This window comes from Eschrichtius robustus, chromosome 8, assembly GCF_028021215.1.
Source record: "Eschrichtius robustus isolate mEscRob2 chromosome 8, mEscRob2.pri, whole genome shotgun sequence".
In the NCBI taxonomy this organism is placed as follows: Eukaryota; Metazoa; Chordata; class Mammalia; order Artiodactyla; family Eschrichtiidae; genus Eschrichtius; species Eschrichtius robustus.
Window position 1 is genome coordinate 101,538,015 of NC_090831.1, and position 1,153,433 is coordinate 102,691,447.

Here is a 1,153,433-nt window from a genome sequence, read left to right on the forward strand (position 1 = left end):
GCAACTAGGCCCATGAGCCACAATTGCTGAACCTGTGCATCTGGAGCCTGTGCTCCGCAACAACAGAGGCCGCGATAGTGAAAGGCCCGCGCACCGTGATGAAGAGTGGCCCCTGCTTGCCGCAACTAGAGAAAGCCCTCGCACAGAAACGAAGACCCAACACAGCCAAAAATAAATAAATAAATAAATAAAATTTAAAAAAAAAAAAAAACTGCTTTGTTTTTTTTTTTTTTTAAAAAAGAAATGAATAGTCAGCCCACAGATTGGGGAAAATATTCACAGTATATGCTTAAAAAAGAACTCATGGCTGCAATATATTTTTTAATAACTACTACAAAACAACAATAAAAGGAAAAACAACCCTATTTTTTAATGGGCAAAAGACTTGAACAGACACTTAATGAGAGAAAATATAGGTATAGCTGATATCATATGTAAAGATGCTCAAAATCATTAATCATTAGGAAAATGCAAATTAAAACCACAATGGGGTACCATTTCACACCTGTTAGAGTGGCTAAAAGTCAAAAAGTATGCCAGTACCAAATAAGGATGTGGAGCAATTGATCCTCCCATTTGGTGCCAGTGGGAGTGAAAAATTAGTATAACCTCCTTGGAGAATTGTTTGCAAAGTTTCCTAAAAGAGGTATAGACCATCTGGACATCCCTTGTGACATAACATTGGCCGCGATACCAGTGTTATTGTGCTAATTGAAACAGATGAGCAAAAGAAGCTAGTATGTTGAAGCCTTTGGTAAAGTACCTGTGTTCCAGAGGGTTTAAAATAAACCTGATGAAGACTCAGAAGTCAACCACATCAGTAAAAAACTTTTCAGAATTTTAATGGTCTGAGGTATGCCAGGATTATCACATATTAGGTTCTGGAGACAGCACATCTCACACTTGCAAATACTGCTCCAACACACTTACTGAGTGACATGGAAGGTTGACAGATTTTAATGAGATCCAGAGAAGTAAAGAGCTCTGGGGCAGGATTAGGCTGTGGGGCAAGCAGCCCTGTCACTTGGGCTGTGTAAACCAGCAGACCCTATGATATTAAAGGAATCTGTGTTGCAAAAGATGTTGCGTGGATTTATGGCAAGTTCCTGTAGGAGAATCATAACATTAGACAAGTAAGGTTCTGGAGTAAGACCATGGCATCTGCAGCAGAGAATTAGCCATAATAAGATGGAAGTGGTACATTGGAGATCGGTCCTGAGCAAGACAAAGAGGCACAGTAAGCTGCATGAGCCCAGACTCCAGTGACATACGTTAGTATTGCAATGATGCCTCCTGCTCAGCTCACACCCGAAGGGAGTGCTACCTTGGGCCCAGAGGACAGAGGTGAAAAAAGGCCAAGCTGCATTCACAGGTGAGTTGGCTCAGTATATATATATGTGCAAGACAAAAATTGGCTGCAGTTTCACTCTTTCCTCACTCAGAGGGAGAGGAGGTGTCTGAAAGATAATAGTGACAGGAAAATCCTCCCCAAAGGCAGTCTTGGATGTGGGCTACCCCTGGGGAAGGGGTGTTCAAAGGCTTAGCCCCCTCGCCTCGGTTCGGGACACGTCTGAAGAATTATCCCAGCTTCATAGCACACTGTGCGGTCGGGTCAGGCTTCTCTGAGACTGCACTACAGCCCAACTTCTCCCTCTGCCCAGTCCTGCTTCCCTCAAGTCTTTATAGAGGTTATGCCCAAAAACACATCTCAATTATCTCCAATTCAGCCTGTTTCCCAGGAAACCCAACTTGCAAACAATGAATAAAAAGAACCAGTGAAATAAATCAGGATTAACATCTCTACATTTAGAAAGTTTGTGGGAGGCATGGAGGGATGTTATTTCTGCTTGGAAATTCAAGTTATCAATTTTGATACTTGTTTTTTTAGTTCTCTTATTTCTGATGGTGGAGACATACACCTTGGCTAGAGCTATACCAGAATATAGACTTGGACTGCCACACCACTACCTGAAAGCAGAGGGCGCTTTTGCCTGGAACATGTGAGAACAAATTAGTTTCTCGCTACTTTTCTGCAGCAAGGGGAGTGTAGCTCCCAACAGGCTAATGCTTGCTGGTGGAATCGAGAGTTCTCTAGAGCTCTATCTATCTATATATAAATATATATAAAGGCAAGGTGGGTAATTAATGTCCAGTACTGGGGGAAAAGACACATACTACAGTATAGGAACAGCCATGTTTGGAGTATGTTACTCAAAGGGCAAAATATGTATCTCTTTCCTCCTTTCCTTTGTCACATTTTTTTTTATTGGACATCAGGTGCACAGAACTGCACTAACCATAATCCTAAATTCAGAACAGGCTTCCATCATCTATATATAAAAGGCTCTCTTTTATTTGTTTGTTGTTCATTTGTTGGTTCGAATAACATAATAAACAATTGTGAAATCACCATCCAAGAGAAAATTTAAACGATGACAATATGATCCTCCTTGGGATCCAAACAGTCCTCCTTGGGTGAGGATGTCATGTGACAATAACATTCACGTGAGAGCCTCACCCACCCTATCCCCCTGCCTCTCACCTTGGAACTTGAGTTCATGTTGTCTTGCTTTCCTTTTGATATAATTGTATTACACTTAACTCTATTTCATAATAGCATATACTTTTGTTTGGTCGTTTTTAAATTTATAAAAAAGGGTCTCTTAATCCAATTTTACTGTATTATATTTCACAATGAAAAGGATTATTTAAAGGTATCATGCAAGATGTAATCTCTGGAGACTTTTCATTCAAAATTATATTCCTAAAATTTGCCCATATTATCATAGGTAGCTATGTTCATTCATTTTGTTTACTGAATTTTTTCTGTCTTAAAGATCCATTTCTGGAAATTCATCTATAGACATCACCTTTTTTTCTTATCTTTTCCTTAAAAAAACATTAAAACATTTTTTTCTTTATTTCCTCTCTCCTCTTCCACAACATCCTCATTTACTTTACTGTGTATCTCATACATGCCTTGCTTCTTCTTTTTCCAACATAGTTTCAAGGAACCCTGGTATCTCTTGTTTAGTTTCAGGAAGAGGGGTGTTTGTTTTCCTAGAAAACCAGAACAGAGAAATTCAAAATGCCTTTAATATAATGCCACATTTGAATACCCCCTGTGCCTACACATCAACCTTGTTCTTGTGGGTCCCTTAAGCCTACCTGAGGCCTTACACCAGTTGAGCTGTTTGTAAAGACTCATTTGGTTGGGCATAAAGAAATCTCCTGCGGTATTGAAAAAACATCCCTCATAGAATAAAGGACCGAGCTGTTGGGCATAATGAAAATCAAGTATTAAATCTAAGCCATACAGGCACTTCACACACCTGGAACAACAGCCTGATGGTTTGGAGAGACAATGGCAGAAAATGAATCTCACGTGTATTCCAGATGGTTCTGAAGGCTCACAGACAAAAAGCGTTCATTCTACCCCCTTTTCAGAGCAACTCCAATGAAAATGTCCTCCTACTCTCAGCTAAATTCGAAAAGTTAAGTGGTTAAATAAATGCCTGAGATGTGACAGGTTATCCTTATCCTCCCAACTTGCATATGAACGTGAAGTCGTCTTGCAAGAAGAAATGACAAACACCCAAACGACTGTGATCACACTGCCTTCTTCCTAGTGGACATGGTGACCAACAGAACGTACAGATCACCACACTGAGATGACTACAGATGAGAGTTTAACACATGCTGAGACCCACAGCGCGGGACAGGCCAGGGTGGGGACAGAGATCCCTCGCTCTGAGGAGTAGCAGCAGTGGATGGTGCAGCCACATTGCTGCAGAGACAGAAAGAACGCAGTTCCACCATTCACAACAGCTTTTAAAAGAGCAAATATTTTCTATTCATTCTAAAGAAAATTATGTTTGTGAGACTAGAAAATTGTGTGGATGCACATTCTCCAACCTGGTAATTATCTCCGATCCATTTCAATAAGCAAAGGTTTGGGGGAATTATTCACATCTGAATCATTTTCACTGCTTTTTATTTGCAGAGTAGATTGGAACTCTATGAATACGAGACCTTCAACTCCTATTAACATTTTTGCGTACAACTGAGGCTCTCCGGAAATGAAAAGACAAACATCAGTACATCAATAAAAGAAAACATTATTTTATTTCACCTTGGGCTCAGCCACCCACTGCCTAGCTTCTCTCCATCCTTGGAAATTTTTCTTTTGAGCTGACCCAGCTGGAATGCAGACAGGCGGTGAGGAGGTGGGAGTGGGCATTGCAGCTGAAGGGAGCTGCTTGAGCAAAGGTGAGACTTCACGCAAAGGGAGAAGATGAAGTGACTCTTTTGGTTGGATTGAAGGGTTCACGTGGGAAAGTGGTTGTAGAGGAGGCACTTTGTGGAGGAATTTTAATGTCTGGATAATTGGAAGCCGCAGAGGCCACTGGGGTGAGTGTGTGTGTGTGTGGGTGTGTGTGTGTGTGTGTGTGTGGGTGTGTAGGGAATGGGTGCTATCCAAGGACTTCGGCTAATAAGGGATAGCCATAAGTGGCAATAGACCATTAGAGCACCGTAATGAAGACGGAAGGACTTGTGTCAGACCTACCACAGCTAAAATATTGGCTTGGCTTCTTCCTAACTCTGCCACCTTGGGCAAGTTACTTATCTGAGGCCAAGGTACCGCCTCTCCAAAAGGGGGGTGATATTAACAATTCCTAATTCATGTGGTGGTTGAGAGGGTTAAACAGAATCATCTCTATAAAGTACTGGACACATTGTAAGATGAAGTATAAATATTAGACATTATCATTGTTATCATCTTCAGTATTATCATTATTATTTCAGGAAAATTAATTCTCTATATGAGATGAGTAGAAATATCCATCCACTACTGCGCATGGCTCTGACCGAAAGAACCTCATTTTCAGCAATACTATAAAGCAACTAAGATAGAGGCTGTTTTCATTTTGAACAGCCTTTAAAAATCTACATTTCTTGGAACAAGCCGTTATAAATTCCTTATTTAAAATATCCTTAGGGCAAAGTGAATTTTACCTCTTTAAATTGCAAAGAATAAACAAAGGTGGACTTCAACTTAACTTTCTCTGTAAATTTTTGTGGGGAAAACTTGGCCCAAGTCTAGCAAAAAGAAATAACTTACATGTTAAAGGCAAGTCCGTGCAGAGAACATACAGGAATGGCTGCATCAGCCAGGGAATCACCTCCCTCAGGGAGGAGCAGGGGAGCTACAGATTGTAGCAGATGGGGATTATGTTTTCTTTGTTTGGCTTTAAGGGTGTGAGGCACAAGAACACGATGGAGTTACTCAATTGCAGAATTAGGCAATTCCATACCCACCTACTGCCTCCAGTTTTCTTTTTATTAAAGGAATGAGGAAATTCAAAGGAACAGCCATGATTATTTTCTAAATAGGCGACTTAAAAGTCAAGATTTTTGTTACCTATTTAAGTGGGTGGCTGTGTGAGGTAGAGGAAAGCTTACTGACATAAGGATGGGGTAAGTGAGATCAGATTCCACCTCCTAATTTAGGGACACTATGCACTACCTCATTTATAAGAAAAGGAAAGGGTTTGAATTAGATGGTCCAAAGGTTTCTCCCAGTTCTCAAATTCTGATTCTACATTAGCCACGTTTTACATAGCAGTGTCTCCTAACTCCTCCAGACCAGATATGACCTTTCCCTGCCTTAAAAACCTGTAAGATTTCCCCCTCTTTTAGAATACTTGCTGTGCTCCACCTTGGATTATAGTTAAGGGTGTACCTGTTTATTTCCTCCTAATTGACTATAACATCCTTTAAGGCAGGAGACATTTTTATTCGTATTTGCATAATCCAAAAATGGATAGAAAGAATTATACACCACAGCCAAGAGGGACTTATTCCGAGTATCTAAGGCTAATTCAACATTCAAAAATCAATTAATGGGGCTTCCCTGGTGGTGCAGTGGTTAAGAATTCACCTGCCAATGCAGGGGACACAGGTTCGAGCCCTGGTCCGGGAAGATCCCACATGCCGCGGAGCAACTAAGCCCGTGCGCCACAACTACTGAGCCTGGGCTCTAGAGCCCGCGAGTCACAACTACTGAAGCCCGCGCGCCGAAAGCCCGTGCTCCACAAAAGAAGCCACTGCAATGAGAAGCCCGTGCACCACAACAAAGAGCAGCCCCTGCCTGCCGCAACTAGAGAAAGCCCACGTGCAGCAATGAAGACCCAACGCAGTCAAAACTAAAATAAATTTTAAAATAAATAAATAAAATTTTAAAAATCAATTAATGTAATCCACCATATCAATAGCCTAAAAGAGAAAAATCATATGATCATAACAATTAATGCAGAAGGAGCATTTGACAGTATCCAACTCTCATCAGTGATTAAAAACTCTCAGCGAACTAGGAACAAAGGAGAGCTTCCTAAACTTGACAAGTACTATCTTCAATAAATCTATAGCTAACATCAAGCTTAACGGTGAGCAACTGCATGCTTTACCCATAAAATTGGGATCAAGGCAAGGATGTTCTGTTTTACCACATTGTTCTTCAACATTGTTCTAGAAGTTCTAGCTAATGCACGAAGACAAGAAAAAGAAATAAAAAGGCATACAGATTGGGACTTCCCTGGTGTCGCAGTGGTAAGAATCTGCCTGCCAATGCAGGGGACACAGGTTCCAGCCTTGGTCCAGGAAGATCCCACATTCCACGGAGCAACTAAGCCCGTGTGCCACAGCTACTGAAGCCTGCGCGCCTAGACCCCATGCTCCGCAACAAGAGAAGCCACCACAATGAGAAGCCTGTGTACTGCAACGAAGAGTAGCCCCTGCTCGCCACAACTAGAGAAAGCCCGTGCACAGCAATGAAGACCCAACGCAGCCAAAAATAAATAAAATAAAATAAAATTTTTTTAAAGGCATACAGATCAGAAAAGAAGACATAACTCTACCTTTAGTGACAGATGGCATGATTTTTTTAATATAGAATTCACCCGAAAATCTACAAAGAACTTCTGGAACTAAAAGGCTGATATAGCAAGGTGGCAGGATACAAGGTCAATGAGCAAAAGGAAAAAAATTTTTATATACCAGTAATGAACAATTGTAACCTGAATTTTTTTTTTTTTTTTTTTTTGTGGCCGCACCATGCAGCCTGCATGGTCTTAGTCCCCCGACCAGGGATCGAACCTACAGTGGAAGTGTGGAGTCTTAACCACTGGACCGCCAGGGAAGTCCCCTGTAATCTGAATTTTTTTAATGTTATTTACAATAACACCAAAATATATACTTTGGCATATATCTAGCATAATTTATATAGAATATATGTGGAAAACTATAAAACATTGATGAAAGAAATCTAAATAAGTGGAGAGATAGTTTGTGTCCAAAGCCTGAAAACCAGTAAATGTTTGCCAGGGGCTCAAGGGAAAAGGGGGTTGCATACATGAGGCACAGGAGATTCTGGGGGGTAGTGAAATAATTCTGCATGGTACTATAATGGTGGATATATGATACCATGCATTTGTCAAAACCATGTAAGTTTATAGCACAAGGAGTAAACCTTAATGTGTGCAAATTTTAAAATGTCACTCAGAAGATCTTGGAATCCCAGGAAGGAAAGCAGACTGTCAGGAGGATCTAACTGTATTACAAATATATGATACAACATCAACCTCACTGAATGGGGTGGGATGGGATACAAAATGCTAACTTAAGTAATGTTGGAAATAAGTGGACATGGTATGACACAAGAACTGTACACAGGCACTGTACTCCAGCTGATGAAACCTTTTCCCATGAGTGTACAGGTTACCAATTCAGAACCCACTATACATGAACAAATAAACAAATGGAAAGTGGATGGTGGGAACCAGATTTCTCACTGTTGGAGTGAGAAATTATAGATAAGAAAGAAGGGAGGGCTAGAAAGATCCATGCTGATTTTGACTCAAATTAGAGACATCAATATGAACTCATGTTTAGCTTAATATAAATACTTATAGAAATATTTATAAGTACATATATATACACCAGTTAGTATACACACACCTATCCCTGCTCTGACAGCTTAGAGGGCCTAGAAGCAATGACAGCTTAGTAGCAAAGAGCACATCTAGTGCCTAGATCTTGATTTCTTTTTTTAAAATTTCTTTTGATGTGGACCGTTTTTAAAGTCTTTACTGAATTTGTTACAATATTGCTTCTGGTTTATGTTTTGGTTTTTTGGCCGCGAGGCATGTGGGGTCTTAACTCCCTGACCAGGGATCAAACCCACACACCGGGCACTGGAAGGCGAAGTCTTAACCACTGGACCGCCAGGGAAGTCCCCTAGATCTTGATTTCTTATAGCATTCTCCAAAAAAAAGAATGAGAGATCCTTAGGAAAATGGTTGATTCCAGGACTAGGGCAAGAAATGTATAGGGTGAGCCTAGAACATCTTGCAGTGCCAGCATGTGAGGAAGTACTCAAACACTCACATATACACGTACACACACACACTGACAATGCTGGGATTATGTGTCAAAGGGACACAGGAGCCAACTGAAAGAGCTCTCAATGGCCGAAGCTGGAACAATTTGAGCAAAACAATAAAGTAGTATTTTATTATAACTCAAAGTATAAAATAAACATCCATCAGTCCATACTGATATACATAAATGATAAAATAAATAAACGAATGGGGAAAAAAATCTCTCGTGCAGAAAAATTCCAAATAATTTATGCAGACACTTTGCCTTAAGGGAGGTAGAACTACCCCGCTGAGATTGAAACCAGGCGTATATATAGTGGCATAAATCCACTCAGTTTTGTGGTTTTCTCCAGCAGCACTTTAGCAAACTGTGTAATAAGAGAGAAAACAGGTATATGAATTGATTCAAGGTTGAGGCTTGAAGCCGGGGCGCAGTAGAAATAGAAGGAGACTAGGAAGCTGGAAATGCGGGCAAGCGGGTGGCTGACGTCATGCACGGTAAAGTGCAGTCTAACTAGGGAGGGAGGCGAGGCTGTGAGAATGGCAATGACCTGGATGAAGAAGAAGGAGGTCTCCGAGAAGCATATTGAAGAGCAGCTGGCGATGGAATTGAGGAATGGCTTGAAAGATGACGATGACTTTGTGTAAGTGCAAAATTGACCAGGGAGACTTGCATTTTGACTATGGCAGGGGGTGAGGCGTGACAGGACAGCAGGATTGAATGGTCTTAAGGCTAAGATTTTAAGCAGGCCTGAAAGAAGCCTTGAGGGGTGTCACCCTCTGTACTCCCCTTATCCTGGACCCCCACAAAGCACGTTGTGTCTGTTGTTTAGTGTCACAAATAAACGGATGGTGAGAGACTACTTGGCTGCTTTTGAAAGGTTGAAATTGGAAACTTCCTATTGTTCATCCACCTCTGAGGAACCGGCTCTTTCTCAAAAGCATTGGCGATGTCCTTCATTGACTATGAGTCTGAGCTTCTTTTTCCCCCAGCTTTGTTGAGGTATGATTGACAAATAAAATTATATACATTTAGGCTGTACAACGTGATGTTTTGATAAACGTATACATCGTGAAATGATCTCCACAATCAAGCTAATCCACATATCCATCACCTTATGTAGTTACTGTTTTTGTGTGTGGTGAGAACACTTGAGATCTACTCACTTAGCAAATTTCAAGCATGTGATACATTATTATTAGCTATAATCATCATGCTATACGTTATGTCTGCAGAACTTATTCACCTCATAACTGAAAGTTTGTACCCTTTGACCAACATTTCCCTTTTCCACCCACTTTATAGCCCTTGGTAACCACCATTCTCCTCTCTGTTACTATGAGTTCAACTTTTTTTTTAGATTCCACATATAAATGATACTACACAGTATTTGTCGTTCCTTGACTGTCTTATTTCACTTAGCATATTGTCCTCCAGTTTCATCCATGCTGTTGCAAATGACAGAATTTCCTTCTTTTAGGGCTGAGTAATATTGCATTCTGTGATATAAATATATATATATAAAATCTTCTTTATCCATTCATTCATTGATGGACACTTAGATTGTTTCCATATCTTGGCTATTGTGAATAATGTGGCAATGAACATAGGAGTGCAAATATTTTTTTGAGATAGTAATTGCATTTCCTTTAGATATATACCCAGAAGTGGGATTGCTGGATCATATGGTAGTTCTGTTTTTAATTTTTTGAGGAACCCCTGTACTGGTGTGTTATCATGTTTGTCTTCGTGTTGAAGAGGCTTAGAGAACACCAGTGTGGAGATTATGGAACCAATGAAAGAGAATGCGGTGGACGTTTTAGGTGTAATTATTTCACCTTTGACCCGTTGGAGAAAGATCTTAAGAATGACAAAAAAAAATTGTTTGAATCTTCCAGAATGTGGGGGTAAGGAGTTCAGAAGTCCCGCTCCGCAGCAAAACGACAGTTTAACTGGTAAAATAAGGATTTGTTTTCCCTCCCTCATACGGTAATAATTGTTACAATTTGCAAGAACAGCCTCTCCACCCCCACCCCCACCCCCGCCGCCCAAACTAACAGTATAATCAATTTTCTGTCCTGCTTGGCTATATATTTACAACCAGTTTATCTTGGAAATTTCATCAATGAGTAAAGTTACATGGCTCAACGTTATATGTTACAGGATAGCTTGAGATTTTTTTTTTTTTTTTTTTTGAGATGAGTATTTGGTTACAACTGCCTTAAAATTTCTGCAGGCTAAATTCATTGCAGGCCTGTCCTATAACATAGAAAATTCGATTTGACGATTCACTGCAGGTAAGAGCAGAGTCGATATTAATGTCTTACAGGACTCCTGGCCCTGTATAAAGGTATCCCTTGGGCCTCGTCTATGGTATTGTGGTGTAGCAATCTATTCCAGCACATTACCTAGCCTAATTCCTCAATTTTCATAATAGGATTTTCTAAATTTTATTTATTTTATTTATTTTTATTTTTGGCTGTGTTGGGTCTTCGCTGCTGCGCGCAGGAATTTCTCCAGTTCTGGCGAGCGCGGACCACTCCTCGCTGCAGTACGCGGGCCTCTCATTGCAGTGGCCTCTTCTGTTGTGGAGCATGGGTTCTAGGCGCACGGGCTTCAGCAGTTGTGGCATGCGGGCCCAGTAGCTATGGCCCATGGGCTCTAGAGCGCAGGCTCAGCAGCTGTGGCGCACGGGCCTAGTCGCTCCATGGCATGTGGGATCTTCCTGGACCAGGGCTCGAACCCGTGTCCCCTGCATTGACAGGCAGACTCCCAACCACTGCGCCACCAGGGAAGCCCCATAATAGGATTTTAATCCTATCTTCCATCTCTATTGATTTTTAAAACATTGTTCATTGATTTAGTTAGCAATATACATTACAGGTTCTATTACCTTGATTCACTGATGCTCAAAGTTTTTAAAATCTCCATTAGGGGAAACACAACATTCATGAAAAAGTACCTGAAATACAGTCTAACTATACCTGCAGAATCTCTATGTTTAGAAAAAACTGGAGAATTACATTCCTGAGTCAAACTGCTAGGCCCCTCAGTTGTACTTAGACATTTTGCCAATAGCCCAGGCTGAGCAAAGCTATACAAAACAATTTTCAAGAGTTTAGTGCTTACTATAAAGACATTTTTGAGGATGAAATTCACTGCATCCTCTCAATGTCTTCTCTCTAGGAAGACCTACCTGTGGAAATTGCTACCGTGTCTCACTACCAGCATAGTTATATTTCTTCCCAGCAAATCTTTTTATAGGTACAGTCAATCACACCACTGATGATTTCTCCCTTTTCATGCTTGCTTTTTGAAAGCGTACAACAAAATTGGTGTCTCAGTGCCAGTAAACCAACAAGATCCGGCAGCACCGTTCCATGCGCTAAACCTAATCCAGGCTTGATTTTGTCTTTCCTGCCTTCTCATTTGTTAATTTAAACTTTATTTTCTCATTATATGTATGTATGTATTTCAGTAATCTGTTTTAAATTCTTCCTGGAACAAAGAGAGTAATTTCTAATGTCCCTAAAGGAACCTTTCTTGGAATGTGCTTGCTGCTAAATTAAATGAAACTTCAGGGCATTTCAGGTAGCCAAGTAGAAAAAAACATTGTGTTTCATCACAAGGGTCCTCCTTTAAATGCTACTCTTCAACCTACTTTACCAGCCTGTATAGAATGTCGTTGTGAGGGAAGAAAAGATCTTTTGCAACTCATTTTTGAAGGCTTTTTGATGAGCCTTGAATCCCTAATCTGGGGAAGCTCAGGCGGATGAGTGGAGTAAACATCCAAACACCATTCTCTGAGAGGCCAACGTGGTATTTCTGGCCAGGACTCATTGTTCTGAGCTATCAGCACTAGGACCCATGGCTGTGACGGAGTCACGTGTCCAGTGCAGTGGTGCTTGTGGCAGCATCCTAGGCAGGACCTTGGCTATGCCTTGCCTCCCTTTGCTTCTTAGTTCAGTTCAAATCTCTGTAACCCAAATTGTGAGCAATTGGGTCTGTGAGCCAAATAATTCCCACTCAATAAATTCCTTTTCTTTTCAGATCCACAGATCCAGTTTTGTGGGTTGTTTCTACAAATCTTGAATAGTACATAGGACCGCTCTCGTTTTCTTTTTCTTTAAAAAATTTTTTTTTTGGAGTACAGTTGATTTACAATGTTGTGTTAGTTTCAGGTATACAGCAAAGTGAATCAGTTATACATATACATATTTATAGCGACACTTTTTTAGATTCTTTTCCATATAGGCCAGTATAGAGTATTGAGTAGACTTTCCTGTGCTTTACACATATACCATAGATCCTTACTAGTTACCTATTCTATATATAGTAGTGTGTATACACTCAATACACCCAATCTCTCAGTTTATCCCTCCTCCACCTTACCTCCTGGTAACCATTAAGTTTGTTTTCTAAATCTGTGCCTCCTGTTTTGTAATTAAGTTCACCTGTACCCTTTTTTTAGATTCCACGTATAAGCAATATCATACAATATTTGTCTTTCTCTGTCTGACTTACTTCACTCAGTATGACGATCTCTAGGTCCATCCATGTTGCTGCAAATGGCATTATTTTGTTCTTTTTTATGGCTAAGTAATATTCCATTGTATATATGTACCACATCTTCTTTATTCATTCCTCTGTTGCACTCTCATTTTCTTAAGGAGAGAGGCTGACACTCTGGAATTCTGGGAGGCCCCACTTTCTAATTCAGAAAGTAAATATGATAATGCTGTCAGGCAGGTGGTCCCAGACTTGAGATAAGCTCTGACAAAGGAGGGAAAAACAAAGGGCAGAATTTATTTTGTCTTAGAAGATGCTGAAGAACACAAATGCCATATCTCCTTTTTTATTTTTTAGGATGTTCTTAGCTCCAAATAACAGAAATCATGACTCAAAATGGCTTAAACAATGGGAGTATCTTGGGCAGATTCAGGCATTATGAGACCTGAAGGCTAATACAATCTTTGAGGCTCTCTTCATGCAAAAGAATGCAAAATTACAAATTTAATACTGCTCTCCAGGTCTTAGAAAGTCCTATACAGGAGAAACACCCTGATTTTTAAGCTTTGTGTTAAAATGATTTATACCTCCCATCACTAGAAGTCTAGAAGTAAATTTGTAATAGGTAATTAATTCAGCAGTTTGATGATATCACTAAAGATGTAGGTTCCTTACAGATTTATGCTGTACCATCTTCAGCATATCCTTTTCAAGTTATCTCTCCTCATGGTTACAAGGTGGTTACTAAAGTTCTAGGCAACAAATAAAAACACTAAGATATCCAAAAGATGATGATGGTCATTGTAATAAGGCAAGGGAAAAGAAATAAAAGTCATAAGGATGGAAAGGAAGAAGAAAAACTGTTTTTATTTGCAGATAACATGATTATTTACTTAGAAAATTAAGGAATCTACTAAACAACTACACAAACTAATAAATTTAGCAAGGTCACAGCATATGAGGTGAATGTACTTCACTGTGTTTTTATAAACTAGAAGTAAACGATTAGAAAATTAAATTTAAATATAATTCAATCTACAGTAGGATCAAAAAATATTTAGGAATAAATTCAACAAAATATGTGTTAGACCTCTACACAGAAAACTATAAAACATGTCTCAGAGAAATTAAAGAATGTCTAAATAAATGAAGAGATAAATCATATTCATGGAGTAGAAGACGATATTGCTACTATGTCAACTCTCACTAAGTTTATTCAGCACAATTATAATCATAATTCCAGGAGGATTTTGTATCAAACACGACAAGCTGATTCTCAAATGTGTATAGAAATCCAAACTGTCTAAAATATTGAAAGCAATCTTTGAAAAGTAATAATAAAGATGTACTATAAAGCTATAGTAATCAAGATACTATTAGATACTATTAGAATAAAGATAGACGTATAAACTAATGAAACAGCATACCAACTCCAGAAATAGATCCTCAGCTATATGGCTACTATATTCTCAACAAAGGCACCAAAGAAATCCAATGAGAAAAATAATAGTATTTTGACGAATAGTTATGGGAAAACTGGATATGTATATGGAAAAGAAATGATTCTCAACCCTTACTTCATATCATAGTCCAAAATTAAATCAAAATAGATTATGGACCTAAACACAATAGCTAAAACAATAATAATTTTAAAGGAAAACAGGAGAAATTCTTAGTGACTTTGGAGTAATAGTAAGTTTCCTACAGAGAATGAATAAAAGAAAAAGATTAATAAATTAAATTTCATCAAAATTAAAACTGCTTATCCAAAGCCACTATTAAGAAAATGTGTATGGAAGCTTCAGACTGGGAGAAAATATTTGCAAAATATATTTCTGATAAAGAACTGGTATGTAGGTTGTGTAAATAATTCCTACAAATTAATGATATAAAGAAGAGCACCTCAATTAAATAAATAGGTAAAATATTTCAATAAATACTTCACAGAAAAGAATGTATGAAATGCTAATAAGCACATGAAAAAGTGCTCAACATTATTAGTCATCAAGGAAATGAAATACCTCTGTATACCCACCACAATGCCAAATTTGGAGTAACAGAGACTTGCATATATTTTTTTGGAGAGTGTAGTGTATTACAACCACCCAGGAAAACTTTCTTATAAAATTAAACATACACTTTCCCTCTAACCCAACAATCCTACCTCTAGGTGGTTACTCAAGAGAAATAAAGACAAGTTTCCACAAAAAGACTTGTATAAAATGTTCATAGCAGCTTTACTAAAAATAGTCGAAAACTGGAAAAATCTCAGATGTCCATTCATAGATGAATGCACAGCTCTGATATATTCATATAATGAAATACTACCACGTAATTAAAAAGGAAGAAACTACTGATGCATGCAAGGACATGAATGAATCTCAAAAACCCTATGCTGGGGCTTCCCTGGTGGCGCAGTGGTTGAGAATCTGCCTGCCGATGCAGGGGACACGGATTCGAGCCCTGGTCTGGGAAGATCCCACATGCCGCGGAGCAACTAGGCCCGTGAGCCACAACTACTGAGCCTGCGCCCCGCAACAGGAGAGGCCACGACAGTGAGAGGACCACGCACCGCGATGAAGAGTGGCCCCTGCTTGCCACAACTAGAGAAAGCCCTAGCACAGAAACAAAGACCCAACATAGCAATCAATCAATCAATCAATCAATCAATCTTTAAAAAAAATGATTATGAGGAAACCATTTTTCATGAACAATAGTAATAAAAAATAATAGATGATATTTATTTTTTTTAAAAAAACCCTATGCTGAATGCAAAGAGTCCTACACAAAGGAGTACACAGATGTATGATTCTATTTATATAAAAGTCTAGAATAGGTAAAATTAATCTATGATAGAAAAAAAAACCAGAACAGTTGTAGCCTCTTGGGGGAAGAGGTAGGGTTGACTTAGACGGGGAATGAGGGAAATTTCTGGAATGATGGCAATGTATGTTGATAGGGATTTGGGTTACACGAGTGTATGCATTTATCACTTAAGATTTTTACATCTCATTTGAAAATTTTACTTCAAAAGAAAAAATTATAAACATATAATGACCTCTAGTTAATATTACATGTCTGAATTATAGTGAGAAGGGTAGGGATGTCTATAATTTACTTTGAAGTGCATTAAGAAATAAGATGGATTGATGGAATTATAGATGGATAGATATGTGATAAACCAAATACAGCAAAATATTAGTAGTGGAATCTTGGTGATACACATATGTGTTTACTGCAAAAATCCTTTATCTTTGCTAAACATTGTCTCATAATAAAAAGCTGGTGGAAGAGGCCCAGAAAAAAAAAATTGTTTTATTCTTCTGAGTCTCTTTTTATGAGCAATGAAGCCTTTCCCCAAATAATACTCAGAAGAATTTCCCTCATTTCTCATTGGCAGGAAGAGTGAGTGGTATGTTAGAGCTGGCTCATTGTGGCTTGCAAGAGTCAATTGTTAAATTTTCAGGAATTTTGTGAACCAGTTGATGTCACGTTGGAGCTTGAATTCACAAGAGAGGGAGTATTCACACCAGAGAAATTGTTGAATGCTCCAAATCAGGACTTTTTTTTAAAAAAGAGCCAGTTGTTAGATATTTACCAATACACCACTGCCCACTCTCAACAAACCTCTGACATAGAAAACAAAACACAATGATAGGCATAAATTAAGGAAAATACATCTGAGTTACAAGTCAGAATGCGAACACCTGAACCAAATTAGGTCTCTTCCAACATGGAAGAAAGGAAAATGACTAATAGATAGGCTAGTAACAGTCTGGAACACAATTACAGGGACTCACAATTCAAAAGAGTATATAGTACTGTTTTGGTTCAAAAGGATACACAGTAAAATCTCTCCTCCCACATCCCTCCATTTTTCCCGCCCTTCCAGTCAGCCAGTTCTCTGACTGGGTAACCAAAATTACCTGTTTCTTCCACATCCTGCCAGGAAGATTACATGCATATACGAGCAGAAGGCATATTTCTCCTCACAGTGATAGTATACTGCTACACTGCTTTAAAACCTTGTTGTTGGTTTTTTTTTTTTTAACTTTGTAAAATTCTACCCACGTTCTAAAGCCCTTTCTCATTTTTTGGTGATTGCATGGTTTCTATTATATGAATATAATGCAATGAATTTAACCTAGCCCTAGACATGGATATACAGGTTGTTTCCAGTCTTTATTATTACAAATTATGCTGAAATAAATTACAGAGTAAGTATTTCCCACATATGAGATCAATTCCTAGGAGTAGAATTGCGGTGTCAAAGGGGATTTGCAACCCGTAATTTGAATGATATTGCTAAATTGCCCTCCACTGATATTGTATCAATTTAAAACACCACCAGCAATGACTGAGTGCCTGTTCCCGCAAAACCTCACCATCAAAATGTGCTAAATCTTTGCTAATCAGATAGGTGAAAATTGCTTCATTGAAGTTTCGATCTACAATTCTCTTAACACAAGTGAGGTTGAACATCTGATGTTTAACAAACATTTGTACTTTCTTTTTTAAGAACTATTTCTATAAACATTTGTAAGGTGCATCCTTTTCATAACAAATGTGTAAGGAACTCTTCTCATACAGTAAGGATATTTGCACTATGTTTTTTAAGTTGCAAATATTTTCCCCAGTTTGTCATTTTTCTTTTGACTTTGCTTAGTTTTTTTTAGATATGCATGATTTTTTTCATTTTTATGAGGTTGGTTTATCGACATCTATTTAATGTATTCTAGTTTTGTTGCCATACTTAGAAGGTTATCCTTGTTATGTATTAAAAAATATGCCATAATTTCTTCTATGACTTTTATGGTTCCACACTTTTCATCTAAATTTTTGACCTTTTGCAATTTACGTTGGTTAAGGTAGGCAGTATGAACCGTATTTGTTTTTCTCAATGAGTACTCAGCTGCCCCAGTTCTGTTTAATGCTATGATTTATCATTTTTCTAAAAAAACAGCATGATCTAATTCATTAGTTATCTTGTTTTTCTGTTACTTAATTCTTTAATGATCAATTTTATCATTTCTATATTTTCTTCTGCTTCCCTAAACATTTTTTGTTCTTTCTCTAACTTCATGAGTTAAGTGCTTAATACATTTCTCTTCATTCTTTCCAGATTATTACTATAAATATTTAAGGACATGAATTTTCCTCTGATTTAGATGTATCCTAAAGGTTCTAAAATGTAGTCTAATTTTTTTATTAAATTTAATCAGATAAAAAATAATAGCTATAAATTCTATTAGGAATCATCACACAACAAACATATGTATACCCACCGGCTAGTTTAATAAAAAGACTACAACTATTAACATCAAAGCCTCCTGTGTACCCTTCAATCTCATTGGCTTATTTCCTGCTTATAGGTAACCACTATTCTAAAATTTTTTCTTCATTTATTGGTCATATTGATATATTTTAAACTTTTTAATGGATTCACATAGTGTGCGTTCTTCAATGACCTGCATTTTTACTCAAATTATGTTCCTGAGATTTATCTATGATTTTGCATATAACAGTAATCCATTTATTTTCACTGCTATATACTATTACATTGTATAAGTATACCACAATTTATTATTTTCCCGTTAATAGACATTTGAGTTTTCCCAGGTTTTTATAATTATAACAGTGTTATTATGAAATCTTGTACCCTGGTACCTATATGTCTCTGGTAACTGTGTGTGAGAGACTCTCTAAGTTATGTAGCTAATAGAGGAATTTCTAGCTGATAGAAATAGTGTATGTATAGACAAATCACTAGGTAATGCCAACATGTTTTCGAAAGTGATTTCTAAAGTTATTACAGATTCCTTTACTACCAAGAGGGTATAGATGTCTTGGATGCTTTATGTATTCACCACCTTTGCTATTGTAAGAATTTTAATTTGTCCAATTGGTTGGGTATGAAAGTGGATCTCACTGTGGTGATATTTTGTATTTTGATGATTACTAAGAAGGTTAAGCATCTTTTTACATGTATATGGGCAGTTTGATTTCCTTCTCTGTAATTCCTTATCAAGTTTTTACCTGTTTTTCAAATAGTTTTGTTTTGTCATTTCTTTTTGTTTTATAGATTTCTTTATATATATTGGATGTATGTGGGATAACACAAATTATATGTGTTGAATGTTTTAGCTATTCTAGGCATTGTAAATACCTTCTGTATACTCACTGTATACTTAGTAGCTCCATTTTCTTACTGTAAAATTTCTTAGTCTGAAAAATTCATGTAGTATGAAAGTAAATGAGGAATTTAGAGAATCCATAGACGCAAGTGCTGGCAAAAACACTGTGTACAAGAAAGACAAATCGATACAGATTAAGTGCCCTACGTACGAACGAGTTCTGATCTGAGAGCATGTTTGTAAGTCCAATTTGTTCATAAATCCAACAAAGTTAGCCTAGGTACCCAACTAACACAATCAGCTATATACCACTGCTTTTATGCTTGCTTCCGGACATCCTGGGCTTGAAATATAGATACTGTACTACTGTACCCTATACAGTACTGTACAGTAAAGTACACAAAAGCACAACCACTTGTAGAGGATGCACACACGTGACAATGTACGTGACAATGTACAGCCAGACACGTGAACTAACTTATGTGATTGGACATGCGAACGCACGTTTGCAACTTTGAAAGTTTGAAACGTGAAGGTTCGTATGTAGGGGACTTACTGTACAGAATATATATCTCTTCCAGCAAAGACAACATGATGTCCTCCATGCGGAAGGAGTCCAATGTAATCAGCGTATCACCAGCTGGTCACCTTGTCCCATAGTACCATGCCAGAGGCTCTGCATTAGATTCTAGTATTGGCTAGGAGGTCATTCATCCATGAAAACCACATCAGTCTTAGTGAAAGGGAAATCTATTGATCCCACGCATAACACTCTGTTTTCCATGATAGAATGATAGAATGTGAATTCCAGGAAGATAAAAAAATATGGGTGTTAATTCCTATTGCATACCCTGCACCTAAGCTGGCGCCTTGCACTTTGAATGAATCAATGAAATAATGAATGAATACTGAGTTTTAGTTCTGGTTTTCTTGGGACTTGGAGTGACTATACAATGATGAGGTAATCTCTCCCTTTTAAGTATTGCCTTTCAATTAACCCATGCATATATATGTTTCTTCTCACTATCTGAAATATCCTAACCAATATAAATTTTCAATTGTCTTTTATCCTCAACATTTTGCTTCTCAAGAGAGTAACAGGTTCACTGATTCTCTTCCTTTACATTCGTTTACATAAACTGAAAATTATTTAATTGTTTCATTGTAGAATTATTTAATTCTACAAAAGGTTTAAAGCTCTATATTGTAATGGGATTAGTCCTGGAATCAAACTAAAAAGAACAGTATAAACAATGCAATTAATGCTTTATGGTGATAGGATTATGAATGTTTAGGGGGGAAATGTTTTCTGATATGATACAACTTACTGTAAAATATTTTTAAGTGAAAATTTAAATTGAATCCAAGTATTCAGAATGTATAATATAATCTTGTTTACCATCACCCAGTTTCAACAATGATTAATTCATGGCCAATTTTATTGATCTGTACTTACACCCCTTCCCTTCTCCTGTATTATTTTTAAGCAAATTCCAGGTATCTTATAACTTCACCCTTAAATAGTTGAATACATAGCTCTAAAAGAACTATTTTTTAACAAAATCACAATGCTTTTTTCATATCTTAAAAAGTAAACATAATTCCTTAATTTTATTAAACACCTAGTCAGTGTTCAAATTTCCAGTAGTCTCAGATGTCATAAATGACTTTCATTTTTATAGTTTATTTTATTGACTTGGGATTGAGATAAGATTTACATGTAGCAATTGATTATTAATGGCAACTGTTTTTAGCAACTGTTAAAATAAATAGCTGTGTTAAAAACATAGCAACTGTCTTTAAAATCTCTTTTAACTGGTAGGTTTTCTTGTTCTGCTGTCCTGGTCCCCTTCCTCCTCTCTTTCCCTCCCCCTGCCCACTCCCCCTCCACTCTCTTCTCTTTTTCTAGCTCTCCCTCTGCCACTCTCCCTTACTACTGTTTGTTGAAGAAACTGGGTTGTTTGTTCCACAGAGGTTTGTTCCAAACTTTGGTTTTAGCTGAAATTTTTAAAAATGCAAATCTTATTCAGAAATTTGTGTAAACAATTTACAGGTGTAGAATGTTTCACCAACTCCAGATTTGGTTCACATTTAACTGAAAGATTACCTTTCTATGGTGAGCTATCAAAAGACATTACTATATTTGTTACTATGATTCAAGGGCTCCGCATTGGTCTGAACTTTTAGATTTCTCACACGTAAAAAGTGTATATTATTGTTATCAAGAAGAAGAGAGTTAAATCAAACTGAAGATCTGTTCTTCATGTGAGTATAGATTTCTAGCTCCAGTTAGGAACTGGTACGTGATGCTTTCTCTCCCCACTCCCACACCTTTGTACCCATGAGCAACATTTGTTTGACAGCAAAATATTAGCCCTGGAGACTTGTACTGACAGAATTTTATTTCATCTTTATTTAGTAACTTGATCTCCATATGACCAATAGCAACATGACTTCATTTGACACCAATATCACCTCGAACTTGAACAGAAAATGTACACAGTTATTTGTGATAACTTTGTACCCATTCAAGTGCATGATGGATTTTGACTTTTCTTCAAAGTTCATTATGGGCAACATGTCACAATACAAGCAGAAATAATATAATAGCAGAGGTAGATTTTCCTATCAGGGTCATTTAAACACCAAGCTTCCTCTTCTCTATTGCCTGGAGTGAGTAACCTATCCTGGTTTGAACTGCCAATTGCTTCAACACCAAGAGAATACAAATGACCAGTGTGTAGATTAATATAGCTTTGTTTTTAGTTAGTCTGCCTGGAGCTGGAATGGACATATGCACTGACTTCTAGAAACAATGAAATTTATAATAAGGTATCTTATTATACTTATAAATATGATTTATTTTTTGGTTTTTAATTAACCTAATGGAAACATATAATTTCTTGTGTGAAAGTAATATGTGTTTCTGGCAAAAACATAGCAAAAAGGCAATGTTTTTCAGGGCCAGGCAACAACTTCATACTCTTACCCACTGAGATTTAGGTTTGTCTTTAATTTTTATACTTTTAAAAATGTACTGTTTGGTAACAGTAAGTCATGATCATGATCGCTTAAAATCATAAACTTTATGTGTAATAAAGGTTCTACCCATTAAAAGTGTTTATAAAGTGACCAAAAAAATTTCTGTAAGAAATAAACCCTAATTTTGAATTTGAGATCATTTGTATTTTATATTGTCTATTTGGGGGTGAATATTTTGCAAAGACAAAACATCCCATTACAGTCATAATTTAACCACTGCTTTGAGCTGTCACCAAATCTAACAAAATTATGATGCCTGACATTGTTACCTGCCACTAACATAAGGGGCATCTATCAAACAGTGTGCACAGTTCTGGGACTCATGATTCCATTGCACCTTGTGGGTTCATTTTTTCCACATTTGGAAAGGAGCAAAGTTCTATGAGAGGCTCACTAAGCTTCAGACTTCATGAACAAGTAACTGCTTTGATGAGGCCCCTAAAAATGCTTTCATTTACTATTGAAAAATTGACACTTCACTCCTAATCTTGCATGATAATAACTTGTTCTCAAACTAAATTTTTTTAAAGTCGAACATATTATATCCTTTGGGAGGAGACTATTAGAAATCAGAATTTGGGATCTGGGTTAAAATAAAATCCGCAGGGATTAACTACTTATGTTATTAATTCCATTCTATATTCTGATTTCCAACACTGAACAAAACACAAGGCCCCAGGGCAATAACTTTCTAAAACTGGTTCCTGCAGTCTGATAGGCCACCTTCCTCTGTACCAAAAGTTAACTCCAACAGACAGCTGGAGATAAAACATTTCCCTCTGCAGATGATCTGAACACTGGCCACTCTTCCTTCCTAAACATGAGAGAATTTGCTGGCTAACTTCAAGTAAAGAGAAGGTGTATGGGGATGAGCCAATTTGCTATTCATACCATTGGGGTGCCTGTTTCATGAATGAACATAAACATTTATATAAGCACACACAAATACAAACATACAGGTTAGATAGTGAAGGGGCACCTTTCCACATTTGTTGGAGGTGGGAGAATTGTAAGGTCTTCCACTGACTATTAGCTAAGTGTCCCTCTTCCTCAATTTTTAACACCCCCCTCCCAGTCACCGCCACTCCAACTAATCTCTAAGCTCATCCTATCTTTAAGGAGATTCTCCTTGATGTTTAGTGAGCTCTAACAGCTTTGTCATAAATCAAAGTCCATCGATAATTCACCTCCTGACAAGTAGTTCTCCTGAGTGCTTACTTTAGAGGATTTCCTTTTGGCTTCTCCTACTTAATCACCACTACTTCAGGCTACTCAAACCTGTGACCAGACAGACAACTGTTTCCTTTGCCTGCCTTCTCTGGAACTGTTGCCCCATCCCAAATCAGACCTGCGCAAAGTCATTCCAGATTACAATAACAGGTCCCCTATGTGCTCCCACCTCCCCCAACAGGCCAATTCTATCCTTCCATAGCAGACTTCTTGTTCAATATGTCAAAGCACACTGGCAGAGGCTAAAAGGTGGGAGTACCACATATAAGTACTTCCTAACTGTAAGTATTTTATGGCTTAGTAATTTTCCTCAACAATGTTCATTTTCTTTTCCACCAGTGAAATTGTGTCACCTTGAAAGTCTGGGAGAATTACATCCTGGGGTTTTGAGAATAAGTTCAAGTACTTACGGAGAATAAATTCAAGAGACAAAAGCCATTTTCTGCCCTTTATAGTTACCCCTGACCTCATTCTGTTTACTCAAAGAGAACAAACGCTTTCAAGATCCGACTAAGTCACCTCGAAAAGGTGGCCACCCATAAGCTACCAGCCATTGCCGCCAGGCTCCCTGGGGCACAGGCAGCTGTGAGGGAATTCGACAAGCACCTGGAACGGGATTTTTCCACTTGGCTGTGATATTCAGGAGAAATGGCACTTCTGCCAGCCTCGAAGATTCAGAATTCACCCAACTATGGAATTTCAAAACTATCTCCTTCTGAAGTCAAATCTAACACGGATCTAGTCTCAGCAAAGGATAAGGTGGGGTATGGGGAAGTCAGGAAAACAGAAAGGTAGGGATTCGATCTACTGATTGCTGGATTGGGACTTAAAAGTCCCAGTGCCCGAGGGCTTGCGTCCTGGGGCAAGAGCTGGGAAGTCTGGACCCGACGCCTGCGCGTGGAATCAGGAATTCCCTGTTCTCGGGACCCCTCCGGGCCAGCTCCGTGCCCAGGATCTTGGGGTCCCCCAACCCGAGAGTGGCCGCGGTGGAACTTGGCTCGGATGTCCCGTGGGGCCCGCTCACCCGCTCGTCCGCGGTCGCCTCACCCAGGGTGTCTATCACCTCTCGGACTCGGGCCGCCGAGGAGGCCCTCGGGTCGTCGGCTCTCGGCGCCCGGAGTGGTCAATCCTTCCCCCACCTGGAAATGCCGGCTCTGGTTGCCAAGGAAATCGCCGCCTCGCCCCGGCGGTGCCCCCTACCCATCTCCCCTTCGTCCCGCCTGTCGCCTCCTGTCTCCGCATTTCCTTGAGCGCCCCCCCAAGACGTACAAAAGTGAGGCAGGAGAGCAAATTTAAACGCGTTCCCCACGCCTCTCTTGCGACCGTCGAGGCGCTCGGAGAGCCGGCGAGGCCGCCCCGGAGCGGGGCGGGGGTGGGGTGGGGTGGGGTGGGGGAGAGGGGATCCCGCGCCCGCCGTGCGGATCCGCGGTGGATTCTCCGCAGCGGCCAGGCCCGGCGGGAGCTCGAGGCCGAGGGAGGGGCCGAGACGCACCCCCGAGGCAGGCGGGGCTGCGGGGACCCCTGCGGCCCACTCCCCCCAGCCTCTCTCCCCGGATGTGGCCCCGCTGCAGCAGGGTGGCTGGGCTGGGCTGGGAGCTTGTCTGGCAGCTTCTACTGAGCAGCTAATAGTATAACAACCCGGCTTTGATAAATCTGAACTAATTACCCCTCTTAATTAAAGTCTTTAGCAGTTGTTTCACTGTTTTGGCAAGAAAACAGGAGAGACTTGCAGTTAGAAAACACCAGAGCCCGAGCTCACAGCGGAGATGCTGATTAACACTTGAAGCATTTCAAGGACCTGGCACCCGCCACGGTTTGGTTTTCATCCATTTTTCCTCCTTGAATGGAAGTATATTCGTCTATAAACATATACACACACACATAAAAACATGCAGGCTCCCTTTGCCAGCTATGTACAAGTCAGTGTGTGCCTTCAGGATGCGAACAGTAAGACCCCCGTCTACATGATATCATTGTAACGTGTGTGTGGGGACGTAGATTACACACAGCTCCTATAGATATGTTGTTCCCACTTAACTTTGCACTGCAAATATGTCAGATGGTCCAGGACAAAGACGTGCTTCTGTTAGAAAGCTCCACATCTTCTGTCTCTGAACTTATCGAATTTCATTACTTTACCAAAGTTGTAACTATTTGGAGAGACTATTATTTGCTCTTGGTGAATTTTTCAGATGAAACATTGGGTGATACTAACCCAGGGTTGAACTTTTTAAAAAGGAAGAAAGAAGGCTGAGGGGGTCAGAATCAGTGATCCCTAGCTGAATAATATGAACAGAGCCCTGAAGGTTGTTGATTAAATAAGCATGTTCCAAGGATTTATTTCCAACAGTCAATGAATCAATTTTCACGTGCAAGAATCAAAACCAAAATTCAAATTTATCCATAATGAACCATCCTTATCTAATGTGTATGTGTTTGTATGTGAGTGTGTGCTGATGAATGTGGAATGTGCCTTAACAGGCACACATATCTATGCGTGTATATATAACATACACACAGAATTGGGGTTTTTTGTTTTTGTTTTTTTTAACCTCAGGGAAAGAGGAAATGGTAATAAACAATCGGCAGGCATCTTGAGACCACAGAATCAACACAATGGAAATATATACAATAATAAAATTAAAATGGTGCAGCATTCCCGGGTAGGATAATACAGATCTCAATAAATACAGCAGATATTTGTTTTTAAAAAACAAAACAAAACAAACACGATCTCTCCACCCGAGATGAAAAGTCTTTGCAAATTAAAAAAAAAAAATCAGAAAACAAACTCCCAAATTTTCTCATAATTGTTAGTGCCTACATAGAATATAATACACAAAACCATTTAGCAGGTGCATGCAAGAGGCGAAAGGCCAGGGAATGCAGAGGCTTCTGGTTGGCGCTAATGTGTAAGGACCAACATGCCCTGGGTTCTACAGGTGAGCTTGGGTAGAGAGGTCCAGCTCTATTCCGCCGCTGTCTCAGTAGTGGGGACCCCGGCTGGGGCTAGGAAGGGACTTCGGCCTTGATCACTGGTGGCCCGGGGGGAACCCAGGCTGCAGGGGCCCAGGGAGCGGCGGCAGCGGCGGCAGCGGCGCGGGCGAAGGCTGCTGCAGAGGGGGGGACGGGTCCGCTCCCGGCTCCACAGCAGAGGTGCGGGGCATCCCCAGGCCGCTGTCGTGCAGCTTGCGGACGTGCTTCTTGAGGTCAAAGTTCCTGCAGAAGCCCTTGCCGCACGTGGGGCAGGTGAAGGGCTTCTTGTCATTGTGGGTGTGCATGTGGAAGGTGAGGTTGTAAATCTGGTGGAAAGCCTTGTTGCAGATATTGCACTTGAACTGCTTCTCCCCGCTGTGGGTCAACTTGTGGTTTTTGTAATTCCCTGAAACAGACAAATGACAGGGACGTGGATCTGAAAAGAGAGGTTGGAACGGGAGGAGCAGACGATTGAAGGACAACGAGTCGAGAGAATAGGGGCCACAGCTCGGAGGGCCGGTGCAGTTCTATGCTGCCCCCCTGCACTTCGCTCCCCAAATTTATTTTTAAACATCAACAGTGAGGTCGTTCCCTCCACGTTTTAATACAACAGTTATTAATCCAATTCTATAAAAACGAGAACAAGCGGTTAAAGAGAAATGCCCCCTCTGTATATGAGCCATACCTTTCTCTAGTACTCATCGCACTTGAGGGTAGGAGGTTGGAATGGCAACACATGCGCTGGTAACTAGCTGCACTTAACATATCGTTTTCTGAACTACCCCCCAAAGTTGAGGGCTTTCGGTAAGACTACTGTGAAAGACAACAACTCCTGGGTTCTATACCTTTTTGATGAAATCCTTTGCCACAGAATTCACACACAAATGGTTTGTAGCCTGCGTGTATTCGGGTATGCGTGTTTAAAGTAGAACTTCTATTAAATGCTTTGCCACACTGGTTACATTTATGAGGTTTTTCCTAAGCGGAAAGGAGAAAAAGCAGAGAAGTTATTTTGCTATTCAGTGGAGTCTTAAAAACTCAAAAACACTGTAATGCTCTCCCTCATGCTTTTAAGCAGAACAAAGGCAAACAATACCTGGCATTTCCCCCTCTTCCAGATGGCACATTTTAAACAAACCTTACGCTACAGAGTAAGAGTTTATCGGCCATTTAAAAAAAAACAAACCGTTCGGAAATAAACCAGGTGAAATTGAGACAGCCGAACACACCTGGGTGTGAATGATCTTGTGCCTGCACAGGGTGCTGGCTTGCCGGAAGCCCTTTCCACAAACTTTGCAAACGAAGGGTCTGGCTCCTGTGTGCACTGGCATGTGACGGGTTAAGTTATAGTGCGCGTTAAAGACCTTAAACACAAGTACAACAGGTTAGCTCAACAAGCACTTGGAGATCAAACCAGGCAGAGGGAGGGGAGGGAGGTGATAACGTTATAACAAGTGTATACAAATAATTACAAAATAAAATCAAATGTGGAAAGAAGGAAGGGAGGAAGGGAGGGAGGAAGGGAGGAAGGGAGGAAGGAAGGAAGGAAGGAAGGGAGGAAGGAAGGAAGGAAGGGAGGAAGGGAGGAAGGGAGGGAGGGAGGAAGGAAGGGAGGAAGGAAGAGAGGAAGGGAGGGAGGAAGGAAAGGGAGGGAGGAAGGGAGGAAGGAAGGAAGGAAGGGAGGAAGGGAAGAAGGAAGGAAGGAAGGAAGGAAGGAAGGAAGGAAGGAAGGAAGGCCACCCCCCACCCCTTACACAGTACTTGCCTTTCCACACACTTCGCAAGTGAAAACTTTGGGCTTGGTATGAGGAGCGCCTCGGCTGAAGTCAGAGGTTTTGAACGCTATTTTTTCCGACAGGAGCTGGGCGCTTTCTTTCATGTAATGCTGCAGCTGAGCCTGGGACAAGTCTTTGAAAGCTACTCCCGAGGGGTACTTCTCCACCGCCGGGACCACCAGTTTATTCCTTTCGGCTAAGTACGTTTTTGGCTGCGGGTGCAAAGGGGAACTGAGGAAGTAGGAGGCCACCGGGTGGATGTTAACGCCGGCCGCCGGGTGGCACGGGCCGTCGCCTCGATTCAGGTAGCACAGGGCTCCCATGGCGTGGAAGGAAGAATGGTTGACCACCCGCGGCCTTACCAGCTTGTACTGCTGCAGCGGGAGCGCGTCGCGGGCCAGGTCGCCCTTGAGACTCAGCGCGCAGTTGAGCAGGTCGCTGCAGCTGAACGCGGGCGCCGCGGGCGCTTCCGCAGGCGCAGCCGGAGCCTCCAGACTCGCCTTCCGCGGCTCCGAGCCCGTCATTCCCGCCTTGGGGCTCGTGTCGTACGCCACGGGCACGAAGGGGATCATGCAGGGGATCGACGAGTTAAGATGCAGAGAGTGCTTGGGGTCCCCCTTGGGCACGGCTCCCTGCAGGAAGTGGGGGACGGGCAGGGCTTTGGGCTCGGGGGTGCGTGCCATGATTCTTTCGATGGAGAAAGCCAAGGGTTTGGAGGTGTTCATCATGCTGCCCCGGGCCGGAGCGGTCGCTAACATTTTGGCAGTCGCGTCGTGGCAGCTACTGTCCATGTCTGAGTCTCCAGCGTCCGTCAGCCGGGGCCGGGCTGCGCCGTCGTTGCCTTGTTCCCTGCTTGTCACAGACCTGCGGAGAAGGGGACGGGCACCATCACCACCGGCAGCCTCCTCCTCCTCCTCCCCAGAATCACCAGCCGAACCTGCCTGCCCAGCCCAATGGACTCCTGCCAGCCCATCGCAGAGTTCTTGGCGCACCAATGACTCGGGGACAATCACTACTTATTTCTATCAATAGAAAGTGTTGTGTCAATAACGCAGCCAAGATCTCGCCAATCGTTAACTTCCAAGAGGAGAAGGTAAACTAGATAATTGCTCAATTCGCTTCCAACACTCAACAGGAAAACTTTTTTTTTTTTTTTTTTTTCCTCTGCAGTCAGTGACTACTTTTCATTGGTGAGTGAGGTTCCCCCGCCCAGAAGAGGCGGGGGCGCTCTCCGAGGCGCGGCGGACCGTCGCCTCCGCGCACACACTCGCCGGTGGACACTTCGCTACCCTCCGCGCCCCCCCCCCCCTTTGCTTTTTCCTGTCTTTTTAACTCTCAATCTGCTTAACCGGGCTTTAGAGGCCAAGCAAATCTGAGATCAATTTTCTCGTTTAGCTCTAAATGACATCATCTAAAATCATTGTACAAGGGCTAAATAAGGAAACAGACTCGAATTCAGGGGCAAACACCAGGCTATATTTATCAAACGCCAGGCTCTAGAAAGCCGTGGCCAGGAAGCCTCCGGCAGGAGAAATCCGAGCCTTCCCGGCATGGTTCCGCCGGGCCCGAGGTGGGCCCGGGTCGGAGCCCCGCTGCCTCCTCCGCAGTCCTCTTTCTTCTAGGGCCTGGGGCTGAGGGCTCCTGGAATCCCGGAGTCTCCGTGGCCTGAACCAAGTCTGGACCATTTGGAAGACGCCAGCAGGTAACTGGCCTCCCCGCAAAGCCCCTGAGAATTAAAGGCCTTGGGAGGCTTGTTTTGTGTTTGTGGTTTTGTAAGCGCGATGCCGTGACCTAAGCTTGGGAAAGACACGCTCCGTCCACAAAGTTGAGGAGGAATTGCAAGGAATAAGCGGGTGTCACACCAAAAGAAACCTCGGCTAGGGCTAGACACCCTCCCCCACACCCACCAAACACACACGCGCGCTTTTTGGCGTTTCCATTGAGAGCCCGGAAAGAGAGTCTTTCTTTCAGTACTTGCGCTCAGCTAGAGCTCTCTCGGAGCATTTAAAATCCTGAATGTTAGGCAGAGAAGGGAAGCAACCTACTGATTCCCTCCCCCATCCTCCCGACTGCTGGTGTCCGCACGCCTCCTCAAAGCAGCGCGGGCGGCAGCCAGGGTGTGTGCGCGCTCGGGGGCGACGAGCACCGCGAGCTGCCTGCACGCCTGTCGCGGCCTCAGCCGCGCTTTCGCCGCCCAGAGAGCGCGCGGAGACTAGGACCCGCAACGCCCCCCATCAAGGCGCCCTCCGGGTCTGGTGCCTGGGCCAAAACTCCCGGGTTGGAGCTGTAGAGAGAAAGGAATGTTCCCAGAAGGCTCCGGTGGCAGCGACTCCGGCAGCGCGGGTTCACATAGCTTAGGCGGGCGCCGCCCGGAGCGCGCCGCGAGCAGCAGCGCGCACCGTCCTCGCCGCTCCGCTTGGCAAGCCTGCAATCGTGCGGAGCTTAGCCCTGGGGCCAGGTGTGCTAGCGCCGGGCGTGCCCTAGCCGCTACACCGGGAGGACGCGGTAGCCGGGAGACCGCGCCAGGAGGCAGAGGAAGAGCATAGAGATGCCAGCTCCGGGCCTTGCGGCCTGCCCGCCCCTGTGAGTGGCCGCCTGCAGCAGCCCAGGGTGCCATCTACCTGGTGAGTTACCCCGAGTGGGTGCTTGTAGAACGGGTGGTGACGGGCGCCAGACATCGGGCCAAGCGGGTGTGGGCGTCCTCTTCCAGCAGGAGCGGTGGAAACGGTCGGCAGTGGGAGGCTGGATGCAAGCGGACTAGAAACCCTGGGATTGTTGAGCCGCTGACCAAATTACACACCAGATGCAAAGCTGGACCCCAAACGGAGGAAATCGACCTCAAAATAGTCCCTCTTCCCTACCCCATTGCCCAGCACAGGCCAGGGACCACTCTTTCTGGCTTTTCCTGGGGGGTCTGCCCCGCCCCCGCCCGGCGGGCCAAGAAGGGTGGAAACCGAGAGAGTCTGGGCTGGGAGCGCGCCCGATGCCCTACCGCGAAGCAGAGCAGCCGGATGGGTGGCGAGGAAACCCAATTGCTGGGGAAATGGGGGAGGAGGCGCGAGTCCGCTTGGAAGTTGAAGGCAGCCAAAGGGCCAGGTGGGGGAAAGGTCCGGTTGCGACCGGCCTCAGCAACCAAGCCTGCAAGTGCCTGGTTTCAGGTCTCGAGGTGGCGTCGGGCTTGGAGGACAGATGCAGCGGTAGAGAAGTGCAGAATGAGGCGAGCGCAGAGCGCGGGGCCCGGGTCCAGGAAGAGGCGCCACACCCCCAGCGGCGCTTTGGGGCGGTTTGAGGCCCAGGCGCAGTCGCCCAGGGTGCTCCCAGGCTGGAAATTTTCTTTCCGTTTGCTGCTGGGGCCGCAGAACCTGTCTCCTCTTCTCCCCTGCTCAGACAAAGAGCGCCGGACAGCTTTGCTAGGGGAAAGTGGGGGCGGGTCCCGCCACAGATGGGTCGCGGTTAAGACTTTAATTGCTGCCTTTTGGGGGCGGATCAGGTTTCCTTTCCTACCTGCCGCTTCCCAGCATCGAAGAATTCCCCTCCTGCTGCCCTCCTCCGAGGCAGGGCCAGGTTTAAAGGAAAAAGCAAAGAAGCACGAAACTGCCCGACTCTGGAAAGCTTTGCAGCGCCCAGCTGACATGTACAACTCACCCGCTTCCGGAGCGTTACCTGCCTTCTTGACTGCCACCAGTTTGTTTTACGTTCGTCGCGTGTCCCTCCCTCCTCTTCCCCTCCCCCACTTCCTCCTCCTTAACGGCAAAAGAGCCTTGGTTTGACCTCGGTAAATTTCTCCTTCGTTGGACAGTGAACTAAAAAGGAAAATTATTGGCTAAGGGGTATACGTGTTTTGTATGGCTAATATTTCAGTAGTTTGCTTTCCACTGGTCTTTTTGGGATTTGCCTTTTTGACAAGTGTTGTTTGAAAGTATAGTGTCATTTGAGTAACACAAATATCGCAAAGTAGCAATTATACCCTTCCTTTACTAGTGCCGAGCTTCCTAATCCTAAAGACTGAAGAGGTTCTTTATAAATCCAGGTCTTGTTATTCCAACGTTTGTTGATGAGTGTTTTCCATTTAAAACCTAACCTATATGTTAATTTTTAAAAATCTCTATTAAGTAAGGATTGTCTTAAACAAAATGCACAATGTATTCAGCAAAGTCTTCCATTTTATTAACAAATCTATCCAGTACTTTGGGTTTTTTCCAAATACATTTGAAAAATAACAACAACAAAAATAACACCAATGAAAGCAGAGCTTATCTGACAAATTTACAAGCTTCTAAAACAGTTCAACACTTTAAAATTATTTATTAAAAGAATGCAAAGGAGACTTTTTGTTTTGTTAATGGCAAAATAGAAACTCAGTTATAGTTTCTTTGGATTTTCTTGGAGAATCCTATAATCCCCCCTTTTTCTCATCAGAGCTGATGATTAAGTTCCCTCCCCTTCCCAGCCTTGGAAAGCCAGTATTCATTTGCTCTACTACTTTAAATCCTTGGGGAAGGTGAGTTTTAATGTTTGGTTTATCCTGCATGAGATGTCCTAAGGGAAGCAGAAAAACCTTTGGTACAAAGAGACCAGGAAAGAAACTCTGAGTTAAGACTTTCTGAGAAAATAAGAAAGAAGTTCTACTCCGCTAAAGTAATTTAAAGTTCTCTTTTTCCTGGGGAACCTGATTTTGATCTCAATGCTTCCTAAACTATGTTCTTGGTATTTTTCAAGAACTTGCATAATTTTCACATGCTTTTGATTTACATCCCTGTCATAAGGAAATGAAGTTTCTGGTCATGATTATTGCAGTCTGCAATAAAAGACAATATAATAGAACCATCAATTGCCAAATAATCCACAATTTTTAATCTCTTCTCTTTAATGTCATCAAATACTGTTGACTATTTTAAAAATAAAAAATGGACTGGGAATTATTCAGCCTTCTGCCAAGTGCACTAATTCATCCCTGGTCACGCTTTTAAGGTTTTCAGGCCTTTCCAACAACATCTACCACCCCGGCCTCTTTTTCAAAAGCAACAATCCAGCTTTCCTTTTGCTTCTTATTAACTACTGCAAGTTAAAAAAAGGGAGAGAAGATTATTATTATGATGAGCCCCCTTTCCCAGGCATTCAGATTCATCCACACTTTTTCCTATTTAATAAATAGCACCAAGGGCAACGTACCTTCCTTCTAGAGGAGGAAAAACATTCCTAAATTCTTCTACAGTTTTGCTCAGTCTTTATCTCCGACTGGTCTTTTGTTATTTCTTGTGTGTGATGGAGGCGGGTGATGGACTAGGACACAAATAGGAAGGGTCTGCAAGGTTCAAGGAAAGAGTCTTGTTGAGTTCCTCTGATTAATTACTGAATACACAGTGAGAACTAACTTTCCAGTACATTAACAAATACGTGGGCCACAAGTTCATATTTAAGGCTACTGCTTTTGCTTTTAGTTAGCTAGCAAATAAAGAATTCTTGCTAATTTCATATAGCGCGTGAAAGGCAGTAAGTATCACAGGCTAGGACTATAGGAGGCATCAGTTAACTCGCAGAGCCCTCTTTTCTTTGGGGGTAGGAGAGGTGGGAATATGGCTTGTTTATCTCTAGGTCTTTGTTGTTACTATTTCTTTCATACTAGGATTTCCCTTAAACCTAGTGAAATTATTCTCCTCAAAACAGCATTTGCATATTAAGTCAGTTTGTGAAAGTAAATGAAGAGCCCCAAAGGTGAGAGCTGGTAATGAGCTGGCAGGCATTACAGACTCCGATCACCTGCCCTGGGTTTGTTTCTGCCCCTCCACTAATGCTGGGCTTTTTCTCACCCGTTCCCACAGGCCTGTGAGATGTTTTCCCTCCAGACTGCCAGGCTCCGACTCAGGGCTGGATTTGACGGAAAAAGAAGTCTATAAACAAGCAACCCAATTTCTCCAAGTTATTCGAGGAGCTGCCCAGAAGTCAAGCGACAAAACCCAGCAAAGTTTTGCTTGCAAGTTACAACGGTGTTATTGGAACCCGGGAAGTAGACAATTAGAAGAGGGTGCCCCAAGTATGCTCTCTTGCCCTGCACTGATAGCTCGTCATGCAATTGGCCGATAAGCATTTTGCCGCAGTCCCCAGATAGTTTTTTCAAAGTCATTTTGTGGTCAAAATAAAAACTATATTTAACACAGCGCTGCTCTTTCCTTGATACTACCCACGAGATTTAGAGCGGTTTTAATGTTATTTTCAAACTTTCTTATCTCTCACACGAAATAAAAGTCGACAGTGGCCATTCAAATAACACAGAGCAAAGAATGAGCTTAGAGAAATGGAGAGGCAATCGAGGTAAATCAAAACCTTTGGGCGAGAAATCTCTGACAGCCGTTTATAAATTCAGTTACCTCCCGGACCCCGGCCGTCGCAGCGCCCCGCGCCGACCCTCTGCCTCGGCCGCCTGGGCCTCCATCACAGCGGCGGCCTCGGCGCCCCCTGCCCTGGCCTCCGAGGGAGACTGCGTCCGGCCGTCGGCGTGGGAGCTGGGGCGCCCTCCTCACTCCCGAAGCGCTGGCCCGCGCTGAGCCAGGTGACAGAAGCCCGAAGTGAAACAGAAAAGCTGACCCACTCTCCCCGGCCGGGCTCTCTACTCATTGGCTCTTGCTCCCGAGTCCCAAACAGGAAAAATGACGTTGGCAAGGCCTAGGGCGACCAGGCTCCGTGCGGTGGCCTTGGAGGGGCCCGGGGGGCGATGGCTCCTGGCGCCTGGAGGGGACTGGGACCTGGGGCGCCCCTCGGCTAGCCCGACCTTCCCTTCCCGCCCGCCGCGCGGTGCGGTGCGCGTCCAGCTGGGCTCCGGGCCCCGGCGAGGCCTCCGGGGTGCCGGGTCCGCCAGCATCCCGCGGTCGCCGACCCGGTCCCTCTGACCTCGGGCCTCGGGGACCGCCACCGACCCCGCGGGCTCCGCGGCCCCTTCGGGGCTCGATCGCGCTCCTCCTCCTCCACGCGCACCCCCGCGGCTCCCTCTCCCTCCCCTCCCCTAGGCCGCGAGAAAGGGGGGAGTCTCCAGAATCCCCAAAGAGTTTCGGGAGGGGGGAGGGGCTGCCGGATCGGGTTTAACGACCCAGTAACAGATGGCAGAGAACTTCTGTTTGAAAAGTTTTTGAACAGAACACTCGCTAATAGACTTGCTTTGACGACTCAGAGCGTAACTGAAGGCTCATTTAATCTAGATGTCAGGTGAAAGAAAACAGGCCTGACGCTGTGGCACGCCCAAGAAGGAACTAGAGCATCTTTTTGACTAGTTTTGCCTGTCATTTTGAGGTTCCCAGCAAACACTTTCTTAAGCCAATTTTAAATGGGGGCGAAGGGGGTGCACCCCTGTGTTCTCCCCAAACCTGTCACGTCCATTCCCGTACCGTATGTTCGTGCCCACTCCTCACCCCCCAACCCAGCGAATCCTCTCAGAGCCGTTTCGCTTGTCCTTACAATTAGTTGGTGTCTTCTGAAGGTCCTGGGGAATGAGAGAGAGTTTTCTAACTAGATTCTCCTGTTTTAAGACATTTTCCTTCTACCTTCGCCTCTCGGCCCATCCTCCAATTTGTCCTTTTATTCGGGTTCCTGAGCTCTCCCTGTCAATCCCTTTTTTCCCCCCTTCAAAGGAGGAGATGGGACGGCTGTCCCCGGAGCACAATGCCCCCGCGGCCACCTCCAGCAGGCCTCCCCAGTCCCGAAGGGGGGGAATCGCTCAGCCACTGGCCGGCCCCTTTTTCTCAGGGGGGCTGGACGCTCTTCTGCGATTCCCCCCCCGCCTCCCTCCCTAAGGCCTCTCTCGGACCAGATCCTACAGGCGTTGACCCTGTTTCAAGAGTTGAGCTGTAACATCCACGCCGAGGAGATCCCAAGATGAGGCTTGATCCGTCGTTAAGGAATCTGACTTTTACAGTGTTAGGTTAAATCATTGCCTTCTTTGAAGTAATTGGGAAGTCATTTTTCTTTTTCTCTTCCCACCGTCTCCTCTTTAAGTTCAGTTGATTCTTTGAATTTCACCAGCAGTGGGTCTGCTGCCCTCAGAGTTTCCCATCAGTCTCACAGAGGAAGAGGGTGCTAGAAACACCGCGAAGCTAAGCGGCCCGAGTCCGTGTGAACACTGACTACAGGGGAACAGCGTCCGGCGGCCCGCGGTGACCTCCAGGGCCGGCCGCCTGATGTCACGAACGCTGCCCCCGCCGCGGCTCCCGGGGCCCGGGTTGGCGGCTCTGTTTCCCTGCCGACCCGCGGGGTGGAGGGTGGGAAGGAAAGCTGGGTCCGGGGGAAAAAAGCGCGAGGAAGAAACGAGGCTGTGAATCATTCAAAGACTGAATGGGGTCGGTTCCAGTTGCAAGTGGAGGAGGGGGGGACCCTCCTCGATCTAACCCTGTGATTCACAGCTTTTCAGAAATTTACATAATACAAGGGCGTGGATGTAAACCTAAAGGACAAAAATATGAATTCGACAGCACATGTTCCATTATTCGCACCATGGGCCTGGATATGTTCCCGGCGTTGGCATAGTAGCTGATTCCCCGAGCTTTTTACTCATGACGGAGAGTAACTGAACTTTCACAACAGTGTTGAAAGGAGAGGCAGAGAGGGAGGAAAAAAAGGGAGAGAGACAGAGAAATTGGCTTTAGTGACTCTGATTTAGATTTCTTACTGACGGCAAAAGAGTTTTAAAAATTGAGAGCATATGCTGTGTTCAAAAGGCAGTGGGCATGATGGTAATTGGGGTCCCTCACTTTCCAAAGGATCTGTTCCCCTTTGATTTGGCTAACATGGACCTTTGATTTGAAAAGCAAATTCATTACCCTTTAATATTAATAGGACATTCCAATTCATTATTTCCCTAGATAAGTGAAGGCCACAACATCTACTGAGAGGCCCTGCTGTCAACTGGGGTCCAGCTGGCCAACTCAGATGTAAGATCAAAAAGTAAGACGTGGCAGCTACAAAATACACGTGATTGCTGTCTTGCCTTTTGGACTAGTATTTTTGTTTTGTTTTGTTCCTTCTGCATTTGAACTCAGATACCACTAATAAATTCAAATTCTGGAGCCCTGCTGGAGCCATTTTCTTAATGATTCCCTGTGGAACACCGGGCATGGGGAAATCCAAGGGCAAGGTTTGTGGGATCCCAGCGTCCTCTTATTTTAGCAGGAAGGCTGCAGCAGTGCAGGTGCCCTTGGTCTCGTGCTGTGCCTCGGCCAAGTGCATCTGGCATCCAGTCCATCTGCGGGTGAGCAGTGGAGCCCTCCCCTCTTGCTTAGTGGCGGACGTGGTGGTCACTGGAGATCGGAAAGAGGAAACGCCTTTCTTCTCCCATCTCTGCCTTTCTGCATCTTACTGCTATTCCAGCCTCCCTCTTCTCTCCAAAACCTATGTGCAAAATTGGCCATATTCTCTCTCATTCAGTCCAACCCATCAGTAGTTTGCAGTTATTTTAACTTAATTTCTAGAGCTTTTCGTTAAACCTGTATGGGCAGGAACTTAAGAGGAGAAATCATCTACTTTTTCAAGTATGCAGTGAATTCTGCCTTCACTAACCACTCCCCCCCTGCAATTGCTGCCCCATAAAGGGTAAATAATAATTCTCTTTTCTCCTCTTTGTCCCCTTCTATCCTTTTAAAACTTGTTTCTTCAATTATCCATTGAAGTTGAGAACATTTCCTCAGTTCTAAGAAACTTCTTTTTCATTAAGTACTCCTACCACCGATGTGTCCCAGGAATTTTGAGGGCTGAAATAAATGATGCCAGTTTCCTGTCCTGCTTTAGCCTTCTAGCCAGGGAGTGCCAGCCTGGGGAGGGCCACCCAGCCAGTGGACTCCTTGTTAACCCGAACGGATGGTGGCAGTTCCCCTTTGCCTTGTTTTTCTGTAAAATGGGACTAAATCAAAGCCCACTTCATTCTTGGGAGGCTTTGAGATTGAAAGGAGATTTAAAAATAAAACTACTTTACATGTGAAAAGCTATCCATCACCTTGTTAAAAACTTAAGCTATAAAATTTTCCCAAATATTTTTCAGACAACTGTATTTAAAAACAACGCTTCTGCTCAGTGATTTGCTTTCTGGTTATATACATGGAAATGTTAAAATACAGATTAAAAAATCACATTTGCTAAATTATTTTTCACAACCTTGAGGACTTCCCTTATCCTTGGGGGCCTGCTCTCCCACGTCCAGTCTTGAGTTCCCCAGGGGACAATTTCTTCTGTAGATTTGTGAATTACCCTTTCACAAAAGCTTTTCAAAAATCCCAATTTGATTAAAGCTTCTCTTTCGAAGCTGTTATTTCTAAAATTAATCAACTTCCTGATAGACTATCATGATTATATGAAAGAACACACCAAGCAATCACCCAATGTAACAAAAAACTGGGCAGTTTGAATGAGTGACAGTGAATGAGCGTCTTCAATATAGCAACTTTGTGGTGTGTTTAAAAAAATTATTACCCAGCTTTGGGGTATGTGTGTAGGTCAGGGACACCTAACAAAAGCCCTCCCCTGACACAATCTGCTGCTATCCTGGCATTTCCATATTTCACTTTCTACGTTTTGAAATCCAGTCCTATTGGGTTCTGACCTTTTACTAATGTAACCCTCTTTAATGAAACTTTTTCTACCTCCCTAGCAAAATCTCCTTCCAAGGTTACAATTAGTTTTGCTTCCTTGGCATTTTAAGGAAGTACCCTAAACAACAAACTTCAGCATTTAAAGTTTTCTTTCTGTCAATCACACCCAAGAGAGGTGTTACCAGTTGGGTGTCAGGAAGGAGGCAGTGTTAAAAGGCAAACCAGAATTGACTTAAAGTAGAAAAAGAAATAATTTGACACACCACTTTCAATTTTTGCAAAGGTACATATTATGTGTAGGAGCTCCATAAACAAGCCTGTGCCAGGGGCCAGGAAAGAGTATCTACTCTGCCTGATGGTTCTTGTTTGAAATCAACTCTTCACTTCCTCTCAGACCAGAGAACCACTGATCCTAGGGATGGACCACGTGAAAGGAGATTTAAGACAACTCTAGACTATGCTTATTGGCTGATTTATTTACTTATTAAAAATAAATTTATTTATTTTGGCTGCCTTGGGTTTTCGTTGTTGCGCGCGGGCTTTCTCTAGTTGCGGTGAGCGGGGGCTACGCTTCGTTGCGGTGCGCGGGCTTCTCATTGCAGTGGCTTCTCTTGCTGCCGGAGCACGGGCTCTAGGCACGTGGGCTTCAGAAGTTGTGGCACACGGGCTTCAGTAGTTGTGGCTCGAGGGCTCTAGAGCGCAGGCTCAGTAGTTGTGGCCCACGGGCTTAGTTGCTCCCCGTGTCCCCTGCATTGGCAGGCGGATTCTTAACCACTGCACCACCAGGGAAGCCCTGATTTATTTTTTTTAATCGCACTGCAAATAAGCACACAAATACAGCCACCCGCAGTGTAAAGTTGCAAAGTAGGGGAGATTAAAGGCAACGTGGCATTCCGGAGTGGGAGGGTCGGCGTGGGGCATGAAATCCTGTTTCTTAGGTCTGGAACTCAGGAAGCTGCAAGCAGGCTATCTTAAATGAATGATGGGGATGGGGAACATCTCTCCAGTTAAAAAAAGCAGCTCTAGTCCTGGCACAAAGCAGGGCGCGATATCTTTCCCTTTGGTGAGTGATCAGTTTCTCCCTCCTCAAGGCCACCGCGTGCCTGGCCCCGGCACCACCTGGGCTCGCACCTCCCTCGCCACGGACATCCCGGCTTGTGACCCTGGGCGCGCCCTCGGCCCCGCGCTGAGTCTCTACGCTATTGGCGTTTCCCTGACGGCTTCGAAGGGAGGTCAGTTCAACACTCCGGAGCACGGAGCGTGCTAGCTGTCGTCCTCAGAGCCTGCCGTTTTTTACTCTGTTGCCACGGCTGAGGTCACCTTGGGGCGCGCCGGGGCGGCCTTCGGTCTCCTCTGCCTCACTCCCGGGGCTGCTTCGCATTTTCCCGTGCCGTGTTGCGCATCTCTGGGCTGAGACGCAGGACGCCATTTAAGGCCTCCTTAAATCTGGGAAAACACTAATGAACACCAGTTTGCCCTTGAAATTCTCTTGAACTCAACCTACTGGGCACAGGCAGAGGCCTGGGATTCCTCGCTTGTGGTCCGACACCCCCCCCCCCCGCCCCGATCATAACCTTCCGGTTTCGGAGGCCCTGACCGACGAACAATATCCTCATGTGGACCCAAAGACACGTCTCCAGCCGCCTCCCCTCCTAACTGCAGCTCCAGGGGCTGCTCTCGGAATACTGGCCCTTTTGGGAAACCGTCGACTTGCCCCTCCCGGTCTCCTCTCCTCCCACTAGGCTGGCTGTATAAATAACCCTGAAACTGGACAGTTCTAGCCAGTCCACGGACACGCCAGGGACGGAGCCGAAGATCTGCCGAGATGACTGTGACCCTGTGCCAACCCGGCGAGAACTGGGCGGTGCGAGTGGTGGTGTATGTTGGCAGGGGCAGGCCTCCCACAATGTCTTCCGAATCCACCCCTACATGAAGAAAGAGTCAACAATGGCCACAACTTATACGCATTACCTTCGTTATTGAGCGCCCGCTTCACAGAGAGGTTACCTAACTTGCCCAAGGACGCAGAGCTCGGACGCGGGGAAGACGTGTAGCCGTTGGTCCTCAAACCCAGGCTTTCCTGGCTCTAAGGCCCTGGCTCCTTACGGTTTCCCAAGCTGTGTCACGTGCACACGTTTCTGGGTAGATCTTTAAATCGGGGTCTTTTTCAACTTGGGAAACACATCGAATTCTTGTCTTACTTCCTTTCTCTCGGCTGTACACACTCACAGTCGAGTGCCTCCTTCTCCCTTAAAACGATCACGTATTGCGCCTGGATAGAGGCTGTGGCTGACCGTCACCGTGACTTCTAGAACCCAGGCTCAGAGCTTTGCGCTCACAGCCTTGCACTCGCCTCTGGCCCCTTAAAGTATCAAACTTCAACGTTACAGAGAAGGGCAGTTGAAGGCACATCTGCCCCGCATCTACCAGCCCACGCGGCGGGAGGCGGAGAGGGGTGGGGAGGAAACCTCGCCCTGGGCTCCCGGGGTTGGGGTGAAGCGCTCTGGAGCCGTCGCTGCTGCGGGGTCGCAACTGCTCTTTGCCTCTGGCCTGCTGCCCAGGCCCCTGGGCTTGACTCCATCCGCAGCTAAATTCCGGGGCCAAACGAGCCGCCGGCCTTTCCCTAAGGTTCCTGCGGGTCCAGCGATCTGGACTTGAAGGGAAAAGGAGACCCACGGCCACGGCGTCTCCCTGCACAGTACCGGGGAGGGGATGGGGACTCAGTGTAAAGGCGGGATGAGCCCGATCTTCCCGAATCCCCCCCAAACGAGGCCCCGGAATTCCGCACAAACCCCGCGGGGCTGGGACGGGTGGAGGGCTGCGGGCGGGGCCGGGGTTGCGGTGAAGGGCGAGCGCGGAGCGCGCGGGGCCCGACTCGGTCGCTCTCCGGCCGCGTAGCTGCCCCGCCAGCGGCGCGTGAACAACTCTCGGGGAACATCGATTTGTCACCTCCCTTTAGGGACCCGGACCGGGAAATTTCCATTTTCTGTGTTGGGAGTAAGAAATGAAAGCGATCGAGCTCTTGCTCTAATTTCTTCCATCGGTCCTTCTACCAAAGGCGTGGCGGGAGGGGCTCGGAAGACCCCGGGCTTTCGCGGGGTGGCTCGGGGCGCGCCCCTCTCGGGAGGCCGCCGCGCGGCAGCGGGGAGGGGTTTCGCGGTCCAGGAATGGCGACGGCGGAGGGGCCGCTTTCCCACCAAGGGCACCTTCCCGGAGCTCACGGACCCCCTCACCCACGATCGCCGCAGGACCAGGCCGGCTGTGACCCTGTGGGCGCGGGGGGAGCCCCGAGACACTTTGCATGGGCGCTTACTGCAAAAGTAGCAGGAAATCCTTTCTCCAGAGCGAGGGACAATGAACAAGAACTAAGGGGAATTCAAGTGGAAAAATCCGTGAATACAAGAACGACCCACAGCTGGAGCTGGGAGGTTTACGTTAAGCTCAGTGTGGTTCTTTCCCTTTACGGGAAAAAGGCATTATTATTATTTTTCTCCAACAAGAGCTTGGAGAAAATTTCCCTCTAGGTGTGTTCTTTAACAAACTCATTCCGGCTGGACATTAGACTGTATTAGTTATTTTCTCCTGCAACATTCACCAAACTGGCCAAAGAATGCGTTTTTTTTTTTTGTCTTTCCCCTTCCCCAAGACCGTTTAGGAGAGTAGAGCTATTTCTTTGAAGTTAAAAATGATTTTCCTTTCAAAAATTGTACATTTGTTAGGTTTTCAATTACATTCTTTTTAAAAAGTTTTTGTTTTGTTTTGTCTTGTTTTAAAGAACACTTGGTGTCCTTTAATAGACAGATGCTTGGGCATTCACTCTCACAGCTATACATACCGATGAACAATTATGAAGTCATTTCAAGCAATCTGCAGTTATGTTGAAGAGCATTTCTGGGCAAAAGCCCTAAACTAACTTTTCATTCTTTTTCAGGGTGACTTTATAAATTTCTCTCCATACACCCCTCTGTGGCTCAAAGGTTAGTCCACACCGTCCTAAAAAAGCTGTGAGCATCTCCACTACCTGCCCTTGATTGCTACTGTCCTCTCCCTGCAAGCCACTGGAGGCTGGAGTGGGGGTGGAAGGTTTTAGAAATCTGGGTGTCCAAGGCAAGCAGCAGAGAATACCCAAATCTGGAGAGAAGCTACAAGAGGCTGACCAGCAAAGAGGGCCAGTGGGCAGGTTAAATAGGTCAGGTCAGCAGGGAGACCCTGCTGGCCCCAAATACTTTCCCCTGTAACACACACTTTCCCCTTTATTTCCAAATTCTATCAGCCAGATATTTCCTTTAAAAAAAAAAAATATATATATAGATGGCTAGGGGTTATATATGGCTAATCAGTTATTCATACCTTAGGACAAGATAGGCCAGTTACTCTGAGATAAGCTGTATCAAAGAAATAGACATTCGGTATAAAGGAAAAGAAGGGTGGGTAAGTTCCAAGTAGAGAGCAATTTGAGCTGTGCAGAGCCCGCTTGGGGAGGGTACCATTGGGGATTTGAGGGTAGCCTGACTAGACACCTGAGGGCTTGAGAAAGGATAGTATTGGCATGAGGGTGGAGAAGAAAGGGAAGGACAAGCATTCCAAGACAAACTGCCTTTCAACAATACTGAGCTGGTAGAGTGGGTCTCTAATCCAGGAAAGGAGAAGAAATTTCCATTCATGTTTATCTTGTAGCTCAGGGTCTCTTACCCCTAGGACCCAGAATTGAGCCCAAACAATATTATATAATAACTGTGGATTAAATAGGTTTTTGTGGGCTAGTCTAGGTCAGGCACCAGAATAAATTTGGAGGGCCAAGAAGTTGTTTCACTTCCAAAGCTTCAGAACTTATGTTTACACAAATTCAGGGGTACCTTCACTTATTCTGCATTAACTCACTTCATTTAAAAACTACTTATGAATGAATGCTGGCATATTTTTGAAAAAAATACAAGACTTAAAATTCAAAGATAAATTACAATTTAAAATTGTAGCCAGAAAATACTTTGGGGGAAGAAAAACTGTTAATATGTCAATTGCTAGTTAACATTACTAGCATTTCTAGTATTACTCATTATTAACACTAATTGCTAATGTTAACTAATAATACACAATCTATGAGTATGTAGTCAACATCAGCTTTGCTATGGAAATATGCTCTCATATTTAACTAGTTCTTTTAACAAGTGTGAGTGCCTACTAGATGGAAAGTAGTGTTAATATCTTTTACTCATTTGACTGTAAACAAACACAATAAAAACACAGAGCCAAATTGTTGAGATGGTTATAATACTGCAAACATATTTTACTGTATTTAATTTATACAAGTCTAATAAGTACATAAGTGGTTAGGACCAAGTGGACTTTTATTGCCTGCAAGCTGTTACACTTAGTAGTAGGAGAATATGGTATTTTGACGACAGCACACTTACTACCCCACACTTTGGGATTTTTTATACTTGAAGGAAAAAATGTTCAGAATGGAACAAGACACAAGCCCATTGGATAATCTAGTCTATATTTGGGTTTGGCGATCCTTTAAGCCCAGGAAGACCAATTCAGAGTACTAAGAACCAAGGTTAAAGTTTTAACACACATCACAACAATGATAAATTAACTAGGAAACAAACCTTGCACGTAAATGATAAACTGTCAAGTACACACCATTTTAACAAGGGTACGTACAATAGAGCCGGCACAATGATGAAAAGTGGCTTATTCTCACAACGTTGTATCATGAGAAATACATATTTCACTTCACACAAGCGACATGACTTTGATGTAATTACAGAAAAAAAAGTCGAATCTTCTTTAAAAAAAAAAAAAGTTCATGTTCCAATCACAGTGCCAAAGATCATTTTAGATCAAGCTACACAAAAAAGGCTGATCTTCTTCAAAAAAATACTTGGCATTTTCTCTTTTAACTCTGCTTCAGGTTAACTTTTTAAAATGTAGAGTGAAATACAAGCATTTATATTTGGTCCAAACAATCAATGTCATTACAAGGACAGGTACAAAATAAACAATGTCAAGGTCCTCCTTCCTTCTGCAGAGCTGCATTTTATTAGCCTTCTTCTTCTTCATCACTGTCTTTCATCGTGATGCCCTGAAGTCCTCCTCCTTCCGAAACAGAAGCTGTAGCCTCCTCTACTGTTAAACGTCTGTGCAGGGTGTCATAGGTCTTACTGTTCAGGGTGACTTCCAACACACCCTGCAATCGGAAGTCCCTATAGGTTTTCTGGAGGAAGGAGAGAGAATTTGCTTAGATCCCTTACGGATTATATGTCTGGATGTATTTGTGTATGTCTAAATGTATATATACTCAGTTGGCATTTCAGAAATGATCTTGGACAATTCACTAATGGATTCGGATTGTAGCTGCCCAGGCCAGTCATCCTGTTGGTGTAGGTTCTGGGGAGCAAATGAAATGAGAGACTTTTGATAGTGCTATTCAAACTAGAATCACTCTGAGTAGATCAAAATGTTGTGACTGTCAGATGACAAATGAGCTTTTTTTCCCCCAAATATTACTAATTCCACAGAATTTACTATTTGAATAACCTGTAACAAAGGTAAAATGATATGTACTTATGTACATTTTCAATATGAAGGAATTCTTAGTTTTTCAATTGAAGAGCCATTATTTTAGTATTGAAAAATACGTTGCATTTTATAAAATGCATTAAGTTTTTGGGGGAGGTGTGTGGAGGGAAGAGGATTAATCCTATTAACACTAAAACAAGTTTGCATTTTCAGCGTTTGTGAATTATGAAGTTTATTTATATGCACACTGGGTAAAAATTTATGTACACCTAAATGTCTGTATGAATTTTGCCCTTCTGAAATTGCCTTGGAATGTGAAGTGTTAAATTCTGGCGTTAAACTTCCATTGATGGGCTAATAAATCATATTTACTTTTTTTGGTGTGAAACAGTAAATTATTGTTTGGTGTATTATGTGTCAAAAATAGAGCAAATATCATGTTATTGTTTATATAGTGATTCTTAAAAACAACAAGAACAACAAAACTCTGATTTCCGTGGCTCTTAAGATATGTAACCTATAAAACTTTCCTTATTTTATTTTTCTCCTGAAGTGAGACTTTCTTCACACATGAGTTTTTGATGACTAAACAAGGCTGGTATTTTATTATTGATTTTTAAAGTTGTAGAAAAAGTCTAGAGTTAGTTCAATGGGGAAACAAAGCACAAATGAAGATAGCTCATTCTGTAGAGGCACTTCTAAGGCCATTAAAATGCTAAACATCTTTAAAGATTTTTTTTTTTAACTGTCCTATGTTAGATTTAGAATACTAAACAGCCAGATGTCAATGGACTGGCCCAAAGTATCAATACATATCAATGTGCTGCTTTTTTGTTCTAAATGATTGCTAACAGTCACTTTTTTGGGGGTTTGCACTTAACAGATGAAAAAAGTCAAATAAAAAAAGGAATGTTGTACTTCCCAGCCCAAAATTACAACTCCAATAGCTGAAAATTAACATTAAGGGATGCCTGATTTCACTCAACACAGTTAGAAGGAAAATATAATATTCAAACAGCTCAGCTGAAGGTGCTTATTCACCTGAGGTAGGAAGTGCTGATGGATGGCATCTTAATCCCCTGGATATACACACCTGGTCTACAAACAGACTTCTGGGAAGGAACAGAACCATTACAAGGTAGTGGTGCCATTGGTGTTTTCACATTTTATCTTCCCGTCTTATATCATCTGACTTATGCCCTATGGTACCATTCAAGTTTCAGAAGTGATATTCACTTGTTATAAATAAAATGCATAAATAAAGTCCACCTCATGTCCAAAAAATAAACTGAATGGTGAGGAACACTATACTGTATCTGAGGTCAGTATCTCAACAGCAAGAAAAATTTAGTGTTTTATTCCTTAAATGACCCAAACTATTTAAATTTGATTATTTATTTATTTATTTATTTATTTATTTATTTATTTATCTATCTATTTATGGCTGCGTTGGGTCTTGGTGCTACGTGTGGGCTTTCTCTAGTTACGGTGAACGGGGGCTACTCTTTGTTGCAGTGTACGGGCTTCTCGTTGCGGTGGCTTCTCTCGTTGTGGAGCACAGGCTCTAGGCACACAGGCTTCTGTAGTTGTGGCACGTGGGCTCAGTAGTTGTGGCGCATGGGCTTAGTTGCTCCGCGGCATGTGAGATCTTCCCGGACCAGGGCTTGAACCCGTGTACCATGCACTGGCAGGCGGATTCTTAACCACTGTGTCACCAGGGTAGTCCTTTTAATTTGATTTTAATATTTTGTATTAAGACACATAAATCCCACCATCCTCATATTCTCTTTCTAAACCATTAAAGCTTATTATTACTAAGGTGATACTTTCACACCAAAACATATGGTAACTTGCATCAGAACCCATGAAGTAACTCTGTAAGGTAAATTTTGTCTGGAAAAATCTGGTAACTAGTATGCATGGTATTACTACCATAGAGGTTTCTGTTCAAGCCTCTAACACTCTGACAGTTAGATTAAAAATATATCAAGCACCCAAAATATTCATCTACAGATAATACATCTGAAATAAAGTATTAGTGTTCCACTGACAATTATATACCAGGTTTGTGAGTCCCACTTTCTTATTTTATTGGAATGACTTTCCTTAGACTTAGCTTAAGTATCAGTAAGTTGGCCAGGACAGAGTTGTATTGTGGATTTGCAGCCTTAAAGGCTTTCTAATTTGTATAAACTTAAGACTCTGCTGCCTTACTTTATTAGTAAGCGATAAGCAGTTAGGGGCACTGCAGGGCAGGTACCCTTGCGATCTCTCTCTTTCTCTCTTTTTAGAATTCATAACATGTTACTGACACTTAGAGATCCTCTGTGGCTGCCAAGAAGGTCTGCTGGGCTCTTAAGACAAGTGCCTGCCGCAGGGTGCTGCTCACTTGTCGTCTTTTCTCCTAGTAAAAGAGGCAGCTCATTTATGTCAACCGCTTTTAAATGTCAAATGGCCTCTAGGGAGAACAGAAATCCAGCAGCCATTTTGATTATTTGAGGATTCTATTTTTCCCTTCCCCAAATAAACCATTCTGATGTTTAAACTTTGTTAATTTCTTAGTCCTAAATCTTGTGTGAAAATCTTACTGCAATTTGTCTCTTCTTAGTGAGCAACGTCAATGAACCAACTGGCGTCTGAGTGTCTTTGTGGGGCAAAGTTGGCTATCGTATCCATCTTGATGGCATCTGGGTCTCCGTGGGCACAGAAGAATGACAATGCTTCGAAGGACTAGGCTGCCGGGGTCCAGTGGCTCTCGGCTCGGCTCCCGAGTAGAATGCGCTACTCTGCTGTGACAGGCAGGTCCAGTCTAAGTGATGTGGATGGAAGGAAAGCCTACTCGGGGCCTGCACAATTCTATACATGTGCCGTTTAATAGCTGCTTAAATTCACTGGAAAATGAACATTATAAGCATGGCCATATAGGCTCTGAAGAGTGATGAATCTATGTATGAAATTGGTTAAAGTCTGTTTATATTCAAAGTAGAAAAAAACCAATCAGAACACTGAAATTAATTCATCCTAATTTTCATCATGAAAATAATCACTTTTAATTATTAAATAAAGCCCTATGAGTTGATTAAATGTACCAGCCCAAGAAAGTATTGGCTGAGTTTGGGGACCTGCTTGCGACAAACAAAACATGGAAAGTCAAACATATACATGAAATTTAATTTCCTATTTATCAATCTTGACTGTTGGTAGCCATAATGAAGACTATATTAAAATAAGATAAACTGACTGGCTTAGAATACAATGGAAATGTCACCCTATAATTAACAAAATTATTAATCATTTTTTCTGCTAAAATAGTCACTGGTGCTTGAACTGTTATGACTGTGAATACGAGAAGAGGAATAACTTTGAAATAAACAGATGATGGGCTAATAAAAAATGGAGATTCGTATTCTAAAAACAAAGAAAGAGCTTACCAATCTATCAGCTAATACCAATCAGCCGAGTATGTAATTTCTGACATCCTGAACACAGTAGACATTAGCTTGAAAATATGGCTGATCCTAAGGGGAACAAGCTAATCCCAATATCAGTCACAGTATAGACTGCAATCTTAACATGTACACATATTTAGAAGGTAAACACAGATTATTCTGATTCTCTTTTACGAAAAACAAACTTCAGTTGAAAGCTAGCCAAGTGACATTTATAGAAACAAGGAAGAAACCATGGAGGAACTAAAGCAAACATGAACGTATCATAATGTGTTTTCAGTTTCTGTGTAAAATAAATAACACCTGGTAAAAAGTGTTCTAGATCAAAGGTAGTCTGTCGATTGAAATGTCGTGTTTTAGTGTGTTAAAATTAGTGGGTGACTAATTTTACTTGTTATTTATGGCTAATCATGATTGTTATTACTGTGACATTATAGGTCTGGTTCTATGTTCCAGTAGATTTGCCGATTTCTGACTTTAGAACAGAACTTTCCTCTTGGTGGATCTTTCTATAACCTATGTGTCTGTGGCACAAAAGAATTCATATTCTAACGAGACTGCAGGAACCAAGAGAATGGTGGAAAATATTTTAATGTGGATAAAACTTTTAATGATGTGACACAGTGGTTCTTCTCAACCTTTATCTCTATCAGAATCCTCTGGAGGGCTTGTTCATGTACAGATGGCCAGGCCCCACTCTCAGACGCTCTGACTTAGTGAGTCTGGTGTGGAGCCGAAGAATTTGCATGTCTAACAAGTTCCCAGGTGATGCTGATAATGTTATATCAGGAATGACATTGTGAGAACCACTGTGTATGTGTGTGTGAGTACATATACACACATACCCACAAATACACACATATACATATATATGTACGTGCAAATATACATATACACATATATAGGCACACACACATATATATAAATACATAAATGGTATACATATACCATTTGATAAATGGTGCTAGAATGGAAGTAAAAGTCACTTATTTAAAGGAACAGCTGATTCACAAGAGCTTAGAGTTATGTTTTTTGCCATAATGTAGAATTTGTCTCAATTTTAAGAAAGTTATACCTGTGGTAAATTTTGAATTTCCACTGGAATTTATAAGGTGTGAAAAATCATGTTGAATAATATATTACTTTAAAGCCCCTACTCACTCAATATAACATGCACGTGATTACATTTTCTCTTGAAAAGCAGAAGTCAAAATGGCCTCATTGAACTGATATAACATCTGTTAGTGGTTATGCATGGTCCCCGACACTCATACTGATCAGCTCTTACACATAAGAAGGGGCATGCTTCCGAAAGAATTCAGGCAGTGACAATGTTTTACTTTCATATCAGGATATAACAAAATAAAGGAGACTCTCCTTATCCTAGGGGCAAATATAATTCAAAAGTCCTCATAATAATATATGAATAAATATGAAGGAAATATATTAGGAGAAAACATTTCTATACCTCAGACAATTAATACAAAATTACTGTGGACCTACTACATTCAGGTAAATGTGCTAGGGGCTTTATGTATATATTATCTTCAAATATGATTACTTGATAACAAAATACTTTTAATTTATTAATGTAAAAATGATATTTATGTTTATTTAGTAATCTAACTGAAAATGGAATAAACAGCAGCACATCATTGCTGAAAGTGATGTTTTTAAAGTACGTACATCCACTCAGGTATATTAAGTACGATTTTCTTATATGTCAATATCTTGCCATTATTCTTTATAGCTTGCTGGGCAATTCACATCTAAACACATTTTGTTTACCTTCACAATCTTGATTAGTGTCTTCAGTTGGTAAATATGAAGCTGAAGGTCTAATCTATCAGCCAACCACACACAAATGACTTTCATGGAACTGCTGTACCATTGCTGGAAAGAAGGATGGGGGCGGGGGGAGGAAAACAGAAAAGAAAACAACCTCTGCAGTATTCATTTAACAGATTCGGTAATGAGGGGGTAATGAAACACTCTGAAATGACCATAGATCAGCACTTGAAGTCAATAATGCTATAATTTCCTGTTAACAGAATTGTATGTTTTGCTAGAAAATCTGCTAACTTGACCTAGGCTGTTCTTTACACGAATTAACATTACAGTCTTTTAGCTGTAACAGATTCATGGGAACCAGTGTTTTTGCATTTGCAGCCTAGCGGCCTGCTTTGTAATTTGTAGGTAACAATGGGTACTAAATACATGTTATGGAACTGAATGGACTGCCAAGCAGCAGGAAGAAAACAGGTAAATTATTTTCAAAGGGAAATTTCCCATTAGCCTGTACGTTATGTAAAAATCAGAGTAGATGCCATCATGCACGTAGGCAATACCCAGAAATAGCATTTTAAAGGAGTGATGGCAAAAAACATCCACAGCTTACTAACCTCTAATCCCCAGTCACACCTTTACCTACTATCAGTTGTTAAGTATTTGCCAAGATGGTCTAAAACCACCTAAAATACAGATTTCAGATCTTAGGAAGGAACATTATCAGGATGAAATTCTTGTGTCTTATAAGAATCACAAAAACAGATGTCAGTTGACCAAATTATAAAAGAAAACAATCTGTTTCATTTTGCAAGTGCTTTTGGAAGGTTCGTATTTTCTCTCTGTTTATTACAACTTTCTTGGTGGGAAAATTGAAATTCTTCTCTAATGTACTTTCCTGCTCCTATATAATGCCTGTGAGTATAGTAAAAGAAGAAATTTTGTTCCTATTTTCAAAAAAGGGCAATCTGCCATTAGTGATGGCATTTTAAGGGATTCAGTACTTACACGCCAGAGCCAGGTTTAGGTAATACTGTAAGAAAATAATGTAATAATGCTACTCATTCAGATAACTGTGAGAAATATCAATGTCCACGCAGCATTTAGGAAATGACAAAAGTTTTTGAAAGAGAAGGTATTTTGTGCCTTGCTTGTGTACACACAGTGACACTACAGATCACATATGTATGTGCATATGTTCTTAGGTATTCAAACACAGAAAAAAATCTTAAAAGATATTTTTCTTCCATAATAAAGCAGTAAATACAAATTTCTAAAAGAAATCTCAAGTAATTCAAGTAAGTCTGAAATTCACCTGGACTTGTATTTACTAACATTGTTCTAATAAAATTTAGTATAAGGAATGGTAGTTTAAGCATAATATAAAAATGAATTAGTTTAACATTTCATCAGACTTATTTCTATTAATTTGTTGGCATATTGGACACACAGGCATAAAATGAGATAAGCTAATGAAAATGAATAACTGATTTACGGAATACTGTGATACTGAATGGATGAATGAACATTCACGTTTTTAAAATGTGAGATGGGCTATGGTTGTTTAAAAAAAATATTATTCATGTAGCCAGTTTTGCTTTTTCCTAATGATTACTTTCCTAATTTTCAGGACATGTAAAAGTATCAGAAATAAGTTTTATAAAATGAGATACTCCTAAATTCTTAAAAAATAAACTGCTAAAAAATTCAGTACTTCAGCTGACATAGTAAATCTTAATAGATTAGTATCTGATATTTAAATTCTATACTTCCTTATTTCAAGTTATAACCTCAACTACTTGAGTTCCATTTTAATCCAGGTAAACACTCATAGGTATTGGTGATATTGAATATGAGTATACTGAATTAACACCCTCACTCCCAGCCTACCCTCCAAGTAACTTGAAAACTAAAATGTAGTCATAATGGTTATGACTCTTAAATTATAGTGCTTCTGCAAGGAATAATTTTTTTTTTAGTTGGGGGGACAAAATACGACATATTGTACAAAGTTTGTAACATACAAGTTAATCGGGCTGTTAGACTGTAAAGTTACTATATATATGGGAAGTTGCATGAATCTGAGGTAAATGAAAATACTTTCTTAAAATTACTCCATATGAATCTTATGTTCTTAAAAAATCCTTAGGTAATTTAAAATTAATGTAACTTCATTTTTCCATTACATATGAGTGATACTTATGATTAAGTGATAATTGAAAGGACATCTAACATAACACAGAAATTTATTATTAATATAACTTCTTTAACACAATGCCAAAATTATAATTTTAAAGAATAATTTGGGAATAAAATGATCTAAAGTTAACTATAAAAACAGAGAAAAAGAACTAATGTTAATAAAATGCTTAAGCTACTTCATTATCATCTTACTTTAAAGGCAAACAAATTATTCTACAAGGAACATTCTATAAGAAAAATTATTCCATCTGCTAATCATGCATATTTTTTGGTTCCAAAGTCAAAGCATTTTGAAGAATTTCAGCTAAATCAAGCAAATGATGAAGAGAAATCAACAGCTTAGCTTAGAGTTTATGTTGCTATGAAGAATAAGCTAACAAACAAAAAACCTTACTAGGACTGCTTCTTTCTTATATATGGTCACACACCACACACACACACACACACACACACACACACACACACACACACACACACACACACACACACACACACACACACACACACACACACACACACACACACACACACACACACACACACACACACACACACACACACACACACACACACACACACCAAACAGCCAAAACCACCAAACAGAAATCACTAGCATTTTCCTATTTCTGGTGCTGGAATGGATATGTTCTTCTTCTGGGTGGAGGACCATAGATTCCATTTTTTTCATCTTGAGAAAAAAGTCAAAGGTAAGTTAGCGTCATTCCCCCCACCCCACCAAACCAAAGCAAACCAAACCACCCTCCAAAGCAAAGAAAAAAAAATGTGAAAGGGGTGAATGTGCAGTGAAGTGTGACTGTTAGAAAATGTGCTTTCATTTTGGAAAAGTTAATTTTATAAAGCAACTTGTTTGACTATTCACTTTTCCTTTCAGGGGATGACAACGAAGGGGCGCTGGAGCTTGCACTCAAGTCGTGGGTATGGCACTACTGCTTTATTCCCTGCTTGGTCTACTTAAGAATAAAGCAGTTAGTGTATATTCTACACTTTTTCTCTCCATCAATCCATGCCAGCAGCCTACCACTTTAACAAAATATATGTTGTTTTTTTTTTCTTTTTTGTGGTTCATTCAACTCCTGTAAGGGCATGCCTTACTCACTTCATTTTCTTGAGATATCTCTTTTAAAGCAAAAAGAAAAGAAAAGGAAAGGCTAGGGTTGACTCTGTGAGACCCCTGTATTTATTCACACTTATTGTGCATGACTGTAGACTGGTAAATCATATTAGCAGCCCGTCTCCCCATCAAGCTGCTACTTGCTTTCCAGCCCTGGGAAGGTTCAACAAATCAACAGGAGCACGGAAAACAGAACATCAGTCTAATCTAGTGTTTAAGGTGAAGTTTTCAAACCCAATCTAAGAAGATCTTTAGAGCAAGCAACAAGCTGAAGGGCTCAGAAGGTGGTATTGACAATGAAAGAGTGTTGAAATATTGAGAAGCGCAGCACTTGTGCATTTTTAATAACAAGAGGGTCAACAAGGACACAGCTCCCTCAGTGCCAGGAGTTGCCACTGACTATGGAAATTGCCACACCAGGGCTATAAACGATTGCAGTTCATCAGCTTTCTTAAACAGTTCATCAGCTTTCTTAAACACCCTGAACCCCCTCAGTGGACCTTTAGTCTTGAATTAACAAACGAAAGCAATGAAAGAGGGTGCATTCTGAATGGCTGGCATTGATCCCCAACTGTGTCAGCACTGCTACAGGCCCTGAAAAACTCTCTCCATTGTCAATAGAAATTGACAAACCTCCTCTCCTAAATAGTGCAGCTGAGCCGGGCGGGATCCACGCAGCTGTAAAGGGCTCTGCTCTCGGGGCCTGGGAGCACTAACAATGGAACAAGCATGAGCTCTTTGTCAGGCCCAGACTCGGCAATTTTCTAACAAGGATTAAAGTTGTTTCTCGGCAGTGCTGGTGAAAAGAGATTTAGCAACATACCGTGCTTTCTTCATGCAAGTTAAAGAGAAGTAGTTAAGGAATTTCATTATTCTGTTGACTAGTGGAAATACAAAACAAATATATTAAATATGCACGGCTCCCTTTGCTGCCTAATTTATAACATTTTGAGGAGGATTCAGTTAAATATAACACTCATTGCCTGGAAACAGGCGCTTCGCCTTTATTTTGGAAGTTTTATTTTTTAAAAAGTCCAGCTGCTTGCCACCTGGAATGAGGTCTCAATACATACTAATGCACAATGTCTTTCAGACCTTCTGGGGCTGATATTCCTAAATCTGAATCACAGGACCACATATAGGGTTCATATATTGCGGCTGCTTCAAGCAAATGATTTCTGTCAGAATGTGGCTTCTGATGATGATGGCAGGGTAAAAATAGTTGCTTTGCTGGGGAACAAATCTGTGATATATTTTCTGCTTAAGTGTTCAGCTTTTTATTGATTATGAACTTGGTACAACTAGCTGATATATTTTCATTCTTCTCCAGCTACGCTCGTCTCAATGGGTGAACAACGAGAAGAAAAAAAAAAACAACAACAAACCCAACACTTTTTAGTGCCCCCAGATATGAAATGGCTACGTTTCCACAGTATGTGTGCATTTCTTCATTTATTTCAAGAGAAGCTGATAGTTTTACCGGAGTCAAGTCACCGTGTTGAAATGAAATACCATCTAGAAAAATCTCATCTTAGGAAATATGTGCCTTTTAAATGTTAAGTTGAATTGGATAAAAGAATAATAGTTTTGAAAAGCTTGATAAATATAAAGCATCCTTTAGGATCATTTCGTGGCTTTAGAGGGCAACAAATTATTTAGAAATGTTAATGCCCTACAGTTTCACCAGTACATTAAAAAGTAAATAGAAATGTTTCTTTATACATGGAGTGTTCCTTTTGTCAATAGTACATCTGTTTAATATAACTAAATTCGTGGTCACTTCCCATTTCTAGGCATTAAAATGCGGATCTATATTAACAGTACATTTGATATAATAATACCAACATTTCCACCCTCTATTCAAGGTAACCCACTGAAATGATTATATTTGGTTCCACAAAACAGACGCTCAAAACACAAGCATTTTGAAAGTTTTAAGTGTGAATTTTGTGTTGGCTTGGAATAGGATTAAAGGCTATATTTAAGGAAAACTGAAACCAGTCTATTAGGTTAAGAATACGGGAAGTGTTCAACCCAACCTACATCTATCAACCAGCTAGCCCCGGAGGCACGCAGGAAGAGGGAAACAGAGACTTGCATCTGGACATGGAGGCTGAGGGCTGGCCGTGAACACACCAGAGAATAACATCGACACAGAAGCTGCAGGGGCCGCAGTGCCGACCCCTGTGATGCGACTATTTGCTCGACTGAGCCTGTCACTCGCTTTCTCTATGCCTCAGTTTTCTCATCTGTGATATGAAGGACAGATTATATGAACTAGCTTTAAAATAAGATTTTTATGCTCTCCAGAAATACTATGAGATTAGATTTGACTGTCAAAGGAAGGGGCATGATTAGAAGCAATATAGCTTGTGATTCTCCTAAAAGAAGGGAAAAGCCAAATTGTTTTTTTTTAATGCTACTTAAATATAGCTTTTTTTCATCCAAATATTCAAGCCTAGGATTCCAGAAGTTTCTATTACCTGTTATTTTGTTTTAAATTGATTCATTTTGGCCTTTAAATGAAGTACAGACATATTATAAAAATGAAACAATAAAGTATAATGAGGAATAAATGAAACTTATTAAGAACTGTGAAGTATTCTTATGATTTTATAACAAACAGTTATATACAATATATTATATTATATATTATATAATAATAATACTCTGATTATAAAGGCATCTGATGTTTTTAAAAAATCCTCCATGGGAAGTTCAAGTGCATCAGTTAAATTTTCATTTGATTCTTAAAACAACCTTGATGAAGTGGTTATTATTCCTATTTTGCATGGAAACTGAGCTCACGTAGGTAGAAAACTGAGTTTAGATTAAGCAATTTACTTAAGTTTATATAAGTGGCAAGGTTAAGATTCATCTTATATCTATGCTCCAGAGTCCGTGCTCATGACGACTAGGTTATTCCATTTCCTTCTATGAAACAGTCTGTTCCATCAATGAAGTCTCTGATTTTTTAAGAGTAGTTTGATGCTTGTAGCAAACAACTAAGAAAACAACTCTACCATTCCTGGTGGTTCCTGATAGTTATCATAACACAGGATTGTGAAGTAATACAGGAGATGCTTGTTGTTTCAAAGAAGTCCATCATATTTTCTTGCAAGTTACTGTAATCTGCATTTCCAAAGGTATTTGTACACCTGATAATGTAATTACATAATGTAATCAATTTTTGGAAGAACCACACTCTGTTAGGGTAACCAACCAAATGGTTCTTGTGCTATGCATTTCCCATGTGTTTCCTTCTTAAGTTGTTTTAAAGTGCCATATACCCTAATGCTTAGGAATACTGGGAAGAATTTTTTTTTCACTGCAACAAAACAAAGCAATGTGGAAAGAAGATCCTTAGTTCATTCATGAGGGGACTCGATCTATATGTGCAGTTTTCCTCATCATCTTTTTTTAAAATACAGAACAAAGAATAACTTGATTCATGCCTTTTTCCCTCCATATTCAATAAACTCACATTCAGGGAGATTTTCATTTCTTATCTCTATGAGGAAGTCTGCAAAGGAGAGTTCATGAGCACCATGATGTCTGTTAAGAAAGGGAAAATGTAAAAAGTACTAACATGGGAGGTTTGGCATATAGTAGGTACCTAATAAATGCTTGTTGAATGCTGAAAAATCTTTCCTGCTCTTGAAGTTCAGTACTTTTTTTTTCCCATTTCTTTTCTTTTAAAAAATGCATGAATATAATAACCAAGACACTTCCAAGATGCATTCGATCCTCTTCAGGTATAAAATAGGATAAGTTACATAACAGGGTAAGTTCCACAAATTGGGGGTTGCAAAAGCTCTTTTCCACTCACTACTATTTCATTAACCCCAAATTTCCTTCCTTCCAAAATATCCTGAAAGTAATATTATTAAACTAGCCTACCTATTCTCACACTAGACAAAGAACATTAAAATCAATACTATTCTTCATATTCATTATCATCAAGTAGGCAAGTGCCTTTGTAAATTTATTCTGTGGTTCTTTCCCTGGTGCTAAAAAGATTAGTGATTACAAAGTGAAAATTTCAGATCATCAGTTGTTCCCCCTCTCGCCTACTTATTGACAAATGATGGAACGCATACTGGTTTGGCTAATCTTTTGACTAATCAATGGTTTGGTTGAACTCAGTGGTCAACCCAGTTATAATGGTGTGTGCACCAGTTTGGGGTGCAGACATAGACTATGAATGATTTATTTGGGCATATGACCTGTTCATCTGGTTTAATGACTCATCTTAAGTACTATATATAAAAGTTTGGTCGATATTGCATTTAAATCAATAATGTAGGATCTGGATAAAAATAAATTAGACTATTAAATGGTAAAAGTTTGAGATAAAACCTAGGTCTGAGAATTAATGGTTAGCAAGTCTTTCTGCTTCAGTTTCCTCATAAAAAATAGGGAACAATTATTCTGAAGTCCCTTTTCCAGAGTGTTGTAAGGACTGGGATAAATAGCTACCTTCCGGTCTCTGACTCATGGTGCACTCCCACAGGACCTGAATGACCTGCTGATCTGCTAGATGTTGGGTTTCTCTATATCTATGGTTTTTGGGCATGCCAATCCCTCTGTCTGGACTTTTATTCCCATGTACGTTTCATTGGCCAGATTCACGTTGACCTTTAAGACTCAGTTCAACTATCATTTCTGCTATGAAGCCAACACTATCTCTTACCAGGTAGACTTAGATGCTCCTGTATTTCCTGCTCCTAGAACTCTGTACAGGTGTCTATAAAAATACTGCACAATGTGCCCTATGTCTGCCTCACCAGGCTGTGAGTATCCATAAGGCAGAAACCAAGTCTTTTTATTGATATCTTGAGCCCTTAGCAGAATGTCTGGCACATGACATGCATTACAAATTTGTTGAAGGACTGAATGCTTTTAAATATTTGGAAATATAAACTGTTACGTATATAATAGTGGCAGGGCAGCTTTTCAACAGAAAAAAGATAAAAGAATATCAGAGCCAGAGGGACTGTTGACTTGAATTACATGTTTCATTAATAGCAAAATAATTTAATGCATGCTAAAGTTGTAGACATCATCAAAAAGTAAACAACTGCATCTGGCTAAAGAAATTTAACATAGAACTGAAAATGTGACAGTCTAACTTCGTTTTAAGTGATGAATTAAGTAAAGGAGAAAGTACTGTAAACTAACAAAGCCCCATGTCTATGTACATATATGAGTGTCCACATATATACTCTTATACACAAAGATATGATAACATTATGTGCTCAGAGGTTGATGTGCTCAGCTCCTGGACTGGCCCTCAAGAGTCTGTCATGCATGCAGTGAGCTGCCCCTCCAGCATATGCTCAGGGGTGTTGGTAGCTATTCCTGGGGGGTATCTGAGGCTGTGGGGCATCTCTGGTGTAGGGCTGGCAGCGCTGCCTGTGCATTTACGCCAAGAAGTGACATGTCCTGGGTGCTTTCAATGCTTGTTGGTTTTGTGAGAGGTGTTAAAAAAAAAAAGGGAGAAACATCATTGGTGTGGCACTATTGACTTGAGTCTGAGGCAACATGAGAGCTCTCCTGGGAGCTGGTATAAGCCTGGCTTTTGAGCAAAGAACCCATGAAGGGTAGAGGGGGAGAGCGTGCCCTTGTTGTACTGTCACGGCATTTGATATTGCAGGCACTAGAGCTAGGTACAACCCTTGCATTGGCCCTAAATTCTGGCAAGTTTCCAATCATCCACTTGCAACAGAGAGAAATAAATAAACGTCATATTTAGATAATCACTATCATCTATTTTGAAAGGGTACTAAATTTTAATTCTCCATAGTACATGCATTTGGAGAAAATCTATTAATGTCTATTCAATAGATGAAAATATGAAACATTTTAATGTAGAAATTAACAACTTTTTCAGAAGACCCACTTGGCCGTAAGAATGTAAGCTCCCTTAGGGCAGGAACTTGGTGTATCTTATCTAACATTGTATTCTCAGCCTCTAGCAGTGTGTGGCCTCTAGAAAATAAATACTGGTTGTATGAATAAATAATAAGAGGGGTTTTGATTTCCTATTTTAATTAAAATCCTACCGAGTCATTGTGACAGAGATACCCAACTATGTGGGAGAAAACTAATGCCTAACCTTTTTTTTTTCTTTTTTTGGCCGCACAGCATGTGGGATCTTAGTTTCCCAACTAGGGATTGAACCAGTGCCCCCTGCAGTGGAAGTGCAGAGTCTTAACCACTGGACCATCAGGGAAATCCCAAGGCCTAACCTTTTAATCCCAACATTCACCACCATTCCTTGCACATCCTATTTGAAGGATGAATTGGATTTGTTTTCTAGATCTTATGCATCCAAAACGTCAAATGAATGATCATCTTACATCAATAAACATATACATTTTTATCTGTATAATATAGGCAGTAAGTAAGAGGAAAGTCAACAAGAAATATGGGGAGTATATGGGACCAAATTTATAAGGATCAGTAGAGCAAAAGTATGGGAAAGTTATCCATGAGAATGCATAAATAGGAATATGCCTTGAAAAAAATCTTGTTCAGCCACATTCAAATACTGCATCCTATTCCTGACTCTAAACCCTAAGCATGACCGAGAACATTTTGAGAAGTTTCAAAGGACAGCCACAAAGATGATTAAAGGGCTAGAAAAGGGGCCTATGAAGAGAAGTTTAGCAAATAGGGATTATTTATCCTGGAGTAGACAAGTATGACAGGCGCCTTAATAACAGTCTTTATATATAGGAAGGATTATTCCCTAGAGATGCTGGCTACCTGCTTTTTGTTCTCCACTGAGAGGAAAAAGGGAAATGGGTTTTAAAAACAGCATGAAGAATTTTGGTGACATAGGGGTTAGAACTTGCTTCATTTCAAACAAAACATTTTGCCCATATTAAGAGAGCAAAATTTAGATGGTCTCTTAATTAGGGCTGGGCTGCGATCAAGAAATTGAGGGCTCTCTGGAGTTTAGGTATTTATAAGTACCTGTGAAAATTGTTCTTTTATAGAGCTTCCTTTCAATGCATTCAATAAACACATGGTTTTGCCACAATGATGTTGGTTTACTACAATAGTCGTTTCCTTACATGGATTTTTTTTTTTTTTTTGGTTGGACGTAGTCAATAGTGGCAATCTGGCTGCCACTGCTGTGCCCACTTGTGAATGGCACTGACCATGTAGATGGGGCTGCATGGAAAGCTTGCAGAGGGAGTGTCTGACAGAGGAGGAGTTCAAAAGGCTACCACAGAAAATGGCTTTAAAACCATGTGTCATTTGCTTATGAAGTTAGGTTTGAAGAGAAGAACGGTAGCTATCATTTCCATGAAAACATCACACTGGTCAACTGAAAGAGATGCTGGTCTCAGGGGAGTCCTGGGTATTTTCATTAATAAGTCACTGGTTGCCAGATGCAGTGCAAGCATGCAAACCACCGAGGAAAAGCCAGGCTCTGTGTGGAGAAGTCAGAGTTTTCAGACCCTATTACATGTGACGGCAGCATGAAATCAATACTAAATAACTTTTGAAATGCTCAACATGTTGCTTGTAATTATTTCAACTATCTTTGATAAAATCAGGAGGGAGAATATTCTAATTTCTTCCATGACTATTAAGTCACTGTTACCGGCTTGGGTGAATGAAAGCAAATGCATATTTATGCGTTCAGTGTTAAGAAAAATTTCTTGATGAAAATGCAAGTTTTGACATTTTCCATTCATCAGAGAGAGTTTTACCATTGCTAAGAGATTTTAGGTGATCAACCACAATTTTTTTTTTTTCCTATTCAAACAAAAACCTCAGATCAGTTCACACGTGAGTTTTTTTTTTTTGTTTTTTTTTAAATTCTGAGCACAATTAAAGGTGAGTTAAGGCTCTGGTGGAAATCTAAAGAGCATCAGCAAATCTGAGCACTGCTCAGCTTTTGAATTGCTTTTCTACTTCTCAGTTCTTTTAAATGGTTTTCTATGGCAGGAACATTTTTCTTAATTAGTCACAGCTAATTAGTGTTTGGGCGTAGACAAGTAATCAGAAATGTCAGAGCTGCAAGGCTACATCTCCCTAATCCTTTGATAATAATTTAGCCTCCTGGGAGGGCCCCAAGCTGCGGTAAGTAGTGACTGACAATAAGGCAAAATTAGGTGGGCAGCAGACCATTAGGATAGAAAAATAAAAAGCACTACCCGATCCCGCTGAGCACCATCAGGCAACTAACTGCACTGCCAGATGAGGTGCCTGTTTAAGCCTGTGTTGTTAATTAGCTGATTCTACCAGACCTGCCACATATGTCCAGGTGCCTCACGCAAAGACGCGTATTTCTGGGCAAGTGCCAAATGACAATTGCATCCCGTGATCACATTTCAAGAATCTAAGGAAGAAGTCCACATATTTCTGGAAGATCCTCTTGAATTATTAAAGAAATAAGATCAACAAGCTACAATACATTTTCTTGTTGAGTCTCTTTTAGGCAATTAGGCACGCATATCTCAAGTTTCTTAGGTCTTAATTCACCAACAGCTTAGATTCAAATGAGGGCCTTTGGCCGCAGAGCCGCGTCTGGACTTGCCAAAGCTATTTTGGCACACACCATACATCAAAAGTAGATCCTTTCATAAATCCTCACACCTACAAATGATAACATGAAAATAAGGATTATTAACCAAAATGAACGAGACAGCTGTAATTTGAGAGCAGAGGTTTTGAAGAGAAACAAACTTTGAGGGGGAAAAAAGAAAACAGCTAAGGAGCAAGCTCTGTATGGCATTTATTAAGGCAGACATGACCATATACAGAACAAGTCTGACTACAACTGTCTTAAAAGACGTCAAACAACTTCAATGGGAGTCCGCATACCGTGGGTAAAACAAAGCTGGAATATATATAATGAAAATAAAAAACACCACCTGGAAAACAATGTGTTAAAGCAGCTAAATAAGACATTGTTCAAATGTAGGAGATATGAGATGCTGGTCCTATAACACAAGTAAGCAACAGATAGTTAAACTTCTTATCTACCTTTAGTGCACAGTGTGGCCCAGGGTACACGACCTAACAGTGGGTAGAAATAAATGATCTCAAATAGTCTCAAGTACATCACTGAGCTTCTATCATCCATCTTTTCTAGTGATGGAAAAGGAAAATAATGGAATGACATGAGAGTGATGGTAACATTTAATTTTGAGTGTTGATAGGGAAATCATGATTGGGCATAATGTGCCAAAGTTAATGCTTTATATTTGACTTCTTTTTACATAGGGACAAAACCAAAAAGAAAATACTCTGTAACGGGAATCTATACTGATTTAGGCAGGTATATAACAACTTGCTCGTCATTTGAAAGTGAAAGATCATTGAAAAGAGGAAAAGTGTTATTTTTAAATCGACATTCACATATAAGAGAATATATCTATAATATCATGGAATGATAAGAAATGCAAGAAGGCAAAGAAGTCTTCTTAATGGATCTTAACGGGTTCCAGACTGCATTTCTAATAATGAGGTTGATGACATACACAAAGAAATTCATCCAAGGAATATGACTGAAAAAGTAGATTGTCAGTTCTAAATATATCCTACTATCTAGCAGCCGTTCTTACCCATGTCCTATTGATCTCATGTATTCTTGGGAAACCAACATGGTAAATTTAATTTTTAAATAAGTTAAGAATAGTAGTGTCAATCTTACTGAGGATGAATAAATTCTCAAATCAAAAATTTGGGCATTGGTGTGAAACGGTAAACTCAAAAATTCTGAGCATTTTCCCCTTTTCTTATTTGGGAGTCCAGAGACAAACAAGAGCATAGAAGTGCAAAATTAGTTTTATTTTGAAAAGCATGTTCACTTGCAATAGCTGCATTTTTTTTTCTTACCATATCTTAAAATGGCTACTGAACTCACTGACATAGTTTAGGTCGATTTTACTTAAAATGTTTAATTTAGAGTTTCTTTACTGAAAAGAATTCTTTTCAAGGAAAGTCCTAAGAAATTAATCCTTCATAAAACACTATTCAGATGAGTATCACTGATTATCATTTAAAGAATTACTTTTAATTTTAGAAGACATCACAACATGACTTAAAAAAAATCTCATTGAGATGAAACTCCTCAACAATTAGATATTTAATCAGTTTATAACACAAGAGAATGTTTAATCTGCATGATTTACCAATTAAATACCGCACCCTGATGTGTCTTCAGCAACACGAGAGCTAAATCGAAATTGTTTCAAAGGGACACAAGACGGGCAATGCCCTGTAAATGCACAAAGGTTTAGAGAGGTAGGTAGGTTGAGTGTCTCTCCTGGACAGCAGGATGCACTTCAGTCGACCCCTACGGGCCTCAGCATTGTAATATTCTTGGACATTAGGAAGTGACCACAGAGGATGCTCTCGTGGCGATTACCGTGGTGTCAGTTTTGATTTCTGAAACAACACCACTTTCCGACCCAGAGATCCAAAGCTCTCAGGGAAGTTGCCCAGCCTCTCTCCTGACCCATGGGCACTTGGGGCTCTCACTGTGTTTGCTGAAACTTGAGAGCGTGGGAAGAAACATCATAGTAGGCATTAAAAATGGAACTTAAGAATTAGAAAATCATTGCCATGCTTTTATATTGGGATCAGACAAGTTGTAGATGGTTTTGATTTGATAAAATTTTTTAAACAGCTACTGACAATGATGTTTTATACACTGGGGTAAGGGAGATGGCCTGCAAAGCAGAACACCTTCTTTTGGTGAATCCATATTCTCTTCTGCTACAGAACTTCCTTTAGATTTCTCTTACCCAGATAAGACACATTTTTTTTTTTTAAATTGAAAAAGTAGATTTAACATGTATATTTTTTTCCTTTGGCTAAATTCAAAACATAATGGTAATAAGTGTGTATAATTTTTTCTTTTTTTAAATTTAAGTATAGTTGCTATACAATATTATATAAGTTACAGATATACAATATAGTGATTCACAATATTTAAAGGTTATACTCCATTTATAGTTATAAAATATTGGCTATATTCCCCATGTTGTACAATATAAGCTACAAAAATATGTTGTGCAACGCAGGGACTATTTATATTAACATATAGATTTTAAACAGCTTGTGTACCACCAATGACCACTTGATAGGCAAAGACAGCCTCTGTTTAAGATATTCTGGTCACTCAGAAAGACTTAACATGAATACAGAATATATGAGTTCCAACCATTTTTCTAAATGTAGGGTTCAGAACCATGGTGGTAGCTGTACAGAATGTCAAATGACAGTCTTTATATAGAATCTATTTTCTACTTATCTACTGTAATTGCTACTGCTTATTGCTTTCACCTGGCCATCACAAAAAAACTTAAGAATTGATTGCTACTCCGGGGTGCAAGACTCAGCATGCAACCAACCCAGTAACTTTTGGCGCCACTGCTAAAATTAAAACTAATTTAATTTGTTGGTTTATAATCTGGAAGGGATTTCAGAAACCATCTGGAGTTCTAGACTAGCTTCTTCAGTTTATATGTACTACCTATACTGAGTCTCAAACAGGTGACATAACTTCTTGAAGCTCACTCATCCAGTTGATGGCAGAACAGTGGCTGGAACTGAGGTTTCTGGATTCCTGGTCTAGTCCTCTTCCTACAAACACTGTTTTACCACTTCAAATTTTGTAAGTCTGAAGTATGGTAGACATAACGTGGACTTTGAAACTAGAGAGACACAATTTCAAAGTCCGATTTAGAACTTCACAAGTCCTTTATTGTCTCTGGGTGGGAGATTCCTTAACCTGAAAATAAGGCTGAAATGGGGGTGATGGCATCTACCCAGAAGGTTAGAAATGATATAGGTCAAGTATCTAGCACATTTCCTGGTACATGGAGGTGCCCTGCGAATAGTAGCGGTGACAGGTAAGGCTATTATAATTATTTTGACACTTTGAAAAGATTAGGGATGTACCTTAATCAAACTTAGTACCTTCCATTAAACAGGGGATCGGCCATCATTTACTTACACTTTTTCAAAATTATTTCTGTTTTAAGCAGAAAGTGTTTTACAAGTTTAACCACTTATGGAGTAAAGCAGAATGTCTTGATATTTATCCTAATATTAACTGTTTTGATCTTCAAATGATACTTTTAGTTTTAATATTTCAAGATTTGATGTAAACGTCTAAGATTATCCTACCTATGGTCTTTCAGATAATACAGATTTTAGTCATCCCCCTCTTTAACACACTGAAGAAATAAAAAAACTTCCATAGGGGCTAGAACAATAATCATAGCAGTGAAGGATGCTCAGGAAGCAGAGTCATGGTGTATGGCTGGGTGGGGTGCTGCACATGGACAAGAAGGTACCATTCTCCTTTGCAGGTGCATCCCCAAAACAATGGACGCAAATCCAGGGCAATGGTCATTTTTTTGACCTTAGTCCCTGGTACAATTATTTAAACAGAACCCTAAGGTATTTAGCCACAAATATCAGGAACTAGTAAGATGCGTAATTGATCAAAAAGTTTCTGAGGCCAGGAACACCACAAGTAATTAATTACTACTCTCAGGGCCAGTTTCACAGAATTTTCAGCAGTCTTTTTCACGCGTGAGGCATCATGCGGGAAAAAATTCATTAGTAAAACACATGCGTTCTTTTTTAAAGTGTTGGTGGCAGGATGGGTGTTTTGCAGAATAATTGTTTCATATAGAAATACTGCTATGTGTTCTAGAACGAAGAGAACTTCATCTGGATAAAAAGCATATCTTTTGTAAGGAGTTAAGCTCTCATAATTCATGACCAGAAACTGCAGGCCCTGTACTCTCGTCTGGGTGGGTTAAAACCACTAAGTATTGACTCACTGCAGTGAGTGTGCACGCGTCTGCACGCAGGCGTGTGAGTGTGTGTGTACACATTTTCTTCTGCATCTGAAGGTGGGAGGCTCCATTTCCTTACTTACTGAGGAAGCGAATTGGAAGAGCAAAAGTTTGTCATGATGCCTGAATAAAACTGTTCAGTCTTTTATCTGTAATAGACTAAGGTTGCTAACAGGATTTATAGGGTCATTACTTTCAACTGTTTCTGACACCTAACAATATTATTTTAAGCTCCAGCCAAGTGGATTTCCAATAATTATATAACGTCTCTCAGTAATGATCTGTTGCTTAAGATACACATTCTACTTTACCTTTCAACACATACTTGATAACCTCTCATTTATTAACTGTAATTGAGGCAAATTCAGTCTTGGCTAATTAGGGGCTCTCGGTACCCCTTCATATGTTATTCTTGGTGACATATCAATAGAATTACAGTTTACTTTTTATTTTTAATTACAGTAATAAAAATGTGCAACTTAAAAATATTAGAATGTTTAAGGACATTATAACTATTTTACAAATAACAAGTCCAATGTTCTACTGGGGATACACAGAATGACAAAACCTTCACAACCAAAACAGAATGGTTGCTTGTCAAGGGTTCCTTTTAGAAGCAAACTCACAGCCATGTCTGATGCTTAGGCGTTGAAAGTATATACCTATCACCAGGACAATCAAACTACCACATCATTTTAATGTTGGCCTCCTGGCATCCACTTTAGTTAGCTCCGTTTGTTATTGCTGCCATACAAAAAGTCTTCAAAAGAAGTTTGGTGAATGAAGGGGAGTTTAAGTAGGAAATATCTTTATGAAGAAAGAAATTCTGGGACTTCCTTGGTGGTGCAGTGGTTAAGAATCCGCCTGCCAATGCAGGGGACACAGGTTCAAGCCCTGGTCCAGGAAGATCCCACATGCCGCGGAGCAACTAAGCCCGTGCACCACAACTACTGAGCCTGCGCTCTAGAGCCCGCAAGCCACAACTACTGAGCTCACGTGCAACAACTACTGAAGCCCGCACGCCTAGAGCTCGTGCTCCGCAACAAAGGCCACCGCAATGAGAAGCCTGCACCCTGCAATGAAGAGTAGCCCCAGGTCACCGCAACTAGAGAAAGCCCGCGCGCAGCAACGAAGACCCAACGCAGACAAAAATAAATAAATAAGTAAATAAATTTATAAAAAAAGAAAAGAAAAGAAATTCTACCTCTGTTACAATCGGATGGCAAGCTTTGTAGTAAATAGGTCGCCCAGACAAAAAATTGAAGATGTTAAGAAACACACACACACACACACACACACACACACACACACACACACACACACGGTGGCCTATTTCCAGAATGACTCTACCATTTTTTCACCACAGAAGATGTGCTTTAGCTATACCAAGAAGAAACATAATGGGAATAACATCAACTCAACTTTTCTGTTCAACATTTTTGAAAATTACCACATAAGCAAAAAAAGTAAAAGAGAATTTGGAAGTGAAACATATGCTTGTAAATTCAGAGCAATACCAAGTGGAAGCAGAAGTTGCTAATATGGTTTCAGTATTTTGTAAAGGAGCCAGCTGGATGGGTGATAATTTTTCTACCCCTGCAGGGCATCAAAGCTTTTAGGAAATCATTCTTTTCACACATATTAACACTTAGCTTATTAAAACAGATGATACTTTTATTGTAAAACAGCCTGGGTAGAGGCTAGAAACATAAAATATGAAAGATAAGGCTCATTTTGACCACCCAATCTGACAAACAGCAAACACTGACATGACAGACCATGGTGGAGATGATGACGTAGCAGGACCTTCTGTAACTGCCACAGCTGAAGTGTCACCATGAAGCCCGTGAATTGCTGTTATGAAAACATTTGCAGTAACTTGCATAATTAAATGAAACTGCCAGAAAAGTATTTCTAAAATGCAGAGAAGATGTACATAAATAAATACAGTTCAAAGCAAATATTACATTTCAGAATCAGCACTGGTAGTGAATTATGCAAAGTTATGTCACAATCAAAGTACCATTTCCTTTGAACTGACTGCTGAATAATTACAAATGAGTGACAACATTGTTGTTGAAATGGACTGCTCTCTTAGTCTCTTTTACAGGTACTCGGTGAATGAAACTTGCGGATCAGGGCATCTAAAACCACAACCTCCCTGTTCTAGGAGCTGCCATGCCTCAGTGAAGACCTTCATGAGACCACAGCAGTATTCTATCTGTTAGCAAACATCAGTACTGGAAAGCAAGATGAAAATGCACACTAACAGTACAGTGGCAGATATCTGCCTTTATTGCAGCTTATTTCTTTGTTTAAATGAAGAATATTATATTGACTTAAGAAAAACTTTTATAGTAGGGGCCAAATCCATTACCGTCTGATTCTGTTTATGGACTGCTGCAAAGGCAAGTGACGTAAACTATACACAACGGTAAACCGGATATCATCTTGCTTGCTAAAATTAACCTTAAAAGGATTTTGAGACTATTACTCTAATAGTGACAGTTTTCAAGTATAGAAAAAAGCCAGTTAAGGCTTCTGTCAGCAGTCAAAGAAATAAAATGATCAACTATATTAGCTGCGTAGAAGAAAAAGAAATAAAAAAAGAGAGTCTGCTTTGCAGACATACCATCAAAGTGTAACTTTTTCCTTCACAGTGCATCTACAAAGCCAGCATGATTTGCAAGGGTAGTTACTTACATCAAACAACTTTTCTATATACATTTCCTCATTGACCTTTTCTCGAAGAATATCCTGGTTTTGCCGAACAAACATAATATAGGTGTCTGCCAGATCCATTCCTGGTTTCTGTTGTGAGGAAAAAGCACAGGGAATAAAACAATATCAGGCCTTGATTGTGAAAATGTTATTTAATCACCATCCTAGAGAATCGTTCCTTCTGTCATTTCAAAAGTTACAGTAGAAAAATATGCTTAAGATCAAATCAACAATGGACACCTTCAAATTCCATAATTAAAGTAAATAAAAGTTTATTATTGAGGTCTATAACTTGAGGTCGTAGTTACTCATCATTATTAAGACGATTAGAAATATGTGGTTGTAAGCTAGTAGATACTCTTTTTTTTTTTTTTAATGGCTACCTTGCTAGGTCAATATGCCAAGCAGTATAAATGAATACATTTTTCAAAAAAATTCCCACATGCAATAATCATTTCCTAATTGCAAGTTCAATTTACTTTTCATCATTTCTGGCTGGTTTATCCATATATATTTTTTTAAATGTTAGCTTTCCTTGGTTTGCCTTCCTCAACTACTATGGGTGGTCAAGGAATAAAAAATAAATTTTCTTATTAGGAAGATATTGAACAAAAAACATTTAATGCATTACAAAGTGAAATGCAAATCAAAATTTTGTGGGTTATCCATTGCTTCTACTCATCCATATTTATCAGTACTACCTCAAGGATTTATATTATTTTAGAAATGCAATAAGAATATTGATGAACTAGTCTCCTATGAAGAGCCAAAGGTGTGGATTAGATAACTTTCCAAAGTTACTCAACATTTGGTGTCTTCTAATATTAGACAAAATAAGGCAGTTAATAGAATTCCTCCTTGCTACAGAGTCTACAGAATCAGCACCAGGGAGGGACAAAAACCTGAATGGCTCCTAAAGAGTTTTCCTTCTAAATTTATCTTTAGTTCTCCTTTTAGTTTCACATAGCTGGAGTAGATGATCTGTATACTCTATACCTGGGGTTGATTCACAGTCTGTACTGAGTAATTCATTTAATTAGAATAGGACAACAATAACGATGAAATGGTAGAACTGATGCCCGAATAAGTCAATGCCAGTCATGCATAATTTCGTATCTATAGGATGCACTTATAAACTCCATCAATGGATTCTTTGTAAAAGTAAATAATGTAAGGAAACCAGGTGAAAGAGGATATGAATCATTTAACTATTACTACTGCAGGAAAGACAAGATATACATCTGAGAGATGCTAGGACAGTAGTAGTGCCTTTTCCTTAAATGAAGGACAAAGTTCTTATCACTTCTTTTTTCGGGAGGGCATTATATTTTATGTATTGATACAATGATAAAACTGCCCATCTCTTAACAAGTGCACAGTATAGACATTGGGCATATCTCATTGATAAAAATTAATTTGATTTTTTGGTAACAAAGTCATTTCTGGGCAATGAAAATCACAGAAAGTTCTTATATATTTATCTCTTATATTTAGCCTAAAGGGAAATTTATACCACATGGACTGAAGGATCCTTTCAAACATAACCTTGATATAACAAAATTCGTGACTAGCTATAATCCGAAACAACTATTTATATAAATGTCTTCACTGATCTTTCCTTCCAGAGCATCCATACACAATGTAGGAAATATATTCCAAACTTAATGGAGACAACTTACCAAATTCATGCCTTCACTATTTTTCTACATAATTCTCATAAGCAATGATTGAAAGTTTAAATAATTACAAGGATACTCAAGAGAAGCCTAGGTTATTTTCTTTTTTGGGGGCGAGGGGTGTTATACGTAAGTTTTTCCAGTGAAAAGGCAGGGTAATTTGTACAAGATTACTAACTACTATTAACAGTTGAAGACAACTAGCCCATGAGATAAGGATTTCTCTCCATGCCTCTCAAATTTGTCAAGACACTGAAAGTGAGAACATTCAGAAAGGATACTGCCGCAGAATGAAAATGACAGGAGAACGACTTCCTATACATGATAACAAGTCAGCTCCACATCTGAGTTTCAGTCAGGTGCCTAGAAACAAAATGCTGTGACATATAGAATACCAAGGCAGCTGGGCACCGCCCAGAGGAACTGAGAGTTAAGAATCAACACATGAGAGGCTTGCCTCCTCCACCATTTTTCCCCACCGCTACCCCATTTTTATCTCTGCCTTTCAAAAGAAGAGTACGCTTAGAAGTTTAAACTAATCAATCACTTGACCCATCAGACTCACTGGAAACTGAGTTACAGCCAGGAGAAATGGAGAATGATGGCTTTAAACACTTGCCACAGACCCGAAGGTAATTTTTTTTCCGTTTCCTTGATCACTTTTAAGATAACATTAGACATCATGAAACACTGTCCAGGAAGAATTTATCTTTTGCCATCTAAAACTAACAAATACTTTACAGTTTAAGCCTAAAAGAAAACTCAGTGCTATTCCCTTTGGCAGACCCAAGGGATATAATACTGAAATCTGTACGCTGAGACAGTTCTACGGCTCTCTAAGAAAATCACAACCCTGGTTGAGGGTGTGAAGTAAAGCTCAATTAAAAGTTTATTTCAACAAATTAAGTGTTGTCTTTTTCTTTTTGTTTTTTTCTTTTTGAAATTACATTTTCTCCCCTTTGGCAAATTAAGATCCACTTGCCTAGAAAACAAAACCTACAATTCTTACATTCCTCATTAGCATTATTTCTTCCTTTATCTTTGAGCTGTTTACATATTCTTGAAACTGTGACATACGGGAATTTCACACCTAGTGAATATATTTTCATGTAGCTTGTGGCATGAGACTATAATCATTAAAAGAATATACACAAGTAAGAATAACTGCAACAGCTGGTGACATTTACCAATTAGAACTATAGTTCTTTAAAACACTTTATCCTTCCTTTGGTGTATGAAGGGTAATTATCTCTGACAAATTGCTGAAAAAGATGTAATTTTCCTTTTAAACAGTTTCTACTTACAGTACAAATGTGTTTGGATAGAAGACATTATCGCTGGTTCAGTGCTCCTTTGTGCAAAGACTGTTTTATGGCAGTAAAATCTACATATTTTGGAAGTCACTGCGTCTCATTCCATATTACATGTTATCTTATTAGGAAATAAAGTTTAGTTAAAAAAGCAAAAAACTGAACACACTCAGTTAAGTTTTTGTTTGCTGGTGTGTAAATGAAAAGCATGCATGTGACTACATCACCAGGTAGAATATTGCTACACATTCTGGTGCAAGTGGGTGTCTCCAACCTTATCAGGGGAGCAGCCTGTTAAACTTCAACAACTGTAGATCTGGGTGAATTTTTATCAAGGATATTTTGTTCTGGAGAGCTACATTTAGAAATCTTTTCTATATTTGTAATTATAGTTTTCTTAATGAACAAGAAAATAACAGTTAAAAACCACATAGCGAGCACATTATGTATTAAATACCACTAAGAGAGTAAATGTTGTTTTTCATTCTCCCATTTAAAACTTTGAGATCATGCAGACGTAGAGAATGGGATTGAGGATACGGGGTGGGGGGAAGGGTAAGCTGGGACGAAGTGAGAGAGTGGCATGGACATATATACACTACCAAATGTAAAACAGGTAGCTAGTGGGAAGCAGCCGCATAGCACAGGGAGATCAGCTCGGTGCTTTGTGACCACCTAGAGGGGTGGGATAGGGAGGGTGGGAGGGAGACACGAGAGGGAGGGGATATGGGGATATATGTATACGTATAGCTGATTCACTTTGTTATACAGCAGAAACTAACACACCATTGTAAAGCAGTTATACTCCAATAAAAATGTTAAAAAAAAAAAAACAACTTTGAGATCCTCAGTTCACCAGTCACTAACTTCTCCATCTTGTTTCTTAGGGTAGTAATCTCTATATCAAAATAAGGCTTCCTGGATTACTTCTAATTCGATTCAGAAAAGAACAGAACTTGGCTAACGAAGTTATAGTAAAAGGATACAAATATCTAAAAACATTCCCCCATGAGCCTAAAGAAATCAATAAATATGGACGGGAATGGAGTATGGTAAGGTGAGTTCCTCTGACTTTGGCTGCATAATAGAATACACCAGCGAGGGAATGAGTTTAAGTAAGGATGCAGACTCCAGCAAATTTTTTTCGAGCGCTAATCACTGGTTAACCCAGTGAGATGAAAATGCCGTTTAAAAAAGAAAAGAAAAGAAAAAAATTCCCTGTTAATTATACGCTGCAAATGCTCTTACTTCCTGCTGCTACACCTAATCCCACAGGTGCAAGTCTTCACTTTCCCCATTCATGGGTGGGTGGGTGCAATGCTGCAGACATTTTTCACAGCTACAGATTTAGATACAGAAGAAGCCGTTTAACCTTCCACGGGAGGTTAACAATACACTATGCAAACACTGTCATGGTGTCTATTTAACAAGGAGACAAATTTTTAAATATACTATTCCAGTCTCAAAGATTAATAGAAGCTACAGTTTAATTGACTTAATTTGAAAGCGCACTTCTCATAACCTAGAAAAGCTTGCTTTGAAGAAACAATCAGGAGTGGAACTGTGATATCATTATTTATGACAATCTGCATGCTTCGTAAATGAAATACCTGCACCTGGTCATTATTACCATTTGAAAAAAATGGATCTTGTAAGATTTAAAACACTAGTATGTCTCTTCAATCTGCAATTGTGATAGGAACAGTATTAATTTCAACTCTGGCATTTCAGATTCAGGAAGAGTCTATGATTGATCATCAGGGAACACAGGACAAAATTCTACAAACACACAACTTTCCAGGTACTGTTACCAACAACATATTTTTTCTTTTATTGTTTAATATATTCCTTATTACTTTGGCATTTATGCAGCAATTTCTATATTTTTTATTTGAGTGAAAATGTTCTTAAAATTAAGCTCAAAAGCATTTGGAGCAGTTTAAGTAAGACATAAGTTCTCAAGTATTTAAGATAGAAGAAGGTTTTGAGTACAGCTATGATGATTATGTTGTAAAAAATATATACCTTATATACCTATTTATTTACTAAATTTCCTACAAAGTAGAATATTTATATTGTATCCACATAGAAAAGCAAAAGGAAATGAACAGAACTAAAGACTTCAAATTAGATTTATTCTAACTTAAATATTATATAAGCCCAGGAAGAGGACTAATTCATAAAAAAGGGGAAAGGGGGGAAGAAATTTAAACAATGAAAAAGTCACAAGAATATAAAAATTTCAAGATTTTCTAATAATGGTTTATCTAACAATGGTTTGTCATTGTTTTAAAACAATGAACAAAAAAAATTCTCACTGTTCTTTAGAAAAACTCCCAACTATTATTGCAAGGCAGTGGCCACAGTCACCTTTCCCTTTGTTAAATGTAGCACTATTCAAAATTCCATTAATTTACACTGTTATGCATTTTGACTCCAAATTAGGATGCAGAAAATTCTGAATGAAAGATAATGGCATCCACATCCATTTGAAAAATATCTTTCAGACTTGGAGCATGTAACATATGTGTTTTAAGTATGTAATTTCACTCAGTCCCACATTCTAAGGGAGAAGGTTCTATGACTCCAGAGTTCTTACCCTGGATACTTCTGTCTGCTCCCTGTAAGCACAGTCAATAAAAAGCATATTCCTACCACAATGCTATCAGAATATCTTATATCAGAATCTGCTATAATTAATGCTCCTATAATTTATGTAGTCATTTTGTTTTCATTCTGAAAATTCACACAAATGCTTCATACTATTCCTTCTAAATAGTGACATAATGTGTTCATCGATTTAAGCATCAGTATGTTCAAACATTTTTGTTGTATCACTGGGGAAAACCTTCCAAAGAGGAGGTTATTTTAAATATTAAAAGGGACACTGAATAATAGTTTAAAATAATAGCCTGAAATACTCAAGGAAAAGAGGCAGGTTGATTTTCAACTGAGATTTATGGGCCTGATTTTCATCTTACTATGGCTTTCCCATTTGAGACCATGAGCATATAGTATCTCTCTTGCTACCTCTGATCTATAAAAATCACTAACGTCTCAGAGTTTTGAGGAATAGCTGCTGATACAGGAGCATCAGACAAGGAAAGTGCTAACATGTATGTCACACACTAGCTTTATACTGTTATTTTCAGGAGTAATAATTATGATGATGATGAAGGTATTAAATCTCCCAGTTTACAATACTGTTCAGTAACCTTTCCCTCATCTATCTACAGTTGCTACAATGTTAACTATAGAAACTACACTGAGGACTTGAAGAAGTGCAATTAAAATGTTGTGGGTATTATTTCATTTAGCTTTTAAAATTTAGATTGACTGGGATTGAGTTACTCAGTCCCAATTTGGAACCTTTCAGATTTTGGCTTAAAGGAGACCTGAGGATGTTAGAAGGTCAGGGTCCAGAGGCAGTTCATGGATTTACCTTCTATGAGAAGACCCAGACAGACAAAAACCCAAAGAAATAAAGATGAGAGAAGCAAAGTACTCTTCTAGGAAGCACAAAAGGCAACCTCCCCTGCTCCTGTAATGGTGAGACTCTCAATCTGGTCCTGGTGTGAATATGTCCCAGTGGGCAGGCACTCCGTTCCCCACGTTCTGCCTGGCTCTCATTCTGACGTAAAGCACTGAGTATTCAGGTGGCCTCATCTAAGTAATAAACAATATCAAAACAAAGGAAGGAGGGAAAACACCACTGTTACTGAACTGACTGGCTGTACTTTTAAAAGTCACCATTGACATATGCAAGGTGCTTGATATTCTAAAATAAAAGGAAAATAAATGAAAAGCAATCTAATATTTTTTACACTGTGGAAAACAAATGGTTTTTCTTTTGGAAAATGGTCACGTTCTGAAGCAGGGGGTGGAAACTGCAGAGCAATGATGGGGGCAGGGAGCAATTCCAGGGAGAAGCAATAACAATCCCATTCATATTAATAGTGCTTTACATTTACAAAGCACTTTCACGTTAATATGCTCATCGAATCCTCATAAGAACCTAGTGAAGGAGACAGCACAGTGATTACACCATTATCCTCATTGCATAGGTGGGAAAAGGGAAGCCCATGGGTCAGATTGCCAGTAGGGGGCAAAGGTGGAACTTGAACTGAGATCCTGGACTGTACACCAAGCCTGCACAGTATAGAGCTAAATTCAAGCCACATTGTGGGGAGCTGGAAGGTTAGAAATCTGTGCAAGTGTCATAACAAAGAGAGAACATTTGAGAGAATTAGTAATGAAGGCAAGAGAAAGATAAGCCCTCTCCATCTTCTCAGGGCAGACAACCAGGATCAGACACCAGCACTAAGCAGCCAATCAGTGGGGAGTTTCCGTGTTCTTGGTCACAGTAACCCTTATTGTGTCCTCCAGGTCTCTTTAGCTGTGTCCCCTCACTGTCTAGCACAGAGATCACATGCAATGTGTGTAATAATGTTAACAGGACAACTTTCAATAGGCATTGTTACACATACACACCCACAGCAAAATGCCCTGTAACTTATACGAGCTATAGAACAAAATTTCAGAATCCGGGTTGGAAAGTGCTTTTAAATGTCCTTTTAAATGGTAAATGTCATGTGGTCTTATTTCCTACGTAATGCAGAATCTCCAGTACCACCTCTGGCAAACAGTGGAGTAACTACTACTAGGGCATATCACCCTTGTAAAGAATTTTAATTTCTTTTGTTTTTTCTTAATACCCTGATTTCAGTTGTCTCCCACTAGTTTTTAGTCACTGATCCTAGTTCTATCCTCTTGATTGATACAGACTGAGGCTTCTTTAAATGGGAACTCCAGGTATTAAACAGGACACTCTTGTCTCTTAGGGTTTTCCTCTCTCAAGGATAATATTCCAATTTCCCTTTTTTTCTTTATAAGCCATTATTTCCAGATCCCCTTAACTATGCTGGCTGCTCTCTTCAAAAGGAGGTAAAGTAAAAAGTATATGTCGTTTTTAAAAGACTACAGATGGATTTTCCCACAACAACACAGATGTGAACAAGATAGTATAGAGCAGAATGATTATTTTTTAGCATCTGGACACTAGATTTATTATAATCAGTAATAATGTATGATGACAACTAACACTTATTGATCACTAATTTCATTCCAGGAATCCTGAAAAGTGCTTAACATATTTACAACAAGCCTAGAAGTGGTATAATTCTATCTCCATTTGATAAAGTAATTGATGTCCACACGGGTACATGCCTATGTCCAAACTCATCTAATTATGGACATTAAATATATGCAGTTTTAAATATATCAATTATACCTCAATAAAGCTGTAAAAAAAAAAAAAAAGAAACTGATGCCCAAGGTCATACAGATACTGAGTAAAAGTGATGGAGCAAGGGTTCAAACCCAAGCAGTCTGGCTCCTGAGTTTGGGTTTGTAACTTCTCTGTTGTGCTACCTCGTGTTTTTTGTTTGTTTGTTTTTTTAAGCAGCTACTTTACATTATGGTCTCACTTAATTTTTCATACAACTTTTTAACATATATTGCTATCATCTATATCCTCTGTACCTTATAGGGAGGCAATATTTTTTGGGGGTGGTTAGTTTTAATATTCTACTTTAAATCTACTGAATTTTTGGTTTGGGCCTAGTGTTCACGTCTGTAAAGCTAAAGTGAATGTTTTCATGCTGGTCCTACATCTGCTATAGCCATTCTCCCTTCCCCTCTCTCAGGTCTGAGTTCCCTTCACCTAAGTTACTGTTGAGCAGGGGGAACAGATTCACCCCCTCGAGGTCTTGCTTTTCTTGTATGTCTAAGGGTTTTGCCACCATGAACATTCCAAGGTTCTATGATGGAGCCTTGAACTGTGCAACTACAACAGGAACTCCTCTGCAGAATAGGGTTGTTTAACCAAGAAAAAATCTACCAAACCATCCGAAGGTCACAGTTTATCACCTTGATTAGAAAGATATCACGGGGGTGGCGAGAGGGCGGCTACTAGCTTCTTTGCTAAGAAGCAGGAGATAATGAAATTCACTTCTGTTCAGGAACATACTGATGATTTTTCTCTTATGTATGATATTTTTTCTTTCATGAAGAAGTGTCATGAAAGTACAGATTACAAAGATACATAAGACTATGCTCATAACATATTATATTTAAATGACTTGATTTGAATCATTTTCTGTTATTGACTCTTTTTTTAAACATCTTTATTGGAGCATAATTGCTTTACAATGGTGTGTTAGTTTCTGCTGTATAACAAAGTAAATCAGCTATACATATATATATATCCCCATATCTCTTCCCTCTTGCGTCTCCCTCCCACCCTCCCTATCCCACCCCTCTAGGTGGACACAAAGCACCCAGCTGATCACCCTGTGCTATGCAGCTGCTTCCCACTAGCTATCTATTTTACATTTGGTAGTGTATATACGTCCATGCCACTCTCCCACTTCGTCCCAGCTTACCCTTCCCCCTCCCCGTGTCCTCAAATCCATTCTCTATGTCTGCGTCTTCATTCCTGTCCTGCCCCTAGGTTCTTCAGAACCATTTTTTTGTTTTTTAGACTCCATATATATGTGTTAGCATACGGTATTTGCTTTTCTCTTTCTGACTTACTTCACTCTGTATGACGGACTCTAGGTCCATCCACCTCACTACAAATAACTCAATTTCATTTCTTTTTATGGCTGAGTCATATTCCATTGTATATATGTGCCACATCTTCTTTATCCATTCATCTGTCGATGGACACTTAGGTTGCTTCCATGTCCTGGCTATTGTAAATAGTACTGCAATGAACATTGTGGTACATGACTCTTTTTGAATTATGGTTTTCTCAGGGTATATGCCCAGTAGTAGGATTGCTGGGTCGTATGGTAGTTCTATTTTTAGCTTTTTAAGGAACCTCCGTACTGTTCTGCATAGTGGCTGTATCAATTTACATTCCCACCAACAGTGCAAGAGGGTTCCCTCTTCTCCACACCCTCTCCAGCATTTATTGTTTGTAGATTTTTTGATGATGGCCATTCTGACCGGTGTGAGGTGATACCTCATTGTGGTTTTGATTTGCATTTCTCTAATGATTAGTGATGTTGAGCATCCTTTCATGTGTTTGTTGGCAATCTGTATATCTTCTTTGGAGAAATGTCTATTTAGGTCTTCTGCCCATTTTTGGATTGGGTTGTTTGTTTTTTTGATATTGAGCTGCATGAGCTGCTTGTATATTTTGGAGATTAATCCTTTGTCGGTTGCTTCATTTGCAAATATTTTCTCCCATTTGTCATTGACTCTTATACATCTTCAGCTGTGCTATAATTATATGGAATATCTGACAATCAAGTATGTACTGGGATCATGAATTCCTCCTTCTCTTTTGTGTTAGGAATGCCACTTGATATCATAGATAATTTTATATTCCTAACACTTCATTTCATAAAATGTATTTTTTATTTTTTGCTTTTTCAAAATTTCAAAAATGAGATTATTTGCTAGATGATATTGTTTGTTTCTCTAAAGAATTTTTTTCTAGCTCTTTACCTTACTATCATCTTCTAAGTGACATTTATGGGCTCTGTTGTTTCTTGGATGGAATAGGACAGAGATCTAGAATTCACAGAATGATAGAATATCACAGTTAGAGGGACTAATGCAGTTTATATAACTTATTCATCCATTTTATAGATAACTAAACTGAGGCCACTGAAGTGAAGTAATGCTCAGGGTCATACAGTTAATCCAAGGGCATAGAGCAGCATAAGAGGAATTAAACCTCAGGTATTAAATCCTAGTCCACTGCCTTTTAATTTTTTTTAATTTTAGAATAATTTAAGATTTACAGAAAAATTGTGAAGATTGTATGGAGAATTCCCATTTACTCCCTACCAAATTTCCCCTATTATTAATATCTTATATTACTATGGTATATTTGTTACAATTAATGAACAAATAATGATACATTATGAACTAAAGTCTATACTTTATTCATATTTCTTTAGTTTTTACCTAATGTCCTTCTTGTGTTCCATGATCCTGTCCAGAAGACCTCATTACATTTAATTAGTCATTATGTCTCCTTAACCTCCTCCTGTCAATTTCTAAGACTTTCCTTCTTTTTGATGATCTTGACAATTTGAGTACCGGTCAGATATTCTGTAGACTGTCCCTTTACTGGGATGTGTCTGTTGTTTTCCCCCTGATTAGACTGGAGTTATAGGCTTCTGGAAGGAGACCACAGAATATTTATCAAGAGTAAATATTATCTATATAATTTATCACTGTTGATGTTGACCTCAATAAACTCGCTGAGGTAATATTGTCAGGTTTCTCCCCGATAAATCCATTCTCCTCACCCTCCTTTTCATACTGTGCTCTTTGGAAGGTAGTCGCTATGCACAGCCTTAAGGAGTAGGGAGTTACACTGTCTCCTTGGAAGTAAAGTATCTACATTACTTATTTGGAATTCTTCTGCTTGGGAGATCTATCTTTTCCATTTCTTTTTTTTCTGGCAGTGCCGCATGTAGGATCTTAGTTCCCTGACTAGGGATCGAAACTGCCGCCTGCATTGGAAGCACCGAGTCTTAACCACTGGACCACCGGGGAAGTCCTTCCCCCATTTATTTATTCAGTCAATCATTTACCTATGTCAGTATGGACTAACAGATATATATTTTATACTTTGTGTTATAAGCTAATACTACCTAATTTATTTGGTAGTAAGTTGCTCAACTTACTCTAGCTCAGGCCATTGGGAGCTCTCTCAGGGGTCTCCTGGGTCCCTTTAACATATCTCCTATCATTGTGGGTTTTTCTTGCTAAACACTTCCTTACTTTCTCTCACACATATATAAGATGCTCCAGGCTCATCTTGTGTTTCCTGCCCCAGGCCTAGTGTCAGCCATTTCTTCAAGGAATCTTGGTTCATTTTACTGGAGATTACAGACCACAATCTGGGCACTAGGTGTGCATGTAGCTACTGGGATATCACTGCTTCTAGGCTCTCTCAGCTAACAAACCAAGGAAATATATGGGTATATACTAGCCCACGCATATACATATACCTAAAACTATTTCTAGATGCAACCAGCTCTATCTATATTAAGCTAGAGACAAGTTCACATTGATGGCTCCAACTCCAATCCATTACCACAGGGATAATTCTAGCCTCTTCCTCTTGTTTGTCTTCAACATCTCACTCCATGAGAAACTTGGCTGCCACCAATCACCATCCTTTACTTAATTGTTCAATTCCATTATACATGTAGAGTGGTTTCTGAATTGTACAACAAGAGTACAATGCTTATGTACAGTTCCTTTTCCTTTATTTTTACAGATGCCACTCATTTCAAAAGTGACTCAGATCAGCACTTTTTTCCTTCATCTTTTTTTAGTGAGGTTATTCCATACATTTGCAATAGAGTTTAGATTATTTTATCACAGTCTCCATCCTAGGATCCCACGACATCCTAATTGATTTAAAAAATTTTATCATATATTCAGGTTCAATTTTTGTGCTATAAAGTTAGGACTTGACAAAAGCATAGTGTTTTATATCTATCATTACAGTATTACATGGAATAGTCTCACTGCTCCAAAAAGTTCCCTTGGCTTCACCTATTCAAGTCTCCCTGACCTTGAACTTATGGTAACCATTAATCTGTTTGTAATCTTTATACAGTTTATTTATAGTTTTTTATATGTAGTTTTCCCTTTTAGAATGTGATATAAATGATATCATACAGTATGTAGCCTTCTCAGACTGGCTTCTTTCACTTAGCAATATGCCTTTAAGATTCATCTATGTCTTCGTGTCGCCTGATAGCTAATTTTTCTTCTTCTTCTTTTTTTTTTTTTTGCTGACTAGTACTCCAATTGTATGGATATACCACTGTTTATGCCTTCACTGACTGAAAGACATTTTGGTTGCTTCCAATTCTTGAATATGAATAAAGTTGCTATGAACACTTGCGTGCAGGTTTTGGTTGTGGACATATGTTTTCAAATCAGTTGGATAAATACCTAGGAGTGCAATTGGCGGGTTGCTAAAGACTATATTTAGCTTTGTAAGAAACTGTGAAATGGTCTTCCAAAATGGCTGTACCATTTTGTATTTCCACCAGCAATGAATGAGAGTCCCTATTGCTCTGCATCCTTGTCAACATTTTGCTACTGTCAGTTTTTAAATTTTAGCCATGCTAATAGGTGTGTACTAGTATCTTATTGTTTTAATTTTCATTTCTCTAATGACAAATGATGTTGAGCATCTTTTCATTTGCCTATTTGATACCTGTATGTCTTCACTGCAGTGTTTGTTCTGATCTTTGGCCCATTTTTTAATTGGGCTGTTTGTTTTCTTATTGTTGAGTATTAAGAGTTCTTCGTACATTTTAGATACAAGTCCTTGACCAAATATATGTCTGTGGCTTGTCTTTTCATTCCCTTAACAGTGCAGAGCAGTCAATTATTAAGTCCAACTTACAATGCTTTTCTTTCATGTATGCTTTTGGTGTTGTATCTAAAAACTTATCACCAAACTTAAGGGCATAAATATTTTCTCTATGTTTTCTTCTAGAAGTTTTATATTGTAGTTTGCATTTTACAGGTAGGTTTTTGATCAGTTTTGAGCTAATTTCTGTGAAAGGTGAGCCAGTGTTGTTGTTTTTTTTTCTCATAAGGTTCTCCTTAAAAGACTGCTTCAAAGAGGTAACTTGCTGGAGTTTTAGCATAAAAAAACAAACAGACAAAAAAAAACAGTAAAAGCCAACAGCACCTCATAGCTTTTGAAGTTAATGTTTACAGACATCAATAATAGAGGTGTAATGTCTGGATCTAAGGGAGAAACTCTTCCTATAGCAATCTGCCATGGCCAGACCATATCGATGGTTTAGTATGCTTTGCTCTGGGTGGCAACTTGATTTAATAGTGAAATTGGTAAGCTGGAATTCATCTAGAGAGTGATTGGTATGATAAAGAGTCTGGGTACAATTGTTACAGCTGTTTTCATGATATGTCTATTTCCCTATCTATTTTATTCCTAGACACTGAACAGCTTGTGGGCAGGACATATATATTTTCATCATACATACCCAGAGTCTAGCACTTAGTATGTGTTAAATAAGTATTTAATTAGTGAATTCAGTGAAGAAGTTAAGGATGTTTAATATAGAAAATAAGAATTCCTCAGACAATATATCCCTTTGAATAGCCACCATATCTCTTGGGAAGAGGATGTATGATAATTATCAACAAATATTTGAAGGGCTATCATGCAGAAAAGGGATTAGAACCAAGACAGAATTCACAGAGGTACAGAATTTCAACTCATTATACATAATAGGAGGCTGTCTTATGGTGAGCCTGCAATCACTGAAAAAATTAAAAGAGCTTGACTGAATCTTTGTGAGGGATATCAGGAGAGGGGGCTTCTGCATTGAGAAGGAGACTGAATGAACCACCTTCTGTGTCTTTCAATGCTGAAGCTCTATGGGCTCTAACAGATCTAGTACACAGTCAAATTAAGAATTTCAAAAGCTCTAAGAACAGAAATAATTATGGTGTCCTATTCAAAATTAAAAACAAAAATTTGTAATTCAAAATTAAAAACAAAAATCTATATTATAAAGTATTTGTTAGGAATTCCAATAAAGTTCATGTGTTCCCATGAGTACTTGCCTTTTCCTTTTTTATACAGCAAGTATAAACTATTCCCCCTTAATTCTCCCTTTCACTCTTTCATGCTGTTCCTTTGCAGGACCATACACATGTGATTATTTCTGCTTATTGCCCAGTACTGACTTTCTGATTCTAGGTACAAGACAAGGAGTATGCCAAGACTTCTTTTGGAATCATCTGTAAAACTAAAAACAAACAAACAAACAAAAAACTACTCTGAAGAAACCCCAGGCAAAGGCAGGAAAGTCCACGGCCTTTTCATTTAAAATGTTCATTTATAATAACTATAGCAGCAATAAATCTGGAGACTGTCTAGTCCATAGTATAAAATGCAGTTATGCATTTCAAAAATAAGAGCCACCTACAACTGATATACAAAGCTTGCCAGCTCTCAAACCACTAACATTCATAATGATGATCTAGAGATGGTGATGCTATTCAAGTACAGCCTTAATCAAAGATGAGATGACATATTCCATTTAGTTTTAAATTTTAAGTTTTTTCCCATTGTGCTCTAATTCTTTGAAAATTGATACACGTGCCAAAACACATGATTAAACAGAACATCTTAGGCCTTGATCATATATACGTGATAACAGAATTTAAAGCAAAAGTTAATTTGTTAATGACTACCAACTTACAACTGCTGTACTAACTTGATTATATTTATCATATGAATTTTTTTCATTGTAGCTAAGTAAGTTTCATACTTTCCTCTCATGGTATCTTAATTGTTGGACAAATTTACAGGTCATGCATTATTTCCCAATAATTCTGTGAAAAACCAAATGTTTAACTAAGTGAATATTGATTTATTTATAACACTTTTGTATTCAGAAAACTAGTTCTTTGATTCAACTGGTTCATCTTCATTGTTACTTTAACTCCTATAAGAAACCTGTTAGAGCTTTCATGGAAAGGGAAGGAGAGTGAACCTTTTCCTATAAGTAATGTGAGTCATTTTCTCCCCCATCCTACAGCTGCCACTGAGCTGATATGTTCTCATGATGAATTGACCTCCCCAAGTTACAACGGAAAAGGTACACTGAAATAACCTTGCCAGGCCTTGTTATGAGGGTTAGTGCTTGCTTAAGAAAAATAAACTGCTCCCTGAGGGAATGATACTGGATTAAAGATTTGAAATAAACCCGTGGTGAACCATAATTATTTTTTTTAAAGACTTATTTATAATTTTACAAAGCAGATAAAAAAATACTTACTGGAACATCAACATATTTTGCGGCTGCTTTCACCTTAAGTGGAAAAGAGATAATTATGAGAATTATTTTCTTAACTGTTTGATAAGTACTGTGACAGCAGTCAAAAGACAGCAGAGGAGAACTCATTCAAAATACTCACAGTGAATGACAGAATGGATGAAAAGAAAGTGCCTTCGTCATATCTTGACAGCTTAGACAACACCCCTTCCAACACTGAAACAAACTAGAATACAGTTTATAGTGAGTATTTAGGATAGTACTGGGCATACAAACAAATAACGGGGCAAACAATTCTTGGACCAACTTCTCCCATGGCACAAAAATCTGAAATGTATAAACTGACACAATGACAAAATCTCATTTTGAAGATGAACTCTAAGGTCCTTTTACATTGCTGGAAAAAATACACACATTTTTTAAGATAAAAGAGCAACGTGTAATAGGAGTCTGGTTACTACGTGTGAGATAACTTAAACCATTAGTTAATAACTTTAAATCCCTGTGACTCTTCCTTAATATAATTTTCGACTCCAAAATAGATATTTATAAGTCCTCATCACAAGAAAAAATGTTGTAACTATGTATGGGGATGGACTTATTTTGGTGATCACTTTGCAATTTATAGAGATATCAAAGCATTATTGTATACCTGCAACTAACATAATGTTGTATGCCAATGACACCTCAATAAAAAAAATATAGAGATGTTTCGAGGCAACCATGGTCAAGCTTCATCAAATTCCTTTCTATCATATATCACTCGACCATTCCCCAACTTTTTCTATCTACAGAAGAGGTTGAGTGACAAAGAACAGATAATGAAAAGGTGTAACATTTGGGGCCCTTGTAACATTGAAATGAAATACGATACATCAGCTAATGAGTATTCACCAAGCAGTTCCAATTGGGACATGTAAGGATCATCCCTGCTTTCAGAAGCTTACAACGTAGTTGGGGAGCTCAAACAGGTACACACACTGCAGAGTACAATGAAAAGAGCACCAGATTGAGAATATAAATCCTGATTCTGTCACTGACTGACTGCTATGTGGGCTCCAGCCAACCAAGTGCACCGGTTCCCCCATCAGTCAATGGTGTGTTTGCGTTGGCGGGACGGGTATGGAATTAAAATTGTCTTAAGAGCTTTACATTTCTAAAATTTTATATTTCTATGAAATGAGAGTTAAGACATATATACTGTAATGTAATTAAAAATGTGGAGAATTTTATTTCATTGAGCAGAAACATTAAGATCTGGCATGAAGATAAATAAGAGATATTAATAAGGATCTACTGCCCTACATCTTTCCTCTTTCCTACATCTTTCCTCTTTAGAAGCAAAATAATATGCACTATTGACAAATTATACCTTCCCAAAGGGAAAATACTGACAAGGTTTTTTAAATACAAAAAGGGAAATTAATGAAGGCTGGTTTTTGTTCACATAGCAGCTTCTTCAAGAAAGTGATAATAGTTCTAGGGACACAGCTTATTGGTCTCTGGTGAGCAGAGAACTCACTGAGAGTGCACAGGAGATAATCTTTTCTCTATGGCTGGTCAATTACTGCAAAATAGTTTATGCAAAAGAAACAAAAACTTCCCTACAGGCTTCTGCATCACATCATTTGCGACATGATGTAAGAACACAGAAACAAATTCATGTGAACTGCTGACTAAAATTTTATTTTTAAAGAATGAGAACTATGTATGGTTGGTTAGTTATCCTAGGGGATACAAACAGCAAAAAACATACAATTACAAATTGCTCACAACTAAAAGTCAATTTAGCACTTTCCTCCTGCCCGTTAAGATTTCTTACCAATCACAGCTGGCTAACTCAACTTGTTGTGGTTGGCAAAGACCCAGAAGACCTATACTCCAGGGCTATGACCAGGGGAAGGGAATTCCAAACTTAATGGCCCTCTGCGGAAAATGCCTCATCTCTTGTAACTCAAATCTTGAAAGCCAGTGTGTGATGGGTGATCTCATTTGCCACGAGGAGAGCGACAATTGCTATGGGTACCAGACAATGTGAACCACTGAAGGCTCTAGCATAGCACCTGGTTCTTGGTGCCTTCAAGTGAGTATTTGTTTACACAGGTGAGTGATGCTGAGGGACTAGGCAAAGTAGAAGCAGACCCTGTGGATGGATTTAGAAGATCTTAGCTCGAGTTGAAGCTCTGCCACTCTCTGGCTGTGAGACAACAGTCTGGACATTCAGCTTCTCTAGCTTCAGTGTACTCATCAGTAAAACGGGGAAAATGTCACTGCCTTGCCCACAATAAGGATGGTGTGAAAATCAGCAGAGATGATTTAGGTGAAGGGACTGTGAAAATGGCAACACACTAAGAGATGTAAAGAATGAATATTATTGGTATGATGAGCTAAATCACTAGCCATTATATGTCTAAAAACCTACACGTTAAGTCACAAGTTAACGGGGGTAGCCTTGGGATTGTTTAGTGATAAGGAGAAATAATGCATTTGGTTACCAGCGAATGGGTCTAATTCAATGAAGTGATATCTATGGAGGCAGGATAGAGTTGATGCTGTAAGTCAGAAGACCCATGTCGGAATCCCATCTGTTTCAAGGTCATGCGGCTGACAGTAGAGGAGGGAGGCTTTGGACACAGGTGGTCTGGCTCCAAAGCCCGTTTTCTTTGCCATCACACTACAGAGTTGTAAGCATTAAATGACATGACATAACTAATGTGCCTGGCATATAATAAGTGCTCAATAAATGCTATTTTGTTCTTCTTATTAGGCACCTAATATGGGAAATACAAAAAAAAATATGAGTCTTAGACCCTTCCCTCCAGGAATGCACAAACTAGTAGGAGAGACAGACATGTACACAGTTGGTCACGACACAAGGCAGGAAGTGATGAGGGACAAACAGTGTAACTGAAACTGACTTCCGTTGGAGGATATGGGGTAAGCCTCATTTGCATGGTGGCACAGGAGCTGAGCAGCAGGAGAGCAGAAACAGAGTGGCTAAAACAACATGTGGGGAAGCCCATTAGCCGATGACCTTAGGGCAGAAGTTTCCCCACTGTGGCATCTGACAGCCTGTCTGGCTCGTCTTCTCTTTAGAGTGTGAAGCAGCACCAGGTTATATCCCACTACGTCCAGTGTGTGCACCGCTGGTCTGCTGCATGCATGTCACAGCATTCTTGGCCTCCATTTTAACAACAGTGCAGAGCCTCTCCCTGGGATCCTCCCTACCCCAAATGGTCCCTAGGGAGGCCCAATACAGCAGGGACTCTTAGTGCTTACATGGCAGTGAGCAGCGACTGCATCTCTGGGACCAACCACGTGAGCTATCCAGTTTCCGCAGGAAGGTTTTCTTTGTAAGATTTCTGCCAAGTCACACGTGGTGGAAGAGCTAACTTAAAACCCAAAATCTATTAACAAGATTGACTAATAATGATGTAGTTTCCATCTGGCTTTTAATTGTATAAAACAGCAAGATTCCAAAGAAATCCATTGAAATGCTGGGTTTAGTTGCTGTGTCTTTAACTGCTTCCTGTGAACTTTCTCTGTACAGCTCAGGGAGTATATAAATACTTACAGGCTTGCCTTGCGCTCTCTGTTCTCCTGAGGGTGTCAGGTTGGAATGAAACCCTGTAATCTCTTTGTTTCCCTGCTTTTTATTGCGAATGTCATTTACTGGGTTTGTTTGAATAATATTTAGCGCCCAAAGTCTGTCTGGGTCATTACCAACTTTGCCTCATTATGTACACTCTCAGGGAAATGAAAGATGAAGGTACATTGAAATGACTGATAGAATGAAACATGAAGTATGTGCCACAAGGCATGTTGGTTTAAATTTCCTGCTGGATTTTAACAGGGTATAGGATTCATTTTCCTACATGTATGGAAAGTAGAACAACAAATTCTGAGAAGTGATAGGAACAATTCAGCTGTAGATTGGTGGGTTCAAAACACGCAGTTCTTACTTTTTTCAACTGTGAAATTTCAGGAAGTAAACAAGGAATATTTGCATCATTTACACTGCAAGTTATTAAATCTTCCACAGAAAAAAGATGCATCCATAAACAAGACTAATCATGAAAAACTAGGTGTATTTTGGAGGGGGGGGGGGAGGATAAATAGGGCTGGAGATATCTATCAGATGTTTTATTTTTGTTTGGTACAATCAGGACTGACTAGTATTGTTAAAAATCCACCTGGGACCAGAATGTCATGGATTGGAAGAAAGCAGGTTTCCTTCCCTGAACTGGAATGTTAATGTTATGATACAACGGAATATAATCCTTGTTTCTCCCACTGTGAATCCACGTCCTCTTTGAACCTTTGTTCCAAATGACTCCAGATTATCCACATCGGTATTGAGGATGGACAGGATCTGACAGCATGTATTTATACAACATGCCTTGTTCTGCACAGTATCTCAGACAACTTCCGAAACAGCACACCTAGCCCGGATGTTGGTGAAGTCTCCACATTTCTCTCATTGCTCCTTTCTCCCTTGTCTCCCAAACAGACTGAACTATGTTAGTTTGTATTTCTTTTCTTCTAATGACTTCTAACAACGGTGCATGTTATTCCTTTCAAGCACATTCTTGGGTTTGAACACTTGTCTTCTGAATACATTGTCTTGATCCAAACAAGTAAATTTAACCAAGTTAACTTAATCAGACTGAATTGGTGGTGGTGGAGGAGATATTTTCATTGCATCATCTAGACAGTCAGGTCAGATTTGTCCTCTGTCCCTCTTAAGAGAAATTCAGGGGAAAATATTCTAGGTTATTAAAAAGAATAGGTGTTGTGTGTATGTGTATGTATTTACACCTACATACCTATATATCTATATATGTACTTAGTGGAAAAGTATATACTCTTTCCTAAATCCCTTTGTGCAATAATTGAGAATTCAGGAAGTTGAATATACTGCTATGGTCTTTTAATTCATACCCAGAATTTACTGAGCCCCTGTTACTGCAGTGCACCGTGAGAGTGATCACTTTCTCACTCTTTGCTCTGTTGACCATTTCCTCCAACCAGTTCTTTCCCACAGCCTTCCCAGTGTTTCTTTAGCATCCTTATGTTACACACAATGAATTCCACTCTCATCTACCTGACTCACAGCTGTCCCACATGATTGCCTGCCCAAGCTGGTCCCACAGTGTGTATGCCTGCATGTAACAAATATCGAAGGAAATATCCACAGAGCCTGGACATATAAAGGGGACATGAGAAGACTGGGCAGTGAAGCTCCCATTCTTTTCCTCTCTGATCTTGCTGAGTTCTGTGTGCTGCTGTGCAAAGATGACAGGCTTAGGGCTACAGGGTCAAGTCCTGGCCCCTCCGCCAGCCACTGTAAAACCGTGGGCCTTTGTTTCCTCATCTGTGAACAAGGAGAGTGGACTCTGGGTGGATCAGGCCTGCCTTGGGAGATGGGGCTACACAGGTAGGCTCTGGCCTGCTTCCCCTCCTCAATCAGAACAGCTTTGCTTCCACCAGTGTTGTATCTGGGGTGCTACCTAAGATATATTTGAAGACATTAAATATATCTCATAAACATCATAAAAGTATATAGAAATATGTCTTATGAACATTACAGAAATGTTTGAAAAGTCTCTGCTAGACAATCTCAGGGTTCTCTTCCAACTCTAGCATCGTGTGTGCTATGGGACTTCAGAGCCTGGGGAGAAAAGATGAGGGTCCCTGGAAGCCTCCATACACAAACATATATAAGGATCTTTCCTTTATTTATTTATTTTTTGATGTGGACCATTTTTAAAGTCCTTATTGAATTTGTTACAATATTGCTTCTGTTTCATATTTTGGTTTTTTGGCCACAAGGCATGTGGGATCTTAGTTCCCCGACCAGGGATCGAACCCAAACCCCCTTCACTGGAAGGCGAAGTCTTAACCACTGGACCTCCAGGGAAGTCCTCAGAATTTTTGCTTTAGACTGAGAAAAGGCTGTAGGTTTTCTTCTCATCCAGTATGCCCGCTTTTTTTAATGCAGAAACTGAGTCATGCAAGGAGACCCAGCTGGTAACATGAAGAAACAGGAATGGAGTCCAGTTCTCCTGAACCTCCCCCAGTTTATCTGACTGAATTAATTCTAATATAAGGCAGCAATAAATATAGCATTTCTTGTATCCTTTCCTTGGCAAGAGTTAATGTTCTTGCCTTCATTTTTTTTTCTTGGTAAAAATTATCTGAGTCCTTTTCTGGCTAGAAGCTTCTTTTTTGTTTTTGTTTTTGCTTTCTTTAAAATGGTTTTTATTTCTTCCATTTCATTTCTCCATGTCTTCCACAGGAGTTCCACTTATAACATACATGCCTGAGAACAACAGCCACTGATAGAATCATTTTCAATGGCTGAAATCTTATAATCCCATTGGTATTTTGATCCCATATCCTTCCTGTGAACTCCAGCCCCAAATACCTAAATATATGAACGTCCCCTTGCTACCTCCTCCTTCAGGTATCTCAGAGGCAGCTCAATTCCCCCATGTCCAATACTGACATGGGTCATTCCCTCCAAATCTGTCCCTCTTCCAGGGCACCCTGCATCACTGAATGGCACAACATCCATCTCCTGCTGCAGGCTATAAACCTAGAAGTAATTGTCAACGTTTTCCCTTCTCTCCCCATTACTAACGCCTTGTCTTAGTCTGCTCAGGCTGCTATAACAGAATGCCATAGACTGGGTGGCTTATAAACCACAGTAACTTCTCATACTCTGGAGGCTGAGAAGGCCATAGTCAAGGTGCTGGCAGATTTAATGTCTGGTGAGGACCCAACTGCTGGTTCATAGATGATATCTTCTGGCTGTATTTTCACATGGCAGAAGGGACTAGGGAGCTCTGTGGGGTGTTATTTATAACAAAGTGAATCAGCTATATGTATACATATATCCTCATACCCCTTCCCTCTTGTGTCTCCCTCCCACCCTCCCTATCCCACCCCTCTAGGTGATCACAAAGCACTGAGCTGATCTCCTTGTGCTATGGGGTTGCTTCCCAATAGCTATCTATTTTACATTTGGTAGTGTATATATGTCCATGCTACTCTCTCACTTTGTCCCAGATTACCCTTCCTCTTCCCCGTGTCCTCAAGTCCTTTCTCTACGTCTGCATCTTTATTCCGGTCCTGTCCCTAGGTTCTTCAGAACGTTTTTTTTTTAGATTCCATATATATGTGTTAGCATACGGTATTTGCTTTTCTCTTTCTGACTTACTTCACTCTGTATGACAGACTCTAGGTCCATCCACCTCACTACAAATAACTTAATTTCATTTCTTTTCATGGCTGAGTAATTTTCCATTGTATATATGTGCCACATCTCCTTTATCCATTCATCTGTTGATGGACACTTAGGTTGCTTCCATGTCCTGGCTATTGTAAATAGAACTGCAATGAATATTTTGGTACATGACCCTTTTTGAATTATGGTTTTCTCAGGGTATATGCCCAGTAGTGGGATTGCTGAGTCGTCTGGTAGTTCTATTTTTAGTTTTTTAAGGAACCTCCATACTGTTCTCCATAGTGGCTGTATCAATTTACATTCCCACCAACAGTGCAAGAGGGTTCCCTTTTCTCCACACCCTCTCCAGCATTTATTGTTTGTAGATTTTTTGATGATGGCCATTCTGACCAGTGTGAGGTGATACCTCATTGTAGTTTTGATTTGCATTTCTCTAATGATTAGTGATGTTGAGTGTCCTTTCATGTGTTTGTTGGTAATCTGTATATCTTCTTTGGAGAAACGTCTATTTAGGTCTTCTGCCCATTTTTGGATTGGTTTTTTTTTTTTTTTTTTGATGTTGAGCTGCATGAGCTGTTTGTATGTTTTGGAGATTAATCCTTTGTCAGTTGCTTCGTTTGAAAATATTTTCTCCCACTCTGAGGGTTGTCTTTTCATCTTCTTTAGGGTTTCCTTTGCTGTGCAAAAGCTTTTAAGTTTCATTAGATTCCATTTGTTTATTTTTGTTTTTATTTTCATTTCTGTAGGAGGTGGGTCAAAAAGGATCTTGCTGTGATTTATGTCATAGAGTGTTCTTCCTATGTTTTCCTCTAAGAGTTTTATGCTTTCTGGCCTTACGTTTAGGTCTTTAATCCATTTTGAGTTTATTTTTGTATACGGTGTTAGGGAGTGTTCTAATTTCATTCTTTTACATGTAGCTGTTCAGTTTTCCCAGCACCATTTATTGAAGAGGCTGTCTTTTCTCCATTGTATATTCTTGCCTCCTTTATCAAAGATAAGGTGACCATATGTGCGTGGGTTTACCTCTGGGCTTTCTATCCTGTTCCATTGATCTATATTTCTGTTTTTGTGCCAGTACCATACTGTCTTGATGACTGTAGCTTTGTAGTATAGTCTGAAGTCAGGGAGCATGATTCCTCCAGCTCCGTTTTTCTTTCTCAAGATTGTTTTGGCTATTTGGGGTCTTTTGCGTTTCCATACAAATTGTGAAATTTTTTGTTCTAGTTCTATGAAAAATGCCATTGGTAGTTTGATAGGGATTGCATTGACTCTGTAGATTGCTGTGGGTAGTAGAGTCATTTTCACAATGTTGATTCTTCTGATCCAAGAACATGGTATATCTCTCCATCTGTCTGTATCATCTTTAATTTCTTTCATCAGTGTCTTATAGTTTTCTGCATACAGGTCTTTTGTCTCCTTAGGTAGGTTTATTTCTAGGTATTTTGTTCTTTGAGTTGCAATGGTAAATGGGAGTGTTTCCATAATTTCTCTTTCAGATTTTTCATCATTAGTGTATAGGAATGCAAGAGATTTCTGGGCTTTAATTTTGCATCCTGCTACTTTACCAAATTCATTGATTAGCTCTAGTAGTTTTCTGGTAGCATCTTTAGGATTCTCTATGTATAGTATCATGTCATCTGCAAACAGTGACAGTTTTACTTCTTCTTTTCCGATTTGGATTCCTTTTATTTCTTTGTCTTCTCTGATTGCTGTGGCTAAAACTTCCAACACTATGTTGAATAACAGCGGTAAGAGTGGGCAACCTTGTCTTGTTCCTGATCTTAGTGGAGATGGTTTCAGTTTTTCACCATTGAGAATGATGTTGGCTGTGGGTTTGTCATATATGGCCTTTATTATGTTGAGGTAAGTTCCCTCTATGCCTACTTTCTTGATGGTTTTTATCATAAATTGGTGTTGAATTTTGTTGAAAGCTTTTTCTGCATCTGTTGAGATGATCATATGGTTTTTATCCTTCAGTTTGTTAATATGGTGTATCACATTGATTGATTTGCGTATATTGAAGAATCCTTGCATTCCTGGGATAAACCTCACTTGATCATGGTGTATGGTCCTTTTAACGTGCTTTTGGATTCTGTTTGCTAGTATTTTGTAGTGGATTTTTGCATCTAAGTTCATCAGTGATATTGGCCTGCAGTTTTCTTTTCTTGTGACATCTTTGTCTGGTTTTGGTATCAGGGTGATGGTGGCTTCGTAGAATGAGTTTGGGAGTGTTCCTCCCTCTGCTATATTTTGGAAGAGTTTGAGAAGGATAGGTGTAAGCTCTTCTCTAAATGTTTGATAGAATTCGCCTGGGAAGCCATCTGGTCCTGGGCTTTGGTTTGTTGGAAGATTTTTAATCGCAGTATCAATTTCGGTACTTGTGATCAGTCTGCTTATATTTTCTATTTCTTCCTGGTTCAGTCTCAGAAGGTTGTGTTTTTCTAAGAATTGTCCATTTCTTCCAGGTTGTCCATTTTATTGGCATATAGTTGCTTGTTATAATATCTCATGATCCTTTGTATTTCTGCAGTGTCAGTTGTTACTTCTCCTTTTTCATTTCTAATTCTGGTGATTTGTATCTTCCCCCTTTTTTTTCTTGATGAGTCTGGCTAATGGTTTATCAATTTTGTTTATCTTCTCAAAGAACCAGCTTTTACTTTTACTGATCTTTGCTATTGTTTCCTTCATTTCTTTTTCATTTATTTCTGATCTGCTCTTTATGATTTCTTTCCTTCTGCTAACTTTGGTTTTTTTTGTTCTTCTTTCTCTAATTGCTTTAGATGTAAGGTTAGGTTGTTTATTTGACATTTTTCTTTTTTCTTGAGGTAGGATTGTTTTGCTATAAACTTCCCTCCTGGAACTGCTTTTGCTGCATCCCATAGGTTCTGGGTCGTCGTATTTTCATTGTCATTTGTTTCTAGGTACTTCTTGATTTCCTCTCTGATTTCTTCAGTGATCTCTTGGTTATTTTGTAGCATATTGTTTAGCCTCCATGTATTTGTATTTTTCCAGTTTTTTTTCTGTAATTGATATCTAGTCTCATAGCATTGTGGTCGGAAAAGATACTTGATACGATTTCAAGTTTCTTAAATTTACCAAGGCTTGATTTGTGACCCAAGATATGATCTATCCTGGAGAATGTTCCATGAGCACTTGAGACGAAAGTGTATTCTGCTGTTTTTGGAAGGAATGCCCTATAAATATCAATTAAGTCCATCTGGTTTAATGTGTCATTTAAAGCTTGTGTTTCCTTATTCATTTTCATTTTGGATGATCTGTCCATTGGTGAAAGTGGGGTGTTAAAGTCCCCTACTATGACTGTGTTACTGTCAATTTCCCCTTTTACGGTTGTTATCATTTGCCTTATGTATTGAGGTGCTCCTATGTTGGGTGCATAAATATTTACAATTGCTATATCTTCTTCTTGGATTGATCCCTTGATCATTATGTAGTGTCCGTCTTTGTCTCTTGTAATAGTCTTTATTTTAAAGTCTATTTTGTCTGATATGAGAATTGCTACTCCAGCTTTCTTTTGATTTCCATTTGCACGGAATATCTTTTTCCATCCCCTCACTTTCAGTCTGTATGTGTCCCTAGGTCTGAAGTGGGTCTGCTGTAGACAGCATATATATGGGTCTTGTTTTGGTATCCATTCAGCCAGTCTATGTCTTTTGGTTGGAGCATTTAATCCATTTGTATTTAAAGTAATTATTGACATGTATGTTCCTATTACCATTTTCTTAATTGTTTTGGATTTGTTTTAGTAGGTCTTTTCCTTCTCTTGTGTTTCCTGCCTAGAGAAGTTCCTTTAGCTTTTGTTGTAAAGCTGGTTTGGTGATGCTGAATTCTCTTAGCTTTTGCTTGTCTGTAGAGGTTTTAATTTCTCCATCAAATCTGAATGAGATCCTTGCTGGGTAGAGTGATCTTGGTTATAGGCTTTTCCTTTTCATCACTTCAAATATATCCTGCCACTCCCTTCTGGCTTGCAGAGTTTCTGCTGAATGATTAGCTGTTAACCTTATGGGATTCCCTTGTATGTTATTTGTTTTTCCCTTGCTGCTTTTAATATTTTCTTTGTATTTAATTTTTGATAGTTTGATTAATATGTGTCTTGGCATGTTTCTCCTTGGATTTATCCTGTATGGGACTCTCTGTGCTTCCTGGACTTGATTGACTATTTCCTTTCCCATATTAGGGAAGTCTTCAACTATAATCTCTTCAAATATTTTCTCAGTCCCTTTCTTTTTCTCTTCTTCTTCTGGGACCCCTATAATTCGAATGTTGGTGCGTTTAATGTTGTCCCAGAGGTCTTTGAGACTGTCCTCAATTCTTTTCATTCTTTAATCTTTAGTCTGCTCTGCAGTAGTTATTTCCACTATTTTATCTTCCAGGTCACTTATCCGTTCTTCTGTCTCAGTTATTCTGCTACTGATTCCTTGTAGAGAATTTTTAATTTCATTTTTTGTGTTGTTCATCATTGTTTGTTTGCTCTTTAGTTCTTCTAGGTCCTTGTTAAATATTTCTTGTATTTTCTCCATTCTATTTCCAAGATTTTGGATCATCTTTACTATCACTACTCTGAATTCTTTTTCCGGTAGACCGCCTATTTTCTCTTCATTTGTTTGGCCTGGTGGGTTTTTACCTTGCTCCTTCATCTACTGCATATTTCTCTGTCTTCTCATTTTGCTTAACTTACTGTGTTTGGGGTCTCCTTTTCGCAGGCTGCAGGTTCATAATTCCCGTTGCTTTTGGTGTCTGTCCCCAGTGGGTAAGGTTGGTTCAGTGGGTTGTGTAGGCTTCGTGGTGGAGGGGACTGATGCCTGTGTTCTGGTGGATGAAGTTGGATCTTGTCTTTCTGGTGGGCAGGACCATGTCTGGTGGTGTGTTTTGGGGTATCTGTGAACTTATTATGATTTTAGGCAGTAAATCTGCTAATGGGTGGGACTGTGTTCCTGTCTTGCTAGTTGTTTGGCATGGGGTGTCCAGCACTGGAGCTTGCTGGTCGTTGAGTGGAGCTGGGTCTTAGCATTGAGACGGAGATCTCTGGGAGCGCTATTGCTGATTGATATTATGTGGGGCTGGGAGGTCTCTGGTGGTCCAATGTCCTGAACTCGGCTCTCCCACCTCAGAGGCTCAGGCCTGACACCTGGCTGGAGCACGAAGACCCTGTCAGCCACACAGCTCCTGTTGCTTGAGGATCCACATTTCTTCTGGAAAGGATATAAATCTGGCACTCTCACTTCAGGCCTAGCCCATCCACCTTTTTTCTCTTTGTGCTTAGTCTGTTTCACTTGCTCATAATGGGCCCCATGCAGAGGCCTTGCCCCTGGCCTTCAGATCAGAGCTCCAGGTGAAATGGCTGAGACGACAGCTCAGCTCGGGATGTGCACTGAAGCTCCTCACAGGACACTCAACTCCTGTGGGGTGTTTTTTATAAGGCCACTAATCCCATTTATGATGGCTCTAACCTCATGACCTTATCACCTCCCAAAGGTCCCACCACCAAATACCATCACATTAGGGATTAGGTTTCAACATATGAATTTTGGGGGGACACAATCATTCAGTCTATGGCACCCTGCCCATTGTATTATCTTAAATGTCTTTGGACTAGTCCAACAGAGACCAATGTTACAGCCTCCTTACTACTCCCTCTCAATCTGTTTGCTGTGGGCAATCAAATGAATTGTCTTACAATGCAAATATGATTAACTCTATACCCCTAGTCCCTGCCTCTCCAACCCTTCAGTGACTTCTCATTGCTCTAATGATGAAGACATTAAACTCCTCAGGCCTGTAGTTGGGCTTTTAACCATGATTCCATACTACCTCTCAGGTACAGAGTTCAAAATCATCAGCATATAGTTAAACCAGAAATATGAAAGTCACAGATATATATGGAATGAGTTCAAAAAAGACTAAAGATGGAAATCCAAGAATCCCACCATTTAGCTGCTAGGTGGAGAGAGAACATAAAGATGGAAAGCCAAGATCTTTTCTAGGCATGGGAAATGTGTGTGCAGGTGGGACACATCCTGTTGAGTGTTACATGTGATTAAGAGCCCTGGATCATTCTCAAAATATTTGTGAAGACATGTGGATAAAAGGAGGATGCAGAAGTAGAACTGAAGAGAAGAGATGAAAAGAATGTAGCAAACATATTTCTCAATATGCACAGAAGAATTAAAATATGGGCAGAAACATTTGGGATACAATACAAGGAATTCACTATTTTATGCATCTACTTTATATTGAATTAATTAATATGCTATAAAAATGTCTAGGACACAGCTCTTAGAATTTGCCAGAATAAAGACAGTTAATGTAGAAGTTACATATTTTAATTTTTAGTCTTTTGCTTTTTACTGATTTCCTGGAGATCTGGAATCAGCAAGTGCATTGGATTAGGAATCTGAAACTCAAAGGTTTGAATCCCAACTCTTGCACTTATTAGGTGTGTGACTCTGATCAGTTTACTATACTACTTTGAAGATTACATTCCTCTCTGTGAAATAGGGTAAGTCCACCCATTCAATAGGTGCTATGTAGTTTGAATTAAATAACATATGTACAGTGGCTGCTTCACAGTAGGTACTCCATAAATACCTCCTTTAAAAAAATCATTTCTTCTTTGGTGAAGACAAATGGGAACATACTATCTAAGGGGTTGTCTTGTTTTTAAATATACTGAAGTTTTAAGGTAGTTTGCATGTCCATCTAAGTGGAGGGTCATCAGAGCAGTGGTTCTCCAAGTCTGGCGCAGGAACTCCTACATCAAAATCCCCATGGTGACTGGTTAAACATGCACGTTCCTGCCCTTCTTCCAAAACTTCTGGAAAGCAGGGCTAAGGCATCTGTATTTTAAAAAGCTCTCAGGCAATTTTTTGGCGTGCTAACATTTAAGGATTGTACTACAGAATCCTATTCATCTTTGCTTAATGAAATAAAATGCACCATTTATTGTCATCTTCAATGGAAGCTTAAGACGGTTGTCAAAACTATCAAATTGGGGCTTCCCTGGTGGCGCAGTGGTTGAGGGTCTGCCTGCCAATGCAGGGGACATGGGTTCGAGCCCTGGTCTGGGAGGATCCCGCATGCTGCGGAGCAACTGGGCCCGTGAGCCGCAATTGCTGAGCCTGCGCGTCTGGAGCCTGTGCTCCACAACAAGAGAGGCCGCGATAGTGAGAGGCCCACGCACCGCGATGAAGAGTGGCCCCCGCTTGCCGCAGCTGGAGAGGGCCCTCACACAGAAACGAGGACCCAACACAGCCATAAATAAAAAAAAAAAAAAAAAAAAAACAAACCCAAACTATCAAATTAATTTATTTTATACTTTTCAACTAAAGATTATTAAAAAGTGCCATTTGACTGCAGGAGAAAGGATCCAGAGAGAAAAACTATAATCTAGACCTGATTTCTAAATATAATAGCTAGTTACATTAGGCTATATAAGTTAAAATTAATTACAATTAAGTAAAATCAAAATTTCAATTCCTCAGTTGCACTAGCCACATCTCAAGTGTTCCACAACCACATGTGGCTACTAGTTACCATACTGGATGGTGAAGGATAGACATTTCTATCATCACAGAGAGTTCTATTTCATAGTGCTGATCTCTAGGACACCACTTCCCAGTTTGACTCAAATATACTATTTTTTCAATTAACCAGATGCATTTGATATAGAAAAATTTAAGTTTTTTACTTTGCCAGAAACAAATGCAGAAATGATGTATAGACCTTCCTGCCTTTTCTGCAACCCTTCCTCCCCTTCGCCCCAAACCAAAACTAGTTGTAGCCTTTTTGCCTTGTTGCCTATTTAACCCTTTATCAACTGCATGCTTGCAATTTAGTGGCTCTCTTTATGCACCCTTCTCACAAAAGACAACTTCCACAGGAGAGCTGTGCTGATGGGGAGGCTCTACCCGGATAAAATTTCCCTGGATGGCTCGCCGACAATAAAGGTGCAGGGTTAACTATGTCTGTTCTGCGGGCTGTAAGCTGCTGGGCTGGGCTCCTGGAGGGCGGGAATCTCATGGTTCCTCCTGTAGGAGCTTCATTCTCCAGTGATCCACCTCTTTGTCTACCTCCCAGATGGTTTTCCTGTTAACCCTTCCCCTTTCCCCCTGCTGGTGAATTTGTGTTGTAAGTGTAGGTGTTCAGTGCTGGGGTAGAAGCTGGGGGGCAAGAACAAACTGGGGAGGTGGTGCAGTTCTAAAATCCCCTCTCTTTGTGACATTTTTTCTACCTCAAGACCTGCTACCAGAGAATTAGGAAGCACAAAACAATTTGAACCCCACCACCCCCGAATCAACTATAATCCCACCACCCAGATAAAAGCTCTGTTGGTACTGTGGTGTTTATTTGTCTTTTCTCTATGTGATGACAATTCAGATCATAGTTTACATTTCTAAATATTCAGCTTTTTTCCCACTTACCACTATATTATGAAATTTTCCTTTAACGTTATAGTCTTTGAAAGCAAACTTTCTTAATATAGATGTCCCATAATTTACTTTACCATTGCCCTCATGTTAAAGTTGATTCCAATATTTTTCATTAGAAATAATGTGACATCTATCAATGTATATAAATTTTGTGCATCTCTCTGAGTAGTAAGAAAAAAAAAACGCAGAAAGAATTTTAGGTGAATGGGTATTAATGTACTTGATATAGTTCCAAACTATCTTCTAGAAAGGTTGTAGCCATTTATACTCCCATAAATAGAAAATGTGAGTGTCCCACTTCACCTTTTCTAAAACTGGGTGATAGCTTAAAAACATCTATGCTAATTTGCTATAAAAATATTATATAAATTTTAGTTTTATTGGTATTCCTTAAACTATTGAGGCTTAACAGTTTTCATGCTTATTGGGCATCTGTTTTTTTCTTTTCTAAACAACATGTCCTTTGTCTGTTTATTGAATTGAGGGTGGCTTTTCCTTTCCTTTTTGTACATTCTTCCAATTGTTTTATGAAGCCTGGTCTAGGGCTCTTTGATCCAGCATCCGCTCTTATGAAAGTGCCTCTTTGGGAGAAATCCATCCTCTCTCCTTACCCTCTTTCAGCTCCCCGTGCTCTCCGGTTGTTCATCTCTTTTCCTATCAGACCCTGATCTCCAATGTCATCTATGGCAGTCTGTTCCACCTTAGCGGGATTTTAAATCACCTAATCATTCAATGGAACACTCACTTATACTTCATCTCTACTTATACAACTAAAGGCCATAGCTTTTGTCAAAGATATCTGAAGCCTCAAATAGGAAATCGTGGGAGACCTCTGGGAGTGGAGAACCTCAGACACCACTCTGCCAGCCTTCTCTGTCCGCCTGTGAGACCAGTCCTAGAGTCCCAGTGCTGTCACCACAAAAAAATAGGCTAAATTCAAGAACTGATGACGATTCAACTCATCCCTGGAGGCAAACAATAAGAGAACATGAATGAGAAAGAATAAGGTATTACTGGAAGATAGAGTTATTTTTAGAAGGACAACAATTGCAAGAAAAGCCAAAATTAATTATAAATGAAAAACCAAAAGTTACTGGCCAAGTGTTCATAATTTGCTCATAACTTTTCTTAAAATTTGAACTTTTCTTGCACCTGTCTTTAAAGCTATTTCTCAATTAGGTATTTAGAAACCTAAGACAGATATTTCTAAAAATTCTCAGTTGAAAATTATTTAATTTGATTTAAAAAGGTAAATAAAAAATACCTTACCTTTGAAACTAGAAGTGAAATGACTTCTTTTACAGTGTTGTCAATCAAGTCATCTATTTTCGAATGGTACTGCTGCTAGATATTAAAAGACAATGATGCATTAGTTGATGTGGACACAAAACTTTTGTCATAAGTCATAAATGTTTTAAAGCTACTAGTTATGACATATCAGATTTATACAAAATGACCATTTTGCACATTAGAAGAACAAAACCTTGAAAACGATCCACCCAATCAACAGTTTTTACATTGTGGGGTTTGAAAATTTTCCCATGTGCTCTGTCGAGTTAAGCAGCTAATGGGGTTATTATATAGATGAATTGAGTTCTTATTCTTATTCAGGCGGAGGAATGTGAAGGATACTTTTTGTCTTCTCCTCTATAATTAAGGTGGCCGTGTATTTTTCTAAAGGGTTGGTTTAGCTGGAGAAGCAAAAAGACTGGAAAAAGATTTAATTAATACAGCATTTCATGTCTGACAACTCTCATTCATAAGTTATTTTAAATGTGCTCTAGAAATAAAATGAGCTCCCAGTTGTTCACACTGAAAGGACCTTTTTGTCAGCACAGGGAGCCGCAGTTTACACAATTCTTACAATATGCTCAAGCAAGGGCAAAATTAAAATTTCATCAACAAAGGTGAGAGATGGTAACAAATTAATAGGCCATAAAAGGTATAATGAAACGGCACTCACTCCCCATAGTTTTATTACTGCTTCCTCTGAAAAAGACGTCTTTAAGTAAATGCAAAAAAGATGTATTTAAAATAAACCTGAAAGACTCTTTTTTTGCTTTCTTTAGAGAATACTAGAGAGTTCCCTTCTTAAGCTAGCAGGAGCTTCGAGCTTTGACAGCGTGTGAAGGCACACTTCACAGAGAATGTGACTTGTAAAGACTAACCCTATCTTGATGGTTCAAGGCTTCTTGGAACAGCTAACATAATGCATAGAGTAAAAGTACTCAGGTCAGTATAAACATTAGACCAACTTAACAGCTGCTGGGTGAATGGTTTCCAAAGATGTAAGTTTTTGAAAGCTATTTTTTCTTCTGAAAACATGTCTCAAAGTTTCCACACAGAACAAAACATCAACTTAGGTCTGCGTTGGAATACGCAGGAATGAGGTCTCCCCACAGGCTCTGACAGTTACAAGCCATCATTTACCTGCACAAATAATGAAGAAAGGAAGCATAATTTTGGAGCATGTGAATTATTTTCTTTTCCTGCTTGTGTGTGTGTATGCATGTGTGTGTATGCATGTGTGTGTTGACAAGTGGTCTAAAATTAAGCACACATATATGAACAAGGAAATTTCTAGGCATGCATTCCACTCAGTGAAACAAAATACTAAGCGTCCATCTCACGTAAAGCCTTACTGATCCTCAAATTTGCACTCCCCAAAGGACAAACAGAACGGAAACCTAGATGGGGGACTTATACTGCTGTAGTACTGACACTTTTGCTTTCAGAACAGCTTGAAGAGAAGGAAAAGGGAAGAAAACAAAGAAAAGCAAGGTAAAAGAGGAAGAGCCTGAAAAACCTGGCTGGTCGTTGAGATGTCCAGGAAGCCCCCCCCACCCAGATACAGGTACAAAATCATCACTCCCCCTGGCCCCCACCAGCTGAAACTGTTCCAATGACTCGGCAGTGGAGGAGCTTATGCAAATGAGCTCAGCAGCTCTCCCTCCGTGCACACTCTCTTTTCAAATCCTTCTCTCTCCAAATTCGCGTCTGTGTAGCAGGAGGAGCTAAAATTGCAGACTGAGGCTCCTCTTTGGGGTAGAATAAGAAAGGGATACAGGAGATGGGTTTCAAGCTTCTCTCACCCCTCTTACATGGAAAGGGCTACAGAACATTCAGGGGTTGAGGCGCCTGAACCTCCAAACAGTTCCATCTTCTTAAATATGCCTTATCCTCCATGTTTATCTCCCTTTGCCATAAACTTTATTTTTAACTCAAAAATAATGAAATGCCATCAGAAGGCTATTGGATATAAAATAGTAGAGCTTATGTATGTTAAACTTTTGGATTGGACCGATTTTGGCAATTCTTAAAGTCAAGAGTTGAGCCACTAAAGAGGCCATTTATATCCTTTTTATCGAAAAGCAGGGAAAGCCACAGATTCTAGGAGCCATCAAATTCTCCTATAATACACACCTTTTGACTGCTGTTTTCTTTCATATCTAATCTAGCCAAAAGCAGAGATGGAGGGAAGGAGAGAGAGAGAGAGAAAGTCAAAAAGGAAGAAAGAAAATATACTGTACATCTTAAATGTGTTACCCAGGGGGCAAACCCAAAGAGTATAAGGGTTGCTAGTTTTTTTAATATGAGATTTTGCTACTGTAAATTTATCTGATTAGCTCTGACTTGCACTAATTTTAAATCTGAAAGCTGTTGGGAACTTCCAGAGTCTGCTCTAGCTGCACAGTTGGTAGAGGTGGTCTAGGAGCACTGTGGGTGGAAATGGGGAGGTGGCCTGAGAATTCATAGTTTACATACATATTCTGCAAAGAGAATAGTCCAGAAATGCCACATATAGATAATAGATAATTAGCTAGAAAAAGTTATTCATTAGGAGATCCAGATAGCTTCCAAAGACAAATACAAATGCACACAAAGACATCAAAACAGGTAAGAACAGAATTTATCTGGAGACATTTACATTTCCTAAGCTAAAATTGATAGGTTTTTCATTTAGATTAGCAGACCAAATTTTTGTTAAAAACTTGCAAACTTTTTCTCGGCAAACATAAAAGCCTATAAATAAAATTCCTAACAGGATATTTCAAGTTGGATCAATGATTCTACAGACCAGGGTTTTGGTAATTTCCAGACCATTCTTAGACTAATTCTCCCCACATCTGCCCTCAAAAGTAAACCGTTGGTGCCTTGCTTCTCCAGTAGATGACTCCGAACTTAGATTAAGATGACCGTTGAGGAATTTTTACTTCATGGAGTCCAGGGAATTCAGATCAGGTACAGGTCTGAAATCCTTGCCCCCCTATATGTGGGTAAATATTCTCATTTCACCTGACTGTTCTCATGAGGAAACACGCAAGAAACGAAGACTAATCAAATGCCAGTGCAATCCAGCATTCTTAAAATATTTTGGTCCTTCTGTTGTATTGGATTGTTCTGGCAACGGAAGTATTTTACTGCAATTGAGAACAAATCCCACATAAGTAGGGGCCCCCGAGTAGCTCCATTAATGTGCTTTCATCTTCAATGGATGGACCATGAGGTACAGTGGTTCTGAGAGCATATGACTGCCTAAGGCCCACGCAGTCATCTGCTTTTCTGCAGGAATGGATAACGAGGATTTCTAAACACAGGTGGTTTTCTGATCCCCACATCTGTCCCTGAGGGCCTGGCCTGAGACTGCTGACTCATTACACACAGCTGTCACAAGAGCAGATCATTCACTCACTAATCACTCCATTAAATGCTGTTCTGGGCTGTGGCCCAGAGTGCTTGCATCATTGAGTGCCACGTAAGAAAAAAGAATCATAATTTAGGAGCCCAGAAGAGGCTTCACTGTGGGTAAGGAGTTGGGAAGGTTTTATCCCAGCAATGATGATATAACAAATTTACTAGAGACACTGTGGAGAGGTAATTCCCTTAAATTTAGAAAAAAAAAAATATCTGCTAGGTTTACCAGTGTGGTATATATTTTTATAAGGTTCCAAATTGTGTAATAATCTAGTTTTTTCAAAAACTTTATTTGTTGCTTGCTATACAGTGGGGTCCATTGGCTCACCTCTGCATGTAATGTATTCACCACTTTGCAATAATTCCAAAACTTGTCTCAAACACGTACAGGGAGGAAAAGCCTGTGCAATTATGTGCATATATTTCCTGGAGATTAAAAGCAAAGTATAAAATACTTCTTTTGCATTGAAATTCTTGTTTACCACTTTTCAGGGTTGCTAATGAGTTTTACACCTGCACATTTTGAACTATATTAATTGTGTGAAAGTTGTGGGAAACTAATCATCTCTGGTGAGAAGGTACAGGTGCAGACATAATGCACAATAGCAGATTACTCTTCAAAACCATCCACCTATTAATGTAAAGAATCATTTGACAATGCAACAATGTTTTGTCATTTGTGCCTGTTTTTCTTTCAGAGTCCTAGAGTGAGTTGTTTCTTACAGAGGAGGTTTTTTTTTTTTTTTTAATGGGGGTAATATTTTTAAAGCAGTGACAAAAAAAATCAGTCTGCTCATTCAACAAATATTTATTACGTGCCTATCAGTATCAGGTACTGCAGTGTATGTAAAAGTAAGAACAAAAGGATAAATTCAGTATTAATGGAAGAGGCAAGATGATTCTATCAACCTGATGAGAAATGGATGTGTGTATAAAGAGACCTAAGGCAATATTCCCAAGCAGACAATCAAAGGCTTACATCTGGCTATAGAAAACCAAGAGAAGGTGGTTATGAGCCATTGATAGGCAAGCCAGCTGCCTACTCATTCAGGTAATTAGAGATAATAAATCACATCATAAGAGATCAGAGAATAATTACTGAACACTCTATAACACATATCAGCTACTTAATGTGTCTGTATGGTTGTATGCTGTGGTATTAGAAACACATCTTTTCCCCCTGAATTGCTCAAAGAATGAAAGATGTGTACATACACATAAGTTATGGCCAAATAGCTAATGTTTATCTCTGGGTTAAAAAGTATGAAATTCACAAATAGTGGGCCTTCTCATTCTCTTAGCAGTTACTTAAGCCTTTCTGCTTGGATGAGAATTGTTAGCCCAGTGAAGAGCTGGTTCTCAATTTGATTCCCAGGTGTCAACTGTAAGACGTGTAAGATTTAACATATTTGTGCAGCACAAAAGCACTTGACCTATTAAAAAATATTTATTTATTTATTTAGTCAATCCTGTAGGTATAAAAGGTTTTCTTTTTTTTAAAAATTTTAGATTTTATTGTCTCATTAGATGTAATTTTTTGATAAGAACATGATTAAGATATAGTTCTTTTTTTTTTTTTTTTAAAGATGACTGGTTTGATCAAGAAACAAAGTGGTTCAGTAACTTGTGTTCACTGAATACCTGAACACTACAGAACAATGAACTTTGGGTGCATTAAAAATCAGTGAGAAATCCATAATCTGTGAATCCTTCTGGAGAAGGATTTTTTTTAATTTTTACTGGAGTATAGCTGCTTTACAATACTGTGTCAGTTTATACTGTATAGCAAAGTGAATCAGCTATATGTATACATATACCCCCACTTTTTTGGATTTCCTTCTTATTTAAGTTATTAGTTATCTATTTTCCTTCTCATTTAGGTCATTAGTTACCTATTTTATACATAGTATCAATAGTGTATATACATCAATCCCAATCTCCCAATTCATCCCACCACCACCGCCCCCCGCTTCCCCCTTGGTATCCATACATTTGTTCCCTATGTCTGTGTCTCTATTTCTGCTTTGTAAATAAGATCGTCTATAACCATTTTTTCAGATTCCACATATATGTGTTAATATATGATATTTGTTTTTCTCTTTCTGACTTACTTCACTCTGTGTGACTGTCTCTAGGTCCATCCATGTCTCTACAAATGACCCAATTTTGTTCCTTTTTATGGCTGAGTAATATTCCATTGTATATATGTACCACATCTTCTTTATCCATTCCTCTGTTGATGGACATTTAGGTTGCTTCCATGTCCTGGCTACTGTAAACAGCGCTGCAATGAACACTGGGGTACATGACTCTTTTTGAATTACGGTTTTCCCTGGGTATATGCCCACTAGTGGGATTGCTGGGTCATATGGTAGTTCTATTTTTAGTTTTTTTAAGGAACCTCCCTACTGTTCTCCATAGTAGTTGTATCAATTTACATTCCCACCAACAATGCATGAGGGTTCCCTTTTCTCCACACCCTCTCCAGCATTTATTGTTTGTAGATTTTTTGATGATGGCCATTCTGACTGGTGTGAGGTGATACCTCATTGTAGTTTTGATTTGCATTTCTCTAATGACTAGTGATGTTGAGCATTTTTTCATATGTTTGTTGGCAATCTGTATGTCTTCTTTGGAGAAATGTCTATTTAGGTCTTCTGCCCATATTTTGATTGGGTTGTTTGTTTTTTAGATATTGAGCTGCATGAGCTGTTTGTATATTTTGGAGAGTAATCCTTTGTCAGTTGCTTCATTTGCAAATATTTTCTCCCATACTGAGGGTTGTCTTTTCATCTTGTTTATGGTTTCCTTTGCTGTGCAAAAGCTTTTAAGTTTCATTAGGTCTCATTTGTTTATTTCTAAAAGGTTTTCAAACTGTGTTCCTCCTGAGGTTCTGGGTAGTACCTCAAGAAAACCTTGTGTCAGGGAGGAAGAAGGCTCCTGACACAGGCCTGCCTCTTCCCTGCCTCTGATGATGGTTACATCCCACACCATGAGTGGGAGGAAAGGCTGTTATCATGGTGGGCATGTCCCTCACTGAAATCCACATCTGGGTTCTTCTGTATGAAGTGACCTTAAGAGTTGCCTCCTGGCCCTCAAATTTAGAGGTTACCCTCATATATGCTATATGTCATCTAAAGCCCCAAACTCTAAATTCTTCTAGTATTAATGAAAGTATATACTACAGATATATGCATCTTGAAAATGTTAACAAACACTCTGCTTCTGAATTTATTTAGAATTTAAAGGAGGGTGAATTCATTTGGTTTTAAATAATCTTATCCTTAAAAGTTTAAAAGTAGTTTGTTGATTCTGCAGCTTAACAGGGAAGAAACATTCCCCTTGACACTATTTAAGGTATAAGTATCTACATGTGTTTTACTGAGTCATTGGGTATTGCTATGTAGTGTTATACACAGAAACCAAAAACCTGAAAATGGAATTAATTATATTATTTTAATTTGAAAAGATGAAAATAAAAAATGTACACATACAAAAATATTAATGAAAATGTGCTTTTTTTAAAAAAAAGAAACTTACCCACTGACTACCAAACTGGATCATGCCATGGGGGGAAAATAAAAGACGATGAAGGAGAACATAAGGGAAAAATAAAGAAATGATGAAAAAGTAATTACCATGGGAAAAGATGCAATAAAATGTCAACTTAAACAGATAATCTAAGAAAAAGAGATCCATTTCACCCAGTCACCACTCTCAACAAAAATAAATCATGGGGTAAAATAAACTGTATTTCTGAGTATAGAATCAAACAAAATAGAAATCAAATTGAAACAATGGGGTATTTATTGAAAAAAGCAAAGCCTAATCCTTAAGTACATTTCTACTTGATCTTTAAAAGAAATGGAAACTTTTGTGTAAAAAAAATATATCATGCGCTATTTTCTGTGGCCTGTTTTTTGTAAGCAAACTCTGGATACTCTATATTTGTATAAACAAAGTAAGTAGCTTTCTAGCTTTCTCATTTGCTTGTGAAAAGCAAGGTTTATGTAAATACACAACACCTAAGCCGTTAAAAGGTATATCTGAAATTCAATGGCCACTTGTAAAATTTTGGGCAGTCTTTATACTAAAAAGAAGAAATTGACAAGAGCAAAGGATAAAGGGGCATTCCATTATTATAGTAAAGATCAGGGACTTCCCTGGTGGCACAGTGGTTAAGAGTCTGCCTGCTGATGCAGGGGACACAGGTTCGAGCCCTGGCCCGGGAAGATCCCACGTGCCACGGATCAACTAAGCCCGTGTGCCACAGCTGCTAAGCCTGCACTCTAGAGCCCGCGAGCCACAACTACTGAGCCCATGTGCCACAACTACTGAGCCCACGTGCCACAATTACTGAAGCCCACGTGCCTAGAGCCCATGCTCCGCAGCAGGAGAAGCCACCACAATGGGAAGCCCATGCACCACAATGAAGAGTAGTCCCTGCTCGCCGCAACTAGAGAAAGCCCGCGCGCAGCAACGAAAACCCAATGCAGCCAAAAAAATAAATTAAATAAAAAATAAATAAATTAAAAAAAAAAAAAAAGATCAAACACTTGTATGGGGGAACTTGGTCTTTTTAATCTAGTCAAGTGAGAGACTTCTGGAAACAGCATCCTCCTCCACCAGGGCACCCAGTGCTGCATTTCCACACGGGACATTCAGTCCACTTACCTCCTGTCCTCCATCCAGGGCACAGAGTTTGGTGCTTTGCTTTTTGGCATCAACTAATACATTAAACATTGTACACACAGAGGCTGGGATGCGCAAGTCAGTTGTTTTGCTTGCCTTCTGCAGCTTGAGTTCGAATGCAGTTCTTGTTCTATTCATTAAAACAAGAATTCAGAGTAAGAAATTCTGACATATGTCCCACCTGTTTTGTAAAAGCGAAATCAAAACTACAAGATGCTAATTTAAAACATGCAAATATGGGGTGTGGCATTGCCTGGGAGCTAGGAGGTAGGATGCTCTTCTTTTCAGGTGTCTTGTACAAAAGATCAGACTGTGGTATTTTATATTAAACATAGCTTTTTCAGTTGCTCAGACAATATTTCTACCCAAATGAAGCTATTTGTTACATCTAGTGTGTACTTTTAATGGAAAAACTTCATAGTTGCGCTTAACTGTCTGAATGAACATCCAAGTAGAAAAATCACCTGCTTCTCTATGTTAAAGTAGAACAAATCCTCTGTGTGAGTGTTTACCACATTAAAAAAAGGACAAGTCTAGAAAACACTAAAACACCATAATCAGTGTGCAATGGAGAATGTGTAATTCTTTTATGTCATTTAGTTTCTCTTTCAAATACCTGAAGTTGCATTTAGGTTTTTTAAAGAAACTGCATAACAGGTAGTTTGGAAATGGTTTTGCTAAAGTATCCAAAGAATATCCATAGATTTGATACATCAGAATCACAGATGACGAACATGATTTTTTTTAAACATTAAATAATCTAATTCATGGCCTTGCTTTACAAAGCCATTATACGTTATTCTAAAGACAGGATTTTTCTCGCTTTAAAGAATTCAGGATTATTCAATTGCTCCAACCAGAAGTTGTTATTCCCGTATGCTGCCCTCACTGTTCTTGCACATATTGTGAACAAGGGCAGTGGGGAAAACAATGCTAATTAGGATGCAATGCTGATTTTGTAAAAAGTATTAAAGAAAAGGAAAGCACATGTGGAAGAATCCAAAGCCTCGTAACTTATTTCTGGTTAAGTTCTGAAAGAATGTAAATAGATACTTGGAACTCATCCGATGTGGATAGAGAATACCAGAAAGACAGAACAACTGATGGCAATGATCGTCCACGGAGTTTGCCGTGTCATTTCACAGCACACAGACACAGTAAGTAATGCATAAAGTGCTTAACAGATCTCCTCCGCATGTCTCAGGAAGTATTGCTTTGCGAATTTAAAGCACAGTATTCCCAGAGAGATAATAAGTACAACAGAAAGGATTAATACAGTATAGGTGCTACTGATGAGGGTAATGGTTAGGAGACCCGAGAAAAAGTAGCAGGCCAATTTTATCAATTACATGGGTCCCCAGAATTCAGGTCAAAGGACCTAATGTCCTTGAAATTTTGGAAAAGTGGTACATGTTGAAACCTTCCTTGTGACAATTGTACAGCAGATACTTGGTGAAAAGTGGTATTTTGGGAGTTGGCAGAGTAAGCAGCAACTTGAAAATACATGTCTACCTTTTGACACAGGCCTCTATCATATCACTGGCCATTAGTTTAAGTCTTTGCTCTAAGTGATGGGCAAATTCTTGTTCTGGCCAGTGAAGATCAAACACAAACATTTGCAGTGCGTCAAGTTTCCAAAAAAGGTCTTCTGATGTTGCTGAGCCATTGCTAGAAGAAAAAGGAAAAATGAAGAACATTGTGAACTTCCACTGTTAGCTGCGTGGGTCACCAATACATTGTTTCTTCTTTTCTGTATCACTTGCCATCAATACATTGTTTCTTCTTTTCTGTATCACTTGCCATCAGTGAAAAAATACTACGTAAGACCCCTAGTGATCAATATTTTCTTTGTTCAACCTTCTAATTTTCCCCTTTCACTTCTTCTTAATGAATAAGGCAAGGCAAGGAGAACAAAATAGAAATATAGTAGTAGAGTTTCATTAAAAAGGGGTAAAATGAATAATGATTCTTTACTAAGGAAATCAAATTATATACATAGGAACAAACATGTTAAATTGTTCTTTACCAATCTCTAGGATAAAGATAAAATACACATTTCCTCCTAGAAATTCAGAAAAGTATGTTTTATGCAAGAAAATTCATATGACAGCAACTAGCAGCTTTATTTAACTCATGCATATGCGTCTCTGTCATCATGATGGCTTCTGTGTATCTATAGGTATGTAGCCTTCAGGGCCTTAAATTTCTCAGTTTCAGGTAAAGGTGAAACAGGTACTGGGAATGAAGTAACAGGCTGGGTAGGGAAGCAAATCTTACTTTTACTTTGAAATGCTTTGTGCCTTTTCCCGTTCATAATCAAACCTAACTTAGTACCAGGTACGGTCTAACAGAGAAAAGATATTCAAGGTGCTCTCAAGTGGGAGCACCATTATATATTTCAGGTCCTTCCATCTATCTAACCATGGAGCCGAGGCCTGCTATGCATTCACTACTATGGTAACGTTACTCTAGGGACCATATTTTCACACCATGCGAGAAGGTAATTTGTGTCAGAGTATATCATATTTGAGTAAAGGATAATATTATTACTTTTCATTAAGTAAGTATACAGCCTAATAGGAAAATAGATGATTTGAAAATAAAATATTCCTATGTATACTGAAACTTAATTGTAAAAGAGAACAAAAGAAGAAGAAAAAAACAAAAACTGCTGTATGATTCATTTCTGCTTAGCTTTCCAACATTTTAACATATACTAACCTAAAATTTATATTTTAGGTTTGTAAAAGAAAAATATTAAAATGAAATAAACTAACTTATCACAAGGGCATGGTGGAAAAATTTTATAAAAAAGAAAATTCTTTTAAATAACCACATTGTTTAGCTAAATATATCTTAATTAGCCAGCGTAAAAACAATCACCTCCTGCTCTGGCTAATTAAAAGCTTATTTCTGCCCCGCAGCGCCCAGCATCTTCGCTCCATCACCAATCTACTGTGCTTCCCTCCTCCCGTTTTGCCAGTAATTCCTCATGATCTCCTCGTCTAGCCAAGATGTCCTCAGAGTTAAATTCTCAAGGGAATGATCACAGCAAAGCAGTGAACATTACCCATAGCACTTCCCTCGTTTAATATCTCCAAACCTTAATATTCAGTGCCCCAAATGTATCATTAAACAAAAGAACCAGACATACCATGCTGACATTGCTGTAAAAAATGTTTGAGAAAACACTATAGTCAATTCTCCATTTTGCCATTTATATAATAAAAAGTAAGAGAAAAAAATCCTGAAGCAAAATCCTCCTGTACATCTGTAGTGTACAATTTAGTAGATAGAGGAACTATGTTTTAAGAGTAATTGAATATAATTGTCAAAGAAGCAAATCTACTTCTTATAATTTTTTACAACAAAACAACAGCAACAAAAGCCACCATTAAAACAAACCCCCAAATAGTAAAGGTAGAATTCTATTAAAAATGGACTTTCTCATCATATGTGACAATTAAACCTTTATAGAGAATATGGATATATGTTTTTTCTGTTCTTTGATGTTATGGTAAGATTCTGAATGAAACATGTGCTTATTAATTGGGAATGTAATTAAGATAACAAGAGTTTGTTATAATTAAATAGATGAAAAAATGTAAATAGGTTTTCTCTCAAGCTGGCATATATAACCTGCAATTTATTCAGAGCTTTTTCATTTTAAAATTATTTCTAATCAGTGACCTATCCCTAAAAGTATTAGTAACAGATTCAAGAATTCAAATGTGAAAAATGGAGTCTGAGATAATTTTCTCATAATGCCAGCAGTAAACTCACCTGACTGGCATTCACTTCTAGAGTGAAAAAACCCAGAATGAAGATTTTATATACAGCGAGGGATTTGGAGGAGCACCTCTTAAGGTGATTTATACATTAGTATGTAGAGATGTATCTTCAGACTCATGGATAGTTTAGTATTATTTCTCTTTACTTTATCAGTAGTTGTATTTTTAACTCCTTGTATATGTGAAATGGGATTTTTTTCTTGCTATTTAATGCTTTATAAGAAAAGTTTAAAAAAACTTTGCAATGACATCAGAACATTATCAGTAATTCTGGCCACCTTGACACAAAGCCTAGTGTTGATAACCTTGGTAGGTAAAGATAATGGTAACTAACTTGTAAAACATATTTTTTTATTTGCCCAGAATGATGAAAGTAGAAGCACTTTATTTACAAAGTCACAATTTTTTATAAAGACAGGACATTCCTGTCCTGAGACAGGTTATTTTTAAAAAGGGGCTCCTAATAAAGAGATTTAGGGCTCACATATATCTCAAAGCTAATAGAGTAATTACAAAAAAACCCCCACTAAATTTCACAAGGCAGTGCCCAAAATAGTGTTCTTCATTAAAATCAAGGATGTTAAACAGATGGGAAATGAGGAAGAAGAGGAGTTAAATTAGAAAACCATGTAAAGAAGTACAAAAAAAAAATCGTAAACTTAGAAAGGTTCACTACACTTCCTAGATAACTGAGGACACACAGACACCACTTGTAAAGCCCAAACCATTTGCTTGTAAGAAAAAGATTCACATGTAACCTAATATCTTAATAATTATTATGAGTATAGTGTTGATGTTTAATTTGGAGAAAAACTGCCAAACTATTTTGCAAGTTATCATTCTCTTCCTTGGTCTTTGTTTCTCTCTTTTTTTTGATTATATGCAGATGAGACTGGGAATAGATTTGACACGTGGTGATGGGATAGGTTTTGGATGTTGGACAAGTTTTTAATCAGTATATTCTCTGGAAGCAAAATATATTAATAATCGGAGTGAGAGCTTTGGAGTCAAGCAAACCTGGGTTCAAATCTTGTCTTTGTCATTTGCTTACTGTGAGACACTGGTAAGTTTTGCCTTTTGACTTCTTTGTGACTTAGTTTCCTTAACTGTAAAATAGGGAAAGTGACATTTACCTCACAGGGTTGTTACAAAGCTTAACCGAGATAAAGAATTTGGCACTTTATACAACAAATTCTCTATAAATGGTAGGTAATTTTCTTCTTATAATTATTATTCTTTCTAGCTGACTTCATGAGAGACCTTCTGCAAAGCATGGGCTGTTATTGAGTTCATTTGATTGCTGTGAGGCTCATACTTTTGAAAACCATACAGTTATGAGTAATATTGATGATTGAGGATAATGTAATAATAATTATAGTAATAACATCATAATGTAGAATAGGAGTGGTTATCACCTATCGAGACCCTACGCTGTGCCAGGCACATTTCACAGTTTTTTAAAAAATCCTCACAAAAAACGTCTTTAAGTTAGGTGTCATAACCATTCTAGAGTTGAGGAAACTGAGGCAAAGGAAGACTTAACGATGAATAAGCTAGGATCTAAATGTGGGGCTGATCGATTTCAAAGCCCATGTCCTTTTCACTTGAATGACTCTTGGTTACTGAATCTGCAATAGGTAGGCTCATCACAATGTGGAGTTAATAAATATGGTTTGTAATGATATAAAGATTACTTAAAAATAACAAGGTGCATCAAATGATATATGAAAGGACAAAAGAAGAACTTGCTGGTACTGAGAAACAAAGGACAACCCGTTCTCTGCAACCTGCATTATTGTTTCTTTAAAGGTGAGACTAAGATTAAAGCAGAAAAAGATTATGTTCTTGAAACTGTTCTTACAAAGGTTTTTCTACATATACAAGATAAATCAAGTGGCAGTAACAAAGCTGGAGCCAACTAAGGATTCTGGACATACATACCTACCGTTAACCACACTGCTTGTCTGAATATGGAGAACTCTGGTCATACCACTTAGACTAGAGTCTACAACCTGGGTCACAAAATGACCCTTGCCCCACAGATTACATATGAATGACATCAAACCAGTGAGTTTTTTAAAAAATCTATATTATTGATCATTGATATGCTAAGCTTAGCTTAATAGCTTCAAAAACTCAAAACAAATAAAACCAAACATAGTATTCCTTAACCAATGATGATAAATGCCATGCAATCTAAACACATCTGCACAGATTACAGCCCAGGCCATGCACCAGCTAACACACCACCAGGAAATAAGTGAGGGATACACACGTGGACTCATATAAAGAAGCCATCCACGAAGGAGTAGAAAAGCTAGGAATCTGTGGAAGATTAAGAGGCAGACTTGGAACTTTTGGAAGAGCTACATTGGGAAGACTGTTGGCGATATTCCTGTAAAGAAACAAACAACGTGGGAAGGGACCACCATAAGCAATAACTACAGATGGCCACGTGTAAAGTCATAAGGTCAGGACAGAAGAGACAGGGGCTCTGTGGACACTAGGCAAGATACCTACTTGACAGGCTGCCATGTCTCTTGCTCAAAACCTCTGTGAATTGACTGGGCGATGGAGGACTCCATGAGATCCACGTAGCGGACAACCAAGGGCACAAAGATTCCTTGTAAGTGTTTATGAAATTTTCCATTACATAGAAGTGCTGAAATAGTCAAGCAGAAACAGTGTTTGTCAGAGGGATAATATCAGGCATTTGGAAAATATGGACGAAAAACTTTTCTGGAAAGAGTCTGACACAGAACCAATAAAATACAGAGGTCTGGCTCCTCATATTGGATATCGTGCCATGAAAATTGATCAAGAATTACAATTGACCTCCTATATATGGCTGTCAAAACCACAGATAGATTATATCTCTATAAAATGTTCCTGCCAGGTGGTATGGTTTTATTTTCTAAGAGATTTAGCACACGAGGCATTTGACCACTTGCTGGAGATTCAAGGGAGCTGCCGAATTCCCTGAAGGTCTTGACATGTGTAAATGCAGCAATTAAACAGAGTTAGAATACCTGTGGTATGCTGTGTATCACAGAAGAGCTAAACCTGTTCAATTCTAAGAGAGAAGTTTGATTGCTTCTAAGAGATACACTAGTTTAATTCAGCAGGAGGGTGACTGGCCTTGGGAATGTTTATTCTGCTTCATGAACTTTTTAGTTATTTGTGGATTTTCTTCTTAAGCATTTACTTTTTCACATGGGTATTTAAAAAGTCAGCATATCACATGCATTTTTTAGTTGCACATTAGTCTTCACTGAATTGTGATATAGGACATCCAAGCTGAAGCCGTTGCAGAAGTCTAAGAATTTGCACTACTAGGACAGGACTGCTGGACAAGATGCACTTACCTCCACTAAAAGATGGCTGCTTTCTATGCACAGGTCATAGTTTTATTAGAACACAGGTCAGTGCTGTAGACTGAATGTGTCTCTCCCAAATTCATATGTTGAAATCCTAACTCCCAGTATGATGGTATTAGGAGATGGGATCTTTGGGAGGTGATCAAGTCTAGGGCAGAGCCCTCAAGAACAGGATTAGGATCCTTATCAGAGACCCCAGAGACATTCCCTTGACCCTTTCACCCTGTGAAGATACAGTGAGAAGATGGTTGTCTGTGACCCAGGAAATCTAGCTCTCCCCAGACACTGAATCTGCTAGTGCTTTGATCTTAGACTTCCCAGCCTCCAGAACTGTAAGAAATAAACTTCTGTTATTTATAAGCCGCACAGTCTATGGTATTCTATTGTTGTAGCCCGAACTAACACAGTATGTGCCTAAGTTGCACCATGAAAGGATAGAGAATCTTTAGGAAAATACTAAGTAATGCTAAGTAACTGTCAACAAAGAATTTGTAATTTTTTAGATGATGGTACATATTTCTCAAGCGAACATCCTAAACCCAGTTGCGATTTCCTTTAATAACCTTCAAAGTGAAAACGTGTTCATTTAAAAATATACTCTGTGGTTAGGAAAGGTATTTCTTAAGAGATGGTATTTTAATTGAGCCGAAATGATAGGGGAGCCCTCTGTGGAAGATTTAGAGGGAAGGTTTCCAGGTATAGGGGACGGCTAGCACCAATGTTTTAAGAAAGGAATGAGTTGGTGTGTTTCTAGAAAAATGAGAAAGCCAATGTGGCAGAAGTTGAGTGAGGGAGGGGGAAGAATAGTCCAAGGTGATGTCTAGATGGTAGGACATTGTGAAAAGGATGGATTTTACTGGGGCAATGGGACACATTATTATTTTTATTATTACTAAGAGAGGAGTGACTTGATATGGTCTCTCTGGCTACTGTGTGGAAATAGAGTACGTGGTGAAGGGTGAAAGCAGAGAAGGAGGGTAGTACTCAGTTCTTTTCTGCAACAGACCAGCTAAAAGATGATGATGGTGGTGGTGGTGGTGGTGGTGGCCTGGATGAGAACGGCCGAGGTGGGAGATGGGGAAAAGCCTCTCAGTAATCCCATTCACTTTTCCTTTTTCCCAGCATGATGAATATGGTTAACAATAGCATACTACATACTTGAACATGGTCAAGAGATTAGATCTCAAATGTTCTTACCACTGCCCCCCAAAAATAATTGTAGGCATGTGAAGTGAAGGATCTGTCAACTAACCTTATTGCATTAAACTTTGATATACATAAATATATCAAATCACTACAGTGCACACCTTGAACTTACACAATGTTATATGTCAATTATATCTCAACACTTCTATGGATTTGAATAGTTGTATATGCTCATAGTTACTAAATTTAATTACCAGCACACTTTAATAGTACTGTCTTCATAAAATATTCAGCTAAGTATGCCAATTTCCACATAATCTTCCTCAAAACCTAAATAGTGTTTTAAAACTTGGGCAAAGAATGTGACACTCATCATGGTGGCACGAATATGAAAATGCTCACTATATATTACTTTAATTTAGTGATTCTAAAATTTGTCAGAGGCTGGAAAACTACAGACACATGAAAGTGGAGTAGGGAGTTATTCTAAGTACAGAAGGAAATACAATACTTTTTTTTTCTATCTCTGATATATTTTAGCATTTTTTTGTAGTAAAATAATCTTTTCTGGCTTATCTATATGCTAAAAGATTTCCCATTAAAGTGAGAATGATCATCATATTTAATGATAAATGTCTTATTGAGGAGACTAATATTATCTTAATGATGTTTTCATTAGCACGAAAGGAGCTTTATTTATTCCTAGAGATTCAGTCATAAAGCTAGAAGGTACTACAGATCATGTAATTCAGTTCCTTTTACCAAATGTCACTTAAATAGGGATACTAAACATTAAGGATGAAGTACTTTTACTCATCTAAATCATTGTGGTACCCAAACTGAACTTATTGGATCTCTACTTCAGAACCTTCCTCCATCTCCTCCTCCTCCTCATGAGCATTTTTGGAGTGTCAAACACTGTACTAAGTCCTTTATGTGCATTCTCATTTAATCATCAGAAAAACCCTGTGAGGGAAGCACTATTATTTTTTTCAATCTTATCAACAAGGAAATTGAGGCACAGATAATTTAGGACACTTGGCCAAGTCATTTAGTCATTAGACAGTAGAACAAGGATTTGATACCAGAGCCCCCTCTTAACTTCCATAGATTATAATACTATCCTCCTTCAATTTTAGTTACTGTAAGCTATTATCTGTCTATCTATTCATTCATACATCTGTTCCACCTACCATCATCACATTAGCAACTTTTAAGACGTAGACTTTTAAGACGTAGAAACGTAGCAAACTCTTCTAGATTAAAAAAAAAAAAAGTCTTGCAAATGACAAACACGCTACACCATATCTTAGATGAATTATATGTTTTTGGAATTAGAATTTTTAAAAACTCAGTTACAACATGAAGAAGTGAAAAGGTTACCAAAACGATTATATTCAATGAACTGAAAAGTAAACTAAACTCAGGGAACATGATTCCTCCAGCTCTGCTCTTTCTCAAGATTATTTTGGACATTTGGGGTCTTTCAGCAATTTCACTCCTGTGTATATATCCAAAAAAACAAGAACACTAATTCAAAAAGATACATGCACCCCAATGTTCATAGCAGCATTATTTACAATTGCCAAGATACGGAAGCAACCTAAGTGTCCATCAACAGATGAATGGAGAAAGAAGATGTGGTATACGTATACAATGGGATACTACTCAGCCATCAAAAAAAGAAAGAAAAGAAATTTTACCATCTGCAGTAACATGGATGGACTTGGAAGGCATTATGCTAAGGGAGATAAGTCAGACAGAGAAAGACAAATACTGTATAATATCACTTATATGTGGAATATAAAAAATATAATAAACCAGTGAATAAAACAAAAAAGAGCCAGTGGGAAGGGGGAAGGGGACTAAGGGGTATAAACTATTAGGTATAAAATAAGCTCCAAGGATATACTGTACAACACAAGGAATATAGCCAATATTTTACAATAACTATAAATGGAGTATAACCTTTACAAATTGTGAATCACTATATTGTACACCTGTAACTTATATAATATTATACATCAACTATATTTCAATAAAAAAGCGAACTAACACTGTGAAAATATTCAATGTGCTTATAATACGCATTGAAAGCTGGATAATTTTACATTGCTATACAGCTAGACTGTGTGCCTAAGCCTTAATTTATACGGCTTACTAATAAAAAGTATAAAGAACCTTAGGCTCTGCATCTTGATAGGTACTGTTACATACTGTCATTATTTTTAAGTACACCAAAGCCAAAACACATGCTAATGTTAACAAATCATTACCTCTGCAAATGAGCATTCTACCTGAGCAGTTCAAATGCTACTTTATTATACATTTAGAGATTAGGTATGTTGGCTATTAAGCCGTACTTACTTTCTTAAGATGAAGACGCACATAAGGAGAATCACACTCAGTTATTATTAAATGTTATAATGATTCTAAGACTAAGTAGCAGTTGACTCAAATGTATTTCTAGCAAGAGCTCTCTTTTTTGATATCCTTGATAAGCACTGAATTCATTACCTTGTTAAATAAGCCTACTTCTCTTCTCCTATTCTCATCCTAGGAGTGAAAATAGAGATTGTCCACCTGATCATTATACCAGCAACCTGGAAGTTGTGCCAGAGGTCTTTCCTTCACTTCCTACCTCCAATCAGTAGTCAAAACCTGCATATTTTATATCCTTATTATCTTCATAACACTTCTCATCCCTCTCTTCATCACCACTGCTGTTGTCTTAGTCCCAGCCTTCTCGTCTCCTGCCTTGGCTAATGCAATAATCTCCTAACTGGTCTTAGGCTCCTAATTTTCCTTCTGCCCATTCATCTTCTTAAAATCTCAAGCAGAGGGTCTTGCTAAAATGTAAAACAAATAATGTACCTCCTAAAGATTATAATTCTTTAATGGATCCTCAAGAAAAACTTCAAAAGCCTTAGCATGGAATGAAAGCCATCTATGAGATGTCTTTTTTTTTTTTTTTTAAAGATTCATTTATTATTTATTTATTTATTTTTGGCTGTGTCGGGTCAGTTGTGGCATACGGGATCTTCATTGAGGCATGCAGGATCTTTCGTTGCGGCGTGCAGGTTTTCTCTTCTCTAGTTGTGGCGCACAGGCTCCAGGGTGCGTGGGCTCTGTAGTTGTGGCGTGTGGGTTCCAGAGCGTGTGGGTTCTGTAGTTTGCAGCACGCAGGCTCTAGCTGAGGCACGCGAGCTCAGTAGTTGTGGCGCGCGGGCTTAGTTGCCCCGTAGCATGTGGGATCTTAGTTCCCTGACCAGGGATCAAACCCACGTCCCCTGCATTGTAAGGTGGATTCTTTACCACTGGACCACCAGGGAAGTCCCTATGAGGTGTCTTAATATGACCTCTCTGGCTCATTTCGTTTGCCTGACCCCCCTACTTCCTGTGGTCCAGCCATAATGATTTTCATGGTTCAGTTCAAGTATACACTTTCCCCTCCAAGTCTTCCTTGAAATGCTTCATTCTGCTGTCCCTTTCCCTAATTACTGGTTTCCCATGTTTATTCTCCACCCTGCACAGGTTTCTACTGTAGCCCATGTTATACTTCTGTACTCATTGACATATCTCTTTCTTCCTATGAGGGTGCAAGGTCCTTGGAGAAGGGACTATGTCTGTATTCTTAGTATCCAACAAAGTCCCTGGCTCAGAGCAAGTGTTCAAACGTTTGTTGAATGAATGACTGCCTGTATACACTATTAAGATTACTACATAGTTACTACATTATTATTCTGTATAAGAACGTTTGAGGCCTGTGTATCTCTTCATATTTTATATAAAATGTATAGTACTAAATATTTTTATGAGAAATCCTATTTTTAGACCCATATGTCCAAGATCATACTGCTGAAAATTCTACTGGATATGAATGTTGTCTATTTTATGTCTCTTATTTTATTATTATTATTATTCTTTCAGCCATGCTGGGTTTCGTGGCTTGTGGGATCTTAGTTCCCTGACCAGGGATCAAATCAGGGTCCCGTCAGTGAAAGCCCAGAATCCTAACCACTGGATCACCAGGGAATTCTATGTCTCTTATTTTAATGAATGTACCAAAGGGAGGATTTTCTCTGTTCAGTCATGACTTGATAGCAAACTATTACATCCTCCAGAAATAGGAGAAAATGGAGATTTCCTGTATTTCCTAAGAATGGTCACAAATGTTGAATTCTGGCCAAAAGTTTGCTTACGATTCAGCAGAGTTTTCCTTTTCATTAAAATAAATCAAATTATAAACCCATGTTCAAAAGTTTTAGAAAGTTGGCAATTGGTAGTATTTCTTTGGTAATTAGATTCAGGAAAGGCGAGGAAGGATGGAGGGAGAGATGGTATGGAGGGGAGAAAGAGGAAGAGGAAAAATGAGAAGAAATGAAGAGAAAATACACATAGAAAGGGAAAGAAAGAAAAGAGAGAATCCGGTTTCAAAAGGCAAGACTCCTGGAATAAAGACGACACTATACTTGTGTATGTAAATTATGCTCCTTTTCTCAGTTGCCCATATGCCAGTTTGCATCCCATTCCTATCAGACACTGTCAAAAGCCATCTTAATATGTAGCCCCAGGCATCAGAATGAGTGCTTCTATCTTCTCCATATGGTTTAATAAGGATAGATTAGGATTTGGGGCTGCCACCTGTCCAAATCAAGCCTTTACAAGGCTCCCATTGCAACAGCTCATTGGAAGAGGCAAGTAAGTTCTCAATGTGGCCTCATCCAAGAACGCTTCTGACATTATACCAGAGGTGTGGAAGTAGAAAGAACTGCTCAGGAGGAGTCTCAAATAGTGGTTACGAGAACATAAGTGGAGGACTAGCATCTACTTGGTTGATAAAAATATTTTTTTCCAAAAGATTCTATTTTATGTCTCCAAATATCACCTTGTCAGAAAATAGTGAAGCATCAATGACATCAAGCCCAACAGTACAATTAGAAATGGCAAAAAGAAAGCAAGAGGCTTAAATAAAAGGTAAACTAGGGGTGCAGATGTACCCAGTTATTTTGAGCATCCCAATAATTAATAAATTAGTGTTGATTATTTACAGACCCAAAAGAGTCTTACATTTACAAAAGTACTTGTCATAGGCTTTTAAAAGTAAGATTTCAACACAGAATTTAAACTACAATCCAATTAATAACGATTACTGAGACAATAACCACTGGATAAATTAAGGATAAGCAGATAAAAGAGTTCACATACTGTGTTTAGGGTAAAAATACGCTGTTGACTCCTGAGACCATATAATCCAATTTTATATCGTGCCTTCCTCCTTCTAATTAGTCAGCATTAGTGGATTACTAGGAAGAATGAATTTCCCCCCTAAAATTCTAATTCTAATTAGGCATTTCAGAAAGGAATGAGTAATTTATGACCAGCAAAAAAACACAAAAAATACCCAAACACAAGAACCACAATAAAAACAATAGATTTTGCCACAAAACAACAATTATTCAAGGGACTACAAACTGTATCAATCCTTAACAATGCAAGCACCATGGACTAAGATATAAAATTAACAGGTCACTCTCTATGTTGACAAATACATATAATGGGATCCCCAGCACAGGAAATATGACTACGGCCTTCAGGAGAAAAGCCCGGAGGACTGCAGCCTAGAACAGCGTTATGTAAAAAGAAAACACACACACACAAACCAAACCAAGCTTCCTCCCCACTCAGATCTAGGAATAGCGCCCAGCCAAGAATCTGGCACATTAAGCAGGCACTCAATAAATATCTGTTTATTGAATAAATCCACCCCCTAAAGGAAACTCTGAGAGCATCCTGCTGAGGTTTAAGTAAAATAGAAGACTCTTCAGGTTTTATTCTCCTTTTAACTAAAAATTTGATAAGCAATTTTACATAGTTTGGTAATATTTAATTTATACTATACTGGAATGATAACCTCCTAAAACCACACCCAACTCTTCCTTTCCTCTCAGGGCACTTGTTAAAAAATACCTACCTACCTATCTATCTATCTATCTATCTATCTATCTATCTATCTATCTATCTACCTATCTATCTATCTATCTAGAGATAGGAGGTAACAAGGAATGAGAGCACTGATGTTATAATGTTTATTATTTGGGGGGCAACAAATCCAAATCAAACAAAACCAAGTTTAAAACTATAATTAAAAATGTCATAGCACACAGTACACATAACTGAATTACAGTTTTACAATCTGTTGCATTATAGTTAGTACTGCATATATGCCCATATCCTCCACTAGATTATATGCTTTTCAAGGGCAGGAATTGTTTTTTACCCATGTATCTGTAAGGTGACTGGGATTTGGTAAATTGTAGGCATTCAGCCCCCATTTCTTGCAGAATTAATTCAGGAAAAAATCAATATAAACATTAAGCAAGGCTTAAGGCAAAAATAAGCGAAGTCTCGTGGTCTAGCAATTCTCATGCTGGATTTTATGAGACTAGTATTAAAGCCAAATGGAAAAGTCTGTAATTTTACTCCAGTTAATACAACCTTCTGATCTTTGGGGTTATGCCCCACAATACCGTCCCGGTAATGGAAACAATTGAGTACGGCTGTAACATGATCAATAGCCCTCAAGTGCGGGGTTCCTGATGTTCGTGGCCTTCAGGAGTTAAAGATGTTTCTGCAAATCTACAGTGAAGAACACTGTTAGAGCATTTTAGATTATTTTCTCTAAGGCACTAATTTCTAAGAAAATATACAGATTAAAATTTTAAAATGTCTACATGTAGTAAAAAGATACTAGAGCAGTACTGCAGCATTCAATTTAAAAAAAAGCTAGTGACTCCTTGCTTTTTCATTTCTTTTACTATATTAGTCGGTAAAACAAGTTCTGACACACAATTTCGAATTCAATCAGCTCTTGAGATTGGAGTTAAATACATTTTCGAGTTTTAGTGGTCATTTCATCATTTGTAAAAGAGCTATAAAACTAACCTGGCACACAGCTCTGCTATAATCTAGAAGTCATATCCTTTCTGCATTATTCCTAGTGGATGTATATACAGATATAACTGTAAACACCAATTTGTGAATTTCAGATGTACAGCTCATTTAAGCTCTTGAGGTAGAATGACACGCAGGTGCCAGCCCTCCATATTTCAAAGCCTGAAAATTAACCTAATATACAATATGGTGACCTAACAGTTCTTCATTTGAAAGAAATCTGAAAAATAATCTCTGATACAGCCGAAGTGTGAGAATAACCCAGCAGGATTTCCACCTCTTCATTTCTTAATGAGTTTTTTGATAATGAGAGGTGACTTTGCCAGTCACTCTGGGCTCTATTATGGCTAATTTGACTCCACTTCACTCTCCTTGTTAATTATTAACACTAGCCTTTTTATCCTCATGAGACCACATTCCAATTTTTCTTTTTTCGATTTTTATGAGCCCATCTTTATGAAGGTGAAAGTCTTGGAGAATAGGTTTTCACTTAGTGTAGAGCCTGAACAATTATTATTCGTTTAGGTAGAGACGCTGTGACATTGATTATATAAGCACGGGTGTTCTTCAGGATGGCTTTAATGTGCTAGCAATGTGAAAAGGCTGTTAATTAAAGAAGAAGCACCGTGGCATTTTTCAGCTGGGAATCAGTTCCCAACAGAATGGTCATTTGCCACTTGCTAGCATATCCACAGATTAAAAGGTGACTAGCTCCAAGAGTTTGCCTTTCGGTAGTACTGAAAGAGATGATTTGTGCCATTTGTAGATGGCTTTCATTTGTCAGAAGCAGTCACTTGCCATACGGATTATTGACAGGACAGGACAATTGTGGAAAATAGCACGCAAGGGTAGAATCTATTTGTACCAGCTTCATACTCATTCAGGATCATTCAACTATCATGCTAATTGCTTCATTATGAAAACATTTATTTTCCCTAATTTTAATACATCTGCTTTTCAAAACTGTTTCCTGAGATACCATTTAAAGTGATTACCCGTCTAATTAAGACTTGAGTTGTGGGGAGTGGATTAGGATGTATGGAGGAAGGGTGGAGAGGTAAGCGGGAGTTCAGTCTTTTTTGGACAGAAATGAGGGAGCCGGAGTTTGTTTTCTTCATCAGTCCTTCTCTGGGAGTCAATGGGTGAGTCTGTGAGGGGCGGGAGACTGGGGACAGTTGCTAAAATTGTGGTGCAGCTGGTACTCTTCCCTCGAGGAAAACCACATTTCATCTCCAAGGATCCTTAAGGCTAAGACTTTCCCTAATCACGCCCAACTGTAAGGAAACACACCTACCCCAGACACAGTTCTTTTTTCCCTCCTTAAAATAGCAACCGAATTCACTGTCTTGAATCTCTTTCCTCCTCTAATTAGTTCAGTCCCTGGAAATCTCGTCATGGATGTTTTTTAAGGTACATGCTAAGACAATACTTTATCTGGTCCTTTCTGCACCCTTTAACCAACCTGCTTCCTTTGCCCCCATAATTCAAGGCCCTTATAAACATTTCATGAGGTAAAAATAAAAGTTCAAGGAATCTCCTATCTTCTTTAAAAATATTATCTTACTTTATAAATGCTCCCAGAATCTGCATTTGTGACTGTAGACTGCGGTGGGCTGGAGACCAAGTGTTCAGGCTCCAACTTGCCGCTGCCTTGGTTTCCTGCCAGCAAGCCCCAGCCCAGGCACCTCGCCTCCTAGGGGTTTAGTTTATTCAGCTGGAAAATGAAGACGTTTGTCTAAGATCCTCTCCGCTCCCCTAAAGATAAACACTTATTTTTAAATATCAAAGCATAAATATTTTAACAAAATAAAGATGGTAAACATCCAGCAGGAACATCTAAATTGTTCATTAAAAAAAAAACCCCAAAACAACTCAGCTATAAAGTTTTCAAGGCACAAATAAAGCACAAATTCTAACTAATATTTCTGTTACAGACGTGTTAGTAATTTTTATTTTGGAAAAGCAGACATAAATATGTGACATTATTAGTAATAAATCACAACCATTTAAAATCTCTATATAAGTAGTGGTATGCCACGTGTGGGGTAAGAGTAAGCACTGTTATCCAGCAAATTATCTCCCTTAACAAGACTGGACATTTTGGAGCAATCTGTTCCTATTTTACCCCTGGCTAGTTAAGGTTTAAATTAATTAGAATTTGGACTATACCTCTAGTTGGGTCAATACGGTAAAAACTGTCAGGCCATGGCAGTGATGTAAGAATCTTTCTTTGGGAGGTGGTGGTAAAAGGACAGAAGTTTTATGGTTTCCTATAAGCTTTCCAAAAGGACAATTTGGGGGCAGCTATAGGTTGACATTTAACATTTGAATTGAATTCACTAAATCACCATCTGAATATTTCAGGAATTTAATGAAATAAACATAATTATTAACAATATTCTTCATTATTATCATGGGTGATATTAATAGCAAAAAAAAATTATGTCTTACCAACTACTGAGATATTACTAAGTGGTCTTGGCTTTGGATAGTAACTTGTGAGTTTGAGTTGAAAGTTACTGCATTCTATTTCAATTCCCCAGATCACACCGTTCTCCCAGTACCAAAAGGAAATTACGGCACTGGAGAACTTTTCTATTTACCTCACTACATAGGGGAGCTGTTTTTCTCTGAAATAATTGATGTTTTCTAAAATATGTTAATCACTGCAAAATCAAAGCCTAGATCTAGACTTACCCCCCCAAATTGATAACATTCAAAAGAAATCATTAATCAATGCTTCTGTGTGATTGAGTAATGTATACCAAAATGACATAACACAATACACAATACCATTTTTATAAAAATGGTTTAAAACAGGAGAGGAATGTGATATTCTTTTGAATTAAATATTTGGCTAAAAATCACATTTCTGTTATTCTCTTTTTAGTGTTCTTTTTGATATGACTCACAAAATTACACTTGAATGTAAGAGCTCTTCTTAAAAATAAATTTTAAAAGATGTTAATTCATTGGCATTATAGTAGAGGTTCCCCAAGAAAATTTCTAAGAAATCTACAGCATATTTATTTTCTTTATAAATAAATTCTAATATATTGAATAAGTTAAATGATTCATCATCTTTACTATTTCACTGAGAATATTAATAAGTACCTTCATCTTTGAACAAACCCCCAAATAAATCTAAATATGGTCAATTCTGGAGTTTTCATGCAAGTGGAGAAGAGCAATGTTAGAAATAATCCTATGTTTATTTATTCTCATTTAGGGACTAAATGTATAATATTGTACATGTATTTATTTTTGGCTGTAAGTTTATTGATATATATTTGTCATAAGAAAATATTAAACCTCATTTGTAATTTCTTAGCAGAAAAAAAAATGATGATAAGAGACTGGGAAAGAAGAAGGTCATTTGAGGTCTGCTAGCTGGCAGGAGGGAACCAAACTGGAATGTAAAAGCTGTCTGAGGACAATTTGCAGAATAAACGATTCACATACGGATAACTGTGGGTATAGCAACTCCTGAGAGCAGACATTGTTGTTGAACCTGAACTAGGAATTGTAGCTTAGTTCTTTGGCTTTTTAATAAGACCTTTTGGAAATGAAATTGGATAAGAGAATGAATAAGAAGGCTAAAAAAATCAAGACTGAAATTGTAACTGATTAATATCTATAATATTTATTTAGCATTCATTATACATGAGCTATTACCTTCTTTAATCCTCACGACCAATACACTGTAGGTACTATTATTTCTTTCTTTTATAGATGAAGAACCTAAAGTTTACCGAGGTTAGGCTATTGTCAAAGGTCAAGTAGTGAGCAGCAGAGACAGATGTGAATCTGTCTGGCACCAAAGCCCATGTTATTAATTAGTATAATATGATGCCTCTCTCTCTTACATACTTAGTATAACATGTTATTAATTAGTATAACAAAGGTTCTTACCCTGGTGTCCCAAATCCAGATGTCCATGGGCAGTCCAATATTACACACAATTTCATATCTATGTAGCTGTTTTTTCCCAGTAAAACAGTTATAGTTTTATCATAGACTCAAAGGGATGAATAACCAAAGGAAGGTAAGGAATGATGAACAAAATCAAGAGAGTAATTTTTAAGAAAACAAAGATAAATGTCAAGAAAAAAGATTTAAATTTAAACCTGGAAACACAGAGTAGTGATATCCTGCAAAGAGAGAAGCAAAGAGATCTGGAGTTTTAAAAGACAGCAAGTGTGAACTGTATCACCAGTGTGACTAAGCTCCTGGGAGAGAGGGCAGCCGTGGGCTGCAGGAAGATAGGGCAGAAGGCAGGCAGCTCTCCTTGGGGCCTGGGTTACCCAGGTAACATTGTGGGCACTGTGTACTTCTTAGCACCACACTCCAGAGCAATATTGAAAACTGGAGTGAGACCTTCTTAGAGGAAGGTGATAAAAATGGTGATGGGCATGAAAACGCTATCACATGAGAAAGAGTTAAATGACTGGGAATAATGGCTGGGAGAAGAACTTATGCAACAAAAGAAGGCCATTCCATGGATCAGGCAGAACAAGTCAGAACCAGAGGTTAGAAAGAGGTAGAGTTCAACCTGGTTTATATTGAGAGTAGTGTAATACAGTAGGGAATTAGTGACCCCAAGACCACTGCAAGTGTTGAAGCAAAAGGCTGTCAGTAGAAACCAAACCTGAGTTGAAGGGAAACTTCAAAAAGAATCATCAAAGGAAAGGCCCACAGGAATCTGTATGCTAAGAAATGCCTCCAAAAATCCTGACGAAAAACTAGGTTTATACTGGCTGCTAGAAGACCATGTACCAGAATAATTATAAAAGTTATTACTGCATTGGAAAAAAATATCTCAACAGAGAACCTTTACATTCTCTTCAATTTCTAAATACTGAGAGAGCAAGCAATACCGCAGGGCAATATTCCTATCATCTGTAGAACCGAATCTCTTCAGGCAAACAATATTAGCACAGTGTGTATTAGTAGAAGCCTTAACATGGCATGATGTCTAGAATAATAAGTTTCTAAGTAACATGGCATGATGTCTAGAATAATAAGTTTCTAAGGTGTCTCTCAGAGATCTTAAACTCTCAGGTACTTTAGAAATGTTAACCTTTGAAGATTTTCTGATTCACAGGTACACTGAGAAGGTGCCTATGTAGTCAGTGCCTGATGAAGCAGGAGGGTAGGAATGAGAGCAACTTTAGAGGCCAGTGGAGCAATGTGAGAGTGTTGCTGGTCTCGCCCAGACCCGGGTGGGATATACCTGGGGAGACTGAGCAAATGTTGACATTACCCGTGTTGATTCTTGTGGGGTGACTGCTAGAGCTCCGTAAATCCAGACTCACACACACAAAGTTCTCCCCTCCTCCCCATTTCTACACTAAAGAAAATGCAAGTGCTTACCGTCATTTCTGAGGAAATTATTAAGCAGTTGGAAAAGAGGAAAACTGTCCCAGGAGTCTTGTGGTTGTGCTTCCAGTGCGGTATCCATATCCACTGTGAATAAAGCCCAGAATTTCTCTGCATGCTCTGCCAATAAATCAGGCCACCAGGCAAACGCCTGTAAACAAATAAAGAAATAATGTAAACATACATTACCTGTTAGAAACATACACAAATACTGTAAAAATATGTCATTAAAAGTGAAATTGTAGGACATGATTGTAGAGTATGATACCAAATGTTTTAATATTTCTAGTCACAGAAAAAAGAATTGGAAATAAATACACCAAAACATTCATAGTAGTTATGTATAAATTATGAGATACAAGGAATTTTTGTTTTGTTTTACGTATTTTTCAAATGTTCTAAATCAAAAATGTGTTTTAAAAAATAAAGCAATAAATGTCATTTTACATTTTACTTCTACATTAGATTTCATATTTTATTTATCAATGCCAAATTTGTTTACTATTTAAATACACATATCTACACAATTATTTCCCATTTAAAAAAGATTACATTTTATTTGTAGTACTTTTTTATGAATCTAAGGTCTAAAGCTAAAACGCATTTTCATAGAGAGGGATTTCCTGACCCTCCAGTGTAAATTATGTCCTCTAGATAGTCTCTCTGCTACCAAGTATTTTCATTTCACAGGACTTAGTACTGTGTATATGACCACACATACAAATATTTTAATGTCCGCCTCTTAAATTAGACTGTAAACCCCACAGGGGCAAGGCTGTGTATGTCCTGTTTATTACTTTATATTCAGCTAGGCATTTTTTAATGCCATTTAGTTAGTAACAATAATCACTTTAAAAAATCTCTGCTGTTTAGATGGGTGAAAAGAGTATTTACTTTTTAGGAGGTTCTCAAAAATAATGTGGCCTGCCATGTAACCTGGCAGCAGGCCCACCAGCCAGCCCGCCTATGGATCCTACCAACCAGACCACCTGGAATATCTGGCTGGGCTGACTGGTGAAGGCTTTCCCTGCTGAAGTCAGTCTGTAAAGAAAGGAAGAAGAGACAGTTTCTTCAAATGCACAACACCAATGTAAGATTACCAGATCATGAAGCATCTAGAAATAGGACACCAAACAAAAGAACAAAATAAAGCTCCCACAGACAATCCCAAAGAAATGGAGATCTATAAATTGCCTAAAAACATTCAAAAATTCTTTTAAAGAAGTTCAGTGAGCTACAAGAGAACAAAGACAGACAACTAAATGAAATCAGGAAAATAATATATGAAAAAAATGAGAAGTTCAACAAACAGAACCATAAAATGAACCAAATAAATATTCTGGAGCTGAAGAACACAATAACCAAAAAATTTAAAGGACAGCTTCAACAGTAGACTTGATCAAGTGGAAGAAAGAATCAATGAACTTGAAAAGAAGTAATTTGAAATTATCTAGTCAGAGGAACAAAAAGAAAGAATGAAAAGGAGTGAAGAAAGCCTATGAGATTTGTGGTACATCTTCAAGTGAACCAATTTGATATGTATTATCAAATACATATTTCTGGAGTTCCAGAAAGAGAAGAGAAAGAGAAAGGGTCAGGAAATTTATTTAAAGAAATAATGGCTGAAAACTTCCCAAATCTGAAAGAAATGGACATACAGATTGATGAAGCCCAAAATATCCCAAATGGGTTGACCAAAAGAGGTCTACTCTGAGACACATTATAACTAAAATGTCAAAAATTAAAGACAGAGAGAGGATTTTGAAAGCAGCAAGAGAAAAGTGACTCATCATATACAAGAATAAGGCTATTTGCAGATTTCTCAGTAGAAACCTTAGAGGGTTGGAGGGAGTGGTAAGATATATTCAAAGAGCTAAAGAAAAAACTGCCAACCAAGAATACTATACACAGCAAAACTGTCCTTTAAAAATGAAGGCAAGATAAAGACTTTCCCGGACAAACTAAAAGTGAGGAAGTTTGTCACCACTAGACTTGCCTTACAAAAAGTGTGAAAGAAAATTCAAGTTGAAACAAAAGGATGCTAAATGCAACACAAATGTATACGAAAGTATAAATCTCACTGGTAAAGGTAAATATGTAGACAAATAATACTGTAATGCTGTAATGGTGGTGCATAAATAACTTTTAATGCTAGTATAAAATCTAAAAGAGAAAAGTAGTAATAATAACTTTAACCACAAAAATTTGTTACTGGATATATAGAACAGAAGAGGTAAAATTTGACATGAATAACATAAAGTATGTGTAGGAAGTCCAAGTGCAGGGTTTTGTATGTGATTGGAGTTATAAGTTTAAAATAGATGGTTAAAAGCTCTGAAGTCCAGTTGAGAGGTCAGCTTTACCTATCAGTAATTAATTTAAATGTAAATGGATTAAAATCTTCAATCAAAAGACACAGAGTGGCTGAATGGGTAAAACAACAAGATACAACTATATGCTTGCTATCTATGAGAAACTCATTTTAGATTTAAGGATACACATAGGCTGAAAGTGAAGGGGTAGAAAAAGATATTCCATGCAAATGATAACCAAAAGTGAGCAGGGGTGTCTATACTTATATCAAACAAACTACAGTATATGTTAAAAACTGCCAAAAGAAATAAAGAAGGTTATTACATAATGGGAAAGGGTCAATTCACCAGGAAGCTAGGACAATTATAAATATATAAGCATCCAAACATCAGAGCACCTAAACATGTAATCCAAACATTGACTCTGTAGGGAGAAATAGATGGCAACACAATTACAATAGGAGACTTCAATACTGTACTTTGAATAATGGAGAGATCACCCAGACAGGAAATTAGGAAACAGCAGACTTGAACAACACCAAATGGGCCAAACAGACACATACAGATCATTCCATACAACAGCAGTAGACTATACATTCTTCTCAAGTACTCATGAAACATTCTCTTGGAAAGATCACATGCTAGGTCACAAAAACAGTTTTACAAATTTAAGAAGATTGAAATCATCCCCAGTATCTTTTCCAACAACAGTAGAAAAAAGCTTGAAATGAATAACAAAAGAAAAAGAGAAAAAATCACAAAAACATGGAGACTAAACAAGATACTCTTGAACAAACATCGGATCAAAGATGAAAGCAAAAAGAAAGTAGAAAATATCTTGAGACAAACAAAAAACATAACGTACCAAAAGTTATGGGATGCAGTGAAAGCAGTACTAAGAAGGAAGTTTATAGCAATGAACACCTACATTAAAAAAGAAAAAAAAAAATCTCAAATAAACAATATAACATTACACCTCAAAGAACCAGAAAAAGAAGAACTAAGCTCAAAGTTAGAAAAAGAAAGGCAATAATAAAGGTTAGAGTATAAATAAGTGAAACAGAAAGTAGAAAAACAATAGAAAAAATCAAGGAAACTAAGAGCTGTTTTTTAGAAAAGATGAAAAAACTTTAGTTAGATTAAAAAGAAAAAAAACAAAGAAGACTCAAATAAATAAAATCATTTAAATGGAAGGGAGACATTTCAACTGATGCCACAGGAAAGAAAAAAGAATCGTAAGAGGGGCTTCCCTGGTGGCACAGTGGTTGAGAATCTGCCTGCCAATGCAGGGGACACGGGTTCGGGCCCTGGTCTGGGAAGATCCCACATGCCACGGAGCAACTAGGCCCGTGAGCCACAACTACTGAGCCTGCATGTCTGGAGCCTGTGCTCCGCAACAAGAGAGGCCGCGACAGTGAGAGGCCAGCGCACTGCGATGAAGAGTGGCCCCCGCTTGCCGCAACTGGAGAAAGCCCTTGCACAGAAACGAAGACCCAACACACAGCCAAAAAAATAATAATAAATAAATAAATTTTTAAAAAAAAGAATCATAAGAGACTATAATGAACAATTATACATCAACAAATTAGACAACCTAGAAGAAAAGGATAAATTCCTAGAAACATATAATCTATCAAGACTGAATCAAGAAGAAACAGAAAACTTGAACAAACCAAAAACAAGTAAGGAATTTGAATCAGTAATCAACAACCTCCAAAGAAGAAAAGCCTAGGAACAGATAGCATTACAGGTTAATTCTATCAAACGTTTAAAGAAGAATTAAAACCAAGTCTTCTTAAACTCTTTCAAATAATAGAAGGGGGAACATTTCTCAACTCGTTTTATGAGGAGAGTATCACCCTGATATCTAAGGCAGAAAAAGACACCATACGCAAAGAAAAATATAGGCCAATATCCTTGATAAACATGGATGCGAAAATTATCAACAAAATACTAGCACATCAATTTCAACAGCATATTAAAAGGACCACACACTGTGACCAAGTGGGATTTATCCCTGGGATGTAAAGTTGGTTCAACACACACAAATCAGTCAATGTGATACACCAAATTAACAGAGAGAAGGATAAAAATCACATGATCGATCATCTCAGTAGATGCAGAAAAAAATTTGACAAAATTCAACATCCTTTTATGATAAAAATTCTTACAAATTAGGTATAGAAGGAACTTACCTCAACACAACAAAGGCCATATGTGAGAAGCCCACAGCTAACATCATATTCAGTGCTGAAAAACTGAAAACTTTCCCTTTAAAATCCAGAATATAGCAAGGATGCCCCCTCTCATCACTTTTTTTTCAACACGGTAATGGAAATCCTTGCCAGAGCAATCAGGCAAGAAAAGGAAATAAATGGTATGCAAAGTGGAAGGGTAAAATTATCTTTGCAGATAATGTGATCTTGTATGTAGAAAAACCTAAATATTCTATAAAAATTGTTGGAACTAATGGACAAATTCAGCAAAGATGCAGGATATAAAATCAACATACAAAAATCAGTTGCATTTCTACACACAAACAATCTGAAAAAGAAACAATCTCATTTACAATAGTATTAAAAAGAGTAAAAATTCTTAGAAGTAAACTTAACCAAACAGCTGAAAGACTTGTAAACTGTAAATATAAAACACTGATGAAAGAAATTAAAGTAGTCACAAATAAATGGAAAGATATCCGGTGTCATGGATTGGAAGAATTCATATTGTTAAAATGTCCATACTACTCAAAACAATCTTACAGATTCAACACAAATCCTATCAAAATTCCACTGAACTTTTTTTATAGGAATAGAAAAAACAATCCTAAAACTCATATGGAACCACGAAAGATCCCAGATAGCTAAAGTAATCTTAAGAAGAACAAAGCTGAAGGCATCACACTTTCTGATATCAAAATATGTATATTCTAAGCTGTGGTAATTAAATCAATCTGGCACTGGCATCAAAACAGACACCTAGACTAATGAAACAGAATAGTGATCCCAGAAATAAACCCACACATATATGGTCAACTAATCTTCAACAAGGGTGACAAGAATATACAACGAGGAAAGGACAGTCCCTTCAATAAATGGTGCTGGGAAAACTGGATATCCACAAGCAAAAGAATTAAACTGGACCCTTGTTTTACACCATATACAAAAATCAACTCAAAACGCATTAAATATTTAAACTTAAGACATGAAACTGTGAAACTCCTGGGAGAAAATACAGAGAGAAAGCTTCTTAACTTTGCCTTGGCAACGATTTCTTAGATATGACACCAAAAGCACAGACAACATAAGCAAAAACAGGCAAATCATCAAACTAAAAAGCTAATGCACAGTAAAGAAAACAATCAACAAAGGAATGGGAGAAAATATTTGTAAGCCATATACTGGATAAAGGGTTAGTATCCAAAATATATAATACACTCCTAAAACTCAAAGCAAAAAAAGAAATAACCTGATTAAAAGATGGACATGTGACCAAACAGACATTTCTCCAAAGAAGACTAACAAATGGCCAACAGGTATATGAAAAGGTCCTCAACATCACTAATCATCATTTGATTTTCAAATGCAAATCAAAACCACAATGAGATATCACCTCACACCTGTCAGAATGGCTATTATTAAAAAAAAACAAAACAAAAGGTGAGTTTTGTTGAGGATGTAGAGGAGAGAACCCTTGTACACTGTTGGTAGGAATGTAAATTGGTGCAGTCACTATGGAAAACAGTTGAAGGTTCCTCAAAAAATTAAAAATAGAACTATCATATGACCCATCAATCCCACTTCTGGGTATATATCTAAAGGAATTGAAATAAGGATCTCAAAGAGATACATATTCTACCATGGTCAATGCAGTATTAGTCACAATAGCTAAGACACAGAAGCAACCTAAATGTCCACAAATGAATGAATGGAAAATAAAATATGATATTTATATACAATGGGATATTTTTCAGCCTGAAAAAAGAAGGGGATCATGCCATTTGTGGCAACATGGTTGAACCTGGAGGATATTATGTTAAGTATAATAAGCCAGACACAGAAGGACAAATACTGTATGATCCCACTTATATGAGGAATCTAAAATAGTCAATTTCATAGAAGCAGAGAGTAGAATGGCTGGGGAAAGAGGGAAAAAGGGAGGTATTAGTGAAAGGGTACAAAGATTCAGTTATAGAAGATGAACACATCCTAGAGGTCTACATACACTGCAGTGCCTATGGTTAACAACACTGTATTGTATGCTTAACATTTTGCTTAGAGGGTATATCTTATGTTAAGTGTTCTTATCACACTCAAAAAAATAATGTGGACTTCTCTGGCTATTGTATCTCAGTTTTGTTTTAATTTGCATTTGTCTAATTTTGATGAGTTTAACATTTTACATATGTTTTAGGGCTCTCTTTATACTGTTTTTAGTGAAATGTCTCTCAGGTCTTTTCCCCCTTATTTTCATTTAATTTTGATAAGCGTTATAATTTTGTAACCAAATAACTACAAAGTACACACATTTCTGTGATACAGATGTTTTTGTTATTCTTCCAATTAGAAGTAACTTCTAATAAATGTTTAATCATACTATATACTCAGAGAAGTCCATATTTACTTTCAAGAACTTTCTAAGAACATGTGAGATTTGTGGTTGCACAACTCCATTCAATTCCCTCCAGTGTAAATTAGATTATAACAAAAAGAGTCAAACCACAAACCAAAAAAAGGTGGATTATAAAATATTGACATATTGAGTATTTTCTTAAAAACTTCTGTCACAATAATAATGTTCAATATGTTTATAAAAAACATTACCGTGTAACTAATTAGCAAATGGAAACTGAAGAAAACACTGGCTGAAAAAAAAGAGTGGTCTAGTACAAATCACAGACTACAGAGGTAGGAACATTTTTAATGGTTGGCTCAAAGCATATAACTTCGACTTTGCTGTATAAACATCTGAATGTGAAAACCTGCTGGAAGTGGTATGTTCTTTGTAAACCAAGCTATTGCTCTTTGAAAATATTATATTTGAACACTTTTTGTTTAAATTTCTACTAGAATGGGTATATGACAATAATATAAAAGGAAAAAAATAAAATAGCATACGCAATTTCATTGCATATACCTTGCTCCTGTCTTTTAGAGCTGGGTTGGTGACATAGATAAGAAGAATCCGAGATTCCTCCCTCTGAGTAGAGCAGGATAGAAATGCTAATGAAAATGCAGCACCGCAAAGAGAGATATTTTCAAAGTCTCACTTCCAGTTCACAACCAATACCTTTGCGAAAGGTTAAAATTAAGACAGTAACAGCCACGTTAGGTCAAGATTGTATCAAGACTCTGAGAAAAATTTCCAAAGCTCTTTTTAAAGTTTACTTGGAAGACAGAGTCGCAGTAGGGGAATGGAACACGATGGAAGATAATTTTCTTTAAAAAAAAAACAGCTTCAGGTTGGCGAGACTTTGCTATCAACTGGAAATTTTCGTTATGTTTTGCAGAAGTATATATTTATGTTTCAAATTGTATCTCTGATGATGTTATTCCTAATGAACGTAAGCCAACCTGTGACGAATGCTTATTGTTCTAATGATGACCAGAGAAAGCTTTAAGGAACCACTGTCTTTGAAAAGGAAAAGCAAGGGTTGCAGGTTGTTGCCTTGAGAACACAGGGTCAGTTCTCTCACCTGTCCCCTCCTGCTTTTTGCCATCCCTCTGGGTGGCAGTCCTCGCACCCCGGGTTGGTAGTAAGAGGAGAGGCTATATAATTTCCTTCCTGGAGCGCCACTTCCTGGGAGGCGCTCCACGGCATGAGGGGCTCCACCAGGGAGGAGAAAACCCTTCTCAGAAACACACCCATCTGTAGGGCACCAATCAAAAGTCACGATTATCTAGGTTAGAGTGATCTTGGCTCTAAAGCTAAGCCACTAATTAGTGTAAATGAGACAGCACAGGCAGAAGGCAATGTTTAACTTGATTAAGAGGGAAATACAAAACAAAACTTGATTGTAATCCTTTAGCCATACTATTTCTATCAAAGTTCTAACAATAAATAAATCTTGTACAGTGAGAACAATATTTGTGGCAGGCTGACAATACTTTGAAAGCCGTGTCTGTTTACTCAGAGTAGTTGAAAATAGTGGCAGGTAAGACTATCCCTGAAACTGGAAGCAGAGTTCTGAGCTTTTGAACTTGGTGAGATTTAAGTGATCGTGGGCAAATCAGTTCTCTGGCTGGATTTCCATTTCCTCATCTGCAAACTGGTAATAACAATACTTGTACCAGCCTCCTCCAGGGCTGTTTGGAAAAGTCAAGGAATATGAAAATCTCTTGCTGTACAAAAGTAAAAAAACGAATCATTATCAGTAACATAAAAATGAGTCAAAATTCACACAAATCTTATAATGTGACTTTAGATATTTTAAAAATAATGATATCCAACATGAATGGAGTAGTTTCTACGTGCCAAGTACAGTAAGTCCCCTACATACAAATGAGTTCTGTTGCAAGAGTGCATTCGTAAGTCCAATTTGTTTGCTAAGTCCAACAAAGTTAGCCTAGGTACCCAACTAACACAATCGGCTATATTGTACTGTACTGTAATAGGTTTATAATACTTTTCACACAAATAATACATAAAAAACAAATAAACAAAAAATAAACATTTTTAATCTTACAGTACAGTACCTTGAAAAGTACAGTAGTACAGCACAACAGCTGGCATACAGGAGCTGGCATCAAGTGAACAGGCAAGCAGAGTTAGTGACTGGAGGAGGGAATGGAGATGGGAGATGGTAGAGCTGAAGGGTCATCAGCAATAGGAGACGGAGAGCAACCTGCAATTTCACTCACGCCTGACGCTGATGGCACAGGTTCTGGTTCCTTGCTGGATCCAATTCTATCTACCCTCTTGAAAAAAAGATCCAGTGATGTCTGGGTAGTAGCTCGCTTTTTCTCGTCATAGATGACATGGTAGCACTGGATTGCATTCTGAACGGCTGCTGCAACCTTCGTGTACTGTTCTACATTCAGGTCCCGTGCCTCAAAAACTAACAGTGCCTCTTCAAATAAAGAAAATGCCCTTGCCATTTCCTGCATCGTGAATCTCTTCATTCTTGAGTTACTTCTTCCTCTTGTCTCTCTTCGTCCTTTCTCTGGGCCTCCAATTCCATCAGGTCTTTATTAGTAAGCTCCTTGTGCTGCACAGCAAGGAGGTCGGTGAAGTTGTCCTCTTGTAGATCTAGCTTGAAATAAAGATACTGTACTACTGTACTCTATACAGTTGTGTACAGTAAAGTACACAAAAGCACAACCACCTGTAGAGGATGCACGCACGTGACAATGTACACCAGACAGGTGAACTAACTTAGGTGACTGGACATGAGAACGTATGTTCGCATCTTTGAAAGTTAGCAACTTGAAGGTTCATATGTAGGGGGTTTACTGTACTATTCGAGAGGCTTTTTATACATTATCTTACTTATTCCTTTCAGGTAGATGGTATAATTATCCTTATCTTATAGGTTAGCAAACTCAGAGATTAAAGAAGTTGCCCAAAGTCATAAAGTTGGTAGGTAACAGGGCAATAATTTGAATCCAGGTCAGCTGGAGTGTAGAGACCAAGCTCTTACACATACAGCCTCTTCTTAATTAACTATACATGGCACAGGGCCTGTCTGTCTGTCGGTCTAGTTTTGCAGATCAGACCAATGTTAATGTCCTCTGATTTTTTTCTTGCCAGAGCATCTTTTAATGGTCTGATTTCTTTATATCTCTTCGGATTTCTTTGAGGTCTTAGGCTTCTGATTACTTTCACCCTCAAAATATAGCAAACATTTCATAATTTAAAACACCACAAAAAATATGGCTGCATAAATGAGCAAAAATTGCGCGTCTGATTTTGGAATGTATTACGTGCTTTTTTCCCCCCAAGAAAAGATCAGCTTGCAATCCTGTATTTTGTAGATGATCCTAAAAGCCCTGGAGACGGTCCAGTGTCTAGGGTATCACCACAACCCCCAGCATACACATAGAGCAACATAATGCTAAGAGGTCATATTCTAGAAATATTTAAGTGCTTTTGAGGAGCCAGCAGAACGGACTAAACTAAACTGGGTGACACCTAAACTACTGCCAAACGAATCATAAGTTTTCTGCACTCTTGATTCACGAAAATCTTTCCCAACTGTGTTCATAGATGAATATAAATATTGAAATAACCAAGTGAGATGAAGAACTGAAAATGCTTCAAAACATGTTGGGGTAAAGTGCTACTCTTAATATTATACATTTATAAGTCAGTGAGTGACTAACAAACATTTCTGGTAGGATATTTTTGCCGATGCAGTTTCGTTTGAGAGTCACTGCTGCAAATTGAATTCTGCCCCTGTAGCTTAGTTGTATGAAAGCCACTTACTGGTCATCTTCTTCCAAAAAGAGGAACATTTGTTGGACCACAGGCTAACCTAACCCTAAACCCGTCCTAAAAAAAAAAAATGTCGATTTATCTCACTGGCTATCCAGATATAAATACTATGCAATTAAGATGAACTCAACTGTTGAGATGAGTGCAATTTAGTTAGTAGTAGATAGTAAACAGATCTTGTCTATGATCAAGTTTTGTATAACTACACTTTAAGATGGTCCTTAGATGTGCATGGTAGTAGAGAGGAATAAGGATATGAGGAAGTAAACACAATGGAAAAAAATTTAAAAATCAAACATCCATTCTCTTTATGTTAGAACCCATCCAGATGCATAATCTGGTCCACACACCGATGTTCATGTGAATGACCACACGCACAAATATGTGTGTCCATACTGAACTCCTCTCCCTGCCCTGACTCTGCTGCTGGAGCAGCCTGGGACCCAGCCAGCTGCAGGGCAGGATGCATCAACCATTTACAGTGAACCGAGAGCTAAGTTGCAAATACCGAATTACCGCCAGACATCCCCCTGGCCTACAGTGTCACTGATATGGTGGACAATATCATATTTAACATATCTTAGGGACCTTCAATTAAGATTCTGCTGCAACAATAAATCACAAAGTAACAACCTGAGCTGTGCTCATATCGATCATGTTGCCTCTCTCTCTGCCCCTTCACTGAGGGATATTTCCAGCCCTCCATCCCCAGAGCAGAGTCCCAAGACATGCCAGGAGAAGAGCCTGACAGAACAGAAGGGACATTTCCAGGCTTGCACCGTCATCCTCCTCTCTGCATTTATATCCCTGCTACGATGCTCAGTGTCAAACCTGCCGGCAGAACTAGGACAAGGCACCCCTACCTGCCATTCTACTGAAACCAAGCAATAACAGTGTGGTTCCCTGGAAAGTGTGGAGTCTGGAGTTGGCCTGCGTCTTCACGCCGTCACTGACCAGTTGTGCACCTGGCAAGCCTTCTTAGCAGGAAAGCGGTGCGTGTGTCTGGAGGGGGTGCGCTGGTGAGAGCCTAAGGCTTTCTAGTCAGCATCTGGGACTTGCCGCCTTTGTCAGAGTGAGCGGCCTTGGATGGACAGCTGTCGGATCAGTTTGTCTAAATTTCTGGTCAGACACAGTCTCATCACGGGAATGTGGAAGACGTCCTTCAAGATTTTCTGGAAAGGAGCTTAAACTGTCTTTCTCAAAAGAAAACACAGAAATTCGGAAGAGAAGCCTGAGGGGAGAGGTGGAGAGGCCTTCAGAGAGAAGGGAGGACTGTCTTATAAGCAAGTTACTGTCAAAGATCTGAAGGACGTGAAACCTGCTTAACTGAGAAATTGCTGAAGGACAGAAACAACCTCTTGGCCTTGTGAAGTGAACCGCCCCTGCGGAGGGAAGGAGAAGGGAAACGAGAGGTGCTGACACACGGCCACTTGAAGGTCTCTGAGGCAGACGCATTAACCTTCACCAAGGGAGCCGGGCCGGGTCCTCTTTTGTGCAGTCAAGTCTAGCCTGGACATTCAGCAAAATCAAGATCAGTGTACAATGCAGTCCATCAATTCACTGTGGAAATGACTTTGGAATCAGATCAATTCACCCCCTAATATTGTTCAAAGGCAAAGCTAGATCTCCTGGTTAAAAAAAGAAAAAGGCCAAAAAAACACTAGGAGATAAAACCAAAACCAAACTGACAAAATCCTCTCAGCTGGCCTGTACTTAGATGGCCAGCAATAATTATGCATGCAATTACTAATAAGACACATTCACGGAAACAGTACAACAAAGAGTTGCCCATTTAAAGAAATACAGTCTTTGATTCCAAGGAGAGGGACTAAGGTGGCTTTAAAAGTGTAACAAGAGTGTGTTCTATCTTATCTTCACATAAAAGAGTTATTCCATGCTAGAAAAATGGTGAAAACAATTTTACTCACCTCTCTTCCCTGAAGAACCCCAAGAATTTGGAAGCATTGTGGAATGAAGACATGTCATAGTGTTACAAAGCATTTTAAAAAGAGGTCATCATAACACTTCTATATTTTGGCATATAGTTGAGTTACATTTATGAGTTTTGATTATCCCTGTTCAAAAAAGTCAACTGTATTTTTGTGGATTAGAAAATAAGTAATATTTACATTTTAATTGTGTTTGGATACACTGTACTTTAACAAGCATGTAGTGGTTGCAGGGAGTATATAATGCTAATTACATTTAAAAGACAGGAGAGTTATTATTTTCCTTATTAGTGCAGGAAAATTAAATGTAATTTTTGTGAAATGTATAGGAATATTAGATGTACCTGTTTAGATGAAATTGGATACCCAATCAGAAATTTTTTTTTAATTCAAAAAGGTCTAATACTCTGATGATAATGCCTTTTAACAAAAGACAAAAGACAACACATACATACATTTTATCATATAATCATTTTCATTGTAACACAGCGGTAGTATTAGCCTAGAAAAGCTCCTCCTGGGAATTCACTTCAAATTATTGAAGCAGCTGTTTCTTCAGTTTAAAATAAAATATCCATAACAAGTTCACACATGACAGATGCAAGGTAAAAGCTAGATTCCACAGTCTGAGCTAAAAGCAGATGTTTTGAATGATCATATTTATAACCAGATACAATAAATCTTAGTTATCTATAGCAAGGTTTCATGAATATTCTTTTCTGAGAATTTGCTTAAAACGTACTTCCTGTAGTTTCTTATATTTTTGAGAATAAGGCTTCATTAAATATAAATATTCTATAAATTCTTCTGTATCTGGTCTTTTTCATACTTACTCATTTCACGTGCTTCCTCAAGAATAAAAGCACTGTTAGGGCACTGAAATTTATTACATTTATTTAATCCTACACATTTTCCCTACCTGATTCAGTCAGAAGACTCTTGTTTTTTAAAATAAACTCATGGCTATTAGAAAGAATGACACTTTTAAGTCTCAGAATAAGCAGTTTGCCTGATGAAATACCATTCTATATTTTTAGTGAATGTCAGTATATAATTAGCACTAGAACTTTAAAAAATCTATTAGAAATGAAGGTTTAGTGAAAATTTAAAGAAAAGTTTGACGGTAAAAGTGAAAGACTGGAGTTATCAATCATACAGTTCTGAACGTCTTCTATTCAATTTTGGTGTCCTATAGTTTATCACTACGTTTCCTTTTGAACATTGATTAACTTACATTTCTAAACTAAAGCAATCAGGGCACAGGGGGAAAAGCAAGTGATCTGGCATCACAAGATGGGGGTTCGTGTTCCAGCTCTGCTTCTTAACTAGTTGTACACCTTAGGCAGATCCCATAAGTTCTCCCATGTTCCTCACAGGAAGACAGTTGTCAGGAACAGATACTAAATTATATACATATACAATTCCTTTGTAACATATAGGAGTTGTATTTCCAGGAGATGCACACATGTTCTCAGTTTTCTGTAGATAAATGGCCAGATGTGTATCAAAAGCCACTTCTTCAGTGCTGCTCCCACTATGGTAAAGCATAATGTGACGCTTTATGTGACAGTTAAAACAAGCCAAAAACAAAAAACAAAAAAAACAAGCCATCACCTCTGCATGATGCTCTTCATTCTGCTGTAAGACTTCTATGCAGAGCTCTGCTAGATGAAGAACCTCTTCCAGCTTCCTAGCAGGAGTCGCCTGGTTCATGGTCTCTGCATTAAAAACAAATCATAATAATGTTACCTTGAAAATAAAAAGCCAAGCAGATTCTAAGATGTTAATGATGAGACCAGGGTGTTGAAATAGAATGAGAAAGCATATTTTTGAGAAATAAGAGAGACAAGAAATACAAATGAATACAGTCTTAAAAAAAAAAATCAGTTCACCAGATTGCAGAAAATATTTCACCCACAAAGCAATCATGGGAAACTGCAAGTGCTTTGCCATTTAACATATTAGAACTAACAGGTGCATCAGCACATGAGATGCTCAACTTCTGCAACAAACAAGTTATAATTCTCCTCAAGGTCAGAAATACAAAGAAAGGCAGATACGACAGTCTTTTCCTTCTCTCTGTATTGTATTATCAATACAATACCATTCTCACCAGATGAGTCATTCCTGGCATTAGCGAAAGGCAGGCTTTTCTGTTGCTATTTAAATTTCCAGCCTGAAATGTCTAAGGTTCATGTTGATCTTAAATGGAAAAAGTACAAAGTCACCTAAAACAACTCAGACAGGCTGCAATTAACTGATTTCCTCCCCTCCAACTGGGGAGGGGTGAAGAGCCATTCTTTGAAGCTGAAGGTTCTCTCAGCATTACAGCAAACTGGTATAAAAAGGCCAGGCCACAATGAGATTAAGTGCAGCTGAAATCCAGCAACAGAGAAGGCAAAGCAGTTGATTTCAGAGATAAAACGAACTGGCAAAAATTAGAGGTGCCCCGTGTAATGAAACTGTTTCAAAAATGTGAGGAATAGAGTTTCCAGTAAGGATACTAAAGATAAACATTTCTGGACTCTCTCTTTGCCCCTGTATGGAGATCGTAAGGAAGAGAAATAAAGTGTTCAGATAAAGAGCTTTTTCTGTGGAACCTAAGGAGTTTTTTTTTTTTTTGGCAGGGGCGGGGCAAGAGATCTATTCCCTCTACATCTCCTTATAACTTCAGCCTTAACTTTGGAAGACTTCCATTTGCTCTTAATTTGTTCCCAAGGGACATACAATGATTCAATGAAACAGCCTATGATTGGTGCTTGTTCATTAAACACTTTTTATAAGCTCACTATGGGTCACAGTGTGATGCACGTGGGGTTTCCCATCCTCCAACCCTGATACACATCCTCCCAAACTCCCCTGCAGGATTAAAGCCACTGCTCATCTGTCACGGATCAAAGAGTAGGATGATTCTTCAGGAAAACAGTCCGCTAAACACAACAGAGTTGAGTGTGCCTACAATAATCTTAGCTGTGGGAAGTAGGAGGAAGTAGACATGTCCCTGCTCTTAAACCACTCAGACTCCAAAAATCACTACTGCTGGGATCCTTAGACATCCACTACCCAAACTCCCCTCTGTTTCATGATCACTTCAACATCCTCAAACGAGGGTGAAGTCAAGGAGGCTTGTGACTTTGCACGACAGTCTGCTCCACTTGGGGGCAGCTCTCGCTATTGCAGTGAGGAAACTTCAAAGTTTGGAAACAGTGTAAAGCAAACAGAGGGGAGGCAGGGGATGTTAGGAGAGACTGCTGAGAGCAGGTGTATTTAGGGGGGATATCAGTGGGAAGATAAGCAGAACCTGAAGCAGGTCCTAAAGGAGAAGCAAATGACCTGGGTAAGAGGAGGAAGGGTTTCTAGAGATGCTTGCATGTCAGAGATGTGGTGCATTTCAGAGGAAGGTGATGATGAAGGTGGCTACAAATGTCACCATTTATTGAGAGCCAATTACGTGTCAGACCCGGCACCAGGCACTTCCCACGTGTCATCACACTAATTTTCCTAACAGCTTTAAGCCGTTTGGTTATTTATTCATATAAGTCGTAGATGAGGAAACAAGCTTGGAGAGATGAAATGCAACAGCTAACACGTGGTAAAGGTGAGACCTGACTTGGTATGGGCTCTTAGCATCTCTACCCTGCACTTGCCTGGCTGGAGTAAAAAAGTTCTGGGAAATGATGGGTGAGGAGCCTGAGGTTGGATCGTGGCAGGCTTTAAGTAAGAAAATAAATAGACTCAGTAACTATATCCTATCTAGTAACCTGGAGCAACTGTTTCTTTGCCGGGCTTCAGAATAAATTAATTTTGGGAAAACGTATTTGTGGTTGTGCAGTACAAGGAAGGACTGGTGGGGACAAGTTCTAGTGTATGGAGAACTATGGGAAGACGGTAATGGGAACAGAAAAGAAGAGAAAGGTAGAAGGGACGCTTTGAAGAAAGGATTTGCAAGCTTTTGTGAGTAACTAGAAATTGCAGGTCAGAGAGGACAATGACCTTAAGGTTTGGAGATTGCATGGCTCAAAGAATGAAGATGCGTGGTTGATGAAACTACCAAATGGGTCTTCGATGGGCCACCCCACCTAATTACCATGTACATAAAATTTAAAGTAAGCAAATTATTCTAAACTAAAAGGAAAGTGGCGCATTGTAAAATCTGCATGCACAGGGAGTTAGGATATCTGGATCCTTTGCCTGGAAAACTCCTAGTCATCATTCAAGACACAGCTTTAATGCTACCTTAAATGTAGGACCTTCTCCAAGTTCTGGGGCTGGGTGAGTCGCTCCTCCCTCTGGGTTCCCCTATTACCAGCTCATGAGCTGTTACTAGACTAGGCGCAGATCAGTCAGAAACTGGGTCTCATGATCTTGTGCTCTCACTATCTTGAATAGGCTTTGGACCATGACAGGTACTTCATGAATGTTTACTGAGAATGTGGTAGTATAATCTTTGGGAAAGGGCATGTTAAAAATAGAATCAATACCCAAATTATTTCATTTCACTTTGTGTGGGATTGCAAATAGCTCTTCTGTCACTCACAAACCAAGGGTGGACGAGACAGCAAGTCCACCAATGAAATGCAGCTGTAGTCCAAGGACACTGCTCAAATAATTGATGAAAGCTGTGTTCTTAAATTATTAGAGATTTTTGGGGAAGAGTTTTCAAAATAATTTTTAATTCTCAAGAGTGTATCACTTATATTCTTTAATTTTTCCATCTTTAGATTTTTTGGGTTTTGTTTTTTTTTTGGCTGCATTGGGTCTTTGTTGCTGTGCATGGGCTTTCTCTAGTTGTGGCGAGCGGGAGCTACTCTTCATTGCGGTGGCTTCTCTTGTTGCGGAGCACGGGCTCTAGGAGCAGGGGCTTCAGTAGTTGTGGCACACGGGCTTAGTTGTTGCGGCTCGTGGGCTCTAGAGTGCAGGCTCAGTAGTTGTGGAGCACGAACTTAGTTGCTCCATGGCATGTGGGATCTTCCCAGACCAGGGATTGAACCCGTGTCCTCTGCATTGGCAGGCGGATTGTTAACCACTGCGCCACCAGGGAAATCCCCCCATCTTTAGATTGAGGGTGTTGAATTAAGTTGAGGATTCTTAACCCTAGGGGTTAGGAATAGGTTTTAGGGAGTCCTTGAACCCCTTAAAATTATCGGCTAATTTTTGTGTATAGAGGCATTTTTTGGGGAGTGAAGAATCATAACTTTCAGATTCTCAAAGTAGTCCATGAGCCAAACAAATGGTAAGAATCACTGAACCATATATGCTCTAAGATTCCTTCTAGCTAACAGAGTCTATGCTTCCTATACATTTTGGGCTTTACCTATATTGGATTTTATCATTTCAACTTCATGAGGAAAGGGAAAGGCAACAAAATGTAATTGTTTTGATCACAGAAGAAAAACTTATTTTTCCTACATACTTTAGTACATTATTTACTGTACCCCTAAAACCATTTTGAAAGTTAGGGAATCAGGAGCCCCATTTCCAGATTAGGGAAAAGTGTCTTGGAGAGAGGTTAAAACAGTGATAATACAGTGACTTGAATTCTTTTCCATTTTCATGTTCTCTGAATAGGATTAACATACACACACATACGCACACTCAACTGAATATATATGTTCAATGTAAACTTCTGAAATAGCTGAAAGTTTGAGTTTATAAAGTCACCATATCCTTAGCCACAAGTAGGCAATAATGGGAAAGAATCAAGGAAGCAACCTGAAAACTTACTTCTGTTTATGTGTGAATATATCAAGTCCAGCATTTACATTTGACACTCTCTTAAGGAAAAACTCACAGAGTACCCTGTGCTCTACTGAAACTTAAAAACAGTCTGAAACACTTTATTCTTTCTAGATTAAATTTACTGAGAGGATCAAAACTTTGTACTTGAACATAATGACCACTCTAATACTTTAAATAAACAGCATTTTTATCAAGTACACTATGTATGCCATCTCTGGCTGCCACTCATTTGACTACAGCCAAGAAGTTTAATGCATTTTGTAGCTAGAACTCTACTAGATAACAAGGTTATCAATAGCTCCATTAAAATTCTGAGCACTGTGAATATTTGAGAATTCCCCCTTAAAATGTCCACTTTCCCTCTTTTTGCAACATTTCTACAGCGTTACAGATGCCTCTATATTCTTCAAGCTTCACGCCAAGTTGCTGATAGTTGGTAACACATTTCAAATAGTGGCATTTAAAACAAATATACCCAAAGTAGCAAGGTTTCTTGATGAATTTCAATGTATTGCTCTTGGCTACGATATTTCTTCATTCTGGAACACTTTTACTTTTCTATGGCAACACTTCTTGGCTCCTCAAAGCAATTCCTTTTAATTATGCTCATCTGTACATTTAAGAAGAGATCTCACTGGAAAAAAAAGTCGGAGGTGGGGAGATGTAAGAAGACAGCCTGACCATTGTGTGTTAGCAGGCTTTAACTCTGCTCCCCTGCTTCAAAGAGGGTGCATACTCTCAGCATTCTCTCCTTGGCTGCCTCCTTTCCTGCCACTGCCTGTCACATTGGATACACAATGATGCTCATTGTGAAGGTTGTAAGGGTATATGGGGAGAAGACCAGTAAAATCATTTCAGTCCATTTTTCTCCATATAAGATACATATAAATTTGAAACGTATTTGACCTTAACTTCTAACAGACTGATTGCATCTGTACTTGCAGCTAAACAAGGACTAGAATACAAGATGGTGTTGGGTTGAAGGGCTATGGCAATAATCCCACTGCAATACTGCCTTGTCTACTCTCCTCTGCATCTAGGTCATGATAACAGCTAGAGTGCACCAACATATAATTCCTATATATGCGCTAAGCTTTTTTTTCTTTTAACATCTTTATTGGAGTATAATTGCTTTACAATGGTGTGTTAGTTTCTGCTTTATAACAAAGTGAGTCAGCATTACATATACATACATCCCCATATCTCCTCCCTTGTGCTAAGATTTCTGGCTGGTTCTTCAACATCCCCAGATTTTGTGGCCCTGAATTTGATTCAACAAACATATATTGCATGTAAGATATTGTACTAATAACTGAGGGGATAAAATGATGAACAAAACAGTATTTCTGCCTTCAAACAATTTATGTATCTCTTTCCCTAACCAGTTTATAAAGTAGAGGATAGAGCTGCATCCCATGCATTTTTGGTCAATATGAGGAAGTTCTATAATAAAGCTCTGATAAAGAGTGAATTAAATGCATTCAATATGCAAGAAAAGAGTTACTAGCTTGCAAGAAATAGGATCAAAGATATATCAAAAAGAGGGCTTTAAATTGCTCATGTGTAATATATGGAGTTCTTCAGAATCAAATTATCCTTTTAGTGGGTGGGTGTTTGAGTTCAGGAACATTAGATCAGAGAAAGCAGCAGTCTGACATTGAAGTTTCCCATCTTTTTCCTCCTCCCATCTGAAGAAAAAGAACTCCCTCCCTCTAAAGGACAAAAATCAGATGAATGGGGAGAAAGCCCTGACATTCAGGAGGTAACTGAGGTAAAAAACTTGTATGCCTGAAGAAAAGACTCTGGGGAGATCTGCAGGTCCTGGGGGAAAAAAGAAAAATAAAGAAGAGGAAAGAGGGGGAGAAAATGGGGAAATGACTACTTTCTAGAGAAAGGAGTTAAAGGAAGGCCTACAGTTTGGAAAGAGTAAGGAGATCAGCAACATGGAAGCATCTACATGGGACACTGTGGAGACCCAAGTAGTGAGGCTTTGCCTTGTGAGGTTTAACTAAACAAGGAAGTTGGGCCAAGGGTACAACACCTGAGTTCTTCTACCTGAAACCCTAAAGGTCATTCAGTAGCAAGGACCGTCAGCACCCTCTCTGTGGACTGCTGTCAGAAAAACTTATCTACCCACAGACCCCAATGAGAAAGGTGGAATGGACCCCTCTATTCCCTTGTGCCCCTTCTCCATCAAAATAGATGGTGACTGCTCCCACCATCCACCTCACCCTCTTACAAAAACATAGGGCAATACCACATTACGCACACACCTTGCACACTACTATGGGCACATACATGATTTGTACCAATTAGAGAGATCAGAAATGGTTCCATCTGAGCTGCCACCTCCATCTTAAATGCTTTTTTCCATTCATACACCCCCTTAGGCCAGCCCAGCTGGCTCAGGGAATTTCTACTGGCTCCCTAGTCTGTCCTAATTTAAACCTTAATTCTTGTCAGTGTTCTCCCTCTTCGCATGATCCAGACTGAGGACTCAGCAGGAAAGTGTAAATTTTATTGAGATTTTCTGACCCATCCTTTAGCTCCAGGCATAGCAATCTGTGGTGAGTGATACAGTACCAGAGTCTAGTACAGCTAGGCCCTGTGGAGTCCTACCCCTGCCAGATCTCAATACTCATGGGCCTTTTCAACCCAAGAGGGAAGGAGGGCAGGAGATCAAACACTTTCCCATTAAACAAAACGACCCCTCCCCCTCCCACCTGTCTGCCACTTTTAGAGCTTGTGACTAGATTAGATGATTCCGGGTGGGGGGGTGGGGGGGAATCTCCCTCGACGTAGTCCCCTAGAGGGAACAGTATATAACTTGCTGGCTAAGAAGACCACCTCAGAATTCAGGAGAGAGGTGGTATCTAAATCTAAACCCCACTTCTCCAACCTGACCTATACTTGCCCAGTATCTGACACCCCAAGACTTGGTACTGTCAACTGATGCAAAAGGATGGTGTATCACTGACTCTCTCTTGGCTTGTCTGACTGCAACCTATTACGGTTCTATGAGTGCCAGGCATAATACATCACTCTAATCAATGAATGGGGTATTTTCAGTATAGGTCTGTAGTTCGCAACTTCATCATGCACCAGAATCACACGGAGGGCCTGTTAAAACACAGATTGACAGCACTACCCCTAGAGTTTCTAGATTCAGAAGGTCTCGCGTGGGGTCAAAGAACTTGCAGTTCCCAGGAGATGCTGATGGTGCTGGTTTGGGCAATGCACTTTGAGAACTACCAGTGTTTATGAAAAACAAAGATGACCTGCTTAACCTTCAGATTATTTCCTCCTTTACCTACCCGAAATCAAGCTATATCTTTACATAAACTTCATTTTAGGAAAAAGGTGACTTTTGTGTAGAATCGGAACACATCTTCAGTAATGTTATCCCAGATAGGATGAGGTACATATTTGGACAGTCCTTAGATGAATGAAAATAATCTACGATGTTACGGCCTGCCTACGGATGTTTAAAATCCATGAGAATACCAATGGCCACAGATGTTTGAAAACAATAGGTCTGTGGCCTCCTAATTCCAAGGCTCCCTTTGGGGCCAACTTGTTTAATGACCCTGTCATTTAAACCAACAGTTGCAGTTAATATCTCCTTGGAATTAACCATGCTAATGATACAGTGCTTTCGAATAACTGTCCTGCAGTCACAGTCACATTAGCTGCTTTACCTGGATTATCTTTCACATCAGTAAGTTCGTTTTTAAGGAAATGGTCAGCTACAGAGCAAAGGAGAATTGGACACTGGACCAGAGGCAATGGCAATGGCAGTCAAACTGCATGCAAACTGAGCAATCTCCATAAGCCAACAGCCCGTGGTGATCCATGAGTGACAGGCCATACGAAGTCAGATACCGCTGGAGGTAAATGGCAGTGACACTTTGTGAACCTTCCTTGAGGAGGAATAGGGAGGCATTGTCTCCTCTTAAGATCTTGAAGGCATGATGGTGATGGAATTACAGAGAGAGGATTATTAGGGTACACACACACAATTTAATATTATTTGGTTTAACATTTGTCACAGGCTTTTATAATTATGTGACTTATAGGAGTGGAGAAATAGGGGGGTTCCCTGGTGGCCTTATGGTTAGGATTCTGGGCTTTCACTGCCATGGCCCGGGTTCAATCCCTGGTCGGGGAACTGAGATGTCGTGCAGTGCGGCCAAAAAAGAAAAAAAAAAAAAAGATTGGAAAAACAGACACCTTTGTTTGAGTTTTATTAAAGTTTTAATTTAGTCCTTTTAGCTGTTGAGATTCTAGCTCTCCTTAAATCTGTGAAACCAGAAGATCTAAGATCTAAGATCTCACAGGAAGAAAATATCTGCATCTGACTGCAGAGCCTATGAAGGCTTGAAAGAGAAAAAAATTTTTACATGCATATTTACTTTGCTCTGGTTAGCTCTGGCTAGAACTATGTGGTAGGATTCTAATGACAGCAGAAATTTTCTTCCACTGGCAGTTTTCTCAGTTAGTTGCATAACAGGGGCTTTTCTAAAGACTGGTCTTTAGCCATGATAGCTGTATCTGTATTTCACATACACAGATTACATTCAGCAGCTGAAACTGAGAAATGGTCCCTTCCCTGGTTTATTGCTCTTCATATATATATATACACCGTATTTACTTCTCCCCAATATAATTCAGATTCAGAAATTGAAAACCATCAGAATAATCTCAATTATGCTATGCCAATACTAAATTATCATATAATTAAAGCCTATAGCGTCTTAAATTTCATGCCTAGACCTTCTTGTCTTCTAATTACATTTACCTGAAACAAGCAGCCTTTCCATGGTCGTTTGTTACATTCCCACATAAAGGGAATACCTTCACACCTCCACACTTATACTTCTGCCCCTTATACTCTTTTCTCCATTCTCAAGGAGAAAGTCTGCCTGTGAACAGTGTGGGTTAGGCAAGCAGAATCCAGTGAGGCAATGGGGGTGAAGACGGTTTGTTCAGGAGTGAGCAATGGTTAAGGTGAAAGGCACTCCAGAGGCTTGCCAGCTGGGAAGCAAGCTGAAGGAGAAGAGATGAGAAGTTTCCCAGACACAGCAACCCCACAGTATGAAAGAGATAATCTGAAGATTTGTAGCCTTGGGTGCTAGGAAATTAGTCAAAAGATCTTGACGTCTGTACGTATGTCTTTGTTTCCTTTGACACATAATCAAGATCTGTTAGGGCAGCCAGCTCATGCATTAATGGTGATAAAGTATTTGATGCCAAGATTTGGAGAAAGTCTCCTAGCTGGACAAGTGTAAAGACCAAGTGTAGAGAGTAGGGTTGGGCTTGGTGACATCCTGAGTATTTCTATGGTTGGTTTTAACATCGTGGGTCTGCCTGCCACCGTGAACGTGTGTGTATGCACTGATGATGCCTCAGGGATATTTTATAGGTTTCCCTTTTGAAAAAAATCTGGCATTACAAATTCTTCAATTAGGTCTTTAAGTTGAGTGCTTGAAGCTCTATGTCCACTTCGCTGTGGTCTACAAGAAATCTCCCTAATTTCCCAAACTAGTCATCTGTCTAGGCTTTGAGTACTTACAAACTCTGTTGAGAAATAAAGAGGTGAAATCTGTCAGTTTGCATTACTCTCGTTTTGTCCAAGTGAAAAGACTTTTTAATACATCTAAACTACTCGGATTAACAAGGTGCTGCAGGAGCCACACTGCTGCATGTCACTTGGTTACCTGTTGACATGTGTTAGTAAATAAATAAGAGGGTCATCAATCAGTTGGTTTCAAACCCTGGATTTAGAGAATGATAAATTCTACAGAATTGCTCATGAAAGGAGGAAAGCTTGCTATTTCAAGGCTGCATTTATCTGTAAATCACATTCCATATAAAAGTAAAAATAAAACAAAAACACAAAAAATACATGACACACTGTCAAGTGAGCTGAATAACCTGACATCATTTCTGAGACCTTTTAGGGAACAGGTGTTGAACACTTGTAATGAGATTTCCATGCATCTTCAGAGGAAGGAGATAAGATTCTAGCAAGAGCTGTTCAGAGTGTTACAGATCATGGCCGAGGGAATAGTTCTCAGTAAGGAACAAACTGAAAGAGATATTACATAAACGTTTGGTTTTCTCAGGAGGTGCTTATGTTCTAAGAATTTTTACAGAAGGCAAATGTTCACCCAAGAGAAGCTTTTGGAAGAATATAATTTTTCCAGATCCTGAGGAATCTGGGATATACTTAATTAAGTACTCCTGATACATTATCTTGTGCATTTACCTCATTATTTTACATCTTCTTCTGAAACTTTGAGAGTCAATGTGGTTCATGGAGCTTTCATTTCAGAGTGTGAAGTATTTTTTTCAAGCATAGATGGTTGGTTGACAGTTCTATGTAGAAAATGAAGTAAGTAAATTGGAAACTTAGAAAACTGAGGATGTGAAAAGGTAAAAATATTAGTTTAAGATAGTTACAATAAAGAGTAATGATGCATTTATAGCGATAGATGTTTTCTTCAATACTTTAAGGTCTCTCTGGAGACCACGTTTTTATCAGACAGGGCTTCAGTTTATCTTCATCCATTTAGTGAGCCCTTCTTTCTAACATCTCTGAAACAGCCCATTCTTCCATACTGATTTGTGGTCCCACTTTATTCTCGATGAAGCATATCAGTCTCCCATTTATACATGACTCTGTCTCTACATTCCTCTTCTGAGTATCGGCCTGATCCTGGGCTTTGGTGATGGTTTTGTAATTTGTCTTAGTATCTGGCAAGGCAAGTCTCCATACTGTTTTATTTTTTCCTTAAGGTGATACAGTTTTCCAGTATCCTTTATTCTTTTCCTTAAATTTTGAAATAACTTTATCAAATTAAAAAAAAAAAACCCTGGAATTCTGATGGACATTGCAGTGATTTTATAGATTAATTTGGGGGGAGAGTTTATATATTATTAAGTCATCTCTCTTAAGGGCATGAACTGTCTCTACATCTATTTACATCACTCTCTGTGATCTTTATTTGAATTTCAAAATTTTTTTTATAGAGGTCTAGGAAGTTTTGTATAATCTGGCTAAGTTAACTCCTGGATGCCTTATAATTTGGTGGTTACTATGAAAGGTACCTTATCTATCTATTTATCTATCTATCTATCTATCTATCTGTCTATCTAGTTGAATGATGGTGCAGAATAGTGTTTCTGAGTGTGGTCCATGGACCACTGTGGATCCCTAAGACCTTTTGGGGGCCTGCATAGTCAAAAGTACTTTCATAATAAAATGTTTTGCCTTTTAAATTCTGTTGACATTTACAGTAATGATGCAAAAGCAATAGTGAGTAAAACTGTTACCTCAGCATGAATCAGGGTTATGGTGCTAAATTATACTCATCACGTATTCTTTATCACCATTCACTCAAGAAAAACAGCTAGTTTTACATAAGAATGTCCTTGAGGAAAGAGTAAAAAATTATTAATTTCATTGAATCTCTACGCTTGAGTATACATTTTAAAAAGTATCATCTGTGACAAAATGAGAAGTTTGCATAAAGCACTTTTGTGTACTGAAATACGATGACTATCTCGAGGAAAATTGTTCGTGTGATTGTTTGAGTCCAGGGCTGAGCTAATTGCTTTTTGTTTTCTTTCACAGAGAACCATTCGACTACTGACAAAGTATGGTTATTCAGACTTGGAAATTTGGTAGACACTTTCTGAAAAATGAAGTAAACCTCTCACTTTAAGGAAACAATAGATAGTATTTGTTGCCAATGATAAAATGGGAGCTTTTAAGGAAAAGTAGAATTTTAGAAAACTTGTATCTGTCAGGAGCTTGACAGCTTCCTAATACTTTAAGACTCTTCTGATGAGTCGGGGTGATATTCACAAGGGTGATTTTTTGATATTACATAATATTTGTTAACATTAAGAAGATCGCAATTCACTGCATATTTTTCAAATAATCAATACATAATGTTAAAAATTATGCATGGTGAAAGATCTATTCAAAATACATGATAAACCAGTGGAATTTAATGTAATAGCATGAAAAGTTCATTGATGTGCTTTCAGACTTCACATTTCAATTAAACTGTAACAAACTTCCACTTGCTGAGTTTTGGTGTAATATCAAAGAAGAAAACCCACAATTATCTGAAAAGTTTTCTAAAATATTCCTCCCTTTTCAACTACATATAAGCCCAGATTTGTTTTTCGTGTCTTAACCAAAATAATATATTGCAATAGACTGAATGAAGAAGCAGGTATGAGAATCTAGCTGTTTTCTTTTAGGGAAGCCATTAAAGAGATGTACGAAAAGGTAAAACACTGTATACTTCTCACTACATAGTTTTTTCTTTGTTTTGGAAATTTTTTCTTTTCATAAAAATGTTTTATGTTGACAAGTAATGGGTTTATATTTATTTTTAAACAATAACATTTTATAAATTTATTTCTAGTATGGTAAATATTGGTAGATATAACCTACATAAACAAAAGCTCTTTGGGATCTGTGTTAATTTTTAAGAGTGTGATGGGTCCTGAAACTAAAAACTTTGAGGACCTCTGGTGCAGAGAAAGGCTATTGATTTCAACAGGTTGACTTTACAACCTTGCTGAACTTTTGTATCTAATAGGCTCTATCTAGATCCTGTAGAATATTCTAGGGAGATGATCATTTCATCTGCAAACAATGATGGTTTTATCTCCTCTCTTTCCATTCTTTTGATTCACCTTTTTTTCATTCCTTTTATGTAGAGTCTGAGACTCTCAGTACTGTGAAAAATGAAAGTGTATGTACTTGTCTTGTTCCTAATCCTAGAGAATGCCTTTAAACTTTCTTCATTAAATATTCACTGTAGGTCTTTTCCTATATGGATTTTATAAAGCTAAGGAAGTCTATCTAGGCTAACAGTCTATTTTTTTTTTTATGGCTAAGTGTTAAACCGTTTCACCCTTTTAAAAATATCTATTGCGATCATGTGATCTTTAAGTTTTTTAGTTTTTTGATGTTGAATCACTTTTATATTCTTGGAACAAACCCCACTGATTTTGATATATTATTTTACAAATACACTGTTGGATTTTGTGAGCTAATATCATATCTAGGAATTTTGCATATATGCTTAAATGAAATGGACCTATAATAATTCTTTTTTAAAAATTTATTTATTTTTGGCTGCGTTGGGTCTTCGTTGCTGCACGCGGGCTTTCTCTAGTTGTGGCGAGTGGGGGCTACGCTTCGCTGCGGCACACAGGCTTTTCACTGCCGTGGCTTCTCTTGTTGCAGAGCACGGGCTCTAGGCGCGTGGGCTTCAGCAGTGTGGCACACAGGCTCAGTAGTTGTGGCTTGCGGGATTAGTTGCTCTGTGGCATGTGGGATTTTCCCGGACCAGGGCTTGAATCCATGTCCCCTGCATTGGCAGGTGGATTCTTAACCACTGTGCCACCAGGGAAGCCCTATTTCTCTCTTATTCTATTGTCTTTATCAGGTTTGGGAATCAAGATTATACTTGCTTCATGAAATGAACTCCCCTCACTTCCCATTTTATTGAACCTATTTTGGATAGGAATTATTTGTTCCTTAAAACTTTGGTAGAATTTACCTCCTAAAACAACTGGGTTTAGGAATTTGGGGATGGGAGATCTTTGACAACTATTTCAATTTCTTTAAAATTTATTGGCCTATTTGAGTTTTGTTTTTTGTGCTGACTTTACCAATACGCAGTTTTTTGAGACTTTCAATTTTGTATTGGTTCACAATACTCTTCTACTATTTTGTTTTGTGTCTCTAGTTACTTTTTCTCTTTCATGCTATATTTATCTGCATCTTTTTCTTAACCAGTCTGATGGAAGTCTGTCTTACTCTATTTCAATTCTCCATATCACTTAGCTTTCCTTTTGTATTGTCTACTTATTTCTCCTTTCCTGCAGCCCCCATTCTGATCTCCTAGGTCACTAACAAGTTCTTCCGCTATATTCATCCTGTATCCTGTTTTTCTTACAACCATATTATTTTCATACCCAATCTTTCCACTTGGTTTTTCATGACTTCTTGTCCCTGCATCAAGAAGGGACAAGCTAGCGTCTTCCTGTATCACCTTGAGAGTATTATGCTCAATTTAAATTCTTGCTCCATCAGTTCCAGGTGGTACATACCACCTATCGTCTTTACTAAGAGCTGCACTCCTTAGGAGTCTAGTAATTTTAGTTTGAGAGCTCACGATCATTTGGAGGTACAGAGAACGGGATGATGGGCAGGCTTGTGTCCTTTGCAGGGACTTCAAAAAGACAGAAGCTTAAGCTTTGGAGCAGAGAGTTCCAGGCAACACAGAACCAACACCGATAATTTCCTTTTCCTACTAAGTCATTAGGCAACTCCTGTGGACAGGGATTCACCATTAATTTGTTAGATTCAAAGCAACAGCACTTGGTCAACAGTCCTGTAATTCACCAGGCTACAGGGTTTGGAGGTAGAGGAGTGAAGGGATGAGCGGGAGTGGCTCAGCCCTTTCCTGTTTTCATCAACATCTCACTGCAGCACAGGTGAGGCCCTGTTTTGATAATACCACAGACACTGACCACCTGACCTACTGCTACCAATTCCAATGACAAAAGATAAGGAGTTGGACATCTCAAGGCAATGTAGTGGGCAGGCAGGAGCAGAATTTAAAAGTTTTCCTCCCTTCCGCTCTCCTTCTGACCAGCCATGCTCCAGGCTAGTGTAACTAACTCCCCACCAGACAGACTGGTGAGATTGGAAGCCAAACTTCTTTGGGCAAAGTGGAGTGAAGGTGAGTAAAACGAAGGTGAGAGTATAGCCTGCTTTTTGGATGGCAGCTGAAAGGAGGCGTAGAGCTCAGGATAAGGCATTATTTAGGGAGATACCATGATTATAAATGGAAGGGAAATATGTAAAAGAAGACAGAGGTACAAGCCACAGGAGAAAGAGGAGATATATAATGGATTAAAATACATCCGGAAAGAGGTAAGTGGAATTGGGGTCAATATGATAGGTGCACAAGTTGGCCTTGAAGGGGAAGATACCTCATCCCCTGATGATGCAGAAGAGAAGACACAGGTGAGTATAGATAACAGGAAGTTTGCAAGTACAGAGCTGGAAAGCTGAGGTTTACTATGCACTTTACAAGATCGAAAGGAAGTGTCTGCCCTTAAATAACCTTTAACTTAGGTGTCATTTAAACTTAAGATCAAGTTCCTATTATAGCCTGATCCGGAAAGAGAACATTGTTCAAGATTGAATCAAGTTTTCATTTTTTTATATGTGGAATTAGCTACGACTGTCTCTGATTGAGCTTGTCCTTATCTATTGTAATTCACACTCAAAATAGAATGAAATAAAAATGGAGAGAAAGGATGGATGACTCATTGACAAAGAGACTGTGGATCAAGGAAAAGTTCTGCTCATTTGGGTCACAAAAGACCTCATGGCATTACAAATCATTCGGCACTGGTAATATTAACCCCAATATAAGGGACAGAAGGCCAAAAGCAGAGGGCAGCAGGACAGAAGGCCAACAGTTGTTTTAGACAGAGTAACACATACTAACGCTTTCCAGAATTAAACGAAGATCAATCAGGAAGGATGTTAGAGGAATGCAGACCCAGAACTAATTTTAGAGGAGAGAGACCTAAGTGTCCTTAAATGTCTCCATGCTTTGGAGTTGACAGAACCCTCGTCCTTTGGTCACTAAAGCTGTGGGTAAACAGTGGGTGCAGAGGTCCCAGGAATGTTGAAAGCACTGCCATCGGGCTGCCACTGGTGTACAAGGGTGCACCTCGTCTCTTCATTTGACTATTCATTTAGTTGGTTAGTGACCTGAGTTATGCCGAGAGCTACTGAGCAACTGCACCACACTCTTGTCCTCTGTCCTAAGCTGAGAGAAGGTACACACAGAGCTTGAAAGCTCTGTCAGACATAAGCAAATCACGCCTTTACTTGCCTCTTCTAATCAATAATCCCTGCAACTCCTGCTTGTTATGTTTCCAAACCAGCTTTGGATACATGGGGATGAAGCTGTCAACATTGTCATGAGCTGACTAATTGACATGAACACAAATTATATAGCGCGGGGTTCTTATCTTGAGGGGCTAGCGAGTTGGTGGGAGAGAAGTTGGGGCAAACGTACTAGAAATCCTCATTCTTACAGATCAGATGTGGAAATGGCCAAAGTGAATTCTTATTACTTACGTAGTACTTAAAAGAGAATATGGTTTTAATACTTTCTTGCACATACATTATATAGAATAAGGCTAATGGTGTGGCAAGGAGATGTGAAAGACATCTTATTCAATATATTGACAAGAACATGCTGATAAAAATAGTTTAAAATTAGCATTTCAATTGTATCATACTCGGTGATAGAATCAAAGTAATTTATGGTTATCAGAAAACAATGATCTTCTTAGGTAATTTAAATAGTTCATTGACCCTCTGAAAAATACTCACAGCTTTTCTTTGTATATAGTGCAAAAATAAATTTTACTTTGATCCTATCCAGGTAATCACAGATGCTAAATCAGTGTAGCTCAAGGAATGAGTTTTTACTGTATATACACATATCGCCTTACAAACTAAAAAAAAAAAAAAATTTACAGATTTATATGATTTTCTCAAATATTTTAAATAAAAAGACAATAGGTCATTCTCTTTGTTTTAGAGCCAGAAATCGTATCTATCAATTTCTCCCTAAATCATCGGGTGAAATCATCAGAAGCAGAAATGGTCACAGAGGTTTTACGTTCAGGCCTAAGTCCCAGAGTCCAAGCCACACTGTCCAAATAGGCTGGACAGAAATTCTTCAATTCTTTAATTTTGTTTTATCATTTTTAAGGTGAGGGCCCTGTTTCCTTTAGTATACAAATTACCTCCTGCAAAGTGTTGTCAGTGCTTACGGGAGTGCAAAATTTCAGGTCTATTACTTAGCTATTGTAGCCTGAATTTCATGGTAACATATAATACTCAAAAAATTTAAGAATCAAATTTATAAGGAAACTCAAAAAACTTTTATGAGAGTACACTGCTAAGTTATCCTAGAAATATTAATATGAAATTATTCATTAACAAGAAGAATTTTCATCAACTGTGCAGTTTATATACTCATTTCTGTGCACACACATGTTCTTCAGTAGAACAGATTTCACTTACTTATTATTTATCGCTACACTCTGACAATGAAGTGCTAAATTAAAATGCCACCCAGATGGCAAACACATCCTAATGACGTAAGGATGGCCACAGTGCAACTTCTCCACTCAAAGAAAGCAAGCAGCGCGGCCCTCTGGGAAAGCATCTCTGTCCTGTTCAACTGAGACTTTGAAAATGAAAGCACTGGGGGTTAGACCTGGGAACCTGGCAACCAGAGGGCCCAGAGAGATCATCACTGCACAAAGCCTCTGCCTGTTCATTCCATGCTACCTTTTGTTTAGGGCACCTCCACGTTTTGAGATTCACAAGAAGCTTAGGTACCAAATTTACGTAAAAGATCTCAGGTCAAGGCAAGCTCTAAGGAGTGGTCTCCCTCCTCTTTTATCGTAAGTCACAATATGTTATGTAGTTTTCAGGAGAAGACAGGGACTGTTATTAGATGTTTTATAGTTGTTCTTGTCCATAAAAAATTCTGTGAATTAAAGAATGGGTTCTTCTTTAAAAGTAACAGCTAATTTGCATCAACAAGGTATGTGATTTAAGAAAAACACAATGAGAAAAATAAAGTTTCAGTATCATTTTGAACCTTGGATTATAAATAAAAATGATCTTGGGGCTTCCCTGGTGGCACAGTGGTTGAGAATCTGCCTGCCGATGCAGGGGACACGGGTTCGAACCCTGGTCTGGTAAGATCCCACATGCCGCGGAGCAACTGGGCCCGTGAGCCACAACTACTGAGCCTGCGCGTCTGGAGCCTGTGCTCCGCAACAAGAGAGGCCGCGATAGTGAGAGGCCCACGCACCACGATGAAGAGTGGCCCCTGCTCGCCGCAACTAGAGAAAGCCCTCGCACAGAAACGAAGACCCAACACAGCTAAAAATAATAAAAAATAAATAAATAAATTTATTAAAAAAAAAAATAATAGATTAAATCTTAAAAAAAAAAATGATCTTACTATTACATAAAAAGTTAGGGATAAAATTAAACCAAAGAAGAAAACTAGCTGATTTCACAACAGTGTAAATCTCAAACTTTTCTTAAAATTAAAAAAAACAATCGCTTTCTAGAGGTTTCAAGTTCTTAAAATGGACTATCTGTTCTCATAAAACACATGCAAGTAATTCCCAAGAAGGAAAGAAGGCATTTAGAGAGAGGTCATCTGTTTCATTTCATCTATTGCAGAGCTGTAACATTCCTTTATTCTGCAAATTTGTGCTGCCAATGGAGAATCTGAAGAATTCCCAAGGAGGGACAAGAACTTCGAGTCAAACTGAGCAACGCGCTGCATTATAGAAACAACTGAAACAGGTTAGATTATTAACTATGATCAATACAGCTGCCGTCTGTAACTTCTGGCTTCTGTGATCCAGAGTTAGTGCCTCCTCACTCCCACCCTCCACCATTATAAAGGGCATGAAATTCTGGTTTAATTTTTCCAACCTTGTTATTTTTTTAGCGGTCAGGGTTTGCTCTATATTGTTAATTGTTCAGTGATTGGTTTGAATGATCTATTGCAAGCCAGCCTCCCAGCTTACAGATATTCTCTCTGCTGTGAACAGCCTGCTCACTCTTTGGGCCATTAACTCAATCGTTTATTCAATAAAGTATTTATCAAGTTACACCGCACCAGGCACTTTTCTTGGCACTGGAGATACAGCAGTTTTGAAATACATAAGCCCTGCCCTTGTGGGGCTAACATTGTAGGACAATAGTTGGATGAAAGAACTATCTTATGTGTCAGATCAAATGGGCTATGGAGAAGAATAAAGCAGGGAAAGGGAAGAGACATGCGGGGTGGGGGAGGCTGCACATTTTAATCACGTTCAACACCTGACACTTAACATGTGTCCGGGAAAATAAAGAGCGTCAGTTTCTGGAGTTCAGCTCTTAGCCTTCCAACCAGACACCTCTGTTGTCCAATTCAGCAGCCACTAGCCACATGTGGTGGATGAGTATTTGAAATGGGGCTACTTCTAATGGAGATGTGCTGCGAGAGGGAGATGCCCACTGGATTTCAAAGACATAGGAAAAAAATAATGTAAAACATCTCAATAGTTGTGTATACTGAATACATTTTAAAATGATGATATTTTGGGTATATTGGGTTAAATAAGCTATATGCACAACATTAATTTCACCTATTTCTTTTTACCTCTTTAATGTGACTACAATTTTTTTTTAAGTTACATATATGGCTTTCATCATATTTCTATGTGCAGCACTGTTCCAGACTCCTTTTTAAATGTCCGTGAATTTTAACTGAGTGCAAATTGAACTATGCAAGCTTGCCAAGAATGGGGAGGAAGGAACATATAGGAAAATAAGAAGATATCTTAATAGGTAGACAGTGGGTTCCAATCTCCCACTTACTAGCTATGTGACCAGAGACTGGCTGGTAGATAATAACCTCTCTGCTTCGGTTTACTAAAAAAGGAATAATAATAGTAGTATTTACTGTAAAGGCTTGTTGTAGAGAATAAACAGATACATGTAAAGTGCTTAGAATAGTGACTGGCATGTAAGTGTTTGCTCCTATTATTAAATAAATATTATTTTTGGAAAAAGAGACCCTACCAATATTAACCCTTGGCTTTTGTGATGTGTATGAGGGGTTTATCAGAAAATGCCACGACTTTGGATCAGACAGCCTTGGAGGCAGGGCAGCCAGGGGGAGAGCATGGAGAGGCCTCTGGGGTCTGAGGAACATGGGTGCGAATCTCAGGTCTGCTGAATTTTTTTTTTTAATTAATTAATTAATTTATTTATTTATTTTTGGCTGTGTTGGGTCTTCGTTTCTGTGCGAGGGCTTTCTCTAGTTGTGGCAAGTGGGGGCCACTCTTCATCGTGGTGCGCGGGCCTCTCACTGTCGCGGCCTCTCTTGTTGCGGAGCACAGGCTCCAGACACGCAGGCTCAGTAATTGTGGCTCACGGGCCTAGTTGCTCCGCGGCATGTGGGATCTTCCCAGACCAGGGCTCGAACCCGTGTCCCCTGCATTGGCAGGCAGATTCTCAACCACTGTGCCACCAGGGAAGCCCAGGTCTGCTCAATTTTAATAGCAGCACAACCTTGTGCCAGTTACCGCCTTTTTCTGAAGTCTTAGTTACCTCTTCTGTAAAATATCTGTTTTGAAGAGCTGTTTAAGGAACTACTGAAGCAGTGTAAATGAAAAACCTCTGGAGCAACAGGCAGGTCAACAGATGACAACATGATGACAAACCTTGAGCCAAATTTTACTCTTCTCTATGTGGAACAAACTAACTGAGGATGATGATTATAATGCTCAAGAGAGTACTGTTTCAAAGTCTTATCAAGCATTTAAGCTCTTACACATGCAACTGATATTCTCATTTTTACTCACTTTTAAAAGCACCTCCAAGAACATTCACTAGGTAACCCTGTTAACTGGCAACCAAATACAACTAAAGGAATATAACTACATTTCTTAAAAACCTCTCTTCTGTTACTTCAGAACAGTCTTCAATGGAGGGTAGCTTTCCCTTCGATTCGCTTAAATTACTGAGGCTATACTGATTTTTTTCTCTTTTCTATACAAGCATTTGACTTTTAAAAAGTATTTTTCCCAGAGTCTGCAGCCTAGACAGTTGAGCAATGGTACGGTGTTAAACACAAGTGAAGGGAAGACTTTCACCTGGTTGGAAGTGCTGTACACAGCAGACAGCAACTGTCACAAGCAGGGCAACTGCCTCCGCTCCATCCTCGTCATGGCGTGTGGTGACCCCTTCCTATTTCACAGGGGCAGGAACGTCGTCTCTGTAGGTTGGGGATCAGGACACCTGACTGCAGTCCCAGCTGGCTGACTTATTTACTCTATGGCAAGTGGGAAAACCACTAACAACCCTAGACTTCTTGTTTGAAAATTATATAAAAACTATTTTTACCACAGAAATGTGGGAGATAAGATGCTATACGAGGTTTTGAAAAAGTCTGTTAAAGATCATGGGACTGCTGCTATCACAGTGGGCTGTCATAAGAGGGGATGGTAATATTTTTTTCTAATTCATCTTTTCTAAAGTGCACTTCAGCGATCATTGTAGGTGTGTTCTTTCCCCTTTTCCTGGCTCTGAGTGTTTTCTTCCTGACACATTCTGAGGTCAAATACTGGAAAAGAAGTGAAGGTCAGAAAAAAGAAATAGCATCCTTAATGGAAGACTTCAGTTAAAAACAACCCAAGCAAACTTGTCTATAAGACTGCATGCAAAATTTGACTAAGATGAGAAAACTCGGATTAGAAAGGTTCATCACTTGTCTCTCACGCCACTGATTTCAAATGGAACTTAACTAATGGACCTCTTGTCTCTCTCCAACTACTAAGTACCTACTTTGTGTCATGGGCACAGTGCTGGGTGCTGGAGATACAACAGTGAACAAGTTCAGTAGAGACCCTGCCTGCAAGAGGCTGAAGCGGAGATGGACAGGATGAATACATAATGGCCCATTAATTAAATTAATTACAACTGTGAGAAGTGGCGTGCACGTGCACACACACAAAAGTAACAAAATCTTTAAAAACTCAGAGACCCAGAGAAGAACTCTTTCCTAGCAATTTCTTGAGAATGGGATTTTATAACCTCTGCTCATTCCTATGATTAACAACTTTCAAAGTTAAGAGCTGCTTACTTTTTACTTAATAGCATTTATGCATTTTTACTCTCAGGTTATCTTCCAAGAGTGATAAAAGAAAGATGGTCCTCTTTTCTAGTTGTTAAGAGTCCTTCAAATATTGGCAACAGCTTCCAAATAAGATTAGTGTACGTGGTTAAAACCTAATGCATAACATTAATACAGCCTCAGGTGTTTTGCTTTGAATTCATATCAAAAAAACATTGCTGAACTTTTGCAGAGATAAATGGCCTATATTTTCCCTACAAAGCATTAGCAACAGTTCCAATAAAATCAAAGTCTTTTCAGTATCTTAGTCAAAGTGATCTAACAGGAGCCCTGAAAAGGAAAGAGCTATTCATCCATATCAAAACACAACACCGCCACATTAGAAATAATGGCACATGCATGCACAAACATTAATTACCTGTTTCCTTTTCTGCTGGGCCTAAAACATAAGAGAAGAGAATTTAGGAGAAAAACAAACTCTACCCGTGTTACTCACTCACGTAACGTGAAAGACCAATCAAGCAAAGAAAAGTAGCCCATTTCCTATTTCTAACTTAAAGTCGACTTTGTTCTTGGTCTGAGCCCGAGCATAAAACAAAGCGCTTTATTTTTTAAGATACAAAAAAGGGGGAGAAGGGAGAAAATGAAAAGGATAAAAGTTTTTCTTATCTAATAAGTATGCATTTTATTTATTTTTGAAAAGAGACTGCTCAGCAGTCCTACCTGACTAGATTTCTAGTATCCTTTTTCTAGAATGTTCTCACACTGGACTCGAGATAAGAGAGGCGGTGACTCCAGAAAGGAAGAGGTGGGAGAGTTCCCTGCTCACTCTCCATTGGGTCCTCTTTTAGGCTTTTCTCTAACACAGACTTGTTTTTGTGTGTGATCCAGAAGAATAACTATTCCTTTCTGATCACTATTGTTAACGTGTTTATCTAGCTGATTAATGAGAGGAGCCCATGGCTGTGTACAAGTAAAAGAAAGTTCTTCATTTGTCCATATTAAAATGGATTCTACAACTAGAAAATAAATACAGAGATAAAACAAAAAATATACTGCATATCTTTTCAGTATTGTTGGATAGGTAATGGTCAAAAATAACTAAAATAGTTAAGACCAAAAGGATTCTCATAGTTTTTTGGACAGCATTCATAATATTTAGATAAAACAATATTGTGTTTACTCAGGTTGTCTACAATTTTTTTCTCTTTGCCAGATTTGGAAGGTTTTAATATGTCTATTTTTATATCAATTCTTTCAATCCGTGTTCACAATACCCAATATTCCCAAAACATGAAAATTGTTTGAAGGAGTATTCAAAATGTGAAAACCAATCTGTTTATCTTCCACTTTCCCCAAATGACCTAATATTCATTGCTTCTGCTTTAACACAACATGATATCATAATTAATGATGTTAAACTGGTATCTAAGGAGGTTTCATGTTGTTACTCTCGTGATATAATATTGGTTGCTATAGTGATGGGATGGCTTTTTTGTTAATCACTCAGGAGGCTGGTTATCACGTGCTTGTTAGAGAGCTTGATCAGATTTGGAGAGAAAAAAGGATATAACACAGCCAATTATAATCATCTTTTTCAATGTCCCAATTTTGATGAATCTATCATAGTATCAACTAATTAATAAATTTATAATTCATTAAATACAATTTTATATTAAAAATTACTAAATTTTTTCTAACAGATGATTTACTTTTTATTTTTAGAGATAAGTATTAACACTATAAACTTTTTTTCCTCCCTAAGTTAATGCTACATGTATTACACAAGCTAGTTTTATGATAATTAAAGAACCTGAGGTTATTTCTATTACTTTTAATTATATCAGTCAAAGGATTGTCAGATAAAAGCTGACTGTGTGACTTTGCCACAAATTTCAATCTATGTATTTCTAAGTTATCTTAAACCTTAAATGAATAAAATGAATAATTATCCTTAATGAATAAAACCTGAAGAAAGAGAAAAAATGCACAGTCCTCTCAAGAGATCTAATCTTACGAATGCATCAATATATTGTAAGCAATTAAAAGTTGCAGGAAATTCTATCAGTTTATTTCAGCCCTCACGATAATCAACAAGTTTCCTCTTTCTCTGAGAGATGCTACAGAACCAAAAATAAAATTAAATAATACTACACTGTTACTGATCAGGAGAGAATACACTGCCCATAGTTTAAATGTTAGACATACTTACTGTAATGTCAAAAAATACAACCCATGAAAACACGTTTTGGTTTCTTCAAAACTCAAAATAAGAACAAAGGACAACTTATGCATGAATCCTGGGTCTTTCATTCAAGCAGAGTCCCAGGAGGCATATTAAGGCAATGAATAGGAAAAAGCTCTTCAGTTCACCAGCTGAGATTTTAATGAGACATTTCCCTTTGCCACGGCACAGGTTTCTTCAAGAAAGGAAAGGACTTCTCACAGAAAATGCAGTTAATAGGCACTGTTGGCTCTCACTGCCATTTCGGCAATTGCTCACTGCACTGACCTTCTATCTTGGCATATTCTGTGAGTCTCGTGTAATTGATCAAGGCTGCTTTCTCAAGACATTTTCTGACCACTTTTTTCACCTCTTCTGCTGGTATGGGAGTGGCAATATCTTTCATTAAAACCTAGAGAGAGAAAGAGAGAGAGAGAGACGGCATAACATACTTAAAAAACAAGTACACAAATTGCCCTAGACCTATTGGTAGGAAGGGGTCCTAGGTAACACTGGGGGAGGTGATGAGTCAGCACTTCACAGCCGGGAAGTAATCTCTCCCAGTCTTGGCTCCATCTGTCTAAGCCTCATTTATGCACATCAAAACCTCCCTTGCCCAAGCCACCATTCAGTGTGACTGTCACTTTTCCTCCAGGGACCCACAACGCCACTAGAGCAGCTGTTTCAAAGGAGGATTACAGTCCTTGGGATACTTTGTAATAAAGTTTACCTTGCATATCCCTGATTTAAAAGCTTTAAATCTTTTGAGCAATATATATGAAAACATAAATTCCATTAAAATAAGCATCATTTACGCGCTTTATAAAAATCAAGACCCCTACTCTCACTAATTACACTTTAGTTATTTTGATCTGCTGGGGATGGGGGGAGCTTCTTTGTCTTAGTGAAATGAATGGAGTATCAAATGTTAAAACACAAGGAAAACTTTCTGAAATTAAAAAAAAAAAAACTGATTATTTTCTGTTGGGTTCCTAAATTGTTTTTGGATTTTTCATTTAAAAGTATTAATATTGGCAAATGGAAAATACAATTGTATCCAGAATTCAAAATATAATGTACTTAAGTACTTTTATAGTGACTCATTGATAATTTTCCTTAAAACTTTCCTAGTGATAAAACTGCTCACAGTAAGTTTTGATCATACAATTAGTCAAACGCTATTTTCCATATAATTAATGTGGCTTTCCGTGCTTTGCTTACATTCAAATTCTACAATATACAGGTATAGCAAAATCTTAACATAAATAAGACAATACTTTTGTAAGTGTTCTGACTATCCTATTAGTCTTTTACTTTGAAAGAAATACTGAAAGAACATGAAGACATCCGTTTCATGGTTTGTTACTTCATTCTATTTCGATCAGCCTCGGCACTACGGATTTTATAATCTCAAATTCATTCAATCATTCTAGCATTGGTGATCCTTGACGACATATTTTCATTTTGTCAGACAAGGTTTCCTTCTGAAAACAGCAAACTTTATCACTTAAAGATTTCCTCCCCTATCAAATTAAATTTTTCTTCATATTTTCACATTAAAAATCTTTAACACACTGATGTATATTTGGCACTTTAATTAGAACTGCACATTAGACTCTTCATTGCCAGAAAAATCCTTCTGTTTAGAGTAAAAAAATATAAGCATTAACAGGCACTATTATTTTTAAGGTGATTATTACTAAAATTTAAATTTAAGATTAATTTTACTATTAAGCTTTCCCATGGTGCCAAACTTTCAAATAATAGAAATAGCTGTTAAAATTAGAATGTCTATATCTATTACAGAGGTGAGTCTAGGGTTGAAATCATGCAATATTTCACAGTATCTAGGAGCTGGACACTTCATTTGAAGTGTGTGTGGGGAAACTAAATCCCCTTTCCTGGAGAAGCGCAGATAAAGGGCTAGCAAGTGCAAAAAGGGAGACACACAATTTGTGTTTTATGCTTCCGCCCCAAGTTCTTCCAAGACACCGTTTGTATCAAGAATTCACATGTAGATTTTATTTTTCTAAGATTTCAGTAAGTACAGAGACATGAAAATGAAGAAATAGCCCTTATCATTTCTCTTTCAATTCAGCAAGAGACATGATTAGTTACTGTAACTGGAATAAAGGTCACTGTTCATCCTGCCACCTGTCAGTACAGGGCACGAGGGCATCTCTTCTGTTACTAACTCTTCCCTGCTGGGGGGAGGATGGGAGCTCTGCCATGGAAACCAGCACATAGAGAGGCTGTACTAGGTACCCAGGATGGGATGCCGTTCCAAAAAGCAAAGCTGCCTTTGAGGAGTTTTATCTCGTTGATGATACCTTAATGGATAGGATGAAATGAAAACTCTGAAAACCTGAGTTACATGCAGCTTTTAATATTATAAAAATGCTAATGAAACAGATAATTATGACAATAATATTTCTATCACACAATTCACAGTAATCAAGGATAAGACAGGGATATATAGATAAAACCAATCTATAATCCAAAGATCTCACTTTAGTCATCAGTTCTAGCCCTCCTCTCCCAAATCCTTAAATCACTGAACAATGTCTCCCCTTTTTGCTTTTCAGAGGTGCGAATAAATAATATATTATCTGGAATTCCTTGGGCAGAAAAATCAACAAGAGCAAGTGCTTAAAGTCAACAAATCAGGACCGGAATAATCAAATCAAGAGATAGAGATGATCCCTAGATATTCTTTTTAATACAGATAAGGAATAAAACTTGTTCACATTACTTAAGCTGTTAGCTTCCAACTAGCACATGAATAGTTTTATAGACAGGTGAAAGGATACTTCCCTTTTTTTTTTTTATTGGGGTATAGTTTGGGGTAGAGTTGCTTTACAATGTCGTATTAGTTTCTGCTGTACAACGACGTGAAACAGCTATATGTATACATATATCCCCTCCCTCTTGGACCTCCCTCCCGCCCCCCTCCCTTTACACCTAATCTGCCACAAAAACAGCAGTGGAGAATAGACTTTCATTAATAAATGATTTTTAGCGTGGGTATAACACCTTATTTGCTATTTACTTTTTGTATATTTCTATAATTTCATGACTTCTATTAATCATCAATTTCTGTAATTCATGAATTCTTTCAAAGTAACACAAATTGAACTGAAATAAATTGAGATAAACTTAGAATGAAAGAAATGATATGTTTGTGAATATTAAATGTTAAACTCTTATAGGTATGAGGGATATGACAGACAGAAGTACAAATAAGTCGGGGGGATAATAAAAGACAACTGTAAAGTCTGAAAAACAGATAACTGTACTTATCTGAAATAAGGAGGGGAAAAAAAGAGGTGGGAAAAATGGATACTACCAAAAAGAAGATAACTTTAACCCTAACTCAGCATAGGATGGCAGTGGTAGGCTTCAGAAAGGCTTTGGAGAGGAAAAGCAGGATATAGAAGAATTTGAATGTAGCAAGGAAAAGTGAGGGACTGATGAAATGCAACAGACCCAGGTGATATCACACTCATGAGGAATGGGACCATCTGCCTAGTTCAACACTAAAATACACAGCCACTGAGAATGCAAATAGTACTTACAAAGTAATGTTCAAACATACCCTTTCAAGTAATGAAAGTGTAGCTTTCAGTGCACCTTCAGGTCGTCCAAAGGGAAAACAGTATCTTTAAAAAAGAAAAAAAGAAAAAAAAAAAAAAAGGAGGAACAAAAAAGTCAAACATTTAATATCCAAGACTGCTAAATAATTCCCTCTTCTATAACTTGCTGTTATTGGAGAACATTTGTAAAAAGTGGTTAAAAGGGCATCGACCCATGCAGGAAAGTTTTAAATGCTGAAATTTACCTAGTCCCATGATTTAAATGTCTTAAACAGTAAAGGTATAAACTGTGATGAAAAAGGTTCTCAAGTTTCAATGATACATGTACAAAAATACAGTAATCAAAAAGGAATCTCTAGGGTCCTATACGTAAAGAGAAACTTAAAATGCATTTCCTACTAATTTCTTGTTTAAGGTGTTGTTATTCAAGCTCTATGATAAAATGAAATGACTCCCCCCATTTCCTCCTTTATTTATGTGTGATTTAAGATGGAAACACACACTGCATACATAACTTCTAGGAGAAACAAGGTTCCGGCTCCCCCCTTGTCCTTACATTTGCCTGTCTCTGCTGGTGTCTAGCTCTCCAACCTCCCCATCCCCCCACATAAACCTTCTGCAGCTCTACTGCCCGCAGTCATTTATCCAAAGTATTTCTAGTCCCATGTATTCCTAATACACACCAACAACCGGAGGGCAGGTATTCTGAAATCAGGGTCAGAGCTGGGAGGATGAGTGGGCCCCTCACAAGTTAGCTGCCACATGGTGGTGACAGGTTTACTGCTCTTTAGAGGAGGGTCCCCCTTCAGGTCACTTTCCACTTAGAGAGTACAGAATGTCAGGGCCACTTCATCCCGCGGGTGCACCTCGCTTTGTTCAACCAGGTTCAGCAAAGCCTCCCTGACCGCTGCCTCAGCCCCAAGATCAAGTGCTACACAGGCAGCTGGGCCATCGTGGACTGCCATTTTGCTCTTAGACACCTTCAAACTAATAAATTGAAAAGTTTACTTATTTCCATGTCGTTTGCCATTATCCAAGGACTAAGTAGACATATTTTCTAAGACATAATTACAAAGAAATTCTTTTTTTCCGCACTGTAATTTGAAGAGGTCTCCCTCAAAAGCACATATAGTTTAAGCTCAAGTTCTTTTATAGGACCAAATTTTAAAGAGAAACTTTACTGGACCTGATTTTAAAGAGAAAGAGGAAGATTGATTCCTCACAAAGCAGTAGTTGAATTTATATTCGGTTTAGCTTTTAGTTTCGTGAAACTTCCATTCACGTCAGATAAATGCAAATAAGTGTCATATAAATCTAGCCACTCACATGTTTCTTCAGAGTACTGTTTACCATTTCATTTACTGTTAAAATTTTCCTTCACTTAATCTTGCCTCTATGCCTCCTCCCCCCTACTACCTCCCCCGCCCATACATAAAAAACCATGACCAATTTATTTTGATAAGAGTTTTTCCTGCACAGTGGTGCTTTTTAGAGCATTAGCAAATTAGTAAAGTAGCTTTAGTCATTCTGTATACCATAAACCTTAATCCACGTTTAAATAAAACACAAATTGGGTTCTTGTAGTCCCCTCCTCCTGCTTAAATCTTTTCAGTGTTTCTGCATAATCCACCCATTGTCTTTCCTATTTATTTCTATTAACCTATGGGTGACACATTTTATGAATGGAATGTTACTGATCCCCAGATTACATTTAGCATTTCAGGGCTCTGAGGTCCCACTGGGTATGCTCTGAATTAGCATTAGCTGCCCGTGATGTGTAAATAATTCAACACATTTACAGAGTACAAGTAATCCTGAATCAATAAAATACAGAAAATAACTACACAGAAGCTTAATTAATCTTCACAAAACAAGTTTTAAAAGAAGGGAATCATTTTGTTCTGCCTTGCAGGATAAATATTTTGGGTTTTTACCACTTTGATAGCTCTGTAATAGCTAAGCAAAGTGAAAAACACTCAATTAACAAATAAAATTCAACCAAGTTTAATACCTAATCTGAATAAATCAAAGTCAGGCTGATTTTCACTTTAGTCAACTAATTACACAGATAAATGAGCCTGCATAGACCTGTCCAGTGATTAAACTGGTTTTCTTTGCATTTTAAATTAAAATTTTAAATACAGTATCTGTTTTTATCAAAGTTGTATATGCACATAGCCTGAAAGGAAACTTTTCCTAAGGGGATTTTTATGAAAAACGTAAATCCTTTATGTCAGTTCTACCCCCATTTCCCAAGTAATTTCTCGAGAAAAAAATGTTTTTAACTTTTAACTGATTCTTTTGGCATTTAAATGTCATATCCCTAACCTACATGGTAATACTTCAAATTCTTAGTTTTCCAGTTTTAGATATTATCCTACTAACTTCCCACTATGGAAGAGAAGTTCTTAGCTTTTTTAAAAAAATAGATTTAGAGGTGTAAGTGGCAGACAGTGAACTACACATATTTAAAGTATACAATTTGATAAGTTTTGACATATGTATACACCTGTGAAACCATCACTACAATCAAGGCAATATATATATTCATGCCCCTCAAATGATTCCTCCCGACTCGTGGGGCCCAGGCAACTACTGATTTACTGTCATTTAGATTAGTTTGTATTTTCTATAATTTCATGTAAGAGGAATCATACAGTATTGAACTATTTTGGGTCTGATTTCTCTCAGCATAGCTGTTTTGATATTCTTTCATGCTATTGCAATGTATCCCTTTTCGTTTCTCAGAAGTATTCTAATACATTTTTTATCCATTCCTGTTGATGGTCATCTGACTTGTCTTCATATTTGGGCTATCATGAATAATGCTGGTATAAATATTCATATTAAAGTCTTTGTGTGGATATATGCTTCCATTTCTCTTGGGGAAATACCTAAGAGTGGAACAGTTGGGTCATACGTTAGGTGTTTAAATTTTTAAAAACTGCAAACTATTTTACAAAATGAGTTGTACCATTTTCCATTCCTATCAATCACTGTGGCTTTAGTTTATATTTCCCTAAAGAGTAATGATGTTGAGCATCTTTTCATATGCCTTTTCACCATCACATATCTTTAGTGAAATATCTGTCAAAACAACTTTTTATTGGGCTGTTTTATTTCTTATTGTTTTAAGAGTTATTTATAGGGAGTTCCCTGGTGGCCTATTGGTTAGGATTCTGGGCTTTAACTGCTGCGGCCCAGGTTCAATCCCTGGTCGGGGACCTGAGATCCTGCAAGTTATGCAGGGTGGCCAAAAAATAAATAAATAAATTTATATATTCTAGATAGAAGTCTTTTGTGGGATATGTATGGTGAAAATATTTTCTCCCATTCTGAGATTCCCTTATAATGTCTTTGGAAGATCAAAAGTTCTTAATGTTGATGAAGTTCGAGGTAATATTTTTCCATTTATGAATCACGATTTTGGTGTTTTATTTAAGCATCTGTGCTTAGTCCAAGGACACACAGGTTTTCTGTTTTCTATGTCTATCCATCTTGAGTTAAATTTTGGATCAGGTGTGAGGTATGGATCCAGGTTATTATTTTACATTTGGATATCCAATAGTTCCAGCACTACTTGTTGAATAAAGTATATTTTGCAAATTACCTGTACATTTGTTGAAAATTAATTGACCATATGTATGTGAGTCTATTACTGGACTCTCTATACTACACTACCTTGATTATTGATTTTTGAGTAGATAGCCTTGCCTTGTTTTTGACTGTAGGTGGAAAACATTCAGTCTTTCCTACCTTTCTACTATTAAGTATGATGTTAGTTGTAGGTTTTCCATGATGTCCTTAACAGGTTAAACATATGACATGTGGTAATAATAATTATTTTGATACTATTGTTTACTAATTCTATCTTCCCTGTCATTTTCACTTTTGCTTGTTTTTATTCTTTTCATTGGTCGTATTTTACTACTTCTTTGTATGCCTAGAAATTTTTGACTGGATGCTAGACATTGTTATTTTACCTTCTTGGAGGCTGAACACTTTTGTATTTCTTTAAATATTCCTGAATTGTGTTCTGGAATGCAGTTAAATTACTTGAAAATAGTTTGATTCATATGAATCTTGGTTTTAAGCCTCATTAGGAGAGACTATGACAGTGTTTATTCTAGGGCTAATTTTTTTCCACTACTGAGGCAAAACCTTCTGTATTCTACCTGATGCTCATGAATTAGGTTTCCACTCTAGATATTGAAAACTGGAATTACTCTTAGTCCTGTGTAAAAAAACCCCTGTAATCCTTTCACATAGTTCTTTGCCCAGCTTTGAATAGTTTCCTCACATCCATGCACAGATCAATACTTAGCTGAAGACTCCAGGAGGACCCTCAGCAAATATTACTTGTAGGTCTCTTTGCTCTCTCCTTTAGAACTTTGAGTTGAAAACTCTGGCTGCCTTACCCTCCATGGACTCTCAGCTCTGTCTCCTCAAGTCAGGGTGTCCACGGGGATCCACCCAGATTCCTCCTCCCTGGACCATGATCTAGAAACACTGTGCTGTCTGTAAGCTGGGGCAATTAAAGGGCTTATCCATTGTTTTCCATCTCTCAGGAATTACTGTTATTGTCTTATGTTTAATATCTTGAAAAGCATTTTTTTTCCCACATACTTTGTCTTTAAAAAATTGTTTCAGGTGGGAGGGTAAATATCATCCCATTACTCCATCTTGGACATAAGTTGCTTTTTTTTTTTAAGACCACTTTCCACCACCCTAGACATAATTTCTGTTCCTCCTACCCTTAATGCAGTTACATCACTTTTGTGGGTTAGACCGAAACTCAGTATCTACATTAATTACATAAACGTCCTAGATAACTGAAATGTATCTAATATGATTACTTTCTAGTGTCACTATTTTGTTTATAATACTTTGCTATATTTGTTTTTAATTTTTTCTTTTTATTATGTACTTAATCTAATACAATTTCAAGCTCTAACACAACTAATACAATCCAAACTCTATTCCAAGTGGGTAAAACTTCTCTCAGTATGTTAAAATATCTCAGTGTTTTGTCAATTTGATCTACTTGAAGAATTTTCTGACCTGCTCTGGTCAGAACTATTTCCTCTCTAGGCTCAATTGCCACTTTGGGGTCTCTATTAGCTACCACTATGAAGATTCCCTCCTCTCTCATGTTGATTTCCTGTTGCAGGGATCTTAACTCTCCCTCTTTGTTTTCTCCTTTGTCTTGGTAAATTGCACTCCCCAGAAAGAGAATATGGGAAGCACATCTTTTGATGTCCAGTATGCCTGAAAATATCATTATTCTACCATTACCCTTAATGGATACGTTTACTAGTGTAGAATTCTAGGTTGGAAATAATCTTTCCTCAAAATTGTGAAGTCACTGATGCATTGTTTTCTGGATATCAGTACTGTTCCTCACGTCAAAATGAAAGCTGCAGAAGAAAAGGATCTTTTTAAAAATTTTGTTCACTGCCCGACACATAGTAGGCACTCAGTAAATTACTGTAGGATACATCAGTGTTGAGAAGCCATTCTGATTCTTGATTCTTTGTATTTCAGCATCCTCCCTTTTATCTCCAAGATTGTGAAAATTCATAAAAATGCACTCTAATGAGTATCTATTTTAATCCATTGTGCTTGGTACTCAATTGGCTCTCTTAATCTGAACACTTATGTCTTTTAATTCTGGAAAATTGTTTTGAATAACTTTATTGATAATTTCCTATCTTCAACCTTAACTATTTCTGGAATTCCTATTATTTACGATGATGAAACTCCTAAGCAGATCCTTCATTTTTCCTATCTTTGTACAGTTGCCCCTTAGTATCTGTGGGGAATTGGTTCCAGGACCCCCATGGATCCTAAAATCCACCGATACTCAAGTCCCTTATATAAAATGGGGTAGTACAGTTGGCCCTGTATATCTGCAGATTCAACCAATCCAAATCGATCTGGCCAGGGATGTGAAACCCAAGGATAAGAAAGGCCAACTGAACTCCTATTTTCCTATCCCTCCCACCCTCCACCCTGAACTTTCTGGAAGATTTCATTAACTTAATCTCTCAATAGTGTGTACGTATTTGTGTCATTTGCATCAATTTCTACGAGTTCTTATTTTTTTTCCCTAAGATTTTTTCTTTTTCTTTTTTTAAGCAACATCTTGTTTTTGTTTTATGGACGCTCTATTTTCTCAAATCTCCAAGCATATTAATAACAGATTCCCACCACCCCCTCCACCATTTCCTTCTTCCCACATAATCTTTCTTTTTTCCCCAAGTTGCTTTTTTGTATTACTTGTTTGGGCTCTGTCTCCCACAGTAAATACTTTCCTCAAATATCTGATGCCTTACCTTGGCTGTCAGATCATTTTCAAAATTGCGTTATTAAAAAATTGAATGGAAGCTATATGCACCTAGGTGGGTACGTGTAGACTGTGGTCTTTGCTGAAAGGCAATCGAGCTGGGCTGTTTCGGTGGGAGTCTTTCTTTTCCACAGCTTTAGATCTTTTCTCTTGGGCTAGTCAGAGTCCCGGGGGAAGGTACTTACAATATGTATGGAAAGTGTAAGCCTGCCTGCCTGCCTGCCTGCCTGCCTGCCAGCATTTTGGGTGTCAAGTGTGTGAGTTGGAAGGAGAAGGCTGTGATTCTCAGATTTCAGAATAACCATTTATCTAATCCCCATGTTTCTATGTAATCCCGAACTCCAACTGTGCCTGATGCTTCCTCCCCTCCTCTACCTCAGCCCAGGTACCCTCTAATTTTACCCTCTCCAGGGAATAAACCAGCAGTGCTCTTCCAGGGAAGGGGAGGGGCAGCGGGCTGGCTGATGAGGTGGAAAGGAGATCTGGGGATCTAAGTGTGTCTTAAGCAGATTTACAACAAATCATCCTTTACTCTTAATTTCCAGGAGGGCTTACAACTGGCAATTCCAAACGTTTTCGAGATTGTATGACATAAATCAGATTGCTTCTCTGTACTCCCCATTGCCCGTTTATGATCCAGTTTTTCCTGGGTGGCTAAATTAGATTCCATCCATCCATCTGACTTCCACATTTTTAACTTATTTTTTCCATTTCTTCCCCTCTTACTCTTGCTGTCCTTGTGGGTTTATGTCTTCTGAAAAATACTGTTCTGTTGTTTTGGGTAGGTTCTGTGAGGAAACTGAACCAGACGTGCATTTAATCTGCTGTCTTTCACCAGAAGTTCCTCATTTATGTTTTAGTTTGCCTTATTATTTTACCTGTATCTTTGAAATCCATTTCTGAAATACAGTTGGGCCTGAATAAATAAATTTCCATACAAGAGTTATTACTAGTACTCTGGTTACTTCTTTAGTGTGAGTTGATAAGTAATTTACGTTCTTTCTAAATTTTAATGTAAGTGGCTAAGGAAGATCATTTGGTAGAATCCTTAGGAAGACCTTCATGGACAACTTAAACATTTTTCTAAATTTGCTTATATGGATACCTAAAATTTCCTGTTTTTTTTGTTTTTTTAAAAATTTATTTTATTTTTGGCTACGTTGGGTCTTTGTTGCTGTGCGCGGGCTTTTCTCTATTTGCGGCGAGTGGGGGCTACTCTTCCTTGTGGTGCGCGGGTTTCTCATTGCGGTAGCTTCTCTTGTTGCGGAGCACCGGCTCTAGGTGCCGGGGGCTTCAGTAGTTGCAGTACGTGGCTCAGTAGTTGTGGCTCGCAGCTCTAGAGCACAGGCTCCGTAGTTGTGGCGCACGGGCTTAGTTGCTCCGCGGCATGTGGGATCTTCCCGGACCAGGGCTGGAACCCGCGTCCCCTGCATTGGCAGGCGGATTCTTAACCACTGTGCCACCGGGGAAGCCCCTCCTCTGTTTTATTTTGATCCTATTTCCTCTTATCCATTTTTCTATGGACTCAGGAAAAATAAAACTGGTAAAATTTATACAAACTCTACAAATATCAAAAGGGAATATAAAAGTCAGCCTAAAATGTCTAGACCAGTTTAGTTTAGTTCTTTATAGTACCTCAAAGAAATAAAAACGAAAAAGAACTCTAGCGTACATCTTTACAGACATTATTAAGAGAAACAGAGAAACAAAACTGTAAGAGAGAGAATACTAATACAATAAATGACGTGGACAACTGTCATTCCCTGCCTCGACTGTGTAGTTGTGAGCACTGTGGGGGACAGGACCCACTGGTGGGCTGGCTCTCACCAAGCTAACTCGATCATGGTGGTCCCATGGCTTGTCAGTGACTGAGGATCTAGTACGTGGGCTTCCTCTGGCCCCTGGGTTTGGTTCAGGACTGGGCCAATGACCTATCTAGGGCAAATGAGATATGAGGGCTGGTTTGCTAGGATCTTCTAAGGAAACTTTTCATCTTAAGAGAGAATCACAGAAAGAGACAGCCTCTACTACCTTCCCTTTCAACTCCGGCATGTATGGATGTGAGGCCAAGGAATTCTGTGGTCTTGTTACCCATCTGGGGATAAAGCCATCCCATGAAGGACAATAGCCATGTGAGAATTACAAAGAAATGGAGCTACGGCTACTAAATTCAGCCTGTCTTAAAGTCCAGCCTATCTGAGACCTGCATGTAAGTGAACATATCCATTTATTTGTTTAAACCAGTTTGAGGTAGGATTTGTTACTTGCACATGAAAGCACTACTACAAATAACCATAGAGACTTATAGTTACTGATGTATATAGTCAACTGAATGATCAGCTCTGTCTCAATAATGTCAAAAACAGGAAAATTATATATTGATTTTCATTAAATGACAGACACAATAAATATAAGGGTCTCTACACAACCTAAAAGACAATACTCTTAACAGCAAATGCAGAAACATCCTCTGCAAATGTGTTTCCTAGTATGAATTTATTGGCCTTTGGGGAAGAACAGTTCTCCAATGTGAGACTGTTCCATGCATAGCATTTCTAAATCCAGCACTAAATGACTGCCCCTATGCCCAGTCATCATGACAAAGAAAATCCTCCCTCATTCACTTACCTTCAGGTGGTGGTACCAGCCCCAGATGAAAACATCAATGCAGAGAAACAGATGGATAGTATATCCTATGATAATTTTTTCCTTCAGTATCATTTTAAAATCAGAGTCTAAGCTTTTCACATTACAAATAAGGAAACTGAGGCCCAGAGCAGCCAAACTCTATTCACATGGTTAAACAACAGTGTTTTCAAACTGTTGAGGGGGAATATTAACTGAATTTATTTTTCAGTAAGTTCACATGAAATGACATACCTGCAACATGACAGATATGCTATAAGATGCAATACGCTGACACGGCAACATTTTATGGGATCTAATGATGAGACTGATAGAAAAAGGTATATTTCTGTTTTTAACCATTAGGTTCTATTAAGCTAACTATAATCAAGGGAAAACAATATTATCAAGATATTTATCCTTCACCCTGCAAATGCTTCTTAGTATCAATACTTAATTTTTTTGGCAAAGAAACTGTGCTAGAGGCACTGTGGTCCTTGTTCTCACAGAATGTAAATAAAAGGATAACCAAGGACTATATGATAGGTGACTAGGGCATAGTACAGATGATGAATGCTAAAAAGACTTCAGCTTTTCTACTCTCTGCTGGAATAAATGAAAAAGTCTCCCCTGTGAAGGTGGGGCTTGAGAGTCTCCTTGCCTGGCTATGCAGTGAGAGGGAGGAAAAGCCCCCAGAGCTGGGGGAAGAGGCTATGCAAGGCTGAGAACTGCACAGGGCTAGCAAGAGGGCCAGTGGAAAGGATACTGCAGGGGGCGGGGCCTGCTGAATGAGTAGTGCAAACTGAAGGCAGGCTGAGAAGCAGAACACAGACCTAGGAACGTGGATCATACCTTGCAGGCAACGGAGGAGAAGCTACCGATGGTGCTTGCGCAGTAGCAGAAAGACATAATAAACATTTGTAGGGGATTAGAGGGTTGAGTGAATTAAAGAAACACACACTTGTACTAATGGAGTATATACCTGAAATGGCTTATCTGATTCTCTAAAAGGGAAGACAGTCTTTCCTTTATCTCCTCAAACTTCTCTTTTTCTTCCATTGAAATAGTTCCGATTCCATCAGGCCTGGAAAAAACAAAGGAGAGTCAGTAATTTATTGTGATAGAACATTTACCTTTTTTTTTAAAGTATTTATTTATTTATTATTTATTTTGGCTGCACTGGGTCTTATTTGCGGCACACGGGATCTTTGTTGTGGTGTGCAGGATCTTTAGTTGAGGCATGCACGCGGGATCTAGTTCCCCAACTGGGGATCGAACCCGGGCGCCCTGCACTGGGAGCGTGGAGTCTTACCCACTGGACCAACAGGGAAGTCCTTTGAACATTTACTTTTATAAATTTTATATCTTTCTATTTCCCTGAAAAATCCAAATAATTAAGGAAAATGCATATTGTTTCACAGTATACATACTACTTGTGTCTACAGTGGAAATTTATTGGAGATATTTATAGCCATTTGCTTCATATTTCGACCTGGAATGAATGGAACAGAATTATTCTCTTTTAGACAGCCTTCAAGGTAAAGGATTACAATAAACATTTTTCAGATCTACAGAAAACAATGACTAGTCCTTGAGAATGGCAGTGAAAAGTGTTTTATAGTGATACCAAACATTTGACCAATTAAATATCTTGAATGGAATTATTATAAAAAATATACTGAATGTAAGCTAAAATGTCTTAACTCCTTCTCTTCCAAATAAAAATTAAGCTAATGTGAAACTGGAGATTTAATTTTAATGGTTGTAAGGAACAGACATTTTGGATTCATGCAGTGGTTTACTGCTCTATTTTTTTGTTTAAATATAAATGAAACATGAATACTTGAATAAAAACATACAGAGAAGAAAGACCATCTATGTTTCAAGATTTTTGTGCTTAACCTAATATGCCTATGAAATAAAGTATCAACTTTATAAATAAAGTAGTACCTTTAAAAGTAGCAACAGGGACTTCCCTGGTGGTGAAGTGGTTAAGAATCCGCCTGCCAATGCAGGGGACACGGGTTTGATCCCTGGTCCGGGATGATCCCACATGCCACAGAGCAACTAAGCCTGTGCACCACAACTACTGAGCCTGCGCTCAAGAGCCTGCAAGCCGCAACTACTGAAGCCCACGTGCTCTAGGGCCCACGAGTCGCAACTACTGAGCCCGTGTGCTGCAGTTACTGAAGCCTGTGTGCCTAGAGCCCCTGCTCCGCAACAAGAGAAGCCACCGCAACGAGAAGCCCGCGCACCGCGACAAAGAGGAGCCTCTGCTCGCCACAACTAGAGAAAGTCCATGTGCAGCAACGAAGACCCAACACAGCCAAAAAAAAAAAAAAAAAAAAAAGTAGCAACAAAGACTGAACAGAAGTCTTCTTTTACTAAGATTAGGATTGAAAACATAAAATATATCTAATAGGGATTCAGAATTTATTCTATATCCATTTAAGTATCTGGTAGTATAGCAGTCATCTCAAATTTTGAATGTTTGAATTTCACTGTCAAAACAGAGAAAAAGATACATTAATTTCACATTCACTTTAAATATTTATATATTTCAACAAAATGAATCTTTTGCATTTCTTAACAGCAATCATATCTTCTCAAATTAACTTATTTTTCTAAAGATTGTTTTAATTTCCAAAGATTTATCATTTGAACTTACTAATTTTTAATGTTTATGTATAAAATAGGTACAAGTGAGGATTATGAAAAAAATGGGTATTTAAAATAATTTTCCCAACAAGATTTTTATTTGCTGTTCCCACTGTTTTTTACCTAGACATCTATACGTGTGTGTGTATGCATTTTTGATGCTTGTAAACTAGTCAGTTAGGATAAAAGCAATTAATTCTAAAGTTATACCTGAATCATACTGGCTTAAAGACCTTTTATTCATATCAAAGCATCATTTTTCCCAGAAAAAAAAAAGCATCATTTAAATCTGAGAATTTTTTTCTAAAACAGAGTAAATAATTTGTTATTTCAGAAACTTGCATCCTGCTTGAATTTATGCTTTGAAAATATTACTTACAATTACATTTCATTCTGATCCATCAAAATGCAGTTTGAATGTTAACTGCAGAAAAACTAAGGGCAAAATATTTGGTCTTTCAAAATGTTTACGAAGGAAAAAAGAAAGTCTGATTTTAAATTCTAGAGCAATGAACTATGAGCTAACCCCAATGTTTCAGAATAATTTAACAATGGATTTTTTTTCACGTATTACTTCAGAGTCAATTCCTACCAAGCAAATAATAGCACAAAACCCAGACTGTAACCTAAGCATAACTATTGCCAATGATCACAAAAGGTCAATTGGATAGTTCTATATAAATCATTAATTTGGGAATTTGGGCAGACAAAAACTATAACTACATTATGCTATTGCATAGACAGCAAGACATCCCATACCACAAAGTTGCAAGTGGTCAATTCACTAAATACACCTATGCAAACTTGATGAAAAAGAGCAAAGAACTTCTCTTTATTGTTCTGAAGACTGACATGGTCCTTTGGCCTTGCACTCTGACAGATGCCACACAATTATATTTGAGTGAATTTTACTGTTTGTTTCAACTGTCAAAGGAGATTGTAATCCACAGTGACAGAGTACATTGGTGGGTCATATGAAACTTCGCTGGGGCACATTGCCTACCTGACTGAATGAGGCCAGGGGTTCAGTCGATGAAGAGCGAGAAAAGTCAGTCGGGGGGAATGTCACTCATGTCACTTTCACTGAGATAAAGACTTATACATAGTGAAGGGCTGTCACTTCACTGAGCTTATTACTAAATTACGTATACATCTGACAGGTTAAATACATTTTATATTTTGGACTTGCCCTTATTCACATATCCTTATTTTAATGTGTATACCAGACTATATTAGGTATATGAAGTGGCCTTCTATATCTAAATTATTGAGGCTAAATGGCAACTTTGCTGCAGTCAAGCCTAAAAGTAACAGCTCCTTCTAAAATTATTCTACCTAGTAAATGCAAATACTTCCGTGTCATCAATATCTTCTTGTCATGGTTGCTATTAAAACAAACACAGCAATTATCAATGTGCCTCGTACTGTTCTGTTTTATATGTATAACAACATAGGATGCCCACAGCAATCTTTTCTCTAGTCCCCAAGAGAGGAGGCTGTTGACCCTCAGGGAGGTTAGGTGACTTCCCCAAGGTCACACAGCTTCTAAGGACAGAAGCCTGGACTTGAATCTAGGTCTCTCGCATTCCAAATCAGAGGCTCTCAGTGCCCATGCCTTATTGTCTTTCCTCTGTGTTTTAACAGAAAATCAAGAACAATACGAAAAATCCCTAATAAAAAAATGGAAGCTATATTTGAGAAGCAACAATGGTGGAATGATTTTAAATACACTTCCTCACATCACACATTGTCTATGTTACTTGTATAAGGCAGAGAGCTTAAATACCAATACAGTTTAAAATACCTACCACTGAATCAGTGATTCAGTTAAAAAAGACCTTAACAAAGGAAATCCTAAAATTTGCTCTTTCGTGCATTACGACATAGGTACCTGCAGAATCCTTGAGAGATATTTCAACCAGTTACATTTGATGCACATTTGCCTAGTAGACTCAGGGTAATAGAGATTCAAAGTATAATAGTTTTATAAGCTCAGTTTATAAATTAATTTGTCAGCTATACGTTCAAAACCTATTCAGAACTTGACCACCCTTGACCACTTCTGCTGCTCCCCTGGTTCCGGTCATCATCAGCTCTTCCCCGAGTACGGCTGTAGCCTCTTTGGTCTCTCTCTCCTCCAGTCTTTTCTTTGTCAGGGTGTTGGCTACACGCTATTGTGAGCCATTTTCAAGTGTGAGTCATATCCCTGTAGTGGTAACACTCATTGTAAAAGCCAAAGCCCACTCTGATTTCCTCTGCCTCGTCATGGCAAGTCCTCCACTCTAGCCATGCTGGTCTCCTAGCTAGTCTTCAAACATAGGAAGCATGCTCTGCCTCAGGGCCTTTGCATGTGCAGCTTCCACTGCCCAGGAGTCTTTCCCTATGCACACACATGGGTTGCTCACTCACTTCCTTATCTCTACCGACATGACTCAGGATTAGCGAGGTTATCTCTAACCACCTGGTGTAAGAGTGTAATCTCCCATTTCCACAGGCCTCTTAATTACTTGCCGTTGTATATATTGCCATCGTCCAACATGTGATATATTTATTTGTTTATTGTCTGTCTCTTTGTGCTGTACTCCTAGTGCATAGAACAGTAGCTGGCATAGAGTTAATATTCAATATATAAATGCTAAAGAAATGAATTAGTGTTATATAGAATAAAAAGTATCAGTTATATACGATTATAAGGATTCATGAATTAGTAATATCACATAATATTATTATTAGTATTAATATGGCATGAATTGTTTGGAATATTTTTATTATATAACGGTAGGTAAAACAGAAAATTTTTTGAAAAGCAAGCTAGAACAGGAATTACAGTTAAGAATTCTGGGTAAAAAGCTCTCTAACAAAATATTAGCATGTATTTACACTTAGCAGAAAATTTTTAGTGTTTACCTGCCATTTTAATTATTAATGAAATGAATTGGTTTAAATCTCAAGAATAGAATTGTTTTCCTGAGATAATAAAAGCAAAAATAATAATGCCTCTTTGACATTGATAAAAAGATGATGTTAAAATGTGGTTATTTAAAATTCTAACAAAGAAGACCAGCTTTCTGATTTGAATGTTAACTGGGGTTTAACTCTATGCCTATATTATTATATTATTACATTAAAGTGGTTCCAATGGGAAGGAAGTGTATGTTCATGTACCAAGAGTTAACATTTTCATTTTTTCCTGAGGCCTGTAGTTATAGAAGTTACATGATTTTAATAAAAATAGTGTTCTGTGAAATAAGTTTAAGATATGAACAAGTTATAAAGCAGGTACACTTCTTTTAATTACAGATACCGTCAAACGAGCTATGACACAGAACTTCCTTCCGGTATTACATAATAAGCAATTGAACACCACATGCAGTTGTGTCTATGTTAATTATACTTGAAAGATTCTTAAAAAACAGGATCATACAACACAACTTTCTGCCACTGATTCATACTTGATAGACTGATCTTACATCTGCCTATGGGTCATATTCTGTTTTCACAGAAACCATCACATGTGTGCACATGTGCACAATCACGCACACAGAGAACACCTTTTTTGAAAGGCGGATTCCTCCAAAAAATAGTTCCTATACATATTAAGGCCTGTACAAATTAATTTTACTCAATTCCTCCATGAACTAAGGGATTTTATAGTTTGTGCTATTCATCAATCTGGCATATTAGGCATTTTAAAGCAAACAGAATCCTTTCTGTATAGGTGACATCTTGACATGATTACCAGTTCCTTCTGTAATGAGTACAACATAAGCTCTAAAGTGAGGGAGATGCTCTGAAAAGACAACTCCGGAACAAGAGGGATGCACAGTATTACCCATCCATTTCCTGTGATCTCTGATGGCTTTTGGGGTAGTTCAGAGAATAGTTTCCATGAAGGGAAATGATGATTCCACTGTATTTCAAGAAAGATCTGAGGAGAAGAGTACACAACTGGGTTGCAGAGTTGGGTATTTGACAAACTCCAACAAAAAAGGGTGAAACACCCCACGTATTTTTTTTTTTTTTTGAACACCACGGATCATGAGACCTTGTTGGATGTTCTTAGTGCAACAGTGAGGTCTGAGAAGGCTGACAGTAAAGAAATGGGTTTGTTTTAAAAGCACATCCGAGAGTTATTTAGTCACGGTATCTCCCTACAATTCCCACTTAAAAAGCTCTATTTAGCGCTGATGAGCATTTGTTCTATTACTCAATGAAAACTAGAACATCTTCTATGGTTATTTTCTTAATCACTTTTATCAGTGGGACAGCTGCTAGATACCCGAAGGATAAATGTGCCCTTCGCTTTATAATCTCTAGGAGTGGACATACCGCCTGGAACAGAGTGCTTGGGAAGTTTGTGGGTTGAATAAATACACCAGGAGTTAACATATAGAAAAGTCCTGTAAATTGATGAGATTTCCTTTACCTTCCCGCCTCACACTCCCTCCCTCCCCGAACTCCTCAGGTAGGTTTGCCTGTCCTGGCAGTTTGGTGGTTTGTGGTAAAAGATATTTTGCAAGCAATGAGTGGGCAAATGACAAAGTTCATGGTGCTTTTGAATTTCTTATAGGCTTCTTTTCACCTGCCCTCTCTGATGAGGAATGTATGACATCTTAGCTTCCTCCAGAGAGAGTGAGAAGGGGAGAGACACCTAGAGGGTGGTATCTCTGAATTGTCAATTCTGCCTACAGCACAGCAGGTAAAAGTCACTTTGCACTTCGTGTATTTCCCACCAATATCCATTTGTGAACAGAATAAAAAAAAAAAAAAAAAAAGAGGAAGATACAGCACACAAGAAAATAAGAAATGGTGGAAGGTAAGGGAGAAAACAATAATCTCTCATTTTTGTTCTCAAATCTATAACACCTCCTATTGTTTCAAGCAAAATGATGTATCATTTGGATGGTCATATAATATATAATCAGTGTCCTTTTACTTCCCCTGAAATTTTCAAATATCCAGAAGAAGAAATTAATTATATCCCTATACATTCATTGAAATAGAAGAAACAGATTTTCTAGGAGAAAATATCTCGGAAATGAAATTTAAAAATCATATTCTCTTTTTCCAAACCCTCCTCCCTCCTGATCCTTTCCATATTTGAATTTCCGACTGTATTCTATTTTCTTTGGAGGTTTTAGATACTTCTACAGAAAAAAAAAAAAGGCAGGAATCTGACACTATGAAGATACATGATCTTGTGACTTAGTTTTTGTGGTGAAGTAATGATGGACAGACAGGTCAAGGACAGGTATCAAGGTGTCTCATAACTGTCCTCTCCTGGAACCAACTAAAATCAATACTGCACAAAATTCTAGAAAAATAAAATATCAAGAGGATTTTAAAAATAAAGAGAATTAAGGTTGATAAGTGTTCTCTGATATAAGTATCATCTCTGCCTAATACCTAATATTATTTTTAAAAATAACTTTTTTAAAAAATTAAAGAACTATATACACATCATAATTTGGGAGGAGAATTCAGAAAAATACAAAGACAAAAGTTTTCTTAAATGCCCCAATCAGAAATAACTAGTGATACCATTTTGTAAATATAATCCAGCCTTCTTTCTATAAAGCTATACATTTATTGCACATTCTAATGTATAATTTGATTCTTTTAATGAAGTATAAACATTTTCTCACATCATTTAAATATTCTAATATATGCTTTTTAATGGAAAAATGATATTTCATTATATGGATGTAGCATGTATTTTTTAAAAAATTTATATTGGAGTATATAGCTGCTTTAGAATGTTATGTTAGTTTCTGCTGTACAGCAAGGTGAGTCAGTATACAGTATGTATACGTATACATATATCCCCTCTTTTTTGGATTTCCTTCCCATTTAGGTCACCACAGAGCACTGAGTAGAGTTCCTTGTGCTATACAGTAGGTTCTCATTAGTTAACTATTTTATACATAGTAGTGTATATATGTCAATCCCAATCTCCCAGTTCATCCCACCCCCACTTCCCCCCTTGGTATCCATATGTTTGTTCTCTACATCTGTGTCTCTATTTCTGCTTTGCAAATAAGTTCATCTGTACCACTTTTCTAGATTCCACATATAAGCGATATTATACAACATCATATAGAGTGACTCTGTGACTAACTTCACTCTGTATGACAGTCTTTAGCACCATAATATAGTAATCCAATATTCTATTAGTAGAAATTTAGACTTCTTCCATTTTTTTCCCACCATAAACACTGCTGCGATAACCAATCTTACACTAAATAGTTTTAACCCATCTCTGATTGTTTCCTTGGGATAAATTCCTGAAAGTACATTGTTAGGTTAAATGGTACTATGGATCAAACTGTATTTCCCTAAAAGTTCGTATGTTGAAGTCCCAACCCCCAATATTACTGTGTTTGGAGACAGAGCTTTTAGGAAGTACTTAAGGTGGAATGGGGTCACAGGGCTAGGACACCAATCTGATAGGATTGGTGGCTTTGTTAGAAGAGGAAGAGTGAGATCTTTTTCTCTCTCTTCTGTAAGAACACAGAGAGAAGGGAGTCATCTACAAGTTAGGAAAAGAGTCCTCCTCAAAGCCTAACCACACTGGCGCCCAGACTTCTAGTCTCCAGAACTGTTAGAAAATAAATTTCTGTTGTTTAACCCACCTAGTCTATGGTATTTTGTTATGGTAGCCTAAGACAAATGAGATGACATTTTCAGGCATTTGATACATATCACAAAACTGCTTCTTAAGAAAGCACTTACCAGCTTATACTCTGATCCACAGTGTGTGAAATTATTAATTTCCCTCTAACCTCATCAGCTGTGGTCTTTATCATTTGTTATAATCATTTTCAATTTTATATATAAAAAGGGTATTTCATTGTTTCAATTTATTAATTTCTATGTTGTAAAATGGCACAATCTTGCTGGTTACGTGGGGTCTTTCCACGGGCCATAAATCTCACTGCATTTAATTCATGAAGAACATGTAATTGTGAGATCTATTTATGAAGTGCCCCAACATGTCACCTATAAAATTTGTAAACATATGGTCCAATGTCATTCATTTACTTACTCAACAAATATTTATCGAGTACTGGCCAGGTCCTGGGGATTCAATATAAGCACAACAGAAATGACTCCTTCCCTAATAGAATTTATAATAGGGAAAGGCATAAAAAAGAAAAATTAAGACAGTAAGTGTACATTACATTTAAGAAGGGCGGAAGTACAAAGCTCTGATGTAGTTTGAATTTCAGGTAAGGATTCAGTTTGGGAATATTAAAGCTGAGATGCAATGGATGAGCAGCAGTTAACCAGGGGCCACTTGAAGCAGAGGGGTTAGGGGGAGAGTCCCAGGAGGTTCTCCTTTGAGATGCCCAAATGTTTTTCTCAAAATGCAAGTTTTATCATGTGATTTCTGCTCCTATTATAGTAGACGGATGTGATACTCCAAAAGTCCCTCTTCACTACAAAACTCCTAAACACTGAATAAATTATAGCAAATACACTGTTAAATGTTATGTTGTACTTATAAGAAAGTTAAAAAGTTCTCCCAAGAGCAAGAAAATAAAAATGAACTAGGAGCTGAAATCAAAGTAGGGGTGAATGTGAACACCAGGGCTGCCTTAGGGGCAAATGTCGATTCCAAGGAGGCTCTGTAGCTGTGTTGTTCAAGGGAATGCACCACAGGCTCAGAGACCTAATCTGCATGGGCTGCTAAACCTGAGATGCCTGCGGAAAATGGGATGCTTGAATGGGCTATACTATCAGTGAAAGGATGGGCTAGAAAATCAATATCCTTGCAAAGGAGAACAAACAAGGAAATCTGTCTGTTTGTACAACATCTATAGACTGAGTGAAAAGAGTCTTTCTTGAGAATATGCACCACTTGCCTGACCTCATTAAACTGGGTACCACCTGTGCAATCGAGGAATCTCCAAGATGGAAATTAAAACAGCTCCAGTAGCACCTCCTATCACCAAGTAAAAGCAAGTGCAAATCCTTTTGGGAAGCAAGCATTCTCAACCCTGGCCTTGTAGAATTTCCACAGATTAGTCCAAGTATACGTGCTTACTACAAAAACTGCTAGCAGAATAAGCAAACGGTTGACCATGGCAAAAACATCAGCAGAAACAATGGATATAAACACCTAGAAATTTTAGTTATTGCAATGATCAGAATACAAAATAACTAATTATAAAAGGTCTAAGGAAACAAAAGCCAAGAAAGGAATGAGAGCTACTCAGAAATGACCAAATGGATTTAAAAAAGAACCTAAGAGAATTTCTAGAACTAAAAAAATTAATAATTGAAATTAACAATTCAGTGAGTAGGTTAAAAAGCAGGTGTCATAGCTGAAGAGAGAAATGTGGAAGTAGAGCAAGGGCCAGTAAATGATAGTCCACCACCTGTCTTTGTGAATCAAACTGTATTAGAACACAGGCCACACTCATTCATTTACATACTGCCCATTTGGCTGCTTTTGCTCTACAGTAAGAGTCAAGTAGTTGTGACAGACCATATAGCCCACAAAGTCCAAGATATTTATTATGTTTACTATCTGGCCCTTTACAGAAAAAGTCTGCTGAGTCCTGAAGTAGAAGACAGAACTAAAAATATTATATAGACTGCAGCTGGAAAAATAAGTAGATAGAATATATATTAGAGACATTAAGAGATATAGAAGATAAAATGCCTAATATATGGGTAATTGGAGTTTAAGAGAGAGCAAGATTGGAGGAGAGACAATATTTAAAGAGATTACAATATTCCAGAACTGATGACAAACATGGATCTTCATATCCCAATCAAGGTAAATTCAAAGAAATTTGAACTTACCCAATATCAGCGCACATGGATCAGAAAGCCACAAAATTCCCAAACAGAATTCTTTAAAAAGAAATCCACATATTACTGAACAGTGAACCCACAAAACACAAAGGAACAAAATAATCCTAAAACTATTAAATCAAATCTCCCTCAAAAGAATGGCAATGAAGCCTTCTTAACCCAGGAAGTCAGAAGAAAATGGAGTACTGTCTTCAAGTTCTGAGAGAAAATAACGGTCAGCGTAGAATGTATAACAAGCAAAATTGTCTTTCAAAAATGTGAATGAAACAAAGAAATTCCAAAATTCGTTATCTATAGGTATTCCATTATATGGAATTCCGAAGAATATACTTTAGGAAAAAAGTAATTTCTAAATTGAAGCAAGTATTGAGTATAAAATAATAAAAATAATGTCTAATGTGTAAGATTAGAAAACAAATAAGGATACAGTTAAAATACCAGATAACATAAGCATGTAAGCCAGGAAGGGGGTGACTGGAGGGAAATGTTCTAAGGTCTCTGCACTTTTCAGAAGGAAGGGAAAATTTGCTGATTAGCATAAGATTTAAAATTTTAGTCACATACATGGTAAAGTCTCAAAAGGTGAAAAATGTAAATGAGGAGCAAAAAAGAAAATAAACTGGGTGAAACAAAAAGGAGGCAAGAAAGAAACAAAAAGCTTAGAGACATGAGCCAAAAAGAGCCCAAAATAAAATGGTAGAAATGAATTTACTTATATCAATACACATGATAATTGTAAATGGACTAAACTAATTAAAAAACAGAAATTGTTATATTGGATAATTAAATCAGAATCTAGTGTGCTATTTATAAGACACAAGAATACAGAAAGACTAAAAGTAAGAATAAACATATATCAGACAAATGCCAAAAGAAGGCTACGTTAATAACCATCTAAATAAACTTTAATGTAAAATGCATTATTAATTATGAAAAGGGTCAGTAAATCATAATAATAATTTCCATTCGCCAAGAATATTTAATAATTTTTAAACTTGAATACACCTAATAAACAGTCTCAAAATACAAAGCAAAAATTTGCAGAAGTAGAGGAAGAAACCACCACTGCAGTGGCAGCTTTCCACTCACCTTGGTCATAACCCCACAGATCAAGCAGACAAAAAACCAGTAAGAGTCTAGAACATTTGAACCACAAAACTCCTGCTTGCCCTACCAAGCTACAGAATATACATATTTTTTCAAATGACATGAAACATTTACAATATTTAACACATAACTGGACATAAAGAAGTCTCAAGTTATGAAGAATCAGTATCATACAGATTACATTCTCTGAACACAAAGAAATTAAGTTAGAAATCAATTTTCAAGAATATAACCAAAAAAAAAAATCACTTTCCTAGAAATTCTAAAATATACTTATAAACAACCCTGTGTCTAAGGAGAAATTATAATGGAAAGTTAGAATTACTTAGAGTGAATTTGAATCAAATACATTATCAAAATGCATATATGTAGCAAAAGCAGTACTGAGTGGAAATTTAACCTTAAATACGTATTTTAGAAAAGAAGAAAAGATGACTAGTAATGAGTTAAACAGCTAATTTAGGAAGGTAGAAAAAATAATCCAAGAAAGTAGAAGGATGGAATAATAAAATCAAAGACAAAATTTAATGAAATGGTTGACTACAAAAGGGGGCACACAGGGGAACTTTTAGGGTGATAGAACTAGCACTAGAGTGGTGAATATATGACTCTATGCTTTTGTCAAAACCCACAGAACTATAAGAACTGTATAGCAAAAAGAGTGAACTTTACTGTATACAAGCTTAAAGAAAAAAAAAAAAATTCTGTATCAAGTAGGACGCTGAGGGATCCCAGGATGGAATGCATATTGTGCAAGTGACTCTAACTGTATTGTATGACATAACCTCATTAAATAGAGTGGGGGAAAAAAGAAGGTGTCATATTGAACTTTGGAAAACATTTTTGATTGGAAACTCTAAGGCCAATAACTAAATGCCCTGTACACAGCGTACTCTAGTTGGCAAATTCTGAAACTGCTTTACACGTATACTGGGGTTGAACAAATAAGTAAATGGATGGGATGGTAGAAGCCAGATTTCTCACTGTTGAAGAGAGAAGTTACGAATAAGCAAGAGAGGGTGGCTAATATGAGCTTTGTGGTATTGGACTAGAGGTGGAGACATCAGTATGAACTCATGGGTTAGTATATATACATACATACATATCACCTAGCTGTGTCCACTCAGAGGGCCTGGAAGCAATGGCATCCCAATAGCAATGAGCATATCCATCATACTGATCTTGGTTTCTATATACCGTTCTCTAAGAAAAGGTATCAGGGATCTTTGGAGAAATGACTGATTCTAGGGCTGAGGCAGGGAAAAAAACAATATGAACTACAAGCATGTTTTAGTACCAGAGAGTAAGAAAGTGCTCAAAAAAACACATCAAAGGGAGTCTGTCTGAAAGAGCTCTCAACGGCTAAAGCTGGAACAATTTGAGCAACAAAACAAAGTAGTACTGGATTATAACCCAAAGTATAAAGTAACTATACATGAATCCATATTGATATAAACAAGTGGTTGACTAAATACACAGGGGACAAGAGACAAATCTTCATTGCAGAAGAATTCCCATTTACTATATGTAGCTAGTCCTCCCTCCAGGAAGTAGGGTTTAATTCCCCTCTCTTCTTGAGTATGAGTTGGACTTAGTGACCTACATCCAAAAAATAGCACATGGAGACAGCAAAACAATATCTTTACAGTGGAGAAAGCTGGCAAACACTACCTTAACTAAGTGATCAAGGTTAACATGACCAGTTATGTCTTGTAGATATCATGTGCTCCCAGAAAGGATGAGATGAGAGGGTATTTCATTTCTTCAAAGACCTGTAGCCCCAGTCTAATCGTGAAAACGTCAGAGAAACCCAAATTGAGGGACCTTTGACAAAATATTTGGCCAGTACTCCTCTAAACTGTCAAGGTCATGAAAAACAAGGAGGAGAGACTGAGAAACTGCCACAGATCAGAAGAGACTTGAGGACTGAATGTAATGTGGTATCCTGAGTTGGATCTTGGAAAAGAAAAAAGGACATTAAAAAAAAAAGAAACAACAACAACAAAAAACCCCAATGGACTGGTGAAATCCATATAAGGCCTCGTGGTTAGTTAAGAGTAATGTGCCAATATTGGTCTTCGAGTTTTGACAAATGTGCTGTAGGAATGTATGACATTATCATGAATGTAACATTAGACTAAACTGAAATACCAAAACTCTCTGTACCATCTTTGCAATTTTTCTGTATATCTAAAATTATTCTAAAATAAAAAAGGTTATTTTTTCAAAAAATTAATGAAATGGAAAACATAGAAACAACAGAGTTCAACAAAGCCAAAAATTGCTTCTTTGGAAAGACCAATAAATTTCGCAAATTTCTCATAAGATGGATTGAGGGGGAAAGAGAGAGAGAAGGTAAAAATAAACACTATTAGAATGTAAAGGGAAGATATTTATAGGCAGGAAGAAAAGTATAAAAAGAACAATTTGAATAACTTAATATCAATGCATTTGAAAAATTAGATGAAATGCACTATTTCCCAGAAAATCATAACCTGACAAAATTCACTCAGGAAATAAACGGAAAACCTGATAGTTCTTTAACTATAAAATAAACTGATGCAGTGGTGAAAAATCTTTTCACAAATAGGTCCCTAAGGCCAGATGGTTTTGTTTTCCTATTTTTTGATGTAACTTTTATTTTTTGGAATAGGAAAAATGTTTCTTTCTTTATTTATATTGATGTATAGTTGATTTATAATATTATACTAGTTCCAGGTGTACCATATAGTGATTTGATGTCTTTATGGATAATATTCCATTTAAAGTTACTATAAAATATTGGCTATATTCTTGCTGTTATACATTATATACTTATATCCTGTTTATTTTATACCTAATGGTTTGTACCTCTCCCAGATGATTTTAAAAATGGGTTACCGATAAACCTTTCGAATCTCAAACAGAACAAGTGGGAAAGCTCCCCAACCCATTTTATATGGCTACAATACCTTGGATACCAAATCCTGACAAAAACAGTATGAGAAAGAAAAATAATAGGCCAATCTTGTGCCTGTTTAGATCAACACAGATCTAAAAGTACCAAACTGACTGGCAACAGTAATGGTAAATGGTTCAGATGTATATATATAGCTTTTGGGTTTTGTTTGATTGTTTTTATGCAAAAGCATCACATACTATGTTCTTTAAAAATTTTAGTATGTCGGAAAACTACATGGAGATCCAGTGCAAGACCCCAAACTCCTTTCTACACTTTAGATGCTAAGAGGCTTAAAGGTCCCAAGCTTAAGAAAAGCTACACCAGAAAAGTAGCTCTCGCTTCTGTTCATTGTTAACTTGATCTATATTCAAAGTCATACTGAAAAATCCCTTTGCTTTATCTCTTCCTCAGTGATTTACCTTCAGTAGGCTCTTTTGTGCATTGTTTCAGAAAAAACCAGGAGTTGTTTGCTGTGCATGAATGGTGTGGAGGAAAAAGAGAGAAAATTGATTAGGTGACGTTAGTAACCGTTACCCCCAACTTGCAGCCTGGCAACTTACTTACTCTGGATGATGGGATACTTGGCTCCTGCTTCCGGCTGTGTCTATGCTGCTGCCGTTAGGCCCACAATGCTTTCCAGCAACACGAGGGGCTGGGATGGAAGGGGGGTGATCCCAGAACCTCCCCATGGCTCCTTCTAATGCTTCTGGGTGGTAGTTGGAGAGAGGCACCTATTCAATGCTTTTCCAGTCTCATCTTCCCGCTTGAGACTTGTGTAAATTGTGCTGCAATAACACCACTATCAAGTTCACCTTTGCACTGTCTTTTACAGAGCAATTCCCCAAAGCTTATTTAACTACCACACCATATGTATGGTATGGTATATTTACATGATATTTTCATCATTTACAAAGTGCTTACATAATCGTATTTGACCTATTCAGGAACCTCATCAGGCAGGCAGCATCGATGATATTACTCACAAGGAACAGGTTGGGAAACTGAGGCTCAGGACCAACTGCTCCAAATGAAAGAGCTCAAAAGAGGGGGAACCTCGGCAGGAAGACAGTTGTGCTGACTCCTAGCTCCGCGCTATTTCCAACTTAGTAAGTCTCTACCCACATCGTTCACTTTCTGTTTTTTTGCCTTATTTTAAAGAGCATAATTATCTTTAGTATTGAATTCCAGCTTGAGTAGGGGTAGATACTTCTGTTTGAAAGTTTGATTGAGGCGGATTTGGGTTGTACTATGGTTTCTGATAGCATCAAAAACGGTTCCTCAGTGTATATTTAAAAGGCCCTCGTTGGTAACTTACCTCTTCCACCTCTGCGCACGTATCACCTGGGATAAAATCTGTCAGGTTAGCCCCACCGTGTAAATTTCACCTTGCGATGACATTTTATCTGGTTGCTCCCCTGTCCCAGAAGTGAGTCTCTAGATTCACAATGGGTGTGATACCTAGACTTAATTTCTCTAAGTCATACATCAAAGACTAGAATTAAGAACTGGTAATGAAAATTCTTGATGAGCCTATTTGATGCAGTCTTCTATGATGTGACTCAAAATATGCATCCTTGTCTCCAAAATGAGAGGCAGGAAGTTGAGGCATGATTTCTGAAGTGATAGGTAAGAGGAAATGTTATGATCTCTGAAGACGGAGGTACTGTGATATGATGATTTGACTGATTCCCGTGAAGGTTGCCTATGACTCTGTGATATGATCTGGAATCCACAGAAAGTAGGGATTACTTTCCTTATAAATTATAGTCACGCTGTACTCCCTGTACCCTGTACTCGAAAGCTCGCACAGCTGAGCTGGCCTCTGCCGGGTGTGTAGCAGCTCTGAGACGGCCCCGCTAGACCGTGCAAGAGTCAGCGACCCCACTGCATCCCTTACATTAAACAGGGACATAAAAGCCATTTTGTGTTGCTGCTTGAGTTTCTCCACCCTCAGCCTGACTCACAAATCCAAGATGTCTAACCACGCACATGAACCTGGAACTTTGCCCTACAGGCATCGTCTCGGAAAGTCTCTTTTCCCCTCGCTGACGGTCCTCCGCGGCGCTAACGCCGAGTGCGGGCTGTGTTCTTCACGGCCGTACGTGGCTAGCATCCTGCACGAGTGGGTCGGTTTCTGTCCTTGACTCACTTTTGTCTTTCTTCCTCGGTCCTAGTACCAGCCAGACCTTTTCTGTTTAACTCTGTTCTTTTACTCCTGAAACACTCAGAGTGCTATTCAGAGACGCTGTGTCTGCAGGGAAGGCACACGCCTAAGCGCGCTCAGTGCCATGTGACACGATGGGCTCCTGGAAACGGTTCAGATCCAGACAGCACTGCTGTCCTTCGCGTCCATCCACAACAAAAGGCAGTCTTCTTTTCTTTTGAATTTTTGACAGAGGCGGTTCAGGTAATGAGCAAAACGACTCTTTGAGTGTGTGTCTTGACAGATGGAAAGATGATCTTAACAAGAGAATACGGCAAACACTGTAGAAAAGTCAGACTTGACATTGACAGTATTTTTAACGGAAGTCTGTATAAATATCAGATGCCACAGACAAGGATGAGAGAAGCTTATTTTCACAAGGGGAGGTTGCTAAAACCCAGAATATTCTATTAGCAAAGAAATTAAGAATATAATTACTTACACGCTGAAATATTTCCACTGAGCAACTACCTATTTTTCACGTTTTTCCTCCTCTTACAATTTACATGCTCGCGGCTGGCTGACAAAGGGAAACATACCAGAATAATGACTAATCAATACTGATAGCGTATTTTATAATTATCCAGGACCTTCACCTTAATATTTCCCCTTTTCCATATGAGAATGCCCATTTCAGAAATGTTAAGTGATTTGCCCAACATGGGCCAGCTTGCAAATTTCAGAGCCAAGATGCAAGTAGAGATCTTTTGCCTCTTTTAATTCTTTCATTGAGACAGCACGACATCTCTGAATGACATCTGTTAGACTCTAAACATTATAGGAAACATTATGCCTTTTGGGTTATCTTGGAATATTTCTACCCTAACTGAGGTTCAAATTCCCCTAAAACCTATACTCCTTCCTTTCTTTTTTTCTTCAGTTACATATGACCTAAATGCTAAATCAGAGACTGACTCAAATTTCTATTCGAAAGCACCACCCAGAGATACCTTCATAGGTATATATTTTAACCTGGAAAATGAACTTAATGTGTAATATGAAGTATAATATATGCACGAACATATAAACATACCTTACATTGTATTTTACAGTGTACCATCATAAGGAAAACAATAGTTTACAGAATAGAAGTAACTATGGCAACCCACAGGTTCAAATCAGGCTGCCTCCCAGGTGGTGGCAGCAGCTCCCAGTGGCCTCAGTAACTTTCCATTAAAATGTGTCTCAAACACATACATTTTGGGGTCATATAAGCTGAATTTTCCACTTCATGTTCTCAATTTAATATTACCTTTCTGTGTTAATGACTGAAATAATCGGATCATACAGGGCTCTCTGGGTTTGCCTGTTCCACTGTAACCTTTTCATCCTCTTGCATTTCAGAGTGCTGCCTAACACTGGGGGGCTGAGCTTTTGATATCCATTGGTCAGGAGGAATTAAGACAGTGCCCAGAGAGATACGAGACAGTGTCTACTATTGTACAACAGCCCCTCACTTTGACTATCAAAGGTTACCATCTGGTTATCCTCACGGTCCCCCGCTTGCCCTGCCACCTCACCCAACACCCCCCGCCACCCCGCCAAAGTTTGCTGAGTGTGGAGGGTTTAGCTTGGGGTAATAGGAAAAGTGACTAAACTCTGTAACATTCCCCTAATTTCCAAGGAAGGCTGAGTTCCATCATGAGGTGAAAGTCTGAAGAGATTCTGAGATTAGGATCAGTCTTATTTTATCGTAGGATGAGAAAAGGCAGCAGTGGGGACTTCAGCAAGTACTTATTCTACACCCACAATATGCAAGGCACTGTGTTAAGGTTTACAGAGGATAATAGGGGAATGAGAAGTAGTTTTTGATCTAGTGCAGTAGAAGCAGGCGTGCATGTGTGCGAGTGTGTGTGTGCATACAAGTATACATGATAAAGTTTATAACTACAGGTACAAGGTTTGTAGTGTTTGCTTGAGTTAACAGAAGTCTTCTCAGAGGAATTTTGTGATATCTGACTGTTTAAAAACTTGAAAAAAGAAACCTTACAGGGAGGATAAACAGGTTGTCTCGGGTAAAGATTATGGAGCGCAGAACACCGGGACTTCAAACGAGGTAGATAGAACATGATGATATTGGAAAAACCCGATACGTGTAATTTATTTTTAATTTATTAATGAAATGAGAGTCACCGAAGGCTTTTGCTAAGGAGTATGGTAAAAGTTAGCCTGTAATTTTGAAGGTGATTGCTAGACTAATGTGGGGAGGAAAAAGCAGTAGAGAGATGAATAAAGGTAGATAAGCATGAAAAAATAAAGGCCAGAATTACGGTAGACACAACGGAAATGCTAAAAGACAAATCTGAGGAGTACTGTAAAGACAGAATATTGACATTGGCAACAAAATGGGGCTAGGAGGTAAAAGGAAAAGATAAATGAAAGATGAATGGTCATTACTGGAAGTGATATTAATACAAATAACAAAGTCATTCATTCATTCATCAAGTATTTACTGAACACTTACCTTGTGCCTGAGTGTTACTTCTTGTCAGGCACTCTGCTAGGAGCTCAGAGAGGTACAGGAGCTCGTTTCATGAGATGATGGATTTAGTTTTAAATGTGGAGAGTTTAAGGCATCAGTAGAAGATTCAAGCTGCCAGTTGTAGATAGAGATCTGTAGCTTAGGAGAATAATTGGGTTGGAATTATCTGTATGAAGAGAGGTCACAGTTGAAGCTGTGGAAAGTGGCAAGATCACCAACACAGAATTTTTCACTGAAGTAGAAAAAAATTCTCAGAAAGAAGAGAGCGAGTTCAAGAACAGACGTGAGAAAATGCCACACTTGGGGTCTGGAGAAACACAAACTATTAGCAAAGAGACGGCCAAAAAAAAAATGAAGATAATAGAATAAAATAAAAAGAGGAGCGCTGAGATAGCTGCATCAGGGAAAATGAGCAGCATTTACAGAAGCACGGGGTCTTGGATATTCCACAGCGCCAACTTTCCCATGAGAGTAAGGAGGGTGGAGCTGGAGAAGGCAATCCATTTCAAGCAGCCTCACCGGCAAGTGAGGAGCTGGGGGCCAAACAGGGGAAATGGTGAGAGGAGTTTGGTGGGGAAGAGAAAGAGAACAGTGGAAAGGTAGCTTGACGGGATAATAATGCTTAAGACAATGTAAACTATCCCTTAACAATTTTTTGACCACTCACAAGCCAGGCACTGTTCTAAGTGCTTGATATACACGAATGCATTTAATCCCTATCACAACTTATGATCTCTGAGAGAGATACTATCTTATGTCTTTCTTACAGATGGGGAAATAGAGACAGAACTCGATGAAGAAACTTGCCCTACCTCACCTAGTTAGCAAGTATTACCGCTCTGTTATGTTGTGCGGCTAGATGAAGCTTAGGCTTGTGGGAAGAAAGGAAATATAAAGAGGGGGAGATGGAATAATGGGTGAGGCAAGGTACAAAGGGGATGAGATAAAGGGTATCTCCTTTATGGGAGGAGCCCCACCTAGCGAAGGTTCCCTGGAACAAGATTGGGAGGAGAGAGGGAGCAAGGTGGAGAGATTTTTAAGGTCAGAGATGCACAGTTGCGGGGGCCTGCATTAGGCGATATTTTGCCCTTTTGGTAAAACAAGAGGTGAGGTCACTGGCTCAGAGTGCTAAAAGGGGATACTTGTTCCTCAAGTGTGGATTACGGAAGGGGCTGGGAGGAGACCCCATTATCTATCTCGCTTTATCCATGAACACTTGTTCCACAGTGGAAAAGCAAGAATCATTAGGTATACACAAACCTGTCGCCAAACCCTACCCAGACATCCACATGCATTACGACAGAAATACAGATGACACTTAAGCTGGGCAGACCCTAATACTAGGTGGTACATAAGAACTAAAAGGCGACTTCTAATCTCATAGATTCTCTCCCTCTCTGTTTCAAGTGGCTTTAATGGCAAAAAGAAACCTAAAGTGCAGCCCACCTAAATCACCGGCATATTGATGTACGTTTTTCCTTTGTGGGTTTTTTTTTTTCCTCTTGTAAGAAGCGTTTGCTATTTAAAATCTGTTACTAGGTGATAATAGCATTTTTCTCTCTTCCCAAGTCACCCCTCCACATTTCACTGTGTGTTTGCAAGTAAAAATACCTGTTGCCATGCACATGAGAGGCGCAGAACGCAAAGCTGTAATGAAGCAGGGTTGGGTCAATGACAGCACCGTTTTCTGAATGCTCCATCAGTTCTGTAAGGTAGCAGAGGTGTCTGTAACAGCCTCTCACGCCATAACGGGCACAGTACTCATCCAGCACAAAGACTTGGCCAGGGCTAAACCACCCCTGCAAAAGGAAGAACAGAAATATATATATATATATATATATTTTTTTTTTTTTTTTCTTTTTCTGTACCAGGATTTGCTTTTCTGTAGGAACTGTTAGGCATTATAAGCAGAAGCTGCGTTACAGTGTCTTTTGACAATATTTTTTAAATTAGTAGTACGTTTCCTATTGTTTTCCAAAGAGCGAATGTCATCGATTTTGGAACTGATCTGGGCCACTGACAACGTGAAACCATCCTGTCTTTATTGCCACAGTGAGGCATGGGCAACCTGTTCTCCTCCACTGTCACTCAAAATTACTCAAATTTATTCACAGCATCTAAACTGTCAGTCACAAAGAATGACATTACAAAAAACTTCAATCTCTATATGAATCAATTAAAAAGAGAATGGTAAAGCAGACATGATAACTGAAATTGCCTAGTTTCCAAAAGCATTTTTATAAAGTGAACTAAGAGAATTTCAGTAAGTCTAGCAGTGGTAAACATGTACTATTTGGGTATTTAAATATTTGGGATATTGTTCTCATTCTATTGTCTTTCTATGACCAATACAACAAAGTTAATGTTTTACAGCAGTAGTTCCTGGTTCTCTTGAAATGAGATGTTAGGATGGGCGTGTATGTTGGCTAACAAGAGACGGCCAGGTTAGGTAGAGCTGGTTTATAAAATATTTCAGTGGATTATATGGATTAATTTAATATAAAAAAGAGAAAGAAGGGGGAATGGAGAGTTTTCAAAGGGGGCAGCATAACTGTGCAAGAGAAGGAAAGGAATAGTGAGAAATACAGAAAGATGAGACTGCAATAAAAAAATAACTAAAAAGGAAGAGGAGAAAAAAGAAAACCAGAATACTACTTACTGTGGTGATAGTATAGGCACTGTACCAGACATACTATGTATATATTTAATATTTAGAACCATCATGCATAGTAGTTACTATGACTCCATGTTACAGATACAGAAGCTAAAGTTCAGAGGTAATCAGTGAATTGCTCAAGACGACAGTGCAAATCCGCTGCTGACCATGATTTACATCCAGGGTCATCTTGCGCTCAAACACTCTTGCTAATCACACCTACCCTCTAGGTGCAGTTGAAGACACACTGTAGTGTTCTTCTCACACTTCATATGGCACATGAGGTCATCCACATAATGAAAACGACTTTTGACAGTTCAGGAACTAACCCCACAGAGTGGAATCCAAGAGGAAAGTGTTCTTATTGATGATCAGTCTATGTGTGCTTGTCCACAGAAAGATACATTAGGGTTTTGTGATGACTTGTTTTACTCTCCATGTAATTGTAAAGTCTGGGCTGGATCGGGTTTAAGCTACACAATTACATGTTGAATAATAGGTACTTAAAAAAGAGTCTATAGATGAATTAATGAACCATCAGCGTGATCATGGCAATAAATTGTTTAATTTCTTCCTGTCTACTGAAACATCTCTGATGAACTGAGAGCACATCCTGTCTAAAATCTTATTTTAAAGAGAGTGTAACTTTACTGCATGCAGCTACCATGTTCAGTAGCCAACAGACTAAGTGGTGATAGAAATAGGGATATTCCAGCTGGAGAAATTCCAGAGGAACTGCCATGAACAAAAATCCTTGGATATAAAGGTACATAACGATTTTTAGGCTATAGCTTAATGCCCACATTCTAAGGAGTCAAGCATTCCTTCTAAATGTAAATTATACTTTGTATCTCGAATTTTGGCTGGTTTAAACATAAAGCAGCAGTTTAGCTACTCGATTTAATGTCTTTTTTTTTTTTTTTTTTAAGGAAATTCAAATTATCTTTGGAGGGTTAGATGAAACTAAAGCTTTCCTCTGTTACATACAGCCCCTGTCATCGTATTATTTATTGCACTGTTTCTTTTCCCTGTCACTTAGATTGTCTTTCTAGGAACAAAAGGGAGACATGAATAGTATCACCATTAGGTGAGCAGAATTTAAACCTTAAAATGTCTGTACAGGTGTTAGTAAATCCTATCACAGAGGTTTTTTATCTTTAGTAAAGCCTTCTATTTTCATACCAGCTTCTCCGGAGGGGCTGAGAAACCACAGTTCAGAATCTGCTCGAGTCCGCTCTCCTGTCTATTGAGTGGCACAGCAGTGGTCTTCAAGTGTATAATTTTCAAATTGGGAAGCAATCGATTGGAATCCTTTATCCCTAACTCCAACTACAGTTATTAAATGAGTCAGGGATAAAAGGCCGCTTCATAACAAGTATTTCTCACTTTTAAAAATCTTTCACTCTAAGCTATAGGGGACGAGATAGACAGATTTGTACTAACCAAGCAAGAATAGGAATCGTTCAGTCTGTGATCCAAAGTCTGCCTCTGGAGTATTCTGAAAAGGAAGGCGTGGTCGAGCTTGCAGGGATTCGCAGAAATAAACTCATCCATACCATGTTTCTGAAAACGGTCTGCATCTGTAAATTCAGAAAGGCATGTACAACACATTTATTTTTCTGGTTGAATAATAGGCAAATGTGGTTTTTGAACAACACAAAATGCATGTCTCATGATAACAGATGACTACTTTCCGTTACATAAAATATGATGCCACGAATTCAGCATATAACCATAAAATGCAACATTTTTTGGAGCCTAAATAAAAATGACAGGGAAAAATCTGCCAATCATTTGGAATGAAGGAAATTCTATTCACATTCAAAGCTACTTCAAATATCCATCACAGAAATAATCTTTTTTCCCCCAATTTAAGAAAAGTTGATGCATTTGAAGTATACATTTACTGCAGCAACTGCCTGGAAAAGAACCCGGGCCTATTTATAAAAAAAAAAACCCGACAACGATGGCTAGAAGCCTGCTTTCCAAATGGCAAACTAGGGCAGAAATGAACATACTAGCTTCAGCTGGATCACTTCCAGTCTTTTTTTGTAGGGAGCTTTTAATGGGACCAACTTTAATGTAGAAATGGCAATGAATGCTCTCAGGCTTCAAGTTTAAGAGACATGAAAAAGGGAGCATCATGTTTGTGCAAATATGCAGACAAAGCACAACGTCCCAAATGGCACTTCAATCAAAGACCCGAATTTATTGTTCTTTACAGATTGCATCTTTCAACGCCTATAGACCCTGCGGGTTTATCAAAAGGCAAGCTTTTATGACTGCTTTCATTAATGGTATGTTTTGTCAACGTCTTCAATGTGAGTTATTTACTAAGGAGAGAGAGAGAGAGCCACACAGCACCCGAAAGGAGTGCTGGGTGTTACTACATTAGCTCTGTTAGAGATGTCGCGCATATTGGGCAAGCAATCAGTTATCAAGATAAAAGTGGGCTCTCCTCACAGTGGTAGAGCTGAGGCTCCACTGTTCCTTAAAATTCACGGATAGATCTCATTACTGCTCATCACAAGAAGCAGAGTCCTAAATGTAAGCTAAATGTAGTTTTTAAAAACCTATATGGTCCAACCCTAAAACTGCAAAGGAAAGGAGACAAAAGCTTATTGATTAGACCCAATTATAGAGTCAGGCTCATAATAAAACTCAATATTGATCTGCGGACATGATGCTAACATAATCAGTCACATTTAGATATTTAGCCCAGATCATATTGATCCATGTCAAGTTCAACTTTCAACCATATTTGTGGATGGAAGAACTATATAATTCAAGCTGAAGGGTCTTCAGAATCACATGTAAAAAGAAAAGATACACAAACTAATTTATACCTCACGTCAGTGACAGATATCAAGAGGTGAATGCAGCAAGCAAGCAATGAATGGCCATTCATCAATGATGTAAGGTATACAGTTATGGTTCATGGAGAAAGTAGCATATGTATTCTTCTGCATTTAGTAATTACTTATCTGAATGATTAAATACATTACATGTGGTAATTAGTGTTAGTTGCATGAACACTAAACTAAACTGCTTTTCCTGAACTGAGAAATGAGATAATTCAACTTCTCCTGTATTTTATTCTTATGTCTGATGGTCTTTTAACATAAAGTTAAGTATATGATAATGCGAAATAATATCAAATGTGGAGGAAGAATATTGACAAATGCAAGGCATACATATGATAAAATCAGAAGATTTTGTATTTTAAAGAATTTATCTTAGAATCTTCATCTCTCCATTTATTTGAGTAAAAAAAATCTTTTAGTATCACCTTTATGAAATTAAATTACTAGTTTTATAAAACATCTGCCGAATTTTATTCATTATTTCTTTCACCAGAGAAGGTTATAACAAGAAGTTAAAAATAACACCCATTAATGGTTTATGTGTTGACAAGAGGATATGTAATAAACTTCAGAGAAAAAAATCCATAATTCTCCATTTACTATAAAGGTTTGTAGAAGCAAATTCTTATTTTAAAATAATGGGTATGCAGTCTTTAAATAAGATACACAAGTTTCTGAAAAAAACTGAGTCTATAGTTCATTTCCATAATTAAATCATATTTTCAAAAATAAAGGTACCTTACGAATTATCTTCCTTATGAAATATAACTCAAAACCATATATTATTTAATGTGAGAAACCTTTCCAAATCACACACATAAATGGAAAAGTACTTTTCTAGCAAATACTATTACTGATAAAAATAATATTTATGATAGCAATTTAAGTCACAAACATAGAATGTATACTGACGGTGAAAGAACATACAGGCAAACAAACCCACTAAAATTTTTATTAAAAACAACAACGACAACCTACAATCTCTTCAGGGCTGTAAATTCTATGAAAGTGAAATGTACTTTCTATGTCATCTGATCAGCACAATTCAAAATATTTTATGTAAATAAACTTCACCATGCACTATTTTACCATCAGTTTCCATGAATTTATGAATAAATTAGAAAGGCAACAGTTTTGATCTCCCTGTGTGGGAAACCTTTCATTTTAAAATTCTCTCATGGAACAAACATATGGACACCAAGCGGGGGAAAGGGGTGGGGGTTGGTGGTGGTGGGATGAATTGGGAGATTGGGATTGACATATACACACTAATATGTATATAACAGATAACTAATAAGAACCTGCTGTATAAAAAATAAAATTCAAAAAAATAAAAAAATAAAATAGAATTCTCTCATGAACTAAAATAGGAAAATAATTATCATTAAAATAGCTAGTGTCTTATTTTTATAAAAGAATATTTTCATATAGTTTTCTCTTGGCATAACATGTCTTTATTAACTGTGAGGGTAACACAGAGTTATCATCTGGGTCAAATGGAAAACATGCTTTCAGTCAATTACATAACCAAATCCAAGGCTTGGAGACTTGCTTTAAAACTGAGTTATACTCGATCATCTTCAATTCATGTTCATCATAACACAAAATTATGGTGACGAGTCTTAAACGGAAAATTATTCATGGCACTAATCAAATGTTCAATGACAACTTAGTTCAGTTCAGTTTGTCTGCTGAAACAATATAAGGAAATCATCGAAAGAAACCAACAAGATAAGAGCTAAAACAATGTACTGTAAAACTGTCATATATTGTGATGATTAACCTGTGGACGAAGTACAGATGTTGGACATGATAAATGAGGGTACTGGTGGAGAGTTTCTATGGTAACAGTTGGATACATGCTCCAGCATCTTTAAGTAGTACTGTCACCAGGTGTGGTGAAAGTGGATGGAATAAAACCCAAATTGAGAAGGATTACTATTTGCTATAGATTTAAGAAATTATAGAGGCTTTACTCAAATGGGACCTGAAAATTTAAGTTTTTCATTAGGGTAATAGCTATTGGAATTCAAGAGAAAAGAATAATAAGCAGGTTCACGGTATCAATTTAAACAGTTAACAATGACTTGCAAATAGCTAGCAGAGAAAACCATGTGAGGTCTACTAGCAAGCTGGCAGGTCCCACTGTGGTGGGAGGGCTATTTGGTGGGCACAGCCAGCTCCTATGTGCTCAGGAACCCAAATCCCAGGAAGGGCACCTAAGTCAGAAATCAGAATGTGAGAAGGGTAAAAATTAACTGAAATGTTTCTCTTCCTTTGCAACTAATTCTAAGGATACTGCGTGCTTTTCTTTTTCTTTTCTTTCCTTTCCTTTCCTTTTCTTTCCTTCCCTTCCCTTCCCTCCCCTTCCTTCCTTTCTTTTTTTTTTTTTCTTTCTTGCTGTTCCTGGTAGTGTGAGAGATTAGGGATATAAAAGGGAAAGGGGAAGAAAAAGAGAGTTGGAGGAAGGGGCAAGAACAGGACGGCACTGTAGAAGAGGAGGCCATTTATCAGCCTTCTGAGACCACTCAGGTGCTTGGTCCCAGGCCTTGGACTCCAGTACCGAAAGGACTAAGAAGACGGTGCTGCTAGCTAAGAGCCTGTCTTCTCTGCAAAACCTTGAGCTAAACTAAGCAGCATATGAACCTCTGAAATACAATAACTTGTTTTAAAATTATCCTGTTTAGGAGTTTGCCTGTAGCTGCATTTACCACTACCCACCCCAATTAGACTTTCCTTTTAGCACCAACTCTCACTGAGCTTGAAAATTTACAGCAAGTTAAAAGCGGCACAGAGAAGTACCACTTCTCTTTTTAGAGCACCCATATAGCCCTCAATAGGAAAAGTTTAATGTTTTAAAATTTTATGCAGATTATCTTGTTGGTATGTTCACGTACATATGGTTTATGCTGAAGACCTAACAGAAAAGGTTGGTAGATATATTCATGAGGGGTCTGTTCATGCCTCCATTATTGACCCAAATAATTTCTTGGCTTGTTTTGGTTAATTGATTAAAAATGAATATATGGATTTACACATCTTACTTTCTGCAGCAAATAACAAATAAATAATACTTTTATATGATGACAATTTTAACAAACACATACAGACCTATAATCATAGGCAAAGTACACAGATATTCAACATTTATTTGAAATAATATATTCAATATAAAGTGGGACATACTTTACTGATGAAGGGTGAAATTTAACTTACTAGATCAATGAGGAGAATTAGCTTATAAAGTTAAATAAGTTTACAGTCTGATTTAAGAATTTTTTAAAAGTTTGGCTAAAATTGAAGAGAAGGTAAGTACTCTGGTTCATTTTTGACACTGATTTATTATTGAAAGTCAACTAGTACTGTGTTGTATTATATTATGTAACATACACATTATATGTGTGAGAGGAAAATGAAAAAAAAAAAAAAAAGGTGCCTGCACAGTATTTTGTTTGGGGACAGCAAAGAAGGACAGTTTAACTAAACAACGTCTATCCATCTGGCAAGAGGCATACTGAAGCAGAAAAACTCAATAGTACTCCCCCAACCTCACTCCAATTCACCCTTTTGCTTAGAATTTCTGTAGATCTTGAAAGTCAAAGAAATATGGATGTAGAACAGATACACTTATTGGATAAATCTATAAATACACACCATTATATATACTTTTTAAAAGATAATAAGGTTGTCTCCTAATAAGTTAGATTTCATAAATTTATAATTTTGTTCTGACTATCCCTAACCACTTGGTATGCCTTAAAAATGAGCTTTTCTTTTTAAAGTTATAACATAGATACTTTGTAGAAATTCAGGCAAGAGAGGCAATGAATTAGCAACCAATCCCTCCAATTAAACGCATCCACTGTAAATATTTTAGGTATCATTCTACATATATTTAAAAATCTTTTTTAATAGAGTGAAAATAGCATCACATATATAATTTAGCATTTTTCTACACTAAACATTACAGAGAATTTTTTGCATGCTGTTGTTAACACCTTCATAGCCATTTCCTTTATGCCCACATGAATGATAGATATTAGTTTGTTTCTACTTTCCTGTTGTGGCAAGAATAAACATTTCTGTTTCATAAATGGTAAAGTTAATGTAAATATTCCAGGTTTGCCTAGAAAGCAGTATCATGACACTGTAAACAAGATCATGATATTACTTTAAAAAATCCTATCATTATATGACAAACCCACAGCCAACATCATTCTCAATGGTGAAAACCTGAAACGATTTCCTCTAAAATCAGGAACAAGACAAGGATGCGCACTCTCACCACTATTATTCAACATAGTTTTGGAAGTTTTAGTCACAGCAATCAGAGAAGAAAAAGAAATAAAAGGAATACAAATCAGAAAAGAAGAAGTAAAACTGTCACTGTTTGCAGATGACATGATACTATACATAAAGAATCCTAAAGATGCTACCAGAAAACTACTAGAGCTAATCAATGAATTTGGTAAAGTTACGGGATACAAAATTAATGCACAGAAATCTCTTGCATTCCTATACACTAATGATGAAAAATCTGAAAGGGAAATTAAGGAAACACTCCCATTTACCACTGCAACAAAAAGAATAAAATACCTAGGAATAAACGTAAGGAGACAAAAGGCCTGTATGCAGAAAACTATAAGACACTGATGAAAGAAATTAAAGACAATACAAACAGATAGAGAGATATACCATGTTACTGGACTGGAAGAATCAACACTGTGAAAATGACTCTACTACCCAAAGCAATCTACAGAGTCAATGCAATCCCTATCAAACTACCAATGGCACTTTTCACAGAACTAGAACAAAAAATTTCACAATTTGTATGGAAACACAAAAGACCCCGAATAGCCAAAGCAATCTTGAGAACGAAAAACAGAGCTGGAGGAATCAGGCTCCCTGACTTCAGACTATACTACAAAGCTACAGTCATCAAGACAGTATGGTACTGGCACAAAAACAGAAATATAAATCAATGGAACAGGATAGAAAGCCCAGAGATAAACCCACGCACATATGGTCACCTTATCTTTGATAAAGGAGGCGAGAATATACAATGGAGAAAAGACAGCCTCTTCAATAAGTGGTGCTGGGGGCTTCCCTGGTGGCACAGTGGTTGAGAATGTGCCTGCCGATGCAGGGGACACAGGTTCGAGCCCTGGTCTGGGAAGATCCCACATGCCGCGGAGCAACTGGGCCTGTGAGCCACAACTACTGAGCCTGCACGTGTGGAGCTTGTGCTCCACAACAAGAGAGGCCGGACAGTGAGAGGCCCGCACACCGTGATGAAGAGTGGCCCCCGCTCGCCGCAGCTAGAGATAGCCCTTGCACATAAACGAAGACCCAACACAGCCAAAAATAAATAAATAAATAAATTTATTAAAAAAAAAAAGAAAGTGGTGCTGGGAAAACTGGACAGCTACATGTAAAAGAATGAAATTAGAACACTCCCTAACACTATATAAAAAAATAAACTCAGAATGGATTAAAGACCTAGAAGTAAGGCCAGACACTATAAAACTCTTAGAGGAAAACATAGGCAGAACAGTCTATGAAATAAATCACAGCAAGATCCTTTTTGACCCACCTCCTAGAGAAATGGAAATAGAAACAAAAATAAACAAATGGGACCTCATAAAACTTAAAAGCTTTTGCATAGCAAAGGAAACCATAAACAAGACGAAAAGACAACCCTCAGAATGGGGGAAAATATTTGCAAATGAAGCAACCGACAAAGGATTAATCTCCAAAATATACAAGCAGCTCATGCAGCTCAATATCAAAAAAACAAACAACTCAATCCAAAAATGGGCAGAAGACCTAAATAGACATTTCTCCAAAGAAGATATACAGATTGCCAACAAACACATGAAAGGATGTTCAACATCACTAATCATCAGAGAAATGCAAATCAAAACTACAATGAGGTATCACCTCACACTGGTCAGAATGGCCATCATCAAAAAATCTACAAACAACAAATGCTGGAGAGGGTATGGAGAAAAGGGAACCCTCTTGCACTGTTGGTGGGAATGTAAATTGATATAGCTGCTCTGGAGAACTGTATGAAGGTTCCTGAAAAACTAAAAATAGAACTACCATATGACCCAGCAATCCCACTACTGGGCATATAACCTGAGAAAACCATAATTCAAAAAGAGTCATGTACCACAATGTTCACTGCAGCACTATTTACAATAGCCAGGACATGGAAGCAACCTAAGTGTCCATCGACAGATGAATGGATAAAGAAGATGTAGCACATATATACAATGGAATATTCCTCAGCCATAAAAAGCAACAAAACTGAGTTATTTGTGGTGAGATGGATGGACCTAGAGTCTGTCATACAAAGTGAAGTAAGTCAGAAAGAGAAAAACAAATACTGTATGCTAACACATATATATGTGTTCTCATATATAAGGTTCTCATGAACCTAGGGGCAGGACAGGAATAAAAACACAGACATAGAGAATGGACTTGAGGACACAGGGTGGGGGAAGGGTAAGCTGGGATGAAGTGAGAGAGTGGCACGGACATATATACACTACCAAATGTAAAATCGGTAGCTAGTGGGAAGCAGCCACATAGCACAGGGAGATCAGCTCGGTGCTTTGTGACCACCTAGGGGGGTGGGATAGGGAGGGTGGGAAGGAGACACAAGAGGGAGGAGATATGGGGATATATGTATACATATAGGTGATTCACTTTGTTATACAGCAGAAACTAACACAACATTGTAAAGCAGTTATACTCTAATAAAGATGTTAAAAAAAATCCTATCATTACAAAAAATTTAATACAGTGAAGCAAAAAAGTATCATAAAAATACTTACCCTTACCAGCTATATAGGTCAGCAAAGAAATGAAAAACATATTTAAACATTTAAATAAATGTTTAGAAACATTTATTTCTAGTCATTTTAATTTTATGTTATTTTCTCAGTTTCCACTAATGACTCTAAAAGTTGTTCTTCCAAGAGATGATCAAGAAAGAGAAAAAGAAAGAATACAGAAGTCAAGGAAGGGAGGAAAATACGAAAGGCAAAACTAGTGTCTGGAGCAGTCCAGTGGCATCTCTGATAGAGGTCATGGTCAGTAGCTCATTTGGATGAGGTAGAAACACATTTTCCTTTCTTTGTTTTTTTTTTTTTTTCTTTTTTAAAGAAAGGTAAAACAGTAGGGTCTGCTCTGACAGAAAACTTTACTAACAGCCTGGAATACAAGAAAGCTCTTAACGCGACTGGAACAGTTTGGCTTTTTAGAACAAATTTAGCTTTTTTAAAACAAGTTTATCAAGGGGCTAGAAAATTCAGTTCCACTTAGCCTGATCAACACTGTTTTGACAACACATTGTTATCTAATAGAAAGGTTTTGCTAGAAAGAAATTATATGGCTATCTGAATAAACTGATTATTAGATCCTTTACTCATTAATTCTGTACCATGTAGTCATGATTTTAATGTTCTAGACCAGTGGTTCCCATCCACTTTTCTTGCCATTGTGTGTAAGATGGTTGATATCCTTTATGATATCAGCACACTCCTTGGGTATTCCTTGCACACAAGATGTAAAGAAAAAATACTGAAACACAAGTGAATGAGGGAAACATTTTCACAAAAATAATTTTCATGTCACCGTAACTCAGCAGTTCTCAAATGGGGGTAAAGCTTCCCCACCTCTTCCCCTGTCCCCTGGAACATTTGACAATGTCTAGAGATATTTTTGATCGTCAGACCTGGGGTGGGGGGGTGGGGCAGTGCGGTCGGGTGCTACCGGCATCTAGTGAGTAGGAGACAGGGATGAGGGTAAACATCCTATAATACACAGGACAGCCCTCCCCTCAACCCCTGAAACAAAGAATTATCTGGCCCAAAATGATAGTCTTGCTGAGATTGAGAAACACTGCTCTAACAAAGAAAACAATCACGCTGCTTCTGATTAAGACAGTGTCATTAAAAACAGATTAAACTTCCTCCCTGAAACAACTAAAAATTCATGTAAAAAATATTTTTAAAAATGTTCTCAAAATTTTGGACATCGTGCAACATAGGAGAGTGATTCCTAAGGGGCGGGGAAACAAATGAGATGAGCCTTTTAGTTGCCCCAGGTTAATGCCAGGAGAAACTTTCAAAGCTGTGGCTCAGGGAGGGAGAACCCAGGGAGAGCCAGTGGTCTCCCTGAGTTGAGAAGGTAGAGCTGACAGTTCAGGAAGGCCAAGGCTGCTGGAGTTTGCAGGAAAGACTACTGTTCCCTCTCGCTGCCCCATTTCATATTCAAATGAATACTGACCACCTCACGCAAGGGAGGCAACAACATGAGGATGGGGAAAGAACCACCCTAAAGGATTAGAGGGGACAATGTCCCAGACTCACACAGAGCCTGGAGCAGTGCTTGTTCCCAAAAGCCAGAAAATAAAACCTCAAATTTCACTGGTCATCAGTTGGGGTCTTTAAGAATAGTCGTGGTCCAGAACTGGGGACAACTCATCCTAGACTAGATGCTATGTGGTCCCACCCAACAAATCTTAAAAGCAAAACCTGAAAGACTCACACTTCTTTCAAGTAATTTAACCGTGTCTTAGAATAAAGCTCAAGAATATTTTTGTGGGCTTCCCTGGTGGCGCAGTGGTTGAGAATCTGCCCGCCAATGCAGGGCACACGGGTTCGAGCCCTGGTCTGGGAAGATCCCACATGCCGCGGAGCAACTAGGCCCGTGAGCCACAAATACTGAGCCTGCGCGTCTGGAGCCTGTGCTCCGCAACAAGAGAGGCCGCGATAGTGAGAGGCCCACGCACCGCGATGAAGAGTGGCCCCCGCTTGCCACAACTAGAGAAAGCCCGCGCACAGAAACAAAGACCCAACACAGCCATAAATAAACAAATAAATAAATTTAAAAAAAAAGAAAGAAAAAAGAGCCTCTTATTAAAAAAAAAAAAAAAAAAGGAATATTTTTGTGAAGAAAACTACACCAAGGCACATTATAATCAAATTGCTCAAAACCAGTGATTAAGAGAAAATCTTTAAAGCAGCTTGAGAAAAAAACCACGTTATATACAGAGGAAGAAACAAAAATGATAGCACATTTCTCATCAGGAGAAAAAAAAGCAAGTTAGCAGAGAGTGGAGAAAAGTCTTTAAAGTACTGAAAGAAAAGCATCTTTCCAAATGAAGGTAAAATAATGACATTTTCATATAGAAAAAAGCTAAAAGCTGAAAGCACTATAGAAAAGTCAAAGGAAGTCCTTTCAGAAGTGAAATATCTCTATAAGAGAATAAAGAGTGCTAGGAATGGTAACTACACGGTTGAGTATACAACATTTTCTCTTATTATTTAAATTTCTTTAAAAGGTAATTGACTGTTTAAGGCATAATAATAATAATATCAATGTATTGTGGGATTTACAACATTTGTAGAAGTAAAATGTATGACCAGAATTGTGCAGGGGCCAGGAAGGGAGATATGGAAGTATACAATTGTGAGATGCATATACTACGTATGAAGTGCCATCATCACCTGAAGATGGATCGGGATAAGTTTAAAGGTGTACACTCTGAAGCCTAAAGCACGCAGGAATCTGGAGTCGAGCTCATATTCCATCTTTATTTGGCCTAAAGTGCCTTTAAGATGTCTAAATGTAATACTAACGGGTGTCTGAAAAGAACAGAAAATAGTTATTTGCTGCATGAAAAGTATGAGAAGAGAGAAGAAAATAATGAGAGAAGAAAATAATGAATGTCAAAATGCTGCTCCCCTGGAGAAGAATCTTGAGAGTAGAAGGGTGTTGAATGAAAAGTTCCAATTTGAGCTTACAGTTAAAGACCAACTGATTTATTGTATTACAGAAGGAACCAGAGAAGTTTTAAAAAAGAGTATAACAAGTTAAAACATTTGGTTTAATGATTATTAAAGCTACGTTTGAAAATGTTTCTATCATTATTACATAATTTGTTATTAATTACTTGTAAATTAAAATGAAAAATTTAGTTCTTAATGATTTATATTAGCATTGAGAAAATGACATGAATATAAAGTTATCTAGAAAAAGAAAGTTGCCTTGATGACTTTTTTTTTTTCCGACCTACAACAGAAAATAGGCCTATTATCCTTTTGGTTTGTTAGAAACAACTCTAGAAAGTTATGGTCCATCATTTTGGTATTCTGGAATCTTAATGCCAGTTTGATTCTGCAATACTTTTCCCATTTCAACAGAACACGTAAGTTAAAATTACAGTAAGTTAAAATCAATTTTCTTTTATGCTCTTGAGATTCCCAGAGAAATCCCAGTGCTTGGCAAATTCATGACTGGAAATCATAGGCACCATTTATTCCAGGTTTGTCTGAAAAATTAGATAACTGATTCTATGACTACTAAAATGAACTATTCTTATTCAATTAGGAATCAGTTAAAGATGTAAACTATAATACTGAACAAATTTGACTCAGGCAATTTTATATCTTATTAAGGTTATTAACTGATAATCAAATTATTTTTCAACAAAACTTACAAAGCTGAGCATCTGCATGGAGAGTTCCTCCTTTAGGATTCAGCTTCTGGGCTTGAACTGCAGGAATGGGTTTATACGATTGACCTGTGGCCCTATACATGGCTTGAACCCACAATATTCTATCCTGTTCATCATCACTTGCAAACATTACAGTGTCTCCTTCTTTAACAGCATTGAAGAACATCTGACCACCCTGAAGGCCTGTGGAGGAAAAAAAAGACATTGTTAAAAACGTATACAATTGGCACAATTTTAACCTCATTCATTAAATGGTCTCAGGGAAAAGAACGGATTTGCTGTTTGAGCTCAATGCCTTGAATCATTTTTAGTTGAGGATCAAATCCACAATCCAAGAATTGAAGGAAAACAATAAGGAGAAGCTATACACTTCCATATCACTTTGGAACTTAAAATTAGCTTAGGGAACAGTTCATAACAAAGCAGCATTCTGCAAGACATGCAAACCTACCCCAAAGGAATGCATAGCAAAGTCTGATATTTCATGCCAGAGAAGAAAGTCATTATCTGCCGGCACATTCCTCATTCTATATGCAGGAGATATATATGACCAGTTGAGCAGTAAAAAAATACAGGTAAGATAAAAATGATACTTACATTGCATGGTATTTTACTTTTGCAAAATTCTTTCATAGAGAAGATATTTTGCATTTTAAGTGATTGATCAGTGAATGTGATCACTGACTTCTATTTTTAATCTATAATAATTTCTTTATCCATTCATTAGTATCTATATATTTCTTAACCTCACTTTATTAATTTCATTAATCTCCATATATTCATTCATTCATTCACTTATTCACTCACTAATCTCAAACACTGAGTGTCCAGTACTATACACAGCATTAATATATTAGGAGGGAGGGAGAGAAGTACAAGAATGTGATGTTGGGGAGAAAATTAGTAGAATATAATATACAGTCATTCATTAGCTATTTCTTTCCCTATTTCTGTCTCTTGTACCTTTTGCTTTTCAGTAAAGAAGTTTCTGAAAGCACTGTTGATATTTCTCATATAATTTCCCCGTAACGGTAACTTTCACATATTTCATCCTTGTACTGAGATAACAGAGATGATGACTTATGGCTAAAACTAAGTAGCCTCATAAAGATATAAGTCAAATCCCATCAAATCTTGTCTAGGTGTATAAATGGAATATGTACCATTCACTGAATGGAGTTTGAAGTGGAGAATAGACACAGGATATTTATGACAATTTCATGAATACATGAAAGGCAGGGAAAGTGATTCAACTAAGACTTACCTGGGTGGGGATCTGTGTAATCCACAGTGTATCCTTCAAGCTGCATTAATTCTTGTGGTTCAGACTTTTTTTCTCTATAACTGCACATAGCAAAGGTGTATTGGCTAACCTGCATGAGAAAAAAAGTTTACATATTGGTTACATTAAATTTATCTTCTAGTTTTTTCTTTATCAGAAGATTCTTTGACCAAAATAAAAAAAATAACATATGATTTGCATATAAATTATTAAATGTCCGCATTTTTTAAAACCTTGCTCAGAGATTAAGCACCTTTCGTTTATCAGCTTGCGGTTAGGCCTTTCATGCCTATGACCCAGCATTTCCCAGTTTGATGACCAGCTGGTCAAGATTCTATGAGCTATTTATTAATAGAAGAGCCATACAAAAAAAAGTAGTTGTGTTAAAAATAAGTTTGGGACCATAAAACTTCTAGAGGGAGACATAAGCAGAACACTCTGACACAAACTGCACAGATATTTTTTTTGGATCTGTTTCCTAAAGCAAAGGAAATAAAAGCAAAAATAAACAAATGGGACCTAATTAAACTTATAAGCTTTTGCACAGCAAAGGAAACCATCTACAAAATGAAAAGACAACCTACTGAATAGGAGAAAATATTTGCAAATGATATGACTGATTGACTGATAAGGGAGTAATATCCAACATATAAACAGCTCATACAACTCAATATCAAGAAAACCAAACCACCTGATTAAAAAAATGGGCAGATCTTCAATAAGTGGTGCTGGGAAAATTGGACAGGTACATGTAAAAGTATGAAATTAGAACACTCCCTGACACCATGCACAAAAATAAACTCAAAATGGATTAAAGACCTAAGTGTAAGGGCAGACACTATCAAACTCTTAGAGGAAAACATAGGCAGAACACTCTATGACATACATCACAGCAAGATTTTTTTGACCCAGCTCCCAGAGAAATGGAAATAAGAACACAAATAAACAAATGGGACCTAATGAAACTTAAAAGCTTTTGCACAGCAAAGGAAACCATAAACAAGACCAAAAGACAACCCTCAGAATGGGAGAAAATATTTGCAAATGAAGCAACTGACAAAGGATTAATCTCCAAGATTTACAAGCAGCTCATGCAGCTCAATAACAAAAAAACCAACAACCCAACCCAAAAATGGGCAGAAGACCTAAATAGACATTTCTCCAAAGAAGATATACAGATGGCCTACAGACACATGAAAGAATGCTCAACATCATTAATCATTAGAGAAATGCAAATCAAAACTACAAAGAGATATCATCTCACACTGGTCAGAATGGCCATCATCAAAAAATCTAGAAACAATAAATGCTGGAGAGGGTGTGGAGGAAAGGGAACACTCTTGCACTGTTGGTGGGAATGTAAATTGATACAGCCACTATGGAGAACAGTATGGAGGTTCCTTAAAAAACTACAAATAGAACTACCATACGACCCATCAATCCCACTACTGGGCATATGCCCTGAGAAAACCATAGGTCAAAAAGAGTCATGTACCAAAATGTTCATTGCAGCTCTATTTACAATAGCCAGGACATGGAAGCAACCTAAATGTCCATCGACAGATGAATGGATAAAGAAGACGTGGCACATATATACAATGGAATATTACTCAGCCATAAAAAGAAATGAAATGGAGGTATTTGTAATGAGGTGGATGGAGTTAGAGTCTGTCATACAGAGTGAAGTAAGTCAGAAAGAGAAAAACAAATACAGTATGCTAACACATATATACGGAATCTAAGGGAAAAAAAAAAAAAAAAAAGGGCCATGAAGAACCTAGTGGCAAGACGGGAATAAAGACACAGACCTACTAGAGAATGGACTTGAGGATATGGGGAGGGGGTGGGGTGAGATGTGACAGGGTAAGAGAGTGTCATGGACATATATACACTACGAAATGTAAAATCGATAACTAGTGGGAAGCAGCTGCATAGCACAGGGAGATCAGCTCGGTGCTTTGTGACCACCTAGAGGGGTGGGATGGGGAGGGTGGGAGGGAGGGAGATGCAAGAGGGAAGAGAAATGGGAACATATTGTATATGTATAACTGATTCACTTTGTTATAAAGCAGAAGCTAACACACCATTGTAAGGCAATTATACTTCAATAAAGATGTTTAAAAAAAAAAAAATGGGCAGAACACTTGAATAGACAGTTTTCCAAAGAGGACATGCAGATAGCCAACAGGCACATGAAAAGATGCTCAACATCGCTAATCATTAGGGAACTGCAAATCAAAACCTCAGTGAGATATCACTTCACACCTGTCAGAATGGCTATCTTCAAAATGACCACAAACAAAAATGCTGGAGAGGGTGTGGAGAAAAGGGAACCCTTGTGCACTGTTGGTGGAAATGTAAATTGGTGCAGCCGCTGTGGAGAACAGTATGGAGGTTCCTCAAAAAACTAAAAATAGAACGACCATATGACCCAGCAATTCTACTCCTGGGTATATATCTGAAAAAAAAATACACACACACAAAAACACACTAATTCAAAAAGATACATGCACCCTAATGCTCCTAGCAGCATTATCCACAATTGCCAAGGTATGGAAGCAACCTAAGTGTCCAACAACAGATGAACAGACAAAGAAGATGTGGTTTATATACACAATAGAATACTACTCAGCCATAATAAAGAATGAAAATTTGCCATTTGCAGCAATATGGATGGACTTGGAGGGCATTATGCTAAGTGAAATAAGTCAGAGAAAGACAAACACTGTATGATATCATTTACATGTGGAATCTAAAAAATACAACAAACTAATGAATATAACAAAAAAAGAAGCAGTCTCACAGATACAGAGAACAAACTAGTGGTTACCAGTGAGGAGAGAGAAGGGGGGAGGGGTAGGGGATTAAGAGGTACAAACTACTATGCATAAAATAAGCTACAAGGTTATATTGTATAACACAGGAAGATAGTCAATATTTTATAATAACTAGAAATGGAGTATAACCTTTAAAAGCTGCAAATCACTATATTGTACACCTGTAAATTACATAATATTGTACATCAACTATACTTCAATTAAAAAAAAGTTTGGGAATCATCAGGTTAAATAAAGACAAACAGGCTTCTTTTACTGCAGGTTCTTTACGGCCTTTAATATGCTCATACACATTGTGAATCTCCCAGAATGAGACGCATTATGAGCAATCTCAAACATACAATCATGGAACCGCATTTTCAAGCACACATATTTCAAGACTTAACCAAAGTAAAAAAGATCTTAATAAATGTTGGAAATTTATTGGGCCACATAACCAACCCCACAGGAAGGTCCAGGGTGAAGTTAAGGTTTTAGGCAGCCAGGGACTCAACATGGCCAAGATCTGCTGTCTCTCTGCTCTGCTTCTCTTGAGGAACTGGCTTCACGTTCTTATCGTGAAGTCTCACTGGGCTAGAACCATAGCTGCCAACAGCTCTGCTGCCACCTCTCTGATTGCCTCAGCTTAGGTGTAAGGCCGTATGTGGACCATTCACTGTGGCCAAGGGGCAAAAGTACCACCGTTAGCCCAGTCTGGGTCAAGAGCTCACATCTGTGGCAAAGACTACTGAATGCTACAATGGGCAGGCTCTTAGAAGTTCCTCCAAAACAATGAGGGGGAGGTGCTGCTCTGAGCAGGAGAAAAAGATGTCTGGTGGATTGATATCTAATTGCAAAATTTCCTACAACACAGGATTCCAGGGAAAACACTTTGCTTAATGAGAGTTCCCTTTCCCACTTTTGAACAGAAATTAAAACTAAGGAAACGTAAGCACACCTTTCAGTAGATGAAGATTACTTAAAGAGGACTCAAAAAGGAACTAATTAGGAAAGAAAAAAATAGATTACATGAACTAACACTAAAATTAAGAACGTCCCCTCATTGGGGCTTCCCTGGTGGCGCAGTGGTTGAGAATCTGCCTGCTAATGCAGGGGACACGGGTTCAAGCCCTGGTCTGGGAAGATCCCACATGCTGCGGAGCAACTGGGACCGTGAGCCACAACTACTGAGCCTGCGCATCTGGAGCCTGTGCTCTGCAACAAGAGAGGCCTGCGCACCGCGATGAAGAGTGGCCCCCGCTTGCCACAACTAGAGAAAGCCCTCGCACAGAAACGAAGACCCAACACAGCCAAAACTAAATAAATAAGTTTATTAATTAATTAAATCCATGTTAAAAAAGAAGAACGTCTCCTCATTAAAGGATACCATAAAGAAAGTAAAAAGGTGTATGCAAAATATATATTCAACAAAGAACTAAGATCAATGTGGGGTGATTTGTAGATAAGAGCAAAAACTGAGGTTACTTGGAGAAGAGGGAATTCTGCCTCAAGACAGCAGCGTTAACTCTTGCCTGAGTTTCTAGCCTGCTGGCCTTTCTGGAGAACCCGGACTGATACCAAAAGACTTATTACGGATTATGAACACTTGATCCAGCCAATTTCCTTCCAGGAACTTACCCAAGGAAACAAATAGACAAATACTCAAAGATGCATGTGCAGTGTGTTCACGGCAGCATTGCATATGAGAAAAAACTGGAAAAACCAACAGTGGTTTGATTAAATACATTATGGTATAACCACACAGTAGTATAATGCCACACAGCCACTGAAAGAAATATGACTTTTTTTTTTTTTCTGGACATGAAACTATTTCTAAGATATAACATGAAGAGCGAATTTAAAAAATGTAGAGTGTGCTTTTTTTTGGTAAACACTCTATATACATATGAATAGAAGGATGTATACGGAAACTATAAATAGTGATTATTATTGGACAGTACAATTATAGGTCATTTAAAGTTATTTTTTTCAGTGTTTAAAGTTTTTCTTCAAAGAGTATTAATTACTTTATAATGAGACTTTTTCTATTTTGGAAAAAAACCCAAAGCTTTGTTTGGGAACAGCGAGTCCAATAACTTGAGACACTTGCGGTTCTTGCTACTCTTAGATTTCCTTTTCTTTTTGCTTTCCATATCTTATAGATGGCCAATGAATTAACTTTCTCACCTGCATACGCCTAAGGCTTACAGATGAAACCCACTGGCTCCCATCGGAGCTTCAGTTTCTTTGTGTAAAAAGGTATGATTGTGGGTGTTTTTTTAGGGGGTGTTGGTAAGTGGTAAACAGTAACATTATACTTCCATTATTTATTCTAAAAAGCAACTCATTCTTACTAACTTAGTCCAAAATCCCACCATTCTTCCATAAAGTGATTTAACACAGTGTTACCTTAAAAATATTATGAAATATTTCAAGCATAAAAAACATGATAATATATTAACATGTATATACCCCCCATCCAGCTTTGTTCAATCGTAACTTCTTGTGTGTGTGTGTGTGTGTGTGTGTGTGTGTGTGTGTGTGTGTGTGTGTGTGTGTGTGTGTGTGTGTATATATATATATATATATATGCTTTAAGTCCCCACCCCCGACCCCGGCTCCTCCGGACAGAAAAAGTTAATGCCTACATATTACACCTACTCAAACCCATTTCCTTTTCTCTCTCCCCAGAGGTAATCATTATGCTGAATTTTGTGTTTATTATTTCCACTCATGCTTTAAAACTTTTATTTTACATGTATGTTCTTTTAGGTTCCTGGACCTAGTTCCAACCTGTGTGTGGGGAGAGGGTGAGGGGTGGTTTCTACACCACCACCAAACAATGCTTGGGACACCAGCTGGTTTCCCTACAATTTAACTCAATTGTGATACTATCTGCCAGGAGATAGCACCAGATTCCACAGGTGAAGGGTTCAGTCTGAAAAGTTTGCCCTCCCACTCCCCCTACTTGAGATGCCAGTTGCAAGCCTAGGTTGTTTACCTGTGCTCTGGTCAACCAGTTACAGACTGGAGGTTCCCATGACCCCCTCCTGTACTTCAGAGGCCAGCTGCAAGTCCAAGTTGTTACCTGTACTTCTGACCAACTGGCTATAGATCAGAGGTTCCCTGTGTTACCCCGCACACCCCCTCGGGTTCAATTAATTTGCTAGAGAGACTCATAAAACTCAAGAAACCCATTTACTTACTAGATCACAGGCTTATTATAAAAGAATATAACTCAGGAAAGGCCAGATGATGCATGGGGCGAGGTATGGAGAAAGAGTGAGGAGTGTCCAGGCTCTCTCCCAGCACTCCATTCTCCCCAGATCTCCACGTGTTCACCAACCTGGAAGCTCTCTTGAACCCCCTCCTTCTGGGTTTTTGAAGCTTCATTACATCGACATGATTGATTAAATCACTGATCATTGGAGATTTATTCAACCACCAACCCCTCTCCCTGCCCTAGAGGTCAGGGTGGGTGGGACTGAAAGTTCCAGGCCTCTACTCCTGTGGTTGTTTCTCCTGACAACCAGCCTAAGGTGCTTCCCAAAGTCACTGCATCAACATAACACCTTTATCACTCTCATCACTTAGGAAATTCTCAGGGTTTTAGAAGCTCTGTGTTAGAATAGGGATGATGGCCAAATATATATTTCTTTTGCTTTTAACTCATCTCCTCCTAAGTGTAGAAAATTGAGTGCTTTGCTTCTATCACCAGCTCCCATCTTATAAATCAGTGCTCATTATATGCTAATTCTACCTTATTTTAGTAATATTACTAGATATTACTATACTATTATTAATATACTAATATTAACATTTAGTCAGAAAATATTCATTATCAAATGTTATCTAGTCAATATTTATTTGCCCTTTTTTAAAAAAATTTTATTTATTTTTGGCTGTGTTGGGTCTTCGTTGCTGTCCGTGGGCTTTCTCTAGTTGCAGGGAGCAGGGGTTACTCTTCATTGTGGTGCTGGGCTTCTCACTGTGGTGGCTTCTCTTGTTGCGGAGCACGGGCTCTAGGCACGTGGGCTCAGTAGTTGTGGCACACAGGCTTAGTTGCTCCACGGCGTGTGGGATCTTCCTGGACCAGGGAAGGAATCTGTGTCCCCTGCATTGGCAGGCAGATTCTTATCCACTGCTCCACTAGGGAGGCCCTTGCCCGTGTCTTTACCCATTATTTCTTGAATTACACTCCATCATTCTGAGTTCAATCTCCTTCTTCCTTCCTTTTAGCAAAAGCTGAGTCAGTTTTTCTTTTTATTTTAAAATGTCTTTAATTCTCCCTTACTTATTAATGATGGTTTAGTTGGTTATATATAGTATTTTAGGCTAGTAATCTTTCAGCACTTTGAAGATACTATCCCATTGTCAGAAGGCTTATATATCTAAGTTGAAAAGTCTGATGGAAATCCAGTTGTGGTTCCCTTGTAGTTAATTTGCCTTTTCTCTCTGGTTTCTCTTACATGTTCTCTTTATCTTTGCTGCCCTGCAGTTGCACTGCAAAATTTCTACTTTTACATTTATCGTAGTTAGTATTTGTTGTATTTCTTATACCTGATAATGCATGACTTGTATCAATTTTAGAATCTTGTTCAGTGTTTTTTCAAAGGTTGAGTCTGTCCCATTTTTCCTGTATACTGCCTTTTCTTCCAATTCTATCAGAAGTATCTTGAAACTGTAGATTCTTTCCTCCACATCTTTTAACCTCTTTACATGTTTCATGTTTCTGCATTTCTGTATGCTGAATTCTGAGTTATTTCTTCAGATTATAACTAATACCCTATCATTAATTACATCACTTTCTCCTCAGATGTGTCTAACCTACTGTTTAACATGTCCAATAAGGGTGTAATTTCAACGACTGCTTTACATTTTTAGTTAGTAGTTGTGCATAGTCCCTTTTCAAACCTGCTTGTTCACTATTTCATAGTGTTAGGTTCTTTTCTGTTGTTGTTTTGTTCTTTTCTTATACTTTTGAACCCACTTATAAATTTCAATGCCTTAAATACAATTATTTTATAGTTTATATATGTGATATTTCTATTACTGAAATTCTTGGGGGTGCAAATAATTAGTTTATTATTCTATAATTTTAAATTACGAGCTCATATTCAGCACAGTTTTATCTGTAGATCTCTTATAAAGCCTAGGTTAAGGGATCATTTCTCCAAAAAAAAAAAAATTTTTTTTTTAATGCCAGATGCCTCAGATGTATCACCAATCCAGAAGTATTTTTTTATGTTAATTTCTTAACTTGGGTGTTTCCCTTATATTTGGAGAAATAAATTAGAACTTCAACACTTTCTGGGTCAAGGCTAACAGTTACATTCTCAGGCATCTATTTTACTCCACATTGCAAACTTAAGGCCAAACAGAAATTTACCAGAAAAAGGGCAGGCTTTTTCTAGTCTACCATTTCCCTGAAATCTAACTCTTTTAAGTTCTTTATGAGAAAGTCTCTGTTCCAAATTCCCACTTTGAGAATGCCTCAGGGTATGTCTTCTTTCTCGGAGTGAACAATAAAATCCCTAGCCCCTGACAGACCAACATCAATATCCCTTGTCCCATACCCCAGTCCCAGGGCAGCCACGACGTCAACTCACAAGCTTCACTCTTTGGTCCCTGAGGTTTTCCTTTCTTCTTACAGTTACGTATGTAAAGAGATGTGTATTATATCATATCATTTCTAGATGTTTGCCATAAAAGAATTCTTAGCATTATTTTTACGACTAGCCAACACCACCAATTTAAACCCTCTGGCTAACTCTCGATTCTAATTTTGTTTTATGGAGTTTCTGAATAGTAGGTCTAAGTTTTATATGCATGAGAGAGACTATCCGTGTCCTTTTCACCACATTCCAGGAAAAAAAAAATCCATGATGGTTAGTGTATAAAACCAAACATATGTTCAAATTTGTCTTATAATGAAAACATAATTGTTAGACACCAGAGACTATTCCAAAGTCATCATTTTGTGATCAATTATTAACAAAATAGAAATATTTATTAAGCAAATCATTCATGTTTTCCATTTCATTCTTTTGGAGAGTCTTCAAAACGTGACTAAAAGTCTCCTGACAAATCACCACAGGAACGACCTGGAACCCGCTGGGAGAGAGAAGGAAAGCACAGGAAGGTCTGCCTTCCTTGCAAGGGTTAGCAACAATCTCCAGCAATTACTAGGCTGGAGTACAAGCCACCACTGCATCTGCTACTCCAGACAGACTATCCGGCAAGACTCGCCCACTTCTATGCATTTCTTCACCTGAACTCCCAAGCAGGAAAATATCACCTTCGCCTTTAAAATCCCACTTTCCATCTATTTCTTTATCTAGTAAAACCCTACTCCCCCTTCCAAGACCCTGACAAACTTGTCCCCTTTACCTTTCTAACTGCATTTCCTGTGTGTTGTCCCCTGTTTTTGCCTCATTGGCTCCTACACTGTCTGGCATATAGTCCCTGCCTTTTAATTTCTCCATGAAATCCAACTTAATTCTATAAATATTCTACTAAGCCACACTTGAAAATGTATTCTATTTGAAAGTACAAATCACATACTTATCTTGTTAAAAAAAAAAATAACACTAATAATCCAGCAGCCCAAATTACCCAACGTGTACTCTTAAATGGATCCTCCAATACTTGGCATACAAATAATATTTGATTTTTTAAATGTCGAACACTCCACTTAAAATGTTCAGGAAATAATAAACATGAGGCCAAATTCACTCCTTCATCTAAATAGGCTGTCTCGAGCACCCATTATGTGATGGGCACACCTGTGAGGGCCACGGGGACCCAGATCTTACTCCTTCAGGATACACAGCTGTGATGATGTGACCACAGTCATAAAGCCATCAAAATGCTAAGAAAATGCAGGAAAAACAAAGCGAAACAACAGATAATATAGCAAAAAATAATATGGGAAACAACTAGTTAGGGAGTGACTATTCATATTAAAAAGAAATTCTTAACCTTCTCAAAAATATCTGGTTGATAAAAGTAAAGAGATCTTTCTATATTTTATGTATTTCTACTTAGAGAAAAAAACAAGGCCAAAATAATGGAATGTACTGTAAACTGAAAACTGATCAGAAAAAAACAGTAAGCAGTTTTAAAATTGTAATGGAACATAATAAAATGTATAATTTCACTCAAAATCCCAGATCTTACTCACATGTATCAGATACATATTATAAAATAATACATGGGATTGTACTTCTCAACATTATAGATTTACTTTTTTTAAAAAAAATTAATTAATTAATTAATTTTTTGGATGAGTTGGGTCTTCATTGCTGTGCGTGGGCTTCAGAAGTTGTGGCATGCAGGCTCAGTAGTCGTGGCGCATGGGCTTAGTTGCTCTGCAGCATGTGGGATCTTCCCAGACCAGGGCTCAAACCCGTGACCCCTGCATTGGCAGGCGGATTCTTAACCACTGCACCACCAGGGAAGTCCCTAGATTTACTTTTTGATAGTATTGTCCTAACATTCTACAAGGTATTTACTTAATCAGTAAAAATTCACCAATGGAATAAAATATTGTTACATTTGCTAGAATTACAGATTTCAATCATGTGGTGAGGATTTTTAATACTTTGGAAACTAGAGGCTGTGATACCTAGAGGACTCAAGTCTCACTAAGTGACAAATAGTTACTCTGAGAGCTAAGCTTCACTGAAAAGAAAACATATGGTTATCCTCTGAAACATACTGGTATTGAGGGATGAGGGTTATGGACCCCTGAGGTTGTGATCTCAACTCCAGAGTTCACGGATGTGGAAACTGACTTTCCTGAGGTCACCCAGAAGGAGATGGTCATCCTGAGAGTAGAACACAAGTCTCAATCCAGTAAGTACTCCTTCCGATATACCACATTCTAATTCACATTGTGAAACTTAAAAACTGTATTCCCAAATAACAAGCCAATTGCCTCTTAATTTCTAGCAAAGTTACTATTTAAGAGAGCTATAAGATATTTAGTTAGTTATCTGTAAGAATCTATAATCAAAGACTACTAAGGGTAGCGGGGAGAGAGAAAAGTGAGTTGAACAGCAAGCAAGTTGAGACATTATCTGTTTATTATTTATCTTCTCTCAGGTACATATTCAATAAATCACCATCATTTGTTTTACAGTAATGTTGACTATATCTTTAACCAATAGAAAATTATAATCCTTTCATATATTTAATACTTCTCTTAAATTTTACTTGGTCTGAATTTAATACTGTCATCCTACTTTCTCTGTGTTTTGGCCTTTTGTTTGTGGTATAGCTCACATACGGATTTTTATTTTATTTAATTTTTATTTATTTATTTATTTTTTAACATCTTTATTGGAGTATAATTGCTTTACAATGGTGTGTTAGTTTCTGCTTTATAACAAAGTGAATCAGTTATACATATACATATGTTCCCATATCTCTTCCCTCTTGCGTCTCCCTCCCTCCCACCCTCCCAGCCGCATAGCACAGGGAGATCAGCTCGGTGCTTTGTGACCACCTAGAGGGGTGGGATAGGGAGGGCGGATTTTGATTTTTATCCCACTCTGAGAATCAGTTACTAGGTCCATTTAACTCATTTATACTAAAAATTCATATATATACGTATATATCGCTGTCTTCTGTAATATGGCTACTACAATTTCCTTGGCATCCTATTTTTAATCTGTACTAGTTACTTTAAAAGTTTTCAAAGACATCACTGACCCCATCTTTTCTCTATTTACTGAAAGACAAATCATTTTTTACTGTGTCTTATAGAACTTGAAAAACGTAGCTTATTTTTATCTCTCCATTCATTAACTTTCATAAAATCTGGAGTTTAGTTTTCACATATTGTTATAATTACTTAATTACTTCATATACCTATAACGTATTTTAGGAATCATCTTTCACGTTTTTCTTTGAGTCAAAATATTTTAACAGTAATTTAGATTTAGCTATATCTTATCATTATGCTCTTTAATTCTTTTATATTTTAAGTTTGATATTTCTGAGATACTACACTCATTCACCTTTCAAATATCAGGAACTCCACTTTAAATATTTTCAGGAAGGTGAACTGTATCTTTTCTGAATCTCCACCCATACTATAATATTTTCTAGTGCTTTTATTCATGAACAACTTCTTGGATGTATACTACTTCTCAAGTCACACAATTTCCCATCAATTTTCTGTAGATATACTCTATTAAGTTCAGTAGTTGAGTGTTAAGGAAATACGAGGCAACACACACATCTTTAACTGAAAAAATATTTTGAAAGAAATGTTTAGATGAAAATCTCTTCTCACTACATTTCCTGAAATGTGGGAAGCCTGTTTATCTGCAGACTAATTTCTTTTATTTTTTATTTTTTTTAACATCCTTATTGGAGTATAATTGCTTTACAACGGTTTGTTAGTTTCTGCTGTATAACAAAGTGAATCAGCTATACATATACATATATCCCCATATTCCCTCCCTCTTGCGTCTCCCTCCCACCCTCCCTTTCCCACCCCTCTAGGTGGTCACAAAGCACAGAGCTGATCTCCCTGTGCTATGCGGTTGCTTCCCACTAGCTATCTATTTTACATTTGGTAGTGTATATATGTCCATGCCACTCTCTCACTTTGTCTCAGCTTACCCTTCCCCCTCCCCGTGTCCTCAAGTCCATTCTCTACACCTGCATCTTTATTCCTGTCCTGCCCCTAGGTTCTTCAGAACCACTTTTAGATTCCATACATATGTGTTAGCATACGGTATTTGTTTTTCTCTGACTTACTTCACTCTGTATGACAGACTCTAGGTCCATCCACCTCACTACAAATAGCTCAATTTTGTTTCTCTCTATGGCTGAGTAATATTCCACTGTATATATGCGCCACATCTTCTTTATCCATTCATCTGTCGACGGACACTTCGGTGGCTTCCATGTCCGGGCTATTGTAATTAGTGCTTCAGTGAACACTGTGGTACATGACTCTTTTTGAATAACGGTTTTCTCAGGGTATGTGCCCAGTAGTGGGATTGCTGGGTCATATGGTAACTCTATTATTATAAGGAACCTCCATACTGTTCTCCATAGTGGCTGTATCAATTTACATTCCCACCAACAGTGCAAGAGGGTTCCCTTTTCTCCACACCCTCTCCAGCATTTACTGTTTTTAGATTTTTTGATGATGGCCATTCTGACTGGTGTGAGGTGATACCTCATTGTAGTTTTGATTTGCATTTCTCTAATGATTAGTGATGTTGAGCATCCTTTCATGTGTTTGTTGGCAATCTGTATATCTTCTCTGAAGAAATGTCTATTTAGGTCTTCTGTCCATTTTTGGATTGGGTTGTTTGTTTTATTGATATTGAGCTGCATGAGCTGCTTGTATATTTTGGAGATTAATCCTTTGTCAGTTGCTTCGTTTGCAAATATTTTCCCCTACTCTGAGGGTTGTCTTTTCGTCTTGTTTTTGGTTTCCTTTGCTGTGCAAAAGCTTTTAAGTTTCATTAGATCCCATTTGTTTATTTTTGTTTTTATTTCTATTACTCAAGGAGGTGGGTCAAAAAGGATCTTGCTATGATTTATGTCATAGAGTGTTCTTTCTAGGTTTTCCTCTAAGAGTTTGATAGTGTCTGGCCTTACATTTAGGTCTTTAATCCATTCTGAGTTTATTTTTGTGTATGGTGTTAGGAAGTGTTCTAATATCATTCTTTTACATGTAGCTGTCCAGTTTTCCCAGCACCACTTATTGAAGAGGTTGTCTTTTCTCCATTGTATATTCTTGCCTCCTTTATCAAAGATAAGGTGACCATAGTGCATGGGTTTATCTCTGGGCTTTCTATCCTGTTCCATTGATCTGTATTTGTTTTTGTGCCAGTACCATAGTGTCTTGATGACTGTAGCTTTGTATATAGTCTGAAGTCAGGAAGCCTGATTCCTCCAGCTCCGTTTTTCTTTCTCAAGATTGCTTTGGCTATTCAGGGTCTTCTGTGCTTCCATTCAAATTGTGATATTTTTTGTTCTAGTTCTGTGAAAAATGCCATTGGTAGCTTGACAGGGAGTGCATTGACTCTGTAGATTGCTTTGGGTAGTAGAGTCATTTTCACAATGTTGATTCTTCCAATCCAAGAACATGGTATATCTCTCCATCTGTCTGTATCATCTTCAATTTCTTTCATCAGTGTCTTATAATTTTCTGCATAAAATTATATGCAGGAGGTCTTTTGTCTCCTTAGGTAGGTTTATTCCTAGGTATTTAATTTCTTTTAAATATCAGAAAATGTTTCCTCTTTTATAGTATTTCTTACTTTTATTGCTATTTTTGCTCTGTTTATCTGTTTTGTCCTCTTCTCTTTACACTTAGAAAAACAGATTTTTGTTATATTGGATATTTGCTTTCTTTCCTTAATATCTGCCATTGTGAGTAGTTTTCATTTCAGACTTTCAGAGCTTCTCCATTGTCTTCTACAGAACTGACTTCGTTTTATGCAGTGTTCATTCTGTACATCACTGCCTAAAACGTGGACATCAATCAGCTGCTGTTTTTAGTTTTAATGTCTTCTGATTTCTACCAGATCTCTTTTATTAATCTCAGCCAACTCATCTCATTTTTACAAACTTTTCAATAGAGTCCATGTTTCTCAAAATTTAAAACATAAAATCAATATATTTGAATTCAATACTATAGAATCTCTTCATAGGTCTCCATTAGCCCCTCCTCCACCCCTTTTAAAAAATCTATCACTGAACAAAGAGAGATTTTCCAGGTCTGCTATTTGCCAAATGATAGGAAATCCTCATTAATTCCTTGCATTCTCCCACTGGAGTACTGTCAGAATCCACCTCTTCAATCTCTAGCTTGAGAGCAGGTGGAAACGAACAGCTCTCTCCAACCCAATTTCCATCCTCTAGCAGGCATTTATGTAGTGAGGTTTTGATAGAAATTCTTCCTGTTGCAACTGTATGGTTCTTTGCACTCAGAGGCAAAACAAAGTATTTTGAAAGTTCGATGGTTTTCATATATTTTTGCTTACAGCAAAATTGTGGAAGGCCTTAATTCAGTTATAAAATGACCAAATATTAAAAGTAACTTAAGATATATCACTATATGTTCGGGGCATCTAACTCAGGAATTAAAAAAAAATTTTTGAGACACTGAGTAATACTACTGTGACAAAGGTTCTGTTTCATCTACTTATTTAGGTGAGCCAGGCTTCCCCATGCCTGCATCTTGTGAAAGTTATATAAACAAAAAAGGAATGAACGTGAAACCCTTTCTCATTATAAATAGCCATTCACAGATAAATTGGGAAGACAGCCATGTCCAGCTCATTAAGATAGGCATTTCCAATCGAATTTAACTTTAATAATTGTTCTTCAAAATCTGTCACATAAGTTTTTATAAGCTGTGTGCTACTTATAATTGCAATTATACTTCAATATAAAATAAATTTTTAATACTTAAAGTCTTTTGGTTACAGGAGTTTATATTTGTTCTTCCTTTTGACTGTTTTATTTTTCTTCAGGTGAGGTAGTTTGACTGACTTGGTTTGTTCAAACAGAGGGACAAGGGGAAATAAATCTGGGTGTTTAGGATAAAAAGAGCTAATGACAAAGATTTTTTAGGGAAAGGGGTATTTTGGCCTTCCTGTGTTATTCTTTACGTCTACTGTCTCTGTTCTCTGAATCTTATCTTTATTTTATTTGGCTTAAACAACAGAAATTTATTGTCTTGCAGTGCTGGAGGCTAGAAGTTTAACATTAAAGTGTTGGCAGGGTTGGTTCCTTCTGAGGGCTGTGAGGGTAATCTGCTCCTTGTCTCTCTCCACACTTCTCATGGGTTGTTGGCAATTTTTGGCATTCCTTGGCTTGTGGAAGCATCATCTCCATCTCTGCCTTCATCTTCACTTGGCATTCTCCTGTGTGCATATCTGCTCCCAAACTCCCTCTTTTTAATAAGGACACCAGTCATACTGGATTAGGGGCACACCCTTCTCTGGTATGACCTCATCTTAATTACACAGAACAACACTATTTTCAAATCAGGTCACATTCTGAGGTACTGGGGGTTAGGACTTCAACATAGGAGTTTTTTTTAAGTTCCAATTTTGTAGACATTTTTAATGGCAGAGAAGTGTGATAGAGCGATCAAAAAATTTTGCTGCATAATACTTATTTCCTAAGAATAAAATTCTGTTGGGGAACAGCCATGGAAGTAAGAATTCAAGGAGAAAAAGCTAATAATATACAATTTGCAATGGTTACAGGTGCATATAAAATCACAACAGTATGTAAATTCTATTGAGCATGTTTACGATTAATTTAATGGTTTTATTTTAGAATCTGCATCCATTGCAACTATTTAAATTTATGATAAAAAGTTTACAGTGATCTGTAGTTGTAAAAAAGTTAATTTAGGGCTTCCCTGGTGGTGCAGTGGTTGAGAATCTGCCTGCCAATGCAGGGGACACGGGTTCAAGCCCTGGTCTGGGAAGATCCCACATGCTGCGGAGCGACTAGGCCTGTGAGCCACAATTACTGAGCCTGAGCATCTGGAGCCTGTGCTCAGCAACAAGAGAGGCTGCGACAGTGAGAGGCCCGCGCACCGCGATGAAGAGTGGCCCCCACTTGCCACAACTAGAGAAAGCCCTCGCACAGAAACGAAGACCCAACACAGCCATGAATAAATAAATAAATAAATAATTTTTTTTAAAAAATTAATTTAAGGGACATACTAGGAGAACAGTTTGAAGACTGATGTGACTGCTCCTGCCTAACTGGTCTTTTTTTAGGAAGACACATCTGGTCCTTCCTTGATACCTTTTAGAAATGCGAGAATTAGTCTTTCATTGCTTACTAGTCAGAATGGTAAGTAACTGACTGTAGTTTCATGTACATCTACAATTTTTATTATCTGCTTCCATGTTCTTATGGGTCGTTTTTCCCCTGTTATTCATTCATTCAACAAATACTTATTGAATATCTACAGTGTATTTTTCTAGGCCTTGAGCATACAACAATGTCCCCAGCACCAGAATCAGAAAAAAAAAATTAGAAAAATAAAATCAATCTCACATAGTGAGGTGGAGAAGACTGAATTACAAATAAACAAGGAGATACCTACAACAATTTTGGGTCGTGAATTGCTTTCAAGAAAAATAAAGCAGAGTAAAGAGTATGCCATTGAAGGGAGTCTATTTTTGATAATGTGGCCAGAAAAGGGCTCTCTGAAGATAATCATATTTCAATATTGGAAGCATTTCAATCGGAAGTGAAGGGGGATAAGCCAGGTTTAACAAATGAATCTGCCATTTCATATCCAAGTCCCAGTTTCATATCCCCCTCAATTGCTTAATCTTATTCTTTCCAACTTATCTTTGACAAGACTCTGGACAAATTACTTTAAGCCCTGCATAGTTCAGTTTGATTTTCTGTAAAACAGAGACAACAATGACTCATGTTCTAAAGGGCTTTGAGAGAACTGGAGATACTGACGTAGAGCACCTAGCACAGTGCTTGCCTGTTATGCAGTGGTCTCCCAATAAATCAAATCCAACTGTCAGGGAACCATCAACCTTCTCTCTATGCTTTTGTGTCTTCCTAGAGTCAGTTCACTGTGGGTTAGAGATGCAGTTTGTTCTGTAACAGGTGTGAAGGCACCTGACTGACTTGGGGATTGACCCGATTTGGGGGCTGTATGCTTCCATGCTGGGAATGACTAAGGACTGTTGACTTTCACGCCTCAGCCTTCTGCTTTCCAGACTCACTTGGTTCTCACCCCCTTTATCTTTCTATTTCTCCCCAGTCTCATGCGTTGTTTCTTTCCATTAAGAAGACAGTGACTATGTTACTGAAGATACCTGTTGAATGAATACGTAAATAAACAAGAAACTGAGGGAGAAGAAAGATTGGAGATGCTTTTAAATGTAGTTTTAGATATTAGTCCCTCCATTTCTAATGGACATTATCTTGAATATATATTTCAATGTATATTTTAAAAAATTATTGTCTTAAAACAACAATAAAGATTAATCTCTAAAGCTCTTTATATAAATCATGTTCATGTTGTCACACATTAAACAATCCAGACTTGAGATGCATAACGCACCTAAAATGCTAAAAATGTGCTTGCTATTTAAGATCTAGCCTTAAAAACTACCCGTCAAAAGGCTACTTGTTTTTTACAGTCAGTGTAAAACGCTTACATCAATGTTGCTTTTTTCTTTATATAACTTGAAGTACAGGTTCAGTTGCTGTTTTATGCTTTAAGTATTGTATTTCTAGCTACCTTTAAATAATACAATTATCTCTTAACATGATGGATATGTTTAAGTACCAATTTCAAAATCTTTAGAGATACCAAGAAAAAAACCCAAGGCCAAAAAACCTCCAGCTTTAGAGAGATCGCCTACTTTTGAAAGTCATGGTAATTTAAATGGTATTAAATATGTATTATTTTGTACTTCTTTTAATATTTTGTTTACTCTAATATCTCAAAAGTCACCTAACAGTCCTGGAGTCTATCACAGATAATTGGGCCCAGAGTTTTAATGAAGAGTACAGATGGAAGAGTAACAAAATACCAACGACCAACAAAGCTGTCACTGACAATTAGGAAATCGGACCCAGGAGACAACTGAAAAAAGTGCAATTTGGCTTTCGAATACTCTGGCTCAGGAAGCAACTAACTACGAACACTATCCTTTTGACTCACTGGCTCCTGGTTCCGCTTCCATAAAATGATGCTGTGTTTTATGCTTTTGATTCCTCTAATGTCCCCAAGCGCCTTCACTTTTGCCCATCTCTTTTGCAAGGTCATGCTAAATCACATTCCAGAGGCAAACCCTACAATGAACCTGTAGTACAAATTCAAGTGAATCCTTCCGAATAGTGTCAACACCTTGTAGCTACTGGTTTGCTAGCCAGTATCCAGAGTGAGGGTAAACTGGAGGAGTTGCACTCTGAACAAAAAGAACTGTCAGTATCAGTTGGCACTAATAGTTAATGTACGCTGCTGAAGGATAAGCTACAGGGGCCAGGACTTTGCCATGCTCCCCATGCTTCCAGCTGAAGGCAGTCTTGCAGCCTCCGCTCTGCCCCATCTTCACATACCAGGAAGTTAGATAGAAACAGGTGGTCTGACCTATTCTGATCTAGCATTTGTTTTCATGCCTAAGCTTACTTACAAGCTTATAAACTATAATTGCAATTGAAAATCCATTCAGTGGAAAGACAGAGCAATGATAAACATTCAATATCCTTAACCCAATCCACTCTTAATAACTCCATAAAGAATGGATTTGTTGAGAATTGGGGGATATAAACAGACTTTAATCTGAGGACAGCGCTAAATCAGGTTTTGGCATCATTACCTCTGATGGGGCACCTGAGTTGCTGAGGTCCCACGAGGTACCTGCAACTGGCCTGGGAAACCTCCCATTTTATTTTCAATTGCCAACCTGTTTAACACCTGTCTGTGTCCACAAGTGTAACTGCTAACGGTGAGTTCTTACACACCACAGCATTCAGGTTTGTGTGTTGTATTCCTACCGCAGGGATCATGTTAACAGCTGGCAGCTTAGCAACTGCCACCATCTAATTTCAGTAAAGATTAAGGCTTAAAAATCCTTAGCTGGAAATGTTCTTGGCAGAGGCCAAAGGTGCTGCTAGAGTTACTTAAAAAAAAAAAAAAAAAAAAAATCCCAGAGCTTAATTTAATCAAGGAAAATGAATATATCTTCAAGATCATGATGGATTTGAAGGAAATATATATTTACTGTCTTGACCAAATGGCCTAAAAAAGATTTAGCAATCAGTGTACAAATTAGAAAGAGGAAAGGCAGTCTTTTTAAAACAATGCTCAGACTGATTCACATATACTCTTTTATTGAACAAATATTTCGGCAGTTTCTACTCACAGTAGATTATAAGAAAGAGAAGGTCCTTATTTTCATGGAGCATATATTCTAGAAGGGGTAAAGAGATAATTAAAAAATAGATATATAAGGATGACAACTTTGATTAGAGAAAAATGCTCTGAAAAATATAAAACAGGGTAATGTGACAGGGAGTCACTGTAGATTGGGTAGGTAAAAAAGACCTATTTAAGGTGACATTTGACCTGATACCTAAGTGGGTACGTAGAATAAGCCAGTCACAGGGAAAATAGAAGCAGTAGAATAAATGTTCAGAATTTCTTTAGATGCATTTAGGGGTAGCCAAGCAACAACTGAGTGGAAGAAAGGTAGGGAGACTTAATTCAAAGGCATATTTGCATAGAAATCACACTTTAGAAATAAACTCGTATTATCATATATTTGAGAGAGGGGGCTGGTGACTTGGAGGTGCTAAACTCCAGTTCTTGGCACTGCGATTAATCTGGGCGCAGGGCATTACAAGTCAACGTGCTGCTCAGTGACAGGCAGAGCCTCGTCAAAGAGGAAGCCAGAGGCCACAATATGTACAATATATAGGACCTTCTCTAGGTTAGAGTCAGAGGTTATTCTAAGTGTAATGGGAAGTCATGGAGGGATTTAGACAGAAAATTGGCAAAATCTGAGTTATGCTTCAAATAGATTATTCTGGCAATGTGAAGAATGGATTGTAAAGAGAATGGTAGAAAGTAGAAGCAGAGAGAACAGCTGGGATTCTATTGTGAAAATCCATGTGAAGATAACAGTGGTTTCAACTAGAACAGTAGCAGAGAAGATGGAAAGAATTGAATGCAAGCAGGATACTGTTCTGGCTATAGATAAAACAGTATTTTCTGATTGACATGGGGGCAATGAAAAAAGAGTCATCAAAGACGACACCACCATTTTGGTTCAAGTATGCTCAAATATAAGTCAATTTTATGTTCCATATAGAGGTTTGGGAAGGAACCCAAATTAAAGGTGAGATATTAATTTATCTTACATTTACCAAGTCTTAATTATGTGGCAGGAACACTACACATGTATGTGTAAAGATATATATGCATATGAATGCATGCATACACATAAAGATACACACATACAGCATTTTAAAGTTGAGTCTTATAAAACAAAAAAATTAAGCCCATTAAAATTTAATTCAGATAAAGGATATTGTCACAATATTGTACATTCCTCATTCATAGGGCCTTTGCTCTTTCATATAGGTATGAGCTAGCAGAGAAGAGAAATAGACATTTCTTTGCAATCTAAACATGAAAATAACAACACAAATTTTAAGGGAACACAGGGTATATGCAAAAGAGGAATTTTTGCATTGTGATCATATCCTGATCTGTATGAGATACTCCTTACCAAATTCAGCCCTACTCCCACTCTACTTTCTTTTATAGTTTTAGCTCTTGAGACATAGGTAAATGATACTTTAGAACCATTTTGAAGAGTAAATGCATTAGTTCGTTAATGCCCAAAGGCAAATTGTATAAATTAATATGGCCATTTTCTTGTTTTTGGTTCTTTTTTTTGGCTATGGAAAACTCAATTATCACAAAGCAAAAGTTATCTTAAAAATGAAACTTAAAAAAATTCTTTTCCTCTGAGATTTTGTTCCAAATAAGCTCCACAACCAAAAGAATTTTTAAGTTTCTTTCATACGTGCATTTTGAAAGATAATACATGCAACTTGACACATAATGACCATTAACTATAAAAAAAGACAAATTAAAAAAAAAAAGTTTTGGTGAGTATTTAAGCATTCATGAGTCAGCTAGAGCTTTATAAATCTTACTTCACATTATAGGTATCTATGCCTTTGGCCCAGCAATTTCATTTCTATAGGAATACTCCCACATACACCCAAAGATTATGCGTGTATATTGATTCCAGCATTATCTGTTGATTAAAAAAAAGGAACTTAAATGTCTCAAAAAGGGGAATTGTTACATAAATTATCTTAATCTACACTATGGGATCCAATTGTCCATTAAAAAGAATAAAACAGATTTTTAAATACTGACATGGTAACTTTATGATATATTTTAAAAGAAGATGTGGTACATATATACAATGGAATATTACGCAGCCATAAAAAGGAATGAAACTTGGTCATTTGTAGAGATGTGGATGGACATAGAGTCTGTCATACAGAGTGAAGTAAGTCAGAAAGAGAAAAACAAATATCGTATACTAACACATATATGTGGAATCTAGAAAAATGGTACAGATGAACCTATTTGCAGGGCAGCAATAGAGACGATGCAGATGTAGAGAACAGATGTGTGGACACAGGGGGTGGAGGGGAGGGTGGGATGAATTGGGAGATTAGGTTTGACATAAATACACTACTTTGTGTAAAACAGACAGCTAGTGGGAACTTGCAGTATAGCACAGGAAGCTCAGCTCAGTGCTCTGTGATGACCTAGGTGGGTGGGATAGGGCGTGGGGTGGGAGGGAGGGGATATATGTATATGTATAACTGATTCACTTCGTTGTACAGCAGAAACTAACACAATATTGTAAAGCAATTATACTCCAGTAAAAAAATAAGAGGATCAAAACAATTCACAAAACAAATGTATCAATATATGGAATGATTCCATTAGGGTTGGATTAGACTGAAACAAGTTTAAAAGGTCTATGTGGCTATTTGGCGGGAAGACTGGAATAAGGTGGCCATGCTGGTAGGGGTGCTGAAGAGGGCCTTTCATTTGCTGCCATAAATACTTGTGTATGGTTTGATTTTATCCTATACTGAGCATGTCTTGGGTCTGTAAATTTTAAATCAGTTTAAAACATAAAGCCACAGAGCCACTACCCTATGACCTTCTTGATTTGACAGCAGCATATTTATTCACTTTGCATTACTATAAGCAAACATCAGCTTACGTCCTAAGACTAAACCTAGACCATATAATTTCCTGCAGTAGTGGCATTCTCAGAACTGTGACAGTAGCCTGCTGCAGTGCTTCTCCAGGTGTGCTGAATATTTCAGATATCAATGGGCTGGGGCAGCCACTTCTTTAAGTTTAGAGCAGATTTTGATGGCATCTCACTAACAGAGTGGTTCTCGTATGTTTGCAGCATGTAATGATCACTCAGTGGCATGGCTGACTGTTTATATCCTGTGCCAATTCAGCTGATATGTAATTAACATTATGTCTTGATAGCCTGCTGTTGTTTGCAGCAACTTCAAGTCATGATTCTGACACATCGACAACAAGCAGTGAACACTTTGATACAGGGCCAAAACAACATAGATGTCTATCTTCTTCAGTTTCCAGTAATGTCATACGGTAAGTGGCCTTCATGAGCATGGGACTCTTTATGCCATCAGTCACTGGCCATTTCTTTAATGTAGTGACACTGTTTTGTACTTCGTGAAATGAATGATCCACAGTGATTATTCATTTATCTGTTTGTCTTCAGATCAATTGTAGTTGTGTGCATTAATTTGATCATGGCACCGTGACAGAGGAAATAAGAGCTTAGCCTCTAGAGACTGACAGAACTGGATTAATCACTTGACTCTACCACTTACTAACAGTATAATTCTGGGCAAATTATATAACCTCTTTGTACACCAATTTAATCTGTACAGTGGGGATAATACCTACCCTCAAATAAACCTTATTCTGAAGAGTAAAAGAGATAATGTAGCAAAAGTGTTTCCCATAAATGCCTGCCACATTTGCATAATAAATATTAGATTAAATATAGCAATAATTGTATTAATAGGTGAGTGCTTCAGGAATTTTTATATTACCACAGAATATGCAATATCTGGGGGCATACAGTTTTTTGAATAGGCATTAGCTGAATACGGAATTATGAAATAATTCAGTTTGGTTAAATCATAAATACAAGTATAGAATTTTAAAGCTACTGAATGGTTTATTATAATGAACTAAAACATATTAGTGTCATAAGTACTTTACGCCAATGATATCCTCCAAATGTAATACTAAAACACTGAATAAGCATAACAAACACATATAAGTTTAATACAAACACACGTAAGTTTTGGTAAGAGTTCAAACATATTCCTCAAAATCACTGTTCTTTCAGTTTGGCTTGAACCAAAATTTACCTTCATGAAAAACAAATGCAGCCTCTTAAATACGTGAAAGATCTATTTAATACTGTAACTATACTGGCTTCAGAATCTAAATGGGGTCCAAAACTAATCTTACTTAGAAGCTAAATAAACACCCCACATTGATAAGTAATTCATTTTCCCATTTTCAACTCTGATTTAAATGTTTATGTAAGAGTCTTTGAAAAGTCTCTTCACCTCAGCAGCTCTGCAAGTGTTCACTTTGAACAATGACTTTGCAGCTGACCAAACCCGACTCTCAATCAATTTTTATGAGTACAAATTCTTGGGCTGATGGCTAGATCTCCAGCTATATCACTCATATAATACACACTCACAAGTGGTGATGAGATTCACATTATCACCAGAGCACCACTGTGACGATGGCGGCAGCAGACACAGCAGGGGTATACTGTCCTCTCCGAAAATGACTCCTTCACCTTTTAATAGTGCAGCCTGCAGGTATAGATCTACGAACTATTTGCCAATAGAATGAGAGCTATCTTTAAAAATACTGATAAAACTACCTGGTTCTTCCCAATGAGTCTTTCTTGCTCAATCTCCATACATACCCATCTTGATTTTGAAGTGGGTACATTCAATTTGTCTTTCCATTACATTTGGAATTGAAAGGAAGATTCAATTGTATTTAAAACTTCAAAAAGTTGCCAGACTACTGGCATGTAAATCTCAAAACACTTGGGCATGGGATTCTTTGTGTGAGTACACGTACATACATGTATTTGTGTAAAGATACAATGCTTAAATATGACTTCAAATTTTAAGATGATACCTCAGGTAGAATAAATCCGAATTCATGATAGTTTGGTGGTGTTTTTCCTAAATTTTAATTATGGGGTATAGAGGTTTACCTCCTTTGGTTTAAACTGAATTTTGCCTTTAAAATGTTAAACATATTTTTGTTACGTGGAGAACTTTCTAGCTCTCCAAAGACATGGTTAATGTTGCTAAAAGACGTACCAATTAATGATCTCAAAAGTATTCAACTTCCTTCTTTCATTTCTAAACTCTCTTATGGGGTGATAAAGTATACGTGGTTGTTTTATAACTTGATTCTTGTGATCATATGCCAGAAAATAAGGTAAGGAGCAAAGGATTACCTTGAACTTTACCTGGCCAGGAGCATGAGGTGTCCATTTGACCTCTCAAAACTGATCTACTAAGGCCTAGTTTTCATATTAAGACAATCAGTATATAAGAAACTCTTTTAGCCTACTGTCACTTCACTGGATCTCTACACAACAAACATTCTCTGATTCATTCTTTAAAAAATAACGAATATGATCCAGCAATCACACTCCTTGGCATTTACCCAAAGGAGCTGGAAAGTTATGTCTACACAAAAACCTGCACACAAACGTGTATAGCAGCTCAATTCATAACTGCCAAAATTTGGAAGCAACCAAGATGTCCTTCAGCAGATGAATAAATAAACTGTGATTCATCCAGACAATGGAATATTATTTAGTGCTAAAAAGAAATGAGCTTTCGAGCTATGAAAAAACATGGAAAAGTCTTAAATGCAAATTCGTAAGTGAAAGAAGCTAATCTGAAAAGACTACATACTGCATGATTCCAACTCTATGACTTTCTGGAAACGGCAAAACTATGGTAAAAAGATCAAGGGTTGCCAAAGGAGGGGGGGAAGATGAATAGGCAGAACACAGAGGATTTTCAAGGCAGTGAAAATGCTTTGTATGATGTTAACAATAATGAATAGTATGTTTGTCCAAATACACAGAGGTACAACACCAAATGTGAACCCTAATAAAAACTACGGACTTTTGATGCAGATGATGTGTCAACGTAGGTTCATCCTTGGTAACAAATGTACCGCTCTGGTGAGTGATGTTGACAGTGGAGGAGGCTATGTCTGGGGACAGAGGATATATAGGAAATCTCTGTACCTTCCCTTAAATATTGTTGTGAACCTAAAACTGCTCTAAAAAAACCATAATGACTAAAAGGTATGACATGTTGAACATCTGTGGTTACTGGGTGACATTCTCATGTGCTCTCATACATATTTCCACCAGTTAAAACTCTATGCTTGCTAAGAGTCAGTAGGGTTTGCTTAGGCCAATAACATTAGCTATTGAACTTATGGGATGGGAACTTATGAGATTCTATGTAAATGAATGACATATGACTATGAAAAAGAAGCTGCACTTCCTACAGAAAAATCAGTTGAATGCTTGGAAAGCTTTGACAAAGACAAGTCACTAACACAAACTTGTCAAATTAGATGTGCGTGAGACATCTATAAGTGGAGAAAGATCTGCACTCAAACTGCCTGGTAAATGCATTTCAATTCTTGTGCCAACGTCAAGAAATTAAACCTGGAAACCAAAGAAGATGGCTTACAGGTGTGGTTTTTGGAGGAAGATCACTGAGAACTCCCAACAGGGAGCCATTTCTCAAAGCAAACGCTTGGGGTTTATATCAAAAGATTGTCAGTGTGTGTTTGCGCACATGTGTGCATCTTTTATTAAACTGGTTGACCAAATATTGGTTCTATTTACATAAGAAAAAGTCACACTTTACCCAGGGGAAAAAAAGCACTTTTGATGAAAAGGTTATACTTTTCATGAAGTTACCATGCTATTATGGCACATCAATAAAATAATTTTATCTAGCAGTTGATAGACGGCTTTATTTCTGGAAGACAGCAAATAATTTTCTTTCCTTGGAATTTCACCATGTTAATCTGATCTGGGCTATTTAAACTACTTAATGTGTGAATAGGAATCGATGAGATTTTACAGACTGTTTTGTGTTAAGGATCCCAAGAGAGCTTCCCTTTTCATAAATATTCACTGGGAACAAAACAGCTTGCATTTATCATGAAATGGAATGACTATTACTCAAAGTTATTCTTTAATGTAACTTTAACTAAATGAGTATATTCCATGAGCAAAGGTCATCCATGATTCAAAAACCAAACCAAAACAGAAAAGAGTCAACTGAAGTGTACATTCCAATAACCTGTCTACATTCAGAATCCTATCACAAACAAATCTACCAGTCAAGGTAATTTAAAGACCTGTACATGTGAATAAGTGATATATATGGTACATTTTTATAAAAATGCATGTTTCTATGTACTAAGTTTTATCCATGAACTATCAGAACAATGCAGTGACTCTCGAGGTATGCTCTTGGGATCCTGGAGCTCTTCAAGATCCTTTCAGGGACTTGTGAAGTCAAAACCATTTTTCTAACAATATTCAAACATCTTTGCCTGTTTCACACTTACTCTCTCAAGAGCGTATAGTGGAGTTTTCCAGAGGCTAAATTTCACCTGAGATTGCAACAGATTGAAGGCAGAAGCTGATGTGAAAATGCAGCTGCATTCTATTTTATTAAGCCAGAACATTAAAGAGGGGTACAATAGCATAAGATAATGCCACTCATATCACTAAAATGTTTGGCCTGAAAAATAGTTATTTTAAATAAAAAGGTTATTTGCGTTGGCATATAATGGACTTACCACTTTTATTTTAAAATGAATTAAAATATTTTTTAAATTTCTCAGTTTTAATTTCTGATACAGTGACTATTGATAGATACGACCCACAAAAAATTTGAGAATGGCTTAGAGTGATTATGTAACAGGAAAAAAATCTACTTACCTGAACAAGAACAAAGTAACGTTTTTTCCATCTTTTCCAGACCTTCTGTCCAAGGGCATACAGATATCTGGTAAGAAAAACAAGTAAAAGAATACTTTACATGAATAATGGTGTGGTTCCACGTAATCGTATTTCTTCCATAGGTATTTATTCTTGCGACAAGCCTGCTAAAGGCAAAGTTTAGTTCATTTGGAATCTGTGACAGCACGCAGCTTCTGTGTTACAAAATGACTGAACCTGTTCTAAGGCTTTTTGAAAGGGAATTGATTTATGTGGATTATCAATTGTCAGTTCTTCCCACAAATTGAGCGAAGTTGGAGTTAGAAAGGATAATCAAAGAAGCAGTAGGAATTTTATTCTTACACATATTTCTTAGGAGAGACAAAGGCTACAAATTGAGGCTATAGTACCAAATGTTTCAGCTCTCAGGTGACCGGGGCTGAGGAGTGTGGCCTGGCAGGGAGCTGGCTGCAGAGTCCAGAACCCATGGTGAAGGGTCGCTGCCCAGCTGAGTGTTCCCGAGATGTGCCTGCACCAATCTCAGTTTCCATTTCCTCAACTATCAAATGAAAGGACTGGATGTGATGATTTCTGAGGTCCCTGCCAGCTCCATAATTCGGAGATTTGCCTGACTTATGCAAGCTTCTTACTGCAAATTTTCCTAACTATGAAATTTAGATAATAATGAAGACGACACTGTATAATGTAACACAGTTTCAACCAAGGCTTTTGTTTAACTTTGCACTGCTATTAGTAACCTGAATTGAAATGATTCAAGTAGTCAATCATTGGAGAAGAGAACTTTTGTTCTTACTGAATATACAGATGTAAGCTTAAGTATCAAGGAGGAAAGAGAAGAAATTAAAAATTAATCAAGTATGAGTGTGTCATGGAGAGCTATTTAAAATTATACCACATACCTCCTACAAAAGTGGAAAACATTGTTAGAAGTTTAAAATATGACAAATAGAGAGCTAATTTTTAAATTAAAGTAAGACTTTTCAATATTTTATCACAATCCCTTTTGCTAATGTGGAGGTTTAACACTGCAGAGGTTATTCAAACTAACTTAATTTATAAACAATTCTGAGTGATTTAAAAAAAGGACTATAGCTAATAGTTTGTTTAGGGGCTTAAAGTCCTCAGACTTTCTCTCAATTTTAAAAACTGAAACCTTAGCTTGAATTTTTAGTTTCTGTCTTATGAAAATAATTCTCTTTTGTAAAACAAAACAAACATACTCTTTGCCCCCTTTTGAAAAAAATATGGGATATTAGCTAAGGTGTGCTGAAATGATGGGATTTCTTATTCACTGCTAGTGGAGTGTAACATAAGACCACCTAACTGTAGGATAACATGGCAGTATATAGAAACAGTCTCCACCTCTTCATCATGGAATTAGGGAAATAATTAGATACACACACAAAGATGTATGCGACATGGATACTTAAAACAGCGTTATTTACATTATGAAAAAGGTAACAACTTAAACGTCCAACAGTAGGTGAATGTTTAATAAATGCTGGAAAATGCATAGAAATACTATGCCACTGAAAAAATATTTTTGATAAAATAACATAAAGAAAATCTCATTGCATAATGTTATGGGAAAAGAGCAGATTCAAAACTATTGATACATAAATACTTAGTGATTTGAAATTTGTAAAAAAAAATACGAAATAGATAATCCAAAATTTTAGTAATAGTGCCTTTGAGTGGTGGGATTATGGAAGATTTGAGTTGCCTTCTTTATTCCCTGTATTTCTAAATTTTCTGAATAAAAACATACAAACAAACATGGGGTTACTAAAAGTCAACATAAATCCTAGGTTCTTGCCTGGAAAGCATCACCCAAAACTGCCCAAATTAATTATATATTTTCTTTCTCTCAGACACATCAGCTAGCTGAAGGGTTTGGCGAACTTCTATTTGGTTCTCAGAATACCCTTGATGACCTATCGTCTGCGCTTGTGGATGTAATGCGAATGCATTTAGAGTCTATCAGAAATATCTACCGCTACTGTTCTCACCTGTTCACTAGCTCCTCCTGAGGGCCCCTTGAAACCCTTTGCCCCATCTTTGCTCTAGCCTCTAATTTCTCTTCTATGGTCCCAGTGATAGGTGTTTAGTTGCTCTCTTTCTGTCTTCCCTATGTAATTTTCCTCTGCTGAAAGGCACACACCCAAGCTCCTATTACAGGGTTAACAGCAATGACCTCAGAAGCTATACACTGTGGACACGACAGATGCTCTCTGTACAAGTTCACTAGCAAGGTGTGCACCAAATAGCTGCCGAGGAGCCAAGAGGGCATCTGGAATAACCGCAGCCTGTGACCACAGGCTGGTTCTTCAACGTGTCTCACTTAGCATGCTGCTGGGCTACTAGATCAGACATAAGTGAAAGTGAATAGGGGTACACAAACCATCAACACCACAAGCAAGTGTAAGTCTTGCAGACAGTGAAGGTTCTGCATAAGGGATAATACTGTCATCTGTAACCTCATTAAAATGATGCCTCACCACATTTGGAATGAAAAGGTATGGTTTCTGTGAAGACAGAAAGCAGAGGGGTGGGTGGATTTACACGTGTATACTGAAAGATATTATTAGAATAAAAGACAATTCAAGACTGGAACCAAGGTAAGCATTTGAATGTTGGGCCTTGAGGTATTATGCACTATTGCACTAGAATTCAACAGAATATATACAGAAGAAGTCACAATTGATCAAACATTTCTAGAAAGAAATTGCTCATAAGAGTTTTAGTCTCTATATAAGAAAAAAGTTACATTCAACAAAAGTAAACATTTCTGCATAAAGGAAATGTTACAAATGCTATGTAGGAAAAATATGATAGTTCCTGCCCTTTAGTTTTCATATTAGCCAGACAAAAATTTTACATACGAAATTTCTGAACATAAATAAAAGATATCAGAAAAGATAACTATACCAAATAAGAACACATGAAACTTCAACAAATATGAGATTTTTCACTATAAGCATGAGTTCTGGAATCAGGCATCAATATCACCATCTAGCTGCTTTTTCACTGTATAAAAGCAGATTCCTGGCATAAAAGACACATTTAAAATTGAGGGGAGAATGAAGAAAAAAGATGTTCATCAATGTTGTTTAAGAGCAAAAACTCAAAAACCATCTAAGAATCAAGCAGTTAAAATGATTAGGTTGCCATTAAGAGTGAGGCCAAAAACAAAAGCCCAGGGCCAGATGGCTTCACAGGCGAATTCTATCAAACATTTAGAGAAGAGCTAACACCTATCCTTCTCAAACTCTTCCTAAATATAGCAGAGGGAGGAACACCCCCCAAACTCATTCTACGAGGCCACCATCAGCCTGATACCAAAACCAGACAAAGATGTCACAAAGAAAGAAAACTACAGGCCAATATCACTGATGAACATAGATGCAAAAATCCTCCACAAAATACTAGCAAACAGAATCCAGCAGCACATTAAAACGATCATACATCATGATCAACTGGGGTTTATCCCAGGAATGCAAGGATTCTTCAATATATGCAAATCAATCAACGTGATACACCATATTAACAAATTGAAGGAGAAGAACCATATGATCATCTCAATAGATGCAGAGAAAGCTTTTGACAAAATTCAACACCCATTTATGATAAAAAACCCTCCAGAAAGTAGGCATAGAGGGAACTTACCTCAACATAATAAAGGCCATATATGACAAACCCATAGCCAACATTGTTCTCACTGGTGAAAAACTGAAACCATTTCCACTAAGATCAGGAACAAGACAAGGTTGCCCACTCTCACCACTATTATTCAACATAGTTTTGGAAGTTTTAGCCACAGCAATCAGAGAAGAAAAAGAAATAAAAGGAATCCAAGTCGGAAAAGAAGAAGTAAAGCTGTCACTGTTTCCAGATGATATGATACTGCACATAGAGAATCCTAAAGATGCTACCAGAAAACTACCAGAGCTAATCAATGAATTTGGTAAAGTAGCAGGATACAAAATTAATGCACAGAAATCTCTGGCATTCCTATACACTAATGATGAAAAAATCTGAAAATGAAATTAAGAAAACACTCCCATTTACCACTGCAACAAAAAGAATAAAATATCTAGGAATAAACCTACCTAAGGAGACAAAAGACCTGTATGCAGAAAATTATAAGACGCTGACGAAAGAAACTAAAGATGATACAAATAGAAGGAGAGATATACCATGTTCTTGGATTGGAAGAATCAACATTGTGAAAATGACTCTACTACCCAAAGCAATCTACAGATTCAGTGCAATCCCTATCAAACTACCACTGGCATTTTTCACAGAACTAGAACAAAAAATTTCACAATTTGTATGGAAACACAAAAGACCCCGAATAGCCAAAGCAATCTTGAGAACGAAAAATGGAGCTGGAGGAATCAGGCTCTCTGACTTCGGACTATACTACAAAGCTACAGTAATCAAGACAGTATGGTACTGGCACAAAAACAGAAATATAGATCAATGGAACAGGATAGAAAGCCCAGAGATAAACCCACGCACATACGGTCACCTTATCTTTGATAAAGGAGGCGAGAATATACAGTGGAGAAAAGACAGCCTCTTCAATAAGTGGTGCTGGGAAAACTGGACAGCTACATGTAAAAGTATGAAATTAGAACACTCCCTAAAACCATACACAAAAATAAACTCAAAATGGATTAAAGACCTAAATGTAAGGCCAGACACTATAAAACTCTTAGAGGAAAACAGAGGCAGAACACTCTACGACATAAATCACAGCAAGATCCTTTTTGACCCACCTCCTAGAGAAATGGAAATAAAAACAAAAATAAACACATGGGACCTAATGAAACTTAAAAGCTTTTGCACAGCAAAGGAAACCATAAACAAGACCAAAAGACAACCCTCAGAATGGGAGAAAATATTTGCAAATGAAGCAACTGACAAAGGATTAATCTCCAAAATATACAAGCAGCTCATGCAGCTCAATATCAAAAAAACAAACAACCCAATCCAAAAATGGGCAGAAGACCTAAATAGACAGTTCTCCAAAGAAGATATACAGATTGCCAACAAACACATGAAAGGATGCTCAACATCATTAATCATTAGAGAAATGCAAATCAAAACTACAATGAGGTATCACCTCACACCAGTCAGAATGGCCATCATCAAAAAATCTAGAAACAGTAAATGCTGGAGAGGGTGTGGAGAAAAGGGAACCCTCTTGCACTGTTGGTGGGAATGTCAATTGATACAGCCACTATGGAGAACGGTATGGAGGTTCCTTAAAAAACTAAAAATAGAACTACCATACGACCCAGCAATCCCACTACTGGGCATATACCCTGAGAAAACCATAATTCAAAAAGAGTCATGTGCCAAAATGTTCATTGCAGCTCTATTTACAGTAGCCAGGACATGGAAGCAACATAAGTGTCCATCAACAGACGAATGGAAAAAGAAGATGTGGCACATATATACAATGGAATATTACTCAGCCATAAAAAGAAACAAAACTGAGTTATTTGTAGTGAGGTGGATGGACCTAGAGTTTGTCATACAGAGTGAAGTAAGTCAGAGAAAAACAAATACCGTATGCTAACACACATATATGGATTAAAAAAAAAAAAAAAGTTTTGAAGAACCTAGGGGCAAGACGGGAATAAAGACACAGACCTACTAGAGAATGGACTTGAGGACACAGGGAGGGGGAAGGGTAAGCTGGGACAAAGTGAGAGAGTGGCATGGACATACATACACTACCAAACGTAAAATAGCTAGCTAGTGGGAAGCAGCCGCATAGCACAGGGAGATCAGCTCGGTGCTTTGTGACCACCTAGAGGGGTGGGATAGGGAGGGTGGGAGGGAGGGAAACGCAAGAGGGAAGAGATATGGGGACATATGTATATGTATAACTGATTCACTCTGTTATAAAGCAGAAACTAACACACCATTGTAAAGCAATTATACTCCAATAAAGATGTTTTTTTTAAAAAAAAAAAAGAGTGAGGCCAAAAAGAATGATATGGAAAATTATAATAATATTGTTTTAAAAAAGCTGTCACATGAACTTATACTGTATGCATGGGGATAAAAATCCAGAAAGATGTATCAAAATGGGAAACCTGAAGTGAGTATCTGGCTGGTGAGATTAAAGATAAATTTTATTTTCTTCTTCATGCCTTTCTCCATTTTCACAATTTCTATCTTGAGCATGTCTTCCATTTTTTTGTTGTTGTTGTTATTTAAGTAAGGTTTACTGGTAGATTACCTAAAGTAAAATTCACCCATTTTAGGTGTATAATTGGATGAAACTTGAAATAGGAGGAATGTAACCACCACCACAATGAATTTATAGAACACTTCCACCCCCCACCCAAAGGCTCCTTCATGCCTTTTTATGATCCATCTCCTCCTCACATCCACAGCTTTGCAACCACTGATCTGATTTCTGACCTTATAGTTTTTTGTTTTCCAGGATGTCATATAAGTGGAATTATACAGTATGTAGCCTTTGGTGTCTGGCATCTTTCACTCAGTATAAAGTTTTTGAGATTCAGCTTTTGTCTGTATCAGGAGTTCATTCCTTTTTATTTCAATGTATGACTTCAATGTGTTTATCCTTTTACCAGTTGGTGGACATTTGAGTTGTTTCCACCTTTTTGGCTATCGTAAATAAAGCTGCTATAGCCATTCACATATAAGTCTTTGTGTGGGCACGTTTGCATTTCTCCTAGGTAATTATCTAGGATTGGGATTACTGAGTTACACTGAAAGTGTGTTTAACTTTACAAGAAACTGCCAAATTGTTTTCCATGGCTGTACAATTTTGCATTGTCATTAACAACGTATGAGAACTCGTCTTTTATCATTAGAAAAAAATCACTTTTATTAAGGATTTGAAGGATGTGGGCATTACAGCTCCATAAACAATATTTCTGACATGACTAAGTTGAATATCTATAGACCAAAGATGAGGATCTTTGTCACTTTATCTTGAGTACAGTGGCGAATTCCTATAAACTTTAATGGTTAAATGGGTTTTCCAGTTTTCAAAGCTATTCTCAAGTTCTGATACTTAGAGCAGTCTACGTTCTTTGTAGGTGGGTGGTCTTATCAGGGGACGATTAAAGTGTAAAGAACGTAAGGAAAAAGGATCCAAAATCATTTGAATATTTGGTTACAATCAGATAATCCATTTATTAGAAAGCATCTGTAAAAACCAAGATGCATTCTTTTGTTTTTTAATTTATCTATTTTATTTATTTTTATTTTTGACTGCGTTGGATTTTTTTTTTATTAGTCATCAATTTTATACACATCACTGTATACATGTCAATCCCAATCGCCCAATTCATCACTCAAGATGCATTCTCTCCTAACTCATCTTTATGCCTAGCACTGCTGTTGAATTCAGAGTTCCATTTTTTGTTGTTGTTGTTTTTAATGTTGAGTGTTAGGTTATAAATTATCTCTTTTATGGATAAAAATCCAATAAGTTTTTTTTAATTTCACAAAAATACACTAAAGTTACATTTAACATATTATGTTATACTAGGCAATAGATTCATTTCATTATACTTACACAGCAATGATTACTGAAAAATGAGTTATTCTACATAGAGAGACTGTATATTCATCTATAATGAATTTTTAAAGAATTTGTACACAATAGGTTGACTTCAAATAGTCATAAAATATAATTTGATCATTCTTTAATGATTTAGAAAAGGACCCTATAAACATCTTGGGGTCATTACCATGAACATCAATTATAACTGCATAGTCCTGTAAAAGGAGAAGGTACGCCTGGTAGGACCAAATCTATTTGACATACAATGGCAATAGTGATGATTAAACAAATCCTTGAGAGTTATTTACTTGTCACTTATTTCTGTTTTATAAAAATAGTTTAGAATTTAAGAAATCTATTATTAATATTATTTTCCTGCTGTCTGAACTCTGGAAAAATTCATTTTTTTAAAGCTTTATGAAATCTGATTCTACCCCATAAAGGTGTAGAGAACATCATCCAAGAAGTGCATTTGTCATCTGGGACAGACAGAGTACCTTGGCTCGTATAGTAATGTTGTTAAGGGGGTGCGGTCTGCTATGCAACTGTATTCTCCCTGAATATTTAGTAACCTGCTGAGTCATTACTAGCTTCCTCTCAATTGTAGAATTATCTCAAATTAAAAAAGTTTTTTTTAAGAGTATGTAAATTAGACCTGCCAAATACCAGGCAAACTGGGAAAACACATTTAACTGGGTTTTGTGTGACAATTTATAATGTTACCCAATAAAATAAATATTTATCACACAGCATGAGACCAACATTCTCTAATGAGTGAATTTTTGTCACCTTATTTAAAGAGGTTTTAAAGAGTAAACCAAAAGCAAGTCTTTTGTTTTAGTTTTGGTGGGGCTTTCAACATGATTCATTTTCATCAACCTACAGAATCTGATTTTAAACAAAACATGTTTTCTCACCCTTGTTAAATTATCTCAGTTACTAAGAAATGGATAGAGGGAATTCCCTGCTGGTCCAGTGGTTAGGACTCTGAGCTTCCACTGCAGGGGGCCCAGGTTCGATCGCTGGTCCGGGAACTAAGATGCAACAAGCCGGGTGGCATGGCCAAAAAAAAAACCAACAAAGAAATGGATGGAAAAGGAACACATACCAGCAGTTTTCACAGTCGTAGTCATATTACATTCTCCAGTACTCTATGTTAGAGTATGACCCTAGGAAAAAAATTCCCTAATCGGAGTTAAATTTGATTCAACATTATTTAAATGGGGACAGAAGATATATTCTATTGTATGTAACACAGTTCAAAAGCACATATTTCCAATGCTAAACTGATACTCAATATAACACTTTTTCCATCGAAATATTTCCAATACATCACAATACTCATGTAACTATAGAGTATTTTGGGTTATTTAAAAATAACTGCTCAGATACTATGTTAAAGTGTTTGCTTTCATCAATACACCCAACTTAAGTAAGGTATTAAGAAGCTGTTCCCTTTGAACAAAAAATTGCCTGCTTAACTTTAAAATCTTCTCTTCTTACATGGGATTAGGTAACAAAGAAATTAGCAGCCCTGACACAAAGCTCGGATTTAACACATAAGAGTAAAGCCTTGAAGCATTTGGTTTTATAAATCAGTATAAATACAGCAATAATCTTAAAGTATTAATCCCTCTTCTAGGGCTGTTTCTAATGGAGAGTACTATTTCACCCAAAGAAACATAGGAATCAGCTAGGGAACAAGGCACAAAACAAACTAACGTGTTATCAATGCTCCACTCACCTACGACTTTTTTTTTGGTATTATTTCTAACTATTCTTAGGTCATGCTCTATCCTCAAATATCAAAGCTAAGAGACAATGAACTTTATGAATTTTTGCTTGTATATTTAAAATATGGTATGGGCATAGCTTATGTACCAGGCTGTTAGGAAAAATGTCAAGAAAAGAGAAAAAGAAAAAAAGAGAAAAAGAAAAAAAAAAAGAGAAAATAAAAGTTTTGGTATAGCCAAACCTCAAGTCAATACAGTTACTATCAACAAGGCAAACGGGTCATTATTTTTCATCTACTACATCACATTTATATATGGTCATTAGAGAATCTCAATACTTAAAAATTATACGATCTCTATGGTCTCAACGTGATCCTTAAAAGAGTTATCTGTTAACTTAAGACGCCAACTGGAACACATACCACAGTTGCTTCTAGAAGTTTTCATTTGTGGACAAACAAAAGCAGAGTCTTAATGAAATCCATCAGAATGTTCTGTGACAACAGGAATAAAAACTCTTCTGTAGAGATATGTTGATCATTAACAACATACATTACTCTATTACCAATAAAATGGTCTCAATATATTTATTGAGTAAAATGAAGCTTGGTAAAAATAATCTTCAAGCGAAACAAAAATCAGTAAAATATGAAGCTTATTTTTGCTGAATTTTCAAGTAGATATTTACATTTCATCACATGTTCACATTGCAATGCTTGTAAAATAAAATTACTTTAAATGCTTGTCTTTTATTCAGTACCCCTTTGAGTATTTTTTTTTTAAAAAACAGATTCCCATATAACATTCTGTGATTTGCCTTCCTTTAAGCCAAAAAACCTCTGAAATTAGTTTTACTAATAAATTAAGCCATTTTCTATAAATGCTATATATTATTTGCTAATATATATAGTCAACAAAAGTTAATGAAATTTCAAGAGCTCATTTTGATTAGTTTGAAAAACTGAGATTTAACTCATCTTCATAACACAGTACATCTAAACTACAATATACCCTATATTTTTCTAGTATAGTAAAGAAACAGCTAATATTCTCTATGCCATATTTGAAATAGAAAATGGTAATATGAAATAAAGAACTCATCTATCCAAACGCTTTAAAAGCACCTTATAAAACCTTTCTAACTTGAAGATTGTTCAAAGAACACTTCAACATACACAAATTCTCCAGACATATTACTAAATATTGTAGTTTAGTTTCATTTAGAGTGGTGGCATACAGTTCTCATAGAAAGGAGAATATGATGATTTATTTGCACGGAGTCCATGGTGTGGGAGTTCATGGTTTTACTTTATGGTGAAAAATCATCACTAATGAATATTTGAAAAACATAATTGTATACAGAAACAGAATTATTCGGTGCTTGAAAAAAAAAGACTATTACTTTTGGCAGATCACTTATGACTCTAGCTTTTTATTCAAAGAAATGGAACAATCAATCTACATGTTGAATGATAAAGCCTATTCTTCTATAAGCCTTCATTTTTCAAGGAAAAATACAGAAAGAAAAAAATCAATATATAGAGTAGTTTAGTCCTGGAAAGGGCTTTCTTAAAGAGAAACCTCAGTCAAGGTTGAAAGAGCAATTAATGCAGGCTCAAAAATCTGGGCCATTCTGATAGAGTTCGGTTAACATGTGGCAGAAGTAATCATCCACTTGTGAAAATGATTTTCGGTTCATTCTCAAACACCTTTCAGACACTCATGATCCCATTTAACTGACAACAATACAGGCTATCCGTGGGCACCACTGCATTTGATGTGAAAACCAATAGGGACCAAATGCCCTCAGGCACTTTCAGTCATTCCCAGCACAGTCTGTGCTCACAGCTTCCCCGCATAAAAGGAATCTTCCTTCTTTCACTACATTCTTTCCTTTATTTAACCCCACAAGATTAAGCCTTTTTTTTTTTTTTTTGGTTTTGTTTTCAGCTATGGATGAGAAAAAGAAACTGATTCAAAACAGCAGTGTGACCTGGGCATTAAGAAACCTAGAAGTAAATACTTCCCAGTTGGCTTTTATATACTTCCTGAATTCTTATGGGAAAGAGAACAAGAGGTGAGGATGCAAGGAGAGGATCATCAACAAACAAAATCACAGAACATTTTGAAAGAAATGATGAATGAAAATGAAAAATCAGAAACTCCTATTGTTGAGTAAGAAGTTAAAATGCGTGTGCTATGTCAGCAGGAGACCTGTAACAGCAAAGGAATAAAATGTAGTTCTTCATTTTGTGTATCACATTTTGTAGAATCAGTAACATGAACTGCCTCCCCCCACCCTTTTTCTGAGAAGTCTCATCTTCTGCTAGTTTAATCTCAGCTAGATGGGAGTTAAACTTGAGCTCATATCAGCATTTTCAGATTAAGTCTAACAGTCTAAGGTATAAATGCTATCCTTTACAAACTGGCTTGCTGGGACTTCCCTGGTGGCGCAGTGGTTAAGACTCTGCACTCCCAATGTAGGGGGCCCGGGTTCAATCCCTGGTCAGGGAACTAGGTCCCACATGCATGCTGCAACTAAGAGTTCACATGCTGCAGCTAAGGAGCCCTCGAGCCTCAACTAAGACCCAGCGCAACCAAATAAATAAATAAATATTTTTAAAAAATGGCTTGCTATTCACAAACTAGAATATGAATATAGACAAACTGCCAAGATGAGAAGACCATAAAGCCCTATTCCACCCTCAGATTGAGACATCAAGATCTACAAGTGACCACTCTTAAAGGAGGTGTTCTAATATAAATGGCAATGCACTACCACCTAGAAACAAAACTGATCTGGGTCAATTATACTATAAGCAGTTCTACAAAAAGTAGTTTTAAACAGCTAAACACAAGCCAAACCATGGAACTAAATCAAACTGTACAGAGAAATCTTTTGTTATAAAGGCAGTTTTTCCTATATTTTTTGATAACTGATCATCAGTACCCTTTTATATCTCAATTAGCAGAAAAAAGTGCCCCAATACATATTTTTTAATGGTTCATGATCTTACCAATGCTGATATTTAGAAAGTTATACAAATATGTTAGGGTCTCATTCTAATATACTCTACTACAGAGTGCATATTTTGTAGGCATGGTTTCATGTTTTTCCTCAGTTTAAATGTCGTTCGAAATATAATATTACGTTTCTGCATGTGCAGAAACTTTACTGCCTTGTTAAAAGTTAAAATTAGTGAGTTTTCCAAGTTGATTACAAAATGTCTCAGAAGAGGATAAGAGGGAAAAAGTGTCACAAGACGGTACTGAGTAACCTACCCCAACCAGGCAAACTTGCTTAGACTCAAGCCTATGCCTCCATCTCCTGGGAGAAGGGTGGCGGGTAGACGCTATGAAGATGTGACTCTCTAGGGGCTATGGCACATTCCAAAGGGAAGGATGCTCTGCACCATTTAGCAAAAAACCTCTGGCACACGTGGTGATGAAAATGAAATAATTTACTTAGGCGCTCCTAGATATTTTTGTGATGCAATCCATTAAGCTTTCTTCTCCCTGAAAACGCAAATGGTTTGGAAATAAGGAAACAAAAGTTTTAGCAAAGGCTTTTATGCATGTATCATAGTACATATTATTTATAAGGTATTGGAAGGTATTGGAAATACCTTCCCTTTTGGGGCACAAAATTCCTAAAGCAATGCAAAATGGTCACACACTTTTAAACTATGTATACAGTATAGGTAATCCTGAGTTAACACAGATACTGTAGGCCTCAGTTTCCTCTTCTGTAAGTGGATATATCTGTTCTACCTGCTTCATATTTAGGCTAAATTCAAGCGAAATACGTACATGAAATGCCCATTTTATAAACTGCGCACACTCTAAAAAGAAAATCATCGAGAAGATAATTTGGGATTCAGTGTTTTCCACTGTGTGTCTCAGGACATCTGGATAGAAAGAAGTAGTACACAAAGACAGAACGGGTTTGGCAAGCAAATAAATGTGAGAGATACCGAGCTAAACAAAGCTAAGTGTTCTGTGTGTGGGGACTAGTAAGAGCCTGTAATAGACCTGGGAAATGAGACGCTGAGGAGTGAGGACAGGAGGGGGAGAACAGTGCAGGCAGCGCCTCCAAAATTACAGACTCTCTCTCACAGAAGACCATGTAGGAGTCACGCTCTCCAGCACACACTCTGGGAAGTTAGCTGGACTAGATGACTGCTAATGAATCTTTAAGCACTACAAGCAAAGGTTTTTGCATTCTGTTCAGAATTAACTAATATCCTAATCATGATTAAAAATATCCTCTTCAGGGACTTCCCTGGTGGTCCAGTGGGTAAGACTCCGCGCTTCTGATGCAGGGGCCCCGGGTTCGATCCCTGATCAGGGAACTAGATCCCGCGTGCCTGCTGCAACTAAGAAGCCTGCATGCTGCAACTAAAAAAAGAAAAAATCCCGCATGTTGCAACTAAGACCCAGCGCAGCCAAAATAAATAAGCAAACAAACAAATAAATATTTTTTAAAAATCCTCTTCACTTCTGACATTGCTTTACTTAGAAGCTATAAACATTTATATTTGAAAACAAAAGGTTTTCTGTAAAATTTGGATCATCATCGCCATGGATTATGTTTGATTCCAGAAAGGTCTCTTTTTCTATAACGTTATTCTCTGATCCTAGTTAATGAGGACATTTTTGGAGGGCTCTGAAAATTTAGAAAACAAACTGTCTACGTCCATCTTTAACTTATCTTCGTATGAGTTATTTGTAAAGGTATTTGAATTCCTCCTGACACTCAGCATTCTGCAACAGCCTTGTTTTACCTGAACGGTATCAATTGAACTTCACTTTTGTGCTTTGTGACCAATCTTAGCTGCCATCAAGGAGGACTCTGAGTTCTGGGTCAAGATTTGGACTGAGCAGTGAGATCCCCTTGCTGTCCTGCCAGCTCCGACCTTGTACCTTGGCCTCAGCGTCTCAGTCCCTGTTCCTCTGAGCTTAAGTGGTTGTTTTGATAAGCTGCCCAATACTCCAGGCTGAGGATGCAGCTTTGCTCTTGTTCTTGCTAATCTTTCTCTGACACCCTGCTCTTGAATTCTAGACTTATTAGTTGGTCACAGACATTTCCAAGACAGCTCATATCTAGAACATTCCTGTGCTGAGATCCTTTGATACTTTTCTTAGCTTTTTTTTTTTTTTTTTTTTTGACACCAAGTACTCCTTTGTACCAATACTCTGAGTTCTCGCTGCTCCCCTGGTTGTTTTTGTGTTGGCTGTCTTACCCCATCAGTCCCACATATCTTACAATTCCATCCATTTCCAACAATTTAAATTCATTTAGTTCTCGCCTCTCATGTTTCCAATTTCTTCCCATCCATCAGAGTTCAACTATCACTTTCTCAGAGAAGCCCTCCCTGACATCCCTAATGAGGTCATACGCCCTTCTTACATGTATTTGGTGAGATGTGGACATTCCTTCCACAGCCCTGCCATGGTGCATGGCATGGCACATTGGATGAATGTCTATTTCCAACACAACACAGTAAGGTCCATGAGGGTAAGGACCACATCAGTCACCACTCACCACCCTGTCTCAGCACTGTGACTTTATACAGCAGATATTCCACAAGCGTTTTTGGAATGACTGAATGGCTATTTCTAGTCTTGTCATTAGGAATGATTATAAGAACATAATGAAGAAAGTAAATCTTCAGCAAAAATTTATACAATATATACAAATGTAAAAGAAAAAGCCTTAGACAGACTTTGGATTTTCCATAAAGTTGGTATTTTCATATTTATCTAATCAAGAGTATTCAAAGTTTTAGCAGCAGAATTTTATCCTGATATTTAACTTAATATAGAAGCTCAGAACATAGAGGAAAGATGAAGTGGCTGCTGGGAAAGTAGGAACCGAGATGCAGGAGTCCAGTTCGCCTACAAGCCCATCAGTCACGAAAGGGACTCCCAGGGTTTCTGGCAAGACAGTTTGAACCACAGCTGAAAATAGCCCCAAGGTCACAGTATCACTGGGGCCTTTAAGTTAAAATGCAATAGAATATATTCTATGTCTAAAGATTTCTAACTCCCACTAATATATATATATATGTGTATATATATAATGTATGTGTGTGTGTGTGTGTGTGTATATATATATATATATATATATATATTAACTTTCATGATATACAAACATGGTTGGAGTTTTTGAGAAGGCCCAATAATTTAGTACCTCTTTTCTTTGCCTGAGTTCTGAGCAAACTGGCTAAAGACAAAGAGTTGTTAACAAGAGTTAAAAGATCACCTTATTAGTGATAACAATAATACTGAAGAATGTGGCTTATTTCTGTAAGAAGTGGGCTCCCTTATGAGGTTCAGTATTATTATCAGACATACTTTCCCCACTCCAGGGACAGACAGCGCTGGTCAGGCCACGCCTGCCCACGTGGAGATCCCGCCCCTGACAAACTCACGCAGGGAGCAGCAGCAAGCAGTTGCTTGAACAGGTGTTCCAGGGACAAATGGAGTGGAAAGGGCTGATCTCTGCATGCCCAGCCCCTGCTCTCAAGCTAACTAATCAGATGCGTCAAAAAAAAAGAAAAAAAAAGGGGGTAGAGAGAAGCCAGGAGTATTACTGTTACGGATATTCCTCCACACGGAAGCAAATACTGGGGCACAGAATAAGAGCTTTTTCCAAATAGAGATGAAAGAGTGAAAATATGAGAGACAGAGACAGAGAGAAGAATGACAGAGAAAGAGAGAGTGAGAGGGAAAACGAATGAATGATTTTAAGTCTCTTTAACTTTTAACTGCTATGTGCCTGGTGTGACTTTCACTATTTTTCACCTGTAAAATAGAAATAGCAATATTTGTTCTGATTATAACAGATAGTGTCATTACAAAAATCTAGTTAAGTGATGTGTGTAAAGGAGCCTTTGAAATTATAAAGCACAATGTAAATGAAGGCATCATCATTATCATCATCTTTATGATAGTAGTAGTAGTAGTATATACTGAAAACTATTTCAATCTAACTTTTTAAAGGACTCTTTGGAAAAGGCTGGGGAGAGTGGCAATGAATTTTTCAACTTTTCCCATTTACGAAAAAAAGACTTTTGAAGAGTGGCACAAAAATTTAAGTATACATTTTCCTACAATGAAGTATAACTATAATATCACACAAGTTACAACAAAACACCTAGTTCTTTTCATTCATCAGATGAAAGCAATATTTCTATAGAGTACATTATTATCTTTCCCAGCTACTGACTTCCTTAGGTTCTTAAGAAATTGCTACTTATCAACCTACTAAAAAACTCTAGACTGCTATGAAAAAGTACACTTCAATGTTCAGTTTCTCTCTCACATGCATCTATTTATTTGGAGGAGAATGAATAACAAAATAAAGGTAACAGTAATAAGAGGGCTATGTACAATCAGGTTGGGATTCACTGGGCTACACTTGTAAAATGTTTCTTTTTCTCCTTTAACTTAAAGCTTAAGAATTCCACTTATTTACTTACTTGCTTATTAAACTATAGACAATGCTTCTGCCTATGAATGCAGGATACAAAGAAAAATGAAATCAAGATAGTCAATAGAAAAAAAAACCTTTGACATTTAACAAAACATATTCAGAATTTCAAGTCTCAGATATTTTTGGTTAAAACTAACATTAGTGACATCTTTGATTATGCATATAGTGCTAAACATTAAAGTTTTTCTGTATTAATGTGATAAAATGTCTTGACAAGTTTGATATGTCCAAAATGAACTACCACTTCACCTTCTAACATTTTCTTACATTTTTTAAAAAAAGAAAACGTCTTGAAGATTACTTAATACTACTTAAATAATGCCACCTTTATTATCAAGTTCTCCATTCAGTAGATAAAAACACTTCGTGTTTTGGGGGGGGATGCTTGCACCATCTACTGGAGAAATATATTACTACTTTTGTCAAAGGACAACTTTAACACCATTTCCAAAGATTCTTGTGAGGTACTTCCCTCTAAAATGCAACACTGGAACAAAATCTGGTCCTTTTCTTTCTTGCATGTGTCAGTACAGGAAATCAGCACGTTTTTCCGCAAAACAACACAAATATACGTTAGTTCAAGTAAGTCAATATTCCCATCTTAATTTGACAGAGTTATTAATCCACCAGCAAAAGTAATAGATGTGGAAGAGAGAGAAACACAGGTGGAGGAATGGAGATTATACAACCATTTTACTATTTATTTAAAAAGTATACAAACACCTAATTTTAAAATGAATATAAGCAGAGGCTCTCTCCCATTTAGTCATACAGCTAGGGACAAAGACTAGAATTGTCCGATGAATTTGTATAATGTCAAGATTACTTCACAGAAAAGAACTGAAACCATTCTGAAGGTATCTCTGGATTTTTCTTAATAAATAACCACAACCATAATAATATGGAGTGTAAAAAAATCAGTACACAGATGACAATGATCTCTAAATAGCTTTTTTCCCCTCTCTCCATATGAGGGCACCACCTAAAGCAGAAGAATTTAAGATCTGTTCATTTTCAATTAAGAAGGCAGGCTATTTTTTTTCCTAGCAAAAGAAATGAGAATCTTGTTTGAAGGTCCATATCATAATTGCATCTCTGGGTGTGGGATGTGATTCAGTTGCAGGCACATATATACCTGCTTTTTAGTGGGATGCACGGATTATTAGAAAGTTAACATAAATTACACTGTAATTGTAATTGTTAAGAATCCAAATAATTTTCAATTTATGAGAGGCCCTACCCCTTCCTCTCTCTATAATTAGAGGAAATAGACAAAAAAAAAAAACCCTCACTGCAGAGACTATAAGACATATCCTGGAGTTGCTGCTCCTTAGTGATAATTGATTTATATTTACTTTGTGCATTTTAGGACGGAAGATATGCTCACCATAAACATGAACAAAAGGTAGAAAATACGATGAATAGTGAAGATAAACTACCATGGGAGTACCTATAAGTCAGAGAGAATCAGACAGATGACCAGAGGTGAATAAATGATCCTTAATCATCAAATAAAATTAAAATGTATTTATGAACTCTAAAGAGAAATACAGAATTCTAGTAAACATCAAGGCAATTTTAAACAATAAAGTCTGAAATTTAAAAAGGTTTAAATAAGTTAGACTTATTTTGCTAGCATTCAAGTTAACCTTTTGAATCAATCTGAAATTAAAAAAAATCAAAAACAAAAACCAAAAAAAGTGAGTAAAATGACAGACTATAATATTACATCAGAATATATCCTGTCATAGCACACATCCTATGTTGATATTCTTCGTATCAGGTAACTATTCACAATGCATTTCATCATTGTTTTCTTTATAACAGGTTACATTTCATTTTTTGAGATTTACTGAATTCCAGGCATTGTACTTTGTATTTTATATATATTATCTTGATTAATACTCATTAACGATCCTATTAGGTAGGTATAGTCATTGCTACAAACTACAGGAAACATACAGTTTATAACCAACTTCCGATACTTTCAACGCTATAGTAACTATATATTAAGGACCACCTTTAAGGTTTAATTAGCAACACTCACTGAACATACTTTCTGACTTTGCTACAAGATTCACTTCACAGTTGTAGTTAACTGTGAGGGAACAGGTCCCAGCTTCTACTGATATATACATAAAATGCTTCTCTTCACCTAAGGTTTAACCTCTCATATATGGAGAAGGTGGTCTTGAGCTCAGAACAGGAATATCAAGACCACTCCTTGTACCCTGGGTGAGGTACATCCTGTCCTAGTTGCTGGACTGGTTGTGAATGGGAGGGGTTTACTTACTTAAACAGGAGGCCGCTCCCTGATGCTGGGCGTTAATGTAGGAGTCTTCATTTGGAGAAAAGACTAAGAGCAAAATAGCAGGGGACCCGCATGAAATGCCATCTAACTCAGGCCAGCTTTTTGGATAGACCCCCTAGTATCCCAGGACAGTAGATAAACAGGTCAGAATCTACAGAATAATGGCAAGCTTTACTGGTAGTTTCTTATATTCTCTGTGATTACTTTCTTATATGTTCTCCCTTAGCATGAAGACTTTCAAAAGCTCTACCTTATTCTAGCTGACCAAAGAGAAATAGGAAGGGAAGTCTATCATGGGAGAGAAAGAGAATGAGATGCAGGTAGGGCATGTCTGAGGTCTAGCACAGGACGGAGGAAGGATGTGAGAGAATATCTCCAGGAAGGGAAAACTCGGTCCCACCCTCACAGTCCAGTCACCGTATTTCCAGAAGATTCTCCTACCTGACTCAAATCGTTGGAGGTTTGGAGTTGTTCTTTTAAGGGCAGAGGCATTCTCTCCCAGTAGTTTCCACTAACTCTCAGAGACAGAGGAACACACTTAGATAAGAATTTTGAAACTGTTCTCAGTTGAGCCTCAGTTTTTCTTAACTGTAAATAGAGCTAATGATTGGTTCTTAATTGCCTTAAAGGGTTATCATTAGGATCAAATGACCCAATATATATATTATATTTATATAATAAAGATACTATTAAGATGTAATACTGTTAGCAGCATTATGTTAAAATCTAGGTCATGTCTTGTTACTATCACAAGGAGTTAAATTTGAGAAATTCCATTAATTGGCTTATTTATTTACATAATATAAAACAGATGATTAAAACTGGTTTCTTTTTTGAGAGGGGGGATGAAAGTGACTAATCAACTAACTGTTGTGATTCATATGGACCCAGCTGTACAATCATGAACAAAAAAATAAATTTAGATCATTTATTGTTAATGTAGGGGAGAAAACTTTCCTGAGAAACACATTTTCACAACATTTCAAGCACATCTGAGAAGTTAATTTTTAACCTAATGATTTTTAACAGTTAGAAATTTTTAAAGTATGTCGACATTCACTTATTCTAATCCAGTGCTTCTCAAGTGTTATTAGCAAGCAACGAAATCATGCACAGAGAGCTTGTGAAAACACATTGTTGGGTCCCATGCCCTGAGTAGCTGATCCACTGCAGCTGGCCTGAGAATCTGTATTTCTAACAAGTTCTCAGGTGAGGCTGATCCTCCTGGTCCAGACAACACACGTTAACCACTGGTTAATCTATACCTATTCTGAAGCTTGAACAAAAACTTCAGCCACCTCGAGTACATATTTAAAAGGTATTTTACCTAAAAGTATATAATTAGTTAAGGTTTCCTTATAGTAGTATTAGGAACAATTTTTCTAACTGAAATAAACCTAACAACATAACATTTTTCCCTTTTCTTCTTAAATTTGATCATAGTGCCCCCAAGTGCATGAAAATGTTACTAACGGGAAAGGAAAACAATTCTCACTGGGAGGGAGTTAGGTAAATTTATCTTTGTATTTGCCAGGATACACTCAGGACAGGTTAATGGAATAAACACCCACACATACTTTGGAAAGGCTTACCACTCTTTCTCTCAGTGTTTTATCTATAAAACTCTAATGTTGGGTCAAGTAATCCCCAAATCGCTTTTAGTGCTTAAATTCTATGCTGGCGTGAAGTAAGCACAAAAACCTATTTAGAATCGAGTAGAATATAAAGAAATAACAGAGAAACCAGTATTATTCTATTCTCTTTATTCTCACCATCACATAGCTCCTCAAAGTTGTGATGGGATTGCAACAAGCATTCATTTAGGGTTTAGAAAGAAAATATCTGTACTTAAATGATCGAATATAACGCAAGGTGGTTAAATGGGCTCTGGCTAAACACTTGCCTCCCCAATGCGGCTATTTGTGCCACAACACTGGAGGAATTGTTAAGGAAGAAAATCAATCTTTCTTCCTAGGAGTAATTAATAGTATCTTTACAGCACACTCCACAGCAATTTGTATATCATTTTGTAGCACTCTAATTCATTTAAAAACTTATCAGCTGAATTATATATATATTTTTACTTCAACGGGCATATACGAAATCAATAAATTAAAGGACCTTAGTCAATGCCACAAAAGGGATACTGCGGATGGGTTAAAATTATTTCTAACATAAAACACTGGTGAAGAGGCTTGGGGCTTAAAGGCTTGATACTGACTAAATCCTTTTCTTAATTTTCTTACATGCATGTATCTCTCTGCCTACCTTCCTCCCACCTATTAGCATTTATTTATATACACGTGTATCTCCATCTCTTCTTCACTTTTCATCATTCTCAATTTCAGAAAAGTGACGTCTACTTCAAATGTATATCCACAGTCTCACATTTTCGTAAACTGCTCACATAAACTCATTCTGCCTAATGGAAGGACAGAAATTCAAAGGGTTCCAAGGAACACAGGCTTCGGTGGCAATGGTACATGCTGTAAGGCATTAGCATTAGCTAATGCATACATTTACCTCTTCGCGTTTCCCCTGGCTTCCTTAGGCCCGTGTATTTCTCGTACAAAATACCCTGAAAAGTCTCATGTTATTTCATGCCAATTAACAAACTGCTAACATGTCATGTTAATAAAAAAAGCAATTGACCTAAGTAGAAGGGCTAATTAAACGGAGTAAGATGATTAAACGATTCTCAATATGTAATCAAAAATTATGGCTGGAAGTGTTTCACAATGTTGTCTTTTTGTTTTCAAGTATCTGCCTATCTGCAAAATTCTAATCATTGTATCCATATGCAGAAAAGATCCAGTGCAGATGTTAATTTGTTGCATGATAGAAATCAGGTGTTCAATTACAAATAATGGGGTGTATGAGAGAACGTCCAAGATTTCCATTTAGCTGAACACACGCATCTCAACCGGCAAGTGATTGCAAAGCATTCATATTGGAATTAGCTACTAACATGCACCCAAGGCACATCACATTCAACTCCTTTATTATCTTCATTATATAATATTCACATCTCCAGCCCTGTGTGTTACTTAATTTGCTACCGATTTAGGAGTCTGAATATTTGGTGATCTAAATTCTATGTATTGTACCTGAATTCTTTTAAAGGGATGTTTTTGATTTTTATCTAAACTCTAGAGCACTTTAACATGAGCAATTTTGTTTCCTAATATTACATTTTAAACAATCAAAATCATCTGCTTTTGTACTAAGGTAAGTTCCTTGAACTAGCAATATTCGAAGTTTTTAACACGTAAAGCCTATTTCAACAAAGTCTTCTCAACATGGTATCTAAATGTATTTTAGCAAAGTAACCACATAGAGGGGCCAAATATATTCACTTGGCTAAAAGATTTGCTTTTTTGAATGTAATTTACAACAAAGACACAGGCTTAAAATTTACTTATTAAGATATTCACCATGCCAAGCTTATAGAGTGACACAATTCTGAGAGTATGAATAAATACCAGACTGATGCTGAATTATGTCCTAAATCAAGACCCTAATACTGAGAGTTTGCAAATTAGTTATTCAATAACTAGCAGGGCCATACCTCTAAAACCTTAATGTCAGATAATCACAGAGGAGACAATGAAAAAGATCATCTGATTAGATGGCAGAATAATAGCAGTGTACATCAATGGGGACTTCATTATTTTAAAAGAACACATGAAGGAGGTTTAAAAAAAGAAAAGTGCATTAATTTTTAATTCCTTTCATTCTCTTAAAATCACTTTCAAAATATGTGACTGTCTAAGGTTCCTTACTCATTAAGAAAATAAATAAATGCTATTTCTAAGTATGTGGCAACTAGCAAAGCCTCAACAATTATTCAAAGGTAAGAATAGTGAGGGATAATTCCTGTAACCAAGAGATGCAACACGGCGACCTGATGGGCCAAATGGGGCTGCAGATATGCTCTGAAAGCCCAGCAACACAAAAAGCGATTCTGAATTTCTTTTTGTAGGGCATATTATCTTGACTCCACTAACCCTGACTATTCTCCTCTTTCTGACCTTAAAACTTAATCATTTCACACTTTTGTTTGGCTTGCCTGGCCTATGGTGGCATTTGAGTTTTGTGAACACCTGGTGATCACTTGAGAAAGGTATTGTGTATTCTTAAGCAATGTTGTCTGACGGTTTAGAGAACAAGCTCTGGAATGAGACAAAATTGGGTTTAAATCATGGTCACTTACTAGTTATAAGACTTTGGTCAAATTCCTTAACCTCTTTATGCCTCAGTAATCTCTGTAAATTGATATAATAGTGATATCAATCATATTATACAAATGATATATAAATATATAAGTTATATAAACATATCACAGAGTTGCAAGAAATAAGAATATATCATAAAAATATAATCAACTAAGATATTTATATTCAAATAAGGTTTTTTTAATTTAATTTTTTAAGAAGAGTTTTAGGCTCACAGAAAAAATTAAAAGGTAGGTATGGAAATTTCCTTAGACTCTCTGCCTCGATACAAGCAAATTCTCCCCAATATTGACATTTTACACCAGAGTGGTATATTTGTTACAACTGATGACCCTATATTGACATATCACAATCACCCAAAGTCCATAGTTTAGGACATGGTTCACTCTTGGTATTGTTCATTATAAGTATTTGGACAAATGTGTAATGATACATATATACTAATCATTATGGCATCATGCAGAGTATTTTCACTGCCCTAAAAATCCTCTGTGTTCTGCCTATTTGTGCATTCCCTACCTCCACCTCTTGGCAACCACTGATCTTTTTATTGTCTCCATAATATTGCCTTTCCACAATGTCATATAGTTGGAATCATACAGCATGTAGCCTTTTCAGATTGACTTCTTTCACTTAAGTTTATTTAAGGCTCCTCCATGTCTTTTCATAGTTTGATATTTCTTTTTAGCACAGAATAATATTCTGTTGCTGGATGTACCACTATTTATCCACTCACCTACTGAAGGACATATTGGTTGCCTCCAAGTTTTGGTAATTATGAATAAAGCTGCTATAAACATCCATGTCCAGCTTTTGTGTAGACATAGTTTTCAACTTCTTTGGGTAAATACCAAGGGGCATGACTGCTGGATCATATGGTATGAATATGTTTATTTTTGTGAGAAATTGCTAAACTGTGTTCCAAAGTAACTGTACGATTTTGCATGCCCAACAGTAATGAATCAGAGTCCCTATTGCTCCACATCCTTCCAGCATTTGGTGTTGCCAGTGTTCCAGAATTTGGCCATTCTAGTTGGTATGTTGTAAGATAAGTTTTTAACAAACTTCCAATGACAGAAAATCCCTCTTATACAAGTTATTTTAATAAAAAGGACAAAGAAAAAAAGAAAAAATTGAGAAAAAAACTGCCCAAGAGGTTTAATGAGATTAAGATAACTTTGATTCCCCAAATTAAAACTAAATGAAAACATTAAAAGAAAAAAATTGTAGGCCAATTTCACCTATAAACAGAGATGAGAAATTTGGCAATGGAGATGAATATATGAATTACCGAAGAGAAGCCCAACTAGTTAAAAAGCAAATGGAAATTTACTCAAACTCATTAGCAGTCAGATAAACTGATGAGAATATTTAAATTTCATTTAATTTTAAATAGTTTCAATAATAAAACATTGTGTTCCATGAACATAAGGATGGTTGAACATCAGAAAACCTACCAAAGAAAATCACTATATTGATGACTTAATGGAGAAACATAATATTACCACCTTAATAGACACACAGAAAGCATTTGATAAAGGTGAACAATTTATGGTTTGATAAACAATTTAGTAAAGCTGTATATCAAGAACATAAAGTAATCATTGTGCTTAATAAAAGAAATTTTAGATATTGCAATGGTTAATTTATGCCAATTTGACTGGGCCATGGGGTGCCTAGATATTTGGTCAAACATTATTTTAGGTGTTTCTGTGAGGATATTTTTGGATGAGAGTAACATTTAAATCAGTAGACTGAATAAAGTAGACTGCCCTCCCTAATGTGGGTGGACCTCATCCAATTAGTTGCAGACCTGGCTAGAACAAAAAGCTGACCCTCCCCTGAGTAAGAGAATTCTCCTGTCTGACAGCCTTCAACCTGGAACACTGGCAATTCCTGTCTGAAACCTTCCAAACTGGGACATTGGCTCTTCCTGGCTCTACAGCAGCTTCTAGCCTTTGGACTAGAACTGGACCACTGGCTCTGTAGGTTTTGGAATTGCCAGCTTCCATAATCACAACAGCCACTCCTTATGATAAGTCTCTTAGTGCACACACACATGCGTGTGTGTGTGTGCGTCCTATTGGTTCTTTTTCTCTGGAGAACCCTAATACAGACTTAGTTATTCTAAAACTGGGAAAAGGCAAGCTTGCCTGCTGTCATTTCTAAATAACATAGCATTCAAGGCCTAGGCCCATTGTATAAGACAAGAAAAAGAGACAGTAAAGACAGCAAATTAAGAGAAAAAAACTGCCATTATTTGCAGGTGACACAATCACCTACAGAAAAAATAGAACAAAATAAATTGTTAGAATAAGAGAATTGATCAAGTCAGCTTACTACAATCAGTACTATGCTTCTGTCCCACAAAAGTAAAGGTGGAAGGATGGGTTGCCTTCCACACATTAGTGTGGGAAAACTGACTTGTTGAATAAACAAAGTTAGAGGCCCTTCTTATCACACCATTCCAAAAGGAAGCTCTATGTGGGTTAAAGACATAAAAGTATAAGATAAATCTTTAAACCTAAAAGAAGAAAATGAAGGGGATTATTTCTGTGACTTAGGAGTAAAAGATACTTTTAAAATGACTCCAAAAGCACAAATACACAGAAAGAAAATTGATGAATTTGACTACCAAGCATTTCTGTTCAACAAGGTTATCCGTCAGATAACAGATCAAGAGGGTATCTGTAACAGCTAAAACCAACAAAAGTATGTGTATATCTGATTCTTGGTTATATATGGTGGAGAAATTCTGACGTAGGCCTACAAGTGGACATAAACAAGGACAATCAAGGGGGCACTGTGTATGGTGATGGACTGGAGACAGTTCGGGTGGGTGGTCATCATAAGAGGACTGCATAGGTAAAATGTGATAAATACTATGGAATGCACATAGTATCAAGAAGCAATGACCTAGAATAATATAAGCATAATTATGTACATAGGTCTTAAATGCTTAATGTTTAATGAAAACATAAGAAGTTGAATATCTTTAGCACAAAATGTATAAACTTAAAAGACATACGCAAACAAAACATATTCTATAAGGTTACCTAACATTCAAAGATACACTGTCCAATACAGGATGGACACCTATGCAGGTAGGAGCAGAGTAAGAGATGGGACCAGGGATGAAAGGGCTAAAAAGTAAAACAGAGGAAGAGCTGGTGACAGTGTGCCATGAAATGAGGAATATGAGTATGTGAATTTCTGTGCCTCAAATTCTAGAGAAACACATAATTGTTTAAACTCTTCTCAAGTACATGTCCTTTTAGGTGAATTTATTTTAACCAGAAGTTTTTGAGATGTAATCTAGAATTTTAAGAGTCCATTGAATATGACTACATTTATAAGTTGCCATGGAGTGTTAACAGAACATGTAATTCATATAATATTGACATCATTATCTATTAAAGAAGATTTTTCCCAAATGGTGAAAAATGCTGGAACAAAAAAATGAAAAAAACATCAATACTCAAGAAAGCTGAAAACAATTTAGGAACTCAGTGTTATGACAATTTTAAAAACATACTAAGTTTTAAAGTATTATAAACTCTATCTGTTCAAGTTCCATAATCAATCCAATAAAAAATTAACTTGTACCAAATTAAAGTAACATTTAAAATTTTATGACTGTTAACCTTTCCCAACCACAGATCACTTTAACAAAGTCTGCTGTGGGTATCCTCTTGAATTTGGAACTAAATTTATATCTCAGCTCTTATAGATATTCAAACTAATTATTTCAAAATGAATGTAGAATGACACTTTAATTAGTAATGCGTCTCCTGGCAATTTAGATTCTCTTGCTTCTCTCGGCAATTAAAATGGCAAGGCATATTATTAAGGTCCCACGATTCTTCATACCTCTTCCTGACAATTACCACAAGAAACATTAAAGGCAAGATCGCAGCTATAATCCATTCAGTGAATATTCGGTAGCAGGATAAACACTTTCTCCTCCTTGCCTAGTAATTTTTCATTTCACTCATTACCCTTCAATCATTAATGCAACTTGTGCTCTGTCTCACAAAGTTCAACTTTTCATTTTACATAACCTATTAAAACCAACTGATTTTGTAGGAATGCAAGTAGTAGGGATAATTTTCATTAAGAAATAATTTTTAACACATTTATTCATGATATGACTCTAACAGTCAGAACATTAAATACATAGAGTGGTTGATGGTGGCAGAAAATATCAGTGGTGAAATATGAGACATCAAAAATTACTGTAGGGACTTCCCTGGTGGTCCAGTGGTAAAGAATCCGCCTTCCAATGCAGGGGACACGGGTTCCATCCCTGGTCGGGGAACTAAGATCCCACATGCTGCGGGGCAACTAAGCCCGCGTGCCGCAAACTACAGAGCCCGCGCCACCACAAGAGAAGAGAAAACCCGTACGCCACAACTAGAGAGAAGCCCGCGTACCAGAGCGAAGAGCCCGCGCGCTGCAAAGAGTGCCATAACGAAGATCCCGCGTGCCGCAGCGAAGACCCAATGCAGCCAAATAAATAAATATTAAACTAAATTACTGTAAATTGAATATATTAACATAACAAAGATGCATGCACAAAATTGCTGATACGGCTGGTGGGGTCAGAAAATAAAGAGAAGCACTTTTATTTTTAACTTTTAAATACTTAAGATTCTTTTCTCTCTCCAGTTCCTTTTTTTTTTTTTTTTTTTAATTTATTTATTTTTGGCTGTGTTGGGTCTTTGTTGCTGTGTGGGGGCTTTCTCTAGTTGTGGCGAGCGGGGGCTACTCTTCGTTTTGTTGCACGGGCTTCTCATTGCAGTGGCTTCTCTTGTTGCGGAGCACGGGCTCTAGACACAAAGGCTTCAGTAGCTGTGGCACGTGGGCTTCAGCAGTTGTGGCTCGCGGGCTCTAGAGCGCAGGCTCAGTAGTTGTGGCGCACGGGCTTAGTTGCTCCGTGGTATGTGGGAACTTCCCGGACCAGGGCTCGAACCCGTGTCCCCTGCATTGGCAGGCGGATTCTTAACCACTGCACCACCAGGGAGGCCCCTCCTTTATTTTCTAAAAAAATTTTATTGAAGTATGGTTGATTTACAATGTTGTGCTTATACCTAAGATTTTTTTTAAAAGTTGTTATTATGAGGTGACTTCTATGTTGATTCTCTTATAATTCCAGTTTTTTATATTAAATATATATTATTACTGTAATAGGAAAATCTCAGTCACAGGAATTATTTTTATATCATACTATATCATAAAATTAAAACACGCATTCACATGTGTGAAACTTCTGAAAATTGTAAAGCCCTATAAAATTTAAAGAATCTTTCATTAGGAACAAACATGGCACTTATTTGTAAATCATAGTTTGAATTAATTATTGTTTACGGAGAACAGCTAAAATGTACTGAACATTTATGTGCCAGGCACTTTAGTGATACTAACTCATTTAACCCTCACAGCAACCCTGTGAAACAGGTGATTACTATTCCACTTTACAAGTGAAGAACTGAGGTACAAGGCGGTTAAGAAATTTGCACCAGGAGTGCACAGTGATGGGGCTACAGCCCGGTTGTACACTCCAGCCACTGCAACAAAGCTGCACTGCTATGGTATTACGTTGTCCTTTAGTAGCTTTCATTATGCCTTAAAACATTTCATCAATTATTCACATCTTTCACTACAAACACACCTAACACTATCACTCTCTCAGATATACTTAGTCAATCTGATGGTTAAACCTTTCTATAAATTTATTCATTTTATCCAAATGGACATGTGAGTGATTTCCAGCAGTTCCCTCAAAACCAGGGGCATGGAGATGAAGTGATGAGGGTTAGCTGAGCTTCTGCTCAAGAGGAAGTTAGATTAACAAAGCACCTTTCTTGGTACATCTGTACTAGTGTGAGAAAATGTGTAACCTAGTATCAGACTGGCAGGGTTTGTTAATTAAAAAGTGGAAATAATAGGGTTGTGTTAGGAAAAGCATGTTCAGTGTATACAAACTGATCGATTTGGTTGAAGCTGGGGGTTTGTGTTGGGTATGGAAAGGAGAAAAAGTTGTAAAGACTAGATGGGGACAGGTTTTTGAAGAATTTGAATGCTAGGCTAAAAAATGTAAATCTAATCCTACAGGCAATGGGGAGGCACTAGAAGTTTTTTTAGTAGAGATATTAAATAGTATTCCTAAATTCCTGACTGCATTGGAAAACAGGTGAAACACGAAAATCAGTACAAAAGTCACTGAACAGTTTTTTGGGTTTTTTGTTGTTGTTGTTGCTGTTAGAATAGAGATTGAATTGGGGTTGGCAGAACGAATGGATTTATCTGTGGGAAAGACTGTAGAGAGAGAGGTATTAACTACAATGGGTGAAGAGGAAGTGGTTAAAGACAAATGTAAAGATCAATCTATTTTTAGTTTTTTAAGGAAACTGGCAGAAAGGATAAGGCTCCCCAATTTCACAAAGCTGGAAAGAGCTGATATTCAAATTTTCTCTGACTTTTGGTCTATTGCTATGCCCTTCTTAATCTACTGTCAAAAGAAATTTAAAAATATTTTTTTCATAAGTTCTGATGTATGAAATAAACAAAAACACTAAAAGATACTCATAGTTTTATAAAGGCAATAAACATTCCTTTTTTAAAATTATGAAAAAAGGTGTGCTTTTCCTCTGATTTAATACTAGCGTACTATCCCTCAAGGATATAAACAATTCCAGGATGAATGATTAGAAATGTTAATACTTGCAAACCCTTTGTTCTCCATTCGTCATCAACACTGGTACTAATGAACATTTAAATTGTGGTGATGATTCTTTTTATAATCAGAACACACGTCTATCTGACTAAAACAAGTTCATTTGCTATCTTCCCCATGATCATGGGCTTACAACGATTTTCAGGCATTTCAAACACAGTCTCGATGGGGAACTGTGGCTGTGATGTTAGCGCCTGTCAGCAATACCCAATCGTGCTAAACTCCAGCTCTGATCATAAAGAGAAGATTAGGAAATATTCCTCATGACCATGTGTTATTTACAGAAAGAATTACAGAATTAAGTACACTACTAGACACGTTGGGACTACTTCTGAAGAGATTCTTTTTAATCAACTCTGTATTTCCAGACACTACCTTATCCATCACTACTTCCCACCAACACTCATTTTCGTCCCTTTGGACCTCTCTCGTATGCCCCTAAGCTATTTTACTCCTCCTTTTGTTTGGGGCTTCCAAATGAGGCCAGCTTTGCTGCAACATACGTTGGTCAAATTCTTTTAGTGCTGTTGCCCTTCACTGATGCCATGTTTCATTCTTTCTAATTTATGTAATCTTCAGGTGCCTACATTTCTTGCTGATTTGGGCCATGTTTGGACCCTTTGAAATCTTTACAAATCTTGGTAGTAATCAGCCCATTCTTTTGCTTGTCCCCCTCGACTCCTCTCCCATGTAATGTATCCAAGACCCTTCCTATCTGACTGATGACCAAAGTGCTGGCTCCTTTTTGGTTTCTCTTCATTCTTCTTTGGCAGTTGTCGGGAATAATATTTTCATGAAGTATTTTTGAGCTTATGTAAATGGAGTAAAAGTGTTCACCAAACAGAATTGACAGAACAACTTCTGAAATAAATGGGACCACTTCAAATCAGGAGGTGCTGTAGGAGAAAGAAAGCGAATAACTTATTGATTCCACAAAGATAGTATGAACAAAGCTCAAGCCTAGTTCTTTTTTGCCCTTAATAAGTATGGGTTACGTGATACGTCATTCTTATATACAAACCCTGAGGTATAATGCTACCCACACAAAATGCTGCTAAAGCCTCCTCCTACATTCCAACCACATATCACAGGAACAGTCTAAATATAAATGTTTGCAGATAATAGATATTAGAAATTTACTTCCTCCATCATAGTTTAGACAAAAAGCCATTAAAAAAAAAGCATCGCTATAGAGAATAACAAAGTTTTTAGACAAGAATACATTTTTTTTTCATAATACAACCTTTAGATTTCATATAGAAATCTGTGGACTAATGAAGTTTCCTGCACTTCTTCTGGGACAATAATGTTTTGAAGCACACTCCAATAAACTTATATTACAGTGGTACCAATCAGACAGCATTATAATTTGAAGTTTATAACCAATATATCCAAACAACCAATCCAAAACTTTGAATATAAAAGATCTGTGAAAGTAAGTTCTGCATTCTCCTCTTTCTTTGGAAAAGAAAACATTCATTCATTCAACAAATATTTATTTAGCTTCTGATAAGTGGTAGGCAATTTTCTAAAAACTGGGTTTAAAAATAGCAGTGAATAAGGCAAGGTACTTATCTTACAGAAATTAGATTTGGTTGGGGAGCTAGTTAACATAACAGCAAATCACCCAAATGGAGATAACATTCTAGTTGGTGAGACAGTCTATAAGCAATAGTCACTACCTATAATATCAGGTAATAAGAGTTTAAGGAATGAAGCAGGTTAAGAGAGCTGGCAGCAAGGAAAGAAGAGCACTGTTCTATACAGGGTGGTCAAGATGAGCCTCACTGCAGAGATGGTATTTGATCTGAAAACTGGCAGAAGTGAGGCGGGGGTGGATGGGGAGTAAGAGTATTCTGTAATAACATCAGCAACTGCTACAGCCCTCTACCAGGAGCCAGCTAAGAGTGTCCAAGATGCAGCTTTAGAACTCTAATCTCAAAGACACCAATCACTCCCAGTGATTATTTTCATAAAATATCAGCATATATAATTGACTACTCAATTACCTGAATGTCTTGGGTACTATGCTAACTACAAAATAAAAGTCTTTTACTCAATAAGTATTGTATAAGCTATTCAGGCTTACCAATGCCTCCTTAAACAAAGCACATATACAACAATAATTTAAAAAAACAAAAAAAAATACCTGAGATGAAATGAAAACTAACTTATTTGGTGTATACAAATTGAGATCAACAACTTATTGAAAAGAGAACAAATTTTAATACCACAAATAGCAAGATCTGATAGACTGTTTAGACCTATGTAGGTCAAGTAATACTTGTCTAATGATTTAAGAAAATTTAAACTAGCAATTGCACTAAACATACAAAAGGCACCACACCAGTTATTTAAAATAATACACTTTGAGAGCACATGCCATTTTTAAAAGAAGTTAGACTGCACTGGACTAAAATAAAGAGAGAAATTCTATCAGATTCTTCTCACTTGCTATTGGAGAAATGATCTCCAGGTGTTCTTTCTTAGAACTTGAGCTTATTTCTTAGATAAATCATTCAAGTCAGTTGCTCAGACACAGTTGTAAGCTCTTAGGCAATACAGTTGACGCTTGAACAACGCGGAGATTGGGGTGCTGAACCTCCACTCAGTCCAAAATCCTCCTATAACTTTGGCTCTCCGTATACACGGCTCCTCTGCATCCTTGGATTCAACCAACCGCTGATGGTGTAGTACTGCAGTATTTACTACTGAAAAACATCCCAGTATAAGTGGCCATGCACAGTTCAAATCCGTGTTGTTCAAGAATCAACTGTATTTTCCTTTTTCTTCCTTTGGACATAGAGTAGACAAAATAAAGTGAGCAGCCAAACACACACACACAAAGAGAAACAAACCACCACCACCACCTACAGCCATAACAGCTGTCAAATAAAAATGTAAATTAAAGCCTAACAATTAAGCAGAAGGCCCTAATGGGGGATATAACTTTTATACTCTCAAGGAATCAGTGAGGATTTGTGCAATGCTATTTTCCCATCTGTCTTTGAGCATTTTCTTCCAAATAAAGTCAAATGATGTGATTAAAACTAGAAAAAGGTTGTATTATAGTTTAAGGAATTATAATTTTTTTAAATGTTTATTTTAATGATTGTTACTAGTTAACTGAGAATTTACTATGGAACAGGCACTGTGCTTACATGCTTTATCAGTATATCTCATTTCATGCTCAGGACAATCCAACTTCATGGTGGAGAAAAGGGAGGCTATGAGAAGTTAAGACCTGACCAAGTTTGCACAAAAAATGACAGGACTAGAATTTGAACCCAGGTCTAACTTCAAAGTCTGTGTTTTGTGTCACTCTGCACGTTGCTTCCTGTCTATGGAAATGTCCTCAAAGAGAATAATGTGGATTGAAAATCACTTAACTGTTTCCACCCTGCCCAGGAATATAAACACTTCCATCTTTCTTTCCTTAAGGGAATCCTAATTTTAGACTTAAAGAATTAAAAGATTTCAGAGCGGGAAGAAACTTAAAGATCATTTAATGAAGTTCAATATGTTGTTTAAAGATGAAGAAACCAAGGAGGCACGCGACTGTGGACTCAGTGCTACCTGAAAGCAGAGCTGGCTGGAGCCCAGGTCTCCCAGTCCAGGCCCCCTGCTGCCCAGCTGCAGCCCTCCTGAGTGCTTGAGAGGAGTAGAGCAGGGGGTCAGAAGCGGGGGGTGAAATGGAAATCATGTCTTATTTCTTAAAGTGTTTTGGTCTGTTTCATATTTTAAATATTTAATATTTTTCCGTCTTTTACTAGTATCTCAACTCAAAGATGTGCCTGCCTTAGGGTTTTATTAATAGCTAAATATATTATTACTGTGAGCTAGCCAGCCACTCCTGTAAGCACATTATACACATTAAAACATTGCTCCTCCAGACAATTCTATGAGGTAGGTTCTACCAACATTTTAATTTTGCAGATGAGGAAACTGAGGCAAAGTTATGAAAGTTTTATAACTTGCCCAAGATCTCCTAGCTACTAAGGGATGGAGCCAGAATTTGAAGGCAGGCAGTCTGGCTCCAGAGTTTACACTCCTAAACGACACTGTCCCTTTAAATATTGGAAGGGCAGGACACCTCCCAGGCTCTCCTGAAGGCATCCTCTCAAACGTCTCCCTAACAATCAGATTTCTGATAAAACAAATTTAACTGTTTTTAGTGAAAAGAAAACCTATTTCCTTTTTTTTTTTAGTTCAATAAACTGCATTCTTTCATCATAAAAGAAGTATAATGACATCACAGAAAATTTGGAAAACAAAAACAATTTCACCCATAGTTGTATTCTATTTAGTATGTCTAGTGTATATCCTCTCTGAATTTTCATATGCATTTGTTTAATACCATCAGAGTATAAACAATTCTATATTGTGTATTTTTCAAATTAATCTCATACAACAGAAGCCTGATGTTTCTAGTCAGTCGTGATACTTCCTTTCCTTGCCTTGAGAGGATTCAAATAAACCCCCAAATCTGCCATATCCCTCCATGTTGCCCTTGCTTTTACCACTTCTATTCTTCCTGAACTCTTACACCCTCTCTCTGATGACATACTATGGAATGAGTAAAATATGCACCTGGCGAGGTCAGGGAGGAAATGATTCACTGAGTTATAATTTTCCAGGGGTCTAAGGAGCCATTCAAATTTTCTAGCCCACTGTCTCCTGCAGTAATTGATGAAACTGAGGCCAAAACAGATGCAGTGACTTTCCCAAAGTCAGTGACAGAACTGGGGCCAAAATACAAGCGTCTTGGCTCTTAAACTAGTGCTTACTCTTCACACTATTATAGTACTGTCCTCCATCTATGCCACAATTCAGCTACAAGTATCAGAGACATGAACTAAAAATAAATATCTTCAAATAATGTCCAAATTTTTCTTGACCTTCCACAATGCTCAGGCCTTTAACCAGCCCAAGATTTTTGCTTTATTAACACAGTGTTACTATTTCCAAACTTCTGGATATGCACAAATGAATAAAAAGTACCACTGTGTCAAGTGTATAGTACAAAAATTTTACGGCAAGGCATCAATTAAGAAGAGGAAACCATTCCATTATAATTATGCGCATTAACTGTTCATAAAATTTTATAGTATTCCTAAATAGTTTTCACGATACTTTTTTTGAAAAGTGCTCCAAATTAATTAAGATAACCAAAGAGTATGGTCTGTGGTTTCTGAAAGAAAATAAAGAAAAAAGGAACTCATCTGCTACCCTTAATTATTTGACCTAAAGTACCTTTGTTTAAGACGCCCAAATGTGATACTGAAGGGTGTCTAAAAGCAAGAGAATAGTTATTTGATGCATAAAAAGTAGAAGAAAATAACATATGTTAAGATGTTAGCCTCCTAGAGAAAAATCCTGTGTTGAACAGAAAGCCACAGTTTGAGCTTAAAGTTACAGACAAACTAATCTGTCACAGGAGAAATCAGAGAAGTTTTGCAAAGGAGTATAACAAGTTAAAACATTTAGTTTAATAATTATTAAAGCTATGTTTGAAAATGTTTCTAACATTATAATATAATTTATTAATCACTAGTTAATTAAAATGAAAACCATAACTCTTAATGATTTATACTAGTATATATAAAATGACATGAGTATTAAGGTATTTGGAAAATTTTTATCATTCTACAATGACTAAATCAATGTTTATAAAGTACCACAGACAGACTTCTCTCCTGAAAACTGTATTCAGAAAAAGAATAAGTCATTTATTAAGAAACTAGCAAACACTTTGTCAGAAGTTTTGGCAAGGCTACAAGGAGTGGGATTTCTATGAAACTGGGGTAAGCCAGAATGAGGTAATAAATTGGGAATGCAGAGATGTCAAAACATGGTTATTTTAGATAAGGACATGCAGAAAAGTCATGCTAAAAGGTCGATTTAAAATGAGGAATCAATTTTCCTTGGGAAAAAAACCAGACTTGTTTTTTTTTTTTGGCAGGTCCAGACCCTCTAAGTAAGTGCCACTTTGACAAAAATAAGATTTTCCTCCTTTTGGTCTTCAGACTGTCCACTAAACTACTTGAAGATAATAAACCCTAAGTCATAAACAAAATAATGCAACTTTATTATATAGAGTGCAGTCATTTCACTTTAGGAGCAAATGCCACACTTGAACATTAAGAGTATGACTGAAAGTTTCCGTAGGCATCACACAGCAGACCCTGAATGCCTGGCCGGTCCTCTCTACAGGGAAGCGCACGAAACTAATAATGCAGCCAGCTTGGGGCTTATCCTGTTCTTCCTGCTGGAAGCTCACATGCTGTCTTGCCCCTGCAGCAAGCAACGGGCACAGGGCCTTTTCTACCTTTATGATGTAAATTAAGGAGTTTTATATATGATAGTTTCAAAGTATTTCAAAACATCTATTCATTCAATAAATGTTCAAACTGCCAAGCATGACTTTACACACAGAGAATTATGAGATTTATATGGTAGTGATTTGGCTAAAATTTTATCTTACTGATTTTAACTGTGAAATAATTCTTCTATAGTTATATACTCATGAAGTTTTCTTTTTCTTTCTTTCTTTTAACTATAAAAGTAATCAGCTTCACGCAGACTAGGTAGATCCCGGTCATAACGCTTCTACATATTTGTGACAATTGAATTTTCTTCTTTCTCCTTTTCAGTTGTAGATTTGTCATAATAGTCATTTGCTTTATTAGCCCCATTTTATTTTGCCTTTCTTTTGGCTGAGAAAATAACATTTGAATTAGGAAAACATGATTTAATAAAAACGACGATAGTAGTTCTGAGATTTAAGTTAATACTGCCTCTCAGCCACTAGGCTATGCTAAAGGATAGTCCATTTGTTCACGAACACTTCTGTCTTCCAGTCACCCAGAAAAGAAGGAAAATAAATTCTAAAGCTGAATGTGAATTATTTAACCACTCAAAACCTAGCTGGAAATTCATTTAACAGATTTATATAAGAGTTTATGTAATTAGTTTATATGACATACCCCCAAAGAACAAATGAACCCAAATTTTTACTAGCTAGATGTCACATAGTAATGTTTAGTTTGGCTTTGAATGAATGAGTCATCATTATGCTTATGTTATCCAAATTAAATATCTATTTTCATTTGCATGTAGTCAGTCCTATTAAAAATCTATAACGTATAGTCATGGACTGATTAATTACCAGAAGCATGAGCTTTAGATTGGTTATATTTTTCCTTCTGGTTCAAAAAAAGGTCATTTTAAAATGCAACAATTGAGGTTCAAACACCATTTACTTCATTTATTTTAGGTATTTTTTTTACATTAAATTATACCCTATCCCCTATAAATCGCTCTAAACCTTTAAGGTTCTTCAACTTAGGAATGCACGTTACTGTCATTACTTTTTCCTTAAAACTCTAAGGAGCACACTATTATCAATTTCATCTTTATTTATATTAATATCTATCCTTGTTTACACATGGTGGGAGGTACTAGGGGTTCAAACAGGTCTAAGAAACTTACAGTGTAATCAGGAACACATAAAAATACAGATAACATTAATAAAAATATTTACTTAGAGATAATATAGGGGCCATATACACATAATAAATGAATAAAGGAGAATACATGTTAAAATAGTTCACATAAGAGATATACTTGTTGCCCACATTATTAAAACAGAGAATAGGTTTTCTACGACTAAAGTCCCGAAGGATTTCTAGCTCTGAAAAGTGCTCTGAGGACAAAAATCCATAACCCTCCAATTTATTGTTTAATCCATTTGACAACTCTATCCAAAAAAGGAGTTTGCCATATTTTAAAGGTAAATTAATTTTTTAACTGTCTCTTTTTCAATTATTCATTATTCATCTGTTAATCATTCATTATAGGATGAATTATTAACAAAATATAATCCAGCCTGAAAGCAAAATGCTATTAATCTACTAATTCTATTATATCACTGCTTTGGCATATGACAGAGCACTTGGAAGAAGAAGGTTAGTTGACCTTCTCTTCTTAAATGTAATTAAGTTCAGTAAAATCCATCTATGAAGCACCACAGAAAATGATGTATAAGGTTAGGATAGTCATGTGTGTGTCAAGTCATGTTTTCCCATATACATCTAAACACAGGGGTGATATTCAAAATATCTAAAACTGTTACCACACAGGCACTGAGAAACCTAGACAGGTGCTTGTGGTCCCTGCCCAAAGTGATAAATTCCTATTATAGCAATGTTGAAATTCTGGTTGATCATTATTATTACACTCAGTAATGGTCTTACATAGCTTTTTCTGAATAACTATTAGGAAATATGATATTCTTAATTATGCTCCATAACACACCAACTAGCAGAACAACATCACAGATATTTTCAACTCTAGAATTTCTTCCTTTTACATACCATAAACTGTAGTTACCCAAATGTCTGGCAATGCCTGCTAGTATCTTCGTAAAGGCAGGTCACGATAGTTCTTGAGCTTTACAGATTAAATTCAGAGACTATGATATATTCTCTTTAGTCATCTCTTTCACCCATAGTCTTGGGCAGAAGTCAACTCCAGAACCATTCTGGGGGTCCTAATTTAGTCAAAGGTCTCTGAGGTGTGATACAAACCAATTCTCCTTCATTGCAAAGGAGTGATTAAAAAAAGCAAAAAAAAAAAAAAAATCAAGTCTTAGAAAGCAGCTGGATTGTACCACTTGCCCTGGAGCATTTTAGAGCAAGAAAATGCCAAGGATTAGAGCAAAGCTTTCTTTCCACGGGAGCTGAAGGCTTCAGAACTTGCTATGTGCCCAACTCCATATTCAATCCCGGTTCTTGGGTCAATCTGAAGGCTCTAAGGGTATTCATCACAGCGCTGCCCACGTGCAAATCAGGGGCCATCTTGGCGTTACAGTGCATAGGTTCCCATTTCCTGCTGTGCTATTCATCAAGAGACTGAGTTCAAAAGAGTGGGGAAATAACTACAATGTTTGGAACATAACGTGTTCCTTTTTATCTCCCTCTAGTTTCTACTAGTCTCTAAGCACTTTAGAGCAGTAGCCCTCTCTCTAGTCTTAAAGCACTCTCCAGCTATACCAAAATCGTCATGGTTGGCTAACAGCCCTTCCAGATCTCCTGCCTATGTATACGCCATGCCATGTGGCTGGTGGCTGGACTGCCCTTCCTCCCCACTGCCCACCTGCTGGATTCATCCCTCAAGCTTCGTCTCAAAAGTCAGTTGTCTTGTGAGACTTTCTTTGACTCCAGCTAGAATCAGGTGTTATTTCCACCCGTTCCCATTCCTCTCTTGTAGCGCTTATCACTCTGTATTATCATTATTTGTATACAAGCCTGAATCCCCGGCTAGCCAGTTCCTTCAGGCCTGGGATGGTATCTCACTGAGGCTTGCTCTGGTTGGCACAGAGGAAGTGCTCAATCCATGTCTGCTGCATAAATCAACAGCGAGCAGGTAGATGGAGGGGGGAAGAAAGAACTCTAAGTATTAAATCCCGGGAACTCCATCTGCATCATGAGTCACAGTTAGACGCTGCATTACTACATTAAAGATGCCATACTGTGGGATACCTAAATTATTGTTCCCTTTCTAAGAGCCCACCCGCTGAGGTCTTCTTCCCCCGAGTGAGACTAGTTCTGACACTGCATACACACTGCCCACCCAAACCAAGAGAGCAATATGGTCCTCAGAGTCTCATCCCAGCTGTAGGAGATACATCTGGGCTGCCTCCTGCTCAGAGCCTAACTTTGTTTTCCCTAACAGTCATCTAAAGAATCCTTATCTTGTGGACTTACCGGTTAACTCTGCCACAGTGCTAGTGACTCAGCTCCAAAGCCAGCAGAGATGGCCCTCTGTATAGGAATGCGCACAGACTGTTAGATTTGCTGCTAAACCTGGGATGAGACACTTTAGCAACTGCTTCTCTCCTTAGTAAGAAAAGTCTTCACATTCTTTCCTAGTGGGTAACATCCCTATGCTAGAATTTGGCTGTAGCAAGTCCTAAAGTATTAATCTGAGAAAGACCTGGGTTTTTAAAAACTCACTGAATTGGATTCAAGAGTTCAGACCTGTTTCCTCATCAGCTACAAGGGAAAAAGAATCTCGGAGATGGAAGTTGACTCCGACCCACAGCAATCCCCAGGGGCCAGTCCCTGCACTTCTGGTTATCCACCAACATCAGTTTCCTCCGGTAATGATCTAGTTTCTCACTCGCATATTGGAATGAACACTCACACCCCTCCCGTCAAAACTTGTACAGCCTCCTGGGTTATATCTGGACCACCATTAAACTTTAATGTTGTCTATGTAGGTTTAACTATTTCTGGGGATCTGAATTCTAGGCTTGTTTCAACTATTATTGTATTTTGAAATATATCTTACACATTATCTCCATACATCACTGTTCTTTATCAATATAAGTGATGTGCAATACCAACACAATCAAGTACCAATAGTGTGTTAGCATGCAATCAGTTATATTAACTAAATACCCATGTATTCAGCTATAAAGATGTCTACAGATTTAAAAAATTAAGTTAACCTATTACTGTAATTTGGCAGGAAAAACTCCATGTGAATGTCTGATATATTGGCTCTCAGTAAAATGACAAAAGTGATACAATGAAATCCAATAATTCAGGAGAAAAACATCTTCAAGTACACTCACCCACTATGTTTCATATGTGGTGGTTTATCCATTCGCACTGCCAATTTGATTTTTAAGTCAGAGTCCTGGCTATTTTTTGGAACGATCATTCGGTGCAACTCAGCTGACTTGGAGCTATTAGAAGTTGGGTATAATATCACCTGTAAGGGACAAAAATAACACATTTAGGTGCATAATACAGAATGTCTAAGGAGTAGAACTGAAATCTTTTCTATACATTTTCCTGCTTGAAAAGGTGGTGTCATGCCCAAATGTGTCTAATAAACCATTTCACTCCCACCACAGCAGATGGGTTTTCAATACAGACTGGTTTATTTATTTATTTTTTGACAAATATGTGTTTTCATAGTATCACATAACGAGTTTTCTTCCTGTGTCACTTCATAATGAATTAATAGCATGGTGGCTACAGTTGAATTGACAGTTGAAAAATACTTAATAGACACCGATAATTTCAAGATCACTCTAAACTCCTCAGAGCAAAGAAGTTCAGAAAGAAATATTCTTTGAAATTACAAATAGCATGCTCAAAAAGCAAAACCAATTATTTGAAGCAGCAAAATTATACCTCATGTTTTAATATTTTCATTGCAAAGCAGTGTTAAAGGAAATCAACTCAATTAGAGATGGAAAAGACTGATCGTCGCACATTTTCTGCTCTAGATCAATATCAGAGAAGGATTTTTTCCTGACTACATGTTTCCAAAACTATAAAGATGATATTATGATGACTGAAATAAAGTAATTATTTTTAATAAAACTGCTAAATTATCAAGTCGTTATTTCACAATCCCACATTCCACAGAGCCAACCCAGGAAAGAAAAGCTTACTCTTCAGATGTTACATACCATGTAGATTTAAAAAAAAAAAGTATTTTCCCCTTTTAGTCAGTCATGACACTACTTAGACACAGCCTATATTCAAGCCTTAATGAATATTTTTAAATGGGAGCACTATATTCTGAAGGATAAAATGAAGATATGAAATGCAGTACATCATATTTTAAGCCATTTCTTATTTTAAAGCAACGTGAAAAGTAAAAAAGCTTTAAGTTTCTAAGAAAATGAAAGAACTATAAACATGCTCAGGTATGATTAAACGTTTTCAAAGCACATCATGGCAACTGAATTTGACATGCTCTGTCAAAAAAAAAAAAATCTTCATTTCCATGTGTAAGTGAAAATATGCACGAAGAAATCTTCAGGCAAGGCTCTTTCTCTCTCTAGGAAAAACAACATAGTCATAGGCTCAACTTCCAAGTTGTTAAATATATCTACTATTTAGAGACTTTTCTCAAACCTATCCATAGCCAGGTTCAGTCCAGCATATCTACACACTTAAGCATATAAAGGCTCAGCCAAGAGCAGATTAAACGGCATTTGTGATATTTTCAAAAATTATGATCAGATTCTAGAAAGTTCTTTTTGACTGAGGAAATAGCCAATGGAATATTTTACAGATTCTTTCTTAAACAATAGTAAAGGAAAATAAGTTAGTAATTTCTGGCTCAAACCAGCAGACAAAGGTATATCATTTTCAACTCAGAAGGTGATTCCACAAGAAGAGTCAAAGACTAAGACAGAGCTATACATCCTCTGTAGCTCTTACTGCTATTTCCCAGCAAGTCTGAAATGCTTTTTCTATTTCTCCCTACCCCATCCTTTTTAAAAAAATTTGGCACGAACCACCTACAGACTTTATTCCTTTTTAATTCTTCTTTCTATGTTCATATGAAAATTGGTATTGTTCCAAACTCTAAATGTCATATACAGTAAGAGAATATTTAAATTAAAACTTTCGACAATTTCTCATTCTCTAAATGCCAATAATGGGTTACTGAAAAAGGTCCCAAAATAACTAATTGCAGTTTATCCCCAATTAAGGATCATCTCAGTACTGAACACTATCATTTCTGCCACATTTTAATTTTCTGATGGGTACCTCTAACTGAAGTCGGTGGAAGGATTTACTGCTTATCTCTGTTCAATTAAACATTTGAGTGCTTACTATGTGGGGACACAGAAAGATGAAAGAATATGGATGACTCCATAAGGAGCTGATAGTTTCTTCTTATCAAAGCTAAAAACTCAGATAATATCTGGTAATATCACTTCTTTCTCTTGCCCTTCTATCCCTAGGGTGTGCAGCAGTTTTCCAATACTGTTAGTCTCTGGGTTTATTCACCATCGTTTGTTTGGCTTCTCTGTTCTATCACACATGTAGCTAACTCCCCGTGTTAAATTTCCTCCATTTGAATGACCTGGAATTTTCTGTTTTTCTGGACAGACTCTAATAAAGGCGTAAACACTGCCACATGTAACAAATGAAGGCCCAGAGATATGAAATCTATTACTTCTAAAAATGGTACTGGTGAAGAAACTCTGTTAAATTGTTACCAGCTTCCCAAATTGTACAAGCAGAAAGTGATCACACCCCTTTCGATGATTCAGCCATGGATGGTAACAGACAAGGAAGAAGCATCCAAATGTGTAGAGCCCAAAGGGCCAGGGAGAATAAAGGACAAAACAATTCTTTTCAGATGCATAATAAGGGTCTAATCAAGAGACCCTGAACATTGTCAGGCAGGGTGCCTTCACAGTGCCTGCCATGCCAGCATCTCACTGTTCTCACCGGACACGTATTGCTCTGTATTTCCCACTTCACCTTTTTTCGAATGGGAAGCTTAATTGTAACTTCCCTGCCCCCTGCTCCACTGCTATATATTGGACTTGTGCTTGAGCAAGGTGGGGAGGGGAGATGGAACAGCAGGCGGTTAACACGAACCCTAGTTCATTGGGCACCAGGATGCAAAGAGCCACAGCTGGACCTGATTGAGATGCTGGACTTTGAACTGGAAGTAAGGACAGGATGAAGCTTTGGGTTGTTTCCCTTGAAGTAAATGCATTCTATGGGTAGTTGGAAGGGTAACAGAATTGTTGTTACCTTGGCTATAGGGATGAGCTATGGCAGATCATCTAACTGTTCACCAGGATTCATGCTTTCCCTAGTATAGAACTGGTGCCAAGAAGCAGCTAGCCAGCCATATTTTCTAGCTCCCCTGGCATCTAAGTAGGGGCATATGAAAGTTGTAGCTAATGGAATATGAAGAAAAGTGGTAAATCGTTTTGGGGAATGATGATCAAGATACAGAAGTGAAGAAGGTATGCCTTCTTCACTCATCTGCTAGCCAAATGCAGAGGACTCCAATGATCTAGAAAATGAGAGAGCCATAAGAGGGAAGAAACCAGAGCCCTGAATCACCACACGGAGGAAATCTACCCATCTATCAGGAACACCCATAATAAACTGTTATACAGGCACTATCGTTTTAAATTACTGAAATGTTGTCATTTGTTACAGCATTTAGCAGTATACCAACTAGTACATGAACACAGAGTTTTGCTGCATAAGACTTGCACAGGTAGTAAGTGCTTGAAGACTTTTCTTTCACGATAAGCAGATAAACCGTTCTACTTCAACAGGACTTAGTTCACGTTCAGAGAGGGATGTCTGATGTTGATGGTACAATAATTAGAATACTTAAGAGACATAACTTACTAAGGATTCTTCTTGTATTTTAGGTTCACACATAAGTTAAATCATAGCTCTGTACAAAATAGTTAGCTTCTTACAGAATTTAGCAAAGTAGCTTGTTCTTTGCTATTCATTTCTTAACTTTTCTACACGTATTTCTGCTTCTTCTAGTCTTTTAGTTTATTTTGGTCACCAACACTTTAAATGCCTTGTCATTTAGCATAACACAACACATTTTATGATTTATCTTAAATATAAAGCCAATGTATCTTCTTCATAATAAAATGTCAACATTACTTTCCATCTTCGCTAAAGTGTAATGGAAAACACAAAATGTTTTTTTCAGGCTTTGTTTAAAATTCTGTCAGATTTAATACAGAGGAAGAAAAAACTTAAAATGAAGTGTAAAAATACATATGTACATAATATCTAGAGTAATATGGGGTTCAGAAGGATCGTTCTCTTAAAATATACTTGTACAAACTGACACCCTTACATTATTTTTCTTCTATTAATATACATTAATTAAAGCCAAGCCATGTGCATCTGTACATATACTACATTATTTGAACTTTGTGGCCTATGAATTCACGACTTTCTAAATTTCTAAACTGTTTCAAAACTAAAAACCTAAAAACTGGGAGGAACAATCTAGAAGAACTGAGAGGGAGCTAGGTAGGCTCTGGGGTGAGGTAAAGAATTCACTGCCTTGTCCCATAAATCTCTCTTAGTCCAGAGGAAGAAAAAAAAAGACCACATGACTGCAGCAATTGCACTATGGTCTTTGAGTAAAATAATAGAGCTACATTTTTGGTATGAATCTAGCTCAAACATAGGTGCAATCAACAATTCTTAAAGGAATCAGGACAGACTTCATAGAGGAATCACTGCTTCATTTTGGAGTCTAAAAGAACACATAAGATTTATAAGATATTATAAGATACAATATACAAGACACAATAAAAGACACAGGGAAGGGACTGATAAAGACATGAGGCCATTGGAACTGACCCACCCTTAGAAAGTAGGCACACAATCCCGATGCTGACATTCTTACCACTACCTTTGCTTCTCAAGCCCTTCCCCAAGGGTGACTGGTCAGCTCTTTGTTCCCAGGGACCTATCCTCAGTCAGTTTCCACTGCTTGCCACCAAAGGAACTTCAACCAATACAAATGTTCATGACATTTTCTGCCATGTCAATTCTCTACCTTATCAAAAGGTAAGGGGAGAGCCCTGTGGAACAGTAACTTTTAAGGGTTAAGAAAAGGAAGAGAACTCTATAATCAAGACCAGAGGCCAAGGAGACAGAAGAAAAACGAGAAGGGTGGGATGCACTACATTCAAGGCAGAGAGTATTTCGGGGAATAGGAAGTGGCCGTCGGTGCCAAATGACACTCAAGAGGTCAAGCACGGTAAGGAAGGAAAGGCTACTGTTTGGTTTAACAACAGAGAGGTCACTAGAGATCTCAGCAAAAGAAAGTTTAGGTGAGGCCAGACTATAATGGCTTGAGGGATAAAGTCTATGAGAGGAATGGGGGAAGACATCACTTACTTCTTAAGTGAACAAGATGGGGCGAGATAAGCAAGATTGTTTTGGCTGGAAGGGAGATTGTGTACAAAGGCGGGGGTGGGGTGGGTGGTAAGGATATGGCCACGTAGACTGAAGAGGGTAAGGAAATGGGAAGGTTGTGCTGATAGGTGAGATCAGAAAGGAAGAATGGGGATAGATTGTAAAAGCATAGGTTTTGCTAAGGAGTTTGTATGTTATCCCATAACGTGTAATCGAAAGATGCTTCTAAACCAGAGAATGACATAATCAAAACGTCATACTCTTGTGTAAAGGATAATCCCTGTCTATCCAGCTCTATACATTCTGGAGAGGAGTCATGTGTAGTCAAGTGTCTTAACATCCAATTAAGAAATGAAATGGCCTTAGAAATACATCTTTAAAACAGAGTAAGAAGGGACTGAAAATGCTTTTAGCTGGAATGTTTCAATTTGTGATTTAAAAAAAAATTTTTTTTTTTTTTTTTTGGTTAACAATCAGATGTCCTTGAGGCATAGGGTATTTTAAGGAAATGTCCAAGGGATCATCACTCCAGATAACTAGAGCTATCTCTATGAGAAACCTTGACTTTTGGGGTTCAGTTGACATTTTTCGATCTTTCTCTTTCAACTGACAAATTTTACAGTTTAGCAAAGATTCATGACAACTATGTCTTGTGAACCTTTTAAGTACCTTCTTGAGAGCTTAGAACCTTGAGAAAGTATGTACAGTGAAAGGAGCAACTGAATTTACTTCATTTCAATAAATTTTTATTTAGCACATGTTAATAACTAGCATGTATTTTCTCCAATGTCAGAGCCCTGTATTTTCACTGTATGGAGAAGACGAACTGGATGACTTTTCTGAGAGAAATCTACAATACATCCTTCTTAGTCACATTTTCCAGTGTTTTAATACACCTGAGGTTGCCTAGCCTAAATTATTTCTCCTTTAATGTCACTGCTTCCTGTCCTACTTGGTTGAAACAAAGAACACCTGCTCACTTTCACCAACACAAGGCTCTCCTGTATACTGAAAGATTAGCATTAAGTCTTCTGTGAACCTTATTGTCTGTAGGCTAAATCCAGTTCCCCTTATTTTCAAAGCTGGAAAGAATCCTAGAATTTACAATACAGAACTGATCAAACTCCCAACCTCTTAAAAATGTGCCGATGGCCTGACAGAAAATTACACATTTCCTTCCTTCTGTATAGTACTTTTTTTTTGTTTTTTTAAATAAGAAAAGCCTTTAAAAAAATGAGTAAAAGAAGAAAAAGGAAAGTATTATCTGATATCTATATATTTTTTCTTGGCATTAGCTTGTTAAAAAAATAGAGGTAATAAGCTTTGTTATTTGCATGATGGGGGATGGAGAGAGTATGAAAAACAAACATCAAGGTGTGTAAATTCTTCCTAAATCTTTTCTGGCATCACTACTTAATAATGAACCACGGTATGAAGGGGCTCATGGAATGCATTTAGCAGAGTATGCTCCTTGAGGGCAAGGGCTCATAGTGATACCTAGAGTAATTCACCTGTGGCTGCTACTGTAATTTAAGCCAGTATCTAATTAAGCCATTCTTTTGTTTTTGAAATTGAAGTATAGTTGATTTACAATATTGTGTTAGGTTCAGATGTACAGCATAGTGATTCAGTATTTTTGCAGATTATATTCTATTATAGGTTATTATAAGATAATGGCTATAATTCCCTGTGCTATACAGTATATCCTTGTTGCTTATCTATTTTATATATAATAGTTGTATCTTAATCCCATACCCGTAATTTGTCCCTCCCTCCTCCCCTCTCCCCTTTGGCAAACACTGGTTTGTTTTCTACATCTGTAAGCCTGTTTCTGTTTTGCATATACATTAATTTGCATTATTCTTTTAGATTCCACATACAAGTGATATCATATAGTATTTTTCTTTTTCTGTCTGACTTATTTCACTAAGCATAATATGGTCTAGGTCCATACATGTTGCTTCACATCCTAAACTAGACACTTACCAAGTGTTTGTTGGATAGATGGGTGGATGCTTAGAGAAATTAGAAATAAAAATGCAAACCGAAAATTGATAACTTCATTGAGGTGAAAAGAGAAAAAGGCTTGCCAACTAAAGTACCGCCAAAACTTGCTAACAGAAAATGACAGTAGCAAAGGCCAGAATTGGTACGCCATTTACTTGCCGGTCTCTAAAAATTTCTGAAACTCTCATCTTTCCATTTCTGGACTGTAACGGGTGGAATAATTAGTCTCCCCAAAAATGCCAAGTCCGAATCCCCAGAACCTGTGACTATGTTACTTACCTGGCAAAGGGGAACTAAGGTAGCTGATGGAATTAAGGTCACTAATTAGTGGGCCTTAAGAAAGGGAGATTATCCAGGTGGGCCCAGTGCAATCACAAGGGTTCTCGGAGGTGGAAGAGGAAGGCAGAGGAGTGACGAAGCAAAGTGATGTGAGAAACACTGGACCAGCCATTGCTGGCTTTGGAAATGGAAGAGGACCATGCATGAGCCAAACACAGGCAGCCTCCAGAAGCTGGCAAAGGTAAAAAAAAAAAAAAAAACCTGCATTCTCCCTTTTAGGTCTTCTGGAAAGGAACACAACCCTGCCAACACCTTAATTTGAGCCCACCAAGATTCACTGTGGACTTCTGACCAGCACAACTGTAAGATAATAACTTTGTGTTGTTTTGAGCCACTAAGTTTTCGGTAATTTGTTAAAGTTGCAATAGGAAACCAATACACAGCCAATAAAAGCTGCGATTTGATTACAAAAACACTAAATTTACCTTTTAAAAAATTTCTTCTGCTACCTGTGTGATTCAAAGATTTTTACAGACAGATTTCTATCATTATCTCTGATTACTTTCAGATGTTTTTGGGTGTGATTATTTCTGTCACTTTCCTGAGGTATTCTGCTTGTATGAAATCTTTTGAAAAAACTCTCTCACCTAGTGTTAGTTAACTTAAAGTTTTCATTTTCCTTACCATAAAACAAAAGAAAAAATTGAAAAGGATTCATAATGAGACAGATTATTTTGGTTACTAGAATGAAGACCATCATGCATATATTTCTAACAAATTTCAAGTTCCATATACCCAAATGATCAAGGATTACATCTTCTATTTCAGTCTTCAAGAAAGACTTTGAAAGACATAGTCAAATTTGTCAAGATATTTTTCATGGCTCAATTAAAGATACTGGCCTTTACTAATCTTCATATATCACTTTTATTGCTTGTAAGGTCTCGATTTCATACTTCTCCTTGAGTGGAGCAATATATTCCATCACAGCTACATCTGTGTCTTTAAGACTTATCTAGACAGGAAAGCATTCTTATTCTTGATCTATTCCCCTCAGCCATAAATTATGAATAGCAGTAACCTTTATATTTCCTTACCAATAAAGTTTCTATTAGAGGACACTGCATGAGTAGCTTTATCGTGTTTCTTTTTACTAGTCTGGTTATAATAATGCCTGGCATTTATAAAGAACTTTTCAACTCAGTGCCTCAAAGTGCTTTGTGAAATTTAAACTAATTCTCACATCACCCTTAATAGAGATAGGCACTGCTCTTGTTGTGTAAATAACTTGACACTGAAGTTAAATGAATACCTAAGGGAAATTACTTCAAGATAACAATAGACACTTTCAATTTTACATACCCTCCACAACACATTCCCTTCATAATTTCACATACATTATAATAACTAATTTAGCTTTGTTCTCACTCTTTGGTTATTAAGTACTATAAGAACTCTTAGAGCCAAATCAATTTTATTTCTGTCAATCCATACATAGGATGGTAGGATGGAAAGGAGGAAGTTATGTTAATGCCTAAATTTGGATTACTTCAGCTGCAATCCTTAAACTGAAGACAATTATAGCAAAGTGTTTGGGAATTGACTAATTTACAGATAAGTGTTGGTACTTTTATGAAAAACCAACTGCCACCCTGAAGAGTGAACATGAATTATTATTCTTCATTTGAATAAGAAATCAAAGCAAGGTCTAATAATTACAACCTAACCATTTGCCAAAATGATAAGATTCATGAAAACCTTCCCAATTTGTCATTCTGTATGTATACAAACTAGTCAGAAGTCCTTTAAAGAATAGAAAAGGAAGATAGGAGAGTAGGAGGTTAAGAATTCCTGGTGTTACATTTTCACATGCTCCAAAGAACTGAATGAATTTAGAGAAATATGATAAGATGGAAGTAGTGCGGAATAAAGGTCAAGGGAGAGAGGTTCAGTGACTTGTTCATGCCCTCTTGGCTATTACGGCAGAGCCAAGACCAGAATCAACGTCTTATGGAAGCAGGTTTCAAACTTTTCAGTTTGTGATGCTCAACAACCAACTAATCTGAATGTTGGACCTTTGACCTAAAGAATTTATTTTTGACTCATACAATACATAAAATAAAAACTAGCAGGGAATAAAGGTACTTAGCTTTTCAGTATCAGTGCTAGAGACAATAAAGGTGGATATTCCTAAGAGGCTTTGTATAGCTCCCAGATGCACAGGGACTTCTTAATGCAGTGACTAAAAGAAGAAGTTAGTAATGGATGTCAGGATGTTCCAACCTGCTTCTTCTATATATTATAACTAGGAGATGGGCTGAACATCCTAGAACCTCATTCTTGCTATAGGATCCAAACCATGTATCATTCCACAATTGCTGTTTCAGCTTATCACTTGGTTAGGGAGCTCAGGTGTTCAAACAAAAGTGACTCATTCTACTGTCTACTATAACTCTGCAAAGGAGAAATGAAACTGAAACCTCAGGAGATTGTTCATTTGTTCATTCATCCTTCCAACAATAATTGGACATGTATTGCACGTCAGAAACTGTTAGACAGGTGCTATTGCTGAAATAATATGTCCTATGCCTTACCTTCAATGGGAAATGGAGATATAATATTGTAAGGCTCATAAACTACACATGAAATGTTATAATATCATTTGAAGTTAGACTAAACATAAGCAACACTTAAAATAACAGTTACCAATAATAAGCAAACAAAGAAGAAAAAAATGGAACCACAAAAAATATTCAATTAGTCTAAAAGAGGAAAAAAAAAAGGAGGAAAAAGGAAATAAAGGACATATAAGACAGAAAAAACAGCTAAATGCCAGACTTAATCATATCAATAATCATATTAAAATACAGTTTAAATACTGATTGAAAGGCAGAGATTGTCAGATTGAATAAAAAATAAACACCCAATCATATGCTGCTTCAATCAACATATTTTAAATGTAAAGAAACAAATAGATTAAAGGATGTAAAAAGATATAATATGCTAACACTAGTTAAAAGAAAGCTGGGATAGCTAACACAAAGAAGATTTTAAACCAAAGTATATTACCAGGAATAAGGAAGTCATTTCATAGTGACAAAGTGGTCAATTAATGAAGAGGAAATAGGAATCCTAAATATTTATGCACCTAATAACATATCTTCAAAATACAAGCAGCAAAAAATGATAGAATAGATCCATAATTATACTCAGGTTAATACCAGTCTCTCAAAAATTGCTTTTTAGAAAGTAGATACAAAAATCAGTAAGGATATGGAAATAACAGTAACTTGAACTATTTGGCATGTATAAAACTCTACTGAACGAAAGAATATGCAGTCTTTTAAACTGTGAATGTGGAGCATTCACAGGATAGACCCTATTAGAGGCTATAAACTAAGCCTCAATAAATTTTAAAAGGATCCAAGTCATATACAGTATATTCTCTAAGCCCAATAGACTGCAATTAGAAATTCATAACATAGAGAACTCCAAAAAAGCTCTCGCATATGTGGAAACTAACACAGTTTTAATAACCCATGGGTCAAAGAAATCAAAATAAAACTTAGAGAGTATTTTGAACAGGATGAAAATGAGAAAAAAATATAAAAAATCTGTGGGATGCCACTAAGGCAATATTTAGGGAGGGTGGCACTTAGAGCATGAAATGTCTATATTAGAAAAAACAGATTTTTATCAAATCATTGGCTTCAGCTTTAATAGAAAAAGTATCATGAATTAAACTCAAAGTAAATAGAAGAAACAATAAAGATTAGAGCCAAAATAGATTAAATAAAAATCAGCAGAAGGAACTTTATCAATTTGATGAAGGGGATCTACCAAAAACCTACAACTAATGTTATACTTAATGTTCAAAGACAATGTTTTTTCCTTAAGATCAAGAATAAGACTAGGATGTCCACTTTCACCACTTCTATTCAACACTGTATTGGACATTCTAATAAGTACAATAAGACAACCAAAATAAATAAATAAAAACATCTAGATTGGAAAGAAGTAAAATCGTCTTTATTTGTAGACAACAATATTGTCTATGGAAAAACAATCAATCTACCAAGATACCAGTAGAACTAGTAAGTGAGTTTATCAAGGTTGCAGGACGTAAGATCAATATAGAAAAGTCAATTTACATTTCAATATACTAACAATATCTAAATTAAAAAAATTAAAACTAACAAAATGATGCCATTTAAAATAGCAACAAAAATATGAAATACTCAGTGATAGATCTGGAAAAAGAAATGCAAGACCTGATCATTGAAAACTATTAAGACATCACTATGGGGAATGAAATAAGACCTAAATAAATGGAGGGATATACTGTGTTCATGGATTGGAAAACTGAACTTTGTTGATCAGCTCCCAAACTGATCTACATATTCAATGCAGATTTCTTACATATGGCACGAAAAGTACAAGCCATAAAAGAAAAAAAATTGGACTTCATCAAAATTAAAAACTTCTGCTCTTTGAAACACACTGTTAACAGAATGAAAAGACAAGCCAAATTCTGGGAGAAAAATATTTACAAATCATAAACCTGATAAAAGATGTGTAAACAATGTATTATGGTCTTTCCAAACTTAAGAATAAGAAAACAAGTAACCCAATTAAAAACTGGAAAAATGTCTGAACAGATTCTTCATCAAAGAAGAGGTACAAATGGAAAGTAAGCATGCAAAAAGATGTTAACATGATTAGTACTAGCTGTTACGGAAGTATAAATTAAAACCATAATGAAGTAACACTACACACCTATTACAAATAAGGAATTGGTACAGTGTGTACATTGAATAATCGTTCTATCTGGGACCGAGGCAGCCCTCTGTTTTTCTGAGGAAACTGAAATGTCAACTTCTGCTACTGTAATCACCCACATGGACCCATCATGGAGGATGCCTATTTATAACTTGCTCTTTTAGTGGTGAGAATGTAAGAAAATGCTTTCCTCTACCTCTACAGTGAGGATGCCAGCCAACTCCTCCGAGAAGGTCTGAGGGAGACTCACTGAGGAACAAGTGATGCACATTATCAAAGTCTCCTTTCCAAGTCAGACTCAGGATGGTAAGTCCTCTCTTCTAACATTTCACAGCATGTAATTAATGACCCGGACGTAATCAACTGCTGCTAGAAAATATATCTGGAAAGACTTTGCACCATATAGGAATGATCTCTGGCCCTTCACCTGTCTGCGGTCCCTTTCTTGTCACTGGAATGGCTTCTGAGATATGACAACAAAGGCTTGTGACAAATGGCTACATGACAGGACTAAAGAAGGAAGGAGAGCTTTTCTGTGATTTTTAGTTTCAGAAAAGGTATACCACTTGTGAGAACTACAAAAATAAAAGTCTACTCTGTTTGAGGAGGTGAATTAGACATATATGAAATGCAAATGAATTTCCATTCCATTTTGCAGCAAATGATATTAATTTGCTGGCTAAAATAGCAGTCATTGAGTACCGGCTCTTTCAATGAAATTGGACATTAAATTTTGCTTTCAAATTGAAGTAAAATGCCTATGATTATGATTTCACTAGCAGCTTCTCTAATGCTTTTTTGATTCATATGTAGATGAATCAAATTTATATAATGCTGGAAAGTTTAATCCTCAAATATAAATTTTGTCTGAGTGAAGGGAAGGCCTAAAGTGATTTGTATGCATTTAACTATATAATTATTTGTGAAAAATCAGAATTGTTAGTCAATAAAACATCTGTAGTCTATTCCTGATCTATTACTCTGTATGTTGAAATAAGTTCTGTGATGACTGCCTGTAAACCAGGCAATTAGAGACATGTTTTAAACTCTATAGGTCCTAACCAAGATGCTTGAAAGATAATAGTACATTTTAATGGAATCATCTATTGAGCAAGGTTAATTTATCTTAGTATTTAAAATGTACCTGAAATTTCCATATAATATCAATATTTACATTTGTAAAACATGCATAATGATTGTCACTCTGAATTATTAGCTATGAACATCTCCATATTAAGAAATGTTTACCAGAAGTACAGATATTGAAATATTATTTAATCAAATGAGAAAAAAGGATAACGTTCTAGCTCCACTGCACCATAAAGGAAAATAGATTCTGATTTATACACTTCTCCAACCTCAGGGAGGCCGAAGAACCAGCACCCTCCTGTGTAGACTGATGGTGTGGTACCAAGGCCACAAACTTAGAGTGTATGAATAGACAATAGGTTCTTTTTCTAACAACTGTCAGAAAGAATGTCTTTACAGCAACACTCTAAAACTAAAAAGTTATTTGGGTAGAAACTTCAAAAATCCATTTTGGGGACTTCCCTGGTGGCACAGTGGTTAAGACTCCGCCTGCCAATGTAGGGGACACGGGTTTGAGCCCTGGTCCAGGAAGATCCCACGCGCCGCGAAGCAACTAAGCCCATGCACCACAACTACTGAACCTGAGCTCTAGAGCCCACAAGCCACAACTACTGAGCCCGCGTGCCACAACTACTGAAGCCTGCGCTCCTAGAGCCCGTGCTCTGCAACAAGAGAAGCCACCGCAATGAGGAGCCGGCGCATCGCAACGAAGAGTAGCCCCCGCTCGCTGCAACTAGAGAAATCCTGCACGCAGCAACGAAGACCCAATGCAGAGAAAAAAAAAAAATCCATTTTGGACTCAAGAACACCATTTGGCAGGTTAAATAGTACCCAGGAGTACATTAATTCATTCTGAAAGACTCAATGGAAACTGCATTGCTCACAAATAGATGTCTTGTGGGATCATTTAGATTTTTATATGGCTATGTTACAAAAGCCCTGCTTTTAAATTTTTGCAGGGACAATTGATTATGATGAACTGTATAAGTTTGGGTGCTTAACTGGTCTACTACTTACCTGCTAGGACATACCCATAATAAGAAAAATTCCCTGTTCTGTCTTGAGGTATTCCCTTAGCACCCGGTGGAGGGCTGGCCACCAACTTGGATGAAAAATCTCCATATGCCACCCCCGTTTCCCTAAATAGGTATTTGCATCTGCCATCTACAAACAAAATCTGCATGCCAAGCATTTGCCAAAGAACATAACCTTTAACTGCCTAATGCCTATTTAAATTTGAGCTATCATTTCACAAAACTATGAGCTACAATAGATTTTTTTTTTTATGTGTTACTAGTTCTCAACCCTGGCTGCACCTTAGTATCAGCGATACTATTTGTGCCAGTGCCTCTCAGCCCTGTATGCACATTATCAGCTCCTGAGAAGTGCTTGAAATTCTCTTTCCTGGGCTCACCCTAAACCAACTAAAAGTGTGAGCCCAGACCTTGAGTCTTTTCAAACACTCCCCGAAGCAGTTCTTATGTGAACATCCAGTTGAGACGCACCATCACAAATGAAAGTAATAAAAGCAGCCAGACAGTACCCTAATAAGATTCAAATCACTGTATAAAAATGATATAAAATGACTATGCATGAATTGGCTTTAGCTTAAACAATATTCAGCTCCTGCTTTAAGTCATGAAATTAAATTGGTCCACACCAACACCATGATTTGTAAAACAGTCACATTACCTCATCCTATGAAACGTAGTATTTAATGATTGTTTTAGGGCATAGACTTTGGGGTCAGAAAACTGAAGTTCAGATCAGGACTCTCGCAGTTGCTAACTGAGTGGTCTTAACCTCTGCTTCTCACTCTTTAACGAAATATGGACTGTTACTGTCACCTTCAAAGAGGATTAAATGGGACATGTGAATAGTAAGCAGTAAAGCAACCAGTAAATCAATATGATGATAGAAAAGGAGAACTAGAAATGACAACACAGTTTGTATTTCAGACAAGGGGTCAGAGATCCAGAGAGTAAATGCCTCCAGATCACGCTTAATAAAAAGTCAGTGGAGTTAACCTTACTTAGTATGGCAAAACTGATCTAATAAATCCTTCAGTGAGCTGCTTGGATGAGAATTATTATGACAGACCTGTTGAAGGAAATCTCCATAATGACTGAACCTGTAGTATCTTCAGTGATTTTTACCATTTAGAATATAAATAAGAAGCTTTATCTTCTATTGTACCAGGTTACTTTTAAATGAAGTAATCACACATACATCCTTACTGAGATACATTCTAAGGACAAAAAGAACTACAAAGAAATACTGACCATTACTTGGTAAGTTCTTTGTTGGTTATGGTACTGGTACAGTATTTCTGGAACAATTTTGTATGTATTACAAGACAGAAAATAAGTGAACATATTGCTGCTGCAGGGAACCTGTAAACTCATGATTTTTAAAAGGTATATATTCCTTAACCGTAAGTGATGATACACAGAATGTTGATTTCTAAATTCCATTATCACTAAAAAGAACCAGTGCTGATTACAGGCCTGGGATAGGGAGAGTACAAGCTGAGTCGATCAACATCTCCAGCTCCAGAAAACAAAGACTGATGGTATCAAGCTTAATTAACTTCACTAATACCAGGAAAATCTACTACCATATGACTCCCGATACGATGCTACGGGAATCACAAAACATCACCTATGTAGGGTTCTTCCCAAAAATGTTTAGCTGAATCCAATCATGAGAAAACAGTAAGACAAACCCAGAAGGGAAAACATTCTACAAAATTAAACTCGTTAAAAATGTCATCATCATTGTAAGGCAATTATACTTCAATAAAGATGTTTAAAAAAAAAAAAAAAAAAAAAAAAGTCATCATCATAGACAACCCCCCCAACCCCGCCCACCCAATATATGATCCTGAATTGTATTCTGGATTGGGGGATGGGGAAGTCCAGCTTTTACAGACATGCTAGGATAATTATGGGACTCTAAATGTTGACTATATATCACATACTAATATTCATCAATATTAAATTTCCTAGGTGCAATAATGGAATTGATGTAAGAAAATGTTTGTCTCTTAGAAAATATAAGCTGAAGCATTTTGAAAAAAAAATGCTGAAAAGCCTTCTTTATTACAAATCTTTTTAAAACCAAGCTTTACATTCTGGAATAATTTTAAAAATTTACAGAAAAGTTGCAAAAATATTATTGAAAGTTCCTGTATACCCCTCAGAGTTTCCCCCATAATTAACATATGATACCATGGTACTTCTGCGAAAACCATGAAACATACATTGTTACATTACTCTTCACTAAACCCCAGACTCTATTTGGATTCCATGGGTTTTTCCATCAATGTCCTTTTTCTATTCCAAGTCCCAATCCAAGACACCACATCGCATTTAGTTGTCACATCTCCTTAGTCTCTTCTGATCTGTGTGTGACAGTTTCTCAGTCTTGTTTTTATACCTAGACAGACTAGAAAAATACTAGCCAATTATCCTGTACAGTGTCCCCCAGTCTGGTTTTGTCTGATATTTTCATCATAATTAAACTGGGTTTAAGTTGGGGTTTTCAGAAAGAATATCACAGAGGTGAAATGTGCCGTTCTCATAACATCGTATCAGGAGTACATGATAGCTATGTGGCATCAATGGCAGTGTTAATCTTCATTACTTGGTTAAGGTAGTGTTTGCAGGTTACTGTTTTTCTCTTATATTGCTTAGGTGTACATTTCTCACCACTCCTTTCAGTGCAGTTATATTGTACCTTGTAATACAACTAAGTTCATCTGTGTTAATCTGCATACATTAAAGTACATGCTTTACGATGTACAGTTCTTTTTGTTTATTGAAGTATGGTTGATTTACAATATTAAATTAGTTTCAGATGTACAGCATAGCGGTTCAGTATTTTTACAGGTTATACTCCATTAAGTTATTACAAGAAAATGGCTAAAGTTCCCTGTGCTATACAATATATCCTTCTTTTCTATTTTATATCAATACCTAGTAATTTGTATCTCTTAATCCCATACCCCTATCTTGCCCCTCCCCACTCCCCTCTCCTTGCTGGTAACCACTGGTTTGTTTCCTATGAGTTTGTTTCTGTTTTGCTATACCCGTTTGTTTTATTTTTTAGATTCCACATATGATTTCCTCTTTGAGTTCTTCATTGACCTTTTTTTTTTTTTTTTTTTTTGGCTGCACTGGGTCTTTGTTGATGTGTGCAGGCTTTCTCTAGTTGCGGTGAGCAGGGGCTAGTTTGTTGTGGTGCGCAGGCTTCTCATTGCAGTGGCTTCTCTTGTTGCTGAGCACAGGCTCTAGGCGCATGGGCTTCAACAGTTGCAGCATGCAGGCTCAGTAGTTGCGGCACGCAGGCTCTAGAGCGCAGGCTCAGTAGTTTGGCACACAGGCTTAGTTGCTCCACAGCATGTGGGATCTTCCCGGACCAGGGATCGAACCCATGTCCCCTGCCCTGGCAGGTGGATTCTTAACCACTGCACCACCGGGGAAGTCCAATCCATTGTTTTTTAACAGCATGTTGTTTAAGTCTGCACGTCTTTGTTCTTTTCTCATTTGTTTTCTATAATTGACTTCTAGTTTCATACCATTGTGGTCCACAAAAAATGCTTGATATAATTTCCATCCTCTCAAATTTGTTTAGACTTGTTTTGTGGCCTAGCATATGATCTATCCTGGAGAATGTTCCATGTGCATTTGAAAAGAATGTGTATTCTGTTTTTGGATGTAATATCCTGTAAATATCTACTATGTCCAACTGGTTTATTGTGTCATTTAAAACCACTGTTGCCTTATTTTCTGTCTGGATGATCTGTCCATTGATGTCAGTGGGGTGTTAAAGTCCCCTATCATTATTGTATTACTGTCAATGTCTCCCTTTATGTGTTAGTGTTTGCTTTGTATGTTTAGGTGCTCCTGTATTGGGTGCATATATGTTAATGAGAGTAATATTCTCCTCTTGTATCGATCACTTTATCATTATATAATGCCTTTCTTTGTGGTTTGTTAAAGACTTTGTTTTAAAGTCTATTTTGTCTGATATGACTATTGCTACCCCCGTTTTGTTTCCATTTGCATGAAATATCTCTTTCCATTCCCTCACTTTCTGTCTGCGTGTCTTCAGCTCTGAAGTGAGTCTCTTGTATTATCCAAAGAGCCACCCTATGTCTTTTGATTGGAGTACTTAGTCCATTGACATTTAAAATAGCTATTGATAGGTACCTACTTATTGCCTTTTAGTACTCGTTTTTCTGTTGTTTTTATAGCTCTTCCCTGTTCATTTCTTCTTGTTTCTTCCATTGTGGTTTGATTTTCCTTAGTAGTATGGTTGTGTTCCTTTTTCTTAGTTGGTAGGTTTTTAATTTGTGGTTACCATGAGGTTCATATATCTACTTGTTTAAACTAGTAGTCATTTTAAGTTCAAACACACTCTAAAAGAGCCACATGTTTTACTCCCCTCCTCCGCACCATTTTTAATGTCATATTTTACATTTTTACACGTATCCCTTTACAGTTTATCGTAGTTATAATTGCTTTTACAATTTTTGTCTTTTAATCTTTGTACTGGCTTATGTAAGTGGTTGATCCTCAGTCCTTACTATATATTTGCCTTTCCTAGTGGGATTTTCCTTCTCCTATAGATTCCTATCTTTCCACTTAAAGACACGTTAACATTTTTTAGGATAGGTTTAGTACTGATGAACTCCTAGTTTCTGCTTGCCTGAGAAGTTCCTTTTCTATTCTAAATGATAATCTTGCTGGGTAGAGTATCCTAGGTTACAAGTTTTTCCCTTTCAGCATATTGAATATATCATGTCACTCCCTTTTGGCCTGCAAAGTTTCTGCAGGGAAGTCAGCTGATAGCCTTATGGGGATTCCCTTGTATTTGACTCTTTTTCTCTTGCTGCATTTATAATTCTTTATCTTTTGCCATTCTAATTATGATATATCTTGGTGTGGGTCTGTTTGAGGTCATCATGTTTGGAATCCTCTGTGTTTCTAATACCTAGATATTTATTTCCTTGCTCAGGTTTGGAAAGTTTTCAGCCATAGTTTCCTCAAATACATTTTCAATCCCCTTCTCTCTTCTCCATTCTGGGACCCCTATAATGCAAGTATTGGTGGGCTTAATATTATCCCAGAGGTCTCTTATTTTTATTTTTTAAAATTTGTTTTTCTTTTTGCTGCTCTGATTGGGTGATTTCCATTATTCTGTCTTCCAGATCACTTACTCATTCTTCTGTATCACTCAGTGTGCTATTCATACCTTCTTGTGTTGTTTTTTTTTTTTTTTTTTTTTTTTAATTTCAGGTATTGAATTCATTTCTGATTGGGTCTTTCTATTTTTTAACTTGTTAAAATTTTCACTGTGTATATCTATTCTTTTCCCTAATTTAGTTAACATTTCTATTACCAATATTTTGAATTCTTTATCTGGCAAATTGTTTGTTTCAACTGCAAATTGTTGAGGCTTTTCTCTTGCTCTTTCAATTGAGAGCAATCCCTCTACCTTCTCTGCCTCTATGAATTTAGGTGAAACAGTTACCTACTGTGGTCTTGAAGGAGTATTCTTATGTGGGAGAGTCCCCATATGGACTGTGTCCAATGCCTTTGGTAGGAGAGCTGGATTTGATGAGGATGCAAGTCATATCTTTCCTCAGGGTGTTCTGGCAGCTATGACCTTGGTAGGGGGTAGGGATGGAGATGGAGGGGCTAGAGCCAGGTGTGAGGCAGGACCTCCCCTCTGCTCAGTGGCCAGCAACACACTATTGGGGGGAGTGGTCTGATCCCAAGTTGCTGGAGCAGACTCCCTGAGGGTCAGGCCTGAGCTGGCTCTATTCCCTTTAAGTATGTGTTTATCCCTCTCCCTGCACTGGGGACCCTTGCCCCAGAGGGGGTAGTGCTGAAGCAAACAGGGCCCTTGGGGGCTCTCTGCTCCTGTCTGCCTCAGACAGAAGTCCAAGCTTTCTCTGTCATGCTGCCTGTGCAGGCACCCACAATAGTTTCCCTCGCTCTGCTCAGACACAGCCTCAGGTGCAAATCCCTTTGTCCCTCACAGCTGATCACTCTCCCCAGCCTCTGCCACCCTTGCCCAGTGGTGGAGCAATACTGAAGGGCAAGGGGAACCCACATGGACTCTGGGCATGTATGGGGGTGGTGTGCTGCAGTGGAGTGGCTGCCATAGAGATCTGGGCTGCTTTTGATGGGCTGCTTAAGTAAGTGCCAACAATGGCTGCCACCACCTCACCCAGGCTCTGCCCCAGTACCTGGTAGCCTCCGTGTCCCACAGTTGAGTCCTCTCCCCAGTCACGGCTGCCCAAGATCCGGTGTCTTGGGAAACCTGGCAGCTGCTAGAGCAGACCTCTCTTCACCCTGCCTTGGGGGGCAAGCCAGTGTGCTCGTGCTGCCCACAAGCCGAGTCCAGTGTTCCCAGAGCCCTCCTGTTAGCCCTCCTGTTCCCAGAGCCTCCAACCAGCCAAGGGGGTTCATCTCCCCTGTTTAGGACCCTGGGACTGGCGTGTCTAATCTGTGGCTCTCACTGCTCATTCCCCAGGGCAGGTGTCCAGCCGCGTATTCTCCCTTTTCCTCTAAGTTCCCTTCCAGGGGCACAAGTCCCAACCTGATCGCATTTCTTCCCTTCCTACTTGATTATATATGTATCTTTCTTACAGCCTTGGTTGTATAAGAGTCCTTCTGCCAGTTTCCAGTTAGTTTTCAGTTAGAACTGTTCCACATGTAGGTGTATTTCTGATGTGTTTATCAAACACATGTGAGTTCCACATTCTCTTACTCCTCCATCTTGATTGATCTCCTCCTGGGATGTACAGTTCTATGTGTTTAGGCAAATACATACATTCATACATCCAATACCCAGTATCACACAGAAAAATTCCTTCACCTTGAAAGATCCCTGTACACCCCTTTTCAGCCAACCACTTCCCCCCTGGGTCAATCCATGGCAAACACTCATCTGTCTTCTGTTTCTATAATGTTGCCTTTTTTAGAACAAATCATACATTATGTAGTCTTTTGGGTCTGACGTCTTTCACTTGCATTTAAGTTTCATCTATGTTGTTGCATGAATTAGTAGTTCATTTCTTTTTATTGCTGAATAGTATTCCACTCTATAGATGTACCACAATTTATCCTTTACTCTGTTTAAGGACATGTTACTGCTTCCAGTTTTCTGCGATTATGAATAAAGCTGTTACAAACATTCACATGCAGGTTTTGTGTGGACAAGAACTGTATATACCCTTGGGTAAATACCTAGAAGGGCAGCTGCTGGGCTATATGGTAAGTCTAAGTTTAACTTTATAAGAAACTGGCAAGTTGTATTCCACAGTGGCTGTACAACTTTTCATTTCCGCCAGCAAAGATTCAGTTTGTTGATTTGAATCCTTGTCAGCTTTTGTTATTGTCAGTTTTCTTGTGTTCTATCCATTCAGTGTATCTTCTTGTGCTATACATCTATTTTAAAGGCTGTGTGACTTATCTTTCAAATATCACACAAAATTTTAATTAAAAAACTTCACTAAACTAAGATCCCCAGATACAAGAGTTATATCATTTTAGACTACAGAGCTCACATGATGTAAGGCCTTTTTCTTCAAATTAAAATGTTGTTACTGTTTCTAAGTATAAAAGTAGGTAAATATACAGAAAACATTACCAGTAGCTCTACCCTCCAGCGATGACCACCATTCTCTTCTAATTTTCTTCTAATTGCACACATGTGGTCAGATTATAACACATCTAAAGACCCAAAGTGTAAACCAAGAATGAGTCTGATATGTTTGAGGAACAGAAAGAAAGCCAAACATGAAGGAAGAATGATAGTAAGCAAGGAGGGTGTAATAGGAGATGAATTTGGAGAGAGATCAGTTCATGCAGAGCAGAGTTCTTCCCTGTTGGTGTGTGTCCAAATTATGAGGCGGCCTTGTTAGAACAGATGGCAGCACCCCACCCCCAAGTTTCTGTTCCAACAGATGGAGAGTTGGGCCTGAGAACCTGCATTCCTAACAATTTTCCAGGTGTTGCTTGTCCAGGGTCCCACCCTGACAACCCTTCTTGGGCGTACGACACTATGATGAGGAGTCTGATTCTTTGTTCCAAATAACTGAGAAGACAATGGATGATCTTAAGGACAGAATGATGTGATTCTGTTTTGAATTTTAAATAGATCATAGTGGCTGAGGTGTGAAAGCTGGATCAGAAGGGACGAGATGACAAATGAGAAAGCTGTAAGCTGACTATTACTAGTGAGAAATAATGATGTCTTGAATTATGGTCGAGGAAATGTTAAAGTGTGAACATACTCAGTATAAATTTAGGAAAAAGCTGACAGAACTTGCAAATAGGTTGGGTATTAGAGTCAAAGAAGAAGAAGAAAAGGGCATGCTGAGGTCACTGGCTTGACAATGGCCCCTATGGAAGACTTGATGGGGTTGCTAATCAAAAGTTCTTATTTCAAAAATATTTAGTGTGAGATATCTGTTAATACACAATTAGAAATACCAAGTAGGCAAGTTGGATATACAAATCTGAAGCTCCAAGGAAGGAAACTAATTTAAAAATTGGAAGTCATTAACCCAAAAAAAAAATTTATAATCATGAAACCTACTGAGGTCATTAGCAAAGATCAATGGATCTCAAGCAGAGGTGCTCCCAGGGGACACTTGGCAATGTCTGGAGACATTTCTTATCACCTTTGCTTAAGAGGGGACGAGACTACTGGCACATATTGACTGGTCAGGAATGCTACCAAATATCATAAAATGCACAGGAGTGCTCCTAACAACGAAGAATTATCCTACTCAGAACATCAACAGTGCTGAGGTTGAGAAACTCTTATACAGATAGAAAAATTGTCTTTCGTGTATCACAGGAACAAGGGAGCATGAGGTCTTTCTCAGATATACAACTGATTGGAAAATATACCACTCATGTACATAATTTAAAAATTGCTTTTATATATATATATATAGATATCTGTATCTATCTAGAGAGCCGAAAAATAAATTAAAAATACCTTAAATTACGTTATAGCATTAGACTTAAAATGGCTGCTATTACACAGTAAAAAATAGTTACAATAAGGAAACACGGTAAATGAATGTAATAATAATTTAAATGAGAAACCCTGATTCACAAATCCATCAGACCATATGCAGTCTCCAGGGTTCTTCTCTTAGATTATGCCACCTGTATACCTTTGTTGAATGAATAAATGCACAAATATGTAAGCACATGAATGAACGAACATTATGGTTTAGCTCTCTTAGGTATTAAGAAATACACATAACAGGGAAGCAGAAGAGGAAATCTAGCATATGAATGCAGACTCACAATTTCTGGAGTGTGGGTATCGATTCACGAAATCCCTAGAAATGAAAGAACTTCAAAGGTGTAAAGGATACAGAAAAGGAGGAAGATTTGAAATGAATAGAAATCCCAACTTTAGGGGGAAAAAAATCCAACATACACACGAATCCTAGCATCCTTTGACACCCAGTATCACACCAGCTAGCCACCATTACCAGAAATTTTCAAGTAAGACTTCTTAAGCCTTTATTTTCTGGAAAATATATATGAAAGCAGTGCTCAGGTCTGGGTAAAATAGATCCACATTACAGAAGATAACTTTATAGTCTACTCACTGGAACACATCTACCTTGTGAACAAAACCGCAGATAATCTTTCACACAGAGAGGTGTTAAGATCACAAATCTACCGTAATGTCAGAAGAAGCTGAGTATAGGTGAGAGATCCTGGATTAGAGGATAAATATATTATAGGGATGAGGAGGTGACTATAGGAAAAAAACAATTCTAGGTTAAAAGGTGTGTGGCGAAGACCTTCTCACAGGGAAAATGAGAGAGGTACAAGAGATAAATACACTTAAGAGATATTCTGTAATCAATCTGATCACAACGAACAGAAAGAGCAGATGACTTCAAATATAAAGCGGATGCTTGTAACCCATGGACAGAAATGTTTGAATCAGGGTTACCTTTCACCAAGAAAGACAAGTTGGCCTATACCATTCACTCACTGGCCACTGGAGTACGTGTGACAAGAATGACTCAGTCAGTGACTATGACCTTATGTGTTCCCCTTAAACACCCAAGGCCTATCACAATACTTTCTCCATTACAGCAATTATGTTTAGTAAATCAGAGCTGTAAGCTGGGCTCATGGGAAATTACAAATAAATTATTAACGTACGAACAGATGGTTTACACACTGCATACTGGTCCACCCTAACTCTAAATCAAGAGAAGTTAAAATTGTGCTCCCTGGGAAACACGGGGCTGACCATAACTCACCCTTCCCAGTTCTTTATCTTCAAGGGCCAGGACCCCAGTGCTTTCCGTGAAGAGTTTTACTTTGACCACAGGCCGTGGATGAGTAGTGGTAAAATCTCCTTGGGTTCCCCACCTGCAATGAAGTAACAAAGATTCTCTTTGAAATGCAGCATTAATTTTGTTTTCCATGTAGATGTGTTTCCTTAGAAGGCACATGAAGCAATGGAGAATCTTTCATGGCTCACTGAGATTTTTATCTTTGCTTTTGTTTCTGACAGATGGCACAGTCAAGAAAGAAAATAACAATAAGCTTTACAGCTTGTAATAATTATTCAGCTGTTCTAAAAATTAGCACATTAGAGTACAAAACACAGTGTGCCATAAGAATTTAGGTTAAGGTAAAGCATTAAAGAATATATATATATAACTGAATCACTATGCTGTACACCTGAAACTAACACAACACTGTAAATCAACTATACTTCAATTTAAAAAGAAAGGTAAAGCATTATAGATATAGCTATTGGAACCTATTTTATTAATTCAAACACAAATTACAACACGATTTTTATGGATGGCTAGGGAAAACTGTTAACGGTTTGAGTGTGTAAGAGGTAGTTTCTCAGAAATTATTTTTGCATGCTGAAGATTTCATACCATCTCTTCTTACAAAGTCTTCACTAGATATTTTATTTATATTTTTAAAAGTGGAGGTAATCATCTCATCCCTTACTTTATATGATTTTTTAAAGCTCCTGTCAAAAGGAAAGAAATAAGCACCAAAAAAAATAGGAGTGTTTTGCCATTAATTTCCCAGTACACTCCCCTAAGAATGAAGTAAGTCTGTCGATATCTGGCTTTTCAAATCATAACAAAATAACATGTTTCCTTGGCTTATCTTTTAATTAATAGCATCTCATCTTTACCACATACCAACTCATTCTTGTCTATTTACAAACTTAGATGGCACACACCTGATACTAAAAAATCTTATCAATGTTTCTCATAATTCTGAGATCAGACTTGATATTCAGCACAGCGTAAAGAAAATACCACTGAGAAAAACAGACATAACAGGAAGAAAAAGAGAGATTTAATGAGATAAGATTCCTGTTAAAAATCAATAACCAAATAAAAATACCAATTTCTTATTTTAAAAAAACAGTTTACCACATTCATGGCACTGTCTAAACTTTATTTTATAAACTTATTCAGAAAGCTGAAATACAGAAAACTGAGGTAAGTATACCAAAAACTAAATAATCATGATGTCTTCTCCTATCACAGCAGTTTTAATTTTTAACATTGTGATACATGTACAGTAAAAGCACAGTCCATTTCAATGACTGAAGAAACCTGCATCAAGATGCAGTTTGTTCTTTTGAAATTAAAGTCATACTTCAGAGGGAAGGGAAAGATTCATTCAGGATGGAAAGCAACTTAATTTCTATTTTAGATTTCTAGAAACTGATTAGCAAAGAATCTCTTTGCCATTTCATAGAATTAAGATGGTCTGAGATAAAGTAGAGCTAAAATAGGAATAAAAATAAAAATAGATTCAGAACCAAAATAAGGAAGGAGAGAACAATTCTTAATTTAGAGTGTGGAATCTTAAGCCTTGAATACAGTCAGGCGATCTGGATAACAACTCCGGAGTTGACGCCCATGACATACCCTTCTCTTTATTTAGTAACATGTGGTTAAATTTGGAAAAGTAACTTTTGGAGACATTTTCTTATAACTGAAATCAATGATTTTTAGTAGTCATGTAGACACAGCCTAATAGTTTTCCACAGAATTTGCTGATCTTTTAAACTAAATTCTCTTCATAAAAATTCTTTTGTGTATTAAATCAATGATATTTTGTCTCCTCTGTCAAAAATCCTTTGAAACTATTACAGTTTTATATGATTATTTGAAATTCCTAATCTACTCCAATATGCAGTTCTCCAAAGAGAAAAATATTGACTGACCCTATTAACCATCACTGAGGGACTTGGTGAGTTTTGTCTTTTACCCTCATCCTCCTGTCATTTTACCTGAAGGAAGGGAAATGTGTTACCAATTCCACTTTGTTGGATACAATAAGACAAATAACATCATACATGTAAAGAGCTGTGCTCACCCATGATTGCATGAACTTCCGGAAAACTGCCTACTAACTCAGATCCTTGACAAACAAGCATCTTCAACAACTGTTCTTGAATCTTTATTCACTGTGGTACGTCTCTCATTTACTCATTAAAACCATTTTATCGTGAACATCCTACATAAGTTGTCTAAAAGTGAGATACAATGTAAATAATAATAAAAAGAAAATCGACATTCCCACAGCTCAGGTTAAGATGAAAAATGTACCAGGACATTAGAAGAGCTCTGTTCAGGTCTGCAGTGGTCACATCTTCCTCTCGCCCCTACTCCACACTACCACCAAAGTAGCTAGGATTTTGGATTTTATGTTAATAATTCCCTAGAATTTCTTCTTAAAGGGAATATTTTCAGCATTTTACCTCTGACTGTGACCACTGCTCTAGGTTTCTTGTAACTGGTTTTTAATGGGTAAAGAAAATTGTTTTCCTAGTTCATTATATACACACGTATAAATACATCAGAACTTATGTAACATACATATATATTATTATATATGACATCACCGGTAGACCATAGACATGTCATATATACCTATATATATATATAACATCCCCTGCTCCTATAATATCATGTATATAATCTGCTTTTGGACTTTATCATTGCTACATCATAAATATGTTACATGGAGGGTCATAGATATATCACAGATAACGCTATATATCAAGGACATAGATAAATCCTAGATAGATTCTATCATCCAGAAATGGATACTCTTAACATTTTTTTAAATGTTTTCCTCCATCTATTGAGATGATTAGTCATTGCAGATTATATTAACCCATTTTCTTTTCAGAGATAATCCTAATTTCTTCTCTTTAAAAAAAAATTTTAAAGCACAGGGAATTCCCTGGCAGTTCAATGGTTAGGACTCTGCGCTCTCACTGCCCAGGGTGTGGATTCAATCCCTGGTTGGGGAACTAAGACCCCGCAAGCTGAGTGGCATGTCCAAAAAAAAAAAAAAAAAGAAAAAAAAATTAGATTTAGTACGCTAATATTATGTATCAAAATTCACGATTGAGACTGGCTTGTAGATTTACATTCTTGTATTGCCCTTGTCTGTTTTTGTTATGCTAACTTTATTTGAATTAGTTGAAAAGTGCTACAGTTCTCTGAAAGAGTTTGTAAAAAATGGGAATTATCTATTCTTGGAACTCACCTATTAAGCTGTTTGGGCCCAGTATTTCTTTGTGGAAAGATATTTACTAATGATTCTATTTCTTCACTGGTCATAGTTACAAAACTACTCAGGGTTTTCTCTTCGAGCCAATTTTGATAACTACTATTTTTCTGGAATATATTGATTTCATCTAAGTTTTTCAAAAGTATTTGTACAGAGTTGTAAAAATTCCCTTATCTTTTGAATCTACAGCATCTGTAGTTATGTCTCCTTTTCATTCCTAATATTTTTCTTTCATTTTTAACCTTGAGAGAGGTTTGTCTCGCTTATTATTCTTTTCAACTTACCATTGTTTGACTTCGATCGATGACCCTCTCTATTGCATGTTGGTTTTCTATTTCATTAAACCCTGCTCTGTTATTCCATTCTAATTTATCTTGTGTTAATTCTGCTGTTCTTTTAAAATTTTAACTTGAATGCATGGCATTAATTTTAAGCCTTTCTTTTGTTCTGGTTAAGCATATAAGGCTATAAATTTCCCTTAACCACTTTAAGTACAACATCCTATAAATTAACAATATTTTTATTAATCAGCTGTTTATAGGTGTGTTTTTAAATTTTTAAATGAAGTTCTTTTTCTTAAGCTCTACTTTTAGTGCATCATATTAGAGAATAAAACTTGCATGACAGTAATCTTTTGAAATAATTAAAACTAGCTTTATATTCTAAAATATGTATGTATGCATGTCTATGTGTGAGTTTAACTTTTCCATGAGTACTTGAAAAGTATTCTCCACTGTGGGCACAGTGCTGTATATATGGCTATAAGCTCAAGGTTGTTACTGTGTTATTTTTTTATTTTTTAACACCTTTATTGGAGTATAATTGCTTTGCAATGTTGTGTTAGTTTCCACTGTATAACAGAGTGAATCAGGTATATGTATACATACATCCTCATATCCCCTCCCTCTTGCATCTCCCTCCCACCCTCCCTATCCCACATCTCTAGGTGGTCACAAAGCACCAAGCTGATCTCCCCATGCAATGCAGCTGCTTCCCACTAGCTATATTACATTTGGTAGTGTATACATGTCAATGCTACTCTCTCACTTCATCCCAACTTACCCTTCCGCCTCCCTGGGTCCTCAAGTCCATTCTCTACATCTGCGTCTTTATTCCTGTCCTGCCCCTAGGTTCATCAGAACCTTTTTTGTTTTTTGTTTTTTTTTAGAATCCATATACATGTGATAGCATACAGTATTTTTCTGTTCCTGACTTACTTCACTCTGTATGACAGACTCTAGGTCCATCCACCTCATTACAAATAACTCAGTTTCGTTTCTTTATATGGCAGAGCAATATTCCATTCTATATATGTGCCACATCTTCTTTATCCATTCATCTGTCGATGGACACTTAGGTTGCTTCCATGTCCTGGCTATTGTAAATAGAGCTGCAATGAACACTGTGGTACATGACTTTTTGAATTATGGTTTTCTCAGGGTATATGCCCAGTAGTGGGACTGCTGGGTCATATGGTAGTTCTATTTTCAGTTTTTTAAGGAACCCCCATACTATTCTCCATAGTGACTGTATCAATTTACATTCCCACCAACAGTGCAAGAGGGTTCCCTTTTCTCCACACCCTCTCCAGCATTTATTGTTTCTAGATTTTTTGATGATGGCCATTCTGACCAGTGTGAGGTGATACCTCACTGTAGTTTTGATTTTCATTTCTCTAATGATTAGTGATGTTGAGAATCCTTTCATGTGTTTGTTGGCAATCTGTATATCTTCTTTGGAGAAATGTCTATTTAGGTCTTCTGCCCATTTTTGGATTGGGTTGTTGGTTTTTTTGATATTGAGCTGCATGAGCTGCTTGTACATTTTTGAGATTAATCTTTTGTCAGTTGCTCCGTTTGCAAATATTTTCTCCCATTCTGAGGGTTGTCTTTTCGTCTTGTTTATGGTTTCCTTTGCTGTGCAAAAGCTTTTAAGTTTCATTAGGAACCATTTGTTTATTTTTATTTCCATTTTTCTAGGAGGTGGGTCAAAACGGATCTTGCTGTGACTTATGTCATAGAGTGTTCCGCCTACGTTTTCCTCTAAGAGTTTGATAGTGTCTGGCCCTACATTTAGGTTTTTAATCCACTGTGAGCTTATTTTTGTGTATGGTGTTAGGAAGTGTTCTAATTTCATTCTTTTAAATGCAGCTGTCCAGTTTTCCCAGCACCACTTATTGAAGAGGCTGTCTTTTCTCCATTGTATGTTCTTGTCTCCTTTATCAAAGATAAGGTGGCCATATGTGTGTGGGTTTATCTCTGGGCTTTCTATCCTGTTCCATTGATCTATATTTCTGTTTTTGCGCCAGTACCATACTGTCTTGATTACTGTAGTATTTTAGTATAGTCTAAAGTCTGGTAAGCTGATTCCTACAGCTCCATTTTTCTTTCTCAAGATTGTTTTGGCTATTCGGGGACTTTTGTGTTTCCATACAAATGGCGAAATTTTTTATTCTAGTTCTGTGAAAAATGCCATTGGTAGTTTGATAGCGATTGCCTTGAATCTGTAGATTGCTTTGGGTAGTACAGGCATTTTCACAATGTTGATTCTTCCAATCCAGGAACATGGTATCCCTCTCCATCTGTTTCTATCATTTTTAATTTCTTTCATCAGTGTCTTACAGTTTTCTGCATACAGCTCTTTTTGTCTCCCTAGTTAGGTTTATTCCTAGGTATTTTATTCCTTTTGTTGCAATGGTAAATAGGAGTGTTTCCTTAATTTTGCTTTAAAATTTTTCATCATTAGTGTATAGGAATGCAAGAGATTTCTGTGCATTAATTTTTTACCCTGTTACTTTACCAAATTCATTGATTAGCTCTAGAAGTTTTCTGGTAGCATCTTTAGGATTCTCTATGTACAGTATCATCTCACCTGCAAACAGTGACAGTTTTACTTCTTTTCAGATTTGGATTTCTTTTGTTTTTCTTCTCGGATTGCTGTGGCTAAAACTTCCAAAACTATGGTGAATAATAGTGGTGAGAGTGGGCATCCTTGTCTTCTTCTTGATTTTAGAGGAAATGGTTTCAGTTTTTTACCACTGAGGACAATGTTGGCCTTAGGTTTGTTATATATGGCCTTTAGTATGTTGAGGTAAGTTCCCTCTATGCCTACTTTCTGGAGGGTTTTTATCATAAATGGGTGTTGAATTTTGTCAAAAGCTTTTTCTGCATTTACTGAAATGATCATATGGTTTTTATCCTTCAGTTTGTTAATATGGTGTATGACACTGATTGATTTGCGTATATTGAAGAATCCTTGCATTCCTGGGATAAACCCCACTTGATCATGGTGTATGATCCTTTAAATGTGCCGTTGGATTCTGTTTGCTAGTATTTTGTTGAGGATTTTTGCAACTATGTTCATCAGTGATACTGGTCTGTAGCTTTCTTTTCTTGTGAAATCTTTGTCTGGTTTTGGTATCAGGGTGATGGTGGCCTCATAGAATGAGTTTGGGAGTGTTGCTCCCTCTACTATATTTTGGAAGAGTTTGAGAAGGATAGGTGCTAGCTCTTCACTAAATGTTTGATAGAATTTGCCTGTGAAGCCATCTGGTCCTGGCCTTTTGTATGTTGGAAGACTTTTAATCACAGTTTCAATTTCAGTGCTTGTGATTGATCTGTTCGTATTTTCTATTCCTGGCTCAGTCTTGGAAGGTTGTGCTTTTCTAAGAATTTGTCCATTTCTTCCAGGTTGTCCATTTTATTGGCATATACTTGCTTGTAATAATCCCTCATGATCCTTTGTATTTCTGCAGTGTCAGTTGTTACTTCTCCTTTTCCATTTCTACTTCTGTTGGTTTGAGTCTTCTCCCTTCTTTTCTTGAAGAGTCTGGCTAGTGGTTTATCAATTTTGTTTACCTTCTCAAGAACCAGCTTTTAGTTTTATTGACCTTTGCTATTGTTTCCTTCATTTCTTTTTCATTTATTTCTGATCTGATCTTTATGAATTCTTTCTTTCTGCTAACTTTGGGGTTTTTTTTGTTCTTCTTTCTATAATTGCTTTAGGTGTAAGGTTAGGTTGTTTGAGATGTTTCTTTTTTCTTGAGGTAGGATTGTATTGGTATAAACTTCCCTCTTAGAACTGCTGTTGCTGCATTCCATAGGTTTTGGGTCATCGTGTTTTCACTGTCATTTGCTTCTAGGTTTTTTTGATTTCCTCTTTGATTTCTTCAGTGATCTCTTGGTTATATAGTAGCATATTGTGTAGCCTCCATGTGTTTGTATTTTTTACAGTTTTCTTCCTGTAATTGATATCTAGTCTCACAGCATTGTGGTCGGAAAAGATACTTGATACGATTTCAATTTTCTTAAATTTACCAAGGCTTGATTTGTGACCCAAGATATGATCTATCCTGGAGAATATTCCATGAGCACTTGAGAAGAAAGTGTATTCTGTTGTTTTTGGATGGAATGTGCTATAAATATCAATTAAGTCCATCTTGTCTAATGTGTCATTTAAAGCTTGTATTTCCTTATTTATTCTCATTTTGGATGATCTGTCCATGTGAAAGTGTGGTATTAAAGTCCCCTACTATGATTGTGTTTCTGTCCATGTGAAAGTGTGGTTTTAAAGTCCCCTACTATGATTGTGTTACTGTTGATTTCCCCTTTTATGGCTGTTAGCATTTGCCTTATGTATTGAAGTGCTCCTATGTTGGGTGCATAATTATTTACAATTATTACATCTTCTTCTTGGATTGATCCCTTGATCATTATGTAGTGTCCTTCTTTGTCTCTTGTAATAGTCTTTATTTTAAAGTCTATTTTGTCTGATGTGAGAATTGCTACTCCGGCTTTCTTTTGATTTCCATTTGCATGGAATATCTTTTCCATCCCCTCATTTTCAGTCTGTATGTGTCCCTAGGTCTGAAATGGGTCTCTTGTAGAGAGCATACATACAGTTCTTATCTTCGTATCCATTCAGCCAGTCTAGGTCTTTTGGTTGGAGCATTTAATCCATTTACATTTAAGGTAATTCTTGATATGTATGTTCCTATTACCATTTTCTGAATTGTTTTGGGTTTGTTTTTGGAGGTCTTTTCCTTCTCTTGTGTTTCCTGCCTAGAGAAATTCCTTTAGCATTTGTTGTAAAGCTGGTTTGGTGGTGCTGAATTCTCTTAACCTTTGCTTGTCTGTAAAGGCTTTAATTTCTCTGTCAAATCTGAATGAGATCCTTGCTGGGTAGAGTAATCTTGGCTGCAGGTTTTTCCCTTTCATCACTTTAAATATGTCCTGCCACTCCCTTCTGGCTTGCAGACTTTCTGCTGAAAGATCAGCTGTTAACCTTATGGGGATTCCCCTGTATGTTATTTGTTGCTTTTCCCTTGCTGCTTTTAATATTTTTTCTTTGTGTTTAATTTTTGATAGTTTGGTTAATATGTGTCTTGGCATGTTTCCCCTTGTATTTTTCCTATATGAGACTCTCTGCACTTCTTGGACTTGACTATTTCCTTTCCCATATTAGGGAAGTTTTTAACTATAATCTCTTCAAATATTTTCTCAGTCCCTTTCTTTTTCTCTTCTTCTTCTGGGACCCCTATAATTCGAACGTTGATGCATTTTTATGTTGTCCCAGAGGTCTCTGAGACTGTCCTCAATTCTTTTCATTCTTTTTTGTTTATCCTGCTCTGCAGTAGTTATTTCCACTATTTTATCTTCCAGGTCACTTACCCTTTCTTCTGCCTCAGTTATTCTGCTATTGATTCCTTCTAGAGAATTTTTAATTTCATTTATTGTGCTGTTCATCACTGTTTGTTTACTCTTTAGTTCTGCTAGGTCCCTGTTAAACATTTCTTGTACTTTCTCCATTTTATTTCCAAGATTTTGGATCATCTTTACTATCATTACTTTGAATTCTTTTTCAGGTAGACTGCCTATTTCCTCTTCATTTGGTTTGTCTGGTGGGTTTTTACCTTTCTCCTTCACCTGCTGCATATTTCTCTGTCTTCTCATTTTGCTTAACTTACTGTGTTTGGGGTCTCCTTTTCGCAGGCTGCAGGTTCATAGTTCCCGTTGTTTTTGGTGTCTGCCCCCAGTGGGTAAGTTTGGTTCAGTGGCTTGTGCAGGCTTCCTGGTGGATGGGACTGGTGCCTGTGTTCTGGTGGGCAGGGCTGCGTCTAGTGGTATGTTTTGGGGTGTCTGTGATCTTAGTATGATTTTAGGCAGCCTCTCTGCTAATGGGTGGGGTTGTGTTCCTGTCCTGCTAGTTGTTTGGCATGGGGTGTCCAGCAAGGGAGCTTGCTGGTCATTGGATGGAGCTGCGTCTTAGCATTGAGATGGAGATCTCTGAGAGATCTCTCGCCGACTGATATTATGTGGGGCAGGGAGGTCTCTGGTGGACCAGTGTCCTGAACTCAGCTCTTCCACCTCAGAGGCTCAGGCCTGACACAAGGCCGGAGCACCAAGACCCTGTTAGCCACACAGCTCAGAACAAAAGGGAGAAAAATGAAAGAAAATAATAATAATAATAAAAGAATGAAATAGAATGAAAGTATTAAAAAATAATAAAAGAAAAAGAGAGCAAGCAAACCAACAAACAAATCCACCAATGATAACAAGCACTAAAAACTATACTAAGATGAACATAAAAATCAGAAACAAGTCAGTCGCAGACAGCAATCCCCAGGTCTGCAGTTGCTCCCAAAGTCCACCTCCTCAATTTGAGATGATTCGTTGTCTATTCAGGTATTCCACAGATGCAGGGTAAATCAAGTTGACTGTGGAGATTTAATCCGCTGCTCCTGAGGCTGCTGGGAGAGATTTCCCTTTCTCTTCTGTGTTCGCACAGCTCCTGGGGTTCAGCTTTGGTTTTGGACCCTCCTCTGCGTGTAGGTCGCCCTCAGGCTTCTGTTCCTGCCCAGACAGGACAGGGTTAAAGCAGTGGCTGATTAGGGGCCTCTGGCTCACTCAGGCCAGGGGAGGGAGGGGTACAGTAGTTATAATTGGAATGCGGGGAGAGCCTGCAGCAGCAGAGGCTGGCATGACGTTCCAACAGTCTGAGGCACGCCGTGTGTTCTCCCGGGGAAGTTGTCCCTGGATCAGGGGACCCTGGCAGTGGTGGGCTGCACAGGCTCCCGGGGGGGTGTGGATAGTGACCTGTGCTTGCACACAGGCTTCTTGGTGGCTTCATCAGCAGCGTCAGTGTTCTACGCCCGTCTCTGGGGTCCAAGTTGATAGTCGTGGCTCGCGCCCATCTCTGGAACTCGTTTAGGCGGTGTTCTGCCTTCTGTGGGCAGACAGGGAAGGAATCCCCTCTCCTCATGTACCCTTGAAACAATGGTCTCTTGCCTCTTAGGCAGGTCCAGAGTTTTTCCCGGACTCCCTCCCGGCTAGCTGTGGTGTATTAGCCCCCTTCAGGCTGTGTTCACGCAGCCAACCCCAGTCCTCTCCCTGGGATCTGATCTCGGAAGCCGGAGCCTCAGCTCCCAGCCCCCGCCCTCCCCGGCGGGTGAGCAGACAAGCCTCTCGGGCTGGTGAGTGCTGGTCGGCACCGATCCTCTGTGCGGGAATCTCTCCACTTTGCCCTCTGCACCGCTGTTGCTGCGTTCTCCTCCGTGGCTCCGAAGCTCCCCGCCTCCGCCACCCGCAGTCTCCGCCGGCAAAGGGGCTTCCTAGTGTGTGGAAACTTTTCCTCCTTCACAGCTCCTCCCAGAGGTACAGGTCCCGTCCCTATTCTTTTGTCTCTGTTTTTTCTTTTTTCTTTTGCCCTACCCAGATACGTGGGGAGTTTCTTGCCTTTTGGGAAATCTGAGGTCTTCTGCCAGCGTTCAGTAGGTGTTCTGTGGGAGTTGTTCCACATATAGATGTATTTTTGATGTATTTGTGGGGATAAATGTGATCTCCACGTCTTACTCCTCCGCCATCTTGAAGGTCCCTCCTCTACTGTGCTATTTAAATCTATTTTATCCTTGATGATTTTTGGTATCCCTTATATAGCAAGGTATAAGTATTGAGGTCTCCAACCAAAACTGAAATTTTTGTCAATTTCCCTTTGTGTTTTTGTCAACTTTTGGTGTCCTTTTTGGTGACGTAAAGTGTTCAGTAGTAACCATGCCCTTTAAGTATGAACAGTTTATTATTTTTTTCACAATCCCAAGGTCATGATTACTTTTCAACCATCAGACTTTTGTAAAATTAGAGAACTAAAACTATGCTAGGAATGGTGATAAGGTACAGACAAGCTTAGAGAAGTCAGACAAGGAATCTAATCAATATATTCCAAGTAGAGACAGTAATTTATTAGAAAACAAAGAGTTAAAATTTATGGGGAATCATTAGTAATCTATAACTTGGAAGGGAATCCAGGATACCCTTTCTCCAAACCAGTATGCCAATGAAGGCAGGAAATAGATGAATATCATAGGCCTGATAGGCAATCCACAAGAGTACATTTCCCTACAAACAAGGTCCAGGAACTCTGTAGAGTATGGATTGCTAATGGCCAACTCCTGTGAAATAAGGAAAGCTTAAACAACATGCTTTCAGGCAGGGAGAAGCTGAGGCACAGGGATACTGGCAGATCCTAACTAACAGCTAGAGGTCTAAGCTTTTACGGACATTTGACAAAAATGTGCAATTTTAAAGGGTGCATGAATATAAATATGGTGACACTTAACAGTCCTTATATATTCCAACATTCTAGGATACAAGCAAACTGGCATCACCTTGATAATTTCTCCTCTGAAAAATAAGTTAAAAACATATGTACAGTTAAAAAATGTTTATGAATTCTGTAACGAATGAATTAAAAACCAAAGTCTGGGCTTCCCTGGTGGCGCAGTGGTTGAGAATCTGCCTGCCAATGCAGGGGACACGGGTTCGAGCCCTGGTCTGGGAAGATCCCACATGCCACGGAGCAACTGGGCCCGTGAGCCACAACTACTGAGCCTGCGCGTCTGGAGCCTGTGCTCCGCAACAAGAGAGGCTGCGACAGTGAGAGGCCCACGCACCGCGATGAAGAGTGGCCCCCACTCGCCGCAACTAGAGAAAGCCCTCGCACAGAAACGAAGACCCAACACAGCCAAAAATAAATAAATTAATTAATTAAATAAAATAAAATAAAATAAAGCAAATGCCCCTAGTAGAGAGAAGACCGCTAAGAGCTCAAGGTCTTAGTGTTCAAACTTCTTTAAAAAAAAAAAAAAACCAAAGTCTCCCTCCCCCTCCACCAAAAAAGTCAGGGAAGAAAGGAAAAAGATAATAGGCCTATCTTCAATATTCACCATGATATTTCCTTGTTTTCTACTTAATTGGCATGTTTAAACACTTTAAGGAATTAATACCAGTTATCATACTATTTTCTCTGTATTATGTGATGAAAGAATACACTACTCTTGCTGTCAATTTGCTTTGACTCAAAATGCATTGCCTTTTTCTACATCTATGAATGTATTATTTATGAGGATTAAGACTTCCAGTGCAAATCTTCCAATGAATAAAATATCTACAAAGCACCTGCAGGACTTCGTGGCTATGAAAACAGGGTAGTTCATATACAACTGAAATAACTGACATTAATTATGTATTTGCTAATAAATAAAGTATGCTGGAAATTTCTATCAGGAGCCAAAATATATGTTCAATTTATTCATCCAGTAAGGCTATTTCTAGGAATTTATCCTAACAAAATAATCATGTGCAATAAAAAAGTATAAGCAGGAACATATTCCCTATAGCATTAGGTATAATAGCAAAAGCAAGCAACTTAAATATCTAATATTAGGGCAAGGATTATATAAATTATATGGCACACAATGGAATATTTTGCTGCTACCTATGACAGTTATGAAGGTGATGTACAACCATGCATGATGTATTAAAAAAAGAAAAAAAAAAGAGGGGACACAAAACTGAATCAGGGCCTTTTATTCATTCAAAAAAAATTGATGAGTACCTTGTGTGTGCCAGACATATTCTAGTGTCAGCAACCAAAGTCTAGCCTCTTGAAACATATTCTAACAGAAGATTATAGACAATAAACATTTTTATTATTATATTCTGTAACATATCTCTCTCCACCCTTGCCCTGTATTCTTAACAGCTAGATACCTCCCATGGCCTCAGAGAAGTTAGAGAACTAGATTTATATTGTGATCGGAAAGAATTCTCAGAAGTTAATAGCATATTTGTTTTAAAGTATGTTGAAAACCATAAGCAGTAAAACAGTTATGTCAAAAACCATTCAAATCCCTTAACTCAAAATTCTTATTCATTGTGACCACATAATGCACCATGATTACAGAAGCTAAGAACTTAAAAGCAGTCTCAATCTATATTCCTCATTACAACCAGCAGTAACGAATTAAAGATATATGTAACTCAAAGAATTATTTCATCCATCATCTATCTCTTCATTGTTTTATCTAACCAACTATGTGACTGGTATTGGGAAAGGTAGTGGGCATTCAAAAACAATCAAGACAACAGATCCTGTACTAAGTGAACTCAGAGTAGTAGGGGAGACAGACATATAAACTCAAATATTAACAATAAACCAAATCATACAGAACTGAACAGGGCTCTAAATTGTACTTTTAAATTACTTTTGAGGTCTAGCACTTTCTCTTTATTAGTCATCTGCATTTCTGACTTGTCTTTTTATTACCATTGTCCATTTCTCTCTTAGTAGGCTTTCTATCAATTGGTGATTTTTAAAAACTCTTTGTAAGATAGACATTAACTGTTTCCATACATATGGCAAATATTGTCACACTTGGTTATTTTCTATTTAACTCATATATGACTTTTTGAAACTGGGATTCACATATATACACTACTATATATAAAACACATAATAAGGACCTACTGTATAGCACAGGGAACGCTACTCAATACTCTGTAATGGCCTATATGGGAAAAGAATCTAAAAAAGAGTGGCTATACATATATATGTATAACTTATTCACTTCGCTGTACACCTGAAACTAACACAACATTGTAAATCAACTATACTCCAATAAAAATTTTTAAAAAATAAAAAATTTAAAAAATGTATAGTTTAAAAGTATTAGGTAGCTAATTCTATCAATTTGATTTATAGTCTCTGATGTTGACATCCGACTTTAAAAGTTTCTTCTTAACCAAAGATTATATGAATATCAACCTATATTTCTTTCACACATTTCCACTGTTTAAATCTTCAAGTTGTCTGAAATTTAGTAGTGATATTAAATTTCAGTTTCACTTTTCCTTTTATCCCAATCTCATTTGGTTTAGAAGTCAAATATATTTACTATTATATAAACTTGAGTTTGGTTTTGAATTTTCTGTCCTAAATATCTATCTCCTGAGCTGTGCTATTCTGTTTTAATTATTACAGCTTCATAAGATATCTGTTAGGACCAAAAAAAATAGACATTTTCAAATTATATTTCTATTCAAGAAAAAGGGAGGTTTCCATTAACTAAAATCTGTTCTGATATTTCTTGGTGAAGACTTTTTTTTTCTTCTTCTATGTAGGTCTCACGCATTCCTTGTTGAACTCATTTCATAGTACAGTTGACCCTTGAACAATATGGGGGTTTAATCCCCATATAAATTATAGTTGACCTCTGTATCCGCAACTCCTCTCCATCTGCAGATTCAACCAACCACTTACCGTGCAGTACTGTAGGATTTACTGTTGAAAAATATCCACATGTAAGTGGACCTATGCAGTTCAAACCCATGCTGTTCAAGGGTCAATTGTATTTCTTATTTTGCAGTTCTAAGGAATCTATTTCCTTTATACTGTCTGACTATTGCTGTTATATAGGAAATTTACAAACCCTTTTTTTTCAAATGATAGTTTTGTCTTATTTCCAATCTAGTGACTGCTTTTTAAAATAAAGTCTTCACCAAATTACCTTTAATTCTATTACAAAAGTTGAGTTATTAAAATGATCAAAAATCAATGACATAATTCAAATACATCACTAATTTTATAATAAAAACATTAAATAAGGATCTAACTACAGAAGTAGAGATCAGTCTTTAAAGAATCACATATAATTCTTAAGATCTTCCATGCTGCAATTACTTAACCAAACAATCCAACTATAGATAAGTTATCATTTTCATAATTTAGGCATTTTAAGATTAAAATGATGCAACATTCATCCAACAATCTTTGCCTAAATAAAAGTTTCGGTTGATAAACATCCAAACAACAGATATTTGGTAGCACTGACTTAGATACTCTCTTGGAAGGTAGAAAACATTTCCAAGTTTTCTGCAATTGATTTCAAACAGGTCTGAGGTCTCTTTCTGCTGTCCTATAGGGAATTTGCCCAAGAAACTAGATTTGGATTCACCCAATTCATGATGAACAGTCAGGATTGTTTTGAGTTATTTTCACTTACTCATATTTGGTGACAAGGTAGTTGGGCCTTCTTCACAAGCTCCAAGGACCAAGAAGGAAGATGCTTGAGAATGGGATGCAATGAGTTCATGAGGAAGGCCTGATGCTTTGTATCCACAAGAGTTTCAAACAGTTATCATCTACAGACATGTGCCTTCTTGGGGACTGGATGCCAGGGAAATTTGCCTGGTTGACTGAGGGCAAACAGCTGTGTCTCTGCTTGTGCAGCTATCTTTATGCAGGTGAGCTCTAGCATGCTTTACTTACATAAAGAAACCTATACCCCTTGCCTGAATCTGTTGGTATATTTCTATCAGCCATTGTCCCACTCATCATGGCCATGAGTATTCTAAAATCACTCTGAAATAGATGTGTGTGTAAAATAGGTACATTAATAGGACGTATAAAATATACCAAGCAGATACAAGACCTCACTGTTACAAATACACAGGACTATATTTTTAATTGAATTATTTAAAATGGGGATTAATTTTAAAAGCATTACAAATAGCCTGATTATTAATTACATGAGTATAAATTAAATAAGAAAACACTGAAAGCGTTTTAAAAATTGTTAAGCACTGTATAAATGCTTTAAAATATAGCATTTGATTAATATGAGCAAGTAATAAGACAGTTTCATGGAAAGCTCTTTTTAAACAGAAGACATTTTTGGAAGAACAGACCTTCAAATTTAAAAAGTTCAACATTTCTAAGTCATTTCCCAGGGCCCAAGTGTTTCAGAGTTTTATCCAAAACTGATGGACTTAAGCCAAAGATTAATGGAAGAATGGTGAAGATAACTACATTTTCATGGGAATTTGGATGACTGGTGATGTCATTTACCATGGTCAAAACTATGAGAGGGGCTTATTTGAAAATTTTAACTGATTGCAATAGGCTGCTGGAAACTCAGGTCTGGACTTTTGCTAAAAAGCTGCAAATGAAGATACGGATTTGAGAATTATTAACATAGAGATGGTAGAAGCTATGACAATGAATGAGCTTGTGAAAGGTGCCCATTAAAACTCCATGATAATGGGGACCTGTATCTTACAAGTCTAGGTCCATATATGTATCCATATGCTTGTGTGTGTACCTAAGTGCATACTTATTTCTAACTTATTTCTAACAATTTAAATTGTTCCATAAGTTGTACTTACATATAACACTACGTATTCTTTATGCATCAGTACATGGATTTACACAATTTTTAAGACTTGTAAAGCATTCCCCTTGTATAGCTATGTCATCATTTATTCAACCACTCTTCTGTGAATGGATCCTAAGGTTGCTTCCAATTTTAACTATTACAAGAAATACTACAAAAATGTCTTTCTATATATTCAATTGTTTTTACAACAATATTAAAAACAAAAGATCAAGGACAGAATTCCAAGACATCTTTTGTGTTCTTAAATATTAAAGGTTTCCTAAGTAATTAAAAAGGTTGATTCATAAGAAATTTATCTATGTATTACATAAAATTTGTCACAAATAGCTATTGTAATTACAACTCCAGATTTGAAAATAATGCATTGTAATACAAAACCCAAGATTACTGGATAGAATTTCAAACTTTTATTACAAACAAACACCCCTCCCCTTCAATTTTAATAGTTAATCTGTAGAGCAGATTTAAATTTCTTCCCTTAAAAATATACTGAGTATATTTTAAAACAATTTTCTATATATTTAATGGAATTAGTTTAAGTTAGGTGATCAATAATGTTTATAAAAGTTGTCTTACTTATTGTCATAACAGTTGACATACTTTAAAAGTATTTGAAATTTCAATTTGAGATATTTAAATTGAAATGCAGAAGTTAATAACATGGCCAAGGCAATACTGTGGTAATGAATAAAATTATGATATAACTTCCTAGGCCATAAGGATAACATTTATTCAACAAATCACATTTCCATTTAAGACATCGTAGTATACTACTCTATCCTTTCAACAGAACCAAAGGAATTATTCTGCATAGCTATCTGTGAAATACAACAACCTTAATGAAATTAATGACAAGTATCACAACATTGTTCTAAAGAGTTTCATATAAAGATGGGGGGGTGGGGAAAAACAGACTGACTAAAAAAAAAAAAAATCCAAACCAGTTATCTGAGCCCTTGCCTCAATGGAGTAACAGTGGTAGTGAGACAGGGCTAAAGAGCGCAGGTCCCAGAGACAGTTTGTGGGCTCAAACACCAATTCCAATGTGCAAAGGGACTCCAGGCAAGCAACTTTGTCATAACTAAGTAACATTTCCCGCATAAAACTGTTGAGGTATAAATGAAGACAATTCGTATTAATACTCATAGTGGCACAGCACCTGTCTCACAGAAAGTGCATATAGAACGCTAACTATTACTATTATGATCCACAGTAGTATTCCTCTAGTTTCACTAAGCAAAATGATACCTACCTGGAAAAAACTGATTTGAACATTAAGATTTTAATCAGTTTCATAAAAAGGCAACATTAAAATCCAGACAATATCAGAAACTAGAGAGAGACATCAACTAATAGCAAAACACGACAAAGGAGAGAAAAAGAAACAGGAAGAGAAAGAGATGGGGGAGAAAGACAGTTAGGGGTGAAAAAGAGAAGAACAATGGAGAAAGAGGGTAGAGGGGGGAGAAAAGAAAGGAGGATTAATAAAAGACCAATCTGGAAAGGAGAGAGAGTAGTCTGGATCTTCACCCATTTTTGCACATTATCTTTAATCTTTCTTTTAAAGACAATTAACAGTCTAAATGCTGACATGATGCAAATCTTAATAGAAGAAATAAAAAATATCCTTTAAAGTAACTAAGTTTTATCACTCTAAGCTTTGGGAGGAGCTTTCAAAAACACCACACTAAAACATTTTTATTATGATGAAAAGACAATACAAAGTTATCTGTTTCTTCAACATGACAATGAAGAAATCCTGGGATGGTATCTTGCAATCTAAGGTAGAATGATATTTGGGGGTGGCTCGGGGTGGGTAATGATCACTTTCATAATGAAAGAAAAACGCTATGGGCTTCACCTTCATTCTGGCTCTTACCCTCTACTGGATGTTTCCCTTTGCCTTCAAAGAGACAGCTCCATTTTGTTGCTCTCAAGATTGGTAAAGCCTCAAGAATAATAGGACAAAATTCTCCTCTAAAGTCTACATTTCATTTATGAAGTTATTCAATGCCATTAAACTTCCATATCCAGAGTACAGAAATCATTATATTTGAACCATTTTCTTCTGAACAAGTCTAACAAGCATGTTAGCACAAAATCGGGTTTCAGAAAAGGCAGAAGATATAATCTCTCATATGCATTTTTCTTTTTCTCCTTCAGAGCAAGGTAGTTCAGAGACATTAGCTTGAAGCATCTAATTTTAAAGAGAACCATTTGTCACGTCTTGCATTACAATTTTACTTGGTCAAGAAAGCACGAAAAAGCAACTTTTTATAAGCTGGGAATCAAGATTTTTAAGAACTTACATTTAGAAAGACAGGCTAAATAATTGATATAGAAGATAAATTAATTTAACTTTAAAGCATAAAGTCCACTATACACATATAAATCCCTAGAAAAGGGTTTAAATAATAAAATGCAATGGTGTAAAAATGAGAACATACTGCATAACCACTACAGAAATTTACCAATGTATGTTCATACTGTTCTCATACCCGTAACATTGAGGCTTATGTGAGAGCATCAGTCTGATTTTTTCCTGTTTTTCTTGACATGAAAATAAAAGGTGGATGTGTTATATGAACTGGAATTAAAAAAAAAAAAAAACTTTCAAATGTCACAGAATTAATGTATTATCCTTTAAAGATAAAAAGAAATTTAAACTATACTGTTTCCAAATACTAGGTTATAATTATCACTAATCAGTACAGCATATTGTTATTAGTAAGTTGGAGTGTCCATCAGTTACTAGTACAGTTGACCCTTGAACACAGGGGTTGGGGTGCTGACCCTCTGCATAGTCGAAAATCCAAGTATAACTTATAGTCAGCCCTCCCTATACACGCATCTGTGGATTCAACCAACTCAGATGGCGTAGTACTGTAGTATTTACCAGTGAAAAAAATTCACATATAAGTGGACCCATGCAGTTCAAAACCCATGTTGTTCAAGGGTCAGCTGGTGCTTGCTTTACCAGATCTTCCAATGATTACTCTTTAATTTGATAGAATTTCAAGCAGGGGTTAATGTTCTTTGGGGCTAGACAATATGGGTGTGAAAATATTTTGCTTTATATATTTTTTAATGTGAAGGCCTTGGAATTGCTAAAGTAATACAATGTTAGTGCATCCCATTCTTAATGACTTAACATTTGAAAGCAAATGCTCCTCAGCTGTTTCTAGCTCCTCCAAAGGTAAAAGACTCTTGCTTGTGTCTTCAAGCAGCAACATCAGGTGGGGGGCAGGGGGGTTGAAAGGGAAACAGCAGACCGAATCATCTACACAGGCTGTTTTCTCCTAGAAAAATCCCTCCTGGGGTCTCCCTGCAGAAAAAACTACTTTTTATTCATTCCTAAATGACTATTTATGTGAAATAAAAAGATTTTCCAATCTGCAGAGTAGTTTGGGAACAACAGGAGAAGTCTCTGAATTATACCAACATCTCAGATTCCAGAGAGGGTAGGAGTCACCTGGGACCATCCTGAGGGGGTTAAGAAGACAGCCAAAAGCAGCAAGCACTCAACAAGAGCATGATGTATGGAGCTGAAACAATCAGATCTAAAGCACGCAAAACATAGCAGGGCCCAAACCAGCTCCAAGAGCATCAGTAGAGTACTTGTACGCCAGTCCATGGCCCGGAGGACATCACAGGAAGACTCAGGAGGAATCTGGTCAAGGAGCCGGATCTGGTAATTTTCACAGTACACAGTCACTGCTGGCACTTGGTGCTTCTAGATCCTATGAGACCTACCCTGTGTTACTCAGGAAAAGAAATCCCCATTTGCTGGGGATTTCTGATGGCCGGTGACTACTTAATTTTGTGACACTTTAGAATGTAAATACAACACAGACATGCTTTTAAAAATTAAGGACATTTAAATTGATTTTTTTGAAAAAATGTTTAATACTTATGAGACAACGGGAACTCTGTTACGGTTTTAAAGGAGTGAAAGTGATTTATGTTTCTCCATAACTTACCCAATTGGCACTTGAGGAAACATTTTAATAATGACAGTTTAATTCTTGCCTCATTTGTGCAACCTCTAGAATGATATTTAATAAGCACCTAGTATGTGACCATTGTAGGGATGAATGTTTAAAATACAAAGATGAAAGAAAACAGACTACGGCATCCAGGGACTTAGCTTGTGGGAAAGGGAGAAGCGTGAAACAAACAAATACTATATAGTACAGATTAAAGGTACATAGTGGCCTCCACATTAAGACCTAAGTCTCCCACCTACTGCATTATCCTTCTACGTTTATGATTTGTCTCAGCAACAACAGCTAGACCCCTCACTGCAACCACCGCTGTGCTCTGTACATAACAAGCATACATTACATATTCAAGAGAGAAGATGATGATGTGTAAAAAAAATAAAAAATTTGTAGCCTAAGAGGACTGTGCTTGAAAAGCTGAGTTAAATCATGTATGTCAAACTTTTTGAGGATACATTCTTCTACCTAGAAAATAGGAACAGTAGTAAGTCCTCCCTGACAAGGATTCAGAAGAATAAATGAAATCAATAAGAAAACACCTATCATAATGTCTTGAAGATTAGAAGGGCATACTAAATAAATGACTGTTCTCAATTCACCGGAGCACCCTATTCTCCTGATGTCAGGATAGAGGTCCAAGTGACCAATTCCTGACTGCTTCCTCATACCCGTTTCTCTGAAGGGAAAGCAGCCCTGAGAGTGATCGTACATTCTGTTTTCAGGCGAAAGCAGCAGCAAATACATCAAGTAGGACAGAAGACAGGTCCTGAAACACCACAGGTTTTATCCATATTAGGTGGGGATGCAGTGTTTGCTGATAGCTCTTTGACTTCTGGGAAGTCCATCAGTGCTGAATTAGCTCCAGAAAACACGGCTGATGCATGTTTTGGCTTTCTGTGCCCCTTAGTCTGTGAGAGTGAGGCACAGTTATTTTCACACAGTCATGGTACCCAATTTCAAGGTAGAAAGCACTTTGGGGAATGTTGCATCCAAGTCTAAGATACAGATATTTGGAATTCCTAGAATCCTTTTTAAATCTTTACAGGTTCCATTTGGAGGAAATTCTGAAACAAAATAAAATGAAAATTCCAGTCCTTATAGTACTTTGTAACAGTACAAAGCTGGTGCTTATCTTGGTCAGGCTAAGAACCTGATAGTCCAGGTGGAGCTTTTGTCATCAACATGTTAGTGGGAAATCTAGCCTAGAGAAGAATTTCTTAAGATTCAAAACCAGCTGGCAGGTCTCTCCCCCATTTTGGCTGGCACGTGCAGAGGGAGGCTTGGGATTTTCTGTCTTCATTTTTTGTTTTTTCCTTCATTCATTCTGCCCTTGAGCTACTATGGTTACCAATAGAGTTTTACCTTCAAATGGTGGAGATAATGGTAAAATGTAAAGAACGGCTACAGAGATGAGCTGGCCAGAATGACAGAGTCAAGAAACAGGCCAAATCAAGTAGTAGGGATGTGGTGGTACACACAGAGCACCACATGGCACTGGAAGGAATGGGCAGATGATGCAGATCTGGTGCAACCCAGAAGAGTCAACTACGGATGGGAAAATCAGAAAACGATAAACCAGGAAAAAGAGTACAGGAGAACAGGGCTAAGGTAACCTGAGAAGCATGATTAGAAAATCTGTGGTGGTCTTTATCCAGCTACAGAGCTGGAGTAACTACTTGTGAACGATTAACTAGCTTCCGGCAATGATGAGAGAAGAAGATACTGCTGTTTTACACGTGAGCTATCCTTACAAATGGTTCTTTCCCACCAAACTCCAGAATATGAAAGCAGTTCCTTTTTATTTTCCCTAGAAAAAATCCTACCACTCTGAGAAGTACTAAGCAAGCAAGTCTGTGTTTACGAACAGAAGCAAAAACTCTGAAGTACACTGAGGTTTCTACCATAGAAGATGGGAAAGGGTAAAAGAAAAAATTTAAGATAAGGAAACAAAGACACCAGAATGAAGATTAATATCCTTACCATGGCCCTCAAGGTTGGGCATACCTGGCCCTTAGCTATGCCTCAGGCCTCATGTCAACCATTGTAACCCCGGTCTATGCCCATCCAGAAGGTTCCCGCCATAGGGCAGCTGAACTTGCCTGTTCCTTCATTAGTATAGACTCCTAGTTGTCCCATGATCCTCTGCCACCATCCGATTAACTACTACTTGTCCTTCTGTTGAGAGCTCAAGGGTTACATTCTCAAAAAGACTTCCCTAGCCAACTCCATTTGCAGCACTGGACAATCCCCCAAGTAAGTAACATTACTGTGTCATATATATTTGCCTAGGATCAGATTCCTTTTCTTCAAAGCAGTTAACTCAGTTTGTAATTATGTGTTCCTGTACACATAACAGGGTGTCTCCCTGCTTTAGACTTCAAGCACCATTGGCAATAGCCATTTCTTTTTTTTTTAATTTTAACTTTTTATTTTATTTTTATTTACTAACCATTTCTGATTTTAGTCATCACTTCAAACCCAGTACCTGTGTGGCACTTAGCACAGAGCAACTCAATAACTATTTGTTGAATGAATGAATGACACCATATACTTTATTCTAACCAGTCCTCAAACGACTATGAAGCGATTCACAGCAGTTGAATGACCAAGTTTGGTTGATAGTATATTTTACTGAGCTATATAGTTGTCTCTTGGTATCTGCGGGAGATTGGCTCCAGTATCCCCCTCAGATACCAAAATCCATGCATGCTCAAGCCCCTCATATAAAATGTCATAGGTACAGTCGGCCCTGGGTATCTGGTGGGTTCCACATCCGCTGATTCTACCAAATGCGGACCGAGTGCCGTTGGCTGAAGCTGCGGATGTGGAACCCTCAGATGTGCAGGGCCAACTTACATGGAAGGAGAACTGAGATCAGGAGCTGAGTTTCTTTAATTACTGCCACATCGGACAACTGCACAAGATGCATGCACCAGAGCTTTAGATCAGACTTCCATTAATATATACAAAAAATACAGAAAACATTTCATGTTTACAGACACACAGTTGTATGGATAACGCAACCAACTCAAGGTGGGGGGATGCTGTTAAATAAGAGCAATCCTCTGAATCTGAAAGCCACTTTTGTATTTTAAAATATAACATTACGTTTAACTAAAATAATATTGCCAGTAATTTTAGTATATTTATAGTGGTTCAGAAAGATTCTCAAATAAGTGAATTTCTACGTATCAGAACTGTCACGGCTGATAAACAACACAAGTACGTTTTTTAAGTGTTTACCTGAGACTACTGTCCGTTTCTTACCCAATCTCTGTCTTAGCCAACTGTGAAGATGTGGAACTTTCTTTAGGCAAAATTTGTTAATGAGTAACATGTGTGTTTTAGGAATTTATTCAATAAACATTTCATTTAGTTTTTAAGAGCTTAAATTTATTTAAGCTCTTTTTGGTGCTTGAACGAAATGATTTTGTGGTATTTTTCCACTTGTCTTTTTGGGTACACGTTTCTTATCCTATCATCACTGCACCTGTGCCCTGCTTAAGTAGAGAATTAGTATAGAATATGTCACAAGAATTAAATGCTACCTGACTGCTTAAGTAGTAATCATAATTTTCTCTATGAGGTGAATCTGATAGAGCATTCATTCACTAAAGTCTTCCCCTGAAATAAAAATGAAATACTGAGGCAGAGTCTATTTGTACATATTATAAAACCAAATACTTAAAGATAAGAAAAGACTTTGTCTCCAATTTCCCTTTGAATACCTCACAAACACTAACTTAACCAATCTCATCCTATGTCTGATATGTTTATAACTTAAGAAGAATCACAAAACTGTGGACCATATTCCAATTTAACCAAGTAAAATACATCTGTCATGGTTTCAGTGGAAGCACACAGAACTTGTGTGTAAAGCCAGGTTTGGCTTATTCTTAACACTTTTAAAGGGAATAATATGATTTTAGAAGATGAAATATCTGGGTCCTCTGATCACCAAAATCCTATGTATTTACAAACCAGGTGGAATTTAGTTTCCTGGTTAGATATTTAATTATTTTGGAACTGCAACTTCCTTTTTCTTAATTACCTATATGCATATATTTTTAGCTGCTGCTTTGTTAATCCTTATTTACATATGCAAAAGTTAGAAGTAAACAATGTGGGTGGAAAATTTTTAAGTGAAAACAAGCACAGTTGTGTATCTGGTTAAATAAAAATATTCTACCTTTGGTACAAAGATGTCTTTTTGAAAAGTACCCATATATGCTTTAAAAAATTAGAATATTATAATAGCTTTAAAGAACTTTACAATTCCAGCTTAAATTTAAGGAGCATATTCTCCGAGAAATTCCATTTGATTTACAGAGGAGATTTTATTTATATATAACATTTTTGTCACTGCACCAACGTTCTGGATATGCAAGATGGGACGGCAGTTTTGTGTTAGTTGTAATTTGTGAAGATCTGGGCCACAGAAAGTGATTTGTACACTGTCACTCAGGAGATTGTATTTCACTGTGTAGTGGGTGGAAATTAAGGTGACAACTGGCTCCCAGTTGCTCTTAAGTCCATTCAGACTCAGGTTTAACTTTCTCATGCATGAATACTAGAAGGCTGTCAGTTTTATTTGCATGTCTTATTTTTGTTAAAAGTATCCTTCTTATGGATGAATTACTCTCACTGATGCTTAATAGAGTCAAGAGAATTTTGTTGTCAATTATTTGAGGTCAAATGCTTCATCAGATAGAGGTCAGTCACTGAGCCGGATACTGGGAACACAAGGCTGAACAAGACCTGGCCTCTGCCTTTAGGGGGCTCACAGTTTTGGGGGAGCAGCTTACAGAGGCAATTACAACACAGAGTTCCAGACTATACATAGGTGTTAAGGAAGCTGCCTTAGGCAAATGGGGGACAGGGGTTCAGGACAGCTTCACAGAGCAGAGCACCCTAAGCTGAGCCTTCAAGGAAGAAAAGTAAAAGATAGGCAGCTAGGTGCAGAATGAAAGGTAGGCAGGCCATGGGTGAGACAGACAGTGGCTCTCCCCAGGGATGGTACCTCCCCCTGTTAGGGGCACTTTAAAATGCATATGGGCAGAAGCTATGGAAGCTAACTAACCTGTGATAGAAGGGGTAGTTCCACTGATGAAAACTGCTCCCGTAAAAATGCAACAGCGCTCCTGCTTGGAAACACTGTGGCTGGCAAGACGTAAGAGGTGGGGTGGAGTGGTAAGTGGCAGTCAGGTAAATGTAGAGTCTTTCAGGCCGGACTTCATCCTGAGGGCAAAGGAAAGTTACTAAAAAATGTTGAGGGAAAGGACATAATCAGATTTGCGTTTTAGAAATTGGACTGAAGTAAAGGAAAGAACAGAGGTAGGGAGACCAAATAGAGGCTTCTGAAATAATGTTAGCAACAGCCCAAACAGAGGTGTTGCCAATGAAGATGTGGGAAGAGAGTGAGATTTGCTGGACATTACAGAAGCAGAATCAATAGGATTTAGATGTGGGGATCAGAAAGAGAAAGAAATGATTAATGCCCACATTTCTGCTTTGGCCACCGCTATAATGTAAAGGTACCACAAACTGAGACGGTAAACAGAAAGCAGGAGTCTGTTAAAGGTGAAAAAGAATTGTTTCTATTCTGAACATGTTGAATTTCAGAGTCTGCAAGATACCCAACTGAAGATATCCAGACAAGAGAAGGATATGCTGTCCAGTATTAATCTGGATAACTAAAAAGAAGACTCTAGATTGTAGAATTACTTTTAGTAACAGCTTTCTCAACTTGGAAGTTTTTTTTCTTTGTATTCTACCACAGGGGTTGGCCCATTATAAAAGTTTCTTTCAGAATGAACAATACTACACACAATATGAATTACTCACCTATTAAAGTAAGAGAGAATAAACTGTATCTGTTGCCTATCTAATAAAAGAGAGTGATTATATTCTACTGTGAAATTCTTGCTCATCCATGCCATATGGATAAATATTCCCACATCAAATTAATTATCCTCCTTGTAATATATCTTACTTTACATAAGTGGTGCTATAAAACTGTGAACAATTTTGATCACTTTATAAGAATGTGCTGTTGGAGTATTACATCTTTGGATTGCTTTTAAGAAAAGGATCATTATAAAACGGACGTACACTTTTTGTCCAGGCCATCACAAGCTACATGATGGAAAGAAAACAAAGCAAAACAACACATGCAGTAGCTAAATAAAGGAATTAGCCTCTCTGTGCGCAGAAAGAGCAGCCCTGTGGAGTCAAAGCAACAAAGCCATGCTCAGCTTGGTGTAAACAAGCTTTCTCTTTCTAAAGATGCCACCAACTGAGGGAAAATAGCAAAGGTCACTGGCTAGGTTGGGGACCTTCTCTGAAAAACTAAGCCGTGAAACATTCACAGATATGCCCAAGAAAATATTAATCATGAAAATTTAATGTAATCACTAATCTGTCTGATGATGAGGGAAACAGGTCCAGCTGTCAGTAGGTCTCATCACAAAAGTGACTAATCATATTAAGTTCATAAACCTGCTCTGAGCCTTCCAGAAATAGTTACTTCTGCAATTTTAATGGGTTTGCAGCAGAAATCAAGACCCTTACTCTAAGCCATTTACCATTCTAGTCCCACTATAAGTAGGATGTACACTTAAGCAAGGGGCTCAAATAAATACTGAGGTCCACCAAGTTCCTGCTACGACCTGAATTTGCTTGAAGCCAAACTTAGAAAAACATGTCTGTTTTGGTCCTAACTTGCCAAGGGTCTTATTTTCTAAAGAACTAACGAGTCTCTCCCCTAGAAGTTCATTCTGGAGCTTTCACCTAGAATGGAGTATTTGCAGAGAAATAACATGAGAAGGAGGTAACCTGAAACACTGCCCCTCTGTAAAATAAGTAATTGGATGAGAACATTTTGAATTTTTAGAGGGAACCTACAGGAAAAGGTGTTTGACCCTGATAGAAATGTTGACTTTCAGCTACCCGTATTATTTTAATAAAAACACAAGTTGTTACTTTAGGAACACAGTTTTTAAATATGGAAGATAAAAGGTTATGTTTCTACAACTCTAAGATTATATTCATAGTAAATAGTTTAACTTTTTTTCCCTAGACATCAATCCTATTTAACTGTAATACAGGGTACGAAAAGAAGAAAAATGCCTAAGAATTTGTCTTTGCCACTCTGGCAGAGCTATGTAAAAATTGTGATTTTTTTTCCACATGCAAATATTAAAATTTTTAAAGGTTCTTATGAGAATTTGCCAATTTCAGTATGATCCAAATGTTGCCATCTGCCAGCAAAGCTATATTATGGCAAGAAGAGGAAAATTAAACATTAGAACACAGTGAGAATTTCACAAAGTTGCTTCAGGTAAAATTTTGCTATTTTATAAGCCAAAGATATAAAATCTTTGCCAACCAAATTCATCTTGCATTTTATGTAATAAGGAAATTGGTGCCAAGATAACAAAAGTGTTACTTGTCTAAAAATTGACTGATTCTTCACTTACATTTCTTTTGCCAAACTTACTGTCACTGTGGTTTCTTTGGTCATCTTAGTCAATGAAGTCTTTTCTGAGAACAAGAGAAATTCTAGAATAGGCTTCTTTTCCCATCTTTCAAAACTCTCTTTAAATGATGTGATGTCAATATCTTTGATGCCATATTTCCAGAGCTGATAGTTTTAATTGGGAAGATGGAAAGTGCAAAACAAACAAACAAAAACGCCCTGAAATTTACATAAGACTTATTCTTTCTTTAAAACAAAAGAAAAACTCTCACATCTTCTAGATCATAGGGTTCCCATGCATAAAGAGTTCTCTTCAAATTTCAGAAAGAAGAAAAAATACCGTGAACAATGGGTCTCATTCAGCAAAAGTTACCTGATAATTGTCAATACTTTAGATTTATTTAAGTGTCCACTTCCTTCTAAACAGAAGGGCTTAGAAATTATGATTTTTAAAAATACATTAATTTTAAAATAATCAGCTTGTAAATAAACTGGTGACAAAATATCTCATAAGTAAAATTTAATAAGAGGAGTCACTGTCATGAATAAAAGTGCCTTAGCAGGGGAAAAAAATGTCATGTAGGTGGTTTAAGCAGAGATTTCTTAAGTTGACGAATCTTTAGTTAGACTATGTAGGATAAAGAGAGACTCAAAATTAGAAATGAAAGAGGGGACATTACAACTGATGTCACAGGAATAAAAAGAATCACATGAAACTACCATGAACAATTATATAGCAACAAATTGGATAACCAGATGAAATGGATAAATTCCTAGAAACATACAACTTACCAAGACCAATACATAGAGAAAAAGAAAATCTGATCAGACTTATAACTGGCAAGGAGATTGAATTAGTAATCAAAAACCTCCCAACAAAGAAAAGCCCAGAATCAGATGGATTCACTGGTGAATTACACCACAATTTTAAAGAAGAACTAATGCTAATCACTTCTCAAACTCTTCCAAAAAATTAAAGAGAACACTTTGAAGCTCATTTTAAAAGCCCAGCATTATCCAGATACCAAAGTCAGACAAAGACACTACAAGAAAAGAAACTACAGGTAAATATCCCTGATGTACACAGATACAAAAGTCCTCACAACATACCAGCAAAACAAATTCAACAGGATGTTAGAAGGATCATGCACCATGACCAAGTGTGATTTATTCCTAGGATGCAATAATGGTTTGACATATACAAATCAGTGTGACACAGCATATTAATAGAACGAAGGATAAAAATCACATAATCATTGCAACAGAGGAAGAAAAAACGTTTGACAAAATTCAACATCCTTTTATGATAAAAGATTGACTAAGTACAAAAGGAATTTACTCAATGTAATAAAGACCACATATGACAAGCAGACAGCTAATACCATACTCAATGGTGAAAAATAGAAAACTTTTCCTTTAAGATCAGAAACAAGGCAAGGCTGTCCACTCTTACCACTTTTATACAACATAGTAATGAAAATTCTAGCCAGAGCAATTAGGAAAAAAAAAATTTTTAACGCATACAAATTGGAAGGGAAGAAGTAAAATGATCCAGGTGACATTATCTTATATGTAGAAAACACTAAAGAGTACACAAAAAACTGTTATAACTAATAAATTCAATAAATCTGCAGAATACATTATCAACATACACAAAAACCAACTGCATTTCTGTACACTAACAACTACCCACAGAAGAAATTAAGAACACAGTCCCATTCACAATAGTGTCAAGAAGAACAAAATATTTAGGAATAAACTTAACCAAGGATGTGAAAGACTTACAGAATGATAATGATATAAAACTGATGAAAGAATTTAAAGACAGCACAAATAAATGGGAAGATATCCCATGGTCACGGGTTGGAGGAATCAATATTGTTAAAATGTTCATACTACCCAAAGCAATCTACAAATTCAATGCAATCCCTATCAAAATTCCAGTGGCATTTTTCTGAACAGAAATAGAAAAAAATCCTAAAATTCAAATGGAACCACAAAAGACCTTGAATAGCCAAAGCAATCTTGAGAAAGAAGAAAAAAGCTGGAGGCATCACATCTTGATTTCAAAACACATAACAAAGCTACAGTAATGAAAACAGTATGGTAGTGGCATAAAAACAGAAATATAGACCATTGGAACAGAATGGCAAGAACAAAAATAAACCCATACATACACTGTATGATCAACTGATCTTCCACAAGGGGGTCAAGAATACGTAATGCAGAAAAGGTAGTCTCTTCAACAAGTAGTGCTGGGGAAACTGGATCACATGCAAAAGAATAAAACTGGACCCTTACCTTACACTACACACAAAAATCAAGTGAAAATGGATTAAGGACTTAAATGTAAGGTCTGAATTTAAACAGCTCCTAGAAGAAAACATAGGAAGAAGTTTCATGACATTAGTCTAGGTAATGATTTATTGGATATGAGACTAAAAGTATAAGCAACAAAGCAAAAAGAGCCAACTAGGACTACATCAAACTGAAAAAGCTCCTATAAAGCAAAGGAAACAATCAACAGAGTGAAAAGGCAACCTACGGAATGGAAGAAAATATTTGCAGACAGTATATCCGATCATGCGTTAATACCCAAAACATATAAGGAACTCATACAACTCAGTAGGAAAGAAACGAAGTAACTTGATTATAAAATGGGCAAAGGACATAAAGAGCCATTTCTTGAAGGAATGTATACAAGTGGCCAACAGGTATATAAAAATTTGCTCAACATCAGTAATCATCAGGGAAATACAAATCAAAACCACAATGAGACATCACCTCACACCTGTTAGGATGGTTATCATCTAAAAAAAACCAAAAGATAACAAGTGCTGGCGAGGATGTGGAGAAATTGGAGCCCTTGGAACACTGCTGGTGGGAATAAAAAATGGTGCAGTTGCTATGGAAAACAGTATGGAGGTTCCTCAAAAAATTAAAAACAGAATTACTATATGACCCAACACAATCCCACTTCTGGGTGTGTGTGTGTGTGTGTGTGTGTGTGTGTGTGTGTGTGTGTGTGTGTGTGTGTGTGTGTGTGTGTGTGTGTGTGTGTGTGTGTGTGTGTGTGTGTGTGTGTGTGTGTGTGTGTGTGTGTGTGTGTGTGTGTGTGTGTGTGTGTGTGTGTGTGTGTGTGTGTGTGTGTGTGTGTGAAAGAACCGAAATCAGGATTTCACAGAGATATACTCCCATGTTCACTGCAGCATTATTCACAATAGTTAAGATATGGAACAACCTAAATGTATATCAGTGGATGAATGGATAAAGATGTTTTATGTATGTACAATGGAATATTATTCCACCTTAAAAAAGAATGAAATCCTGCCATATGTGGCAATATGGATGAACCTTGAAGGCATTATAAGTAAAATTAGCTAAGTCACAGAAGGACAAATAGTGCATGATTCCACTTATACGAGTTATCTAACATGGTCAAATACATAGAAACGGGGAGTAGAATGGTAGTTGCCAGGGACTGGAGGGAAGGGAAAAAGGAGTTGCTGTTCAACAGGTATACATTTTCAGTTCAGTATAAATTCTACAGATCAGCTGTATGACATTTTGCCTATAGTCAACAGTACTGTATCGGGCCCTCAAAAATTTATTAAGGGGAGAGATCTCATGTTTTTGTGTGTGTGTATTCTTACAATAAAAAATAATTTTTACTTGCAAAGAATGTCAGTCTTGATTGATCTCATTACAACTACTGCAATTATATTTCATACAGTTACCTAACTTAAAAAAACTCTATACAATAATGTATACGTACATAAACATACATATTATGGATATTACCCCAAAATCAGTTTTCCTATGAAGGAATATATAACCAGCCATTAGGATGAACGTAAAAAATAAAATACATTACTATATGTGGTATTATGTTTATATATTTATACTATGTTTATGTATTATATTACACTATGTTTAAGTAAAAAGTGCTCGTAAAAAGAGAGTGTGCTGAGATCAACCTGGGTGCAAAACCTGCACCAAGTTGAACTGGTCTTAGAACATTATTCACATTTCTTGGGCAGAGAAAGGCAAGGGGAAGCACCCTGCTCTCACGTACAGAGGCATGACCATACCGCATTTTTGACCCTGACCCTGCGTGCATCTCCCAGTCACCAAGGCCATTTGAATATTCTGATTTGCAGAAACTACCTTCTGTATTCCCTTCATTCCAGGGAGGGCCTGCAAAGGGTTGCAGGATATTTTTACCAACTGTTCTAGATTTCCCTATATCTGAAACAATCCCAGTTATATAAGTTGCATTGAATTTAGGATTATCCTTTCTTTTACTGATGCACACGTCAGTTGTAATGGGAGTCCCCAGCTGCGTTTCTATTCCACAGCTCTAGTACGGGTCACAGTTGAGTGCCCTGCACATAATGTATTAACACGGTGCCAACATGGGAGACGCGGCTGCAAAGTTACTGTCAACAATGGCAAAACACTCGGCTGCTCAGAGCTAGTGACCCTTTGACAGCTGCATTTTACCAGAGCAGATATAAATCTTCAATGACATCAACTGAGAAACAAAACCAATGTTGATAGTAAATAGATGACAACCAAAGAATGCTGTCCCTTCAAACTGACACTGGAGCATTATTCATGTTGAAAACGACCTCCTTTTGATTGAAACTAACTCTCAAATCTTAAAAAAAATGGTCATGGGGTTCTTACCAAATAAATATTGCATGACAACGAAAACACCCAAGCCAAAAATCTCAGACGGGACTCAGGAGACAAAAGCAAATTTCACTCCATAAAATGTTCTTTCATGTTGTCAGCAGCATTGAATCTTTCTTCAACTATGAGCCCCCTCCTGAAAATTCTCAACTTTAAAGCAGGGTGCTACGAGAAAAGGTTTAAAGAAAGTAGAAAATGAACACAAGATTAAAAAAATTGAAAACAAGCACAGCACACAAAGCAAAGGCTAAAACAAAAATTAGTGAGTATATGGGGAGAGGTAAAAGCAGAAGAACATGGTCGAGTGTTCCTGCATACATTATGTCAATTAATTCACAATATAATCCTTGATATAGGCACTACTGTCCCCATTTTACCAATGAGGAAACACACACATGACAACATGGGTAATCTGGGGTGAAGATGAGATTTACCCTCTGATTTGTCTCATTCTTTGGCTTCGAGCCATGTTACATATCCACTATCATCACCCTGAAATTAACATTTTAAAATCTCGAAATCTGAATTTTAAAATATCTTACTTCCTTTCCAACTTATATTTCATTTCTAATGTATTTCTTTCTATTTTTAAATATTATAAATTCTGCTTATATTCTGAAAATATGAACTTATTTTACCAACTCACACCAAATGCTATACAGATTTCATAAAATGTCTTTCCTACTTATTAATATTATCATTCTTCACATTCCTTGACTGTTCTGAGGATCCTGGAAAATCCTTTACATGTACTACTCCCACTGTCTCTTCACAGCAATGCTCTAAGTAGTGATTACTGTGCACGTGTCTCAAGAGAACATAGGTCTTTCATTGCCCCCCCACCAGGTGCTGACCTGGTCTGGGTGAAGATGTGCACTAGTGCGGATGAGCCCCAAAGATATCTCTTTGGCTGCTGGTCGGTACTCTAGATTTAAGGACAGGAGCAGCTAAGAATAAAGGCATTTCTTCTGACTGTCTGGGCTAAGCAGTCTGCATCTGAAACACAGCAACAGTAAAGTCTTTTGACCACAGGACTTGGTCTGGCTCCAAAACACTACATGTCCTAGAAAAGCGGCCTTCAACCTTTTTCTCATAAACTTCCTAAAATAATTTTGAAAAATTATGTACCCTCTTCACACATTTTTTAAATTGACATCTAGAAATTTTAAATATAAATTTAAAGAGTTGCAAAGGGTATAATTTCTGGTGTGTTGGAAACATTGACATTTAATTTGAAACAGTGATATCATTCTTAAGTGGATCCAAGGGAATTTATCATAGCAAAATGATTCCACCATCATCCATTTAAAAAAAAAAAAAACACCTGTACAACTCCTCTTTAACAGAAATTTGACACTATTTTTTGCCCTCAGCTTATACTTTGATTCTACTTACCCCTCACAAATTTAGAATTTTAGCCTACTATATTTTATGCCTGACCATGTTTTTTATATATTTTTAAAATCTGATCGTAAGGCTCAACATGGGGGGTGGAGAGTAAGAAAGAGAGAGGGAGGGAATACATATATTTCCTTCTGGAATATACCTCAACATTATAATAGTCGTATATGACAAGCCCACAGGTATCATACTCAGCAGCAAAAAACTGAAAGATTTCCTCTAAGTTCAGGAATTAGGCAAGGGTGCCAAACTTACCACTTTTATCCAACATAATAATGGAAGTCCTGGCCAAAACAACTAGGCAAGAAGAATAAAAAGCATCCAAACCCAAAGGAAAAAGTAAAATTGTCTGTTGGCACATGACATGATCTCATCAATAAATGGTGCTGGGAAAACTGGATATCCATATGCAGATGGTGTATCTTACACCACACACAAAAATCAACTAAAATGGATTAAACACTTAAACATAAGACATAAAACCATAAAACTCCTAAAAGAAAATATAGTGGAAAATCTCCCTGACATTTGTGTAGGCAATGATTTCTTGGATATGACACTAAAAGCACAAGCTACAAAAGCAAAAATATCCAAGCAGGACTACATCAAACTAGAAAGTGTCCACACAGCAAAGGAAACAATCAACAGAGTGAAAAGGCAACCTATGCGATGGGAGAAAATATTTGCAAGCTGTATCTCTGATAATGAGTTTATATCCAAAATATATAAGGAACTCATACAACTCAATAGCAAACAAACAAACAAACAAAAAACCCAATTAGAAAACAGGCAAAGGACATAGAGATTTCTCCAAAGAAGATATACAAATGGCCAACAGATATATGAAAAGATGCTCAACATCAGTAATTATCAGGGAAATGTAAATCAAAACCACAATGAGATGTCACATCACACACGTAAGGATGGCTATTATCTAAATAATAAAAGATAACAAGTGCTGGTAAGGATTTGGAAAAATTGGAACCCTGGTAACACTGTTGGTAGGAATATAAAATGGTGCAGTTGCCATGGAGAACAGTACTCAGGTTTGCCAAAAAATTAAAAGTAGATCTACCAAACCATCCAGCAATCCCCGTTCTGGGTATACACTCAGGGCCATAAAATCCTCATCTGGAAGAGACATCTGTACTCCTATGTTCATTGCAGTATTATTCGCAGTAGTCAGCATAGGGAAACAAATTAAATATCCATCTGTAGAAAGGAAATGTATATGCATACAATATAATATTACACAGCCTTACAAAAGAAGGAAGTCCTGTCATTTGCAACAGCATGGAAGTACTTGGAAGACATTACATTAAGTGAAATAAGCCAGACACAGAAAGACAAATATTGCATGATCTCACTTATATGTGGAATCTAAAACAAAAAAGTCAAACTCATAATAACAGAGTAGAATGGTGGTTACCAGAGCCTTGGGGGTGGAGGGAAAGGAAAGATACTGATCAAAGGGTACAAACTTTCCGTTAAAAAAGGCTTAAGCCTACACATATCCACGGGTGACCATAGCTTAATTCTATTGATAACATTGAGACAGTTCAGCATCAATTTTAACCCAGAATTTCATTCTTTCTGTTGTTAAGCTCTAAGAAAATAAGTAGATGGGACATTATCATAGCAATGTCTATCAATTTGTTTCCTTCCTATTTGATTGTCCCAAAATAATACAGTGATTGATAAGCAAAATCTATTTTTCCATCATTCAGCAGTTGAAAACTTGAATAAATCCTTCACCAACTTTGTTGAAAGCAGAGAAATAGAAGCCATCTAATTTACAGGAGGATTTATTACATCATTGGTAAATTGCTTTCTCAAAACTAACAGGAACATTAAAATTTTTCCTTTTGAAAGGTGATGTGGAGGTTTTTTCCACTCCAGAACGAACACAGCGTGGTTAAGACTCAAGCTGGGTTAGAGGTGTACCTTTTTTTGTAAAGTCAAGGAAGGGAGACTGAAAGTGGCTTGAGAGAGAACTTGCATTTAGCAGGTTCTTTCCTAGAAAGACGGGCTTTAGGGGAGAGTACTTATGAACTGGAGGAATCATATATCAATTCTATTAAAACTGAACTTGTGCCTGTCTAGCCCTTGGCAAGTCGTCTTGTTTACGCAGGTGGTCCCCCATCTCAGGGCAGTCAGCATAGCAAGGATCTGGAAGAGATCCTGAATCCCAGCCTCAAGTCACCACACAGAAGCAGAAGAAATGGCCCTTTAAAGTGAATAGGCTTTCCAAGGAATTTCTAGAAAAATGGGAGCTTGGGGTGTGAGAATGAGAACTAAACATCCTGTTAGTCAGGGTAGGTACTGGCTCAAGTGTCACAGCCTGACACCTACTGAGAGACTGTATTTTTTAATACTCTAAATAGTAGAGAAAAGAATTTTAATTATAGACCACCAGTGAGCCATATTACTTGTGGCTGGTGCTAGACAGGAACCAGGAGGTATAATATAGAGCCTTTGTCTTTAAGGAGCTTCCAATTTACTTGAGCCATCTGCTAAGAAAGTTAAATTCAAGCAGGAAGAGGATATGTGGGTGATATTATTAAAGCAGTAGCTCAGGGGAAGCAGAAGGAAGGCAGCTACAGGATGCATCGTTCTAGGACGGAAGGGTGTGATGTCAGAAGTTCCGGGCAGCACGAGGTGTGTCTCCAAGGAAGTGCACCAGAGAAAAGTTAAATGTGTACATTCCCCATGACAGAAGGCATTTGCTAACCAAGAGAGGCCTACAAAGAGTACCTACACACAAAGACATTTTGCCCCTTCACCTCTTCCCCTCATCCCCACCTCCACCCTACCCAAAAGTGATAGAAAGAGCATACGAGCAGGCAAAACAAGAAGCATGTGAGGAACAGACAGCAGTACCCTTTCCCCTGGGCAGGTTTCTGGGAAAGCTGGGAGGAAGGAAAGGAAAACCCTACCCTTTTGAAATGGGTAGGTTCTGACTTAAAGTGGTCTGAAATGTTAATACCTGAACATGTTATTTAATACCTGAAAATGGGCAGCAAAGCTATGGTTTCTGCCAAGATCTCTCCCAAGGGCAGGGGAGGGTGATCCTGGAGCACGTCTGAGAGCAATACCAGAAGATAAGTTAAGTCTTTTGCTACTTACACTTGGCCAAGTTTATCCCGTGCAGTAAATTGGCTACACAGATCAAATAAAATAACGATGAAAGCAACTCCAAAACACTGCTCTGGAAAAAAGTCACGGATTATAAGGGGAAGTTATTTACAAGCTGTAAATCCATCCTCGAGATGCTGATAATCATAGTTATATACACTTTCTCCCAAGCTCTCTCACTGCTGTTTTCCATTAGTGCTCTTCAGCAAGCATCTGGAATCTTAATCGATCATATTTTCCCCTCTAATTCAGATGCCACGAATTATGAGGATCCACACATCAGCTTCCTTTACTTGCAAACAAACTCTCAATGAATGTAGTTTCTGTATTTGGCCAGTGTTTGTCTCTTTAGGCCTCATTTTCTTCTGCACCAGTAGTATGAGTTTTAGAGAAATCTTATTTCTGGTGAATTTATGTAAGAGGAAGGAATCTCTTATTTTTAAAGATGGAAATGATAAAAGATGAAACTTGTGTGCTGTTTGAGTGTTTTCCTTTTGATTCATTAAAAACAGGCATACTTTTTGATAGATCATTTAAAAATGTAGTGTATTCTCTCATCAGCAAGAGTAGCTGGCTAATGAATTACACTTCAAAACTAATTCTGGCATTAGTAAATTAAAATGAAAACTACTACGTTTTTAAAAAGCACGGTTACCTTTCTATTGGTTTATTTGCAATCTGTATTTAATCTCTCTTAAACACTTGTCCTAGTAGCTTGTCATTCTGATAAGCTTTCCATTTATAGCGGCAATATTCTTTCAATAGTTTGACAGATTATTACAATTATGGTTCAGAATTTAAAGTTTCCAGAAACGGGTACTGAAGCCTGTGTTTCCCGTCATTTTCATGAGGTAGAAGAATGTTCTATCCTAAAAACCATAAATATATTTCTCTAATGATGCAACTCATCAGTTTTTCTTACTGCTCCTTGCCTTTCTGTTTTATTACTTTGAAGGGGGTGGGGTGGGGACAGAGACCAATTAACCTTCAGAGGTCTTTAATAAGACAGCATTATGGGATGAACGAGATAGAGGGTATAGCAAAACACAGTGCTGCTTCCCAGGATCTTTTTGTGTGTGTGGCAAGAACATTTAACATGCGATCTACCCTCTTCAAGAATTGTTAAGAGTATGATGCAGCATTGTTAACTATAGGTGTGATGTTGCACAGCAGCTCTCTAGAATTTAGTCATCTTGCCTGACTGAAACTTTAAGCTCCTCAAATAGCAACTCCCCATTCCCTGCTCCCCCAAGTTCCTGATTTGTTTTTAACAACGAATTTCCTTCCTTCTACTTCCCCAGAAGCAAGGTCTATCTTGGCTCTCCATAGGGTATTATTAGCTTTTATGCTTTTAGGCACTCAAAGGATGCACATCATCTGCAGGGAAAGTGCTTTAAGATCACTGCGTATCAGGAGATTGGTGGCCACTACATGACCATGACAAATCACTCCCTACCCCTTTCAGCTTCAGCTGTCGTCTCTCTGACTACCCCTCCACTTCCTTTCAGCTGGTATCGTTAAGGGTATGGGCTAAAACTGAAATAATGAAACGTCTGGAAATGGTAGAAAGCTATAAAAGTGGAGCAACAATGCTTCTGTACCTCATTCATAGAGAACAAAACTTTCCCTGGTTGACTGAGAGACTATGAAACGATGACTTACAAATTCATAAGTAATAGAATTTTCTCCACTGAAAACACCACTTGTCTACATTCCCTTCCCTATATTAAAAAATCAAAATTAAAAACAAAACTTTAATAGATGACCTCACTACCACTCTTCACAAATCAAACTTGTCTCTAAACACCACTTTTATTAGATCCCAGGTTCCATATTCTAAGTCATGTACCAACCTCACATGCTGTTTTCCACCTAATTGCCGGCAGGAAATCTGAATTACAAGAATGAAATAGGCAATGGCTAGAAATCTTGATTACATTTATAGGAAATATGGACTAAATAAGGCACTTTAATTAGTATCAGACAGAAGAATGAATTGATCTCCAATAAAGCACACACTGTTGAAGCAATAAGATTTAGAAAACGTGTCCGAGGCATAATTCACTATGATGACGGAGGAGATGAATCTCTTTCCTGTTGTGCAAGATGAGTTCAAGATAAAAGTGACCACACTGCTGAAAAGCTGCAGTTGGTCAGCATTCAGGAGATACATTTTTAAGGAAATCTGCCCCTGGGATACAATGATAAACACAAATCTTTTAATTCTTTTTAAAAGTTAACTCAATCTTCATGAAGAAACAGGTAAGATATTTTAGCCAAATTTCCTTGTGAAAAGAGTAACCAAAAGTGTATTGGAGGCTTAACTGTAATATTTTCTCTCTAACTCATAAGTATTTTAATTCATTTAAATTATCCATGTATATGTTCCCTATTATAGCATCTCTTTATGAATACATTCTGAGTTTATTAGAAATAAAATGAGACGTATTCTGTGAAAACTTTTGCTATTTTTGGAAAAAATTATTGTTAAAATAACTATTTATATAAAAATTAACTCATTTGATTGACCAAATATTTAAGTATCAGTTAAGTAAAAGACTTTGTAGAGATTATGCTAAGTGAAAAAAAAGCCGGATACAAAAGACTACATTTTGCATATCATTTATATGAAATGTTCAGAAAAAAAATTACAGAGCCAGAAGGCATACGAGTGTTTTCCTGGAACTGAGTAAGATTGCAAATGGGAATGAGGCAACTTTGTGAAATAATGTGTTTTGAAACTGAATTGTGATGATAGTGCACAAGTGTATAAATTTATTAAAAATCATCTAAATTTCAATAAAAGAATTTTATGCTATATAAACTATACCTCAGTAAAACTTTAAGAAAAGATTCTGTGAAAACATCATGGCATTGAGATTCTAAGGGCATTTGCACTCCCTCGAGAACTCACGGAGTACTAGAGTAGGGTAGTGTTTGTGATCACCACCCCCCCCCCAAATTAATATGTTGAGGCCCTAATCCCCAATGTGATGGTATTTGGAGGCGGGGCCTTTGGGAGGTAAGTGGGCTCAGATGAGGTCATGGGACTGGAGACCCATGAGAATATTGGTGTCCTTGTTATGGGATGAAGAGAAATGAGATCTGTCTCTTTACCATGTGAGGACACAGCAAGAAGGCAGCCATCTGTAGGGCAGGAAGAGGGCTCTCACCAAGAACCCAACCTAGCAGGGCTATTATGGTTCACTATGTAATTAGGATTAGTAACCAGAAAATACCCACAAAGAAAAATCCATCCCCAGATGGTTCCACTGGTAATTCTACCAAACACATAAAAAATAATTAATACCAATTCTTCATACCCTTCCAAAAAGTAGAAGAATTTTATGAGGCCAATATAAAAATCAGACAGATGCCAACAAAAAAGGGATATTACAGACCAATCTCTTATGAATACAGATTTTAAAAATCCTCAACAAAATACTAGAGAAAATAATCCAGTAACAAAAATAATTATATACATCACGGTCAAGTGGCAATTATGCCAGGAATGCAAGGTTGATTTAACACCCCTCCCCCAAAAAGCATATAATGTAATGTACCATATTGATAGAATAAAAGGCAAATACCATACGGTCATCTCAATAGATGCAGAGAAAACATTTGACAAAATCCAACACCCTTTCATGAAAAAAAAAACCCACTCAAACTAGGAATAGAGAGGAATTTCCTCAAACTGATAAGGGGCATCTATGAAAAAGGCACAGCTAATATCATGTTTAACGATGAAAGCCTATACTTTTCCTCTAAAATCAGGAATACAAGGATGTCTTTTCTTGCCACTGCTATTTCACATTGTACTGGAGGAGCTAGTCAGGGCAATTAGGCAAAAAATGAAATAAAAAGCATTCGGATTGGACAGTAAGAAATAAAACGATCACTATTTGCAAATGACATATTATATAGAAAGAAGTCTAAGAAATCCAGTAAAAAAAAAAAAAAAAAGTACTATTAGAATAAACAAGTTCAGCAAGGGTGCAGCATGTGGAATTAATATACAAAAAATCAACTGTATTTCTATACACTGGCAATGAACAATCCAAAAGTGAATTTAAAAGAACAATTCCATTAATAATGGCATCAAAAAGAATAAAATACTAGAAATAAACTTAACCAAAGAAGTAAAAAACATACTTTGAAAACTACAAAACATTGTTGAAAGAAATTAAAGATTTAGATACATGGAAAGATATCCCACGTTCCTGGGTAGGAAGACTTAATATTGTTAAGTTGGCAATACTCTCCAAACTGACCCCAGATTCAATACAATTCCTATCAGAATCCAAGCTGGTGATATTTACAAAATTTTTGCAGAAATTGACAAAGTGATCCTAAAATTCATACGGAAAACCAGAATAGCCAAAATAATCTTGAAAAAGAACATATTTGGAAGACTCACACACCTGATCTTAAAACTCAATACAAAGCAATGGTAATTAAGATAATGTGGTACTAGCATAAGGATAGACATATAGATATGTCAATGAAAGGAAATTGACAGTCCATAAATAAACCCATGTATCTATCGTCAAATGATTTTCAAAAGGGTACCAGGAACATTTAATGGACAAGGAGTAGTTTCTTCAATAAATGGTGTTGGGACAATTGGACTGTCATACACAAAAGAAGGAAGTTGCACCCTACATCATACCACGTACAAAAATTAAAATGGGTCAATCACCTAAACGTAAGAGCTGAAATTATGACAGTGTTAGGAGAAAACACGGGGGTAAATCTTTGTGACCTTGGATTTGGCACTGGATTCTTAGATATGACACCAAAAGCACAGCAACAAACAAAAACTAGGTAAACTGGACTTAAAGTTGTAAAACTTTTGTGCTTCAAAAGACAGTATCAATAAAGTGAAAAGATAATACACAGAATGGAAGAAAACATTTGCAAATCATATATATGATAAGGGTCTAGTATCTAGAATATATAAATAGTTCTTTCAACTTAACAACCAAAAGGCAAACAACTCAAATAAAAAATAGGCAAAAAACTTGAATAGACATTTCTTTCTCTAAAGAAGATATATGAATGGCTTCTACAGCATATGAAAAGATGATCAACATCATTAGTCATTAGAGAAGAGCAAATCAAAACCACGAGATATCACTTTACTCTTACTAGGATGGCTATATATTTATATATATTTTTAAAAGTCAAACAACAAGCATTGATGAGAATATGAAGAAATTTAACTCTCATACATTGCTGGTGGGAAAGTAAAATGGTGCACTGTGAAAGAGCATTTTGATGGATTATCAAAAAGCTGAACACAGAATGACCGTATCATTCAGCAATTTCACTCCTAGCTATATACCCAAAACAACTGAAAACAGGTACTCAGATGGGTATTTGTATACCAGCCTTAACTGCAGCATCATTCACAGTAGCCAAAAGGTAGAAACAACCCAAGTCTCATTAGCCTAGATGAATAAACAAAACGTGGTATATACATACAATGGAATATCATTCAGTCATAAAAAGGAATGAAGTCCTGACACATGCCACAAGATGGATGAACCTTGAAAATATGCTAAGTGAAAGAAGCCAGTCACAAAAGAGCACATACTATTGATATATATGATTCCTTTTATATGAAATGTCCCAAACAGGCAAATCCATAGAGACAGAAAGTCAATTAGTAGTTGCTTAGGGCTGAGGTGATTTGAGGCTGATACGTAAAAGGTAAAGAGTTTCTCTCTGAGGTGACAGGTATGTTCTAAAATCGATGATGGTTGCATAACACCGTGAATATACTAAAACAGCTAATGTTTAAAACCGACACCAAACCCCTCCCTTGACTCCATGTGCCTTGCTAGAAATGGTCCCAGTTTCTCTGTCTCCTCTCAAGCCTCCTCTTGAGAGGTTTTAACCTCTGAAAGGGCTGTTTATCCTCATTATTTTCACTTCACCGTGAATTAGTAAATTCTGACTGAGTACCTACTAGGTGCTAAGATATAAGATCAACAGGACAAGAGCTCTATTCAGAAGGACAGAGGAAGGGAAACAGTACAAGATACACAGATGAGGAACCCATTCATCTAAAAGTTATAAAGTGATGAGCCAGAAAATATCTGCTTAGCATTGGGTTGTCTAAAGGAAGGGGTTGTTCTCAGCAAGTGATGTTTAAGTTTCTCAATAGTAAGGATCCAGCTATAAAAAGGTAAGAGGCAGAGCAACTGCAGGCAGAGGGAAAAGCAAGTGCAATGATGAGAGAAGGCTGATAGGAACTTCATGAGGTCCAGGGAGGCGGAATAGTAACTGACCAGGGGAACAGAGAGACAAGGTGAGGTCCCAGAGGTAATGAGAGGCTGGTCAGGGGCAGACCTGTAGGGCTTTGTAAGGCAGGGTGAGAAGTTTCAGTTTGCTTCTTCTCAATCCCATAATACTCTGTGCACATCTGTCCCGTTACACTTAATTCTCTGTATACCTCCTTAGACTTTGTCTGCCCTAAAGAAAATCAAAGTTTCTCGTTCATCTCTATCTAGCCAATGCTCAGCCAGAATCTCAGAGATGGAGGTTTCCTGAATGAAGAATCCACATATTGACACCGTTATAAGGCAAAAATCCTAAGGCCTGTAAGAAATTCTAAATAAAGTTTAAATGGAAGAAAAAATGTTATCGAAAGGCAGTGCGCAAATGAAGGCCAGGCAATTTTCATTTAAATTCCCCTGGCCCACCTGGTTACTTCTACCAGAGACTGTGATGTTTCCCAAGTTTGAATCCGTTAAAAAGAACATCTTCCAGACTTAATTAAACTCAATCTCAGAATATGAAACAAAAAACTGCCAGCAAAGAACAGTTTTAGCACCTCCAGTTACTGCACGGTAGTCATTAACTGGTTCTCTAACTCAAGCCTACTCACTAAAGTATCCCAAGACACTGTCTAACATATCTACCTCAGCACCACCGCAGAGCTATAATACACAGAAATGGAAAAGCTACAGACTACATTTCTAGTAACTGAAATAGGATCAAGCACTGCCTTTTAAATAACACATGATAACAACACATGCATTCCTTACAAATGACTTACATTTAATTGCCCAATAATTAGCTTCACATTTGCATGTTGGATTTTCTGTTCGTGCTACACAGGGATTCTGCATAGCTCTAATTATAGCCTCATTACCCAGAAAGGCACACACTGATTCTAACACACAGTTGAGACAAAGCTAGCCAAATAACAGTTTCAGAGTGTAAAACCATACGATTCTTCAAAGAGATAAAGCACATGTCTTCAAGAGGGAAGAAAAACACATTTTTTTCAACTGGCTTACTGTGGCCTTGAGGCTTCGGCCTGATCTGTCTGCAGTTTTTCTCCTCCTTCCACTTCCATTGTACAGTAAACAATTCGATTGGGAGCGACTGACTTCAAACCTTGCACTTCCATTATGACAATCTAAAGATAAGAAAAACGTTTCACTGATTCGTCAAGCTGACAACACTTAGCAATAGAGACAGCGGTATGAACTACATACAATTAGGAAGACCAATTGATAAAATTATCTGGCAATATCATGGTATTTTATCTTCTTTATAATCCACCTTTATTTATGGAAGGTAAATAACATTTTGAGAAAGTCTGGTATCTGAAGACGCATCTCCTGCCAGCTATGAAAGATTAAAGTCTCTAAACAGGAGCCATAATGAAGTAAGTCAGATATAAACTCAGAGCCTTAAAAAAAATTATGGCAGGTCTGCATGAGGCAAAGCAGAATTATTAATGAAAATTCAGTGAATGTGTTAAAAGGATACAGGTTGAATTCCACATAAAGCGACTGGTAGACACTGTCACCATCACACCAATTCATTGATATCAATACATGACATCAGAAAATGTCTATATTCACTTATTTTATATGACTACTAGCATTTATAAAAGAATTTTCTTCAGAGCCACTGTTTACCTTATGAAAATATGGAAAATATAACTTGGCAATGAATATCTTACTATTAACTTGACAAGGAAAACAATTTTCCCCATCCATTAAAGGTATATACCAATTTGATGCAGTCTACTGGAAAAGGGTAGAAAGACTGATATTACCTTATATATTTGTAACTCCTGGGGGAAAGGGAAACAGTTTTCAAGTGTGCTTTTTATGTCTGTATAAAAGACTGCCAATCTTAAAATATGGTAAACTAACATTCTTACTGGATGTACACATAAAATATGACTACTACTGAATATCATTTATAATAGTTTTTTTAAATCAAAACTTGCATCATGAAGTTTCCTAAACTCTCAAAATTAATAAAATATATTCAATGACCTTTTTATACATGCACATGTATTGATCTCCTGTTGTATATGTATAAACAAGATTAATAGCATCATTCATGCCATGTAGCTACCAAAATATCCACTAAAAACATATGTGTCATTTATTGATCTTTTAATACATTATGAAAATCATTACACTCTTCATAGAGCTCTGATATGAAAGTTAAGGCAAAAAGTCTCAAAGGAACAAACCATCTTAAAAGAACTTTTCTTCCTTTCAGTTCTGGTACAACAGCTTTTTTTGTAAATACAAATGCCTACTATTTTTGTTGCATTTTTTCATAAAAACATATGGGAAACTGATCACCAAAAAATACAGGTCAAATTCAGAACCATTTTCCTCCCTCAATCAAGGCTTTTGTCATTCTGTCACACTGAAATGCATACCAACATATGAATAAAAATGAAGACAACTGACAACAGACTATGAGAATTAATAGATCATAGTAACAGTTTTCACAGTTGCTCTAATACTCAAGGAAGTTTAGGTGAAGTACTAAACATGAAACAGAATTGAGTACACAAGATAAATCTAGAAGTCTTGATGACACTGGTTCCTATATGGGAATATGACTGTTTGTCCTGCATCACTTTCTGTAGAGTGTTTAATAGCCAAAGTGCAAGAGAGAAGAAAGGAAGCATCTGCTTAACACTATTTCTGTCACCTCTACTACAAGCTACTATAAACAGGACCTCCTAAAACATACGAGTTGTGAAACAGTTTTTTGTCCTTCAAAACAATGCTCCCATCTGTGCCGGGAATGTTCTATCCTGCAGAATTGCCACTTTCAAAAGATGTAACTTCTGTTATGAATCCACACATATAAGTAAATAAAACACAGTTCTACAGATCTGACTTCCAAAAAGAATTTGAAAAGCGCAACTAGTCTCAATCATTAATGATAAAGGCGGCTAAGAATTCCATGGACCATCAACTAACCTAAGTTATCTTAGGTAACTGTTTCAACTAATTGCCGGCAAAACTTGATAATGAAACTACAGAAAATAAAACTGATCTGTGTTCTGTCTTTTCTTCCCAGGTCTCTGGATAACTGATGTAATCAGGATAAAATAGACAAAGTTATTCTAGAAGCATAGAGAAGGGAGGCATGTACAAAATATGAAGCTAGATAACACGCTTCTGAATAATGCATTGTCCGCCCACAGAGTTACATGGCACTCAGGCATGTGCAGGTTGCGGGAAAAGGCAGCTGAGCAGTATGGTGAATAGGGGGACCACACACGTACCTCCAAACACAGAGGAGGTCACAGGGTCTGCCAGCCTAAAACACTCAGTGTGAACATCAACTACATTCATGCCACTGACACCATTCCCCTTACAACAGACTCATAACTTCATGGATGAACGTTTTCCTAACCTTACTTGAATATTAAACTTTAACATACCATTGTTTGGCTTAGTGTTTTGTGAGTTAGCTTGTCTCTTGCTTTATAATTCTCTCTGAAGGCTTCACAAATGAAGAGACATAAGAGTAATCTTGTGAGGCTAACTGCTGCGTTTTGATACCATCAAAGTTCCTAATTCAATAAACAATTATCGAGTCAACTGTTTTAGGCTGTTGGCACTGTTTTAGGCTCCTGGGATACCTCAGTAAACAAGAGAGAAAAAAAAAGACTTCAACTTCCTAAAGCTTACATTCTAGTAAAGAAAGCCAGATAATGAATAATAAATATAATAAATAACTGATTTATATGTTAGGTGGTGTGGTGCAAGAAGGGAGGAGTGGGTAGAAATTTTAAAGAAATGATAAAATTTTAGCAGTGTTTCAAATCTGCACTTATTCATTTGACTCAGACTTCAGTTCCTAGAAAAACTCCTTCTCCACTGGACCAGCTCTAAGCCTGACGATGAAATGTGAAACCCTTAGAATGGATTAACTGCTTGCCCTTCAGAGTTTTCTTAGGCTGAAATCTGGTGTCTGATGAGCGAGGCTGGGATAATGGGCGAGAGGTAATTATTCAGTTTAGCTAGACTGAGGTCAGAGGCCTTGGGGCTGGAGGAGGTACCTGGTCCATTCCCTCAGGTGTCCCATAGACAAGCACTGTGTAGTCTGCCCTGAAAGAGACTTCATTTTGTTGTGAGACACAACTCCTCTTTAAAATACTGTAGGCAACATGGAACAGATCTGTACTATGCCATGATAGGAAAATATCTGCCTTATATAGACCTAGTAACAGAGGATGTCAAAACAATTGTAAAAATATGGAAGCTTCTCAGACCATGGCAAAATGAAGTTTTAACTCATTTCATCCTCCTAACACCCTTTTATTGCTAACTGAACAACCCTGTTTAAACATACTGGCAACGAAGCACAGAATAACAATTCATAGTTTCACAGAAAAACTAACTCATGAGCATAATTTTGTTTTCAAAAGGGAAAGAGAATTCATAAAAGCTAATTACTTAACAATGGTGTAAGATTTTTAAACAATAGAGAAAAGAGAAAGTGTTTTGAACTGTTTTCAGTTCTTCATGCTTATAGAGATAATGGTAAGTTTAAACATTACACCAATCATTTGCTTCCCAAATTATTTTTTATTATTAATGAATTTAAATGCCAAACTCTTGTTAGAAAAAGTTAGACTGTAATTAAATAATTGATTTTGTTTTGTACAAAACCTTAAGAAAAAAAAGAGTTGGCAGGAAACCGGACGCAGGAATGATTGGGAAATGCTACACCTGAGATACTATGTAGTTTCAAATTAAACATCCTGAGGTTATGAGGTTAAAGAGATTGAGAAGAAACCCAGGAACAAAGCCACTTGGCAAAGTTATTAGCTAATCCCTGAACTGGGTATGGAGTCAGAAGAAAATCTCCTATTTCTACCCTGACACTGAACTGAATCTATTAACCTACAAAGAAAATGTTAGCCTGGAAGGGAAGAAAGAGAGGCAGTTGTCTTATCCTCAAGCTTGAATTTCTCTTAGAGTTGAAAAAGTGGAGGAAAGAACAGAAGCAGACATTTGCTTTTTCTGCCATAAACGAAGCAAGCCAAGTGTAAGAGGTTATCAACAAAAAAAATCTAAAGCTGTACCTCCTAAGACTCCACATATTTTGCTTTGTCAACGAGCAAACTCAAACAGCAGTACTGGGACCTAGCAGAGAGAGTACATAACAATGCAAGAAAGGAGTTACAAGCTTTAATTTTTGAGAGGCTAAAAATTTAAGCTGGATATTGCGAGCATATGTGTGGGTGTTGGGTATAAACCCATATACATATACATGGATCAGCCCATATACAGAGTTTAGCAGTGAGGAAATGCCATCATGAAAAATATCCACAGGGAGCAGTAGTAGGGGTCAGTGATCAATGTCTTTGGTTTCCAGTGATTTGTATAAAAGGGATGAAACTCTGAAGTCTTGGGGAACACAATTTTAAATGCACAACATTTATTCTCGTTTCTTTTTAATGATATTTACTGTACCTGTAATGAAACGGCAAGTCCTAGAAAGGAAGAAGTCTTTACTTCTCATCATCTATAGTACCCAATACTGTACATTACAGCTGGTTTATGCGATTTGATTCTACAAAGATGATCTCGTAGTTAAAGCAGATTAAAAACAAGAATAACCAAAAGCTTGAAAGGAGTTTCCAAATTACAGAGAATTCAGTTATGTGTTTAAATCCTATTTCCACTCAAGCGTGTTTCAGTGCTTACTCTACCAATAAATTTCCACCAGCCTAGGTGGCGCCAAGAGCACTTGCCTCAAAACTTGTATTATTTTATTATTTAACCCTAACACCACTGTTATGTTTAAAGGACAATTTGTGTTAATTTGCATTCACGGTCTGATTGTCTAGCAAGTGAAGAATAATTTAACTTCTTCAAAATATATTACACTGCTTTAAATTTGAAATGTTACCACCAAGGTCAGCGGAAATGACCCTGTAGCCTCATTTACGCTGCCAGAAGCAAACACGGGATAAAGCCACTTACCTCTAAGGTGAATGACAGCACCACGTCGGACTTTGACAGCTGAATCTCATTCTCATCTCCTATGTCCAAAAAGGCAGAATTCTGTGAACGTTTTAATTTTTGTAATTTAAATTCTGGACCACCTTTCGAAACTGGAAGACTCTCCAAATTGGCCATTAGCAAATTCACTGAAGACCGCAACTCTTCTATATACATATTCTCCATCTCTTTTGCTATAAATCTGGGGAATTTTCTTTCCTTGAAAATAATTTTTAAAATAATAATGTTACACAAGTCATATTTCAATTTTATCGTAAAAGATTACATGATGTATATATACTTGACTGTCTTAGGAATTGTGATGCTCAGTATAATGCATTTACCTGATACTTCAGTCTCTAGGCTTTAAAAGCCTCAGGCTTTGGCAATTTTGATTATATTTAACTGTACCTTATCTACCTTACGGAGGATCATTATCATAAAAAATGAATAACATGATATACATTTTCAGATTAACTTTATTTTTGATATGGTATTTATTTAAGGGAAAAACCAACTCTAAAAAACATACATGTAAAAAGTTTTAGTGTATAGATGAATCTTAATTAGCCACTGATATCTTTGAAATACTTGGAATAACTGGTCTATAAGAAGAATGTTCAGTATATACTGCTCTGACTGTTAAGAAACAAACATTTTAACAGTATCTCTCTTTCATACCACAGATGTGTTAGGCATTCAAATTGAAAAACCTTCACTATTAAATAGCAGTATGGCCATACTTCTAAAATTAGTTAACTTTCATGTCATACAAATGTATCAAGATCCCTTATTGCCATAAATTCAGTTTTTTAGTAAAGGTTTAGAAAAACTTAAGTTTAAAGCCTAAGGTAAATTTATGATAAAAGCTGTACATGAAAAAGTAATAATATCAATTTAGGAGATTCAATTTTCTTCCCAAATTACATGAGTGTTGCCATTCAGTCCTCAGATCTCTGCAATCAGACTTCTGTTTCTTTCACTCAGTTAAAAGGACATTCCAAGTACTGATACTTAGATAGATATTAACAGCTATTGCCAAACTGCCCTTAGAGAAGGTTATACCCATTTACATTCCCACAAATAGCAAGTGAGGTTTCCTCACACTCTTGGCTCTTTCTTTAACCTCTGACAGCCTGGCACTTAGGTCTTCTCTCTGAAAGGTAGAGGGCATACAGCTTTATGATGGGAAATGCGATGTAATGTAATGACAGCTGTATAAAACTGGCTGGGGGATGACAGCCTAAAGCGGCCATCATTCAAATGAATGACTGCCTAAGGCTCCAGAAAAATCAATGCCTTTACTACTGTTTCCTTTGGCATCATTCAAACTGTAACCTAAGAAATCCCCATCTCCAGGGTGAATGGAATACATCCACAGTGCGTTCATCAACCTGCACCTGGTTTGACTCACTTGTACCAGTTTGTTCATGGGCTGGAAAGGAACATCTGGCACCACCTTATGAATCAGTCCCAGAGTCTTGGACCACCTGTTTTTCTTTTCCCTCAATATAATCTTGACATATTTCTTTTAAAATAATTTACATATAATCAATATTAAAATTGCATATTTATATCACAGAGTGATTAAATATCTACATCCATAATTAACTTTCCCAAGGAAGGTTCTTAAGTATCCTTTTAATATTCCTCTATAGCTTGAAGCAACATTCCCACACAGTAAGTTTGCATCCTCAGAAAAAAACACATAAGTACTCAGTTATATAATAACTTGGTTTCCTTTGGGGATGGAGGGAATAATGTTTTGGATAGTTTTTCAATACATGCAAAGAAGGAAAAAGATAAAATAAAGCATAAAAACATTTTTACATTTGTGGACTAATTTTAAAAGCTGTCATAAAAAGCATCCAAAACTCAGATATAAGGCAAAAAGGTGAGGGAATAGGTCCTTCCAACGTCATATGTGAGCAAAGGCCATCCAAGGATCATGTGGGGGAAATGTACCTAGTTCAATTTACTGTTTACATTGATTAAAGATCCTGTTTACAAGTGAAGTCACACGTTACTTTGTAGAATTTTGTCTGGTAAAGATATAAATAATGTGTGTCTGGTGACTAAGATAATCCAATGGTTATAGTTTAAATCCCTGTTGGAAATTAACCACTGTTTTTTTTTTTAACCACTTTTATATCTAATACTTGAATCTTATTTTAACTTTGCCTAAAAACACCTACTTTTCAAATGCCCCTTAGACTAGTTTTAACATCTAACTAGTTTGCTCATTAATTATACACTGAGTACAATCATTATTGTTTGTTCATTTTATATTCGTGCAACAGTCACAGTTTTGCCTTTTAGAAATATTTTAGCAAAGCAAAAGGCAAATATATCACATGTTTGAAAGTCTGGATGTACCAGTTATTTTCTCCAAATTTTTAAGGTGTTTTTTAATGGAAAACTTAGCATTAGCACGTGAAAAAAAAAATCTATTCTTACTTAGCTTTCATTAAAAACACTTCAGCCATTATCATTTTTCAAGGAGGAGATTGGCAGGAATCACCCAAATTGACTGTTTCATCAGCATTTTCAAACTTTTCAGGAAATAGACTACACTAGATTTTCTTTTTCTCTCTGGGGGAAAAAACCCCAACAACTCTCTCTTAAAGCTCTGAGGTTTGTCGATAGTATTTCATAAATTTTATTTAGCCTGCTTATGTTGCCTCTTTCTTGGAAACAAAACCAACTGTACAACGAATGTACATATTAAATTTGATCTTTTAAATTAGAACAGCATCAGAAATAGGGTTATTCTGTAGTTTACCTGTGAGTTGTTCCTATAAACCACAGTTTCAACGTTCTAATTTAGTCCTCTGTACAGCTTAGCCCATTAGCAGCCCTAACACACTATATACATTGAAAAAAATTTGCTCCATAAAATTTCCATTATTCAAATTTAGTCACTGTAAGAGTTCTTAACTTTCCAGTAGATGAAGCATGGACCAGAGTGGTAGGATGAACGTGGTGACAACTGTCAGATCGTGGAAGTACTTTGAAGACAGATAGAAATGGATTTCCTGATAAATGTGGCATGAGGAAAAAAGGAGTCAAAGATGACTCCAAGTTTCTGAGCCTGATGTACTAGAAAGATAGTACTGCCAAGAACTGGCCTACCCCGACCACTTGACTGGAAATTGTCAACACTCTCCTTCCCTCCCACATTCCTGATTCCACCTTCTCTGCTTTATTTTCTAAGTAGCAAATGATCACTTTCCATAATTCAGTTACACAGCAAGTTTATTCCTTATTGTAAGTCTCTCCCAAATAAAATGTAAGCTCCCTGAGGGCATGGCAGGAATATTTTTGTCTGGTTTTATCCTAAGAGAACTACATTTGTCTGGATGTATCCCAAGTGCCTAAAATAGTGCCTGGTTATCTTAACAGGTGCTCAAGAAATATTTATTCATTGAATTTATGAGTAGAAAAATTCAGGCTCCAAAAAGTTAAATAAGTTGCCTATATCGAGGAAACAGCAATCCTGGATCTGGCCCACAGGTCTTTCTGGCCCAGTCCACCCACATTTTTATCTACTACTACTTCCTAATTATGCCTTGGCTAAAATATTAAAGTCAATGTTTACATCCCTTGAAACAGACTTCTGCCCTGTGGTTTCAGCGTTATTGTACTGTGTTGTGAAGCGTGACAGGTGTTACTAATAGTTGACTGCCAACTATAAACTATGAATAAACCACACTTCTGGATTTATGAGATTGAAGAGGTATCAGGGCCTAAGAGAGCAAACCTAAGCTCTGGAGTCCAAAGACCAGCGTTTGAGGTCTTTTGATTTGTTAAGTAATCTTCCCTAAACCTCAGTCTCCTTGTCTATAAAATAAATTCATTATATCATCTGCCCTTGTGGGTTCATAGGATTTTTGTAGACATCTAAGACAACAAGGTCAGTAAGTTATAATTAGCCTTATATTTTATGAAGGTGGCTTAAATTTGGTGAAACTGAAGTAGAAGGCCATTAAACATGCTCTATCTGCTATGTCAATATATTTACCGAAAGGCATTATATTTTGGGGTGGTTTTTTGCTGCTGTTGTTGTTCCAATCCCAACAACTTCAATTCCTTCCTTCTCCATGCTTTTTCTTTTTCTTTTTTTTTTTCACACACACACACTGTATTTTATTTTTACAAGAGATAAATAAACTGACACCAAGCATTGTAAATGGATGACCACAACAAAAGCAACAATGATTGCAATTACCAAACACGAAACACACTCATACTATGTCATAATATTGACATTCAGTCCAGTAATCCTCCACTGTTAACGGCTCCTTTACTTTGCAGTGAAAATTGATTTGTATATTTTTTGCCTCTGAGAGTCCTTGTGGGATTTTGTTTTCTTTTTTAAATTCAAACAGAAAGTCACAAAAATTATAATCATCCTCATCAGTCACTCAGTCCCATGTAATTAATTTTTTTTTCATCTTGATCTTTTGTTAGCACTTTTATGAGTTCATCGGTTTTCCACTAGAGTTCTGAAAATGCTTATTCATTCAGTTCAGCAGTATAGTCAGTTACCAGAAAGCTGTATCCACGCTTCTTCTACTTTATCAACACTTCTGATGAAATCATCAAGGTCCCGTCAAAGAGAAGCTGCTGTTTGTGCAGCACTGACCCTGCTCCTCTCACTCAGTCCAGAGGTTACACACACACCACACATTCTCCTGCACAGACATGAACTCGGGAACACACCCAAGGCTTTCCATCCTATTCTGCAACCCTCTAGAAATTCATCTCAACTATCACATATTCAGCCAGGCCCTTGAAGAAGTTCAACTTATGACAGTGTGTACCGCTCAGGTACAATCTAAATACAAGTAGGCAACTGAGAAATGCTGATCACAGGTCCAGAGTCCTGCCCACAGTGCCGGGCACATCTCTCTGGATTCTCTCTTAGCCTCAGGGCTTCAAGAAAAGCAGTGCCTTTCCAGACACAGACAGCTTCCAACTCAGGTTAGGATTTTGGGGAATGCATTTCTCTCTCTAAAGCTTCCAAAAGCCTCAAGCTAATACTCGATTCCTAGCCTGCGAATTCCACATCTGAATCTCTAGAATGATGTAGTACCTCTCCAGAGGGTGGTAACAAGGTGTGTTGTCTTTTCACCCTCTGCCCTTGGCTTGGTTCTCACAACTTACGGTCATCTCTGTTACCCAATTTCTCTCAATTTTCTATGTATTTCTATTTATCTCCATTTCTCAACAACTTTGCTACTTTTAAATTTAATACACATTTAGATAAACACAGTACTAGTCTTAAAACTTACATATTCATAAATACATTTTTCTTTGAAAAACACATAACTTCAATAGTCAAATGCAGTATGGGATATATCTCCTTAAAGTGCTGGAAAAGTTCACTGTCTTGAGTTGGGTGATGGTTAATACAGGGTGTATACACGTTCATCAAGCTGTAAACTTAAGATCTGTGCACTTTGCTATATACATGTTATGCCTAAAGTTTTTAAAATGAAGAAAAATCCCCAATAGAGAGGATTCTTCAGAGAGACAGGGACGGAGACCAAGACAGACACAGAGGGAGGGAGGGAGAACAGGAGAGGGAGAGTCTATCAAATACTCAAATTTTTCATTTAGCAAAAGGAAAAAAATCTTATTCTCAGATCAACAGCATTATAACCTCAAGTCTATTTTAAGAGACTAAAATTTTATTTTTACCACTGAAGTAAATTAATGCATCAATTTACTAGAGAATGATTTAGACAAAGAGGCCTCAGAGTTAAAAAGAAACTCATGGCTTTTGTTTGAAATCTACTTCTGTTCACACAATGATTGTATAAATAAAAGTAAAAAAAATATTGTATTCAATATGCCCTACGAGACTCTGCACTAGAAACTTCAAATTATATTTTTCATCCATTCAAATATTAGTTGACACCACTGTGTGCCAAGCACTGTGCTAGATACTTCGGAATATACTGTATGATTTTGCAGGCACGATGGTTTTCTCTCTGATTATATTATACTTAGTGCAATATTAAAATTCTTCTAAGTCTGGCAGTTTGAGAAATTCAGGCATTGCTTTAAGAATAATCTACAGAAGTTATCACTGAATTTAAACATCTTATATAAGGATGGATATGTAAAATAGATAATATGCTCCATTTTAGATAATATGCATTCAGGTACCTGGGCTTAAGAGGTATGCATGGAGATGAGAAAGTAAAATTATTCTGGCTTTAACTATACAAAACTCTTTCAGCTCACAGAAATCTAAGTACAGAAAGCAATGCGGTACAGTATATCAAAGTTAACAATTTACCTTTGCCATTTTCTCTGCCAATTGCAAACGACCATCAAGTTCCCTTCTGATCTGGGCTGCTTGTTCATCTGCATTATCCAACTTAAAAATAAAACAGAAATCACACATACATGATTACTTAATGGCAGTGACCTACAGATTAAAGCAAAGACAAAAATGACTCCGAAAAAACTTTATAAATTCTCTCAACTACCTACTGAGAACACAGAAAGTTGTTTAATTAGATTGATAGTCTAATTAAATTTCTTGGGCACTTTTCATTGTGGTTTGCTCACAAAAAAGGTAATAAGTCTCTAAGGTTAATAGCTCAGCTTACCAAAAAATCTAATTATAATAATTCTTTGCCCAAACGGTCCACAACAAAGCTAAACCAAGAAGTCCTTGTTTCCTTGAGGATGCATTAAGCTGTCATTAAGTTTATTCAGGCCACCCTTCCGCCTTCATTAAGGTCAGTCCTAAATAGTTCAAAATAGATAAATCTCTTGTTTTGTTCTTTCAAATTCCCAAAATGCATTTCTGGATAGTGAGATACTGAATAATGCTTCATTTTTTTCCTTGCTCTTTCAAAAAATGTTTCCTTCATTTATATAAGAAGTTTTTATACGTGCTAAACTATCAAAGCACTATTTGATTGATTGCTATAACTTTCTACCATTTAAGTCTTCATATGCCCCTCATTCTAGTACCAACAGGCTCATACTGCCAAGAAATCCTTTCACAGACCAGCACCACATTAGAATTCCATTCTCTTGTTTTAAATTTGATCGAAAGCTTAGCATGCTATCCTCATTTTTAAAGATATTTCCATCTACATGGAATATTACTTTAACTTCTCCACTGACATAATCCTTAACTTTTTCTATAACTTCTTTTAACTTTTCCTCATGAGTCCTTCTATCTCCCTGTATTAGTTCATTAAGACCTCTTAAATCGAGGCAGTTCTATGAGCCATGCACAGTGTGGGCTGTACTGGGTGGGTTACAGATGTGAACAAGGCCAATGTTTCTCTTTAATTCCTTCCCCTCTCCCACTTCCCTCATTAAGAAGCCTAGACCACACAATACAACCATACTTTAGTAAAAGTCCATCTAAAAATTGGATTAGTACTGAGTACAACATTAAACACCTAGGAGAATACAGATTAACTTGTCCATTTGCTGAAGAACTACAAATTTACCATGTTACATTAAAAAAAAAATAGCCTTAATAAGAAAAATTCTGAAAAAGATGAGTAGGGGCAAAGCAGGTCAGTAGGATGGTGGTGTCAGAATGTATACGAAGGGTCAAGAAGAAAGGTAGATGCTCCAGTAAGAGGGCACCAAACGTCTGGAGGCGAGAGCAGACAGTGGTTTGGGGAATGGAATGGGGGGAGAGGGGGGAGAAGGGAAGGTTCATGAGAGATGGGGCTGGAGAGAGAGGTGGGGCTACCTTATAAGCCTACTCTTCACAGGCGAATTAGGGAGCTTGGAATTGCTTCCTATAGCACTGGGATTTCACCAAGAGGTTTGAAGCAGGACTTTGGAAAGGTCACTGTGTCTGTCTCCATCACAAACAGGGTAAGAGGGACATAAGGAAGTCTACCTGTCCATCTATATCAATCCATCTATCTGTTTGTTTGACAGATCTAAGGTCACCTTTCCAAAAAATGTTTCCAAATTTATTTTAAAACATCAAGCTTATTTAAAAACAAGTTTTTAAATAGGCAAGATTTTCTTAAACTAAATCCTTGTTGTAAAGGAGTTGCTATGTCATCTCAAAAAAAATTACATTTTAATTGATTCATATTCAAAATCAAACAGAAACAAGTCTCTCTTCACTGCGTCTGAAGTCAAAATGACTTACATTAAAAACTAACAAAATTATTAAGAAAAAAAATAGGTGATAAATGCCTATTCCAGGTAACTGAAATCAAGGTCCTAAAAACAAAAATGATGTGTAAGAACACTAACTACAATACCTCAAATACAGTAAACGTAATATGGGATATCTTCTCATTTTGCTTAAATGCTGATAAATATTTTTCCACAAAAAATAAAAATAAAATGGTTACCTGCAGTGAAGAGTTACAGTTCCACCAAGAAATAGCATTTAACATCTTAAAACCTTAAAAATTCTCCTTCATATTTCACCACAAAATATTATTTAACATCTTTAACTATTTGTATCTTCATATTAAAAGTTCTTATTTAGTTTTAAATGGAATTGTTTGAGTCACTTCTGCGGTCTGCAAGTGTTTTCTTTCTCAGAGTTTTCTACTACTTTTAAAAAATATTAATGCCTTAACTGCATTTGTCTGAAAAAATACAGACAAAGAAAAGCAGAGCATTACTGTACTAAACTGTCTGTTAATAGCAATCAGAGACTGAAATGTTACTGATGACTACAGTGTCATTTTTGTGAAACTAGAAAAGCATACTTCCAAACATGTTTAAAAAAAAAAGAGGAAAAGTTAATATAATAAAGACAAACAATAAAACATTTCTTGGTTGTCTTTGTTTTATGTAATGCTAGACAGAATTCAAGGAGGTAAATCAGCTGGTTAACTATAAGTAAGAATTTTAGTTTACCATTCCATGTGCCATATGTTTTGTTTTCTTTTGAGTATTACCAAACTCAAACACAGTTGAAAGTTTATATAATTTTTATGAATGCTTTTTTTTTTTTAAACATCTTTACTGGAGTATAATTGCTTTACAATGGTGTGTTAGTTTCTGCTTTATAACAAAGTGAATCAGCTATACATATACATACAGCCCCATATCTCCTCCCTCTTGGGTCTCCCTCCCTCCCACCCTCCCTATCCCACCCCTCTAGGTGGTCACAAAGCACCGAGCTGATCTCCCTGTGCTATGCGGCTGCTTCCCACTAGCTATCTATTTTACATTTGGTAGTGTATATATGTCCATGCCACTCTCCCACTTTATCCCAGCTTACCCTTCCCCCACCCCGTATCCTCAAGTCCATTCTCTAGTAGGTCTGTGTCTTTATTCCGTCTTGCCCCTAGGTTCTTCATAACCTTTTTTTTTTTTTTTTTTTTTTTAGATTCCACATATATGTGTTAGGATACAGTATTTCTCTTTCTGACTTACTTCACTTTGTATGACAGATTCTAGGTCCATCTACCTCACTACAAAGAACTCAATTTCGTTTCTTTTTATGGCCGAGTAATAGTCCATTGTATATATGTGCCACATCTTCTTTATCCATTCATCTGTCGATGGACACTTAGGTTGCTTCCATGTCCTGGCTATTGTAAATAGAGCTGCAATGAACATTTTGGTACATGACTCTTTTTGACCTATGGTTTTCTCAGGGTATATGCCCAGTAGTGGGATTGCTGGGTCATATGGTAGTTCTATTTGTAGTTTTTTAAGGAACCTCCATACTGTTCTCCATAGTGGCTGTATCAATTTACATTCCCACCAACAGTGCAAGAGGGTTCCCTTTTGTCCACACCCTCTCCAGCATTTACTGTTTGTAGATTTTTTTGATGATGGCCATTCTCACTGCTGTGAGATGATATCTCATTGTAGTTTTGATTTGCATTTCTCTAATGATTAATGATGTTCAGCATTCTGTCATGTGTTTGTTGGCAATCTGTATATCTTCTCTGGAGAAATGTCTATTTAGGTCTTCTGCCCATTTTTGGATTGCGTTGTTGGTTTTTCTGATATTGAGCTGCATGAGCTGCTTGTAAATTTTAGAGATTAATCCTTTGTCAGTTGCTTCATTTGCAAATATTTTCCCCCATTCTGAGGGTTGTCTTTTGGTCTTGTTTATGGTTTCCTTTGCTGTGCAAAAGCTTTTAAGTTTCATCAGGTCCCATGTGTTTATTTTTGTTTTTATTTCCATTTCTGTAGGAGGTGGGTCAAAAAGGATCTTGCTGTGATTTATGTCACAGAGTGTTCTGCCTATGTTTTCCTCTAAGAGTTTGATAGTGTCTGGCCTTGCATTTAGGTCTTTAATCCATTCTGAGTTTATTTTTGTGTATGGTGTTAGGGAGTGTTCTAATTTCATTCTTTTACATGTAGCTGTCCAGTTTTCCCAGCACCACTTATTGAAGGGGCTGTCTTTTCTCCGTTGTATATTCTTGCCTCCTTTATCAAAGATAAGGTGACCATATGTGCGTGGGTTTATCTCTGGGCTTTCTATCCTGTTCCATTGATCTGTATTTCTGTTTTTGTGCCAGTACCATATTGTCTTAATGACTGTAGCTTTGTAGTATAGTCTGAAGTCAGGGAGCCTGATTCCTCCAGCTCTGTTTTTCTTTCTCAAGACTGCTTTGGCTATTCGGGGTCTTTTGTGTGTCCATACAAATTGTGAAATTTTTTGTTCTAGTTGTGTGAAAAATGCCAGTGGTAGTTTGATAGGGATTGCATTGAATCTGTAGATTGCTTTGGGTAGTAGAGTCATTTTCACAATGTTGATTATTCCAATCCAAGAACATGGCATATCTCTCCATCTGTTTGTATCATCTTTAATTTCTTTCATCAGTGTCTTATAGTTTTCTGCATACAGGTCTTTTGTCTCCTTAGTTAGGTTTACTCCTAGATATTTTATTCTTTTTGTTGCAATGGGAAATGGGAGTGTTTTCTTAATTTCACTTTCAGATTTTTCATCATTAGTGTATAGGAATGCAAGAGATTTCTGTGCATTAATTTTGCATCCTGCTACTTTACCAAATTCATTGATTACCTCTAGTAGTTTTCTGGTAGCATCTTTAGGATTATGAATGCTTTCTTAAAGGTTGACTCCTCAATTGAGATAACTGCAGTTTCACATGCAGTTGTAAGAAATAATTGAGAGATATCCATTGTACACTGCCCAGTTCCCCTCAATGGTAACATCTTACAAAACTAGACCATCATGTACAACCAGAATACTGACTGATACAGTCATCCATCTTATTCCAATTTCCTTAGTTTTATGCACACTCATTTGTATGGATTTCTACACAATTTATTATCTGTCTAGGTTCATTCAGTCACCACAGTCAAGACACTGAACAGTTTTAACACCATATGTTGCCCTTTTATCACCACACCCACTTCCTCCACCCAATCCCCAGCTGGTTAGTTTTATACAATGTACCTCATTTTCAGAATGTTTAAAAATAAATTTAATAAGGCAAATAGATTTTCTTTTAATTTCCATTATTAAATTGGAGATGTGCTCCCATGCACGAGAGATTAACATTTATAAACACTGGATTGGGGCCACAGACCTCTTTAATCTACACATTCACTGCCTAGGTGCTTTCCTCGAAGCCCATGGCCATAAACAGCATCTATTCACTGATAACTCCCAAGTATGTATTTATAGCTCCAACCTCTCACCAGAGGGCCAGTCTGTTATTTTCAACTGCCTACCTACCACTTCAACCTGCATGAAGACAAGGCACATTGCATTTAACATGCACCAAATGCAATTTTGATTTCCATCTCCCCACCTCAATCACTCCTTCCGTGAGTAATGCCATGTCATATAAATGGCACACCCATTTACCATTTGTTCAAGCCCAAAGCCTAGGTCTTATCTTTGACCTCTCTCTTTCTTTCACAGCCCACAACCAATCCAATTAGATTTATGCGGTGAAACCCAGAATCACATAGTTGAAGGCAGACCAAATCCAGGTACTCTGAGTCCTTGGCCAAGACTCTTTTTTTGCGTGGTGTAGTGTATCTCTAGCCACTTGAAGTGCATTTCACTTTGCCAATACAGTTGTATACATCATTATGGTGAAAATAATTCTTTCTTTTCTGAAAATTTGGTTTTGCACACTACCTCCTCTCCTCCTTCCCCTCAAAAAAAAAAAAAAAAAAAAAGTAGAAAAAAGCCCAAATGGATGGTTTAATAGATGTGGGACATCAGGCTAAAATGTTGGTGATGTATCCATTTCTAGTGCCTGATTTGGGCTGTGAGATAAAGACAATGGGGATAATTTGGGGACAGTGGAGTTGGTGGTAGAGGCCAGAGACAAGTCCTCACTCCACAAGGACATCTTTTAATTTCATTTTCTTTTACTTTAAATTCCTGATTACAACACTTTATATGACAATAGATTACTTATACCTCACAGATATCCTTTCCTGGCACAGAATATTTTCCAGGTCTTTTAAAGAGGGTCATTCAACCCTGACCATAACAGATGCCCAAACGTATCTTTATTCTCTGCAATGCCTTGAGTATCTATTATACAGAACATTTTATCACTTTAATTATCAAAATATTTCAATGTCTTGACAAATATTCAGTACTTTTATTTTCCTCCTGTTCATTACACAGGGATTGCTGTTTCCAAATTCAGAATTCTCTTGGCTATGAAGTTCTTAACCTGGACTTTCAGGAGTCTGAACCATTCAAGTTGGGAGCAAAATTTGGAGAGATATGCACTTTTCTCCTTGAGGAATTGTTTGAATTTCATAGCTTACCCAAAGGGGTGGTTAACTCAAAACAGGTAAAGAACCATGGCTCTAGGAGAATCTTCTTTATAGAGGTCTCTATTCATTTCTTCTAGAAGAGGCTGTCTGGCTTTTCAAACATAAGCAATGGCAAATGGCCACCTCAGGCCTACATATCATCAACCTTACCCTTTCGAAGATTTGTTAAATTCTTCATAAAAGGACACTAAGACATAGGCTCTGAACAATGTTGACTGAATGGCCCACAATTACTTTACTAACTCTATGTTTTTCCTACACCTACTGTACAGCAAGCACTACGGAAAGCTCTTTGGTAGCTGCAGAAGTAGTGGCCTTCCAGGAGTTCACATTTCATACAGAAAACAGTAAAAACAGTATTTAGAACAGAATTGCCACCAGAAAGCTACTGATCAAGGAGTGTGGGAAGTCAGTGATGGAAGAGATGTTTTTCCTGGTTGATAATATCAGGATGAATTTGCTAAAATGGAAATATTAAAAAATGGACTTTGAGAAGTAGAGAAAATACTGATCTGATGCCGCATCTATTAGTCTTGACTTGCAAATCTCAAACCCTGGGCTCTCTGGGCCCCAGTCCTCTCAAGTTCTGTGGAAACAGTTCTGAGAAGAGAAGGTCTCAGAAATCTCCCTTTGCAGAAGTCCTTGGGAAGACCCAAAGACTTCACTGATGGCCAACTATCCTACAGGTAAGAAAATTTTAAACAGCATAAGAACAACCTTACCAAGTTTTACCCAACAGCTTCATTTTATAGCATCTGATATCATTCTTCTAATGCTTTAAAAACTACAAACATCAAATACTCAAATTCATTAAATTTGCTCATATCTTCAAGAAAAAAAAAAAGTCTTCTAAAAAGCACTTTTCATAGCACTGTTTAGCATCATTGCCCTCTATGATTAATCTATTTTCTAGAACCAGGATAATTGTCTTCACATTAATATTGTCAATCACTAAAAATGGGAATTAATAGCTGTGTTTTCCCATAATGATGCCTTTGTTTGCGCTAACCCTAGTCAATTGTGCCCTTCTTCCACTGAAAAAAAATTAGTTCTTTTCTGAGTCCCCAGTCCAATTATCTCTTTTCAAACAAATTATATTCTGTTACTTTCTTATAACATTCACCTTTATCTTTTAGTATGAAATATACAAGTAGACTAGGATTTGCACTGTTACATAAATAGTGTTTTCCCTGAGACTAATTCATTTGCTGGTTATTCTGTTTATATCATCTGTAAATCTGGTGATCTAGAGATAATACATCATGAGAAGGAATTTGCACAAACCTAACCCCAATTCCAAAAGAACACTCCACCCAACATTATAATTTTCTCATAGCCCAGTGTTCGCCTCGACAGCGCCAAATATGAATGGATTTTGCAACATAGCCTAAAAACCCTGATCAAAAGCTGTATTATTAGCAAATTCATTTACTTCATCAATAAATTTGTTGATTTTCTACCATCACTTGAATCAAATTATTTATCGTGAAGATAGAGTGCAACTCTACCCTACTGATTGTTCCTGCTCTGTTTTCTGTGCTGACCCCCCTCATTCTCTCAGCCCATAAGCACACACAGTAGGTCCTTGGCTGTTCTAGACAATGTCTGCTCTGTTGTATATGATGTCATAACATACAGTACAATATCATAACTCAGCACATAGCTCTGGCCTCTCTCCTGAGTCCCAGTTCTCTATCTCCAGTTGAAGGCAAGGTCTTTCCTTTCAGGCATCCAACAATGGCCTCAGCTAAGACTGAAGTGTCCTTTTTTACAATCCAGTCTTCTTCATGGCTGCCCTGTTTCTACACATGATTCTCACTACCCTTGATCAGGCTAACATCTTAGAAAAGGAGGAGGAGTAAAGGGCAGGGGGATGGAAGGATGGGCGGAAGTGAATGAGAATAAGTGGATATGAATGAGAAAGAATGATACCCAAACATCTCAGCTTAGTTTTCAGGTCCACCCTATTTCGTACCAATCTCACTTTTTAACCTCTTGGATACTTTCATTATTTGTACAAATTAGTTTGCTCATTATATACAAAACATATTACATTTCCCCCATCATATATCTTGTTTGTGTTTCTCCTGCCTGGGATGCTCTTCTTACCTACCTTCATTGTCCAGATCAATCTCCAAATCTTCTGAGAAGACTACCTGCCTATCTATTGGGTAACAAAGCAGGTACTATCTGATGACATATCTTTCATAGTAGTCTTCTCATTATTCAACTTCTCAGATATTTATGACCCCTACCTCGCACCGCAACATATGACCCTTGTTAGCTCACCCTACCACCCTAACAAGAGGCCTAAACCAATCCATCTCCAATGGTGGGATTCCCGTAACCAGTCCCAGTTTTAATGTAAATGCAAGGAATAATTCCACCTGTATTTGAAAGGTTTTTGGACCCTAACATCCCTCCAGACTGACCCATCTTCCATGAGGCAACCTCCCTCAAAAACAGAAACAAAAAGTCCTTCCTCCCCGCTATCTGATCATTGACAATTAGCCAGCAACTCCAAGGTAACTGAAACTCTTTTTGCAATTTCGTCAACACAAAGAGCACAAGGAAGTGAAGTGATTCCCGTATTCTCAAGGGCGACGCATTGCTTGGATGCCGTTACGTCTGAGTCAGGGAGCGCTCGGCTGCTAAAGGCAGAGCGTGTAAAGATCACTCTCACGTCTACTTGCTAAACTGTGCATAAGAAACCTGGCTCGGAAAGAGCAGTTCTGCCGCAGCTTCTCGGAGAACAGTTCTGAGAGTCTTAAAATTGCATTTCCCCAACCACACTTCCTGTTGAATACTACTTAAAAGTAGGAAAAAGATGAACGAGTTAATGAGATATAAAATTAGCCTATGTGGGGGCTTCCCTGGTGGCGCAGTGGTTGAGAGTCTGCCTGCCGATGCAGGGGACACGGGTTTGAGCCCTGGTCTGGGGGGATCCCACACGCCGCGGAGCAACTAAGCCCGTGCGCCGCAACTACTGAGCCTGCGCGTCTGGAGCCTGTGCTCCGCAGCAAGAGAGGCCGTGACAGTGAGAGGTCCACGCACTGCGATGAAGAGTGGCCCCCGCTCGCTGCAACTAGAGAAAGCCCTCGCACAGAAACCAAGACCCAACACAGCCAAAAATAAATAAATAAATAAATTTTTAAAAAAAATTAGCCTATGTGAACTGAACTAAACTATATTAAGTAATGGATCAAAATCTTCAAAAGTAAGAACGTAAGAACTTTAACCTCAAATATAAAAACCAGGGGACTTCGATAGCTTGGAGACTATGCATACATATTGCCTAAAGCGGTAGGCATAACTTCGCAAATTTTTGCACATCATGAAATTTTCCTTAGGATTCCATTTGGTATTAACATTTTATCTTCTAGACAGAAGTCATGAGCTAACATTTTCAAGCAATTATTTACTAACTATACTTCCCTCAATAAAATAATTGAATATACATTCACATTAATAACGATGAAACGGAGAGATTTTAGCACTAAGTAAAATAACACAGACACTATCAGCGACTTTAGAGGACTCTGTCAGAGCAGATTAGAACTTTAGCCTCATCAGGACTAGTAAGAGGTAAATTTATACAGCACTGTATGTCAGGAACCGTTCTAAGTGTTTGTAAACATTATTACATTTAAACCTCAGAGCAACCATATGGAAGAGTTCTTACCATCATCCCAGGTTAGTAATGAAAAATCTAAAGCACAGACAGGTTTAAACATTTTTCCAGGGTCAAGGTCACACAGTTCATACTCGGCAGGGCCAGGGTGTGAATCCTACAGTTTGACCCCAGGGTTCAACGTAACCACACCTCCCACTCCTTCACGACACCTCACCCTCAGTTTTCATCCTGTCAGTCACTTGCCATGAGTGCCCACAACAGGAAACACGTTAAATATTACTGGACAATTTACGGTAAAAGGATTTAAATATTTATCCTATGTTCAAGTTGTTACAATGCAATAAGAGAGGCATGTATGACTATCTATAATACAAAGTAGAATATCACAAGCTTTTGGGTATGCTAGGGAATTATACATTCCTCAGGGATTTCCCCCTCTCCCACAATATTTAAGAAAAATGAGTGAAGGCAGGAGCGGAGCAGAGCAGGCTTTGTGGAGGAGGAATTTCTCTTGATTCTTTAAGAATAGAGAAGGGGGATTCCAAGTTAAGAGAATAAAGTGAGACAAAATTAAAATTCAAGAAAATACAGGGTGTAGATGAGGAACAGGGAGTGCTTCGGCTCACCTGGCACAGAGGGGTGTGTAAAGAATCGTCACATGGGGAAGAATATGGGAAAGAACATAGAAAGGCAGGTGGGGGCCAAGCTGAAAGCCACAGGTGTTGAAAGCCTAGCCAAGGGCTATGAACTTCATTCTGTTGACAGAGGAGCCATATTTTTTTTTCCCTGTTCAAAGTTGGGTCATGATGAGAACAGGATGGTGCTTCAATAATATTAATCTGGCAATAAAAACATGTAGGATTAGAAGGGAGGAAGCAGGTGAAAGGTTACTCTCATGCTCCATATGAGAGGTACTGAAGTTTCCAGCTACGCGGATGGTTGTGGAAGACAAGGGCAGACACTGCAATATAATGGAGAAAGTAGCAGTACCAGATTACTGTGTGGACTGGGAAGGCAATAAACACGAATGGCTCCTGGTGATGAGTCAGAAAGCTGAACATACATAAATAGAAGCAGGTTTGAGATGAGAAAAAATAGCACTTTGAACCTGTTGAGTTTGAGAAGTTTCAGATTCAGCAGTTTGCCATGGATGTAGAGTGGAAAGAAGAGCCGACCTACGTGAGAAGGCTGAAAGACAGGGAAACTCAAAATAAGCATAGTGAATCTGTGTCTTTATCACTGCAGTATTTTTCAGTGCAACAATCCTAATAGCATCTGATTTCTCAAACAAACCAGGGCAGCAAACCTATCTATATTTTTCAAATACTATTCCTCTTGGTACCATACCATGTACATAGCGAGTGCACAAACTTCTGATGAGGCTTCGTAAAACAAGATGTCAGCCTCGTTCACCTGGAGACCTTCACATAAGAATCATGAAAACACTTTGCAAACAGGAAATGACATCATTTAAAAACATTTAACAAGAGAGGCCTTTCTACCAGTTTGTAACAAATAAGGGAAAACACTTTGCAAACAGGAAATGACATCATTTAAAAACATTTAACAAGAGAGGCCTGTCTACCAGTTTGTAACAAATAACTAGAATCATCACTGCCACCCATTACACAAGTAAAATCTTACTAAGACAATGCTCAATTGGACCTGCTCTATCTAAGGTAATTAGGGAAAATGGAAAAAAGAAATACTTTTTTCTGGTCTTAAACAAAGAGGGTTCAGGATATTATGACCCCAATAATCATCTTAAAGTGTCAAATTCACAGGATACTCTTCGTAAGCATACAGTCCTTTTTATTCAGCCCTTTCAAATTGCTTTTTTAAAAAAGTGCTTTGTAAAAAGTTGTTCTGACCACCTACCAGAAGAAATCGGGATTTGTGGGCCATACATTTCTAAAAGTCCAAAAGCAATAAACAATTAAGAACCAAGTCTGATACTGTGAGCCTGACACATAGTAAGGTAAGGGCTCAATAATTTTTTTTTAAATAAAATGATTCGATATACTAAATAGAAGGAATTTCTTGACTATATAATATTCTTCATATTAGCTGATTCCCTGAAGTTTTCCTACTAACACCACTTTCTTACTTTCTTGGTTCTTCTCTTAAGCCACTCCAATCAGGTTCACTCCCAACCACTCCATAAAGTCCTCCCTTGCCAAAGCCAACAGTTGCTTCCACTTAACAGATTCAAGGGTCACTTCGTTGTTGTGTGGCACAGGTAAACTCTCTCCTTGCAGTGTCTTCCCATGGCTTTCCTGACACCACACTTTCTGGTTTCCTCCCTCCTCGCTGGCTCTTTTGCCTTTGTGCAGCTTCTAAATCCTGGCATTCCCAGGCCTCTCTGTCATGGGCCCTTTTTCTTCTTGAGCCCCAGACTCTCCCAGTATCATTTCATTATGTCTCATGACTTAAATTAAAATACTAACTTTATCAATATGATTTCCAAATCTTTATCTCCAACCCTGACCTCTCACTGGAATTTCAGACTGGTATATTCAGCTACCACCTGCCATCACATGGACATCTAACATTCTTATTTCATCAGGTATACAACAGACCTTTTGACTCCCCCCGCCCCCTGCCACATATGCCCCTGCCCCAAAATACTGCTCCATGAGAAGAGGGACCACAATATATGGAGAGCCTTGATCAGTGGCTGACCAGAGTAGGTGCTATATTGAAAGAACACCCTCAGCAGAGATGCCCCATCAGACCACAATTAACAGAAACGCTGCATCAGATAAATGCTGGAAATGTAAATGGGAGCTAGCCATCAAAGGATACTATCTTTTCTATAAAACGTGAGTGAGAGGAATGGGTGGATGTTACTCATAGTTCTAGAGAATGCTATGTCTTAAACTACAGACTCCAGCTGATCCCTTTTTCTCTTGAATTCCTGGGCTTTCATCATGTCCCTTTTAAGGCAAGTAGGTGGTCTAGTGTTCTGACTCAGGCCAAAGCTCCCAAGCGTGGGAGCACAGAGGAATTCCGAAGCACAGTACAGGGCACGGATCCAAGAGGATGTGAAGAGACACCAGGTGAAATCCAGTAGTCTAGGAACTTCACAGGCAACACAGGAAAACAGGACCACAGTAGGGCAAGGAGCAGAGCCTCATGACTACTCAAAACATTAACATGCAGGTCCTGTTCCACTTCTTTTTTAATAATGCTGGGCCATGCCCACAGGTGGGGTGAGGCAGGGGATGGGCCACATGCAATTCATTCTTTACCACCGAGAGTGATCTTTCCAGAACCCCAACTTGTTCCTGTCATTCCTTGTCTCACAGACCAACAGTGTTCCCTCTCTCGTGAGAGTTCCAAGCTCTTCCAGCTAGCATGTGAGGCCCTTAACATTCAAGTCCTTTCCTAACTCTGTAGCCTCATCTGCTACTCCACCAAAACACACAACGAATCTCCCGTAGACTCCAAGCCATTTCATTCTCCTCGTGCCTTTGTAAGTGTTGTTTTCCTCCAGTCCGCTGAACTTCTACGCATCTTCCAAAATTCAGGAATTGTCCTTGTTAGAACCTTCATTAAAGTTCCAACAGAGGATTGAGTTTCCAGACTTCCAAATCATTTCTTCTTCTGGGCACAGAGCTAGACTGTTTCCCAGGCTCCTCTATACTTAGATATGACCATGGCATGAAGACCTCAGATGAACTGTCAGGCCAGGGGTCCTTAAGCCTCAGCATCACGTAGGAAGCTTTTAAAAAATAGACACTTAGGCCCCACATCCACAGACTGTTTCACTTAGTCTGAGGTGGGGCCCAGGTACCCAGTGGTTTTTAAAGCTCCTCAGGTCATTCTAATGTGGAGCCAGGGTGGAGCATTAAAGAAATCCACGCAAACTATCCAGTATCAAATTAAGAGACTGTCATCCACGTGCTTACATTATGCCCTATACACACCCTCAGAGACACACTGATTAATTATACCATTCATCACATTTTACTTACATACCTGTCTCCTGACCACATGCAAACACCTTGAGGGAAAGAATAAAATCTTGTCATTTTTGTATTTTCATTGCTTCACCCAGTAACTGATATTTTTAGAAGGTATTCAATAAGCATTTTTCAATGTATAAAATATATTTATCACATATATTTCATTTTAATTTTGATAGAATATTTTCATTAACAACCATGAAAAACTAAGAACAATATTCATATTATTATAGTTGGAACAGTAGATTCATATAATCTTTTATTCATTAATAGATGAAAACAGGTCATAAAGTGCATTGGCAAATACACTTTTCCCTTCCATTACTATTACAAAAATGCCTGATCTCTGAAGATTTGTGTTCTCTTATCATTAAAAAAAAAAAAAAAAAAAAAAATGTGGACATGCCGGGATAAAACCCTAATTTCTATAGGCTAGATCTAAGTAAAGAAGAAAAGTCTAAAAATAAATGCATGGAATATCTGACTGTAGCCTATATTTTTATCTGATGAGATTTGGGAGAAAGCAGAAATAAGTTAAAACATCTTTAGAAGAAACCTTACTTAGAAATATTTTTATGTAGTTCCTCTACATGTAGGCCAAAGGTAAAAAAAAAAAAAATAACGCAGAGTCAAATGAAGCAACACTGATGAAAGTTATAACTTGATTTAAGAATATAATACAGCTATAGTCACAATTATACAAACAATTTTTATGGATTAAAGACCTAAATGTAAGGCTAGACACTATAAAACTCTTAGAGGAAAACACAGGGAGAACACTCCATGACATAAATCACAGCAAGATCCTTTTTGACCCACCTCCTACAGAAATGGAAATAAAAACAAAAATAAACACATGGGACCTAATGAAACTTAAAAGTTTTTGCACAGCAAAGGAAACCATAAACAACACGAAAATACAACCCTCAGAATGGGAGAAAATATTTACAAATGAAGCAACTGACAAAGGATTCATCTCCAAAATATACAAGCAGCTCATGCAGCTCAATATCAGAAAAACAAACACCCAATCCAAAAATGGGCAGAAGACTTAAATAGACATTTCTCCAAAGAAGACATACAGATGGCCAACAAATACATTAAAGAATGCTCAACATCACTAATCACTAGAGAAATGCAAATCAAAACTACAATGAGGTATCACTTCACACCAGTCAGAATGGCCATCATCAAAAAGTCTACAAACAATAAATGCTGGAGAGGGTGTGGAGAAAAGGGAACCCTCATGTACTGTTGGTGGGAATGTAAATTGATACAGCCACTATGGAGAACAGTATGGAGGTTCCTCAAAAAACTAAAAATAGAACTACCGTACGACCTAGCAATCCCACTACTGGGCATATACCCTGAGAAAAACATAATTCAAAGAGAGACATGTACCACAATGTTCACTGCAGCACTATTTACAATAGCCAGGACATGGAAGCAACCTAAGTGTCCATCGACAGATGAATGGATAAAGAAGATGTGGCACATATATACAATGGAATATTACTCAGCCATTAAAAGAAACAAAATTGAGTTATTTGTAGTGAGGTGGATGGACCTAGAGTCTGTCATACAGAGTGAAGTAAGTCAGAAAGAGAAAAACAAATACGGTATGCTAACACTTATATATGGAATCTAAAAAAAAAAAAAAAAAAAAAAAAGGTTCTGAAGAACCTAGGGGCGGGACAGGAATAAAGACACAGACGTAGAGAATGGACTTGAGGACACAGGGAGGAGGAAGGGTAAGATGGGATGAAGTGAGAGAGTGGCATGGACATATATACACTACCAAATGTAAAATAGATAGCTAGTGGGAAGCAGCCACGTAGCACAGGGAGAGCAGCTTTGTGACCACCTAGAGGGGTGGGATAGGGAGGGTGGGATAGGGAGGGTGAGAGGGAGACACAAGAGAGAGGAGATATGGGGATATATGTATACGTATAGCCGATTCACTTTGTTATACAGCAGAAACTAACACACCAATGTACAGCAATTATAGTCCAATAAAGATATTTTTAAAAAATAAAAATTTTTAGAGAGGAAACTGATTCAATATTACTAATCAGATTCAAATTTATTTAACTGAAATCAGATTCATCAATTATATATCATGATACATTTATTTTAAAAGATAGAAGTGAATATGTATATAAATATTATAGCTAATTATTAACTCCAGAATTTCAAAAGTCAGGTATTATACGATCCAATCGGTCTTAAGGTCTTCAGTTGCTCCTTGCTGTTTCCTAAAACATTACCATTGCCATTTAATGACATTCACTTGAATACTTTCCTGAAACATTTTGAGATTTAAAATTACACTCACAGGAAAGATATACCTTGCTAACAATCATTTCCTCAGCTTTATTTTCCTGATTTGCAAGTGATTTTTGTTATCAAATGTAACTGTCTCTGTAGAATGTGCTTTTATATTTCTGCCAAAGTAGACAAATTATGTTAAAATGTATTATCAATCACATGATACTAGTTGAGAAAAAAGATGACAGCAGTGAAAGGCAGATACCAATTTTCTCTGAGCGATTCACATGTCTCTCCCTATTTTCTCTTTACACACCGTGAAAGGGGGTCTTCAGAACAGAATGCCTCATGGTTCCTGCACTTCCGGGGGAAGACTTTCACAGTGAGAGGGGCAAGAAGCACAGCAGTTGCCTCTGTTGATTTTTTAAAAATTCCTAGACCTCAAGTGCTTAATCTCCAAAGCATGAGATTTCTAGGGGAAGGGACTCATAAACCTGAACACTATACTTTTTAACCATTCATAAATATTCCTGCTTATTCCTTACAAACACACAACCAGTTCTGTAATATTACTTAACACAGTTCTTACAGTCTTCAGAATATAAGGAATTTGGTGAGGGCAGGGGGAGCGGTATTTAGAGAGGAAGGTTCCAGGTAACTTTGCTTTGACTCTTGGGTAAACATGGGTGAAACTTTCTTCAGTTAATGGAAGGAGATTATGAAAGATTAATGAAGATTGCTTTCGGCAGAAAAGATCAGGATCTAGATGGCTGTAAAATTCAGCTAATTAGTCCTCTTAAAAGGTAAAAGGAGGAGAATGACAGTGTATATGGTACTATGTATTCCACTACTCAGACTCTGGTCATTTAGGATTGTGTGTCTCTGCAATCTACAAGAGCCACACCCACATGTGCTAATGTCACCTCAAACCACAGCCCCAACCCAGCCCTCCTTATACTAGCAGCTCCCCCCAGACGCCAGGGGCTGCTTCACATCTCCGTATCAGCACATGCTCACCCCTCCCCCCCACAGAATACTTAGCATCTTCTCATCCTGGTAACCCTCTTCATGACACACCTGAAGATTACACAATGTTCCCCAATACTGCATTCGCCTCAACCTCAAGAAGGTAGAGCCAGGGACTTACCACGCCACTGTGGCATTTACAAGAGTGTTTCCTTTGAAAAAAATTAAAGCTAGCAAATTAACTAGATCTCCTTTCTATGTTACCATCTGTATTCTCTACATGATTACAGAGAATGGGTTAACGAACTGATTTAAACATAGTGTACCACGCTTTGTCATATTTTAAAATAATCTTTAAAAAACATTTCATTTCTGTTCAAGGAAAGCTGATTCATTACTGGTACCACTTAAGTAACAATATTTTATTTATTTATTTATTTTTTTTTTTTTTAATTTATTTTTTAAACATCTTTATTGAAGTATAATTGCCTTACAATGGTGTGTTAGCTTCTGCTTTATAACAAAGTGAATCAGTTATACATATACAATATGTACCCATTTCTCTTCCCTCTTGCATCTCCCTCCCTCCCACCCTCCCCATCCCACCCCTCTAGGTGGTCACAAAGCACCGAGCTGATCTCCCTGTGCTATGCGGCTGCTTCCCACTAGTTATCTATTTTACATTTGGTAGTGTATATATGTCCATGACACTCTCTCACCCTGTCACATCTCACCCCACCCCCTCCCCATATCCTCAAGTCCATTCTCTAGTAGGTCTGTGTCTTTATTCCCGTCTTGCCACTAGGTTCTTCATGGCCTTTTTTTTTTTTTTTCCCCTTAGATTCCGTATATATGTGTTAGCATACTGTATTTGTTTTTCTCTTTCTGACTTACTTCACTCTGTATGACAGACTCTAACTCCATCCACCTCATTACAAATACCTCCATTTCATTTCTTTTTATGGCTGAGTAATATTCCATTGTATATATGTGCCACGTCTTCTTTATCCATTCATCTGTCGATGGACATTTAGGTTGCTTCCATGTCCTGGCTATTGTAAATAGAGCTGCAATGAACATTTTGGTACATGACTCTTTTTGACCTATGGTTTTCTCAGGGTATATGCCCAGTAGTGGGATTGCTGGGTCGTATGGTAGTTCTATTTGTAGTTTTTTCAGGAACCTCCATATTGTTCTCCATAGTGGCTGTATCAATTGACATTCCCACCAACAGTGCAAGAGGGTTCCCTTTCCTCCACACCCTCTCCAGCATTTATTGTTTCTAGATTTTTTGATGATGGCCATTCTGACCGGTGTGAGATGATACCTCATTGTAGTTTTGATTTGCATTTCTCTAATGATTAATGATGTTGAGCATTCTTTCATGTGTCTGTAGGCCATCTGTATATCTTCCTTGGAGAAATGTCTATTTAGGTCTTCTGCCCATTTTTGGATTGGGTTGTTGGTTTTTTCGTTATTGAGCTGCATGAGCTGCTTGTAAATCTTGGAGATTAATCCTTTGTCAGTTGCTTCATTCGCAAATATTTTCTCCCATTCTGAGGGTTGTCTTTTGGTCTTGTTTATGGTTTCCTTTGCTGTGCAAAAGCTTTTAAGTTTCATTAGGTCCCATTTGTTTATTTGTGTTCTTATTTCCATTTCTCTGGGAGCTGGGTCAAAAAGAATCTTGCTGTGATGTATGTCATAGAGTGTTCTGCCTATGTTTTCCTCTAAGAGTTTGATAGTGTCTGCCCTTACACTTAGGTCTTTAATCCATTTTGAGTTTATTTTTGTGCATGGTGTCAGGGAGTGTTCTAATTTCATACTTTTACATGTACCTGTCCAATTTTCCCAGCACCACTTATTGAAGAGGCTGTCTTTTCTCCACTGTATATGCTTGCCTCCTTTATCAAAGATAAGGTGACCATATGTGTGTGGGTTTATCTCTGGGCTTTCTATCCTGTTCCATTGATCTATATTTCTGTTTTTGTGCCAGTACCAAACTGTCTTGATTACTGAAGCTTTGTAATATAGTCCGAAGTCAGGGAGCCTGATTCCCCCAGCTCCATTTTTCGTTCTCAAGATTGCTTTGGCTATTCGGGGTCTTTTGTGCTTCCATACAAATTGTGAAATTTTTTGTTCTAGTTCTGTGAAAAATGCCAGTGGTAGTTTGATAGGGATTGCATTGAATCTGTAGATTGCTTTGGGTAGTAGAGTCATTTTCACAATGTTGATTCTTCCAATCCAGGAACATGGTATATCTCTCCATCTATTTGTATCATCTTTAATTTCTTTCATCAGTGTCTTATAATTTTCTGCATACAGGTCTTTTGTCTCCTTAGGCAGGTTTATTCCTAGATATTTTATTCTTTTTGTTGCAATGGTAAACGGGAGTGTTTTCTTAATTTCACTTTCAGATTTTTCGTCATTAGTGTATAGAAATGCAAGAGATTTCTGTGCATTAATTTTGTATCCTGCTACTTTACCAAATTCATTGATTAGCTCTAGGAGTTTTCTGGTAGCATCTTTAGGATTCTCTATGTATAGTATCATGTCATCTGCAAACAGTGACAGCTTTACTTCTTCTTTTCCGATTTGGATTCCTTTTATTTCTTTGTCTTCTCTGATTGCTGTGGCTAACACTTCCAAAACTATGTTGAATAATAGTGGTGAGAGTGGGCAACCTTGTCTTGTTCCTGATCTTAGTGGAAATGGTTTCAGTTTTTCACCAGTGAGGACAATGTTGGCTGTGGGTTTGTCATATATGGCCTTTATTATGTTGAGGAAAGTTCCCTCTATGCCTACTTTCTGCAGGGCTTTTATCATAAATGGGTGTTGAATTTTGTCGAAAGCTTTCTCTGCATCTATTGAGATGATCATATGGTTTTTCTCCTTCAGTTTGTTAATATGGTGTATCACATTGATTGATTTGCGTATATTGAAGAATCCTTGCGTTCCTGGGATAAACCCCACTTGATCATGGTGTATGATCCTTTGAATGTGCTGCTGGATTCTGTTTGCTAGTATTTTGTTGAGGATTTTTGCATCCATGTTCATCAGTGATAGTGGCCTGTAGTTTTCTTTCTTTGTGACATCTTTGTCTGGTTTTGGTATCAGGGTGATGGTGGCCTCGTAGAATGAGTTTGGGAGTGTTCCTCCCTCTGCAATATTTTGGAAGAGTTTGAGAAGGATAGGTGTTAGCTCGTCTCTAAATGTTTGATAGAATTCACCTGTGAAGCCATCTGGTCCTGGGCTTTTGTTTGTTGGAAGGTTTTTAATCACAGTTTCAATTTCAGTGCTTGTGATTGGTCTGTTCATATTTTCTATTTCTTCCTGGTTCAGTCTCGGCAGTTTGTGCATTTCTAAGAATCTGTCCATTTCTTCCCGGTTGTCCATTTTATTGGCATAGAGTTGCTTGTAGTAATCTCTCATGATCTTTTGTATTTCTGCAGTGTCAGTGGTTACTTCTCCTTTTTCATTTCTAATTCTATTGATCTGAGTCTTCTCCCTTTTTCTCTTGATGAGTCTGGCTAATGGTTTATCAATTTTGTTTATCTTCTCAAAGAACCAGCTTTTAGTTTCATTGATTTTTGCTATTGTTTCCTTCATTTCTTTTTCATTTATTTCTGACCTGATCTTTATGATTTCTTTCCTTCTGCTGGCTTTGGGGTTTTTTTGTTCTTCTTTCTCTAATTGCTTCAGGTGCAAGGTTAGGTTGTTTATTCGAGATGTTTCCTGTTTCTTGAGGTAGGCTTGTATTGCTATAAACTTCCCTCTTAGCACTGCTTTTGCTGCGTCCCATAGGTTTTGGGTCGTCGTATCTCCATTGTCATTTGTTTCTAGGTATTTTTTGATTTCCCCTTTGATTTCTTCAGTAATCACTTCGTTATTAAGTAATGTATTGTGTGGCCTCCATGTGTTTGGATTTTTTACAGATCTTTTCCTGTAATTGATATCTAGTCTCATAGCGTTGCGGTCGGAAAAGATACTTGATAACGATTTCCATTTTCTTAAATTTACCAAGGCTTGATTTGTGACCCAAGATATGATCTATCCTGGAGAATGTTCCATGAGCACTTGAGAAAAATGTGTATTCTGTTGTTTTTGGGTGGAATGTCCTATAAATATCAATTAAGTCCATCTTGTTTAATGTATCATTTAAAGCTTGTGTTTCCTTATTTATTTTCATTTTGGATGATCTGTCCATTGGTGAAAGTGGGGTGTTCAAGTCCCCTACTATGATTGTGTTGCTGTCGATTTCCCCTTTTATGGCTGTTAGTATTTGCCTTATGTATTGAGGTGCTCCTATGTTGGGTGCATAAATATTTACAATTGTTATAGCTTCCTCTTGGATCGATCCCTTGATCATTATGTAGTGTCCTTCTTTGTCTCTTGTAATAGTCTTTATTTTAAAGTCTATTTTGTCTGACATGAGAATTGCTACTCCAGCTTTCTTTTGATTTCCATTTGCATGGAATATCTTTTTCCATCCCCTCACTTTCAGTCTGTATGTGTCTCTAGGTCTGAAGTGGGTCTCTTGTAGACAGCATATATATGGGTCTCGTTTTTGTATCCATTCAGCCAGCCTGTGTCTTTTGGTGGGAGCATTTAATCCATTTACATTCAAGGTAATTATCGATATGTATGTTCCTATTCCCATTTCCTTAAATGTTTTGGGTTTGTTATTGTAGGTGTTTTCCTTCTCTTGTGTTTCTTGCCTAGAGAAGTTCCTTTAGCGTTTGTTGTGAAGCTGGTTTGGTGGTGCTGAACTCTCTCAGCTTTTGCTTGTCTGTAAAGCTTTTAATTTCTCCATCGAATCTGAATGAGATCCTTGCTGGGTAGAGTAATCTTGGTTGTAGGTTTTTCTCCTTCATCACTTTAAGTATATCCTGCCACTCCCTTCTGGCTTGCAGAGTTTCTGCTGAAAGATCAGATGTTAACCTCATGGGGATTCCCTTGTGTGTTATTTGTTGTTTTTCCCTTGCTGCCTTTAATATGTTTTCCTTATATTTAATTTTTGACAGTTTGATTAATATGTGTCTTGGCGTGTTTCTCCTTGGGTTTATCCTGTATGGGACTCTCTGTGCTTCCAGGACTTGATTAACTATTTCCTTTCCCATATTAGGGAAGTTTTCAACTATAATCTCTTCAAATATTTTCTCAGTCCCTTTCTTTTTCTCTTCTTCTTCTGGGACCCCTATAATTCGAATGTTGGTGCGTTTAGTGTTGTCCCAGAGGTCTCTGAGACTGTCCTCAGTTCTTTTCATTCTTTTTCCTTTATCCTGCTCTGTAGTAGTTATTTCCACCATTTTATCTTCCAGGTCACTTATCCTTTCTTCTGCCTCAGTTATTCTGCTATTGATCCCATCTAGAGTATTTTTAATTTCATTTATTGTGTTTTTCATCATTGCTTGGTTCCTCTTTAGTTCTTCTATGTCCTTGTTAAATGTTTCTTGCATTTTGTCTATTCTATTTCCAAGATTTTGGATCATCCTTACTATCATTATTCTGAATTCTTTTTCAGGTAGACTACCTATTTCCTCTTCATTTGTTAAGTCTGGTGTGTTTTGACCCTGCTCCTTCATCTGCTGTGTGTTTTTCTGTCGTCTCATTTTGCTTATCTTACTGTGTTTGGGGTCTCCTTTTCACAGACTGCAGGTTTGTAGTTCCCGTTGTTTTTGGTATCTGTCCCCAGTGGCTAAGGTTGGTTCAGTGGGTTGTGTAGGCTTCCTGGTGGAGGGGACTGGTGCCTCTGTTCTGGTGGATGAGGCTGGATCTTGTCTTTCTGGTGGGCAGGTCCATGTCTGGTGGTGTGTTATGGGGTGTCTGTGATCCCATTATGATTTTAGGCAGCCTCTCTGCTAATGGGTGGGGCTGTGTTCCTGTCTTGCTAGTTGTTTGGCATAGGGTGTTCAGCGCTGTAGCTTGCTGGTCATTGAGCGATGCTGGGTCTTGATGTTGAGATGGAGCTCTCTGAGAGATTTTTGCCGTTTGGTATTACGTGGAGCTGGGAGGTCTCTTGTGGACCAGTGTCCTGAAGTTGGCTCTCCCACCTCAGAGGCACGGCCCTGATGCCTGGCTGGAGCACCAAGAGCCTTTCGTCCACACGGCATTTAGGGCAGTTCCTGGGGCCACATGCTGTGGAGTTACTATATGTCAACAATTCCCTCAAGTATGTTACTCATCTCAAGTTCAATTGCGTATCACCTGAGCACCTGAGCGCGGAGCCCGCTACCGCTTCGGGTGCGGCGCCGGCACAGTCCGACGGTCCCAGTGTAGTGGCGAAAGCTTCCTACTTGCGACCAATCCTGGTGTTGAAGCCGGTGCTCTGTCTGGTGCCGCACTCCCCTCCCTCCTCACGCTCGCGGCTGCTCAAGAAAGCCGGCGCGGCGGAGTTTAGGCTGCCGGCGCCTCAGCGTCGAGGACGGTGAGACGCGTGAGGCAGACGAAAGGCCAAGTAACAATATTTTAATTCAAAAATATGTGAGATAAAAATTATTCTTAAGACTATAAAACACATAGCTTTAATATCAACTAACTTCATTTCTCTAAAAGTATGATTGTATTTATTTGAAATTCACTGCATTTCCTTCAAGTTATTCTGAAATTAAACTCTCTTCTGACAGACTGGGCTTCTTTCACCCCTGTTAATTTAATATCCTGATTCAAGTAAATGATGGCTAACAATTTCAGATTCTGGTATTGTTATGTTACTCATTGTAGAATGTACAGTTTGCACTCTTTTTTTCATCTTTTTTTCTTAGTATTTTGTTCTGTGAATGTGCACCAATGCAAACACAATATTCTCAAAGCAAAGAATCCAAAATCTGACAGGCAGTTTCAATAGCACAAGAACTAATCCATGACATATGTGGGTTGTTCTCATGTTTTTCTGATAACATGTAAATAATGTTTCTTTCAATTATCCCTGGTCTCATAACTTAATTGTTATACATGCTACCTTCTAAATTAGTGCTTTTAAGAGTTTCGTAAAGGAAACTCTTAAATGCCTTAATTTTGAAATTAATAAGTTCTTGGCTCTGACTGGAAGTAATACAAACACCCATGCTTCTTCAGAAGACAGCTTCCTGTTTTTCCATTCTGGATGCTCAACCTACAGCTCTGGGACAAGGGCTACAAAACCACGTGAGGCTCCTGCCAGCTTCAGGTGGCAGCCCTGGCACTGCTCCCTCCTCATTCACGTCCTTTCCTTTCCGAGTCCCCAAGGGCTGTCTGTCCGTTGCCAACCTGCACATCTCAGCAGAGCAGCTTCCTATCCTGAGCTTCTGACCCTGAAGCAACAAAACATCTTTGAGATTTCCTAGGAGAACACTGTTGGCAAAAACAAGGGACCAGACAGGGTAAATAAATACAGAAGCAAGAATTTTACAGTTAGCAAGAGCCTCAAAGCCTTTCCTGAGACACAGGGAAAGTAGAGTAAATTCCACCAACATGTACCTGGAGCCAAGTGCCTGCAGCTTGGCTAGCTTTAAACCAAGCTGCTTCCCCGAGCCCTGCTCTACTAATTCCTCTCCTCACACCATTCCTCCCCTATAAAGGGCAGGCTATCTTCTGTGATTTCTATAGCCTTTTCTTTTTTAAACTCTGTTGAAAGACAACAAAAGAACAAAGAAGATAGACAGGTCCTCGAGGGGAAAAAAAGAACCTCAGCTATTTTTCTCAACAATCCATTTTCTTAATTTCTGTAAAATGATTCTTATTCCAAAGGAAAGCTCTTCCCTTACTTATGAGTATTTTTGTAATTTCTTTAAGTTAATCAAAAAATCTTTAAGCTTTTCTTTCAAATCTCAGAGCTGAAGAGAACTCTAGTTTCAGCTCAGATACGTAAAGAGCTTAGGAGAAGTCATGCCTCCTGTCTTCACAATAAACAGCTGGACAAGCTGAAAATCCATGACTTTTCTTCACTTATCAGAGAACTGAGCTTTCAGGGCGAACCACCAACCCAATATCTGGAGACACAGGAAAAACAGAGAGTTACTACATTTAAAGCAGAAATCAGTGGGTGCCAGAAATATAGAACCACTTATTTGACTAGTAATTTGGACAAACTACTGGAAGCTGAGGGCAGAGAGTTGGAAACTCCTGGGGTTGTAATCATAAAGGGGCTTCCACACTTTCCTGGGCTTTCTTCCAGTAACCCCACCAAGTTCTCATGGTAAGGATCCAAGAAGGTTCCCCATGTGAACCCGGCAGGAAGAGGGGAAGAGGAGCCACTGTTATACCTCCCAGAGTCTTTTCCCTAACAAAGGGGAAAAGACTTTGTTAGAAGAAAACGCTGAAACCTTATTCCAGCTGGAGGAGGAGAAGGCTGCCCTCTGCAGTCCTTTGCACCCTTCCTGTCTTGTCTATTTGAAAAAAAATAATAATAACAAAACACCCAGCAAGAACAGGAGACAAGGCTTCAAGGAAACAAATGGGGGATGCTTTAGCCAGGGAAGGAAATAAGGGATGTGGGTGAGAAGGAAAACAATACTCGGGGACAAAGGTTAGAAACACTTGTGCAAGTTACAGCCCTGAGACACAGGCCCACGGAAAGACTGAGACTTTACCAAATGGTAGAATGAACACTCCCTTCTCCCCGGCACCCTACCACAACACCAGCATCGCTCCAGAAGAACAGCTGATCGCGGTTAAAGAGCCGCAGATACAGACTCTCTGAAGAGGAATACTTAGGGAAGCCCAAAGTCAAGACAGGAGAAAAAGACAAGGACACTAGAAGAATGTGAAGCTTCTTGTGCCTGTGGCTACAACAAACATTAAACACAGCCAACCTCCCAGTCAGATTAACGTAAATCCTCACACTAAAGGCAAATATACCGCAGTTTCTCTTACCTGATACAACATGCCTGGCTCTCAACAAAAAGTTACAAAGCATGCCAAAAGGCAAAAAAAGAAAAAGGAACACAGTCTGCGGAGACAAATCATGCATCCAAAGCAGATTAAGGTGTCACACAGACGTAGTTAACTAACAAGGAATTTAAGTAACCGTTAACAATATATTAAGGGCTATGATGGAAAAAGTTGAAAACAGGCAAGAACAGATGGATAATATAAGCAGGGAGGTGGAAACTCTAAGAAAGAATCAAAGGAAATGCTAGAAATCAAAAACACTAACAGAGAGGAACAATGCCTTCGATGGGCTTATCAGTAGGCTTGCTGATTCTGAGGAAAGAATCAGGACACTTGAAGGTCAGCCGAAACTTCCCTCTCTGAAATGCAAAGAGAAAGAGAACTAAAAAGCAAACAAAAAACCAAAAAGAACATCCCAGAACTGTGGTGAGTAACATAACTAGACATAACAAATATAACTAAAATACTGGCAGGAGAAGGTGAGAATAGGATATAAGGAACGTTTGAATTAATAATGGCTGAGAATTTTCCAAATGTAATGACACACACCAACCCCTAAATTCAGGAAGCTCAGAAAATACCGAGCAGGAGAAATATCAAAAAACTCATACCCAGGCATATCATATTTGAACTGCAGAAAACTAAGCCAAGGAGAAATTATTAAAGGAAGCCAGAGGACAAAAAAACAAACAAAACACCTTACAGAGAATCGAGGATAGGAGCTTGATCAGACTACTCATCAGAAACCACACAAGCAAGAAAATGGAGTGAAATCTTCAGAATGTTAAAAGAGAAAAAAAGCTAATTCTATATCTAATGAAATTATCCTTTAAAGATAAAGAAGAAACAGAGACTTTATCAGATATACAATAACTGGGGGAGTTCATTATCAGTAGTCCTGCCTTTCAAAAAATGTTCAAAGAAGTTTTTCAGATAAGGAAAATGATGTAGGTCAGAAACTTGGATCTACATGAAGAAAGTGTCAGAGAAGGAATAAATGAAGGTGAAATTATATATATATATATATATATATATATATATATATATATATATATACACACACACACACACACATATATATCTTTTATTTTTCTTATTAATTGATCTAAAAATTATCTGTTTAAAGCAAGAGTGGTAACAATATGTTTGGTGAATAGAGCATATTATAAGTGAAATGAATGACAGAAATTTCACAAGGGATGGGAGGGAGGAATTGAGAATTCTCTATTATGGGAGAGCTGTACTACACTTGAAGCCTTATAGTGTTATTTGAAGGTAAGCTTAGATTATTTTAAAATACATATTGTAAGCCCTAGGGCAATTACTAAACACACTTTTTAAAAAGATAAGTAGTACATCAAAAGAGTATATAAAATGGAATCATATAAATGTTCAATTAAAATTAAAGAAGGCAGAAAAAGGAGGGGGAGACAAAGAACAAATGCAAAAAAGGGTCAACACTTAAAAAGACTGCAGAATGTGATCCAACTACATCACTTTATATACAAATGGTCTAAACACACCCATTAAAAGACAGAAATTGTCAGACTGGATTAAAAACAAAAACAAAAACCAGAGGTAATATGTGCTGTCTACAAGAAACCCACTTTAAACAAAGACTCAGACAGGTTAAAAATAAACAGATGGAGAAAGATACACCATGCTAACCCTAATCAAAAGAAAGCTGAAGTAGCCATATTAGTTTGAGACAAAGTAGACTTCAAAAAAAAAAAAAAAGATTATCAGGGACAAAGAGGGACTTTATATAAAGGGGTTAATTCCACAAAAAGACCTAACAATGCTAAATGCTAAATGTGTATGAACCTAACAAAGCATCAAGATACATGAGGCAAATACTGATAGAACTGAAGGTAAAAATAAATCCATTATTACAGATAGAGATTTGAACTAGAAGTATTGGGTTGGCCAAAAGGTTCTTTTGGTTTTTAAGAACTTTATTGAACAACATATTCACTGTTTTTGTTCCACTACCTTCTGCCATTTTTCAGGCAACTTCATAATTCTATCTTCCCAAAACCTTTTATCTTTTTGAGCAAAGAACTGTACCAGATGCATTTTACGGTCTTCCAGGGAAGACCGAAATAAATGGAAATTCAAAGGTGCAATGTCTGGTGAATACGGCGGATGAATCAGAACATCCCAGCCAAGGGACTCCCCTGGTGGTCCAGTGGTTAAAGACTCCGCCTTCCAATGAAGAGGGTGTGGGTTGGATCCCTGGTCGGGGAGCTAAGATCCCACATGCCTTGAAGCCAAAACACCAAAACATAAAACAGAAGTAATATTATAACAAATTCAATAAAGACTTTAAAAATGGTCCACATCAAAAAAATCTAAAAAAAAAAAAAAAAAAAAATTTTCCAGCCAAGCTGTAACAGTTTTTGCCTGGTCATCAAAGAAACATGTGGTCTTGCGTTATCCTGATGGAAGATTATGTGTTTTCTGTTGACTAATTCTGGACACTTTTCGTCGAGTGCCGCTTTCAGTTGGTCTAATTGGGAGCAGTACTTGTTGGAATTAATCGTTTGGTTTTCCGGAAGGAGCTCATAATAGAGGACTCCCTTCCAACCCCGCCATATATACAAAATCGCCTTCTTTGGATGAAGACCAGCCTTTGGTGTGGTTGGTGGTGGTTCATTTCGCTTGCCCCACGATCTCTTCCGTTCCACGTTATTGTACAGTATCCACTTCTCATCACCCGTCACAATTTGTTTTAAAAACAAAATGTTTTTGTTACGTTTAAGTAGAGACTCGCATGCGGGAATATGGTCAAGAAGGTTTTTTTCGCTTTTGTGGAACCCAAACATCAAAGCGATGAATATAACCAAGCAGGTGTAAATGATTTTTAACGTTTGATTTGGGTATTTTGAGTATGTCGGCTATCTCCCACGTGGTATAACATTGATTGTTCTCAGTTAATGTCTTGATTTGATCGCTATCAACTTCAACTGATCTACCCGACCGTGGAGCAACGTCCAGCGAGAAATCTCCAGCACGAAACTTGGCAAACCACTTTTGACACATTCAGTCAGTCACAGCACCTTCTCCATACACTCCACAAATCTTTTCTTGTGTTTTAGTTGCTTTTTTACCTTTCTTGAAATTATTAATGAAGCATAATATGCCGAAAATGTGCTTTTTTTCTTCCATCTTCAATATTAAAATGGCTACACAAAAATTCACCAATGTTGATGTTTTTTTTTTACATGCATGCTGCTATGACAGCTGTCACAATGCAATCTAACAAAAGTGTTTTGAATGAAGTTAAAGACAACTAAGCACTACTAGAGCTATCTGACAGAACACATCGAATGAACCTTTTGGCCATCCCAGTATGTTCCAAATTACAGAGGACAGAAACCAGGAGGTCAAAACCCTTGCTGTAGAAGTGGTCTTTAAACGTAAACAAAAGATGAATTTTGGTACATTTTGAGTAAATAAACATAAACCCGTAGGTCCACAGGAATTTATGTTATGACCCTGTAGCGTTCAGGATAAATTCTACTGCATTTGTAAATAACTTATTTTAGAGGTCTACCTGCTCTATTACGACTTCAGCACATAGAGAACAAATATTTTATTTAGTTAAGGTTGGTTTCCCCAACACCTAGCAAAGGTTTTGGCTTGAATACTCAGTAAGCATCTACTCAATGTCTGAATCTGAATTTCACTAATGAATTATGTTCATCAATATTTAACTATACAAGTGAGCTACTGCTCCATTGAAAATACAAAGTCCCAGTTGTGTCGCTTTTACAATGGAAGAGTTTGGCTGTACAGTCATCCTCCAATATTATCAAAACCACCACCTGGTTTAATGATACAGTAAAATCAATCATAGCGAAAGCATGAACTGTTCACAGGGTTAAGGTTCCACACTGCTTTTCCATTAATTAACTCTGCTAACTTATTCATTGGAAATGATTCACAAATTAGTAATGCAAAGTAAATGATACACATAGAATACGGAAACTGAGAAGTAGGTTTGCAAAAAGATTTAAAATAAATGTAAACATATGCACATTATAGACATGTGGACTCTTAATGAACACAGGAATTTTAAAATGCCAGAATTCTGTCAATTTAAATTGTATACTAGGGTACAGTTAAATAATTTATAGCCCTAAAGTAAGCAAACAAAATACAACTAAGGAAGGAATACATTTAGACAAATCATAGGCTCTAAAGACGAAAGACATGGAGCAAACATGGTATTTTATTCAGTTTTTCATGTGTATGATTAAAATAACAACACAAGAGAAAATAGATTATTTACTCTGTCACCTCTAAATTACCTAGTTTAGCAATCTTCTTCAATTCATTTCTATCTGGCTGAGTTACAGAAAAAACTTTTGAAATTTCAGTCACTTCCATAAAACTCTGAAGATGAGTATCATACCTTTACGAAAAATTATTCTGCAGTGAGGAATACCTGTTTATTATAAATGGCCAAGCTTCTTCACATAACAGACGATTTTCACTTTACTATTCAGGGCATGCCCCATACACATATACCCAATAGGTACAAATCTGATGTCCTAAAAGAGGGCACATGGAACAATTACTTACTGAATAAAATGCACAGATATTCTTCTCCTATCAAATAATTCTTCCAAAGCTTCTTCCAAATGTCATTATTTGACATATTAAAATTCGATTTCACTCACCTTTTCAAACAAAGTGATTAGAGAAAGTAAAGTACATCTTCATAGGCTTGTAAAGACTTGGTGTTCATTCTGTGAGTCAGGGGAATAGGAAATATCATGATCACTTACCTGACACGCGTTATAAAGAAGCTGGTGTTCTAGTTTTTTAATCCCCAAAATCTGCTGAAACATTTCATAGAGTTGTTCCTTGCTCAGAATAAGTTCAGAAACAGCGCTTAGGGCCATTCTGTTTGGCTGTTTACACAAGTCCTCTTCACCCCTGCAAATGGCATCATATTTGGCTATCCAGGAGCTCAGCACTGTCTCTTTGCTCAAGCCATCAATTTCTGGCAAACTCCGCACACGTTTTTCTATGTTTTTCTTAAACACCTCTCTGAAGTCATTAGCAGAACACCCTCCACTCTGAACCATTCTGGCCACTCGATCACTCTTCAGAAAAACCTGAAAACAAAACAAAAAACAAAAGAGAACAAAAACCCACTTACAATTAGGCATGGACACTAACACCAACTGCTTTTAGCAATCCAAGAGTTATGACACCAAACATTCCACAACGGTTCAAATGTTTTATAATATGCACTAACTAATGACAAACTGGAGGCTCCAAATCATCTCTCTTAAAATGTTGAAATGTTTAGGAGAGAAAATAATGAGTCTCGAGGAACTTGTAATATGATCCAACCTTGACCTACACGCTCCCCACCTGAAGGTCATGGGGATCTCTACAACTGAAACCCTTAAGAGTTGGTTGAAAAGGTAATTGGAGATATGAACCCAACTTCCCAATGTGTACTTGGGAGTTCTGGTTAGTTCTTCAGCAAGGACAAGGTCCCTTATTGTTTGAAAATCTGAAGGCCAATAGTGTGGTAAGTCTAGTAGTATCCAAGTCAATACCCTCCGGGTATAACTGTTAATCAAAACTACTCCACAGCTCGGGGTACACACCTGTCCCTACCCCTGACTTCACTAGCTCCCCAACTCCTCACACACTTCTCGTAGCTGGGAAAAATCGATGATGAAAAAGCAAACTCTAAAACTTTTAGCTGTCCACTAATATCAAGTAAGAAATAAAACACAAACAATGACAACCAGGGAGAGAGACAGTTTTGAAATGGGTAGGAAGAGATGGGTAATAAGTAATAAGGTCATACTGTGCAAGGGACATCAGACTTGGCCTCGAATCTCTCCTTTCTTCTAAGTCACAGACCCAAATATCAACAAGTACCAGCCAAGATTCATGAAACATCTATTCTGTCATCAATATTCCTAAGAATCCTCTATGGGTCATATGAGACTGATTTTATTCCTGTTTTCTTCCTGTAATAACAAAAACTTCTTCCAAAGAACCTGTAGGACTATTTAATGCAGCCCCCATGAGTTGTATCTGTTGTTAAGGCTTATGGAACAGAAATTCATGTCAATCTTTTCCCTAAGAACTGACTCATGTTACTGAGGTACTCCCAAATTATGACCCCACTATTTGCTCTAATGCTACTACCATGTCTGTCTGCATGTGGGCAAACAGCATGTGTGCTCTGTGCAAAGCAGCCTCATTTGTCCCAGTGACTGGCATCTCAGCTACCAGGTCCCAAACCTTTTCCCCACTTAATTTCTCCTCTTTTCAGACCATTCGTACAAAATATTGTTTCCTATCTTTGCTCAATGGCCAGAGGGGATTCCTGACTCTTGAATATTTCGGTTAACTAACGTACTGAATTAGGAGTGGTGAATTTTACACTAGGCAAAGATGCATGACATATACACACAGTGCTTCCTCTCTTTTTACTAGCTGTGGCTCAATCACAGTCAAAAAGACTCTTATTTTTTACGTTTCTAAGCCAAAACTAATTCTTAAGCCCCAAGTATAAGAATAGTGTCTTTAATTTATTTAGATGAAGGAAAATAAAATTTAGATATTTAATATTTTATCTAAAAACGCCATTTAACTACCTCTAAACACACAGGGGTCTCTCCATCTTCTTTCTCATCCTCATCTAATTGCACTACTCTCGTTGGGCACTAGACTTCAAGATAAATGTTATACGGACATAATTTTTCTAATTTCCGTTACAGCTGTATCTTGTTAAATGGGAACGTACGGAGGCCCAGTAGTCAGAGGGGGCGGGCTGCGCCAGTCGTCAATCCACTGCTTTCCAGGGCTGTCTTCCTGTGGCCTTGCCACTGGTACAGTTTTAGAGGGTGCTGGAGGGACATTGGAGGAGGAAGGGCCCTGGTTCCCAGTTCTCTTCTTATACCTGGAGGCACGTGGCACCAATCCCCGGGGCAGTTTCTCTTCAGACCCCAAGGATGGCTTCGCAGGGCGCGCCCACACTGGCAGATTCCCGGGCAGTTGTGCAGTGCAGCACTGCAGAAGGCAGGCTCCCGTGAGTCCTACCGGTGCGGCACTGCAGTGAACTGGCCTGCCATCCGGTAGGATACGCCACATCTTCTCCAGTGAGGTCTGGACCCCAGCCTTTTCCAGGTTTGCTCCTTCCTTGGGTGCTCTGCTCCCTGTACCTGCTACTCCTACATTCTTTAGTTTCCCTTGCCCATTGTAGCCAACACCTCATTGTTTATAACAAATTTTCCCTGATCAATTATCGTGTGGTTTCTGTCTCCAGATTGCACCGTGATACAGAAATACTGAAATGCTGCATGGGACATTATATCTAAGAGAAAATATTTGAAATTGAAACAACTTTTAAAAACTTGGTAATTGTATAAAGCTGGAACGGCAAGATATTTTTAAAGCACAACATAAATGCCTTACAATTGGCTTCAGAAAACCTTTTAATTGCTTGATATCTAATACTCTAAGTTAGGAGGCATTTCATTTTTTTCAACCTCTTCTGTCTGTCAGTGCTAAATTCTACCAAGTAACCAAACAGTGTTTTTGAAGCAAGGGCGCTGATGAACTTAGGTTTTTGGAGTCTTAATTTCCTCTGTAAAACCATACCTAAAGCCATACTAACTCAGTCCAATTGCATGATATTTAATCAACATTTACAAAGTGGTAACAACATGTCAGGCATTCTGCTAGGTGTTGGGGACATAAAGACAGATGAGCCAAAGACCCTGCCCTCAAACAGCTCACACCGCCTGAGAGAGACAGGATACACAGTAAAACAGAGGGCGGGAGCAATCACAGAGACCTATGCAAAGGTGGGGGGAAAGAAAAGGAAGTTATTAACTCTGTTATCTGGGGGGCACGGTTGGGGAGGAGAGGGGAACAGGACAAAGGACCTGTGATTTGAATGACCTGTGGGTTGAGTAAGGGGAAAAGGGAGAAGAAAATACGTTTCAGGAAAATAAAAGAGGGAAAAAGCAAGAAGCATAAAATCGCATGACCTTTTGAAGGAAACGTAAGAATTTTTATACTTCAGGAGCATCAAATATAAGGGTGAATGGAACACAAGTTGTGCCATTCAGACCAACAGAGACCAGATGGCCAAATGCAGCGTGTGCCAAGCAAGGAAATCTGATCTCTGCCGGTGGGTCAGGAGTCGATGACGGCTAGGTAACCTCAGTGTTGACACACTGAGAAGCACAATTTAGACAAGTAACTGGTGGCAGCATCAAGGGTAGATGACAACTGACCAGAAAAGAGATTGGGATCAGTTATCTGGAGACCAGGTGAAAAGCAGTAAGGGCCTGATCTAGGGCAATTCATGGGCTAAAGAGAGAGAGGCAGAGGAGAGACAGCTGGGAGACAATCAACATATCCTGGTGAGTTACAGAATGTGTAAAGGCAGGGAAAATATGATTCACAGTTTTTACTGGGGTGTCTGCATTCCACTAGCTAAAAATAATTAAAGAATACAGGTGGAACAACGTGTGTGTGTGTGTGTGTGTGTGTGTGTGTTGTTTGTAAATGGTGGTGGGTATATGGGGGGCATGGTCCTGGATTACTAGTTTAGTTTTGGTAGAGGTCAGCTTTGAAGACCAAGTATAGTAAAAACAGAGTGAGGAACAGAACTTCATGAAATACCTATATTTACAAAGCTGGCAGAAAAACTGGATCCAGGGGAGGCTGGTAATGTCAGAAGCAGAAGGAGAAATACGACACATTAGCAATCAAGAGCGGAGAGAGTCCTGAGAGAAAGAGAATCAAGTACCACAAGGGAGATCAGCTCAAATCAGCAGAAATTTGATTGTCTCTACCACCATCTGGTCACCTTTGGCAGAGAAGATAGTAGAGTGGTAAAGAGTAGGAACTGATCTGCAGAAGGAGAAAAGGACAAGTTGTAATAAAGTTGAGACGGCAAATATTGGGTTGGCCAAAAAGTTCGTTCGGGTTTTCCCATAAGACGTTACATAAGATGTTCCGTAACGTCTTATGGAAAAACCCAAATGAACGGCCAACTCAATATAAACTGTCCTTCTAGAAAGCTTGGATGAAAAGGGAAATGAGAGGAAGGCAAAAAGCTGAACTGGGAAACGACATGTAGGCAATGAGGGAGACAAGTCAGGAAAGAGAGGCAGCTTAAGGTATGGATAACAGAAAATAGTGATGGTATGTCACTTCTTTTTTTTTTTTTTTTTTTTAATATTTATTTATTTATTTATTTTGGGCTGTGTTGGGTCTTCGTTTCTATGCCAGGGCTTTCTTTAGTTGCAGCAAGCGGGGGCCCCTCTTCATCGCGGTGCGCGGGCCTCTCACTGTCGCGGCCTCTCTTGTTGCGGAGCACAGGCTCCAGACGCGCAGGCTCAGTAGTTGTGGTTCACGGGCCTAGTTGCTCCGTGGCATGTGGGATCTTCCCAGGCCAGGGCTCGAACCCGTGTTCCCTGCATTGGCAGGCAGATTCTCAACCACTGCGCCACCAGGGAAGCCTGGTACGTCACTTCTGAGATTAGTTTGTGGAAGCCTGCAGTGCGCTCTCCCATCACATGCCCGGGGGGGTGCAAGCCGCTGTGACACAAGGCACTGAAGCCCTCAGTCTAACAGCCCTCAATGAACTGACGTCAGCCCAGAACCACGGGAGTGGACTGGAAAGCAAATTCATGACTAATTGAACCACGAGTGTGATCTCAGCAGATAGCTTGATTGCAACTTCACGAGAGACCCGGAGCAGAAACATCCAGCTAAGCCTCTCTCAGATTCCTAATCCTGAGAAATGCATGTGAGATAACATGCACTTACTGTTTTAAACTGCTATGTTTAGGGATAAATTGTTACCAGCAATAGATAATACATGGTTTACACTGTATTCTACCCTATTCACGTCATATATCCACATGGTTTACGCCCTTACTTCACGTGGGTGTCAGTACCATCATTTCCTCAGAGGAAGCCCCACTCCTTCCCCCATTCATCATCACACCCTTTTATCTTGCTGTTTTTCTTGTTAGCACACAGCACTACCAGATATGTATTTACTGTATGTCTCCCCAAAATATAAGAGCCACCAGAGCAGTGACTTTGTCTTGTTTTCTAGTGAACCCAGTGCCTAACACAGTGCCTGCCTATAGTAAGGGATCAATAAAGCTTTGTTGAAAAAAGTGATAACTATCTACAGACACTGAATCCTCTAAGGCTAAAGAAGAGAACTTAGATAGGCACCTGGATCACAGGCTTCCTAAGATATGGATGCCCATGGGAGAGGAACCAGGAGATGGATAAATACCGAAAAACTCAAAGTGTAATAAGTGGTAATAGTGAACAGGAATGCACTCCGTAAGGCAAAAGAGATTTCGCCTGAGGGAGGAAGAGCAATGATCTGAAAGCAGGAATGAGGAACAGCCCTCCTGGCCCTAGATGTGGAGGAGAAAGGAAGACCTACCATCATCAGAAGGCTGTTCTTCCCTGTGTCCTCGCTAAGGTTCCATCCCATCCATCGTTAGGTCTGAGGTGCTCCACTTTGCACATGTTCCCAATCCCAACACCATCACAAAGGGTGATCCACCAACCCCTCCGCATCTCACTTCAGCTTCAGACTTGCTTCTCCAATACCACCCATCGGCTCTCCTGACACATCCCACTGACACCCTAAACTTAACAAATTTCAAATGGGATTCATGACTTCTCCCATTATTTGCTCGACCTCCTGCTTGCCTGCTTCAGTGAGTATCAATACCTATTTCCCTCCTGGAGAGACCTGGAAACCATTCTCACCTCCACCATCTCCTCCATGTTTATTTCCCAACATACAACTTGTCACTAAACCTTGTCACCAAGCTGATCCTGCTCACCCTGGAATTCCTCTGAAATCCTTCCTCACTTCTTCACACCCCACGGAAGCTGTTCCTGCCCCTCACTGTGACTCAACTGGCTAAGAACAGCAGCCTCTCAAGTGGTCTTCCTGCCTCAGAAATTTTCCTGATAGCCACTCTACTCTCACTTTCCCCAACTTATCCTCTTCATTGGTATCAATCTTTTTTTTTTTTTTTTTTTTTAAATCTGGCTGTTTAAATTCTTCTCCAGCTTAAAAATTCTTTGCTGACTTTCCACCAAAAGTCATCAGCAAGGCCTCTGAGGCCCTACACTTCAAGTGGCTCCAAACTACCTATCACTCTGGCTCCAAACTACCTATCACTCTGGCTTCATCACAAATCTCTCTCTCACTCAATGTCCATGCCCCGACCTCCACCATCCTTCCTTCAAAAATTTCACACTGTCCATCTCACCACCACCAACTTACCTCCTAGCAACTATTCAGATCCCTGCTCAGTTGACCCTCAGTGATTCCCGGAATCACCTTGAATCAGCCATACCCTATGTTGTTTGTATGCAATCCTAGCACCCTTTCTTTTTCCTTTAAAGTCACTTTGTAACTGTAATACTTAACTGCAAACTCTATTACCGTCTTACTTTTTACTCACTAAGCTCCATGAAGCCAAAGACTGTTTCATTCACCACTGTATCTCCCCCTCCATGCAACTGCATAATTTAAACAATTAACCAGTATGGTTGACTGAGTTTCAGTTACATGCTTACAGAAGAAAGTATAGGACACGAACCTTGTCCATATGAACGGGAGAGAGAAAGATATCTCAGAGGGAAGGAGGCACAATGAGTGATGCCACAGAGAACTAGTTTTGTGAGAAAAATAAGATGTTTATTGTCTAAAAACATAATATTGTCTAATTCTCCATCTGTGCTGTTCTTGCAGAAATGACAGTTTTTAATTTTTCAGATGTTATCAGTTATGAAACTGTAACAATGATGGATTTAGTCTCATTAGGTATCAACTGTCTTAATCCTGTGTCCTTTCATAAGAACAGTTATCAAGTTAAAGGCAGGTGAAGTGTGACCACGTGTGAAGGCTAATCCTAGATGCTGCTCTCCAAGCCGAGCATGCACATACGCCAGCTTTCTGCTCTAGGCCCCAGGATCCTCAATGAACTTCTGTCCGCGGAACACATAACAGGGGGCCATCCTGGTGCAGAAGCGGCCACGGGAACTTAGTGTACCCACACACCTGCCAATGAGCAGATATTCTGTCTCCCTAGAGTTCTTCATATATTATCTCCTTTCATCCTCATCATCACCCTGTCTCTTTCTCCATTGTCATTCTCTTTTACAGATGAAGTGGTCAGGCTGAGAAGTGACCAGCCCAAGATCACAAAGTTATTGGGAGAACAGAGACTGAATCCCTGCCTTTAGAATCCAAAAGCAACATTTCTTTATTCTTCTTACCCACTCTTCCACCACACTATACCCCACTCCTACCAAGGGTTCACCCCTGCACACCATATATTTTGCTGGGTGCTGGCCAACACATGTGGAATTACCAATCAGTGACCTCCCTGTGAAAAGGCCACTGAATACACAACCAATTGAATACACAACTGGCGTGGCAGGGTGAGGGTGGGGTGTTACGATCCGGACATCAGAAAAATAATATACCACATATGCTACCTTTCTCCACATTTTACTGGGTTTTAACTTGTACGTGGGCCCTCTGAGAACCACCAACTGCCACCCTTCCCATTCACCTGCTCAGCTTAGAGACCAAAGAAGTTACTGAGTATCTTAAAGTCATGGTGAACTAATAACAAAATTGAAATGTGGTGATACCACAACAAGCAGCTGTGTCTGCAAAGGGTAAGTCTGCTCAGCTGTCCAAATAAAACCTCAAATACACTTTTCTAAAAAAGTACTTATTGTTCACATATTGCTTTTGATCTGAAACATGCATTGCTTCTTTGACTCAAAAGGATTGTATAACGATGAGAAAAACATTATCTGCTTGCCAAATCATTGTGGTCATCTATGAGATGGTTCCTGGGAAGGCTGCCAACGTGTGTTCAGCCAGGAAAACGCTGAGAAAGTACAAGAGCCCCACTTCAAAGAGGTGCCATTTTCTCCTTAATAATGACAAATAAAATATTGTCTAATAATTCTAATAATCTATGCGGCCCATGGAGAAAGTTTCTTAAACTATTTTTTCAGGTGTTATCAATTCATGATCAATTTTTTTGTAACAATGATGAATTTGATTTTACTAGATATCAAATAATTCCCAGTTTTCCGGCATAAATACCAGTATTTCCTATTGGTCACTTCTTACGCCTAAAGCCAGTCAATGGATTATTCCCCGCTGGCACCCTGTTGTGCCAGTCTCTTCACCCATCCAAGTCTCCCTCAACCTACATTTCCAGCCTTCTCTTCCACTGTTCCTGAGAACATATTTTCTCTTCCAATAAAGGGAACCGCTTGTTTAGCCTTTGACATTCTCTACAAGTTTCCTCCCCCTTACCGTACCTCATCCACTTGTTCCATAAATATTTATCAAAACGTACTCCCTGCTGGGCAATGTGCTCAGTGCTGGGGGTTTACTGGTGAGCAAAATGACATGGGTTTGCTGCCTTCACAGAACTTATAGTGGAAGAAACAAACTACACGAACTAAAATGACTGCAGCTTGATGTATACTACTGAGCATTTCTGGCACCATAAGAGTCTGTAGCAAGACTTTTTTTTTTAACATCTTTATTGGAGTATAATTGCTTTACAATGGTGTGTTAGTTTCTGCTTTATAACAAAGTGAATCAGTTATACATATACATATGTTCCCATATCTCTTCCCTCTTGCATCTCCCTCCCTCCCACCCTCCCTATCCCACCCCTCTAGGTGGTCACAAAGCACAGAGCTGATCTCCCTGTGCTATGCGGTTGTAGCAAGACTTTGAATCTATTTGAGGAGGTCACAGAGGCTTCCCTGAGGAGGTGAATGGAGGTATGAAGACCAAGAGGAATCAGTTGGGAAATGACGGCAGACCAAGGGACCATGTGGTGGGGTGGGAGACAGCTGGTCTCAGCGGGCTTCAGTGAAGGGAATGAGGCTGTAGAGGTATGAGAAGAGATTGGAGAGAAGGGACAGGCTTTATAAGCCTTGGAAAGGTATCTGGTCTTTATCCCCAGAGCAGGGAATGCCATCCAAATATTTGTCAGGGAGTCACATGATCAAGACTGCATTTTGAAGACAGCTAAAATTTACTCTAGGGGCTTCATATATATTAACCCTCAAACACATAAGGTAGGTGCTAGTATCTGTTTTAAAGGTAAGAAACAAAAGCATAGAGAGGTAAAGACACTTGTCCGAGGTCGCACAGATAGATTGTAGAGGAGTGAAAATCTAAGCCCGGACCATGCAATCAAGTGTGGTGACTGATCAACTTATGGCTCATTAAACTGAGAGGGATAGAGCAAGGAGCCGATAGAATGAAGAGAACGAGGAGGAGGTAGAATGTACTCCTGGTATCCTCTCCTCCTTTGTGACGCTTTCCCCAGCTTATGCCAGGTCTTCATCCTGTGCCTTCTTAGCACTTCCCGTCCTCTCTGAAGGTATGAAATATACCTGTCCTCAAGCAAGCAAATTCTGTATGGCATCACTGTATCTCTCCCCTGCTTAGACCATGAACTGCATTAGAACTGCACCTTTAAAGCCTCTGCAGGGTCTGGTATCATTCGATATTCAAATTTTACAGAAAATAATGAGGTCCTTATAGTCGTAATGGATTTTGGAAAGTTATTAAATCTGAAAGGGGGGGAGTTTTGACCAGTGTGGAATGAGGTTTTCACTGATTCAATGTAAAGAAATGAATATAAAGATTACAAAGTAATTCTAATAAAGCTAAATTTCCTCCATATTTTAACAGTAGAAATCGTATGTACAAGTCACTTCTATGCAATACAATGTTATTAACAATAGATTGTGGGTTAGTTTTTTTGTTGTAGTGGTTAATGATCTTTCTTGGCAAAAAAATAAGAGGCTATATTTGACATTGGTGTTTTTTTTTTTTTTATCCATGAATTCCCAAGGTTTAGAAACCACTGATTTAACCAATCCCATTGCCTTTTCAAATGTTAAGAAATCATACCTTAAAACTTACAGCAATCTTTTAAAAAAACATATAGGTAAGTGATATGTCTAGACCTTTATCTGTAAACTAGGAAGCAGGTGCTCACAAAAGACCCTGCCTTATAACTTATCTAAATCCCTTATATCAACTCTAAAGCCCTTAAAGCAAATCTAAACCCCCCTAAACTACCAAAGGCTTCTTGCATTGTCTGCTGGTAGGAATTGAGGCGAGTTTATATCCAAATGAACATAAATGTGATTTGAGAAGCATAAAACTATTTTTTTTGGAAAAAAAAATACACATGCTCTTCCCATCATCAATATTACAAGGTTTTTATAAAACTTTTTTCTTCTAATATTAGCTAATAGCAGATCCTTCAGTCTTCCTTTATAGATATCTTCCAACTCAATGATTAGCTTAAATCTCCCTAAGCCGATGGCAAATTCTCCTTAACCCTGTAACTACAGAGCCAGAAAGTGAAGAATTTACCAAACCACTCACTCCGAGCACAAATATAAACAGAGAAGCACGATCACTGAGCACTAGGCTGGGCTTCCAATCTGCACAGACTGAAAGTCTTAACAGGAAAAATGATCATGTTCACAGTGGAAAAGGGAGCATGATAAATGTAAATTTGTGAAGTCAATTTCTATATGCATACATAAAGTGAAAGAAGGCATCACCCCCTCCTAATCCATCCCCCCTCACCCTTCCCCTGTTTCATTCGATGTTTCATGGTATTATAGAAAATTTTAGAAAACTCTGAAAGCTCCTGGGTTGGGCTGCCTTGTTCTGCCTATTCTATGAAGAGGTTTTTTGTTTGTCTGTTGGGGGGTGGGGTGCGGTTTGCCCTCCTTATAATGATATAGAAAGTAAATTTTTTAAATGTATATTACATTTACAGTCTTATACTACCTAATGTTCAGTAAATCCCTAAAATCATTTATCTTTATTGTATAGAAGAAAATGGGCTGTTGCCATCTTTACAATATTCCAACCCCGGTTGCGTAATGCAGTTCACCTCACCCTCACGTCTGCTGCACTGCTCTCCTCTCAGCGAGGAAAGAATGTACCAAAACCTGGAAGGAAATCAGACCTGAGTGTTCAAGGTGTGACACAAGCTGAGAGACTCAACTGTTCTCGGTCAGTTTCGCCACTGATGGAATAGGAATTATATCCCTTTTTTCAAACAGTGTTTTGAGTATTATATGAAATAATACAGTAAAATAAGCTTTTAATCAGTTATGCGAAGTGTGATCCGTGGACCAATGCCATGGATTGTTACCTGTCCCCCGACAAGTACAGAGAGTATGTCTGTAGAAACTTGCAGTGACGTGGCATTGCCATGACATCCCAATACATGATTTTGTACCAACATTTTGTTATGAAAATGTCCAAACATACAGAAAAGCTGAAAAAAGTCTGTAGTGGTTTGAAAATCACTGACTTAACTGATCCTATTCCTTTATCAAATGTGAAGAAATCATTAAGCTAAAACCCACAGCAAACGATCTCTTTTGTTCCGACATTTACCTTCCACCTAGATTCCACAAATAATATTTTACTCAAGTTTTTCTTTCACATAACTATCCGTCCCCTCCCTCAGTCCAAATTATTTTCATTATACATTTCAGAATGAGTGAAATGCATGATCTTGTGTTTTTACAAAATAATCCACAATGGATTGAAAATAATACAGGTCCTTTGCTGCCGATACATTATCTCAAACTTTTTTTTTTTTTTTGAGAAGATGGATGATGTCCTCACGTTGACACAGAAATTGGGAGAAGATATTTCTAAAAACCAAATTATACTTTCCACAACACTATCAGCATACCAGAGAATGAGCTACTGTCCTTTCAGAGATGGAAGGTTTATAAAACATGAATCTTGAGGATTGCGAGTGATTTGCTCCTGATAAGCCAAGAGCCTACAAGCAGACAAAGTTCCAAAATGAAAAAAGAATTTTTGGAAAGTAAATCAATCTTAAAAGCAAACATTCTGTTAAGTCAAAGAAAAATGAACCCCAAACCTTTTGAACTACATTTCCCTGGCATATAATGACTCTCGCTAAATATCTGTTGAACGATACCTTGCAGTTATTTGTTTTTCCACCAGATGGCAACTATGGGTGGAATAACAATGATTTTAATCTCAACACGTGATTTTCAGGATTGCGCAAGACTTCAAAGGTATAAATCCAGTCACCCTTCCAGAGCTTGAATTCCCTCACCACCGCCGCTGCCACCACCATCAAAACGACATCCAAACCACCAAACTCCTCTAGGGAAGAGAAACTCTCGGCTCTCGGAGGCAATGGCCTGTCTATGGGCAGGACCCACTACCTGAAAGTTCTTTGTTTACAGGGGGCAACACTCTCCTTTTAGCTGTCACTCTCTTACCTACTTGTAACCCCTGTAAGAGAAGAGACAATCTAAATTCTCCCCAGGCCATTCTTCAGGTGTTCAAGTCAGCTAACACTGTCTTCAACCTTCCAGGTTAAACACTCCTCAGATGACAGGGCCCCCTCACCAACCAGAAGAGTGAGGGCTCTCCTGGCACATGCCCCAGTTTTTCTCTGTGTTCTAGCACAGGGCCCTTGCTCCTTTCAGGCCTTTGTCCAGTTGTTCATCTTCTTGACAAAGCCTTCTCTATTTAAAACCGCAACTCCGGGCTTCCCTGGTGGCGCAGTGGTTGAGAGTCTGCCTGTCAATGCAGGGGACACAGGTTCGAGCCCTGGTCTGGGAAGATCCCACATGCCACGGAGCAACTGGGCCCGTGAGCCACAATTACCGAGCTCGCGCGTCTGGAGCCTGTGCTCCGCAACAAGAGAGGCCGCAATAGTGAGAGGCCCGCGCACCATGATGAAGAGTGGCCCCCACTTGCCACAACTAGAGAAAGCCCTCGCACAGAAACGAAGACCCAACACAGCCATAAATAAATAAATTAAACAAACAAACAAACAAAAAAACTGCAACTCTGCCTCTGACAAATTCCCATCCTGTTTTGTTTTTCTACACAGCACTTATAACTATTCAATAAATTAAATTTTTTTTTTTATAATTTCTTTCCACTAGAAAGTAGAAAGTAAGCTCCATGAGGGCACTGGGTTTATCCACCCCTGTATTTCCAGGGCAAACCAATATTTAATGAATGAATGCATGAAATGATTCATCAGTGAATTTGCCACATAAGTAAAATCTCACCATTAATGTGAAGAAAAGGACAGCAATTCCAGTTACAGAAGCAACGCTGCTATTAATGCAGTAGGAAAGGCCACACACCTTAAGATGGCCTGCTTAGATGCTCAATGGTGCGCCTCTTGCACTTACTTTCAGCTACAATGTTAAAGATACTAAACTGAGTCTCCCTCCAGTATTTGTGAAGCTGGTTTTATGGATCCAAACCGAGGAATTTACATGATTCCTTTTTGAATTTCATCTACAGCCCACTGTTTTAGTATGTTCAATTTTCAGACCTTTAGTGAACAGGTGGTATTAAACACTATCCTTTTCCAGTGCGGACTACTCAGTCCAGTGCATGGATTGCCCTAAGCTGTTTCTGCCTCTCAGGTTTTTTTTCTATCTTTCTACTTTGAAATTCATAAACCGTCTAAAATCTCTTCATTTCCTCACAACTCCCTTGGCAATGTGATAGTGGTGGCAGAGAAACCAGAACTGGGAGAGAAAAGGAGCAAGCATTAATGCACAAGCCATGCATAAATCAGAGCAGCTGGATACCTGAAATATGCCTAAATGTGTCTCTAGAAAACTTAACAGCAACTATTATTTGTGTCATGCTTTAAAATTCACAATTATTTTCATTTACGCTATTTCTGATTACAACTGTATGATGCATCCTTCTGTGAAAGTGAACTGACCCTCTGCGACAGAAGAGGTTCTTCAACTGGAAGGTCCAGCAGAATCAGCTAGAAGACTTGTTAAAACAGACTTTTGGGTCCTCCAGAGTTCCTGACTCCACAGGTCTGCGGTGGGGTCTAAGAATGTGCAGTTCCAGCAAGTCCAGGTGATACTGACGCTGCCGGTCTGGGGACCACTGTTCCGAGATGCTCTGCCCCGGGGCAAGGATATGAATGTGCAGGCCACCTGCTGTAAAGGCTTGGCGTTCTTTTCAATAGGCAACTGTGCTTCCTAGGCCTGAACTTTTAAAACAAACTGACATTATTAAGAGAATTATAAAAATTACTTTTTGCCCCTTTCCAACGTCAGAGGAAAGGAAGGCTCTATAAAACCCCTCTGACTAAAGTTTTTACACAAGAGAACTACCAATTCCAGAATCAGTACCTCCTAATTGGAAGCATCCTTTCCTAGAGCCTAAGTGTCCTTCTTCACTCAGTCAGACATACCCTACCCACACCCTCACCTGCCCACACTCCTCTTTCCTAATTATTTATTTTGAGATCTCACGAGTTATCACTTTAACCACCCTGCTGCTAGCACTCTCAACGCCTCTAGCTGGGATTTTTCTTCCAAGGCCCCGTCCTTGAAGTCCTCAACACTAGACTTACCTAAACACTTTCTCCTTTACTTAAAAAGTAGCTTTTCAAGCTACCTGTAGTCTAGTGGTTAAGACCAGGAGCTGTGGAACCAGACCAAGTTCAGATACAGGCTTTGCCACATACTGGCTGTTTAACTTTGGGCAAGTTACTTACCCTGGCTGGGTCTCAGTTTCCTCATCTGAAGAAGGGGGTACTAATAACATCTACCTCAGAGTTACTGTTAGGATTAAGTGGCTTTCTACCTGTTAAGTGCGTGTAACGGTACCCTGGTATACTGCAGCTGCTATTTTCACAACTACCTCATCGCCACTTTCACAGCCATCAGCCTCACTCAGGCTGCTACACATTTGAGAGAAAAAGCCATACAACTTTGTAATTGGAGATACAGGTCCAAAATAGTAACATTAAATTTCACATAATAGTAAATTACAATTAATGTGAATTGTCTTGTTAATAAATTACAACAACTAAGTACTGCCTTTTGCTATATTGTTCCAAGTACCTCATTTAATTAGCACAGACCTATACTTTCAGCTGTGTAATGAACAGCACCTATAAGTTCTTTGGGTTCCTCAAATTCGGCATACTAAAAATTTGAACTCCCCTTCCACCCTAAACTTACTTCATCTAACTGTATTTTCTACCTCAATGAATGACATCATCACCTCCTACTGGCCCAGGTCAGAAACCAAGGAGTCATCCTTGACTCTTTTTCTCAACTCCTTCTGACCCATACCCTTCTCTTCTGTATCCACTATGTGTTGCTAAACTGAAGATGAAAGCTACAGGTATAGGCAAGTTTTGAAACCACTGTGACTGTGGTCAGTAAGAAATGAAGTAGAAAATTCCCATCAGAAAATGAGATCAAAGAACATTATCCTGGACATGACCCACCTGCTATTCATCTCACCCAATTCACCTGCCACTGTTTTCATTCATATTTTCATCTTATCAACTCCTGGATTATTGCAACTACCCGCAAAATTCCCGGTCTTCATTTTCCTAAACCGAAATTCTACATGACACTCAAAACTTCTTTAAAAAAAACACTGTTATTCACTGTTCCCTCCATGAGAATGCCCTCCGTCCCAACCCAGTAGTTCCATTTCAAATGTTATTTTCTTATTTAAGTGTTCCTTGCTTTTCCAGTTGAAATCCACTCCTTCATACTCCCAGAAGCCTTTAACAATTCCTCTCCATGAAATGTAACCCTTTATAACTTGATATTTAGATTTTTACCTATATTTTTCAGGAAAGTGAAAACAAGTAAATCTGAAGGAATCAGAGGATAAAACTAGAGCTTGACTAATGTAAAGACTCTTTGGAAGAGCCCTATGGCAGTGGTTCTCAATCTGGTCTGCACATTGGAAACACCTGGGTACCAGGTACCTGGGCCCCACCCCAGAAGTCTTGGGTGCAGCAAGGGCATTGAGCATTTTCAAAGCCCTTCAGGTAGATTCTGACATGCAGCCAACGCTGAGAAGTACCGCTCTATGGGGAATATAAAAAAGAGTTGAGATTTATAAAGGATTCTTAAATAGAAGTAAAGATCTGGTGGAAATCAGTAGAGATGACTCAGGGTAGGCAAATGGTACTGCAGAAAAGAAGTCTTGAAGTCAAGGAATTCAGTAGCACTTCGTAGATAGAGTAGTACTAAAACGGCTTACAACTGGCTGTAGGCTGAAGTTGGAGAAGATGAGATGGGCTTGGAAAGGATGGTTAAGGGAAACTAGGCTTGGAATGAGAACCAAGAGCAAGTGGTGGAAATGAGGTCAAGTGAATTCAGAGGAGGAATTCTGAAAGAGGCGCTGTAAGTTGGGAGGTTTTCAAAGATGACAGAACTTCTGTGGCAGCAACGAATGTTACAGATGTAGGGAAGTTTCCAAATCAGGGTTACCCTGCTTATCAACAGTGATGAGGAAAATTCCTATCAGCAGCTGAAATCAAAGAACACATATCTTGGAGGTCTGACAAAGATGACAGCATAGTTGCAGAGGGAGGTGTTATAAACTGTGGTGTAGCTATTTTTAAAAGGGACTTTTTTGGAGAAATTGTGGTGGAATAACTCTAACACCTGTGCCCAGGGACCAGATCATCTCTCTAACTTAAAGTACATTACCCAACCCCCCCAAAAACAGTTCTTACAGTTTAGGAAACCAGGTATGTATCTTAAGATATTTCTGTATCAGTAATTGTCATAACCCATAATCCTTATTTTTCATTACTAAGCACTAAACATTTTTTTAAATGAAGTACAAAACCAAATAAATTCTAAAAAAACAAACCCAGGGCTCCCAGTAAATGATGGAGCGGGAACATGGAGTTGCCATTAAATGGACTCCTTCGCAGTATCAACGTGTGAAGGCTTCCTCTGTACTTCAATGCATCTTCAAATTCTGATCCTTTCTCCCACTTGATTCCTGCATGCTGCTCCAAAAACCAGTGAGTTTTGCAGAAGGAGAAAACACTTTAACTGTATATACTAAGCTTAAATACCATCAGAAATGCCAGATCCTGGCTCACTAAATCCTTTGAAATACATTATTGTAAATATTATGGCTGACCAACATCTCTACAGGACAACTGCGTTATAACAATTCTATAGCAAGAGACAGGGATACGATCAGTGTAGTGTCACATAATACGAGGAACTATATAGGTAAATTCACCTACGGCATCGCCCAATCAGTGGTCAAGTGCTTTAGAATCATTTTCACTTCAGTAGATAATAAATCCAATTTATCCCAGTTATAAGGAAAAAAGTTTAATTCTTATAAGGAGTATCAAACCCCTACCTAGCGAGGTGAGCAGGGGGAATCAGTTATCAGAGAAATGCAAAAATATATACAAAGGAGAAATGCAAGGGAAATCCATTATGACACTGGTATTGGGGGCAAAATAATTCATATTATAGGCCCACGCCATTATGGCAAAATACATTTGCATCACTAGGTACAAGAGAAAATGGTGCAGACCACAAAATAGGTAAAAATCTATTACAATGAATAATACCTAACATTTGACATAGCAGTGCTATTTCCAGGTTCTAGTTATTAAACCCAGAGTGAAAGTGGTTTACTGATCTGTTTACCGCATTCTAAAGACAAGGATTAAAACTGCTGTTTTGTTCTGACATAAGAAAACAGCTATGGAAAGAATTTAGTCCACTGCCTGCTACATGGTAGGCACTCAGCAATGACAGTTCCCAAGTTCACTGATGTGACCTTTCCTTCCCCATTTCAAACACAGATTCTAACTATCCTTTAAAGAACATCTGTTGAAAATTCTCAAATCAAGACCACAAGCACACTGTGTTAAATGTTTGATGTTCACATTAACGAGAGACTTTACATGTGAATTTTTTACACATGAGGGTAAGTCAGGTCTAAGATTGACAATGATGAACAAAGTGGAGGAAAAGGAGGGAAAGAAAAGAAAGGAGAAAGCAACGAGAGTGCAGAGGAAGGATGGAAAGAACAATGTTGGCGTCAGTGTGAAGAGCAAATAACAAATTCCTCAAGTGTTAGGTCTATCTCGGAACACGTACCCCACGTGAATTTGCTGAAAGTACACAGAACTATAATAACCTGAGAACCCTGGGCTTGGGGACTGCCAGCATTACCAGATGCATTCATTTCCAGTGCTCCAATGATTCCAGCAGGTAACCAGAGAAAGTCAGTCTAGCCACCCCTATAAGCTGCCAGCCCCTCGTGGCAGAGATGCCAACAGTGGCCAGTCTGAGAATGACAGCTTATTCTGGCTTCGGAATCCTACCAGATGTGGCTCCCACGGGGTCCTCAGTGTCCTGTCTCTTCAGTGTGATCTGTGGACCTTCAGGAAAGGACTCTACTCTGAAGATAAACTCAGAAAGACACGTGAAACAGTGTTCCTGCTAAATCCTTCAGCAGCCTTGGTGCTATGCAAGTCCTTCAAAGAGCAGCTCTTGGGATTCATTTCATCAAAACACCTCTCCATGGTTGGGTATAAAAAAAAAAAAGCCTGTATGTACCAAGCAAGGCATCACCCCCATCTAGCCATCTGCCTAGTTTGTGCTGTGTGTCTCAGTTCTCCCTGGCCTTCGAGGAATGTCCTTCCTCCTTTAAATAGTCTTCTTCGGCATTGCAGTTAGAATCAACTGCTGCCCTCCTGCCGGTCTCTGGATTCCAGTATTGTTAGCACTGAGCAACTCACGAAATTCCTCTTAATAAAGCTCTCTCTAGGGTTGCACAAGAAATCAAATCCCTGTGTCAGCCCTGGAGAGTTCAAAGCCCTTTGTTAAAATTACACATGCTAAATTGTAATACTGAATTCTGGGCTAAAAATTGTAATTTTCTATTTTTTCAAAGCGATCTGGGATGAAAATTTTCAGGATTATGTTCCCATTATTTTGTATGACTGGGATAAAACTGTCCAGTTTTTCAGATTAACACATAATAGTTACATTATTTAAAAGATAATAATTATTCATTTACTCAAATATTTGAGGGTCTGGCACTGTGCTACATCCTGGGAATACAGTGAACAAAACAAACAATCCCAATATGTCATAATAACTTCTACATTGTGGTACTTATCTACAAAATAATATGACATAGTTAAAGTGTCTTATCTAATTGCAAAAAATAAACTAGGGAGTAGGCTGGGACACATGGGAAATAAATACACTATTACTAAATATAGGAATTCTTCATTTAGGTCTTTCTATACATTATGAACATGTAACAATTATGATAAGCAATACTGGGCACTGAAATATCTCCTATTCACTTAAGGAGTGCTAGTATTTTACCTTTAAAATTTCTATCATTATATATACGCAGGATGTACTAATGGCTGAACAGAACTATTTGTCAAAACACTAAAATTCTATACAGCAAAATTTTCATGCCAAGAATGAAGAAAACACAGCACAATGACTTCAAAATTAGTATACTGTACTATAAATATCAGAAGATAAATTTTCTTCTTCCTAGTATATAAAAGGTAATTCGTTTTTCAAACTTCATTGATAGTTTCTGTAATATAAGGAACGTGTAAATATGTTAACAATTCTCTTACCAAAATAAAGCCATATATATATATATATATATATATATACACACACACACACATACATATACACACACAAAAAAAAAAATTTAGGGAATAAAGTTTGTCCTTGGTTGGGAATTCCTTGACGGTCCAGAGGTTAAGACCTGGCACTTTCACTGCGGGGGCCTGGGTTCTATCCCTGGTCGGGGAACTAAGATCCCATAAGCTGCACGCTGCGGCCAAAAAAATAAAAAGCAAAGTTCGCCCTTGGTTTAACATTCATGTGCATACAGAAATAAACATACTCACAGGAGTAACACACACTGACAAAAAGTTACATTTAGCAAAGGTGAAAAATGGGCAAAAATAATCCTGCTAGTACTTTTTTTCTGTCTCCGAGACTTGACAAAGAATGTAGAAAACTACCGAAGTAACAAAAAAAAAAGACACAAAAACCACACTTCAGACAAACTGCTTGTTAGTACTTAGGACCTGATTTCACAGACAGGTTTAATCCACTTCCTCAAAGGTCATGCTGTCAAGGTAGAGGATGAACGTCTGCTGCTACTGAATTAGACGGGCCTTCGTTCTGAGAAGTAGGGTGCTTCTCCTCCTCCACGTGGGTCACTTTATTTGACCTTCCTGCAGGAGGAAGTTCATTATTTGTGCCCTCTTCACGAGGTGAGAGGGTACCAGGCAATTCATTCAACATTAGAACCTGCAAAGATTCTGGTCCATCTTCAACATCCACCTGAATCCCCAAAGCTTTAAGAATGTCACATTTGCACATGGGGCATGTCCCATGGGCTAGAATCCAGGGGTCAATGCAGTTCTGGTGGAAAAAATGTTTACAAGTCAGAATACGAACTGTATCATTAGGCTTATAGAGTTCAAAGCAAACTACACAGCTATCTCCATTTGGACATACTTCCGTGTCCCCCTCTTTAAGTACCCGAAGTTGAAGCTGGCCACATGCTTTCCTGAGATCAGTTGTTAACCGCTGCCATCTCCTGTTCTGAATCCTTGCTACCCAAAGTCTTCTAATATGATAAAAGATGAAATACGCTAGTGTAGCGGTTGTGACGATCACAAAAGAGACAAAATAGTGATTCATCCAGATGATGTGTTTTCTTCCCACCTCAATCATGACTGTAACGTGAACTCCCTTCTGAATTAAATGCAAAACCTCCATGCCTTTCAAGTTACCAATCATCACCACAACAATGTCTTCAAACGCCTGATGAGACATGGGAAAAACCTGATTGCCAGTTCCTGGAAAGTTATAGATGATCACTCCGCCGGCTCCCTTCTCCACGGCCACCTTGATCTTCTGCGTGAAGGTACAGCCTCCCCGTTCAACAAGTGCGAGCCATGTCTCCGAGTTCTTCGATCTGCTGAAACTGGTACTGGGTTTACATGCATTTTGCATTTTTCCCTCTGGAGGCACGATAACTCCCGCCACTCTCTTCAGAGCAGAGCTTCTTCCAAACACTCCAGTCTCCCCCAACTCTGACAACATGCGATTCCCAACGTGAAATGATATGTTCATGTAAGCAGTCCAAACGGCGCTGGCTCTGCAACAGTGCTGGCTAAGCAGCCAAAGGAAACTGAATTTCATGAGCCAGGAATAGGCAGTGTGGTTTCTCCGAGTGCCAATCTTGAGTAGACACATCTCTCTCTTAGTGACTGAAGGACTAACCCAACAAAAAAGGTGTGGCTTCCACATCTGCTGACAGTCAACAGAAAATATTAAAATGAAAAAAATCTTCTGGGTGAAAACAAGTTCCACTGTCTTCCAGCATGTTTCTGTAAGAAATTCTTAAAGATGTCTTATGAGTTTCAGATGTTTTTTTGAGAGAAAGAGAAAAACTTTAGATTGAAAAAAAAAAAAATCCCAGTCTCACTACTGTAACTCTACATACTGCTTACTGTTGGGTGGCATGATTATGACATAAAAGACAACACAGCCAATTAGGTAAGAGCTTAGAGCATGCTGTACATTTATTGGCTTGACTGTTTCAAATGTTGTTATGGGTAATCTCAGTGTTGTTACAGGATGGATTCAATCCTTGAGCTACTACATGTAATGTTACCTGGTATCACGTTAAGCTGAAGAATATTAAAAATTATATAATGCAGGCATTTTAAAACCTGAAAGCATATGCAAGAAAGGCCATACGATTAACACTTTCCTTCACAGTGAAGTAAATATCTGTATCAAAATGGCAAGTTTTAAAACCATGAATGATAATTAAAAATTAGCACTATGACCAGATATGGGATAAAAGTGGTAAGTAACACTGTTTTTAACTCACATTTGGTCACAGTGCAAATTTTTTATCTATCACGTAAATATTTGAACTGAATTTATTTAAAAAAGCTTGCTCAGAAATTTGTTGGACAGGTTTGGTTTTGATTTAACTTTTAAAAGTAGGGGGCTTCCCTGGTGACGCAGTGGTTGAGACTCTGCCTGCCAATGCAGGGGACACGGGTTCGAGCCCTGGTCTGGGAAGATCCCACATGCCGCGGAGCAACTAGGCCCGTGAGCCACAACTGCTGAGCCTGCGCGTCTGGAGCCTGTGCCCCGCAATGGGAGAGGCCGTGATAGTGAGAGGCCCGCGCACCGCGATGAAGAGTGGCCCCCGCTTGCCGCAACTAGAGAAAGCCCTCGCACGAAACGAAGACCCAACACAGCTAAAAATAAATAAATAAATAAAGTAGCTATTAAAAAAAAAAGTAGGGCAACCCGTTAAACTACTTCAGCCTCACTACCCTCACTTTTTTTTTTTTAAATTAATTAATTATTTATTTATTTATGGCTGTGTTGGGTCTTCGTTTCTGTGCGAGGGCTTTTTCTAGTTGCGGCAAGCGGGGGCCACTCTTCATCGCGGTGCGCGGGCCTTTCACTATTGCGGCCTCTCTTGTTGCGGAGCGCAGGCTCAGTAATTGTGGCTCACGGGCCCAGTTGCTCTGTGGCATGTGGGATCTTCCCAGACCAGGGCTCGAACCCGTGTCCCCTGCATTGGCAGGTAGATTCTCAACCACTGCGCCACCAGGGAAGCCCACTACCCTCACTCTTACATTGATTATACGTAGGGATGACAGCAGTAAAGACAGAAAAGACTAATCTCATTTCTCTGCAGACCTTGACATCTGTTAGTAATCTCGCAATATTTTGAGGGAAGAGGACGGGTGTAGGGGAAAAGATTATATATAGCAATATTAGTTTAGCACAGTTTACTTTGAACAAAAATGTAGCTATAGATTTTAAAAAGAAAAACTTCAAGGTCCTCACTTAAATTTAACCACTGACAGCAGTGATGGTTAAAGGTCATAGATGCTTTTAACAAAATGCTTGCCAAAATCAACAAACATCGTTGGTGGAAGACCCCGCATACACTGTCAGTTCTGCCTATATGCTTGCTACACTTCGGCCAATGGCACAATATGACTTCAAAGCCAAAGAATGACATGTGAACTAACAAATACGGGCAGTCACTGGCACTGCCATACACTTTCTCAGGGGTATCTCTCAGTGGTTCTTATTCACCAGCTAGGAAACCAAAGCCAAGGATTTTGACCTTGGACATAGATGTCTCTGACCTCTATGCATAGGGTACTAAGAGACAGTTTAGGTTGGGTCTCACCAGGACTACGGGAGCTAGTGTATTCTTATGAAATATCAGTCAACAACGTGACAGCTCAAAGTAGAAAAGAGGAAGGAGAAATGGTCCCTAAAGGCCCAACAAAAAGCGGCATTAAAAGAAAAGAACATTGATGTGACACCTTCGGGGCTCACAGTGGTCGATTTTCTTTCCCAAAGACCATTAATCTGATTTCCACACGCCCACTCTTTAAAAAAGACAGTGAGGCACACAGTGTGTTGACTCACAAATTGCCATTTGAGTTGGACATCAATGCTTTAGCATATTATCCAGAGAGATTTTCATCAAAACAACAAAACCCACATCTTCAGGCCTCTCATTGTTATACAGGTGTTTATCTACCAGAAAAAAGGAAGAGGCAAAATAAGGCAAGAGATACAATTTGGAAAGGCAAATGAACAAAATTGCAGTTCTGTTCTAGGTCTATATTATCAAAATGTCCCAAATAGAGACATACCACCATCTTAAGAGGAGCATTTACTAGAGTCAATTCTAGAAGGAAAATTTGCAATCATAGCTGATTCACTATGCTAGGATTTAAAGGGCTCTGGCAAACAAAGGTGATTTGTTTTTTTTTTTTTTTTTTATAATGCTGCCCTAAATTAGACCTATAGTAATTTAAAATATTTTTAGATACATAACCAGAAGTGCTACCATCTAAAATAATTATTTGGAACACATTACCTACCTGGTCAATAGCTTTGGCAACCAGATTTTCTGGGTATTAATAAAATTAACCACGGAAAATTAAATCAAGATCTAAACCTATAATGAAGTTTACTGAACAGAAGTATTATTAGATATCAAAAATTAAACATATGGAAGCAAAGTATAAAAATTAGTATAAAGAAACTTTAAAATATTATGACTAATTCTGTGGCATCAATGTCACAATCATTGTAATTTGAAAATCAAGACTAATTTGCTTTTAATGTATAATAACGTCCGTATTTAGATAAAGGCAAAAATGTATAACAGAACACTAGAAAAACAGCAAGTTCAAATAGACGCACATGATATGGAGTTTTATTTTTAAGGCACACAAATTTCACCCTCTTTAGTACTTGCATAGACAAGCTGCAGTTGAATTTTCTCTCTACATAAAGTGCTAAAAGAGAATTCATCTTAACTGTAATCTTTGGTAAGACACAGTTACATCTTCAGGAGATTCTCCGGGTTTCTTAAGTTTTCAGAATGTCACACTTGCACATGGGGCATGTCCTATGGGCTAAAAGCCAGGGGTCGATGCATGCCTTATGGAAAAAATGTTTGCAAGTTAAAATACGTACTACATCCTGAGGCTTGTATATGTCAAAGCAAACAACACAATTGTTTTCATCTGGATCTAGTTCCTTATCCCCTTCTTTGAGCACTTGCAGTTGAAGCTGCCCAATAGCTTTCTTCACATCTGCCTTTATCTGTCTTCGCCTCCTGGTGGAAGAATTGGGCACTCGAGGTCTCCAGGCACAGTACAGGAACAGGTAGGCCACTGTGGCAGCCAGAAAGGTAAACAGAGACATGACATAATGGCTCAGCCAGGGCATGTGCATTCTCCCCACTTCAATGATGATCGTCACATAGAATCCTTTCTGAATCAAGTGCAAAAGTTCCATGCCTTTCAGGTTGCCTATCATCACTGCGACCATATTTTCCGTTCCCTGGTGAGACATGGGAAATACTTTGTTGCCCGTACCTGGATAGTTATAGATGATCACCCCATTTGCTCCCTTCTCTGCTGCCACGTTGATTTTGTGTGTGAAAGTACAGCCTCCCCGTTCAATGAGGGCCAGCCAAGAGTCTGCTCGCTCAGGCCTGCTGAAATTGGTCATAGGATTACAAGCGTTCTGATTCCATCCTTCAGGAAGTACCACCACACCAGACACTCTTTCCAGAGGAGAATGATTCCCGAACACTCCACTCTCTCCTAATTCTGATATAATCTGATTTCCCACCTGAAACGTTATATTCAGGTGGGCTGTCCAAATGGCTTTTCCTTTTGAGTCAGGAAGGCTAAGTAGTAGAAAGATGCTAAGCCTCAACAGTCGAGATGAAACAGAACTGTGAATTGAAGGAGTAATTCTAAGTAGGCTCATTCCTCCATTTGCCTATTAACTGACAAACATGAAGAAAAAAAAAAAAAAAACCGTTGTAAAAGAAAGTAAAGAAGCTATCTTCAAGTGTTGGCAGTAGATAATTAAAGCACGTAAATGGAAAAGGTCTGCGTGGATCAAAGATATCTTGCTCCTTCCAGCATTTTTATTTTTGGTAGATTATCTTTCTCATAATGAAACAGAATAACAAGATTTGTTATTAGTACAATGTTATTTCAAGAAAATTGTGACTTCCTAATGGGGAAATTGTGACATCAGAGGTAGTTAAGCCAATCCAAGAGTTTATACGAGTGCAGTGCATACTGAAATCCTATTGGCCAAAAAGCTAGGCAGCAATGACTCATGATATGTACTAATCTGAATAAACTCTAAAGCAAAAAAGAAATAATTGTTTAAAATACTTTGAGTTTCTTTTCTACTCCTGGATAGGCTGAAAAGCTGCGTAAACACTTTTTGCTCCTTGTTTTCCTATCTATAAGGCAAAGGAGAAATCATTCATGTATGAGTGTATGTTCCCTGTCCGGTCACCAGTTCTCAGTTATGGTTCTGTGCTACCCAATATGCCATTCTATGCGAAGCAGGAACAAATCATTCCCTCTCTCTTCCAACATTAAATGCTTACCCCAGGCCTAAAGATTCAACATGAGGGTAATGTAATATAAACTTATACTGTTAGTCTGATATATTGCCATCTTGCAAGGCGAATTCAACTTTGTTCACTAAAATCACTACCAAGAACCTATACTATGCACTGGGCAAGTACTAAGTATGGGTCATATACTGGAGAAGACACATACACCTACTTTGTGGAGATTATCTGGTGAGGGCAGATTTTAAACAAAAACACAAATGTGTAACTGCAAGTTGTGATAAGAGCTCTGAAAGGAAAACAGAGTATCAAAAGAAAGAACAAATGTAAAGGGGACCCAAACTTTGATTCGAGGCCAGAGGCCCAGAGCATTGCTCTCTAAGAAAGTGACAGTCAGTCTGAGGCTGGAAAGATACATCAGCATTATCCAAGCGAAGTATGAGCTGAGAAGATTCCGGGCAGAGGAATCAGCAGTTTCAAGACCCTGAGATAGCAAGGAACATGGCAAGTTACAGGATCTGAAGGAACATGAGTTTGGCAAAGCAAGAGAGGCAGAAGTTAAGGTGATGAGCGAAGGCAAGGCCAACAGCAGTCAGAGGTTCAGGATCATGAACCATAGACTAAGGATTTTGGATTATGTCCCAAGGACCAGAGAAACACACTGAAGGGTTTCAACCTGGGGAGGTGACTTAAGTGTTTCAAAATGTTCACTTTTTTAAAAGTGCACTTTGGCTTCCTGAAGTGGAAAATGGATTGGAAGAAGAGGAGAATAAATTGATGAGTGTCTTCTTTTAGGCAAAAGAAGACAGTGGCTGGGACTCCTGAAATAGCAGTAAGGATGTAGAGACAGACAAATCAAGTTACTGTAAAGGTTGAATTAACATACGTGGTAACCGGAAGGGTAGTAGTGGGCAGAGCAAAGGATGACCACAGCAGCTATCACAAGTCACTACATTACTTAGTTGATGCAAACTGTAGAATCTTTACTGCTTTAAAGTTGCTTTAATGCTTGTTTGCGTTTATTTTATATCTTCACCTGACTTCACTCAAGGAGTCAACAGACTGGCAACACTCATTCAAACATTATTTACTATACACAGGGCACATGCTATGCATGTACCAGGCATACTATAAAGCCCTGGGGATGCAGAAAGAAAAGACAGCCTCCGTTTGCTTGTGTGTGAAATAGACAGCAACATTTAAATCAGAGGCATGTTAAGAATGCTGTCATTTTTACAAAAGGAATTACTGTACTCCCTGGTCTGTAATATTTTAGTTAACATTTGCCGTTAAAAATAAAATTGGAGCCAATCAACTTGCCCCATGCACAGAATTTTATGCAGGCAACATTTCAGCTCACATCTGAACTGTCTTTACATGTAGACTTTTCCCAAGTTCAAACAGAATGTGAAATCCTGGCTTATTTATTAGCAAAGTGAAGCCTTTCCACAAAGACAGTTATCATCATATCAGAGGCTGTTTGTTAAATACATGATTATTTAACATTTGAAGACAGAATTACATTAGTTTTTAAATCCTAACTTTGCTCTTTTAGTTTGCTGATTTTCAAGGTTGAAGGAGTTTAAGCAGTAACTATATGTTAGCTCAAAACATCTCAAATCTAAAGGTTCTTCATATGGTTGAAAATACCAGTTTGAAAAACTTAGTAATTCATTGTATTTTCTCACCATACGAGGAAGCGGTTAAGGCAATGGCAGTTAGAACTTCCCCCCTCTCTTCTGCCTGAGTCTTAGGACAAACGCACCTATAAAAAACAATCCTTTATCTCTAACGTAGTGGTTCTGAAGTGGGGGATATTTTTGCCTCCCAAGAAATAGTTGGCTATTTCTGGAGACATTTTTTATTGTCACAATGGGGGAGTACTACTGGCATCTAGTGGGTAGAGGTAAGGGATACTGATAAATATTCTATAATGCACGAAACAGCCCTGTGCAATAAGTAATTTTCTGACCCAAAATGTCGATAATAGCTTTGGGAGGGAGGAACCATCCCAAAACTCACTTGTCCCTGAGAAATGAGGCCTGAGCTCCTATCACAAAGTTTATAACTGGCAATACATCCATCAAGGAGGATTCCTCAACCAGTCTCCGCTTCCTGTTTTCTTTGAAATAGAAACAGTGGACACCAGCACAAGTGCCTATTAGTCCATGAAGCTTGATTAAAAATTGCATCCATTTGATCAGGACCAGATCCAAGAGTCTTCTGTGCTGGGGCCAGGATGTCTGAACAGGAAAGGAGGGAAGTGGGCAGTGGGGGTGGGAGGAGGAGTGGAAAATGGATAACTGATGTTACTCTAATCTGTGACTTTTAGATCATTTATTCAATACATAGACTTTCTATCTTTTTAACAGCCAAGTATTAAAGAGGTTTTCATTAGCCTACCTGCCAGGTTCAACCAAAGGAGACTGAAATATACTAAGGTTGGCTGATCACATTCAAAAACCCCTGCCTGTTCCACCTTGCCACTCTGCCTCTTTAAGGACAGTATGTTGATTTTTCTCTTATATACGCTCATTTCATTATCCCCCAAGGTGGCTACTGCTGTTCCAGGCAGAACCCATTCAGAAGCACAAAGAGACTTTTCTTCTCCCATCACTCTATATAAGAGCAAGGCAATTTTCTTTTCCAGAAACCTACTAGACTTCCTTCAATGTCTCTCTGGCTAGCAGTGCTTTAGAGACCCATGCTTAATGGAACCCCTGGAAATCAGAGTAGAATTATCATGATCAGCTAAGGTTAACCACAATTTATCCTGCTATGGAAAACCGCTTCCCTGACTGAGCACATGGCCGGAGGGAACATGAAGGTAATCAGTGCCCTGCCCCCAAAGGGAAAAGGTATGAACTGGAAGGTGAGTGGGTAAACAAAGTTCCTGAGGTTTACCCAAAGGAATGATACTTAAATAACCATCAGCCACACCAAACACATAATATTCACTACACACAAGGTACTGATATGAGCCGGAGCCTGTGTTACCAGGGACACAGCACGGCCCTGCTCTCAGGGGTCATCATCTAGGTAGAAGAAGAGAGTTATACACCAATTAGGTACATGCATATATATATATCTTAACTTCTAGGTTCTAATTAAAATTCAAGAAGGTTATCATTTTCATTAACTTGGCGGGTGGGGGGAGGAATCAGCTGCTCTCTATCCCTCCGCTGTTCATCAACCTCTGTTAAGAATGCTCAAACGTCCAGAAATCTCTACTTTGAGAAGAAAAATAGCCAAAAACTATCTGGGCAATGCTTTGTAATTGTATCTCTAAATGCAGGGAATACTGAAGAGACTTCAATAAATTACCTCGCAAGTCACCGTATCCAGGGCTATAATATTATTAGAGATCTCTAGAAATCCACAAAACACACTGGATTTGCATTTAATCTTGAGAAAACAACTGTATAGGGTTTCTGTGAGTAATTAAATGCATCATAATGGGATTTGACAGGAAAAGAATACTGACTCTAAGTAGTTTACTGAGAACAATAAAATAGCAAGTAATGCTAATGATAAATATTCTCTGAAAGAGATACCTTTATTTCTAAAGATTTTTAAAGGCAAAACTTACTTTAAAACGTTATTATCTTCGATTGCAAATTGGTGAATCCTTATAAAAATTTCTTCTCAATTTCTCCCGTAAATTAGTCTCTACTACCACATATTCTCCCAGACATATGCAATAAAAAATTATTCTCCACATACAAATATACTTTTTTCCACTTAACACCCAGGAAAGTGTTCTGAATATGCTAAAATGAAATACAGGAAATTAAAAAACTAATATATGAACCTTTGAATTACTTTCACAGTCACATACTATACTAGAGGCAGGTACAGATGTGTAAAAGTCACAAAATTTACTCAGGCTCCTATTCATTATTCTTTATGTTAACCAATAAAATAACTTTCAATATCACTAAAATCTCTGGTAACTAAGTATACTAGAAAGAAAAAATAGCCAAGACACACATTTTAAATCACCATATCACTAGCCAAGATTTCTTCACTAGGTAAGCCAGGATTACTATTCGTCTCTATTTATCAGCACGCCTAACAGTGGGATGCATGAGGAAAGGGTAACTTGTGTAAGAGCTCCAGAAGTCCAAAGCTCCAAGAAGCCTTTGCAACATTAAAGAAGGGGAATTCTCACTGACGGTTCTCAAACACCTAACACAGCACCTGGCTCAAAGGAGTCTGTCTGAATGAATGATTAACATGGTCAGGTTTACCACACTTGAATACTTTCCACTGCTTTAGTCTGGCCTTCATGATCTTTCTACAATCTAGAGTTTTGCAACAGCATCTAATCTTCCATCAGTGTTTCGCTCACCTTTAATTCACTGTTGCCAGAGCAACCTACAGAAAAAAATGAAATTTACAATGGCATTCCTGTTTGCCTAAAACTTTAGATGCCTCCCTCTATCCAAAGGGTAACACCCAAGCTTCTAGAAATGCAAATATAAGCCTCTCCAACCTGGTCCTCTTTCCTTCAATCCAGTCCCATTTTCTACTGCTATCAGTCCTGAAATGTATGCTTCTTCAATTCAAAGGGCTTATAGTTTCCTGTGCTCCTATTGCAGCAGTCACTATATAAGACCTTAGACAGGCTTTGTTCCTTTTACAAAACTCTGTCCCTACGGTAGGAACACTAATTACAAAATGGCCCAATTACTTCTCTCCCAGTGATGCCCTTTGCAATGTGACTTAGCAGGTCCTTCCATCAGGAGGTGGGATTTACCTCTATACCCCTTGATTTCAGACGGCCTGATAACTCAAGCTGGTGAACAGACTGGCACGGAGGTGATGATGTGCGAGTTCCGAGCCTAAGCCTCAGGAGGCCTTGCACTCCTCCCCTCACTCTTGGGCCCCCACCGTCCTCCAACAAATAAGGCCAGCCTGACAGAGAAGGACGCAGGTGCCCCAGCTGAGGCTACCCTAGGTCAACCTACAGATGGGCAAACATATGCAAGCACCCAAGATGAGCAGAGATGTCTCCATAATCCTGAGGTGACCACACATTCATGACTCAGTACGGCTGAGACCTCAGTTGCTTAGCCTATCTAGACTCTTGAGCAGTGACAGATACTGACCTTTTAAAAAGTAGTTTATAAAAGAATACTGCCCTTATATTCAGTTTTTATACAGCAGCTGATATAGTTCCCCCTACAAAATGATCTACTCTATTAATCTCCAGGTCTGGGACTAAATCTTATTCTCATTCTTTCAATACTCAGTTTCCAGCACATCGTTAAGTTCTCAATGAAGGTTAATTAAATTGATAGTGTCTTATCCTCCAAATTCTAACCTGTAATATTACTCATGCAATAATGCATCTATTTAATTTTATCTTCATAAGGGTGATCATTTTAGTTAGAGCAATAGTTAAATATACATAATAAGTTTAACCTTTAATTCTTCCACAGATTTAATACTCATAAAACTGAATTTCTTACAGCTGTACTTGAATGCTAAGATAAATGAGCACTTGGAATATGACCAAATTCTCTTAAACTTTAATGGGTATAAATCAAACTACATAAATTACACTCTCTTCCACATTCTGAATTCAAGTCAAGGTCTACAAAACTTTAACACTAAATTGAAAACAACTTTTTCTTCTCATTCAATCTGCCAAGTTAGAAGACAGAACGGCAATCAACAGAGTAGAAACACATTACTAGTAGTCTGGAAGGTAATGGGGGAAAAACCTCACACCACAGCCTGTGCATTAAGAGGACAGAAAGTAGCTGAACATTCTTCAGCAAACACAAGATTAAAGATTAAGGACGGTAACTGATGGTATTGTTATGTTTCTTTGAGCCCAGGACAAAATACATCTTAATATTAACTCAATCATTTAGACTGGATTTTTGTTCGAAAGGGCGGAGAAAAGGCAATATACTCAAAAAAGGAAAAAATAAATAAATGAAAGCAGAATCTTTTGAATAACCACCAGAACTTACCCTGTTCTCTGAACAGACCATTTTGCTCCTGTAGTTAAGAACCACCGAGGATGCGGAGTCTACTTTTGGAGCTCCGTCATCTCCAAGTTGCCCTAAAACCCTTAGATTCTAGACCTTCTTAAGCCACAATCGGGGTCACTGAAGGTTTTTATAAGCTTTGTCTTCCTAACACCAGTCCCCTGGAGTGCGGTTAACTCTCAGTGAGCTCTTAGCAGTCAGAAATGGCAGGGCAGTGGCGATGAAGATTTTCCCACTTAGATCCCTTACCTTTTTTTTTTTCCGATTCACAGGTCAAAAAACCTTACTCATTTACTAGGTAATTTAATCCCTCCTGGGAGGCAGCAGAGAAGAAAAAAAACAGGAATATGGAGTCATCACACTAGCAGAAACTGTACTGAAGCACAAAGTTATGCGCGACAGACCTGCCATGAAACCCAGTCTCTGCCACGTGCTAGCTGTGTGCGGTAAGTCACACTGAGCCTCAGTTTTCTCATTTGTAAGGTGGGGAACTAATGCCTGCCTCTCCGGTACGCGGTGAGTATCAGATGACCTATTTCACATCTCTTTGTAATTCGCTAAGCACACGGCTAGCAGGGCAGGGGCTCAGTAAAGGGGCCCTTTCCCCCTCCCAATTTTATGAAGGCTCTTTCCTGTTTTCCACCTAATAATATTTTCTCATCCTTCAAGGCGGATCCCCATCTCCCTTTTGCAATCATCCCAGTCAAAACAACGTGCTCCTATTGTTTTTCTATCTATTTGACAGTCATTTAATTTTGCCATATATCATATAGTGTAGTTAGACGCTTATATGTCTGGCTATACTTTTGTTTGATTTAGAACGTCTTGGAAGGAGCAGTGTCATCTTATTTCTGCAAATCCTGTTTCCTCCCCTTGTCTCCAGCACAATAAAATTTGCTCAGGGTCCCCAACAAATGTGTGACTTTTCAAGCACTTATTCTTCAAAATATCAAGACATAGCAGCAGCTTTTGGCAACCTCTGCATTATACAGTCATCCATTTAAAAAAAATAGAACAGGCAATGATTTGACATGTCTTCCCTCAGCTAAGAATTACTTTGACAACAGTTGTCCAGAAAAAGGCTTACTTAGTATCACAGGATCAGAGGCCATGTGTCTCACATTTTCTCTCTAAAAGTCAATAATTCCATCCACATCTTTGTATCTGAAAAATGATATAAAAATTGAGTAACATACAGCCATAAACTAACAACTATTTCTAATACATAAGCAACTAGAGTCTACAAAATTTAAAATGCTCCTTTAATTATCTTTTATATATCAAGGTATTTACATACATATATATATATATATACACACACACACCTATATAGATATGTATCAAGTCATAAACCAAATAGTCATTATCCAGAGAAAAGTATCAGAATAATTTTGTTCATCTCAGTGCCTCAAAGAAAGCCCTTATCATCATATGAGCAGTAATAGTTAAAGCAACTAACTTTCTCAACAACCCACGAGGCCTTCTATTCCCAGCCCAAGACACACTCAAATCCTGCAACCCCTAGAAACCATCTGACTAACCAGGTACAAATCATGTTGTTTCTACTATGAACTGTCTCTAATTTTTTATCATTAAAAAAACTTGTCCTTATACTTTAGAGTAAAAACAGGATATATCATATATATACATTTTGAAATAAAAATAAATCAAGTACTATGTACATTTTTAAGAAAAAAACACTATTCTTCATTTTTCCACATCCTTTCTTAGGAAATTATATACTACCTTGGTGATAGTTTTCCACAGGTGTTGAAACAACGTTAATTTACTTTTCATTCTAATAAAGGCTTTTTTGATTCTCAATTATAAGTTCTTGGGGGGTAGGATTTTGTTATATTCCTTTGTCTTCCTACAGAACCTAGTACACTGATTTGTGTAAAATCAATTATTTGATTTTTCATAATAAAAGTGATTCTCTGACACAAAGAACTTGGCATGTCCTATTTTTCACATACGCTCCAGGAGGACAATCCAAGAACCACCTACTCAATACCTACAACACTATTCTCTCACTCATTCATGCAAATATTTATCAAGAACCTACTATGTGCACAGTTCTCAGTGCTGAGGCTAGAGCAGTGGTCAAAAAACCAATTTTCTATATTCATGAATCAATCTTTCTGTGTACCTGGGGATTCAAAGATGAGGTCAAGGTTGTATCTCACCCAAGAACTCTGATGTGATAAATAAGTAATGCGAAGTAGATGGCAGAGCAGTAGGAAAGGATAAATCCTGCCCTAAGATGGAGCAGTTAATTCACACACAGTCCGGATACCCTAAGCTAAGGTACCACAGTCACTGTTATGTTTCATGCAGTTTACAATAAAGCAGGCCAAACAGCACATCTGATCACAAAGTTTCCTTGACTCAGGTTCATGAAGCTCATGGAGCTGTTAAATTTCTATATTTAAAAACAAATCTTTGTTTCATATCACGTTTCACACAGTAGGTCTCATTAGTTTTAACAGGAATAGGAATTACTTAAATTTCACAGGTTTAATTAATTCTGCCTGGGTTTGAATCCTGTATTCACACTAGCTCTGCAACCTTGGGCAGCTTACTTGAACTTACATGCCCTGGCTTCTTTACCCGTAAAATGGGGAAATTAGCAGTACCAAACTTTTAGAACTCTTATGAGGATTAAGCAAAAAAACGTATGGTATCTAAAGCATTTAGAACACTGTTTGGCTCATACACAGACCGATATGTGTTACCACCGCTATCATCATCTTTATAATCTTATTCACTTATTTTACTAGATAAGAGTGATGTCAGGGTCTTTAAGGGACTTTCTCAATCCTTTAATTCTAAGGAAGTCTCTATATTGACAGAAAGCATTTAGTATCACTTTTCCATATATAACATACATAACTACTGATCTACTGCATAAATGCCTGTTAACATCTGCAGCTAAACAGTAAGTGATTGCCCATTAGATAAAGTATTTCATGATTCATAAAGGATGCATGATAATACAGCTTGCTTATTATGAATATTATCCTCTTAATGTATATGCCAACTTCAAAAAACAGGTCCTTTTTGTTCCTTCACACCCACAGACCTCCCATGAAAACAAGAGCAAAACAAAGTAAAGCTTTTGATTAGCTCTCCTGGCATGATATTTTTCAATACATTGAAAAAGAGCCTTGTTTCACAAAGTAATTGTTACATTAGTAATCCATGTCAAACTGCAAGAAGAACATTCATGTCACCAATGACTCAAGGTTTAATTTGAGACTTAAGACAAAAAGGTTATCATGTGAGAAAGCAAAAGTGTTTGTAATATCCACTAGGTTCTGGGCAAGACCTAGAACTCAATTACTGTTGTCCTAATGTCCATTTGATCGAGATTACACTAACAAAGATTATGCAGGTGGGAAAACTAAATGACCGATATTCTACATAAATCAGGAGGAAAAGTCATACAGTTAACCCAAAAATACATGCGACAGTCTCAACCTACAAAGTATATAGTATATATACTTTGTATACAAAGTATATAAACCTACAAAGTATATAAAGTGGACATGGAATTTACTGTTCCCACCCTCTCTACAACTTTTGAATTGTTTCTAGACTAGATGTCTTAAATGCTTAACTTGATTTTCTACATGTCACTTTAATTTCTTTGGTAAATTTTTTTTCTTTAATACTTTTCTCTCATCAAAAATTTAATCAAATCAAACATTCATTCATAGGACCATAGGTGACACAATTACAGAAAGAATCCATAGTAAACTGGAGAGACTGAACTACACAAAATTTGGTTTATGTTTATGTCTCAACAAAAATACATATATGCAAAATGGACTACTAGGTGTGGGGCGCAGATTGGGAGCAAACTAGAACAAGACCCACTGCCATACACAAGAGTAAAACCACTCCCAAGGTGATTAGTGCAGTGTCCTTACAAACTACCCTAGCTGATATTTCAAGTGTAGTACTTTTATAATTTGAATTATAGTAACTTACAATGCTATTGCTATTGACAATGCAAGCTTCAGAGTCTTTACTGAATGCTTGGTGTTTAGCACTTTATGTACTAGCTCATTTGATAACCACAATAATGCAATGAAGTAGACACTATGAGAATCTCTGTTTTATAAATTAAAAAACTGAAGCTAAGCAAGTAACCTATTAAGTAGCTGAACCAGGTTATTACCCCAATGTTTGATGTCTCATAGCCCAATTACCTTTTTTTGTTTTTTGTTTTTATAACTAGGTCCAGACATACTTATTTTCCATACTGGATACTGGACAAGAGCAGCTCTTTCAATGCTGAGTTAGTCCCCCACTCTAATTTAAGACCATTAACTGACCCTAGGAAACATACTGTTCGGGTTTTGTAACAGGTATCATCTCTGATTCCATCTGTAATATACAGAGCACTCCTCATTTTGCCAATTACTCACACATCTATTTTACTCTTTAACTCCATCAGAAAGGTTAATTACAAAAATTCAGATTCGTGTGGGTTTGTTTGCTCTTAAATATTTTCAAGACACAATATAAATAAGAAAAATACAGAGAATACTGTAACACGCCGGTACTCATCACCCAACTTAAAATCTGAATATTCTCGATATGTATTCGGTTCCTAGGGCTGTTGTAACAAACAAACCGGACGACTTGAAACGACAGGGATTCCCCATCCCACCCCTCCCCCCAGTTCCAGAGACAAGAAATGGAAAATTCAAGATGCGGGCAGCGTTGGATCCTACCACAGGCTCAGGGAATCTGTTCCATGCTTCTCCACTACATTCTGGGGGTTCCCAGAAATCCTCGGCGTCCCTTGGCTTGCAGATGAGTCACTCCACATCTGCCTCCGTCTTCATCTTCACAGGGTGTTCTCCCCTGTGTCTCAGTCGCCTCTATATGAGGATACTCATCCGATTGGATTAGATACTCACCCTCACCTTAGCTTAACTAATTACATCTGCAACAATCTTATTTCCAAACAAAATCACATTCTAAGGTTCTGGGGAGGATTTTTTTTTTTTTTTTAAGGAAAATTACAGATATAGTTGAAGGTCCTTATACACCAATCCCCAAACCAGTAATCCTTCCAGAATCCCCAGAGATAAACCCTATCCAGGATACGGTATTAATTCCATTAAAGTTCCACGTGCATGTATTCATAACCAATATAGAAAATTTACGTTGCATGTTATAAAACTCTATATAAATAGAACTGTACTACACCATTCTGCAACTTTTCTCTCTTGCTCATTGTTTTTGAGATTCACTCGTTTATAGCATTCTATCTTATGAATATGTCACACTGTATTCACTCATCTGTTGATGGATATTTGAGCTGTTTTCACTTTTTTCGTATTTTGAACAATGCTTCAGTGGACATTCCTGAATAGGTTTCCTTGTGCTAGAATTTCTCTAGAGTATACTCCTGGAAGTTCACTTCCTAGGTCACAAGGTGGAGGCGCTAGGCATCTTGAAGCTAAACAGACAGCACCAAAGTACGGTCCAAAGTGTTTGCGAAGATTTACACTTTGGCCAGAAGCACGGAAGTACTTACCCCTCTATACCCTTATTCAAGGTTAATGTTTCCAAACTTGTAAAACTGAAAGAAGACAAATGGTATTTCAGGATTTGAATCTGAATATCCTCGATCACAAGGAATGTTAACCATCTCTTTACACTGTATCAAGTTCAGGGATGAATCCCCAGAATACATGTCCATGTCAAATTCCTAGAGCCTGTGCATGTTATTTGGAAAAAGTCTTTGCAGGTGAAATTAAGGATCTTGACATGAAAAGATCATCCTAGATTATCAGCTGGGTCCAAATCCAAGGACAAATGTCCTGATAAGAGACACAGGGAAGATCTGGCAGGCAGAAGAGAAGGAGGCAATGTAAAGACAAAGGCAGGCACCGGAGGAGTGATGTGGTCCTAAGGCAAGGAAGTCAAAGAATGCCAACAGCCAAACCTGCAAGAGGCTTCAAAGGATCCTCCCCTAGCGCCTTCAGAGGGAGTGCAGCCCTGCTTACACCTTGATTTCAGATGCTTGGCCTCACAAACTGTGAGAGAATAGGTTTGTTTTAAGCCACCCAGTTTGCTGAAATTTGTTACAGCAGCTACATGAAACTAACAGTTGGCCATTCAGGTTTCCTATTCTTTGAATTATTTATCCTTTATTTGTTCAAGAATTGTTTGCCTTTTCACATAGTTATATAGGAGCTCTGTATACATTTTAGATATCAAGCCTATGTTAACTATAGGCATTTTGATATCATCTCAGTCTTATTCTCACTTTGTTTTGCTTATCATGAAATATTTCGGCTTTAGTTTAGGAGAATTTTTCCATCTTTCATATCATTTGTATTTTCTTTGGCTTTAAAAAAAAATCCTGTTCTATTCTTTACATGTTCTCATGTTTTCTTCTAAATTTTTGCTTTTCCCATTTCTGTATTTAATATATTTAGAATATATTTGTGCACAATGAGAAGAGAGACCCCAGTATTATCTTTAATTCCATATGGATAGCCAATTATCCTAGCAACGTTTATTCATCAGTCTATTGATACTTTCCGAAAAACGTATAATGCCACCTGTAAAGCATATCAAGTTTATATCCATGTGTGGGTTTATTTCTGACCTGTCCCTCTACTAATACCAGTCTATCTCAATTACAATAACTTGGAACGCTGGTAGGGCAAATCGCCCCTTGTCACTCCTCCTCCTTTTCTATATAGTTTTGGCTATTGCTGACCCTTTGCTTTCCCATATAAATTTCAGTATCATCTTACCAAGTGACGTAAAGCAAAACTCTGTTAGGGGGTTGTAATTGTAATGACTTATTGACAAAATTGAGGATAAATGCTATCTTTATGAAATTGACTCTTCCCGTTCAAAAACATGTTATATTTCTTTTATGTTCTTCAGTAATATTTCATAATATTTCTCCCCAGGGGCCTTGCAGTATTAGGGTGGGATTTGTATTTAAGAGGTACTTTATGTGTTGATGCTTTTGAGAATGAATTATTTTTTCCTACTGCCATTTTCTAGTAAGTTATTGTTATTTAATAAAAGTGCTACAGATTTCCAATATCAAAAAAACAAACAACCCAATCCAAAAATGGGCAGAAGACCTAAACAGACATTTCTCCAGAGAAGATATACAGATTGCCAACAAACACATGAAAGAATGCTCAACGTCATTAATCATTAGAGAAATGCAAATCAAAACCACAATGAGGTCTCACCTCACACCAGTCAGAAGGGCCATCATCAAAAAATTTACAAACAACAAATGCTGGAGAGGGTGTGGAGAAAAGGCAACCCTCTTGCACTGTTGGTGGGAATGTAAATTGATACAGCCACTATGGAGAACAGTATGGAGATTCCTTAAAAAACTAAAAATAGAACTATCATACGACCCAGCAATCCCACTACTGGGCATACACCCTGAGAAAACCATAATTCAAAAAGATTCATGTACCACAGTGTTCATTGCAGCTCTATTTCAATAGCCAGGACATGCAAGCAACCTAAGTGTCCATCGACAGATGAATGGATAAAGAAGATGTGGCACATATATACAATGGAATATTCCTCAGCCATAAAAAGAAACGAAACTGAGTTATTTGTAGTGAGGTGGATGGACATAGAGACTGCCATACAGAGTGAAGTAAGTCAGAAAGAGAAAAACAAATACCATATGCTAACCCATATATATGGAATCTAAAAACAAAAACAAAAACAAAAATGGTTCTGAAGAACCTAGGGGCGGGACAGGAATAAAGACGCAGACGTAGAGAATGGACTTGAGGACACGAGGAGGGGGAAGGGTAAGCTGGGACGAAGTGAGAGAGTGGCATGGACATATATACACTACCAAATGTGAAATAAATAGCTAGTGGAAAGCAGCTGCATAGCACAGGGAGATCAGCTCGGTGCTTTGTGTCCACCTAAAGGGGTGAGATAGGGAGGGTGGGAGGGAGATGCAAGAGGGAGGGGATATGGGGATATATGTATACGTATAGCTGATTCACTCTATTATACAGCAGAAACTAACACACCATTGTAAAGCAATTATACTCCAATAAAGATGTTTAAAAAAAAAACTTCAAAAAGTTTTTTTTTGAACCAGAAATTCTACCTCTCTGATCTAGCTTAAGGAATTAAAAAGGGTTGTTTATAGATGCTGATTTCAATGTTATTTATAATAATGAAAATGGAAATAATCTAATTAGCCCAAAATATGTGAACAGTTAAGTAAATTATGACGTATTTTCAATATAAAATAATCTCTCTATAAAATTAAATTTATAAAGTTTATCTACCGACCTAAGAAAATTCTCTTGGTAAGCGAAAAAGCAAGATAAACTTTATTTTCAGTATTGTAATTTTGTTTTAAAAACATATATTTTATTTGTTAAAAAAATAAAAGTGCTACCGATTTCTGTATGTCTGCTGGGTAAAAACTAGATAATCTTCCTGAAGTCATTACTTTTTCTAGTTTCTCTATAGGTCCCCTTAAAATTGTCTACATAGAAAATAAACTCTCCATATTTGCAGATGGTATAACTTTACCGTTACAAGTTTAACGATGCTCTTTTTCTTACTCCATTACAATACAGGCATACCTTGGAGATACTATGGGTTTGGTCCCAGACCATGGCAATAAAGAGAGTCATACAAATTTTGGAGGGTTTCCCAATGCATACAGGTTATGGTTACAGTATACTGTAGCCTAGTAAGTGTGCAGTAGCATTATGTCAGAAAATGTATGTACCTTCATTTAAAAATACTTTATTGCTAAAAAATGCTAACCATCGGCTGAGCCTTCAGCGAGTTACAATCTTTTTGCTGACGGAGGGTCCTCCTCAATGTGTTTTCTTTTGCTGCTGACTGATCAGGGTGTTTGTCGCTGACAACTGAGGTCGCTGTGGCCAGTTCTTAAATGAAGTCTGCCACATCAATTGACTCTTTCTCTCAAACGATTTCTCTGGCGCATGCAGTGCTGTTTGATAGCATTCTACTCACAATAGAACTTCTTTCAAAGTTGCAGTCAGTCCTCTCAAACCTTCCCACTGCTTTCTCAATGAAGTTTATGTAATATTCTAAATTCTTTGTTGTCACTTCAAAAATCTTCACAGCTGCTTCGGCAGGAGTAGATTCCATCTCAAGAAACACTTTCTTTGCTCATCCATAAGAAGCAACTCCTCACCAATTAAAGTTTGATCGTGAGACTGCAGCAATTCAATCACATCTTCAGGCTCTACTTCTAATTCTAGTTCTCTTGCTACTTCTACCACACCTGAGTTACTTCCTCCTCTGAAATTTTGAACCTTTCCAAGTCATCCATGAGAGTTGGAATCAACTTCTTCCAAACTCCTAAAATAACTGTAAGTCAACTATATTTCAAAAAAACAAAAACAAAAAGAACAATTCCAGTTAATGTTGATATTTTGACCTCTTCCCATGAATCACGAATGTTCTTACTGGCATCTAGAATGGTGAATCCTTTCCAGAAGATTTCTAATTGGCTTTGCCCTGACCTCTCAGAAGAACCACTATCTATGGCAGCTATAGCCTTATGAAATGTTTTTATTAAATAGTAAGACTTGAAAGTCAAACTTACTCCTTGATCCATGGGCTTTAGAATGGATGTTGTGTTAGCAAGCATGAAAACATTTTGCAGTACATCTTCAGAGCTCTTGGGTGATCAGGTACATTGTCAATGAGCAGTAATATTTTGAAAGGAATTTTCTGAGCAGTAGCTCTCAACAGTAGGCTTGAAATATTCAGTAAACCACGTTGTAAACAGATGTGCTGTCATCCAGGCTTTGTTGTTCCATTTGTGGAGCACAGGCAGAGTAGATTTAGCATTAATTCTTAACGACCCAGGATTTTCAGAATGGTAAATGAACATTAGCTTCAACTGAAAGTCACCAGCTGCATTAGCCCCTAACAAGACAGCCAGCCTGTTCTCTGAAGCCAAGCATTGACTTCTCCCCTCTGCAGCTATGCAAGTCCTAGACTGCATCCTCTTCCGATTTAAGGCTGTTTTGTCTATATTGAAAATCTGTTGTTTACTGTAGCCACCTTCATTATCTTAGCGAGATCTTCTGTATCTAGCTAGGATAATGAATGAATCTGCTGTAGCTGCTACATCAGCACTTGCTGCTTTCAGCTTGCACTTTTATGTTATGGAGATGGCTTCTTTCCTTTAACCTCATGAACCAACCTCTGCTAGCTTCAAACTTTTCTTCTGCAACTTCCTCACCTCTTCATTGAATTGAAGAGAGTTAGGGCCTTGTTCTGGATTAGGTTTTGGCTTAAGGGGATGTTGTGGGTAGTTTGATCTTCCATCCATACCACTCAAACTTTCTCCTTCTCAGCAGCAAGCCTATTTTGCTTTCTTATCATTCACGAGAAGGAGTGATTCACTTTTTATTTCCTTCAAGAACTTTTTCTTTGAATTCACAACTTAGCTAACTGTTTGGTGCAAGAAGCCCAGCTTTTGGCCTCCCGTGGCTTTCAACCTGCCTTCCTCACTAAGCTTAATCACACCTAGCTTTTGATTTAAAGTGAGAGATGCGCAACTCTTCTTTTCACTTGACTATTTAGAGACCACTGCATGGTTACTAACTGGCCTAATTTCAATATTGGTGTGTCCCAGGGAACAGGGAGGCCCAAGGAGAGGAAAAAAAGACCAGGAACAGCCAGTAGGTGAAACGGTGAGAACACACACACCATCTTATACGGTCATGACTTGTGGCACCCAAGACAATTACAATTGTAACAAAGATCACTGATCACAGACCACCATAACAAATGTAATAATGAAAGTTTGAGATATTACAAGAATTACAAAAATGTGACAGAGACACGAAGTGAGCAACAGATGTTGGAAAAATGGCACTAAAAGACTTGCTCCAAACAGGATTGCCACAAACCTTCAGTTTATAAAAATGTAAATATCTGTAAAGAGCAATAAAGTGAAGCACAATAAAAGGAGGTATGCCTGTGTGTAATAGTAAGTGATGACAGCCATCCTTGTCTTACTCCTGATTTTTCAAAAACTTCAAAATCTTCACTCCCCACTAAGTGATATTTCCTGTACGTTTCTGATGTTTAAGAAGTTCCTAGAAGTGCTCTTTTATCTTGAATAGATTTGTTCATCCTGAAAAGATACTGAATTTTATTAAATGCCATTTATGTTACATTAATGTAATCACATGATTTTTCTCTTTCACCTCTTAATGTGGTAGGTGATATTAATAGTTTTTCTAAAACTGAATCATTCACATATTCATAGGATAAGACATACTTCATCTTGATGTATATCACTGAAATTTAATATTTTATTAAGGGTTTCTGCATCCATGTAAAATGAGACTGGTCCTTAGTTTTCTATTCTTACATTTTCCCAATTTGGTTATTTGCAAGGATATACTAGCCTCAAACAAGCTTTCTCTTTCTAACTTCTGAGACAGTTCTTAGAAATTATCTTTCCTTAAAGGTTTGGTAAAACTATTTGAGCTTAGTCTCTTTTGGTAGAATAGTCTGGATTATCACTTCACTGTCCTAATGGACAACAGTTCAGGTTTTCTATTTCTTCTTGGGTCAATCTTGTTTTTCAACAAAAGTATCACTTCATTTAAGTTTCATAATTTAATGGCATAACACTGTTCAAAGTAATTTTACCATGTTTAAATTATTCTATCTGTATTTAAATCTCATTTTTATATTCCTAATTGCATTTATTTGTGCATGTTTTCATCAATCTTGGTAGCATTTGTCTCATTAAGTCTTCTCATGTAACTAATTCTTTAAGTAATTGTATCTTTATTATTTTAACATTTCTATGTTATCTTTGTTTTTAGCATGTTTCTTTCTTTCCACTTCTCATAAGTTTGTGAATTCCCAGGCTCAGACAGCAATAGTTCAGTTATCTCAGACAACAGTATATTCAGCAAACACTACAGCAAAGACTGAAGAGTATAAGTTTAAAAAGGTAAACAGCCTTGCTTTTAGCTTTGCCAAGATGCTAGTCAGTCCACAGGATTGTTCTGAATCCCTGACCTATGAACCTAAACACTCCCATCAAGAGGCTAATTTTGGCACCATGAATTTACCAAGTCTGGGTGGTGGAAGAACCCACCGATACACACAATCTCCTCTGAAATGGCATGAGACTGCGCTTCCTTCCTTACAAGGATGACTGCCCCTGTTTTCAGGTTTTATGTGAGGTTCTTGATCTCTTCCACCATATACCAAACCTCTTAACCTTACATCTCTGCAGTACTGAACGGCATGGGAGTTCTCTCTAGTGACAGGACACAACTCTTAAGTGAGTGAACGTTATTGGACTGCCCACTGCTTCTAGTTAGGATTGCTCAGTGCTCACAACCCTTCCTCCTGGAGAAGGTTTCTCCTTCCTGAGCCAAACTGGTGGGGAGCGATTTGAGCCTCTGGACAAGCCACATGAATCCAAGTTTGGCTCCTCTATAAGCCACACAGGATTTCTGTTCCTTACAATTTCAAAGCAACAGATATGGTTCCGCCTACACCTAAAGGATATGAAAAGATTCTCTTCCATACACCTATTCCTAGGAAAATACCAGTGTCATTCCAGGCCTGTGTACCAAGGCTAACTGCAGGGACCACCTGCAGTCCAAACTGAGTTCATGCTCCTTTGAGTAAGGTCTGGAGTGTAGTACTGGTCCTACATTTTTAAAAAGGGCTGCTTTCCCATGGACAAAACCAGCTATAATCATCTGCCATGGTCAAAATTCTCCAGCATATAAGGCTTAAAAATGAACATAATCTGTGAGAGAAAGAAAGCAAGTTGTACAAGTATAAAAACGAACCACAGTGCAAAGCTCTAAAGTCAAGTCCCACATGTTCTGCTCTTAAGTAAGGTACCATCAAAGCTTCAAGTCTGCCCTGGTCCTAACAGAAACATTGACAAAAACATATGATTGTGTTCCCCTAGATTTTACTAAGGGCCATAGTCTTTTACACACAATTCAACATGAAAACCCCTAAGAATTTTTTTTTTTTTTTTTCATAAGTTTGCAGCAAACTCATTTGGGGGCAAAAACCTGACTTGAAGTAGTGTGAGTCTATTTATAGTCACTTAGTGCTCAAAGGAAGTAAAATGGAGTTTAGTCTTTACTTGGAATATGAACATACCTCTCACTGTACTACAACAGAAAATAACACTTCAAATGTCGACAATCTCTGTAACACATGTATCATATCTGATTTTCAATATGCCAACAAAATTTGCAGCTTAAGGAAACTTTATAACTAAACTAAAAGGCAAAACAAAGACTCACTTCGTAGTATAAATAATCTTTCCCAATATTATCTACTCTGTATATTCATACTTTTGAATTCAGGATATGACTGATCCTACCTTATTCTCATATTTGGCATTACCTATCACTTTTTACCATTTTACGTTAATTTCCCAAATAGGCTTGTCAGAACCCAATTACAAAGTTTTCTCCTCTTCTCAGTTTGGTCCCACCAAACAAGCAAGAATGACAGATATGTAGCAGAATGCCTGAATAGCCTGGCAACTTCAAAAATGTGTAAATTGAAGGTATGAAGGCATAAAAAAACAGACCATAAATAGTTCTTGTTGACAAGATTTTTTTAAATTTTGAATAAACAATATATTAAATGGAGAAGACCATGTAAAAATTTTTTACAAAAATAAGGTACATTAACATTAAAAAAGCAGAACCTTTTTTCACCCAATAAATATTGGCTACAAACAGCTTACAGATAATACTGCTAAGATTTTCCACTTGGACGATATCTTGGAAGTGAAAAGGTAATAACTTTCATACCCAAAAGTTAATAGTAATAAAGAAGTGGCTTAAGATTAGGGAGAGGAAACAACACTCTACTGGAGAAAATCTTACACAACATTTAGCAGCTGCTATCTTTCCAACCCTTCCATCTTTTGGCTTAATAGGCCTTAAATTTAAGAATGTACCCTGGAGAGGGCATAATCATTTTCCCCACATAGTAAAATTACCGGGCAGAAAATACTGAAATACTACTTAATTATCTCAGCACAACATAGTATATCCTGCCTTCCTTACTTTAAAAAAAAGACATATTTAGAGTTTGCTAAGTAGAAACTTTGTATGTGTAGTTTATGTGACTGTCATTAAGCAGTTCAACCACTACCTTTTAATCTGACTACTCAAAGCATTTTATATCAACATTCTCCATTATATTCCTACATAGCTAGACATTTTTTGACACGGAAAAATCATGGGAGGGAGTAAGGGGAGAAGGAAAGGAGGGGAGGGAGGGGAAAAGAAGGAAGGAGGAGGGAGGGGGGTGTAGAAGGAGAGAGGAGGGTGGGGGAAGAGGGAGGGAGAGGAGGAGAGAGGAGGCTGGGGGACCAGGGAAAGCTACCTAGAGATGTAACCGGGGATCTCAGTCTTTCAGGACAGAGAGAGTTCTCTGAGTAGATAAGGGTGGCAGGAGCCTTTTAAACAGGTCACAGGGTAATGAAAAGCAAGATGTGTACATTTTAATCACATTTGCTCCCCATCACTCACCAGTCAAGTATGCATGAGGAAGTTCAGTGAAATCAGGTGCTATAATATGTTTGTGTACTTCCAGAATTCATAGGCTGACATGCTAACCCCCAATGTGAGAGATCAGAAGGTGAAGTCTTCGGGAGGTGCTTAAGTCATGAGAGTAGAACCCTCACGAATGGAGTCAGAAAGAGACTCCACGGAGCTCCAGAGCCCTTCTGCCGTGTCAGGACACGCTGGGACAGTACCTTCTATGAACCAGGAAGTAGGTCCTTGCCAGCCACCACACTGACTCTGCCAGAACCATGATCTTGAACTTCCCAGAATCCAGAACTGAGAAATTTCTGTGTCTTGTAAGTCACCCAGTCCGATGGTTTGTTAAAGCAGCCTGAATGGACTCAGACATAAAGGTGTAAGAGCTGGCAAGGAACGGACACAATACAACACTTAAGGAGACAACGCTGTAGAGCAGAGAAGCTGACACAGTGACCGCGGACTACTTCTCAGAGACACTGTGGGAAGCCAAGAACTCTGTCAGCTGGTCTGGTGTAACAGGGAACGGAAGCAATGAAATGAACCTGTTTCTCAACCACAGGGTAATAATCTAAGGTCACGGCGGACTCTATCCTGCTTTCCCCAATGCTGCTGCATTTCCGTTATGCTCACTGGCCACTTATTATTTCAATAATAAAACTTTTAGGGACTGCTACCTTATGCCATTATAAATGTACACAATTCGGAAGAGCCATGTAAAGGAAAAGGCAAAATACAAATCTCTCAAAGTTATATAGACTCAACTCCCTTTGTATTCTTGCTAGCCATGGGCAAGTCAGGATTCAAGTGTGCGAGGAGACAACCTCCAACCACCGGTCACTTCACAGGGCCCTGAGGGGCCAGCCTGACTTGCAGAGAGCTCTGCAAAGAGAGGGAGAAGGATGAGGGGAAAGGAGGAAAGGGAAGCAGACGCAAGAGAAGGGACAAGGGGCTGGGAGCGAGAAGGGGCCAGCCTGACTCGTATGTGGAGTTCTGCATGGAGGGGAGCAAGCTGCAAGTCCCCTAACGCAGCCCTCCTCTCTGCTCCCTAGCTTGCTAGAACCATCTACCTTCTCTGGCTATCCTGCTAAGGAAAGAAGAAGGCCAGGTGCACATCACGCCTATCATCTGTGAGTGCACTACAGAATGAAACGGAGCCAGTTTAAAAAACAAAGGCTACCGGCACAGGAAGAAAGAGGGAAGGCTGGTCTCCTTTCCTCCCAACACGCAAGGAACAAACGTTAAGTATATTTAATATCTTACCTTTTGAAGGACCCTTCATAACCACTTGTAATCACTAGCTTAACACCTTCTGTCCATGCTACACTATCAGATGTGCACATGATTTTGTAAGAAATGAAGGTAAGCTAAGAAGGAAATTAAATTCCTCTATGTGACAAACTTTTAGATCACAGAATTTAGCAGTCAAGCTAAAATCTCAATCTCAGCAGTATATAAAGGATTAAATATATTCCAATGGGACAAAAACATCACAAAAGCAGAAAATCATCACTTACTGCTTCATCAAAACATGTAGAGATTAAAGGCCACTGGAGAAAGAAAAATTTCCTCTCTACAATTGTTTGTTGTAATTTTAAAAATAGAAGCATGTACAAACCATGTCAAAGTGGAAAGAACGATAGTTCCATTTTTAGTTTTTTAAGGAACCTCCATACTGTTCTCCATAGTGGCTGTATCAATCTACATTCCCACCAACAGTGCAAGAGGGTTCCCTTTTCTCCACACCCTCTCCAGCATTTATTGTTTGTAGATTTTTTGATGATGGTCATTCTGACTGGTGTGAGGTGATACCTCATTGTAGTTTTGATTTGCATTTCTCTAATAATTAGTGATGTTGAGCATCCTTTCACGTGCTTGTTGGCAATGTGTATATCTTCTTGGAAGAAATATCTATGCAGGTCTTCTGCCCATTTTTGGATTGGGTTGTTTGTTTTTTTGATACTGGAAATCTGTAGCACTTTCATCTTCGAATACTTAATTTAAAATGCCATACTTAGAATTTAAGAAAATGTGATGTGAAATAAAATGGCTAATATCAAAAATAACAAATACAATGTGATCTGCAGAGCTCAATGAAAACTTAAAACCTCACTTCTCATTACTGGTTACTGGATTTCATCTATGAATATGCTGACATTTTTCATACCCTCCTGACACAGGATGCCAATCCTGGTTTACTTAGCGATCATCAATTCACTATGAAAAAACAGGCCTTTTCCATGGTATTATTTCAAAGTTTAAGAGATTCTGACAGGTCAAACATCCCTTGGAATACGAACAGTAAATCTTTCCATCCCAAAGTAAAGTGCTATCAAGAAACTGACATCAAAATATTTAAATGCAGATCTGCCAGGCCTTCTCCCTCTAGCTTGCATGCGCACACACACACACACACACACACACGAAACACTTGGGTGGTGCCTTTTAATTCTAAAAAAGGTAATTTTATAAAACAAATCAAAAAAGCCTTAAAAGTCTCTCAGTTTTCACAAATCTACCATTAAACAACTGCACTTATTTTTAAAATAAATATTAAAGGTCAGGATATAATGTCAGGGAAAGAAAGTAGGTAAAAGAAAAGGAATGATACCAAACTGACTGCTGGCAGTGGGAAGCCGAGGCAGACATTCCCAATTTCCCTGGAAGAAACTGACAGCTAAAGTCAAGTTTCCTGATGCTCTGGACTAGGAAGATATATAGATTTTTTCCAACATAAGTGTGTATAAAAATTCAAACACCATGGCCTGGAGATTAGTCCTAGAGCTATAGTATCAAGCCATGCTTTTTTTTATTCTTTACATTTTGGAGACGTGAGAGCATGTAGGGCAAGGAAAAGAAGAAACAGCCATATAAAGAATCAAATTAACTCTCAGAGGCTTGCACAAAGGGAGGGAGGTTTAGAAATCCTCTTCCCCCTTCAATGGGTGGGGAAACAGGCCCACAGCAAACACCTGAGTTACACCAACATACTCTACTCAGAGAGCTACTAATCCAAAAAGGGTCGTAGCTGGATTGAGGAGAGGAGGGAAAGGTATGATGCAAACCACTGGCACGAATAACTTATGAACAAGAAAAGAAAATTCAAAGGAAATAAAACGTGGTGCAGTCTCTACTTGGAATGAGAATATGTCTTTCATTCTATCAGAACAGGAAATAAATGAGTATCAGAGGTAAGGAAACTTAAAATTGCAAAATGAAAAAAAACAAAAAACAAAAAAAACCCTGAAAATAATTGCAGCATAAAAAGGGGTTAATAGTCATCTTAGTGTATAAAGAACACTTATAAATCAGTATTTAAAAGATGAACATCCAAAATCCAAATGGAAAAATGGACAAAGGGCATGAACAGGTAATTCAGAAAGAAAGAAATATGAATGGCCAGTATGGAAATGTTGAACTTCGCTAACAGTAAAATAAAAACAAGTGAACCTATCAGTTGGCATTTATTTTATGATACTACCAAGCGTGAAGGGAAAAAAAATGACACTCTCATATACTGTTATGGTAGCATAAATTCTAGTACTTTTGAGGACAGTTTGGTAATCTGTATTATAAGAGCTTAAACAATGTTTATCTTCTATCATCCAGTAATACCACTTGCAGAAATTTAAAGATGAACCTATTTAAGAATATAAATGATCATCTCAGCACTTATTTTAACAGTTAAGATTGGAGAAAACTTAAGCATCTGAAAATAAGGAAACTGAATAAAATTTAGATACAGGCAGACAATGGTCTATTACACAGCTATTTAAAACCACACTCTTGAAAAATAGTTAATATTAAAGAATGCTCATGACATATGTAAAAAAATTAAAATAATTCCAGTTCATATACACAAAAGAGAAACACCAAACTGTTACAGTTGTCTATAGGCGTTGGAATTATAGGGGATATTTAACTTCCTCTTTAATAATTAATATTTTATTTTTAGAACAGTTTTCAGATTACAGAAGCTTTTCCTCTTTAATATTTTAAAAATTCTCTAACAGTCATACTATACTTCTATTAAAGTGTTCTTAAAGTAATATCAAAGTAGAAAACTTCTGAATCCCAGAATAATGCACTTTAAATAAAAGTATGCAATAAAAGGGCCAAAATTGGAGCTCAATATTTTGAGATGAAAATGAGTAATTTTTCCTTTAGTATGAAATCTGTAAATTCACACTGAAGGCAGTTTTTCTTTATTGAAGGAATTCCCATTTGTATCATTATACAAGTAGAAAATCTGAAAAGCAAGTGGTTTTGGTGGTGATGGTGGGGGACAAGATTTATTTTAGTCCTTCTTTGATAATTTTTAAAGATTAAAAACTTCTAACTCTCATCTCATCCATTCTCAGGAACCAGAAGAGAACATAAACAAATGGAGGTAATAAGAAAAATACACATCCTTTCCGAAAAGTTGTGAACAAAGCCAACCCACCAAAAAGGGGAAGAAAGACTCCAACACCCATTTTTTTGCACAGTAACAGAGCCTGAATGTTTGTTAACGCTGAAAGCAGCTAGTAAGCAATTATATACCGTCTTTTGGAAATCTCCAAAGAAAGGCCATTTTCTTTTCCACATATCTGTTATAAATCACACTGTCATTGGTTGTATTTGGATGAAGTCCACCTGAACTTTGTGAACAGAAGCCAATATCAGATGGGAAGGACAACTTAGAAAGTAACATACTACAATAAACCTATGTTTATCCATCCACAGAATCAGCTGAAGTCTCCTAAATTGAAAAACAGAACAAGCAAAAAAGATATGGCTAGAAAGAAATAGCAGATACTTGTAGGACTACTGTCCATTTTATGTCTTCCTCCAGACAGTGAGTTACTTTGGGGGGCAGGGGGAGCGTGAAGGGGAAGAAGAAAACTTCAATGAAAGAAAAACAAAGATGAAGGTACTGCAGAATCTAACAGCAATTAGCAACCATAAAATTATCAAGATTGCAACTGCTAACTTTTATTAAGTATCAATAGCTGTGTATACTATCTACCATTTCTTTCTTCTTTTCCTGTTCTGGTTCTTCTGTACCATCAAGTCTGCCTAGTTAGGTGGTTTAGCACTTGGGTCCATTCTTTTTCCCCTAATTATGCTAACTTCATGAGGAAAAAGACTGATGTAATTTCAAAAACAGATTTCGTGTTTATTATTATTATTTTATAGGCCAATATTTAAACCAAAGTTATCTTGTAAAAATGGATGAGCTAGAAGTAGCATTGTCATATAAAAATTATCTTCACAGTATATGCTTCTACAATATATAACATATTGAATAATATTCACGGTAAATATTTAATACTAACATAGATATAGATATAAAAAGACATATGAACACACACCCAAGAAGGCACCACATTTTAAAAACCCAGAAAGATTCAATGCTGTCATGACCTAGTTGAAAGAAATTATTTAGTTTTTAAAATAATGAACGTACTTTGAAGAAATGCTTTTGGTCAAATACTGTGGAGAAAAAGAAATATCTTGAGTAGCACACCAAGATCCCAGGTATTAAAGAGAGGTGAAGTAAACCAAATATCCAAAGGTACAATCAGTTTAAGAAGAGACAGATAGGGACTTCCCTGGTGGTCCAGTGGTTAAGATTCCAAGCTTTCAATGCAGGGGGTGCAGGTTCGATCTCTGGTCGGGGAACTAAGATCCCACATGCCACATGGCCAAATAATAATAATAATAATAAAGTTTAGCTTAAAAAAGACAGATAATTTTTAATTGTCTATATAAAACAGACATACAACCAAGATGGAAAAGACTATTCATAAAATCACTGAAGGAGTACCATTTATGAAGGTAAAAAAATTAATAGCAAACAGACTTTAGAGAACTTGTAAGCCCTAAGTATAAAGATGTATTTTCAATTTAATTGGTGATACATGTTTACTAGGGTTTTTCACATATATGGATATATTCACACACACATACATATATCGCCATGGTTAGGAATGTCCATCACAGCTAAAGCTTACCAAAAATCTAATATATTAGAAAATCACTACTGATGGATTAATTGTTAAAAACAGCTGTATACAGGAAACAACATGTAACATCCCTGAAAAGGTAGACCTTGAAATACATAAACCAAAAAAGATCATAAAATTATAGACTACTAGGTTAGAAAGAACATAAAGCCCAACCATGCTTCTGAAGCATCTGCCATCTTTGAGGAAGCACAAAGCCATGAAATGGATATCATAATCGAAAGAAATTCCATGGCACTACTGAAGTGATACTTTAAAAATTATGGAGAAAAAACCCAAAATACACAATTTTACACAGAACAATAAGTGCTCCAATACTCATCCACTTAGTCAACAAGCTTTTGTTGAAAGCATTTGTGTGCCACAAAATACTTGCTACATTTGTGGAATAAGATGATAACCAGGGCAGAAATGGTTCCTTCGTGGAACATACATGCAAGAAGTCATTAAGATCTAGGTCGACATGTTTCTCAAAATATAGAGTGAACCAAAGTCATCCAGGTGCAAGTTCAAAATTCAGATGCTCCATCCCAAGGAATTATGATTCAATAGGTATTGGGTAGAACCCAAGATCTGTTTTTAATAAGCTTTAGTGGAAAGAGTGAGGTTTTGGCTCTGCTATTAATTAGCTATGCAGCTTTGGGCACTAGTCACTTAACTTTGTCTCTAAAATGGGAGTAATTCTGTTTAAAAGGTTTATTCTGAAGAATAAAAACATTTTCGAAGTGTTTTGCACAGTACGTTTCACAGGTGTATTCAAAATGGCACCGTGAAAGTCAGAAAATCTGGATTCACACTGAACTCAGATGCTTACCAAATAGACAACAGTGGACAAGTCACTGAAACCTCTGTGAGCTTCAGTTTCTATTTACGTAATTTGTGGGTAGTAATATTTTCACTGTTTACCACAAAGATACTGGAAGAAGAAAAAAATAGATATTTTTGGTAAGCTGTAAGAAATACCACAGAGGTAATTATAGTAGAGGCTACCAGCAGGTTTTTTTTAATTTTATTGAAGTATAGTTGATTTACAATGTTTTGTTTAATTTCTGCTGTATAGCAAAGTGACTCAGTTATACATACATTCTTTTCATATTCTTTCCCATTATGGTCCATCACAGGATATTGAATATAGCTCTCTGTGCTATACAGTAGGACCTTGTTGTTTATCCATTCTATATAAAATGGTTTGCATCTGCTCATCCCAAACTCCCAGTCCTTCCCTCCAACCCACCTCCCCCTTAGCAATGACAAGTCTGTTCTCTATGTCTGTGAGTCTGTTTTTGTTTCGTAGATATGTTCATTTGTGTCATAGTTTAGATTCCACATATAAGTGATTATCATATGGTATTTGTCTTTCTCTTTCTGACTTACTTCACTTGAGACTACCAGCATTGTTAGTCATAGCAAAGTATACAAAAATATAACCCTTAAAAAAGAGGGTAAAGACTTTTGTAGGAAAAATTGAGAAGCAATTTTTTTACCTTATTTTTCCAACAAAATTTACTTATCCATTCAAGAGTTTGAGTACTGAATGTGTGCCACCTGGGAAATGGTAACTCCCCAAATGTAAATCAGGAATATAGACTCCATACACATTAATATAAATCTTAACCCCTTTGAGAAATTCACAAAGACACGTTAGCTACAGTCTCACAAGCCAACAATTGCTGGAAATACTACCCAAAGAATAGAAAACCCTGGATCACCTAGCCCAATACTTAAACATTACTACCCACCAATTACATAAATAGAAACACTGAAGCTCACAGAGGTTCAATGACTTGTCTGTTATGTATTTGGTAAGCATCTGAGTTCAATGTGAAGCCACATTTCCTGACTTTCTAATAGGCCACAGTCGTTTCCCAGCTGCCATTTTGAACACTCTTCAGTACTTACATCTCTTTCTGTAACAATCCCAGCAAGCAATCATCTAATTCCATTGGTCGGCGATCTACCAGTTGTAAGTGAATCACCTGGAAAGCTTTTAAAAATATAGATTCTGAAATTCTGATTCAGTAAGCCCAGGGCAGAGCTCTGGGACCCCTCTGTGCAAAATGCTTCCCAAGTGATTGTGAAGCGAGCGGGAATCTGGCCGCCAGGGATGCTGCACTCTCCAGCCCACTCTGTCTCTGGGCAGCGCAACCAAACTCCAATAGTTATTAGGTTGAAACCTTCCCCACTTCAGTTTCCATGTTAATTCTAGTTTTACCCTTGGGGCCGCACACAACACAAGCCTAATGTGTCTTTAGGCCCTTCAAGCGATCTATATTATGATATGTTTCCAACCTGTTATCACTAAACTTATCCACATCTTTTCATTTATAGTTTGTACCCAGAAGAGCACACCATCCTCCTTTAGAAACCAGTGGAGTTACTCCTTTATTACAGGAACAATATTCTCATTAACACAGCTTAAGTGTGCCTTTTACTAAACTGACAACAACATATTATGCTTACTTCTTTGTAATACCCTTATGAAAAACACCTACTTTGGAATATATTTATTTTGGAGTAATTTTAGGTTTACACAAAAGTGGCACGTGTAGTACAAAGAGCCCCCATGCCCCCCTCACCCAGTTTCTTTTCCTAATGTTAACATGTACAATACCATAGTACTGAACCAAAAATGAGTTTGCTTAATTACATCTTTTTACACAAATTACTTAACCCATTTCTTTCCTCCTGGACACAGACGTTTGGCTTTTCTTTTATTACATGATGCAAGTATAGGCCCTTACATTTCATCTATTAAGATTCAGGGCAAGATTTCATCTTGCAAGACTTTGACTCAAAGACTCAAGCTTTGAGTTTTACAAGATGAAATGTAATACCCTATACTTGTTAAGATAGTCTGAGTCAGGCTTCCCTGGTGGCGCAGTGGTTAAGAATCCGCCTGCCAATGCAGGGGACACAGGTTCGAGCCCGGATCCAGGAAGATCCCACATGTTGCAGAGCAAGTAAGCCCACAAGCCACAACTACTGAAGCCCACGCGCCTAGGGTCCGTGCTCCGCAACAAGTGAAGCCACCACAATGAGAAGCCCGCGCACCGCAACGAAGAGTAGCCCCCGCTCGCCGCAGCTAGAGAAAGCCCACGCACAGCAAAGACCCAACACAGCCAAAAATAAATAAATTAATTAAAAAAAAAAAAAAAAGATATTCTGAGTCAAGGTTCAGTTCGACAGCATCCACTATTGCCACTAGATTCTTGCCACACACACATCTGGTGAGTAAGACTTCTATACTTTCATCTTGTTTGACAGGCCTAGGCTCGGGGTAACACACACCTCCCTCGGGTTGCATTAAGCCACTTCTGATGCATACACACCATCAATTAATTACTAATCCAACCAAGTATCTGTACATCCAGTTACTTTGTCACTCTTGCAAAGATATTTCCCTGCCTCGGAAAACTTCAGACACACTGCATCTCTACATTTTTAATTTGTACTAGTCTAATACACCTTTGTATGTTGTTCTTCAGCTGAGAGACGTAGAGTATCTTCACAGTGGAAGGAATCCATGCACCAAATGACTCTAAGAGTCCTCAAGAAAAAAGAGAACTCTCTTTACATCTACTGGCTACTCACTGAAGCAGTTAATGACCCTGTGTGAAAACTGGTGCCCATAGGAAGTCCACAGAGAATTCCTGATGACTCACAAACTCAAATCAGAAGAAAGAGAAAGGTGGTATTGTAGTATTATCTCCCCGGGAAGAAAAGAATTCAATTTTCCTCATGAAATTAGTTACTGGCCTTAATTATTATAAAGTTTAGTGAACAGAATGGCACAAGATAGCAATTTACTATTGAAATCCTGATTAAAAAGGATAAATTAGACATGTGGACCCACAGACAGCTACACCCAGCTATATCAATCACTGCCAGAAGATTTTTCTAAACAGCTTACTTCTCCCTCAAAAGATGTGAACAATTTCCAATTCTGTTTATCTCTCAAAACCAGGCTGTGGAATCAGTTTTTAAATTGCAAAATAGAATTGACAATGCTTTCAGGGAAGGTGGCAAACTCACAGCCATCCTATCATACCAGTGAGCTTCTTAAAATGGGAAAGCCATTAAAAATGTCTTTTAAATGGCATCAGACTCTTCAAACTTACCTCATAGTAACTCCGAACTGCATTGCAAAATGCTTCATCAGCTACAATCTGGGTTTCCCCATCGAGGAAGGCCTGGAACCGTTCTTTCAGTAACTGCAATTGCTGCTTGTTAAGCTGCAAGAAAAAGAGGGAATCAGATCAAAAACTAGCCAATCCATGAAACATAATGACTTTTAAAAGTTACACTTGCTACTTGTGTCTAAGATTTGATACCTAGAATTAACTTACGGGTCATTTTAAAAATGTAAGTCACTGCCCCACATACTCTGCGATACCTGCTATTGCAATGGAATCCAAATTTCTGCCCCAAACAGAATTCCCGTGATTACTACACTCTAATCCCTTTGTAGAGAGACAGGAAAAAAAAAAAAAAAATCTAAAATTCGAATGAGAAACTAACTGCCAGCTGTCCTGAATAGAACAGAAGGAACAAGCACTCTTGGAGGTGAGTGGACAACCATCAGCTCTGGACAAAAGGTGACACGAAAGACAGAGGGACCCAGAGAAAGAATCCTCTGGAAAAGACATCTGTTGTACGCCAAAAGCTTGGATTCCATGAACAAACACACCTCAGTGCCTGAGCTGAGATAAAGGAACGATAAGGAGGAGAAGAGAGAGGCGATGGGGGGCAGTGAGCGCATCTGCAGGCAGGCTAGGGGAAGGCCGTGACTCAGGGAGTGGAGTGGAAGTTCACAACCAGGTTTGTTCACCCTGGGTCTACCCATCACAGTTACGCAGGGTGGGTTAGACACGAACCATGACTTACTAACCATGTCCTCTAGTTATCAGCTACAAGAAGAGGCAGATACTTCATTTGCAGGGCTCACTACAAAACGAGAACGAGGAGCTCCTTGTTGAAAAAATTAATTTCAATACAGCAGCAAAAGAGCATTAAACCAAGCACGGGCCCCTTCTAAGCAGGAGCCCCACGTGGCTGCACAGGCTCACCCGCACGAAGCCAGCACCGACTATGGAGGCATCCACTTCACTAGAGGCAGGGTGCATCAGGTCAAGCAGAAGCATATTTGTTTAATGCTTAACTGGAGACAGAGCGTAGTCTTGCAGATAAAACAACAAATCCTGAGATATATAAGGAACAGGAAGGAGTGATCTTTCCATTTCAGTCATCCTCATCAGACTGTTAAAGAACTCAGCCCAGTTCTGGATTCTACAGAGAGATGTGAAGCATTTGGAAACATGCGGAGGATAAAATGATTAAAGGATTAGAAAGACTAAACAAACTGGTATGATTTGGCTTCCAAAAGAAGGCTGATGTGAAGTAAGTTTAAAACTGTTCAAAAGGCATACTAAAATGCCATTCAAATATGAGACAAGCTCTTTCAAAACACGGGTTTGATTTAGGAGTCTAATAAACGAGACAGCCTATAAAGAAACTGCTGCTGGTAGTAACAGACTGATAAAGAAGTGTCCTATCGTGCTGCAGTGTAAAAAACCCTTGACCTGAGCAGTGGAGAGAGAAGACCATTCCATTTCTTTAGTAAGGTTATCTTCTTCATTTTAGGGAAAGCTAAACCAAGCTGAAAAGCAGGAATGTCACCACTATATTACACTCTCCATTTCTATAATATGAAGAGAATGAAAGCAGGAACCTTTTGTGTATGTGTACTAGCAAGGCAAATTAAGCCCATGCCTTTAGCTCTCTAAACTTGGTTCACAAAAGGGACCAGATGGAAGTAGGACAGCAATTGCTGAGAATGAAATGGCTGACAGCACTCTAGTTGCCAAGCCCTGGGAACCGCCAAGAAGGGCTTCAACTTGCAAGCCAACTGTCCAGGTAAAATAATGTAAATGGAAATGTATACGGGGGAATGACAATGACCTGGAGGGGACCTTAATGACCATCTGCCCCAACTCCCTCATTCGATAAATAAAATAAATATTGTTCAAAAACTAGAACCTAGGGATATCTTCCTTCAATTTTCTTCTTTCAGAGGCATTTTGTTCTTTAAGAACTCCTCTAAATCTTTGCAATTTCTAGTTTGCCAGTGTTTAAGTTTAGCCATTGTGGCAGTGAGTTATGTTTTGGTGATTATGGTGTGGAAAATTCATGCATATGAATCAAGAGAAGGAGATGTGCACAAACCATCTTCTTGGAAACTCTAACAATGGTGGTGTAGTTCACAAAACATGCCAGAGGCACCTGGCTAAGTATCAGGCTTCAACTTTTTTATGAATAAAAATTACTGCAGTTACATTTAAGACATAAAATGACAGCCATATCATAACGATATACAAACAGTCAATAAATGAATGGATACTCTTATTAGTACAGAGAAAAGGTCTACAATTCCACATAAAAGAGATAGGAAGGAAAAAAGGCAATTTAAAATCTAGCAGTGGGAAAGCAGTCAGAAAGAATTTCCTAAAAGCTACTGGCATTATCAAAATAAACTATGCTATACATCAACAGATAGAGACCAATGTAATAGACCCAAAAAATAGATCCAAATACAACCAGAAGTGTACTATAAAATACCTTTATTGCACCTCAAATCAGTAGTAAAAGATGGTTTCTTCAATCGATCTTAGAATAACTGGGTAGCCATGGAGAAAAATATTAAATTGGACCATAACACATGGTTACAGCCCAAATGAATTAAAACTTCTCATGTAAAAAAGACCAAACCGTAAAGGTATTAGAAGAAATGGGAGAATTCCTTTAAACACGGGCATGAGAAAGATCTTTTTAAGCATGAATCAACATCTACAGGTCATAAATTTAGCTGCCTAAACATTAAAAATAAATTTGGTATTGTAGTAATCATTTTGCAATATATGTGTATCAAATCATCACATTATACTCCTTAAACTTATACAATGTTATGTCAATTATATCCTTTTTTTAAAAAATAAATAAATTTAGCATGGCAAAACATACCATAAATAAAATCACTGGAAAAAAAGACTTACCAGAAAAAAAAAAAAATACTTGCAACTCATACCCTAAAGAGCTAGTTTTCAAACATATAGATCCTAGAAATTGACAAGAGTCTAACCTATAAGCCAACAGAAAGACAGACAACATGGATGCACTCAGAGAAATGACTCAAGCTATGAAAGCATGCCTAACTTACTGTACATTTTTCTTTTCCGAATGAAGTCTACCTGAGAGCGGAAGGATCCTGGGAAGATGGTGGAGCAGGAAACACCAGAAATCTGTCTCCCACCCTAGACAACAACTGCATCGGCAGTATGTGTCAGATGTAAATATGTTGGAACTCTGGAGTATATTTAAAGGCTTGCAACATGAAAGGGAAGGCTGGACTGGAAACTGCAGTTAACTCTAATCAATTTCAGCTCTGCACAGTAGCACTTCCCACCCCTCAAGCCCCACATTAGCAAAAAACAAAACAAAACCAAAAAATGCCGACCACCTTAACTTTTCATAAATAAAGGAGTAAATAATACTACATCCAAACAGTGGTAATACTATTAGCTTTACAAAATAGTATGACAAAGTTCTCTTACGTACTGATGTAAAAATGTCCTCAAAATATCTCGGGGAAGGAAACAGTATAGAACAGTATTTAAAATAAGCCACCACTTCCACAGAAAAGGGACAAAAATCAGAACATGTATTTGCTTCCATACACAGACAAACTATGGAAGAAGGATGGCCTTGGACACTGGACAGATGGAAAAGATCTTTCAACCTATATCACTTTATTCATTTCAAGTTTTAAATCACAGGACCCTTCTTACATACTCAAATTTTAATTTACATTTAAATTAAGCTTTAATGGCCATTTTACACATTTTTAAACGCAGAACAATTATGACTCATTGCAGACAGTATAAATCTGATCATCCTGCAGAAAGACTGAACAAACCAACTGACTTTTTTTTATTTCTCCTTTCAGGTATAAGATTTGAACTTGACTGTATATCCACACACACACCCCCTTTTTTTTTTTTTTAAACATTTCAAGGTTGAGGATTTCAAAGAAACAGAAAGAGTTAGAAAAGAACCATAATAATCATGCTATTCAACATTCTAATCAATGCATTAATCTTTACAAAATCCATACCAAGTGGTCTCTCAGTCTCCATTTGAGCCTAGTAAAACTAAAATACACACAGACATACACACCCTACCTTATACCTTGCAATGAAGCCTACTTTAATTTTAGACAACTATGAAGGATTGAAACCTGCTTCCTTATGCCTTCCATAAATCCTAGTTCTATACTACCTAAGACCAAACAAACTAAACGTTACTTTGCTTCTTCAACATAGCAACTCAGGAAGTTGGAGACAAGTACTAGATTATTTGAGTCTTCTCTTTCCTAGAATAAACTTTACCAGTTCCCCCAGCATCCTAAGAGTACTCTCCAGTTTGCCCATAAATAAAGCAATACACAGTTAAATAAAACTTATTTACATAAAACTAAATATAAGAAAGTACTTTGAAAGCTATAACATCATGAAACTCATTACAACAGCCATGTCCCTTCCAAAATATACTCAACAGACTGAAGATGATTCTCCTAGGATCATGTGGCCAACACAGAGACAAGTGGGAGGGCCACTTCTCACATTCTAAGTACTCTATGTCTATTAATTCAAACTAAAAACAAATTAACTCTTCTTGGCAGTCACATCAACTGACTCACATCGTGCTTATGATCAACAAAAATTCTAAAACATTCTTACATGTGCTTCATTGAGCCATGTTTCCATCCTGGCAAGATTTATTTGGTCCACTGTTCCAGTTGATTCATTTTTTCTTAAGAATTCTGATTCCTTCACCTTATGACCAAAGAACCCTCCTAGTTTTGTTATACCACTAACGTAATAATGCGCTATCCATATTCTTCATCCAGATCATTATAAAAATATTCATCAATTCAGGATTAAGAGGGAAACCTGTCATATGCATACCTCCTGTCTGACACAACCAATTAACATTTTGGAGGGCAGCTGGTTTTATTAGTCAGCCTATATTGTAGTTTTGCCCATATACTGTCTTCACCCTAGTATATTTACTATTGAATGAATAAAATATTTTTCAAAAGTAAAAAAACTGACCACCAGAAATTATCTAATGGGAATTTTAAGAAGAGCTTTTTATATGAAACCAAATTGCAAAAACTTAACTAGAACATAAATATCCTTGCAAACATCTAAATACAACCAAGAGATTTACCTTATAAAAAGAACGCTTCAAATACTGACAGTAAAAGCTAAGTTTCATAAATCTTGGCTGGCAGTGATAATTTACCCATAATAATAGTGGGCTCAGAAAAAATACTTAATTTCTTGAGTTCAGAGATGTCTTATGCAATCTAGAGTGTTTTCTGTTTTTGGAGGGGTTTTTTGTCCCTGTTCAAATTATATCCTAGCCTTTTCATTCTAAGTCATGATCAGCTGAAGCCTTATGCCTGGATCTTGACTGCAGCAGAAGACCACCCATTATGCTACTCAGGAACCTGGCAACCACTGCTGTGCAGAGCCTGCCTTGCCCTGCAGCCCCGTCATGAGTCGGAACACTCATGGTGGGGCTGCATTACCTCCTGGTAAGTGAAGGAGGCCAAGGTCAGACTCTATAGCACAGTGGCAGGTGACCAGTGGGTATGTACCTCCTCCGGGAGGGTGGGTGTCGGTGTGTGCACATACTTTAAAGAAAGTAGAAAGACAGGCACTTCTCAAGGAGGTAAAAGGATTTATTCCAGGCACAGATGGTCTCTGAAATGCACAAAGGCATAGCTTTGACACCCGTTAATGAGATATAGCAAAAGACATTAGCAGGAAAAGACTATAGGATAGGTATTGTTTTCTTTTTCCCTTCCTATGGACACTCTACCAGAAAGATCTGCATAAAACCACTGGGGCAAAATCATCAGAGCCTTTCTGAAACAGACCTCCCCAAACTGCACGTCGGAAGAGAACAACAAAGAGCCTCTGGCCCATTTCACACGTTATAATACCCTGTGGGAGTCACTGCTATTAACAATTTCCTATCCAAATAATTTCTCACTCTCTTCTACAGCTGCAGATACTTGGGACAGTGAATATGCCCATCTAAGACTACAAATACCAGCCTCACCTGACAGTGGGCATGGTCAAGTGACTAAGTTAAAGCCAACAAGATGTAGGCAAAAGTATATGTGACTTGCAGGAGACCATAAACAGTAGCTGAAGCAAGCACTTTTTGCCTCTTTCTCTTTCCCCTTTTCCCACTGGCTGGAATTTGATGTGCTAGCTGGGAATATCAGCTTGGCCCATGAAGATGGTGAAGCAACAAAATGAGAGCCTGAGACTCTCCCAAATGTGAAGCAGCCATTACAACCCTGGACTGCCACCTCCCAACTTCCTTTATGTGAGAGAGAGAGAGAGAGAGAGAGAAACATCTATAGGTACAGATCACTCTTTGTGGGGGGGGGGTGGGGCGGGGGGGGGGCTTGGGTTCACTGGTCATATGTGACTGAACCAAATCCTAACTGATAGAAATCCCAATGAGAAACCCCATCAGGGAGAAAATGCCACAGCACTACCATCCCTGGCTAGTAGGTTTACCTCAATTTACTCTAAAACAAAATCTTCTTTCCACATGTTATCTTATATGAAAAACTCCTTATCCAGTGAACTTGCCTCAGTGAACAGTGAACACCAGATTCTAAGTGCCTGAGGTAGACTAAAAATAAAGTTAGTTTGACAGACTGAGTTCTACTGTCCCACAGTACTGAAAAGGGGAAATTTTAGAAAGCCCCAGATTCGCAAATACTGCTGTAACATATTTTATAATAAAAGGTATACTAAATGATGAGTACAGAGAAGAAAAATCCCATTGCATTGTGGACAAATGGGTCCCAGGCTAGGCTTGCCCAGCTGCTAAGTATGACTTCTATCCACACTCTCACTGACCTCCTAGTTGAATTCAAGCCTCAGCAGAATTACAAGTCATTACAGGGGACTGGCTTGGGGGAGGGGAGCTACTGTTGAACACAAACTAGGGAAGTTAAATCCATGATTCTACGAATTTCCTTGCTGCATTGTACTGAGCACATTTCACGCATGTCTCATTAAATCTCCCTAAATCTTCTAGAAAGTTCATCCTCATTTCACAAATGAGGAAGTTAAGCATCTCACCTAACGTCACATCTAGGAAGTGACAAGGGCAGAATCTCAACCAGTATCCTGATCTAAAGCCTATATTCTTTCCAACCTCCATATTATTCTGTTTCCCTCACAGCCACGCTTTTTTTTTTCAATAAAAGGTGTGTAATTCCTGCATGTATTTGCTTATTTAAGTCCCCCCACTACAATAAAACTAACTTTAGGATAAGAACTTGATTGTACCTCACAGCACTAATCTCATACTAAAATAGTGCCTCAAATCACTACAATGGATGAGAAAACAGCCTATCATAGATATCTTTACTCATTTCATTATTTAACAAGGTTATATATGACTAACAGGGCATTAGAGTGAGTAAGAGCACAGGCTCTGGTTTAAGACTACTGTCTGTATCCAGGATCCCCCCACAATTTGTAGGGTCTTCCACAGGTCACTTAACCTCAAGTTGTTCACCTAGACAACGAGGAGACTAATAATGCACATTTAGTAGGGTTGTTGTTAGAAACATGTGGTGTGGACTTTCCTGGTGGTACAATGGTTGAGATTTCACCTTCCAATGCAGGGGGTGAGGGTCTGATGCCTGGTTGGGGAGCTAAGACCCCACATGCCTCAGGGCCAAAAGAAACAAAATACAGAAGCAATACTGTAACAAATTCAACAGACTTTAAAAATGGTCCACATCAAAAAAAAGTCTTAAAAAGAAACACACGGTGATGTTATTTCAACAACTAAAGAAGCAGCAGACAATGCTGAATCTTAACATGGATGCAGGCACAAGCCTCTCAGATAGCCTCATCCACCAGAGGGCAGAGAGCAGAAGCAAAAAGAAATACAATCCTGCAGCCTGCAGAACAAAAACCACATTCACAGAAACACAGACAAAATGAAAAGGCAGAGGACTACGTACCAGATGAAGGAACAAGATAACACCCCAGAAAAACAACTAAATGAAATGGAGATAGTCAACCTTCCAGAAAAAGAATTCAGAATAATGATAGTGAAGATGATCCAGGAGCTTGGAAAAAGAATGGAGTCAAAGATCAAGAAGATGCAAAAAATGTTTAACAAACACCTAGAAGAATTAAAGAACAACCACCTAGAAGAATTAAAGAACAAAGATGAACAACACAGTAACTAAAATGAAAAATACACTAGAAGGAATCAACAGCAGAATAACTAAGGCAGAAGAATGGATAAGTGACCTGGAAGACAGAATAGTGGAATTCACTGTTGTGGAACAGAATAAAGAAAAAAGAAAGAAAAGAAATGAAGACAGCCTAAGAGACCTATGGGACAACATTAAACACAACAACATTCGCATTATAGAAGTCCCAGAAGGAGAAGAGAGAGAGAAAGGACCAGAGAAAATATTTGAATAGATTATAGCCAAAAAATTCCCTAACATGGGAAATGAAATAGCCACCCAACCCCAGGAAGCACAGAGAGTCCCAGGCAGGATAAACCCAAGGAGAAACACACCGAGACACATAGTAATCAAACTGACAAAAACTAAAGACAAAGAAAAATTCCTGAAACCAACAAGGGAAAAACGACAAATAACATACAAGGGAACTCCCATAAGGTTAAAAGCTGATTTCTCAGCAGAAACTCTACAAGCCAGAAGGGAGTGGCAGGATATATTTAAACTGATGAAAGGGAAGAACCTACAACCAAGATTACTCTACCTGGCAAATATGTCATTCAGATTCAACAGAGAAATCAAAAGCTTTACAGACAAGCAAAAGTTAAGAGAATTCAGCACCTCCAAACCAGCTCTACAACAAATGCTAAAGAAACTTTGCTAAGTGGGAAACACAAGAGAAGAAAAGCCCTACAAAAACAAACCCAAAACAATTAAGAAAATGGTCATAGGAACATACATATCAATTATTACCTTAAATGTGAATGGGTTAAATGCTCCAAAAAAAGACACAGGCTCGCTGAATGGATACAAAAACAAGACCCATATATATATGCTGTCTACAAGAGACCCACTTCAGACCTAGGGACACAGAGAGGCTGAAAGTGAGCAGATGGAAAAAGATATTCCATGCAAATGGAAATCAAAAGAAAGCTGGCATAGCAATACTCATATCAGATAAAGTAGACTTTAAAATAAAGAATGTTACAAGAGACAAGGAAGGACACTACATAATGATCAAGGGATCAATCCAAGAAGAAGATATAACAATTATAAATATATATGCATCCAACATAGGAGCACCTCAATACATAAGGCAACTGCTAACAGTTATAAAAGAGGAAATCGAGGGGCTTCCCTGGTGGTGCACTGGTTGAGAATCTGCCTGCCAATGCAGAGGACACGGGTTCGAGCCCTGGTCTGGGAAGATCCCACATGCCGCGGAGCGACTGGGCCCGTGAGCCACAGCTACTGAGCCTGCGCGTCTGGAGCCGGTGCTCCGCAACAAGAGAGGCCGCGATAGTGAGAGGCCCGCGCACCGCGATGAAGAGTGGCCCCCGCTTGCCACAACTAGAGAGGGCCCTCGCACAGAAACGAAGACCCAACACAGCCAAAAATAAAATAAATAAATTAATTAATTAATAAAAAAAAAAAGAGGAAATCGACAGTAACACAATAATACTGGGGGACTTTAACACCTCACTTACACCAATGGACAGATCATCTAGACAGAAGTTAATAAGGAAACACAAGCATTAAATGACACAATAGACCAGATAGATTTAATTGAAATTTATAGGACAGTCCATCCAAAAGCAGCAGATTACACTTTCTTCTCAAGTGCACACAGAGCATTCTCCAGGACAGATCACATCTTGGGTCACAAATCAAGCCTCAGTAAATTTACGACAATTGAAATCATATCAAGCATCTTTTGACTGCAACACTATGAGATTAGAAACCAATTACAGGGAAAAAAATGTAAAAAGCACAGACACATGGAGGCTAAACAATACGTCACTAAATAACCAAGATATCACTGAAGAACTCAAAGAGGAAATCAAAAAATACCTACAGACAAATGACAACGAAAACACAACAATCCAAAACCTATGAGATGCAGCAAAAGCAGTTCTAAGAGGGAATATTATAGCAATACAATCCTACCTCAAGAAACAAGACAAATCTCAAATAAACAATCTAACTTTACACCTAAAGGAACTAGAGAAAGAAGAACAAACAAAACCCAAAGGTAGTAGAAGAAAAGAAACCATAAAGATCAGAGCAGAAATAACTGAAATGGAAACAAAGAAAACAATAGCAAAGATCAATAAAACTAAAAGCTGGTTTTTTGAGAAAATAAACAAAATTGATAAACCTTTAGCCAGACTCATCAAGAAAAAGAGAAATGAAAAAGGAGAAGTAACAACGTACACCACAGAAATGCAAAGCATCATAAGAAACTACTATAAGCAACTCTATGCCAATAAAATGGACAACCTGGAAGAATGGACAAATTCTTAGAAAGGTATAACCTTCCAAGACTGAACCAGGAAGAAACAGAAAATATGAGCAGACCAATCACAAGTAATGAAATTGAAACTGTGATTAAAAATCTTACAACAAACAAAATTCCAGGGCCAGATGGCTTCACAGGTGAATTCTATCAAAAATTTAGAGAAGAGCTAACACCCATCCTTCTCAAACTCTTCCAAAAAATTTCAGAACACTCCCAAACTCATTCTATGAGGCCACCATCACCCTGATACCAAAACCAGAGAGAGATACTACAAAAAAAAAGAAAATTACAAACCAATATCACTGATGAATTTAGATGCAAAATCCTCAACAAAATACTAGCAAACAGAATCCAACAACACATTAAAAGGATCATATACCACGATCAAGTGGGGTTTATCCCAGGTATGCAGGGATTCTTCCATATACGCAAATCAATCAATGTGATACACCATATTAACAAATTGAAGGAGAAAAACCATATGATTATCTCAATAGATGCAGAAAAAGCTTTTGACAAAATTCAACACCCATTTATAATAAAAACTCTCCAGAAAGTGAGCACACAGGGAAATGACCTCAACATAATAAAGGCCATATACGACAAACCCACAGCAAACATCATTCTCAATGGTGAAAAACTGAAAGCATTTCCTCTAAGATCAGTAACAAGACAAGGATATCCACTCTCACCACTATTATTCAACATAGGTTTGGAAGTCCGAGCCACAGCAATAAGAGAAGAAACAGAAATAAAAGGAATACAAATTGGAAAAGCAGAAGTAAAACTGTCACTGTCTGAAGATGACATGACACTATACATAGATAAGATGCCACCAGAAAACTACTAGAGCTAATCAATGAATTTGGTAAAGTTGCAGGATACAAAATTAATGCACAGAAATCTCTTGCATTCCTATACACTAACACTGAAAGATCAGAAAGAGAAATTAAGGAAACAATCCCATTCCATTCACCACTGCAACAAAAAGAATAAAATACCTAGGAATAAACCTACCTAAGGATGTAAAAGACCTGTACTCAGAAAACTATAAGATACTGATGAAAGAAATTAAAGATGACACAACAGATGAGAGATATACCATGTTCTTGGATTGGAAGAATCAATACTGTGAAAATGACTATACCACCCAAAGCAATCTACAGATTCAATGCAATCCCTATCAAATTACTAGTTTTTACAGAACTAGAACAAAAAATCTTAAAATTTGTATGGAGACACAGAAGACCCCGAATAGCCAAAGCGGTCTTGAGGGAAAAAAATTGAGCTGGAGGAATCAGACTTCCTTTCTTCAGACTATACTACAAAGCTACAGTAATCAAGAGAATATGGTACTGGCACAAAAACAGAAATATAGATCAATGGAACAGGATAGAAAGCCCAAAGATAAACCCACACACCTATGGTCAACTAATCTATGACAAAGGAGGCAAGGATATACAACGGAGAAAAGACAGTCTCTTCAATAAGTGGTGCTGGGAAAACTGGACAGCTACATGTAAAAGAATGAAATTAGAATGTTCCCTAACACCATACACAAATGTAAACTCAAAATGGATTAAAGACCAAAATGTAAGACCAGACACTATAAAACTCTGAGGAAAACATAGGAAGAACACTCTGCCATAAGTCACAGCAAGATCTTTTTTGATCCACCTCCTAGAGTAATGGAAATAAAAACAAAAATAACAAATGGGACCTAACGAAACTTAAAAGCTTTTGCACAGCAAAGGAAACTACAAACAAGATGAAAAGACAACCCTCAGAATGGGAGAAAATATTTGCAAATGAATCAACAAAGGATTAATCTCCAAAATATACATAACAGCTCATGCAGCTCAATATTAAAAAAAACAAACAACCCAATCCAGAAATGGGCAGAAGACCTAAATAGACATTTCTCCAAAGAAGACATACAGATGGCCAAGAAGCACATGAAAGGCTGCTCAACATCACTAATTATTAGAGAAATGCAAATCAAAACTACAACGAGGTATCACCTCACACCAGTTAGAATGGGCATCATCAGAAAATCTACAAACAACAAATGCTGGAGAGGGTGTGGAGAAAAGGGAACCCTCTTGCACTGCTGGTGGGAATGTAAATTGATACACCTACTATGGAGACCAGTACAGAGGTTCCTTAAAAAACTAAAAATAGAATTGCCATATGACCCAGCAATCCCACTACTGGGCATATACCCAGAGAAAACCGTAATTCAAAAAGACACATGCACCCCAATGTCATTGCAGCACTATTTACAACAGCCAGGTCATGGAAGCAACCTAAATGCCCATCGACAGATGAATGGATAAAGAAGATGTGGTACATATATACAGTGGAATATTACTCAGCCATAAAAGGGAACGAAATTGGGTCATTTGTAGAGACGTGGATGGGTCTAGAGACTGTCATAGAGAGTGAAGTAAGTCAGAAAGAGAAAAACAAATGTTGTATATTAACACATATATGTGGAATCTAGAAAAATGGTACAGATGAACCGGTTTGCAAGGCAGAAATAGAGACACAGATGTAGAGAACAAATGTATGGACACCAAGGGAGTAAGTCGGGGTTGGGGGTATGAATTGGGATATTGGGATTGACATACATACACTAATATGTATAAAATAGATAATAAGAACCTGCTGTCTAAAAAATAAAATAATTAAATTTTTTTTTTAAGAAAAGATGGATGCAGATGAACAATCAACAATAGACTGTCCGGAACTGGGTTGTCCCATCTAGTAGCCACTAACCACACTTGGCTATTGAGCACTTGAAATGTTGCTAGCCCAAGTCAACACATGCTCTATGTCGAAACACATACTGGATTCAAATACTCTACACAAGAAAAAGAAGATTATGAAACATCTCACTAACAGTTGCGTAGTGGTTACATGTTGAAAAAATGTTTTGGATACATGGGGTAAAATAAATTATTAACATGACCTTTATCATTTTAATAATGTTTTAATATTGCTACTAGAAAAAGCTGAAGTACCTATGTGGCTCTCACTATATTTCAATTGAACAGCACCGGTATAGAGAAATGTGCGAGATGGTGAAATGTCCCTTGAAGACACAAGTGAACGAGGCCTCGCTGCACCATGCAAAACATGGGTGGCCTCACTCACAGCAGCAGGCCCCACAGTATAAAGCTTGTGACGAAGTCTGTGGTATAAGTGATTGAAGAGAAACTGAACAAAGGCCAAAATGCAAAACCTAGGTATTTGCCTAGCATTTTTCGCTGTCAGAGAGTGAAGTAGGTGTTATTAGTCCCATGTTACGGATAAGAAAACAGAGAGGTTAAGATACAAAATCAGTTAGCTCATAGAACTAGGACCCTAACCTAGGTCTCTCCTGAATCCAAGCCCACATTTTTTACCCGACCCTGTGTGCCCCCATCCCATTGGCATGTCCTTATATGACTGAGTCTTCATTCAGCCTAGTCTTACAAAAGACAATCAAGCTAAGTGCTGAGGAGTTATTCAACAGGACTGTCTCATATTCCTGAACATGGCGATAGGTAGGTGAGAGAGAAATCTGGCAAGTCTTGTTGCTGATTACCCTCCCCAAACCTGCTTTTTCATTAGCATCTGTTTCATCCACCAGAGGGAAACAGATCTATGACAATAACTTCTAATCGTCCCCATTAATAACATAACCTCATCAAAAGCAAAACCAATTGTGATGGTTAATTTTATGTGTCAACTTGACTGAACAAGGGGATACCCAGAAAGCTGGTAAAAAGTTATTTCTGAGTGTGTCTATCATGGTGTTTCTAGAAGAGATTAGCATTTGATTCAGTAGACAGAGTAAAGCGATCCACCCTCACCAACGTGGGCAGGCATCACATAATTCATTGACAGCTGAATACAACAAAAAAAGGTTAAAGAAGGGCAAATTCTCTCTCTTTCCTTGAGCTGGGAGGTCAATCTTTTCTGTCCCGGGGACATCAGAGCTCCTGCTTCTTGGGGCCTTTCGACTCAGACTGAAGTATACCACAAGCTTTCCTGGCTTCTCCAGCTTGCAGAGGGCAGACTGTGGGACTTTTTGGCCTCCATACTGCATGAGCCAATTCCTATATGATGTTTATATATATAATCTCCTATTGGGCTTCTATCTCTAGAGAACCCTGACTAATACACCAATCACCAAAAATAATAACAGCCTTAGCAATCTAGCAATTCAGAGATAACTGGGGGCTGGGAGTGGGGGGCAGGGTAGAAGTTTCGAAGAGAAACAAACCTTAGGAGCTACTCTGAGAACTTCTTACTACAATCAAAAGTCACTCCTTCCCCCATTAAGGTCTGACAAAAATCAATAAGCCTTCCTCAACCAAGTAGTCTGGGAAGTTTACTATGGAAAAAAGGCAGGAATAGGAGATAGTTCAGGACAAGCTTTGCTACCTTACAGTCCTACAAAGTCAGAAGAGTCTGTCGTCATGAGCCATCTTTCAAACTCTAGTCAATGGTTTCCTACAAATAACACTAGTGAACTATGTCAAGGTACATCATGAGGGAACTGCCCTTTTGAGACAATATAATTTCCCCTTGACTAAACTTAATGTGTAATTTAATACCCAGTAGCTTATAGTAATACCCAATAGGTTATACTAATTGACAACTTACTACATAAGAAGCACATTTCTAACCTCATTACAAGTATTATTTCAAACTTCCTATAAGGTGGATTTTTTGTTTCAAATAGGAGGAAGCGAAGACCCAGAGAAATTAATAAAGTGGTCCAGTTCATGTGATTTGGGGGCAGCGACAGGTACACCTACCAGCATGCTCTTAGCCACTGGCTACCCTTGGGGTTTCTTCTGGAACTCCCCAAATCACATCTCCATACCCAGGTAAAGACACGGGGCTACCAGAGCCTAGGAAAGCGGGACATGGGATTTGATCGGACTGAAGAGGCAAGTAAAAGCTCCCCTTCTTCCCATTTACCTCCAAAATATCATCTCATTCTCATCCACATTACTGAGCCTTTGCAAACACTTCCCCCTGCCTGGAATATCCTTTCATCCTTTAGGAACATAACTCAGATGAAACCTCCTAGAAATCATCTTCCTTCAGCTCCCCCCAAATTAAGTCATCCCAACCTCTCTGTCACTTCTGCACCTCATACATTCATCTATCATTTGCTGAATGTGGCTTTCTCCTTACTAGGGTACAGACCCCTTAAACAGCAATGCCAGTCATCTCTGTATCCCCCTTGCCCACTCAGTACAATGTTTGTTGATTATGAATTTATCTATTGGTGAAGAAAATCCAGAGTGGAAGACAATATCACCATTCACTACTGCTTTTCTGGGAATGTATCCTGTCACAGCCATTGACAAAAGACACTAGCAGTGATATAATTGAGTGAGGAATAGGGAACAAACAGTCTTAGAAAAGAATTCCAAGATAGCTTATGTGTTGTCCAAATAATAAGTTCCCGGCCAGACTCGGTGAGGCCTGCAGAAAAAGCAAAGGATTTCTCGGTTGAGCTGCAGTGTGAGTGGCTCTGTTATGCAGATGATATTGTCCTCAGGCAGGAAGAACTTTGTGCCTCAGAACCAACTGGTATTTCATGACAAAGTTCCGTATGCTGAAAACATATTTGCAAGAAACAGTGATTTTATATTCATTATAAGGAATTCAGCCAGGCTCAGCAGTAGACACATGCTGGCCTAAAAGCTCAGACACACTGACCAGCTCCAAGCCACACAACGGCCTTTTCCAGTAGATAGTAAGCAGTTCGAAATAGTTCCTTTTGAAAGAAGAAAACATGTTATAAATTTGCTTTCCAAAGAAGTGTTTGAAGTTTTTACTTTCTTTCTAAAGTAGGTATATCATGGAGGAGAAATGTCTCGCTATAAAGGAAGGAAGGTAAGGAACTTTCAGCTTGCCATGTTTGTGGACCCATCCTTCTGACCCACACAGTGGTAGAATCTAATAAGAAAAGCATTAAGTCTACCTTACTCCTTTAATTTAGTGAGGGTGCATTTGACTGAAAGTTGCAGAAGCCCCAACTCAAAATAGCCTGTTAAACGATAAAAAGGCTGATTATCACATTTCTCAACAAGTCCAAAGGTAAGAGGGTTCCAGAGTCAGTTAACTTGGTCACTCGATGAAGTCACCAAGGACCCAAGCCTTATCAGTAAGTCTATATCCTCCATATGTTGGCTTGTTCTCAGATTTACTGTCTCCAAAGTCGTCCATATTAACTCTATGCAAAGCATCCTCACAACAATAACCAAGGATTGAAGAAAATATTTTCATTCTGAAAAATGGAAAGAGGGAGGAGAAAACTTTCCCAGAAACAGCACACCCTCCAGCAGATCTTCCCCCACAGGTCACTGGCCAGAAATGATTCATGCATCCATTCCTAAAGAAACCACTGAGGGAAAGTAAAGGAAATATCATGACTGACCAATGAAAAGTCACCCAGAGACAAGAAGAATCCAGCCACTCCTGTATAAAAATAGGGACTATATATCTGAATAAAACCAAAGGCCTGTTAAGGAAGAAGAGTAGCTAGAGGATGGCTACTGTGTGGGCAACGCACTGCTGTTCTGTCCTGACCTGTCCAATAAGGAGGCCTGAACTGGAAAATCACACTCAAAATATCAAGACTAATATCTCCTTATGTCTAACACAAATTCCTTAAGAAATAACAAAATTCGACCTCTACCTAGAACAGAAATCTTAGCTGCAACAACTTTAAAAATTTCAAAATAAGTTAAATCATATTGATTACTGCATTTATATCTACATACTTAGGGACAAAAATGCCAGGGTCACGTTGCTCCCTTAACAATGAAAATTATTTCATATTTATTTCCTTCTTTAACTTTACAAAATTTATCCAGCAAAAAAATGCTATACTACCTCTAAGACATCATATATGTTGGCAAACTCAAGGATTTGTGAAGATTAAACAGACAAAAATCCTCTTCAAGAGTAACATGAAAAGAACTGAACACCTAGACTAGCATGATATAATATTTGCTTTAGACTTTTGGATTCTAAAACCAATTCTGAATTCAAGTACAGAAGACTGCTGATAAATAAAGGCAAATGCTTAGCACATTTGTTCACCAAGTGAGGTCAAATAAGGAGAATATATAATGATTTCCTGATTAAGAGAGAAAAACAAAATGAGGGTCTATTCTACCACTTACGAAGCTAGTTTTCAAGTGATAAACAAGAAAAAAAAACAGGTAGAGGGAGTTTCAAGGATGGCAGAGTAGAAGGACCCTGAGCTCACCTCCTCTCACAGGCACACCAAAATTACAACCATTTACAGAACAACTAGAGGGCGGCCCCACCTACCAGTGGTCCGACACCAGCTCTGGGACATCTGGGCCCTGCAGCCAGACCCCAGGACATGGCTCTGCTCACTAGTGGGCAGGTACCAACCTCAGGGTCACCTGGACCCCAACTATGCCCTCCAGTGAGCCAGCACTAGCCCCAGGAACCCCGAGGGTTCCCCAGCCAGCCGCCTCATGAACCAGCCCACCAATCAGCAGTTGGCAGCCTCAGAAGAAGGCAGGAGCTGGCAGCCAACCAAACCAGGAGCTGGCCATGCCTACCAGACCACCCACAGTAGTCAGCCTGTCACAACCAAAGGATCCACACAGCCCACTTGGAGGGCAATCCTAGAGCATATAGCTCTAGTGACTAGAGAGGAATGCACTGCTAGGATACATAGGATGTCTCCTACAAACCGTTACTTCTCCAAGGTTGGGAAATGTAACTAGCTTACCAGATACATAGAAATAAAAAACAACAAGTTAGGCAAAATGAGGCAACAGAGGAACAAGTTCCAAATGAAGGAACAAGAACTAAGTGAGGTGGAGATAGGCAATCTACCCAAGAAAGAGTTCAAGGTAATGGTGTAAAGATGATCGAAGATGACAGGAGAAGAAGACTGGATGAGCAGGGCGAGAAAGTTAGAATTTTTTTTTTTAACAAAGGAAAAATATAAAGGACAACCAAACAGACGAAGAATATAATAAGTGACATGGAAAATACACTAGATGGAATCAACAGTAAACTAAGTGACACAGAGGAATAAATGACTGAGCTGCAAGACAGTCATGGAAGTCACTGAAGCTGAACAGAATAAAAGAAAAAAGAAAAAAGAAAAAGAAATGAGGGCAGGACTTCCCTGGCAGTCCAGTGGTTGAGACTCTGTGCTTCCAATACAGGGGGCATGAGTTTGATCCCTGGTCAGGGAACTAAGATCCCACATGCCATGTGGTGCAGCCAAAAAAAAAAAAACTAGGAAAAAAAAAAGGACGAAGGCAATTTGAGACCTCCAGGACAACATCAAATGTTCCAACATTCAGGTTATAGGGGTTCTAGAAGGAGAAGCAAGAGAGAAAGGGGCAGAGAACATATTTAAAGACATAATAGCTGAAAATTTCCCTAACTTGGGAAAGGAAACAAAGCACAGAGTCCCAAATAGGATCAACCCAAAGAGGGCCACACCAAAATGCACTGTAATTAACATAGCAAATATTAAAGAAAAAGAAAATATTAAAAGTAGCAAGGGAAAAACAATATTAGTTTTTTTTTTTAAAAACCCTCCCATAAGGCTATCAACTGACTTCAGCAGAAACTCTGCATGCCAGAAGGGATCGACACTAAATATTTAGAGTGATGAAAAGGAAAAACCTACAACCAAGATTACTCTACCCAGCAAGGCCCTCATTCAGATTTGATTGAGAGATCAAAAGTATACAGCCAAGCAAAAGCTAAAAGAGTTCAGCACCACCTAAACTGCTTCACAAGGAATGTTAAAAGGATTTCTGTAGGTGAAAAAGAAAAGGCCAAAACTAGAAACATAAAAGTTACAAAAGGGAAAGTCTCATCAGTAAAGGCAAATATGCAGTAAAGGTAGTAAGTCAACTATATACAATACTAGCACAGGAAAGGTTTTTTAAAAAGTAATAAAATCACTATATCCACAATAAGCAATCAAGGCATACACAAAACAGATGTAAACAAAAATAGTAATTGTGAAAGGAAGAGAATGTAAAATGGAGGGTTGTTAAAATACATTTGAAATTAAGAGATACATATCTATAGACTGCTATATATAAACCTCATGGTAGCCAAAAACCAAAATTCTATCATAGATACACAAAAAAGAGAAAGGATCCAAACACTAAAGGTTGTCATCAAATCACAAGGGAAGAGAACAGAAGGAGAAGAACAAAAAAGAACTACGAAAACAACCCCAAAACAATTAACCAAATGGCAATAAGTACATACATATCAATAATCATTTTAAATGTAAATGGATTAAATACTCCAGTCAAAAGAGAGTGGCTGAATCAATACGAAAGCAAGACACATATGCTGCTAACAAGAGACTCACTTCAGATCTAAAGACACCGGCAGAATGAAGGTGAGGGGGTGGAAAAAGGGATTCCATACAAATGGAAATCAGAAGAAAGTCAGGGTAGCAATACTTATATCAAACAAAATAGACTTTAAAACAAAGACTGTTACAAGAGACAAAGAAGGACATTACATAATGATTAAGGGATCAATCCAAGAAGAAAATATAATAATTATAAATATATATGCACCCAACATAGGACCACCTAAATATATAAAGAAAATATTAACAGACAAAAGGGAGAAATCCACAGTAACACAATAATACTAGGGGACTTTAACACCCCACTGACATCAATGGACTGATCATCCAGACAGAAAGTCATTAAGGCAACACTGGCCTTACACTAACAATGAAAGATCAGAAAGAGAAATTAAAGAAGCAATCCCATTTACCATCACATAAAAAAGAATAAACTACCTAGAAATAAACCTACCTAAGGAGGCAAAAGACCTGTACTCAGAAAACTATAAGATGCTGATGAAAGAAATCAAAGATGACACAGATGGAAAGATATACGATATTGTTTTGGAAGAATCAATATTGTGAAAATGACTGTGCTACCCAAAGCAATCTACAGATTCAGTGCAATCCCTATCAAATTACCAATGGCATTTTTCACAGAACTAGAACAAAAAATCTTAAAATTTGTATGGTGACACAGAAGACCCCGAATAGCCAAAGCAATCTTGAGAAAGAAAAACAGAGCTGAAGGACCCTGACTTCAGATTATACTACAAACCTACAGTCATCAAAACAGTAAGGTACTGGAACAAAAACAGAAATATAGGTTAATGGAACAGGATAGAAAGCCCAGAAATAAACTCATGCACCTACGGTCAATTAATCTACGACAAAGGAGGCAAGTCTATACAACGGAGAAAAGACAGTCTCTTCAATAAATGGTGCTGGAAAAACTGGACAGCCACATGTAAAAAAAAAAAAAATTAGAACATTCTTTAACACCATACATAAAAATAAACTCAAAATGGATTAAAGACCTAAATGTAAAACCAGATGGATACTATAAAACTCCTGGAGGAAAACATAGGCAAAACACTGACATAAATCACAGCAATATCTTTTTGGATTGGTCTCCTAGAGTAATGGAAATAAGAACAAAGATTTTTTAAAATGGGACCTAATTAAACTCAAAAGGTTTTGCACAGCAAAGGAAACCATGAACAAGAAGACAACCCTCAGAATGGGAGAAAATATTTTCAAACGATGCAACCCACAAGGGATTAATCTCCAAAATTTATAAACAGCTCATGCTGCTCAATATAAAAAAACAAAAAACAAAAAAACACACAACCCAATCAAAAGACGGACAGAAGACCTAAGTAGACATTTCTCCAAAGAAGACATACAGATGGCCAAGAGACACATGAAAAGGTGCTCAACATCACTAACTATTATAGAAATGCAAATCAAAACTACATATCACCTCACACCAGTCAGAATAGCCAACATCAAAAATTTTATAAATAATAAATGCTGGAGAGGGTGTGGAGAAAAGGGAACACTCCTACTCTGTTTGTGGAAAGGTAAATTGGTACAGCCACTATAGAGAACAGTATGGAGGTTCCTTAAAAAACTAAAAATAGAGCTACGATATGATCCTGCAATCCCCCTCCTGGGCATATATCTGGAGAAAAACATGGTCCGAAAGGATACACGCACCCCAGTGTTTATTGCAGCACTGTTTACAATAGCTAAGACATGGAAGTAACCTAAACGTCCATTGACATAGGAATGGATAAAGAAGATGTGGTACATATATAGAATGGAATACTACTCAGCCATAAGAAATGAAATTTTGCCATTTGCAACAACATGGGCAGGCCTAGAGAGTATTATGCTTAGTGAAATAAGTCAGACAAATACTGTATGTTATCACTTATATGTGGAATCTAAAAAACAAAACTAATGAATATAAGAAACAGACTTACAGATATAGAGAAAAAACTAGTGGTTACCAGTGGGAGAGGGAAGTGGAGAGGGGCAGGATGGGTAGGGGACTAAGAGGTACAAACTACTATTTGTAAAATAAGCTACAAGGACATATTGTACAGCACAGGGAATACAGCCAATTTCTGGAGTATAAAGTCTAAAAATTTAGAATCACTGCATTGCACACCTGAATATATTTTAAATTAAGTATACCTCAATAAAAATGTAGTATTTTCATTTTAGATTAAAAAACAGGTATTTTAAAATAAAGCCTGCTCCTGGGGCTAGTTAAGCTGAAAGGCTGTTTTGTGGTACACTGCCACATCTAAGCAGTATGCCATATCCTCCTTCCACACTAATGGACTTCCAAGGTAGGGCTGCCAACTTAAATACTGGATGTCCCATTAAATTTCAATTTCAGATAAATAGGTAATGATAAAATGTTTACATTAAAAATTTGAGATTTTTACTCTAAGTGTATCTCATGAAATATTTGGGACATACTTGTAGTAAAAATTATCCATTATTTACCTAAAATTAAAATGTAACTCGTCATCCTATATTTCATTTGTATTATAGCTTTCGACCTTCAGGCTAAGTCTTTGATAACATCATTCTTTCATTCATCGCACTGTCTGTTTCTGCCTAGTTTATCTTTGCCTCTTCAGACTTGATACTGTCTCAGAGTCCCAGTCACATCCAACTCCTTAATCTTTTCAGTGCTGCCTGAAAAGGAAGCTCAAAGGAAATTTCCACAGCAGAGCTCAACCTGCTGTGTAAGACTAAATCCAGGCAAACAGATGAGATGCCACGAAGAGGAAAGTCTGATCATTTTTCTATAATAAAAAACCAACAAGTTTCCCAAATCTGGCTAATCACAAACTCTGAAAAGCTTTTTCAAAAATGTACATACCGAATACCTTACCTATACCTACTACTTCTGAATTCTGAATAGAGTGGTCCAGAAAGCTATTCAATTTTTAAGTTCCTGGGGGTCTGATGTTCAGCTAGGTTAGGGGATTTGCTGGATCTGGTATTCGTTAGTTAAAAGAAATCCACCCAACTAAATCAAAGGGTAGGGAGGTATCAATGAATTGATTTAGATTTTCACACCATAATACTTGGCCGTAACTCCAGAATTTTAATTTTTGACCAACCTAAAGTGGAATGACAGATACACATGATACACAGGATAGGACTAAAACCAATTATTAAATTAGGCTTTTACTCACGACAAAGAAATAAGAGCAGATTCATCTTCTGCTTAGTATAATTATAAAACATATTTTAAGACGTAAGTACTTCTTACATGTTACATCCTGTCTGCTAGGAAAACCTAGAAATGCTTACATCTGAAGCAAATTTCTAATTAGGAACAACCTAACCTTAACTTGTCTGTATCTTACAAAAAGTGGTGAGTTTACACTAAACCCACAAGCTTTTTTCTTATTTTAACTTTTTTATTATTATTTTTTTAAATACCCTAATATCCTGGCCATACCCTAAGAAATTAAAGCAATTCAAATAAACATGGAAAGCCTCTGGCTACACAAACAGAATAAACCTCCAAATACAACAAAGGTGGAGAAGGACCACTGCACAGTGCCACTCATTGTTGACCAGATGTCCCACGTACAGCACTGGTCTAGAGAGGAAACCTACGCTATACTAAATATGCATAAATAAAGGCTTGTAAAACAGTGAAATGCTGTGTAATTCTGGCCATGGCATATGCATTTTGGTCCTAAAACCCTGTCTACTGGTGCAAGGGGTGCCTTTGGTTCAACTCCACCTGCTGCCCACCTAGTGGGAGACACTGAGCCAAACCAGCTTGAAAGGAGGGTCGCTACTTAATTCATTAATATTTAGAAATACTATCAGATCCATTTTGTAGGAGAAAACTTAAATTCACAAAACAGATATCCAAAAAACTCAAAAGGGATTCAAGATGCCAAAAACTGAAAGATATTCTAGGATGTGAATATTCAGAACAGAAAACTTAAATATTTTGTGCTACAGCAGATCTGAAAATTTTTCATACTAAAGACATTATTCTAGTGTTAGTTTCTTTTCAGTTAATTTCTCTCACAAAAATTCTGTTAACAAACCCCACTTATCCTATATCTATTTACATTGCTAAGTTACAGAACAACCCCCAGTTTTTTTTGTAGCAAAGAACAGCACATCCTGTACTTTCTGGACAAGCTTTCCGAAGTCCTGAGTATTGCAAATTCCTGAAATGTACCTGGATATCATGGAGAAATTTGGCTACAAGGGGAGGTGAATAATTATAACATCAATATAGGGATCAATATAGAGTAATATGTTAACAATCACGAATATAATTTAGCACCAAAATCATTAGTATATCACAAGGAATTACATGAGGTAAAGTGAAAAAAACAATGGGTAAATTTTACAAATTCACAAGCTTCCACGTGACAGTTTTGTGATTTATTTTCCAAATGTTAGTCACACACTCTACCTTTGTCATTATAGAATGCCAGACATTTTGGTAGGCAAACTCTTTGGGGTACTGTACTCTTTCCAGGACCCCTTCCTTGTTAAGATTCCTGCGGTAGGTTAGTATGCAAACCCATCAGTCCTTTACAACACAAAAGCAGCTTAACATTAGTTGACTAAGCTGACACAACCTGCTCCTAAAAGGGTACGGCACATCAAATAAAAAATTTCCCTGCTGATTGGGAATCGAGGGAGGTAGAGGAAAAGGAAGAGGAGGAAGAAGAGAAGGGATGGCTGGCGGAAGGAAGGAAGCAAGAGGAGGAGGGAAGATGAATGGGAGTGCCTGGTATGCTGAGACTGGAACTTCCACTCTCAGAAGAGAGACATCTGGAGAAAGTACCCAGTGGATAGTCCTGTAGTACAGCAAGTTCATCAGTAGTCCTCAGGTAAGAGATTACTTGTCACTAAACTCAATTAGTATCTATAAGTTAGATTCTTATTAATACATCTTATAAGCATGTTTTTGAAATAAAATTTGATAGGGTATAATTAAGTCGAAGAACTTTTCCAGGAAAAAGATGCACTTTATGCTACATACTTATGAAGCATTCACTGTCTCAACTTTTATTCAGAAAGGTTATGTTGCTTTTAACGTTTCTTCAAATATTCAGCAAATGAGCAATTCAACAAGTATTTATTGAGAGCCCACTACATTCCAAGTACTGTGATAGGGATGGGAAAGACAAAGAAATAAGCCTACCTTCAAATAAAAGTTTAGTGATATTTTGGGGGAAAATATCCTAATTTTCGAATACTTTGTAAAATAACCTGATACTTTGAATGGAGTGTTCAAATACAGTTATGATTGAAGAAAGTAAAATTTTTCCTTCCTATGATCTTGGTTTATAGTATAGTACACGTTAGCCAACAGCAATGGCTGTCAAAAATAATATGAGTAATTTAAAGCACACTCAGTTGTGTATATACACACACGCAAATGCTTGCATGTACTTGCGGGCATATATACTCCCCTACCCACCTACTGGGGGTAATATTTTACAGGGAGGAGCTTTCCAACCAATGTCTGCAGGTCGTGAACAAAAAAAAATTTGTTTAATTCTTAACCACTATGCAAAAATTTAAAACCATTGAATAACATTTAAATATTATTTAAGTAGCTCCCCCCATGAACTTTCTTAATGAGGTAATTGTCATTTTGGCAAATAAAACTTGATGTAGATCAGTGCCCCCACCAAGTGAGGTGCAGGGCTACACAAATCTCATCTCTCCCTGACCTCTGGCCAAATCTGTCAGTAGGAAAGGTTTTGTCACAATTCCTTTATAATCAAAACTTTTTTTTTTAGCATACACATGTGAAGTACTTAGTTCTCATTCCATTTAATTTGCTTCCGCTTTTCACAATTCTTCCTTCTAACATAGAAAGAAGTTACCATTACTACTATCACTATTATTATTTTGTTATTGTCATTACCTTCTTATATTAGTATTTGTAAGTTGAATAGGATTGTGTGAATTTTATCAACTATTTATTAATTTATCTACAATTGGTTAATAAAACAAAAACAAAGTGACTCCAAGGAATTTGATAACTTGGAAAAATGTTTGCTTCTAAAATAATTAATGCAATTTAATTAAAAGGATTAAGTAAAGGGTCTTTAGAATTTTGAAATATATATTTCAATTTTTTAATCTCATGATTGTAATATCTATATCATGTGAATTTCTAAATTTTAACTATTGAATTAGATCAAATTCATATCTCAGTATTTCCTAATGCTATTTTTAATTTTTTGAAGTCTCTATTTACACATTCTTAAGAAAACAAGTTTAATTTTTTTAAATCAGGTTTCTAAATTCCTAACAGCTCAGTCTCCTTCAGAAGTTTTTATCTAAACCGATTTAATTTTTACAGATCTCTTTCCACTAAAATGCACAACTTTTCTTTTTAATCCAGAATGTCCTCTGATGACAGTCACAAATAAAGTTTTGCCACTAATTAGGCAATATGATGAGGACGATACAAAATCTAGATTTGTGTATTCCAACAACTTTCTGCAAACAAAATGTCTCATTTCATGTAAACATTATCAAGTTGAGCAAAAGTACCAAGCAAACCAGGCTGATACCTTCCTATAATACATCGATCTTAAATATTAAAAAACTATGAATTTAAATAGCTTGACAATTGTTTCAGGAGTTGGGTTACAAGAGTATCATACTGAACTCAAGAACTCAAGGTCATGCAAGTAAGAGCTAAAACCAAAATCTCTCTCATACACTGCAAAGTCACTTACTTTATCAGCTTATGTGATATTATGGACATTGTATTGCACATGGGACCAACGAAGCAAAGGATATTGGAAAGGCGTCAGTTGTCAAAATTTTTAGTAAAGACAAAGATGTCAGATGACAGAGACAACACTAATTCAAGCTATTAAATCAAAAGAATTTCCATTACATATTAACGAATCCCCAAGCTGTTAAAAATATTTTATTCAAAAAAAAAATTAAATCACTGGAAAGTAATGCTTGGAATAACGTTACTTGTTTTGTAGGGAAATGTCCAAACTACTGGGGATGAAATAGCCCGTGTGGTAGAAGAAAACCAGGAAACCAATAAGACATTATACAAACAGGGCCTATGTTTATGTTCTGCACTGACAGGAATATGTAAAGGCTTTGACACCAAGAGTTTATTCTGAAAACATTGCAATTAACACATCGTTTTCTTCCAAAGAAGGCTTCCTATAGAAGTTTGCCTGAATTCCACACTAAGTTATGTTAACAAAATAGTGAGTATAATATAATCCAAGCTGCTACTGTCCCATCTGTTTTCAGCTTTTATGTGAAGAAACAGGATCAGAGCATCATTTATTGTTTCCTACCACGGCATACTGATGGTACAAAAAAGTTTAATAAAGAGTTTATAAGCTAAAGGTTTTTTTAAGAAAATTGTTAATGCTTTATTTCCACCTTGCAGATCTGCCGTTGGATTATTACTGGCTTCAAAAGGTGGCTAACTTAATTGACACGACAGCACCAGAATGAACAAACTGAAAATTACAAAGACTCCATAAATATATATTAACACATACTGACACAGCTAAGGGATTCAAAATAAAAATTCAAAGTCAGAAAGGGAGATTAAAACAAGTCAGTAAGCCCTGTCCAGCTGCTGTTATCATTTGTATCCTAACATTGTAAAACAGCACCTATGTATGCTTATAGAGTCATTTTGAAATCTTGATATGAGAAAGTTCATTCATATTACAAAAGAAATATGCACATTTGTTAACAAAAGATTAGGTTTCAAAATATTTATACCTTTAATATGTAATTGAATTTCCAAACACACGGATATTTTCCCATGTCATAATCATATATTATCAAGTCATGAATTCTTTCCTCAAACCCCATTCCGGTGTCGCAATCCCCTCTACTTTGGGCCTCATAGTGCAGTATAGACAGTATTGCCATATTCCAAACCTCCTGGGAGCATCCTTTGTATGGAATAAATGTGAATGGTACTTCCTGGAATTGTGCTGCAAAGCAGCCCTCCCCCCTCCCCCTTTCTCCCTCTCTCTATATATTTATATATATGTATGTATTATAAATGTCCCTTTTCAGTGTGTTCCAGCACACTGGTGGGAAAGTTCTGAAACACAGCCAAGGGGCAATGTTTTGAAACACTGCTGTTCAGCTTCTGTTAACATAAGTTAAACAATTATTTTTCAAAGTGCTCTCTGGACTACCATCTGGCATCCCTGACCCCTATGTGGCAACACAGGAAGGGGATGGTAATGCCTCTGGTTGTGGCCCACCTGTCCAAACTCAGAATTCCTGTTCCTGGTCTAGATGCTTTGTAGTAATTTCTGTTACAATTCTAGACATTCTTGACATACCTGTCACCAAAAATTGGCTGAAATTTGAAAGTACTGAACAATCATCTTATAGTAACACTCTTCTTTGGATTCAATCTCTAGTTGAATGTTTGAAAAACAAGTAGCAACTATTAAATACTTGCAGATTAGGAGAAAAAGAAATTATAATTAACTGAAGTAAAAAAAAAAAAAAAAACTCACAGTAGCCATTACCCACATGATACTGTTTACACAGAACAGAAATACATTTTAAAAGTTATGAAAAGGCTTATGGAGAGATTGGCTCAAGATGGCGGAGTAGAAGGACGTGCTCTCACTCCCTCTCGCGAGAGCACCAGAATCACAACTAACTACTGAACAATCATCGACAGGAAGACAGTGGAACTCACAAAAAAGATACCCCAGATCCAAAGACAAAAGAGAAGCCACAGTGAGAGGGTAGGAGGGGAGCAACCACAATAAAATCAAATCCCATAACCGCTGGGTGGGTGACTCACAAACTGGAGAACAGTAATACCACAGAAGTCCACCGACTGGAGCGAAGGTTCCGAGCCCCACTACAGGCTTCCCAACCTGGGGGTCCAGCAACAGGAGGAGGAATTCCCAGAGAATCAGGATTTGAAGGCTAGTGAGATTTGACTGCAGGACTTCGACAGGGCTGGGGGAAACAGAGACTCCACTCTTGCAGGGCACACACAAAGTAGTGTGTGCATCAGGACCCACGGGGAAGGAGCAGTGAGCCCACAGAAGACTGAACCAGACCTACCTGCTAGTGTTGGAGGGTCTCCTGCAGAGGTGGGGGCTGGTTGTGGCTCACCACAGGGACAAGGACACTGGCAGCAGAAGTTCTAGGAAGTACTCCTTGGCATGACTCTTCCTGGAGTCCACCATTAGCCCCACCAAAGAGCCTGGAGCATTCAGTGCTGGGTCACCTCAGGCCAAACAACCAACAGGGAGGGAATACAGCCCCACTCATCAACAGTCAAGCGGATTAAAGTTTTACTGAGCTCTGCTCACCAGAACAACACCCAGCTCTATTCACCACCAGTCCCTCCCATCAGGAAGCTTGCACAAGCCTCTTAAATAGCCTCATCCACCAGAGGGCAGACAGCAGAAGCAAGAAGAACTACAATTCTGCAGCCTGTGGAACGAAAACCACATTCACAGAAAGATAGACAAAATGAAAAGGCAGAGGGCTATGTACCAGATGAAGGAACAAGATAAAACCCCAGAAAAACAACTAAATGAAATGGAGATAGGCAACCTTCCGGAAAAAGAATTCAGAATGATGATAGTGAAGATGATCCAGGACCTCAGAAAAAGAATGGAGGCAAAGATCGAGAACATGCAAGAAATGTTTAACAAAGACCTACAAGAATGAAAGAACAAACACCTAGAAGAATTAAAGAACAAACAAACAGAGATGAACAATACAATAACTGAAATGAAAAATACACTCGAAGGAATCAATAGCAGAATAACTGAGGCAGAAGAACGGATAAGTGACCTGGAAGACAGACTGCTGGAAACTACTGCCGTGGAACAGAATAAAGAAAAAAGAATGGAAAGAAATGAGGACAGTCTAAGAGTCCTCTGGGACAACATGAAACACAACAACATTCACATTATAGGGGTCTCAGAAGGAGAAGAGAGAAATGACCAAAGAAAATATTTGAAGAGATTATAGTCAAAAACTTCCCTAACATGGGAAATGAAATAGGCATCCAACTCCAGGAAGCACAGAGAGTCCCAGGCAGGATAAATCCAAGGAGGAACACACCGAGACACACAGTAATCAAACTGACAAAAACTAAAGACAAAGAAAAATTATTGACAGCAACAAGGGAAAAACAACAAATAACATACAAGGGAACTCCCATAAGGTTAAAGCTGATTTTCAGCAGACACTCTGCAAGCCAGAAGGGAGTGGCAGGACATATTTAAACTGATGACAGGGAAGAACCTACAACCAAGATTACTCTACCCGGCAAGGATCTCATTCAGATTTGATGGAGAAGTCAAAAGCTTTACAGACAAGCAAAAGCTAAGAGAATTCAGCACCACCAAACCAGCTCTACAACAAATGCTAAAGGAACTTCGCTAAGCGGGAAACACTAGAGAAGGAAACAACCTACAAAAACAAACCCAAAACAATAAAGAAAATGGTAACAGAAACATACATATCAATAATTACCTTAAATGTGAATGGGTGAAATGCTCCAACCAAAAGACACAGGCTTGCTGAATGGATACAAGAACAAGACCCATATATATATGCTGTCTACAAGAGACCCACTTCAGACCTAGGGACACAGACAGGCTGAAAGTGAGGGGATGGAAAAAGATATTCCATGCAAATGGAAATCAAAAGAAAGCTGGAGTAGCAATACTCATATCAGATAAAATAGACTTTAAAATAAAGAATGTTACAAGAGACAAGGAAGGACACTACATAATGATCAAGGGATCAATCCAAGAAGAAGATATAAAAATTATAAATATACATGCACCCAACACAGGATCACCTCAATACATAAGGCAACTGCTAACAGCTATAAAAGAGGAAATCGATGGTAACACAATAATAGTGGGGGACTTGAACACCTCACTTTCACCAATGGACAGATCATCCAAACAGAAAGTTAATAAGGAAACAAAAGCTTTAAAACACAATAGACCAGATAGATTTAACTGATATTTATAGGACATTCCATTCAAAAACAGCAGATTACACTTTCTTCTCAAGTGCACACGGAGCATTCTTCAGGATAGATCACATCTTGGGTCACAAATCAAGCCTCAGAAAATTTAAAGAAAACTGAAATCATATCAAGCATCTTTTCTGACCACAACACTATGAGATTAGAAATCAATTTCAGGGGAAAAAAACATAAAAAACACAAACACATGGAGGCTAAACAATATGTTACTAAATAACCAAGAGATCACTGAAGAAATAAAAGAGGAAATCAAAAAATATACCTAGAGACAAATTACAATGAAAATTCGATGATCCAAAACCTATAGGATGCAGCAAAAGCAGTTCTAAGAGGAAAGTTTATAGCAATACAAGCCTACCTCAAGAAACAAGAAAAATCTCAAATAAACAATCTAACCTTACACCTAAAGGAACTAGAGAAAGAAGAACAAACAAAACCCAAAGTTAGTAGAAGAAACCATAAAGATCAGAGCAGAAATCAATTAAATAGAAACAAAGAAAACAATAGCAAAGATCAGTAAAACTAAAAGCTGGTTCTTTGAAAAGATAAACAAAATTGATAAACCATTAGCCAGACTCATCAAGAAAAAGAGGGAGAGGACTCAAATCAATAAAGTTAGAAATGAAAAAGGAGAAGTTACAACAGACAACGCAGAAATACAAAGCATCCTAAGAGACTACTACAAGCAACTCTACGCCAATAAAATGGACAACCTGGAAGAAATGGACAACTTCTTAGAAAGGCATAACCTTCCAAGACTGAACCAGGAAGAAATAGAAAATATGAAGAGACCAATCAAAAGTAATGAAATTGAAACTGTGTTTAAAAATCTTCCAACAAACAAAATCCAGGACCAAATGGCTTCACAGGTGAATTCTGCCAAACATTTAGAGAAAAGATAACACACATCCTTCTCATACTCTTCCAAAAAACTGCAGAGGAAGGAACACTCCCAAACTCATTCTATGAGGTCACCATCATCCTGATACCAAAAGCAGACAAAGATAATACAAAAAAAGAAAATTACAGACCAATATCACTGATGAATATAGATGTAAAAATCCTCAACAAAATACTAGCAATCAGAATCCAACAACACATTAAAAGGATCATACGCCATGATCAAGTGGGATTTACCCCAGGGATGCAAGGATTCTTCAATATATGCAAATCAATCAATGTGATACACCATATTAACAAATTGAAGAAGAAAAACGATATGATCATCTCAATAGATGCAGAAAAAGTTTTGACAAAATGCAACCATTTATGATAAAAACTCTCCAGAAAGTGGGCATAGAGGCAACCTACCTCAACATAATAAAGGCCATATATGACAAACCCACAGCAAACATCATTCTCAATGGTGAAAAACTGAAAGCATTTCCTCTAAGATCAGGAACAATACAAGGATGTCCACTCTCACCACTATTGTTCAACATAGTTTTGGAAGTCCTAGCCATGGCAATCAGAGAAGAAAAAGAAATAAAAGGAATACAAATCGGAAAAGCAGAAGTAAAACTGTCACTGCTTGCACATGACGTGATACTATACATAGATAAGATGCCACCAGAAAACTACTAGAGCTAATCCATGAATTTGGTAAAGTTGCAGGATACAAAATTAATGCCCAGAAATCTCTTGCATTCCTATACACTAATGATGAAAAATCTGAAAGAGAAATTAAGGAAACACTCCCATTTACCACTGCAACAAAAAGAATAAAATACCTAGGAATAAACCTACCTAGGGAGACAAAAGACCTGTATGCAGAAAACTATAAGACACTGATGAAAGAAATTAAAGATGATACCAACAGATGGAGAGATAGACCATGTTCTTGGATTGGAAGAATCAATACTGTGAAAATGACTATACCACCCAAAGCAATCTACAGATTCAATGCAGTCCCTATTCAAATTACCAATGGCATTTTCTACAGAACTGGAAAGAAAAAATCTTAAAATTTGTATGGAGACACAGAAGACCCCGAATAGCCAAAGCAGTCTTGAGGGGAAAAAACAGAGCTGGAGGAATCAGACTCCCTGACTTCAGACTATACTACAAAGCTACAGTAATCAAGACAATATGGTACTGGCACAAAAACAGAAACATAGATCAATGGAACAAGATAGAAAGCCCAGAGATAAACCCACGCACCTATGGTCAACTAATCTATGACAAAGGAGGCAAAGATATACAATGGAGAAAAGACAGTCTCTTCAATAAGTGGTGCTGGGAAAACTGGACAGCTACATGTAGAAGAATGAAATTAGAATACTCCCTAACACCATACACAAATATAAACTCAAAATGGAATCGAGACCTAAATGTAAGACCAGACACTATAAAACTCTTAGAGGAAAACATAGGAAGAACACTCTTGGACATAAATCACAGCAAGATCTTTTTTGATCCACCTCCTAGAGTAATGGAAATAAAAACACAAATAAACAAATGGGACCTAATGAAACTTCAAAGCTTTTGCACAGTAAAGGAAACCATAAACAAGACGAAAAGACGACCCTCAGAATGGGAGAAAATATTTGCAAACGAACCAACGGACAAAGGATTAATCTCCAAAATATATAAACAGCTCATGCAGCTCAATATTAAAAAAACAAACAACCCAATCCAAAAATGGGCAGAAGACCTAAATAGACATTTCTCCAAAGAAGACATACAGATGGCCAAGAAGCACATGAAAAGCTGCTCAACATCACTAATTATTAGAGAAATGCAAATCAAAACTACAATGAGGTATCACCTCACACCAGTTAGAATGGGCATCATCAGAAAACCTACAAGCAACAAATTCTGGAGATGGTGTGGAGAAAAGGGAACCCTCTTGCACTGTTGGTGGGAATGTAAATTGATACAGCCGCTATGGAGAACAGTATGGAGGTTCTTTAAAAAACTAAAAATAGAATTACCATATGACCCAGCAATCCCACTACTGGGCATATACCCTGAGAAAACCATAATTCAAAAAGAGTCATGTACCCCAGTGTTCATTGCAGCACTATTTACAATAGCCAGGTGTTGGGAGCAACCTAAATGCCCATCGACAGACGAATGGATAAAGAAGATGTGGCACATATATACAATGGAATATTACTCAGCCATAAAAGGGAACGAAATTGGGTCATTTGTAGAGACGTGGATGGACCTAGAGACTCTCATACAGAGTGAAGTAAGTCAGAAAGAGAAAAACAAGTATCATATATTAACACGTATATGTGGAATCTAGAAAAATGGTACAGACGAACTGTTTTGCAGGGCAGAAATAGAGACACAGATGTAGAGAACAAACGTATGGACACCAAGGGGGGAAAGCAGGGGGTGGCGGTGGTGGGATGAATTGGGAGATTGGGATTGACATACATACACTAATATGTATAAAACAGATAACTAATAAGAACCTGCTGTATAAAAATAAATAAAATTCAAAAACAGAAAAAGTTAAGAAAGGGCTTATCTAGGCCAGATCCCGTTACCCTGCCCATTTTCCTGAGTATATTCACATAATTCAGAGAAAAAATTAGATCGACAGAAGTATGAGATAACCACACAAATATAGCCACGATTTCCCAAAATAATTGTTTCTCCTACCTAAAATGCTAAATTTAAAGTTTAAAAAAAACCATGACATGAGGACACTCACAACCGAATATTTTCCTAACAGAGAAGCATAAACTCTATTATTACAAGCAAATGGGACCCAAAAAAGATAAGCTTGCTTCCCTTTATACTTTGTTAACAACTTCCTTGTAGTGTTTATACACTTGGATTATAATCTTAGTCACTTAGGTGCACATATAACCACCCCACATCCATGAAATTAGGAGTTGCTTTTGTTTGAAAACAGCCAGGGCTTATTCATTTTTATAGTGTTTGTCGGCTCTCAAATTAATGAATTTCTCACTCCTTCTGGAGTTATACACCCAACCTCAGAAGGAAAGGGTCAGGCTGCAAATGAAGCAAATTTTTTAGAGGATGAAGTAAAATATAATAAAAATCTTTCTGAGCATTCACATTAAGACTCATAAACATTTTCATACATACTTTAATGACCACAGAGGTGAAACAGTAAATGCCATCTCACATCCGATTTTGAAAGCCTCTTCTACTGGATGTAAAGCACAAGGGCTGTAAAATAATATTTTTGTGATGTATCCCAAGTACTAAAATTAAGAGCCTGATTTGACTACAGATGATATGAATTTTAGTGCCTATGTCTCTTAAAAAGATTTCCTACTCAAAATATAGTAAGTTATGCCACTTTTTAAAAAGGCACATTGTATCAAATCATCTCTATCATTCTTAAAACAGCGTATGAAATCAGACACGCAGGGACGTGGGGCAAAAACTTCTTAAATTCAAAGGAAGGTGAGATTTGCATATGTTGACTGACCTTTTGCTAAGCAGTCTTCACAGCTGATGCTAAGCCACCTTTCAGAATTAGAAAGGAGTTCAATTATTTCTTTTTCTACCATGAAAGCCTTTGGGATTAAAAAAAGTGATAGCTACTAACCATCAATGTTTCTTAAGCCAATCTTTATCAACAGAGTTGGGGTGGGGGAATGGTCAGAAAGAAAAAAAAAAATAAAAAGGCACTAAGGTTAATACATTTAAAGAGTGCTTTTGTTTAGAAGGGAAATTTTTACTTAACAAACTAAGAATAGTTTCTAAGGACTGATCTCAGGGGGAAAAAAAAATCCAGGAGACTTTAAAGGAAAAATAGGAGGCTGAGGAATCCAGGAATCCAGAGGAGGAAACCATACTTCCATGAAGACAAAAAATTCACTATTTTCCCACCCTAAGGATTATCACAGTCTATAGTCTCCGGAGGCACTGCCAAAACCAATGTGGAGCTTGTCTTATTTAGGTTTGGTTACTGTCTGAAAATAAAGATCTAATGATATAATTAATTAGGGTTCTTATTGAGTAAGTTATTTTTATTGAAAAGGCATACACTCTAAGTGATAAAGCAGATGTCAGTGGACAAAAAGCAGAATTAAAACACAAGACAAAGGATGGATCGAAATGCAAAAGTTAGAAAAGAAAATGAAATACCATTTTAATAAAGTTACATTTCTAATTTTTCAAAAGTACAAACAGAAAAGAATTATTACCTTGGTACATTTCATTAAGCAAATCACATTGTAAATTAAAGGAAAATGATAGGGGTATTGCTTCTGAATTCTCAGAAATTTGGGGTTTCATTGCAAAAAGGCTTTTGAAACTTCTGAATTCTGTAGAAGAGATTAATTTCATTAGACTACACAGCCATTAAACTGATTTATAGAGGACTTTAATGATTTTAATGGATTAACTGATTATTCAGAAATGAGACTGAAGAAATGCAAAATTCCTTCTTGCCTAGACCTTTGCTATTAATCCAATTGTCACCATTTCTGAAGAAAGCTACTTATCTTTGTGATCTGATTTTAGTATTACTTTGTCTAATTCTATTCAATTTATATGGCAAACGTTTAAAGCTAGTAGCAAATGAAAAATCAAAATCTAAATACGATTAATTCCTTAAGTGAGCATATAAAACAGAAGATAGCTCATATGAATCTTTAACCAACTAATTCAGAATTTCAGTCACAAGTTTAATTTGTGTGTGTATATATGTATACATTTGGCAAATATATGAATATAGGTACATATGTACAGTGACTAAATTCATACAGAGAATATAATAGAATCAGTATGTATATGCATACTGTATATGTAGGTATTTACAGGTATATATATATGCTGTATAATTATGAAACTGTATAATTAACTAATCAACAGTATATATCAAGGTATTATTAAGTACTGTATACTTAAGCAAACAAGTCATCATTAGCTTCGGGAAAAAGGAAATATAATTATTGCACAACAATTCTCAGTTGTGAATATCTGTAAATGCATATATATATTTGGATAATATATAATTACATATACTCAACCAAGGAATGCCAGAGAGGTGAGAAAAGCCTCTAATATAAAAGAAAATAAAAACAAATAGAAAAAGGCAATTTGGAAGAAACAGACTATGCAGAAAGACCGTAACAAATCTATCCCTAATACTATCTAAAAAATAAAAGATACAACATGAAAGAACATAAAGCTATGAAAAATATTCAACAAACAAAAAATGCTCTTGAAAAATATGACAGCAGAAATGAAGTACTCCATAGTGAGGTTGGAAGATAAAGTTCAAGAAATCCCCCAGAAAGCAGAGAAAAAAAAAAAGAGTACAGAATACAAAAGTGAAAACAAACTGGAGGATGAGCTAGGCAATCAGGCTAATTGGAAATCCAAAAATGGAACAGAGCAAATTGAAAAGCAAATCATTAACAGATCATTTTTATTTCAAGAAAATCTCCCAGAAAGCAAACTTGTGCATTTCCAGATTAACACTGAGTTCCCAGCACAAAGGGTAAAATAAACATGAATCCAGCACATCACTGTAATAAACAGATGAAGAATTAGAATGGCTTCAGACTCTTCACTGGCAACTAAGACAACTGAGCAATGGCTTCAAAAATTGGGGGGGGGACACTGATTTGTACTTAAAATTCTTTACCCAGTCATCCTATCAACTGAGCGGGTGAGTAAAAGGGACATTTTTCAATGCTCAAGAATTTTAAAAATATTCCTCCCATGCAACACCATCTCTGGGGAAGCTTTTGGAGGATGTGCTTCAACAATATGAGATACTCTCCCAAGAAAGAGAAGGACAAGGTCGTAGAAACAGAAGTTTCAACTAAGAAGATGGGGAAATCTTAGGATGAGAGATATGCACCAGCCCCAGAGGGCTACCCTGCCCAGACTGAAGCACTGAGAGTCAAAAGGCAGATCTGTTAAGGGTTGTCACCACAGTGCACTTTGCTATCATACCTTCTTTTTAATCTGATGAAGCCATGAGAGAATGTGTCCCTCCCTAACAAAGGAAAGACGAAGAAAAAGGTAGGAAATCTAGGTAACAGGAAAAACAACTCAGAGAAGAGGCAAAGTGAGTATCTAGAATAGCAGCAAAGGAAAAGTTTTAGGAAGGAAGACCTAGGAGGCTGCCTACAGAGCAACCAGTACAGCTAGTTACATGGAGGTCTCCAGAGAGATGAAACCACAAAAACTGAATTAAAAGATGTGTTCCTGAACATGGACCAACCTTGCAGAGGGCTGTGTTGAGAGGCTTTCGGATCATGGGGGGAAATCTGCAATTGGTACAGTGAAAACTAAGCAAACAAGTCGCCGTTAGCTTCAGGAGAAAGAAAAGGAAATATAATCATACCACACAATTCCCAGTTGAACAGTATTTGCATATACATAATGATATAGTGATTTGAGAAAAAATTTAACACAACTCTATGGGAAAAAGGAAGGGAAGCAAAGGAAACTGTGGGATAACAACACTAAATCCTAAACCATGATAATAGGAAATCAGCAGATGATGGCTAAAACTGATCAATACACCAGTATATGGGCATTATTTAGAAATATGGGCATGAGTAATTGTCAGAAGAGGAAAAGAACAAAAATCGTTCTTAATGTTATGCAAGTAGATGGAGATAACACTGTAACACCATATCCATATTCAAAAAGCACTGTATCGCCAAGATGCAAAATGTAAACTCCATCCTTGAGAATAAGGGGTTTTGTCCATTTTTATTCACTGTGCCTGGTATAAAGCAGTTGCTCTATAATGCTTATTACTCAATGAATACACAAATGGCCCTAGCAAGGTAACTATGACAAGCTCTGGCGAACTTTGTTAGAAAACACCAAAGGGGTTCTATTTATGACAATACTGACATGGAAACTACACATTAAAGGTATAAATGATAATTATTAAAGCAGGATTTTCAATATACTGCTTTATATGATATGGGATTTAGTGTAGCCAAGTAAGTATTGAGTATATATTTATTTCATCAGTATATCTAAAAATTTATATTTTCAATTCGGCCGAAAAACTTTAAGATCCACTCCTTCAGGCACATAACTTCTAAAATGTTCTGAGCTCTCCTTCTCCTGACATTTCCATTCAGAATTCCCTCTGCCTGGTTTGCCTCCCCTATTACCCTTCCCACACGTTTGCTTCATTCAAGCTGCTTCTCCTCAGCTGCTTCTAAGACTCAGTAAGTTTTCACACCTTTCCAGGATACCTTCTCTGATCCCTAAGGCAGGAGACCCTATCCTAGGTGTTCCCACAGAACCCTGTTCACATCCCTACCACAGAATAGAACACACTAAGTTTTCCTGCTTTTGACTCTCTTCCACTAGAAAATAAGATCTTGATCAGAGTAACTGTATCCTACCTATAATCGTATCCTCGGCAACCAGCATAACACTTGGTAATCACATAAACGTCTGATTAACAAATACGTTTGTTCATTAATTTAAGTAATATTTACTTAGCACCTACTATGTGTCAGGCATTTTCTAGGCATTGTGAATAAAATTGTAAAAAGAACAAGTCATCTGCCATTGTGGAGCTTACATTCCAAATAGAGAGACAGGAACGACACAAATACAGTGGTTCCTTGGTACCAGTGGAGGACTGGTTCCAGGAACCCCACAGATACCAAAATCTGCAGATGCTCAAGTTCCTTATTTAAAATGGTATATAGTTCAGTCAGCCCTCCATATCCTTGGATTCAGGGGGCTGGCTGTATATATGTATAATATTTGTATAAAACACAATGGAAGATGGTGCTGAGTGTTATAAAGCAGGGTCAAAGGATACAGAGGGATAGGAAAGAGTACTATTTTAGAATGGTGACAGAAGGAAGAACTCTTTAAGGATTAAGCTAGAGAGCTACGTGAGAGAGGAAGTCACTGAAATCAACGGGAAGACTATTCCAGGTAGAGGAAACCGCCAAACACCAAGGCCCAGAAAAGGCAATGTACCTGATGCATTCAAGGCAGGCATGCCGCTCACTGGTTAAATAGTTTGCATGGAATAACTTCACCCCTCTAAGCCTTATTTCCCCCATCTACACAATCTGGAGTCTATTAAACTAAAAGCACCACTTGCAGCCTAGGCATCCTACCACCTGGCTTCACTGCTTCTGCACCTCCTACCAGCGCTCAGCTTGGGGCAGATGGGTGGCCAAGTGCGCTGGCTTTCTGAGACTTACAGGGTCACTCCCTGACTCTTTCTCTCATGAAGTTAATCCAAATGGAGGGGTTCATCTGACACTGATGGATTACACCAACTGAAGGCTACATGTTCTGGCACGTGACAGAGTTCGTACGCTCCAAAGAGTGCACTGGCCAGGTCAGGATTTAGAAGGCTCACAGGTGGATTCCACTCCAGCGAGAAGTCAGGGCTCAAGTTTGAATGGTATCAAGTAACCTCAATATCTCTAAATCAAGGATTTTTAAGGTCAAGGCTAAAAGTCTACACAATTCTTCCTCCTTATGGAAGACAACCAATTAATATGGCCAAAAAATTCTGGTCATCTTACACTGCTTACTTCTGACCTGTGTAAAAAATAAACAAACCCTGGCAGCGAAGGGCGGGCAGCACCCAGCACAGTGCACAGAAGATGTAAGAATCTAAGTATCTGATAAGCGCAGATGAGTGACTGACCAATTACTCAGTGGGAGAGGGCAGCAGCCGTTAGGAAGCCATGGATCGCTAGTGACCAGACGATCTTCCTACAGCACTCACTTCAACGTCTATTCAAAAATACAGCTGTCTATAATATTCCTAAAACTAAGGGCAAATACTCTTTGTTTGGGATATAACGTGTCCTCTCTGTAAAGAAAGGTATCAAATAACAAAAACTCTCATAGTGGAAGGAGCAGCTGTCAATCGAGAGCACAGAATGTGCTCTGCTAGCTGAAATGCAAACCCACTTGCTCAGCCAAACAAACCTATAGGGTAACCCTTATTATGTCTTACAGCTGAGAAAGACATACTCCAGGCAGATGATGTCTCCAAGGGTAACCACAGAGCTGGATGATGGTGGAGCTAATCCCAGGTGTTTGTTTTCTGTGCGCCTATTTATCTCTTGTGAAAGATAAACAATATGAAGATTTTTAAAAATTATTTGAACCACTGTCATGTGAATACAAAAAGAGTGCTTGTTAGCCAGCTGTAATTTAGAAATATCTTACACTGATATAAGAATATTCTTGTAACTGATCATTTTACCAATATGCCATTTGGTTCACTCTCCTCAAAGTCAAAGCCAATAATTACTGTTACATGTCCCGAAGACCATGCTCATTGGACCACAGGGTAGGGAAACAAGGCGAACTATTCATTCCTTTCCCTTTCAGTATACAGACAGATTCAGCTAAGAAAAACATGTCCCTTAACACCAGGATAATTTTGAAAAGCTATCTTGCTAACACCCAAGAAAAAGTGTTAGCAAGGGTATATGCCAGTGCAAGAGACAATAAATCTCAAGCAAGTAAGGGCAATTTAAAAGCTTTTAAAATGGCTTTTCAGAACACAGAAATGTGGCAGAAGGTGAGTCAGCAGATGATATCCTAGCTTACAAGATAAGGAGTGACAGGTAACAACTCAGGCCCTATTGATGGAGCTGAAGTTAAATCCCAGCTCCACCATTTGCTAGCTACCGGGAAAGTAACTCATTCTCACATGCTCTACAGCTCCCTTTCGTATCTGGAAAGTGGAGATAATAATAGCACCTACTTCACAGGACTGACGTAATAATGAAGTAAACTAACACATGTAAAGTAAAAAAGCCAAATATAAAAGACAAATGTATAGTACTTATTAACTACTTAATTAAAAATCATTATTCCCTAGGCAATGTAAGAGAAGAGTCAGGAAAAGGGTGCCTACCAAAGCAGATTTTCAGTGCTTATCAAACAGACTGTTTTCAGGCAGACACTTTTAGAAATTTTATTTAGTGAGTTTAAATATGCATTTAATGTCATTTTAACTTTTTTGCTAGAAAGTTAAGACATCTTCCTGGATTGAATGTTTCCTAGGTCTCCACACTAAACATTTTTCTCATCTAATCTTCATGACTCTTGTGAGGAAGATGTTATAACCCCCATTTTACAGACAAGAAAATGTGGACTCAGAAGTGAAGGCAACTGCCATGCAGACAGATGACAGAGCCGGGATTCCAAACTCAGGTCTGTTTGATTCCGAAGTCTATGTTTTTAAATGTCGTGTTACCCTAACCCTCTATCTCCTCAGAGCCCATGGCTGTGCCAACCCATGGTGCTTTTCAAGAAAGTTTAGCTTCCCACAGTTGGAGAGGGATTACTGTATGGTTATTTCTAAAAGGAAAAGTCAATAGTTGAGAGACACATTCAAAGGCATGCAGTTAGACCAACAGAGGCTTAAATTCTACACAGCTGGCACACCCCTTGTGCCTTTTTCTTATTCCTTCTGCCTTACCCCTAGAGACAGTGTGGTGTGTCAACAATTCTAGTAACTGTAAATTAGTCACTTACTGACGTTCCAAATAATCTAACTCCAAGTACCTTTAGGACAATATGACAGTGGAAGCTATCACTGATTGGAAGAACCCCCAGGTTTTCAGTCTATTCATGAGACTACAGTTGAAAAGGGTGAAGGAAGTATTTCATAATGGAACTTAGGTAATCTATACTGCAAAGTTAAGCTTCTGGAATTCTGATAGCTGCACTGTAACTGACCTGTTGCCTCTCATTTTGTTATTTCACTGCGGAGACAATAAGCTCGCATTCCTTTTTATTCACACATCTAGAAAATAGGTAAAGATTGGGTGGAAGAGATAGCTAAAATGAGTTTCTGGCCTTATATACAGCTTTTATTATAGTCTGCAGCCAGCTGTCAATCACAAATTAGCAAAGGGAAATGTGATAATTAAAGCCAAACTTGTCCCTTAATAAAGAAGGGCTTAAAGCAGGCACCTTCCAGTGTCTGTAATTGCCAACTTGGCTGAGTGAGACAAGCATCTGACATATTAGTCATAGAAAACAGTTTATATTGGCAAGCCCAAATCCAGGGTTATGACCTTCATTTGCTCTTTACGGCTCTAGTGTGCTTGAGTAGTGAGGGTGAAGGTAACATGAGCCATTTAGTTGCCCATATCTGAAACATACAACAAAGTCATTATAAATCTAAGACAGACCATACTGTCAGGAAAACAGGAATTTTTTCTTTTAATTCCTACTTTGTTCCCATAATTATTTAAAATATTTTAAAAGCAAATATATGAGCTCAATAGATGATTACTTAATCCTAAGGTCAAATAAAAGAGGAAGCTGAAAGGTTTCAGAAGTGTCACATTAGCTAACCCACTGGACATTCACTAGTGATCTTTAAAACTATATCAGTCACAAAGAATTGCGATTGCTTGAGCTGAAAACAAAATGCCTAAAAAGGACAAAATAATGTTTTCAGTTTTGCAAAAAGAAAATGTACGCTATTTTTAAAGTTTCTGCTTAGATGTGAAGAAAATCATATTGTGGATAATTACATAAGTAATAACAGTTCCTTTGGAAGCCGTATGTTTATACTTATAGGCAAATATTTTCCCTTTTATGTCTTGTATTTCAGTACTGAATAGCCCAAAGATCTCGTGCATATAAAGTCACAAGAGCATAGAAGATATATTTTATTCTAAAAAGAAAACCCAAATGAGGAATAACAACCAAGTTGCAAAACACAGAGCTTATGATGGAAAAATGTAGATAACCTGAAAGACAGCATATGCTGCTAAGTGCCAATATCAAAAAAAAAAAAAGTCACAGCTGCCATAAGTATATATTTCCAGATCACAGCAAGGCTGCCATTCAAACTGTACTGTCAAGGTGAGTCTACATTTAATGAGATACATACCACAAGAGCTGGAGACCTCAGTAAGTAACTGAGTGAGACATTAATGTGACTTTCTGCTTTTTGATTAGCACTGCCCTCCAGACAATTCAGCTTAGTTATATGATTACTGGATAGACGGCACTTAGCTCTATTCTTCTGCCAACACGTGGTTTTAAAATTCATAGCTATAAACTATAGAGTCCAAATCTCATCCTCTCCCTTTGACAGGGCTTTGGCAGCATTTCTGTTGCCTCCAAATTCATAACACGGCAGAGCTCTCCATGCCTTGGGAAAGTAGCCCTTGGATCCACAGCTTGCAAGGGCAAAATTCTGAGGATTCCTTCACATCTCCAGGCCACAGCGTCTGTGCGATTCCTTGGCTCCATCACTTTGTTCATTCAAAATCCTTCATACCTCACCATTGCCAATTCTCTGCCCTACAAAAGCCCCTTCCTCATCTAACTTATTTTATACATGGAGCCTACTTTTTCTTGAAATGCTATCAATCCCTCTGCCAGAAGTCAATATCCTCAATGGTCTCTTAGAAAAAATAAAACTAAAAACTTCCTAATTAAAGACTTCAAAATACTAATGGTTTCAATACCCTCATCTTTTTTCAGGGACAGTATGGTATAACATAAAAGGTGTGGGCTTCAGAGTGAGACAGATGTGGATCTGAATCTTACAATTGTTAACTGGGTAACCTGGAACAAGTGATTTAACATCAGAGGCTGTTTATTCCTCTTCTAAAATAGGGATGGCAACAGAAATCTCAAATGGCTGTTTTACGGGTGAAATTATTATAATTGTCCTAATTATGGTTAGAGCTAACATTTATTAAGCACGTCTATATGTCAGGTATTCTAAGCACTTACATAATTAACTCTGTTAATCCACAAGACTACCCAGGAAATGGAAACTAGTATCCGTTTTAGAAATCAGAAAACTGAGGCATAGAATTGATGAGTCAAGAAGTGGAACTCAGGTTTGTCTGCATAACTCTGAACCCACAGAGTGCCTTGCCTCACTTACTGAGAACGCCACGAGTAACACAAGTCCGTTCATACGATGCCAGCCACACAAAGAGATGCTCATTTCTTTTCCTTCTTTCCTATCCCATCTCTAACTTACCTTACATCATGCAGATCATGCAATGAATTTAATAACTTAAGTGGGAAATTACTGTTATAGAAAAAGGTTTACTTAAAATATGAGAAACTAAGAGGGCCCCCTAAATTTTTTTTTTTTTTTAAAAAAGCTCACCCTAAAGGAAGAGAATCAGGCGAATCATTTTGGCAAGTGACAAAGCAACCCCCTCAGAGGCGAATCCTCACACACACAGTATCTAACCCACAGGGCCACTGGTCCCATGCTATGGACTGAATGTGGCAGAGGCTGGAAATTCTGAAGTTGTGGGCAGGGCGAATATTCTTTCTGCACATTAGAATTAGGGAGCTTTTGAAAATATCTGTGCTGAGGCCCAACCCCAGGAATTAATGTAATTGGTCTGGGGCAGAGCCCACACATCAGATTGATTCTTCAAAGCTCCCCAGGAGACCCTTACCTGCACCAGGAGTTGAGAACCACAGCCTTGGATGGTTAAAGTCTGGTGAAACACTGCCTCAAGTACTTTAGCATGTGGGTGTTGTTAAATCCTTTAATGAAAGAATTTACTTTGCTGTTGTAAAAGAAGTAGACTTATCTTTTAGAAAGGACACTCTGGTAGCAGGAAGAAAAGACCAGGGCCTGCTACAGTCTAGGCTATGGGGAGACTGCATCCATCCACCCACTCACCCAGTAAATACCTGAGCCTCTATTACTTAGCAGGCACAACAACGAAGATGAATAAGGCTCACCAACTCTTGCTCTCAAGAAGTTGCCAGTAGAGAAAGAGGCAAGAAAATTAAAATATTGTGCATTAAGTAGAATACAAATGCGAAGGATACAACAGGAGAAGAGAGGAGGGACGTCTAAATGTACTGTGAATAGCTGAGGTATCATAAAAAACTTCCAAGATGAAGCGGATTCCAGGCCTAGGTGGGAAGCTGCAGGAGTCGCCAGGCAAGCAAGGCAGTAGATCATTCTAGGCTGTGAGAACCTCATATCAGGCTTCTGTAGAATTAAGTGATGCAGTGAGGCTGGAAAAAGGGCAACCGTGGGAACCTGAAGGTCGTCAAAGTTAGAAATGGCCCAGCTAAAGAGTTTTAGCTTCACAGTGAAGGCAGTGGGACACGACCAGCTGGCTTTACAAATTGAGCTGACGTGATCAGGTGTGTGTTTCAGGGGAAAAATGCAGTCTGACAGCAAGGAAAAGATGGAAGAAAGGCAGATAGGAAGACCAGTCAGGAGGCCATTCCAATAAACCAGGTGAAGATCAGTGAGGACCAGCAGAGCTCTGGGAGGAGGGGTCGGGCGGGGGCGGGGGGGGGGGAATTCTGCTTATTTAGGGGTAGAACTGGTACTGAGCTGATCCACTTGATATGGAGGACTGAAAGAAACAAGAGTTTAGACTTAAGTTAGAGTGACAGCATGAAACCACTTGGTAAGATGAGGACAGAAAAACAAGCAGAATGTGGAACATGAGTAGTCCATGAAAATGCCAGAAAAAGATGCCTGTACTCTATATTCTGGAAAATAAAAGTGAATCAATTTCAAAGATACAGTAAAATAGTTATCCATGAATATTAGGTCGTACTTCTTCAAGAATGGTTTAAGATATAAACTTTATTAATATGTCACTTCAATAGGTCAAACTTTTGGAAACCATAAAGTGATCTTAACACATGCTAAGAAGGTACTGTCAAATTCAATACGGATTCTTGATTTTTTTAATTAAACAAATAAATCTTTGGAGTCACATTACAACCTTTCTCTCAAACCAAAGTGTATTCCTTTTGTGAAAAACTGAGACTACCCATTAAAAGTCATAACAAAAAAATATCACTCATAACATAAGAATATACTTTGATATTACTTTCCATCTAGAAAACCTGAATTAACTGAACAGCTAAATTAAATAGTAAATAAGGGAGTTCAGGAAATCCAATGGATAGAAGTGAAACTTGCCAAAAAAAAAAAAAAAAAAAAAGAGCTTCCTGAATAGCAAAAATAATTTTTTAATGTAATAGAAAATTCCACTGGAAAATTTAATCAAACTAAAATAGTAAAAAAAAAAAAAAAAAAAAAGCAAGGTTCAAAGATCTATATAGAGAACCCAAGTTTTTACTAAGAGATTTAAAGGAAAGCTTAAATAATTGGAGAAACATACCATATGTTTCTGGATGGGAAGCTGGATGTCAGTTCTTCACAAATCCGCATGCATAGTTAATAGAAATCCAGTAACTACACTGGACTCTCTAGACAAGATACTTACACCATAAAAGGTATAAGAAAGTAAACATAAAAATCAAGGCTCTTGATAGGGAAGAACTTGCCAAGCAGAGGAAATAAGAATCAATGCTTTTAAATGTACAAAATTTTGTATGTCAAAACAGATCCCAAGGAAAACTCAAAAGCAAACAAACTGGAAGAAAACGGCACCATATGAAATGGGCAAAAGTTAACTTTTAGAATTAGCACTGAATAAAACAAAAGACATGAACAATTCATATGAATGAAAACTTTTAAGTGCTCAACTGCTCTAGTATGAAAAGCACACTAAACAATAAGATTTTATTGATTAGATTAACAACTTCAAAATTGTGTTGTTCAATGCTGGAAAGGACCTGGTGGAATGGGAACTTTCAAACGTTTTTCGTGAGCATGAAAACTGGCAGAGCATTTCTGAAAAGCTAGTTGGCCTAGGCTCACAGGTTTATTCTACTTATGGAACTCCTCTTCTATAATAAATCAGTCCCAATAATTCAAAAATCAATGCTCATTTACTGAGTGATATTAGTGACAGCACTAAGTCACTAATATTAAAAAAAAAAATGAAGACTGCTTAAACTTTAAGGCTATCTATGTTAATAGGAAAAGATAAACGCAGAACTTTATTACTGTGCATTAAACCATGAAAGAAGAATGAAGAGGGTGCCTTGGACACAAAAAGAATGAACAGAATCCAGACAAAAAGTTTGGGAAAGGCTTCTGCTAGGAAAACATTTTTATATGTTTAGACACATGCTAAATGCTATACAGTGAACAAGTATTACTTTTACTGGCATTGCTTTAATGTCAGCAAAAGACTGGCATACAAAACATTTAACATTCTTTTCTACTTGTAGCAAACCAAACTATTTTTCTATGACTGCACTTCAAATTCTCATCCCACTTTTCTTATGAAGCTTTCCTTAAATTACTTTTTACATTTCAAAGCAATGAAGACAGCTAGATCTCACCAGTTTTACTCTGATGTTTAGCGTTCACATTTTCTGAAACCCTGTTTGCTCTGCATGCTATATAGATTATAAACTTATGTCTGCTTAGTTTTCTGTCTTGTGTAAACTTTGCATATTATAGGTCAATTTTTTTTTAGTAATAGGCTGTAAAAAAGCAGAAACAGCCAGAAAAAAATCAATGTAGTTCACAGATACTGAATTAAAGTCTTGTTAGCATTTTAAGATTTTAAAGGAGAAAAAAATAACTTTTCAATTTCATTTAATTTCAACCACTGCATATCAACATAAGTATTCATCCCTAACAGTAGGTTTGAGTTACTGAAAGTTGTTTTTTGAACATAAGAAATTAACCTGCTAAATTTTTTTTTGGAAAAAAAATACACATTGGAAACATACTTACTGACAAAAAAGTCATCTCAAGCCAATTTATTTCCTTCAAAGTGAAAGAGCTATATTTTCTTCTTTTCCAAAAATGGAACAATGTGTTAGCACAGGCTTATATTTAGCAATAAGAACCAGAACCATTTCCAAGAAAAAGTTAGTGCAGACTCCCTGGTTTCTAGACCTGAATTCATTTATTTTCAGGTCATTTTGTTTAATAAAAGCATAGGTTATATCCATTCATCTGTCGATGGACATTTAGGTTGCTTCCATGTCCTGGCTATTGTAAACAGTGCTGCAATGAACACTGTAGTACATGTCTCCTTTTGAATTATGGTTTTCTCAGGGTATATGCCCAGTAGTGGGATTGCTGAGTCATATATGTTAACTCTTTTTTTAGTTTTTTAAGGAACCTCCATATTGTTCTCCACAGTGGTTGTATCAGTTAACATTCCCACTAACAGTGCAGGAGGGTTCCCTTTGCACCACACTCTTCCCAGCATTTATTGTTTCTAGATTTTTTTATAACGGCCATTCTGACCGGTGTGAGGTGATACCTCATCGTAGAGATCTTCTACCAACTATAGTTTATCCACTTACCATAACCTTTGCTACAGAGCATGTCTCTTATCATTCCCACAGTCTAACTTCATGTTTGATATCCTCTTTGATCCCCAAGTGATTCAGAAGAATGTTTAATTTCTGTTAGAATTTTTATTTGTTTCAAATTCCTAATTTAAATGGATTTAGGCGAGCAAAAAAAGACTGAATTGTTTCTACTCTTTTATTGAAATTTTCTTTGAAACCAACTATATTTAATATTTTAAACTGTTTCACGGGCACTTAATTTACATTACTTTTTAAATACAGTGCAGACGTATCCATAAATATTCAATATATATATTCTCACTCAAGCTTTTTGAGGGCAATAGGCGAATATAAATTTTGGGAGATTTGACTAGTTGTTAAATTTTGAAAGAACTGGTTGAAGTCTCTCAACTATGACTTAAAATACAAACTAACCTACTTCTAGAAGTTTCAGTTTTATGTATTTCAGTTACTGCGTTGTTTTGCATTACAAAAGTTTTAGGACAATTATTCTTGCTCTCGGTATACTGTACCTTTTATCCAGGTGTGATATGAAAAAAATTTAACAAACAGTACAGCATGATGTCTGTGAAGAGTGAGATTTCACTTAATTGCAAGCTAACAAATTAGCCTGCTACTGCTTTACAGATACTGGAGCAAGACATGAGACTCCTGGATCAAAGATAAAGGATATTATTAGGCACAACACAGACGGCAGCATTAGCTTCATGTTTTCATGGGTTCTCCTTGGCCCCAAGCCCCAAAGGGTGACGCAGAGTGGCTCAGCGGGGTGCTGCACACACGGTAGGCTTGCGTTACAGCTGAAGAACAGTGGCGTTTAGGGAATGCCACATTTTCTTTGTTTTTAAAGGTGCTACTAAGCACATCTACCCAAACTTTGTCCCAGAGGGAGGCAATCTATTACCCCAGTTAGGAAACAAACCTGCCCTCTGTGCCAGAAAGAGATACTGTATCTTTTTTTTAAATACTGTATGTCTTTCTCACAAGTGGTTTCCTTTAATTTAGCATATTTGAACCCACATTTGCTTATCACCATCAAGAATTAAACACTATAGGGTTTCCCTGGTGGCACAGTGGTTAAGAATCTGCCTGCCAATGCAGGGGACACGGGTTCGAGCCCTGGTCCGGGAAGATCCCACATGCCGCGGAGCAACTAAGCCCGCGTGCCACAACTACTGAGCCTGCGCTCTAGAGCCTCCAAGCCACAACTACTGAGCCCGCGTGCCACAACTACTGAAGCCCGTGCACCTAGAGCCCATGCTCTGAAATGAGAGAGGCCACCGCAATGAGAGGCCTACAGACTGCAACAAAGAGTAGCCCCCCCTCACCGCAACTAGAGAAAGCCCGCGCGCAGCAACGAAGACCCTACGCAGCCAAAAATATAAATTAAAAAGTAAATAAATTTATTTAAAAAAAAAGAATTAAACACCACATATGATGTTTTCCCCTAATAAAACACAACAGTAAACAAACTTTTAAATCTCTCTTCCAGGCCAACATCAACTTTATTGACATTAAATTCCCGATGTTCTTCCCAATAGGACAGCCCATGCATTTTGAAACTCTTTTCCTAACCGCATTAAGATTCACAACCTTCTTATGAATGGTTATTTAAACTTAATCATGTTTTACTAGTTTCAGTGTTCACTGCTACTTTTTCCATTCCACTTCTTTCCTGTTCCTCATTATGATTCTTTTTTTTTTTTTTTAATAAATTTATTTATTTATTTATTTTTGGCTGTGTTGGGTCTTCGTTTCTGTGTGAGGGCTTTCTCCAGTTGCGGCGAGTGGGGGCCACTCTTCATCGCGGTGTGCGGGCCTCTCACTGTCGCGGCCTCTCCCATTGCGGAGCACAGGCTCCAGGCGCGCAGGCTCAGTAGCTATGGCTCACGGGCCTAGCCGCTCCGCGGCATGTGGGATCTTCCCGGACCGGGGCACGCACCCGTGTCCCCTGCATTGGCAGGCAGATTACTAACCACTGCACCACCAGGGAAGCCCTGATTCTTTTTTTCACTCGGGTACTTTTACAAGTTCAAAATTTTTTTCCTACTGAAGTTAGATGAGCATATATTGATAGTTCCTAGGCCTGTAAAACAACAATAATTTCCCCCTGTTGGAACTGTCTCATTCAGCTACTGCTATGTGACAACCAGCCATAGACGCAGTGCACACAATAAGCATTTATTCTTACGCTCACTGGTCTTCAGCTGGAGCAGCTCTGCTCAGGCTGCAGGTAGACCAGGGTGACTGTTCCACTGGGTCTCATTCTGGGACCAGGCTCAAGGAGCAAAAGATACAGTCTTCCCATGGTGGAGGTCAGCAGCTCTCAGGTGGCCAACCCCAGCTCAACAGCACATTTCAAGACTCTGCTCACATTATACCCACACATACTCCATGGGCTAAAACGTGTCAAAAGGCCCAGCTTAAGTGAAGGGGTAGGACTACACTCTGCCCAAAGTGAGCATTTGCTGGACAACCTAAATGACGCTCATCTACAATATACAACCGAGTCTAGACTCCTTGGTCAAGTCTTCCCCCTTCCCCTCGCTCCAGTAACTAGTCCTTCAAGGTCTTCAAGATTCGAGGGTCAAGGAAAGCAAAGCCCACTGCAGCAAATCTCCCATTTATTTTGTCAACAGTCTTCAGTAAGCAAAGTCAGGAGTCACATGTGCAGAATTTGTTGATACATGTCCAAAGCCTTCATTTTGTCACCCTATGCACTACCTCATCCCCTTCCCATGATGCTCCAATACCCCACCTACTCTGAAACTACAGACTGACTAAAGCCTTTGGGGTGAAACCCATCCATTTACTGGTTACTTGCTAGGCAGTCCCATCTGTTCCATGTGTTGACTCAAGGGCCAGTCAGCATTTCTCTCTATCTGATCCCGTCTGCTGCAGAACTGCTACAAATTCCTCAACTTCTCAGGCTACTTGGTGGCATTCTTCCATGTTTTCTAGCACTACTGCCAAGTTTTTTAATTTTTATGTATTTGTTGGTCCTTTCAACATTTTTAGGAGGGAAGTGTGTAGGCTCAACTTATCTTGACATCAGAAGTCCAAAAGAGAGACTATGATAATTTTAATCTATTTCTTCATACATTACATAATTTTACATAAATTCATGAATATCACAATCATTTTTATTTTTCTTTTCTGCCTAATTCCACACTACTGCTTCACCAGCCTTCGCTTTATATACTGAGTCTTATAAACAACCTCTGAACACCATCTGCATGCTACCCCACCCCTAAGTGAGAACAACTGATAAAACTTTGACTATTTTTCCCTACACTCATCATACTACAGATACAAATATGCACACAACTACATGAAATGCACACAGAGATATTTTAAATCATGGTTATTGTTTTGGTTTTACAAAAATGGGAAATTGTATAGTTTTTGGTAGGCTGCATTTCTCATTCAACTGTACCTCCAGGGAAACCTCCCCTCCTCCAAGTAATCCGGTTTAGCTCTGAGCCATTTTTTAGGGGCTCCATAACAGTCCACGATATACGGCTGCACCACAATTCATACCCCCATTCCCCCTCTGACAGCATTTACATTCTTTTCAGCTTTATGACATTATAAATAATACACCAAAAACCATTCTTATGCATATACCCTTACTTAACAGTGCTTTTACTCTACCGGGTAGACTCCCATATGTGGGAATGCTGAGTTAAAAGGTACGTTTAATTTTAATAGATTTTGACAGATCACTCTAAAAAGTTTTATATATAAGACTACCCTTCCTGCCACATCCATGAGAGACAAAGACAAAGCAGTGATAGAAAGCAACATGTTTGCCACTTTAATTTGCATCATTTCATAAATGTGTTCATTTTAATTTGGTCTTCTGTGAAGTGTCTATTCATTTCTTTACCCATTATCCTGTTGTCTTCCTTGTCTTTTTGTAAGAAGTTTCTCCATAGAATTGCTATAGATACTTTATCATCTATACCATATTTGCCGGGGGGGGGGGGGCGGGGGAGACTTTTGACGTTGTTTATGGTATCCTCTGCTAATCAAAAGAGATTTCATGAAGTCAAATGTTCTTTTATAGTTTCTGTATTTCTTTTCTTGGTTAAGGAGGTCTCCTCTAGTTCTAGGCTTTTATTTTTTATATTATGTCTTATCCCCTTTGTGCTTTATTTTATTCTAATACACAAGAGAATTCACATTTCCTTCAACTACGCCTGTACCATTCAATAATCTATCCTCTCCTGTTTTTGTAATGAACTATCACTATCATATGTTGAATTCACTAAAATATATTTCTAGATTTCACTTTGTTCCACTGACTTAACTATTCTTAATACCATATTGATTATAATGAATTTATATTATTGGATTTAGAGAATATTTCAACTTGAGTAGCCAGTTTCCTCCTCAATAAGTTGTCTATTCTCAAGCCCTTATTCTTCTCTATAAACTTTATAATTATTCCATCCAATTAAAAAAACCAGAATAGGATCTGAAATGAAAAGTCTTTAACTCTGTGTATTTTGAATGACTTGATATTTACAAGCTACTGAACCTTCCATCTAAGGACAAGAAATGTCCATCTACTTGTTCGGATTTGATTTTATGTCAGAAAAATTGTAGTTTTCTTCTCACATGTCTTAGGTTTATCTTGTTGACTTTACTACTAAATTTAGTTTTGTCATTCTTCTAAATTAAATTTGTATTTCTAGATGTTTAGTGTAAAGAAAAGCTATTGATTTTGGTGCATTTACCTTATATCTAGCAACCTTATCAAATTGTCTTTTTTTTTTTTTTTTTTTAAACTAGACTCTTGGGTTTTCCAGGTAAAAAATAACATCTATTAGTATTAGGGATAATCTTCTCTTTCAATGCCTTTGCAGGCTATTTTACTACTAACATTTACTAAAATCTTCAAGAACATGTTAAATATAGCATGACTAGATAACTTGGTTGGTATTGAAACAACACTAGCAGCAACTATTTATTCTAAATTTTGAAGATTGGTTTTAAGTTTCTTTCTATTCCTATTTTACTTAGTTTTCATCGGAAATGACTGATGAAGTTACCACCCATCAATAGATGCTTTTCATATTACCTTTTGTATTTGGTCATCTGCACCAAATGTGCTAATGTAATCAATTATGTGTGTGAGTTTTCTGTTCTGTTCACATCTTTATTTTTTTTGTTTTATGTTTTAACTGATTTTTTTTGGTGCATTTACATTTTTAATTTATCTTCAAGATAAACTTACATTTTCACTCTATATCTCTTTGTCCTAGAGTCTCCTTCTTTAATATTAATACTGCTCTACTGACATATTTTGCATTTCCTAGTATCATTTTAATGCATCTCTGTATTTCAAACATTCTTATAAACATACTAACAGCAAAGCAATGAACACAGCATATAGCTGGGTTTACTTTTCTAACCCAGTGTCATACCTGGCTTTTGATTTTATAATTTAATCTGTTCATGCTTAATATAATGACTGGTATTTTAGTCATTTTATTCCTTCCATCTTACTTTGTGTTTTAGTAATTTTGTATTGCTATTTTTGTTCCATTTCATTATTTTTGAGGGCCTGATCAAGTTATTTTCCCCCTCATTAGTTTAGAAATTCTGCTACACTCTTCCATTCCATTAGTAGCCATCTTCCTTTTCCCTGTTCTCATAATCAGATGACTATTCTTTGAAAACAAGAATACAACTACTCTGCTTAAGAAACTGAGTTTTCCAACTTGACCCTCTATTTACCCTCTTGTATCCCCTAGTAAGCTCACTCTTCTATAATTATTTTTTTTTAATTTCTCCTCTCACTCTCCTCCCTAAAATCTTTTTAGAATGCTTCTTCTCTGCTTACCACTTCCAACAGTTAGGCTGTCTGATAAAGTTTACTTTTAACATTTTTAGGGAGGCTTACTGTGTCCTTATTTTGCACTTAAATTACAAATCCCCAGACAGCTATCTCCATCCATTTAGGTTTAATGGATAAATAGCTATGAACCAATAATGTTAAGGTTTACTGTGAATACTTCTTTATCTTTTCCCATCTTAAAGTCTGTTCTAGTTCATTTACTATTTGGTTAGCATCTGTCCATAGATGGGGTATGTGGGTGATGCTCTGAATTCCTGCATAGCCTCAACTATGTTTCTTTCAACCTAGGCAGGTAAATGATGTAGGTTGGAAGTAAAATTCTTGGATTGAGGTCCATTTCTCTATATAATGTGTGGATACCCCCATCTCATCTCTTGCTGACTTACTGGCAGATGAGAAAACCAAGGCCAGCCGGATCCCACCTCCCACCATTTTCTTAAAATTAATTTTTTTTTTTTATTCTTGGATCTATATGGTTAGAGAATGAAGAATTTTGCCAGAATATATCTAGACTGTGGAGCTTTCTCATCAGGTGAGCCTAGACCTTACTGAGCCCTTTCAATTTGCAGGCCCAGTTCTTTCTTTAGCTCAGGTCAGAAAGATTGTCTCCTACCGTATAATTATCACCTTTCCTATTTATGTCCTTTACTCACATCACTAACTCCAGTTATTTTCATTTCAGGTCTCAAATCTGCTCTCCAACTCACATTTTTCTCATGATTTCTATCTTATCTTTTCATATTTTTGCTCTATGAGATATTTTTTGCACTTAATCTTCCAGGACACTAAATCAGGTCTCAACAATGACCAACCTTCCTCCCCTTTATACAGAAACTATTTAATTGGGAATTCATGCTTAAGATTTTTTAGGTGCCACAATTCAATCTTCATAGGCACACTTTTTTCTCCCTAGTGTTTAACATGTCTCCTCCAACGTTTCTGCCTCACTTCATTTGCTTTGATTTTCCTCTCTCCAGCTACAGGTTTTATGTAAACTGCTATCTTGGCTCCAGTCTGATGTTGCACATTAGATTCACCTGGGTAGTGGGAAGTTTGAAACTTCTAATGCCTAGGGCCTATAAAATGAGAATTGAAGGAAGTACTCAGGCATCAGTACTTATGTAAATTCCCCAGGTAAGTCAAGCTAAGAGACTAAAGCCCTAATGCTGTTCTGAATCTCACCCATTCCAGCCTGTTGCTGTCTCTGCAAAGGGAAGCCTCTTTGTTCTCAGGTCTACCTGTCCTCTCTTGGGCTCAGGAGCACAGGTAATTCAGTCTAGCCATTCAGCTTCCTCTTGGATTTTCAGAGAGTCAAATATCCAGCACCCTTTTTTTTTTAATTGAAGTATAGATGATTTACAGTGTTGTGTTAGTTTCAGGTGCACAGTAAAGTGATTCTGTTATATATTTTATATATATATATATATATACACACATATATATATACATTTTTTATATATATATATATATACACACTATATATGTATATACTTTTTCAGATTCTTTTCCCATATAGGTTATTACAAAATCTTGAGTATAGTTCCCTGTGCTATACAGTAGGTCCTTGCTGTTTATCTATTATATATAGTAGTGTGTATATTTACCCCCAAATTCCTAATTTATCCCTCCCCCCGACCTTTCCCCTTGGGTAACCATAAGTTTATTTTCTACGTCTGTGAGTCTGTTCCTGTGTTGTAAACAAGTTCATTTGTATGTTTTTTTTAGATTCCACATATAAGCGATAATCATGTATTTGTCTTTCTCTGTCTGACTTATGATCATCTCTAGGTCCATCCATGTTGCTGCAAATGGCATTATTTCATTCTTTTTTATGGATGAGTAGTATTCCATTGTGTGTGTATATACATATATATGTATGTGTGTGTGTGTGTATATATATATATAGAAATAACACATCTTCTTTATCCATTCATCTGTCGATGGACATTTAGGTGGCTTCCATGTCTTGGCTATTGTAAATAGTGGTGCAATGAACACTGCGGTGCATGTATCTTTTCGAATTATGATTTTCTCTGGATATGTGCCCAGGATTGGGATTGCAGGATCATACAGTAGCTCTATTTTTAGTTTTTTTAAGGAACCTCCATACTGTTCTCCATAGTGGCTGTACCAATTTACATTCCCACCAACAGAGTAGGAGGGTTCCCTTTTCTCCACATCCTCCACAGGAAAGAAAGCCCAGAAATAAACTCACGCACCTATGGTCAATTAATCTATGACAAAGGAGGCAAGGACATACAATGGAGAAAAGACAGTCTCTTCAATAAGTGGTGCTGGGAAAACTGGACAGCTACATGTAAAAGAATGAAATTAGAATGCTCCCTAACACCATACACAAAAATAAACTCAAAATGGATTAAAGACCTAAATGTAAGACCGGATACTATAAAACTCCTAGAGGAAAACATAGGCAGGACACTCTTTGACATAAATCACAGCAATATCTTTTTAGATCCGTCGCTAGAGTAATGGAAATAAAAACAAAAATAAACAAATGGGACCTAATTAAACTTAAAAGCTTTTACACAGCAAAGGAAACCATAAGCAAAATGAAAAGACAACCCAAAGAATAGGAGAAGATATTTGCAACCGACAAGGGATTAATCTCCAAAATAAACAAACAGCTCATACAGCTCAATAGCAACAAAAAAAAACGACCCAATCATAAAATGGGCAGAAGATCTACAATACATAGACATTTCTCCAAAGACGACATACAGATGTCCAAAAGGCTCATGAAAAGATGCTCGACATCGCTAATTATCAGAGAAATGCAAATCAAAACTACAACGAGGTTTCACCTCACACCAGTCAGAATGGCCATCATCAAAAAGTCTACAAATAATAAATCCAGCACACCTTCATACCCTTACTGCCAAGATGTCTGAGACCAGGTTGTTTTCCCCAGGATCTGCCTCTTTAAAGCTCTTTATCCTGGGGTTCCAACACTGTTCTTCCAGCGAGGTTCACACCATTTAGAGCAAGCCCCCCACCCCCAAACACATGAACTATCTCCCTTCCTTGAAGTCCCCACCTGGCACAAGGTCTCGCTTAACCCAGTTGCCTCTAGATCCTCCTGGGTTGGTCAGAAGAGCCAAGCAACAAGGTTCTAGAAGAAATAAACCATACACAGATCTTCAAACTATACGTCTTAGAAGGGATCAGATCGACTTTGATCTTTTATGTTTCCATGTCTATAGTCAACATCTAAATACAGTTTTTGTGGCTGTACACGGCAAATTAGCATCACTGGGTGGTGGGTGAGAGGGAAAATGGTAAGTCAGCTAATAATGAGCATTAGAATGCCAACAGCTAATTTCAAAAGGGAGGGAGGAGGATTGAGCAGTCAAGAGACTGGGAGAAAGGACTGATAATGCCTGAAGCAAAGTCAACATGATACACAGATCTAGACAAATAGATAAGCAGCACATTTATAGATTAGGTTTATACAACAAAGATGTTCAGCCAGAGGTGAGTGAACGGGGAGTGACACTCTTGTATCTCTTCTATTGTCTGTCAATCTTGGGAAATTTTGCTTATAAGAATTTATCAAGAACTTTTGATATTCATAGATTTAACAGTGAGTGCATGGTACCCACTAGGTAAGAAATACATAGCACAAACTTCTGTGAATAATGTTGCCTTCCAATTTTCAGATGTGAGCGGTTTTACTAATGTTGTGAGTCCCATATTCAAGACAGGATTGCAAATACTACTTTCAGAGCTCTCTCCATTATAAGAAAAGTAAAGGGCAATAAAGCATCACCAGATTCCATTCTTTTCTTCTATAAAAGTGGTTTTCAAACTTGTTTTGCCCACCATTTTTTTTCCCAAAGGGGTTTAAATAAAAGCTCACACTGGCAAACAGAAGCCTGCTTATGACCCAATGCTCCCAGCCCTAAGCATCTCCCCACTAGAAACCAAGCTCCATGGTAATGAAGCCTTTATGTTTCTCAAAGCTACATCCCCATTGCTAGAGAAAGTAGGCCCTGTCTAATATTTAAGAACTAAACCCCCTAAGAATATGAAGGACTATTTGGAAACCATCATTCCTGACTCCTTTGTGTAAGCAGTCTCTGGGTAAGCCATTCCACAAAGAATAAAACTTTAAGCACAAGGAAAAGGTCACGCTCTTCCCAGACGAGTGATTTGAGACAAGATATCTCAACTCCCTGCATTTCATGAGGGTTTTACAAGGTGCCTGCACCCTCAAAAAAGATCTGAAAGTTTGGTCACCTGTGTTTCATGCCATTTGACAGCATCTGACAGCAGAATAAAGTATCATGAACTTGTACATACACTTCCTTGGGGCACAGCAGAAAGGACTATAAAAACCAGAGGCCTATCAGCTATTTACTTGTTATTACACAACTTTCTGAACGGCGCACACACTGTAAATTGACAGTAACTCTCGTCTTTGAGCCCAGATACATTCCAATGTGAAGCCCAAATTCCAGATGACTGAAGATTAAAGTTCGAATGGACATTTGGAAATGGGCAATTAATCACCACCAGCTTTGTGTCCCCAGTACAGGTGGTTCATCTTTGATACTAACCACAGTACACTGCAACAGTCTGCTTCCATATCCATCTCCCCCAGTAGAGACCAGCTCCTCGAAGAAGAGAATCAACATTGTATTCACATTAGTAATTAATTTAAGCGCCTAGTACACTGCACAGCTCATTGCAGGCTCCCAGTTATGTGTCTGGGAAGTAAATACAAACCTAGCGAAGTAACTGCACTCCAGGAAATCTTCTGGCACTAGCAGGTAGGGCAACCTTCCACAGTATCTTTAATCACAGGCAAAAACTCATGTTGCTCAGGGAATGAGGCAAAGTATTACCAAACATCTGATCCCCTACCCTCAACAAGACACCTCCCAAGGTCCACCACCAGCTTAAACTGGAGAGATAGTTGTGCAGTACTTAAATGATCAAATTAGAGAAAAGGGTCCCTGACAAATAGTACAAGACTAGATAACACAAATGTCCCCAACAGGACACAGCATGCTACAGGAGACTGAGAAGTAAATATTAACTCAAAGGAAAAATCTGCCCAGCCATTCATCAGGCTGGAATAACAGACGCAGACAAAACCAGCGTCAAACAGGAAGCTATATTCTTCTCAAGGACATTCTGCTACTGTGAAGTGCCATAATAACCCCTTTGAGTGTCTACTGTTTTGTTACTCATGGAGAAACTTAGTTCTCTAAATTCAAACAATCAGAAACTTTGTTGTTTCTCCAAAATCCTGTAACAACTCTGTATTTTCCTTTCATTGGTGAGAAGTCCAATGAACGGTTCCTCTGGTGTATGGTCACCCTCACTGCAATGAGTCAATAAACGTGATCTTGTTGGACTACAGCTTTGTCCCAGATGATCTCAGGCTGATTGGGCTACAGCAAGACTTTTAAGAAGTCATCTGGTAACCACCCTTTCCATGATTCAAGATGAGTTTAGACTCAAGCAAAGCCTTATGCAATAAAACCAGTCTCCTGAGATGACAGGGCTCTACTTTGTCACCTGTGTTCAATCAGGCTTAAGTGGCCTTGTCCTCCCCAGGACATAGGTCCTCAGCCAGTTGCTAGGATTGAGTAATTATCTGCTTCAGCAGTAGAAACAGTTCAGTACTTCCCTTTCACTAACCCTTATTGGTTTCAACACTCAGAACACCCTGGCTCCTATCAGACATTGACCACAAAGGAGGAAACAGTACTTGCCCTCTCCAACTCTTGATCCCAGAAGCTCAGAATCCATATGTCCTCAGAGATGGAAAGTGTCAGATGGCAGAGGCAATGATAATGGTTTCTCTTGGTCCTCAGCTTGGCTGCACTGGATCCCGTGTGAGGGAGAAGGATGAGGAGGTGGAGGAGGAGTAGATTTCATTATTATTAGTGTATCATTCAGACTGGAAGAAATGCCAACTACAGCAGCACCAGAGTGTATTCAGGGCTTAGTGTTTTTATAACCCCTTTCTTACCTGTCAGAAAGGAAGGCTTATTGCTCTACTACCCAACTTCCCCAAGGCCCAAACATTTCAAGGAAGGTTTAGCCTCTCATTGGTTCGTTGACTCCAAAGCCCCAGTAATTAGCAGTGAGAGCTCCCATTTAATTGCCTCAGCCACTTTATCTTGACTTTGGAAAACACTCAAAAGGAAAAGGGTCTTTCAGGGCATACCTGCTAAGGAATACAAAAAGCTCAGCCACTTACTAGAAGCATTACATCCTAACCTCAAAACATCTTTTTTTTTTTTTTTTCCAACATCTTTATTGGAGTATAATTGCTTTACAATGGTGTGCTAGTTTCTGCTTTATAACAAAGTGAATCAGTTATACATATACATATGTTCCCATTTCTCTTCCCTCTTGCGTCTCCCTCCCTCCCACCCTCCCTATCCCACCCCTCTAGGTGGTCACAAAGCACAGAGCTGATCTCCCTGTGCTATGCAGCTGCTTCCCACTAGCTATCTATTTTACGTTTGGTAGTGTATATATGTCCATGCCACTCTCTAACTTTGTCACATCTTACCCTTCCCCCTCCCCATATGCTAAAGTCCATTCTCTAGTAGGTCTGTGTCTTTATTCCCGTCTTGCCACTAGGCTCTTCATGACCTTTTTTTTTTTTTTTTCCTTAGATTCCATATATATGTGTTAGCATACTGTATTTGTTTTTCTCTTTCTGACTTACTTCACTCTGTATGACAGACTCTAACTCCATCCACCTCACTACAAATAACTCAATTTCGTCAAAACATCTTTAGTCCTCAAACCCAGAGGATATCAATACAAATCCTTCCCCTCCCACGGCAACAAAACTGTCATAACAACATGCTTTAAGAAGTTAGCTTACGGCTAAAAATATCTAGAGATAAATGTGTACATTCAACAAATGCCTTTAAAAGTTATTCGTACATAAAACCCAGAGGCCAAAAGGAAAACATGGATAATTTGACTACATAAAACTTTAAAACTTGTGTATGAAGACAAAAACAAAAATACCACTTAAAAAGGCAAAAATGTGTGGGGAAATATCTGCAGTGCTAGGAAGGAAGTAAAGAAGTATTTTCCTTAACATAGAGCAGTTCACAGGAAACAGAAATGGCACTTATCCATTTTCTTGGAAAAATAAACTACAGTTGAAGGTAGAGTGCTGAAGGAAGACAAATTCTACATGTTCGCGTAGTGAGCCGGTTTGAGGAGAGAAACACAGGTCACTGTATCTAACTTTGCAATGATAAAGTTGTGGATTAAAAACAGAAAAACCACTGCCACTGGGGGTGAGTTCCCTCTCAAATCAGACTTTATTAAAGTTCTTAAAACCCAAGAAAATACTACCCCCCTCTTTGTCCAACTTAACTTCTGCAAATGAAGACTCTGTATAGAAATAAATTCAAAACAGGAACTATAAGACTTTAAAATACCAAGGCATATAAAGATCAAACTAGCTCTTATGAATAAAACATCCAACTGAATCCATCGGAAATTGTTTTTTAAAATAAGTATCTAAATGTAGTACTCAAATCTCTCAGTCATTCTTCAAATTATAGCTCATGAACACCACCCAGGTCTGAAATTTGTTTCAAGATGGCTCTTACAGGTACTCAAATGCATGACTAGTTCTGCCTAATTGATCCAATACTTGAAAATTCACAGGCATATAATCCAAGCCTTTAGTGGAGCCAAGCTCTTCCAAGAGTCCGTCTTTATAACGTTTCCTTGCCATCAAGTCTTAACACTAAAAAATTTAGGAATATTAACTATGAGTAAGTACATAAGGAAATAGTAGCACCTAAAATAAGAAAGCAAGCAATTTAATTCAGAGTTCAATATGCAGTGTGCCCACAGTGTATATACAGGTACATCAATTCTCCCAGATGTCTGAATTACTTTTCTTAAACACTGTAGACCATGCTGACCAGAGCAAAATACAAAGCTGTATGAGACTGTGCCGATGGGGAAAGAAAGAATGCAAATGACCAGTCCGTAATGTATGAGGTTCAGATGCTAAACTTCTTAACTTGTCTTATACAAGAAATTCTCTCTCAAGCAGCAAATACTGTCTAACTTTTAGACTTTATACTACAGAAAGAAACACTGGGGAAATCAGAGACGAGATGAGGCTCTTTTTGGAGATATATATATACACACACACACACACACACAAATCAATTCTTAAACCTTAACTATTCTTGGTTCTTCTTTCAAACATTCTAGTCTTCCTTGGGTCATTTCCTTTGACTCTGAATGTGAACTAAAACTTGAGATTGTTCTGAACTGGGCAAAGGCTGAACTGAGCACATAGCGAAATGCAGCAGCATAGCAATTGATAGCAGCTGCTAGATTAACAGCAGCTTTTCAAACTATCTGAAGACTACACAGGATGCCATTAACAAATAAATTGTGATTTACTGACTTAAACATTTTTATTTCATTATTATTTAATTTTTCTAAGATAGCAAGACAGGATGAAAGAATTTTTATATAAAAAAACAGTCTATCTTGGAAGTTTTTCAATTTCAGAGTAAATTTTAAAATATTTTTAAATATACTCAATCTAATTATAATCCAAATGTACTTGATCTAATTATAATCCTAAAATGTTTGTTCAAAGTTAAAGGCATGAGTATTAAGATTACCAAATAGGTTGATTAAATGACAAATGCATCTTTATCTCAACTGTCATTAAATTAAATGATTTATATGCATCTAATTGTCTCAAAATCATCACTGGGAAAGAAAATACATTTTATATTAATGTTGATGCCTTAAAGGTAACTAAATCAAATGGCTAAGTCAGTCTGTAAACAATGGACCAATTCCCACATATCACATTAGCTTTCTGTGTTGAATACTAAAAAGGAAGAAACCTAAAACAAAAGGCAGACTCAGTGCCTGCCAATCAAACCAACATACTATACCAAGCAAAATGTACTTTTCAAGCACACCCTCTGGTGAACAAAGATGATTATTCTGGTAACATACTACGATTGGGGGGGGAAAAAAAAAAAGCTAGTGTATAAAAATATACCATTTTAAACTAACTTCATTAAAAACGCAAGTCTTTAAAAGAAGCACCCTTAAGATTCTCAAAAGTATTTAACAGCATGGCATTTTGAATTTTAAGTGAATTAGATTTGATGATCTTTCAAACAGTCTATTCTCTTTACAAAGCAAAGCAAAGAAAGCGAACCAGCTACAAGATGTTCTGTTTTAAACACGAACAGAGTGAACAAATAAAGGTAAACGGCTCATTCCAGGCCAGGAAACAACTAACGGCAAAGCATCTGGTTTCTCAAGATCAACTGTTTACCTAACAGCACCATGCTTACGTTAACTTCTAGTCCAATACATCACGGAGAGGATTTGTGCAGTTCTAATATAATTCATGTAGAAACTATTATATTCCTATTGGATTGTTTTTCAAAGAATACTGAGTGCAAATGAAGCAATATAAAAAGCTGTACCTTTCAGCCATACCGTTACATGCGCTAAAATCCTCCCTTTAAAAAAAAAAAAAAAGCCCTCAAGGCCTTTATGATTTCACAAATTTTCCCTCATTTCCACTTCCATTGATTAAAACTCCTCAGTCCATCCCTCCAACCCCCGCCCTTTGAACATTATTCTTTGAAGTTCAAACACAGAATTCTCATTTTCACAACCCCTTCTTCAAGTATGTCTATAAAACCACTCTAACACCATGGAGAAGCTCTAACCAAAGAGTTCTCTTTCCTTCCCCAATTACTTATTTCAATTACCAAGGAAAAAAAAAAGATGCTGCAGAACTCCTCAAACACATTGTCTTCCTACTTGACCCAACCCATCACTGCCTGCCCAGGGCTACAGCTCACCCAGGCCCTGGGTCACCGTAAAAACGCTACCCTCCTTGATGAAAAGCCAAAATAAGCATATCAACTTCCCCATAGACTAACTAGGTTATCTAAGGTGTGAAGTATTAGTTGAAACAATGATAAATTTTTGTATTTAAACTGGAAACACAGCTATCAATAGTTAGAGGATATTTGCTTATTGCTTCTTTGTCTACATCAACCCATATACATGTCCTCTATTATCCCAAATAATGCAAAGCCAACCAAAGATTAGTCTTCACAAAGCCTGATTTTATTTTAGTCTCAATGTTTAATAATACAGAAGAATCTTTGACTAAAAACTTCACAAAGATCTTATTGAATTCACTACAGGAAACTTTACCATTGCTTTCATCACAGACCTTTTGTGTAAACTCGATTATAGAGAGACTTCTGTTTTATTATAAACTCTACTTCATGAAGTGCTGTCCCAGGAGGAAAATAAAAGCACTATACTATGGGTGGAATGTTTAAGGCTTCCTGAGCTCATAGAAGATTATTTATGCAAATTTGCCTGATCCACTCAATTTTTCCAAGACAGGTAGTGCGGAGGGGGAGAAATCTCCCTTTGCAGAAGGCATTTGTTAACAGTTACTGTGGACAGCTAGGTGTGATCCAATCAAAAGACAGCCTCTATGCATGGCAAGGAGGACAGATGCATCACCTGTCCAGGTGTACCTCACATTTAGAAAGTGCTCTTCCAGGCTTCCCTGGTGGTGCAGTGGTTAAGAATCCACCTGCCAATGCAGAGGACACAGGTTCGAGCCCTGGTCCGGGAAGATCCCACAGGCCGCGGAGCAACTAAGCCCGTGCGCCACAACTACTGAGCCTGCACTCTAGAGCCCGCAAGCCACAACTACTGAGCCTGCATGCTACAACTACTGAAGCCCGAGCGCCTAGAGCCCGTGCTCCGCAACGAGAAGCCACCACAATGAGAAGCCTGTGCACCACAATGAAGAGTAGCCCCCGCTCGCCACAACTAGAGAAAGCCCGTGTGCAGCAACAAAGACCCAATGCAGCCAAAAATAAATAAATAAATTTATTACAAGAAAAGTGGTCTTCCATTGTGAAAATGCTATTCACATGTTCACACAGTCACAGGGTACATAAATTATAAATGGCTTTATATACAAAATCTTAGATTCACATTTGTTATATTCCTACCATTCAAGAATACTGCACTTTCCCTTTAAATGCCAGCTTTGAGATGTTTTACCTGTAAAATGTGGTGACTAAATAACGCAAGAAACCAAACACAAAACAATATTCTTTTTTTAGATTAAGAGAGAAGCATGTTATAAATGAGTGCAGCTCATTAATATACAATATATAATTAACCTAAAGAATTAAAAATGGAACCAAATTGTAGGACAAAATCTATGTAAGTGCCAAAAAGAGTCTGGACAAGGAGATGAAGATGTTAACACTGACCATCCAATTAGTGAATATATACTAACAACTGAAACTTGAATAGTCAGCTGTTCACTTTCTCCTATGGAGGATTTGGTTCAAAGCCTGACCGTAATCATACCTCTTTCAGTCAACACATTTGCTGATGTAGGAGAAAAGTTACTGAACCACAAAATCAGGAGGAGAGTTGACATCTTGGTTGTGTCATTTAGAAGCTTTAGGAAGACTTCAGAAATAACTCAAAATGGATTAAAGACCTAAGTGTAAGGGCAGACACTATCAAACTCTTAGAGGAAAACATAGGCAGAACACTCTATGACATACATCACAGCAAGATTCTTTTTGACCCAGCTCCCAGAGAAATGGAAATAAGAACACAAATAAACAAATGGGACCTAATGAAACTTAAAAGCTTTTGCACAGCAAAGGAAACCATAAACAAGACCAAAAGACAACCCTCAGAATGGGAGAAAATATTTGCAAATGAAGCAACTGACAAAGGATTAATCTCCAAGATTTACAAGCAGCTCATGCAGCTCAATAACAAAAAAACCAACAACCCAATCCAAAAATGGGCAGAAGACCTAAATAGACATTTCTCCAAAGAAGATATACAGATGGCCTACAGACACATGAAAGAATGCTCAACATCATTAATCATTAGAGAAATGCAAATCAAAACTACAATGAGATATCATCTCACACCGGTCAGAATGGCCATCATCAAAAAATCTGGAAACAATAAATGCTGGAGAGGGTGTGGAGGAAAGGGAACACTCTTGCACTGTTGGTGGGAATGTCAATTGATACAGCCACTATGGAGAACAGTATGGAGGTTCCTGAAAAAACTACAAATAGAACTACCATACGACCCAGCAAACCCACTACTGGGCATATACCCTGAGAAAACCATAGGTCAAAAAGAGTCATGTACCAAAATGTTCATTGCAGCTCTATTTACAATAGCCAGGACATGGAAGCAACCTAAATGTCCATCGACAGATGAATGGATAAAGAAGACGTGGCACATATATACAATGGAATATTACTCAGCCATAAAAAGAAATGAAATGGAGGTATTTGTAATGAGGTGGATGGAGTTAGAGTCTGTCATACAGAGTGAAGTAAGTCAGAAAGAGAAAAACAAATACAGTATGCTAACACATATATACGGAATCTAAGGGGAAAAAAAAAAAAAAAAAAGGCCATGAAGGACCTAGTGGCAAGACGGGAATAAAGACACAGACCTACTAGAGAATGGACTTGAGGATATGGGGAGGGGGTGGGGTGAGATGTGACAGGGTGAGAGAGTGGCATGGACATATATACACTACCAAATGTAAAATAGCTAGCTAGTGGGAAGCAGCCGCAGAGCACGGGGAGATCAGCTCGGTGCTTTGTGTCCACCTAGAGGGGTGGGATGGGGAGGGTGGGAGGGAGGGAGATGCAAGAGGGAAGAGAAATGGGAACATATTGTATATGTATAACTGATTCACTTTGTTATAAAGCAGAAGCTAACACACCATTGTAAGGCAATTATACTTCAATAAAGATGTTGAAAAGAAAGAAAAGAAAGGCTGCCTCTAGCTCCTCATCAGAAGAAGTGTAAGCCCTGTCAGTCAGTTATCCCGGGAGGTATACACGTATGCAAATGGTGCTCCACAAATGGCATTTACAGGGAAGGTTTCTATCTACTGTCAAGGTCAGTAACTAGGAAATATTATGCATTCAATAAATGAATAAGCGAACACATCGAGTCCTAGTACTAGTTTTATTCCTACTAGATATTTGATTCACAATATATTATTTATGAGAAAAACTTTGATAAATGTAGTCATGTTGGAAATTTAACACATCTCAGGAGTAGCAAAATAAAGAGCGCGGTGTTCAACCTAACAACTTGTCAAAATAAATTAGAGAGAAAATTTTACCTCACAGATAATGTTGTTTTTCCCCCCAAACACCCATGTAACCTTTACAAACACCGATCAAGTTCCAGAGCAGCGATTCTTGAACTGGAACATTCATAGGACTCATCTGGGAGTCATATCAGATTCTGCTTCAGTAGACACAGATGGAACCTGAGAGTCTGCACTTCTAATAAGCTCCCAGATGATAATGATGCTGCCTAAATCCACTAAGGTTTATGCCAGGAATGCATAGGTGGTCCAACATGGAAAAGATGTCCTAATAATCTGTTACATTAGCAGATTAAAGGACAAAAGCCATGTGATAATATTAATGCCTGAAAAGATTCGATCCAGATATTTCATCACCCTCTGCTAACAAAAAATACTAGCAAGCAAGGAACAGTATTCAAGGTAGGTTCTTCATTTAGTAAAGTGTGTCAAAGTATATCTAGCATAAAACCCCACACATAATAGTTAATAGTAAAATATTAGATATACTCTCATTAGATCAGGAAAAAGACAAGGACATCTATTATCACTGCTGCTATTAAGACACATACTAGACACTAAGTAAATGCAATAAAGTGAAAATGCTATTCAAAAAATATACATAGGAAAGGAAGAAAAATTTTAGTTGTCTTTACTGGAAACTGTATAACTGTCTACATGTAAAAGCTAACAGAATCAATTTTTTTTTAAACTACTATAATTAATAAGACTTCAGTAAGTATTCAAATATAAAACATACAATTAACTAAAAATATTTTAAATCTCTAGAAAAAATCTTTAAAAGTCTAAAAATTATCACAACATGGGAAAAATCCATCTTTTAAAGAAATTCTTGAAGGACATAATAATAACCTGAACATATGGAGTGAAAAGTTGTGTTTCTATTATGGAAGAATCTATACTGTGAATATGTCAGATATCTCCCAAATTACCCTATAAATGCAACAACAACAAAAAAAACCCAGCTTTTTAAGACTGACACTGAATCTACAATTCATGTTCAAAGAGGAAAAAAATAGAGACGATAAAAGATCTTTCCCTTTCTCCAACAAGCTGAGTACGTCCCTGCCTCAGTCTTTGCACATCCCACTCCCTTCGTCTCAAATGTTGTACCTCAAGTCTTCTCACTCATTGGACCTCAGCTCAGAAATGCCTTCTGATTTTGTCTAATGTAGATACGCACACGTGCCCACAGGAACCCCCAGTGTAGGTCTATCCCATTATGTATCTCAAACCATAACCATGTCATCCCATCCACCTGCCTACTGTTTGGCACTCCCATTAGAACATAAGCTCCATCAGCACAGCAATCGTGTCTCTCCTGTCGTCTCCAGGGACTGGCATAATACCTGACATTCACGCTTATTGTTCTTTAAAAAAAAATTTGAGCATGTTCCTCAAAACACAGTGTCTCATTTTGCACTATTATCAACTATCACAATGTCTAAGTGGTTGGTTAAATAATTCCACATGTGTACAATGGAATAATATACAACCATTAAAATGATGTTGGTGAATAAGGATGACTGTTAGTGAAAGTATATAAAACAGAATGTAGAGCAAAATCCCATTTTTGTAATCAAATTCATGTGAACAAGGATGCACACAGTTCTTACAACAACTAACCTCAGGTTAGTAACATTAAGTGGTTTTTTGTATTTTTAATTTTAATGTTTTTTTATGTTTTCTAAAGCAACCATGATTTTTAACAAGAAAAAGCTAATATAGGTGTGTTACTGTATGCGTAAATATGTATGTTTAAGAAACAGAACTCTTTACTTCCCAACTCCCTTATTACCCTTGTCCCAGTGTATGTAACTAAGAAAAAATCTTAAAGAAAATTACACCAGCTTAATTATACCACAGAGCTCGGTGCTGTTTACAGAAATCCACTTAATCCTCCTGTACCTTGCTGCTTTAAAAAACTTCAAGTTGTAAGTGAAAAAAAGTAAATATTGCCAGTATTTGTTCTGTAAAGGGTAATCACAATTCAGGAAGATACAGTTCTTCCCTTTCAAGGTAGGAACAAGAACAAAACCTCTGAATTCCCGCCCTGGTCATGTACAAAGAAGAGCAGGGGAGAAAGGGTTTTGTTGTTACGGAATCTCTCATTTTTGGATCTAGAAGAACGTTAGATTGCTACCACTGTAACACAGTTTGTCATTTTCCATAGTGTTTCCTATTGGAAACGTACAAAAATCTGACACAAACCCTAATTCACAGTAGCCTTTCACCACTAGATGGTGATCTTGTGTCTTGGTCTCTCTTGCCTCTGACATCATCAACCAAAGAGAAAAATTAGACACTCAATTCATCTTAAAACTTTATCGGGGGCTTCCCTGGTGGCGCAGTGGTTAAGAATCCACCTGCCAATGCAGGAGACAAGGGTTCGCGCCCTGGTCCGGGAAGATGCCACATGCCACGGAGCAACCAAGCCCGTGCGCTACAACTACTGAGCCTGCGCTCTGGACCCCGCGAGCCACAGCTACTGAAGCCCGTGCGCCTACAGCCCGTGTTCCGCAACAAGAGAAGCCACTGCAATGAGAAGCCCGCGCACCGCAACGAAGACCCAACGCAGCCAAAAATAAATACATAAATGAATTTCAATAAATAAGTAAATAAATAAATAAAAACTTTAATGGTTTAATTAGTTAACAAATAATTTGCAACTGAGCATTATACAGTTCAAACTCAGCTATCAAAACACTCTTTAGAACAGGGGTCCCCAGTCCCCGGGCCGCGAACCGGTACTGGTCCTTTGCCTGTTAGGAACCGCGCGGCACAGCAGGAGGTGAGCGGCAAGTTAGCAAAGCTTCGTCTGCCGTGCCCCCCACCCCGCCCCTGCCACCTGTCCTTAGAAAAATTGTCTTCCACGAAACGGGTCCCTGGTGCCAAAAAAGGCTGGGGACCGCTGCTTTAGAATAACCAAAATGACACGCTGAAGTCCTGGTTTTTCTAGTATACACTTAATACTCAAATTTAAGCGGGGCTGGAGGATGGATTACTTAAAGTGAGAATTCTTATACTGAGGCTTTCTAGTTTTGACTTCCCACCTGTACTGGTGTTTTTTTAACCCATCTTAAATGGAAGGAACCACCGCCAGGCTTGCACTGAGGCTTACTGCTTCAAGTAACTGAGAGCCACACTTGGGTCAATGCCTGGGAACGGTAATCCACTGTGGTCGTTCATTCCCAGCCATCAATTCTCCTGCCTCTGTGGTCCCTGACAGAAGAGGGGACTGGACCTCAACTCTGGTTTGTTTGGACAAGTTTAGGGCAAAGCTTTAATCCTGACCCCTGCAGTTTCCTTTCCCCACATCAGTGCCAGGCCATCGGCATAATCAGTGTTCCTCAAAGAAGGGAAAACTGGTGAGCTTGTTTTTAAGTGACTTCTTAGAAGCCAAAACAAGACCTATCTATATAAATTGTGATTTGGATATAAGTATTCACAATCATGGAAGACTATCATGTTGCATTTTCACAACCACAGGTATAAACTATGTACTAGTTACCTTTACTCTTTTAGGAAAACAGTTTTGAAAAAATAAAACATCTAGTGTCTCTGAAATACTGTGCAAGTGAATGACAATTTTAGAATCACTGAGAGTTGTGTTTAAAGACAAAAGATCATTTAGTTTACTATTTTCATAGAATATTCTCTTCGATGGCATTCTAAGGAAATGCCAAGGAATTTGGTATAACCAGAGTATACGGTACCAAGGCAATGAAGCAGAAAATACTTAACCCTTTCTTAAACTTCTTAATTATTATGAATGGCAATTATTACTCTAAATCATTATAGAGATGCCCTCAGGACACAATATACCATAAAGGGTCTGTTTCCCTAGGGTTCCTGGATTGTTCCCTAGATTTTCTAGATAGACACATTTTTAAGTTCTCTAGGTCCTGCCTTGAAGTCAACCATCATTTTTCATTCTAATCACTATTGCTGCCTATAGAATCTCTTATCCTCACCTATTTGCTATTATTAATATCATACACTGAAAAACTAGGTAAGTGAGTTTGTTAGAACCATATGTGAAACAATGAATAAACTTCGGGGATTAGAAAGGAGCATTCTTATCCATCACAAGCTGTGTTATACCTACTGTTAGCAATAGGTTAGCCATTTAATATTAGCTGTGTCTTATCTTCCATTATTAACTACAAGTTCCTTGAGGGCAAAAGCCACACAAGTACCTCCTTGTATTCCCAAAGCTACCACCCAGCAGAGTGCTTTGCTTAACAATGAAAGAATTCTCATACTTGTTTACTTCCTTTATATTTTAGATAGTTTAGGTCCAGATGAGTCAACAGTGGAAGCAAAGATCAAAACCCTCCATATTTACTAGCTTGCAAGGTAAGTTGTAGTGCTTCTGTTTACCCTGACATGTCACATAAACATCTTTCCCGGTTATAATTCCAGCAATTAGATTGGTAACCAGGACAAGTATCAGGAGAAGCCACAACTGAGGTTCTCAGAACTATGAAGGGCTGGTGAGAGGCCAAGAGTGACAGTGATAACATTACAACACACAGCAGTTACCAGGAAATGTGCGCCCTGTAACTCAAAGAAACCCCTCCGCCAACAACAGAGGAAAAGGGAGAAAATGTGCACAGACACTACTAATTTCCTACCAGTGCTTAAACTTCAAAAGGGTGATAAAAGGAGGCACACTGACCTATGACGCTAGCTCCTGATGGATGTTTTATATAGTTTTTAAAGTGACTTCTCCAACAAAACAGTACTTTCTCACTGAAGTAGGAGTCATGCCTTTTTGACTATATTAATATTTATATTAGTGCTCTGGAAATGCAAAGCTTTGCTGCATGATCACTTCTAAAAGTAGCAATAAAAGGTACTAACCTTAGCATCTTCAGGTTTTTGGATATTTTTGCTGTGGCAGAGCCACCAGATCTGAGACTTGTGCTGTCAGAAGCTATTCATAATGTAGGTAAATTTACAAAATTATATTAAAACTGTAAAAATTGATTCTACATTAAGTGTTTTCTTATTTCTGAGGCTGTAGAATATTAGTGTTCTCTCTTGAATGAATAAATCATTTTTGTGGTGGTCTCAGGTCTACACTGAAACAAAGTTGTTTAGAACTGGCAATAAAAAATAGTTTGACCTGTTATTTTTTCCCTTCTCCTGCACCCAAACTAAAAAAGGACACATCTAACAATGTTCTGATTGGGAAATAAAGGCCAGGATCTAGAATTTATGGCCCAATTAATTCCTTCTCTAGTAACTTCACTACACTGGCAAGGACAGTTAGTGGATTTATAAATGCTACTTTAACACTGACTTAAATAACTTAATGTGTCTAGATAAACAAATTGATCATCCAGAGTCTTGTCATTAGACTCTCATCATTAGCGACCCTAATGATTTTATCTTTCTCCCACAGTTTACCATAAAGTAGCCTGAAATACTCTAATATGGCAATCTCAGTGAACATAATAATGATCGAACCATGAGTTACCTAGATTAGTACTAAGAATTTTTGCCAAACCTACCACCTACGTAATCCTTCCCTCTGTGGTATTCATAATTGTATTCAAGTCTAGAAATCTGTTAGCTTAGCCTATGATCTGAAGATGGGGAATATTAGAACCAAAGTAAGTCAGCTGGAAGTTTTGGGTTTTTTTTTTTTTTTTAATGATTCCCAAAGAATTTTACAGACTGTTAGTTTATAGGAAACAGGGAGAATTTAACCTAGGTGGCTTGAACAACAAATTCATTTTCTCAGTTCCAGAAGCTAGAAGTTCACAGATCAAGGTGTCAGAAAGTTCAGTTTCTTCTCAGGCCTCCCTCCTTGCCTTATAGATGGTCACCCTCATGCCGTGTCCTCACACGGTTTTTCCCCTGTGTGTACACATCCCTGGCTCTATGTCCTCATCTCCTTTTGTCAGGACACTGGTCACATTGGATCTGAGCCCACCCTAACAGCCTCATTCTAACTTAATCACCTCTTTAAAGATCTTGTCTCCAAGTAGTCACATTCTGAGGTCCTTCGGATGAAGATTTCCACATATGAACTTAGGAAAGTACAGACACAATGAGGCCCGTAACTCTCAGGTACTCTCACTCATCCAGTGAAGACACTGTTTCAAGTTCTTTTTACCCCTTTGTGGGTAATCCCGTTATAGTTGCCTTTTTATTAAATTTTTCTTCAAATTACTTTGTGGTTTCTGCCTTCTGATACACAGTGATGGTGCAGTTGTGTCGTTTGAACTGGGAACTCCCCTCACGTTCTAAGTTCACATTTTTGTAACTTTGGCTTTCCTGTAGTTTTGTACCTTTATTGGATTTAGAATTAAAGTAAAATGTTGTTTCGCAGAATTACAGTACAATTCTGTTGAATTCTCTGCACTTAATTACTCTTAACCACCATGACAACTTTACTGATCAAGACCATGAGGTCCTGTGGTACAACACTAAGAAACTGGGTAAAAGCCGCTTAAAGTACCGCTAAACTGACAAGATACCTGTAACCACTTCCTTGATATTGCAGAAGACCCATGCAGATACGTTAAGTGTCGCTTTGAGGCATACTAAGACTGAGATGTCAAACTAACTTTTTAGATCCAAATTGAAGTTTTTTTCATAAACATAAAGCAAGCCAAATTCAGATAGCTCTGAAAAGAGGCAAACTATTCACCTGACACTCTGAAGCTCCAGCATTTGCCACAATAATGTTCTACATGTCAATAACATTAAGATATTGGATGAGTTTATGGAAAGCAGTATTTCAAGACCTCAGTCCTGGCACTAGGCATACTCACTATTACTAGGTTATTGTTTCCATGCACTTTCAGTAGAAAGAGGAAAAATAGAAAATATGGGCTTATTTACCTTTAATTTCATATAGACAGATATATAGGTATGTATATGTGTACATATATATGGAAGTTCATACTGATAATTCCAATTTAAGTTTAGGACTACAGTTGCTTATCTTCTTAGTAGGAGAGGACACTGGCTGGTTTCTGGGTACCTGGCAAGGCCCCATCACCTTGTCACCAAAACACTTGCTTTTAATAACTCATTAAGCTCTATATTTGTTTCATGCAGTTTTCTGTATGTATATTAAATATGTTGTTTCATATCATTAAAGTGTTTTTAAATAACTAAAATTGCAACATTAAAAAGATAGCATATTTTGAGATAAAAATATGCTCCTTCACATCCTAGTATAAAACAGCTTTGTAATATGGTATTTTAAAATATCCACATATGAACTGTCAAGCCATAAAAAGACATGGAGAAACCTTAAATGTGTATTACTAAGTGGCTTTTTACACAGCAAGATAATTTTTTCTAAGAACATTTTATTACGTTACACTGTGCTAATAAGCAGGACTAACTACTGATTAGAGAGATAATGTGCTAAACTCATCTTTTATTTATCTACTCAGTCATTTAAATCATATGCTGTTACTTTTCCTCTCCTAAGATTCCAGTATTCTTGGTCCCCAGTTAATTGGAGAGTTCACTGATTTCTTTCCCTCCTGTATACTTCCTTTCAAGGAACTTAGAAACCGAAGTCCCAAAAGACTACATATTCTGCTTGTAACAGTATCTTGCTCAGTGGTTTCTTAAGCAAATCAATTCTTCGTCTATAAGATGGAAATGATATATGCATGGAGGTTATATGTGTTGAAAAAGCATTATTCTGAAGGATTTTCATGGCATTGATACAAAATAGAACTTCAAAAAACATAAGTAGCATTTACTTCTAGTTAGCTATAGATGTAAAACTTAGAACAGATGCTAAAAGCAAGAAGTCTGTTAGGTGATAAATGTTGTAGAAAACAAAAAAGAAAACTAGTATAAAAGAACTTTCTAACACGGGAATTACAAGTTAAAACACTGTATGGGTTGGGGTGAGGAGTTATTTTTATAATAAGGCATTGGCCCTACCTTCAGAATCTCTCCACAGCACCCAGCACATAGTATTTATTCATTCATTCAGTATTTCAGTCTTTACTATCTTCCAGTTATTACAGTAAATTAGATGCTAAAAATAAAACCTAGTTCTATTACTATAGTCATTTTTTAAGTATTGATATAGTGCCTAACTATGAAGTTACAGAGGCAATGCTATTGCTTGTTAATGCACACTGAAAACCTATTTTCAGTTGGCTCTTAATGTACTGTTTGTCATAAAGCTAGGATTCAAATTCTTCAGGAGGTTATATACAATGTGGCATGGAGCAGGAAAAGCTATGATAAAAGGACCAAGGGGCAAGGACCTACCACTGCCCATTCTTCTTTGTCCACATAGATTTCAAAGCAACATAGGCCAGAAAAGACTTTAAAAGTCAACGTTATTTACTATCTTAGAGAAACACGCAAGCTAATTATGTCTTTATCTGTACCAAGTCCCTTTTGCCCCTCCCTGCAAGATGTAAGTCAGTACCTGCATTTATGTATTTTTATATTCTTCCCACTCCCAATTTAAAGACACACTTAAAGCAAAATCATGAAACACTTTCATTTTCTATACAAGTCCAATTTTTAGACTTAATTATATAACGCCTATAAGAATTATAATGCTTAATTATGCTAATTTGTAATGATTACATTTAAGTCTTTTTGCCAGTATTATCGTGAAATTATATAACATCATTTCAATTTATTAAACATAAATGGAGTGTTTATAGTTCTCTAGTCAAAAAAGTTTGAAGCACCATCACTTGTAAATTACCTTGCTTACTTACGCCTTATCAAGGTGCAGAAATTCTCTTAAAAACTGAATTTTATCAAAAAGCTGGACTTAAGTAAATGCCTGGAAATGCATGGAGGCCTCAAAGGGGCATTCTGACAATATCACTGCACTAAAACCATACAATTCGATTTGCATTTCTCTAATGATCAGTGATGCTGAGCATTCTTTCATGTGTTTGTTGACAATCTGTATATCTTCTTTGGAGAAATGTCTCTTTAGGTCTTCTGCCCAGTTTTGGATTGGGTTGTTTTTTGGATATTGAGCTGCATGAGCTGCTTGTAAATTTTGGAGATTAATCCTTTGTCAGTTGCTTCATTTGCAAATATCTTCTCCCATTCTGAGGGTTGTCTTTTCGTCTTGTTTATGTTTTCCTTTGCTATGTAAAAGCTTTTAAGTTTCATTAGGTCCCACTTGTTTATTTTTGTTTTTATTTCCATTTCTCTAGGAGGTGGGTCAAAAAGGATCTTGCTGTGAAACTACAATGAGGTAGTTTCAGAATGGCCATCATCAAAAAATCTACAAACACCAAATGCTGGAGAGGGTGTGGAGAAAAGGGAACCCTCCTGCACTGTTGGTGGGAATGTAAATTGATGCAACCACTATGGAGAACAGTATGGAGGTTCCTTAAAAAACTAAAAACAGAACTACCATACGACCCAGCAATCCCACTACTGGGCATATACCCTGAGAAAACCATAATTCAAAAAGAGTCATGTACCACAATGTTCACTGCAGCTCTATTTACAATAGCCAGGACATGGAAGCAACTTAAGTGTCCATCGACAGATGAATGGATAAAGATGATGTGGCACATATATACAATGGAATATTACTCAGCCATGAAAAGAAACGAAATTGAGTTATTTGTAGTAAGATAGATGGACCTAGAGTTTGTCATACAGAGTGAAGTAAGTCAGAAAGAGAAAAACAAATACCGTGTGCTAACACATATATACGGATTCTAAACAAAACAAAACAAAACAAAAATGGTTCTAAAGAACCTAGGGGCAGGACAGGAATAAAGACGCAGACGTCAGGAGGGAGACGCAAGAGGGAAGAGATATGGGGACATATGTATATGTATAACTGATTCACTTTGTTATAAAGCAGAAACTAACACACCATTGTAAAGCAATTATCCTCCAATAAAGATGGTTAAAAAAAAATTAGAGGGAAAAAAAAAGACACAGATTTAGAGAATGGACTAGAGGGGAAAGGGTAAGCTGGGACGACGTGAGAGAGTGGCATGGACTTATATACACAACCAAATGTAAAATAGATAGCTAGTGGGAAGCAGCCGCATAGCACAGGGAGATCAGCTCGGGGCTTTGTGACCACCTGGAGGGGTGGGATAGGGAGGGCGGGAGGGAGACACAAGAGAGAGGAGATATGGGGATATATGTATACGTATAGCTGATTCACTTTGTTAGAAAGCAGAAACTAACACACCATTGTAAAGCAATTATACTCCAATAAAGATGTTAAAAAAATTAAAATTAAAAAACCATACAATTCTGAAGAACACCCTTGTTTCAATTACTTTTTCGTGCTTTAACTGGTAACACCATTTTTAGTATAGCACAACAAAGAGAGTGGGTATTAGGAAATACTTAAGGAATAGTGTTTCAAGTTACAGATGTATTAACTTTCCATTTTTTTTTAAAGACCTTCCCTTAAATTAATGCTGAAAATGAATATGACCCATAAAAATGGGAGCTAGGGAGAATGAGATCTGACTCAAAGTTTTAAAGGTAGTATTTCCTATCCATGCTAGCTTTTATTTTAATTAATATTTTTAGAGCAGTTTTAGATTCACAAGATTGAGGGGAAGGTACAGAGATCTTCCATATACTCCAGTCCCAATATATGTCCAGCACCAGTATCAACATCCTCCAGAGCAGTAACGTTTGTTACAAATGATAAACCTATACTGCCACATCATAATCACCCAAAGTCCAGGGTGATTATTACCTTAGGGTTCACTCTTGGTGTTGTCTCTGGGTTTGGACAAATGTGTAATGACATGTATCATTATGATATCATAGAGATTTTTCACTGCCCTAAAAATCCCCTGCTCTCTGCCTACTTATTTTTCTCCCCTCCCCTCACCCCTGACAACCACTGATCCTTTTACTTTCTCCATAGTTTTGCCTTTTACAGAACGTCATGGTTGGAATCATACAGAAGCCTTTTCAGATAGGCTTCTTTCACTTAGTAATATGCATTTAAGGTTCCATCTTGTCTTCTCATAGCTTGATATTTCACTTTTTTAGCACTGAATAATATTCCATTGTCTGGATGTACCAGAGTTTATTTACCCATTCACTTACTAAGGCCATCTTGCTTGCTTCCAAGTTTTGGAAATTATGAATACAGCTGCCAGAAACATCCATATGCAAGTTTCTGTGTGAACTTAAATTTCAACCACTTTGGGTAAACATCAAGGAGAACAACTGCTCAACTGTATGGTAAGAGTATGTTTAGTTTTGTAAGAAACTGCCAAACTGTCTTCCAAAGTGGCTGTACCATTATATATTCCCACTAGCAACGAATGAGAGTTCCCGCTGCTCCACGTCCTCCACAAGCATCTGGCGTTGTCAAGTGTTCTAAATTTTAGCTATTCTAATAGGTGTGTAATGGGATTCCATGGTTGTTTTAATTTGCATTTCCCCCAGCTTGTTTGTTCATAAAATCACATTAATATAATTAATGTGTGTAGAGGGACATGGGGGTGAAGCTGGTCATGTTATTACCGTTGTAAAGCTGAATAAGATGAGGCTGAGGAGACACAGACCTACTAGAGAATGGACTTGAGGATACGGGGAGGGGGAAGGGTAAGCTGTGACAAAGTGAGAGAGTGGCATGGACATATATACACTACCAAACGTGAAATAGATAGCTAGTGGGAAGCAGCCGCATAGCACAGGGAGAGCAGCTCGGTGCTTTGTGACCACCTAGAGGGGTGGGATAGGGAGGGTGGGAGGGAGGGAGACGCAAGAGGGAAGAGATATGGGAACATAAGTATATGTATAACTGATTCACTTTGTTATAAAGCAGAAACTAACACACCATTATAAAGCAATTATACTCCAATAAAGATGTTAAAAAAAAAAAAAAGATGAGGCTGAGGAAAAGTTAAGTAAATGGAAACAAACCACACAGCTAGCATATGGAATCTGACTTCAATGTCTAACTACACCAAGCTACTCTGCCTCCCGACTGACATCTTTCTAATATTTTGGGGGAAAAAAATCTAGCAGAGAATATTTGGGGTGGTAGTAACATGATTAGCAAAATCCTTAACAGAAATAAGGAGACATATACTAAGCAGATCATATAAGCAAAATAACATGAAACCTTCTCAACGTAGTGAAGCCCAAAACAAAGGTAGACTTTTTGAAACAAATACTCTAATAACCATCTTAATTGCATAACTATAACTGTAACAGTGTCAGTAAAAACCATAAAATCTGTAATATGGGGGTTGGCAAACATTTTTTATGTCTTGTGAGTTAAGAATGATATTCTCACATACAAATGGTTAAAAATCAGAAGTATATTATTCATGACATGTCAGAATTATGTGAAATTAAAATTTTAGTCTAAACAGCTTTATTGAACACTGCCATGTCCATTCTTTCATGCACTATGAATGTTTTTGCACAACACAAAAGTCGCTGATACAGAGACACCATGGCCCACAAAGCCTAAAATATTTACTATGTACACATACTAATATAAATTGAATCTATTATTTTATTGTATGGCTTTGAAAATTGCCAACATATTGTTTTGTTTTGTTTTTAACATCTTTATTGGAGTATAATTGCTTTACAATGGTGTGTTAGTTTCTCCTGTATAACAACGTGAATCAGCTATACATATACATTTATCCCCATTTCTCCTCCCTCTTGCATCTCCCTCCCACCCTCCCTATCCCACCCCTCTAGGTGGTCACAAAGCACCAAGCTGATCTCCCTCTGCTATGTGGCTGCTTCCCACTAGCTATCTACTTTACATTTGGTAGTGTATATATGTTCATGCCACTCTCTCACTTCGTCCCAGCTTACCCCTTCCCCACATCCTCAAGTCCATTCTCTACATCTAAGTCTTTATTCCTGTCCTGCCCCTAGGTTATTCAGAACCCTCTTGCACTGTTGGTGGGAATGTAAATTGATACAGCCACTATGGAGAACAGTATGGAGGTTCCTTAAAAACTAAAAATAGAACTACCATATGACCCAGCAATCCCACTACTGGGCATATACCCTGAGAAAACCATAATTCAAAAAGAGTCATGTACCACAATGTTCATTGCAGCACTATTTACAATAGCCAGGACATGGAAGCAACCTAAGTGTCCATCGACAGATGAATGAATAAAGAAGTTGTGGCACATATATACAATGGAATATTACTCAGCCATATAAAGGAACGAAATTGAGTTATTTGTAGTGAGGTGGATGGACCTAGAGTCTGTCATACAGAGTGAAGTAAGTCAGAAAGAAAAACAAATACCATATGCTAACACATATATATGGAATCTAAAAAAACCCCACATTTTTACAGTAAAAGAAATTACTGTGAATCAAGAAACTATGTCAACCATTAAATGGAACTGTTGTTTTACTAAGTTTGTCGTATTTTGGTTAACCAAAAACCTCCTTCAGGCACTTTCGTTTCAAGGTCTACGTACTGTAAAAGGCTGGGTGCAAATTCTTCCTAGGTCAGTCCCACAGAGCATTTACACAAAGCTCAAAACTCAAATTATAAAGCACGAAGGGAAAAAAAAAAATTGAAGCAGTTTTATAGGCAAAAGCCAAGACGCAGTTAAGACGTAAAGGAGGCTAAATATAGAGCCTGTTCTGCACAGACTTTGCGACACAACTACAATAAAGAAAGTGGTTTGAGTATGTTACTCCTGCAACTCATTAAGTTATCCTACACAGAACATATGGTTTGCTTTCCCTAATCAAAACTGTAATTGCATCGATCTGCAAAAGCTCACCTACTGGAGATGCTCTCCTAACTAACCCAAAATGCTAGCTAATTCCCTTCTAGCAAGAAATGTGCTCAAGGTCCCGAGTAATGCCCAAACTAATAAAGGTGTTAAAATGATTATGCTTTGACCTCACATCAGGAAAAACTGTTAATACCTAATTTCACAAAGCTGTACCCCAGAAAACTGCAATTTGTAACAAAAGATCAAAACATTAACCCTCATTTAGAAGTCAATGAAAATATGCAATTCTAAAAGTTATTCCCTGTCTTGGGCTCAAGCAAGAAGTGGTATAGGAGGGTGGAAATGTGGAGAAATACAACAAATAAACCTGAAGAAAAAAAACAGGCATGGCTAATAATGAAGATTACCCAACATTTCATGGTTTGTTCCAGAGGATCCTTAGACCTTGATGAGGTTAATACAAAATAAGCTTGTATGAGTTCCCACGTGATTATAAAACTTGCAGTTATTACCTCTAAACTAGTAGCCATTGATAGAAAAATGTTTCCTTTTAACTCTCAAAGCAGCTCCAATTGAAATTATTTTGCTTAGAAATTAATTGAGTTATTGTTAGCAGAAAGAAAAGATGAAGTTCTACTTTCACAAAGGTTACAATTTAAATTTAAGAAATTTCATGTCAAGGAGTGTGCGCCCCAAAATTCAATTCTTATGAAGTAGAGAAACATCTGATGCTCGTCTCGTCTCAAATTTCTTATTTGCACAATGCCATTCCATTTTAGGGGGAAAAAAACTGCTTACCTTAGTTTCCCCCCTCCACAAAATGGGTAGACTAGAACCTAACTCCTAAGTTTGAAGTATTAAATGACAATGTGTATACAGTATTTAACACAACCTTAGCATATTATATGATTAATAGATCATTTCTGATACACCAGTGTCTCAATACTGAGAATGAAAAGGTAGCCAAGTCACGTAATAAAAATTTAAATTAGGTATAGAGTTTCTGATAGCTTTACTGTAGAAGTATCCATTAGACAGTGCTTCTGACGCTGATATGCATATAAATCTTCTGGAGATCTTGCTAAAATGTCGATTCTAATTCAGGAGGCTTGTGGTGGGGCTAGCAATTCTGAATTTCTAACAAGCTTGGATGATACTGGTCCTGCATGTCCATGGTCTTTAAGTAGCAGGGCTCTGTAACTGACTATGGATGGAGATTGCCTGCAATTAGAAGGGCTATTTTGGTTGCAAGGAACAGAGACTCCGCCGAGTCCACTCCAGAAACTTAAAGCATAACCTGGAAGAGACCTAACTCTGGAGCTGGGCCTCTAGGAAAGTGTCTTTCCCATTATGCACCTGGGTCCACTCTCCTCTTTCTCCTTTTCTACCCAGGTCCCTCACCACCTACTCCAGTAGGTGGGTATCAGACTAAGGGTGGAGGTGGTGGTGCTTGTATGTTTTTAAAAAGCTCTCTGGGAGTTCTGCTGGACCTCCCTCAGCAGAGCACGTAACATGCTCAGGCAAAAGGCACTGGCTTGCAATTACCGAATCTCAACCTCAAAGTACCCTCTTGCTCCTTGTTCTTCAGCTAAATGAATTACTCTTAACTTTCCTGGTCCCTTAATGATTAATACCCATTGTTTAACCTAAAAGTTAGGAAACAGGGATAAAAACTGAGTGTTTCCATGTATCATTTAACTCTCACAGCAACCACCCAAGATAAATATTTTTACCATCCCCACTTCACTGACAAGAAGACTAACACTTAGGGAGGATAAGAAGTTTGTTCACGGTCACAGAGCTGAGGCCCATCTAGCTACGATCCCCGTGCTCTTCACCACACCCCGAAACAACTCTTGCCCGGGACTGGTGAATCTGAACTCACAGGCCATGTCCTTTGAGTACTGTCTTTCTCAAAGCTTTGCCAGCAAAGAAATGTTAAACTTTTGAATTTTGCTCCTCTGATAGTGAAGAAATGACCCTTCTAATTAAGGATGACATATACTTGCAACTGTTTAAAGACCATTTGCACTTTTCTCTTTTGTCTTTTTTTTTCTAATGGGTTTTATTCCCTTTCTTTTCAGTTAGTAGCTCTTTAAAAATCAAGATTAGTCCTTATTCTGTGTCTGACACGTAGCAAAAATTCTTAGTTTGAGTATTTTGACTTTGCTTATGATGTCTTTGGTCATGTAAATGTATTAATGTCTTCTTTTAACCATTTCTGGGGTTTGAATCTTGTATTGGAACGTTTTCACCACTCCTCAGTGCTTGTACTATTTCATTTTCAGTATTTAAAAGTTATTCTGAATTTGGAATTTATTCTTGTGTATTATGTGACGAACAAATCTAATTTTATATTTCCATATGGCTATCCAGTTGTTCCAACACTATTTATTAAAGTCTATCTCTTCCTCACTGATTTGATATGCCATCTTTTTCATATACTAAATTTTGACAAATAAAACAAAATAATGTAGACGCAATCCAATAGCCAAAAACTAAACAGTCAAGATGCCCTTTAACGGTTGATTTAAAAGTTCAAGGTGGAAAAATAAATAGCAAGAATAGCCAGAAAAAGCACAGTAATTGCATAAAGAGGAAGGCAGTCCAGCCATAGCAGATATTAAATGTTTTATAACCTCTCTAGAATTAATTCTGGCAAAATTACAAATATGTTCACACTTAATCCAAAAATCCTGTCTCTAGTGTATTCCAAAATACACTGGCAAGAATACAAAATAACTCAAGCACAAGGATATTGTCTCATTACTTGTAAGAGCAAACAAACTATGGTTCATCCATGCAATGCACTGATGAAGATCTGAGCTCCCTACAGAGACTAGTCTATATAGAGAGTGATCTCAACAAAAACCACTAAATGAAAAGCATGGTGCAGAATAATGTTTCATGATTCTTCATGAGGGGGCATCGGTGGGGGGGGGGGGGTTGCAAAATTAATAGAAAATGTTTCCCAAAGAAACAACAGAAGGATAAAACAAACTATTAATATGGTTACCTACAGAGAGAGGGAGGGCACAGGGTTGGAAACAAGATTTCTGTGACTATGCCTTACTATGTAGTTTAAGCTTTGGAAACAAAATTTCTATTTTAAATCACTAACTTATTTTTAATTAAAATTTTTGCCGAGATAAGTGCAGAATCACACAGTTTTAAAGAAATAATACGGAGAGATCTAATGTTCACTTTGCCAGTTTGCTTCAATGGAAACATTTTGCAAAACTAGAGTACAATATCACAACCAGGGTTGTAACAGACAATCCGTCTACCTTATTTAGTTTTGCCAGCTTTATCTGTATTCCTTGTGTGCGCATAGTAAGTTGCATATAATGTTATCACCTGTTAAGGTTCCTATATCCACTCTACAGACACAAAATCCATAAGGATTTTTCAAGTTGCCCTTTTATATACCACCCATATCCTTCCTGCCACCCATCACCTGGTCCCTAACCTCCTTACAAACACTAATCTGTCCTTGATTTCTAAAATTGTGTCATTTCAAAAATGCTATACAGTACTTTTGCTTCTGGGAAGGTGACTAGACATACTTTTTTCACTATTAGCGTCATTAAGTACAACCGAAAACATTGGGTATCATGTAAAACAAGCGTAAGACTGGTAAAGAGAAAAAAGGTAGACAGGCTAGAAGCTGTGGGAACCAAGGAAGGACATGGTGGTTGTATCTGCCACCTCATATAATCCCTGACTGGAGATGAAGAGGTAGGAAACCTAAAAACACCAACAGGCCCAAGCCAAAAAAAAAGAAAAAAGCCCCAATAAAAGGCTTCTCTATGTTGCCAAAGGACCAGGAAATGGGCAACCTAACAAAAAAGAAAACATTTAGGCAACAGCCACTCTGTTCCAGCAGTCACCACACAAAGCCTTTACCACTATCCCCCCTCGTGCCAGCAAAGGACAAAGGCAACCCTAGAATTCTACCCTCTTGAGACTAACAAGGCTCCTAGTACCCCTGCCTGGGTGCTGCCCGAGAAGGCCAAGTAGGGAGTGGAGATTGTTATGCCCACCGGGCAGCAATGGCACGCCCTCCTTGTATGTCAGTGGAGACAACGTGGGGGGCCTGCACTTCAGCCCCCAAACAGCAAGGCGGTCCGCTCCCCCTCAGAGGTGGAGGCAGAGGAGGCCTAGTGGAGACTACGGACTTTTACCATCATCCAGTGGGAACACCAAGGGTCCGTGGTGAGGGAGAAGGAGGGCAGAAATCCCACCACACCCAGCAGTGATTAAGATCCCCCTCCTCCGTGTCAACTGCGGCTGAGTGAGGAACCTGGACTTCTATCTCCACTGGCAGGAATGAGGCAGTATCCCTCTCTCCTGCCAGAACAGCATCAGAAACAGCCAGTTAAAACAAAGTTTAAACAACACCCAGAGTCTCTCATAACATGATACAAAAAAATCTAAGTTTCAATAGAAAAATCACTCATCATAAACAAAAACCAGGAAGATCTCAAACTAAAAAGGGACAATCAGCAGACACCAATACTGAAATGACATGTTAGATTTATCTAACAAAGATTTTTAAAGCAGCCATCATAAAAGTACCTCAAGGAACATTTATGAATATATTTAAAACCCATGGAAAAAAATAGAAAGCCTCAAAAAAATGGGAAGTTTCAGCACAGAAATAGAAGATATAAAGGAAAAACAAACAAATTTTAGAAATGCAATATATAATAACCAAAGTTTAAAACTCAATGGATGGGCTCAATGGCAGAATGGAGCGGACAGAGGAAAGAATCTGTGAGCTGGGAAACAGACTAGAAAACCAACAAAGGAAATACTGAAGTAAAAAAAAAAAAAATGAACACAGCCTCAGCGACCTGTGGGATGGTAACAATCTAACTTTCATGTCATTGGAGTCACAGGAGGAAGAGAAACAAGGGTGAGTCTGAAAAAATACTGAAAAAAATAATGGCTAAAAACTCTCCAAATTTTCCATGAGACAAATCTACAGATTCAAGAAGCTGAGAAGACCCCAAACAGAATAACCCCAGGGAAACCCATGCCAAGACACAACATAATTAGAATTCTGAAATCTAACATTAAGAAAATAATCTTTAAAGCAGCTGAGAAAAATGACACCTTACCTATAGAAAAAAATTGATTTCTTATCAGAAAACAAGGAGGCCAGAAGTGGCACAATGTTATTCAAGTGCTGAAACAAAGAAACTGTCAGCCTACAATCCCACAGCCAGCACAAGAGCCTTAGGAAATAAAGGGTGAAATCAAGGCACTCTCAAAGAAAAGCTAGAAAAATTGTTCACAAGCAAACCTACTCTAAGATAATGGTTTAAGTGTTTTCTAAACAGAAAAGAACACCCCTCCCACCCCCCGCCAAAAAAAAACCCCGTGGAACATCAGGAAGCAAGAAAGAATAAACTAAAATATGGGTAAATACAGTAAGCTTTCTTTCATATGTTTTCTAAACTATGTTTGAAGTCTAAAGCAAAAATTTTAACATTGTCCCACGTGCTTCTAAATGTCTCATGTGGTTTAAATGAAATATCTAAAACAATATTTTAAAGAGAGTATTAACACCTAAAGGAAGATAAGATTTCTATTCTTCAAATGAACTGGTAAAGGGATGATACCAGTAGATTGTGATAATTTACGTGTATTTAGGTGATACCTAGAACAACCTCAAAAAAAAAGAAAAAGCTATACAAAGACATATTCACTATAGATAAATCAGAACTCTGAAAAACATTAAAGGCAAGACAAAGAAAACAAATGAAATGAGATGACAGAAAACAAAACATGGCAAACTTAAGCCTTAACAGATAAATGGTTATATTGAATGTAAGTGGTTTAAATATATCAATGAAAGACAGACTGGCAAAGTAGATTAAAAAATATGATCCAACTATATGCTGCTTACAATAAACTCAATTCAAATATAATTATATAGGCAGTTGAAAGTAAATGTAAGGAAAAAGACCAGGCAAATATTAAAGGAAATCAGGAGTGATATCAATATCAGAGCAAAGAAAATTACTAGAGACAGAGAGGGACATTATATAATAATAAAGAGTCAATCCACTATGACAACAAGGCCAACCCAAATGTGTATGCACCAAAAAAACAGAGCTGCAAAATATGTAAAGCAAAACTCATAAAACTAAGTAATCTACAAATCTACAGTTGGAGACTTCAACACTCCTCTCTCAACAGTTACTACAGCAAAAACACAAAATAGGCAAGGATATAAAAGAATAACACCAACAACTAACAGGATCTGTGAACACCCTACCCAACAGCAGAATACCCATTCATTTCAAGTGTCATGAGAGCACACATTAAAATAGAACACATCGTGGGCCACAAAACAAACATCAAGAACTTTAAAAGAATTGATATCATACAGAATATGTTCTCTGACCACAAAGAATCAAACTACAAATAAGTAACAAAGGTGACAGGAAAATCTCCAGACATCTGAAAACTATGCAACACACTATAAAAAAACATCTAACTGAATTAAAATATACAATGTATCTAGATTTGAGGGACATAGCTAAACCATTGCTGAGAGAAGCTATAGAACTAAATGTACAGATTTTAAAAATCTTAAGTTCTCACTTCGAGAGCCTAGAAAAAAGTTAACTCAGTGTAAGAAGGAAATGAAAATTTAAAAAAACAATAAAATTGAAAATAGGAAATCTACAGAGAAAGAAAATCAATGAAAAAAGCTAACTCTTGGGAGAAAAATAAAATTGATAAACTTCTAGCAATAATAAAGTGAAAAAAGACAAATTACCAATGTCAAGAATGAAACAGAAGATATAACTAGAGATTCTGCAGCCATTAAAAATATGAGGGAATACTATGAAAAACTTTGTAAGTTTGACAGCTTACCAAAAATAAAGCACCAATTCCTCAAAAAACACAACCTGCCACAAGTCACCCAATATGAAACGGATCATCTTAATAGCCCTAAGACTATCAAGGAAATTGAAAGCAGTCTCCTGGCCTAGATGGTTTCACTGGAGAATTCTAGCAAATGTTTAGAGAAGAATTAACCACAGTTCTATACAATCTCTTCCAGAAAATAAGAGAATGTTTCCCATTTTAAAATGAAGCTGGCATTACCTTGACACCAATATCAAAGAACAAAAAATATTGATACTATAGGTACAAAAATCCTTAAAATATTACATAGCATTCAGAAATACATAGAAAGTATGTACTATGATCAGGTGGGGTAAATTTCAAGGATGCAAAACAGTTCAACATTCAATGGCGGATTGTGTTGTTCAGATCTTCTATAACCCTGTTGATTTCTGTTTAGTAGTTCTACCAATGGCTGAGAGTGAGGTGTTTACATTCCCAACTGAAATTGTAGATTTCTTTCTCCTTTCTGTTCTACTAATTTTTGCTTTATCGTGAGACACTGTTGTTTGGTATGTACACATTTAGGATCATGATATATTTCTGGTGGACTTACCCTCTTATCATTAGGTAATGCCCAACTAATAATCTTCTTCTGTTCTGGAATCTAACTCATCAGGTATTGATATAGCCATTTCTATTATTTTTTATTAATGTTAGCAGGGTATAATTTTTCCATCCTTTTACTTTCACCTTACCCACTGGTACTGAATTTGAAGTGACTTTCGCGTAAGCAGAATATAATTGATTTTTTTTTTCTTTTTTTATCCACTATGCCAATCTCTGCAAATGGTCAGTGCATTTAGAACTTAATTTTAAGGTAATTGATATGTTAGTGCTTAAGTCTATCATGTTATTCATGTTATTATTTGTTTTCTATTTGTTTTCTTCATTCCTCTGGATCTCATCCCGTTTCTCTTCCTTCAGGTTACTTGAACTTTTTTTTTTTTTTTTTTTTTTTTTTTTTACAACTCCTTGATTTCTTTAGTGTTTCAGTGTATCTCTCTGTATAGTTTTGTGATAGATGCTGTGGGTATTATATATATGAATTATAACAATTTACTGATTCCATTTTAACACCTCAAGTGTGGAGAACTCACTTTCATTTAGATCCTTTTACCTCCCCCACTTATAAATATCATTGTTTTGCATATTGATATTATGATTTGTTTCAATCAAGTATTACTTATTAAAGTCATGAGGACAAGCTTAGTCTCTTGTACACGCTCATTTATGCTGTTTCTTCTTCCTTCCTGATGCATCAAGATTTCTGCTTACATTATTTCCTTTCTGTTTAAAGAACTTTAGCCAATCTTTGAGCAAAAGTCTGTTAAGCAACTAGTTCTTTGTTTTCCTTCATCTGAAAAGCTTTTTATTGCCCTTTCTTTCCTGAAGGATAGTTTCCCTGAACATAAAACTTGTAGTTGATAGTTCTGTTCTACTAGCACTTGAAAATATTCCAGGCTGCAGGTCAAGAAATGGTAAGTGTGGGTGGTCTTCTGTTGGGTGCTGGGGACACAAGACACCCTGCCACTGTGCTGTTCCAATCTTGCTCACCTTATCACAGTTTAGAGTTCTCCTTTGGTTGTCTCCTACACCATTTTTTCTGGAACTAAAATGTATAAAAGTTTTAAATAGTTTTTAAGTGTCCATCTCCAAACCACCATTTTAACAGCAAAAATATGGTAATGGTGTTATTGTGTCCTTCCTCAAGAAATAACAGGGCCATTACGACCTTGAGGGCTCAGCCTGAGGTCAGTGTAGTAACACCTAGGTATTCTCTTGGTCAAAGAGCACTGTCCTCCACTCTCTCCAACCTGATTGATTTTACCCACAGTTTAAGGTTATGTATGCAATTTATACTACTTGCACTAATCAATTTTAACGTGTTTTATTTTTCTTCAACACAAGAGTGAAGCAGGAAATCCAAAAGCAAAGCTTAAATCTTCTTCCTTCCACATTTTAAAGGAAGAGATACTACATCAAATTTGTTGACAAATGTTTTTCAAGACAAGAGAAATCTTGTGAACAGCATTACAAAATGAGCCTCCCAGATTCCTACCCCTGCATGCAAAAGCCACACTGAAAACAACTTTTTAAACTATCCTATGGAATGAAGAATGACTGTCAAACTGGTAGACAGAATAAGCTATTTTTTATATCTTATGTGAAGAAGACATTATGTAAGTTTTGAAGGAAAAGCTTATAAATTTGTTCAGTTATTTAAATGGTCTACTTCACTAATAAATAACCTTAAGCCATCAGCTTTTTTTTAATATAAATTTATTTATTTTATTTATTTATTTTTGGCTGCATTGGGTCTTCGTTGCTGTGTGCAGGCTTCTCATTGCGGTGGCTTCTCTTGTTGCAGAGCACGGGCTTCAGAAGTTGTGGCTTGAGGGCTCTACAGCGCAGGCTCAGTAGTTGTGGAGCACGAGCTTAGCTGCTCTGCTGCATGTGGGATCTTCCCGGACCAGGGCTCGAACCCGTGTCCCCTGCATTGGCAGGCAGATTCTTAACCAGTGCACCACCAGGGAAGCCCAAGCCATCAGCTTTCATCATTTCATGTATTAAATGTATTTTAGAACCACTTTAAAAATATAACTTGAGGGGCTTCCCTGGTGGCGCAGTGGTTGAGAATCTGCCTGCTAATGCAGGGGACACGGGTTCGAGCCCTGGTCTGGGAAGATCCCACATGCCGCAGAGCAACTGGGCCCGTGAGCCACAACTGCTGAGCCTGCGCATCTGGAGCCTGTGCTCCGCAACAAGAGAGCCCGCGATAGCGAGAGGCCTGCGCACCGCGATGAAGAGTGGCCCCCACTTGCCACAGCTAGAGAAAGCCCTCGCACAGAAGCGAAGACCCAACACAGCCAAAAATAAATAAATAAATAAATTTTAAAATATATATATATATATATATATATATATAACTTGAAAGTCTTAAAACAATGAGCCCAGCAGAAAAGATAAAGCTTATGTTTATAAAAATCTTCAACAACAGAAATCGTCTATCGTCTACGGGGCCTCAAAGATGGCTTTATAATTCAGAAGTTGCCAATAAAATAATTATAATTCATTTAGGCCAAGCTCATTCAAAATAGCACAAGAGCAGTCACCTTTCCAAATGTGTGAAAACTGTGACACAGAGTAAAGAATACTTATGAATTTATAAAACAAGGCATACTATATAACTATCCATTATACTTCATAGCAGTGATCACAATAGTATAAAATAGTACAGACAGGAACTATTATCCCTATTTCAAAGTGAGAATACTTTAGACACAGAAAGTTTAACTAGCTTGCTCAAGGCCACCCAGCTAGTAAGAGGCAGATGACCATTCAAATCCAGGCAGTCTGTCTTCAGAGTCCCTGGCTCCTAACCTAACACTACGCTGCAGAGACACTCCAGTCCTGGGAAATCACCAAAGGAGCATGTCTACTGCAAGATTAAAAAGGTAAAGTAGGGGCTTCCCTGGTGGCGCAGTGGTTGAGAGTCTGCCTGCTAATGCAGGGGACACGGGTTCGAGCCCTGGTCTGGGGGGATCCCACATGCCGCGGAGCAACTAGGCCCGTGAGCCACAACTACTGAGCCTGCGCGTCAGGAGCCTGTGCTCCGCAACAAGAGAGGCCACGACAGTGAGAGGCCCGCGCACCGCGATGAAGAGTGGCCCCCGCTCGCCTCAACTAGAGAAAGCCCTCGCACAGAAATGAAGACCCAACACAGCCATAAATAAATAAAAATTTTTTAAAAATGTAAAGTAAATATAAAGTCTATAAGATTCTATTCTATTTTAAGTGAAATAAGGATAAATAGCATTCCATTTACCGACAGTGCTACAGAAATAGCATGAAATCAGTTAAACTTTCTTATTCTGATGCTGCTGAAGTCAAAGGATGCAAATCCCACTGATTTCAAAAGGCCTGAAGAGATAACAATCCAGAATAATATGCAGCTATTTAAAAATAAGTAAGCAGTAAGTACCAAAATAAACTAAAAACAAGTATAACTGCTCCCATATACAGTGCCTTAGCAGAGGACAAACAGAAAAAACAGGCTTAATAGATATTTTTTTCAATAAGTTGACTTTTCAATTTGTAATAACTGCAAAAAAATTTGCATCTGGACACTGGGGAATCTTCCATTTTTATTTAATAGGTTATTCAGAAAAAAGAAAAAGAAAAGCTAAAAGATCACAAGGCAAACAATTTGTAGACAGCAAAAGTAGAAGGTTAAAGATAGTTCCAAGTTCAATAACTAAATAGCCCCCCTTCAGCTATAAAATAACTTCGTTCTACTGTATTTAATTTTAAAAAGTCATTTGATGTTTTCCATTTATAAATTCCAGCTATAAAACCATGAAACTCAAAAGAAGGTGGTTCTAAAACGTCATCATTAAAAGAAAGCAATCTGGACTTTCACTGAACAGTATTTAAAAAAAAGAAAAAACCAGAAGATTTAAGTGGAAATAGGAAGAAAAATCCAACATCAGAAAGTTTTTAGAAAGTTTTTTTTTTTTTAATGGAGAAATTAAACATTCGAGGGCCATTCTATTAATCTACTCCACGAGAAATTCAGAAGCTGGAGGAAGTACCAGGCAAAACTCAATGTCCTAATAAGAAGTAGAAAGTAGGCTTCCTCCCTCTCCTTCCGCCCCTTGAGTAGGATCAATTGGGGCTGTTATTCGGCTCCTCTCCCGACCGCAAAAGGGAAACCAAGTTCAATATTACACCATTAAGTAAGATTTAAACAACTCAGACCTATATTACATCATCACCTCAAGCAAAAAAATATGATGATGCCTTACTGGTGTGATTTTGGGTCCCCCAGCCCAGTAAAATAGAAATGTAACTATGTCATTCATACCTGAAAAACAAACATTCCAGTCTTCAAAAGCATCAGTATCTTAAGTTTTGATGAAAATCTGTAACTGAAGATCACATTTGTATTTCAGTGGGATATATACAAATAAAGCTCCTTTTTCAAAGGACTTCAGATCTGGGAGTTATATTCCCAAATGGGGAAGTATCAATACCTCAACAATTCCTGCTGTGGTGTGGATGGGGACGGTTGTTGTTTTACATTAAGTCCCTGGAATTGCTGCCAGTAAAATTTCCATCACAAACTTCACTCCCAACTTTCCATCTCAGCACAGGCCAAAGCCTGAACTTGTGAAGAAACTCATTGTCACACTAAAGCAATTTTGCCAAACATTGGAGATCCCTTTTTACTGAGTGCTGCACAAAGATGTTGATAAGAGGACACCACAGAGAAGAAAAGCATACACTAGGATTACCACTTTAGCTCTCAAATATAAAATAGACTGAAGTTTGTAATAAATGATAACCTTTCCCTTTCAAAACTAATGAAAATCTGTCTAGAAAAAGGGAAATGCTATCAGAGTATAAGCTGTATTTCATCACTCCAAAGATAAGAGAATGGTTCCATTCTGGTTAGAGACTATGAATGCAACAAACTATGCTATAAAATACTTTCACTGTAAGTGTATAGGGTTGTTTATGTACATGTGTATTTCATTCACTCTGAAGTCATTCAAAAATAAGTACTTACTATGTGCCAAGCACTGTTAAAATATATACATAAAAATGTCGGTTCTGTCTTTCATGGAATTCTAGTCTAGTCCAGTGGAGGATGACATGTAAACAAATAATGTAATTCCCTCAAAAAACATCAGCAAGTCACTTTCTTAAAAATCTCTGGCAAAGCCACCATTTGCAAAATCATGGTCTTAAGTATAACAGTTCGATAAACTAATATAAAAAGAGTGTAAAAAATCACATATGTATGCATACAGGCAATACTAAAGAAAAGTGTAAACTTACAAAAGAATCCTGAATCACCAGCATATGGAAATCTGGTCTTGTAGGTGGCCCTTTGCTTGTACCACTTGCTCAAGAAAAATGTGACATACAGATTGTCAAAGCCTGTTTACCCATAAGTTAATCTTACCCTACCACAAATGTACCGTAGTCATTTGGAGATGTAAGTGCATATTTCCCTGAGTCTAGTTTTCCATCTGCGTTAAGGGGAGATGGAACATAACAGACCTCTTCTGCCTGTGTTACTAGAAATCTACCAGCATATCCATAGGAGTGGACAGCAGTATTATTGTCTGGTTCCAGCTGCCATTTAAAGACAAGTGAGGTAATCACCACATATGTAAAAGAACAGATGTTAAAAAGCTGCTATATATATAGTAAGAGTAATTCAAAACCACGGCTGGCTAAACTGTAGAAGAAATCGCAGTACAGTATGGAAACTGCCATAATATAGTTGAGACCATAAAGCACCAAAGTCCCCTTTGCCATGAAACTAAGCATTTTTGATAATGAGGATGACTGCTGGATTTTTAAAAAGACAATTTGGGCAATGAAGATACTCAGTGTGATACGGTAATGGTGGATATGTCACTACACATTTGTCTAAACCCATAGAATGTACAATACCAAGAGGGACCCCTATGGTAAATTATGGGCTTGGGATGATTATGTGTCAATGTAGGTTCACAGTTAACAAATGTACCACTCTAATGGTGAGGCATATGTGTGGGCAGAGGGTATTCAGGAAATCTCTGTACCTTCCCCTCACCTCAGTTTTGCTGTGAACCTAACACTTCTCTAAAAAAAAAAAAAAAAAATGAAGTCTTTATCTAAAAACAAAACAGAACAGTTTAATGATAGTGAAATAATGCATTTCTCTTCACTTTTGTTTCCCTTAGCTTATGTGAATACACTGTTCCTCTTTAACTACAGAATGGCAGTATGGTACTTCGACATCTATTTCCTACCAAAAAATTGGGGAAACAATCTAGGGAAGGAAAAAGAGCCTCACTGCCCATGCACAACTACTAGTAACATTTTCATTTATTTCCTTCCAGCCTTTTGTTCTGTCCATAACACTTTTATTTTACCTACTTGTGATCATGAGATACTACTTTAAAAGCAAAATGACAGGCCATTACAGGATTCAAAAGCTTTGCCAATTTAACAGATGAAAATGTCATCTGGTTTTTGCATTGTGTTAACTCCTACTGAAACTGACCATTTTCCACCATACTAAAACTAAATTATTGTGAATTCAAGGAACAATTGATATGTATCATGCTTTATGTTTAGATACTAAAATTTTTAAAAATGGTTTTAAGTAACAAAATATTAAAAGTATTTCCACTTCTCAATATTTAACTTGTACCTAAAGACATTTCCCTTAAAAAATTTACTTCAATAGCAATAAGGATTTTTTTTTTAAAGAATAGTTCAAGTTAACAATAAGTCCTTGATTAATTCATGGACTTAAATTTACATGATTTAAGAATTGCTGTAAGAATTCAAGAAATAGCGGATTAGAGTGCTCTGGGAAGATTTCAGATGGGAAACAGATTTAAGCTGGTTCTTAAAGAACAGGTAAGGTTTAAACCAGTTGGAAAAAAAAAAAAAGACATCCAGGAAGCAGAGAATAACCTGACAAACAGGTTTGGCTAAAAAACACTTATAAACTATTCAGGAAAGTGTGCCCTTGAAGATAACACCCAAGATAGGCCTAGAAGAGCAGAGATGACAGCAATATGATAGGAAGAGGTGAGATATTTGACATAAAAATACTGAACAGATAACTGAAAAATCAAGGTCTAACCCTTGGGAAATTACCCTAAAGAGCTGAAGAATCCAAAGTGCTAAAAAAGAAAAACAGAAGAGCCATCAAAGCATTAAGAACGGAACTTAGGGTAGGGTGGAATTACCTAGATTTAGTGAGGAGACAGTTTTAAGAAGCCACAAAGGGGCAGGAAAACACCAACCGAGAAGTCGCCAATGGATTTCGTGGTAAAGACATTCAAGAATTCAGTGTCCACAGGAAGGGCAAGCTGAGATACCTTGCAGATTTTGCAGTTTACCTTTTCCAAAGGAGACAAGCACAAACCCAAGTTTCCCTATTAGCTAACTTGATAATGTACAGGGAAATCTGGGGGGAAAAAAAAAAAAATCAACAAATCCATTTGCAAAGAATGGTCAGGTTGGTCTCAGAGAAAAGGTCACACCTGAGCCAGACCTTGAAGGAGGTTACGAAGTGAGCCAGGCACATATCTGGGGAAAAGCATTTCAGGCACTGACACGTGTGAGGCAGTACAAAGAGGCCCGTGGTGAGTGGAAAGGTATCTCTGCCTCTTTCCTTTGCTCTTCCCAGCAAAGGAAAGAGGCAGAGATACCTAAGACATGAAGTCAAAGGGCCAACAGGGCACATCTCGTAGGTTTGTAATAAGCAAAATTATGTACCATTATAATGTAAGAAATAACTCAAATGAAGAATGCATGTTCCTTTATGAAAAAGCTAAATATTCCAAAGTGTCAATTATTTCAGTTAATTCTTGTATTTTCTGGAATATTAATCAACTATCAGTAAAAATTAATGAAATGAATCAGAACTTAATTTGAAAGAATAAACGTTGCCTAATACTCTAAAAGAGAAACATGGAAGAGACAAGGCAGTTTAGCCCTACTTGATACATTTATTACAAAGTAACAATCATTAAAACCCAAGTTTATTACCATAAAATTAGAAAAGCAGATCTAATTATATGAAATTTAATATGATAAATTTGATATCAAACTAAAGGGTTGGGAAGAATTACTTGATTAACTAGATATCACCATAAAAAACTTCCCATTTAAATCTACACCTTATAGCATAAAACATGCTATAGCTACCACAAGTAGAGGTAGAAATGTAGAGGTAGAAAGTAGAGGTAGAAATGAAAATTGAGTATTTATTAGGTTTCTGTAGGGATATTAATTTCCTTCCAGCTTTGCTGCAAGCAGCTGGAGAAAACACTCACAATAGAGAAGATCCAAAGATCTGATTGTGGGGGAAAAAAAAAAAAAAAACACTAACCTCTGCACACCATAAACGAGCCAAAGAAAAACTGACTTGGATTCCCACCTATTCCTTCTAAAACCATCCTAAGGAAGAACTGAAAATCTTCAGCCAGAGTCAGCTAAACCCAAATTTAAAGAGCCTAATTCCTATTAAGTATGGTACCCAGAATTTTCTTCCACTCTAAGCAAACTATCCAGCATGACCAATATATCAGTCAAGGCCAAGAGGAAAGAGATGGGACACTCAGAATGAGATAATATGAGGAGGGTTTATTTCCAAAAGGGCGACTTATAAGGAGTGGGTATAAGGGCACCAAGGGATGGTACCTTGGCCTGCACGAGCAGCAGCTGAGCTGTCACCTCTCCTAGGCTGAGAAGGGAGAGGTGAAGGAGCAGTTACTGCAACCCAAGAAACAGTCGTACAGTTGGTTACTCTGTGGGGACCAGTGAGTTCTGGCTACAGAATACGACCTCCGCCAGGTGACCTTAAAAGTGGAGACGGAATCAATACTTTGACTTCTTTCCTTCCTCTACCTTCTGCCAGGTTCCCATGGGCCAAACTCAACCAGAACCTAAAGGACAAGAGTCCACACAGGTCAGCCCCTGGGGCATACAGCAGGGTGGAGAAGAGTGGAAGGTGGGTCTGGAGGAGCAAACGAAAGAAATCTGGTGCGACCTCCAGGAAGTTCCTTATTTAACTATTTTTTAACCATATGATCCAGCAATCCCACTCCTGGGCATATATCTGGAGAAAACCATAATTCGTAAAGATACATGCACCCCCAATGTTTATTGCAGCACTATTTACAATAGCCAGGCCATGGAAGCAACCTAAATGTCCATCGACAGAGTAATGGATAAAGAAGATGTGGTACATATATACAACAGAATATTACTCAGCCTTAAAAATGAAATAATGCTATTTGCAGCAACATAGATGGACCTAGAGTATCATATATACTAAGTGAAGTAAGTGGGAGAAAGACAAATACCAAAGGCTATCACTTATATGTGGAATCTAAAAAAAAAAAAAAAAATGATACAAATGAACTTATTTATGAAACAAACACGCTCTCAGACTTAAACTTACGGTTACCAAGGGGAAAGGTGGTGGGTAAGGATAAATTACGAGTTTGGGATTGCCATATACACACTACTATATATAAAATAGATAAGCAAGGACCTACTGTATAGCAAGGGAACTCTACTCAATATTCTGTAATAACCTAAATGGGAAAAGAATCTGAAAATGAATAGATATGTGTATTTGTATAACTGAATCACTTTGCTGTACACCCAAAACTAATACAGCATTGTAAATCAACTATACTCCAATATAAAATAAAAATTTTTTAAAAACCTCTGCTTACAACACTATTACCTTCTGACCCTTCCTAGGGGCTTAGTCTGAATCAGCCTAGACCTCAAGAGCCAGTGAGTCCCATCAAAGTGCCTGGATGACAGTCACTTAAACTCAACCCTAATACTTCTGCATTCCCAATCTTGAGGAAATCCACCACCATCCACCACCACTCAATTCAAAAGGTCGAAGTCATCATAAATCCCTACCTTTTCCTCACACTCATCCAATCCATGATCAAATGCCACTGATCCTGTCAACACAGTACCTCTTTACCTAATCAGCTACTACCTTAGTTCAGGCTGTCATGTTTTTACCAGGACTTTCCCAGATACTCACCTTGCCTTCCTCTAACCTATCTTCCTTAGGGTTGCCCAGAAGAGTCTTTCTAAAAGCAGTCACCTGATCCTACTACACTTCCCTCTATAAAACCCTTCACTAGATCTCATTTTACAGAAAAAAGCCCAAAGTCCTGCAAAAGGCTCTGCACATCCAGTTCCCACCTATCTGCCAAGTTTTATCTCTTGTACTTGTTTAACAAATGAATAAAACCTTTTTCTCCATAAAATCAGCACATTTTAGGTACATAGATTAGTCACAAATCTTACCAGAACGTAAAAGACTGGACAATGGGCCAGCCTAGAATTGGAACAAGAAGGGGATAGAGAAGTTAGCCCTCATTGTGACCGACATTAGAATCATATAGAGAGCTTGGAAAAGAAAATCAATACCCAGGCCAAGCTCCAGAGTTCTGATTCGCTTGGTCTGGATGGGGCTTATCTTAAAGGCTTATCAAACGACTCTAAAGTGCAACCATGGTTGTGAACCACGGGGCCAGCGAAAAGCCCATCTCCTTCTCCAGCCCTGTCCTTGAGTGGGAGATGAAGGAAGCCACATCCATTTCTCACACTGACTACATCTCAGCATTTGAACCACACCTTCTAACTTAAACTGAAGGGCTGAGAGCTACTAAATAGAAGGGTATTTTTCAGCCCTTCTTGCCAGAAGTACTTCAGATACCATTCTTCCTGGTTCAGCTACCAGAATCTTGCCACCTGCAGTCATGGGTGTTCTACAGGACCACTAAGACAGGTTGCAACAGTGTAGGTATCCAAGGAGAGTTCTATTGTTTACTATCAGGTATAAACAAAGGCTGAGAGAAGATACTGAGAAAACATTCTCTTCACCCACAAGCCCTACAGATTCCATTGCTAACTTTGGCCTCGTAAATTGAGGGCAGGAGAGGCAAAAATCAGCCTATTCAGAAGAAAAATGCAACGTACATGGGGTGTCTGTCCTATTCATCAGAGGTCCTTGTGAGAATTTCTTTGTCCCAGCCAGAGGCAACCCCGTGTGTACACATGAACCTACTACCACTTCTCAGCACACTTGCCCTAAGCTAGGTCAGAGTTTCGCTCTCTCCTAGAGATCCATAACCACTCTTTCTAGGAAGTCTTTTGGTAGCTAGTGTAAGAACATGTCAAGTCCAAGGCTGTATAATCGTCACACACATGAAAAACTGAGTTTACAAGACTGCAGTGCCAAGAATGAGACCAGAGACAAATGGGGAGAGATCGTACAGCCCCAGACAGAAAAATAAAGTCTGGCTGTCTTTGTTTCTAAGAGTTTCCAGTTCCCAAGTCAAGGCCTTCAAGGGGCCTGGCTGATTACCGTGCCCTTGAGTACTACGAGACACTTGCCTTCTAATGACATCAACCACCGCTTTGTTTCTTAGCTCCCTCAAGTAGGTTTTATTACTCACAGCTAAAAGAATCTTGACCAGGGAACTTTTAGTCCAACTTGATGTCCTGAATATAGTACTGGGCAGAATCAAAGAGATGATGAATGGCCACAAGCCTGGCATAAATCAGGAAGGACCCTGCTCAAAATTACAAATTTCATCTATGAATCTGGAGCTGCAAGTTAAGGGGAGACAGAAGCAGAGAAAGGCCTGCGTTGTTAAACACAGTAACGTTCTGGAAATGAAGAGAAAAAAGCCAACAGTTGAAATAGAAAATAAGCTACACGTGAAAAGCGCTGAAGACGCAGATTTTGAAGAGGTCAGAGAAACTTCTTACGGTCACAACTAATAGTTAGCCAGAGTTTATACTCCAGTATTCTGCTTCAAGTTTAATATTCATTCCACTATGACATCTGTCTCATAGTAAAGCCCCACTGTGAAGTTACACGTGTGATTACGGTGGTCACATAGTGAGCTGTAACAAAGTCTGTAGTGCAGTTGTCATGCTTGGCCAGATAGCTCTAAACAGGGCCTACTGTCTATGGGAACTGAAAGCAGCAACAGACTATAAAGATGTTACTAAAAGTATCACATATAGCAAGAGAAGGAGAGGAACTGTAAGATTTTATACCTCAAGGGACAGTGATTAGGGAGATGGCCATAGTTATGGCAACTAAGAAGACTGGGTATAGAAGGGAAGCCAGAACTAAGCTTCTACTGTAAACAGACATGTATCGATTAACTTTTACTGTGTTACAAGTTGCCTCAAAACAGTAGCTAAAAAACAATCCTGTAACAGCTCACAATTCTGTGGACTGACAATATGGGCAGCTGGATGGTTCTGCTGTTTGTGCCTGGATTGATTCATGTACTAGTCAGCTCTGGTTGTGTTATAAATTGCTCTAAAACTTAAGGGCTTTAAACAAGAAATATTATTTCTCATAATTTTATAGATCAACTGGGCAGTCTTTCTGGTCTGGATCAACTCAAGCTGTGACTGGATTGTTTGGTAAAAATCTTATCGGCCAAAGCCAGCGTGCGTTGGAGAAGGAACTTCCCCAGTGCATGGGTGCCGGAAGTGTGACTGTGTGTATTTAAAAGAAAAAAGGGAAAAAAAGAACAAAAACAGCCTCAATCTACAATGGACATCTAGGTGTTAAGTCAATCCATGCATAAGAATGAAGAGTTAGGGCTTCCCTGGTGGCGCAGTGGTTGAGAATCTGCCTGCCAATGCAGGGGACACGGGTTCGAGCCCTGGTCTGGGAAGATCCCCCATGCCACGGAACAACTAGGCCCATGAGCCTAGTTGTTCCGTGCACGTCTGCACGTCTGGAGCCTGTGCTCCGCAACAAGAGAGGCCGTGACAGTGAGAGGCCCGCGCACTGCGATGAAGAGTGGCCCCCGCTTGCCGCAGCTAGAGAAAGCCCTCACACAGAAATGAAGACCCAACACAGCCAAAAATTAATTAATTAATTAATTTAAAAAAAAAGAATGAAGAGTTACACACACGTGCCATCCTGGAAACGCTAGCCTCTTCCTCCTTTCTAGAAGTCACTGCCTCACCCTCAGTAGAAGTGAGTGCTTCTAATGCAAGAAATAACCTAGCTTATCCAGATTTTAGCTCAAATGCCAAGACTGAAGGTCAAGTTTACACTTCTACAACAGAACTCTCTGTGGGAGAAAAAAGAGTGTACCATTTCCAAGAACACAATGCTTACTTGAGAGAAGCGGACAAGTGTGAGTGACAGGCCCTCGGAGTCATCTGGCTTCAGGGAAGCTCTCTGGGGGGGGATCACAGGGGTCATCCTCACCCACCTCTTTGCTGCCCCAAGGCAGCTCCGTCACAGGTGAGCACCACCAGCCAAAAGACAGAAGTAGAGGGTCTCTAAGGTGGCCATGACCCACCCTCACTGAGAGTCATTTTGAAAATCTATGGGGCTGTTTGTGGTTGTCCAAATGACCAGGGGCAAAGTTGGCATCATATGAGCAGGAGCTAGTGATACTAGATGATCTGCTACATGAAGGACAGTCCTGGGGCTTTAAACATCCTCCAGGAAATCCACATAAATAGAAAACCCACATGTTGTTTGAGACTAAGTCGAGTTTATATAAATAATGTATTTTTGCATGGTTTTAATATACAGTTTAGAAATACAACCACTATACAAACCCAGGGAAGACAGTATTCTGTTTTACTAGAGAATTTATCAATGGTTGTTTGCTGGTTTGGAAAACCATGTTGCTGGCCATGGTATTGGAATCAAAAGGAGCACATGCTTCTATCAAGTCTGCACTGGTGATTGCCACACTCAGTGATTTTATTTAAATATAAGTGCATGCATTTTAAATGATATCTTCAGGGTAGTTGTGCCCAAGTAATTAAATTTTGGTACGTATTACTTTACTAAAGTTATTTTTACTTCTTTATGCTATAGATAGGGCATCACACTGATTACATAATTATATTTTACACTTAAAAAGGGAGCACTGGTCCTGAAGGACTTTGTAAGTGATTTCGTGTCCTCACTTTAAGTGCATGTTTTTTTAAAAATAGTTAAGTTTGGGCTTCCCTGGTGGCGCAGTGGTTGAGAGTCTGCCTGCCAATGCAGGGGACACGGGTTCGAGCCCTGGTATGGGAAGATCCCACATGCCGCGGAGCAACTGGGCCCGTGAGCCACAACTGCTGAGCCTGCGCGTCTGGAGCCTGTGCTCCGCAACGAGAGGCCGCGATAGTGAGAGGCCCGCGCACCGCGATGAAGAGTGGCCCCCGCTTGCCGCAACGAGAGAAAGCCTTCGCACAGAAACGAAGACCCAACACAGCCAAAAATAAAATAAAAATTTTTAAAAAATAGTTAAGTTTGCATACTAGTTCTCTAATATTACTTTTTAGTTACTTTCCTTGGAGATTTAGGTTTTGGTCATTCACATATTTGAAAGTTATTTCCTTCTACACTCACGGCTCAAGAAGAATTCTCATCATTTCCCTATATCCCAGGGCCCCTAAGCCTCCAAACAGCAATTACAATAGCCCCATGGCAAATAAAGTCACTTCTCAGTCACAGAAAAAGAAAGCTATCATGAGAATCGGGTCATAGCTTCTGTAGCTACAGAGATGCTTCCTGGGAGGCAAAAGACAAGAGGATAGGGAATGAAGATGATCAGCTTACCCACCACCCCACGTTAATGGGTTTTGCATTAGCACCAAATAACCAAAAGTAATTTCCAAAAACTTTTTTTTTTTTTTTTTTTTTGAAAGATTCTTCCTAGAGAGGGCTACATGAATCAAAGATTAGCAGGGGCTGGGACACGTGGTCTTAGTTTCATCTCTGACTTTCAAATGTGTCCTTGGCTAAACTCTTAGAAGAGCTTTAAGTTCTTCAGCTACAGACCTGGCATATATATATACATATCTTGGTCTAAAATCATGAGACAAGTTGTCTCCGGATAATAAAGTGATACCCTTTGGAGAGGGAAACACTGAAGGAGACAAAGTTGGTGCTTGATACAAAGGATAATATTTTTAGATGCACCGCAAACAGAGCATGAGTTATATCCCTAACAGAGAGTTAACTTCCTTGAGGAATTATGCTATCATGCCAGATAATGACATCTGACAAAGGAAAAGTAATTTCGCCATAAAATTAAGCAATCTGACATGACAGACTATGGAAGGCTTGACTTGAAATTCCACACGGATCAGAATACAAGAGAAAGAAAAAAGGGTCAGTTAATGAAGAGAGAGTAAAAAGGACCTAGGTCTAACAGCAGATCTGAAGTGGGAAGATGAGTTTACAGCATGAAAGGGCAGGTGTGGGGGAGGGGGACCATTCAAAAGCCAGAAGTTGAAAGTGAAAACAGGATCCAGGTGGAAGGCACGTTGGAAGGTATGAGCCAAGAGGTCTTACCAAAAGGCGAACAAGGAATTCAAGGTGAGTACATTGTCTCTGAAAGGAAACTGGGATACCCAGCAGAGAAGTGATCACAGATGAGTAAGGCAGGAACCCAGTTTCCAGGCAACTGGGGCACCAAGATGAGAACAGGACTGAACACAAGCCCAATCCAAAGCTGAGTCTATGGCTTTCTGCTTCCAGCTCTTTATACGGAGGCCCCACTAGGGACAGAAATAGCCCTGCTTGAGGGGCAAGGCTGAACCTTCAAGTTGGGGTTAAGTATCACAAATACAAGAGAACTAGTTGAGCAGAAACACAATCCAGACATAACCTGCATTTCACATTCATGTTAGAATTCATCTAAAATCAGTGGTAAACTTTCATAGTTTTAAAGCTAGAAAAAATACCCTGCTTGCCCTTTACTCGAAAAGGGATACTCAAAGATAAAGGAAACTAATTTCAACCTAACAAATCCCTGATTTCTAATAGATAAAGTGAAGGAATGTCTTTGGGTGATTTATTTCTAAGAGTTCCCATCTCAAAGAACATGCCATAATAATGCAGATACAATCAAAGCATGCTCAATATGAATAAGAGGAATTTTAAAATATTCTTGGATATCCTGTATTAATGCATAGGAAGCATGTTAGAAGACTGGCACTCAAATACTAGGATGGAAGGTAATAAATTAAGTAGAAAATACCTCTTTTGTATACATCTATAGTGATGTATCCTAAGTTACATAGTTTGTGGCCAGGGGCTCAGATATAATGCATACAATCAAGGGTTTATCCAAAGTCACAAATAAAAGATTTCCGGGAAATCTGATGTGGTTAGAAAGGTCAATATTTGAGTTTAAGAGACAAAAGGAGGAAGATTCACATATGGCAGTTTTAAGAGACTGAGCAAAGCTTGGATATAAAGATAGACGTGGCCTAAAGCAAAAGCATCTAAATCAAGAGATGTTAACAAAATCGTTTTAATTCTAAGGCTTGTTTGTTGCCAAGTCTATATATATGCATGTGTGTATATATATATATATATATATATATATATATATATATGTATTTTTTTCTAGCTTATTATCCCATAAGCTCATACCAGGCACAAGATCAAAGTAATGCTAAGAGATCTGAACTTCAAGATAAGGCTTTTCACTGTTTCCCCACTGATATGATAACTATCTTCCATTCACCACAAATCTCAGGAATGAGGAAGAAGAGTTACATTGCCAGTCAAACTTGAGTTGATCACTGGAACCCGTATCACGTATCTTCAAAGACTGTGCTCCTTCTCAGCCCTCTCGACAGTTGTAAAGCAGTGCACGTCAAACCTAAGCATTATCTTCATAAAGTCCCGACTTCTTTGCATGGCACTCGGGGACATCCACAGTTTGACCTTTCCAACTTTACTTTATCCCCCCCTCACCAACGTCCCCACACACACACAATGCCTATTATGCTGCAAATCTCACCAGATTGGACAAAGTCCTCCCAACCTACCTGCCACCACTCCCACTCCTTTGAACTCATCCCTTTTGTTCAAGTCTTATTTATGAACTAGTTCAAATGCCACTGATCCCCTTGGTGCCTTTTCTAAGGACCCCAATTGAAATTAGCCCTCTTGCACAGGTGTCCCATGCTTTATTCCACCCCCCTCCCCTTTTTTGTTTAAATAACAGAAGAGTCCTCATGTTTTATTTATAAGTTATTCTCCCCTTTGGGAGTCAGACATCAGGCCAGCCGGCCGGGGAAGGGAAGCAGCCGACGGCACCAGCCACCCTACTGCTGGCTTCAGCCTGAAGCAGGCCCTCACGGAGAGGGGAGAATCTTCAACTTTAAACGAAGCTTGGGGTTTTGCTTATGACACAGGAATAAACATTAATTGCTGAAATGAACTTTATGGGACTAGAGCCCACAGGAGGATCTGATATATTACACAAGTTATTATTCAGGGAAAGTCATGGTACCCAGGAGTCTATTCAAGGAGAAAGGCTTAAAAAAATTCAAATGTTTGAAGAGACAGAAGGAAACAAAGTTGAGTATTGGACATCAACACCGTGGTTAAAATACCAAAGGAGAAAACTCGAGCATATACCTATTCTAAAAAAGTCAGGAGTAAGGAAATATGGTGAGTTCTAGCTGTTTATCTGCAGGAATTTCATGATTAAGTTTTTGGGACATTTATTGTAATGCAAGGTAATAAATGGTAAGCACTGCATCTTACATATTCCACTTAGTCATATTAAAGCTTTGAGGCTGTTCAAATATTAAGTGATAAAGGTCCTATAAAATCTAGTAAGCAAAGTTTATTCATCCCTACTCTAAGGAATAAAAAGATATAAAATTGAGTTAACAACCCTGTGGAAGAAAAATTGCTTCCTATGCTAAAAAGATTGTTTACTAAATTGTAGCCTAAAGCAAAAGGTATATATCTCTTAAATACCAAGAAAATTACAGTAAGTATTTTATAAATGTTGAGAATCCTGATGAGTATGCTTTGTAAATCTCAAAAGTAAACTGAGTTTAGTTACATGCAAAAGGGGTCTAACAGGAAATCTAAATCAGGGGTTTGAAATGCCACCTGAAATTTTTAAATGAACTATGTATATTCAGAAATTCAGCATGAGTACTATAGAAATAAAGGAATTGTGACATAAGTTATGAAACAGGTTATGTTGGTAACCCTCCGAATATAGAGCCAAAAATTTAAAGGAAGAGGCAGACCAGTGACGACTTACATCTTGGTAAGGAACAAGCAAGATCAAATAGGCTGAACACAGTCAAAAATGAGCTTCCAGGAAACAAAACATAAAAAATACTAAAGCTGATGTGACGGTTAATTTTACGTGTCAACTTGACTGGGCCAAGGAAGACTATTTCTGGGTGTGTCTGTGAGGGTGTTTCCCAAAGAGATGAGCATTTGCATCAGGAATCTGGGCAAAGACTGTCCTCACCAATGCTGGTGGGCATCATCCAATCCACTGAGGATCCAAAGAGAATAAAGAAGGTGCAGAAAATGTGCTTTTTGCTTGTGCTGGGATATCCATCCTTTTCCTGCCTTCGGACATCAGAGCTCTTGGTTCTTGAACTTTCAGACTCAGACTCACACCATTATTAGGCCCTCAATTCTCAGGCCTTTGGACTCAGACTGAATTACATCCCCAGCTTTGCCTGGCTCTCCAGGTTTCACACGGCAAACTATGGGACTTCTGGCCTCAATCATGTCAGCCAGTCACTTCCTGTAATTAATCTTTTCTCTTCCCTCTCAATCTCTCTATATTTATAGAGAGAGAGCAAGAGAGATACCCACATGCACATACGACAACCAACTGGTTCTACCTCTCTGGGGAATCCTAATACAGCTGATTGCGCGACAAAGTCAACCAAAGCTCTCTTCCACTTCACGGGGCGACCCTCAAAGTTGGCATCCGCTCCCATCTAGCAGTATGCCAGGCTATGCATGACCTCGCAGCAACCCCCTACCACAAGTAGCTTAGTGGGCCCAGTAGCCATAACTGGGGTGCTTGTTAAAATGAAAGTTCCTGTGCCCCATCCCACATCTGCTGACCCACAATGCCTGGAGGAGGCCCAGAAATGTGCATTTTAAAGGACTCTTCGGGTGTGTAATGCATGCTACAGTTTGAGAACCACTGTTCTCAAAACCAGAATTTAAGTCTCTCTTCTCCGTTATTCCTCATATTCATCTCTTCTAATCTAGTTCACTCACCTCCTACCAGAAGGCTTCTGTGATAAACTCCTTTCAAACTCTGATGGGTCTTTTACTTTCTTCAATAATTATGTGTACAGCTCTAGCTTTTCCCATTTTATTGTATTTACTGTTCTTACAACATTCCACTTGTTTGTTGAAAAACAACCAACACATACTAAGCCCTTGCTGTATCTACTTAACTCAGATTTTTTTCTTCTCCATTTAATCATTAACAACAGCCTTATAGGAAAGATACTATTCTTATTATGCCCATTTGACACATGGGAAAACATTTTCGAAAGTAATTTTGCTTCAGCTCACACTGCTAGAAATTAGTAAAGTTACTATTCAAACCCAGACAGCCTTATCAGTTATTGCTCTTAGATATTACTTACTTAAACTTTAATCTCCTTGAAGCAAAGTTTGCTTCCCAATATAGAAAGGAAGCAAAGAAAGTGTTCGTGGCATGGAACAGGAATAGTTGCAGTGAGTGGTAAAGGTATTAAAGTGCTGGTTAATGCCAATGATTGAAAGGTGCCTAAATGACAGAAGTACTAGGTGGGAACAGAAGGTACCTACTGTTGTAGAGCAGCTACAGGGTAATTTGCCATGAGATGATCTCATCCGTATACTCAGTATTTGCCTATAGCTAAGCTCTTGTTTTTATAGACACCCCTGATAAGAGCCTTTACTCTCCAGCACAGTAGCTAGCATGACTAAGACAGAAGTCGCCACTGAGGCTGAGTTCCAGGAGGACAAGCCCCTTCTTAGACAGAGCCCACAGATGCCAAATCACTGCCAGGACACAGAGGACAAGGGAACCTGAAATCTCTCCTCAATTTACACGGAAAGAGGCAAAAGGAAAAAAGTCTCCCCTCAAGCTGGTAAACACCTGTGCAACCTCAGAGAGAGGAGACCCTGTGTCTACAGGCTACCATGCGCCAGGTCTATGCTGTGTTTTCCTCGGAGGAGGAGCCAAGGCTCACAATCCGATGCAGGAATGAATCTCTGCCACTTCCAACAGACACCAATGCCGCTAGTGCCCTTTATTCCCCCACCGCATTTTGTTTCACTCTGAGGTCACTGTGCTGCAGGGAAGAAAAAGTGGGGTGCGAGAGGATGGTCACGTCCCAGGTCTCAGGTGAGTCTCTGGGACGGCCACCAAGTGTGGGTTCTTGGCTTCGTGCAGGAAAGAATTCAAGAGCGAGCCAGAGTAAAGAAGGTCTACTCAGGGAGATACACACTCCACAGACAGAGTGTGAGCCATCTCGCAAGGTGAGAGGTGCCAGCCTACAGGGTTGTCAGTTTTTGTAGGGGTGGATAATTTCACAGGCTAATGAGCAGGAGGATTATTCTAACTTTGTTGGGGAAGGGTTGGGGATTTCCAGGAATTAACCACCTACTTTTTGACCTTCTATGGTCAGCCTTGGAACCGTCATGGCACCTGTGGGTACGTCATTTAGCTTGCTGATGTATTACAATGAGCATATACCGAGGCTCAGGGTCCAGTGGCAGTCAATCGTCTGCCATCTTGAACGTAGTTGGTTCTGACCAGTTCATGTCGTGTCTTCAATGGCTGTCATTCTTTTAAAGGCTGTGCCCTGCCCCCTTCCTGTCTCAACTACAAGTTAAAATATTTCCAAGTTAGTGGGTCATCTTGATACTTTGCTTTGGTGTGTAAAATGCGATGCTCTGACTTTTCCCTCACGAGTTTCAGACACCAAGGCAACCAGCAGCTTCAAGCAACTCACACCAAACAAACTCAGAAGCAGTGGATGATGGCAAAGAAAACAGATGTAGGAAACCTGGAGATTTACACACACAAGTTATCGAGGGGGAGAAAATGTCACCCCAGAATATGCTGCTTTGGCATAAGGATTATCTTGAGCTGATTTTTTTAAGAAATAGCAGAGATAGCAGAATCTCTGAAAACCAAGTAGAAGTTACCCTTCGGAAAGACATTTACCTTTATAAGGGAAATCTCCATTTGCAAGGGTGTCTCCCTCTCTGTTCCAGGAAGAAGGAGGGGACCAAGTTTCTAGAAACTCATCAATGGATAAGGCAGGTGACTTAAATCTGTGTAACAACCATCCCCTTGTTTACTGTGCTTTGCCTAAAAACCTCCCATAACTGGCTTCCCTCCCGCTGAACATCTTTTGTCTTTAGCTGGAAATGGTATTTATGATGGCAGCTTGGGCCATTTCAGGGAGTTACTCAGGGAGTTTTCCGGGGTCTCTCCCATGTATATAGGAAGTATATATGATACTAAAACTTCTATTTGTTTTTCTCCTGTTAATTTGTCCTTTATTACAGACAGATGTCTGGAATGTCTCAGCCAAGAACCTAGAAAGGTAGAAGGAAAATTATTTTTCCTCCCCTACACTATCTTTCTGAGGACTTCACAAGGAAAAAAGATGCTTCTGCTGAAGCATCTTGGAACAGCTTTTCATGTTCTATTAAAAGTTTCAATGCAAGAGCATGGAGTCTGCTTTCCAAAGTCCCAGGCAGGTTAACAAATTATTATTACAACTTTCAGCCTTCTGCATCTAGTTTTCATTTGAAGGCTAAGAAAGAAATTCAGTCTAAACTTAGTCTCCCTTACTAAGCTATCTAGAGACAATGCAGAAATTCACATTTCTATCAGTGATTAATAAGTGTGTTAGTTGCCCACTATTTGTCATTAGCACAAAATCTAGCTCGTGTTTATCAAAATTTTGAAAAGCTCTATTTACAAAGTACATTAGTGCATTCTGAGATTCTCCTCAATCTGTAAAATATCTGGGGGAAAACTTGTTTTCACTACATTTAATCTGCTTAGTCAAAAATCATCTAAAACAGTTTAAGTTTGCATTTTACCAAGCCTCTTTTAAAGCATATTTACAGCATAGATGAATTCTTACAGCTTGACTATTTGTATTCAGGACAGCAGAAATGCCATTGCTATAGATTTCCAGGGAAGTTCCCTGGTAAAAGTCTCAGATTTCATAAACTCCAGAGCTCATCAAGCTCTGCCTGCCCTTCCCAGCTGCCAGCAGCATCTTTATTCCCTACTCACATCCCAGGCAAAGTGAAAATAGTCTGTTGATTAAGGAATGTCTATTCAATTTACCAAGTTTTTATAAGGCATCTTATGTTTACTGCTAGAGGTAGCTGCTGTGGCTGGTGCAAAAGCAGCATTTGACTGAGTCTTTGCCTTCAAGGAGCTTTCAATTCAGAAAGCTAATAATGTCAGATGCTCCAACAATAGCCAGTGAAGACACTTATTAGATGCCCTCCATTCACCTGGGCAACATTCTTAGCCATGGGCATATCGTAGCTAGCTGGCTTCTCACTGGCCACTCAAGCACTTCTGCTCTTACTAGGACTAGCTGTTTGTCTACAATAAGATAGTTGTGCTTATTTCTCAATTCAACCATGTCAGTTTTACTTACTGTTGTAACTGTTTTTGTTATTTCAATATTATGTGCATTAGTTTGGGTCCACCAAGAAGAAGACACTAAAATAAGGTCAGACATGCAAAAGACACATCAGGGAAATGTCTCAATACCTTCAGGCTGCTATAAACACAAGTACCGTAGACTCGGTGACAAACCACAAACATTTATTTCTCATAGTTCTGTTCTGGAGGCTGGGAAGTCTAAGATCAAGGCACAAGTAGATTCAGTGTGATGAAAGCCTACTTCCAGGTTCACAGATGGCCATCTTGCTGTGTCCTCACACGGCAGAAAGCAGTGAGAACTCTCTGGGGTCCCTTTTATAAGGGCACTAATCCCATTCATGAGGGCTCCACCCTCATGACCTAATCACCTCCTAAAGGCCCCACTTCCTAATACCATCACCTTGAGGGTTAAGGTTTCAACTTATGAATTTTGGGGAGATACAAACATTTAGTCCATAACAAGTAGGGAGCAGGAGGAGAAAGGGAGCATCCTCATACAAGATACAGGTGTGATACCTATGGAAGGGGGAAGGACAGAGGACTGAACTTATAACAAGGGTCCAAGAAAGACTCAGCCAGGCCAATGGGGAGTCCTCGAGCAAAAGCCACCCACTAGCACAGTCCCACAACGCAGAAGAATGTACCTGCCTTACTATCCCTTCTGTGCCCAGTCACTGGCTAGAAGAGGCCCGCAGAAAACACGACTTCACGGTGAGGGTGGAAGCAAAGGGGCAGCAGCTGGGCTATCAACCAGTATGCTCCACAGGAGGAGATCTGAGGGGTCCATTTTCCTGGTCATCTCAGCATGTAAACCAGACTTAACGATAGTTAAGATTTAGTGAGCATCGACTCTGTAGACTAAAGAGTTTTTTACGCCTTAGTACTTACAACGATGTGGTACGGTACTATCATCATCTCTATACAGACAAGGAAGCTGAGGCACAAGTCACTGTCCAAGATCAAACAACCAGTTAAGCGTCAGGACTGCAATTTGAATCCAGAAGTCCTTACTCCCTCCAAAATGTGAGTGAAATGGCGGTTATTTTTTTCTTTTAAATTAAGTTAAAGACTTTGGAGAAACTCATTAAAATGTTGGTAAACTACTGTCACATTAAGTGTAATTAACATAACTGAAAAAGATGAAAGGAAACTAGAAAATCTAGGAAGGCTCTAGCTATTCATGCAATGACAGCATGTGTGCCAGGCATTCTATGAACAAAACTGACAAGGACAGTCCCTGCCCTCACAGAGTTTACACTACAGAGAAAGGGGTGGATAACGAATATGTTATATAGTATATTAGGAGGTGATCAGCGCAACAGGGAAAAGTAAAACAGGGAAGGAAAGTAGGAAACTTGTGAATAAGTAGAAAGAAGGGGCGATTTTAAACAGGGAAGTCAAGAAAAGCCTTGCTGAGCTGATGATTAAGCAAGGGTGAAGGAGAGGAGGGAAGGATAGCTGGAGGAAGAGCATTCAAGGTTCAGGGAACAGGAAGAACACAGGGGCAGAGGTAGCAACGTGCAAACGTGCTCCACGAACAGCAAGGAGGTGAGTTTAGCTACTGGGGAAAGTGCCAGGGGGAGGAGCAGGAGATGAGGTGGGCAGACCACGCAGGGCCTCGAGGGCCCCTGGAAAGACTCTCACCTGTATTGGGAATGCATGGAACCCACTGCGGGTCTTGAACAGAGAAACAATCTGACCTGTGTTGTAAAGGAATCTCTGACTGTTTGGAAAGAGTTGGGGGTGGTAAGGCTGGAAGCTGGAAAACAAGTTTAGAAGGCTACTGCAGAATCCTGCATGCAGACTGCTCTGCAATCTCCACTCCAAAAAGCCCAATAAGAAATTAGGGGGCTTCCCTGGTGACGCAGTGGTTGAGAATCTGCCTGCCAATGCAGGGGACACGGGTTCGAGCCCTGGTCCGGGAAGATCCCTCATGCCGCAGAGCAACTAAGCCCGTGCACCACAACTACTGAGCCCACGTGCCACAACTACTGAAGCCCGCATGCCTAGAGCCCACGCTCCACAACAAGAGAAGCCACCGCAATGAGAAGCCTGCGCACCGCCAACGAAGAGTAGCCCCTGCTCGCCACAACTAGAGAAAGCCCACGCGCAGCGACGAAGACCCAATGCAGCCAAAAATAAACAAATAAATAAATTTATTTTTAAAAAAAAGAAATCCCACAAATTAAGTTTTGTGAATTAAAGAATCTAAAATGGAAATGATGGAAGGTGCATTAGGGATGTGCCTTATGCTAGAAAAATAAGGCATGACAACGGTCATTGCAACCACACCTAAGGAAAAGGCCGTGGCCTTTGTGCCAGTCCTCTGACTGTTTGCTCTCCCATAGACTCCCCAGCTTTCCCCTTCACATGACTGAACCCCATGAACTTCAGCGCTCAGGCTTCCTTGACAGATTGGCTGTTGGTGTCTTAGGCTGGTGAGAGCCTAGCAGGAGAATGGACATCATAAGGGGGAGAAGTTCAGGGTATTTCTCCCCCTACCTCCTCTACTTCAGGTGGCACCTCCAGCGGTCACCACATCTCCTCCATTATTCCAGCTCCTGTGTGGACAGCCCTACGTCCTGGGTTCTGCTCTCACCAGGCAGCTCCCCTCCCTGGCTGTGACAACACCCATTCCTTCCTGTAGCCCTTTAGCCCAAGGGATGATAGCAGCTTCCTGAAGTTGGGAACCTCTGCATTGCATGACAGATCCACACTTGCTCTCTGGCTCTCCAATACCTTCATAATTAGTTCCCTATATTCAATTCCCTCTATTAAACCACTTTGTGATAGTTGCTTTTCTGACTAGATCCTGACTAATAAACTCCTACATCGAAAGATACACGAATGTTCCTATTGTGTTATAACCTTGACAATAGCATATATCATCCTGTATGATCCACACTATTCATATCAAATCCTTCCCAGGGAAATCAGGTTGGAGGGATGGCAGGGGAGAAGGAAGAAAAGGGAGAGGCGGGAGACAAGGGGACATGTGGTGGGGGGAGGGTGGGAGGAGAAGAGGTGGAGGGCATGCACTGTGTGCCAGCTGCAGTGCTTTGCAAACATTTTCTCTGCAGCCCAAGGCAAAAGCCCCAGAGGTGCCTCCTGGCATACAACTCCGGTAGAAAACCCCATCCCCGTCCTTCTGGAGAGCCTGCTACTAGCAGTCAACACAACCAGGCTGCAGGCACTCCTAAGCAATGTCCTAGGAACTGTCAGAAACGAGGGTCTTGCTTTCACCAGCTCCGTACTTGCACACAGCATATAATAATTAGAAAGTCAGAAGAGGACATGTACGCACAGAAAAGTCAGTGCAGAGAAGTTCAAGCCATTAAGGCGTCAAGACAAAGATGCCACTCACGTTTGCTATAGAACATCGCCAAACAAGACACCCCACACCACCACTGTGCTTAGCTGTGCTGGAACAAGGCGTGCTCCACACATGCAAGGGCTGAGAACTCCCATGAGCAACCTCAGGGCGAACGCTTTTTATCACTGCGATAAACGTATGCATCAACAACGGCAGAAAATTTGGCTTCGAGTATGTGCAGAGAGCAACAAGTTCTATAGAAAGACACTTAAGATTATATTGTGTTGCATAACTGTTTGGTATGAGGGGATGCTGAATTGAACCCGGGGAAGACCCTCAGTGGACAGAGAAAATGGCTTCGGCACTACAGCTGTTAGTCACCACTTGGTTTAATTCAGAAGGGAATCATGTCCTTGAAAATCATAGTATAAAAGGGACATCACTATATTTACATAAGATCTAAAAAAATTAGATAATGTTTATTGACTTGCTATATATGAAAATATAACCCATAAAACCTTTGAATTACTTAAAAGCCTTTCTCCCTGGAGGGGATGTAGTTTGTGGTGGAGTCTGAAAGCTTTTTAAAATGTGACTTTGATCCCCATCTGCAAGAGAGGAAGACTGATGGGAAAACAAGCATGATGCTAGAAAAAGGGGTTGCTAATTTCATGGAGGGATCACTTCCTTATTGGCATTACTAGTATTCCTTAGCAGTATTCTGCCTGGACACTAGTCCTCTTTTCAAAATTGTGGAGGGGGAGACAGGAAGGGAACAATCATGGGACGTGATTGTGAGTTAGTAGATACATTTATTTAGTCCTAACAATCCATTTCCTCAGATAAGAAAAGGTATATAGAGAGGGTTTGAAAAATGTGGTTATTGTCATATCTGATAAATTACAGACTGGAATTCAAATTCCAAACATGGACAAAGGACTCTACCATTGACACTATAAGCACACTCAAGAGAATTCTGAGGGCAACTGATGAAATAACAGTAAATGGAACCAAAATGATGGGATGTCATGGGGAGTCTGGCCTTGTAGTTGGAAGGTACAGGGTGTGGTCCTCAGGAAGAAAAAACCTAGAAACAGGAATTTGAAATCCTTCAGTTACAAGACTGAATATGAAGCAAATGTAGACTGCATCTAGATCTGTCCTCAAATCCCGAGAACTTCTGAAATCTACATGCTATTTTCCACTGCATAAAAGCTTCTTCTACAAACATGACCAAAATTTATATTTATATTCTGCCCTCTCGTTACCAAATTGTCAGTGGCTTAACTAACTCTCATTCCAAATCCCTTTCTCCTTTGCTTTCCTCCAGCACAGAGACCAGTAAGAAAAAACTACTATCCCAGCCTTATTTGCAGCTATAGTTTGGCAATAAGGTACAGAAAGAAGTCGGGGTGGGGAGGGACACTCCGTTCCAGAATAAAGTCTCTCCACAGCTCCTTCTCCTTTCCTTCTACCTGGAACAAATACCTGACCTGCAGGTAGCTGCAACCATGAAGGCAAAAGCTGCATGCCAGGGATGGAACAGCTGCAAAGAGGAGAAGGCTGCATTACGATGGCATCACTGAGCCACCATCCCAGCCAATGCGTCTTGTAAAGTGAGATAAATAAAGCCCAGTGGTTTAAGCTATTAGGCTTTCTGTTCAGAGCCAACATAATCCTCACTGGAATATACCCAAATCTTTCTCATGTTTCCCATCTTGGTAATGGTTCTTCATCCCACACGTGGCACCAGCAAGATCCTAAGAATAATCTTTACATCCTCCTCATTCAATCAGCCCCTGTTTGCTTCTCATTCTATTTCTTACACGTCTCTTACAGCCCTTGCCTTGTTTCTCCATCATCCATCTCTACATTCACCACCTTCATTCATGCTCTCCTACACTACTGAAATGCCACCAAACTCCTCTCCCTGTCACCAAGCTGCCAATCTTCTTAGACACACAAACCTCTACTTGCAGGCTTTTCAGACACACCAACATGAGTTCTTGGCTCCTAGCCTGCTTCAAGAGCCTTCACAGTATGGGGCTCAACGATAGCTAAAAAACACGCGAAAAGTTAGCATTTTAACTAGAGTTAGCATTTTAAAAAGTAAAACAACATACCATGTGTGTCAAATATACAAAGCTGTCTAGCTATGGAGCAATAGTAAGGACCAGATGTCTGTTAAAAAATAAAAAACCAACTTAAAGACAATGTTCAAAGTTAGCAAGGACACAGTGAGATAAGTATATTTGTTACAGACTATTCACAGGCATATGTATGTACATTTGTTCAGGAATTATTCAATACATATTACAAATCTCAATATGTGCACATTCTTTATACTCAGCCTAGAAATGTGAAATCCATCCCTCATCCCATAAGACATACTCAGATGCTCATCAGAGCATAAATGTTATGATGTGTATATATGAGGAAAGAGTATACAACCATTAAAAAGTATCAGGAAGAGTGTTTTGAATAGGAAAATTTTCAGGATACAGTGCTAAGTGGGGGAAAAAAAAAAAAAGGCAAGATACCAAATTGTGTTTATAGCATAATCACCAGGGGAAGATAGAAATGGAAACGAGAAGGATGAATTGTTCAGCACTCACCGCCGTTACCCTCTGGCTAGAGCATAAGTAGTTCCCTCCATTTTCTCTCTGTTACTGGACTTCATTATAAGCACATATTATTTCTATATTCAGAATATAAAGAATTCTGGAGATTGATGAGTAATAGAGAAAAAGATAGTAAAAACTGAAATAGTAAAAGAGAAAATTGGGTTGAACTATTTTAAATGACAACTTTCCCTAGCCAGATCCAGAATGAGAAGCCCTGAGCATAGGTGCCCCAAGAGCAGGCACCTGGGATCAAGATCAATAACCTCCTTAGGGGCTTCCCTGGTGGCGCAGTGGTTGAGAATCTGCCTGCCAATGCAGGGGACACGGGTTCGAGCCCTGGTCTGGGAAGATCCCACATGCCGCGGAGCAACGAGGCCCGTGAGCCACAACTACTGAGCCTGTGCGTCTGGAGCCTGTGCTCCGCAACAAGAGAGGCCGCGATAGTGAGAGGCCCCCGCTTGCCACAACTAGAGAAAGCCCTCGCACAGAAACGAAGACCCAACACAGCCAAAAATAATAAATAAATTAATTTTAAAAATAAATAAATAAATAACCTCCTTAGCAGTTTGACAGACTCTTTTACAGTTTGAGAATTCAGAATTCCAATTATGAGGTCCTGACATTTTAAGATTTCCTATTCAGACAGTTTCCCATACAATCCCAACTAACTCCCTTTATAAAGCCACTGCTGAAGACCACAAAAATACTCAAGTTACCTTCTGTCAGGCTTTAATTGTAGGTAGTAATGCTTTAGGGGCACGTGATTTGTCCTGCAATATACCCACATACTCCTGACTTCAGTATAATCTAATAAAACAATTTTAAATAAGAGCTCTTATACCAGAAACAAAGTAGTTCTGATCTTGCAAGAAAAAAAAAAAAAAAAAAGACACCTCGGGAAGCACCTGAATTAAAGATCCAAGGGTTTGGAGGCACAGAGATCTGAGTTAGAACTCAAACGCCATCATTTACAAACTGAATGACCTTAAGCAGATTGCTTACATTCTCTGAGCAAATACAGAAATAGAAATAAGATAAGCTCAAACTTCAAAGACTTAAAAATGTCATTTAATCCTTCTCATTTCTTTTAAAAGCCATCGTGCATTTTATCCCTCTTTAACCTTCATGCTCTGAAGAACATCTCAGAACCTGGTAAACATTAATATTTCAGGCACATTATGTATAGTTGACATTTTATATATTTTTGTGAAGGTATAGACTATTCTGTTGTGAGGCCTCTGAACAGCAATACGTAATTCTGAAATTAATGAAAACACTGGGGGCCTAGGAAGGTCCCCGGTGAGAAAAAACCCAAGTCAAAAGTGCAGTATTTAAGCAAATACTGCTGAAGAGAACAGTCTTTAATGAGAATAAAAGAAGTTGCTTTGTAAAAAGTTAAAATGTTCTCATTGTCAGGCACTTGACTCTTGGTGGGGGAAAGACACAGAGGGTACTACCTACTGAAGCCATTATCTATTGATATAGTCAGGGAGCAGGGCCTGAGGGCCTTACACTATAAAAAGAATCAAGTAACTTTTGCCAGAGTTACTAATGGAATTCAGGTCTCTCTCTGACCTTAACACATACCTCACAAATTGATTCCCCTCATTACTCCCTTATTTGTTTCCTCCTAAAACTGCTTAAAATATTCAACTTACCTGGGTTTTATTTAATTGAAAGTTTATACTATTCTACATTAAAGAAAATAGCCCAACAGACTCATAAAATTTCATGGACATAGGAGTCATACATACACACATACACACACACACACACACACACACACAGACTGAAAAGAGCTGGATAACTAATTAGATGAGAACCTTTAATTTTATTCTTACCTTTATCATTACTGGTTAATGCCTAGAGGCAAAAATGCTGAACAAGCACGTTTCTTTTGAAATTCCTTTCTCCAGCCAGATGTTTATATTCCATCATATCAAGGTCATTTTAGGATCTATGGGTCTTATTCCAGTTAATAGCTTCATTAATGCACAGGGGAGTCAAACATAAAACTAAGTCATAGAAAATTAGAACATAATAGGGAATATGCACATAATATGAATACACTGTTATATCCTTTGATTCTCCTGAATTTTACATTACTCTGTGTTCCTAAAGTAAAGCCAAGAGGCAGATGAAAGGAAAACACTTGTTTGTTAATGACAATCAACCTGAAGATTATGATTAGAAAATTCATCCAAATAGAACGTTCCAAGATCTTTAAATGTTCCAATAAAGACAGTAGGATGATTTCAAGAAGCTGTCTCACCCTAAAGAAAAGCAAATACCACCCTTTACTGCCCAGCCTCCCTCCATTTCAAGTTCACAAAAATACAAGAATTTCCAAGAGCTGAAAGACACACTCCTATAGCCATACTGAGTGTAAGTAAGTGCCTAGCACAACAAAAATTGTTTTGGCTCTTAAAATTTTTTAAAAGCCAAGAGGATTGTTGTAACATTTTAGAACCCCCTAAAAATAAAGAACAGTAAAAGCATATGAGACAGGAAAAAAATGGGTCATATAAAAATGACACCAGACTTCAAACTTTTCATTAGCAACACTTGTGAAGCAATGCCTTCAAAGGTCTGAGGGAAAATGATTTCAACCCAGACTTCTATGGCCAGCCCATTCTCTACCAAAATAAAGATAACTACAGACTTGCACGGATTTGGGAAATTTATCACACTCTTTCTTACAAAGGTGCATGTGCAAAGGTTCAAACAAGAAGAAAAAAAAAAAGTGTTGCCAACTCAAAAGAACTAAGAAGGGAGAATGACAACTCAGCCTGCTGTCCAAACACCAGTTCAGGTTAGCGTTACGCCTGAGCAAGGCTACGCGAGGGGGGAAAGGTACAGAGAGAGATGAATGCCATCCTTTGGAATAGTGACTCTCAACCCTAATCAGACACGACATCCCCTGTGCTGGCTATTCCCCTTTGCCCTCCAGATCTACTTTTCCCCTGTTGTCTACCCTGTTCTGTGCCTTGGGGGACTAATGACTTAGAACAGCAAGCACTTCTGCTCTCCAGCTTCTCTCTGGGTTTCCCTTCTGGTGAAGGGCCATCATCAGAGGAATCGGAGGGAAGGAAGACAAAGCCAGCAGAGTCATGCCCTTCGCTCCCTCCCTGCCATGCACAGTCTCAGTGACTAGACTCTCCACAGCCTCTGTCAGGCAGCCTTTCTCCCGCCCAGTTCAGACCACAGCTCCCTCCTCCCGCTCTTGGAGGCGCAGGGGTAGTAAGGGTTTCCCTCTGTAGCCAACTCTTGAACGCTTCACCACCCCGTCACTGGTTCCCTTAAACCTGCCTGACCCTCTCATTTGTGAACTGTCCCTTGGAGTGTAACAGGCTATCTCCTACTGGGCCCTAACTGATAAACCCCCTATAATTGCAAAAAAACAGAACAATAACCCTTTTGCTATGCAGCAATGACATTTATCCCTACGTATATTATCTGCACAGACGTTTTCAAAAATATAACATCCTAATGGGAACAGAAACAAAGTAACTGAAATAACATGTATATTAGTATGTAAATGCTTAGGCGTAGCTGGTCTACAAGATAGCGGATGTATGCATCTAGTCTTATATAATGAAGAAGTCAGAACTTAAGGGAAGTTAGGCGATATTTAACTGAAAGTTGTCAAAAACAGAGTGCTGACATTTTGAAATAAGGGCTAAGAAGTTTTTATATATGTGTCCATAAAATCAAGAAGAATGTGACAACTGAAAATGAAGGCTGACACAAGCAACTTGTATTGGTAACACAGTATCAGAAGCATCACTGGTGCTGTTGGTGACATTTTTCAAAATAGTGAGCAATTCTCAGGAAAGTTCCTGACAAAGTTCAATCTTCCTTCAATTTACCCAGAAGTTGTCATTCTAGAAAAATAACTTAGTAAACCCATGTAAAAAAAACTTTGCATTTTGTAGATGAAGAGTTATGCTCTAGGCTCAAATAATTATAAACCGGCTTAAAGTACAGAAATGTCCAACAGGGCATTCAAATGCCATGTGTGACGGACAATACAGCATGCATTCCAGGATTTCTAGAATCCCTGGATCCCACCCACTAAATACCAGTGGCAAGCCCCCAATCAACCGAGAAAACCAAAAACACCCCATACTTTTTTAAATGTCTGCTAGGGGTTATTACCATCCCCGTTGATAGGCACCGGTTTATAATTTTGGACAACTTAAGGAAGCAATGAAGGGAGACAAGATGGGTAGAGAAGGAAAAAAAGACCCCAAGAAAAATAAAATTTTAAGAAATGCAACCAAGTACATTATGTGGTTTTGCAGTGAAAAATAGTCTTGATGTAAACTCCATTAAATAGTCTTGAATTTCTAGAAGCAACTACTCAAAGAGCAGAGAACTTAATGATTCTTACCATAAGAATCATTCTTACTTAATGATTCTTAAACATAAAGTAGATTAGCAACCTTGGGAGGGTATTTTCCTCACAAAAATGTCTGGATGCAGGTGCGACTGGCGATGGTTTCAGAATCAAGTGTGTCTGACCCAGCACCTCTAATTCCCTTAGTATATATATATCTTCCTCAGTCACAAGAGGACCGTCTCCTGTCTCATACACCAGAACGTACGTCACATGCCCCCCATAGCTGCCAGGGAAGCTAGAGCTGGAAACTTAGCAAAGAGGAGGACGGGAAATCAGCATCAGGTAATTAACACTAATAGCGGAAACAGTACAACTATAAGGTCTATAGAGGAAAAACTGAGAAATAAAAGGGGTGAGTATATTATGTAAATTAAAAAGCTAAGTGTAGGTATGACGTGGATATAACAGATTATAATTAAAATCACTTAAAATTAGCATAAACATGACAGAAGTTCATTTCTCTGAGATCTGAACACGTGGCAGCTCTCCCCTGCAAGGCTATCAGGGCCCCGGGCTCCTTCAGACATGTTGTTCTGCACTCCTCAACAGGTAGCAACCTGTCCTCATCCAAATGGCTGCTCTAATGACTGACATGGGGATTCCAGCCCGTGGGAAAAGGGAGGATGTGCCCCTCTTTTCAAGGAATGGCCCATAAGGTTTGCACAGGGCACTTCCATTCATACCCCACTTGCCTGAACTTAAGTCTTTTAGCTCTATCCAGCCACAAGAAGCTGGAAAAGACAACAGACCCCGATTGTTACATATTGTTAATAGCCATCAGGAGAACAATTTGGGGCAACAGTTTGTCTGCCACATACTTGCTCCTAGTCTGGCAAGACTCACTTTCTGCTCTTCTCAGCAAAATCTCAGCCACCTGTAGCCTGTCTTCTTGAATTCTTTAAGAACAGAGACATTGCCTGTGCAATTCGTCGTGAGAACAGACCCAGTCCTGTTCTCATGTGCGAGAAATAAAGTCGACGTCCCCCTGGGCTGTGCTCTTGACCCACATTCTCTGCAGACAAGCATACCCAGTCCCACGGTTAACCAAAAAAAAAGGGGAGAAGATGAGAAAAGGTAGCCATGCTCCCAACTAAAAAGTCTGTTGCTTGTAAGGAGGGGAGAACATATTGGGGTCAACTAGCAGACTAATAATGGTAAATAACCACATTCCAAGTAGAAGAAAGGAGCCAGATGCTTGTAAGTGAGCTTGATCTCCCCACCCTGCCCCTTCTACAGGAAGTAATGGCTGGAGTCTGAGGAGGACCGAGGACGAAAAGTGGTTTGTGCATCTTATTTCAATTTACAAAGGATTCGCTGGAAGAATTAAAAACATAGTGAAGAGTGAAAAGGGTTCCCTCAGGAAATGTAACTGGGGTTGGGGAGAAACGGGACAGGAGACAGCTTTTTATTCCAAGTTCTGCAAGGCTTCGATTTTTAACCACATGAATATGTTTTATGTAATAGCATAAATAGATTTAGCACATTATCATCTTCAAAATAACACTATTACCATACGGTCCATTATAATATATTCACGAACTTAAATGGTGAGAAAATACTACCTATATCCTATACTACCCCTGAGGCTACCACCCTCTTCAGACCGGAACCACTGCCACAATCTCCCAATTGGTCTTCCGGCTTCCACTCTTGCCTTGACAATCTATTCTCAAGGCTGGACGATGCTTGAGGCGTTGCCCTAAATTCCACGTAAATGGTGGCCCCTGGAGTTGTGCCACGTAGTGGCACTGGATCTTCTCAGGTACAGACTGTTTTAGCATCTTAATCAGATCACTTTTTGAACCTGCTCAATATTCAATAGCTCCCCACCCTGCTTAAAGTCTGACCTTCCCATGGCCTAAAGAACTTACCTAAGCTAGCCCGTGCCTACCTCTCCAGACTCATCACTTCCTACTCGCCCCTCTCTCAACCCCACTCTAGCCACCCTAGACCTCATTGCTGTTCTTCATAAGACGAGCTCGTTTTATTCCACCACAAGGCTCTTTGCACTTGCAGTTAATGCCATCGGGGATGCCCTTCCCCCTCACCCCACCATCAAGTGGCTCAGTCCTTCACTTAATTCAAGTTTTGCTCAACCACTACTGGCTGCTCAGAGAGGCTTTCCCGGACTACCCTACCTGAAATAGCTGCCGAGGCCGACCCCCCTCCCCACAGTCGCTAACCCTTAATATGTATGTGCATATATGTTAACTATCCGTCTCCTCTACTAGAATACAAGCCTCAGTGGGGGCTGTCCTGTCCACACGTATACTCTCGATGCCTAAAGTACTGCCCAGCACACAATATCTGTTCAAATATTGCCTCAATATGTGACAACTAAATGCAATATGCGTTATGGAATGAAAGTTCCTTCCTGCATGAAAATCACGAGAAAATAAAGGAAACTCTCGATCTACTTACTCCATGCCAGGCACTGTGCTAGTTACTTTTCAGAAATTTTACATAATCTTCACAGCATCTTACTGAAGCAAGTATGAGTCATTTTACAGATGAGGAGACAGCAATTTAGAAAGGCCAAGGAAGGGCTGAACCCTATTCTTCTCGGATAGGGTTCCCATAAACATGATAGAACACCGGAAGTGGGAAAGTGAAACAAACAGCAAGGGGACAGTGGAGGAGAGATACATTACCATCAAGCTAAAAATATTACCAACCTGGTTTCATCCCACTTTGATTTTGATTTATGTATCCCAGCATTTGCACAAGTTCTCTGAGATTGTTTTGTTCAAAATGGAAATGAACAGTTAAACTTAATAAGTACCCAATTAATGTCAGATCTGCTAGTTGTAGCATACTTCGTGATCTATGTCTCAACTGCACCCTATTTGAAATCTAGGTTTATCGCTAATAATTTTTATTTCACTTTTATAAAACAAAAGCACAAATACATATGCATGTATATATATACATTTATATCTATACAGTGTCCCCCACAAAACAGTCTATACAAAGCTGCACTAAAGCTTACCGGTTGGGTGGCAAAGTCACCGTGTTATAACTCAAGCTGTTCAGGTGTAAGAAAAGCTGAATTCAGCATACCACATGCAGTTGAGATATCAACAATTGAAAAAGTGGGCTGTGAGATTCAACTTATGAGTTGCAAGGTTGCAGTTATCTCCATACTGATAAATCCAATTAACATTTTCAATCCTTATCTTACTTGACCTCTCAGCACCTGACATCATTTTCCACCTCTTTCTATTGAAATGGCTCTTCTTTTAGTTTCTGCGACAAAGGCCATGCTAACTTCCTTCTTAAAGACCTGGCTGTTCCTTCTCCATTTCCTTTGCCAGTTCAATCTTCCCTCTTGTCTTTTAAATCCTCAAGTTCTTTAATACTAAGTCATTAAAACCTCCTCTTTGCTGGATTCTATTTCCACCACAGTCACGCCCATGGCTTTGATTACAATCCACATGACAATTCTCAAATTTACCGCGTGTACCCAAATCTCTCCCCTGAGCTCCAGACAACTGTCCTTTGATCTCTACTTATTTGAAGGACCACAAATTCAACATCTCACCTATTAGATTTGTGCTGGATTAAATTGTATATCCCCTACATCACTTCTCTCAAATATCTGTAAGGGAATAAAAAGGAAAAATAAAGTCTAAAGCCTAGGATTCTAGGATGTGGTAATCAAACTCTGGAAATTCATATGGGATTTTACACTCGAATCACATTAATTTTTCATAATTAGACAGTTCATCCTCCCCTTCTGTCATTTTAGATATGTTGTTCTAACATGTATTGGGTTGGCCAAAAAGTTCGTTTGGTTGATGAATACGTCGTTCAATAAAGTTCTTGGTGAAAATGAAAAATGTATTTTACTTTAAACTGAACAAACTTTTTGGCTAACCCAATAAAAGCAGAGTGGCCCTAGCTGAAGCAGAGATCGGAGAATAAGAACGTGCTCTATATCTCAGTCTCCCTACTTAACCACTGCTCGAGAACACATACAATCCTTCTGGTTAAGAAAACCAGAGCTTCACAAATGTAGGCTAGAATCATCTTGTTATATTTCAGAATTGCTCCTGATGATATTCAGCATTTTGTAAGCCTTTTGACTATAGCAGCATTTGGGGTTTTAGATATTTTTCTAGAGAACCAAATTAAAATAAGATTCTCATCTCAAATAAGATTTGGAATATATTTCCCTAAATTTGTTAAAATAGTAAGAATACAGGTTTCATGGCAGAATTTAATTTTTCTCTTCTTCCAATAAAACATGCTCATACAGATCCATAAAAATTTTAAACACTGCAGACTAAAGGTAAAACGAAAGCCTACTTCCCAGAGGAATGTCCACTGACTTCAAAATCCATGAAAAAAATTGGAGACACAGCATCTTAAAGGAAGTGTGCTCTGCCCAGTGAATCAAAACAGTAAGCACAACCATGAGGAAGGCAAAGGAAGATTTATATCATGTCACTCTACCTGTCCCTGGCTCCAGAATGGGAGAGCAGAAATGCCATACAGCAAAGACAAAACAAAAAGCAAAGGAAACAAAACACTGAAAATGAAAAATAAGATTAATCATATCAGCGATGACTAAAAATGTTTCAAACTCTTAGAAAAGCAAAGACTAGGCAAAAACTGTTGTAATAATTTTCAATACAAAATAACCCCAAAATGTGTGCATACACACATACATATGCAGACAGTGTATATATACTTACACGTTTATAAGTGTATATAGGTGAACATATGAGCATAGATGTAGATGTATTATGGATACCTATCAATATATCTGATAAACTCCCCCAAAGAAAGTATTTTCAGCATTAAAATTGGACAAAGTAGAATCATCATTCAACACACTATGAGTCAAAGGGAGTTATTTTTCACCGATAATAGTATAAAGACTCATAAGTATATATTTATAAAGAACCTGGAATCAAAATTCATGAATACTTCTAGAAATGCAAGATAAATTAAAAATACAGTCGACTCTTGAACAATGCTGGGGTTAGGGGCATTGATCCTTGGCGCAGTTGAAAATCCATATATAACTTACAGCTGGCACTCCAACTACCCGGTTCCTCCATATCTGAGGTTCTGCATAGGCCAACCATAAGTCAGGTAGTACTGCAGTACTTACTATTGAAAAAGATGTGTGTACAGGTGGGCCGAGCACAGTTCAAACCCATGCTGTTCAAGGGTCAACTGTTCATATAAGTATAGCTGGATAATTTAGTCACTATAAGGATGACAAGATAGGAATGATTACTACAATAATGCTGATTTAGATATAACACCTTTAATCCTAAAGTCAGAACATGTATGTACTAATTTGTGATGTAAAAATACTAGTTACATACAATGAAATAGTTCAGTGAACCACACTCTGACAGCATAAAATTAGAAATCTACTACTAAGAAGAAAACAAAACTTCAACACTTGAAATTTTTACATACTCTTCTAAGTACTGGCTCAAGGAAAAACTAAGATCTGAAATAACAGATTTGGCAAAAAATAAAATTTCATTATGTAACAAACTGATGCCAAATTGTTCCCAAACTGTATCTAGAGATAAATTCATAGCTTTGTATACTTTAATTCTTACTGCAAAGCAGAAAGTAATCCTAATTAAGAAGCCAAATGAAAGAAGTACTCCCTTATGCCTCCCAGCCCGCTTAAGAAACTTTAAAACAAATTAATGATTTATAAAAATAGAATTTATAAAGTTAAAGTGTATATTTGTAAAAACAAGAATAATTGGGGATATGAATTTTTTTAACATCTTTATTGGAGTATAATTGCTTTACAATGGTGTGTTAGTTCCTGCTTTATAAAAAAGTGAATCAGATATACATATACATATATCCCCATATCTCCTCCCTCTTGCATCTCCCTCCCACCCTCCTTATCCCACCCCTCTAGGTGGTCACAAAGCACCGACCTTTAGGTCTGAAGTGGGTCTCCTGTAGACAGCATATATATGGGTCTTGTTTTTATATCCATTCAGCCAGTCTATGTCTTTTGGTTGGAGCATTTAATCCATTTACATTTAAGGTAATTATTGATATGTATGTTGCTGTTACCATTTTCTTAATTGTTTTGGGTTTGTTACTGTAGGTCTTTTCCTTCTCTTGTGTTTCCTACCTAGAGAAGTTCCTTTAGCATTTGTTGTAAAACTGGTTTGGTGGTGCTGAATTCTCTTAGCTTTTGCTTGTCTGTAGAGGTTTTAATTTCTCCATCAAATCTGAATGAGATCCTTGCTGGGTAGAGTGATCTTGGTTGTAGGTTTTTCCTTTTTATCACTTTAAATATGTCCTGCCACTCCCTTCTGGCTTGCAGAGTTTCTGCTGAATGATTAGCTGTTAACCTTATGGGATTCCCTTGTATGTTATTTGTTTTTCCCTTGCTGCTTTTAATATTTTTTCTTTGTATTTAATTTTTGATAGTTTGATTAATATGTGTCTTGGCGTGTTTCTCCTTGGATTTATCCTGTATGGGATTCTGTGCTTCCTGGACTTGATTGACTATTTTCCTTTCCCATATTAGGGAAGTTTTCAACTATAATCTCCTCCAATATTTTCTCAGTCCCTATCTTTTTCTCTTCTTCTGGGACCCCTATAATCCGAATGTTGGTACATTTAATGTCTTCCCATAGGTCTGAGAATGTCCTCAATTCTTTTCATTCTTTTTTCTTTATTCTGCTCTGCAGTAGTTATGTCCACTATATTTTATCTTCCAGGTCACTTATCCGTTCTTCTGCTTCAGTTATTCTGCTATTGATTCCTTCTGGAGAATTTTGAGTTTCATGTATTGTGTTGTTCATCATTGTTTGTTTACTCTTTACTTCTTCTAGGTCCTTGTTAAACGTTTCTTGTATTTTCTTCACTCTATTTCCAAGATTTTGGATCATCTTTACTATCATTACTCTGAATTCTTTTTCAGGGAGACTGCCTATTTCCTCTTCATTTGGGTTCTTACCTTGCTCCTTCATCTGCTGTGTGTTTCTCTGTCTTCTCATTTTTCTTTAACTTACTGTGTTTGGGGTCTCCTTTTCACAGGCTGCAGGTTCATAGTTCCTGTTGTTTTTGGTGTCTGCCCCCAGTGGCTAAGGTTGGTTCAGTGGCTTGTGCAGGCTTCCTGGTGGAGGGGACTAGTGCCTGTGTTCTGGTGGATGAGGCTGGATCTTGTTTTTCTGGTGGGCAGGTCCACATCCAGTGGTGTGTTCTGGGGTGTCTGTGACATTATGATTTTAGGCAGCCTCTCGGCTAACGGGTGGGGTTGTGTTCCAGTCTTGCTAGTTGTTTGGCATAGGGCGTCCAGCACTGTAGCTTGCTGGTCGTTGAGTTGAGCTGGGTCTTAGCATTGAGATGGAGAGCTCTGGGAGAGCTCTAGCCATTTGATATTATGTGGAGCTGAGAGGTCTCTGGTGGACCAATGTCCTAAACTCAGTTCTCCCACCTCAGAGGCACAGGCCTGACAGCCGGCCGGAGCACCAAGACCCTGTCAGTCACCCTGTCAGCCCTGTCAAGCTCAGAAGAAAAGGGAGAAAAAAAGAAAGAAAAAAATAAAATAAATTAATGTTATTAAAATTTTTTAAATAAAAATTTAAAAAATTTAAAAGTAATAAAAGAAAGAAAGAAGAGAGCAACCAAACCAAAACACAAATCCACCAATGATAACCAGCACTAAAAACTATACTAAAAAAAAAAAAAAAAAAAAGGACAGACAGAACTCTAGGACAAATGGTAAAAGTAAAGCTATACAGACAGAATCACACAAAGAAGCATACACATACACACAACAGAAAAAAGGAAAATATATATAATCTACATATAAAAAAAAGGAAGAGAGCAACCAAATCAATAAACAAATCTACCAATGATAATAAACTCTAAATACTAAACTAACATAAACAAAAACCAAAAACAAATTAGATGCAGAAAGCAATCCCCAAGTCTACAGTTGCTCCCAAAGTCCACTGCCTCAATTTTGGGATGATTCATTGTCTATCCAGGTATTCCACAGATGCAGGTACATCAAGTTGATTGTGGAGATTTAATCCACTGCTCCTGAGGCTGCTGGGAGAGATTTCCCTTTCTCTTCTTTGTTTGCACAGCTCCCGGGGTTCAGCTTTGGATTTGGCTCCACCTCCGCATGCAGGTCGCCTGAGGGCATCTGTTCTTCGCTCAGACAGGACGGAGTTAAAGGAGCAGCTGATTTGGGGGCTCTGGCTCACTCAGGCTGGGGGGAGGGAGGGGTACGATGAGGGGCGACCCTGAGGCACAGAGGCGGGCGTGACGTTGCAGCAGCCTGGGGCGCACCGTGTGTTCTCCTGGGTAAGTTGTCCCCGGATCACGGGACCCTGGCAGTGGCGGGATGCACAGGCTCCCGGGAGGGGAGGTGTGGAGAGTGACCTGGGCTTGCACACAGGATTCTTGGTGGCGGCAGCAGCAGCCTTAGCGTCTCATGCCTGTCTCTGGGGTCCGTGCTGCTAGCCGCGGCTTGCGCCCGTCTCTGGAGCTCGTTTAGGCGGTGTTCTGAATCCCCTCTCCTCACGCACCCAAAACAATGGCCTCTTGCCTCTTAGGCAAGTCCAGACATTTTCCCGGACTCCCTCCCAGCTAGCCGTGGCGCACTAGCCCCCTTCAGGCTGTGTTCACGCCGCCAACCCCAGTCCTCTCCCGGGGATCTGACCTCCGAAGCCCGAGCCTCAGCTCCCAGCCCCTGCCCACCCCGGCGGGTGAGCAGACAAGCCTCTCGGGCTGGTGAGAGCTGGTCGGCACCGATCCTCTGTGCGGGAATCTCTCCACTTTGCCCTCTGCACCCGTTGCTGCGCTCTCCTCCGTGGCTCCAAAGGTTCCCCCCAACCGCGACCCCCAGTCTCCACCAGTGAAGGGGCTTCCTAGTGTGTGGAAACTTTTCCTCGTTCACAGCTCCCTCCCAGAGGTGCAGGTCCCATCCCTATTCTATTGTCTCTGTTTTTTCTTTTTTCTTTTGCCCTACCCAGGTACGTGGGGAGTTTCTTGCCTTTTGGGAGGTCTGCGGTCTTCTGCCAGCGTTCAGTAGGTGTTCTGTAGGAGTTGTTCCACAGATACATGTATTTCTGATGTATTTGTGGGGAGGAAGGTGATCTCCATGTCTTACTCCTCCACCATCTTGAAGGTCTTCCCATGCATTTTTTTTTTTTAAGGGAGGCTAAAATCTGGAGACTTAAAACTAACATTAAAGATTAAGAAAATAAGTGAGAAATATGCCCAACTCTATGTTAATATACATGAAAATCTAGAAATGGCCAATTTTCTGAAATTATGCAATCATCACAATTGAATCTGGAATAAGAAGAAAAATCTAATAGGCTAAGGAAAGGAAAAACTCAAAAATAGGTTCTGGATGTAGTTCATTTCATAAGTCAATTGTTTCAAAAGTTCAAGTATAATAGGGGTTTCCCCTAGCAATGCAAATATGGTTTAATAAGAACCTAGAAATCTGTCACATCAGTAAAGTAAAACTAGTCAAGCACCTCAATTGATGCGGAAAAGAAATCTGCTAACATTCAGAGTCCATTCCTGACATTTTATCCTCTTAATGTAATAAAAACAGAATTATCCTAAAATACTAACCAACACTATATTCACTGGTGGAATACCAAAAGCATTCCCAGGAAAGCCTGGACCAAGCCTAAGGTATTGGCAACAAGTACACATACTCTTCTGGACATTGTATTAGGACAGTTGCCCTGTGAAACAGAAGAGGCACAGCTACTGGACCAGACAAAAGTTATAACTATCAGCAGATGATTCAACCACCTACTTAGAAAATCTAGAAGAATAAAGTACTAATTACTCAGTCAGCAGTGTACTGTAATATAACCAGCTGTAACAAAAATTAGAGTTTTACATTTATCCATAATAAAACAGGGAAGGATGTCACAGTAAAAACAAAAATTATAAAATGCTTAAAAATAACCTTAATTATAAATGCAAAGGTTCTATATAATGAAAATGCAAAACATCACCAAGACATAAGAAGCTTAACTAAAGAGATATGCTATGTTCCTAGAAGACTGAATGTAATAAAATATTGTTTCCTAAACAAGATTAAATTAAAAATGATAGCACCTAATTTGGAACACATCCATGCAGTAGGCACTATACTAAGCACTTTATATGCATCACTTCATTTCATCAGAACAGGAATTCTAGGAGGTCATTATATCCGCATTTTACAAATGAAAAACCCAGGGCCCAGAGACATGAAATGCCTTGCTCACACAGTGAATGAATAGAAAATAATGAAGCCCAGGCCCTCTGAAGCCAAAGAGTGATTTCCATCAGATATTAAAATATGATAAGATCATAATTATGGTATTAGCAGTAGGAAAAAGTAGTAGATTAATGAATCAGAATAGGTAGCCTAGAAACAGATATAAAGAGAAATACATACAAATAATCTATACATCATTGAACATTATCCCATGAGAAATTTTCTGCTTGTTTTATTCTCTAGTCTCAGAACATTTTGTGGTTAAACTCACATACTAGAGGCTCAATAAATATTTGATCAATGAATTAATGAAGGAAAGAATATAAATGATTTGGTCTAACACCTTACTAATGAAAGTAGAGCTTAATCAAAAGTTACGCTTCAAGAATTGCTTAGCTATTTGGGGGAAAAAAGTCAACTCCTTGATTCATATTTTAATTCAAGATGGGAAACTGATTATCCAAGAATATAAATAAGAAATAAGTTTTTAAGATCAACTGAATTATATTTTAAAAACCAAACGAAAGGCAGAAAGGCAGACTATAGAAACACCCTCCACAAAGGAATGCTACCTTCAGCATAGCGAGGAAGGGGACACATTAATAAGTGACACCTAAATCTCAATAGAGAAGTAGGAATAGGATATTAGATCATATACATTCATCCTCCCAAGCAATCAGAAATGAGCAAATACCACCTCAGCTATCAGACTGAGAAGGACAGCCTTTTAATTATTCATACCCTTTGCCCCAGTAACATTTTCATCACAAAAATTCATTACTAACTCGAAGGTCATAAAATGAAAATATTCAAACCGTAAAGTTTACAAAGCGATGTGATAAAATTTCAAGAAGCAAAGCAAAGCATCAATGATGCTCTACAAAGTAGAAGGCTCCCAAATACAAACCAAGGACTTAACCCATTATGCAATCTGAGGAAAACAGAGGCTTTCCTTACTGCTTAACCTAACATTAGTGTTTTGGAAATAGCATAAAAATAAAGACACTCTTAGATAAGTCCTTAGTTTTTAATTACTTCACTTAAAACAATTACTTGAGAATGACTTCTAAGGTTTACTTTTTGAAAAACCCATATGCATTCCTACTGCACACACTGAAAAAACACTCCACCCGCTAATGATCTTGTAAAGACCAGACCACTGTGAAATTCACTCTTCAGTTAGGCATTACTCAGGGTCAACTCCAACTTTGAGATTTCACTAGATTCTCCTTTCCAGTTCATTTTGTAATGGTAAACACTCAGGCTCACCCTCCTACATTTCCTGTTGCGAACATTGTGATCTATCCGTGGTTTTGTAATGAATAAATTACACAACTGATAATGTAGTTCAATAGCCTCCAGCATATCACCAAATTAAAGACCTTTTAAAAGTCTAAATACGCACTGTCCTCCCACTGTATTGGTTCAATAGAGTCTAAAATATTTAGATGTTTTTTGTTCCTTGCCTAGAGCACCCCTATTACCTTTTCCTCAATATGTAATACGGGTTTGATTACTCAGTAATCTCACTCATTATTGCAAATATTATACTTTCACCTTGCCTAGGTGAAACTAAGCCATAAACTGTAAGTCATTTTCCTGTAGTTTCCCTTTAAAACAGGATTTATCAAGTCTGATGTACACTGGTATCACCTGGGAAGCTTTACGACTCTAACCCCAGAGATTGGTTTAATTAGTCTGGGATACAACCTGGATAATGGGATTTTTTTTTGAATTTTTGAATTTTATTTGATTTTTTATACAGCAGGTTCTTATTAACCATTTTATACATATTAGTGTATATATATCAATCCCAATCTCCCAGTTCATCCCACCACCACCCCCCCCCCCACTTTCCCCCCCTTGGTGTCCATACGTTTGTTCTCTACAACCGTGTCTCTATTTCTGCCTTGCAAACCGGTTCATCTGTACCATTTTTCTAGGTTCCACATATATGCGTTAATACACGATATTTGTTTTTCTCTTTCTGACTTACTTCACTCTGATTTTTAAAAGCTCTCCAGGTGATTCTAATGTGCAGTTAAGGATAAGAATCCCAGGGTTTTTTTTTTTTTCTTTTTTTTTTTTAAAAAAAAGGAAATCATATCAAAATCCTTAGGCAACTTAAACACTGGTCCTAAGGTGACATGTTACAGATTTGGGACCGTTCCATGATTAGATTCTTGACTACTCTTAAAGCTTTGGAACAATGTCATTTGTTCCAATGATATTCTATTTACAATCATTAGAGGTTTTTTCCTGGCCTAAAAACTGAAACGGCAATAACACACGACTATGCAACCCACCCTCTTTCCCAAAGAAAGGTCTAATTTGAAATGCATAAAAAGTAGCACAATAACTCAAAAGAGGCCTGCCTCACTAGAAAACAATAACTGGTAGAATTTTCCATTCAGAATTCCCATACTTAACAGCCTGACAATTGGGTTTCTTAATTTTGTTTTGAAGGTCTTTAATGACTTTACAAACTATGCCATTTATCTTGTGAGGGTAGAAATGAAGGGAACTGCTTCCATTTAAAAGAGGGAACACACAGAATTACAATATTTTATTTCACTTTATAAGCAGTCAATGTACACCAAAATTACAGCTGATTTCATTTTTGAAAGAAGCGAACTCCAATATCGCTAATCCATTTGAGTTCTCATTAGCACAACTCATTCCACCAAATTAAGTGCCGCAGTCTCAAGACACCCTGCGGAGGGATAGATGAATCAGTTGAAACAAGCAGCATTTTTTTCTCTGAGATAAAGTCCAGTCTGAGGTTTCACTCTAATGTGTGGTTTCCAACTCACTCCCCACAGGACAATGTACTCCCTATTAAAAGCAGCAAACAACATAACCCATCCCTTCTGCACCATAAAGTACCAAAGCGCAAGGAACAAAGCATGAATTATCCTAACTCCCTGAGAGGGTGGGCTTTTTAGACTATCATCACAGCTCCTGGAAACCTGCAAGCAAGAGAGCAAGGCATGCTGTGGGGCTTCTACACGCTTGTCTCTCGGATTTGGTTGTGGCATTGGGAAAAGTCTTCCCTTGGAAGTCATTAGTTCTATACCAACAGGTATTACCATTTTTATGGCTTTCTTTACAGAGGGTGGGGTGAGTCCTGGTGGTCTCAAAACATGTTTAGGAACATTAATTTCCAGGGAAGAGAGGTTGACTCTTTGCCTTTATATTCTTTCCTCCACCTTATACCTCACTAATTCTTCGAGACAGGGACTAAATCTGACACTTCCTATCCAACAAGCATTTACTAGGTTCTTATACATCATGCACTACGCTGAGAATACATCAGGCCACAGTCTTATCTTAGGCCCCAAAGATGGCACAACATAGCACTAAGGAACAATGACCCCTAGCATAAGGTAAGTGATTCCTGGTCTTCGTAAATCTAGCTCATTTTTTCATAAAATTGTCTTTTTCTGAGCCCGGGGATCACCTAAGCAGTGAGAAGATTTTTTTTTTTAAGCTACAGAAAGTACTGCCATTTCCAAAGAGAGATAAAAGTGGCCACTTTATTGCAGTATAAACACTCAGACGCGCCAAGTGTAGAACCCACTGTGTATTATTTCACCCAATACTATTTCCCCACAGTGCTCGCTTCCTGATCGGTTTTACCAAAGGAGATTACTTCCCCACCATCTGCAACTTCACATTATTTGTATACATTTCTCAAACTTAATTAGTGTGGAAAATTATGCAAAGTGGTGGGAGTGATTACATAAGCAGGTTTAAGGCAGTTTAGTGAGATTACAGTGACACATAAAAATGCAAAGAACAAGGGTAGATGAATCACATGTTAAGTTATGAGATACCATTTTAGTCTTTTTGATTCCCTCTTCATTATTTCTAGTTTAAGATAGTTGGCTTCAACATCTGACTTACTAAATTTAATAAAACAAATAATGAACAAAGCAACTAACTGACTAGACACCTAGAGACTGGCCAACCAAAACTGTTAGCACTTCAAGTCATGCACACCTGAAACGGTTATAAACTGAGACCTGCAATCTGTAAACCCACATCTATGGAACATACTTAACCTCTTCTATGGTAGTCATTACGTTTCTCAGATTCTCCCTACCTTCTAACCACCATGGACTTTATTTTTCCTTTAGCGTCTCAATGTTTTCCAAAGGTTCGGCAGACAAATTGCCTTTATTAAGCAACAACTGATTAGCTTTATCTGCATCATTGTTGTTTCCTAGTTTCAACGCTGATCCCACCTTTAACCAATGACCTAGAATCATCCAAGGTTCATCATTATCACTGTTAACTGATGGTGCAAAGGTAATCAATGTAAATAAGCATCAGAGGCTTAAGCATTTTTCACAACTGAAGTCATTTTTGCCATTGGCCGTTTGTTACTCCACATTGGTAGCATGTGTGAACCATTTAGGTGGTGTGACCACACGGTACAAGGCTTTGTCAGTGCCTGGTCTACACTCCTCCCAGAGTTTTCTGTAAAGCCTTAAGTTATCAGACTGGCATAAGCTAACCACCATTATTCTTCTAAGCTGAAATTTTCCAGCCAAAAGCAAAGACAGACATGTTTTAGTCAACTGAGTTTAATGCTATTAAGCTTTTTCAATTCATGGATACAACCTCCTACTAGCTTTGTGGGCCATCTTAGCCAAGTGGGAAAACAAAAAACAGTGCAGCTCAGCCGGTTCACAGAAACCCACCAACCCTAATAGTGAGAGGGCTTTGACTGCCAGGATAAGGCTTTTATCTTCCTGTGATTAATTTTCTTCATTTATAAGATGAGGACCCTTTCAAATCTCAATTTCTGAGTTTCTAAATTCTTAAAGTTAGAAGTGAGTAAGCAGCAATATGCATTTCAATTACAATTTAAGCTATTAAATCCTTTTACTAGATGTCTCACTACTTGAAGATACAGAAAATATATAATGGATTAGTGATTTTGCAATTATCCTGTTACTTCTTTTATATAACCCAACTGTATAATTCAAGACAAAGTTTTTGTCATTAATTATTGGCTTGTGCATCAAATTCGGAGGAATATAGTTAAATTCCCATTTCATTTTGTCCTGGGAGGAAACCCGACTGCCAAGAATTGCTCCAACTCCCTTTAACAAGCAACTTGTTTAAAAAAAAAAAAAAGTGGGGGGCCTTTTGAATAAGTTTGAATAAGGGAAACACTTAAGCTGTTTAGGGGCCTCCCCCTTAAAATATAAGAATAATTCACAAAACTTCATCTCACAGCATTTAATGCTCTCAATATTCAGAAAATAGAAATTTCCAAGCAGTCTAAGTATTTTTGCACAGAACATACACACTGTTTTGCTTCTTTTTTTGCAGTTTGGAATTATTTTGGGTGATGTCTGAAGTAGGTTATAACAGTGGTCTCCTCAGTGGTATTGTGAATGCACCTGTGTGCCTATTCAAATAATTTCTGGAGAAACATTCTATTTAAACAACAGGAATCAGAGAAATCTGCACTATTTGAACAAGCGAGAGTTTGTTTCATTAACAAAATGCAACAAGTATGCACAGTAAGAATCAGCTACCAGTCAGCGACTCTTTGCAAAAGCACCTTCAGTGATCATATTCCAGACAGGAATAGCCTCTTAGTTTCACCAAACGTTATTTTTATACTTTAACACACCGAAAATAAACTTAAATGCAATATGAATATTAAAACTGGAGACTGGATGATATTCATAAACTTATATGACTACATACAACATACACACAAAATTACTTAGTTTAAGAGTGACTACTGAAGATGAAAGTCTTGACCTACAGAGTTAAGAGGCACTGGGTGACTGCAATGCAACCCAATGCAAGCAAAGGATGACACAGCGTGGTACTCACCTAGGAACAGAACGGAAGGCTCACAAAAACTCCACAGGGCACTCGAAACTGACCTCACAAATGGTGGCTTCAATCATACCAATTGGTTAGGGAATAGAAAATGTTACTCAGAAATCCTCTCCTCCAAAATGAAGGGCCTGCCTGGATCCCAAGGTCTTTTCCAGCTCTAGCATTCTGGGACTGCGTTACCTAGCGGGTTAGGCATTTGAAGGCTCTGTGTAATTAGCCACCAGCTGTAGAGAATCATCCCGTAAGTACGCCCAGGGAGCAATTCAAAACAGCTGCTTGGTTTAGGCCTGTTTTAAGAGGTTGGGTAATTGGGGGTGGGAGGGTGATGGGAAGACTGCATTTACTCTGAAATACCAGCTTCTCACAAGTCAATTCAGAAGTGCTCCAAATTTCTAAGAAATGCCTCACATTCTGAAGTTAATGGTTCAGAAAACTAACAAACATCTGTGCAACTAGGTATGCTTTGGACAAATTACAATACAATCTCTCTGCGTCTCCACATCCTGTCCCAAACTAAGGGGGCTAGTGCAGATTTCTGGTGAATTGTCTAGGTTCAACATTCTATTAAGAAGATTTCTTAGTTTCTATTGAAAACGTTCACCCAATTCGGGCAATTTTGAGTCATCACTTTTGTCTGCTACAGACTATTAGACCCTGGGGTCTTGTTTTAAAACTAAAGTTGGCAGACATTTCACCTGAAAGTCTTTAGCTCTTTGGGGATGGGGACAAAAGCGCTTTCGTGATGAAGTGGTTATGAACCAATCCTTTATTTTTCATCAATAGCGTGTTTCCTTAGGCCTGCCGAGAGCGGTAATTACTAACCCACAGCAACTCACCAAAGCTGCACACCTTCCCTCCTTAGGATCTGATGTCCTAGTTACACAGCAGTACAGAAAAACTTGTCCAGTTAGCTTTGTTTCGTGGAACATTTCTACACCTTCTCCCCAGAAAAGACTTCTCTCTCGCTAGCAGAAGTGTTCAGATTCCACACTCATTCAGACCCACGGTAAAGCCCAGCTCCAGGAGGGCCAAGCGGACAGGAATGCACCACTACCCTTCGAAATTAAAGTTGATGGGAGCTGCGTTCTAATCCGGCCGGGGCCGAGCCTGCCGGGTGTAACCGCCGCACCGCCGGGCTGTCGGGTCGGTCTCGGTCCCGACCAAGCTGATAGCTTCTGCCAGCCGCGGGGGAGAAGATGCGTTCTTTGCAACCTGATACCCAGCGGGCTAAAGCACCGTCCTCCCTCCAAAGATTCCCTTGCCCTCCAAGACTAACAAAAATACAGTGTCCTGCAGGAGGACAGCGGGCAGGCGCCTCAGAGCTCTCCCGGGAGAAACGCCCAGGGCGGAAGAAGTGGGGCTGGAGACGCCCGGTCCTGCCGGCAACTCACCTTCTGCTGCCTCCGGGCCATGTCGGTGGGCTGCTTGGCGTTGAAGGGGTACGCGATGCATCTCACCACGAAGACGTAGAGCTGCAGGCGGATCCTCCGCTCCTGCTCCTCGTCCAGCGGCCGTTCGGGCTCGTCTCGCCCCTCGCTGAGCACCGAGGGGCTCGGGCTCACGGGTCTGGCTGCGCCGCCGCCGCCGCCGCCGCCCGCGCGCCCCGCCGCGTCCCGCCGCCCTTCCCGAGCCGGGGCCGGCGGCGCTCGCTGCGAGCCGCCGGCCACCACTAGCACATCACGGCTCTCCTCTTCGAGCCCCTCGTCCGACTCCTCTTCGCTGGAAGACGGGTCCAGCATAGTGCTCGGGGCACCCCGCCGCTCGGCCCGCGGCCCCCAGGCGCCTCACCCCCTGCCGCTGCGCCCGCGGGTCTGCGGGAGCCGCGCGGCTGACAGCAGCGGCCGCAGAACGAAAGGGAAACTGGCCGAGGCTTTCCGGACACGTCGAGTTAGACCCAGGAGTGTTTCCTACCACCAGGGCGAAAGGGGCGGGCGGGAGCCGGGAGGAGGACTAGGAGCGGGGCGGGGGGAGGAAGCCGCCGGGATTAAATAGGCGGAGTTAGCGTCGGGGGTGAGCCCGAGCGCCTGGTGAACTGCTCGGCTGGCCCGGGCCCCGCCAGCCCCGTAGTCCTCCGACGTCCGCCGGCCGAGGCGGAGCCGCCCGAGCGCCCGGGCGCAGGTGGGGAACCTGTGGCGCCTACAACAAGCAGCACGTGGAATGGAAGGTTGAGGAGCGAGCGCGGGGTCGCGGAGTGCGCGTGCGCGCGCCGCCGCCGCCGCCGCGACCCTGGCCGAGCGCCCGGGTGTCAGGCGCGTAGTTTGCAAAGATAAGGAGCGCTGAGCGCAGTGGCTCTATGTGCGCCCACCCGGGATGCTTGGACTGCCGTGACACCACCACCACCACCACCTATCCCCTTTTCTCCCGCAAGCTTCCTGAGGCACAGGCGAACGGGGGGCAGGAGAGCTGGTCCCCTCCACCTCCCCGGGTGAGCGGAACAGCCAGAACGTGCGTCTCCGACCCGAATTTGATACCCAGGGTTGAACCCCAGCACGGAAAAGTGGGGCCAGAGATGTTTACCGCCAAATAAGGTGGAGAAGAGACTTTAAAAAGTCTCTCGCTCTGCTCTGCTGCTGTTTGACGCTATGCTGCAGTCCAAATTGTAAAAGTCAAAGGAACATTCTTGAAAAGAAAAGCAAAAACAAAACAAAATACACGAGGCTTTCTTTTTAAACTGTCTTTATTCCTGTAGATGCATGAGTAAGACCGGTTTTCTATCTGCGAAATGGCACTCTGTTTCAGCTCACACATAGCTTGATTATGTTCTGGGTTGGGATGCGGTTGACTCAAGACAGGTTGTGCAGTGTAGACATGCAGCAAATTTTTGAGCACACGCCCGGTGTCCAGCACTGTTAGCGTTTGGACGAGCCCGCAGCGCCCTGGGACACACACTTGGTCACTATTGGTTCCGGCCTCAAGTGGGCGTCTCGTAGCTGCATCCGAAGCCTGCCTTATCTGCGCAGATTTCTCAGTCCCAAAGCCAGAACCACCTAGGAGTTTCTTTCTGTGTTTTTTCCGGTATTCTTAATCCGGACAGAGGAGGAAATAGGGAAAATAGTGCATTCAACATAAGGTGCAGTGTGCAGTGGCCAAACTGGCAGGGAGGCGATGGAAGCTCAGTGCAAATATCACCCGGCAGGTAAAACTACCGGCTCTGAGCTCGTCTACCCCGTGGCCAAATAGCAGCTGTAGCTTTTTCAAGCCACTTCCGCAGTTAGGTACACATGAGGGAGGCTTTCCTTCTGCATTTACTCATAGTCTCCCTAGATGTAGAAAGACAAAGAAGCATTTACTCCTGGGGAAACTTGCCTATTTATCAATCCTTAACGGTGCCCACAGTGATAAAAGGTGTTCACTGAGGGCGTGACTGCTGGCTGATCTCCAACTGCCGAGGAACACAAATCTCAAAAACTTATGTATTTAAAGGCAATATTTTTCAATTTTTTGGCAAGGTAAACCATAAATAACAAGTTCATTCATTTAAGTTATAGTATCTAATGCTATATACATAGTACGCTACATTTCGCCAAGTTTTGTAAATGTGCTTGTCGAATAATGTCACCAAAGTAACCTTTTGAGACAGGTAGTGATGATGATGATAATGATGATGATTACCATTTACATGCTTTGTACCCGGTACTGCACTAAGCCCTTTACATACATTATCCCATTTATTTTTAGTTCCATTGTACAGATAAGGAACCTGAGACTTAGGGAATCCTCTTTCCTACAGAAGGAACAACTAATAGAACAAGGACGCAACACACTGAATCCTCTCTAGTTCCAAATAGTAGCTTTTACTATTACAATTTGTTTGATTATAAATCAGTATATTAAATGTATGATGTTTATTAAACTGATACCTAAAATAAGAATTTAATTCCTAGGCACATAAAAGTATAATTTATATACAGCAGCTTTATTGCCCTTCCTTTTCTTGCCAAGGAAAGGTATCTTTTCAGCTTCCTTTATTAGTTAGTTAAAATTGCTTGATGTGATAGCTTATTATTCTCTTCCTATTAAAAAATGGCTATCAAAGATTCTCCAAGCCTTGGGAATCCCACTGGAAAACATCTAATAATTTGTAGAATAACATATACAGTGTTTTCTCTATAAAGATGAAAATGGTTAAGGGGCATAAATTAAAGAAATATCCAAAGCAGCAAAGAGAATGTTTAAGGATTTCATTAGTTAAATATACATTGGTTAAGAAACTAACATTGTTAAAACTATGCAGGGTATATTTAGAAGAACAAGATATAGTCTCTGGCCTTTAGGAGATTACAGGTTAAAGAATGACAGATGAGAAAAACACTTATTAAGAAAAAACAGAAAATAAATATTGGTATTGCAATCTGATGATCGGTCTAATAACCTGGGAGATAATGGTTATACAGAGAAAAAGTAACTTATTCAAGATAGAGTAAGAGAAGGCTTCCAGGATGCTTGACATATGTTTTGAAGAATGATTCATAGCTGTTTGGATGAGGGCACTATAGGCCAGAGGAACCACATTTGCAAAGGTATGAAATTGTTTGCCACATTTGGAGAACTGCAAGTAAACTTGGCATGCCTGAAATAAAGGCCACATATGAAGATGGGGAAGATGAGGCTAGAGAACAGAGTCAAATTCAGCCTTGAGCAGAAGGACAGTGGGCAGGTGTCCATGGCCTTGTATGCCATGCTTTGGAATTCAAACTATGTCCTGAAGAAAATGGGGATACACATAAAGGTTTAAGTAAGGTACAACATAAGGTGACCTATAACTCTGAAGAGTCAATCTGGAGCAATGTAAGGGCAGTGAAACCAGATGCAAGATACCAATGAGATTACTAAGGAAATCTGGGAGAGAAACAATGAGGGCTAGAATTTAAGATGGGGACAAGGGGTGGGAGTGGGGGAAGAAAGCTTAAGAGATGGACAAAGGAATTAATAGAACACGTACGAGGAGCTGAAGAAGAGGGTCAAGGGTAGAATATGATTCCCAGGATAGGGTAACTTGACTGAGAACAGATGAAATATGAACTTCTAGAGGACATGTAGCTATAGAGAAGCATCAAGTTTTGAGGAGCTTATCAGAGTGCTCCTAGACCCATTTGGAAATGCAAACCTGTTAACTCACATCTGGGTAAAGGAATCATCAGCATATTGGTGGTAGTCGAAGCTACAGACAGATATGGATAATGAGGTCCATAAAACATGTTTCAGACTGAGAAGAGGGCCAATGATGTGTCTCTGAGGAACCCTCCCTTCCTCTCCTCCAAAAAGAGATGGTTTGAAGAAAAGGAATCTGAAAGGAAAACCCGATCATTAAACATTAACTGTGCCCTAATAATTATTAATTAACATTTTCAACTTTGTGCTAATGCTAATGTTCTTGCCAAATTTCTACCTTAAATATTACCTTTTCAGGTAATTATAACTTCAGTTGATGCTCTGGGATAATTGAGTAAATGATGCCCAACATAAGACCATGATTGGTTTGTACCATTTCAAAAATACATAAAATACACTTGAATTTATTCAGGGATTCATTTTTATTTTCGTCAAGGTGAGCATAAAAACAAATTGAAGTTATACTGCTTTTTAATGAAACACCTCTAATGCTAGGGAAAGATGGATGCACAATAATAAAATAGAATATAAAATGTGTTTTGGCAATGATATTTGAGGAAACAGGTGTGTGACCTGAATAGCTATAGGTGGTCTGTTTTCTGGTTGAGAATTGATTTGTGCATTTGACCGGAAAGGAAGGTATTAACTCTTTCAAGTCACAGATAAAATCATTCTTTCATTGAACAGACATTTTTGGGGGCACCCACTCTAGGCTATGCACCCACTCTAGGCTATTCTGAGTAGATAGAAACAGTAGAATTTAGTCGCTGAGGGGACGTATATGAAACAAACATGAGCAAAATAAGAAGTTATGGTAATATATGCTCTTGTGGTCATAGAGAAAAACATTCACAAAATATCCCTTAAGTGTTTTGGGAGTCTATTATTTTTTGTAGTTATAGCTAAAATTATATAACAACAGAGAGAGGAATCTTTTTCAGGTCAAATGGAAGGACCAGTTTTGCAAATATGTATGAGAAAAATGTCAACTCACAAGCCCAGCTAATAAAAGGGTATGCATTTGCAAAAGTAAGATAAAAACCAATTTTTTGAAACTTTAAGATGAGTATTTATATCTTATGAGGCAATAATCCTCCTGGCAACCTTATTTAAATCCCTCTCCTTACTTTGCTCAGCTGTTTCTTTTTCGCCTCTCAAGTTAGAATTTGAATCCTAGAAAGAATCATTCTGTGACCCCACCTTTTACAGATAAAGGGTAAAAATATATGCAGATGATCAGCACAAATTGACCAGAAAAATGAGTAATCCACACTGATACCCACACAAGATACAGTCAAAGGTTTATTGTGAAGATTAAATAAAATACTGCATTCAAGTACTAAAAGATTGTCTGGTATAGAGTAAATTCTCAGTAAATGCCAAGTATTTTATTGTAATTGTTTTATTATGTAGCTCACTTTTAACTGTAGAACTATAGAAGTAAATTGTAGATAAACTAGTAAATGGTTCAATGCATTTATTTATTGATTTTTACATAGCTTATAATTTGTATTTCTAAATTATTTTCCTTGAAACAGCCAGCCTAAAAGAACTCCCAAATATGTTAAGGTGTTTTATTAACACCTTAAAGATTTCATAATTTTTATAAGATGGTTTGAGCCCACAATAAGAAGCTACTTTCCTTCTGTTCCTATTCAATCTGTCAGCATTCATCAATGATTGATTACAGTTCCATTTTTTAATTTCCTTTTGTAAGAAATTTGGAGAAGGTAACAGAAATGAGTTTGTTGTAAAGTACAGGGAGTAAAGAAAGGTAAAAGCATACTGTGACCTCTGCGCCTAAAATTTCATGAGAAAAGTGCCTTGCCTTAATTCAAGATGTACAATATACGAGATGATAATTATGGTCTCCTAGAGAAGAAGGTACTTAACCTACAAGAACCTGTTTGTGTTTTAAATGGTAATAGAGGCACAAACTGCACTTTTTGTTTGTGTTTTAAATGGCAATAGAGACACAAACAGTGCTTTTTGTGGGAATGGATTAAAATCTACTAATTATGCTCATAAATGGATAAAGCAGTAAATGGAGTTTTTTCCCTCTAGCTTTCACAGTTGTTTTGCACTTTTATTGACTTTGCTGTTTAACACATGTTCTGCCAGTCAATAACATTTATTGAGTGCCTAGTCTATATTAAGAACTATACTAGGACACTGTAAAGAGAGCATTGCATTGATTGACCAGGAATTCAACCAATGTCTCAAGAGATGAGAATTCTACTCCTATTAAAAAAAAAAAACAAAAAACCTAGACCATTTCAACAATAATGCTCAAGAAAATTAAACTGAAATAGAAAAGTAAACTGAAATTAAATTGAAATAGAGTTTTTATCAGAGAAAATTATAAGGGATAGTCAAATGATATTAAGTGGGGAAAATGAAGATATGTCTTTATTAATTATTTACTATTACCCTGGTCTGTAGCAGTGATTAACCCACTTGTTCTCAGGGCCTATTTACCCTCTTAAAATTTATTAAGGACCCCAAAGTTCTCTTGGTTATGTGGGTTATATTTATTAGCATTTCTAATATTAGAAAGATAAAACTAAGGAAATTTAGAAATGACTATTAATTCATTTAATAATAATAATAACCTACTATATAACATGTTGTATATGTTTATGAAAAAACCCTGTATTTCCAAAAGAAAAAGTTGAGTGGGAAGAGTTGTACTATTTTACACTATACAAATCTCTTTAATGTCTGGCTTAGTAGAATTCATGCGCTTCTACATTCTCATATCTGCTTCTACTTCAGTCTGTTGCAATACATTGTTTTGTTTGATAACAGATGAAGAAAATCCAACCTTATATAGACATGTGGTTGAAAAAGGAAGGAGTATTTTAATAGCCTTTCACATAATTATGGATATTCTTCTTTGATATTAAACCAAAACTCAATGAGTGGTAGTTTCTTTAAGGTTAGTTGCAATGTGGAATCTATAACCACATCAGTAAATTTTTCTTACTCTGTGATTTTAAAAAATCCATTAGTCTATCTTGAACTTTGAATGGATCTTTTACTGATTCATGATTTCATAATGTCATTCATTGGTCATTTGGAAAACACTGGTTCATTGGGTAATGTAGATTGTCCAAAAGTTGACACATTTTATTTTATTATATAGTATCCAACAAATTACATTTGTCAATAATTTCATCAAAAAATCATTAAGTACTGGAAAACTATCGTTTACTTTGGCAGATAACTTTTTACAAAATTCTAATTTTCACCTGAAAGCTTGAATTTATCACTGGCACAACAAAACTGTCAGTTGTTTTCCTTAAAGTGACAAGCTCACTTCACTCATGTTTGAGAAAATGTCTGCCAAATATCTAAGTATGAGTAACTATAATTTGTTTGTCGAGTTGCTCTCTCAAGTAAAAATGGTGTTCTATGAAAAAGCAGATAGTTCAGCTTGCAACTCAGACAGTTCTCCAGACAATCATTGTACTTCGTTATGCAGCAGAAGTGTTTTATGTATATACTTCCCATTGCACTTCACATTATTTTTTAAATGTGTACCCAAGGGTTGAGATTTTTAAAAATAAATATTTTTTACTGCTTAATCAGAAATATTCATAAGTGAATCTGGCTTATTTTTTTCTGTGAGTATGTGCCTGTGAACACAATGATTACTAGTGATTTTGGTGCCATTGCCTTGATTCATGCTAAAGCTCCAGCATGAATCCACCATTGTTACTGCACCATCTACGCAATATCAACACAGTGAAGAAGACAAAGATCTTAGTATTCCTATAAAAATAGTTTCAACCTCACAGACCTCCCTGATAGGGTTTCAGGGAACCCCCCCAACCAGGGGTTTGAGGACCATATTTTGAGAATCCCTAGTTTTCAAGGTTAGGTCTCTAATTTTACCATTGCATCACTAATTCTTTTTTTTTTTTTTTTCCACTTGTTAACTTGTTTATGTCTCTCTGGGCGTCACTCCTGGCACGTGGGGCTCTGCTCTCTGGAACCTTCACTGGCCATCCTTTCCTCGTTTCCCCGCTGGGCACCAGAACCGCGTAGGTAGATACATCCATCCGTCCCCCGCATCTGTAGACGCCTCCTGCCTCTTGTGCTATTTGGCCAATCTCTGAAGCTCCCCCAGCGCCTTCCTCCCTGGGGTAGTAGTGCAGGGGATTGGGCCATAGGCCCTCGCCGATGATCTCAGCAATCCTGTTAGACCCTGGGCAGTTGTGGTCAGACAACCAGTTGAGGAAGTTAAGGCTGGTGGTGTCCTGCCTGCGGCTGGGGGCACCTTGTTCATAATCCCAGAACCACTGAACTGGAGTGGAACGAGACGCCCTATATCCAGCGATGCTAAGGTGATACTCCTTAATGATCATGTCGTTCCAGAAGTAGGAGTTGTTCCGAAAGAAAAACATCAACTTGCAGCGGTGCCTGGGATGGCCCAGTTCCTGCACCTCCAAACTGATCATGTAGCTAAGCATGTCTTCATCTTGGTCACTGATCATGGCCGACATCTGGGGTTGGTTCATGATGGCTCTGGCCCAGAAGCCAGGGATGCCCCAGATGATGGCCCTTCTTCCATCCAAGTGAGGCTTCCGCCTTTGACCGATCATGCGCTTGAGCCAAGTGTAGGCCCTGCTGGCTTGGGCATTCAGAGTGCTCAGCTCTAACTGCAGGGCCGCCAGCGCCTCCAGCAGGGGCCGGGCGGTCGTGGGTCCCGGGTCCCCGCCCTGGCTCTTCCTGCCCCTGCTGCTGGGGCTTCTCCTCCCGCTCCTCCGCCTGCACCTCCTCCTGCTCCTCCTCCGCCCCCGCCTCCACCACTTGCATGATGTCTTCCACCAGCAGCCCCAACTCCTCCCCGATCCCCACCACCTCTCCCTCCTCCAGGGCCGCGCCTTGCCGCACGACCCTCACCCTGAAGATGGTGGCCTCCTCGCCCCACCCACCAGCTAGTGCCCGCACGGCACTCACCTCCCCCACCGCACCTGGGGACCCGCAGGCCCCTGCTTCCTGAGGACCCCCTCCCACATGCAGGATGACCCGGGGGTCCCTGGGCGGCGCCACGTGGCCCTGGCCCTGAGCTGGGGCAGCTGCGAAGGAGCGGGAGGTGGGAGCACAGCACGTGGTCCGCAGAGCAGCCCAGCGACTAGAGCCCCCCTGCGCCTCCTCGGACTTCGGGGTGGGGGCCGGGTGCCGATTGGGACGGGGCTAATTCATTGTTTTACTTTCCTCCCAATTTAAGGACAAAGTAAGTATTACACTACGTAGAGCAGATATATCCATCCCGTGGATCGTATTACAGTTAAAGGTATAGGTGGTGGAAATATTTTCATTACTGTTTTAAATGATCAGATATCTAAATTTTTCATGAATTTTTATGGAATCTGCTCTTACAACTTAAAGCATTTTATTAAATTAGCAAGAGTGTTCTAGAGTATCAATAAAATAATTTTTACATTATGATAATTCTGCATGTGATAACACGAAAAATTAAGTTAACATCTAATATAGTGTCTTGGATCTGCATTTAAACATAATGCTACTATTATAAATCTATTAAATTTCCCTGGATTTCTTATTAAGCTATAAAATACCTATCCACATCTCAGAAGTAAACATAAAAACATGTATATGGTATGCTTAGAATTTTTCAACTTTATGTTGTATTTTTTCTATTAATATGGACATCTAGGAATAACTTAATTTTATTAAATCAGTTACAAGTTTACATTTGAAACAAAATTTAGAAATTTAGAGTCAAGTCTACATGATATAGAAAACTATTCATAATAGGACATTATTAGAACCTGTAGTATTCTGTGAGGATAAAGCCAAAAATTCTATATTGTTTGTAGTCAGTGTCATATTTTTACATCTCACTGTAAATAACATGAAAATTAAATCTGTATAAAAATAAACTAATAAGAACCCCTTTATTTACACTGGTCTTTTAATATCATTTAGTTGTGGGAGAACATGAGTTAAAGCCAAATAGGAGTGTGTGTGTGTGTGTGTGTGTGTGTGTGTGTGTGTGTGTGTAAAAACTATGGATCACTTCTACCACAAGAAGACCTTGCATTTTTGTGATAAAGCTCCTGGCTTTTACTTGTCAATATCACATCCGAAGGAAATAAATGTTAAAATAAGGAGAATACTATTTAAAATCATAGAGCATGGATGAGCTCCAGGGAGTCCAGAAGCCCCTAAAATTATGTGCAAAATGTATTGTATCTATGGACTTTTTTTAAAAGAGAGGTTCCAAAGCTTTTATCATGGAGTTCAAGACACTAAAAAGTTAAGAAGTACTGAATCTGTGCTTTGGTTAGAAGTGGGATAATTTTACACCATATAAACTGGGTAAATCATGCAGAGCTTCAGGTCTATATATAACTAAAGTGAGCTAAACATGAAGGATATGAACCACAGCCATGTAACTACACCTTAATAATTAATTGTGGAGTTTTGTTCATCAATTTTTCTATAATCTCCTTAAATTGGCTATGTGTTTTATATTAAAATAATAAGAAGGATTATTAAGAAGTGTTTATTCAAAAATGTCTGTACCTAAAATCAGAACAAAATAATGGGCATAAATCACTTATGAAAACATTTAAATGCTAGATAAATATAAGGAGACTTGATTACCAGTTCTATAGTATCAGCAGATAGTTAAATAGGTTTATTATCATACCTAAATTTCTCATTACTCTCTAGAAAGTGTGGTTCATGTCTTATAAGAACACTTCTTTGCCAGGTGATAATCGGTGATGTCCCAGAGTCATTTAGAGACTGACAGTATTCTGAGCTACATGTCTTATTTCACAAAGTTATGAATTTGTATTGTAATAACTTTTGTTTATTTGTCTTCTTCAAATTCTTAATTTTGAAGGGAAAAAATTACAAATCTCTTTATTTACCTTGCCATCACAAACACACACAGTCATACATGCATGCACACATACACATTCAAGTTATTCAATATTGCAACATTTTTCCTTGTTACAGTAAAATATTCTCCTCCTATATTTTTTTTTTTTACTGATAAAGCTTTTCTCTTCCCAAACTCAAAAAGATTTTTATATTTATAAATTTTACAGATATAGAAATATCCATAAGATGGTGCTGTATCTTTAATTTAATTTGGTCAGATACTTGAACGTTAAAATATATCTATTACACATGTGGTTAAGAGACTAGGTTAGAGTTTAATCTCTAAAAAGTCTTATGCTGTAAAGATGTCAGTATAAGTATAATCAGAATCTTTGCATAACTTATTTTTCATATATCACAGATTATTAAAGCATCTTTGCCCCAGATTTAGTTGCCAACTATAGGTGAAAAAAATAATTGAAATTCTCATTTCAACTGACATTTTCTGAATAATAGCCACTTTGCACATACCACATATGACAAATGAAGCAGTTGAATTATATACAGTATCAATTTCTACCAAGGTCAATAATAGTCTTTAAAAGTCCTTTGAAACATCCAATTTGATGGAAATTAGAAATGACATTGCATTTAAGCACTTCCTTTCAAATGCTAAAGAACTGTAGAGGAATTAACTCAATAATTTTCTCTAGTAAGTTTATTTACCTAGTGAGGGAAAAGTAATTTAAGACATGCTAATTATATAATGTATTTCTGATTCAGGGAGATGCAGTTAGGAGAAGTAATATTTCATATCCCATTTAATTATCACTTATAAACAGATTTAATAGAGTGCTTAAAATTGGTTATAGGATCTTTTATTTTTAAGATGAACAATCTTATGCCAAAGGAATAGAAGCCATTGCAGTGGAGGTGACAAGGTGACCAGGGAAAATGTGTTCATGAAAGGAAATATATGGAGTCATGAAGGTTGATAATACCAACATATGGGTGTACCCAAGACAGGAACCAAGTCCTCATCACATAACCACATGAAAATCTCAAATAAAAAATTTACTGCTATGATTTGGGGACATACTTAATTTTATAGATTTGCTTTCCTAGCAATTGCTCATAATTTTCTCTTCCTTTGAACAGTGTAATCTTCTGAATTACACCATCATTACATCTCTCTCTTTTTAAATATTTATTTATTTATTTATTTGGTTGCGCCGGGTCTTAGTTGAGGTTCATGGGCTCCTTAGTTGTGGCTTGCGGGCTCCTTAGATGCAACTTGACGGCTCCTTAGTTGTGGTATGCGAATTCTTAGTTGTGGCATGCATGTGGGATCTAGTTCCATGACCAGGGATCAAGCCTGGGCCCCCTGCACTGGGAGTGCGGAGTCTTAACCACTGTGCCACCAGGAAAGTCCCAATCATTACATCTCTTAATCCAAGCTGATGCTGTAATTTTGCAGAAAACTTTGACTAGATTAGTAGTCATTATGAAGTAGTGATAAACAGAATCCTATATAACATTATATTGCAAAGTAGCAAAACCTAGTGACCAGTTATTAAGAACTTATACATTTAGGCTAAAATTTTCTGTCAACAGAATATCAAAATGTACTGCTATCTTAAAAAGTTATAAAATAACTCTAAGAAATATGTGATACCAGATTTGTGGGGACATTTTCACCTTCTCAAAAATTTCCCAGCATTTAACTTTCTTAATTTTTCTTAATATATATTTTTTTCTCATACTGAAATAGAAACTCTAAATAATATTGGGGTTTATGTAAATAAAATACAGCCAAACTTATATCTGTGTGATTTAAAATTAAAAATTAAAATTAAGAAACTAAAATCAAGTAATGCTGTTGAAAACCATTTTCATTAAGATAATCTATCAGCCTTTCAATGAAATATTTTTCCATTCACTTGACCATAGTGTTGGTTATACAACGATACATAATAAACGTTTATGTTGATGGCACCTTCCCACAGACTGCTTTCTATGACAATGTTGTTTTGTATTTAGTGGGGAGAAAATAGTATTATGATGTAAAAGAAATAGCTAATGATTATTAAAAACATCGAGAAGATAAATATTAATTATAAGTTTTGCCTGCACATTCATTTTGAAAATAGGACCAACTGCACCTGTTGGTAAAATAATACCTGATCAAGTGCTTCAGAAGAAATCAAAGAGAGGATAGAAGTCTCTATTTGGAGAGACTAAAGGTACCACAGGCCAGGGGCTATATGCAGGAAATCTTTTGATATTAAAAGACCACGAAGAATGCTAAGAAGGCAGCAATGGGCAGGGTTCTATTATGAAAATCCCCACAGCTTAATTAATGGATATTTATTAAGAATTCACTCTGAGCCAGGCATTCTGATAAGTAGAGGAGGTAGAATGATGGGCAAAAAAGACACCATTTCTCCCTCATGGGACATGAAGTATAGGATGAAGATAGACACTAATACAAAAACCATACACATAAATATATAATTACATACTGAAATGATTTCTTAAAGTAGAAGCACTGGGTACAATGAGACCATATGACCAGGCAGTATGACCTAGATGGCAGAGGGATGGGGGAAACAGGTGGCGCTTGAGCAGAGATCTTGAGGATAAGTGTGAGTTAGAAAGAGTCTTTCATTACATGCCTGGGATTTGCTTCAAAGTTATCTGGGGTGGAGGTAAGGTGGGTGGTGCCATAGACGAAATATGATTAGACATGTATTATTAATATGAATATGTTTGATAATTTCAATAAGAAATACTTTATATATTTATAGGTAATAAATATATATATTTATTATATAGTATTTCAGGCAGAAGGAGGAACATATTTGAAGATCCTGAGGCAAGAAGGAATTTGGTTTGTTCTAAACCTTGGAAAGAAGGCCAGGGTGGCCGGAATGCAGAGAACTGAAGCCAGACAGAAAATAGCTCTGTAGACCTTCCTAAAGGTGCTGGCCTTTATCCTAAGAGCAATGATGGGTGTTAGGCACCAGAGTTATAGTCACATATTTTATTTTTTACAATAAAAATCATCCAGGTTGAGATTAGAAAATGGCAAAATAGTTGAGGGCGATGGAAATGTTAGAAAGGAAGTGATTGGAAAGAAATATAGGAGGTACAACTGAAATAACTTGAACAAATAGATATTAGGCAAAAATGAGAGGAAGATGTTAAGGTTTCCCAAATCTTGTAGTTTGTGCAACACTGGGCTTAAGAAATTCTTTTAATTGAATTTTTTTTTGAATTTTAGATTTCAAAAATAACATTTTTGTCTTGGTATCATTCTTATACCATGAAATCTTGAGCATTTCAATCCCTTTTGTCTCTTTTAAAAGATTTAAGACCCTATTAGAGTGCTAAATTCTTCCTATTTAATTTCTATTTCATCTGGAGTGTGGGGACGATAAAGTTAGATAAACTTTTGTGAGTAGGGTAAAACCAGCTTTAATACCCTGGATCCTGTCAAGGAATCTAGGATACCAGTTATATTTGTATTTCTGATGTTTATTTCCCTACTTTATCTTCCGGCATTTCCAAGTCAAGAATTGCAAACATATGGTCTTTGCACAGATACAATAGATTTACAATAAATAAAACAAAGAAATCATTATGATGAAAATCTGCAGCAAAAATAATGAGAAGATTGATCTTTTCCTTCCTTTCTTTCAATACTAGGGTTAGTCTATAACTCTTAATATAACAATGACACTGATAGATTTAATTACATTCCTAACACATGTGAACAGGAGGCCAGAACTGGTTCAGGATTAGGAGTAGCTATTAAAAGACTTTAGCTGGGACAGAAAGTCTTCACCCAAAATCCTCACTGGAGAATATCTGTCACAGGATGAAGCACTCACTACAATGAAATATACTTAAGTAAAATTTACTGCTTCCAGACAGTCAGTTTCACATTGGTGATGCAATACTGTTCAAATGTTCCCATTTAATATTTTAACAGGAAAGTTTAGAGCTGATGTAATCCTTATCTACACCACCAAAATTTTTTTCAGGATATCATGGGAGAAGTTTTGGGATAAGTTATAATAAAAAGTAGAACAACCTATATAACACCTCTAATCCTTTAATGTCTCTGTGATTTGATGTGAGCAACAAACTTGCCCCCTAACCTGAACCCAAACTAACCATAACCTTGGCCAGAATCCTAAATGAATTAAATGCAAAATGTATTAAAAGGGAGACATCTTATTTGGCTATATCTTGCTTTATGGTAAACAGAGAAGGAAAAAGGACAAATGAACATTTTCTTCCTACCATAGTGACCTAACTTTGGAATTCACAAGCTCATTTGGTTGTTTTCTGAATTATCTGTATTTTATAAATAAAACTTAATTTTTTTAACTGCAGAACAAATATTAAATTCAAATATTTTCCCACTAACAAAACACTCTTTGGGGCAGAAAGTATCCTGTTAGAAGACTGCAGCAACATTCTCATTAGTGTTAGGATTTGCAGAACATCAGTCTGGGTACCATTAGTTGGGTAGTAGAGATAAGAAACGAGCATCCTCCGTATATTCCATATCAGTCTACTGCTGTAAGAGGAAGGGGCTTCCTTGACATTTTTTCCTACTCTTGTCAAGAACAGAAATTAATTACTTTCCTAATGATAAATATGCTTTGTGTTTTTGTTATTTATGAACTAAGAATACTGTTTGAAAATAATTCACTTCAATTTATTTTAACAAATATGTACTTAGTACCTATGACACACCGGGCACTGAGATACAGCAGGAAACAAAATAGACTTAAAGGAAAAACTAGAATTTCCATAACACTTTTAACATTTTAAAGAGCTTTGACAGCTAGTACTTTATTTTTCACAATAGTCTTTTAAGGAAAGTACAGAGAGATTAAACGATTTGCCAAGGTTTATTCTTTAATTGATGAAATATTCTCTTAATTCCAAACCCATTACTTTCTCCTGAGTTATAGACCTTTGCTTCATCCTTCAACTGATTATCTTTACCTAGACATTTGAAAAGAACTCATTATTTCCTGTACAAGTAGCAGTATGGTACAGACTCTGTACCCATATTGTCAGTGTTCAAATTCTTTCTGCCACTTAATTAGGTGGCTGAATAACAAACCACCATAAAACTCAGTGGAATAAACAACAATCAACTATTCTCTCTCACCATCTGTGGGTTGCCTGATCCAGGCTGGGCTGTGCTCCAAATTACAGGTTGGTTCCAAGTCCATTCCACCTGTCTTTCATCCTCTTTGGACCAGTAGACTAGACATCCTAGGGCATGTTTATCTCATAGTGATGGCAGAGGCGTAAGAGGAGAGGCCCTCCACACATGCATATTTCAAGCCTCTGCTGGTGTTATATCTGTTAGCATCCCATTGGCTAAAGAAAATCACATGGCCAGGCCCAAAGTCTAAGTAAAGGGACAATGAAGTACACTCTGTCCACCATGAGACCAAAGCCAGTCACATGACCAAACCAAGGATCAGTAAGATGGGGAAGTGATGGTAAGGGAGGGTGAATACTTTTGAACAATAATCTACCACGGAGACCTTAACATTTCTTGCCTTAATTTCTCTCTTTGTAAATCTTTCCTAAGGTTGCTGTGAGAATTCAGTAAAGCACTTAGGATGCTTAGCAAAGGGTGAGTGCTAGGGAACATAGACACTGCTATTTCTATATGGCTCTTTTCATTTAATGGAATCCCACCTCCAGGCCTCTTACAGCTATCCCATTTCCTCTCGCATCCATTCCTTTTCTTCAAGGAAGCACATTTGTTTAGCTCAAGGCAAACAGTTTGCACTTAGGTGCAGCTAGCTTTAGTAACCATATCAATAAATGACTCCTCTATAGGGAAGATCTCTATACAAGTTTCCCTTCTTTATTTAAGGCACACCTCATCTCTGAGCTTTCTGATCCAGATGAGACTGCTAACATCCAAAATCCAGATTAATGAGGTAAATATCCTTATTTATATTTTCTAAATTTTCTGTGATGAATGTTTCTTTTTCAAAAGAAGGCGAAAGTAATTATAATAAAGATAACCTAATTCAAGCTATACCACCTCTGTGAAGCTTTCTCTAACTTCTCCTCTTTCCTCTGGGATTGTCAATATTTTTTTCTTAACCTTTATTACAGCAGTGACTGGATTCTATGTGACATGCTTTTATTCCTAGTTCCCAAAATGAAGTCTTCTAGAAAATGGTTTCTTATTCTTGTCTCTTTCCTAATGCAGTACATGACACAGGTAAATAATCCATAATTTTCACTAGATAGAATTAGGGAGAAGCCAGCAATGGAACCTAGCAAAAGATCTCTGATTTCACTTCTGACCCACTTTCAAAAGTGATATTCACTAAAAGATACAGTCTGCTGTTTGTAAACTATACCTCAGTAAAGTTGATTTTTGAAAAAAAGATTCCCAAAAGACAAAGGATAAATGCCCTATGGAGTATCAACCATTTACTGGCAGATAATGATACTTATTATAAAATGGGTATAAAATAATATTGCTGAATACTTTAAAAAATGAGCTTTGGCTAGTACTAGAAAATCAGCATTGGACAGAATAGGAAAGGTAGCACAAAAATAATCTTTTCAACAAATGGTGCTAGAATAACTGGATACCCATACAAAAAATAAATATCAACCATCATCTCCTGTCATACACAAACATTAACTCACATTGATGGTAGACCTAAGAGAGAAGCTAAATCTATAAATCTCTAGAAGGAAAAATAGGAGAAAATCTTTCTGACCTTGAGTTATGCAAAGATTTCTTAGATTAGATGCAAAAAAAAGTAAATCATAAAAGAAAAAAATGATAAATAGGTTTTTACTAAAATTAAAACCATTTTTTTCCATAAAAAGACACTATTAAGAAAGTGAGAAGGCAAGCTTCAGATTGGAAAAAAATTTAGCAAAAACACACATATCTGGCAAAGGACTTGTTCCCAGAGTATATAATGAACTTGCACAACTCATTAATAAGAAGTCAAATAACCCAACATAAAGATCGGCAAGAGATCTGAACAGATACTTCACAGAAGAAGATATACAAATGGCAAGTGAGCACATGAAAAGATGCTCTACATCATTAGCCATTAAGGAAAATGCAGATTAAAACCCCAGTGAGATAGTATTATATACCCATTTGAATTAAAGTTAAAAAGACTAACAATACCAGTGCTTGGTGAGGATGTGGAACTCATGGAGCTTACACTTCATTGGAATGTAAAATGGTGTAACCACTTTGAAAAATTATTTGGCAGTTTCTAATACAGTTAGACATATAATTACCATATGACCCAGCAATTCCACTCCTAAGTATTTTGTTACCCTAGAAGAATGAGAACCTATGTCCACCCAAAGATTTGTATATGAATGCTCAGATCAGCATTATTCACAAAGTTAAAACCTGGAAGCTATCCAACTGTTCATCAGCAGGTGAATGGATTTTTTAAAAAGTGGTAAATTGATATAATTGAATACTCCTTAGTCATAAAAAGGAATGAACTACTGATACATGCAACATGGATCAACCTCAAAAATATCATGATGAGTGAAAGAAGCCAGATACAAAAAGTACACATCATTAAAATTTTAGAAATTGCAAACTGATCTATCAGTACAAAAGACAGATCAATGGTTGCCTGGAGCCAGGAGCAGAGAGCGAAATGAATTGTATGGGGCCATGGGGAATATTTGGAGGGTTATGAAAGCAGTCCATATCTTGATTTGTAGCAGTAGTTTCTCAGGTATATATATATATATATATGTCAAAACTCAAAAATTTTATAGTTAGTAGGTAGTTCATTGTTTGTAAATTATATCTCCATAAAGTTGATTTTAAAAATAAAAGTTCTCCAAAAGGCATGGGATGAAATGACCTATAGAGAATTAACATTTTATTGGCAGATAATTTATCACAAAATAGAAAAAAAGTAATACTGCTGAACACTTGAAAAAAATTCTTCAGTGCTTAAAAAATCAACATCGCACAGAAGATGGAGGGTCACAGAATCAAATATAAAATTTTTTTTATCCTACTTTCTGAGTCTATGAATTCTTCCTCCTGCCTCATCTCTACGCCCCACTTTTAGCTGAACAGATGGACATTGCTTTCCCTTCTTCTTTCCCTCTCTCTCCTTATCCCCCTCTTCTTCCCATGCTGAAAAAAGATCTATTATTTTAGGCAATGCTAATTACACAAAAGTGTTAATTTGTGGGAGGAGTGAGAATTTTCGAGTGTAAAAATAAAATACTAGTGGTAGTAGGTGTACTCCCATTAAAGCAATTGGAAGTACTGACAAAAAAAAAATGAATTAAGTATTTCATATGCAGGCTCCAGAATTCAGGGAAAGTACTCCCAAGTCAGGGTACAGTATAAGTCCTTACCAAAGCTCATGAAACTCAGACCTAATTTAGTGCATCTCTGAGGAGACAGTTGCTGGTTTTTAGCTGCTATCCCCTCACAATTGGCACACTTGAATCTGCAAGTTGATCTTACATTTGCTTTTTCTTTCCTAAATATGACATTTACAAAGAACAGAGTAGAGTTTATGGGTCCATTTCCAAAGTAAACTCAATTTTTCTGTAGTCCAACCAAAAGTCCCAGTTAAGCTTCTTTTTTAACAGGACAGTCTCTATAAGTTCCAACTAATTTAATTTTTTCAACTTGATTTCAGAGGTCTAATGCTAAAGAGCTATAAACATAGTCAAGTGAGATTCTTTGGAATTCTAATGGGATCTGCATATCTGGGGATTTTCTTTTTACCTAGAAGCATTGCAATTTATATAAATACATTTTCCTCTGGCAAACATACACCTACACATATTTCCATCACACTCACAAATTTTCAAGAGCTGGAACTGGGAAGAAAAAATTAAAGTTAGTGGGACAATACTACATAATCAGCATTTTTTGTTAAAGATCAATTTTCTAAATCTTTCACAATCCTGACTTATCCACAATGATATATCATGCATGGAAATATGGGGAAGTTTGCAGTATTTTGAATATACAGCAAAATACTATTAACGTTTTTTTCCCTATCACTGCCAACTGTTTATTTGAATTTTAGAGTTTGTGTAATCATATAACCACTTGCTAATACCCTGAAAATAGACACCAGGGAATTCAAATGATGGGTTGAAGACCAACTGGAAATATAAAACTTGCTTTCCTGCAAACAGACGGCCTGTGAACAATAAAAGTACAATCCTGGCATGAATGCTTCTTGTTGATACTGTTAATTTTCAGCTGTAAAATGACCTGGAATATTTCCAAAGCTAACAAGTCCATAGCCTTCCTTCTCATAACAAAATTCCATTATTATTGGAAATGTAATATCTAATCACACTAGAAGTAAAAAATTTAAGAGGCTAATAATAACAACAGTAATAATAACAGCTGAAGTTACACCCAGAAGCATTGCCATCTACATAAAGGTGAAAATGTGTTATAAGCCAGCATTTTGCTAAGACCTTGATATAAATTTTCTCACTGAATTTGTACAAACCCCCATGAAGTAGTTTCTCTTATTATATCAACATTGCAGCTGCAGAAATTGAGACTTGGAGATGTTAAGTAACTTCTTCAAGGTTGTTCAGCTAGTAAACAGCTGAGCTGGATTTTGAATGTAGATAGTCTACTCCAGAACACAGTCTCTTAGACACTATGAACTGCAAATAGTTGCAATTTACAGAGGAGGTGAAAGGTAACTGTCTCTAATCTTTAAGTAGAATGACAGAAACTAGGTACATTCCTTAGAAGACATAAATGTAATCAGGGGTACAAGAAACATATTGATTGCACCTGTGGCAGCTTTCGTGGCAGGCAATGAGGTCCAAAATTCTATAAGGCTGGGAGTCTACTGTCAAAGATAGCACAGATTAGTGAAGGAGACAGCTATATAAAAAATTAAATAAAAGAAAATTGGTAAATGCAATGTCAATAGAGGTATGAAGAGAGCACTAGGGGAGCACAGAGGAGGGGAAGGCTGAGTGGCGTTAGGGAAATCCATACAGCCTTCCCAGAAGAGGTAATATCTGAACTCAGCATTCATCAGTGAATGATTTTCGTGGCAAATAATATTTAAGATGTGAACAGACACCCGTGAAACAAGAAATAAAACAGAGGCAAAAGATTACTAGTAAGCAGAGCCTTTGGTTCTAATACCAAACCCATGGTTCAGTGGCACAGCAACTAAGTAAATTCTTAGTAGTCTGGAATTTGTTAATGTTTTCCCCTAAAGCTTATTTCTGGAGAGTAAATTAACTAAGTACTGGTGAACAAATAATAAGAAAAAAATCCCACTAAAGTAAAAGAAAAGGAGTATAGTCATTCTTCGGTATCTGTGGGGGATTAGTTCAAGGACAACCAATGATACCAAAATCCATACATGCTCAAGTCCCTTACATAAAATGGTGTAGTATTTGCATGTAACCTATGTATACTTTAAATCATCTCTAGGTTACTTGTAATAGCTACTACAATGTAAGTGCTATGTAAATAACTATAAATACTACTTAAATGCTATGGAAACAGTTGCTGAGGGTGGCAAATTCAAATTTTGATTTTTGGAATTTTCTGGAATATTTTCCCCCGAATATTTTCAATCCACATTTGGTTGAATTCACAGATGTGAAGCCCATGATACGAAGGTTGACTGTAATATTTACAAGGATTGGAAATCAAATACATTTTGAAAGGATAGTGATTTGAAGATCAAAGACAAACAAAAAAATGATGAGTCTGACTCAAAAATACACATTAATTCTGAATTATTTTTCCTATAGTATACATTAATTTCAAATATTATTTTGTATTATTCAAATGGTAAGAATTTCAGAATATTTAACATGACATACAACGTGTACCATCTCTATTCATTTAAAAAGTAATATAAATTTCATAATGTATTCATTTTAATTTAATTTTTATTTGTCATATTTTTAAATTTAGACAAAACTGTCTTAGGTCAGAATCATCTGTTTTATCTCTCAGCCCCTTGCTTCCTATGAATGACAGTTCTGAATGGAAGTTCTACGTTAGCCATACACAACTCTAAAAGATGAAGGACTTGTGAAAATCACTGGGTACATCTCTTGGCGTTGTACCACATTCAAGCTTTACCTACACTAGCAAAAGAAAGCATGAGAAATAAATCTAATGTTTTCAGTAGTTAATCTGGAAAAAAAGAAAAAGGACAAATTAGTGCAAACAAGTGGAAGATTTTCCTAAGAGAATGGTCTTTAAGAAGTTTTGAATCTTTCGGTACAGTCTCCAACCCCGCTACGGTAGGACTGTGATTGAACAGGAGATCCCTCAAGATTTTACGGCTAAAAGTCTTTCTGGCTAAAATACAGTATTTTATGAAGCTAACCAAACTGGATCAAGGGCACTCTGATAGGAGAATGAACAAAAGCTCTTTGGATATGTATACTCAATTAACACACAAGTATCTCAAAATTCAGTTCAAACTGGCTTAAACAGTAAGAAAATGTATAGGTTTATGTGACTGCGAGTCCAGAGGCCAACAGACTTTAGGTCTGTTTAATTCAGTAATGCTAATTCTGTTTCTTCAGCTTCCTGTCTTGTGCCTTCCTCTGAGTATTGGGGTTTTCCTTAGGCTGCTCTCCGCAAGGTAGCAAAAATGCTATAGCACATCACCTCTCTCCATACCATGGAAAGGTAGAAAGGATTCAGGGGGACATCTTAAAATATCAAAGACCTCTTTTCCCCAGAAGCCTTCAGCAAATCTCTCCCAATTAGCCAGAATTTGTTTACATACGCATTTGTGACTGAATCTTGTAGCCAGAGACATGCCATGTTCTGATTGGCTTAGGCCTGGATCCCTGAACCAATCACTGGAATCCATCTTTATTGTTTTCTTTTACTGAAGTATAATTGACTTATAATATTATATTAGTTTCAGGTGTACAACATAGTGATTAGATGTTTTTACACATTACAGTTCACCTGCATTCTTAGACCAATCAGGCCAACTCTTGGAGCTGGGGGAAAAGTCAGCTTCTCCTGAGGTACCTGAGCTGTGAGAAGGAATAGTCATATGATCAAAGATGAACTTCTATTAGGAAGGGAGAAAAAGGGCCGGATGGTAGGGACAAGCAACCATCATCAACTACAAAACCATCAATATAACAAACTAAATATTTAGTGACATTTTGAGGAAATTGGTGGAAACACTAGCTCCCAAGAAGGGAAAGTGTAGGTATAGTCAACAGAGAGCTCTGAATGACTCCCTCTCTGCACAGTATAGCAATGAAAAGGAATCATAATTAATAATATTATTAATAGTGTGGTAAGAAGGATGTTCTGTTTCTTCTATATCTAGGAACTTGCAGGCTCAAATTAAAATTCTTTTGACCACTATAACTGGTTGCTACATTTAAATTTTCTCCCATTGGTTTTTTCCACAGTAATATACTATATATAAAAACTCTCTCTCTCTCTCTCAATATATATACATTCATGATGGAGGGATGGACATACTGTACATTATTATGACAAAAACCATAATAATCACACATATACATATTTAATCCTTAGAGAGATTACTACCTTGCCCAAGGTCACATAGCTAGTTGAATAGCAGAGCTGGGATAAAATCCAAGCCATTAGGCTTTGGAGATGGTATTCTTATTCTAGATTATACCTATTGCCTCATGGAATATTTTCCTCCTCACTTTCAGAGCTACTCTTTTTTCTTTCTGCCCACTCTTTCCTTTCTTCTTACTTCTGGGTTTATTCTGATGCCTTTATTACTCTCCTCTTGCTGTGAGCTCCCTGAAGATCTCCTGACCATGGGACAGTTTTCCACTAGTTTTCTGTCATCCAAGGTCTCTTCCCCATCTATTTGATTCTATTACAAGCTCCTATAACTGTTCTTCCATATTAATTTTTGATCTCCTATTTTGTGGAGTTTATTACAAGTGTTATTTCCTTGTATTTTCTAAACCAGAGCATAAGAGTTAATGCATGGAATTACTTTCCCTCTTAGCTTTATATTAATATATTGCTTTCAAGAGCATGCTATTTGCTACATTATTATTTTTAATAACATTTAATAGGCAACTACTTCCTTCTCTGTAATAGTCTTAAGTATTTTAATGTACCATTATTTTTCTCATTATAATTTTGTTTTCATTTTCTTTCTTATATTATTTTTAAATATGTAGTTCATTAACATTTTCCCAATATATTTCCTAATTATATTCCACTTCAAATCATGATGTCCAAAGTTCCTAGGCATTTTTCAAGTGAAATAAACTAGAACTATTGACCGCAACAGGGAGGAACCAATAATATGTTCATTAGACTTCTATTTATATTTATACCACAAAAGCTAATCATTTTTATTATTTTATTTCAGAATAGGGTATCCTCATTAAAGTCTCTAGTTTTCCTAAGGAAATATTACATTTGAATTTCCACATATTTTCACAAAGGATACAGGTTTGGTCAAAGCTGTAATGTAATCAGATAGAGATTCTGGCTTATCGTGTTACCACTTTTCAGTGTGTATTTGGTCAGAGACTAGCCTTGCCGCAGCCTGAATGGTGTTTCTGTTCATATTAGGAGAAAACCTTTTCTTCCTCGAGACAAGTACAGCCACCCGACAGACAACTATGGTGATAAGCACACAAGTCCAGAGCAATTATGAATGTGAATGACACTCCCTGGTGCTGGGCATGACCAACCAGAGGCCCCGGCCCCGAGAGAGACACCATCAGTGCTCCTGTTTATTTCAGTGAACTTTTTCTGACTATACTCGGCCAGCCTGGAAAAGAACTGAGGTAATCAGACATGATTATCTGAATTCTTTGTGACTGAGAATCAGGTTTACTAAGACAAGAGAAGAAAATAATTTGATATTTTAGTTTTCATGGCACGTCAGGTTCTACTGAGTGCTAGTGAACCCTGCTATTTGTTAGAATCTTGCTGCTTATCGGTTTAAACCCAAAGTTCTCCTCCTGTCTTGATGTTTGAATATAGCATTTCAACACCCTCTAAAACAATATGAAATGAAATGACATTTTAACTGCTAAATATAATTACCTATTTAAATCACAAAATTTTATTATACTTTTTTTTGAAGAAATCATGTTTCTTATGATGTAATAATGTAAATATCTTATTTTACCGGAAAGAATGATGTTCTCTGTATATAATTTGCTTGATTAGCACTGAAAAGGGTAAGACAAAATAGATGATTAAGGCCATTATTACAAGTTCTTACACTTGAAGAATAACTAAAAATCGGCTGGGCTTGTTTGGAAGTGGAGGTGGGGATATGAAATTTTATAGTGAAGCAAAAAGCTGGCTTAGTAACCAACTATGTGTAACATAGGATGAAATAGGACATTTTTGAACAAGTGAAAAACTATATTAGTATGGCTTTAAAAAAAAAACTGTAGGTAGAAAACTTCAGATATTGATCTCAATCCTAAGAGGAGTACAAAATATTATGGGGAATTCAGAAAATTAATGATAAATCATATTGTGTGTATACGCATGTATATGTCTATATATGTGTGCATGTGATATATGTATTGATAGTTAGGTTCAGAAGTGCTGTTTAAGTTGTATCTTGAAATATATAATTGAGTTCTTAATGTTTATTTTCCTTCATTCTCTCTGCCTAATTTCCATTAAAAAATATTTGGAAGATTTTGAAAAAAGCCTATGAATTAATTATTCTTGCCATTATCAAATGCCCATTTTTTTCTACATTTGTTGTTCTTCACTTTTGATGAGTATGACAGACAATGATTATATGTTTTATACACTTTGAGACTGAAGTTGGAATAAGGCTTTCAGATTAGTGTCCTACTCATCTAATACTCTTTTTCTTACAAAACATGGGAACTAGGGATGAGATTAAAATGTAACCAGCTGCTATGTTCATAAATATTTTTAGTTTTTGGATGAGATTGAGGTGAATAATTGAATATTCATCTTTTCAATAATAAAGTTTAGTCAAGGGCATACCACCAAAATGTATCATAATCAAAATTCAAGCTAACCTCAAAATCAGGGACTCAAAAACTAAAAGGTTTCTTAGAAAACAAACAGTGATTGAAAAACTGGAGAGTAAGGTTATCTAGAATCAAAATTAAGTACCTCAAACTTCAAGTGAACATAAATCTCGGTGATTATATATCTTAAGCAATTTACAGATGTCCGACCTGGGTATAGCCTGGTGAAATATATCCATAGTGTTAGGTTATACATAGCCCAGAGAAAAGCTGATATACTGAAGATGAACTGCTCTGAGAAAATGTGCTGGCATATTAAGAGGCTGGATGACAAAATGAGCATGGGAAGAGTAGATAGAAATGAGAGCTTGTTATTAGAAATTCAAGCAAAGGAATAGGGATCCAGATATGTTATCTAGGTAAAAGGTCAACTCCAGATAATCAATGGTATTTTGAAATTTCCCAGAAAATTGTTTCTATTTCAATGCTTCCTAAGAATATAAATATTCAACAATAATTTTCAAGAACTAAAAAAATTTCCGGAGATACCTACAATATAATCTCTATAAATCACAGAGTATCAGGTTCTCCAAATGGTGGAGTTGTTGACTTAAAGAACAAAAATGAAATCTCTACACTGTTGTATATGGGAAGCAGTGAACCCTCATGCCAAGGTCAAAATAAAGAGGGCTGCTTGGTGTCCTCCATCAGCTAGACAGCTGTATGTGAGACATGTTAGGATAGGGACACTGTAACATAATGTTGTCATTGTTTTCTTAATTCCTGAATTGAATACCTGTTTCTTTCTGCTTTGATGAATTCAATTGGCTATCACAGAAACAAATTTGAAGCCTTCCTAATAGGTACCTCTTTTAAGTCAAGAGCAAGACCTGAACAGACAACATTTATTTTAACATTTAGCAATTTTTGCTAGGGAGACAATTTTTTCCAATCTAATATCTGCTTCTTTCTGAAGAAATTTTGCATGTCTAAAGGAATTCACTAGGGAAGGCCTGTTGGCTGTTTGTTAAGAGTCCTCAAAGAATAGCATTAATCTTGGCAATTCATCAGGAATTTGAGGTTGGGTCTCAGATTTACAAATCTAAAATCTTGATAGCGTATTAAGAATGGACTCTTCTTTGAGAGAGTGCTGACAATAATCAAACTCATAGAGACTGATGTGTATAATCAAATGCTTATTATTTTATAATGAGAAGAATAATCTTGCAAATCAACATTCCTGCACCTATTTAAGGCATTAAACTCAGACTTTTTAGGGAAAACCATTTATAATCAAGAATTTGGAATGAGCATGGAATCAGAGCAAAGGGATTTGTGTCAGAAAAATATAATTAGAAACAAAATCCTCCCGACTCAGTAAACCTCACCACAAAGGTAGAAGAGAAAGAAAACAACGTTACTATTGAATAAGCATTAATCAACAATGTGATGCACATCACAGACAATCTGCTAAAGAGAATGCAAATACAAAAAACAACAACAAAACTCGCTGTTTTATATAGCCAAGCAGGTAAAATCCATTACATACTTGTTCTCAAGATGTACAGTGACAAGTTCTTAAGAAGTAAAATAACTTAGCACCATTTGTCACGCATAGTTCATCCTCAGTTCACCTGGTAATTGGGGTGACCGGCAGTGTTAGCTAATTGGCCTTATCCAAAAGAAAAATAAACTTATGTCTTCTTACATCTTTATGGCAGGAGGTAGTTATGCAACTTGGAGTGGGGCTCCCACTGAAGTTAGGCCACGATTCTCCCACAGAAACTGGGAGATAGGGTGATGTCTTCCTTGATTAGTACATTTCCAAGAGATCGTCCCCAAGTCCCTGAGAAAGACATTCTTGGGTCTTTAAGCTGGTAAGAGGCTAATTTAACTTCTGAAAAGACTTACGTAGGGGGTGGGGGGCGTGGCCAAGATGGCGAAGCAAGAAGACCCTGAGCTCACCTCTTCCCATGGGTACACCAAAATTGCAACCATTTACAGAGCAACTATCCATGATAGCAATCTGAAGACTAGCAGAAAGGATCTTCCACAGCTAAAGATATAAAGAAGGGACCACCACGAGATGGAGTAGGAGGGGTGAAGACATAGTACAGTCAAGACCCATACCACCAGGTAGCTGATCTATAAACAGGAGAATAATTACAATTATAGAGGTTCTCCCCAAGGAATAAAGGAATCCAAGCCCCACATTGGGTTCTGCAGCAGGAATTTGAGCCCCCAGAGCATTTGGCTTTGAAAGCCAGTGGGACTTACTTTCAGGGGAGCAAGAGGGTGGTGGGAAATGGAGACCCTACTCTTAAAGGGCACACACAAAATCTCACACACTCTGAGACCCATGGCAGAAGCCATGAAAGGAACTTTGAAAGGAACATGGATCAGACCCACTTGTTGATCTTGGAGAGCCTCCAGGAGAGGCAGGAGGCAATTGAAACTCACCCTGGGGATGCAGACTCTGGCAATAGCTAGTTTGGAGAGCTCATCCCACCACAAGGACACTGGAGCTGGTAAGCACAATTTTGAAATCCTTTCTCTAGCTTATTAGTGCCAGGATTGGCCCTGCCTACCAGCATGTGGGCACCAGTCCTGGGATGCCCTAAGCCAGGCAGCTAGCTAGGCAGGGACACAGCCTCACCCACCAGCAGGCCAGCTGCCCTAGGACCCCCTGAGCCCATAGCTTCCTGGGGACCTGGCCCCACCCACCAAAAGGTCCAGCACCCAGCACCACCCAAAAGTGGGCTGGCATCAACCCCAGGACTCCTGGGGCTGCCTGCAGCTAGCCGTTGGACCCAGTTCTGCCCAACAAGGGGCCAGCACTAGCCCTTGGATCCCCTGGATCTTGGCTTCACCCACCTGCTAGCTGATATCAAAACTAGGACCCCCCCAGGGCCCCATAGCCAGAGACTCTGGGACCAGTTGCCCATCAGTGGGCCAACACTAGGCTTGGGTCCCCCTGAGCCCCAAAACTGCTGACAAGTGGGCTGACACCAGCTCTGGAACCCCTCCCCTTGCAGCCAGAAACCCCAGGATCTGGTCTTCCCATCAGTGGACTGGCACTAGCCCCAGGACGTGGCCTCGTTCACTGGTAGGTGGGAACTGCTCCAGGACGCCCTGGGCCCTGGCCCCAACCAACAGCAGGCCAGCACCAGCGCTGGGACACACTGGGCCCCTCAGCCAGCCATTTCAGGATCTGGCCCCACCACCAGTGGTATATCACCAGCTCTGGGTCACCCCGGACACCATAGCCAGCCACCCCAGGAAAGAGCTCTGCCCACAAGCGGGCCAGCAGTAGCCCCAGAAAACCCTGGGGCTATATACTAGTCACCTCATTACCTGGCCCCACTCACCTGAGGGCTGGCACCAGAACTCAGACTCCCCTGGCCATGCAGCCAGATGTGCCAGGACACAACTCTGCCCACCAGTGGCTGGCAGCCTTCACACAAGGCAGTGCATGACGACAAACCAGACCAGGGGCCAACAACACCTACCAGATCTCACACAGTAGTCAGACCACCACAACAGAAGGGCCCACGCAGCGCACAGAGAGGACACCACTAAAGCGTGTAGTTCTGGTGACCTGTACTGGGAAAACTATAAGACATTGATGAAAGAAATTGTAGATGACACAAACAAATGGAAAGATTCACCGTGTTCATAAACTGGAAGAATTTATATTGTTAAAATGACCATACTACCCAATGAAATCTACAGATTCAGTGCAATCCCTATCACAATACCAATAGCATTTTTCACAGAACCAGAACACATAATTTTAAAATCTGTATGGAAACACAGAAGACCCCAAATAACCAAAACGATCTTAAGGGGGAAGAATGAAACAGGAGGTATCATGCTCCCTGATTTCAAACCATACTACAAAGCTACAATAATCAAAGCAATATGGTACTGGCACAGAAACAGACACACAGATCAACAGAACAGATCAGAGAGCCTAGAAATGAACTCACACTTATACAGGCAATTAATCTATGACAAAGGAGACAAGAATATACAATGAGGAAAACACAGCCTCTTCAATAAATGATATTGGGGAAACTAGACAGCTACATGCAAAAGAATCAAACTGGATTATTTTCTCAAATCATATACAAAAATAAACTCAAAATGAATTAAAGACTTACATGTAAGACCTGAAACCATAAAACGTCTAGGAGAAAACATAGGCAGTATGCTCTTTGATATTGATATTAGCAATATTTTTTTGGATATGTCTCCTCAGGTAAGGGAAGCAAAAGCAAAAGTAAACAAATGGGACTACATCAAACTAAAAAGCTTTTTGCACAGCAAAGGGAACTGTCAATAAAATGAAAAAGGCTCCTACTGAATGGGAGAAGATATTTGGAAACAATATATCTGACAAGTGTTTATATCTAAATTATGCAAAGAACTCATACAATTCAACATCAAAGAAAACAAACAACCTAATTAAAAAATGGGCAGAGAACCCGAACAGACATTTTTCCAAAGAAGACATACAGATGGCCAACAGGTACATGAAAAGATGCTCAACATCTCTAATCATCAGGAAAATGCAAACTAAAACCACAATGTGATATCACCTCACACCTGTCAGAATGGCTATTATCAAAAAGACAACAAATAAAAAGTGTTGCTGAGGATGTGGAGAAAAGGGAACCCATGTACACTGTTGGTGGGAACGTAAATTGGTGCAGCCATTATGAAAAAAAGTGTGGAGAGTCCTCAAGAAACTAAAACTAGAACTACCATATGATCCAGCCATTCCCCTCCTGGGTATTTATCCAACAAAAATAAAAACATTAATTCAAAAAGATATATGTACACCTATGTTCATTGAGCATTACTTACAGTAGCCAAAATACGGAAGCAACCTAAGTGCCCATCAGTAGATGAATGGTGCCTATCATACAGATGAATGCATGTGTGTGTGTGTGTCTACACAGAGTGGAATACTATTCAGCCATAGAAAGAATGAAATTTTGCCATTTATGACAACATGGATGGAGCTAGAGGGTATTATGCTAGGTGAAATAAGTCAGACAGACAAAGATAAATACTGTATGATTTCACTTATATGTAGAATCTAAAAAACAAATGAACAAACATAACCAAACAGAAACAGAGTAATAGACACAGAGAACAAACAGATGGTTACCAGAGGGGAGGGGGTGGAGGGAGGAGAGAAATAGGTGAGGGAGATTAAGAGGTACAAACTTTCAGTTACAAAATAAATGATTCACAGGGCAAAAGTGTACAGTGTTGGAAATACAGCCAATAATTATATAATATCTTGGTATGATGACAGAAGACAACTAGACTTTACCATAGTGACCATGATCATACCTGTCAAAATGTAGAGAAATATCGAATCACTATGCTGTGTAATAGGAACTAACAGAGTGCTGTAGGTCAATTATACCTCAAAAACAAACAAACATAGAAAAAGAGATCAGATTTGTGGCTACCAGAGCTGGGGCTGGGTGGGTGGGAATGTGGGGGGAAGGGGAATTAGATGAAGGCAGTCAAAAGATACAAACTTCCAGTTAAAAGATAAATAAGTACTAGGGAGTAATGTATAATATGATAAAGATAATTAACACTGCTGTACATTGTAAATGAAAATTATTAAGAGAGTATATCTTAAGAGTTCTCACCACAAGGAAATAAAAATTTTTGTATTGCTTTAATGTACCTATATGAGATGAGAGATGTTCACTAAACCTATTGTGGTAATTATTTCATAATGTATGTATAAGTCAAACCATTATGCTGTATGCCTTAAACTTATAGAGTGCTGTATGTAATTATATCTCAATAAAACTCGGGAAAAAAGACATGTATTTTGTAACTATGAACGGTGATGGATGTTACCTAGACTTACTGTGGTGATAATTTTGCAATACAGTCGTCCTTGGGTATCCTGGGGACTGGTTCCAGGAACTCTGTGGATTGCAAAATCCAGGAATGTTCAAGTCCCTTACATAAAATGGCATAGTATTTGCCTATAACCTACACACATCTTCCTGTATACTTTAAATCACCTATAGATAACTTATAATACATAATACAATGTAAATGCTCTATAAATAATTGAAAATACATAAATTGTTGGCAGAGTGTGGCAAATTTAAGTTTTGCTTTTTGGAAATTTCTGGAATGTTTTTTCAAATATTTTCGTTACTCAGAAATGTGGAACCCGGGGATATGGACGGTAGACTGTATATGCAAATATCAAACAATTATGCTATACACCTGAAACTACTATAATGTTATATGTCAATTATATCTAAGTTTTTTAAAAATTAGAAAAATGAAAAGACATACATTTTGAAGAGGAGAGAAAGAACTTACAGACTTTGTAAATACCCTAAGAAAAAGGAAGGAAGAAAGAAGTTCTCTTATTTACAACAGGAAGAATGAGGCCTCTTATTTTTAATTTGTATTTGTCCTTAGAGGTACAATATTCCAATGTTTAATTTGCATCAGACTTGTTTTGGCCAGATTCCTTTTCCTCTAGATGCTTGGATTTTCACTTCCTAACTTTGCTTCCTCCACCTCCCTGCCAGCAAACTCATTTCTCCATTCATTAATACATTCTTCCTTTAAATACCTTGCTATGTCATTCAACCAGGTTACAAGTAGCCAGGGGAGCCATTTGCCTCTTTGAGACAAATTTGCTGATTGCTGCTTAATACATTGATTTCAAAGTTTGGCTCTTAAAGCAAACTCATTTCCCCTTCTTCCAAGTTTTTGAGAGGCACTCGTTGTAGCTCTACATAGAAAATGTAACAATCAGAGTTTACCTGGAGTAGTATTCCCGGAGCAGGCGCTCAGCAACTATTGCTGATTGATTGAGAAACCTCATTAACTGAAAGGCTGGCATTGCTTTCATTCCAGTTCAACTGGTTTCTGTATTAAGCTGGGGACTAGCAATTACAGGAATGGTTTCCATTTCCCTTTGCTGTTAAAGAAACCGGCAGAATTAAGCAATCAGTGACATTATCAAAACAATGACCATATCTAAAATGGAAACATTCCAATTGGCTTGTGAATCATTTATTCAACCTCTTGAGATTTACCTGTGCTTCTATAATCACTTTGTTGTGAAAATCTAGAATAGAAAAAAATCTTGAGGTTGAACTAGGACTAGTGACTTATTCGTCTTTTCTTTTCCAATTTGTACATCCAGCTACTTTATTAACACGTTCATTGCTGTGGGTTCTGTTATTGCCTTTGGCACTGCGAGGCATACTCAAATTAACATGAAACCTTTGCCTTAGTTCCCTTAGGGTTTGATTCGTCCAAAATTACCTTTGGAGGCAGCTCTGCTGATCCGTGTCCATTGATTTAATAAGGAACAATCACCATTCTTAAGAGTAAGAAACTTTCAGCTGCCGAGTTAGTCGTGCTTCTTGCTTCTGAGGCATCTTCCTCCAAATAAGATCATTTATTTTGGATACCATGGAAAACAAAGAGAAATTGAACTGCTATCCTTAAACAGCTCCAAAATTAGTAACCAAATGTCATATTTCTGCTAGATATTCTAGTAAGGCAGCTTCTACAAGACCCCTATCAACTGCACTTATGGATTTAGAAATGAGAGCCAGTTCGCTCTTTTTTTATGTCAAGATTTCATATGCTCCACCAGATAATAAATAACAATTCTTAAAAAGCCACAACCCCTTAATATTATTTCTGCATTTTTATAAACTTCCCCTCATTTGGTGTATATTTGCTGAGATTCAAATGTGGCAGAGATGTTTCACAGGAAACATAGCGTTCCCTTTTTGGAGATTACAAAAGGTCATGGTCTCAAAGTGGAAAAGACAGGGGTCTCATAAAATCCGAGAGACCTGAGAATGGATCCATGTCTGCCAATTATCAGATCTGTGAGTTTACGTATGTTATTAATCCCTTTGAGCCCTAATCTCATCATTTCCTCATACATATATTTTACCTGGTGGTCACTACATACAACACTTCAATATGGTTTATAATAGAGTGTTACAGAAAACATACAAAACAGCTGTCACATAGCAGATGTTCAATAAAGGATAGTGATTATTATCTTTCTATCCAGGGTTCTATAGCATCCTGTTTAGGGTTCACTGAAAAAATGACAATTATAATTTGTTTGGCACTATTCTCCTGGACTCAAATGCATGATTTCTGTACCTTGTGTTAGTGCAACACGTTTTAATGATGAGCTCTAATCTGTTCCTAACACACCATCCTTTTCTTGCCAAAGTATCCAAATCATGTGTTAGTCAGATCAGAGAAACAATCCCAACAAAATATGTAACCAGACTTCCATAAAAAAATTTTCATTATATATTTGTCATTAGATAGTGCAGCTTTGTTTTCACTCAAACCCTAATACCAGACAATAAGATTATTCCCATGGCATATCTGAATAATAATTGGGAAGCATGACATACTAAAAATACCAATTTCTTAAACAGAAAAAGGAAAAATGAGGTTTTTCCAATCAAGAATCTTGAGAGATCAAGAAACATAGAATTTTGGTAGTGATAGAGCTTTTGATACTTTAGAGCTCACCTTATTCAATTCTTTCTCTCCCTGACCTTCCCCCACATTTTTAGAACAAGAAAACTCATGTCCATAGGTATGAAATAATTTTATTATTATTTTTTTTTAATGTTTGGCTGTGTTGGGTCTTTGTTGTTATGCGCAGGCTTTCTCTAGTTGCGGTGAGCGGGGGCTACTCTTCTTTGCAGTGCACGGACTTCTCATTGCGGTGGCTTCTCTTGTTGCGGAGCATGGGCTCTAGGCGCGTGGGCTTCAGTAGTTGTGGCACGTGGGCTCAGTAGTTGTGGCACACAGGCTTAGTTGCTTTGTGGCATGTGGGATCTTCCCGGACCAGGGATCGAACCCGTGTCCCCTGCATTGCAGGCAGATTCTTAACCACTGTGCCACCAGGGAAGTCCTGATATTAGATAATTTTGTTGTGATATTGCAAGACCAAATCTAAGATTTTTGACACTTTATTATATCATGGTGGTCATTTTCTTCATTGTATTTGCATACAGAGCTTCAAGTGGAAGAGATAAGAATTAGCAAATTTTCAAAACTTCAATTCTCATTCCCATTTTTCCATGCTTATATAGATTTTTGAAAATAAAACGTGTGGTGACTATTTGCTGCTCTTCCCTGCTCAAAAGGTATGACCTTTCTTCTGGTAACAGAATAAATTTTTCCTGGGGGCATCCATTCCACCCCTACTCTTGGTTCATGTGATGAGATGGACCGAATCCCCTCAATAAAAGTTAAATGTGTGAAATAATGAAATAAACTGCACTTTATTAATCAGCAATGCATCTACACATTATAAAAATAGCAATACAGAGATGGAGAAGGCATATTATTTATGCTGTCTAAAGATAATTTGGGGTGTGTATATGTATTTTCGGCCTCAAGTTTCCCAAAGATTCCCAGCTGCAGTGCCAAACAAATGATAGTTATTCTCAAGATACTAAAAAGCAGCAGAAGGCATTTTGCACAAAAGTAAACAATAAGGACTGGAAGGAGTAAGATGGAACCTTGGGATCCCCTAGTGTCCTCTTGTACTATCACGTTCATTAGAATTAATGGAACGCTACAGCATATCCATCCAGGCAGGATCATCACATGTTCACTTCTTTTTTTTTAATTTTTTATTTATTTATTTATTTATTTATGGCTGTGTTGGGTCTTCGTTTCTGTGCGAGGGCTTTCTCTAGTTGCAGCAAGTGGGGGCCACTCTTCATTGCGGTGCGCGGGCCTCTTATTATCGCGGCCTCTCTTGTTGCGGAGCACAGGCTCCAGACGCGCAGGCTCAGTAATTGTGGCTCACGGGCCTAGTTGCTCTGCAGCATGTGGGATCTTCCCGGACCAGGGATCAAACCCATGTCCCCTGCATTGGCAGGCGGATTCTCAACCACCAGGGAAGCCCCGATGTTCACTTCTCTAATGAATGAAGTTTGGTTCTCCTTGCCAGTCAAAAAGTGTTAATGAGCTGAGGTGGCTGAGGACAAAGGAAATACTGGATGAATAGTGTGGAAGGATGGAAGGAAGTCACTTACACCAACTATGGTCTAGTGATTATTTGTAGAAATGAAAATGGTATTTAAAGTATTAGTCAAGTTTTATTTCCCCCACTTCGTCTAGTATTTTATATAGGGTTTGTGGCTGGTGGTTATTTTTAGAATTTAGCTGATAAATTATAGAATATCAAATCAGCATTGTAACTATGCCTGGTGATGGATACTAGCTAGACTTACTGCATTGTTCATTATGCAATATATACAAATATAAATTATGTTGTATACCTGAAACTAATATAATGTTATACGTTAGTTATATCTTAATTTAAAAAAATTTAGGAAACAAAACCAGCATTGTGAGTAATCCAGGGGAGGAGAGCATGTGACCTAGGAATATAGAAATTGGAGTTGGATGCAGTAACTGATGAAATTTATGGATCGTTCCTTTTCAGGGAGTGTAGGGGAGAAAGAATTTTCCTCTGCCCTTAAAAGGTTCTTTTGGCTGACATGAAACAGATTAACAGGAAAAAAAATTATTTTATTTCAAGACAGAAGAGTTAAATGAGGGATGTATGCTATCCTGAGTCAAGGAATGGGAAAAGGGCCTAGGGTTTCAAAGGGGAGGAAGGCAATTCACAGGACAATAAGAAGAGCAGATGTATAGTAATCTGATGTTTGCCCTGAAATACAGATGGGTCACTCAGATAAAATTTATCTCTGGTAATAATTCTCATTCTGGGAAAGACCCCCAATTTAAATTCTTCTAGGTAGTTAAGGGAGGAACAGAAGTTTCGCTTGAGCCCATGGGGTCTCAGTTGCCTTTAGCTCAAAATATTCCACATGCCAATGTGGCACTTTATGGGGAGGCTCATTCTGAACCCCTTTAGGGAGCAAATGAACATATTTTATTTTGCTTTGCCTTTATTGAAGCAGCATTCTTCTTCTGGGGTGAGAGAATTAGTATTTGGATGCTTAGCATGCTGTTGGTGGGCAATCAAAGGATGGGATTTAGAGGATATTCATCAGATGGAGCTGTCCAACATCTTTGAACATTCTTCTTACTTTTTGGTAATTTTCAACATTGTAAATTAAGCCCTCCCAAGAAGCAAGTAAATTCACATATCCAGATTTACTTTCATCTAGGGTACAGGCATGCGGTATACAAGTCTAGATTGAAGATATTTTCCACGGTTTTCTGGCTTCCAGGATAATTGTCATTCCTTTTTTAGATCATTTTTCTTTCTCTTGCTGCTTAAATTTTGAGTATATGTGTATGTGTGGTGTGTTGGTATTTTGTGTTTCACTACACTTTAGTGTGTATTGGTTTTTATTTATCCTCATTTGGATTTCTTGTGATTCTTCAAACTGAACATTCTAGTTTTTCATCAGTTTTAGTAAATGATTAACCGTTACCTTTTCCAATATTAGTTCTCCCTGATTCTCTCCATTCTATCCTTCTGGAATACTATTTTTTATATATTAGCACGTGTCATTCTACCTCCTGCATCTTTTAATCCCTCATCTTTTTCTTCTGATTTTATCAACATTTCTTTGGATCTGTCTTCCAGTTATCACATTATTCCTCATTTCTGTTTAATTAGCTACTTAGTCCTTCCATTCAGGTTTGCTAATGTAAATATGATTGGATTATAACATACATTTTAAAAATAAACAAATCATAAGAGTAGCTTAATGTGTTTTCACAAAGTGAACACACCCACTTACCCTGCACATTACCAGCACCTCAGGAGGCCTCTTTATGCCCCATCCAGCCCCTCTTCCCATTCTAAGGGCAACCAATATCCTGACTTAATAGAATTGGTTAGTTTTGTCTGTTGTTTGACTTTCTATGAATAGGATCTTAGCATATATTCTCTTTTGGTTATGGCTTCTTTCTTTCAACAGTATATTTGTGCTGTTGCATGAAATTGTAGTTTGATCATTGTCATTGCTCTGTAGTGTTCCTTTTAAAAAAATATACCACAATTTATTTATCAATTTTACTGCAAATAGACATTTATATTTATCCAGTTTAGGGCTATTAAAACAGCATTGCTATGAATGTTCTTGTATATGTTCTTCATATTAACATTTAAAACATTGTGGGAACATATCTAGGAATAGAAGCTTGACAACGTGTGTGTAAATTCCACATTAGTAGGTATTGCCAAACAATTTTTCAAAGTGATAATATCAATGTAAATGTCTACTGCAGTGTATGACAGTTCCAATTGTTCCACATCCTTGTCATCTTTGTTCTTTTCATGTTGACATTTTCATGGAGTTGGTAGTGCAATAAAATTGAACACATTTTTATACATTTATTAGCCATTTCCATTTCCTCTTTTTGTAATGCCTGTTTCAGTTTATGGCTCAATATTTTCTTGGGTTGTCTGTCTTTTTTTTTTATGGATTTGTTTGAGTTCTTAAATATCTTGGATACAAGCCCCTGACAGTTATATAAACTGCAAATATCATTTCCCAGTAATGTTTTCATATCCTATAATGGTGTCTTCTGATGATCGCAAGTTCTTAATTTTAAAGCAGTCCAACAAATCCATTTTTAATTGCTACTGCTCTTTGTGTCCTGTGTAAGAAATAGTTGCCTATCCCAAAATATTTACTAAAGATACTGTCTATTTTTTTCTATTTGCTTTATTTATTTACCTTTCACATTTGCCCTTGACAAATCTCAATTTAATTTTTGTATAGTGTATGAAGTAGGGAGTCAAGGTCCTTTAAAAAATTTATACAGATATCGAATTACTGCAGAACCATTTCCTGAAAAGCTATTCATTTCCCACTGAATTGCTGTGGTGCCTTGGCTATTTGATTCCCTTGTTCCATTTATTTGTCCTTGCACCAATGCCAGAGTTTTAATTATTGTGGCATGATAATAAATGTTAAAATATTATAGTCTAAGTCCTCCAAATTTGTTTTTCTTCAAGTTTGTCTTGTCTATTCAAGTTTCTTTGAATTTTTATATAACTCTTAGGAGCATCTTGCCAGTTTACACTCTGACAAACACTCACACACCTTTCTGGATTTTTGGTCAGGATTGCATTGAAACCATGGTTGATTTGGGGATAACTGATGTCCTAAAAATATTAAGGCTCCCAAACTATAAATGTGGTGAATGCTATATTTAATTACTTGATTTTTCTTAATAAAGTTTTGAAATTTTCATTGTAGAGAATTTTTGTATTTTCTATTAGATTTAATTTTAGGTATTTGATACTGTTGCAAATGATGTTCATTTAATATTTTACTTTCTACTGATTTATTGCCAGTATACAGAAAAAACTTGATTTTTGTGTATTAACCTTGTTAATCCTGCAATTTTGCCAAACCCATTTATTAGTTCTAATAGTTTTCCTGTATATTTTTTCTGGATTAAAAAAACATACACACACGTCATGTGCAAATAAAGTTTTGCTTCCTCTTTTTTGACCTTTGTACCTTTTATTTCTTTTACTTGTCTTATTACACATGCCAGGACCTCTAGTACAATGTTGAATAGACGTGGTGAGAGCGGGCATTTGAATCTTATTCCTGGCTTCAGGGTGAAAGCATTTACTCTTTCATCATCAAGTACAATGTTAGCTATGGGTTTTTCATAGACAACCATTATAAGATTAAGAACATTCCTTTCTAGTCCCAGTATGCTAAGAGCTTTTTAAAATCATGAGTAGGTATTGAATTTTATCAGACACCTTTTTGACACCTCTTAAAATGATCATCTTTTCTCTTTCATTCTATTAATGTAGAAAATTACACTGATTAATTTTTAATGTTTACCCAACTTTGCACTCCTGGGATAAACCCCAGTTAGTTATGATGCCTCATTCTTCTCATATATGCCTATATTTGATTTAACAATTTTTAAAAGGATTTTTGCATCTATATTTGCAAGAGAGTGGTCTGTAATTTCTCTTTCTTGTAATATCTATGTTGGCATAAAGTGAAATGGGAAGTATTTACTCTTCTTCTACTCTTTTAAAGAGTTTATCTAAAATTGGTGACTTCCCTGGCAGTCCAGTGGTTAAGGATCCATGCTTCCACTGCAGGGGGCATGGGTTCGATCCCTGGTTGGGGAACTAAGATCCTGCATACCGCAGTGTGGCCGCCTGCCCCCCCCCCCAAAAAAAAGCATAAAAAGCTCTTAGAATAAAATTGGCATTATTTCTTACCTAAATGTATGGAAATTTTCTCTGGTGAAGCTTTTGAAGAATGTGCTTTTCTTTGTTTTATAAAAATAATTAAATAATTGATTCAATTTCTTCAATACATTTAGGAGTATTTAATTTTTTCTGTTTTTTTAAACAAATAATTGCATGTATTTAAGGAATACAATGGATGTTTTGATATATGCATACATTGTGAAATGATTACCACAATCAAGCCAATTAACATATCCATCACCTCACGTAGTTACCATTTATTTTTGACTTTCTGGTCTTATATTTCATTTTGGTACTGTTGAAATTCAATGTGTTTGAACAAAAATGTTACCAACTTAATTTTTCATTTTTGTTCAACTGAAACATACAAAATTGCTTCTAAATTCACAAACTAAATTATATTTAGGGCTAAACAAAGCTAATTAAAAGACTTTTTAGTAGGACACAGGCTGCCAAAATAGCAAATTTCCCCTGAATTTGTTCATTTATCTACTGAGTGGTTCCTATGATTTCTCTGTAGTGCTTTCATTCATTCTGAAAGTATTTTTAGACTGTGTATTTGGCATAAACATAAAATTTAGAAGTAACATAAAATTTACTTTTACCATATTTACTTGTTATTAAGCCATTTTCTTTCTGTTTCAAACCGACTCTTTTATATTCTGCCTTGTCTTACTAGGGCTGGGACTCTGCAAATCACGTTTCTGTTTTGCCAGTTGTCTCCCTGTTAGACTTTGACAATAGAGAATTCTAAAGAAAGACTGGAGGCCTGGAGAAGGAAAAAGGGACATGTTCTTTCCTGTTTTGCTTCCTGTGACTGTCAACATCATCTGAGCAATGATTTTTCACCTGGGCAGTAGGTACAGTAGCAGTTGGTTCTAGTTTCCACTTCTCTTCCCAAAATTTAAAAAACCTGTCTCATTTTGCCTTCTCAGAGAGACCAGCACCAGTTGGCTGGTATCCTTTCCTCACATATCTGAGTCCCAGCTCCCTGACACCTATCCTCTAGGATTTTGAGTTACAAGCCCCAGCCAGGCAATCTGTCCTCAAACTACTATTTCTTCTAGTATTCCCACTCTCTTCTCTTTATTATCCCAGCCCTAGGGGTGGTAGCTTCCTCTACCATACTTCAGTGTTCTGTCTTTTGTCGTTTCAGCTCTCCAGGATCTAAATCAACTCTTTTCTATTACATTCTCTTGTTAAAATAGTTGGTGTGATTTCTATTTTTTCTTAAGTGATAGACCATTTCTTAATCTATGCTTTTTGTTTGAAAATAACAGAAACTTACTTAAACTGGTTAAGAACAAAACAGACCATATAGGTTTCTCCTGGAATCCTGGGACAGGAAGTACAATCAGGCCTGGTCAGCTTTAGAAAACAGCCTGAAACTAAGATTAGTCCTTTTTGTCTTTCTGGTACTCTATGGTCTCCCATCTTCTCTACTCTTTCTTCACCTTCTTTCTAGCTCTCTCGGTAAACCTATTTTCTCTACCTTTGGCTCTGGGATCAGTATGAATTCCAGTTCCAGAAGAGGAAGAGACCCTGAGTGGCTTTGTTTGCACAAATGTACGTACTTTGTACCACCAGCATTAGCCATTATAAATACAGCTATGGGCTCTACCACTGGGGTGAAGAAAAATATTTGTCGGAGATGAGGACATTGTGCTGAGTGTATGGCTCGAAGAGTTTCTGATACATTTTCTGATTTTCCTTCATTAGAAAGGATCACTGCTTAAGGAGATTTTCTTTTTTTGGATGATATACTTACGGCATATTCCATTTGTATATAATAATTATTAGATTACTTAAAAAAACTTTAAGTACATATTCACTGAACAAAATTATAAATACAGACGAACCAATGTAAAAAATATAGATATTACACAAATTCCCACCACATAGGTATGTAATTTGGGGAATATATTTACATGCATTGATATTTATATTCTTTTCAAAAAATGGGTTTTCACATAAGCAATAATTTTAAATAATTTTACGTCAATAAACATGTTTCTAGAACATCATTTTAAAAGGTTAGCCAATAATTTAAGAAACACAGTTACTTCCTTCACTCAGATTATTGGACACTTACAGCCTTTAATTATACAGCTAAATTTTTGCAGATACATTATTTTCTCAGAACAACTTTTTAGCAGAGGTATTTCTGGCTTGATAAACATGTATTTCAAGATATTTGGTATGTATCTTTTAACTGCCAGAAAGTTTGTGTACCTCTCATCCAATTGCCAAGAAGGCTGTATCAATTAACGTTGCCTCCATCAATGTAAGGGATTACCTGTTTTTTTCTCGGTACAATCGTCGTTATCAACTTTTAAAGTATGACAAATTGAGAGGTAAAAACGTCTGATATCACATTATTATTTTAATGTACACTTTAGTTTTAAATATTTATTGGAAGATTTTTAACATTTGTTGGTCGTGTGTGTGTGTGAGTCGTTTCCTTTCTATAGAGTTGTTCTTTAATTTGTAACAGTTGAAAAGAGTTTATTAAACTTCCATTTTAGGTTTTAGTGTTTGATTCTTGGACCTATAAACTTCTTAAGTTCATATTACACTTATACTGTAAGTACCACTGAAGTTTAAGCTAATATCTCTGCCTCCTCACCTCAATCTCTTATTTTACTAAAAAAAAAAAGTCTATCACTGAAATAAGTATTCATTAACCTATCAGGAATTGTATATTAAACTGCTCTAATTTGGTCAAAAGTTAAAATACAGTTTTTAAATAGATAGCACTAAAAATAATAAATCCACGAAAAGAGTAATTGAATTATTTATAAAACTTATCTACTTAAGATTCAATGAACTATGTATATTTACTAAGTTGATTACAAGATGTGTTAGTGAATGATAATGACTTAAAACATTATTTATTCCAAGTATCACATCTGAATTTTAATAGGAGATTAATGGACATGAAATGTTTTAATTTTAAAAGAGTGGAAAGTTCAGTAAGTAAGGAATATTTGGGGCGTTTATATATTGTCCACAGTTTAAATGATATCAGCAGTTATTCACCAACCTCACCTGCAGATGACAATTCAGTAAGGAACTGCCTAAACTATAAACATAGAAGATGAAAACAAACATGAGCAAAAGCAAAGTAAAATTCTATAGAACATGAAATAACAGATTAACCTTACAGTTCAAAGAATTCAAGGGGCTTCCCTCGTGGCGCAGCGGTTGAGAATCTGCCTGCCAATGCAGGGGACACGGGTTCGAGCCCTGGTCTGGGAAGATCCCACATGCCGCAGAGCAACTAGGCCCGTGAGCCACAATTACTAAGCCTGCGCGTCTGGAGCCTGTGCTCTGCCACAAGAGAGGCCGCGATAGTGAGAGGCCTGCGCACCGCGATGAAGAGTGGCCCCCGCTTGCTGCAACTAGAGAAAGCCCTCGCACAGAAATGAAGACCCAACACAGCCAAAAATAAAAATAAATAAATAAATAAATAAGCTCATTAAAAAAAAAAAAAAAAGAATTCAAAATGCAAGGGAAACATTTAATCTCATACAATTACTGGAAGAGTATTGCAGAGTTATAGTTCACAGTTTGTACTCATTGGATTCTAATATTTAGATTCACATCACATGATCTCCTGTAATTTGCAGCACTTTTACCATTTCCCAAGTACATATGGGCGAGAAGACATGAATGATAAAAATTTTTTTTTAAATATTCTAGACTTCTTAGGAAAAAAATCACCCTGAAACATTCTGATTCTCTTTTGTTATATATCTTTCATTTCTGTGTTGTGGGAAACAGCAGAAGAATTACACATATTAATGTTTAATATGTAAAACTTATCCTGATACTACTTGAAAGGAAGAACTCTGGGTCTGTAGTGTCAAAGGCTCTGATTTATTTCTTACAGGGATTTGAGTAGTCTAATGAAACAACCTCAGAACTCAATGACAATGAAAAGAAGTCTGGGAAGGCCTGAGGCTGGTATTGATTCCAGGGAGACAGGTGATGTGACAATATAACACAGGGAACAAAGCACATTGCTCCATTAGGGAGGAATCTGTATGAGTTAAGTATATGTTCAAGGGTGACCTCAGCGTCATCGCTAATAAGACGTCCTTTGTCTTATCCCCCATCCTAACAACAACAACTTGACTTCAATCCACAGGCAAAAGTGCCTTTGTCTACGGACTCAGCAGTGGCCTGTGAACTGGCTCCAGCCTCTCTTGGCTGCAGCTTGGGAGTCCCGGGAGAACAGTGTCTTAGACAATCACCCGTGGATGAGAGAGCCTTTTTTTCCCAGGTTTCCAGTGGAGAAGTTCAGCGCACCACTGGAGCCAAACAATACAAGTCAGGATGCATTATAGAGGTTAAGAGGAACTTTACCTGTGTCACCCCCCCCCCCAAAAAAAGGGGCACAGCTTAGTGCCAAGTGGGAACTTTCTGGCCTGTGATTTCTCCCATGAGGGAAAGTGAGTGCATGAGTCAGAACTTAGCTTTCCCCCTGTGTGGGATGTTGCCAAAGAGGGAAATTTCTCTCTCGTCCCCTACAGAGTACTGAGTCAGGAGCTGCAGGACTAGAGGGAAGAGGGAGGCGAAGAGAGAGGACTCGAAGAGGGCAGTAAAGGGACTCGGGTCCTACTAAATGCATCACGGACTCCACCAGGAACCCCACCCATGAGGCACTGGGAAGCCTCGCCCACGGATCCCCCAACTGGCCCATGAGCACTCTCAGTGCCTATGAAAGAAAATGTGGCACTCACTTTGGCAGCACATATACTAAAACTGGAACAATACAGAGAAGATTAGCATGGCCCCTGCACAAGGATGACACACAAATTCGTGAAGCGTTCCATATTTTAGGCTCAAGAGGGAGGGGATATGGGGATATATGTATACGTATAGCTGATTCACTTTGTTATACAGCAGAAACTAACATAACAATGTAAAGCAATTATACTCCAATAAAGATGTTAAAAAAAATGTGGTTTACATTTTATTTACTATCTGTCTGCATGGTTTGAAGAAACATATTTATGGGACATTTATATTACTGTGTGATGTTCACCAGTTGCCATTATTTTCAATAAACAGCTCAGAAATAATTAAGTTAGTTCCTAAATTTCTAATTTGACTACTATGGACTCATAGAGGACTGATGTTTAATGAACACTTATAATAGGTAGAAGATTTCCTGGGTTTGTGAGAATCTAAATATGTGTAAGTGTTGTCCTCTGCCTTCAAGTTGTTACTTAAAATAGAAGACTAAAACCAAGATTAGAAAAAACTAAAATCATGTATTATAAAATCCAAGATTCAAAACAAATACTCTGATATCTTAATACGGAAACAGACCCTAAATTATTTTGATTTAAAAGATTAGACCTTTCCCCACGTTTAATTTTAGCTCAACATATAGTAAAAAATATAGCTGTAAGAACACCTTTCTTACACATCTTTTGCACATCAGTGATTCTCTCTCCATGCTTTACTGGCCTAAAGATGGATTAAAAGAGTTTCCCTGAAGTGCTTTGATTTGCAGTAACCTCATTGATTGTTTCCTTCCTGACACTACTTTGTGAAATTAGATTGGGACTTTTCCCTGAAGAGCTCTACATCCACAAATGTTTCTGATTACATGAAATCATTCAGAGTGTGAAGGGTCATCATGCAGAGAAAAGTGTCCGGCTAGCCCCTATTGCCATAATGACAGAATAAGAGAATATGAGTTTAAACTGAAAGAGAAGAAGGGATCTGGCTTGCTTATGGGGAAGGTTTTATTATTTAAACCCTCTGTCTTAGAGTAGCATGGATCTCCTGTTAATAATAAGAGCCAAGAGCTACTTGAAACTTACTATGTGTCAGGCACTGTCCGAAGTCCTTTACCTGTGTTAACTCACTGACGATTTGCAGCAGTCCTGTGAAACAGATATTGTTATTATCCCTGCTTAACAGATAGAGAAGAGTTAGTTAGGATTATAAACTTGGGGGGAAAAAAAGAGAGAGAGAGAAATATGACCTATGCTCTCAACCACTGTTTTTGGGTCCTTTGTGCTGTCTTAGCTCTTAACCGACCCTAGCTTCTTTCATGCTTAGCCTTTCTGATCTGTTTTCCAGAGCCCATCTTCCCATTCTTGCTGACAGACACTGCTTCTCCAAATCCTATATGCTGAATCATGTTGTTTTAATTAAACCTTCCATAATATTTTAGAAGTATTACCCATTTAATCTTTTCAGGAGTTACATGTAGAGGAGAGATCACCTCTATTGCTTCCTAACAAATGATTCATAAGTTTTACATTGCTACCAAGCAGCAAAATTTCCCACTGATGCTTTATAAACACTTACCTATTAAACCTAGAAGTAATCAATTAAAAAGTATTTCAAAGAAAGCTTGGTAATGGAAATACCTAACAATCAATATAAGAAGACAAATGATTATGTTTAAGTTCTCTATTAAAGAAATGGTCTATTCTTGTTTGGCAAAGTTTTTTTTCCTAAAATCTCACACAACCTAATACTGAGGGCTTAGACAAGCTTAGTTAAATGAACTTAATTTCTCATTAGTTAAAGATTATGGTGTGCTACCTCTCAATATGCACCCTCATTTCCAGCTATCATTTAGTTGTGTTTTGCATTATTTTCCCTGCTACCATCTGTCACTGGGCTACAATCTCATCAAGTTTCCAAGTCCAGCTGGGTGGAGTCTTCTAATGGCCCCCATTCTAATGGCGTCTAACAGTGTAGAGGTGCTGATGATTGTGAATTATGGTCACTTTGCACAGAATCATTTCTGACACAGATTTTTTTCTAATTTTGATGTGATAGGTAACATCTAAAATCCTTTTTTTTTCCTCTTGGGAGCTCTCTTCTCATTCTGTGGGTATCTTGGCCCTATTCTGAAATGTTACACTTTAAAGAAACTTAATGCAAGATTATATGACCAGATTAAACTCTGAATAACTTCAAGTGACTCTGGACAAAGCAAAGTACACTGAGAAAACATCAATTCCTGGGTTTTCTCTATATGGAATTCCTCAAAGTGCGATCCTCTACTATCTTCATCAGAAACACTGAAGGTGTTTTTTAAAAATGGACGTACTGGTCTCCCTCTAGATCTATCCAGTCAAAACATCTAGGCACTGTGGATTGACATCTACACTTTAAATAAACATGACAGGTTAATATTACAAACTCATGTTTGAGAACCAACGTTTTGTTATTCAGATAGCACCTACCTCCAGAAGCAGTGATACCAGACAGGAATAGTAGACAAGTACAGCTTTCAGACCCTTTGTAAGGAAATGAGCATCTAAGACACCATGGTTTATTCCAGGTGCATAAAATTAAATAGATACAGCACCCAGGGATCCAGCCATGGTTAGGTGCCCTGCATAATGTAAATTTATATGGTATGGACATAACGGTATGTCATCTGCTACTGAGATAGCTCGGTGCAAAATCCAGCCCAGTTGGGGTGTTCTATATTGGATAGTCTCACTAATGGGTGGCTGCCCCAATAGGAGGTGAGTTTCTAGGCCTCGGTCTGAAACATACTGGGTGAAAATGGGCCTTTGTTCTGGTTCTTCATGGACCTCAATGTCATGATGCACTTCTGAATAAATATAGCTGCTGTGATGGGTTTCCATGCTTCTTTATTTTCTAGGGTATCTTTATAATAACCTAACATCATCTAACTTGGCTTGTCTTTTCCTTGCAACCTCAGAGAGCTTAGTAAAGAATTAGTATGCTGCTGCTCCAAGGCCTGGGCCCGGCCACTGGGCGGCCGTGGCGAGGGCTCTGGAGCCCTGCGGGACACAGCCCTTAGCCTGTCCCCGGACCCTCCAGCTCACCTGCCGGCCCGAGCACTGAGGGCCTGGAGGGCCCCGGGGAGAAGGCAGCCACCTGCCTCTCTCCACACTCTCTGCCCCGAGGAACACTGTGAGTTAATTGTTCGCTAATGGTCTGCAGGTCTGCAGGTCTCGCGGTCTCGCGGTCTCGCGGTCTCGCGGTCTCGCGGTCTCGCGGTCTCGCGGTCTCGCGCTAATGATCTCGCGCTAATAGTCTCGCGATAACGGTCTCAAGAGAAAGGCCTCCCACGAACAGCCGCGAGCTAATGGCTGCGTTCCCGCCCCGGCCTTGCCTATTACAATAAGGGACACGAGTCATATTGCATTGGGGTCCAACCTAATGACCATAACTTACTTCTAGAAAGACCCTATCTCCAAAAGAGGTCACATTCTGAGGTACCAATCATTAGGACTCTAACATATGGATTCGGGGAGGGCGGGGGGAACAGAATTCAATACTTGCCATTCATATTAAACGATGTTTAAGTGTGATGGCAAATCAAAACCATTCTGCCTCCTGTGTGACCAATATTTTCTTATCACTGGCCTAGGCTGTTCTTGAGGAAGGCTGATTCCAGCACAGTCATGGCTGCAGCTAGAAGGACTCCTGGACCAAGCCACCGTGGTGTAGCAGCATTCTTTGAAAAGCAACGACTGAGCCAGTGAGTAAGTACAATCTTTGGTTGTAATTCTTTAGTGGTAAGCTTGTGAACCCAAGCTTCCTTTAGGAATAATAACACTGTTCTGAAAGCTGGACAACATATGCTTCACCACAGTGGTGGGCAAGGATGTGTTAACCATGCAAGATGAGTTTTTTTCAACAGCAATAGTGTAAACATATTAACAGAAGCAATGGCAGCAGAAAACTAATATGTGTAGAGGAAATAAGGAACTAATTAGCTCCTCTAGCACTTTCTCGGCTTTTTGGCACTTGGACACAGGAATGGGCCCTATATGTTTTTCTATTTCTGTGTAACAAATCACCACAAATATAGAGGTTTAAGCCGTATCCATTTATTAGCTCACTGTACTATAGGTCAGAAGTCTGAGTGCAGCATGCGTGGATTCTCTGCTCAGGGTCTCAGAGACAGAAATCTAGGTGTTGACCAGGCTGGGCTCTCATCTGGAGGTTCTGGGGAAGAATCTGCTTCCAGCCTCATTAGAGTTGCTGGCAGAATTCATTGCCTTGCAGCTGTAGGACTGAGTTCATGTTTCTTTGCTAGCTATTGACCAGGGGGCCTCTTTCAACTCCTTAATTCACCCTTTTTCTCATGTGGCCCCCCCATCTTCATACCAGTAATGGCATGTCAAGCCTTTCTCATGCTTCCCATCTCTTTGCCTTCCTCTTCTGCTTTTAAAGGGCTGATGTAATTACATTAGGCCCAGCTGGGTAATCCAGAACACTCTCTCTGTCTTGAGGTCAATTAACTAATTAACAACCTAAGGTCAACTAATTAGTAGCCTTAATTGCATTGGCAAAGTCCCTTTTGCCATGCAGCATGATGTATTCATGGGCCTGATATTTTATCATACTCACATTCCCTGGCATTAGGGCAAGAAATCTCGGGGGGACATTTTTATAATTCTTTCTACTACAGCCCCTTTGGAATGAGCAAGCCTCTTGGATTCTTGGATGATTCAAGGAATGCAGGCCCAAAGAGAGACACAAGGGACTTGTCTCTCTGGGCATGTGGGTGCTCGATTGATTGTTTTCAGTATTAAAAAGAGATACCTTAATTCATTAATTAAAAAGTATTTATTGATTACCTATTTGGGGCCAGTCCTCTTCTAGGTACTGGAGACTGAGTAAGGAGGAAAATATTAGGCAAACAGGTAGCTAATTCGTATAGGACCTAGTTGGCCATTATTAGGACTTTGGGTTTTACTCTAGATATTAAGGGAGGTTATTGGAGAGTTTAATGCATTGAGTGTTACGATCAGACCTAAAATTTAAAAGACACAAACGGCACTTCCTCTTCCAGGAAGATGGAGCAGATGTGCTTTTTTTCTATGCCTTCTGCTGATAACTAAAAATTCCTGACCTTTATATGTAAAATAAACATAGGAAGACTCTGAAAGGTGGAGAGAAAGCCAACTGTCCAGGGACCTTGGTACTCAAGGAATAACATGGTGGTGAATTCTCTGGGTTTTGTATTTGCCCCAGGTATCCCAAACTTAAAGAATCCACAACCCGGAAATGCCAACAGGCACAGACAATAATAGCTCCAACAAAAGCCTGTTCCTTCTAGTTAAAGGACCAGGAAAGGGGTATGCTAGCAAGACAGAAAAGTTTTAGACAATAACTGTTCTACTCTGACTAAACACCACAGAAAAAAAAGCTATGGTTTCATCCCCCCCACTCTCACAACAGCAAAGGCCTAGAATTCTACCATTGCCAGGCTGTAAGGAGGCATTCCAATGCCCTTGCTGGGATAGTGTTAGAGAAGGCCAAGCAGGGAGCCAGGACCTTTATTCCCACTGGGAGTAATGAGACCTCCCACCCCAAGGTGTCAGTGAAGACCTCATGGGGAAAATAGATTCCATACCACCCAGCAGTAAAGAGGCATCTCTTCCTGGGATAGTGTTAGAGGAGGCCTAGTGGACAGTAATGACTTTCACCACTGCTCGTTGCTATTGAGGTTATCCCTCCTGTGGTGTCAGTGGAGGCCATGTGAGAGACTCCAACTCTTCCCAGGCAGAAATGTGGACCATCCGGACATCCTATAAAATAGCACGTTGATCTGTTACATTGATGACATCATGCTGGTTGGACAGAATGAGCAAGAAGGGGCTAGCTTGCCAGGAGCATTAATAAGACACATACCCTCCAGAGTGCAGGAGGTAAGTCCTATGAAGATTAAGGAACTTGACACACTGTAAAGTTTTTGGGGGGTCCAGTTGTCTCCTGTTGGCATAGGAGTTGAATAATATGAACACATAGGTCTAGAAACAAAGAGATAGAGGCAGGATTGGCTGCACTTACTAACACAGTGACCTGCTGGGAGACTTTCTGCCTCCCATCCCAACTCTGGGTTCTACAAGGTCAGAAGTCCTGGTCCCCAAAGGATGCTCACTGTTTCTATGAGACAAAACAAAGGTCTCATTGAGCTATAAACATGGCTACCACTTGATCACTTTGGATTCCTTGTGTGTATGGACAAGTAGAGAAGAGTTGCTAACATCTTAGCACAGATAATTGACCCTGATCAGAAGGAAGAAGGAGGAAGGAGGACTGCAGTTACACAGTGGGGGCAGGTAGGAATAATTATGTAATTTAGGTGTTCCACTTGGATGTCTCCTGCCATTTGGATAACAAATAGGCAAATGAAGCAATCTATGCCTGAAAAGCATATGCGAACAGGGGCCCAAAAGTCTTAGGAAGGAGGGATAGGTCATATTACCAGGTAAATAAGAGAACTGTCCAGGTGATGGCTAAGAGTGAAAAGAATTTAGAATACACAGTGGGGACAGAAGATATTGAGTACCAGCTGCAGACCCAAGGCCAACTTCAGTGATGGGCGCTACAGTTCATCCCTCTAATAAATTTCCTTTCAAGGGGAGAGGCTCACCAGAACCACAGAAGATCTCCTCTTGAATGTGTATGAAGAAATGAGTGTGCACAGTATAATGGGTGGACTGTTTCAGTTATAGGGGTGCACCACTCTGATCTCCTTCAAGAGACAACCTGCCAAAAGGAGTGCAGCGAGCTGACAGTGGTGGCACCTTCAGGATCTGCTACAGCATTCAGACTGAGGTCATGCTCTTTCAGGGAACGCCCAGCCAATAACTGAGCATCCTGCGGGTACTAGGGCCTGACTATTTGGCCTAATAAGGGACTTCTCTATGGGAAACCTTTGGCTCAAGATCCTTATGGGACTAACCAGGACTTTTTCAGGCTGTCTCACAGTCAGAGGCTTGATTTACCAGTCTCTACTCACAGATATCAGATCTGAATTATGGTCTGAAGGCTTTCCTTGCCTATTCCTGCTTCCTTTCTCCTTAAGTTTTCTCAAGGAATACCCACTTTAATTCTTTTGCATTTCTAACTGTATTAGTATATGCTTTCCGAATGATTGAAACTGACCCATACCCTAAAGATCTCCTGCATCCTTACCTGTTGCGTTGTATAAAAAACAAACAAACAAAAAAACTCCCAAATTGTCCTCGACAGGTAGGATTAATAACTCCAGATGGAGCTGTAACCTTTGTTGCCTGTTGGTTCAGCTGTATAAGTAGTCTAACACGGTCAGGTGGCACTCTTACCTTCCAATTTAATGGAACAATTGTTGTGTCTCCTTGTGGAAGCACTCATATTTTGTGAACTAAGACCACTAAACTATCAGACTACAAAGTTGTGGTGATGAAAAGCAAAACTTTTTCTGAGGATCATTAAGGGTAATAGTGAGAGGAACCATTCTCATTTCCACATAGTGATTCCTGGACCCAGGAATCCTTGCTATAAGAAAATCATCACCATATATTGATTGCCGTTTAGAGCATTACCTCATGCTGGTGGATATTAGCCATGCACACAATGTTTTGTCCCCTAGGTGGCACTGTAACTAACTGAGTCTTCAGAAGGCCATTGCATTGTAGTATGAGGCCAACTCAGTGGATTCCATTAGCATAAGCCATTGATGAAATTGTTTGCTCTACAATGAGTTCCTTGGTCAGGAGCAATGCTGTGCGGAATACCACAGTGATGAATAAGTTTTCCGTAAATCTTTGTTATTTTATTTGTTTATTTTCTTTATTTTTTTGGCTGCGTCAGGTCTTAGTTGTGGCCCGGGGGATCTTCGTTGAGGCATGCGGGATCTTTTTGGTGCAGCACATGGGCTCTTTGTGGTGGCACCCAGGCTTCTCTCTAGTTGTGGTGCATGGGCTCCAGGGCACGTGGGCTCTGTAGTTTGTGACACGAGGGCTCTGTAGTTGAGGCACGCGAGCTCAGTAGTTGTGATGCTTGGGCTTAGTGGCCCCGCGGCATGTGGGATCTTAGTTCCCAGACCAGGGATTGAACCCATGTCTCCTGCATTGGAAGGCGGATTCTTTACAATTGGACCACCAGGGAAGTCCCTGTAAATCTTTGGATGGTGTTTTGATCGAAACATTGCATGTAGGGAAGGCAAATGTATATCCAGAATAGGTGTCTATTCCAGTGAGAACAAAATGCTTCCTTTTTCATAAGGGAGTGGTGCCACTTATCTCCCAGGGAATTATGCTATTTCAGGGAATCAGTCTTGGTTTCTGCTGTTGGCAGGCTGGGAACTCAGAAGTAGTATAGACAGATTGGCTTTGGTGATTGGAAGTCCATGATACCGAGTGAAAGCATAACCTCTATTCCTGCTGTCGTGACCTCTTTATGCGTGAACACATTGCCAAGGATGGAGTGGTTTTCAAAAGAGGCTGACTGACACCTACGTAATGAATTATCTGCTCCATTTGATCATTAAGTTCCTTTTCAGCTGAAGTTACTCGTTCGCGTGTATTTACATGTGATATAAATATCCTTACACTCTGTGCTCATTCAGAGAGGTCACTATCTCATCCCCAGACCTTCTTGTCATCAATTTTCTAATTATGTTTCTTCCAAATTTTTGACAGCTAGCCAAAGCATTGTCATTGCCTATAAATCAATGTAGACACACACATTAAAACATTTCTTTTTCCAGGCAAAAAGAAAAATCAGAAGTACTGTTCTAAATTCTGCCAACAGGGAGAACTTCCTTTCACCATTGTCCTTCAGGGCTACCCATGGAATGGGGCTGCAGTGCTACAACTCTTCAGATGGGTGGTGCCAGAATATTGTGCAAAATCGTCTGAATATTGTCTTCATCATTTAACTGGTCATTGTGAACTTCCCATGAGATATTGGTGCAGGATGAGAGAAAAAAGAAGATGTAGCTCCAGTAGGACTTACGGGAATCTGAGCCATTTGCTGTTGTGTCTTGGGACCTACCTAATTCTCATCTCACTTATACTACTTTTCCTGATAAGGTTGTTGCTATCAACATTCAACTTTCTGGCTCGGGGTCAGACAACTCCCCCTTCATCATGGGCAGCTTAGAAAATATGGCAACTTGAGGGCCAATGATCAAGCATTCAGTCTCCATTTACCCTCACTGGTAGGTCATAAGATGTTTTTCAAAAGGAAAATAGTTATCAGCAGATGATAACTTAGCTTTGCCCTAAAATCTGAAAGGTCTGTGATGTATTTTACCTATAGGGTCTGGCCAAAGACTCCATACAGCACTCCTATCTGCTACAGACATTTCAAACATATCGGAATCTGGTGGGTTGTATGACCCAAGTGGCAGAGCAACTTGCACAGCAGCCTGGAACTATTGGTGAGCTATCTTTTGCTTTGGGCCCACTTAAAACTTGCAGCCTTTCTGGTTTCTCAGTAGATGACTTGGAGCAGTACACTCCAATAAAGTATATGATGCCTCCAAATTACGGAGAACCCAATAAGCCCCTTTCTTAGTAGCTGAAGAGGACTTTTAACCATGGAGGGCTATTTCAACATGCCCCAGACTATTGGACTCCTATAAATTTCACTGAGGTGTCAGACCCCTGAATTTTCCTGGGGGATATTTCCTACCCTCTGATCCTCATGTGACATACAAAGGTTTCTACTTCCTGTTTACCAGAAAGGTCCAGTCAATGCGATAATATTACATTAGATCAGCATTATATGCTATGGGATAGATAGGGTATCAAAGTCCCTGCAAACTAAGTATAACAGTGATGGAGAGCTGAAAGCAAGCTATTCTTGATGTTTTCTATCAAGTATAGAGAAAAAAGACAGTCACATGTTCAACACTTGTATACCACACTGAATGCAGAGAATCTATTTTAATAGCAGCATTTGCCACTCTGTTACTCCTGGCCTCCAGAGAATAGCTGTTACAGAGGCCTTCAGGATGCTGGTGCTCCCAGCCCCTACTGTGCTTCTCAAAGCCTTTATAAAAGAGGTATCCTCCAGAGCTTCCCTAGGGACATAATCAGAAGACAGATGATGATAAAGTCACTAAAACATTCCAATTTCCTTAAACATTTGATACCCTAACGCTAGGTTAGCTCAGATTTTTCAACCCCAGTTAGCATAAACCATATATGATTCCAAATTTTAGCCAAGCAATCAAACCAGCCAATTCAAGTTACTTTAGTTAATGCATTAAATTCAAAATTTATGCTTAATCCTCCTGCATCAATATATTTGGCTTCATCCAATATTACATTCCTTCTACCAGATTCCAGCCCCTTAGAATGCATTATGATAAATATTCCCCAGCTTTTAGTTAATGTATATTGGCAAAGTCTTGCAATATTGTGTATGCCACATTCTCCCAGGTCATACTTGGTGCCTGATATCCTGGATTTTAATATAATTATAGGTCTGGAGTAACAAGAAGAAGAAGATTAAAATTTTCTCTCTTGGAAAGATCATTACTGGTTCTTTAGGCAAGGAGAGTCGAACCTCCTTAGACAGCAAGAATGGGCTGCTTCCACTGGCAAATGTGGCAAAGCAGAATTTGGAGGTTCATGGTCCCCAGCTTCTCTAGAATCTAGCCAGTTGCTCCCATTCCCATTTTCATGGTTCTCACTCTTTTCCAATTAATGCGTCAACTTTAACGTAAGAGAATCTATGGTTGTGAATTCCATGCATATTATCATTTAGCTGCCTGCAGGACTGGACTTTGGGTTTGTTTTCAGAAATATCAACCATTTAGCTATAGGACCTAAGGAAGCTTTCTGGTTCATTCCTTTGACGTTGAGCTGGGAATTTAAAGCTCTAAGCTCATCATTTTCCTTTTTCAAGTTTTTAAAGAAGCAATCAACCAACCCCACAGTCGTTATACTATTTATTTTCACTAAAAACCTGGCTTCTGTAGACACTGGATTCCAGATGACAAGAGGTGATCTCATGGCTCACCCCTAGAGCTGGGGATGGGGTTATCCAACCCAAACTGCATGACCGGGAATGAGTGGGAGTTAATTCTTGCATGGGAAACCAGGGTACTGTTGATGGGAGAGGGTAGGGATGGAAGCATAAACAAATATCTGGCCACCCTGTCCATAGTTGGTCTTTTCTCTCCAAAGTTGAATATAAAATGTAATGTACTCTTGCCATTATTTAGAAGATCCTTCTCAGAGCAAAACTAGAATGGAGCAGGTCAGAGGCTGGGAAGGGGTAGAGTAGACAAGAATGTAAGAAGACCAGGAACTTGAAAGATTAGCAGAAGAGACCAGCAAGAAGAGGAAATTGCAGAACGGCTAGGCTGGAAGTGAAGACGGAGGCTCTGCTTGCTCTGCAATTATGTTCAGAGCTATACCTAATACCAGTTAAACTATTATTTTTTAAAAATTTTATTGGAGTATAGTTGACTTACAATGTTGTGTTAGTTACAGGTGTACCTCAAAGTGATTCAGTTATACATATACATATATTCATTCTTTTTCAGATTGTTTTGCAACATAGGTTATTACAGAATATTGAGTAGAGTTCCCTGTGCCATACAGCAGGTCCTTGTTGGTTGCCTATTTTATATATAGTAGGGTGTGTATGTTAATCCCAAGCTCCTAATTTATCCCTCCCCACCACGTTTCCCCTTTGGTAACCCGAAGTTTGTTTTTGAAATCTGTGAGTCTGTTTCTGTTTTGTAAATAAGTTCATTTGTACCCATATTTTAGATTCCACATGTAAGTGATAGCATATGGTATTTGTCTTTCTCTGTCTGACTAACTTCACTTAGTATGATAATCTCTAGGTCCATCTATGTTGCTGCAAATGGCATTATTTTGCTCTTTTTTATGACTGAGTAATATTCCATTGTGTATATGTACCACATCTTCTTTTCAGCATTACTTTTAAGTATGGATAGACACAGTTCTTTACATTTGAAAGATAAATGGTGTTAAGTCACATACATTTGAATGAGAACATGTTCTGTCCTGATATATAAGTGAATTCTTTTTTTCCCCAGTTTTACTGAGAAATAATTGATATATATCACAGTATAAGTTTAAGGTCTACAACATGATGGTTTGATTTACATATATTGTGAAATGATTACCACATAGGTTCAGCTAACCTCCATCTTCTCATATAGATACAATGAAAAGGAAGGAAAGAAAACAAGAAAAGGAAAAAGAAATTCTCCTTGTGATGAGATCTCTTAGAATTTACTCTCTTAGCAGCTTTCCTATATATCAGACAGCAGTGTTAGCTATAGTCATCAAGTTGTACATTACATCCCTAGTACTTAGTTATCTTTTAAGTATAGTTGACTTACAATATTCTTTTAGTTTCAGGTGTACAACATAGTGATTTGAAATTTTTATACATTACAAAATGATCACCGCAATAAGTCTGGTTACTGTCTGTCATCACACAAAGTTATTACAATATTATTGACTATATTCCCTGTGTTGTACATTACATGCCTGTGACTTATTTATTTTGTAACTTGAAGTCTGTACTTCTTAATCTCCCTCACCTATTTTACTCATCTCTCCATCCCTCTCCCCTATAGCAACCAACAGTTGGTTCTCTGTATCTATGAGTCTATTTCTGTTTTGTTATGTTTGTTCATTTGTTTTGTTTTTTAGATTCTACACATAAGTGAAATCTTATTTGTCTTCCTCTATTTGACTTATTTCATTTCACATAATACCCTCTAGATCCATCCATGTTGTTACAAATGGCAAGATATTACTCCTTTTTTCTGACTGAGTAATAGTCCATTGAAATATATGCACTACATCTTCTTTATCTATTGGTTTATTGATGGGAACTTGGGTTGCTTCCATATCTTGGCTATTGTAAATAATGCTCAGTGAACATAGGGATGCATATACCTTTTTGAATTAGTGTTCTTGTTTTTATTTTTATTTTTTTGGAAAAATACCCAGAAATGAAATTGCTGGGTCATATTGTAGTTCTATTTTTAATTTTTTGAGGCACCTCCTTACTGTTTTCCATAGTGACTATACCAATTTTAAGTGCATTCTTATATTCAGATACCATTTGAGCAATGAGAAATAATGTAACTCTATTTTATTAAACATTGTTTCCATGCTATGTTCATTTTTATATTGAAATGAAAGCTATGCTGCTCTTTGGAGAATTTGGCTAACCTTTCTGCTTATCACACGTCACAATTATTTCCAAGATATTGAGAGTTTGGAAGTTATTTTCCCAATGGTGGTATCATGATAATGAATATTATTTAATTCTTATCTCTAGGACAGATTTTAGGGATTTCCCATAAATTAAGTTATATGATTTTGGGGCCTCATACAAAATTCCCCAGTGTTGGCAAATGCTAACCAAGCCTCCTGCTGCTCCCCAAACCTTGAGCAATTGCTATGAGGTCTCAGAATCGAGCTTTTTAGAGTCTCATGTAGACTTAAATTGGATGAGCTGGGTAACAGAAGCATCTGGCTTTAACTTCTGTTTTTCTGAAGTTTTACCAGAGGGATTTTTATAAAGATTCTGTTTAACCTCATTTTCATTTGTCAATGTCAGCCTCTTCTGTGGGAGTCTTAAGTTTACCTTCTGTGACCTGCTGGTCGTTTAGCAGTGCTAAAAATATAAAAACACCTTTCCAGGCTTTAGTGTCAGTTACTATCTTTAAGAAATAAATCCTATATACGTGCTGTTAAATGCTCAAATTCCCATCTTGCTTAACTATCAGATTCACCCAGATAAAGTCAGTCACATTGTATAGTTTTTTAAAAAGAAGCAGCTCTAACTTATTGCCATTTCAAACAGTTTTTGCAGCTTAATGCCATATTTTTATATTGTAGACAACTGTGAAGTGTCTTGAACTTTAGGCCAAGGAGTTTCTATGTAATTTGGTATGAAATGGAACAGTAAAATACTATAAAATGCTGCATTGATAAAATAGTACTGAATGTAATTTCATCTTTTGTGTCCTGAGAAATCCCTTGGATCTTTAAACGGACTATTTGTCCATCAACATCTTCTTCTTCTTCTTCTATCTGAATGGAATTTTCAGTGAACCATATGGCCAACGAACTAGCTTCCTTTATATTTAAATGTGGCCATTATGAGTTAGTCTCTACAATGATATAGAACTTAAAGAAAAGGAGCTTTCCCTCTTTTGGTCTCTTCCTTCATCCTGCTACATGGGATGTAGACAGGATGGTGAGGCATCTTTGCACCTGTAGCTGCTCCAGGGATGCAAGAGGAACAAAAAGAAACATGGGAACCTCCTGGACTACTTGCAATATGACTGTTAGAGGAGAAAGAAAGAAACTCTACCCTATCTGAGCGACTTTTAATATGGTGACCAGTAATAGCAGCTGAATTTATATCATAGATAATTCAACCTGGTTTTACATGTGTAAATAACTGTTCCTTAGCAATGAATGTCCCCTGTGAAGAACAATACAAAGTAAAAATATAATAGCTTTAGTACAAAAAAAGTGACCTCTGATGGTATTGCCTCTTTTTGCGTGTTATTTATGGCAGTGACAGCCATAGATACAGTTGAATGTATGTTGCATAATTTCCCCACACACTGTTTCCCAAAGTTCATTCATTCTTGTACCACCTTCATAATACTTGCCATATTCATGTCCACTTTTAATATTAATTATTTAACATTTTGTTTAAATTGACTTTTTATAACTGATGTAAATGGAAATTGGTGTGACTTAGAGTCAGTAGAGGGTAATGACAAAAATAACTGCATTAAAAAAATTATAGCAAAATATTATTACCTACCAAAGGCCCTGGACCCGAGACCTGATCCTTATTTATTAAAAGAGATCAGTTAGATTTAGAGGTATGTTTAAGACACACTAGCAAGAACTTGAAACTTTCTGTTTGGTATAATTAATTGAAAGAGAATTGAAAAGGGAAAATCTTTATCTCTATGTGACTAAATTTTATAGAATGCTGCATGAAACAAAATCATTCAAGAGTACAATCAAGTGCAATCATTCTTGCACTTCAGAAAATGCTCTCTGATTCTGTTTCTTATCAATAAATAAAATATAGCAATGATCGGACAAAACATTGGGTGGTGGGGTATCAGGTATATTCCAGTATGTAATATAGTTTCTCTCTGTTTCTATGTCAATCTCTTTGCTCTGAAAGTAAATAAGAAGACAGCCAACTACTCAAAGACTCAAAGTCCTTGCTACTTGTTATATCTCATATTTTTGCTTTTGAGCTAGGCATTAGATACTTTTTAAAAATTATTATATTATTTATTTTTGGCTGCGTTGGGTCTTCATTGCTGTGTGCGGGCTCTTCTCTAGTTGTGGTGAGCGGGGGCTACTCTTCATTGTTGTGTGCAGGCTTCTCACTGTGGTGGCTTCTCTTGTTGCAGAGCACGGGCTCTAGGCGCGCGGGCCTCAATAGTAGTTGTGGCTCACAGGCTCTAGAGCACAGGCTCAGTAGTTGTGGCACACGGGCTTTGTTGCTCCGCGGCATGTTGGATCTTCCCGGGCCAGGGCTCGAACCCGTGTCCCCTGCATCGGCAGGCGGATTCTTAACCACTGCGCCACCAGGGAAGCCCCAGCATTAAATACTTTTAAAAAGTAACTTCAGTTTACCAATATGTGATCCCAAGAGTGAAGTCATGACCTCACTGAGGTCCACATCTGAAATGAACATCAGGAGCAAACTGTTTAGGCCCGAATGGACATTTAACCTTGGACATGAAAGTAATAAGCTTCACTAAAGAACAAGATGAAAAGGGAGTGGGTCATTTTATAAGCAAATATAGATTTGTTTAATTTGAATGGCTTCTGATTACAGAGCAATCTTTGAGGTTCTTGTTTGAAAACTGTGAGCGCACAATGATGCATTTCTGATGAAACGGTGTGTAAATGTGCTGCCTACAGAAGTGGCAGCTTAAGAGTGCTGCCTATGAAAGCAAAGTGCAGTGTGGGCAGACGCTATAGGAGCTTCCCAACAGGAATTCTCTTATGCGCTGGGTCATGGAGAAAGGGTTGATAATTTTACTGGCATAAATTTGCCATCAAAAGGAACTTTAGCATGTTCTGAAGCATTTTCATCATCCATAGTACAGCTTACGAACGTTTCTAGTTGTAATCCAAACCTCTACATTCACACAAAAAAGTCTTTTTTTCATAGTGCTTATCAAACAAGTAGAGTCTCATTTGTTCAGGTTGTCATTTAGCACTTGATATTAGGTATCCCTTAGGCAGGAAACTAGAAAAAAATTATTCTCTTTTCATACTAAAATACAGCTGGATGAATTCATCTGGATTTGCATAACACCATGGTGCATCCCTGCTTCAAAGATTAGCCAGCTGTGTCAGACAGCTGTGTATTCACCATAATCGATTTCCGTTTTCTTCTGGCCTCACAGATAGATCTTATTTCCAGTTCTTAAGTGTAGTGGATACAATGGAGTTCTAGCCAATGGAATGCAGAAGGGTTATATGCCATTTTCAGGCTAGTGCAGAAGGGGCTATTGTGTGATTTTTCCCTGTTTTCTCTCTTTCCTTCTGTCAGCCAAATGGCTTTGGAGAACTCAGTGGAGGTGTATGAGTTCCTAACAGATGGTGGGAGTATAGTATGTAAAGAGCGTATGTTCCTGAATGACTTCATGGAGCAGATTAGCCCCTGCCCCCAGGCCCTGCTGATTGGACTTACTGTGAGTAAGAAATATACTTTTATTGTGTTAATCCACTGATTTTTTGAAGTAATCCCTAAATGAATGCAGCTTGATATGATCAAAAGTACCAGATAACAGATGATAGTTTTAAAGCTGAAACAGACCTAGTGACCTAGTGACCTAGTGACCTAGTGACCCAGGCACCTACTCGACAGATGCTCTCGTGGCCCAGGCAACACACAGTCCCCTTGCTGCTACAGATGGGCAGGAAGGAGAGCAGTGCCCACTCCACACACTGCTCCAGGACTTCAGCAACAGCATCCCTCCAGGCAACAATCTTAAGATTTCCAGAGAAAAGACTCAATTAAAATAGCCCAACATTCTTCTTTTATAGGTGAAAAAAATTGAGACTTGGAGTGTTTAAGTGATTTGCTCAAAATTACTTAATTATTAAATGAGGACTATAAACTAGGTCCCCTAACTCATGGTTGAGGTAATTCATATTTATAGGTCATTAAAAGCAGTTTTATTCTGAAATGCATGAAGATAATTACAAGCTATAAAGTTCAAGGAACTAGTTCTGGACTTTAGGCAAGTCAGTATCTGTAGATTAAAATAAAAGTAGATGAAGAATGGTCTCAAATTCTTAGCTACTCCTCCATTGAGAAGTAGAGTCTAAATCTCCTCCTCTTGAGTTGGGCTGGCCTTTTCAAGTTGTTTGACCGAGAGAATATAGCAGAGGGGATTTCTAAGATTAGGTTATAAAAATCCTTGAAGTTTCCACTAGGTTCTTTTGGAACACTCTCTTTGAGTTTTCACTTAAGTAGTTTGACTACCCTCAGCCTGCCGGCTCTAATGGTCACGTGCAGGGCCTCCAAGCCAACGGCTCCCGCTGAGCTCAGCTTTCCCACCACCCCTGTGAGTGCCAGACCTGTGAGTAAAGCCAGCTTGGACTCCTCAGATCAGCTCATTTGTCAGCTGAAAACCACAAATTGAGAGAATTCCCCAGCTGAGCCCCACTTGGATTTGTGACCCACGAAATCATGAGATATGACAGAAAATGATGGTTGTTTTAAGCAGCTAAATTTTGCCGTAATTTGTTTCACAGCAATAGATAAATAGGATGCCCAGTGAATGAAGTATTCTCTTTAGTATGTAGTGTAAATGTTAAAAATGTGGAATGAGGCCAGTCTTCCTGCGTTCAAATCCTGGCTCCACCATTAACTAATTGTATGATCTTTTGTGTGTCTCAGTTGCCCAATCTGTAAAATTTGGATAAAAATAATGCTTACCTTATAGTGGAAATTAAGTGAATTAATATTAATATTCTTAGAACGTTACCTGGCACATAATAAATAAAACATAGAAATTGGCCCCATTCCTTGCTTATTAGTTTCTCACTATAATCCTCATAACACATTCTCTCTCTAGTTGGCTCAGCAGGCTGCGAATGTGTTGGTGTGCCAACCACATCAGCCTGGTAAAGTTGGAACTGTTTTTCCCAGAATCCCCTTTCCTCTCGTTTCGGGTTAGAGCCAGACAAAAGAGGAACTTCTGCAGGGTTTGGAAGGCGAAAATGAAGCCGCAGTCATTTCTCTCTGTATTATTTTCTTGGGGCTGCTTAACGAATGACCACAAATTTGGTAGCTTAAAAGACCAAAAATGTATTCTCTCAGAGTTCTGGAGGCCAGAGGTCTGAAATGAGTTTCACTGAACTGAAATCAGGGTGTCAGCAGGGCTGTCCTCCTTCTGGAGGCTCCTGGGAGAATCTTTCCCTTGCCTCTTCTAGCTTCTGGCGGCCGCGAGCGTTCCCTCACCCCTGGCAGCGTCACTTCAGCCTCTGCCTCCTTCCTCCTTTTCCCTCCTCCTCTACTGTGTGTGTCAAATCTCCCTCTCCCTTTCTCTTATATGGACATTTATGAGTAGATTTAGGGCCCAATGGACAAGCCAGGAAAATCTCCCCACGTCAAGATCCTTAATCACAACGGCAAAGACCCTTTTTCCTTCTCAGGTAATATTTGCAGGTTCCAAGGATTTAGACCTGATATCCTTGGGTGGCCATTATTCGGCCTTCTGTACTCTCTCACTGTAGTGTTCATTATTTCCTCTGGTTGACTCAGTAGGCTACTCACGAGGTGGTTTACAAACCATATCAACTTGGTTAAGTGGGAACTACTTTTCCCAGAATCTCCATTCACTGTACAGGTTCAATGGTTAGAGTTGGGCAAAGGATGAATCTGTACAAGGTTTGAAAGGCAAAAGTGAAGCAGTGGTCATTTCTCTCTGAAGATCACGGTGGTTATGCAGTGACAGCGAGATGCTGATGGATTCTAGGCTGTCCCCTCTTTGCAGCATTAGCTGAAAATGAAGGAACAGTGTGATTCGACAACCTCAAAATGGTAGGTCATTCTAGGCCACATTATTAGAAGTATAGGGCCTGGAGTGATGTAGATAATAATTACATATCATTGATCAGATCTCAGGTGGGATCTTTATTTGAAGATACATGCTAATTTAAAACTATTCAAGGAATACAGAGAAGTACAAAGAAAAAAGCAAAAAATTATCTTTACTCACAACTCAGAAGTCACCATTTTAACTTTAGGTGAATATCACTCCAAACAGTACACAGGTAACTAGGAAAAAAAGATGACTTCAGGATTAAAGGATTTATGAAAGGATAGATTCATAGAAAATTATGTGGAAAAAATTTCATATACCTGAAGGCAGGCAGTTAAGCTGAGCATAAAATTTGTGATTATATATATCTTATTTCAGAACTTTGTAGAACTTCACTGACTTGTTACTGAATAATTTTTTTCCCTTTATGGTGACTTTGAGTGTGTGTGTGTGTGTGTGTGTGTGTGTGTGTGTGTAGTAACTGAAGAACTCGTTTTTTAAGACTTTATTTTTTTTAGAGCAGTTTTAGATTTGTAGTAAAATTAAAAAGAAGGTAAAGAGATCTCCCATATACTTCCTGCCACCATGCATACATAAAGAAATCTCTATTTTTGAAGTAGAGCAATTTAAGTATGACATATTTATATAGATAATCCTACATTCATTTTTCTTAGATTACAACATACCCATTTGATCTATGTATTTGCATTTTCATTTCAGGGAAATTATTCTTCAGGTTTTTATTTTTACTAATGTAATATATGTATTATGTTTTAGCTAATTATTTTAATCCGTTTTGTATCTTCTGCATTTATTGGGATTACCTCAAGCCTTTCCTCTGCATAATTAATAGATTTTCAGCCATGTCAATTTTGTTCCTTGCTGATTCCAAGTTAGTGATTAGTTCTGAAATAATGTTGTTTCTCAAGCTGTTTATATAGTTGCTTTATCATCTTCTTTTTGAGTTTATGTTTTATTGAATTACTGTTCAGGTTTTATTTTTCTATCGTTCAAAACACTTTTGGGGACTTTTCTTTACCTTGGATAATGTTTTCTTCCATATAGGGTTCTTCATCTGTCTTTACATGCTTTGTTCTCATCCTCTCTTCCTCCTCATTCTCTCCCTAATATCTTTGCTTGTTTTTTCTTTGTGGCTGTTTTTTGCCTCTTTTCCTCAGCTTACTCATATTTAATGTGGGCAGTTTTATCCAGATTCTCAATGTTTTTATGTAAAGTGGTTGGATTCTTTTTGGCAGCCTTAACACTTTACCTAAGACTGATTTATCCTCTGCTTGAAAACTGGGAACTGTATTTTATCTCCTTTCTGAAACTTGAAATATATCTGAGAGCTGGAGCCTTCTTCACAGGACTTGAGAGCTGAGTTCTTGTTTAGTATTTTGTTCATCACCCACTCCTGTCTTTGTAGAGTGTACATTATCTAGTCCAAGGTATGTTATATTTTCAAGAGACAGTGGTTTCAGGCTTTAGATTGTTCCCTTGTTTTGGAATTAACCCCTAGACAGTATGCTCCTTAACAATATTTTCTGCCTCTCCTGAGCTTCTGAGAGCCTGATGTCAATTATAGTGGCTTCCACTTTCAAAGCTTTCTTCTGTTGCCACTCACTTTATAGTACATCTCTCTCCACATTAAACGTATTAGTGAGAATTCTTAGGATTTCATCAATTTACTTTTTCTGGAACAAACTCAGTAATACTTCTTGGGAGTTAGGAGATACATACAAAACCCCCAGAATTTTCTATTTTTTCTTTAATTGTAATATATTTGTCATTTTTGATTATTGTTTAACTTGCATTTGGGAGCAGGAGATCTTGCAATCCAGTTTTTCTTTGTCACCATTAAAAAGACTTTTGACAACACTTTTGAAATAGTATTATCAATCTAGAACTTATGTAGAAGAAAACAAGGGAGATAATAAAGTGATTCAAAACTTTGACAGTTAAGAAACACTTTAAAAATGTCATTTAAAAAGGAACAGAAGGTCTTTACTTACAGAAGACTCAGACACAATCAGTAATTATTAAAAGCTTTCTGTTAGCACAATGAATAGTTTTAATGTGTGTGACCCCAGAGACAGGAGAAATACCAGTGGGTTGAAATCACAGGGGGACTGATTTCAACTTGATACAGTGAAGAAGCTTCAAAAGTAAAAGCATGCCTACCTCTGGGTCTTAGCTCTTGTTTTTCACCTTCTTGAAACTTCCTAATCCTGTGATATCTGCTGGAGGTGCTGCATTATTCTCATTAATCCAGAGGATTTTCCAGATCCTCCTCCTATTATTCTCATCTCTCCTACATCTTTTCTCCCACTGTACTGTTGAACTACATAAAAGCAAATGTGGTTTTATAATTATTTGTATTTTTGTTTCTCACCTAAAATATTTGGTCTACCTTAGTGCCTAATACAGGGTCTTGAACAAACAGTAGATGATCAGCAATTTTGACTGAATTAAATTAGATAATATATATTTAAAACACATTTACTCTTTACAAATTATTGAATTAGTTCACGCTAACATAGTTGTCCTATTAATAAAAATTAAATTTACTGCTAACCTCTCTATGTATCCTAAAGTATGTTTTATTTAATGAAAAAAATTTACCCGGTTATATTACCACTTATCTGAAAATTTATTCTTTAAAAATTTCACAAGATAATTGGACATATAACAATCACACAATCTGTTGGGTATAATCATCAAATTAAAAAAAAGATAAAGTCTTACAGTATGGTATTATATTGAGTACAAATAAATATTTAGCAGTATTACAGCCCTTAGTTTTTGGTGTTCTAACAGGCTGCAAATCTCAGTTTTGCTTAAACTTAGAGGATTTTAACATCCCCTATAAGAACATATCGTAGAAAGAAACCAATCTGAATGCCTTTCTATCCCACCACTAACCTTCATAATTAATGAGGTCTTTCATTATTTAAATAAATATGCTGAAACCATTTGTCTGAACTAGCAGCTACATATTAAACTGAGTTATTCATAGTTTTGAATGGGCAGTATTAAGAATTTATATATGCTGTACATTTAAGTGTTACTAATATATTTTTAAAGCAACGTACTTAGCCACAGTTTCACTTCATAATTGGTATGCCATTTGATACTATTAGAACAAAAGCCTTTATAATGGATTATCATATTTGCTTTAACCACTCGAAGCATTGAATATATATTTTAACAATCCAATTTACACATTTTCCTTTTTGTATTCACCACTAATCCTAATCTCTGCCCTCTTCATTGGCACCCTCTCTTATTTTTCTCTGTTGATCTCCCACGTTTTGTCTTCATCACTTTTTAGTGCTTCAAGCTTGGGTCCAATTGCCCCCAAAGGTCACTGGATATTTTTTGTGGAAGTTCCCTTCCCCTTCTCCTCCTCCTTCCTCTCCCTTCCTATTCTTCCCTCTCCCCTTCCTCTTGCTCCTCCTCCTCATCTTCCTTCACCTCCTTCCCCACTTTTTTCTTCTTTGTCCTGCTTTTGCAGAGGAGAGGAGAAGCAGAATTGAACTAACCTCCCAAATGTTCTGTATGTGTCTGTAAATTTTTCCATCATCATTAAAAATGGTCCTTCCATTGTTTTGTACATCACATATTTCTGGTGATTAGGGGAAGAAAAATAGGAACTGGAGGAAGAAAGACAAGATAAGGGAGAAAAGAAGTGAAGAGAATCAAGAAGCGTGGAGGGATAGATATGGAAAGTTGGAGGGAAGGGAAGGAAAATTTGGATTGGGGCTACAGGAAAACATAAAGTTTGTGTTTAAAGTGAGATCCAAAAGTTCTGATAAAATATAGGCAGAAGAGTTGGAATGGAAGCTGGTAAGCAACGCATCTTTCCCATCTCCATTCTTTGTAGATTTTCTTTTAGTATTTTAGTTTCTATCACATTCATTTTTCTATCTCTCTGACTTCTTTTTCTTTATTTTATAAAATTAAAAAACTTCAGTATACACTAAGAAAACACACACACACACACCCACACACACACCCACACACACACACACCCAACAAAAAAACAGATTGTCCTCTTTCAAAAGCTCTCTAAAATCAAGTATGCTGTGACTGGTGCCCATCTACTCCAGTACCCCCTACTACTCCATGCACAGCAGGCTGTGTCCACAGACTCAGGGAGATATAATATAAACTTAATTTTCTTTTCAGTCTTTTTATTTTCTGTAGTACCTTTAAACAAAGTCTCAATTACAGATTGTTATTGCTCACAGTTTCATAAGACAGAACTTAATATTCTCTTTTTGATGTGACCAGACATCTTATGTTTGCTTTCCCCCGCTCTCTTAATAGTAAGCTAAAAATGTTTTTCTTAATCTAAGCTGTGGCTTCGAGTTGGTTAATACAGTTTAAACAAGTAGGGTTCCTTCCTTATTCTATCCTTCCTTCCTCCCTCCTTTCCTTCCCTCCCTCCCTCCCTCCCTCCCTCCCTCCCTCCCTCCCTCCCTCCCTCCCTTCCTTCCTTCCTTCCTTCCTTCCTTCCTTCCTTCCTTCCTTCCTTCCTTCCTTCCTTCCTTCCTTCCTTCCTTCCCCTTGGATGATTTCTCCCTGACACAGTAAAGAGCTTCCTAGGCCCTCAGCACAAAGGAAGTAGGTATTATTTCCTGAGGGAGAGGCTGTAGCAACTTCTAGTGTTTATATACCGAGGCATTACATTGCATATAAGTACAAGCTGTACTCCGTGTAAACACAAGGACCTTTTCATGCTCTTAGAGTTGTTTATTCAAAATGACTGAAATATATATTTTTAGATGGGTGAATACTTTATTCATGGTCCTGCCTTTAGTTTATAATCATTTTCTCCAATCCCACCCCTCCCCCATGTAGATGGGGAAAGAGGACTAGGGAGACTTCTTTCCACTCAGAATACAAATATTGAACATAATTTATAAAGCACATATCTGAAGTATTAATAATGACTTCTGTGTGTAATCTGAAGCACAATCTAAAGAGGTGAGCCACGAAGTTGAGTGCAGCACAGTGACAATGTTAGGAAATGCTGTTGTATTATAATCTTCCTGCTACACTTTGAAAAAACAAATTCTAGCCAGAGAATAAAATCCAAACACCAGAGCGAAAGTTAATCTCAGTTTTCACATATAAAATATTTATGTTTTAGTGAATGGTAAATTCTTATCTGTGCTTTCCTCCTGGCTTCCCCTGTCTCCACGATGTTTTAGCTGTGAAATTAGCTTTTCCTCTAAGAATGAAAGAATGAGCACTCTACGAAAACCCTTCTTATATGGTTTGTCTCCTGAAATGATCAGCTCTGCAGGATCCTTCCATTCATGGAGATTATATGTGTCTCATGCAAATCAACCGGTAACCTGGGCAACAGTGCAGACAGCCTGGGCTGTGCTATTATAAGGTGACCGACGGAAGACATTCAGTGTCACAGCTCCCCTTGGAAAGAGCTCACAGGGAGTGGAACCAGAGACCATGAAACTTCTGTTACTCCTCTGGCCAACACTGGATCAGATTGTGAGGAGAATAGGCTGGGAAAATGGATTGTAGTTCAACACAGATACGTTGAATCAGTGTTTAAACTGCTAATCAGATCATTGATATGAGGATCAGAGTTTGTATCTCCTGATGGGGGAGGGGAGGATAGAATGGGTAGACAGAACCAGTAGTCTTAGGGGGTAGGATAGGGTAGAGACAAAAAGTTATGGAGAAGAAGACATACAGATGACCAATAGGTACATGAAAAGATGCTTAACATCAGTAATTATTAGAGAAATGCAAATCAGAACTACAGTGAGGTATCACTTCTCACAGGTCAGAATGGCCATCATTAAAAAGTCTACAAGTAACAAATACTGGGGCTTCCCTGGTGGCGCAGTGGTTGAGAGTCTGCCTGCTAATGCAGGGGACGCGGGTTCGAGCCCTGGTCTGGGAAGATCCCACATGCCACGGAGCGGCTGGGCCCGTGAGCCACAACTACTGAGCCTGCGCGACTGGAGCCTGTGCCCCGCCCCGGGGCCGCGATAGTGAAAGGCCCGCGCACCGCGATGAAGAGCGGTCCCCGCACCGCGATGAAGAGTGGCCCCCACTTGCCGCAACTAGAGAAAGCCCTCGCACGAACCGAAGACCCAGCACAGCCAAGAATAAATAAATAAATAAAAATAAAAGTAGCTATAAAATTTAAAAAAAAAACAAATACTGGAGAGGGTGTGGAGAAAAGGGAACCCTCCTACACTGTTGGTGGGAATGTAAATTGGTGCAGCATATGGAAAACAGCATGGAGGTTCCTTAAAAAACTAAAAATAGAGTTGCGATATGATCCAGCAATCCCACTCCTGGGCATATATTTGGAGAAAACTATAATTTGAAAAGATACATGCACCCCAGTGTTCATAGCAGCACTATTTACAATAGCCAAGATATGGAAGCAACCTAAATGTCCATCAACAGATGAATGGTAAAGAAGTTGTGCTATATATACGTACTATGGAATACTACTCAGCCATAAAAAAGAATGGAATAATGCCATTTGCAGCAAAATGGATGGACCTAGAGATTATCCTACTAAGTGAAGTAAGTCAGAAAGAGAAAGACAAATATTGTATAATATCACTTATATGTGGAATCTAAAATAATGATACAAATGAACTTATTTACAAAACAGACACAGACTCACAGACATAGAAAACAAATTTATGGTTACCAAAGGGGATGCAGGGTGGGGGAGGGATAAATTAGGAGTTTGGGATTATCAGATACAAACTAGTATATACAAAATAGATAAACAACAAGGTCCTACTGTATAGCACAGGGAACTATATTCAATATCCTGTAATAAACCATAATGGAAAAGAATATGAAAATATGAAAAAGAATATATATATATATAATAGGTATAAAACTGAATCACTTTGCTGTATACCAGAAACTAACACAACATTGTAAGTCGACTATTCTTTTTTTTTTTTTAATATACTGGTGTCTTTTTATTTATTTATTTATTTATTTATTTATTTATTTATTTATTTATTTATTTATTTATTTTTGGCTGTATTGGGTCTTCGTTGCTGTGCGAGGGCTTTCTCTAGTTGCGGCAAGCGGGGGCCACTCCTCATCGCGGTGCGCGGGCCTCTCACTATCGCGGCCTCTCTTGTTGCGGAGCACAGGCTCCAGACGCGCAGGCTCAGTAATTGTGGCTCATGGGCCCAGTTGCTCCGCGGCATGTGGGATCCTCTCAGACCAGGGCCCGAACCCGTGTCCCCTGCATTGGCAGGCAGATTCTCAACCACTGCGCCACCAGGGAAGCCCCGACTGTTCTTCAATAAAAAATTTAAATGATAAATAAATAAACCATCTAAAAAAATGTTATGGGGAAATGCAGAGGATTGTTAGAAATCAAAGAAAGCTAAAATATACATGCCAGTTTATTTTTCAGAGAAGCTTTGTGTTCAGGAGGAACCGAGGACCTAGAATGAGTTGAACTGGTCTAGAAGAGCTGATTGTGTTTTCTCATCATGTATGAGAGCAGGAAAGAGATGGAAACCATTCAGTGAACTGAAAGAGAATAAGAAGGGCTATGGGGCATGGGACAGTCTGGGGATGAAACATCGTCATCTCCATGTTTCCTTTATTATTTTTTTCTGTCTCTCCAAGTTCTTTTTTTCTTTCTGATTATGTAAGCAATATGTACTCATTTTTGAATATTTGGAAAATAGATATATAGCATGAAGAGTAAAAATCACTTGCAATCTACCATTCAGACAACCAATAACATCATGAATATTTTGGTGCATTTTCCTCCTAATCTTTTTTCTTTGGCTTTTGTATTTTGAAATATAGTTTCAGTTTTTATCTAAGTTATGCACGCATAAGGCTTTAAGAGAACAAGTGTTCTGCAAAGCTTTTTGGGAAAAGCAGAATTTTCAAGTTTTAATGGATTTTTTTGATACTAACCTTCATTTCTAAGTAACATGCTATTTTGCCTTTCTTTCTCTTTTCCAGTTTTAGGCATTATCTCTTGCCTTGAGAAAGGTGAGGAGAGGACCTGGCTGTTGCTAAAGTATACTTTTTAAAAAGGTAATGCCATGAATCTCATGCAGTCTTAAAGTGAGCACGTCAGATTTAGTGGTTTAAAAAAACAATTCAATACACTGTTTTTCATGATTCCCTGGGTAGGTTGGGCAGTTCCTGAGTTCTAAGAAGGCAAGAGCAGAGGCTTCTAGGCTTCCTAAACATACTCTCACCCCACCATTGGCCTATTGGTCAAAGCACATCACAAGCCAGCCCAGATTCAAGGGGGTGGAGAAATGAACTTTAACACTGATGTGAGAATGAGCAATACATCCTTGCAAAGAGCATGGCCACGAAGAGCTGTGATTTATTAGGGGTGTGTTCACCACAAAGTCATTTTTAATTTTGGTTCCCACCAAGTTACTGTTCCCTGTGTTCTTGTTTCTCTGATTATCCTATTAGAAGCTTTCTTCAGATATTTAGAGATCTTTGAAATATTTGGAGATGCTATTCAATCGTATGAAAGGACATGGCACTAAAACACTGATGGGAAGCTCTGCGCACAGGATTGGGGTGTGTTGAATGGGGGGTTCGCTACTTGGTGATCTAGCTGGGCCATTTGTTTGGGGAACCCCTCATCGTCAAATTCCCCAGGAAAATGTGTCTAATCTCCTGCCTGGAAGGTATAAACTTGGCTCCTGCGGTTCTCTATCCTGGGTCCTGATACAAGGCTGCTTTTAGTATCTCGGCTATGCCAGTGGCCCCTGTTTCAGGTACCCCCTGTTTGATCCTCTTTAGAGAATAAACTTACAGGCTTTGCCAGGGCCGGCAGAGGAACTGTGGATTCCATTGCTCTCTTCAATAGACTTTAGCAGACTCTCTTGTTCTTACTCCACTTTCACTCCTGTTTCCAAGGTGACTGGTGCCTTAATTTCTTTCACGGGTTATGTGGTGTAAATTGGTTTGCTTCTTGGCTTTCCATATTACCAGTTTAGGATTCAACTTTCCCAGTAATGCTGAGTCACTTACCAAACATCTGCTTTCCAGCTTCCAAAATCTTTCTCTTCTCTCCTCTCCCTTTCTCTTTGTCTGTATAGATTTATTCCCTGCCGTCACCCCCACCCCTCCTCCTTCATCATCATCATTAATGTGTTTCAGGAGTTACTACTGTGTACACGCAGGTTCAACCAGAAATCTCACTGCTTTATGCATGTTACACATGTATACTATATATTAATTCATTTTGCATGTTTATTTTTTCAAAGTTTGGGTTTCGGCACAGACTGGGTCACGTGAAGTGTTTGCAGTACCACAGCCCTTCTGGAAACCATAGTGCTGCTATACCTATGGCCTTAGTGAGGAATCTTTTTTTTAAAATAAATTTATTTATTTATTTATTTTTGGCTGCGTTGGGTCTGTGTTGCTGCACGTGGGCTTTCTCTAGTTGCGGCGAGCGGGGCTACTCTCCGTTGCGGTGCGCGGGCTTCTCATTGCAGTGGCTTCTCTTGCTGCGGAGCGTGGGCTCTAGGCACACGGGCTTCAGTAGTTGTGGCACGTGGGCTCAGTAGTTGTGGCACGTGGACTTAGTTGCTCTGCGGCATGTGGGATCTTCCCAGAGCAGGGCTCGAACCCGTGTCCCCTGCATTGGCAGGTGGATTCTTCACCACCATGGCCAGAGCTGATTGAAGTAGGGATGAGCTTCTGATCCAAAGTAACCAAATCTTTGGGTTAAGTTGTGACCTTTGAAATGGCCACACACAAGTGCTCTATCTTATATGTGTTTTCCATATTGAATGATGACTGCCATTTTTCTAAGGTATTTGTGTTAGTCACACACACAGAAAAAGGAATCCATTACTAGTAAAAACAAGAGCATCAAATATAGAGATAACTGAGCCAACATCATATCAGAACACTGGAGTAGGGAACAAGGGATGTCTGCTGCTGGTTGAAAATGAAAAAATTGCTTTGTACTAACATTCCAGTGCTCTGTGAAGCCTCTTTATGGGATAGTTGATACCGTTTACTATTTAATTTGCTTCCTTTATATCTATCCAATAAACCCAGATTCAACAGCATAAGCTAATCCTAGTTCTGTTCCTTGTGCAATTTGGAAAGAACTAGGTCCTTATAATCCTGAGCAGTGGGGAATACCCTGCCACTATTACTGTGATGAGAACGATCCTGAAAGAGAGAGTTTGAAAATGTCAGTCTTGCCTTACGTGGTTAAGGTGAGTATGTTCTGTTCAGAAGGTATGAATAGAAAAGAATAGCATCTCAGTTGAAAACCTGGAAGATACAGTTTCTAATTCTAGGCTCCTTACCAACTACTTAAATTCCTGAGGCAAGTCACCTACTGTCTACTCCCATTTATTTATTTTTTTCTTCATCTGCTGACTAAGGGCTTTGTACTAGAGGACTCAAAGTTCTCTTCTAGCTCTCCAATTCTGTATCAGCTGATACCTGTTGTCAGATTATTTCAAGATCATGAAGACAGAGATATATATGCAGCTCCCTTTTTTTTCAGGCAGTTACTTCATTTCATTGCTACCCCCAAACAACATTTTCTCCATTCCTTTTCATTCTCCTTCTATTTCTCTGTTATCATCAGTCACATTTTCTCCTATGCAAGCATTCTGTTGGGAAATAGGCAAAACAACAGCGTTTAGGTGTTTGTAGCAAAAGGGAGGATGTACAGCGCGTCAGTGTGAGCGTGTGTTTGAGCATGTGTACATACACGTGGTGGATATGGGGATTAGGGTGTGGGAATAGTGAAGGCAGGAAGAAAACAGATGATGGCTGGGAACCTGCCGTATCCAGGAATACCTTTGGCAGGGAAGTTTATCTTTGAAAAGAACTTTATGCCTTTTGGACATAGTGAGTTTTCACTATGAAATAAAAATAAAGCTGATCTAAAGTTTGATATTGGATCTAGAAAATTATAGAAATTTGGTATGAAATAAATTTTGTAAACATCAAAGTACATTAATCTGTCTCTCATTTAACAATGTTAAAAGAATAAGGTGAAAAGACATTAAGCCAAAAAATTATTGGTGAAGATTTCAATGGGGGGAATTATACGTTGTCCCCAGAGCTACAAAAGTCATAGTCATTTTCTAAATAAGCTAAAAAGAAAAAGAGGCACTTAATTATGCCTAGCATTTCTGAGTTTTCTTATTAAAAATGCAATTAGTTATTAAGTTTTTTTTTTAAGTAGACAACACAAAGACATTCTGAATAAAAGTATAGTTTGGTTTATCCCTCTAGCTAAATGCATTCTAAAACTATATTGTCTCCACGAAAAATTAAAAAATAGAACTACTGTATGATCCAGCAATCCCACTTCTGGATATTTATACAAAAGAATTGAAATTAGGATCTTGAAGAGATATCTGCACTCCCATGTTCATTATTCACAATAGCCAAGATATGGAAACAACCTACGTGTCTGTCTGCAGATGAATGGATAAACGAAATGTGTTATATACTTACAATAAAATATTATTCAGTCTTAAAAAAAAAAAAGGAAAGCCTGACATTTGTGATAACATGGACAGACCTTGGGGACATTATGCTAAGTGAAATAAGCCAGACACCGAAAGACAAATACTATATGGTCTCATTTACATGTGAAATCTAAAATAACCAAACTCAGGAAGCAGAAAATAGAAAGGTGGTTGCCAGGAGCTGGGGGGAGAGGAAAATGGGGGAGGTGATGGTCAAAGGTACCAAGTTTCAGTTAAGCAAGATAAATAAGATGTGCCTAAAGCTATCAATACTGTTTTATACACAGAATTTGCTGTGAGGATCGATCTTATGTTGTGTTCTTATCACACACCCAAAAACAATGATAATAATAATAAAGGTGACGGGGGAAACTTCAGGAGGTTGAATATGGATATGTTTATGTCCTTGATGGTAGTGATGATTTCAGGGGTGTATACTTACCCTCAAACTAACCGAGCTGTATACATTAAATATCTACCACTTTTTAAAAAAAAATTTTATTTATTTATTTATATTTATTTTTGGCTGTGTCGGGTCTTCGTTTCTGTGCAAGGGCTTTCTCTAGTTGCGGCAAGTGGGGACCACTGTTCCTCGTGGTGCGCGGGCCTCTCACTGTCGTGGCCTCTCTTGTTGCGGAGCACAAGCTCCAGACGCGCAGGCTCAGTAGTTGTGGCTCACGGGCCTAGTTGCTCCGTGGCATGCGGGATCTTCCCAGACCAGGGCTCGAACCTGTGTCCCCTGCATTGGCAGGCAGATTCTCAACCACTGTGCCACCAGGGAAGCCCATGTACCACTTTTTACATGTCAATCGCACCTCAAAAAAAGTGGTTTAAAAAGAAAATAAAATAGTTAGTATTTGGTTTTTTTCCAGAAAAGATTTGCTGACCTCTGCTTCAGGGCACTAATTTTCCAACCTCAATGTTCTTCTAAATCATTTGGAATACTTTTTTAAAAATGTAGCTTCCTGGGTTCCATCCTTGAAATGTTAATTCAGTAAATCTGCAGAGGCCTAGGAATTAGCATTTTAAACACTTTCATCAAATAGTTCTGACTCAGATAGTCTTGAGCCAAACATTAAGTAACACTGCCTAAGGGTCACCGATAAAAGCTCAAGAGGTAGTTTGCAGGAAAATTCAAAGAGCTCTCTGCAGTCTTTTCATCCCTTTCCCCCAAATTAAAACCAAGCCTCAATGCTTTTTGTCTTTCCTACAAAAGACAAAGTTGTCCTCATTAGAAACTCTCCCTTTTGTGTAAAACAAATACATTTCCACTGAAGTATACAGCCCTGGATATTTCACAAAGAGGCTCTCAAAGTAGGTTTAGTCTGAGATGTACTCTCAAGAGGTTTGCAGCGATGATTCTACCCTGTGTCAGTCATGTGTTCATGAATAAATTTTGATTTGTTCCTGCTCATATAATTTTACATGCATTGGAATAATTCATTTAAAAATGAAAAGGTTATTTTAAATTAAAATTTAAAAAGGTTATCTCTTATCCTTGAATAATTTTCTAAAGGAAATTATCCAGGCAAAAAATAAAATACTTGTTTGCTGCCAGCTTCTCGCTAAAATTTACTATAAGGTGGATTCAATATTGAGTTTCTTCTGTTCATACCTCCAGAAAGGAAATTATAATTTAACAAGCACACAAGCGCTCCTAGTATTTAATATTTTAGTGTTAAGCATGAGGATTATCACGCCTTGATCATCAGAAGTGATTAGCTAGTAATACAAAAATGCTGTTTAGGGTAAGAAATTGTGAAGAGAGTATATTCTAACACCGTTTCCCTAATAATTCTGATCTGAGGAATCCCATGAACTTTGGTTAAAAGTGCACATTTTGAGGCGCCTCTCCTAGAGATTCTGATTTGTTAATCTGGAATGGTTCCCAGAAATCTTTATTTTTAATAAGAAGCCAGGTCATTTTTTAGATCAAGAAAGGTTAGAGGACATTGCTACAAGGTTAGATTTTCCTGATCAATTGTCAACATTACAGGCTTTTTTCTTTAATATTTAGGAATTACAGAAAAAGAAGAGGTGCTGTGTTCTTTAGGCATCACATTGTGGATGCTTCTGATTTATTCTTCTCATAGATTTCTGCCTCTGGTAAAAGAATAGAGATGCTTGGTTTGAATCTGTTCCATCACCTCAGTTCTTTGGCTGTTCGGTGCTTAACCACGTTTGGCTTAGATGCGCTGAGTCCTTAGATGGGGCAGCCCAGTTTTATACAGCCCATCTTTTAACTTCCTTGCAAAAAAGGATAGCCCTGACCTCCCCCACTCTGCCCATTTTGTAGATCCCCATCCTTGTGTCTACTATACCGATGTGTCAGTATAAAGAATTTGATGTATAATACACTTCTCTCTCTAGGCACATATACAGAAGAAAAATATTTGTTTGGTGAGTGTTTGGTACAGTAAAATATTTTCAAACCGAGGAGGGGGAAGATTCCATATGGTGTTCTTAACCAGAATCAGGAAAGGGGTACACAATTTGAAAACATTCTCAATATTAGAATATAATTTTTATTTGTAAAATAAAAAAATTATTTCTATGCTTTTCATATCAGCTGAAAAAATTGCAACAGGTATTTTTTGACTGATGGAGATATGCAGAAGACATAGTAATTTTTAACTAGAAGCAATCTCCTCCTGGAGGAAATATGAGAAGTGAAAATTTAATTTTAACAAAAGAAGACATGATTCAAAAGATTTTAAAACTAGGGTGGATGCCTTCTAATACATTCCTTCCAATGTTAAAGTCTGTGATTTTTCAAACATTCAGAATCTCTTGCCTTAAAAAATATTATTCTGATCACTTTACTCAATTTCATTCCTCCTACATGCATGTTTGATTGTAGTGTACACAGACTTGAGGAAAAACCCTGGAGTTCTGTTTACTCCTAGGATGTAGAAAGCTGAAAAACAAACAAACAAAAAACCAAAAAACATGCTCCCATCTATCAGTGAGAAAGAGCTGGATAAATGACAAAATTACAACTTTCCCTGAATCCATCAGAGAACTAACGATGCAAGGGGACGGAATAATCTAAATTGATGGAGGGACAACCTCCTCCAAGAAGAGAAGGAACGTGTGGAATGGATCAGCTGTGTAGAGCAAGGCAGGAAGAGATGCCAGCCACCATACTTACACCCTGACAGAAGAAATGGCATGCCTGTCTTTAGACACAAATATTATTTACCTCAGCTTCTACAAGTCTATGCAAAATACGTGGCATTCAATAAAAAATTACAAAACACACAAGAATAATGAAATCATTCTCAAGAGACAAAGAAATGACCCAAAATGTTATAAGTATTAGACAGGGAATTTTAATTGCTCTTTAACAATAAACTTTGATTTAAAAATACTTTTAGATTTACAAAAGAGTTGCAAAGATGGAACAAAGAGTGCTAATACCTGGTTTCCCTGATTGTTAATTAGGATACATAGGGAACATGTGTGCACTTGTCAGAATTAAGGATCTAACATTGATGATACATTACTATTAACTAACTTCTGAAGTTTATTCAGATTTCACTAGATTTTCCTTAATGTCCTTTTTCTGTTCCAGGATCTTACCCACAAAGTCATGTTGCATTTAGTCATTATGCTGCCTTAGCCGCCTCTGGTCTGTGACAGTTTCTCCAACTTTTTGATAAACTGGACAGTTTTCAGGAGTACTGGTTGGATATTTTGTAGACTGTCCCTGGATTTGGGCTTGTCTATCTGATGTTTTTCTCATGGTTAAACTAGATTTTTAGGAGGAAGACCACAGAGTTAAAGTGCTGTTCTCATTACTTCATACCAAGCTCCCATGCTATCAACATGACTTATCATTGATGAGGTTAGCCTTGATCATCTGGCCTAGGTAATATTTGCCAGGGTTCAGTTTAGCTGTTTAGCTTTTTATTTGCTGTTGGGACAGAGTGGCAACTTTCAAGCTCCTTATATATGGAAGAGAAAACTAGTAGTCCCTGTTGTATTATTCTAGAAAATGATTTATTTCACCTATATTTTAAAACTGCTTAGAATTTTGCAAAATAGTCTCATGATTTTTTTTAAAAAGTCCTTCTGTTTTAGTGGTTATTTCTTTTTTGCCATTTATAATTTTGTATAATTTTGCTTTTCCCTTTTGTTTCTAGATTAAGTTAGCTAGTGATCTGTCTACTGTGTTAAAATTTTCAACTGACACTTTTCGATTTTATTAGTTTAACTCTTTCTCTTTTTGAATCCATTAATTTTTGCTTTTATACTTGTTAATTTCCTCTGGCTTTCCTTTGTTTTCCTTTTATAGCTTTGTAAGTTGGGTGCTTAATTAATTTTCCTTTTGTATTTGTATTTCTATCGGCACTTAACACTAAAACTGCTTTAGTTGTATCACATAGATTTGATATGTTATATTTTCATGGTTGTTAATAAATTTTTGAAATCTTGATTTGTGTTTTCTGTTGACCCAAGAGTTGTTTTATTAGCATGTTTTTCAATTTTTATGTAAAAAGATCCTTTAAAAATTTTTTTTTAAATTTTTATTTATTTATTTATTTATGGCTGTGTTGGGTCTTCGTTTCTGTGCAAGGGCTTCCCCCAGCTGCGGCAAGCGGGGGCCACTCTTCATCGCGGTGTGCGGGCCTCTCACTATCGCGGCCTCTCTTGTTGTGGAGCACAGGCTCCAGACGTGCAGGCCCAGTAATTGTGGCTCACGGGCCTAGTTGCTCCGCGGCATGTGGGATCTTCCCAGACCAGGGCTCGAACCCGTGTCCCCGGCATTGGCAGGCAGATTCTCAACCACTGCGCCACCAGGGAAGCCCTAAAATTTTTTTATTATTAATTTCTAGGTTTATTACATTGTGTCAAATAATGCTGTTAGTATTATTTCCATTTTGGTATTTATGGACTTTTTCTTTTTTTGGTTTTATATGTAGTCAATTTTCATAACATGTTACATGTACAGTTAAGAAAATATATTCTCTAATGTTAGAGTTTGACATATATCTACCATATTTTTGTACTGTTTATGTGTCATATATTTCTCTTTACTAATTCGTTGTTTGTCATTTTTTTTCTTCACCATTTTCTAGTTTTTTCTATAACAATATTGAAATTAGCTAGTTTCTTAGTTCATATTCATTCCCTGGATACAAAACTTGAGCAGCTTCTTGTTCAAGTGATGTATTGAAGGAATGTTTTGAGGAGAAAACAAGTGACGGGTGCTGGATAGGGCAAGGGGGGGAAAGCTTCAACCAGGTAAGGATGTGGGAGCCCAGGCGGAGTTTTGAACATGAATTATGCCATAGAGTGAGTCTGGCCCAAGGGGCTTGGACTTTCATGCTCCATATCACTTAGTAATTAGCTGTAGGCTGCAATCTGTGGGCTGGAAATAGTCTTCTGAGTGAGGTTGTTTCTGTTGCTTGTTGGCAGTTCTCTCCGGAAGGGAGCACCTGTGAGCTGTTAGCAGTCCACACTGACAACAGCTAGGAGATAAGTCACTGTCTTGGTAAAGTGGATCAGGGAAGGAAATAAAGACCATCTACTACAGCTAATAATCTCTTCTTCCCCTTTTCTGCCATTAAGTTTAAGATGTTTTTCTTCCCCCATTGATATAGAATGCAAACCACATGGAGAGGGGGTAAGTATGTATTGCCAAGCTTACCATTGTCTTACACGTATTTCACATATGTGTGCTACCAGCCCTGACATTTTGGGACCCTTGATTTTAACAAATGCCAAGGTAGCCATATTTAATTATCCTTCTTTATTTTTGATATATTTTTCTGGCATCAATTGCTTGAAAACTTTCTATCCATTCCAGGTATGAAAACATTTTTGGTGATACTTACCTAATTTTTTATTAGTGAAAAATGGCGATAGATGTGTGAGGCCTGTAAATTACAGATTGTAGGTATTTGCGTGAGAAAGTTGTGAAGAGACTACTTTGTCTCACTCTGCTCCCCCTCTAGTTCCCTTCCTGTGAGCCTTCAGTGAAGGCTGGAAACTGAATTTGACCTTTTCCAGACTGTTTATAGCCAGGGCTCTCTGTGTGATCCAGGTTCAGTCAAGCCGAGGCACCCACCAGAGTCACACAGGGGGAAAGCGGGAGAGGGATAAATTGGGGGACTGGGATTGCCATATACATACTGCCATATGTAAAATAGATAACTGATAAGGACCTGCTGTACAGCACAGGGAACTCCACTCATTACTCTGTAATGATATGTATAACTGATTCACTTGGCTGTACAGCAGAAACTAACACAACATTGTAAATCAACTCTACTCCAATAAAAATTAAAAAAAAAAAAAAAAGATTTAATCTTGGGTCAGAGGTGTCCAAGCCTCTTGGGCAGCTGTAACACAAGTTCTGTTGCCTGTTCCCTAACGTCCTGGATGCCAATTGGCAGATGCTGCTGCAGGAAAAGCCCTGTAGTATGGTTGGGCATTTCTTCTGGTTGCATGGTTTCTATTTTTGAAGTGCTCCCTGAAACTATATCCTGCCTAAAAACTTGCAGTAAATCCCTCCCTCCTCAAACTATCTAGAGTGGATTTCATTGCCTGCAACTAAGAACAGTGACCCACCCAGTCAGTGACAGTAATAAATCTAAGTATGGCAGGATTATTCTCAAAATAATATCTCAGTGAGGTTACCACATTCTAGGTTCTGCTCCTTAACTTTGTGGGTCCAGAGACCCATCCCTGTCAGTTCTCTGAGGTAGTCAGTTTCAGAAATGGACTCATACTGTTACCATATGATCTTGCAATCCCACTTCTGGGCATATATCTGGAGAAAACTGTAATTTGAAAAGATACATGCACCCCAGTGTTCATAGCAGCACTATTTACAAGACATGGAAGCAACCTAAATGTCCATTGACAGATGAGTGGATAAAGAAGTTGTGGTACATATATACAATGGAATATTGCTCAGGCATTAAAAAGAATGAAATAATGCTATTTGCAACAACATGGATGGACCTAGAGATTATCATACTAAGTGAAGTAAGCCAGACAGAGAAAGGCAGATGTCATATGATATCACTTATGTGGAATCTTAAAAAAAAAAAAAAAAAAAGATATAATTGAACTTATTTACAGAACAGACAGAGACAGACATAGAAAACAAACTTACGGTTAACAAAGGGGAAAGGGGGGGAACGATAAATTAGGAGGTTGGGCTTAACATATACACACTACAGTATATAAAATAGATAACCAACAAAGACCTACTGTACAGAACAGGGAACTACACTCAATATGTATATGCGTGTGTGTGTGTGTGTGTGTGTGTGTGTGTGTATATATATATATATGACACTGTGCTGTACACCTGAAACTAATACAACATTGTAAATCAACTATACTTCAATTAAAAAAAAAAAAAAGAAAAACAGACTCATACTACTGAAACTGATATGAAGACAAATGATACTGAGGTGGGCATAAGCATGCATGGTAATTAAACAGTCAAGATGTCAGGGAAATTTCTGCCTAAACACAAGCTATAATATATGATCTTAAGTATGGGTAAAGAAAACTGGGACTGAGTAAGAAGATGGCAGAAATGAACCTCACAGAAACCAATATGGTAATATTTATCAAGTATCAAAAACATGATGATAACATCAGCTGCACAATAGCTTTGCAGAGTCTCTCTTCTGTTTCTCAGGGGATGCTCTCAGGGTGGTGGCAAAGGTGGCAGAGCAGTCAGTGTGGGGTATCAGACACTTGTCCTAATATCCAGGAACTGTCCTGAAGTCTTGCCATGCTATACTCATGTATGTCATGGATTCTCCTCTTACTTGTACCCACATTTTAGGACCTAGGAATTTTCCTTTTATGTCCACTTGGAGGCATGGTCATAGACTATCAACATGAAATGCCAAATCATAATGAGTGAGTGAGAGAATATAGAGCAAAAACTGGAGGGATTTATATGACCTTGTGACAAACCTCTCAGATAATAGCTTGAAGGACTTGTCAATAGGACTAGAAAGCTTCAAGTTGGTTGACCAAACATCCCCCTACCATGGGCAGACCTGGATGAATATCATGAAATTCAAATTTCTTACCTTTTTGTGTGTGTGTTTATTAGTTTATTTTAAGACATGTTTTACCTCTCTTTCTGTGTAATATGTTACAGTCTGGAGTCTGTCTAGACATACATCTTGAGATTTGATTGGAGTACATTCTACCCACCCTTTTTCTGATTAATTCTTAGGTTACTACATTTAGAGCAGAGGTAGGGAGAAAAGTTGATTTCTTGATTTACCCTTCAGAAGACAGTCTTATTTCCAAATTCTTGGAGTGGGTCTCATTCAAACCATCAAATACTGACAACACCAGTCTGCCAATATTCTCAAGAAATATCTACCTACACAGTCTATCTTTAGACTTTAAGAATGAAGGCTTGTGAAACTTATCTTCCCTCTAATTTTAAACTTAAATTTTAAGATCTATTTTTTCCTGCAAATGCAAATGATTATTCCCAGTCATTTTGACTGTATCTTGGCTGTGTTTCAGTTGCTTACATCTAGCATATTTTAATAAAAGTTAATTTTTAAAAATCTAGCATTTAGTTTAAAATTTAAAGAAAAACTTTAGTCATGATATAGGATTTATCTCTAACCAGTATGACCTGTCATTTTTGATATATTCTATCTAAAAAAATTATTTGAAGAAACTTGGCATGGCAATATAGTTAATACAACTATATGTTTGCCACCAAAACTAGCAAAAAGTCAATTCACACTTAGGATCAATTTTGTAAGTTTTATTAAATACAGAACATCATCTTAAAGAAATGTCTGGGGAGTTTGAGACATGGCTAAAATATGGTGAATGAGTCTCAAGGATTCTATTAAAAACTCTGTCTAGAAAAATCAAAGAAGATGCCTTTCCCCCTCTTATTAGGAAGCATTTTGACATTGTGAATAGTCACAGGAATAAGTTATTTTATACTGATTGTAAAATATACTATAGATGCTCCTCTAGGCTTTATAAGAAAGAGTTCCCCAAAATCTCTCCTTTAATATGCATTTCTGGAATTAAAGTAAGTCTGGATAATTTTTTTAAAAGGTTTACAATTGCAGGTGTGTTATGATTGCTTTTTTGCTACAATACTACTCATACTATTATCCTTGGTAGCCTTTCTCTCTCTTTTGGCTCTTTATCTTTAGCAAGACCAATTTTGGAAAGAACTTGCCATAGTTTACAATACAAATACAAGAACAATGTGGGCCATTAACACAAGAACAGTAACACCGTTAACAAAATATAAACAAAAACACCAAAACAGGAAAAAGAGCAGAACTCAGTGTTCTGCTCAAGATTTACCAGGCACTGGAAGTTATTGTGATCAAGTCCAAACTTTAAGGCTACTCTATCTGGATTCAAGTAGAGGGAATTGTGAAGTTTGTGGTGGCAGGAAGACTAAGGATCATCAGACGTTAAACCTTTACCTTGGCCTTTGGTTCCTTCTGGGAAAGGAATTTATCTCAGGGTCTATTTATAAGGAGAATGTAATGCACAATACCTGACAAGCAATCTCAGAGAAAATGTAGGCACATTTAACATCTTACTGACTTTTACATCTCCTGTAAAAATTTTATTGAATAGACTGAGCTCCAAAGAAACAAGTTTTTCTCCAACTTCTGCCTTCAAACATGTTCTAGAGATCGTCATTTCCCACCTCTTGTGGGTATTATAGATTCCACAGGTTTCTACGAATAGTCCCCTTTTGATTTATAGTATGAAACTATAAATAAACAAGAGGAAAGCTGGAAAACTTAGAAGCATGAGGGAACTAAACAACATACTCCTGAACAACCAGTGGGTCAAAGAAGGGATCGAAAGAGAAATTTAAATATATCTCAAAATAAATGAAAATGAAAACACAATAACCAAAACCTATGGGATGCTGCAACAGCAGTTCGTAAAGGGAAGTTCATAGTGATAAATGTATATGTTAAGAAAAGAGGAAGATGTCAAATAAACAGCATAACTTTACACTTCAAAGAACTAGAAACAAAAGAACAAACTAAGCTCAAAGTAAGCAGAAAGAAGATCATAACAAAGATCAGCATGGAAATAAATGAAATAGAGACTAGAAAGATAAAAGGTCAGTGAAACTATTAGCTGCTTTTTAAAAGATAAAGTTGACAAACCTGAGGAAAAAAGAAGACACAAATAAAATCAGAAATGAAAGAGGAGACATAACTGACACCACAGAAATACATAGATCATAAGAGACTACTATGAACAATTACATGCCAAAAATTAGGTAACCTAGAAGAAATGGATAAATTCCTAGAAACATAAAAGTATCTAAGACTGAATCATGAAGAAATAGAAAATATAAACAGATCAACAATGATTAAGAAGATTGAATCAGTGATCAAAAACCTCTTAACAAAAAAAGCCCAAGACCAGATGATTTTACTAGTGAATTTTACCAAACATTTAAAGAAGAATTAACAATAATCCTTCTTGAACTCTTCCAAAAATTGAAGAGGAGGGAACACCTTCAAATTAATTTTATGAAACCAGCTTACCCTGATACCAAAGCTAGACAAGAACACTGATGAACATAGATGTAAAAATCCTCAACAAAATACAAGCAAATCAAGTTCATCAGTACATTAAATGAATCATACACCACGATCAAGAGGACTTTATCCCTGGGATGCAAGGATGATTCAACATACACAAATCAATAAATGTGATACACCACATGAATAGAATGAAAGATAAAATTCAAATGATCATCTCAATAAATGCTATGAATAATGAGAGTTATATAGGGTAGACTGCTTACAAGCTGGACAATACAGGTATATAGGCCCTTGGTGCCTGAATCTCATATCTACCTAACTCAAGCTCTCAAAAGAATTTCCTTGTTCTTAGCACAAGCATCTCTGTTATTCTTTCTAAAGTATCTTCCTTTTAAATCCTAACCAAATTTAATTTAATCCAAATTAAAACTTTTCACTTCTAATCTTAGAACATTTTTATTTTATGGAATAGATTTTAATCTATTTACTACTTTTAATGTCAACTTTCCATGGCATGTCCATTAGCTGAATATTCAATAATAGATGATCAGGGGTTTCTTCAAAACTTGTATATGAGGAAACTGCACATAGTACCCAAGATTTGGGGGAATGCAGAAAATTTTCAGACCATGAATGTTTCCATTTTTTTCTAATGGAATGTGAGAGTTTATCTTTATTTTATTCTGAAGGACTTTAAAAGAAGGGATACATGATAAAAAGCCTATAAAAGGTGAAATATGTGATGTTTGAAGTCTCATGGTAGACTTTTTATATATATTTTTAAAAAACACTCATCTAGATGAGGTGCTTTGAGCAGTTCTGAAAAATGTAGTTCCAGAAAGCAACTGCTTTGATTCCTAAGGAAGAAATTCTAAATAATGCAAGCTTTTTTGTAAGCATCTGGGTTTTTGATAATTCTGTCTACCTACAACAAACTTGTGAGTGCATAACCACTATTTTAATAATTATTTTCCCTACACTAGTGTGTAATACCATATTTGACTTTGCTTATGCAGGCCATAAGTTCCAAAAGGCAATTTCCTGGGCCACAAAGGCATCCATTTGAAAACACTTGAGATTGAATCAACATACTTTAATAAAAAAAGATGTATAATCTAAAAAAAAAAAAAAAAAAACCAAAAAAAACTTCACTCCTTTAAAATTTATCTCTTCGTTTCCTTTCGTTTTCCTTTGCTTCTTAGGTCTGGTATTAAACAGTATGAACTTAGGTAATTCACATGACTTTTGTCGGTCTGTTTTCCAGGATTGGATGATCATGACCTAACTTGTCCAGTTGAAAATGATTAAATGTACGTGGAAGCTCTTTGTGAACTATTAGATACCACAATGATATGAGGCAGTTATTATTTCTGTTTCTACATTTTATTTTATTAATTTCTGGATACCTTCCACTGGCTCTAACATCCCTACCTCATGCATATCCTTCCTGGATACCTTTTCCATTGCACTTTACTCAAAATAAGACAGCGAGAGTATTACACATATTTAACAACTTCTGGAAGAGTATCTGTGTATTTGATAGTTGGGAGCAGAGGGGGAAGGTTTTTTTTTTTTGTCTCTCTTCTCTATTTACACATACGTGTGGAATACAGTTTCTGTTTCTTTCAGCTTTCTGAGATTTTTAGAACATGCAGTATGTGGATACAAATGACCAATAGCAATAATTCAAATTGCAATTGCTTTTTTTGTCTCACCTATTCTGGTAGGCTCCCAAACTCTTGCAACGTACTACCCCACCAGCTTCCTAAGCATTCCTGGGATTATCTGGTCAGATAACACAAGGTTGATATCTACATTTTATTTTCCTTTATTTACCCAGTCCCATTTCATCTGGTTATGACTCTGCTCCCCAGACATTATTGCATTCACCAGGCTCTGTCCCACCTTCTACTCCAGTTGAACCATTGGAGCTTGGGAAATGCTAAGGCTGCATGGGGTGCTACTGTGAAGTGGGAAAATACGCTTTACTCCCCTTTCTATGTAACAGTAGAAATGCTGCTGAGATATATCAAATGGAACAGAGTCTTTGGAAAAAGTTTTTTCAGTTTGTACTTACATTTCACACCTTCAGTTTCAAATATGAATTCAAGGGATGACTTGACTGGGAGACAAGTCAGAGTGATAGACCCAAGACCAGATCAGAATTTCCATTCCCTTCCAGGACTAAGCTTTCTTTTGTGGTCAAAACTTGAGATACTGCATTCTTTTTCCTGTAGGATGGTTTTATCCTCGGGAGGTGTTTGAGCCTTCTCATGGCAGAACCAGAAGTTCAGTTCATCAGACATGCCCCATATATATAAAAGGTGAAAACAATTATATTCATAAACTCTGGCATCAGACTGCTTTAAGAGATGAAGCTGTCCTTAGGAAAAATACCTTGACAAGTGCCTGGAGCAGATGGAAGCTGAGACTCAAAGGTCCAGAGGTTGGCAATTACTAAGACACTTTGTTGCTAGTGGGTGGGGGTGAAGAGGAGAGAAATATGGAGAGCGATGCCATGGGGATAAGGTAGGACTTAGCCCTATAAGGAAAAGAGTATGAGAGAAACCTGTGGGATTGGGAGGTTGAAAGGACTTCTAAAGAATAGGAAAGTCCTGTACGTGATTTTAATTCGATTCCTGTGTGGTTCCTGTATTCTTATCCATTTGGGAAGGACTTTGGATTGTCAGAGAGCACAGAATAGAAAATTATAGAAAACTTAAGCCAATGTCACTCAGATTTTACAAAGAGGAGTTCCCAGCTCACATCTGGGTTATGTATGGAAGAAAGTGAGCTAAGCCTCAATCTGGGAATATTTCTAGAAAGTCCATTCCAACCTGTGGTACAATGAAGAGGCAAGAATCCAGCCAGTGGAAACTGTGTGCAGTTGGTCAAATTAAATTGCCAATATTTGAAGAGGTTCCAGGATGACCCTAGATTGGGTAAGTCATCTGCTTTTCTGGGGAAAGTAATGTCTTGGCAAGAAAAAGAAGAGTTAAAATTTGACTTGAATATTAAAAGCATAAAGGCACAGTATTTGGAAGAGACACAAATAAGGAAAATCACGTTACTGAATAAAAGCACAGAAGCAACGGAGAGAGAGATACAAGATCTTTTCTTGACTAAAATATGGAAAGTAACTCAAGGGCTTAGCATGGAGAACATTCAGAATGTGGGCAATAAATTCTTGTGGGGAAAGGATTCATATTAGTATGAAGAATTGGCAGTCATGGAATGGGTCAAATAAAAACAAAATGCAGACACCGTGACTTTGGGTCTCTTGTGTTGAATATACTGGGAGAAAGATTTCAGAGGTAGAGAGGACTAAGGAGAGATGGAGATGTCATGAGAAAGTTGGGGCCAGCCTGGGGACAGTGGAAAGGAAAAGAAAGGAGTGGCATAGATTAGAGAAGGGATTGCTTGTTTGGAGATAGATGGCTGTAGGGAAAGAGAGCGAGGCTTGCATTTATGGTGCGTCACTATCACACGGGATTGTCAAGAGTCCTGCCGGTTAGGTTATTGATATTAGTTGTATCAGTGCAAACACCCATTTGCCCAGGGTTCTTCATGTCCCCTGTGCCTCAGGCAGCCTCTAGGCCCCAATACCTTACCTTTAAAACCCTTTTCAATTTAGGGCTGCTCAGCATCAGTGAAGTCAAATGAATAGAGACTAGAGCATAGATGATAGCTTCCCAGGCCCAGAACTAGGACCCCTTATTAAAAAGGACACCCCAGATGGAGATTAGTAGGGTCAGAAAATAAGAGGTGAAGAAAATGAGGAAGACGGCAAGAGACCTCAGGGCAGTAGAGTGAGCTTCCAGGCTGGAGTTGGAGTGGCTGGTGTGATGATCTTTCATCTGCCTCAGGTGTTGGAATAATAAGGCCATGAGCAAGACGGTGGAGGCCAGGAACAGGAGGAAAGGAATAATCAACACAACCACTTGCTGGCACATGGAAAAATCCCACAGGAATATCTCAAGTCTCTCAGTCGTGGTGCTGTTTCTAGGGAAATGCGTCTTGGAGATTAATTGAATCTTGCTGTAATGCCCAACAGCTGCAAAGATGATAGACACACAAGAAATCAGCAGAGAACCCAGCAACAGCCGAGGAACCAACCTCACAATTCTCCACTTCAGCCAGAAGGTGGGGTGGCTGAAGGAGACTTTGACACAGTAGAAGACAGCAAGCAAGCTGGTCAACCAGAATGAAAGAATGTTAGTAAATTCCCAGACGATCCTGAAGTACCAAAATTCGTAACTATAGGGTAGAAGTGGGAGCAAAAGTTGTACAGCATCGATGACCACAGTTGACAGAAGCAGCAGACACCCAGGCTGGTGAAAATCATTTCCACTGGTGACAGCCTTTGGAAACTCACCCACTCTGTGCCCAGCACTACAGCAGTTAAGCTGCTCTGCGCAGTTATTGTCAAGAACTTGAGCATATAGATGATCATGAAGAAGACGGAGAGTTGGATGGTTATCATCCTTCTATTCTAAAGAAACTTCCTGGGCACAGACTCAGAACCTCTGCAACAATTTCCAGGTAGGGACCGGATTCCTGGCCCCACTAGTGTTTCACACAAGAAAATATCTCCCTCTGGATGCACATTTTTCTGGGCTTATTTTTGACTTTCCCATTTTCCTATCTGCAGGATTTGCTTATGCTTCGCTTGCTGGTTTGTTATCAGGCCTGGATGCAGGGAAATGTTGTTTGAATGTGGATTCTTGCTCCTGAGGTGATTTGATTATTCCCATAAAAAGCATCCCTATTTCATAACCATGCTGTTTATTTCTTCTTTATCTGCCTGAGGTGTCTTTAGCTTATTTCCCCATCTTTTTAATAGAATATCCTCAGTCTTTCAACCTAAAATTTGAACCACAGGATAGATAAATCCTTCCCTGTCCATTCACATCCTGGGTAACATTTCTGCTCACTGAGTGCTGTAACAATGTCAACTTCAGAAACCCGTGTCCCCAGCTTCTACAGCAGCTGGGCATGGATGGTACAATCAAAGTTTGAGTGCATAGAAAAAACAGCAAAGAAAATCTTTGCTCTGAGATTCCACCCACGAAATTGCTGGAAGCTGAGACCTTCAAGTATCCCCATCCAAGACGGGCCACTTTCTTTACTGCCCATTGAATTCCTCAGAGAAATCGCTGCACGGTGCCCCCAGTGCTCTCCCTACAATTGAGGTGTGGCCTCCTTGGCTGTTGTTCTGCCGACTCCTGTGCCTTGAGCTCCTGCTTTATATATGTTTGGGAAATGTTCTTGTTCCATTATCATCACCATTTTTTTTTCCCCCTTATATGGCGAGGCTCTGTTTGTCACCGCTCCCATTGCTCAAGATGAATTGAAAGAGGGCCCTCTTACCATGAGTAAAACCATTTTGAAACATGGGGTCTACTGAATAGAGAAGCGTAGAAGCCTTGCTCTCTTTGTTTGTTTGTTTATGTATTATTGTCTTCGAGCTTTCCCTTCTCTAACCAGCCTGTGGAGACAAAGGTAATCGCTGTTGATGGTAACTTCGATGTCCCTGGCCCTGCTGTAATCTGGCTCTGTAAAATTGTAGCCCTCTGTAAAGTCCCCACTAGGTATTTCTGGAAGTGTCTCATGAGGGCTCACAAGCAAGTCTGACCCCAGTGGATGTGGAATGGGCTGGTCCGTCAGGCGCCTGCTGAGGATAGGCGCTTGGCAGCTGCTTCCCTGTCCAGCTGTGTAGCCTGGCCTGGGCTGCACCGTCCCCCGTCTGTGCTCCTGCTGCTCCGAGCTCCACCCCGTGGGCCCTGAGGCTGAGCTGAGCAGCCACATGTCTGTGGGGAAGCAGCCCAGTATTCACACTCTGAGCTGTTTGAGGAAACTTGGAAGCTTAACCCTTAGTCCTTCTATTCTTTGTAATCTCACTAGAGGCAAATTTGATGTGCAGTTGCCCAAACAACTACAATAGCACCCTCTTGAAGCAAGCCCTTTTTCTATCTCGATTCTGGGACCACAGTTCCAAGTATCCAATGTCGCTGGTGTGAAAGTGAATGCGTGGTGGTGTGTGGTACCTTGGAATATGAAGATGGTAATTGAAAGCCTCAGAGACAAAAAGATCCCTATAAGCAGGATGCTTGTGATTTTGTAGACTTTCAATGCTGTTTTAGACAAGGGACAAACTACACATTACTTCTAAATATCTCAGTATTTAGGAATCCAGAGCTATATATGCAGACCAGAAAATGAATTCAGGAAATTAGTTCTGGAAAACGATACCAGATAGACACCAAATATTTAATTAGTGCCTTCAAAATTGAGAGGATAATTCTGATAATTACTAGTTGATGAGGGAGACAAAGTGAAAGTCATAGAATCCTTGAAAGTAAAACAAGAAACCACTGAACTCACGGTGCAAAGGTAAACCACACTTAAAAATTACACTAGGAAACAATATTAGAAATCATCTGATCTGCATTCTCAACAAAATGCAAGAATCAGGAAATTTTAAAAGGGAGATGGCACCTTTTAGTTTTCAATTAAAAGGTGAATTGGTTGAGATGTATCCAGGTATAAGAAGGGAGAAAGATAAGAAATGATGTGATGTGAAATATGCAATAATAGCATTAACACCTGCCTTTTGTCCTGGATACACTAGGCGTGTTGCCTCCTGTATTCACTGCCTCATTCTGAGAACCCTCAAGGCCTGGCTCTACTGCACTCCACAGGGGCACTCTCCATAATGATAGTGACCAATCAAATAACCCAGATTCTCTTTGTGAAAGTTTGAATGTGAGACATATAAAGTGAGTCCCTAACTGGTGGTTGATGTTCCCTGGGGTTAGGAGTTCAAAGGCTGGCTCTTTTCTTGTGTGGGCATGTGAATCCTGCAGAGCAATCTCTGGGGTCCCTTGATGCAGCAGCTAGAACACAACAGCCCCTAGTAGGTACTTAGGAAATAGCTGTTGAATGAATGATGAGTACAAGGAGAGCATACCATGTGTCCTACTATATCACAAGTGTAAGGGCCTTGAAAATCATAAAACTAGCCTCCTAGCATAATAGAGAAATGCACACATGTGATTATACTCATGTCATTCAAATAATTGAAATTGACAAAGATGCTAAAATATAAGTGTGCCCAAATTGACAGTTTTTTAGGGAAAAACTTGTGGCTTGGGCATTTAATCTGAACAAATGCTTCAAAATTGAATGAGACAAATGGTGATTATAAGTTCTTATACATCATATGTGACATTGTGGAGAGTGGTTCCCATGATCTGCACTGCTGTGAATGTGCATTTATTGATCAGTGTTTGGACCAGTGGGGCTGGCAAATGGACCCCAAGTTAGTATAATATGAACTCAACAATGTGACTTCAACAATTGTTAATATAACGTGGTAGTTTATTTACATCGTTAATGTCCCCCTTCCAGAATATTGACATCCTAATGCCCCAAACCTGTGACTATGTTACCGTATGTGGCAAAAGGGACTGTGCAGTTGTGATTAAGGACCTTCAGTGGGGAGATTATCCTGGGAAACCTGGGTGGGCCCAATGTAATTACAAAGGTCTTTATAAGAGGAGGCAGGAGGGTGAGAATCAGAGAAGGAGATGATACAATGGAACAGATCAGAGTCATGAGCCAAGTAATCCACAGGAAGCTTCTTTTCAGTCTGTGCTTAGTCTAATTTTTTCAGGATATATTTGTTCTGTGGAGGAAAATGGCATTCATCCTTGAAGGTTGTGGGAAAAATGATTTCATCCTCACCTTAAAATGAAGAACACACTTTGTTTACCTGCCTTCCCCTTTATAGTTCCCTTTCCTGAAAAATAGAACTCTTTTTCCCACAGGCTTGTCATGGAGTTTTGCCTTTGACCCTTGTTAAAGCAATCCCAAATTTGACCAAGAAATAGTGGAATCAGATGTTCCCCAATTAGCCAAACACATTTTCTTCCTTGTGTTACTGGAATTCTGTAACAGTCAGAATCGATCTTTTTCATGTGGCAATGGCTCCCAAAGGGTCAGCATTTGAAAAGAATATCTAATAGTAACTAATGTGGTCCAAGCACACGATCCAAACTCATTCTCTCTTCTATTTTTAATTCTGCCATCAACCTGTGCAGCCTGAAGCAAGTTCATTTTTTTCTTGCTTTTTATCTCATTCTTTAAATAAGAATCATAGCATTAATTTGTTTAGTCTCCAATTTATTGAATGTACGCATCACTGAAACCCTGGGAGCATGTACCCAGTCAATTGGCAAATTGCAAATTGTAGAAAATACAAGAACTATAATTTAATACTAAAATGATGCCATCCAAAGGCCTTAGGCAAAATTCTGGCCAAAAGGAGTTAAAGACCATCCCCACCATCAACAGCAAAACAACTGTGATTCAGGTGACAGACAGAACTCCGTTCAGCACTGCCTCTGTTTTAATCACTCTTCCCAGGCACTGGCCCTGCTGCCTTAGAACGTTTCAACACTCAAGGTGCAGAGCCTCTGGTGATCTGAGATAACATGGAGGAGAATAACACTCCCCCTCTCCTGTTATATTCAATTAGAGGGGGGAAAAATAAAGCCACAAACATACTCCAGAGCCTCAGAGATGTTTACTTTGTGTCTCTCCCTAGGACATAGCACAAGTCCATGAGGTTGGGTGGGGTTAAGGCAATTGAATGATAAACACCACCCTCAGAGACACTCCTCTCTTGCAGTGTCTAAAGCTGTGATTCCTATGGATTAACAGCATCAGCATCTCCTGGAGAATAGTTAGACATGCAAATTCTTGAGCCCTACCCACACCTACTGAATCAGAGATTCTGGGAGTGAGACCCAACAAACTGAATTTTAACCAGGTTTCTAGGTGATTTTGATGCTTGATTCAGTTTGAAAATCGTTGATTGAAACACGTCATATCTGGTTCCTTCTAGCCTGGGGAGGACTCAGGTCCTTGTACATACAGGCTACCCTGTGGCCACTCCTCAGGAAGCTCCAGTTTAAATAGATATATCAGTCTCCAATGGAAGGCCAAACTTTGGCCCAAGCTGAGACTTTCTCAACATATAAAAGAAGTGAGATCTTTGGTTTTGTTTTTAATAAATGATGTCCTACTATGAAAATTTCTTTGTTCTAGTTTTGGGGCAGAATAAAATTTTCAGATGTTGAAAAGAGGGATTTTGGAATAAATTTTACTAAAAATATGTGGTGATGGGGAGTGAGAGGTTGGCTATGGAAGAGCTGTGCGAAATCTTCGCTTGGTTACCTTCTGTATGTTTCTCCACTACAAGGTCACTAACTCATCAGCCAGTGCTGGGTGCACACAGTGGTGCCCACTCTGTGCATCCAAGGGATGACTTGGATACCTCTGTACCACCAAAGCATTTGCATAGGAAAAAAACAGAACAGGGAAAGTGCAAACAGCAGGATAGAAAGATGATGAAGAAAAAAGTAAGAATTGAAGAGAAAGAGGACAAGCATTCTCAAACCTCCTGGTCTTTGTCCCATCTCAGAATTTGGAGTTGTTCATGGGCTGCCTAAACCCTCTTTGTAGAGGCAAGAAAGGCTCTTCAGGGACTATGTCCCTGGAGTTTGAAAACAATCATTTCTCAAGGATAAACCACATGTGACTATCCTGCTAGTCTAGGTCCAGCCACCTTTCCCCAAACCTTCATACCCATAAATACATACATTTTTAAAAGATAAGTAACAGCATGTTTTTGTATGGTGCAAATGATCTAGTAGAGGAGGGGAAACTGATGATGCAGGAGAGAGAGAGAGGGAGGAAACTAACTTCCGGGAGCGTTGTCTTTAGTAAGCAAGAGGTGATAGGACTCAGTCAGGTAGAGGAGTTGGCCTTTGCTGCATGCAAGGATTTTTTTCCCCTAGTAGCAGGAGGAAAAGAAGCATACACGTGGTGATAACATATAGAAGTTCCTTTCTTACGCGTGTTTTTTCAGTGAGGTGGGAAACAAGGTTCCATGAGTTGAGAATGAGGAAACGATGGGAATATTGGAATTTAAAGACGGGGTGAGTTTGCGCAGTAGATATTTAGGAGACAAAGATGTCTCGGGGTTGTGCTTCGCAGAACTCTAGAGGGCAGTATTTGCATAGACTAGTCAGCAAGGAGCTGTGTCGGCTATGGCTATGAAAATGTGCTGCTCAGATTACCTGCTGCTGGGAATGTAACTGGTGAGCCAAGCTTCTGGATCCACAAGCACATTTGCAATAAGAGCCATGCTTCCCATGGGCTGGGCTCACCTAGTGACTGAGCATGGCAGAGGTAGAAGGAGGAATAATGCTGATTCATTCCTGTGAGATGGGGGACTTGTCAACTGTGACTTTGACTCAAGGACACTCTTCATTCAGGCCAGGGCTTTCTTAAAACTGCACTGCAGCTCAGGAATCTTCCTACCTGACCCTCTTGCTTCCCTCCACCCCTTCATAGAGGTCAAGTCTCATCTCAGTCTGGATTCTATCTTTGTCTTCTCCAGCTTCATCCTCTTGTTTTTTCACAGACATTTCTCCAATAAATCTCTTGCATATCTAATACTATTTTGGTGTCTGCTTTTTGGAAGTCTGAACAAACATAAGTGATACCAGGAGTGGTCTGAGAAACAGGTGATCAGGTGGGGTTTGGACTGACAAACTCATATCCCAGCAGGCAAAGAGGACCTCAATACGAGGGTTATTTAGGGCGCAGATTGTCCCTGGCACAGTATGGTAGGCTGGTTGCTAAAGATTTCACTAGTGGTGAAATAGTCAGAGCAAGACAAATACGGTATAACAAATGTGAAATCTAAAAAAGCCAAATTCATAGAAATAAGGATAAAATGGTGGTTGCCAGGGATTGAGGGGTGAGGAAAATGGGGTTATGTTGGTCATAGGAGATAAAATTCCAGCTATAGGATGGATAAGTTCTGGGAATCTAATATACTTGAAAGTTGTTAAGAGAGTAGATCTTAAATGTTATCACCACAGAAAGAATGGTAATTATGTGAGGGGATGGAGGTGTTAACTAACCTTATTGTGATAATCATTTTGCAGTATATACATGTATCAAATCATCATGTTGTACACCTTAAACTTAAGTATATGTTTATAATATCTCAGTAAGGCTGGAAAAAATAACAGACTAGACTCTGCAGATGAAAAGATCAGTGAACTTGAAGAAATAACAATAGAATGTATATGAAACCAAACTCAGAGAGAGAAAAAGCTAAGCCAGGGAGAGGGAGAGGGCGAGAGATAGAGAGAGAGAGAGGAAGAGAGAGAGAGAACACTGCTATAGAACAGCTTCACGTAGCCTAATATATATGCAACTGGAGTCCTGAAGGAGATGAGATGGGGAGAAGGGAAGGAACAGAGAAACATTTGAAGATATGTTTCAAAAAAATAAGGTAGTCTCTGTAGAAAAATAGAAAAATAAAGCATAATACATCCAAACAATGAAATATTATTCACTGCTAAAAATAAATGAGCTATAAAGTCATGAAATAAATCGAGGAACCTTCAATGAATATTACTAAGTGAAAGAAATTAATTTGAAAAACCTACATAGTCTATAATTCCAATTGTATGATATTCTGAAAAAGGCAGAATTATGGAAGATCAGTGGTTATCAGGAGTTGGGGGAGTATGGAGGATTTTTAGGACAATGAAACTATTCCGTATGATACTGTAATGGTAGATACATGTCATTGTACATTTGGCAAAACCCAGGGAATATACATCACTAGAAGTCAACCTTGATGTAACCTATGGACTTTGGGTGGTGGCAATAATGTGTCAATGTAGATTCACCGATTGTAACAAATATATTACTCTGGAGCAGGATGTTGATGGGGTGGGGGGGGGGAAGCTGTGTGTGGGGGGATGGGGGGGAGTGACAGGAGGTATGTGGGAACTCTCTGTGCTCTCTGTTCAATTTTGCTGTGAAACCTAAAACTCCTCTAAAAGAAAAATCTATTTAAAAAAGAATGGTCGGAAAAATTTCCAAATTCATGAAAATTATAAACTTACGGATCCAAGAATCTCGATAAACTCCAAACACAAGAAACATGAAGAAAATTATGCCAAAGCATATAATAACAAAATTACTTGAAACCAACGCTAATGAGAAAATCTTATAAGTAGCCAGAGAACAAAGATGCATTAGATACAGAAGAAAAATAAATATGATAGAAGACTTCTTGTAGGAAACAATGAAAGCCAGAAGGTAGTGGGGCAAAATTTTAGTACACTGAAAGAAAAATTTTAAACTTTCAACCTTAAATTCTATAACCACAAAAATATCTTTCAGAAATTCAGGTAGGATAAATACTTTTTCAGGCATATGAAAGCTGAAAGATTTCATCTTTAGCTGACTGACCAGATCCAGTGCTGGCAACGACATGGAGAAATTGGAGCTCGTCTGTATTATTGGTGGAAATGTGAAATGCTGGGACACTTGGAAAACAGTTCGGTGGTTTCTTTAAAAGTTAAACATACACCTACCATATGATATGGCTATTTCATTCCTAGGTATTTATTTACCCAAGAGAAAGAAAACATATGTTTGCACAACAACAAAAAGCCCCAACATTTTGGGTAACCCTAAGTATCTGAAATTTTTTCTTATTTTTGTTATGGTAGTATCCTTGCTCATTTTAGACCTTCATAATTGAAAGTTTAAAAAAATGGAAAGTTAAAAGCTCTAACATGCAACTTATCTAGAGAATACTCATTTGTTGACATACCACAAATTACTGTTTTATGAAATGAGATTTACTTGTAACAAATGAACTTTCTTTTTTTGTTTTTATTTTTGTTTTGGGGCATGTAATTCCTTGGTCTTGTTTTAACCATGTGGGGAATGAGCTTAAGAGATAGAAGGCTTTTATGTTTTTCCTGGGATCCTCTAGATATTTAAAAATTCTTTTTACTGTTAAGAAGAAATCATGCTTAAGAGGCCACATAAGTTTTTTAACTTGCTCACCTCAAGAAAAAGTATTTTGTTTGTCTCTTCCCTCCCCTTCCTGGGACATTCTCATTTGATGGATTTAGGAATTTATTTTGTGTGTATATTGTGTATATTTTACACAGTATTTCTATACAATACAATTTCTGTATATTATGATGTTTTGACATCTTGAAAAACTTTTCTGGCTGGGGAGAGACTGGCCCTACCAGAGCTAGCCAATTCTTACAGTTAGCAAAGGGCCCAGCCAGGAGCATGCTAGTGATATGCAAACTAGCCTTTCAACCTCTATCTGGTTAGTAAAAGAAAGACTTATACAATGTCTAATAAAATTTTGAGGGCAAAATTTCCCAACTGTAATTTACAATCTTTGGTTTGCTTGTAAATCCTATAATATTTCTATTAACAAAGAGAAAACGAAGCAAGTAGAACATAGGTCAGTGGAGACTGTATCCAATAAATAACATATTCTGACGATTAGTCTGTTGCTTACATTTTCACTTATTTGTATTCTCTCTCATTTTCACATATATGTATATTTTCAACTTAGTCTCTTAGATCTTCCTTTAATCTCCTTCCAGAGAAAGATAGTGGGCACAGAAAGACTCACATGAATTCAAATATTATCATGTATATGTAAGATAGTCACATTATGTTAAAACATACAGCATGCCAGTTTCAATATCCCTTCCCAGTTTTTCACGATGTAATTTATTATTTTGGATATGATGCATCAGCTTATTTCTTTCCTTTGAATCTAGGTAAACACGAGAAAGTGCCTTTCTGGACATATGAGGAATAAAAATGTGTGACATAGGTCAACTAGCTGGTCATTTAGTAATTTATAAACAAAAAATTATTCTCATGGTAGCATACACAGGGTTTATTCTCATGGTAGCATACACAGGGTTTCTGAGGAATCAAAATCCAGATCAGAGTCTTCAGGCTTTTGCTTGACCCAACAATTCTCCCTTATAATACTCTGCAATTGGAGTAAAGGTGAGAAAAAAGGAAACAGAACAGAGAGAGTGAACATGAAGGCTGAGATTTTTTTTTTTTGATATTTAAAATTTTGCTTTGTCTCAGAAAATGGGGAAATATAAAACTGGAAAAAAAATAAAGATATTTATGGTAGTAATATAGTATCTGAGATAAAGAAAAGTTGATAACACCTTTTACACAGCAACAAATGTTTTGAGAATCATTTAACTTTGCTTCATTAAGTATGAGAATTTAGTTGATCCAGTAAAAAAAGTTATCCATAATGATTGGATTTTTCTTGGGAATCAATAAACAAATTAGAAGTGAGCCCCTGCTACAGATGGAACACCCTTGGATGGAGGATGATGGTGAACGGGCCCGGCAGGTTCTTACTCCTCATGGTGCAGATTCTTACTCTCATGGTGCAGATTCTTACTCCTGAGGTTGAGGCAGGAGAAAAAAAAGATCATAAGAAACCCTGAGTCCTACTCGAAGACCTGTGCATCATCCTTGTTTCAATAAAAATTTAAGCGCCAGTTCCAAGTTTTGGTTATTACCCATCCACTGTTGCTATGAAAATGTTGCTGGACCTCACCATTGATCAAACCCCATGGCAAGAGGAGCAATTAGCCTTATAGCCATTGCTCCCCCCACCCCCCTATCTCCCAGCCTGAGGGAGGACGCCCTGGGTGAGAGAGGAACCTCTCACAAGTGACAGGTACGGGGAGATACGGGCTGGTGCCTCTCCCTCCTACTTTGTTCTTTGGAGCAAAATGAATTGGCCTTTGCTTCAAGAGTCTGGGTTTGATGAATATTCAGTTTAACTGGACTGCGATAAACGATCCTCAAACCCCTCCTCATTCCTCTAGCCAATCCAGCCATCTGGAAGAATTAATGGCATTTCTTACGTTCCAATTTATCATCTTTGAACCTCCTAGATCCAACAGCCATAGAGAAGCAACAAGCCTGCTCCTCCTACAGTCACCTCCATGGCTCCAAATGACAATGCCAGCTTTTCAGTTGCTCATGACGAAAATATTGGAGTCGCTGCTGACTCCTTTCTTTCATATCCCAAATCCCATCCATTAACAAATACAGGTTTTCAAAACCTATCACTTCTTATTACCTCTGCTACTAATATCCTGGAGTGAGCTGCCATCGTTCCTGACCTCGAGAATATTGCAGTAGCCTTTCTACCATCTGTCGGACTCCACTGTTGCCATCCACTATTTATTCTCAACACAGTGTCCAGAGATACACTACCAAATGTAAAATAGACAGCTAGTGGGGAGCAGCTGCATAGCACAGGGAGATCAGCTGGGTGCTTTGTGACCACTTAGAGGGGTGGGATAGGGAGGGTGGGAGGGAGGGAGACACAAGAGGGAGGGGATGTGGGGATATATGTATACGTATAGCTGATTCACTATGTTATAAAGCAGAAACTAACACACCATTGTAAAGCAATTATCCTCCAATAAAGATGTTAAAAAAAAATAAACATAAAAGTGTAAGCTCTACCGTGTTACTCCTCCGCATGAAATCCTCCAATAGCTTCTCATATTATAATGGTCTACCAGACCGTACAAGATCTTCCTTTCTCCAACTCCATCATTTCTCTGACTATGCAGGCTCCAACTGCAGAATCTCTTGGGGTCTTTTCATTATTATTCCCAGTCTCACTTAACTTCTTCTCCCAGATATCTAGTTTATTGTCTCAACCCCTTCTGGTCTTTGCTCAAATACACCTTCACAAGGAGACTTTCTTTTATCCTTTATTTAAGATTGCATTTTCTCCTTCCCTAGCCCTATGTCACTGGTCTTATCCTCTCCTCCTCCCTTTTTTCTCATGGCATTTCTTCCCAACTGATATACCATGTACTAAATTATTTGTTTAGAGTCTGCTCTCTGCACCAGAATGTAAGCGTCATGATTGCAAAAACTTTGTTTTGAGCACTGCTGTATCCCCAGTGCCCACAACAGTGGCAGGACCAAAATAAGCCCAGTGAATATTTTCTTGAAAGATTTTTTGAATTTTGCTAATGCTACTCTAAGCTTTTCTAAAGCTATTCCTAACTTCTTGAGAATATTTTGCTCATTATAACAAAGAGGACCAGATGAAGGAATGTGGATTGGAAGTACATCTCATGTTGGGGAAATAATTCAACATGAATGCTATAATGGTATTGAAACCATAGGGGTCTCTTCATGGAGAAATCTGGCATCTGCATTTACACAGCTAAAAGTTGCCACTGGTGGCAGTTTGGCCTTGTGTCTGGAGAATGTACTGTTTCGTTAATTATTTCATGGAGCAATAGTCCAAGATTTCATTTCACCAAAGGGATAAATTTGTAAACAGTATCAGAAGTCAAATGGAGAGGTGGTGAGGAAAATAAAAGGAGTACTTGAGAAAAATGTCAGTTGGGTACAGTAGCTCTGTGATTATGAAATATGATAATAAACAATATGCTGTTGCTTTGAATATCCTCAAAGATTAGATATGTACAGGATGTTCTTTTCCTTTTCTGTTGTCATGTGCTAAAATAGCACATTTTTTTAAATTACCTTGGAATGCAATGACCTGACTAGAGAATGTTTATCAGAGGAAAAGTCTACTTATCTCTCACCTCCCCGACATACCTCAGTCTTTTCCTCCAGATACCCTGCCCCAGTTGGGGTTGGTTTTCAGTACCCTTTATTTTCATCCATTTCACTTGCTCCTTTTTCCCTGGTGACTTCTTCATCAGCCCTTCAGTATTGCTCTTGCCACCATCCTGACTTGGCCATCTGTAGTAATGTTCTTTGACGATTTTTCTGTGCCTAAGCTCCCATGTCTAGGTCTTGGGTCACTTCATGGCTCAACACCAACATTTTCCCTCCTTACTATTTAATTTCCCCTCCTACTCTCGATTCCTCAACTGACAATAGCGCTTAACCAAGTCTTGGTAAAGGAGATTTTTCATTGATCCTATGTCTCTATCCTTCAGGGAAGTGGATTTTTCTCTCCTTCCTGGGACTCTGCTCCTCACATTACCCCTTCATCTCATCCTGTCCCACTTCCTTTGGAGTTATTTTCACATTTTGTCCTCTCCCTTACCAATATTATCTTTCTGTCTCCTCAGGCTTTTTATACCCTCAAACATTCTCAATATTCCCAGGTGACAAAATCAAAACAAACAAAATCTAAACAATCAGAATCAAAATTGTGCAAAATCCTGCTAATCCTCATAGCCTTTTTTCAACCCCTAATGTTTTAAAGCAAAACTCCAGGGTGTAGACTTGCCCAATTTCTGTTTTCTATTTCTGTTCACACTTTATGGTCTATTTCTTTCTGCACCATTTGCCTGAAACCACTCACAAGTATATCATCCATTACTTTGTATTACACTGCCCCTAATTATTTAGTGTCTCCTTCTTTCTGCAAGGGACTGTATTAGGCAGTATGGAGGCTGGATTAGACAGTGAACACACTAACTCACCCCAGATTGCTTCTAAGCAGAAAGTTTAGGTTATTTACTGAATGTTGGTTAGAAAATGAGCAGGAAAAGGTAATTGGATGTAAAAAGCAGAAGGTAAGGGAAATAAGAATTGTAAATAGAAGTAGCAAAAGAGACAAATGATAACTAACAGTAAGTGAAGAATGCCATAGTGTAATGAGAACAGAATTCCCTGGTCAGATTGACTGGGTTAAAGTCTTGGCTTCCCCACTTAATAGTTCTGTGACTTTGGCCAAATTACATACCTCCTTAAATTTGTTTTCTATAAAATGGGAAGACAGTTATAGCCACATCAAAAGGTTGGCTTGAGGGTTTAAAAAAAGCCCATGTGAAGAATTTAGTTCATTGCCTAGTACTTAGTAAATGCTCAATAAATATCAATTATCTTTACTGTCAATGGTCTACTAAGGATACCGTGACACTGTGAGAGACGAGAAGGGGAAAAAGTTTTAAATTTAATTTTTCAAATATTCTTTTGTTTTAAGGAATTTGCAATCGTTTGTGTGTGTGTGGTGCTACAGAGCTTATGTTAATATGATTTATGTCAGTAGTGCCTACTGTCCACTGTATTCTTTATGTTTTTAACGCTGTATTATTTGGAATTTGTGGTAAAGACTGCTAGTTGCTCTCAGTATCCATTTCCCTCTTCCTCTGTAGTAACAGAATCTTGATTTTTAGCTGGTTACCTTGTAGTCCAGGGGTCCCCAACCTCTGGGCTGCGGACCAGTACCGGTCCTCAGCCTGTTAGGAACCAGGACGCACAGCAGGAGGTGAGTGGCGGGCGAGCAAGCGAAGCTTCATCTGCCGCTCCCCATTGCTGCTCATCGCTCGCATTACCGCCTGAATCATCCCCCACCTCACCCCCATCCGTGGAAAAATTGTCTTCTACCAAACTGGTCCCTGGTGCCAAAAAGGTTGGGGACCACTGTTTCTATTTGAAAGACTACATTTCCCAGACTCCTTTGCAACCACATGTAACCAGGTAACTAAGTTCTGGCCAAAGCGTTGTAAGCCCACATGATGTGTGGAGTATCAAGGAGTCCTCCCCTTTCCCCATCTTGTTGCTTGGAATGTGGATATGAGAGCTGGAGCTCCAGCAACCACACTGGATCATAAATCAGCCCACTAAGGCTTCTGAGGCAGCAAGGTAAAAGAAGCCTAAGTCTCTGATGGCTGTGGAGCTGCTATCATTTCCAGTGACTGCCTACTTTTAGAATCCTTTTGTGAGCAACATAAACTTCTATTTTCCTTAAGATGATATTATTTTTCTTATTTTTGTTAACGACTGCTGTATGCAACTGTGCCTAATTCTGACACAGACTGCTTTTCAATTACCTTCCTTTGATAATCTACTTCAATTTTCTCTATTTTACTTATATTTCTGATCTAAGATTTTCTAAAACTTACTCACAAAAGATGGCAGGCACTCCAAATGAATCGAATTATCAATACATTTTTATTTTAAAATTTTTCTATTAATTAGTGTTGTAATATTCTACTAATTTGGTAGCACGATCTCATTGTTTTCTGTTTTACATTAATCCATTCATTACCCTGGTAAACAAACAAACAAACAGTTTTGCTAAGTGAGAAAGTAGAACAATGGGTGGTTAATCATCCATTGGAGAAAATAGGGAAGGAATAACATCGTTAAAAGAGATTTTTAAAAATGTTGCTTTCCTCAGAGAGTAACTTGAAAAGGGGCCAGTTATTTTAGTGTGGATTTTGTCATGAGAGGTGAGAAATATTGAAAAAGCGTTGTTTGTGTTCAGGTGCTTCAATCACAATGTGGGAAGACTGCCTCCTTTAAAAGCAATTGTAGTGTATAAGTAAGAGGCCGACACAGAGAACATAGTAATCAAGATTTAATAAGCATGGGTCACAAAGGCAATGTAAGTCATTGAGGCTGAATTCGGAAGATGAACAACACAGACCCGTAACCATGGAAACACAGTGGGCCAAGGATAATTCTAAACCTCTGATCAGTTTTTGTTTAGTATTAAATGCCACTTGGAAAAGAAGGAAAATGAAGTGCTGAGGATACCCAGACATACACTTCATAAACTTTTTAAAGCCAAATAAGCAGAGAGATACTGAATGTTTGCTGTGACTAAAGGCAGGTTCATATGCCAATACTTGTCTAATCAGACACAGGAATGGGTCCTCACAGAGGAAGTGCCAGGACTAGCACAGTTTTCATTCTTCTGTTGGTATAAAAGGTAGAAAATCAAAGTTACTAAAGGCACATGACCAGATATATGAAGTGATTGATAGAAATAAAACAATGTGGACATTTATAGACCATTTAGTCTCTAACACTCTTACACTGAAAGAAGGGGCGTAATGTTACTGAATTCCAGCTTAATCCATTTCATTCAATTAATGACCAATTATTGGCATCTTTTATGTACACAGGACTGCAGTTAGCAACTGCAACCTGCCTGAGACTCAGTTCTGATGGGGAAATAGTGCAGTCAGGAGGCATGTGAAGATGGCCTTTGGAAAGTAACATGCTTCTCATTGAAGTCTTGGAATGCAAGCTGAACACTCCATAAGGAAAATCTCCCAGACTCTCATCACAGTATATTTATTCTTATTTTATACAGTATTGGGTTAAATTTGAATCTCTGGTTACCAAGCACCTAGCAGATTAGAAGCAAAATCTAAGAAGAAGGAACAAAGGCCCTACAATGGTCACATTGTCACTGGTGGGGATGCCAAATATGACTCCTGAGTACATGAGTGACGAATAACAACAAGAGATTGAAAAACATTTTTTAAAAGGGATGATTAAAACCTTGAGGGTAATAATTTGTAGTGCCTAGCTTTGAATTTGATGACCCTACTTAACTCATCAGGCATCAAAGTATATTATATTACGTATTATATAATAGAGAATAATAATTGTTGATAACTAACATTTGTTGAGTTCTTACTAAGTGCTAGGTGCTGGGTAGGCATTTTGAATACATTTATTATCTCATTTAATCCTTGTAACAGCCATGTGCTATAGATATTACTATTACCCTTATTTTACAGATGAGGAAGGTCTCAGACATTTTACTGCAATGTGTCGGTAAGCTTTGAGGGGCTGAAATGTGATTCAAACTCTGGTCTCTAGGATTGTAGGCTCATTATTTTTTTCTAATTAATTAATTAATTAATTATTTTGGCTGTGTTGGGTCTTCGTTTCTGTGCGAGGGCTTTCTCTAGTTGCGGCGAGTGGGGGCTACTCTTCATCGCGGTGCGCGGGTCTCTCATTATCGCGGCCTCTCTTGTTGCGGAGCACAGGCTCCAGACGCGCAGGCTCAGTAGTTGTGGCTCACGGGCGCAGTTGCCCTGCGGCATGTGGGATCTTCCCAGACCAGGGCACGAACCCGTGTCCCCTGCATTGGCAGGCAGGTTCTCAACCACTGCGCCACCAGGGAAGCCCAAGGCCCATGTTTTTAAAATATCTTTATGTCACCTTTCACTATCCTATGCTGCATCTCAAAAGAGAAATACTATTTTGAACCCATTTTCTTTTTACCTAGAAGTGAGCTAATCAAGCTATAGTGGCAATAGCTGTATTCATTGAAAGTTTAGCATATGCCAAACACTGAATTGTAGTCATTATTTCATTTACTAGCACAGCTCTAGCAGGGGAACACTCTTAGTATTCCTGTTCAACTGCCAAACAAACTAAGTTTTAGAGAAGCGTCACTTGTTCACAGTCACACAACTTTTAATTAGCGGAGTGGAGTTAGCGGGATCTAGATTAGTGGGATCTAGAACCAGATATTCCTATTTCCAGAGTGGGGGGAGGTATCTGGCAGGCTGGAGAAAAGTGGGTTCTCTCCTTCACCTGAAGGCAGACTTCCACCTTAGTTTCTCCCAGACTTTTCCAACTCCCTCTCTATTTTTTCACATAGGCACTTATTTCTTATATTACATTCTGTGTACATTTAATCCCACCTTGATATCTACTTCTCAGAGAACCTAGACTAACGTAGTTACTTGGTGTTTGCTCAAAGATTTGAGACAGGCAGATGGTGGAATGGTATCCTGAATTGCCTTAGTAGGTACTGAAAAGTATAAGTTGACAAATCCCTTTAATGGAACTCCATTCCCTGGTATTCAAAAGCTTCCATCTCATTGTTTATTTTTAAAAATCAGTTATGGCTGAGTAATATTCCATTGTATATATGTGCCACATCTATACAATGGAATATTACTTAGCCATAGTTGATCTAGAGTCTGTCATATAGAGTGAAGTAAGTCAGAAAGAAAAACAAATACCATATGCTAACACATATATATGGAATCTAAAAACAAAAACAAAAACATGGTTCTGAAGAACCTAGGGACAGGACAGAAGTAAAGACACAGACATAGAGAATGGACTTGAGGACACGGGGAGGGGGAAGGCTAAGCTGGGACGAAGTGACAGAGTGGCATGGACATGTATACACTACCAAATGTAAAATAGATAGCTAGTGGGAAGCAGCTGTTTAGCACAGGGAGATCAGCTTGGTGCTTTGTGACCACCTAGAGGGGTGGGATAGGGAGGGAGGGAGGGAGACACAAGAGGGAGGGGATATCGGGATGTATGTATATGCATAGCTGATTCACTTTGTTATACAGCAGAAACTAGCACAGCATTGTAAAGCAATTATACTCCAATAAAGATGTTTAAAAAAATCAATTAAATTGGACCTATCTAAAGTGAGGTGTCATTCCCATTTTGGCAAAGTCTTAAAAGAGGTTGGTGCAGGGCGTTGCAAGGTACTGATTGATTCCAAAGCAGCATCAGCTCTGCAGAGGAGTTGATTCAGGTGTACTTGTCTGGGCCCTACACTCAGTATCTGTGAAATAGAGGCTGGACACTGTAGGAGTCACGGTCCACATGTCCTTTCTGTTTCACAAGGAAAGCCTGAAAAGTACTGGTTTTTTCTTCCCCCAGTCAGTTATTTAGTGTGACTCTATCCTAGGTTCTGGCCAGTTTTCCCACCTGTCCTAGCGTTCGGAGATGCTTAGATGCAGTTTTTCTGTTTTCATGTCTGTTATAGCAGGCAATTATGATTCTGCTAGCTAAAACCCATTTTAATGTCACTATGATTTGGATTAAAGTTAAAGGAAATGAAACTTTCACCTAAATGTGCATCACTTCAAAAACTTGAAGTAGTCCTTATTAAAAAAAAAAGGTTTAGTTTTTGTGGGACTATATAGGCTTTAAATTCCCTTGGAGAGCTAATGGTCTTTGAGTCTCTGTGTCTCCAAATATGTAAGGAAAATCTATTTCTTTTATTGATGTAAGACCTATGATTTTATTCCCTTGGGTAGTAACCACAGATGGCCTCAGACTCTTGTCAAGCATTTTGCATGTTCATGAATGTAGAAGTGAAAAAAACAAATGTATTTATAGTTTTAAAGAGTTAGGTTATATATTTCTTGGTTTGGGCAACTCAAAAATCAGAAAATATAAATAATATGTGATAATTTAATAATAACTACAATTAATGACAGCAGCCATATTAGTTTCTGTTGTTGTTTTAACAAACCACTAATTTAGTGGTTTAAGACAACACAAATTTATTTTCTTACAGTTCTTGAGGTCAGAAGGCTAAAATGAGCCTGCAGGGTGGTGGTCCTTCTGACAGTTCCCAGGGAGAATTCATTTCCTTGCCTTTTGAGGTTTTCGGAGGCTGCCTGCCTTTTTTGTCGTGTAGACTGTTTGTCTTCAAGGCCAAGAGCGTGGAGTCCTCAAATCTCTCTCTCCCCTCTGCTTCAGTCACCACGTCTTCTTTTCTGCCTCTGTTGTTACATTGCCTTCTCTGACTCCTCCTGCCTCCATTTATAAGGACCCTTGTGATTTACATTGGGCCCACTAGGATAATCCAGGGTAATCTCCCCACCTCAAGATGCTTAACTTAATCACATCTGCAAGATCCCTTTTGCCATGTAAGGTAACATACTCACAAGTTTTGGAGATTAGGACAAGGACATCTTTGGGGAACCATTATCCTGCCTACCACAGTAGTCTTACCAGTAATAACAGATACAAGCTAAAACAATGAGAGTTTAAAAAAATACACTCATTCCAATAGAACTACCATATGGCCCAGCAATCCCAGGCATATACTGGGCATATACCCTGAGAAAACCATAATTCAAAAAGAGACATGTACCACAATGTTCATTGCAGCACTATTTACAATAGCCAGGACATGGAAGCAACCTAAGTGTCCATCGACAGATGAATGGTTAAAGAAGATGTGGCACATATATACAATGGAATATTACTCAGCCATAAAAAGAAACGAAACTGAGTTATTTGTAGTGAGGTGGATGGACCTCTAGAGTCTGTCATACAGAGTGAAGTAAGTCAGAGAGAGAAAAACAAATACCGTATGCTAACACATATATATGGAAGCTAAAAAACAAACAAACAAAATGGTCATGAAGAACCTAGGGGCAGGACGGGAATAAAGACGCAGACATAGAGAATGGACTTGAGGACATGGGGAGGGGGAAGGGTAAGCTGGGACGAAGTGAGAGAGTGGCATGGACATATATACACTACCAAATGTAAAACAGATAGCTAGTGGGAAGCAGCTGCATAGCACAGGGAGATCAGCTTCGTGCTTTGTGACCACCTAGAGGGGTGGGATAGGGAGGGTGGGAGGGAGACGCAAGAGGGAGGGCATATGGGGATATATGTATGCATATGGCTGATTCACTCTGTTATAAAGCAGAAACTAACACACCATTGTACAGCAATTATACTCCAATAAAGATGTTAAAAAAAAAATACACACATTCCGTACTTGTCTGGGAGGGTAAATCCTTAAATTCTGTAAGGCATTTTAGTAATATTCACCAAAGAGCTTCAGAATAGCTATATCCATTTGACCCCCTCAAAAGGATTGTATCATATGTGTATACAATATATATCATGTATCACATGTGTATCGTGTGTATACGTGACATTGTATACACACATGATATTTATCAGAAAGGAATTTAATTACATAAATGAAATAAACTTAATGCATCCTAGGGGAATTAAACATATTTTGATATATCTATAATAATATACCAACAGTATCTTTAGTAAAATCATTTTTGAAGGATTCTCAAAAATATGGAAAAGCCTTTAACTTATTTTCATAAGTGAAAAAAAGTTACACTCTATTATATACTGTATGACCCTAAAATTTCAAATTTACATATTATAATATTTACTTATAGGCATATATAAAGGAAGAATGGATATATAGCAAAAATTTTACTGTTCACATTTGAGTAATGGAGTCTGAGTAAAACTTTGTGGATGTGCATCTCTACATTTCCCAGTTTTCTAAGTTGAATCTGTATTATTGCCATGATACAAAGGAAAGTAAATATGTTCTTAGAAATTTCAGTGGTCTTGGCCCATTGGGGATAAAGAATTTTTAGAAGTAAATTTTAATTATGTAAGCATACCAATAGCTTGTAAGATGATAAAGCAGGGATTGATGGATGAACTATAGCATTTTAATTGTGACCATCACAAATACTTGTCTCTGTTATTTCTCAGAAACACCTCAGAATTCTTATTTTTCTGATTACTTTTTTGCTATTATTATTATTAATTCCTTAAGCTTTCTATTTATTTAAAATTTAGAGGATTTATTTTTCCTGTGTGCCTACTTAATTAAACTCCCATTAAAATGTATTAATATTGTTATTGGTTATCTTGCTGTCAGGTTTGAGTTTATAGAATTACCATATTTCTAAAAACACATTGTTTAAAAATAAAACCATACAATTATACACACATAAAAGAAAATTTCTGTGGCAAAACCTTATGCAACCTCATTACATACGGAGATGAATGCTCAATTAGCCAAAAAGCTTGAAGAGTAATCAAAACAACCTATTCCTCAATTATACCAGTTAATAAATGTTTGTGTATTTAATACTTCTTTGTACCAAGATCTTAGAAATACAGTACAAATATATAATACTCTTCGTTACAGTACCTTTGATAGCCTAATTTTAGCCGAAGACATTTCGTTTAGTCATTCCATAGGTCAGCAGCAGAAATTCAACAATAGTCTTGCAAGTAATTTTCCCTGGAAGTAGAATGCATTCTTTTGGTGATTGTTTTAACATTCTAGTGACTTTTCAGTATTTCATATTTGCAGATCTAAGAAGGGAGAATCATTAGTCTCTTGATAATAATAGAATAGTGTCTCCTAGAGGCCATGTAGGAATCCTGTGCCATGACCTTTGTGTTTGTAGACAAATCACTTAGTTTTCTGGGCTTCAGTTTTCTCATCCCTTAGTGGAGGGCAAGAGAAGGTGGTGGAGGCGTCACACGTCTAAGTTACTCCTCTAATGTCCTAGAGGGAAGAGAGCTGGGATTTCAACAAGATGCTCTTTTGACAATTAGGAAATGTCCAAAAAGAGATGCCGAGGCTAGAGAGGAACCAGATAACTGTCTAATATGAGGATTTGGAGAAATTTATTTGAAGGAAATGACAACAGAAAAGAAACATTTAACGATATATGCAGAGCCATCATAGTCTACCCAGTGGGCTAGGGTAAGAGAGTCTGGAGAACATAACCAAATGCCGGCAGATTGCCCTACATAGAGAGGGCAAATGCTATAGATGCTTTGAAGCTGAAGGGAAGAAAATATTGACTCCATAGAAGATAGGACAGCTCAAACTAACCGTGGACCAGGCTGCCATAAACAAGATGGAATGCTCTCTGGCATTGGTATTTAAGAAGAATCCAGAGGATCTGATACGTTGTGGAAAAGATTTATGGATAGAGTGAGAGACTGGGCTGTTAGAGTTTTCTAATTTTTAGAGTTTATTTCTCAATGATCAGAACAATAGCATTTTATGAATGAAGCGGTATAGACTTAGTTAAATATTATTTTATTTCATTTTTATTTTAAATGCATAGAAAGACAGTTTGGGGAGTGGAATCAGATGACTGTTTTAGTCAAAGTTTGTTCTTCTTAAGTCATGACCTTGATGAAGTTATTTGAAGTCTCTAAGTTTCCTCATCTGTGGGATCTACTAGCTATCTACTTCCTAGGTCAAGTTAGAAAATATATATATATATATATATATATATATATATATATATATATATATATATATATGAAAACTGCACGTGAAACCCCTTTGCATTGCTGAAACTGCTGGACAATCATTGGCTTCCTGTTATTATTATTCTTAATATAACCTCTTTTATTGATCATGTTATAGGACCTTTTTCTACTCTCACAACCACTCTAAAAGGATTATTCAGCCCTATTTTATAATTTAAAAATGAGATTAGATGCAGGTTAAATTATTAGTTACATCTAAACCCAGAATAGGACGCAGACTTTCTTCCCAGCATAAAAATGAATATGCTCTTCTCAAGTAAAGGAGACATTTCTATGAGCTTTTTCATTTCAACTAACCGTGCTTGAAATTGGTGTTCAAGGTTACTGGTGTCTGATGTGTAATTTGATCCTCAAATGGGTGAAAGCTGAAAAATGACAGAAGTAATGGGGCTGAAACTAAGGGGTAATTCACAGGGGAAAAGGAGAGAGTATTTGTAAATTGTAGAAGATATGCGGGCTCCTGAGTAATCCTGACTGAGTTCAACCACTTGATGAGCACTTATAGGGTGGGGGGTCACTTAATTTGTCATAGATTTTATCAGACTTTAAGCTGTCTCTCGAAAGGTCATATTTTCAATTTCCCCTATGGGTGAAGGAAAAATTGCCTTTCATTAACTTCAGACATTTTTCTCTTCACTTTTTGTGAAGGACTGAATGTTTGAGAATGAAAGTAAAAGACATATTCTATATTTCCTGGCTGTCAGAAGTAGGAGATGAAAATAGAAGGCAGAAGGAACAGATAAACCCAAAAAAAGATGATACAAGTTCTGCCAAAAGTACATACAAAAAAACCCCACTAAAACCAAAACCCCAAAAAGGTTACCTGAGCTGCCAAGAATATTTACCACTTAAAAAATGCAGTCGTCATTATTAAGGAACTACAGAAAGCCATAGGGTGTGAAGCACCCAACTGACCATTGAGATGTGGTCAGCTCAGAGAAGTCTGAACATGATATCTCTGAGCTGAGAGAATACACACAAATATAAGGAATGGCTCCATTTCCTAAACTACTGTAATTCTTGGTTGATAAATCTGCCTTTCACAAGAAAGGAAAACCACTCTCACAATGGAGGTAAATGGAAAACAAAATTCTTAAAGGTTTTGTGTGGGATTATTTTCATAACATTGTCATAGCACTTACATTTTTCGCTAAGTATTAATTTAAAAGGTAAATAGGATGGTAATTGAAAAGGAAACTCATGAGTCACCGAAGGAAAAATGTTGAAGGGAGTAGGGTGATTGGTGGATATGATGTTTTTAAAGCAGAAGTGTCGAAAGTTGGTCTGTTTATATAATAATCATGACCATAATAAGTGATTTTTATTTAATGGGCAATTGCTTAGACAAAGAATATGAAAAAGTTTTTTGGAAGGATATGCAACATTCAGCAAATTTTGTCATTGTACTTAATAACATTTGGCAGTGGGAACACCAGAGTACAAACTAAGAAAATTGATTTATAAGGCATGTTTACCAGCAAACAAACATTGCAAGTGGACACAAGCAAAGAAAGTATCACTGGGAAAAAGACTGCCCCTAAATGAAGTCACCTTTATTTTTTTTCTTCTTTCTGGAATTAAAAGGCTCCCAAGCGACACTTCTTTATTCTATTTCTCTTAACTTTCTCTGACCTTATATAAATGTTGGCAAGCTTCTGAAAAATTCCAGAGAAAATATCTGAGCTCTAATCTGATCAAGACAGTGGAGATTGTTCTAGTTTTATTTCTCATCTTATGACCTTCTTATGTTGTCATGTGTTCAAGTCCTACTTTTTTTGAAGATCTGTCCCGTCTATGCCAAGATGTTTAAATTAATTGTCAGCTGGAAAGGACCTCTAATCTCAGAGGTAGCAAAATAATTTGATAGAAAACAAATCCATTACAAGTTGATTCAGATGCAAATGAAGGCCCACAGGTGGGTAAAACTTAACTTTTTATACCAAGTTGTCTTTCTGTATATGCTAAGCCCGCCTCCTGTGGGGATACCTTCTTTCTCCAGTCTCTTGCCCTTCTTTTCCTCCAGAGTCTCCCCTGACTTCTCTAGACTTCTGTCACCCTTACAGGGTCCACCTTTATTCTAGAGGCAAGTTTCATCGTCTCTGGGGGTAAGGGTGACTGACGGTTCCCACGGCCAGATTGTGGTGGGTTCTCATCATCCTCTCAAAGCAAGAGGCTTCTTTTTTCCAGTCTCTTCAGAATGGACCATCTACAATATACACATTCAGTTGTGTCTCATTTTATTAAACGAACAAAGTCTCTGCATTACCGAAGCCCCTCCCTGTCACGGTAAGGAGCATACAAGAATAAAGGCAAGAGAGGGAACAAACGATCGTCAGTTCTCCTGATGGCTCCTTACCCCAACTCATACTTGATTAGCGTCCATTTGAAGGGACTTTGCGATGCCGTCCTAGGGTTGGCCCTTGAATTGTTTAGGCGAATTGTAGACTCTTTTTTTCCAAGTTGATGTCAACTTGAAAATAAACTACTGTAATTTCCTGTACCTTCTGAAAGATGGAGAGAGACACTGAGACTACCTGATATTAAAGATGTCCTGTCAATTCAGTTAAAAACCAGTCACTCTTTTTCCTTTTTCCCATGGCAGAAATCCTAATCTTACAAAATTTGGCTTCTCGTTTTATTTTCACTGCTTACTAGCTCTGGTTTTTCTGTTGCTTCTTTAAAATAACTGAGAAAGCATTACTTCCCACCTATTTCACTGGGTGGTTGTGAGGATCACATGTGATAATGTATGAGAAAGTGCTTTGCAAAGTGCAAAAAAAACCCCCAAAAAACCCTTATGTCATTGTGGAGTAGCGTGTTTTCAAAATAAGCATTCAAATGATTTTTTCCTCTTTTTAATCTATGTAGGCTGAGTGCCAGGAACTACTAGTAATGCAGCCAGTATTTAATCTCCCCTTTTTCCTTTCTGACTGAACTTAGATTTATTTGGGATAGTAATGTGCACAGCTAAAAAATCACATTCCCAGGCTCCCTTGCATATAAAGTCAGCCACGTGTCACAGTTTTTTGTTTTTTTTTTTAACATGTCACAGCTTTCATCACCCAGGTATGGGTAGAAGTTATTGGATAGGATCTGTGGGAAATCTTAAAAGAGTGACTAGACTCAGCTGACTTGTGCCCTTATCCTCTCCTCTTGCTCTTCTTCCTTCGTGGATGGTGAATGTTTTGGTTAGAAATACAGTGGTCATTGTATGACATTAACTTATGATTTTAAGGCTGGAAACCATCAGAAGGCATAGTACAGTGGAAAAGCCCAGGGTGCCTGGGTCATTGCTTATACCCTGGAGCTGAGGCATCCAGCCCTGGAATATCCAACTCCAGATTGGTCATGCTACCTACGAAAAAAATCTCTATCTTGTTGAATCCATGTTTTCACATATTTGGTTATTCACGATCAACGCAGATTTTAACAGGAGCAGGATAATCATATCTATGGTTTCTATTACTTGGTTTTAAGTACACATATATCCAATAGTAATATTTGATATTTCTCTTGACCTTGCAAATATATCTTATATGTCTCACTGGCATTTGACATGCGAGGACTCTAACGTTCAACTCATCCTTCTCACAAAAGCCCTTTCTTATCTTTTATTGTTCAACTCAGTGAAAGGCCTCATTATTCTCTTAGTCAGTGAAGCCAAAATGTGGGTGCATTCTTTTGCCTCCTTGGAGATATTAATGGTACCTTCTTGTTAGCAATTCTCAACTCTGTGCTTGGTCTTTAAATCTTCTTTATCTTTTATGCAGCTGCTAGTGAGCCTTCTAAACTGTATGTAATTTACTAGTTTAAAAGTCTAGATGAACAACAAGGTCCTACTGTATAGCACAGAGAACTATATTCAATATCTTACGATAAACCATAGTGGAAAAGAATATAAAAAAGAATGTATATATACGTATAAGTGAATCACTTTACTGTACAGCAGAAATTAACACAACGTTATATATCAACTATACTTAAATTAAAAAATTTCGAAAAAATAAGTCTTAAATAGCTCCTTACTATCTAGAGGAGTATGCCTGTTTTTCCCTTTTCATCACACATAGAAAATGATGGTATCTTGGGGTAAATGGATGAGAGTACTTGTCCAGAGTGATTTTATTGCACCCTCAGACACTCCAGAACTGAGTTGTTCATGGAATGGGTACCTGTAGCAGAATCAGCCTATGAATTGGATGTTGTTTGGGAAACTCTGACTTAGAAGAAACAAAGTCAAGATATCTGAACGTGTCATACAAAGCTCTCCCAGTCTTTACTTCCCTTCCAACCTTATCTCAAGCTGCATTCCTTTTCTGCTCTTACCCTTCCTAATACATGGTTATATATATATATATATATATACACACACACACACACACACACACACACACACACACACACACACACACACACACACAGGATGTATTACACATATATCACAAATACCATAGATATATGATGTATTATATATGTATATATATACATACTAATATATGTGTTTGTGTGTTTCTATCTCTATCTCTATCTATATCTATCTTGTCTCTATATCTCTTTCTCTCTGGCTATTCTGAATTTTCTTCATGGAATATGCCAGATGTTTTCATCCTCCTGGCCTCTGCTTCTCGCGTTATCCCCATCTCCAATGGGCGTGTTGAGTATCAACTCATCCTTTCAAACTCAGTTCAAGTGTTGTCTCCTTTGTGAAGTCTTTCCTTCTCTCTCCTATGTAGTTGATCTTTTCCTCTGTATATCCATTGATCCTTGTTAACACTTCTGTAACTCTTCACTGCCTTTTTCTTAACATATTGTTCTCCCTGTACAAGGCTATAGACAAATAGAAGTCAGAGGCCATGAAATATTCATTGTTGTACCCAGTATCTATTTACAACAGTGCCCGACTCATGACTAAATAGATATTTGTCAAATATTGCTTGTTGACTTAAAAAATACTTTGCAAAAATGTTCAGAAAAATTATTAGACCATATTTATAGATCCTACTGACAAAAAATTTCCCATTTTACCCTGCTTAAGATCTTAGTGCTAGTTAAAAATAAAAGCCAAAGTATTTGTCCTCAAAATTTGTCCCTTGACAATTATACTTTACGGACTGTGGCTAATTTTAAAGACAAATGCTACATTTAAAATGTCTTGAATAATTTTGGCTTTATCACTCTGGCTATAGATGTAACCTGAAAATGTAAGGCTTCAAACCACCCGGCTCTTGCATAAGAAAACAGATGTTCAGCTTGCTTGAAGATCTACATGTCCCTGGTATTTCTTGACCGTCATGAGCTTTTCTGTTGACACTCTGCAAAAATCATTTGGCAGTGCTTTAAAGTCTAAAGCATATCCCAGGAATGATGATAACTCTGGAATCAGAGTAAAAGCAAGAAGAGTTTGGTGATCCACAGAAACATCTGCACATTGAGTTAATTAATTTTTATAGAATAGATGGGAGCAAGTAACTCTCTTTCCCCCTCCCCCTCCATAGTTTTTAGAAAATAAATTTTCAACAAATTTACTACATCCTAAGTGCTACTTCTCATTAAGACAAGGATGTTTACATCCCTAAAGAACAAGAGGGTTCATTATGTCAAGGTAGAGATACCTTCTATGGATTTGCTATTCTTATAAGTGATTTGCCGTTAACGACATTTATTGCTGGAGAGAAATTGACTGCATGTATCAAAATTTAAAATGCACCTCCATTTAATCCAGCAATTCCACTTCATGTGTGAAATGTATGTACAAGGATATTCATGAAAGCATTGCTTATACCAGCAAGAGTTGTAAAATAACTAAACGTCCTTCAGTGGGGGCTGATTAAGTGCATTATGGCATATTCACTTTTACATGAACTGATATGGAAATATCATAGAATCATAATAACTCTAAGTTATGATATTTAGTGAATAAACCAGGTACAAATGAGTGTGTATAGTATGCTGCTATTTATATCTAAAATCAGAGTAAGTATGTATAGTTTTCAAAGGCATAACACAAGAAAGATACACAAGAAACTGGTAAAAGTATTAGCTCAGAGAAGGGGGACCTGGTAACTATGGAAGAGAAAAGAAATTGAGATTTATCCTTCACTGTTTATATATTTTACCTTTTGAATATCCTACCAAGTGCATCAATTACCTATCAAACAAACAAACAGACAGCAGGAATGTATTTCAAAGAAAACAAAAAGAATAATGTATCATTCTTATATATAATGTATCAAGGACAAGATCTCAACATAGAGATTTTTATGGCAAAAGATTAAGACCACAGAATTTATCTCTGAACAGTTAGTAATCAAGGGTCTATGCTCTTATATAGGCAGGTTGTGCCCGTATTTTTAAAAAACTCGAAATTTCCATAGCTTTATCAGTTCTCCAGACTTGGAATATAGCATATGGTCTTATATTTATTTATATATATATGGTTTTCTTCCCAAACTAGATATTATATTCAAGTCAGTGACTTTATTTTTATTTTTTAATGCATCAAAATACCTAACAGAGTTTCTTATATATGGCAGGAGGTCAAAAATGTATTTATTGATTGTGCAGTAAAGAGATGAGTATGGGGCTTAGCATCTTTAGTAATCCTTACCTCTAGCTGTGTGAAATCAAAATGTAGTAATTTATTTCAGTGCCTGCAAATAAAAACTTAGCATGTGCCACCTTCTTTAGCAACTGAGCGATCTTAGAGAGTTATTAGCTATTAACCAGATTTATGGAGTGTACTCCTCAAATAGGCCTCTAGATATATTCATAAAACTATGAAATAAAGATGGAATTGTTGCTGTTAAGGTTTATAATGAAGTCATCTAGGGGGAATTCATAAAAGCAGGTATTGGATATAACCACACATGGACACCCTACTGCTACTCATCTAGTTTAAGAAGAGGAATGAGCATAACTCCTCGTACTTTAGTGTGCTTATCTTTCCTAACATCCTGCCATTACTCTTCATCTTGTACAGGTTTTTTTGTTTGTTTGTTTGTTTTTTTTTACTGATGCACTGAAAATTTTGAAAAGTTTCAATAAAGGCTTGTTGAAGAAATGAATATGTACCAGCTACTCTACCTGTGACTTAGAAGTTCAAAAAGCCCTTTTGGGCAGACCCTTAAAGGAACTGATCTGGGTGAGCTGTCTTGCATGCAGCCTTCTGTTTATGATGTTAGAGGAAAAAGTGCTGGAAGGGCCCAGGCAGGAAGGAAAAGAAAAGGAGGAGAGGAGAAGGGATGTGCACGAGAGAAGAATGACCCATTTTCAGGAAGAACACATGAAATGGCCGAGCCATGGCGCTGTGAGAACATGACCCCACTGGTCCTTCCTAGAGAAGGCTTCGAGGGGAAGAAAGGTGGTGGAGCAGGAGTGATGTCTTACAGAATGAGAATTGTTTGAGGACATCTGTGATTCATGGAAATCCAAAAAGCAATTAATGGGAATCTACGTGGCTAAGTTTTAGTTGATGGGACAACAAGAATGAAATGAGCTATTACCATTACTTTGTCTCTATCGAAATCATAGGTCTGGCTTTTATAAAAATAATGTAGATAAGTCATACTCAAACTTACATGAGTGAATTTGGTAAAGAAATACCACGGGAATATATTCATAACATGTGAACTAACTGTTTTTTCTGAACTAAAAAATATTAACCTGTTATTTTGGTATGAGATCAGGATAAGCTTTCTGTTGTTTGATCACGTGTTAAAGCTCATGATGAATTAATATCATCTTTGTAACTAAACTTCATGGTGTTTTCCTACTAAGAATGTTTTTGTGTTCAAAGGAACAGATGTAGTGATAAGAGATCTTGAGTTCTTCTAGGTTCTTCTATTAAAAGGTACTAACCCTACCCAACTCCCTAGCACACTAGGAAAGGGTGGAATTCAAAGGTTTGGGCTTCAGTTAAGACAGTGGAATTCTTGACTTAAAATCCAACAGTGACCATATTAGCATCACACATTTTTATAATTTTACAATAGTTGGTTGCTCAGTTCCTCAATAAAGACAAAAGCTTTAAAAAATACTATACACACACATATATATTTAACGTGTGTGTGTATTCCTTCATTTACAAATTGGGAGTATGTAACATTTATGATCTCTGCTGAGTTTTTGGGGAGAATCCTCTTTACAATGTGAAAGAGGTTGCTTTCAAAGCAATGCTGTATTTTTTGTATTTTTCTTATTTAACCTTCAGGCATTCAATGTTTGCTTGAATCATCAAAAAATTTATTTCAGACGGCAACTGACATTTCCTCATATTAAAAAATAAATCCTTGAGTTGACAGACATCCAACAGTAGGAGGGAAGGCTTGAGCTGACGGTTGCTTCCTTGCACAGGCTTTTAATTACAGAGTCAGCATGCAAGCTTCAGAAGCCCCCAGGAGTTGGTAGCTAACACTGACTGGTGTTCAATCCATTGCTAGAACAGTAACAGAGAGAAGTGTGGCAATTACTATGTCTCAGTGGGAACATGAAGAGTATATATCTGCTCTGGGATCAGGAGTCTTCATTTCATATAGAAAAAGAAAAAAAGACTATCATTTCATCTATTTAGCTTTATCAGAAAATGAGTTTCCCATAATTAAAATTTTTAAATAGTTGAGGCTTAGAATTTATTCACTGTAATGTTTAAGCTGTTTAGATATTTAAGTCACATCTTCTTAATGTACATTAGATATTTTCCTGTCTTCTTAAGCACAGTATTCTAAACAAAATATAAACTTCTCTTATGCAACTCAAGGATAAATTTCAATTGTTTCAGTTTTACTGTGAACACAATGAGACACTATTTTTCTAGCTCTGGGTCTTATATCAGCTATTTTTTCTCAGCATCAGCTTCTAGCACAACAGTCTGGTCATTCTTTCCAAAAGATTTTTTTCTGTAATCTAGGGACACAGATGATCAAGTTTGTTAAATCAAAAAAATTTATTTCCTCATCATTGTAAACCAGTGGGCTTTTATCTGAGGCTCAGAAGAGGACTTCTTTTCCTGTGGATTCAAGGATTTTATTATTGCCATTTTTTCTAATCAATTCCCCAGATATTTACAGAGCATCTGTTACGTGCCAGGCATTGGGTAGGTTGCCAGAAATGTGTTCTTTGGCTGAGCAAATGCCACCAAACTCAAATACTTTGGAAAACAGGGAGTATGGGTTCTTATATTTCTGCCCAGGCCTTCCACACCTCCAGGCATGATTAAGATCTCCTGATTCTTAAGATCTTCTATCTTCTTCTGCATCAGCAGAGGATCAGACGTGACCTCTCCAGACTTTCCATTTTAGAATCAGAAACATAGCGTATTCTGTGGCTTGTCACCCTTTACAAGGCCTTAAACCCTACTGGGTAAAGTCCTAAGCTGACTGTATAAAGAGCTCTGGTCCAGATCTCCACATAAGGAAGCTTGTCTGTGAGTTTCACATCTAAAGTAAGATGGCTCATTCTGAGTTTCTCTGTTAAGTTTGCTGTCTCCATGTGCTCGGTCAAAAACAAAGGCCCTGCATGAATTCAGGTAGATCAAATTTAAGAAAATATGTAGGAATATATAGGATATAGGAATAGCAAGCATATGAAAGGAAAGAAGGGATTTTTGTACCATTGGTTAGCCTTAAATCCTTTATGGAATAAAAAGATATAAACTAATGTACAAACAGACTCCTGGTCTTACAGTTTCTCCTGACTCTTTAATGTTCCCTTTTAGGGAAAATCAGTGGTCAATTCATCAATTCTTGGTTCTTTTTAGGAGGCCTACTCTTGTCCAATTAAATTAAAATCTTTAGGTTCCTCCACTATTAATACAAGAAAAAAAAAAAAAAGAAAGAAAAAAACCTTCCCAGGTGACTCTAATTAATGTATGGCACTGAGTTTGATTGATTTAAAAGGCACAGTGAATAGACATTGCTTTTGCAAAGTCCCATACCGGACAGGCATCTGATATTTTAGTTAATCTAATTTCTGAGACAATGTCACTTAAGCAGAAAGTTGGAACAAATATGATTTAAAGTAATCTTTGGAAAATCTGTAATTTAAAGACAACATATTAGGGATGTACTTTTCCTCCAAATGGGCTAATCACAGACATAAGATGTGAAAAGAGTATGTCATATTTTGACATTTCAACAACGGCTATTAATCACAGCCTTATATTTTACTATTAAAATTGCCATTTAAATACCATTTGTTAATGATAATTTTTTGAAAGCCTATCCATATGTAATCTAACAGTGAAAATAGTTAATAGCCTATCTTGAATTATACATCAAATTGAAAAACCTTTTGCTAAAAATAATCTAGAATAGAGAAGATATTGTGCAAGACGCTAAAAATGTATGCTTTGGAAAGGAAAGTAAGTGAGCTAGTTTCTACGTATTTTGATTTCTTTTTTCTTTACAAAGTTTTCATGTAATAAAAAGGATAATTTACCAAAAAAAAATCTCAGGAAATAGGAAAGTTACATTAGTTCCTTCTGACTAATATGGAAACTTTAAGTGAAAGCATTATAACTTCCTCTCCAGGGTGCCTAGAATTCCTTAGAGAATAAAATTTTAAGACCATTGGAATTGAGAGAAAGTCACTTTCAAAACGACTGGAACTGAGAGAAGGTCACTTTCTAGTTCTTTAGAGAAATGTGTAATGTATCCTTAAATTAAAAAATAAATCCTGGGCTTCCCTGGTGGCGCAGTGGTTGAGAGTCTGCCTGCTAATGCAGGGGACACGGGTTCGAGCCCTGGTCTGGGAGGATCCCGCATGCCGCGGAGCGACTGGGCCCGTGAGCCACAGCTGCTGAGCCTGCGCGTCTGGAGCCTGTGCTCCGCAGCAAGAGAGGCCGCGATGGTGAGAGGCCCGCGCACCGCGATGAAGAGTGGCCACCGCTTGCCGCAGCTAGAGAAGGCCCTCGCACAGAAACGAAGACCCAACACAGCCAAATAAATAAATAAATAAATAAATAATAATTAAAGGTGCTAATAATTTTTTTAAAAAAAATAAATAAATAAATCCTATTATGAAGCATCAGAATTATTTTCAGGATAGTTCATTTACTTTCTGATCAACTTTTGGAACTGTTCTTGGTAAAATTAAAGTGGTTTCATACATTAAAAAAAATAATCTAGAGGCTGAGTGCATTCCAGATTTTTTCATATGAACAATAGGTCTTCGAATCCTTACAAGGAAGAGATGTGTTTGGGTTAACTTAGCAATGAGGTCTTACCTACAGACAAATTGGGAAGAGTGGTACCTCAGGATATCATCACAGGCAGCTGAGCAGTTATTCTGATGCCAGTGTGTCCAACTGACCATCATCTCTTGTATGGAAATAAGGCACAGAGCACTGGCTAAAAAACCTCCAGGGAGCATGGAGCTGGGAGTCTCAGAACCTGCCTTTGTAACCACTGAGCTACACTGCCTCTCCGCCAAGTCTCAGGGAACCAGAATCAGATAACAGGAAAGCCTACAGGGAGCCTAGAAAGCCCAAGTCTAGAACTGAACTTTGAAATCCACTCAGGAGCCAGGACCAACTGTAAAACTTTAGAATTTAGCTTTGTATCTTTGCACTTATCTTGTGCATTTACTTTATCCAATTTCCTGAAAGCATTAATTTTGCAACAAATATAAAAGAAGAGAATTACTTCCTGAAAGCACTAATTTTGCAAAAAATAAAAAAGAAGAGCATTACTTTACAAATATGCTGTTATAAGGCCCAGTTCAATGAGGAGAAAATATTCCCAGTCAGGACCATCTGGGGTGGCCTCCAGATGAGGAGTGATTGGGTTTCTCCATATTGCCCGAAAGGTCAGTAAGAAGAGTCTTTACACTTGGCTCAAGATGGCCAAAATCTAAACTCTGCTTAACACATTCAAGCCAGGGAATTCCAAAGAGGCTGCTTTTGTCCCCTCCCTCCCTCCCTCCCTTTTTCCTTCCTTCCTTCCTCCCTTCCTTCCTTCCTTCCTTCCTTCCTTCCTTCCTTCCTTCCTTCCTTCCTTCCTTCCTTTCTTTCTTTCTTTCTTCCTTTCTTTCTTTCTTTCTTTCTTTCCCAAGTGGGAGAGAGTTTCTCCTCCGAAGGCAAGAACTTGTTGAAGGATGATGGCCTACAGGTTGGCCGGGCCTCTGAGGAGGAGTCCTGAAAAGAAAGAAAGCAAATGGGAGAGGAAGATCAGGCCTTAAAAAGGATTATGTGGAAAGAGAATAGGATCAATTTTTTTTTTACATGTCTCTTTTTTTTATTGAGATATAATTGACATAGCATTGTATGAGTTTAAGGTGTACAACATACTGATTTTTTTTTAATCAGTCATCAATTTTATACACATCAGTGTATACATGTCAATCAGGATCAATTTTTGACCAGCTGTATCCAAGAGTAGAAATTTAAGGAGAAGGAGAAATATCTAGACAGACCTCTGTGGTGTGTATGTGTGTGTTTTTCTGATGCATCATCACGTTGCGTCCCCAAGGGACCAAGTTTTATTATGGTCATATTAAAATGTAAGATCTATTATTTGCTTTGCCTCCCTACAACTCTGATAGAATCGGTAGCCTCTAACATCACATTTTCCAGGCTGCTTGATTTGTGGTTTTAAAAGAATAGAAGGCAACCACCTTAGAATAAGAGGAAGATTATGAAAGCCAGTCTAGAATAGGAATTATGACCACTGTGACAATGCAATGTCTGGAATTTGATGTATTAGACAGAACTGAAGAGGAAATCAACCCTCTTGTCATCAACAGAACTTTGTCACACTTTCTAAACTTAAAAATCACAATGAAAAATATCCTGAATGGTTTATTCCCTTGAATAATCATCAAAACCTTTTTATAGACCTCATCTTTGGTCTTCTGATTTTCCTGGCTCCCTTTCTTTTCAAATACGTACCTGAATCTCTTTTGAAATATAATGGCCTTATGAAGTTTGTTCTCTTTTCATTAAAGGCTCATCTTCCACTGTGGATCCTAAAGCAATTCCTGAGGATGTATGTGGGGGAATCTTGGGTTGAACTGTACACTGATATGTCAAGAAATGAGACTTGGCAGTCCCTGGTCTCTGGTTGATGATCTCATTTTTTCCTAAATAAACATAAAAGCCGTATTTCAAAGTTTCTGGTCTATTTTCCCCACACACAGCTGAATTACGTTTAGGCAGTGTTATGTGAGATACCCAGAGTGAAAGAGTATAAGAAACTCTACTTCAAACTTGTAGGCTGGAAACATGTTTATCTTTCCTCCCTCATACACACAATTTATTTAGGAATTCGAGTCTTTCCTGGAAATGGAACCGAAGTGTCTCTGACACTCATTATTACACTGGGACCTTGTCAGTAGCTGAGACCATCCTATGGAGACTCAGCTGTCAAGGTTTGGGTAACACGGCTATAAGTTGTTTGCCATGTTACCCAAACTCAGGGATTTCACAGGTATCACTGTATCAGGTCTGAGGCAAGAGGGCATTCTTTCATGCTTAGAAAATGTATTGAATTGTAACAGGGTCTGCAGACTTAGGGGGCTAAGCAGAGACTTAGCTTAATAGGATAGTCCGCAGGAACAGGCATTAGTAAATAATTATGTCCACTTCGATTTTTGTAGCAGAATGCTCATCAATCACAGAGGATGAAGCAAGGAGTGTAGTTCCTGTGTTCACATGTTGAACTCATACCTGAGTGTCTACAGAAGGGTCAGAATGTGTCCAACCTATGTGTTTAGGCTTAGGAGAAATTTGACAGGGGTCCAGTCAACCAGGTGTTGTGAAGTGCAGTTTAGTGAAACGGAAAGATCTGCATTAAGCCAACGCGGGTCTCAAAGATGGCCAGGAGTTCCTACCAAACTTACATATTCCTCAAAACCTCTAAATTCTTGCTACAAGTGAAGTTACCAATGAAGTATAAACATAAAAGCAATGCCTCAGACTAAACAGAGCCATTACGACCAGAGCTTTGGTGTAAACTTGAGGGCAGAGAGGTGAGGCAGGCACAAGCTGGGCTGCTGAAGCCAGACCCCTAGCCAGCAAGTGCTGGATGAGCAGAGAGGTAGACCTTCCCCTGGGTCACCACCCCCTCATTATTCAGCATCTGGGTCATACCAGGTACCCCCAAATTTGCTTTCCTAATAGCAAGATGTTTTCCAAATCAGATTGTTGATAACACTTCAGCAAGAGTTCCTTGGGACTTCTCAGACCTCTTTGTGATTGAGACATTCAGAAGTAAATCCAGAAACACCAAGACTCCAGAGAGGAAATATCTCTTCATCCCGTGCCCAATTTGTTCAAGCTGCAGTAAGAAAGGAAAACTGATGGCAGAGTGAAGTCATAAGGATAAAAAAAGGCAAATACCCTGTCATTCTCCCTCGGAAGAAGCTGGACCCATGGGGCAGTGGGAAGAGAGAATTCAATTCTGATGTTGCTGTGTTGGTTTTGGGATAGTTACCAGTGTTCCAGTTTCAATGTAGGCTCATTTTCATGCTGGTTCTAAACACACAAGTACACACACACTCAAATATAGACTGTCTATACCTGTATTCATACCTATGTGTGTTGTGCATCTGCACTGTAATAAACATTTGTATACTTTGCTATATATAATAATATATTACATAATATATATCTAAACTGGATAATTTTCAAGGTAATAGAAGAGAATTTATTTATTCATTTTTTTCAACAAATGTTCACTGAACACTCACAGTGATTCAGATACTGTGTTGGGTGCCAGGAATATAAGTCAGACAAGGTCCTTCCTCACATGGAATCTATTTTTCAAGTTTGGGGAGGCACAAAATAAATAACAATACAAAGTAATTCCAAGTAATAATAATTGCTATGAAGAAATTAAAACAGAGCAATATAATTGGGAATGTCTGGAGTGAACTGAGCAGGTTAGGCAAGACCTTGCACAGCAAACTTTTATTGAAATCTGAATAATAAGAGTCCCACCATACAAGTGTCTGGAGGAGACAGATGTGCAAAAAGTCTGAGGCAGCATTGAGCTTGGCCTTTTTCAGGAACTGAGGGAAGCCTCTGGAGAGGAGGAAATTAGTGAGAAAGTTGAGGAGTTGAGGTTAAAGAGGTAGGAAAAGGCAAGCCACTCACATTTTGCAGACAGTTATAAGGAGGAAGGATTCCATTTTCACAGCCATTAGAAGCTACTGGAGAGCTTGAAGCAGGGGAGTGATACATTCTTATTTATGTTTTAACAAGTAGGTCCTTCTAGGTGTTGCCCAGATAGGGTAGAAAGAGTGGAATCAGGGAGATAGCCTTTGGAGTTTCAGACCCACCAAATTAGAGGGGCTTGGGAAATATTTTGGGCATTCTATATATACACCAAACAAAGCATAAGAGCAAGCCTTTTCAAGTTCAAGGTGATCATCCTATAATTGAACTGTCTATTCACAGGAAGATAACAGAATCCAGAGTCTCTACAGTCTATCATCCTCAAAGACCAGTACATAATAAAAAATTATTAGGCATGCAAAGAAAAACAGGAAGCCATGACTCATAGTCAAGGAAAAAAAGTCATTAATACCACCACCCACACCCCCCGCCAACAGCCCACATATTGGATTTATCAGACACATAAAGTAAGATTACCAAAAAAAAAAAAAAAAAAAGGAAAGTATGTTCAGATAACTAAAGAAAAATATTTTCTTCATAAGGGAACAAATAAGAAATCTCAGCAGAGAAATGGAATCTATAAAATACTGCAAATTCTAGAACTGAAAAGTGGTAGGGTAACTATCAATACAATGGAAAATTCACTGACTGGGCTTAACAGAAGATTTAGGGGAGGGAAAGAATGAGTTAGTGATCTTGAAGATATATCAATAAACATTTTCCAGTTAGAAGAATACAGAGAAAAAGATTGGAGAAAAATAAACTGTGCTTCAGAGATATGTGGGACAATAGCCAACAGTCTGAATGTTACTGAAGTCCCAGGATAAGAAAATGAGAATAGGCAGGAGAAAATATTTGAAGACAATGACCAAAAGTTCTCAAACGATGAAAACCTAAAAATGGATCAAGCCCAGTGATGTAAAGCAAGATACTCTTCCAGCTACTGATTCAACAGTATTTTTTGAGTGCTTATTCATTTACTATTTATTGAGTACTTGCTGTGTTGGGCAAGAGGGAATATACATCTAAATATGGCACAGTGTATGCCATAGATCTATAATACCCAGTTCCCTAACCACTAGTCGCCTGTGACTACTGAGCACATACTTGAAATGTGATAGGAGGATAGTATAACGTGATGAAATGACAATGTTTTCAATTAAATAATATATAGAAATTAATTTCATCTGTTTCTTTCTATTTCTTTAAACTGTCTTAATAGAAAATTAAAAATTACACATGTAGCTTGCATTATATTTGTATTAGAACTGATCCAGGCAATCATAACCTAGTTGGTAAAGTAGGGGTCATACATATAAATACAAAGTAGCTAAGTCTCAACTCACATACATTGGGACTAGATACTTTTTGTTAGTATTTGTTATTTTATTAGTATCATTTTGATTAGTATAGTTTTGTTTCCTTTTGAACTTGTTAATTTGTGTTTCTGGAGAGGAAGCAGAAACATAGTAGGTATCAGAAAATATCTGTCATTAATCATTAACAACAGATTATTCTGAACTCACTATAAGACACTTGGGGTTTTAAGGTTATCAGTTTGGACAACTTCAGCTCTTTATCTCATGAGCCACATCAGTAAAAGGAGGTATGACTTGGTCTGCTTAGTACGTATTTCACATGGTTCTCTCAAATATAAAATGAGGAACATTAAAAATGTTTTAAAAACTCAAGTGTTATGTACAATAGAACTTAATATACAATTTGAAATAGACTTTATGTTTTACTCTTTGACATCCTTTTTTACTTTTATTTGGTAGACATTAAATTAAGGGAAAACATGTTACCTCTAGTCATTAAAAACTGTCCAATAAAACATTTTTTAATTGAGTTAGGTTTCATAGGTATTAATTATTACACAAATTAAAGAGGAACTATTAAAGAGAAAATATTGAAGTGATTGATTAATTCATTTGAGCATGTACTGTATGCCAAATAGTACATTAGACACTGGGACACCACAGTGACACAATCTGTGTGAGTCTTCCCCTGAAGGAACTAATAGTCCTGGGCATGGTTATTTCCTTTGCAGAGTTAGGTTTTCTCCTCCTCAAATGCTGTGCTAAAGTTTGGTCTTTGATCTTATAGATTTCAACTTTTAAAAAGTGAGTAGCATGAAGTTCTCTCTTTGGGGGCTTCCTCTTTTGCCCCCTCAAATATGACTCTCTCTCCCCAGATGCAGCTGTGGGTTTGCAAGTTAGAGCGCCCAAAGGGCAGTGGGGCTGGGGAAGCTAGCAGGTGGTGAGATGGCTCAGAGAAAGAGGGTTCCTAAAATCAATCAGAAGTAGCGGGGGCTCAAAGGTTCATGCTGACAGTTTGCATAATGACTAAGATTTCCTCGTAGTTTGCCAAACTGTGAGATATTCAGGAAACCACCACTGCAGGTCTAGCTGTCCCTGGTAAGATAACAAGGTCATACTTTCACTAAAATACCTTTGCTGGCGATGTTTTGTTCAAACAGACTTTCTCTTTCCAGCTCCGCAGCATGCTTTGGCCCAAACAGTGTCTATTTCCAGCAATACACATATTTAAAGGACATTGCAAATCTGCTGCTGTAGTACCCAGAACTATCAAATGTGTTCCAACAGGTGCACAAAGGTAGGAAAAATCTATAAGGAAAGTATCTAAATAGGATTAGAATTTGAGTTGCTCTAGGAATCAAAGTGTTATATATAAGACATTCATGTAAATTTGGGTGGAAAAAATAAGCAAAGGCATCTTTCTCTTACATTCCTAAATTTCCCTCAAAAAGACCAAGGGGATGTAAAATAGTATTAAAGCCAATAACTGTTAGAAACTAAGAAGAGATATCATCTGTGTGACAGAAACATCCAAGGAATTCTGCTGGATATAAATGCTACATCTACGTGGTTATTCTGAGAAACAGTGGGATCAATGGAAAGAAATAAAGGAGACTCTGTAAGAAAACACCCACACTCCCTGAGGAGCAGACACTATATGGACCCTAATTAGCCAGTATTCAACACTGATATTTGAAAACAAAAGGCACCGAAGGCCCAAGTTTAATTATTCCAAGCAGGAAGTTTGGGTATTGGTAACATCAAGCAGAGAGTTAGTGTGGGTGAAAGGATCGCAAAATAACTGAAGTAAAAGCCTGTTTTATATCCATACAATGGAATATTATTCAGCAACAAAAGGGGATGAATTACTGATACATGACACAACATGGATGGAAAGCAAAAACATTGTCTGAAGTGAAAGAAGCCAAAGGCAAGACACTACATATTGTATGATTCCATTTATATGAATCTACCTATTGTATGATTCCATTTATATGAAATGTCCAGAAAAGTCCAATCTACAGAGACAGAAAGCAGATGAATGGCTGCCTCGAGTGGCATTTGAGATGAAGATTGGCTGGAAACCTGCAAAAGTGATCTTTTTGGGGTGATGGAAATGTTTAAAAGCTGGATTGTGATTATGGTTGTACAGTTCTGTGAATTAACTAAAAATCATTTAACCGTACAGTTAAAACAGGTGAACTTTATGATCTATGTAATATATCTCAATAAAGCTGTATTGGAACAGCTTTTAAAAATGGAATGCAAATGTCAAAAATTATCACTAATAATATGCATGGTTTAAAAATTCAAATAAGTATCAACTGGCTCTGAATTAGTAGAGTTTAGGTGGATAACAGAGGGTAAGAGATGCTGACACATGTATAGATTTCCTCATTTTACATTGAATGATAGAATGAATCCTGTTTTTATTGTTAGATTTTAAAAAATAGGTAACAGCTGTTAACGTTTAAACATTGTTTTAATTATCTAAGTAGTATTTGAAATCAGTCTGTTTGTCTGCATAATTATGCTTTACACATGAGGCTAATGTGCCCTGTGCCCACTGCTCCAATCCTTGTCCCCTTTGCTACTGTCACCACTTTGCTGTGTATCTTTCTGAGAACTTTTTTACATTTACGAATGTAACCATATAATATATAATTGGTCTGTTTTCTTTTTATGTTACTATAAAATGTGTGTATCGAGATAATGTTGGATTCATTAAATGAGTTGAAAAACCTTCCCTCCTTTTCAAGTCTGTGGAATGATTTATAAGATATGGAAAATAACCATTCCTGAAAAGCACAAAGTCACCCAAAATACTCTTCTAGCCTAAGGATTTAAAAATATCACCCATCTATTATTTTTTTTCCTAATTCTTCCCTCTATTTATGTTCTCCCCTTCATCATCAATCAACCATGAATGCTGAGAGGGTAGACTAGGGCAGGAGGCCAGAGTTTGCCATATCATACTGCGGGAACTGCAAAGCTTGTACCTGAGGGAAGGGAATGGACTGGGGCTTCCCAGTCATGGCCTTGAAACTCCACCGGGCTTCTCTGTGGTACTGCTTTATCCTAGAGCACTGGCTCTAGATGTGATGGGCAATAGGAGCTGTGCACCTGCTACTGATGACCCCTGTCTGGGCTAGTTTTCTCCAATAAGTGCTGTACTGGGTCTGGTACATATACTGCTGGGTCATAGTACTTGTTTTTTATTTAAATGCATAGTAAGGTTTATTTATGAATGTTTATTGCAGAAGTTTTTTAATAAAAAAATAAATATTATAAATGTCCAACAGTTGAATATGATTAAATGAGTTACTTATACATAGGATAAAATATGACAAAATGAATATAAATCATGTTTTTCTGAGGGAAAAAACTGCATTTTACTAATTCTATAACTCATGTACCTTTTGATCCTTCTTTCCTTCCTTCCTTCTTTCTGACCAATTTTGTTATTAACATTCAGTAAGTTATTTTTCCCATGAAGTATGTGTCATGTTACTTTAAGGAATTGATAATCATATCTAATCTTATTAAAGTGACTCTATTTCATGATTTTGCACTGTATCTAAAACCTTCAGTGGTCTCTCTCACTTAAGATTTTGATCTCGTAGACTGAATAAGACTGCAAATGATTTGGTATTAACCAAAACAGCCCCAGACATCTGCTCTGCAGAGGTGAAGTTGAAGTATTTCCTTCTGAATAGATGGCCATTATCCTAATTATTCTGGAAATGTTAAGACTTGAGTTAAGAGTAAATGTGGGCAATCAGAGTCTTTAAAACGTTGCAGTCTGGGTTCACCTAACTCAATTGAGTAACCAAACATGTGCCAAAGGAATAGAATCTCCTCTCAAGAAAATACATGGGGTGTGGGGGAAATAGGGAGACATCAGTTAGTCAAAGGGTACAAACTTTCAGTTGTAAGATAAGTTCTGGTGATCTAAGGTGCAGCATGATGACTGCGGTTAACAATACTGTATTGTGTACTCAAAAGTTGAGAGAGGAAATCTTAAACGTTCTCAACACACACACACACACACACACACACACACACACGCACACACACACACAAAGGTAACTATATGACGTGATGGAGATGTTAACTAATATTATGTGGTAATCATTTCACAATATATACATATATCAAATCATCACCTTGGATACCTTAAAGTTACACAATGTTACATGTCAAGTGTATCTCAATAAAGCTGGGAAAAGAAAAAAGAAAACACATAGGAATTCTAAGAAACCACACCCCTTAGAAAAAAGCAGTTCTGTGAGTGCTTGGCTCTGAGCAATCCCTAGAGAAGTAGCAATAACAGCAATATTCTAGCCTTGAGATTGGGTTGTTTTTGATGGCGGCTGATAGTAGCAGAAATATTACAGGGCACAATTTGTGCAGGTATGGGTGATTAATCCGAGCAGCGGCCTTGTGGGTGAGTGTTAGGAAATCAAGATCCGACTATTGGGGAGTGAGCTTCATTCTAACTTATACTTTGCTTGTATGATGATAAGTATGATTAGAAGTACACAGAGAGATTTATATACAGAAAATTATTCTTTTATTTGTTGGGACTGATGTTCCAATTGCAGGGATGAGAGTTGATTTCCATTCATAAGCAATTCATTTCAGTTTCCATTAACCAGCCTAGAGCCTGGTTCAAAATGCGGTTAATTTTATTTATGTGATGCTTTCTGGCTTCCAGGTGCCTAAAGAAACATAACTTAAATCATGTTTAAGAGCAAGATGTTAAATAAACTTCTCAACTTCAAAAAAAATGCCAGGGGTGTGAGTTGGGAATGAAAACAAAAGTCCTTAATTTTTATAAGAAAGTTGATTCTGTGGTGTATTCTGTGGGGAGAAACTAAGAGCTTCATCATTGCACATCATTAAAAAGAAGAACAGGGTCTAAGGATTTCTCCTCTATGTTTGAGCATAAAGCAAGTGCCCAGAAACTAGCTACTGTTTCTTCAGGTCACTTAAGCCATATGGTGACTTGACTTTTTGAAAATGAGTTTTATGCTTTAATCGCAATAGTCAGGAAGGCTCTGGAAAACCATGCTGACATCATGTAGTTTTCAACAGTTACTTGGGTGGAGATCTGACTTACAGGAGAAACTTCCCTCAGTGAGGTCATTCTTTGGCCAAACCTTCTTTTTTTTAAATTAATTAATTAATTAATTTTTATTTTATTTTATTTTTTTAACATCTTTATTGGAGTATAATTGCTTTACAATAGTGTGTTAGTTTCTGCTGTATAACAAAGTGAATCAGCTATATGTATACGTATATCCCCATATCTCCTCACTCTTGCGTCTCCCTCCCATCCTCCCTATCCCACCCCTGGCCAAACCCTCTTGTATGGAGTTAAAAGAAGTCCATTTTCCACCAAATTTTGTTTTGTCAAAAATCATACTGTGGAGGCACTCTAGTTCAGCAGTACCTAAAATATCTTTAACATTCCCCTAAACTGGCCTGACTTTAGACAGGCTTCTTCCTAACTCCAGGCTCCTCACCTCCTTTTTGCTTTAGAAAACATGTAAATTCTTTCTCTGCTCCTTTGAGATATAAAACTTTTAGAAGCTTCTTGCCAGTTTTACAACCCAGGGATGCCTTTCTCCAGGACCTGGGAGTCATCCCTTTGAAATGCAATCATCACGGAGATCAAGCCCCTATCTCTCATTTTCTGTTGGAGAGCGGGAGCCTGACTTCTAACATCTATGGGTGCCTGATGGTGGCATCATCACAGAGAAAAACATATATTTGCAAACTGAGGAATAACTCAATGGCTTCAGACATCACATTAACCATCCTTCTCCTTGGTTAATTGAGGACCTTCCCCCAATGTCCTCCAGTACTCTTCCACAAGTTCACCCCATTGCTTAAAAACTCTCCTGCCTTTTGCTTCAGTAGTGATGAATTCAAACCCAGTCCTGGCCTTGCTCCCCTGTTTCAATAGCTCGGAATAAAATCGTCCTTACTTGTTTAACTTTGGTGGGATTTTTGCTTTGACACCCAAATGTGAATGTCTGTGGTGGGCATGAAAGCCTCTGATGTCCCTATAAGCTGCCTCACAGAACGAGTGTGGTTAACAGGTTTTTTGGTGGAGGATGGGGAACAGGCTGAGTTAAGGGAAAAATTTATTTGCATGTAGTGATTGGTTTCTACCACTTCTTCATCTATTCAGTGTTACTGAAAATAACAATAAAACCATGGATTACATTTGTGTAGCTATCTTATCACAAGTAGTTTGACAGTTTCTGGTATGAGTAATTTATTCTGTTTTGTTTTAGTTTCTTTCAGGAATATTATTGTCTGGAGCCTAGAAGAGTGTTTGTACCCCCATATCCTATTGATTGTTGGAGAGAGATTGAAAGAGAGAGCGAGCAAGCTGTGTTGGTGCACCCTCATTCTTGCATGCTTAAAAGAAATCAGGCCAGACTCATGGGGAACCCTGAAAGCAAAAAATCAGGGACCAGAGCAAAGAAAGTTGCAAACCAGGGGGCACTTCTTGCCCTTGTGTTAATGCAGACTTAAGGTAGTGACCCTAGGGAGTGTTATTTTTGGAAAACATCTTTGGGCTTAGAGAAGATCGTCGTACACATTTGTAGGTATCTGGTAGCTGTCCATTATGAATTCAGCTCCTTGAAATTTTTAAAACTCTAAATTAAAGATTTTAAAAGTGTTAAATACATCAATAATTGAACTTTCTGTTTTGAGATTTTAAAGTATTGTTTATCTTACAAACCATCCCCTGTCGAACGTGCTTATACCAAAGAAAAAGGAGTTTGGTTGTGGCGATAGAGGCACTGGTGTTAGGAGAGGAGTGGAGTGTAGAATAATACAAAGAAAAAAAATGGTATAACTGTAATCCCCAGTCATTGCCTAATTAGGCCGTCCTACTCTCTTGGAAATGATGATAGCACGATTTAATAACTTTATTTGAATGTCGAAGATCCATTTCACAGATAACTAGGAAATTGCCTGCATCTCTACTGTTCTAAGTAAAGCTCCTGAGTTAAAGCCAGTTTTTCTTGGTGATGAAATACTTTCAGACTTCTGGAAAGAACAGAGGGAGGCTATAAAGTGGGTTTGGGGGGGAATAAGATACCAGAGACTCTTGTTTATGACAAAAGCAAACTTTGATCCCCCCCCAAACTAAACTGTTTTCCCTAAATCAATAGCAAAGCAGAATCAGATGCACACTGATCTTTTGCAGAACTCATAGATGTCAGAGCTGTAACTGTTTTGAAGGACTTCAGCTTAAACTCAGTCAGAGGCTTTCTCTGAAGATCTGGTTTGAAGCAGTTGCTTCCCCTTTTGGAGGTTCCTGTGATTTCAAGACCCTAAACTGTATCACAGATTAAACCTAATCCCTGGCACATCTTCAAGGTCAAAAGTCTTTCACACGTATTCATTGTCTTGGAGAAAGATCTCCAGGAGCCCCACAGGACTGGGAATTTTCAAGGTAATGTAGCTTCTCTGAGAGGTGAGTGTAGAAGGTTGAGGTTTACAGGCATCCTTCCTCTGGTCCCACTCAAACTTCTTTTGATTCATTATTTTTAAAAAGACCAACCTTTATCTTCCTAGTGCAGACACCCCAACTCCATTGCGAAGTTCAAACATGTTGTGAACGTGCATCGCCAGGGATAGGTGTGGGTGGGGCCTGGGAGCCCCTGTTGCTCAGGTTGCTACAGAAGGGAATTCCCCAACTTCTGAGCAGATTCACTAAATGCTTATAGGGTTCGTTAAGAATTCTTCTACATTGTTAACCCATCTGTTTTTAGACTCATATCCAACAAGTGTTAGAAATATTGTTTTCAAAACACTTTATTTACTGATAATACCTTATATCTCTACAGCACTTAATCACTTAGAAAATATTTTATACAAACATTATTTCAACCTTATTTCACAACCATCACCCACCCATGCATTTTTGTATTTTTTCAATCAATATATAATTTTGAGTAATTATTAAGGGCCAGATGAAACCATATAACTACATATTTATAAATGTCTTTTGGGATTGAGGAAATTGAAGGTGAGGGAGATTAAATGACTAGTTCAGCATCACAAAAGAATAATTTTTAGATGCAAGGCTTGCACCCAGAGAGTAAGATGAATCCAGCACCCTTCTCATTACTCTTCAGTTTGGGAAGGTGGTTTATTCCGGCAGTGCAAATGCCTAAGACCTTTTGTTGCTAGGTTAGGTTTCAGCTTTACAGTGTGTTTCCGCCGCCGCACCCCCCCCCCTCCCCGCCCCGAGAAGTAAATCTTCCTTCCATGTAGGTGGCAAGGCTAGCTCAGGAACTAGAGAAATATTGTGATATCTGTGTTTTATCATTTCTAGAAGGAGAGGAAGTAGAAGAAAGATAAGTCAGGTATGTAATGTCAATTTGTGTCACCTTGTGGTACATTCATGGGTCTAAAATATGTAACCACTACTTCTTTATTTGTATGTGCCCTGGAAGATCAGCCTCAAATAAAACTTGTGATGTTATTTGCTAAGTACTTTCTTTTGAGAAGCGTACACTGTTCAAAAACTTACCTTCCTAATTTTTACACCATTGTGGTAAGAAAATAGTGGCACAGGGAATTAAAATTACTTGGACAATGTCAGAAAAAGTGTGAAACAGAAGAGTTGTGTCTGTACTCAAAAACTGACTTAAATACATTTGAATTCAGTCAAAGCATCAAATAACAGTGGTAATATTAATATTAGAACTTTATTATATTATTTATTATATTAATTCTGTGTTCAACTTATTGTTCTTTTAGAGAATCCAACCATGTTTCATTAGGATATAGTTGCAATCAACTTTCCTTGCAGTATTTATATAATGCCAGCAAGGAAGCACTGGCATATATATTAGTCAGGATAAACTAGGTTATGCTGTGGTAAAACATTAGCCATGAATTCTGGTGGTTTAATACAATAAAGGTTTATTCTGTATCAAGTTATATGTTCAAAGCTGGACAGAGGCAGGATCTGCTCCACTGAGTCACTCAAAAACTCTGATTAAGGGGGGCACTGACAGTTCAACATGAGGTTTCAGGGTTTGCTGCAGTAGAGGAAGGGGGAGACTGGAGAATTGCACAGGGAGGTTTTCACTCCCTCACCCTGGAAGTGACATAGTCCTTTCCATTCGCATTTCTTCGTCCAAGACTTAGTCACACTGGCCTGCCTAACTGCAAGAACTCCTAGGAAGTTTAGTTTCCCATGTGTCCGGGAAGGAAGGAGAGCTGAATATGTAGTATTTATCTCAGCATGTTTGTGATACTCACAGCACATATTTGGGATCTGAGAGTAGTGAAGATGAAAAAGTGTGTAAAATAATAGTCTGAATAAAAGAAAACACAACTGGCTACTCAACACTGTGTGTAATTCTGCTTAGATCACGGTATATGTTTATCAATCCATCTTTCTACATATTGTTGATACATCATATATCATTTCTTTACATGCTGTATTATTCAGGGTTTTCCAGAGGAATGGAACCAATAGGATGTGTGAATGTAATTTAGAAAGAAATTTATTATAAAGAATTGGCTCATGTGATTATTGAGGTTGGCAAATCCGAAATCTGTGGGGTGGGCTGGCAGGCTAGAGACCCAGAGAAGAGTCGATTTTGCAGTTCTAATGCACAGATCATCTGCTGTAGAATTCCCTCTTGCTCAAAAGAGGTCAGTCTTTTGTTCTATTCAGGACATTACCTGATTGGACAAGGCCCACCCACATAATGGAAGGCAATCTTCTTTATTCAGAGTTCCAGTTTAAATGTTACTCTCATCCAAAAGTACCTTATAGACATATCCAGAAAAATACCTGTCCACTTATCTGGACACCATGGCCCAGCCAAGGTGACATATAAAATTAACCATGACACATTCTCAAGTATAACTCCACCCACCAGCTATGAGAGAAAGGATGATGGACTTGCCCTTATGACCAATAACCTCAGCATGAAATATTCTTTTATAGCCACATCCAGATATATGATTCCTTGAGAATCATCAAATGCTTTCATAATAATCCCTTCAGAATTACTGCACAATGTTTTGCTTTCAAACATTAAGCTTAGAAATGAAGTCTAATGAAGTCTAAAGCCTAATGGCATTGTTTTATCCTGATTAGTTTAGTGATTCCTTTACAACATCAGTTTTTTTTGGAGGATTCTAAATTACTAAACCACTACAGTATTTTTAATAAAAGTTTTCCTTAGAGTTTCATTAAAGCATGAACATATTTCTACCTGCCCAAATAAAATTTTAAAATGTGTATTAAAACTAGATTCCTTTCTGTTGCTAAGAATTAGGTACTTAGAATTCAATAGCATGTTAAAAAGAAGGAAGAGTATTTTTGCCTGAAAAAAAAAGTCCAACTTTTATAAGCAGAAGAAAGGAAGAAACGATCAACTACCCCAAGATAGCTGAAACACAGAACTTCATGAAATATGTTTTTCACTACTTTTTCTTTTGTAATGAACACTGATAAAACACATAATCTATCTCTGAATTAAAAAAAGAAGCATAATCAAGTTGTCACCTATTTCTAGAGCATTGGATCAGGATTAACAAGATAATATTGGGGGAGATTTGGATTGATATATATACACTAATATGTATAAAATAGATAACTAATAAGAACCTGCTGTATAAAAAAATAAAATAAAATTCAAAATTTGGAAAGAGTCACCCTTTAAAAAAAACCAAGATAATGTTGGTAAATTGTTTTGAGATTCTCAGATAAAGGGCATTGAGTAAGAAAGTAGCTAGCTAAGTACTGATTATAATACATTCATACGCACAAACATGCATACATGTGTGTGTGTGTGTCATAATGGGCGCTACATGTCCCTGTGTTATGTGGAGCAAAGATTCACAGCCTGGGCACTACTGACATTTTGGGTCAAACCGACTGTTGTGGAGGGCTGTTCTGTGCACTGTGGAATGTCTACCGGCATCCCTGGCCTGTATCCAATAGACGCTAGCGACACCCCTCACTCTAGTTGTGATAGCCAAAAGTGTCTCCAGACGTTGCCAGATGTCCCCTGGAGGGCAGAATCGCCTCTGATCTAAAACCACTGACTTACAGGTTATGACAGAACTAAAGTGAGGGAGTTTGAATATGATAAAATTCATAAATTTGGCTAAAAGGAAGCTTTCACATTTAAAAGAGAATAAAACAGTTATTTTTTAAGGTGATAGCTTAAAGGAGACTTTTTTTTGAACTTTACAAGCTGACCCCCAAATTCATATTGGTGAACAAAAAGACAAGAATAAGATAATTTTGAACAAAATTGGTAGAGGAATCGCTCTTTTGACTAGTTGTTATTTTGATTAATGCAGTGTGCTGTTGGAATAAGAACAGACAAATAGACCAATGAAACATGATAGAAAGCCTAGAAACACACACAAGACACACCTAACATTTGTGGGACCTAGGACAAGGGTGCAAATGGAGGTCCATATATCACATGTTTAAATATTTAATCAAGCTAGCAAACAATTAAAGAAAAAATGTTCTATATTTTTACCTTGACATGTAAACCTTCATAATGACCTGAAGGGCAAGTTTAAATTTATGGTTCTTGGATCCCTGGAGTTCTCTGAAAGAAGGTGATGGCGCAGGAAAAGCAGGCCTCAGACTCCAGCTCCTAAGCCTTTGCCCAGCCCTGTTCTCTTCCCATTCCCAAAGGTCTCATGCACTTATCTGTGTGGACAGCAAGGCCTTAGCCTGTACATCCAAGATCTTTCCACAAATCCTTCAAGACAGCTTCCACTTGGCCAGCCTCATGCTTGGTGGTATGGTCTGCCTTTGAGGGAAGCAGACTGTGCAGGCCCCGTAAGCAGGCTCAGAATTGTTGGGCAGAAAATTCTGGGATCCAAAATATCTACCACTAGATAGGCTTAAACTTGGAACATGGGCTCTGGGTGAGCAGATCCTTTGCCTGGCCACCTCCTCTCACCATAGAAAGGGATATGGCTGGATGGGAACCAGAAAAGACCCTTTGAAACATGGATCCTAAGCTAGAGGCAATTCTTCTTGGAGTCCGTGGGTGGTATTGCACCAGTGTATATGGAAATATTTTTATATGACAGAGTTTCAAACCAGTGGGGAAAGACAGGAACATTCAGTATTGGATTGAATTAATTGGTTATCCATATAGAAAAAAAAATAAAATATCTTTTCCTTACAGCAGCACAAGATAAATTCAAGCTACATTGAATACCAAGATACTAAAAGCAAAGCTATGATCTCAGGGAGAGTATCATGTTAGACCATAGGGGAAAGCCAGACAGGTAAAACACAAAAACTATCAGCACAGGCTCATAATTGATATCCTGTTGAGAAATTTGAAGGAATATTAAGTTATTCTGTAAACATTCACTGGAGTGCAGTTTAGAACCTCAATTCAAAGTCTAAATTTGTTTTAATGAACAATATAATTGTGGTGACCACCCCACTGAGGCAGGATTAATTCTTTCCTCACCCCTTTCCCTCCCAAATCTGGTTCAGATGTCTGGCTGATAATCCACAGAAGCACCAATGGGGTATGAAAAGTTGTATTACTCACACAATGAAGCTTTCTGGGGAGAGTAAGGCAGGCACCCAAGTAGATAAAAAAGTCTGTGGAACCCCAGTCTAATCATGAGAAAAACATTAGACAAATCTCAGTAGAGTTACATTCTACCCAAATACCTGACCAATACTCCTCAAAACTGTCACGATCATTAAAACAAAGAAAATCTGAGAAACTGTTAACTAGAGGAGCCTAAGGAGAGATGACAACTTAATGTAATGTGGTCCTCCCTATGGGATCCTGGAACAGAAAAGGGACATTAAATAAAAACTAAGGAAATCTGACTAAAGAATGAACTTCAGTAAATAATGTATCAATATGCATTCATTAATTGTAACAAATGTATCATACTAATGAAGGTGTTAATAACAAGAAATTATGTGCAGACCATATGGGAACTCTATATACTATTTTTGCGTTTTCTGAAATCTAAAACTATTCTAAAAATAAAGCTTATTTAAACCTTTATTAAAGCTTTATTTTAAACAACTAGGACCAATGGATCAATGAAAGAGAATACAGTCCCCACACAGGGATTATTCTCATAACGGAATTTGGCATGTGAAAAAGGTAGCTTTACCAATCACTGGGGGAAATGTTAGACCTTTTAAGTAATATTCCTGGGGCAACAGGTTTACACATACTGAAATGTTAAAAATAGATTCCTAGTCTCAGTATTTACAATTTCATAATAAAATGTTGGGGGAAAATTCTAAATATTTATGTCATCAGTTTTTCTCAAGTCTTGGAAGAAAGACCATCCATACCTAAGATAAATGATTCCAGAGAATAGAAGAAGTAGAAAAGATACTCAACTCACATAATCAGGCTAATATAACCTTAGTAATAAGATTGGACAAATGCAAAAATAAGAAAAAAATTTATAAACTAATTGTATGTATGAGCATTGCTGCAAGACATAAGAGAATAGCTTTATGACATTGTGGGCAGGGACATGCTTCTTAAGTAAGTTGCATAGAGTATATCCATAAGGGGCAAAAAAGGCAAAAAGCACAAATGCTAAAGGAAAAAACACATTTTACTATATTAAAATTAACAATTGATTCAAAGATAATACGTCATGAAAAGATTAAAAATAAAAACAATCTGCCAACCAGAAGAAGGATTATTATCTGAAGAATTACTATAAATAAATACTAAAAAGAAATAGAAGAAAATTAGGGAAAATATATTTACAGACAATTAAAAGAATATGAAATTCCAAGGGCTAATAAATATATGAAAAGATGCTCAGCCTCACAACACATTAGGGAAATGTTAAAGTAATATCAAGATAAAATTTCTACGGGAATAGCAAGCACTGAAATGTCTAACAATATATGTTGACATTGGATGTGGACAAATGGAAACTTTCATACATTGCTGTCAGGAGTATAAATGACTGCAGCCACTACTGAAAGCAGCTAGGCGATATCTAGTAAAATTGGACGTGTCTGTACTCTAGAACTGAGCAATATCAATTACAATCATCTCCTCTAGAAAAACTCATCCATGTGCACAACAAGCCATGTACAAGGTTATTACTAGGAAAAAATATATTGTCCATCATTAGGAGAATTGATAATGTTGTCCTTTAAAATAAAACCTAATGCTTTAGAGAAATTAAAATGAATAAACTAGATCTACATATATTAATACAGGTACTAAGAAAAATATATTGTAAAAATATACCCAGAGAATAATAATTTTATAAAACTTTTTTTAAAATTTATGCTTTCATTTTATTTTTTTATACAGCAGGTTGTTATTAGTCATCAATTTTATACACATCAATGTATACATGTCAATCCAATCGCCCAATTAATCACACGACCACAACCCACCCCACCGCCGCTTTCCCCCCTTGGTGTCCATACGTTTGTTCTCTACATCTGTGTCTCAATTTCTGCCCTGCAAACCGGTTCATCTGTACCATTTTTCTAGGTTCCACATATATGCGTTAATATACAATATTTGTTTTTATCTTTCTGACTTACTTCACTCTGTATGACAGTCTCTAGATCCATCCACGTCTCAACAAATGACCCAATTTCGTTCCTTTTTATGGCTGAGTAATATTCCATTGTATATGTGTACCACATATATACAATGGAATATTCATTCATCTGTCGATGGGCATTTAGGTTGCTTCCATGACCTGGCTATTGTAAATAGTGCTGCAATGAACATTGGGGTACATGTGCCTTTTTGAATTATGGTTTTCTCTGGGTATATGCCCAGTAGTGTGATTGTTGGGTCATATGGTAATTCTACTTTAAGTTTCTTAAGGAACCTCCATACTGTTCTCCATAGTGGCTGTATCAATTTACATTCCCACCAACAGTGCAAGACGGTTCCCTTTTCTCCACACCCTCTCCAGCATTTGTTGTTTGTAGATTTTCTGATAATGCCCATTCTAACTGGTGTGAGGTGATACCTCATTGTAGTTTTGATTTGCATTTCTCTAATAATTAGTGATGTTGAGCAGCTTTTCATGTGCTTCTTGGCCATCTGTATGTCTTCTTTGGAGAAATGTCTATTTAGGTCTTCTGCCCATTTTTGGATTGGGTTGTTTGTTTTTTTAATATTGAGCTGCATGAGCTGTTTATATATTTTGGAGATTAATCCTTTGTCTGTTGATTCGTTTGCAAATATTTTCTCCCATTCTGAAGGTTGTCTTTTCATCTTGTTTATGGTTTCCTTTGCTGTGCAAAAGCTTTGAAGTTTCATTAGGTCCCATTTGTTTATTTGTGTTTTTATTTCCATTACTCTAGGAGGTGGATCAAAAAAGATCTTGCTATGATTTATGTCAAAGAGTGTTCTTCCTATGTTTTCCTCTAAGAGTTTTATAGTGTCCGGTCTTACATTTAGTTCTCTAATCCATTTTGAGTTTACTTTTGTGTATGGTGTTAGGGAGTGTTCTAATTTCATTCTTTTACATGTAGCTGTCCAGTTTTCCCAGCACCACTTATTGAAGAGACTGTCTTTTCTCCATTGTATATCCTTGCCTCCTTTGTCATAGATTAGTTGACCATAGGTGCGTGGGTTTATCTCTGGGCTTTCTATCTTGTTCCATTGATCTATATTTCTGTTTTTGTGCCAGTACCATATTGTCTTGATTACTGTAGCTTTGTAGTATAGCCTGAAGTCAGGGAGTCTGATTCCTCCAGCTCCGTTTTTTCCCCTCAAGACTGCTTTGGTTATTCGGGGTCTTTTGTCTCTAAATACAAATTTTAAGATTTTTTGTTCTAGTTCTGTAAAAAATGCCATTGGTAATTTGATAGGGATTGCATTGAATCTGTAGATTGCTTTGGGTAATATAGTCATTTTCACAATATTGATTCTTCCAATCCAAGAATATGGTATATCTCTCCATCTGTTGGTATCATCTTTAATTTCTTTCATCAGTGTCTTATAGTTTTCTGCATACAGGTCTTTTGTCTCCCTAGGCAGGTTTATTCCTAGCTATTCTTTTTGTTGCAATGATAAAGGGGAGTGTTTCCTTAATTTCGCTTTCAGATTTTTTTATCATTAGTGTATAGGAATGCAAGAGATTTCTGTGCATTAATTTTGTATACTGCAACTTTACCAAATTCATTGATTAGCTCTAGTACTTTTCGGGTGGCATTTTTAGGATTCTCTATGTATAGTATCATGTCATCTGCAGACAGTGACAGTTTTACTTCTTTTCCAATTTGTATTCCTTTTCTTTCTTTTTCTTCTCTGATTGCCGTGGATAGGACTTCCAAAACTATGTTGAATAATAGTGGTAAGAGTGGACATCCTTGTCTTGTTCCTGATCTTAGAGGAAGTGCTTTCAGTTTTTTTCATTGAGAATGATGTTTGCTGTGGGTTTGTCGTATATGGCCTACATTATGTTGAGGTAGGTTCCCTCTATGCCCACTTTCTGGAGACTTTTTATCATAAATGGGTGTTGAATTTTGTCAAAAGCTTTTTCTGCATCTATTGAGATGATCATATGGTTTTTCTTCTTCAATTTGTTAATATGGTGTATCACATTGATTGATTTACGTATATTGAAGAATCCTTGCATCCCTGGGATAAATCCCACTTGATCATGGTGTATGATCCTTTTAATGAGTTGTTGGATTCTGTTTGCTAGTATTTTGTTGAGGATTTTTGTATGTATATTCATCAGTGATATTGGTCTGTAATTTTCTTTTTTTGTAGTATCTTTGTCTGGTTTTGGTATCAGGGTGATGGTGGCCTCATAGAATGAGTTTGGGAGTGTTCCTTCCTCTGCAGTTTTTTGGAAGAGTTTGACAAGGATGGGTGTTAGCTCTTCTCTAAATGTTTGATGGAATTCACCTGTGAAGCCATCTGGTCCTGGACTTTTGTTTGTTGTAAGATAATTACTTCTGATTGGTCTGTTCATATTTTCTATTTCTTCCTGGTTCAGTCTTGGGAGGTTATACCTTTCTAAGAATTTGTCCATTTCTTCCAGGTTGTCCAATTTATTGGCATAGAGTTGCTTGTAGTAGTCTCTTAGGATGCTTTGTATTTCTGCGGTGTCTGTTGTAACTTCTCCTTTTTCATTTCTAATTTTATTGATTTGAGTCCTCTCCCTATTTTTCTTGATGAATCTGGCTAATAGTTTATCAATTTTGTTTATCTTCTCAAAGAACCAGCTTTTAGTTTTATTGATTTTTGCTATTGTTTTCTTTGTTTCTATTTCATTTATTTCTGATCTGATCTTTATGATTTCTTTCCTTCTGCTAACTTTGGGTTTTGTTTGTTCTTCTTTCTCTAGTTCCTTTAGGTGTAAAGTTAGATTGTTTATTTGTGATTTTTCTTGTTTCTTGAGGTAGGCTTGTATTGCTATAAACTTCCCTCTTAGAACTTCTTTTGCTGCATCCCATAGGTTTTGGATCATCGTGTTTTCATTGTCATTTGTCTCTAGGTATTTTTTGATTTCCTCTTTGATTTCTTCAGTGATCTCTTGGTTATTTAGTAACGTATAGTATAGCCTCCATGTGTTTGTGTTTTTACGTTTTTTTCCTTGTAATTGATTTCTAATCTCATAGCGTTGTGGTCAGAAAAGATGCTTGATATGATTTCAGTTTTCTTAAATTTACTGAGGCTTGATTTGTGACCCAAGATGTGATCTATCCTGGAGACTCTTCTGTGCGCACTTGAGAAGAAAGTGTAATCTGCTGTTTTTGTATGGAATGTCCTATAAATATCAATGAAATCTACCTGGTCTATTGTGTCATTTAAAGCTTCTGTTTCCTTATTTATTTTCATTTTGGATGATCTGTCCATTGGTGTAAGTGAGGTGTTAAAGCCCCCCAGTATTATTGTATTACTGTCGATTTTCTCTTTTATAGCTGTTAGCAGTTGCCTTATGTATTGAGGTGCTCCTATGTTGGGTGCATATATATTTATAATTGTTATATCTTCTTCTTGGATTGATCCCTTGATCATTATGTAGTGTCCTCCCTTGTCTCTTGTAACATTCTTTATTTTGAAGTCTATTTTATCTGATATGAGTATTGCTACTCCAGCTTTCTTTTGATTTCCATTTGCATGGAATATCTTTTTCCATTCCCTCACTTTCAGTCTGTATGTGGCCCTATGTCTGAAGTGGGTCTCTTGTAGACAGCATATATATGGGTCTTGTTTTTGTATCCATTCAGCAAGCCTGTGTCTTTTGGTTGGAACATTTAATCCATTCACGTTTAAGGTAATTATCGATATGTATGTTCCTATGACCATTTTCTTAATTGTTTTGGGTTTGTTTCTGTAGGTCCTTTTCTTCTCTTGTGTTTCCCACTTAGAGAAGCTCCTTTAGCATTTGTTTTAGAGCTGGTTTCGTGATGTTGAATTCTCTTAGCTTTTGCTTGTCTGTAAAGCTTTTGATTTCTCCATCGAATCTGAATGAGATCCTTGCCGGTAGAGTAATCTTGGTTGTAGGTTCTTCCCTTTCATCACTTTAAGTATATCATGCCACTCCCTTCTGGCTTGTAGAGTTTCTGCTGAGAAATCAGCTGTTAACCTTATGGGAGTTCCCTTGTATGTTATTTGTCATTTTTCCCTTGCTGCTTTCAATAATTTTTCTTTGTCTTTAATTTTTGCCAATTTGATTACCGTGTGTCTCGGCGTGTTTCTCCTTGGGTTTATCCTGCCTGGGACTCTGTGTACTTCCTGGACTTGGGTGGCTATTTCCTTTCCCATGTTAGGGAAGTTTTCAACTATAATCACTTCAAATATTTTCTCTGGTCCTTTCTCTCTCTCTTCTCCTTCTGGGACCCCTATAATGTGAATGTTGTTGCGTTTAATGTTGTTCCGGAGGTCTCTTAGGCTGTCTTCATTTCTTTTCATTCTTTTTTCTTTATTCTGTTCCGCAGCAGTGAATTCCACCATTCTGTCTTCCAGATCACTTATCCGTTCTTCTGCCTCAGTTATTCTGCTATTGATTCCTTCTAGTGTAGTTTTCATTTCAGTTATTGTATTGTTCATCTCTGTTTGTTTTTTTTTTTTTAATTATTCTAGGTCTTTGTTAAATATTTCTTGCATCTTCTCGATCTTTGCCTCCATTCTTTTTCCGAGGTCCTGGATCATCTTCACTATCATTATTCTGAATTTTTTTTCTGGAAGGTTGTCTATCTCCACTTCATTTAATTGTTTTTCTGGGGTTTTATCTTGTTCCTTCATCTGGTACATAGCCTTTTCATCTTTTCTGTCTTTCTGTCAATGTGGTTTTTGCTCCACAGGCTGCAGGATTGTATTTCTTCTTGCTTCTGCTGTCTGCCCTCTGGTGGATGAGGCTATCTAAGAGGCTTGTGCAAGTTTCCTGATGGGAGGGACTGGTGGTGGGTAGAGTTGGCTGTTGCTCTGGTGGGCAGAGCTCAGTAAAACTTTAATCAGCTTGACTGCTGATGGGTGGGGCTGGGTTCCCTCCCTGTTGGTTGTTTGGCCTGAGGCAACCCAACACTGGAGCCCACCTAGGCTCCCTGGTGGGGCCAATGGTGGACTCGGGGATGGCCCACGCCAAGGAGCACCCCCCAGAACCCCTGCTGCCAGTGTCCTTGTCCTCACGGTGAGCCACAGCCACCCCCTGCCTCTGCAGGAGACCCTCCAACACTAACAGGTAGGTCTGGTTCAGTCTCCCATGGGGTCACTGCTCCTTCCCTTGGGTCCTAATGCGCACACTACTTTGTGTGTGCCCTCCAAGAATGGAGTCTCTGTTTCCCCCAGTCCTGTTGAAGTCCTGCAATCAAATCCCGCTAGCCTTCAATTCTGATTCTCTAGGAATTCCTCCTCCCATTGCTGGACCAGGTTCGGGAGCCTGACATGGGGCTCAGAACCCTCACTCCATTGGGTGGACTTCTGTGGTGTAGGTGTTCTCCAGTCACCCTCTATGGGCTTTAAAATAAAAGCCCTTATTCTATGGGCTTTTATTATAGGACATTCTAAGTTCAGGAGCTTAATTATTATATTAATATCATTAAGGATGGGATCTTCTATATCACCAAGGTAGAAAGGCACATGACAATATGGAGAGTATCATAAATGTACTGTAATATATTTAGCTTAGACTGATTTTCCCACATTTCTCTCTGCTGTTTCTTCCTCTGTTTTCTTTTAAAATTTTTCTCTTTATTTTAATAGCTATAATCCAATTGAAATCCTTCTTGAGATAAGTCCCGACAAAAGTTTAGGAATAAACAGATTAACAAATTATCCAGAGGGTTCAAAAAAGGATTTGAATCTCTAATCCTTCTCTTGAGCAAAAGCAATTATTCATACAGGCAAAAACTCATTTTATGAACAATACTAAAATTGTAAGCACTCTTTATTTAAAAGTGCTTCCTAAAAACTAAATATATGCATTATATCTTGTAATCCTAATAGTTAAGTACTATTATTATGACATTTTACAGGCAGGAAAACTTAAAGAGTTAAATAACTGGGCCAAAATAATGCAACTAGAAAATGGTAATATTCAAGCTCTGATATTTCTTACTCCAAAACCAGGCTCTTAACTGGTTTTTCTTTATTATATTACCTTACTGAAAAAAAAGATTTAAATTGAGGTGACATTGGTTTATAACATTATATCATTACATAAGTTTCATGTGTACAACACTGTATTTTGACTTCTGTATACACTACAGCGTGCTCACCACCAAAAATTTAGTTTCCATCCATCACCATACAGTTGACTTCCTTTGCTCATTTTGCCCCTGCCTCTTCCCATCTGGTAATCACTACTCTATTCTCTGTGTTTTTCTTTGTTTTTTTGGTTTGGTTTTTGTTTTTTCAATTCCTCTTGTGTTGTTCGGTTTTTATATTCCAAATATGAGTAAGATCATACAGTATATTTGGTTTTCTCCGTCTGACTTATTTCACTTCACATGATACCCTCAAGTTCCATCCATGTTGTCACAGATGGCAAGATTTCATTCTTTTTTAATGGCTGAGTAGAATTTCATCATACGTATGTACATATGTGTATACATTCATTTGTCGATGGGTATTTAGGTTGCTTCCATATTGTCCCTATTGTAAATAATGCTGCAATGAACATAGGGGTGCATATATCTTTTTGAAATAGTTTAACTCTTATTCTTTACTTTTCTAATCTTAAATTAGACAATGCTACTCTGACAATTAACCGAAATACAAAGGCATTTTAATAATATTTTGATAAGATTGTACAAAAATCTTCCAACTGCACTCTTTAAATAAGTCTCTCTTCACCTTACTTCCCCACCCCCAGGCTTCCACAACTCTACTCATACAATCAAAACATCAGCCTGGTATATCTTCCTTAAAATCAACTGATTAATGAATGAGCTTTTCATATCAGATCTTTATGAGCTCATATTTATTCAAAAAGTGAAAATGTGGACTAAATGGTCTTTTTCAGAATAGCATGGTTGATTTTAATATTTCTTCCTAAGAGGGATAGGAATATATATTACAGTGACGCATTTTCATGAAGAAATCCTAGAACCCCTCACAAGGTCTTGCTTTGGAATTAAGCTTTGTATTGATACAATGGGCTGAATCAGCCCACAGCTAATTCTAACCTCTGAATAAGGGGAAATAGCTGGTTTTCCAACTCTTCCGATAATTCTTGTACTTTTGTAGGAATTCAGAACAATACTTGAGAGACAGAGGGCACTATTAAATCATCATTTGTTATATTTTTTAAAGAGAATTTTTTAAAGGGATTAGAAAATGTCAACAAGAAATTTTTGGAAAATCTCCTAATTCACAAGCTGATATTTCTTCATGGAGAAGAGTTAGAAGATATACTGGAGATGACTGCTTTGATAATTCTGATATTGCTGCTTTGCCTTTGAGGGAGCACTTAATCAGACTCTAATAAAAGTGAACAATCCGAAAATTCCTTGAGAACATGCAATTATGGTGTGATGCATCTTTCAATTCACTCACTGACATTCTGAGTGCTTTAAAAAGGTACTCCATCAGCCATTCAGATAGTAGAAATTAAAAGTAGATGGATTGTGAAGAATAAAAATTGGAAGAGAAAAATGAGGCTCAATATCTCTCCTGCATGTGCAGAGTATTGCTTCCATCTCTTCAGTTTACCAAAGCTCAGGTGTAGCTGGAAAGTTATATCTGTACCTCAAAGAGCCAATCTGTCTGGAACAGAGATCTTAAAAGGACCCAACTCAGTGAAAAGCAAAGATGGAAGGCTATAATTTCTAATTAGCAATTAATAAATAAGGTTGAATGTCCAGGAAAATTTCTGCAAACCTTCAAGCTTTCTACAGTCTTCTTTATGTTTTCTCCATTGATGCAGACAAAGTACAAGGGTACACAAAATATGCAGCCTGAGTTGAAGATATTTTAAAGACATTAGACATCCTATTGCCTCAGGAATAACTGGAAGTAACATTTTAAGTACTCTCAATAGGTATGAGTTTTTCCTGTCTTGACACTCAAAAATGTATATTTTTATTACTTTTTAAAAAGCATTCTCACCACACACAGACACACACACACACATGTGCGCACATGCACAGGCAAAGTTAACTATGTGAGGTGATAAATGTGTTAATTATCTTGATCTTGGTAATCATTCCACGAAGTATATAAAAATCAAATCATCACATTGTACACTTTAAAAATGTATTTTTTAAGTTAAGCTTTTTTACTTTGACGTAATTACAGATTCACATGCTTAATACAAAGAAGTCTCCTGTACTTTTTACCCAGTTTTCCCCATCTTGTAAAACTGTAGAACACATCACAACCAAGATATTGACATCGATACAGTCAAGATACAGAACAGTTCCATCCCCATGAAGATTGCTCTTGTTGCCCTGTTATAACCACACCAACTTCCATGCTGTCCTCACCTCCTCCTTAATCTCTGGCAACCACTAGTCTGTTTTCCATTTCTATAATTTTCTAGTTTCTAGGATGTTCTGTAAATGGAATCATACAGGTTGTAACCTTGTGAGATTGGATTTTTTTCACTCATCATAATTCTCTGGAGGTTCATTTTAGTTTGTAATGTATCAAAAGTTTGTTCTTTTTTAATACTGAGTAATATTCTATGGTATGAATATATCACAGTTTCCTTAATGATTCACACTTTGAAGGACATGTGGGTTGTTTCCAATTTTTGACTTTACTAATAAGCTGCTATAAACATTTGTATGTAGGTTTTTGTATGAATAACATTTTACATTTTCATTTCTCGGGATAAATGCCCAGGATTGCAGTTGGTGGGTCAGATGGTAGTTTCATGTCCAGTTTTTTTGTCAAGAAATTGGCAGTCTGTTTTCCAGACTAGTTTGTACCACTTACATTCCCACCAGCACTGTCTGAGTGATTGTTTCTTCACACCCTCACCAGCGTTTGGTGTTGTCATTATTCTTTATTTGGGCCATTCTGACAGTTGTGTAGTAATATCTCATTGTGGTTTTAATTTGTATTTACCTAATGGATAGTAATGTTGAGCATCTTTTCATGTGTTTATTTAACATCTGTATATGCTCCTCTGTGAAGTATATCTTCATATCTTTTGCCCATTTTCTAATTGGATTGTTTATTTATTGTTTTAAGAGTTCTTTGTGTATTATCAATATTAGTCTCTGTGGTTCGCAAAAATGTTCTCTCATTCTGTTGTTTGTGTTTTCATTCACTTAATGGGGTCTTTTGCTGAGAAAAAGTTTAAAATTTTGATGTCCAATTTATTCGTTTTTGCTTTTGTGGACTATGCTTTTCATGTCAAGTCTATTAACTCTTTGCCAAGGCTTAGATGCTGAAGATTTTCTTCTATATTTTTTTCTAAAAGTTTTATAATATTATGTTTTACATTAAAGTATTTAAGTCCGTGATCTATATTGAGTTAATTTTTGTATAAGGTATGAAACTTAAAGGTCAAAGTTTTGTTTTGTTTTGTTTTCTTGTTTTTATCTGTGGATGTCCACCTCTTTTGCATCATTCATTAAAAATCCAACTTTCCTCCATGAATTGCTTTTTTACCCTAGTCAAAGTTCAGTTAGGTATATTTATGTGGTACTACTTCTGGGTTCTCTATCCTGTGTCAATTATATGTGTCTATTCCTTTGCCAATACCGTACAGTCTTGATTACTGTATCTATATTATAAGTCTCAAAGTTGGGTACACTAGTCTGGCTCTGTCTTGTCACTGAAAAAAAAAAAATTAAAGCCTACTTTAAATGTCTTTGAATGCTCTTATTGTATCCACAGAACCACCTAAGTACTGATTCAATATCCATAATGTTTGGTGAATAGACTCAGAGGAGGTTGCACAAGATGCAATAGCACATTATAGCAACTAGTACTTCAGTGTTTAGTTATCATGTCTGCTTTCCATATAAGTTCTTCCAGGAGAAATACCAAGGATTACTAGTTTAAAATACTCTTTCTTGAAAATTTGCTTTACATTTTGTAGAGTACTTGACTATTGTCAGATTTTAAAAGGTAAGCTACTAGAAATGCTCAAAAGCACTTTAGGAAATTGTATAGAGTTTTGTTTCTTTGCTTACATTATTTAGTCAAGTGAATATATGAAGATAAAGAAAACAGATGTAGGAGATGGAATGTAAATAGTGGCCAATGAGACTTCCTTCCCCATGGGAAGACTGAGGTTCTTTATGACCTCACAGTTCTGGCTTTCAGAAAAAATAGGGAAGTAAATATAAGTGACACTAGCCTTCAGAAGTATATTAACTATAAAGCTGGCCTTAACTCAAAGTATAAATTATCTAGCACATTAAATCTCACATATAGTCTCAACTACAGTTGCAATAATAGAGAATGTCAACTTCCAGTTCTGAGGATGGATTCTGGCCCTTTTCAAATTCTAAGGAGGACCCATGAGTAGGTTCTATATGGAGGAAGATCAGGGCATCCCAAAGCAACCTACCAGATTCCCTGAGGACAGGACTGTTCACACCCAGTAGACCCCCAACTCTGACTGGAAGACAGTCGGTAGACCCCCAATTCTGGCCAGAAGTAATTACTTTCCCAGCTGCGATGGAGATTAAAAGTTTATGGAGGGGAAAGTCAAGGACTGTAGTAAAAATGACTTCCCAGATCCTGAGGAATAACCTGCCATTAGTTATTATTCATTTAACATTTGTTAGATGAACCACAAAAAGCCCTGTGACTGTGAAAATAAAATATTCCTGTCAGACTGTAGCTTCTATCAGAGACCTGCCTCCTCAGGTTGAACTGACTTTGAGGTTGAATTATTTTCTAAACAATTTTTCCAAGATTTAAACCTCTACATCCCCTAATTCTTTTTAGATAAAACAAGAAAGTATAAGTTATATCTGTCCCAACATACTTTCAAATATGGCCATGAAATCTTGAGTTCTGAATTAAAATAATAATTTAAAATTATATCTTTCATTCATCTGTCAATGGACATTTAGGTTGCTTGAATGTATTGACTGTTATAAATAGTGCTGCAATGAACATTGGGGTGTGTGTATCTTTTCAAATTATGGTTTTCTCTGAATATATAAAGATGTGGTATATTTATACAATGGAATATTACTCAGCCATAAAAAAGAATGAAATAATGCCTTTTGCAGCAGCATGGATGGACCTAGAGACAATCATACTAAGTGAAGTAAGCCAGGCAGAGAAAGACAAATATCATATGATATTGCTTATATGTGGAATCTAAAAAAATGATACAAATGAACTTATATACAAAACAGAAATAGATTCACAGACATAGAAGACAAACTTATGGTTACCAGAGGAGAGAGGTGGAGGAGGGATAAATTTGGGATTTGAGTTTGGGATTACCATATACACACTACTATATATAAAATAGATAAACAGCAAGGACCTACTGTATTGTAAGCACCTCCTTGGCCTTAGAACTTAGTTTTACTTTAAACTCTAAGCCTTTACACAAGACAAAATAATAATAGTCATTAAACAAAGTCAAGGACCTTTAGTTACTCCTCAAGGGCTACAGATAATATTCTGAGCCATATCCTGTGAGCTGTTTTGCAGATAATGAAGCTCCTACCAGGTGGAAGAAGATGACCAAATTGTAGCCATGATAGAAGCAACTCCATTTCATAGAATTCCTAGAACTGGCCTCAGAGAAATGGGAACAAACCCTGGAACTGAAGATTAACTGTACTTAAAACAACCAAGATGATGCTGATCAGACCACCACATTACTGATTTTGAGATTACCCTCAGAGCTGGCTGTGCTCCTCTGCCCCCTCCCTCTGCCAATACACCCCTGAAAATCCCCTTGCCGCCTGAGTGTCAATTGGGAGTTGGTTCTTGGACATGAGACTACCTTATCCCCTGGTTGCTGGCTTCCACAACAATGCAAACTTTCCTTTCCTACCAATACTCGTCTCTCGAGTATTGGCTTTTGAGCGGTGAGCAACTGGACCTGGGTTTGGTAATAGTGTTGCACAGGGAACTATACTCAATACTTTGTAATAACCTATAAGGGAAAAGAATCTGAAAAAAAAATATATGTATATATAACTGAATCACTTTGCTGTACACCTGAAACTAACACCTTGTAAATCAACTATACTTCAAATAAAATAAATATCAAACAATTTAGGATATGAATATTATGTAGCTATCATAGTGTTGAAGTTGAAAAAACAGTTTCTTACACATTTTTTTGTATGTTCTGGACTCACTTCAACTTATAGAAATATTATATTTTGAGCTAAAAATGAAGGTCTGACCACTGTCCTCAGCTTCACATTTGGATTATTCAAGTGAGTTTAGTCAGTTCTTCTTGACTCTCTCATAAGTGCTGAGTAAATCTCAAGGTCAACAAATTCAAAATTGCATTCACAGAAGAACCTTTTCTACTTCCCAATACCACCAGAAAGGCTCCTTATCCACTCTTTACTCTCTTATTTAAGATCTGCACTACACACCAGTGATTAAAATTGGAGACTTCAGAACCATCCAATTAACTCAGCTTGTCCTGATTCTAAGTTTACTAGGGGGAGAAAAGGATTATGATCTCTCTTCTAGAGACCTCCACTCTTGGCAAGATGCAGCATTAGGTAAAGGATTTACTCTTCTGTCTGAAACAATTTTTAAAAAAGGAAAAATCTTATGAAATAACAGTTTTCAGACATTGGATATCAGGCAAAACAGGACAGTGGTCTCTGAAAGGGAGGAAATAGTTGAGGCTTATGATTGCTGCAACTCATAGCATGGGGAGAGTTTCCAGGCAGCAGCTCAAAAAAGGGGGAATCCAGGCAGAGTCTGGTGATAACCTAAGTTGAACAGATGGAGTTGGAAGTCTGGGGAAGACAGGTGGCTAGAGTTTGCAGGGCAGAGTACCAGAGAGGAGAGACATGCACAGACAGAAAGAGCTCCAGAAATTCTGTCCCCTGTTCTCCTGAATACTGATCAACACATATCTGTCAGAAAACTACCTCAGGGTAAGGAGATAATCACTCAAAATTATTAGATGAGATGATCACAAGGGCTCACACAGGGTTGAGAATGATTCATGTTCCAATCAGAGTGGAAAACCTCAATATTAATGGAACATCAAGTACAATACTCAGAAAAATATTGCAGCAGTGAGGCAAATGCAGTCCTAAATTAAAGGTTGTTTTAGTCTTACCCAATAAATCTTAAGAGCAAACTGTTTCCAAATAACTGTGCCCCAGAATAACACTCAATAATATTTATAGAAATAAAAATATAGATAGTATTAAACAAAGTAAAATCAGCAATACCTGGGCCTCAATTGAAAAAAATTACCGGGCAGAAAAAGAACAGAAATACGGCTCCTAAAAGAGAGGAAAATCAAGCAATAGGAATGGAGGCAGAAATGACAGAGATGATAAAATTAGTAGACAAGAACAGCAAAAGTTATGAAACCTATACTACATATGTTCAAGAAGGGAGAGGAAAAAATGAGTATGCTGAGTAGCAACAGGAAAAATATATAAGACCCAAATCAAATTTCTAGAGTTGAAAATTACAATGTTTGAGATGAAAAAATATGCTTGATAGAATTAACAGAATTAAGTTAATATAGATACTGCAAAAGAGGGAATTAGTGAACTTAAACATTTAGCAATAGAAACTATCCAAAATGAAATACAGACAAAGAAATGGGTAAAAATCCCCAGAGGTTCAGTGTACTCTGGGACAATTTCAAGTAACCAAATATGTGTGTAGTTGTAGTCCCTGAAGAAAAGGAGGTGAGAGAGAGTATTTTAAGGAATAATGGATGAAGGCTTTCCAAATTTGCTTAAAAAATCTACAAATACACGGAAACTTAATGAATGTCAAACACATAGACGCATAAAGAAAATGACTTCAAGTTACCTCACAATTAAATTGCATAAAATCATGTAAGGAAACTCTTAAAAGCAGCCAGAGGGGAAAAGATACACATTACATACAGAAGAACAAAGTTAAGAATAAAAGCACATTTTTTGAACAAAAAGAATATAAGCCAGAAGTCTTGCAACATCTTTAAATTCCTGAGTTAAAAAAACACTGTCAATCTAGAATTGTATTCCCAGTGGAAATATCTTTCAAAAATGAAGGCAAAATAGATATATTTTCAAACTTACAAAGCTAAAAGAATAAAAGTTATAACAGGTATTAATTGAAATAACAAGCCTATATGAAAGGAAAGACGAATGTGGGAAGATATAAGACACTTTTTGATCTTTTATATTTTTTAATCTTTTAAAAGATAATGTACTGTTTAAACAAAAAACAATAGCAATGCATTTTGAGGTTTATGACATATGTAGAAATAAAACACATGACAGAAGAACACAAAGATGTGAAGGGAGCTATAGGTATGAACTCTTGTGAGTCTTATAATACACATGAAGTGATATAATATTACTTAAAGTAACTGTGATAAGTTAAAATGTATACTGTAAATTCTTAGACAACCACAAAAAATTATGGTAAATAAGTCAACAATCGAAATAAAATTAAATCACAAAAATGGTAAATTAATCCAGAAGAAGGTAGTACAAGAGGAAAACAAAAAAGAGAACAAATAAAACAAATAGAAAGATGGTAGAATTAAGTTCAATCATACCAAAATCACATTAAATATAAATGGCTTAAACACATAAATCAAAAGACAGAATCTGTCATATTTGACTAAAACCTAAGAAAACAAAATTCAATTATATTGGACTTCCCTGGTGGCGCAGTGGTTAAGAATCCACCTGCCAATTCAGGGGACACACGTTCGAGCCCTGGTCCGGGAAGATCCCACAGGCCGCGAAGCAACTGAGCCTGCACTCTAGAGCCCGCGAGCCACAACTACCGAGTCCACGTGCCACAACTACTGAAGCCTGCGTGCCTAGAGCCCATGCTCTGCAACAAGAGAAGCCACTGCCATGAGAAGCCCTCATACTGTAACGAAGAGTAGCTCCCGCTCGCTGCAACTAGAGAAAGCCCGCACACAGCAATGAAGATGCAATGCAGCCAAAAATAAATAAAGAAATGAATAAAATTTTTAAAAAATCAATTATATTTTACCTACAAGAAACCCACTTTAAATATACTATAAAGACACAAGTAGTTTAAAAATAAAAGGATGGAAAAAGATACACCATGATAAAATTTTAAAAAATTGTAATAGTTACATTAATATCAGTGTATTTCAGAATGAAGAATATCAACACTGATGAAAAGAGCACTGTATTGTGATAAAGGCATATACTCACAATGAATATATAGCAACCTTAAATGTTTACAAACTAATCAAATACCAGAGCTTCAAAAAACATAAAGCAAAACCAGATAAAAATGCAAGGAGAATTGACAAATCCACAACTACAGGCAAAGATTTCAACATTCCTCTCTCAGTAGTTGATAGAACAAGTAGAAAGCCAATAAGGATATAGAATGATTGAAAATTCTATCAACCAAGATTGAGTGACACTCTAGAACACACCACGCAACAACAGCAGAATATATATTCTTTTCAAGGGCACGTGTAATATATACCAAGATATTCTTTCATAAACAAATCTCAATAAATTTAAAAGGAATCAAATTCTACAGACTCTCCCAGATAATTGAAGAGAAGAGACTGCTAACTCATTCTCTGAGGCCAGCATTACTTTAGTACCAAAACCTGACAACAAACAAACAAACAAAAGACCTATAGGAAAGCCAAAGACCAACGTCCCTCCTGATCACTGATGTGAAAATTTTAAATAAAATTTTAGTAAATAAAATTTAACAATATATAAAAAGTATAATATATCATGCTCAAAGTTAGTTTAATTCAATGTAATTTAGCAAGTTAACAGACTAAAAAAGAAAACCATAAGATCATCTTGAAAGACACAGCAAAAACATTTAACAAATTCCAACATCTATTCCTGATAAAAACTATCAGCAAACTAGCAATAGAAGAGTTTCCTCAATCTGAAAATTCTACAGCTAACAAACACTGATAACTAATGGTAAGAAAAAAGAGGCTTTACTGCTAACAGAAGAAAAAAGATAAGGATATCTTAAGGCAGAATAAGAAATAAAAGTATCCAGATTGAAAAGCAAGAAATGTAAGTGACTTTATTCACATAAGACATTATTGTTTATGTTAGAAAATCCTATGAAGTCCACAAAAAAGCAGCTAGAACTAATAAGTAAGCTTAGCAAGGGTACAGAATTTAAAAAAATCAATGTATTACTATATCCTAGCAACTATCAATCAGAAATTGAAGCTGAAAAATAGAGACTTCCCTGGCGGTCCAGTGGTTTAAGACTTTGCCTTCCAATGCAAGGGATGCGGGTTCGATCCCTGGTCGGGAGCTAAGAACCCGCATGCCTCGTGGCCAAAAAACCAAAAACATAACACAGAAGCAATATGGTAATAAATTCAATAAAGACTTTAAAAACGGTCCACATCAAAAAAATCTTTAAAAAAAAAAGAATCTGAAGCTAAAAAATAATACAATTTACAATAGCATCAAAAAATGAAATACAAAAAAAGAAATACAATAGCATCAAAAATATGAAATACTTAGGAATAAATCTGTTTAAAGATGAGCAGGACTGTATACTGAAAACTATAGAGCATTGCTCAGAGAAAGTAAAGAATACTAAGTAGAGAGATACAGTGTTCATGGGTCAAGAGAATGAAGATTTTTAAGGTGTCAACTCTTCCCAAGTTGATTTATTGTTTATGACTAGAGTTTACTGAGTCCCTGTTGTAATCTCAAATTTTTTCACTTTTGGTATACACTTTAAATTGTCTAAGGTGATAAAATCCATAAACTCCCTCAAGAAGTGTGAAGGAAGGAAGGATCCTGGAAGCTAGTCTGGAAATCCAACATCTAAAAAATATAATATTGTTTGAAGAAGGGGAGTCTTCACACTAGAAACGGATTTTGTGGCAGTCAGGTTTAGATGGATCAAACATGCTGTCTTTAGAACATCTCTTCTGCCCTAAGCTTTTCCACCAAAACTCTCTCCCACTCTCTTTCAGGATCACTTGGAGTTTGAAAACCATTGCATAAAATAGAAGGCATGTCATTTTCAAGCTTTATTTGAAAATGTATTCCAAGGCCATAGAAGATGAAGTAAATGGAGAAAGCTATGTCATTTCTTTATGTAGGAGCACTATAAGAGGCCACTATTCTTAGAGGCTCTAACAAACACAGTCTCTGACTCTTCTGAAGAGTCCAAGCATATCTGCGTCTCTTAAAAAAAGATATTGTGTCAAGAAAAAAAGTTGCACTAAATAAAAAAAGATAGAATTAAGCATTAGAATAAATAAGGAAAATAATGGAAATGTCAGCTATAACATGGATGCAAGAGCACACCACTTTTCTTTGAATGGAGAGGCTATCTGACTTTTCTGGCATTTTGGTGATCTTCAGTACATCCTTTTTACAGAATAATAACCACAAAGGCATAGAGTCTGATTCAGTGGCCCAGCCATAGACTTGCCACTGAGGAGAGGTCAAAGGGTAGGCTCAGCTCAGCAGGTGTGCAGAACTACAGTTGTCCAGATTCATCCACAACCCTGCAAACAATGCTCCAGGGAGCCCTGACAATCTGGGGTGGGAGGGGATTGAACTATCTAAAAATCCCTGAAGTGAAAACTAATAATGAGAATAGTTTAATTGAGTTAGAGGCTCATTTGATACCAACATACCACATTATTCCAATAAGGTATTGAACTTGTTTTTTAGTATTGTATACAGTGTCTAAATTGTCCTATATTTTCTTTGTGTGCTGAATTCTGTAAAGTGAAAATGCATTTTTAAAAATGCACACTTTGTTCACTGTTTTACCTTCAGTGTGCTCTCTCAACCAAAGAGTAATTGGGTAAAAGTTAAATGATTCTTTGGAAATGTCTGTTTAGGTGTTATTACTAAGGGAAACCTTTTACATTTAAACAAAATTAGCTTACCTAAGGTTTCAATGAGATTCTGGCTAAGAGTCTTCTGAAGAAGGAGTTTGACCAAGCCTGGTGACTGTGTGTGAGCAATTACTTCTGGTGATGTGCTAAGGAATGATAACAAAATAACAGTAATAAGAATACAACCTAATATTGAGCTTTTATTATGGCCAGTCACTGCCCTAAGTGTTTTTTTCAACAGTTTTTTTTTTTAAACAATCCAATTTATTTATTTATTTATTTATTATTTATTTATTTATTTATTTATTTTTGGCTGTGTTGGGTCTTTGTTTCTGTGCGAGGGCTTTCTCTAGTTGCGGCGAGTGGGGGCCACTCTTCATCGTGGTGCGCGGGCCTCTCACTGTCGCGGCCTCTCTTGTTGCGGAGCACAGGCTCCAGATGCGCAGGCTCAGTAGTTGTGGCTCACGGGCCTAGTTGCTCCGCAGCATGTGGGATCCTCCCAGACCAGGGCTCGAACCCGTGTCCCCTGCACTGGCAGGCAGATTCTCAACCACTGCGCCACCAGGGAAGCCCGCCCTAAGTGTTTTATGTGTATTAATTCATTTAATTCTCATAACCCTATGAAGATATTCTTGTGTCATCAGTGGTCCATTTTCAGATGAGGAAACTGCAGCATATACAGGTCAAATTACACATCTGAGGATGGTATGGTGAGTTGTGGAGCAAGCATTCAATCCTGGAAGTCAGCCTCCAGATTCTATGCTCATAAGCACTGCTCTAGACACAATGGTTTTGGTCTTCATTTGAGCTAGGCTGATTTGCTCTGTTCTGTGGCTATGGGTTACATCAGTTATTTTTGCCATGAATTTATTAATATACTGACTCTTCTAGGTGAAAGATGTGAGCTTCAGGCTCCGTCTCTCTTGCAGTTAACACGAAGCTCTGCAGTAGAGTTGGTTATTGGCAAGGAGTGTCTAATACATGTGGGCCTGAGATATACTTTCCTCCCAGAGGATCCCAGAGAGGTTCAGAGGGCATCCAAATTTCCCTACACCCTTGAAGTGGTGGGTCAGTGGGGCTTGTGGCTCCGTTGAAGAGATGTTGATTTTAGGCATGACATGAGAGGTACATGAGCCAGGGAGCATGAATAGATCTTGGAATCAGAAGTAAAAGATAAAACCGATAGGAATCATACATTTCAGAGGATTGTACATCTCAGTGGAAGCCAACACGGACAATTGCTGATCACAAAGACCAGATGCATCTCACTCATCCAGTGCAAGTTTCATATGTAAGGTTCACAGAACTTAGATAAAAATCTCAAGAAGAAAGGAACAAGAGAGGGGATCTAAAAAGCAAAAACCTAAGTTGACTAAGTTAAACTCTGAAATCAGAAAAAACACTGAAATGACTAAATTGACTTTGATTTAGTTAAAGTGTTCCACTGTTGAGAAAAGTGGAAGCTTGAGAGCTAAATTAGAATACTTTTCTTTGAACTTATTTTATGCTTTTTCAGTATTAATTCTAGTTTTTCTTAACCCATATGTTTACCAATTTGGTTACTCACCATTTCTTGTCATGTCACGGAACTCCTGTCTTGAATTGTTTTTCTCTTTTCCTTTGTTACATACGTTAGACGTACCTTTATGAGCTTCGGTTATTGGTAAACTCTCTTAGTTTTTATTGGTTTGAAAACTCGTTAGTTTTCTTTCATTCTTGAAACATAGACTTTCTAGATGTACAATTTTAGGTTGATAGCTCTTTGTTTTAGCACTTGGAGATTCTTCACTGTTTCCAATTGTTCTTGAGAAGGTAGCCTTAGTCTAATTATAGTTCCTTGTATGTAGTCTTTCTTCTCTCTCTCTCTTTATTACCTTTTCTTTCTTTTGAGTGTTCTACTATTTCACTCTCATGTAGGTGAGGGCAAATTTCCCTTTTAAAAATCCTGCTTTGGATTCATTATGCTTCCTGAAAATCTTGATTGTTTTTTTTCACTAATACTGGAAAATTGTTACCCATTGTATCTTCAATGATTGTGTCTCCCTCATTCTTTTTACTATATACTCTTGGAATTCTGATTAAATATATGCCACATTTCTCATTCTAGCTTGCATTTTTCTTAACTTCCCCTTCAGAGTTCTATCTATCTCTGTGTTGTATTCTAAATAATTTTTTTAATGTGTCTTCAAGTTCACACACTTTCTTTTCCAGTTTGTATAGTGCTATTTAACCTATTCATTAAGTTTTTAATTTAAATCATTATACTTTTTCTACTTAAAATTTCTATTTGACACCTTTTCATATCTTTTTTTTAACATCTTTATTAGAGTATAATTGCTTTACAATGGTGTGTTAGTTTCTGCTTTATAACAAAGTGAATCAGCTATACATATACATATATCCCCATATCTCCTCCCTCTTGCATCTCCCTCCCACCCTCCCTATCCTTTTCATATCTTTCTAGTCACTTTTCAGGGTGTCTAGTTCCTCATTGTATTTGTTTTCTATTGTTGCCATAACAAACTACCACAATACTTATTATTATCTCAAAGCTCTGTAGATTAGCAGATTTGTCCAATACAAGTCTCAGTGGACTAAAATCAAGGTGTCTGCAGGGTTGCGTTGAGGACAGTCTATTTCTAGGCTTATCATGTTGTTGGCTGAATTCAGTTCCATGCAGCTGTAGGACTGAGGCCTCTGTTTCCTTGCTGGGTTTCAACCAGGGTCATTCTCAGTTTCTAAAGGCTGCCTGCATTCTCTGGCTTGTGACCCTTTTCATCATCAAACCCAGCAACACTGGGGCGTCCAGTTCTCATGTTTCAAATCTCTCTGACTTCCCATTCTGTCTGATCTCACCCACCTGACTCTTCTGCCTTTCTCTTCTGCTTTTAAGAGCTCATATAATCACATTGGTTCCACCTGAATAATCCAGGATAATCTCCCTATTTTAAGGTCATCTGATTAATAATCTTAACTACATCTGCAAAATCCCTTCATAGTAGTATCTAGATTAGTGTTTGAATAATTAGGAGACAGAAATCTTAGGAGGACATTTTTAGAATTCTGCCTGCCATACTTATTATGTATTTCCAAGACCCTCTTTTATATTTTCTAACATTATGAGTCTTCACTTTATATTCTTTATTTAATAATTAGAGTATCTGTTGTCTTTGCACTTTGGATTCTATTTCTTCTGTTTATGTTGTCTCTTGCACAAAATGCTTTATGTCTTGGCAGAATTTATGGGTTTTGATTATAATCTTAGAAATTCTTTGAGCCCCAACTTGAAGAAAGTGTTCCTTTTTTTTGGCCAGGTAGTTGGGGATATTCTCAGCCTAGGACTGTTTTAAAATTACGTTTCAGATTGAGGTCCCTACACACATTGATATTGAGACTTTAGGCCCCTAACCTGCATGGTTATGAATTTTCAAAGGAGATTTTATCCCTCCACCAAGTGCATAGGCCAAAACATGAAAATTCCCTCAATGTTTCCCTCCACAAGGTGGGTTTTTTTTTTTTTTTTTTCTCATTTTCACTGAGAGTATAGCCCTTGGAGATCCTAACTCTATGTAATTTTCCATTCAACCTCTAACTTGCTTGGGTCCTAGCTTGGTCTCCCATCCTTCGTACCCTGTGTACTTATTAAAAGAAAATTTCAGTATCTCTAGGGACTAGCAGTTTCTATCTTCAGTCCTTGCTTAAGTCTCTGGACATTTGCTGGTCCTTCTATATATTTCTCTTCTTAAGGACTTCTATTTTTTTTTTTTTTTTTTTGCCTACATGGTAATGTATGTTATACAATATTTATTATTATTTGGCCTTAAGAAGATCTCCCCCACCTCTAGCCTCCAATGTCTATACCACCATACTGTCATTAAGAAAAGCCCTTTTATTTCTTTTTTCAAACCCCACATCTTTTTGTTCCTAAACAAATGAAGGTCCTCATATTTGGAAAACCTTTTAATTTTTACTTTATTTATGTGCTGTTTTTACTATTTACTCCTGGACTAATCTGATCTTACTCTGCACTTGGGACATTCCCAGTGCATTCCCAAAACTTACCTAGTATTATTGTTATTTTGACTAAAATACTTCGTTTGGGAATAACATGGCTGATGCTGCCCTGGGGTAACAATTTAAACTATTTTTATTTTTATATTACATTACAGTAATAAAACTGAACGTTTGTTTGGGTTTACTGTTTCATTGCTAGTACAGTCCTCTCCCTCCTGAAAATAAAAATATTTAATTGGGAAAAATCCACACACAAGTAAAGATAATAATCATTCAATAACTAAACCAAGAAAACTTTGGAACAAAAGTATCATCACAAAGATTCTTATCAAACATTTAGCCATGGCAAAGATATAATAAAATATCTAATAATAAACTTTGACATATAATAATATGTAGTACACATGTCCAGACACAATTAATGTGTCACGATATTGTTTTATCAAATTTTGCTAATAAATTTAGTTAGTAATACTGGCTAAAAGTGTACCTTCCCACCTCCCAGGCTGAAAAAGGAGAGAGCAAAGCCTTGGAGACCAGGTAGGGTGAAAACAGTGCACACATTTGCAAGGAAGGAAATCTGAATTCTAGAGGTGCTGACATGTACAGTGGCAGTTGTGGTGAGTGAAGGATACACATATGCTGCGGAGCCCTCTAAGCACTTGCAAGGAACAGACAGTAAATAGGCACTTAGTGAAATTGCTCCTATTATCTAGACAAGATCCAACCCTAAGCAAGATACAGGGATTTAAAGTGACAAAGCCTTCTAGTTAACGTCTAAGTAAGGCTCAGTATAAGAACAAAAACACTGTCTACCCTAGAGTGGGAAGACAAAGATTTGTCTGATCATCTGTTTAGGCTGTCTTTTGGAAACTTTCAAAGACAGTGTGCACCCCTCAAACTAAAAGAGCTTGAGAACTTTGATGTAAATGGGACAAATGTGAAATGGATGAGTTAAGTCATTTTTGATATATCAACTAAACATAAAGATGTAACACGAGAACCATATGGCTCACTTAAACAAATTTTAACAAAGTATCATTTTTCCTGCACTCAGCTGGCAGCTGTTGGAAGTAATTCTGTTAAAATGATTCAAGCTGAAATGTTTATATTATTTTCTTGAGAGCAAAACTTACTCATTATAATTTGAAAAGTCATTTCATTTTTTCATAATGAAAATATATTCATCATATAATTCAGCACTGATAAATTGAATGACTAGAAAAAAGCAGAAATGTAATAAATACTATGGATCATAAATAAATGTGTAACATATGATAGGGAAGGGAACAAGTGAATAGGGAGAACATAGATGTTATACACAAAGCAGCAATATTATATTGTCAGGCTTAAATAGACACTTTTTTTTCATGAAAAAGTGGTTAATTTTGCATTGAGTAATTAATAAACAGACAAATAATAAACATGAGCTATCTATTATATATAATTTTTTAAAGAAATGTATAACTTTAAAAAACCCTCTTTACCATATTTAATTTTCAAGAATAACTTTATAAATAATGTCATTTGCACAAAAAAACCAAACCAGGTCTGATGAGCTCTATGAAAATTAAAGCTATTAAAGGGGTTTTTTAACCTTGTCTTCCATTTTATTTTTAGCATGAGAATTGCTCTGTTTTAACTTCTCCATATTTTCCTAACTGTACACATTTTTTTGTCTTTGTCAATTTTTTTCCTTTAGTCTAATTTTGGAATGCCATTAGACTTTACAGTTTAACATCCTGAATGCTAGGAGACTATTTTCTTCCTACTTTTGTTTGAATGTTCAGTTCTTTTTTCTTTTTGGTTTGCACATAAATAATTTATTTTTTTCTTTTGCAAATATATCAACAGTTTCAATTTTTTATTCTTTTATTTTCCCTCTGGTATTCCATTTCAATGTTGATGCAATGGAGTTACATGACTTTTTTCTGTATCTGCATACACAGTGATAATTCATTTAAATTTTGGAATTTCTTGTTTTTATATATGACATTATGTAGTTCTGAAATAAAATAAACATTTAAGAAAAACTGCTATAAAAATCCACAAATGTGTTAATAATTTTATACTGTTTAGCTTTCTTTCCTAACTATACTGTGCTAATAGTGCAAGTCATAGCAAGCCTTATCCATAGCTCTACAAAGTGCATTTCTCAGTGCACCGAGATCATAAAAGTATGAATTATATTATCAATACTTTAACCATAGGGTCAAATAGAAATTAATCCTTATCTATTTTCTGTTGTTTAGTGGATTCAGCTATAATTTTGCAACTACTACTTTCAATTTTTATACTATATGGATATTTCAAGAGTAATCTGATTGGAATATTTTTTAAATGAGGGAATATATATTTTATTTAGATTAAACTTTTCTTTTGCACCACCAGATGACCACAGCTCTGATTTTTCAGAAAATTCCCTTGGACAACACTACACAAATGATTTATACAAGTAGCTAATTAACTTGTATATTTTATTTTCTGTTTCTACCTTCATGGAAAGTTTCTGAAATAACAAATTGACATTTGAAATGTTACACTGAACCCAAAGTGTTAAGATGAAGCAAATGACCTAATCTCTTGAAGGTCAAGTTATAAATTATTCTTATGATGAAGCAGGATGCATATGGTCCATGAGCAAAATCTCAACTGAGGGCTTCTTCATGAAGGCACATAGATGGTCTTGGCTGCATCTCAAAGCAGGTTTGGGGTGTTTTACAGCAGCTACGCCAGGACTAATTTAAGTGTCATCAGTTTTCTGGAGCCAAATTTTGTAGTGAATTCTTAGTGGTTCCCAAAACCCACCACAGGATAGTCAGAGCATTCATGCTTGTCATGGTATGGTCTCATTACTAACTGCAGGAGCCCAGGAAGGGTAAGTGTGGAGGTCAAACATGGGTACAATCCAGGTAAACATGCCAAGCATCACCACAGCAACACCCACAATATTAACGCCAAGTCCAGCTTTAACCTTGAATACGAAAGAGCATGAATGTCAGTCTCAAAAACAAACAAACAAACAAAAAAACCCAAAAACAACCTATGGGAGAATTGGAATACTGTTGAAGAAGGCATGTCAGATTTACATGCATCCTAAATGATTAGTATCAATGATTGGTTTCATAAGACAAGGGGTCCTTCCATTCATGTCAAAAAAGAATCTATTCCCAACTAAATGCCATTTAGGTGGAGAGTCTCAGAGAGGTTCCTCTTAGTATATACTGAAGTCATTCTGATTAGAGAAAAATCCCTTTAAAAATCTGCCATTTCATGTCAAATCAGGATTTGAGTTTTGCGGTTTTGTATTTCAGTGAAAATAAGGTTCAGGTCACTATATGAAAACTGAATCCTTCATATTCACTCCATATTATTTCTAGTTTAGCCTTCAGTATTCTCTTATTGAGATTTAATACCTCTTCTATTCATCTTTCTTAGAGTTCCCATTTTTCTAGTTCTGACGTCATTATTCTGGTGGCATTAAACAATCTCAAATTGCTTTCTAGCTATTAAGACAGAGGTTGGCAAACTACTGCTCATAAACTGTTTTTGTAAAGAAAGTTTTGCGGGACCACAATTCTGCCCATTTGTTTACATGTTGTTGTTGGCTGCTTTCATGATTCAGTAGTTGTGACAGAGACCATATAGCCCACAGAGTCTCAAATATTTACTCTCTGGCTCTTTACAGAGAAAGCTTGCTTATCTCTGCACTCTCTGTGTTAAAACATGGAGCCCCAAGGCAAAATAAACATTATAGAGGCCTCCTGTTCTGTCCATGCAAGCCTCTCATTTATTTTAGAATCCTGTTTTTTTTTAACATTCACATACCTAGCACACTGTTTATATTGTATATTATGCTCATTTTCTTTACCCAAAGGAGATTATACGACTTCTGCATGGAGGCATTTCCAGAATTTTTACATTACAGGGGGTTAGGGACAGCAATCTGTCTGGAAGAAAAGAACCTGGGGCTTAACTTGGAACTGCATTTGCACAGCAAACTCACTGAATTGCCTTTAGTTATAGTCTTGCTTGGTTTGTTTCGGAAGCTGGTGATCAAGATTGAGAGAAGAGCAGGATATTCTCAAGCTAGTCCTTCTCTACTACTCCTTTTGTAATTGGCAAAATGTGCACGTTTTGTCACTTAAATTTTCTATTATTACTTGCTTGTGCTAATTTCATTTCATTTCACTTCATTTCATTTCGTTTTATTTCAGGTGCCACTATTAGAATCAGAACAAGAAAGATGACTTTTCATCAGTCAAGCACTGAGCCCAACATCTTATTCAGAACAAATGTCAGTTCTGTAAATATTCATGATAGTAAACCACAGTGCTTGATTGCTGAATTTCATTAACCCTCTTTCCTCCTTTTGCCTAGGTCAAGTTGGGTCCTGATGTTGACATGTAAGCTTAAGCCATTGTGTTGAGCATATTCTTTGCTCTCTTCCTCTGCCAGCATGTTACTGATGCGTTCAATATCTCTGTATTTGTGACTGTAAATATTAATGGCATGTTTGCTTCTGGTTATCATGCTTAAAAACAATTCTATGGCCAATATCACTCTTAAAAACAATTCTATGGCCAGTCATGCGCTCACCTTCAGAAGTAGTACTCAGGCTATGCATTTCCTAGCAGTTGATTAGTGTATAAAAGGATAGACAACCCAAGATATCACAAAATAATGTCTATTGGTCCTGATAGCATTCTTTCAGCTCACTCACCATGTCAGTAACTTTTAGATGGCCATATGAAAAAACAATAGCATTGGGTGGATTTGCTACTGGTAGGAGGAATGCAAATGAAGTACACAGAGTAGAAGGTAACAAAATATAAAGAGGGTTGACTTGAATGGCTTCAGCCTGTTGGAAAAGATAAAAAGGAGTCTAAGTAAAATTTTGAGATAGGCATCAAAATGAGCAAAATTATTATAATAAACTTTCCCAGAAGCAGATTGAAATATAAAGACATAAAATTATATATACATAAATGCAGTTATAACTGGAAGAATATTTTTTAGAAAACGTATCTTCCTCGTATCATTGTTTATATGGTGATTGGCATCCATTTAAGCATTATAGCTCAGTTCATTTAGAAAATAAAGTATCATTTATTCCAGAAACAAAATTAAAACAGCAGCTGCTTATTACTGATCTAGTGCTAAGTACTGTGCTAAGTGTATATATATATATGTTATATATGTTATATATATAATATATATAAGATATATATAAAATTTAACATATATATAATGTATAACATAATAACTTTGTATATTTATGTATATAATTTAAATTTCACTACAACCTTAAAAGATCATAACTATAGCCCCAAATAGCAGATGAAGAAACTGAGGTCCATAAAGGTTAAAGTAACTGATCCAAACACATAGCTGGCAAGCAGTAGAGCTTACGTAGGTCTCAGGTCCCTCTGGCTCCAAAGCTTCTCATCATTCCATTAACTTTACTACCTCTGTGACATATATAATTTAAAATTTTCTTAGGGATCATCACAGAAGAGTTACTACTATTCTTAATTTACACATGATTTTTTAACTGCTCCATGTTGAGAAATAAAAACCAGAAAAAACCCAAAATTGTATTTTACCAACATAACCTGCCTGCATTTCTTTTCTAATTTGAAGCAGCTCAAGAATGCCAACATCTGCCCCTTGAGCTGGTAGCAGAACAATTCCAGAAGGGCAATCCTTCTTCATCCAAAGTGCTTTCCTTTCACCAAACTCATCTGTCCCAATAAGAAAAACATTTTACTTGAAGCTGTTTCTTGTAATTGCCAGCTAGTGGTGGAGAGGAAGAGAGACAGTCTTTCCCTCTCTCTCCTTGCAAATCTGCTTCTTACTTATCTTTTTAAATTCTTCCCTGGGCTGTAGAGAACTGCATCTAAGACATTTAAGCTTGAAGCCTGAAGTGTAAACATAGCTTTTTATTCCCTTGCAAATTACTTATATGAAGCACTTCTCAAAAATTCAAGACATCTTCTGGAGGGAGAAGTATCAGTGTTAGAGATCTAAATACTAAAGTTGCCAGGAAGCACTGAATCCCAAAGTCTTCTAGAGCTGGAAAGGATCTGGGCTGACCCTCCCGTTTATCTGCAAATGAAAAATATGGGCAGAAAGAAGGTAGAGGGTTCACTTAAGATCATGCTGCTTGAACATGGAAGAAAAGAGTTCTCCTGAGTTGAGGTCTCCTAAGAAAGCATGAATGCAAATAAGGACCACTCTGTAAGTTACCTACAGGGGGACCATTTAGGACCCAAATGATTCCACACTGCAATATGAGAACACACAAAGTAGAACACTATTCTTTCAATGCATAGTGTAAATAGGATAAATGAGATACTCACCAATGGAGATAGTATTGGAAGAAGGAGGGTAATGGTAGCTGGATTGCTGGCTACCTCTGTTAAAGATGTGACGAGCAAAGAAGATATCAGAATTATTAGCCAGACTGGTAATGAACCTAGAGGAGATAATTTATTTCCTATCCATTTAGATAGTCCTGACTCCTAAAAGAACAAATTTGCGATATTTAGTATTCATTAATAAGTCATTTAATCAGACATTTAAATATATTAAAAAGCATTATTTGATCTAAGAACTCAGTTTCTAAAGTAAAATTTTAATCTTTCATGTTTTTCTGTGGTTTGTTAGATCTAGGTGGGTTTGACATGGAAAAGCTCTCAATTATTCTCATTTTAATATACCAACATGCTTTAGGAAGTTTGAATTGTCTTCCCACATCTTTTCAATTAAATTTTAATTATATCTAATTAATATATGTGGGTATAACAAGCCATGTAGTACTAGAGGGCTTTAAGAAAAAAGCAGCCTTTCTGGTCTACCTCTGTCCACATTTGTGTTCCCCAGAGGCAACAACTTTCATCTATATTAGCTATTTATAACCATGTTTATGTGTTGATAGCTATTTTACAAAATTCTACTTTTTCATATTTCTAAATTTTCAAATGTAAACATTATTTACTGATTTCCTAATATGTGCATGAGAATTCAGCTTTCTAACACCTTCCACCATACATATATTCCCTGTCCCCACCCCCCATTCCCTTACACTCATATATCAACATTTTTGGTTAAATCAATATTTAAAGTTTGCCATTATGATTATATGGATATCGTTCACAACTGAGCCACTTAGTGTACTGTGATTGCTTTCACTTTCTTGTTTTACTTTTTGTTTATTCGTTTTTCCAGGAAATAATTTCCCTATTCTTTTGTTTGCTTAGTTTTCTAAGTATCTATCACTGATTCTCCAGTACGCTCTCCAGTTAAAATGGAAAACTCCTCACAAGTAGATAAAAATTTCAGTTAATTGTTCTTTTTCATTTTCCCTAATGGAGGTGTCAGTTTTGTAGTATTCCCTTCTCCTGCTCCATTGGGACTAGTTGCTCTTTAGATCTACTTTACTGTGATAAAGAGACTTCTCTTCACTAGCATACTATGGATTCTCTTCACCTCTCTCTGATGTGGGAATCCTTTCTTCTTAACTTCTTTGTGTTGGTGGGCCACAGGACCACATCTTCTGTAGCTTCCTGTTAATTGGTGCATGGGAAGTAAATTTTTTTAGTCTCTGCATGTCTGAAAACCTCTTTCTTTTCTTTTCACATTGCTTTGATAGTTTAGCTTTTGTAGAATTCTAGACTTGAAAAAATTACCACTCCAGATAATTATTGCTCCACTTCCTGTGGCTTCCAGTTGGGTTCTTTAGAAGCCGGATAATGTTCAGATCTTGGATTCATTGTACATAATACAGAAAAATCAGCCACAGTCGAATTAATAGGTATATTATTCTATTTTTCTCCCACAAATTGAAGGGAAAATCCTCCATTTGTGAGATTTCAGTGAGCTGCTGCATGTGTGAATCTGTATGCTCATGACAAAGTAGGATGGACATCAGAAATGCTCTAATTACAAGCAGAATACCCTCAGATCAGAAGTTGACAAAAACATGGCCAGATGTGATAGCCAGATATTATGTATATTATTTGCAGTTCTGACTTGCGTTTTTGTTTGTTTTGGGTTTTTATTTTATTTTTATTTATTTATTTTTTTGGCCACACCGCGAGGCACGTGGGATCTTAGTTCCCTGACCAGGGATGGAACCCATGCCCCCTGCAGTGGAAGCGCAGAGTCCCAACCACTGGACCACCAGGGAATTCCCTGGGTTTTGTTTTTTAGATGGAAAAAGGCTATTTACCATTTAAATCAAATTCATCTTTAAATATATTTTAAGAATGGATTTTATCTACATCTGATTAGATACAGCTGGAAAAGATTACACCACATATTGTCCCTCGTCTCTGGAAGCCACTGGGATCATATCAAAATCCTACATGAGGTGGTTTGGTACTGGGTCCTCAGTAGCTCTCTCTGTCCAGAATCTCTAAGTCCTCGGTTCTGTGAAATTTCTTATGTTATTTTTGGGAAATGGCCTTCTATTTCTATTTTCTTTCTTCTTTTTTCCCCCTTCTCTTTCTGAAGCTATTATTGATCAGGTGTTGGACTGATACTCTAATTTTCTTATTGTTTTCTAATAATATTATTTTCTCTTCATCTTTCTGTTCTATTTTCTGGGATAAGTTCAAACTTCAATTTCTAACCCTGCTACTGAATTTAAAAATTCCTGTTATTCTATTTCTTATTTTCAGTGGCTCTTTCTTATTTTCTGTCTAGTCCATTAAAAAAATAAATTACATTCTGGTGGGGGGGTGGTGGTGGTGGGATGAATTGGGAGATTGGGATTGACATATATACACCAATATGCATAAAATAGATAACTAATAAGAACCCTCTGTATAAAAAAATTAAATTAAATTAAAAAAAAAGTTTCCAATGCATCCCCTGTGGAAATAAAATAGCCTATGTTCACAGAATTTTTCCAAAAAAAAAAAAAATTACATTGTTTTACTTTTGTGACTTTAATGTTTCTGATATCTCTTTGAAGCATCAATGAAAAATTCTGAAAGTTTTCTTTTACTTTATACATTTTCCTTGTCCTTTTGGTATTCTTTTTCTTTTTGCTTATTTTGTGTTACTGGTTGTTGTATCAGAGGCTTTCCCAACTGTCTGGTCATCCTGGACTACCTATTTATGTTTAAAAGGGAGGCGATAAAATCACGATTGGAAGCTCTTTGTGTCTCAGTGAAGATTGTTGAGAGGAAGACGTTACTATAGGTGACTGAACTGTAAGCCAGTGTCTCAATGATTCGATTTTTTACAGAGTAAGTCTAAATTTTCTACCAGGGAGGGGAGAGGGCAGTTGTCTCTCTGTTCAGGACTGGAGGGAGTGTCTGGAGGCTCACACCTCCCTACACACTTTTTAAACAATCTTCCATTTTTAGTGCTGGTTTTTCCTCTAGCTTTCAGTTAATCTGCTGCTTCCAATTCCTAAACTCTTCCAGAATCTTGTGGATGCATGTTAGTTTCTTTTTGGCTCTTTTTTTTTTTTTTTGCAGGCCGTAGATTGAATCTTTTTCTACTTCTTTACAAAGTCATTGACCCCTCATATATCTTCTTTCCATCTTCTAAATTTTATCAGTATCTCTTGTTATGTTATTGTTCCTGTCATTTATTCTCTGTCTTTAGAGAGTGATACTTTTTTGTTATGCTATTTCCATTTTAGTGGAGACCTGAGTCAAAGTGTTAAGTCCTCCATATTTAACTTAATAGAAAAATTTTGAGGAATGTGTGAAAATGGGAGAGGAGGATTTGTCCACTGATAAGATTTTGAAGGTGACTATCAGTTCGTGAGAGTTCAATCATGTTGAACCAAAATCAGGGGGCATTTAAGAGAGAGGAAATAGCAATGAGGTGAATGCTTTAGGAGCTGCAATCTCACAGTTCCCGACTAGAAGGGTTATCTAGTTCTAGGCATTTGCCAAACTAATTACAGTTTGGAACAAAATTTTTAAAAAGTAACTGTCTCCAAATCTTTGTAAAACCAGTTTCTAGTGGAATAATTGTCCACAGCTATATTTTTGAATCTCATGGCTTCGAGCTGACCACTCAGAAATAGGGTGATTTGGGGTATCCCACAGAAACCTGATTCTTTGTACTAGGATTTTCACAGCAGAGTCCCTCCATGGTTTCCCTCATTCTTCCAGTGAGAGAGCCTAGTGCATCAGACTAAGTCCACACCTTTTCATTTCCTTCGATTTTGCTATTCTAGGGTCTGGCCAATGCTTTTTTTTTTTTTTTAATTAATTAATTAATTATTTTTTGGCTGCGTTGGGTCTTCGTTTCTGTGCGAGGGCTTTCTCTAGTTGCGGCACGTGGGGGCCACTCTTCATCGCGGTGCGCGGGCCTCTCACTGTCGTGGCCTCTCTTGTTGCGGAGCACAGGCTCCAGACGCGCAGGCTCAGTAGTTGTGGCTCATGGGCCTAGTTGCTCCGCGGCATGTGGGATCTTCCCAGACCAGGGCACGAACCCGTGTCCCCTGCATTGGCAGGCAGATTCTCAACCACTGCGCCACCAGGGAAGCCCTGGCCAATGCTTTTAAAACCACTTTGAGTGACAGATATTCTGGGAAGGAGAGATGAACAAGTTCACGTCAATGCTAGAATTGCTGATTCTGATTTCCTCACAATTCAAATTAGCAGACATAGGAATAGAAGTTATTTAGTCTGAGAAACCTGATCTCATTACTACTGAGCTAGTAGAAAAGTGTATTTGTCTTCTATTTCTATCATTTATATTTGAACAGTCTATGAGGCAAGCCAAATCTAGACCTAAAATGACATTGTAAGGGGCACTCAGAACTGAGACAATTTCTAAGACTTTCACCTATTACTAAATTGCTGAAAACTCAGTATCCAAATATCATACAGAAGAATTGACAGTGAAGTCAGAAGTAAAACCCAGTCTTCCCTTAGATTGTCAAGAATAGAACAAAACAGATAGTTATTTGTCTTGAAAAGTATAAAAATATAACTTCAGAAACTGAAGGGCTTGACATGATATCTCTCTCACCATCGTTTTTACTTTGATGACTGAATAAGGAAATGGAATGTCCATGAGTTTTGAGTGTTTCACAGAAGGCTACTAAGTCCCAAATAATTAGTTAAAGAGGAGAGGATTTCCATGGACTTTTTGGAGAAGATACTTTTCTTCTAGCAACCCTGTAATGACCAGGGCAGTTTCAAGGGACAAAGGCTTCCCCAGACTTCTACTTTATATCAGCTGCATAGATGACAGGCCAAAGAAATAGCCAACTTTATTTCTCATGGTGATTTTGTTTCTTCCTACAATTAGACATAATACAATATTAAACATGGTTATGTGAAATTCTTTCTGGACTTCATTCAATAAGCATGTATTAAGTACCTTTAATGTATTTAATATGTAATAAATAATGTAATAAAGTACTATTGTTTCTCATTCTTCTTTGGCAACATTAGGACCATGATATACTGCAGAGACATCTGAGAGCTACTTAAATTCATCATGAAATAAGGTGAAGGTATAAACAAAAAAAAATGTACATACGATTTTTATATAAGATATTTTTCTTACTAAGCTGGTCTTCTAATATTATTTCATGGATTAAGAATTCTAATTTTCTTTTTTTCTTTTGATATGCTGGGACATCATAAACAATGATGTTTTATGCTTATAAAAATTCTTGAATTCTGAACTTACCTCATCTGTGTGGTACAGTTACTGCATGGCTACTGAAATCTGCATCATTACAATGAAAGGATGAAGTCGAGCATACCAAAAGCTTGACTGTCTTTGCATTCTTCTTTCGAACAGTCTAGTTAATTGCTAACTATCTTAGACACAGAGTATTACCTCACAGCCATCTGCCAAGGCAAACCCTCCACCAACAAGAATGGCTATATCCCAGGGCATGAATGACTGGAATTCTTTCCAAGTAATCAGTGGAGAGTAATCAGAAGCAACTGAAAAACAAAAGTCCTACAGTTACACATTGCTTAAAATATGGCAATATGACATTGCTTATTATCCTAAATAGCCATCTCACAAGAAGTGTTTAATATTCTTGTATTGTTCTTAGATAGGAAACTTGATCTGGACTTTGAGTAATTTCCATCTGGCCTAGGTATAACATTATATTATAAAAAAAGAAAAATATCCATAACTTGTAAAAATCCTTTCTATTTTATTATAGAATAAATTTAGATAAATAACATTGTCATATATAATACTATTCATTCATTCATTTGTTCATTCATTCCACTAACATCTTTGCCTACTGTGAGTCACAAGTGCATTGGGCTGTACTGTCCTTTGCTATGTGAGATGTCTGTAATACGCCATTGGTTCAACAGCATCAGTGGAACATTATAATTATTATTCACTCATATCTATTTGAATATTTTATTGTTTTTTCAAATCATGAGGAGGGTCATGATAGATTCACCAGAATTTCTGTTTAAAATAATTCGAAGTTCAGATTTTAAAATTTATGTATTATTCATGAGACCCTTAAAATGCTCATAAAGCAATAATCATAAGGATTTCTCTTGATATTTGGGTCCTGATAGCTCCATTGATTTGCTTAGAAATAACATCATCCACGAACACACTATGCCCATTTAACATTTGTGTGTAACAGGCAAGCTTCTACATGGTGAGGTTTTAAGGTTACTAATAAGTCCCCTTCCTGTCTCCTTATCCCAAACCTAAACCAAACCTACCCTCACTGTTGATGGAAATTTTGCTATTTCCTGCTCGAATTAAAGCCATATATCCTGTCAAAATGCAAACATCTCTGAATGTACCTCTCATCTAAAACTGAACATTTTATGTCTTATTTGGCATTTAAAAACCTAGTGTGAATGAGTTTATCAGGGAGAAGAGGAGCTGAAGAATGAGAAGGGAGAGGATGGTGGGTAGGGCAAGGCTCTTTCTGAGAAGGGCACCCAGATGTGGGAGCCAGAGGAGTTAAGCCAAACATAGCACTTGCCACTGCAAGGCCTTAGGGCTTTGATTGCAATGGTCAGAGTCCTCAGAGTCTCACAGGAATCATTGCTCTATATTGCAACACCTCCTTATAACACATTTGAGATATTCTAGTCTCAAGTGAAGAACAAAAGGCATGTATTTCTACACTATACTGTTTACATATATCATGTCCTGGAAATGTGACCCATTAGTCATTTATCTATTCTGACTCAAGGAGGCAGGTGGGCCAACCCAACTGCATGACTCCCAGTTCCATCCCAGCAGATAAATAAAAAATAAATAAATAAATAAATAAAGGATGAATGAAAAACCAACAAAAACCTACAACTCTGCTAGGCCATTTCCAAACAATTTTAAACCATTTTCCCATATTGACAACATATGAATCTGACTACCCAAAATATGCTGTGCTAGTATAAAGCACAGGCATGGATGGATCCTGTGTTTAAGAAGTGTGTGTGTGTTGGGGACAGGATGGGTATACGCACATAAACACACACACTTTGTTGTCCATGTGTTATAAAGACAATGAATGCTCCCACTGAATGTGGTTTCTTTCAACTGTGACACTAGGTTATGGCTAAGTGTGGGCTTGATTTGCATTTTCTCCAAGGCTACTTATGAGGCTGTAAATACTCTTTCCCTTGAAACTCCTCACCTTTTTAGATCCTCAGTATTTATTACCAAGGGCTCATGTTGAAGTATGCCTTCCAAGTTCTTTTTCCTACGTTTGCCAATAGTAAGATTAATTCCGATTATGACCGGGGAAGTGGGTACATGGCAGACCAAATAGTATTACCCATAGCAGAATCCTAAATAACCATGGTGCATAAGGAAATCTACTTCTAGCTTCTGCAAAGTAAGATAATCCTTCGTATAAGGAGAGGATGTGTGCCGTCTGTAGGGGTTGCAGTGTATAAACAGGAGATGTAAGCCAGGGGGCTGTGTCCATGTCCATTCCTTCTGTTCTACGTGTTAACTGAAACCAAGGGAATTTTGTATTTTTGCTCTTCTGTCAAATTCATTCAGAATTATAAATAATACTCAACCAGTTTCTCCTGTAGGTATAGTTTTGGTCAATCTCTTAGCTGGGATAAGAAAGAACAGGAGTCCTACAAGTAAGGCAACAGTTGAATCTGTAGCAAAACCGGGATACCTGAAAAAAGACACGTGTGTGCATTAAAAAATGCCATCAAGAATTTGTATGAACTAAGCACCAACTGATTACGCTGATAGCATACAAGTAGAAGTGGTGGTATTGCTAATTTATTCTGGATAATCTGCTCTAAAATCTATAATTCCTAACTAAATATGTAACTTAGTGGGACTGAAAATCTCAGATCACATTCCCATTGTTTTCATATATATCTCCTTATTTTTAAAACCATGTATACATATGTTGATACACTAGGCCAAGAGTTCACTTTTAGGTAAAGCTGACAGATCTGGTAAATAACTTCTTTGAATTATTTCTTTAATTTTATTGGTAAAGCATTGAGGTTGAAACAATAGGCCAAATCCTGTATAACTGATTTATAGAAGACTACTATTGAATTGTGGCACGGCATGGATATTTTGAGTGTCCTTTAAAACTCTTCTGTAAATTGTGAAAAGGAATTGATCTGTTTTTCTAAGATATAACATCTGCTTCTGTGTTTATAAGCCCCGGCCATATCTTACAAATGAAATCACCCATTTAATGCTTTGCACCCTGTGAAACTCAATCAAGGATATTAATTATCAGAATGGCTTTGAGGTACTCATAAATGATCACTGAACAAATTAAGAGTTATTCAGGAACAGATGGGGTCTCAGAATCACCAGGCCATTCCAGCAGTAAAACAGGTTCCCAGAAGCCCCAACAATTAAGAAGTACCTGGAGACCAAATATGAATGAAACAGGCATAAATAATTAGAAATCAGTTTAAAAGTTAGTATATTAACTAGTGAATCTTTGTAGTCTGAAAAGAAGTACGTACACCCTAAAAATTATTTTGCTACCTTGTAACTCAGCAATGCATACATAGTATAGAGACTCTTTATTCCTGTAATTTATTTGAACAATTTACATAATCAAGGAAATACATTATTTTATTCAGTCTGACAATTTTATAAAGCAGTCTGTTTTCCCCAAATACAGATTTTCTTTATTTCATCGTGGAGTAAAAAGCTGCCTTGGTGTAATTTATTCAGCAAACTTAACCCATACTTATTATTTTATTGTTCCTTATTTCTCTTATTTCAGTTATAATTTTGGTTGAATTTTTGCCAAATTAGGTCAGGCATCATGTAATCTGATTTTGCTTTATATGAAAAGACATAGTGAATTCCTTCCAGGTTCAAACAGATGGAATGAAAACATGAGGTGGTAGCTATAAATCTAGATTTATCATTCTAGCTTTGGAAACTCTAAATGCCTAAAACCTCTACATTACAAACATATTCTACAGAATATATACTTTAAATAAAATGAAGCCATAAATACAGAAATAACTGCTTTTTAAAAGACTTTTAAAACTACTATCATTTTATTTATTATTAGTTTATTTTATTTTGGTTTATTATGAACTAAGGTTGTCTCAGTATTACAAAATATTAAGCTTATGCAAATTTTATTTGTTTTGGCAATTTATACATCTAATTGCCAATTAGATGTATATCTTCAAATCCCTTCCTCTTTCAAAGCTTTGTTTCTTTTCTTATTGTTTTCTCTCAGAATTCTAGATAACATGAGCACCTCCCCAAAGCAAGTATGCCTTGTTTTCCTGCTACCAAAAAAACATCTTCTGAATTACATTTTCCTCCCGTAAGGAGTAGAAATTAGAAGCTGATTATATTGAATTTCCTATTGGGATTTCTGCCTGGTTTTTACTACCCATTGTCTGATTTCATTTGGTTTTTACATACTGGTGTTTAGAGAAGACTCTCCCTCTCTAGAATGATAGGAGTGGGATTTTTAAAAGGAGGAAGAATTATTTTTTCTGTTGGTCTAGGTCCTATTCCAAAACTATATAGTTCGAATCAAACTATTAAACAATAGTTTGCTTTGAATAGCTTGCTTTGAATGATTGGATACTGCCTTTTGTTTGGACTTCTTGAGATGAAACATTTTTGTCCTAATGGAAATAAAAAGTTTATAAAGCTGCAGCTGATCCTTTGAAACATGTACCACACTGCATTGCTTCACTTGTGTGCTCACTAGGAATTGGGACGCCGACTTGGCAGCTTTAAAAAAATGTTGGCAATGCCTACATAAGCAGAAGGCTCTGATGCAAGAATTTCTTCATTCCATGTGGGCAGAATAGATCTGACTCAAATGTTTTTGGTTTCTACCCCCACTACATGGATTTTTGCTGGGGGATGTGAGACAGGAAGTTCAAATCAGAGATCTGCTGAATTTAGGATCCAGAGGACTTCAGTGAAATACAGATTTGGGAATGCAAATCTCAAAACCAAAGTATTTATATTGACATGTAGGATGGTCCTTAATTTAGAAAATTATGCTACAATCTTCCCCCTCACTTCACATGACTCAGCAATGTCTGCTGGGATATTAGACACTGAGAGATAAAATTAACTCTGACCCAGCTTCTAACATTAGTTTGTAAACTCAGTCTTATTGCTTACTCAGGAATTCCTTATTTATAAAATAGGGGCAGGGATGGATTTATAGCGAACTAATACAAAAATGGACATCAATAGAGGAAAAGACAAAATATGAACCAAATAAATAACCCTCCATAGAAATAAAAAAATTAAGCCAGCAAAAATCACAGAATATGAATTCATATCAGGTTACTAAGAAGCATTGAGTGGCATTGAGTTCACATAATAAACATTTATATTGCACTTCCTGTGGGGAGAAGCGCAGCACTATTCTAATTAGCGCCATTTTACAGATGGAGAAACTGAGATGTAAGTGACTTGCCCAAAGTAAGTGGAAGAGCCAGGAATGGAACCCAAGCAGTGTGGCTCCAAGGTCTATACTCCTGACCATTTTAAAACATGGCTTTCCTGCAAATCATATTTCTAATTTTGTAAAGATGAAAATAGCCTTGTCTGAAGGAGACTTATCTTTAGTTACAGGGTAGTTTGGTTACCTTGTTTGCTGCCTTACCCTAGATTTCATTCCTTATCTTTTTTTTTTTCCTGAAAAGATAAGAATTAAAAAAATCTTTTTGATGGAAAGGAAGAAAAAAAAATCTTATACAGTTTTTCAGAGTTATAGGAACCACATAGGAGAAAAGCAGAATATAAAACAGGAAGGGTTGACAAACATAACATGTAATGCTTACTCTGAAAAAAGCACGGACCAACCAGGCATAAACCCAGGATCTCGGCTGAACCATAGCAGGGCCATTACAATGAAGAGGACTAAGGTCACAATTTCTTGATACCTGTGGGAAAATTCCAATCCTTTCATTTATTTTTCTCAGTCAGGACATTTGTAGAAACTCCCTGAACTATTGTCAGAAGTAGTCTTAGCAGAACACTAAGCACTGTAAAAACCTGATGTATCAAGTATTTAAGGGAATCTGCAGTTAGAAAGGGGCTTTACTCCTCTGTGGGCCTTTCAGCTTCTTGTCCTAACACCTGGTAAGTTTTAGTTAGACAAGGTATGTATTTTATCATGTTGAGTTATATTCACAAAGGTTAGAACATTCAGGGCCCTTATCAAGTGTAATAAATACACTAAGACAATTATGCACATATTTGCCTTTAAACAAATACTTGCAGTATAAGCAGCATCTCTCTGTGTGTTTGTTTGCTTGCGTGTGTGTGTGTGTGTGTGTGTGTGTGTGTGGTGTGTGTGTGTATGTAACTTACCTTATTGGTCCAAGTTTTTGGTATTCTTGTTTAATAACCTCAGCACAAGCTTTTTGTTTGGCTGTCGCGGTTTTGCCACACCGTGCCATCTCCTTAAAGCTGAAAAGAATAATTAAGCCTGTTAAGCAAAGAATTCTCCCTTTATAGAAGATACTTGTGTCAAAGTGTCAGAAAATACACATCTCCCCGCTAATAACAAAAAGCTGTGCTTTTTGCCTATACCCCTATCTCCTTTGAATTTCTTCTCCCCTTTTTTTCTGTTTTTTCCTGGTTTGCTTAATTTTCAATGCTTAACTTTCATTCCATATCTTCCATGACATCATCCACTGATCTCTTCCAAGTCCTTTTGCACCACTGGAATTTTGCTATGTACCACTCATCTCTAAGTTAATACTTCATTATATACCTGATTGTTATATATTTTAATATATTTCTTAAGTATCTTGATTGTTAATTTTCACACATGTATAAGTTTTATCTCACTAGTGAGGAAACAAATTATTAGAGGGCAGGGGCAGTATCATGGATTTTTTTTTGGCCCAGTATCTCTAAACACTGACATACACAGTAAATAGTTGATTCATTAACTCAGTACCTCTGTCAAATTTATGAGATAGTTGGTTGTTAGATCCATCAGTTTTCACAAAATATGCTAAACTCCAGTTATACACTAGGGCACAGAAGTCACATACACTGAAGGTGAACAGAGTTCAAACTAGGTCTATTCTCAGAACTAAAACCGATTCTATTAGATTTTTATTTTTTGAGTTTCTTTACTCCTTATGTCCTAATAGCATCAACCAGATAAATTTCCAATTTACTTCTAATAGTAACTGTCAGTCTCTATTTCTTTTAGCTGCTTAATTTAGTGACCTCTTTCTCCTGTGACTAATTTTCCTATCCTGAAGTCCAGGGTCTTCAAAACCTTGAACAGTTTTTTGTGAAGTGCTGCTCTAAACCTTGATTTAAAAAAAAAAAAAAAAATCCCTCCAGAGGAAGAAACAAATGGGAAAATGGCCAGATTCTTACAGATTATCTCTTGGAATGTATATGAGTAGCTCAGTTAGATTATATGTTGGTATAGAAAGGACTTCCGGGTATATATCTAAAGACATTGACATCTAGATCTTGAAGAGATATCTGCATTCAAATATCCATTGCAGCATCATTCACAACAGCCAAAATATGGAAACAACTCAAATGTCCATGGATGGACAAACGGATAAAGAAAAAGTGGTGGTATATACATATAATGGAATATTATTTACTTATAAAAAGCAATAAAGCACTGATACATGCTACAATATGGATGGACCTGGAAGACATGATGCTGAATGAAATAAGTCAGACACAGAAAAACAAATACTGCATGATCTCACTTATATGTGGAATCTAAAACAGTTAAACACATAGAAGTAAAGAGTAAAATGGTGATTGCCAGGGGCTGGGGTAAGGGGAAAATGGGCAGGTGTTGGCCAAAGGGTACAAAGTTTCAGTTATGCAAAATAAGTAAGTTCTGGAGATCTCTGTACAAAATAAAGCCTATGAAGAATAATACTGTATTATATACTTAAAAATTTGCTAAGAGGGTAGATGTTATATGAAGGGCTTTTACTACAAAAGGAAAAATGAAAAAAACCCAAAAAGCAAAGGAGGTGGGAGGAAACTTTTGGAAGTGATGGATAAGTTTATGGCATTGACATTGATGATGGTTTCATGGGTGTATGTTTATCTCCAAATACAGTAAGTTTTGTGTACATTTAATATCTACAGCTCTTTGTATGTCAATCATACCTCAATAAAGCAGTTTTAAAAAAAAAGAAATCAGGGACATTTTCTTCTGTAAAATTGCTGGGGTAAACATTGATATTTTGGGGAAGGCAGCTATCACACAAAGACACATTTCATTTATTTATTTTTCTGTAACTCTGCTACTCAGATTTGTTTGGACTATTACTCCCTGTGAAGGATCAGAGTTTCCTCAATTCATAAGTCGTCCATCCTACATATTCATGATCACCCTCATGCACACACAACCCCCAGTGAACATGATTGGTTGTTGTGTTTAAGATCAATGAGGTAATACTTAATTTTTATAGCCTCAATTCAATTATGACTAGTGCCAGTCTTGAAGTTTTTCCCTTTGTCACAATATAAATCCTACCATTAAAAAAGAAACTGATCCATGGACCGCCTTGAGAACCATCTGTAGAATTAAAAAATAGAGTTAAAGAAAAAGATGAGTCTCCTTAGAAACTGTTTTCTACCCAGTAGACTGCTATGTATTTTGTCACTTTGGTTGGGGATAATCAATAGTTAAGTCAAAAGCCATACTGGCTTTGCTACAAATGAAGGTTAATGCCTTCACAAAGGAACTGATGAAGCACATGACAATGCATCAACCTCTCCTTTTAAATAAATTCCGTGGTACTGATAGATGAGCTTCACTTCCCAAGTAGGTTGGGGTCATTTATGATGGGTGAGTTAACTGTGTTAACAGCCAACACGCTAATCAGAATGTATGGTGGCCTGCCAGGGGAGGGGCTGATAGTTTCTGTTTGTCAATCTAAAACCTCTGGAGGTGAACAGCCTGGCAGACTGAAAAGGACACTGAAGAATTAGCTGGAGCATGAAACTGTGCCATGTCTAACCAACAGTGGACTGCCAGGGGACGGTTTCAACATGCTCCTGATCATGATTTATGGACTTGGCCTAATATATGCACTTCACAGGATGTTTTTCCTCATAGGGAAACACATTTCAGTACATCTGCCCTTTATCTTCTTGATTTCTCCTTTTTAAGTGGTGGACGACTTCAGAATAATGACAAGGGTTGCATACATATTTTATAAAGTCATTATATGCAGCAAAAAAAGAACGAAACAGCTGTGGGTCTGAGACCGGATGCTTTCTCTCTTGGTTTGGGATTCCTGTCCCCTGCATTCTGCTTTGCTACCTGTACGATTGAATAGACCCCCAAAGGCTTGGATTTCCAGGAAAGGGCATTTAGTATGCAGCTAGCCTCTCCCCACTAATGCCCACCTGCGGAAGGCGGTGACATTTCACACATTTGCTTCATCAGGAGGACGACCTCACACTGCTCCCACAATCTGGACAAATAGATTTTTCAAAAAATCATCAGTACCATCTCCCCACTACTAACAGAATTGTGGCAGTTCTGGAGAAAAACCAGGAAGAGGAACGGAGAGAGAAGAGTATCAGTCCTTACATGACTAAGCTTGGAAAATTTGGGCACAGGCATGGAATACGACCTGCCTGCAGTATTTTGCTGTTCAAAGGAAGTACAAAAAGCTGACTGCAGTCTCCCCTGCTTGGTGGATAACACGTTTTTTCATTCATAGGTCCTTGAAATTATTTAAATAAAACCGTATGAAAATGAAGTTGAATTTTTTGGTTTTTTTTTTTTTTAGAAAAAAGAATACTCAAGGTTTGATATACAGCCCTTTCCCCTTTCTTTTTGGAGTATTGTTATATATGTTGAATCTGTGATGCAGCATTTTAGATTTTGCTGTGGAGCCCTGTATAATTTTAAATGCTGGCTGTCATTTAAGTCATGTAACTCATTGGTACTTATGAACCACCAACTTCAGTCCCAGCCGAAGAAACACTTGCAAATTCTCCTTGAATGCATGTATTTGACATTTTCCAGCTCTTGATTGATCAGTGTTTCCTACCTTGACTTCTCTGTATTCAACTAGGGCCCATCCGTGTTAGAATTACAGCATTGGAAGTGATCTTGCTGATCTTCCAGTTAAATTCTATGGTATTTAGTTGAAGATACTGAGACTGAGAATAGATCAGGACTTGCAAAGATCACTCATCTGGCTCGTGAGCAGCCACAGCTTTGTCCCTGATCTCCCGATTCCCAATCCAATATTCTTTCGTTTTTCAAGGGCAAATCAATGTTGGTACTAGGATGAAGCAGGAAGCCCTGCGTATTACAGTTTAAAGTAACTCGATAACCTGAGGAAATCCCCACATTAAACCAAGAGGAGGGACAAAACTTCTTAAAATAACACTTTAACAGGTTGGACTGGGTCCTCACCATAATGAGCTTCATATGCCCTTCTGGTCTATTAATGTCTTAATGGGTTGGGATCAAAGAAGACCAAGATGGATTTTCTGTCTACAAACTCTCTTCCACAGTCAACACTGGTTAGGTGATATTCTAGAGGGTCCTTAATGTACGTGTTCATACGTGTCAGTTTTGTGGACAAGAAAAATGCAGAAATGCAGCACTCGTGAAATAGGTGTAAAAGCCTTGGATGAGGGGCTGAGAACATGGAACCCAGACACCTTTATTTATCTGATTAACATGGAATATGTACTCACTTGAATCCTAAGAAAAGCCACTGAAGCCAGATCCATGACAAGAGGAGAATAATAATAGCAGCCGGGAAGGACATCAGAAACCATGATCCAAAGTTGATGCAGTGACAATCAGGGTAGCGCCTGTGTGAAAATATGGAAACATGTTCACAGAAGGAGTACAAGTGGAATCCTTTCTGATGGTCAGTGGGAAGCAGCACTTCCCATCTTTCCTGTGCCACCAGCCAAGAAGGAAGATGTGGGAGGTATTCACCATTAAATATAGAAGTTAGTTTTACTCCTCATCTCTTGAGTCTGTAACTGCATAGTTATTGCTGCTTCCCACAAAAACAAGAGTGGGCATGTTATGACTTTTGCTCCCTTTATTCAATCTGTAAGGAAGTGTTTGTGAAGGAACCTACCACGGTACCTGCTACTCATGGAAATGCACAAGAAATGGGTATGCATGGGTGTGTGCGTTTTGTTGTTCGTACTCAAATCATCAGTATATGAGTGAGGAAAGACAAATAAGCAGACTTGGGAACAGATGAGAATTAACTTAACAAAACTGAATGTGTCCATTACCATTTCGTCTTGGGAGCTGACATCCCAGACTCGGAAGGGACTCAGACCCCACCTGCGTTGTCTCTCAAAGCTGTTTCCCTCTCTGTTTCTTCTGCCCCAGAGCAACTGCAACCATCTTACCAGACATATTCTAGCCCTTTCTTCCTAGAATTAAACAGTGCTTTGGGGCTCAGTCAAACAGAATAAATCAGATAAAAATAATTAAAAGACCTGTGGAAAACATCAATTTTTTCCTTTCTCTCTCCTACTTATTTTCAGCTTTTTAGCTCACATAATAAGAAGACAATAGCAACAAAAAACGGTCAGGTACAAGCACGGTTTCTTTGGTAACCTCACATTCATTGTTTCAAAATGTAGTCTAAATTTCATATAGTTATCTATTTTATGACTGTGTGGGAAAAAAAAAAGAAAATTTGAGAAACAGTTGTCTTTAAATTTTCTTCTTGAAGCAGTAACACAGTCAGAAATTGGAAAAGTACAGAATATAACACAGAAGTAATAAAAACACTGTTAACATTTTTAAAAATTATTTTTGAAATCACAAAATATAGAGAACTTTATAGAAATGACAGATTTTCAATATTTTTTTTCTATTTAAATCGTACCTTGTATTTTGCCACTTAAAAAAGATCATGTAAATAAATGAGAAGATTCATGCTACATGCCTCAACATAAGCCAAATTTATTTATTTTAGAGCACTCCTTCTATTTTAGAATGGTTCCTAAAAAATGCAAAGGCTGTTTTTAAAAAAACAAAATTAAGCTTTCAAAACTGCAGATTTCTAATGTTGTCTACAGTTTCTTTGAGCTGATCTCCCTGGGTCCTAGAGTTATCATTGGCAACTTGAGTATGATTCTATCTACTTTGAAGAGATCCTAGGATTAGCTTATATATTTATGCCATTAGAAAGTGACAAATGATAAGTAAAAAATGCTACAGAATACAGAGAATTGATGAATGGAAAAAAATGCTTTACCATGTCCATGAGGTTCTACTGAGAATTGCCTGCTTAAAAAAAAAAATGTTGTTTTCAGTTGGAAAATAAATTAAGTGGGAAAAGGCTTAAGCTTTTCTCCCATCAATTTATTAGACTTGGATTACAGGTCAGTGGCCTATGTTATTTTGTTCAGCCTGAAGACATTGAGAAATGCTGCTTGGATTAGGTTCAAAACAATGCCCCAAACCCAATTTCATTTTTCACCATCTGTAGCTCATACCTTGAAATCAGGCTGCATTGTTCTCCCCACCCACTGCAGAGAGTCCTGTGAGATTTGACTGAAGAGGGGCTTTTCAAAATTTTTGCCTGGAGGGATAGGTCATTTAGAAAAATGAAAGCTTAAAAAAGCTGAACTCTGGGGGTTGTTTCGTTTGTTTTGTCTTTGTTTTTTAACTCAGTAGTAAGAAAGTAAACACCACGCAGGTGTAAATATTTTGAATGAAAGTGGAATGAGTGGCATACTCGGGATTAGTTTCACTGTGGTAGTTCTTTTCCCACTTCCTCATATCCTATAAGTGAAGGGACTGCAAGTATCTGCCTAAAGCAGATATAGATTTCTTCTATCATAAACTATGTTAAGTACATTTAATTCTAATAGAATCCTTTTCTTTCACCCAACACTATGTTTTGGGTGTCTACCATGTGCCGGATAGTCTCCTAGTTTTGGGGATGTAGTAGTGAATTAGATGGACATAGTCCAGGCTCTCAGAGTTTACATTAAATGAAGAACACAGGCAATAAACAAACAGGTAAGCATATAATGAATCAGAAAATAAAATAGAATAATATGATAAAAAGTTATTAGGTGGAGGGAGAAATTTTACATAGTGTGACCAACAAAAGAGATAGTTGAGATGAGATCTAAATGGCAAGAAGGAGCCAGTCATGTAAATAACTGGGAAATAGCATTCCAGACAGAGGAAGTAGCAAGTACAAAGGCCCTGGGGTAGCAATGAGTTTGGAAGACCAGTGTGGCTGTGGGTAGTGAGCTAAGTTTACAGTCACATGAAATAAAGTCCAAGAAGTAGCCAACAGGGGTCAGATCATATATAACCTTGTAGGCCATCAGAAGGAATTTGGATTTTAATACTAATGCAATTAGGAGTAATTGGAACATAGTAAGTAAGCTAGTGACATGATCTAATTTAAAATCTATGTAAATTTATGAATTTCATAAAACATGTTAGCTAGGTGGATTGTCAAGATTGACTGTAACAAGAGTGGAAGTCAAGTGTGGTAGGCAGAGTTCCAAGATGAACCCCAAGAATCCTGCCCCTGGTATATATGCTTAGTATATTCCTTTCTCCTTCTGTGTGGACAGAACTTGTAAACAGGGCGAGATGTTATTCCTGGGATTAGGTTCTTTTATGGCTAAAGTGAAAGGATTTTGCAGAGGTTCCCACAAATGGACTCTGAGTTAATCAAAATGGAGATTATCTTGGGTGGGCCTGACTTACTCAAGGGAGCCCTTAAAAGAGAGATTTTCCTGCTGGCCTAAAGAAGTGAGCTTTCATGTTGCCGAAGGAAGGGGCCATACGGCAAGGATCTAGGGGTAGCCTCTAGTTGATGAGAGTGACCTTACGCCAATAGTCAGCTATAAAATGGGCACCTCAGTAATTCAAACACAACAAACTGAATTCTCTCAACAGCCTGAATGAAGACCCTGAGCTTCTGTGGAGATTGCAGGCCCAGCTGACACCTTGATTTCAGCTCAGCAGAGGACCTGGCTAAACTGTGCCTAGATGCCTGACCCACAGAAATTACGAGGTAATAAATTCATGCTGGTTTTTTTTTCTTATTTATTTATTTTTAAATTTTTATTTTTCAGCTTTTAAAAACATTTAAAAAACAGCGGAGTTGAGTAGATTGTAGCTTAATTTACATGAGTCGCAGTGAAGATGAAGAGAAGGCAATAAATTTTACAAATGTTTGGCATGAAATGTACGAAACTGGGAAAAGGTGCTATTCATTGAAATGAAGTCTGAGGGAAGAACAGGTTGGCAGAAGGAATGATGGATTAGGAAGCTGCTGTGGGCATGTTAATGTGAGGTGTCCCTTAGTTTCCCAAGTGGCCATGGTGGATAGGCAGTTAGACAAATGAGTCTGGAATTGAGAGGGCAGGTTAGAGATGTAAAATTGGTGGTTACCCACATCCAGGTGGATTTATAAACCATGGAAATGGGTGTGATAATTTCGGAAGTAAATGGAGGTGAGCGGAAGAGGAAATGCACCTGGGACCCCCTATGTCTTAGAGGAATGAGCTAAGCGCATTTAATTCTAACAAAAAATCCTGTGGGCAAAGCATTATATTTTCATTTTACACCGAAAACACTTGAGTCTCAGAAGGTTAAGTGGATCGCTCAAGGTCACAGAATGTAGTCAAGCTGGATATTTACACCCAGGATGAATGTTGAAAACACAACCTCTCTTCATTAAAGCCTAGTGTCGTCAACACCAGCTCCCAGGTGAAAAGAGAAAATTCCATATATATTGCAAAACATCCATAAGCTAGAGTACAAACTTGATGTTTTAAGGACATTTTAGAACACCATATAGGAGTGATGGCACCATAGGAGAGACATGCCTTGACCTAAAGCATATATGTGCGTCACTGTTGATATTTAGGAAGATGGTGTTGTCGATGCAGTTCTTATGCCCATGTACAAAATCGCAAATCATACTAACGAAATACACAGTACTGGTCTCAAAAGAATGGGTGCAGTTGTGGACGTTTACAGCCTTGAAACAGATTTTGGCCATTAAGAGTGTGATCAGCTGGTATCCACACTGATTATAGTCCTTTTGATTAATGACTGTTCTGATGATTTCTGAGTCAAAGTCACTTTTCAGTTTTGTATTTATGTACTTCCAGAGGTTTCTTCTGAAATATTAATTACTCGTTACTCATGAGCCAGGCTTAGATTTCTAACAGCAATGGCAAAAGTAGAAGCGGCAGCAACAACAAATGGTTAGGGTTATTGACAATTTCCTCCCTGCCAGGCCCTCTGCTAAGGGCTACGGATGCACTATGCCATTTAATCCTCATAATAATGTTATAAGTTCTAGTCTTGCCTCCATTTTACAGATGCAGAAACTGATGTTTGCAGAAGTTAAGCTAATACATGGCAAGACTGAAATCTGAACCAATGTCTAAGTCCAAACTCTGCAATATACAAATTTCTTCTCTAGTATTTGCCAGAGAAATTCTTTCTTAGAAACACACATTGCTCTCTTCTGCAGGGGGGAATCATGGTAGGTTTTGAAAGTGGCTATTGCTAAGTAACTGGTTTGCCTTCTTCCTCTGTGATTAATCAAGATGGGAGGTTAGGGAAGTGGGCTTTGAATTTAGGGTGCCTATAAACACATCTCTTTTACCATTTCTAGGTTTGTGAAGCTATAATAGTTATTATTTAACATATAATTAGTAACAGTGACTGTGCTAATCATTGATAATTCAGCTTCCTTCCAAGCTGTTTTGTATACCCACATATTTCACTGCTGACACCTACAAGCTGAATAATATACTTTGATAATCAGCAAACTACAAAATTTTACTTGTGATATCTTCCATTCTTAATCTGATAGATTTGCCTTTTATGTTATTAATAGCTGTTGCATTTGTTAAGTGATATTGATGCATCAAAACTCCTCTGTTATGAAAGCAGTAATTGTCCCTAATAATATTTCCCTTAATAGCTTTATTTTAATATCAAAAGATTATTCAGTTACTTAGATGATTCCCAGGAACAGTCAGCACTTCATTTATGTCTTGGTACAGTTCATCGCAACCAACGTTTATTGATCACCTACCTGTGCCCCTTGTGGGCTAAAAGATGAAGAAGACAATAATTCATGAAGCCTTTAGAAGTTTGCAATCAGGGGTGGTAGTTGTGCATAAGACAACTTGTGTGGATAAGACAAATTTATAGAAATGTGAGTATAGTTTATGATAAGAGGAGATGGGAATGGAAGTTCTGGAGTAACTGAACAGAGTTTCAAGTGATACAGCATCCACACAAGGAGAGAAAGAAATTGGCAGAATTGGCGGGTCTTTCAAGAACCAGAGTAGAAAGAAATGGGTTACTTACAGGGTGAGATTTGTTAACAATAGTGTTAGGAAAGGAGGAGATTGGGTGATGACTAGAAGGGTCTATCAGTGGAGCAGAAGGGTCAGGTAGAGAGCATTGAGCAAGCAGGATTTCCCTAATGAGAAGAGGAAACAAAGACTATTTCCAGAATGCCCTATTCCAAGGATTAGTCATAACTAATGGTGAATTAATCACAAGGCAGTCAGAATTCAGGTGTCACAGGTACTAGATTCAAAGATTAAGAACACAAGAAATTTCATACCTTATGGCTGAGTTAGAGAATTGGCTTAGTCTTCTTAGTATTGTTCTGAAAATCACTTTCTAAGCTATACATCAGCTTATGACAGTAAGGGAGTGGTTCAGTCAAACTAGCCACATTCCCAGCTTTGCAACTCTTTCAAATAATACTTGTTATGTGTGCAGGTTTATATTTTATAAAAAGAAAATGCAACGCATGAATGCAAATACCCATGCAGTCTTTACTTGTCACTGTCAGCAAACTTGCTTTTTAAAGACTTTTGCCAACATGGCCCCCTCACAGATGGTCAGAGAGGCAATGAGGCTGCAGAGTGAAAAGGGCACTGGGACTCAGGCCAAGTGCCTCCACTGACGAGTGATCATGATTTAAACTCTTGGAGCCTCGGTTTCCTCATCTGTGAAATGAGGGCATGTATACACGTGATTTGAGAGATCTCTGTCTTCACTTGTCCCTTTTCATTATCACTCAGCAGGACACATACTTCTTTCCCAAGACTGACATTTCTACTCTTGTTTCTATTCCATTCCACTTCTACCTGACTCTTAGCCAATCAATATATTCTCTCTCCCTCTCTTGCTCGCTCTTTTTCCCCCAAACTTCACATAGCTCTGTTTTTACTGTCTCCTTCCCCTGAGTGTAAAACCAGACTGACACTACACTTGTTCTAAAGGAACGCTCTACCTCTGGTTATACCATGCTTGTTCTTTTTTCCTTTTCTTTGTCAAACTTGAAACAATCATTTAAACTAGCTGCCTTGCCCTCCCACAATGTCCTCACTCCTTAACTCTCTTCAGTCCGAGTTCTGCCCCAAACCCCACTGTTCCACTGCACCTGCCCTCTTGGAGGACCCTGATGAGAACCAAAAGCCTCTTCTCAGCCATCACCCTACTTGACCCTTACACAACATTGCATGCTCCTGACTCATCCTCCCTTTGGAAAATGGTCTCCTCTGTCTTTCAAAATCCCATGTGCTCCTGGTTCTTCACCTACCTTGATTAACTTTTCTCATCTTCTTAATATTTCCTATGAATCTATCCAGGTCTCAATTCCTTGAACTTTTTTTCTCCCTATGACCATTTCTATAGTCAAGATTTTAATATCTGTGTTTATATATATAGAGTTCCAAATTTATAACTAATTTGAACAATGTATTTGCAAATGCCTGCTGAAAATCTCCTTGTGGATAGATTCTGAGCAGGCCACTTCAATATACTCAAAATAAAATTTATTTATTTCTCTAATGAACCTGCCATGACTTCTCTAGAAGTTCATGACATCACTATCTATACAGCCATATTGTCAAAATTTCCCAGAGTTGCCTTAACCCCTCCTGACCCTTACATCCTCACACCTAGTTACTCACTACCTTCTGACTGTACAGTGCCCTAAGTCTAAATCCCCCCATCACTTCACAACTGATCTACTTCTGCCTCTCATCATTTGTCAATACATTGGTAATAAACTCCTAACTGGTCTCCCGTCCCCAGACTCTTAGAACGCCAGTGTGCACACTGCTATTCTCAACTGTGCAAAGACACGCACAGACTATTCCACTGCCTCCCTGAAAAACTGATTACACGATTTTTGTGCTTTGATTTAATGGATTATTTGCATTCATTTTCTCCATAAACATGGTGTTTACCTCTTTTAAGATTGGGCCAGGTTACACAGACAAATCTTCTCTACTGATCAAGGGGTGCTGCACAAAGCTAGAGTCCTCTTTAAGGATGCACGTTCAGCTGTCTCTAGGAAGGTAATATTTTAGGGAGACAGACTTTGGGGTCTGACTGATCTTGGTTTGGTCTTCAAACTGCTAAGCTGAACATCAACTTTCTCAACTCTACTAATAATAGCCAACATTAATGGAGCACATGCTTTGTGTTAGGCACTGTTCTAAGTGCTATTTATTTTATGTAAAACTCAAAACAACTCTCTGACAGAGAGAGAGATCTTATTATTATCTTCATTTTTTTTCTGGCAAAATAACAGGCTTAAAGACATTAAGTAATTTGTCCAAGAGCTGGTATTTGAACACAGACATTTTAATCTCAGAGCCTATACCTTTAATTACCACTGTATACCACTTCCACAGCAAGGATATATAGGATTCGTGTGCACTATAATATATGTAATTCATCTGGCAAGGGCTCAATACATGTCACTTTACCTTCTTCCCTATATGTCAAAAAGCAAATGTTATTATGTTTAAAATTTTTTCATGGTTTCCATATATGTATGTTTTGTCTAGACAATGAGATAGAATCTTCTTTCCAGTAGGTTTTATTTTTTGCGTTTTCCGAAAGAATTCAAAACCATGCCTTGCACATTGTCAGTCCTCAACAAAATGTTTGTTGATTGACTGAGTGAATAAGTGAAGATCTGTTTTTTATTTGCACAGAATAAAATTTAGCTTTCTCAGAATTCATTGTTCTTATTTCCTTTGTGTAAAAAAGAGAACAAAAGACATCACATGTATAATATATAAATATATTTTATGTATAAGTAAATAGATAGATAGACAGATAGATAGATAAGGCTTTTAAATGTGTTATCCAGTCTCTTCCTCCCATAGTTTATTTGTAAGATAGCACCTTTTTCTAAATGTCAAAGGCAGGAAACCATTGACTCTCATGCTTATGTACCCTTTGGAACTTGGCAAGACCCAAAGTGAATTTGTACAAAATGATCGTTGGTATTGCTCAAAAAGATGGCAAGCAGTGTCAAGAGAAAAGGTGAGATTATTGTAGTTGTTTTGGAAATAAAGGGCGATTTCTCTCTGGCTCCAAACATCTGAACATAGAAAATAAATCTTTTTTATTTTCTGCAGTTTTAAGTTTCTGAAACTTTTTCCAGTGAAACTGAAGGCATTTCATTCCATTGTTGCTTTGGGTTGCTGTTGTATTTTTTAGGGTCAATATTTAAGAAAACATTTATTAAATATCTAGTTTGTTTAATAGTGTCAATTATATTTTGTTACATAAGGTTGTTTTCCCCCTTCTATTTTAATATTTTCTATCAAGAAGGGATTCTTTGAGTTTTTTCCAGTTTTCATATAACTCTTAATGTTAAAGAAAACTTGAAGAAAAGAAATCACTAAATTTCAAAGTACATTTTAAGTATTTTCTAAATTTAAAGAACATTTTGGCCAAATTCCCATGATTAGGAGAATTAGAAGATTAGACAATTGGGGAAAATAGTTACTGAAACATTTTGCTCAAAGTGCTACAATGCTCTCAATCTGTCATTGCAAATGGATGAATGCATTCATAGAGTCAAAGGAACAGTTAAATAAAAGAAAATTTTGTCGATACATCGGGCAAGAACACAAAGACCAAGGGCAAACTCAATATGGTCATTTTGACAATACCAAGTAATTTTCATGGGAATGGTGGAAACCAGCAGTTCTCTAACACCAACAAAGATAAAAAATAAAAAATTGGTCTAAATTTTAGAAAAAGAGATTTGCAGAGAGGACTGAAACGTGGAATCTCTTTCTTTGGGGGATTCGTGTGAAAGGACAGAAGTCTAGCTTTCAGAAAGGGATCAAGTACATTTCCTATCTTGAATTAGGAGATATATGGGATAAATCCTCTCTGCACTAGGAATTTCAGAAGTCTCCCACTTATAAACCAAATGTCTTTCTAAGGTTCCTTTCTAAGTAGGCCGTTGGAGTACACATGATGGTTGTGTACTAATAGAAGCAATAAGCGCACATGGAGGTCTGTGTTATAAATTCCCTAAACTGTTCTGTTAGTGTTCTTTTTTGTACATAAGTTCTCATTCTTTCCAGAATGGAGGGTGACATTTTTTGAATCTTGGATTTCTTGGAACATCTTGCAAATAATTTCAGAAAGTTCACAGAGTTTGTGAATCTGTTTCCTAGAGTGTGGTTTTCCTACATTTTTCTGTGAAAAGGACCTAAATCCTGTTCCAAGGCATCCTCAACACTGCCCACCTTCCAGGCACTCTGACAATTATCTGTCCTATTAGTCCTTGAAAATATACCTTGAGTGCAGGATCAGATTGAGCTCTCACAAAAAAAAGCGTGGACTTTCAGACTATTGCTTCAATAGTTCTTACATGTTACCAAGTATTTTTACATAGTCTACTTCATTTAATTCTCCCAATAATCATATGAACTGTGACTATTTTAGGTATGAAAAAATTAAGTCTTGGAAGAGTTATTTACTTTTTATTGTTCAAATTCACAAAGTAAGTGACTGAAAATTGTGGAATTTTTAACTCAAGTGCTCTGACTGTATCCAAGGTTCCCCATTTTCTGCACTGGGGTAACATCACAGCATTAACTTATATGCAGATTCCTACATCTGTCCTTAGAATACTTTATTACTGCTATTTTTGGTAATTGCACAATCCTTCAAATCTTTTTCAATCTCAACACCAAATTTTCTGTAATGAGCAATTCTGTTTCCTGCTCATCATTTAAGTTCAAATGTCAGTTGCAAAACCCTACATAAATTGTCCCATGTAAACAATCCCCTTTCTTTTTAGGTAACTACCATTTGCAATATTATTTATAATGAAAAGTGTCTTCTGTGTTTGGTAAGCATGGTCATCCAGGAGTTGTTTCTTTTAAGGTGACCTTGCAATCTGCAAACACCTGTTAATTCACTATGTCCTACATATTTAACTCTATGGGAACGAGTAGAAGGGCATGTTTCTAGACATATAGAAGTCCTGATGGGGAACAAAGGAGAGTTAACTCAATATAGCATCTCTGTCTTTGGATTCTCTGAAACAGGTAAGAATAATTCTTATAATTTGTGTGCTGTCCATTTATTAAATCACCAGTCCAACAATTTTACTTACGTATTGAAATGCTCAGCGAAGATCAGGTTGGTGGAGGTACCAGTGATCGTTGTCAATCCACCAATGGTAGAAGAGTAAGCAATGCACAAGCACATAAGTTTACACATCATGTGGTCCTTCTTTGTTCGATATTTGTTTCCTGTGCCTGAATTCTGTCCAACAATAAAATGTACTATGAGAACAGCTCTATTTGTGGTCATAACAAACAGTAATAGCATTTGTTATGGGCTGAATGTTTGTGTCCACCCCACCGCAAATTTCATATGTTGAAGCCCTAACCCCCAATCGGATGGTATCTGGAGATGGAGACTCTGGGAGGTAATAGGGTTAGATGAGGTCATGATGGTCTGGGCCTTGCATGATGGGATTAGTGCTCTTGTAAGAGGAGGCACCAGAGAGGTTGATCTCTCTCTCTCTCTGCCATGTGAGATCAGAGAGAGAAAGCAGCCATCTGCAACCTAAGGAGAGAGCTCTCATCAGACACTAATCCTGCTGGTACCTTGATCTTGGATTTTCAGGTTCTAGAACTGCGAGAAATAAAATTCCTGCTTTTTAAGTCACCCAGTCTATGGTATTTTGTTACGGCAGCCCAATAATGCAACATTTATCTTTCCATCAATAGAAATGTTAACAATAAAAATACATAACCACTGAAGTACTTTACACAGTTTCATTCATTCATCCTTCTTTCTTATTCCTGAGCCAACTCTTACTTCCTTTCTTCCCTTCTCACCAGACACTCCCAAATCTTTCCAGGGTTTTCCCTCTGAACTGGTGGTACATGGTCAGTGAATTCCGAAACCTCTTTTTGGAGCGTTTCTTTATTTTGGCACTTTCACTGATCCTCCCCAGAGGATACCACTACTTCTGAAATGGAACTTTTCAACCCCTTATACTTCACTGTTGAGAGAGAGTCAGTGTCCTTGTTCCCCACCCTCTTCCAGAACATTAATCCTCCACTGACATGAAAATAAATCAATTTTTCTTTAAGGCTCATATAATTTGGCTCTTTCTCTGCCTATTCTTTTGAACAGGATGTTCTGATCTCCCAATCACCCACTGCCATCACTTAAGATGACATGCCCATCTGGCACACAACATTCCTCATCCTGCAAATCCTGTCAGCATCTGGATAACTATACCATCTTCATGAGTAACTCCTTAAATATCCCGGCTTTACACATTTTTTAAATCTCATTTCCAGAGACTTTCAACTCTGCTCTTCCTGTCACCCTCTCCTCTAGTTCCTGGACAATAGCACATTCTCAAATGGCTCCATCTGAAAAAAAAAATCACTATTTCTAATGTTTCTGTTTAAGAATAGAACTCCCTAAGGTGCAATACAAAAGCAACTTCATTCCTTCTGTTGGTCTGATTCTTGCTATCCCTGGGGTGAAATCTGGGGTAGAATCTATAACATTTTTGGTCACTTCATTTAATAAAGAGTCTTTCAGTCATGTTTAGTTAAAAAAAAAAAAGCAACCTCATTTCAGTAGCTGAAATAAAGAGTCCTCTATCTACTAGCAAAAGTCCAAACTTTAGTAAAGTTAAACTTTTGCTTGTCCCCTAGATCAGGCTTGCTGAAAAGCCCATAGTTGGAAGTAGGTTTGTGGGTTTGTATTGTTCTCTCTCTTCTAGCTCCAATTTCTCCCACCATTTGCTAGTTCTAGTTTCTAAATCCTCCATATTTGGAGTGGCAAGGGATGGACAGTATCGGGAGAGGAGCAGTAAGGATTAGGAGAGGATAAGATACGATGTTAGTACTCTTTATGTTTTATTTTTAAATATCTTTATTGGAGTATAATTGCTTTACAATGGCATGTTAGTTTCTGCTGTATAGCAAAGTGAATCAGCTATACGTACACATATGTCCCCATATCCTCTCCCTCTTGCGTCTCCTCCCACCCTCCCTATCCCACCCCTCTAGGGGGACACAAAGCACCGAGCTGATCTCCCTGTGCTATGCGGTTGCTTCCCACTAGCTATCTATTTTACATTTGGTACTGTATATATGTCCATTTGCATAGCAAAGGAAACCATAAACAAGACGAAAAGACAAAGCTCAGAATGGGAGAAAATATTTGCAAACGAAGCAACTGACAAAGGATTAACCTCCAAAATATACAAGCAGCTCATGCAGCTCAATACCAAAAAAAATAAAACCCAATCCAAAATTGGGCGGAAGACCTAAATAGACATTTCTCCAAAGAAGATATACAGATTACTCTTTATGTTGGATGGATGTTCCAGATGGCCTCATCTGGTGGGCGGTATTATGGATTTATGCGTCATAGTGCTTTTAGAGATTCCTGTCACCCAAATGAGAACATCAGGTTGCTGCTCCTTCTGTGGAGTAAGGCACCTCTTCCACTTATGACACCCTGTGGTTTCTGCATGTGACGGTCACCCTATCTCTTGATGCAGAGGTCGCCTTGCCCTGTCAAGAAGCTGTCTTGGGGAAAGTTGCTTTTAAAATGACCCCAGGGCTTCCCTGGTGGCGCAGTGGTTGAGAATCTGCCTGCCAATGCAGGAGACACGGGTTCGAGCCCTGGTCTGGGAAGATCCCACATGCCACGGAGCGACTGGGCCCGTGAGCCACAACTACTGAGCCTGCGCGTCTGGAGCCTGTGCTCCGCAACAAGAGAGGCCGCGATAGTGAGAGGCCCGCGCACCGCAATGAAGAGTGGCCCCCGGTTGCCGCAACTAGAGACAGCCCTCGCACAGAAACGAAGACCCAACACAGCCAAAAATAAATAAATAAATTAATAAAATGACCCCAAATACCACTCCTCTCATACATCTGGCTCATGGGAAACAGGCACCTCTGCTCCATTGGCAGTGAAAGTGCAGCTGACTCTCCATTAGATAAGGAGACTCAGCAGTGACTTTCACTTTTAAATGTTTCAAGAGTATGTCAAATACTAGTCCACTGATCTGTAGGAAACAGAGTCTCAAGTTTTCCAAGTGGTGATTTCTCAATATCTATTGCACTGTCTCGAGGTAAATGGAAGGCTCCCCTGCCAAAAAATTGATCATACAAGTTGGAGTTTAGGAAGATATTCTGACTTTCTCCAAAGGTAGACTGTCTCTCAACCTTCTCATTTTCAACACTAAATTTAAGAGTCTAAAACTGTTTTTTGGTCACTTGCTTTGCAAATCCTGTGTAACTAAAACACAGGAATACTTATGGTATGTGCTTGATATGATAGTTCTTCAGGGATAGAAAGAGCCTCGTTTTACCACCTCATTAACCAAGAATTCTGCAGTCACAGCTTCTTTTCCAACTTCGCTGTTGAATTACTTCTGTCCCTGTTGTCCTTTGACTCTATTGACAAGTCTTGGTCACTAAAGCATCTAGTTATTATTCCCAATAGTTTGGTCCTCTCCTTTCTACATTTCCTTTCTTATCCTGTTTAGATTCCTTGGTAAACCAATTCAGTAACTTTCTTTTTTAAGGCACTTTTTAAAACATCTTTATTGGGGTATAATTGCTTTACAATGGTGTGTTAGTTTCTGCTTTATAACAAGGTGAATCAGTTATACATATACATATATCCCCATAGCTCTTCCCTCTTGCGTCTCCCTCCGTCCCACCCTCCCTATCCCACCCCTCTGGGTGGTCAAAGGCATTTATTTTTAAAGCCACTTTATTGAGGTATGATTGACATGTAAAATGTTGTACATATTTAATATATACAACTTGATGAGTTTGAGGATAATTATACACCCATGAAGCCATCACCACCATCAATAACTTTCTCAACAAAACCCTAAACTCTCGTCTCTCTTTTTTTTTTTTTTTAATTTTTATTTATTTATTTATTTATGGCTGTGTTGGGTCTTCGTTTCTGTGCGAGGGCTTTCTCTAGCTGTGGCAAGCGGGGCCCACTCCTCATTGCAGTGCGCAGGCCGCTCACCATCAAGGCCTCTTTTGTTGCGGAGCACAGGCTCCAGACGCGCAGGCTCAGTAGTTGTGGCTCACGGACCTAGTTGCTCCGCGGCATGTGGGATCTTCCCAGACCAGGGCACGAACCCGTGTCCCCTGCATTGGCAGGCAGATTCTCAACCACTGCGCCACCAGGGAAGCCCTCTTGTCTCTCTTTAGAATGATAGTTCTTTACCAAAATTTTAACTTTGGATGAACCCAACAATTTACTTTCTCTGTGTCACGTCTGCCCCTGAGCAGCCAAGTTCTGTTGGTGAAAATTACACAGAGTAGGGCTTCCCTGGTGGCGCAGTGGTTAAGAATCTGCCTGCCAATGCAGGGGACACGGGTTCGAGCCCTGGTCTGGGAAGATCCCACATGCCGCAGAGCAACTAAGCCCGTGCACCACAACTACTGAGCCTGTGCTCTAGAGCCCGTGAGCCACAACTACTGAAGCCTGTGGGCCACAACTACTGAGCCTGCGCTCTAGAGCCCGTGCTCTGCAACAAGAGAAACCACCGCATGAGAAACCCGCGCACCACAACGAAGAGTGGACCCCGCTCGCCGAAACTAGAGAAAGCCTGCGTGCAGCAACGAACACCCCACACAGCCAAAAATAAATAAATAAAATAAATAAATTTATAAAAGAAAATTACACACAGTAGAGGAGAATAGGCTCCCAACGTTCATGGTCACAACCTTCAACTGCTTTGTTACTGCTGCACCTCTACCCTGCTGTGTTTCTCTCACCGAATGATTCTACCTGTCTCGACAAGAAAACTTAAAACCTTCCCACTTCTCGTTACACCTCCCTCATAATGCTCCCTCCTCTCACTCTTCACGGGTAGCTCTGCCTCCTATTCCACACAGAAAATAGAAGCTGGTAGAAGTCTCACTGTCAAAGGTAGAAACATACTTGCATCTGCCCTTCCTTCCGTATTCTACATACAAAGAGAGTAAATCTCCTCCAACTTGTTTCTGAACCCCAATCTCTCAGGCCTTCTCAGAAACCTTATACAATAGACTTCACTAGAATTTTCCCACCAAAGTTTAATCATTTTCAAGTCATCTTTCCAAAAGAAGAACAGAAGGCCTTTTAACCCCCCTCTGAATGAAACTACTGCCCACAGCACATCCATTTTCACAGCCAAACTACTCAAAAGAGTTGTCTGCATTCACTGACTCCATTGCTTTAACCTCTCCAATCTGGCTTCTGTCTCTTCAATCCACCAATACGTACTTGCTATGATTACTGATAACCTCCATGTTACTAAACCCAATAGATATTGTTCAGTGTCAGGTTTGTAGACCTCTCAGCAGCACCTAAGAGAGTTGATCACTCCTTCCTGCTGGAGAACTCTTCTTTGGGCTCTGTGATATCTCAGTCCTCTGGGTTTCTTCTACATTTCCGCCTGTTCCTCTGTCTCCCTTGCCAGTTCATTTTCCTTGATCCTTCCTTAAAACTGGAATTTCTTGAAACTCTGTCATAAGTACTTGTCTCTTCTCATAGTAATATTTCTTCTTAGGAAATCTCATATGTTTTCATTGTTTTAATGAAAGATAAAACCAGACCACCAAACTTGTTTTCAGCCAGACTTCTCCTTTTAGACCTATCAATCCAATTGTCTGTTCGACATAATTTGAATGTCTTAAATAAAACTCCAATCCCCAAATGTTCAAAACCAAACTCATTATTTCCTTCCTCAAACCCTGTTCTTCTTCAGGATCATCTATATAAGATAATAGCAATACCATCACCACAATTACAAACACTTAGAGTGTGCCTAGTATGCAAAAACACTGCTTCAAGTTAAAATCAAATAAATGATTTAATTCACATTTTTCTTACAACACAGTGAGGGTAGTACTGCTAGTATCCCACTTTACACATGAAGACATGAAGCACAGAGAGGTTAAATGGCTTCCCAAGGTTATAGAGCCTGGAAATGGTAGACTTGAATTTTGAGACCATGGAGGGCTCATACCCTCAGCCACTACACAATATTTCTCATCCTCCTTGAAATCATTCTTTTCCTCATCCCACCAAATCCTGTCAATTGTATCTTCTTAAATACATCTGGAGTCTGTTGGGTTTTTTCCATCTCCACTATCACGTTTGGTCTAAGTCATCATTATCTCTGATTTGAGTTACTGTAATCACCTCTTTATAGGTCTCCAATTCTTGCCTATTTCAGACCTGTCTTGCACACTGAGCCTTTTAAAAAAAAGAACTGGATGTATTTAAGAAATATGCGAACAGAAGAATTTCCCCATTTCATACATATAAGCATGCTGTGTGTGACACTGGCACTGAAAGATCCTTTTGAGAAATGATAGGAAAAAATGTCTGCTCACTAAAAGCCATCATGGATGTGGGAATGGCATTTAGCATGGCAGGGTCAGGACATTGGATTGTAATTTGCCTTTTACTTTCTAATTAACTTAAAGGTTAGCCCCTAAAGGTATCTACCCTTCACCCCAAATAAATTAATTTACAAATGTCTCCTTTTGCCTTATATTTCTTACATGGGAATGATTTGTATTTTCCACATGATAAAACTTTCCATTGAAAATTTGAAAAATAAAGGATATGTAAGTAAAAGAGTAAAATAAGTTTAAAAATTCTTATGAGTGATACAAAATGACAAACGAAATTTAGGGCTTAACTATTAGCTATTTTATTAAAGGAAAGACTTCAAACACAAATCAGAAAGTGATATATAATTTGGATATTATTAAATTGATAATAAGAAATGGAAACTTAAAGATGTAATGTGCATGTAATTTCTCATCATCACATTAAAACTTCCAAAAATACAAAGAAAAAATTGGATTTCATAAAAAATTGGACTTCATATATGTATATATGCAGTCATATATATAAAATAATGATAAAACTGCACTGGCAGATATAAAATTAAAAAAATAGAAAAATATTGACATATTTGCATGCTTTAGGCCTTATGGACTTCTCGTACTTTTTTCCTATATAAAGACTTTAAAACATACGTGAATGCTACAGCACAAAAGGTGATGTTTCTGCAAATATCGTGGACAATTTAGAAAAGCATTACAAATTCAAGTTAAATTCAAGTCCTGCAGTAAATGGTAATGGCAATATATCATAAAACACATCAAGGGTTAAGTGGAGGTCTTTGGGAGGTGGCATGGGGTGCACCACTTGCGTTATCTAGCCAGTAAACATGAATCCCAAGCAGTCAGCTCTACTGTTATTTTTACTTAGGGCATGTGATTGCTGGACTGGACTAGTTTGAAGAGATGATACTGCAGTAAGGGGTAAAAGTTGAGGACCAGAGGGATAGTAGTAGAGGGCAATGGGCGGGAAAATACAGCTCTTAAGTCTGAGATGAGCCACTAATTAAGCCAACGATTGGTACAGAAACTATAAAAAGGAGTGGGGGGAGTCCTTAGCAAATTAATCTTCTGCTCAAGACAGTAGTTTCAACCTGAGACCAAGTGTTTGACCCTAATCTAAGAGGGTGTTGTAATAAGTCACTCAGGGTAGAAAGTAAGATTCAGACCCTAAGAGCACATGTTTGCAGATTATCAGACTAATCATTACTATGATTTTTCCATGAGTGGAGGAAGAACTGGGGGGGGGGGTGTATTTTCTCCTAGGAGTTCGGGAGAGAAAAAAAAAAATCCAAAGTAAAGAAGGGAGAAGCAAAGTGTCTAGAGGGGTGAGGCTGGAGACAGTCAGGGATGAAGTGGCCAGAGAAAACCTCTTGTGCTGATGACCAAAGGACACTGCCGTGACTATACTGTGAATGGGAAAGTGCTTGTTTTATGTTTCATGATGAGAGACTTATGTGACATTAAATGTATGGAATGATGTAATTTTTTAAAAAATAAAAAATATATCTACATACACATATGTGCCTAGAAATAAGACTGAAATGAAATATGTCAAGATATGAGAGTACCTGCTACCTTCTTGATACTTTTTGTATCTTCCACAATCATAAAAAAGTTTTTTAATATATAAAAGAATCATAGACTATTAGAACAGATAGGTATTTAGAGATAATCTGGTACAAAGACCTAAATTTTCAGAAGAGCAAAATCTCAGTGTGACATAATGGTCACAGCAGAATTGAAGCAGATTTCTGTGTATCTGAGTTCCCTCTCAGTAATTTCCCTCGTGTCATCTTGCCTTCCAGAACACTTTTTATTTATGTGAGTTTTTTAACCTACATCTAAAACTTTACATTTAATTACATTTCATATTGCTTAGCGTGTTTTTATTCAATCCCAATTGTCATCATACATTCGTATTTCCCACAAATATATGACATCTAAGACCTTGTGAGTATGTCTCACAACTTCTTTCAAGTGACTGAAAACATTTTGTCCAGGACATGACCAAATTCAAAATCCTAAGATAAGCTGGTGCTGCTCAAGGGACATTTCTGAACAGAAATCCTGCAGGTCCAGCTATAACTCACTATTGCCACCTGGTGGTAGTGATTGCAGACTCCAGTGATTAGCACCAACCCCGGGTGCTAATAATGCATACATGAATCACCACGAACTAAACCAGTGGTCTCCACTGCACTGTACAAAATAATTCATTTGGGTGAGTGTGGTATAAAAAACATTAGGGGTTCCATTTATATTTCGATATTTATGCAAGGCAAATTGCACAAAATATTAGTTCCTGCTAACCATTTTCTGCTTGCCAAAGACAGCCAGTTTAAAATCTTCCAGCTCTTTTTGGACATTTATTTGCACTTACTTTAACAGTATTCATATGATACCATCTCTTGATTTCTCAGTTGAAGGCATTACAGTTAAAATTCCACTATGTTAGATGATGAGAATTTAGCTATCTTTCACAGCATCCTCCACTGAACACACTTACACTTTTCATGTCTCCATCGCTCTCCCATTATGGCTATATCATAATTCTGCTTAGAGCAGAGTTCAGTGTTCAGAATGTTGTCTAGATATCTATTAACAGCTGAGCAATGGGATTTATATTACTTTTCCTGTTTTGTGTCCCCTGCTTACTTGCTTAGCTTTCTAAGTGGATACCACTAAATCAGCACCAAATATTCCCTGGTTGTTTAAATCTTCCCTTCGAACAATCAGGTGACAGGACGCCTAATCTACATCAAATATTCTACCAATTCCATTGTCTTAGAGACATCTCTTCCAGGGCTTTTCTGCTTGTCCTACATCTAGTCATTTTCTTCTTCTAAGACCTGCAAAGATCTATCTAGACTTAAGTCTAACCTCTCCCTTCATTGGTAGTTTGGGTATTGATTTCTAGATTGGAAACAATGTTACTCAGAATTTTGAAGCCATTTCCTCCTTACTGCCTGGGAGTTCCCAGTGTTGCTATAAAGAAGTCTTCTGCCATTCATTTTTTTATCTTAAGGAATCTGTTTTTCCCCCTTTCTGGAAACATTTAGGGTCTCTCTTCATTCACCATGTTCTGAACTCTCATTGTCCTTCCCTATGTGCATCTGTTGCGTCAATTTTGCTGGCACCCTGTGGGACTTTATGTCATAAAAATTATATTCTTTTATGGAAGTTTTCTTGAGTTTTGATGTAATCTCAGTCTTCTCTATTCTTTTTCTGAAACTCCTATTATTTTCTTATCTTGTTTCTTCCTTTTATACTAAAATTTCCACTTATGTTTTATATCTTTACATTATATTGATATTTTGTATTTTATATATTTTCTATTTTATTTATATATTTATTTTTTGCTTCTCGTTCCTCTTTTATAGAATGTCATTCATATTTCATGAACGCAATTTCTTTGTTCACCTCTCTGAATATATTAATGATAGTTTCTTCCCTTGTGTTTTCAACTTCTTGCACAGTCTCTGTTTCCTGCAAGTTTCTGTCTCCTTTTTGTTTGTTTGGGTCTCTCTCTTTCATGCCTGAGGCAGTCTTCAGATATCCAGGAACTTTGGTGGTTTGCTCCTATTTAAGGCAGTGAAAAGCTGGTTGGAAGTCCTGTACATGTGCTTTGGGATTTGTTGTTGACTGTGGGCACACATATAGTATCTGACTGGAGCTTTTTTTGAGAAAACCCAGTGCTGTATATTTTCATCTTTTCTCTTGTGCTGATTGCATTCCCCAAAGCAAAACCTCCTGGTCCCTTGCCTACTGTCACCTGGAGGGAATAGGCCTGGCTATTAGGGACAGTGGGGTGGAAGGTGGGGTTCTCACCATTCAACATATTAACTGTCACTCAGTGTCCCTGTTTTCATTGTGAAATCTGTTCCTGACCCTGAACTCCTTCCCGTCTGCTTTACCGTGTCTAAAGACTACACTTCTGTTTGGTGGAGGAGGAGCAGCTGCGTCCATGTAGAGGTTGGGAAGAAATTTGTGGATTTAACTGTTTCATAAGCAATTTTTTTACTTACCCTCACTTTTCAACATTTTTAAAAACTCTGAGGGCTGCTGCTAGGTAAATTAGATTGCTTATTTTTTTTTTTAAACATCTTTATTGGAGTAAAATTGCTTTACAGTGGTGTGTTAGTTTCTGCTTTATAACAAAGTGAATCAGCTATACATATACATATATCCCCATATCTCTTCCCTCTTGCGTCTCCCTCCCTCCCACCCTCCCTATCCCACCCCTCTAGGTGGACAAAAAGCACCGAGCTGATTTCCCTGTGCTATGTGGCTGCTTCCCACTAGCTATTTTACATTTGGTAGTATATATAAGTCCATGCCACTCTCTCACTTTGTCCCAGCTTACCCTTCCCCCAGCCCGATAAAGAAGATGTGGTACATATATACAATGGAATATTACTCAACCATAAAAAGAAATGAAATGGAGGTATTTGTAATGAGGTGGATGGAGTTAGAGTCTGTCATACAGAGTGAAGTAAGTCAGAAAGAGAAAAACAAATACAGTATGCTAACACATATATATGGAATCTAAGGAAAAAAAAAAAAAAGGCCATGAAGAACCTAGTGGCAAGACGGGAATAAAGACACAGACCTACTAGAGAGTGGACTTGAGGATATGGGGAGGGGGAGGGGTGAGATGTGACAGGGTGAGAGAGTGTCATGGACATATATACACTACCAAACGTAAAATGGATAGCTAGTGGGAAGCAGCCGCTTAGCACAGGGAGATCAGCTCAGTGCTTTGTGACCACCTAGAGGGGTGGGATAGGGAGGGGGGGAGGGAGGGAGATGTAAGAGGGAAGAGATATGGGAACATATGTATATGTATAACTGATTCACTTTGTTATAAAGCAGAAACTAACACACCATTGTAAAGCAATTATACTTCAATAAGGACGTTTAAAAAAAAAAAAGATGTGGTACATATATACAATGGAATATTACTCAGCCATAAAAAGAAATGAAATTGAGTTATTTGTAGTGAGGTGGATGGACCTAGAGTCTGTCATACAGAGTGAAGTAAGTCAGAAAGAGAAAAACAAATACCATATGCTAACACATATATATGGAATCTAAAAAAAAAAAAATGGTCATGAAGAAGCTGGGGGCAGAACAGGAATAAAGACGCAGACCTACTAGAGAATGGACATGAGATTGCTTATTTTTGTAATTTACTGTTGACTTAAGAATTCCACTTTCATGGGATAACTGAGGCATTTCCCACCCATTCTTTAACTTTCCATCTTCGAAAATGATTTTGCTGTCATCTCCTCTCTTGATAATTTTATAATTGTGACTTATGACTTAAAAGTCTATTCTTGTTTTAATGGAGATTTGGGATAGAGTGAAGGTAAATGGACCTATTCAATCTGCTATCTTGTTGGAAGATGCAATATTTCTCTTTTTACATTAAAAAAACCCCAAGAAATAAATGATTCTTGACTAATAATTATTGCACAGATTGACTTTAGTGCCTTCATGGCCCATACATTGGTGGATGATGGAGGTAAAGGGAGAGGAGAGGAAAGTTCCATGTGCACAGAGGGACTGACAATAGGGCCCTGCCCACTTTGTTCACTCTCGGCATATTGAGTTTATCTGGGCTTGGTAAGTGGATAACAAATTATCCTTTCTAGTTTTAATTAAACTAGCCCTCCCATAATGTGCTTACGGCTGTAAATGATTTCTACAGGAAATGACTTATGTAAAAAAAAAACAAAAAACCTAGAATGAAGATAATACAAGAAAATATAAGAGGATATCCTTCTCCTACTTGTGATATGAATTCTTCATGAAGATCTGGAGAAGATCTAATTAGCAATAACCTGAACAACTCAGAAGAGCTGGTAACAAATTTGAAGTTATCAATAAGACTCCTTGAAATAGGAGTTTTATCCACTGTAGTTAATAAAGAATTATGATGCATATTGTGAATTGGGATATTCGTTTATATAGTAATAGTATAACAAATAGATATTCAAAATTTAGCACTCAAGACAGGACTTTTCATAAAAATTCTATGTTTCTAGCAATGTCAAAAATCAATTGAATCCAGGATTTATTTTACAAAATGTTATATCCTAAATGTTAAGTATGTAGAAGCTTCCTTTGTAATTTCTTAGTGAAGAGCAAAAAATCAAAACATACATGCTATTAGAAAAAAATCCCGTTCTTTTTATAGTGGTAAAAATGACTGAAATGATGTATAAATAATATAGCAGCATAGGACGTCAGTATAAGTGTGTGTGTGTGTGTGTGTGTGTGTGTGTAGGATGATATAAAAAATAAAGAACAAAAAAATAAAAAAGAATGCAGGAAAGAGAGATGGAAAGAATAAATATTTAGAAAAAATAGAAATCTGGCACTAAAAATTATTCTAAATTTATAAAGTCACAGAAAGTTCAAGGGGATCAAACTTGTCAGGCAAAAATTTCTAACCTGGATAAAAATGCAAAAGCCAACAATATGCTTTTTATAAGAGAAACATCTAAAGTATAAGGACATAGAACTATTGAAAGTGAAAGGATAGAAGTAATGTCAGGTAAACACTAACCTAAAGAAAGCTGGCATTGCTATTACATTATCAGCAGACAAACTCGAAGACCCCAAAACATTACCATAGATTGAGAGGGACACTGCAAAATGGTAAAAGTGTTAATTAACCAGGAACATATAACCATTCTAAACGTTATTATGTGATAGGGATAATAACATAATCTGAAAATATATAGAAACCAAAATTGACAGAACTATCAGGAGAAATAGATATAGCCACATCATGGAGGGAGATTTTAACAAAACAGTTTCATTAATTGCTGGGTTAAGCAGACAAAAAATTGTTAGGTCACAGACAATTTGAAAATCACAACTGGCAAACTTGATCTAATAGACTTGGAAAATACTGCACCCAGTAAGTTGAAAATACGCAATCCTTTTTTAGCGCAAGGAAATATTTATCACAATTGGCCACATGCTAGTCCACAAATCTGCCTCAACAAGTTTAGAGGAACTGATGTCATACAGACCAGTTTCTGACCACAGTAAATTTATGTTAGAAATAAAAAAACAAAAAGTAGCTACAGAAGACTTATTTATTTCAAAATTTAAAACACATGTCTAAGCAGCTCATGGATCAAAGACTCTAGCATAATGGAAATCAGAAAACACAAAGAACTAAAAAATGTGGAATACAGCTAAAGTGGAAGAAATGGAAGAAAATTTGTCTCCTCAAATTCTTACTTTGGAAGAGAAGAAAAGCTCAAAAAAAGTAATGCAAATGTATACTTTTAAAAGTAAATGAACAGAAACTAAATGCAAGGATAAAATAGACAGAACGAAGTAATAAAGAGAAGAAACTAATAAAGTAGAACATGAAATAGGATCAAAAGAGCCAAAAGCTGGTTCTTTGACAAGACTTATAAGACATAAAATCGACATACTTTTGGAAGAATTATTCCAAAAATGTTTAAAAGCCTAAGTAAAAATATTAGGAATTAAAAGATACATAACTAAAAATACTGTATAAATTAAATAGGTAATAAGTGAATATTATAAACAACATGCTACTAAATTTGAAATGGAATGCATAAATTCATAGAAAAATATAACTAAAACTCAAGGAGAAATAGAAAATATGAATAATTCTGAATCCAGGAAAGTAATAGAATAATTGCTAAGTATATGTATATGCCTTCTGCTTTCTCCCTTCTGTTTCCTGCTAGCTGGAACAGAGAATGGATAGAGGGAGATGAGGCAGCCATCTTGAACCATGAGGTAGCCATCAAGTGCTGATGATGGCAGAGCAAGGATAGAAAGAGTCAAGGTCATCATGATTGTGGAGTCACCATACCAGCCTATTTCTATCTTATTAAAACTATTGCTATTTTTGGTCTTTGTTGAGATGAAGAAGTAACTAATATAAGTGGTAATACTGAAAAGAAAATAAGAAAATGATTAACATGAAATTCTGGACTGTGGCTACGTTGATAAGGGGATGGATGTGATGGTGTGAAGAAAGGAGATGGAATCAGAGAAGAGCTCATGGAGAATTCTAGAAATTGTTATGTTCTATTTCTTAAGCTGGGGTGTTGGTAAATACCATTTTATTCATCTTATTATTCTTTTAAATTTTTGTTACATTCTTTAAATATGTATATTAAAATATTTCATAATCAAGATATATGAAAAACAATTTGGGGACAAAATAAATGTATTCCTTTGTTAGGAAATATCATTGGAATATGAAAAGAAAAATATTGTTGAAGATTTTAGGAAACAAAATACAGTATTAGAATAAATGTTATGGTATGGGTGGTTTATTGTACAGTTAGAGGAAAGTACAGATGCTTCCAACATGGCTAAGCTCTTGTTATTTGCTAGATAATATTTTAACAATATAAAATGTGAAGAACCACATTTTTGTGATTCAAAAATGAAAGATATATGGAAGAAAAGGTATCAATAGTCAATCATTTCTTTAATAACAAAATGTTTTGTGGAAACCTAGCTAAGTAAACCAATGGAGCCCAGCTAGGGCTTTGACTACAATAAATATTAAAATCTCGAGTGAGGTCGTGTTCACAGGTTGCTGCTATGATTCCTCTCTTTTTTTAATGAATATTAAAATAAATTATTTACTCAGAAGTGAATTTACCCCACCAACTGTTGCCACCCGCTTCTCTCTTCTTTCGGAAGATACATCTGGCAGAATTTCATGTGGATCGGGTTTGACCTGTTTGCTGATACCCAGGCATTTACCTTCACTTTAGTGAAGCCTCTTTGTGGGGCATATTGGATCCCCAGTATATGTCAGGAATATCATCCTTTGTTCTGATTTAATACCATTGATAATGAGGCTTCCAAATTCTCAGTTGAATGGAATGAGTTCTCATAAATTGGATTAGTGAGTAGAATAGTTACAATTTCTTTTGAAAGTTCAACTTCATCTTGTACTCCCAGAGGCACAGAAAACTGCCAAGTTAAAAAAAGACCAAGTAAAGGGTACAAACTTTCAGCTATAAGATGAGTAAGGACTTAAGAGCCATCGCAAAACATGGTGACTAGAGTTGACAACACTGCACTTGACAACTGAAATTTGCCAAGAGAGTAGAACTCAAATGTTCTCACCAAAAAATAAAAAAGAAAAGAAAAGAAAAAAGGATAAATATGTGAGGTGATCAATGTGCCAATCAACCAGATGGGGGAAACCATTTCACCATGAATACTTCATCAAATCACCACGATGTACACTTTAAATATCCCATGATCTTTTTCAACTTTATTGAGGTATAATTAACAAATAAAATTGTAAGATATTTTAAGTGTACATCATAGTGATCTGATCCACATATACATTATGAAAAGATTAACCCCATCCAGCCCATCAACACATCCATCACCTCACCTTTCTTTCTTTCTTTCTTTCTTTCTTTCTTTCTTTCTTTCTTTCTTTCTTTCTTTCTTTCTTTCTTTCTTTCCTTTTTTTTCCTTCTTTTTTTCTTCTTTTTTTCTTTTTTTTGGTGAGGCATTCAAGTACCAGTCCCCTAGCCAATCTCAACCATACAACAGTATTATCAACCCTAGTCCCCATGTTTTACATTAGGTCCTCTGACTTTATCTTATAGCCAAATGCTTATACTCTATTACCAACCTCTCCCTATTTACCTACCCACCACCCTGCCCCAGCCCCTGGCAACCATTTTTCTACTCTTTGTTTCTATGAGTTTTACTTTAAAAAAAAAAAGATTTCCATATATAAATGAAGCCATGCAGTATTTGTCTTTCTCTGTGTGGCTTATTTTACTTAGCATAGTGCACTCAAGTTTCATCCATGTCATTGCAAATGGCAGAATTTCCTTTTTTGCCATGGCTAAATAATACTCCATGGTATATACATACCACATCTTCTTGATCCATTCATTCACTTAGGTTTTTTTCCATATCTTGGCTACTGCAATGAACATGGGAGTGCAGATTTCCTTTGAATATATACCCTGTAGTGGGATTGCTGGGTCCTATGGTGGTTCTATTTTTAATATTTTGAGGAACCTTCATACTGCTTTCCATAGTGGTTGCACCAGTTTACATTCCCACCAACAATGAACAGGGGGCTCCCTTTTCTCAACATCTTCAACAACACTTGTTATCTCTTGTCTTTTTGATGCTGCTGTGATTCCTAAAGGGTGTGTAATAGGCTCTCTCTCTCTCAATCATTCTCCCTCTCTTTCTGCTCACCTCTCTATAAACCTCAGGGTTTGGCAGGATGAGTAAAGGAGACCCATGAGTTGTCTCAAGTGAGGTCTGAGAGGCATTAACAATTGGCTTTGCTGCCGAATTTCACGTGGTCTAAGAGAAGGCAAGAGTAATCAAGAAGAACTTTTGTTTGTAGCACCTACTTGATCTAATCTAAAATTCCTTTTCCACATTTGATCTAGGGACCAGATATTCTAGAACTGATATCTCCTTACTCGGCAGAACTAATGCCCCTAGTCCCTGACATTATGACCCATGCTAATTACTGTTATACGGTTCTTAGAATTTTTGGAGAATATTAAAGAGTGCCCTCTTACAGAATTTGATTTTGAATAATAAGAATTTCACCCCCAAACTAAACAACACGTAATTAAAAGCAAAATTCAATTTGTTCAAGGAAATTTTCCTTTGAACTTTTCCCTTTGGGGAACAAGAAATTATATAAGATGAATGGAAAACAATTATTTTAGGCCTTTCATTAAAAGTTTACTGATTTTTCAATTCCTTTCGTTCAAAGATGTCTGGAGGTTTAGAAATTGAGCTAGTGTAAAAATCTGGGGTATCTCTTTGATTAATACTAGTGCTTGAAAGAAGGAAAAAATATAGCAACTTGATTCTTCTCTTGGTATGTAAAAATAGATTTCTGGAAACCTGGAAATCATTTCTTATGGAAATAATATGAGTGATGATTGGTCTCCCAATTGCTCCACTGGAACCTGACAAATCTATTCCCTCATGTATGTCAGTGTCATTTTGGGGTCTTCCTTTCTTCTTGTTCCTTTTCTTCTCTAAACATATTTCAGCTACTTTTGGAGTAATATAGAATTTATGGGCTAAGTACCTACCCACCATTTTTATTCTGGGCATGAGTAGGGAGTTCTGCTAATGGGTGGGCCATTGCCTATAGTGAAAAGGGAACTTGGTGAGTCATGGAAGACATCTCTTTTTTAAGTATGCAGCTTAGGAATATGACTCTTAGATAGGAGTGCTCCTTAATCAGTTCCTGGAATCTGAGGAACCGCTGAATATCCATCAGCTTCAAAACCAGCATATAATCATCACCATCAGCTGCTGCAGCAGCAGCAATGGGAAAATTATCATCAAATTATCATCGTTATCATCTTTACCAAAACTTTGCAGTTCTATTAACAATAATTTTAGGACTGATAAAGTATATAAAGAACTCATACAACTCACTAGCAAAAACATCCAACCAACCAAACAAACAAAAATCCCCAGACAAGCCAATTGAAAAATGGGCAGAGGAACTGAATAGACATTTTCACAAAGAAGACATCCAAATGGTCAACAGGTACATGAAAAGGTGCTCAACACCACTAATCATCAGGGAAATGCAGGTCAAAAGTATAATGAGTTATCATCTCACACCTGTTAGAATGGCTCTTATTATAATAGCATTATGCTAAGTGAAATAAGTCAGACAGAGAAAGACAAATACTGCATGGTATCATTTATATGTGGAATCCATAAAAGCCAAACTCATAAAACAGAGAGTAGGGTGGTGGTTACCCGGGGCTGGGGGTGGGGGAAATGTGGAGATGATGGTCGAAGGGTGCAAGCTGCTAGTTTTAGGATGAATAAGTTCTGGGGATCTAATGTACAGCATGAGTATTATAATTAATACTATATACATAGCTGGAAGTTGCTAAGAGAGTAGATCTTAAATGTTAACACTGCAATAAAGGAATGGTAATTATGTAATGTGATGGAGGTGTTAAATAAAGCTATGGTGGAGATCATTTTGCAATATGTAAGTATATCAAATCAACACGTTGGTGATTCAGATGTGTAAAAACATGGCAAAATGGTGCAAATTACTAAAAAATCTATGCCTTTCATTTTTTTTCTCTTCTTTGAAATTTATTTTAAATCATCCCCTCTCAAAAGGAGTAATATTTGGATCTTTTTTGACTTGTAGTTCACATTCAAAGCCAAACCACACAGGATTTATTTTAATTCAATAAAATGTCCCACCAACTTCCTGAAAAAAGCAGAAGACTAAAACATTATGAATATAAATATTCCTTCCATTTTATAGCTAGATTAAGTAGATATAGATTCATCCACATGATCAGTTAATCTTAAATTATCTAGTTTAAATCTAGCAAAGAACAGGTGCAATTTATTATAATTATAACACAAACTATACAATATGTTTATATCTGAGAAGAGATTTGTAACTGCTAAAAATCAAAACATATCTTAAATGTACAGTATGTAAAAAATACTTTCATGTGATCTCTTATAAATAGCACTATTACAGAGCAAAAAGTGATCCCTTAATTTTTCTTTTACACCAAGCTGAATTTTTATATATAAAGTTCTAGAAAGACCATAGAATCATTGTTCAAAGGTCTTGCTCTTCTCTCCCAAACTCAGATCTTAATCTTTACTGCCTAAAATATACCCAAATTACCTTACTTCTCCCCGTTGAAAACTTATTTCCCCTCACTGTTTCCCATCTCAGTCCGTGGCATCACCATCTGCCTTTACCTAGCTTACTGTAGCAGGGGCATCTTCTATACTTTTCTCTCTCTCATCCACAAAGTCAGATTAATCAAAAAATTCAGTTAGGTCCATACCCTCTGCCTTTCACGCTGTTGCCACAGTAAGCTTCTCAAAGGGCAGAATTTAACATGCTGCCTCCTGGCTTCAAAGCTCTCTATTTCCCTTAAGATGAACTAAACTCCTTTGCATGGCATGAACAGCAATTTTTAACCTGGCCCAACCTATCCAAACATTTCACTTTCCACAGCTCATTCCTGGCACCTGCACTGGCGATGTTTCCCCAAAAAAGCCCTGCTCTCGACATTTCGGGGTCTTTGAATTCATCATATTCTCTGATTATGTTACCTCTTCCTTTTTCTCTCCTTCGTTAATTAGTCAAGATAAATATCTATTGAATACCTACTCTCTGTCAAACAATGGAATGTGCTAGTGGATTATATGCTGGACCAAGTGGACACAGTCCCTGCGCTCATGGAGTTTGCACTTCCCTGATTGCACACGACATCTTGCTCCAGATTCAAATTCCTTTACCTCACATTCCCTCTGGCAATATTCCTAGATTGAGCTAGTTGCTCCAGCTTCTGGGAGATCTGGCCTCTGTGTGCACCTTTGCTGTGGTATTTATGTCACACATTTTTTTAAAGTCCATCTTCCCCATTAGACTCTGAGCTGCTTACGGTTAAGGAGCAGGTCTTTTCATCAACAGACCTTCCTACAATGCCTAGGACAGTGTTGGATGTCAAATCCATTGGAAGCCAAAATTTAGGCATCACGCCAGAAAACTGCGTTTGTAAAGATGACCACAAGAAAGTTACCGAGTGCAAGTATATCCAGCAGTTTTTTTGTTTTTTGTTTTTTTTATCCAGCAGTTTTTAAAGCTTATTTCTAATGCATTCTTCTGTGATGCAGCTGGCATACTGTTGATTTTCTATGTTTTAAAAGAATTACTTCTCTCCCTAAAGATGATAATGTTTTCATAAATATGTATTCAATTCTCATCTTAAAAACCCTTAATATACCCTGTAGCTAGTGGTTTAAAACTTATCTTTGTATTAGTTTTCTCTTTACATAAAAATCGCTCTTTCCTTGAAGATTTCTGTAAATAACAAGAAAGTTTTCTTTTTCCTATTGAGTTGCATGCTAATGCATTATAGCCTGAGGAAGGAACATATGCCCCACTCTCATATTTCTAACGCCATGGTTACCATCGGACTATTTCTATGCAGGATTATTTTTCAATGGTCTCGAGATATATTGCTCCCAATACAACCTAGTATAGTATTTTAAAATTGATTTATTCTGGGTAAATGAATTCTATGGGATAGTTTACAAAAGTCTCTTTCCTTCCTTTAATAGGCAGAATAGCTACAACCCCTCCATCTGTGTTTGACAGTAGTGGCTCATGAATTCTGCATTGAATTTAGTGGTAAGGAAGACACTAAAGATAACTGGATTGTAACTACATGAATAGGAGTTGCTCTAAGTTCATAACCTGGAAGAAATAGGATGAGCCTAATAAAAAGGCAGCAAGATTTTAATAAGAAAATGAAACAACAATCTGAGACTAGCATTATATTTCTTTAAACTACAAACGCTAACTGCCATCACCATGAACCTGGTAAAAGGAGAAAATGAGGCTGATTTTCAGAGCCTAAAATGTTTCCTATCAGGATGTTGATTTCAGTCCATCCATGAAGCTTATCAAACCATTACAACATGCTTTGATGTAAGCAAGTAAAGTAATTTACAGACAAGGAAGCAAGTAACAGGTTTTAAAATGCATACATATCTAACTGCAGATCTAATATAATTTTACATATAATTATTCAGAGAGAATCAAATTTAATGTACCTTTTCTATCTCCATCTTGCTTGAAATTATCCCCGCATCATTACTGTATCTGAAAAACAAATTGACCCAGTTTATAATTTTATTAAAATGTAATTCAGAAAATCCTAATCAAAATAATATTCTTTACCCTGGAACTGGTTTTGTTTTCTCTTTCCTCTCACTTGTTTCATGTCCATTAACATTTTCTGCAAAACATTAAATAGAAAAAAATAATAATTTAAATGAAGGGTTATCAGTGTGTGTATGTGTGTGTGTGAAGATGGAAGCATTATTAGAAACTGAAAATAAACAAATTCACCTTGTACTGACATAACAGTCATCATAATAAAGTATTTTACAAACACCAATATCCTCCCAACATTTTTCTTCACTGCATCAGAGCAGTTTATCAGACCAGAAATAACCAAGGTAAAATGTGATGCTGTTTCCAAATAGAATATGAGAATTAAAGGTTCCCAATATTATGCAGGAAAAGTCATTTCAGTATAAAAGAGTAACCTGGAGGTCTACTGATAAAGGCATGAAAGACAGAGTTCTAACAGACTGGCTGGAGGATAGAAACGTCATACTTATTCTTTCCCTTTTGGCAGAGAATGTAAATTCAACCATTAATTGAAAGTAAAATATTTGGGTAAATGTAATTCCCTTGTATAAATACTGGAACATAGAGAAAGAAGAAGGTTAAATTCCCATCATGCATGTATGGACAATTAGTTCAAAATATAACCCAGAATTCTTGAGTTTATTCTATTGCCCAAATGACTAGACCCCACTGTGGCCAAATCAACATGTGATACCATCTGTTTCCAGTCCATAATTGGTTGATCCACTGATATAAGTCATCTGAGTAGCCTCAACCTCTGCTTCAGCACTGATGATCTGCTGGGCCACAGCCTCCACGATGGGCATCACCATGGCAGCAGTAGAGGTGTTGCTAAGCCACATAGATAAGAAGGCGGTACTGCTCATGAACCCCAAGGTCAGCCTGAAATGAGAGGGCCTTTATTATGAACTGTACTCTCTAGCTTCACTAGCTCTGTATCACTTAACTGTAAAGGATGTTGTTTATGAGTTGTGAATTAATTTTTTCAAAACATAGAAGGTTAAGATTCCTCCCTGATGAGGAACTCTGAGGACAGCTATAGCCAGGTAGAAATCAAAATGGCACATGTAAGGGCAGATTTCTTATGAGGTTTGTCTCCCTGAAAACCGTAAGGATCTTCTCTCCGAAACCAGAAAAATGATAAAACTTATAATCAAACTGCAAGTTGGTAGATGGTGTAACAGCTTATAATATTACACAAATATTTGAATGCCCTTTACAGATGACACATCTTCAAATACTAGTAAGATAAGGTGCGGTCAGCATTTGCATTTAAGATCCCTTATCCTTTCTTTTATGTTTGGGTCGTATCTCTGATTATTAGTATATGTGCCAAGGAGGCACAAGGGCAAGGAGGGAGGTTAATATTTATAAATCTGCTTTTTACTTGTTAACTACTCTGGTTCAATATATGGTAGGTGGAAGAAATGGGTAAAGTCACTAGCTAAAATGAGGTTTCAGAATTTTCTGTAGATTCAATTATTCATGCTCTCCTGAATCTGACATCCCTGCCTGTTGTCAAGACTGGATGTATTACATTGTCTCCTCTTACAGATAGAGTAATTCTTCTCCCTTAAAAAATAACATACCTAAGATTATAGGATTTTAAACCATGTCTATAAGCTTTCAAAATCACAATTGGGAAAAAAAAACGATCTCTTTTGAGTAGGAGGTCCAAGAAAATCATTCAGAAGCACATCTTTCAATATAGAGCCATTTATGAAATTCTCTGACTCTCTTTTGAAATAGATCTATGAGAAAAATTCCGCACTATAAATTCCAACTACAGATAAGGTGGATATTTTCTATGTGTAAAACAAAACAAAAGAAAACTTTTAAGAAAACTGTTTAAACAAGAAATGATTCTTAATAAAATAAAAAAAAGAAACAATTTTAACTTAAGGCACTGGCAAAACAAGAAATCTTTCAGTACACAAAGGGTGGGAACTGATAAAACTTCTGTGTGGTAAAAATGCCTTAAATTGAAAAACCGCTTAGTGGTATAATGGACAGGACCCTTGCCTCACTGTGCAGTGCATGACCTCACCCTCTGGGGCCAGTGAGTAGGTGGCCAAGGAAAAGAGACACATTTCTACAGCACTTTAAGAGGCATGGAACACCATTTCATTGTAAGAGTGAAATACCCTTAATACATACATGTTGTAAAATTTTTAAGTAACAGATATTTTTTAAAATGTGTCTGATCTGAGTTATTGAATTTTTTTTCTATTTAACAAAACAGTTTGCTCCATAAATGATAAACACAGATGTGGTTACACCCTGGAACGAATTATGCAACATAATTCAATACAATTTTCCTATTTTTAAAGAAAGATGAGAAGGGAAGAACCACCTAAGGCTTTAAAGCATAATGCCATTAGGTAAATGATTATGACACTGGAATTTTCTTTTTTTTTAGCTCCCATCTATGTTCTTAACAAGAGCTAGAATTAAAACCAAAACAGCCAATCAATTTAATGGAAAAAAGCATTTATTTTACTGGGGAAAATCAGTCTAACGAGTGATTTCACATTCTATAAATGAACCTTCTTAATTGCTTCACTTTGGAACAGTTCATTTAAAAAGAGAAATGTTCACCTTGGAATTTTTCTGCACATATTTGTATTTTGTCAGCAATGTCTTTGGTTCTTAACATCCTCCCTGATGATCAAGGATACTCTTGAACAAGTCTTGAATGTGTAATCAGCCAAATAAACAAGATAGCACTGAAATCTACTCTGAAGTCTGTCAGTCTTGTCTGTTGAGGTTCAAGGCTTCTCTCAGCTTTGACTCCTACGGTGCATAAAAGGTGAACGAGTTGTGTGCACTTATTCCAATCTCCCTGTAACTAGACCTGCAGTGAAAGGAAAGTTTTCTTTCTTTTCCTCCTCCAACTCAAGTACCTTTTATATCACTTTCATATTTGCAGAGAAAAAAAAAGTCATGAATTACACTGCCATACAAATGATGGCCTGGATATGCATTACTTACTTATCTGTTTACTTGCTCCGCACAAAAATGGTCTGTTTGGAATGTAAACCTGGAACGGTGAACACAGCACTTACCATGCTGGGTTCACACCCACCATCGTCACCATTCTCAGAGCAATCCTTTTGTGCAGATTCCATTTTTCTGTTGATGTTGCTAAACAGATGACTCCAATTAGCAGTAGGTGAAAATCTTTGAAATAAGCAGATGCCACCTGAAATTACAGTTAAACCCATTATTTACGTTGGTGGGGGGAAAACAACATTGCACCAGAAAGACATTGTTTCACTGCTCTTAACTTTGACCTTCAACTACATAATCTTTCTGTTTTGTTGAAAGAAATGTAGATGTGTTTGAATACAAATTTAAGTAAGTTCCACATCCTTATCCAGAAACAGTAGTGCTATGAAAAAAGTATATAGAAAAAAAAAGGGTACCCATATCCTGAGTTTTTAAAGAGCTGAGCAACATCAGGCAAGTGCCTTCTGTGCCTTAATTTCTCCATCTGTAAACTGGGGTGAATTAGTTTGTGCTCCTATGGCAGAATGGCCATGACTATGATCTGGGAAAGTCTCAAGTCAAGCTTTGGCTTGCCAATATCTTTATCACCACCATTATGCCAAAACTGCAGTCACTCTTTTGTATTTTGAATGGAGACTAGGAGAGTATACAGATACTTGGGCAACCACTTGGAGCAGGATTTACCGAAGAATGCTCTGAAAGGTACATAATATTTTTCTTTAAAAAAAAAGTTTCGGGCTTCCCTGGTGGCGCAGTGGTTGAGAATCTGCCTGCCAATGCAGGGGACACGGGTTCGAGCCCTGGTCTGGGAGGATCCCACATGCCGCGGAGCAACTGGGCCCGTGAGCCACAATTACTGAGCCTGCGCGTCTGGAGCCTGTGCTCCACAACAGGAGAGGCCGCGATAGTGAGAGGCCCGCGCACCGCAATGAAGAGTGGCCCCCACTTGCCGCAACTAGAGAAAGCCCTCGCACAGAAACGAAGACCCAACACAGCCAAAAATAAATACATTAAAAAAAAAAAAAAGTTTCTGTGGTCAAATAAGTTTAAAAAACAGAGTTTTCTAAGATTCTAGAATTTTCTTGTAGGCCTTCTCAAAACCTTTAAACACTAGTGTATACTATCACTCTCAAAGTGTGGGATACCCTATACATATTTTTCAAACTTATCTAATCATAGAAACCTTATTTAAAAATACCTCATGGTACTGATATTCAAGAGACCTGACTTTACGAAATGCTTGGCTTAAATTGAATCACAAGGCTGTGGTAAAATCTTCTCCCACGGACAGGGGAAGAAAACTGTATCATGGGTATTATGGGTTAGTTAAAAAACAAAAGTCTCCACCCACGTTACAGGACAGATGAGCCTCATGAAAGCAGTACTGGGCCCAGGCAGAAGATAGAAATCCAAAGGTGATAAATTGCATGGCCTGGCATCTTGAACATGACATCTTTCCTGAGAATGTTTCAACTGTGGTTTTAGGCAGTTGTGTGCTGGGTGGCTGAAAGCTGCATGGAGACAGATATTCTGGTTTCAATGCATTTCATGCTTTTAATGGGAAACTGAATCCACTTTCTTCAGATGGGTACCCTTAGATTGTATAAAGGTAAGAAACACCTCTCAGCATGAATAAACTCTCAGCAAGAACAAAATGGAAATACATGTGAAAGTTAATTGGGCCTTATCTTCTGAAATGGCAGGTTTCTGGAAAAGAAAACAGGGAAGCTTTTTCTTCATTAGAAACAAGAATTGCTTTTCCAACACTGTGTGAGACCGAGTTCTGTTGACTAGAAAAAGCTGATGCAGGACGTGAAAGAATTGGCCCTTTTCTTGGGAGGTAGGCACAGGGCGTGGATGTCAGCCCGGGAAGATTGGACACACATTTCTCCTACTGACACACGTGACTCAAGAAGCCACCGTCTGTGTTTTGTTTTTGTCCACCTGAAGGTGGACACACATGCAGAATTCTAGAGGCAAGAAACAGCTGGAAGTTTGGAGGACTTATGTGGAAGCTTTATCAACAGGATTATTGCTCCTTTTAAATACAGCTTTCTCATTGGAAGTAGCAGCACGAAGTAGGGAATCTAATTATGTCAAACATTCGCAGGAGAACTTACCTTCTTGGAAGGTATGATCCCAAACATAGGGAACATTAAGCCAGGCAGCAAAGCTGTTACCGACAGAGGCAAAGCTTCTGTCAGCCAAAACATGGCAACGACAAACAGGATGTAGGCACATTCTGCTTCCTGGACAGAACAAAGGCAAAATGCCAGGTGAAATAACGAGGCTGGGAAATTATCGTTCAAATCACAATCACATTTGCTGGATAGAGTCGAGTCACAGAGAAAGTTAAGAAGAAACTCTGAAGGTCCCTGCCCCTTTGAGCTGGGCAGCAAATGGTTATTTCTGAGGGGTTCCAGGAGTCAAAATTTAATACACATGAAAAACCAATGACATAAAAACATCCTTATTTGTTATGTTTCCTTCACATTTTCTTCAAAACAGACAACAGTATGTAGTCAATTTTCTGTGCTCATGTCAGCGTATATAGTTGTTTGCCGTCACCTTCATTTGGCCTGTAAAATGTACTCCCTGCCTTTTCACTGCATGTCTTGGTTGGGTGGGAACCATGCACACTGACCTTCCTCTCCCTCTACTAAAAAGGCAAATCAACCTAGAAGAAAATTATTGGTGTACTTTTTTACGGGGAAAGAAGGACAGTGCCCTGTTACATGCATGGGTAAGACTGAATTTGCTCCTAAGTGACACAGACCTGGAAGTGAAGAGCCTCTGCTTTGCTTTTTAGAAAGATAGCTGAGCTCCTGGGAAGACACAGGGGGACTCAACAGGATGGAGACTCTTAATAGAATCTTCTGCTTTGCTAGGTATAAAACTGGGGGTTTCTATTTTAGGGCATTGTTAAGGAATGGTTGGAATTTGTCATTATGTTTGGCTTATATAAATAATTTTGATATGAAATCACCCAGGATGTACTAAGTGATCATAAAGGTTAGCATCTCTTATAGGCTTTGTTTTGCTCTCACACTGCTTAATCTCTGCAAATCCTGAGCTGCGTTTGAAAAATTTACAAATTTACAAAAACTGCTGTCTGAGTTTAATGAGGTCTTTTATTTAAGGCTTTCCCAGGACAATAACATTTCTAGCTCTGCTGCCCTCTGATTCACCTACCTCAGGGTGAGTCCTCTGGGCCTGGTATTTACTCATCCAGCAACCCTGTACTTTCAGTGGGTTTCTAAGAAATTCTTAATAAGCCATGATTGTGTCATGTCTTTGTTGTGCTTTTTCAAGGAGAAAGACTAAAGGTGTTTTGATGTTGACAATATTACACAAAGTCTGCCTCTATAATCTTGACAAACAATAAAAAACAGTGAAACAAAGCTGAGCTTTGACTAAATCCTCCTGGCTTGCTCTGGAGAGAATCTGTGAATATGAGCTTAATTTAAAATGCCAGTGTAGGGCTTCCCTGGTGGCGCAGTGGTTAAGAATCCTCCTGCTAATGCAGGGGACACGGGTTCGAGCCCTGGTCTGGGAAGATCCCACATGCCGCGGAGCAACTAAGCCCATGTGCCACAACTACTGAGCCTGCACTCTAGAGCACGTGAGCCACAACTGCTGAGCACACGTGCTACAACTACTGAAGCCCGTGCGCCTAGAGCCCGTGCTCTGCAACAAAGAGTAGCCCCCGCTCCCGGCAACTAGAGAGAGCCCGTGTGCAGCAACAAAGACCCAACGCAGCCAAAAATATTAATTAATTAATTAATTAAAAAATAAAATAAAATGCCAGTGTAGAGAATGACCAGGCCTGCTTTTTCTCTTAGTTAGAACACGTGGATAACCCCAAAGCTCTTCATTATGACCCTATGTTTTCTATCATACTTTCAAGAAACTAGATTTCAAAGATAAAATGGACCTTTTTATTATCTTGCTTTTTAATCACAACCAACCAGTCTCTTGGTCCTATCCATCCCCCTGTCATTTTACCTCTAAAACCTGACCTTCTGCCTCCATTCTACTTCCTCCACTGCAGGCAAGGCTGTTCCAGAATGAGGTGATCTTCCAAAAATCTGCTTCGTTTTTGTCATTCCCTTTCATGAGGCTGGATTAAGGGACTAGCTACCCTGACAAGTGCCTGGAGCACCAATCTCTAAGGGACTGCAAAAACATCAGAAAAATAAACAGAGTATGGTACCAGTGAATTCTGTTCACCACACACAACCCCTGCCATAGTGCTGAAATTTCATTTCCACATGGGTCTACTTCAGCTAGGAACTCATCGTCTGCTCAGATGGGGCAACTTTGGGGACAGAATAAAAAGCAAAATTTCAAGTATTAAATTATTTGCTTGTGTAGACGACTTTCATGTTTTAACTGGCCCAGCCCTGATTTAAAATAAGATCAAGTCAGTGATTTTTCAGTTGTTTATTGAAAAGAATCCAAAATCCTCATCTTGCATTCAAGGCCACCTTCATTCTAACTATAAGACTCACTCCAGGGCTTCCCTGGTGGCGCAATGGTTAGGAATCCACCTACCAATGCAGGGGACACGGCTTCGAGCCCTGGTCCGGGAAGATCCCACATGCCGCAGAGCAACTAAGCCCGTGCGCCACAACTACTGAGCCTGTGCTCTAGAGCCCGCGTGCCACAACTACTGAAGCCCGCGTGCCTAGAGCCCGTGCTCCGCAACAAGAGAAGCCACCGCAATGAGAAGCCTGCGCACCGCAACGAAGAGTAGCCCCTGCTCGCCGCAACTAGAGAAAGCCCGCGCGCAGCAACAAAGACCCAATATAGCCAAAAAAACCAAAAACCAAAAACCAAAAAAAAACTCACCCCAGTACTTCCTGAAATATTTCTAAAGCGTCTTATCTATATTCCTTCTTCATATTTGGGTTCTGATCCCTGCCCCTCATCATGCACCCTTCTGAACTCTAATCCATAATGTTCAATCAGGCAGTCATACCAGTGAGCCCCCAGATACTCTTAAGTGACAGCTTCTACCTGCGTGTGACCATACCGTGGCCTCTTGGACCCTTTGACCTAGTTTAACTACGTAGATGAAGCAGTTGCGAACTGATGGCCAAATCTAGCAAAAAATACAGTTTACTTGACTTACAATGGTATGTGTGTGTGTGCATTTAATTTGAGTCAAGATTTACAAACCAGCAGATTTCATATTAGATTTAAAATCCAGATTTCTGGCTTCTCTTGAAAAATGAAGGAATTTGGTAACATTGGAATCATATTCTTCCAGGTCAGTAATTCTCCAGACTTGAGGACTCCGAAATTCGCCTTCAGAGACTGACTTGTGCTTTTCAGTTCTGCACGGTACCTCTGCACCATCTCACGCACTCTCTTACCTGCTTGGCCTTAGACAGCATTTGAGTAAAATCTCTGGTAATAAAAATGCTGCCTACCTGCCTACCTGCTCTTCCTTGCATATCACCAAGTGAGAATCAACACTTGGATGGCTCATTTGGATTTCTCTGCCTACCAGCTGTGTGGTCCACAGACCAGCAGCATCAACATGATCTGGGAGCTTGTGAGAAATGCAAGCATCTCAAGCTCTTCCCCAGGCGTTCTGAATCAGGATCACCATTTTAAGGTTCCCCAGGTGATTCTCACGTAAGTTACAGTTTGAGAAGCCCTGGGTTACTACCTCGTTTGAGGAGGTAACCTTTCGGACCTTCCCTTTTATCATTATCCCTGGGTCCAACTTGCAAACCAGAAACGTGCTTCCAGTAAGTGTCTTTTTGCTCAAGCTGAATCCCTAGACTCATAATCTATTGTGAAAACTTGGCCATTCTTCAATGTGAGGTTCACATTTACATCTTGTCTATGGAGCTTCCCACAAACACTTACATACATTTCATATTTCTGCATATGTGTCCCAGGAGATTACAGTTGCATCTGGCTAAGGCACTATATCTGTTGTCCCTGATAGCTACATTCCCACAGTGTGTTGGCAATGCCACTTTTTCCCATATCTTAAGGAAGCTCAAAGTCTAGAAAAGGAGGAAAACAGATGTATCCCCCTCCGAATGGGTAGGATGGCCATCTGTCCCAGTTTTCTTGGGATAGTGCTGGTTTACACCTGTTGGGCAGGTATCCCTTTTGATTAGAAATCACTTTCATTCTCAAAAGTGTCCCTCTTTGGCTGACAAATTATGCAGTCATCCTATTGCTGGATCTATCCTAGGAGTACCTTCTTCCTCCAATTCCTGTTTTCCATTATTTGATCTTTCTTGGTCAGGCTTGGAGTCCTGGACAGGAAAATGTTCTTTCCCATTAGCACTTTAGGCCTTCAACAACACAAGGTTAATCCAGGCACAAAGTCAAGTATTTTAAGAATCTTATATTAAATATATACATATAGGATTATTTTTTTTAAATCAAAGATCTGTGGATGTTTTTGTTAAGAAAAAGAAAGAAACTAAAGATAGAGAAAAACATTTCATTTGTTATTTACATTATATTCAACAAAACTAAAATGAGGGTGAATGATTTTTGGTGAACAGGTTCTTCTGACGAAGAAGAAAACTCAGACGTTATCTCAGTGCTCACAACTCAAAAGTCATTCTGAATGTTTGAACCATTCTGAATGTTTGTAGAACCATCTCTGAGATAGAGGAAAAAATTGCTTCATTATATCACTGGGAATTCTTAGAGTGACCCATTATCTCTAGCTCTACCATCTTTGTCTCTTTAATTTTTTTCTCTTCCCTTTCTCCACCTTCTTATCAAGCCCCCTACTCCTAAAACAGAAGGACACCACTGTAACCACCATTATACACCACAATCACCACTACTACCACCACCAGCAAACACTGATACGACAGTAAAAGAAGGCCAACTGTCAAGTAAGTTAGACTGTGGGTGAATCATTTCCCCTCCCAGTCCCTCTCAAGTCTAGTGAAAATCGTGAGTACATCTGATGTCTTTATTAAAATTAACCTTGCAACCATAACAAGTAAAAACTTGAATCAAATTCTGTTCCACAGATAGCAAAACATTTTAGTATTATAAATTCTTGAACTGAGTGAGAGCAACACAAGTAACGTCTACTTTCATTTTGTTTATTGTGAAGGAAAATATAGGAAGGAAAAAAGATTCAAAATTATGAGTAAGAATGATCTTACAGAAATATTTTTTAAGTCATGATCCCTTCTCAAAATACTATATGAAATAAAGGCGGAAAAGTCCAGAGGACTTCCTCAAAAATAAAAACACTGATTTTCTGTTAAAAAAACCTATATACCCCCTACCACTTCCAAAAGTTACACCGAGAAGTTCAGCAAACAAACCACATCCACCAGGCAGAGGCAGCTGTGCAGAATACAGATGTTGTAAATTCCATTCGATAGTGTGAGGTGTAATGTCACTTGACTGTGTTTTCCTGCCTTGTGTGTGTACGCTGTGCCTTTCTGGCTCATTTAGGGCCATCTCCACCTTTCCTATTAAAAGCAGATTCTCTCAAACTACCAGAGAGATTACGTGCAGATGATTACCAACCAATATGGGCAATAAATTCCTGTTCCTGATTGACATATACACATTACTATATATAAAATAGATAACTAATAAGGACTTCCTACTGTAGAGCACAGGGAACTCTGATCAGTACTCTCTAATGACCTATATGGGAAAAGAATCTACAGAAGAGTGGATATATGTGTATGTATAACTGATTCACTTTGCTATACAGCAGAAACTAACACAACATTGTAATCAATTATACTCTAATAAAAATTTAAAAAAAGAAATTCCTGATCCCTGATATTTTTGAAAAAATGAAGCATAAGAAGCCTTCTAGCAGTATATGTTTTAAAAGCATTTTTTAAATTATGAAATATTAAGAACATATGGAAAATTATATAATAAACACATTCATACACATATTTTAAAATGCTGATATTTTGCCACATTTGCTTGAATTTTTAAAAAATAAATAAAACATTCAAGATTTATATACACCACTCCACTTCCTTCTCCTCTGAAATCCTGAAAGTCAACCACTATCTAGGATGTGTATCCTTTCTATCCATGCTTTTGTGACTTTACTACATGTAGCCATTAATGCATTAATAAACATCATGTGGTTTTGAGATTAAATAAGATTTCCTGTATATGTGATTTTTCAGCTTGCTTTTTCACTCAATGTTTTATCTATTTCAAATGCATTCATGTTGATACATGAAGGCCTACTGTTAATTTGTTTTAAATGGATATAGCATTTCTTTTTACAAATACATTAGAATTCATTTGTCCGTTTTTCTACTGATGGCTGTTTATGGGCTACGAACATCTTTGTACTTAGTTCCAAAGTGAATATAGGAAAGAGATTTTCTAAGCTAGTGTATAAAAGTAGTTATCGAAATTTCTGAGTGGATAGTATGCAAGATGGTTGTATCAGTTTATACAGTATTAGCACCAACAATGTGAGAAAGTTCCGTTTCACCAACCATTGGCATATTGGACTAATTTATTTATTTGACAATCTGATAGTATGGAAAGTTCTTCTTAATTTGCATTTGCTTGAATACCACTGAAGTGTTTTTTTCATGGTTATTGAACATAATTGTTTCTCTCCTGCAAATTACCTTATTTATAGTCTCTTTCCATCTTTCTGTTCAGTTGTTTGTTTCTTTTTATCATGAATTTGTGAAGTTATTTTTAGATTCTTAATAATATTTCTTTATAAGTATATATTTGCAAATATTTTTCTTACTCTCTGACTCATCTATGAAATTTGCTTTATTCTATTTCTGGCTGATAAGAGGATTTTAATTTTAATGCAGTTATTTTAAAATCCTTTCTGTTATATTCTGTGTTTTTACTACCTTGTATGAGAAATTCTTTCTATATTCTATTGTATTCCCGTATTTTTTTCTAAAACTTAAAAAGGCTGTTTTCAAGTGTAGGGCCTAAATTTATTTGTAGAAGAATCTGATGCTTTTTTTCTAAATGTAAAACCAAAATGCCCTGGCTTTTTTTATTAGATGGTCCATCTTTGGTCCATCTAATTCGTGTTGCTATATTATTTCCTGTGCCAAATCGCTACAAATGCAGGCACATGTGTTAATGGACTCTTTGTTTTGTCCCTCAATCACCTACTCCTCCCACCGCCTTTCAAACATCAACTCTTGCAGAATTACTAAACTCTTTTAACTACTATAGCTTTTCAATAAGTTTTACAATCTGTACCTCAAGTCCCTTATCTTACATTTTTCTCAAACTTGCCTTTATAGTTTTAGGCTTTTACTTTTTGAATTTTAGATTTTTATTGAAATTACACAGAATTTATAAAACAAGAAATGGCCTTAAAATATTCCCATCTATGAACACTTTCATTCATTTAGGTATTCATTAAATTCCTTCTATAACATTTTGAAGTTTTCTCCATAAGGGTCATGTAAATCTGTACTAGACATCTTCATTATTGTTGAAAAAAATGAGAAATTAATCTAATTATCATCCTTTTGTATAATTTTTTTTCTCTTTACTGTTTGGTAGCTTTAAAATTTTCTCCTTATCTTCAATGGTTTGAAGTTTCACTTATGATGTGTCTAAACATGGACTAATATTTAATTAAATTATTTTGTGCTTAGAAATGCATATTCTGTCTGAGGAGTCATATCTTTTTTAATTCTGAAAAATTTAACCATTATTACTTTGAATATAATCTCTCTTCTAGTCCCTCTTTTTTCAGGAATACCTTTTACATGTATGTTGGAAATTCTGAATTCATCCTTCAAATTTTCTTTCATGTAAAGCATATTTATTTATTTATTATTCTGTCTGATTTTTAGGTGAATTCCTAGTATTCTTTCTTATCAGTTCACTGATTATGTCCTCAAGTGTACTCAGTTTAAAGTTCACAGTTTATTATATCTTGAGTTTTTAAAATTTGATTTTTTTTTAATTTCAGAGACTTTATTTTTCATTTCCAAGACTTCTAACTAGTCTTTTTTTTTAATATTCACCTGCTCTTGCTTTATATTTAAAAAAAAATGAGGATTAATAGATACACAAAAAACTGCACATATATATTGTATACAATTTGCTGAGTTTTGGACATATGCGTATACCTGTGTAACTATCACCACGATTAAGGTAACAAACATATCCATCATGTCCAAAAGTTTCCTCAGGCCCCATTCTGGGTTTTGTTTGTTTTCGTTGTGTGTGTGTGTGTGTGTGTGTGTGTGTGTGTGTGTGAAAAACACTTAACTTGAGATCTACCCTCTTAAAAAATTTAAGTGCACAATACAATATTGTTAACTATGGTTACTGTGTTGTGCAGCAGATTTCTAGGACTTACTCATCTTGCATAACTGAAACTTTTACCTGTTGAACAATTCCCCATTTCTCCCTCCACCCAACTTTTGGCAACCACCATTCTACTCTCTACTTTTATGAGTGTGACTATTTTAGATACTTCATAAAAGTGGAATCATGCAGTATTTTTCCTTCTATCACTGGCTTATTTCTCAGCATAATGTCCTCCATGTTGTCGCAGATGACATGATTTCATCCATGTTGTCGCAGATGACATGATTTCCTTCTTTTCCTTTAAGGCCGAATAATATTCTGTTGTCTATAGATACCACATTTTTCTTTATCGATTCATTCATTGATGGACATTTAGGTTGTTTCCATATTTTGGCTATTGTGAATAATGCTGCAATGAACATGGGAGTACAAATACTTCTTCAAGATCCTGATTTCAATTCTTCTGGCTATATACCTATAAGTGAGACTGCTGCATCATACTTATGGTAGTTCCATTTTTTAATTTTTGAGAAACCTCCATACTGTTTTCCATAGTGACTGCATTATTTCATTATTCCCACCAACAGTATACCATGGTACCAATTTCTCCACATCATCACCAACACTTATCTTTTTTAAAAATAATAAAAGCCATCCTAATAGGTGTGAGGTGATAATTCACTGTGGCTTTGATTTGCATTTCCCTGATGATTAGTGATATTGAGTACCTTTTCATATGTCTGTTGGTCATTTGTATATCATCTTTGGAGAAATGTCCATTCAAGTCCTTTGCCTATTGTGTATTTTTGGTACCCTGGTCAAAGATCAGTTGACTACATATACATGGGTTTATTTCTGATTTCTCTATTCTGTTTCATTGGTCTATATGTCTGTCTTTATGCCAGTATGATACTGTTTAATTACTGTAGTTTTGTAATGTATTTTGAAGTCAGGAAGTGTGATGCCTCAAGCTTCATTCTCTTTGCTCAGATACCTTTGGTTATTCAAGGTCTTTGTGGTTCCATATGAATTTTAAGATTGTTTTATCTATTTCTGTAAAAAATGTCATAGGAATTTTGATGGGGATAGCACTGAATTTGTAGATTGCTTTGGGTAGATGGACATTTTAGCAATATTCAGTCTTCCAATCCATGAACATGAGATGTCTTTCTATTTATGTGTGTTTCCTTTAATTTCTTTCATCAATGTTTTATAGTTTTATAGTTTTCAAAAGGTGAAACTCCTGGTTAAGTTTATTCCTAAGTATTTTTTTCTTTTAGATGCTATTGTAAATGGGATTATTTAAAAAATTTTCTTTTCTCATAGTTGTTAGTGTGTAGAAAACAACTGATTTCTTGCATTGATTTTGTATCCTTCAACTTTACTGAATTTGTTTATTATAACAGTTTTTTGTAGAGTATTTACAGTTTTCTACACATAAGATCGTTTTACTTCTCCCTTTCCAATTTAATGCCTTTTATTTCTTTTTCTTGCCTAATTGCTCTGGTTAGGACTTCTAATACTGTATTAAATAGAAGTGGTGAGAGTGGGCATCCTTGTCTTATTTCTAATCCTAGAGGAAAAGCTTTCAGTTTTTCACCATTGAGTATGATGTTAAATACTCAGGGCTTGTCATATACATCCTTTATTATGTTGAGGTTCATTCCTTCTATACTTAATTTGTTGAGAGTTTTTCATCATAAAAGGATGTTGAATTTTGTCAATGATTTGTCTGCATCTATTGAGATGATTATGTGATTTAAAAAAATCCTTCATTCTGTTAATGTGATACATCACATTAACTGTTTTGTGTATATTGAATCATCCTTGTATCCCAGGGATAAATCCCATTTGGTCATGTTGTATGATCCTTTTAACGTGCTAATGAGTTTGGTTGGCTAGTATTTTGTTGAGGAGCCTGTGATTTCCTTTCATTGTATTGTCTCTTTGCCTGACTTTGGTATGAGGATAATGTAGGCCTCATAAAATCAGTTTGGAAGTGTTCGCTCCTCTTCAATTTTTTGGAACAGTTTTAAAAGGATTGGCATTAATTCTTTTAAAATATATTTGGTAGAATTTACCAGTGAAGCCCTGGTCCTGGCCTGTCTTTGTTAGGAAGTTTTTGATTACTGATTCAAGCACCTCACACTCATTATTGGTCTGTTCAGGTTTTCTGTTTCTTTATGATTCAGTCTTCATAGGTTGTATGTTTCTAGGAACTTATCCACTTTTAGGTTATTTAATATGTTGGTGTGTAATTGCATATTGTAATACGATATTGTAATATTGTATATTTCTATATTAAAAATAATTTTTCATCTATTGTGGATTTTCCCCCTTTCCTCATCTATTGATTTCCCTGTTATTTTCATTTTATGTGGAGTGTTTTCATCTCTGTGTTGATTTCATTGTCAGACTTTCTTGGTTGTCTTATTGCCTTTTGAAATTGTATTTCCAGATTTACCCTGTATGGTAGTTGTTTTGTTTTTGTGTTTTTTCTTTCTGTACTCATTATTCACCATCTAGAAGTTTTACAGTTGCCTCCAGCCAGTCCCTAGCTCGTAGTCCAGAATGTGCCTTATCTTGTCAGCCTGAGGTCCTGTCCTCCCAGGACAATGCAAATCCTGCCATCTAGCTGGATCAGGAAGCTTGGATCAGCCCTGCCTGGGAGGCTGGGCAGAATCTGCTTCCTCTGAATGCCACCACAGACAGTGGTCAGTCTAGCTTTTTTTTGGGCCTGTCATAGTTGCCAAGAAAACCACTCTCCAGCCCTTAGTTTGTGGCACTAAAATTAACTCTGACCCTAGAATGATGTGGGAGCACTTTAGACCACAGGTTCTCACATTTGCTCTGCTTGTGTGCTTTTCTGACCCATTCTGGTCTACAGAGATGTTTATTAGCTTTGTGTTTATGGTGGAGAAAGGGATGAGGGAGGTCTTAATTGTACAAACTTCATCTAGACTGCTAATCACAGGCTTTAAAGATAGGAAATCTTATTTAAAAGGTGAAGATATTTGCCAAATAAATAGTCAAATCTGTTTTTCTGACTTATGACTAAGTAAGAGGAGGGGAAAATAACATTTGTGAATGCCTGCGACATGCCATGCCAGATATAATACTTGTTTTATGTAGTCCTTACCAAAATTCTGTAAAGTAGGTATGGTAATTCCATGTTGAACTTAGGATCAATAATCATATTGCTAGTATGTAGTAGAGTTCAATCCAAGTATATCCATGAGAGCACATCTTGTTTCATTTACTGCCTTATTCCCAGCACTTAAACCAATGCCTGGCATATAGTAAGTGCCCAGTAATATTTATTAAATGAATGAAGCTTTTTTCCCTCGGTGTCTTTTCTACAGCTGTTTTTATTCATATATCTTGAGCCCTATATAAAACAATCACTCTACTAGGCATAAATTCTTTAGCCTAGGAATCTCTTTTCTTTGCCTTGTTCTCTTTTCTGTTTTCTCTTCTACTTGCCTGGCACTGGATGTTTTGACACTCATCCCGGTGGATGAATTGTCTCTCTAGTTCTCCTGAGGGTCTCACCTCTCTTGCTAATAAGCTGGAATTGGAACTAAAACTTTTACTTGCATAGGTCACTTCCTAGTAGCTGCCACTCTCCCACTTCCCCATTTCACAATATTAGTCATATGTTGTCTTAACCGCCCCAAGTAAGTGCAGCCAGGAATTTGCTACCGAGGCAATAAAGGCAAATGACCCTATGACTAGGCAATGTGGATAATGACTCCCCCCCCACTGAAGTTCTGAGTGACAAATTATCTTGGGAAATGTGGCTGATTATATTTAAAAATCACCTTGGTTCTCTTTGAAATTATAGTTCCGGATGGAATTGAAATATAAATTAGGCTTTAAAATATAGTTTTTTTCACCTCTTCTCCCCCTTTTTAATGACACACTGACTGATATTATGGAATAATTTCACTGATGAATTAGTACATATGTGGGTACGATCTCTCAGCACAGCTTGAGAAAAGCAGGACCAATCACAGGCCTCACTCACTGCAATTGATTTTCGAAAAAGAACGCAAAGCAATTAAGACAGGAGAAAAGTAATGCATTCTAAATCTGTGTGCTACAAGAAAAACACTATTATTATTTGACAGAACCCGTAAAGGGCTTTGTATGGTTCGTGACACACCTACCCCTACTGCTGCAGGAAATTCTCAAGACTCAATCCATATTAACTGCAAAGCTTAAAGTGACTCCATCTTGGAAGATGGAGAGTAAGAAGCTCAACTACAAAGTCAAGGAAAAATAATTAGCATTTCTAGTTAGTTTTCAGCCCAAAATGGGTAGCAAGGAAAGGCAATTTGTGGCTCCACTATGTCAGTTACAAGGGAATTTTTAACTCCTTTTCATCTAACTTCTGAAAACAATTAGCAGTGGAGACATGCTGTATTCACACCCCATGCACACAGTGGAACTGGACATAGCCATAGAGACCATCTTGTTCTCCAATCTGACAATGCACCAGGGTGTGATAAAAATTCAGGCCATGGATTAACTGCTTCCGAATCATGATGAGTCTTTTAAATGTGCAGCATCCTGGACTTCACATCCGTAAGTACCTCAGGTGAATCTGGGGCAGCCAATCCACAGATAACATTGAAAACTCTTTTAAGAGTCTTGTTCATTTTACAGATGAGGACATGGGCCAGAGAGTAGCATGACAGAATCACTTGGGGAGTTTTTCAGAATATGCTAGATAAATTGGGACAGCCTAGGTTATGCTGTGGCAAACCCCCCTAAATCTCAGCAGCATAAAACAACCAAAGTTTATATCTTGCTCACATTATTTGGTCATCAGGGGTCATGGTTGCTCTGTAATCCAGGCAGTGGGAAACCTCATCTCAACGTGTGTTTTGTAATTACAAATGCAGGAAGAATGGTGCACGAGGTTTTCAAAATCTGATATAAATGCCATTAAGGAAGCAATAGCATCGATGGGCTTGGGAGCCAGACAGCTTGTCTTTAAATCCTCCCACTCCCCTGAGAGGCTGTGTGACCTTGGGCAAATTGCTTAACCTCTTTGAGTGTCTGTTTGCTCATCTGTAAAATGGGGATAATATTGACTATTCTAATGGTTGTTAGGAGGCTGACAGTAGACATTCACATATACTATTGTTACCAACCAAGGTATAAATATGTATCATGAAAGGAAAAGAAGAGCTTCATGGAAGGGACACACTCCTGTTACACCTACATTCTTGTTCTGTCCCTTAGTCGCTCTCTACACTCTATTTGAAGTTCTTTCCTTTCATCGTTTCCTTTCTCCTGTATCCTATCCCTCCTACAAGATCTAGCTTAGGTACCATATCCTTCTGCCGCAAGAGGTCCTTAGTCCTTAAATCCATCCGTTCAGCACAGTTATCAACTATCTAACTGTGTGACAGGCACTGTGCTTGGGCCGGAGGAAACAAGTTAAACAACATGTTCTGTGTTCTTGAGGTATCTGCAGTTTAGAGGGGGAGGCAAAGATAAAGGCAAAATGGAATACAGACTACGATGGAGGCCGATGTGTCCATGACTGTGCAATGAGAGCATGGAGGAGGATTCTGTTTGTATCACAGCCCAAGCTGCCTTTCCCGAGAAGGACAGGGCGAGAGGAGTGGGCGTTCCTGCATGTTCCATGCAGCACGTGCAGAGAAAGAGAGGGAAGAACAATCATGGGTCTCCTAGGGCGGCAGATAGTGAAATATTGCTCCCATGGGAAATGTGAATGCAGTGCGGGAGATAGGTATTGGGGGCTTTGGGGAGGGCTGTTAGGAGGAATAAATGGCAAAATCCCAAAGATCCATCAGTATATACATGTTTGGTTTAGATATTTTCCCCCTGTCTGCAAAAGGGAGCCATGGAAGATGTCTGACCAGTGGTACAATAGGACAAGGTTGACATTTTAAAAATAGTTCTCCGGCAGGAGACTCTGGGGGAAAGAGTGTGAAAATGGTCTATGAAAGAGAGAGGAAAAGACAGGCTTGAGGAGAGCAGTGCCAGCAGGAATGGAGATGAAGACACAAATGGGAAGCGGGTGGATTCAGGAGGTAAAGCAACATAGACTGTGGGATGAGGGCTTAGGAATATCTGAGGGATCTGACATGACACACAGATTTCAGACCTGGAAACGGGGTAGCAGATTCTCCGAGACAAGGAAAATAGAAGGAGTAGCAGGTTGTGGGCAAGTGGGATGTGTGTGGTTGGGGGGATGGAGGGGCTGAAGAATGATGAATCCCTAGAGGTATGTTCACCTTTTAATTACACGTCTATAACACAAATCATTTGTTTCCATCATTTGGCATGGATTTATATACAACCTTATTTTGTGATGAATGTTGGCTGTGGTATATATTGACTTTTCAGCAATTGTCCAAGCTACTTGAAAGCAGAAACATTAAACTGCGTAATATGCCACTGTTCACTGAGCACAGTACTTTGGGCCTAGCAAGTTCTCATCAAATATTCATGAAATAAATATATATCACATTTGGATTTTCTGGTTTTGTTCATCTCCTATCACATTAATTAGCATGATTCCATGCTTTCTTTTTCTTGCCCTCCATCATTCTGATGCTCTTTTGTATCTAAAATGTTCACTTTCTTGGAGTTTATAGCATTTCCCCCCTTTATCTTAAATCTCTACAGCAGTTTAGACCAACATTAAAAACAATATCAACTGTTTCATTACTTGATTTGCCCCTTTAAAAGTTCCTTATGTTTTCTCAGAATTCTGCCCTCCCTCTTCTCTCACTTGTGGTCTTTTTAAATTTTCTCCCACTCATTTTCCTTTCCTTTGTCAGACTTCTCAACCTACCACTTTCCCCCTTCCATCAGAGCCTTTATCCCTTTAAGGTTTACATTTCTTTACAAGAGCTCTCTTTCTGCCATCTGTTTAGTTTTTCTAGATGGAGCACCGTAAGACTCTCATTATGTATCATTTCTTTTACTTATTATAATTTCTATTATAACTTTGAAATTTACGATGCATCATATGCATAGATTGGGAAGGAAACAGAAGCAGCCCACGACAGGTGGCCCTTCCAGCTGTGTTTCCTCCATCCCTAACCTGGGGCCGGTCCAGCGCCCTAAGGCTCTCTGCTCGGCTGACTCTTCCCCTCTCCTCTCTTCAAGTTTCTCCTGGTGTAAAATATTTTCCAGAGAAATCCTGAAGTATCTGACAGAAACCTGAAATCTGGTCTTGGATTTACAACCAGTCAACTAGGGAATGCTGCTCAGTATCCGTGTGGCTGTTTTCCTGTCTCCTTAACTGAAAAAAAAAAAAAAGGGGGGGTCCATAATGAATGGGTAAATTAGATGGAGTGACACACCTGGAAGGATGCTCTCTACAAACAGAAAATATTATTGTTCAGTTTTCTCCTCTTAAAACTCCTCAAACAAACCTGGCCTTCTTTTTATCATTTTGTTCCATCAAAAGAAATACAAAGAAAAGCCAAGAAACTAGAAAAATAAGTAAAGAAATAGTACGGAGTTCTGAGAAGTAAAATTAACAAGCTGCTAGAGATAGTCATAAAAGAACAAAGTTGCACTGTGGATATCACTGGGACTACGGCATGTAGCCTAGGCCAATTTTAACAGGTTTTTATCTGGGAATATTTAAGATATTCCCTCTCCAAAAAGAAAAATGCAGTGCAATGATTAATTTTACTCAAATATTTACATAAATATCAATTACACTACAGGCTTGTTTTACTGACCACTAACTACTAATTGGGAAAGGGCTAGGACTACCCTTATACTTATGTGATGATTAAAAAGACAGTATTTTTGATGTTTCAGTGTAAAGCAATAAGAAAATACAATTCCTTTAGTAAAGTGACATTTACACCAATGTGTTAGGAGTATACTTATTACCCTCGGAAGCTATAAAGACACAGATATTCAGTTGTGGTTGAGATCACTGGCTCTAAAGTCAGACAGATGTTGATTGGAAACATCTGTAGAGCCACATTTTGGTAAGCTATTTGCATGTTTCTATCTCCATTTCTAATCTGCAAAATTTGACCAATTACAATACCTAATGCATAAGGATTCAATTTGAGCTTCTGTTTGACTTATGCTCATAGGCTTCTGGGGTGATATCAGTACATATTTTCTTTCGCTATAAAATATTATTTCCATGAAAACACTGAAATACACAGTTCCAAGGTCTCTTCCAACTAGAAGATTTTAAGATGCCCACTAAATGCCATGACTCATGGTAAACATTTGGGCACACGTGTGAAGGGAAGGGGCACCATATCTTGACAAGCTGATAATACAAGCTTGTATAGCTGGGACTCTGGGACATTCAGCAAATGACACATGAGACCGCTGCTCCAGTTCTCATAGGTCCGCCCCCAGTGGTTAGAATCACTGCAATTTTCTACCTTAAAGACATCGAGTTGCATGAGGTCAATTGAGGAAATGGCAAAGATGCACCTCTTCTCTGGTCTGACCTGTCTAAAGCATTATTGTAAAGAGTTATGCCTGAGTTGTTGATAAATGATTATCAAGCTACACTTTATGTGACTCCTCAAAATAGAGGGTAAATCTTCAAAAGTACAAAATATAGAAAAGAGTAAAACAAAACCACTGTTAAATCATGAATTCTGAGTTCTGACAGAACCTGAGTTCAAATCCAGTTTCAATAGCATCTATGTGGCCTTTGTTGGGTCACATGTCTGCAAAGCGAAGCCCTTCCCCTCCCTTTTGAACATTACATTGCAGAGCCACTTAGGGGCTCTCATCTTTGATGCTACATTTTTGAATTAAGGTAAAATTAAGGTAAGGGTTAAGGCTGGTCTATAGAAACAACTCAGTAATCAGAAGGAAAATGAAAAAAAATCAGCCAATAACTTATTGTTTGTTGGTTCCACATCATGTAGATTCACTGTGTTTTTATAAAGCAAAATTGACTTTGTTTTGCTTGACTATTATTGTGGGTTTGGAAGCAAGCATAGGGTTCTCCAGTTTGGTAACATGAAAGTTACAATAAATTGATTTGCATTCATGTCAAAGTAAGCCTCTACCTAACTTTTAAACACTCCAAAGGCCCACATCTTCTGAAACAAAGTTTTGCTCTCCTTGTAAGGAAAAGTTAAAATAATATTCTTTGGGTTTGATTAGCGGTTGATTGAATGGTTAACTATCCATTTAGAGTAAACAAAAAATGAAATCATGTTACTGTACTAGAAAAAAATCCTCCCATTAACATTAATTGAGTTTTAACAAATGAGTTGATTAGAGGGAAAGGAAAGAGGAACACAGTTTGTCAAATGCAACTTGTTGCCATGTTTCCCCACAGACCTAATGTACACTTTCTGGTTAATGACTCATGCATGGAGAACGTTGCTTTTTATTAATTTAATTGTTCTTCCTTTTCAAAGAGCTTATATTCACTTCCTCTGAAAATTATGGAAGATACTCAAAGTGTCATATGCGTATATGTCAAAGGAGCAGCACAGATGATACGCAGTCATGGCCAGAGTTTGTCTTGACTAGTTTAACTTATTTTCTCTGCCATAAGTAAGGACTTACGCTGAGACTAACCCAGAAAAATTAAAGTAGAGCAGGGGTCCAGGTATGAATCAGGATGTACTCATGGTAGGAGTCAGCCAGGTCTGGGGCACAGGTAGGACCAGGGGAATTGGAAGAAGAAGGCCGTCCTGCACACTAGATGGAGTGACGAGTCTTCGAAGCAGGTGGCGGTGGGCATTCAGATGAAATCCCTATGTCTGTGATTCACATTGGTCATCTAGTGGCTGCCAGAGACTCATAGAAGAGTCCTCAGAACTAGCTGGGGTGCGAGGGGCAGGGCGAACAGGGGAGGATTAGTCACAAAGAATTTGCAAAACAAAACCAACCAAACCAAAGACCACGGAGTGTGCCTGCTGTTTTCACTAGACATTCTCTAAAACTTTGGGGGTTCAGAACAATGTTTGATGAAAAGTGGGAGAGAGTTCTTCCCTCCCTCCTCGGGGCACTGTGAGACCTTCGTTGCCCCTCCTGCTCCTGAAGGAGACACCCCGCAGCTGTGGGCGGCAGAGGCCAGATCCCTTGCTGGTTTTGCAGGTAGAGGAGGCCTTGACAGAGTCAAAAAAGACTTTTCAGTAGCTGACACGACTTTCCTTCAGACAGTGGCAGACTTCTGAGGGAGGCTGGAGTATTATAATTACTGCAATTCTATTTTTACCCAGACTAGTATAAACTTGGTTAATGCTTGTGAGAGAAGAACATCAGAAAGGTTCTCTTCTACTCAGAGAAAAGGCATCATGGGGTGGCGGGAATTGCACAGCTGTGGGATCAGCAGATTTGGGGAGATTCTCACTAGCCCACTTACTGTGTGCCAGCCACAGCTCCAAATAAGTGCTTGATGAGTGCTTATTTATTTAATCCTCACAACAAGCCCGTTACTCTCTCAGTCTTACATATGAGACAGTGGAAGCACAGAGAGGTCAATTAATTTGTCCAGGTCACACAGCTTCTAAGTGGAAACCTGGGACCTAAAGCAGAGAGCCTGACTCTGGTGACTGTCCTCTTACCACCAAGAGACACTCGTCGTGCCTGGCGTAGAGAAGGTGCTCACTAAATGTTTGCTGATACAATCATTTCCCCAAAGTATTAAAAATGCATTGCGTTTATTATTCTGGACTTAATAGACTGACCACACTTAAAAGGAAACAGAAAAATCCCTACAAGTACACCAAAATGATATAAAATCTCAAATGATCAGAACATGTACAATTATTTATTAGACTTTTCTGATTAACCAAGGAAAATTACTTCATACTTTCAATGAAGCATAAGGAAACTAAATTTCCAGAAGGTTCCGTGGCCCACACCAAGCCACGGAGCTGTCAAGTAAATTAGTTTGCGCTAGACCCTCCCTAGGACTCCCAAGTTTTCTTCTAGCTCTTTCCCCCAGTGTCACATTGCTGCCTAGTCTCAGGGGAAGGGATCGTGTTAACCCAGGATGCTCTCTGGAGATTGATAACTAGAATGACAGGATCTCAAGGGCTGTGATTCTTTTGTTCTTCCTCTCATCTGGTTGCCAGGCAGAGAACAATTCTGACTGAATATACTGTTTAATTATTGCAGTTAATCATACCGAGAATCAACAACATTAATCATTAAAAAGGAGAAAAAAATGGACAAAACACAATGTATAACCATCCTGATTTCAAGCCCAAGGTGTCACCACCCATTCAGCTCTGAGCCAGAAAATTACATAGCAACAATAAAGGACAATTAGATAAATCAGAAAACCTATCAGCCCATTCTCCGGGTTCACTTACCTTGGTGCGGAGGATGAGTGGCAGGGGCAATAAAATCAACAGAGTGAAAACTACAAGGAGAAACCGGCGATAAACTAAAATATAACTGAAGAATTTCATTGTCCTGAACAGGTGCCTTCTAATAGTGTTCTCCTCAAAAAAAAGGCAGACGTTAAATAGCCAACCTGGATTAATATTTCTCTAGCCCATCATCTTCATTTACTGCCCCAGACTCACCAGCACGAGTTAAAATTAAATCTCAATTTTTATTGTTTTACTGTCACAATTCACATGGAGAGATAAGCCCAAGAGTGTTTGCGAGAAATCAAAGACCATTTTCTGCTATGTTTTTGAAGGGCAAAACTGTCCTTATTTAGTCTGTGCACATTAACTGGAATATGAACTGGCCAAGTCTAGGAGAAGGCAAACCATGAGTCTGGTTGAGTCTGCCCACAATGAGGCCCCTCCCCACCTTCTGATGTTCCCTGAATTTGAGGCGCCACACTTGCGTGGTGCCTTGAGCAGGTCTTTACTGGGTGCCTCCAGTACCCTTTCCAGTGAAGCTCATTTTCAGTTTGTGAATCGAAATAGCAACCCCAGTAGTAGGAATTCCAGTGTGAAAAGGCAAGTTTTTGCTACAGATGGGTTTTTCTGGGACTTCTCAGATAAGGTATTGAGGCAGCTAAATGCACTGCCTTTGTGGAGTTTGGCTCAGAGGAGACCTCCTGACCGCTCTCATTTAGGACTTCTCTGTTCTCATTCAAAAGATAAATACCACTGCTTCTGAGAGTGAATAGTATTTTTCTCCACAGTAGCACACTCAATTGCACAATAATTTCTTCACTGTTCAAAAGCAAAGTTCCGTGTTTCTTGAACCCTATGGCCTCTTTGGATAGGAAACCAAAAGTTACCATAAAGTCTTCCATAAGCCCTCACCTGTAAGACTTTTTCAGAACTGAGTTGATACTATTGTGCTGATACTGACTATATTAACTAGGTAATTATCAGGGAATTTGTACAGAGATGAGTCATTACGGCCATTCAAGAGGAGTGTGTGTACGTGTGTGCGCACGTGCGTGTGTGTGTGTGTGTGTGTGTGTGTGTGTAAACGGGAACTGTTCTGACAGTGACATTGAGGATCTGTTTTGAAACACCTCAGGGCTAGGGACTCACTGGTTAGTTTCTCATTGTGTCGTAAATTAATCATCCAACAAACCTCAATTAAACAACTACTATGCACCTAGCCCTAGGTATAAACAAAACACATTTCCTTCTATAATCTATAGTCAATTTCTCTAGCCACAAATAACCTTAGTTTTATATAATCTGTGGTTAGCATTTAGACCTTATTTCTAATTCCCCATTAATGTAACTCTGCCTTCTTTTCCCATCAAGAAAGATAATTCTTTCACCAACACTCACCTCGCTGTACTGTTAATGTGGATGAGAAAACATTTTTTCCCCTCTAAAAGTCTAAATTTCTAAAGATATATCATATATAGTGATTCAGGAAAATCAGTAAACAGAAAAAAAGTCTCCAAACCAGAAAGGCACATTACATCTTGAATTTCTCAGGTGAAAAAATGGGAGGGTAATTATAAATAATAGTAGTAAATAGTGAGCAGTAATAAATGAGCAGTAATAATAAATAGCGTTAAAAAACACATTAAAGGAGGAGAGTTATTTAAAGCAGTTTTGATACTTTTTTTTCTATATAACAGTACAGTTCATTGCATGCTTTTTTTATATGTATTTTTTGAAGAAACCATGTCTGTTCTCAGATTTCCTTCAGCCACCTGGTGAGACCATTTGAGCCGCACTTTCTCATCTTAGAAGATCTTACTCTGTGAGATGATACCAAAAATGAAAAGGTATTTGTGTGATATTTAATGGAAATGAAGGCCTATGCACGCAGGGAACAGTGGCACTCAAGCCAGACAAAGGCTAAAGGTAAAACAATTGACATTTTGTCAGGGCCTCCTTTCAGTGCGCTGTTTTGTCTATTCTGGCTCCCATTTCTCACCAGACCAAGTCTTGCAGGACCCTCCTATTATGGCCTGAGTTTCTAGCCAGCTCCATCTTTTCTGGCTGCCCTTTATCACAAAATGGTTCTACCTTTTCTTTACGTCCAGCCAATCTCCTTTTCCTCAGGGGTTTTCTCTCCATTGTCGTTGAGATAAAAGATCTGAGAAAACAATTCACACTAAACACAAGAGACTAATATAAGCGGCACACCTCTGCAAGAGCCAGCAGGGAATGAAACTCTAATGGGAGACTTTGGGCCCCTTGGAAACACATCTTAAGGTATCTTTCAAATCACATCACGGTGCTAACCGGTACCACAGTTGTCAAATTTCATCTCTTATTTGTATAGAAAAACATAAATCTCTCTTACTACATCACAATTGTGCTGTTTTATCTATCTGATCTAAAATGAATCACACCATTGTGTAACCATGCATTAGTCCATTTAAAACATCTTCTCTATGAATATAAAAATATTACAAATATTGTTCATCCATTTACAATCATCTACTTTGTGTCAGGAAGGTTACCACCTCATTTAGTCTTCAAAACCCAATACAATTCATTCCTATACACTAACAATGAAAAATCAGAAAGAGAAATTAAGGAAACACTCCCATTTACCACTGCAACAAAAAGAATAAAATACCTAGGAATAAACCTACCTAAGGAGACAAAAGACCTGTATGCAGAAAACTATAAGACACTGATGAAAGAAATCAAAGACAATACAAACAGATGGAGAGATATACCATGTTCTTGGATTGGAAGAATCAACATTGTGAATGTGACTGTACTCCCCAAAGCAATCTACAGATTTAATGCAATCCCTATCAAGTTACCAATGGCATTTTTCACAGAACTGGAAAAAAAATTTTACAATCTGTATGGAAACACAAAACCCTGAATAGCCAAAGCAATCTTGAGAAAGAAAAAAACTGAGCTGGAGGAATCAGGCTCACTGACTTCAGACTACACTACAAAGCTACAGTATTCAAGACTGTATGGTACTGGCACAAAAACAGAAATATAGATCAATGGAACAGGATAGAAAGCCCAGAGATAAACCCACGCACATATGGTCACCTTATCTTTGACAAAGGAGGCAAGAATATACAATGGAGAAAAGACAGCCTCTTCAATAAGTGGTGCTGGGAAAATTGGACAGCTACATGTAAAAGAATGAAATTAGAACACTCCCTAACACCATACACAAAAATAAACTCAAAATGGATTAAAGACCTAAATGTAAGGCCAGACACTATAAAGCTCTTAGAGAAAAACATAGGCAGAACACTCTATGACATAAATCACAGCAAGATCCTTTTTGACCCACCTCCTACAGAAATGGAAATAAAACCAAAAATAAACAGATGGGACCTAATGAAACTTAAAAGCTTTTACACAGCAAAGGAAAACATAAACAAGATAAAATGACAAACTTCAGAATGGGAGAAAATATTTGCAAATGAAGCAACTGACAAAAGATTAATCTACAAAATTTACAAGCAGCTCATGCAGCTCAATAACAAAAAAACAAACAGGCCCGCGCGCTGCGATGAGGAGTGGCCCCCACTCGCCGCAACTGGAGAAAGCCCTCACACAGAAACGAAGACCCAACACAGCCAAAAATAAAAATAACAAATAAATAATAAATTAAAAAAAAAAACAACCCACCCAATCCAAAAATGGGCAGAAGACCTAAATAGACATTTCTCCAAAGAAGATGTGCAGATTGCCAACAAACACATGAAAGGATGCTCAACATCACTAATCATTAGAGAAATGCAAAACAAAACTACAATGAGGTATCACCACACCAGTCAGAATGGCCATCATCAAAAAATCTACAAACAATAAATGCTGGAGAAGGTATGGAGAAAAGGGAACCCTCTTGCACTGTTGGTGGGAATGTAAATTGATACAGCCACTATGGAGAACAGTATGGAGGTTCCTTAAAAAACTAAAAATAGAACTACCATATGACCCAGCAATCCCCCTACTGGGCATATACCCTGAGAAAACCATAATTCAAAAAGATTCATGTACCGCAATGTTCATTGCAGCTCTATTTACAATAACCAGGACATGGAAACAACCTAAGTGTCCATCGACAGATGAATGAATAAAGAAGATGTGACACATATATACAATGGAATATGACTCAGCCATGAAAAGAAACGAAACTGAGTTATTTGTAGTGAGGTGGATGGACCTAGGGTCTGTCATACAGAGTGAAGTAAGTCAGAAAGAGAAAAACAAATACCGTATGCTAATACATATATATGGAATAAAAAAAAAGAAAAGATTCTGAAGAACCTAGGGGCAGGACAGGAATAAAGACGCAGACGTAGAGAATGGACTTGAGGACACAGGGAGGGGGAAGGGTAAGCTGGGACAAAGTGAGAGAGTGGCATGGACATATATACACTACCAAATGTAAAATAGATAGCTAGTGGGAAGCAGCTGCATAGCACAGGGAGATCAGCTCGGTACTTTATGTCCACCTAGAGGGTGGGGTAGGGAGGGTGGGAAGGAGACACAAGATGGAGGGGATATGGGGATATATGTATACGTATAGCTGATTCACTTTGTTGTACAGCAGAAACTAACACAACATTGTAAAGCAATTATACTCCAATAAAGATGTTAAAAAAAAACACAACACAATGAGGTTATCACCTCACACCAGTCAGAATGGTCATCATCAAAAAATCTAGAAAAAATAAATGCTGGAGAGGGTGTGGAGAAAAGGGAACCCTCCTGCACTGTTGGTGAGAATGTAAATTGATACAGCCACTATGGAGAACAGTATGGAGATGTCTTAAAAAACTAAAAATAGAACTACCATATGATCCAGCAATCCCACTACTGGGTATATACCCTGAGAAAACCATAATTCAAAAAGAGACATGTACCACAATATTCATTGCAGCACTATTTGCAATAGCAGGACATGGAAACAACGTAAATGTCCATTGATAAACGAATGGATAAAGAAGATGTGGCACATACATACAATGGAATATTACTCAGCCATAAAAAGAAATGAAATTGAGTTATTTGTAGTGAGGTGGATGGACCTAGAGTCTGTCACACAGAGTGAAGTAAGTCAGAAAGAGAAAAACAAATACCATATGCTAACTCATATATATGGAATCTAGAAAAATGGTACTGATGAACCTAGTGGTAGGGCAGGAATAAAGATGCAGACGTTGAGAACAGACTTGAGGTCATGGAGGTGAAGGGGAGGCTGGGACACTGTGAGAGAATGGCATTGACATGTATACACTACCAAATGTAAAATAGCTCGCTAGTGGGAAGCGGCTGCGTAGCACAGGGAGATCAGCTCGGTGCTTTGTGATGACCTACAAGGGTGGGATAGGGAGGGTGGATGGGAGGGAGGCTCAAGAAGGAGGGGATGTGGAGATATATGTATGCATATAGCTGATTCATTTTGTTGTACAGCATAAAACAGCACAACACTGTAAGGCAATTATACTCCAAGAAAGATGTATAAAAAAAAAACCCAATACAAGGGATTGGTACTGTGTGTATTTTTAGAATTGTTTCTGTTTACAGATTTGGAAACTAAAATTCAAAGAGGCCAAGTAAAATTCCCAGGTACTAAGTGGTATGACAATGATTTAAATCCAGTTATTTCTGGGACCTAAGGCAATGTGGGGTTTTTTTGGTACTATGTCACGTGTCTACCATAATGACTATTAGCTTGACACTACACACTAAATCCTCAAGCCTAGCATTTGTATATATGTACATGGTTTGGTTGGCTTAGGGACTGTAGCTCTAGGGCTTGCTTTCTTAATGTCCATCGAGACTTATGATTGGACATAACTTATGTGAAAAGCAGGTTCAGCCACAAATAGAAAGATTCCTTCTTCATATATTCTGCTATTTTCATGAAGACTTTAGATACTTAAGTTGTGTAGACAAGCAACATGAGGGGAAAGGAAACCAGATTTTATGTGCCATCCCTGAGAGATCCCAGGCTTCCCTCAGGCTTGTTTTCTGGTTTTCTCTTTCTTATGCCATATTTACTCTCAAATTTGTGCTCTTCTTCAGGCCTTTCCCTCTTCCAAGGAAATGCTTCCCTTCTGTGTCTTTAAATCCCACCCATCCTGGAAGTTTGACCCAGTAGACTCATCTCAAATCTGCTGCTCTCTATAAATCCATCCTGACAATTCCTGACTTTCCATGGACCCACCTGGGAAGCTCCTTTGGCCAACTGTATTCAAATAACCTGGAGTGCTTGACAAAAGTGCAGAGTCCCTGCCCTACTGGGTCAAAATGTGGCTTCATGTTTAGTTGGCTCCCTACACAGTTTTTATGCACACTAAAATTTGAGAATCATTGACATAGTATCTGTAAGATGCATTTTGGCCTGTGAGTAGACACACTGACATTAATTACTATTTAAAAAATGCATGTAAGTCTTAAATCCTCAATAAACCCTAGCAAAGCAACAAGTGACTGCTCAGTGAAAAATTTCTCTAAATTTGCCTATAAATATAGATAAATGGGAACAAATTAACCCCATTGCTTATATAGTATGGGTTACAGGAGCAGTTCTTCAATTAAGTATTTAGGTTTTCAAAGACGTATGGCTTGTTCAATGGGGGAATATTTGCTCCATTCCAAGTGTACCCATAAATACTTAGATGAGAAAGTGTATATGCTGAGTGTATGCTTTGACCAAGGAAAAAAAAGTCAAAATGCTTTTATTGTTGGTGAAAGCAGCGAGGCACATTTGTATTTAAAAAGACCACATTGGCTTCATTCTTGGAATTTGTGGATGCCAAAGTGCATGCCAGTTTGACCTTGATTGCTATTGCTGAGACTATCGAGGCAGGAATATAAGACAGATTTTCTCTTCACAGTCATTTGTTTCTAGGCCTTGACTAGTCCCTAATTCTGAAACTCATTCACCGTGTATCCCCATTTATATATTCCAGTTATCAGCATAAATTCTATCATTTCCAGACACTGCACTGTAAAGTGTTTACTCCCTGAGTTCCGTATGTGAGCTGTGCCCTAAAACCTTTTCAGATACTATGAAAAATAAGATCATTTTTTTCCCCTCGTAATTAGCATCCAGTAGTCATTTACTTTGGCACTTTTTAATATTTTCGATTTCTTCATGCTCACTGTTCTTTTCTTTAAGGTGATGAATTCTCTTGACGAAAGTGAAATGTACAGATAATCTATGTAGTGCAATTTCCAGGCCCATATCAATGAACTGTATCAGTTTTTATTTTCATTTCCTAAAATAAAGGATAAAGGCATTACCTAGGGCAGGATAATCTACCCTAGAGACTCTAGGTTCATGCGCAACTCCCTAGACACCTAAATTGGTATCATTCATTATTAACCACAACTTCAATAATCATTCCTCCAATTCCATGAAGTAAATGACTGACTGAACAGAGAAAGACTGAACTGTGTCCTATGAGGTGGTGACCTGAACTCCCATGAACCGAGAAGCAAAGCAAATTCCACAAGAGGTGGATCTATTTTTGGCAAGAACAGCAGCTTCCTGGACACCTTAGCACTCCTGCCCAGACACAACTGGTCACACCCTCCACAGGGGTGCACGGGATGGTTTTCTCTTGGCCAAGCCTGACCTTGTCTTTATCTTGGGCTCTCTGGGGATGAGAGGGGAAAATTCAGGGATGGAGGAAGGAAGAGGGGGATGTTGGGGAGAACGGAAGAGAAAGGACATTCTGGAGCACTTAGCACATTGTTAGAAAAGGAAACTGAATAAAGCTACTCAAAAATGTCTAGAACTCTGTTTACTCCCGCTCCCTGCTTGTCTCTCACCCGCCTGCCCAGTTGCCTTATGAAACAGTCCTATTCCAGCAGCGTTCACACAGGAGACAGTTTGGGGCTCCTCATGAGAACTTTCAGGGTATGCAGAGGTGACCCAGGACTCCCAAATGTAGCATTTATTGTCAGCACCTGCGTGGGAAAGCAGACCAGAGTTTAAGGTGCTTTGAGAGGATTGCTCTGCCTCTAGGACTCCAAAAAATAGAAGCTGAGGACCCACAGAAACAGATCACATAGAACAACCCTGTGATCCCAGCTGATCCAAGTGGTCACTTCTTTTCTAGGGTCAAAAGGATTTCACAGGGTCCAATTAGGCAATCAGAAACTGTTTTGGGTATAGCTCAAGAGACCAGTTTAAAGAAACTAGAAAGGTAAAAGTTTTCCCCTGGAAATCTTAGTGCTGCTATGAATTCACTGTTTTGTTGCTCATAGCCAAATGGGTCCATTTTTCTCCCTCAGGAAAAAATTGGTATTTCTCCCACCATTTTTGCTACCAAAAATATTGTCCATTTGAGCTCGGTGCATCTCTTGTCCTTGATGACAATGAAAAGAAAAAGTTTCTAATGGTGATTTCATTTTAAGTGTAGCAAGTGGCATTGACACAATCCAGCTTACTGTCAAGCTGACCCATCTTCCTTGGAAATTAATTTTTACCTAAATGTGGAATATTTCACAATATGTCATTAACATGAATACAGAAAGCCAGCCGGGGGCCCTCTTGCAGTAATTTTCTGCTGGCATAGCTACAGCATTCACTACTCTTCACCTCTTGACTTCTTTGTTACTATTTGGGTTTGGTGGCTTTCGGTTCAAAATGGTTGCTTATGGAGGCAACTCATCGTTTAAGGGAAGGAAATGTGTGCCTCGTGACTACTTACAACCTTATGAAGAAAAATACCAACATTTATTCTGACAAGTTATTTATGCTTTCATTTTTGTCCATTTTCTTTACCATAGACTCACAGAGGTACATTTTGAGAACAATATTTTCTTCTTCATTTGTAGGACTGTACAGTTAAACCACATTAATGGACAGACCATGAGGGGTCAGCTTAGTTTATACTTTTGGCCTGGATAAACATGATATAAAATGATAGGGGTGAGGAATAGTTTGAATTCTGGGAGGTTTTAAACGAAACAGGGCTAATAAAATAGACTCTTGTAGTGACTGCATTGATGTGAATAAGATACTGTGCCTTCTTCACAAGGGACCTTGCCATCGAATGGGGAAGACAGCATGTATACAGCCAAGAACTCCTGGTGGCTTCGTAGAGCATAAGACAAGCGCTATGGGAGGGCAATTAATTCTAAGCACTCTGTTATCTTTCATAGTCCCTAAAATAACTAATTATAAAATTTCACGGCAAGAGTCTTGATCTAATATGGTTTTCTCTACTTTTAGAGAATCGTAGCATCTCTGGTTTGGAAAATTGTTCTAGCCCCCCCGCCCCGGAAATATCGGTGCCCAAAAGCCCATTCTTTCCTAGCCCATTCTTGAATGACTCATCCCTCATTCCATATTTAAATATCCCCTCTCTTCTCTGTTAGATTTTTTTTCCCTGGAAGTTGAGCCAAAATTTGTCTTCCTGTAGCTTCCATCTACTGTTTTAATTCTGCTTTTTGGGATCATTGGGGGGGAAATCAAGCTGCTCTTCCACATGACAGCCTTTATATATTTGAAGTCTTCCCTTACCCGTTTGCTTCAACTATTTCTCACATCTCAGATTTTAAGTTTCTTCACAGTCTTGGGAGCTCATCTTAAATTAAGAACAGGGACTCGTTTTTTCCTATATCCCTGGCTGGTGCCTGAGTTCAATGCTCTGTTGCAGATGCTCTTTGGCAGACAGGAGCAGAACCGGACTATCACCTCCCTGGTTCTGGATGTGGTTCCTGTAGCAACGCCGGCTGCATTTGCCCTGTGACATTGCTGAAATATTTTGAGCTTGCTATCCCATAAACTTTGAAAATATTTTTCTATGTGCTATAGCTAAGTAATCTCTGTCTTCTCATCTTAATAAATACGGCAAATTTTCCCTACTAATTTTCATCTTGTTAGATTTTTTACACATGCTTTAAATTGCCATGACTTCTGTAATTCATCACACGCATGCTATACACATATTTAATGAGTGTCCACCCCATTTTTATTCAAAATCATTGATAATGTATTCAGCAAGCTCCCTTCTCCAAGTACCTCCCTTCAAGTTGACACTCTCGCATTAGAAAGTAGCTTTTGGATACTATCATTAACTCAGGCCTACTGAATCATCTCCCTTTCTAGGCAGACACCTCACTCTCTGATATACATACAGTTAATAGCAATGACTTTTGCCCTGTTGACAATCAGGATGGCATTTTCCTGTCTTTGAGCACAAATTCACATTTCCTATAAAATTTTTGAAATCTACCTTCCCAGAAACTTAGATTACACATACGATTATGTCCACCTTTCCACTCCTTGGCTGGCAAAAATGCCAACAAGGACATAAACAGTTTTTTCTAAGGCGTAAGTTACTTTCAACTTCACAAACCAATTCTTCTTCTATACTTCAAAATATGCATTTGTCTGGATAAGAAATGTTAGTTATTATACTTATTGTGGCATTGATTTCTCCAGACAAAGAAGGATTATCCATCAATCATTATTTAAAAATTAGAAATGATCATTTTTTCTAGAAAGGAAATGCTGTCAGTATTAAATATGTATGAATGCCTATGTGTGACTCTATAAACAGTCAACCAGGACATCACCTGTGGAGTTAGTGTGAACCTAATAGTACTGGAAACCACTAGCAGATTTCCTCCAGGCCATTCTTTCCTTTCTTTTCTCCGGTAGGGATGTTACCTCCCAGGCAGATTCAGCACCAGCCACTCAGCCATCTTGGCAGAGTCTGCTGGGGAGATAGAAAACCTGGACCGGGAAGCAGCAAGGCTGAAAGAGTGAAAGGACCTCAAACGCTCCCCTCAGGGGAAGGAGGCATCCCCTGAAATTATAAAGACCCAAGGAAAGAAAAATCAAATTACTGATGGCTAGTATTTTGTCATACCCTTGATTTCCAATGGCAATCTCATTTTTACGGATGAGGCTTCAGGAGGTTAAGTAACTTACTTAAGGTCACTCAAACCAGGTCCAGATTTGTTTGATTCCAAAGCTTGTGCTCTTTTCACCCAACTCACCACTAGCTCTGACTTCATATGGGACAGCATACTTGGATGCCAACTAGTGAGGAAGGCACAGAGGACAGGGCTCCAAAAGTGAGCCTATCTAAAGACACAGGAGCTAGAGTCATTTCTGAGTAGCCTGTCTTGTTTGCTATTGGGAATGTGGGAAACGGACTGCAGCCACTGAAAGGAGGGGTCTACAGAGCACCCTGGTCAATTGCTCTTATGTTGAGCCAGCTGTCCTGCCCAGATGAGTAATTTGTTCTTGGATCAGGAACTGAAAGCGGGATGCAAATACATTAATTTATAAACCTTGGCAGAGATTGGGGGGGTGGCAGCTTAGTGGCCATGAAGGTGCCTGGTGTGGTGACCTGAGGAGCCAACATATCAGGCTCATGACTAGGGCGACAAATTGTACCAGTTTTCCCAGGACTGAGAGTTTTCTGGGACATGAGACTTTCGGTACTAAAATTAGGAGAGTCCCAGGCAAACTAGAATGTGGAGGATTACATCACTCTGTCATGGCATCAAGAAGGCTCCCCGCCCCCATCAACCAGCGATCTGAACATTATGTTGTCTCTGTCTTCTCATCCCCACCTCCCCACTGCATCCATTATCGAGGTCTCTTCACTTTACCACTGCAATGCTCTCAAATTTCTCATCTCCCTCATCTCTAAGACCACTGCTCTTTGTTCAGGCTCTCGCCATCCCCTGCGATTACTGGCCTCCTAACTGGTCTGTGTCTCCATTCCTAAAAACTTCCCCAATGATACATCCTCCACAGTGCCACCAAAAAAGATCTTCCCAAATGAATCTGACCACATTACTTTCCTGTTTGGACATATCAATGCCTCTCCACTATGGGAAAAAAAAGATGCCTAGTATCCATACATAATTTGAAAGGCCCTACAGAGTATAATGCCAGTCTGTGTTTTCATCTTCATCCTTTTGCACTGCCCTGTTTCACCTTTGATGTTTTTCTGTAAAGCAGTTTCCCAACAAATTATCTGCAGTCTCTTCCCCCCTAAAACCCATATTCTCTTACATGTTCAAGCCTCTGCATCTGATTTTTATGCAACTTGGAGCATTATTCTCAGGTTTGGCTGTATAGAGAATTTGTTGTTCAGTGGTCAGTTTAATCTCTCTCAACTTCAAGATTCTTTCCATATCTAAAAGATTCAAGGCAGCTGTCTGCTATTCCCCTATCCATACTTTCATAAAAGACTAGTGCTTGATTTTCATCTCTTGTAACACTCTCTCGATCTGACAGCTTCATGGTAACTCTTGTCGTCTTAACCTTGCTCTCTAGGTCCTGTTGGCTTAGTTAATGTATCATTATGACAGCTGATAGATCAACTCTTTCATATTGAGAGAAGCACTCCAGTTGTTTACTAAATATTGTACCTGCATGGTTACTACAAGTTTGAAAGTTCCTTCCATTTTTCAACTCTTCTGTGACAGTGGCTACAGCCTCCGACCATCTTTCCTCATTGCCTAACAACTTCTCTGTGGGCAACCTCCAGATAAATAAATTTACCTTTGTAGGCTTCATTATTCACCCTTTAAAAATCAAGGATTTCTATTATATGATCTCACATCTCTTCCAGCTATTAAATTCTGTATCTCCAGGCCTGAGTTATAGTCGAAGAACTTCTTTTCAGAACACACAGTAAACTTTTCCTTTCCAAAAATGTAGAAGTCTCAAAAATTTCTAGAAAAGTCTAGAGATTTCTAACTTTTGAGGCTATGTTTCTCCTAAAAATGAAAAATACTATTAAAAAATAAAAGAAACTATCCAAAGTCAATCCAAATAAGTAGTCAAGAGATTTGCTACCTAAAATAGGTTTTAGCACAACCTATTATTATATAACCTCAAGAAATCCACTCTACATAATATAAAGGAAACTTTAAGATAATTTTACACAGAATCATTAATCTTCTCATAGACCCAAGGACTTGCTATGATCACGCATCTTGGAAGATGTTTTCATAGACATGGAGGGAACTGTTCCTCAGGACTGACTGCTTTGTCGTATGTTTTCACTAATTATCTAGCAGCCAGTGCTTGGTCTGGGAATGTGCACTTTGAACTTGGGTGAAAGGAGCAACTGGTCAAGACTAACTTAGAAGCAAGGAAAAATCAGGCACAAGTAAAACTACTCTCTAAAAATAGAACTACCATATGACCCAGCAATTCTACTCCTGGGTATATATATGAAAAAACAAAAACACTAATTCAAAAAGACACATGCACCCCAATGCTCATAGCAGCATTATTTACAATTGTCAAGATATGAAAACAACCTAAGTGTCCATCAACAGAGGATGGGTAAAGAAGATGTGGCATATATAAACAATGCAATACTACTCAGCCATAAAAAAGAACAACATTTTGCCATTTGCAGCAACATGGATGGACTTGGAGGGCACTATGCTTAGTGAAATAAGTCAGACAGAGAAAGACAAATACTGTATGATATCACTTATATGTGGAATCTAAAATATATGACAAACTAGTCAATATAACAAGCAAGAAGCCAACTAGCAGATACAGAGAACAAACTAGTGATTGCCAGTGGGGCAAGGGGGCAACATAGGGATGGGGAAGTAGGAGGTACAAACTATTGGGTGTAAGATAGGTTACAAGGATGTATTGTACAACACAGAGAATATATTTTGTAATAACTGTAAATGGAGTGTAACCTTTAAAAATTATATTTAAAAAAGTAAAAAAATAAAAGAAAAAGTAAAACTACTATGATGAGGTACCAAGACACTCCAATGGGGAAAGAAGAGTCTTTTCAATAAATAGTGCTGGGACAACTGAATATCTACATGCAAAAAAATGAAATAGTGCCTCACACAATATACAAAAATTAACTTAAAATGGATCAAAGAACTAAGTGTAAGAATCAAAACTATAAAACTCTTAGAAGAAACATAGGTTTAAATATCTGTTACCTTGGATTTGCCATTGGTTATTTGTTTGTTTGTTTTTGTTGTTGTTGGCTTTAATCTAGTTTTTTATATATAATTGACTTATGTAGTTTCATGTGTATAACTTAATCATTTGATATTTGTACATGTTGAAAAATGATCACCACGATAAGTCTAGTTAACATCCATCACCATGAATGGTTGCAAATTTGTGTGTGTGTGGTGAGAACTTTTAAGATTTACTCTCTTAGAAACTTTCAAATACGCAATTAACTATAGTTACTGTGCTGTGCATTACATCCCCATGACTTATTTATTTTTTACTGGCAGTCTGTACCTTTTGACCACCTTTCCCCATTTCACCCAGCCCCCCACACCCCTGGCATTGGTTATTTTAGATATGATACCAAAAACACAAGTAACCAAAGTAAAACTAGAAAAATTGAACTTCATCAAAATTAAAAACTCTCGTGCTCCAAGAAAGTGAAAAGACAACCCACAGAATGGGAGAAAATATTTGCAAATCATATATCTGATAAGGGTCGAGTAACCAGAATATATAAAAATGATTACAACTCAATAATAAAAAGGTATAATAACACAAATAACATAACAATTTTAAAACACTGAGCAAAGGATTTGAATAGGCACTTCTGTACAGAAGGTACACACATGGCAAATGTGCACATGAAAAGATACTCAAGATCACTGGTCACCAAAGAAATGCAAATCAAAATCGCAGTGGAAGACTGCTTTATACCCACTAGGATGGCTAGAATTAAAAAGGACTGATGACAATAACAAGTGTTGACAAGGATGTAGAGAAATTGAACCCTATACAAGGTTGGTGGGAATGTTGAATTGTACAGTCACTTTGAAAAACAGTCTGGAAGTTCCTCAAAAAGTTAAACACCAGGTTACTATATGACTCAGCAATTCCACATTTAGGTATATACCCAAGAAAAAATGAAAACATGTCTGCACACAAAAACTTATACATGAATGTTTACAGCAGCATTTTTCATAATATCTTTGAAAAATGGAAACAACCCAACTGTCCTTTAATGATGAATGGATAAACAAAATGTGCTATATCCATACAACGGAATATTATTCAGCCATAAAAAGGAGTGAAATTCTGATACATGCTATAACATGGATGAACCTTGAAAACATTATACCAGATAAAAGAAGCCAAACACAAAAGTACACATATGGCATAATAACATATGTATAAAATGCTCAGGATAGGTAAATCCATAGAAACAGAAGGTAGATTAGTAGTTGCCAGGGGTTGGGGAAAGGGGCACAATGGGGATTAACTGCTAATGGCTATGGGGTTTCTTTTTGGTTGTGAAAGTATTCTGGAATTAGACAATGGTGATGTTTGCACAACTTTGTGAATATACTAAAAACCACTGAATGGTATATAATATAATGTTCATTAAGAATGAACATTATAGCATGTGAATTATATCTCAATTTAAGAAAAGGTAAAACTCCACTGTGTACTTGTGAAAGAATGAGAGAATTAGGCAAATAATGTCTTTATCTTATTATTAAAATGGTTTGACCTGGCAGACCCTCTGAAAGGGTCCTAGAGACCCACAGGGGTCCCTGAACCACATTTTGGGAAGTGCTAAACTAAACAAATAAGAGATAATCTATTGTTATTCAAAAGAAGTTTGTCTTATGAGGGAGGTAGTCAGAGGTGTCCATTAAATTTGATGTTGATAAAAAGAAATCTTTTACTCAAAGAAGTCTGCTATTCAATAAGAAACTTGTAATTGCTAAACTCTAGAACATGGACACTTCTCTGTTATGGTAATCGCAAACACAGATATCATTGAGCCAAGGGTAGGACTCAAACCTGGAGAGTTTTGAGAATTAAAAAAATGCTGTTAATAATTCCTCTGGGGCTATCACAGACAAATTGCATCATGTGGTCCCCTTAGCCAGGGCAGAAACTGAGAATAAAACTGGGTTTAAAAGGAAAGATTTTGAATATTTAGAGGGCCTGGGGAGAGTGTTCTGCTTAGAGGGAATGACACGGCAAAAGGAATGGAGGCTGACATGAGCAGACTGGCTCAGGGTATAGAGGACTTTTATAAATCCTGAGAGCTTACAGATAATTTTACTAAAAATTTTAAACATTTAAAGAAATCTATTTTCTGAGTGTCAAAAATTAGTTGAGTTACAAGAATGTCTGTTAGAGACGGATCTTCTCTATGGTCCTGATAGACTTGCTAATTCACAGGCCACAGGGCTTAATCCCATTAAGAGAATAAAATGCATTTTTGAAAAAATTATTTATTTATTTATTTATTTATGGCTGTATTGGGTCTTCGTTTCTGCGCGAGGGCTTTCTCTAGTTGCGGCAAGTGGGGGCCACTCTTCATCGCGGTGCACGGACCTCTCATTATCGCGGCCTCTCGTTGCAGAGCACAGACTGCAGACACGCAGGCTCAGTAATTGTGGCTCACGGGCCCAGTTGCTCCGCGGCATGTGGGATCTTCCCAGACCAGGGCTCGAACCCGTGTCCCCTGCATTGGCAGGCAGATTCTCAACCACTGCGCCACCAGGGAAGCCTCTAAAATGCATTTTTGGTGAAAGTAACGGGGAAATCCATGCCTCCTCCATCAGAGAGGACCACTGGAGGGAAGTAATTTAATTAAGGCCACTGTCCTTCCATGGATAACAAATAAAGCAGGGATTGCAAACCCAATGCTTTCAGACACCAGACTGTCAGATATGAAAGGGAAGAGCAGGCTGGGGACCTCGGTAAAAGTGAAAGTAGATGGCCCATTGAAAGAGGCAGCCATCCTCAGAGCCAGATGGCATGAGACACGACAGGTCCCAAATTATCTGATTTTTTTTTTTTTTTGATGTTTCAAAAGTCAGAAACATATTCTTTTATGTGAAATGTCCTGATATATAAATGTTTGTAACTGATTCAGTATGACTCTAATAGAATTAAAGGCATGAGTGTGATCCTGTCTGTGATTCTTCCAACCAAAATTCTGTCCTGTAACCCATGGCATAGGATCAATCTAAACCTAGCCAGCTACACATCACAGGAAGCATGGATGCCTCATAGCACAAATCCGCACCATTAATTAAGAAAAAAAAACATCAAAGCCATGTCTAATTGAGGGTCAAAGCATCCTCGTATCCCAAAAGGAGCACTGTTTATTGTACATTGTAGCTAAGCAATCTCTGGAATATAAAATGAATCTCCCATGAGTTATGCTTGGGGATGCACTTATAGATGCATTTATTATTGCAACATTAAAGTGAATTAACTATATGCTATAGAAGCCAAACTGAAGTTGGACGTTTGAATCTTATAATTCAAATCCTTATATCAGAGATGAGCAACTGAACTTTCATGGATGAAAGCCGACTTAAGCCATGGTCACCCTAAGACAATGCTTGTCTCACCTCTGCATTCCACTGTAATTTAACGTCCCATTATAACATAACACACAAGCACTCTGATAGTATATCCTATGCCCACTCCTTACTTATAAATTATGTACATTAAAATTATATTAAACAAAATAATCTACTTTTTGTAGGGAAAAAGATTGCAATGATGACTTTGTCCAAAGCTTGCCATTCTGACCATTTCTTCTTGATGATCCAAGACTTGAAATACAGTATTCCTTTCCAGAAGGTCAGTATTTATCACAGCATCAGTAGGATTCTGCCACTTCAAGGAGTTAGACTCAGACAGCCAGTGAATGTGATTATAGATGAGGGTCAGTGCTTTGAAACTAGTCCCTACCAGAGAATCTGAGTGAGGTGAGCTATGAAATCCCCATGCCACCAGCAGCTTTAGAAAGAGGAAACAGCAATGCCCAAGTCACTCAACTTAAAAGAAAGAAAAAAGGGAACAGGGAGAGAAAGGGAGAAAACAGACTGAAATCCCAGCTGTAGAATCAGTCAACTCAAATAATTTCAGACTGAAATCTTTGCAGATGCCCAAATGAACTCTTTGGGAGATTTCTTTAGAATTCTGCAAAAATACCAGGGTAGAAATTGAAAATCCAGTAAGCCCTGCATTGGGTGGTTTGCTGCAAGGCCCTCTGATCTGCATGCCAATGTGCAACCAGGCTGAGGGCACCTGGCAGTGAGCCCTGGCACATGTTAGTGAGGCTTCTGCTAGAAGGACCAGTGGCAGACAACTCAGCATCCCAAGGAAATGGGTGCTATGGGCACCAACTACTTTGGCATATGATGGGTGGTGCCTCCAATGGAAAGATAGAGGCATGAAAGACCAGTAAATGATCAGCTAGATTTAATAGTTTTTAAAAAGTGCTAAAAAAGAAAAACCCTATATCTGCATGCACCCCAATGTTCATTGCAGCACTATTTACAATAGCCAAGACATGGAAGCTACCAATGGATAAATGGATGAATGGATAAAGAAGATGTGGTATAATATACAATGCAATATTACTCAGCCATAAAAAATAATGAAATAACACCATCTGAAGCAACATGGATGGACCTAGAGATTATCATATAAAGTGAAGTAAGTCAGACAGAAAAAGACAAATAGCATATGATATCACTTATATGTGGAATCTAAAAAAGTGATAAAATTGAACTTATTTACAAAGCAGAAATAGACTCATAGACATACAAACTTATGGTTACCAGAGGGGATGGGGTAGGAGATAAATTAGGAATATGGGATTAACCTATACACACTACTACACATAAGATAGATGAACAACAAAGACCTACTATATAGCCCAGGGAACTATATTCAATGTCTTACAATAACTTATAATGGAAAAGAATCTGAAAAAGGATATATATATATATATATATATATATATATATATATATATATGGATAACTGAATCACTTTGCTGTACACATGAGGCTAACATAGCACTGTAAATTAACTATACTTCAATTTTTTAAAAGTGGCTTTTCCTTACTTCCAGTCACCTTCCCCCTCATTCCCCATGCTCCTCACGCCTCAGAGGACCCTGCTTCTTTAGCCCATAAATACCCCTAGCCCCTTACCTTCCAGAATATGAATTTGAGATTTGTTCTTCTTTCTTTTTGTCTCCTGCCCTGTCTTGGCTGCTTTGTGAATAAGCCCTCTTTTTGCTACAAACCTCGGCCTCTCAGTGTTTTGGCTTGCTGCTCAGTGGGCAAAACAAGTCCAGTCCAATGCCAGTGCTGGGGAAGAGTCTTGAAGAACACCGTAGCTGTGGAACGACCCTTCTTTTATATGCTGAAGGAAGAGTGTGTTGAAGGTCAGTGACTTCATTCTTGTAGAACCAGATGTGTTAATAAGGAGTCAGGCAACAGCAGGAGAAAACTGTGGGCCAAGTGCTTCCCTGCCTCCTTGAACTTATTGCTTCAGGACAGAAGCTGTGTGGCTGGCAGGGTCTTGGTGCTCCAGCCAGGTGTCAGGCCTGAGCCTCCGAGGTGGGAGAGCCGAGTTCAGGATATTGGTCCACCAGAGACCTCCCAGCCCCACATAATATCAAACAGCCAAAGCTCTGTCAGAGATCTCCATCTCAACGCTGAGACTCAATTCCACTCAATGACCAGCAAGCTCCAGTGCTGGACACCCCACGCCAAACAACTAGCAAGACAGGAACACAACCCCATTCATTAGCAGAGAGGCTGCCTAAAATCATAAGTTCACAGACACCCCAAAACACACCACTGGACGTGGTCCTGCCCACCAGAAAGACAAGATCCAGCCTCATCCACCAGAACACAGGCACCAGGCCCCTCCACCAGGAAGCCTACACAACTCACTGAACCAACCTTAGCCACTGCAGGCAGACACCAAAAACAATGCGAACTACAAACCTGCAGCCTGCAAAAAGGAGACCCCAAACATCGTAAGTTAAGCAAAATGAGAAGACAGAGAAATACACAGCAGATGAAGGAGCAAGGTAAAAACCCACCAGACCAAAAAAATGAAGAGGAAAGAGGCAGTCTACCTGAAAAAGAATTCAGAATAATGATAGTAAAGATATCCAAAATCTTGGAAATAGAATGGAGAAAATACAAGAAATGTTTAACAAGGATCTAGAAGAACTAAAGAGCAAACAAACAATGATGAACAACACAATAAATGAAATTTAAAATTCTCTAGAAGGAATCAATAGCAGAATAACTGAGGCAGAAGGACAGATAAGTGACCTGGAAGATAAAACAGTGGAAATAACTACTGCAGAGCAGAATAAAGAAAAAAGAATGAAAAGAATTGAGGACAGTCTCAGAGACCTCTGGGACAACATTAAACGCATCAACATTCAAATTATAGGGGTCCCAGAAGAAGAAGAGAAAAAGAAAGGGACTGAGAAAATATTTGAAGAGATTATAGTTAATAACTTCCCTAACATGGGAAAGGAAATAGTTAATCAATTCCAGGAAGCGCAGACATTTCCATACAGGATAAATCCAAGGAGAAATACGCCAAGACACATATTAATCAAACTATCAAAAGTTAAATACAAAGAAAAACTATTAAAAGCAGCAAGGGGAAAGCAACAAGTAACATACAAGGGACTCCCCATAAGGTTAACATCTGATCTTTCAGCAGAAACTCTGCAAGCCAGAAGGGAGTGGCAGGACATATTTAAAGTGATGAAAGGGAAAAACCTACAACCAAGATTACTCTACCCAGCAAGGATCTCAATCAGGGTCGACGGAGAAATTAAAATCTTTACAGACAAGCAAAAGCTAAGAGAATTCAGCACTACCAAACCAGCTTTAGAAGAAATGCTAAAGGAACTTCTCTAGGCAGGAAACACAAGAGAAGGAAAAGACCTACAATAACAAACCCAAAACAATTAAGAAAATGGTAATAAGAACATACATATCGATAACTACCTTAAATGTAAGTGGATTAAATGCTCCAACCAAAAGGCCGAGACTGGCTGAATGGATACAAAAATAAGACCCATATATATGCTTTCTACAAGAGACCCACTTCAGACCTAAGGACACATACAGACTGAAAGTGAGGGTATGGAAAAAGATATTCCATGCAAATGGAAATCAAAAGAAAGCTGGAGTAGCAATTCTCATATCAGACAAAATAGACTTTAAACTAAAGACTATTACAAGAGACAAAGAAGGACACTACATAATGATCAAGGGATCAATCCAAGAAGAAGATATAACAATTGTAAGTATTTATGCACCCAACATAGGAGCACCTCAATACATAAGGCAAATGCTAACAGCCATAAAAGGGGAAATCGACAGTAACACAATCATAGTAGGGGACTTTAACACCCCACTTTCACCAAAGGGCATATCACCCAAAATGAAAATAAAAAAGGAAACACAAGCTTTAAATGATACATTAAACAAGATGGACTTAATTGATATGTATAGGACATTCCATCCAAAAACAACAGAATACACTTTCTTCTCAAGTGCTCATGGAACATTCTCCAGGTTACACCATATCATGGGTCACAAATCAAGCCTTGGTAAATTTAAGAAAATTGAAATCGTATCAAGTATCTTTTCCAACCACAACGCTATGAGACTAGATATCAATTACAGAAAAAAACTGTGAAAAATACAAACACATGGAGGCTAAACAATACACTACTAAATAACCAAGAGATCACTGAAGATTTCAGTGAGGAAATCAAAATATACCTAGAAACAAATGACAATGAAAACACGATGACCCAAAACCTATGGGACGCAGCAAAAGCAGTACTAAGAGGGAAGTTTATAGCAATACATTCCTACCTCAAGAAACAAGAAACATCTCAAATAAACAACCTAACCTTACACCTAAAGCAATTAGAGAAAGAAGAACAAAAAAACCCCAAAGTTAGCAGAAGGAAAGAATTCATAAAGATCAGATCAGAAATAAATGAAAAAGAAATGAAGGAAACAATAGCAAAGATCAATAAAACTAAAAGCTGGTTCTTTGAGAAGATAAACAAAATTGATAAACCATTAGCCAGACACATCAAGAAAAAAAGGGAGAAGACTCAAATCAATACATAGAGAATCCTAAAGATGCTACCAGAAAACTACTAGAGCTAATCAATGAATTTGGTAAAGTAGCAGGATACAAAATTAATGCACAGAAATCTCTTGCATTCCTATACACTAATGATGAAAAATCTGAAAGAGAAATTAAGGAAACACTCCCACTTACCATTGCAACAAAAAGACTAAAATACCTAGGAATAAACCTACTAAGGAGACAAAAGACCTGTATGCAGAAAACTATAAGACACTGATGAAAGAAATTAAAGATGATTCAAACAGATGGAGATTGTTCTTGGATTGGAAGAATCAACATTGTGAATTTGACTGTACTCCCCAAAGCAATCTACAGATTCAATGCAATCCCTATCAAACTACCAATGGCATTTTTCACAGAACTAGAACAAAAAATTTCACAATTTGTATGGAAACACAAAAGACCCCGAATAGCCAAAGCAATCTTGAGAACGAAAAATGGAGCTGGGGGAATCAGGCTCCCTGACTTCAGACTACACTACAAAGCTACAGTCAGCAAGACAGTATGGTACTGGCACAAAAACAGAAATATAGATCAATGGAACAGGACAGAAAGCCCAGACATAAACCCACGCACATATGGTCACCTTATCTTTCATAAAGGAGGCAAGAATATACAATGGATAAAAGACAGCCTCCTCAATAAGTGGTGCTTTGAAAACTGGAGAGCTGCATGTAAAAGAATGAAATTAGAACACTCCCTAACACCATACACAAAAATAAACTCAAAATGGATTAAAGACCTAAATGTAAGGCCAGACACTATAAAACTCTTAGAGGAAAACATAGGCAGAACACTCTACGACATAAATCACAGCAAGATTCTTTTTGACCCACCTCCTAGAGAAATGGAAATAAAAACAAAAATAAACAAATGGGACCTAATGAAACTTAAAAGCTTTTGCACAGCAAAGGAAACCACAAACAAGACGAAAAGACAACCCTCAGAATGGGAGAAAATATTTGCAAATGAAGCAACTCACAAAGGATTAATCTCCAAAATGTACAAGCAGCTCATGGAGCTCAATATCAAAAAAACAAACAACCCAATCCAAAAATGGGCAGAAGACCTAAACAGACATTTCTCCAAAGAAGATATATAGCTTGCCAACAAACACATGAAAGGATGCTCAACATCACTAATCATTAGAGAAATGCAAATCAAAACTACAATGAGGTATCACCTCACACCAGTCAGAATGGCCATCATCAAAATATCTAGAAACAATAAATGCTGGAGAGGGTGTGGAGAAAAGGGAACCCTCTTGTACTGTTGGTGGGAATGTAAATTGATACAGCCACTATGGACAACAGTATGGAGGTTCCTTATAATAATAGAACTACCATATGACTCAGCAACCCCACTACTGGGCATAAACCCTGAGAAAACCATAATTCAAAAAGAGTCATATACCACAATGTTCATTGCAGCTGTATTTACAACAGCCAGGACATGGAAGCAACCTAAGTGTCCATCGACAGATGAATGGATAAAGAAGATGTGGCACATATATACAATGGAATATTACTCAGCCATAAAAAGAAACAAAATTGAGTTATTTGTAGTGAGGTGGATGGACCTAGAATCTGTCATACAGAGTGAAGTAAATCAGAAAGAGAAAAACAAATACTGTATGCTAACACATATATATGGAATCTAAAGAAAAACAAAGAAGGTTCTGAAGAACCTAGGGGCAGGACAGGAATAAAGACACAGATGTAGAGAATGGACTTGAGGACACGGGGAGGGGGAAGGGGAAGCTGGGACGAAGTGAGAGAGTGGCGTGGACATATATACACTACCAAATGTAAAATAGATAGCTAGTGGGAAGCAGCTGCATAGCACAGGGAGATCAGCTCTGTGCTTTGTGTCCACCTAGAGGGGTGGGATAGGGAGTGTGGGAGGGAGATGCAAGAGGGAGGTTATATGGGGATAAATGTATACATATAGCTGATTCACTTTGTTATACAGCAGAAACTAACACACCATTGTAAAGCAATTATACTCCAAATAAGACGTTAAAAAAATAGTTATTGGGAAAAACAAACAAATAAAATCAGAAGCAGTTAGTAGACAGGCAAAAACAAAAAACCAAAGAAACCCTGTATCTGTTGTGTGCATTTCTGTTGCTTTAACTTCATCTTATTTGTGTTATTTCCTGTCATTTCTAACGCACTTTTCAGCTTCCTCCTTTCCTCTGGTGGCATTCCTTAGTTCATCTTATCTGCTGTTAGGACTGTAACTGCCTCCTAACAACAGATGACTCTCTGCTCTCTCTCAGCTCTCTGTCCACTGCCTTCCAGGGTGACCTCCTCTGAGGTCTGTTGAAAGTCTTCAAGTGGCTGCGAGCCTTTACTTCTTTCCCTTTCACCAATGACCAAGTAGATGGCCATTCACCACAAAGTTCTGCAAAATACTGAACTCATATTTCAGTTTGGGTTCCTTCCCATCCAGCTCTTTGGTGGCTACATTTCACCCATACCTTCTCTCACTTTCCGTGTGTGGCTAATAGGATTGTTTGTTTCCATCTCTACCAACAGCTCCCCTTCCTTTTCCATTATTCCAATTCTCATGGTCCTTTAGTCAGATCCCAAATATCTTGCTTATAGGGCATAGTCAGCAATAAAAACAGCCTCTATGTGCTTGCTACCCTTGCCTTAAAAGGCTCCTCCCCTTAACAGCTCTCCAGGCTCGAAGAAAGGCAGAGTCAGGTTACACTTAGACTCTACAGGTTATGCTAAGATTTGGGGCTCTGGAAGATTTGAAGCATAAAAATATCTTAAGAAGATAAGAATTTAAGAATATCAACTCTGGCTACAACATTCAGGATGAATTATAAGAGGGGCTTCCATTTTTAAGACATTTTAACTGGTTGAATTCTCTCATTACGTCTCATTTCTCAACTGCTTGTTTTAATTTCTCCTTTTAGCCCCTTGTAATTTTTAAAGTAGCTTGACTTTTTTTCTATTATGTTATCCTGTCAGTCTATCTACCTATCTATCTATCTATCTATCCATCCATCCATCCGTAAAGTAAATCCATCCCTAAAACTAAATATTAAATCGCACTTTCTTTGGAAACATTTCCTTTTAGTGAAAGAATAAGTAGAGAAGGGGCAAGAGGAAATAAAGAGATGTCAGAAGACCAAAAAAAAAGGAAAGAAAGGCCAAAATGCTCTTTTTCACTTGAAAACATGTGGTAGCAAAATTCAAGGAATTTATCATACTTTTATTAAGCTTCTTTCATTTACCAGGTATTTTGGTCAGTGCTGGAGATAGATAGATAAAGAGGACATGGTCACATGCTGCATAGTAAAGAAAAACAGACTGTGTGAACAAAGGCAAGAAACTATTTTAGAGACTGATCGAAAGAGGGAGTGATCAAACATACTGGGGGATAAGGAGGGAGGACAGAAATGCTTCGTAAGAAGGAGATAACTGAAGCAGCCTTGTTAACTACGTAAATGTTTCCAAAGAACATCTGGAGGAAGGAGTTTGCTGACTCCAAGGAATAGTGATGTCAGGTCCCCTTGGTATTAGAGAGGCTTAAGGAAGCACTTGGCTGGAGTAGTCAGGGTGTGAGTGGGGTACTGAAAGAGGTGACGCTGGTGAATTAAAAAGACTAGGTAAATTCACTCATTCATTCATCTATTCATTTACCATGTATAAAGTTCATATCAAGTACAGGGATTGTGCTAGGAGTGGGGATATGAGGATGAATAGCATATAGTTTTTGTCGTGGAGAGACATGCAGTCTGGATGGGTGAGGACTGTCCACACAAATCATTTCTGCAATGTGTACAGTGGTGTTCCCTGGACAGACAGAGGTAGAGTTGGGGCATCCCAAGCAAAGGGGATAGTACTAAAAACGATGGCACATAGAGGGTCCTGCATGTTGTTTGGGGTGCCTGGATCATAGTGTCTGTGCAGGAAGAATTGAAGGGCAAGAGGATGGAGAAGTGGATGGAACCTAAATGGTGATGGACCTTGAATGCCAGGTTAAAGAGTCTGGACTCTATTCTGCAGGCTGTAGGGAGCCCAGAAGAAGTTTAAGTAGGGGGATGAAATGATCAGGTTTATTTTTTCGGAAAGATTACTCTGGGGTCATTAGAGGCAAGAAGAATCAGCTGACTTTACTGACAGTACTGGATGATGCATGGAACCCCTGGGAGAGCTGAAGAAAACTAGGCTCAAAGGTACTTTGAAGAATGACACCCTGCATCGCACTCAGGACTGGCTCCCCACGAGATGGCCACCTGAGACGCTGCTGCCACGGGATGCTGCAGACTTCCGGCCACAACATTTGCCAGTGAAATGGGATTCACACGGAGCCTCTTGCTCCATTTACCTACTTTGGAATCCAAATGTGTGGCATGGGTGAGCCTAATTCACAGAGCCCGGGGCTCACGCCTGTGCCTTGGCTACCAAGCAGCCAGAAAGGTTGATTTCTGACTTCCACCTTAGGAAGTGGATTCCATAATGTTGGAAATTCACCAAGCATAGTAAGCATGGCCCCAAGGTGCTGGGTTGTCATGACAGATGGCACCTCATCTGGCAATAGAGTTAACGATGGGTTGGAAGCAGGCAACCCTGAGAAGTGTTCAAAACATTTTGCAATAATTCAGGTGATATGTAATAAACTCTGATGCCAACAGTGGGAAGGGAAAAGAGGAATCAAAACTAAACATGTGAACTTTTAGAAGGTGGAATCTATTCAACCAGAAGATAGACTGGATAAGGGATCTGAGAAATAAAGGGCCATGGGGAGCCTGCCTTGAGGGACAGGGAAAATATACTAAAGGGTGGGAAATGTGAAAATAGGGGAATATACATTTTGACATTTAAAGTTTTTGCTTTTAGTGATATAGAAATTCACTTTTTGATATTTTGTTTTTCAATAATACTGAGCAAATGAGATAATCATGAATTTATAAAACCCTCGATTGTGTTCAAGGAATTGAGATGCTCGCCCAAATTCAAAACAATTTGGCTTCTATCCTCTGAAATATGTATGTACTATATTATTGTAAATTCAGGATACAGAGGGAGAAAAATATGAAAGAACTTACATTTTCAGCAGGTCATCAGATGCTCCTTTTCCTGGCATTTAGTTCTATCTAGTTAGTGGTTTACTTATTTAAATACATAGTATGTGTCCCAATTTCATATCTATAGGGAATATTTCTCTCTGAATCATTTTGTGGTGATAGCTGCTACAATCTATCTGGTCTGGACTACTAGGAAAAGTGACAAGAAGGATAAATTGCTATCTGTCTCATGTCTACCACGAATCTTTCCTACTCGGGCAGGCACTCTGTAGATTCCGTGGGGGTGTCACCGTGGGGAAGTGGCGGCTCTGATCTGGGCCCACCAGCAAAATGGCGGCCAGTGAACATGCTCCTGGGTGAGCCACGTGGAGGCAACTTTGGCAGACACAGCTTTCCTCTCGGCTGGATACACGGAGAGTGAGGTCTTAGAGCAGGGCAAAGACCTTCCCGTTATGTTGGCTGCTTTCTCAGAGCTCCCACAGGTTCCTTGGAACCTTTGTTTGACAAACTAAAGCTCTTTTCTTTACTTCAGTGGAATTTGGGTAGTGAGAAGCCTCTCTTTTCTTTACATTTAGTCCTAGGGAGTGTAGGTGTTCATTTCCTCTTAGAAGCAGTTACTGCGTAAATGAGGTCCCTCCGGCTCTGAACAAAGATCTATCTTCATAGCTTCCTTTCATCTAGACAGTTCTCCCTAGCTACCACTATATGGCCTGAAAATTCTGCCTTTCCATCTTTTGATTCCATTATTCTCACAAAAACAAACAACAAACCACAAAGTGCTCCTGACATCTTTGTACTGTCATAAAACTTAGACAAGTGATTCTAGATTTATCAGAACTTTACTTAGCTGCATACAATATATCATCTAATGAAATGTTCTCTGTGATGTGATGGAAAGGGGCTCAGGTTTAGAGTCACCAGCCTTGAGTTCTAACCTTGGTTCTTAGGATTAATTTTAAACTATGCAAACTTGGGCAAGTCAATTAGCGTCTCTGGACATGAACGAAGAGACAGGACTGTCTTGAGGACATTGGCAAACGTTTTGATAATCTCCAAGACATGCACAAACCGATGTGTTGCTGATGCAGTACAGGAACAGAAGGGATGTGATGCACTCAGGACCCAGCGTGGTCCACAAGGTCCTGGGTTGTCTGGCCACACTGAGGGAACGTTCTCCTTCTTCACCCGCCATCACTCTCCCCTAACTCACTGTGCTTTGACCACCCACTGACCACGCATCCACATCAGGGCTTTTCACAGCTATTCTGCCAGCAATTCTCTGCATTGCATTCTTGCTTCTGCTGACTACTTCTTCAAATTTCAGCCTAAGTAACAATTCTTCAGGTAAACCTTCCTAGCTTCCCCAAAGTGAGTGGGATCTATTCCAACTACCCTCATAGTTCCTGTGCTTCTGCTTTGTGGTATTTCTCAGAACAGCAATTTAACAATCATTTCTACAGTTAATGGTATGCTGTCAATATTTACTATCCTACTATAATTTTTATAAGAGCAGGAGTGATTTGTCTAGTTACCGTGACCTAGCTCTTGGGCCTTTGGATAGTGCCTGCTCTAAGGAAGGCACTCAGTAAGTATTTGGTGAGCAAAGGAATAAATAAACCCATCATGTGCCCTCCCACTTTCATGTTTTTGCAGATACTGATGCATCTGGTTGGGAGAGCCTTCTCCCTGCTTCAATTAGATATTCCTTCTTCACTGAGTGAATCAATTCAGACATTCATTCTAGGTCCTAGGTAACTCCTAAATGTTTCCACAGTACCTTATATTTTCCTCATCTAGATGCTACTAGGTTTACATGGGTGTTGTTAAAAAATACTGATGTTCAGGCATTATCTCAGAACGATTAAACCAGTACCTCTTGGTCAGAGACAAGCATCATCATTTCCTGAAAGTTCTCTCTGGTGATCCTATTATGAAGTCAGGGTTGAGGACCACTGATTATTACAACATATCTTTATCATCTGTTGATATGTCTATCTCTGCCAAGAGGCTCAGGCCTTTGAAATAAGAATTTGAACTAAGACTTTGTCTTATTCATTGTACTATTCTCTGGATCTAGCATAGAACTGAGTATTTCACTGAGTCCTCAAAAAAAGATCTTTGAATGAATGGGTTAGATGAATGTAGACCATGGGGTTAGAAGTAAGCACATGTCAACACCAGACCACTTTTATGTCAGATATGGGTGTTGAGGGAATGCTTTAATAAAGACAACGACTTTTAAGTATTACACCAAGGGATTCTCCACTGAGTGAGAAAAATCTATAGAAACCTTTTGTTGACAAAACTCAAGATGCTTTTTTCCCTCTTGGATTTATAACAGTATCTCAGTCATATGGAGAGCATTCCAAAAGTACTTGGTTGCAAGAGAGAAACTGGATTGAACTACTGTGAATTGATGCCGTCACATGTAAAAATTTCAGACAAAAAAGGCAAACATATGCCAGTAGAACAACCATTGTGTTTTCTTTTTAGCAGTAAGTGTAGAGCAGCTGAACAGGATAGTATTTGGAAAACATAAAAAAGAATAACGTTCAGTTTTTCTAAAACTTGATTGCCAAGAACAATACTGATTTACTTAGTGAAGGCTTCTGGTCAAAGGACAAACAAATAGGTTAATGGTTGGGGTGTTCTACCTGCTTGCAAAACTTGGAGCTTTCCATAATTTAGAGTAGGGACCCATGAACTTCTTGAATTCACATCTAGAGCACATGTATGAGTTTCCCTAGGAAGACAGAACATAACTTTCATCAGATTCTCGCAGGAGTCCATCATCCAAAAAAACCTCACTACTAGGGCGAGTTCGGGGCCCCTACTGACCACTGTGGCAAGAGCCTGAGTGGGCCAGGAAACCTGATCAGGTCTTCTGATCCAACCTGAGCAGAGCTGAGATTCTACAGCCTTGTCCGCAGTCTCCTGTTCAGCCAAACAGTGACCGTGAGGATTAGCCTGCTTCCCTATGTCTTATTTAACACTTTTAGTTTCCATTCAGTTTAAATCTACCTTATTCGCCTTAAAGGTCTCAGAATTGCCATCATTCCAACACTACCCTCTCTTCATCAGCATTTATTTCCTGACCATTTCAGTCTCTTCTTCAAGCTTGTTTCTTTTAGATTGTGTTCGTAATATATGCAGAATGTTTCAGATTGCATCATACAACAGGACTCCAGGGAACACTGGCTTTTGTCAGACAGTCAGATGGGGTAAGAACATGTGAAAGAGACGGTGATAGATACATCAGAGATTGGAGAAGAAGCATAGAGAGAGAATGGGGTCAAGGATAGAGTGAGCTACAAAAGGATTAGTTCTTGAATGTGTCCTTGGATGGAGGTCATGATGGATCTCATGTGAGAGCACTTTCCTGGGGATGTGGGCATGGAAATCAGACTGAGGTAGGTTGAAGGGTAAGTGGAAGATGAGCCAATGGAGCCAATGAGATGGTTATCTCTGAGAAGTAGGAAAGAAGGGGAGTACAGGGTTTTAGATGACTTATTTATTTGTATAGAAGGCCTTTACAGGGAGGAAAGGATGCAAAGGAGAATATTTAGAGGCAAGAGGGGATGTTTGATGGAACAATATCTCAACATGAGAAGAAAGTCCATTTTTGGTGTTTTATTTGTATTTCATTGTATAATCTCTTTGCAGATGAGTTGTTTATTGTTCTTAGTAGAGTGATATGTAGTGAGACACTGTATCCATAAAGCACAGTTTCAGGAAATCAATATTAGAGTTATATCGAGAAGATAAAGATTCCTGATCCTTCACTTCAAAAATGTCTATCTCCATCTTTACGCTCTTCCCCTTTAATGTTAGTGGGAGACACATCCGTTCTCCTTTCTAGAGCAAACACCTTCACCACTGGTCTTGGTCTCGGGGGTTAATCCCCCCCTTTCCAGTATTTTCAATCTCTATCTAGTTACATACGTGTTTAATTCACCCCCATGTCTCCCAAACATTAAGCTAACCTTTAAAATCAACATTCCATTGCTCCCAACCCTTTTATCTCTAAAGTTCTCAAGAGAGTAATTTTTGCTGTCTCTTTTTTCTGCATTTCTATTTATTTATTCCCCCCTCACCCCCAATCTGGTCTTTGTTCTCACTACTTACTTGCCTTCACATGGCTCCCCACTTGCCATGAGGAGAAAGAGGCCTCCTCTACTTCACTGCCTGCTGCTTCCCAGACTCTGGAGCCAAGTCTCACTGCCTTTGCCCCATGGAATTCCTTCCCTGTTTTCCAATATCATTGTTTCCAAGTTTGGCTCTTGCACACAGTAGGTATTCACAGCTGTATAACCCATGGTGCAGAGGTAAAGGGTGCCACGGGGGCACAGAGTTACTATGGTGTGTTGTAGTGGTGAGCAAAAAGTCCTATGATGTTGTGATTTATGATAAGAAATATATACTTGGTCTCCCTCCTGGTTTCTGGCACTGAGCTCCTAAAACCCTTGGGATCTCCTAAGTGAGGACAGTGACAAATGTCTTTTGTTATGCTAATGAGGTGACTTTTGGAAATCCCCTGACTTTCTCTGAGTTTCTATTGCACTGAGAGTGAGCTCTACCCAGTTTGGCCCTGAGGAGGGGGGCTAGTTGCCAGGAGAACCTCAATCTCAATTCATTTCCTCAGGGAGGCGTTCCCTGGCTTTACACTTGTCTGGGAGGTCATCTTATTAAAGTCTATCTTTTATCCACGTCTAAATTTAACGAGGACTCTCTATTTTCCCCAACACCTAGCATGAGGTATGTGCTCAAAAAATAGTTACTAAATCAATAAATGAATAAATTATTCCTCTGACTGAGCCTTCAGTCCAATCAGAATGTGTCAGTCTTCCTTCACAGATCTGCTCCCACTCCATTTTCTCCTGATTCTTATATACTTTAACAACTCCAGCTCAAGACACCCCTGTCTAGACTGCAAACTACTTACGGGAAGAAAGCCTGTCTTTATCATCTCCTTAATTTCCACAGTGTCTGTAATGTTTTGAATGCAGTGGATGCTCAGGTACAACATGGATGAAAGGAAAGTATGAATGAATGCATGACCTACCCGATCTATTCTTGTTTTGTTATTCTGATTCTTGTGGACCTGAGCCTCTTGGTCATCTAATTTGATGTAAAGCCTTTGCTATCTAATATTATTCTAATTTTTTGAATAATACCACCTGTCTCCTGTCTGACCCACTTCAAGTTCCACACCTTGGTTTGTGTAGATTCCCAGCACAATGTTATGCAAAGCAGAGCCGCTCAGCTTTTACAATCCTTTATGCCACTAACTTTCTACTCTGGACATGCTCTTTCCCACTGCTCCTTACAGACCTCATGCTTCTTCTTGTCTCTAGGTGTGTGTGTATGCTATTCTTCCTATTGAAATGCCCTCCCTTATTCTCTTCTGACTTTTGGAATCTTCATATGTTTTTTAAGACTGACTTCATGGACTTCATCCTGCTACAAAAAATGGCAATGTGCATACTGGTTTGCGGTGAGACAAATTTGCATTCTAGTATGAATTCTGGCATTGCTAACTCTGTGACTATGGTTGAATTTATATAACCATCTTAAGATTCAGTATCCGCATGTATAGAATGTGAATAATAAGAGTATGTTGTTTTTTCTTTTAAGTGGGAATAATAAAAAGGGTTGTTGTGAGGATTAAATCAGAGAAGGCACACAGAGTACTTTGCATAGTACCTGACATATGGTGAGCACTTAATGATCAATAAATGCTGACCATTGTTGCTATAATGATAGTCATTGATAATAATAATTTGAAAACCTTTGGCTATTTAGCCCACACTGATCTCTCCTTTCTCTGAGTTTCTATTGCACTGAAAGTGAGCTCCACCCAGTTTGGCCTTTGTTGTTCCCTTATTATTTCATATGTGTAGGTTTTGCCTCCTCAATTCAATTGTAGGCTCTTAGAGAGCACCTAACACAAAGCCGACTGCATAGTAGGGATGCTCTATAAACTTGCTGCTTAGTTGATGGTTTTCGCCTCCATGCTGAACTAAAACTCAATAATGTCACCAAGGGAAACAATTCAGATCAGGAGTGAGCTCTTTTTGAATCCTCCGAAATCTAATTAAGGGAACAAGGATTGTACTGTTGCACCAGACACAATGCAAGAGGAGAACAATTAATGCTCTTGTTGAAATCAAAATGGAAAACGTTTCTCATCTCAAATGTCCTAAACCTGGGCTGCAGAACATGACATGTACTGTTCTCCCTATAAATTTGAGAGTAATATCCTTGAAATATCTATTCTGCTTCTGTAAACATTCATTTGTCTTCAGACCGGAACTTCCTTTTCTGAAGCCACAGATTTGTTTGCTGTCAACACCTGTGATATGAAACTCTTTCATCATTCTGACGATAAAAATTAAGAACGTTCACCACATCCTATGGCAAACAGAGTAGAGAATGATCACAAAACATTCACAAAACGATGAGGAATGTAAATGCACAAAAATACCTTCATTTATTCATTCTTTGAACTTATTATAAATGCTCCCACTGTTTACCTTTTAGTATATATAATTCAACATGCATAAAACTTGGCTTTAAAAGGATGAATGTATTACCTAAAGCAGTTCTGGAAAAGTGAATTGCAGCAATAGTATAAAAGAAGGAAGCAAACTTCCCAAGGATTTTGTGAGTGCTTTGGAGGACTTTACTCTCCTTTTCAAGCAACCTTTAAATTCTCCTTTCACAATCACTACTACCACCACCATCTACTGTCTCGTGCTTGTTCTGCTAGACTCACTTTTCTTTTCTAGATGTCTTCAGCTACTCATTTATGTTTTTCTTCTTTACCTTTCCAAACGTGCCTTCACATCCCCAAATTCCATGATGATTTAACACCCTAATATCAACATGAGTCACATTCCTCAGTAGCATTTGTTGAACAACCACTCAGTAAACATTTACTATGTGCTGATACTGTTTTGAACACTTACATACATAACCTCACTTAATCCTCACTACATGTATGAAGTAATCATTCTTAATTCTTTTATGCAGATGAAGTTCTTCATCTCCATGCCACATCAGCCATTTGACACCCCAGCTAAACACTGCATCTAAGTCAGCTTGGCCTGCTATAACAAAATACCATAGACTGGGTGACTTAAAAAACAGTCATTTATTTCTCATAGTTCTGAAGCTTGGGAAGGCTGAGATCGGGGTGCCAGTGTGGTGAGTTCTGGTGAGAGCTCCTTTCCTAGCAGGCAGATGGCCACCTTCTTGTTGCATTCTCACATGGTGGAGAGAGGGATCAGCTCTGTCATGTCTCTTCTTATAAGGGCACTAATTCCATTCATGAGGGCTCCACCCTCATGACTTAATTACCTCCCAAATGCCCCACCTCCAAATACCATCACATTATAGGTCAGGGCTTCAACATATGAATTTTGGGGGGACACAAACATTCAGTTCATAGCACCCAGCATCCTGAATTTGATGCTTCCCCAACTTGAGTTGCCTCAAGTTAACTCCTTAACCTAGCTTTTCTTAATACTGGTACTCTCTGAGTTTGCCTTTCAACCCTCTTATCCTTCATTCTTTTCCTCTTTATCAATTCCACTGGCTCAATTTGGATGACACATTACTCCACGGCTGAATCTTCCAATGCTGTTCTCACTGCTGTATCACATGCACACCACACTTGATATTCCGGCATTCCACGCCTGGTGCTATTGTTAAATCATATATCAGCTGGACAGGATTAAACCCCAAAATAGAATAATATATACATTTGCTCAGCTCTCACCAACCTCAACTGGGGATCTGAGGCTGTTTGGAAAATTCATTTATCCAACTTTAATTGATTTACTGGTATCCTCCTTGCTCCCGGCCACACATAAACTTGAAATTAGAGTTTTTAAGAAAAATATCTTTGAATTGAGAAAACAAACTACTTTGAATTCTGTACTGCTTTTAAGATACAACTTATTAATCACAAAAATACAGCAGGAATATATATAAGCACATTATTTAGCTTATAGACAACATATTTTATATAACTTTTTAAAACTTCTTACAATAACTCTGAGTTCCAGATGGAAAAACCACTGGAAAATAGACAATACTATTCATTTTGTCTCATTAATTATCCCATGTTTTCTGTTTCATATTCTTGCATAATACTTCCTAAACGAATTATTGTATTAGTAAGCGTCTTAATAACAGAAATGGTTAGGAAAATAGGCTCTGGAATCAAAATGCTTCTGTTGAACATTCTGGTTCAACACATACTATCTGTGTGACCTTGGTTGGGCAAGTTACTTATCACTCTGTGCTTCCATTTCTTTTTTTTTTTTTTTTTAATCTATATAATGGCAATAAGAGTATTTGTAAGGTTGTTGTGAAAATTAAATGAGCTAATGTATGTAAAGTGCCCAGTATATTACTCAGAACATAGTAATCACAAAATAAATACTACCTGCTAAAATTACTGCTGTTATTATTATCATCATTACTATTATCACCGTCATTGCTGAGTCTATAGTCATTGCTCAATAAATACAACTCGGCTTGAATGCAAAATTATTCATCTTCCTCAAATTGAGGCCACTTCACAATAGTCATGATGACCCATTTTTAGATATAATTTTTTATCCAAATTGGTATACTTTTGGAACTTAAAGGGGATCCATTAATATTTATGTTGGGACAGCAGTCATAAACTGAATCTGTTCCCTGCAAACCAGAATGTGTGGCCATGGGAAGTAATATCTTTAGGAAATGGTTTTCCATAGTCTACTTAATAACTCTGTGCCCTCCTTTTCCACACTGGTTTTAAAGACATAACCACTTAACAGCTGGCCAGAACTTAACATTGCCTTTAATTTTATTATCCAATATAAATTAGAATGCCAAATTATTAACTCTAAAATCAGTGATTGTTAATTGTTATTTACTCCTTGGTGTTCTTGTCATGGTTAGCTGTTTATGCGTGTTTATTTATAACTGAAAGCCTTGCCCAAAGTATCTGAAGAATCAAAAGGTGAATTCCCTAACCAGTATTAGGAGGTCCAGATTTCTGCCATTATTCATGATAATGGTTTCTATGCATCATTGTCTGGAAACATCCATGTATATACATCTTATTTTTACATTCCTCCTGTACTTTGTTTTTTTTTGGTCTTTCTGGATTTTCTTTTTAGATTGAAAGTCTCCTTGATGGTAAAGGCCAGATGTTGAAAAAAGACATTGACAAGGGCTCTCCAGTTAGAGTAAAAACATTGATAGGTTGATATCATATAGTCTTACTAGTTCTACATCTTTATTCCAGTACCCTTCCTTTCCATCCCCATCCAGTTACTTTAAACACGACACACAATGAGGACTTATTTGTTAACAGACACCGTCATCCTGTCATCGTAAAAAATTTAGGTTGTGAGCAATAAAAAATATAATCCAACTCATACTGCCTTGTTTTCTATAGAATCATTTTCATTCCTGTCACACTGAATGAATAGAGCAACGAATTCTGTGAGTCTCCATGTACAATTTACCTAAAGGGATATTCATGTACAATGCCAAAAGTGAAAGGAAAACGAATGATTTTTTTTTTTCTCATACAATGGCCCACTTCAGAGAGTGCCAAGAGGCCATTTCATTTTCACTAGTAATTTGTGAATTTTGAAAAATGCCTTTCTCTCCCCACATCTCCATCCTGTCCCAACTCCAACCTTACCATCATCAAAACAACAAAAAAAGAGAGCTGGTGAGTGTCAGCCTTTGTCTCAATCCCCAATTCTTGTCCTTACTTTTACTGCTAACATAGGGCGGAAAATGCAGTTTTCCTCCCCATAACCAGTGCTGCCCTAGGGCCTAATTAAAGCTTTCTTTGGGCCAAGAGAGGGAGTTGCAGGCTCATTACAGGGAAATCAGAGATGGATGACTTGTGCTTTCTTAGTAGCTTCTTGCGTTAATAGATGTAGCTTCTGCTACCAGTATTTAGGACTGTCATCAAAAATTAAAATGTAGGTTTTCAGATTTTTTAAAATTAATAACAAAATATTTTTTCCCTGTCTGTTGATCAAACTACTAATCCAACTGATGGAAAGCCTTACTCCTGGAGTTGTTTTTACTTTGAGTTGAAATTACGGTCCTTCACCAACAGCCTCTCTTCAGGGTTCTGTTGTGGCCCAATGCAGATCATCCAAGGATAATGGCTGGTTTTGAGACCACTCTGCACAAAGGCATCTTGCCATTAGAGATACAGCTCATAACTCACTGTATCATGGCAGAACTTCAGCAGTCGAATGCCTCAGTGCTGTAATCATTTGTAAAGAAGAGAACATCCAGGCAGGTGAAACTGAGAACAATTGACAAATCCAGGAGAAACAAAAACAATACAGGGAGTCACCTATATCCCCTAACTCTCTGTTTTGAGCATTGTAAAGTCCCTATCTTGTGCATGATTTCTTGATGAGAGTGGAAACCCTTATTCTGCATCTTTGTACAATCAACTCTTCACATAGATTATGGTATACAGCAAGGTCTAGATGTCCTCACACCCCCAGGACATCCCCTAAACAAGATTCCATCCACATTCTCATCCTACTCCTGACCACTTCCAGTTCATCTTGCCTGCTTGAGATAAAATGTTGCCTCTTCTGGGAAGTCTTCCCTAAGCCCAACCAAAAGATTAGGCCCTCCATATGTGCTTCAACATACTGCCTACTTCCCTTCTTTGTAATTACTTGTGGAACCAGGGCTATTATAGCTCAGGCATCTAAGAAGTGTTCAGATCAGGAACCCTAAAAATACAAGTATGGCTCTTCCTCACTCACTACCCGCTTGGTTTTCAGGTTCTCTTCTTTAGACTCCTGGGGGCCTTGGTGTATAATTTGTATTTGGGTGATCTGATTATCTAATAAGAAGACTAAGGATCTACTAAAGGCATAAGCAAAGGAAGGTCACATGGCAAAGGTAGAAGAAGAGAGAGAAGTTCAGCTTCAATTCAATTATCTAGAATTCTGCAGTCAAAACATCTGATATTTTGATTCAGCATATGTATAAGTTTGAGTCATTAAAGTATTTTGATTAGAATTATATAAAAGGGATGCATTAAAATCTTGTTATTTTGGGGGGGTCTCTCAACATCTTTATCTGGCCTTCAGGTGAGTGTGCACACAGGGGAGTTGGATGGAGGCCCAGCCCCGTCTCTGGCAAGGGTGGGCATGGCTCCCACTGGCCAGACTATGGGGAGGTGCTGGTGCAACAGCTTCAGCCAGGGAACCAGCTGGCATAGATCTTAGTGCAGATGATGGGCCATTTTCTCCTGAGTAAAGGTGGACACGGACTCAGCCTCTACAAGGCTCCTGGACTCTTGAGTATGCTTTTTATGGTGATTATTCCTTAAGTCCACTCATTCAGTTCTTCTATAATGTTCTTGGGCAATTTCTCAGGCCTCTATTGAGTATCCTTCCCTCAGTTTGCCCTTTCACCCCTCTCCCTTTTGCTCTGTCACTCCTGGCACACGTCCTATTTATCCTTCCAACTTCCCCACCATTCCTTTGTTCTTTTACCACAGACCACGCGCCACAATGACTGTTACATATTAGGCACTGAGGAACATTTTGGAAGAGGTTATTTGGTGGCATTTTCCTTAGTTAAATTTCTGCTTCTAATAAATAGGAATAAAAACTGGAGGAAGCTTATTGCCCTGTCTCTGAATATTTTTTCCTGATACTCCTTTCCACCTCGCACTCTAGCAAGTATACTTCGCTGATGAGTTAAGTGAACAATTACCATATTATGTGCAAAATTCATTAATTCAACATTTATTTGAGAGAATTACTTGAGTACCTTCCTGCTCTCACAGAACATACAGTCTGTAAGACAAACAATAAACAAGTGAAAAAGAACTCCTAATATATAATTGTAAATCATGGTAAGTGCTATTATAGCAGGTCTGAATTATATTCAGGTGCGCCTGCAGGGTCAGATTCATTTGTTTTCTTCAAACAAAATTAAACCTACCTTTGAACTCCCAACCTATCAGCCTGGTAGAAATTCAATCACAGTCATTTTGAGGGGCCACCCCTTCCTCCCTCCACCCTACGGGCAAAGAAACCCCCAATGAAGCTTTTCAGTGGCCCAGAATATGGGGAGGAACCTTAATCTTCAAGCCAGCGTGGCTGGGATTGGATTGCTGAGGTCACTGTGGTCACTGAGCCCATGTGGTCCTGGATGGGCAGGCAGCCTGTCGCTCCCATGCCACTCTTGAACTCAGAACTCTTAGCTGAGGCAATGAGTCTGGTTCCAAGGGACCAACATTCCTAGAGACACACTGGAACCCTGAAGCGTCCCTGAAATACTGCCGACAAATTGGAGCAGGACACACTGCCAGAGGCATAAGCCTCTCTTCTCTCCCCTCTGGTGTACCTAGCATAATCTCCTCTTGGAAATTAGGCAAAAAACCTGGGAGAGAAAAATTTTAAAAAGCAAAACAATAGGTCTTATTATTTTGCTTCTCGTATACAAGCAAAAAGAAAATGCAAATTAATATCTCAATAGATGATTCCAGATACAAAATTCAAGAGACACATGGGGTTGCACTGAAAATAACAAGGTGGAACCTATAATATAAGAAGTCAGACAAAGTCTAGCTGGAGGCTGAGAGAGGTGAAGACACAGCTATGGAAAGTGGGGGGCTGGGGAGCACTCCTGGCAGGGAGGCAGCCATGTGAAAGGCCTGGAGGTGGATCAGAGCTCTGGGGGCTCCCGGACTGAAAGACCAGTTTGAGAGAAGCTTTTTAGATGATGCAGAGTGTTATAAAATCAAGTTGGAGAGATAATAATAGGAAATCTTTCTAAATACCAACCACCTCTTGTACCTTTAAATGTACTGTCTCATATAATCCTCACACCTGACCTTTATAAAGAACACTCTAGGTAACTAGCACAAAGACATAATTCCTGCCCTCAAGATGTTCATATTCTGAGGAAGCAACACAGACAAATAAACTATACAATATTGTGTTGAAGGTGAATGGCATAAGCACAAGAAACGATAGAACACAGAAGAAGGACATCTAATCCAGACTGGGGGAGACCAAGGAGGCTTCCTGGTGCCTCCTGGGATGTATCTGTAGGAAAATGCCGGGCAAAGAGAGCAAGGCATCTCATGCAGTGGGATTCACATGTGTGAGGGGTCAAAGGATGAGAGCTCCTTGTGCACTTGAGAATGCTAGAACTTTCTGACAAGTACAAGTCTTTAGGACTTGCCAACTTCCTAAGTTCTAAGAGAATAAAATGAGTAAATCAAGGTAACAAACTGGCACATGAGTATTTCATTCTATGTATTTCTGATACTCAAAAATACAAGCAGATCCTAAAATATTCTTTTTCATTCTTCTTTATTTCTGTTTAAACAGACATACTCCATTCTTATATTGCATCATGTTACCACAGTTGTTAAGTCACTCTAGGGGAAAATAAAGTGGAATACTGTAGGTTTCCCCTCTTTTAGGAAGGCAAGAAAGAGATGCTCCCCCCATGGACTCTCCAATGCTCCTTCGTAAATCTTCCACTCCTTGGACCATCATATTTCAGTGCCTAAGATGGTAGGAGCTCAGTAATATTTGTTAGATCAATAAGTGAATACATTCAATAAGTATTCAATAAGATTCAATAGATTCAATAAGTTTGTGTTCTGAGGAGAAAAACAGGAACAAACTGTTGTTCTTAGCTAGTACCCTCATCAATCATAATTTGCAACATATTGGAATAAACAATTCATGGCTTATACAGCTAGGTAATAGAAGCGAGGTTCAATTTAAAATATAATACTTGAGGATCCATTTGTACATCACCCCACAGTCACATTTAGAAGTCAGGCCTCAGCCTGCTGTGCTTCTCCAGCATGAAACCGACCCTTTCAGAACCTAGTCACACTTCATCTTGTCAAGACCTTACTTGGCTTTCTTGCCTGTGCAATACAGTTATCTTTTCCACCCCATGGAAAATCACCAGTGAGACTCATCAATGTTGTGGCCTCTTGAGTCTCTCCGGATCCTGTGTGAGGGCAGCAGGGAGAGGAAACCGCTCACCCAAGGTCCCGGTTGGTGTGGCACCCTTAACTCCCCTTGCATTGATTACTGTGAGATTTCTCCTTTTTGTTTCTTATGTTAACCTCTTTCTCTAACCCTAAGGAAATAAAAGATACAGTTCAAATCAAAAAGACATCATACACATGCTACTATGTGTTTTCAATAGTATACATTCTGGTTTAAATTATCTCAAGGAACAGTCTCTCGAGAGCCCAGTGCAAGTTCTCTGTGTGTGTATGTATATGTGTGTGTGCGCGCGCCCCAGCGCGTGGAATTGTGAAGTGGGCAACATTTGCTTCTGACACTTTCCCCCTTATCTCTGCAGTCCTCCCTCGTGTCCTGTGCCCCCCTCAACCCTAACTCTATCTCTAGCTACCCAGGGTTTCCCTCCACAATGTCCAGCATAGGTTTGGAGTTCCCCACTCACCAACCTACTCTCCATGTCCCCATCCTATTCCTCATCTGTTCATTCTCCAAATATTTACTGAGCACCTACACACTGCCCTAGATGCTCTGGATACCACAGTATGCAAGACAAGCATGCCTTTGCCTAGTGGACTTGCATTTGGGGAAAGAGACGTAATGAACGCAAGTATATAAAATAATTACAAACTGTGGTGATGCTATGAAGGAAACAAACAGTGGTGAGAGAGAAAGTAACGAAGAGAAGGCTACCTTAAGGTGGTCTGGTAGATCTTCCTGAAATCCCAAGGGTGGGAAATGGCCAGCCATAAAAGAACAGAGAAAATAAAACACATACACAGGCTTGAGATGCGTAAATCCAAGCAAGTTTGAGAGTTTGGAGGAATGTCAAGAGTGGCCAGAGCCACACTGGGAAAAAAATGGAATGAGAGAAGGGAGGGGGGCAGATCATACACGGCCTCTGGGTCTTGGTCAGGAGGTCAGATTTAGGGTCTCATTCTGGTCTATTAATTTTACTGAATAACTTAATTCTGAAAACATTTAAGAGCATTTGGCTTTGGAGTCATAAAAAGTTGGGTTCAAGTATTGGCTCTGACACTAACTATATCTTGTTTCAAAATTTGAATGCTGTCTCGCTCAGAGGCTTGAGGTAAGAATTAAATGAGACAATGTGTGTCTATAGCACATTTAACCAGTAAATGTCCAATTAATAGTTGTTATTATTGTATTAGTCAGCTATTATTGCATAGCAAACAACCCAGGAACATACAAACTTACAAGAGACATGTGTATACAAGTCAGCTGAAGGTTGGCTGGCCTAAGGCTAGACTTCACTGTTGGTGAGCTCTGGTCTCCACACATGTCATTCTGGGGCCCAGGCTAAAGGGACAGCAGCTTCCTGGGGGTAGTACGGCAATGGCAGAAAGGTAAGAGATCAAGGCCAATAATGCAATCACATTTCAAGTCTGCTGATAACCCTTTGGACAAAGCAAGGCATAATCTGAGCCCAAAGTTAAAAAGCAGGGAATTACTGGGCTTTGAGTCCTAAGCCCAGTATGTAAATGTTTTAAATAATAATCTAATCCGCCACAGTTACTGGGGCGGATAAAAACCTAATATGTTACCTTACTCAGGAGTGCCACTGTTTTCATAAGACTATTATGAACACAGAAAAATGAATGAATGGAATCTACAGCAAATACTTGCTTCAGAGTAAGGAAAAGTTTCTTCTTATTCAATAACTGACCCACCACACCCCTAATCTATTTGTTTTGTACATTTGGAAATTAGTACTTTATTGCATTTCTACGAGAAATGTATTTTCTTCTAAAAATCGTTATTATAGAACCACTGAGGTTGAAAATCATTTCACTGATTGATCCTAATGTAGGGCTAGCTATTTTTCAGAAGTGACTTATTATGCATAGGCCAATAGAAACAAAGTACTGGAGTAACAGAATCAATTTAATTGTCTTTAGAAACCAAGTAGAGAGCTGAATGATTAGGAAGGCTGTGCATAATCTTTCCTCTCTGTAACTTCAAGCCAGCCACTCAGACTCATTTTACAGAGGAGGAAATGGAAAAATGGAGAGCTGTACACATAAGTAATAACCATTAGGAACTGGGACATTCGCCCACTCTCCATGGGGGGGGGGGGAGTGAAGATACTAAAATACATTAGAGCCCAATTCCTTGATGAAGTCAATCCAGCCAAATCGCCTTCTATTGGTGCCACGATGGCTCAGGGAGAAAGGCATCCTGCACGCCAAAATCCAGCGTGAGAGCAGCTTTCTGTGGCTCTCTTCACAGACACACCAGAGCCTCAGAATCACAGAGGGAGCTGAAAGGTTGTTCAGAGACTAAACAATTACGCCTCCCATACTGCACTTGCTTTTACAAAAAAGCAAATGGGACCTAAAGTGAACAAAATTGCCAAAGATCGTATTTGAGTTTTCATTCACAGGCCTTTGAGGGACTGTTTATCCCAGGGATGGAAATTAACTTGATTTTATAAGGTACTAAGCTGGAATCACTTTATAGTTGATCTCAGTAAAGATGCTGTTAATTTTCACTTATTCCTGAACCATTAGAGTGAGGAGAAAAATCAGCATCATGCTGTTTAAATTCTAATTATGTGCAAGGAAATAACTTGCCTGCTTAAAAATCTCCCTGGCTCCATAACCCTATCACACACCCTTTCCCCACCAGCCCCGTTCCAGAAATGTTTTTAAAATACAAAAGTTCTTTTATACTGAGAAGACAAAGGTACAAAACAGACATAAAAAAGGACGTCCTTTTGATATCTGAGGTTTTAATAACTATGTTCTGAGAGGACTAACGGATACTTTGTGTTTCGGTCTATTGCCGCATTTTGCTCTCTTTATCCTTCCGGATCAGAAAATACACACTTGAGTTGTTATGTTAACCTGGGAACTACACCTAATGAGGTTAAGGTAGTTTTATTAATGTAATTGATTAATGCGTGTGTGTGTGTGTGTGTGTGTGGTACAGGTGTGGGGTGTGGAGTAGAGTGTGGAGTAGAGGTGAGGAGTCCAGCCAGAGGTGGAGCCAGGAAGCTACAGAAATTACCTATCACCAAATCAGGAAGAAGTTGGTGAGCTTTGCGCAGGAGTTAAAGTCTTCTCCCCAGGACACTGTGAAGCTGCTGTGTAAGAAAGCTGGGAAATTCCTCCTGGCATAAAGTAAAGGATATGTAATAGGAAGGCACTATGAATTCAAATAAGATGTTTGTTCTGACCTTAAGTAGATGTTGTACGGCCTAAAAGGGCCTTCAGAGAACTCTTGGGGAGAGAGGCTTCTATACAGGAGGAGGTAGCCGGGAATAATAACACCACGTTCAAAACCACGCCCCAGCCCTGCTGAGGCCGTTAGACCTCTACCCACGTTAAGGCCTCAGATCATCAATTCGCCCTCTGATGATGTGAGTTCGACAACTACTCATCTTTGTCCAGGGTGTTAAATGAGACAACGTACTAATGCACAGAACGACGTTTTGTAATTTGTGACAAGGTGATCCAGCAGTAAATCCTGTCAGCTCTACCTTCAAACCACACAGGTTCTGATCATGTTTTATCACTTCCGTAGGCTTCACCTTCAGCTCTGGCTGGATTGTTGTGATTACTTCCTAATAAGGCTCCCTGCTTCACTCTCGCCTCCACTGCCCACTCCCTTCAGTGTGCTCTCCACAGAGTAGCTGGAGGGACCCTCAATACATCAGTCAGATCACGCTGCTCCTCCACTCCAAAACCCTGCACTGGCTTCCCATCTTCACTCAGAATAAAAGCCAAAGTCTTTACATTGGTCGTACGACCCTATGTGTTTTGCCCACCTCCCACCCTCCCCACTTGTCTGACCTCATCTCCTTCATGGGTCTTCTTACTGCTCATAAAACAATCCTAACATGTTCCTGCCTGTGGGACTTTGACCTTCCTGTTCCCTCTTCCTGAATTCTCTTCCCACAGGTGCCTTCACTGCTGTCTCCCTCTGTCCTTTCTTCACTGGACACCTTACAGTGAGGCTTCATCAGATAGACTACTCTATATAAAATCCAGGATTTCTTTTACAGAATGATTCAATGCAATCAATTCCTAAGTGTCCATTATAACCGCTAACTTAGAGTTGTTTTTCTTTCCTTCTGTCTCTTCAGATCTTCATATCTGGAAAAGCAACTTTGTGTCAGGAAGCGCTGGAGTCCACAATTCACCTCTCTAAATTCCTTTCTAGCTCTGTTCTTTTGATACTACCCTTTAGTGTCTCTTCCATATTACGTGAGTACACTGCTATATTCTCAGAGTTTCCTCATGCAAAGGACAGTTGTTTCTGCTGTGTGTCCCACCTGACAGCCCTGGACTATCCTAGACCCATCCCAGCTGATTGCACTGAGATATCCCGTTATCTGCAGGCTGATCTGCTCCTCTTATGGAACTAATAGAGGTCAGTCAGGCAGAGGAGCAGTCTTCAAGTTAATTAATTAATTGGTTAATTAATTAAGAAGAAAGAGAAGAAGGAGAGGAAGAAATTCCATATACCTCATCCTGCCTTATTTTTCTCTATTCCACTCATCACAATCTGATACACTGTATATTTACTGGTTTATTTACTATCTACCTGCCTCCCCTAGGATGTAAGCCAGAAAGGAACTTCGTGTTTTGTTCACTGCTCTATCCCCCGTGCCTGGAACAGTAGACATAGTAGATACTCAATAAACATACGTTAAAATATTTTAAGTAAATGAATAAATATTATTTATGAATGAAAATTCTCAGGAAGCCAACATATTAGCAATTAGATTTTTATAAATCCTTATATGTAGACATCCTACCCTTTAAAAGGGCCTGTTCCCCACTTCTGTTTCATCCTTTCTTTGGAATTGTGCTGGAGATCACCCTTGAAGGGAAAATTAAAGCACACATACACATTCACACATAGAAACACTCCCAGAGATACAGAACAGGATTATCACTTTGATCTACCAGTCATAGGATGCTGAAAATACAATAGGTACTGTGCTAAACAATTTACATGGATGCTCCCATAGCATCTCTAGTAAAGAGTGAATAACTTCCCCAAGGTTCCACCTAGAACAGATTTGAACGAGGTAGTCTGAACCCACAACCCACGTTTTTAACTGCCATGCCACCTACCTTAGTCTTTATCATGCTTGAGATCTCTTCTTGGATACACAGCAAGAGTCCACTGCATTTGTTTTATTCTGGTGTAATACGTGTCACTGTGTTGACTTAATACAGAGTTCAAGAATCATTAGCAATTAGGGTGTCTGCATATATGTGGCTTGTTCTTCTAGATCTGTGTGAAGCCAGAGGTTTTAACTGTGTGTACCACATTTAACCAGGTAACAAAAAATTAATGATTAGGAAGTTCAGTAAAACTGTGCTCAAAATATGGTTTTTACTAGCTAATTCTCCTACTAGGATTGTATTTGTCAGCCATCCTGTAATGGAAGGAAAGATAAGGGCTTTCTATGGACTGAGGAGAAGACAGTGAAAGCAAATATGTCAGGAAAGTAAGAGAGCTCTTAAACCAGAAATCTGAGAGATTATGTGGGCGGGACAACAGGAGGCAGAGACCCAAGGCAAGAGAGGCAAATGTGGCACTTTGGCAGGAGAGAGGAATGGGGAAGAAGGAAGAGTTTGGAGAGGTTTCCCAGAGTTGTAACTGGTGAAATCTGTGACAATGGCTGGGGGTGAGGAGCAGTGAAGGACTGCAAGGTCTCTCAGAGGCCAAGAGGATTTTACTCTTGGTGGGTGTCTGGATGGTGCCATCAGTTGACCTGAAGCAGATCTTGTCTAGTGAGTTCAAATTCATTGATGTCAACTAGTTTTCTAAGAGTTAATCATCTAATTATAAGTTCATCACCCTGAACTACTATCCTGCAAGCTTTGGTTTAATTCACATGAATATTATGAAAGTATCTTTCAAACGTTAGCTGAAATCTAGATACTTTCTGTCTACTCATCCCTCTTAGGTACCAGTCTATAACTGGGAATAAAATTACTTTATAGTGTAACAATATAATATAATATCATTTAGTCTAATGTAGTGTAATATAATACAATACAATGTAATAATCTTCATTATTAATATAATAGCTAATCAGTGTTGAGCACTTACTATGTGCCAGACATGTTGTCGACGTCTATCCAAACAACAAACATGGGTTAGGTAGCACTGAAATAAGGCTTTGAAGAGTTCGACAACTTGTCCAGTTCACATATAAATGCCTAAGCCAAGGTTTAAACTCATGTTATTTGATTCCAGAGCCAAAGCCCTTAACAACTAAGGTATCTCGCTTTTCTTTTTGTACTTGATCTCCCCAAATCATTTGTTATACTAGAGACCTTTCAACTCCTACAACTGTCTTCATGTAACTTCTACTAACCATGCTTGCTTTAATGTGTGTGTAGACAAAGCACCATTTTAAAGTACCTGAAAAGCAAATTTATTCTTTTAATTCAGTCAAAAAATTAGAATTATATAGGTAGGCTAGCAGATTGGTATAAGAAGAATATTTCTTATCCTTCCTCTCTAAATTGTTTACTTTTTTCTTATTTCTTGTGATTGAAATTTTCACACTTAAATATTGTCTTGATACACATAATTAAATTCAGAGCAATTCAAGCTTAAATGGCTAAATCTTCGCAGTACTAAATTTAATGCATGAATTACGGTGATGGACTAAGATGGCATATAGTTTTTGAATATCACTACTGAAACTCCACTTTCTGTTGCCTGAGCCCACCATGCTAATTTGATAGATTTAAAAAGAAAAAGCTCTTTGATTTGGAAAGACAGAGCAGAAAATTGATGAGCATGAATCTGGCATTTTATCATTCAAGTGAATATGATAATGATGGTATCATTAGGCAAAATAATAATGTGACAGTTTCATATGATGAAGGAACACTTCTGCCACAGAGATTTTAAATGTCGAGCACCTGGATTCCCAGATGTTTACCAGTTTCATCAGTACAAATCCTCTGCTAACCTGTGCTCTTTGAATAATAACTTTGAAAGGTGTTGGGTAGCTACAGAGCAGAGATCAAAACACATAATCGTTGCTGGTGGTAGGGAGAATAATATTCCTTTATCCATTTATTAAAATCAATCTGTATTTACTCAATTAACACATCATAATTTGGATTACTTCAGAAAGACTAAGAAAATCTAATTCAGTTGTGACCTTCATCTTCAAATAGTTTTTAATTATTCTTTTATAAAGGATACTTTCACCTCCTGTGCATGCATGTCAATTTCTTCAAATGTAAACAGTCTTGAGCGTGTGCGTGTGTGTGTGTGTGTGTGTGTGTGTGTGTGTTGGGGTGGGAGTGTCTTTCTGTTGGGAGTGGATTTTTCTCTCTAATTAGAAACAATTTCTGCTTCCTCCTATTGTCCCATGATTACTGGTTTACAGAAGCCCTGGGTTTTGTATGGAAGCCAAGTTTCGGAGAGGCCAGTGTTTGTTCACCCACTTACTGTAATTCATAGGTGTCTTGGCACCTGGCAGAACAGGTAAGTAATTACTAAGCTTCCTCTTTCATTTTCATCCCAAGGTCCTACCTTCTTTTTTGTTTGGAAACACAACATAATAACTGAGCGAGTTTGACCTATCGAGAAAACGGCTTCGTTTAGGTGTGGTGAATTGTTTTCACCCAGTTCTTCAAAGCAATCACATAGTGCACACTTGCTTACGGACAGGAAGCAGCAAATTGTGCCAAATTTTGTGCCCTTTACCGAATGAACTTCTCATCCTGAGAGTTCTAAATTCCAGTTCCCTAAGATTCATGTAAGTTTGGAGAAAACACCTAAGTAACCCTGATGGTAAAGCACCACTGTCATGCATCAGTGGTTTCATCATAGCTGCATATGGGGATCACTTGGGGACCCTCAAAGACCATCATACCTGGGGCCCTCCTCCAGAGGTTCTGCTCAGTTGGTCTGAAGTATGGCCTGAGATTCAGCATGTTTCAAAGCTTCCCAGGTGATTCTCATGTGCAGCCAAGGCTGAGCTCCTCCAGTCAAGAGACTGAGAGGTCATTCAGTCAACAAGAGCGCACTGTTTGGATCATCTTCTGGCCATTGGTTGTTATTTTCCACATGTATACAGGCTACTTCACTGACTTAATTACTTACTTAAAATTCTCAGAACACAGCAAAGCACTCTCTGTGAATGTCAATTTGTTGAAGAGTACTGTTGTAGGGGACAAGACTTGATTTTTGCTTAGGTTGAAAAAAGCAGTCTAAGCTTATTTGAAAGAGATTTATAAAGGACGTTCAAGTTTTCTTTCGTGTGATCATTTTGTTTTTATCATTTTCAGAGGTAAAAAAAAAAACGGCAGTTCTTTATTTTCTGGCTATAAGGTAGATAGAATATTTTTACTGTAGAAAAATGACAAATTTTACCAATTGGTTAGTTAGTATTCTTCTTACTTCTAATACAGTGAGGGGGCCTCAAACCCAGATGTTCAAGGGAATAAAAAGATAAACAGGGAGTCAGGACCTTGTATAGAACTCAAGGAATTTCTGCCTAGATGTAAAAAGTTTATGGCTTTTTAAAAAACCAGGCTTGGGACTTTCCTGGTGGTCCAGTGGTTAGGACTCTGTGCTCCCAATGCAGGGGGCACAGGTTCGATCTCTGGTTGGGGAACTAAGATCCTGCATGCCGCACAGTATGGGCAAAAAATACATAAATAAAATAGTGGACATGTAAATCAACTATACTTCAATTAAAAATTTTTTTTAAAAAACACTAAACAACAACAACAACAAGCTTCCTCTGAAGTATTTCTATAAAGAATAAAATAAAAAATATATTTGAAAAATAAATATTATTTGCCAGAAAAATGCCAATTTGGGGGGAAAACCTTGCCTCTGGTGTTTACAGCCTATGTCAAAGAATCCTGTTTCATTACCTCAATATCTGGATCCTTTCTTGATTCAAACAGAAATTCAAATAAGCTGAAATTCAACATGTGAAGTATATATTGCTTAACTGAATGATATATAGGTTTTCCAGATTTTCTTAGGCTTGAGATGGCGTCATTTAGATATCTGAGCCCAGGATAATTTCCATCAAAAAACTGTATTTTCTACAAGTCGAGATTCATAAGTAAACACTCCTATTGGGTTTCCAAGTTTTTCTAGAAGGGTTCATGGGTTATAGGTATCCACTGTGGAGCCTAGAGCAGGCAGGAATCTGGCCTGCTTGAGTGGTCATTCAAGAATCAGAGCTCCAGTACTGGGAACAACAGGAGAAGGGACATTCTGAGGGATGGGGCAAAGGGGATGGGTTTCCCCCCGCTTTGTTGGGGGGTCCAATTCTAAGCTTCTAACACTGAGGAAAGGTAATCAATCTTGATTTAAATGTTGCCAAGATCTCCATACTGTGTATACCTCTGCTATGACCGTTAGGGCCTCTTGTCTTGTGTTAATGTGATTAATATCAGAGTATAGGTCCCCTATTACATCAAATAACCTGAATATTTGCCCCAACATAATGTCATAACCCTTCCTTTAAGATCTGAGTGATATGCTCTGCCTCTGAAGTATATCCTGACTCCAGCCCCCTCTATCCTGTTCCACTGCTACCACCTTAGTCAAAGCCACCACTCTGTTGCCTGGACTCCTGACATAGCTTCCTTATGGATGGTCTTCTTCATGCACTCCTTCAGCCTTCCCAGCCCCAGCCCTAATCTATTCTCCACACTGCAGTCAAGTGATCTTTGCTCTGATCATGTTGCTTCTTTCCTTAACTCTCTCTTCTTAGAATAAAACCCAAACTATTTATCACAGCCTTGCCTTCCTCTCCAGCCTGACCTGTACTCTCCTCTTTCACCTCGAAGGCTTTTCAGTGTCTCAAACTTGCAACCGGGAATTCCCTAGCAGTCCAGTGGTTAGGACTCTGCACTCTCACTGCTGAGGGTGCAGGTTCAATCCCAGGTTGGGGAACTAAGATCCTGCAAGCCTCGCTGTGCAGCCAAAAAACAAAAACAAAAAACAAAAAAAAAGCAACAACAACTTGCAACCATCTCAGGGCCTCCAGTCCTCACCTCCAGAAAGCTCTGGAATTCATACTGGCCAATATTTTAGACTTGCCAAGATGCCTGCACCTGTAGTAGGATTCCATGGTAAAAGGTTTTGCATCTGTATAATTGTTGCTTTTAGCACCTGTTCAGACTGTGCCCCTACAGTCCCACTCCCTTGGGAGGAGGAGGTAGACGCTAGTAGCAAGGTGGGATCACCCAGGGCTTTCCCTGCAGAAGGCGTCCCAGATGAGTGAGCTCACACCCGATGCCCTCCTAGGCCCAGCTGGCTCAGCAGCAGGGTGTCCAACATAATATGCAAAGTCTACACGTTAGAAGCCAAGGGTCTCCTGTCCAAAGTAAGACTGTAGTTCATCCTGAGAGCCCAGGTTCCCAGCCAGTATGCAGCAGTGCATGCACTACAATGGTACTGAAATATCGATGTTTTCAATCTCAGTGTGCTCTCCATATATGATCAATTTCTGTGTGCACTATGATACAGAAGAAAACAAGCTAGATAATATCGCAAGGTCAGATACTGTGTTGATGGTCCCCCTCACCCCCATGCCAGCAACCTTAGCGACTGCCCAGGGCCCTCTGTAGCACTCCAGCAGTTTCTGATGGAAACTTTGCTCTTACCCTGTTCCTCCTCTCTTTTCTTCAGTACTATTACATGTACTGTATTCTCTTATGTCAAGCATTCTACTAGGAAACATAAAAAGAATATCTTTGTAGTATACTCTGAAGTCCGGGAGCCTGATTCCTCCAGCTCCGTTTTTCTTTCTCAAGATTGCTTTGGCTATTCGGGGTCTTTTGTGTTTCCATACAAATTGTGAAATTTTTTGTTCTAGCTCTGTGAAAAATGCCATTGGTAGTTTGATAGGGATTGCACTGAACCTGTAGATTGCTTTGGGTAGTATAGTCACAATATTGATTCTTCCAATCCAAGAACATGGTCTATCTCTCCAACTGTTTGTGTCATCTTTAATTTCTTTCATCAGTGTCTTATAGTTTTCTGCATACAGGTCTTTTGTCTCCTTAGGTAGGTTTATTCCTAGGTATTTTATTCTTTTTGTTGCAATGGTAAGTGGGAGTGTTTCCTTAATTTCTCTTTCAGATTTTTCATCATTAGTGTATAGGAATGCAAGAGATTTTTGTGCATTACTTTTGTACCCTGCTACTTTACCAAATTCATTGATTAGCTCTAGTAGTTTTCTGGTAGCACCTTTAGGATTCTCTATGTATAGTATCATGTCATCTGCAAACATTACTCAGCCATAAAAAGAATCGAAATTGAGTTATCTGTAGTGAGGTAGATGGACCTAGAGTCTGTCATACAGAGTGAAGTAAGTCAGAAAGAGAAAAACAAATACCACATGCTAACACATATATATGGAATCTTAAAAAAAAAGGTCATGAAGAACCTAGGAGCAGGACAGGATTAAAGACACAGATTTAGAGAATGGACTTGAGGACACAGGGAGGGTGAAGGGTAAGCTGGGACAAAGTGAGAGAGTGGCATGGACATATATACACTACCAAACGTAAAACAGATAGCTAGCGGGAAGCAGCCGCATAGCACAGGGAGATCAGCTCATTGCTTTGTGACCTAGAGGGGTGGGATAGGGAGGGTGGGAGGGAGATGCAAGAGGGAGGAGATATGGAGATACATGTATACGTACAGCTGATTCACTTTGTTATACAGCAGAAACTAACACACCATTGTAAAGCAATTATACTCCAATAAAGATGTTAAAAAAAAAAAAAAAATCTTGTACCAAGGAGGTCACTTTGATAATGATTCAGTGGATTTTCATCAACCCCAAAGAAGACTTGCAACTACTGTCTTCGGATCCTGAAGCAATTAGTGATGCTGGTATTTCAGTCATGTGAGCAAACCAGAGATGAACTGTCTTTGGGTAAGCCCTGCCATATCGTGACAGTCTTCTCCATCACCACCTCAAGTACACTCTGTTCTTTAGGTCCTTTTCCCCACAGTTTTAGTCTTTCACTGACATAAAGAACAGAACATAAAGAACAGAAATGAAAAGTTACTTATTCAACAGTTAATGAGGCCTTTTTTTAATCACTGTTTTTGAGGACAAGTTACTTTGAAAATCTTGCCTTTAAGGTCCAGATTTCATAATCACCATAAAAGAACAACTCCAAATGAGATTCAAGCGTATACTGAAGGTATATTACTTCTATATACATTTCTGCCTCCAAGCTCCTGCTGAGTAGTTTGCTATTAAGGAATGCAGGATCAGCCCTCACCTAGTGACTTGTCTTAAGATGTAAAATAGCTAACACTTTCACTCTAAAAGTTTCTTTCTGCATAAAGGCAGCAAATTACAAACCGATCATAATGATCACTTGGGGGCAGATGTATGTATGCATTTATGTTCATACATATATATTATACACCTAGTGAACACTGGAAAAATAAGAAAACACATTTAACAGACACGACTTGCTTAGCCCCACCTCCTTCAAGGTGGCTAAAAGAACGCATTGCAGCCGATTTCATGAGTTCCAGGGGGTGCTTTCATATCCTCAGATATATTTCTGGGGGCACATCCAAAAAGTAAGGTTACATTCAGACTCATGCCCTGTTTACCCTAGCAGCAGGCAACCTACCAAACTTAAAATTGAGTTTCTCCCCTAGACTCTAACTTCTACATTTTTGCTCTCCCTGCAACTGTTACATAGAATTTGGTATGAGATTCATCTTTTCTGCACCCTCCTGTGAAATATTGTACTATGGATTCTCAAGGAGTAATCCAAATCCCTCATCACTGCTCAAATACCAGGAATGAAATTCTATACCTAACGGAAATTATCGAGGAGAGCAAGTCTATTTCTATGTTCTCAAGCCACTCAGAAGAAGACTTGAAGTTTCAGAAGGGATGACAGAGGAAGGAAAAAAATGCAACTTTCACATCTCAGAGACAGCAAGGGGAAGGAGAGTACCCTGGGCATGAGGGAGGATCCAAAGTGACCCAGCACGAGGCCGTGACTTTACTGTGAGTCTCAAAGGAAGAACATTTGGGAATCCTACATAATGTTCTCATATGAGTATGTGGCACTCAGAGGGGTTAACTTGTTCTTTATAGGATAGGAAAAAAATTATCTACTTATTACAGGGAGAACAACAACAAAAAAAACCTTCAAAGTTTTGGTAGAAATGACAGGACTTGAGAGGGGAAAAGAAATAAATATTTAAGGAAATGACAGGGATTCACTTTGAAGACATGGCTGGGTAAATCCTATCATCCAGAATATCACTCTCTAAGCCCTGGTACCTAAGAGGCCAAAACGGGCTTTCCTTCGAGAAGGAGTAAAAGTCAATTTCTTTGGAGTCTCACCCTTTCCCTACAGAGTATTAAATCATGCATTTTAAATAGCTTGTTAATTACTTTTAAGAACCTAATTTCTATGTATGTCTTTTTTTCTCTGACCTGCGAAGTGCTTCAGAGCTGAGGGCATCAGTAAACACAATTTGAAATGTAATCTCCACTACTTCTTTGCACTCCAGTGAAAAGAATCAGACCAAAATGAAAGATGCTGTCAAACACCAGACTGGATGGTCTTTTCCAGGCCATTTCTTTAAAAGACTCCAAAAAAATCTACATTTTACAAAAGGCCGAGCCCACTTGATTTCAACAGATGGGCACTGAGAGCCCTGGGCATGGTGGCACAGGTTGGAGCCTACGGTCCTACCTTCTTATCTGGTCTCCCTTACTTGCTGTGGGATTCTGTGCTTCAGTTTGCTCTTTATTAACATGAAGGGACTGAACTAAAGGATCTCTAGGGGTTTTTTTGGCTCAAAAATGTAAAGATTCTATGACGCTTAAAATTTATTTGCTTCCAGCCCACTCACATCCACAAGCACAAGCCCGCAAGGAATCGGCTTTTACATGGTGTCATTGATTGGGGCTCTTTGTGATTTCAAACAAATGAAAACACCCAGGGGCATTGAATTAGTGATTGGATTAGGAAATTTATCAGCAGTTAAAATAGCAATTTGGGAAAGCTCCCTGAAAAGAGTTTACCAACCAACCCACTCTTCGTAAGCACTGGGTAGGAGAGGAAAAAAATCTCCATATTTACGAGTAAACAAAGGATTGTCAATGAAACAGGTGATTTAGAATGAAACCTACATAGTAAGAGGGAAGCGATAAGTGGAAGAGTTTTGGGGACAAAGGGAGAGATTGGAGTGCACAGGAAATAAGACAAATTAGGATTGCACGTGGTGGTGTCAAAGACATCAATAGAAAAAGTTGAGTGTGTTTTTACATCCCTCACTTAGAAGATGATGTTTTTCAAGCTGAAAGAAATAACTGTATTTCACATACTTTCACTAATTGGGGAAGGAAAGATGAGATTTCTAAAGACCCTTCAATTATTAGGAAAGGAAGATCAGAAGGAAGTAGTGTCTAAGCAGAGTCTTAAAAGGATAAATTGAAATTTGTAGGAAGTCTAGGTGGGAAGTTTATAATAATAAATGGTCAATTTGCAACTCAACCATTACACTTTAATGTATCCTTCTCAATGAAAAGACTTACAAACAATCCTGAAATATGCTTAGGGAAAAACAGGTTTATTAGATAAATGTCTTTAAGAGTGACAAGTAGACAACAGTGAAAAATCATGCACAATTCTCTCGATGGATCTATGTTACCACAAGAGGTCTTGCAAGTGTATATCCTCTTGAGAAATCAGAAGCACGCTTTTAAATTAATAATGCTAATACAAAAATAAAAAGTCACTTGTTTTAGAGGAGTGATCAGTTTTCAGACAAGGGAACTTTGTTTTTCTATTTTCTCTTTACATAGTGATATCATAAAATCTCATCCTTTTCTCCCATGGTTGAAATCGGCTTCGGCACCCATCCTGCCTGGAACAATTCAATTCATCCTTCAAAACTCTGCTCAGACAATACTTTCTGCCTGGCATTACTTCCCTAACAACTCCAAAAGCCCCCCAACGAGAATCTTACCCTACATATTCATTTGTCATTATTTGTTTATCATCTCACCCATTCAACTATGAGAAACTTGAAGCCAAAGAAGATACTTTACTCATCTCTGTATCTCTATTACTTGGCATGGCATGTGGTCAGAGTTGGTGTTAAATAATTTTTTTTTTGAATGAACAAATAAAAGTAAAATAGCACATGGGCATATTTGCCATATATTTTTTGTAAGCTCTGAGACTTTGATACAGCCAAATACACAAGGAATGAAATAATTATCATTCCAGGGCATCTACTAGAGGCAAGAGAAACATCATACATGATAAATTTTCAACTATACACACTCACCTTATTTACTTTGATAAAATATTTTGCAGAAGCACCCATGCATTTGTGTGGGTCAATTTCATCAATTCTGTTTGATCACTTCCTAGGCTTTGGAACTAAATAGTCTATGATTTAAACCCTGGACCACCCATCATTATGAACTTATTTAAAATTTCTGTGCCCCAACTGAAAGCATACAAAATTATTGGTCAATTTCATCATTCCATCATTCACTCAAAATCCTTTTGTCCCTACTTCCTCACCTATAAAATGAAACTTAACACCTACAGAAAGGGCTACTGTGAGAATTAAGTGAGAAATATATATATTGCGTTATATTGCCTAGCACATAGAAGGTGCTTTATAAATTGTAGCTATCAATTATTGCAAAGTACAGTAGAAGGATTTTTCCTGAACCAAAAGATACTGCATCTCCCTTCCTCCTTGTGCCTATTCAGGAAAGATAATTCTCGGTTCTTTTTCTCCGTGCCTACTTAAGTATTAAAGGTTTCATCATCCCTGGTAGAAATGGGATATCATATTACCACAATAATCATAATTCTTAGATGGTGATCCTCTAGCTACAAAACCAAATAAATTACCATCGGCCAGAGAAAACAAACAGCACAGTTTACATTACCAGCTATGTGATTTGAGGCAAGTTACTTAAACTCTCTGTTCCTTGTAAATTGGGGGTAATAATAGTACCTATTTCACAAAGTGTTGTTATGATAAACTGAATGAAAACACACACACACACATCTCCTAGAATACTGCCTGCTAGTTGTGAGTGCTACATGTTTATTGTTATTGTTATTAACGTTAAATCAATAAATACTGAAAATACTAAAACACAAGTACGTACACCACAATCTGGTTATTGGTCCATCTAATTCCTCAATACTCTAACCTTGGGAGCCAAAGAGTCAAGAGTAGTGAGATCAGTCCCTGAATACTGTATGCTTAGAACCATAGCAGGGCCCTAAGAATATTATCTTGCACCAGAGGCCACATGTCCCCTTAAGTAAGTCAGAAATTATAAAGTCTGCTATATTTTGTTTTCCCAAAAATGCTTCACTCTGCAAAAGCCAACTTTTTAATAGAGAGAAAAAAAAGAATAAATGGTATTTAAAATTTAAGAGCCATGGTAACAAATAACTTTCAAAGAAGAACTTCACATTAAGAACAGAGGTGAAAGAGAATGTTTACATGGAAACAATTTTCTTATTTTGCTAGTAACTTTATAAACTCCCATTACCCTATCTCTGAGCTATTTTTGATTTCTCCATCAAGTTCCTCTGTTTGTTACATCAGAGCTTGTTGCTATGGAGATGATAGAGATGGCACAGATTCACCAGCATGGACCATTTTCCAAACAACTAAGTATCTTTCCCTACCATAAAAGAAATATTCCTGTCTCAGACGTTTCTTGTGTTTTCATTCTGAGAAATAAAAAAATAGATGTCACATTTTCCATTTAACAATGAAGATGGGCCATTAGGGGTGGTGAATTTCTTAAAATATTAGTTACGTTTGGAGAAGATGGATTGATTGATAAATACTTTGATTTATTTTCAACATCAATCTTACTAACCATTTAGTAGTATTTTTACAACTCACACAATTATTATCACATATGCTATATTATTTGATTTATGCAGTCTCCAGTGACATAAGAAGACGTGGTTTTATTTTCATATCTTATAAACGAGCACATGGAGCCCAAAGAGACTAATTTGTCCAAGGGAAAATGGCAAATATAGGAACCTGCACCCAGATCTCTTGATAGTTCCCCTTCAACTTATTATACCTCCCCATATCTCATTACAGTGTTATTTTCAAATCTGGTAATAAAGTTTTCTGAATCCTTCATCTTCCTCTTGTAACAGAGAAGAACAAACCTGACTCCATATTGGATCTATTCTCTTAGGTCTAACCTTTGTGCTCTGTTGTCTGTGCTTCCTCATGCTTGCTCTGAACTTCTGTAAAAGAATGTTTCCTATAGCCTGAAATATACACAATAACCCATTCTCAAGGCTCTGCCTTCCCAGGCTTGACCTTTAAAGGTATAACACTTTACCATTCATATAAAGATAAAAAGTTGCTGAACAGAAAATAACATTTGTCTTGTTGGAGGTTTAAAGGAATATTGTGGGACTTCCCTGGTGGCGCAGTGGTTAAGAATCCGCCTGCCAACGCAGTGGACATGGGTTCGAGCCCTGGTCCGGGAAGATCCCACATGCCGTGGAGCAACTAAGCCTGTGCACCACAACTACTGAGCCTGCAAGCCACAACTACTGAGCCCACGTGCCTAGAGCCCATGCTCCGCAACAAGAAAAGCCACTGCAATGAGAAGCCTGTGCACCGCAACGAAGAGTAGCCCCCATTAGCCGCAACTAGAGGAAGTCCGCGCGCAGCAACGAAGACCCAACGCAGCCATAAATAAAGGAATATTGTGACCAGACCTACCCGGACAGCTGCAAGAACAAAGGATTCTGGCACCAAGAAGTTTGCAACAATAAGCCACACCCCATCCCCTTTTAGTATAAAATAAGCCTGAACTCTAACTCAGGGAAGAGGGTTCTTTGGGACACCAGTTCACCATCTTCTTGGTCTGCTGGCTTTCCAAGTGAAGTCGCTATTTCTTGCCCCGACACCTCTTGATTTATTGGCCTGTGGTGTGGTGAGCCGTAAGAGCCTGGGCTCAGTAACATTCTTCCTCCTCCTCAGAACTAACCTCTATTGACTGGTTCCATGTTCAGACACTGTTTCAAGGGTTGTTTATGTATCACATGGAGGTAACTGAAGAAATGAGAACTGCTAGGAAGGCAATGCATTAAATTCAAATACATTTGTAGTATCTTTTCTTTGTTTACCACTAAGTACTTTAAGGAAACTAGAAATGCGTAGTTAAAAACCAAAAAGATCTGTAATAAAAGTATAAACAAACTATTCTCTAAGCTGTATTTGTTTTAATTCATTGCTTTATCGACAGCATCTAATACAGTGAATGGCTTGTCATAAACACCCAATAAATACTTTTTGAGCACTATGTCACAATTAATAAATGCTTCTGACACATACGAAAAACTGATTTATACAATTTTCCCACTATGTGCTGTGTATGCATTTCTACAGCTCTAGGTCTAGAGAAAGAAATGATTCTACATGTTTGAAAGTGAAGTTCCAAGCAATGCAGGTAGGTCCCTGAGATGACCTTTTCGGCAGGCTTCATCTAGCCTGCTTGCTTGGAAAATCAATAGAGAAACACCACTTCTTAGGAGACTTTTGAAGAGGAGAATACTTGGTTGTTGCAGACTTTCATTTCTCTTTCTGTGTCTACTCCTTCCTTTCTGTACTTCTCATCTCTGCTCCAGTAATTTCTCCTTCACAAACCCTTGGTATGTTGAAAAGATTCTGGGAAAAGCTGCTTATGGCTAATACCAGGCAGAGTGAAAAATGAGATCAGATATGAACTTAGTTTTAAGGAGAGAATCTAAAAGAGATAAGGTTGTCCTCGGCTCATTTAGCAGATGGGAGAGGTGGGCGGAGATTCAAGCCTGCAACAAAAGTGTCAGAGAAGGAACACTTAAGATAGAAGAGCAGCTGATTCACTTTGTTACACAGCAGAAACTAACACACCATTGTAAAGCAATTATACTCCAATAAAGATGTTAAAAAAAAATTTAAAAAACAAATAAAATCCTGTAAAAATAAATAAATAAATATTTTAAAAAATAAATTTAAAAAAAAAGACTGCAAAATGGCAAAAAAAAAAAAGAGAAAGAAATGTGAGAGATCAAGGGGAAAGAATATAGTTCTTATATTTGCAGGGAGACCACAGGCTATTTAAGGAGAGGAGGAGATCTTAGGAGGAGCAGAGCTGATGCAGGACCCCTACTGGGCAACCTCTTCTCCTGAGAGGCTTTCTGAGCTTACCAACCCATGCTCAGTGCTTGGTGAATACCACCACATTCTATTTGTACATTGGCTTGAAGATTTTCATAATCAGTTTTCATTAGATCCTTTTGGAAATCTGTGAGGCCAATACAGCAGAAGCTGTTATCTTACTTTTACAGGTGAATAAACTGAGGACCTCAAAAGTGACATAATGTGCTCAAATTGCCATTAAGTAACAGAGTCAGTTATAACCAAGGCATCATTTCCTACATTCCCCTGGGGAAATGGATGTGAGAATAGTAGCCAGACCTATTCAGAACAAGATGAGAGAAAAGGCTTAGAAAATCAACAGGCTATTTGGAATATGACAGGATAAAACATAAAGGAACGAACGTGTTGTCGAAAGTTATGCTAATTGTTTTTTCATCCATTCAATCAACACCTTTATTTTACTTGAAGCATGTAGACCACTATATTACATACACAGGGGAATACAGTGATGTTAACATATGGCTCCTACCAAGAAGGGTATGTATATGTTTCAGAAGTAGATTGAAATTCTACAGGAGGGCCAATCTGTGTTTTGGGACCCTAGAAAATCGTTTGAGAGGCTTGAGGCTCCCGGCTGTAAGGAAGATTCATGGTGACTGTATAAGAGAAACTATGAGACACAAGTTACAAGTTCAAAGAGATCTTCTATTTCTTTGAATAGACTTTGGTTGGTTCTTGAGTTCTTTTTTCCCTTGAAATAAAAAAAAAAAAGTAAACACTTTTCTTTGGCCTTGATTGGTGTATACTGCTCATTCATGTTACGCTTATCTCTGGAGGCAGATGTCATTTGGATCTTGAGTATGAAGGTAACACACTAGCATGACAAAGCAGTGATTTTAAAAGTATACGGGTCCCCAACTAGTTGGTGGAACTTCTTCTAGATCAATCTGGGCAGTCTATCTCCCAAATTTATTTACCTGAGAGGAAATAAGCCTATCATTTATTTAAGCCTGTTTTCTTTTGTATTTTTATTTTATACACAGCCAAACCTAATCCTAACAGACTCACTGATATGGCACTGTAACACCATGATACCTTACCTCTCCTTTCCTCATCTTCCCAGTTTACTTACATCTCAGTTTTTTATTAACTCAGTACCAGCATTTACATTATCATTAGTATAGAAATATTGAAAGAAAATACACTTCATTTTCCACGGCACACCACACACTGGGGGGTTTGTTCACTTCCTTTCTGGCCACACTAATGCTTCAGCACAGAATTGCCCTTTGACCAGCTCTAATTATGGTGTTCTGTAAAAGAACCCTAGCTTCAGTGCCTAAAAATGATTGGGTCAGATTGTAGGCTCACCAGTGGGAATGAGTGGTGCTCGAAGTAAAAAAAGCAAACAACAGAACTTTAAGAATTTAAAATTTGTCACAGCCCATGTGCCAGCCATGGTCTCTCTCCCTACACTTAAGACTGCCCACTCATTGAAAATTAATTTGTCATAAAGTATGTTTGGGGACTTCCCTGGTGGTGCAGTGGATAAGACTCCACGCTCCCAATGCAAAGGGCCTGGGTTCGATCCCTGGTCAGGGAACTAGATCCCACATGCATGCCGCAACTAAGAGTGTACATGCCACAACTAAGGAGCCGGCGAGCCGCAACTAAGGAGCCCACCTGCCACAACTAAGACGTGGTGCAACCAAATAAATAAATTAAATAAATATTTAAAAAAATAAGTAAATAAAGTATGTTTGAGGATGATACACTGGTTTTTATAAGAACAACAGTCTTTTATACTCAGAACTTCTTAGAAGACTGTCAAAATAAATCATGATGTATCAAAATAGCACAATAAGAAAATATTGAAAATGATATTGCAGAATATTTAAGGACTCGAAAGAAAGTTTCACATATGCATTGAAGTGAAAAACAAGAAAATCATAAAACAAAAAAATTTACTTAAAAATGGAAGAATATACTGCTAAGCATTAACCATGTTTTATATCTGAATTACAGGTTATAGTTAATTTATGTTTCCTTATTTATGTTTTTTTATGGTTTCTAATTTTTTTACAGTGTAATTATTTTTCATTTGAAATCAGGAGAATCTGTTATCACAGAAAACTAGGGGGAAATTATGAAGACAGTCTTCAAGGCTAACATAATCACTTTGGGCTCCCTGGCAAAACAAGAGAAAAGGCTGAAACACTGCTCCTGTGATTTTGTGTAATAATTAGAAAATTCCAAGAGAAAACATTTAAATATCTCGAAACAAAAGCAATTAGAATCTTAAACCCAGGATGGAAATGCTCAATTAACTTAAAAAAAAAAAACTTCCCCATTGAATTTCATGTTGTGATTAGAACAAATGTAACACTTATTGTGTGCCTGGACTTTAGAAGACATAATGCAGCATCCCGAATTATAAAAACAGTATTAATTCAAATTAATTTGCATAAGTACATGTGGGAAACATCAGCTGAAAGACACTGAGAAGGAAAAAACACAAACGATGTGTTAGATTGAATGGCAATATTTCCAGTTCTAAGGAGGCATTTGCACAGTCTACCACAAATATCCATAATAACATAATTCCCACATATTTACTAAATTCCTACCGTGTGGAAAGCATTATGCTAGTCCCTGTGGAAAATGCAAAGCCGCCTCTCCTCTGCCCCAAAGAAACTTATAATCCAGTAGGGAAAATGAACACAACTAATCATATGCAAAGCTGTCTGGGAAGTGATAAGAGAGAAGTGTAAGCAGTGTTTTCTAGGAGTTAGGAGAAGAGAGGAACAGACTTTGTGTTTATTAATAATCTGAGATAGGACATGAACTTCTCAAAAACAATGTTGGCTGATGATTTCAAATTGGAAATTGCTCAACAAAGTTAGTGTGGAAAACGAGATAATGTAAATTTCCCAGAAGACTTGGGAAATGGGAACAGAAACGAACAAAATGAGACTCAATTTGAAAAGGGCAGGGTGTAGGGAGAGCAGAGAAGACATATAGACATCTGAAAACGAATCACTCGAAAGCATTAAGTATCCAGTGGGCAGAAACCTAGCCCTAGCATATGGGCTAGTGGATCCCACATTAGTTGCAACTCAATGTTACAACACAAAGGCTTAGTCAGAGTGTTCAGTAGGTGAAGGAGATAAAGGGGCCTCCACAAACAGAGCATGAAAAGGTTTTTTCTAGTGAAATCACAGCTAGAAAAGAACATTCCATTAACTCAGAGAAAAAGATAATAACCACCTGGAAGGCATCCAAAAAAGCATTAAAGGTCTTTACCGAATTAAGAACAGGGAAAAAAAGAAAACCCAACTCCTCACTTAAATACCGATATCACTTAAGTAAAAACAGAGAGTCAGTATAGTGGAAAGGAAAAGTTGAAAAAGCCAGAATTATATGAGGAAGAAAGGAAACTAGCCATGGCATTATGCCTTCCAGCTAAGATAATGATAAACCGTGTACCACAACATGGTTAATTCAGGAACCGTAGCTTTATTAATCACTGACTAAATGGGACTGCCACTGAGTCAATCAAATTAAGGCCAGAACAAACCAAACCTACTTCACTCTTGCTTATTAAACTGTTTTTTAAGACGCGAACGTACTAGGATCAACTTAAATAGAGTTTTGATTCAAAGTCAGGAAGATACCTGAAACAAAGCATGGATTAAGCTGTCTTTTAACCATGGTGTCTAAGAGTATCTGGAATAGTTCTTGGCTGGAAGTAGCTATTTATCTGAGAGCACCTCAAGGCGAATTTCTCCGTGGGCCACTCCAATTCACTGTTGTATGGCCACAGGTTTTTAGCCCTGGAGAACTTTCTTACAAAGGTGCTGGTTGGGTGTAACTTGATGTCTTTGGCCAAGGAAGTGGAGGGAGCTCAAACAATCTATCTTCTTTATTAAGCAGCTGGCAAAAAGCATAATATGTCTGTTCCAATAATTACAGTTTAGGGCTAGAAGATGCTAAGCAAACATTTTTTTCTTCTCTCTTTGCTCTGTCATCTACTCCTCTTCTCTATACTTCTTTATTGCAAATTTATATTAGCTTAAACTTCCATATATTATTTAGGGAGAACAAGTCAAACTGATACTTGAGGTTTAAACATCTTTATGGTCATGCCATAACGGCCAGTTTAAAATTATCTTTGATTCACTCACTCAAAACAATATGTTGTATACCTAAACACTGTAGTTTTTATGTCTTCTAAAAGTAAGTTAATCGTAAACAACATTCAATGAAATATTCTTCGTACTCAGGCTGATACCTGAGTTCATCCCTTCATCAGCAAAGGAGAGAGATTTATAAGCCAAACTTTACGTGGTGTCCAAGTTTGAGAAGGACAAATAAATCTGAAGCCCCTCCACATACTAGTTTTACCCTCTGACCGCCAGAACTGGGACTCTGAACCACTAGATAAATTCCAGAGCATCAGCCTAATTCTACCTAAAGCAGAATTGAGCAGCTCTCTGAGTCCTGGATGTCCCAAATATCATCCAAGGTCAACTCGGTTTGGTCTATTAAAGTCTTCTCCATATTTTAGAAGAACCTGAAGTACCATCCTACCTTCTGCTTCTGCTGTTTGCTTCTGCTTCTTTTATTCTGTTTTCTAGTTGCTCATGTCTGAATCTTTGATTCTACCTCCTTCTCTGGGGCACCTCAACATCAGACCTCTAGAACATGCCCAGCTGTGTCCCCACAGCACTAAATTCATAGTTACAAGATGGCTCACAGGTATAACAGTACTACCAGTTTATAGTGAGTCTTTAACACACCTTTAACTACTTTGCAAACATGGATGAGAATATAGTCACATTTTCACAATTTTATAAAAAGATAAAAACTAACATTTTTAATTCTATTAAGTCAAAAGTAAGATTTAATTTTTAAAAATAAAAATAAGAAAAAGAATATGTTACAGGTTTCCTAAGCAGACATTCAACTTGAATAAAAACGAGGAGTCTTTACTAGATCACATAATACATGTAGTCACAACAGAAGCTAATTTATTCCCAGATGTTGGATCGTGGGATACGTCTTTGTTGAAAAGAAGACCTTAATTCTGGGTACCAAGGCTTAGGATTTTGAATAATCACTTGGTTGAACTTATAGCACACAAGAAAAGACTAGACAAACCAAGAGAATTGCAGAAATAAACTCAGATAGTGAAGTAATGGCCGAGAGTATTGGTTTATGGCCTGCCCCAGTGACCTCACAAGGCCAGTGTCCTGCCTGCATGGGGATAGATCGCCTGGACACTGTAGTCTCCATTGTTGTCACAGCTCAGCCTTTCCTTAACCTCCTGTCTAAGTTTTTCCTTTTCTGTACCTCTCAAACATGAGTGTTTTCTCCTTCTCACTTTTTGTATTTTGCTTGCTGCATTCTGATGCTTCCAGTTTTAAATATCACAGATCTTTATAAATTTCCATCACCGTCGCTTTGAGGTTACATTTTTAAAAATTAGCCAGGAGTTGAACATGTTCCAGCATATTGTTTGTTAACAAGGATCTTATTTTCTATGAAATAGAAACACTCAAAGGCATTAGTACCTCTGATAATAGAAATAAATCTGTGGGCTGATGCAACTGGGCATTTTAATAACTAACTGGATTAAGAAAAACCATTGGGGCTTCCCTGGTGGCGCAGTGGTTAAGAATCTGCCTGCCAATGCAGGGGACACGGGTTCGAGCCCTGGTCTGGGAAGATCCCACATGCCACGGAGCAACTAAGCCCGTGAGCCACAACTACTGAGCCTGCGCGTCTGGAGCCTGTGCTCCGCAACGGGAGAGGCCGCGACAGTGAGAGGCCCGCGCACCGCGATGAAGAGTGGCCCCCGCTTGCCGCAACTAGAGAAAGCCCTCACACAGAAACCAAGACCCAACACAGCCAAAAATAAATAAATAAATTAAAAAAAAATATACTTGAAGTCAAAATTAGTCACGTTTAAAAGAAAAAAGAAAAACCATTGACTTATTTCAGGCCTTTATCTCAGCCTGGGGTTAACTCTTAGGTAACAGCTGGCCAGATTGTCATTGTCATGACCGAGAGGTGATCACTGTAGAGCTACACTATGGCCAAGATCACACTGTTTCTATGTCTGACTTTCAAGGACTTTAAGCTCATAAGCAATTAAAAAATACATCTTTGGTCTCCAACATCAAACAAAAAAAGCATACATTCATTCTCAACACAATACTAAGAAACTGTGCACAAAGGTAAGTCAGACAAGATTATATTTTCTGAGGAACTGTCCAAGGTCGGTCTCCTGGGTCACCTATTCTACTGTTCGCTGAGATATAAGATCATGTGGCTCGTATACTTCAGGCTCCAAAGTGAATTTATTAATGTTCTCCAGATATTTAGACATCAGGAGAGAGGAAAGAGAGTCAATGCATATGAATGCAAGGTGTTTTTGACACCAAAGCCTGGAATCTACAAACAGAAGAGGTCGTGGAGGCACAGAAAGATTCCTGGGAGGTTTGCTCTGCTAATGTAACTTTTAAAAATAAACACTACAGAAAGTCTTTTTCACTTCAGTCAATTCCTTTTCCTCTGAGGAAGCACAGATCTTTACTAATATAATCTTTATTTACCAGCTGCTCCATCCATTTTGCAAATTCAACCCTGTTGAGATATAATACCAGGGAGAAAAATACTGAGGAAACGTCTATAATCAGTTAATAGTCAGTGTTTTCTTGAAGCCAGTATGAAATTCACCATCTGTAAATGCTAGAGAAAGATATAAAAATAAAGTTATCAAACCATCAGTCAATGCTACTAGGAAGCTTGGTAATTGTCATATTAGAAATGACAAGAAAGTAATAATACCAGAGCAGAAAACAAGCTCTCCTCTGAAAACCAGAAGGGGAGCTTCTGTCTTCTCAGTCCTGAAAGGTTGCTGTGTCTTCCTTTCTTTGATTTACAGGCAAGAGTCACTGTGCCTGTAAGATTTTGTCAGTGAGAATTATGCTATAATCTTCTATCTATAGATCTGGAGGATAATTAAAATATGAGTAAGAGTTTATCTTTGTTTTCAGTAAGGCCTCCTTTCTCTAATTCTCACATTGATAAAAAGCAGTGCTCAGCAGAGAAAAACCCTACTCTACTAATAAGTTGAGCCATAGGACACTGTCAACATTCAACCATTTTTCACCTACAAAATTAGAAATTTCCTAGAGTGCAACCCAATAGGTGAAAGCAATTTTTTCTACATATCTTTAGTTTAAAAAGACAGACTTTTCTAAATTCTGATATGAAAACTTTCCCTCTCTCCGAGAACTCCCAAATGCTTTGCCAAAACCTGAAATCCCTGAAGTCTTCTTCCTACTTTCCCATCTGGTGGTGGGCCCTCTTAGTGGTCACTGGGGTATCATTTGTGAATGGTGTGGATTTTAGGCACATCTTTCTTTTCTAGCATGTTGCAAGAACATTGTCTGTCATAAGTAGCCCAGGACTACCAAAACAAAACCAAAAGGCCATATGCCTTGTGTGCTTTGAACTGAATGGAGCTGTTTGCCAGAGACTCTGAATCTGGAGGAGGAAAGGGAAAAATTGAAAGGGAAGAAAGTTTGAAATATGTACAGTATTTGTAATATTATGTACATATTAAAATATACACACAATATTATTGCAGGGGTGTAGTACTGACCTCTCTCAGATCGACCTGAATGATTAGAGATGACACAGCATTGGTATAAAGCAGAAACAGAAGCAATGATTATAATCTCTGTACATATAATGCTCATTTGGTGGTAGTAACATAGCTGAAGTTTATCATGTTAAGAAGGGTCTATGTGTTTTAATATATAGATTTATTTTTATTCAGGTATGGCAAGGCCAACAGATCCAGAGATCACTGCTATTGAAAAACTAGCTTGTTATACTCACAGGTCACGAGAAATGAAGACATTACCATGTTAAGAGGGGGGTGCCCCACAGGGAAGCACCAGGGTCAGACAGGAGGCAGAGGGAGAGGGGGGAATATGGGGACACACCTTTACCGTGATTTCCACAGGAAGGAACAGGCAAGACAGGGTAAGCAGGCTTAGAATTAGCCAGTCTGAATAATTTCAATGGGTTCCAGGGCATAGGGACTGTCCCTAGTTGTCTGGTACCTGGTGCTGAGGTGATTAGGGCAGATGAATAGTGTCTGGGAGTGTGAGAGCCCAAGGGATGTGGGCTCCGGATTGATTGATTTGCCATCAGAAAGTGTTCTGATGAGCAAGTTGTTTATTATCTCTAAGAGCTGGCTAATTCTGGAGGGGTAGCCCCTCCAGGTCAGAAAGTCCCCAGATTTCAAAGCATCAGAATACAAAAAATAAAAGACATTGTTAATCCATTACAATAGACTAATAGTCTAATAGACTCCCTAGGTGTCAAGTCGTGGGTTCCTATCACAGTTCTGTCAGCAATTATCTGTGTAACAGGTCACTTCTCTAGCCTTTCATTCTTCCACTAGTGAATTAAACATTATTTGACGAGATAAATCTTAAATATATTAGGTACATATTTAGCATTCTTTGAGTTATGATCACATGACAAAAGGAGATGCCTTATTATATTCAACAAGATAACTCTTATTCAGGACAAGAATTTGGTAAATTCAGTCTGATATAGGAAAATTAGGTTTGAGTACACCTGTTTTTTTAGGCAATCTCTAAAGTAGACAAGTTGTTACTGCCACATGCAGTCTAAAAAACTGCAACTTAAAAGCCAGAATGCCTGCTTATGCCTCAAGGCTTCTTCTAACCACACTGAACTTGGCTGCTGGAATTTGTAAGCACTGCCAGGTCCAGGACCTCCTTCAGAAGCACTCTCTCATTTTTACTGATTGCTGACGTAAATAAACAGCAACTGGGCTTCCCTGGTGGCGCAGTGGTTGAGAATCTGCCTGCCAATGCAGGGGACACGGGTTCGAGCCCTGGTCTGGGAAGATCCCACATGCCGCGGAGCAACTGGGCCCGTGAGCCACAACTACTGAGCCTGCGCGTCTGGAGCCTGTGCTCCGCAACAAGAGAGGCCGCGACGGTGAGAGGCCTGCGCACCACGATGAAGAGTGGCCCCCACTCGCCACAACTAGAGAAAGCCCTCGCACAGAAACGAAGACCTAACACAGCCAAAAATGAATAAATAAATTAAAAATAATAATAAAATAAACAGCAACTACTTTTTACCTTCCTCTTATTCAGCTTTCATATAGCAACAAGGATATGGAGAGCTCACCATATAGCTGGTAACCAATAAATTTATGCATGACTATTGGTAACCAGCCCAGCAATAAAGTGTCTTAAAGCAAAATACAAATGTAGACTTGACATTGTAAGATGAAAATTGGATTGTTGTTCCCAACCATATGGGAGAGTACCACTATATTTCTGTATCATACCTGAAAGACATATTTCTCAAAATTCTGCCTTGGTGCCTCTGCCATGTTAACCTGGGTATGTGATCCTTATGAAACGTAGAAACTTCTGGTATTTCTAATATTTAAGTAAGAATCCTTTACTTTTCCTGCACCTAAATAGAAAACCCTCTGATTAGATGTTATTCCACATCTTTATGTTTTGGTTGTATATAAGCACATTTTTTTAAATGGAAAAATTCCAGTGGGGTGTGCGTGCATGTGTGTGTGTGTGTGTGTGTGTGTGTGTATGTGTTTGTGTGTTTCTGGGATGGGGGATCAGGTCATAAAGCAGTATATAAAGTATGATCATATCTTCATAAGAATAAATAGATACATTTTAAAGGTCTGGGAAAATATATAGTCAATTGTAAGCAGAATTCATCTTTCAGTGATGAAATTATGGTGATTTAAATTTTCTTCTTTATATGTTTTTGTATTTTCTGAATTATTTGCAATGAATATACATATATTCCTTTTATAATGGAGGAAAATTAAGTTACTTCTATCTTGCAAAACAAATATTCCTACATCCTTAGAGAATTTTTTTGTGAAGACATTATTGAACATTACAAAACTTAGGTCAAATGTCAAATGGTCACTCTCATGTAGATTTAGATTTACAGATCACTATACAGGTTGTTTTCCCCACTTTATTTGGGACCTTCAGTCCGCAATTGTTAAAATCTTTGGCTTATAGATAATATTTAAGGCCAAAAAAACCCAGCCACTATGGTGGAGACTGTAAGTAAAGATTGTTTCTGGTCATACCTCAGTAGCCCTATATTCTTAAGGCCACAGGAGGTGAACTAAAAAGAGAGAATTTCAGTATGAAAAAGAATCAAAATAGTCCATCAGCCACTGCCAAGGTCTCAGTTCAAGCAATTTCTCAGCCCTCAGGTCCTCAGAGTTTACTCTAGTAGGCAACGGAGTATGACGGTTGTATTTAAAAGGTTTCCTTGCTTGATTAGAGTACCATAGTAATGAGGTCATGGTCTCAAGAACACTCCTTATACCCAATGGTTTTACATAAGGAGCAACTGTTTTGCAGCCACAGACTGTGCCAGTATAGTCAGCCAGGTCTTCTGCAGACGCAAGGTTCACAAACAGAGGAACCTGGGAATGAGCGTGTGGCTAAAGCAACAAAAATCTATAACTACCCTTTCCAAAGTCGCTTAAGTTTGCTCCTGTGACAACAGGGCAATAACAGCTTTAAAGAGAAATACTAGGATTTCTAAAGTGGGACTAGAGTACAGATAAATCATTTTAAGATGTCTTTTAAGTAAACCTCCTGGCTCGGAGCTATGGGGAAGCTCATGTGACCCAGCAACCTATATCATCTGATATCTAAGGGGCAAAATAACTCTGTGAGCTTGATGCTTTGATGTCCATCCTATCTTAAAAGTCCTAGAATATTAAGATGGTATGTAAAATTTGGAAAGTCGGGTAAAAGACCAGACTAAGATCCTCAATAAGTAACTGAAGTGGCAGCCACTCAGTGTCTTTGTGCTCATTCCTGCTTGTTATCTACGTCAGACTTTATGGTTCTCACTTATTCCCATGAGTTATTACAAGAGAAGACATAGGAGAAACTAATTTAAGTTGGGTGAAACTTTTGCAAGGAGCTGTGTTAAAGAATTAACATCGTCTTTATAGAAGCACTAATTAAATTGTTCTCATTGCCTACAACACAGGAAACTCCCAAAGGCTGTATTTTAATTGCCAAGCATGTCAGTGGTAGATATCACAAATATTTTATCAAATATGCTTAGGGTTGAAATTATTTTCATAAATTAATTACACTTTGAAATCATCAGTCAAAAATTCATGTTAAGGGCTAAAACATTCTCAAATACACTAATCCCCATCATTCTCCTTCAAGTGAGTATTATTAGCCCTGTTCCAAAACCAAATCATCTGAATGGCCATAAAAGAATGTAGTTTGATAGGTAGAGCTAAGGCTACAATGCAGATGTAATGATTCATAGACCATGGTTCTAAGTCTTATCTAGTCAGTATTTTTATAGGTTCTAAGATTAAAGATTCATAGACCATGGTTCTAAGTCTTATCTAGTCAGTATTTTTATAGGTTCTAAGATTAAAGGTCATATATCTTCCCTTAGATATGTCAACCATAGCATGATTTTACCAGATGGAATAAGAGGTAAGTGACTGGTGTGTTGATAATTAAACTCTAGTTCTCTGCCAATAAACTCAATTTATGTCACATAGTGTCATGGCGGAATAAGATCATTACCTACAAAGGAAAAATGTAAATGTTTTCGTTGGAATTGTTTGGATAATACACTAGCTGTCCAGATTAAGTAAAATGTCTGACAAGATTATAACAAATGGGAAAGAAAAGGAATGCAATATTTGACGATCATCACTTCAATTATTCATTTGTCATCAAAATATGCAAAATGGTGACATATCTTTTTTATTTTAAAAACACATAAGATCTAGCCTCAAGTTTTTAAGTGCACAATACCATATTGTTAACTATAAGCACAATGTTGTATGGATTCCTAGAGATTTTACATCTTGCATAGCTGTAAACGTATCTGTTGAACAGCAGCTCCCCAATCCCCCCACCTCCCGGCCCCGGCAACCACCATTTGACTTTCTGCATCTATGAGTTTGACTGTTTAGATGCCTTATATAAGAGGAAATGCAGTATTTGTCCTTCTGTGACTGGCTTCCTTCACTTAGCATAATGTCCCCAAGGTTTGAGATATTTGCACTCCTGTATTTATTGCAGCATTTTTCAGAATAGTCAAGAAATGGAAGCAACCTAGAAGTCCACTGACAGATAAACAGATAAAGAAAATGTGCTACATACATACAATGGAATATCATTCAGCCTTAAAAAAGACATATCTCTATTTTTAACTTTAACTTCTTATTATGAAAAACTTCAAACCACAGAGCATGATGAATCCCCATGCTTCTGGGACTCCGATTCAAAAATCATCAATTCATAGCCAACTCTGTTTCATCTCTCCCCTTCTCCTGTACCAGAAGCAAACCTCAGGTGTCATATGATTTCATCCACTAATATATCATATGTATCCCTAAAAAGTAAGGACTGTTTTATATACATTACCATAATACCATTATAATATCTAAAATATGAGGTAACAATCTTTCAGTATCATTAAATATCTTGGAAGTTTCACATTTCCAATTCCTTACAAATATAAAAAAATGTTCTACAGTTGTTTCTTTGAATAGGAATCCAGTAAGACCCACCTTGCAATTGATTGCTTTATCTCTCAAGTCTCTGTTAGTTTACTGGTTCCCCCTCTATCTTTCTTCTTCCTCTTTGAAACTTAATTGTTGAAGAAACTATGGTATTTGTCCTGATGTCTGGATGTTGTCATTGTATCCACTGGTGGCATTTAACATGTTCCTCTAAATTCCATAGTACTAAAATTGGTAGTTGGCTCTAAAAGCTTGAGCAGAATCAGGGTCAATTTTTTTTCTAGACTACTTCATAGATGTGGTAATATTCTTCCATCAGGGCACAAAGTGTCCAATATCATCTATTTTTGTGATAGTACAGTCATTGATGATTATTACCTAGCTCGAATAACCTATTAGAATTTGCATAATGATGATTTTTTACTTCTACCATTTCTTCATTTTTTTAGCTGGAATTCCTTTAGAAAAAGAGTATCTCCTCTATTAATACTTGGCTAAACAATGCTACAAATTTGATAAGAAAGACAGGATAAAGAATTTATTTCTTCCTTTACTGATTAGTTTATTTACCAGCTTACCTTAATTATCACAAGTTAAGGGTCTTTGTTTTTTAAGTATTAAAACTTATTTTAAAGGATTTCATACTGGTGAGCACCTGTATGGTAAAAAGTTGGGACTTTTTTTTAGAAAGCCAATGTATGAAGTTGTCACTTTGTACAGTGTACACTTTAGTCCTCCTAAGTAAATGCGTTTCAAATTAATAAAAGACAACCAAAGGGAAAATATAGAGATGTGCCAGGTGTGACAGGTAGAACTTTTCACTACTAAAGGATTGGTAAAGTCTAAGGGGCTGAACCTGCAATAAAACTAAAGGCATCTTTCTGGAGGCTTAAATGTTGAAAAGGCAGGAGACTACTCATCTACCCATGACAGGAATTATGATTTTTTCTACCTGTTTATTTTTTTTTCTTCCAGTTTTATTGAGATATAGTTGACATACAGCACTGTATAAGTTTAAGGTGTACAGCATAATGATTTAACTTACACACCTCATCAAATGATATCACAATAAGTTTACTGAACATCCAACTTCTCATATAGATACAAAATTTTAAAAATAGAAAAAAATTATTTTCCTTGTGATGAGAACTCTTAGGACTTACTCTCTTAACTCTCATAAATAACATACAGAGGTGTTCATTATATTTATCACATTGTACATTGCCTCCCTAGCACTTATTTATCTTATAACTGGGAGTTTGTACCTTTTGACTGCCTTCCTGCAACTCCTCCTCCCCTCCGTCTCTAGTAACCACAATTCTGATCTCCTTTTCTATGAGTGTGTTTGTTTGCTTGCTTGTTTTTGAAGTATCATCGACCTACCACACTACGTTAGTTCCTGTTACATAACAAATTGATTCAATATTTCTATACATTTCAAAATGATCACCATGATAATCTAGTTATGATCTGTCACCACACTATATTCCCCACACTGTGCATTTCATACCCATGTCTCATCATTCTGCAACTGGAAGTTGGTATCTCTTAATCTCACTGTCATATTTCTTTCCTCCACCCACCCCTTCCCCCTGGCAACCACCTGTTTGTTATCTATAACTCTGTTTCTGTTTTGTTAGGTTTGTTCATTTGTTTTGCTTTTTAGATTCCACATATAAGTGGTATCATACAGTATTTGTCTTTCTCTGTCTGACATTTCACTTAGCATAATACCCTCTAGGTCCATCCATGTTGTTGTAAATAGCAAGATTTCATTCTTTTTTAATGGCTGAGTAATCATCCATTGTATATATATATATATATATATATATATATATATATATATATATATACCATGTCTTCATTCGTCTATTGATAGGCACTTGGGTTGCTTCATATCTTGACTATTGTAAATAACGCTGCAGTGAACATAGGGGTGCATATCTTTTCTAATTAGTGGTTTGGTTTTCTTTGGAGAAATACCCAGGAGTGGAATTGCTGGATCCTATGGTAGTTCTATTTTTAAGATTTTGAAGACTCTCCATACTGTTTTCCGCAGTAGCTGCATCAATTTAACATCCCCACGAACAGTGCACAAAGGTCCCCTTCTCTCCACATCCTCACCAACACTTGTTATTTGTTGTCTTTTTGATAACAGCCAAGAGGTGATATCTCATTGTGGATTTGATTTACATTTCCCTGATGATTAACGCTCTTGAGCATCTTTTCGTGCGCCTGTTGGCCATCTGTATGTCTTCTTTGAAAAAATGTCTGTACAGATGCTCTGCCCATTTTTCAATTGGGTTATTTGTGTTTTTGGTTTTTAATGTTGAATTGTATGAGCTCTTTGAAGATTTTGGTATTGATCCCTTATCAGATATATCATTTGCAACTATCTTCTATTCAATAGGTTGCCTTTTTGTTTTGTTGATAGTTCCCTTTGCTGTGCAGAAGCTTTTTAGTTTGATGTAGTCCCATTGGTTTATTTTTGCTTCAGTTTCCCTTGCCTGAGGAGATATATCCAAAAAAATATTGCTAAGACCTATGTTAAAGAGCTTACTGCCTATGTTTTCTTCCAGAAGTCCTGTGGTTTCAGGTCTTACAGTTAAGTCTTTAATCCATTTTGAATTTGGTTTATGCACGCTGTGACGGAGTAGTACACCTTAATTCTTTTGCATGTAGCTCTCCAAGATCAGGAGGTGGGTCTAACCCAGGCTCCTTTCAAATTATTGCTTCTGCCCTGGGTCCTGGAGTATGTAAGCATCTGTTATGTACCCTTTAAGAGTGGAGTCTCTATTTCCCACAGCGCTTTGACTCTCTGGAAAGTAAGCCCTGCTGGCTTTCAAAGCCAAGTGTTCTGGGGGCTTATCTTCCCAGTGCAGGATCCCCAGGCTGGGGAGCCTGATGTGGGGCTTGGATCCCTTGCTCCTTGAGAAGGACTTCTGCAAATGTAATTTTCCTCCCCATTGTGGGTCACCTACTCAGGGGTATTAGGTGTACCACCTCTCCATCCTCCCACCCATCTCGCTGTGGTTCTTTCTTTATATCTTTAGTTGTAGAAGATCTTCTTTGCTAGTCTTCTGGTCTTTCTCATCAATAATCACTCTGTAAATAGTTGTAATTTTGGTGTGCCCATGGGAGGAGGTGAGCTTAGGGTCTTCTTACTCTGCCATCTTGGCCACTCTTCCCTTACATGTTTACCTTGAAGATAAAAAGTGAAGAGGTTCCATCGTCAAAGTAAGGAGGTCTCTGGGTGGCCAGTGCTGATTCCAGGGGCCCCTTCTTCCTTCCTGATACGCTGGAGGTGTCTTGAAAAGAGCATGCTACTCAGAACCCTCTTGTTTGGCATGCAGCCAGGCTCATGGCTGCATATGGTTCTAGTGGGTCAGAGAGGAGAACATTTTTCCATCTATATCTGAGAGGGGATGAAACTAAAGTAGAGGCTGACCATGCTGCGGCTTGCTGAGCTTCTTCAGTGCCTTGCCACTGCTCTTGGGATAAACCCCACCTGTATAACTTGCTAATCAAGGCCACTATTACCTGGTCTACCCTAACTATTCTAACTAGCATCCACTATATTTCTTTCACAGCCTCCCTACTAGAGTGCCTATGGTCTAGAAGAAAAACAATCAAATTTACTACTCTTCTCTGATCATACTTGAAACTCTTTTCCATGTCTGTTCACGCTGTTCCAGTTTCCTATTTATGGACTCTTCTACCAAACACCATCTCTGACTCCTCCACTCTTGAGCCACAATTAATACCTCTTTTGTGGTGGGTAGAAGGATGGCCCCCAAAGATATCTACATCCTAATCCCTGGAAGCAGTGAATAGGTTGCTTTACATGGCAAGGTGGAATTAAGGTTACAGATGGAATTAAGTTTGCTGATCAGCTGATTTTCAAATAGAGAGATTATATTGGATTATCTGCATGGGTTCAATGTAATCACAAGTCCTTAAAAGTAGAAGAAGGAAGCAGAAGAGTATGTCAGAGTGATGTGATGTGAGAAGGATCCAACTCATCATTGCTGGTTTTGAAGAGGGAGAAAGGAGACCATGAGCCAAAGAATGCAGGCGACCTCTTGAAGATGAAAAATTCTGCAAGAAAACAGATTTTCCCCTGGACCCTTCAGAAGGGGACACAGACTTGCTGACACCTTGATTTTAGCCCATGAGAACTGTTGGACTTCTAACCTAGAGGAATTAAGATAAGCTACTAAATTTGCAGTGGTTTGTTGCAGCAGTTGTGGAAGACCAACGCACCATTCTTTTTGCTTACATGGCACTTTTTACCACTATTATAGCTGCATAGTTGGAGGCAGCAAATGTAGTGCATCAGAGTAAGATTCCACCCGGATACAAACTTCTGCTTTGCTACTTCTCAGCTGTATGATCTTGGGCAATTAAAGGCACTTCTGTGAACCTCGCTTCACATCAGATCGTCTGCTTACACCTTTCCATCGCACAGAGCTCTGGTCCTTTGAGGTATTTCTCACAATTATAATTAAATAATCAATTGGGTGCTTAAGTAAATGTCTGTTTCTCCCTTGAGATAGTGGTTTCCCCAAGGGAAGGTGCTCTAACTATCTTGTTACTATCTTGTATCCCTAGCACAAAGCTCCAGTGCTAAGCAAAAACAGGCATTTAAAAATATTTGCCAATTAAATGGATTTGATTAAACGTATCACCTTGGGTGTGATGTAGACAATACTGCCCAGTAAAATATCAGTACATTCAGAATGTAAAAATAAATTCACTGTCCCAGTATAATTCAGGGATTTAGGGAGCCATGACTCAAGAGATTTCATAATCTCCTCTTTTCAAACCCCATTTCTAAAGTTATTCTATTTTGTCCCCTCCCTCCTTACTTTGCTTTCCTAACAAGGAGGTGTTTTCACTGTTAGGGGTACCTAGAACAGATGGAAAGTTTCATACCTATAGGTAGGGTCTCCCCAGGCATCTCCGCCCTGGTAGAGTTCCCATGAGGCCAGGGTCTGATACTCATATTTACAGGTAAAAAATATAAATTTACTGTGATAAGCTCTAGGGGACTGATTTCAGCTCAATCAGCTAAAAGACCATTTGTTAATTTACAATGAGGAGTATTCCAGGAGCAAAAACAAAATTTATTTTCACTGGATCATACCTTCTTTATCCAGCAGGAAAATTTAATAGGAAAAACTGTTTTTAAGTTTTAGAAAACAGACATGTATATAAACCTAACAACTTATAAATACAAAGCATATATACCGAGTACTCATATAAGCAAGTAATACTCATAAAAGAATGATTCAGACTTTTATTTGAATGCATCCAGAATTGGTATTTGCTGTTCAGTGATCACTATAAATGGTTAATAGATCATATATGTAATTGTCTTGCCTCCAGACCATAGAAAAAAAGAAGAATCTTTTAAAATTTATAACAGTGTCAACTTTAACACTTCACATCTTGTTTCTAAATCTTAAAAACTTTTTTTCATCCAATAAATACTTACACTTCAGGCATTCTCTAGAAATGGATCCCTGCAGAGCTCTTGATATAAGCCCTGTAAAGACCACTAGTATGTGAAAGGAAGTCTATAGAACATGCTAGTGATTCATCACTCTGGGTTATTGATATTCAAACCTTGAACTGAGCCGAACCTCCAAGAAGCCACATATTTGTCCCAGAGAAATTTGAGTCCCTGTAGAAACAGTGGGCCCTCAGCTGCTATGAAGTTTGTTTGTAAGGAATAGTTATGTGAAGAATCTGTCAGCATCCTTTCTAAAATAAACTGGAAGATGCTGTAGCTTATTCGTTCACTATCCCTGTACTATCACAAAGGTCTGAATTATCAATCAATGAAATAAGAGTCTTCCTCAGCCTTAAGCTTTATTAATGATTAGCAGAGAATTCAAAACAATAATGCAAGCAGCACCAATATCTATGAGGCCCCATACATCAGATGCAGCTCTTAGAATACTCATTTCTGCACCTGAGTTCATTTGGTTTCAGAATTATGCTATCTAATTAGGTATCAGTCAAGCACAGGGAAATCACTGAGTTGGGGGTCTCTTGAATTTATATGCCTCATTAATCATACAGACCTGTTCTGGCTACATAATTAAATCCTATTCTTCAACACAGCAGCAGGAGCACATACTTCCATAAATTTCAGATTTATTTATAAGACTCAAACTAGATAAACCAGGTACACCCTTCTAAAAGGATTCCTGTTCCATAAGTCAATGTTTGCACAAGTTCAGGTCAATCTTCCCTCCAGCATCCCTGAGGACAGGAAACTAGTTACAGACCCACTGTTAAATCTTTTCTTCCCTACGCCTATATAAGGATCCTTCAGGTAAACTATTGAAAGAATTTATTAGCAATAGAAAAAATAGCTCCCTCTCTTAAAAAGAGGTCAAATAAACAAATATCGATAAATAAAATAGAACTATTAATTCAAAAAAGATGTGCTTACTTTTAATTGACAATAGGAATTATATAACTCAATATAGCTCTCCTTTTTTGGCTTTAGCTGCTACAGTATCATGCCTTAAATAAGTACATAATCTCGAAACTATTTATATCCAAGCTTTTATATATAATTACCTTCAATCTCATATACCATATGATTTTTTTCCTACAGAAGTGCATCTTCTACCTCCTACACTTTTGGTAGGAACGTAAATTGGTGCATCCACTATGGAAAACAGTATGGAGTTTCCTTAAAAAACTAAAAATAGAACTGCCATATGATACAGCAATCTCATTCCTGGGTATATATCTGGGAAACCAAAACTCTAATTCAAGAAGATACATGCACCCCAATGTTCACAGCAGCACTATTTACAATAGCTGATGAGCCATGAACAGATAACTGGCTTAAGAAGATGTGAGGTATATATACATGTATAATGGAATATTACTCATCCATAAGAAAGAATGAAATATTGCCATTTTCAGCAACATGGATAGACCGAGAGAATATTACACTGAGTTAAGTGAGTCAGGCAGAGAAAGACAAATACTGTATGATATCACTTACATGTGGAATCTAAAAATAATACAAATGAAACTATATTCAAAACAGAAACAGATTCACAGACATAGAAAACAAATTTATGGTTACCAAAGGGGAAAGGGAGGGGGGAGAGATTAAATTAGGAGTATGGGATTAACAGATACAAACTACTATACATAAAATAGAAAAGCAACAGAGATTTACTGTATAGCATAGGGAATTATATTCAATATCTTCTAATACCCTATAATGGAAAATAATCTAAAAAACACATATATATATATACATGTATATATAAAACTAAATCACTTTGCTATATACCTGAAACTAACACAATATTGTAAATCAGCTATACTTCAATAGAAAAAAAGAAAAAGAAATGCATCTTCTATTTTAAGCAACCTCAAACAATTTTTGGAATAAATATATTCTAAATAGCTAAAAGTTGTATATTTATCTAGAATAAAATTATAGTTAGCTTCCTATTTCTGAGAGCAATATTGCTTCTCTTCCACATCTGCTTCTTCACCCTCTTACACTTTCTTTTCACAAACTACCACTGATAAACATCATAGTCAAAGGTCACGGAACTTACTTCTTACTACTGGGTACTTTCCTTCCCTACCACCTTTCCCAAGGCGAAAGCTCTGAGTTAACTGCATCACCCTCACCCCACAAACCCAGGGGCCTTAATCAACTGTTGTCTGTTCACTCTGAAGTTCCAAAGCTCCTGGATGCTGGAGGGCTTGAGGAAACAGAAATGCTCATCCATGAGATTTGAATAACTGCTCATGGGGTAATGGCAGGATCACCATATTGAGAGGAGGAATAAGGAGTGAAGGCTATCAGGAGAAGAAACAGTGGAATAGGGCCTGTATTTTACGATTAGGCAAAGAGATTAAAAGGATATGCTCAGATTATTAGAAGGGAAAAAAAGACCAAGATTCAACCAAGCATATAACTGTCTTTTTCTTGTATTTAGGTAGTTCAAGCATATTAGAATTCTAAAATATTAATATTAAAAGGACTTTAGAAATCATTTTATCCAACCTCTTTGTTCACAACCATTTAAGATCAAATTGGGAAGGGGAAAGACTGACTATAGTGGCAAGCAAGTCTTCTTTCCCTTCCCTCTCTAAATCTCTTATTCTTCTTTTAAATTGTTCTTTCTTTGCCTTACAAATTTTTGAGGTCAAATTTTTTGTCTTTTCTTTAATAGCTTTAAATGTTTTAGTCTTAATTAAGAAAGCTTTTTCCATTTCTAGTTGATAGAGGAATTCACTTTTTCTCTGGTACATATATAGGGGTTTTTTTTAATTTTCATTTTTTAAATATTCAGATATCTGATCAATCAGTGGAATTTATTCTTATGTATAGTTTGAGGCTAGAATCTAAATTTTATCCTTTTTCAATATTTCTCCAGTTGTTGAAAAATGTCTCTTTCCCCCAGTGATTTAATATACATACATTGTCCTACATACTTGGGTCTAATTTTTAGTTTTCTATGTGTTCCCTTGGAATGTCAGGCCGTCCATTCATACCCAGTCCACGTTGTTTTAATTAGAGGCTATACAGTATGTTTTAATATCTATTACTACTAGTCTCCTTACTTTCCATTGCCCTTTTTCTCCTGTGTTTTTTTCCCTCCATAGTAATTTGAGCTTCATTAATATTTTTCATATAAACTTTAGATTTAGTTTATCTAACTCTTTTTAAAAATTGGTATTTTTATTGGGGTTGTATATTATCTTGGATAGAATTAGCATCTTGATGATGTTTATTCTTTTTTTCTAAGAATATGGAATAGCTTTCCATGTGTTCAAATGTAATGTACGTTTCATAAGTATTTTAAGGCTTTCTCTATAACTTTTTCACATTTGTTAACTTTATACTTTCCTCTCCCATTTTTTAGTTATGTTATCTCTATTTACTCAGAACATCTAACATTTACATTCTAATCTTCCACCTTTACTCTCACCTTTATTTTACTCTTAGACATAATTAAATATATGCAACGATGCTCACTAGCAGGCCTTTGTTATCATCTCTCGATTGAATGAATCGGGGAGATTCCTGAGGAAAAACCTGTGAGTGCAATATTCCGAGTTCTTACATGGTTAAAATGGGTTTGTCTATAGCTGTAAACACTGAAGGACTGCGTATAAAACCCTTGGCTCACACGTTCCTCCCTGAATGTCTTGAAAATATTACCCTACTTTTATCTAACACTGTATGCTATTGTTGACAATTTTCAGTCTGAGTTTTGACTTTCTGATTTGTGGTTGTCTTTTCCATCCTCAGTTACTTGTTTAATTATATTGGGTTCATTTTTCAGTATTGTGTTACAATTTTCCTTTGTATTATGGCTTTTTCTCAGGGCAAGGCAATTATCATTATCTTACACAACTCTTCCATTTTCCTTTCCCTTCTTTATTTTTTTATACAAGAAAATTGTGTTCCTCATCTCATTTAGAGCAGGATAAGAGATGATTCAGTATCAAAGTAAAAAGTTGCACAATTTTCCATTATTACTACATGGTAGGACTTCACCTCCCTTACAACTTGATTTTCTCTCCCTGGGACTCAGACGTCTCTTTGCTATCAAATCAACCCTCTGGCTGATTCTCCATTACCTATTTTCAATTATTCTTGTCAGTGCTGTCTTCAGTATGAGAAATGATGAGAAACTGAACATTTTTCCCTTGGAGAATATTACTTGGCCCTATCTTTCTAGCTGAGCTCTACATATCCAATATCAATAACCTCAGTTTCTTCCCACATTCCCTAAGTTTTAAAGAAAAATTAGAATGCTGTAAATAAATGTGATACCAGATGCACTCCAGCAAATGATAGCTCTTGGAATAGCATCTGAAATGACAATATGTACTCACTTGGAATTCAGAAATGAATATGTCCCAGTGCCTTCCTTGCTTCATTACTGAAGGGAATCAGCCTCATACCACAGCAATCGCCTGTTCCCACCAGCTGACAATGAAATGAATACTCTGTAGGAGCTGAGATGATTGTGGCATTAAACTTAGCAGTCTCTCCATGATCCCGCAAGACTGCTACTGAATCTAAACTAAATCAGTTTTGAGAAGAGTCTGTACAGAACTTGTTCATCGTTTAAAATCTGGAGGGGAAATATGAGTAAAATCAAATGAGTTAGGAAAGAGATTATCAGCTAAGAGATAGCTCAGGGGTCTGTTTTAGGTCAGGCGGAGGGAATAGGACAGAAACAACCAAACAGCCTGAGGAGAGTTGACATTATCCGCAGAAGCCCAAGAGATTGTTTTATTATTGTCATCAGTTGCAATGATGATGAAAATAGTAGTGATCTGGTGTTCAGTGAACACAAAACACTGCAATAGCAACAGCATTGGCTGCAGAAAGAAAAGCATAATACAGCTTCCCTGGCTGCTACACTTGGCATCTAAATTACCCAGACTATGACCCAGAGCAGGGACACTTAGGGAATAGAGCAGATGCCTGAGATAGGGCAAGCATCTGACACAGCATGACGTCAGATAGAGATGATCGATTGGTCTTAGTCCTTTAATCTCCTGTTGGAAGGGTAATAAGTGACAGTTTAGTCCTAAGGGTATTAGGAGGTTAAGGAGCAAGGCGGGGGGGGGGTGGTGAGGAGCATATTAATATCTCTGGGTAAAACTTTCTGAATGTACCTCATTTAAGATTCACAACAATGCAATCAGTTAGATACTATGGTTTCTATTCTACATAGGAAGTAACCGAGGTTTGAAGAAGTTAAAACCGTCCCAGCTTCAGGCAGTGAGGAGAGAGAGCAGAACGCAGGCTTGAGGCCCAGTGAGGCAGAGCTGCAGCGTTCTGCATTGAGAGCCTGGAGACAACACTGGACAAGGAGAGGAAATGGAAGATGCTCGAGGATGTGATCTCCTCCCTACAGAACGTCCTCCTCTACACGGTCCTGCTGGGAGTCACTTGCTTTATCCAAAAGAAATTGGACAGCATCTAAAGACTGGGCATTCTATTTGGATACGTGATATGAAGAACCTGATAACACTTTCTACTTCTATCTGCAAATGAGACTCTTTGACCTTCACAGCTAAAACAGAAAACTATTTGTCAAGTGTGAAAAAACCTTCTGGTCATAGTGCGCCTTGGCGTCTGCATATTCAGCTTCCACGAACGTCGATATAATTGTAAATCAGGCCAAACTCCATTTTCCAACAACTATTCATTATAAGAGAATTACGTCAAACTGGCACTGTCTTGTAAGTCATTTCTGTTTACCATTTTACTTCTGTCCAGAGCACTTCTGTGGAGAGACTCTTACAGTTAGTTATGGTTTGTGAAAGCACACAACCACAATGACATTTAAGCACAGGACCGTTACTCTACATTTTAAAAAAATGGGTGAATACGGGCTTCCCTGGTGGCGCAGTGGTTGAGAATCTGCCTGCCAATGCAGGGGACATGGGTTCGAGCTCTGGTCTGGGAAGATCCCACATGCCGCAGAGCAGCTCGGCCCGTGAGCCACAACTACTGAGCCTGCGCGTCTGGAGCCTGTGCTCCGCAACAAGAGAGGCCGCGATAGTGAGAGGCCCGCGCACCGCGATGAAGAGTGGCCTCCGCTCGCCGCAACTAGAGAAAGCCCTCGCACAGAAACGAAGACCCAGCACAGCCAAAAATAAATAAATTAATTAATTAATTTTAAAAAAAACCCAAAAATGTGTGAATATTTTGTATGCTCGATTCATCAAATATTTGGAAATATGATTAAATATCCCATTATGTTTTGGATTTCTCTATTTCTTTTGTAGATCCATCATTTCCTAATGTTTTTGGAAATTTTGTTATTATATACATACAAGTTTAAACTATGAACTAATACTTTAAAAATTATATTATGATAGTGTTTATTTATTTATTTTAAAATTTATTTGTTGTAACTTTTATTTTTTTTGTTTTTATTGGAGTATAATTGCTTTACAATGGTGTGTTAGTTTCTGCTTTATAACAAAGTGAATCAGTTATACATATACATATATCCACATATGTCTTCCCTCTTGAGTCTCCATCCCTCCCATCCTCCTTATCCCACCCTTCTAGCTAGTCACAAAGCACCGAGCTGATCACCCTGTGCTATGCGACTGCTTCCCACTAGCTATCTATTTTACATTTGGTAGTGTATATATGTCCATGCCACTCTCTCACTTTGTCCCAGCTTACCCTTCCCCCTCCCCATGTCCTCAAGTCCATTCTCTAGTACGTCTGCGTCTTTACTCCCGTCTTGCCCCTAGGTTCTTCAGGACCTTTTTTTCTTTTTTGATTCCATATATATGTGTTAGCATACGGTATTTGTTTTTCTCTTTCTGACTTACTTCACTCTGTATGATAGACTCTAGGTCCATCCACCTCACTACAAATAACTCAATTTCGTTTCTTTTTATGGCTGAGTCCTATTCCATTGTATATATGTGCCACATCTTCCTTATCCATTCATCTGTCGATGGACACTTAGGTTGCTTCCATGTCCTGGCTACTGTAAATAGAGCTGCAATGAACATTGTGGTATATGACTTTTTGAATTATGGTTTTCTCAGGGTATATGCCCAGTAGTGGGATTGCTGGGTCATATGGTAGTTCTATTTTTACTTTTTTAAGGAACCTCCATACTGTTCTCCATAGTGGCTGTATCAATTTACATTCCCACCAACAGTGCAAGAGGGTTCCCTTTTCTCCACACCCTCTCCAGCATTTATTGGTTGTAGATTTTTTGATGATGCCCATTCAGACTGGTGTGGTGATACCTCATTGTAGTTTTGTTTTGCATTTCTCTGATGATTAGTGATGTTGAGCATCCTTTCATGTGTTTGTTGGCAATCTGCATATCTTCTTTGGAGAAATGTCTATTTAGGTCTTCTTCCCATTTTTGGATTGGGTTGTTTGTTTTTTTGATATTGAGCTGCATGAGCTGCTTGTAAATTTTGGAGATTAATCCTTTGTCAGTTGCTTCATTTGCAAATATTTTCTCCCATTCTGAGGGTTGTCTTTTCATCTTGTTTATGGTTTCCTCTGCTGTGCAAAAGCTTTTAAGTTTCATTAGGTCCCATTTGTTTATTTTTGTTTTATTTCCATTTCTCTAGGAGGTGGGTCAAAAAGGATCTTGCTGTGATTTATGTCATAGAGTGTTCTGCCTATGTTTTCCTCTAAGAGTTTGATAGTGTCTGGCCTTACATTTAGGTCTTTAATCCATTTTGAGTTTATTTTTGTGTATGGTGTTAGGGAGTGTTCTAATTTCATTCTTTTACATGTAGCTGTCCAGTTTTCCCAGCACCACTTATTGAAGAGACTGTCTTTTCTCCATTGTATATCCTTGCCTCCTTTGTCATAGATTAGTTGACCATAGGTACGTGGGTTTATCTCTGGGCTTTCTATCCTGTTCCATTGATCTATATTTCTGTTTTTGTGCCAGTATCATACTGTCTTGATTAGTGTAGCTTTGTAGCATAGTCTAAAGTCAGGGAGCCTGATTCCTCCAGCTCCGTTTTTCTTTCTCAAGGTTGCTTTGGCTATTCGGGGTCTTTTGTGTTTCCATACAAATTGTGAAATTTTTTGTTCTAGTTCTGTGAAAAATGCCATTGGTAGTTTGATAGGGATTGCATTGAATCTGTAGATTGCTTTGGGTAGTATAGTCATTTTCACAATGTGGATTCTTCCAATCCAAGACCGTGGTATATCTCTCCATCTGTTGGTATCATCTTTAATTTCTTTCATCAGTGTCTTATAGTTTTCTGCATACAAGTCTTTTGCCTCCTTAGGTAGGTTTATCCTAGGTATTTTATTCTTTTTGCTGCAATGGTAAATGGGAGTGTTTCCTTAATTTCTCTTTCAGATTTTGCATCATTAGGGTATAGGAATGCAAGAGATTTCTGTGCATTAATTTTGTATCCTGCTACTTTACCAAATTCATTGATTAGCTCTAGTTGTTTTCTGGTAGCATCTTTAGGATTCTCTATGTATAGTATCATGCCAGCTCAGCGACAGCTTTACTACTTCTTTTCCGATTTGGATTCCTTTTATTTCTTTTTCTTCTCTGATTGCTGTGGCTAAAACTTCCAAAACTATGTTGAATAATAGTGGTGAGAGTGGACAACCCTGTCTTGTTCCTGATCTTAGTGGAAATGCTTTCAGTTTTTCACCATTGAGGACGATGTTGGCTGTGGGTTTGTCATATATTGCCGTTATTATGTTGAGGTAAGTTCCCTCTATGCCTACTTTCTGGAGGGTTTTTATTATAAATGGGTGTTGAATTTTGTCAAAAGCTTTCTCTGCATCTATTGAGATGATCATGTAGTTTTTCTCCTTCAATTTGTTAATATGGTGTATCACATTGATTGATTTGCGTATATTGAAGAATCCTTGCATTCCTGGGATAAACCCCGCTTGATCATGGTGTATGATCCTTTTAATGTGCTGTTGGATTCTGTTTGCTAGTATTTTGTTGAGGATTTTTGCATCTATGTTCATCAGTGATATTGGTCTGTAGTTTTCTTTTTTGTGACATCTTTGTCTGGTTTTGGTATCAGGCTGATGGTGGCCTCGCAGAATGAGTTTGGGAGTGTTCCTCCCTCTGCTATATTTTGGAAGTGTTTGAGAAGGATAGGTGTTAGCTCTTCTCTAAATGTTTGATAGAATTCACCTGTGAAGCCATCTGGTCCTGGGCTTTTGTTTGTTGGAAGATTTTTAATCACAGTTCCAACTTCAGTGTTTGTGATTGGTCTGTTCATATTTTCTATTTCTTCCTGGTTCAGTCTTGGAAGGCTGTGTATTTCTAAGAATTTGTCCATTTCTTCCAGGTTGTCAATTTTATTGGCATATAGTTGCTTGTAGTAATCTCTCATGATCCTTTGTATTTCTGCAGTGTCAGTTGTTACTTCCCCCTTTTCACTTCTAATTCTATTGATTTGAGTCTTCTCCCTTTTTTTCTTGATGAGTCTGGCTAATGCTTTATCAATTTTGTTTATCTTCTCAAAGAACCAGCTTTTAGTTTTGTTGATCTTTGCTATTGTTTCCTTCATTTCTTTTTCATTTATTTCTGATCTGATCTTTATGATTTCTTTCCTTCTGCTAACTTTGGGGTTTTTTTGTTCTTCTTTCTCTAATTGCTTTAGGTGTAACGTTAGGTTGTTTATTTGAGATGTTTCTTGTTTCTTAAGGTAGGGTTGTATTGGTATAAACTTCCCTCTTAGAACTGCTTTTGCTGCATCCCATAGGTTTTGGGTTGTCGTGCTTTCACTGTCATTTGTTTCTAGGTATTTTTTGACTTCCTCTCTGATTTCTTCAGTGATCTCTTGGTTATTAAGTAGTGTATTGTTTAGCCCCCATGTGTTTGTATTTTTTACAGTTTTTTTCCTGTAATTGATATCTAGTCTCATAGTGTTGTGGTCAGAAAAGATACTTGATACGACTTCAATTTTCTTAAATTTACCAAAGCTTGACTGATGACCCAAGATATGATCTATCCTGGAGAATGTTCCATGGGAACTTGAGAAGAAAGTGTATTCTGTTGTTTTTGGATGGAACGTCCTATAAATATCAATTAAGTCCATCTTGTTTAATGTATCATTTAAAGCTTGTATTTCCTTATTTACTTTCATTTTGGATGATCTGTCCATTGGTGAAAGTGGGGTGTTAAAGTCCCCTACTGTGACTGTATTACTGTCGATTTCCCCTTTTATGGCTGTTAGTATTTGCCTTATGTATTGAGGTGCTCCTATGTTGGGTGCATAAATACTTACAATTGTTATATCTTCTTCTTGGACTGATCCCTTGATCATTATGTAGTGTCCTTCTTTGTCTCTTGTAATAGTCTTTGTTTTAAAGTCTATTTTGTCTGATATGAGAATTGCTACTCCAGCTTTCTTTTGATTTCCATTTGCATGGAATATCTTTTTCCATCCCCTCACTTTCAGTCTGTATGTGGCCCTATGTCTGAAGTGGGTCTCTTGTAGACAGCATATATACGGGTCTTGTTTTTGTATCCATTCAGCCAGTCTATGTCTTTCAGTTAGATCATTTAATCCATTTACATTAAGGTAATTATCGATATGTATGTTCCTATTACCATTTTCTTAATTGTTTTGGGTTTGTTATTGTAGGTCTTTTCCTTCTCTTGTGTTTCCTGCCTAGAGAAGTTCCTTTAGCATTTGTTGTAAAGCTGGTTTGGTTGTGCTGAATTCTCTTAGCTTTTGCTTGTCTGTAAAGTTTTTAATTTCTCCATCGAACCTGATTGAGATCCTTGCTAGGTAGAGTAATCTTGGTTGTAGGTTTTTCCCTTTCATCACTTTAAATATGTCCTGCCACTCCCTTCTGGCTTGCAGAGTTTCTGCTGAAAGATCAGATGTTAACCTTATGGGGAGTCCCTTGTACGTTATTTGTTGCTTTTCCCTTGCTGCTTTTAATACTTTTTCTTTGTATTTAATTTTTGATAGTTTGATTAATCTGTATCTTGGCGTATTTCTCCTTGGATTTATCCTGTATGGAAATGTCTGTGCTTCCTGGACTTGATTAACTATTTCCTTTCCCACCTTAGGGAAGTTATTAACTATATAATCTCTTCAAATATTTTCTCAGTCCCTTTCTTTTTCTCTTCTTCTTCTGGGACCCCTATAATTCAAATGTTGGTGCGTTTAATATTGTCCCAGAGGTCTCTGAGACTGTCCTCAATTCTTTTCATTCTTTTTTCTTTATCCTGCTCTGCAGTAGTTATTTCCATTATTTTATCTTCCAGGTCACTTATCCGTTCTCCTGCCTCAGTTATTCTGCTATTGATCCCTTCTAGAGAATTTTTAATTTCATTTATTGTGTTGTTCATCACTGTTTGTTTGCTCTTTAGTTCTTCTAGGTCCTTGTTAAACGTTTCTTGTATTTTCTCCATTCTATTTCCAAGATTTTGGATCATCTTTACTATCATTATTCTGAATTACTTTTTAGGTAAAATGCCTATTTCCTCTTCATTTGTTAGGTCTGGTGGGTTTTTACCTTGCTCCTTCATCTGCTGTGTGTTTCTTTGTCTTCTCATTTTGCTTAACTTACTGTGTTTGGGGTCTCCTTTTCGCAGGCTGGAGGTTTGTAGTTCGCATTATTTTTTGATGTCTGCCCCAGTGGCTAAGGTTGGTTCAGTGGGTTGTGTAGGCTTCCTGGTGGAGGGGCCTGGTGCCTGTGTTCTGGTGGATGAGGATGGATCTTGTCTTTCTGGTGGGCAGGACCATGTCCAGTGGTGTGTTGGGGTGTCTGTGACCTTATTATGATTTTAGGCAGCCTCTCTGCTAACGGGTGGGGCTGTGTTCCTGTCTTGCTAGTTGTTTGGCATAGGGTGTCCAGCACTGTAGCTTGCTTGTCATTGAGTGGAGGTGGGTCTTGGCGCTGATATGGAGATCTCTGGGAGGTTTTCACCATTTGATATTACATGGAGCTGGGAGGTCTCTGGTGGACCAATGTCCTGAACTTGGCTCTCCCATCTCAGAGGCACAGCCCTGACGCCTGGCTGGAGCACCAAGAGCCTGTCATCCACACGGCTCAGAATAAAATGGAGAAAGAAAGAAAGAAAAAGATAAAATAAAATAAAATAAAAGTTATTAAAAAATAATTATTAAAAAAATTTTTTTAAGTATTTAAAAAAGAAAGAAAGAAAGAACAACCAAACCAAAAAACAAATCCACCAATGATAACAAGCGCTGAAAACTATACTTAAAAAAAAAAAAAAAGGACAGACAGAGCCCTAGGACAAACGGTAAAAGCAAAGCTATACAGACAAAATCATACACAGAAGCATACACATACACACTCACAAAAAAAGAAAAAGGGAAAAAAATATATATATATCGTTGCTCCCAAAGTCCACCTCCTCAATTTTGGGATGATTCGTTGCCTAGTCAGTTATTGCACAGATGCAGGTACATCAAATTGATTGTGGAGATTTAATCCACTGCTCCTTAGGCTGCTGGGAGAGATTTCCCTTTCTCTTCTTTGTTCGCACAGCTCCTGGGGTTCAGCTTTGGATTTGGCCCTGCCTCGTCCTGTAGGTTGCCTGAGGGCGTCTGTTCTTCGCTCAGACAGGACGGGGTTAAAAGAGCAGCTGCTTCGGGGGCTCTGGCTCACTCAGGCTGGGGCGCGGGGTCGGGGGGTACGGACGCAGGGCCAGCCTGCGCGGCAGAGGCCAGCGTGACATTGCAACAGCCTGAGGCGCGCTGTGCGTTCTCCCGGGGAAGTTGTCCCTGGATCACGGGACCCTGGCAGTGGCGGGCTGCACAGGCTTCCGGGAGGGGCGGTGTGGAGAGTGACCTGTGCTCGCACACAGGCTTCTTGGTGGCGGCAGCAGCAGCCTTAGCGTCTCATGCCCGTCTCTGGGGTGCGCGCTGATAGCCGCGGCTCGCGCCCTTCTCTGGAGCTCGTTTAGGCGGCGCTCTTAATCCCCTCTCCTCGCGCATCAGGAAACAAAGAGGCAAGAAAAAGTCTTTTGCCTCTTCGGCAGCTCCAGACTTTCTCCCGGACTCCCTCCCGGCTAGCTGTGGCGCACTAGCCCCCTTCAGGCTGTGTTCACGCCGCCAACCCCAGTCCTCTCCGTGGGATCCGACCTTCGAAGCCTGAGCCTCAGCTCCCGGCCCCCGCCCGCCCCGGCGGGTGAGCAGACAAGCCTCTCGGGCTGGTGAGTGCTGCTCGGCGCCGAGCCTCTGTGCGGGAATCTCTCCGCTCGCCCTCTGCACCTCTGTTGCTGCGCTCTCCTCTAGTGTGTGGAAACCTTTCCTCCTTCACAGCTCCCTCCCACTGGTGCAGGTCCCATCCCTATTATTTTGTCTCTGTTTTTTCTTTTTTCTTTCGCCCTACCCAGGTACGTGGCGAGTTTCTTGCCTTTGGGCGGTCTGAGGTCTTCTGCCAGCGTTCAGTAGGTGTTCTGTAGGAGTTGTTCCACATGTAGATGTATTTCTGATGTATTCGTGGGGAGGAAGGTGATCTCCACATCTTACTCTTCCGCCATCTTGAAGCTCCTCCTTGTTTATTTTTAATAATATTTTTTTCCTTAAAGTTTTCTTTGCATGATGCTAATCTAAGTGTACCAATTTTCATTTAGTTAGAAATATCTTTTTCCATTCTTTGACTTTTAAATTTTCTTTATGTGATACTAATATAAGTATACCAGCTTTTTTTTTTTTTTTTTTGGTTAGGAATATCTTTTTCTATTCTTTGGTTTTCAGAATTTCTGGATCATTGTGTTTTAGATGTGTGTCTTATCAACAAGATATAACTGACTTGTGTATTTGTGTGTGTGTGTATTGTTAAAACCATTCTGAGAAGAAGAAAATAACTGACCCAACATGCCAGTTTTTCAACTGGAGCATTTATTCCATTTATGTCAATAATGGATATTGATATATTTAAATTCATTTCTGCAGTTTTGTTTTTGCTTTAAATGTTGCTTTTTTTCTCCTCTCTTGCTTTTTTTTTTAAATTAATTAATTTATTTATTTATTTTTGGCTGTGTTGGGTCTTCGTTCCTGTGCAAGGGCTTTCTCTAGTTGCGGCGAGCGGGGGCCACTCTTCATCACGGTGCGCGGGCCTCTTACTATCGCGGCCTCTCTTGTTGCGGAGCACTGGCTCCAGACGCTCAGGCTCAGTAGTTGTGGCTCACGGGCCGAGCTGCTCCGCGGCATGTGGGATCTTCCCAGACCAGGGCTCGCACCCGTGTCCCCTGCATTAGCAGGCAGATTCTCAACCATTGCGCCACCAGGGAAGCCCCCTCTCTTGCTTTTTAAAAAATTTTTATTATGTTTTTTATTCCATCTCTTTTTCAATATAAGTTTGGAAATATATACCACATTTCTATTCTTAGAGTAGTTACCTTGAACTTTCTATCATGACCACTTAGCTTCTTAAAGTCTGAAATCAGTGAATATCCTTATCATCCTCCCAAACAATGCAAAGATCTTAGAACTCCAAACACATCTGAACTATTTGATATTGTTGTTATTTTAGTTCTTTGTGGTTTTCCTTTTATCCCACAATACAGTGGTGTTGTTGTTATTTTCTAGTCAATGTTTGTTAAGCAAATTTTTTGTTCCTTATGTCTCTGTTCATGTCAGATCATTCTTCTGAGATTACTCTTTGTCTGAAGTACAACTTTTAAGATTCCTTTAGTAAGGACTATTTGAGGACATTCTTTTACTCAGTTATAATTTTCTTACACAATTTTTTCTTGTACGGAAATCAAAAAAGTAACACAGATATGAGACCACTGTCTAATCTGTAGATCTTACTCAACCTTTGCCATTAATCCCAATAATGTCCATTATGTGCTCTTGCTCTCCTTTAAGTTGGAACTATTCTTGAGCCTTTTATTGTTTTTCACAAGCTTGCCATTTTTGAACAAAATAGGCCAGTTAGCCTAAAGAATGACTCTCAGTTTGGGTTTGTCCAATGGTTTCTCATAGTTAGATTCAGGTTATCACCTCTGGCAGCAGTGATACAGAATTGACATTGTGTTCTCCCTGCATCCTATCAGCAGACATATGGCTTTTCTCTGTCTCATACTGGTTATGTTAGCTTTGATTACTTGATTGAGGTGGTGTTTGCCATGTTTCTCCACTGTAAATTTATCATTTTCCCTTAGCAAATAAGTACTGGTTTGTCAGTAAATTCTTACCTTTTATGGTTTAGTAAACTATTTTTATTTCTTAGCACTTCAAAGGGAACTTGTAAGGTTTCAATTAAAAAAATTTTTTTCTCAAATGGCAGAATGAAAGCTTGACCTATTTGGAAAATAACTGCAAAGCAGAAAAAGAAATATATTTAAGAATTGGAATTAAAATTTGGGAAATTCATATCTAGTTTCCTTAAAATATCAAAGTTGTTAGTAAGATTTTAATAAGGAATTTTGAAAGAATGGGAGACTATTCAAACAGGTGCTTTCAGAAGATAAAATGCTCATCAATGATCTCAACCTATATAAAAACTGTGCAGAATTATAAAGTTAGGAACATAGATAAAGGCATATCTCTTGCCTGTAAAATTTTATTCAATATGTAATTTTACTTTGTTTTTATTACAATAAATTTTGTCCTAAATTTTCCTTTTAGGTAATTATATTATTTTCCTAGGATAAAAAGTTGAGTACTTGCTTAATTTATCTTCTATATTTTTAATCACATTAAAAATATTTTTAAAACTACTAAATCCATTTTGATTAATGCTTTGGCCTCATTCCATAGAGTTCCAATTTATACAAAGGTTAATATTTTATCACTTCAGAAACATTCTATTGCTGCTTTCTTGATTTAGTATTGTTTTCATCTTTATTGATTTCTTGTCCCAGTTGTTACTTCATAGAATACTTTTTAAAAATTATGAATATGTCAGTTTTCCTTATTTAAATTTACTTTTATCTAGTTTTATTGAACAGTGATCTGAAAACATATACTTCAAATTTCTGCATTTTGAATTTATATAAACTTTCTTTTTTTCTGTTATACAGGCAATTTTGATATTTGTATATAAAACAGCATACACCTCATAGAGTTTATATGAGGATGAAATACTTAAGAGATACACTTAAAACATGTACATAAAATCAGTACTATAGAAATGTTAGCTATTACTACTATATTCACTTTAAATTCCATTTGAAACTTACATTCATTTTTTTTTGTTTTCCTTATTCAACCTTTTATTTTTAATGTTTTGTTTCAGTGTTATGTCATAGTAATACAAAGTATTGTATTTTATTCTTTATTTACATACAATACACTATTTTTGGTAAGTGATTTAGACATCCTCATTCACAGAAGTAATCGCTATGCTAGTCCTATCATATGCCATTCTTTTATTCTTTTTTTTTTTTAGTTTCTGTTTTTTTTTCATATGTCATTCTTCATTGGCCTTATTCTAAAATCATACGTTTTTAGGGGTGGGTCTATTATCTATGATTACATTTGTTATGTAGACTTGTTTTAGTCTTGTAACATTAGAACTTTTCTTATGCTATTTGTGAAAACATGTTTAAAAAACAAATGAAATCACTCACCAAAACTATTTCCAAGTTAATCATTGATTTTGTCTCACAAACAAACTTAACAACTTTGATCCCTTTTACAACAGAGGAAGTATTTAACAATTTTTGGCTTTCCTTCTGTCTGACCTCTGCTTTCTCAGTCTAATCCAATTTAGTTGGGGGGGGTGGGGGAATTGAATTGAGCCCAACTTTTGGTCCAACAATTAACTAAAATAATCACCCACATTCTTCTCTTTTCTTAGTCTTATAATTTCTTCTTGTTCTCTCAGCTCACTATTTTTCTTTTTGTTTGCTTAAATTTCTGCACAAAAAAAAGATGGTACTTAAAGAAAAGGAGGCTCTTTTTGCATTACAGGGAAAGATAGAGGCTGCTGTTTTGTTTAGGTAAACACTTATGCCAAAGCAAGGCCTCTTCTGGAAGGAGAGTGGGAATTTAAACTAATTGAATTGCTCTACTAAATAATAGGAATGTGATTTTATTTGTGGGCTGGGTGGCAACTTCACAAAGATATAATTTTGAGCTGGGGGAAATAGGACTGAGGGCTCTGGGATTGGGGAGGGAAATGAGAGAGAGGTGACAAGAAAGAGGAAATGCTCATGAAAGAAAGGAAAGTGCATGGGCTTCCAAAGCTTGGGGGTGAGTTTGAGAAATCTTTGTGAAAGAAAAGGTTAGGGATGAGAGCCCTTAGGAGCAGTGATTCCTGATATCCAATTAAAGTTATATTTACTTTGTTAAAATTCCTTAGAAGATTCAGTCCTGGCGATTCCCTATGCTAGCCTAGTATTTACTGAGACCTGGGGGATGGCAGGGCTATCTTGGCGTGAAGCTGACCTGACCAGCAGTTGTACAGTGTGGTACAGAGGTGGCCAGATATGTCAGAGAAGCCCTAAGCAGCGTCTGGAACAAGAGGGCAGAAGGGATGTGCTCCACATGTGTACACCAACGCCCTCACAGACACTATAGGACATGGGACTGGATTTCCTACAGTCTCCCATTATGGGGGCTGGATGTTAACAGACATTGTGACCATGGAGAATAGAAAAAATTGGAAAACTATGGATACATTTAAGATAGGTAGTTTTTCCCCTAGGTCATACCAAAGTCCTTAACAGTTTCCAATTTGAGACTTGTCCTTTAAAAAGCAACTCTAAAAATTGTGGAAAACATCCTCTACTACAATAAAGGTTTTTAACATTTTGGAGTCAGAGATATCTTTGAGAAAAATGATAAAACATTGGGTCCTTTCATCAGAAAAATGCATCTACACATATACACATAAAATTTTGTCTAAAATGTAACCCTTATTAAAGACCCAGAAACTCTTTGTTCTTCCTTAAAATTGAATCATTTGTTTCTGCTTATTACTTTTTTGATATCACAATGAGTACCTTCAATTTTTGGTCTCATTCTGCACACCCCTCCACCCCCAATTATACCCTTGATGATTGATTGTTTCATTTACTCTATCTGCAGGAACTTCTAATATTTCTATTAACACGTCTTCTTGTATGTCATCTTCCCTCACGTTCTCTTAATATATTTTGATTGTGTTCCTCAAATCTGTCTTTTGTCAGCTATACTAGAAACTCCATATGAAGGTAAGGAGTAGAATTATTTTGTTCATTACTTCATCCCCAGCATCTTGCACAGCACCTGGGCATGTCTGATAATCAATCAATATGAAAATATTTATCTCAGTTATTTATTGTTAGCATTTATTAAAATACTGAATGGAACTGAGTTTTACTAGTCTGATATTTTGCAGCATGCATTCTTACTGTCTCCAGTAATTATTAAAATTCTTTAATAGTAGAATATAGTCTGTTCATATCTGCTGAAAAAATGGCTAATTGGTCTTTTATAAAATATTCATGGGTTTCTTATAAATAAAGTGCCTATAAATTTGTCACCCAAACAAGGACACTTTTGAGAGTAAGTATCAGGTCTATTGATATTTATGCCAAGGTATCACGCAAAAAAAAAGGACTGTGTTGGCAAATCAGAATATGTAGTCATCTTGCCTACCAAGCGTTAAAGTAATCCAACAAGGAGGCCAAGGCTGAGGAGGCTCTAATGCCTTGGTAGCCTACTTATGCAAACCAAAACTGAAGCCAGAGTCAATCCTGTCAATGCCTCAAGAGTAAGAACAACCAATCTCAAACAACCAATTAGGCTTTCCCAAATAATGCAAAGGCTTAAGCTATAGCCAATCAAATAATTTCCTTGCTTTGCCTCTGCCTTCTGTATACAAGCCTACACTCTACCCCCAGTCAGCAGACTGCCCCTAGCCATTTCCAGTTTGACACTGTCATATTCAAATCAAGTTTTGATCAAATAAACTCCTAAAATTTTTAATGTGCCTCAGTGTATCTTTTAACAGAGAGAAACTATTTCATGGATAAGGTTAATGTTGTGGGCTGAATGTGTCCTTCCCCAACACATGTCAAAGTCCTCAATATCTCACAATGTGACTGTATTAGGAGACAAGCCTTTAAAGAGGTAATGAAGGTAGAATGACACCGCCCCCAGTGGGGGCGGGGCTCATCTAATATGACTGGTGTCCTTAGAAGAAAAGGAGATTAGAACACAGACAAGCACAGTGGTAAGACCTTGTGAAGACAAAGGGAGAAAACAGACATCTACAAACAAGGAGAGAGGAGTCACAATGAAACCAACCCTGCTAACACCTTGATCTTGCACTTCTATCCTCCAGAACTGTGAGGAAATAAATCTCTCTTGTTTAAGTTGGTGGTATTTTGTTATGGCAGTCCTAGTAAAATACTACAGTTGTCCTCTCCAAAATCTTTTTCATAATTTTTAAAATATATTTTATTTCTTTATGAAGGTCACAAAGTAGTAGATCACCAGTCACACCAGCACCTTAGTTGTTTGGCCTACATGGTGCTTTAAAAAATTAAATTAGTTGCCAACCATTAACTTAAAAATCTGGATTTCTGGCTCCCCTCAAAGTCTCAGAAAACCTGACAACACTTGGGTGTCTATTCTCCTGGGAATAATGCTTATTTATGATATAAATGAATTCAACCATTTATTTTATTCATTTATGATAAATTTTTTACTGTGGTAAATTACCCATAACACATGTGGACACTCAGCATCTGAGTTTTGACCTTTGCTCCATATATATTAATTGAATATTCTCACTGGGTAACATTATTAACATTTTCCCCCTTTTGGACCATATTTCCTTGCAGTTGGTTAAACCTTGGGGAGTTGGTTAGAGTAAAGGCTGATTTCATGTTCTCTTATAGATACACAATTGCTGAGTCTCACATGTGGATTGGTGCTTGGGCAGACCCATCAGGGCTGTGATGAAATCTGGTTCTGAGCAAGTTCTGTAGCTCAATCAGAAGATGGAAATTTGGTTATTTGGGACTGTTTCCTCCTCTTGATTCAGTTTCAGCCCTACCACAGAGGGGGCACTCAGCCTAATCCAGAGGATCTCTTTTACCATCTGGATCTTATGGCTGAAGGATGGACCTGCCTCTGAGATATAGGATAGGTTCCTTTTCTCTTTCCTGTGTTCAAGGCTGCTAATGTTCCTTCTCTTTCTTATATTTTAGCCATGAGGATTTTAGGTAGATGACTCACCTCAGTTTGAAGCTTATCCTGTCTCTTAGCCATGTTTTCTGTTGGAAGAGCACCAAAGGAAACACTTCACTAGCAATAAGAATGGGACCAGGACCCTTTCCCTGTGACACCTGTTACTCAGTCAATACTGGTAGAGTCCCTACGATATGAATCTTCCTCTGCTGAATGCTCAAGGAGTAACCAAAATTATCATACATAAGCTTGCCTACAGGAAGTTTCCAATCTAGGCTGTATAATGTGGTTGAGTAGGTAATAAGTGAGTATTCATGAAGGCAGAGGATAATTGAGATAATTATATATAAAAGAATCCTCCCTCCCTGTATCATCCAAGTAGAGGTCCATTTCTATAGTATCTTCCTATACTGCCCCCACCCTAATGGTATCAGGGCTAAAGTTATTTAAGCCCAATCCCTCAATTTTTTGCCCACACCCTTATATAAGTCCTAGTAGAACTGCATAATGTTCAGGTAAACTCTGAGTTTGAACATCTGAGTTCTCCTTTCAGGCGAAGAGTCTCTCTTAATTTTATTATCTGCATGTAGTAATCTTTGTATCTCGAGGTACGTAGGGTAGTCATGAGTATTAAATGAGATACACTTTTAATTCACTTAAGGCAGTACCTGCCACCGAGTAAATGCTCTACAAATAACAGGTGTCTCTATTGGACAAAGGTATGAAAGAAAACCAGGAATGAAAATAGAAGGGGAAGTTCCTACAATCTATTCTTCAGGTAGGGAAATAATAATATCACATTAAAAATTAGTTTCCAAACAAAAATTCCAAAATTACCTTTTGTTAAATGTAAAGAAAAAAAAATTTTTTTTCCTCTCTCTAATGCAGGGAATTTGGTTGGTATTTACACTGAGAAAAGTAGGAGGTGGCTTCCAAGTCTGTTTCACCTGCGTTCTTCTTCACAATTGGCCTCTACTCTTGTTCTAAAAGACCCAACATTTAGCAAACTGAGTAACTGGTTCTGAGCAAGTGGAAACAGTCTATAAATTTAAATTGAGATGGATACTGTATGAAGATGCTGTTTTATAGAAAAACTGAAATCTCCAGTATCAAGCCATAAGATCCCTTGCTGAATTTGAGTTAATTCCACTTCAACCTAATATTGTAACTTCTTGCATTTGTTCTCTTGGCCACCTTTTTTTTTTTTTTTGGTGGGAGTCTAATAAGATATTCTGACAGATTTTCTATTGGATTTTTTTTTTAATATTTATTTATTTATTTATGGCTGTGTTAGGTCTTCGTTTCTGTGCGAGGGCTTTCTTCTAGTTGTGGCAAGCGGGGGCCACTCCTCATCGCGGTGTGCGGGCCTCTCACCATCGCAGCCTCTCCTGTTGTGGAGCACAGGCTCCAGATGCGCAGGCTCAGCAATTGTGGCTCACGGGCCCAGTTGCTCCGTGGCATGTGGGATCTTGCCAGACCAGGGCTCGAACCCGTGTCCCCTGCATTGGCAGGCAGATTCTCAACCACTGCGCCACCAGGGAAGCCCCATTGGCCACCTTTTTTTGATGCCAGTTAACTCTTTAGTTATGAATGGCTGTCTGAATAATAGAATTTTCTGGAAAGAGGTTTTAGACCATCAGGGAGAGTTTCTCATCCATAAGGAGCTGGTTTATCAGCTTGTGAACCAGACTGTCTTCTAATATATTCTCATTAGGCAGTTGGAGAGCAACCACCCATCTCTTAGGACTCTGATGCTATGTCGTTGGTAACCATCACATCCATGCCCTCCAGGCCAGCCTTCCATGTTCATATTTCATATTAATTCAATAAGCATTTCCTGAATGCCTACTTATATATCAGGCAGAGTACCAAACACTAAGGATATAGTATAAAATGCACCTACCTTCTAACCTTCAAGCCTTATTAGCTTAGGAAGTGGGCAATATCATTTTAGGGCTCTCATTCTAGCTAAATAATACTGGTATCTCCTCCCTAGAAACTTATAATCTGACAAGGTAGCAAGACATAGCAAGGACATAACCGTTTAAATGTCAAATAGTTGCACAGATATTAAAGGCTAAAGAAAATCAGGAGAAAGCAGGTGGTTGAACATTTAGAAGACTAAGAATTTTTTGAGGTCATTCATCCATTAAATTGAAGGGTTATTTCGACCTGAAGTATATTAATTTTGTCATTTTTTTCAACAAGCGTCTCAGAAACATGGCCTTCCACAATATTGGAGTCATTATATCTATATATATTAAATACTGAGGGTGTAAACATACAATAACAAAACGTTTTTACTTGCTTACATGGGAAGAAATATCAGAGGGAGTTTGAAACCACCTAAATTCTTTGCTGTGAACAATATACAGCCTTTTTTTTTAAGGCGAGAGCTGTCACTGATAGTTTGCCAGGTAACATCTTGACTTGTTGCAATCATTCCCATGAGTTGAATTGATCCTTGTGCATCTACCTGGTGCAAAGTAATATCCAAGCTTCAGGTAAAATTTAGAACCATGAGCCCGAATCTCAGTTTCATTTGACAGAGAAAATAAAGGTTTTCTTTTGTTCCCCAAATACACTCAAAAACACCCCATTAGGGGTGATTCTCAATCATTCACATGTTTCCCAGTCAACTGAGGAGTGTAGTAAAAATGCAGATTCCTAAAGGTTCTGCCTGAGTAGGTCCAAGAACCACCACTTTTAATGCCCAGATGAATCTGATATGAGTGGTCCACAGAAACACCACCCATCTTCAAAGAGGAAAACCTATGAGAACAGGTCAAAAGTAAGAAATAATTCAGTTTGAGGGAGGAGCAGCTGGGACCAATGCATTGAAAAGGCCCTTACAGAAGCATCCTACAAGATGAGCAAATCAGGAGCCAGAAGGTTCTCTCTTCCGATTCTTGGTTCTTACAGTGTTCTCAAGAGGCCTCAGTAAGAGGCAGCAGGAGGAAGGATGCTGTGCCCCTTAGGCTGGGAGTGAGTCTTGGCAGTTTGAATCCCCCTAAACTTTGGTTTTTCCAACAGTCCTCCCCACACACATTCTTTCTATTGGGATTCCCCTGCCCACTGCTCCTTTTTCATCAGGACAGACCTAAGAGAACCTAAGGGAACTGATTAACAGTAAGTACTGAAGGATTACATTGATGTGTGTATACTAAAATTTGTATTACATTTCCTTAGAATCTTTTAAGAATCAACACTCTTTTGGTTATATTTCTCCCTGAAGAATGGGAAAAAAAGAAAACTATTACCAAAATCTTTTTGAGACCTACAGATTGTATATAACCTAAGAAGATGTTAACCGAGTTTATCAAATAGTAAACTCTACGTGGGCAGGAAGGTTTTTTCCCCTATTTTTTTTATTGTGGTAAAATACACATAATATAAAATTTACCCTCTTAAACCATTTTAAGTGTACGGTTCAGTGGTATTAAATACATTCATATTGTTGTGCAACCACCATCCATCAAGAGGGCTCTTTCCATCTTGCAAAACTGACACTCTAGACCCATTAAGCAATAATTCCCCTATTCTCCCCTCCCCTAGCCCTGACAATCATCACCCTACTGTCCGTCTCTATGAACTTGACTACTCCAGGTTCCTCATAGAGGTGGAATCATACAGTATTTGTCTTTTTGTGACTAGTTTATTTCACATAGCATAAGGTTCTCAAGGTTCATCCATGTTGTAACATGTCACAATTTCCTTCTTATTTATGGATGAATGATATTCCCTTGTATGTATATACCACAATTAGCTTATCCATTCATCTACCAGTTGTCTAAAGGACCGGAATTTTCATCTGTTTTGTTCACTTTCATGTCCCTAGCACTTAGAAAATTTTCTGGCTTATATTAGGTGTTCAGTGATTATTTATTAAATAAATGAATAATGAACAGTTAAATGTGAGGTCTTGAGTATACTTATAGCAGCATTATGTCCATTGAATTAGTTGCAAATCTTGATATGAGTCTGCTTCTTGGTCAACTGTGTCTTCTAATCTTTTCTGTTCCCCCACTTTATCTTTCCGGTTCTTTCTTTTACTATCTCTTCAATATCCATTCTCTTGACTCCTCCCATCTTTTTCTATTCTCCATGTCTCCGACAAAAATCAATAAAACACTGCAACATTGATGTAGCAATGCTGAATAAAGGCAGGGTTGATTGAGCCAGTAAATAGTACTTCATTGTACAGGCCTTTGTGCTAGCATTGGGAGCATTATACTTAGTTAATATTGCCCAGTGAGATCTTAATTTAGGACTATAATTTCAGATCTTTAAAATGCTGAACATTACTCAAAGTTCAGTACTTATAAAGTGTTTACTAAAACTGCTTAATTCAAGCAATATACAGTAGGGAATCTATTTTAAAGGTAATATTCTCTAAAAGTAGTGATGAAGCTTAATGTCTATATTTATCTAAATTAAAGTACCTTTGAAGAGCATTTTATCACACTTATATATACCAAAAATGTGTCTGAAAGAAATCGACTACAATGTCAGGTCAAACGAGGTTGGGCACATTCAGAGTAGTTTGGTGATAGAACAATTTGCAAGGCCTAGAGTTAAAAATAATTGAAGGTATGCTATTCAATTTTTTTGAAATTGCTTGCTGCTAGAGTCTAGTGTATTTTGTTTCAGGTCTAACTGGATTTTATAAACACCCAAAGATGGAAATTTGTAATGTCAATACTGACAGAACAGTAGCTCTATTGGGCTCTACTATTCAATCTTCCAACAGAATTTCTTGGTTTTCCCCGTGTTTTTTTTATACCTTCAACACTACAACTTATAAAACAATAAAGTGAAAAATAAAGGCTTCCTTTACAGGACCTAGAAATGTTGTGTCATGTCTCCTTTCTCTAAAAAACAAACCACGAGCCCTGTGCTCTTCATCTTTTCAGATTCCTAGATTCCTTAGGCAAGGTCTGTCTGCATCGGAGCACAGCCAACAGAAATCTGCATTCCTTACAGCAGCAATCATGCCCTGGTGGACTTGATACTGGCTGCGGCAGATCTGATAGATTTCCAGTTGCTTCACTGTAATACCTCATCAGCGTTTTAAAACAACAGAACTGCATGAAATACACAAAAGGGTCTCAAAGTATAAAGCAGCTATAGTATGCAGATCAGAGAGAAACAAAATCATATGGGTCAATGATTAATTGTGCTTGCTAACAATTTAGCGTCCATGTGGTCAGGCTGGGTAGCCGACATAAAGCCATTAGAGGGTCCCCAAAGTGCTCTTCCTGTCCCCAAATTATTGCCCTTATGTACTGCTATCTTACCAACATTCTTCTCTCCGACATAGCCTGAAATTCCAACCAGCTCTTCTGGGTTATACAACTAGTTATTTATTTTCTTAGAAGCACTACTGAAGTTTATCAAATGGTTCAAGGAGGTGGCAGAGAAGTTCTCTTCATACATTAGCATGAATTATCATGTAAAATTAGCCTACATCACCTTGAACACATCACAGGTCTTAGGGAGATGGAAGTAACTAAGGTACTAACAGGTTAACACGAGGGGGTTATTTGATATCTCCGATATCTGAAACTTCTGAAGACATTTAGTATTTTTTTTCTTATTAGTCATTTTTTTTCTTGTGTTCTATAGCTTGGTAAATTTGTAAGTGAATGTTGGACATAAGGTATGAAAACTTCAGAGACATTTTGCTTCTAGTAGGCAGTTAGGGTAAGGAAAATTCACCTTAATCCAGTCGTAAGTTGAAACTGAGCTAGTTTGAAGCTGAGTTTAGTCTGTGTGGAGGCCACTCTATTTCTGGTTCGTCATTACTATTAAAAGAGTAACTCTTTAGGAGTCACAGCTGAAATCCTAGATTGTTAATTAAGTCTCTCCTCTGTGATAATCTCTGAATTCCATTTTTGTCTCCCAAGGTCTGGTCAGATTTCCAGCCAGTCAACCTTCAGTTACAAATTGGCAAATGCCTTGAGGGGAAAAGCATCATGGAATGTTGTGTTCATTCACTTTCCTTCCCTTCTCTTCAGCAATCTGGCTCTCAAGTCCTTGCTGCCTTAGAATTTCTCTGTGTCTTCAAACAGATCATGTGTGATGTATGTGTATGTGTGTGTGTGTGTGTGTGTGTGTGTGTATTTTAATCTAGCTTTTCTCTTTTCTAGTTTTTCTTGGAAAGGTGATTGGTCTGCTACAGGCTAGTCTGCCATAGCTGAAAGCACAAGTCTTAAGGGGTATCTGGAATTAACACAGCATATCAAGGGAGAGGCCATGGAAAAGGAAAGACAGAATAAGCTTTCATATTTTTGTGGGTTCTTTTTCACTTGTGGGAGTTGCTTTTCTACTCTTTGACACAGCATTTTCTCAGAGTCCTCTTCATAGTCTCACACACTGTCCTCCCTCAAAGCACCAATCCTTCAGAAACATCATGGCTGCCTGGATACCTTCCCGGCTATAGTGAATTATGGTCCATTTTTAAAAATCTTTCATTCATCCCTGTTGTGTGGCCTCTGGCATTCTTTGAAGAAAACTACAGAGAAATAAGTATCATCCCAGTAATTTTTTTTAAAAATTTTATCCAATAATTTTTAATAACAAAGGATAAGTGGTAGTTCTTCCACATGCTTGGAAAAAATCATAGACCCATGGAATCAGCAGGGAACTTAGAGAACACAGTCTAGTCTCTCACAAAGAAGCCAACTTGCCCGAGGTCCCACACTGTTTGGAGGAAGGAACAGTAATTGTCTTCTTCCTGTCCAGTGCTCTTTCAAAAATACTCCATTGCTCGCAGTAAAGCAGTTACTTCATGGGAAGATTTATGTTGACTGATAACTCTTAGATTCTACATCTTAATGTCCTCTCCGGAGAAAAAATCTTTTGTGATTGTTGCCTATCAATCTCATCCCATACCCTAAACTTTCTCTTTAAGATTCTGGTCTAGGCTGTTCAAGGATGACTGTGATTTTCTTTTTTTTTTTTTTTTTTTTCACACACACACACTGTATTTTATTTTTACAAGGGATAAATAGACTGACACCAAGTATCGTACATGGATGACCACAACAAAAGCAACAATGATTGCAATTACCAAACATGAAACACACTCATACTGTGTCATAATATTGACATTCAGGATGACTGTGATTTTCAAACTTACAGGTTGCTGTGTAAGTTCAGTTCTCCATTTTCATGCTGGAAGTTTATTAGGTAAGCTTGTAGGGAAGTATTAGAAGAAGGATTGGGCAGAGGGAAGGTTTAAACTAGATAAAGCTACAGCAAAGGCTCACTCAATCATGTGGGTACTCTGGAGCAGGGATGGTGCCCTCACAGTCATCCTGACTTAGGCAAGGGGGACATCTTCATGTTTCTACCTGGATACGTCAACCAGTCAAATGATGCAGGCTGACCTCAGGGAAAGGGTGTGGCCTTGAGCAGGGTGGTTCTCTTTGGTGAAGGACATTTCCCAGAGAGGGACTCAACTGAGAGCCATTAAATGATAAATCTCTCAAGCCCCATTCCTGGAAGGGGAAACTGGGAAACACAATACAGCATCTACTGTGGGTTCTTTTTTTTTTTTTAAGATCTATTTATTGATTGATTGATTGATTGATTGCTATGTTGGGTCTTTGTTTCTGTGCTAGGGCTTTCTGTAGTTGTGGCAAGCGGGGGCCTCTCTTCATCGTGGTGCGCGGGCCTCTCACTATCGTGGCCTCTCTTGTTGCGTAGCACAGGCTCCAGACGCGCAGGCTCAGTAGTTGTGGCTCACGGGCCTAGTTGCTCCGCGGCATGTGGGATCTTCCCAGACCAGGGCGCGAACCCGTGTCCCCTGCATTAGCAGGCAGACTCCCAACCACTGCGCCACAAGGGAAGCCCCTACTATGGGTTCTTAATTAAACCAAAATCTAGAACAAGTAAAAGTTAAAAGGATGTCATTCAAGGTGAAATCCAAACAAACTAAAATGCATCTGTATTTGTCTCTCTTAAGTTGTCTTTGAAATAAATAGCAGACAGCAATAGTCTGAAAGTGAAATAACCTAATGATTTTATTCATAAATATTTTACACTTGTTATCAAAGACAAGCCATTAAGGAGGCATGTAAACTTCACATTCATCTGTCTGAATGAAGGATATCAGAGTTCAGGTAATTGCTTTCTAAAGAGTACCTTCAATGCTTTCATGTTCCTTGTGCAAGTTTTACTGAGACGCTTAGTAAAATAATTGTACTGAAGTCAAAGGAACTAAAAAGCAGACATCATCCTCCAGTCCTAAACATCACTATGTTAAGAGTTGAGTAAATGTTCATTTTATAAGAACAGTCACTGTATAGTCAAAAAGGAATGATTGTATTTGACTTTAGCAATGACTGCAAGTATCCATTAATATATTTAATGAAAGGAATTAATGTTCTTCAGTAGAAGAGCTATCATGTTAATAGCCTTACTGAATTAGTTTAAGAACATGAATATAGTACATGATCTCTAAAACTGTCAAATTCCAAATTTTTTAAGACATAATTTAAAGGATCAATAAAGACAATTTTTATAATGATATATTTATACACAATTCCAGCTTTCTCAGTTTCAGCCAAATTGAAAGTAGGTTTTTACTGCCATCTTGAAATTCTAAACAATATATCCTCTTAGTCCTTAAATTACCTTCAGCTGTGTGTGTGTGTGTGTGTGTGTGTGTGTGCACACGTGCACGCAGGTATTCTTAGAAGTCAAGTTGTACAGGCTATGTGTTTGAGGTCATTACATTCTTAGAGAGAATGGAGAAAAAATATTTCTGTATGAGAACATCAAATAAGAAATTAAGGAGCAATGTGAAGAATGGGAAAATCTCTTATTAATCTGTGACTCCTTTAACTGGCCTAAGAATCCTGATTTTTCACACCCAGTCTAATTTAAAAACAAAATTTGATGATTGGAGGACTATAAAACCATCTGATTTTCTTGGGTTCTCAAAGTCTAAGTCACAAAAGAACCCACATAAAATTAGCAGGTATATATGTATAGTGTGATTCTAGGAATATCTCAAAGCCATACCTGATTTTAGATGTCCTTCCCCGAATGAGCTCCCAAAGTTTTGCCTTTTAATCTGTCCAGAAGTCCCCTCTATTGGAGGAACTAATGGGAATGCTGTCATCATTAAGCATGATACTTGGAAGGAAGCCCAGGCATTGGGGTAATTTTTATGCACTTAGTATCCTGCTTAGTATTTGATGCTTAGACATTTTTTTGTTGTTGTTAACACCGAGCAATTTGGCAAATTATCTATTGGAGAGCGCTGAGGAGATAATAGAGCCAAGTGGGTACTTTTCAGTTAGGAAGGAAGGACTATGAAAAGACTGGCGGGGAGGGTGGTGGGCATTTGATGGAGAAAGTGTGAGTATACATTGCCAGGATGAGAAGAACATAAAGACATACTTCATGAATTTCACAGTTCTCCCTGATGCCAATGCTGTTAGCTGGCCTCCTATTTTCTACTGTTCTCTCAAGTGATAACTTTCTCTGACCTACACTGTGGGGTCCTTGAACCTTTTCTATCCTCTTATACCTCCTATATTTGAGAATGTTTACATGCTTCCAGTTCCTTTCTCTTCTTAGCGCTGAAGACTTTTACTTATTCCCAAGCACAAATAAGGACCACAGGAAGAAGTAAAAGTTAAAATGTTGCCACTTATAAGCAAAGTATTTGCTACTTATGTTTCACTATCAATGAAATAAGAAACAATATCAAGAGCAAAGAAGTAGCTTATTGTCTTCTGTTTTCAAACTAAGTATGTATTCTTTCCTCATTCATTCCTAACGTGGATCATTACGGACAAACCGGTAAGATTATACCTTGTAACTACTGCCATTTTTGTAGTACAATATTCTGTTGAACAGTTCTCTGATGATTCCAATAATTGCTCTTCTCATATTAAGATCCTCTGGTTCTAAATATTTGATAAACCCTGAATTAAAGCTTTTATAACTTTTGGTGAAGAAATGGGAAAACATTTTCTGATTAACCGGTCTAAATGCTCCAAGATAGATTTTTAAGTCATAATGGCCTTCATAACTGTATTTTTGAAATGAAATCCATAATAAGTATCTCAGTTGAGATACAGATGAGTTTCTGCTGTAGTTATAGTCTTCTTTTATGTGAGGTTTATTAGTTTGTGAGCTGGTTATACAGAAGCTAATCTGAGCATTGATCTGACTAGATTAATTTTATTTAAAATATTTCATGTGTATCATGTATAGTGATGGAATTAAAATTCTGGAAGAAAAGTCTGTGTGTGTGTGTGTGTGTGTGTGTGTGTAAACTGATATATGTATTGGGAGATACCTATTCATGTAAATACTGTAAAATAAGAAATTTTAATGAGCATACCTCAGAAATTTGAATACTTATCTATAGACAGCATCTAAACACAAATTTCTAACATCATTTTTCAAAGCCTATTACTGTTTAAATCCTAAAAATAAAAATGCATGTGGTCACATAGTACTGCTTCTTTTTAGGCTCTGGGTATTTGAGTAGAAAAGGCTACTATCTAAAGTTCTAAGAGCTAAACTTCACAGGCACAATAGAACTTTAAATGTTCTGAGATTTAATGTGAGCAGTTTTCTTGCTCTTTTGCCTAGCTGGTAAATCATTTACTCCAGTAGGCAAAATTATTCTTTAAAAAATGCTTCTTTTAGAAAAAATACCTCAAAATAGAGTTGAAATAAAAGCACTGTGTACTTGCTCTGGATACAAACCTACCAAAATAGAAATGAGTGGTTGGCTTCTTAACTAAAAACCCAGTGGGAAAACAGGAGGAAGGAATTTTAGGTAAGAAAAATGTATCTAAAAATCCCTTCTACTAAGTAGAAGGAAAACTACAAGTTATTGGATAAAGAGAGTTTAAACTTTGGTATTAGTGGAAGTACAGAAGTATACATTCTGTTCCCCAAACACCTGGAGGGCAAAATATCTATTCTGGAGCTGAATATCTATACCTATTCATTCCCTGCCCCCAAGCTCCAGCAACAGAACAGTCCTACTGGGATCTGACAGTCCTGGGTGCAAGTTACAAGCGTTCCAACAATACCTGTGTATATTTCCTATACAGAATGGAGAGGAAAATAATTTTCAGAACCAAAATCGTAAGCAGAGAGAAGTGTTACATAAAAGAGGAAGCCAAACCTCTACCATAACTAGATGTTTCTCTTTGTGTCTCAAAGGAAAAGCTAGTCTATTTTCCTTGTCACCCTGTTAATTCATAGACTTGACATCACTGTGAATTTCATGTCACATGTGTTTACTCCCGCACAGACACACCTATATATCATGATATTTCCTTGGTTTGTGGACGCAGCACTCCAGTCTCTGCCTCTATCTTTCCGTGTCCCACAGCGATGCCTGCCGATGGGAGAGGCTGGCTTGGGACTGGATTCTGTCTCCAGCAGATGCCCTGGCTGTGGTAGTATCATCAGACCTCATGACTTTACCAGCAGTGATCACCACGAGGACCACTTCGTAAGAGTTCCCTCCCCTCAGTGTCTGTGCTGGAGCTGGTCACTACGTCTCGCTTTAAGCCGTCAGCCAGCATCGTTATGTTTGGTGTTCATTGTGCAAACCCTCCAAACTCTTCAAATAAGAAGAGCTGTCTAGGGGCTTCCCTGGTGGCGCAGTGGTTGAGAGTCTGCCTGCCAGTGCAGGGGACACGGGTTCGAGCCCTGGTCTGGGAAGATCCCACATGCCACGGAGCAACTGGGCCCGTGAGCCACAATTACTGAGCCTGTGCGTCTGGAGCTTGTGCTCCGCAACAAGAGAGGCCGCGATAGTGAGAGGCCCGCGCACCGCGATGAAGAGTGGCCCCCGCTCGCCGCAACTAGAGAAAGCCCTCGCACAGAAACGAAGACCCAACACAGCCATAAATAAAAAAAAAAAATTAAAAAAAAAAAAAAAAGAAGAGCTGTCTAATCCACAGATTCAACCAGGACACTTCTGAGCACTGACCCTTAAGTGCCATCCAAAGAGATTTTTGAAAGCTGTCATTGTTAGGATTGAAGTTTTAAATTTTGAAATGTGATGGAGACTTTATTGCCATATAACACGATTCTCAGGATTTCAACATTTACATCTGCAAAATACCCCGTTTTATGCAATATTTTAATTCCTAATAAAACAAGAAATAATCCATTAATACATAAGGTAATGTGTACAGCTACCCATGCCATTGATAACAAGAAAAGAGAAAAATAGACTGAAGTGTTCCCAAAATTGAAGAGGAAAGAAAGAAAAAGAAAAACAATAGGAAAATTAATTATCTTAGTTATTACAGCAAAATTATACTGGTAACTTTGAAAGATGTAAACAACACGAGAAATCATCCTTTCAGCAGAGACGTGAGTCATAAATGAGTTTTCATCATTGATATGCTTGTCCGAAGCGGTAATTTAGAACTACTGCTACCAGCTCTGGCTGTATCCAGAATGATAATTATGAATTAAGTGGTGAGCAGATGCTTGGAAATAAAAGTTTGCCCTGGGCTGCCAGGAGCCTAAGGACAAAGCTAACAGGCCCTATAAACCATTAGTTTAAAAATGGAATTGTCAATACAGCCACAGGCTACCAATTTTCTAAGCATCAATGACCGTGACATACAAATATGGATTATTTTAAGAAAAGAAGCTGTCTCTGATAATCCTTTTTGCTTTTTTTTCTGTGGCTCTGTGCCTACTCTGAACATCTTAAAGCAGCAACTCAAGATTAATTCACAAGAAAAAGAGAAATAGGCTAGTGAAAATTGTATTTATTAGCTCACAGCAAGAAATATGTGCTTAAAATGGGATTTATTCTTTCTGATTGCTATTGGAATGGACACTTAATTTTCTCCCTAAAATGAAATGAAACTTTTAGAAGATGTATGGCTGCTGAGAGAGCAGTTTCTCACATGCCAAGCTATGTTAGCAAAGTTAGGAATAAATCATCAAAGAAATCTGACTAGTACTACAGAGTTCACGCAAAATAATATTTTACTTTCTACCCACATGAAGCACCTGTAGGACGACTATTGTTACTGAGTTCGCTGCATTCTATAAAATAATACCCTTGAATCACAGACAATTATTATTCTTCCTCTTTTCTTGATGCTTAGATTAGTCCTTTTGTACCTTCTCTTCTTCTCGTCCTCTCTCCCTTGCTACTTCTCCAACAATATCTTCCTTATTCTGACACCGGAAGGTTTGCTCAGCTACCCTCACGCCCTCAGTTTTCTCCCCTCCTCATTTCCCCTCTTTCACTCGTATTAATGCTGCTTCCTTAGAAGCCCCTGTAGATGACAATGACCGTAATCACAGACATGTCCTCCATCTTTCCAGACTGTTGTCATAGCATGTATCAAATGGTATTGTTCGTTTAGAATGAGAACAATGACTGATATTCTTTTTTCAAATAGGCTTAGATTTCTACCCTTTTTGCCTGAATGTATATCGAGATTTTTATCCAAACAAATTGAAAAAGGTTTGACTAACATAACATAGAAGTTTTGGGTTGAAGGGCTGCCTTTGCTATTTTATGGCTTCTAATAAATATTTCACCATTGGTTGAGAAAAGAGATCCCTGGCCAGTGAAATACACTATGAGTCCCTTTCATATTAAAAAACAACAACAGCAACTCAGTCAACTAGGGTAAAATCCCATTATGACATAAGGAAAGAAGGTAATAATAGCTGCTATTTTTCGAGGGCTTATATTATGTGTCAGAAACTTTGCACTTGCTATTGAACACACACACAACCCTGTGACACACACAACCCTTGCTCCACATTGTGCCATCTCTGCTCCAGCAATGAGCATACTCAGTCTCTGAGAAGTTACATCACTTGTCAAGTTCTCCTGGCCTACTCAGCCTCTCACAGCCTCAAGCGTCTATTCCATTTTATTTGCTCCCCATGACTTAATGATCTATCAGACTAACTTGAGAGACATGATTGTATTATGAAAGAATAAAATCTATTATATAGGCAAACATTTTATAACAGACTTTTACTATATTTTTATTTCTTTCCTATAATTCTTACTAGTAAATGGCTCTGGATCTGAGATCTTAAATCATAAGACTGGAATCTACACTTCTTTCCCTTTGTGCTGCTTAAAACTCTCTCTCTTTGCAAAGCTTACACATTTCAGGGAAAGCCAAACTTATCACCTTAGTACCAGGTTCTGCCACAAAGTTTTTGCCAACTCATGTTCTGTTTAATCCAAGGGGCAGGGAAATAGATTTTTCCTTAGTCATCAGAGTGGCAATTCTGATGGCGAGTAGAATGCTGTTGAGGGAAAAGCACAGCTGAGTGCCAGATAGCTTGCTCTTTGGAAGGAAAATGGCACACATTTTCACTCTGGGAATTCAACTTGTCATGGGGTAGTCATGTAACAATGAAATCAAGTTAATTATCTCTTTCTATAAAAATGTGCTCTGGACATACTGGTTAAACATTAGGACTTGGAGGAATCAATTTTCTAAATGCCTACCTCTAAGAATTATTGCAGAGGGGGAAGAGAATATAGAAATTATTCGGAGGTGAAGTTGTATTAACAGAAACAGGGCCCTTGTGCTCACATGATGTATGGATCGCTTGAAGGAAAGGGTCTGTTGATTCTTCATACTCATTGTCTACAAGGCACAGAGAGTTGGTGATGATTGAGAGAGTTAAAGTCAATCAAGAGAGGCATGAAAGTGTTGTTTTCCTCAGTAGAACCCCGAACCCCTTAACACCACAGACCTTGTCTTATTAACCTTAGCATTGCCAGAGTCCAGCACACAACCTAAGTAGTTGCTCAATTTGTGTTGATTGAACTGAAACAAGGTGAAAATCAAGTGAGATAATTATAGTAAATGCTTCTCTAATGAGAAATTTTATATATGGTATTATAATATTTAATACATAATTATTATTATAACATATGCATTTAGTTAATTTTTACAACTATAAAATATGTACTATTTTTATCCCCCATTTTATAGATGGGAAGACTGAGGCAAGGAGAGTTTCATGAATTTTCCCAAAGTCACATAGCTAGTAATGGGTTCACCTGGGATTTGGCCCCAGGATTCTCTTGCCCCAGAGTCCATATTCCTAACCATTTGGCAATACTTGTCCCTGATAAAGTCTCATAAGAGAATGTTTTCCTCAGGCCCTGTGTATTTGGTCATGCATGCAGTTGTTATATTTCTTACTATGCTGTGAACTCTTGAACTCTTCTAGGCAGGGTCCGAGGGCTACTCACCTTTGAATCTGGTCCAGCAGACCCTTGAACATACTGGTCTGTTTAGAGTTGAATAAATATATCAAAACAAAATCCTCACCTCAGAGGAAAAGATAACTGTAGTGGGAAACTTCAGAGGTAGCACAGTGATTATGCTTGAGTTCTGGATTCTCATTCACTCAAATATTTCATGAGTAAGATCCCCTAAGAAAGGGAAAGTGGGGCAGTACCCAAACCAGGACCTAGACCAAACCAAGGAACCCTGAGCTCTGTGGGGAAAACCTGAAGCACATGGACGGAAAGCACAGTTTTCTCAGAGTCAGGCTTAACCTGGCAACACTCCAAGCAGTTTGTTTGGAGACAAGAACAATAACAGCTGGCTCAGAAATGTCTGCCAAGTGGTAACATACAGGCGGAATCTTTTCCTGTTGGGGCCTTTCAGCGTCTTCCATGTGCAAACTGATTATTAGTTTACCAGATTAGTTAGCTGGCACCTGTGGAATAACATACAGACTGGGAAAGTGTTAGTGGGTGAGTGAAGGATGAAATGTAAATGGCACGCAAATAATGGCCTTCAGGTACCAAAGAGCCCAATGGTGGGAGGCGGCCTGCAGGGCTAAGCAGGCCTCTGATGATGGGGAGCCTGAAGAGACACCTGGCCATTATTTGTATTCGTAAGTGTGGGTTATAAAGATGTTTTTTGGTAATACACATAATGGATAAAATACTTTACTAGGTCTAGAAGACCTGACTTTTCTACAAATGGTGTAACATTGAGCAAGTGGCTATATTTTTTTGTGTCTCGGTTTCCTCATCTGTAAAATAGGATTAAATGATTCCTATGACTCCTTCCAGCTCTAACATGCTGGAGAATCTACCGCGAGTCATCAGGGCCAAAGTCAGCTTTAATCACTCAGCACTCAAGAAAACAAAACAACAAAAAAGAAGGAACGAAAGGAAGGAAGGAAGGAAGGAGGAAAGAAAGAAGGAAAGAAAGAAAGAATTGGCCAAGAGCTTGCAGTGTCTGAGAAGGCAGAAGGCCTAACCCAGCCCTCCCCCTGTACTGTCCACTACTCCCTTTGCCCTTCATGAAGTCTCCTGTTTCAACATCTCCAAAAGCTACCCAGAGCCATAAGCAAACAAAAATATACAATTAAATTCAACATTACTGAAAATCTTTTCAAAGGAGGAGTTGAAAAAGGATATGAATGGTTACACTCATTTTAGAAATCCCTTCAACTATTAAAAATAAAACATTGCACAATCAAAAATAGCTCTGAATTGTACAATATTCCGCCACGCTGAGGTTTAGCACTGTATCAAATATGCAAACGCAGTGAATAATTATCTTCTGGGCTCTCTAAGGGTCCAAAGTTTTCTAAATTCAAGTCCATCTTTTCCTCTAAGAAACTGACAAATCTGAGATGAAAACAAGTTACCTACACAGAAGGACTCTAGAATCATAGTCTATTTATTTACAAATATGTATTGTTCCTACAACATATGGTTTGAACAAAGACATCAAAAAGTGAAGACAACAGCAGGTCTTGGGCAGAGCTGCCATAGAAAGAGCTCAGTTTCCAGGTCTGGGATGTTCTCAGAGAAGCATCCACTCCCACGCTGCTCAATCACAGACAGTCCTGTTTTAAAAACATATCTACAGATCTCCACTTTCCCTTTCCCCTACGGATAAACTAAATTCATGTTTTACACACCAGGTTACAAAAAAAAGACCCTCCCCGTTCCAGTGGTCCTTCCTTTCAAGAATATTGTCTTGCCTGGCTACTCCCATACTATTTGGAACGATAGATGGCAAGGCCCACCAGACATAATGACAGGAATGAGTGGTTTGTTTGTCTTCAGGCGCATCCTGTCGCACATTTCTGATGCCTCTGATCTTCCTCATCTGAGTGACCCAATCTCAGCCTCTCTGTTCCCTCCCTCTGCCTCCCAGTTGTTCAAAGCACCCTGGTTTGGTCTCATCTTGCTCTGTCCCCGTCCCTGCTGCTGGGAGGATGTGGCACTGAAAGGGCTACTTGGCAGTTCACTCCAGCAGACTTCTAGGGCATTAATACTGGAGCACAGAAGTTTCATTAGAGGACCTCCAAATGTCAATATCTTTGCTTGATATCCTGTTTATGCCCTGCCCCCCCTCCCCCATCGTATCTTTTCTCCATTCTTCTCTGTCTTACTCTGGGTCCCAGGAACTACATACCTGGGCTCCCTAAAACAACTGCAGCCTGGTGGGCAGGCGCTAGGAGGATGTTGGTGAGTGGAAGGCAAAGGTTAGGGTATCGTCCCCGCACCAAATTCTCTCCCTACTCAGCAAGAGTCTCTAGCAGTATATGTAACTCCCCACACTTCACTTTCTGCTGTGAGGGCTTTGTTCCACTGTTAGACTTCTCACTGGCCTGTATTTCCCTCCATTGTCCTTTCAGTCCTGGGGATATAATGGCTTCCTACCGATGCTGGTTGCTAGGTGACTCACCATCCCTCATTTGTTCACTGACAGACTGTAAGTAGTTCCTCCATTAATGTCTCTTCATCTGAATCATCTAGAGTGAATCTGCTTTCCTGCCAGGACAGTATCCATAGGTGTTTTCTTTGGAACACTTCGGTTCCTCCAGAGAAGGAATCTGTAATATTTATCCAGCGGATAGGGGAAGCATATACCCGACTCTGAATGCTCATACAGTAAGGAGCATTGGGGTAGGCATTCAATTTTCCATATTGTCTTTATTGCCTCTTTATCATTTATCATTTTATTACAGTAGCTCTCCCTTGTCTGCTGTTATCCCTGGTGTTTTTGAGATTTACCCCCTTCAAAGGAAGTTTCTGGGACTTCCCTGGTGGCACAGTGGTTAAGAATTCGCCTGCCAATGTAGGGGACATGGGTTCGAGCCCTGGTCCGGGAAGATCCCACATGCCGCGGAGCATCTAAGCCCATGCGCCACAACTACTGAGCCTGCGCTCTAGAGCCTGCGAACCACAACTGCTGAGCCCGTGTGCCACAACTACAGAAGACCGCGTGCCTAGAGCCCGTGCTCTGCAACAAGAGAAGCCACTGCAATGAGAAGCCCACGCACTGCAATGAAGAGTAGCCCTCGTTCGCCACAACTAGAGAAAGCCTGCGCGCAGCAATGAAGACCAAATGCAGCCATAAATAAATAAATAAATAAATTTATTTATTTTTTAGAAAAAGGAAATTTCCAATTTCTTGGTGGGGTTGGGATACAGGGGATGGAAGAAAGGATCATTAGGTCTGATTGCCTCTCAGAGATTTTTGACCAATTCTTGTTTTTTCAGCCCCTTGTCTCATCCCAGTCTTGTTGCAGCAATAGGTGCCTTTAAGTTCTGAATTTTCCCCAAGTTCCATGGTATGAACTAATCTGCCTCTTATTGGTATATGTATTCAATGCTATAAATTTCCCTCTAAGCACTGCTTTCTCTGCATCCCCAAATTCTGATGAGTTGTATGTTCATTTTCATTTAGTTCAACATATTTTTAAACTTCTCTTGAGAGTTCTTCTTTGATCCATGTGTTGTTCAGAAGCGTGTTGTTTGACCGCCAAGCATTTTGAGAGTTTCCAGCTATTTTCTGTTTTCAATGTCTAGTTTAATTCCATTATGAGCTGTATGATTTCTATTCTTTTAAATTTGTTAAGGTATGTTTTACGGCACAGAATGTGGTCTGTCTTGGTGAATGTTCCATGTGAGCTCGAGAAGAATGCGTATTCTGCTGTTGTTAGACAAAGTGCTCTATAGATGTCCATTATATCCAGTTTATTGATGGTATTGTTGAGTGCAGCTATGTCCCAACTGATGTTCTTCCTGCTGGATCTGTCCATTTCTGATGGAGTGTTGAAGTCTCCAAGTAGAACAGTGGGTTAATCTACTTCTCCTTGCAGTTCTGTCAGTTTTTACCTCATGTATTTTGAGGTTGTGTTGTTCTATCCATGTACATTATAGATTGTCATGTCTTCTGGGGGCAGAGGGGAAAAACAAAAAGGTCAAATAGGGACTTTTATGAAGTTTACCAAGTGTTTTGTGTTATAAAACCTCTCCTTCGTGTCCTCCAAAAATCTTCCAAACAACAATATAAAACTTGTTTTCTTTCGCTTATGATTTCTGGCTTGGGTAGGCTTTAAGGGGAAAGGGCTGAATCCCATTATGAGTTAATGCCACACATGGAGACAAGCAGCATTTGAGTTCTGTTGCTCTTTATTTCCTTCCTTTATTTCTTTTTCTTCCCTTTCTTCCATTCAACAGCTATTAACTATGGACTTGGGTATTATACTAGCAGCTATGGATTATAAATCTGTGCTTTCAGTACATTTACAATAGAGTTGAAGACACTGAGAATAGCACTGACATTATGGAAAAGTGAGGAAAGTGTGTGAAGTGTGCAGCAGAGGAACAGAGAGAGTGCTTGGTGTAGAGATGAACACAGCTTCCGTCCACAAAGCGCCCACATTCCAGACAAGCAAGGGTGGAATATAGGATTAATAGAAGCATACAGCAGGAGACGATGCTCTAGACAGTGTAAAGGTAAGTGCAGGGACAGCAGACCTGAAGCTGGGTGACACATTCTGGGGTACCCATTTGGTGTGGGTGCAGGCAAGCGTACAAGTGGGAAACTGTGCAAGGTGAGCCTAAGAGCCAACTGGAGGAACTAGTGTGGTTTGAACTTCATTCTGAAAACTGTGGAGAGATTTTCAAGAATTTTAGGATGAGGGGTGGGATATAAACAGATTTAGATTATTAGAAGACCGCTTGGCAGCACCATAGAGGATAATGAAGTGGGGCAAGACGGGAGGCAGGGAGACCAGGAGAGAAGTGACTGCAATGCAGTCATCATAACCACCATCCACGCTGATGAGGCTCTAACAGAGGCCGGGGATCCAGCGATGAAGCAGAGAGTAGGGAGGATGTTGCAGTGGGTGGTTAAAATCTATAGAATCTGGTAATGGGTTGTCGGTGTGGAGGAGAAAGCAGAAGTGAGGCTGGAGGTATTGGAAGGGGTGTGAGGAAACCACTGGATCATTCACTGAACATCCTGGGAAACCACCTACTGGACCGCTCAGTGTCCCATATGAGAGTAACAGCAAATGCCATCATGTGTGTGGTCTTGTAATCGCATATAAAATGCAGCTGAATAGGCAAATCTGTAGAGACTGAAAGTAGAATCCTGGTTGCAAGGGGCTGGGAGGGAGGGGGAGAGGGAAATGAGGAGTGATTGCTAATGAATAACAGGGTTTCTCTTGTGGGTGATGAAAATGTTCTGGAATTCAATAGTGATGATGGTTCCACAACCTTGTGAATATATTAAATGCCACTGAATTGTAAACTTTAAAAAAGTTAATTTTATGGTGCGTCAGTTATATCTTAATTTAAGTCTCAGGGCCCAGATGCCACCAACTAGACCATGTGGGGCATCTCTTTGTCCTAGAACCTTTGGACCAGTGCAGTATCCTCTGAGCTGGGCTCAGCTCATCTCACTGGAGACCTTCTGTCTTCACCAGTAGAAACGTTGTGTAAGATAGTGGTCTTAATCATATATCCGGAGAAAACTCTCTAATTCAAAAAGACACATGCATCCTAATGTTCACAGCAGCACTATTTACAATAGCCAAGACGGGGAAGGCACCTAAATGTGTGTGTGTGTGTGTGTGTAATGGAATACTACTCAGCCATAGAAAAGAATGGGATAAGGCCATTTGCAGCAACATGGATGGACCTAGAGATTATCATACTAAGTGAAGTAAGTCAGACAGAGAAAGACAAATATCATATGATATCACTTACTTATATGTGGAATCTAAAGTATATGAATGAACTTATTTACAAAAGAGAAACAAACTAACTCACAGACATAGAAAACGAACTTATGGCTACCAAAGAGGGAAGGGAGGAGGGATAAATTAGGAGTTTGAAACTAGCAGATACAAACTACTATATATAAAATAGATAAACAACAAGATCCTACCGTATAGCACAGGGAACTATATTCAATGTCTTGTAATAAACGATAATGGAAAAGAATCTGAAAAAGAATATGTTGATATAGATACAGATATATAGATATATAACTGAATCACTTTTCTGTACACCAGAAACTAACGCAACTTTGTAAATCAACTATACTTCAATTTAAAATTAATCAGTCAATTAATTAATTATTTTTTTTTTAAAAGATAGTGGTCATATACAGCTTCTCTTATCCTTAGAGGGGTAGCCTATTATCCATGGACAAAAATAGGGGGAACAGGGACAGAAGACAATCATTCCAACCAGCCCAGATAAAAAGTGTCTGCAGATTCTAGCTGACAAGAGGCCATTTTCTGTAGGACACCGAAACTTAGTTTGTCAAAGAAATAAATGCACACACAAACACACACCAAACATATATCTATCAAGGAACTGCAATCTTCATCTTCATTGTTTAAAACCTAATCAACTTCTCAGTTAGGTTAGAAAGTAATAATGGTATATTAAAATTTCATTTTAGTAAGATTGGAATGGGTTTCCTTACCAAAAACTAAATACCACATGCCTTGGGCTAGCATGACACAGTGAAAGATCATGGGCTTCAAAGTCAATAAGATATGAGGCTCACCACTGGTAGCTTGTGGTCTTGGACAAGTTGTTTGGAACACCATAAGCCTCTGTTTCTTTAACTCTAAATTGAAGATAATACCTACCTCAAAAGTTTAAATGACGTAAAACATGCAAAGTGTCTAGTGGCATTTGGCAAGATGTTTTCAATGAGCATTACTCCATTCCCTGTTACGACAAAGAGGGTATAGTTCTCTGGTATGTTTTTCCGCTCTCTCTCATCTTCTCTCTCTCTCTCTCCCTCCCTCCCCCAGCCCATCTTTCCTCCCTCCCTTTCCCTCTCTTTTACATTCCTTTAAAACTCTGGATTGTCTGATTCTTGCACCAAAAAGGAGATATCAAAATCTAAGATTCTATGAGATTCTTTGAAGGTCTTCTTTTTTAAAAAAGGAGAAAATACCATATTTTAATTTTTACTTGTTTCTATGAGTCGTATAAACCTAAAAAGAGGAAGATTCTGGTGGCTCAGTGATTTTCCATTTCTCATGCATAATAATGTAGCTGATAAGTCTCTCTGGCCCTTTCATCATTACTTTCATCCAAGCCATGTTCAGTTAGGATATCATTTGCATGTTGGCAAGATGATTACTTTAATATGCAGTCATTAAAAAAAAAACAAAAACCCAGACAGAACCCAAACAGAAAAATAGAACACCTTTTAATAACTGATGCATTAAATGGGGAACAGTTTTCTTTCATGAGAGTATATTACTTGATCTTCTGCAGAGACAAGTTCATTGAACCTAATTTTGAGAAACCGATTACATTTCTTCTAGCCAGAGATGGTTTGATTTGACTGAAGTCTGGTTAGGATGCAAAGAGGCTAATAAAATGATTTTTAGCATTTTTTCCAAAGAGCGATCCATTAATTGCTTGTGAATATTCATCCCTCAAACCTCCTACTCTATTAGGCTGAAACCAGAGCTGTAAGATTATGATGTTTTTATTGATGTCATTAATAATAAATGTTACTCGTTAACTTGGTTATCGCCAAATTGGACATTTAACAAATGTACTCTGGGCCTTACGCTAGTGAATTTAAGATAAATATGAGGCAACATATCGACCTGAAAAGTTGAAATCAAGAATGTTACTGTGGAAAGAAAAAAAAGTGGAGAAAGTGCTTTACCAAGTTTTGGAAAAGCTAAAAACAATGATTATTAAAACTAATTCTCTTTAGGTTTCTCTGAACAACATGCTCAAATAATTTAAGACATCTGCTCAATATATAACATCAATTGAAATGTTAAAAGATAGTTTAAAGTACCAGAAGCAAGAAGAACCCTACAAAAAGCAATAATATGCAAAATGCAGAGATTGGATTATGAAAAAAAAAAACCTACCACTTTACTTCACTCCTCATTGTACAACCAAGAATCCAGCTCCTGTATAATCAGAAAGTCTAAGGAGTAACAGCAATGAAATATTTCTGCCCTACTGTAATGCTGCAAATTGGAACCTTGAAAATTGTACTCAGATGTGTACCAACGGATCTCAATTGCAAAACAGCATAAGGAACGAGATTTGCAAATGTAGTCTAAGGACCTAGAATAAGGTTTTAAATCAGGCTGCATTAATTTGGAATTTGTCCATGAGTTGATGTTTACCTTCACATTATTTGAAAGAAAAATCAGAATGTAGACAGAACTTTTCTTTTATTTAAAAAAAAAAATAACAGCACCCTTCGATAGCTCAGCTAGTAGAGCCGAAGACTGTAGAGGTGATTTTTGAAAAAATAGACGCTTTTCCAGCTTTCCAGCTTTAAACAATAAACTCTACTGTGCTAATCCCTGCCCCATATGAACAGGTCGGGTGGGGATGGCAGGGAGGTGAGGAGCAGTAAAAGAGGTGGACACACGTGTCAGCTTGGCCAGACATAATCACTAGTAGCTAGAGAGGAAACTTGGGTTCCACGAGGCCAGGGAAATAACTGTCTTATCCCATTTTACAGATCAGAAACTGAAGCTGAGAGGTTACTTGTGCAAAATTCCACAGCTGGGAATCAATTCTAAGGGATTTTTGCCCCTAAAGCCCCCACTTTTCCTATTCCACCATCTTCAGAGAGATAACACAAGATTCTGTTAAAGTGGTTGATCAACAAAACACTTCTATGATTGGCCTTCCTCCAGCTGGAAGACTGAGAGCAGGCCAGGGTGGGTCAAGGTTCCCCACCCCCTATTCTTTTCGGTGCCCCTCTACCGAGGAGGCTGTGCTTTTTCCTCGGTGCCTCTTGGATACACAAATGTGAATGGAGGTCTCAACAGCTAGAAATGAAGGTGCCCCATCTTCCCTCACATGTCAAGGTCATCACTGTTAGGCACTGTGCGAGGGTTCAGAGAAATAGGGTACCATTCTTGTTAACAAGCTGCTTCCAGGCTGATGAGATGACAAGGCAGGATCATCCTTGCTTTTATCCCCCCAGAATAAACATATTGAGAATTTCAAGCAACTAGGGAGGAGAGTCGAAAGAGATATTTTTGGTCCAGGACTTTCAGAGGTCCTACAGTATTAAACCACGTGGGTAGCAGGCAAACTCCCAAATGCATAAGGACATGTGGATCTATGTAGGTATGAAAACATAATTCCTTTTCTGTGTCTCCTTTCTTGTTTTCATGTTCACATGTCCCCATGTCCTATTGCTCACCTGGTGTGTCCAACTGCCTAAGCCCTACCTCGACTGTGTAGGATAAGTTTATGCTCAAGTTTAAGATAAGTTAAACTTGTAAGATAAGTTTATGTGTAGATAAGTTATGCTTAGCTTTTACTTTCATTCCTTTCTTTCAAAACTCACCAGTCCTATTTCCCCATTCTCAGTACTCTGCTCTCTCCTGGGAAAATTCAAACTTACCTGTCGGCTCCCCCAGACAAATATTATGAGTTTACAGTTACAGGGAGTTGCTTTTGCTGGCAATATTAGCCATCAAGTTAGGCTATGTGGATATTTTTAAAAAGATCACAAAAATCACTTCCAAAGGAGTGCTTATTTTATATTCTTGCTCAGACCATATCTAAGGACAATGGTTCCTAAACCAAACTATCTTAGGAAGTTTCTTTATCAATTTTATTTCACTTAAAAAAATGAAAACAGGGCTTCCCTGGTGGCGCAGTGGTTGAGAATCTGCCTGCTAATGCAGGGGACACGGGTTCGAGCCCTGGTCTGGGAAGATCCCACATGCCGCGGAGCAACTAGACCCGTGAGCCACAACTACTGAGCCTGCGCGTCTGGAGCCTGTGCTCCGCAACAAGAGAGGCCACGATAGTGAGAGGCCCGCGCACCGCGATGAAGAGTGGCCCCCGCTTGCCGCAACTAGAGAAAGCCCTAGCACAGAAACGAAGACCCAACATAGCAATCAATCAATCAATCAATCAATCAAATAAATCTTTAAAAAAAAAAAACAAACAAAAAAACCCCACATAATTAAAAAAAAAAAAAAAGAAAACAATTACTATTCTTAATGAGGCACCTACCTTGACCTTTGTTCAAGTTCTTTTTTAAGTCAAAAAAAAAAAAGAGGGCTTCCCTGGTGGTGCAGTGGTTGAGAGTCTGCCTGCCAATGCAGGGCACACGGGTTCGAGCCCTGGTCTGGGAGGATCCCACATGCCACGGAGCAGCTGGGCCCGCGAGCCACAATTACTGAGCCTGCGCGTCTGGAGCCTGTGCTCCGCAACAAGAGAGGCCGCGATAGTGAAAAGGCCCGCGCACCGCGATGAAGAGTGGCCCCCGCTTGCCGCAACTAGAGGAAGCCCTCGCACAGAAACGAAGACCCAACACAGCCAAAAATAAATATAAAAAATAAATAAATAAATAAAAAAGAGCCTTCCCTAAATTAAAAAAAGAAAGAAAGAAAAGCAGCTTCATTATTAAAAAAAAAAAACAACAAGTAAAACACATTCTTATTAAAAAAAAAAAAAAAAAGACCTGAGCTACCTTGCTTAAATTAGTTAAAAACAATTCATTTTAGACACTTCAAATGTTTCAATATTTTGTGTATGACTCAATCTGCTTAATTAAAAAGAAATTTACTTTGGCTGTATCTTCAAATTTTCACTGCATTTTACAATTACTGACCCTTAATAAATATTGAAAACTGAGACCTCAATGAATTTGAGGTCCCAGTACACCTGCACACATGTAAAACAGACAAATAGTCTTGTAGAAAAATCCTATCTTGAAGAAAACGTGAAAAAAATGGAAGACCAAACTAAGGTTGCCACTTAAATTGCGTCCATCAAAATTTCAACAAATTCTTCAGTTGCTATGTAGTCATTAAGCTATTTGCCTGGTATAACCAATCTCAGTTTACTTCTATAAACCTGCGTAAGGGTTTCATATCCAAAATAAGGTACCAATAGAATATTGGTAAGAAACAAAAGCTAACTATAACCCTAAAAGTGAAGACAGAGTACATGTCAACCTGATTTCCAACTATCTTTGCTGTGGGTGTTTCCTTTATCCTACGAGCTGGGATGGCTTAGTTCCGGTCCACTTTCTTTTAGCTGCTGAAACTTTCTGCTCAGCAGAGTGGTAGTTCCTTCTCTCCTACCCCGAGCAGGTGCATATACCCCCCAAATACGTGTCAAACTGAGTAGATTCAACTGCTCATATTAGACTGACTCCGAGGAATGCAGAAAGTCTGGGGCCAACGCTAGTCAGTTTGAACTTAATTAGACCTACATAAAATAATTATTTACCTCTGCTCAATATAGTGCTTCTAAGTGATGAAACCACGGAGGATTAAAGGGTATGAGTTGTATACGTCAGTGCAAGTTAAAATGGAAAGAAGGATGGGGCCATAGGAAGCTCTAAATCGACAGGGATGCTCCCAGTTTACTGCCGGGAGACAGTGTGACGGCAGGCAAATCCCGAAACTTCTCGCAAACCTTTTTATCTTCAGAAATATTAAGCATTTGTCTTAATCACCACTAAAGTATCATCTGCCTCCAGTTTTCTACAGTTTTTAAAAAGGCAACTGGCCATAGGTTTTGGTAGTTGTGAGTAAGTGGGTTATGAAATAAGCATGTTCTGCCTGCCCAAGAGCCTCAGCCTGAGCTTTTTCGCCCCAAATGCCCTAAATGTTTGTATTGCAACAGTTACCTCTTTGTCCCACAGACAGTCCTTATCCGTCCAGAAACGGAAGCCCCATGATGTTTTGGGAGTTAGTCTCTTTCATTTACTGGTTGATTTCAGGACACTATCCCCTTCTACAATGATGCCTGGCACAGATTATTAAAATTTACTGGACTACAAATTTGCTTTCTTAAGACATCAGTGTAAATATTGTGAGCGATTTATTTTTCCAAAAGTGAGAACAAGGTAATAGAAATTAGTCCTAAACATGCATGCAAAAATGGTGAAAGTAATGATGCTTAATCTTAAAACATAACATTTGCTGTGGTCATGAGGCAAGTGCCAAGTGAAAGAGAGAGATGCTTTCCAGAGCCTGAGTCTCAAAGAGTGTCTGCTTAGAGATGAGGTGATCACATATCCTGCAATTTGCAGATACTGAAACCCAATTTTCACATTTTAGTCATGGGTAAGTAAGATCTGGAAGATTGAGTCATGCTGAAGGATTTTATTTATATACAATAATTTCACTTTATTAATTTATAACAAAAATAATGAGAAGTAGACTAGAATTCCATGGATCTGGTCAGTAAATTGTGTTTCCTATAGGTAAATTTATTTACAAAATAAAATCAATACTAGAAGGCCTCTTAGTAACTATACTGTTATAAAGTTGGGAGTCACACAATCTCCTGGGACAATTAAAATAATCATTAAAACTGAGAAGTACTATCACTTATCTCCATTATAAGACTTCAGTTTTAAAGGAAAATTATCCAGTCCCTTAGACAGTGATGGAAACACACTGGTAAATTTTTACTATTAAATTTTTATATTTAGAATCAAGTTTTAGCCCTTATAGTATTGTACTTTCTCTTAAAAGAGGTAGTATTTTCCAAGATCATAGTTCTCTCAAGTTAATTATATTTCAAAATGCTTTACTTTCATAAGGCACCAGAAATAGCTTGTTAAGGTTTAGGAAATATAGTTGTCTGAGCAGCCTATTTACAAATCTTTACCTTGGAGGGTTATTTCTTAAGGAAATATCAAATCCAATCATGTTTATGGTTAAAGAAAAAAGTCTCTGAAGAATTGCTATACTGTGGTAAATGGAACATGTATTTCTTCATTTTAAACAGTCCCAAATGGTATCTAAAGAATCTTTTTCCACAATAGATAAACATTAAATGAAGAATAACTCTTATCTAGTATATGAGTATATAGTATCCCACCATATGTGAAAATAACTTAGGAGGTGTAATAGTTTTCCAAACGTTTCTTTTAATATCTTTTAAATAATTAGCTATAGGTTAAATTTTAAATGGCATCATGGAAATTTAGTTTTATTTGGGAGATAGGTTTGTCTACTGTTTCTTCTTCCACAGATCCAATTTAATTAACCCGTTCTGTTCCTCAAAAATACATCACAGAAGTATGAGAGAGATCAGAGGGCTCAGGGCAGTTTGCCTGTGGGGACAACTCAACGCCTAGGACCTGTGGAGTGGGTCATTAGGATCATCTAGTATGAAGGACAACACCTTTACCTCAAGCTAAACTAATGTCTCAGGTTAAATGATGCTAGGCCATCTTGAAGTCACTACTAAGATTTCAGGGCTCTTCCTGGAATTAATGCATAACTTTTCTTCATATTCATTCACTCACAAAACATTTATCGATCAACTGTAAGCCAAGTACTGTGCTAGGTGTTAAGAATACCAAATCAAATGCAGCAGGAGTCCTGCCCTTGAAGAGCTCATAGGCTGGTTCCAGGGTTCTTATTTAGCCCAACACACCAGTGTTATTTAAAGCTGGTTTCCATTCTGATTGACCGACACCTATGTTCTCCTGGTGTTTACATGTTGTGAATATTCTCTACCACCTTGCTGTCTGTAACTGTAAATTTTAGGAGCATGGAAGAACTCAAAAACATGCCACTGAGTGAGATTTAACAGAGGTGCACACAAGGCCCAATGGGAGAATCCAGCAAGGAGTGGTGAAAGTCACATGATGGCATTTGAGAAGGCTTCACAGAGAAGATGATATGAGAGCCATAAAGAATGAAGTTTGGGAGTGAGGAGAGGAATGGGGGAAGTGACTGAAGGGGTCGGAAAAGTCTGGGCATTACTGGAACTACCAGAGCATACTCTTTTTCACTGAATAATATTTGGAAGCAGCTCAAGTACTGATACCACATGAAACATAATTAAATATAGCGATTTCATTTAGTTGTTAAAAAGACTACCTTTCACAGTTTCCCCAAATATTCAAGGACATCTGGGAGCATTGTTTTAAAATAAATAAATAAGGTAAGAAAGCAGTAAATAACTGGAGAATAGGAAAGACTGTAGCTCCAGAAATTGGTAAAGAGCTTCTTAGAAGGGCCTTGCTCTAATTTCCCCTTTCCTGGTTGCTGGCCTTCCCTAGTCATTGATTCTGACTGAGGCTGCTCAGGAGGAACTGCGGGGAAGACGTCTTTTGGCCGCCTGCCATCCTCTGAACTGAGGACGATAAAAACACTGAAGTACAATAATAATGGTAAATTATTCTGTCTTCTTCCAAATGATTTTAATCTTTTTTGGAGAGCTTTCAAATGCTTTTGAATTAAGAAAATGATTGCAATCCTAAATTTCAGGGACGTGACAAAACTTAAAGTGATCCTATTAAAGTCGAGGCACCTTTCATTCTTAATACATGTTATTTTACAAGTCCTTGCATATTTCAAGGTCTAAATAGATTTTTTAAAATGTCCTTAGAGCCCTAACTTCTTTATTTTAACAGAAATAACATAGACTCTTACTTAAATGTATAAGCTTGATATATATTCAAATATCCAATAACAGAGAATGTTTCATATTAGCTTGTTAGTTAAATTACATTTTGCGAGTAAACAAGTTTAGAGCTTATGAATGAAACCAGATGGAGGACCAAAAGTACCAGTGTTTGCCATATTTTGACTGCAAGACAGTGACTGAGGCATTTTAGCTATGCACCATGCCTCAACCCTGACCTCCAGAGGCCGTTCTAAGAATGACGGAAGGTTTCTAACATTTAACTGTTGACTGAACTTTGTTAAAGCTAGCAAATTTGTCCACGTGCTTCAGTGAACCTGTCTCAGAGCACAGCAAACAAATGAGGAAATTATCCTGTCTTAATCCAGAGAACAATTCCAAACTATTGCTTTAATTTCCAAAGCAATCCTTAATATTTTCCAACTGGCTGGAATTTCTAACCCATTCAAGTGTTACAAATAACTTTATTCACTCTCCCTTCCATTCTTTATGAAGAACGATAACTCACCAATATTCTCCTTACTTTTTATTATCAGCTAAATGAAAATTACCAGCAAAACAGTTCTCGGTTTCCCTGAATGACCCTTTAATCTTTCCCTACAGGTCTCATTTTCTAATCTCTACTTATTTTTATGAGTCTACTCTAAGACTTTTATTAGCTACCCAGTTAACATTAAAGGTCATATGTTAATGATGAAAGAGATGAATTTATTTATAATACTTTAGGGAAATTTCATATTTCCTTACACATAAGCTACCAAAAGACCATCCTGGAAAATTGCAGTTAATTAAATGAATTAGCTACTAATGAGATTTAAACAAATAAACAAAGCTACTAATGCAATTTAAATAACTTGAAGAAATGTTACTTAAAGCTCACTAATAATCATTACACCCTCAAAGTGTTACTTTGACATACAAATATGGACAAGATGGGGTCAGATGCTACCCAAGATCGTGTTTTCCAGGAATTGGCTACTAAAGCTTATGCTGGGCACACGTGGCCCATATTTGAAGAATAGAGAACTTACAACCAACAGGATCAATGCTTCTCGAAAGACTTGATGATAGACACCATTTTGGCAGAATCCCACATAACTACCACCACACCTCCACCACTACCCACCAAATTTCCACTTTCCCATTCCCAAGACATATAGAATCCCACAACCATGAATATGATCAGATTTGAGGACTTGCAGAGGGCGGGGTGATGTTATTATGACATATCACTTTGCTGAGAATGATACTGTGATCTATAAGAAATACATGTAGAACCAAAACTAAAGTGGAGTCACTTATGTTGGGGACAAAAAAGGAGTTGGCGACACAGGTGCATTAAAGAAAAGCAAAGGTTAACCTTACCTTATATCAGTTGGGAGAATTTACAGCTCTTCGCAGAAATCAGCAGAGGACACCAGCAATCTGCAAAGGTCAAAAGTCTGTTCACACCACCTCTGGACTTTTTTGTTCCCCTAAGTCAGCTACCCTGATTCAAAAAGAAAGAACAACATCAGGTAACCGGTCAGCTGAAAAAGACAAATAATTTCCGCATTTACCCCATAAAAACCCTTTAGCCTGTAAACAGCTGGGAACTCACTGCTCCCATAGCCTTGAGTTTCCCAGCTTGCCGGTCAAAACCCTTGCCATAAACTCATCTTTGGCTTTGTTTTACTTGGTGTGCAGAGTTTGGTTTTTCACATATATATTTGGCCATTCAGATGACCAAAATATATTTCTCATATGTATCTTGTCTTCCTCCATGGTGCCTGGCTCACAGCTCCCCAAACCTTTGGAATTTCCTGAGTGAGTGACAAGAACAATGGCAGCATCTTTTGTTATAATATTTGGTCTCTTGTCCTCAGCTTCTGGAAACACTTTAGAGTCATGAAGGTGAAATGGGTGTCTTGTTATATATAAAAAGCCCTCTATCACTACTGGATTTATGTTAGGGAGATGATTTTGGGATAGCACATAAGGATGGGGGCTGGTTGCCAGGGGAACCAAATATTCTTTCAAAGAGGAGTATTAGGCCTGGCTTAATTGAGAACCACTGATTTGATACTATTTTAAATTTCCAAAGTTAGTCCCACTTTCTTATATCTCCCCTACCAGTTCCTCTACCAAGGAAATAAAACCAAACAAATTTATTTAAATATAGTCAAGCCAAAGATGGCAAAGAATATTTTCTAAGCAGGGAAAGAAATTGAAATAAATGATTGACCAAATCATCAAAAAGTTTATTTTTTTCAAAGGTGTTGCTAAACTCAAGCAGCCCCTCTAGGGCTTGGAGTTGGGGGCACCACTAAAGGGACGGCAAGGCTCAGAATTCCTTAAGAAGTCAATTCTGAAGGTGATGAACAACAACAGAATAAGAAACTTTTGCTTAAGAAGTCAAATGTGCACTCAAAGTATTTCCTGTGTCCTTGTCAGTGTGTTTTCTTAGAATTCACTGTGTTCACACCAGAATGAAAAGAGAGGATGGCATCCAGAACCCACACAAATCAGCTTCCCAGCCTAAGGTGGGCTCGAGTCTCAGCCCCCATCAATGGGCATGGATGAGAAGTTGGACAAGCGCTCTTCCTGGCATATCAAGTCCTCTCTTTCTTTGGGAGAAAATAGCATACTTTGGCCATAATAGGAAAGATTGACAAACCTATTTTAAAGGATGTTTACTGAAGTGTTTCTATTGTATTAAAGCTATGCCTTTTAGTATAATAAAAGGAGTAAAATTTTGAATCTCCTCCTAAACGCCTTCTCAAAAATAACTCGAGATAAGAAAAGTTTCATTAACTTCTTCTGCACCAGTAGAGGAGATTACTCTCTTGTCTCTTCCCACAAGAGACATCAGGGTCTTAAGGGTATGATTCACTGTGAGATTAATTTCCCATCTCTTCGGTTACAGTTTGCATCTCCCAACTGGGAGGAACGTTTTGATTTTTGGTAAACATTTTTAAAAAATCAGCTAATGTTTTGCCAAGTTTGTATGGATTACCCAATTAATACTCAATATAATCATTATCTGGAAGCTGCTTTTGGGATAATCATCAATTAAATAGTTATTTTATTTTAATGAAGAGAGAAAAAACATTTTCCTAAGGAAGAATTTTTTTAAATTAATTGATTTGTTCTCCAAGTTGTAAGACATTAGCATTCACATCTTGCCTCTGCTTTACAGCTAGACATCACTTTTATCATTAAGAGAAGGAAATTATGACTAGCACTCAACAGTAGGAATAGCACCTGGAAAAAATGAGTCTTTATCTCATTAAGGCTTTCAAAATGACTTCTGAGATGATGATAAATTATTTTACATTCCAGGAAAAGAAGAGACAACTGTAACTATAGTTACCAAGCATATCAGGGGCCCCTGCTTTTCAGAATAGCCTCCAGACAAAGTATTTATTCAAGGGAGTTGTCATGTAAACACACTGAGAGGCAGGAGGTTAGAGAAGGCTTTAAATGCACCTGTAACAAACATTTTAATATGCAACATTTCTTATCTTCACTTTTTTTCCTAAAATACTATGTACTTTGGAAACATCTTTTAAGAGATAGCCTCCCTTGAGTTGCCTAGGACAAAAACCATTAGATGGCCTTTGTCCTGGTACAACAGGTATTTATTTTCTAGACTTCACATGTCCAGGATGTAATGCTCATAGATGGCCTTGACTTGCTTAATACTTTTGACTGGAAAGAAGGAATTTCCTGTTGTTTTAGAAGACAGGAAGTAGAATGTCCAGCTTCCCTTGCCTCTAGAAAACACTCTCCGTACTTACTTCATGGGGATATAAAATTCCAGTGCTCTAGGTAACTTCTGGAATTAGAGATGTCTTTTCCCTGGGGCTGTGCTATAGGCTGTATTATTTATTCTACATATTGATACTCAATATATATTTGGCTTCTTCAGAGCATCTAAGAACATAGGATCTAAAATCAGGTACCTGGATTTGAACACTGGATACTTCACTTACTAGATATGTGAACATGACCAAGTTACTTAATCTCTTCAAACTCTATTTCCCCATCTGTAAAAAGGAGAAAATAGTAGTGTCTTCCTCCTAGGTCGGTTTTGAAGATTAAATGAGGTAACTCTCCAAGGCTTAGAATCTTCCAAGATTTCTCTACCAGTGTTAAGAAAAGAGAGGATAATCTTTCTCATTCTTCCAAGAGAATCAACAGGAAACTATTCTTTAAACACAAACACACACACACACACACACACACACACACATACACACCCCTCCAAAGGAGAGGAGTGAAATTCAGAGTCGATATAATACCGAAGAAACTATTTCCCTAAAAAAAAAAAAAAAGTACAAAGTGCCTAGCTACAAAGATAATAGCCTGATATTACTATGCACAGTGGCATGAGTTTCCTTTTGTTCATCTATTTGAGATATCTGGATTAAAGTCCTAACCTCAGGCTTTTCATCCTGGTAGGGTTTTAACTCCGTTTGGAGAGAACTTCACTTATCCCTACTGCCTTAAGCAGAGTTGAGGGCAACCAAGGAATATGCCTAGGGCTGCCCATGCTCCTCTTCCAGGAGCCAACAGAAGTCTTAGTATAAAGGAAGATTCTTGATTTTCTGGCCAAATTAGCATTATCTTATTGTTATTAGATGTAATAAATTTCAGTTAATTCTTTTTAGATTTTGTAGGTATAAATAATAGCACTGTACATTATGATAATGCAGATGCTTCTTATCTAATATTTATTCATGACCACATTCTTAGAGGGAGCAATTTTATATGTACACTTTAATTACTAATGTTGTTAAAAAATAAAGGTTCAAATATTAGTCAAAAATATTTTTTGGGGGGCCTTCCCTGGTGGCACAGTGGTTAAGAATCCACCTGCCAATGAAGGGGGACACGGGTTTGAGCCCTAGTCTGGGAAGATCCCACATGCCACGAAGCAACTAAGCCCGTGCGCCGCAACTACTGAGCCTGCGCTCTAGAGCCCGTGAACCACAACTACTGAAGCCTGTGGGCCACAGCTACTGAGCCTGCACTCTAGAGCCCATGTTCCACAACAAAAGAAGCCACCACGATGAGAAGCCCGCACACCACAACGAAGAGTAGCCCCCCCCCAGCTCACCACAACTAGAGAAAGCCCGTGCACGGCAACAAAGACCCAACATAGCCAAAAATAAATAAATAAATTTTTAAAAATAAAATAGTTTTTTTGAAAATGACCATTAGTGTAATAGAAATAGAATGTAGATTTCAAATCACAAAAAAAAGAGTAATAAAATAATTTTATTCAATCAAGCAAAAGTCAGGGCAAAAAAAACAAGAAGAAGAATATAATGAAGACAGCATACTAGGAATTAAATAGGACTTCTGCTTCTGGACTTGACAGAACAACTGGTACAAGTATCGTTCCCTCTCACGCTGTAAACAACTATTAAACTGGACAAAATATATGAGGTAACCGTTGTCAGGGATCGAACAACAGGCAGCACAGGACTGTGATTCTCCGAGGAGGAAGACACACATGGTGAGCCTCATGATAGCCCTGGATTCTGCTTAGAGGTTACTTTTCTACCTTGGCTCAAGGAGGTGGCCTCTAAGAGGACTGACGGGCATTGAGGAGGCAGAGGTTGAAGTTCCAAGTTGTTGAAGGGGTTGGCACTTAGCGGGAAGCTACCAGAGCTGTACTGGTGGAGGACAGGCGGAAGCCTGCATAGAGACTGAAGGTGGGTCATTGGGCTAGGCTGAATACGCACAAGATCAGACTTCGGGAAACGTAGCAGAGATTGTCTGCTAAGTTTGGGGCTAACTTTTGGTTCAGCAAATTCTGAAAAGGCATTTTCCAAGTGGTTAACATTCACTTGAAGTTGAGCACAGGGGAGATATTATTAAAAATTACCTTCATCCAGCCTCATCAGAAAATGTAAATAAACATAGACGCTACTAGATGGAGAAACTAAATGAGAATGCAGTTAAATTGGCAAAATAACCCAGAGTGCACAACAATCAGGTCCAAGTGTAATATTACACGTGAAGAGCTTCAGTGAGTTTCTTTAAACTTGTTTCAAGATTCACTTCCTAGTAAGTCATATTCAAATTATAGATCTCAAGTTTAGATATCTGTAGCTAATCAATATCCTAGCACATTTGCGACTCATTTCTCATTGGCGTGGGTCAGTTCTGTTCTTAATTTTGCTGGACTATCAGAGCAAGAAAAACCAGAGACCAATACTTATGAGCCCTGGTTTCCTCACGTGTAAACTAGAGGCAAATATCTGTGGGATCCAAACACAAAAGCTACTGCATAAATACTTTTTGATTATTTAGACTTATACTGCCAAAGGGGGCTATAAATTGCATACAGACCATAGTTTTATTATATTTTCCTAATTAACTCATTCAACAAATTGTTTTTTAGTATTAATATATGGCAGGTATTGTTGGGCACAGGAATTAAACAGTGAGTAAACCTAACAAAAATCTTAGCCTTTATGGAGCTTATAGATAATCGTAGCGTAATTAAGTAAACATGACCTAGAGGATTGAGTTGGCTTATTTTCTTTTTTTCCTGGCTGATATTTTTAGGAATAAGTTACCCTGGTTATTTTTTTCATGCTTTGGCTTTATTCCTTATCTTAACAATTTAGGCTGCTTATTAAAAAAAATTACATTTGATTTATTCATAATAGTCAAGCATCAATAAATAGTTTTAAACATGTATAATATACTTAAAAATTTGTACATACTGAGAATTTATTCTGAATTTAACTCAAAATGGATAAAAGTATCTCACCTGTTCATCACAGTTTTATTAGGGCAGGTTTTATTTTTTTGATTTTGTTTATACATATATTTAAATTTTTCTACAATGATTGTATGGTGCTTTCCGTTAGAAAAAGAACATTATTTTTAAGTCTTTAAATATAGTTCCTTATACTGTCTATAGAAAATTAGGTCATGAATAAATAAACATAAAACTTGCTTTTAAAAAAATAATATTTTTTTGAACCTAGAGGTCTACTATAACCTAAGCAAATAACTATATTTATATATTTATATTTATAACTTTGCTTAGCTATAACCTAAGCAAATTCTGCAATTTGTTGAGGCCTCTTTGGCTGAAAAATTAGGACATTTCTTAAAGCAACAGACTGGAGAAAAACATTTTTGTGAAATATACCCTGGATAAACAAGCTTTAACTTAGTCTTTTCTGATGTGCACTGCAATATATTTTTATATGAAGGAACACTAATCTGTATAAAACAAGTTTTCTGTTGCTTAAATAGAAATGCCATTACATCAGTGACAACTATCCTGAGTTTAAGAACTGCCCTGAATGAATAGTGAAATCCTCCACTGTTAACACTCTCCTGAAAGGGACTGCTAAGGAATTTTTTTTGGGGGGGGCTGCGTTGGGTCTTCGTTGCTACGCATGGGCTTTCTCTAGTTGTGGCGAGCGGGGGCTACTCTTCATTGCGGTGAGCGGGCTCCTCATCGCGGTGGCTTCTCCTGTTGCGGAGCATGGGTTCTAGGTGTGAGGGCCTCGGCAGTTGCGGCATGCAGGCACAGCAGTTCTGGCTCGCAGGCTCCAGAGCACAGGCTCAGTAGTTGTGTCGCACGGGCTTAGTTGCTCCACAGCATGTGGGATCCTCCCGGACCAGGGCTCGAACCCGTGTCCCCTGCACTGGCAGGTGGACTCTTAACCTGGAGTATTACTCAGCCATAAAAAAGAATGAAATAATGCTGTTTGTAGCAATATGGATGGACCTAGAGATGATCATACTAAGCGAAGTCAGAAAGAGAAAGACAAATACCATATGATATCACTTATATGTAGAATCTAAAATATGACACAAATGAACATATCTACAAAACAGAAACAGACTCACAGACATAGAGAACAGACCTGTGGTTGCCAAGGGGGAGAGGGGTGGGGGAGGGAAGGATTAGGAGTTGGAGATTAGCAGATGCAAACTAGTCAAAAATACTGAATTACAATGCTGTACACCTGAAACTAATATTGTAAATCAACTATACTTCAATTTTAAAAAAATCAAACATAGAGTGTGTTCTCCATGTATTTTGTGTTCAAAAAATATTTTCTGAACACCTACATGTCTGGGCACTGTGGTTGGCACTTGGAATTTGAAAGGAAATAAGATAGACAAGATCCTTGTCCTTTGGGAGATAGATTAAGAATAAATTATGTACATATTTTGATAAGTGTTTTAGAGGAAATAAATGGAAAGCTGAGCAAGATGGATAATTTAGGCCAAAACTCTCCTCTGGTATAAAGAAACATCAACATAACATTTCACCAAGGAGTACAAGTGAAGGTGGACTTGCACTTCCAATGTGTCATTATGGTGCTAGTGTAGGGTGAATTGTGCCCCTTCCCCAAAACTGGTATGTTGATGTCCCAACCCCAGTATCTGTGAATGTGACTTTATTTGGAAATGGTGTCTTTGCAGATATGATCAAGTTAAAATGTGGAAATAATGGACTAACATGGGTCCTAATCCAACGACGAGTATTCTTATTAGAAAAGGAAAAATTGGACAAAAACACACACAGAGGAGAAAGTCATGTCAAAATGGAGGCAGAGATGGGAGTTATGTACCCACAAGGCAAGGAACACCAAGGATTGCTGGCAACCACCAGAAGCAGAGAGGAGTGTGGAACATACACTCTCTCAGAGCCTCCAGAAGAAACCAACGAAGGTGACACTTTGACTTTGGACTTCTGGCTTCCTCAACTATGATAGAATACATTTTGTTTGAAGCCACTCTGCTTGTAGTACTTTATTATGGCAGGACCAGGAAACCAAACTAGGTGCCAATGGCTTTATACAAGGGGACGACCACATAGGATGTTTTCTCGATTGTACTATGCAGAATATCATTTTTAAAAGAGAGAACAAAATATCAACAAAAAGGAAAGATTGATTTACATTGGGCAGACCAAAACCAGCTAAGAGTCCCTTCAGTTCTTGAAATTCTCTGACTCTTAAACCAGAAAAATTGTGTAGTCGAGCAATTATCCACTCAATTAGTCCTCACGAGATCAACTTACTAACACAGGAACCCACTGAAATGGGGCATGCTAGCCTCGCAGTCTGAGTTGGGATGGCTTTACTTGTGCTCCTTGGTGAAGTATTACATTGATGTTTCTTTATACCAAAGGAGAGTTTTGGCCTAAATTATCCATCCTGCCTATCAAAATCAACAAAACCACACGTGTTGCATAAACATGACTTTAGTGTTCATATAATTGTGTTTTTTCAGAGTTTAAATACTTAAAATCCTTTAAACCAGGGAAACTTTCATTTCTCTTCTGGGATACATATATTTCCAGTGTAAATTTTTTAAACAAAGAAAAATAGCATAAATCTTTTCAGCAACTATAATTTAAACTTGAACCAAATAAAAGTGATTTGGTATTTTCTTGGAGAGACATGCTCCTACGAAGCAGAAAAGGAAAAACAGAAATAGTTTTAAAACAAAGAACTTGATTTGTTTAAGACAAACATAAACAAAGCAAAACAGAAAAGGTCGTGCCCCCAACCAAACACCACAGAAAATGTCAGCATAACAGAAAATGTCAAAAGAGAAAAAATTTAACCTATTTTAAATCCCATTCATTTCCCACAGACTTTAAGAATCTTTCCTTTTTAAATAAAAATTTTCTTCCTTTTTCTTATTGCAGGAAAGAATATAAATCAATCTGGCACTGCCCTATAAAACTCAGACTTACACTAAACAGAAGCAACACAAGTGTGAAACGATCTTCCCTTTCCCGGTGCTGCCTTTCCTTCAAGGGCCTTAGCGCATCAATAACAGAGACCACTTACAGTCCAAGGTCATGCAATAGAGAACAGAATGAGCCTTAAGTGTAAGTCCACCCTTCCCTTTGCCCAGGGCGATAGAGCAGAGTGGAAGGGCTGCCATTTGCACAGCCCCAGGGGTGCCCTTCCCATCACATAATCTACGTTTGCAGTGTCTCAGCAGAAGGGTTCAGAGCTAACCTCTCCAGGGAATAGGTGGGAGCCAGTGTGGCTTCATTACTTATTAACCATGTACCTTAGCAAGTTAACCTCCTAAGCCTCAAATTCCTCATCTATTGAACAAGATAATAATATTCCCTATTTCATAGGATTGTCAAAGGGCATAAAATAATGCAAATACCTGGCATTATAAGAAGGAGCTCAACAAATCACTTATGTATTGTTAATATATATAAGCTTAGGAGATGGAAAGTGAGAAAAGGTTAAACCTCCCTTCTGGGTCTCTCCTCTACAAGTATGTTCATATATTTGTTCCCACCCCACTTCCTGACATTCTCATCTCTTTTGTCCTCACAATACTTAATTAAACAGCTAAAAATAAAAATTAAAAAAAAAACAGCTAAAGCTCCAGTTATGAAAGTGATATATGCCCTTGATAGAAGACAGCTGTTGCCTCAGCTACTTATGCTGATAGAGATTCAGCTTCCAATTTCCAACAAGCCTTGAGAGGCATTCAAGCCTCTGCATTGATGTTCTATCAGTGGCCTGGAGAAGCGACCAACATGAGTGAGGAGAGAGTGAGTTAAAGACACACGTAAGCTGGAGCCTTCATGTATGCTCACCAATAGATGAACATTTGGGGAGTTAGTAACCATTTGAGTGTCCTGTCTGCCAAGACAGTGGTGATTTTTGACCAAAGAGCGAAAAGTCTCAGGCAGTCTGCTGGTCCCTCAACCACTAAGCCTAAAGATGTGCGCTGAATTGCAGCTACATTAAATGTATCTCTTTACCCATGAACCAACACAAAAGAAGCAAGCTGATTCTGGGTACCTCCCTTAAATGCCAGCTGGTGTGTCAATAATCTTGGAATGGAGCTGTTGAGCCAAGCATCAGTTTTCCTCAACAAATAGTCCTTTGAATATGTGCTCCATTAGATCTATGTGAAGGCATCAACTATGAAAGAGTTTCTTATATTAAGTCACAGTAAATTTTTTAACTTTCAGAATTAATGTTTTTGTCTTCATTCACCCAGAAGTAAGACTGGTATTATTTTGGCAAGCCTTAAGATTAAGTCCTAGCTTTGACAGAAATGAAACAAGTAAAAATTTTAGTGAGCTTATATTTGGAATTATGTGTCTTAGGAAGAGTGGGTCATTTTTACAGTTTGTGTTATGTATCCTAAGAAAAGTGCTGGAAGATGAGTTTGGATAAAAATTGCAAAGAACAATTATTTTGAAATGAAATTCAAATCTCGTTATTTTCCATCAATCACAAGCGTGTACTAAGTGAGATTTCATTTGTCAGTTAAGTATAATTTTTACAATTCAACCAAAAATTATTATTTTTAAAACCTACTGGAATATAGCATACTAAAGAAAAATAATTAATTAAAATGTTAAATGTCTTATGAAATTTCTTGCCTTTGCTGCATGAGCTGTCAATATCTTTTTAAAAAGACAAAACAATCATCCAGTTTAGAAGGACAGCTCTGGTTATTAAAGAGAATGGTCTTCCCAACCTACAAAATTGTGAAAACAAAACAAACAAGCAAAAATAACCTACTGTGTGTTAATAAAACAAGAATTTATTGTTGGAAACCTGTGTGAAAGCTGGTCAGAGAGACATATTCCACTCATGTTTTATTGTATGGCCTTCGTGAAATGAAGGCTAATGTTTCCTTAATGAACTGCAAATAAACTAGAAATTATGCTCATTTAGTTATTCCTAAAGTTGAAGATTTACCGTGACAGATAATAAAACACTTATAGTTAATGCGTGACTATGGCTCTCAGAAAAGAATTTATCTATAGAGGCATAATAATTAGCCAAAACCACTTTTTTTGAAAATGTCCAGTAAAAAAAAGCCCTATATTGAAGTGTTTATTATCTCACAATATATTTCAATTTATATCTAATGCATCCTTTTTCTATAATACACTATGAACTTTTACAGAGAAATTTTAGACAAAACATTTCCTTTAAAATTTTTGTAGAAATGTATCCATGGACAGAATAATTTTTAAATGTCATTAAATGAATTGAAATTCACACTGTATTGGCCATCATTCTCTAAATGATAGAGACCAGATTTAAAACTCACTTAACTCCATGGAAATTCTATTTAAGAAGGGGAAAGAATTAAAGGTTTATTCTGAATTTTATGTTTCCCTGTAGTAAAGATAACATCAAGAATTACATTTAATGCTTACAAAGCACCAGACATAACGCCTGGTGTTTCACGCAGCATTTTGTATCTTCATTTTGAAGTTGCAAAAAAGTCCATGCAATAAACTGAAGTAACTTTCCCTGACACCCAGTTAGATAAGTAGCAAAACTGGGATTTGAAACCAGAGTTCTGACTAGGAACCAGTGCCCTCATCCACTGCACTACAGCCTCTAAAACTGAGCACTTTGATATGCGGATTCTATGCATACATGTGAAAACAGTTGAGGTCAAGAATAAAATTTCCAGATATGTAGCATGATCTGAAAAATTAATGTTTTTCCAGTTGGTAATGAAAATGCAAAAGCTGTCACCAGGAAGACAGGAATATTTGATATCTGTGCCCTTATTCATAAAGAGATCAAAACTGAGTTGATTTCCTCTTTATTCCCAATTCTATCCTGCCTTCAAGTCTCCATTATATTTCTCAGGATTCCGTTCTTAGCCCTCTTTTCTTACTTGCAGTCCCTATTTCCTTGTTTCCATCTATTTTTGATGATTCCTAAATTTATAACTCAGGCTGCACCCACCCCTCTCCTGAGTTCCACTCTCCGGCCCCCAGTTGCTTCCTGCACATCTCCATTGACGTATCACAGGTGCCACATCCTAAGCAAGTCCAAACAAAATCTACCATCTCTCTTCAAGCCTGCTTCCTTCCTCCATCATCAATTCCTCTTGATCAGTGCCATCTTTACCCATCAGCTCTCTCAATTTAAAACATCAGGGTCATCTTTTCTCTACCCAACTATTTTCAATTCAACAAACAATTGATCATTTAAATCTAACACATTCTGCTTCTAAGGTGTTTCTTGTACTCACTATGTCTTCATACCTATTCTGGTTCAACCCCTTAACACTTCTTTTCAGGACTATTGCAGTAGTCCTAAATGGTTTCTAATCTCTTGCTCTCCAATTAATTCACCAAATAGTAGGCTGTGATATTGTGATTTATAATGTAGAACTCAACTAAAATGGAGTCACTTATGTCAGGGACAAAGTGGAGTTGGCCAATGCAGGTGCATTAAAGAAAATGAAACTTAACCTTAACTAACATCAGTTGAGGGAATTTATAGCTCACCTTAGAAATCAGCAGAGGACTCCAGCCGATCCCCAAACGCCAAGTCTGTTCGCACCATCTCTGGACTTCCTTGTTTGTCTAAATCAGCTACCCTGATCCAAATAAGGAAGAAGACCACAGGCAACCAACCAACTGAAAAAGACAAATAACTTCCAATTTACCCCATAAAAAACCCTTGGTCTGTGAGCAACTCAAAACTCATTGCCCCCATAGCCTTGAGTTTCTAAGCTTGCTGATTGAAACCCTTGTAATAAACTCATATTTTGGCTTTGTTTTACTTGGTGTGCAGAGTTTGGTTTCTGACAATATTAAAAAATATATATATCTGATCTTTCCCCGTTTCTGGCACAGAGCTCCTAAAACACATGGAATTTCTATGTGATGAGAGCATAAAAATGTATTTTCTTATGTTAATGAGGTGACTTTTGGAAAGTGTTTTAGGATGGGGTCGGTTGCCAGTAGAACCAAGCACGTGATTAAAGGGTTGGAACTTTCAATTGCCCCCTCCTCGCCCCATCTCCCACTCCACCTCCAGGCAGGGAAGAGGGGCTGGAGAATGAGTTCGATTAGCAATGGCCAATTTTTTAATCAATCATGCCTGTGTAAGGAAGCCTTTATAAAAACCCAAAAGGAAGGAATTTAGACTGCTTCTGGGTTGCTGAACACACGGAAATGCTGGGAGAGTGGTGCGCCCCAAGAGGGCATGGAGACTCCAGGCCCCGTCCCACCTACCTAGCCCTGTGTATCTCTTCATCTGGCTGTTGATTTGTATCCTTTAATATCCTTAGCAGTAAACTGGTAGTCTAGTGAGTAAATGGGTTTCCTGAAATTGGTGAGCCATTCTAGCAAATTAATGGAACCCAAGGAGGGGGTCATGGGAACAGCTGATTTATAGGCAGTCAGTCAGAAGCACAGGTAACAACCTGGACTTGCATCTGAAGCCCAAACAGAGGGGTCCTTGGAACCTCCAGTCTGTTGCCAGTTAATCAGAAGCACAGGTAGAAACCTGAGCTTTTGAGACTGGTGTTTGAAGTTGGTGGGGAGTTGGGGGGTGTGTTGTGGGCAGTCTTCTAGGAGTGGTCCTTTAACCTGTGTTACCTGATGCTACCTCCCGGTAGACAGTATGAGCTGAGTTGTGGGGCTGGTGCTGGAGCATTGCCTGGTGCTACGGGAAATCCGCCCCCCACCATGTGCTGAAAATTGGGTGACCAGAACCTTGCATGGGCACAATAATTTTTCTAAAGAACAGAACTATTCATGTCACTCCGCTCCATAAAACCTTCCGTAGTTTCCTATTAAGTATACAATGAGATCCAAATTCCTATTCAAGGGTTACAAAAACTCTTTACACCTTAGTTCCAGCTCATCTTTTCCCTGCAATCCCATTTCTCTACTGCACTATTTCTATCATACATCCTAGCCACATTATTGCCCCCAAACCTGATACCCCGACACCTCCAAGCCTTTGTTCATGATGTTTCCTCAGTCTGGAATGCCCTTCTCTACCTCTGCTTGAAATTTTTCTTAGTCTCTTAACTGACACCATTTCTTTGAAGCCTTCCCATAACTTTCCCATGCAGCTGGAAAAGTAAACTCCTCTGTGCGTCCATAGCTCTCTGTACACGGCTTCATTATATTGTGTTATAATTATCTTGCAGCGTCTATTTCTCTTGCTCTACTATGACTTTCTTAAAAGCACTGGCTATGTATTAATTACCTTTGTGCTCAAAATAAACATTTCTCAAATGAATAGTATTTACTGAGGCTAAACATTAAACTTTCATAATATCATATATTTTAGAAAAGTACCTGTTCAAACTAATCTGTTTGATTAGTTCAAACAGATTTTTAAAAGGAAGATTCTGTTCAAACTAATTTTTTTTATTTGTTTATTTTTATTTATTTATTATTTTTGGCTGTGTTGGGTCTTCATTGCTGCGTGCAGGCTTTCTCTAGTTGTGGTAAGCGGGGACTACTCTTCGTTGCGGTGCGCAGGCTTCTCTCGTTGCTGAGCACAGGCTCTAGAGCGTGCGGGCTTCGGTAGATGCGATGCGCGGGCTCTGTAGTTGTAGTGCACAGGCTTAGTTGCTCCGTGGCACGTGGGATCTTCCTGGACCAGGGCTCAAACCCGTGTCCCCTGCATTGGCAGGCAGATTCTTAACCACTGCGCCACCAGGGAAGCCCCAAACTAATTTTTTAAAAGGAAGATTTCTTCCTTCATTTCATCTTAATTTCTGCAAAGTGAATAAATAGTTGCATTTGACAGTTATCTAAGCCTCAAGTATGTTTTTTCTGAAAAAAAGTTGCTATCTCTAGATCAACAAGTTTTTAAAATATTTCTGTTAACCAAACACTATCAAAATCAAAATAAGTGAGAGTAAAAATGTTCCTCTTAATATCTGGCTCACTGTTTAATTTAGTTTGCATTGACTGTTTTTGTGAGTTGGGGACATATTATTAGACTTATTAAGGCTATCTGCAGAGACATATATCCTTCAAGTTTTTCAAAATGATAGTAGAATAGAAACAAGAGAACAGATTTAGCAGTGAAATCAATGTGTCCACATCTAACTAAAATCTCTATAAACATCTTTAACAAAGACATCAGATTTTCTTGTTGCCAAAATGTCTCCATTATCAGCAGCACAGCAAACAAAAGATAGAATCAGTGTTGGTGACAGCTGGACTAGGGTTATAAGAAGGCAGTGGAGACTAGTTTGACTGTCACCATGGCGGCTCAAAGCCTTTAAGGTTTACAGATACATTTCGAATGACAACCTCAAAGTGGTCTGATGGACAATGTCTTTGAATCTAGAAATTGCAATTCTTCTCAACAATCTCGCTATAGAACCATTAAGGTTTCACAACTGCTTGGTATTCTTTTGATCATGCCTCAGTGCCTGAGAGTCAAAGTTGAGTGAACACTTTCCTTTAAACTTCTTAGGCTCTGAGAAATACCACGATTATGATCTCTAACTTGGTTAACCGTTCCTCAGGGTTAAAAATCATTTTTTTTTTTTTTTTATATTTCAGCTTACTTTCTTTTTTTTTAAACTTTGGGTTTATTTATTTTATTTATTTATTTTATTTATGGCTGTGTTGGGTCTTCGTTTCTGTGCGAGGGCTTTCTCCAGTTGTGGCAAGCGGGGGCCACTCTTCATCGCGGTGCACGGGCCTCTCATTATCGCGGCCTCTCTTGTTGCGGAGCACAGGCTCCAGACGCGCAGGCTCAGCAATTGTTGCTCACGGGCCTAGTTGCTCCGCGGCATGTGGGATCGTCCCAGACCAGGGCTCGAACCCGTGTGCCCTGCATTGGCAGGCAGATTCTCAACCACTGCGCCACCAGGGAAGCCCCTAAAAATCATTCTTAACTGTCTGCTTTCATCCCTAACTCAGGTTTAACAGATTCATTTTTAATAAATAGTAAAGACTTAAGCTAGACCTTGATCTTAGAAGCCTCAAGTCCTTTAAAATGCTAACTTATTTGTCCTTCCACATCGGTTTATGAAAGGGAGAGGATAAAGACTAAAATGTCCAACAGAAATATAGTGAAGAGGATTCACCCATTTAGCTTCTTAATTCTACTTTCTTGATCCCAAAACGGATGCAGTACACTTTTAGCAAAAGAAGGAATTCATGTTTTCATTTATTAATTAATTCACCTATTCAAAGGACATTAATTAGACACATTCTCAACACCAAGCGTTTTACTTAGGCACATAAAACATTAAAAAAAAAAACTTTTTTGGGGCTTCCCTGGTGGCGCAGTGGTTGCGAATCTGCCTGCCAATGCAGGGGACACGGGTTCGAGCCCTGGTCTGGGAAGATCCCACATGCCGCGGAGCAACTGGGCCCGTGAGCCGCAACTACTGAGCCTGCGCATCTGGAGACTGTGTTCCGCAACAAGAGAGGCCGCGACAGTGAGAGGCCCACGCACCGCGATGAAGAGTGGCCCCCGCTCTCCGCATCTGGAGAAAGCCCTCGCACAGAAACGAAGACCCAACACAGCCAAAACTAAATAAATAAATAAATATATTAAAAAAAAAAAAAAAAACTTTTTAAATAAATAAGCTGCAGTCCCAGCCATTAAAAAGGTTGGGAAGATGATCAGTTAAGGCGCAATTAGAATATAATGCAATACAGTGTGAGGACAGCTCTGATAGAAGCAACGTGGATGCTATGAGAATACCATGAAAATGGCGCTCAGCCCACAGAGGGGGTGAAGGGATGAACAAGTTAAGGAAAGCTTCACATATCAGACGATCTCAAAAGTAAGTCCAGAAAGATGAGTACGGATTAATCAGGAAAAACAGGTGAAAAGAGAACATTCCTGGCAGAAAGAGCTGGAAAATTCGTAACAGTGGCCATTTTGGGAAGTGAGCTAGGTCAGGGTGGCTGGACACTAGGGAGAAGGGCCAGACGAGTGGGAGTGGCTGGGCGGAAGCCAGGGGAAGCCAGGAGGTAGTCAAGGCTGCTTCCTATGACACTCCACTGTGTTCTGCATTGTCCTGAAAGGGGGGACTTAAGGATTTTTAGATGGTGGGTAAGATCACCAGTCAGGTGTCTTTTGCTCAGGTTTTGGTCATACTTTTTTTTTTTTTTTAAGACTTTGGAAAGTCCCCTTTTTTTTTTAAATGATTTTTTTTTAATTTATTTATTTCTATTTATGGCTGTGTTGGGTCTTCATTTCTCTGCGAGGGCTCTCTCTAGTTGTGGCAAGCGGGGGCCACTCTTAATCGCGGTGCGCGGGCCTCTCACTAGCGCGGCCTCTCTTGTTGCGGAGCACAGGCTCCAGACGCGCAGGCTCAGCAATTGTGGCTCACGGGCCTAGTTGCTCCGCAGCATGTGGGATCCTCCCAGACCAGGGCTCGAACCCGTGTCCCCTGCATTGGCAGGCAGACTCCCAACCACTGCGCCACCAGGGAAGCCCGGTCATACTTTTTAAGAAAGTATTTGTATGCAAATGGTACTTATGTATCCATTTCACTTCTTGCCTGCTAAAACGACCTGGATTTTTGTGATAGTTTCTTCTTACACAATAGTATGCATAGATTTGTAAATATAGGATATCTAGATACAACCTAAGGAAAGAATTACCCATTTCCAGGTTTCCTACTTTTGTTCATGCTGTTACCTTACCTATAGCACATTCACCACCTTCACTCTTCTATCTAAACTGCTCCAGGTTTTCAATCCTGCATCAAGGGTTTTGTTCGGTTTGGGGTTTGGTTTTGTTTGTTTTTACAAAGTTTTCTCCAACCCCATCAGGCCACCCAGATTTTTCACTTCTTTAACCTATGATCTTACTTTATGAATGTGCTACATCACCATGTTATCAGTGTCATCGGCATCGTTGCTAATTACTCGAGTGCCCCCCACAAGTAGAGTTTGAGACAAAGACTTGGGTAATTTTTGTTTGGGAGGTGACGCCAGGAAGCCAGAGTAAGCAGTAAGGAGAGTAAGACAGAGCAGGGGAAAAAAACCTGGTAAAGTAGGTATTGTACAGCTGGTTATTGCTGTGAGCAACTGGGATTTAACCTCATTGGGAACCCTTGGCAAACCACCTAGAACGCACCACAGGATTCGTATTTAAAATCACAGCCCAGCTGACATCACCAAGAGAGAGATGGAGATGGGAGAGTGGGGAGATGGGGAGAGTAAGTTCTCCTGTGAAGTCAGATTATCAAAGGGAATGAGCTGGGCGGAGAGGAGGTGGTGGCTTCAAAAGCAGTGCTTGAAATTGAGATTATAGACCGTTTCACTGTAGTTCTTATGTTAGCTCCCTTATTGTAGGAGAGCTTCTTCTCTCCTGGTGAGAAAAGGAAGCCCAGAGTAACTACTGCCCCTCTCTGTGCCTTAACTCACTCTACCCCTGTGCAGGTTAATGGTTTATATGAATGTAAATTTGGAGGAACAACCCATGCTTCACTCAGCTCCACCCTTTTTCCTTTTGGAAGTACCTCCTTCCAGAGAGTACCAGCTCTCCTGTGCCCTCATGCTGTAAGGATGCAGGGCTACCTCTGTCATGGGAGGGAGGGGAAGAAGAAAGGCCTGCTCCTGCCCAGTGCTGCTAGGGATAACATGCTTCCTAATTCTTGGGTTCAAAATTGGAAGTTCACTTGGCTTACGAACCTAAAATTCCCATGGAAGATGGGAAAGGGAATTGCTGCTGAGAATCTGAAACCCCAAGCTGATCCTATTCTAGAATATATGCCTCTTTGAGGTGGTAGAATCTTCAGCTTAAAAAAAAAAAATTTTTTTTTTTTGATTAAGAAGAACAAGCCTAAGAGTCAAGTGTGAGTGAACCTAGAACCCATATAGGAAAAAGCCTTCTTCTCATAGAGGCTAATCTAAAGGGATAAACAGGACTGTTTTGAAGCCAAGAGTGGAAGAGGGTGTGCTATCAAAACAATCATAAACTCATCATTTAGGATCTAGTATGCTCGCAGGGAATACTAAAAAGAACACAGTTTTGGAGTAAAACAAAGATCCCAGTTCTACTTTCGCCATTTGCTTGTAAGCTTCTTTAAACCTCATTTTGTCATCTATAAAATGGGGCACTAACACCAAACTTGCCAGGATATTATGAAGATTAGAAATGTGTGTGTAAATGTATCACAGCACCTTGTGTTTACAAGGTAATCATGTAATAAATGGAAGCTAGAAGAAGATGTCTCATTATAAAATGAGAAAAGTGATAGAGATGGACTGAAAATGACTGTGCCATGATTTAAACCTATGCCAAGAAAAGGAAGTACAGGAAACTTGCCTCAATTGGATATAGTTTGCTTTCCCCAATTATTCACAACATAAGGAGGTTTAGTTCTATCCTAGAGACACGAGCCAGCCTCGCATGGGCAATGTGGGGAAAGCGGGAAGCTGGTGTCTGTGGACCTCAATAGATGTCTCCAGGAGTTAACCTGAGTCCTCAGGTTATAGCAGATCTGAGAATATACCTAGCATCAGTTTAAAATCTAAGTATGACAAAATGCGAACTCTGTCTAAACATTTCATTTTTGTTTTCTGAATCCTTAACAGATACCCCTAACTTAGACTCCACTGAAAAAATATTCATGAGCCTATAAACATCTTCTCAAATGTACTCAGCTAAATCAAAATATGTTTAAGCAAATCTATTCCAATCTTTGGTAATCCCCATATACTAATATGTCTCTATTTTAAATAATTTAAATTAGAAATTTCACTAACATACTGAGATAAAATGTTAATCAATGTGGTAACCGTGTATAAAATGAACTTTGTCATGAAAATAAAAATATTTATTCATTCACTAAATATTGACTGCATGCTGAATAAGTGTACTGATCTTGGCACCAAAGATACAGCATGCAGGCCCTTCTTTTGGTTTCTCCTTGATGCTAAAAAGATTCGATTGCAAACCAATTTGTTCAACTGTAATTCAAAAATGGTATATCAATCAAAGGGTGATTGGAGAATTGTGGCAGGTTTGGAGTCCCATCAAGGAGACAGTCTGGTGTAACAAACAAAGGATGGACTCTCCTTTAGAGACTTGGACCCTAACTAACATTTCCACTTTTTAGTTTTTTTTGTACGTTACATACTGACTCTGTACCTCAGTCTTGGTCTGAAAGATGGGTAAAATAAGCATCAGAGAAAATTTGTACAAAAAATAATTTTAACTAGATTGCAAAAGCAACCAATTATGAAAAAATTAACTAGTGAATGTGTTCGTCTCATGCCTTAAAGAAGACTTACGCTATGAAGAGAATTGATTTAATTCACATCATCCGCATCTGCCTTTTAACAGTTCAAAAGGCTTCTTCCTACTTTTGATGTTTTCTTGCCAAAGCATGTTTTTTTTTTCAGCCCTACTGCTATTATCTGGATGGCAGACATTTCTTTTCTACCAAACTAGAGAGAAAAATTCACTAGATTCATTTAGTTTTTCTCTAGGTATCTCTAAAAGTTAGTAAAGTAAACTTTACCTCCACATTTATTTTAATTAATCCCTATTCAAGGATTTTCTCTGAGAACACAACCACAGCTTTTCCCAAGGATACCATCATTGACTGTCTGTCAGTTACAAAGCAAACCCTTTTGAGTTTGCTCAGGTTGCACACTTATATAACCATTTCATTCCAAGGATCGCTGAGACCTTTGCTGGCATACACACCACTAAGCAAACACAATGTATGGAAATTCAGATTGACCCAAAAGATAAATGGAGAACATTTTTCTTTACAAAAGGAATTGCTATAGGCTTTGTTCTGCTACGCTGATGCATATCATCAAACACATTTTAAAAAAATTATTAAATGCTACCTGTAAGTCCACTCTGTTAGGTGCAGTGGAGAATGACTGACTGCCCCCAAGAAATTTACAATTAGAGTGGGGTAGAGTTACATAAAAAACTAACTGTATCTCAAAAACTTTAAATCAATTAGAAATAGGGGTTCAACCAACATATTGTAAATGTGGAAAAAAGAGAATAATACATTCTGATTGAAATATTAGTGAAGATTTGGTAATTATCATATCATAAGCATTAACATGTCAGAAACATTTTGATAAACTGGTGCAACAGACTGTCTTGGTGGCCTGCTCATATCTCCTACCACCCCTTTTACTGGCTTGGTTGATGTACCCAAACCCTAGTCTCTGTAGGGTGCTGCAGCTAACAGTTCACACGGCCAATCCTCCGTGGAGGTGTGCCTGTGGATGACTGAAGCTACCTTTTTTTGTTTGTTTTATTTTATTTTATTTTAACATCTTTATTGGAGTATAATTGCTTTACAGTGGTGTGTTAGTTTCTGCTTTATAACAAAGTAAATCAACTATACATATACATATACACATATCCCCATATCTCCTCCCTCTTGCGTCTCCCTCCCACCCTCCCTATCCCACAAAGCCAGAGCTGATCACCCTGTGCTATGTGGTTGCTTCCCACTACCTATCTATTTTACATTTCATAGTGTAAAGATGTCCATGCCACTCTCTCACTTCATAGGAGCTTACCCTTCCCCCTCCCCATGTCCTCAAGTCCATTCTCTACATCTGCGTCATTATTCCTGTCCTGCCCATAGGTTCTTCAGAACCACATTTTTTTTTTTAGATTCCATATATATGTGTTAGCATACGGTATTTATTTTTCTCTTTCTGACTTACTTCACTCTGTATGACAGACTCTAGGTCCATCCACCTCACTACAAATAACTCAGTTTTGTTTCCTTTTACGGCTCAGTAATATTCCATTGTATATATGTGCCGCATCTGCTTTATCCATTCATCTGTCGATGGACTCTTAGGTTGCTTCCATGTATTGTAAATAGAGCTGCAGTGAACATTGTGGTACATGACTCTTTTTGAATTATGGTTTTCTCAGGGTATATGCCCAGTAGTGGGATTGCTGGGTCGTATGGTAGTTCTAGTTTTAGTTTTTTAAGGAAGCTCAATACTGTTCTCCATAGTGGCTGTATCAATTTACATTCCCACCAACAGTGCAAGAGGGTTCCCTTTTCTCCACACCCTCTCCAGCATTTACTGTTTGTAGATTTTTTGATGATGGCCATTCTGACTGGTGTGAGGTGATACCTCATTGCAGTTTTGATTTGCATTTCTCTAATGATTAGTGATGTTGAGCATCTTTTCATGTGTTTGTTGGCAATCTGTATATCTTCTTTGGAGAAATGTCTACTTAGGTCTTCTGCCCATTTTGGATTGGGTTGTTTGTTCTTTAGATATAGAGCTGCATGAGCTGCTTGTATATTTTGGAGATTAATCCTTTGTCAGTTGCTTCATTTGCAAATATTATCTCCCATTCTGAGGGTTGTCTTTTCATCTTGTTTATGGTTTCCTCTGCTGTGCAAAAGCTTTTAAGTTTCATTAGGTCCCATTTGTTTATTTTTGTTTTTATTTCCATTTCTCTAGGAGGTGGGTCAAAAAGGATCTTGCTGTGATTTATGTCATAGAGTGTTGTGCCTATGTTTTCCTCTAAGAGTTTTATAGTGTCTGGCCTTACATTTAGGTCTTTAATCCATTTTGAGTTTATTTTTGTGTATGGTGTTAGGGAGTGTTCTAATTTCATTCTTTTACATGTAGCTGTCCAGTTTTCCCAGCACCATTTATTGAAGAGGCTGTCTTTTCTCCATTGTATATTCTTGCCTCCTTTATCAAAAATAAGGTGACCATATGTGTGTGGGTTTATCTCTAGGCTTTCTATCCTGTTCCATTGATCTATATTTCTGTTTTTGTGCCAGTACCATACTGTCTTGATTACTGTAGCTCTGTAGTATAATCTGAAGTCTGGGAGCCTGATTCCTCCAGCTCTGTTTTTCTTTCTCAAGATTGCTTTGGCTATTCAGGGTCTTTTGTGTTTCCATACAAATTGTGCAATTTTTTGTTCTAGTTCTGTGAAAAATGCCTGTGGTAGTTTGATAGGGATTGCATTGAATCTGTAGATTGCTTTGGGTAGTATAGTCATTTTCAGAATGTTGATTCTTCTGATCCAAGAACATGGTATATCTCTCCATCTGTTTGTAACATCTTTAATTTCTTTCATCAGTGTCTTATAGTTTTCTGCATACAAGTCTTTTGTCTCCTTAGGTAGGTTTATTCCTAGGTATTTTATTCTTTTTATTGCAATGGTAAATGGGAGTGTTTCCTTAATTTCTCTTTCAGATTTTTCATCATTAGTGTATAGGAATTTAAGGGATTTCTGTGTATTAATTTTGTATCCTGCTACTTTACCAAATTCATTGATTAGCTCTAGTAGTTTCCTGGTAGCATCTTTAGGATTCTCTATGTACAGTATCATGTCATCTGCAAACAGTGACAGCTTTACTTCTTCTTTTCCGAATTGGATTCCTTTTATTTCTTTTTCTTCTCTGATTGCTGTGGCTAACACTTCCAAAACTATGTTGAATAATAGTGATGAGAGTGGACAATCTTGTCTTGTTCCTGTTCTTAGAGGAAATGGTTTCAGTTTTTCACCATTGAGAACGATGTTGGCTGTGGGTTTATCATATATGGCCTTTATTATGTTGAGGTAAGTTCTCGCTATGCCTACTTTCTGGAGGGTTTTTATCATAAATGGGTGTTGAATTTTGTCGAAAGCTTTTTCTGCATCTATTGAGATGATCATATGGTTTTTCTCCTTCAATTTGTTAATATGGTTTATCACATTGATTGATTTGCGTATATTGAAGAATGCTTGCATTCCTGGGATAAACCCCACTTGATCAAGGTGTATGATCCTTTTAATGTGCTGTTGGATTCTGTTTGCTAGTATTTTGTTGAGGATTTATGCATCTATGTTCATCAGTGATATTGGCCTGCAGTTTTCTTTCTTTGTGACATCTTTGTCTGGTTTTGGTATCAGGGTGATGGTGGCCTCGTAGAATGAGTTTGGGAGTGTTCCTCCCTCTGCTATATTTTGGAAGAGTTTGAAAAGGATAGGTGTTAGCTCTTCTCTAAATGTTTGATAGAATTCGTCTCTGAAGCCATCTGGTCCTGGGTTTTTGTTTGTTGGAAGATTCTTTTTTTTTTTTTTTTTTTTTTAATTTATTTATTTATTTTTTTTATTTATTTCTGGCTGTGTTGGGTCTTCGTTTACGTGCGAGGGCTTTCTCTAGTTGCGGCAAGCGGGGGCCACTCTTCACTGCGGTGCGCGGGCCTCTCACTATCGCGGCCTCTCTTGTTGCGGAGCACAGACTCCAGACGCGCAGGCTCAGTAGTTGTGGCTCACGGGCCTAGTTGCTCCGCGGCATGTGGGATCTTCCCAGGCCAGGGCTCGAACCCGTGTCCCCTGCGTTGGCAGGCAGATTCTCAACCACTGCGCCACCAGGGAAGCCCATGTTGGAAGATTCTTAATCACAGTCTCGACTGAAGCTATCTTGAAGCCATTTGCCCCATTGCCAATGGCCAATTATTGACTAGACAGGAGTCTAAAAGCCTCTCTTCCTGTCTCAAGGTGAGACAGTGCTTGTGGTGCAATTTACATTCCAGAATTCCCCACTGTATCATGATGATGACCCTTCCTAAAACTACCAGGGATTGGATTCTTCCACAGCTTCTTCTCCTCTATATTGTTCCCACCCCTCAGATTTTACCCTGAAGCAGCTACAAACCCTGAGCTTTATCAGCTGGAACCAGGAAAGTATGCCTGGGGAGGATGCTAAGGGTGCTGGACCAAGGCTGGCAAAATGTAAGACTGGATAAAGCAGAGTTTATCAATATGGGGGCCTCTCCACATTAGACAGATTTTAATGTCCTGGTAAGAGCCCCAGTCCTAAAGCACTGCGAGGAAGGCTCTTACACACTTGAGAAAGTGTTAGCTCCCATTAAATGGGTAGCAATACCAGAACTGTCCTGGCAGAGTATGAAAAAGGATCATAGGCTCAGAGGAGTGCGCTTGCTAGAATGGGTCTATTATATAAGTCCTCAAACTCCTAGTGGACTGTGTTGTTTGGAACTCTCAGAGGACTGTCCTTACTTGGTGGACTAGCTACTGGTCTCAGCCTCAAGGAACAGACCCTGAGGGCAGCAAGCCTTGTCCTGTAGGGTGGATCTCTCCAGAGTGTATTTTAAAGGGACCCCTGTTGAGTGTGGCCAAATGGACAGAGTGTGAATTCACAGATCAAGTTTCCTTTAAAAATTAAAATATATGGGAAATAAGCAGAAAAAAATAGAAGGGGAAATTAAATCCTTCCAAGAAAATCAGTGAGATTGGAAAAATGATTCTGAATTAATCAGAAATGCTCTCTCCTCCTTAAAGAAAGGCAGCAACAATGGACATTGATCCAATTCAGAGGTTTTGTGTCAGGGCCAAGTCAGGACCTGCATCCCCCAGTCCCTTCACTGTTCAGCCTAGCATCTTGGAGTGGGAGATTAGGGACTTGCCATGTAAACATGAGACTCTGGAAGCAGCACAGAGCAAAACCTCTACATGCCGGTGAAAGCTCTTTCCCATCAGGAAGGAAAACACTGTAGATGGTACTGAGTGTACCATAGCATAACAAGAGCAATTACAGCGAGAGAGATTACAGCCTCAAGGATCAGTGCTTCTGTTATTCTGTCACAGAAGGAGCATTTGGAGTCACTGACACATGGTGTGTTGGGAAGAAACATAATGTTGGCCCCAGAGATAGATAGGTGTTCCAGAGCCATGAAAAGTATGGCCCTCCTCCTAGCAACATCTGTCACCTTTGCTGTGCCCAAAGTGTTGTTACTGTAGCTTTTTTCAGAATATATTTTAGGCAAGATATCACATGCACATCGCCATCGACCCCATTACAGCATTTGCTGGGACATATGGGAAGAAGAGTGAGGAGCAGGCTAGCACTGGAAAAAGTGAGAAAAGAGCAGAGCCAAGATTGGTTCTCATTGTTAACCCAGAGTTTACCCAGAATGGAATCCGAGAGGCAAGAATGTTTGCAAAACAGAAGATATGTTAGTGGTTTTTATAACATAAATCTCTTGAAATAAACTCTGTCCAAAAGCTGTCATACCTGTGTTTGAAGATCATATAAATCAGGACAACATGTACAAAATAAGGTGCTCAGTGTTTGCACACACTGGCAGCTCCACTCCAAGCACCATGCACGATCTGCATGTCTTTGGTTACCATTAAATCTTACATGTTAATAATTTCTATCTGAAATCAGCTGGGCCTATTGTCTCTTAAAAAATGCACTGGAAAAAAAAAAGCAACCTGCTTTGATTTAACCTGTATTGTTCCTCGGTTTGCTTATTATAGCAAAGCAGCCACAAGGCAGCACCACAATCCTTTGTGATCTTATGCCAACCACCTAGCCTCTCTGAGCTATAAATCTGTCATCTGAAAGTCTCTTCTTGGAGTTTCTAACTATAGAACTGCTGACTTTTGGACCCAAGATTCATGTGTAAGTTATCTGCAAGGTCATGAGAAGCCTATGTCAATAAATTGAATTCAACTGGTCTACTGCAGGTTGGGTTCTCCAGAATCAGGGCTGAGGTAAGAGACTGAGGGAGTTGTTTATTAGGGATGAATGCCTGGGAAGGGAAGGAGGAGGGAGCAGGATGGGGCAGAGGGAGAAAATGAATAGTGATGCATGACAAAGCCTCAGCCAACCCAGTGAGGTTATATGGAGTGAGTATTGTCCATCAGAGTATCCCGAATGGGGCAGGTATAGCCAGGCCGTTAAACCTGCTTCATGATCTCAGGTGCTGTGGCTTCCTATAGCTGAGCAGAACCCAAGTGGCTAAAAATTAGAGATTGTCTGTTTAGCACACTCTCTGCAGTGGGTCAGCAAGTTCTTTCTTTTTTTAAAAAAATAAATTTATTTATTTTATTTATGTATTTTTGGCTGCGTTGGGTCTTCGTTGCTGCGTGCAGGCTTTCTCTAGTTGCGATGAGTGGGGGCTACTCTTCATTATGGTGTGCAGGCTTCTCATTGCGGTGGCTTCTCTTGTTGCAGACCATGGGCTCTAGGTGCACGGGCTTCAGTAGTTGCAGCATGCGGGCTCAGTAGTTGTGGCTCTTGGGCTCTAGAGCGCTGGCTCAGTAGTTGTGGTGCACGGGCTTAGTTGCTCCATGGCATGTGGGATCTTCCCAGACCAGGGCTCGAACCCGTGTCCCCTGCATTGGCAGGAGGATTCTTAACGACTGCGCCACCAGGGAAGGCCAGCAAGTTCTTTCTTGAAGAGGGATCTAGATGCTGCATTTCTGTGTCTGCCATATAGTTTCAAATTGATGGTGCCCTCTGGGTCCTAGCAGTAGAAAATACTTTCTGGGAAGAATTTTTCCTGATTCATGCCTCTTAGATTAAGTTCATCAAAGTATAAGTTCAAAATAATAAAGTATCAAACATGTAAGCAAATAAGCCAGTGTGAGAGAGAATCAGAAAAAAATAATAAAACATTTAGACGCCACACAAGACTTGAATACTGACTATAAAATGTTAGCTTAAAATGAATTTTTAAAGTAAAGATATATTGAAAGTATGATTAAGAAACAAAAGGCTATCAGATTGACTGGGTAACTTCATATAATTCTATGGAACAAAATTTGAAATTCTAGTAGAAATTGTTGACCTTCTAGGACAATTAATTTAGCAGAATTGGCCCAGTTGAGATTAAAAAGTCCAAATAGACCATTTACCATAAAAGGATTAAGAAAATTGTAAAATAACTTTCGGGCTAAAATGTACCAGGTCCAACTGTCTTCACAAGGGAATTTATTGGATTTTTCAAGATCAAGTAATCAGGCTTCCCTGGTGGCGCAGTGGTTGAGAATCTGCCTGCCAACGCAGGGGACACGGGTTCAAGCCCTGGTCTGGGAGGATCCCACATGCCCCGGAGCAATTGGGCCCGTGAGCCACAACTACTGAGCCTGCGCGTCTGGAGCCTGTGCTCCGCAACAAGAGAGGCCGCGACAGTGAGAGGCCCGCGCACCGTGATGAAGAGTGGCCCCCGCTCGCCGCAACTAGAGAAAGCCCTCGCACAGAAACAAAGACCCAACACAACCAAAAAAAAAAAAAAAAAAAAAGATCAAGTAATCCTAAAGCTACTTAAACTATTCTAAACCCTAGAATAAAAGAAGAACTTATAAATTATTTTTATGAAGCAGATTAACATTTATGTCAAAATATATTAAAAATTGCACAAAAATTGTAGACATCTCCTTTTAGAAAATCAGCATAAAAATCTTAAATGATTAGCGAGGACACTTGCAAAACACATTAAAAAACAATGTATCATGACCAACTAGAGTTTATTACAGAAATCTAAGGTGATTCAGTGTTGGGAATCCGGTAATATATTCATCACATTAAAAGAAGTAAGGAGAAAAATCGTGATTTTTAATGAAAATTTGACAAAATTCAAACTCCATTTTAAAAACCCAATAAACAGACAACTTACTGAATGGGAGAATATATTTGCAAATCATATATCTGATAAGGGGTTAATATCAAAAATATATAAACAACTCACACAACTCAATAGCAAAAAGCACCAATTTGATTAAAGAAATAGAGAATATGAATAGACATTTTTCCAAAGAAGACATACAGATGGCCAACAGGTAGATGAAAAGATGCTCAACATCACTCATCATCAGAGAAATGCAAATTAAAACCACAATGAGATATCACCTCACACCTGTTAGAATAGCTATTATCAAAAAGACAAGAAATAACTAGTGTTGGTGAGAATGTGGAGAAAAAGGAATCCTCATGCACTGTTGGTGGGACTATAAATTGGTGCAATCACTATAGAAAACATTATGCAGGTTCCTCAAAAAACTAAAAATAGAACTACCATATGACCCGGAAATTCCACTTTTGGATATTTATCTGAAAGAAACAAAAACGCTATTTCAAAAAGATATATGCACCCCCATGTTCATTGCCGCATTATTTTATAACAGCCAAGACATGGAAGCAACCTTAATGTCCATCGATAGATGAATGGATAAAGATGTGGTATATATCTATAGAATGGAATATTATTCATCCATAAAAAAGAAGAAAATTTCGCCATTTGTGACATGGATAGACCCTGAGGGCACTACGCTATGTGAAATAAGTCAGAGAAAACAAATACCATATGATTTCACTTATATGTGGAATCTAAAAACAACAGCAGCCCAAACCCTGAACTCATAGAGAGAACAGATTGCTGGTTACCGGAGGCATGGGGTAAAACGTGGGAGAAATGGGTGACAGTGGTCAAAAGGTACAAACTTCCAGTTATAAGATAAATAAATACTAGGAATATAATGTACAACATGATGACTATAGTTAACACTGCTGTATGATACATAGGAAAGTTGTTAAGAGAAATTCTAAGAGTCCTCATCACAAGGAGAATATTTTTCCTTTATTCTTTTCTTCTTTCTTTTCTATTTATTGTTTCTATAAGAGAAGATGGATGTTAGTTGACTCTATTGTGGTAATCATTTCACAATATATGTAAATGAAGCCATCACGCTGAACTCCTTGAACTTATAAATTTTCCAGCCTAATACAAACCTGCTGTTGTCTTCCTACTTAGAACTGTAATTTGTTAACATTAGAACTGCTTAACCTTGAATTTAGAGGATACAGATGATTCAGACACTGGGAGAAAATCTCTCAGCATTTCAGCAGACTTTTCTACTCTTTTGAAGTAAATCCTCCTTATTACCTCTTTTTGAATTTCATAAAATCTATCATCCTTGCTTTGAGCTTTGGCAGGTGGGAAACCTCCCTGCAAGTGTGTGCAGTAGACTCCTGACAGTAAGTGAAGTGAGCTTGAATAAGCATGGAAGATCATGACTAACCAATCCAATAGCAGATTGCTCTCTTACAGGAGAGAGAATTGTTAGAATTCACAGAAACTTGAAAATCGCAAGGCATTTCAGGCACTTAGTCCCAGTCCTCCTTCCTGCACCCTGACAAGTCTATAAGTTCCCCTCCATTAATAAATCCAGGTTCTAACTAATAAGAACCCGCTGTACAAAAAATAAATAAAATAAAATTCAAAAAAAAAAATAAGGAAAAAGGAAGGAAGCAAGTATGTCATCAAGTTTTTTCAAGATTCAGTGACAGATTAAATGAATAGCGACCTTCTCCGGGATGAAAGGATCCAGGAAAAGGAGTAAGTTTGTGAATAAAGGTGATGAATTTGCAAAAAAAAAAAAAAATAACAATAAATCCACGTTCTTAGGTTTGAATCTTTAAGCTCATCTTTGACTCCTCCCCTTGCTCTCTCCACAACAGGTAGATCAGCTGGTCTTACTGGCTCACGCTGTCTCCTAAACCCATCCCTCCATTTCTGTTTAGCACTGCTCTAATCCCATTCTGAGCCGATACTCTCCTTCTTCTCCCAGATATCCCATAAATTATAGCTGGTTGAAGATAAGAAGAAAAGTTACAATGATGATCACCTTTTCCATCAAATCAGATGTTGACTCATCTGCAAAGTTCACAGTACACACTCCCCAGAGAATGACGTAAAGGAAACTGGGCACGCCAACTTTTTCTTTCGATCTGAAAATCTTGGTTGACATTGGCAATCCTGGCTCCCCGGCTTTTTTGAAAGCGTCCCTGTTTTTGGCACTAAATTCAACCTTTTCATATTTACACCGAATTCCTCAAATTACTTACTGGTTATGTCCTCCCAGTGGGTATATGTTACCTATTTGGATTATTTACTTTTAAAAGAAAGGAAGAGAGAAAAAGAAAAGAATAAAAAAGTGAAAAGAAAAAACCCAAGCGGGTAGAACCCAGAGTCAGCGGGTCACATTTAAAGCCCCCTCAACTCAGGCCACACATTAAATACTGCTTTCATTATGTTCAAGTCCAAAGTCCTTTTCATTACACTCAAGGCTTTTACCACTTCTCTCTCTCTTAATCCTGTATCCCATTACATATAAAATCACTTGGCCTGGAAGTATGCCTGCTTCACTAAGTCCTGCTTTATTATTTCCACAGCAATACGGGAATTAGCTTTTGCACGTTGCCGAAGTAATTGAGTATTTCCCAAAGAACCCAAATACTCCTTGAGTTCTATACCAACCCACTCACTCCCAGCCAGTGGTTTTATCTTCAGAATTGCACTCATTAAAGAGGTGGTGGGTCACTTCAGACTCCGCGGACATGGAGCTGGTAGAGTAGTCACTCACCCAGAAGCAGAACATCTATATAGGGAAAGTCTGCATGACATTTTGTGCCCTTCTAATAGACAACAGATAACAGGAAAGCAGGAAAAGTCAAAGTTACCACTACTCTTTCTTAGGCCCCGACTTTCTGTATTGATCATGAAGACACACTTCAGAGTATTTATCCATATTTTATTAGCTTTGTGGCTCATAGCTTTTTTTGTATTTTAATTTAGCTTCAATTCAACAAGTATATTTTTGGACACGTGATTCTAACTCAGAACCATGCTGGGTTCTGTGGGGTAATGGAAGACTGCGTCCCTTTATAAGTTAAAAAAAAACAAACAAAAAAAACCTGAAGAAAGCAGGAATGTTGTTTACCTTGAAAATGCATCATTTTGAATAATACTGGATAGAAGTATATACCTAGAAACTAGACTAAGGAGAAAAAATGTGACTTCCAGGCTAGGTTTTGGTACCTATCTGAGAATGCAGAAATGTGTTCTACTCCTTTCCTTATCAGTCAGTATCTAGCGAAGAAAACAGAAACTGCTCTAGGTATTTCCAACAAAAAGCGCTTTAATTCAGGGAACTGGTGTGTTAGAAGGTCTGGCTGTGCAAAACAGATAGGGTGTTACCCAAAGACCAGGAAGCAGCTACCGCTGAGGGGCCAGAGCCAGGAGCCTAGACTCATCACTGACCCTGCTGGAGATTCAGCCACTGCAGTGGAGAAGGACATGTCCCTGCTACCTTTACCTGGGTCCCCCATGCTAAGTCTGTGGAGCAGCTGTCACTGAGGCTGCTGGACCCAAGGTCACCGCTGAGGAACCTGAACTTGCCTGCCACTCCCAGAGACCGGAGGAGAAGAGTGCCTGCCTTCCTACTGCCTTCTCATTTTGCTTGCATTCCTCCTATTGGCAACACCTATCTGAAACCCAACCCCCAAAGGATTCTAAGAAAATGGCTCCAGTCTTTCTGGAAACAGAAGAATGCATGGAAAAGAGGGGTTGTGATTGAGTGCTGGCAGACAGTACCTGGTACACTTAGAGATTTTAAGAAGAAAATAACGAGGTAGAAATGATACCATTAAAACAGGCTTGTATCTTTACAGTTCTTACCAGTTTTAAAAAAATGCCCATTAAAAGAACTGTACATAGTTTCAAGAAAAAAAATTTTTCTTAGAGAATAATACATAACAAAACAGGCTATTAACTCTAGCTAGCTTTTAAACTCTGCTTACTAGAAAAATAAATAAAAGCCAAGTTCATGTGGAATACCATTAAGCCAATCTTCAAAGTTAAAGAGATTTTCTAATGTGAAACTTTACTTCGTAGTGAAACAAGAAGCTGACACACAAGAGTCTGAGATGGACTACATGCATTGTTCTAACTTCTGTGGATGGTGCACGAGAACACCTGTGGCTTTATCTGCACCTGCACAATTGAGATAGTCCGCCAATAAATAATTACAGCATACTGTAACAGATGTATGTACAAAATACAATGGAGGCATAGAGATGGAGTGAGAGAGAACATTAGAGGGCAGAAGAAATAGCATATGCAAAGCTACAGATGCATGAAAAAATTTTGATGCGTTTGGGAAGTGCTATTGAACAGTTTCACAATATCAGTTTCACCTTGTTACTTTTCTATATCTCAAACCCTCCAGTGGCCTCCTTCACACCAAAAAGAATCCCAAAGTCTTTACAAGGCCCTGTGTGATCCGCCCCCTGGCTACCACTTGGACTTCAGTTCCTCCCACATTGGCTTTCTTGCTGTTCCAACCTCAAGGTCTTGGCTCTTGCTGTTCCCTCTGCCCAGAATTCTCCACCTCCAGGTATCTGCCTGGCTTACTCCTTTGCCTCAATTGGCTTGCTGCTCGAATACACCTCATCAAAGAGCCTTTCCTGACCTCTGTTACTCATAAAGCTTCTCTCTTCTAACCTTGATTAACTTTTCTTAATGGCATTTATCTCTAGCTGACATTATATATTTATACTTTTATATTAAATACAGTCAGGGCCAACTATACTAGTTATTTTATGTAAGAGGCTTAAGCATCTGCAGATTTTGGTATCCATGGGGGTCCTAGAACAATTCCCTGATGGATGCTAAAGGGCGACTGTACTTGTACATATTTATATACTTGTACATTATGTACATATAGATTGGCATTATATATCACTTATACATTATTTGTCTCCTCCCCCCCACACACATGGGGACAAGGACATTGCTTTATTCACTGCTGTGCTGTACGTCAGCACCTAGAACAGCCAAGTACATACATGGCAGATAATCAATAATCACTTGCAAAATGAACTAATACATAACTGAATGAACAGATGAATCGACGAGCAGGAAAAAGGGTGAAGACCTGGACAGATCACCCTGGTGGGAAAACAGAACGTAGTATGAGGGAATCAGGCCTTGTATTTGATTGAGGTCAAAGAAGTGCCACCAAGATGGGTGAATACATGGGAAAGGGAGCCCCAGTCAGTTTTTTCAGGTTCCGAATTTTGCCTAGCATTGGCCCTTTGGCAAATCACTGTGGCTTTTAGATTCAATAGGAAATGCTTTTGCTATACTTAGGAGACTTTCAAGGGGGAAACTCTGCATAGTCTCACTTCAAACTTCAGCCTAAAAAAAAACAAAACAAAACGGGGGAGTTATTTGCTTCTAAGCACCGTAGCCAGAATAAATTACGGAAAGATAAAAATATCACAGAACTCTGGTTGAATGACTAACTTGTAATAAATCCCCTGCCCAGCCTCCCTTCCCAATCACTGTCTCCCACAATAATTGCAGGGAAATCTCTTGGAGATATATGTAGTGAGAAGTGATCAGTTCCAAAGAAAAAATGGAGTGGGGAGTGAGGGGTGGGTGGTGGCGGGAGATTAAAATTAGAATGATGACATGGCAAGTAAAATTAACACCAGAAAGGGAAAAGAGCTTGAAATCCAAGTCAGCCTGACAAACAGCACCACTCAAAAAGCTGCTCCCCAGCTATGCTGAGAGGGTTGGAGAGGGCTCTGCCTTTCTCCTTCCCAAAGAACCTCTCCCACTTGACACCTTATGTATCGCTCCTCCCAAGTCCTCGCCGGACACTCTCTCATTCTCTTCCACTGTCTCCCTGACCTCGGAACCAGGGCTTGTTTTCCTTGGTGCCTTGCCAAGAAAAAGATGTAAATTCCACATAAATGTCAAGCAAGGCCCTGAAGCTCCTCCTTGACCTAAAAAGTTGGTTTTCCTCGCTGCTTAGTTAACTGGAGCACTAGCACAGAGATTTTCTAAATTTATTCAAAATGTAAGACACTGAACCACTGAACAGAGGACATCAGGGAATCTAGACTGGGAAGCAGGATACCTCCTGCTGCCCCAGTAGGGCTTTGTAAGTCGGCTGAAACACAATACAAACAGCTTACCTTGCTATAATCATTATAATGACGTAAATTATTTATACAGATGAGCACGGATAAAAGTGAAATGAAAACACCATTAATGAATTTCACCATGTTCTGTTCCGTTTTGTTTTGCTGCACTTTAAAGCTTTTGAGAAGGAAAAAGCATGTTGATGAGGATGAAGAAAGTTAACTAGAATAGATGCGTAATTAACAATTTTTCTGGTTTAGTGAAAGTTCTCTTCAATTCTCTGCCTTTTGCCAAATGAATAGGGGCACAGAAAGCCAGAGAATTACTGCTATAGCAGACTTGCCAGATTTAACACAACAAAAATATAGCAAATAAACATTCAAATTTAACTGGACATTCTGTGTTTTACCTGGCAACACTGCCCTGTAAGGCTCTTGTCTTATTCTGTGTCACGATTAAGAGCATGGCTTGGAGACCTACAGCTCTGTTATCTTAGTAAACAGTTTAACCTCATTAAGTCTTTGCTTCTTCAAATGCAGAATGAGTTAATAATAGAACGTACCTCATAGAATTGTTTTGAGAATTAAATAATTCAGTCCATGTAATACCACACAGAATGGTGTTTCACACATAGAAGATACTTAATTAACTTTTATTATTATCATTATTATTATTAAGGGATGGTGAATTTTTAATCAATTAATGCAATTAATTTACAGAGGATTATTTACAAGAAAAATTCAAGCAAGTTTCCATATTTTGATTTTGTTTTATTGTGTTTTTAACTTTAGGAATTGCTCTTGAAAGTAAGAACAAAGGGTATATAAAATTATTACATAAATATTAAAAAAATATTATAGAACTACATTTCAGTTCTATATTGGCTAACTGGGAGGTATGGGAAAGGAAAAGGAATAGGGGAGGATGGAAGAAAGAAAGACAAAGACAGGCCAATATGCTTGGTTTGGACTGCATGGTACCTTAAAATGTTTTAAGTTATTTTCCAACACTTAAAGACTGGGAGAGTTCACATAAATATACACAGTTCTGGGTCCTCTGCACAAATTCGAACTTCAGGCCCTCCAAGCCTTGAGTAGCAGTTTCACTTATTACATGGGGCATACGCATTCCAGTTCAGCCCCTACCATCTCCCAGACTTTGAGGCTTAGTGTCGGTCGCCATGATTCAATGTACTTGCACTGTTTTCATTCTTAGACCTGGTCAGCTTCACTCATTCATGTCACCTGCCTGGCACAGCAGGGGGGTCCAGGTGTGGCTGCACTAAACCTCCAAAATAATCTCTAACAGCAACCCCAAGCTACCCAAATAAACAAAACATCTAAGTAAAGAACTGGTGAGCTTGGTGAGCTAAAATGACTTGAGACAAATCACCTAGACCCACAGACTTCGAATGTCTTTGCTCAAATACCTCCTAAAGGAACTTTGAAACCTTTGTACCTCTTGTACATTTTTATGTTGAAATCTAAAAAATTCTGTCATATGGTTTAACAGTAGAAATGATATAATTTCTAGCATAATGTAAGTACTAAGTTTTAAATAAAACTCATATCATTCCTTTAAAGGTACCTGATGGACTCTAAATATGACTGTATATATTCAGCATTTTATACTGAAATTTTAGACTTTAAGAAAAGACTCAAAGATAGTACAGAGAGCTCTCTGTGCCCTTCCCCCAACTTCTCCTAATGTTTATATCTTACATAAGTGTGATATAATTATCAAAACTAAAAAATTAACATTGCTAAAAAAACTATTAACCAATACTAATAATGACAGACTTATTTGGATTGCCCCAGTTTTCCCACTAATATCCCTTTTCTATTCTAGGGTTCCATCCAGGGTACCACATTGTATTTAATTGTCATGTCCCCTTAGCTCCTCCAATCTGTGACAGTTCCTTGGTCTTTCCTTATCTTTCAGCATCTTGACACTTTTGGGGAGTACTGGTCAGGTATTTTATAAAATGTCCTTCATGGGACTTCCCTGGTGGCACAGTGGTTAAGAATCCGCCTGCCAATGCAGGGGACACAGGTTCGAGCCCTGGTCCAGGATGATCCCACATGCCACGGAACAACTAAGCTCGTCTGCCACAACTACTGAGCCTGCTCTCTAGAGCCTGCGAGCCACAACTACTGAAGCCCGTGCGCCTAGAGCCCGTGCTCCGCAACAAGAGAAGCCACCGCAATGAAAAGCCCGTGCACCGCGATGAAGAGTGGCCCCCGCTCACCGCAACTAGAGAAAGCCAGCGCACAGCAACAAAGACCCAACGCAGCCAAAAATAGATAAAATTAAATCTTTAAAAAAATAATAATAAAATAAAATGTCCCTCAATTTGGGTTGGTCTGATGTTTTCTCATGGTAAGACAGCGGTCATGGATTTGTGGGAGAATTCCACAGAGATGATGTGCCCTTCTCATTGCATCACATGAGGGGCTACATGATATCAATGTGTCTTTATTATTGGTGATGTTACCCTTCATCATTTGGTTAAGGTGGTATTTGTCGGCTGTCAGCTTAAAGTTACTAGACTTAAATTGTAATTAATAAATATATACTTTGAGGTAGACACTTTGAGACTACTTAAATAGCCTATTTCATTTGTTGAGTATCCATGGACAGGTCTTGCCCACAATTACTCTGGTGTTCTAAAGTGATTTTCTATTTCCCTTATCCCTTCTTCATTTATTAACTGGAATTCATTTGTAATGAATACCCCTTCTCCCCCATTTATTTATTTAGCTATTTATATTAGCATGGACTCATGGATATTTATCTGATTCTTTAGGTTATTAGTCAAGAGTTCTCCAGAGACACAGAATGAACAGGACATGTATATACATATATACAGGTTGTGTGTGTGTGTGTGTGTGTGTGTGTGTGTGTGTGTGTATACATGAAGAGAAAGTGAGAGAGGGGTTTTAAGAATGAACTCACACTAATGTGGAAGTGCAACTCTAAAATATACAGGGGAGGCCAACAGGCTGGAGACCCAGGGAAGAGTTGTAGTCTGAATCCAAAGGCAGTCAGCTTGCATAATTCCTTCTTGCTCAGGGGAAGTCAGTTTTTGTTCTATATTCAGGATTTCAACTGATTGGATGAAGTCCATCCACATTATGGAAAGTAATCTGCTTAATCTCATCTAAAACACACCTTAACAGAAACGTCCAGAATAATGTTTGACCAAATATCTGGGCACCATGGTGGAGTCAAGTTGACACATAAAATTAACCATCTCAGGTTATAATCCAAATGACCATTATTTATTTTCTTTCTCAAATTTTTCCAACTTTACCCATTAGGAGTTCCTTCAGGTTGACTCCTATGTTCTCTTGACAAGCTTCTACCCTTTTGTACTTTTATACTTTCTGGAACTATGACATATTTCAGGCTCATCTTGTATTTTACCTGTCCCAGCCCTGGAACCAACCACTTCTCCAAGGAACATTGTTCTTTTTATGGAGAAAGATATTTAGAAACAAAGATCTAGGCACTGAGTGTGCACTGCTACTGGGGTATCAAAGCTTGCAGGACCTCTCAGTGGACAGAGCTAAGAAATGTGTGTATGTACACTTACCTACACATATGCACAAATACATACATATTTCTGTATCTATCTCTTTGCATATTTTAAAACATGAGTTTACATTGATACCTCTGAATCTAATTTAGTGCCACAGGGTTCAGTTCTAGCCTTCCCCCCTTCCCTTATTTGTAATGTCTTTTTCCAACAGTGAGAAACCCTTTCTGACATTATGTACAACACATTAACTTGTTTGTTCAATTCTAGCTTATATATAGTTTCAGTATTGTTAGCCCATTCTGCTGCAGGAAACACATTTACCAACCAGTGTTCAGTGACTATGTTTAGTAATTTTGTCTTTAGTCTTACATTATCCAGTCAAAACTCTGCTTTTCAAAGTTACTTAAGTCAGTTCCTTTCATTCCCACCCCCTTCAGTGCAGTTATGCCATTCCTTTGAATTACAGTTAAAATCATTTGTCACAGTCTATCTTCCATCTTTAGTTCCTTCCACATCATAGTCGATCTTTTCTTTTTATTTACATACAGTAAAATTCTCTCTTCGTGGTGGACACGTCTGTGAGTTTTTACATAGTCATATAATACCATGATAAATGATCTTAACACTTTGCTGTTTATTAATGTTTTTTCTATGCCTATCTGTGTCAAAATTAACATTATAGTATTACTTCCATCCTATCTGGGAAAGAGTATGCCACTAGAATAAAAAGACTAGTTTTACAGATCATGGCCACTGTTTAGACTTCATCTACTTCATATTGTCTTCCCAAGGCTCAAATGAGATCATCATATAACTCTGTCTGGTAGGAGATAATTGGCTTCAAGCTTTTGTATTACCATCCATTTCTTTCTCCTGTAGAAATATAGTTTTGGCTCTTGTGGATATTAAAATGTATAAATTCATCTTTAAAAATAAAGTGAAATAAAAATAAGCGATCTTTCATTATCCAAGCTTATTATAGGATCTCGTGATCCATATGCTGATTCTAAAGATACTTTTCAAAAGCCATATCCATACATAAATTTACACTGGCAACAGTCCTTTCTTCCTGCCATAGTGCTTTAAAATTCAAATGCAAAGAGACCATCCTGAAATTTTCTTGCCTTGTGAGCGACATGCTCCACGAAGGCCTAAATTTATCTCCAGCCCACATAGATCCAGTCTTCACAGAGTTTGCTGCTATGAATTTTAATAGCTGGAATGAAGAATAGTAAAATAGAGGTCTGAGAGATTACTTGTGCTGAAAAAACTCAGCCGCATATCAGTTTAGATATCCTTTCTGAACATTTAGTTTCAAAGAAGGAGACTTACAGAGGAACCGATTACAGACTTGGACTCAAGAAGAAATAGGAGGCATGAGTCAATACACCTACAGAGGGTAGCCTGTGTTTTGTCACCTGAAATCAGGAATGGCCTTGAGGAAAACTGCCTTGTGGCACCTCCCAGACAGTAAAGCTGGAGTTAAAGGAAATGGGGTGAAAAAAGATTTCTGTAGTGTGTCCCTAAATAAAGAATTTCAAAATTTATGATAATATCTGGGGACGTGAAGAAATATTGGGTAAAGAAGTTAACTGTGATATTTCTAGGTGTCAAATGAGAGATTGTTATTTTAAAAATGGTAAAAATGGTTCTCCATCTTTGTTTGCAATGGAACAGAGGACATAGGCCTGGTCTGTGACATGAAAAAGATTGGTTAGGTAATAGGAATTTCCCAGCAGGGAGGACTTTCAGACTGTGGAATGGTTAACAAGTGAAAGTGCTGGGTTTGTTTCATTCGTGAAAGCATTTTGGAATCCATATTCACTCTTACATTTGTTACTTCCTTTTTGGGGAGGGGAGGGTGATAGCAAAATGCACTTGATCACTAGCCTATTGCCAGTGCTCTTCCCAGTAACTAACTCATTCCCCAGTTAAGGGACAGGTCACAAGAGTTCACCTCCATTGATTATGGAAAGAACAAGACTCACCATGGAAATAGAAAGCTAAGCAGACATAGATGGTGAATGTTATTGGAAAGACATCTGAAATGAAAGGGGAAAACTGTGAGATGAGTAGTGTCTGGGAGTGAGCAGTGGGCAGAAGAGAGAGACACACTAGAAGCAGGGACTTGGGCGGGGCAGAGGGAGGGGTGGAGCCAGATGACCACCCCACTTCTCTCCAGGATGAGACTTAGAAAGATGAGAGGAAGACTCTTTAGGGCCATGTAGGTCCAGACATGTTTATGAAATGGACAAAGTTTTGCTAGCACAGTTCACCTCGCAGTCCCTCTCTCATTCTAACATTTCCAGACCCTTGTGCCCTGTCCCCTGGTCAGCCAGTCCCTCTAGCACCCTAGCATGCCCATTTAATCCTTTCTTTTCTCTATCCTCTAAAACTCAGAAATTGAGGGAGGTCTGCATTCATATGGATCTCTTCTTGTTCTTTTCCTTAAATATGCCCACAAAAGCAAGCTCTATCATTATTTTCTCAATTTCTAACTCCTGAGGATTTTATTTCTTCCCTTCTCTGTCATCCTCCCTCAATGTCCTCGCATTGGGTTTCAAGTTTCCTAGATCTTGAAGGTGTCTTGTGAGGATGCAATAATACATGTAAACAATAGGCTGTTCAAGTGCCTCCAGATACTCCAGGATTCTACCCCAGAAATTCTGACTCACTAAGTCTAAAAAAGAACTGGGCTCCAGATTTTTTTAAAGCTCCCTTGGTGATTTCAATGGACTCTCTACTTAGGAACAACTGGATTAACAGATATCTCAAAGAGAAGGTATAACTCACCCTAACATTCACATCAAAATGCAAAATAGTTATCTTGACCAAGTACTTTTCAAAATACTAAGCATTATATCTGGTTTCTTTTAGTTGATGCATCTTCTTCATCCTTGTGAGTGTGTGTGTGTGTGTGTGTGTGTGCGTGTGTGTGTATAATCTCCTTCTCTCTACAGATAGACTGATATTTGCATCTTTCCTCTTTCTAGTTTCCTCTTCTTTAATCCCTTTCTCTCCTTTTTTCTTTTTCTCCTACTTCCTCTGACCGTACTATAGATTTACACACTCGAATGTCTACAGAAGTTAGGCCAGTGATGCCCCCAGAACTTTTGCACCAGGGGAGCTAAAAGCCAGCAATAGTGTGAGAAAGGAAGGCAAAGTTAGCAATTTTCAACCTAAAGAGTGAGTGGCCCTGGGGCAAGGAGGGCACAGGAAGACTTTTAAGGGATGTAAAGCCACCCATAGTTTTAAAGGAATTAATTTCTCAACATTCATTTGCACTCTTTCTTAACATCAGGTGAATTCTATTTTCCATCTCCTTTTTCACAATATCCCATCTGCTACCATAAGTCATACCCTTGGCCATTAGGAGTCTCACTATGGTACATTGTTCCAAGGGGTAACAACTTCCAAGGTGACAAACTAAGGGGCCATTGCAAATACTATCTTGGGGAACCTCATTTAATGAGTAATCAAAGTAGATCAAACCTATCTTAATAAAAGCTTCCTGTCTTCCTGTGTCTTATACCAATTTGACGAAAGTAAGAAGAAACTGGGTATTTGTTAAGATGATCTAAAATCAAATATATTGTAGAACGTGGTCACTCAGAGTGATGATTTTCCTTTTACAACTTTAACCTCTCCATCCTTAAACCATTATCAAAGAATTAGTTACTAAAGAAGGTGCAAGCAAAGCAAATCAACAATATGAAAGAAAATATAAAGGCTGAAAGTCGATTTTTTTTTTACTTAAGTGTGAGCATTGTTTTTCCATTTTTCTCAGTATTCATCCACAGAATAAGTGATTAGGTGGAATAAAAAGTACCCTTAAACAACCAAAGAAGAAGGAGAAGTACCACATCATTCTAATTACAACAAATAAGACCTGCAGATGCAAATTTAATGTGATATCATTTAAACTTGGGAAAATTAAAGCATACAATAAAGTAATACAATTAAGAACCTATTTTCAGAGATTGGTTCAAGATGGTAGAGTAGAAGGACGTGCGCTCACTCCCTCCTGTGAGAGCACCGGAATCACAACGAACTGCTGAACAAACATTGGCAGGAAGACACTGGAACTCACCAAAAAAGATATCCCACATCCAAAGACGAAGGAGAAGCCTCAGTGAGATGGTAGGAGGGGCACAATCACAATAAAATCAAATCCCATAACAGCTGGGTGGGTGACTCACAAATTGGAGAACAATTATACTACAGAAGCCCACCCACTGGCGTGAAAGTTCTGAGCCCCATATCAGCATGAGTGTGTTTCGTGTTTGGTAATTGCAATCATTGCTGCTTTTGTTGTGGTCATCCATTTACAATGCTTGGTGTCAGTCTATTTATCTCTTGTAAAAATAAAATACAGTGTGTGTGTGTGTGAAAAAAAAAATTCAGACAATTTGAAAGACAATCAATACAGAAAGGTAATTTAAATATATTGTTTGTCACAAATAGTGTATTTAAGTGTAATAACAGTTGAGAAAGGGATGGACTAAAATTTCGTTCATTTGGAATAATAGTCAAATTATTTAATTAAGTTTCTTAAAAAGAAAATTGTTCTAAAATTTTCTAGGAAAAAAGTTTTTATTCTTCTGCTTTTAACACAGACAAATATATCTTCTTCTACATGACTGAATTTAAAGTTGATTTTAGTTTACTAGCTAATTTTTACTTAGGGAACATTTTGGTAACATTATTTCACAGATAGCCTAGATTGTATTTCAGTCAGTAAAGCCAAACTTTTCAAACATACAATCATTCAGATTCCACAGATTTATTTTAGGGGAAAAAAGTGGTGTGTTTTTCCAAAAAAAATAAGTCAACTTAAAAAAAAAAAACAGCTTCCCTTCATTTTATGTAAGTTAAAATTACTTTTTACAAGCATGGCTATGAAGCTTGTAATCTTCACTGAGAAATTTCATTAGGAGAAAATTAAAAGTGTTTTGAAGGAATTGTTTATCAATTACTGATTTAGAAGAACTCAAGTAAAAAACTGAAATAGGTATTGTATTATACAAGCATCCAAATAATGAATAAAACCTTTTTCTCAAAACATATCTGAGAAAGAACACACAAATCAGTAAAAGCTAGATATTCACTTTTTACCTGCCTTTGTACTTGTTGATTTCCCTCTTTTCTGTTGAAGCATGAAAATTCAAGCAGGTAAACTATGTAAGAACGAGGGAAAGTTTTCATTTTCAACAGTTGTCTACTGAGTTGTTTTTTCATCCAAAATGTGACTTTATATGGGTCTCTGATCCAGCGCAATGGCTGTCAAAATGACTGATGAGGCTGATGCTTAGAAATGTTTAAGAGTTTGGGTCCCTGGGTATTTGGACAAAAGAGCAATGAAAAGTTTTGTAAAAGTTATTGGTCAATATCCTGATGGGTCTAGAAGCATGTATTGGAAAATACAAGCAGAAAACATTCATATCTAAAAAAAAAAGAAAGAAAAAGAAACGTTTAACAAAGACCTAGAAGAATTAAAGAACAAACAAACAGAGATGAACAATACAATAACTGAAGTGAAAAATATACTAGAAGGAATCAATAGCAGAATAACTGAGGCAGAGAACAGATAAGTGACCTGGAAGACAGAATGGTGGAAATCACTGCTGTGGAACAGAATAAAGAGAAAAGAATGAAAAGAAATGAAGACAGCCTAAGAGACCTCTGGAACAACATTAAATGCACCAACATTTGCATTATAGGAGTACCAGAAGGAGAAGAGAGACAGAAAGGACCTGAGAAAATATTTGAAGAGATTCTACTCGAAAACTTCCCTAACATGGGAAAGGAAATAGACACCCAAGTCCAGGAAGTGCAGAGAGTCCCAGACAGGATAAACCCAAGGAGAAACATGCCAAGACACATAGTAATCAAACTGACAAGAATTAAAGACAAAGAAAACTTGTTAAAAGCAACAATGGAAGAACAACAAATAACATACAAGGGAACTCCCATAAGGTTAACAGCTGATTTCTCAGCAGAAACTCTACAAGCCAGAAGGGAGTGGCATGACATATTTAAAGTGATGAAAGGGAAGAACCTACAAGCAAGATTACTCTACCCAGCAAGGATCTCATTCAGATATGACAGAGAAATCAAAAGCTTTACAGACAAACAAAAGCTAAGAGAATTCAGCACCACCAAACCAGCTCTACAAAAAATGCTAAAGGAACTTCTCTAAGTGGGAAACACAAGAGAAAAAAAGGACCTACAAAAACAAACCCAGAACAATTAAGAAAATGGTCATAGGAACATATATATCGATAATTACCTTAAATGTGAATGGATTAAATGCTCCAACCAAAAGACACAGGCTCGTTGAATGGATACAAAAACAAGACCCGTATATATTCTGTCTACAAGAGACCCACTTCAGACCTAGGGACACATACAGACTGAAAATGAGGGGTTGGAAAACGATATTCCATGCAAATGGAAATCAAAAGAAAGCTGGAGTAGCAATACTCATAACAGATAAAATAGACTTTAAAATAAAGAATGTTACAAGAGACAAGGAGGGACACTACATAATGATCAAGGGTTCAATCCAAGAAGAAGACATAACAATTATAAATATATATGCACCCAACACAGGAGCACCTCAATACATAAGGCAAATGCTAACAGCTGTGAAAGAGGAGATCGAGAGTAACACAATAATACTGAGGGACTTTAACACCTCACTTACACCAGATTATCCAGACAGAAAATTAATAAGGAAACACAAGCTTTAAATGACACAATAGATCAGATAGATTTAATTGATATTTATATGACATTACATCTGAACACGTCAGATTACACTTTCTTCTCAAGTGCACACAGAACATTCTCCAGGATAGATCACATCTTGGGTCACAAATCAAGCCTCAGTAAATTTAAGAAAATTGAAACCATATCAAGCATCTATTCCAACCACAATGCTATGAGATTAGAAAGAAATTACAGGGAAAAAAACGTAAAAAACACAAACACATGGAGGCTAAACAGTACGTTACTAAATACCCAAGAGATTACTGAAGAAATCAAAGAGGAAATAAAAAAATACCTAGGGACAAATGACAATGAAAACACGACGATGCAAAACCTATGGGATATAGCAAAAGCAGTTCTAAGAGGGAAGTTTATAGCAATACAATCCTACCTCAAGAAACAAGAAAAACCACAAATAAACAATCTAAACTTACACCTAAAGGAACTAGAGAAAGAAGAACAAACAAAACTCAAAGTTAATAGAAGGAAAGAAATCATAAAGATCAGAGCAGAAATAAATTAAATAGAAACAAAGAAAACAATAGCAAAGATCAATAAAACTAAAAGCTGCTTCTTTGAGAAGATAAACAAAATTGATAAACCTTTAGCCAGACTCATCAAGAAAAAGAGGGAGAGGATCAAATCAATAAAATTAGAAATGAAAAAGAAGTGACAATGGACACCACAGAAATACAAAGCATCATAAAAGACTACTACTACAAGCAACTCCATGCCAATAAAATGGACAACCTGGAAGAAATGGACAAATTCTTAGAGAGGTGTAACCTTCCAAGACTGAACGAGGAAGAAATAAAGAATACTAAAAGACCAATCACAAGTAATGATATTGAAACTGTGATTTAAAATCTTACAACAAACAGAAGTTCAGGACCAGGTGGCTTCACAGGTGAATTCTATCAAACATTTAGAGAAGAGCTAACACCCATCCTTCTCAAACTCTTCCAAAAAATTGCAGAGGAAGGAATACTCCCAAACTCATTCTATGAGGCCATCCCCACCCTGATACCAAAACCAGACAAAGATACCACAAAAAAAGAAAATTACAGACCAATATCACTGATGAATATAGTTGCAAAAATCCTCAACAAAATACTAGCAAACAGAATCCAAAAACACATTAAAAGGATCATATACCATGATCAAGTGGGATTTATCCCAGGGATGCAAGGATTCTTCAATATATGCAAATCAATCAATGTGATACACCATATTAACAAATTGAAGAATAAAAACCATATGATCATCTCAATAGATGCAGAAAAAGCTTTAGACAAAATTCAACATCCATTTATGATAAAAACTCTCCAGAAAGTGGGCATAGAGAGAACCTACCTCAACATAATAAAGGCCATATACGACAAACCCACAGCAAACATCATTCTCAATGGTGAAAAACGGAAAGCCTCTCCTCTAAGTTCAGGAACAAGACAAGGATGTCCACTCTTACCACTATTATTCAACATAGCTCTGTAAGTCCTAGCCACAGCAATCAGAGAAGAAAACGAAATAAAAGGAACACAAATTGGAAAAGAAGAAGTAAAACCATCACTATTTGCAGGTGACATGAAACTATACATAGATAATCCTAAAGATGCCAGCAGAAAACTACTAGAGCTAATCAATGAATGTGGTAAAGTTGCAGGAGGCAAAATTAATGCTCAGAAGTATCTTTCATTCCTACACACTCATAACAAAAGATCAGAAAGAGAAATTAAGGAAACAATCCCATTCTCCATTGCAACAAAAAGAATAAAATACCTAGGAATAAACCTACCTAAGGAGGTAAAAGACCTTTACTCAGAAAACTACAAGACACTGATGAAAGAAATCAAGGATGACACAAACAGATGGAGAGATATACCATGTTCTTGGACTGGAAAAATCAATACTGTGAAAATGACTAGACTACCCAAAACAATCTACAGAGTCAATGCAATCCCTATCAAATTACCAATGGCATTTTTTACAGAACTAGAACAAAAAATTTTAAAATTTGTATGGAGACACAGAAGACCCCAAATAGCCAGAACAATCTTGAGGGAAAGAAGCAGAGCTGGAGGAATCAGACTCCCTGACTTCACACTATACTACAAAGATACAGTAATCAAGACAATATGGCACTGGCACAAAAACAGAAATATAGATCAATGGAACAGGATAGAAAGCCCAGACATAAACCCACGCACCTATGGTCAACTAATCTATGACAAAGGAGGCAAGGATATACAATGGAGAAAAGACCATCTCTTCAATAAGTGGTGCTGGGAACACTGCACAGCTACATGTAAAAGAATGAAATTAGAACACTCCCTAACACCATACACAAAAATAAACTCAAAATGGATTAGTGACCTAAATGTAAGCCCAGACACCATAAAACTCTTAGAGGAAAACATAGGCAGAACACTCTTTGACATAAATCACAGCAAGATCTTTTGTGATCCACCTCCTAGAGTAATGGGAATAAAAACAAAAAAAACCAAATGGGACCTAATGAAACTTAAAAGATTTTGCACAGCAAAGGAAACTATAAACAAGACCAAAAGACAACTCTCAGAATGGGAGAAAATATTTGCAAACGAATCAACAGACAAAGGATTAATCTCCAAAATATATAAACAGCTCATGAAGCTCAATATTATAAAAACAAAAAAACTAATCAAAAAATGGGCAGAAGACCTAAATAGACATTTCTACAAAGAAGACATACAGATGGCCAAGGGGCACATGAAAAGCTGCTCAACATCACTAATTATTAGAGAAATGCAAATCAAAACTGCAGTGAGGTATCACCTCACACTGGTTAGAATGGGCATCATCAGAAAATCTACAAACAACAAATGCTGGAGAGGGTGTGGAGAAAAGGGAACCCTCTTGCACTGTTGGTGGGAATGTAAATTGATACAACCACTATGGAGAACAGTATGGCGGTTCCTCAAAAAACTAAAAATAGAATTACCATATGATCCAGCAATCCCACTACTGGGCATATACCCTGAGAAAACCATAATTCAAAAAGACACATGCACCCCAGTGTTCATTGCAGCACTATTTACAATAGCCAGGTAATGGCAGCAACCTAAATGCCCATCGACAGACAAATGGATAAAGAAGAAGTGGTACGTATATACAATGGAATATTACTCAGCCATAAAAAGGAACGAAATTGGGTCATTTGTAGAGACGTGGATGGACCTAGAGACTGTTATACAGAGTGAAGTAAGTCATAAAGAGAAAAACAAATATCGTATATTAACACATATATGTGGAATCTAGAATAATGGTACAGATGAACCAGTCTGCAAGGCTGAAATAGAGACACAGATGTAGAGAACAAATGTATGAACACCAAGGGGGGAAAGTGGTGGAGAGGTGGGGGGTGGGATGAATCGGGAGATTGGGATTGACATATATACACTAATATATATAAAATAGATAACTAATAAGAACCTGCTGTATAAAAAAATAAAATTTAAAAAAATTTTTAAAATTTTAAAAAAGAACCTATTTTGTCAAATTTTATAACAAAATGTGTATAGATACTCACACATATGTCTCATGTATATATACACATTATATGTAGTATATATAATAAAATCTTCATTCCATCCTTTTAATTCACCTTATAAAAAATTTCAGATTTACCATATTCTACATATTAATAATACATAAAAATACACAGTAGCTACTGGATCAACTAGTTTTTAGTAGTATATACTTCTTTCCTTTGTTAATACATAGGAAAAGCTTAATCTTAACACCTAAAGAAATTAATGGAGTTATTTCTGACTTTTCATACATAATTCTTTTTTAGTTATTCCTCAAAGCTGAACATCAGAGTCTAATATATGAATGTATACCCATTTATTCAAGGAATACTATCCCTTTTAGCATCCTCTTTGCTTCTTAAGTAAATTGTATTATTCATATAATGCATTAGTAAAATTAGTAATGAATAATTACATAAGTTTTTGTCTTTAAAACCTTCCAAAAACTTAATTACAGTAGTTATATCAGCTACAGTAGTATTCATTACATTAGTTCTTATATAATTTTAATCTTGAATTGACTGCTTTTTATATTTTATGAGATTTATTCCATAATTTATCTTAGACATTTTTATTATATCCTGAAAATTCATTATTTTGTAATTGTTTATGTAAACTGAAAAAGGGAGCCAGACTTTCTGACAGAAAGGAAGTCTAATTTGACTGATTGTGTTGATTGTGAGGATTGGCTTTGTTAATCACATTAAATGGCAGATATTATACAGAAATTTATGTTACTTCAGGTCCTCCAAGAAGCACGTGCCAAGACAGAATTAGACAGGCAAGAGACTTACTAGGAAAAAAATCCTATGGAGAAAAAAGAGAAAGGAGCTGGGGTTGGCAGGATAGCCTTTAGACTACAATGCAGTTCTGACACCTACGAAAAGAGAAAAAGCAAGAAAGACCAGGGCAGGAAAATCCTGAGACTGCCATGCAGTTCTGAGAAAGTTTTAACTATGGATGTGGATAGTCCTGAGCCAAAGCTGACTGTTAAAGGAACCTCATATTCACAGGAATGCGCTAGCACTGCTTTACCCACCATTGGTTGGGAGCAGCCAAGGAAAGTCCAGCTTCAGTGCAAACACAGCAGTGGATCCAAGAAGCAGCAACCAGGGCTGTCAACCAGTTACGCTCCCCACAGCAAGAGATCTAAGTGGCGTGTTCTACAGCCGTCACAAATTCCATGAGTTAAATCAATAATCTGCAGTCTTAAGTTTTGAAAAGAATATTTTAAAAATATCTAATACAATAAAAAGCATTCTTAATCAAAATATTGTATTGGAAAAGTCTTTTTAAATTAACAATATTTTAATTTTCATAGACTTCTCTTGGCATGTTGGGTTAAAAAGTGAAAAAAAAAAGACTTAAAAAGTCTCTAAGTGAAAAACAAAAAAAAATAATAGATGTGATTAATAAGTCATTTGGTAACTCTTATTAATTCTCAGAGTTAGGAAAGTAAATGATTATAATGACTGAGTAACAAATCCTAGTGTAAGCCAGGTGGGTTTCAGTTCTTTGCCTTGCACAAAATTAAAGAAGAATCACCAACTGATTAATTAACCAACTGATCAGTAAAAGTTATTTGTAAATTTTGTATTCAAATATTTATATAAATAAATATTATTAAATATTATTTTTAGTTATTTTTGAAGATATATACTTCAAACTCTATATGCTTTTTAGCATGCAATTCACGAATTTAAGGAATTAAATGACATTGCCGAAAAATTGAAATTCCAGTTTATAGGAATGTTTTGTTGCAGAGAAGTATGACTGTGATCAATAAAAGACTTTCAGGCATTAATATATACTAATTTCATCAAGATAAAGTTCTGTGAGGGAGGTAGAGTTGTGAAAATATAATGTACATATCATCCTTGAAAAGGTGGTTAAGTGGATGATGAAGAATATCCAATTGCTACTGTATCAGTTTCACCCTGGAAACTGGAAAGAGCATCATTCCCACTCTTGCAACAAAGAAAAAGCTGGAAAAATGTCAGATTAACAAGTTTCCTTTAACCAATCAGACAACTGAGGGCACAAGGCAAACAAATGACCAGAAATCTGCGGACAGGGGCTTGCAGGGAGAAGCAGTTGCTTATCTATGGTGGATGCTGTCAGATACCACAGATACCAGTAAAGAGTCAGCTGAATAAAGTTAATAAATTACAAAGGGATGAGTGTAGGCTGGTACGACAGTGTGAAGCTCCTGAAGACCAGATATCCAGAGATAAAAGGTCTTCATATTTCTTGTATGCTTTTCCTCCAAAAACCTCACAAGGCACTCACTGAAATGACTGGGAAGAATCTAGAGAAAGTTCCCTCGTGGTACAGTTTGGGAGAGGAATCAACAGCCACCTCTGAAGAACTCTGACAATACAGTTCAGATGTTACCCTTCTCCTGAGCCTATCCAAATTCTGGTCTGGTTTGTGTTTATTGTAGACCTAAAATTCTGGAAATGCAAGCACCATAGAGATTATCTGGGCCAAATGGTTCACGGTAAAGATGAAGAAATTAAGTTACTTATCCAAAGTTAAATACATAGTAAAATGCAGCATCAGAACTAAAGCCCAAGTCTCCTCAAATGTCCCACAGTACCTTTCAATAACACTTTCTCATTCTTTAGCTGTGGTATGCATATACATTCCAGCCTAAACGACACATATGGGAACACTATAAAATCTTGTTAGATTTCCTGTTCAGCCTTCGGAATTAGCCACATTACTCTAGCTAATGTGTGTGTAAATGAGACAAACATACTGTGGATAATATTAAACTCAGAAATGCTAATTGGCATTTCTGCTTTGGACAGGTGAAGTGGGGCTGCATTTCTCTACCTGAGTAACGTTGGCAAATGAAAATACAGACCGTTGCACAGAGTGTATTATTTAGTTTCCTGATTGGCACCCCTTCCCAGGGATATGGTCAATCTCTTTCATTAAATATGAACTCACTTATAATGCATCATCAGAACAATTCAGAGAACAGAAAAAGAAAGCGAGAGAGAAAAGAGAAAACTCAGAGTGATTTGATATTAACAGTTGAAAACATTCAACATCTGGATTTCATACATGAGTAAACTACTAAAATAAATTTAGTTTGAATGAACACTCATTTCTTAGATTGAGTAGTTTTAAAAACCTAATAAATTCAGTCGATCTGATATACTCATATATTATTTTAGAGGAAGTAATTTTTATGCCCAAAGTCAAATTATGGACTACACATATAATTGCATATGAATAAAAACCTGCCTCAAATTTTTCTTCTCAGAAATGTGCCTTTAGGTTATATGAATCTGAGTAATATTATATGTACAGAGTCAAATATATAAAAGACATGTGACTGAATATTTACCTTGAAAAATATAGATTTTATTCAAAGAATAGCACTTGACTATTTTGCATTTCTATAAAATAAAATTATATTGCAATTATAACATATTACATTTGTTGAATATAGCTAAAGCACTGCCTAGAGGGAAATTTATAGGATGAAATGTTTCTATGAGGAAAGAAAAGAGGTTTCAAATCAATTCACTAAGTTTCACTTGAAGATTAGGAAAAGATAAGTATCAACCCCCCCAAAAAATAGGAACAATGACTTAATAAAAGAGCAGGTATTAATGAAATATATAGCAATCAATAGAGAAAATCAATTAAAGTACCAATAAAAGAAGGCAGAAAAGATATTATTTTCAACAAATGGTACAAGAACAACTAGATATCCTCCATATTAAAAAAAAAAGAAACTTTAGAACCAGAGTAATTTCCAGCTACTAGCCTATTGCATTTGCGTTACATCGTTCAAACTTGATATTACGCACAGGATCATTGATCTTTATATATAGTTTGCAAGTGTTTTAAATAGAGTTTAAAAAGAAATTATGGAGAAAAACACCAATTCATTAAGAGTTTTACCATGTGTTATTCAGGAGTGTTAATGTTCTGGGGAGGGGGGCCTGAGGGGGGATAGAGAAAGTGAAGGAAGAGAGAAAAGTATTGCATATGTAGATTTAGTATTGAATAGAAATTGTTATGAATATTTAAGTTGTATTACTATTTGAATATTTTTCATCACAGGCATGAGTTAATTTTATATAAAGTAAATTTTCTTTGTAATTTCAAAAAAAATTGAAAACCAAAAAAATTAAAAAGCTGATTCACTTTGTTATACAGCAGAAACACAAGGTTGTAAAGCAATTATACTCCAATAAAGATGTAAAAAAATTTTTTTAATTAAAAAAAGAAACTTTAATCAATCCTTATCTCACGTAATGTACAGAAATTAATTCAAGATGGATGAAGGACTTAAATGTAAAGCTTAAACTACAAAGTAGAAGGAAATAATATCTGCTCAACTTTGGGGAAGGTAAACTCTTTTTAGAGAGGAAACAAAAAGCGTAGACCACCAGAGAAACAATTGATTAATTGGACTTTAACAAGTTAAAAACTGTTACTCATAAAAAGACACCATTAATAAAATTAAACAGAGAGCCAGGGACTAGGAGAAAATATCCACAATACATGTATCTAACAAAGGACTTGTATCCAGAATTTATAAAAAACATTTACACCTAAATAATAAGAAAAACAATCCAATTAAAGAATGGGCAAAACACTTGAAAAAACATATTCCAACAGAACGCATAAGAATGATCAACATGAACATGAAAACTGTTCAACATCATTAGTCATCAGGGAAGTACAAATTAAAATTACAATGAGATGCCACTTATATCCACCAAAATGACAAAAAGGCCTACACCACCAATTGCTCTGCACCAATTGCAGAGCAAAGAAAATTCTTGTATGCTGTTAGGCGGGGTATACAATAATACAACCAATTCTGGAAAACCGTTTAGCATTTTCTGCTAAAGTCAGAGATATACCTAGCCTACAACCCAACAATTTCAATTCTAGATATTTACTCAATAGCAATAAAAGCATGTCTGTTAAAAGGCTTGATAAAAGAAAGTTTATAGGAGCTTATTTATAATAGTCAAAAAAATTGGAAACAATCCAAATAAAATATCACTCAACAGTAAATATCAACAAACTGCTGAGACATCCAACAACATCAGTGAATCTCGAAAATGCTACATTGAGCAAAAGAAGCTCAGCACAAGAGTCCTTTATAAAACGCAAGAACTGGCAATGCTAATGTTTGATCATTGCAATCAGACTTGTGATTATCTATGGTGGGTAGGAACTGACTATAATGGGTCACAAAAGTACTTTCTAAGGTAATGTAAATGATTTATAACTTGATTGTCACGTTGGTTATACAGGTGTATACATTTTTTGAAATCCATTGAATTATACATTTAGGATCTACATATTTAACTATTTACAAATTTTACCTCAACAATAAAATGATGCAATAAAAATTAATTCCTTATGGTACACTTGAGTCACTGCAAATAAAAACTGTAAATAATTATAGGTATATTGGGGGATTTGGCATCCTTTTTACGAGTCAGACGTTGCCAGATTTATGTCTTATAAAATATAGTTTTAATTAAAAGAATAACCTGACTATTTTTGCTAGTTCTTATTCATAGCATTTTATTCATAGCATTTTTGTATTGATGTTTTTAAAACAAAGCATCGTTATGATGTGTCAAATACCTAAGGCCACTTTCCTTCTCCACATCTCCATAACTCATGGAGGGAACCTGAACAGTACGTGGCAGTTTGGCTTACACAATAAAGTTTATCCTTAAGAGTTATTCACAAGGAAAAGATGGGTTAAAAGGCAGATTGAATTAGGTCAAATAATAATGTAATTTAAAAGCTGGAAAAAAAACAGCAGACTAAATTTGTGCTAAAATAGTTAATATCACTGGAATTTTGTCCAAAGAAAACAATTACAAAAATATATTGTTAATATAAAACAGCTGGAGATTTTGTTTAGCAAATAAGAATTTTTTATTCTTTATTAGAAAGCAACTTAAAAATTTTTTTCAACTCAAGGGTCTTTTCCTGGCTACTTGCTGTGCATAATAGAAATTGGTTTCTTACTCACACTTGGAGACCAACTCCAGCTGGTTTTATTCATATTGATTTAAAAACAGGTAAGGAGAATAGAGCTATCACGATATATAATTTTTTATCCTAATAATTGATATTTTTAAAACTTTCACATTGTTCGAGAATATTTGTAAACTAATAAAGCCTAAAAAGTTTAAGACCACATACAGTTCTTTGTTTCAAAGCCTCCTCAAGTTTGAGAGAATTACTGGCTTTACAAATTAGAAAAGGGAGAATTAGTGAGTTGTTGTCTTCCTAAAATTGCCCAGCTGCCTCTAATTTGGGAAAGATAAATGCAGGTTAGGAAGACCATTGGAAGCTGCCAAACACAAGCATTAGCAGGAAGCCAAGCTGAGTGGGAGGAGAGAGACAGCAATCCATCTGCAGATAAAGCTCTTGTGAAGTTGGGGAAGTTTTTTTCTGAGGAAGTGTCACGGAAAGTTCATAATAACTTCTTGAACACATGTAAAATTCATAGCAGCAAGGTATCAGCAGTAGCTGTTCACACTTTATACACCTGAAACCTTCACCTCCAGAAAGTAGAGTTCTGTCTCTTTTGAATCGTTTTCAGGTACATTAAAAGGAAACAGTGAGAATAAGGGATCACACTTGGACCAAATTAGGATACAACGGCTTTGGACGAATCCCCACAGTACGTGAATAACCACGTAGGGCACCAAGAAAATGACCAGTCATTGAAGGGTAAACTTAATTCTGTGTGTCTCCTATCAACCTACTGCATATGAAATAATAAAAGAAAGATTATACTGTTTTATAAAACACTTAAAGCAAAGAAACACTAATCCTTCATTAAACAAACATTTAACACTTCCTGTGTCAGTATATTTTATATACACACTTTAATTTTTAACAATCCTGCAGCTGAAATAATGCCAACTTCACTTTACAGATGAGGAGACACAGAAAGACAGCAATTATTTGTCTGTCTGTCTACATGGGTTCCTTGAGGGCATGAATAGTATTTTACTTGACATATGGCCCCAAGGCATAATAACTAGTCCATATTAAACTCAAGAAATATGTGTTGAATAAATGAGTAAATGACTGAATGAGGTACAGTTGGGCTGACCTTGAAAAATACATAGGATTGGAATAAGCAGAAGCAGGGGAGTGAAGGTAGAAAAGAAAACCAGGAGGAATATCCAGCATGTGAAAATGCATTTTATCAAAGAGGGATAGGCTTATAAGTATAGATGATAACAATTTGAAGAGCTATTAGGAAAGAATAACGGAATTTCCTTCTTTCAATTACTTGTTCTTGTACCTAAGTCAATTCACAAATCCAATACTGATGTAAAACACCAAACTTCAGTGTATCATTCTGTTGGAGAGTCAGAAAAAACACAGACTTCTGACTTGTATAAAACTTTATACTCTGTTCAAATCGATTTGTGTGTGCATCCCCTATATTCGTCTTCACATCAAGTCACTTGAATCAGCAATGATTAAACATTGCTGAATTCTGTTTTGATACACTCTTAATTTCAGTTTCGACGTGATGTAAAAATGTCAGCTCTCTAGAATCTGAGATCACTTTTCGCATGTATTTGTTAAGATTATAATTCAATTCTGCATTGCGTATGGGAGAGAAGAAATTCAAATTCAGTTTACATTTCACAAACATCTTGCAACAGCTGTCCACAAGATTCTATGAAAAGCAGACTTTGACTCTCGGTCATTATCACAAACTGTTCATATTTGAAAGATTCGTAGTTTAGTATGTATTTTCCTTTCCTGATTACATAAATATGCACATTTATGGGAACTTAATGGAAATATTTCCACCTGAATCATTAAGGTTGAAAATTCAGTATAGGTATATGTTTTTTAACATTCATTGATAACATTTTAATCTATTTTTATGTGTATTAGATTTTGTTTACTATAAGAAATGTTCTTTAAAATCTGCAGTGCATTAAATTTAAGTTGGTAAAAGGATTATCAGAATTTTCTCCAAGTCAAGAGCATCCAGGGGACTTCTAGTTTCCAATCTAGCAAGTAAAAGCTTAGAAGTCACCACTTCGCCCTAACAAGTAAAAAGCTAAACAAACTGAAAAAGCAACAACTCTTCTTAGATCTGTAAGAGAAGTGAGGTCACAGGACAAACCCCTACCCCCAACATTGGAGAGAAAGACAGGCAAATACAGAGAATCACAACCTATTCGAGCAGAAACCTCCACAGGAACCAGTGCCAGGGTAGGGACCCTGAACTGTAATTGATGAATTGCTAGAGGCTCAGTGTGGACAAGTCTGAGAGATGGAAAATCCAGGGGAATCCAGGCATCAGAGATCTCCACATTTTGTAAGTTTTATTTCCTGGAGCTCTATAAGATTCTCACAGTGAAGATTAGAGAAAAATCCCCTCATGCTTAGGGGGAATGGGGAAATTAATCGTTTCAAAATATGCCAGATTATTCAGTTCTTCTGAACAAGCTCTGCCCTCAGGAGAAACTATTTAACCAGAGACAAACCTACTGGGACTTTATCAGCACCTAACGGACCTGGGAGAAGGGAAATACCCAACTCCAGCTCACTCTAGCCCAGCCGGTCCCACTAAGTGGGAAAGAAAAACGAAAACAAAAACCAAGAAGTACATGTGAAGTTCACAATCCAGACTCACTAAAAGACCGACACTCAATCATAGGACTATAGAACCCTTCCCCTCCCCCTACACCTTACCACCACTACTAAAGTCCTATATTACAGCAGTTCCTTTTACCCAGTTAATGACCCATTAGTAAAAAAAAAAAAAAAAAAAAAATTACAATATATACTAAAAGACAAACAACACAGTGTAAAGAGACAGAGCAAGCATCAAAGCCAGATCCAGATATGGCAGAGATATTGGAATTATCAGACCAGAAACTTAAAACAGCTATGATTAATATGCTAAGGGTTCTAATGGATAAAGTAGGCAAGCATGCATGAACAGATGGGCAATGTAAGCAGAGAGATGGAAATCCTAAGAGAGAACCAAAAAGAAATGCTAGAGATCAAAAACACTGTAATAAGTGCAGATAAAATTAAAACTTTTGTTTTTCTTATTCTTAATTAATCTAACAGATAAATTCATTCAAAATAATAGCAAAAATGTATTCGACTATATATATTCTCATGTATACTTATATATAAGTGAAACAAATGACAGCAATGATACAAGGGATGGGAGGGAGGAATTAGGATTATTTTGTTGTTATAAGGTACTGGTACTACCTGGGAAGTGGTATAGTGGTATTTGAAAGTGGACTCAGATGAGTTGTAAAGGTATATTGCAAACTCTAGGGTAACCATTAAGTAACACTTAAAAAAAAAAAGGTATAACTGATGAGACCATGAGAAAATTAGAGTAAATATAATAGAGAGGAGAGACAATAGATTCATATAAAATACTCAGTTAAAACCAAAAAAGACAGAAAAAGAATGGAAGACAAGAGTAGAAACAAAGAACATGGGTAATAAATATGAGAGATATTACTACAACTATATCAACAATCACTTTGAAAGTCACTGGTTTAAATGCACCAATTAAAAAACAGAGATTGTCAAAGTGTATCATAAAACAACACCCACCTATCTGTTGCCTACATAAAACTCACTTTAAATATAAAGACAATTTTTATACAGATTAAAAGTAAATGAGTGGAAAGAGATATTCTATGCTAATACTAATCAAAAGAAAGCATGAGTAGCTATATTAATTTTAAATCAAGCAGACATCAGAACAAGGAAAGTTACCAGGGATAAAGAGTGGCATTACATAATGACAAAGGGGTCAATGCTCCAAGAGGACATAACAATCCTTAATGTGTTATGCACCCAACAACAGAGCCTCAAACTGCAGGAGGCAAAAACTGATAGAACTGCAAGGAGAAACAGATGAATCCACTTTTATAGTTGGAGACTTCAACACCCCTCTATTAGAAATAGATCCAGTAGGCAGAAAATCAGTAAGGACATAGTTGAATTCAACAACACTTTCGATTAACCGAATATAATGGATATCTAGACTATATACTCCAACATGATATACATTTTTCTCAAGCCAAGAGCATCCAGTACTTTATTTTTGACTAAACTTTTTTGGTTCTCCCTCAGAAAGTCTTTCTTTTAAATATATATTATGATTCTATAAAATATAATGTGTGATAGTTTTTAGAGTCCAAAATGAAATTTCATAATGCCCGTTATGGAATGATACATTATTCCTATAAAGCAACATGGTGTATTGCATCTATAAGGGTACCATAGCATACTACCTGGAGTATAATTTGGAGTGGCAAGGGACTCTTATTGTGAGACCTAACGAGAATAAAATAATCTTATATCCAAAAAAATGTGGAAAATGTTTCTTCTCAACCAGGTATTGGTAGCTCTCAACCTGTGGAAAAGAGAGATTATGACCTGTTCACTTAGGACGACACACTAACTTAACCATTTGGGCTCTCTAAAGAATTGCTTTGTGAGTCTCAAAATCCGATTCACTGTGAATATTACTATGAATATTACTGTGTTCCCTGGAGAGGTTCCTCCCTGTGCATAAAAGTCTACACACTCATTGAGTCCAAGGTTGAAGGGATGTGCATAGGTTATGTAGTATAATAGTGAAACAGGACACACTCAGCCTTAGACTTTTGTTCCTAGTCCTGTGCATTCTTAAGATAAGACAGCAGTATCCATTAACCAGCTCTACCCATTGTTTCCCAGTCTATGCATTCTGGCTGTGAGGGAGACACCACTTATTGGCCAAGGACTTAAAGCATGTGCTGTATCCTGTAGGACAGCACTCCAACCTCTCAGGGTGTTGTCACCCAGATGGTGCCATAACTGACCCTTTAGTAGGCCATGCCAGAGTTTTATCAAGTCAGGTATTTCTGGGTAATAGAGACATGGTAAGATTGGTGAATTCTGTGAGCATGACCCATTGTCTCACTTCTGCCTCTGTAAAGTGAATTCCTTGATTGAAGGTAATATACGATACCACAGATGTCACATCTACCAGAGCTGCAATTGGCATCATCATCTGATTATCTTTTTTTTTAATTTATTTATTTAATTTATTTATTTTTGGCTGTGTTGGGACTTTGCTACTGCGCACGGGCTTTCTCTAGTTGCGGTGAGCGGGGGCTACTCTTCGTTGCAGTGCACGGGCTTCTCATTGCGGTGGCTTCTCATCGCGGAGCACAGGCTCTAGGCACACGGGCTTCAGTAGTTGCCGCATGCAGGCTCAGTAGTTGTGGCTCACGGGCTCTAGAGCACAGGCTCAGTAGTTGTGGCACACAGGCTTAGCTGTTCCACGGCATGTGGGATCTTCCCAGACTAGGGATCAAACCCGTGTCCCCTGCATTGGCAGGTGGATTCTCAACCACTGCGTCACCAGGGAAGCCCCATCATCTGATTATTTTTATGATAATCCACAGCTTTTAAGATCTGGGTAGGATTTGCACCAGCCCAAAGCATAATTAAATGGGACTGTGGTAGGAATCCTAACCTTCCCAGTATTTGGTGGCATCAATTCCCCCATCGATGCAGTATTGCTTTTGGTTTACTCTTTCTGGGGGGAAAGGAGAGATTTGGAGGACAGTTTCAGGGACTTTCACTTGGCCCTTTCTATTATAATAATCCTCACTGCATAAATGAGGAAACATACGGGAGAATCCTGCTAGTTACTAAGTATATGCATTTCCACTTTATACTCTAACCTTGGGGAAATGAGCACAGGATGGTTCTGTGGTTGCCAGGCACTCATCGCTGAATTGATTTGGGGCAGGAACCAACTTACTGCCTAGCCATCACAGACTCCCAGTAAGCCACAGTGATGTTTTGAATCTCCGGAGATCAGAGTCATCTCAGAGCCAGTATCTAAGAGCACTTAGAAGGTCTGGTTACTTGTTTCCTCCTGGGCACTGTTAATGAGATAGGTCTCACTGGAGAAGGCTTGGAGGAACATACACAGTAAACACACGTTTGTGGAAGAGTCATTCTTTAAAGAGAGCCAGTCTCTCCCTGCATAAAGAGTCTGTAGGTCTGTGTTAAATTAATTAAACAAGAAAGCCATTAGACTGAGGGAGCTCTAATGCCATGGCAGCGTACATAAGGAAACCAAAAATCTAAGCCTGTAAATGTCTCAAGGTTATGAAATCAAATCAAAATGCTAAGGACAACCAATCACAAAGACCCAACTAGGCTTTAAGTTATAGCCAATCAAATAATTTCTGTTCTCCAATTGGAAAAGAAGTAAAACTGTCACTGTTTGCAGATGACATGATACTATACATAGAGAATCCTAAAGATGTTACCAGAAAACTACTAGAGCATAGTAGTTTGCATTCCTATACACTAATGATGAAAAATCTGAAAGAGGAATTAAGGAAACACTCCCATTTACCATTTCAACAAAAAGAATAAAATACCTAGGAATAGGGCTTCCCTGGTGGCGCAGTGGTTGAGAATCTGCCTGCCAATGCAGGGGACATGGGTTCGAGCCCTGGTCTGGGAAGATCCCACATGCCGCAGAGCAACTGGGCCCGTGAGCCACAATTACTGAGCCTGCGTGTCTGGAGCCTGTGCTCTGCAACAAGAGAGGCCGCGATAGTGAGAGGCCCATGCACCGTGATGAAGAGTGGCCCCCGCTCGCCACAACTAGAGAAAGCCCTCGCACAGAAACGAAGACCCAAGACAGCCAAAAATAAATTAAAAAAAAAAACAAAAAACAAAACCTAGGAATAAACCTACCTAAGGAGACAAAAGACCTGTATACAGAAAACTACAAGACACTGATGAAAGAAATTAAAGATGATACCAACAGATGGAGAGATATACCATGTTCTTGGATTGGAAGAATCAACATTGTGAAAATGACTATACTACCCAAAGCAATCTACAGATTCAATGCAATCCCTATCAAACTACCAATGGCATTTTTCACAGAACTAGAACAAAAAATTGCATAATTTGTATGGAAACACAAAAGACCCCGAATAGCCAAAGCAATCTTGACAAAGAAAAATGGAGCTGGAGGAATCAGGCACCCTGACTTCAGACTATACTACAAAGCCACAGTCATCAAGACAGTATGGTACTGGCACAAAAACAGAAATATAGATCAATGGAACAGGATAGAAAGCCCAGAGATAAACCCATGTACATATGGTCACCTTATCTTTGATAAAGGAGGCAAGAATATACAATGGAGAAAAGACAGCCTCGTCAATAAGTGGTGCTGGGAAAAATGGACAGCTACATGTAAAAGAATGAAATTAGAACACTCCCTAACACCATACACAGAAATAAACTCAAAATGGATTAAAGACCTAAATGTAAGGCCAGACACTATAAAACTCTCAGAGGAAAACATAGGCAGAACACTCCATGACATAAATCACAGCAAGATCCTTTTTGATCCACCTCCTAGAGAAATGGAAATAAAAACAAAAATAAAGAAATGGGACCTAATGAAACTTAAAATCTTTTGCACAGCAAAGGAAACCATAAAAAAGACAGCCCTCAGAATGGGAGAAAATTTTTGCAAATGAAGCAACTGACAAAGGAATAATCTCCAAAATATACAAGCAGCTCATGCGGCTCAATATCAAAAAAACAACAACTCAATCCAAAAATGGGCAGAAGACCTAAATAGACATTTCTCCAAAGAAGATATACAGATTGCCAACAAACACATGAAAAGATGCTCAACATCACTAATCATTAGAGAAATGCAAATCAAAACCACAATGAGTATCACCTCACACCAGTCAGAATGGCCATCATCAAAAAATCTACAAACAATAAATGCTGGAGAGGGTGTGGAGAAAAGGGAACCCTCTTGCACTGTTGGTGGGAATGTAAATTGATATAGCTGCTCTGGAGAACTGTATGAAGGTTCCTGAAAAACTAAAAATAGAACTACCATATGACCCAGCAATCCCACTACTGGGCATATACCCTGAGAAAACCATGATTCAAAAAAAGTCATGTACCACAATGTTCATTGCAGCTCTATTTACAATAGCCAGGACATGGAAGCAACCTAAGTGTCCATCGACAGATGAATGGATAAAGAAGATGTGGCACATATATGCAATGGAATATTACTCAGCCATAAAAAGAAACAAAATTGAGTTATTTGTAGTGAGGTGGATGGAGCTAGAGACTGTCATACAGGGTGAGGTAAGGCAGAAGGAGAAAAACAGATACCGTATGCTAACACATATATATGGAACCTAAAAAAATAATTTAAAAAAATGGTTCAGAAGAACCTAGGGGCAGGACAGGAATAAAGATGCAGATGTAGAGAATGGACTTGAGGACACGGGGAGGGGGAAGGGTAAGCTGGGACGACGTGAGAGAGTGGCATGGACATATATACACTACCAAATGTAAAATAGCTAGCTAGTGGGAAGCAGCTGCATAGCACAGGGAGATCAGCTCCGTGCTTTGTGACCACCTAGAGGGGTGGGATAGGGAGGGTGGGAGGGAGACGCAAGAGGGAGGAGATATGGGGATATATGTATATGTATAGCTGATTCACTTTGTTATAAAGCAGAAACTAACACACCATTGTAAAGCAATTATACTCCAATAAAGATGTTAAAATAATAATAATAATAATAATAATAATAATAATAATATTAATAATAATTTCTGTTCTTTGTTTCCACACTTTCTCAATATAAGTCTTTCTCCTGGTTCCTTTTGGCAGAACACCCCTAACCACTTAAGGTTTGACACGGCCCAATTCAAATAGCTTGTACTCAAATAAACTCTTTAAAATTTTTAACATGCCTCTATATTTTAACGTCTGTGAAATAGCTTAAGTTTGAGAACTCTGGTAAAAGACCAAGATTCCTCACTACCATACCTTAACTAATTTTTTTTCTGCCCTTCAGAACTGGAATTTTTCTGCTCATATATGTCATATAGAACCATACTGCTATAGTGGATTGAAAGGTGGCTCCTAAAAAAGACATATCCATGTCCCAGTACCTGGACCTGGTAAATGTGACCTTATGTGAACAAAGAATATTTCCAGATGTGATTACATGAAGGATCTCTAGATGAAATCATCCTGGATTACCCAGGTAGGCCCTTAACCCAATGACGAGTGTCGTCATAGAGACAGAAGAAAAGACACAGACACACATAGAGGAGGAGGCCAAGTGACCACAGAGGCAGAAATTGGAGTGATGCAGCCAAAGCAGCCGAAGAATGCCTGGAGCCAGCAGAAACTAGAGGAGCAAAGAGGAATTCTCCCATAGGACATGCGGAGGGAATGAGGCTCTGCTGAACCTTGATTTTAGACTTCTGGCCTCCAGAACTGTGGGAGAAGAAATCCCTGTTGTTTTAAACCACCCAATCTGTGGTAATTTGTTACAGCCTCTAAAAAACTAATACAGCAGTCCATTTCATGCCCGTGGATCTGATTATCAATTAACCACTGTTATAAATCCCTGCAGGAACAAACCACTCTGCCCCTAGGGTTCTTATTATAACTCTGCCCACTTTTTTTCTGATGCTTAAGTTTCAGCCTGACCGCTAGCATTGGGGATTGCATTATTCCCATTAAACTAGGCTGTCAAATTCCACTGCAGCCACCACTGTCATCTCCAGCTTACAGGGAACAGTCACCAGAGAGTTTTTCAAGGAATCCACTTATGATCGCATTTTTTAATGTCTTGGTGAAGACCCTCTTGTGGAGTATAGACACCTTTAAGAGGCGTCTGAGAAAGTTGCACATAACAGATCCACTCCAACAACCCATCTTCCTAATATTTTCCAGGGGGAGTTCTGGCATTTCAAGCTCACTGATATAGGTCACTTTTGAGTTTAGGCTCCAGTTAACACATATAGCAATTCTCAGGGCCTCAAGCCAACACATTAAATCTTGAATTCTAGGCAAGAACATCTATTTGGCTTGATATAATCTTTTGTTTTATCCTTTTTAGTCTAACACCCTTACAATAAATTCTTATATATACTCCCCTGAATCTAAGTAAAAATTGACACACTCCTGAAACTCTTTCAGTATATAGGCTAACTCATACCAGACCATACCTTGTTCTTCCTCACCAGTATCCTTACCTTAGCATGAGATCTAACCTGGGTGCACATCTAATTGACAAGACAACTCTACACACATTACAAGCAGGCTTCAGACTTAATCCTTAGCCACGTATTCGCTGTATATGCAGGAGATAATTTCTTTAGAGCTGTCTTAGGGCTTTCTGAATTTCTGTCTGGGTCTGTATTGGACATTTAAGGCTTTCAACATATCCATTTCTTTATGGACTCTCTCTAGTGTAAGAATACCCATCTTATGCCACAATCTTTGTCATCAAACTGACTAATTGCCTTAGCCATTTCATCTCCCTAAGCTTACCCTCCGTCCTGCACCCCATTCCATGCCTCCACTGGCGAAGTTTTGAGTAATCATGATGCTACCACACACTGCATATTACCAGTGTCCCATTTCCTACATGGAGGGTACCCACATGCTCTTCAAACATGTAAGCAGCCTGAGCCTAGGATTACCTCTTAAAGTCCGTTTGCTGGGACCACTCCTGGTACCAGTTACTGCTTTGTTCATGGTCCAGCAGAACCTGTTGGCAGATTCAAACTGGCTAATTTGAGAAGTATTTAGTAAAAGGACTGTTTACAAAGATTTTACATTGTTTAAGGAAATCAAAAAGAAAAAGTGAAGCACCTTAAGCACCTACAGCCATTATCACCCATAAGCTGAAGAAGTAAAAAGAAGGAATGAGCCCCAGAACTCAAAGAGAGTTGAAGAGTAGGAGGAATGACCATCCAACCACAGCTGTGGTCTTAGGCAGATAAAAGCAGTCACTTGACAACAACAGACCAAAAGGCAGATGGGAGAAGCCAGGGTAATAAATATCCCAACCTCTTTCTCTCAGACCTCAAATTTCCTGATGATGCTTCCTATTGACCAAACCCAACTGAGGAATATTATGCACTCGTTGATGCACTGCATAAATATCAGCCTCCAAGGGCACAAAGAAGAGAAGAGAAGGGGGGAAGGTAGAACTGAAGAAGCACATGAAGAATATCCAGGAAAAACCATATGCTTTTATCTTTTAATACACTTTTTGGATTTGGTTTGCTAATATTTTGCAGTCAAGTGCTCTACCACTGAGCTATACCCCCTATTTACTAATATTTTGTTTAGGATTTTTGCATCTATATTCATAGTGAAATTGGCCTATCATTTTCTTTCTTGTACTATCCTTGTCAAATTTTGGTATCAAGGATATGCTGGCCTCATGAATTGGGGAGTATTCATTCTTTTTCTATTTATTAGAAGAAGAATGTCTAGTTAGTAGAATCAGAATCTTTCATTCCTTCAATGCTCAAAAGTGACACAAGATAATTTTATTTGCATTACATTGGACAAAGCATGCTACATAATCCTGCCTCACTTCAAGAGGATGGAGAGTTGCAATCAATCACCCAGTGTTCCTGGAAAGAGAAGAGAAACAGCATTTTGTACCTCTTGACTCATTTCTCTTTTTTTTTTTCCATTTCTAAGGTTATCTGTATCAAGAATTGTGAAGTATCTGAAATGCTGTCCTAATTGCAAGGTAACAAGTTTGGTGCCACAAGTTCATAAATGATAGTAAAAGACATGAGACTCCTGGGTCAGAGATAAAGCACAATTTATTGTTCACAGAAACAGCAGCAGCCAGAACATCAGCATTTTGCCCTAAATCCCTCAGGGTGACACAAAGTCCAGATGACACAGGCACACAGTGAGCTGCTTTACAGACTGGGAATGCTGGGCTTAGAGACTCTGAATCTTTTACAGGGAACAGTAAACACTATCTCTATCTTCCAAGACTGCTTGCTTTACAAACATCCTTGAAAAAAGGAGAACTAAGTACCTCTGCTCAAAAGACATGCAGCAATGTTAAAAACCTATGGAGAATTGTTTCCCAACTGACTTTTTGTTTTAAGCCTACTTTCATACCCAATGTAGAGATTAATTATTCATTTATATTGTGAATAATAATTTATCAAAATAAAGTGACTTCTTTTGCTCTCTTTTTCTTCTCAATTTCATCCTCGATATTAATATTGCCACCAATTATTTTGTTGTCTATTTGTATATGACTGATATAGTTTTACTAAATATCTTTAAATGTCATTTTATTGGGGGTACATATCTGGTACACAGCTTGTAGTTCACTCCTTTGACACCATATAAGAATAACTATCCTCTACTAGAATTTTAACCCATTCAAATTTATGCACTGTGATATTTTTAATCTTGTTTTTCTCATATATACTTCCTGTTAACCTAAAAACACAAACAAACAAAACCCCTTTATTTCACAATAGTTCCCAAGTTTGTTGCTGTTCCCTTTTTCTCTCTAGAAATGTGGAGTTAATAATTCCATTTTCATTCTGCTAGCAGTTGCCTTTAAATTTTTAAAATAAATATTTGAATACCAACTTTCCTACCTATATATCCATTTACTCGTCTCCCCTTGAAAAGATTTGGAACACTTTTATCCCTCTGAACCCTCCTACAGCAGACATTTAGTGACAATACTCAGGGTATTTTTTTGTTGTCGATTCATATTTTTGTTTTTTGCAGTATAGATTTTTATTTGAAAATTTATTTTTGTTCATTGCATTGTTTCATAACCATACAAATGATGATCATTTAGAAAGGATCTTGAAGTTGTAGTGCTCACTGCCATTTCTCATGTACAATATCATGCCCAGGCCCTACCTCCATAGTTTCAAGGTCAGCTGGAGGACAGAATGAGTACACATGGATTGATGGCATACTTCCTGCCTAACAATGTCTTCCTGTTGTCTTCACCAAAAAAAATTTGCCTGAAAGTAAAATTCTTAGGTCATTTTATCACCCTCAAAATTCAAAAGTCTTCAATAGAAATGTTCCTCCTTCACCTTCTGGCACTTAGTGTTGCAGAAGAGAAATCTATGCTGTTGTTATTGACTTTTTTCCATGTGGCTTTTCCTCTTCAACTTGAATGCTTATAGAATTTGTCCAATGTTTCTGAAATCCAGAAATGTCATGAGGTTGTGTCTATGTGTATCTCTATATTAATTTTCCCAGTACTTGGTAGATCCTTTATACAGCTATGGATATACGCCTTTTTAGCTTAGGGAAATTAGCTTTAAATCTCTCTTTGCTAATTGTTTCTCCTTCTCTACTCCATTTTAGGCTTACGTTATTTCTAGCGTAGACAAAGCAAAGCTGTTAGACTTATCATTTTTGCTCATCTTCCTCATTTCTTTGACTTTTCCTCTGAATTCAAGGGGACTATCTTTTTTTTTTGACCGCACCGTGTGGCACACAGGATCTTAGTTCCTCGACCAGGGATCAAACTCATGCCCCCTGCATTGGGAATGCAGAGTCTTAACCACTGACTGAACTGCCAGGGAAATCTCTAGGGGACTATCTTGAGCTAATGCACCCAATCCCTGTATTAGCTTTAGCTTTCAAGTACCAAATCTGCTCTTCATTGCCATTAGTGTGTTGTTTATTCTAATTCAGCAATTGTTTATTTTGTTGTAGTTATTTATTTATTGTAATGATTTATGTAATAGCAATTTTTCCCAGTATTTTTTTTCCAAAAGATGAAAAATGCTGTCAAATGTCCTTAATATAGTTAAGAGATTTGTTAAATGAATATTTGTTCTCATTCTTCAAAAGGTATCCCTTTTTTGATTTTTGAATCTTTACGTATATGGTGACTATCTTTGGTCAGCTTGTTTTTGCAATATTGGGATATAAAACTTTGTTCTGTTCTACTGTTTAGGCCTCTATCCATATAATACAGTCCTCCTAAAGGAGAAAGAAGGAAACACCTTCTACAGTTTCATTTGTTAGTGGGCCAGGGGAGGTGTGCTCATCAGGTCATAAACTAGAGAAATGCAGGTCCTTCTAAGGCAGGGGAATTTAACTTCTTAACTGGTGGTTGTCCAGTACCCTGGTGCCAGGATTCTAGTAGGCAGCAGCCGGACTTTTTCCCTGCTGGCTGCTCTCTAGCCTGACACCATCTCTAGCCCCTTCTGCTGTGGATTTTTGGAGACCTGTGTAAAACGAGAGCTGTAGTTCCAATGGGATGGAAAAGAGTTTCCCAGAAGAGTTGACCTTATTAAGCAAAGTCTCTCTGTTGTGGAGCCTGGATTTTTTTTTTTTTTTTTTTGCTCTTTGTGGTTATTTTCCCAGCCCTAAATTAAGGTGCTGCCCATTTTCATGTATGATTCAATAGCTCTGGTTGCCTGCCCTTGCTCTGCCCCCCACCAGCTGTATTCCACAAGTCTTCCATTACTATAAGCAAGTGCTTTACTCCTAGGGCAATAGAGGAATTCTCAAAGTCCTCTATTTGCCCCTATCTGACTATTGCCCCCTCCCTGCCTGCTGCCTCCTCAGCTCCTCCTACTTTGACCTGGGGGTTTCTCCTGAACTGTCTTGTGAAAACCTGGTCATTTCCATTGCAGTGTAAACCCACTTTTGTCTGTGTTAAATTTTTACCTGTTTATTAGTGATCAGAATGGTCCCCAATCTAATCCTATCTGTAATTTATTGTTTAGAAAGTTCCCAGAACATCTGAATTGTCTATGAAAACTTGAAAATAACAACAGCTTTATAGTGCTTCCCTTTTCAATGTTTAGTTCCTTAAAAACAATAATCACGTGCCATGCTTTTGCTAAGTAAAAAAAACTGTGGATATCCTAGAAAATACATTGCTAAAATGTTTGTAAATATTTATGTAGAATAAATATTAATATTTAGATTGAATTCCTTGACTCCTTGATCACTAAACTTGAGAACAGCCTCATTAATTACTGATTGAAATTAAGAGAATTCTCTCTCTCTCTATATATATATAATATACACATACACACATATATATACTTATATATAAGTATAATATATACAAATATATATAATTATGTTGTATGTGTATGAAATATTGCTACTTGAATTATAACTCTTCACTTTCACTTTTAATTCTTCTCTCTAGCTGGATGTCTTCTCTTGAGCCAGCCAAATCCACTCTCCCACTTGTCTCCTCTGATCTTTGCCCTGAAGCTATATGAATTATGTCCACAGACTTCTATTTTCTCTGCTTTCCTTTCGGGTTCTTCCAATGGGAAACCCAAGCAAGAGACTGGAGGAAGAGAGAAGTGTGAGGTCAGAATATTTATTTCTCTAGCTCATGAGATCACCTAGGGCCCTGAGAGTTGCTCACTGATCTTCTCAGTTATCTCCTTTACACTCTCTTTCTGGGTTCCCAGACCGTTCCCTCCCCAGATCCATTTGAGATTAGGGTAGACACCGCTTATCTGATAGTGACCCTACATTCCTACACTATTCCCTTAGTTTCCCTACACACTGCTCACGCTTTATAAGAAGTCCCTTTGTAAATAAACTCTCCTTGAATTATCCTATTTTGAACCTATTTCCTGTTAAGATTGACTCATATACCGTTGTTCATCATTGTACGTCCCTGACATGCATGTGGTCAAGGTTATTCCTTTGGTTTATTAGGGAAAGGAATTGTTATAGTTTACTTGACCATTTTTATTGTTCTTACAGAGTTTCATCATTGCCCCACAGGGAGTTTTTCTACCATAGAATAAGATATAGTTCCACTGTTCACCCTGTTTTCCAGTATGGAATGCACTTTTTTGTTTGTTTATAGTTTGTTTTTTCATTGAAATTTTGAGAAGAATGGAAGATGAAAGTAGAAGATAAAATGTGAAGATTCAAATCCCTATATTAAAACATAGCATCTTTTATCCTATATGTAAAGATTTTCATGAAAGAGAATTTTATAATGTTTCCTCTCATCCGTATACTGACTATTCTCTTGTAACTACATTTTTTTCTAAAATAAATTTTTTGAGTTGAAAGTTAAGCCTAGCTTTTGTTTGTCTGTTGATTTTAACTATAATATAATGTAGTTGAAATTTTAAAAGATTTTAATGTGAAAATAAGTAAAAATAAAATGTTCTCTTTAAAATATTAATTTCAGTAACAAAATTATATTAAATTTAACACTAACAATAAAGCATTTGTATAGGGATATTTTCTCTTCATACAACTTATGACACTATGAAAAACAATTAAAATCAATAAAAGATAAAATTCTACTTCCGTATTGTGTGACCTCTGTATTACTCTATTAGCAGGGGACAAAAATGCGAATCATCAAACAAATAGTCCTGGATCTTTTAAGGACTAGGCCTGTGGATATCTATAATCTTAGATGTTGGTTCTGATTGATGTTTCTTTCTGATCTCATCTACTTCACCATCACCAAGTAAAAATGAAGCCAGCACTGGAATTTGTGAAAAATAGTTCTTAGCCAGGAAATGTTTGTGTTTGATCTTGTGAATAAACAAGGGTTCATATCCCTGAAAAGAAAAGAAAATCAAATTCTATTAAATGTCACAAATATATTTTGCCACGTAAAAACACTTTTATGCCTCAGTGCCTTTACTTGTCAGTTCTTTCAGCCCAGAAAACATTATTCTCACTTTGTCCATCATCTTTCGGGGCTCAGCTTTTATGACGCTTTAATCTGGAAGCCTTTCTTGATTATCCCTCTGACCTCTCTAAGTCTAAACTAACCCTTCCTTCTTCCATACTTGCAAGCACTTTCATGTATTTTAATTGTAATATTTAGTTCATTCTGCCTTGAATTTCACTATTTACTTGCGAGTCTCTTCCATGATAATAAGGAAGACTCCTTAAAGATTCAAACTGGGTCTTTTTTTTTTTTTAAATATTTATTTATTTATTTTGGCTGCGCTGGGTCTTAGTTGCAGCACAAGGGATCTTTTTTCAGTTGTGGCACGTGGGCTTCTTAGTTGCAGCACTAGTTCCCCGATCAAGGATCGAACCTGGGCCCCTTCCATTGGGAGCGTGGAGTCTGACCCACTGGACCACCAGGGAAGTCCCTCAAACTGGGTCTTTTTCATACATGTGTGTCTTGGCACCATAAGGTAAAGAGTCAATCAATATTTTTGTGTGAATGCTCTTGCCACCTTAGTTCTCTTTAAATCTATTTCAATACTGATACAATTACCCACTTGAATTTTTTTTTCCAAAGTTAGTCCTTCCCTCTATATCTCCAGAGTTCAAAATAAAGATCACAATGGTGCTGTGACAACATAAGCTTCTCTTTAGTCACCCTTTTTACTACCTTAGATATAAGTCTAGGTAGGCATTCTCTTGTTTCTCTTCTCTGTTTCTCTTCTCTGTCTTCTAAACAGAAAATAATCTTCCTGCCTTTATCAAATCTTTGTGCCTTTCCATTTTTATTTGTTCATAATTAATTGTTAGGCTTCTTGTCTCTCCACAGCTATAGCAGCACTTTGAACTTTCTCCGTTATGCAGCTTTGCCACATTATAAGACAATCTGTTTTCTAATGAGAGGGGCACACTGCTAGTTGCCAACCCAATATTCATTCTCTCTTGTACTCATATTTAGAGGCCCGACTCTATATAGGGGCCTTATTTTGTATTTTGTGATGTGTTCAGCTTTCTTAGGATTTATTATAGCTAGGGGTGGCCATATGACAAGTTTCTGACATATATATGTGTGTGTGTGTGTGTGTGTATATATATATACACATACATATGTGTGTATGTGTATATATATATACACACATATATGGCATTAACATATATATTTACATATACACACATGTATATATGTACATTTTTTAAAAAGAAGTCATTGGATAAAGCTTACAGGGAAGCTTTTTAGGAGTGGGAAGACTCACCTGTCAAGTACCTTTAGGCTTTTGCCACATCTAGGAGGTGGATATAATGCAGAAGATGAAGTAGCTATCTGTCTCTAAGAGTACACAATCATTAGGATTAAAGCCAAAGGTTAAATATGGCTGAGGAAGAAGTTAGAAGGCCTGGGTTTCTGAGAGCATTGTGGAGCTACCATACAAGCCCCCAGATGCCAAACTCTGGATTCCTATTATATAAGACAACTAACCCCATATTTGATTAAATCATTATATTGCTTAGTCTGTTATTTGCAGCTAAACTCAAGCAACTGAAACAATGAAGTATTGTATCCATTACATTTCCTTGCTTTTCCCCAAGCACTTATCACAATATCCGGCAGATTCAAAAGCAAATTCTGGTTGAATTAATAAATACTGTCTAATCTCTTTATTAATCATTTTTGTTTTTTGGTTTTTTTGGGCTGCTTTGGGTCTTTGTTGCTGCGCATGGGCTTTCTCTAGTTGTGGCGAGCGGGGACTGCTCTTCGTTGTGGTGTGTGGGCTTCTCACTGCGGTGGCTTCTCTTGCTGTGGAGCACGGGCTCTAGGCGTGCGGGCTTCAGTAGTTGTGGCACGTGGGCTCAGTAGTTGTGGCTCGCGGGCTCTAGAGCGCAGGCTCAGTAGTTGTGGCATGTGGGATCTTCCCAGACCAGGGCTTGAACCCGTGTCTCCTGCATTGGCAGGCGGATTCTTAACCACTGAGTCACCAGGGAAGCCCCTCTTTGTTAATCTTAATTGACCCTTCTTTTCAACCAAATCACAAATACTACCTGTACCTCCTCCTAAAATTTGTTTCCTGAAAGGTTAGATATCTCCTTACTAAGCTATCTCCTTACTAAAGATCCTTCCATAGTGTCAAGTCAAGATAAAGAAAGCCCTGGAGAAAAGGAGCCAAAGGATGTGGCATTCTTAAAGAAAGCATTATGTAGAAATATCCTGGGCTTATTTTAAAGTTTCCTTTCTATGGTATATATGTATATATACACAATGGAATATTATTCAGCCATAAAAAAAGAATGAAATTCCACCATTAACAACAACACAGATGACCTAGAGTGTATTATACTTAGGGAAATAAGTCAGAGAGAGAAAGACAAATACTCTATATTATCACTTACATGTACAATCTAAAAAATAAAACAAATGTATATAACAAAACAGAAACAGAGTCACAGATATAGAGAAAAAACTAGTGGCTGCCAATGGGGAAAAGGAAGGCGGTGGGGCAAGATAGGAGTATGGATTAAGAGGCACAAACTACTGTGTATAAATAAATAAGCAACAAGAATATATTGTACAGCATAGGCAAATATGGCCATTGTTTTATAATAACTTTAAGTAGAGTATAATCTATACAAATATTGAATCACTGTGCTGTACACCTGAAATAACATAATATTATAAATCAGCTATACTTCAATTTTTTAAAAAAAGTTTCCTCTCTACAGACAAATTCACCAGGTCAAAATACTCATTTAACCTTATTCCAACACTTCTTAGCCCATACTTCATTCAAGAAATACTAACACATTTCTGTTATACAACATTAAACAAAACATGTAGAGAATTTTATAGGTTTTCAAAGTGCATAAATAAAGGCAAAAAGTAATCATTAAAGATGAGAATAGCACAATACGGTACATACAATAAAAGGAACAATAAGTAACTCTTAAAGAATAATATAATATGGAAAAATATCCAATATCCATTATCCCCATTTTATAGATGAGAAAATTGGGGCATTGAGACATTAACAAACTTGCCCAACTTCTCCCAGCTCATAAGTGATAGAGCCAGAATTCAAAGCTCTAATCTACTCTAATCCTTTATACCAATTTCATGTTTTTCGCTAACCTTTATAAAATTTTGCGAAGCAAAGAAGGCAGGTCTTAAGGTCTTGCAGATCGTTAGTGACAGGAATGGGGAAATACTGGGTCAGGTGTCTTGACTTTAAATCCACTATTGTCCTACTCTGGCCATTGCACACACCAGGAGAAACTGATCTGCCTCATATACAGTTCAAAGAACAGAAGTCTTTTTCCATGCTTTTCCTACAATTTGTATCATGATTGCAGGAGTCAAGATTATTTTAATTTTTGAGTATTTTTTTTACTCAATGAGACAGCAAATACTTCTGTGCATTTAGGAAATTCTGGAAATTACCACAAGACATAAACTATTCTTTAACTAGGCTGAATATTAATACTTAAAAGATTACACCAGCCCAAAACCATAAAAAGGCAATTTTTTTAGTTTGTCTGAAATGACAATTATATTTGAAGTCATTTCTTTGTTTACACTAGGGTTGCTTGGCGTAAATGGAGCTCTATTTACAGAAATTCAATAAGCTCCTGAAATTAGAAATGCATGTGAATAGAACATTTAATTTGATACTGCAGGAATTTGATTAAATACACAAAGGGAGTTGTGTGCATTAATTGAAGAAGCAGTGGAATATCAGCTTTGGGAATGAACTTCAATCCCACTATGGGTCCTATATGAAACACTATTGCTAGTATTGGCTAGGCTTTCAGTGATTAAATATTTATGAGGCAGCTTAGTTTACTAAATACAATATTTAACATAGCTTCAGTTTCTTGTTACCCTTTCCTTCAGTCCCTAGAGTAAAATTTTTCTTAGCCTGACTTCTAATGGAAAATTATTCAAAAAAGTTAAAAATTTAACTAGTTTCTCCTCTTTACTCCTTCCCCCTCCCTAATAAAAACACAGGCAGGAAATAGCATGATTCAAAATGACTATTATATTTGAAGTCATTTCTTTATTTTCCCTTAGCTGACATCTTGCATGGAATTAAAGTACAGCAATTTAATCAGTAGAAGGCAGAGAATCAATATCAGCTGTTGGGATCATAGGCTTGCTAAGTATAAATGGAGCTTTCTGGGAACTCATCAGGGACCCCTCAATTCTGTTCATCAAAATGTTTTACAGATTGCATCTTATAAATTACTGGAATTAAATGGTATTTAATTTTTACAGTGCTTTCCCCACTCCTAATTAGGTGGAAGCAAATGAAAAATGAAGCCTCAGAACTATACCCCATCAGTATGATTGCCATTTTGGGCACAAAATTATGAACAGAATTTATTTGAGAATCTACTGTGCTTTTAGGCAGACTTGTGATGATTAATCAAAGGACAGACTCTAGGTTTCAAAATACTTATCTGGTGATAATATTCATTTATTCATTCAACAAATACTTATTAATTCCCTAGTCTGTGACACTGTTGTAGGTATTAGAGATATAGGCACAAATAAACTAAACAATATCCCTGTTCTTACGGAATTTACTGTGGAACTAATGTGCTTGAACTTGCTATTATTAGGAGGGTCTGGTTTCATGTTAGGTACTTGAAAGACTTTCAGATGTCTTATCTTTACCTTTTATGTGTCTTAGCTTCCTTTCAATTTTAATCTCTGCCATACATACCATCCATATATTTTGTTACTGTTATCCATGGGTTCTCTGTTTCTTAATCCAATGGAAGTATTTAACTTATGCATGGAATGTAGTAAAAGGCAGTCAAGTTACCTCTAATAATTCCAATGACCAAATTAAGGTCCCAAATAAAGTTTGACCTCCTTACCTCTTCAACACTCTTTAGCTTGAGATGAGTAGTGCCTTCATCTTTGGTAAGAAGAATGCAGTTCCAGGGCGACCACTCCAAGGACTTATCCCACCTGACCATGACCAGATCATTGAGATCGTTCCAGGCGCTGAGCACTGACTGGGATGCCCAGATGTTCTCAGTCAGGTACTGAATATCTTGTAGCTGCATGTCAAAACATTTGTGAAAAACAATGTTTTCTTCTAAACATAAAATTTAAAATTATTCTATTACTTGAGAAAACACATTATACTGAGTATATTTTTTAAAGGAAAACATTATTCATGAGGTTTTCTGTGCACATAGCTTCTTATTTCTCATCAAATCTCTGCTCATTCTGCCCAAACCATGTTACCAGTCTCACAGTCATGACTGCATCTTTAACCCAGAGTAAGCTGTGTATATTTCTTCCAGTATGCTAATTTTACCTTACATTTATATGGTATTAAGTACTTTTCAAAATTCATTAGTAACTATCATCTTATCCTCAGGGTTACTGCAGATCATTCTATTCCCATTTTACAAATGAGGAAATTAAGATTTAATAAAGAATAAGTAATTCGCTTAGTGTTATTAAAAACTTCATTGTTTTAATGAAAAAAGAGGGAAAAGGGAAGAAATGAAATAACTGTTTTAAAACTTTTTTAAAAAAATTTAAACCATATTAGCTAAAGCTCTTGAAATGACTTTTTGTCAGAAGGTCTGCATATTAAACTTAGAATTGCCAGAGAGGCAAGCTTCACAAAGAATAAACATAGGAAGAAGAACCATTATTTTCATAGGTTTGGATGGGAAAGCAGAAATCTTTTCTGTAAAATCAATGGACAAATTTCATCCGTGACTGGCAACATTTACTGATCATACCTGCATCAGGAAAGCAATTTTAGAATCATCTTCATAATCAGCTTCTGAATAGTAAAGTCGTTGAAGTAAACATTTGTACTTCAAACATGATTCTCGTTTTTGAGTCTCATTGTCAAGGTTAATGCAGTGACGACAGCGGTAAGTGTGGTGTGAGGTGGATGATACAGCAAACTCTGTAGAAGGCAAATACAGCTGGCAACTGAGGCAAAAGTAAATCTTCTTATAAAACTTCAGTGGGTCTTGAGGGACCTAAATGAAAGAAAGAAAGGAAAGAAAGGAAAGGAAGGAAGGAAGGAAGGGAGGAAGAAAGAAAGAAAGAAAGGAAGAAAGAAAGAAAGAAACTATAACAGCCAGGCCAAATGCTAAGGGCTAATTTACCTTAGAATGAGATAAAAAGTTGGTTAATTTTAAAGTCATATTTTTTCCTTAACTTCCTACTCTATGCAAAATTTAAATTTCAAGTAGTATTCATTTACCCTGCCAAAATATTAAAAATCTCTATTATTCATAAACTTTTAGATATACATGGTAAAATCACCTAGAAAATTAACTGACTGAAAAAAATGAGTAGGTAGAGGCTTTGAGTTGCAATAGTAAGAAAACTTTCCAAGAAGAAAAGAAAAGAAAGTGCTTTGGCACTTATATTTCAGAATTTAGATTTTTGGTGCTATGCTGTGTTAATTATTTTTACAGGCAATAGCTAGATTCACATAGAAATAAAAGCTCACTAAACCAAGTGTGTTCTCTTTTCATTTATCTTAACACTAAATTTAGATTGGCTCAATTATCAATATTCAAAATTTGAAACTCTGCATTATATGGTAGTTCTATTTTTAATTTTTTGAGGAACCTCCATAATGTTACATTTCCACTAACAGTGCACAAGGATTCCCTTTTTTCCACATCCTTGCCAACACTTGTTACCCTTTGTCTTTTTGAGTAGACATTTTAACTTTGGTGAGATGACATTTCACTGTGCTTTTGATTTGCATTTCTTTGATTAGTGACAATGAGCACTTTTTCATGTACATGTTGGCCATTTGTATGTCTTCTTTGGGAAAATGTTTATTCAGGTCCTTTGCCCATTTTTAAATTGGATTAAAATTATTTTGTCATTGAGTTGTACATTTTGTTTTTGATACTAACTCATTGGATAAATGGTTTGCAAATATTTTCTCCCATTCCATAGGTTGCTTTCATTTTGTTGAATTCTTTCCTTTGTTGTGCAAAAACTTTTTAGGTTGATACAATCCCATTTGTCTATTTTTGCTGTTGTTGCCTTTGCTTTTGGTGTCATGAGCAAAAATTTGTTGCCAAAGCCAATGTCAAGAAACTTTTCCTCTATGTTTTCTTCTAGTAGATTTACAGTTTCAGGTCTTACATTTAAATAATTAATCCATTTTGAGTCAATTTTTGTATGTGGTGTGAGATAAGGGCCCAATTTCATTTTTTTTGCATGTGGCTGTCCAGTTTTCCCAACACCATTTATTGAAGAGACTGTCCTTTCCCCGTTGTGTATTCTTGGCTCCTTTGTTGTAAATTAATTGACCATATAAGTATGGGTTAATTTCTGGGCTCTTGATTCTGTTTCATTGATCTATGTGTCTGTTTTTATGCCAATAATATACTGTTTTGATTACTATAGCATTGTAATATAGTTTGAAATCAGGAAGCGTGATGCCTCCAGCTTTGCTCTTCTTTCTCAAGATTGCTTTGGTTACTCTGGGTCTTTTCTGTTTCCATACAAATTTTAGGATTTTTTTTTTCTATCTCTGTGAAAAATGCCATTGGAATTTTGATAGGGATTGCACTGAAGCTGTAGATCACTTTGGGTAGTATGGACATTTTAACAATATTAATCCTTCCAAAAATTTCTTAAATACAAAACAAACAATAAAAGCATGATCCATTTTAAAAATGAACAAATTGAACATCATCAAAACAAAAACTTCTGCTGTTAGAGATACGGTTAAAAGAATAAAAAGACAAGCCACAGACTGAGAAAATATTTGCAAATCATGTATCTTACAAAGGACTTACATGCAAAATATATTAAAAATTTCAATAATGAGAAAATAAACAACTCAACTGAAAAAATGGGAGTGACAAAAGATATGTGGAGACACTTCACCAAAAAGATATATGGATGGCAAAAACGTGCATGAAAAGATGCTTCATATTATTACTCATCAGGAAGATGCAGATTAAAATACTACACACCTATTAGAATTCCAAAAATGAAATAGAAGCTGACAATACCAAGTGCTGACAAGGATGCAAAGCAACTGGAACTCTCATACATTGCAGATGGGGTGCAACATGGTATAATCAGTTTGGAAAAATGTTTGGCAGTCTTTATGAAGGTAAATATGCATTTACCATATGACTCAACAACCCCACTTCCTAGGTATTTAACCCCAAACAACCAACTTACACAAAAACTCACAATTGAGTGTTCGTAGTGACTTTATTCACAAAAGCCCCAAACTCTAAACAATTTAATGTCCTACAATTGTAAATAGATAAACTCTGGTACACCCAGACCATAAAAATATTATTCAGTTATAACAAAAAACTAATGATACATTGAAAAAATATGGGTGAATATCAAATACAATATGCTAAATGAAGGAAGCCAGTCTCGAAAGACTACAGGCATACCTTGGAGATATTGCAGGTTCAGTTTCAGACCACTGAAGTAAAACGAATAATAGCAATAAAGCAAGTCACACGAATATTTTTGTTTCCCAGTGCATATAAAGTTATGTTTACACTATACTGTAGTCTGTTAAATGTGCATTAGCATTAAGTCTAAAAAAACAATGTACATAATTAAAAATACTTTATTACTTAAAGATGCTATCATCTGAGTCTTCTTTTTTCTGGTGAAGAGTCTTGCCCCCCTTAAGGGCTACTGACTGGTCAGGGTGATGATTGCTGAAGTTTGGGGTAGCTGTGGCAGCTTCTTAAAATAAGACAACAATCAAGTGTGCTGCACTGATTGACTCTTCCTTTCATTATGCTAACGGTTTCTCAGTAGCATGCAATACTGTTTGACAGCATTTTACCCACAGTAGAACTTCTTTCAAAATTGGATGACTCCTCTCAAACCTTGCCACTGCTTCATCAACTAAGTTTATGTAATATTCTAAATCATTTGTTGTGATTCCAACAATCTTCACGGCATCTTCACCAAAAGTAGATTCCATTCCAATAAACCACTTTCTTTGCTCAGCCATAAGAAGCAACTCCTCATTTATTAAAGTTTTATCATGAGTTGGAGCAATTCAATTACATCTTCAGGCTCCAGTTCTAATTCTAGTTCTCTTGCTATTCTCACCACAACTGCAGTTACTTCCTCCACTAAAGTCCTGAATCCATCAAAGTCATCCATGAGGGATGGAATAAACTTCTTCCAAACTCCTGTTAATGTTGATATTTTGACCTCTTCCCATTGGTCACAAATGCTCTTAATGGCATCTAGAATTATGAATCCTTTCCAGAAGGTTTTCAATTTACTTTGCCCACATCCATCAGAGGAGTCATTATCTATGGCAGCTATAGCCTTATGAAATGTATTTATTTATTTTTAAAAATTATTGAAATATAGTTGATGTACAATATTATGTTAGTTTCAGATGTTCTACATAATGATTTAACATTTGCATACAATATGAAATGATCATCTGGATAAGTCTAGTAACCACCTGTCCCAGTACAAAGTTATTACAATATTATTGACCATATTCCTTATGCTGTATATTATCTCCCTGTGACTTATTTACTACATAACTAGAGGTTTGTACCTCCTAATCCCCTTCAACTATTTCACCCCCCCGACCCTCTTACTTCTGGCAATCACCTGTTCGTTCTCTGTATCTACGAGTCTCTTTTCGTTTTGCTTTGTTTTTTTATTTTTTAGATTCTACATATAAGTGAGGTTGTGCAGTATTTTTCTTTCTCTGACTTATTTCACTTAGCATAATACCCTCTAGATCCATCCATGTTGTAGCAAATGGTAAGATCTCATCTTTATGGCTAATACTTCATTGTGTGTGTGTTGGTGTATATATATATATATATATATATATATATATATATATATATATATACACACACATACCACATCTTCTTTATCCATTTGTCTATCAATAGATAATTAGCTTGCTTCCATATCTTGGCTTTTATAAACAGTGCTTCAATGAACACTGGAATACATACATCTTTTCAAATTAGTCTTTTTGTTTTCTTTGGGTAAATACACAGAAGTGAAATTGCTGGGTTACATGGCAGTCCTATTTTTAATTTTTTGAGGAATCTCCACATTGTTTTCCATAGCGGCTGTACCAATATAAATTCTACCAACAGTGCACAAGGGTTCCCTGTTCTCCGTTTCCTCACCAACCTTTGTTATTTGTTGTCTTTTTGATGATGGCTCTTCCACAGGTGTGAGGTGATAGCTCATGGTGGTTTTTATTTGCATTTCCCCGATGATTAGTGATGTTGAGCATATTTTCACGCGTCTGTTGGCCATCTGTATGTCTTCCTTGGAAAAACGTCTATTCAGGTCCTATGCCCATTTTTAATCCTGTTGTTTGTTTTTGATGTTGGGTTGTATGCATTCTTTGTATATTTTGGATATTAACCTCTTATTAGACATTTCATTTGGAAATATCTTTTTGCATTCAGTATGCTGCCTTTTCATTTTATCGATAGTTTCATTCACTGTGCAAAAGATTTTTAGTTTGATGTCCTCCCATTCACTTACTTTTGGCTTTGTTTCCCTTGCCTGAGGACATGTATCCAAAAAATACTTCTAAGACCGATGTCAAAGAGCATACTGCCTAGGTTTTCTTCTAAGAGTTTTAAGGTTTCAGGTTTTACATTTAAGTCTTTATTCCATTAAGTTGATTTTTGTATTTGGTGTGATAAAGTAGTCCAGTTTGATTCTTTTGCATGTGGCTGTCCAGTTTTCCCAACACCATTTATTGAAGAGACTGTCTTTTCCCCCAGTGTGTTTTCTTGCCTTCTTTGTCACAGATTAATTGTCCATATAAATGTGGGTTTGTTTCTGGGCTCTGTATTCTGTTCCACTGATCTATGGATCTGTTTCTGTGCCAGTACCATACTGTTTTGATTACTGTAGCTTTGTAGTACACTTTGAAGTCAAGGAGCATGATACCTCCAGCTTTGTTCTTCTTTCTCAAGATTGTTTTTACTATTCAAAGTCTTTTGTGTTTCCATACACATTTTAGAACTGTTTTTTCTAGTTCTGTGGAAAATGCCCTTGGAATTTTGAAAGTGGTTGCATTAAATCTGTAGATTGCCTTGGATATTATGTAATTTTAACAATATTAATTCTTCCATTTGTTTATGTCATCTTCAATTTCTCTCATCAATGTCATAGTTTTCTGAGTTCAAGTTTTACCTCGTTGGTTAGACTTATTCCTAGATATTGTATTCTCTTTGATGTAATTATAAATGGGATTGTTTTCTTAATTTCTCTTTCTGAGAGTTTGTTATTAGTGTATAGATATGCAACAGATTTCTGTATATTAATTTTGTATCCTGCAACTTTACTGAATTCATTGATGAATTCTAATAGCTTTTCGGTGTTATCTTTAGGATTTTCTCTACACAGTATCATGTCATCTGCAAATAGTGATAGTTTTACTTCCTTCTTTCCAATTTGAATTCCCTTCATTTCTTTTTCTTGTATGATTACTGTGGTTAGGATTGCCAATACTATGTTGAATAAAAGTGGCAAGAGTGGGCATCCTTGTCTTGTTCCTGATCTTAGAGGAAATGCTTTCAGCTTTCCACTATTGAATATGATGTTGGTTGTAGGTTTGTCATATATGGCCTTTATTATGTTGAGGTATGTTCCCTCTATACCCACTTTGTTGAGAGTTTTTATCACAAATGAATGTTGAAGTTTGTCAAAGCTTTTTCCGCATCTATTGAGTTGATCTTATAATTTTCATTCTTCAATTTGTTAATGTGGTGTATCACACTGATTTGCAACATTGAACCATTCTTGCATCCCAGAGATAAATCCCACTTGATCATGGTGTATGATCCTTCCAGTGTGTTACTGAATTCGGTTTGCTAACATTTTGTTGAGGACTTCTGCATCTATGTTCATCAGTGATATTGGCATGTAATTTTCAGTGATGTCTTTGTCTGGTTTCAGTATCAGGGTGATGCTGGCCTCATAGAATGAGTTTGGAAGTATTCCTTCCTCTTCAGTTTTTTGGAGTAGTTTGAGAAGGACAGATGTTAACTCTTCTTTAAATGTTTGGTAGAATTTCCTGTGAAGCAGTCTAGTCCTGAACTTTTATTTGTTGGGAGTTTTTGATTACTGATTCAATTTCATTACTGGTAATCGGTCTGTTCATATTTTCTATTTCTTCCAGGTTCAGTCTTTGGAGATTTTATGTTTCTAGGAATTTATCCATTTCTTCTAGGTTGTCCACTTTATTGGTGTGTAATTGTTCATAAGAATCTCTTATGATCCTTTAATTTCTGTGGCGTTGGTTGTAACTTCTCTTTCATATCTGATTTTATTGATTTGGCCCCTCGTTTTTTCTTGATGAGTCTGGCAAAAAGTTTATCAATTTTGTTTATCTCTTCAAAGAACCAGTTCTTAGTTTCATTGATATTAGTCTCTATTTATTTCTGCTCTGATCTGTATTATTTCTTTCCTTCTACTAACTTTAGGTTTTGTTTGTTCTTCTTTTTCTAGTTCCTTTAGGTGTAATGTTAGGTTGTTTATTTTGAGATTTTTCTTATTTCCTGAGGTAGGCTTGTATCACTATCAGCTTCCCTCTTAGAACTGCTTCTGCTGAATCCCATTGATTTTGGGTCATTGTCTTTCCATTTTTATTGTCTCCACATATTTTTTTTTATTTCCTCTTTGATTTATTCAGTGACCCATGTTTAGCAGCATATTATTTAACCTCCAAATGCTTGTGCTTTTTGTAGTTTTTTTTTTCTTGCAGTTGATTTCTAGTCTCATAGCACCGTGGTTGGAAAAGATGCTTGATATGATTTCAATCTTCTTAAATTTATTGAGACTTGTTTTGTGGCCTAGCATGAAATCTATCCTGGAGAATGTTCCATGAGCACTTCAAAAGAATGTGCGTTCTGCTGCTTTTGGATGGAATGTTTTATATATATATATATATATATTCATTAAGCCATTTGGTCTAACGTGTCGTTTAAGGCCAGTGTTTCCTTATTGATTTTCTGTCTGGATGATCTGTCCATTGATGGAAGTGGTGTGTTAAAATCCTCTACTATTATTGTGTTATTGTCAATTTCTCCCTTTTACGTTTATTGATATTTGTTTTATGTACTTAGGTAATCCCATGTTGGGTGCATATATAATTGTTATATTCTTATTGGATTGATTGCTTTATAACTATGTAATGTCCTTTGTCTCTTGGAACAGTCTTTGTTTTAAAGTCTATTTTTTAAAATAAATTTATTTATTTGTTTGTTTGTTTGTTTATTTATTTAGTTTTGGCTGAGTTGGGTCTTTGTTGCTGCGCACAGTCTTTCTCTAGTTGCAGCGAGCAGGGGCTACTCTTTGTTGCAGTGTGCAGGCTTCTCATTGCGGTGGCTTCTTTTGTTTCAGAGCACAGGCTCTAGGCGTGCGGGCTTCAGTAGTTGTGGCTCACGGGCTCTAGAGCGCAGGCTCAGTAGTTGTGGCATACGGGCTCAGTTGCTCCGCAGAATGTGGGATCTTCCTGGACCAGGGCTCGAACCTGTGTCCCCTGCATTGGCAGGCAGATTCTTAACAACTGTGCCACCAGGGAAGCCCTTAAAGTCTATTTTTGTCTGATTTAAATATTGCTACCCCAGCTTTCTTTTTGCTTTCATTTGCCTGGAATACCCTCTTCCATCCCTTCACTCTCAGTCTGTCTGCTTCTTTAAATCTGAAGTAAGTTTCTTGTAAGCAGCATATACACGGGTCTTGGGGTTTTTTTTGTCCATTCAGCCATTCCATGTCTTTTAATTGAAGCATTTAGTCCATTTACATTTAAAGAAATTATTGATAGGAATGTACTTATAACCATTTTGTCCACTGTTTTCTGGTTGTTGTGTAGTCTTTTACTGTTGTTTTTGTTGTTCCTTTCTTTTTTTGCTCTCTTCCCTTATGATTTGATGACTACCTTTAGTGTTATGTTTGGATTGTTTTCTCTTTTGTGTGTGTATCTATTATAGGTATTTGTTTTGTGGTTACCATGAGGTTCATATATAACAACACATATATTTTATGTTGATGATCTCTTAAGTTCAAACACATTCTAATAACCCTGCATTTTTACTTCACTACCCACCACTGCCATGTTTAGTATTTTTGACATCATATTTTACATCTTTTTGTTCTGTATATCCCTTAACTACTTATTGTGGATATAGATGATTTTACTACTTTTGTCTTTTAACCTTCCTACTAGCTTTATAAGTGGTTGATCTCCTCTCTTTACAGTATGTTTCCCTTTACCAATGAGACCTTTCCTTTTATAATTTTCATATTTCTAGTTGTGGTCTTTTCTCTTCTGCTCAAAGAAGTCCCTTTAACATTTCTTGTAAAGGTGGTTTAGTGATGCTGAATTCTTTTAGCTTTTGCTTGTCTATAAACCTCTATCTCTCTTTCAAATCTGAACAATAGCCTTGCCAAGTTGAATATTCTTGGTGGTATGTTTTTCCCCATCATCACTTCAAATATATTGTGCCAATCCCTTCTGGCTTGCAAAGTTTCTGCTGAAAAGTCAGCTGATAGTATTATGAGACTTTCCTGGTATATTACTAGTTGATTTTCTCCTGCTGCTTTTAAGATTCTTTGTCTGTCTTTAATTTTTTCCATTTAAATTATAATGTGTCTTAATGTGAATATCTTTGGGTTCATCTTGTTTTGAGGCTCTCTGTGCTTCCTGAACCTGGATGTCAGTTTCCTTTCCCAGGTTAGGGAAGCTTTAAGCTATTATTACTTCAAATAAGTTCTCTGCCTCTTTCTCTCTCTCATCACCTTTTGGGACCCCTATAATGTGGATGTTAGTATGCTTGATGTTGTCCCAGAGGTCTCTTAAACTATCCTCATTTTTTTTAATTCCTTTTTTTCTTTTTTTTTCCGTTGAGCTTGGGTGATTTTTCACTACTCTGTCTTCCAGTTTGCTGATCATTTCCTCTGTATCACCTAATCTACTGTTGATTCTTCCTAGTGTATTTTTTATTTCAGTTATTGTATTCTTAAGCGCTGTTTGGTTCATCTTTATATTTCCTAACTCTTTGTTAAACTTCTCACTGTGTTCATCCATTCTTTCTCTGAGTTCATTGAGCATCTCTATGATCATTACCTTGAACTGTTTATTGGGTAGATTTCTTATCTTCACTTATTTAGTTTTTTCTGAGGTTTTGTCTTGTGCCTTCGTTTGGAACATATTCCTCTGTCTCCTCATTTTGCCTAATTCTCTGTATTTATTTCTATGTATTAGGTAGTTATGTTTCCCAATCTTGGAAACATGGACTTACATAGGAGATGTCCTGTGGAGCCAAGCAGCACATTCCCCTCTGGTCACCAGAGCTATATACTCTAAAAGTGGCCCCTGTGTGGGCTGCATGGGCTCTTCTGTGTGGCAGGGCCAACTACTGTGGTCATGCTGTTAGGCAGGGCTGGCCTCTGGCCCTGTTGGCTGCCAGGCCCTGCCTCGTGTGGTGGCTGCCAGCCCACTGGTTGGCTGGTAAGCCCCTGGTGCTAATAGACTAGAGGGAGGACTCCAAAATGGCGCTTGACAGCATCAGTGTCTTCTGTGGTAGAATGAGCTTCCAAAATGGCTGCCTCTAAGGTCTATGTCCCCAGAGGGAGTCCCAGCTGCCTCCTGCATCGCCAGGAGGCTCTCCAAGATCAGCAAGTGGGTCTGACTCAGGTTCCTCTCAAATTGCTGCCTCTGCGCTGGGACTCAGAGCATGTGAGATTTTGTGCATGCCCTTTAAGAGCAGAGTCTCTGTTTTCTACAGCCCTCTAGCTTTCCCATATGCAAGCTCTACTTGCCTTCAAAGCCAGATGTTCTGGGGGCTCGTCTTCCTGGTGCAGAACCCCTGGGCTGGGGAGCCCAATGGTGGGTTCGGACCCTTCACTCCTTGGAAAGAACCTCTGCAATTGTGATTATCCTCCCACTTTATGGGTCACCTACCCAGGGGTGTGGGTCTTGACTCTACCACATCTCTATCCCTCCTACCCTTCTCCTTAAGGTTCCTTCTTTACATCTTTGGTTGTGGGAAATCCTTTCTGATCATCTTTAGGTTGTTCTCATAGATAGTTGTTCTGTAAATAGTTGTAATTTTGCAGGGAGGAAGTGAGCTCAGGCCTTCCTACTCTGCCATCTTGGCCACATTTCTTCATGAAATGTATTTCTTAAATAATAAGACTTGAAAGTCAAAATTACTCCTTAATCCACAGGCTGCAGAATGAATGCTATGTTAGCAGGCATGAAAACAAAATTAATCTCATTGTACATCTCCATCTGAGCTCCTTCATGACCAGGTTCATTGTCAATAAGCAGTAATATTTTGAATGGAATCTTCTTTTTCTGAGCAGTAGGTCTCAACAGTGGGCTTAAAATATTAACTAAACCATTGTAGGAAAGAGATGTGCTGTCATACAAACTCTGTTGTTGCATTTATAGAGCACAGGCAGAGTAGCTTGGGCATAATTCTTAAGGACCCTAGAATTTTCAGAATAGTGAATGAGCACTGGCTTCAACTTAAAGTCACCAGCTGCATTAGCCCCTAACATGAGAGTCAGCCTGTTCTTTGAAGCTTTGAAGCCAGGAATTCACTTCTTCTCTACAGCTAGGAAAGTCCTAGATAGCATCTTCTTGCAATATAAGGCCATTTCATCTATACTGAAAATCTGCTGCGTAGTGTAGCCACCTTCATTATTTTAGCTAGAACTTCTGGATACCTTGCTGCTTCTGCATTAGCACTTTCTATTTCACCTTGCACTTTTATGTTATGGAGATAGCTTCTTTCCCTAAACCTCATGAACCAACCTCTGCTGGATTGAAACTTTTCTTCTGCAGCTTTCTTACCTCTCTCAACCTTCATAAAAATAAAGAGAGTTAGGGCCTTGCTCTGGAAGAGGCTTTGGCTTATGGAAATGTCATGGCTGGTTTGATCTTCTATCTAGATCACTCAAACTCTCTCCATATCCGCAATAGGGCTGTTTCACTTTCTTAGCACTCATGTGTTCACTGAAGTAGCACTTTTAATTTCCTTCAAGAACTTTTCCTTTGCATTTACAAGTTGACTAACTATTTAGTGCAAGAGGCTTAACTTTTGGCCTATCTCAGCTTTTGACAAGCCTTCCTCACTAAGTTTAATCATCTCTAGCTTCCAATTTAAAGGGAGAGGTGTGCAACTCTTCCTTTCACTTGAACTCTTAGAGGCTGTTGTAGGGTTATTAATTGGCCTAATTTCAATAATGTTGTGTCTCAGGGGATAGGGAAACCTGAGGAGAGGGAGAGAGTTGGAAGTACCACCAGTTGGTGGAGCAGTCAGGACACACACACATCAATTAAGTCTGCTGTTTTATGTGGGTGAGGTCCATGGTGCCCCAAAACAATTACAATAGTAACATCAAAGATCAGTGACCACAGATCACCGTAACAAATATATCAATAATGAAAAAGCCTGAAACATTCTGAGAATTACCAAAATGTGACACAGAGACACAAAGTGAGCAAATACTGTTGGAAAAATTGTGCCAACAGACTTGCTCAATGCAGGGTTGTCACACCTTCAATTTGTAAAAAAAAAAAAAAAAAAAAGAAAAAAGAAAAAACACACACACACAGTATCTGCAAAGCTCAGTAAAGTGAAGTGCAATAAGACATGGTATACTTGTACATAGCATATCATTCCATTTATGTGACACTCTAGGTTAGGTATAACTATAGAAATAAAATTCTGATCAGTGTTTGCCAAGGGTTAGGTAGCCAGGTGAAGGGCTGATTACAAAGTAGCAGCATGAGGGAATTTGGGGGAGGTGATAAGACTATTTTTTATCTTGATTGTGCTGTTGGCTGTTGATTACATGACTCTGAATTTGTCAAAACTCACCAAAAAGATTGAATTTTACCAAAGGTAAATTTAAAAAGTGAATAAAATGATACAATGTTATATGAATGTATAGAATATTAAATTCTATTATACTACTGCAAGCATATAAAAACTGAGTAAGTCTATAGAAGACTAAAAGGTAGCTTGGAAAAATGAAACACCGATGTGAATAAGAAATAATTCAATGGTCAACTCTTCTCTTGAACTTTTGTTATATTTTGAAATTATCTTGCAATACAGTTAAGTTTCAAAACTTCATTAAAAAGAAAGAATATAAGAAACAATTTTAATTTTTCTAAAAATTTTGACTAAATATTGAGATTTTGTTTGTTAAAAAAGCAAAATACATGTTTAGTCAGCTTCTTAAATAGATTATTAGTCTAAACATAATCACTGAAACAAAACGCTGTTTCAAATTCTTTAGTAAATCCCCCCAAAACTTTACTAAAGGTGTTTTAAATAGTTTTGCAAAGTGAGAAGGCAATAAGGCACTTATCTTGGCTTTAGAGAGAAAAATCCCCAAAGAAGCCTAAACGGGTTAGAGTTGGAAAAGGTAGTTTAATTCAAATACATGTTACATTTGAAGTTCTCGCAGGATATCTATGTGTATCTGTTCAGTAATAATTAAAACTCCGTCATAAGTATTATAAAGGAACACAAACAGGTGCATGTAGAATCTCAGATATGAAGAGTTTAACTCTCTCTGAGGCCTAATGAAGGAGGGTATATGTGAATTGAGTCTTAGAAAATGAAGAGGAGTTGGCTGGGTAAAGTAGGGGACAGCATTCCAAGTAGAAGCAACAGTACATGGAAAAGCATGATGGCGTGAGAGATCATGATGTGTTCCACACACTGTAATATTCAACTGGATATTTAATCCAGAGAGTAGGAGAGAATTCAAGCTTGGAAATACAAACAGAAAAATTTAAATGATTCATTTATCAACATAAAAAATATCATTCAAAGGAGATTTCACCAATAAGATGGTCTTCCACATGGACCCCTAGTAAAGTATTAAAGCAAAATCTGCATATACTTCAACTTACTATAGCACATCTTAGAATTTTGATAAAGGAATACAGGGAAGAAAAGGTAGAGTACCTTAAGGTGTCTTGCAACTTCTGGATTAAACAGAGGTGTTTTGATGTAATGAAAAAAGAGTGTTGCAATCCTTTTTCTGAGTCCTTCAAGGTTCTCATGTTTGACTCCTCTCATCGTAAGGTCAACCTCCCTGTCAATCAATTCTAGAATTTCCTGAGTCAGTTTACATTCATGTTCCTGTGTAAAACACAACCATATTCAGTATAGAATTTTAAAAATCACTAATTAGTTTTTAAAATTATCACCCAAACAAACTGAAAACTAGACTCCAAAAGTAACGAAACATTGCTGACATAAGTATAAATTGGTGCCACTAATTTAGAAAAAATTTTGACATTATCTAGTAGAACTTAAGATATGCATAATCTACAACCCAGCAATTCTACTTTAAGTGCTTTAAAAAATGTGTACAGAGTCATCGTTCACACCAGCTCAAAATTAGAAACAACTAAATATCCATAAATAAATTGATTACATAAATAATGATGGCTTATTCATACAGTAGAGTATTATCTGATATATGGACATGAATTAACTAGAGCTATATACAGTAACAAGTTTCAATCTTACAAATTAATGTTGAGCAAATGAAGCAAGGCACAAAGTAATACATACAGTCTCATTCCATTTAAATAAAATCCAAAAATAAACAACACTAGACCGTATTATTTAGAGATGTATACAGAGGTGGTAACTATGAAGAAAAATCAAGGAAATGACTACCATGAAAGTCTGTATGGTAATTACTTTTAGAGGACGAGAGGGTGAATCGCAAATATGAAGAAAAGGGGGCACGTTGGCAATGTCCTGTTTTGGGGCCAGAGGGCAGTAACAAGATTGGTGGTTTTATATTTGCTAAACTACACACGCATATTTTATACATTTTTTTCTGCATGTTTATATAATTCACAATAATCTTTAACAAAGTAATAGAAACGATGGTGATTGAATAAGAAAGCCCAAGTAAGAGTGAAGTGATTAAAGTAGAAGGATTTAGAAGTAATAAAATAGAAGTAAGCTGCTCCGACTGCCCAAGAGGGACTACAAAAACCATAGTTTGAATGAAGGAGTCAGAGGGTAACGTCAGTAACTGTAAAATAATGCTCTTCTCTTCTTTTTAATATGTACTTGGTATGGCTAATACAAGAGTCTGCATCAGTGGTCTTTGACCCTGAGGGCACATTAGAATGACCTGGGGAAGATTTTAAAAGATTTTAACAGCGCCCTCACACTTGAGAATCTGATTTAACTGCTCTGAAATGGGGCCTAGATATCACTCCTATTCATTTATTCTCATACTCTCTCTCATTTTCTCTGTGTATCTCTTTCTCTCTTTCAAGCTCTCCAGATGATTCTAACATACACCCAGGTTCAAAATTCACTGGTCTATATTAGCAACTGTCATCAAAATAATACTTATTATTTATTGAGGGCTCCCTATTTGTAAGCATTGAGACACATAAATTATATATTTTATTTATATTCTATATACATACGTATGCATAAATATATACACACATATATATGTGTATCTTCAAGGCAACTAATTTTACAGATGATGAAACTGATTTTCAGAAGTATTAAATAACTAATCTAAGGTTGTGCAGCCACAATAAACACAGCCAGAAATCGAGTCATGCTTAAAAGCCTTAATCCTCCATCAAATATTGTTAAATAAATGTATATGTGGATATATTAGGTTAAACATATTAAGACATGCACAACTTACCTTTTATGAGTCCATCCTTTGGCTTTTTTAATTAACCAGCTAATGGTCCTAATTATGTCAGGTAAGAATATTTCTACCGTACTCCCTACCTGTACTCTCTTTTTTGCCAATTTGGTCTTTCTATCGCCCTCTACAGATACCATGCTTATTTCCCACCTCTGGACCTATGGCTTCTCCCTCGCTTCCTATCTCTAGCTTCAAAGGCATAGTCACTTGACAAACATCTCTGAAAAGGCTGTCCAGAAAAAAGGCAGTCAATGCCTAATTGAGTCCATGCCTCTGCTTTCAAGATGGGCAGAAATGTGAGAGACCTATGGGGACTTACCTTCCAACAAGAACCATTTACTCAGCTACTTAAAGTGCCTTAAATCAATAACTGATGAGGAAAAGGAGATAAAAATACTTATACTAATGCTGCTTTAAAATTGCTAAAAAATAAAATTTTCATTAAAAAGTGTCAAAATACATAGACAATAATTGCTGTTTTACTGAACTGAGTTGAGTACTAATCTCATGCTATATATATCTGCATTCATTGCAAAGTTAAGGATACATTTACATTTAGACTATTCATTATGTTATATTTACTTTTGTATGTGTCATAATATATAGTTTGAGAACTTGCAGATAAATGTTAATGCATAAACCATATCCTCCAATTATACCCAAAAATATAGTTGTTGACAAAATAAAATTCATATATATAGACATTTATTATCTTTATAATTACTTAATACAAACCATCTTGTTTATTTTAGTATTCAATTTTTTTATTGATAGTGGTAGTGATACCCAAAAACTAAGAGAAAGTAACGTACCTTCACAGTATGTTTAAGTGTTAAGAGCACATCTAGTCTCTCATCTTGAGAGATATTTTTCAGCATAATGCAGTTATAGATGTTTTGCAGCTCTCTGGCTCTGATGGTGAATTGTGTATCCATCTCAATTATTTTGCCATCAAATGTTCTCCATATCTTTGGAGCTGAACACTTAAAAATAATATGTTTATAATTATCAGTTAATTAAAGGTTCAAAAATAATTTTGTTCCTTCTACTATAAGTTAACCTTATTATTATGTGCTTTATGGAATAAAACTATCACTAAAACTTAAGAAAATTATTTGAAGAATTTGTAGACCATGGGAAAGTAAAACAGTTTAGGAAAAAAAATATGAGAGAGCTTTAGTCTGCAGAAGTACAAACACTTCCTCAGGATTCAGAATTTGCTACTAATTTGTACTAACCAGTATGATGGTTAGCTTGATGGATTTATGAAATAACCCCTGGGGAAAAAAGCATGCTATTTAGAATGCTAAAAAAATTATCTACTTGGTTCAATTATATTGAGTTGTATGAATGTGTCTTGATCATGCCTTGCCAATTGAGAACAACCCTTGTGGAACAATGATTACAATCCTCAAGGTGTTAGACCTACTGATATAGCAATATGAGACTCAGTTACAGTTCTGTTTCCTATAAAAATAAATCTATAACAAGTTCACAGTTCTTCACAAAGCAGATGTCCATAGGGAAACAGCTGTATTTAGCTATTTGAGCAGTGCTATGGCCCCTGCCTCCCTGACAATGGCTAAGATTCTCACTTCCTATTTCCAAATCTGGCTTGATGCCTCCCAACATAGCCTGTCTCCTGAACTGAGGGTCAAAGATGGAGCTAACTTGCCCTGAAGCTCATGTGAGGAGTCCCAGGCTAAGAATTCAGAGACAGGAAATGGAGTGAGTCCTCCACTGACTCAGGACCACAACAAAATATTTAAAGACTATGTTTGCCAGTGCTTTTGTTGCCTCCTACCCAAACTATTGAGACTTTAAGAGAAGATTCATTGACCTAGAAAGAGCACAGTGAAAATTCACTGACTCTTCTACTTTTAAGGTATAAAGCTGCTCAGTTTCTTTCCCTGATTATAATCTATCAAAAAGGAGGCTATGTTGATCACGATTTCTAACTGTCCAAATGCTGTATTTTTTGTAGCCTGACTGGTAATTGCTTTGGAGACCTGTAGTCCAATTTATGCCATACTTGCAAGCATTTAAATCTTAGATTTGATATAATTTAAAGTTTAAATAGAAGCCCATGTATCAGAATAAATCATCAGGAATGTAGAATAGCCAAATAGAGAAACGATTTAAGGCTGTATTTAGTATGACAGCAGTATGAATTTTTAGTTACAGCCTCAATTTACCTTTAATTTTTTTTTACATTTCATATTAGCTAAATTACATTGAAAACTACAAAGCTACCATTTAACAACTATATTTGATATGTTTTCAAAGTAGTGGCATCATTTTCTGATCAAAGGTAAAATGAATGTCGTGCAGAGCTAGGAATCTTCATCAGAAACTTTAGATCCTCAGTTCTAGTTTTAATCTAGCAAATGAGAAGCTGCAGCCCTATGATTAGTTTCTATTTTTAAGGCATAAATCTAATATTAAATAATATAGAGTTAATTAGCAGATTGATAAAATTAATAAAATTTATTAAGGATTATAAAAGGGAAATAGCTCAATAAGAAAATATTTTATGATTTAATTATTATCACTTAGAAATTTTAAAAATATATTGTTTTAAATGGATACAGCCTTGTTTGGGGTAGGCCTCAGAGTGTTACTGAAATCTAATGTTTGCTGCAAAGCTCTTTTTAAAACCTTTAAGGAATAAGCAAACTTAGGCTAAGTTTCATATAGCAATATTCTAAAGTCTAAAGCCTTAATCTTTGCACACAGTTTTCCTCAGGGTGGCTCTATTAAATGTAATTTCCCTTCTTCCAGTAATGTGAACAATACCTTTAGCTCTTCAGGTTGATAAGTTATTTCATTTGTAATAATCCAAGTACAATAACCTTTTAATGAAATGCTTAGTTCATCTACTTTATTGTGGTTTTTTTCAGCTGTTGTATTGATTTAACTCTACCTTCCCTCCAAGATTTTAGCCCCATCTAAGATACTGTGATATAGTAATACCTTGGATTTTTTCCAAATATATTTAACATCCAAATCGTTTCTACCCTTCAATTTTTAACTTAAATCCTAACTTTTCTACAAAGATTCCTAACTACTATGGTTTGAAACCACTGAAATCACTATTATCTGTCCTATTGTACTTGTAAAGACACACACACACACACACACACAGTATGCAGTGGGGCAATGCAATTTGGATCCAAATTGTTCTATAATTATAACTCTATTTCTCCTTACAGATTATAAGAAATAAATTTCTTATGTAGTTTTACATATTTCACAGGGCCTACAGTATTCATTCATTCATTCAATAAATATTTATTGTGTTTACTATAAATTGGTCAGTGTACTAGGTAGCAAGTAGATAAATTCTAATTTCATGAACTCTTAAATCTAAGAGCATAGAAAGATTTATAAATAATTAAAATAAAAGTTGATTATGCTTGATGATGCAGGTAAACAGGTAACTACAGTTTGATATGAAGCACTTAACTGGTGAAAAGAAAATAATATCTAAGATAAAACCTGAAGAATAACTAGGAGTTAGCCAGATTAAAGGGAACTGAGTGATACAGTCAAAGATTCCTAGATTTGAAGTTTGAGTTCCCTAGTGTAAGCACTGAAATGACATTAAAAAACTCTGCTTGGCAAAGTTGTTTTTATATTTGGATTTATTTCTGCCAACACTGATAACCTGGTCTTCAAGTCTAAGCTTCTTTGATTGCAGGCCTTAAGGTATCTTTTTTATTCTGATGCAGGAAAATGTCAACTTTGCTTATTTCTCTTTCTATGCCTTATTTTCTTTGAATGCTGTGGCTGTAATAAGAGATGTACAACAATCATGTTCTTAAATTGCTTCAGAAAACAGGAGCATAATAAATTCCACTTAGCTGCCAACAAATGAAACAGTATAGACTCTGGAGGAGAGGAACAGAAAAACAGCAGGAAGGCACATTTTGAGGAAGGGAAGGTGGAGAGGTAACAAAAACCTTGAGAGCAGCAAGCTTCCACAAAAGAGAAGAAATGGCTGCACTGTGAGAGGCGGTCTTTTCTTTCTCCTAAATTAATACTCTAGACCCTCAGGGCACAAATTAAGAATAACACTAACCCCCCAGAGCTACTGGGTAGTGATCAACTTTTCTTTTACACAGCGAAGTGGTTTTGTCCATCCATAGAGGACACCCCTGTGGACTGTGGCGCTCAGAGAGAGGCAAGAGCTGGTTGCATTTTTCTATCTCATTACCTGTTGGCCACCTGAGTAAGGAGAAAAAAAATTAAATGACACAGCTAAAGTAGATTGCAGTTTTTTAGCTTGTGATTGTGAGAAGTGGTGTGTAAATCAAAGAGAATCAAAGAAATAAATGGCCTTGACTCTAGGGAAAACCTCTTGCAGAAATTCAAATTGTCTCTTTACACATTTTGGGTAAGCAGTACCCAAGATATATTAGAAATTGGCTGGTGATTTTTCATTCAAATTTCTTGACCTGAATTTCTTCACCTCTGTCAATTTATGAGTTTTTAACATTTGACAACCTGTGGATGTCAATGTTTGATGTGATAAAATTACAAATTATTTAACTAATGCTTCAAAAATCTTTAGATTAAACTTTTTATGGAGAATGAAGGCTTAGTATAGAATCCCTAATAACTGATTAGTTCAGTGCTTTTATTGGACTAATTTAAAATAGTAATCATTCATTACTCAGAGAAATTCTGTGTCCAGGTTAAGAACATAAAAAATAAAATATTAGTTCAATACACTATATAATACTTAGACACATTGAAGTTAAACTAAAACCAAACCATAAAATTTTATTTTCCAGAGTTATTTCCAAATTATAGGAAAGTAAATATTCTCTTTACATATCTATATGTTATGGTGCTAAATGTGGATCTTAAAATCCGCATCATGGCCCTGGTTGTTAGCGTTAACATTTGAGAAAACTCTGACCTTATCTAGCCTCAGGGATTACTTATAAGCTGTTTTTTCTTAGCAATCAAAAAAACTGTAGAATAAGTTACTTCAAGTTTCATGAAGTCAACACTGACTCCTCCTGAATATTTACTGGAGACAATGCTAGGCATGGGTAGGGTGGGATAGACAAGGCATAAAATGGAATAGAACTGGTATAACTATTTACAACAAAAGACTACAAAATCTACCTTAATTGTTTTCTATGATGTTTATTATGGCATCATATACAAAAAAGGTGATTTAAATGACTGTATTAGAATAACAAAGATTTCACAATTTACTATAACAGGTTAAAAGCAGGTCAAAAGTCACCGTTGGTCAATATTTTTAATGAATGGACGAATTAGGCTACGTAATGGACTGGGGATTGACCTCAAGTGCAGTTGTTCCATTCCGTGGTTGTGTTTGCCTTGCCCTGTATAACACTTTGGTCAAAACTGAGGTAAAATTCTCTTGTGTCAACTAAAATGTCCATTTCCTCTAAGTCTTAGCCTGGGGATTGGTGAGATTAACTGGTTTATCAGCTGGGGTGACCACAGGTTCAGAACCCCAATTCTAAAACCTATGACCCACAAAAAGCCTTTCCCTTGATTTCTACAAGTTCTTGTGGCTAACTTTTCCATCCTTCCTGCCATCTTCTGATCTCGCATCTTTGTGTGCTGCCCTGAATCAGTCATTAAGGCCCAGTCATTTCTCTTGCTCCTTTTCCTCTTATGAAAAAAAAAAAATCATCTTGCACTTCATATTTCAATTATTAGTGATATAATTAATGAAGTTACAAGAAGCCACACTGTGTCCCACTGCCTTCTAACTGTGTCCTCCCTCTACTCTCTCTCCTGGCAACACTCGAAAACCTCCATTTTCCTGGGATGGAGCATTTCTTCCCATACTCAGGATCCTTTAGGGTCTCAGATTCTACCCCAAAACTTATCAAAGTATTTACCAAAAAAAAAAAAAAAAAAATCTTCCTTCCTCACAGGAATTCTCATGAACAAAATCTCCCTATCTCATCTTTTTCTGGTGAAATTTAAAGAACTTCTTAGAAAGTTATACTTCATGACAGAGAGTAATCGTCATCACCTGGCTCCAGAGGCGCTTTTATATGTTGGGACTTGATCTACCTTTGGACTCTCTATAATTCAAAACATGTTTAGGGACAATGCTAGACATGAAGCTGGAGGTTGGGGGGTGGGGTGAGGGGTGTGCAGGCATAATGAAGAATAGACATTGTATAAGTATTTACAACAAGAATTTAAAATCGCTTATAGGAAACAAAGCAGCAGGTGAAGCACAAGCAGGAAATCCTGTACAAGGTTCAGCCTTAAATAAGGAAGGTAAGTACCACCCATCCTCCCTGTCCATCGGCACCTGAGAGGCCTCCAGCTCCTTCTTGTGCCCTGGGTCCATGCTGTCCTCTTAAGGTTAACAATCAGACACATAAGGAACACAGTGCGCAGTGATGAAGCTGGATTCAACATAGAGCAACTTGCTAAAGGAATAAGTTTAGTTCAAAATATGACTCTGGAGAAGTATGACTATTACAGCTTCCATACAGTAGAACTCAGCTATTCTAGAATGAAGATATTCAAGAATTTGAAATGATAGTATCTACACTGCATATTTTCTCATAGTACCTGAAATATAAAATTACAAACCACCGGGGCTTCCCTGGTGGGGCAGTGGTTAAGAATCCGCCTGCCAATGCAGGGGACACGGGTTCGAGCCCTGGTCCGGGAAGATCCCACATGCCGTGGAGCAGCTTAGCCCATGCGCCACAACTACTGAGCCTGCGCTCCAGAGCGCGCGAGCCACAACTACTGGAGCCCACACGTCACACTACTGAAGGCCTGTGCTCCGCAACAAGAGAAGCCACTGCAATGAGAAGCCCGCGCACCACAACGAAGAGTAGCCCCAGCTCGTCGCCCGAGCGCAGCAACGAAGACCCAATGCAACCAAAAATAAATAAATAAAATAAATAAATTTTTTAAAAATAATTACAAACCATTATTTCTTTCCCTTATTTTTCCTCCCTACCTTCCTCCACAAGCACTTATTGATACTCTGTGATGAGCAGTGAGCTAGGATATGAGGCTACGGAGATAAGATAGCTCTTGCCTTAAGAAACTCAGAATCTAGGAAGGATTCAGACATGTAAACAGATATAATAAAAATTGACCACCATGTACTAAGACAAAAATGAAACAGAGTCTTATGAAGGTATATAGTACAGGCTAAAGTAGGAGGATCAGTGATCCCTTCTGGAGGAAGGGACATCTGAGCTTGTTTTGAAGGGTGACTACCTGGTTACTGAAGAAGGAAGGAAAGGATGTTCCATGTAGAGGCCACAGCAGATGCAAAAGCACTGAGAGCATGCGGTCTTTCTGTGAACGTGCAAGTAACTGAGCGTAGCTGAAACAGTATGGCTGTAGTGTGTGAGCAGGGACGATAAACAACTGTGGGATGGGTCAGGTGTGCCAAGAATCGACTATAAAAGTCCTTGTTCCCTGAGGGCAACAAGGAGGGCCAGGGGCAGGGTTGTGTTGAATGAGGTCCCTATGGCAACAACACAGATGATGGAGGAGAGAACTAAGAAGTGAGGCTGGAGGTCGAAAGCCTCATTTGGGGACACCAAGTAATCCAGATGGGAAGGAAATCCAGATCCAATTAAATCAGTGTCAAGCTCACACACACAAGGCAAGACCTGCCTCATGACAGCCTCTCAGAGGAGACAGGCAAGCAGGAGAGGGGAGCTGCTCCATAACATCTCAGAAGCTTCCCATCCTCTCCAGTGCCAGCAGGATCGCAAGGCATTCCACCAAGACTCAGATTAGCTGTGGTCCAAGTCTTTGTTCACGTGGCGTATTTGGATACACGCAAGGTCATCGAGGTGCACGGCAGAGCCACTTCCCTGTAGGCAGTGGTAGTGAGTTCGGAAAGGAAGAAGTAAAGAACTGAGGAGATTATTAAAGTAATAGAACAGACAGGTTGGTGGCTAAGCGGGACATCAAGAATAATGCCCGGGTTTCTGTCTGAAGCAACTTAAGTAGATGATGAGACATTCACAGAAGATACGTTATGTGAGTGTTACAGAAGAGGATCAGTTTGGAGGTGAGGGGTCAAGGAAAGGTAAGATGATATGACTCAGGGGTTGACATGTCAACTTGAGGTGTACTCTGGGGACATCCAAAGAGCAATGATAGTAGGCAATTCAGGATGTGATCTGGAAGCTCCTAGGAGAGGTCTGGCCTGGAACTGCAGGGAGTTCCAGGATGCAGGCAGTAGTTAAAACCACAAGAAAAACTGAGATCAAACAGGAGAGCGTATAAGTAAGATGAGTGGGGGGCATTTATAGTATCAAACAATATGGTTTTTAAGAACAAATGTTCTCAAATAACAAGAATCATACAACCAGAATCACTACAGGAGAATATCTTGAAGAACTCCATCCCTTTTCTTCTTGTGGCTGGATTGGCTTTTAATTGTTTGGAAAGATCAAGTTTATAAAAGGAAATTGGTCACCATGGAAACAGGCTATTCAGTATCAAGCAGGCAGTTTTACCACAAAAGGGTAATTACTTTAGATTTTCCCTTAATTGTATGTTCTCATGGTTTGCAATAATCATATATCCTTTTGGTCAGAAATTTCTAGTCACTTAATGACCTGGTGAGCAAATGCAGAAACACTAGTCTATAGCTATTTCCCCCACGTTGCTTCCTATGGGGCACTGCAGATCCAGACATTTTGTGACTTCAATACTCTACATTTTATCAGGGTGTGCAATTCATCTAATTTCTATAGCCAGCCTAAGTCTAAATGAACAGAGTCACAAAGGTGGTGTCTCCATTTTTTCCTTCATAGCTCTTTTGTTAAGAACACATTAATTTCATGTGACTTGTCAATCGTTATTCTAGGCTGCAGTGAAAATCTAAAGCTGTATAAGAAGAAAGAAAAATATATACAAAATTTAAATAAATATGTCACCAAAATACTAAACAAAATTCACACAAATTCTTACAATGTAAGTCTCTTCTTTAGTTCATTATTCTATATTTTTAAACTCAGGATACATTCATATTTAAATAATTGTTACTTCAATTACCTTATCCAAAAAAGCTTGTATCGATGCTTCCTGGTTAGCCGTATAAGCGATATATCTATGTCTCCCAATGGAAGCAATTATCTGGGTCTCTTTTTCCAGGAGTTCACACAAAGCAGCTTTCCTCTCAGCTCCAGTGAAAGACTGGTTAATGCGTGCAAGTTCTTCTTGCCTCCAGACTAGAGGAATAACATAAAAGACTCCTGAGTTTTTAAAATCCCACATCTTTACAGAGCATTTTTTACTATCACCTCCTGACAAGTGTATTTTATTTTTATAACAATTTAAATAAAATTATACATGAATAGAATCATTCATATTGTACACCTGATATATGAAAACAATAGGATGAAATGAAAGCTGAGAGACGTAAAGCAATAAAAGTAGAGTCAAACTAACAGAAGTTGTAAGACATCAGTACAGATCATGTCAAATTATGCCTCCAAGTAAGCATGCACACCCCCCAGTGTTGGAACAAGTATGGCTTGGATTTGTGGCAGCCATGAACGTGTCCTGCTCAGGTCTCCCTCCAAGAGAGTACCCGTAGCTAGGAGTACAGGTGGCTGATAGTACCAGCTACAGCACTTTGGATCTGCCGCCATATTGGAGCAGAGGCCACACTTTCCCCACTAAGCTCCCAGTCAATGAGCAAGAGCCATGGGAGAATCAGGGCCTGGCCATGCCTGCCCAGCAGTGGTCTCTTCTGTGGTCAATCAGAGCTGACCGTCGGGCCAGCTCAGACTTCATCGGAACCCTACCTGTTTGAAGATCTCCATCCCTCATCCTCATTCTTTCCCTCTCTCAGCTTTCACAGGTGTCAACCTACATCTCAATCTGAAGACTTTCGTTGCCTTTCCCTGCTCTCTCTTCCCTTTATCTTTCACTTCAAACTCCATCTTGGTGTCTGCTTCCCCCAGTACCCAAATTGACAGTTTTATGTAGAAATGTCGACTTCAATTGTTTTCTTCATTATTAGCACTTTTAGAACGATTTTCCATTTCTTTACAAAACCCTAATTATATCAACAGATGTTATAAAGTAATTACATTTACACTTTACTCAAACCAATGAATTAAGTTAGAATAATATTTACAATATTTTAAAGTGTTGGTTACTATCAACAAAGACTGTGTTGCACATTACTATATATAAAATAGATAATCAACAAGGACCTACAGTATAGCATAGGGAACTCTACTCAGTACTCTGTAATAACCTATATGGGAAAAGAATCTGAAAAAGAATAGATATATGTATATGTATAACTAAATCACTTTGCTGTATACCTGAAACTAACACAACATTGTAAATCAACTCTACTCCAATTTAAAATAAAAATTAAAAATAGAATGTGTTGCATGAAATACATCCTAAAACCAAACCATAAAATGCCAAAGAATAGTACTTTTATAAACTCACTTTACCTAAAGATTATACCATATTCTCAAAATTAACCTCAGAAAATACAGAGTACTAGATCCTACCCCAAACTTAAATAAATCAAAATGTCTGGGCTCAGGATATATTTATTTTAACAAGTGTTCCATTCAATTCTTATACATGTTAAATTTGGGGAAGAAAACTGTTTTATATCCCATATTTCAAAAATGTCAAACTTATTTACATTAAAGGAAAAATACTGTTGGAAAGAACCTTAGAAATTAAACAGTTCAACACCCCTCCCCATCTAAGACAGCATCCTCTTCCCAGCAGCTTGGACAGGTTTAATTTGCTCACCCTGGTCCTGGTCCTAGCCTGTGAGGCTAAACAGTCAGTCTATTCTTTGCACCACATGGCATCGAAGACAGCTGTCATAGTCTACTTAGGTTTTCTCTTTTCCAGACAAAAACACTTCCCTTTCTTAAATTGCATATTATTTGACATAATTTCATGTCCTATCCAGGCCTAGTTCCTCTTTAATATATGGCATACCAAATTTCTGACAAGATGGAGGTTTATATACAGGCTGTTAACTCCAACTCCTCTCTCCTAAGTTCTTCTAGAAATGATACAGGAAACATGAAATGGGGGAGGAGAGGGAGAGACCGGAAGCAGTACTGGAAATCAGAGAGAGGTGTGATCCACGTGGTAGAAATCTTAGGGCAATTTCCATAAGACACAGTGCAGATTCGACTGGAAGACACTCAAGGAGGCACAAATGTCATCCCCCAAACTGCTGTTGTCTCATCTCAGAAAGTGGACCCTCTAGCAGAAGGTAGTAAACCTTAACTCAGGACGCAGAACTAGAGAAAAGGGTAGGCTATGAATCCATTTGATAGTTTACCTGTTTTAAGAACGTCTTTGAAAAACTTCAAGAAGGAATAAAAAAAGAATGCTTACATTTCAAATCATTGCAGAAAAGAGTAACAATCATAAATGTGCAGAAAAAGACAAAAAAATTAGAAATAAAAAGCATAAAGCAAGATGAGAGAAGCAAAATCAGGCATAATCGTTATACTGAAAAATATGAAATGGTTCGATTTTTTTTGACTGAAAATAAAATATTAAGGTTTTTAAAAAATTCAATGACGATGTTTTTGGAAGGCACAAAGTGATGCCAAAGACTGAGGTTAAACATAAAAGGATGGTAAATATGAACAACAAAAAAGACAGATACAGCAATATTAATATATTGAAAATAGGGGGGAAAACACTCAAAATTCATCCCTTGGGGTAGAAGATAATTTTATGATGAAAGGTATGACTCTCATGAATATTTATACTGAAAATCACATCCCATCAAGCTATAAAAAGCAAAACTTCTATCAGTTATAAACACTACTGTGGTGAGTATATTTTACATTATATAAACATAAATAAAATACAAATGAGTTAATCTATGACAGTCAAGTAAAGAAGAATTAAAAACAAAAAATATCTGACACAGTATGATTAACAAATTTAAATTAATTAATATACATCAAGCTCTGAACACCAAAGTCTGAAAATATATCTTATTTTCAAAGTTCTATGAAGCATTTATATAAATTTATATAAATTCTAGGAGTAGGAATGGAAGAAGACATAAATCCCCCAAATCAGAAATGTCGAACACTGCATTTTTTGACACAGTACAATTCAACTACAATTAATAACAAAAGTTTAAAAAAGAAATATATTCCCATCTTCTTGGAAATGTAAGAAATACTATCAAAAATAACATTTTAATCAAATAAGAAGTAAAAGGTATGAGTGTCAACAATTAAGGAAAGAAAAAAAAAAGCACTACATATCAAACTGCATAGGATGAAACAAAAATTGCAGTAAGGTCAATTTGGGGGAATTTTACATAAGTAAGCCTCAAATTTAAATCAGGCACCTGAAAAGTGTGTATTGGGGCAGGGAGCCGGGCAGAGTTATAAAAAGCTGTAATGTATGTGACAGTTAATCACAAGCCTTCTCTGGAAGGTCATGTCTTCTGGGCACACCTCCCATTCTCCATGATTACTGAAAGATAACAGTATGGCTTTGATCCCCTGGGACATACATTTGAACTGTGAACCTGAACTCATTTGAGTCATATTTGTTTTCTGTTCTTCACAGAACATGGAAGCAAAACAAAAGTAGAAACAGTGACCTACTGTTCTTTATTCTGAACAAATATTCCATAAAGTCACTCTAGTCTTTGACATTCATCACAATTCTTTTCAATGTGAACTTATTAGGTGCTTTACTACTGGAAAGCCATATTTAATTAGCCATGTAATTCTTTCCTTTTATGTAGAGATGATTTATTACTTTATTGTCAGAATGATGACGCTTCAGAGTCTCATGAACTACACTCTGGCCATAGAATCAAGCCTATTTTTTATCTGAACTTCAAAAAACCTAGCTCCCTGATCTGGTTATTATATCAATACTTGTCAAAATCCTATCACTTCTTTGCCAATTCAAAATACTCAACTGCAATTTTTGAGCAATTATTATCTGAAAGAACTCTATAAGGTTTGATGGTACATACAAAAGTGAGAAAGACATAATGCCTTCTTGAAGGAGCAAACGTGTCTCTGCCTCTCCCTAGTTGGACAGACTGTAAAATCCTTCCACTGGGACAGAATTTTTGCTTGTCATTACATTTATCTTTACCCAAAAGCCTGACATTTTTCACCATTAGTTTTAAAGACTTCCTTTGGGTAAATCAACTCTTGACATAAGATTACTTCCTCTTATCTTCTATTAGATATGATTCAATCAAGTAAAATGTACTCTTCTGTTGTTATATTCCAGGCATGATTACTCTCTCATCGTGTTGCAGGGATATTTCAGAATATATTACATTTATATATAATTTATATAATTAGAAATTATATTTTCCTTCTTCTATTAAAATTTCAAGTTTACTTTAATACGAGTCCCTGCATCGAAAGGTAAGTATCTGAAGTCATAAGTGTTGTTTCTGGACCTCCTCTGTTATAACCACTGCCTTTCATGATATCTAGTTTTATAATTTTATCATATTATTTCTTCCTCCTCTCAAATTTCAATTTGAAATCATCCTGATCAGGTCAAGGACTTGTCACTTGTGTTCTTTATAAGAATCCCATTCTGTCTCTTACCAGGAATACATTATTCAGATACTGTACAGTTTGGTCTATTCGAAAAGAGGATTTGTAAATTTAAAAGCTAAATTGTGTTCAGCAAAAGGGTTGTAAATGTAAGTGCTAAATTATGTTATGAAAGTCCAGAAAATCCATGATTGATGAGCTTATCATTTAAGAGTAGTTTTACCAACCAAAAAACTTTAAAAATTTGACAATATCCATATACTAAAAGGCAGTATATGAATAAAGAGGAAGATTGCTTGCTTGTGGAAATAATAACTGAGAGTATTTACCTCATGGGATTATATGGATGTCCCCAGAAAGCAAATAAACACTGAATGATATTAGTAAGCGTATTTTACTTCCCAGTTTTACATTAGAAACCTTTGGGACCAGTAATAAATTTAGGCCACTAGGATATTTAAGCTATTCTGCCAACGTCAAAAAGCAATATACTGATCTGCTAGATTAATCCTTAAGTCCTGGGTGAATCTGGAGCTATACATATGTGTATTCAAATACATTTATATCCATATATATTCAGATTTTGTATTTTGCTTAAATTATTAGTATGACTTTTAAAAAGGAAACAACCCAATGAAGCTAATTAGAAATATGAAAATAATGGACCTTAATTCCAATAAGATTCTCCATTAGATGAACAAACTCCCTGTAAATCTATAGTAAAGGATAGAACATGGCATCAGAAAAATACCATGACCCACTACTAATAAGGAATAGAAAAACACAGGAACCAGGAACAGCTATATAAAACTGATTTTATAACTGATTTGACAGTTTCCAGAACTATACAGAGAAGACATTGAGAAAAATGAGAGATTCTTCCTGCTTTCATAAAATATATGCTCCCTGGGAATGATAATAAAAGCAAACAAAAAAAATTGGAATCCTGCATTAGTTTGCTAGGGCTGTCATTGCAAAGTACCACAGACTGGAAGGCTTAAATAACAGAAATTTATTTCCTCACAGTTCTGAAGGATGGAAGTTCAAGATCAAGGTGATGGCAGGATTAGTTTCTCCTGAGGGCCTCTCTCCTGGGCTTGTAAAGGACCACCTTCCTCCACTGTCTTCACATGACCTTCTCTCTGTGCATGTCTGTGTCCTAATCTCCTCTTCTTATAAGGATACCAGTCATACTGGACTAGGGTCCCATATGAGCTCACTTTTTCTTCATTAGTTCTTTAAAGGCCCTATCTCCAAACACAGTCACATTCCGAGGTACTGGACGTTAGAACGTCAACATCTGAATTTGGGGGGAACATAATTCAGCCCATAACAGATGTCAATAACGTCCAATATTTTTAAAGAAAAAGATATGAAAGCAACCGGTTCCTTTCAAAGAATACATTTATCTTATAACCTTAACTTACATTCTTGGACAAATTACCTAATTTCCAGGGTCTGAAGTTCAACTATAAAATGAAAGGATAGTACTAAAATATAAAGTCCATACACATTCTAAAATTTCTGAGATCTGATAAACTTGCTATTTCCAAACAAGAAACAGCAGAACATACAATATTTTGTCTGTCACTGGCAGTTTATACGCCTCTGCTTTTTAAAATTCTTATCACAGACTGGAAGCCTGAATGGAAGAAAAACCAAGAAAGATTCAGACTGAAAGCCCAGGGCCAGATCTGTCAAAGGACTGGGGCCAGGGAGTCTCCAGAAGCTAGGAGTCAAGGGACCTTGAGATCAAGAGGTAATAATTAGAGAAGAGTCAGAAAACACCATTTCCACAAGTTAAAACAAGACAAAGGGTAGAAGGTTCAATTCAACAAAGATTTATTAGACATAATGAACAAGGTCCTATCTGGTGCCCTAGGTACAGACATGGACAGTTAAGAGAATGGTATGCACAGAGAATAATGGGGCAAGGAAAAGAGGAGCTGAGCCTAATCCATGCTGCTAAGAGAGGTTTCCTAAAGATAATGACTCCTATACCGAGTCTGAGATAAGAGTGACCAGTCAGATCAAGGAAAGAAGTTGCCCTCAACATATTGCTGTAAGAAAAAAAAAAAGAAGAAGAAGACATAAAAATCAAACACTGGAGCTTCCCTGGTGGTGCAGTGGTTGAGAATCTGCCTGCCAATGCAGGGGACACGGGTTCGAGCCCTGGTCTGGGAAGATCCCACATGCTGCGGAGCAACTGGGCCCGTGAGCCACAATTACTGAGCCTGCGCGTCTGGAGCCTGTGCTCCGCAACAAGAGAGGCCGCGATAGTGAGAGGCCCGCGCACCGCGATGAAGAGTGGCCCCCGCTTGCCGCAACTAGAGAAAGCCCTCGCACAGAAACGAAGACCCAACACAGCCATAAATAAAATTAAAAACAAAAACAAAAAAAAACACACTGTTGCCCAGAGATAGTCTTGTCTTTGATACAGCATATTATCTTATATAGTTAAATTCATTTTCCTAAATTGATATCATTTTGCTTTTATTACTAAGGAACAGGTTACCTGGAGGAAAAGTTAAACTTTTGTTATTAGGAGTTGTAATTCAAACCATGCAATTGTCACTATAAGCCACAAGAGGGCAACAGTTTCAAACACTGGAGTAAAGCATATGGAACGAAAACTATAGTAAATAGAAGAGCTATGTAAATTACTGAGATTGTGAACCAGAATTTTAACTACAACAAAACAGAACTTTAAATTATTCTTAGAGTTCTAATTTAGAATTTTAGGCCTGGAAGAAAACTAAGAGATGTCTCTTTTATGTAAGAAATTTCATTTTCATTTTCTTCCACTTACCAGAGATAGATGTATTACTATTGCTTGTTAGACCTAGTGTTTAACTGTATCATCTTCAGTAAATAGCATATTATCATATAGCTATTTAAATAGACCTGATATCTGACACCTAAAATTGTATTCGATTAGAGAGGAAAGGATGACCTGAGTAACAGAGCACATAGTAACGTCCACAAATAAACAGTATATAAAGAAACAACGTTATAGTAAGAAAATTTACTTAAAGTTAATATTATGAATAATCATAGAGAAATCAAAGACTATTATTTCTTTGGATAAAAAGACCGTATTCAACTAAAAGAAAAACTGAGGCTACTTTTAATTTTTTTAATTCTTCTATGTCATCACAAGAGCCCAACTTCACTTTCCGGTATCTAAGGTAACAAATAACTCTTCTGTTCTGGTTACTTCCACTTTAGAGGTACTCTTGGGAAAGCAGAAGCTAGAGACAGTTGCATGGCTACATCCCTGGGTTTCCCTTCATTCATTCACTTATTCATTCTACCAGTATTTGTTGGGCATGTGCGCTAAGCACAGAAAAAGAGATCATCCAAAAAATAAATGAGTCATTCACTTACAGAGCTTACAGTCCAGTAGTGAAATTAATGTTAAAAAAAAAAACGTATTGTGGTGTTATAAATGAAAAGTTGGTGTGCAGTGAGAACCATAAGATGATAACAGGATGTCTAAGTTGCACTGTCAATCACAAAAGCCTGTGAGTAGGTGATATTTAAGCTGAGATTAGAAGGTGGGTATTGGGGAAAAGCTTCAAGAAGAGCAGTGTATATCCTGCCCAAAGTAGGGAGTGATTGGCTTGTTCAAGTAACGGACGTTTTTAACTGTGTCAATGACTAGCACACATCCTATGGAAGAAATAAGCCATAAAATCAAATGTGTAGAGAACATATATACATATACATATATATATATATATATATATATTTATAGTCATTAGTAGAGGGGAATAAAAAGGTATCTCCTGAAAAGAGCAGAATCAGAGACAGAATGCTGGACTGAGGGGTTCAAGACAGTTCAACTCTGAGTTCACAAATTCCCAAGACCATCAGAGAAACAGACTGGGCAATACTTTCTCTTTTTATCTCATAGGGATGAGGAGCAAATGAGATAACATACTAAAACTGAATAATTCACAGAGCCGTGGTCACATTTTATTCATCCATTGTTAATATAAATCGTTTCCAATTTCACTTCAGCCTTAATTCCTGTCCCAAATGTAAGACATTATTCATCTTTTAAAATTCTCTAGTCCAGATACCCCAGACGTCTTCCTAAAATAATAAGGTCCCCCTTTTGTCTTTAGTAAAATAATAATAAGGTCCCCCTTTTGTCTTTAGTAAACCTGTTTTTCCTACTAATGAAAAATTATAAAATTAATATTTTATGCAAAGCCTAGTTCAAACTTACGTTCTAGTGCATTGTAAAGAAGTTCAAAATCTTCTTTTGTTTGAGGATTATGCCTCCGGTAATAATCCAATTTCATCCACTCTTCTTTTTCTCTTATCTTCCTTAGTTCTTCCTGTGCTTCCCACTGCGACCTTAACATTTTCTGTCTTTTTAAACTGTCTACCACAACTTTAGCATGCCATCGTCTGTAGTAAGTCTGTATCACAATTACCTGTACTTAAAGGAAATAAAATATGGTCAACCTTATTACACAATGAAAGGCAACAATGACTATTTCTATTCCAATTCAATAAGTACTAAAAAATACTGAGAGTCTAGTTTCAGCTCTATGCCATGTATTCTCACATACATTATAACAGAAAGGTCATAGATAATGCACATCAGCTATGTGACTTTGAAATCTAGTAGCAAGTATACCTTCACAGGAGGCAGTTAGTATGAAGTTAAGGGCACAGGGTCTGGAGTACAGCCTAGCTTAAATCTTCCCTCTGCTACTCACTAGTTAGTTAATTTGGGGTAAGTTACTTGCCATCTCTGTGCTTTAGTACCCTCAGGTGCAAAATAGTGATAATAATACTATGCATATAAAGTGCTTACCTCAAGCCTGGTACACCACAAGTCCTCAATAAATACTATTATTGTTATGAATATTAATTACCTACTTTTTCTTAATTGTCATTAGCATAGGCTCATATCTTTTAAAAAATGGTATTTACTAACCACACAGTGGGTAGGTTATATGTGGAAACCATCAAAGCAAACATGTATTTATTAAATTGTGAGAAAAATATATATGTCTGAAGGTATATAATACAGTACTAGAGTCACAAAAAGCTTGCGATATAACTGAGAGATTTTTTTGTTTTTATTTAGTAAACTCATTTTAAAAAAGTAAAATATAGAGAGGCTAGATCAAGTTTGAGGGTAGAGAATATGCTGACACGTCCCTTCCCCTCATCCTAACCCCTGATGACTACAGAAAAATTATAGAAGCAGAAATCAATAAAGATATTGGATCATACTGAAGGAGTCCTCCAACAGAACAGAAACTTTAAAGAATTCTCTTCAGGAAAGGAGGTACGTGGAATAAATTGAAGAAGGAATTAGTGTTACAGCTCTTTTAAAATTTGTCTCAGGTTTTCCGGTCCACACCGGAAAACCTCCCACGGAGCAGGGGTGGAATTTGAAGGAATCTACAGCCTAATCATGCACTGGAGAGGCAAGCTAGAAAAGAGCGAAGTGTCTCTAAGATGTTTCAACCCCAAAACTGGTGGATCCTGTGAGCAGAAGGGATCTTAGGGCAACTAACAAGGTGACTGCTTGAAAAATGCAAAAGGGACAGGGAAAAGCAAATGCAAAATTGCTTTACCTAAAACAATTTAGGTAAAGAGCATCAGAGGTATCTGCCTCTAGGCAAGAGTGGCTAGTGTCCCAGAAAGCTGGTGACACCAGAATGAATAGAAGCCCCCTCTCCAGAAAACTAGCTGCCTCCCAGAATCAAGCCTTGTGCATCCCCGAAAGCCACTGAGGTAAGGCTACAGTAAACAAATATGTTGTAGCACTTTGCACATCAGGAATTTCAAATACTCTTGAGTACACACCCAAGAGTAATCAAAGATTTGAGAACAGCCAACAGAATAAAAGGTTTCTCATTCAACGTAGAAGAATTTACATTGGTGTGAAAGAGAATTACTAGAACAGAGGTTCTCAAAGTATGGTGGCCAGACCACCAGCAGCAGCAGCATCTGGAAAATTGTTAGAAATGCAGATTCTCAGGCCCACCCCAGAGTTACTGAATCAGAAATTCTGGGATGGGCATGGATTCTGTATATTTACAAGTTTTCCAGATGTTCTGCTGCATGCCAAAGTTTTAGAACCACTCTTTTAGAGTAAAACAAAACAAAGCAAAAGAAAAAACAAGACCAGACTAGATAGAGTTAACATTTTCAGAGAGAAAGGAAAGACTGTTGAATCAGTACAAAAGAAGCAACAAAAGACTGTGACAACATTTTTATTGTTGAAATTTTTAAAAAATCAGTACAATGTGTTTATTTGGGGGGCTATTAAACTTGTTAAACTCATTAAGGATATTAAAACACTGTTGTTTAAACAACTTAGTTTTTCCCTTCTTGCATGACACTCCAGGGATTGGCCCAGGGATTGGCAAGCAGCTTAGGGCTAGTAGGAAGCTCTGTGCTGTATTACAAATGGCTTCCTACTTGTGTTTCCTAGTGGCTGATCCACTTATCATCATCTTCTAGTCAGTAGGATGGGGGAAAAGACAACAGAATTGCAACCCAGTTGCTTTAAGAGCAATATCCAGAAGGGGCACACATCATTTCCCCTCACATTCCTTTTTTCCAGGCCTTAGTTCCTTGGCCTCACCAACATACAAAAGAGGTTATAAAATGTAGTTTTCAGTGTTGCAGCCTCATGCCCAGCTTAAGCTTTACTACAATGGGAAGAATAGGTATCAGCCAATAACTAGTAATCTATTCTGCTGATCTACAGAATGTGCAGAGTCTAAGAGGGAATTAGTAAGCAAGAAACTTAGACAAGAAAATCTTTTAGAATGCAGGGTGAAAGGTCGTAAAAATTAGAAAGAATGGAGGAATATTAAGAGACATGGAAGATAAATGTAGACATTCCAAAATATGTCTGATACAAGTTCCAGACAGAATGAAGAAAGTTGGATTAGAGAAACTGCTCAAAATATAATAGAAGAGGATTTCCCCAAACTAAAGACATGAGCTCTCAGACAGAAAGGATCCATCACCAAGTCTCAAGCACATCACAGTAAGATTACTAAGGATTAGGTGAAAATCCTAAAAGCTTCCAGAAAGAGGAAACAAAGAACTGAGAATCCCATTGACATCAGACTTTTAATCAAAAACATCTTCAAAGATATAGAATAAAATAATTTTGAAAATAAGTTTGAATCTAACCTTCTACACCCACTCAGACTAAAACCCAAAATGAGGTTCATTCAATAGGACTTAGATGGTTCACCTCCCATGTGTAATATCTGAAATAATTACTAGAGAATATGTTCCAACAAGAAAAATAAAGAGGGGGAGACCTTCAAGATGGCAGAGGAGTAAGACGTGGAGATCACCTTCCTCCCCACAAATACATCAAAAATACATCTACATGTGGGACAACTCCTACAGAACACCTACTGAACGCTGGCAGACCTCAGACTTCCCAAAAGGCAAGAAACTCCCCACGTACCAGTGTAGGGCAAAAGAAAAAAGAAAGAACGGAGACAAAAGAATAGGGACGGGACCTGCACCTCTGGGAGGGAGCTGCGAAGGAGGAAAGGTTTCCACACACTAGGAAGCCCCTTCACTGGTGGAGACCGCGGGGGGCGGAGGGGGGAAGCTTCGGAGCCACGGAGGAGAGCGCAGCCACAGGGGTGCGGAGGGCAAAGCGGAGAGATTCCTGCACAGAGGATCGGTGCCGACCAGCACTCACCAGCCCGAGAGGCTTGTCTGCTCACCCGCTGGGGCAGATGCGGGCTGGGAGCTGAGACTAAGGTTTCGGAGGTCGGATCCCAGGGAGAGGACTGGGGTTGGCTGCGTGAACACAGCCTGAAGGGAGCTAGTGCCCGACAGCTAGCCGGGAGGGAGTCCGGGAAAATGTCTGGACTTGCCTAAGAGGCAAGAGACCATTGTTTCGGGGTGTGTGAGGAGAGGGGATTCAGAGCACCACCTAAACGAGCTCCAGAGACGGGCAGAAGCCGCAGCTATCAGCTCGGACACCAGAGACGGGCATGAAATGCTAACACTGCTGCTGCAGCCACCAAGAATCCTGTGTGCAAGCACAGGTCACTATCCACACTCCCCCGAGAGCCTGTGCAGCCCGCCACTGCCAGGATAAATCCAAGGAGAAACACACCAAGATACATATTAATCAAACTATCAAAAATTAAATACAAAGAAAAAATATTGAGAGCAGCAAAGGAAAAGCATCAAACAACATACAAGGGAATTCCCATAAGGTTAACAGCTGATCTTTCAGCAGAAACTCTGCAAGCCAGAAGGGAGTGGCAAAACATATTTAAAGTAATGAAAGGGAAAAACCTACAACCAAGATTGCTCTACCCAGCAAGGATCTCATTCAGATTCGACGGAGAAATTAAAACCTTTACAGGCAAGCGAAAGCTAAAAGAATTCACCACCACCAAACCAGCTTTACAACAAATGCTAAAGGAACTTCTCTAGGCAAGAAACACAACAGAAGGAAAACACCTACAATAACAAACCCAAAACAATTAAGAAAATGGTAATAGGAACGTACATATCGATAATTACCTTCAATGTAAGTGGATTAAATGCTCCACCCAAACACCTAGACTGGCTGAATGGACACAGAAACAAGACCCGTATATATGCTGTCTACAAGAGACCTACTTCAGACATAGGGCCACATACAGACTGAAAGTGAGGGGATGGAAAAAGATATTCCATGCAAATGGAAACCAAAAGAAAGCTGGAGTAGCAATTCTCATATCAGACAAAATACACTTTAAAACAAAGACAATTACAAGAGACAAAGAAGGACACTACATAATGATCAAGGGATCAATCCAAGAAGAAGATATAACAATTGTAAATATTTATGCTCCCAACATAGGAACACCTCAATACATAATGCAAACGCTAACAGCCATAAAAGGGGAAATCGACAGTAACACAATCATAGTAGGGGACTTTAACACCCCACTTTCACCAATGGACATATCACCCAAAATGAAAATAAAAGAGGAAACACAAGCTTTAAATGACACATTAAACAAGATGGACTTAACTGATATGTATAGGACATTCTATCCAAAAACAACAGAATGCACTTTCTTCTCACGTGCTCATGGAACATTCTCCAGGATAGACCATATCTTGGGTCACAAATCAAGCCTTGGTAAATTTAAGAAAATTGAAATAGTATCAAGTATCTTTTCCGACCACAACACTATGAGACTAGATATCAATTACAGGAAAAAAAAACTGTAAAAAATACAACCACATGGAGCCTAAACGGTGTGCTACTAAATAACCAAGAGATCACTGAAGAAATCAAAGAGGAAATCAAAAACTACCTAGAAACAAATGACAATGAAAACACGATGACCCAAAACCTATGGGATGCAGCAAAAGCAGTTCTAAGAGGGAAGTTTATAGCAATACAATCCTACCTCAAGAAACAAGAAAAATCTCAAATAAACAACCTAAACTTACACCTAAATCAATTAGAGAAAGAAGAAGAAAAAAACCCCAAAGTTAGCAGAAGGAAAGAAATCATAAAGATCAGATCAGAAATAAATGAAAAAGAAATGAAGGAAACAATAGCAAAGATCAATAAAACTAAAAGCTGGTTCTTTGAGAAGATAAACAAAATTGATAAACCATTAGCCAGACTCATCAAGAAAAAACGGAGAAGACTCAAATCAACAGAATTAGAAACGAAAAAGGAGAAGTAACAGCTGACACTGAAGAAATACAAAGGATCGTGAGCAATTACTACAAGCAACTATATGCCAATAAAATGGACAACCTGGAAGAAATGGACAAATTCTTAGAAAAGCACAACCTTCCGAGACTGAACCAGGAAGAAATAGAAAATATAAACAGACCAATCACAAGCACTGTAATTGAAACTGTGATTAAAAATCTTCCAACAAACAAAAGCCCAGGACCAGAGAACTTCACAGGCAAATTCTATCAAACATTTAGAGAAGAGCTAACACCTATCCTTCTCAAACTCTTCCAAAATATAGCAGAGGGAGGACCACCCCCAAACTCATTCTACGAGGCAACCATCACTGATACCAAAACCAGACAAAGATGTCACAAGAAAAGAAAACTACAGGCCAATATCACTGATGAACATAGATGCATAAATCCTCAACAAAATACTAGCAAACAGAATCCAACAGCACATTAAAAGGATCATACACCATGATCAAGTGGGGTTTATCCCAGGAATGCAAGGATTCTTCAATATACGCAAATCAATCAATGTGATACACCATATTAACAAACTGAAGGATAAAAATCATATGATAATCTCAATAGATGCAGAAAAAGCTTTCAACAAAATTCAATACTCATTTATAATAAACTCTCCAGAAAGTAGGCATAGAGGGAACTTACCTCAACATAATAAAGGCCATATATGACAAACCCATAGCCAACATCATTCCCAATGGTGAAAAACTGAAGCCATTTCCTCTAAAATCAGGAACAAGACAAGGTTGCCCACTCTCACCACTATTATTCAACATAGTTTTGGAAGTCCTAGCCACAGCAAGAGAAGAAAAAGAAATAAAAGGAATCCAAATTGGAAAAGAAGAAGTAAAACTGTCACTGTTTGCAGATGACATGATACTATACATAAAGAATCCTAAAGATGCTACCAGAAAACTACTAGAGCTAATCAATGAATCTGGTAAAGTAGCAGAATACAAAATTAATGCACAGAAATCTCTTGCATTCCTATACACTAATGATGAAAAATCTGAAAGAGAAATTAAGGAAACACTCCCATTTACCATTGCAATAAAAAGAATAAACTAGCTAGGAATAAACCTACCTAAGGAGACAAAAGACCTGTATGCAGAAAACTATAAGACACTGATGAAAGAAATTAAAGATGATACCAACAGATGGAGACATATACCATGTTCTTGGATTGGAAGAATCAACATTGTGAAAATGACTATACTACCCAAAGCAATCTACAGATTCAATGCAATCCCTATCAAACTACCAATGGCATTTTTCACAGAACCAGAACAAAAATTTTCACAATTTGTATGGAAACACAAAAGACCCCGAATAGCCAAAGCAATCTTGAGAAAGAAAAATGGAGCTGGAAGAATCAGGCTCCCTGACTTCAGACTATACTACAAAGCTACAGTAATCAAGACAGTATGGTACTGGCACAAAAACAGAAATATAGATCAATGGAACAAGATAGAAGGCCCAGAGATAAACCCACACACATATGGTCACCTTATTTTTGATAAAGGAGGCAAGAATATACAATGGAGAAAAGACAGCCTCTTCAATAAGTGGTGCTGGGAAAACTGGACAGCTACGTGTAAGAGAATGAAATTAGAACACTCCTTAACACCATACACAAAAATAAGCTCAAAATGGATTAAAGACCTAAAAGTAAGGCCAGACACTATCAAACTCTTAGAGGAAAACATAGGCAGAACACTCTATGACATAAATCACAGCAAGATCCTTTTTGACCCACCTCCTAGAGAAATGGAAATAAAAACAAAAATAAACAAGTGGGACCTAATGAAACTTAAAAGCTTTTGCACAGCAAAGGAAACCATAAACAAGACGAAAAGACAACCCTCAGAATGGGAGAAATATTTGCAAATGAAGCAACTGACAAAGGATTAATCTCCAAAATTTACAAGCAGCTCATGCAGCTCAATATTAAAAAAACAAACAATCCAATCCAAAATTGGGAAGAAGACCTAAATAGACATTTCTCCAAAGAAGATATACAGATTGCCAACAAACACATGAAAGGATGCTCAACATCACTAATCATTAAAGACATGCAAATCAAACCACAATGAGGTATCACCTCACACCAGTCAGAATGGCCATCATCAAAAAATCTACAAACAATAAATGCTGGAGAGGATGTGGAGAAAAGGGCACCCTCTTGCACTGTTGGTGGGAATGTAAATTGATACAGCCACTATGGAGAACAGCATGGAGGTTCCTTAAAAAACTAAAAATAGAACTACCATACGACCCAGCAATCCCACTACTGGGCACATACCCTGAGAAAACCATAATTCAAAAAGAGTCATGTACCACAATGTTCATTGCAGCACTATTTACAATCGCCAGAACATGGAAGCAACCTAAGTGTCCATCAACAGATGAATGGATAAGGAAGATGTGGTACATATGTACAGTGGAATATGACCCAGCCATAAAAAGAAACGAAATTGAGTTATTTGTAATGAGTTGGATGGACCTAGAGTCTGTCATACAGCGTCAAGTAAGTCAGAGAGAGAAAAACAAATACCGTATACTAACACATATATATGGAATCAAAAGAAAAAAAAAAGGTTCTGAAGAACCTAGGGGCAGGAAAGGAATAAAGTCGCAGATGTAGAGAATGGACTTGAGGACACAAGGAGGGGGAAGTGGGGAAGGGTAAGCTAGGACGAAGTGAGAGATTGGCATGGACATATATACAGTACCAAATGTAAGATAGATAGCTAGTGGGAAGCAGCCACATAGCACAGGGAGATCAGCTCGGTGCTTTGTGACCATCTAGAGGGGTGGGATAGGGAGGGTGGGAGGGAGACACAAGAGGGAGGGGATGGGGGATATATGTATATATATAGCTGATGCGCTTTGTTATACAGCAGAAACTAACACAACATTGTAAAGCAATTATACTCTAATAAAGATGTTAGAAAAAAAATCAAAAAAATAAAATAAACTAAAAAAATAAAAAGAACAACAACAAAAGAACAATAAAGGGGAAACATTAAAGAAGTAAGCAAAAACTTCCAAAAAAGGTTTTAAGCTAAATATAACATATTTGAAAAAATTCATATATATTATATTGATGTAAATATATAAAAACAATCTGAAGTTATAATTATATAGTAAATTATAATGATGTAATATACATACAATTGTAATTCCAGATCAAGTCCTCACTGAATGGGAGGAGTGAGTGAGGAGGAGGAAGAAATGAAGAAAAGCCTGCCAGGGTCCTGACTTGTTCATGGAAAAGATACAGAAGCTGATTAAATATGCATTTGGTATTAAAAAATTAAGTCCATTAAAATTTTTTTATGAATAACCACTAGAAAAATAGAAACAAAGTACCTACTTCTGACCTATGAAAGAACAAAAAAATGGAAAAGTTTAGTCAAATCAAAAAAAAAAAAAAGGTCAGTAAAAAAAACCAAACAAGAATAAATAATAAATCAAAAACAAAATGAGATGGCAGGAATGAGTACAAAAATATCAGTAGTCACACATAATATAATCTTGCTTACAACAAGAAAGATATAAATACTAAGCATTGAACTCAAGAAGTTCAAGAATAAAATAAACATGATACAAACAGAAAGGTATCAATCAAGATAGAAGCACGTATTAAATTGAAATTTACTCCTTTTACTGGCTTTTAACCAATCCCTCTGTTTACAGTTCACATCTCACTTCCATCTTCCACAGAACCTCCAGTTCACTTTCCAAGATTCTGTGGGGCAAACTGATTTGGTTCTTGATGCCATCCCCCTTGGCAGGCATTTAGATTTTCACTTCCTCTGCTCAAGTAAGTCAAGTTAACACTTCCCCATCTGCTTTACAACTTTAAAAACTCGACTGACATTTACTCTTCTCTCTTCCCATATATTCTTTGTTCCTGTATGTTTATGCTTTTCTTATTCCCTTAATATCATTTTATCCGAGTTTGGAAAGTGTTGTAGTGTAGTGTAGTGTTGTCCATTTCCCCACCTAATAGCCTTTCTCTCCGACTTCCTTGCTAACAAAATCTCAGTCTTACTGAGGAGCAACAAGATGAAACTTTAAAAATGTAATTATCACATAGTCCCAGCAGGGACAGTGAAGTCACATGACCCAGTTCAGGTCAATGAGATGCAAGCTGAATCACTGGCAGGGGCTTTCAGGGAAAATTCTTGAATGGCATCCATGGGACATGCTCCCTTGACTTCTCCCTTCTTGCAGAATGCAGACATTATGCTGAAGGTTGATTAACCATTTTATCATCATATAGTAACAAGCTCATGAGAGTAAGATTAACTATTAGAGTGGAAGGGTAAAAGGAATTCAGGTTCCTGATGACATCACAGAGCCACCAGCCAGGCCCCGTACAGTAAGAAATTAAAAATTCGTTTGGACTGAGAAAATAAGAATCTATCAGGCTTGAATACCAGGCACGAATAAAGTCAGCTACAAAATTAATAGGAAGCAATATTTTTCCCAAGGACACTCTGCAGCTATAAAATGTCATAACAACCCTTTCTTTGAGTGACTACTATTTTCTTTCTCTCTGAGAAACTTTGTTCTCTAAAATCATAATCTATCATAAACTTTGCTGTCTGAAATTAGATCACTAACAATGAAACACCCCACTCTTGCCTGGAGGATCTGTGTTATTTTGACAGAGAGAAGCAGCCTTGATTTACAACCAACGTGCTGAACTTCAGAGAAGAAACACATCCACATCTCTCTCCTAACTTTGTTACCAAAGGAACAGGACTCTCTGGTCCATGTCTCAGTCCAGACTTGATGCTGACCCATCTACACGCAACCTTGTTTTACAGAGACAATCAAAATACTGTAACACTTAAAGTTCACCAAAACGTCACTCCTCCCCAAAAGTCTATAATGACTCCACCTTTTCCTTTTGTGAAAATTAGTTTGGACTGAAAACGTAAACATTCTTCAGGCTGGAATAATTGCAGGCACTGATAAAGTCAACTACAAAGTTAGCCGCGTGGTCCCCCCGGTGAGCAGTCTCCTTCAGTGCAGCGAGTCAGCAGACTGAGACTGCAGGCTCCTCTCTCGATGTCCTAAGCTAACTGGGCTAGAACAGCAGTCTAGCTCCAGGTTTCTTGTCACGCAAAAAACAAAATCACTGCTTTCAATTTTTTTTATTCAAGCAAAATGATGCTAGGAAGTAGCAGAGATAAAATGCATATGCTTTGTATGTCATGTTTAGCTGATATCCCAAATGTTTAACAGGGTAAAGGTGTCCATTTTTCCCCAACTGATCAATGTACTTCTGAGCAAGATCTGCAACTTTTCATGAAAATTGCAAACTTACTCTAAAATTCATATGGAAGAAAAACTTGCATTAATAGTCAAGACAGTCGTGAAAAGGAAGAACAATGAGGTAGAACCTAATGGACCAGGCCTCAAAATATATAACAAATCAGTAGTAATTGAAGCAATACATTACTGACAGAGAAAAAAACATATACACTAACGAAAGAATGAAGAAATCAGAAACAGATGCATATATATATGAAAATGTAGTATACATTACTGTGGAGAGAATAAACTTGAATATTCATGGTACTCAGCAGTTGGCATTACATTTGGAAAAAATAAAACTTAACTCTTCTTCATATCATTTTTAAAAATCCAGATAAAGTTGTACACACACACCAGCTATAAAAGAAAGTTATACTTGTGACTGTGGGATGATACAGCCTTTTATAACAATACATAAAATGCAAAAACCATAAAAGGGAATATTAATAAGTTTGACTATAATGAAAGACATCATAAACTAAGTATGAGTGATAGGTTGAGAGAAAATATAAAAATATATTTAACATCTATAAGGAGACAACAATTTCTTAAAATAATATGTGCTACTGGTGAAGTCAGCATGGAATGGGCTCTTAAAGTGGTTTATGCGTACATCATTTGGTACAGTATTTCTGAAAAACACTTTGGTAATATCTAACACTTTAAAAAAGTCATCATTTTTTCCCCTAGTAATTCAACTTCTAACATCTTCTCTAAGTATCTTTTAAATGTACACTACAATTTATATAGCATTAAGATTTTGATGAAAACATGTCTATATGTCCTCAAAAAGAAAGTAATTAAATTATAGTGTTAACATTGTGCAATAATATAATGCCGTTAAATTGTTTATAATAAATACTAAAAGGTAGAGAAATGATTGTGATATAATGTTAGGTGTACAAGAAACTTCTTTAAAATTCCATGTATAATTACCTCCCAATGGAAAATAAGAAAAAGAAAAATCTGAGTGAGGAATTTTCTGCAAATTTTTTTTATGATTTTTTTCCATTTGGAAAAAAAGAAGGAAAATACCATATTGACTATGTTTAGGGTTAGATACTGAATAAATTTTTGTTTAAAATGTATGGTGACAGAATATCAACAAAGAGACAGAAATTTTAAAAAAAAGAACCAAGGGGAAGTTTAGGAGTTTAATAGTAAAATAACTGAAATGAAAACACAAAAAGCAGGCTCAACAGGAGATCTTAACTGGCAAAAGAAAGAACAATGAATCTGATGATAGATCATTAGAAACTATCCACCCTGAAGAAGAGGGGGAAAAAAAGGTAAAGGAACAGAGACTCAGAGGTCTTTAGGACACCATCAAGTATATAAGCATACACAAATACTAAAGGGAATTCTCCAAACTGAAAGAAAATGATATTAGATGTTAATTTTAACTCAAATGAAGAAATAAATAGCACCAGAAAAAGTAATTATGTAGGTAAAATATAAAAGACTATATAAATACATTTTCCTCTTTTCTACTCTTATTTAAAAGTCAATTGCATAAAAACAATAATTATAAAAGGAATTACAGGGCTTAGAACATAAACGGAATGTACATGTTTGTATGATAATAGCACAAAGAAGAAGGGATAAACTTGGAGTTCTATTGGAGCAAGGTTTCAATACTTTATTAAATTTCAGTTAGTATTAATACAAAGTATGTTGCTATAAATTGAGATGTATATTCTAATCCCTAAATTACACTTGGAGCAACCACTTAGCAAACAACTAAAAAAATTTTTTTAAACAATAAAGCAATAATAACAAAGATGACCTCATTAAAATTGGACAAAGTATCTGAATATACATTTCTCCTAAGAATATACGTAAGTTGTTAATAAGCACATGAAAAATATTCAGTATCATTACCCATCAGGGTATGCAAATCAAAACCACAATGAGATACCACTTCACACTCACTAGGATGGCAATAATCCAAAAGTGCTGATAAGGATATGGAGAAATTAGAATCCTCACACACTGCTGGTGGGACATAAAATGGTGCAGCTGCTTTGGAAAACAGTCTGACAGTTCCTCAAAAAGGTTAAACAGAATTACCATATGAGGGCTTCCCTGGTGGCACAGTGGTTAAGAATCCGCCTGCCAATGCAGGGGACACAGGTTCAAACCCTGGTCTGGGAAGATCCCACATGCCACGGAGCAACTAGGCCTGTGTGCCACAACTACTGAGCCTGCACTCTGGAGCCCGTGAGCCACAACTACTGAAGCCCGCACGCCTAGAGCCCATGCTCCGCAACAAGAGAAGCCACCGCGATGAGAAGCCCATGCACTGCAACAAAGAGTAGTCCCTGCTCACCACAACTAGAGAAAGCCCACGCACAGCAACAAAGACCCAACTCAGCCAAAAATAAATAAATAAATAAATAAATAAATAAATAAATAAATAAATAAATAAATTACCATATGATCTAGCAATTACATTCCTAGGCAGATACCAAGAGAAATGAAAATACATATCCACATAAAAACTTGTACGTGAATGTTTATAGCAGCCTTATTCCTAATAGCCAACAAGTAGAAACAAATCAAATGTCTATCAACTGATAAATGGGCAAACAAATTGTGGTACATATATTGACCTACCTACAGTAGGTATATACAATCGGGTACATACAACGGAATATTATTTTGCAATATAGATTGCAATACATTGATACATGTTGCAACATGGATGAGCCTTGAAAACATTATGCTAAGTAAAAGAAACCAGTCACAAAAGACTACACATTGTATGATTACATGTATATGAAATACCCAGAATAAGCAAATCAATAGAGGCAGAAAGTAGATTAGTGGTTGCCGAAAGCAGAAAGGATTGGAGGGAAATAGGGGCTGGCTACTATTGGATGTGGGATTTCTTTCTGGGATAATGAGAATGTTCTAAAATTGACTGTGGTAATGGTTGCATAACTGTTTACATAGTAAAAAGTCATTTAGTATTCACCTATAATAAAAGTTATCTTACCGCCTTTAATCTTTTAGCATGGTATTCTGCTGCTGAAAAATATTTTCCTGGTGTTACCAGTTTATCAGTCATATTTGATACATACACACCAATTTTAGTCATCTGTGTGGATGTTGTATTTGTAGTTTGCTGGAGCTTTCTTCTCTGAAAAACTGTCTAAAATAAAAACATTTAAAAAATTTAAATAAATATCCACTATATACACATAAAGTGAGTAAAGAGCATATTTTCCTATACATTTAAGTTAATATCTTTTATTATTTTAATTACCATATAATTCCTTAGAAGATTTTAATTTTAGAGAGCTACACAGTAAAACGTTTGTTGATTCTGTAGCTTCAAAATCCTACATGGAAAAATAAAAATATTACCTGTGTATCCCTACAAAATGCATTCAGTTTTTCAGGAATCTTTTTAGGTACAGTTTGTGTTCCAGCATTGTGATATTCCATTCCTGTTACTTTATGTCTGAATCCACCAAGAAATGGTTTGTGAAAATCAGATTTTATAATCTCAACAGCTACTTCCTGGTACTGATCAATGCCTGAGGAGATAAAACCAAGATTAAATGAAAGTTCAACTACAAAGGGACTCTAAAAAAATACTTTATCTATAAGATATATCAAATAACTAACCAGTTTGTACTCTGACAGTTATGATTTGAGAGGCATCACTTGATCTATCTATTCTTTTGATTGGATATAGATCTGGATGTAAAGAAAAGATTTCCACTTGGACAATATCCTGGGGCTTAACTCCATGTTGTAGTAGCGTCTCATGATTTTTAATAATCATTCCTAAAAATGAGATAAAATTATAAGAAGTGTTATGGCAAAGAAATGATTATATGTACTCATTTTAAGGGATGGAAAACATCAATGGTGCTTATATGAACACATATTGTTTAATTACCAAATAGCGTATTGATGATGTCCACCTCTTGCTGTATTATTAGTATCAAAAACTCCACAATGGAAAAAATTAAGGTGGTACTCCTGAGCAAGAATTCAGCATTATAAGTAAAGTAAAAATACAACTCTCAACTCATCAGAAATACAAATATACAATAACCATGCAACTATAAACATTTAAAAATAAAAAACACATTCTATAATATGAGTAAAATCATATTCTAAACATCGATTCTCTAAAAGATCACAATGTTTTATACATAAGCATAGGACATATCCATATCAGGGAAAGCCTGATTATTTTAATACACACTCCTAATGTATACACTCAGAGTTCTAAAGAATCCCTTCCTTTCTGTTTCTATAATCAGAAATTCATATAAATTAATTCATGCCAAGGTAGAGCTAAGACTCAGTTTTTTGCTGAAAAAAGTGTACATCATCACCTTAGTTTTATGTTTTATTGCTTCAACTTATACCCCCATCCTCACTGGTTTATTTCATAAACTGACTATAAATTTCTTTCTATATTTTAAGGCATATATAAATACGTACAATGTTACTGGCTGCTGCTTTGTATAATGATAGAAACTATATCAGTTTTCCAATGTATGTTCTTCCTAAATTACAATTAGGGATTTAACATAGCAAAGGTTTGTTTTACTCATTCTTAGAAATATGTCAGATACCACTAGTCTATTTTAGCTATGTTCAAGAAAGCACATTCAAAAATCTTTGAGTTTCAATTTCACCTTAAATTCTTAATTTAAAAAAATTAACGTTATATGGATTTTGCAATACGTTGAATAATGGCCCTAAAATATATCCATGTACATTCCTAGAGTCCATGAATGCTACCTTATATGGAAAAAGTGACTGCAGATTTTATTAAGTTAAGGATTTTGAGATGGGTAGATTATCCTGGATTATTCACATGAGCCTTAAATGTAATCAGAAGTGCCCTTTAAGAGGAAGGAGGAGGGAGATTTGACTACAGAGAAGATGATATGACAGAAGCAGAGAGAGATTTAAAGATGCTATGCTGCTGACTTTGAAGATGAGGAAGCCCAAGAATGCAAGAAATGCAACTCTAGAAGCTGGAAAAGGCAAGGAAGCAGACTCTCCCCAAAACCTCCAGAGGGAGAACAGCCCTGCTGACACCTTGACGTTATCCAAGTGAAATTGATTTAGGATGTTTGGCCTCCAGAACCATAAGCAAAATAAGCCACTAAATTTGTTAATTGTTACAACAGTCATAGGAAACTAATAGAGATTCCTCTTCCAACTAACACAGAGCCCTCTTCAGCCCTCTAATTGTTTCTAGTGTAGGCTTAGTCCCACCAAACTTGAACTCCAGTTCTAGTACAAGAAGAAAGCACCTGTCTTAGAGAGTGGTTGGCACAGAATCAAGCTCTTTTTTTATTGCTGCTGACATAAGCCAATGGCGATGCACGGTATTTACACATAAAGAAGAAAAGTCATGAAGTGCAAAGAAATAGATTCTTAGGTACCACTGGCCAGGTGCTCAGTCTCAAAGTGTTCTCTCTTCTCCAGTTTTGAATTTCACCTTATAGTTAATGCCAAGCAGTTCCAAATTCCCTTTTTGGAGTCATACCTATATTTAAGTTCAGACTCTGCCACTCATAAGCTTTGGGAATTTGCAGAAGTTCCTCAAGCTTTAGCTTCCATCTCTCAAAAAAAATTAATAGTAATACCTACCTCAAAGGATTGTTGTGTAGATTGAGTGATAATGTGATAATGTAGGCAGAATATTCTGTAGAAGGACTAGCACATACTAAGTGCTCATTAAATTAGCCATCATCATCAACATGATCGTTATCATCATCAGTATCATTATTGTTACAAGAACTATTTAAATTTTAGCTTTGGTTCCTCAATCAAGCTTTAGTAACCTGTTGTTTGAATACATGAACATCTTACTATTGGAGCACATTCATTACAATAGTTTTCTAAAAATAATTTTGAAATTGAACTGATTGTTTTTCTCTGATTTGGCAAGGAGGAAGAACTTCATAGGTATGGCTTACTCCTTTTTAGCACTTCGGATTTTCCCACAAAAAAAATGTTCTTATTGCCCTAGAAACTTGTGGCATCTTTATAAGTTAATGTCAAACTTTTTAAAATAAAATATTATGATCTGTGCAGGCATATTCTACAGAAACATTTCCTGAGCTATTCTAGTCTGCTTAATTCTATCACAGTTACTAAGACCTCAGCCTCTCATGACACAAGGCTAATATAAGGTGGGCTACTCAATATTGCCCACAAAATACAAATAAAGTTGAACATCATCAGAATGTGAACTGACCTTAATGTACAGAAGACTGATAGATAAACCATTTTCAGTCCTCTTCTTTTTCTATACATGCTCATTCATCATCTATTTTTTTAACCTCATTTCCTCCTACTTCCCATATATAATTTACTTCTACTCCCTCTAAACTCCTTACAACTTCCCAAGAGCCCCAGGTTTTCTCACCTCTTTGGGACTTAGCACAAGTATTATCACTTTTATCAGATGAAGCTTTCTAGAATCTCCCCAGTTTCCTTCCTCGCTGTTCTCACAGTTTTTTGAACATATCTCCATCAAAACATTTACACACAGTGTGGTAACCGTTGCATACATCTTCTTCCTTCCTAGTCTGTAAACAACTTGAAAACAGGGATTTTGTTTCATGTTTCTTTATATATTTGGCTCTTAGCAAAGTATTTGGAACAAAGTATGTCCTCAATAATAATGTGTTGAATGAACGAATATATAACCACAATATAATGTTCAAACAGTAAACATGAAGATATTTAGTTTAACAAAGCAGTCTCGATAAGTTTTATTAGCCTCCAAGCTTACCTGCACATCTTATCTGCAGGACATAAGGTGGGACACCTAATAGAGATGAAAAATGATCCTTGAGGCATTTTAGAACAGTGTCAACTTTAAAGGGCATTATAATTTCTTGGCCCACAGGAAGTACAACTTTTACTGTAGAAAAAATAAGAGAAAAAAAAGAGTCATAGTTAAAAGCAAGGGTCAGCATCATAGAATCCACAGGAAGACAGAGAAATATGGGACAATTTGTAATCACGTAGAATGCAGGTTGTCTCTGCCATGTTCTCCCACCACACCTCCGTAATGAGAGCTAGTGTTCATTTTCTAAGAGGAGAAGTGACAAACATTCAGTTGCAGCGTTTTGCTTTGAAAATCAATGCATAACCTCAAGAACTGGCATCAATGGTCAATGCCTGCTCCCCCAACTCCAGCTCAAAGTTCAGATCCCTCTTGCATTGCCTTCTATGAGGATCAGTGCACGTTCAAGATTACCTCCTTGCCCAGAATACCATGAGAAAGAGGAAATGAAACTAATGTGATTTTAAAGATTCTTTTAAAATCATTAAAAATTTTTAAAGATTCCCAATATCTGGTATATATAATTCAGATATAAACATAGGAAACATCTCAGAACATCAAGTGTCTCTGTGTAGTATTACAAAGGGAGACCCTGAGACCTGAACTGAGAAACATACATGCTTTGATTATATATTTATACATGCATCAGGAAATCAGTGTGTATTCATGAAGTTAAGAAAAACCAACAGGGAAATTCTCAAAGAAAATTTTCCTTGACCTTGCGATGACAAAAGATTATCTAAGTCCATTCTTCTTCCCATAATTGATTTATGACTATAGCTGGCAAAATGCAAAACAGAAAATCATTGTTGTTTTACAAATACCTGGAATAACTATGCACAAATCTACTTTTCACAAAAATGGACATTATGTAGCTCACTCCCAACTCTATAAAATAAAAATCAAGACACATGTTAAAAATAGAGAAAAACTGTTATTATAAAATGATTATCTGTTTACAAATTATAGGGAGGGTATATAGTACTTAAAAACTAATTATGATGGGGTAAACTTTTTACTTTTATATCTAAGACTTTAAATTTTAATGGAGAAGATGTAATATAAGTAAGATGGAGTGGAGAGTACACATGTAGACCAAAAAAGTTTCATATATTTCTAGATGCCTGACATGACAGCTTTCGTAAAGCTCTATGAGACATTCATCACTAATCCCAGCATGAAATGTAACAAGGCATTATTGATGCTAAGGTTCTTTAAGCTTGTTAAATATTATCTTCACAGTTCTCTCTTAATAAGAGAACACTCTCACAGATGTTACATTATCAGAAGGCTATTTTAATTGTTTCCTGGATTCAAAATTCTATGATTAATGTATTTTAAATTTTTCATAGCCGTGACTTCCTAAGGTTTGGGAAGGGAAAGTTTGTTCAGGAATCTGTGAGCCTCAGGAAGTACAGGACCAAGACCACTTTTTTTTAATCATCATATATTTGGTAAAAGCTATAATCAAAGGGAATCACAGAATTATCAAAAAATGGAGCCCAAATTCACAATGAATAATGTAATTGAGGGAAAACAACTCCAATTAGGCATAAATGGGCTTGATTACTTCTCCTCCTCCTTTTTATTCTTACTTGTGTGGACACACCACACAAGAGCTAACTACTCCACTAGATTCAAAAGCTACATTTTACCAGCCAGACTAAGCTGCTGTTATTGTTAAATGATGACCCACGGTCTCCACTCTATGGATGGAAACTCTCTCAAAAGTGACGGACAAGGGGGAGAAGAAGCAGTCAGTTAACCACCCAAGTACAATTCTCCATGTAACCACCTTCTTGCTGCTCCCCTCCTGCTTTGTTACCAACAATGTAGTAATAACTTCCACATGCTGTGTGATCAACATTATGTCTTTAAAATTAACCCATAATGAAAGACAACAATGATTTTTCTGAAGCTTAACATAAAGTTAACACTAAGCAGAAATATGGAAATACGTAAAAGCAACGAGATACGTGGAATGAGTACTGTATATGAAACTAGAAAAATATGGTGTCAAGTTCCCATCCCACCTCTTGCTAGCTATGTACAATTAATTCCAAAATGGCATGCAAAAGAATTACAATTATACTCAAAAATTTCTCCCTAAACATTTTAAGAACCTATTTTATTTGGGAAAACCAGATAAACAACACTTTAAAATTTATTGATGTTCCTTCATTTAGGGAAGTAGATGCTGCAGAATAGAGGAGAGGCTTCACACATAATTAAGAGATTCAAGGGGCATAGCCACAGAGGTTTGGTGGATAAGGGAGTGGGAAAGTAATATCAAATATAAAATAAATCTTCAAGCAAAAGCAAACAAGAAAAAACAACCATTCTTCAAAATGAGGCGGAAAAAATACCCTATCTTCCCTAGGTAATACCTGTTGCTGACGAATCTTTCATTGATGTTTTCAGAGATTCCTTTACAGCCTTTATTTTTTCCAGAAATGCCAGAGAATCTTTTGAATATTGTTCGGCTGACTGCACTGCATTATCAGATTTAGCTAGAGACTCTCCACCGTCTCCTGGAGAATATGAAACTTGTTCATCTGCCGTAACGTCTTCCATGAGTTGTTCGACATCATTAAGCTCCAGGCTTAAAACGCTCTGGTCACTCGTCTCCTCAACACGTTTTTCACGGCCCCCACTAGATGGCTCTAGTTCAGATTCACAGTCTTCAGTTTGCTCTGACTCTGGAACCTCTTCTGCGGGAACTGGAATATTGATAGTCCCGAAAGCATCCTCTCTTTCTTTTGCTGAATCAACATTCTGAGCATCGGATCCTTCCTCCTGGTCCGACATTGTCCTGAATTAAAAAAAAATATATATATATATATATATATATATATATATATATTTACTACACTTAAAACTTCTACACCAAATATCAAATTCATTGCTGGCATACAGCAATGTTCATAGTATACTACAATGTGGCTCATTATTTTTTTAATATTATCTTAGTAATGGCATTAGGTAAAAAACATTGGTGAATTTTTAATAAAAACACCACAGAAAGTAAAAATGTGTACCAAAAAGAGAACCTCAAAACACAATAAATCTGAGAGAAATATCCTATGAAGAATATATTTTAAAAATTCTAAAGTATGTCGTCATCTCTTATTCAATGAACAATGCCTTGTGAAAGAAGAATTTTTTTCAATAGCCTTTTTTCTAAAAAAGGCTATTTATGCTTCTGACATTGCAATTGAATAGAAGCTCCAAGGAATCTGACATCTCCACAGCAACTATATGCTGGAAAGTACACACTGTAGTAGCTTTGCTCTCACAAATTGTAGCAGAGGTGTCCAATGACCTCTGTCCCCCAAAACAAACATATCAACAAACAAATGTGGGTTGATCTTGGAGCTAACTAGGGCCTAAGCTACAGCAACCAAGAGTTTTGGCTTGGGAAACAGTATGACAGCGTACAGGAGCTTGGGCCAGGGTGGGCCAGAGCAGCCCAGAGCCAGGCATCAGAGGCATGAGCTGGATCAGAGCAGTGAGAAGCCAGTATAGCCAGGAGCCTACCTATAGAGGTTGGCAGCCAGGAAAAGGGGACAGGGGAAGTGGCCCTGAAGCTGATTTCTGAGGCAAAAGCACAGGGAAGATTAAAACTTGAAATAGTAGTGAGATGGAAAAGCTGTGTTTGGAACTTTCACTTAAGCGTAGATCCTTATGGAGAAAAAAACTAACCTTGGTGAAGTTCTCTGGCTACCAGATGACAAATTAAAAATAATTAATGATAATAATATCCTGAATAAAAATGTATACTTGTTAAATTCAGTGAATACAGTATTAGAGCTGAAGAGAGAATTAGTAAACTGGAAGATAAATCAAAAGATTTTATATAGATTGTTGCAAAGAGATAAGGATATGAAAAATATGAGAGATTAAGAGCCATGGAGAAAAGAAAAAGAAAGTCTAGCATATTTTTCTGCTAAGCATGTCTCTTGCTGTGAGCTAAGAATGGCTTTGTATTGCTAAAATAAAAAACAAAGAGGGACTTCCATGGTGGTGCAGTTGTTAAGAATCTCCCTGCCAACTCAGGGGACATGGGTTTGAGCCCTGGTCTGGGAAGATCCCACATGTGCACAGCAACAAAGACCCAACGCAGCCATGAATAAATAAAAGAAAATTGTTAAAAAATATATTAAAAAAAAACAAAGAGTGTGCAACAGAGACTGCATGTAGCCTGTGAAGCCCTTTTCAGAAAAAGTCTGCCAGCCCCTGATTTGGCATGTGTCAAATTGGAGTCCTAGAAGAAAACAAAGATGGAAAGGAGAAAATATCGTAAAAGGTAATGGCTGAAAATTTTTCAAAACCGATTAAAAATATGAATCTACAGGTCCAGGAAGCACAATATAAAAATATACTTAACAGGATAAATAGAAATAATTCATAGCCATTTATATTATAACTAAATTACAGAATAACAAACAGAAAATCCGAAAAGCAAACAGTGATCAAGGACATATCATCCACTGTTCTGAATCATATTTGCTGGCATTAATGCAAAGGAAAGAAAAGTAATATCACTGCAATTTCTCATCAGAAAAATAGAAGCCAAGGCAATAATAGACTAATTAAAAGAAGGTAACTATCAACCCAGAATTGTACACCCAGCAAAACTATCTTTCAAGAAGAAAAACAGAAACATTTACAAACAAGTTATCACCAAGATATCTGCTCTAAAGGAACTTCTAAAGGATACACTTGAAGAGGAGTAAAATGGGCCCAATGTAAGTCTGAAGTGCAAGAAGGAAAGGCAAACAAATAAATCATAAACATATGGGTAAACCCAAATAAATATTGTCAACACAAAATAATAGCAGAAAATTAAAATATGAGACAATAAGAATATGTAACTGGTGGGTTTCCCTGGTGGTGCAGTGGTTGAGAGTCTGCCTGCCAATGCAGGGGACACGGGTTCGAGCCCTGGTCTGGGAGGATCCCACATGCCGCGGAGCAGCTGGGCCCGTGAGCCACAATTACTGAGCCTGCGCGTCTGGAGCCTGTGCTCCGCAACAAGAGAGGCCGCGATAGTGAGAGGCCCGCGCACCGCGATGAGGAGTGGCCCCCGCTTGCCGCAATTAGAGAAAGCCCTCGCACAGAAACGAAGACTCAACACAGCCATAAAAAAAAAAAAAAAAAAAAAAAAAAGAATATGTAACTGGGAAGGGAAAGATGAGAATAAACTATTATCAATTCCTTATACTGTTTACAAAATTGAGAGCTATGATATTCTTAACTCTAGACATTGTTAAATAAAATATGCATAGTTAAACTTCAAGAACAACCAATAAAAGAACTGAAATAAAGTTTTAAAATTCCAGAAAAACAAAGAGAAAAAAAATGAGACAAAACTGAACAAAACTTCAACTTTTAAGAAGTTCTAGAAACTTCTTTAGGCTCTCACCCACACACACACAAAAATCTTCCTTTTGGTTATTTTCTCCTATAACAAAGTTTAGTGGCCTGATTAGAAAGAGAGCACCATAAAGAAGCCTTAACTCCTAGCAACATAATTATCTACCCTTTTTGGAGAATCTGAGATAATGCTTTTGTTTCTATCTGGTGGGTCATCCTCCCCCCATGATGGCCAAGATAGCATCTTCTAAAACAGCAACAGCAACAAAATCTAAAACTTCTGCTCTTAAAAAAAGACAACTAGAAGAATCAAAAGGCAAACCATAAACTGGGATGTAGTTTTTTGCAAAACTCTTATCTGATAAAGGACGTGTACCCAGAATATATAGAGAACTTGCAAAACTCAATAATAAGAAAAAAAAACAGTGAAAAAAATGAGTAAAAGATTTAAACAGATCCGTCGCCAAAGAATGTACAAAAGAAAGCAAATAAGCAGAGCCAGGACAAGATTGAGGCAAGCGTGGCACCTGCACTGCCCTATACACGCACTTGCACCTGAGAATAAATGCCTCCTAAGATTTTAGACCTAGTTGCCTCAGTTGCCTCACTCTAATCCTGGCCCTGAGTACAAGCACATGAAAAATGCTCAATATCATTAGTCATTAGAGAAATGAAACTTCAAATCACAATGAGATTTCACTACACATCTATTAGAATAGTTTAAAAAAATTTTTAGCCCAACAATAGCCAGTGAGTATGAATACAAGTGGAGCTCTTATACCTTGATGCAAAGGTGAAAATTCATATAGCATTTGAGATAACTGTCAGGTTTCTTGTAAAATTAAACACATTTATCATATGACCCAGTAATCTGTATCCTTTACCCAAGTGGAATGAAAAACTACATTCACTCAAAACCTTCAAACAAAAGTTAATAAAGGCTTCATTTTTAATCACCAAAGACAGGAAACAACACAAACGTTCCTTAGCTGAGGAATGGATACACATACTATGATGCATTCATAAAATGGAATACCACGCATAAATAAAAAGGAATAAACTATTGATACAACATGTGTGAATCTCAAATAAATTATGATAAATGAAGAAGCCAATTCTAAAGGCTACATACTGTATTCTTCAATTAAGTGAAAAAGCAAAGCTCTTGGTTCACAACCTCCAGAATTCCCTGGGTAAAACAGAAATTGAGCCTGGTACACAGAGGGCAAGGAGAATCGAAGAAAGAGGCAGACCGCTCCAGATTGCAGGTGGCAGGTTTAATAAGCAAGGAAACTTACAAAGGAGGGTTGTCTTAGGCAGCCTAAAGACAGTAAATCTCAACATCTACCCACCAAAATTCCTGAGTTTATGAGATCTTAACTGGGTTCAGTCAGGTATACAGTTCCCGATGGTCTCCTAATTCAGGAACAATGGGCAGAAGGTACATTCCAAGGACAGCGGAGGGGGAAAAGAGCCTCCGACTGCCCCCTGGGTAGTGGGTAAACCGGAGGTCATGTCCTTTCAATGACCTCTCCTCCAACAAAAGCACATACCAGTACGTACAATGTTACAGATACGACTACTTTTGTATATGTGTAGAATACCTCTGGAAGGTGAACTGGAGGGCAGGGAGTTGGGGAACATGGGTGCAAGACAGATTTTCACTGTTCACTCTTCTTACTGTTTGAACTTTTAATCATCTTTATGTATTATGTATTCAAGGGTAAATGTTATAATCTTTAAAAAGTTGTTTAAAAAGAAAAAAAAAACACTCTCCTATGATTGCATACAAAAACGTCCCCCTTTCACCTACAATGCATAATTTCGTTGGTATATCTAGAATATTAGTGTAAGTAGTAAGGCAGGGATCCAGTTTTCCCTTCTACCAAATAGCCTTGTTGAGCATTTAAGTTTCTTAACAGGGCACAGCAAAGACCGTGGGTGGAGAGGAGTGAAAGAGGAATGTCTGAAAGCGCTCTATAAAGACTAAAAATGGTCACCATGGATGGCTAAACATTTTCTAATGCCAGACTGGGTTGCACACACGTCTTGCTTCTATATTATTAACCGTGATAAGCGCTCGGGGTGGGAGGTGAGGTACACCTCCTAGCTTGATGCCGCTACTTCCGAATCCCAAATTAGAGATACGGAGCCAGAAAAGGAACCAAGAAAGATGGGATGCTTGGCACAGTTTTTTAGGCAAAGGTGAAACGTTCCCGAGTGGCCATACAGTCCCCAGAGCCCAGGTTGCATCAACGCCCCGCACAGAGCCCTCGGAGTCCAGCGCCTTAGCCACCCGCTCAAGGTCGGCCTAGGGATAGGGCCAGTCGAGGGCAGCCAGAACCTGTCCTCCTACCTAAGAAACTCAGTTAGTCGGGGAGAAGCGGTTTCCCGGGCTCCTAGAAAGCAGAGTCCACACTCGCCGAATTCTGTTTCCGGTTGTATCCTAGCAACGGCCCCGGCACCACTCCCTCCCACCAGAACACCACTCCCGCGAGAAGAGGCGGTGCCCGCGCTTAGAAAAAAAGGGGCGAGGGATGGAGCCAGGGGAGGGGGCGGAGCCAGGGGAGGGGGCGGAGAGAAGGAATGAAGCAGAGGTTGGGGCGGGGTGAGGGAGCGAGGGGATTTCTTACCTACTCGCTACCTAGATCCGAATGGTAACCACTCTCTAAGCTGTCTTTTACACTTGTGAAATGGCACAGTTCTCCGAACCAAATACTGACAGCAATTCGCGCTATGGATATAAAAAATCAGGGTTAGAGAAAATGTAAATATGAAGTGAGAGTGAGGACCTAAGCAAAGGAGAACACAGGTGTACAGCAGCAGGTGCCTACTTGCTTTTCTTAAATTTGGAACTTGGCTCTTAGCTCCCTTGCAGCCAAACAGAAAAGGGAGATTGGAGCTATTAAATAATTCCCCTTTTAAGTCAGGAGAAGCAAAGCTATTGTTAATCACTGAATTATAAACGTTTTTTTTCCCCTATGACTATAAATTCTTTAAATTGAGAAGGTTTTTAAAGAAGCATGATTATTGCGGGAAAGGATCGTGTTCCTATTGTATATGTAGTAACAAACTTCATGTGGCTTCATAATAGCTAACATTTATTATTATTTGTTACTAAGCACTTACATATACTTCTAATTTAAATTTTACAATGATTTTTTAAAGGAAGAACTGTGATCTGCTTCCTCTTACTAATGAGGAAACTAAGGCTCAGAGAGGTTTGGTGGGGGAACCAGAAATAAACCCAAGCAGTGTGACTCCAGAACCTCCATTTTAAACCACTATTCTATGCTGCCTTTGACCTAAAACCCTTTGATATTTAAAAAGGATGTAAGATTAAGTAATAAAATTAAAATTTGTTATATATAGTACAGGTCCATTCTTCCTTCATAATGTTCAATGTCTTCATTCCTTTATGCCATTCTGTTGAAATTGCATTCTCCTCTCCCCAATAACTTCCTAATGTCCAATGTAATTTTTTTCCGTCTTTATCTCATTTTAAAATAGATATTTCTTACTAGAACAATATAAAATATGTATTATATTCTCAGATGAAATTGGCTTTGCTAATGGTTTTAGATAAAAACGTTGTGTGTGGTTTTTTTTTTTTTTTTGGCTGCGCCCGGTCTTAGTTTCAGCAGGATGTTTAGTTGCAGCATGCCAGATTTAGTTCCCTGACCAGGGAGGGAACCTGGGCCATCTTCATTGGGAGCTTGGAGTCTTAACCACTGGACCACCAGAAAAGTCCCAAAGCATATGCATTTAAATCATTTCATGAATCCACATATTCATGAAGAGCAGAGAAAAGGGCATTTTGATAACCACTAGGGTTAGTCTCTCATGAATAAACCAGATGTTGCTGGAGATACACAGACAAATTCTTCCCAGTGCTCCCCTACTCCCATCTCCAAAATCATAATGTATCTTAAATTTTACTAGTAATGAGAATTTAATTGGTTTTAAACACTCACCTTTCTGGGTCTCCTGTTTAAAATGTATCATCCACTGCCCTCCCTGTTAGGGACAGTATGGAGAGCTAGATTTAGTCATAGAGGCAGGAGATGGAGGGATGAAAACCTGGTGGTAGATAACTTAAGTACTTCACCATCTTAAATGTGACTTGATACCCACTATATGTTCATATTTTATTTATAGTTTGCTGTGGAGGCGATTTTATACAACTCAGTTTTACAATATAAGCCTAACTTAATTGGTAGGCTTCCCAGGTAGTCTATACAAGTTGGAAAGCACATCAAAAGCACATACATATATATGTGTATATACACACACAAACACACACAGATATACGGTTGTTTGGTTATATAAAATAAATGTAAATGCAAGCTGAAAACAACCAATCAGAAAAAGACCCTCAATTCTGAAGGTGGAAAAGTAATTTAAAATACCATTTTACTTTTCACCATAAACCTATGCATTTTTCTCAGGATTTATTGCCCAAAATGACTTATCTTTATTTCTCATGAAATAAGAATCCACCTTTATTTATCTCAGCCTTTATTTATACAATAAACATTTCTTTTGAAGTATTTTTATTTTTACAAAGATGCCATCTAGTGGCTTTATGAAATCAAGCATTTCAAAGTATTTCCCATTGTTACTTCATGCTAAAATGCAAATGAGTGAATCAGAAAAAAATATTAGAAGAATAATTTAGACCAAGGACCTCAAAATTATTCTTTAGAAATTATCTGTAAGAACTGAATTTGGATCATAATACCTTTGTGAGCTTGTTAAGAGACTGGAAATAAAGATCCATAGTCCCTTTTCTGAAACCTTAAGGACAGATGTGTTTGAAATTCAGGTTTTTTTCAGATTTTTGAAAGGTAATATGGACATATACTGTATATTCTGTAACACCTTCAGTGGGCCTGGGGAAGTACTCCAGAAGCAAATACATTAATACTTCTATAACAAAATATATCCATAATCACATTAAAGTGGGTTAAAGACCATAGACAGCCTTTTCTCAATTCAGGTCAGGTTTTGCTTCCAAATGAGTTATTAAAAAACTTTCCATTTTCAAACATTTTTGGAGTTTAGAATTTAGATATAGAATTGTGGACCTATTTTACCCTAAGAAAAAGAACCAACCCTCCAGTCATAGAAAAAGAGAGTTAAATGAAATATTATCATAAAATAGTAATGTTTACCTTTAGAAATGCCTAAAATGTTCACCTGAAAAAGAAACCAACATATTTGAAGATTATGAGAAATCCCAAAAAAGAATCTCTGCAATGCTTTTCATTTACAGTCATGTATAGAAAGAAGCTAATTGACCATACATAACATGTACACACACAACAAAAAATTAGCAACCAATATAAACCGAAAGACCACTTTGAAAACCCAATATTAGCAATGTGTGGCAAGTTAAATTTATGACTTCTATAGTACATTCCAAAAAATTTTTTTTTAACTTTGGTTTTCTATTTCTTGTTTCTATATATGATTTGCCATGTTGCCTTCCCTCTGCCTCTGTGTTTACGAAACCACGTGTTGAAATGTCATCATTCTCAGCCCAGATCCATTGTGTGACTCTTTTGAGCACTGTCGACCCTCATTAGACATGTAATATGAATAAGAAACAAACTTTTGTTGCATTAAGACATTGAGGTTTAGGGGTAGCCTATTCTAATTCACTATTTTTCTCATATTTTCCTTCACTAAGGAGAGTTTTGGCTTATTACCTCTAAATGAAAACATTCGAATAAATTTCTTCAGTCCCCATAAATAATTCAATTTCTGTATCACATTCCCACTTTGATTTTGTTGGGGAGGAAGAAACTTTCCTCTACCCTTCTACAGTCTTCTGCCTGGTCAAAGAATTAAGTTGATCTGAGACAGATTAACAAGAGAAAATCACACAAATTTTAATAACACATACATGGGAGAGACCCAAGAAAACTGAGTAACTCACCAAAACGGCTGAAACCCTCACATGAAATACCATCTTTAGCTAAAGACAAGAGGATGTTGTGGGTAGTGGTTTGGGACTTCAGAGGGGAGGAAGGCATTTCACAAGGATATAGAAGAGCGAATGTTTGGTAAATAAATGTTTGCTGGGCCATGCAGAGACAATGGGACACGGAAATTTTAACAGACTTTGCTAGGTTCCTCCCTGTCTATACACCTAGTTCATACTATAGTTATGTATGGTGATAGCTTCCTTCCAAATTTCTTCCTGAGTCTTTTAGGCCTTGTTTTCAGCTCAAAATAATCTGCATGCCACAGACATATTGGGGTGGCAAGTTTTGCTCCCCTACAATTTCTTGTGAATTCTATTGAAAATAAACCTCTTCATTCTCCTCTAAACCAAACTCCTATCTTCTCATTTACTTTTTTATCCATTGTAATTGTAGTATAGGCTGCCATCCCACCAAGTACTGAGTTTCAAAGGAAATTCTGACCTAAGATGCAAAATACTACTCATGGTATGTTTGGTGATTTGCTGCTTTACCCTAGACCCCAGAACACACTTGCATAGGCAGTTTCTTTAACTTCCATTTGTCTATATAGCCCTTGAGAGTGGGAGGAAAAAGAAAAGGCTGATATTAACCTATATGTGGGAATTTTCTTCGATGGAGCACTGCTGATTTTCTCCCTTTGAAGAAAAAATGTGAGGGTAGCAAACTGTCTTCCAGTGATTAAGAAGCCTGATATAGATAACTGGGGGCGTGGCAAGGGTTCAAGCTCTACAGTCCTCTTCAGTTGGAGAACATGGTAGGCAAGGTCCTGCAAGACCTGAAGATCTTGGCTTTTTGAGAAAAATGAAAGTGAACAGAAGGACACAGACTCTGGAATACTGTCTTGGCTGTTAGAAGGAATTAGAAGAGCTGGCCCAGTGGGAAGGCCCATTTGAAAAGCCTGATGAAGCATCAGGTAAAGAGACTTAACTTCTAAAGGCAACACAGCAAATCTTCCCATCGTAGTAGGTCCTAAATTCAGCTACTTAAGAATCTGGTGACAAGAGTCATGTGGATTTGAGGAAGCTCTCACCTGGACCCAAGTGAGAGGCAGGCAAACCGGCTGGGTTGACCAGCTGGGTTGACCTGGGGAGAAGTTGCCCTGCATTCCACTTTGCAAATGTGGACCAGGCAGCCCTCAGGGACCCTTGCACTTAGAGAGCTGGCCTCAGGGCCTCTGGGGCCCCTCCAGCTCAGAAATGGAGGCCGACAGGTTGCTCGCCCCTGCACCCACCAGCATCACAAGAATAATGTAAGCTGCCTTTTTACAGTGAAAAAAATAAAAAAGAATCCTGATCTTCTCCATTTGACAGATTTGACAGAAGATTGCTTTCCTTTTTATCTAGTATCCTAATCTTCACTGCTGTGCTCAAAAATAAATCTGCTTTGCCTTGTAACCACAAAAAAGCTCAATTAGCTTCACTTCTCTAACTATACTTTAGGATTAGAAAAGGAAATTAAAACAGAGATAAGCTTCCTTACTTCCATCCCCAATTCTGAGGGAAAGGAGTCAGGGAGTGGAATAATGCGGAAGAGGCAAAATGACACCTGAGGTCTGGCGGCACATGACGGCTGCCACTGCTGGCATCATATCCTTTCTATTCAGAAAGGCAGACAACTTCCCCAGCTTCTCCTGATCAGAAAGGATGGCAACCCTCGAGGCTGAGCCATATCCTGTGTGCCCAGGATAGCCATGGCTTATACCTATTATTATCATACTTCCTTTCACTCTCACAATCATTACACAATGAATAAAAAATTATATGCTTATCCTAGGTATAAGCCATTTTCATCCCAAAGGAAAGAATGCCAGAAATTTGAATATTCTGCACTCAGTCCACAGACTGGAAAAAGGGGGCATCACTTGGCTGCTACTTCCTTCTTTGTCTGCAAAGCTCAAACTGATTAGCTTCTTTTTCTTGAGGTGCCTGGATTATGGTGATTTACTTGAATGAGACCTACGAGGAGCCCAGGGAGACTGAAATGGGCCATTCGGAAAACTACTCCAATTAGTCTAGAAGCCACTCAGCAACAACTGAAGATCTTTAAATAGAAGAATCAGCTGCAAAAGATCAGGAGAGGTTAATCTGGAAGTTTATAAAAAGCACCTGGAAAACATTTGCACACATTAAAAACAATCAGGTGTCAGATTATAGGGGCAGTTGGAATGGCAGTTAGGAAGTGTAAAAGAGTGGACCACACAGTGATGTCTTTAAAATACCTACCCCATTAACATTATCTGCCTATAATCCATATGAAGATTTCTGTACAAAATGAAATCCAGTTTATTACTTTATATTTGTTTTTTATAGGTACTTTGACAGAAAAAGTTAAGAAAGCAGATCTACATTCTTTTTTTTTTTAGATCTACATTCTTTTGGTGCAGCCCAAACAGTACAGGCAGGAGGGACAGCGTCCCAAGCATGTTCATAAAAAAAATATAATGTTTAGGAGCATGAGTTCTGGAGCAAGACTTGTCTAGGTTCAGAAGTTAGCTCCACAAGGAGCTAACTATGTAACCTTGGGTATGTTATTACACTGTCTCTTTGCCTCAGTTTCTCCAGGGTCCCCATGTTGCCTAATTGCAGGGGAGCACTACTTGCAACGGAATTCTGGTTTCTTCATCTGGAAAAATTTGCAGGATCTCACTCTTAAGAGTTGTAATGCAGATTTAATGAGTAACATTAGTCAAGTACTTAGAAAATTGCCTGGCAAACATGAACAAACATTAGTCATTATTATTATTCCTATGACTACTACTGCTATTCTACAACTAGCATTCTAATTTCTAATGTAAACATCATATAAGGTCCCCTTTTATTAACAGCCACAGGAGCTCTGCTGGTGAAATATATAAGATGCCAAGGATCATGGGAGAAATGGAGCTGGAAGTATGTATCAAGTCATCTTTCTGTTTTCATGTACCCAAAGGACCTGAAAAAATTGTTGGCCAGAAAAATAGCTTGAAAGCACCTATGCAAACATGCTTTAAGATCATATATTTTGACCTCAGTAAAATTATATATTAAAGCAAATGGTTAGAACTGAAAAGGAAGATATAAATCATAAATTCTACTTCTTTTACAGAGAAGGAAATCAATAGGTTCTTTGAGAAACTGACCATGTGCCTCGACTTAGTCACTGAGTTCACGGTAGTGCTGGAGCCTGGGAATGAGAGCCGCTGGACTCGCCCCCAAATGCTTTTCCCACTTCCCACACAGAAGCGTCCTCTTGCAGTCTGACTGCTAAAAATTATCTCAATCCACTTTAAATATTCCTTTAGCGTTCAATTTACATCTATATAAGGGGAGAAATATTGGAAAAAAAAGAAAAATACATTTTTTTCCCTCATTCCAAAAATTCTGAAAGGTTCTGTTTGGCTACAAGAGATAGCAAAACACATATGTACATGCACACACACACACAAAAAAAACAAAAGTACTTTCTTATCTTTGAAGGTAAGAACTACCAAATTTAAATACTTAGAAATGATAGGAGGCTAGGTAGAAAAGGTGAGGACATATGAAAAGTAATTTTATTTTTGTTTAACCTTAAACTTACCAAACTGCTTCTTTCTTTGAACAGCGTTTATCTTGTTTGATACCCAGCTGCACTCATATTGGAAATTAGTGAAAACTACTTAATGATTCCACTTTGAAGTTATAACCATACAACTAAGATGTTTTGAATATAAGCCTATCTGTAAGTCAGATAAACTTTAAGAACTCTTAGTGTCTCTTCTTTTACAGAAATTCTATCTCTATCCTACTGTACTTCGGTTGACCAAGAAAACTAAAGGCAAAGGGCCAGAAAGCTAACTTCCTTAAAAATGAGACAAAAGGAAAAGTTTTTCCAACTACCACTATAAATAAAAATTTTTCTTTCAAATACCAAATCAATTTTCTCAAGTGTACAATGAATTCTAATTTGATAGGTTTTTTTCTTACTACTTCACTTCAAACAGTGACCTATAAATTTGTTTAAACAATAATAATAATTAAGTACCTTTTATGTTTTTTCAGAATAAAAAAAATTAAATGACATGTTAAAGATATTACTAAAAATACTTCACCTTTTGAATATGGCCCCTGCATTGGAGATCTATAGGAATTTTTCCAATTAACTTTCAAATCTTCCCACAACATTTCTGTTTTAAAAAATATTTTTGAAATAATTTGAATGAATGCTCTACAAATCAAAAACCAATTCACAAGTCCCTATTACATAATCAGCGATTTTATCGTCTCCTATATATGTTCTGTATCAGTTTTCTTGATTATAAGATGTCAATAATATGGAAATATTTTTAATATAACAGAATATTTAATTACATCAGTTTCCCATAAACACACAAGTCATTTAATGATGCTTATATTGGCCATTTCCATTGGTTGGCAAGAGGCTCTTCCACTAAAGGCTCCCATGGTTTCCATTGCACCATTTTTCTTGCCAGACTTAGTTCATTTTCAGCCTGTTAATAAGAAATTTTTAAAAGATCGTTTGATTATATTGTCTAATAGATATTTATCACAGCTAATAACTGAAATATAAACTAGTAGAGCTACTTCTTTCATATTAAAACATAATAAGCTGTTCCACCATCACATGTTGAACATCATTAATTAAATTACCTTAATTCTCACAGCTACACAATCATCATAAGTAAGAAAGGATGGCTTTTGATTTCTTCTATTTGATTAAAATTTGCTTTTAGAGTGTTCAAAAGTTTAGTTGGTGAGTTTTTGATCTTAATTGTCTGTTTCACCATTTAGACTACAAATTCTCTTAAGAAGTATGTCTCTTAATCTATGTTAATGGCTTTCAAACTTTATTTTACCATGGCCCACCGTTTAAAAAAAATTTTTTTTTTTTACTAAGGGATCCACAAGATGCACATACAACTAAAACAAAACTAAAAATATCATCACCTTTACTAGATGCCATACACTCTATTTTCTATTGAATGTAAAAAAAAAACTAGTCACAATCCACCTAAACTGATTTCATGATCCATAATCCTTTAGACCCACAATCTGTAAAATTGTGATCTGTGAAGTGTAAGAGCATACAAGAGTTGCATTTTTACTGATCAATCAAATCAGTTTCCTTAATCAGATTATGTTACATTTAATTTTTCCTTTCAAACACAATTTACAACATATTTAACAAATATATTTTAGCTATCTTTTTTTTTAACATCTTTATTGGAGTATAATTGCTTTACAATGGTGTGTTAGTTTCTGCTGTATAACAAAGTGAATCAGTTATACATATACATATGTCCCCATATCTCCTCCCTCTTGCGTCTCCCTTCCACTCTCCCTATCCCACCCCTCCAGTTGGACACAAAGCACCAAGCTGATCTCCCTGTTTAGCTATCTTCTTATTTCACATTTTTTCCACAGCAAAAAGACCTATGACAACTCTGGCCAACTTAGAAGAAGAACACTGTTGAACACTTGTCAGGACATCAGAGAAAGAATTCAAACACAGAATGAATGCTTAGTTTCTATCAGAGGCTATAATTCTCCAGTTAAAAGGCAATGCCTCGGGACTTCCCTGGTGGTGCAGTGATTAAGACTCTGAGCTGCTAATGCAGGGGGCCTGGGTTCGATCCCTGGTCCGGGAACTAGATCCCACATGCATGCTGCAACTAAGAGTTCACATGCCACAACTAAGGAGCCGGCAAGCCACAACGAAGGAGCCCGTGAGCCACAACTAAGGAAAAAAAAAAAGGCAATGCCTCATTTATGTCAGTGGTGTGAAACAGCCAATCTATGTTTAGCAGCAACAGTCTAAAACGTATATAAACAATGAGTTAAAAAGAGTAGATAAACAGAAATCTGGGGGTAGAGGCATTTCCTAATGCTGAAATGAGAAAATACTGATTAAAACTATCCCTAAGGATGACTCTCTCTCTGAATGCCCTTTGACTTTTGTCTCTTGAACATTCATGCCTTCTCTATGCCCCCAAAAAGTCACTGCACGCTGAGGAGGGTTCCTACCCCTGAACACCACTTAAGTCAGCCCTACTTCAAGGAGCTGGACTCAGCTGGCATGTGGCGCCTGTATCCACTCCCTCCCTCTTCTCTGGCTTCCGACACACTACCCTTTCCTCATTCCTCTCATATGTCCCTCTAGAAATGGGCTGTCCAGTACGGTAGCCACTACCTACCTGTGACTACTGAGTGAGCACTTGACATGTAGCTAGTTCAAATTCAGATGTGCTGAGAGTATAAAATACACACCAGATTTTAAAGACTTAGTATAAAAAAAATGTAAAATGTCTTAATTTTTTACATTGATGATATGTTTCAATGATACTATTTTAGATCTACTGGGTTAAATAAAGCATTATTAAAATTTAACCTTAGCATAGCCCATGAAAATTTGAGAACTGCACAGATAACGTAAAAATACTTAATGTACCCTACGACTATAACTGCATGATAAATTAATGTACCAGCTAAACTAAAGTTATGATCAAAGTGAAATCAGGTAGAAAAGAAAGAGGAACAGAAGGAAGACAATAATAATAAGTTTGCATTAAATTCCCATAACACTTCATCTAGTACCATATTCAACCTGGCAAATGAATAGGAAGGCGAAGAAAATAGGCCTCTGAATGACTGAAACAGTCTACATTTATAGAAAGCTGTCTGAATACTCCATTCCTCTTTTAACAGAGCCATCTAACAATTCTTTCAAATTTATATATTATGTCTATTGGTAAGAGATTTTGATAAAAGGCAAGAAAAACGTAAGAAAAAAATGTTTACATTTTTTAAAAATACGAAAAACGTAAAAATTACATGAAACAGAATTAAACATTTATCAGACCCTTATAAGGGGAAGACATTCTAAACCTATATATAATATTGGGAAGGAGGGGAGATTAAAAGGGGAGTGGGCAGAGGGAGAGTGATTTGACCAAGTAAAAAATTTAAAAACCTCTACATATGGGAGAAAAGTCAAAAGGCAAAGAACAGACTAAAAAAAGAAAAAACAAACAATATAGCAAAAATTTAAGGTTAATATCTTTTATTTGAAAAAAATCTCAAAGAAATATATAAGAAAAACACTAAAAACAAATGACAGAGTAAAAACTTTAACAATATAAATTACAAAACATGAAATACAAAAATATATTTTAAGAATTTAACCTTCAAGAGTCAAAAATAAAAATGAAACTACATTTTAATTTTATGACTCAAAAGATCTGTATTTTTCCATATTAAAAATATAGTAACCCTTTAAAATGTAAAAGTATACGTATCTAAAAAGATAAATTATCCAAATAGCAATAATACTGTTACCAATTTGAACTAAGGAAAGGCTAACAAGAACATGCTAATTAAATTCCAAACTTCCAACAAAAGCCTCATAAATTCAAATTATAATCAATGATAAATATTTAACTGACATACACATGTCAGAGTATGCATTTTCTTATGTGGTTAGTCTTCTATTGGATGAATTGATATAAATTAAAAAGTTTAGTTTTCTTTTCTTTCTGGAATGTCAGTTTTGTACCTCTATAACATTGTGCCTTTGAACATTTGAAGCTAAACATCTGAATATTCAACTTTTCTTTACCTGAAGAATCACCTCTTCTATTTGGCCTCCCTGAAGTTGCTCTTCTAATTTTTTAACATTTGGTTCCTATAATTTAAGGGAAAAAAAGAAAAAAATAGTTAAAGAAGCACAAAAAGCACTTAATATGACAAATGTAATTAATTTTTCTTTCATTGTACCCTTGCTAATTTTTACCAAATATCTGGTTAACAGCCATTTCATCTCTCTACTATTTTATTGCTTTTCTGTCTTAATATTAAAAGTGTTAAATGTTTATTGATGTGCTTATCAAGAGTAAGAATATGTTTAATTCAGTTTCTCTAAAATACAGATTTTAAAATAATACTTTATTTTCTTAGTACTTCCTATATTTCCTCTTAAGCATTAGCATTAAAAATAAATGCTACCCTATGACCCAGAACTCTACTCCTAGGTATATGCCAAACAGAAATGCATAATACATTAACCAAATGACATGTTCAAGAATGTTCACAGCAGCAAAAATTACATCCCCAAACCAGAAACAATCCAAATGACCATATATAATAGAATAAATGAATAAACTGTAGTATCCGAATATAATATTATAGAGCAACGAGAATGAACAAACTACAACTATATGCAACAACATAGATGATTCTCTCAAACATATTATTAAGCAAAAGAAACCAGACAAATACATATTGATGATTCCACTTATAAAAAGTTCAAAACCAGGCAAAATGAATCTGTGGTATTAGAGGTCAGAAGAGTAGTTATCTTCAGGAGGGTAGTAACCTTGAGAAGAATAAGAAAGGGTTTTGGCATTCTGGAAATGTCCTCTTTTTTGATTTAGTGTTGACATGTGTGATTACTTTGTGAAAATACATCAAGTTCTATGCTTATAATGTCTGCACATTTCTTTATGTACATTATTCTTCAATAAAAGGTTACCTGAAACTATCACAACATTGTTAATCGGTTATACTCCAATGTAAAATAAGAAGTTAAAAAAAAATAATTAAAAATAAAATAGCCACTGTGCTTCCCTACTTTGACTCCAAAAAAAAAAAAAAATGTTAATATAGTAACTAGAACATTCAATGACATATATTTATTTTCTAGTAGACCAAGCTTTTTGAGAGCCAGAAACCATGATCTATATATACACATGCATATGTAAATAAGGTGTAAATAGGGTAGCTTCTTGGCCTATAAATGGAGTGAAAAGAGGGAGAAAAAAAAAGTTATTTTCTACAGGAATTGGCATCTGTCTCAGGGCATCTGCTGGCTGGCCCAAGATATCTGTATGGCTTGTTCCTCCACTTCCATCAAAGTCTTTGCTCATACATCTTCTTCTTAGTGAGAACCACTCTGATAATTTATACTGTGGTAGGCTGGAATAATGCCCCACAAACTGTACATGAACTAATCCCTGGAATCTATGAATGTTACTTTATATGGCAAATATTTCGCAGATGTGATTAAGGATCTTGGAATGGGAAGATTATCCTAGATTATCTGAGTGAGCCCTAAATACAATTATAGGTGTCCTTATAAGAGAGAGGCAGAGGAAAATTACACATGGAAGAAGAAAAAGTAAAGACTGGAATGACTCAGCCACAAGCCAAGGAATAACAGAAGCCGTCACAGCTGGAAAAGGCAAGGAATGAATTCTATCCTAAGGCCTCCAAAGGGAGTGCAGGCCTGCCGACACCTTGATTTTTGCCCCTGATACTAATTTTAGCTTCCAGAAATATAAGACGATAAATTTCTATTATTTTAACTCACCAAGGTTGCTGTAATTTGTTACAGCAACCATAGAAAACTAATACATATTATAACACCCCTCATCACCCTCATACACACCATTCTTCCTTCTTTAATTTCCTTCACTGCACTTACTATGTTCTAACACACTATGGAATGTACTTCTTCATTCACTTATTTTTCTTATTTATTTCTTTGCCTCCCATCATTAATGTATAATCTCCAAGGCAGGGACTTTTATGTTTTGTTCATTGCCATGTAGGCACTAGCTTCCATGCCCAGAACCATACGTGGCATATGATAGACATGCATTAAGTGTTTCTTGAATAAATACAAAGTAGTTAGAAAAGAGAGGGAAAAAAAGCAGATGAACATGTTTGAGAAAGACTGTTTAACTCAAAATGACTGAGCTATGAAGCCAAAAATTAATAACAAAACAGGGAAGCTGGTCACTGTCATGACACCCAGGAGGGAGAATGTAGAGAAGGCAAGGAATATTCAACATTATTTTCAACTCAGGAAAAGCCTGTGTTGGGAAAACAATTCAAAATTTGTCTTACTTAAGTTGGGTCAATAATGTGAGTTTTATTTACTAACGGCATAATGCCACCAAGCTTAATAAGGTACCATGTACTGAATGCTCACTATATGCTTGCAAATGTGTTAAGCACTGTACATATATTACCCATTCAGTCCTAACAACAAGTGTTCAAGGCAGGTATTACTATATCCAAGTTATAGATGAGGGAATTGAGACAGAGAAAATGGGCAATATGCCAACTCACCAAGTAAGTATTAGAGCTGAGATGAAAATTTTGGAAAGGCCACAAACCAATGCTTTTCACCACTATGCTATTACTATCTCCCTAGTATAATCTGAAAAAAATATTTACTTTTATTTCCATTTTAGGCTTAGACACTTTATAATCATTACAATATTCCCTGAAGATTCCATGGCTCTATGGGTGGGGTTAAAAAATCTGTGTTAATTTTATCAAACAGGATTCAGCAATACAGCTATTACATAGCACTTGGTGTTTTAAAAAATTATCTGTATACAGCCTTTTGGATAAACAAATATTTCTAAGGACCTCATTAATTGTCAGGCACTAAGCTAGATTCTTGGGATACAAAGATGACTGCAATTCACAAGTAGCTTATGGACTAGTAGAGAAGACATAAAAGGCTTCACAGAGGAAGTGACGGATCTTGAGGACTGAGTAAGAACTGCCTGGCAGACAAGGTAAGGGTATTCCAGGAAGAGGGAAGAGAAAATACAAAGAAACCAAAAATAAAATTGCATGGAACTCACATAACTGTCAGCAGTCTGGTATTACTGAAGTATAGTGTACAAAACAGGAAACGACAAGATAAGATTGAGAAGGTAACTTAGAGCCAGATCTTGGGGGGGCTAAAGTCCATACCATGCTAAAGACTTCATCCTGTAAGCCAGAGGCTCCCAAACCTGGCTATACGTCAAAATCATGCAGATAAAGGTAGCTAGATGAGTTTCACACAACCAGCCCAGCATAAATCCTTAAACTCAGCCTTTCAGAAACACTGAACAGGAAACCATAGTAAGGTTTTAAGCAGGAAGATCTCATGATCAGATTTACATATTGAAAAAAAGACTCTATTGGCAGTGTGGGGCATATAATGAAATATGATAGAACTAAACACAGACCAATTTAGTTATAAGGCAACTGAAACAGCCTAGGTCAGAGAAAAGAATTTTAGAACTATTAAGTGAAAGCAATGACAGTGAACTCTTCTTTGGGTGACATTGGCAAAAGTAAAGGAAAATATAAGGATAAGTTTTCTTTTTCTTTTAAGGTAGGAAAAAGCTAAATACATTTTGAGGCTAACTGAAAGACGATAATAAAATGGGAGGCTAAAAGAGAAACAGAGAAGAAATGATTAAAGGGGAACACGGTTATGGAGAAGGAAAGCAGAGAATAAAAGACAGTTGAAGAGACTGACCTCATGAAAAGAAAAAGAGAAATTTCTTACCATGAGATGGGAAAAAATGCATAAGCCCATTTTCCTTAAAGAAAGATGAATTCAAAAGAAATGTTAATTTCCCCTTTAGAGACTTGTAATCTGTGAATTACTTCCAGAACTGCCAAGATAAGAATAAAAGTTCCAAATCAAATTGCACTGTTTTGCCATATACCTGCAGAAAATGTAAGAATTATCTCTGGACTACAGAGTTTGGTGATCTAATAATAAGAAAACTATATTAGGGTCACTTATTGCATGTATAAGTGGTTCTAAACTTTTGGAGTTTATGAACACTATTTTGGATAATTACAAAAGTCCACGAAATAACTGCTAGTGTGGAAATTTAACAACAGTGCAATATAGTTTGGTATAAAAGAATTAGCAGCAGTCTATTGTGTGCCTGTCTAGGGCCTTTGATTCAGAAGCTGTAAAATGCTTGTATTAGTCTGCCTGGGCTGCCATAACAAAATACCATACATAGACTGGATGGCTCAAACAAGAGAAATTTATTTTCTCACAATTCTGGATACTGGAAGTCCAAGATCAAGGTACGACAGAGTCCGTTTCTGGTGGGAGCTCTCTTCCTGGCTTGCAGACAGTGACCTTCTTGCTGTGTCCTTACATGGCAGAGAACACGAACTCTCTGGTATCTCTTCTTAGAAGGATACTAATCCTACTGGATCAGTGTACCACTCTTATGATCTCATTAACCTTAATTACTCCACACTGCGGGGTTAGGGCTTCAACATATGAATTTGGGAGGACACAAACATTCTGTCCATAACATGCTCAATACAATTTTTGGTAGTTAAGAGACTAACTTGGTCCTCTTCTTTTCATAACAAAGCACTTTTTAAAATAGTTATTCCTGACAGTTGTTAAACACAATATACATATTTTTTTCGGTTTTGTTTTCATTCTTCTCTACTCTAAAACTAGAAAAATGAAATAAAGATTGATATATCTATGGATAAGAAGTAAAAGATCAATAAAGGACTAGACAGGTAAGAGAGATAAAAGAAAGCTATAATGTTAACTTAAGGAAGGGACTTGATCTTATTCTTTCACTCCTGTATTTATAGTGCCTGTCATATAAAAAGTACTCAATAAACAGAAGTTGGATGAGTGAAAGGGAGAAAGGATGGAAGAAATGCACGGAAGGAAGGAGAATAGAAATGAGAGACGAAAGTGTGCAGAATATGCAAAAAGTAATCAACTGAATTTTTTATTTTTTTGTTAAATGTTGCATTGGATACCACACATCCAAGAAAACAAAATCAAGTTAGCTACTTACCGCTTTAACCATACTCAGCTTCTCATTTGTAATCTGTTCTGTATACTTTCTATATGCTGCATTTTTAGGGATTTGTCCAAGAACATCAAGAATCTTTGTATACAATATTTTTAGCCTCTGAAAAGACAAAAAATACAAATTTCCAGTTTAAAATGTCACCAAAGATTTAAAAAGTCTCACCGATTATTAAGAAAAAAAAATTCACACCTGTTTTTTTAAAAAGCATTTAACTTTTCCTTGCTGCAACTTCTTCATGTCTATGCCTATCGATCCCTTTACAACTTAGGAAAAATGTGAATATAAAGATGGAAACTTCATATTTGTATGTATGACAAAAGTTGTACAGAAGTTAAAGGTATGATAACAAAAATAAAACTGCATTCTAACTTATTGCTAACAATCTTTTTGGTAAATTAAATCACTTACTAAATCAGTATGTCTCAAATTGAGGGCCTAAGCACTGAAAATTCTGATTTTTAAAAAAATTTTTATTTGAATTTCTATAGAAATAGAAAAATATATAAGCAGTATATTATCAGTATGATCAAATGTAACGGAACGTAGTGATGATACTTCAGTGCTTAGGCTTAGTGACTATGATCAAGTTGGTACCATGTGAAGATTTCACCACAGGCTCAACAGAAAAAAGCAGCAAGAAAACTGAGTCACTGCACATATTAAAGCAGCACGTATTAAAGCACACTGAACTTAAAGTTCAATACAGCAGCCAGCAATAAAGTCATAGGATAAAAAGTTGTTATAGTAGACCCTAATTCACAGTTCATAAATATTAAGTATAATCATAAATATAGATATGTGATGAGGATTTTTCATTATTTCTTTGAAATTTAATTTGAAATTTGTTTTAGTTTAATTGTATGAAACCGTAGATGCTAATACCTAATTTCATTCATATATATTCACCACATATATGAATAAACAAAACCAACCTTAAGGGCCTCTAAGAATCATTTTTCTTAAAAAGTGCTCTGCATATTTAGACATTACTTCTATATTTGAATATGATGTTCCATAATAGAGGGTATTTTACTATACTAATGTAGAGCTTGTTAGATAACATATAATCTAAATTTTGTGTGTGTGTGTGTGTGTGTGTGTGTGTGTGAGGGGTGGTTTAGCCTCATTTCTTCTCAATTTTAGCAAAGGGCATGACAATAGAAAGGCCTGGTAAGAGACATGGATTCTAAAATGCGGATGTTAATAATATCAGCTTCATAGGATTTTGTATAACTTAGAACAGTACCTGGCGCACATTAAGTTTCAATAAATGTTAGCATTATTATTCTATTGGGGAAAGAAGAGTCACATCAGCAGATACCAGAGAAGGTTTCATAGAAAAGGCAGCATCTGAGATAGACCTGGAGGGATGGTAGGCCTTAGACATTTGAAGATGTTAGGAAAGGCAATCTTACACATAGAATACATACAGAGGATTGAATGGCAGAAAATGTGGGGAATGTAAAGTAATTATTATATAGTTCTATTTCCCTTGAACTGTGTTGTCTAATATAGTAGCCACTAGCCAAATTTGGCCATTGAGCACTTAAAATGTGACAAATCTGAACTAAGATGTGCTGTTAAGTGTAACTACACACTGGATTTTGAACATTTAGTATGAAAAAAAGACTATAAAATATCATTAATTTTTATATTGAAATGGTAATATTTTGGATATGTTAGGTAAAATAAAATATATTAACTTTTTCTTTATTAAAAAAAAGTGACTCCTAGAAAATTTTGTACTACAAGCATGGTTTATATTTATGACTTGCATTATATTTTTATTGGACAGCACATGGCTAGAATATAGGACACAGAGAAAATGCTTTGGAGATAAGGTTGGAGAAAAGGCAAATCAGACTGTAAGTGGTTCTGCATGGCAAGTTAAAGCATTTGGGCTTTATTACGTGGGCAATTAAAAGATTTAGGGAAATTATGATTAGATGTGTGCTTCAGAAAAATTAATCTGGCAGTAGTGAGTTAAAAGAATAGGATAAAGGAGCAACAGAGAAGAAGGCCAGTAACAAGGTTGTTGCAAATCTCTACACAAGAACAAGGGACTAAACTGTGGTAATAATAGTAGGACAAAAAAAGAGAGGTCATAATGGAGAGCTGTTATAGAAAAGGATCAACAAAATTCATCACTGGAGTGAACATGAAGATAAAAGAGGTAAGAGAAGTATCAACTATGATGTCCAATTCCCAGCCTGCAGAGTAGAAAGACTTTGATACCATCAAGAAAAATACTCCACAGTGGAAGAAACAGATTTAGAAAGGGAAAACCATGAGTTCAGTTTTAGACAATGAGTCTAAAGGCATTATGAACTCATAATGAGTACAAGACATTAACTCAACAAACATTAGTTACTGAGCACATACCAGGTGCTAGCATAGTTCTAGCAGTGAACAAAAGAATAAAAAATCCCTGTCTTGATGAAAACCTACAATCCAGTAGAGAGAGACAACATACAAGATCAATCAGTAGAATACAGTCCGTTGAATAGCGATCTGGAAAACCACTGTAAGCACTTTTGTATTTAGAGTGAAATGGAAAAGCACTGGTGAATTCTGAGGAAAGGAGTCACATGGCTTGACTCACATTTTAGCAGGCTGACTTTTGTCGAAAAAAGATCAAACTGAGGCAGTGAAAAGCAGGGAGAGGCAGTTAGGAAGCAAATGCAATTATCCACAGCCATGATGATGGCGGCTGAGAATAGGGTAGTAGAGGAGGTGGTGAGAAGTAATCAAAATTTGGATATCATTTGAAGGTAGAACCCAGAGGATTTACTGAAGTACCAAATGTGGGGTGTGAGAGAAAGAAAAGAATGAAAGATGATTTCAAGGCTTTTGACTGAGTGAATAGAAAAATGGAACTGCTCTTCGCTGAGATGAGCAAACCTGAGAGCAGAGCAGGTTTTGGGGAGAAGATCAGGAACCCCATTTTGGGCACGTTAAGTTTAGGTTTCCTGCCTGACATCCAAGTGGAGATGTCCCCTAAGTAATGAAATATACAAGACTTCCATAAAGGGAGAGGTCAGTGTGCTTGCCACAGAAACCCAAGAGTTATCAGTGTGTAGGTGGTATTTAAAACCATCGGAATGGGTCCAGACACCAACAGAGAGCAAATACAAATAGAGAAAAGACCAAAGAACAAAGTCTTAGAACTCCACCATTTAGAAGTAGGGATATGAGGGATAAGCAGAAAAGGAGAAGGCCAAAAGAAGTAGGGAAAAAAAAACACACCAGGAGATTGAGGTGTCTTGAAGCACAGTAGTGTTTGATGGACAGTGCCAAATAAGTCAAATGCTGCTATTGGGTTAATAAAGATGAGAAACGTGAGCTGCCCATCGGATTTAGCAGCATGGTGACCTTGAAAAGAACAGTCTGGCCAAGCCTGACTGGAGTGCCTTCAAAATGGAATAAGAGAAATGGGAGACCGTTAAGTACAGATAACTTTTGAGTTACCTGTAAAAGAGAAGGAAGGAGAGAAATAGCGTGATTATAGGAGGGAGGAGAACGATCAAGGGAGGTCTTTTTTTTTTTTTTTTTTTTTTTGATGGAAGAATGTCTGAATACTGACGGGAAAGACCTACTAGAAGGGAAAACGGATGACAAAAGGCGGCAACTGCTAGACCGCTATCTTTGGTAATCGAAAGTGTGCAGAATCTAAGGCACCTAAGAAAAGGTGAGGCGGGGGAAAAGGTGGAAAATGGCGATACAGATCTGGGAAGACACTCGCAAAAGTACCAGTGAGCCACTAGAATGCCACGGAAAAACTCAACAAGAAAATGGTTTGAGAAAGAGATCATAGCAAAACAACCAAACAAAAACATGGTACCAGATAAACCAAGTACTAAATACCGCTGTTGACTCAAGAGCTCACGCTGAATTGTAACTTGGGGCTTGCAATATCCGTATCCCGTTAACCATTCAAGAAACAAAGTCGCAGGATTCTAGGCTTCCTTGGAAACTCAGGAAGGAAAAAAAGAGGTACATACCTCGTGTGGACTCTCACATACAGCCAATCCCACAAGGCCAGTGGTCTGTTCAAAAAAACAAAACACGATTCATGCTGTTTACTACAATTCCCCGCGTACCCACGCTAAGACAAGCAAAACCACTACTGTCCTGGCTAAAACTGGCCTAAAACCAGCTACCGGTCTCTCAAAGCCGCTGGTTCGGAGTTTTCTTCTCCCTCTCCGATCGGAGCCGCTAACCTGGTCACCCCTAAAGGCAGAGCAAAATGAGTCCCCCAGAAGCACCACCAAGCCCGTGACAGTTCCGGCCACCACCCGCGGGCTGACTCCATCCCCACAGTCTAAATTCCGTCAGTGACCTCCACCCGCCTCACCTTCTTCAGCAAGCCCGCCATGACAGCGCCGAGCAACCGGGACGCGCAGCCCTCTGGGAACTCGCCCAGACCCGCTCAATCCACCACAGAGGCCGCCACTCCGTCACCTTGGAAACAGCTTGGCCCCGCCCCCTGAGGCTCTTTACGGGGGCAAAGGCTCTGCACCGCCCATTCCTAAAAGAAAAAGTGACGCATGCGCAGTGAGTGCACAAAGCCTCTAAACCAGGAGGGTGGGCAAAGGTTATGTTAGGTGTCTTACGTCTCAGTTCCTGACCCTCTCACGCTGCCTGCCTGCCCAGAGGTTGAGGGAAAACCTCCAAGCTACAAAAACACACCAGGAGATTGAGGTCATAGTCACTCTAGGAACCTGCATTCGTCTTAACCTTTGGTGAATTCCTCTCTTCCACAGCGTAGTGTGCAGTAAAATGAGGGTGGTCGCGGAGCTATCGTCTAAGTGATCTCTTGGGTGCAAAGGTTAGTTCAGTATTCTCAGTCTTATGAGGCAAAGCAAAGCCAGAGAACATTTCCCATCACAAGCCTTTTCTCTTTCATTTCACTCACTGAAGTACAACATCCATTTTCTCATTTTCCCAGGTGAAGTGATACCGGACCATACCCCTTTTTTTCACTTACCTCTACAAACATGTATTGAACACCCGTTATATGTTAGTTGCTGGGACAAAGTTTGTAAAACAGCATCTGTCATCGCGAGATTCACAGAACAATGACGAAGACATGCATTAGTAAGTAATTTGTTAAGTGTACCAAAAGAGGTTTGTGCCAAGTGCAATGAATGGTAGCAGGGAAGAAGAAATAACTGAAAATTGTGGGATGACTGGAGTTAAAAAGGGCATTTGCTTAAAAAGTCAATGGGAGAAGAGCACAACAAATTGAGAATATATATAACTTAAATGGTAAAACAACCCACAGAATGGGAGAAGATATTTGTAACCACATATAATCACCAAAAGATAAGTGGTGCCTAGAACATATAAGGAACTTACATAAATCAGTAAGAATAGAACTATGAATTGGGAGATTGGGATTGACATATATACACTACTACGTATAAAATAGATAACTAATGAGAACCTAATGTATAGCACAGGGAACTCCATTCAGTGCTCTGTGGTGACCGAAATGGGAAGGAAATCTAAAAAAGAGGGGACATATGTATATGTATACTGATTCACTTTGCTGAACAGCAGAAACTAACAACATTGTAAAGCAACTATACTCCAATAAAAATTAATTAAAAAATAGAAAAGAACTAATAACCAGAACTGGTCTTCCTGCTTCCATTCTTGCCTACCTCTCCGGAATATATTAAATGGGTTAATATATGTAAAATGCCTGACTCAGTGCATGGAACACAGAACCACACAAGTGATTTTGTTATTTTTTATTTTGCTGTTATCATTCTCAACCCAGTAGCTAGAATAATCCTTTTAGAAAATACTTCACAGGGCTTCCCTGGTGATGCAGTGGTTAAGAATCCGTCTGCCAATGCAGGGGACACGGGTTCGAGCCCTGGTTCGGGAAGATCCCACATGCCATGGAGCAACTAAGCCCGTGCGCCACAACTACTGAGCCTGTGCTCTAGTGCCTGAGAGCCACAACTCCTGAGCCCTTGTGCCACAACTACTGAAGCCTGCACGCCTAGAGCCTGTGCTTTGCAACAAGCCCTTATCAGCTTCTAATATGCTATCTAATTATCTTACTTATATTGTTTGGGGGTATCATCCTTTCTAGAATATAAGCCATATGTGGATGGAAATTTTTTTCTACCATATCTCATGTGCCTGAAATAGTACCTGGTACATAATAGGCACCCAACTAATATATTTTTAGTGAATACAGTAGAAAAGTAAACCAAAAAATGACTAGAGAATTGACAGAAATGGAAACAGGATGAGTCAATAGACATGAAACGGACTCAACGTCCCTGTTAAACAAGGAAATGCAAATTAATTATAATTTTACTGCCATCTTATGGACAAAAATTAAGGACTTACAATACCAAGTGTTAGCAAGGATGTGAAGCAACAGGAATACTCATACACTGCTGGTGGGAGTGAATTGGTATAATCACTTTGGGGAATAATTTTACAATAGTTAGTTGAAGATGTGCAAAACCTATGACTGAAAGCCACGGGTGAATTTGAATTTTGTTCCCTTGGGCACAAACTAACACTGAGTAATACATTAGCTTGATCGTATGCTCCTCTCTTCTCTTAGAATAGCTGCCCCTGGAAACATGAGCTATGGGGATATAATCTTTCCAGTTCAGATTACCCAAGAATTAGGCTTTACCATAACTTCCATCATAATTTCCAACTTCTAGTATTTAAATCATCCACAATTACAATTCAGGACAGAGTAAATATATAGTAATGAATATGCATGTGTCGACGGCATTTTAAAGATACACATGTGCATGGATGTAAACACATACATAAAGTAACTATTGATTTGGAACAAATCATCTGATGTACCAATTTGCTTCTACAAAGGTGACATATATATTTGGACACACTAGATTAGATTCAGAAAGCCACATTAGGACTGGGAAGAAATGCCCCTCTTTTTCAAACCAGACAATGCTGAAATAGTCACTGGAACTTAGATGAATGGAAGTTTATGAGGTCACAGTCTTTGTTCCCTGTCCCTCCAGACTCTAAGAATTTTTGCCGTTGTGGGATGTGTTCTAGAATGTAGAATCATGGGATTGTAAAAGATGCATGTGTTTTCATTGGTTGTAACTTTGGGTTCAAGCTTCTGCCGTACGACATTTGCTGAAGACACCACCGCTAAACAGACCTAGCTGATCCTGGCTAAGGTACTGCATAGCTAACCAGTTCTATGTGGTGGGAAATTGTGTAGGTTTTCTGAGCTAATCCCTTTGCAGAGGTGTGGGGCTATGTATGGAAGGGGCTTGATGGTGGTGTCCTATGGCTGGTGGCAGTAGAATTAGCTACAAAGGGAAATCAACCTTGGCATCTGTGATATCAGAAGGGGATTTGGGAATGTCTTAATGTGAGTAGCAAGGGCACCAAATGCACTATATTCTGAGGTAAGTGTTCCCAGAGGGATAAATGTTGGAATCCTCGTCAGGAAGGAGATAGATGTTGGAAAGTTCTTCTGCAAATAAAGTTAGCAGGCCAGGTAACTTAGAGTTAAAATCTGTAACACAATTTGCTCTGCAGGACCTCTAGCCTACCCAACAAGGGACTTCTTGTTTCTCCAAAATTAATTAACTGGGAGGGTTAGGACCTCCTACACTGCTTCTTAATGACACAGACTCTTTTGTGAAGGGCCAGATCTTACCCACAGTTAAACAGTTAGAATATTTGCCTAGAATATCTTCTCAGAAAGATTTTACCTGAGAGAGGCATGAGAAAAGGAAGAAAACATCTCAGTTTTCAGGGCAGGAGGAGCTCATTCCTGAAAATCTAGAGGGGATGAGTACTGCCTTGGTCACTTTCCCCTTAGTTTTCATGTCAGGGGGCAGAGGTGAAAATAATCTCGACTCAGGGAGTGTTCTTTCCTCTCCCAACTTGGTAACCCAAAAAATTCATTTTTCTGAAGTTAGTTCTTAGAACAGACCTGACATATTAAAATGCTAATAGTTTGGATATTATCCATCTCTTATGCCTCCATTCATATCAGGAGTGTTCAAAGCAATTTGGATTTTCTTCCTGTATTCTTCTTTATCTACACTATGGATACTTTTAAAAAGTGTTCGTACCAGATAACTGGGTGTTTCCAATATGGTAGTTTTTAGAACTTCATTCTAAATTGGGCTGTAAGTCAGATAAAAGCCATTACCCAGTTTTATCTGAGTGGCTATTGGCTTCCAGGTGTTTGAGTTGTCTAATGTGTAAAAATGGAGCTAACCAACACTCCCACCCAGATCTGGATTACGTTTAACAATTGAGATTAAACATAGGCTATTGAAAAATAGAGAGAACCTATGGGAGGATGGAATAATAAAGATGTCTGTGGGGACATATCTAGCCCCATTTCTATGTACGAAATGCTGCCACTTCTTATTTAAAAGCAAGAAGGAGGGACTTCCCTGGTGGCACAGTGGTTAAGAAGCCCCCTGCCAATGCAGGAGGCACGGGTTCGAGCCCTGGTCCGGGAAGATTCCACATGCCGCGGAGCAACTAAGCCCGTGCGCCACAATTACTGAGCCTGCGCTCTAGAGCCTGCGAGCCACAACGACTGGACCCGAGCACCACAACTACTGAAGCCCGCGTCCCTATAGCCTGTGCTCCACAACAAGAGAAGCCACTGCAAGGGGAAGCCTGTGCACCGCAACAAAGAGTAGCCCCCGCTCGCCACAACTAGAGAAACCAGCACGCAGCAACGAAGACCCAACGCAGCCAAAAATAAATAAATTAATTAATTAATAAAAGCAAGAAGGAAAAAAAGTGATGAAAGGCAGGAAGTTTGTTTGAGGAAATAAAAACTATTTTATGAGACTAAAATAAATATTTATTAACATAAGAATATACTAATAAAATGGTAATAAAACAATAATTATTTTAAAAATAAATATTTTAACAGAATTTAGAAATAGGAAGATAAAATTAGGTATAAGAAAAACGTTGAAAATGGTGAAAAGATATAATAAATGTCAATATTGTATTTTTAACTATCTCTTCCAAAGTAAAAGGACAAATTAAGTGAAATAAAATAACCAAGATAAAATGGGAGGAGGGGGAGACAACAGCTAAAGTAGAGAAGGGACTTCAGAAATATGAGAGGAAGCATATGACTATTTTTAAAAACTGGATAAGCAGCAGAAAAACTAAATAATCTTTCATTAAACAAATGTATATTGATTGCTTACTTTGTATCAGAAGCTGCAATGGGTCCTAGGGTTCTGTCAGTGAACCAGACTGAGAGGTCTCAGTCATCAGGGAGCTTTGTTCTAGTGGCTGGACACACAGTAAAAACGTAAATCAATTAATAAATAAAATTACCAAATGAGATTATTTTCAAAATATATTGTCTGATTTACACTTTTAAAAGACAACTCCAATTGGGCTTCCCTGGTGGCGCAGTGGTTGAGAATCTGCCTGCCAATGCAGGGCACACGGGTTCGAGCCCTGGTCTGGGAAGATCCCACATGCCGCGGAGCAACTGGGCCCGTGAGCCACAACTACTGAGCCTGTGCATCTGGAGCCTGTGCATCTGGAGCCTGTGCTCCGCAACAAGAGAGGCCGCGATAGTGAGGCCCGCGCACCGCGATGAAGAGTGGCCCCCGCCTGCCGCAAGTAGAGAAAGCCCTCGCACAGAAACGAAGACCCAACACAGCCAAAAATAAAAAATAAAAAAATTTTTAAAAAAAGTAAGCCCTTTACTAAAAAAAAAAAAAAAAAAAAGACAACTCCAATTAATATTGGGAGAATGGATTGCAGCAGGGAAGGAATAGAACAAAGAAATGGTTAGGAGACTATGCAGTAATCTGGGCAAGAATGATAATGGTTTGAACAATCTTGTAATAAGATTGGCAGTGGAAGAAGGCAGATTCATTGTTTAATTTGAAAATGAAACCAACAAAAGCTACAGCTAGATTGGATACGAGAGGGGAAGGAAAGGACAAATGAAAGAAGAGCTCCTAGGTTTCTGGCTTTAGCAATAAGGCAGGTAAAAATTCATACCAAAGAATTTTTTTTTTAAGGAAAAGAATGAGTTTCAAAAGTTTAAACAGATAAATATTAGCCAAATTATAGACTAGAGAAATAAAATAGCAAAACCAAAAAATGAGGGTTTAAAAAAAGGAATATTGGAAGTCATCAGACCCAATATTTAACACCCTCACACAAAGTGAAGCAAAGATCTTTGGCTAAAGCAGCTACCAGTACCCAATGGATATTCCACTTCCTACCTCCTCAAAGATAGGGCTCCCTATATTAAGATGCATGGGAGCCTAAGGTGCTTGGGTAATTTCAGGACCAAAAAGAAAAAACTGACTGGAGGGGACCTTTTTTAAAAAATAATTATAAAGGGCTTCCCTGGTGGCACAGTGGTTAAGAACCCGCCTGCCAATGCAGGGGACACGGGTTCAAGCCCTGGTCCAGGAAGATTCCACATGCCGCGGAGCAACTAAGCCTGGGCACCACAAATACTGAGCCTGCGCTCTAGAGCCTGCGAGCCACAACTACTGAGCCTGCGTGGCACACCTACCGAAGCCCATGCGCCTAGAGCCCGTGCTCCGCAATGAGAAGCCACCACAATGAGAAGCCTGCGCACTGCAATGAAGAGTAGTCCCTGCTCGCTGCAACTAGAGAAAGCCCGCGCGCAGCAACGAAGACCCAACGAACCCAAAGATAAATAAAATTAATTAATTAATTTAAAAAAATAATAATAATTATAAAGCCAAATACCGTTAGGTTGTTCTAGTTGCTTTTCCCTTCCACCCTCAAATGCATCAAAGCCCACTTACTCCGAAGAGTCCCACAGAGGAAAGCAAACTGGGAAAAAAGTCATGTTTTACTGGGAGCATTGAGCAAGACTCTCAGAGAGTAATGAAAGAATAAATTTAAAGAGCTGCTTACACTAGGGACTGACACAAGGAGAAATGGACATGAAAACCAGAGTGATGACAAAAGAGAAAGAAAATTGTCAGGGGCCTCCAAAACTTCTCATTAAAACTATAGCAATTATTATAAAGGTATCACAGTGGAGTTTTAAAAATATCTTTTAGTTTATAAATGTCAAACCTCCTTTTAATATTCTTTTAGGGTCCTGAATACGAATCCATATGCTTTAAAACTTTTTGGAAACTTTAATCTAAATTTCATGGTCAACATAGCTTTAATTCCCAAGAGCTCCTTCATTTCCCATATATAATATTATATAACATACATATACTGTAGTAAAAAATAGTCTCAGGGAGATTATACACTCAGGCAACTTGCCCTTTCTCCATTACAACTGAATCCTGTAATATAAAGTATCCAAAATTACCTTTGTTCCCCATAGAAAGCCAGTTAAGTTGACTTCATAAGCCGTGTAGTAAGTTCGCCAGGAGGTGGTGATAAAGAGACAGATGTTAATGGCAATCTTGGTAACCTTATACCATTGACAGGATGAAGAACTTTCTTTTAGATGCTCTGGCAAATTCATTTGGTAAGAAACATAATAAGCAGTACAGCATAAAGGAGTTTGGTCTAAAAAGTCTCAGACACATGTAGACAGCAGGAAAAAAAAATCCAGTCCAGGAATGGCTAGGACCCAAGAGAATTAACCTGTCATTTAAAAAGTCATTACTAACAACAGTAAATAGCAGGATAAGGAGGCCTTGATTGTGTGGCCTTCTATGACATTCAAATGTTATTGCATGCATTTTTAATAGTTGGAGGATGTATGAGAGTGACTTAAGGGGCAGTAAAAGAAGGAAGGAGGTGGGGAGTCAGTATGGCACTGTCAGTGCCTGGAGGAAGGAAGGCAGCAGGGAAAGGGAACAGGCTGAAGAAAGGTGAGCACAGGTATTAAAAATTCAGCCGTAAGAAGTGGAACCTGCATACCCAGCTTAAGGCCAATCAACAAGGTGGAAAAGGGAAGCTAAATGGAATTCAAATAATATCCTACAAGCACAGTATAGCTGTGATGGTTGTAGAGGACCTGGTGGTGAGACTCTTTTTTAAAAATATTTATTTATATATTTATGTATTTATTGATTTGGCTGCGTCGGGTCTTAGTTGCGGCACGTGGGATCTTCATTGCCAACCTTCATTGTGGCATTCGGAATCTTTAGTTGGGAGCTCGGAGTCTTAGCCGCTGGACCACCAGGGAAGTCCCAGGTGGTGAGACTCTTGAGAAAACTGAGAGGCAAGCATATTAAATATAATTGATTTCTTTGGTAAATTATAAGAAAGAGGGTGCAGAAGAGAACTACAGTGTGATGGAAATGCCTTACTATCGATAACTTAGACAATTAGACATTAGAAGTAAGTAATGATTGCTGTTAATTACCTTTTTGTCTAAGAAAAAGTGCGTTACGATGGGGTATGATTAAATTCTTGTCAACAATACTGAAAGTTTACAACTATTGCCATAGTCCTTTTTCTTCAGCCCACCCTTCCCAGACTGCCCCTTCCACAGAGGCCTGCACAGGCTGCTGCTGGTACAATACTCATGTCAGCAGTCACGTGATGCCTTCATGATCGGCCTTTATTTTGGGGATATTCTAAGCATGGGCAAGGAAAATTTTCAATGTCCTCTCTTGCTCCAATAGATATGCCTGCTCACCTTTACCTGTAGGTTTCAACCAACCCACCTTGACAGATTATGATCTGAGCAGATTGGCCCTAAAGAGTCCTTCAGTTAACCAGCTGTTAGTTCTGCAAGGGACACAATACAAGAGAGATACCAAGCAATTTCTCCCTACCTATCTTAATTTTGCAGAATCAAATAGGCTATATATCTTACTTTTTCAGCCCTGCCCGTTCCCCATTCCCACTGAAATTTATATATTCCTTCTTCTAACACATATACCCCACCCATACAGCCTTTTACTCAAAATAATTATGAACTGAAAAGAACTCTAAGCAGGAATATTAGCCTCACCGTTTATTAGCCCTGTGGCTTGGGAAGGTCCTTTAACTTCTTTGGATCCTGACGAATATCTCCATCTGTAAAACTCATGATGGTTGGACAAGGTCATTATTTTCTGGAAGGTAGTTCAAGAACCCCTAGCTGTTCCAAATTGTGTTCCAGGGCATTCCGGTCAATATAAGTTGCAATGATATTTGTTTTGATTTATACTTTCAAGTGATAAAAATCATTTAAAATTTCCCATTAAAATGGAAATATTTGAGAGCCTCCAATAGCACAGCAGGTGACTATGTGCTGTGGTTAATGAAGGTCAGATGATTTGGGAACAGTTCATTACACATGTACAGAGAAAGCCTCAACCATTTTGACTGTTATTCAGTATAATTTTTTAATTTTGGAAGGGATATTAACATTTATACAGCATGTTGACATTTATACAGTTACGATACAGAACACTTCCATTACCGTAAGGATGTCTCATATTGCCTCTTTATAGCTACTTCCAATTCCCTCTCATTCACTCCCCCTTTAACTGCTGGCAACCATTAATCTGTTCTCCATTTCATTTCTATAAATGAAATCATACAGTATGTAACCATTTGGAATTCACTTTTTTCACCCAGCATAATCCTCTGAAGATTCATCCAGATTGTTCGTGTATCAGTAGTTCATTCCTTTTTATTGCTGAGTAATATTCCATGCTAGGGATATACTACAGTTTGTTTAACCATTTACCTGTCAAAGAACATCCACGTTGTCTCCAGTTTTTGGCCATTACAAACAAAGCTTCTATGAACATTCATATTCAGATTTTTTTAGTCAGTGTAAATTTTCATCGCTCTGGCATAAACGTTCAGAAGTGCAATTGCTGGGTTGTATGGTAGCTTTATATTTAAGTTTTTAAGAAACTGTCAAACTGTTTTCCAGAGTGACTATATCATTCTACGTTTCTACCAGCCATGCATGAATGATCCAGTTTTCCACATTTTTGCCAGTATGTGGTGTTGTCACTGGTTCTTTTTTTTTTTTTTAATTTTAGTCATTCTGACAGATGTGTAGTTATGTCTCATTGTGGTTGTAATTTGCATTTCCCTAACGGCTTATTGATGTTGAACATCTTTTCATGTATTTATTTATCATTTATATAGGCTCTTCTCACCAAAAAAGTGGTAACTATGTGAGGTGATGGGTGATGTGTGTCTTAACTTGATTATGGCAGTCATTTTACAATATATACATACATCAAATCATCACATTGTACACTTTAAATATAGGCAATTTTGTCAATTATACCTCAATAAAACAAACAAAAAGCATTACCAGCACACCACTAACTTTAGCTCATCCATTTCTCATTTCTCTGATTTCCTATGTGCTCTAAGTTAGTACTCCATGGCTTAGAAACAGTTTGATTTCTGTTTCTTCTTTGCTAATTTTGAGAGCAGAATTCATGATTTTTACTTCTTGTACTTTCCCATGGCACTTTCTATAGAGCTAGTCAGAAAGTAGGTGTACCTAACAAATATACCGAAGTCAACTGATAGACTGTTAAAGCTTATAAGTGGTGGAAGAAACTTGGATTTGAGAACCATACAACTTTTTCTTCTTTTACTACCAATATCTTGTTTTTACTTTCAGCATTTCAGACTTAAAGATCACTGAAGGAAAATATTCAACCAGGCTCTGAAGAAGTGCTCCGGAGCTTGGGCATAAGCTATTCTCTATTCTTCACATGCGTATTTTTGGCCTGAGGCTGCACTATTTAATTTTTATTTATTTATTTTTTAGTAATCTCTATTTACTGTAGCAATTCATTCAGACAGCTAGACAATTTATTCCTTAACCTACTGTGTTTTGTTCAAAAGATCTTGTACCAATATTGTTTCTTGAAGGATGGATTCATTTCTTAGCCAGTAACAGGATCAATGTCAAATTGATCCTTTTCCTTAATCAATGGTAAGCGCTTTTTCATTTACTGATGACAGATATGTTTGCTCTGGTTTTTGTAGTTTTTAAACATATCTTTTCCTAGGCAACCTGTTTTTATTTTTTATGTAGTTCTTCAGATATTTAGAAAGCCTTTATTTTTTGTTTCATGATTATATTTATAATATTACATACCTCTCTTGGTTTCCAGTTTTCCTAGACAGTACCTGTTAGTTTCCTACTAGAAAAAATTGATAAATTATAATGTTCCTTTTTTGTCTCTCCCTGCTCTGCATTTCCTCTCTCACCCAACTTCAGTAAAAAATATTACTTTTCTTAGTGTTCACCTTCATATGTTAAATATTTTTATACTCCCAAGATTTGGTACATCAGATTAAAAGTAAATCTAATTTAATCATTTCACTCCCAGCTACACCAGATGAAGCAATCAATGCCACTACCTTCTTTTCCTTTCTGTCCCAAATTTATGTTAATTATCTCATATCTGTGTTGTCAGGGCATATAACACCAACACTCTGTTCTGTAACCTTAATTCCTACATTTCTTTTATTATTAGTTCTACAGTAAATATATTTTTTCAATATTCTCTGCTGTTGAGGATGGGAAATTTTTCCCCTACCCCTCTTGGTTATTTTGGCTGGTCTAGTAATTAAATTGACACAAGGCAGATTAACAGGGGGAAACAATTAATTTTGCATGTACAGGACTTCATAGAAATATGAGACTCAAAGAAGTGACCAGAGCAGGCAGCTTTTATACCTTTTAGACAAAGAAGCAATACATTTGTGAAGAATTGACAAGACAAAGAAGTTTGGGCTTGAGGTAGTAAATTGGTAAAGAAGTACGAGTTTTGTTTATACAGCCTTCTTGGCCCTGCACTTCATATCTCTGGAGATAAGGATGTCTCTTTGCCTTCTGGTACAGGGAAGGTGCCTTTCACATGAGAGATTTATTTCCTCCTTTCAGGGGAGCAAAAAAGGGTCAGAGTGTCCTTCTCAGGCCAGCTGTTTCTTACATAACTTTAATTCAAAATAATCAATATGCCAAAGTGGCATATTTGGGGGCATCCTGCCCTGACCTCCATCACTGTTAATGATGTCCATACGTCATAGTTACCCCAGTCATTTATTGTTTGGCTGAATTAATCCCTTAGCCGTTTGGTTTTTTTTTTTTTTTCCTACAGGTGACTATCAAATCTCATCTGAATTTATGCTGATTTGTTATACATGTCAGCAATTTCTGATGTACAGCAAAGTGATTCAGTTATATATATGCCAAGCATAGAACCTTGCACATAGAAATTACTTTTAAAATATTGAATGAAGAAAAGGATATATGAATAGTAAAATAAAGTTCAAGTAACAAAAGTTATTCACAATCCCTACTGGAAAATCTAGTTCTGTCCTAACTGCTCACAAACTACCTGCTTATATTTTGCATCAGTTTAAAGAAATCATAACATTTACCCTTGCAAAGCTTCCTGGTGCCTCTTTCACTCTCTGTCTTGCTCAGACTTTACCAACAGTGTTTCTGTGATCAGAACTGGCTATTGTTCAGTCTCTAGGAAGTAACTTGCCTGGACCTGGATACTTTTCGTTCTATTATTTGCCATTAACCTAAACTGTGAACGTACCCCTCTTTCCTGCTTCTACTTCTTTCTCTTTAAAGAACTGTTCTTTAAAAAGTTCTATAGTTTTAGTACTTGTTCATTGATTCATTGATTCATTGATTCATTCATGCCATCTCAGTTAATTTGAGGCTTTAGCTTTTAACATTATTATCACCAGTCTTTATATTTATCTGTATTATAGGGGCCCTTGCCATCTTTAATATACACCCTTTTAATGTCCGAGCTCATGAAAGAGGTTGCTGTGAACCACAGTAATTTCATTCAATGCTTCACCCTTTTCTTTCTCAGTGAAATTTGTGTGTGCCTGGTTAGAATTTTATATCCTATACCCTACCCTCCCTCTTGTAAATATTCAGGCAACTAACTCATTGCCATCTGGAAACTTTATGAATTCTAATTTCTCTTGTTTCCTATCTGAAATATCCAGTTTCTGTTTTTCTTAATTAATATAAATCTATAACACAGTTTATATGTGAGGTATTTTATATGCAAAGGTTAAGAATCAAGTAACAGTATTAATAGTAGATGTTATCCAATATATAAAAATGTGGGTCATGTTTATTTTACCAATTATATTTGAGTACATTGATTCCATAGTAACAACATGTTTTCTTTGATAATTTCAAAGCTTAATTGGGAAAAATCTTAGATGAAAATATCTTCTTAGTTAGGATTGAAGAATGAGGATCTTAAATTTATTTCTTGAATATCTGTTGTTAAATTTCTACATTGCTATATACTCAGCTGCAGAGGTTATAATAGTTATGTTCTCTGAATTCTTTTTTTCATTACCAATTCACTTCCATGCAAAACAAATTATCCATAAATATTCTCAGAAATGTCCTGAATGGCTTTTCTGTTTCCTTCTATTTAATTCCTGCCTGACTTTAGCCTGAGGGCCTGATAGGTAATTGTAGTCAAAATGAAAGTTTAAAATCAACTCAGAACTAGTTTGCAATTTGCCTGGTACTAAGGGATTTGCAAATCTGTAACTCAGTCAGCTCTTGGGAGCTGAGTTAATTATGGCAAATCACACTAATTAAATTATTTACTAGGTCTTTATTAAAAACAAATCTGTTATGTTTTAGAATGCATTGTAGATTTGCCTTAAGACTCCTAGCTTGTCTTGCCCTGTATTATGAAATTCCTAGTTAGACATTTAGTTTAAGTGAGAACCTTAAAGATACGGTGAAGCTGCAGGTTTCTCTTGCTGTTGTTTAGGTCCCCAGGCCTCCAATTCAATTCAATTCATATTTATTGAACACTTGTGTTGTGCAAGTCCCACGTGTTATATGTTATACTCTATGTCCTCAGAGGTTACAAATAAAAACCTGATGTAAGAAATGTACATAAATGACTACAATTCAAGGCAAACAAAAAATACATAATCAGAAAATAAAAGAGAAAAAGAGATGGGCTCGGACAGGATTAGAACTTCACAGAGATGGGGAAAGAAGATTTAAGCTGGGTCTTAAAGGAGCAAAAGGACCTCTACAGGCAGAAATGGGGAGTGGCGCTGAGGGCATTTGAGACAGGTCACAGCGTGAACAGGACACAGAGGGAAGAATATGCGTAGCCTGATCAGAGAGCAAGCAAGTTAAGCTAAGGTAGCAGGTGAAGTCTTGAGGGGCATGGCAACCCATGGGTCTCTATTGCAGGGCTTGATAAGTTTTTGGTTTGGCTACTTTGTTGAGTTGCTTGAATCATTGAACAAAGCAGCCATTACAATCAACTTACCAGGTACAGAGGCAGCTCTGAGTTTGTCTCCGCTTCGGGCCACTTGAGCAGGGGCTACTCTGCAGTGGAAAGACACTGCACAACGTCTCTCACTCCAGTATGGGAATGGGGAGGGCAGTGATTCTACATAGGAGCACTGGTGCACACACACATCTGCACTCACGCTCCTGGGAGGCCTCCAGCATATGGGCAGGTCTATCTGTGTTAAAATCCTAGCTCTGCCCCTATGAGCTATGCAAACCTGGGCAATTTACTTAACCCCCTAAGTCTTACTTCCTCCTTGAAAAATGACCACGATAATATAACACCTACTTTGCAGGAATGTTGTGAGGATTAAATGTGAGTTAATGCATATACAGGACCAGGACTGCATTATACAGAACCTCTGTGCATTCAGAAAGTGTCAACCCTCTCTCCAGGTAGGTACAACCCTTCGCCACGGCACTCACATCAGTGAGTGGAGATGAAGGAGGATTTCAGTCCCCTCCCTCCTTTACCCAAGCATCCTTGTGCAGGGCGCAACCTGCACAACTGTACACACAAACCCTGAGGAAAGATCTTTGCATAATACTTGGTTATAGCAAGAGCGCAATAAACATTGGCCATCATTATAGTTATTAGTTGGCAAACCACTCCACATGGTGTTGAGGCTCAGTCGGAGACCATCTGGTTAAGCCAATTGTGAAAAGAGACTGGCGTATTCACAATGCACAGGTAGGTCTTAGAAAAGTTCAAAGCACGGAATTGGAAAGCAGACCCGTGGGCATCCATTCCTATGACACTCTCCTCCCACTAGGTGGTGCTGTCTCTCACAGAGGCACAGCTTCAGCTTGCTTTGGTGGAACTGACCTCCGATTAGAAATGGCCTTTATTTACCAATCATTCAATCAATAGCCACGTGGTATCTGTGTCCCACAGGCTTCCTTCAACTCTCTGGAGGTGTTACTTCTCTCTCAGAGCACCAGTGTCCCACAATATACTTAAACACTGCTCCAAAGAAATGATTCTTCCTAGATGGTAGAAAGCTGTAGGAGGGCTGTCAGCTGCTGTGAAAAAAGCTCCATTAGCCTCCTAACTCTTCAGATTGAAAACCAGAATGTTAGCAATAATTAATTTAACAAGTAGCAACATCACTTTACTATTTGACGACCTTTGGCATTGTTAGAGCGTGAGTGTGGAAGCAGGACATGATAATTCAACTGTGTGCTGATAAAAAAGTTAATCTCTAGACGCCTAGTGTCCACACCAGAGGAAGGGGATCCTTCCCAACTTAAGTCCTAAAACTACATTTTTGTTATTTTTATCTTTATCATTTTTAAGTTCTTCTGGTTCTAAAGAACTTGTGAGCTTCACTACACAAAAGATAAGTTTCTGAGAAGTCTTTTCGTTAAATTTGTATACATCAACTTATGAGGATAACTTGCTACTTAAGAGATTCTTTAATAAATTACTTTGTAAAATGAAATTTTTCATTTACTGCTGTTTAAGTCCACTTGTGAATATGCCATATATGTTTGCAGAGTTTCTCCCTTTTTGTCACTCCCAAGTCTGACAGATTTTTGAGGAGAAAATATGAGACTTCAAGGGTACTTTTCAAAAGATTACTGCAAACCAGTGAAGACAATATGAATGAAATTTTCAGGCAAAGCAAATGGATTGATTAACAAACTGTAAGCGGTCTTCTGACTGCTCCCGCTGTTCGTTTTGGGCAGTGCTGGGGCAGACGCTGTGCTGCCGCTGTGCCGTGTCCATTTGTAAACAGAGCACCTCCTATTCATTTGGAGAAAAATCTATACCTCGGTTTTAATGGTGAATTATCTGCAAAACGAGAAGAGGGAGTAGAAATTGTGAAATCAGATCATGACATTTGTCCTGCCTAAAATGCTCCTGTAACTTCCCCTTGCCATGGTGGTAATCAGACTCAGAATGCTTGCAGGATAGACTCCTTCCACAACATTTGAAGGTTACATTTTGCAGAAGGAAGGATGCAGTCAGGATGAGAGAGGACGCTATATTAGAATATCCAAAGGGAGTGTGTGTTCAAAATGTTCAGACCATACACACAGCCTTTGAGAGTCTGGTGAATAATATACCACATACACTAGTTCACCCCAGGGAGAAAGTCCTTTCTCCACTGCCCTGGAGGAAGAAATAAAATCCTGAATTCCCTAGTTCAGTACATAACGTCCTACATATTCTGACTCCTGCCTAAATCTCCTGCTCATTTACTGCAAGCTCCTCAATGCATTCTGTCACCAGTTATAATACATGTTCATAATTACCCCCATATACGCCATTTTCCCTCAGACCTATGTGCATTTTTTCTGCCTGGAATACCTGTCCCTTTATTTATTTATTTATTTATTTAAAAATTTTATTTATTTATCATTTATTTTTGGCTGTGTTGGGTCTTCGTTGCTGCGTGTGGGCTTTCTCTAGTTGCAGCGAGAGGGGGCTACTCTTCATTGTGGTGCATGGGCTTCTCATTGCGGTGGCTTCTCTTGTTGTGCAACACAGGCTCTAGGCATGTGGGTTTCAGTAGTTGTGCCACATGAGCTCAGTAGTTGTGGCTCGCGGGCTCTAGAGCGCAGGCTCAGTAGTTGTGGCTCACGGGCTTAGTCGCTCCGTGGCATGCGGGATCTTCCCAGACCAGGGCTCGAACCCGTGTCCCCCGCATTGGCAGGCAGATTCTTAACCACTGTGCCACCAGGGAAGTCCCTGTCCCTTTTTTAGATTCTCCAAAAAAGTCCTTCTCATCCTTCAAGTCTCAAGCCTTTATTGTCTCTCTGACATACTCTTGTCTTCTCCTGGAAGCTAATTCTCACCTTCTTTGGGTCATCTCTTTGTTTCCTCCATCAACTGAGATTAAGAACTGCCTTGTTTAATATTATCACTGTACCAGGCACGTAATCGTAAATAAACCCATGTCTAGTGAATAAATGAATGCAGTACTGTTCAATGGGGATACATCTCATCTAGGTTACTCAGAAATGATAACTTAGGACTGTGAAAGAAACTGGTGTAAATCTTATTTAAGAATTAATCAATTCGCCTGTGTTTTAAAATCTAATTCAGGTAGAAGGCAAAGAGACGGCAAGCATCACAAACAAAAATAATTTAGCAGAAGCTGAAACTTTAAAAGTAAAACGTTCAGGCTATCGAAGGTAAGATGATAGCATTATAGATTCTTAAAATTAAAAGAGAAATTCAAGTTCATATAGTTCCAGGCCTAATTTCAATATTTCAGCTGAGAAAGAGGATCCTGAGAGGTGAGACTGACCCATTTCAAAGTATCTCGGCATTTTCCTTTCTGATGATCTTATGTCACGGGAGGCGATATCGTGGGAAGTGAGCTCTAAGGACAAGCTGGAAGTGAGAACTATTAAGCACAGCAAAATTCTAAGCAGCCCCCGAAGTCCTCTCGGACCGTGGTCATCGTGCTGCAGTCCTGCCCTCCACCTCGACCACTTGCTCCTCCTTCTAAGGAATTATAATACAACAGTTTTCAATTCTACTTAAATTTCTGTTATATGACATTATTTTTATTCTCAAGTAGTTGCTCATATAAACTTTAAAAGAACTGATTTTTATATTAATGGCCCTTTTTCATAAAATGAGATAAAAATGAGCTGAGAGAGATTTTTTTTCAGAGAGAAAAGGAGTAGGAAAAGGAAGTAACGTTCCTAAATTTAGGGGCATTGTATGTGGGTCTTAATGAGCCCCTAAACGTAAGAACACTGTGTCTTTCTTCTTCATACTGAGAAGCAGGGCAGAGGGGGAGAAAGATGGGAAATCTTTGTAATGAAGCCTGGGCAGTTAGTGAGATGATTCTGGAATAGAAGACAAACCGAAAGGTTGTTAAGTCCCATGGTCAGTTCTTAGTCTTCATCTTACTTAACCTAGCAGCAGAATTTGATACAGTTGATTGCTCTCTCCTGCTGCAGATGTTTTTCTTTCCTTAGCTTGCATTCTGTCTTGTGGCTTTGGTTAGCCACAGGGCTCATCCCTTGAATGCCTTTATTTTTATGTCTTTGTGTATTCATTTGGTGAGCTCATCTAGCCTCATGGCTTTATGTATCACTAATTTGTTTTTCCAGCTCAGACTCCCCCCACAAATGTGGACTCACATTCACCTGCCTCGTTAACCTTTCCTCTTGGACTTGAACAGCATTTCAAGCTTTACATGATCCAAGCTGAGGTCCCATTCCTCCTCTCCAAACCTGCCCCTTCTGGGACCTTTTCGATCTCAGTTTATGGCAACTCTATCCTTCCAGTTGCTTAGACTCGATCCTGGTCTCCCCTCTCACAAACCCAACATCAAATCTAAGACAAATTCTGTTAATTTTACCTTCAAACAGAGCAAAATACCTGCATGTTAGATGGTGAAATGTTGTGCTCATTACTGTATCCTGAGTACCCAGAAAAGAAAGCCCCCTTGAAAGTACTCATTTACACTGACACTGGGTGGTCCAGACCTTCAGGATTGTACCCAGACTTTCTAAGCTGCATCAAAACACTTTAACAAAACCTCAAAACTCAACTTGATTTTAGTATTTTTGAATTATAGTATTCGAATTTAATATTTTTGAATTAATACTTTGAACTATTTAATATTTTTGAATTATAGGAAATGTGAAAAATTGTCTTATTTGTATGGTAATTGCATATTAAATCCTCAAATCAAGCTACAACTAAGCTGCATATAATGTATGATAGTAGAAATTCCATTTTGGAAAAATCAGAGTGTTTTGTCCCAGGACTGACACTATTTACTAGAGGTAAATCTAAGTCTAGCAGAAATAATTACATTTTTCTAGTTTCCTGACAGAATCACTAAGCTTAACTTTTATACTGGAATTGTTTGAACAAAATGGTGAATCAATTTTGAAATGTAAAAAATAAAGATCTGAATGCAAGTGGGGGGCAATACCAGGATCTCTTAATGGTAATGAATTTACACTGAAATTTTAATATTTTGGCATGGTAAGTTTTCCTCATCAAATTCATAAAATTTTTCTACAACAGGTAAGGTCAAAATGCTCTTTTTCATAATTAACTACTAACTGATGGAATGTCATGCATGAGCAACTTCAAAAAAATCAAAACGTAACTACAGGTGCACATGAAAAGATCAATTCTTTTCAGAAAGAACAGAAGAGAATACTGGATTTTCAGTAATTCAAATTTTACTTTGGTTGTCAATATAAAGCTCTATTATACAGTCTTGATTATGATGATGTTTAGTTTATATAAAACAAGATACTAAGAGTAGTGAAAGTCCCCTTGCCTTAGCACTATCAATTTAGGATATGTAAGAGGTTAGAATTAGGAAAAGACTAGAAGAAAAAGACTCAAAATACTTTGAGCATCCATTAATGTAAAACCGATCTCTCTCTCTTTAAAACTCAAATGTGTGTGCGTGTGTGTCTTTTATTCTCTGACCCTCTCCTCCATAGCCTACTTATGTCTTATCTCTCTTACCAAATTTGGGCTTCTTTTCTACTTATTCTCTCTGTACAAATGGTAAACTTCTTCAGGGCTAGAATAGTGTGCCCCACTGCCCCACCCCATCTTGGCATGCATGCCCTGAGCGGTCTAGCACCACATTCTGCATATACTAAAATGTCTGCATGTATAGAATAGACAACTGAATGGGATAGTTGCTTTAATGTCCATTTTATGTCCCAGAAGTATGATACTGTTAGTAAGCCCTGTGTCTGTAGAGTGATTACTATTTTTTCAAAGAACTTCTGTAATTATGCTCTTATTTTATTCTCATAATGATATGAAGTAATGAGAGCAGTATTATTACACAGGTGGGAACTAAGGCACAGGCATTTCAACGGTTTGCCTTAATTCACAAAGACATGGACAAATCTGAGACTAAAATACAGATTCCCTGCTTTCTTTTAATTCAGGGTTCTTTCTCTTGATGCCCTTGAAATGTCTCTCACAGTAGTGAAAATTAAGAGCTTTGTTCTAAAAAAAGAAAAAAAGAAAGGTCGACCTGCTTTCTTAAAATTCACTTTGCATCAGTTTTAATTGAATCAACCTTTAGTTAAGTTAGACAGGATATAACTGCTAACCTACATGAACAAGTCACCAGTGTTCAGCAAACCATTTAGCACATATTTGATGCGTGCTTTCTATGTGGCAAGGTCTTTACCAGACACTGGTGATGAAGTGGGAAATGTAACTGGGGGCCAGTACAGAATACTCCCCACTTTTTGCCCATTATTGGTTTAGTGTGCTTCTACAGCACTACCTTACTAAAATCTACCCTCGCGTCACTTGCCTTTGTGCTGCTGTGTGGAAACAAAATGACGGAGTGATGTCAGCAATGCAGTTTCTCCCAGGGGCCTGTGACATCAGCGCTCCTGATGGAAGGCGGTGCTAATACATTTGACTCACAGTTTCAGTTGTGTTCCAGTCTGAAAAAAACAAAAACAAAAACAAACAAAACAAAACAGTAGAAAGCACAGCAAGAGCAAACAACCAATTATCAAAGTACTGGTAAGCATACTAAAATAAATGATTTCTTTTCTCTTCTCACATTTTTCTACTCTGTTTTATACACAGTTGAAATAAAATATGCATTAAAAAAAAAATAACAGCCCCCAAGACCAAAATAATGAACAAGTGCAGAAAGGAAGGAAGGAGGAGGAGAAAATCTGAAATATACCAAAGTATAAAAATGAAGCCAAGTGAAACATACACAGTACTGCTCCCTAAACTACAAAATAATAGGGCAGAACAAAGTGGGGTTCTCCAAGATGTGTGAATGACGCCGTTTTGCCAAAGAGGCAAGCTAAAGCTTCAGTCTGATAAGGCTTTTATGGAGAATGGGCTGTATCAGAAGGGAATATGGGGTGCCAAATGGCTTTGTGAGGTGGATGGGATAGTACGGCTCATGGTAACAAGAGCTGTATTTTAAATTCTCCGTCAAAGGCCTGCAGGCCCCATACCTGTTTTCAGGAACACAGAGTACCTGTGGGCAGGTGAGAAGTGTGGTGGCAGTGGGTGCCTTAAATGTGAAGACTGGGAAGCTGCATGGCTCCCTGGAAGTTCACGTACAGTGCCGCCAAGTCTCCTGTTCCCAAAATAAAAGTGGGTGGTTCCAGGGACAGTCCCTTTAACACTGTGCTGCAACCATTTCAACCTCAGGCTCCTCGTATCAGTTGCTAAAATTATCAACTTGACACAGGACATGCACTTCTTGCTATATATATATAAAAGGGACACCTATTTGGATGTCGGTAACGTTACATGTACCTTCCTCAGAACAGCGGTAGTATTCAGTAGTCGTTCACTGCTTGATCACATCCTCGCTGAAACTCACCCTCACCTATAAACCACGGGGACACTGTTCAAAAATCCAATTCACTTTGTTTCCATTTGAGAAAACCAGCAGGAAAAGCCAATTTCCAAAACAGGCAAATGTGGAAGTGATTATTAGCATTATGAATAGGTCATTCTCTTAAATGTTTGAATTACTCAAAGCCTGCTTTACTGTGTGTGTATAGATGATTAGCTGCTTGAGGAATAGATCTCATTAAAATGGTGAGTGCCATGGTCATTGTATTATTATTATTTTTATTACGGTTATGATTATTATTACTCCCATATTACAGATGAATAAACTGAGTCTCAGAAATTTTAAATAGCAAATCTAAGGTGACAGAGAGAGTAAGTGGTGAGGCAAGACTTGCTCATAGGTCTATGTCATCAGTAGCATATTTTCATTTATTTACCACACCGTTTCTCTTTTTTGTTCTTTCTATTATTTTAAATATTGTATGATATAAGTAGATCTATAATAACTATTATATAAATGGATAAAACAGGCATAAATTTATTCACGTAAGAGCAGAAATGTCCCTGGAATGTACCAAACTACATTTTCAAATGTCGGGTATAGGTTTTTTTCATAAATTGAATTATACTCTAAACCTTCATACGAATTTTTAATATTACAAGTTACAAAGCTATAAAAATTAGTTTCACAATGTTGCTTGCTTTTTATAAGAATTCTTTGTTGAAAAATTCCAAATCAGATTAATAATTATAAAATGTGCACAATGTTCTAGCCTTCAACCTTAACTATTTCAAGACACAGTTAATGGTGGTATAAATACAAAATATTTCTTGGGGTTTGCTCCACGGATGACAGAAATACAGCCTCTTTTATCACAAAGAGGAGGTAGAACCTCTGAATTCACATTTATGGTTTCCACATTTTGAAATAAAACTGGTAAATTCACTACAATCCATGTGTTTATTCATTAACACTAAGTACAGAGAATGAATCAGAGAGATAAGAAGAAAAATAAAAGCATATAGTACTCCAGGAAGCCTAGGGAGTAGAGAGTTCCAGGAAAAAAAGGGAGGAATCAATGGCAGCAAATCCAACAGAGGGCCTGAAAAATAAGAAATGGAAAGTGGCCATCAACCTTAGACACTAGGAGGTCAGTGAGACCCTTGAGAAGAGTTATTTTAATGGAGCTGTGGGGATGGAAGCCAGATGGCTTTGTGAATGCTGACAGTGGCCGAGTTAATCCAGGGATACCCATGTCAAAACAAACTTAAGGCAGATTATTTTCATTAGAAAATCAGTAAGACACTAAACTTTATTTTTTAAAAGAAAACAAACAACCCTTCCCAATTAAAATACGAATTTTCTGCTTGCTTTACCTCTGCTGCTCACTTTAGACTCTATGTTTTATAACTTGACCTAAAAAGTCTTGATCAGATTAGATATCACTGAATGTCATATCCCCATCTGTGTATCAGACTGGCAGGTATGACATGCAAATCAAATGAAAAACAGGAAATTCCTACAACAAGAAGATCATATTTAATGAGATTTGACATGAGTCTAAAAGACGAAGAATGAGAAAGAGTGTGTGTTAAAACTGACTAAAAGTGGATTTGGATCTGCAGATGCAGACTCACAGATTTGTCTCTTGAACAACTGATTTTAAAATATTTTTAAATTCTACTTAAGTGGTTTTGCTTTGTTCCTTCAGCAAGGACCCTCATAGCAGCTGGGTTGGCAGACCATTTGTTTTCATGAGAGCTCTTTGAACCAATCAGGACCCAGATAATCTTATTACACCTCTGTGGCCATGTGTTTCTTGTGATGAGGGTCCAGAGAAATCTCACTTTCCTATGTGCCAGGAATCGTTCATATTTCAGTTGTACAAGGTCAGATCTTAATTTAGCCACCAACTGGGTACTTAATTTTAGATACACAGAGGAACACATTGGCTCCAAGACACTTCCTCTGATTTAGAAAGGCAAGGTCCTGGATAAGAATGACAAGATGATAATTCCAAAAGGTGAGAGATTATGAAATATTTTATCTGTTCCTCACCAACTAGCTTCAGTAGTCTAGTATTGGGAATATTTTGAAGAGATGGAAACACGTATTGTGATAACTTCTCATTACTTTCTTTACCATTGAGCACCTGTCTAGGGCCTGTTTAATTACAGAATAAAGCCAGGGTTGTTTCATTTGTTTACAGAATATTAACTCAATTGCATAGTTATTAAGCTTAATAAAAAATAGTATCATGAGAAAAACAGATCAAGAATGAATATGCTCATAGAAAGTGTCAGCATAGACACTATGGAATGTCTTAGCTAGCCCTGGTTTCTGAGAAAAAAATTAAATGATTTTTGTGAATAATTAAATTTTTATCAAGGTGTTTTTAAATCACTTATAACAAAAGATGGATGCTTAATATTCAGATCAAAAGAATTCCTTTAACTTCTTTTAGGTCAGATGGAAAAAAAAGGATCTCAGTAGAATTGGAAATTCGCTTCTGGAAATTGAATCATAGAGTCTTGAGGTTGGAAGTCGTTAGAATTTATTTGAGACCATCACCCATCTGGCTCTTAAATGAATAGATAACTTCTAAGGAACATTCTACATCTAAAATGAAATGATTTCTATGAAATAGCAGTAATGTGGACGAGGAAGTCCTAACTGCTTTGTGCTGAGAACATTATTATTGTCATAAAATATCATAATTCTACACTTTGTTGTTTTTATTGGAATACCTTGTTTTGAAATGAAAATCTACCTAAAATATTTATATTTTCACTAGAGTTGTTTGATAGGTTTGCTAGTTATTTGCTTAAACTCTTTTTTTAAAAAATTTATTTATTTATGGCTGTGTTGAGTCTTCGTTTCTGTGCGCGGGCTTTCTCTAGTTGTGGCAAGCGGGGGCCACTCTTCATCGCGCGGGCCTCTCATTATCGCGGCCTCTCTTGTTGCGGAGCACCGGCTCCAGATGCGCAGGCTCAGTAATTGTGGCTCACGGGCCCAGTTGCTCCACGGCATGTGGGATCCTCCCAGACCAGGGCTCGAACCCGTGTCCCCTGCATTGGCAGGCAGATTCTCAACCACTGCTCCGCCAGGGAAGCTCTTAAACTCTTTTAAAAACTTTTTTCTGAGGCTTATGAATATTTGGATTATAAAATGAGACCCTTTTGTATTAATTCCGTCAGAGTAGCTGAGTCATGAGTTACAGTACAGCGGTCAAGCTGTGTGACCTCTAATGTCAAATGATTGGGTTTGTATCTACATCTCTGCCACTCACTAGATGTACAGGCTTGGACAAATTACCTAACCATTGTGTTCCTCAGTTTCCTCATCTGTAAAATGGGGGGAAGTGTGTCACAGAAATTACATGACATAAAATATTTAACGTACTTAGCTTAATGCATGTCACAGGTAGGCACTTAATAGATATTGCTTATAATAAGTATTAAATTCAATAAGACAAATATTTATTGAGGACCTGCTGTGTGCTTGGCTCTCTGCTAAACCTTTGAAGGGAGGGGAGTTATTGGTGTTGTTTCTGGGGAAAAGTGTAGAATGCATTACTTAAAGGCAGTAAACTCCTTGGTGCATGGATCCTATTGCCTTGTGTCTAGCAATGTGCCTGGAATATAGTAGACACTGAATACATATTTTTGAATGAACGAATAGGATGGTCTGAAAATCCTCAGGAAAAATAATAATAATTACTGAGAACTGGTGAGTCAACGCTCCTCCTTTGTCTTTTTGACTTAGTAGAGAAGAGGAATGTAGTAGATACTATGCATCTGTATTTCAACAAGATATTTGACAGTATCTCTTGACGACGGTCTTGTTATCATAAAGGAGACATTAATAGTAGATGGTGGTGTCTTTGGGAGGATTTGTAACTGGATAAACAGCTTTTCTTGAAGGGTGCTAAATAATAGATCAATGTCAACCTGAAGGCCTCTGTCCTGCGCCAATTTCTGTTCAACATTTGCATTATTAATGGAGCAGGTAGACATATAGAAGACATGCAAATAGAACAATATTTGGAGGGATAGAAAATGCATTATCTTTTAGCAGACTGAAATAAAGGTCAAATCTAAAAGAAAGAAAGAAACACAATAGGATTAAATAAAGAGTCCTACACAGAATTGTACAGCAATAATGTGAGGGGGAAATATGACTTGTAGAATTTAGGGCAACAGAGGTCCAAATCAAGTCTGTAATATAATAGCCCCAAATTCGTCTGAACTTGGGCTAAATGAACAGATCTTCAGTGTCTAGCAAAAGGGAGGTGGTCACACCTGCTTACTGTTGTGTTGGTCTGACTACAGCTGTCGTACTGCCATCAGAGCCCATGGTCCAGAGTCACTTTTAGAAAGAGATGGATAAACGAGTGTGTTTACAAGAAAGCAATCAACATGGTGGAGGAAGGTGAACCCACATCATAGGAAGAACAGTCGTCCAGGTCTGGGTGGAGAAGCCTCAGTGGAGACCTGACAGCCTTCCTGAGACATGTTTAAAGGGCTCTCGTGTGGCAGAGGAGCACATTTTCTCAACGTGGTCCTGAGGAATAGAACTAGGATTATAGAACACTTATTCAAGGAGATGGATTCAACTTAAATGTACTTCCTAATTGTTAAGACTGGCCATAGATGAAGGGCTGTGTGGGATATAGTAAACTTCCTGTCACTTTGCTGTTCAAGCTGAGGCTGGATAATTACTTGTTGAGCATCTTGGAAATGGAATTTACAAGTGGGGCTACCTAAGGCTCTTCAACTCTGAAATCAGGTGATTCTAGAGAAAAGGAAGGAGAAGGAAATAAGGAGTGTGTCAGCATACCTGTTCAAGAGTGAGGACTAGAGCTAAAACCACCAGACAATCCCTAGACTTCTACTTCCTCGTTCCAGAGGGGTTCAGTCACAGAATAATAACAGGTAATGTTTGTTGACTACTTGCAACACGTCAGACACAGCTAATAAGGCAGCTAAGCTGGGAGGGCAAATTCAACTACTGCCTCCAGCAGAAAAAAATCAGTGGCCTGTATATAATTTCAGAATAATGTATGAAGAAATGCAATGGCTCATTATTGAGTTTTTAATGGAAAAAGATTTGACAAGCGCCAAACAGGAATGTCTGCCCTGTTCAGATGAAACAAATATTTCAGGAACAAATATTTTTAGAGGGAGAATATATGTATATCTCTATATGTATTTGTAAATGTATACATGTACAAATACACATAAGCATATGTATATGAACAATACTTTTTATTAAGGTCTAGAGATATTTAATTTTTATTGTAGCTAATTAATGTAGTCAGAACTTTTTTACTCATCCTACAATTTAACTGTGTAAATAAAAGGCAGCTATTTTATAATCTATAATGGGCTTCGTCTTCCTCGGAGCTGCCACTCACTAATTAGTGGAAACTAAATTTGGTCTCATGCAGACAGACACAATAACTTAGGTAAGGAAGCCTTTGCTTGGATCAGGTAAACAGATCAGTCTTTCATATTTCTGCTCCTCCCCAAGCCAAGACACTCTCTCCACCAGGGTTCACCTGCTTTACTATAAATGTGGGTACTTTCCTCTCTTCTCAATGTCACCAAGGTTTGGCCTGCCAGGAGGTGACCTATCTCACCACCTGTAAGGCTCAGCCTGTGAACCAGATACCAGGCCAGTTTTCTGGAAGACTTTGTAAGCTTTGGCTCTATAAAATCAATCTTAGTTCCCTCAAAGTGTCTGGTCATATCTGATTAAATGAACCTCATTCTCGTATATGACACTTATCTATGGCATTAAATATTCTTCAAGGATATGAATTTTAATAACTATATAGTTATCCATAGCTTGGGTGCACAATAATATCTTCTACAAATTCCCTCTTGTTGGACATTTGATAGTGTTTCTAATGTTTTGGCAGTTTACATATGACAGAGGTGAACATTTTCACATACAAATCTTTTTCCACATCTCTGAATTTCTATATGATAGATTCCTACATTTAGAATTACAGACAAAAGGATAAGTCTTTAAAAGAATCATGTCATCATACCAGCTTGTGATAAGGTCATGTCTGTGAATAATTTGTCTTTTCATGGGCCATGTCTGCTCTATTCTTTTCCATTCTCTTGTTTATATTCCCCTAGAAATCCACATAGTTGTGAACCTAAAGCTCCTTCCTATTCTATGTGAGTGTCATTTTCAAAAACTAGCATACGTCTTCAGCCATCTCTGTCACAATTGAAATTGCCTTGGAAATCAATAGGAGGGAGTAAAAATGTCTAATTTTGTAATATGAAACTAGAGATAAGCAAAACTAGTATGACAGGTTTTTTTTTTTTTAATTAATCAATTAATTTATTTTTGGCTGTGTTGGGTCTTCGTTTCCGTGAGGGCTTTCTCTAGTTGCGGAAAGCAGGGGCCACTCTTCATCGCGGTGCGCGGGTCTCTCACTATCGCGGCCTCTCCTGTTGCGGAGCACAGGCTCCAGACGCGCAGGCTCAGTAGTTGTGGCTCATGGGCCTAGTTGCTCCGCGGCATGTGGGATCTTCCCGGACCAGGGCTCGAACCCATGTCCCCTGCATTAGCAGGCAGATTCTCAACAACTGCGCCACCAGGGAAGCCCAGTATGACAGGTTTTATCACTAATGTTTTTACTTAGAAATTAAGCCTCAGTTAGTGCAGCCCCAAAATTGGATGTGAACTTGGCAAAAACATACATATGACGTGGAGGAAAAACACAAGGTTAATCTATTCTTTTGCTAATTTTAAGAGTAGAATATATTTGATCATTCAATTATTTATTTATTCAGCAAATACATAGTGAATTCTTATTACATACCAGATATCATACTTAGTGTCTAGAGAACAATATGTCCACTTCACCTTTTTATATCCTTTCTAAAATGTTGAGTTGTATCTTTTTGAGGCAACATAAAAGTAGCATTCATTTTCTGGACTAACATTGTGTGTGTGTGTGTGTGTGTGTGTGGTTTATCAGAACTAGTTGTGCTGTTAAGGAATCTGCTATTTCAACTGGTCTAGTTCTCCTTGTCATTCACAGGATTTCTCTCTAATAGAAAAGGCAAATACCACGAACAGGGAATTGCTGTAACTTATTACTTGTAAATAGAAGTTACCTTTGTCTGTGCGTTGGAACCCAATTCTGACAGTTTTATGTCCCTCTGAAATCTCTTGGGGAATAGTTGCTGAAATCAGCCTAATAAAGCCATTTATCTGATTTGCCACTTTGTGCTACAGGATTCTGAAAAAGCAAAAGTGTGTAGCCACCAAATAAAAAACAAAGTTGTAACAACATTTTATTTATTTTGATTTCCATATGTCTTCAGTATTACACAGATGAAGGTCAAAACGAAGAAAAATGAGAATGAATATTGTTTTGCATATGAAAACTGTCTTTTTCTAATAAAACCAAAATGTGAAAATGCCTTTTAACTAAAGCTACTCCTCTCATAGGACAAATCCTGATGATTTTCTCTGGGACTTCTAATAGATAAGCTCCTCGCTCCAGAACCATTGCACTTTCAAGGTGAAAGAAAATTTCCTCAGAATATCAGCATCCCCAGTTCCACACAGCAGAACCTGCACCTCTTTCAGAACCTCAGAGTGTTTATTTTGGGGCTGGCCCTGTATAAAGAACACCAGATTTTACTGTATTGCCCTTTTCTTATCCCCTCCTGTCACCTTCCACTAGATTCAGTCTTAGACCCTCTACCATCTTCCCCACCCCATGCCACCCTCGGCAAATATTCCAAGAGATCCTGGTCCTACATGGGGGGCCAGTATGGTGTTACTGGCATTTTAAAAGGGACACTGGAAAATGGAACAATAAGCCCCAAAGGACAGACTCTCTCACTGATGTAACAGAATTACACTGATGTGACAGGTGCTGAGGTAGGGTGATATTTATGAACACAAAGTCCTTCCTTGCATCATGGAAGCACCTGCCCACTCCGGGAACTCTTAAGACCAGCCCCGTTTAGAACCCGCAGAGATGATTTCAATTTTTTATGCCTAAGACAGAGCATGTGAGTGAGTGATGTAAACAGGCAACCCTTGAGACCAGCCCCGTTTAGAACCCACAGAGATGGTTTCAATTTTTTATGTCTAAGACAGAGCATGTGA

General features: G+C 37.9%; 8 protein-coding genes and 2 non-coding genes across 18 annotated transcripts; 2 read left to right on the top strand and 8 right to left on the bottom strand.

Annotated features, from left to right (window-relative positions):
* Nucleotides 1-26,386: 26,386 nt before the first annotated feature.
* On the bottom strand, nucleotides 26,387-28,896 carry FEZF1 (FEZ family zinc finger 1). Of its 2 annotated transcripts, XM_068550214.1 has the most exons (5): nucleotides 28,468-28,896; nucleotides 28,096-28,317; nucleotides 27,560-27,694; nucleotides 27,176-27,308; nucleotides 26,387-26,736 (listed from the first exon to the last, which is right to left on the bottom strand). In XM_068550214.1, the coding sequence occupies exons 1-5, from the start codon at nucleotides 28,894-28,896 to the stop codon at nucleotides 26,387-26,389; spliced, it is 1,269 nt and encodes a 422-aa protein (XP_068406315.1). The 2 variants fall into 2 exon arrangements, with proteins under 2 accessions (XP_068406315.1, XP_068406314.1); XM_068550213.1 differs by having other exon boundaries at nucleotides 28,096-28,896.
* Nucleotides 28,897-43,997: 15,101 nt separating this feature from the next.
* Nucleotides 43,998-596,285, bottom strand: CADPS2 (calcium dependent secretion activator 2). Of its 6 annotated transcripts, none has more exons than XM_068549380.1 (29): nucleotides 595,835-596,285; nucleotides 456,131-456,244; nucleotides 399,307-399,639; nucleotides 368,370-368,450; nucleotides 362,045-362,281; nucleotides 357,077-357,198; nucleotides 312,238-312,349; nucleotides 287,657-287,796; nucleotides 246,926-246,992; nucleotides 219,433-219,541; nucleotides 218,151-218,351; nucleotides 206,217-206,353; nucleotides 203,729-203,916; nucleotides 182,886-182,987; nucleotides 172,935-172,998; nucleotides 169,628-169,751; nucleotides 167,534-167,554; nucleotides 145,211-145,314; nucleotides 130,900-131,056; nucleotides 116,570-116,711; nucleotides 111,771-111,926; nucleotides 110,241-110,388; nucleotides 109,107-109,121; nucleotides 102,141-102,212; nucleotides 85,318-85,401; nucleotides 85,179-85,211; nucleotides 69,309-69,416; nucleotides 50,436-50,540; nucleotides 43,998-44,893 (listed from the first exon to the last, which is right to left on the bottom strand). In XM_068549380.1, exons 1-29 carry the CDS (start codon nucleotides 596,180-596,182, stop codon nucleotides 44,720-44,722), a joined length of 3,798 nt encoding a protein of 1,265 aa, XP_068405481.1. In that variant the 5' UTR covers nucleotides 596,183-596,285; the 3' UTR covers nucleotides 43,998-44,719. The 6 variants fall into 6 exon arrangements, with proteins under 6 accessions (XP_068405481.1, XP_068405480.1, XP_068405483.1 ...); XM_068549379.1 differs by having other exon boundaries at nucleotides 102,141-102,215; XM_068549382.1 differs by lacking the exon at nucleotides 167,534-167,554 and having other exon boundaries at nucleotides 102,141-102,215.
* Nucleotides 419,591-420,724, bottom strand: RNF133 (ring finger protein 133). The gene has a single exon (XM_068550072.1). It carries the CDS (start codon nucleotides 420,722-420,724, stop codon nucleotides 419,591-419,593), a length of 1,134 nt encoding a protein of 377 aa, XP_068406173.1.
* On the bottom strand, nucleotides 423,899-424,810 carry RNF148 (ring finger protein 148). Its single transcript, XM_068549385.1, has one exon. It carries the CDS (start codon nucleotides 424,808-424,810, stop codon nucleotides 423,899-423,901), a length of 912 nt encoding a protein of 303 aa, XP_068405486.1.
* A 44,143-nt stretch (nucleotides 596,286-640,428) lies between the features above and the next one.
* On the top strand, nucleotides 640,429-640,535 carry LOC137768969 (U6 spliceosomal RNA). Its single transcript, XR_011074888.1, has one exon. It is a non-coding gene; the product is annotated as a U6 spliceosomal RNA (small nuclear RNA).
* A 44,651-nt stretch (nucleotides 640,536-685,186) lies between these two features.
* Nucleotides 685,187-686,088, bottom strand: TAS2R16 (taste 2 receptor member 16). Its single transcript, XM_068550452.1, is given in 2 exon segments — nucleotides 685,187-685,864; nucleotides 685,867-686,088. Coding segments are annotated over 2 exon segments (900 nt in total).
* Nucleotides 686,089-763,887: 77,799 nt separating this feature from the next.
* On the bottom strand, nucleotides 763,888-839,696 carry SLC13A1 (solute carrier family 13 member 1). Its single transcript, XM_068550073.1, has 15 exons — nucleotides 839,598-839,696; nucleotides 820,113-820,241; nucleotides 818,049-818,185; nucleotides 815,678-815,865; nucleotides 815,008-815,065; nucleotides 814,881-814,929; nucleotides 793,931-794,082; nucleotides 783,195-783,314; nucleotides 778,842-778,940; nucleotides 778,310-778,411; nucleotides 775,064-775,170; nucleotides 772,878-772,987; nucleotides 767,414-767,575; nucleotides 765,775-765,912; nucleotides 763,888-764,025 (listed from the first exon to the last, which is right to left on the bottom strand). Exons 1-15 carry the CDS (start codon nucleotides 839,694-839,696, stop codon nucleotides 763,888-763,890), a joined length of 1,788 nt encoding a protein of 595 aa, XP_068406174.1.
* Nucleotides 839,697-1,039,129: 199,433 nt separating this feature from the next.
* IQUB (IQ motif and ubiquitin domain containing) lies at nucleotides 1,039,130-1,103,539 on the bottom strand. Of its 3 annotated transcripts, none has more exons than XM_068550074.1 (13): nucleotides 1,103,464-1,103,539; nucleotides 1,098,119-1,098,543; nucleotides 1,095,675-1,095,806; nucleotides 1,092,530-1,092,691; nucleotides 1,092,266-1,092,438; nucleotides 1,091,895-1,092,050; nucleotides 1,078,059-1,078,269; nucleotides 1,069,323-1,069,498; nucleotides 1,061,087-1,061,257; nucleotides 1,058,540-1,058,716; nucleotides 1,045,310-1,045,558; nucleotides 1,044,425-1,044,610; nucleotides 1,039,130-1,039,431 (listed from the first exon to the last, which is right to left on the bottom strand). In XM_068550074.1, the coding sequence occupies exons 2-13, from the start codon at nucleotides 1,098,537-1,098,539 to the stop codon at nucleotides 1,039,249-1,039,251; spliced, it is 2,397 nt and encodes a 798-aa protein (XP_068406175.1). In that variant the 5' UTR covers nucleotides 1,098,540-1,098,543; nucleotides 1,103,464-1,103,539; the 3' UTR covers nucleotides 1,039,130-1,039,248. The 3 variants fall into 3 exon arrangements, with proteins under 3 accessions (XP_068406175.1, XP_068406176.1, XP_068406177.1); XM_068550075.1 differs by lacking the exon at nucleotides 1,103,464-1,103,539 and adding an exon at nucleotides 1,102,460-1,102,489; XM_068550076.1 differs by lacking the exon at nucleotides 1,061,087-1,061,257.
* On the top strand, nucleotides 1,079,163-1,079,222 carry LOC137768928 (U7 small nuclear RNA). The gene has a single exon (XR_011074851.1). It is a non-coding gene; the product is annotated as a U7 small nuclear RNA (small nuclear RNA).
* Nucleotides 1,103,540-1,111,397: 7,858 nt separating the features above from the next.
* On the bottom strand, nucleotides 1,111,398-1,124,164 carry NDUFA5 (NADH:ubiquinone oxidoreductase subunit A5). Its single transcript, XM_068549386.1, has 5 exons — nucleotides 1,124,086-1,124,164; nucleotides 1,123,733-1,123,777; nucleotides 1,119,714-1,119,830; nucleotides 1,114,691-1,114,756; nucleotides 1,111,398-1,111,565 (listed from the first exon to the last, which is right to left on the bottom strand). Exons 1-5 carry the CDS (start codon nucleotides 1,124,104-1,124,106, stop codon nucleotides 1,111,464-1,111,466), a joined length of 351 nt encoding a protein of 116 aa, XP_068405487.1. The 5' UTR covers nucleotides 1,124,107-1,124,164; the 3' UTR covers nucleotides 1,111,398-1,111,463.
* Between the last annotated feature and the right edge of the window lie 29,269 nt (nucleotides 1,124,165-1,153,433).

Bases quoted from the DNA above. Each gene is read 5' to 3' on its own strand.
- SLC13A1 (XM_068550073.1), bottom strand. From the start codon at position 839,696: ATGAAATTCTTCAGTTATATTTTAGTTTATCGCCGGTTTCTCCTTGTA. The intron at 815,066-815,677 runs GTATCACATGTT...AATGTTTTGCAG, and splicing joins TTATGGACTGGAAACAGATG to AAAATGTTAATGGACATGAA. The intron at 783,315-793,930 runs GTAAGTAAAATT...ATTTTCACACAG, and splicing joins TTCGCTGAGCATTTCAATAC to GCGCTACCCTGATTGTCACT.
- NDUFA5 (XM_068549386.1), bottom strand. From the start codon at position 1,124,106: ATGGCGGGCTTGCTGAAGAAG. The intron at 1,123,778-1,124,085 runs GTGAGGCGGGTG...TTTTTTGAACAG, and splicing joins TGGCGGGCTTGCTGAAGAAG to ACCACTGGCCTTGTGGGATT. The intron at 1,114,757-1,119,713 runs GTAAGTAGCTAA...CTTAAATTATAG, and splicing joins AGCTGAGTATGGTTAAAGCG to GAACCAAATGTTAAAAAATT.
- FEZF1 (XM_068550213.1), bottom strand. From the start codon at position 28,896: ATGGACAGTAGCTGCCACGACGCGACTGCCAAAATGTTAGCGACCGCT. The intron at 27,695-28,095 runs GCAAGTACTGTG...CTTGTGTTTAAG, and splicing joins CTTGCGAAGTGTGTGGAAAG to GTCTTTAACGCGCACTATAA. The intron at 27,309-27,559 runs GTGTGTTCGGCT...CTTTCCGCTTAG, and splicing joins ACAAGATCATTCACACCCAG to GAAAAACCTCATAAATGTAA.
- RNF133 (XM_068550072.1), bottom strand. From the start codon at position 420,724: ATGTGTCTACTCAAGATTGGCACTCGGAGAAACCACACTGCCTATTCC.
- RNF148 (XM_068549385.1), bottom strand. From the start codon at position 424,810: ATGAGCCTACTTAGAATTACTCCTTCAATTCACAGTTCTGTTTCATCT.
- CADPS2 (XM_068549379.1), bottom strand. From the start codon at position 596,182: ATGCTGGACCCGTCTTCCAGCGAAGAGGAGTCGGACGAGGGGCTCGAA. The intron at 172,999-182,885 runs GTATATACTCCA...TCTTTTTTAAAG, and splicing joins AATCAGATAAGCCATTTCAG to ATACTGTTTTCCCTTTGGAC. The intron at 85,402-102,140 runs GTAAGGTATTTT...ACTGTATTCTAG, and splicing joins TTTCACTTCTAGTTTCAAAG to TTTGTTTCAGTGTTGGAAGG.
- IQUB (XM_068550074.1), bottom strand. From the start codon at position 1,098,539: ATGTCGGACCAGGAGGAAGGATCCGATGCTCAGAATGTTGATTCAGCA. The intron at 1,069,499-1,078,058 runs GTAAGTTTGAAC...TTATTCCTCTAG, and splicing joins TCTTTACAATGCACTAGAAC to TCTGGAGGCAAGAAGAACTT. The intron at 1,044,611-1,045,309 runs GTATGATCAGTA...TTTGACATGCAG, and splicing joins AAATTGCTTTCCTGATGCAG to CTACAAGATATTCAGTACCT.